The 1,067,557-nt window shown below is 39.0% G+C and overlaps 6 protein-coding genes, 6 long non-coding RNA genes and 2 pseudogenes across 24 annotated transcripts; 5 read left to right on the top strand and 9 right to left on the bottom strand.

The window, feature by feature from the left end:
• The first annotated feature begins 29,471 nt into the window (after positions 1-29,471).
• FOXA1 (forkhead box A1) lies at positions 29,472-33,329 on the top strand. The gene is made up of 2 exons (XM_055556057.1): positions 29,472-29,543; positions 31,911-33,329. The coding sequence occupies exons 1-2, from the start codon at positions 29,472-29,474 to the stop codon at positions 33,243-33,245; spliced, it is 1,407 nt and encodes a 468-aa protein (XP_055412032.1). The 3' UTR covers positions 33,246-33,329.
• A 2,420-nt stretch (positions 33,330-35,749) lies between these two features.
• Positions 35,750-37,605, bottom strand: LOC129633841 (uncharacterized). Its single transcript, XR_008705329.1, has 2 exons — positions 37,008-37,605; positions 35,750-36,392 (listed from the first exon to the last, which is right to left on the bottom strand). It is a non-coding gene; the product is annotated as an uncharacterized LOC129633841 (long non-coding RNA).
• Positions 37,606-61,288: 23,683 nt separating this feature from the next.
• Positions 61,289-398,116, bottom strand: MIPOL1 (mirror-image polydactyly 1). Of its 9 annotated transcripts, XM_055556692.1 has the most exons (13): positions 397,912-398,108; positions 335,153-335,290; positions 334,500-334,578; positions 314,172-314,403; positions 312,053-312,188; positions 310,693-310,798; positions 295,800-295,929; positions 281,525-281,558; positions 281,095-281,265; positions 243,052-243,159; positions 186,599-186,693; positions 129,142-129,372; positions 77,905-79,056 (listed from the first exon to the last, which is right to left on the bottom strand). In XM_055556692.1, exons 3-13 carry the CDS (start codon positions 334,516-334,518, stop codon positions 78,906-78,908), a joined length of 1,413 nt encoding a protein of 470 aa, XP_055412667.1. In that variant the 5' UTR covers positions 334,519-334,578; positions 335,153-335,290; positions 397,912-398,108; the 3' UTR covers positions 77,905-78,905. The 9 variants fall into 9 exon arrangements, with proteins under 9 accessions (XP_055412670.1, XP_055412668.1, XP_055412672.1 ...); XM_055556695.1 differs by lacking the exons at positions 77,905-79,056; positions 335,153-335,290 and adding an exon at positions 61,289-61,603 and having other exon boundaries at positions 397,912-398,103; XM_055556693.1 differs by lacking the exons at positions 77,905-79,056; positions 335,153-335,290 and adding an exon at positions 76,295-77,077 and having other exon boundaries at positions 397,912-398,101.
• On the bottom strand, positions 223,903-225,305 carry LOC129634455 (uncharacterized). Its single transcript, XR_008705686.1, has 2 exons — positions 225,119-225,305; positions 223,903-224,662 (listed from the first exon to the last, which is right to left on the bottom strand). It is a non-coding gene; the product is annotated as an uncharacterized LOC129634455 (long non-coding RNA).
• On the top strand, positions 358,170-399,790 carry LOC129633933 (uncharacterized). Its single transcript, XM_055555895.1, has 3 exons — positions 358,170-358,298; positions 397,826-398,292; positions 398,833-399,790. Exons 1-3 carry the CDS (start codon positions 358,170-358,172, stop codon positions 399,107-399,109), a joined length of 873 nt encoding a protein of 290 aa, XP_055411870.1. The 3' UTR covers positions 399,110-399,790.
• Positions 399,791-408,983: 9,193 nt separating this feature from the next.
• Positions 408,984-410,796, top strand: LOC129633932 (serine/threonine-protein phosphatase PP1-gamma catalytic subunit-like; annotated as a pseudogene).
• Positions 410,797-421,569: 10,773 nt separating this feature from the next.
• On the top strand, positions 421,570-942,865 carry SLC25A21 (solute carrier family 25 member 21). 2 transcript variants are annotated; one of them, XM_055556133.1, is made up of 10 exons: positions 421,570-422,010; positions 727,021-727,069; positions 794,145-794,228; positions 881,240-881,306; positions 889,136-889,195; positions 893,255-893,362; positions 912,092-912,256; positions 936,406-936,587; positions 937,484-937,536; positions 940,570-942,865. In XM_055556133.1, the coding sequence occupies exons 1-10, from the start codon at positions 421,941-421,943 to the stop codon at positions 940,629-940,631; spliced, it is 900 nt and encodes a 299-aa protein (XP_055412108.1). In that variant the 5' UTR covers positions 421,570-421,940; the 3' UTR covers positions 940,632-942,865. The 2 variants fall into 2 exon arrangements, with proteins under 2 accessions (XP_055412108.1, XP_055412109.1); XM_055556134.1 differs by lacking the exon at positions 794,145-794,228.
• Positions 652,686-696,156, bottom strand: LOC129634149 (uncharacterized). Its single transcript, XR_008705447.1, has 3 exons — positions 695,940-696,156; positions 675,880-675,953; positions 652,686-652,817 (listed from the first exon to the last, which is right to left on the bottom strand). It is a non-coding gene; the product is annotated as an uncharacterized LOC129634149 (long non-coding RNA).
• On the bottom strand, positions 774,858-801,278 carry LOC129634147 (uncharacterized). 3 transcript variants are annotated; one of them, XR_008705443.1, is made up of 3 exons: positions 801,178-801,278; positions 777,894-778,111; positions 774,858-775,423 (listed from the first exon to the last, which is right to left on the bottom strand). It is a non-coding gene; the product is annotated as an uncharacterized LOC129634147 (long non-coding RNA). The 3 variants fall into 3 exon arrangements; XR_008705444.1 differs by lacking the exon at positions 801,178-801,278 and adding an exon at positions 793,157-793,283; XR_008705445.1 differs by lacking the exon at positions 801,178-801,278 and adding an exon at positions 793,157-793,259 and having other exon boundaries at positions 777,894-777,998.
• LOC129634148 (uncharacterized) lies at positions 934,738-935,564 on the bottom strand. The gene is made up of 2 exons (XR_008705446.1): positions 935,442-935,564; positions 934,738-934,977 (listed from the first exon to the last, which is right to left on the bottom strand). It is a non-coding gene; the product is annotated as an uncharacterized LOC129634148 (long non-coding RNA).
• Positions 942,866-944,369: 1,504 nt separating the features above from the next.
• PAX9 (paired box 9) lies at positions 944,370-958,807 on the bottom strand. The gene is made up of 4 exons (XM_055556132.1): positions 958,563-958,807; positions 957,189-957,815; positions 954,121-954,263; positions 944,370-945,060 (listed from the first exon to the last, which is right to left on the bottom strand). The coding sequence occupies exons 1-4, from the start codon at positions 958,564-958,566 to the stop codon at positions 944,806-944,808; spliced, it is 1,029 nt and encodes a 342-aa protein (XP_055412107.1). The 5' UTR covers positions 958,567-958,807; the 3' UTR covers positions 944,370-944,805.
• A 47,974-nt stretch (positions 958,808-1,006,781) lies between these two features.
• LOC129633931 (PITH domain-containing protein 1-like) lies at positions 1,006,782-1,007,400 on the bottom strand (annotated as a pseudogene).
• Positions 1,007,401-1,015,579: 8,179 nt separating this feature from the next.
• Positions 1,015,580-1,016,663, bottom strand: LOC129633755 (uncharacterized). The gene is made up of 2 exons (XR_008705261.1): positions 1,016,453-1,016,663; positions 1,015,580-1,015,779 (listed from the first exon to the last, which is right to left on the bottom strand). It is a non-coding gene; the product is annotated as an uncharacterized LOC129633755 (long non-coding RNA).
• A 31,961-nt stretch (positions 1,016,664-1,048,624) lies between these two features.
• On the top strand, positions 1,048,625-1,054,094 carry NKX2-8 (NK2 homeobox 8). 2 transcript variants are annotated; one of them, XM_055555558.1, is made up of 3 exons: positions 1,048,625-1,051,963; positions 1,052,266-1,052,527; positions 1,053,207-1,054,094. In XM_055555558.1, exons 2-3 carry the CDS (start codon positions 1,052,371-1,052,373, stop codon positions 1,053,761-1,053,763), a joined length of 714 nt encoding a protein of 237 aa, XP_055411533.1. In that variant the 5' UTR covers positions 1,048,625-1,051,963; positions 1,052,266-1,052,370; the 3' UTR covers positions 1,053,764-1,054,094. The 2 variants fall into 2 exon arrangements, with proteins under 2 accessions (XP_055411533.1, XP_055411532.1); XM_055555557.1 differs by having other exon boundaries at positions 1,048,627-1,052,049.
• Positions 1,054,095-1,067,557: the final 13,463 nt, after the last annotated feature.

Genomic DNA, 1,067,557 nt, shown 5'->3' with positions numbered 1-1,067,557 from the left:
GTAATCCTGCCAAGAAGAGAGATCAGAGGTCAGCAGTAGCCTGGATCCGTCTTGTAAGCATGCTTTTCAATTTCTCTGAGCTTGAATTTCAGAAATATTAATTCATAGCCAACAGTTTTAAATTGAGAGATTTTCATATAAAAATGCAGATTTGCAGTTTCTCTTGGGGGGAAAATAAAACGAAGGCTCTGGCAATGCAAGGGCCAACCCCTACTCTTGTGGCAGGACAACAATTTCCCTTTCCCTTCTCCAGCTGGTCCGTGGTGTCTCCATTTCTCATCCAGCCCACTTGCCTCTACCTTTGACAGGAAACAGAGCAGGTGTAGGAAGGGCAAGAGGTGATCAGCCACAAGCTAGGCTGCAGTGAGGTCGGGAGGCCTTGAATGCCAGGTGTTTGTACTTTTTCTGTGGTCTACTGGAAACTATTCAAAAACATTTAACAGAAAAGTGGCTTGATAGGATCTAGGGCTTGGGGTGGGAGAAAGACAAAAGGGAAAGAGGGCATGTAAGAGTAGGTAAGGCAAAGAGCCGGACACGACTGAGCAACTGAACTGAACTGAAGGCCTAGTTTTGATAACAGAGCAGAGTGAAAAGACTCTATAAGGTAAAACTGGTAGGATCTGGCCAATGACTGGGAATAAATAAAATAGCAGCTTGGAATAAAGCTGTTGCTATTCACTGAACTTTACACTTAAAAAGGGTTTAAGATGGTAAATTTTATGTCAGGTATATTATCACAATTTAAAAAAAAAGTATGCTATTCAGCAGAGCCAGCCATCTATGATTACAGGTGAATTTTCAGATCTTGAGAGCTCTGAGATCATTACCAAAAGCCAGGATAACAAGAAATACAAATACAGAAGGGCTGATGACATTCTTTGGTCCTCTCACAGTTGAGAGGTGGGAAGAGTGGGAGCAATCACAGAGCTGGGAAAATGAGAAGTTTCCACAGAAGCCAAGGACAGGAGAGTGTCAAGAAATAAGAGTAAAACAATGAAATAAAAGCAGAAAATAATAAAGAAACTAATTGATTTCTTAGAAAACCCAAGGCCAAGATTCTTTGAAAATAAAAAAATAAAGCAAAAATACCTCAGGAATACCATCATTACTTGCAAATGTGATTATTTACATAGAAAACCTAAGCACTAAAGAACTATTTAGAATTATAATTGAGGTCTGCAAGGTATTTAAATTTTTAAAATTTATACAAAAAAAAATCTTCCTTTATACCAAAAGCATGATGGCAAAATTCCATGTATAATTTATTTGAAGGAGTAAATGTCTAGGAATAAACATAAGGAATGTGCTGAAACTGCACGAATGAAATGTTTTAATTTTAACTGAAGGACATAAAGGAAAGATCCACTAAGTAGGCAGTTAATATTCCTTGCTTCAGTTCAGTTCAGTTCAGTTCAGTTGCTCAGTCATGTCCGACTCTGCGACCCCATGAATTGCAGCGCACCAGGCCTCCCTGTCCATCACCAACTCCCGGAGTTCACTCAGATTCACGTCCATCGAGTCGGTGATGCCATCCAGCCATCTCATCCTCTGTCATCCCCTTCTCTTGCCCCCAATCCCTCCCAGCATCAGAGTCTTTTCCAATGAGTCAACTCTTCGCATGAGGTGGCCAAAGTACTGGAGTTTCAGCTTTAGCATCATTCCTTCCAAAGAACACCCAGGACCAATCTCCTTTAGAATGGACTGGTTGGATCTCTTTGCAGTCCAAGGGACTCTGAAGAGTCTTCTCCAACACCACAGTTCAAAAGCATCAATTTTTCAGCGCTCAGCTTTCTTCACAGTCCAACTCTCACATCCATACATGACCACTGGAAAAACCATAGCCTTGACTAGATGGACCTTTGTTGGCAAAGTAATGTCTCTGCTTTTCAATATGCCATATAGGTTGGTCATAACTTTCCTTCCAAGGAGTAAGCGTCTTTTAATTTCATGGCTGCAATCACCACCTGCAGTGATTTTGGTATTCCTTGGTAAGAAGACCAAATATTTTCATTTTATCAGATCTTCCCAAAACACTATACTGGTTTAATCCCATCATAAACAAAATCGAAACATGATATTTTGAAATTTGAAAACTAATTCTGGATTTATTTGAAGTAATAAACAGGATAGACTGGCCACAATTTTGGAAAGAGAAATGAGGGAGTGTTGTCCAAGAAGATAATTAAAAACTCATATGGATGTAAGAATTAAAATGGAAACACTGCTGATAGAATCAATATGTAGACTGAGTGAGCAAAATAATTAAGAATAATGTGGGTAATATTATAATGGCAGCATTAAATTGATGATAAAAGAATCATTCAATAGATTGTGCTGAGACAATTGGTTGACTATGCGGAGGGCGGGTAAGGGGGTTTATCACATTTGATGCCAAAATATAATGGGCTTCCCTGATGGCTTAGACTGTGAGGAATCCGCCTGCAATGTAGGAGACCTGGGTTCAATCCTCAGACTAGGAAGACCCCCTGGAGAAGGAAATGGTTACCCATCCCAGTAGTCTTGCCTGGAGAATTTCATGGACAAGGAGCCTGGCTGGGTTTAGTCCACGTGGTCCCAAAAAGTCTGACATGACTAACACTTTCACTTTTTCATTTTTCACAATGGACTTAAGACAAATTTGGAAAGAAACATTTTCTTATGTTACTTTGCATTTCTTTGCTTATCAAGTATCCACATTTCTTGGTCCTTTCTTTTATATCAGCTCATAAAAGGGTTATTTTTACAATTAGATTTCTTCATTTATCATGCAGTCTGGGCTATATGAGAATATGCCAAAGCTGTATATTGTCACCCTGCTTATTTAACTGGTACGCAGAGTACACATCTGAAATGCCAGGCTGGATGAAGCACAAGCTGGAATCAAGATCAGCGGGAGCATGAATATCAATAACCTCAGATACGCAGATAACACCACCCTTATGGCAGAAAGCGAAGCAGAACTAAAGAGCCTCTTGATGAAAGTGTGAGTGAAAAAGTTGGCTTAAAACTCAACATTCAGAAACCTAAGATCATGGCATCTGGTCCCATCACTTCATGGCAAACAGATGGGGAAACAATGGAAATGGTGAGAGACTTTATTTTGGGGGGCTCAAAAATCACTGCAGAAGGTGACTGTAGCCATGAAATTAAAAGACACTTGCTTCTTGGAAGAAAAGCTATGACCAACCTAGACAGCATATTAGAAAGCAGAGACGTTACTTTACCAACAAAGGTCCATCTAGTCAAAGCTATGGTTTTTCCAATAGTCATGTACGGATGTGAGAGTTGGACTATAAAGAAAGCTGAGCACCAAAGAATTAATGCTTTTGAACTGTGGTGTTGGAGAAGACTCTTGAGAGTCCCTTGGACTGCACGGAGATCCAGCCAGTAAATCCTAAAGGAAATTAATCCTGAATATTCATTGGAAGGACTGATGCTGAAGCTGAAGCTTCAATACTTTGGCCACCTGATGCGAAGAACTGACTCATTTGAAAAGACCCTGATGCTAGGAAAGATTGAAGGCGGGAAAAGGGGACGACAGAGGATGAGATGGTTGGATGGGCTGGATGGCATCACCAACGCGATGGACATGAGTTTGAGCAAGCTCTGGGAGTTGGCGATGGATAGGGTTCCCTGGCGTGCTGCAGTCCATGAGGTCGCAAAGAGTCGGACACAACTGAGCAACTGAACTGAATGGGTTATATGAAGAAAACATCCTATTTAGCCTCTAGATACAGCCATATTGCTTTTAATCACTAAAATTGTCACTGCTGGTTCTCAAATCCAAGACCCTGCTATATGACAGAGCTCTCATTTCAGAATCAGTAGGCTTGCTTTCTCCACCCAGTTCCGCCACTGACTATACCTTGGACAATTTAATCCTATCAGTAACAAGATTTCTTATTAAAAATGAAAATAATAATCTGTTGCCTCTTTTCCAAGCCATAGAAATGACTTCTAAAGCCCTTAAGGAAGTTTCCTTATTTTAAAAATTCTGTATAACCTCCCTCATAGTATTGTGGCTGTTTACTGTTTGCACAGGTGGTAATATGCTCATCCTGACACCATCTGCATTTCTTCCCACAAAAGACTGAAAGGTAGTAACTGGAACAGAGCACAGACCAGAAAGACATTAGTACCTGATGGGAATCTGATTTGACTCTCTCAACTGCACTTCCCTTTTATTTCTTAGTTCCTGCTTTGTATTCCTTTCCAACTTCTCTCAGGCCCTAGGTTTGCTATTGAAGTTTAACAAGTGGTCATTGTTAAACATTTCTCCCTAGAATGTTTAACAATGTACCTTGTTATGTACCTTCCCTAGAGTTCCCCATAGGAAAGTTGTTCTTTATATGTAAAAATGAAACAGTGGGAAATGGAACTTCTATTGTGTTTTCAAGGAAGGTGGTATCCCAATGCAAATGGGCCAGGCCATCAAACCCAGTGCTTTCATAGCCCCCATCCACCCCTTAACACTACAAAATATGTAAAATGATTTTTAAACATCCAATCTCAGGGGAAAACAACAGGTTCTCTTTTTTTGCTAGCAATTTATTTTTTAAAAAAAGAGCCTAGTTCTGATTTGGAGATACTCAAGGAAAAATAATGTCGCTGTCCCAAAAGAAGGAAGTATTAAAATTAACATACAGTGTCACACCTGCTGCTCACAATCCAGGTTGACTGTTTACGCTACACTTTGGGACAGAATGAGCAGTAATTTCACCCTCCTCTTCCTTCCCAAGTGTTGAAAACTCTGCCTTTTCCTTACTCCTCTACCAGGATGTTCAATGCCTGAGCAGTGAAGTAGTCAAAGAGGCCAAGGGCCAGTCTTCTCTCCTTTCCCACAAAGTCGGTCAGACATAAAAAGTAAGCTCCCAGCTCAAAAGAGCTAAAGGCCCAGGGAGGGCTGCCTGCATGAATTCTCTAGACTCTGAGACAGGTTCCTCTCTGGTTCTTGCAGGTTTGGTTGTTCCTCCTGTTAGAACAGAAGATCCAGAATTCTGCTCTAGACTCTAAAGCAGAAATAAATAAAGCAGACTACCAGATGACTTGGTTCCAAGCCACATGAACACTTCACACAGGGCAAGGAGTCTTAGTCCAGCAGAGTATTACCTGAGGAACTGAGCCAAAGCTCCAGCTGGTTATTGGAATTACTTGTCCTTGACCACCTCCTACAAATAGTCACCTATATATCAGCACCTCAGTGGGAACAGTGACCCATTAAGGATAAGATTTAAGAGTACTGGAGTGGGATGCCATTGCCTTCTCCGTTAAGTTGAGTTCATAGCCAAATTTCTCAATTCAGTTCCTAAATTTCACACCAACATCAACTCACAATACACAGCACCAAAGTTCCAAAAGAAATGGCCAAAGATAGCCTATCTTATCTTAAAATCTTCAGTATTGCAAGGAACATAAAAGTATTCTGAAAATCACATTGGCTTTCGAAATATCACTGGTAGAAATGAGATCTGTCTGCCCACTGATAATAATTTATTAAAAAGTCCAAAAGGAAATATACAAATATTTTAATGACTTTGCTAAGAAATGGGATAATAGCAATTTTTTCTATTATCCCACACTTTCTATAATACATGCTTTCCTGCCTTTAATCCTAGTAATATCAAGAATAATAACTGACACATATCATGCTGGTTAAAAATGATAGCGAAAATAGAGAAATGCTGTCTTCAGGCTCCAAAAAGATGTTTTTCTAAACTATTCAGAGGCTTCTCTGGTAGCTTAGCTGGTAAAGAATCTGCCTGCAATGCAGGAGACCCAGGTTTGATTCCTGAGTGGGGAAGATACCCTGAGAAGGGAAAGGCTACCCACTCCAGTATTCTTAGGCTCACAGAAATTTCAGTAACTATAAAAGCTTAACTTAGTTAACTCTTTATAACCAGTACCTAGAGTATGTCCATACCCCTTGTGAATACTCATACATACATAGAAAATATATATATACATAAATACATAATAGGTAATAGAACAGCTAAAAGCTCTTTCTGCCTGCTTTTCCTCTCCATGTTTTATCTTTTCTTGCTAGACTTATGGCCAGAAGAATTACAGAAAAGAGTCCAGAAAACCACCACCACTGTGGAGTGAGAGAGAAATTCCAGAGGAAAGAGAGTCAGAGAAGTTAATCCCCCAATTCTATGTCTAAACCCCATACAAGTCTAGACTGACCTCTGAACCATGCACGTGTGGGACAAACTCAAAGCTCAATAACAGTTACTAGAACATATTGTGCTGATTAAAAATCATATAGGAAATAGAAGCAAAGGCTTAAAGAGCTGAACTGAGAATTAGCTGAACTTAACCTCCAATCACAGAGAATGAGATAGAGCTTACAGTGAGTCTAACCTGGTGAATTTCCTTTTTTTGGTTTAAGCATTTAAGCTGTACTCTTCCCTCTAAACAGTGCTTTAGCTGTATCCCACACATTTTGAGGAGAAGGCAATGGCACTCCACTCCAGTACTTTTGCCTAGAAAATCCCATGGACAGAGGAGCCTGATAGGCTGCAGTCCATGGGGTCGGTAGGAGTCGGACATGACTGAGTGACTTCACTTTCACTTTCACGCATTGGAGAAGGAAATGGCAACCCACTCCAGTATTCTTGCCTGGAGAATCCCAGGGACAGGGGAGGCTGGTGGGCTGCCGTCTATGGGGTAGCACAGTCGGACACGACTGAAGCGATTTAGCAGCCAGCAGCAGCAGCACACATTTTGATATGTTGTATTTTCACTATTATTTAATCTAAAATGTTTTCTAAATAAAAATTAAATGAAGTGAGAAAGGTAAATGAAGATGAAAAATGAAATGAAAAAATAAACTTTCTTCAGAGAGCTACAACAGAACCCAGAGTTTACACAAACATTCACAGTGTCCAGGATATAACAAGAAAATACTTTGCATAAAAAGATCCAGGAAAATGTGACCCAATGTCAAAGGCATTACCCAAGGGCAAAGATAATTAACTGATGCCAGTCCAGAGATGACGCAGAGGTTGAAATTATTAAACAAGGACTTTATAGCAACTATTATAACTATACTCAATGAAGTAAAGGAAAATATGTTAAAGAGGAATAAAAAGACAAAATCTTAGAAGAGAAATAAAGAAATAGAAATTCTATATATGAAAAAATATAACATTGTCAATAAAAATTTGACTAGTGGAGTAGGGATGTTAAAGAAAGAGTCAGTAAACTAGAAGATAAATTAACAGAAATTATCCAATATTTAAAAGAGAGAGAAAAAGTTTTCAGAAAAAGAAGTCCTCAGAGCCTTGTGAGAAAATATCAAAAGCTCTAACACATGGATTATTGGTAACGCAAAAGGAGGGAGGAGAATGGGGTGGAAAAATATTTGAAGAAATGATCTGCAAACATCCCAGATTTGGAGAAATACATAAATTTATAGATTCAAAAGTTTATAACAAAGAGGCTTTCATTATTCCAAACTAGATAAAGAAAATTACATGTAAGCTGCTGGAAACCAAACACAAACATAAAATACTGAAGGAAACAGAAAAACAACACATTAATTAAAGGGAAATAATTCAAATGACCATGAATTTCCCACCAAACATCCCTGAGACCGCAGGAAAGTGAAACAAGATTTGTAACATGCTAAAAGACAAAAAAAGTGCCAACCCAGAATTAGATATCTAGCAAGTATATTCTTTAAAAAAATGAAAACAAAATGAAGACACAACTAAGATACAGGAAAACTAAGAGAATAACTCATCAGCAGACTAAAACTGTAACAAATGCTAAATAAAGTTTTAGACTGAAGGAAAACTGTATCAGTGGAAAATCAAATTCTTCAGGAATGAATGAAGAAGATCAGAAATGGCAAATATCTGTGTATATTTAACAACACTGTTAACAACATTGTCTTGTGGAGCATCTCTGTATACATAGATGTAATGCATATGACAACACTAAAGAGACTGGAATGGGGGTGGGTAAGGGAACTGTGGGGCTTCCTCATGGGTCAGACCATAAAGAATCTGCCTGCAATGCAAGAAACCCAGGTTCAATCCCTGGGTTGGGAAGATCCCTTGGAGAAGGGAATGGCTACCCACCCAGCATTCTTGCTTGGAGAATTCCATGGACAGAGGAGCCTGGTGGGCTTCAGTCCATGGGGTCGCCAAGAATCAGACACCACTGAGCAGCTAATCAGGGAACTATGGCTGTTAATATTTCTGCACTTTATGTGAACTAGTTCCATATTAACTCTAGACCATGAAATATTAAGGGTATATATTGTAATTCCTTGTTGTTGTTGAGTCACTAAGCATGTCTGACTCTTTGCGACCCCATGAACTGCTGCATGCTAGGCTTCCCTATTCTTCACTATCTCCCGGAGTTTGCTCAAACTCATGTCCATTGAGTCAGTGATGCCATCCAACCATCTCATCCTCTGTTGCCCTCTTCTCCTCTTGCCCTCAATCTTTTCTAGCATCAGGTGGCCAAAGTATTGTAACTCCTAGAGAAACACTTTTTTTTTTTTTTTTTTGCCACACTGTATGACTTGCAGGATCTTAGTTCCCTGACCAGGGACTGAACCCAGGCCACCCCAGTGAAAAGGTGGAGTCCTAACCACTGGACCACCAGAGAATTCCCGCAAGACACATTGTTTTAAAGTAATACAAAAAGGTGTAATAAAAAGTTAATAAATAATAAAACAGTACAAAAAAATTATTGAATCTTAGGAAACATTTTAGACTAAGTAATAGTAAAAATACAGTGTATCAATGTGTGGGACACAGCTAAAGCACTGATTAGAAGGAAAAATACAGTTTAAATGCTTAAATCAAAAAGAAAAATAGGTCTAAAATCAATCACCTAAGTTTCTACTTTAAGAATCTAGAAAAAGAGCAGTAAAGTATACACAAAGTAAACAGAAGAATATAAGTACAAAGACATATATCAATCAAATAATAGAAGCCAGAAAAATAATTGAGAAAATTAAGAAAACCAAGAGCTGGTTCTTAAAAAAAATCAATAAAATTTTTATAACCCCCTAGCTAGACTGTCCAAAAACAAAAGAAAACAAAATCACCTATAAAAGGAATGAAAAGAGGATGTTCGCAACAGATCTTAAAGATAGTAAAGGATGATAAGAGAATATGATAACTTTATGCCAATAATTAAGATGAAGTGGGTTAATCTCTGAAAACTACAACTTACCAAAATTAAAGAAACAGAATATCTGAATAGTTAAGAAAATCTGAATTAATATATTTTTTATCAAAAATCTTACCACAAAGAAATTTCCAGGCCCAAATGGTTCTCTCAAACCCCACTCATGAAAGAAATAACATCAGTCTTACACAAATATTTTCAGAAAAGAGAGGAAGGAACTCATTTTTTGAGATTTATATAATCCTACTACCAAATCTGACAAAGACATTCTTTTAAAAAAGGAAAATTACATAAATATCCCTCATAAACACAGATGCAAAATTTTTAAATAAAAAAGCAGATAAATCCAAAAATATATTTTTGAAAAGAATAATATATCCTAACCACAAAGTTTACCCCAGAGTTGAAAAGTTGATTTAACATTAAAAATCAATATAATTCACAACATTAACGAAGTAAAGGAGAAAAAAAATGATCATTTAAATAGATAACGGAAAATCACATGACAAAATTCAACACTTTTTGTGATAAAAATAAATAATTGTAGGAAAGCTATGAAGCATAGTGAACATTCTCAATCTGATTAAGAGAAAATTTTTAAAAACTTGCAGCTAATATTTTATTTTTGCCTTCCCCCTAAAACTGCTGCTGCTGCTGCTGCTAAGTCACTTCAGTCGGGTCTGACTCTGTGTGACCCCATAGACGGCAGCCCACCAGGCTCCCCCATCCCTGAGATTCTCCAGGCAAGAACACTGGAGTGGGTCGCCATTCCTTCTCCAATGCATGAAAGTGAAAAGTGAAAGTGAAGTCACTCAGTCGTGTCCGACTCCTAGCGACCCCATGGACTGCAGCCTACCAGGCTCCTCCATCCATGGGATTTTCCAGGCAAGAGTACTGGAGTGGGTTGCCATTGCCTTCTCCGCCCTAAAACTGAAAGCTAGGCAAAAATGCCTCAACTCTTACTGTATCTATTCAATGTTATATTGGAGGTACTTGCCATTGCAACATGGCAGGGAAAAGGAATAAAAATTGAAAAGGAGGGACCTCCCAGGTGGTCCAGTGGCTAAGAATCTGCCTGGCAATGCAGGGGATGCAGGTTTGATCCCTGGTTGGGGAACTAAGATCCCTCAGTGCCAGCGGAGCGACTAAGCTGGTGTACTACAACTACTGAGCCCACACCTCTGGAGCATGCATGCCACAACTACAGAATCCATGCAAAAGATCGAAAATGAGGCAGGAAAGATTCTGCATGCCACAAGTAAGACAACACAGCCAAAATCAGTCAATAAATATTTTTTTAAAAAACTGAAAAGGAAAAAGTAAAACTGTCCCTATTTGCAGATGATGTGATTTCAATGTTAAAAATCTCAAGGAATCCACAAAACAATAACTAGTACTAATGAATGAATTATCAGGTTGTACAATACAAGGTTAATATACAAACTCAGTAGCATTTTTATATCCTAACATCAAACAATTGGGAAAAAACACATAAAGTACTTAGGAGTTAATCTAACAAAATATGTCCAAAGTCTCAACACTGAAAGTTACAAAACACTGCTAAGATAAATTAATTAACATAAATTTAGGGACCATATTCATAAACTGCAAGACAATATTGTTAAAATGGTAATTCTCCCCAAATAGATCTATAGATTTCATGCCTTCCCAATCAAAATTACAGCAGACTTTTTTTTCCTAGAAATTACAAGCTTATTCTAAATTGTATTCACAAATTCAAATGTTTTAAAATAGCTAAATTGATATTTTAAAAGAAAAAGGTAGACTTAACACTACTCAGTTTCAAAACTATTTACTACAGTAATGAAGACAATGGCTGCATGCTAAGTCCCTTCAGTTATGTCCGACTCTGTGCAACCCTGTGGGCTGTAGCCTGCCAGACTCCTCTGTCCATGGAATTCTCCAGGCAAGAATACTGAAGTGGGTTGCCGTTCCAGCCTCCAGGGGATCTTTCCCACCCAGGGATCAAACCCTGGACTCCCGATGTCTCCTGCATTGGCAGGTGGGTTCTTTACCACCAGCGCCACCTGGCAAGCTCAATCACGACAAAGGCCGTGGCAAATCATTATGCTGAGTAAAGGAACCCAGACACAATGGATGCTTCCATTTATATAAACTAGTAGAAAATGCAACTGCTTCTACGATATTACACAGCAGATCAGTAGTTGAAGGCGGTAGGAGAGGGTGAGTGCAGGGCTAGATAGCAAAGGCAGCAGAGATATGAAAAAGGTTCTGTTATCTTGATTGCAGTAATTGCTTGAAAAGTGTTCGCAGCTATCAAACCTCATCAAACTATATACCTGAACATTATAAAAACCATACATTCCATACATCTTAGTGAATACAAATTATACCTCTATGAAGCTGTAAATAGGAAAAAACATGTTAAATTTACATTTGAATGCTTAAAATAAAAAGAATTATTAAAATTTCTTCAGATCCTTGCAGTGGTAGTCCACAGCAGATTGTGGATCTGTGGCCTTCAGTACCGAATAATTCTCAAAGTAATCCTAGAGTGTCCCACTGCCTATGGAAGAATTTTAGGGTCAAACTCAGTAAGAGCTCCCTATTCCGAAATTAGACACACTGACCTAAGTGGAGAAGGTCACCAAAGGAGGTGTGTGAGATTTGTCCCAAACAAGCAGCCCCTATCAAGGGATAGCAGAAAAGGTCAAGGAATTGGAAATTAAATTCCTCTATTGTGACCTTTCAGCCTCCCCCTAACCCCTCCGATTCATCCCCCACCCCACCCCCCAACCCCCGCTTTTTGCCTTCCTAGCTCTTCCTATTTCCTTCACACTTGGTCATCATAATCTACCTATTATTCCCTCCCACTAGATTTTCACTCCTCCCAGATCCTCCTTGACTCGTGCTCCCAGCCTCAATCCCTTCTCCAACCTCAACTCTTTTCCGCCCTGATTTTCCTGGAGATTAGAGGGGCGGAACAGAGGTGATAACTGCTCCGCAGAAATAACGCAGCCTTTCCTTCTCACAGCCTCCCAGACCAAGTTCCCCGCGCCCCAGTCCGCGTCCTCCTCTCACCAGCCTCCAGGGAGGCCTCTGCTCCTACTCATGTGACGGAGAAGCTGGCCGGCCGGCCCCGCGGCCCAGTCTCCAACCGGCCTTTCAGGGGCTCAGCGGCCGGTGGACTCGCACCGCGGGCCGTCAGAACGCGCGTCGTCGCCTAGCAACAAGCCACGCGCTACTCCCTCCGGTACCCGTCTCCGCCCCCGCCCCCTCCCCCTGGTCCTGGACCTGAAGGATTGGATTCATCTGCACTGCGGGCGCCCACTCGCGGATTCTGCCTCGGAGAATCAGCTTTAGGACCGCTTTGGAGTGTGAGCACACACGCTTGAGACCGCATCTCCCCGGAGATTCCAAAGAGCTTCCTGGACTAGAGTCTCCTAGATCGCCAATTTTGCTCAATTTAACCCACTTGCTTTCTTGGCACTCTGGTTATTTCTACATTTTAATGAATAATACTGGACTACAAAACTTGAAGCTTTCTTTTCTTTTTTTCAAGGGTTTTTAAGCTGTATGTCTACACTACATAGGGGCTTCCCTGGTGGCTCAGTGGTAAAGAATCCACCTGTCAATGCAGGAGACCAGGAGACAAAGATTCGACCCCTGGGTTGGGAAGATCCCCTGGACAAGGGCATGACTACCCACTCCAGTATTCTTGCCTAGTGAATCCCATGGACAGAGAAGCCTGGTGAGCTACAGTACATGGGGTCGCAGAGTCGGACACTACTGAGCGACTTCACTTTTATTCATAAATGCAATGCTATACTTGAAAGAAATAAAGAAAGATCTGTGGGGAATATATACATAAATCTCTAACTAATGTTATGATGAACTATGAAACTATACCCAAAAGAATACATACCATACCGTTCCATTTATATAAAGTTTAAAACCCAAGCCAGCAAAAACTATAGTGCTATGGATGCAGGCTCAGCAGATATACTACAAATAAACACAAGAAAGTAACAAACGTAAGTCAAGATAGTAATCATCCCAGGAGAGAAGAAGGTGATGGTGAGTGGATGGACAGATGAGGTGCTAAAACTGTTCTAGTTTTTAACGTTGGTGATGGCTGTTTGAGTTTTTTTCTTTAGAAAAGCTATTCTCTGTTTTGCTCATTTTCCTGTGTTTATGTCATCATTGTTTAAAAAGGCAAAAAGAAAAACCACTAAATGAAACCATGGAGATAACAGTGCTTTGCTCAGTCTGGCACTTAGCAGGCCCTTAAAAATGTTTATTTTATATTCCTCTACTCTCTACCATGACAAACCTAAATAGCGTTTTAAAAAGTAGAGACATCACTTTTCCAACAAAGCTCCATATAGTCCAAGCTATGGTTTCTCCAGTAGTCATGTATGCATGTGAGAGTTGGGCCATAAAGAAAGCTGAGCACCGAAGAATTGATGCTTCCGAACTGTGGTGCTGGAGAAGACTCTTGAGAGTCCCTTGAACTACAGTGAGATCAAACCAGTTAATCCTCAAGGAAATCAACCCTGAATATTCATTGAAAGGACTGATGTTGAAGCTGAAACTCTAATACTTTGGCCACTTGATGCGAAGAGCCAACTCACTGGAAAAGACCCTGATGCTGGGAAAGACTGAGGGCAGGAGGAGAAGGGGTCGACAGAGGGTGAGATGGTTGGATGGCATCACCGACTCAATGGACATGAGTTTGAGCAAACTCCAGGAGATAGTGAAGGACAGGGAAACCTGGTGTGCTGCAGTCCATGAGGTCGAAAGTAGTCGGACTCGACTTAGCAACTGAACAGTAGCAATAACTCTCTACCAACCTGTCTTTCTCCAAATACCCAAGCAACTAATAAGTGAGATCGAGAAAGTGGCAGATAAAACCTTCTGGAAGTCCTCCATGAGACTCCAGATGCTGGAAGTGGGAAGCATGCTTTCCAGCTGTTTCATGCTTTCCAAGAATGCTGCTGCTGCTGCTGCTATACAATTCCCTGGTGCTGGGTCTTACAGCAGCCCGGTTGAGGAGGTGGATACACTCAGGCATCTCAGTGAGTCCTCCCTGAGGGACACTCCTGCTCTGGAGGTGTACAAAGCCAGGTGAGGATGCCTAGTTTTGCCACTTGGGCAAGTTGCTTCCCTCTCAGGGTTTCTGCAACCTCATCTGTAAAATGGAGACAATACTCTTACCTTTAAGGTTTGTTGCTTTACCCCCTAACATAATGAGTTCAAAAATGGTTGCTGAATGCTCACAAAATGAGAAGCATTCTACAGAGAAGGCCCTGCCACCCTCCTCACATCTCACTGTCCTGTGGATGCTTCATGAGGGCAGCTTCATTCTAAGCATGGGAGTAACCCCTTCAGACAGTAAGAAAATTACTTTTCTATGCCAATTAAAACAATAAGCAAATAACCAAGAGCTTAGAAGATGACTGATTGTTCTTGGTACCATCCTGGAGGCTGCATACAAAAAACATACAGGCCATGTTTCTGAGCTGGAAAAATTCAAAAATTAATGTAACCTTGAAATATGCCTATCATATGATCAGGGAACAATTTAAGTGGTAAATAAATACTGTTCATTAATACTTTTGATAATCAAAAATAGTATGTAAGTATTCAGATAATGAGATCCATGAGCCAGATACTATTAGCTTCATTTTATAGACAAGGTACTAATGTTCAAAGAGATTAAGGATTTACCTTGAGCTAGTAGAGGAAATGGCAACCCACTCCAGTGTTCTTGCCTGGAGAATCCCAGGGACAGGGGAGCCTGGTGGGCTGACATGACTAAAGCGAGTTAGCAGCAGCAGCAGCAGCAGTAGTCAATCCTGTACTAGAAATTCTGTTCTAGGTCTGCTTTCACCAAAAAAGAAAAGAAAAAAAAAAAAAGGAGGGAAGGAACAAAGTGACAAAATAGGAAAGAAGGGGCAAGAGAGAAAGGGAGGAGGAGGAGGGATGGCAGTTACGGCTCAGACAGTAAAGAATTTGCTTGCAATGCAGGAGACCTGGGTTCAGTCCCTGGATCAGGAAGAGTTCTGGGACAAAGAAATGTCTATCCACTCCAGTATTCTTGCTTTTAGCCTGGAGAATCCCATAGACAGAGGAGCCTGGAAGGCTACATCCCATGGGGTCATCGGACACAACTGAGTGACTAAGCTGCTGCTGTTAAGTCACTTCAGTTGTGTCCGACTCTGCGCGACCTCATAGACGGCAGCCCACCAGGCTCCCCCGTCCCCAGGATTCTCCAGGCAAGAACACTGGAGGGGGTTGCCATTTCCTTCTCCAATGCATGAAAGTGAAAAGTGAAAATGAAGTTGCTCAGTCGTGCCTGACTCTTCGCAACCCCATGGACTGCAGCCTACCAGGCTCCTCTGTCCAATCATGCATTAATCTAAAAATATTTCAGATTCTTCGTTGATATTGAAATGCCATCATATGAAAATGTTAATAATTTTAGTGCCATCTTAAAGAGAGAACTTAAAAGAGTGACATAAAATTACTCAACCATCATTGGAACACTGATTTCGTCTGCTTTTTATCACTCTCAAACTGCCCTCTACCCATCCTCTTGTCATCTCCTTTTGGAGCCCCCTGTTGGTTCACTGTATAGCAAGCCAAGGAAGATCCAATGGAACATTCAGCTTCTGTACCTCCCATGTTCTCTCACAGAACAAATTCCAAAGTTTTCCAAAGAGAATTCAAGGTCCCACACCAATAGAGCCTGCCCAAAGGTCTAACTATTTGAAAAATAAATGATGACTAAATTATACCTTCACTTTATATAATAAATTCCAACTGGATGAAAGATTTTGTTATACACAAGAGTAGCAGGTATAGAAAAGACCTGTAAGCATTGAACTATAAGAGGCAGAAACTACAAATGAAAATACTGATGGATGTGTTTTTTAAAACCCTTGCATCTAAAAATAAACAAAATTATAGTGTAAATGAAAACTTAGTGGAAAATCCACAATATTTACAGTAGACATGGGATTAATAGTCTTTAAATGAAAAATAGATAAGACATCAAAACTTGAAATTGGCTAAAGAAAGTGTGAAGAGAGCTCCCAAAAGAAGAAATACTTCTGGCAAATATAAATATTAAAATATTCAACTTCAGTAGTAATCTTTGACATGTAAAATTAAAACAGTTTTATGTAATGTTTGCCAGACTACAAAGTGGAGGGGTACATGCATACAAGTGTGGCTATCTCTTGCTGTTCTGCTAGATGTTTTGTAGCAAAATGTCTCATAAGTCTTAAACACTTATGTATCTTTTGATCTAGAAAGTTCATTTTTGCTGACTTTTTCTACTAATAGAGATATGCAAAATTTAACGATAATGATACTGAAGAATTCTTTTAATCATTAGAAGGCAAAACTCTTTGTCTTAAACCGAATCTCCTTAGTGTCTCGCACAGAGCCTGGGACACGGAGAGTGCTCATTGAGAGACACACCTAAATAATGTCACTGATTTAGCATTAGTCAAGACCAAGTTATTGCCAGGGCACAGGTGTAGGGAGAACTGAACTCTAGACTTAACATTCCAAAGATCAGAAAGAGAGAGATGCTCCGGCCATGGAGAGTATATTTCCCAGGAGCCCCATGGTCACTGGACTTACTTTGTGCTCAGTCGCTCAGCTGTGTCCGACTCTTTGTGGTCCCATGGACTGTGCCTCATCAGGCTCCTTTGCCCATGAAATTTTCCAGACATGAATAATGGAATGGGTTGCCATTTCCTACTCCAGGGGATCTTCCCAACCCAGGGATTGAACCCATATCTCTTGCACCTCCTACATTGGCAAGTGGATTCCTTACTACTAGACCCACCTGGGAAGCCCAGACCTAGTTTAGTGTCTGGTTATATTCACACAACCCACTAGAAGCATAAGTCTCAGTCTTAGGTTTATAGCAAAGATCCGTTCACCGAAAAAAAAAAAAAAAAAAAAAAACTTGAATAATATTGGTACTTGGTTTTAACATTAATTACTTTCACAATGATATCAAGTGCAAATTAGCAAATTAACATGGAAAATAAAACAAATATACTCAGAGTTCACTACCCTGCAGCCTTGCTTACAGGAAGCAACCACCACCAAAACCCTGAAAGCATCACAGCTGCACTCCACCCATGATGACAAGGAAAGGGAACAGCCTTTCGATGAGTACAGTATGAGGACCACACTGGAAAAAGTTAAAGACACTGTATTTGACTTCCATTCCCCTCCTTATCAGTTAGATTCCCACCTGAGACACATGGCATGCTCAAAAGGTGGTGTGTTGGAGGCCTAACACAGAGAGAATGGAGAGAGCTGTTTACAGGATGCAGGCAGGATTAAAGGGAACTAACATTCAAGGTGTAGCAACAGCACAGAGTTATTATCACCCTTGATCTGAAGGGGGAAAGGGATTAAAAAAAAAAAAAAAAGGTGTGAGCAGAGCCTGGTGAGAGCTGAGACTGGAGAGAGGGGTTGCCTGATAGGAACTAGAGCCACAGAGGCAGTTAAGGACAAAGCCACACTGATGCAGGGAGAAAGCAGGAGTTAAGTACTCCTATTGCTCTATTCTTCGGCTCTCCTTGCCGGCATCATTATCCCCACATTGGCCAAATCCAACTGGAAGCCCCAAGGCAAGGAAAATGGATCAATGAGGCTCATAGAGATTGGTCTCTGGGGCAGAGAACCAGAGGAGGAAGCTCAGAAGAATAACAGAGAAGAACAAGCAAAGTCTACTACCCGAAGTCTACTACTACTGTACTGCTTTAATCCACACAAACTAATGAACTGAGACACTTCCCCCACCTTAGGGTCCTCCTTGGCATTGCTCACCCCTAGCCTGCTCACCCATTTCCCCACTCCCACCTTGCTGACCTAATTAACATATGCCAGGCTTCTCTCCAGACCCCAAACTCTGATGTGACAACACCTGAGCTAATTGAGGTCTGGAATGGACCCCTGGAAAGCCAGCAACCATCCTTCTGTGGGATGTCTCAGAAGTCTGGCGCCAGGCCTGATCTCAGGATTTTTAAGGTAAGATAAAAATAGCAAGCATTGAGTAGAAAGAAAAGTCTGTGAGTAAAACTATCCACTTGAAAAGACACAAATAACACTAATAAGCCTTGTCCAAAGCAGGTGTACCTGGCTGAGAATGAGGGATTTATTTTCCTTGGAGGTGGTGGCTGGTATTTGACATTCCAGTTACACTTTACACTTCCAAAGAGCTTTGCTTAGGTGTTCTCCAAGCATGGTAATGCACTAGAGATTTTGCTACGTTTGGGGTCAGAGACATTTTTTTTTTCTAAAGGCATATAAGACTGTAGGATGTGCTTTGTAGCCTAAACACTGAGCTTAGAGAACCAATGCTCGGTTTATGCTTAGAAAAACTAACAATTCTCCCTAAGTAAGCTGTAAAAACAGAAGCTGCATTTAGCTAGAGATTCATTGCTGCTTGAGACTTCTGTGTACCAGCCCACCTCCCCCGAAGGCAACTCCCCAATACCAACCCAAGGAAAATTAATAAGCTTTGAAGGTCTGTTGTTTGTCTGTCCTCCAGCAAAGGAAATATTTTATTTTATTCCCTCGGTTCTGGTAACTAAGTGAAGCAGAATTCAAAATCTTACTAGAGTTGTCTTAACCCATCCAAGCCCTGTCTGAAATATGTGGGTCGTTATGCAAGAGATTCAGGAATGCACCCCCAGACTCTAGCTCTTCCAAGCCTCCTTAGTGGGAGGTGATAATCAACTTGTGAATTTTTACCCCATCAGTTAGACCTATGTGTATGGGGCAAAATCCTCTTGTGGCTTGGTCTTTACTATTTGTCTTGATTAGGCCCCTGTCCCCCACTAAGCTTTCCTACACATGCAAAGTATACGCAAAGTATCATTTAGGGTCTTCAGCATGCTTGCTTCATTTCCAATGGACTTGGACTCTCAGATAGAAACTATTTTTTAAAGGGAATCTTTATCAAATAATTCTAAAAGACAGGACCTAAAGTTTGCTTACACTCGTACTGTCTCAGATTTTGAGGATTTTAGAAAATGTCTTCAGTGATACTTCTCCAAATGAGTCTTAAGTGGCTTCTTCTGGCTCTGTCCATGACAGGACTGGGGAAATAGAGAGGGGGATCCCAGGGAGAAAGAAAAAAATGTTTGGGTGAATCAAGGGTCCTGCTTTCTCACCTCCCCGCCCTGCAAGTTCTAGTGCTGAGGGTGGGGAATAGCTTCCCAGAAGCCCCAACTCATTTCCTTCACCTCTCCCAGTGCACGCTTCCTGGACCCAGGCCCACAGTCTTGCCTGAGGTCCCCATAGCTACTGCAGCGATGGTGCAGGGCCCCCTAGTGTGCCTGTGCCCCTCAGAGGCGGTGGGGAGTGACGTGGGGGAATAGAAGGGGGTAAGCAAAGAGGAGCTCCTGGAGCTGGACCGACTTCCCTGGTGGCTCAGATGGTAAAGAACCTGCCTGCAATGTGGGAGACTATGGTTTGATCCCTGGGTCGGGAAAATCCCCTGGAGAAGGGAATGACTACCCACTTCAGTCCTCTTGCCTGGGAGAATCTCATGGTTAGAGGAGCCTGGCGGGTCCAAAGGGTCGGACATGGCTAAGTGACTTTCACTGGGGTTTGCCGAGTCCTCGGGGGAGGGAGGCACAGGGATCTCTCACCTCTTCGCCCCTTGAGCCTCCTCTCCCTTAAAGGTCCTAAAGGTGTAGCTGATGCAGCCACAGGACATTTTCAGGAAGCACGTTTCTTTGCTCTACAGAGAGCAGCCCTGCGGGTGGGGAAGACTGGGAGGGGATTACAGGCAGTGTCTCGATGGACGCTTAGGCGAGGCTGGGAGCTCAGCGTCATCAAGTGGGGACTCCCTTCTCCCTGCCATTTGTATCCGGGAGACACTGTGATTTCCAGGAGCCTAGCTGGTGACTACCTCCAAAAGACTGGTAAAAAGGGAGGGCCGAGTGTGCCCAGATGCCCGGCCCACAGCAGCCAGCATCGCCCAGGTTCCCAGATTTCTGTAAAGGCTCTTGACTGTTGCTACCTTTTATTGTACTTACACTCTGCACTCACCTAGTGTGAGGTAGGTACTAATGTGCCCATTTTATAGTTGAAAAAATGGAGGCTCAGAGAAAGCAAGTCTCCTACAGAGTACAGATTGGACTCTGATTCCAAATCCGTGATCTTAAACATAAACCCTATAGTCCTTGTCAACTGCAAGAACAAGCCAGGTTGGAGCTTGTGTAATGAGAGATTCACTAAGACTGAGAGACCCCCAGCCTCAGAGGTGCCAGCCGTGCACAGGGACATGTGCAGACCACTGCTTCTGCTGCTGAGAAGGCTTTGCCCGGTCTTGGAACCTGAAACACAAGCTCTACTTTTCCTCCCACTGCTTGTTGTCTTTGGAGATGCTGGAAAACGGAAAAAAGAAAGAAAGAAAGGCTTTTGCCCAAAATTTACAAAGAGACATAGATCACAAAATTAGAGCAAACCGGAGGAAACTCTTTGTGCTACCTGTTATCCCAGAGTCTTCTCAACTTGCAGAGAGAGGCTTCCCTACTCTAGGAGCTGAGTCACACCTCCTCACCTTCCATCACCTAAACGGTTTCCTTCCTAAGTTCACACAGATCCTGGTTCCCCTGGGTGGGATCATCAGGCCTGCACCAGCCACTCCAGACTCAGGGGAAACTGAGGCCCAAAGTATCCATCCAGGCTCCCCAGAAAATTGAAGGTGGGTTGCTGCTGCTACTGCTGCTAAGTCGCTTCAGTCGTGTCCGACTCTGTGCGACCCCATAGACGGCAGCCTACCAGGCTCCCCCGTCCCTGGGATTCTCCAGGCAAGAACACTGGAGTGGGTTGCCATTGAGTGCCAAACTCCTGACCACGCCCCTCCACCCTGTTGGAATTCCTGTCTACATTCCCTGGTGTCTTCTCCTAGTCGATGCTTCCTCCCTCTCCCATCTCTTGGGACGGGTTTATTCCCATTCCAGCACCTGCAGGAGTTTTAGAAGTTTCTGCCCCAGTGTAAACTGACCTTCAAGGCAAGCACTACGCTTTATTTATTGAAACCACTTCTCTTGCTGGGTGAGTTGTCAGGGGAGGGTCACAAGGAGGTCAGAGAAGACTAGCAGATTCACAGTGTAAGGTATTTTCTTAGAAGGAGGCCAGTGGGGTGAGGAGAGTGGGATGCACCCCGCGGACTGTATCATGGAAAGCATTTGAAAGAAAACAAACCGACACCAGATCTGTTAGAAGCCTAAGCCTCCAAGGTGGTTCGGGTTCCATCCAGTGCCAAGTCCCTCTCCGGAGCCGCAGGACTAGGGTCCAGGTAGGGAGCTGTCCCAGGAAGAAAGAGCGGTCTGAAGCAGCGAGTTTGCCCTTCAGCTCCCGGGGCGGGGAGTGGGGCGGGCCGGGGAGGGGGGCGCTACGGAGCCTTAGAGCAGCTCTCAGCGCCGGTGCCCGTGGGATGTAGGGGACTGGGACATCACGGACACCAGATGCTGCCTGGTGGCTTCCCGAGTGACAGCAGCCCAGAGGAGAGGGAGGAGGATGTGCTTCCTCTCTCAAGGACTCCCACGCAGGCTTTCATGTTAAATAAAACTTCAGGAGGAGAAGTTGACCCACAGGGTCTGCAGTTAATACCTTGTAACAACAACACGGCAGGTTCGGAGAGGTTTAGTGGTCCTTTAAGAAAATGATTACATCACACTGGGAAGGTGCGTGGAATAAAATGCTTTAGATCCTAAAGACTGGAAGACAATGAAGGTAAAAGCCTGAAAACTTTGAGCGCGCCGCCACCTCCGTGGTGCGCTGAGCGTCTGGCATCTGGGAGGGTCACTTTGGGGACTCTTGCTGTGCCACCCGTCCTGGTCGCGCCCCGCCTCTGCAGGTGCCCCCCGGAGTCCCGGGGCGGAAACGCCGCGCGCTCAGCGCTGGGCACAATCCGGGACTAACAGTGCTTTTCCTTCTCATTCCGTGGGATCGGCTTCATCCCTTGGCCAATTTAAACATATTATTTAAACACGGAAGTTTCCTTTACAGATTGGAGTGAAACATTTTGCTTAATGGAAAGTAGATGGGGTTCTTCAACTTTTAATCGATATCTTTGTTGAAAGGTGCGGTTGGCCGCCTTTTCACAGCGGGGGAAAGTGAAAACATTTGCCTCGGGTCACACGTTGAGGGTCCTAGATGAGCAACGGCGGCCGTTGATTCTGTCAAAGGCCGGGTACAGGTGAGGTGGGGGCATTTCCCATTCGATCATGTCACCACGATGATTTAGGTTAAAATTAAGCATCACGTACATGGGAAGAACCAAGCCCAGCGGGCCTGAAAATCCAAGGATCCCAAGGTTCTGAAGCCCTAGCCATTATGCTAAAAATATCTGTTCATCTATTTGTTCATTGTACTGTCCATTCATTTCTCAAGCCCATTGAACTGAGACAAGTCCCTGAGATCCTCTCACTTGGACCAGCATCTTTTCCCATCTGACACCAACCTGGCCAGTCTCTGGATTGGAGCAGTTAGTTCAGTGATTGAGTCAACAAATCTTTATTGAAGTCTACTAACCCCAGGTTCTGCTGCAGCAGTGGAGACCACTGTAGTCTGCACCCTCAGAGAGTTTCTAGTCCAGTGGGGGAAAGAAAAAAAAATGAAAAGACACAAATGGAATTTGCTGTTGAGGAGGGATAAAAACCTGGCAGGAACTTAGACAAAGGTGTGGACCTAAGATCCCCTGGAGACGGAAATGGAAACCCACTCCAGTATTCTTGCCTTGAAAATCCCATGGACAGAAGAGCCTGGTGGACTACAGTCCATGGGATGGCAAAAGAGTTGGACATGACTTAACGACTAAACAACAGCAACAGAAATGGACCTAAAGAAGGCAGACCTCAGTTAGTTGGGGAAGTCTGCAAATTTCTCAAGACCCAGGGAGGCTGCACTGGACTTGCCACCACAGTGTAGGCATCCGCATTTCCTTACTTTGATCCATTTGCAATAGACAACCAAGATGGCAGCATTCAGAAAGTGGTGAAAGAGCCTGCAAATTTTGCTGTATCCTAGCAAAAGGGAATGCTGCCAGGGAGCCCTCTTCCCAGTGTTTCTCTTTACAAGAAACTCACTGCATGTGAGCTAAGTACTGGTTTTACTCTGTGACCCTTAGGACAAGAAAAATCAAACAGCTTCAAACAGATGTACTATTTTAAAACAAAGCTTTCCCTAGCTCTGGAATAGCTTGCTGGAAATCCCAAAAGCAACCACTCAACAGTGTCCTCCAATCGAATTTTAAATAATGAACATAACCTCCCTCTAGCCATGCCACGCCAATCCAAAAGCACAATTTTAAAATTAGGAGAGAGATCAGGAAGCCAATACAATGGGAAAAGCCTGGCTATAACACATTTTTACCCTTTCACCCCCATGTGTAGGATATGATTTATGTAATTGTTACAAAAGCATCTGTTAAATAGAACTATGTAAATTTGAGGGTAATCACATTTGAATAGCCCAAGTTAAGCCACCAGGTCAGGCTGAAGGGCCCTGAGAAAGTCTTGGGTGTACCTGTGGTGGAGACCAGTGGATGGAGAACGGGGAGTTCAGGGACTGAGAAGTTAAACGTTCCTTAGCAATTAGGGAAGGATTGAGGTCTAAGCGAGCAAACCCAACCCTTTGTTTCCATCACTGCTTCCCACTAGCCTGAGCTTCTGCCATTTGGAGCAATGGAGGTTCTGACATATCAACGCCTACACCTCCAATCTCCCAGTTGCATACCTGGAGCAGCATAGGAGGAAAGATTGGGATCTCAAAGCTTTCTCCCCCCTCAAACGCACCCCACTCCGCTCCTTCGGGGGCACACAGTAGGGCCTCAGCCACTCTAGTCCTTTTCTGCTCTCAGACTTAAACGTTTGTCACATCTCCCTATAATTTTTCAACTCTGAAGCAGTGCATTTCCAATTACTCCCCCCAAGACCCCCTCCCTAGTGGTTTTCAAGTAACCACAGGGGGAAAATACGGGCACCACTATGCAGAGATAGCCACTCCAGGAGTGTGCAGGGGTGAGGAAAGATTTTAGGGATTGGGCCACTTTCTCCAGCTGGCGTGAATAAAGCTGTCTGGTGACTCGGAGAAACAGCTGCCTGGAGACACGCGACGGCCTCGGGGACCTGGACCAGCGTGGGATTGGGGGTGGGGTGGGGTGGGGGGGGTGAAGCGTTTTATGCGCGACCCTCCAAGGACAGAGGCCCTGCGAGGACCGACTGGCTTCTGACTCCTACCTCCCAAGGCTAGTGATGGCCCAGGAGGGCAGGTCGCCCTTCCCAACCTTTCTCATTTCAATACATGAAAATGAGAGTTGATTTTGGCAAGTCGCTGCTCGCTCACGGCCAGAGAGACGGTTTTGTCGCCCGCGGGCGGAGGCCAGGTGGGGAGCAGCTCCGGCTCCGACATCCGGCTGTGGGCGAGCCCGGCCCGCGACCCGGGTCGCTCAGAAACCCGGCAGCGGCTCAAGGAGCTGTAGGGGAAGGGACACATCCAGGGATGAAGAACCGGGATTAAAATGTTACATTAAAATTTTTTTTCAGTAAAGTGAAAGCCCTGGATGTACATGTCTGTGGATCCACATACACAGATACCTGCCGGAAAACGCAGACTTCCCCACAGGGAACCGACAAGGCGGGTTAAGGCTTACCCTACCTACTGAGGGTCAAACGCCTAGTGAATTAATTTCTTAAATTGATGTAATGATAGAAGCCACCACTTCCCTGGTGGCTCAGTCGGTAAAGAATCCGCCTGCAATGCGGGGGACCTGGGTTGGATCCCTGGGTTGGGAGGATCCCCTGGAGGAGGGCATGGCAACCCGCTCCAGTATTCTTGCCTGGAGAATCCCATGGACAGAGGAGCCTGACGGGCTACAGTCCACGAGGTCATAAAGAGTCGGACACGACTGAGCAAGGGCAGAGGAAGAAAGGAAAGGAGAAGAGAGAGGCAGCGGGGGAACAAGGAGCTCGGTGCTGAACTTCTGACCCTCTGCGCCCTCACCCTGGCCTGGGGGGCGGCGGGACTCGAAGGCCGCGTCTCGGCGGCGGCGGCGGGCGGGAGGCCGAGGCCGGCGCTGGGGTCCGCCCTCTCGCGGCGCCGGCCCTTCCTCAGCTCCCGCACACACCTCTGTCCTCGAGGGCCAGGCACACGCAGGAGTAGACAGTTGCTTCCAGTGTCCCAAGCCTTGCTCGGTCCTAAACCGACCCGGGGCCCCGTCCCAGGCGACTGTGAACCAACCGCGTGCAAGGCGACAGGTCTTAGTTTCTCGGCATCTGATTCTCCCGGAAGGTGGAGGATCGAAGCTTCTTATCTGGGGGGCGGGTGGGAGCCTGAGGAGGAGCTCGGATCACCCTGCAGCGAGCGTGCACCCTGGGCCCGCGGCCGCGGGCGAGATCTGGCCGAGGCTCGTCGGGGAGGGGAGAGCTGGCGGGGAAAGGGGACACATTTTAGACCCCGCCGCCCCGGGCCCTGCTGTCTGCCACGCGTCTAAACGGTCCCGCTGAACAGGTAGGACCTGGTGCCGCCAAAGACAGCCAGCTGGGCCCGAGGCGCGAGCCCCCGGCCTTTGCTTCCAGTCGTCGCCCTCGACTTCTCCCTGACCGAGTGGAGATCTGAGGAAGGGGCTCCTAAGCCAGGTAATGCTGGGAGAGCGGAGCGAAGGTGGCTAAGTTCGGTGGGTGGGCCAGGCGCCACAGGCCCCCGGGGCCCGACTGCGAGGAGAGTGGACCCCAAGGGGGTAGAGGGCGCAGCTTCCGGGAAGGGCGGGGCCCCTTCCTCCGTCCTTGTTCACCTGGAGGTACCCGCGCACCTGCCATCGCGACTGCCCTGACTCCCTCCATCCAAGGAGCCTGCCCACCCCGCTACCCAGGCCACTCCAGGCGCGCTCTGTTCGCCCTGGCACAGGCCACTTGAGCCCGGGACATCCCAGGAGCCGCCACGTGGCTGCCCTCGGGGCTCCTTTACCTCGAGTCCCCCACCCCCACCCCCCCGCCGCAACCCCACCTCCCCAACACAGAAGGCAGATCCAGTTGCCCGAAAAGCGCAATCTTTCTGCACCGCGTAAAGGCAGGGCCTATTAGGGAGAAAAGGTTGGAAATGAGCAGGCTGCAGCAGCCGGCCTCGTTACCTGGTTGCTGGTCAGCAACCTAGAAACAGCAGTTTTGTTGGTCGTTAATTTTCCAAACCAAAGACCCAATAGGGCACTGATGATTCGCTTTTAAATCTCACGGAAATGCCCGACTGGCAGCAGGGTACACTAGAACTTCACCTTCTAAATTTGTTAGGTGTCTTGGAACACCGCGACTGAGATGGAGAGAGGCTAGAAGCTCACCGAGCTGCCGCCTTTCCTTCTTCTTGGCCTCGGGCAGTCGGCTCTAGGAACCAAAAATCTCTGGCTGAGGGAGGCGTGCGAGGTTCCATTCTCGCCTGCTAGTGCTGGCTGGGGGCGCCTGCGGCAGGAATCCGCCCGCGTTCCCTTCCCACGACAGGAGGCGCTGTGATCGCGGGAATTCCTCGGGCTGCCGACCGGGTCCCCAAGCTGGATCAAGGTTCTAAAACTGGCAGAGCCCACTCTTCACCACCGATCTTGAGCTTTGGAGAAGCCCTGAAGAAACTTCAATTTGGCCATCCGCTTTGAAAAATGGGCGTTCCCCCCTCCCCCCGCCCCGCCACCAAGCTGAATTTTTTGTAAGATGAGGTCTAGTGGGTTTGAGAAGTGTGCTGAAAGGAAGATTTTTTTTTTTTAATTGACTCCCTTTACGGTTACAGCCTTTGGTTTGGTTTGTTTTCCCCTTAAAGCTCCGGCTTTTTGTGCAACATAAAAGTTATTGCTAAGTTGTTACTACCCATAGAAAATACCCTAGTCATGCTGGATGTGGTGGAAGAGCCAAGAGGGCGTTGGCGAATCACCGCGGGAAGGAACAAGGAAGCTCATTAGCACTGAAAGTACCCCCACCTCCCCAGTCAGGCTGAGGAGCCTATGCATCCGTGTACTTCACAAATGGGACTAAGGTCCTGCTGTTGATGAGAACTTTGCACAAAAGAATTAGTTTCTGACTGTCGCCCTGAGAAATATGTGCAGACCCACACGTTTGCAGATACATTTACACAAATTGATGGGACTGGCTTGCAGTCCCAGGGACAGGCTGCAGTTGGGGAGGGCGACTGGCTGCTGAATTCCAGGTGATTTAATTTCACTCTCAAGCCTTTCCTTACAATGTGACGTTACTCACCACCACCAGCACCCCCCTTTTTTTTTCTTAAAGGAATTGGAATCCAATGCTTTTATCTTTTTTTTTATTTCCTTAACTACACATCTTCACCCTCTCATGCTCTCCTGCTAATTTAAGAGATTTGTTTGGTTCAAGGATTTAATGTGATTCTCTTGCCAGATTTCAAGGAAGAAAGGTTTGTAAGAACAAAGCACAGGGGGGGAAAGGAATCTGTTTGGAAGACAAGTTAAAACACATTTCTTAAAATGAGATTAATAACAGTTTAAAACTTTGCCAAACAAGAATATTTCACGGATTCTTAGTCCTTTCAGAAAGATTTTTTATTGCTACTTAAAACCTAGTGATTCTCCGAAAGTACAGCACATACATGGCCACACACACACACACTCAGCAACACACAACCACCATAGTACAACTTCTCACCAACTCACTGCCTACCACCCAGTCATTTGGGTTGGTCCTCCCCAGGGCTTGTGGGCAAGCCACTACCCAGAGTCTCATAGAAGCCAAGAGGCTTTGCTTGAAGAAGCACTTCCCACGGATGTCCAGTCCCAGCCCGGCCACTCCAGATCGGAGATGGGACCAAGCACCGCCGTCACCACCGCTGGCTTCGGCCTGGCACCTCTCTAGCCGAGTAGATGCATTCCCGCGCCCGAGACCAGCCTCTCCCGGCGCGTATTTAGGGAGATGTCCCCTCCCCCTGACCTTTCCCTATCAGAAACCAGACGGTCGCCTCCAGCTCAGTCCCCGAGGCTGCGGAAGGGGGGCGGGAGGAGGAGCTGGGCAGAGGGAGGACGGCCCGACTCGGGTCCGCCTGCCCTATCACATAGACATCTGTTCTCAGTTTCTTCCTCTTCATGATCGCTACAGATGACAGGGGGAGTAGAGCGGATCGAGGTGGAAAAAAAAAAGTTATGTCATAAAGATATAAAACGGTGTTGTGACTCACCTGCTGTTAGCCGCAGGTACGGGTTTCATGGCAGCGTCTCCACTCTGCTAGCCAGGAGCCGGAATCGGCCTAACGTCACCTGGGTCGGCTGACTCAGATGGCCGAGTTTCTAGTGACGGGGCAAAAGTGGGGCTTTTTCCGTTTTCAATCCTGAAGTCCGGGGCGGGGGGCGGGGGCGGGAGAAGGAAGTCTGAATTTTCCAGTCTCCCGAGGTTGAACTTTTAGGTCAGGAATCAGAAGGGCGGGAGCTGGAAGCGGGCAGAAGAGTAGGAGGCAGGAGGGGCGCGGGACGGGGTTGCAGCACCGAGGGCCGAATGTCCCCCAGGGGAACCCTGGGGTCATGTATCCGGCTCTACCCCCCAGGAGCCCGGGCTCCAACGCCACCGCCCCCAGGGCTTCATCGGCTGCGCGGTTCCCATCCAAAACCCTCGCTAGCACTCCCGGCCCCGCCTATTTTTCTTTTTTCCTCTTCCAAAGAGGGGTTACACACACCGCCCCCCCTTCCCTCCACCACCACCACCCCGGTTTCCCTCTTCCCCCAGCCTCCCGGCTTAAACCAATTACGCCGCTTGGCAAACAAAGTGAGGGGTCGGGTTTGGGGGAGGGGGCTCGGCGAGAGGGGGCCCAGGGGGCGCGCGCGGCGGCGGCGGCGCGGCGGGGCGGGAGGCGCGGCGGCCGGACTGGCGGGCGGCCGCCTCGCAGGTGCACCTCGGGCTTTGTAGGTGCGAGCGTCTTTGTGCGGCGGACAAATGGGGAGAGGACGAGGAGGTGGGCACTCGAGCGACGTAAGATCCACATCAGCTCAACTGCACTCATCTCGCAGAGGCCGCCAGCTCACTTCCCGCGGAGGCGCTCCCCGGCGCCGCGCTCCGCGGCCGCCGCCTGCCCCCGCCCGCCCCACCGCCGCCGCCGCCGCCGCCGCCGCCGCCGCCGCCGAGCACGCCGCGCCCCGCAGCTCCTGGCTTCCTCCTCGCTAGGGTGGCGTTGGGCCGGCGCGGGCGCTCGGGTGACTGCAGCGGGCTCGGCTCCCCGCCCCCCGCCCCGGGCCGCGCGGCTGCCAGTCGCTTCGCACAGGGCTGGATGGTTGCACCGAGCAGGGTGGCTCCAGGATGTTAGGGACTGTGAAGATGGAAGGGCACGAGAGCAGTGACTGGAACAGCTACTATGCGGACACACAGGAGGTGAGAGGCGGGCGGCAGGCGGGACGTTCCTGGAGCCCGTGCTGGGACGGGGGAAACCTGGCGAGGCGGGCAGCAGGCGGACTGGGGGCGCCTCCTCCGTGCCACCGGTGCCTACCCACCCGGGTTAGCCCCGGCCGGGCCTTGGCTAAACGGGCCTGGGGGCCGGATCCTCAGCCCGGCCCGGGGACGGGATTCCGGCGATCGGCGCTCAGAGCGGGCGAGTCGGTTTTAGGAAACTCTTGCTGTGAAAGCACCCGCTCTCTGGGACGCACTTGCCTCTTGCTTGCGGAGAACGGGAGCCAGAGCCCAGACCCGGGTGTCGCGCGCGGGTTGGCTGGCTGGCGGAGGTATGAGTTTGAGGCAAGTCTGAAAAGGCTAGAATTCGCCCGGGGGGGCAGTTTCTTCCTTCCGTAGTTGAATTCTCAGATGTCTTCTAATGAAAGCGCTCAGCCGCTAATAATGCGCCTCTTGATAATGAAATGATTCCGAAATTTTGTAAAAGTTCTTCAAAACCCCTATTTGGGGAGAAGTGTGCTTCTTCCTCTTTAGAACCGCTGGGTGGCGCTAGTGCGAGCTGACTTTTCCTCCAGCACTCCGGGCGGGCGGAGAACCTGTTTCTCTTCATTGTCCCCTTGGTGGCACGTTCGTGTGGTTTATTTTATCAATACAGTGTGCACAAAGGGATTGCGAGGAAAACCAGGTACAGGCAGGACCACCTCCTACTCCTAAAAGTATTTCTCCGGAAATAACTGGCGATTACCCTCCAAAAATTTACCATTATTGAAAACGTTTATTGAAACTGCCTTGGATAATCTTGGGAAGAGGAAAAGAAAAGTAAAATATACTTTAAGACATGGACAGAAAAACATAAAATCAAGAAATATTTTCATGGTAATTAATTTATTTAGATTTATATATGTATATATTCACAAACATATCCCGAGTTTATTTGCATACTATAGCAGAATGTGTGCCTAATTAAATGTTTGTTCACCTTTTATGTTTTCAAATAAAGTCATGTTTTCAGATGAAAATAAATGTAAGGATACTATTATTTTTATTAAGTTAACAGATAAGTAGTTTTTACATTTCTATACTCTATATTTTTAACATATCTAGTGCATTCTCAGATTGCCATTGATAAGTTTCCCCCTACTGATGATTTAAGCAGCTCAGAACACTTCCTCAGATTTAATTCACATACAGTCATCTCCGCTCACTAGTGAGTTAAATTCTCTATGAAAAGAGCTTTACAGGTTAGAATTGGGAAGTAGAATAGCATTAAGAGAAAGCAAGTGGACTTTGATTTTTGAATTTTAAAGTATTTAATAATATTCATATAGTTTCAAAAGCCAGGTTTTGAGATGATCAGTGGCAAAATATCAGACTATGTAAAAAATGTGATTATTTCTATAAATTTTGTCACCAAAATTTTCAAACATTAGGGCCCTGGAAATAGGTAATGAAATTAGTGCAAGTTTATGAATGGCTGTAAAGTCATGTTAAATGTAGGTTGTGCATTGATATTATTATGTACCCTCCCCTACTCTTTCTCCTATTATATATCTATTTTTTCCAAAAGTTACTCAACTTCTGAGTTTTTTCCCTTTTAATATTACAATTGCTACAAGTAGATGGGAAAACTACTTCTAAATATAATGAACAACAAAAAGTCACCATTTGGTAAAAGCTGCTAAGACAGTAAAGCCAGTTGTTTGGAAATGTTTGGTCATATGGCCATGGATGATTTGCTCTATCAGGGAGAGGTTAACTAACAGTCACCCGGAACAGCGCGGGCCGCTACGTGGTCAGCCCAGGCCTGGCAGGCTTAGGCGAGATGGGTGCAAATCTGGGGATGTTGCCCGCCTAGGGGTGGGGGCTGGGGCATGGGGGGAAGCAGTGTCATACCCACCGCAAGCTTAAGGTGGAGCGAATAAGCAGAGGATCCGAGATATTAATTCTATTTTCGGAGTTTTAACTCCTTTCAAGCAAAAGGACGGCTTTGCCGAGGCCCGATCTGGGGTGGAAAGTGGGATACCGCCTGGCGTGGATAGAGGCAATGGAGGGGCCCCAGAAGCCGGCCCCTAAGCCTGGCGTGTAAGACGATTACACATCTTCCTGGGGACATATTTTCTGTGCGTGCTTGTCTTTCATGCCTGCCGAGCTAGGATTTCCCCCCCTGCCGTGCACGACATCTCTTTGCTGGCTCTGGGGAGGGCGCTCGCCGGTTTGCCCCTGGTTAGGGGATCTTAGACTTTGCAGAAATGGCCTCTTCTCGTTTTCGGATTTGCCGGGGGGCCAGTAGCCGCCAGCGCACCCACTGCTAACTCAGCCCTTCGGGGCCTCTTCACGCTGTCTCCGCTCCAGGCCTACTCCTCCGTCCCGGTCAGCAACATGAACTCGGGTCTGGGCACCATGAATTCCATGAACACCTACATGACCATGAACACCATGAGCACGAGCGGCAACATGACCCCGGCTTCGTTCAACATGTCCTACGCAAACCCAGGCCTGGGAGCCGGACTGAGCCCCGGGGCGGTGGCTGGCATGCCCGGCGGCTCTGCGGGCGCCATGAATAGCATGACGGCGGGCGTGACGGCCATGGGGACGACGCTGAGCCCAGGCGGCATGGGGGCTATGGGCGCGCAGCCGGCGGCCTCCATGAATGGCCTGGGGCCCTACGCGGCCGCCATGAACCCGTGCATGAGCCCCATGGCGTACGCGCCGTCCAACCTGGGCCGCAGCCGTGCTGCCGGCGGCGGCGGCGACGCCAAGACTTTCAAGCGCAGCTATCCTCACGCCAAGCCACCCTACTCGTACATCTCTCTCATCACCATGGCCATCCAGCAGGCGCCCAGCAAGATGCTCACACTGAGCGAGATCTATCAGTGGATCATGGACCTCTTCCCCTATTACCGGCAGAACCAGCAGCGCTGGCAGAACTCCATCCGCCACTCGCTCTCCTTCAACGACTGCTTTGTCAAAGTGGCCCGCTCCCCTGACAAGCCAGGCAAGGGTTCCTATTGGACGCTGCACCCGGACTCCGGCAACATGTTCGAGAACGGCTGTTACTTGCGCCGCCAGAAGCGCTTCAAGTGCGAGAAGCAGCCGGGCCCCGGGGGCGGGAGCGGCGGCGGCGGCCCCAAGGGTGGCCCAGAGAGCCGCAAGGACCCCTCGAGCGCTGCCAACCCCAGCGCCGACTCGCCCCTTCATCGCGGTGTGCGTGGGAAGGCCGGCCAGCTAGAGGGCGCGCCGGCCCCCGGGCCCGCCGCCAGCCCCCAGACTCTGGACCACGGCGGGGCGGCGGCGACAGGGGGCGCCTCGGAGTTGAAGACTCCAGCCACCTCGGCTGCTCCTCCGATCAGCTCTGGGCCTGGGGCGCTGGTATCCGTGCCCCCCTCCCACCCGGCGCATGGCTTGGCACCCCACGAGTCCCAGCTGCACATGAAAGGGGACCCTCACTACTCCTTCAATCATCCTTTCTCCATCAACAACCTCATGTCCTCCTCGGAGCAGCAGCACAAGTTGGACTTCAAGGCATACGAGCAGGCACTACAGTACTCGCCCTACGGCAGCGCATTGCCCGCCAGCTTGCCCCTCGGCGGCGCCTCGGTGGCCACGAGGAGCCCCATTGAGCCCTCAGCCCTGGAGCCAGCCTACTACCAAGGTGTGTATTCCAGACCCGTTCTAAACACTTCTTAGCTCCCTGGGACCGGGGGTCTGTCTGTCTGGCATGGCCATGCTGGTAGCAGGGGAGAGAGAGAGAGAAATCAACAGCAAACAAAACCACACATACCAAGCCGACAGCAGCATAATGAAATCCCAACTATTTTTATTTCCTTTTTTTGTGTGTGCACAATCTTTCCCCTAGTGCAAAAGACTGTTACTTTGTTACTGTTGTTCAAAACGCCTTGTGTATATTATTACAAAGAAAACCAACCTCAAACCAACAAAAGTTGTCCTGCAAAGTTTAATGATCCACAAGTGTATATATATATAAATCCTCCTGCTTCCTTGTCCTTCTCCCTTTCTTCCCTCTTCCCCCCTGCAGACATGTTCTAGTCTGTGCAGGATTTATTTAAAAAAAAAAGAAAGATGGTCAAGCTTGTAAAATATTTGTTTGTGCTTTTTTTCCCCTCCTCACCTGATTCCCCTCCCCCCTCCCACAGACACACACAGTTTACAGGTCCATGGCAATACTCTTAACCATAAGAACTGAAAGGGTGAAGAAACAAGTAGACACCAGGACTGTTAAAAGTACTGAAGGACAGTGCTGCTGTTACACAGCAAAACATAAACAGATTAGAGCCACTTCTTTTCAGCTTGCATTTCAGATACACTCAGATAGCAGATGTCTCTAAATGAAATACATATCTACCATATATATGAACTTATTTATGCACATGCTCAGATATGTAGATGACATCCATATATTTATATAACATATAAAGGTAATAGGTAGGTGATATACCTGCTCTTGAGTTGCCGGACCAAGAAGTTACAAAGACACCCTCTTCCCCTCCTCTCCACCCACACATAGCCCTGGGAATCAATTCCTTGAGAATTGCCCTTGTCAATAACTCTACTCCTTGTTTTGCAGAGGGCCATGGGCATGTCATTCTGAGGTCATATAACATGTGTAAAATTAGCTTTTTTGTATTTATACCATTTAAAGGATTTTTTTTTTCCCCAGAAAACAAAAGGGGGGGAATACTATTACCATGTTGGAGGAGAGATAAGTTATAGGGAGCTGTATTTCAAAATTTGGTCCAAGGTTCCAAAATCCAATTGATTGTGGCCATTTTAATTATTGCCATTGTGTGCTTGTTTCATTCAGTGTTAATGCACTTTTCACAGTTGGACATGGTGTTAGTATAGCCAGACGGGTTCCATTATTATTCCTCTTCGCTTTCTCAATGTTAATTTATTGCATGGTTTATTCTTTTTTCTTTACAGCTGAAATTGCTTTAAATGATGGTTAAAATTACAAAATAAAATGTTAATTTTTATCAGTGTGATTGTAATCAAAATATTTTGATTTAAATAATGAAAATGAGAAATTTTAAGCTGTGGAATATGTTCTTGATCATTTGCAGCTAAGGACTTTAAATAAATCAAATGTTAACAAAAAGAAAATTTCTGCTATTTTCCTTAATTAAATCCAAAATGGATATTCTGAATATGATATTTTTCAAAGCCCAGCACTGAATAGAAATGACAAAAACGAAAGAATCTTAAATTTTTTGTTTTTTTTATTTTTATTATATGAACGTGTAGCTAGGGAAAAGTAATTAAGGAGATTCAATAAAAGAAGATAAATTAAAAGGTAGATAAATTGATTTAATATCCTAAGAATTGAGTTTTTGAAAGATTCTTTATTCCTTGTAATGTTTACTTCAATTTTTGACAAGGGCTTAAGTCTTCTGTGCTTCCTTTGAGCCTTTCTACAATGAACTCAAATATTATTAATTTAACTACCTTCCCCCCCTTCTCCAGTGTATCATTTTCCTTTATCTGAAAGTATTTGAGTGAGAATAAAATATCAGATGTAGCCGATAAAATTAAGTTGTCTACAAGAGAGGATCCAGAACCGTCTTTTTACTAAAGGAGAGGCGAAATTTAACCATCATGGCAGCTTTAGAGGAGGCCCAGGGAGGCCCGGGTTAATTCACTCCTGCAGGGGAAGCTTTGTGCCACCAGGACGTTTCAGGGTTGTGGGTATTTTGTGAAGGTATTTTTAAAAAATATTGTTACAAATTTTTTTTTTCCCCAAGAACTTAAAAACTGATGATTTGTTTGCCTTCTAAGAAGCTTTCAAATGCAACTTCACACCTCTACAGTTGGTTGAGATCACAAAATCAGTAATCTCCTTTGATAGTAGGCTCACTTTCCAGTCCACCTATTTCTTTGTCAGCCTCGTCGGATTGACATCAACAATAACAACACTAGGCCAAGCAGAGGCTGGCCTGCCTGAGCCCTTGTGTATGAACTCCATCCTAGCCAGGGCTTGAACTTGGACAGCCTTTACTTTGATCGCCTACTCCTTACCGCGGACAAGATAAAAAGAGCTGTGTGAGTCCCTTAATTATCGAGTAATTGCCTCCCCAGATGAGAAAAGGGGTGCCATGTAGCACTTGAGAAAAATCCAGAAATCCAACCCCTCGCTCTCACTTCAGCTAATGAAAGGAGGAGATGGAAACTATTGATTTGAGTAATTTCAAAATTTAATTTAGAGGCCTCTCGGAAGGACGTTAAAGTCTCAAAGAGAGGGAAAAGCTTTCAATCCCAATAGTTATTTATATTTATACAATGGGCAACGTTGGCAAATTCGAGTTCCAAAAGTAATATAAAGGCATGAGCTTGATCCTCGGAATCTTACTCGGACCCACTGAACCTAAATCGTCTTACTTTGTTCCCTTCCCTTTTTCTAACAAATTAGCAATAAAGTGTCTTGCATTCACCCACCAGGCTTAAGTCGGCCTCAGTTCTTGGTCTCTTACTTGGCGGAGACTTTTTCAAGGTTCGCGGGGGACGGTGTGCGGCGGGTTTACGGCCGAGGCCACTCTGGAGACCCGCCTGGGGAGCTAGCCCGGTGGATCGTGGCTAGCGGGGCTCGCCTCGTGAGCTTCTCAGGCTATTTTCTAACCGCACCCTCGGCCACCTCTGGGCGATGCCATCTGCGCCCGGTGTGTTAGGACGCGCGCGGGCTGGGCGCCGGCGCGTCCGGTTGCCGGGGAAGGAGGACAGAGAGAAGGACCGCAAGCATCTTGAGGTGACAAGTGCAGTTAGTTCTTCATTGTTTGGGCATTTTCCCCTCCTAGCGAATAAATCTTCTGTTGAGCCCGAGACCTAAAAGTCAACAAAGAAGGCCAGGCGCCTCGTTACCGCTCCTGCGGCCCCAACGCCCTCGTTGCCGCGGCTGCTCCCGCTGCGTAATCCCTTCCTCGGAAACCGGGACACACAAATGCCGGAACGCCCGGGGCTGGGACGCGGAGCCCCAGGGCCAGGAGGAAAACATCTGTGGTTCCGAGGGAGTGCTGGGACCCTCCCGGAGCGCGCCGGCTTCCCGCGACCCCCTCCCACCTCCCTTTTCGTCCCGGAGCTTCCAGATTTCTACACCTCGGACGCTCCTGCAGCAGACGGCCGGAAAGGGGATGCTGACCGCTCACCCGCGGTCCACCGGACTCTTTTTATTTAGGAATTTCGCCCGAGGTGGGGGAGGGGTCTCCCGAGGGGGAGGGAGGGGACGAGAAGGGAAAAACCTTCCTTTAGACCCATGTGCAAAGCTCCGGAGGCCTTCCGATCCACTGACTAACCGCAGAGCAAACATTTTTAGAAAACAAGAAAAAGGTTTTGAGAGTGAGTATAGTGTTGGGGAGGGGAGCTTCAGAAGTTACCTTCACCTTGTCCCAGGCCTGAAACATTTTTTTTAATTGATAAATTTAGGGATGAAGAAAAGCTCACCGGTTGTGTTCAGAAACTCCACAATTTAAATGTGTTTCCAAGTAGAAAGCAGCTCAGCGTTTTCCACAGGATAGCTACCAGTGTTTAAACCGAAGATAAAATTTAATTTCCATTGTCCCTTCGCGATACCCTCATAGTAGAAAAAAACTGGTGAGAATCATTATGGCAGGAGGGATTAAACAAAGAAAATCCTATTAAAGTTCTCAACTTCCGTTTTCAGTCTCTGAAAGCTAGATACCCGATTGATATCACTGAAAGTATAAAAAACATTATTTTACTCAGGAGTCTAACAGATTTGAATAAGCCATGGCAGTAAAGAATTCCTGGAGTGATAGAAATTGAAAACTTCGTTGTTTTGGCACTTTAAATAATTGATCTCAATTCCACGAAAATGCTTATTACATTTCTTTGCAGAAAACTTCTGTGATCGATACAAATTACTCTCAATGCAGGCTAGTGTAGGAGACCTGTAGCCCAAATTAATTAACCTTTCCTCAAGATCAATTGGTCTTCTGTTGATTTAGCAGTAATATTGCAGAACATTTAGCTATAATGTATTTTAATGTGATACTTCAATATGTCGAGGAAAAATGCTAAATAAAAGATATAATTGTTTAAATTATATAATAGGTTGATAATTTGTTTAAATGTTTTACTTTCAAAAATCAAATTTAAATTGCTTATTTGAACTGTAGTAAAACTGTTTTGCAACTAAATGGGGTTAAGATAATGTCTAATTACTTCAAGATAATTATGTGCAAAAAGGTGATTATTTGTAAGCTACCTTGGACTAAATAGGAAATTAAATTATGCTGAAATCTAGAAATAAGATTTTCCTGAACTGAATCATTGGCATATGTAGAAACTCATGAGAGTAAGAATGTAATAAAATGAAATAACTTGGGAGGTTTTACAACCTTACTACTTAAAAATAGAATCCATTTGGAGAGAGAAAAGGTTTTTAAGAAGTCCTTTATTCAAGTTTTATTTTCTACAAATGATCCTAGTGTATCCAATTAACATTTAAAAACAGATTACTTTAAATATTCTCATTTCCCCCCCCTTCCAAATAGTAAAGTTTGAGGCCATAATGTTTCCACTGGTGTTTCTCTTTTTAGCTCCTGGTCTAGCTCAGTTCATTGAACTTTGGACAACTGGGACTGCAGCCTTCATTTTTTTTTTTTTTTTTTTTTCTTCTCCAGCCATCATACTAGTAAGCAATTTGGGGCTGGAACATATCCATTCTGTTCAACTTTAACTTGTAAAGTGCATGCATTTTCCTTCTTATGAATATGTCTTTTAATCTGACAAAGGGGAAATTCTCCCTTGCTACCTTTCTTTTTCTAAATTCCTCATTTCTCCAGTTATATTAGCTCTTGAGTGCACAGTGTAAGAGCAAAGCTCATGGTGAGCATGAGCTCCCCTCTGCAGCCCTGGAAAGTGAGGAGCATCCCTCCTTCTAGATATCACTTCCTGATGTTTTGGGGTTCTCTATGTCCTAGTCAACTTAGAGTATAAAAGCAGAATATTCTTTCTCAAAATCCAGGAAGGAAAGGGCTTGGATGGAATAAATGCTTGAAGACCTCAGAATTCAAGTGGGATGCCAGTCAAGGCACATCCAGAGCAAGTTGAGACCAGTGGTCAGTGCCACTCAGTGTGAGTGAGGTTGCCTTGGGTTGACTTTCTATTTCTTTTCTTCTCTTCAACATTACACACCAAGGACTTTTTCTTTTCTTTTTCTTTCTTTTTTAATTCCTGAAACTAAGAAAAACAACCTGGAAATACCCCTTCCCCCAAGCATTGCCTGGAATTAGGGGAAAATGTTTTCAACTGGAAACCTCCTTAGTTTCTTTCCCCTCTCTCCCATGAAATTTCAGTTAGTTCTTTGCTTGTTTGATCATGTCCCAGGTCCGCTTTCTCTCTCTCTCTCTCCCTGTCTCTCTCTCTCTCACACACACACCAAGGAGTTGTTATTTTAAAACACAAACAATTTAATGAGAAGAATGTAAGGGGCTTCTTGGGGGTGGGGGAGTGTTTCGTTTATAGATTTAATTTTAAGGACACGTTATGCACTAGGGAGCAAGGACACTCCCGCTTAGTGCTGCACTCCTGGAAAGCTGATTTTCTTGGCGCGGTTCAGGTGACTGGGGTGTTTCTGGGACGTTCCAGCAGCCCTGGGTCCCACCTGGGAGCCTACTGCTTCAGTTCCAGAGCCCAGCTACAAACGCCTAACCGCAAAGCTCCTCAACTCGGAGGGCCACCTCCTGCCGCGCTCTCCACCGCTTCTTCCTAGGTGGAGGCCGATTCACAAGCTCCAACTGCAATGAGCCGTGTTGTAGCGTAGGGCACCAGCCAGGTTTTTTCGCCTCTGCCTGGAATCACTGCCTTCTGCTGACACGCGCTTCCTTTGTGTTATGCCTGGCTAATATATTAATGGGGCGGATAACCCAGATCCTTTGAGGAGGGGTAGAGGGGGGTTGGAGACAGGGAAGGGAGAGAAGGAAAGAGAACTGATCTAGCTGCTGACCCTTGGGCCAAAGTGTTGAGAGGCGAGCGGGCGGCAGGAGAGGGAGGGGGGCGCGGGTTGCGAATCCAGGTGGGGAAAGTTCACGTTGAGGGCGCTATAAGCAAACTTAAATGCCTGCACCAAGTGATTTAGAAAGAGCGATCTGATGCTAATGTGCAGCCCCGGGTTCAGAACTGCGAGGCCCGGACGCCACGCATGCTGGAGAACCTGCCCCGCTGGCCGAGCGGGCCATGCGCCTCCGGGTCCCCCGCTCCGCGTTACGCCCTCACCCGCCGCCCCCCGCCCGGAGCTGGGTCGCCCTGCGCGGTGTCCTCGAGTCACAGGTGAAAAATCCTAACTGCGTGTGGCACGGATGCCCCTGCCTGCGGTGTTGTTACACCTCCGCAGACTGATCCAGCTCTAGCTGAGACAGCCACCTTAGATGCTGGATCCCAGTGACTAAACCTAAAGACTTCCAACCTCCTTCACCCACTGCCTTCCCCAGCCTCACCTCCAAAGGGCTGTCTGGCCTCCCAGTCGGGGGTCTTAACTGATTAACCACGAAGGCATCCCCTGCGCTACGCCACGAAGTGGGCGCGAGGAACTGCGACCCCAGGCCCCAGAGGACGCTCCTGGTGGGTGCGGGTCTGTTCTCTGGTTCCAGCCTCTCAGCTGGTACGGCCGAGCCCCCTCTCGCCAGGCCTGCGGCCCCGCCCGCCAGACAGTGCCGGCGCACCCCCGAGACATATGCTGTCCGCAGGCCGCGCGGCCCGACGTGGTGCTCATTGCAGAGGCGGTTCTCAGCCCATCAAAAGCCCAGGCTTTCTTCAGCCGTATGGGCCGCGAGGTGAACAACAATGCCCGGGCCCCTTCACTTCAAAAGCGGCGATCAGGGGAAAGGCTCCCCTAGAGAATTTTTTTTTTTCCTCCTCTGCCTTTCATTCCAGGTTTAAAAAAAAAAAAGGCATCAGCAACTCCAGGGCCCGGGCGAGCCTAATGCCCTTTGATGGGGATTGAATTCATTATCTCCAATAACACAATTGTGCTTGGCCAACGAAAAGAGCAAAGCGGGGCTCTATCCCGCCCGAGGGGCCCGGCCGGGCGGGGCGGGCCAGCGAGGCGCGCTCCTGGGACCCGCTCCGAGGCGCAGTTGCAGCGGGCCCGGCCGGGATGCGACACCCCCGGCGCGCGGGGGCGCGGCCCTCCAGGAGGCTGCAGGACCCGATGGCGCCGCCCGCGGAGGCAGCGGGGAGGGGGTGGGGCGGCTCTCGGGCTTGATTTGTTTTTCGTGTCTCCCTTTGCGGCCATGCCCCGAGGGCTGGGTGTTTACTCTCTTCGCTCCCGGCCTCCAGCTGTGAAGTAGCGGGGGGCCCCCGCTCGCCCGCCAGAAAGGACGCCCTGCGCCAGTGGCTGAGCGCGAAGGGTTCTCAGCATCCTGGTGGCGCAGCCCGACCCCCCGGCGTCCTGGGCTCCAAGCCAGCTATACTCGCAACGCAGCACTGATAAACCCGGCTTTAAATAGCCCCTGTCCTGGAGCCCGCTCCGCTCATGCTTTCACAGCAGCTACCTGCATTAATCGCAGAACCGCGCCAGGAGCCTGAGCCCCGACGGCCGGACACTACGTCCGGTACCCAGGCGCCAGGCCCCAGCCCGGGACTTGAGGTGCTGTACCTTCGCTTCGGGTCGGGTGGACACTGCCCGGGACCCCTACCTCCACGCGAGCGCCTCCTCCCGGCTTCCTCTGCTATCTTTGCCCTTTCAGTTTCCTCCGGGCCCTGCGGTCCTGAGTGGACGCAGGTGAAAACAGGGGCTAAAACGGGTACTGTTAGGTACCTTGATTTCAGGTGTGTGTGCGTGTATGCAATTCCATAAGAATCAAGATCAAAGAAGACTTCTATAAGTGCCTAAAATTTGAGTCATTTCATTGCTAGGCGTACTTTCTACGCAACCCTATTTCCCCCGTCACTGATTATTGTGGACAGTATGTGTTGCAGTTTTATTTCAATCAGATAACGAATAATAAAGAAAATAGAAACTTTTGTGTGTGTGTGTGTGTGAGAATACATAAAATGCTCTATGGTAGTAACCATGGGTTAGGATTAGTCATCCCTCGCAGATTAGTCATGGCTATCCCAATCTTGAAGCTTTGACTCCACTTTTCTCTTCAGGGCATTAGAGCCAGCACACATATACTATAGGCTTCTCTGGTGGCTCAGACCCGTAAAGAATCCATCTACAATGCAGGAGAACCAGGTTCAATCCCTGGGTCTGGAAGATCCTCTGGAAAAGGGAATGGCTACCCACTCCAGTATTCTTGCCTGGAGAATTTCATGGACAGAGGAGCCTGGTGGGTACAGTCCCTGGGGTTGCAAAGAGTTGGACTAAGCAACTAGAATAATAGATATCGATAGGTAGATAGTTAGATATGCCAGATATAGGATATGTGTATGGAGACACACACAATTAGATATGCGGATTTAGAAGACCATACGGAAGATCCTTCTGTTCCTATGACTGTCCCCTAAGCATGAAAGCAATAAATTAAGTGATCTGTTGATTTGGGGGCAAACCAAGAAAAGCATTTCAGATGTAAGACTTTCAGCTAGGTATTATTGTCATCAAGAGATACAGGATATTTTTTAGCTTTTTTTAAAAAAATTACTTTTAATTGAAAGATGATTGCTTTACAATATTCATTGGTTTCTGCCATACATCAACAGAGATACAGGAATTTTGTTATTTATTCCCTTCAGCATTAAGTGGTGAAAACTTTACACATTTATCCCAAGAAACTTGGACCAGTTCCCCCAGTTTTTAGGCCTAGGAATCTGGGGGAGGTGGAGGAGAAAAATCTATTGTGATAGGTAATGTTAAGGAGATGACTTCAGTTCTTTCGTCCTTCATTTTCTTTTCTTTTGTTTTTTTCTCTCCTCTTTTTGTCTTACACAGTAACATCCTGAATACAGCCTACATGAAAACATGTACTTACTTTTATGAAGACTTTATGGTTTTCATTTGCATCAAAAAGGATGTAAAATATTAACTTGCAGATATTCTGGATCTCTAATAAAGAGGTCTATGGGTAACACTAGTCTTTAGATGAGTTATCAAACTCCAGATCTGTATTACAAATTGTCAAGGAATGAATGACTTCTCCCCCGCACCCTACCCCACATTTTATTAACTTATTAAAGAATGGATCTGAATCTTGGTGACCTAGACATTTACAGTGTGGTGTTATTTAAGTCACCTTTTATAAAATCTCTTTTGTAACATCAAGTAGAGGTTTAATCTTCGTCCTCAATATGACATGCTATTCCACACCTGGTGGACTGATGTGCTTCCTTTGTTCATTACCACGTGTTTAGAAATACTGGGGAGAGAAAGGCATTTATACTGACTAAAGATGGCAGTGACTTAGATTTTACAGATTAACAATTTGAGTAAGAGTTTAACATAGCATGCATGACCAGAATAAGTTATATGTAGGTATAGCTATTTGGCGGAGAAGGCAATGGCACCCCACTCCAGTACTCCTGCCTGGAAAATCCCATGGACCGAGGAGCCTGGTAGGCTGCAGTCCATGGGGTCGCTGAGGGTCGGACACGACTGAGCGACTTCATTTTCACTTTTCACTTTCATGCATTGGAGAAGGAAATAGCAACCCAATCCAGTGTTCTTGCCTGGAGAATCCCAGGGACAGGGTAGCCTGGTGGGCTGCCATCTATGGGGTCACAGAGAGTAGGACACGACTGAAGTGACTTAGCAGCAGCAGCATAGCTATCTGGGAATTAATTTTTACAACATTTTGAGGACATCAGAGTAAACACATTCTGGACTCAATGTAAGAACTATTCTGTGAGTAACAATGTGTTCAAAATAACCACCAAAAAAGCTTTAATTCCGACATATAAAGAATTATATGACTTCAGGTGAGCAGGGTGCCATAGGATGGATGAATTACTAAATAAAAAATATCATGATTTTCATGTAGATATATTCGATGATGAAGCAAAATTAGGAGGGAAGGAAGTGTAAAGCATTTCAGTAGGAGTGAGAATTCAATGTTACCTAAAGTGCAACCCCAGAGCATATTTTAGCCCAGAGAGTCACTGCCTGGGACTCCAGTACATGGTAAAAGGAAAGATCGATTTACTGTTTTCTCTTCTACGCACCTGTGAGTTTACTCCCCTCAGAGTTTTCCCAAATCAAGTCAGGAATATATTTAAATGTAAGAACTGAAGAACTTCCACTTCTTACCAGTGTATTGGAGAAGCACTATATTTCAATGCAAGACATCTTGCCAACAGAATATTTTCTCCGATATTTTCAACTTACATTTTAAATGAGCTTCTTGGGAGATCCATTTTCATTCAGCCTTAAACCTGTTTCAGATACTTGGATGTTTATGTCTTTATTTATGTAACCAATCTATACACATTTACTTTCTCTAATTCTCGCCTAAGATTGGTCCAAATAAAGTGTCCCAGGTGGGAAAGCACCTTTAACAAGTATAAGCATTTGACTTTCTATTCTTAATACTGAAAGGGGAAAAATAAAGTTAAACCTCAGCGATTCCTTTCAATTATACCAGCATTATAAACAGGAAACTTGGTCCATTTGTGAATGCCATCCAAATCATGAAGCTAAATCATGCAGCTTCTTCATCTTTATGTATGACTATTGTAAGAAGTAGGCTTCTTACTTTCTGGTGGCTCAGTGGTGAAGAATCTGCCAATGCATGAGACATGAACTCAGTCCCTGGGTCAGGAATATCCCTGGAGAAGGAAATAGCAACCCGCTCCAGTATTCTTGCCTGGGAAATCTCATGGACAGAGGAGCCTGGCGGGCTACGGTCCATGGGGTTGCAAAAGAGTTGGACACGACTTAGCAACTAAACAACAACAAATTGTAAGAGGTAAAAGAACTTCAGTTTCTCAAAACGTGTTAAGTTCTTAATTTATAAGAACAAGATCAAGAAACCAATCTGGAGGTTGGTTCATTTAAAAGAAATACTGTTCCTCGGACTAGAGAAGGTTTAGAGTATTTGTTAATCTGTGGTACACAGATTTACCTGTGACCTACCAGGAATATATTATGTCAGAGTTTTCTTTAATAAAGATGCTGCTGCCAAGTCGCTTCAGTTGTGTCCGACTCTGTGCGACCCCACGGACTGCAGCCTACCAGGCTTCTCCGTCCCTGGGATTCTCCAGGCAAGAACACCTGGAGTGGGTTGCCATTTCCTTCTCCAATAAAGACACTGAGGAAGTTCATTATTAAACTTCTAAAGAGAAGTTAAAGTTTTAAATTTCACTTTCAGAGAATCCAGATTCTAGGTTCCCAAGGCTCTGAAGGATTCACCACTTTCTCTACAGTGACCACTGCTCTATGCTTTGCCAAGAATTAACACTCCAGACTATACCTGTCTCTCAAGTTACAACACCTCTACTGAGTCAGGCAATTAGAAACGAGATGCTTATTGAATTTGACTGATAATTCACTTTGGAAGTATAATCATAGTAAGAACAGATTGAGGGTTAAGTAGGGAGGAAAAAAATGAGAAATGAAAAATGATTTCTACTACATTCCACTCACCTCCATCATCTTATAAAATAGAATAGTGAAAGGGAAAATTGGAATTGTAATAAAAGTGAAAGGTTGTAAGGCCTATGATGACTCAAAGAGTAACAGTAAGAAGTTGTATAATAATATTATTATCTATATAAATGTATTGAATGCAAAATTCCAATGATACGATCTTCTCCCAAGTTGTCTGTTGGTTTCTGAGATGGACAAGTTCTACCCAATTCTTGTTTCATATGGTATAACAAGTTACAGTGTTGGGTTTTATTTAAGTCTCTGGATTTGGTATAATCTTAAAAATATTTACATAGCCTTCTTAAATGAAATGGGGTCTGCCTTTTTTTTCAGGATATATTTAAAATCTCACATTCACTTAGAGTTGTTATCAGATGATGTGGTTTGTGAAAAAACCTTAGATTTTAATAATAAGCAGAAATTAACAGAGTAACATAGACCTTTTTCTTTTAGCCTTATCTTCAGCAACAGAAAGCATGATATAGTAGCCAGTGTCCAACCTGAAAAATTAAATTAAAAAAAAAAAAGTAGCACATAGTGAAATCCTTCTTGACTATACTCAAAACCCCCAGAATGGATTCCTCATGAGGGGTAATAAACATGACTACCATGCTGGGATCAAAGAAACAAAAATTTTTTTTTCTTAATGTTTGCAGTTCAGGAGGTAAACATGTTCTCAAGAGAAACAAGAAAATAGAGTGTCAGGAATGTGTGAGGGAAGAAAAGATAAGGGAAAGGGAGGAAGGGAGAGGTTCCATAGCTGAAAAAGCAAAGTATTGGGGCTTCTATTGACTCACAGACTAAGAGACTGAAGGAATAAGAGATGATATGGAGGCAAATTAATCGCTGGAGAGAGCCAGAGAGTGTGTGCTGAGGAAGGGCCAGGCCTGAAAAGATTTTGTGTCGTCATAGCAACGGGCTCAGCCCTGCTCCCCCTGAAGCCCATTCAGCTCTGAGCTGCCGGAACACGTTTTTAATTAAAGCGTATAAAAGTTGTTTTGTAAGGACTTCTCCTCATCCGATAGATTTCAAAATGGTTAATCAGGCTTCATCTCCTTTTGATGCTCACAAGAGCACGGGCTCCTTCAAGCATAGAAACTGATGCTGCTGCCACTGCCCCTGAGTAAGTCATCTCCAGTCACACCTAATACTGCGAGTGAGCAAAACATCTAGCTATTTAGACACACATAATCAGAGAATTCAGGAGGAAGTAGGGGGGACCATTTTATGATTATAAGTGCAAATGTTGATTTTCTTTGCTCTAGATACTATAGAATCCATACTTCTGGATGATGGTCGTCTCTGGTTGATGTTCTATTTAGCTTTGGAAAACAGCAAGCTTATCCCCTCCTTGGGAGCTACAGTCAAAAAACCAAAATTAAAAGTTACAAATTATTTGTGTCAAAAAATATTTAATCTCATATGGGTCTCCTATAAAAGAGTTTTGTTGTACCTTGTACATCTTGTATAAAAAGATGTTAACCCATTCTTTTTTTTTTTTTTCTTTTTAGGGAATAAAAGGGCTTTTACTTCTAAATCCTCTACCACTTCACAATACACAGCAACAGTTGCATTTTCTGTAGTAAAATGGATGACAATAGAAAACAGCATCTTTTGTTGAGTCACTAAACAACTTCTTAGCAGATGACTCAAACCTTCTCCAAACTTTTCATCTCTTTTTCTCCGAACCCCTGGTAGATGATCTTATTTCTAATTTCACTGAAAAGGAAAAAAAAAAACACAACAAAGATAATTTTCCCTGTCATCCATTCCTTCATCTACCCTATATTCCAGCTTAGCCTTTCTGTTTCTGTACCAACACATTCTCTGCTGGTCCCGGAGGAGAAGAGTCCCGCCTCCCCTCCAGAGCAAACACATTCATTGAAGTTCTTAGTCCTAGACTGTCTTTTCCGTTTTTACTGTCACTGGATTTTTTTCTGTTTCTATGTCCAAGGAGTCGTCTCCTCAGCCTTGAATATGTATTTCTATTTCTGGGGGGGAGGGGGGACACCAATTGGTTTTTCAAAATCCTCTAGTTAACATTCCTTTGCTTTCTTTCTCACTGCCAAACTTTTCAAGTGAGTGGCCATCACCCACAGTCTCTACTTATCCATAGCCTTGCAGTGTGATCCCTGGAACTTCCTTCTTGAAGATCATCAGTGGTGGCTTGCTCAATTCTGTTTTTACTCTATTTCTTTTGCTAAGTCTCAAAAGCCTCAAGAGTTCTGAATATTCTTAGCAGCGTTGAACGCTCTCCTTCCAGAGATCCCCTGGCACCAACCTATCCTTAATGTCTATTTCTTCTCAGCTGCCCTTCTGTTTCTATAACTGTCTTCCCTGTCTCCTCAAACCTTCACTATAGTTCCCCGAGGCTAAGTATGTTAGCCTGAGACAGCAAAACAGACCCTCATGTTTGGAAACTGGCTTGACACTTCTGAGTAGCCTAGAATGTTCTTAGGAGTTGGTCTAGCACTCACAGATAGACCTAGGTGCTCTTCTGTCAAACACCAACCACTTTACTGAACATCAACAGGAGACAAGGCCACCTTATAACTATAGAAAAAGTGAGACAAAAAGAAGACTACTTTATAACTTTTTCTAAGCACAGATATAAACAAAGTCACTGCAAATCACAAAAATGGCAAACATTCCTTCCACGTGAATTAGGATTGGTAACTGCTGCCTCTTTTTAAAGTACAGCTTGACTTTTTAGTCTTTCTTCCTTCTAGGTAAGATTTTTTTCTTTTTTTAAGCCTTTATTGAATTTGTTACAATACTGCTTCTGTTTTATGTTTTGATTGATGGCCGCAAGGCATGTGGGACCTTAACTCCCTGAGTGGGGATCAAACCTGTATACCCTGCATTGGAAAGTAAAGTCTTAACCATCAGACCACCAGGGTAGTCCCAAGATTTCTTTTTTTTTTTAATTTAAATTTATTTATTTTAATTAGAGGCTAATTATTTTACAATATTATATTGGTTTTGCCATACATCAACATGAATCCGCCACGGGTGTACACGTGTTCTCAATCCTGAACCCCCCTCCCACTCCCCATACCATCCCTCTGGGTCATCTCAGTGCACCAGCCCCAAGCTTCCTGTATCCTGCATCAAACCTGGATTGGCGATTCATTTCTTATATGATGTACATGTTTCAATGCCATTCTCCCAAATCATCCCCCTCCCCCTCTCCCACCAAGATTTCTTAAGATAGTCAACCATAGAATTAGCTTCAGAGCCTGACAGCATCCCACTTCACAGCCTGATGTCCCACTTTCTTGAACTCTCCCTTAAACCACCTAGCAGAAGCCCCAATACTCTAAGTCCTTTCTAATAACCCTCTTACTGAAATATCACACAGCCCTTAGGATGTGTGGTCTCTCTTGCTGGCAACAAGCAAGAAACTCAACTTGTTCAACTATAGGTATATCCCTGTACCAAGCTAAAACTCCATCCATATCTGTCCCCAACAAAATCTCCCATCTCATATCAACACGTTATGAGGTATTTCCATGAGTGTTTAATACATTTAAATGACAGCAACACAATTGTCTCAGTACCAACACATGCCTCTTGATATCCATATTTCTCTCATTCTCTTTGTCACAGGCTTGAAAATTCATAGTCTTTGACTCATCCCTCTTATGGCCTATACATCTGTACTTAATTAATATGCTCTTTCAATAACCCCCATCCTCCAATCGTTTATTTCTTAACATTCTAAAGGTCACAACTTTCATACTAATGTCTAGTACCTGTTGAAATAGCCTCCGAATCTCTTTGCCTGTATACCGTTTCTAGCCTAATATTCCTGAGCAATACCTTTCAGTGAACACAAGGAAGTCCTGCCTCTTGAGGCCAGAGTTTTCAGAGGTTAAATCAGGAATTACATATGAATAAGTAGCATGATTCCCCTCCCCCCTGCCCCTTATGAAAGATAAATGCCCTCAGTGTACACAGGGAGGGACGGCAAGAATGCTCTGGTTGTCACAGAATCGTTCCAGATCTATTCCAGATCTGATCTTTGAGAAATATTTTAAAAGTGAGGTGCAGTTAAAAGATTCTGGGTTAGATGGGAACTGGACCATGCCTTGTGAAGGAATGTTGGATTGGGGCTGTTTGACCACAGAATAAAACTTTTCCGTTACATTGAAGGATAATTTAGTTATTTCAAGCATGTGTGAAAGAAATTAGAATGTGTATTGCATATGTTTCTAGAAGGCAAAATTAAAGCCAGAAGGTGGAAATTTGAGAGCATTACAGATTATAGCTCAATATAAAAACATGTGTAGCATGGTGACAGATAGAATAGGCTACCTCAGGAAATAGTGAGCTTCTCAACGTTGAACATTCAGGGGTGGACTAGATGAACACTTGGGTAAACATGTCCCTCAAATTTGTGCTTTATTTATTTAGCTGTATTTAGCTGTGATCATTAGACTGTCAATTACAGTAGATTTGTTTCTTTTAAACAAAATAGACTTTACATTACATGCATGCTCTTATTTCTTAAATAGCTAGCATTCATTTATCTTATCGCACATGTTTACCCTTCCAGGTGCTTGCGTTCTTCCCAGTGTTACTGTGATTCCATCTGTGATCACTTTTCATTTGCCTAATCAACTCCCTTGAAGATTTTTTTAAATTAGTGTTCTGCTTGTAACATTCTCTAATTTTTTGAGGAGCAATTAATTGTAGGTGTTTTTTGTTTGTTTGTTTGTTTGACTTTCAGCTCTTTAAAGATACTACTTCATTTTATTTTGGATTCTGTTTCTTGGAGAAGTTCTCTCTTATTGTTACCATTTTGAAATTAATATGTGCTTTTATTCTTTTTTTCCCTCTTTTTAAAGTTTCTGATAATTTCAACATCTGGGTCATCACTAGGTTTGGTTCCATCACCTATTTTATATTTTCACATGGCTCTTCTTTCTTTTTAGTGTGTCTTGTATTTTTTAAAAATTAAGTGCCAGATACTGTGTGTAAAGTCTTCCCAGGTGGCTCAGTGGTAAAGAATCCACCTGCCAATGTGGGAAACACAGGAGACACAGGTTCCACCCCTAAGGTGGGAAGATCCCCTGGAGGAGGAAATGGCAACCTGCTCCAGTATTCTTGCCTGGAAAATCCCAAGGAGAGAGGAGCTTGGCGGGCTATAATCCATGGGGTTGCAGAGTCAGACATGACTGAGCATACACATGCTACCCATTATATATAAAATAACATGGAACTGAGGTAAGTGCCCAAGATGAGAATACTTCATTCACTAAAGGAGATCTGTTAACATTTGAAATGAGTTTGGTTTTGTGGTTGCTATAGTTTCCTTTAACATACCACAGATTTGAAATTCCCCCAATGGTGAGCTCAGTTCAGTTCAGTTGCTCAGTCGTGTCCAACTCTTTGCAACCCCATGAATCCCAGCATGCCAGGCCTCCCTGTCCATCACCAACTCCTGGAGTTCACTCAGACTCACATCCATCGAGTCGGTGATACCATCCAGCCATCTCATCCTCTGTCGTCCCCTTCTCCTCCTGCCCCCAATCCCTCCCAGCATCAGAGTCTTTTCCAATGAGTCAACTCTTTGCATGAGGTGGCCAAAGTACTGGAGTTTCAGCTTTAGCATCATTCCTTCCAAAGAAATCCCAGGGCTGATCTCCTTCAGAATGGACTGGTTGGATCTCCTTGCAGTCCAAGGGACTCTCAAGAGTCTTCTCCAACACCACAATTCAAAAGCATCAATTCTTCAGCGCTCAGTCTTCTTCACAGTCCAACTCTCACATCCATACATGACCACTGGAAAAACCATAGCCTTGACTAGACGGACCTTTGTTGGCAAAGTAATGTCTCTGCTTTTGAATATGCTATCTAGGTTGGTCATAACTTTCCTTCCAAGGAGTAAGTGTCTTTTAATTTCACGGCTGCAGTCACCATCTGCAGTGATTTTGGAGCCCAAAAAATAAAGTCTGACACCGTTTCCACTGTTTCCCCATCTATTTCCCATGAAGTGATGGGACCGGATGCCATGATCTTCGTTTTCTGAATGTTGAGCTTTAAGCCAACTTTTTCACTCTCCACTTTCACTTTCATCAAGAGGCTTTTCAGTTCCTCTTCACTTTCTGCCATAAGGGTGGTGTCATCTGCATATCTGAGGTTATTGATATTTCTCCTGGCAATCTTGATTCCAGCTTGTGTTTCTTCCAGTCCAGCGTTTCTCATGATGTACTCTGCATATAAGTTAAATAAGCAGGGTGACAATATACAGCCTTGACGTACTCCTTTTCCTATTTGGAACCAGTCTGTCGTTCCATGTCCAGTTCTAACTGTTGCTTCCTGACCTGCATACAGATTTCTCAAGAGGCAGGTCAGGTGGTCTGGTATTCTCATCTCTTTCAGAATTTCCCACAGTTTATTGTGATCCACACAGTCAAAGGCTTTGGCATAGTCAATAAAGCAGAAATAGATGTTTTTCTGGAACTCTCTTGCTTTTTCCATGATCTAGTGGATGTTGGCAATTTGAACTCTGGTTCCTCTGCCTTTTCTGAAACCAGCTTGAACATCAGGAAGTGTGAGCTGGATTTCCACTATTCTGGGTTTAGTGTAAGGCTTGGAGAACTGGAGGGTTGTTTTCTGTTTCCCTGCTCCACCCTAAGATTACAGCAGGTTCTCTAGGCCTGCAACATTGAGACTGTCTCTTTCCACGTTTTTGATCCCCCCACCAGTACATGGCTATTATATGAACCAGTACAGGGCTTCCCTTGTGGCTCAGCTGGTAAAGAATCCACCTGTAATGCCGGAGACCTGGGTTCGATCCTTGGGTTTGGAAGATCCCCTGGAGAAGGGAAAGGCTACCCACCCCATTATTCTGGCCTGGAGAATTCCATGGACTGTATAGTCCATGGGATTGCAAAGAGTCGGACACGACTGAGAGACTTTCACATGGCTATTACCTGTTACAAGATGCAAGTTTCCTTGGAGCAGAGAAGGTTGCTCAGCTCTCCAGCTCCCATCTCCGTCTTAGGCAGGCTGTAGGCACCTCCTCCAGTGGCGGACAGTCTCTGCCTCCTATTCAGCGCAGGGTCTAGAGCACAGGGAAGTTCCCAAATTCTACTTCAGTGTTGATGGGACCATCTTAGCTGTGAGTGAGTTTGGGTAGATCAACCTGATACAGTTGAAGCTGGTCTATTTACCCTTTACCCTTACTTCTATGGCAGAACTTTCCCAGAGTCTAAGTTAAAAGCTGAGTCTTTCCCCCTCTTTGGTGAGACTTCACCCCAATTTTTGTCTCCTTAGCATCACAGGACTAATTCTCTTCTTAGTTATTTTTTTAATCTTCTTAGCAATTGTTTTTTTTTTTTTTTTTTTTTTTTTTAACTTGGTTTCTCTGTGTTTTGTCCTGAATTTTAGCCTCTTAGAAATCAGAAAATGCCTTTAGGGAAAAATTGTACACAGCACATTGGTCTTCAGTCTGTAGCTCTCTTCTCCTAATCTTGGCTCCTCCTAGCATAGCTGTTTAATTAGTTCTAAACTCCATTTTTGTTTCTCCAGCTTAAACTGCCACAAACTGGAGAAGCTGCTTTTGTTATACTTCTATGTCCCAAACCTTGACTAGGCAAACACCCTGAGGGAAAAACACAGCTGCGAAGGCAGGGCTCACCTCGCGTATTTTCCTTCTCTCCAGGACCCTGGCCCCTTGGGTCCCGGCTGCAGTGGTTGCGCTTCAGTGCCTTCAGATTTTGTTTTGTTTGACTTTGCATTTTGTCCAAGTTTTGTAGTTATTCTCTGGGAGTGAACTGATCTCATTCTATCAACTCTGTTACAGCCAGAAGTGAGACATGTTTCCTAATTATATTCTAAACCCTCGTCCCGAACGATCAAGTCTTGGTGAGTCTTATGAGACCCTCTTAATTATCTTGTGTTCAAGGCTCATATGCACCCTCTTACTCATAATTTGTGGATTGACGTATATTTGAGGTCACATTATGGTAGTATTATTGTTCTGTAAATTTTGGTTGTTTAGACAAAAAAGATCATGTCATTATATATGGTAATTCTAGAAGAATTGAATATCTTGATATTATTTAATCTAGTATGTTTGTTTTACCTAAAGGGCAGAGAGCCACAAATTAACATCATCATGAAGAGCAAGCCTTCACACTTAAAATTCAGATCAGTTTACAGGATTCCTATTGGAGTTTAATTTACCCTTTGAATAAGACAATGTCCTTAACAGAGGACACTCATGGAAAGTTAGATAAATACATAACTGATTTAAAGCAATACAGTAGTTGAACAATATATAGAAAATAAGTACAGTAATACATGAATCTAGGTTAATCCAAAAATTACCTTGAAAATGAATTTTAAGCTTGATTGCAGATAGCTGGAGTGATAGTAAATTGTGTTGGTGGAAGTGAAGAGGTAGAATATTCCAGGGGTGAAGGACATTTTAAGCTAAAGACAGTTGGCAAATAGCAAGAAGATGAAACATTATGGAAGAAATGGAAGTGTATTAGTATTAAGCAGTTTTATAATGTCTACGGAAACAGGAAAGATATGAAAAGGCATATAATCTGAGCTTATATAAGCTAAGTCATGTAGGATGGACTGAAAGGAGGAAATGACTGATGTTGAATGATCCTTTTAAGGAAGTTGTAGTATGGTCAGCACCTAAATGAGGTAGTGATGCAGATGAAGTGGAAGGATTTAATTAATACTATTATTTGTGGACTCTTTCAGTGGAATGGATGGAGCTGAAGATAGGGAAGAGTTTAAGAGAATAAATATAAGGAAATCAAATACCATTTTAAAAAATGCTATTTAAGGTGGTTAAACTGAGGAAGTGACAGACTTCTTGCAGATAATGGTAGGATGGAATTTCATGACAGGAAGGATAAAATATTTGGGTGCTGTCTTTGTCTAATTGAATTTCAGAGGGTGAGTCTCTGTTTGAGATTAATAATTAATTTTTGTTGAATAATTGCTACATGTAAAACATTGTAATAGTTATAGAGCTATTTCAGATGGTTTTTGGTCTCAAAGAATGTATAGTCTGATAGGAGTGATGAGATAAAACAGTTTCTCCACCATGGGGAAAAAAACAGTAGAAAATGACAACTTCAGTTCCTAGCACATAGTAGGTGGATGCTGAATAAAGGTTTGTTGAATGAAAGAATGAAAGGCACAGAGAGGCACATATAAATACGAGTTGAGAAGAAAATCTAATTTGGGAAAATTTTAAGAAAGGCTTTTACATGGAATATGACAACCCAGACCATAAGTGTTAGACAGTATTTACATAGATTTCAGGGAGAGGGTAGTTCCAGGTGGAAGTAACAGTGTCAGGAAATGGAAGATAGAAAGTTCAGAGTGCATAGAGAGCAAGGTGAAGTTGAAGCCTGAGAGAGGAAGCTATGGGAATAAAAAGTTGAGAAAGTAGGCTGGCAAAAAAAGTCTGGAGGGCCTTGAATACTTGAAAGAATTTGGAGTTTATTTAGTAGGTAATATTTGGTGTTAGAAAGATACTGTATAGACAGTAAAATATTTGAACTGCTTGAGGATATATGGTTAGAGGTATAAAAAGAAATTATATGAAAGATGGAAGAAAAGAAAGAAAGAAAAAGTTTCATCCAGGTATACTTTGCAAATAAGACTGTGAAGTTCTTGAAAAGAAAACAGGAATAGAATTAGGGATCAAAGACATTCATAATACAAAGGTATAGATATGACCCTCCTTCAATGCTAAGACTCTTGCCAGAAGGATTGATGCTTGAGCTTGTACATGTGGAATGGAATTTATTTACTAACACAGAAAAAAATCCATTATATCACTAGCACTTAATTGTGCTATGCAATGTCAAAGTCCTTACTGAATCTTTTCAGAGGTAGTAAGAAGAGTTAGGAGGTAATCCTGGCAAAAGTAGTCTATATTCACTGTCCATTTCTGCATTTTTCATTCACATTTTAATTCACTGCAATTTGGATTTTTCTCTCATTATAGTAGAAACTGCTCTCGTTAAAGTCATCATGAACTCTTTAGTTGCCAATTCCAAAGGCACTTAGCTCCAAACCATTTCCTCTGGGAAGACTTCCCTAATATCACAGAGAGGGCAAGATACCCTTTCACCTGTTCTGCCAAAGCATCCTGAGCCTACCCCTGTTATGGTACCTATGATACTGTGTTGTAATTATTTAGTTTTGTCATTCTCTCTGGACTGTGATTTCCATGATAGAAACTGTATCTTATTCTGTATCCTCAGTACCTAGGATGGTGTTGTTTGAATTAATGATAAAAAAATAAATAATAATGCCCCCTCTATTACCCATTTCAATTCTTTCATGAAGATATACTGTTAGAGAAATACTGAAACCTTCCAAATATAATCAGCAAAAACATCCTCTGAGAATACTACTTTTACCTTCACTTCTACTGTAATTATGTGCATGATATTAAATAACTAATTTATTAACAGGGCTTAGATGTTTTACATTTTACAGTTGAGTCTCCTGTCATCTATCCCTTACCCATTGCCACAGTACATTATCCATAATTCTTGTTACTCTATCATGATTTCATTGGGTAAGGACATTTTAATTTTAGCTAAATACTTTAAGGGAGAAGGCAATGGCACCCCACTCCAGTACTGTTGCCTGGAAAATCCCATGGATGGAGGAGCCTGGTAGGCTGCAGTCCATGGAGTCGCTAAGAGTCGGACATGACTGAGCGACTTCACTTTCACTTTACACTTTCATGCATTGGAGAAGGAAATGGCAACCCATTCCAGTGTTCTTGCCTGGAGAATCCCAGGGACGAGGGAGCCTGGTAGGCTGCAGTCCATGGGGTCGCACAGAGTCGGACACGACCAAAGTGACTTAGCAGCAGCAAATACTTTAAAGTGTCTCCTATGGTCAGTATGTTCTAATTGGTGCTGGATATAAGAAGATAAAATTAGAATTAATAAAAATTATACATTGCATGAACAAACTCATTATTATTTCTAATTTCATCAGACACGGCTTTTTTTCTAGAAATGCAGTTCATGGTCAGTAAATATGCTCAGTATTTTATTATTTTGTTTTACCACACCCTTATACCATTAAAAAATAATATGTGAAGACCATTCTTGTCTACATTTTTATAAATACAGACATGCACACAACCTTTTTAAATCCAATTTTGCAAATACTTAAGGATTCATCAAAATTGACACATGTGGCAGTTTGGAATTATCTTTGGTTCTTTCTCTTCCTTTTGCTCCTTTATTTTTGCCAAAGTGTTTCTCCTCATCATTTACAAAGTCCACACTTTTCATTGTTTTTTGTTTTTTTCTGGTTAACATCTGCCTTTTCAGTCTTAACTATTATCACTTCTCCCATTATCTTGTTTGTCTATCATTTTGACCATTTTACTGCTGTAGAAGATCTTTTGGCTGTCTTATGGTAGTAGTTTTTTGTTGTTTCATCACTAAGTCATGTCTGACTATATGAGACCCCATGGACTATTGGGTTGGCACTTCCTTCTCCAGGGGATCTTCCCAACCCAGGGACTGAACCCATGTCTCCTGCTTAGCAGGTGGATTCTTTACCACCAGGGAAGCCTGCATCTTATGGTATGATCATGAATAAATAATATACTATACAGGCATCTATATATGCCATGAAGAGGTGTAGCGCTATTATAAGAAAATTTGTATCAAACTAGTATCTAATATCGGAGAAGGTAATGGCAACCCACTCCAGTACTCTTGCCTGGAGAGTCCCATGGGTAGAGGAACCTGGTAGGCTGCAGTTCATGGGGTTGCTAAGAGTCAGACATGACTGAGCGACTTCACTTTCACTTTTCACTTTCATACATTGGAGAAGGAAATGGCAACCCACTCCAGTGTTCTTGCCTGGAGAATCCCAGGGACGGCAGAGCCTGGTGGGCTGCCGTCTATGGGGTCGCACAGAGTCGGACACCACTGAAGCGACTTAGCAGCAGCAGTATCTAATACAGTGTAAAGTCCAAGAGAAACAAGGATTTGAGTCTAAGAGGTAAATTAAAGTATTCCAGTTGTCCACTCATTATTATTCTGAGTTTATAATTTCCATGAAAAAGCAATAAAAATTATGAATTCAAATAGCAGTCATAGTATATAATCAAGTGCTAACAAGTGGTAGAAACTAAGCTTCAATAAATGTCATATGAGGGTTGGTTGGAACCAGTAAATGCAGGCAGGGCTGAGGAGAACAATAATGCCTTGATTTGATAGTACTTGTGATAAATGTCCTAACGCCCTAAATGTATTATTCATATATCCCATTTTTTAAAAAACATATTTATCAAATTTCAATGTTATGTTTAAATGAAACATACTATATGATAAGGAATATGTGACTGCAGGAATCTGTAAATGTTTTGTTATTAATTTTTTATTTTGATAAGAAATTTTCAATTTAATAATGCTGAAGATAGTTATTTTGAGTAGAATTGAGCACATGTTAATTTAAAAATCTTATGTGTACATTTTAAATGAATATCTAAGTTTATATTCAAATTTAGTTTGTTATTTTTTTCTTAACTTAATAAAAGGTAATGAAAGGGGACTTCCCTGGTGGTCCAGTGGTTAAGACTCCATGCTGCTAATGCAGGGGGCACAGGTTTGATTTCTGGTTGGGGAATTATGCTCCCGTATGCAGTGTGGCATGGCCAAAGGATAAAAAAAAAAGAAGAAAAGTTATTTGAATAATTACAAGTTTGTTGGTAGATACTATCAAAGAAAATTTATGTATTCATAGAAGCAGAATTTTTTAAAATAAAAACTTAATATTTAAAAGATACTCCCTTTGCTGCTTATAAACTCATCTGTATGAGGGTGGATAGCAGCCATAGAAGCTTTGCTTTTACTTTTAAAAAGCATTGGTGCATCTATGGATTTAAATACATTGAAAGCAATACAAGACTATACAAACAGACTGAAGGAAAAGAGAGGTCGAAATTAGTTCTTTCAAATACATCTTCTCATCATTCCTAATGTACACTTTTCTTCTAATTATTCTTCGAATAAAGTATGAACAATGCATACATGACAATGTTTCCTAACAAGTGAATCTTAGAGAAGATTTTCAGGAAATAAAATATCCTTTACAATGTACCATTTGTTAAAACAACATAATGAACAATAAGACATGTAAGCATAACTGGCTATATATTTAACATATTTAATTTTAAAAGATATCAGAATTAATATATTACATAAAACCACTCATACTTAAAAAGGCATAATTGTTTGCCACAATTATTTGGATATACTTCTAAGATTAAGTTCAGGGAAGCAAGGTTTGGAATGTGAAGAGTTAAAAAACACAGAGCAACAGTAACCCCATTTAGATAAGGGAATAGAGGGGTGGAGCAAAGGGAACAATGCACTAAAGTGCTTTTCTTTCACAGATCTTGGTTCAAATTAAGGTTAAATTCCACAGGAGGATGTGTTTTCCCCATTCGGTGTCTTAAAGGACGTGCCTTTGTTTCCAACTTCCCAGAGAAGATATATGTTAACACAAACAAAGCATTTCATAATAAATTTAACTTTTATAGAGTGACTAATGCTCTGTGGAGATAAGGTAGACTCTCAGTCACCTGTGTTTAATCCAGGCTGAAGAAATTACGCCAAGGGCACACTGAGAAAATTCTGTTCCTTTGGAGAGAATGGCAGTAACTTGGTAGGGAGCAGAAAGGGTCTTGATTTTAAAAGTCTCATTGGAATGAGTCTTCCTTCCTCACTGTGAACACAGTTTAGCATTTATGTACTTTGGAAGGACAAAGAGGTGAGGTAAGCCTGCCAAAATTTGAACCTGGATTTCTGGGAACCTGTTAGTAGGTCAGCTGTTATAAATGTAAGAGAAGCTGCAAAGGAGCAGCGGATCCTAGATATTTGGAAGTTGGACTACAACTTTGTTAAAGCCTGCATACTTTTTCTTCTTCTAGGTCTCCAGTTAGGTGACATAATGTTTAAAACGCCACAGAGGACCACTATCATTCAATCAAACCAGCCTTTGGTGAAGAGCTGGGGAAGAGGTGGAACAACAAAGAAAGAAACAACTCTTTCTGCTAGAAATATTTATACTTAGCAGATAGAAAGAGATTTTTCAAACATTAATTGGGGTCTTATTGACAATAATTTAGTAATCTATTTCTTCCAAGAAAGACAAACTATTTTTGTAAATAGTGCTTTTCTTTCATCTCCCATTTTCTTTCATCTGCACATTATTCTTTATTGACTAGATGCCTAATTCTTAACATTCTTGAAAATATCTCTGAATTTGTGTCTAGATAATTCCCTCATTGATATATCATCCCTTTCCCATGTGATTTCAATACTGACTTCAATTGAGGATGTAAAAATTAGTTCTATGGCATATAAAAAAATTCCGTTTTTCAGAGAGAGACGTGTCAAATATCATATTGTATACATTTATTTTTTATATTTATGAATTCATCCTTGATGAGAGGTTTAGGAAATCTGTATAAAATTTAAACAAAATGGAGTAACATTTTCCTCTAACACTAATCAAAAAAGGAGACATTCACATAGAAAAAATTTCATTTTAAGTTGCTTTATGAGAATCTTGGAAACATCTCTTTAGTTTATCAATCTGCAGGTCACTAATATAGATTCCAGACAAAATTCTTTTCATCATCTCTGATCATAGTTTCTTTATAGTGCTCAATTTCCTTCTTGTGCTCTAAATTAAATTTAAAAAATAAACTCCTTTAATCTTTGTATGTTAGCCAGTGACTAACAGAAGAAAAGTTTTCTGGTCTTAGAACGTTGGACAAGAGTAAAGAGGTTTATCTTCTCAGGCTAAGTAATACCAAATCCAAATTTCAGAAATCAATTAACTATTCAGAAAGGAATACCACAAGGGGGCAGGTGAATCCAGGCTAGGTCCTAGGTGAGAGGGTCTCAGTTTTAGGAATTCTGGTGAAAGGAAGGAAAGGATGAAATGAAAACCAGCAACAACTCTAAAGAGAATATTTCTCCAGGAACTTCAGCATTGTGTCTGTGTTGTCCAAGTAAAACTTTATTTAAAATATATCCAGATACATTTTCTTATCATATACCAAGAAAATGAATTAAAGAAACCAAACCAATGTAGTCACACACTGCAAGTGCCTGCTGTATATACAAAGGCCAATAGCATGCTTTTATCAAGAAGAGAAAAGTTATACACAAACTGAGAAGAAATCCAAAATTGACTACAGAGCAATTAGGGTATTCTTTGAAAATAAATTACAACCAGAGAAAATCTATCAAATTATTAAAAAGATATGAAAAGAAACTTTTGCCTCAAAGTCATCTGAATGATCAACAATTTCATAACAGAGGCATAAACTTTGAATAATAGAGGAATACCAGTTTTTTTTTCCCCCATAGAAAAATTGAGATATTAATTTCAGGCATTTTAGGAAAAATAAAAGCTGCTGCTTAAAAGAATCTGCTTTGATTTTCATGAGAAACTAAACTTAGTCTAACAATAGGAAGCAAAATTAACAGAAAACTAGTTCTCCTAAACAAATATTTTTAAATTGACATTAGACATCTCAAATGAGAATGTCAATGACAGTATCATCAGTCACCAACATATATATATATATATTAATATATACCTTATATGCAAAGTAGCCAGGATTAATTCTACTTGATAAAACTGAACCTTTTACTAATAATCTCCTTTTTATACTTCACATTTAGTTATTTGGTGGGGGTAGATATTGGATTATTTTATCTTTTACAGATTAGTAAAATGAAATGCATAGATCATTATAGCATAAAATATAATATATGGCATAAAAACTATAATATATAACATAGTATAAAGTATACAAGATTTGTCTCATAACTGGTAGATTTATTTAGTTTCTGATAGCAATTAGAATCTTTGAAGTGAGCTTTTAAGTAGCTTCTCTTATTTATGATAAAATTAACTTTATATTTAGGCCTCTACAGTAATTTTTTATAGTAACATTGTAGAAATCACTTCTTCTATTACAAATCTATTGACTGATGAAGTCATCTCCTAATAGACTTTAGGGAAATCTAGCTGTTAGAACCTGGGGGGCCAAGTTGAATAATCTTTCTGTTATGATTTATTTGGTTTTGTCCTACCATAGAACTTAACACTGGCCAAACTATTATTAAGCTTATTTTTAAAGCAAAGCTCTGGACTCAAATATAAATTTTTATGTCACCTTAACAAAGTCTATTTTCCCCAAATTCAGTCATTCTTCTCTTTGTGTGTATATGTGTATATACACATATACATAATACATGCTCAGACACATAAACTCATAAACACACATACATACATGATGCAATTTGTTGGTGATATTTTAGGTTATCCTTTCTTCTTTCTCAGTCTGTCAATTAGCTTCCTCTTCCTTGTCTGTCTTCATCCTAAGTAATTGCAGGATCCTCAGAAGTTTTGTCACCTAAAGGACATGGAAGCAGCCTCTGCGATACTTAAAAATAATAATGCTTTGATTTGTCAATGTGAGAAGTTGGATGGCTTTTAAAAGCTGACCAGTCAGGGCTATTTGCACATAGTAGACATTCAATAAATATTTGTTGATTTGATTTATTCTAGGGTAAAGACTGGGTTACAACTCTTTTTTTTCTTCACTGATATGCTATGATTTAGCCTGTGTACAAATGAGTTTATGAGTAAACATTAATGGTCATGGTCATTGAAGATGTTTTAGAGGGAAAGAATTCTAGATCTGCAGGAGTTAGGAATAGCAATGATGGGAGTATGTTTAATAAAACACTCCAAGTAGTTATAGAATAGATGATAAGACACCATAAAATAGGTTCTAACTGAACTGCATTCTGACAAATTATTTGAAAACAAAGTAGCTACTTCATCATTTTTGAATCAATCACATGTTGAGGGTTTAAATTTTTGACTCCATACAATAAAGCAAAGGACCTTTTCATTAAAAAAAATTAGGGATAGTATTTTGGTGATGAAATTTAGTGAGCATATTAAAGCTGTGTAATATTTTCTTTGGTATATTCTCCTTTGTGAGAATCACAAAAGTGTTTATGCATGTTTTATTAACAACTGAGAGGTCGCAGAATAAAAACTGAGAATATTTCTCAAATTTCAAGTAACTTTTAAAGAGTTAAACTCTCTACTCCTATCCTTCAAAACAGCATAATTGATTTCCTCTTTTGGTCACTAACAGCAAAAACTGTTTCTGAGCTTACAACATGTTAATTTTGGCTCAAGGCAAATGTACAACAGCAAGGTTTATGATAAAATCTGTCAAAACATTAACCATGATGGCACAAGCTTCAGCTCTTAACAGAAACAGGGAAGCAGAAGTTTAGGAATAGACACACAGTTGTACATCTAGCTTTGAAAATGCCTGCTTGTGTCATATTATGAAACTTATTCCTTTTTTTCTCATTTCTAATGTGAAAGTTCTATAAGGTGATTATGTTTTAATTAACTATTTCAAAGAGATGGGAGATCCTAGGATTAAACATATAAATCTAAGTAAAAAATTACTAGCTAAGAGGACTTCAGATGTTCAAGACAAAAGCCAAGATTCTATAGCATTTTCACTTCTTATCTGATGAGTTTCATGAAAATTAAGTCTTAACATAAGTGGTGTCTTACCCTTTTTGCTACTTTAAGACAAAGATGATTCATTTGGCTATGTACCAGCATTTGAGCACTATAAATTTTTACTTTTTCAACATGGTAGACAATGTTGGTAGTTTGGGTTTACTATTCCTTGGTGAGGAAAGAAGCTGTATTTCCTAGAAAATTATGAACAAAATAATGTTATCAAAAGTGAGCCTCTCTGCTGACAGCCAATTATAACCAACACAGTTAACTTTGTGTGTGAGGTATATACAAGAAACAATTTCAGAGAAGGGCATACTGTCTTGAAAAATGTAATTTGATTAGACACAGCTAGCAAAGATTTATGAAAGTCTTCTTTAGGGAACTCAAAGCTTTTCAGTGTGTTAATGTCATGGTCATACAAGTAGTATGCAGTGAATATTCTATGCTTAAGCATTTCAAAAAGCCTTTGATATAATTAACTTATTTATTGAAGAAAGGTAGGTATTTTTTAAGCTTTAGGATCTTCACTCAACAAGGTTCATGATGAAAATTGGTGGAGACTAGAGATAAAATTTGTAACTAAATATAAATTTTTGAAGCTCTAGCTTGGTGGGTAATGGTCACACACAATTTAGTTTTGCTCTCAAAACTATATCTTAGAATACGGCTTAGGTATTGAAAGAATAATAAAGCACCAGAAAATAAAATCTCAGGAAAACTTAACAAAAGAATTGGAATTCAGAAGACTTCAGTTACTTTTAGGAAATAAGGAATTATTGAATTTGAAATCATGATTTAAAGTAGCTTGAAGCAATATCAGAAAGCATCTGAGAATGCCCTGGTTTATACACTGCTTGCCTTCTCCTTCTTTTTGCATTCTAACATACTTGGTTCCAGAAAACAACTTAGTTATTACTGTTGTTCAAAAAAGATTTAAATGACCTCTCTTGTGGTCTGGAAATTTTGTGTAAACATCGCAAGATGACAAAACCCCATCTTCACTTTATCATGGAGTGAAATTTCAAATGTTGGATTGTATGGGACCAAAATTGAACAATAATGCAAGAAATTCTGATTAAAAAACAAATCTAACCAAATAAAACAAGCAAATACCCGCTCCACCCCCAAAACGCTTCACTTTAAATCGATTATGATTAAAAGTTAAAATCTTCAGGTAAACCCAATGTCTCACCTGGTAATGGGCTAGGTGTTAGATAATTTAACATAACAGTATATTTTATCAGCACTATTTTTTAAAAAGGTGCTCAAATCTTAATCTTCCATTGCATGTATTTTTTAGAAAGACAGATTACATAGATGTTTATAAAAACAAAAATATAGTTTGAAAATTTAGGCTTCATTATTAACAAAAATGATTAAGTATTTACCTGTGCAAAGAAATATAAGACTGAATTTTTGGCTTCCAGAAGCTATATGCTAATGGGAGATAGTACAGGGATAATAAAACAAGAGGAAACTTATTAACTGCCCTAATAGAGATGAAGGAAGACCTATAAATCATACAGAAAAGAGACTGACTTCTACTTGGTGGTGGGGTACAAGCGGGAAATTAGGGAAAACTTCATGTTAGGAGGTGGTATGAAAGTGTTCTTGAAAGATAAATTAGGTTAAACTTGTGAAGGTGATTTTGACTGAGTAGAGGACTAAAAATGGCAAATGAATTAAATAATAACAGTACAGAGTAGGAACTAGAATGGAGAGGAGCACAGGGTCTAAGGTATTAGTATGAATGAGTCACTTTCATTAATTTTCTTGCTATCCAAAGAAAAGCAAAATAACATATCAAAACTTTAAAGTATGATTTGGGCAATTAGTTCTTTTAGAAAATCCAAAAATGGGTCCAGAAAACTTTCCTAAAACCTAAAAAAATAAAAAGCACACACATGCACACTTCATTGATTCTAGAAATGATAAAACCACTGTTTGTCTTAATGCAACTTAAAGACAATAATATCTGTAATATTTAGACTTACAGTACACAGGGTAGCTATAATTCTTGAAAAAGTTGTTACAATTTTTATAAAAGGAGAAATAAGTAATTATATGATATGCTTGAGGTCTTCACTGAAAGGAAACCTCTGATTTCAAAAGATTGTCTTCACTTCTATTTCACAAACAAGATTACATATTCACGTTCGTCTGTCATCTAAATAAAAGCAAGTAATTACTCTTTGTAGTGTGACCACAACTTAAGAAAATAAGATGCAAAAAGCAAATCTAATTTTGTAAAGTGGGAAGACTATGATGTAAGACATTACTAATTAGTATGCATACACATTCAAGCAGAATAATTCTTCAAAGCAATAACACTGAGACATTTTATGTAAAATTATTATATCGCTGTTCAAACTATATTTGAATTTTCTCCTCCAGAATTATCTTCAGAACTTGTTTTTAAGTTGGAAAAAAAATTCAGTCACCTGGCTTTTGTTTCAAAAAAGTATGTTTAGAAGCAAAATGAAGCTTAGAGATTTAAAATCAAACCTGTCTTTAAGAAGCCAATGTGTACATAATCTATATAGTTTGAGAAACATTCTTTGTGACGTTACAGGAGGATCTCCCTAAGCAACAAAAACTGTTGGCATGGAAGAAAAGTCCACACGAGACAAAGTCTATTTGACTGCTGCATTTGGCAGCTCTTACCTTTGCAAATATTATGTAATTTTGGTTTCTCAATTTTATGCAAAGTTCCTAAGTTTTAAAATAGGCATACATTTTGAAACTTTCATTTTTTTTTCTTTTAAATAAAAGCCACTTCTTAATTTAAGCTTTCTTAGGTGCTACCTTGGTTTATTTTTATTTTTTCATATATATCATAAAGGCTACTTTTGGGTGGGGTTCAGTTGGAATAGACAGGCAACAGCATCTTACTTTCCTAAACACATAGCCTATGGTTTTATTTATAATGCCAGAAATGTTGACTGCTGCTGTTTTCTAAGTCTTACCTGACATGGAACAAGTGTTAAAAGTTCGTTAGCTAGAGCTTAACAACACAATGGCTGAAGGAATGGGGTTACCACACAAGTGTTTAAATTCCATACCGGATCCCTAGCTACAACAGAGAAGAAAGTTCAAACAACAAAAACAGAGTTGCAAGGTCTGAACTTGTGTGTCACGGATACCTCTTACTCATCACCAGGCAGCTCTTATTCAGGGCAACCAAGCCCTCCCAAGCAACATGGTTAATTGAATAAGGATTCTGAACCTTTTGGCTGCAGATAAACCAAAGTGGCACATGGCTCATAACTCAAACGTTTCCTTTTAGGCAGCTGTTAGTTTTCTTGCCCAGGCTAATTTGGATTATTCAATCATTTTCTTTTCTTTAATGAAAAACTGCTTGTAGTTACTGGTGGGGACAAAGAGCTGCAATTATGGATCTTGGAAGGTAAATTTATAACCTACTCATTTTAATCATGTATACAAGTGATACTAAATTCAGAACATTTTATTAGCAGTATAATTATACCTGTGTGTGTGTGTGTATTTGTGTAAATTTAATAACATTCAGCCCTGGCTACTGTTTCCTACGAAGGACCCGGAACCTCTCATAGTGAACAACTAAAAATGTTGTACAGAAAATGAGAAACATCTTCTTAAATGCATCATTACATTGGCAAGTAGGTAAGGAATACAGAGAGTAAATCTAAGTACAACTGGGAACCCTTAATGGTATGTGAAGCATGAAGGGCAAGGTTTTTACCTTGAGAGCATTTGACTTATGATCAAGGTGAGGTTGAGCTCTGGTTTTCCATGGCCTCCTAATGGAGCAGGGGACAAAGTCCAGGGCCCACACACGAAGAGAACTCTTAAACTCAGACTATGAATGGAAGATAGAAAAAAAAATCCCTTATGAATTTTATAAACACAAGCTAGCCTTCATATGAATTTTCATCCCAAATTATTATTTAAGCAGCCCAATAAAATTCAAATTAAGTTCTTAAAGTATGCTAAGGCCTGTACTTATTCCCAGGCAGAAGCAAATGCAAAGCCTCTATGAAGGAATCTACCTTCAATTAAGGCCTGAAAACTCCCATAGGAACTAATTCTAAGACATATAAGCTCATATTCACGAATCAGTAAACATCAAAAGAGGCAAGTTAAATGTAGCTAGCAGAAATAATATTAAAATTGGAGCAATAAATATTTGAGATTGTAAAATAGTCAAAAGTATAGAATTGTTGTTCTTGTTTAGTTGCTAAGTTGTGTCTGAGCCTTTTGTGATCACATGGACTGCAGCCGTCCAGGCTGCTTTGTCCATGCAGTTCTCCAGGCAAGAATCCTGGAGTGGGTTGCCATTTCCTTCTTCAGGGGATCCTCCCAACCCAGGGATTGAACCCATGTCTCCTCCATTGGCAGGTGGATTCTTTACCGCTGACCCACCAGGGAAGCCCTAAGTATAGAATAAGCATATTTAAAATGTACAAGAAAATTAAAAAGGGGTTGAAAATATGAGAGAGAAACAAGAGACCACAAGAATGGTCAAACAGATTTGGGGATAAACAAAATATAATTTCATGAAATGAAAACTATAATAATAAAAATTAAAAACGCACTGGAATTCTGCTTCCAGACAGAACAGAGTCATTTGTGGCAGATCAATGCTTTGCAAGAACAACTAGTAAAGCTGGATGAAATACAAAACATATTTGTTTAAAAGAATCAGAGAAGGGCTGAAACAAAGACAGCTAGAGGAACCAAGACTCCAGAGGCGAGAGCTGAGAGGCAAACTAGCGGTCTGCAGCCGCTCTCCCCCTGGAAGCATCTGCTGGCTCTGGGTTTGTCCTGGCAGAAGGCTGCTGTTAGAGCCAAGAAACCAGCAGAACTTTGGGCAACCTCTCAGGGTTGGAGTGAGAGCCCTAGAAAACCAAAGGGCCTGAGACACACGCCTTGTTGTTGTTTAGTTGCTAAGTTGTGCCTGACTCTCTGCAACCCCGTGGACAATAGCACGCCAGCCTTCCCTTTCCTTCCCTATCTGCTGGAGCTTGCTCAAACTCATGTCCCTTGAGTTGGTGATGCCATCCAACCATCTCATTTTCTGTTGCCCCATTCTCCTCCTGCCCTCAGTCTTTCCCAGCATCAGTGTCTTTTCTAATGTTTGCTCTTTGCATCAGGTGGCCAAAGTATTGGAGCTTTATGCCTAGTTTCCCCTTCAAAGTATTTGGCAAGTTCTGGGCTCTCCTAGGTGGAAGATTAAAAAAGCTCATATAAGAATATCTAAAGGACTCAAGTGAAGATATTACTTTCAGCACTGAAAGCCTAGTGAGCTACCCCATAGGAAAAGAGGCAAACCAGAGAAAACTGAGCCTTATTCAAACTCAACTCAGCTTCAACTCAGCGTACTTGACTGGATTAAGGTGGACATCCACCCAGTCTTTCCAATAGAGGAAAGATGAAGCTCTCTCTAGTGGAAAGCAAAAGTACCTGGCAGGCTCAGGATGTCTTATATTAAACAAACAATTAATAGGCATGCCAAGAGAGGACCATGGATCTAGACACCTAGAAACAAAACAGATATTAAGGACTCAGGGGTGATGCAGATATTGGAGTTAATAGGTATGGACTTTTAATTACTAATTTATAGAAACTAAGTTACTATAGTTTCTTATAAGCAATGGGGAGACAATATATTTAGAAAGATGAGTATTTCACCAGAGAATTGAAATGCACCAAAAACACCAAGAGGAAGACTGTAAATTAAAAAACACAAAATCTGAAATTAAGAATTGAATAGATGGCTTTAACAGCAGGAAACAGGATTAGTGAAACAAAAGACAGGTAATTTTGAAAATTTAAAACTAATGCACATAAAAAAAAGGAAAATACAGAAGATATATGTGGGAACAGTGAAAAAATATATATAGTTGGAGTCACAAAAGGAAGGAGAAAAATATACTAAGCAAAGATTTCCTAAAATTGACAACAGATATGAAGTCAGAGATTTAATAGGTCTACAAACTCAAGCAAAGACCATCAATAAAAAAAAAAAAAACCTGCCAAACAAAATAAAACACCCTGTCCGCAAAACCCAACAATGAAAAAGATCTAAAAAACAATCAGAGAAAACAGACATTTTACTTTCAGAAGAACATTAAGACTGGATGGTTGATTTCTCAACAGGGGTGAGGGAAGCTAGACATTAAGAGGATGACATTTTAGTAAGAGTTATAGGAGAACGTATACTTCTGGTCGTGATGGAATAACAGGGACCACATTTACCCTCGCCACCTTAAAAAAAAAAAAAGCAAATGACCAAACGACCAACTAACCAACCAACTAACCAAACAAAAAACAAAAGAAAAATCCCCCAAACAAACCAAAACCTAAAAACAAAACAAAAAGACCCACCAAAAGCAAAACCACAAAAACAGGTGGAAATACTGAATCAATGTCTTTGTACTTGGGACAACAGGCAAACAGGACAGTGATCCGAGAGAGAAGGGGAAGAAATGGAGCGCTAAGATGATTTATCACATGGCGAGTTTACAGAGCAGAGTGCGGGAGCAGGACCAAAACAGAGTCTGGGAGCTTCCCTGAATTGAGAACATAGAGTTGAGAATTGGGGGAGGTCAAGGTGGTTAGAATTTGCAGTCAGAGTACTAGAGAGGGTAGATTCTGGAACAAAAGTTGCTGTACAGAAAGAGAGCGAGAGCAAGTGGGCTCGGAAGAGCTACAGAGCATTCCTTGAGTCTTCCTCTGAGTATGGACCAGCAGACTTGTGTAAGTAAACTACCAAGGCTAAGGTTAGAACTTTAGAGAGGTGCAGGCAGAACTACGACCCAAACTCACACATAGGTGTGACTAGTCAGAGCAGAGCCAACTCACACTGCACAGGGCATCAGGTATTCAGAAGGGGATGGCCTAAGCTGAGGGGGAGGATGAGCCCTGGACTTAAGGTTCTCTGGTCCTACCTACTGAATCTTAAAACCTACTAGCAAGGATCAAAACTGTTTCCAAATCATGTAACTGCATCCCTGAACACACTTCAAAATTTTTAATGAAAAACAAAAATATCTAACACCCAAAAAGATAAAATTTACAATGACTTGCGTCCAAAACAAGTTATCAAGCATACAAAGCAGGAAAATACAACTCATGATTGTATAGCACAGGGAAATAGCTATTATTTTTGTTAACTTTAAATGGAATATAATCTATAAAATATTGAACCACTATGATTACACCTGAAACTAATATAATATTGTAAATCAACTATCAGTTCAGCTCAGTTTAGTTGCTCAGTCATGTCCGACTCTTTGCGACTCCATGGACTACAGCACACCAGGCTTCCCTGTTCATCGCCAACTTCCAGAGTTCGCTCAAACTCCATGCCCATTGTGTCGGTGATGCCATCCAGCCAGCTCATCCTCTGTCGTCTCCTCCTGCCCCCAATCCCTCCCAGCATCAGAGTCTTTTCCAATGAGTCAACTCTTCGCATGAGGTGGCCAAAGTACTGGAGTTTCAGCTTTAGCATCATTCCTTCCAAAGAAATCCCAGGGCTGATCTCCTTCAGGATGGACTGGCTGGATCTCCTTGCAGTTCAAGGGACTCTCAAGAGTCTCCTCCAACCCTACAGTTCAAAAACATCAATTCTTTGGCTCTCAGCCTTATTTATGGTTCAACTCTCACATCCATACATGACTACTAGAAAAACCATAGCTTTGACTAGACTGAACTTTTTTGGCAAAGTAATATCTCTGCTTTTTAATATGCTGTTTAGGTTTGTCATATATTTTCTTCCAAGGAGCAAGCATCCTTTAATTTCATGGCTACAGTTACCATCTGCAGTGATTTTGGAACCCAAGAAAATAAAGTCTCTCACTGTTTCCATTGTTTTCCTGTCTATTTGCCATGAAGTGATGGGACCAGATGCCATGATCTTAGTTTTCTGAATGTTAAGTTTTAAGTCAACTTTTTCACTTTGCTCTTTCACTTTCATCAAGAGGCTCTTTTGTTCTTCTTCACTTTCTGCCATGAGGGTGGTGTCATCTATATATCTGAAGTTATTGATATTTCTTCTGCCAATCTTGATTCCAGCTTGTGCTTCATCCAGACTGGCATTTCGCATAATGTACTCCACATGTAAGTTAAATAAGCAGGGTGACAATATACAGCCTTGACGTACTCCTTTCCCGATTTGGAACCAATCCGTTGTTCCATGTCCAGTTCTAACTGTTGCTTCTTGACCTGCATACAGACTTCTCAGGAGGTAGGTAAGCTGGTCTGCTATTCCCATCTCTTTCAGAATTTTCCACAGTTTGGCTGTGATCCACACAGTCAAAGGCTTTGGCATAGTCAATAAAACAGAAATATATATTTTTCTGGAACTCTCTTGCTTTTTTGATGATCCAGTGGATGTTGGCAATTTGATGTCTGGTTCCTCGCCTTTTCTAAATCCAGCTTGAACATCTGGAAGTTCATGGTTCACATACTGTTGAAGCCTGGCTTGTATCAGGCTTCAACTATAAAGTATCAAATGTACTTCAACTTTACTTCAATTAAAAAAAAACAACTTATGATAAGGAAATCAATAGAAACAGACTTGGAAATAGAATAGATAATACAATTAACAGACAAGCACATATTCCAGAAAACAGTGCGAAGCATGAAAAAATTAAGGAGATTTGAAAGACATTAAAAAGACCCCAATTTAAAATTTTAGAGATGAGAAGTATATTTGTGAAGTAAAAGGCTCTAGATGGAATTAAGAAGAGTACATTAGATACTCCAAAAGAAAAGGTCGGTAACTTTAAAGACAAAATAATAGAAAGTATTCAAAATAAAACACCCAGAGGAAAAAGAAACACTCCTCTGCCACTGGCAAAATGAACAAAGAATGAATGAGCCCTAGGACAACCTCAAGTGGCCTAATATATATTAAGTAGCAGTTCTAGAGGGGGAGGAAAGAGTTTGAGGACAAATGGTATTGGGGAAAAAAGCCAAAATTTAAAAAAATTGATGAAGATTATAAACTTATAGTCCAAGAAGTTCAACAAATATGCACAGGAACATGCAGAAATCTGTAACACATCACAATCAAATGGGCTAAAACGAGTAATGAAGGTAAAATCCTTAAAGCAGCCAGAGGACATATGTGCAGAGAACAAAAATTAAAATGACAGTAGCCAGAGACAGTAGAATAACATCTTGAAAATATTTTTCCAAAAGGTTAACCTAGAATTCTATAACCAGAAAAAAAACTTTCTTTGCCCAACAAAATGAAGGCTAAAAAAAGACAGAGACATTTTCAAACATCCAAAAGCTGAAAGAATTCATTATTTACAGCCCAGTGTTTTATAAAAGATACTACTTCAGGAAGGAAGAAAATGGTAGCAGGTGGAAACTTGGATCTACAAGAAGAGTACTAGAAATGTAAATACGTGGGTAAATAGAAAATAATGTTGTTCTTACTTTTTGAATCACTTTAAAAGTAGTTAATTATTCAAAACAAAAACAATAATTAAATTATTATTGTATACCTATGTAAAAGTAAAATGCATGACAACAATATCAAAGGTCATACATGGTGAGACAATTTTTTTAAACAGCAATCTGACTGTTTAGATATTATCAGTTTATAGAAACTTCACCCCAACAATTCCTACTGCCCACCCCACCCTAGTCCTCTTGTAGCCATGTACCTTAAGCTTTAAATTCTAAGTTCACTACAGGTGATAGTGTGTTACACAGTCTGTTTATATTTACCTTATCTTGATTGAATAACCAAACACAACAGAAGCAGTGTTCTTAGATTTCAGCTCTTGGTTACAGCAAAATTCCACATACAAATTTCAAAATTAGTAGAGGTGCTTTGTAATAGATTCGAATCATTTTTTTATTAAGAGAATCTGATTGCCTGTCTTAGGTTCTTTCTAACCAAAATACAATTTCTCTTTAATATTTTATTAGTGCCAGTAGTAAAGTACCTAATAAATCTGTCCTTAATGACTTTTATCTTTATTAAATTTGTAAGACAGTCAGACACAGTTTGACAATGGACGTCATCTGTTTCCTTACTGTTGTGTATTTTATAGGCATATTCCGTACAGTGCCTTCAGGACTGAACACTTATAAAAGCTTGATTAAATGTATAAATAACTGTATTGAAATGTAGAAAATTTGCAGTAGAGAGCTTATATGACTGAAAAGTAAATATATATTTCAGATTTTGGAGTTTGTGCGTTAAAATACACCTTTCTTAATAATCTGACCATCAAGAAACTGGTCACATCGAAAGTACCAGCATTCTCCAAAACTATGTTGAGAAAACAGTAACATCAAAAATAAGTATATTAAGATTTCTGTAAAGAAGTGTCAATAGTACACGATAATTTAATGAGTCTTAAAAATACACATTCCTCACTGTCCAATTCTATTTATGAAATCCTACATTAAAAATAACTTCAACATTTATCAATTTAACTTAAAGTGCATAATAAAAAAGAAAAGAAAACCTTTCAAAGGAGGTTATTCTAGTAAAAGGATCACAAAACCCTGGTAACCTGAGATGCTATTCTGGAACGCATGCTACTAGTTCAAATGTGCAAGCTCCAACTTAACGAATGTTTAAAATATTTGAGTTTTTAAAACAGTGCCAAAATAAACCACATCTTTTCTAGAGATGACATATTTAGCTGAGCTCAAGCAATATAAATCTTTCAACCATTTCATGTATTTGTTTAAAAGCCTCAGAAACCACGTGCATTTGTAATAAAACGAACAAAATGCTGAAGTCACTGGAGCCTAACAATTGACTTATAAATCAATTTTTTAGAAAGGCAAATGTATTTATGTGTGTATGTGTCTGTGTATTTATATATCTATATATCTCTCTTCATATTACTAGATACATAGCATAGCTGTTTATAGTAGTTATCAACACAATAATTGTCTTGCAAAAAATTTGGGTTCCATATAAACCATATGTGAGAAGACAAATGTATAGAACATGGCTATTTTATCATTATAATGCCTCACTTGTCAAGAGTATTTAACGATAGAAACTTCACTAATTATCTTTAAAAATATACTATCTATAAAAATGGCTTTTTATGCAATGTTAATCAATATTAAAACTAAAAAATTTTAATATTCTAACATTTTTGCCCAATAAACTAATTCTATTGGTAAGTGATCTGATGAGAAGATTTATCCATTTATTTGAATAAGGACATCTACCAAGGATCAAGTTTCTCACTGAAAAAGAAAGATATTTTAAATAATTTTAACACAATGGTTAAACATAATATAGAAGTAGAATGAGTTTCTCCCATATTATTAACTAATAACTTTGCTTTATACTTTGTTTATAACTTGCCTATAACTGGTTGTATCTTTAACAGATGCTCCAGGAGGTACAGTGAGCCTTTAAGTTTAGACTGTCATTTGCTAGAAATATATTGTCAGGTTCTAACATCAAGCCAAATTAAAGAGTACAGAAGAACTCTGGTTATTTTTAATCAACAATGAATTGTCACAATATTCCTAATTAGTGAAAGTAAGGCTAAGGTTGCTACTATAACACTATAGAGAGGTAGTAATAATGTGATGCTGTTCACATATGCAGCTCACATTACTGTACTTAATTGAAAGATATGTGCAGAAAATTCATACATATATGCATAAAAGAAATGGCATAATAATAAAAGAAATTGCAACAGTTAGAATCTTTGATTTTTGATTTTTGTAAATGAAAGTTTTGGAGACCTGTGGTTGCATGGAGTTGAGTCATAAGACCTCAGCTGTAAGTCCCAGCCAGTTCTTGCCAAATTCCTAGCTCCATTGAGTGTGTTTCCTCATTTACAAAATGTATTACTAATACTACTACTAATGGTAATACTAAAACTACTAGCATCATTATCATTATTACGTGGTAGACAAAAATATTGGTATTATATTACTGTCCATAGAATCACATAAAAATGCAGATGAGAAAGGGCTTTTTAAATCAAGTGCTACACGTTTGTATGATCTTTTCTGCTTTTCCTCTGAACTACTTATTTTTAACAAGGAAAAGTAAATTATCATTTCACTGTAGGAATTAGACTTGATGTTTAAAGTAAACTCAAAGCAACCTCTTTTCTGAAGTGTGGAACACTTCAGAAGTTGCATTATAATTGAATATATAGAGAACTGATCTTCAGCAGGCAAGATTATTCCTTCACACCCCCTTGTCCTGTCCAAAAAAAAGTACTACTTGACGCATCTGTAATTGTGTAGACAATTCATTTTCAAGGGGATGTGGTAATCTGGGGGAGATTACCTACATTGAGCAATAGTAGATGCTAGAACTATTTTGTAAATTTAATGTCAAGGTATCAAATTCTTTAAAGGTTCTGTATATTGATTATAGGAATTAGTTGTGCTAATCTGATTGGTTAGTTATAGAAAGAGATGTTTGGAAATTGTAAAATGCCTTTTTCCTACACTTTGTGTTTTACAAAACCTCAAGCAAAATAACTCAATAAAGTTTTGTCTGTTATTCAGGAATAAATTGAAAACTCAAGTTACTTGCAGTTTATTTGAAGAGGATTCAGGAATGGACTATTTTGTGATGAGAACTGTTTTTCTTCACTTACCTGCATGACTTGAAAGGGGCTGTTCCTTCACATAGGGAGCTGTTACATGTTTCAATTAGAGCTCGTAGAGAAAACTACATGCATGACGAAACTATTCTAAATTTCTATAGTAAGATAGTCGCAGTTTAGAGAGTCTATAATTCTTTTTAGGACTGTAGAATAAATCCAGTTAATTTTGAACCCCTAGTCTTCCTTATTTTTCACATAGTTTAAGCAAAATTAAAAGCAGGCAACATGAGTAAATTCTAAATTTGAATCAATGGGATGATTCTGTCAGTTAATTCAACGGGGTTAATAAGAAACAAATAGAGCTTGTTTGCATCACAATTCTTTTGTCACCCTGTGATAAAGCACCTTACATTTTTCTGCAGAGTAAAAAAAATTCAAAAGCATTATTTCCAATGGTGTATGAGATAAATGATTCTGTACTTGTCCTGAAAATAGGCAATGGTAGATAATTTAGCTCAGTCTTAAAGATAAATTAAAAGATTATATGGACTTAGAAAATTTTTCACTTGCCTACTTAATTTTCACTAATTCCATCTCTACTTATCTATTTCATCCTATTCTGGTCATATTTATTTTCTATTTGCTTCTCATCTAATTCAATCTTTAAAAAAAGATTTTTTTCCTGTAGCTAAATACATGAATTTTAGTTTTATCCATAAAATTTAAAAAAGTAGGTTTCCTGAACCAAATCACAGGTTTACTTTTTCCCCCAAGTCTTTATATTTTTACATTATAATTTTATTGTATATTATAATTAGATTCCCATCTTCCATAACAAAAATTCAAATGACAGTCTAAATAAAGGCATTAAAAAAAAGAATACTTCATGTGTTTCATGGGCGCTTGCCTTTTCGTGTCATGGTGACACATGCTCATTTTCAAGCCAAAAGTATCCCTCCTGAGTAGACAGACTTGGCAATTACTACGGTTTAAATAGAGTTTAGATCATTATTCAGACCCAACATTAAAAAATACCAACACCATGAATTTGTTAAGTACACATTAACAATACTTTCTTTTTATTGAAAACAGTGTGCATTATTTGTAGTGAAAAAAATCATGCTTTGATTAATGTCATTTTAATATGCCAAGCTCTTATTAAAGCAAATTATACATTTGATTCTTGGTATCTATACTTAATATTCTTTAATACTAAAAAAGATTACATGTATGCATCGAAGGAAGACTATACATGCTTCTTATGTATGTGCTTCTCTCATTGGTTAAGAAATAAACTCTATATTGAAAAATGCATGTATTTGAAGTTTTGACCTAACACAGTGGATTAAGGTTTAGACAATATTTACTTTGCTGCATTTGACTCAGAAAGGGCCATATGTGAAGATATGATCCTGACCAACTTTACTATGTTTCTATAATGGTCTTCCAGCAAAAATATTTATATTAAATACAGTGAGATATAAAATAATTACAAATAAGCTGCAACTTTACAGCTATTCATTGGTAAAAGTCTGTAGTTAATACATTTGGATAAATAACTCAAGTCAGCAGCAAAGCGGTTAAACATTTGTGATTTGACTTTATCTCAGCTTGGAATGTGGTTGGAGTGTCCCACTTCTAACAACTGTTTGCTAAGTTAAGGCTTTAGTGTTTACACAGTGTTCAATGAAGCAGCCTGGTCACCAGATGGGATTGCTTCCCCAGACTGTCGTTTTTTTTTTTCAGTTCAGATCACTGTCCTCATGGTCCCTGTTCCAACCTTCTTCCTCAGGACGTCCACCAGCCTTTCCAACCTAAGTTGAGGGCAGTGGGGCGGGAGGGGGAAAAAACAAAGAACATAGAAAGTGCAATTATTGTCAGGAATGTTTTGACTGAAAAAGGACAGTATTTACCTGTGATCAAGCACTTCTGGTCGTCACGTGAAGCAACAAAGCATGACTGGAAGTGAGAGACACGGGTGCAGAGTGCCAAGTATTTGAGGTTAAAAAAACAGCAAAAACACACACTTAAACCCAATCTTCAGATTACGTCAGTTTTAGAGGCTACATGAAAAACACAAGCTACTAGTTTTAATACATCTACCTACTTGCATCAAAGTTATGAATGAATCACTATTATGCCATGACAAGATGGCATCTTAAATGTTGAGCAGTTTCAAACCGATTTTTCACCCAAGAAGTACATTTTTCAATATAGAAATACTATAATTCTTAGGCCTGTTACTGAGCTTAATAAGTGATATGTTGGTATACTGTATAATTGTTATGCATTACATTTCTTTTTAAAGCCAGGTGTTAGGTGGCTAGGTTGGAAAAACGATGTCTCAGTGGCATCAAAACAGTTTAAATATATATAAATGGTTTGATGCTAATAAAACCAGATTTTCTGTACTACATTTTAAAAGTTTCTATTCCTGAGTAATATAAATAGGCTAGCACTGACTCTATATACTTCTAAGTCAAATATAAGTGATTTTTCAGTTGATTAAAAATTCACCAACTAAACTGAAAATGGGAGTCAAAAGTTCAGAAGTCATTCTGTAGGGTTCTTAGACTACTCTAAGGGAGAGAGATCACATTCATTGAATCAGTAAGGGTTTTGCTTCTCAAAAGATGATGGAATTAGATCATCAATTGCCTTTTTCTTACTATTTTATTCACGGTAAGCATAAAACCTCAACCAAAAATCTTGCTTGATGTCACACACACAGAAATCTTCTCTATAAGGGAAGCTCATACCCAGCAGCTTTCATATACACAATTCTCCCTCCTCAAAGACTGGTGAGCGACACAGTCTAGTCTGCTCCAGCTTTTCTCATTTATATGGATCCGTGCATGAGGGTCCTTTGCAAATAAACACAGCACCGAGCCAGACACTAAAGGAATGAGGGTATTCTTAGAGTCATACACACTGGTTTAGATGGACTCATCAGCTGCATGCAACATTGAAAACAGCTCAAGTTAAATGGATGACTCTGCATATATCAAGAGTTTTGTTAATAGAAAGTAGGGACATGAAACAACTCGGGGCATAAAAAAATCTTTGCTTTGAGAAATGTAGTTATGATCTCATAGTGAAAAAGGAAAATCTTGCTTAAATTTATTACCACAAATTTCTCTAATGTAAATTTTACACAAGTATTATATATCCATTAAAACAGCTTTAAGCTAGTGATGCAAATACTTGAACTAGAAGATTTACTAGACAATTCACTGTATTTACAGATGACTCTGTATTAGTTGGACTTTCCCTAGTGATAAGAACCAGTGCTCTGTTATACTCTCTGAAGAGTATGATTCCTAGGATCACATAGATTCTTTAAGACAAAGTTTTACTAAGGTTAACTGTGGAGGAAGGGGAAGAAAAATGTCACTGTGAAATTTTAACTGCATTGTAAAATATGCCAATAACCTGAATTAACAGCTAACAACTAGAAACCTTGTAGAAGCCAGTAGAAACCTTGATATGCCATTAATAGAATTTCTCAGCATAGACTGTAAAAAGCTAAGACAATACACATATTTTTGGCTGCACCGGGTCTTTCTTGCTGTGTGCAGGTTTCTCCAGTCGCCATGCAGGGGCTTCTCCCCCTGTGAAGCATGGGCTGTAGAGAGTATGGTCTCAGTAGTTGCAGCGTGCAAGCTCTGTAGTTGTGGCATGCAGGGTTAGTTTCTCTGTAGCACGTGGGATCTTAGTTCCCTGACTAGGGATTGAACCCGCATCTTCTGCATTGGAAGGTAGATTCTCAACCAGTGGACCACCAAGGAAGTCCCTAAAGTTAGAAAATAGTACTTTCAGGTTAGTTAACTATATCTCTCTCCCACAGTATCATTTGCTCTACTATTAAAAAAACTTCCTCATAATGTAAAAGTAAGCTCTACTTTGCACAGTTATTATCAGTTGAATTCTGAATCAGTGGAATGCTAAATTACTGAGATGAGTCTGTATTGTGCTTCTTTGGGTTTTTTCTTTACAGATGGACTCATCTTACTTTAGTTTCTTCATACATTAGGATATCTTTCCATTTAGAACTCTTACATCTTGTGAAGGCAAGAGGTTAGGAGGAAATACTTAAATATCATGTTTTGCAATGTCTTTATTATATTTCAACAACTACTAGATCAACCACATTCTCAGTTTATCCAGGTTGAATGATTTATGAAAATTTGATCTCAGAAACAAGAAATATGTCAATTACATCGTTTTGTAAAAGCTTACTGACTTTTGAAACACAATGAAGCATCTATTCCTTCCTGTAAGGAATGGACTATACCTGCCAAACACGGACTGTGCTGACAGGAAGGTAGGTGTGTCTGTTGAACCACCTTGCAGGATCTGCCTGCAGGTTATTCTTTACTGTCCTAATCAATAATATCCTTAAAAAATTACATAGTTTAATAAAATAGGCTACAACTGCTTTACATGTTGCTCAATGATAGCTTCTCACAAAATTCATGAAATAGGAAAAGAGTTAGATTAGAATTCTAGGATTAGAATTTCTCTCTTCTAAATGGAGAAACAGAAGCCCAGACAAGGAAACCCTTGTACAAGGTCCTAAGATAAGACAGTAACAAATGTGGGCCTGGTTTCCTTGTTCTTATTTCAGTTACTTCCACTAGAGTTTGGGCTAATAGAAAGCTACAGATTTTAGATTATAGGTTACTGTATTATTTGTCTTAATAAGTACATTAAACTGTTTCCTCAAGTTATTACTTAAGTCAAATTGGTAAGCATTTACTGGCATATTTTATCTGCTAGTTTAGTAACAATTATAGGAAAGTAAACTGATAACGCTGTATATAATTAGGAAATAAGACAGTTTATTTGCTATAACACAAATGTTTTGTCAACTTGAAAAATACATTTACAGCTATATTTTAGACAGAAATTCTAGCTTTTTCAAATAATACCACTTTTATATTTTCTTTATGTCTATATAATATGTACATACTACAATGAAATACATAGCTTTCCATCAAGTAGATGATCATAAGTTATTTACCAATTTTCTGAGTTGGTTTACTCTCATTTTTCACTCTTAACGAATATTTTGATACATTTTAAAAGGCAAGTAATACTTAATGAATACTGATTATGTGTCAGCATTCTGAGAAGTACTTTATGCACATATTTAATTTTCATTACAACTCCATGGAGTAGATATGATCATTAGATGACAAACCAAAGCATATAGAAGGTAATCTGACCAGGGTTGCACTGCTATTGAGTTCTGAAGCTGGCGTACGTTGCAAGGCTTAATTACCACATCCCTGAGCTCTCTGATGATGTGCTCCACTGCTTCCAAAAATACTGTAACTTTTAAGGTTTAGTTTTAATTTTTTATGGCCTTGGACTACTCTTACTGACTAGTAATTTTTTTGCAAAGTGAGAGAAAGGACTGAAAACAGAACAAATTCCTCATCTTCAGTTGAACTGTAGTGAAGCAAAAATTTCACGATAGATAAACAAGCTGTAGATTCCATTAAAAATTTTTTTTTTAGATTTCATTTTTTTTTTTTTTTTAGATTTCATTTTTGAGAGAAAGTTTTATCTATCAAGGTGAGAGAATTCTTATTAGCAGGAGAATTTTCTTTTTAGAAAAAAATTCCATTTCTACTATTTAGGCAACAAAATTATCTCATCCAACATATCTGGCTTCTCAATTATTATATTTTTTCCCAAGGAGAAAGAATCAGGGAAATTCAAGAGAGATGGATAAAAATCATCCTTCCAGTAGAGAAGACAGCAAAGCCACTAAAAATGCTTTGGGTTGTCCATTAGTGTCAAAGATCTTGCTCTCTTTAAACCACGGCAGCAGGACAAGAAAGAGATGTAGTTTTTTCTTTTACTATTATGGCTGTTCTTTCTATGCTAGTTCTTAAATGTTGTTTTATCACCTTTAAACCTTTTTATGTTTTCCTAAAAGATGTTATTTGTTCCCCTGATTTCATTTAAATGCTTATGGTACAGATTATCATCCCAAAACTCTCCTCTGAGTTTCACCCTCATATATCCAACTGCCTTCAGGATAGCTCCTCTTGCTTATTTTCACAGGTATATGACAGTGAGCATATCTAAAATAAAGCTTATTTTACCTCCCATGCATATTTCAGTATTTCTTATTCTGATTACTGTTGCCATTCATTAACTCAACCAACTTTAAGTTGAAAAAATTTAGAAAACCTTGGTTCATTGATTTTTTTTTCTCACTGCAGCTTGGATCTAAGAAAAGATTGTGATAAAACCACTAATGTAGACAGTGGGAAGCAATAAAAGGGTTTACCTCATCTAGTAATGTCATTTACATTTTAGAAAGATTCCCCCTGGCAAGAATATAGAGATGAGATGGAGGTAAGTTGGCCTACAGGTAGGGAGTCCAGATAACTTCTTAGGAGCACAACAATGTGGATATACTTATGGTCACAAAACTGCATACCTAAAAAGCTTATGATACGGATTTAAGTTCAATCGACAAACATTTATTTAGTAATTCCTATGAACTAGTTACTATTCGAGGCATTGATTATTCAAAGACTAGGACATGGCTTGATCATAGGAGCAGTAAGGTGGAGAAACATCTTTATATGGTAACTTCAATCAGTTATTGGTAAATGCTGTAATAAAAGGGTAAGCATGGGTATTACACAGAACCTAGCTTGGGCAGGGAAAAAGAAGGGCCTGTAAAGGCTTTCTGATGATGCCTGAGTTAAGTTTTGAAGGATAAGAAGGAGACAGTCACCTCAAGAAAGGTGGGAATGGAGAGGGGGTAGGATGGGAATTTCAGACAAAGGAAATAATATGTGTACAGGCACTGAGGTATGAAAAGCATGAAGTCCTACCAGTAGGATGGTTTCACAGGTTTCTCAGGATCATGGAGGATGTTGGGAAATGAGACTGGAGTGGTTGGTCTTGCCCTAGGTGGTAAATAAGCCACAGGAGTGGATGGAAATGCTAAGAGAGACATAAGAAAGGAGGAGCAGGGGGGGTGGGGGGTGGGAAGAAGATAGAACCAAAATGAAAACAAACACTTAAAGGAAAAGGACTGACAAAAGAATTTGAGAAAACAGTCAGGGAAGCAAAAGACAAACCAAGTGTAGGTGCTGTCACAGAAAGTAGAGAAGAGAATTTCAGGAAGAGAGTCATCAACAGGGTTAAATACTTAAATAAGATGAAAGTGACAAATGAACATTAGGAAATGACAACCTTCTCTGTGCAGCTTTAATAGCATGATAGAAGTAGGATAATGTGTGTGAAGATGAAGTATAGGCTTGGTTAGAAAATATAAGATCTTAGGTAGAAACTAAAGAGGATTATAGTTGCAGGAAAATGTATGGCTGAGGAAGTCCTTAAAGAAATGGATGGCATGTGAATATGTTTATGGACTATAGAAGAGAAGACTACGGGAAGAAGCTAAAGTAAAAGGGAGGAAGACAATATATTTTAAGGAGGGTCTCAGAGAATGGAATTATAAGCACAACTTGCAGCATTATCACTAAAAATATGACTGGAAAACTTTTCCTTGGAGATTAGAGGGTATAGAGGTGGGGGGAATAGAGCTGTGGATAACTCTGTAGAGGTGGAGGCATTTAACTGACAGAACTCATCATTGCTAGATTCAATTTTCCCCACTGAGTAAGAAGCAGAGTTCTCTACTGAGAGCACAGGGTAAAGAAAAAGGCTGGGAAGCAGGTGGGAAATAGTAAAGGTTTAATGGGACAAGAAAGGGAGGTGATACTGGACATGTAAAAGGAATGCTAGTGGGATTGATGGGCCACTGATATTGAAGTTTCTTAGCAGGGACGGGGGAGTCTGGTGGGCTGCCGTCTATGGGGTCACATAGAGTCGGACATGACTAAAGTGACTTAGCAGCAGCAGCATGAATGCAGAGGTTGGGGTGGAGAGGAAGACACTGAACCAGGTACTTGAAATGCACATTAAAGGAACCTCAAGGATCTCACATTTATGGAGATCAGTGGATATCACTGGAGAGGAGAGAGACATAGTGATAATAAAGTTGGATGATATAAATCTCAAAGAAGGGAGGGTTTTCATGTGGATGCAGAAGGTATGAAAATAGCAACAGGGAACCAGAGAACTCTTCTTTCTAGTCTACAGGGTATGGGGAAAAGATTGGTGTCTGATGGGCTACAAGCAAAGAAGTGTCCTTGGTAAATTCAAGTTTCAGGTAGAACGTATGTGGGAAACATTCAGTGCAGAAGTTGTGGAAAGATGCAATGTAGTAGGGCTTCCAAGGTGGTACAGTGATAAAGAATCCTCCTGCCAATGACAGGAGGCACAAGACATGTGGGTTTGATCCCTGGGTCAGGAAGGTCCCTGGAGTAGGAAATGGCAACCCACTCCAGTATTCTAGCCTGGGAAATCCTGTGGACAGAGGAGCCTGCTGGGCTACAGTCCGTGGGGTTGCAAAGAATTGGACACGACTCTATGACTGAACAACAAAACCCACCCTCCCAGGCATAAATTATAAACAATGAAACAAAAAGTTCTTTCTCAGTCTCAGGCACACTATGTAACTGAAAGATACAGATTAAAATACACACAGATGCGTTAAAAAATATATATATAAATATACAATTATAAATCTGTAAAGACACAACATATAAATATGAACACACATATGTGCATAAAAGTATGTGTAAGAAATAAAGGAAGATCAATCAAAGAGAGAATAAAATGGAGAAAAGAAAGACTATTCACATATGAAATAGACTGGAAAAAAAAATTCTAAGTGAAAAGGTGAATGCAGAAGTAAATGGAAGACTGGGGTGAAAAGTCATGGTGAACACATTCATAAATTGAAAGATAAAAACCATATGATTATCTCAATAAATGCAGAGAAAGCCTTTGACAAAATTCCACATCCATTTATGATAAAAACCCTGCAGAAAGCAGGCATAGAAGGAACATATCTCAACATAATAAAAGCCATATATGATAAACCCACAGCAAACATTAACCTCAATGGTGAAAAATTGAAAGCACTTCCCCTAAAGTCAGGAACAAGACAAGGGTGCCCACTCTCACCACTACTACTCAACATAGTTTTGGAAGTTTTAGCCACAGCAATCAGAGAAGAAAAAGAAATAAAAGGAATCCAGATTGGAAAAGAAGAAGTAAACCTCTCACTGTTTACAGATGACATGATCCTCTACATAGAAAACCCTAAAGACTCCACCAGAAAATTACTAGAGCTAATCAATGTAGTAAAGTTTCAGGATATAAAATTCACACACAGAAATCCCTTGCATTCCTATACACTAACAATGAGAAAACAGAAAGAGAAATTAAGGAAACAATTCCATTCACCATTGCAACGAAAAGAATAAAATACTTAGGAATAAATCTACCTAAAGAAACAAAAGACCTATATATAGAAAACTATGAAACACTGATGAAAGAAATCAAAGATGACACAAATAGATGGAGAAATATACCATGTTCATGGATTGGAAGAATCAATATAGTGAAAATGAATATACTACCCAAAGCAATCTATAGATTCAATGCAATCCCTATCAAACTACCAATGGTATTTTTCAGAGAACTAGAACAAATAATTTCCCAATTTGTATGGAAATACAAAAAACCTCGAATAGCCAAAGCAATCTTGAGAAAGAAGAATGGAACTGGAGGAATCAACCTGCCTGACATTAGACTATACTACAAAGCTACAGTCATCAAGACAGTAAGGTACTGGCACAAAGACAGAAAAATAGATTACTTCAGCTCTTCAGATATGTCATTATATCAAGTACTATCATTCATTCATTCATAAATACTTCTTGAGTATTTATTTTGTGAATGCACCTTCTAAACAGTTGTGTTCAAAAGAGTTTTTAATGTGTCTACCGTAGGTGTGTGTTATATCAAGTTTTTTTTTTTTAATACAAAATCTTCTGTAAAGATGTGCCATAAAAGGAATTTTCAGCTATGTCATGATATAATGAGTTCAGGCTATATCTTTTGCAAATAGTTCTAAGATTATAAGTATTGTGAACAAGAGGTGTATTAATAAGAAGAGAATGAGAAAGTAGGAATAAGATGTTCTTAGACACCACAATTTTGGGTCATTTAATTTTCAGTACTTCATTTAGCTCCACTTTTAGATGTACATTAATAGTAAGAAACTGTTTTTTAACTTGAAATTAAATAATAAACTTGGATTTATCTTTGAGATAAAACAGAGCATAGAAAAAACTTAGTACATGTAAATTCAACAGTGCTTAGATTAGATATATGACATTCCTTATTCAACGCCATTAATATATAAGATGAAGTGAAAAGTGAAGTGAAGTGAAAGTGAAAGTTGCTCAGTTGTGTCTGACTCTGTGACCCCATAGACTATACAGTCCATGGAATTTTCCAGGCCAGAATACTGTAGTGGATAGCCTTTCCCTTCTCAAGGGGATCTTCCCAACCCAGGGATTGAACCCAGGTCTCTCGCATTGCAGGCGGATTCTTTACCAGCTGAGCCACAAGGGAAGCCCAAGAATACTGGAGTGGGTAGCCTATCCCTTCTGCAGCAGATCTTCCCAACCCAGAAATTGAACCGGGGTCTCCTGCATTGCAGGCAGATTTTTTACCAACTGAGCTATCAGGGTAGACAAGGAAATGAAAAGTTACCTATATTTTAAACACAGACTAACATTTGCTATTTTAGTGCTGCACTCAATATGCCAGCAAATTTGGAAAACTCAGCAGTGGCCACAGGACTGGAAAAGGTCAGTTTTCATTCCAATCCCAAAGAAAGGCAATGCCAAAGAATGCTCAAACTACCGCACAATTGCACTCATCTCACATGCTAGTAAAGTAATGCTCAAAATTCTCCAAGCCAGGCTTCAGCAATATGTGAACCGTGAACTTCCTGATGTTTAAGCTGGTTTTACAAAAGGCAGAGGAACCAGAGATCAAAATGCCAACATCCGCTGGATCATGGAAAAAGCAAGAGAGTTCCAGAAAAACATCTATTTCTGCTTTATCGACTATACCAAAGCCTTTGACTGTGTGGATCACAATAAACTGTGGAAAGTTCTGAAAGAGATGGGAATCCTAGACCACCTGATCTGCCTCTTGAGAAATCTGTATGCAGGTCAGGAAGCAACAGTTAGAACTGGACATGAACAACAGACTGGTTCCAAATAGGAAAAGGAGTATGTCAAGGCTGTATATTGTCACCCTGTTTATTTAACTAATAGGCAGAGTACATCATGAGAAACGCTGGACTGGAAGAAACACAAGCTGGAATCAAGATTGCCAGGAGAAATATCAATAACCTCAGATATGTAGATGACACCACCCTTATGGCAGAAAGTGAAGAGGAACTCAAAAGCCTCTTGATGAAGGTGAAAGTGGAGAGTGAAAAAGTTGGCTTAAAGCTCAACATTCAGAAAACGAAGATCATGGCATCCGGTCCCATCACTTCATGGCAAATAGATGGGGAAACAGTGTCAGACTTTATTTTTCTGGGCTCCAAAATCACTGCAGATGGTGACTGCAGCCCTGAAATTAAAAGACGCTTACTCCTTGGAAGGAAAGTTATGACCAACCTAGACAGCATATTCAAAAGCAGAGACATTACTTTGCCCACAAAGGTCCGTCTAGTCAAGGCTATGGTTTTTCCTGTGGTCATGTATGGATGTGAGAGTTGGAATGTGAAGAAGGCTGAGCGCCGAAGAATTGATGCTTTTGAACTGTGGTGTTGGAGAAGACTCTTGAGAGTCCCTTGGACTGCAAGGAGATCCAACCAGTCCATTCTGAAGGAGATCAGCCCTGGGATTTCTTTGGAAGGAATGATGCTAAAGCTGAAACTCCAGTACTTTGGCCACCTCATGCGAAGAGTGGACTCATTGGAAAAGACTGACGCTGGGAGGGATTGGGGGCAGGAGAAGAAGGGGACAACAGAGGATGAGATGGCTGGATGGCATCACTGACTCGATGGACGTGCGTCTGAGTGAACTCTGGGAGTTGGTGATGGACAGGGAGGCCTGGCGTGCTGCGATTCATGGGGTCGCAAAGAGTCGGACACGACTGAGCGACTGATCTGATCTGATCTGATGTAACCTTGAAAAATTAGTTTCACTAAACAATCATTATATCAATTAGCATCAATTTACATGACTAATAAACATAAAAGTTGGAAATACAACAACCAAAATACATAAAGCTTGGACTTATTTTTATTTCATCCCACTTAAAAATTAAAACAGGGAGAAGAATTAAAGCTATATTTCCTTCTTTACAGGATCTCTACGGTAATTCTACTTGAAGTTTTGGATTTTAAATGGATAATTTTGGCATAGTTTTATCCAGGGCTTAATTAAGTCTTTGTTAGTAAGTTAGGTGTCTAGATAGCCTGCTAGATTCCAACTGTCCAAGGCCGTGCTAGTGCAGTGGATGATACTATTAGGAAAGTACTTACTGAAGATAATGGAGTTATTTTGCTTAAGCCTCTAACTTAACATAATAAAGTGACTGAGATAATGGAATGAATTAAGATCAAGTGACAGTTTTATTGGGCTCTTTAACTGTCTATCAGAGGATATTTAAACCATATGTAAGATTCCCAAGAAAACTCAACGCCAGTAACAACCTCATGAAGCTCCATGAGGGCTGGGACATTATGTGTTTTGTTCATAAATGTATTCTTGTAGCTAGCAGAATAGGCTCTCAAAAATCAACACGACATTATTTGTTTGTGAATATATATTATACATACATGCATATGTTAAGGGTCTCTGCAGAAGCATACTGAATGATAAAATAGTTATTTGAAAAGAATGTAGGGAGTTTGGGGGCTTGGTGGGAAAGATGTTAAATGAAATTTCACTCTTAGTGAGAACCAAGGTTATGCTTTTTGTTTCAGGAGGAATTTTGTCAATGTGATAAGAATAAATTATTAATTCCAAAAACCAGCAACTCCAGCTCTTCTTTTTGACTTCATAACTTACAAGGAGAAAAAACATGAAGCATACAAAGGAATAAAATTGCTATAGATGCATCTTCTATGCATCTTCTATGGGAGAAGCATCACAGTCAAAAACAAGCAGGTGCATGACAATGTAGGGAAAACAAACTGAAAATAAGGTAAACCATTTTTTACTATTCCATTAAAAACTCCTGATTTAGAAGAATTGAAAAAGGGATATGTTAGCAGTATTTTTAAAAAGAACACAAATTTCGGCCAGTTCCTTTTCTGATTCTTGTGTTTTGTCCCTGCTCTGCAGCTTCTAGGATAGTCCTAGTGATGGAACCAGATGCCATGATCTTAGTTTTTTGCATGTTGAATTTTAAGCCAGCTTTTTCACTCTCTTCTTTCACCTTCATCAAGAGGTACTTCAGCTCCTCTTCACTTTCTGCCATTAGGGTAGTGTCATCTGCATAGTGGAGAAGGAAATGGCAACCCACTCCAGTGTTCTTGCCTGGAGAATCCCAGGGACTGGGGAGCCTGGTGGGCTGCCCTCTATGTGGTCGCACAGAGTCGGACACGAGTGAAGCGACTTGGCAAGCAAGTAGCAATCATCTGCATATATGAGGTTACTAATATTTCTCCTAGCAGTCTTGACTCCAGCTTGAGCTTCAACCAGCCCAGTAGTTCACATGAAGCAGATGTTTTTTTCTGGAACTCCTTTGCTTTCTCCAAGATCCAGCGAATGTTGGCAATTTGGATCTCTGGTCCCTTTGCCTTTTTGAAACTCAGCTTGTATATCTAGAAGTTTTTGGTTTACATACTTCTGAAAATCAGCTTGAAGAATTTTGAGCATAATCTTGCTAGCATGTGAAATGATTGCAATTGTACTGTAATTTGGACATTCTTTGGCACTGCCTTTCTTTGGGACTGGAATGAAAACTGACCTTTTCCAGTCCTGTGGCTATTGCTGCGTTTTCCAAATTTTCTGACATATTGATTGCAGCACTTTAACAGCATCATCTTTTAGGATTCGAAATAGTTCAGTTGGATTTTGATCACCTCTATTAGCTTTGTTCATAGTAATGCTTTCTAAGCCCCACTTGACTTCACACTCCAGGACGTCCAGCTATAGGTGATTGATCACACTGTTGTGATTATCTGGGTCATTAAGACCTTTTTTGTATAGCTCTTCTGTGAATTCTTGCCACCTCGTCCTAGTTTCTTCTTCTTCTGTTACGTCCTTATCATTTCTGTCCTTTATCATGCCCATCTTCGCATGAAATGCTCCTTTGATATCTCCAATTCCCCTGGAGAGAGCTCTCGTCTTCTCCATTCTATTGTTTTCCTCTATTTCTTTGCATTGTTCATTTAAGATAGCCTTCTTATCTTTCTGTGCTATTCTCTGGAACTCTGCATTCGGTTGGGTATGTCTTTGCCTTTCTCCCTTGCTTTTTGCTTTTCTTCTCTCCTCATCTATGTGTAAAGCCTCCTCACAACCACTTTGCCTTTGTGCATTTCTCTTTCTTTGGGATGATTTTGGTCACTGCCTCCTGTACAATATTACAAACCTTCGTTCATAGTTCTTCAGGCACTCTGTCTACCAGATCTAATCCCCCGAAACCACTTGTCACTTCCACTGTATAGTAATAAGGGGTGTGATTTAGGTCATACTTGAATAGCAGTTTTCCCTACTTTCTTCAATTTAAGCTTGAATTTTGCATTAAGGAGCTCATGATCTTAGCCACAGTTAACTCCTGGTATTGTTTTTGCTGACTATATAGAGTTTCTCCATTTCAGCTGCAAAGTACATATCAATCTGGTTTCGGTACTCACCATCTGGTGATGTCCATGTGTACAGTCATCTCTTGTGTTGTTGGAAGAGGGTGTTTGCTATGACCAGCGTGTTCTATTAACAGACGTTTTCTGTTAGCCTTTGCCCTGCTTTATTTTGTACTCCAAGGCCAAACTGCCTGTTATCCCAGGTATCTCTTGACTTCCTACTTTTGCATTCCAATCCCCTATGATGCCAAGAACATCTTTTTTTGGTCTAGAAGGTGTTGTAGGTCTTCCTAGAATTGGTGAACTTAAGCTTCTTTGGCATCAGTGGTTGGGGCACAGACTTAGATTATTATGATGTTGAATGCTTTGTCTTGGAAATGAAACCAAGATCATGCTGTTGTTTTTGAGACTGCATGCAGGTACTGTATTTTGGACATTTTTGGTTGACTATGAGGGTGTCTCCATTTCTTCTAAGGGATTCTTGCCCGAAATAATAGATATTGTGGTCATCTAAATTAAATTCACCCATTCCTATCCACTTTAGTTCAGTTCAGTTGCTCAGTCGTGTCCAACTCTTTGTGACCCCATGAATTGCAGCAGGCCAGGCCTCCCTGTCCATCACCAACTCTCGGAGTTCACTCAGACTCATGTCCATTGAGTCAGTGATGCCATCTAGCCATCTCATCCTCTGTCGTCCCCTTCTCCTCCTGCCCTCAATCCCTCCCAGCATCAGAGTCTTTTCCAATGAGTCAACTCTCCGCATGAGGTGGCCAAAGTATTGGAGTTTCAGCTTTAGCATCAGTCCTTCCAAAGAACACCCAAGGCTGATCTCCTTTAGAATGGACTGGCTGGATCTCCTTGCAATCCAAGGGACTCTCAAGAGTCTTCTCCAACACCACAGTTCAAAAGCATCAATTCTTCGGCACTCAGCTTTCTTCACAGTCCAACTCTCACATCCATACATGACCACTAGAAAAACCATAGCCTTGACTAGACGGTCCTTTGTTGGCAAAGTAATGTCTCTGCTTTTGAATATGCTATCTAGGTTGGTCATAACTTTCCTTCCAAGGAGTAAGTGTCTTTTAATTTCATGGCTGCAGTCACCATCTGCAGTGATTTTGGAGCCCAAAAATATAAAGTCTGACACTGTTTCCCCATCTATTTCCCATGAAGTGATGGGACCAGATGCCATGATCTTCGTTTTCTGAATGTTGAGCTTTAAGCCAACTTTTTCACTCTCCACTTTCACTTTCATCAAGAGGCTTTTTAGTTCCTCTTCACTTTCTGCCATAAGGGTGGTGTCATCTGCATATCTGAGGTTATTGATATTTCTCCTGGCAATCTTGATTCCAGCTTGTGTTTCTTTCAGTCCAGCGTTTCTCATGATGTACTCTGCATATTAGTTAAATAAACAGGGTGACAATATACAGCCTTGACATACTCCTTTTCCTATTTGGAACCAGTCTGTTGTTCCATGTCCAGTTCTAACTGTTGCTTCCTGACCTGAATATAGGTTTCTCAAGAGGCAGGTCAGGTGGTCTGGGATTCCCATTTCTTGAAGAATTTTCCACAGTTTATTGTGATCCACACGGTCAAAGGCTTTGGTATAGTCAATAAAGCAGAAATAGATGCTTTTCTGGAACTCTCTTGCTTTTTCCATGATCCAGCAGATGTTGGCAATTTGATCTTTGGTTCCTCTGCCTTTTCTAAAACCAGCTTGAACATCTGGACTTTAGTTCACTGATCCCTAAAATGAAAATACTGCCACCTCCTGCTTGACTATGTCCAATTTACCTTGATTCATGGACCGAACATTCCAGGTTCCTATGCAATATTGTTTTTTACAGCATCGGACTTTACTTTCACTACCAGACACATTCACAACTGAGAGTCGTTTCTGCTTTGATCCAAATGCTACATTCTTTCTGGAGTTATTAGTAACGGCCCTCCACTCTTCCCCTGTAGCATATTGGACACTTTCCATCCTGGGGGGCTCATCTTCTGGTGTAATATCTTTTTGCCTTCATATACTGTTCATGGGGTTTTCTAGGCAAGAATATTGGAGTGGGTTGCCATTTTCTTCTCCAGCGGGCCACATTTAGTCAGAGCTCTTTACTATGATCCATCTGTCTTGGGTGCCCCTGCACAGCATGGCTCGTAGCTTCATTGTTACATAAGTGCCTTCACCATGATAAGGCCGTGATCCGTGAAGGGGAAGGCACACAGAAGACCTTTATTTCTTTTAGATGAAAGACTATTGATTACATCACTCTTCTGTTTAAAATATCATAGTTTCACTATTTTTAGAGTGTCTTTTGTTAAAAATTAAGGATGTTAAGTCATTTTCTTCTTAAATACTGTTTTAAAAACTTCAATTATATTCTCCTAAAAGTTTTCTTTTTCTCCTATGAAGAAATTGATCCTTGGTTTCAAGATAAGGATACAGTAAATAAAAGTTTGAAGTTAATCTCATTCATGCTATCATTAGATAGCTAGACAGTAACAGCTTCTGTCAGTTTAAAATTGTATGTTACAATACTTAGGTATTTTATATACAGTCTAATTTTAATATGAATGAGAAAAATTAACCTTTCTAAAATATCAAAATTTAGCTATGTAATATAATCATGGAAAAGAAGATTTCTCTGAAAAGTTTATGATGCATATTGGTCATAAAACATACACTATTTACTTAGAGTTGCCATGAGAACATATTAAAGGAAAATGTTTATAAAGATTTATACTAATACATATATAAAAGAATAAAAGAGGTTTATATTTTCATCTATCTCAAAAGAGTGTCTATCCCAACCATATACACATTTTTTGGGTAATTTATGGATAAGGAATTCTGAATGCCTTCAAAGAGAACATTTATAAGTTTCATTTCTTCCTGATTTTTTATTTTTATATGCCATTTGTAAATGTAATTACTATTCTTTAATATCCATTCACTTCACAGCTAATACTTTCAAGCACCAGAGAAGACAAAATTAAATTGCATGTATCTTTCTTTTACGTGTTAAAGTGTTAGTTTTAAGGATGAATGAACTTTATTCTCAGTATCTAGATTAGTCACTGGTGGCAAGTTAGTGACTTATATGCAGAGTACACCATGTGAAATGCCAGACTGGATGAATCACAAGTTAGAATCAAGATTGCTGGAAGAAATATCAACAACCTCAGATATGCAGATGATACCACTCTAATGGTAAAAAGTAAAGAGTAACTAAAGAGCCTTTTGATGAGGGTGAAAGAGGAGAGTGAAAAAGCTGGCTTGAAATTCAACATTCAAAAAACGAAGATCATGTCATCTGGTCCCATCACATCAAGGCAAACAGAAGGGGAAAAAGTAGAAGTATTTCTTGGGCTGCAGACCGTGGCCATGAAATTAAAAGACACGTGCTCCTTGGAACGAAAGCTATGGCAAACCTAAACAGCATACTAAAAAGCAGAGACATCATTTTGCTGACAAAGGTCTGTATAGTCAAAACTATGGTTTTTCCAGTAGTCATGTATGGATGTAAGAGTTGAACCATAAAGAAAGCTGAAGGCTAAAGAATTGATGCTTTTGAACTGTGGTGCTGGAGAAGACTCTTGAGAGTCCCTTGGACAGCAAGGATATGAAATCAGTTAATACTAAAGGAAATCAACCCTGAATATTCATTGGAAGGCCTGTTGCTGAAGCTGATGCTTCAATACTTCAGTCACCTGATAGGGAGAGCTGACTCACTGGAAAAGACTCTGATGCTGGAAAAGACTGAAGGAAGAAGAAGAGGGCAGCAGAGAATGAGATGGTTAGATAGCATCATTGACTCAGTGGACATTAATTTGAGCAAACTCTGGAAGGTAGTGGAGAACAGAGGAGCCTGGTGTGCTACATAGTCTAAGGGGTCTCAAAGAGTTGGACACCACTTACTGACTGAACAACATCAATAAGTTAGTTACATAGACACACATCCACTCTTTCAAGCTGTGTCTGTGTGTCTGTGTCTGTGTGTGCTTAGTCGCTCAGTCATGTCTAACTCTTTGGTATCCCATGGACTGTAGCCCACTAGGCTCCTCTGTCCCTGGGATTCTCCAGGCAAGAATACTGGAATGGGTCGCCATTTGCCACTCCAGGGGATCTTCCCCACCCACAGATCTAACCTATGTCTCTTGTATCTCCTGCATTGGCAGGTGGATTCCAGGTGGTGCTAGTGGTTAAAGAATCTGCCTGCCAGGGCAGGAGACCATAAGAGAAGTGGGTTTGATCCCTGGGTTGGGAAGATCCTGGTGGAGGAAGTGAGCTGACAGAACACTATTAAATTGTAATAGGAACTGAGTTACAAAGATCTGAAATGTGAATTGTTCTTATGTTCAAATTTGCTTACAGTGAGTAATTCATTCACTGAGGCAGATTTTTTTTTACATAATTTTCTTTAGACTTACAGTATTTGTAGTGTTAACAATACATACAGATTTTTATATTCTAGAAACTACCTTGAATTTGTCACAAATAACAACAAATAAGCCCTCATATATTTATAATGATTTTGATTTACAGAGTCTTAGAGGGAAATGTGGGCTTCCCAGGTGGTGCTAGTGGTAAAGAACCCACCTATCAATGCAGGAGACATAAGAGACATGGGTTTGATCCCTGGATCAGGAAGATCCCCTGGAGGAAGGCATGGCAACCCACTCCAGTATTCTTGCCTGGAGAATCCCAGGGACAGAGGAGCCTGGCAGGCTACATTCCATAGGATTGCAACGAGTCAGAAGGACTGACTCGACTTAGTATACATGCATGCAGAGGGAAATTTGTATGGTGAGTAAAAACTATTCCCTTATCTTAATTGGTAGAGCAATTCCCATCTGGTTGTGAAGAGCTGATCCTTAAACCTGCCTTCTGATAAAATCCTAAAGGTTTTTCTAATAGTCTATAAGGTATCATACATGAAAAGTATCATTTGTTATTTTTCCTTAAACTAGGTTTGGGTGATACAGTAATCTTTATATCTTCTCATGTGTGTTTTGTTACTTAAATTTAGTGGAACTACTTCTTTGAGTAAATAATCCAGCTGGTATTAATGAATAATTGCTGTAAATCTTCGCTAGTAGCCTGCCATCATCACGTGCCTTTTAAAACAAAATAATTATAAAAATTTCTTCTACATCTGCTTTCTGCCCCATATATCTGGACTTTTAAATATTCACCCACCAGCTCGGTTCAGACAGTTCTTCCCAGACAGTTCAGGAACTGATCTGCTGTTTGCCCAGTAGAGGAGTTACATATTGCCTTTTAAAGAATGACACCTCAGACCACAGCCTTGACATCTGGCCTATCTTTGAATGGCTTCAGATTCAGCTCTTAAGAATAATCATTATCATCCGGAATGACTTTGGGCATTCTGACTTTTCGCACTAAACTCCACAGAAAGAGTTTAATTAGGTGGGAAAGTTATATAATTTAAACTGCTATCATTCTAAAAACGTTCTCATGGGTATTTCTGCTCTTCCCAGAGACGATTCCTTAGAAGCCTTTTCCTTCTTTTGCTCTTCAGTTACTGGAAGCCAGTTTTGATGAGTTTTATATCTGCCATCTGACAGCACTGTTCTCAAACACTAGTTTTTCTCCTAAGTTTATAAGTTAGGGTTATACAAAAAGAAAATGAAATTCGTTTTCAGTGCTGAACTAAAGACATTCTATTAATGGCACTGTGTTGCTCCTATCTCTTGGGAAGAAAATCTTAAAATATCCACTACTTCTTTACCCTTCACATCTCTTCAGTCACCAAATTACATTGTTTTCCTCTGTGGTGTTCCTGCTATGACTTCCTTCTTCCTGTTCTCACTGCTACCAGCCCACATCAGCATATCAGTTCTCTATACTATTAAATTGTAGTGCTTCTTGGCTGGTACTCCTATCTCTAAAACCAACCTGCTGCCATTAATCTTCCACAATACTAAGCGGGACTGATGTTCTAAAATGCTAGTTCCATCACGTAACCTTTGCTACTTTCAAAACTCTACAGCGGTTTCGTATTCCCTATCACCTGCAATCTAAATGCCTTTGCATACTTTTGAAGGCTCTCAGTAGTTCAGCCTTGCCTCGCCCGTGTGACGTCATCCCAAAGGAACCTCCGCTCCTGCGGGGCTGACCTTTAGACTGGCTGCTCTCCAGTACTCCACTCACACGTGTACCTTTGCTTCATTTATGCTCTTTCTCTCCTCTTTTACCCTTTCTTCTTTCCTCTCTGTTTATGTGTCTCCCACTCATTCTACAGGTCTTCCTTTTCTCTGTATTATCTGCACTGAACAATTAACAAGCTCTTCCAAGTTCTTCGATACCAATGAAATAATAAAAAGGGAAATAAATATATAAATATGTTATTAGCTTTATATACAGATGCAAGATGACAGATACCCTCACAATTTCACTTCTAGGAATCTGTGCCCTCTCCAAGGCATTTAGCTATAAGGGCTTCCGTCATGGCTCAGTGGCAAAGAATCCAGCTGCCAAGCAGGAGACACTGGTTTGATCCCTGGGTCAGGAAGATCCACTGGAGAAAGAAATTGCAACCCACTCTAGTACTCTTGCCTGGGAAATCCCAAGCATAGGAGACTGGTGGGCTAAAGTCTGTGGGGTCGCAAAAGAGTCAGACACAACTTAGCAACTGAACAACACCAACAATATATTCACTGCAGCAGCATTTGGAAACAACTTAAACAACTTAATACCAATGCTCTAAATGTCTCGTGGGCAAGAGCTGTACAGCATACTTTTCATTTATTCCACCAAATCTGAGCGGTAAATACAGAAAACAATTTTTTGGTGAGGTGTCTTTCTCTGTATCTTATAATAACGTGTGCTCAGCAGCCCAGCTGTGTTCACAGAATTTTCCAGGCAAGAATACAGGAGCGGGTTGCCATTTCCTACTCCAGGGGCTCTTCCCCACCCAGGGACTGAACCATGTCTTTTGTATCTTCTCCCCTGGCAGGCTGATTCTTTACCACTGTGCCATCTGGGAAGCCCATATCCTGACAGTAACAGAGATGAAAATAAAATTCAAACTCACTGATTCCTCCCTATTACTGGTCTGTATTTCTCACTCAAATCCCATATCTTTACTTTCCAAGAAAAGATAAAATAATTTAAATTTCATGTGGTAGTCTGACTAACAAGAAACACAAGAAACTATTTGCATTAATGCCTCAAGGAACTGGCTAGAAGAAAAAGTATTACCAGATATAAAGAAACAAGTTGAAAGAATTAATCTTACTCATAATTGTTATCTTCTCCAAAAAGTCCCCATAGGCAGCGTGCTTCTAATGCTATGTGCATGAGTGCATGCTCAGGCGCTAAGTCATGTCTGACTCTTTGTGACCCCATGGACGCTAGGCTGCCAGGCTCCTCTGTCCATGGGATTTCCCAGGCAAGAACACTAGAGTGGGCTGCCATTTCCTTCTCCAGGGGAATGTTCCCAACCTAGGGATTGAACCCACGTCCCCTGCATTAGCAGGCAGATTCTTTACCACTGAGTCACCAGGGAAGCCTCTACTGATATGTATATACACCCAAAGGCTTAAATCCCTCATATGTACCTGTCAAAAGTGCACTATTTTGACATGCTTACTGAGAACAGAGGATAACTTACTATCCTTAAAGCAAGCTAACTCCTGTCTAACTTTTTTTCTCAATCTGAACGACTGTAGAATGGCTCTTTGATGGGAAGCATACTTTGCCTTTTCCAACTTCACATTATCCTGCTCTATTACATGCCAGTGTCTCTGAAGGCTATAAAAAGAGCCATATTAACAAAGTATAGATATTTTGAATAAAAAGATTCTCAGTCCTTTATCTGAAAATCTAGCTATCACTAAATATGCGGGGCTTCCCTCATAGCTCAGTCAGTAAAGAATCTACCTGCAATACAGGAGACCTGGGTTTGAGTCTTAGGTTGGGAAGATCCCCTGGAGAAGGAAATGGCAACCCACTCCAGTACTCTTACCTGGAGAATCCCATGGACAGAGGAGCTTGGCAGGTTGCAGTCTATGGGGTCACAAGAGTTGGACACGACTTAGTGACTAAACCACCACCACCACATATACTTATGACTGTGCTTGGTTACTCAGTTGTGTCTAACTCTGCAACATGCCCAGGTCTGCAGGCACCTGGTCTGCAGCCTGCCAGAGTCCTCTGTCCATGGAATTTTCCAGGCAATAATACAAGAGTGGGGTGCCATTTTCTACTCCAGGGAATCTTTCCAACCCAGGGATCGAACCTGCATTTCTTGTGTCTCTTGCGTTTGCAGGTGGATTCTTTACCGCAGTGTCACCTGGAAAGCCCTGTATTCTCTTATATATAGCTTTTAAACAATTTAGGTTATTATTATAATAGAAGGTATTAAAATGTGTTTTATAATTAGAGGGCAAGATGAAGTATTACCTGTATACTATAAAAAAAAACCCTAGTACCATATTTCTCTTTTTGATACAACTGAAGAAATTTAACATCTGCTGCTAGTCCTCAATGGCATCTTCACAAATGACCTAACTATATTCTTAATTAACAGAAACCTTTTCTAACAATTCTAAACACTTTTAAATTCAACAATTCCACTTCTAGGAATTTGTGTCTCCTACAATAACTACAGATATGTGCAAACATTTAGATGCGAGTAGGTTCACTGCAGCAGTACTTTAAAATAGTAACAATAGATTTAAAGTCATTTGAATTACTTAGTAAAACATTATGTATAATGACATAGAAAGTTAATCATGACATATCAAGTGAATCAGGTTACAAATCTGTATGTACTATATAAAAACATTTTTAAAAAATGTCAAGTTGTTTAGTAATATTTTAAAAATTGTCTAAAAATTAGTGTATATTAGTTTAGTAATTTCCATATATATATATATGTATATATATCTCATGGCTATAAAGCATTTAAAAAACAATATCATGTAATATTTCTCTTGATAAAAATGACACATGTACTTAACTACTAAAATGAACAAGGGGGTCATTAAAAAGAAAAAAAATGCAACCTGTCTCTATTTCCAATCTTATTTTTTGTTGAGCTGTCCACAGGTTTGAGGATCCAATAAGGTTGACAGACAGATTATGAGGCTTAAAAGTTACCTGTGGCTATAAAGTAGTTTTATTCAGTATGTATGTGTATTTTGCAGGTTTAAAAGTTTTACTTCTTACTAGCTAGACACTTCCCAGAAAAATAAATGAAGGGGACATAAGGTACACCAAGATGGAATAACTATTATTTCACTGTTTTTTAATGTCATGAATCAAGGTCATACAATTTTGCCAATTAAGTTTTTACAATATTTAAAAATATTATTTGAACTGAAGGAGACTTTTTTACATAGTCAAGGCTTCCTCAGGTACTTTCCTTTAATCTCCCACACCCAAATGAGGCCAATCCAGCAACTAAGAGCTCAAACCTCTCATTGTGTTTTGATCCTGTTTGTTCTATCCTTGCAGGATATTTGCTTTGGAAGAGGAGATTTATAGCTGAAGAACTATGACTTAAACAGCTTATTTGCTAAGATAAACCAACGTGCATTAGTATTAAGGTTAAAAAAAAAACTATTACCTACTGGACTGCTAATTAATAAAAACAACCCTTTCTTTAAAAGAAAAAAAAAGTACACAGAGATCAAGTTTATAAATAATTCTAATGCTTTTTCTAGACAGATAATCACAAGTAATAATTTTAAAAAATCCTCCAATAAACAACATGATAAACTTGAACCATAAAAGAAAAAAAAGTCTTTGTTAAAAAAAAAAATAAAAGCAAAGTTTTAAACAGAAAAATGTTCACAGTACATATAATAAAAAGCCTAATTACTACCCAAAGAGTTCTTACAAATCAATAAAAAGTGATTAACAGTTCAATATAAAAATAGGAAAAGGTCATGAACAAGTTAACATAAAAAGAAAAATAAACTGCAATAAATATTAAAAATTGTTTAACTTTATTCACAATTAATAGAAGACATATTAAAATGAGGTATTTTTCATCTTTCAGAGTGGAAGGCTAAAAACTTTGATAATACTAAATAGTGTATTAAATACACTATTTAAATACTAAATAGTTTAGGGAATACGCATTCTCACAGATTATCAGTTGCTGACTTAACTTTTTAACACAACAATTTGGCAATATTTAGAATTAAAAGGGGATGAGGGGGTGACAGAGGATGAGATGGTTGGATGGCATCACCAACTCAATGGACATGAGTCTGAGCAAACTCCGGGAGCTGGTGATGAACAGGGAAGCCTGGCGTGCTGTGGTCCATGGGGTTGCAAAGAGTTGGACACGACTGAGCGACTGAACTGACTGACTGAGTTAAAAAGACACATTTTTTTAACCTTAAAATTTTGATTTCTAGAAATTTATCCTCTAAATCTAGCTAAAGGACTATACAGAAATATGCTTAAGGAAGGCTGAACACTTGTAGCATAGTTTGTAACAGCAGATTTTAAAAACTCAAGTAAACAAATTCAAAATCTTTTCTCACAGAAATTGCACCCTAGTCTACAAAAGACATATGTATACAGTAATTTTTTTTTTAAGCTTCAAAGTATTATTTCACAATGTTCTGTATTGGCTGGGAATTAGCATTTAATGTTTCTATTTGTGGAAAATCTGTAAGGAAGCTGATAATACTTTGGAGACTGAAAATTCAAAGTTAATTTATTTTTAGTACTAAGCAGAGACATTATTTTGCCAACAAAGGTCCGTCTAGTCAAGGCTATGGTTTTTCCAGTGGTCATGTATGGATGTGAGAGTTGGACTGTGAAGAAGACTGAGTGCCGAAGAATTGATGCTTTTGAACTGTGGTGTCGGAGAAGACTCTTGAGAGTCCCTTGGACTGCAAGGAGATCCAACCAGTCCATTCTGAAGGAGATCAGCTCTGGGATTTCTTTGGAAGGAATGATGCTAAAGCTGAAACTCCAGTACTTTGGCCACCTCATGTGAAGAGTTGACTCATTGGAAAAGACTCTGATGCTGGGAGGGATTGGGGGCAGGAGGAGAAGGGGACGACAGAAGATGAGATGGCTGGATGGCATCACTGACTTGATGGACGTGAGTGTGAGTGAACTCCGGGAGTTGGTGATGGACAGGGAGGCCTGACGTGCTGCGATTCATGGGGTCGCAGAGTCGGACACGACTGAGCGACTGAACTGAACTGAACTATTAAGATACATACATTTGCCTTTTTCTTGGACACATCAGTATATATCCTTCTTCATGGGTAGGCAAAATGCTTTGCTTAAAACAGGGATTGTGTTCACAGAATTGCAGTGGAGAAGATCAAAACAACTTAAATATGGGCTCTTGTGAGAACTTGATGCTCTAAAATAATTTGAATTGTTTCTAGCTTCTCTTTTAGTAGCTCAACCCTCAAAAGCTAGCTGGAGCTTGTAATAAAAGGACATCTTTTCCAGGGAAAACCACAGAACCCTGTTTCAAAAAAAAATCCCTTAGGTGTGGCATTTGACTTTTTCTTTTTACTTAACCCAACAGGTGGTTATGTATCTCAGTAAACAAAAAACTTCACTGACTTGTAAGATTGCAGAAAAAAAATGAACAATGGAATAAAGTCTTAGGAAAATGCTGAAATAAAGAAAGCTCCCACTTGTGACAAATCCTTCTTAATAAAGTCAGCCTAGTTCACTAGGTTACCACATCATCTGATATTATAAAGATATATACAACTATCCTGACCAGAGGCCTGAACATAAATATTAGCTTGGAGAAACTAACATTTAATAAAGTTATTAAAACTTCTATTTAAAAATATTTATCACATTTCTGTGATTCTTATATCCCTAAAATTTAAACAACTTTGTCTATGATGCCATAATCTCTTAGAAATACTACTATTAAAGAAGTCAGTAGGAACAGTCACTTTTTCCCACTGATCCTTCCAATCACCGAGGGGTAGTCAATATACCATCATAGAGGAAGGAGTGTAATCTTTCCTTTAAATTTCAATAACTAATATTATGAACACAAACATAATGCAAAGTCTTCACTGGGTAACCTTTTGTTAATTTATCAATTCCAATTTTTTTCTTATACAAAAGGAGGCTTTATTTATAATTCTTTAATGTGCAATTTGAAAACTGAGAAAGCTGAAAAACCAGAAGTATTTTTGTTTGTTGTAACTCTTGTAACAGCAAAACCTGAACAAGGGTGATAATTCATATATTTCACTGCAGAAATATTCATGCTGGATTACAGTATGTTTCTCTATAACAATTGAAGATATTAACTAATAAAGAGAATATACATCATATTACCTTTATGAAATTTGAAAAATTCTAAATTCTGAAACACTAATAGCCCCCAAGCGGGGTTAAATGAAGGGTGTGGATTTGATTAGATTCTGTTTTGTTATTTCTTTAATAGGTGAATATAGTACATATGCTATAGCATATTCAATATTTAAAAATTAAAATTCAAGAAGGCCTAAATCTTAGACCTTTTTTTTTGTGGCACGCTGTAACAGGTAACCAAGACCACTAGCAACATAACCCACAAAATTAATGAAACATTATGCTTTCACAACTATGAAACCTCCCCTAATTGATCCAAGTCTGATAGAGCATCTTCCTTAAGTGTTCCCTGAGTACCTCAAACTTCTTTAGAGCTGTTTACCTGTCAATATCCTTTGCTACATTGTAAGCTCAGTGATGGCTAGTACTGCTGTCTTTAATTTTATCTACCAGTGATGCTCAGTGTCTACCTCAATGCTTGGTGAATCATACATACTTGATTAAAATAATAATTGAATTGAAGAGCAGAAGAGATAAGTTTCAGAGAATTTTCTAAAGACCTCCACATGCTTCACTGGAAGTCTCTCAGTCGTGTCCAACTCTTTGTGACCCCATGGATTATACAGTCCATGGAATTCTCTAGGCCAGAATACCAGAGTGGGTAGCCTTTCCCTTCTCCAGGGGATCTTTCTAATCCAGGGATTGAACCCAGGTCTCCTGCATTGCAGGAGGATTCTTTACCAACTGAGCTATCAGGGAAGCCCCCACATAGTTCAAGGTACTTAGAAATGGGCAGGCACTCTCTCAGTCAACTTCTTTTTTTTTTTCAATACAGCAATGACGTTTTATTAATAAGGCTAACATTACAGCAACATTGTTTTCCACCATGGTACCATTTATAAAAATTTCATTTTCTGCTGTGACATAATTGAAAAATTACAGTAGTAACTATACCTGTATTTCAGACGCTGAATTGAAACAAATTTGAAAACGTTGAACTTTCACAAACAAGAATGATTTCTACCATTAATTGCTTGAAATAAAATTTCCAGAACTCTTTGATTGCTAAGTTACAGTCTTGCTACTGCTACTGCTAAGTCACTTCAGTTGTGTCCGACTCTGTGCGACCCCATAGACAGCAGCCCACCAGGCTCCCCTGTCCCTGGGATTCTCCAGGCAAGAACACTGGAGTGGGTTGCCATTTCCTTCTCCATCTCAGTCAACTTCTATCCTGTGTGTGTGTGTTCAGTCACTCAGTTATGTCCAACTCTTTGTGACCCCATGAACTGTAGCTACCCAGGCTTCTCTGTCCAAGGAATTCTCCAGGCAAGAATACTGGAGTGGGTTGTCATTTCCTACTCTAGGAGATCTTCCTGACCAGAGAACGAACCTGAGTCTCTTGCATTGGCAGGCAGATCCTTTGCATTGAGCCACCTGGGAAGCCCAACTTTTATCTTATCATTATTTAATAGTTCTTTTTCATCTTATTTTACCAAAATATTTTAACAGCTATCCATTCACTGACATTTCTATTGTAGGACAATCATGTTTATTATTATTTTATTTATTTTTTGGTAATCTTTCATGTTAATGATTAAATTACTTGTCTTTTTAAGTTAAATATTTTAAATACTTATATTTGGTAACTTAAATTTTTGCTGAATCTTCATTGCTATTGACATTTTTTTTAAACTGTGTACAATTATTAATAGCATTGATATCAACAATGAACAGATCTGAAGTCCTAATAATACTGCTACACTTCAGTATATAGTCAAATAACACTAACTGGTTTTCTATATTCACCACAGTTGAGCATTCCCCTTTCCCATTATTTTATTTTTCTCATTTTTATCAGTAGGACTGGCTTAAATCTTGACTCAGATTCTCTGTATTCATTTATATTTGAAAGAGATAAAAATCTAACCCCTCTTTCCTTGTTTCTTACACCAGCTAGTGGCACTTTGAAGTTTAAAATTCCTATTTCTAAAATAAGTAGGAACTGGGAGCACCACAGACAGATCAAGCTAACTGCCCCGTTTGTGACCTTTTATGTTTCTGAATATGCATGATTCCTGCTACTTAATTTTGGCTCAGGCTTTGGTTTCTTTAGAAGTTTTGACCTTGCCATGACCTTTGGTTTCTTTAAATAGGATTCTGTACATTTTCAGAGGATTGAGATGATTTCCTATGGTCAGAGTGTGGTTGGGCATTTTACCACTGCTCATGAAGCAATATGAGCAACTGAATGTCATAGACACCACCAATTCTTATCTCCCTCAGTTCAGTTAAGTTCAGTTCAGTCACACAGTCGTGTCTGACTCTTTGTGACCCCATGAATCATAGCACGCCAGGCCTCCCTGTCCATCACCAATTCCTGGAGTTCACTCAAACTCATGTCCATCGAGTCGGTGATGCCATCCAGCCATCTCATCCTCTGTTGTCCCCTTCTCCTCCTGCCCCCAATCCCTCCCAGCATCAGGGTCTTTTCCAATGAGTCAACTCTTCGCATGAGGTGGCCAATGTATTGGAGCTTCAGCATCAGTCCTTCCAATGAACACCCAGGACTGATCTCCTCTAGAATGGACTGGCTGGATCTCCTTGCAGTCCAAGGGACTCTCAAGAGCCTTCTTCAACACAATTCTTCAGCGCTCAGCTTTCTTCACAGTCCAACTCTCACATCCATACATGACCACTGGAAAAACCATAGCCTTGACTAGACGGACCTTTGTTGGCAAAGTAATGTCTCTGCTTTTGAATATGCTATCTAGGTTGGTCATAACTTTCCTTCTAAGGAGTAAGCGTCTTTTAATTTCATGGCTGCAGTCACCATCTGCAGTGATTTTGGAGCCCAAAAAATAAAGTCTGACACTGTTTCCACTGTTTCCCCATCTATTTCCCATGAAGTGATGGGACCAGATGCCATGATCTTCGTTTTCTGAATGTTGTGTTTTAAGCCAACTTTTCCACTCTCCACTTTCACTTTCATCAAGAGGCTTTTGAGTTCCTCTTCACTTGCTGCCATAAGGGTGGTGTCATCTGCATATCTGAGGTTATTGATATTTCTCCCAGCAATCTTGATTCCAGCTTGTGCTTCTTCCAGCCCAGTGTTTCTCATGATGTACTCTGCATATAAGTTAAATAAGCAGGGTGACAACATACAGCCTTGATGTACTCCTTTTCCTATTTGGAACCAGTCTGTTGTTCCATGTCCAGTTCTAACTGTTGCTTCCTGACCTGAATATAGGTTTCTCAAGAGGCAGGTCAGGTGGTCTGGGATTCCCATCTCTTTCAGAATTTTCCACAGTTTATTGTGATCCACACAGTCAAAGGCTTTGACATAGTCAATAAAGCAGAAATAGATGTTTTTCTGGAACTCTCTTGCTTTTTCCATGATCCAGAGGATGTTGGTAATTTGATCTCTGGTTCCTCTGCCTTTTCTAAAACCAGCTTGAACATCTGGAAGTTCACGGTTCACGTACTCCTGAAGTCTGGCTTGGAGAATTTTGAGCACTACTTTATTAGCATGTGAGATGAGTGCGATTGTGTGGTAGTTTGAGTATTCTTTGGCATTGCCTTTCTTTGGGACTGGAATGAAAACTGACCTTTTCCAGTCCTGTGGCCACTGCTGAGTTTTCCAAATTTGCTGGCATATTGAGTGCAGCACTTTCACAGCATCATCTTTCAGGATTTGAAATAGCTCAACTGGAATTCCATCATCTCCACTAGCTTTGTTTGTAGTGATGCTTTCTAAGACCCACTTGACTTCACATTCCAGGATGTCTGGCTCTAGGTGAGTGAACACACCATCGTGATTATCTTAGCTCCCTAAGGGCCAATAAAAATAACCTTCTGAAAACTTTGAGGAAGGTGGCTTCTGACATGGCTTCCAATGAGGCTTGCCTTCTGGTATTTATACCATTGTGTAATCCCCTCCCTATTGGTGGGGACTGAACCCAAGGATTTGGTTCTAATGAACAGAACATGGCAAAAGTGATGGAATGTCACTTCTAAGACTGCTAGAAAAGGCTGTGGCTTCCATTCTGTTAGTGTACTCTCTCTCTGTCTTCCTTGGCCATTCCAGTGAAGCCACTTGCCAAGTTCTGAGATGCTACATGGAGAGACCCACATAGCAAGGAACTAAAGAAAGCCTGAGGCCTTGAGTGTGAGAAGAACTGAGTAGCTTTAGTTTAACAGCTTGTGAGATCTGAATCTTGACAACAACCATGTGGGTCACCTAGAAAGTAGATCCTTCCCATTCAGGCCGTGAGATTACTGCAGCTTGCGACACACCTGGAACCACAGGACTCAACTAAGCTCTACTGAGATCCTTTATCCAAAGAAAATGAAAATAATAATGAAAATGAAAAGAAAGTGTTAGTTGCTCAGTCATGTCTGACTCTTTGCGACCACATGGACTGTATGTAGCCTGCCAGGCTCCTCTGTCCATGGAATTTTCCAGGCAAGAATACTGGAATGGATTGCCATTCCTTTCTCCAGGGGATCTTCCCAATCCAAGGATCAAACCGGCCTCCCACATTTCAGTTCGATTCTTTACCATTTGAGCCACAGGGAAGCCCAAGGAAATAATAATAGTTTTAAGCTATTAAGTTTTGGAGTAATTTGTTAGAGAGAAGATGATAACTAGGCTAATATAAAACCTCAAAAGCAAAATATTTTTGTCTTACAAAATATAACAAAATTATGTTTTCAAATTATGTACCTAGCTGGTTAATATGTATCTTTTTAAAAAGGCACAGAGTGTGTAAGATGTTTTATTTATTTTTATTTTTTGGCCCCACCACATGGCTTGCAGGATCCTAGTTCCTCATCCATGGATGGAACTTGTGTAGTGCAAGTGTGTAGTCCTAACCACTGGACAACTACGAAATTCCTTTGTTAATGTGTATTCATTATATCTTTTAATATGATACAAGTACATTATTAGCAGGAAATAAATATATATAGTAAGGAAGAGTTCTGGAACAAAATAGTGACACATATGTATAAATTATGTAATTTTAAGACCTAAAGTGATTCTTGGCAAGATGGTTCAATGAAAGTTTTTGGATAAAAATGATATATTCTATGGGAAGGAAAAATATACTAACTAAATAATGTTCTTAGGTTATATCTGTTATTGTAGACATCAATCATATCACAGAATGTTATCTGGTCTCCTCATATAGCCTATTGGTACGATTACCATGCAAGAAAACTGCAGGTTATCCTCTTTTCATTAGAATTTTAAACTCTAAATATAAGGGAAAACTTAATATTTAAGGGACATAAATGTCAAATATTTTCTTAAGTGGAGTGTGCACGCATGCTCAGTTGTGTCCAATTCTTTGCAACCCATGGACTGTAGCCCACCAGGCTCCTCTATCCATGGAATTTTCCAGGCAAGAATACTGGGGCAGGTTGCCATTTCCTACTCCAGGGGATCTTCCCAACCCAGGGCTTGAACCTGCATCTCTTGTATCTCCTGCATTGACAGGCAGATTCTTTACCAACTGGACCACCTGGAAAGCCCTTCTTAAATGGACTAACAATTCTGAAGGATTATCTATTAATAAATGAAAGCCCCTTCCTTGAGAAATTAAGATCCCAAGATGGACAGCTATTAGGATGTCCTGCATACGACTCAAACTCTTAGAAACGTCCTTCTCTTTCATCTCTGTTCTTCCTCTGGTTTTCTCAATCTCAACAAAAGGTATTACTGTCTATCAGGTTACTCAAGACAAAAGTTTGGGCATTCTCCAAAACACTCCACATCATTATACAGGAAGTGTATTGCTCGGATTTCATGTACATCTCAAGTTCCCACCGGTCCAAGTCATCACAGTGTCTCATGACTGCTATTTCTTCCTAGTGAGTCTGTCTACTTCTTTTCTTATTCAAATTCATCCTCCACAGAGCATTCAGGGTTAATCTTTTAAATATGCAAATAAGAACATGTACTCTTATTAAAACCGATCAAGGAATTCTACTGTTTAAATTAAAAAATGGAAACTAATAGACAAAAACCTTGACGAGGGTTACAAGGTTCCTCAAGATCTGACTCTACAAGACTACTCCATCCTTCTTTTTTGTTCCAAGCTGCCCTCTGGTCACAAAGATCTTTCTTCAGTTTCTCCCACGCACCAATTTCTTTGCTTTGGCTTACACACAGAAGGGTTTCCCCCTGGCTAATTCCTATTTATACTTTCAGCCCCAGCTTAGTAAAACCATCCTCCCTTTAATACAAATCTGAATTAGATCTGTTTTTTTCTCTTACAGTTTGTAGAGAATTTTCCCTCATCATATTAAGTACAAATGATAGTAATACACTTATTTGTATGCATGTTTACTACTTATCTCTTCTGAAAGAAGGTTTGCTTCGTGAATTCAATGTACAGTTTGTCTTCGTTCACCCATGCCTGACACTATGTGTTTTTAAAATATTTGTAGAATAAAAACATGAATAAAATTGTTCAAGATCTTGCTTATTATTATTGGTGAAATATTTAAATTATGGCCTTTCATCCATTAAGGAACTTTCTCTTTTATCTTTTTATTTATAATAAAATACATTAATTTCTGAGAAGTGAAAAGATTCTAATATTTATATTGACATGACTATTCACTTCCTCAATCAATTCAGCTGTAATGATTTATATTTACTTTTTCACTTTACAGTAACTAATTAGGACATCTATATCAACTAATTATGAATACAAATAATCACTGTCTAGTAGTCAAAAGGGCTATTTCTGAAAGTGAAAATCTGTCAGGAAAAGAGTGTCAAAGCTATGTTTTATCATGAAAGTACAGTTTCTTTCAAGAATTGGACAACTGAATGGGTTAGCTATTTAAGACAACAAAATTTTAATAAGTAATGAAGCATTACATTAAGCAGGAACTATTATCACTATTATTTTTTAATTTGGCTGCACTGGCTCTTAGTTGCAGCATGCAGGATCTAGTTCCCTGACCAGGGATTGAACTTACACCCCCTGCTTTGGGACTGTGAAGTCTTAGCCACTGGGCCACAAGGGAAGTCCCAGGAATTATTTTAAAATGAGCAAGACAACATGATTATAAAGGAACTTTTTTGATGCATTCATTTTATTATCAGCTTTATAACACAGTTATTTAATGAATGTAGAGTTTACTGTGTTAAACTGTATTTAAATGTATTCAAAGTTTTTAATGCATTAATAAAAATCCATTTTGGAGGCTTCCCTGTGGCTCAGATGGCCAAGAATTCACCTGCAATGCATGAGACCTGGGTTTGATCTCTGGGTTGGGAAGATCCTCTGGAGAAGGGAATGGCAACCCATTCTAGCATTCTTGCCTGGGAAATCCCATGGACAGAGGAGCCTAGTGGGCTACAGACTGTGGGGTCACAAACAGTCAGACATGACTGAGTGACTAACACACTTTCAATGCATTTTTGCGATCTATTATAATATGATAATAGAAAATTTATGAAACCAATATAAAATTCAATGACTAAAGATAAAAATTTTATTAACAGGTTCCAGTTTCATTCCCTAAATAAGAAATACGATTCATTTTAATTTGCTTAAAGATCACTAACATGTAGCTTTTCAGAATAATTACTTAAAATGTATTCCCATGATATAAACATTTTGTTTTACTATTAACTGGATTTATTATTCAAAAACTTATAATCAGTGCTACAACCAATTTATACCATACAATAAATGATGTATATTGTTAAAATCAAATGTTCTCAGAGTCAGTCTCATTGAAACATACCTTGTTGATTCATGCATTCACTTACAGTTTGCTTACAATTGCTTCATAGAGATAGGAATATGTACATTACAAGATTTTATTGATTTATTATAGAATATACTAAGCATACTCAGACTGAAAAAGCTAGCTGTGGGGCTAGTATCATGTAACAGCAAATTGCAAAATATTTTAGAGCAAAATTAGTGTTGGCATAAAAGCTAAATGCATAAACTGGACTAGTAAAGATAATATTTAGTAAGTTCACTAACAAATCAGGTCTTGGAGTTGTACACTTTGCTCATGATGAAAGGAATATTATATAAAATAATGAAAAAAAGAAAGTGAAAGTGAAAGTTGCTCAGTTGAGTCCCACTCTCTGCAACCCCATGGATTACAGTCCATGGAATTCTCCAGGCCAGAATACTGGAGTAGATAGCCATTCCATTCTTCAGGGGATCTTGGGGATCTTCCCAACTCAGGGATCGAACCCAGGTCTCCTGCATTGCAGGCGGATTCTTTACCACTGAGCCACTGGGGAAGCCCATAATATATAATAATAATATTTAATTTAGCTTTACATACATTGGAGTACAGACGCAAAACAATCATAATGTGCTACCTGTGGAAATATTTTAGCAAACAAAGGTTGAAAAACCACTGTTATTTCATTTTAAAAGTAAAATGCTAAGAATTTCAAATATTATCTCACAAGCAGTTATTTAATGCCATAAGACATTATGAAATTTTAATCTATTAATACTTCCTTATATGTATGTCAAATACCATGTGATGTTACATATGAATACTAAAGAGTATACTTAACATAAAACTTAAAAAACAATCAATGCAAATTAACTTCTTTATCTTATACCAATGCAAGAAGGACACTTAAAACTCTGCCTAGTGAATATGCATTACTACTAAAGGGAATTAAGAGTCAAGAAAGGTTAGGAAACATTGCTATAACATTGCTGAGGTTTTTGATCATTTTAAACCCAGAAAAGTTTCAATTAATGATGGAGGAAGCAAAGTCATTGATTTTTATACTGCCAAGTGAAATGCAGCAAGCTAGAATAACTGGTTAGTTTTATTAAGGTATCTTATTAAGATGGCTTATTAACTACTCACTATTGTTTTCACAGGGCTTTATGCTGATACTAAACTTTAAAATGTAGGATTCTTTCCTTCCTAACTTTCATAAAAGTCATATATAATTAGCACTGAATGAAATTTTCTAATGTCAACATTTCAAATTTTGATTAAGAGGGAATACAAATCAACCTTATTCAAGTTTAATTCAAAAGACTGGCAACATCCGTTGGGAGACTAGAAGAGATAATATATCAATGTACCTTCAAACTTCAGACTAAGCCAGGGGCCTACAAAGTAAAAGTAATATTCAACTTATTAAGCAGAATCAGCACAGTCATTTTCTCTATCTGACTTATCTTTGATTCATAAAAACCAAATATTCTCAGATTGAAATAAACACTTAGGGTCTAGAATACAATCACAGCCTTACTGTTGATAGATATAATAACCCATCTACCCCGATGATTGAAATAAAGACAAAGCAACAGTTGAAAAAAGTGGTGCAGGTAATGACCATAAAGTAAGAAACAGAAATTCAGAGAGTGGTAGGCTTACTGGATAGTATATAATTAAAAACCTGGTCAATTTCCACAGAGTGGGAAGAACCATAGTTTTTCAGCTCCACTGTAGACTATTATTTCTGAACATGAAACACCATTCAATAGAAATCATACAAACTAGGAAAACTAAGTAAGCTGTTCTTATTTTTGAATAAGGGCAAACGAGAAGTGCACTCTGAGAGTGTCTTTTTCATCTATAGAGTATTTAGGGCTAAATCTAGGGAGAGGTGAATGGGACACTCAATTCAGATGAACAATTTAAAGAGGTGTAAAAACGCTCATTATCAAGATAAATAATATTTTAATGCAACATTTCAAAAAATAAAAATTAACACAAAAACCCCATGATAAAAAAACCCCAAAATTTAAATAAAGGATCAGTACCTAGTCTAAGATTGATAAAATCTCTAAGGCAAAACTTCTTTATAGTGAGTTTCTTTAAAAGATCAATTTTGATAAAAGGTTGAATGGTTTAGGTCTATCTTCTATGATTTACATAAGCACAGAATATTTGAGTAAGAAAAATTTCTAAAGTAAATTTTAATAATAAATCCCTAAATATTGTTTGAAGGCACTTGACATCTTAAATCCCCATGTCTAAGCCCTCTCTGATTTTTAAGCTCTAAACTCTTTGGTATATGCTAAGTAGGTTTCCCCAAACTAGACTGACTGACTCTAGTGCCAAAGTAGCTTCTTTTAATTCATTACATGGCTGATGGAATGGTCTTCACTTGAATTAATTACAGTAGGGGTTACAAGATGGTAGTTTTCTGATTCTATTACTCTATGTTAACTGCCATTCTCCTTCCATGGGGCTTCCCAGGTGGTACAGTGGTAAAAGAATCCACCTGCCAAAACCGGAGACACAAGAGACGCAGGTTCAAGCCTTGGGTTGGGAAGATCCCCTGGAGTAGAAAATGGCAACCCACTCCAGTATTCTTGCCTGGAAAATTCCATGGACAGAGGAGCCTGGCGGGCCACAGTCCACGCAGTCACAGAGTTGGATGCGACTGAGCACAACAGCACAGCACATTCTTCTTTACAAAAGGCATTCTTCCTTCTAACTTCCATCTTTTTTTTTAAAAAAAGTATCTTTATAGATCCTAAGTGTAACAATTAAGGATTTTATAATCAAATACACTTCTTCTTTTGATGCATACATTATTTCAATTTTGGTCTATGGGAACTTTGTCAAGCTGTTCCCATGCCCTTTCTACATGACTCTATTAGTCTCTGAGCAAAAACCAGAAAGTTCTTGCTTTCTGGTACAAAATGATACTCTAGACTCAATGTACTTTCCATGATCCAGACCCAGAAGCTTTGATACCCTTTAATAAGAAATGTAGTCAGAAACCAAAATTTGGGTGTTTAGGTGTATCCCTTGCTTCTAAAGCCTTTTCAATAAATAAAGCTAAGGAAAAATATACATTTCTTTAAATCAAAATTCATACTGACAGTTTCAACTCAAATTGAGTATTACAGTTTCTTTTTCTTAATGCCATTTATTTTACAGTGTAAATTTTGGCTCCTAATAATATTTACATAGCTCCTTAGTCCAACAATATAGAGAAAAGTTTTAAGATTTTAATAACCAGTAGTACAACTAAGTATGAATATACTGAGCAAAGTTTAAGATTACTTTGCATTTCTTCTTGTCCTTAAAACATATGCCTTTAATGATGCAGAGTCAGTCTAACAGTCAAAAGACACTTGAGTTAATTATTTTCTCTCTATAAGAATCTAACCAATCTGATATAGTCAGGTATATTTATTTTATTTGTATTCGTTTTCATGGGTGCTTTTTAATTTTTTCATTTGATTTTAATTTCTAAATATTTAAAACATACACACGGTTCAAAAGTCAAACTATACAAAAAGACATAGTTCAAAAAGTTGCATTACCATCCTATGCCTGTGTCTCTTTCCTATCTACCTCCAAAGGATAAACATCCTTCCTGTTCTTTTTATCCTTATTTCTCACTTATATTATAAATACTTGATTTTTTTTCCAATTAGCAATATGTCAATCAATATTCATCTATAGACAGCTTCCTTACTATTTTCCCTGGTGGCTCAGACAGTAAAGCATCTGCCTATGATGTGGGAGATTCGGGTTCGATCCCTGGGTCAGGAAGATCCTCTGGAGAAGGAAATGGCAACCCACTCTAGTATTCTTGCCTGGAAAATCCCGTGGATGGAGGAGCCTGGTAGGCTACAGTCCATAGGGTCGCAGGGTCGGAAATGACTGAGCAACTAAACTTTCACTTTCACTTACTATTGTATTTTTTTTACAGTTGCACTGTATCACACTAAGCACTACCCCAGGCGGTGCAGTGGTAAAGAATCTGCCTGCAATGCAGGAGACTCAGGAGATGCAGGATTGATTCTTGGATCGGGAAGATCCCCTGGAGTAGGAAATGGCAACCCACTCCAGTGTGCTCGCCTGTAAAATTCCATGGACAGAGCCGCCTGACAGGCCACAGTCATGGGGTTGCAAAGGTTCAGACATGACTTAGTAAGCACATGTATTACACTATGCAAATATATGCATGGTTTATTCATCTGCTCTCCGATTTGGGTTGTTTCTGTTTGCTATTAAAAATAATACTGTAGGGGGGTTCTCTGATAGTCCAGTGGTTAAGACTGTGCTTCCACTGCAGGGGGCACAGGTTTGATCCCTGATCAGTGAACTAGGATCCTACATGCCACGCAGTGCATTCACTAAATAACAGTAATGATGGTAATAATACTACAATTCTTACGAGGAATTCCTTAGGAGGAATTCCTAAAAGTGATTTTCCTTAGTCAAAGGTCAAATGTAATTTTGTTGTGTGTGCATGCTAAGTTGCTTCAGTAGCGTCCAACTCTTTTTGACCCTATAGACTGCAGCCTGCCAGGTTTCCCGGTCCATGGGATTCTCCAGGCAAGAATATTGGAGTGGTTGCCATGTCTTCATCCAGGGGATCTTCCTGACCTTGGAATAAAACTGGCATCTCATACTTCTCCTGCATTGGTAGGCTATTTCTTTGCTATTTCTTTACCACTAGCGCCACCTGGGAATCCCGTGATTTTGTTAGATACCATCAAATTCTCCACCATAGGGCTTTTTTTTTCCCTCCCACTATTTTGCAATCTCACCAGTAATGTATGAGAAAGCACAGAATCCTCTTTACTTTTAGTTTCCAAGATCTGTGTGGAGAATCACTTTTTCCAGTTACATGACATCTACATCATCTCTGAGGCTAAAATATTATTTTTCTAACTCACTCATTTCTGGTTCCAAAGAGGTAATAATAATTTTTAATCTAAAATGTATATTATAAGCAGAAGATATTCTTCAGTCTATGGCTTGCATTTATAAAGTGTATATTTTTCAAAGTACTTCTAGGTACATGCATATTATTTGGTTCTCACAATTATGTTTAGAAGTAGTTACAGAAAGTCTATCAGCTCCATCTTCCAGATGAGGAAACTGAGAAGAAACACAATCTAATTAATTTGTACACACCCAGTTAATGACAGTCAAGGGCCTTTAGTTTACTGGTATTTCAACTAAATACTTGGTTGCCTTCCTCTTAACTTTCAATTCTAGTATTTTATTATATGTTCAGATCAGATCAGATCAGATCAGTTGCTCAGTCGTGTCTGACTCTTTGCGACCCCATGAATCGCAGCAAGCCATCACCAACTCCCGGAATTCACTCAGACTCACGTCCATTGAGTCAGTGATGCCATCCAGCCATCTCATCCTCTGTCGTCCCCTTCTCCTCCTGCCCCCAATCCCTCCCAGCATCAGAGTCTTTTCCAATCAGTCAACTCTTCACATGAGGTGGCCAAAGTACTGGAGTTTCAGCTTCAGCATCACTCCTTCCAAAGAACACCCAGGGCTGATCTCCTTCAGAATGGACTGGTTGGATCTCTTTGCAGTCCAAGGGACTTTCAAGAGTCTTCTCCAACACCACAGTTCAAAAGCATCAATTCTTCGGCGCTCAGCCTTCTTCACAGTCCAACTCTCACATCCATACATGACCACTGGAAAAACCATAGCCTTGACTAGACAAAACTTTGTTGGCAAGTAATGTCTCTGCTTTTGAATATGCTATCTAGGTTGGTCATAACTTTCCTTCCAAGGAGTAAGCGTCTTTTAATTTCATGGCTGCAGTCACCATCTGCAGTGATTTTGGAGCCCAAAAAATAAAGTCTGACACTGTTTCCACTGTTTCTCCATCTATTTCCCATGAAGTGGTGGGACCGGATGCCATGATCTTCGTTTTCTGAATGTTGAGTTTTAAGCCAACTTTTTCACTCTCCTCTTTCACTTTCATCAAGAGGCTTTTTAGTTCCTCTTCACTTGCTGCCATAAGGGTGGTGTCATCTGCATATCTGAGGTTATTGATATTTCTCCCAGCAATCTTGATTTCAGCTTGTGTTTCTTCCAGCCCAGCGTTTCTCATGACTCTGCATATAAGTTAAATAAACAGGGTGACAACATACAGCCTTGATGTACTCCTTTTCCTATTTGGAACCAGTCTGCTGTTCCATGTCCAGTTCTAACTGTTGCTTCCTGACCTGCACACAGGTTTCTCAAGAGGCAGGTCAGGTGGTCTGGGATTCCCATTTTTTTCAGAATTTTCCACAGTTTATTGTGATCCACACAGTCAAAGGTTTTGGCATAGTCAATAAAGCAGAAATTGATGTTTTTCTGGAACTCTCTTGCTTTTTCCATGATCCAGCGGATGTTGGCAATTTGATCTCTGGTTCCTCTGCCTTTTCTAAATCCAGCTTGAACATCAGGAAGTTCACGGTTCACATATTGCGGAAGCCTGGCTTGGAGAATTTTGAGCATTACTTTACTAGCATGTGAGATGAGTGCAATTGTGCGGTAGTTTGAGCATTCTTTGGCATTGCCTTTCTTTGGGATTGGAATGAAAACTGACCTTTTCCAGTCCTGTGGCCACTGCTGAGTTTTCCAAATTTGCTGGCATATTGAGTGCAGCACTTTCACAGCATCATCTTTCAGGATTTGAAATAGCTCAACTGGAATGCCATCACCTCTACTAGCTTTGTTCGTAGTGATGCTTTCTAAGACCCATTTGACTTCACATTCCAGGATGTCTGGCTCTAGGTCAGTGATCACACCATCATGATTATCTGGGTTGTAAAGATCTTTTTTGTATAGTTCTTCTGTGTATTCTTGCCATCTCTTCTTAATATCTTCTGCTTCTGTTAGGCCCATACCATTTCTGTCCTTTATCGAGCCCATCTTTGCATGAAATGTTCCTTTGGTATCTCTGATTTTCTTGAAGAGATCTCTAGTCTTTCCCATTCTGTTGTTTTCCTCTATTTCTTTGCATTGATAGCTGAAGAAGGCTTTCTTATCTCTTCTTGCTATTCTTTGGAACCCTGCATTCAGATGTTTATATCTTTCCTTTTCTCCTTTGCTTTTCGCTTCTCTTCTTTTCACAGCTATTTGTAAGGCCTCCTCAGACAGCCATTTTGCTTTTTTTCATTTCTTTTCCATGGGGATGGTCTTGATCCCTGTCTCCTGTACAATGTCACGAACCTCATTCCATAGTTCATCAGGCACTCTATCTATCAGATCTAGGCCCTTAAATCTATTTCTCATTTCCATTGTAAGAGAAACCCAAGTAAGAGGGTAGGTGTTGCAAGAGGGCATCAGAGGGCAAACACACTGAAACCGTACTCACAGAAAACTAATCAATCTAATCACACTAGGACCACAGCCTTGTCTAACTCAATGAAACTAAGCCATGCCCATGGGGCAACCCAAAATGGGGGGTCATGGTGGAGAGATCTGACAGGATGTGGTCCACTGGAGAAGGGAATGGCAAACCACTTCAGTATTCTTGCCTTGAGAACCCCATGAACAGTATGAAAAGATAAAATGATAGGATACTGAAAGAGAAACTCCCCAGGTCAGTAGGTGCCCAATATGCTAACTGGAGATCAGTGGAGAAATAACTCCAGAAAGAATGAAGGGATAGAGCCAAAGCAAAAAGAATACCCAGCTGTGGATGTGACTGGTGATAGAAGCAAGGTCCGATGCTGTAAAGAGCAATATTGCATAGGAACCTGGAATGTCAGGTCCATGAATCAAGGCAAATTGGAAGTGGTCAAACAAGAGATGGCAAGAGTGAATGTCGACATTCTAGGAGTCAGCGAACTGAAATGGACTGGAATGGGCGAATTTTATTATATGTTAGTGTCACTTATTAGATAAAAGTATTAGGAACACAGACTTATTCATTATATTTACTTCACATATAATAGAAATATGAAGGCTATTAATTAGTCATGCTCATCTTTTAAGCATATTTTAGAAAATAAAGCTTACTCGTTTGGGTTTAGCTCAAGACTTTTATAAACTGTAAAGTGCTAAACAAGTCTAGTAATAAAATTTGTTCTGGAAAAATACACCATATTTTAATTTAAAGTAAGATTCAGTTATGTAAGCATTAGTAACAGGTGAGTATAGTGAACTACCTCTTGACTATATATACAATTATGAACCTCTAAAATCTTACAAAATCAAATGCAAAGTACCTTTCAAGAATGCATTAAAGTTCAAAGGCTCCTTTGTACTAAACAATGTCTCTTTGCATTTTCTAAAAAGGCAATAAAAAAGTTCTATTCCAATTGTAAAATATTTTGGCCTAAATTAATTAGACTGATTAATCCTTGAGAATGGCAACAGAGATTTGCTCTATCAAGTGAGTTTCAAGAAAATATTAAAGGATGACATTAACAAATGTTATAAATTGAGAGTCCTCAAACGAAAGTAGTGAAATCAATGTGTAAATATAAACTCTGATTTTGGTCTGTTTCATAATGTAAACTGTTTTTCATAAAACATAATCTGTACATTTGTCATTTAGTTTTGAAGATAAATGTCGTTTATTTTTGAAGTTGAAAAATAACAAAAAGACTTTAGACCCACATATAAAAGGTATGCTTTTTATCCTTTTCTGAGACGCTGACCTGTATATTCATTTAAAAATGAACACCACATCTTTACGTTATTAAATCTTTGTTTTGATCTATTAGTATTCACCAAAGTGCCATTTTATAAAACCTCACACTGAATAGACAAGGCTGGAGGTGACCATCTGCAGCTTTAGAGTCTGTGTTTGAATTGATGAAAAGAGCTTTGTGTTTTCATTGCCAAGTTTGATTCTTCCAGTCATTAGGCATTCCCCTCAGATCACATCAATGAAGCCGTACTCTCTTACACCCATGTGTTAAATTCTCTTCTCCTCATGGTTTCCTTTGCCAGCTCTACTCAAGAATGACTACTGGGCCTTAGCCACATTCTTCTCACAGCTGTGTCAAAAAGAGCATCAGAAAGTCTTCTTAAAACCCATATGTGTATCTGGTCAGTTCTCAGTCTTAGGGTCACCTCACATTGTCGTGTGATTATACAGAGATTCATTCTTGTTCTTGAACTGTGCTACTCCCATCATTCTGGGAAAGATTAGGCCCTCCAGTCAGTAGTAGAGAACTTCTTGGGACACTGATGTGAAATATACATAGCTCAGAAAGCAGATTAGTAAACTAAAGAAGGTGACATTTCAAGATTTTGAGCATGTTTATGTTATTTTTACCATTATGTAGCTTGTCAAATGGTATAACACAAAAAGAAAGAAGACATACTTTCATTATGCTTTTGGATACTATTGTATGTGAAGGAAAAAGTTGAATGATGATGCTGTTCCAAGAACTATTAGTTTGAATGCTATACATGTCAAAGTAATTAAAAAAATTAAAATAGTTAAGTTCAGTAATAGGTTCCAAAATACTATTTACTATATAAAATTTTCACTTCTGGTTAGTCTTTCCATAGCAACACCTAATGAAGTAATCTATAGTAGCAAAATTATTCTTTTCTTTATACTTAGGTTAAGAGCTGAAGAAAAAAATGATATTTGTTGAGTTGCTCAGGAATATATTAATAAAACAATATAAGAAAGAAAGGAGGAGGACTTCAGCTGCTATTATATACAATATTGCTACAGAATGCATTCTTTTCTCTGTAAATGTAAATGATGAAGAATGAAGTTTATGTGAGGACTGTGTTTATGATTTCACTATCAGACAGAGTTACCGTGAAAGAAACAATATTCTTTCATTTACAGAGGGCCAAATGTGCACTTGGGAAAAATCCTTTAGTGGGGGATATAGACAAACATGGAATAATGGAAAGAAAGAATCAAACATGGAATCTTACAATCCAAGTAAAATTTGTATTTCTAGTTGCTCTTGGGTTCAATTTAGAATTTTTCAATTATATTCTGGGAATAAATCCTATATCTAGTAAAGCAGTATACAGCAGACTTTAGATGAATACACTGACAATTTATTAAAAAAAAATCAGACCCTGATTTATGCAAGCATGTAAACATTCTCTGTATCAATAGATAGATATATTATATCCAATCATCTGTGCTTTTAAGAATAGAGAAAGCAAAAGAGGAATTTCTGAATGAGTTATCAAGTATAATCAAGTTGAGCAACATACAGGCAGGAATGATGAAAACTTTAAAAAATCGAATTTCTACAATAGCTTCCTTTTTTTCCTTGAGTACAAAAGAAGTATGCTAAAATACTCAGTGGTTGGTGATATTAAGTACCTTTCCTAGGAAGTTCAAATCACTTTATATATCTTATTTTTATCAATTCTAAAACTATTCTCAGGTAAGAGAGATGAGTTCTCCTATCTTTATGAAGTACCCTGGGGTCAAGGGTTAAACAATTAAGAAGGCTTTTAACTGGAGCTAAGAATAGAAACCTAGGAAAATGGTACTGATTAGAGCATAAGACCACTCTAAGGAATTTACATTTCATGTATATGCATGAAAATCACAATAGGACATCTCTGCAGTGTAAGAACTCTCGTACTTTTTTCAGCTTGTCAAGTTTCAGTTAAAGTGTACTTGATCATCATTCAGTGCGTCCTATAATTTCCCTAATAAAGGTCCATATAGTCAAAGCTATGGTTTTTCCAGTAGTCATGTACAGACATGAAAGTTGGGACCATAAAGAAGGCTGAGCACCAAAGAATTGATGCTTTCAAATTATGGAGCTTGAGGAGACTTTTGGGAGGCCCTTGGACAGCAAGGAGATTTAACCAGTCAATGCTAAAGGAAATCAACCCTGAATATTCATGGGAAGGACTGATGGCTGGAGTTGAAGCTCCAATACTTTGGCCATCTGATGCAGAGCCAACTGACTGGAAAAGACCCAATGCTGAAGAAAAGACCCTGAAGGCAAAAGAAGCGGGCAGAAGAGGATAAGATGGTTAGATGCATCACTGACTCAATGGACATGAATTTGAGCAAACTCTGGGAGACAGTGGAAGACAGAGGAGCCTGGTGTACTGCAGTGCATGGGGTCGTAAAGAGTCAGACACGACTTAGTGACTGAACACTAATAAATAATTTCCCTAAAATAATAGGAACTCATATTTTTTATTTCAATTACTGTAACACTGGGATTAATAAAAAACAATAAAAATTCCTGCATTTTATTTAATCTTAAACAGAAACTATATGAGTCTCTTATTCAACACTTCTATTCTTTTTCTCCCATTCCTCTCATGATCATCTGAAACGTGTTTTATCTATCTTAGTAGGCTGAGATGAATACTAGTCCAACTCTAGATCACCTAGTGAAGACAGACTCCGAAATGAAGCAGCCAATTAAATGTAAGAAGTCATGTTGTGATTTAACTTTTTAGGCCCTACTTTCAGGCTGTTTATGATTCATTCCATAAAATTAACTATAAAAGGGAACTTAACAGGGACAGGGCACATACTTAGGTTTAGAGAATCCCTCTTCTTCTTTACTCTGGATCTTTTACTTTCTACTTCATTGGAATTTCTCAATTTTAATAATCACAGATTAATCCTTCCCTGGTAGAAAGAAATGAGCTAGACAATTAAAACTATGTTTCTTTTTCATGTCAAAGTGAGACGTTCCTTGAAGATCAAGGTATAAGCCTCAATTCTCTAGTTTTATAAAGAAATGAATATAATTATATCACCTATCAAACATGGTAGGTATTTCTGTATATAATAAAAGTAGCTCTAAGGAAAGCTACTTTATGTACTCAGTGTGTAAGAGAGGGGATCACTATACAAATATATAATGGAATTAAAGTTTTTATAAAATACATACTTGTTTGATAGAGTACAAGATGTATTTCATAAGTTAAATAGGTATTTAATTTAAAAACATGTGTTATGATTAAAAAACCCAGAACATTAAATTCTTAAAAAGCATATCATGTGTTCAAGAATAAAAATTAAGCATGTTAGATCATGTATATTTTGCGATGACTGTTTAGGAGGCATCTGAGTCAATTTTCCATATATAAAGGACATAAAAAACTATATCTAATTACCTCTAGATTTAGAAGGTGCTGTCCAAAGCTGATGGGGGTGTTCAGTTGTACATAAACTATCACAAATAAATTAACTATTTGACTTATTATTTGCTGAGGTACATATCATACTTCACAGAGCTTTTAAAATCTCAAATATAAAAACGATTGTGAAGAAATATCCAGAAAAGTTTCAAATCCTCATTTACTAATAATACTAATAAATCCAAGTAAACTTTCAACATTTTATTAAATATTGATTTAAACCTTATGCTGAGTTGAGAATTTAAGAAATGTACTCCTTGATTCAATTAACAAGTATCATATTTACAAAGCATTCACAATACATCTAGTATTGCTTTGCAACTGTAGTCCAACCAAGAATTTACAGGGAAAATAGCAAGATAAAGTTGGCAAGAGGTAGAATAATTTTAATGAAAACACAATATTAATGCAACTATGTAAAAAAAATTCATTGACGCTTTTCACATTAAACTACGTAAAACTATTTGAGCAGAATCATTTATCATTATAGTTAATATCAGATTCTGGAACTAGCAACAAAACTATAAAGTTTAGTGGTCTTTTGATGAAAATTGTAGGTTTTTTTTTTTTTTTTAAATAATAGTAGGCTTTAAAAAAAAAAGTCAAGAAACTGGAAATGCTCTGTTCCCCTTCCCAGCGCCCAGAGTCATCTACCCTGTTTTATAATTCAACCTGCAAACAGATTAAGCAGCTAAGTTTGTGGAAAGTATGTTTGCTCTCTGCTAAGAACCGTTGTGTGACACTATGGCGACTCCCCTGATACCTCAAAGTGAACTACAGACTGCTCTCACTCATCAGCAGGGAAACCAGGCTGAGAATTCACAACTTCTTTGTAACTTCAACTTCTTCATAGAAATCACTATTTGGCCAACGGCAGGAAAGACTTTTATTAGCTTTACATGCTCTTTACTTTTTTTTTAAAATAGCATTCAAAAGCCACAGGATGCCCTATATTTCAGAAGGAAATGTTTTATGCTGATCTTTGAAATTTTAATTATGCAATTAAAAATTAGAATGCCTGCAAATGTTAACTAACTGATTTTTTTAAAGTTACAGAAAGAAAATTCTAAATAGTTGATACATTTTTCTTCTTGAAGATATATTAGAAGTTTACAATTTTAGTCCAACCTATTCATTATATAGTTATAGTTTATGAGGAAATAAACATCAGTGTAAATTTGGCCCACAGTAAAGATGGTATGTGATGAAAGTTATTTCATTTTAAAACCTAGATCTTTGAGAGGTTTTCTAACCACATCAGTCTGGCTGTAAATACTTTTAGGTAACTGTGTAGCTTAAATACATTAATTACAGTAAAATATATTAAAAAATCCCTTTGGGAACTTTTGCTCTAGGCCAGAAGAAGTGTATCTGTAGATGGAAAGACAGGTGGAAAAATACAGCACAAAGAATCAGATTTTATAATGTCTTGTGATAAAAACATCATTTAGTGGACTAGTGCATCAGTTTTCTTTTTAATAAATGAGGACTATGGATGGTCTAGGCAAAACTATTAAGAGAAGTTTTTTATAACAAAGATCTCATGTTCTTAACCTATTTTTTTAGCCTCCATGTAATCTGCATCAAGTATTGGCAAAAAAAAAAAAAAACCAAAAACAAAAACCCTAAAAGGCAAATCACTATATGCTCCTCTTCCACAAACACATGTATACCTGTGGCGGATTCATTTTGATATTTGGCAAAACTAATACAATTATGTAAAGTTTAAAAATAAAATAAAATAAAAAAAAAATAAAAGAGATCTACATAAGGAGAGTAATGTTGAAGGCAAAGGAATGGATTCCATTGGTGAAATTTTAGGTATCACCCAGATACCTGGGCCAAGAAGTTATTTTTGGTTTGTGAAGTCTGGCATTCATCACATTTTACCCTATAAGTGACTATCTGCCTATAAATATTGACTACTTTATGGATAGTAATTCTGTACAACTTTCCTTTCCAAATATACCCAGGTTAAAAAATTTAAGAAAAATATTTACTCAAACAAATAAAATATAAATTTAAAATAAAATTATTAGAAATAGTGGTCTCTCTGTCCTATTTACTGAAGATTTCAGGTCTTTTAAATGCAATTAAACTTGATGGAAGTTTGTGGTTAGAACAAGCTGATCACTAGCAAGTGTGTGTGCTCAATCACTCAGTTGTGTCTGACTCTTCTGTGACCCATGGACTGTAGCCTGCCAGGTGCCTCTGTCCATGGGATTCTCCAGATAAGAATACTGGAGTGGTTTCCATTTCCTCCTCTAGGAGATCTTCCTGATCCAGGGATCAAATAAATCCCTGTCTCTGTGTCTCCGGCATTGGCAGGTGGATTCTTTACCACTATGCCACCAGGGAAACCCTTTTCTGTCATTATATCAAACTATTAAATTGTTCTAGTCTGGCAAGCCACTCCAGTACTCTTGCCTAGAAAATCCCATGGATGGAGGAGCCTGGTAGGCTGCAGTCCATGGGGTCGCTACAAGTCGGACACGACTGAGCGACTTCACTTTCACTCTTCACTTTCATGCATTGGAGAAGGAAATGGCAACCCACTCCAGTGTTATTGCCTGGAGAATCCCAGGGACAGGGGAGCCTGGTGGGCTGCTGTCTATGGGGTTGCACAGAGTCGGACACGACTGAAGCGACTTAGCAGCAGCAGCAGTAGTCTATATGTTCGTAAGCATTTATAGAGTACCCACTTAACAGCTGGCATCTGTGCCAAGTATTTGGAGGCAATGGGGATACAAAGATGAACAGAACACCATCTATGGCTTGGAAAAGCTCCATGATGACTAATTTTGCAGGGATCAGAATAGATAGGATACAGATATACAAAGCAATTTTAACACCTAGCTGATTAAGACTTCTAACAAGGGTATGGACTGAGTATTACGAAAGCATTAAAGAATGGAAATATAAAGAAGCATCATAGGGGTAACATTTAGATCAGAATTTAAGGAATAACAAAAATCTGGCAAGGCACTAAAAGGGAGGAATATTTTCTAAGAAGGCGAAATGGCAGGAGCAGAGATCCTGTGGTAGGGCATCATGGGGGAAGATGATACTAAAACAATGGGAGAAGCCCATTGATAGGCCTCCGGCAACCCACTCCAGTACTCTTGCCTGGAAAATCCCATGGATGCAGAAGCCTGGTAGGCTGCAATCCTTGGGGTCGCACAGAGTCAGACACGACTGGAGCGACTTAGCAGCAGCAGCAGCAGCAGCATAACATGCTAAGTTGTTTAAACTTTAACTTGCAGGGGTTAAGGAGTCCCTGAAAGATTTAAAATGGGGAAATAATATAACCTGATTTGTGTTTTAGAAAAATTAACTCTGGTGGCGGTAAGGAAGACAAATTTTGAGAGAGCTACAGGCAGGTAAACTAGTTCTAAGATTATTTCAATAGTTTAGAGGAATAATTATTTCAACAACCATGAGGGATGATGAGGGCCTGAATGAATAAATTAACAAGGGAAGAGTGGTGGGAATCAGAAGATACTTAGGCAGTAGACAACAGAGACTGATGGCAAAGTGAACGTGAATGACAAGAAAGAGTGAGGGAAGAAGGAAAGGGCTGAAACTATTGAGGGCTATGATGGAGACAAGAAATACAGAATGGGAGGGCTTTATTTTCAGAGGAGTAATTTTTCACCAAAAAAATCTATGACACAGAAGACTGTGATTTAACTTTCTAGGATGTTGGAGAAGATTTGGTAGAGAAAAGGCAGTTGAACTACTCCTATGGGTTTGATAAATGCGGTGATACTAATGATATAACTTGCAGAATGCTACAGTAACTGATTACAAACTAGGCAATTTTACATACTATCCAGTTTATTCTTCACATAAACTCTCCCTGTGAAGTCAGTGTAACTGTCCAAATTTTTTCACTGAAAAAATTTTGCTTCAGGGGTTAAGTAATCTGCCCCATATCTGACAGGAAATAGGTAGGAAAGCAGGGACTCAAACACAGGTCTGTCTGATTTGACTACAAATCTTGACTATCTTCTACACTGCAGGGAGTCTCATAGGATGAATACAGTTCTCATGAAGGAAAAGGGCCAAAGGCTCCAAGGAGAGAGGCCAACATATATAAAGGCATTTAGCCTTGAAAAGGTAGTGCCCTTCTGAAGAATGAGACAGCGCAGTGTGAGTGAAATGACAAGAGGAGGGACCATGCAATACACATTGTTTTAAAAGCATCACATGTATTATCTCATCTAATTCTTACAACATTATGAGGTAGGAGTATTACTATCCACATTTTATTGTCCACATCAGCATAATGTTTTAAAATAAAATGTCCTAGTTCACATACCTATACATTCTGAATCCAGAGCCTGAGATTTTAAATTAACATGTTGAAGACGTATGAGCATTTTTACTTATTTTACCATGATCATATACTAGTTTTATAATAGTTAGGAATGGCTGGTGAATTTAATATTTAGGAAATTACTGGTGATCTTAAGAGGAACAATTTTAGTATAAGAGCTAACCATAGTGTATTGAGTAGTAGACGAGCTAATGGGAATTGAAAAATTAGAGTGAATACAGATCAGCTATTTAAGAAATTTAGTTATGAGGGAAAGGGAAAATGTGAACATTTTTAGTTTAAATTTTGATTATTGCCTCGAATACTGATATATTTACAAAGGACCTTCAAAAATAATTGCTAGTAACAGTAATTCAGATTATATAGAACATACTAATACCATCTAATAACATCTTACAAGTTGGCTTCCTGGAAAGTTATCATCTTATATCCAATAAAATAGGCTGATGCCCACCATAACTGTGATGAAGATACACTGCACACTTGAGGGCAACTAGAGATGAAAGATAGTGTATAAAATATGAAAAGGAAAGCCTGATAATACTTCCTCTAGGTCTGATTGCTAGAAATCAGAATAAAAGATTTAACATTTAAATTAAAATTTAACATTTAACTCTGGTAACTGACATAATTATTGCACTTAAACCCTGTCCATGGTTGGTGCCATTTCCAAGTTTTGATTTGTCTGTTGCTAAATGTGAAAAATAAGGGCAATATCACTAGTTTTTCAAAAGGTTAAGCATTATAAGAGAAAATGTTATTTCTACTTCTTGGGGTATAAAATTATTTCTTTTTTTTTTTTACTGTATTTTTTTTTAATTTAAATTTATTTATTTTAATTAGAGGCTAATTACTTTACAATATTGTATTGGTTTTGCCATACATCAACATGAATCCTCCACGGGTGTACACATGTTCCCAATCCTGAACCCCTCTCCCACCTCCCTCCCCATACCATCCCTCTGGGTCATTCCAGTGCACCAGCCCCAAGCTTCCTGTATCCTGCATCAAACCTGGACTGGCGATTCGTTTCTTATATGATATTATACAAGTTTCAGTGACATTCTCCCAAATCATCCCCACCCCACTCTCCCACAGAGTCCAAAAGACTGTTCTATACATCTGTGTCTCTTTTGCTGTCTCATATACAGGGTTATCGTTACCATCTTTCTAAATTCCATATATATGCGTTAGTATACTGTATTGGTGTTTTTCTTTCTGGCTTACTTCACTCTGTAAAATCGGCTCTAGTTTCATCCACCTCTTTACAAAATAATAAGATAGCTGATGAGGTTTAAAAATGAAAGCTGACAACATTTCCAAATATTTTAGAAATCTAATGCTCTTTGGGAAACACAATTTTAGGGAATTTTAGTTATGTAAAGAAATTAAAGGATTGCATGTAAAGAAAACTTTGAAATTTAAAGTACTTGTAGCTTTTAAGCAAGTTGATCCAAAATAGATCTTAACTGTCAAAAGTTACTGATTTGTAATTGACAATGAAATGAGATAGACCTAAATATCTATCTTGGTGTTCTTAGAACATTAATATTTCATTGTGAATAATTATAGACAGTTGCTGGTCAAATATAAACTTAATCTTTAAACCTATAAAAATATAATATCATAAATCATAAGTTTCAAGGTAGAAGACATTGCTTTAAAGATTAATATGCAAAATTCCTAATCTGTTTTAAAAAAGTCTTGACTGCATATGTACCTGACCTTGGGCTATGAATTAAGATATAAGATATAATTTCAGAAGTGTGAGGGAAATGTTTGAGACCTATTTTCAAATAAGAAGTAGTGAGAAGTAAGAAATCTTGAAGTTAGCACTTACACTTCATACTGTAAAAATGAAAAAAACTGCTAAGGAAAAAGGTTTGTTTTAGAACTCTTTGTCTTAGAATTTAGTGTCTTAGAATTGAATGCGATTAGGTGTGTAAATGATGCAATGCTGTTAGCAATACATAAAAAAAAGGCTCTGTTAAAATGACAAAGTTCTATTACATTAAAGCTGCCTAAGAAAATTCTGCTACAGTGTTCAAGTCTCATCAATTAACAAGCGATTTCATTATATGGTAAGTTATTTGTTATCATTTTGCTAGCTATCATTAAAGACTGACTGATTATGCAGCTTTATTTAAATCTGAATAAAAATGCAAAGATTATTTAAAATAAATATCATACACTATGAAAGCTGTATTGAATTCTTCAGAGGAACAACACAAGAAAACGAATTTCACTGTACTGGATTCTATGTACCTAGAGGTCTCAAACTGCAAGATCATAGATTTCAGCTCAGGCAGGATTACTTTGATGCTAAATGAATAAAATTGGTAAACTTGCCCGTCTCTTCCCTTTGCTAATAACTTCATGTAGTACCTATGAAATGATTTTTATCGTATGGCCTCCATGAACTCACAAAGATCAATTACTAAGTTAAAAAAGTTAAAAACAAACAAAAATAAAAGTTGTTTGCCCTAAACAGTAACCGCGATTCCCAAGTAAATGACTTTTTGACCCCAAATTTAAATATGAACTAAAAAAGTTCATTTGGCTCAATCCACTTTTGTCTGAAACTATTAATAGCATAAATACATATTACTTAGTTGCCAAAACAAAGTGCTTTTGCCTTGTTTTGTTTCATACTTTTGAAATAATACAAGATCATTTTACTTACTTCTGAACTTTATCATTGGCTGTTCGGGAGGCCTCTACAGCATGCTGAAGCTCTAATTCCATGTTTGCTCGATCTGTCAGAGCTTGCTGCAGTTGGGTAGCCAGTTCCTCATTTTGTTGTTGAGTGATGGAAACAATGTTCTCTCTATTTTTTAAAGCTTCTTCATAGGTACTAAGTGTAAGATTAAACTGATCCTTCAGATTTTCTTCTTGGGATAAAGATTTGTGTAAACTGAGAAAATATAAAAATAAAAAAATTTAAACATAAATATGTAGGCTTACAGACCAATAATCTATTAAACAAAAAGCTCCAGTTAGAAAGATCCATTTCTAAAAATCAATAAAGGCATACTTAAATGGATAAATGAAAGTAATTTTTATATCATAATATTATACTTGATAATTATCCATTTCTCTGCTTCTAAGCTGAAAGCTACCCAGACAAATGATTATCTTTGCTACCAAAGCATACAAAAAGATGCTGTAAGATGTTAATTTAATTATATCAGTGTAAATATTACATTCAATTTTCTTTAAAAGGAATAGCAAAGAATTGGAAAATAAAGTATCTCTAGGTAAATAAAAGAATGTAATAAGCTGACTGCAAAGAAGTGAGAAGTAAGAGAATGGGCATCAGTTTAGTAGATCCAGGGTCTAATTCAGCTGAACACTTAATGAGAATGAATGAGGTTTGTACAAATACTGATCAGCCTTATACACAGCATTTTCTACTTGTCACAGTTGAGATATGAATGAGGTTAAGATTACCAGTCAGACCGCACAGAAATAATATGTATTCAGATATATTTTCTTTTTGTTAATGAATCTTACTCCAAATACACCCACTCATTAAGTCATACAGAGAAACAGCATATAAATTAAGACCAAATGAAAGCAGAAGAAAATGCAGACAAATAGAATCCTAAAATGCTAAAGGTCAAATCTTTGATATGTCATTACATCTACCACCTGAGGTTATTTTGAAATGGCACCAAGCACCTCACTCAATTAAATAAAGACATTTTGAAAATATAAATATTTAATAAGGGGAAATTTAAAATCCACACAGGAGATGTTCTTTTTTTATTAAATAAAATCATTTCAGTATATGCATACAAAAGAAATGTCGATGGGAGACTCGAAGTAAAACAACCCAACTATATAATACAGATTGATAATGTTGAAAGAAAGTAATCTAATCCTTAAAGCTGCAGAAAGCTTGTCAGGGAACTTTAACTCTGGCTGAATATCTAGCCTAGTACTTTATCTAAAACTTTTCAAACTAAAGTAATTATAAATTTCTTCTTCTTGATTTAGCAACCTATACACCTCTCCAAGGTGCTCACTTTGGAGAAGGTGTCACAAGGAAATAAGATGGACCTGAGGCAGGGACAGTTAGCACACCAAAAGAAATTCCAGAATTCAACTTAATCTGGAAGAGAGAATGCTGCTACACTGTGGTCAAATGATTGATTACTATGTATGAAATAAAAATGGTATATAGTGCCAAATTGGCGGAGTGCAAGGAAAGTGTCTTCCTTTGTACTTTTTCACCTCCTTATTTATGTATCTAACTCTTATTTCATTCTTCTTGCTACCAATCCATATATTTAAACACTTCTGTCTCTTGCTCATTTTCCTATTCTTTCTCTGTCCTCTCATACTTTCTACATTCTTCCAACTTCCAATTTCTTTCAATCCAATCTTTTTGTTTACTTGAAAGACCCAAGAAAGGAACTAAAAACAAAACCAAACCAAACCGCTAAAAGGTCTATGTTCTTTACTTTTAAATGTCAATTACATTTTAAATTATATACTGTGCACAAATCTAAAACATTCAGCTTTGACAAAATGTAAAGAACAAAACACAGAACAAATACAGAACACTCCAGTCCTTACAGTTGATCCCCTTCCCAAAGGTAATCACTAATTCAACCTCTATCAAGATTAATATTGACTGTTTTTGAACTTTTTGTCTGACTTATTTTAGCTAACATAAAGTTTATGAGATTCATCCTGTTGTTGCATGTAGTTCATTTTTTTAAAAAATTCTATTAAGTTTTCTGTTAAATAAATACACAGCAACTCATTTCACCACTCCACTGTTGCTGCCATGAATAAATTCTTGTACGTGTCTTTTGATGGACCTACGTACTTGCTTCTTTTTTGTTTTGTTTTTGGTTTTTGTTTCCAGGTTTACTGAGATATAAGTGACATAAGCACTCATACCTGGAACAGAATTTCTCCTTAGGGTATATGTATGTCCAGATTTAGCAGACACTGCAAAGTTTCCCAAAGTGGTCACACCAATGTATGCTCCCATCACAAGGGAGTTCCAGTTGCTCTATGTGCAACCTTAGAGTGGGACTGCCAGTCCTTTACACTGTGGCCATTTTAATAGGGGTACAGTGATATTTCATTCTCTTAATGTTGTCTTTTGATGAATACAAGTTCTTAATGCTAATGAAATCCAGTTTATTATTATTCCACTTATGGCAGTGCTTTCTTGTGTCCTATTTAAAAAAATCTTAGCCTATCCAGTTCCTTTGTATTTTAATCTTACATATATGCTCCTCATTTAAAACTTACAGTCGGTCAGCTTATTTTGGGAATTCTGAATTTGTTTATGATACCTAAAACACTCTCTAGTATATTATAAACAATTAACTATTAAGAATCAATGACTCAGTTTTAAAAATTATACCATTATTAAAATCAATGTTATCCCAATTTAATTCCCTACTCATTCGTCATTTATTAGTCTTCTATCATTTAATATTTTCCTTTTGGGGAGTAAGTTTATACTACCTGATTTTAATTTTTCTCTCAGATGGACCTGTGACTGGGACCCTTTATTCTCAAGCTCAAAAAGCTACTCATCATTCAGCGTGTTTTGGAAACCTTTAAATCCCCATCAAGGCTTTCTCAGACTGAAGTAGTAGTTGGAGTGATCTCATAAAAAGATGAATTAGATAATGTCACTCAAAACCCTATAATAGTTCCTCACTGAATTCAGAATAAATCTCTGATGATAATAATGAACTACATATTTTAACTAAACCTCACTACAACTTGGAAAGTCCTATTAATATTACTTTTTTACTAATAAAAAAACTGAAGCAAAGACATAAGTAATTTAATTAATCTCACCCCTAGCAGAGCCAGGATCTGAATACCCATTACAGCCTTTTACTTGGGCTGGAATCCTCCCCTACTTGCCATGGGCTACAAAGCCTTCTGTCATCTGGTCTCTCTACGTACCACCTTTTAGCAGACATTCCATTTCTCAGGTGCAGCAAGCTTTTCCTGCTTGAAGCATTTGTTTGGAATGCCTTTCTCTCCACGCTTCTGTGTGACTAAGCTCCTAGGGCTCAGCATAAGTACTGGTTTCTCAGATAAAACTTTTATGTCTCTTCATTTAAATTTATATGTTCCCTCATATAACCTCTTTTCCTTCTTAGAACTTACAATACTTTGCAGTTTTTTTCAGTATCATGTGATTTACTTTCTAATTCCAACATATTAACTTACATAGGGAAATTTTATGGGAAGAATATATTCATAAACTTCAATAAATCAGAATGTTTATAATTTAGGGAAATTTTCTTAGAGGAGTAAAGGTGAAGTAGAGTTGGAGAAGGAAATGGCAACCCACTCCAGTGTTCTTGCCTGGAGAATCCCAGGGACAGAGGAGCCTAGTGGGCTGCCATCTATGGGGTCGCACACAGTCAGACACGACTGAAGCGACTTAGCAGCAGCAGCAGAGTGGATATAGTCCTAGTGTGTATAAATCTATAACCACTGAAGTAAGTTTTTGTTTTAGTGCTGTTTTTCTGCGGCCCCATGGACTGTATCCCGCCAGGCTCCTCTGTCCGTGGGATTCTCCAGGCAAGAACACTGGATTGGATAGCCATTCCCTTCTCCAGGGGATCTTTCAGACCCAGGGATGGAACCTGGGTCTCCTGCATTGCAGGCAGATTCTTTACCATCTGAGTCACCAGGAAAGCCTGCACTAACACTTTTCTTCAGAAAGTTCTTCCCTAAATTGACAAGAGGGTCACATTGGTTAGTTTTCTTCAGAGTCTTATCACATTTAACCTCTGTTCCAAGTTGATTGAGATGCATTGCTTTTCAGATGCATCTTTTCCCATACAGCAGCATTACAATTTAATGGCACTTAAATGGCATTGTATAGGAAAATATTTTAAGTTGCAGTAAGAATAAATGATAAAACAACAGCAGAAAAGCTGTTAATCACCCCCAGAAAGAGTGTGGCTTACAGGGCATTAACACCGGATGGGAACGAACCCTTATTTATTATGAAGATAATGAAGTAACATAAAAAATTAAATTAACGCTTTCAGTTTTGAAATTATGTAATTCTTAGTGAATGTTTTTATAGAAAGTGAGCCTTTAAAAATATTTTTACCAGCATTTAGTGAGTAGAGGCCACAGATGTTGCTAAACATCCTACGTTGCAGAGGACAGATCCCCACGACAAAGAATTATCCGATCTAATACGTCAAGAATGTCAAATCTGGTAAACAAAAAGAGATTGGATTTGGATTTTGAAGAAGGAGATTCAGATTTCAGTCTTGCTGTTCACTCTGTCTGAAAAATACAGTACCCCTTTGACTGTTATCCTCAACTCTAAAATAATGAGAAAAACCTCATTAAGTTTATATGAGAAAAAATGAGGTAATCTATCTATATGAAAATATCTAGCACAACATCTGGAAGAAACCAGCTATTTATACACTATATAATTTTTTTACATTATATAATTTTAAAGAAATAATTTATATCTAATTATTTTGTATAAGATATCATATAATACTTAGATATTTTATAAATACTGTGATTAAAAAAACCTGCCTGTTGCTACAGATTTTTCATGAATTGGGAGAAGTAACCTAGTTTTCCTAATTTTATCACTCACTGATAACATTATTAAATCATTAAAAAAAAAAAAAACAACAGGCAGGTTTGACTTGTTTTACTGAATAAAAATAAATAAAGACAAAGCTAGTATGGAAAGCAGAAGTATGAGCTATGCTGTCCTAACTACAGTTTCTGAAAAGACAGAGCCTCTTTTTTACTTCCCGGTTTATTTCATCAATTAATTTAATCTGAGTTGCAAACTTACTGTCAGTATCTTTTCTCTGAATAACTTCTTTTAACATTTCCTGCAAGGCAGGTGTTTTGGTGACAAGCTCTCTCAGGTTTTGTCTGTCTAAGACAGTCTTTATTTCTCCTTCACTTTTGGAGGGTAAGGTCCCTGGAAGTAGAATTCTAGGCTGATGTCCCAAGGTTTAGTCTGACAATTCAGGGTGCTCCAGACTCTGTTCTGCTTTTCTTTTCAGGCTTCATCCTACCTATGCTATCAAAAATTTTTAATTCTAGTCAAATGGTAACATAAACTATTCTTTAAAAACACCCTCACCCTTTTCACTATGGATTACTGCTCACACTGTTGCCTCCACTATGAATGCCTGATCACTACACTTTAAGACCCAGATGAATAGCCACAACCATCATGAAGTCACTCTCCCATATTCTGCCAAGGAGACACAACTTCATCACTTTCCACTATCCTTCATACTTTATGCTTGTCTTATCTTTTCTACTTTAATACTTTCGCTCTTCTTTATTTCCTTCTATGGCCAAGCACAGTGGCTTTTCTGTAAGAGGCTGGCAAAAATTATCTATTGAACATTGTTGCTTAAATGCTCCATTTGAACAAGTGGACTCTAGCGTTCTACAAGAGTCATATCAGTTTTACTTCCCTTCCTTTTGTCCTTATGTTTGTACGAAGCCTCATTCTCCACTTCGTTCCCTCATCCCGACTCCATTCCATTCCATTTTTGAGGAATATTTAAAAAGTTACCTTTTTGTTTTGAGATAATTACACATTCATATGGAGTTGCAAGAAATAATACAGAAGATGCCTGGTATCCTTAACCACCTTCCTCCCAACAGTAACATTTTGTAAAATTATAGCATAATAGCACCACCAAGATGTTGACATGGATACAGACAAGATACAAAACAGTTATTTCACCACAAAGATTCCTTCTTTTTCCCTACTTCCTTACCACTCCACCCTCTCCTTAAATCTAATAACTACTAATCCGTTTCCCATTTGTATAATGTCATTTCAAGAGGGTTATACAAATAGAAAGGTTTGGGGATTTTCTCTTTTCACACAGCATAGTTCCCCAGGCATTCATCCAGGTTGCTGCATGTATCAATAATGGAATAATAGTTTTTTTCTGAGGAAATGGTCTGTCACTTCTAAGTTTCCATTTTTATGTATGTAAACTGCCACACAATTGCCCTCATCTCACACGCTAGGAAAGTAATGCTCAAAATTCTCCAAGCCAGGCTTCAGCAATACGTGAACTGTGAACTTCCAGATGTTCAAGCTGGTTTTAGAATAGGCAGAGGAACCAGAGATCAAATCGCCAACATCTGCTGGATCATCGAAAAAGCAAGAGAGTTCCAGAAAAACATCTATTTCTGCTTTATTGACTATGCCAAAGCCTTTGACTGTGTGGATCACAATAAACTGGAAAATTCTGAAAGAGATGAGAATACCAGAGCACCTGACCTGCCTCTTGAGAAATCTGTATGCAGGTCAGAAAGTAACAGTTAGAACTGGACATGGAACAACAGACTGGTTCCAAATAGGAAAAGGAGTACGTCAAGGCTGTATATATATGTCACCCTGCTTATTTAACTTCTATGCAGAGTACATTATGAGAAACGCTGGGCTGGAAGAAGCACAAGCTGGAATCAAGATTGCTGGGAGAAATATCAATAACCTAAGATATGCAGATGACACCACCCTTATGGCAGAAAGTGAAGAGGAACTAAAGAGCCTCTTGATGAAAGTGAAAGAGGAAAGTGAAAAAGTTGGCTTATAGCTCAACATTCAGAAAATGAAGATCATGGCATCCGGTCCCATCACTTCATGGGAAATAGATGGGGAAACAGTGGAAACAGTGTCAGACTTTATCTTTTTGGGCTCCAAAATCACTGCAGATGGTGACTGCAGCCATGAAATTAAAAGACATTTACTCCTTGGAAGAAAAGTTACGACCAACCTAGATAGCATATTGAAAAGCAGAGACATTACTTTGCCAACAAAGGTCCATTTAGTCAAGGCTATGGTTTTTCCAGTGGTCATGTATGGACGTGAGAGTTGGACTGTGAAGAAAGCTGAGCACCGAAGAATTGATGGTTTTGAACGGTGGTATTGGAAAAGACTCCTGAGAGTTCCTTGGACTGCAAGGAGATCCAACCAGTCCATTCTGAAGGAGATCAGCCCTGGGATTTCTTTGGAAGGAATGATGCTAAAGCTGAAACTCCAGTACTTTGGCCACCTCATGCGAAGAGTTGACTCATTGGAAAAGACCCTGATGCTGGGAGGGATTGAGGGCAGGAGGAGAAGGGGACGACAGAGGATGAGATGGCTGGATGGCATCACCAACTCAATGGACATGAGTTTGAGTGAACTCCGGGAGATGGTGATGGACAGGGAGGCCTGGCATGCTGCAATTCATGGGGTCGCAAAAAGTCGGACACGACTGAACGACTGAACTGAACTGAACTGAGAGCTGTTCATAGTAATCTCTTACTGTTTTTATTTCTGGAAAGTCCATAGTGATATCCTGTCATTCCTGATATCGTCATGTGTCTTATCTCTGCTCTTATGTGCTTCTTTCTGTTCTTGTTTTTAATATTTTCCTCCTTCTGCTTGGTTTGTATTTAATGTTCTTTTCCCATATTCTTGAGGTAGGACCTTAGATTGTTAATTTGATACATTTCAAATTTCCCTAAGGTATGAATTTAGTGCTAAAAATTTCCCTCTCAGCATTGCCTTAGCTGTGTCTCAGAAATTTTGGTATGTTGCAGTTTTATTTTCATTCACTTCCACATGTGTGTGTATACATATATATACACACATATATACATTTATATATATTCTAATTTCCCTTGACAGTTCTCCTTTGACTTATTGATTATTTAGAAATGTGTTGTTTAGTTTCCAAGTGTTTGGAACTTTCTTGTATCTCCTTGCCACATAAGGTAACACTTAAAGGCTCCAGTGATTTAATGTGGATATCTTTGAGAAGAGGCATTTTTGGCCTATCACAATTAATAAAATCAATAAACCTCTAGCCAGGCTAACCAAGAAAAAGAAGATAAAAATTACTAATAGCAAAATGAAAGAGAGGTCTTCACTGATCCCAGGCACATTAAAAGTAACATTATGAACAACTCTATGTCCACAAATTTAATAACTTAGATAAAATGGACCAAATTCCTTGTAAGATACAAACTAACAAAACTCATACAAGGATAAATAGACAGTTTGAATAAGTCTTTAGCTATTAAATGAATCAACAGTCAATGATATCCCAAAAAAGAAAGCACAAGGCCCAGATGAATTAATTAAACATTTAAGGAAGAAATGATACCAATTCTTTTTCTTTTGATATCAACTAGCTCTTCATAATCTCTTCCAGAAAGCAGAAACTGAAGAAATATTTCCAAACTCAATCTATGAGTCCTGGGATTATCCCAAAACCAAAATCAGATAAAGATATTATGAGAAAAAAAAACCCCTACAGAATATTATCTCCTGTGTATACAGATGCAACAATCCTCAGCAAAATATTAGTAAATCAACCCCAACATAGTATACAAAGAATTATGCACTCCAACACATAAGATTTATTCTAGGTATAAAACATTAAAAAGTTGATTATTGTCATTCATCATAAAACAATCTAAGAAAAAAAATCATTTGATTATATCAATAAATGCAGAAGAAGCAATAGCAAAATCTAAGATCTATTCATAATGAAAAGTCTCAGCTAACTAGAGGGAGAAGAAATTACTTAACTTGATACAGAAATCTGCCAAAAAACTCTAAAGCTAACATCATACTTAATGGTAAGAAATGAGATACTTTCTCCCAAAGATCACAGCAAAAGCAAACATATTTCCCCTTACCTCTTCTGTTCAACACAGTACTGCAAGTTGTAGCTAATGCAGTAAGACAAGAAAATAAAATGTATACAGGTAAAGAAGGAAGAAATAAAACTCTCTTTGTTCACAGATGACATGATTGTCTATGTAGAAAATCTCAAAGACTCAACAGAAACAAAACAACAAAACTCCTGGAACTAATAAGTGACTGTAACTAGGCTGCAGGATCGAAGGTTAATATAAAGTTGATTGCTTGCCTATCTTGGAGCAGTGAACAGTTCCAATTTAAAATGAAAACATACTACCACTTATATTACCACTCCCTCACATGAAATATTTAGATATAAATCCAACAGGAAGAAAACTGGAATAAAAGAAATCAAAGACCTAAATAAATGGAGAGATATTCCATGTACATGATTAAAAAGACTTAATACCGTTCGTTAAATGTCAATTCTTCCTAACTTGTCCTATAGATTCAGTGAAATTCCAATCAAAGGACCAGAACATTATTTTATATATTGACAAACTGATTCTAAAGTTTACATGGTGAGGCAAAAGATTTAGGACCGCCAACTCAATATTGAAGGAGAAGAGTCAGAAAAATGACATCACCCAACTTTAGGACTTAAAGCCACAGCAATCAAGACAGTATTATGCTGGCAAAAGAAGAGACAAACAGATCAGTGGAAGAGAACAGAAAGTCTTGAAATAGATTCATACAAATGTGGCCAACTGATCTTGACAAAAGAGGAAAGGCACTTCCATGGACAAAGAATAGCCTTTTCTCAAAGTGCTGGAACAAATGAACATTCAGACAAGAAAAGAATCTAGACAGAGAATTGACACCTTTCACAAAAAGTAACTAAAAATGTTTTATAGGCCTGAAGAGTAAAATGCAAAACAATATATATCTAGAAGATAACATAAGAGAAAACATATAAGATCTTGGGTTTAACAATGAGCTTTTAGATACAACACCAAAGACATAATCCATGAAAAAAAATAGATATAAAACCTTATTAAAATTAAAAACTTGTATGCTGCAAGACACACTGTTAAGAGAATGAAAAGACAATCCATAGACTGAGAGAAAATCTTCACAGCAACATGGATGGACTAGAGCTTATCATATTTAACCATATTTTAGTAGGAATCCAAAGCGACATGAGAAAGGAATTAAAAAAAGGCAAGCATGGCCAGCCATGGCATAATATCCAAATCAGACCTAATCACACCTAAATTCAGCCATGTCTAAGTTATAAATCGAAGCACCTTATCAGGTAAGATAAGCCCTACCTGTGATCAGATATCATATTTATGTAGACACTAGATAACTAAGCTATTAGAAATGGTGTAGAAGAAATCCCTGCATAATGTAGCAGATTGGTGTCAGTCAGCTTTAGAAAAGAGTGATCTCACAGTGCCGAGGCCTAATTAAATGTCAACGATCATAATTTGTCATCCTCCTTCTACTGAGATGGGGCACTCTATCTATGAACTGTCACAAAGGAAGAGTATCACCCACATAAGGGTCAGTTCTAGACAAAAGGTTTTGAGGAGCCTGGCTACACTCTTACTAGCCTATTTCTTAGCAAATGGCTGAGAAGTATGTTCAACTATTGAAAAGCTATGCTCCATACCATCTGCATGAATAAATCATTCTACTAAAAATGTAAAAACAGCAGACCAACTGTTCTTACATAGGGTAAATATTTTTCAATTTTATTAATGATCCTAAATGACTCCCTTAGGAAAAGTAAATTAAGTCCTATTAGATATATAGTTTTATTTCACATTATAGAAAGCCTAGGATAAGCACTGATGCTGATCTCAGCTATGAAGTTTAAATAAATTCATTTTATGAGACCATTACAAAGGCACAGTGCTTGATACACAGCTGTTGCTGTACCGCTGTTTGTTTAATTGAGTTGTTGAGTAGGGTTCAGTCAGTACACACAGACTGGAAGCATGTGCTTTGCTTTACTTGGAATCGGGCGGCTGCATGGTGACATGTCAGGCCCTGCTTCCCCGCCTCACGTAAATGAATGACTAGTGTGTGCTGGGGCACTTTGCTAGAGCTAGAGTAGTGACTAAACACACATTTCAAATGATTGCAAGTGCTATCAAGGAAGGGATGTGACATTTGAGTTGAAATTTAAAGGTAAGAGTAGCACTAACTAGAAGAGAGGTGATGGAAACATTTCAGGCACAGGTAAGAGCATATACCAAGGCTTCATAATAACACAATGCTCTTATTACATAGTAAGTAAGTTAAGTGTTAGCTGCTCAGTCATGTCCGACTCTGCAATCTCATGGACTGTAGCCCACCAGGTTCCTCTGACCATGAAATTCTCCAGGCAAGAATACTGGAGTGGGTTGCCATTTCCTTCTCTTATTACATAAGGATATATTATATATTTATCTATTTATCTGTAATAAGGATGGCTGATGAGCTCAATGAAGCCCAGCTACAACCAGTGTTTGTATCACTGAACAAGTGGTTGGGCCTTGATCACAGAGGGTTTTTTCAGAACATGAGGAGGATTTTGCTTCTTTTCCTAAGGCAAATGAGAAACTCCTGAAGGATTTTAAAGAGAGGGGAACTGCTGCTGCTGCTGCTAAGTCGCTTCAGTCGTGTCCGACTCTGTGCAACCCCATAGATGGCAGCTCGCCAGGTCCCACCGTCCCTGGGATTCTCCAGGCAAGAACACTAGAGTGGGTTGCCATTTCCTCCTCCAATGCATGAAAGTGAAAAGTGAAAGTGAAGTCACCCAGTCGTGTCCGGCTCTTAGCGACCCCATGGACTGCAGCCTACCAGGCTTCTCCATCCATGGGATTTTCCAGGCAAGAGTACTGGAGTGGGTTGCCATTGCCTTCTCTAAAAGGGGAACTAGATTTACCTTTTAAAACAATTGCTCTAGTCTGGGTAGGGTGTGTTTTGTGTCTGTTCATTACCTTATATGACAAACAGCCTCTAACTGCCAAGATGCACCTTGCTACTTCTCTGAGTGGAATTTCAAGGGCATGGGATTATATTGAGGCTTCCCTGGTGGCTCTGACGGTAAAGCATCTGCCTGCAATGTAGGAAACCCAGGTTCAATTTCTGGGTTGGGAAGATCCTCTGGAGAAGGAATGGCAATCCACTCCTGTATTCTTGCCTGGAAAATCCCACGGATGGAGGAGCCTTGTAGGCTACAGTCCATGTGGTAGCAAAGAGTCGGACACAACTGAGTGACTCCACTTTCTTTTCAAATCTGGGAAATAAAGTTCTAGAACTCACATTTTATTTATTCCCTTGGGCCAGATATTCCATTTATGAAGTTTTTTGTTTTGTTCTGTTTTCTGCCAGAGATTCTGACTAAGTTCAAAGGTATGCTAGTCTGGTCTAAAAGATGAGATTTTTCTTGGACTTACTTTGGGATCATCTCATTTAGAATCAAACTGTCTGTGCTTGCTATCTTCACCTCAAATTCTATTCAAGGCTCTGCTATCTGCTCTATCCACAACTCCTCCAATGATGTCATTGCTCAGTTTTCAATCTCTATGTTTTATTATCTAATAGAAGCCAAGTCTTTCTGAAAATGCTTTCTATAAAAATACACTTCGGCTCTTCTGCTTCATCAAAAGTATTTCTTGACACTTCTTAATCTCCTCTGGGAGCTTTTTTTTCTTTACCCAACTTTTAATTGTTGGTGTCTTCTCACTTCTAGTCACTCTCCCTTGATTATTAGCTTAGTCCCATGGGTGTCACTCAATCATTTATTTCACTAATGACTCCTAACTCAGAAGTCTTTCTCTCCAACTCAGATTTCTATCCTGAGCAGCAGATCTACACAACCACCTAGCAGACATCTTCACTTGGCCATCCTACAAATATCTACAACTCAGTATATCTAAAAACTAAACTCATGATCTCATTTTCTATTCCTCTACAAATCAGCCCTTTCTTTCCCTCTCCTCTCACTGGGTACTGCTTCTACTCAGTGTTCATGCTCAAAACCTATGCATCATCCTTGACATCTATTTCTCACACACAATCTAATCAATCCTTTTGATTTAAACTTAGATCTCCCTTGTATTTTTCCAGTATTTCTTTCTAGCCCCATTACCATTATCATAATTTAGAGTGTCTGCCATTATTTTCTTAAGTGGATTACTGCAGTCGTCTTCACTTGTTCTTTTCCTTGAGTGAGTTTTCTAAAGAACAAATGTGAATGTATGACTACATGGATTAAAACTCTTCAATGACTCCTCACTGCTCTGAGGGTAAAGTCCAAATTCCTTAAGCATCATTTACAAAGCTCCTCATGTCTCTCTTTCTAGCTCATTTCTCATTATTCACCTATTTAATCTCTATACTCCAGGCCAGAATGAACAACTTTCATATCTCCCAGAACACTGACCTTATTCTCTGTTACTTATCTAGCCCCTGCTCATCCTTTAGATCTCAGCATGGATATGAGTTTCTCTAAGAAATCTGACCTGTTGTCCAGATTAGCTGATCCTCTCACGTGCTCCTATAGTACTCTGACCTTTCAACTGGATAGTTGTGAAGCAATTTTTTTCCCCACCATTTGATCTCTAGTGCCCAGAAAAGGATTTAATAAATATTTGTGGAACTGACGGCCTGCTTCATGTGGTTCTTAATTTTTTTTTTTTTTAATGTTTTAATGGCTGACTCGAATCTCTGTGATTGGTGTGTGCCCTGAAGAATCTAAGTTACGGATATGTACTGGTCTATAGTTAACCAATGTGGCTTCCAGGTTGATTGCTTTGTGAACACTTACAATAAGAAAAAGCCTAAGATTTAAAAAGAAAATGAAAGAAAGAAAAGCAAGCAAAAGTATCTCCAATGAATTATTCTCCTCTGGAGGGGGATTTCACCTTGACTCTCATCTACTATGGTACCACTGTGGATTTCAGTAGTTTTCCTGGAATACTAGATACAGTGCTACTGGACTCCCCTCTGGTGGATGAGTGAATATTTGCTCGTAATGAAATAATGTCTGAAAGGAGTCATACATTTAATAAATATTTATTGAGCAACTAAACATATAGAGTACTGAGTATACATTAAAAGCTTGGGGATTAATAGTAACCATAGCAGATAAAAATGTCTGATCATACAGAGATTTTGCTCACTACCTTTATCTTTAGTGCCTGGAAGAACTGCTTAATATTTGCAAATTGACTAATGAATGTTGCTTACGGCCTGCTTCTAATCTGAACCATTCTGCATTTTCTTACATCTTAATGGCCTTGCATCCTAGATGAGGGATTATAAGGCAGATGCATAGAAAAGGAAGGAGGGCTGTAACACAATTCTTCTGGTGGGTAATCATTTTGTCTCCCTTACTTTCTTTTATATCTTTAATTTTGAAATCAATTTTACCATAATATAGCATAATCAACAAATGCTAGCTTGTGAAATTTAAAACAGTTCCCTTTATAATGAATAGAGTTATAAGAAAATATCTTTTTTCATAATTTTGCTGATGATTTTGGCTATGGTAATTGTAGAGAAATGTTATTCACATCCAGGGCTTCCCAGGTGGTGCAGTGGCAAAGAATATGCCTGGTAATGCAGAAAAAAGATGTGGGTTCTATCCCTGGGTTGGGAAGATTCCCTGGAGTAGGAAATGGCAACCCACTCCAGTATTTTTGCCTGGGAAATTCCATGGACGGAGGAACCTGGTGGGCATGGTCACAAAGAGTTGGACACGACTAGATGCGTACATACTACACAGACTCACATACACCAGAATGATTCCCTTAATTTTAGCAAACTACACATATGCTCTATTTAACTTCTTTAAAAGGAAATCAATTTGGTAATTATTGTTATATTTTTAGCAGTTTCTCTGTATAATATGTGAAAATTGAAGACATGAATAAAATCAGTCCAAGCTACTATCAGACTGCTTTATCTACATGTTTTAGGGATTATAAAGATAAACGTAAGGTTATTGTTCTTTGAGAGTTAAAGATCTCAGTAAAGCACTCATTCAGGTTTCTTCAGAAGGGAATATGTGATTTATCAGCAGTCTGATGAACACTAAACGTGCCTTATATCACATTTACAGGCATCAGAATTCTTTAAAAAAAAATGTAGCTAATAATCAGGTTGAATGTCATTTACTTTTGTTTTGGTCTCCAGGAAATATTGTTTACTTTGCTTTAAAATTTATGTGAGTCATTTTGGTTATATGCCTTTTTTAATTAGCTTGAAGGAAGCAATCACTGGGGAGAAAGCGGAAATCAATTCTGATCCGATATTGATAGCTACTGTGCTGTAAACTGTGTGTCCTTTCTAATTAAATGTAAACATGTTCCGTTCTAAAGTCCAGCGGCAATGACAACAGTCACTGGGAAAGACTGCCTAAGCGCTCACTGCTCAACTGACTCGCCGGCCTTTCTTTCTTCCACGGCTGTGCTTGTGCAATCATCGCTGGGGTGAATGCTGGTTGTAACTGACTGTTTTTAGGTCATCTTCAGAGAAAATATTTGACAAGAATGTAGAGTGCTCTGTAATACCTAAAGTTATTTATTAACTCTGCCCTTCTGATAGCTAATCAATGGCATTGCACAGAGTCAAATCTGTTGCACCAAACTGCCTCCCTGCCCAAAGCTGAGTCTTGGTAAATATTTAATGGCAGTAGAGGTGTTTTGCTAGTTATCAAACTGATATGCTAAAGGACTCTTAAAAGCAACTTTATCTTGCCTTCTCTTCCATAAATGATTTGCTCAGCAATATAGTATGTAGGTGTAAAAGCATCTGCATTTCATTTTACTGGGTATCCTGCTCAGAAAAAGACCAAATGAGAATATGAAAAAATGCTCATTTTAATCAGTACTCTGTCACTTAAACATAAGAGGGGAAAACAAACCACCAACAAACTTCTCTCCTTGGGAAAATGCCAACTCAAAGCATAAAACCACCTAGCACATTCATTGTAAACACTGCACCAGACTTTTTCAAAACTCATTGTAGGCTGCTGTCATCAGGAAATGTTATCAAGTTTCTGTTGCTACAGAGTTGCTATATGCCCTGTAAAAATCAGGAGGGATTTGGATTTTTGCTTTCTATTCAACACAATAAAGGTTGAGTTTTACACCTTTACCTTTTTAATTTCTGAATTCTTAGGCCCTCCTGTTTCACTTACTCTAACTTGTGGTTGGGCAGAAACAAACAAATAAACCTGACAACTTTTTTAAATTTGGAAGAAATCTTTTCAGCTTTAAATTTTATTGGAATATTGATAACTGTTTAAAATCTTTCTAGAAATGAGATTTCTAGAAATCTTTCTAAAAATTTTTATCAGTCTAAAAATTTAACACTAAATTTACTACTAAATACTGTTTTACAAAGTATGAATTTTAATAGTCTAACTACAGAAAGCCACAAATTATTCTCCTAAGTATCAAATAAGAACCTGTGACTCAAAGCATTGTATTAAATTAATGGCCTTTTAAGAGGCATCCTACATCAAAAGGGTTAAAATTGAAAATAAAAAAGTGTGAAAGCAAAAAAGTTTAAAGTTAAGCTTTCAGAATGAAAACATTTTACAAATGTGCCAGATCTGAGGTGGAAACACTGGGTTTAACAATACCTGGATGATCTGTTTATTTTACTTTGTGGTGGTCTGAAAGGAATGTTTATACATTTTTTTTTTTTGGCCTGACATGGCTAGTGCATAGAACAGAAATAGCCACCTACTATCAGTGACATATGAAGTTAATTTTTAAAGATATTATTAGATGAACCAATTACTATGAAAGAAAAGTTTCTGAATCTTTCCTAAAACACTGTCTAAGAGTTCTTTAATAATATGGTGCTTTAAGAGAGTAAGGTACTATTCAGTTCAGTTCAGTTACTCAGTTGTGTCCGACTCTTTGCAACCCCATGAACTGCAGCACGCCAGGCCTCCCTGTCCATCACCAACTCCTGGAGTACACCCAAATCTATGTCCATCGAATGGGTGATGCCATCCAACCATCTTATCCTCTGTTGTCCCCTTCTCCTCCTGCCCTCAATCTTTCCCAGTATCAGGGTCTTCAAATGAGTCAGCTCTTCACATCAGGTGGCCAAAGTATTGGAGTTTCAGCTTCAACATTGGTCCTTCCAATGAACACCCAGGACTGATCTTCTTTAGGATGGACTGGTTGGATCTCCTTGCAGTTCAAGGGACTCTCAACAGTCTTCTCCAACACCACAGTTCAAAAGCATCAATTCTTCGGTGCTCAGCTTTCTTTATAGTCCAACTCTCACATCCATACATGACCACTGGAAAAACCATATCCTTGACTAGACGGACCTATACTCTAACTATAAGGCACTATATTCCAACTTTAAAAGGAGTTCATTTTTACATTGCTAACCTCTATATATTACAGTTTGGAAAGATGGCATAGAATATGTATGCTTTAAAATTAGTATTTCTGTTTATGTCTCTTGAAAGTATGTCTATATTCATTTTGATATACATTATGTGATATAATGGTATTGCCCTACTTCTCAGAATTTGGCCAGGGACGCAGATCAGACAAGAATTAGGGGCAGGCCAGCAGGTACACGTCATGGGCCTCAATTTTAAATGGTCAAAAAAACTCACTGGAATAAATTTAAAATATGGAGGTCATTAACTCAAGTTGCACAGGTGACCAATGACTCACGTAAATGCAAAAAAGTAAATTGGGTTACTTCCCTAAATAGATGAGTACCTTACCTAGAAATTTAGAATATTTTTTTTTTGCCAGCTCTGATACATAATGGCATATTATAAAGTATGATAAATAGCATCAATTACACTTTACCAGACAACTAACTTCTGAAACCAAAACATATGATGTGATGCCATTAAGGGATTCAATTCTAATATGTTCAAAAACTGGTTGGGAAATTTAAAAAGACAAGTAAAAGAAGCTGTGGCAGTACCAAGTAGGGGCACCCAGCTCAGACACACTGAAGGGTAGGGAGTATAGGAGCTTCTTAGAAGACATTGTGTCTGAGTCTTGAAAAAGGAATAGGATTTGTTTATTCAAACAAAGATCTATAGAGGATGTTGTAGCTAATGAAGGTTGTGTGTTTCAGCACACACTATGTGTGTATCATGGTGGTATTAGAAAAACTTTGCGGAAAATATTTAACTCATTACAGGCTTGCATAGTTGGCTAGTGCTAAAAAGAAACCGTCAGATCTTTGTAAAGTAGGTGAGGGACAGACTATTTAGTGTTCTCTTACTGACAAGTGTTTTCTGAATCTAAGAGAGAGAATAACATGATCTGACTGCTGAAAGGCCAATGTGTGGAAACTCTGGTCTGGCTGAGGACAGGCTCATTTTCACTGTCATCGCTCATTCATTCAACAAATATTTATACAATATCTACTTTCTGCTAGACACAGTTCTAGGCACTATGGAGAGAGCAATGAATAAAACAGACCAAGATTCCTACTCTTCTGGAAAGTTTGAGAATGAAGTTTACTCAGCTTTATTTAGCAAAGACACACCGGACAGCTGAGGTCCCTTTCTGGAGAACTAACCTACAGCCCTAGTCTGAGAGGCTCTTATCTCTCACCTATTTTCCACTCTATCCTCTATGTTAAGACTCTCCAGATACCAATTCTTCAGTTTTTAAAACTAATGCTTTATTTCAAATTTTATATTTTCATGATGAGTCCACTTTTTGTATTATATGTGTCTCCAGAATAAATGTTCAGTCAACAAAGTATACCTTATTGTAGTATGTTTTTTTTTTTATGGTAAAAGTATATGTAAATATTATGCAAATACACAAAAGAACATTAGTTACAATTTTATTTTTTTTTATATTTTTATTTATTTATTTGGCTGTGTCAGGTTGCAGATGTGGGGTCTAGTTAGCTGACCAGGGATCGAACCCAGGCCCCCTGCACTGGGAGTGCAAAATCTTAGTCACTGGACCACCAGGGAAGTCCCATTAGTCACAATTTTTAAGAATGATTCAACTGTAAAGACAATTCCTTGAAGGTAGCCTAATAAAGTGAGTTTTCATATACTCACGCTTATTTTCAAAAAGATTTTATATTCTTATAAGACATTAGGATAAACTGAAATATTTTCAGATAATAAGAAAAGGTTTGAAATCATAAGTACTAGATTTTGTAGTACTTCAACAGCCATCTATATTCTGATAATCACTGCCTATAAGAGGTTTACTTTGGAGAGTGACAAATATAACTTCTAGATCTCTTTGAAGCAAGTAAATCATCAAAACAAACAAACCAACCAATCCAACAAACTGCCAGTTAAATGATAGAGCAGGGAAATTTTTATTGTCCTTACAATCCAATATTTAGCTAGCTTTGGATTGAAATAGTGGATTAGGATAAGATGTACTGCTGCTGAGTATACTATAACAAAGAATGTTAGGCTCCTTTCAATAAGCAAGATTGTATTTCCTTTATCTGAAAAATTCATAGCTGCAACATGCTTGTTTTTCATTTAATAAGTTTTCATTGTAGGTATGTATAGAACTTATCTGTAATACAAATATAAACACGGGCCTAACTATAATTTGTTCTTCACTTGGGGAATAAGTATCTGATCTTGTTCACTACTCAAGAAAATATCTGCTAACTGGAAAGCAGATCCAACTAGAAAAAAAACATAAAAAAGACTGATTTGGATGGGTAAAGGACTGAAAGCTGGTCTTCAGCTTATTTATTTTATTTCGTTTGTTTCCTGCTATGGGTATGATAAATTCATAAATGAAAAGCTACCAATATTAACTTAATAGAGAAGAAACCTATATTTTCATCTACATGAGACAGGGCTTCTGCAATATTATCAGCATATGTTACTTTTTTATAATTTATTGAAACATGTAACAAAAGAGAATATAATAACAAATTATTACTTTAATGAAAAAATGACATGTATATGGATTAAATCTAACTTGGTAAACATGAATTTACCAAATTTAACCTACTAAAGAGATCATTCACAACAAAATGAAATAAATTTAAACACTTAAAAACATGTAGTTTTCAAGAACACGAGATTTCTAAAAGCACGCCCATTTCAAAACTATCTGAGTGTCTGAAAGTAAAAAGTGAAAGTCGCTCAGTGGTGTCCGACTCTTTGCTACCCCATGGACTATACAGTCCACGGAATTCTCTAGGCCAGAACACTGGAGTGGGTAGCCTTTCCCTTCTCCAGGGGATCTTCCCAACCCAGGGATCGAACCCAGGTCTCCCGCATTGCAGGCGGATTTTTTACCAACTAGGCTATCAGGGAAGCCCAAATCTGAGTGTCTATAATATACCAAATACACTATTAGCCCAAGTGTTATAAACTGCAGAGTGCAGTTGATAAGACAGATAATTACAATACAAACAGAGTGGAAGCACACCTAATTTGGCTCGTGAATGGGAGATGAGAATGGTAATAGATTTTTAAGAAGAGAACAATTCCTTAAAATAAATTAAAAAAAAAAAGCATAAGCAAAAGCTTTTTGGGGAGAAAAAAAGAACAGCATACGGGCAACTAGAAGCAGTTGGTGTATATGCGGCCTCAGCTAAACAGCAGGGAAAGGGCAAAGATGAAGTGGAAGAGGCAGTCATGGGGGAGCTCATGACGGAAGCCTTAAGAACTATGATGTTATCCTGTAGGAATGGAGGACTATTATTGAAAGGCTTTAAAAAGGGAAATGGCAGTCAGGAGTGGGGAATGAATCTGAAGATAACAAAACTGGCTACAGAGAAATTATTTAGGAGGCTATCACAGTACTTCAGGGCTTCCCTGGTGGCTTGCTGCTGCTGCTAAGTCGCTTCAGTCATGTCCAACTCTGTGCAACCCCATAGACGGCAGCCCCCTGGCTCCCCCGTCCCTGGGATTCTCCAGACAAGAACACTGGAGTGGGTTTGCCATTGCCTTCTCCAATGCATGAAAGTGAAAAGTGAAAATGAAGTTGCTCAGTCATGTCCGACTCATAGTGACCCCATGGACTGCAGCCCACCAGGCTCCTCCATCCATGGGACTTCCCAGGCAAGAGTACTGGAGTGGGGTGCCATTGTCCCTGGTGGCTTAGACGGTAAAGAATTTGCCTGCAATGTGGGAGACATGGATTCAATCCCTGGGCCCAGAAGATCCTCTGGAGGAGGGAATGGCAACCTACTCCAGTATTCTTGCCTGGAGAATCCCATGTACAGAGGAACCTGATGGGCTACAGTCTGTGGGGTTGCAAAGAGTTGGACATGACTGAGCAACCAACACTTTCCCAGTAGTTCAAGTGAGATACAATGAGAGACTGAATAGGTTACTGGTAATCAAGATAAAGGGAGAAGGCAATGGCACCCCACTCCAGGACTCTTGCCTGGAAAATCCCATGGACAGAGGAGCCTGGTACACTGCAGTCCATGGGGTTGCTGAGGGTTGGACACGACTGAGCGACTTCACTTTCACTTTTCACTTTCATGCATTGCAGAAGGAAATGGCAACCCACTCCAGTGTTCTTGCCTGGAGAATCCCAGGGACGAGGAGCCTGGTGGGCTGCCGTCTACATGGTCACACCGAGTCGGACACGACTCAAGTGACTTAGCAGCAATCAAGATAAAAGAGAGGAAACAGATTCCAGAAGTATTTGAAGGGAAAGAGATGAATATGTTGACTCAGGCACTTAGAAGGAAGAGCAGTTTTTATTTTAAAGAAAGTTGTTGTCTTCAGTTTCAGAAGTTAGGATACCCATTCTGAATTGGAGTGCCCATGAAATATCATCTGGAAACGTCCAGCAGATAGTTTTCATACAATGACCGAAGCTGAGAAGTCTGGGCTGTGTATCTGCATTTAGGAGTCATCAGCATATACGTAGGTGTTAAAATCAGAGGAATAAGTGGAGGCAGTCCAGGAAAATGATTTATAGAATTGCTATCACAAACAATGAAAAAATTGCTGAGAGACTTTTTCCCCTAGAAGAGACAGTGTCTTTTTTAATGATATTCTAAGTGAAATAATAATCAAAAAAATTTAGCGGCTACCTCCCATGTGCTCAGTTTTGAGAGAAATAAATGTAAGTCTTACCCCTTAGTTAACATTGCCAATACTTTATTTCTCATATAGATTCGTATATAAGATGCTTCTTCCAGTAGCTTTCATATCCCAACATAATACTTTAACTGTACATTTTCATTCGGTTATTATATTGGGGCACTTTTGGTTATCTCGGGGCACCTGGGGTACAATTTGCCAGCAAAGGATCATAAGCAGTGATTGAGAGGTGAAAAGAGCATGGGGTTTGTGGTCAAAGGCCCTGGGCCCTTCTGTACATGATTTACATGACTTTGGGCAAATTACTTAACTGAATTTCAGATTCCTCAATTGTAAGACAGACAATTTACGTACTTCACACAGTTGTTATGAGGATCAACTTAGATTATGGCTGTGAAAGAAACTCTGCCAAAAGTAAAGCTCTATGTAAGTATTAGCCAACATCATCACTACACCTCTGTGGTAGACCAGTTAGACAGCATGGGCAGTGAGGAGTGGAAGGTCCATATCACAGATGGCAAAGAAAACTGGCCCAGGAGAAGGTCAAACCTGGGGACCACCCTGAAACCTATAATCCAGGAGGAGTAAGAGATCTAGAGCTATGAACCTTGTTCTGGTCTGAGAGCATGAAGTCCATGAAAAGCCAGCAAACAGAATACAAAGTGCCATGTATCAGCAGGTATCAGCAGGTATATTGGCAATTGTATGACTAAGACTAGAAACTGTATGACTTAGAAGAAAAATGTCTTATGTTATTTATTCTAGGTCATGGCTAACTAGACTCATTTTCCAGATTCTAAAAACTGGCTGTTGAAAGAACTCTCTTGTTTCTAACAGAATTTGAAAGTATTTGTTTAAAAACAATAGGATTCTTTATATCACACATATATGAAAAAAAAATCTGGGTTTCTGGCCTTAATGACAGATATCAAATCTTGAATTGTAGGGAAAGGAAAGAAAGTGCTGACACTACTGAGTAACATGCTGCTGTTGTTATTATCGTGTCACTCATGACCGACTCTTTGCGACTCCATGGACTGCAGCCCCACCAAGCTCCTCTGCCCATGGGATTTCCCAGGCAAGAATACTGGAGTAGGTTGCCATTTCCTTCTCTAGGGGATCTTCCTGACCCAGCAATTGAACCTATGTCTCCACATGTCTCCTGCATTGGAGGTGGCTTCTTTATCATTGAGCCACCGGGGAAGACTCATTGAATAACAGGACTATCCACCAGTGAATAATCCTGATTAAAAGACTAGACAATTTCAATAATTAAGAGATAACATTGCATATGCAAAGAACACTGGATTTGGTTAGAACATCTTGGTTCTAAACTCTATCCTTGCCACTAACAGGCCATGATACCTTGGTAAATTCTATTTTAACTTTTCCAGGACTGAGTTCAAATCTTCAGATAAAAACGAACATGATGCCTATTGTTTTGAGTGCTTTCAACACTTATTTGGGCATTTTACATACACTATATCTAATTTGCACAAAAAAGCTGAAAGGTAATTATTTCCATTTAAAATGAGAAAATGGAGGGTAAAGAGGCTGAGTAATCTACCCAGGCTAGTAAATGGCTGAGTAAGGGTTCCAATCATAATATATGTTCCTCCAAAAATTATGTCATTTTTGTCTTCTAAAACGTGATTTTCTCAGAACTCTTTCCGGAGAAGGCAATGGCACCCCACTCCAGTACTCTTGCCTGGAAAATCCCATGGACAAAGGAGCCTGGTAGTCTGCAGTCCATGGGGTCACGAAGAGGCGGACATGACTGAGCGGCTTCACTTTCACTCTTCACTTTCTTGCATTGGAGAAGGAAATGGCAACCCACTCCAGTGTTATTGCCTGGAGAATCCCAGGGATGGGGGAGCCTGGTGGGCTGCCATCTATGGGGTCGCACAGAGTCGGACACGACTGAAGTGACTCAGCAGCAGCAGCAGCAGCAGCAGCAGCAGGACTCTTCCAGCCTTACTATTTTATGAGACCAACGTTTAATCAAGTAAAACGAGTACAAGTATACATTCTAAGTCCTACTAGGTAGTATACCAAAGGTTAGTTCTGGGATCCAAAAAAAACTACCAAGCATCTCCTTGTTTCACTTTTGAAACCATTTTTATAGAGATAATAATTTATGATATCAATTATCTCACAAGAGGTGGGAAATAAAAACTGCTTATGACCTTGGAAGATACAAAGACCATGGATAATAACATTATAATTGCCTATCATGTATCTAAGAAGCCTTTCGAAAATTTTTTTAAATAAAAATAAAGTCAGTTTTAATACTCTGTGTATGACTTAAAAGTTATCAGTTGAGGATTGAAGGAAATTTCTTCTATTGGTAAGCAAAAATGTACATGCTAACAACATTCACTTTCCAACCCATTACTGCAACTTCTTAATACCACTCCCTGGTTTCTGAAATGGAATTCATTAGAAGGCCATTTCACCGAAAATACCTAAGGAATAAAGCTTAAGGAATAAAGAATGAACATCCTGCTACTTGACATTAATCACATTAACTCAGAGAACCTAACAGATAGCTATAGCATTACTCCTAACTGGAAGACATTGAAATTAAAGCGCAGGGCTTTAAAGTTAATGGGAGTTGCACAACAGAAAACAACATATGTCAGCTTCATAATATGCCCCTAAGTTATTGTTCATGGATAGTGCCATTCCTCTGTTTAATCAAGAGTTAAAGCATGTGCAGCAATTCCCTATTTTCACAATATTCTTTCTGACAATAAAGATAACAACTACGAGAACAGTTTTAAGCTGGCTAAACCTGATGTACTGGTTCTGTTAATAAAAAATTCATGACAATTAATGAAATGGATCTATTAAGACAGTCCCCCAAAGTAGCACAACTGCCCCACCTACAAATGAACTTCTCATGACCTATATTACTCAGAAAGAACTGTAGTAACTTGCTCTAAAAATTGTTACATACAAAAGGTTCAAATCAAATCAAAGCATTACTCAGAAGCTGGCAAGATAATTCAAGGGAAGAAATGTTTGATATGGCCACCTTTAATCAAGTTTTCATTTGCTGTTCATATTCATGAGACTATTTCTCTAATTAATGCTTTTCTACTATATTAAATTATAATAAATGCAAATCTACATTTAAAAATCACCCAAAGATATTAACAACTAACACTTGGCTGAATTCCAGATTTCATGCTTTGCTATTCCAACTGCACTGACAGACTATTGAGTAGCCGTATCTCTTTCTTTTCATCTCAAGCCCTTAGTGGTCAAGTGCTGGGCAAAGAGAACAGACAAAAGAACTTTAAGATTCATAATGATTTGCTTGATATGCTTTGACAAATACAACTCAGCAGAACATTTATTTCTTCGTTTTCCCCCTAAAAATAATCCTTTGCTTTAACTAAGTCATGCTTTGTGCTTAAAATCTATTGATTGTTAATGCTTTTTCTAACACACACACATATGTATATGTGTATCTGTATACATCTTTCATTAGAAAAACTTATGACTATCAGGGAGATAATTCAGGAAGATCCCCTGGAGGAGGGCATGGCAACCCATTCCAGTATTCTTGCCTGGAGAATCCCATGGACAGAGGAGCCTGGTGGGCTATGGTCCCTAGGGTTGCACAGAGTTGGAAACGACCGAAGGGACTTAGCTTGCAGCACGCAGGGAGATAATTAATTCCATTTCCATATAGAAAAGTCAGAGTCTACACAATGAAGTTCACTGTATAAGAATGACAGATTTGTACAAAAAGGCAGGTGATGTCCACGATGAAGATACAGAAAGCTTATGACACACAATCTTTTCTAAATCAAAGAAGTCTCATCATATTTAATCTATCTTTAATTTACGAATTGAAATTATTTAAAAATTTCTACTTATACAATAGTTAATGAAGTCCACATCTGATACTAAGCCTTTTGTTTTTTAACTATGAAAAGACATATGATGAGAGCCACAGTATGAAAAAGAATAAAACAAGGTAAATAAACAGAAAATCTGATCCCTAAAAAAAAAAAAAAAACACAGTTTAATGCTAAAACAAAAAGAAATAAAAAAATATAGACAGAGAGACACAAGAAGACAAGACAATATGTAATCTTACAATATAAGATCGGGACGCTATGGAAAAGGAATAAAATGTAAGAAGGCAATTTTAGAGAATAAAGATTTCACTGACTAAATTAAAAGTAAGTAGAAAGATGTAACAGTACAATGTGACTGTATAATGCCACTGAATTGCCCAGTTAAAAAATGGTTAAAATGGTAAATTTTGTTATATATGTTTTATGACCAAAAAAAAAAAAAAAAGAATGCGTGAACTTTTATGTAGTTTGGTAAATGGGAGACTATTTTCCAGAAAAACTCCTTGTAGCCAATAGCTGTGGTGGAAATTTTGTACTACAAACAACTTATTTTTATTCTTGGAAATGGAAAGTTACTTAAAGCAACAATGAGGAAGTAGACTGCATTATTTATACAAATAAATGTTTTAAATCCACTGACAAGATAACCTGAAGTAAAGTTGGGGAAATTTATAAAACTATGTATCAGAAAAAATATACAAAGAAAAGCATGAATCAGTCCAGAAAGTACAACACCTGGGAATTAGGAAAATAGAAAGAGACATCATAAAGAAACAAAAAAGAGAGGAAACTCTCAGATAATCTTAAGGAGCATTTCTCAGAGATGAAAGATAAGAATCTTCAAATTAAAAGCATCTATAAGTACAGAACACAATAAAAGAAAGAAGATCCACTCTCAGAACCTCCTTATGAGATTTCAGAACACTAAGGTGAAAAAAAATTAATATTTTTCATGAGAAAAAAGTCTGCAAAGGAAGACTGATTTGAATCATCCTGGAATCAGTTACTAGAAACAGAAAAAGAGAAGAGAAATATCTTAAAAGTGTCAAAGGCATATAAACTTCAAATTTAAGTTCTACATTCAAAGAACCTCTCTATCATCTACCCTTTGTTTGGAAGTTACTTGAACAGGCAATAAAGCAAGAAAGAAGACATGGAATCCTAGAAACAGTGAAACCAACCCAGAGATGAAGAGAAATCTTAGGAAGACAGCTGCAAGGAAGCCTAGAGAGCAACCAACAGGTCTAATTATAGCAGGAGGACGGGGGGCTCTGGTGAAAAGGGAAACTACAGAAAAAAAATGAGAGCGTCAAGACGGACAAAGCTGAAATAATAAAGTACAAGATCCAAGAAAAAGAAAGGTAATTAGAAATTTCAGACAAGATGAAACAACTGTACAAGAAAGTCATGGCTTAAGTAAGAAAAAGACACAAAATATGGTATGATTTTAAGTACTTGATGGAGTATTGTTTTTTTTAATCCTTTTGTCTTGATCCAAAGAACATTCTCCTTTGGCACAGGGACTGAAAAATTCAACCCAATGAAAGGGACTACAATTCTTGAACATCACATGGCCAATACAGTCAATTACGTTGCTTTCTGTTTTTCAAACAGGAAAAATTTTAAATCTTAACATCAATCTGTGTATAAAGCAATAAACATTACTAATTCCACTGAAGGACAGGTGGAGAAAAAAGGAGAAAGTCAAATTCAGATTCTTCACCTTCATCCAATTTGTTGAGCAATTTTTAGGACAACTGTGACAATTAGAGTTCTTTATAGATCTATATATTTGCTATTTCAATGCCTTCTAGAAGTCTACATTTTGTCAGTTTTTATACTGATAAATGGGCTTCCCAGGTGGTGCTAGTGGTAAAGAACCTGCCTGCCAATGCAGGAGACATAAGAGACACAGGCTCGATCCCTGCATCGGGAAGATTCCCTGGAGGAAGGCATGGTAACCCACTCCAGTATTACTGCCTGGAGAATCCCATGGACAGAGGAGCCTGGCAAGGCTAAGGTCCATATGGTAGCAAAGAGTCAGATACAACTGAATGGTTGAGCATGCATACTGATAAACATAATTATTCAAAACATAATCTGAGTGTATGTTTGTTTTAATATTTTAACAATTGTAGATTACCTCTGCCAAAAATTTCTTTCATTTTTAAAACTGACAACATTAATAGTAGAGCCCATTAACAGGGAGATTAAAAGAAAATGAAGTAGAGCTCTTAATTATTAGAGATGACTTTGACATGGCAAAAATTTCAGCAACCTGTCTGATCAAGTATCGATGTATGAAATAAGACAAATACTCCTCAGGTGATAAAAAGAAGAATGTGATCTTGCTGCTATTCCCTTCTTTGCTGGCATAAACCAGATTTCTTTTAAGATGGTCTTTGAGAATATCTATTAGAAAATAAATATGTAAGAATAAATACTTTGAGGAATAACTAAAGGAACACATCTGTCATGAAGTTTGAACTTAGCATATATTAATAAATATGGACAAGTGATCTTCACATAACATTAAAGAGTCAGCAGGATATCGATTTTGACATCTGAGATCCTTAGGCTCTTTTAGTATAATAAGCAGTGTAAAGGAAGACCATCAGTTCTCTAAGATCCTTATGAAAGCTTTCTGCCCCTTGCACTCCTGATTAACCCCATCCCACTGATTTTAAAAGGCCACAGCATAGCAAACAATATTAACTTCCTTGGAAAGATTTTAAGACTATTCAATATGTAAGGGATAAAACGAACTAATAAGACTCTGGCAACTGCTAATGATTTTGCTGGCTGTTTTTAACAAGTATTTACTGGCAAATCAAACAATCTTTTAGAAAAAATGATCAATATAGTTTAGTCAAAAAGAATTTTGTGATGTATCAGAACTTATTCATAATGTCATCAACATCAATAACATAAAAATAACTTCCTGCCAGTGATACTATGGGCAGTTTAGTTTAAACAAACTACTATAATACTACATCTTAGACCAGTTTTAGAAAAGCAGCATGTATAGGACACCTTGACTCAACTTCCTGTTTCAGAACGTAAGCTGCCTTCTGCGATGACACCTCTGTCATGCATCAGCCCACACTGCTTATTGCTGCTATTGCTGTAGAACAGAGTCTGTCCCCTTTAAAAGGAAGATTTGGCAGTCTTGAAGTTATGAGGGGCTATTAGGGCTTACCTTGTGGCTCAGCTGGTAAAGAATCTGAAGGGAAAGAGACACGAGTACCCCAATGTTCATCGCAGCACTGTTTATAATAGCCAGGACATGGAAGCAACCTAGATGTCCATCAGCAGATGAATGGATAAGAAAGCTGTGGTACATATACACAATGGAGTATTATTCAGCCATTAAAAAGAATACATTTGAATCAGTTCTAATGAGGTGGATGAAACTGGAGCCTATTATCCAGAGTGAAGTAAGCCAGAAAGAAAAACACCAATACAGTATACTAACGCATATATATGGAATTTAGAAAGATGGTAACAATAACCCTGTGTACGAGACAGCAAAAGAGACACCGATGTATAGAACAGTCTTATGGACTCTGTGGGAGAGGGAGAGGGTGGGAAGATTTGGGAGAATGGCATTGAAACATGTAAAATATCATGTATGAAATGAGTTGCCAGTCCAGGTTCGATGCACGATACTGGATGCTTGGGGCTGGTGCACTGGGACGACCCAGAGGGATGGAATGGGGAGGGAGGAGGGAGGAGGGTTCAGGATGGGGAACACATGTATACCTGTGGCGGATTCATTTTGATATTTGGCAAATCTAATACAGTTATGTTAAGTTTAAAAATAAAATAAAATTAAAAAAAAAATAAATAAAAAAAAAAAAAAAAAAAAGAATCTGCTTGCAGTGTGGGAGACCTGGGTTTGAATCCTGGGTTGGGAAGATCCCCTGGAGGAGGGAAAGGCTACGCACTCCAGTATTCTGGCCTAGAGAATTCCGTGGACTGTAAAGTCCGTGAGGTCACAAAGAGCTGGACATGACTGAACAATTTTCACTTTCATTAGAACCTAATGGGTTTTCTCTCTTGTGAGTAATCGAAGTAGTATCCTGAAACATAGCTTTGAAGAGAAGTATTTATTTTTCTGTGGCTCAGACTATTTTTTGGTTTTGCTTTTAATTTAAGAGCATTCCCAGTTTGCAACCAAGTGATGAGGTATTCTATAATACAGCCTACTCCTTTAAGAATCATTTTATAAAATCAGCCATCAGGAGTCCTGAACTTTACCTGAGATCTTTCTCTTTCATGTCAATGGTCAAGTTATCTTACTTCTCTAGTTCATCTACCAACATTAGTCACTGATTATCTACCCATATATTGAAAGTATGGGTATATTGAAAGAATTTCTTTGGGCAAAAAATTAAGTCACACTGGATCTATATTATTTTTTTTAAAGACAGCTCACTGGAATTAAATGTTAGCATAAATGAATATATCATGTTGACTCTAGCTGCCAGTGGGAATAAAATTCAAATCAGTAGCATCAACAAACAGTACTGAATTATCCATAGGCACATATCATTGTTCTGTTTCTTGTTACTCTAAGTTTAACAAGTTCTTATGCTTGCCACTTCTAATAAATACAAACGCAATGACACAAAGAAATATCTATAAAACTATTAAACATTTCAGAGTCAGGTCAGTGTACCTGGAAGTTATGAAGGAAAGTTACCCAGACTGACTCAGTGAAATAAAGGAACTAGAATCTGCGTTATATCTTATTGAAACTGAGTTATAGCTTATTGAAGCTAAAACAAAGTTTGTATAGCCTTCCAAAAGTGTGGTAAACATCTCTCACTTAGAGTCAGAAACCAAGACAACTATTCTAATCATTTATTCATTACACAGGTAATTATTTAGCACCTACACTACCAGACAGATGGGCTTCCCTGGTAGCTTAGTTGGTAAAAGAATCTGCCTGCAATGCAGGAGACCCCAGTTCGATTCCAGGGTCGGGAAGATCCCCTGGAAAAGGGATAGGCTACCCACTTCAGTATTCTTGGGCTTCCCTGGTGGCTCAGATGGTAAAGAATCCACTTGCAATGCAGGAGACCTGGGTTTGATCCCTGGGCTGGGAAGATCCCCTGGAGGAGGGCATGGCAAACCCCTCCAGTATTCATGCCTGGAGAGCCCCCATGGACAAAGGAGCCTGGTAGGCTACAGTCCATGGGATCGCAAAGAGTTGGACACGCCTGAGCAACTGGGTACATCAGACACACAGTACATAAGATGCTGGAATAAAACTTCTTTACGTTGTTAACATGGTGAATTACATTGATTTTTAAATGTTAAATCAAACTTGCATTGCCACCTGGTCACAATGTGGTGTCATTTTTATATACTGTTGGGTTTGAGTTCCTGATTTTTGTTAAAGATTTGGGCTGTGGATTGGTTTTTCATAATGCCTTCACCTGGTTTTTACAATAATGTAAACTGGCATCATCCACTAAATTAGAATGTATTCCCATCTCTTACACTTTCTGAGAGTTTATGTTAAGATTGCTTACTGTTTTCCTTAAATGGCTGACAAAGTTAACCATTAAAACACTTGGGCCTAGCACTGTTTAAGCTATGAATGTTTTAAACTGTGAATTCAATGTCTTTAAAAGACATAAAATTTGGCCTTGGAATACGGAATGAAACAGGGCAAGGGCTAATAGGGTTTTGCCAAGAGAACGCACTGGTCATAGCAAACACCCTCTTCCAACAACACAAGAGAAGACTCTACACATAGACATCACCAGATAGTCAACACGAAATTAGATTGATTATATTCTTTGCAGCCATAGATGGAGAAGCTCTATACAGTCGACAAAAACAAGATCGGGAGCTGACTGTGGCTCAGATCATGAGCTCCTTATTGCCAAATTCAGACTTAAATTGAAAGTAGGGAAAACCACTAGACCATTCAGGTATGACCTAAATCAAATCCCTTATGATTATACAGTGGAAGTGAAAAATAGATTTAAGGGCCTAGATCTGATAGATAGAGTGCCTGATGAACTATGGAATGAGGTTCGTGACATTGTACAGGAGACAGGGATCAAGGCCATTCCCATGGAAAATAAACGCAAAAAGGAAAATGGCTGTCTAGGGAGGCCTTACAAATAGCTGGGAAAAGAAGAGAAGTGAAAAGCAAAGGAGAAAAGGAAAGATATAAGCATCTGAATGCAGAGTTCCAAAGAATAGCAAGGAGAGATAAGAAAGCCTTCCTCAGTGATCAATGCAAAGAAATAGAGGAAAACAACAGAATGGGAAAGACTAGAGATCTCTTCAAGAAAATGAGAGATACCAAGGGAACATTTCATGCAAAGATGGGCTCGATAAAGGACAGAAATGGTATGGACCTAACAGAAGCAGAAGATATTAAGAAGAGGTGGCAAGAATACACAGAAGAACTGTACAAAAAAGATCTTCACAACCAAGATAATCACTGTGGTGTGATCATTCACCAAGAGCCAGACATCCTGGAATGTGAAGTCAAGTGGGCCTTAGAAAGCATCACTACGAACAAAGCTAGTGGAGGTGTTGGAATTGTAGTTGAGCTGTTTCAAATCCTGAAAGATGATGCTGTGAAGTGCTGCACTCAATATGCCAGCAAATTTGGAAAACTCAGCAGTGGCCACAGGACTGGAAAAGATCAGTTTTCATTTCAATCCCAAAGAAAGGCAATGTCAAAGACTGCTCAAACTACTGCACAATTGCACTCATCTCACATGCTAGTAAAGTAATGCTCAAAATTCTCCAAGCCAGGCTTCAGCAATATGTGAACCGTGAACTTCCTGATGTTCAAGCTGGTTTTAGAAAAGGCAGAGGAACCAGAGATCAAATTGCCAACATCCGCTGGATCATCGAAAAAGGAAGAGAGTTCCAGAAAAACATCTATTTCTGCTTCATTGACTATGCCAAAGCCTTTGACTGTGTGGATCACAATAAATTGGAAAATTCTGAAAGAGATGGGAATACCAGACCACCTGACCTGCCTCTTGAGAAACCTATATGCAGGTCAGGAAGCAACAGTTAGAATTGGACATGGAACAACAGACTGGTTCCAAATAGGAGAAGGAGTATGTCAAGGCTGAATACTGTCACCTTGCTTATTTAACTTCTATGCAGAGTACATCATGAGAAATGCTGGGCTGGAAAAAGCACAAGCTGGAATCAAGATTGCTGGGAGAAATATCAATAACCTCAGATATGCAGATGACACCACCCTTATGGCAGCAAGTGAAGAGGAACTAAAAAGCCTCTTGATGAAAGTGAAAGAGGAGAGTGAAAAAGTTAGCTTAAAGCTCAACATTCAGAAAACGAAGATCATGGCATCTGGTCCCATCACTTTGTGGGAAATAGATGGGGAAACAGTGGAAACAGTGTCAGACTTTATTTTTTTGGGCTCCAAAATCACTGCAGATGTTGACCGCAGCCATGAAATTAAAAGACGTTTACTCCTTGGAAGGAAAGTTATGACCAACCTAGATAGAATATTCAAAAGCAGAGATATTGCTTTGCCAACAAAGGTCCATCTAGTCAAGGCTATGGTTTTTCCAGTGGTTATGTATGGATGTGAGAGTTGGACTGTGAAGAAAGCTGAGCGCCGAAGAATTGATGCTTTTGAACTGTGGTGTTGGAGAAGACTCTTGAGAGTCCCTTGGACTGCAAGGAGATCCAACCAGTCCATTCTGAAGATCAGTCCTGGGTGTTCTTTGGAAGGAATGATGCTAAAGCTGAGACTCCAGTACTTTGGCCACGTCATGCGAAGAGTTGACTCAATGGAAAAGACTCTGATGCTGGGAGGGATTGGGGACGGGAGGAGAAGGGGATAACAGAGGATGAGATGGCTGGATGGCATCACCGACTTGATGGACTGAGTTTGAGTGAACTCTACGAGTTGGTGATGGACAGGGAGGCCTGGCGTGCTGCGATTTATGGGGTCACAAAGAGTTGGACACGACCAAGCGACTGAACTGAACTGAAAAGACATAGGGCCATTCAGTTTTCATTTCTTACTATGTCAAGTATGAGTTTACTTCTAGATTCTCAATTCTGTTGAATATCTAGATATCTATTCCAATGCTAGTACCACAATCTTTTAACTAATGTAGCTTTGTAGTAAGTTTTAAAATCAAAAAGTGTGAGTTTGCCTATTTTGGTTTTTTTCAAGACCATTTTTACTTTTCTTGTCCCTTGCCATTTGACATGCAATTTCCATACAGAAGTCAAAATTCTGACAGGAATTATGTTGAGTCTGTATCCAGTCTGGGAAGTGTTACCAACTGCATGGTAACATGGTAACAAATTACCAACTTCTTATCCCGGCAAATGGATGTTTTCCATTTATCTTCTTTAATTTCTTTTAAGAATGTTTTATAGTTTTCAAAGTATATGAAATACATTCCTAACTATATTACTCTCTTTGATGTTATTATAAATGTTATTTACTTGATTTCATTTTTGGATTGATCACTGCAAATGAGAAATACAATTAATTTTTACATATTGAGTTTGTGTTCTGTAACCTTAATAAACTTAGTTGTAACATCTTTTTAATGAATTTCATGTAATTTCCAAAATTATGATCATGTAATGTGTACAGAGATACTTTTACCACTTATTTTCCAATCTGGAAGCCTTTTTATTATATTTTCCTGTCTAAATGCCCTTGCTACAACACACAGCACAATTTTAAGCAGAAGTGGTGAGAGTGGACATCTTTGTCTCGCTTGCGATCTGAGGGAGAAGGCAGCCAATCTTTCATTATTAAGTATGATGTTATCTGTGGGTTTTTCATAGATGCCCCTTTTCAGATTGAGAATATTCCTTTCTATACCTATTCTGTTGGAGTCTTTTTTTTTTAAATCACGAAAGGTTGTTGGCTATTGTCAAATGCTTTTTCTGCATCTACTGAGGTAATCACGTGGGTTTGTTTTTTATTCATTTTACATTATTTTGTTTATATTTACTTTTATATTAATGCATATATATGTGGATATGATGGCTAACTTTACATGTCAACAGTGCTCAAATAGTTGATCAGACTTCCTAGGCTTTATGTAACAGTGGTTTCTGAATGAGACTAACATTTAAATTGGTTAGGTTTGAGTAAAAGCAGACCGCCTTCAATAATGTGGATGGGACTCACCCAATCAGGTGAAGGTCTTACTAGAACAAAGCAAGAAGGAATTCTAGCAGTAGATCACCTTTGGAACTAAACTGCAACCTTGACCTTTCCCTCGTTCTTTAGCCTAATGGCCTTTGTACTTGAATTGCAATATCAGCTCTTCCCTAGATCTCCAAACTACTGGGTCACCTGAAGATTCTATATTTGTCTGTCTCCATAATCACATAATCCAATGAGGTGTTTCCTTAAATTAAATCTTTCTATATATGTACATATCGTATTGGTTCTGTTTCTTTATAACTAATATAGATTTTGGTACCAAAATCTATAACTAATACAAATTTTGGTACCTAAAATGTAGATGTGGCTTTGGAAGCGGAAAAAAGGTGGAGGCTAAAAGAGTTTTGAGATGCTAAATAGAAAAACCTACATTGCTCTGAAGAGACAGCTGGAAAAAAACATGGATGTTAAAAGATGATTTTGGTGAGGTCTCAGATGGATTCGAAGAATGTGTCATTAGAAACTGGAAGAGAGTTGATCTTTGTTTTAAACTGGCAACCAACTTGGCTGACGTGTGTTCTAATAACATGGAAAGTAAAAATTTTAAGTGGTGAATGTGGACTTCTGGAACTCTGTAGGATGGGATAATAGATATATCCATCTTGCTGCACACGTGCCATCTTCAAGAAAGAGAAGAGTGACCCTGGAGGTGGTTCAGGTATCAGGACGGCCTCTACTTGCACCACAGGTCCAGGGCGCACCACTGTCTCCTCTTTAGCTTAGGTTCCCACCCAGGGTGAAGTGGTGACCTTGCCATCCTAGAGGGCCTGGAGGTTGGGCTGTTACTGCACTAGGCCTGAAGGATAGAGCACTGAATCAAAGAAGATTCTTCTGGAGCCTCAAAGCCCGTTTTGGACTTAACTGGGACCTGTGACCCCCTTTCTTCTTTCAGGAATGGAAATGTCTACCCTATGCTTGTCCCACCACTATATTTTGGAAGCAGATAACCTGTGTGGTTTCACAGTTTCATAGCTGAAGAGGAATTTTGCCTTGGGCTGAATCACACCTCAAGTTTTGTTCACCATTGATTTATAAGAAGCTTAGAATGATGATGTCATGAGTTAAGACTTTGGGGCTATTGGGATGGGGATGAATGAGTTTTGAATGGGAGAAGAACAAATTTTGGAGTGTGATGACTGAAATCTATACCCTCCAAATTCACATGTTGAAGCCCTAACACCCACCAAACTTCCAATGCCTCAGAATGTGACTGTATGGGCGACAGAATTTTTAATGAGATAATTATGATGAGGATGTTATGGTAGCCTCTAATATGACCTGACTGGTGACCTTATAAAAAGCGATCAGGACATACAGAGATAGACATCAGGGATGTGAGCACAAAGAGAAAGCCTATGTGAGAACTCAGCAAGGTGGACATCTGCAAGTCAAGGAGGTAGAGCTCAGAAGAAATCAGACCTCTGACACCCTTATCCTAAACTTCTGGTCTCCAAAACTGACATAAAATAAATTTTCATTGTTTAAGCTACCTAACTTAAGGTATAGGAGAAGGAAATGGCAACCCACTCCAGTATTCTTGCCTAGAGAATCCTGTGGACAGAGGAGCCTGGTGGGCTGCTGTCCATAGGGTAGCACAGAGTCAGACATGACTGAAGTGACTTTGCATGCATGCACTGGAGAAGGAAATGGCAACCCACTCTAGTATTCTTGCCTGGAGAATCCCAGGGACAGAGAAGCCTGGTGGGCTGCCGTCTATGGGGTCGCACAGAGCCAGACATGACTGAAGTGACTTAGCAGCAGCAGCAGCAGCAACAACCTAAGGTATTTTGTTATGGCTGCTGCTGCTGCTGCTAAGTCACTTCAGTTGTGTCCGACTCTGTGCGACCCCATAGACGGCAGCTCACCAGGCTTCCCCATCCCTGGGATTCTCCAGGCAAGAACACTGGAGTGGATTGTATGGCAGTCCTACCAAAATAATAAAGCATATTCCATATATCGATTTTCAGGTGTTAAACCAACTTTGCTTGTGTGTGTGTGTGTTAAGTTGCTTTAGTTGTGTCTGACTCTTTATGACCCTATGGCCCACCAGGCTCCTCTGTCCATGGGATTTTCCCAATAAGAATACTAGAATTAGAATGCTTTGCACCAGGGATCTTCCCGACCCAAGGAGAGAACCTATGTTTCTTATGTCTCCTGCATTGGCAGGTGAGTTCTTTACCACTAGCACCACCTGGGAAGCCCACTTTTGCTTGGTCATGATAAAGAATTCTTTTTATAGGTTGCTGGTTTCAGTCTGTGAGTGTTTGGGTTTTTCTTAGAACAAACATAACATGAAATACACTATGAGTGATAGTTAGTATAGTCACAATGTTGTATAACCATCTCACTATTTAGTTCCAGAACACCTTTATCATCCCCAAGGAAATCCTGTACTCATTAAGCAGTTACTTTCCATTCCTCACTATTTCCAGTCCCACTCATCTGCTTTCTGGTTCCATAAATTTGGATAATTCTTGTCCAAAAAATAATGCAATGTGTACCTTTGTATGTGGCGTTCTTCACATAGCATGTTCATTCATATTGTAGCATGTACCTGCATCCCATTCCTCTTGATGGCTGAAGAATATTGTATGGATATGCCACATACTGTCTGTCTATTAGGTGATGGACATTTCAGATGTTTCTACTCTTTGGCTATTGTGAACAATTCTGCTATGAAAATTCACATACTAGCTTTTGTTTGACTATCTGTTTTCAATTATTTTGGGTATATACTCAGGAATACTGGGCAATATGCTAATTCTATAATCAACTTATTAAGCAACCACCCAACTATTTTCCAGTTGTTGCACCATTTTACATTCCTACTAACAAAGCATAAAAGGTGTTTTTTTCTGTATCCTTGCTAATATTTGTTATTTTCCATTAAAAAAATTATAGCCATCCTGGTGGCTATAAATGTTAACTTTAATGATAATTAAAACTTTGCTGTACTTTGAGATAGTTTATTATGAGTTAATAGCTCTGTGACTCTATAAACTTGGAGGGCCTACTTTCTATCTGTATATTCCCATGCCTGAAATGAATTCATTGTATTTATCTTTATGGCACATCTCAGAGATGATTATATGAAACCGTTCTATGATTCCATATTATAAGGAAACTTGTATGACAGTCTTGTGAATGGGAGCTAAGATATCTCTCTTATGTGATTCTAAAGTCTAGTTTCAGTTCCTAGTGGATCAAATTTTAAATAGGTTTACTTTTTATCAACTGTGAGGAACATGAAAGAAGCTAAGAATTAGTGTTATTATACAGATCAAGATGTATGACAGAAATAACAGATAATGTAAGAATTATAGCATAATATATACTGTGAGAAATTGGCATAGAACTATTAACTAAAACATTTTGAAAAAAAGTACTGTGTAGCTAGTGACAGGAGAAGTGTTTAGAATTATACATTCCAAAATATGAAAAGAGTAGTGGAACTGAAGCTCACTTCTATTTTTATAGTTTTGGATTTTCTACTATACATATTTATAACCAATAAAAAGGAGCATGTGAAAACTGAAGTGAATGATTCATGTTCTAAAAAAACAGACATTATACATACACACATATTAAAAGTATAACAAATAGTAACTTCAAGAAAATTGGAGATTATCAAGAGAATATTTCATGCACATATGAGCACAATAAAGGACAGAAATGGCAAGGACCTAACAGAGCAGACGAGATTAAGAAGAGGTGGCAAGAATACACAGAATAACTATACAAAAAATGTCTTAATGACCTGGATAACCACGATGGTGTGGTCACTCACCTAAAGCCAGACAGCCTGGAGTGCAAAGTCAAGAGGGCCTTAGGAAGCATCACTATGAACAAAGCTAGCAGAGGTGATGGAATTCCAGCTGAGCTATTTCAAATCCTAAAAGATGATGCTGTTAATGTGCTGCACTCAATATGTCAGCAAGTTTGGAAAACTCAGCAGTGGCCACAGAACTGGAAAAGGTCAGTTTCCATTCCAATTCCAAAGAAAGCAATGCCAAAGGATGTTAAAACTACTACACAATTGTACTCATTTCATGTGCTAGCAAGGTTAATGCCCCAAATCCTTCAAACTAGGCTTCAACAGCATATGAACTTAGAACTTCCAAATGTAGAAGCAGGATTTAGAAAGGGCAGATGAACCAGAGATCAAATTGCCAACATCCATTGGATCATATAAAAAGCAAGGGCATTCCAAAAACCCATCTACTTACTTCTGCTTTATTGACCATGTTAAAGCCTTTGACTATGTGGATCACAACAAACTGTGGAAAATTCTGAAAGAGATGGAAACACCTTACTTGTACCCAGGACAAGAAGCAACAGTTAGAACCAGACATGGAATAACAGATTGGTTCAAAATTGGGAAAGGAGTATGTCAAAGCTATATATTGTCATCCTGCTTATTTTTCTTATAAGCAGAGTACCTCATGCAAAATGCTGGGCTGGATGAAGCACAAGCTGAAATCAAGACTGAGGGAGAAGTATCAATAACCTCAGATATGCAGATGACACTACCCTTATGGTAAAAGTGAAGAGAACTAAAGAGCCTCTTAATGAAAGTGAAATAGGAGAGTGAAAAAGCTGGTTGAAAACTCAACATTCAAAACACCAAGATCATGGTATCCGGTCCCATCACTTCATGGCAAATAGATGGGAAAACAATGGAAACAGTGAGAGACTTTATCTTCTTGGGCTCCAAAATCGCTGCAGATGCTGACTGCAGCCATGAAATTAAAAGACACTTTCTCCTTGGAAGAAAAGCTATGACAAACCTACACAGCATATTAAAAAGCAGAGACATTATTTTACTGAAAAAGGTCCTTCTAGTCAAAGCTATGGTTTTTCCAATAGTCATGTATGGATGTGAGAGCTGGGCTATAAAGAAAGCTGAGTGCCAAAGAACTGATACTTTTGAACTGTGGTGTTGGAGAAGATTCTTGAGAGTCCCTTGGATTCCAAGGAGATAAAATCAGTCAATCCTAAAGGAAATTAGTCCTGAATATTTATTGGAAGGATTGATGCTGAAGCTCCAATACTTTGGCCACCTGATGTGAAGAACTGACTCATTGGAAAAGACCCTGATGCTGGGAAAGATTGAAGGCAGGAGGAGGAGGGGACAGCAGAGGATGAGATGGTTGGATGGCATCATCAACTTTATGGACATCAGTTTGAGTAAGCTCCAGGAATTGGTGATGAACAGGGAGGCATATGTGCTGCAGTCCATGGGGTTGCAAACAGTTGGACACGACTGAGTGATGGAACTGAACTGAATGCTCATTACACCTTGTTCAGTTTTGCTTATACTGTTCTTCTAAGCTAGAATGCCCTTTTTCTTTCTCCTCTCTTTCTTTCAGAATCTTATTTGTTCATATCTCAATTTCCAGGCATTTCATAAATCTTCATTTTAGTCTGCAAAAATTTCTCACTTCACTTTCTTTTTTTTTTTTTTTTTTTTATTATTTTTTTTTTTTAAATTTTATTTTATTTTTAAACTTTACATAACTGTATTAGATTTGCCTCACTTCACTTTCTATGGCAATGTCCAATCACTTTATTTAAAAGCTTATAATCTTATATGCTCATTTTCTTTTTTCTATCTAATTGTATTTATTTGTGGGTGATAATTGTATCTTACCCTTTGCTACTCTATTTATTATAGGAGACTACACAATCCTCTGCATATAGTAGGGTCCTGAAACTGAAAATGACTATTTGGTTAATGTCAGTGATTGTGCTAGGGCTCTGATAAAATAACAATACCACAACATATAAATAAAAGTAAACGTTTGGATAAAATCACTTTCAGGCACAGTATTACCTTTGTTGTCTGACATATGATATACTGCTAGAGCTTAAAGGTTCTCAAAAAAAATTCAGAGGTAGCCTATTTATAAATCCAGACACTGACTGCGGTTGTAATTTGCAGAGTTTGGCTGAACACAGACAAAGACTGTTGAACTCCACAGCAGATCAGGTTCTTTTATCATTTTAACATGTCCTTAACATGGGCTTTGAGGCATGTTTTATGTGATAAACATACCAAGTGTATCCAAATCAGAAAAATAATGCTGAAGTACCAGTTCTACCTTAGCATTATTTCTGAGAGGCAAGGGTGGGGGAAGCTGTCTGGCAGATAGTGCAGAAGGCCCAAGATGGGTTATGTAATATTTATACTTCCGTTACTGGACCTGATGTGACCTAGGGCATGTTAGTTTATAGCTCTGTATTTCAGTTTCCTCATCTGTAAAAAGCAATAATACCTCACAAGGATGTTGAAGGGATTCAAGGGATTCAAGAATATAATGTTTGTATTGAACTCCAAGATACAAGATAGAATTAGGAACATAGCTTTAAAAGTACATCCTGATTATTTTCTGGAGTAGATTCTAAAACAGAAAACATGGTATATTTTGAATGTGTACTACATGAAACGTATGTTTTTAACAGAGTAGAAAAAATGAAAAAATTATTAAATTCTCAATAGATTTCTGAACTTTAAAATTCTGTGTGAACAACACCTGAAAATAAACTGCTAATCAAAAACGGCCAAATCTAAATTGAAACATAACACTTTGACTAAATATTTTTTAAATGTCCTGTAACGAGAAAAAAAATTAACCTTTTAATTCCAGTGAAAACTAGTTCCCAAAGAAAAAATAAATAACTCCATATTGCAGTCAGAATATTGCATTTTGAGCCAAAACACTAAAAATATTTAATATCCATTAATAGATTCTCAAAGAAAAATGAATGCTGGATCACTATAAACTCAGCATAGGCATCATAACAACAATCAGTTCAGTTCAGTAGCTCAGTCGTGTCTGACTCTTTGTGACCCCATGAACCACAGCACGCCAGGCCTCCCTGTCCATCACCAACTCCCGGAGTCCACCCAAACCCATGTCCATTGAGTCGGTGATGCCATCCAGCCATCTCATCCTCTGTCGTCCCCTTCTCCTCCTGCCCTCAACCTTTCCAGCATCAGGGTCTTTTCAAATGAGTCAGCTCTTCGTATCAGGTGGCCAAAGTATTGGAATTTCAGCTTCAACATCAGTCCTTCCAATGAACACCCAGGACTGATCTCCTTTAGGATGGATTGATTAGATCTCCTTGCAGTCCAAGGGACTCTCAAGAGTCTTCTCCAACACCACAATTCAAAAGCATCAATTCTTTGGCGTTCAGTTTTCTTTATAGTCCAACTCTCACATCCATACATGACTACTGGAAAAACCATAGCTTTGACTAGACGGACCTTTGTTGACAAAGTGGTTCACACTTATTACTTAAAATCTGTACTCAGGTATGATACAAAGCATTTGACAACTATTATTTTATTTTGATTTTCCTCAAAATTAATATAAGCAGCTATTAGTATAATTTCAATTTTACAGGTCAGGAAATTGAGGCTTACAGAGGTTATTACCTATCAAAGGTCATCTTGGCTAGGAAGTCAGAATCTACACCATCTGTCTTATTACAGTGTTAGCTAGGAATTAAAACACTATTGTTGTACTAAAAGAATAACTGCAAAACACAAACTTTACAAATAAAAAAGATAAACACAGGTCTAATTAACTGAGATTTAGAAATAAATGGTTTTCTTTATATAAATTATAATTGAAGTCTATTTATATCACCTTTTAGCATATTACCAATTATTAACAAAAACCAAAAAGCAAATATCTATTAAAGTCAGAAGTTAATCTTGACTCCCTGGTTTCACTTAGTTTTCAAGTAACAGAGTAGAATAAGTGACTGAGTGATTATTTCAATTTCAAATCATATACAACAAAACAAAGAACAAATGAAACCAATCAGAAATGTATACTCCTCAATTATGAGCCAACAGTGTGACTTTCCAGATTAAAATCTCAATTTTCACATTTTTCCATATAATTGATGTTTTAGAAAAATTTTATATTTTACAGTTCAGATTAGTTAACCAAGCCTGTTTGTAGCTGTTTAGTTGCTAAGTCATGACCAACTCTTTTGTGACCCCATGGACTATAGCATGCCAGGCTCCTCTCTCCATGGGATTTCCCAGGCAAGAATCCTGGAGTGGGTTTTACCATTTCCTTCTCCAGGGGATCTTCCCAGCCCAGGGAGGAACTCTGTCTCCTGCATCAGCAGGCAGCTTCTTTACCACTGAGCCACCAGGGAAGCCCTAACCAAGCCTGACAGGACAGCTAAACTTTCTATGGATTAAAACAAATTTAAATACTTATCAGATCAATGATGTCTAATAAAACTAAATTTAAAAATATTAATACATAGGATTTTGATTTCTTCCTTGTTTCATGAAATAACAGAATATTGTTTATTTGTGATCTAATCTGAACCAGTTATTTGGGGGAAAAAATTGGAACTATGATAGAATACTGACAATCACAAAACTATTAAAAGCCCAAAGGGAACAAGATACAGGGTATAACAACATTTAAAACTTAGCAACTAAAGCAAATAGTAAATTAGCTCCTAATAAATTCGGAAGTTTCACAAATATCTGAAGTCTAAAATAGTAAAAGGAACAAAATATTTTAATATTGACCTGAGTTCATAAAACACATTTTGGCTTGGAATTACAGAAAAAAACATTCAATTAGGCCTTTTTTGACCTTTGCAAAGTTTTGGAACATCACCTTCAACTTCAGAGAACAACTACTTCATGCTATAAAGAGTGAAGACTCTAACTACTTCATATATATTTAAGACTGGAATATTTACACATTTAAATGCTTAACTGCAAGTAAACATTTGTCCTTTTGGGAGAGGCCCAGGTGGAAGGGCCCCATGGCAAAATGACAGTGTAAGTCCCGGATATCTGACCGTACTGCCAGCGCCACCCAGTCTTACAAGTACTGCCATGTCATCATTAGCATCCTCAGTCAACATTTACTAAGCTCTTCATGACAGCAGTGGCATTAGAAAGTTTATAAAAATCAAGAGTAGCTCAAAGATCTCAGTTTATTGTAACTGGTTATCATGTAAGTTAACCTTGATATTTGGGGGTTTTTTTTGCAATTGATGAATCAAATTGTTTCTGAACAAAGGCCTTTGTTATTAGCTATTATTTCCACTTATTTTCAATATTTCAAACTAGATTCAGTAAAACTTTAATACATTCAATAATATATATGTCACATGTAGTGAGAGAAAATGTTTATAATACAACTATGCTAAATTATGGAGAAGGCAATGGCAACCCACTCCAGTGTTCTTGCCTGGAGAATCCCAGGGACGGGGGAGCCTGGTGGAGGTGGGGATCGCACAGAGTCGGACACAACTGAAGCTACTTAGCAGCAGCATGCTAAATTAATCTAATTGCACTGAGCAAAGTCTCTGGAAATATGAAGGAATCCTCTCCTTTCATTGTCATTTCTGGCCAGAACCCAATGTTCACAGGACTCAATTCTTTGAAAAGGTATCCTTTCCCTCACTAACTGTCCTGGGCCCTCACCTCTACCAATGGCAGAAGAATGTTATAACAGGCTAATACTTCTTTTAAAATTGCTAATAATTTTTTCTTTCTTTTTTTTTTTATAAAAGTGATTGAATTTCTGCAGTGTAAAGTACTTGAAAAATAGTTTAAAATATTTGGCAAACTTAAAACATAAGTGAGGTTATCGTGTATATACGTATCTATTTTATAAGGTAAGTGAATCCACTTTGAGGTGTCATTCCTTTATGTATCTCATTGTTTCCTAAAGCACAACACTAATAAACTAAATTAAAGAGATGAACTTCACTGATATAATAAATAAATTATACACACACATATGTATATATTATAGACCTATTTTTCATAGAAGCTTATTTACTTCTGCTGCTGCTAAGTCGCTTCAGTTGTGTCCGACTCTGTGCGACCCCATAGACGGCAGCCCACCAGGCTCCCCTGTCCCTGGGATTCTCCAGGCAAGAACACTGGAGTGGGTTGCCATTTCCTTCTCCAATGCATGAAAGTGAAAAATCAAAGTGAAGTTGCTCAGTCGTGTCTGACTCTTCGCGACCCCATGGACTGCAGCCCACCAGGCTCCTCTGTCCATGGGATTTTCCAGGCAAGAGTACTGGAGTGAGGTGCCATCGCCTTCTCTGTATTTACTTCTAGGCATCAAATTTAATTTGTGCAGGTTACTATGAATAAAGTTGCAAAACTTTATCAAAATTTGCAAACTCATTTTTATATAAAAGTAACACATATATATATAAAAAATTCAAACACTTAATTAGGTTATGAATGCAAGTTAAAATTTCCTTTCCTCTCATTCATCACATACATATAATAAACTTAACTGTTAAACATACTCCCACTTTCCAGAAAACATGCTGTTGAGTTTCTGGGGTGTCAGAAAAATTTTTATTGACCCTTACAGATGCTCCAAGCACTGATTCAGGTACAAGATGCAGTGGTAAATAAACAAAATCCTTGTCCTGGCAGAACTTAATTTCTAGAGGACAATGCACAAATACATTATAGTATTATGCAGGCTTGTCCATTATTAAGAAAAATATAGGAGAGTAACAAACAATGTGATGCAGTGAGGAGGTAGACTATTTTAGATAATGTGGCCAGGAACATTTAAGCAGAAAGTTGAGCAAAGTGAAAAGTTGACTCGTGACACTATAGTGGTGGTGGTGGGCTTGTAGATTAGGCAGAGAAAAAAGAAAGTTGAGGTTTTGTGATGGGAGCATTCTTAGAATGTTGGAGATAATAAGAAACCTGGTGTGGCTGGACCAAAGCAAGAGTAGACACCTGTTAAGAAACAAAGTTAGAAAGGTAGCAGGGGCCAGTGCATATGTGTACAAACACTCCTTTTATAATTAAATAAGAAAGGACAAATATCTGGAGTCACTATATGATTTAGGCAGCTGTTGTTAAATGGATGAAGTAAGCAGGATACTGTTGACTCTTCAGTGTCCCTTGGGCAGCAAGGAGATCAAACCAGTCAATCCTAAAGGAAATCAACCCTGAATATTCACTGGAAAGACAATGCCAAAGCTGAAGCTCAAGACTTTGGTCACCTGATGGGAAGGGACAACTCATTAAAAAAACACAAAAACCTGATGTTGTGAAAGACTGAGGGCAGGAAGAGAAGGGGGCAAGACAGGATGAGATGGTTGGCTGGCATCACCGACTCAATGGACATGAGTTTGAGCAAACTCTGGGAGATAGTGAAGGACAAGGAAGCCTGGCATGCTGCAGTCCATTGGGTCACAAAGAGTCGGACATGACTGAGCAACAGAAAACAACAAAATCAGGATGGAAAATGTGGTAAAATGGTAAATGCCGGCCCCTTTTAGGGAAGGTAGCCTCTACTTAGCCTCAGCTAATTGCTAAAAAGCACAGGTATAATGGTTAATTTTATGTGTTAATGCAGCTAGACCATGGTGCTCAGCTGTTTGTTCATCGAGCAGTCTAGATATTGCTGCAAAGGTATATTTTATATATGATTAATATTTAGATCAGTAGGCTTTGAGGAAAGCAGATTAGTCTCCATAATATGGATGGGTCTCAGCTAATCAGTTGAAGGCTTTAAGAGAAAGACTGAGATCTCCTGAGGAAGAAGGAATTCTGCATCTTGGGACTTAAAACCACACAATTCATTCCTGGTTCTCTAGCCAGCTGACTTGCCCTGCAGATTTTAGACTTACCAGTACCCACAATTGCATGAGCTACCAGTTGGCATTAGTGGTAAAGAATTTTCGCCTGCCAATGCAGGAGACGTAAGAGATGGGGGTTTAATCCTTGGGTTGGGAAAATCCCCCAGAGGAGGGCATGGCAACCCACTCCAGTAGTCTTGCCTGGAGAATCCCATGGACAGAGGAACCTGGTAGGCTACAGTCCATAGAGTTGTAAAGAGTTGGACATAACTGAAGTGACTGAGTACAGCACACAATTCTTTAAAATAAATCTCCCTCCCTGTATATAAACAGTCTATTGGTTCTGTTTCTCTGGAGAACCCTAACACACTTGCCATGCTAAGGATCCCACATGGGCAGATCTTCCAGCTTTTTTTTTTTCACCTTGGAAACAATGTTGCAAATGAATATGGAATAATGCTACTGTTTCCTACATATTTTTTTAATTGGACCTGTGAGAATTTATTCAAGGAATATACACAGGTGACAAATTTCTAGGTAATGGATAATGCTCTCCAGAATGGCTTTAGAAGTTTACACTCTTACTTCAATGCATGCAGGGTCTTCTTTATTTACAGTCTGCCTAAGCCCCCCTCCTTTTTTAATTCTAAATTTTAAGAAAGGTAAAATCCAAACAAATGCTACTGATAATTGTTTTCAAATTTGAACACTGTTGGCCTAAAAGAAAAGAAACTTTGTTGGCAGATAAGATACTTCATCATATAAAGACCTTGTTTTGCCTACAGCCCTACAAATCACTAACTGAAAAGCTGAACTAGGTCCATGTTATTTCCAATCAATTTACTCATCACTGAGTTCTTATTATGTGCATTGCACACACTATCACTCTACAGAAGAAAGTTTTAATCTGAAGAGACTTTCAATCTAGTGTTAAATTTGACTGTCTATTCATTTGCTTGGCAAATATTTACTGAAGGCTTGTAATATATAAAAAATACAAGCCTTAGAAGGGAAATTAAGAGAAATATTCATAAAGGTGTTATACCGGTGAGCATGAGGTATGTATGATGAGAGAGCATTACATATAATTACGGTAATGTTAGGTAGTATGAGATCACTTCCGGTTGAGAAGATCAGGAAAACATTACCAGAATAGTTCTTAAATTGTGTTTTGAAGGCTCAGTAAGAATCTGATAGGCAGAGATTGGGAGAATTCCAGGAATAAGATGAAATAAAAAGAAAGCAGTGAAGTGGGAAATTTGGGGTATGGCCAGGAAACAGTGAATAATTCATTTTGAGAGTATAAATAATAGTCAATTTAGTATAACAAATATTTGTTGGGTGCTTATTATGTGTGAGGTAGTGTACTAGCACCAATGACACAAATATGAATGAAACCAGAAGATAAAAGGATGATTGGTGGAACACTAAACCAGAGATAGCTACTGCTACTGCTAAGTCACTTCAGTCGTGTCCGACTCTGTGCGACCCCATAGACAGCAGTCCACCAGGCTCCCCCGTCCCTGGGATTCTCCAGGCAAGAACACTGGAGTGGGTTGCCATTTCCTTCTCCAATGCATGAAAGTGAAAAGTGAAAGTGAAGCCGCTCAGTCCTGTCCGACTCTGTGCGACCCCATGGACTGCTGCCTACCAGGCTCCTCTGTCCATGGGATTTTCCAGGCAAGAGTACTGGAGTGGGGTGCCATTGCCTTCTCCGAAACCAGAGATAGAGGTGGCAGCAATATCAAAGGTTCATAAGTGTTTTAGGTTAAAGGGTCTGGAATTTATTGTACAGGTAATATGGTATTTCCCAGGTGGTGCAGTGGTACAGAATCTGCCCGCTAATGTAAGAGGCGTAAGAGACAAGGGTTCAATCCCTGGGTTGGGAAGATCTTCTGGAGGAGGGTATGGGAGCCCACTCCAGTATTCTTGTCTGGAAAATTCTATGGACAGAAGAGCCTGGTGGGCTACAGTCCATGGGTTGCAAAGAGTTGGACATGACTGAGTGCATGTGCACGCACATGCGCACGCACACACACACACACACACACAATGTGGTATTATTAAATACTGTTGATATCTGATTGAGAGGTTGAGAATAATGTTTCAGGAGTCTTAAGAGGAGTAAGAAATGGAGACAAGTGGGTGATGTAGCTAGAAAAACCTGGGCATGAAATTATACAAGACTGGTCTAAGGTAGGAATTTTGCAAAGGAAGGAGACACTGCAAGGAAAAATTTAGCAAAATTTAGTTACTAATTAAATTTTAAAAAGGGACAAATCAAAGATTACCTATGCAGAAGGCAACAAGCATCTGCAGAACTCTAATAATAGTGCCAAGACCAAGGGAAACACTTTACTTTTTTATTTACTAAAATACAAAATTAATTTTTTCTCAAGCTGAAGAAAATGATGTTAATAGATGGCAGACTCCAGGATCTATAATTAGCAGGCCCATTCTAAGTCTGGATCTTTTGCTATCCATGATAATTAAATGGCAGAATATTTTGTTAAACGCTCTTCAAAGAGGAAGCTGAACCATTTTACAGAATAAAAAGGAGCAGTTGAGAGCTATACATGTTGAACTTTCATGTTAAAATAAGACACAGAAAACAGTGAAAGTAATGCAAAAAAAAAAAAAAAAGTCCTTCTAAATTCAAAGTCATAGAAGACATAAAATATTTTGGTAGCCTCTGTAGTTATTTAATTGTCTTATATGTCAATAAAGCAAAAACATTTAAAGTATTTTGATCAATGATACTATTAATACATTTCTTTGGCACAGTACTTTATAGTTTTCAAAAACATTAAAAAAAAATCATCTCCCTAATTGTCATAGTAAGTCGCTTAGATCATTCACAAACAGGTGCAACTCACTGGTATAAGAAGCTAGTTCTTAATTCCAAATATCACTAAACAAAAAAATCTAATCTACTTCATACAAAATGGTTAGAAATGTCACAGAATATTAGAACTAGAGAAATCCCCAAGTCCAAGTTAAAGAACTTGAAGCCTAGAAAGCCTGGAGCTTGTCTATATCAGAAAAAAATTTGGTTAATGGCAAAGATGCTCTTTTGATTTTTTATTAACTGTTTTGGCAGTATGGTTCCATAATACAGTTCCACAAAAATTAATTCCAATAAAAATACAGATATAACAAAATGTTTGTGTCACTGGGTAGTCCAATTAGAACACAGAACTAAGAGTTCAGGATTGAGTGTTCAACCCCTCTTGATGAGGGATTTGCATGTTGCCTCATGGCTAGAGTTTGCATGCCGTTGACTCTTATTGATGCATAGTTCTGACTACTGAATGAGAAACCATCACCATCACCATCACACACACACACACACACACACACACACACACACACCCCAAACCCAGCCAGAGCCTAGCAACAGTCAGTAATATTTCTGATTACGAAGGACAGGATATATAAAGACCAAAAAATATATAAGTAGTAAAAGGGACCCATACTAAATAAAATTAATAAAAAGAATGTAGGAAAAAAAAAAAAGCATCCCACTCTCTTTTTGAGTATATTTGACATGGTTTCTGTCTTTGTGGCTTTTATGACTTAGAAATGTAATATATCATGAACCCAGTAAGTAGGATTTATTTTTAATCCAGTATTCACTAGGCCAAACATTCAAGCATTCTATTTAATTTTTTACAAAAATACTATTACAATCAGAGGAAACATACCACCTTAAAATATGAAGCAGAGTATTCAATATTTGTGATGTTCTAGAATGTCAAATCTGCCATGTTCTGAAAGGCATCACAACTTCTCACTTGGAATTGAACAAAACAACAAAAATTTAAAATATAATCTGCTGCTATTATGAGTATATTAAATCCTAGTCTACTGGCACTGAACAACAGGATCTAATTCCTATCTACACACTTGAATTTACACTTTTTTAAAGCAGAAGTAAATACAGAAGTACTATAAAATCAGCAAACATTGAAACTTAGGGTTTCTCTCGATTAGAAAAGAGTTTGTTATTATTATGCCTCCTGAGCTTAGGAATGCAGCACTACAGGTTTAAAGACCAGGAAAAAATCATTACTAAATACAAATCTAACTCCTACAAGTTTAAGATTCTTCCCTGATGAAACAGTTAAGATTTACACTAATGAAGCTGTTAGATGAATTCAGTATTTGGCAGAAAGGAAGGCACTAACACTTTACTAATAGCACTTTTGTAATAATAAAATTTATTCGAAACCTTCACATTGATTCCTCTGCTGCTATCCTCTCTGCTTTAATGCGAAGGAGCCATCACTTATACTGGTAAGTTTACTATCGCTACCCATTCACCTCACCTGCCCCGTCCCTAACTGTTCCGAAGGACACAAAGGCCAACATTTCCTTTTCTCAGTATTCAAAGTCTTCTAGGACTCAAAGGAAACAAACAGAATAGAAAAATCTCCTAATACATACTTCCATATTCCTATTCCCACTCGGGGAAATGAAACGCTTATAGTAAACAGTAGCTCTTGGTGTAACCCAGCTAAGAAAACAACTTTTTAGAAAAAAAATTTGAAAGAATAAGGTCAATATCTTATGGGCTTCCCTGGTGGCTTAGACGGTAAAGACTCTGTCTGCAATGCAGGAGACCCGGTTCGATCCCTGGGTTGGGAAGATCCCCTGGAGAAGGAAATGACAGCCCACTCCAGTATTCTTGCCTGGAAAATCCCATGGATGGCAGAGCCTGGTAGGCTACTGTCCATGGGGTCGCAAAGAGTTGGAAACAACTGAGTGACTTCACTTCACTTCAAGGTCAGTATCAGGAAGAATAAAAGTCATTAGCATATTTTAATATGCCCCTAACACTAATGACTGATCACATATCCTCTATTGCTTTGGCTGTTGGAAAGTTTAAGACAGAATTATTCTTGAGGCTTATTCTTTTGCCGTTTCATGGTAAATATGCAAGCTGACTTACTCCTGGCTCTAGCTTCTTGTCCTATTCCTATATTTTTCTTAGTGTATTTTTTCTTAGTTATTGATAAGCAACTTTCTTTGACATGACCATACACATGTATGTGTATATATATATATGTATATATATTTATGTGTAAAACTGATTTGAATAACTAAAAGTGCATTTTTTCTTAAACTTTTTTTAAAAAATACATTACCTGTTATGACATACATATACACATGCAAACACACGTGAAAATTACAGAGTTAGTCTTGGCTTTCTTCACAATAAATATGAAACTCTTTCCCCTGTCTTCTACAGCAGAGGAAACTTTGAAGAAAAAAAAAAGAGTACTATCTCTATGAGTTAGTTATGTTTCATGTATGGATCTGTAACCACCATCTATTTGGGTGTGTAAGAAATATTGTTTACTTTCACTTAAATTAGAATCTGGGATTCCAGGAAATTTAAACTTTATTGTTTTTGGAAATTGCCTCTCTCTTCCTAGAGTTCTACATCCCAGGGATCTTACTCCTATCCTATTTAAAATAAATTCCTGAATATCCTCACAGAATGTTTTCTATACCTTAAAAAGGAAACTTAACTGTGAGCTTAAATTTATTTATATTCATAGCTATTCTTATCTCCTTTACTCCTGTCTATAAGCACATAAGGTCTATAAGCACTCATTCTTATCTCCTTTACGCCTGTCTATAAGCACATAAGGTCTATAAGCACATTCATAGCTATTTTTATCTCCTTTACTCCTGTCTATAAGCACTCCTGTCTATAAGGTGACCATCTTCCTGCTCAAGGCAAACCCTTCTACAGATTCTTAATTCCATCTCTTTTTAAATTTGGGGGGATGCTGTTCTAGAACAATTCTCTCTTGGCTCTTTCCAATGAGTCATAAACATGTTCAAATGTCTGCCATTCTTCAAAAACAAGAGACATAATCCTTAACCCACTTTCCTTTCTTCTTAGCTATAACATCTTTCTTGTTCAGGTTTCTTCAAGGATCACTCAAACTGATAGTTCAAACAGCTATTCTTCTCTCCCTCAAGTCACTCTTGAACTTACAAAAAAATTGGCTTCTATACCTAATACTCTATTAAAACTACTCTTATAGATGTCAATAATGGCCACCTCATTTCGAACAAAGGGGATACTTTTTGCTCATATCTTAACCATTTAAAAACATTTGACTTTTTAAAATTTTTTAAATTAAAATCTCCTTCCTTGGCTTCAGTGATATTGTTTTTAATTCTACTCTTACCTCACTGACCTCTTGTTGTAAAAAGAAATTTAACATTCAGTTCAGTTCAGTTCAGGCACTCAGTCATGTCCGACTCTTTGTGACCCCATGAATTGCAGCACGCCAGGCCTCCCTGTCCATCACCATCTCCTGGAACTCACCCAAACTCACGTCCATTGAGTTGGTGATGCCATTCAGTCATCTCATCCTCTGTTGTCCCCTTCTCCTCCCGCCCCCAATCCCTCCCAGCATCAGAGTCTTTTCCAATGAGTCAACTCTTCGCATGACGTGGCCAAAGTACTGGAGTTTTAGCTTTAACATCATTCCTTCCAAAGAACACCCAGGACCAATCTCCTTTAGAATGGATTGGTTGGATCTCCTTGCAGTCCAAGGGACTCTCAAGAGTTTTCTCCAACACCACAGTTCAAAAGCATCAATTCTTCGGTGCTCAGCTTTCTTCACACTCCAACTCTCACATCCATACATGACTATTGGAAAAACCATAGCCTTGACTAGACGGACCTTTGTTGGCAAAGTAATGTCTCTGCTTTTGAATATGCTATCTAGGTTGGTCATAACTTTCCTTCCAAGGAGTAAGCGTCTTTTAATTTCATGGCTGCAATCACCATCTGCAGTGATTTTGGAGCCCCAAAAAATAAAGTCTGACACTGTTTCCACTGTTTCCCCATCTATTTCCCATGAAGTGAAGGGACCAGATGCCATGATCTTAGTTTTCTGAATTTAACATTGGTTGAACACTAATAATCAGCCAAACACTGTGTGAAGGGTTGCAAGTACTTAAAACAATTCTAGAAAATTCCCTGGTGGTCCAGTGGTTAGAACTCTGTGCTCTCACTGATGAGTGCATGGGTTTGATCCCTGGTCAGGGAACTAAGATCCTGCAAGCTGTGTGGCCTGGCCATAAAAAATAAAACAACACAAAATCTCTATGTGGTAGGTACTATAATTCTCATTTTGTAAAATGAAAATGGTCTTGGAGAGGTTCATTTATATAAGGTTACACAAGGCAGGGCTGTCTAACTGCAAATCTCTGTAGCTTTACTACATTATCAGCAATTAAAAAAAAAAGTAGCAGTGAGAGGGGTCTTTGTGAAGCTTATCTTTGAGCCAATAATTGTTAACTATTTAAAAGAGGTTATGTAGCTCTGTTAGATTCATGTAGAGTTTAAAAAGTCTTTGAAAGATAAATGTTTAATCCACATAATTTTCAAAAATCTTTCAATAATCCTCTGCAATTCAGCAAAGAGAAGGACTATCAAGGTTTGTTTTTCAGTAAGTAAGGTCAATTTATGCAAGATTAGCACATCACCCTCAGCATTCTTGGACACTGTCGCTTTAACGACAGAACACCTGCTGACCTGCCTCATGGCAGGAAAGGGTGCCATAAAAACTCTCCCTATCAATGGGGTGAAAAGACTGCACACCACACCACAACAGCCAAGGTCTAAGCGCAAACCACCCCTATCAATGGGGTGAAAAGACTGCACACCACAGCACAACAGCCAAGGTCTAAGCGCAAACCACCCCTATCAATGGGGTGAAAAGACTACACACCACACCACAACAGCCAAGGTCTAAGCGCGAACCACCCCTATCAATGGGGTGAAAAGACTACATACCACACCACAACAGCCAAGGTCTAAGCACAAACCACACAGTGTTCATAAGTCTTAATAAAGGCTTCTGTTATTCTCCCAAGAAGCAACCCTAACTTAATGCAGCTAACTGAAGTGTGCCTCTAAACTGGCAGCCTTCAAACTTGGCTGCACATGGGAATTTCTAAGTAGATTTAAACACACCAAAGCAGAGTCTTACTCCAACAGACTCTTAAGTAATCAGTCAGGGATGGGATGGGGATCAGGATTTTTAGAGGCTCCTCAAGTGATTCTATTGCATAATTACAGCTGAGAATCCACTAGTTTAAAATATACAATTGTGTACTAAGTCGCTTCAGTTGTGCCGAACTCTTTGCAACCCTATGGACTGTAGCCCACCAGGCTCTTCTGTCCATGGGGACTCTACAGGCAAGAATACTGGAGTGGTTTGCCATTTCCTCCTCCAGGGGATCTGCCCAACCAGGGATCGAACCGGCATCTCTTATGTCTCTTGCATTGGCAGGCAGGTTCTTTACCACTAGCACCACCTGGGAGGAAAGACTGTTATATTCATGCTCTTAAAAAAAAAAATAAGGATTTGACATCTTCAACTACTACCAGGGTTCTGCTTGCCCACATACTTACTGATTCTAATTGCAAGTAAATGATTCCCCATGGTCAGTCATCAACCAAATATACTTGGAATTCGGGAACTGTCTTAGTTTCCTGAGCTGCTGTAACAAAGTACCCAAACTAGGGGGCTTAAAACAACAGAAATTTATTGTCTCACAGTTCTGGAGGCTACAAGTCCAAAATCACGGTTTCAGCTGGATTGTGTTTTCCATGAAGGCTGTAAGGGAGAACCCTTCTGGCTTTGGGCGTTTGCTCCAATCCTTGGTATTCATGTGCTTGTAGATATCTCACATCTCCCCAGGCACAAGGCTGTGTTTGCCCTGGGTCTTCACATAGTCTTCCCTCTATGCCTGTGTCTCTGTGGCTAACTTTCTACTTTTTATAAAAACTTCAGTCATATTGGGTTAGAGCCCATGCTAATGATCTCATTTTAACTTGATTAACTCTGTTAAACACCTTGCTGCTGCTGCTGCTAAGTCGCTCAGTTGTGTCCGACTCTGTGCGACCCCATAGATGGCAGCCCAACAGGCTCCCCCATCCCTGGGATTCTCAAGGCAAGAACACTGGAGTGGGTTGCCATTTCCTTCTCCAATGCATGAAAGTGAAAAGTGAAAGTGAAGTCATTCAGTCGTGTCCGACTCTTAGCAACCCCATGGACTGCAGCCTACCAGGCTCCTCTGTCCATGGGATTTTCCAAGCAAAAGTACTGGAGTGGGGTGCCATTGCCTTCTCCGTTAAACACCTTATTTAGACCAAATAAGAGGACATTCTGAGGCACTAGGGGTTAAGACTTCAATATATTTTTGTGAGGGACATAATTCAACCCATAACAATAACCACTTAGCATTTACATCAAATAACACTGTTTCAAAGCATGGGTTCTTAACATGAGGATGGGAAAAAATTTTTATCTTTATTTTTTACTCCTCATGTAAGTACAGTATTTCTTACGATTATGAACACAGGCAACAATCTTCAGTAGTATTATTAGTGGTTCTTAAGACTTTGTGTCCATAGAAATCATTGGTATTTTCAGGTCACATTTCAGTGTTTGCAGTCATCTTCAAAATATTATTTATAGTTATCACTACTTAGAAATTACAGTTTTTAACAGACTTGCTGCTAGTTATTTAATGTATTAGTGCATTAATATATCATGATGTAATACCTTCATAATTTTATTTCAATAAAAGTGATTTTGATTTAATTGAATTTTATGCACTGAACATTATTTTGAGAAGGGGATCAAAATTAAAAAAAAAATCTTTCAATAACCTACAGTTCTAGTTAGTGAATTCTTCCATTTCATACTTGAGGTTTTTTTAATCTTCATAGGTATTTAAAAATATGCAGTGCCTTGTACATCATTTTCAAACCTTTCATAAAAAAAAACTATGATCCACCGTGAAAATATATATTTTACATGTAGCTCAAGACACAATCCGGAGAAGGCAATGGCACCCCACTTCAGTACTCTTGCCTGGAAAATACCATGGGCAGAGGAGCCTGGTGGGCTGCAATCCACGGGGTCGCTAAGAGTCGGACACGACTGAACGACTTCACTTTCACTTTTCACTTTCGTGCATTGGAGAAGGAAATGGCAACCCACTCCAGTGTTCTCGCCTGGAGAATCCCAGGGACGGGGGAGCCTGGTGGGCTGCCGTCTATGGGGTTGCACAGAGTCGGACACGACTGAAGTGACTTAGCAGCCAGACACAATCGTCTCTCTCACACACAACACAAAACTGAAACAAAAATGTCACAAAACAATATTTACCCTTACTGCACTCTTGACATTTTCTATTCTATCTCTATTCATTAAAAAATGCCAGTGTGACCTACTGAATTAATTTGACAACTAATCTTGGAGCATAAATTAGTCTTAAAAATCCTTTAGTGGAGTTCCTTTAGAAACTTCTTATACTGTGATAGTTGAAAGGCTGTTATTACTGGTATTCATGTACTATTTTAAAAATATATGCCTTCATTTCAGAGGTGCCATTTAGATGAGCAAATAATTCAAGAGCTAAGCAGGCTCCATTTAGACAACTGGTTAAGAGTTACGTAAACTTTATAATTCCCATTTTATAATGGGAGCCTCAACTTAAACTTTACCAAATACCAGAAGGAAACAAGGTAGAATAATAAATATTTTATGCCTGAATCATTTTAAAATTACAAAAATGTCTTAAGTGTATAATGTTTAATTTCATTGAGGTATTTCCTCATTCACCACTATAAAATTGGGTAGAAACATTTTCCAAACTAACATTTATTTATGCCCAGGATAAAAAGAATTTTACCTGTAGTAAACTCGAAGTGTCTGGATTTCTTCTTCCAGTTTTTTGTACTGCTGAACTGAGGTTTCTCTGGCTTGTTGCATAGCTAACAACTTTGCCTGCAAGTAATTAACATTTTAAGAAATTTAATAGCAGTTTGGTACCTTTAAATACACTACTATAGTATGAATAGAAGTCTTTAATTTCTGGGAGTTTAAAAACCCATCAGTATTTTTAGTAGTGGTTCATAATTTCCCACAAAATAATTCGATTATATTAATAACAGAAATATTAAAGACATGAACATATTTAATTTACCAACTTCACTCATTACTAAACTTCAATCTTATTCATCTGTATCATCAGATATATGCCTTTCTGCAATGTTTAACTTTACACACAGAATTCAGAATGTGGAACATGGGTTCAGAGCATTATCTAGAGTAGAGATAAGCACAATGGGTGTTTCACATATAAATTTTATGTGGCTCCACTGCCTGATCGCTAGATTTTCTTTTAACTTTATTAATAGAAACTCCGAAAATTCTAAATATGTTAAGCCATCTTTGATATTTAACATGAAAAAAACTGCACAAGACTACAACCTGATTTTTACAGATATGATTTAACCTCTTCAATTCCTTTTCTGCAGGGAAAAAAAGGTATCTAAAGGGAGAATGGCAGTAATTTTGAATGTTGGAGATATTTTACTCAAGGGTTGCTATTGTTCATCTTGGCTTATAATAGTCAAATTTTAAAGTCTTACTCAGTTTTTCAATAGAGTTCAATAGTAATTTTAAAAGAATTGTACCTTCCAAATATCATTCCCAAAATTTCCAGCATAGTCAAAAAAAGTTATCAACCTGCCTTTTAAAGTATGGTACTGGTAAGTCAGACTTTAATTTTGCTTATTTAAAGCTTAATTTGCATGAAAAAGGCTGTCTTTTACTTTAAATGTGTTTGATAGATAACATGAAGCAAATTGTAATCATACATGTCACAAAGTGCACTAATGGTAATAATTAAAAAGTAATCAAAAGTTGGAGGTTGAATGAAATTCATTAATTTTGCTGAACTCATATGATTTCACTGAAATTATTTTCTTGCATAAGAATGAAGTCATGAGATAAACTGTGAAATCTGATCATAGGAAAATTAATGAGTGCAATATAAATAAACATTAAACAGTGCCACTTTTCTATTTTAATAATGCAGAATTATAAAAAATAGCAGTTTAAATTTTTATATAAAAGTTAAGCACCAAATTAATTAGCTATCTGCACTAGCAAATCCTAAGAGTTACTTTTAATTAAATTTAAGATGTTCAAGTACTTGCTTTAACATGTCACATTCTAGAATTATGGATGAAATAGTCTCAAAAATTATTTTTAAAAAAGCATTTAAAGCTGGTTCTTGATGCCAATAATAACAGCTTTGCTAATTTTCAGTATACTATAAAATGTAATTGAAAGGGTAACTTGCTTGACCGAATACCCACTGTGATTAATACGAAACCAAAAAGAATCGCCCCCAAAATATTTCACATTCAACTTACAAAACATCAGACATCCTGTTGCAAGTAATTTAAGAAATATCAACTATTTGACAGGTAATTGAGAATGTGATAAATAACAATGGGACAGTGTTAAGAACCTGAGATGATTATTTTTAAGCTTTTGTACCCGGTACTTCTGCAGAAAACCAAAAAACAAACCCAAACACAAAACAAAAAACAAAACCAGCAATGTTGTAGCAGGAAAAAGACATAACAAAGATTATGCCTAAGAAATTTTTGCATTGAAAATGGGATGTGAAAACTGTACTTAAATTCCCTTGCTTCGGGTAAAAATGAACATTTTATTCCTCTTCCTACACTCAGTTCACCATGAAGATTTGGTGTTGCTTCAAAGCAACCCATTTGATTTATTACTTCCAAATGTCTGATCTTATATCTAGGCAGTGGAGACTATGTTCAAAGCTATTATAAACCTTCTGGCCTTACAAGCTCCTTCCGCTACTTTATCAGATACACATTTATCTGGTCAACTTTTTTTAGGGGTGAGTAAATACCATTACCTTATGGCACAGTGATCCTGTTTGGCGGCTAGGATGAACTTCCTTCCCCACTACCTCAGGTACTCAATTATATGTGATCTAGAATTTTTTAAAAAATATTTATTTATTTATTTAGTTGTGCCGGTCTTAGTTGCAGCACGCAAGATCTTTGACCTTCATTGCGACATGTGGGATCTTTTTTTTTTTAAGCTTTGGTACACAGGATGTTTTAGCTGTGGCACACAAAAGCTAGTTGCAGCATGTGGGATCCAGTTCCTGACCAGGGATTGAACCCAGGTCCCCTGCACTGGGCATGTGGAGTCCCAGCCACTGGGCCACTGGAGGCGTCCCTATATGGTCTAGATTGTTCAAACAGAGTAGTCCATCCTGATAGCCCCAGAAGAAAATTGAACCTTGAAGACATCATTTGTATCCTGGTTCCCTGTACAGCAGACAGATCCAGATTCATTTATTGGACACATGAGTTTCTTCTTTTTTTGCACAGGCTAGTTTTGAGTTGGATTTATGGTATATGCAATGTAATGTCCCTGGTGGCTCAGAAGGTAAAGAATTTGCCTGCAAGCAGGAGACCTGGGTTCGATCCCTGGGTTGGGAAGATCCCCTGGAGAAGGGAATGGCTATCCACTCCAGTATTCTTGTCTGGAGAATTCCATGGACAGAGGAGCCTGGTGGGCTACAGTCCATGGGGTCACAAAGAGTATAAGCAATGTAAGAAAATTTAATTAATTTACATGTGCTGTTTTTATACCTATTGCATTTCCTAGTTTCATTATTGAAAGAAAAGTGAGTGTTAGTCACTCAGTCGTGTTGATTCTTTCCATCACATTGCAAGTCAAAAATGTATTTAATCTCAAAAACAATAAAAATTAGCAAACAACATATTTTTCCTGTTTCTCTGCCATCATATTTCCCATATTTCTGGTAATTACTTGTCAATCTCCCACCCCCAATCTTCAAACTACAAATATTCTGAGATTTCAAGTTACCTGTTTGTTGTATATCCTTCTAGAAATATATATACAAACATATATATATATTTACAACCAAATAAATCTGTTTACAATATTGATGGTATCTTTACACACTATTAAAAACTTTGTTTTAGGTTTAAAAGAAGTTTTGCTATTTCACTTTCTATTAAAAAAGAAATCTTTTATGCTAACCCATGTGTTGCACTCACTAATCACATTTCCTTCCTTCCCTCCAACCCCAAAGTGAAACATTTCCATGAATTTGGGTTCATCATTTTCAAGAGTATTTTATACTTTTACAATATAGTTATGTACTTACTATGTGATTGTAAATACATTTCTAAACTTTATATAACTCTGGGAGATAGTGGAAGACAGTGAAGCCTGGCATGATACAGTCCATGGGTCACAAAGAGTCAGACACAACTTAGCGAGTGAACAACACAATGACAAGCTATATATAAATGATACTCTCTACATTCACAGACAATTGCTAATAATTATCTTCACACATCGTGAACATACACTTTAAAATATATTTTTGAGCAAAGCCTACAGTGAGTCAAAATTTCTAAGTATTGCTGGCTCTCCCTATCCACAGGTTCCATATATGCAGATACTGGAGGGCCAATTAAGGAACTTGAACACTGCAGATTTTGGTATCTGTGGGGCTCCTAGAACCAATCTCCTCTGGATAACAAGGGACAACTATATGGTCATAGATTTAGACAAACACTGTACAAAAGTATAACGTTTTTTTAAACTTACATTTTCAGGTAAAAATTTTATTGAAGTAAAACATTCATAACATATATAAATTATACATACATGAATTTTTTAGGTAGGCTTGTTGAGTTATAATTGAGGCAAAGTAAAAATTCACCCATTTTTTTGGTGTACAGTTGTATACATTGTCACAAGTTTATATAGTTATGTAATAACAATAACAATCAAGACACAGAATATTTTCATTATCCCAAAATGTTCCCTTGTGCAATAATGCAATCAATGTCCTTTCTTTACATGTAGTTCCTGGCAACCAGTGATGTGATTTTTATTTTTACTGCTATAGTCTTCCCATTTCTAGAACATCATATAAATATTATATAGTCGACAGACTTTTGAATTTGGCTTCTTTTACTTAATGCTTTTAAAGATTCATTCATATTATTACACGGATTAGTAGTTCATTCCTTTGTATCACTGAGCAGTACTCCACTGCATGGATGTACTATAATCTGTATATTCATTCACCAGTTGATGGACAGTTGGACTGTTTCCAGTTTTTGGTAGTTTTAATAAAGCTGCTATAAACATTTGTTTATAGATAATTTTGTGGAAATATGCTTTCATTTCTCTTACTTAGGTAAACACCATGGAGTGGAATTGCTGGGTCCCATGATAAGTGTGTGTGTTTATATACTTTAAAAGTTATGTACTCTATTAAGTTATATACATTATAAAGAAACTGCCAAACATGCTGCCTAAATTGATAAAACTTAAAAACATCTGTGCTTCAGCAAAGGAAACCATACGTAAAATGAAAATACAACCAATAGAATGGGAGAAAATATTTGCAAACAATGTAACTGACAAAGGATTCATTTTCAAAATACACAAACAACTCATACAACTCAACAACAAAAAAAATCCCAAACAATTCAATCAAAAAATGGGCAGAAATAAATAGGCATTTCTCCAAAGAAGACATACAGATGACCAACAGGCATATGAAAAGATGCTCAACATCGCTAATTAACAGAGAAATGCAAATCAAAACCACAAAGAGGTATCACCACACATCAGTCAGATGGACCACCATTAAAAAGTCTACAAATAACAAATACTGGAGAGGGTGTGGAGAAAAGGGAATCCTCCTACACTGTTGGTGGGAGGATAAACTGGTCCAACCATTATGGACAACAATATGGAGATTCCTCTAAAAACTAAAAATAGAGTTGACATATGATCCAGCAATCCTACTCCTGGGCATATACCCAGATAAAACTATAATTCAAAAATACACATGTCCAAAGCAGCACTATTCACCATAGCCAAAACATGGAAACCTAAATGTCCATCAACAGATGAATAAAAAACAATGATGTGACACATATGTATAATACAATGCAATACTATTCAGTGATAGAACAAAATAATGCCATTTGTAGCAGCTTGGATGGAACTAGAGATTATCACACTAAGTAAAGTAAATCAGAAAGAGAAAGACAAATACCATAATACCATATCACTTATATGTGGAACCTGTAATGTGACATACACAAACTTATCTATGAAAGAGAAGCAGACTCACAGACATAGAAAACAGACTTGTGGTTGCCAAGATGGGGGCGTGTAGGGGAGGGACTGAGTGGGAGTTTGGGGTTCGCAGATGCAAACTATTAAATATACAGCATCAATAAACACAAGGTCCTACTGTATAGCACAGAGAATTATATTCCATGTACTGAATATAAAAAAGATTGTGTTTGCGAGTGTGTGTGTGTGTATATATATCTATGAATCATTTTGCTACACAGCAGAATTTACCAGAACATTGTAAATCAACTAGATTTCAATAAAAAACAAAGCAAAACCATCTGCGGTTAACCACAATAGCAATGCCATTTGTTGAATGCCTTCTATGGGTTGGACATTATACTGAGTATTTGAAATGCCAGGCTGGATGAAGCACAAGCTGGAATCAAGATTACCAGGAGAAATATCAACAACCTCAGATATGCAGATACCACTCTGATGGAAGAAAGCAAAGAGGAACTAAAGAGCCTCTTGATGAAAGTGAAAGAGGAGAGTGGAAAAAGCTGGCTTAAAACTCAACATTCAAAACACTAAGACCATGATATCTGGTTCCATTACTTCATGGCAAATAGATGGGGGAAAGTGGAAACAGTGTCAGATTTCATTTTCTTGGGCTCCAAAATCACTGTGGACAGTGACTGTGGCCATGTAATTAAAGGATGCTTGCTCCTTGGAAGAAAAACTATTACAAACCTAGACAGCATATTAAAAAGCAGAGATATCACTTTGCTGACACAGGTTGGTATATTCAAAGCTATGGTTTTTCCAGTAGTCAGGTACAGATGTAAGAGGTGGACCATAAAGAAGACTGAGTGCCAAACTGAGGCTTCTGAATTGTGGTTCTTGAGAAGATTCTCTTGAGAGTCCCTGGACAGCAAGGAGATCAAACCAGTCAATACTAAAGGACATCGACCCTGAATATTCATTGTAAGGACTGATGCTGAAGCTGAAGCTGAAGCTGCAATACTTTGGTCACCTAATGTGAAGAGCCGGCTCATTGGAAAAGACCCTGATGGTGGGAAAATTGAGGGCAAGAGGAGAAGGGGGTAAAAGAAGATGAGATGTTTGGATGGCATCACTGACTCAATGGACATGAGTTTGAGCAAGCTCCAGGAGTGAGTGAAGGACAGGGAAACCTGGTGTGCTGCAGTTCATGGGGTCGCAAAGAGTCAGACGTGACTTAGCGACTGAACAACAACAACTATATTCACACATCAGTGAGGTAATTCCCAGTATCCTTATTTTACAGATGATTAAATTGAGGTCCATGAACATTAATCAACTTGTAAATGTAACAGAGCTAGTGACTGACAGAACTCAAGCACATATTCAAGCCTATTTGGAACAAAATATGTATTTCTCCCTTAAACCTCAACATGCTAGCATTCTGGGCTGTGTGTGGGGTATCTTTTCTCTTTGTTTCCAGGTTTTAAAGTTATAACTGACATATAACATTATATTAATTTTAGGTGTACAACATCATGATTTTATATATATATACACACATGGTGGTGGTTTAGTCGCTCAGTTGTGTCCAACTCTTGCGACCCCATGGACTGCAGCCCACCAGGCTCCTCTGCCCGTGGGATTCTCCAGGCAAGAATACTGGAGTGGGTTGCCATTTCCTTCTCCAGGGGATCTTTCCAACCCAGGAATCAAACCCGGGACTCCTGCACTGCAGGCAGATTTTTTTACCAATTGAGTTATGAGGGAAGTCCTATATATACATACTGCAAAATAAATACCACAGTAAGTTAACATCCATCACCTCACATGATTACATTTTTTTTTCCTGTGACGAGAAGTTTTAAGATTTACTCTCCTAGCAACTTTCAAATACATAATACGGTATTGTTACTATTCCGTACATTAGTACTTCTCCAGAACTTATTTATCTTAAGTGAAAACATGTTGGTTAATTAATGTTGCTGCTAAGCAACTTCAGTCATGTCCGACTCCCTGCGACCCCATAGACGGCAGCCCACCAGGCTCCCCCGTCCCTGGGATTCTCCAGGCAAGAACACTGGAGTGGGTTGCCATTTCCTTCTCCAATGCATGAAAGTGAAAAGTGAAGTGAAGTTGCTCAGTCATGTCCTACTCTTCGCAACCCCATGGACTGAAGCCCACCAGGCTCCTCCGTCCATGGGATTTTCCAGGCAGGGGTACTGGAGTGGGGTGCCATTGCCTTCTCCGTAATTAAAGTTAGGTTAACCTTAAAAGTATCTCATTAAACTGTATCTATCTTGAGCAATACCATCTAAACAAGACCACCATTTGTACTATTAATGCTACTCTTCAAAATCAACTACATTATTTCCTTAGAGTTAGTAATGTAGAATCACAAAGAAAAGCCTACACTATTCACATCAGTGAACACTATTTGTATGGATATTGTGGAGAAACCACTTTTATCTTACCTTAAAATCTTGTTATGTTTGGTTTTGAATGTGTTTTAAATAGTAATAGTCTGATACAGTTAAACCTTTCTTTGGTAGCTCCAAGATCATAAAACGGAAATCTCCATAAACGGAGAACAGAGGCATCTGATCTTATGTATGATATCTACTAAAGAAAGAAATATACAGTACAAATCAAATCATAGAACCAAATCCTGAAAAGGATTTCAGAGGTAATATAGTCCTCTACTTTTATAGGTGAGGAAATTGTTGTTAACATTATACAATATGTTTAGAGAAACATTTGGGAACTGTTTAAGGTTTCATGGCTGGTTAGAAGTTTGAACTAGCATAAAACTATTCAGAAAATATTGCCTTTTTAAACAAGCAATTAGTATATATGTTATCTGTTTTAATATAAGTATTTTACAGAGTAAGCACAAATAATATGGACTGTGCTATGTTATTAAACACATCTGTAAGGTACCTAATTAGAGATTTTCAAACAATATGTCTGATTGCACAATTGCTCAAACATAAATGAGCAATTTATGTTTGCTCATTTATATATGAGTATAACCATTCCAGTATTTGACTCTTTAAGCTCAGAAGCTTATTAAGAAGCTCGTAAAGAAACACTGCAAAAGGATATCTAAAAAATTAGAAGCTACTATATTAGAAAGATACAAATGACTGATTTTAATTACATCTCCCCTTGATAAGAAGACTGGGATTACAGCAGTATATTACTGGAGTGCATTGCTCTTTCAAAGGTTATTCCTCAGAGGCTATCTTTTGTCCTCAGAGGCTATCTTTTGTCCTCATGTCAAATTTCTTAGACCAAGCATTATCAGCATCTAGACTCAAAAGCAGTCTTAATGCACTGTCTAGTGATCTATGGTTTGAAATGGAAGCAGAAATAAAAATATACGCAGGCAGAGAGTGATCTATGAGCAGTGAGAAGAAACCACAAAGCCGAGAAAGGAAGAGTAGAGAGAAGTACACCAGAAAGAGAGCACAGCACATTGAGTAAGAATAAACTTGGGATTCACTTGCTGTAATTAGTGCTATGAATGAGTAAGTTACAGCCTGTGAACCTCTATTTTCTTTTTGGTAAAATAAGCATAATACCACATCTCACAGGATTACGATACAATGATAAAATAAATTCCCATACAATATAGCCATATCAAAGTGAATAAATATATAAACTGCTCAATAACAACTGTTGAACTTTTGATGTGAAGTTACTGTGGAAAGAACTATGTCAGTAAGGAATAGCATTGTATAAAGTAACAGGTCAATAAGGTGAGAAGGAATTGGGCTTAAAGTACAAGTTCAAGCCATGTGGCCATCAAGAGAATGGTTGTTAAGAACTACAGTTCTTAAACATTTAAAAATGTGAACTGTAAAGATTGTGTTGCAACTACTCAATTATTGTTGGAGAGTGAAAGCTGCCATAGACAATATATAAATGAACAAGCATGGCTGTATTTTTTTGTTTTGTTTTTATTTATTATTTTTACTTTACAATATTGTATTGGTTTTGCCATACATTAACATGAATCCACCATGGGTGTACATGTGTTCCCCATCCCGAACCCCCCTCCCACCTCCCTCTCCATCCCATCCCTCTGGGTCATCCCAGTGCACCAGCCCCGAGCACCCTGTATCATGCATCGAACCTGGACTGGCTATTTGTTTCACATATGATAATTTACATGTTTCAATGAGCATGGCTGTATTAAAAAAAAATCTTTATTTACAAAAAAAAAGGAGCCTGTCCAAAGGCTATTGTTTGCCAACTATGTATCTGGAAAGCCAGATACATAGAACCTAAAATATTTCTTGGTCTTTATAAGCTTTTGGCTAATGCTGTCAGATACCTGGGGAAATGAAGAAAGAAAATGTTGCCCTGTCTAGACGAACATGTTTCTGGGTGCAATGAAACAAAACACCTGAAATTCACAGTGTTCTAGAACAGATTTGCCAGGACACATAACGATAGAAAGGAAAAAAGGAGTTAATGGCTGTATGGTGACCCTGTGCTGGCACAGGAACACTGCGCGTGACAGGAGCCACCTTGTCAGTGAGCTAGGATGTCACCTATTGTATACAAAGCAAGACAAATGAAAAACCTTGCAGCTTCAAATTCTATTTTCCCTGATGTCAATAGAGTTTTAATAGCATTCTTTTTATTAGTGTTTGCATGGCATATCTTTTTTATATCCTGTTAATGTCAATCTTTTTTACATGCCTAGGTTTAGATGTGACTACTGGAATCAGCATAAAGGCAGAACTCAGGTATTGCAAGTTCAGTTCCAGAGCGCCGGAATAAAACCAAGACTGCAATGAACTGAGTGACATGAATTTTCTAGCTTTCCAGAATGTATGTGCTATGTTTATACTAGAGTGTAGTCTATTAAGTGTGCAATAGCATTATGTCTATAAAATCAATGTGCTTATCTTAATTAAAAATACTTTATTGCTAAAAAATGTTAATCATCATATGAACCCTTAGTGAGTCATAATCCTTTTGTAATAGTAATATCAGAGATCCCTGATCACAGATAACCATAATAAAGAAAATGAAAAAGTTTGAAATAGTGAGAATTATTAAACTGTGACAGAGACACACAGTGACCAAATGTTGTTGGAAGAACTGTACTGAAGACTTGCTTGACAAAAGGTTGCCACAAACCTCTTGTAAGAAAACTCACTGAGAAGCACAATAAAGCAACATATGATAAAATGAGGTTTGCCGGTATTTTTTTCAGTCTAAAAATCTTTGTCTTTTAATTAGGACATTTGATCTCTTTACAATTAATGTAATTACTACTAGATTTGGGCTTAAGTATATATTCTTATTTGCTGGTGGCTCAGATCATAAAGAATCTGTCTGCAAACAGGGAGACTGAAGTTTGATTCCTGGGTCGGGAAAAGCTCCTGGAAAAGGGAATGGCATCCCATTTCAGTATTCTTGTCTGGAGAATCCCATGGACAGAGGAGCTTGATGGGCTACAGTTCATGGGATTGCAAAGAGTCAGACACACTGAGTGATTAACACTTCCATATATTCTTATCTTGTGATTTCTATTTGGCCTGTTAGCTCTGCTACATTTTTATTTTAAAATCATCTTTTCTTGTTATATTTTGGGTTCTTTTATTATCCCATTTCCCCCTTTTCATTTAATGTAATAATTCTTTCACATTCTTTTAATGATTATCCCAGAAATTACAAGATTCAATTTGATTTAGCATAAATATAACATTAATCCTCCTGGACAATGAGAGGACCTATAACCCTTTAACCCTTTTTACTTTCATTCCAATTTATTTATTACTGTTTTTAAAATGTATTATAATTCATCTTAGTTAGGTTTAATTCCCCCAAAACATTATTATTATTTTCTTGAGTAAATGTATATTTATATTTGTCACTTTTTTGTATTTCATTCCTTCCTCTTTGGGAAGTTGCTTACAGAATCACATTCCTTCTACTTAAACACAGCTCTTGGAAGTTTCTTTAATACAAGACTGAAAATGACTAAATCAAATTAGTTGTGAATTCATATTTTCCAGAAAGTTCAGTTCAGTTCAGTTCAGTTGTTCAGTCGTGTCCGACTCTTTGCGGCCCCATGAATCGCAGCACGCCAGGCCTCCCTGTCCATCACCAACTCCCGGAGTTCACTCAGACTCACTTTCATCGAGTCAGTGATGCCATCCAGCCATCTCATCCTCTGTTGTCCCCTTCTCCTCCTGCCCCCAATCCCTCCCAGCATCAGAGTCTTTTCCAATGAGTCAACTCTTCACGTGAAGTGGCCAAAGTACTGGAGTTTCAGCTTTAGCATTACTCCTTTCAAAGAACACCTAGGACTGATCTCCTTTAGAATGGACTAGTTGGATCTCCTTGCAGTCCAAGGGACTCTCAAGGGTCTTCTCCAACACCACATTTTAAAAGCATCAATTCTTCAGCACTCAGCTTTCTTCACAGTCCAACTCTCACATCCATACATGACCACTGGAAAAACCATAGCCTTGACTAGATGGTCCTTTGTTGGCAAAGTAATGTCTCTGCTTTTGAATATGCTATCTAGGTTGGTCATAACTTTCCTTCCAAGGAGTAAGCGTCTTTTAATTTCATGGCTGCAATCACCATCTGCAGTGATTTTGGAGCCCAGAAAAATAAAGTCTGACACTGTTTCCACTGTTTCCCCATTTATTTCCCATGAAGTGTTGGGACCAGATGCCATGATCTTAGTTTTCTGAATGTTGGGCTTTAAGCCAACTTTTTCACTCTCCTCTTTTACTTTCATCAAGAGGCTTTTTAGTTCCTCTTCACTTGCTGCCATAAGGGTGGTGTCATCTGCATATCTGAGGTTATTGATATTTCTCCCGGCAATCTTGATTCCAGCTTGTGCTTTTTCCAGCCCAGCATTTCTCATGATGTACTCTGCATATAAGTTAAATAAACAGGGTGACAATAGACAGCCTTGACATACTCCTTTTCCTATTTGGAACCAGTCTGTTGTTCCATGTCCAGTTCTAACTGTTGCTTCCTGACCTGCATATAGGTTTCTCAAGAGGCAGGTCAGATGGTCTGGGATTCCCATCTCTTGAAGAATTTTCCACAGTTTATTGTGATCCACACAGTCAAAGGCTTTGGCATAGTCCATAAAGCAGAAATAGATGTTTTTCTGGAACTCTCTTGCTTTTTCCATGATCCAGCGAATGTTGGCAATTTGATCTCTGGTTCCTCTGCCTTTTCTAAAACCAGCTTGAACATCTGGAAGTTCACGGTTCATGTATTGCTGAAGCCTGACTTGGAGAATTTTGAGTATTACTTTACTAGTGTATGAGATTAGTGTAATTTATGGGAATTATGTTGGACTAAATTGGTGATATCTTTCTCTGAGGAGAACTTGTGTCTGTTTCATTAGGGAGTCAGAGGAGACAATTCCTAGATAAAGTTCAAGAAGTCTAGATTAATATTGTTTCTGGCTCAGATGGGGATCCCAAGTGAAGATCAAAGTACTTCTATAGGTGTCTGCCTCTGGTACTTCTGGGGACCATTGATTTGCCTATTTTTGGAGAGGGGAATGTTTCTGGTTCAACTCTCATTTTTTTGGTAAAGTAAAATCTTTGGAAAATTTCCTCTATTTTTTTGTAAGTCTAGCAATGCATGAATTAGATTTTGTCCAGAACCTAGCAGGTTGGAAGCAGAAGGGTCCCCATAGTATGTTTTTGTTACCCTTCAGGAAGAAAAAGCCTATACTGAAATTTAACATGTATTATGCCATCAAAAATAGACCAAACTATTTTTATAATTTAATATTTGGAATTCTCAGATTTGGTACATTAACTAGACTTAATTATTTTAATAATTTAATAATTTTTTTGAATTTTATTGATTAGAAAAGATACAAGAGAAAGTTTCAAATCACCATCTGCAAGCCCTTCTCTGTGAACAGCCCGCTGTGTGGAGGTCTAGTCTAAAATCCAAATACCTGAAACATAAAGTAAAATTTTGAACATAGTCATCCTAACAGTATTTCTAATATCATCACTTTTAAGCTGTATATTAACTACTGTATCATCATTAGTATCTTTTTTTTGCTTTCTGTTTAAAAACAACAGCTTCTCTGTTCTACAATGAACACATTATAAGAATGAAAGCTATTTAAAACAGATTAATGGTCAATCACTATAGCAGCTAGCATGGTTCATGTTCATAGTTCATGCTAGCTGCTAGTTGAGTGATAAATTGTGTCATAAGCTTGTCATGTCTGATCTCCAGTAACTGCCACATACTCTAATTAAACAAATAGAAATTATCATAGTCTCACTTATTTTAAAGGGAAAAGTATATATAAATTATTATTTAATTGATAAAATGTTGAAAAGCAGAAATTGAAACATTCCCCTAACCACACTTAACAATGTGAATCCTTCTGGAAAAAAAATTTCTTGGGGTGAAAGAACTGCTTGTTAGGAAATTATTTACTTAAACTCTCTCAGTTTTTAAGGTTATAAATAAAGGTTAGTGTCAGAACCAGAATTTGAGTACAGAATTCTTAACTACCTATTCAATAAACAATGCTGAGTTTATGCATTAACTACTTTGCCAACCTCTTCTCCAACTTTAAAGAAGCCATTATATCCTATTGGGATGACAATAAAGAACATAGTTTACTCCAATTTCTCTCTTTTTCTGTTCACTGTCATTTAAAGTTATTCTTTTTGTATTTTTAATTTTAGTGTATGATATTCAATTTTAAAGCCATAAGTAATTCAACATATTTATTTTGAAGCATTTGTCCATGAATTCAGACTATGGAGGCTCTATCTTTTCCACTGAATGAACTCTTAGAAGATACTACCTTGACCTTAAATTTGTTGCCAGTTAGATCCCATTAGATATCTGGCTCCCAGGACTTCTTGACCATACCTCTGAAAGTCATTTATACTGATACATATAAAACCACTGACCACCTCACTGGCTTCACTAAGAAATCTATTCATCATTAAATGAGATTTGCTTTTTTAGAAAACAGGTTAATCAAGCAGTAGTCACAGTCTTCAGAGAATATCCATTAAATTATTGATTTCCTGTCTATCACACCACTTGTTCTTGAAGTTATTTTCTCTGGAAAAAAATCTATATGCAAGGAAACACTTAAAGCATCAGCTGGAATGTGAGTTCCCTCCAAAACGTCCATTCTCCTTTTTCATGGCATGATACATTCCTTTCTCTAAGCTTGCTCTCTCTGGTACTACCTAAGAACATGAGCACACAGAGAAAATTAAATTCTTATTTAAACTCAAGAAGCAAACATTTCCCAAAATGACAGTGTTCTCCTCCTTTATAGATGAGTCGTAAACACTTTTCTACATGCCGCTGTTCTTCTACTTAGTTAGAATTTTAGTCAGCAGTATTTTGTTTATTTGTTCAGGATCATGTATGTTTTTTCACTATGTCTATAATACACTTCACCACCTGAACACCTGTTGAACTAAACTTAAACTTGTCTTGCCAGCAAAAAATTTTGAAATTATGCAATCTGCAATTCAGTCCATGGCAAGCACTTAGATAGAATTTCTTCTATACCTTCCAACATACCTAATGACAATTAAAGAACTGCCTGCATAGAAATACTGCCAACTGAAAAGTCGGTGAAGTGAGTTTAACCAAGGGAACTTGAGCAACATTTTAGCTAAGGAATTTTCTGATACTCAAATAAGTACCATGATCACTGTCTATCAGATTAACCTTAACATTAAGTTAAAAGGAAAATCAGTATGATTATGTAATCTCTAATTATTAAAAATAAAAACTTTATTCATTACAAAGTTTACACATATATAGACTATAAAGAAAACATAAGACTATGGAAAAGCCTATTGAAAAAATCAGCCATGATAACTGAAAAATATATTCTTACAAAGGAAAACAAGTTAATAAGCTACACTTCACATGGAAAATTTTAAGATATGAGAAAAGCAAATTTAAAAATATGTAAACATTAATCTATAACTAGCAAAAATTACAATGATAATACAAATATAAAGCTTTATAACTGAGGTTATATGGAATATATTTTTACTGAAATAGTTCATAGAGTACTAAAAATTTTCAAATAAAAGAAACGCTAAATTTATAAGTCTTTCATTTGTGAAACCATTTTACTCAGATCTCTATCACTAAGCCAGTAAATTTCCAGTTCATCTTAAAACTCAACAAGAAATAACTGAAGTTATCTGAATTAAAGGCAAAGTTTTTAAAAGACCAAACACATTTTAAAGAAAAACAGATGAAGTAAGATTTCATATATAAATTAAAAGTTTTCTTAAATACTTTAAGTTAACATACAGGCATTAAACACAGCAACTAAAGTTGTTAAGAAATGACAAAGGAAGAGAAATCACTAAACTGGACTTCACTTGTGTTAATCAATAAAAACATGAATTTAAACAAAAATTCTGTAAATGAATGTGGAATTATTTGGGAGTTGTGTTTAAGCATGTGAAAAGCATAAGAAAAGAGAATTCCCTGTTTCCTTTTGGATGCTGCAGACAACAGCAACACAGCCCAGGGCACGCTGCTGTGGATTTTAACTGTTGTATGGAACTACTCAAAATGCTTTTGATCCATTTTATCTTGCAAGTTAGCAAAGAAATGTTGCAATAAGAAACACCAACAAAGATCTGAAAAAGTTAAGCTCTGGATTACCATATTGTGTTCTCCTGCCATTCAATGCTTCATACAAAGGCAGTGGTGTTCAAAGTAAGGGGAAAAAAGTGGAGGGAGAGAGAAAAGAGAAACTGGTCTCAGAGAGCGCAAAGCACAAAGTAAATAATATTCCTCTACATCCCTTCTTTTTCACAGATTGGATGTTAAAAGAGTTGCAGCAATTAGGCTTTTGTTAATTACCAGCTGTTGAAACAGATGTGTTGACTATCCTTATTAGCCAACAGCTGGGTGAGAAGAACAATTGATGCTCCCTAAAACCAACAGCCAGCTGCTCTGCAGTAATTATCTCCAATTAATAATACAGGTGATAAAGGCAAAAAGCTCCTATCCCTCTGTTTCAATAACTTTGGTAGTTTCAATAACTATGGCTTTATCATTACACAGTGATAGAGAATACATTTATTACAACAAATAAGGCTGTATATTTGACTCCCATTAATTCTTTGGTAGTTTCCATGATGCAATTCCTGGAGAAGGAATCAGACAAGTGCTAAAAGTAGAAGCAGACATTCGACAGGCTTTTATTTATCATATTTCAAATGACAGTGCCAACTTACTTCTCCAGTACTAACAATAATAGCTAAGTACTTAAGTTCTTTGAAAAGGAGAAGCATAACTAAAATCTGTTCTTTTTGATTTCCAGGTGTTTTCACTGATCGTGTTTTATATTCAGTTCACTGAAGAAATATATTTCCTCTTGGTATGCCTAAATATCAGTGTCTCGTTCCCTCGCTTACATTTCCTAGGTGACGGGTAGAAGCAATTTCACCAAACCCAAAAGAATTTAATTCATAGCAGTAAACATTATTTTATGTACACAAAGATCAGCAAAGCAAACAACCAAGCAGGAAGACAAAACAGAAAACCCTGCTTTTATTTTGCCGTGATCATCTCATATGATATTCAAGTTTCTAATTGTGATGATGTTAAAAAAGAAAGATCACAATGGAGCATACTAATAAAAAAGGAATAATTATATGTATAAAGTTACTTTTCCTATTCTCCATTGTCAAATGTTCAATATCAAAATTTCACTTAAAAGTAAAACAAAGATTTAAACAAGCCAGGCATCCATCTCTGTCCTACAAAAGAGGTGTCTACAAGAATTTACAACCATATCTATTCACTAATTAGAGAACACTTAAAGGCACTGTCTTTCTGAAAACAAGGATTAGAGCAGGATGAATACACCCCTTTCACAAACCTTCCTCATGTCTCTGTTGGGTCATCATAAGCAGCTTGTTCCTCCAGCATTAAATAGAAAAGCCTACTGATTATCAGTTCTGAATGCCCTCAGTTAGGCATCAAGACAGTTAATAGGACAGAAACTTTAAAAAAAAAACATGTAAATAAATCACTTCACCAAAAAAGGCTGTAATAAAAAAAAATAATGAATAAAGGCAAACTTCCTACAGAAATATTTAGGTTTCCACTTGGGCACCCTGGCTTTCCAATATGAAAGATTGGAAGCTTACCACATTCCATAATCACAGTAACTTCAGTATTTATATAATTACAAACATGAGAGATAAATACATTACAAAAAAAAAAAAAAAAAGAAAGATGGTCCATTTCTAGGAAACCAAATTCCCATGAGTGTTAGGACCCTTTCCCTCCGCACTAAGCTGGAAAACTGGAAAAGTACACAAGTGACATCATGATGCTCTTTCCTTTACAAACCATCACTTCTATACTGGAAAGGTGTTAACATTTTCTCTTCCCCAACTGAGTACAGATATTTTAGCCAGATATATCTATACATTCAACATATGTATATAAATTTATATAAGTAATAAAACATTTATTCTACCCCATCCTTGTGATGTGCTTTCATTTTGATAACTTGAGTTTTTCTTTGGTTCAAGTGTTCAGTTCAGCCGCTCAGTCGTGTCTGACTCTGTGACCCCATGGACTGCAGCACGCCAGGCCTCCCTGTCTATCACCGACTCCCAGAGTTTACTCAAACTCATGTCCATTGAGTCGGTGAGGCCATCCAACCACCTCATCCTCTGTCGACCCTTGGTTCAGGTGAGTTTTTGCCTGTTACTCTTTTGAATATGGTTTCCCTTACATCTACTCCTTTCATTTCTAAAAGTTACTCCTGTTTTCACACACTAGGTTTTGTCTAGCAGTTCACTCCAATTCTTCATTTTCTCCTTTTGTTCTTCCAGATCACTAGAATTTTGTCCTTGTTCATTCTGTTCAAATCTCCTATGCTATCTTTTTAAAAATGCAGGTCTATTTTGATCACTCCCTCAAAATATGCCTGACTAGCTATATGAAGTCTTATTTTCATTTTAAAATTTTCCTTTTGTACTAAAACAGCTTCAGTTGGAGCCAATAGGGTAAATGGAATATGGCCTTCCTCCATGAAGCAATCAAATTCTCTAAATGACACTCTCAAGCCTATTCATATTAGCTCATATGGGTTCCCTTTAGTACATTTGAAAACTAATGTATTTGGACGAGTAGTGATGAGCAAGATTGAGTAGTAAGTAGTTTTATCATTAGGTAGATTGGCAAGTTTCTCATAGTGCATGATCATGAGTTGGACAGAGATAGCTTCTTTCCAAGATAAGAGGACATACTAGAGCTCTGTCATTCAGGGCAGAAACAACTTTTATTCCACCACTTCTTTTCCTATCATCAATTCAAACTTTTAAAAGTTGTATGTTTTCCTTTTGTACAAATGGCAAATACTCTTTTTAAATCATAATATTTACTCCATAGGGAGTCAGTATTGATCCATCTGCTGCTGCTGCTAAGTCACTTCAGTCGTGTCTGACTCTGTGCGACCCCACAGACGGAAGCCCACCAGGCTCCACTGTCCCTGGGATTCTCCAGACAAGAACACTGGAGTGGGTTGCCATTTCCTTCTCCAATGCACGAAAGTGAAAAGTGAAAGAGAAGTTGCTCACTCGTGTCTGACTCTTAGCGACTCCATGGACTACAGCCTACCAGGCTCCTCCGTCCATGGGATTTTCCAGGCAGTCTTCACTAAACTTTGTCCTATCCTTATCAATGACCTCCAGTTCCAGTAATTTGAACTTATGAACTTTATTCATTGATGTGATCATCCAACTCACTGGAAACGACCCTGATACTGGGAGACTGAAGGCAGGAGAAGGGGATGACAGAGGATGAGATGGTTGGATGGTATCACCAGTTCAGTGGACATGAACTTGGGCAAACTTCAGGAGATGGTGAGGGACAGAGAGGCCTGGCATGCCGCAGTCCATGGGGTCACAAAGTCGAACATGATATGGCAACTGAACAACAACATCATTCATGAAATACTTCAATAGCCTCCAAGTTAGTCTTTCCTACCTTCCTATACCTGCCCTGCTGCTGCTGCTGCTAAGTTGCTTCAGTCATGTCCGACTCTGTGCGACCCCATAGACGGCAGCCCAACAGGCTCCACCTTCCCTGGGATTCTCCAGGCAAGAACACTGGAGTGGGTTGCCATTTCCTTCTCTAATGCATGAAAGTGAAAAGTGAAAGTGAAGTCGCTCAGTTGTGTCCGACTCTTAGCGACCCCACGGACTGTGGCCTACCAGGCTCCTCCGTCCATGGGATTCTCCAGGCAAGAGTACTGGAGCGGGTTGACATTGCCTTCTCCAATACCTGCCCTAGTTAATTCAATTAAAACCAGTGAGATTACTTTCCTCCAACTCTGATATTATCAAGTCATACATTTTATCACTCCTCCAGAAAATGGACTTCAGAGTTTGCCAAATTTTTAACAGACCAAGTACAATCTCCTTTGTGTCACTTTCAAGAGCTCACTGTCTGACATCAGAGTTGTCCACAGAGTGACCAACCATTTTGGGAAACCCCTCCATGTAATGTAAAATGTTCTGGTCTTTGGCAATGGGTATAGAAGTTTGGCAGGGGGAGTACAAACTCTTATGGTAGTCCATAAAATAGGGCTAAAAGCAATACTAGTTTTAGTATCTGATGGATACAGCAAAATTATCTGCCTGCTGCAATTGCTCTTTTTTCCTCTGGCCACTAACTTACAAGTGGTTCACAATCATGGATCGTTCATCACTGCATCCCTCCGAGTGATGCAACTTAAGTTCAACAAATATACACTGTCAGTGTTAAGAGTTAACAGTTCACCTCTGACTTTCTCTGTACACTAACTGTTGTGCTTTGTATCAAGACAGGGCTAGTTTAATGTTTACAACTGTGGATATTATGAACACGGTTTCTAAGAGTTTCAGATAATGAAAATGGGAATACTGACAAGACCAATGTCGGCATGACCCAGGTATCAAAAAAAATGAAGGCTAAATGACAGGACACATATACAGGTGGATTATGCAGATAAATAATCAAAACAATATACAGCAAAATACATGGAGAATGTGTGGTTGGGCATGCTGGAGAGGGAGACGTGAAAGTACATATGGAAAGTGAATCTCCCAAGTCTGGGGTGAAATAGGCATGTGTTTCTGAACCAATCAAAAAGGGTGTTTTTGTTTCTTCACATCACACCAATGATAATAAATTACACCAGGCTGCATTAGCCTGGGCAAACTACACAGAACAGACAAAAATTAGTTTTGTTTCCTTGACTGTTCTATGAAACTGAGTAAAATTATCTATTTTGGCTCAGAGGTTACAACTATGGATAAACAAAAAGGGATTTTGATAAAGAGTTGTGCTGGCCCCTTATAGTATACAGCTGACTCTGTCAGCACTTAAGAATAATAACATTTTTTAAAACATATCAAGCAATGTGCCGAATCAGAGCAACAAAAATCATTACCCTCTACCTATTAGGTATTTTCATTTGAAAAATGAGGTTTCAAATTGTTTTCTTGATTTCTATAAGGGTTTTAAACTGTAAAAAACATAAAACAAAAAATGTTGATATTGTGTCCAAATATACATTAGACTTTTCTCATTTATCTGGATATTAGGCCAACAGTGCAAATAAAACTTAGGCGGTTTCTTTTCTATAAATTTCTTACCAAAGAAAATGAAATGTCTTGCACAGCTTATATGTAATACTTCTAAGAAAGTGGTATTATCTGTTTACCTGTGATACTGAGGCTTTAATAATGAAAGTTTTTGTTCTACTTTTGACCCTCTCAAAACATGCAAAATTATTTAATGAGATATTTTTACTTTAAAAAATGGAGGTAGACAGCCTCCTCAGATATGTGCCTATGATGGCTATCATTGTTGCTCGTCATAGAAAAGACATTAAAAGGCTGGCCTACAATAAAATCATATTTTCAAAGTGCAGAACAAAAAGAATATCCTTCTGTGATTTGGAAACATAATGAGCATATTATATGCTTTTCTCTAAAACTGTTTGAAGATCACTGAGAAAACTATTAAGAAACCTAAGAAGGACGAATAGCCTACCTGAGTTGTTTGATGTTATGTGTAGGTTGTGAAAAATATGTATACAACCCCAAAACAAACAAAGACTTATTTTTTGGAATAAAACCGTTTTGGAACTCAAAAAAAGTCACCAGAAAGTGGCAGTATATTACTGAGCTGGCCAAAAAATTCATTTGGGTTTTTCTGTAAGATGCTATGGAAAAACCTGAATGAATTTTCTGATAGTAGTTTCCTAGGACTACTAGAATGAATTACCAGAGATTGGGTGAGTTAAAACCACAGGAATTTATTCTCTCACAGTCCTGAGGCCAGCAGTTCAACATCAAGGTGTGGATAGGGTTGTTTCTTTCCAGAAACTCTATTTCATGCCTTTCTCCAGGCTTCTGGTGGTTGCTAGCAATCCTTACCATCCCTTAGCTTGTGTACACATCACTCCAATCTCTGTCTCTGTCATTACATGGTCCTCTTTGAAGTGTCTCCTGCGTTTGTGTCCAAATTTTCCTTTTATAAGGACACCAGTCATTAGATTAGGGTCCACCTTTACGCAGTATAATCTCATTTTAACTTGATTACATTTGTGAAGATTTCCAAATAAGGTCACATTTATAGGTACTAGGGATTAGAACTTAAAGATCTTATTAGGAAGACAAAATTCTACCCACATTAGACAGATAAGTTAACTTCTGTAGTAACTGAAAATTATTTGGATCCAATTTTGAATCCTTAAGTTCCAACTACCTCTGTGTCCAACTGATGCTGAAAAAGCCTTTGAGAAAATTCAACATCCATTCATAATAAAAACTCCATGGAAGGTCTTTGTTGTGATAAAGAGTATCTACAAAAAATCATAGCTAACAACATACTTAAAGATGAAAGACCGAATGCTTTTCCCCAAGATTGGGAATAAGGCAATGATGCCCTTCCTCACTTCTCTTATTCAGCACAGTGCTCAGAGTTCCAGTCAGCGCAATAAAGAAGAAAGAGGAAAGAAAAAGCATACATGGGTGAAAGGAAGACCTAGTAATGTCCCTATTTAGAGACAAATGATTGTCTATGTTGAAAATCCCAAGGAACTTTAAAACAACAATAACAACACTTGAACCAATAAGTGAATTCATGAAGGCTGCAGGAAACAAGACGAACAAATAGAAATAAACTGTATTTCTGTACACTGGTAACAAACAACTGGAAAAACAAAATTAAAAACAATATTACTTACAATATTGATCATTAATACTTAAGTGTAAATCTAATAAAGCTTGTACAGGATCTGTATGCTTAAAACTCGAACTGCTATTAAAGGAATGAAAGAAACATAAATAAATGAAGACACATATCCTATTCATGGATTGTAAGATTCACCATTGTAAAGAAGTCAATTATCTTTTAATTGATCTATAAGTCGATTCCTATCAAAATCTCAGCAGGATCTCTTGTAGAAGTAGATAAGCTGATTTAAACATTTATACAAGGGAATGAAAGTAGAATAAAATAATAATGAAAATAAAGTTGGAGTAATCAAACTATTTAACTATAAGACTTCCTATAAAGCCACAGAAATCAAGACAGACTGGTATTGGTGAAGGAATAGATAGATCAACAGAACAGACTGGTTTAGCCCATAAGTGGAGTCACACTAATGTGGTTAATTTTTTTCTTGATAAAGGTGCAAAGCAGTTCAACAGAGATAGTAGAGTCCTTTAACAAGTGGTTTTGGAACAACTGAACATCCATATGCAAAAAAAAAAAAAGACTTCCACCTGAGTATCCTTGTTACACAAATAAAATGAATGTCTAAATGTAAAACTACATAACTTTTAGAAGAATGCAGAATATCTTCATGACCTAGGGATATAGAGTTCTTAGGATGATGCCAAAAATAAAATCCATTGATGAAACAATTAACTCAATAATTAATTCACTAATAATTGAATTCAAAAAAAATAAAAATATTTGTCCCACAAAAACACTAAAAAATACCTAATAGATCAAAATTCCATCCATCAAATGGTTCCCACAACTGATTACATATGAGAATCACCTGGAGAAGTTTTTAAAAACACAAATTTTCAGGTCCCATCATAGACCCACTGAATCAGATCCTCTGACGAAGGGGTTTAGAACCTGTACTTTTAAAAAAACTCTAGAGGTAATTTTCGTACACAGCTGATCCAAAGACTATCATTTAGAAACAGCTGTTATAACAAGACAATACAGGAAATAAAGGCTTGCTAGCATAGCAAATGGAATAGTTCTTAATACAGAAGGAGGGAGGTCACTTCCTCTGAGAAAGCAAATAAGGATGAAGTAGACAGATCATACTTACTAGATCCATTTTCTCTGTGAAGCTTATCTCTGCAAGCTTATCTTCTCAGAGAGACAGGGGAAGAGCATCAGAGTAAGATCTCCAAAAGAACAGTAGAAGTTAAAAATGGTTGCTGTAAGAGATCATGCTGAAAGAACTGCTAGGAGGCACTGAAAAGTAAGGCTGAAGATAAAGCCACCGTCACAGCAATAGACTCAACTGGGTAATTACTTTTTCTTCCTAAGGTAAAATCCTAAGAATATTTGCTTCTGGCCTTTTAGCTATTCTAATAAATATTTTAAGTATATCACTTTCCCTTCTATGGACTGAGTTGCAGTGGTCTCTATCATCCCCTTCTGACCTCCCACTGTGTGTATATTATATTGTTAACTATATGGTTCATCTTCTATATCATTTCTGATTTGTTTGTTCTATTAATTACTGAGAAAGATGTGCTAAAATCTACCACGTGATTTAAGTTTACCTAGTTCTTTCTGTTTCATCTATTTTCGCCATATATATTCTTAAACTAGTACTACAGCATATAGATTTAGAATTGCTATATCTTCTTTATATTTATCAGTGTTCAGTTCAGTTCAGTTCAGTCACTCAGTCGTGTCCAACTCTTTGCTACCCCATGGACTGCAGCACGCCAGGCCTCCCTGTCCATCGCCAACTCCCAGAGTTTACTCAAACTCATGTCTATTGAGTTGGTGATGCCATCCAACTATCTTATCCTCTGTTGTTCCCTTCTCTTCCTGCCTTCAATCCTTCCCAGCATCAGGCTCTTTTCAAATGAGTCAGTTCTTCACATCAGGTGGCCAAAGTATTGGAGTTTCAGCTTCAGCAACAGTCCTTCCAATGAATATTCAGGACTGATGTCCTTTAGGATGGAAAGTTGGATCTCTTTGCCATCCAAGGGACTCTCAAGAGTCTTCTCCAACACCACAGTTCAAAAGCATCAATTCGTTGGCGCTCAGCTTTCTTTATAGTCCAACTCTCACATCCGTACATGACTACTGGAAAAACGACAGCTTTGACTAGATGGACCTTTGTTGGCAAAGTCATGTCTCTACTTTTTAATATTCTGTCTAGGTTGGTAATAACTTTTCTTTCAAGGACTAAGCATCTTTAAATTTCATGGCTGCAGTCACCATCTGCAGTGACTATGGAGCACAGAAAAATAAAGTCTCTCATTGTTTCCACTGTTTGCCCATCTATTTGCCATGAAGTGATGGGACCGGATGGCATGATCTTCATTTTCTGAATGTTGAGTTTTAAGCCAACTTTTCATTCTCCTCTTTCATTTTCATCAAGAAGATCTTTAGTTCTTCGCTTTCTGCATTAAGGGTGGAGCCATCTGCATATCTGAGGTTATTGATATTTCTCTGGGCAATCTTGATTCCAGCTTGTGCTTCTTCCAGCCCAGCCTTTCTCATGATGTACTCTGCATAGAAGTTAAATAAGCAGGGTGACAATATACAGCCTTGATGTACTCCTTTCCCAATTTGGAAACCGTCTGTTGTTCCATGTCCAGTTCTAACTGTTGCTTCCTGACCTGCATACAGATTTCTCAGGAGGCAGTCCAGGTGGTCTGGTATTCCCATCTCTTTCAGAATTTTCCACAGTTTGTTGTGATCCACACAGTCAAAGGTTTTGGCGTAGTCCATAAAGCAGAAATAGATGTTTTTCTCGAACTCTCTTGCTTTTTCAATGATCCAGCGGATGTTAGCAATTTATTCTCTGGTCCCTCTGCCTTTTCTAAATCCAGCTTGAACATCTGGAAGTTCACGGTTCACATATTGCTGAAGCCTGGCTTGGAGAATTTTGAGCATCACTTTGCTAGCATGTGAGATGAGTGAAATTGTGTGGGAGTTTGAGCATTCTTTGGCATTGCCTTTCTTTGGGATTGGAATGAAAACTGACCTTTTCCAGTCCTGTGGCCACTGCTAAGTTTTCCAGATTTGCTGGCATATTGAGTGCAGCACTTTCACAGCATCATCTTTTAGGATTTGAAATAGCTCAACTGGAATTCCATCACCTCCACTAGCTTTGTTTGTACTGATGCTTCCTAAGGTCCACTTGACTTCGCATTCCAGGATGTCTGGCTCTAGGTGAGTGATCACACCATCGTGATTATCTGAGTCATGGAGATCTTTTTTGTATAATTTTTCTGTGTATTCTTGCCACCTCTTCTTAATATCTTCTGCTTCAGTTAGATCCATACCATTTCTGTCCTTTATTGTGCCCATCTTTGCATGAAATGTTCCCATGGTATCTCCAATTTTCTTGAAGAGATCTCTAGTCTTTCTCATTTTACTGTTTTCCTCTATTTCTTTGCATTGATCACTGAGGAAGGCTTTCTTTTCTCTCCTTGCTATTCCTTGGAACTCTGCATTCAAATGGGTATATCTTTCCTTTTCTCCTTTTACTTTCACTTCTCTTCTTTTCCACAGCTATTTGTAAGGCCTCCTGAGAGAACCATTTTGCCTTTCTGGCATTTCTTTTTCTTGGGGATGGTCTTGATCACTGCCTCCTGTATAATGTCATGAACCTCATCCATAGTTCTTCAGGCACTCTATCAGGTCTAATCCCTTAAATCTATTTGGCACTTCCACTGTATAATCATAAGGGATTTGATTTAGGTCATACCTGAATGGTCTAGTGGTTTTCCCTACTTCCTTCAATTTAAGTCTGAATTTGGCGATAAGGAGTCTGAGCCACAGTCACCTCCTGGTCTTCTTTTTGCTGACTGTATAGAGCTCCTCCATCTTACACTGCAAAGAATATAATCAATCTGACTTCGGTATTGACTATCTGGTAATGTCCACGTGTAGAGTCTTCTCTTGTGTTGATGGAAGAGGGTGTTTGCTATGACCAGTATGTTCTCTTGGCAAAACACTACTAGTCTTTGCCCTACTTCATTCTGTACTCAAGGCCAAATTTGCCTGTTATTCCAGGTATCTCTTGACTTCCTACTTTTGTATTCCAGTCCCCTGTAATGCAAAGGACATCTTTCTTGGGTGTTAGTTCTACAAGGCCTTGTAGGTCTTCATAGAACCATTCAGCTTCAGCTTCTTCAAGCCTGTGCCCCAACCAGTAATGCTGAAGAAGCTGAAGTTGAATGGTTCTATGAAGACCTACAAGATCTTCTAGAACTAAAACCCAAAAAAGTGATTATTGTGCTACTGAATGTTTTGCCTTGGAAGCAACAGAGATCATTCTGTCGGTTTTGAGACTGCATCCTAGTACTGCATTTCAGAGTCTTTTGCTGACTATGATGGCTACTCCATTTCTTCTAAAGGATTCTTGCCCACAATACTAGATATAATGGTCATCTGAGTCAAATTCACCCATTCCAGTCCATTTTAGTTTGCTGATTCCTAAAATGTTGATGTTTACTCTTGCCATCTCCTATTTGACCAATTCCAATTTACCTTGATTCATGGACCTAACATTCCAGGTTCCTATGTAATATTGCTCTTTACAGCATTGGACTTTACTTCCATCACCAGTCACATCCACAACTGGGTGCTGTTTTTGCTTAGGGTCCATCTCTTCATTCTTTCTGGAGTTATTTCTCCACTGATCTCCAGTAGCATACTGGGCACCTACTGATCTGGGGAGTTCATCTTTCAGTGTCCTATCTTTTTGCCTTTTCATACTGTTCATGGGGTTTTCAAGGCAAGAATAGTGAAGTGGTTTGCCATTCCTTTCTCCAGTACACCATGTTTTATCAGTGTTCAGTTCAGTTCAGTTGCTCAGTTGTGTCCGACTCTTTGTGACCCCATGAATCTCAGCACACCAGGCCTCCCAGTCCATCACCAACTCCCGGAGTTGACTCAGACTCATGTCCATCGAGTTAGTGATGCCATCCAGCCATGTCATCCTCTGTCGTCCCCTTCTCCTCCTGCCCCCAATCCCTCCCAGCATCAGAGTCTTTTCCAAAGAGTCAACTCTTTCCATGAAGTGGCCAAAGTACTGGAGTTTCAGCTTTAGCATCATTCCTTCCAAAGAACACCCAGGGCTGATCTCCTTCAGAATAGACTGGTTGGATCTCCTTGCAGTCCAAAGGACTCTAAAGAGTCTTCTCCAACACCACAGTTCAAAAGCATCAATTCTTCGGCGCTCAGCTTTCTTCACACTCCAACTCTCACATCCATACATGACCACAGGGAAAACCATAGCCTTGACTAGATGGACCTTTGTTGGCAAAGTAATGTCTCTGCTTTTGAATATACTATCTAAGTTGGTCATAACTTTCCTTCCAAGGAGTAAGCGTCTTTTAATTTCATGGCTGAAGTCACCATCTGCAGTGATTTTAGAGCCCAGAAAAATAAAGTCTGACACTGTTTCCACTGTTTCCCCATCTATTTCCCATGAAGTGATGGGACTGGATGCCATGATCTTCGTTTTCTGAATGTGGAGCTTTAAGCCAACTTTTTCACTCTCCACTTTCACTTTCATCAAGAGGCTTTTGAGTTCCTCTTCACTTTCTGCCATAAGGGTGGTGTCGTCTGCATATCTGAGGTTATTGATATTCCTCTCGGCAATCTTGATTCCAGCTTGTGCTTCTTCCAGCCCAGGCTTTCTCATGATGTTCTCTGCATAGAAGTTAAATAAGCAGGGTGACAATATACAGCCTTGACGTACTCCTTTTCCTATTTGGAACCAGTCTGTTGTTCCATGTCCAGTTCTAACTGTTGCTTCCTGACCTGCATACAGATTTCTCAAGAGGCAGGTCAGGTGGTCTGGTATTCCCATCTCTTGAAGAATTTTCCACAGTTTATTGTGATCCACACAGTCAAAGGATTTGGCATAGTCAATAAAGCAGAAATAGATCTTTTTCTGTAACTCTCCTGCTTTTTCGATGATCCAGTGGATGTTGGCAATTTGATCTCTGGTTCCTCTGCAGTGTTAGGTATCATTTATTTCTAATATAATGCAGAATAATCTGTTTATCTGCATTCTCCTTCATTTTCTTTTTTTGAATACTTTAATCACGGCTATTATAATTTTTCCAACTTATCTCTCTCCTTCCCCCTTAACCCATGGTAATCCTAAGTTTGTTTTCTACATCTGGATCTCTATTTGGATCTTCTGCTCATTTTTTGATTGGGTTGTTTGTTTTTGTTTTTTTGATATTGAGCTGCATGGGCTGTGTATATATATCTTGGAGATTAATCCCTCGTCAGTTGCTTTGTTTGCAAATATTTTCTCCCATTCTGAGGTTTGCCTTTTTGTTTATGTTTTCTTTTGCTGTGCAAAAGCTTTTAAGTTAAATTAGGTCCCATTTGTTTATTTTTGTTTTTATTTTCATTACTCTAGGAGATGGGCTGAAAAAGATCTTGCTTTGATTTATATCAAAGAGTATTCTGCCTGTTTTCCTTTAATAGTATCCAGTATTACATTTAAGTCTTTAATCTATTTGGAGTTTATTTCTTCTAATTTCATTCTTTTACATGGAGCTGTTCAGTTTTTCTAGCATCACTTATTGAAGAGATTGTCTTTTCTCCATTGTATATTCTTGACTCCTTTGTCATAGATTAGGGGACCACAGGTGTGTAGGTTTATCTCGCGAGTTTTCTATCCTGTTCCATTGACCCATATTTTTTTTGTTGTTGGTACTGGCACCATACTGTTTTGATTACTGTAGATTTGTAGTATAGTCTGAAATCAGCGAGCCTGAGTCTTCCAGCTCCATTTTTCTTTTTCAAGATTGTTTTAGCTGTTTGGGGTCTTGTGTTTCCATACAAATTGTAAAATGTTTTGCTCTAATTCTGTGAAAGATGTTACTTGTAATTTTATGGTGATTGCATTGCTATTATTATAAAGCCCTTGTACATCTAACTCCAATATCTGGATCAGCTATATATCTGAATGGAAATATCTTTGATCTAATCAAAGTGATCAGATCAATTTTGAGTTGGTTTATATTGGAAGGAATGATGCTAAAGCTGAAACTCCAGTACTTTGGCCATCTCGTGTCAAGAGTTGACTTATTGGAAAAGACTCTAATGCAGGGAGGGATTGGGGGCAGGAGAAGAAGGGGACGACAGAGGATGAGATGGCTGGATGGCATCACTGACTCGATGGATGTGAGTCTAGGTGAACTCTGGGAGTTGGTGATGGACAGGGAGGCCTGGTGTGCTGCGATTCATGGGGTTGCAGAGTTGGACATGACTGAGCGACTGATCTGATCTAATATGCATTTCTTTGGATTTTGGTCATGTAGTCTCATCTTTTTGTGTGCCTAGTAATTATCACAGAAGTGCCTGCCATTATCTATAAAATAATGGTAGAGATTCCAGACATTTTTCTGGAGATTCAGCCTTATTTATGCCAGGCAGATGGAGTAGGAGGTGATCACATTAATTCAAACAAGAACTGTTCTATGTAAATGCCAGTTTGTAGCCTCTGGTTCTTATAAAACAACTGTGAAGCCCATTTTTATTTTCAGAGACTTTTTATTTATGTTTTTAATCTCTTAATCTGTACAGTATCAGATGTCTTGAGTTCAGTTCAGTTGCTCAGTTGTGTCCAACTCTTTGCGACCCCATGAATTGCAGCATGCCAGGCCTCCCTGTCCATCACCAACTCCCGGAGTTCACCCAAACTCATGTGCATCGAGTCGGTGATGCCATCCAGCCATCTCATCCTTTGTCATCCCCTTCTCCTCCTGCCCCCAATCCTCCCCTGGAAAAGACCCAGCATCAAGGTCTTTTCCAACGAGTCAGCTCTTCACAACAGCTGGCCAAAGTATTGGAGTTTCAGCCTCAGCATCAGTCCCTGCAATGAACACCCAGGACTGGTCTCCTTTAGGATGGACTAGTTGGATCTCCCTGTAGTCCAAGGGACTCTCAAGAGTCTTCTCCAACACCACAGTTCAAAAGCATCAATTCTTCAGTGGTCAGTCTTCTTCACAGTCCAACTCTCACATCCATACATGACCACTGGAAAAACCATAGCCTTGACTAGACGGACCTTTGTTGGCAAAGTAATGTCTCTGCTTTTGAATATGCTATCTAAGTTGGTCATAACTTTCCTTCCAAGGAGTAAGCGTCTTTTAATTTCATGGCTGCGGTCACCATCTGCAGTGATTTTGGAGCCCCAAAATTTAAAGTCTGACACTGTTTCCCCATCTATTTCCCATGAAGTGATGGAACCAGATGCCATGATCTTAGTTTTCTGAATGTGGAGCTTTAAGCCAACTTTTTCACTCTCCACTTTCACTTTCATCAAGAGGCTTTTGAGTTCCTCTTCACTTTCTGCCATAAGGGTGGTGTCATCTGCATATCTGAGGTTATTGATATTTCTCCCAGCAATCTTGATTCCAGATTGTGCTTCTTCCAGCCCAGGCTTTCTCATGATGTACTCTGCATAGAAGTTAAATAAGCAGGGTGACAATATACAGCCTTGACGTACTCCTTTTCCTATTTGGAACCAGTCTGTTGTTCCATGTCCAGTTCTAACTGTTGCTTCCTGACCTACATATAGGTTTCTCAAGAGGCAGGTAAGGTGGTCTGGTATTTCCATTTCTTTCAGAATTTTCCACAGTTTATTGTGATCCACACAGTCAAAGGCTTTGGCATAGTCAAAAGATGTCCTGAAGACACTACTAAATGTATGCTTGAGTCCCTCCTTCCCTCAACATCACCACCGAAAATCTGCTTGTTTTTCTGAGTCCTACCAATCACACTCCATGAGTACAAAGCTGGAATTTTCATATTTCTACCTGAAAATAATGAACAAATGCATACAGGTTAAAAGTGACTGAAGAAATCAGTTTTCTTTTAGATTTTTTGCTACCACTATCTTGACCACTTTAGTTCTCATTTTCCTGGCAGTTCTTTTTTCCCTTGAAATTATTATTTTTTTTCAGTTGTTCTTGAAAGGAGTGCTGGGATGCTGCAAACCACTCGATCACACTCAGAAGCAGAGTTAAAGCCTTTTATTTTATAACACACAGTATTTTTGTGAATAAATAACTCTCAAGAATAAAAAATCAAGGGTCAAAAGACAGAACAGAGAAAATATACTATAAAAATAAATGAAAAAAAGAATAATGACCTAGATTTCTAAGCTGTCAATGCTCCAATTAAAAAAACACAGATATAGCCCACGTAAATCATGTGATCAGCCTCAATAGGTATGTGTGTATATGCATAAATATATTAATGTAAACACACATGTGCTGTGCTGTTCTTAGTCCTTCAGTCATGTCCAACTCTTTGCGACCTCATGGACTGTAGCCCACCAGGCTCCTCTGTTCATGGGGATTCTCCAGGCAAGAATCCTGGAGTAGGTTGCCATACCCTCCTCCAGGGGATCTTTCCAACACAGGGATCCAACCCAGGTCTCCTGCATTGCAGATTCTTTACCAGCTAAGCTACTAGGGAAGCCCCTTACTACAGTAAGCAAATATACTAATACATTTTTGAAAGATAGTTAACACTGGTGGAACAAAACGATTTAAGATGCTTAGTGACTCAGCTTTTAAATAAAAACACAACTCTCCAATATTGCTGATTAAATCAAGTTTTATTTTTACTGATATTACTAAGTTTTTGGCCATACCCCACAGCTTGCAGAACTTCCCTAACCAGGAATCAAACTTGTGCCTCCTGCATTGGGAGTGAGAGTCGTAACCACTGGATCACCAGGGAAGTCTTCAGGTTTTATTTTTAATTCTAAGAAGTGAGTCCAACAAAGTTTCTTCAGGTGTTACATAGTTTCATAGTTGTTACTTAATGATTTTCCTGATCATTGATTCAGTATTTTTTCTCTTCACGTTTACTTCAAAATTGAACATGAGATAATGTGTAATTCTCCAAATTATATTATATATTTGCATAGTTGTAAGCCATATCTCTGGCTTTCATTTCAATTGTCTTAATTTCTCTATTAAGTCTCATTTAATTTTTAGAAATCTTTTGGATCTTAAAGTTTTCCCATTTCCCCTTTAAAATTATATTGGAAAATATTAGTTATAGAGAAATATGAATTTTAAAACACCCAATGCTTTATAATAAAAACATTCTAAACACAGGACTGATAGCTTAAGATTCAGGAAAAATGCTGTGTATATATATATATATATACATATATATATATAGAGAGAGAGGGAGGGAGAGAGAGAATTGTGGTCTTAACAACTAGGGAGGTTGGAAATGTGCTTGAGACAGATACACATATAAAGTTTTTATTAAAGAATTGTAAATCTTATATAATACAAAGAGTGGCTATACATGAATTACGCTGAAACTTACGTCAGAGACAGGTAACTACTATCTAACAAGAACTGCCACCAAGACAAACTGACACACCCAATGGAAATCCTGTATCAAGTTTCAGGAGTTAAGTTAAGCAATTTGAGAGTTTCTGGAAACAAATGTACTTACAGCACTAAGAGAATCTTTTTTCCCTTTTACTTCCTTATCAGTAGTCACAGAAAAGAATAAAAATAAAAGATTTTAAATAAAATTATCCTTTCTCTCAGCAGTTTTATCTGACCAAAACAGTTTTCCTGATCTAGGTAAAACCATACACAATACAGTATTATTATAAATCATTATTAAAATATTTCAGTTATTTGTCATATAACTCACCAACTCAATGAACATGAATTAGAGCAAACTCTGGGAGATAGTGGAGGACAGAGGAGCCTGGCATGCTGCAGTCAACCCTGCCTGTGCTGGGTCACAGAGTCAGACACAAGTTAGCGACTGAACACATAACTTAACGCCACTTAAAATAACGCTGCTGCTTTTCCTCTGTTTCAAGCATTTTAAATTACCTCTTTCTGGATTCTTTCATATTTAACAACTCAATTATTAGTTATTTCCCTCAAGTTTTCATTATCTTTCAGGTGATACACACTATTACATGTATTCCTTTAGTATACTGTCTACAGCTAAGCATTAGCCACCTAGAGGGATGCCTACCCTTTTGAAGTACAATATCATTTTTTTTTTTTTTTGCAGCTTTTATGTGATGATATTAGTTGACTTATCTTTCACTAAAGTAATAGGTATATTGTCAACTGCTTATATCTATAAAAATGAGGCAATTACCACTTTTATTTTATCATTTTCCTGAGGTACTGGGATTAGGACATTAACATGTAGCCATCATAAGATTTGGAGTATATCATTAAAATACTATTTATATTTAAAGCTGGTAAAATCAATGTCTGCTTTATGTTTTTCAATTTCTAACATAGTGATTTGTACTAAGTACTTAATACTTTTCTGACTGTGATTCTCTGATATTCTGGGTTAACAACTGTCTATACCACTATCTAGAGAAAATAAGACCTAGAATAAGGTTCTTATCCAGGGGCACATGGATGGGGTTGGGTGAGAAATAAACTTGAACCTATATGCAAATTTCTGTGCATGAGTATTTTTCAAGGGAAAAGATTCAAAACTGGCATTGGCTTCTCAAAAGGGTTTAAGTACATAAAATGTTAAAAACCAGTTATATGGAGAAACAAAGAACACCTATCTCCTACCAAAAGACAAAATTATTTCCTTTATACACTACTGAGGCTTGATATTAACTGTAATATCATGGAAATGTCTTGATACTACAATTAAGAAGTTGAATATTATAGGAATGCATCACAGAGTATATGATATCTGATAATTAAGTTTGAAAACAAAAAATTACTGAAACAAACAATTCAGTAAAAACTAAACTCTGTTAAACTAAATTCTCATAGTTAAGAATATCTCAATTGGAGAATAATAAAGGTTATACAATATGTAGATGTCATTTGAAATACTACAAAATTATAAGAAATGTACAAAATCATTTAAAAAGCACATGTTCCTAAACTGGAAACAGTGACCAGCTAGGAAATGATGGGCAAATTGAAACATCAAACTATATTCAAACCACTAAAGATAAAAACAAAATAATGTAACACACATTAGGCCACATTCATTTCTCTCCAAAAAAGTATTTTCATGAACTTCTTTAAATTGTGAATGGAAATACAACTGTATAATATACTGAAGACTTTTTTGCCAACCTTTATCAATCAGTGAACAAAAAGCAAAACGTATCTATAAAAACAAATGGCTTTGATACAGTATAATCTATACATTATATAGATTATAAATCATGCATTATCTGATGGACATCTGTAAGTATATGAAGGGATAAAATATATAAAATAAGAGAAGTAAATGCCAGCAACAGAACATCGAAGTATAAAGTTTAGTTCTGTGTCTGCATTATAAAAAACCCTAGCCATCATGAAGGCCTGTGCCATTCTTAGGCCACTTTCAGGCAGACTCTGAAAAGCTCTAAAGTAAACACAGGTGTTTTAAAACGAGAGCTGCTGTCATGGACAACCACAAACACCCTTAACTCTGATGTGGCAACGCCTCTTTCCCGCCCTCTGTTTTTTAAAGCAATGCCCGAAAAGAAAATGTCAAATGTTTCACCTTTCAACACCTCAAAATAAGTTAGAGCTTAAAGTATTGTTTTGCAAATCTCTAGCAAATAGATCATTTTTTCACTACTTTTAAATGTAGCCAATTAAACATTACTTGCATAAAATAAAAATAAAATTTCATAAAGAATGATCACCCTTCCTCACTTTAAACCACTTCGCTACCATCATATTTCAGAGTACTTTAGTTTCTGAGAGCAAGATCTTTTGTTTGACCACATTAGAGAGTTTGTTCTGTTGTATAATTTTACAGAAAGTATGTGACCTTCTGTAAGGATTAACAGACAAATCAGAAATAAATAAGAATCTTTAAAAAAAAAACAGTCAAGTATCTTTGGTACAAGGAAAGATTTTTCTTAAGAAATATTCAAAGCTTAAAAATCTGTAATTCTCTTTTAGAAAATTGTCTTAATGGATATCTAAAAAGGGTAGATATTGTTTATAGAGAAAAACAGAAAGGAAAATAATTTCCAAACCGCTGTAGATATGGAACTCTTATTCATAAAAGAAATAAATTTTCTAACACTGAAATATTTAGTATTAAAAGTCCCCCCATAATTGTATAAAAGAGACCCCAAAGCAAAGATAACACATTAAGAATTGATTAGCGACTACATAACTACTGAATATAAAAATTAAGTGAATGCATTTTTACATTTTACCATAATCATCAAGAAATAGGTGCTCTTAAAAGAGTGGCCAAGTTTCTATCAGTTTCCAAATAAATCCTGGAGGTTACTTTGAGAGGTTTCGTTCTACTCTAGAAGTAGATATTCCACATATAGTTCTTTTCTTCAACTCATATTAGAACTCTCTGTGAAATCATACTTGTATACTTGAGTATTTATAATAAAACACTAGTAGTTTCTCATTGCCCTAACAGAGAGATAGCTGCCTTTCAAAATGACAAGAAAATGATAAAACAAAAAGTAATCAATGGGAAAAAAATTAAGAATAAATAACACTTTTAAAATCAGTAACTACATTTTTTAAAAATGTCCTGATACTTTATAATTTTTTTATTACCTTTTTTCACAATTTAAAGAACTATATTAGAGCAGCATGATAATGGTTAATCAGAGGCAATCAACTGTAAATGAGAGAAAAGCAAACAAACTTTTCCATTTTGTTCAGATGCACCCATGCATTGCTTCATCTCACATGTGAAGGACATTATATAGTATTAAGGGACAAAATAATATTAAGTTGTGACATAAACCAACAAAGTAAAGAAATTTAGAATTATGTTTGACAGTTCTGAACTGAGTCCATGGTACTTTGGTATTACAACACATTCATGATATCTACAGGCACAAAGGAGCAAGGAAAGGGCACTGTGTCAGCCTTAGAAGTTAATTTACTTGCTTTTGTTGGTTTATATTACCATCTAATATTACGTAAACAATCTGTTTCTAGGCAATTTATTTTTTCCATGATGAGCTGAGCTCATTTGGACGCTACCTTCCAGCATATAAAAATCCAGTTTAATAGCAACAGCACAAAAGCCCACAATGGACTACTATTTAAAAATCAATTTACAAAAATATAAGATAAATGATATCCCCTAACTGGAAAGAATACAATTATTTATATTTTACACACTTTCAAAAGGTAAAGGTAATTGACACAACATAATTTATTAAAAAATGATATACCTTAGAATACTTTAGGTTTATTAATAATTATCTCTTGGTCTTTATAAAGTAAATTGACTACTTGAAAACTTATAAATCTAGATAAATTCAACATAAGTGACAACTATCAGAAGATAGGTTCCAGAATCTTTTAAGAATAATAAGTAAATTTTTTAAGAGGGAACACAGAGTTAAAAGCTGATCACCACATAATGAAACAAAATATACAGGGGACAAATGTACTTTTTGATCACTGTAATCATGACTCCATTTCATTATCCTCTTATTATAATAAAAATGAATTGCTGTTCTATCTTTAAATGAGTAATTATGTATCAAAATTCAAATTTAAAAACTAGCACTTTTACCAAGAAGGACAGAAAAGCTCATATATAGTCAGAGTAAAATGCACAAAAATGATTCTGGACTTAATATAGTGAGTATCAAAAGAAGTAAAGATTTAACAAAATAGTTATAAACTACAAATAATACTGGAAGTAGGACACTAGATTACATCGGAAAGACTTCTATGGAATATATAAAATCACACTGCATGATTTTGTGAAATTATTAAGGAAACAGAAATTAAAGAAAATATACATCATTCAAATATAGTTATGGTTGTGCAATATTCAAAGTTAATATTTTCTAAAGAAAGGGTTACAAGTTTTCAAAACTTCTGAAGCTGCTATTTATCTAAAAATACTCAAGAGTTTTTCAAGACTATGAAATATATATTAAAACACATATTTAATATGAATATAAGAGAAAAAAATGTTGGTGGTATATTTTGTATTGTATTCAACTTTAAACACTAAGCAATAAATTATGGATCTTTTAAATGTGTCTATGAGGCACTAGGCAAGAGTGATTCTTCAAGATGCTTTTTTTTTGTTTCAGTTAAAATTAAAATCCATGCTGTCTAATCCTTGGAGCCAATTTGTAATTAAGGGGATTTGATGAGAGACCAGGCGCTGAATTAATGATAAAATTTAATATCTGTTTTAATGCATCAACATAACAGAAAAACTAGCCAACACTGAACAACACAATAAAGTTATTTTGATATAGAAGACATACTGTAGCTATGTCAATTTATATAAAATGTTAGTTTTTAAAATATTAGTAATAAGTTAAATATGCCAACATTCTGTAGATGCATTACACTAAAAACTATGTGTCTAAAAACCACTCAAGCCAAAAATGCTAATACAATAACGATTTGCTTGGTACAGAAAGCTACACTGTTAAAAATACTTTTATTGAGAATTGTATGTAATCTCTCATGAAGGACTTCACTGCTTTCCAGCATCAAGTCTGAAATTAGAAACAACTTCCTCAGTAGCCAGAGTATATTAATTGTATTTGATAATTTAATGTTTATATATATATATATATATATATATATTCTAGTTTAGAAAGAACATGTAACACTAAAAATCCATCAAATTAAATTTCACAGTATTTAAAAAACCATCTGGATTTTTCACTACACTTTTCACAGTATTACTACACTGCAATTCACAAGAGAATCTAATAAGTCATTCATTTCAAATCACTATTAGGTACAATCTTGTGTAGAATTTGATTGCTGGAAATGCAAAAACTGAAACAGAAAAATTTTAGTTGGCCAGCAGTCTCTCTGTAGTCTCATCTAGCTTATCCCTAAAATACCAAAAAACACATTTATAAAAGATATAAGACTGATAATGCCACAGAAACACTGATACCAGCCCAATCCTGAAATCAATTAGAAAATTAAACAGAACTAACATTAAACAAGAGCAGAAGAGGGCAACAGAGTATGAGATGGTTGGATGGCATCACTGACAATGGACATGCTGCTGCTGCTGCTAAGTCGCTTCAGTCGTGTCCGACTCTGTGCAACCCCATAGACGGTAGCCCACCAGGCTCCTCCGTCCCTGGGATTCTCCAGGCAAGAATACTGGAGTGGATTGCCATTGCCTTCTCCAATGCATGAAAGTGAGAAATGAAAGTGAAGTTGCTCAGTCGTGTCCGACTCCTAGCAACCCCATGGACTGCAGCCCACCAGACTCCTCCATCCATGGGACTTTCCAGGCAAGAGTACTGGAGTGGGGTGCCATTGCCTTCTCCTCAATGGACATGAGTTTGAGCAAATTCAGGGAGAAGATGAAGGAATGGGAGCCTAGCATGCTGCAGTTTATGGGGTTGCAAAGAGTCAGACACGACTTAGGGACTGACCAACAATGAACAACAACATTAAAACACACAATTGGTAGAAAACAAATACTATCTTCAGAAATAAAGAAATCCACAGGCATAAGAGAAGGTTGGGGAAATATTTTGTCCCTAGTTTATGTCCAAACACCAAGTCTATGACAGTAAGTTTTCAAACACCATATAAGATATTCCAATTCAGCATGCTTTATGTCAGGCCCAGATTTAAATAACAACCATTCTTCTTATGATTCTGATACACGCCTCTGTTATGAACCTATACTCAGTACCAATTAACCTATACTCAGTACCTAACAGCCAATGAATTGGACCTTCATTGCCTTTAAAGGTATCCAGGGTACTGTTTCCAAGAAAGTACTGTGGACATCTGCTCTTTTACACCTTCTTCTTGGTCACCAAGAAGGCCAATAGGTCAGGAAAAAAACGGAGGAGATGATGAGGGAGAGCTGGGGACAAGGGGAAAGGAGGACTGCTGATGTGGGCAGTCTAAGGAAAGACCGGGAAGGAAGTCCTGGGAGCACTGAAGGGTTTCTCACATATTACGTTTCTTTTCAGGTCGTTACTTATTCTGCTATTAAAACAATTTCATTCTACTACACAGCCAGTCCCATCACTTGATGGCAAAGAGATGGGGAAACAATGGAAACAGTGAGAGACTTTATTTTCTTGGGTGCCAAAATCACTGCAGATGGTGACTGCAGCCATGAAATTAAAAATGCTTGCTCCTTGGAAGAAAAGCTATGACCAACACAGCATACTAAAAAGCAGAGACATGACTTTGCTGACAAAGGTCCATCTAGTCAAAGCTATGGTTTTTTCCAGTAGTCATGTATGGATGTGAGAGTTGGACTATAAAGAAAGCTGAGTGCCGAAGAACTGATGCTTTTGAACTGTGGTGTTGGAGAAGACTCTTGAGAGTCCCTTAGACAGAAAGGAGATCCAACCAGTCCTGAAATATTCAGAATATATATTCAGATCAAACCAGATCTGAAAGGAAATCAGTCCTGAATATTCATTGGAAGGACTGACGATGAAGCTGAAACTCCAATACTTTGGCCACCTGATGTGAAGAACTGACTCAATGGAAAAGACCCTGATGCTGGGAAAGACTGAGGACAGGAGGAGAAGGGGACAACAGAGGATGAGATGGTTGGATGGCATCACCAACTCGATGGACATCACCAACTCCAGGAGTTGGTGAAGGACAGGGAAGCCTGGCGTGCTGCAGTCCATGGGGTTGCAAAGAGTCGGACCTGACTGAGCGACTGAACTGAACTGATTCTATTACCCAAATCTTTCTCCAGTTTGGCTAGAGACAAGAGGACTGTGGCCAAACTGAAGTTGGTATGAGTAGGTATTATCTGGGCAAAGGAAATAGGGCAATAGGTGATGCAGAGCATTTTTCAGTCAGGGAAATAATAGGTCCAAAGGCTGGAGAAAGACTCCAGGATCTATGCTCCCATAATGATGAGTCTGCCTGTGTGCCTAAAGTTCAGTCTTCTACTGAAAGTGTATGTCTTCACTCAAATGCTCATTTTGATTAATTTTTTTTATCATATTACAAAATGTATAAAACAATAGGAAAGCATGCAAGGTAATTTTATATTTCTATCATTTTTTGTCAAAATAATATCTTCAAATTGTTAAAATAGTACTATGAACATAAAAATTACAAAAACAATAGTAACCAATATTAGGAGCAATTAAATGTAAATATTTACAAGTACTATTTGGAAAAGACTCTGATGCTGGGATGGATTGGGGGCAGGAGGAGAAGGGGATGACAGAGGATGAGATGGCTGGATGGCATCACTGACTCAATGGACGTGAGTCTGAGTGAACTCCGGGAGTTAGTGATGGACAGGGAGGCCTGGCGTGCTGCGATTCATGGGGTCGCAAAGAGTCGGACACGACTGAGTGACTGAACTGAACTGAACTGAACAAGTATTATATTTGGGGTTTGCCTCTGACAAACTCCACAGACGTTTCCCACAGTAATTCAGTATTCCTTTTATGGAAGAGGGAACAGTTCACAGTTGTTTCATCTGAATCTCATCAGTTTTATTGTGTCTTGGTGTACTTGATGAACTTACACAGGCTTTGATGATTTGGCTATACCTGGTGCAGTAATCCACAGAGTCACCCTTTAATGCAACCATTCCTTTCCGAGAGCCTATAATGAATGAGTCATGGCAATTCTCCATTTGGCGTGCAGACTTTAAACCCGGTCTAGCTGAGAGTCTTGCCCATTATAAAGAAAGAAAACTTTTATTGTGTGGAAAAGAAAGCCTACATGGAAACAGAATACTATTAGGAACCAGGATAAAATCTCTTTTCACCTCTCTTCTTCAGAATTTCATACTTTTTATTGACATATTGGCTCCAACTTTTCCAACTGGCTATTTCATAACTTCAGAGTACCCATGGCCTACAGCAGTCTGCTGCTGTTGCTGCTTAGTCACTTCAGTAGTGTCTGGCTCTGTGCAACCCTATGAACCTCAGCCTGCCAGCCTCCTCTGTCTGCGGGATTCTCTAGGCAAGAATACTAGAGTGGGTAGCCATGCCCACCTCCGGGGGATCTTCCCTACCCAGGGATTGAACCCAAGTCTCCTGCATTGCAGGCAGATTCTTTACCGCTGAGCCACCAGGGAAGCGCACAGCAGTCTGCCTGGCCCTAAATCTGCCTTGGGATCTTTGGGCTCAGATTTGAAAGCTCACTATCGTGTTCTCTCTCAGTTTCCTGATTCCAAATGATTAAATTATCATCTAACCACTAGCAAAGTAACACTCAAAATTCTCCAAGCCAGGCTTCAACAGTACGTGAACCATGAACTTCCAGATGTTCAAGATGGATTTAGAAAAGGCAAAGGAACCAGAGAATAAATTGCCAACATCCGCTGGATCATCAAAAAAGCAAGAGAGTTTCCAGAAAAACATCTACTTCTGCTTTATTGACTACGCCAAAACCTTTCACTGTGTGGATCACAACAAACTGTGGAAAATTCTGAAAGAGAAGGGAATACCAGACCACCTGACCTGTATCCTGAGAAATCTGTATGCAGGTCAAGAAGCAACAGTTAGAACTGGGCGTGGAACAACAGACTGGTTCCAAATCGGGAAAGGAGTACGTCAAAGCTGTATATTGTCACCCTGCTTATTTAACTTATATGCAAAGTACATCATGAGAAATGCTGGGCTGGATGAAGCACAAGCTGGAATCAAGATTGCCGGGAGAAATATCAATAACCTCAGATATGCAGATGACACCAAACTTATGGCAGAATGTGAAGAAGAATTAAAGAGTCTCTTGATGAAAGTGAAAGAGGAGAGTGAAAAAGTTGGCTTAAAACTCAACATTCAGAAAACTAAGATCATGGCATCCGGTCGTATCACTTCATGGCAAACAGATGGGGAAACAAAGGAAACAGTGACAGACTTTATTTTTTGGGGCTCCAAAATCACTGCAGATGGTGACTGCAGTCATGAAATTAAAGACATTTGCTCCTTGGAAGAAAAGTTATGACCAACCTAGAAAGCATATTAAAAAGTAGAGACCTTGCCAACAAAGGTCCATCTAGTCAAAGCTATAGTTTTCCCAGTAGTCATGTATGGATGTGAGAGTTGGACTAGAAAGAATTGTGAGTGCCGAAGATGATGCTTTTAAACTGTGGTGTTGGAGAAGACTCCTGAGAGTCCCTTAGACAGCAAGGAGATCCAACCAGTCCATCCCAAAGGAAATCAGTCCTGAATATTCATTGGAAGGACTGATGCTGAAGCTGAAACTATAATACTTTGGCCACCTGATGGGAAGAGTTGACTCCCTGGAAAAGACTCTGATGCTGGGAAAGACTGAAGGCAAGAGAAGGGGACAACAGAGGATGAGATGGTTGGATGGCATCACCAACTCGATGGACATGAGTTTAAGTAAGCTCCAGGAGTTGGTGAAAGACAGGGAAGCCTGGTGGGCTGCAGTCCATGGGGTTGCAAAGAGTCAGACACAACTGAGTGACTGAACTAAAGTGAACCTACCAATCTTTTTGAACTGGATGAGATGGTCAGATAGCATCAGCAAACTCTGGGAGATAGCTGAGGACAGAGGAGCCTGGGGTCACAGAGTAGGACACAACTTAGCAACTGAACAACAACAAATATAGATCATTACTAGCTAGCTTTGGGCTAGACAGGCACACATCAGATTTCATATAAAAGGAGAATGCTTGAGGATATGTTAACTGATCTCTCCATTCTTTAAATCTTCCTCCAGGTTATATTCATATAACCCTTACACTTACACTTCACAGAAAAGCTCCTCAAAAAATAATCTACTTTTTCCCCACTTTTAAATGTATTAACTCCGCAATTTACTACATTGAAGGCTACCATCAGAACCACTGAACTGCATCTGCAACAACAAAGGTACCACTGCCTTCCTAGTTGTCAGATCAAATGGACACTTGTGATTATATTTGACTTTGTAGAATTTGACCCTGTGAACTACTCCATACACAGAACTTTATTATATTCTGAATCTATGATAACACAACCTCTTGGTAATCTTTCTGACTTGCTTGTCAGTCTCTTTTGTGAACGATTTATTTCTGTGCATCAGTAGTGAGATTCTGGAACACACTCTTGTTTCATGTATCTTTTCTTCTAATCTGACCTCTGAATACTCTCATATACTTCAGAGATTTGAACTGCAACCTGTACAAAATCCGGTATCATTCTCCCCCTTCTCCAGTAATTTCCTGCCACTATACTTCCCACTGTATGGTCACATGCTCTAAGAGAAAGATGTACATGTAAGAGCATTTTTCAAAGTTTTACTTATGATATTGAATAGCTTGAATGAAAATGCTCTAAACAGAAGACAGAAAATTACAAGGTATGTATCAAGCACAGGGATTTACAGAGTCAACAAATTGATGATGCAGATCTGTACTTACAGAGGCAGAAAGATCTTTTTATTTTTTGAGTTACTTCATTTTTGTTTATATTAAATCCATAACAACACAGAGAAAAAAGGCCTGGAATGGAATCACTGGCTTCATGTGGTACACGTGCCTGATTCTGAAGCAACTGCTGTGGCCAGGAGAATCTGACATTCTGATCTGTCAGACCTGAGGCCACAGAGGTATTATCACCAGCCAAACCACATGTGAGGAATAAGGAAAGTCTGTTTCTTATAAGAGAACAAAGGTTATAAAAATCAGGTGAAGGATGAAAAAATTCTGAGTAGCAAAATTACTGTTGAACAGTACCATTACACTGCTGCTGCTGCTGCTAAGTCGCGTCAGTCGTGTCCGACTCTGTGCGACCCCACAGACAGCAGCCCACCAGGCTCTGCCGTCCCTGGGATTCTTCAGGCAAGAATACTGGAGTGGGTTGCCATTTCCTTCTCCAATGCATGCAAGGGAAAAGTGAAAGTGAAGCCGCTCAGTCGTGTCCGACTCTTAGCAACTCCATGGACTGCAGCCTACCAGGCTCCTCCATCCATGGGATTTTCCAGACAAGAGTATTGGAGTGGGGTGCCATTACCTTCTCCAACCATTACACTAGGCAAATGTAAAAACAAAAGAAAGAAAAACTAGTTGCTATGGTCTGAATTTTTGTCACTCCAAAATTTCAGTATTGAAATCTTAACCCTTAAAGATGATGGTATTAGAAAGGTGGCCTTTGAAATGGGAGGTGATTAGGTCACAAGTATAGAGAGTTCATGGTATTGATGTAGACCCCACAGTGATCCCTTGCCCCTTCCACCACGAGAAGACACAGTGAGAGGTGCCAGCTATGAAAAAAAGAGAAGGCCCTTACCAGATCCTTACCATACCAGTATCTTGATCTTGGACTTTCCAGCCTCCAGAATTGTGAGAAATAAATATCTGCTATTTATAAGGTACTCGGTCTGTGATATTCTGGTTATAGAAGTTGGAATGAACCAAGATAATGGCACTAATACACATATCAGAAAAGTATACTTGAAGGTATGAAGCTGTAAGCAGTCTGAAAAGGAATAGTATATAACGATGTAGGGTATATGCATAGCCTGAGAGAGTTCTAAATACCTATATAACAAAGAATAGAGCAGACAAATGTATAAAGCAAGAAATTCCTAGCAATATGAAAAAATTATAAGGATGCAATTATAGTGGAAGCATAAATTGAGTTCAACTGAATATATATTGACCTCATACACTGAACAGAGACTGTAATTTATTTATTTAGTCAATGATATCTTTCAAAGTGGATTATTCACATGGTAAGAAATAAAACATTAATACATTTTAAAATATAAGTGTTTAAATTATATTCTCTAAATTATCAAACAAAAAAAATCAAAACAGAACCAACTCATGAAAAAAATGAACATTTGATCCCTCCCAAAACTATAGACATAGCTGGACTTATAGTCAAGAGTAAAGTGTATAGCCTTACAATTTTATTTTTTTAAAAAAAGACTGATAAGCTAATTAACTTATAAAAATTAGAATAAAACAGAATAAAGAGTGAAAAGGGAAACAGAAATGGAAACTTTAGCAAGTTGAAAGGATAAATAAAACCAAGAATTTATTAAAAGAAAATAAAATGCATAAAGTCCAGGAAAGACTTTATAAGAAAAAAGAGAAAGGGAGAGAGAAAGCAGATATATGCCACGATACAGATGAAAGAGTGAATACAGAGAAACAGAAGAAATTCAAAAACTGAGAAAATTATCTACAATTCTATAATATAAAATCTGAGATGTGAAAAGGGTATTTCCTAGAAAAAAAATACAGACCAATAAAACTGACTTAAGAAAAATAAAAACTAGATATAGTGAAACTATTGAAAAAGCAATTTACAAATTCACTGTAATAAAAAGTTACCAAGAGTACATGGTTTTAAAAATTGATTCTATTTAATACTTAAGGCAAGATCATTCTCATGCAATTTTAAAGCTGCCAAGATGACAGCTGAAGGCAGAAATTTTGGTCATTCTCTAAGCTAGTAACATTACCATCAAAACAGGTGCAGCCAAATAAGCCAAAACAAAATGGAGAATTCAGGTCTAGATGACATGCCTACTACAAAGCGAGTGATCAACATAGTGGTACCATCATAGAGACAGATATGTTAGATCAATAGAACAGAACGAAGAGTCCTGAGCTAAACTCTCATATTTATGATCACTGACTTTTGAGAAGGTGTCAAGATAATTCTGCAGGGAGGAAAACAGTCTTTCAAATAGTGCAGAGAAAACTGGATACACACATGTAAAAAAAGTATTTGGACTCCTACCTTATACAATACCTAAAAATTCATTAAAAATTGGTCAAAGGTCTAAATGTTTAGCCTAAATGTCCATCAGCTAATAATCTGATAATCAGATTATAGTATATCTGTACAATGATTATGCATCAAAGAAAAAGGAAGGATGATACATGCTATAATATGAACAAACTTTGAAAATATTATGCAAAGTGAAAGAAGCCAGTCACAAAGAATCACATATCCTATAATTTCATTTATAAAAAATCTCCAGAATGGCAAATCTATAGAGAGAGAAAGTAGCTTAGTGGTTGCTTGAGACTGAGGAGAGGATGTTAGCAGGAATGAGGAATGATAGCTAAAAATGTACAGAATGTTTTAGGTGAATGTTGAAAATGTTCTAAAATTACGATTGTGGTTATGTTGTATCTGCACAAATATGCAAATACACCAAAAAACACAGAATTGTAAACTGTAAACAAGTGAATTTTATTGTATATGAAATACTTATCAATAAAGCTGTAAGATGCAAAACAAAACAAAACAGCGCAAAACAAAACCATAAGGCTGATGGACAAAGGACCAGAAGAGAGCAAAGAAAAACCAACAGAAAAAAATGACAAAAACCATGAACAAATACAGCTAATTATTTATATTCTCACATATAATCCCTTGGATATATGAAAAAAAAATTCACACTCACTAACAAACAAACAAAACAGGTAATTTTCATTTATATTCGAGAACGTGAACTTTGGAGATCAATAGCCTTGGTTCAGACCTAAGGTACACCACTAACTACTACTCCTAACATGGGTCAGGTTAATTAACACATGTTGCTTAGTTCATTACCCTATTAAATTAGAAACAGCTGTACCTGCTATCGCAAAGGTCTAAATACTTTACCACTGTAAGTAAATTCCTTACTACTATATGGAGTAAGAGTACCTGACACTTAGTTACGTACTATATGAGGGCAGACGATTATAACTTTTAAAATTCCCAGGAAAACAATGACAAAACAAATCCAACAGTTTATTCAAGGAGTTGTTCAGCATCCAAGAACTCAATAAAATACATCTACTAATAAGAACTTTTAAAAAAATACTAGAAAGAAGCTACTTAAATATGACAAAACAACATCAAAGTCCAACAGTAGATGTAATGCTTACGCCTAGGTTGCAGAAAGCTGGAACAAGCTGTCACTCCACTTTGACAGTAAAAAAAGCTAAATAAGGCACAAAGCCATACCTTTTCTTGAGCTCATCAGACAACTAAGCTCAGCAGAAAACCAGTTTTAACTTCAAGGAGGGAGAAGCATGCAAAGCAAATGGGATACACAGTCTAGCTGACTGAGAGTAGAGCACGGGAAGAAGGGTTAGCTATCTATCACACAGAATCTTCGGAAATTCCTCACAAAAAGAGGACTTGCAACTACGGGTAGATATTTCCCCATAGATCTCCATCAGGTGCTCATAAGAAATATTAAGGACAGGGTAGAAAATCAGAGAGAGCTTCCCTCAGTGATGTAAGCATGCAGGGGATGTGGGGGAGGGAACTGCTGCTATGGAAAGGAACAAACCACCCCACCCCTCTATCCCAACACCAGCTTTTTCTGTAAACAGATCAAAAGCCATATACAGCTAAAAGAAGGACAGTAAACTTCAGGACACAGGAAAAACACACACACACACACACACACACACACTCTGCTTGGGAGTGGTAGAAGATAGAACTCTTTCTATTCCTGGGTGAGCAGCAGGAAATAGATCCAGGCCCAGGATCCGATACCAATATCATTAGATAGGTAGATTCTACATTGAGAAAGGGGCATGAACGTCTCTCTTTTACAATACCTGTCACAGATACAAGTCAGAGTTTGGCTCCCATGGAGAGGAATCCTGAGAAAGCCTGACCCCAAAGTCCAATCACAAAGGGACTGTGTAAGATAGAAGCAGAAAAACCCTTCAGTTCTTCAATACCAGATGGTAAAAATCAGCATCCAAATGCTAGATAAGCGCAGGAGTGTACAGTGAGACACCCTCGAGGTATAAGTACACAGGATCAACTGAAAATGAAGGGTGGAAGATTAACACTGAGAAAGTCCTCCAGCACTGCACTTCTATCCTTAGAAAAAGGCCAACAGCAATTCATTCTGAGAACAGCTTGAAACTTAGGATGCACTAACAGTGACCATAACAACAAAACCCAAATCCAGATCAACTCCTCAGTAGATCAACTCAATACCCACACTACTGGCCTGATAGAAGAAGCACCATTCTACCCACAATGTCTAGGATTTAAAAAAGAAAAAATTATGAGATACACGAAAAGCAAAAGCAAAACAACAAACATGTCAAAAGACAAAGCAACCACAAAACCAGAGTCAGGGATGATCTGTATATACAAACTATTCAAGTGAGACTCTAAATTATGAAAGGAAATGTAAAATCCCATGGTAAGTATCACAACTAGTTGGTGTACTGTAGAATCCATTCTCATTAAAATTAGGTAAAAGTCAAGCAGGGTATCTATTGCAATTCCTAGTCAAGATTAATTTGGCAGGTCTAGAAACTGTGAGAGAGGAGAGGAAATATTATTAACATTTCATTTACATATCTTAGCACTTTTTCACTGGCTACAATGAACATATAAAATTTTTTAACAAGGTATTATTTTGAAATAATTCAAGACCACAAAATCTTGCAGAGTAGGGAGGAAGGAGACAGTGGGATAAATGGAGAGAGTACATGGAAACATATACATGACCATATGTGAAATAGATAGCCAATGGGAATTTGCTGTATGACTCAGGGAATTCAAACCAGGGCTCTGTAACAACCTAGAGGGGTGGGAGGTGGGAGGGAAGTTACAGAGAGAGGATATAGGTATATCAATGGCTGATTCATGTTGTATGGCAGAAACCAAAACAGACAATGAAAAGCAACTGAAGTTCTTTTATTTATCCAATCATTATTTCACCCTTGTTTTCAACAGCTGCTTTCTCTCTGTATATTTAAGGAATTAGTCCTCCTTTTGCTTTCAGTATATTTAAGATATTATACCATTCTTACTGTCAGGAAGTCAGATAGCAAGAATTCAGCCAACAGGTGTGATCCTAAACCAGCTGTGAAGCTAGCTGTGGTAGATGAATTCTTGAGACTTTTTGTGAGCTTCTCCACAGTAAGCTTCTCCAAAGTAAGAAAATCAAGTTTTCTTACTTTCATATTTTGCATGAAGGGCTTGACTCTTGTTCACCTAAACAGTGATGGTGTGACCATCTAAGACACCAGCTTCAGGAAAAGATCTTCATTACATTCTGGTTTAAATAGGCCCTGGGCTCTGTTTTCTTTTGTCTTGTCCTTGTAGTCCTTAAAGTTCAAAGCTCAAATTCACCACCATTTGACAAATGCACTGAGGCTGCAAGATGACGTCAGACAATCACTTATTTCCCACGTTTGTTCATTTGTTTTTCTATTTCCATGTTGCTTTAAGCCTTTTCAGATTCCTTGTCTTCTCAGTCATTTTGTAAAATATTCTTAAAGTAACAGGCAACCTTTTTATTGTTTTTATCAAGAAAGTTATTCAGAATATCCATCTTCTTTGATTGCTGAAAATGTTAGACTTACTAAAGGTTTTGGGGTAGAAAAGTGTCACTTGTGTTTTAGAATGACAGCTAATGGAAGTGTGACAATGATTACAAAGGTGAGAAACTGAGGGGAAAAAAGTTAGATTGGAAGGTACTATTATCTTCTAGATCGTGAACTTGACATAGCGCCAAGGCATGATAATATAAAAGAGAGTAAAATAGAAAAGAAGTCACTGTTGCAGAATTGACAGGACTGGATGCTCTGTCACTGTGTAGTAGGTGAGAGCTTGAAAGGATATGAAGAGCATGTCAATTACATATTAGGCTACAAGTCTAGGAGTATGGGAATGCCATTAATTAACAAATGTTAACTGACCAATAAGGAGAAGGCAATGGTAACCCACTCCAGTACTCTTGCCTGGAAAATCCCATGGATGGAGGAGCCTGGTAGGCTACAGTCCATGGAGTCGCAAAGAGCCGGATTCAACTGAGCGACTTCACTTTCACTTTTCCCTTTCATGGACTGGAGAAGAAAATGGCAACCCACTCCAGTATTGTTGCCTGCAGAATCCCAGGGACGAGAGCCTGGTGGGCTACCATCTATGGGGTCGCACAGAGTCGGACAAGACTGACGTGACTTAGCAGCAGATCAATAAAGTTAAGAGGAACTAAAGAACCTCTTGATGAAGGTGAAAGAGAAGAGTGAAAAAGCTAGCTTAAAACTCAACATTCAAAAAACTAAGATACTGGCATCAGGTCCCACCACTTTATGGCAAATAGACAGGAAAAATTGGAAACAGTGACAGACTTTATTTTCTTGGGCTCCAAAAATCACTGCAGATGGTGACTGTACCCTGGAAGTTAAAAGACACTTGCTCCTTGGAAGAAACACTATGATAAACCTAGACAGCATATGGAAAAAGCAGAGGCATCACTGCTGAAAAAGGTCCATATAATCAAAGTTATGGTTTTTCCAGTAGTCATATATGGATGTGAGAGTTGGACCATAAAGAAGGCTGAGCACCACAGAATTGACGTTTTTGAACTGTCGTACTGGAGAAGACACTTGAGAGTCCCTTGAACAGCAAGGAGATCAAACCAGTCAATCCTAAAGGAAATCAACCCTGGTATTCATTGAAAGGACTGATGCTGATACTGAAGCTCCAATACTTTGGCCACCTTAAGTGAAGAGCCAACTCATTGGAAAAGACCCTGATGCTGGGAAAGATTGAGAGAAAAAGGAGGAGAAGAGGGGATAGAGGATGAGATGTTGCATAGCATCATCAACTCAATGGACATGAGTTTGGGCAAACTCACAGAGATGGTGAAAGACAGGGAAGCATGGTGTGCTGCAGTCCATGGGGTTGCAAAGAGTCACACATGACTGAACAACTAAACAACAACAAACTGATCAATTTGGAAGTAAATAGAAAATTGTTAAGAATGATTTAAAATATATAGCATTATGTCACTAGAAAAATAAGTCAGGGCATAGATGACCACATAGGGACTTAAAAGTTCTCCAAGTGGCTCACTTGCTAAAAATCTCAATGATGTTAAAGGCCAGCTTCCCTGGTCATGCAGATAGTAAAGAATCTGCCTGCAAGGCAGGAGACCCAGTTTCACTCCTTGGGTTGGAAAGTTCCCCTGGAGAAGTATTTCCAAGAATAATCCAGTATTCTTGTCTGGAGAATTCCGTGGACAGAGGAGCCTGATGGGCTGTCATCCATGGGGGTGCAAGAGGTCAGACATGACTAACTGATTAACATACTTTTCTCTTGGCATTTGTGTGTTTGTGTGTGAGAGTGCTCAGTTGCACATGTCCAACTCCTTGCGACTCCATGGACAGCAGCCCGCCAGGCTCCTCTGTCCATGGAATTTTTCAGGCAAGAACACTGGAGCACATTGCCATTCTGTACTCCAGGGCTCTTCCTGACCCAAGGATTGAACCCACATCTCTGCGTCTCCTGCATCAGCAGATGGATTCTTTACCACTGCATCACCTAGGAAGCCCCAACTTCACACTATAAAATTGAGATTCTTCCTTCTTCTGTCATCCCCGCTGTAGAATTCCTCTTATGTCTCACTGGCAAAAAGAAAAGCTTACAAAGTGTTTAACTTTTCCAGCTTCTATAAAGCTGTAAAGGTAAACAAAGGAGAATATAACTGAGAATAAATGTTAAGTTACAGAGTCAACAGAGTTTGGCTCAGGTCCTGACTTCCTCCCAGGTTGAAGAGAGGACTTAGGAAGTCAAATTCAGGGTTTCATTTCAAGTTTACTGAAGTAAAGGAGACACTAAGATATCCAAGTGGAAGGGCAGACAAAGCAGTCGTTAGGACACAAATGACAGATGATGTTGCAGGAACGGATGAAATTAGAAAAGACAAGCCTACAATAAACAAAACACCAAATGCTGGCAAATATATGGAGCAACAAAAACTGTCATTCATAACTAGCAAATCCAAAATGGTACAGCCATTTGGGAAAACAGCTTGGCATCTCCTCAAAAAATAAATATACTTTTACCATACGATTCAGCAATCATGGTTCTTTGCATTTACTGAAATGAGTTGAAAACTTACATCCACAGAAAAACATGCATGTGGATGCTTACAGCAGATTTATTCATAAATAAATGCCCAAATTTGGAAGCAACCAAAAGATGCCTCAATAGGTGGGTGAATAAATAAATTGTGGTATATTCAAATAATGGAAATTTATTCAATATTAAAAAGGAATGAAGTATAAAGCCATCAAAAGGTATGGATGAACTTTAAATGATTATTAAGTGAAAGAAACCAATGTGCACAGAACTACTACATGACATTCTAGAAAAGACAAAATTATGGACACATTAAAATGATTAATGGCTGGGTAGGTGCTGAGGTGAAGGAGAGATAAATAGGTAGAATGCAGAGGATTTTTAGAGTGAAACTCTTCTGTATACTTTTTCACAGTGAAACTCTTCTGTAATACTACAATGATATTAGTAAATATTTGTTATTTACATTTCTCAAAATCAACAGAATGTACAACACTAAGTGAACCCTAATGTAAACTACAGACTGTGGGTTACACTGATGTAGGTTATGGATTGCAACAAATGTACCTTTCCTGTACTGGATGCTGGGGGCATCTGAACGTATGGAACACTGAGTGTGAAGGAGTTCTAGTTTGTTTGATTCTACTGTGCAGCTAAAACATCTCTAAAATAAAAAATCTGTTTTGTTTTTTTGTTTTTTTTAAGAAACAAAAAGTAGGGGACTAATCACATAACTTAGGGGAATATTTACACTTTAGGAACTGGTAGAAAAAAGGCACAAGCTAAAGAATAACAATCAAAGAAAAGAAAAATGATGAGATATGGAAGCAAAGAATTATAGGAAGGTAATTCATGAGGGCAGGGGCTAGTAAGATGAAAATGTGTTCCAGTTAGGCTTACTGGGATACTAAGCAGGATATGAAATGATAAGTTTCATGGGTTTAACCATCAGAGGTTACATGTAATTTAAGAAAGGGTGTGTTTCAATGGAATTACAGTGGTGAAGTCCAATTGTAGGAGGTTAAAGATATGTGATAAGGGAAGTAAATGAAATCAAACAGGAAAGAAAGGCAGTTTATATGACATTTCTTATTAAATCTAATGCATGAATATTTATGCCTAATCTAAATTTACTTTAAAATCATTAGATGTTCAAAATTGTGTTCATTGAGAAATAAATTTAATAGTGGATAAAATTTATTTTAAATGAAGGAATGAACTATCTTTTTAATTTACGTAACTTTCAGGGTATAGATTAGTATCAGTATAAATTTAGCCTTTCATCCTATATGTATCACTGTGTTCTACTTATTATTAGGGAAAATTTTAAATATTGTAAAAGTAGGGAAACAGTGTCATGCTACCAAATTTAGCTAGTATGTATTCCATGCTTCGACTTCCCTTGTAGCTTAGTCATTAAGCAATCTTCCTGCAATGCAGGAGAACAGGGTTTGATCCCTGGGTTGGGAAGATTCCCTGGAGAAGGAAATGGCAACCCACTCCAATATTCTTGCCTAGAGAATCCCATGGACAGAGGAGTCTTGGCAGGCTATAGTCCTTGGGGTCGCAAGAGTCGGACATGACTTAGTGACTAAACCACCACCATTCTATACTACTTCAAAAACAATGCATTTAACGATCAACAAAATTCTTATTTTATGCTTTATCACAAAAAATTATTTACAAAGTATTTCCTAGTTATTAGGATAAACAAAGATATCATTCAGATGGCACTAGATTACTAAAAAGTATCCACATATAATGTATCCATGTATAATAATCATGTTATTTCCCACAGTCATCACTTTGGAAAGTTCTATGTAATGTAGAACCATTAACTTTGATTTTTTTCCAACATACCTGTAGGACTGTTTCCTTTAAGAATTACAGCATAATGCAATTTAATAAAGCACAAAAACTTAAGCTATCATCCTATTCAAATTTATATTACCTTTATCAGTGATATTAATAATAGTACCACTTATGTTAAAATACTAGAAATATTATTGGCAGACTGAAATAGAGACAGAGATTTTGTTTAAAAATTCTTCCTCAACTTCATTAGATACTAGTTAAATATTGTCAGTTAACATTTTTTTAAAATGACACCTGTAAATGTATTTTAAGAGATAAGCATATTGCTTAGAAAGGAGAAAGTTTGTTCACCAAACAGCTTGGTAATAAACTTATTATTATCCATATCTTATATGGCAATTTAAAGACACGAAGTATAATAATAAAAGGACTAAATAAAGAATAAAGACCCTGAAAGGTAAGAAAAATTTAAAAAAATGATTCAGAATAAAGCAGATATATTATAAATGACCTAATTTTAATAATAAACTTAAAGGTTTTCTATGAGGAATTATGGCACAAGATAACTAAAGAATGATTTTATGGGGGTTTATTTTTAATGTGTTGAATTTACAGGTTTCTTTTGGTCTACAATTTGCCTTCTAATTTTAATAATCTCTTGGAACTATGCATCTTTTTCTCTCTACACATAGTGGCTATCATTTAATTCAATTTAACATAAATACACAAACAAAAATGCCAGAATAAAGATCATGCAATTATTATTAACTTAACAAACTAGAATTCTTATTTTAGGTCCTATTTTAAATACTGATAGCCATGTCAAACAGAGCACATAATACCTGTCCCTTAAGGCTGATAAACTAACACTCATGATGGAGGCTCTCTCTAAAAGAACGTTACCTTTGATTTGCAAATATACATCTAAGTAATTATATGCTTAATTTTACTCATACAATAGAAAATTCCTTGGGGTAGCTGAAAAATAATCATAGCAATCTACAGTTCTTTTCTTTCCTATTTATTGTTCTGGTCTGTCTATAAATTTGAGAGAAAAAAGAAAAGTGCATTAAATAGTAATAGCAAAGTTATTACACACACACACTGCTGAGAATGAAGCTAAATAGCAGATCAGATCAGATCAGATCAGTCGCTCAGTTGTGTCCGACTCTCTGCGACCCCATGAATCGCAGCAGGCCAGGCCTCCCTGTCCATCACCAACTCTCGGAGTTCACTGAGACTCACGTCCATCGAGTCAGTGATGCCATCCAGCCATCTCATACTTTGTAGAAAAATCCATCTCCAACCAAACCTCATACTTCATAAACAGATTAAAAATATTTCTACATCAAATGCCACCATTTTCCTCAACGTTGGTTGATGATTCTAGTTTGCTGACTTACCCTTCTAATGACATGATGTTCTTTTGTAATCTGCAGCAAGAAACGAATTTAAGACAACAAAATACAATACAAACTTCTTGACAGCACATCTTTCTTTAACTGTGCCATTAACAACAACGATGAACGTTTTGTTTCCTGTGGCTATGCTGTGTTTTTATTTTTAACCCATTAATGAGAACGTAAGCACCTTGAGGGCAGGGGCCTCTATTATGTCACAGGCATTATGCTAGGAACCAGGGCAAAGACAAAAAAGAGAATGAAAAGTATCTTAAGAAAAAAAGATAATTAGTTAAATTGAAATAATGTCCTTTTTTATAACTATAGGATCTATATTAAAATCAAACAATTTTTGTCATGATATATACTCTACTTGTTTCAAGTTCTAATAGAATATATTTTCTTTCTTTCATTTTTTGCTGTAGGTAACATTTGAAGTATTGTTTCAATTCCCAAACATATTCATGTACCTTTCAAGGAGCGTCAATTCTGTGGGTCACTAATAGTATAAGTCATTTAGAAAATTACTGTAATAATTACTGATGCAAAGAAAAAGCCCATTATATATTTTTTTCTTTCAGAGTGGCCACTTTTTCTTAACTACTAAAGATAACAATGTACTTTGAAATCACAAACACAATGAGCATGAACCTAAAGTTGTTAATATACCACTACTTGAAATTCAGAAAATCTGTTGTTTTCATGTACACATACACGAAATAAAATAATACCGTGACAGAAGGGTGCTGTATCTGTGTTTAAAGAAGGGGCTGTTGGCAAACACCACAGCTCACTTCTGCTGAAATGTACACAACCGATATATGCAGCCCAGAAAGCTGGCACCAAGGGCTTACAGCCTTAATTTGCCTGCAAGAAGGAACGGAGATTTACCTTCAATGCACGTTCTTGATTGTTTTCAGCAGTCAGATGTCTCATGTTGTTTGCTGAAGTCTGCTTCTGCTCTTTCAGATGATGAAGCTCCTGCTCCAGCCGTTTGCACTGCCACAGGGAAAGAATCCCATTAAGTAAAGGAGTCACGGCATTTTTTTCACAAACCCACATGAATTGATGTAAATAATACCATCTTACTCTCTCAAAGACAAAGTATCCTTTGCAATAAGAATAGTAAGTTAAAAGCACTGTTGAAAATGAACAAAATAATATTGCGTACAGTACTCTGGCACATTCAATTGCAATTTTCAGTTTCGACTTTTATTAATTTAAATGCTACCATATAAATTAGAAAAATACCTATTTCTTGTAAAATTAAGATTAAATTATTATTTTTTTCATTGACCAAATGATTTTCACTGTGTATCTGCTGGCTGAATTAAAAGTATACTTCTAAAAATGATAGTAGGTTCTAAATAAACTATGATATAATATTCTGTGAGGAACTTTTATTAATTTTTAAAATAAAAATTATCATAAAAATATATATGAGATTTTCATATTTTTAGAAATATCTAAAGAAACAGTTGAGAAAAAACAACAGCCACAGAGTGCTACATGACTTGGAAACAACTAAGGAAACAATTGTTTTTAATCCTATTTTGACTAAACCTTACTTGTAAGTAAAACAAGTGATAAAACAGATGTGAAATGACATTGACCTATTGGGAATACATAAAAATATAAGTAAAAAGGAAATGATAAACAAAAGCATAAATGAACTAACAGAAGCATCTACATTCAAAAAAATCATTAAAATGTTATGTCATTTAAAAATGAGATTGTAATATAAATATGTCAAACATTTTCACAATGACTGTATAGGATATAAAACTGATATGCTGCATATTAAAACCATATGATGATACAAGGGTGATTTGTAAAGAAATAAATTACTAAATCTATTGTTCAGTAAAATATTTTAAAAAATCACTCCTTAGTTTATCTAGTTTTAAAGGAGGATATTTAATAACCAATAAGTAAGTACACTTTTAGTTTGAGAGCTGGACAGTTACTTCTGCATTACCCAGCAAGTGTTAGATGTCATAATGAATTAAAAATCATTATTATGATACAAATCAAGATGCAGTCATAATCCAAATGAGCATTTCTTCTAATATTTTCTGCCTCTGATCTCAATATTATTCAGCAATCTGTATCAGTATTTCCCAACTTTGAGTTACATACAAATTCTTTTAAAAGAAAAAGTCTTACCAAACTCTTGATATTCACTTATATTATTTACTGATATTTATTAAGCACTTATCCTGTGCTAGGTTTAATTATAAATGGTGGGGGATATGGCATTTAACAAAATAGATAAAAATCCCTTCCCGCATGGAACTCTTATTCCAGATGGGAAAAGAGACAATAAAATAAATGAAATACATAGTATGATAGAAGGTGAAAACGTTATGGACAAAAATAAATATAGGGAATATCAAAAGGGTAGGAAGGCAATCTTTTATGACTTTAAATAGGAGAAATTTTAATTGAGAAAAAGATACTTGAATAAAGACACTAAGAAGACAAGGAAGTAAGTCTTCAGATCTTTGGAAGCAGTGGTTCAAGCAAAAGGAACAATTGAGTGCAAAGTCTCTAAAGTAGAAGCTTGTCTAGCATATTCGAGTTTTAACAAGGGGAAGAATACAGCAGGAGTGAAATAAGCAAGGGACAGAATACTGGGAGATGAGATCAGAAGAGCCTTGAGATATTACAGACCAGGGTTTTTACTCTGAGTGTGTGGGAAAGTTGCTGGAGGGCTTAGAACAAAGAAGTACCATGATTTGCCTCAATGTAGGCTCACTCCTCCTGCAATGTAAAGAATAGATTCTAAGGACGGCAAGGACAGAAGCAGGATGTCTCGCTGAGAGGTTATTGAGCAGTGCAGGAGAGAGATGATGTGTCTCAGACTAGGGTGGTAGGGAGCAGTGGAGGTAGTGTGCAGCAGTTGGACTTTGGATGTATTTCAGATGTAGCCAGAAAAAAAAAAAAGTGGTGGTTATTCTTCCACTCTTGCTCGTGACCTTAAAAGGAATGCTTCTATCATATAACCACTTAGACGAATTCTGTTACATATTATTTACATTCATGTGGATGTGTCTATGTGTATGAAAATATATATGTTAAATGGGTTTCCAAGGATTTGATATTAATATATCAGATTGTGGGGTACATATTCTTAAATGAAACTGACCTGTATCTTTCCTTCTCTGGGCTATCCTTTCCAGTTTTGTTATCAAGGTTAGATTACCCTCACAAAGTTTCCTTATTTTATTTTTGGAAATAGCTTATATAAAATTATCTATTCATACAAGAATAGGTGTAAGTCCCCTATCAAACCCTCTGAGCTTTCCTTCTGGGTTCAAGTCCCTCTTTGAAGAGGCATAGCTTTTAAAAATCTCTTAGTGAGACATTCTGCCTGAAAAGGTGATTATTTTGTTTTCATGACACTCTCTACTGGATAGAACTGTTATGACAAAAGTTCTATCTTCAGTACTCTGATGATGCTGTTCTGCCTCAGTCTGGCATCTATTGTTGCTAATGTGAGGTCAATACTAGTCTAATAATCATTCTTGTATAGGTTTGTCTTTACTCAATGGTTGCTTTAAAATCTGTAGTTTAACTTTAGAGTTCTTCAATTTTATAGTCGAAGAGATGGATTTATTTAAATCATTTAGATATTCTCTATGCGTCTCAAACCTGAAAAACTCATAGCTGTTATATCTTGAATTGTTACCCAGTTCCCATTTTGAAATTCTTATAGGTCATATATTGGGTTTATTCATTTTCCTTTCATATCTTTTAATATCCATTTCTCTGTGTGTGTGAATTCTGAGCGTCTATCATCCATTAGTGAATTGAGACTCCTGATTCTATCTTCAATTCTGTCTATACCTTTGTTCACTTATCTTTTAATGTCAATGACTAGTTTTCAGTTCTAAATATTTTCTTGTATTCTTCTTCAATTCTGTCCATCTACTTTTCATAGTGCTCTTCTTTTATATGTATTACTTGATGATGTCTGTTTAAACATGCAAGTTTCATACTCTTTCATTTTTTCCTACTATCTCAAATTCTAAATGGTCTAACTCTTTTAATTGTGTTTCATAGTAGACTGTTTCCTTACATGGAGAATTCTTTTTTGTAGAAGTTGTGTCCACCTGTGTGTGGATGAATTGTCCAGACTGGTTTTGCATTTGTTTCTTGCAAGGTGACCCAAAGTTTTTACTCAACTAGTGCAGACGTTTATGTAAATGTCTTAGTTTGTGAATTCTCATCATGATGGTTATTACGCTAAGTGTCCAACCCTTTGATTTCTTAGGATGCTTGAGCCCTTTGCTCAGTCAAGACCAAAGACAAACCTCCTTGTCTTTTCCTAAACCAGTGAGTGGTTTTTCCCCCCTAGATTCTTTTTTACTAAAAAGGGGGTCTTTCTATGATTCTGGAAATACATGCAAGGTCCCATCACAAGTAGTCCAATCATCAACCCTTGTAAGGGCAATAAAATTCAAGTTTTTAGCCTTGGAGTTCTATACCTGGTCTTAGATCCCTAGTTAACTGGTATGTTTGTAACTATTTAGGTTTCCTTTCTTTCTTTTTTGGTTTCCTCTAAATTTTTATTCTTCATAGATTTTCTCACTTTCTGAAAAGACTGGGGAGGGATGGGGAAGGGTACTTGTAGGCCAAAGTTTATATGAAAAACTGTAACCAAAACGATAAATATAATAAAGCTATTTTTGCCCTGAGGACATTTATTCACATTTTGTACTTGGGCTCAGTATTCACTGCCATGCAGTATAAGAGGGACAGAAGATAAGGCCCAGGGACCACTCCATGTGGCAAGTGTCCCAAAGTGCTACACTTTCAGGTGTTAATAATTTTCCCTAATTTAATGAATGAAAAGAAACAAAACAAGTACTAGGGAAGAAGAATGTCCCTAAATTAAGTAATATGTAATTTCTTCTATGGTTTTAGACAGCTTCATTTAGAACTGACACAATTAATAATAAATAACACAATATCTTCTCTGTTCATATTGTGACAAACAATGTTCTTAAAAGTTCTAATACATAAATTAAGACCTAGGAGGATTTTTAAACATTTTTTTATACTTAAAATGTTTTAATACTTAAAAGGAACTTAATGAAATGCTATCTGTATATTGTCACAGTTTCATTGCAGCACTATTTATAAGAGCCAAGACATGGATACAACCTAAATGTCCATCAGCAGAGGAACAGATAAGGAAGTGCTGTGTATACACAAAGGAATATTACTCAGCCATAAAGAGGAATGAAACTGTGCCATTTGCAAAGACATGGATGGACCTAGAGATTATCATACAGAGTGAAGTCAGTCAGAAAGAGAAAAACAACTATTATATATTAACACATACATGTGGAATCCAGAAAAATGGTACAGATGAATTGATCTGTCAAACAGAAATAGAAACAGAAGTAAAGAACAAACATATGGACACCTGGGGGAAAGCAGGGGCCATTGAACTGGGAGATTGGGACTGACTTATAGACACTGCTATATATAAAACAGATAACTAATGAGAATCTATTGTATAGTACAGGGAACTCTACTTAATGCTCTGTGGTGACCTAACTGGGAAGGAAATTCAAAAAAGAGGGGATATAAGTATACATATAGCTGATTTACTCTGCTGTATAGCAGAAACTAACACAACATTGTAAAGCAACTGTACTCCAAAAAAAATTTTTTTTAAGTCTTAAGAGTCAATTCAATCATTTGCAACATGTGATTCTTATTTTAGATACAGATGCAAAACAAAGAGGAAAAGACTATTGGAATTTGAAAACTAATTGAACGTTTTACAATATTAAAGAACTGTTAATATTTTTGGTATGATAATTGTGCTGTAATTATGTTTTACACAAAAGTCCACATCTTTAGGGCTTTCCAGGTGGGGCACTGATAAAGAAACCGCCTGCCAAAGCATGAGATACAGGTTCAATCGCTAGGTCAGGAAGATCCCCTGGAGTAGGAAATGGCAACCCACTCCAGTATTCTTACCACAGAAAATTCCATGGACAGTGGAGTCTGGTGGACTACAGTCTGGTAGACAGACAGTTGGACACGCCTGAGTGACTGAGCATGCACTCATGTGCTTGGGTATATATGTGCCACATCTTTAAGAGATACACAATAAAAGTTATACATGAAAAGGACATTATGTCTGGGATTCCCTGCAAGATAAAATGAGGAGGAGTAAATGAGTGGGGGATATAGATAAAAAAAGATGGACAGCTGTTGTAATAGGGTGAAATGATCTCAGAGGCTCATGATTCTATAGTATCACTAATAAAAAGAAAAGAATTAAATTTGCCACTGCAAACAAAACTAATTCCATAACATAAGTGAACTAAACACATAAAGTATATAAAAAATTAATGAAAAATTTTTATTAAAGGATTTGATCCATATTTACTATAAGACATTATATTCACCAGTAATTTAATTTTACTTATTACCCAGAATTGTGAAGAACTGTATCAAACAGAAAATATATTGCTATGATTCTGTCTCACCTCATGTTTATTTCCTGAAAGAGTTTTTTTTTAAGAATTCTCTAATACTGTCTAGGTTTTTAACAGCTGCTGTTTCTCTTCCTGTACAATCTGCTTTCACTCACAAATCATGTTGATTGCATTACAATCAAACATCTTCCCACTTGGATGTTATACAACTCTTTCCCTTGCAGACAAAAAAATAATACCAGACTCTTCCAGTCAAAACAGAAATTACACTTTGGTGTCAATGTGAATTATGAACTTTGAGCTGTAGATGTTTGGAAGCACTTAGGATTATATAAATAACTTTATTCCTTTTCATTTAGGAGAATTTTAAAACAACACTTCATTTTGGATTTAAAAATAATAACTAGAATGCTTTTCTCACAGCAAAATAACTTGGAATAGAGTTTTCCAATTCAAAAAGGTAACTTGTTTCTTCTTCAAAGCCCTGGCAAAATATCAGCAGTTTGGTTAAATAAATAATGTATACAATACTCAGAGTTTAAAAAAAAACAAAGATTAAAAAAAGAAAAACAATAATTATGTGAGTCTCTGAAAACACTTATGTTACAGCCGATACACACCTGTGTGCGTGCACACGCACATACACATACAGACGAATCATAAATTACTCAGTAAACACTCATCAAGCAATATACCGGCAATTACCAGGCAACATGCCAGACAGTGACATGTTTGTACATATTTATACATATATATCTTAATTATATTTACATATAACATTTCAAAAACATCATGTGAAAGTAAATAAGGATTTAATAGCAAATACAGTAATTTATACTCATTTTAAACAACTAAATTGCTCAAAAAAGATTAAAATCACAACGTAAAAAGATTATTAGTAAACATAATAATTACTTAAAAAGATGTCAACATGTATATAGGTATTTAGTAAGTTACACTATCAAAATATCATTTTTGTAATACTGGTTAAGATTATTTTGTTAGCTGTATTCATAAAACGTATTCATTTGAAAAATCATGATTTGCATCTCTGTTTCGAGATAAAGGTTAACACGTGTTATTAATGATAGTCAACGAACCCTCAATGAGAAATCAGTATGTGCCAGAAACTTTACATGTATTAAATCAGTCAATCTTCATGTGGACCCTATAGATTATATATTTTACCATTTGACAGAGAAGAAAACAGAAACAGAGAGTAAAAAATACCTCCTTTAAACTCAAGCAACTAATAAGGAGGATTCAATTGCAGGCAGAATAACTGTTTATCAACAAAATTTATAATATACACACATAGGAAAATAGTAAAAGCAATGTAATAGCTAGAATTACAGAAAAAGTTAATGATGATGATGTTTTAGAATTTGAACTTTAAGGAAATATGTAACATAGATCAGAATGGAAGGTGAACTAGCTACCATTCAGGATTACTACATTTAACTCAGTTCATTGAACCTAAGCGAAACTGATAAAAACCTAGGCAATTATTTCTCAACTTTTAATAGCATATTCTAAGAGTAACATTATATCTAAAATCATAATGTTCTTTTTAGGAATATAAAACAGAAAAATTGCTATTCTTTTATTAACATTGGAATTGTTTTAAATGAAGGCCTTATAAAAGCTACATACACATATATATGGATACATATATATATATACACATACATACACATATTTTTATACCTATGTTATATAACAAATATATTTATGTATGAATATACAAAAAGATCTGAAATCATCAGGCCTTCACATGAAAATATCTACTTCTACTTTGTATAAACTGCAAACTCCAAGAAAGTAGAGCCCAAAGTCTCTGTTCATTGCTACATAGCAGGGTACCTAAAAATTAGGCGATATTAAATTTGTATTTCCTATTTTACTGGATTCCCTGCTTATAAATGGCATTTAACCAATCATCCTTACTAAACCTGAAAGTCACCTTAAGCTTCCTCCTATCTTTATCCTAAAGTTGGAGCAAGTCTTAGTCCTTCAACATGCTTTATTTTTTATCCCCAATGTCATGCCTTTCATTCAGCCTCTGACTTTTTCATTAACTGTGAGAGCAAGTGTCATGTCTTCAGTCTCAAGTTCTTTCAAATTATCCTCTAATCTGGTAGTTCTCAAAGCAGACTGCAAATCAGTATCATCAAGAGAGTTTAAAAAAGAATGTGCTAGTACCACACTGCTTTGATGACTATATCTTTGCAGTATAGTCTGAAGTCTCAAGAACAGAAACATAGACCACTGGAACAGGATACAAAGCCCAGAAATAAACCCATACACTTACAGTCAATTAATCTATGACAAAGGAGGCAAGATCACACAATAGAAGAGTCTCTTCAATAAATGGTGCTGGGAAAATTGGACAGCCACATGAAAAAAATGAACAAAAATAAAAAATACACAAAAATAAACTCAAAATGGATTAATGACCTATATGTGACTGCATACTATAAAACTCTTAGAGGAAAACAAGGAGAATGTTCTCTGATATAAATTGTAGCAGTATCTTTTTTCAATCCATTTCCTAGAGTAATAATAATAAAAATAAATTGGACCTAATTAAATGCAAACGTTTTTGGAAAGCAAAGGAAACCATAAATAAAACGAAAGGACAATCCAAAGAAAGGGAGAAAATATTTGCAAACAATGAGGTCAACAATGAATTAGTCTCTAAAATTTACAAATAGCACATGTGGCTCAATACCATAAAAACAAACAACCCAATAAAAAAATGGGCAGAAGACATAAATAGACATTTCTCCAAAGAAGTCATATAGATGGCTGAGGCGTATCAAAAGATGCTCAACACTGCTGATTACTCAAGAAATGCAAATCAAAACTACAATGAGATCCCACCTCACACCAGTCAGAACGGCCACTATAGAAATATCTGCAAACAATAAACAGCAATGAGGGTGTGGAAAAAAGGGAACCCTTCCACACTATTGGTGGGAATGTAAATTGGTAGAGCCACTACAAATAACAGTATGGATGGCCCTTAAGAAACTAAAAACAGACCTACCATATGATCCAACAATCCCACTCCTGGGAATATAGCTGGAGAAATCCATGGTTTGAAAGCATACATGCAACCTAAATGGAGGCAACCTATCTGCCCATCAACAGATGAATGGATAAGGAAGATGCAGTACATAAATACAATGGAATACTACTCAGCCATCAACAAGAATGAAATAGTGCCATTTGTAGCACCACGGATAAATCTGGAGATTATCATCCTAAGTGAAGTAAGTCACACAAAGACAAATATTATATGATACTACTTATATGTGGTATGTAAAAAAGTAAATACATATGAATTTATTTACAGAACAGAAAAAGACTCACAGACTTACAGAACAAACTTATAGGTAGGGATGGCTGCAGGGAAGGATAAATTAGGAGTTTGGGATTAACATGTATGCACTGGTATATTTAAAATAGATAACCCGTAAGAACCTACTCTATGGCACAGGGGACTCTGCTTCAATATTCTGCAATAACCTAAATAGGAGAAGAACTTGAAAAAGAATAGACACATGCGTATATACATACCTAACTGAATCATTTTGCTATACACTTGAAACACAACATGGTTAATCAACTATACTCCAATAATAATAACAAAAAGAATGGATATGTGTGCATGCACGTGTTTTCAGGCTGGATCTCAGAGCTAACAAATACTCCAGAAAGGTGTTTCTAAAATACAACTCTAATCACACTAATTCCTACTTGCCCTATCTTGATATTGTATATTGGTTTTCTCATTGCTTAAAGAATTAAAATTAAGTGTCATATCTCATTCCTCCTCAATTGTATACCTGCTCCAGTTCAGACATGATAAATTAGCCACAGTGCCCAAGATATGAATATTCCTTTCAACTTTCATGCCTTTCCACACATTTTTGTACATATATGATTTATCCACATAACACCAGACCCACTGGGAAGCCCTCCTGAGGAATACCATCCCCTCCTTCACTCTCTGAATTCACTGGCCTTTATGTTCTCATCTACAACCATCTGCTTGTCATTCTCCCTCACAACAACCTACAATCCCAGTGACAAATCCAGCACCTGCTTCACTGAAGCTATATAATACATGCTTAAGAATAAACGATGTGATTTTTTTAAAGAAATCTTATTTTTCTATATTAATTTCGATCCAAAATTAAAAGTATATACCAGTAATCAATATTTAGGCTACTGTATACATATAAGCATGAATGCAGCATAATATAAAAACTGAAAAAAATTATACTTAAAGAAAATAATTTTAAAATACAGGAATACACAAAATCTTTGGATGATGATATATAATATTTACATCACACCAGAGAGGTCTTGGTGCTCCCAGTCTGTCGTTCCCTTCTCCAGGGGATCTTCCCAAAATAGGAACTGAACCCAGGTCTCCAGCACTGCAGGTGGATTCTTTACTATTTGAGCCACCAGGGAAGCCCATTCATAGCCATAGGCTACCATTGTTCTGATTTGTAGTATCTGAGGAGGTTGACAAGATGATGGAGGAGTAGGTGGACATGGAGTACAATTCTCTCCATGGTGCATCAAGAATACATCTACAAATGCAGTAGTTCTCACAGAACACCAGTTAAATACTGGCAGAAGTCCTTGACCAGTGGAAAAGAATATTTGGAATTTTCTTTAATACCATGAGTAATTTCACTTGTTTTTTAACTTTGTAAAAATACAATAAAATCTTTAGTTGCAATCCTTTGACTTCTTTCAATCAACATATGTATTTGAGAGTCACCTAAGCTTTTGTGTGCCTGAGTATGTCATTCTTTTCGTGTAAAATATTAATAATATTCCACTGTATGGAATTGTATGTATTTGTCCATATTCTTCCTAAGGAAATGACAGTTGAATTGTCTTTAGTATTTGAATATTACAAATGAGCTCCTATAAATGTTTCTCTAAAATTCTTACAGCATTATATATATATTCTTTTTTTCATTTTCCTTGGATAAATACATAGAAACGGACTTGCTACGTCACAAAGTATATCTTGTTCAAGTGTCTAAGAAACTGTCAAGTAGTTTTCAAAACTGGCTGTTCCATTTTACATTCCCATTAGCAATGGGTCCTTGTTTCAGTTGCTATACATTCTCACCAACATTTACTGTTGTTGGTCTTTTTAATTTCAGATGCCATTGTGTATGTGAGGTGGTATCACATTTAACTTTGTGTTTCCCTGTTCACAAATTATAATAATCTTTTCGTGTGTTCACTGAACATCTGTGAAGCTTCTCTTCCAGTCTTGGGCCAATTTTTTTCTTGGGTTCTTTTTATTCACATGGAGAAGGCAATCGCACCCCACTCCGGTGCTCTTGCCTGGAAAGTCCCATGGATGGAGGAGCCTGGTGGGCTACAATCTATGGGGTCGCTAAGAGTCGGACCCGACTGAGCGACTTCACTTTCACTTTTCACTTTCATGCATTGGAGAAGGAAATGGCAACCCACTCCAGTGTTCTTGCCTGGAGAATCCCAGGGACAGGGGAGCCTGGTGGGCTGCCGTCTATGGGGTCGCACAGAGTCGGACACGACTGAAGCGACTTAGCAGCAACAGCAGCAGCAATGCAAGTCCTGTGTCAGACACATGAATTGCAAATATTTTCTCCTAGGCTATGGCTTATCTTTTGTTGTTTGTTTACTTGGCTTTGGCAGGTGAACTCTTGGTTGCAGCATGTGGGATTTAGTCCCCTGACCAGGGACTGAACTAGGTCCCTGCATTGGAAGCACAAAAATCTCAGCCACTGGACCACTAGGGAAGTCCCACCTTTCATAGTCTTAAAGTTGGCTTTTGACAAGCATTAGCTTTTAATTCTGTCAAAGTTAAATTTATCACTTTTTTTTTTTGTTTTTGCTATGGTTGGAGCTCTTTCTGTCCTTTCTGACAAGTTTACCTCCCTTGAGGTAATAAAGATATTTACCCCTGGTGTCTTACAACATCTTTAAGGTTTAAGTTTTCTTGTGTAAGTTTATAATCCACCTTGACTTTATTTTTGAGTATGGTGTAAGGAGAGAGTTAAGGTTCCTTTTAATTCTAGTGATATTAATTTTTTTTTAAATTTTATTTTATTTTTAAACTTTACATAATTGTATTAGTTTTGCCAAATATCAAAATGAATCCGCCACAGGTATACATGTGTTCCCCATCCTGAACCCTCCTCCCTCCTCCCTCCCCATACCATCTTTTAATTAATAGCGATACTGAGCTGTTGTTCCACCATTATCTGCTGTAAATATATCCTTCCACAGTGGACTGGCCTGATGCCTTGGTCAAATGTCAAGTGTGTCACAAGCAAAATAATAAAGTTAGACAACTTTCTTAGTACATACAGAAAAATTAACTTAAATTTGATCACAGATCTGAATGTAAGAAATAAAAGTATAAAAATCTTAGGGAAGAACAGGAGTAAATTTAGTGATATTGGGTTCAGCATAACCTTTTAAGCCTTCAAATAACAAAAGAAAAAAAATAAATGGGACTTGACTGTGCTGAACAACTTGTGTGTTGCACATGGTTGCTCATATAATTAAGAGGGGAAAAGACAACCCACAGAAAGGGAAAAATATTTTATAAATGATGTATCTGATTAAAAAGAAAAATCTTGTATCTACAATACAAAAAGAATTCTTACTACTTAATAACAAAAGGAAGAATAAAAATGTAACTAAACAATGGGCAAAGGACCAAAATAGATATTTCTCAAAAAACATATATAAATGGCCAATAAGCACAAGAAAAGATAGTCAATATCAGTAGCCATTAGGGAAATGTAAATCAAAATGACAATGAGCAGAATGACACCTGCAAGACGGTGGACAAATAAGCTCCTCAATGGAAACAAAAAGTAAACAACATATGGACTAAAGCTTTGTGGAAATTCTAGAAAACGATTACGGATCTACAGCAACCAAATGAACCCCCAACCAATTTGACATTCTCAATTGGTAGAAACATTCATGGCATATTTAGTTGACCTTCCTGGACTGTCTCCATGACTCACCACAATGACATCAGTTGGAAAGAGACGGCCCAATTTTCAGTTATAGTTGCCGTATGACACAGAAATTCCACTTCCAGGTACATTCTCAAGAAAGTGAAAAAAAATACGTTCACACAAAAAGTTGTAAATGAACAGAGAAGAATTATTTGCAATAACCACAAAGTAGAAATAAATTATCTATCAACTGACAAGCAAAATATGGTATATCCTTATTATTATTTGGCAATTTAAAAAGGATTAATTTAGCTATAAAAGTACTGATACATGCTACCACATGGGTGAACTGTAAATGCATTGTATAAAGTCAAAGAAATTAGTCACTAAAGGTCACAATTTGTGTGATTCCACTACATAAAATGTCCCGAACAGCAAATCTATGGAGATAGACAGTACATTAGAGGTTGCCTAGGGCTGGTGGAGGGGTGCTTTGCGGGACTGAATGGGAATGACTAATAATGGGTATAAAGTTTCTTCTGGGGTGATGAAAATGTTCCAAAATTTTGAGAATATACAACTCTATGAAAACAATAAAAATGCTGAATTATAACTTTAAATGTATTTATGGCTTCCCTGGTGGCTCAGATGGTAAAGAATCTGCCTGCAGCGCAGGAGACCCAGGTTCAATTCTTGGGTTGGGAAGATCCTCTGGAGAAGGAAATGGCAACCCACTCCAGTATTCCTGCCTGGAAAATTTCATGGACACAGGAGCCTGGCAGGCTACAGTACATGGGGTTGCAAAGAGTCAAACACAACTGAGCGTGTCTACTGAGACTACTATTACTATGGCATGTAAGTCCCAATAAATCTATTAAAAATGTAAAAAAAAATTAAGGAACTATACACAAGATCTGGGGCTTCCCTGGTAAAGAATCTGCCTGCAATGCAGGGAGACCCAGGTTCTATCCCTGGGCCGGGAAGATCCCCTGGAGAAGGAAACGGCTACCAACTCCAGTATTCTTGCCTGGAGAATTCCATGGACAGAGGAGCCTGATGGGTTATACAGTCCATGGGGTTGCAAAGAGTTGGACATGACTGAGCAACTAACACTACACACAACAGATACCTGTTTCTGGGCTTGCTATACTCTTCTACTGATTTGTGCATGTGCAAGCACGGTCTTGATTATTGTAGTTTTAGAGCAAGTCTTGAAATCAGATAGCATGAGTGCTCAAATTTCATTCTTTTACACTATTCAGCAATCATAATTGGTTCTAACTGCGAGACAATCTAGACAAAATCATTAACATTGTAGAAGGCTTGACTTTTACTTTTCATTGTTTGACCTAATACACATTCTTCTCAATGGAAAGAAAAAACTATATGCTCGACCTTAAAATAGATCACAATAAATGTGAAAAGACTGAAATCATAGAGCATGTTTCTGCTCACAAGGGAACTAAATGAGAAATTAACAAGAATAAGGTATCTAGAATATCCCTAAATATCTGGAAATTAAACATTGTTAGAATGCTTGATACTGTTCCACACATCACTGAGATTATATTCTTTTATAATCATTTTTTCCTTTTCTTCAGGTTAGATAAATTCTACTGATCTGTCTTCAAGCTCACCAATCTTTTACTGTATAGTCTCTAAACCACTATTAAGTATGTCCACTGAAGTTTTCATATCAGATGTTACAATTTTAGTTTTACAATTAAGTTCTTTCTAGAGTTTTGTTTCCTTGCTGATATTGCCCAGCAGTTCACACACTGGGAACAATTTTCCTTTAAGTCTTGGAAGAAAGTTAGAATAACTTCTTCAAAGCACTGTTCTGAATGTGTAATATATTGAGTATGTCAAGATTTGTTTCTGCAAACTATATGTTCTCTGGACTGTGGCTCACATTTATCTACTTCTAGTATTTTTAATTACATGCTGGTCAATGTGGGTGGTTCACTGTAAGGTATCTATATTATGCGGTCTTTCTTTGAAGAGTGTGGATTTTTCCTCCAAGAAAGATTGAAGTTATTGCTTAATTCCTTTGCACCTATCAAACTTATTTTTATAATTTATTTGATCAGGTCTATTCCAGTTCTGAACTTAATCTGAGGTCCTGAATCTTTACCTAGAGCTGTTCTGACTGATACATAGACAGAAGGCATATGTGGCTATTCAGATATAACTGTACACTAATTAAAATTAAATAAAATTTAAAATAAATTATTCTTTTGCACTAGCCACATTTAAAGTGCTTAGGAACCAAATGTAGTTCATGGCTACCAAACTGAACAATGTAGAAATATTTCCATTATTATAGAATATTCTATTAAATAGTACTGCATTCAGGCTTGGTCCTTAATCTAAGGAAGAATCAAGTGAATGTCCAAGGTTCTCACCAAGCTTTCTCTACTTCAGGTAGACCAGATCTCCAACTTCTCCATTTAACTCACAGTACTCTGGCAGTGCTTTTAAGCTACTTGCATGCAAGCCCTGTGCATGAATTGCAAAACTCTTGGATGAGGACTGAAGAGTCTAAGTGGAGAGTTTTGAAATCACCTTTTCTGGATTCTAACAGAACATATCTAGAAATGATTACTAACATTGAATTGTTAATAAAATAAGAAACTAAAAAAGATAAAAAATGCAAGCAATACTTCCCTGAATAGAAAAGTAAGCCAAAGCTAACTTATCATTTGTCCATTCAATCCATCCCTCTTTGATCTCTCTTTCCTACCATCCTAATTCTCAGTGTATTCTAACTGGCTGTGTATGGATATGACACACACAGTTCTAGGAGTAAAAGACAAGAAGGGCAGGATGATAAATCAAGGGGAGTAATCTGAACAGGTTGCCCAAAAAAGAAGAGAAAAACAAAAGCCACAGAAACCCTTGATTTCAGTAGTATCTGTTGTATCCTGGGAAGAGGCACCACTTCCACTATGCCACAGCTTCTAACGATCTCAATCTGTCAGTCCAGCCTTCAGGTGTAACAAGAAGAAAATGACAGTTTAACACTGAGGCTATTATATTTCACATCTAATGTATGAATCATTTATTATGTCAATGCTTATAATTATACTACACTGATATTGAATTATAAATATGTTTATATAAAGTTTAAGAAAACAGTTTGCAATTTCCAGATTTTAGGATGATCACCTAAAATATTAAATAGATTTGAAATTATAATTCTAGCAGTTAAATTAAAAGGTACAATTCAAACTTAATAACACTTCCTCTTCAATTTCATTAATAAAAACTATAGAACTGCTTTGAGTTTTTCTTTTGTTATGAATTATATCAGAAAAGTATTGCAGTTCAATAGTTTAATATGAACAATCAGAACTAATTAACAGTATAACAATATTTTACAACTGAAATAATTAAAATAAACTATAAAATTACTACATAAAACAGGTCTAATCTAGCTTATTCACTTTCTATAATCGCTTCAGTGCTGCAAAACCATTATTTCTAAGATGATGACTTTATTTCTCTGGTTAATTCAACTACTAGGCTATGGTACTCTGATCCTTTCTGTACAGTCATAACCTTGCAATGCTGAACCTTGTACTTAGCTAATGGTCAGGAACACAAAATTCAGTAAATAATACCATTGTAATGAATTGGTGCTTGAGTAAACTTCAGTGGATTTTCTCAAAATCCATAAACAAACAACAGTATAACCTAAATGTTAAGTTGACAGTTATTGCACAAAAGGACAGAGATGCTTCTTATACTATTGTAAGACACAAAGCAGAGTTCAGGAAACAGTATTAGTACTGACTGGATGACAGCCATGGTTTAATAGTTTATTAAGCTCTTTTTCAGTTATTGTATTCCTGGAATCACAGATGCCTCCTCCTCTTGGTTTGCAAACTTTGTTTGTTTGCTATTATAAATGTTGTAATCTCAATACAGCTGTCAATTACTTAAGTTCTCATTCTTAATTTTCTTATTGTATAATGTGTGTTGCCCAAACATTGTGATATCCTAACAGAAGCCACTTCAACTTCTAAGATTACAAGAGAAAAACTAAAAAATTGTGTGATAAATCAAAGTATCAACAAGTTGAAAAAGAAGAGAGTCATTCTCTTGGAGAGATAAGACTCTAATTATTTTTGAACATGTAACTATAACTAGCATTCTCCAAAGGAAAGCAGTAAATTACTTGTGGTCTGATTTAGTGACTGCTATTTAGCAAACACTTTGTAAATTTAGGCACTTTCTAGTTTTTCAACGGAGTCAATCATTTCACCTATTTTTATTTATTTATTTGGCTGTACCACATGGCTTGCCAGATCTTAGTTCCCTGGCCAGGGATCAAACCCATGCCCCATGCGTAGAAGCACAACGTCTCAAACACTGGGCCAGGGAATTCTCTATTTTACCTATTTTTTAAAATATATTTGTACATTTTTTATACTATTTTCATTTTATACATATTCAGAAGTTTCCTGGTGGCACAGTGGATAAGAATCCACCTGCCAATGCAGTAGACATGGGTTCGACCCCTGGCCCGGAAAGATTTCACATGCCGTGGGGCAACTAAGTCCATAGACCACAACCTCTGAGTCTGCACTCTAGAGCCCATGAGCTGACTACTGAAGCCTGTACGTCCTAGAGCACATTCTGCACAAGAGAAGACACTGCAACGACAAGCCCCCACACACACCATACTGAAGAGTAGTCCCTGCTCACCACAACTAGAGACTGCTAAGTAGCTTCAGTCGTGTCCGACTCTGTATGACCCCACAGACAGCAGCCCATCAGGCTCTACCGTCCCTGGGATTTTCCAGGCAAGAACACTGGAGTGGGTTGCCATTTCCTTCTCCAATGCATGAAAGTGAAAAGTGAAAGTGAAGTCGCTCAGTCGTGCCCGACTCTTAGTGACCCCATGGACTGCAGCCTACCAGGCTCCTCCATCCATGGGATTTTCCAGGCAAAAGTACTGGAGTGGGGTGCCATTGCCTTCTCCAACAACTAGAGAAAGCCCATGCAAAGCAAGGAAAACCCAGTGCAGCCAAAAATTAATTAATTAATTAAAAATAATATATATATGCAAACCCATGAACATCATCCAAACCATTTGACAGGAATCAAGAGCAATTTCAGTAGAAAAGTAAGTCACCACTGTATTTAGCTCCCTCAAGTCAACTAAAACTTGCATTCTCTCCTGCCTTAATTCTCTTACCTACCTTTCCTGCACTTTTGATGCTGGGGACTTTGGAAGTACTTTTCATTGCCAAAATACTTCCATACATTCTTAAGCTTAATCCCTTTATTTCCTCAGCTTGATAAAAAAAAAAAAAAAAACTAGTCACTTCCAGTGACATCATCTTCTGCACCCTCTCTAGTAGAGCCTACTCCACGTTCAAATACTGTAATGAAAGACAGGAAAAAAGACCATGTAATTTTCCTGGTTCCCAACTGTCATTTCCAGTCCACTAATCCTTCATTAAACAACCCTTTCACTTTTGAAGTTTCTGTTATCCATTCAAAATGTGTGGTCCATGGGCTAGTAGTGGTCCGAAACTGACACTGCCAGGAAGCTGGTACTAAAATTCAGAAGCAGCAATCAAACATTTTACAGGAATTTCACAGAGCAAATTCCATGGCTTTGAACTCATTAAAAGAATGTTTGCTTGAATTCTGCATGTCTATATATTTTTTATTTCATCTTTTGATAAGTCATTTTTATTGTATGTTAAAAAAGTAGTGGTCATAACACACTGGAAAAATATTTTTTTAAAAACTAGTTTTCACCACAGACAGTTTGACAAGCAATGATTTGGATGACTTGCTTCATATCTATAACACTGTGATCTGACAACCAATGTTATTTTCCCACATTAAAAAAAAAAAATTGCTTGCCAATATTCTAGACAGAAGCAAGAATCACCCATACAACTCTCTAGCTTTACAATTTCTTGACTCATTTATTCCAATAAAATTTACCTTCAAATAATATCCTCAGCCAACATCTTGTTTTTAGTCCTCCTTTATCCTTAACTCTGAAATTCTACTCTTGAATCACAACCTTTCATTTTCCTACCTTCTTACTAAAACTGCTCTTTACTCTTCTTACCAGAATACACACTTTGGATGTGGATTTGCCTTCTCTGAATGCAACACTTCTGCAAAAACAGCAACCCATGAACTTACAGAAGGCCTCACATGAGAGTCCACACAGCACTGTTCTTATGAAGGAATTCACTTCATAGCACATGAAGCGTGGTAGTGGGCTCATGCTCCTGAAAACTGATCTTACCAAGTTCCACAGCATCATGAAGCAGCTGACTTGATACAACAGTGAAAATAGAATTCTGAAGACTTAAATATAGTGCCAGGTACCTGGCAATATCTTTTGCGCTAGGGTAAGGTTCTCTGTGACAATGTTTATGTTCCACATCACAGTCCAACATATGGTACTTTTTCATTCACAGTCAATATTCATGGGTCTAGGAATCAAGGGGTTGATATGGGAATGGCTTTATCATTACCCAGAGTGATCCAATAGCAAGATTTTTGCTTCCCATCTCTGCAAACTGAGATTCTGCTAATCCACAGGTGGTAGTTCCAAAGGGAGAGAAAAATTCTACTTAGTGACCTAACAAAAATCCCATTATGCTGGAAGTTGAAACTGTTACCTGGCCACGTAGAGCTCCTCATGCTTCTCAGTCAATATGTAAGGAAACTAATTCTGACTACCTTGGGGAAGCAGAGTTGCTATTATACATTGAGGGTAAGGAGGAATATATCTAGAATACAGGAGACCACTCACAACATCTCTCATAGACATCTTATTCATCACACCCACCAATACCCTTAAAAATGAGGGTGAAATTAAAATATATGGAGATAAATAAGAATGGAACTAAAGAAGAGCAGATGTATGTTAGAGAAGAGAAAGAGAGAGAGAAAGGAAAAATGAAGGAACAAATGAAAGAAGTGAGAAAAGAAGAAAGGGCAGGGAGGGAAGGAAGAAAAGAAGAAAGGAGGTGTGGAAGGAAGAATGGAAGGAAAGAAAGAAGGGCTAAAAGATGTTATTCGGGTAAAGAAAAATAACAATAAGGAAAGTTCATTCCAACATGAACAAATAGGGAATACTGAAAATCAATAATGGATAAACATAGTTTATTTTTAATTCTCATAATTTCTTTAAAAAACAATTTATTTCAATCAAAATAAATAAAAATATGTCAATACATTAAGAAGGGTGATAGCAAATGAAATTTTACTGTTTTAAGATTCTTCAATTTAAACCGTGTAATATACTATTAATATCAAGAAGATTGTGATAAATACCATGGATTAAAAAAAAACAACACTAAAAATTGTTAAGATGTCAATCTCCCTCCATTTCAATGATCTACTAATTCAACACACTCTAATCATAATCCCACCAGGCTTTTTATAGAAGCTGAAAATCTGGTTTTAACATTTATTATAGAAAAATACAAAGAATCTATAACAACAAAAACAATCTTAAAAAAGAACAAAGTTGGAGGACAAGCAATGCCTGACATCACTGATTTACAGCAATCAGTGTAGTGTGCCACTGGCATAAGCATAGGAAAACATCATTAAACTAGAGTAGTATGTTCATAAACAGCTACAAGGCAAAGAATTCGCCTGCCAATGCAGGAGATGCAAGAGACACGGGCTCAATTCCTCGTCGGGAAGATCTGACAGAGGTGGAAATGACAACCCACTCCAGTATTCTTGCCTGGGAAATCCCATGAAAAGAGGAATCTGGTGGGCTACAGTTCATGGGGTCACAAAGAGCTGGACATGTCTTAGCAATGGAGCATGCATGGATGGCCAATTAATTTTCAAAACATGTCACCAAAGCCATTCAATGGAGTAAAAAACACCTTTTCAACAAACAGTGCTGGAACAACTGAATATTAACCTGTGTAGAAAATGATCCTGAATCTAATATCATATGCAATATTTAACTCAAAGTAAATCACAGATAAGAAGTAAAAACTAAAATAATAAAGCTTGTAGAGGAAAACAGGACAGTATCTTTGTAATCTTGGGGTGAGGGCAAATTTCTTAGACAAGGTACATTAAAATATTGCTATATCATCATATATGAATGCATATATATGGAATATAGCCCATGGGGTTGCAAAGAGACATGACTAAGCAACAGAATAACAACATATATGGAATCTAGAAAAATTGTACAGATGAACCTATTTGCAGGGTAGGAAGGAGAGGGTGGGAAGGACGGAGGACACTACCCTGTGTAAAACAGCTAGTGGCAAGCTACTGCATAACACAGGGAACTCAGCTAGGTGCTCTGCAATGACCTAAAGGGGGTGGAAAGGGGGGTGGGTTGAGAGGGAGCATCGAGAGGGAGGTGACATATGTATACATATGGCCGATTCACAATGTTGTACAGCAGAGACTAACACAACAACATAAAGCAATTCTATTCCAATAAAAAAAAATGATATCTCAGATTTCATCAAAATTTAAAACTTGGTTCATCAAAATAACAGAATTAAGAAAATGAGCAATCAAGAGAAGACTAGGAATAAATATTTTTACTACATATATCAAATAACTGACTTTATATAGAATATACAAATCAATAAAAAAGTCAAATCACTCTATTAAAAGATAGGTAAAAGACTTGAACAGATGTTCAAAAAGGTAAGTATATAAATGAGCAATAAGCACATGAAAAACTGCTATTAGTCACTAAGAGATATGAAATAGAACCACAATAATACACATATTATTACTGTACAACTAATAAAAGTTATAATTAAAAATACTGACAATTGTTGGTGAGTATATGGAGCAATCAGACGTATATAAATTGCTGCTGAGACTGTGAAATGATAGAGCAACTTCAGTGAGCAATTTGTGACCCCACAATTTCATTTTTTCGTTTGTAACCAAGAGAATGAAAACTTAAGTTCACAAAAAGGCTTGTACAAGAATTCTCATAGTAGCCTTACTGATTATGAACAAAACTGGGACAAATCCAACTTTACTGTTCCATTAACAGGAAAATGAATAAGAAATGCAAGATTATACACAATGGAATACTTATCAATAAAAAGGAAAGAAGTACTTGGTAGAAAGAGCAATATGGATGAATATAAATATTGTGCTGCCAATTGTGTAATTGTTTAATCTACTTGCAGGAAGTTCTAGAATATGCAAAATAAATCCGTGGTTAAAAACAGAAAAGTCTGTAGGGTGATACTTCAGGATCTTATGTTCCCTGAAGTGGTTTCCCTCAATGGCTTTGGGGTCCATGGATGGTCTGCACCTGAATAAATCATTACATTTTCCAATTCTATCTTTGCTTAGACATATCAGCTGGCATTATTCAGAAAGAATGGTCCCCGGCCCTCAGTCATTTTTTAAAAAATAATTAATTAATTTTGAAAAAACAAAAACAAAACAGAAAAGTCATTTGGGTGGGGCAGATGTGATTGGTAGGGAAGGGAAATAAATGAGGGGACTTTCCTGGGATATGGAAATGTTTCTATCTTCAGAGGGATGTGGTCATGTGGGTGAAAATATTTGTCACAACTTGTCAAATTGCTGATTTAATACTTAACATATTTCATTTGTGTGTAAATTGCATTTGAAATAAAAATTGTAAATAAATAGTAAATACATTAATAGCAACAAACATTCCATTTTCAAGGATATCTAAACCAAAATAACACTCATGAAGATCTAGTAATATATTTATGACTTACAGACATATTTATTGGAAAGGTTTCCAGATAAATTATAACTTAGAAATATATTTCATTATATATTCTAACCTACTAATTAAGACTATGATAATTTTTTACTGCCAACAGGTTAAATAATGTTAACAAGGAGTTAATATATAACTTCAGAATTTTTTCTAGTTACGGGCTGCTACTGCTGCTGCTGCTAAGTCGCTTCAGTCGTGTCCGACCCTGTGCGACCCCATAGACGGCAGCCCACCAGGCTCCCCCGTCCCTGGGATTCTCCAGGCAAGAACGCTGGAGTGGGCTGCCATTTCCTTCTCCAATGCGTGAAAGCGAAAAGTGAAAGGGAAGTCGCCCAGTCGTGTCTGACTCTCCGCGACCCCATGGACTGCAGCCCACCAGGCTCCTCCGTCCATGGGACTCTCCAGGCAAGAGTGCTGGAGTGGGGTGCCACTGCCTTCTCCGACAGGCTACTAGTAACAGTAAAAACCATTATCCCCTGAATCATTGCAAGTATCAACATTAGATATTTAAATTAATTCTAGGAGGTGATTTCAGAATCTGATCTTTTGTGATCCCAGAGCTTAGTATTATGATAGATGAGTCAAGTAGCAATTAATCAAACAAACCTGTAGGTAAATGTACAGGCACAGCCACAGAGTCATTTTCAACAGTGAAGGCCTTGATGTTGAGAAAGAAAGTTTTATTTTAAAAAGTGCCCTAATACTTTGGACTAAAGACTTACATTTTATAGTGAATGATACATTCAGGTATCTTTGTTACTCCTGCACTACTTGTGTAAACAAGTCAAATAATTTTACTACATATTTGGTTGCATGTTCCTGTGTTTTTGAAAATAAAATTTAGCAGAAATATAATTAACCAAAATGCTAACTGAAAATTTTCCTTATGAAATCAGAGATGTAGTGAAGAAACAAAATCACAGCAATTTGAATTTTTGTGCCCAAATGGCAGTTTATGAAACTATCAAGTAGTTTTCCAAGATTACTACAAAATATGGGATTTTTTAAAATCATAAATTTACAACTTACGCAAAAAATGTCAGAAAGTCTTTAGAATAAAGATGCTTTCATGCCAAAAATTTATAATAAAGGCTCCTCAAAACTTAGAGACTTCTGCTAATTATCAAATGTGTTCATGGCTTAAATGCACACTCCCTTCAATCTTGCCTAACACTGCTTTTTCTGGAAAATAAGGATAGGTTTACTATTACACTGAAGAACAATGTATTAGAGAAAATGGTACTGGATACTTAACATAGTCTATTATATTTTAAAAAGTATTAGTTGCAAAGCTGGTGAAGACTAATTTTTAAGGAAATAATTTCAGTTTTTGATATTTTAAGAAGGCAAAATTACATGTGGACCTTTAGGAATGATATGCTGAAATGCAGTTTTAAAACAGAATGACCCACAGGAATTAGCACAGAAAAAGAATAATAGAAATTCTAGATCTACTTCAAAAAAGATGAAGAAAATCTTAAAGAAAAAAAAAAAATCAGTCCTCAACAGCAAGAGGCAAGCTTAGAAAAATATGTATTTTCTACCCAACAAGCATATGAGACCTAAATAAATGTGATCATCTAAGATATATTGTGATCTTGAGCATATAACTTTCTAGAGAAAGTAAAACTAATTAATGATGTAAAAAATCAGATTGGTGATTGCTACTGGGGAACAGCAAGGGCATGGGTTAACTGAAAAGAGAACGGGGGAAATTTCTGGAGTGATAACTAATGATATGTTGTGCTGAAGAATTCAGAGGACAAAGTACCGATGCCTGCCTTCACCTGAAATTCATAAAGTGAGTGAGGTGAACTGATGGATAGAGGAAAGGATGGATAATGCAGAGATAATATAACAAATCAAGCTTAGCAAATACTAACGATTTTTGAATTAAGGACTTCAGGTGATGAGCGCCATACATTGAAAATATGTCATAAGAAAACGTTACGGAAAAATGGTTGATACAGTAATCCTAAAGACTTGAGAACCTAACTAGATTGTTTGAAAATGAGCAAGACAAAAGTTAACAGAATTAAAAGAAGAAAAATTCATCATGATCATTTGATACTTTAAACACCTCCCTCAGAAATATATGCAACAAGCAAGAATAAATCTATGAATACAGAACTGAAAAACATGATGAATCTACTTGACCTAAATGATATATAGAGAAAAACACTTCATTCGGCAACTGCAGAATACACAATATTTTAGAGAACACAGCTCATGTAACAAATACAACCTGTTTTGGGGTCAGAGCAAAGTATCAACAAATTTCTAAGGACTGAAATCACTTAGTTTGTTTTCTTGTCACCATGGAATTAAATTCTAATTTAATGACAAACATAATATCAAAGCTAATGTTTAAGTGTTAAGCAACATACTTCTAAATGACTCATGGATTCAAGAAAAAAAATCACATATAGAAAATAATAAATATTTTAAGGTATATAATAATGAAATACAAACATATCAAAAACTTGTGGGATGTGACCAAAGTGGTATACAAAGAAAAACTAATAGTTTTTATGAAAAGATCAATGGTTTGGAAGATTCAACATTGCTAAGAGGCCAATCTTTCTCTAATTGATCTTTATAAATGTGCATGCAATTCTCATCAGAATACTAGTCAATTTTTTTTTCATGAAAAATGACAATCTGAACAAAGGACCAAGAATTCAGAAACAAACCCACATATATACAGCCACCTGATACGTTAGAATTCACTGCAGGCAAGAGGAAAGGAGTTGATATTTTAAATACATGATACTGGGTCCAGACAAGTAGATATTCATATGAAGAAAATGATGTACTTTGAATATCGAAAAATTAATTGGAAACCAATGAAGACCAAAAATGAAAGCTAAAATAATCAAGCTTCTAGAAGAAAGCAGAGCAGAATGTCTTTATCTCTCTGAGAAAGCAAGGGGTTCTTAAACAGGTGACAAAATATACTAACTACTAGGGAAAAAGAAATGAGAAAATCTACTTCATTAAAATCAATAATTTTTGATGAAAACAGACAGCATTAAGAGAATAAAAATGAAAGTCCCAAACCATACAAGCATTTGTATCCAAATTACATAAGTGAATAAGAAAAAACAAACAAGTTTAATCTTGGGCAAAAGCCTAACAGACACTTCACAAAAGAGGATACCAAAATGGCCAAAAAATACATGAAGAGAAGATCGTCATTAGTAATTAAGGAAACACAAATTAAAGCCTAATGAAATGCAACTACATATTGATCAAAGTGATGGAAATTAAAATAAAGGTGCCCAATAGGCTACTGGAGATCATTGGAGAAATAACTCCAGAAAGAATGAAGGGATGGAGCCAAAGCAAAAACAATATCCAGTTGTGGATGTGACTGGTGATAGAAGCAAGGTCTGATGCTATGAAGAGCAATATTGCATAGGAACATGGAATGTTAGGTCCATGAATCAAGGCAAATTGGAAGTGGTCAAACAGGAGATGGCAAGAGTGAACGTCAACATTCTAGGAATCAGTGAACTAAAATGGACTGGAATGGGTAAATTTAACTCCAATGACCATTATATCTACTACTGTGGGCAGCAATCCCTTATAAGAAATGGAGTACCCATTATGGTCAACAAAAGAGTCCAAAATGCAGTACTTGGATGCAATCTCAAAAAGGACAGAATGATCTCTGTTCATTTCCAAGACAAACCATTCAATATCACAGTAATCCAAGTCTATGCCCCAACCAGTAACACTGAAGAAGCTGAAGTTAAACGGTTCTATGAAGACCTCCAAGACCTTTTAGAACTAACACCCAAAAAAGATGTCCTTTTCATTATAGGGGACTGGAATGCAAAAGTAGGAAGTCAAGAAACACCGGGAGTAACAGGCAAATTTGGCCTTGGAATACGAAATGAAGCAGGGCAAAGGCTAATAAGAGTTTTGCCAAGAGAATGCACTGGTAATAGCAAACACCCTCTTCCAAAACACAAGAGAAGACTCTACACATGGACATCACCAGATGGTCAACACCGAAATCAGAATGATTATATTCTTTGCAGCCAAAGATGGAGAAGCTCTATACAGTCAGCAAAAACAAGATAGGGAGCTGACTGTGGCTCAGATCATGAACTCCCTATTGCCAAAATCAGACTTAAATTGAAGAAAGTAGGGAAAACCACTAGACCATTCAGGTATGACCCAAATCAAATTCCTTATGATTATACAGTGGAAAAGAAAAATATATTTAAGGGCCTAGATCTGATAGACAGAGTGCCTGATGAACTATGAATGGAGGTTCGTGACATTGTACAGGAGAGAGGGATCAAGACCATCCCCATGGAAAAGAAATGCAAAAAAGCACAATGGCTGTCTGGGGAGGCCTTACAAATAGCTGTGAAAAGAAGAGAAGTGAAAAGCAAAGGAGAAAAGGAAAGATATAAGCATCTGAATGCAGAGTTCCAAAGAATAGCAAGAAGAGATAAGAAAGCCTTCCTCAGTGATCAGTGCAAAGAAATAGAGGAAAACAACAGAATGGGAAAGACTAGAGATCTCTTCAACACAATTAGAGATACCAAGGGGACATTTCATGCAAAGATGGGCTCGATAAAGGACAGAAATGGTATGGACCTAACAGAAGCAGAAGATATTAAGAAGAGGTGGCAGGAATACACAGAAGAACTGTACAAAAAAGATCTTCACGACCAAGATAATCACGATGGTGTGATCACTCACCTAGAGCAAGACATCCTGGAATGTGAAGTCAAGTGGGCCTTAGAAAGCATCACTATGAACAAAGCTAGTGGAGGTAATGGAATTCCAGTTGAGCTATTTCAAATCTGAAAAATGATGCTGTGAAAGTGCTGCACTCAACATGCCAGCTAATTTGGAAAACTCAGCAGTAGCCACAGGGCTGGAAAAGGTCAGTTTTCATTCAGATCCCAAAGAAAGGCAATGCCAAAGAATGCCCAAACTACTGCACAATTGCACTCATCTCACACGCTAGTAAAGTAATGCTCAAAATTCTGCAAGCCAGGCTTCTGCATTACGTGAACCGTGAACTTCCAGATGTGCAAGCTGGTTTTAGAAAAGTTAGAGGAACCAGAGATCAAATTGCCAACATCTGCTGGATCATGGAAAAAGGAAGAGAGTTCCAGAAAAACATCTATTTCTGCTTTATTGACTATGCCAAAACCTTTGACTGTGTGGATCACAATAAACTGTGGAAAATTCTTCAAGAGATGGGAATACCAGACCACCTGACCTGCCTCTTGAGAAACCTATATTCAGGTCAGGAAGCAACAGTTAGAACTGGACATGGAACAACAGACTGGTTCCAAATAGGAAAAGGAGTACATCAAGGCTGTATATTGTCACCCTGCTTATTTAACTTATATGCAGAGCACATCATGAGAAACACTGGGCTGGAAGAAGCACAAGCTGGAATCAAGATTGCTGGGAGAAATATCAATAACTTCAGATATGCAGATGACACCATCCTTATGGCAGAAAGTGAAGAGGAACTCAAAAGCCTCTTGATGAAAAGTGAAAGAGGAGAGTGAAAAAGTTTGCTTAAAGCTCCACATTCAGAAAACGAAGATCATGGCATCTGCTCCCATCACTTCATGGGAAATAGATGGGGAAACAGTGTCAGACTTTATTTTTTGGGCTCCAGAATCACTGCAGATGGTGACTACAGCCATGAAATTAAAAGATGCTTACTCCTTGGAAGGAAACTTATGACCAACCTAGATAGAATATTGAAAAGCAGAGACATTACTTTGCCAACAAAGGTCCGTCTAGTCAAGGCTATGCTTTTTCCAGTGGTCATGTACAGATGTGAGAGTTGGACTGTGAAGAAAGCTGAGCGCAGAAGAATTGATGCTTTTGAACTGTGGTGTTGGAGAAGACTCTTGAGAGTCCCTTGGACTGCAAGGAGATCCAGCCAGTCCATTCTAAAGGAGATCAGTCCTGGGTGTTCTTTGGAAGGTCTGATGCTAAAGCTGAAACTCCAATTCTTTGGCCACTTCATGAGAAGAGTTGACTCATTGGGAAAGACTCTGTGGCTGGGAGGGATTGGGGACAGGAGGAGAAGGGGACAACAGAGGATGAGATGGCTGGATGGCATCACCAACTCGATGGATATGAGTTTGGGAGAACTCTGGGAGTTGGTGATGGACAGGGAGGCCTGGCATGCTGCAATTCATGGGGTCGCAAAGAGTTGGACACGACTGAGCAACTGAACTGAATGATAGCAAATGTTAACCCTGGCAGCTAGATAAGCTCTTACATTGCTGGTGTAAACTGGTACAACAACTTCAGGAAAATGTTTAGCATTACCTATGAAAGCTAAATCTGTGACAGCTGTGTATATACTCCTGTGTATATACCTGAATATGTTCCAAAAGTAGTAACTGTAAAGAACAGCCACAGGACTTCATTCATAATAAATCAAAAAGAGAAACAACATCATTTCTAACACCTGTTATTTTCATACACTAGAATGTAACACTATAATGAAAAAGATAAACCACTGATAACTGTAACAACACACATCAACATACTGGCATAAGTAACACTGGATGAAGAAGTCAGACAAAGAAGAGTACGCAGCATGAATCCTTTTATATCAAGTTTAAAACATGCAAAATGACCTAGGTTTTAGAAGTTAGAAGGTGTTAGAAGTGAGAGTGGTGACTATGCTTGGAAAGGAATTCTGACGAGGAAGAGGCATGGAGGAAACCTCTGCAGTGCTGCTTCTGTACTATGAAATGGGGTCAATATCCACCAAATTTTTACTTAAGATTTGTGTTCTTTCCTAGAAGTCATACATGATTTAAACTGTTTTTTTTTAATGCAAGTTTAGCTTTCATATCTATTCCTCTATCATTTTTCTTGTTTAGACCCTCATTATCTCTTGCCTGAATTATTACAATAGGATCCCAACTATTTCCTCAGTCTTGGACTTATACTATATAATTCACTTTATGCAGTGCTGTCCAGAAATCTTGTTCAAGAACGTACTTTCTTTATTACCAGAAAACTAAAAAAAATTTCAGGAGACCCAACTGCCTAGAAAATAAAGTCTAAGTTCCTGAGCATTTTATTCATCCAAATTCCCCTTGGATGGAATCTCAACATTTCTGTGTACAATTTTTCCATGAAGGCAGTACAAAAATCTATATTTATTTAAAATATTTATACTCTTTGATTTAGTATTTCTACTTCTAAGAATTTTCCCTAAGGAAATAAACATGGATGTACATAAAAATTTACCTACAAAAATGCTCCTGCTATGAAAAGAGAAAAAAACATAACTACCTCCCTAAACAGCATGAGTTCAATAAATCTTAATATAAACATTTAGAAAAATATACGAGTATCTGACAAAATATAAAATCAAAGTGAAAAATCAGGTTATCAAGTAGTATATTTGATATGCATTGAAAACAAGACAAAGGATCTGTGTATGACTGTTTCCCTTCTTGCTTATCTGTACTTGTCCAAAGTTATATATAGTTTCAAAAAGTTGTAAAAATGTTGTAATAAGAAGAAAGGAAGTTATTAGAATAGATCAAGTATCAACAATAAATTTCAGCAAGATGGACTGGAAAAAATGCACAGGCAAATAATTGTATGACAGACAGGAAAGCAAATTAACAAACTGACAGGGGAAAAAATTAATAAAAATTTTTAGTCACAATAACAATGTTAAACATGTCTCCTACTTTTCTTGAAAAATGAAACTCTAAATGTTATGATTTATTTTCTTTTCAAGTATGAGTTTTTTGGAAAACTTCTAATAATTTAACAGATCATTATTTTGCATTTATTAGGTGCTAGTTATTATGTGAATTACAAGGGCTACAAAGTGAAAGCAACACTTAACAATGGGGAAATCTGGAAACTTGGTTATGCTTTCCTCTGCTAATGTGGAACATTACCTTTGATGGTCACATCACTGGCCAGGAATCTGGGTTTGCTCTTCAAGGAGATTTGCTAAAGTTTATTTTTACACACAAACTGAGACAACTCCAGTCATCCTGAGGGTATTTACGGGGGACTGGTTCCAGGAGTTCCTGCGTATATCAAGACCCACTGAAGCTCAAGTCCCTTATATAAAATGCTGCAGTACAATAAACACAGTTGACCCCTGAAAAACACCAGTATGAACTACATGGGCCCATGTGGATTTTTTTCAATAAATATATAGTTGGCCCTCCTTATTCAGGGTTTCCACATCTGTGGATTCAACAAACCACAGACAGAAATTTCCATCAGTGGTTGGTTGAATCCACTGTATCTTCCAAACGTATAGACAGGGAAGGCTGACTATATTTAAAATGATCACCTCTTTATAAATCTCCACCACCATCCACTGACCTATAACACTGAGAAAACTCAAAAACCTAACATTTTCATAAAGAAAAGGATGGTCACCTAATCTCCTAAATTCATCAACTTGCCAGCTCATGTATCTATCCAAGTTCTTGACAGTCATCTGCTACGATGAAAGTAGTTTTACTGTTCCTAGCAAAAGACAACTCTTCTACTTAAGTTCTAGATCCGCTCTCAATCTACTTATCTACTTCAAGACTTTGCTAAAGTAATACTCTAGTCTCTCCCTTAAATTCATCTTTCCTTTTCTGGTTCATTTCCATCAACAGATCAACAACATGCCTTAGAATCTCCCATTAAAAAAGAAAGAAAAGCCCACCAACCATTCACCCTTACCCTAAACATAAGCCCATTCTCCATCTATTGGCAATTTCTCTATTGCCATTATAGGGAGATAAAAGTTATATATATTCACTCTGTTTAGTTCCTCACCTTTCATTCTTTCCTCAAACCACTTCAGTGTGGCCTTTCTCCTGGACAAAACTCTTTTCAAGGCTCTCAACACCTCCCATCTGCTCAAATTTAAAAGTAACGATTCCACCTTCAATGTGCATGACCCCTGGACACCATTCAAGGGAACTGATCATTCTCATCTTTTGCAAACACTTCTTCAGTTTCCTTCTTCATTTTCTATCATTCCTAGTCTCCTCACAGGCCCCTTCCACTTTGGCCAACTGCTAAATTGTTGACAGACCACAGGGTTTGATCCTAGGCCCACTCTTTCTCAATTATCTTTCTCTGGTTTCATCTAGAGTCACATCTTTAATTATCTGTATGCTGATGACTGCAATAGCTAAGTGAATACTCAATACTTCCATCTGGATTTCTAAGAATCATCTCAAATACACCATATCAATCAAAAATAGAAATTCCCTCTGGAAATACACTGATCATCTCCCCGCCCCCCACCCACCTAAACTTGCTCATCACAAAAATTGAAGCAAATAATCTACACAGCATTTAAGTCCAAAACAGACTCTGCCTAATTCTTCCAGCTCCCTTATGCCCCAAACCAATCTGTCTTAAAGATCTACTCACTATACTCTTGAAATATTTTTCAAATCTATCTACTTCTCCAAATCTACACTTGCCCCTATGAGCTAGCATCAGTTTCATCTTTGGCTTGGACTATTGCAACAGCCTTCTCCTTCAATATAAGACACAAATTTTAGTGCCTACCATGGCACATAAAACCTTACAAATTTGTCTGCTGCCTATCTCTTCTACCTCATAAGCTGCTGGTATATTCCTTGCTCACTGCTCTTCAACCATATTCAAGCTTGGAGCATTTACATCAGTGCCTTAAACACACAAAGCTTGTTCCCTCACACAGCACATTGTTGATGTATTCTTTCCTGATGGAATGCTCTCTTTATAGATTAGCATGGCTGGACTCCTCTCTTTCAAGTCTCAATTCAACTGTTCACCAGAATTCAACAATTCAACAAAACGACTGCCTTGATCACCTGAGGGAGGAGGGTTCAGGATGGGGAACACATGTATACCTGTGGCGGATTCATTTTGATATTTGGCAAAACTAATACAATTATGTAAAGTTTAAAAATAAAATAAAATTAAAAAAAATAAATAAATAAATTAAAAAAAAAAAGGAAGAACTATCAACAGCGAATTCAAAAAAAAAAAAAAAAGTGACAATCCTATGACCAATTGTGGTCACTCTCCATTACCTTTTTATTTTAATAACATCACTAACTGAAAATACTTCATTTGTTTGTTCACTATCTCTATTACCATACTAAAACATAGGTTCCGTAAGAGTAACAACCTTCTATCCCTGGATTGGGACAATCCCCTGGAGGAGGGAAAGGCTACCCACTCCCGTATTCTGGCCTGGAGAATTCCATGGACTGTATAGTCCATGGGGACACAAAGAGTCAGACATGACTGAGTGACTTTCACTTTCACTGAGTCCCCCAACACAGAGATATAACAGGTCCTCAGTAAAATATGGATGAATAAATAATATTTCAATAACTCCTTTTAGTTCAGTTTATCTTGAAATACATGTGGAAACAGTGGAGACAGTGTATTTTGTGGGGCTCCAAAATCACTGCAGATGGTGACTGCAGCCATGAAATTAAAAGACGCTTACTCCTTGGTAGGAAAGTTATGACCAACCTAGACGGCATATTAAAAGGCAGAGACATTACTTTGCTAACAAAGGTCCATCTAGTCAAGGCTATGATTTTTCCAGTAGTCATGTATGGATGTGAGAGTTGGACTATAAAGAAATCTGAGTGCAGAATTGATGCTTTTAAACTGTGGTGTTGGAGAGAAGATTCTTGAGAGTCCCTTGGACTGCAAGGAGATCCAACCAGTCCATCCTAAAGGAGATCAGTCCTGAATATTCATTGGAAGGACTAATGCTGAAGCTGAAACTCCAATACTTTGGCCACATCATGCGAAGAGTTGACTCCCCTGATGCTGGGAAAGATTGAAGGCAGGAGGAGAAGGGGATGACAAAGGATGAGATGGTTGGATAGCATCACCAACTCGATGGACATGAGTTTGAGTAAACTCCGAGAGTTGGTGATGAACAGGGAAGCCTGGCATGCTGCAGTCCATGGGGTCACAAAGAGTCAGACATGACTAAGCAACTGAACTGAACTGAACATGTAATAAAATGAAACTGGATCCCTTTCTTACACCATTCACAAAAATTAACTTAAAACAAATTAAAGACTTAATTGTAAGACCTGAAGCCATAACTCCTTTAAGAACTGAACTGATCTTGAAATAGATCTAAAATATAAAATAGCTAAGCTCATTCAGTTCATTAATTCATCTGTTTCGTGCCTACACTGTCCTAAGGACTAATAGACACAGATAAAGAACAGTTCCTACGTTCAAGTTAGGTGGGAAGACAGGCATAAAGTCAATTAACTGTACTGCAGTGTGACAAGTAGTATAATAGGATATAAAGTAAAATGTGGGCACAAAGCAGATATTTATCAATACTGTGCCATGAAAGAGACCTTTATGGAGGAGATAATATTTAAATTAGCTATAAAGCAGTAGGTAGATGAGAGAGTAACAAGTGAATAGAAGCATGTGTCAGTGAGAAGGGGAAATACACTTAAAGGTACAAAGAGTTACAAAGCAACAGATCACCTGTACTTGTGGTAAACTGTTCAGCTGTCTTCTTAGAATTTTCTTCACTGTAATCCTTTACTGGATTCACATCTTCCTCTTAACTAGTTTATTTTTCATTTTGCTAGAGCTTCAGTTCAGTTCAGTTCAGTCGCTCAGTCGTGTCCAACTCTTTGCGACCCCATGAATTGCAGCATGCCAGGCCTCCCTGTCCATCACCAACTCCTGGAGTTCACTCAGACTCATGTCCATCGAGTCAGTGATGCCATCCAGCCATCTCATCCTCTGTCATCCCCTTCTCCTCCTGCCCCCAATCCCTCCCAGCATCAGAGTCTTTTCCAATGAGTCAACTCTTCGCATGAGGTGGCCAAAGTACTGGAGTTTCAGCTTTAGCATCATTCCTTCCAAAAAATCTCAGGGCTGATCTCCTTCAGAATGGACTGGTTAGTGCATGGTATATCAAGAGCTTGCAAGCTATAGAGAAGGAGGAACCTGACTAGTGAAATGTTTAGCTGAATTTCTTTAATTACCCTGATATTTACTCCGTGGTCCTCCCTGCTTTTTATATTTGTCAACTGTGGACCTGAAAGATCTCAGGATCTATAGTTTTCATTACAGCATTTGACAGAAGTAACTATCAAAAAAAGATGTGTTAAATTATATTTTGGGTAAAAGAGGCACATAAATGTTTTAAAAATATTTTCAACAACAAACACAATAAATAAAAGTACACAGATGAAAAAGGGTTACTACTGAATTTAGGGATTTGGAATGACTCTTTTCCAGAAAATAGTGATGAGTTAAGATTCTCTGCATGGTGTTCAGGTAATAGAAATTTATGATCACTCATTCAGCCTTGATAGGCCAAGATGGAAAATTAACAACCAGAAGACGACAAAGGAGAAGGAAACTCAGGGAGAGGACACTGAGACACTTCACCTGGGGAAAGAGAAAATAGTGCTAATTAAGATGACATTTCTGTGGTATTCTTTCCAAAGACTCAAAATCTCATTCTAACCATAAGAAAAAGGTATAGTTTCAGCTTTAGTCCGAAGGCATGAAAACCAGGAAAGTCAATGATATAAGATTCAGATGTTAATGTCATCCAGAAACACCCTCACAGACACAATCAGAAATAATGTCTAACCAAAAAGCTGGACACCCCATAGTCCAGTCAAGTTTTCACATAATTAGCATACTATTCCTTGGGGTTCTGGCTAAATTAGACTGGTTCTAGGATAGTTTTGATTTCCCAGGATATGCATAGATGGTTAGAGCCTGGCAGGAGAAGGCTTCAGGCCTCACTGATAGTTGTAGTCCATAGAATAATATTATATTTTCATTGACTGGAACTCAGCTGGTACCCAGTGCAGTAGGTAAAGGGCCTAGCTTCTGAGCACTGAATAAGTAAGGCCTGGGAATGAAGATTGGAGTATGGACTTTTGCCAAAAGGGTTACAGGGGTTGGTATATAAAATATATCCAAAACACAAAAGCAAAGACCTTATAATAAAGAATTGGAATATAGCAGGGATAAAGGAAGAAAGTGGTCAGTTCTTTATGTACATGGATGTTTTAGTTAACAAAATAAATGATTTCTAAAACATCCTAAGCTGGAGTTTATACCTGTAATTGTTGTAAGCTCATAAAAATAGTTTTGACTCTCTCTTTAACAATATAGGGCTTCCCTGGTGGTTCAGACAGTAAAGAATCTGCCTGCAATGTAGAAGAGCTGGGTTTGATCCCTGAGCTAGGAAGATCCCCTGGAGAAGGGAATGGCTACCCAGTACTCTTGCCTGCGAATTCCATGGACAGAGGAGCCTGGCAGGCTACAATCCACGGGGTCACAAAGAGTCAGACACAACTGAGCAACTAACACTTCACTTTTTTTTAAACAATATACTGAATGATCCAAGATTGAATACACTTGGTAGGGTACAAAATGCTAAAAAAAAAAAAAAAAAAAAAAGTTGCTCATTTAAAAAGTTTAAATTGAACTTTTCCCAATTCTAATCTGAAGATAAATGATAAATGTCAGATTTCCACATTGAGATAGGATAGAATTGTTTGTGGCAGAACAGTGCTCCAGCCAGGAAAAAAGAAAGCTAGATTAAAATTTAAAAATCATGTTTAAGACAGCAGAAGACTGCTGCTGCAACAATGACTTGAGCAGCTAGAATTCTGAAGAGGGTTTAGCTGGAGACAGGTGATTGGAAGACCGGAAGTTGTTTTTTTCCTCCTAAGTTTTAAAGGCTCAAGGAATGCGCAAGAGGCTGAGAAATCAGGCTGTGACTACATAGAGGACTCTGGCTGGAGAACAGAGAAGTCATCTAAGCCTCTGGCATTTATGCAGGGCTGAAGTGACAAAATTAGAGATTTGAGATTTGTTTCCATCTCAGATCATTTGCTAAATCCCAAACCTGTACAGGGCTCGAAGTTACAGAGCTAAGCCCTAAGCCCTGTGAAAAGAATACTGGCATTTCCAACAGTCTTAAAATGCTGAGAAGACAAACAACAGACTAGAGGATTCTCCTGGAGTAGGTCCCTAGTGAATACTCAGCTCTCAGTTTAGGAAGCCTCACCAAAAGCACAGAGGTAAACCACAGGTAGACCAAGATGTGCCAAAACTCACCCAGCCTTCAAGGATATACTAAAGAATGTCAGATACTGATAGAAATGAACTAATAGGAAATATTTTATGAAGTATAAAAGGGACAGCTGGTTAAGCGATAACCTTAAGCAAGCAAGAAAAGAGGTCCACTAGTGTGAAATACAGCAGTTGTCCACTAACCGAAATATGTAAGAAAGATACAAAGTAGAAAAGGCGGAGTATATGGGTGCCACATGCAGGTAGGCCAGTCAATGATATGATGGAGAAAAGCAGAAATTTCTCTTTCTATTGGAGAGAAGAGGTTGGATAGTTGAGGGGAAAGGAAGAAGATAAAAGAGTCCTCCAGAGGGGGAGAGTGAGTAGACTAGCAAAAGGCAAGAAGGTTATCAGGCAACACCAGGGGTCTACTTGAAGACAACTGTCATGAACAGTTGAGTCATCAAATATGTGTGATAGACTCTTGCCATATAAAGCTTTGAAGGTATAGAACAGGCAGAAAGTTAAATTTATAAAACTTAGGTTTTGTTAGGTGAGCAGGACAAAGGAAGAGGGTCAGGACAACTGAGGTTATCTTACATGCAAGTAGGAGTTAATTATGGTGACCCAAGGAATCTAAGCTAGATAAAGAGAGAAGAGAGGACATGAAGGGGTTAAAGGAAAGGAAAATAGGTGATAAGATCAATATAATCAGGTGCCAGTAGAGTTGAAAATTTGCTAGAGTTTTAGAATAGGCTGGAAAGATAGTAAGTGGATGCTTGAAATTGAGACTGATAATGACCAAGAATAAGGTATGATCATAGGGTGGATAGCAGAACAGGTAAAGAGCATCTGGAAGACTGGAGAAGAGAGATTCAGAGAGATGAGATGGCTATTGAAAGAATCATCCACATAGATATTTAAATCACCAAGAATTGTGACAGGAGTAAGCTAAAGAAAGAGACAGTAAAATAGATCCTAAAATCTTTAAGAGATGAAGGAAGCTATATGGGAGTGTATATATGACTGCAACAGGAGTGTGTAATGGGTGGTACAATCTGATGCATGGGTCTCAAAGCTGGAGGTGTTTAGAGAAAAAAAAGGAACAATGATCGAAACGCACTAATCGAACAAGCCTCCAAGGCCAGTGGCCCAACTGCTGGGGGAGGGAATACATTCACACTTGAGAGGACTGCAGTGGAAGCTGCATCCTCAGGGTGGTGATCAGGTTTCAGCTGGAGCAGGAAGGTGTAAGTAATGTTCAGAAAGGAATACCCTAATAATTTGATTCATTTATCCATGTTTACTAAAAGGCACTGAATTAGGCACTGGGAATAAAACAGTAATAAAGACATAATCTCAGCCCTCCCAAAACTGTGACTCAAGTAAGAAGTCTCATATAAAAGCGATTACTTTAAAGAATTGAACTAAATTTTTATAAAAAGCTAACAGTTTTATTAAGAAATGAAGATGCATATATTTGAAGAATGATATAACAAAATATGTGATTATCTTAATATAGCTAATCATTGTGGTATTAATTATAAGCTAAAAACTAATTTGAATTAAGAATAAGTGGGGGAAAGTCACTTTTTAATGTAAAGAAAGAGGGAAAAATGGTAGACAGCTTTTTACAGATACATGCAGGTACCTGAGACAAAGCAGCATCTCGTTCTTCAATCACTGCGTTCATTTCTTCTGCAGTTATTCTCTTTTTACATTCCTTGGTCTTGTAGATTCTATCCACAATTATAGCTCCATTCTTCTGAATAGCTACCCCTGTGTCTGCATTGTTTATTCTGTTCAGTAATTCCTGTAATGTCTACCAACACCATTATATGTTAGTCAGACATGAAGTTTTAATATATTTTATTTAATATAGGGTTTTAATTAATAGGCACATGTGAATTGTAAATTGACTGAGTGAAGTTATTGAATTTTCATATTGCAGCAAAGATGTACATTATTAGTGTGTCAATTCTTCTTTTTCCCACATCTTAGTTCTTGAAACCCACTCAATTGAACTTAAGCCTCTAAGATATAAGACTGACATCAAGAAATCTCCTCGGAGAATGGCTTACCATGTCATTTTCTTCAGGGTTAATATTTTCTAGCCTAGAAAAAAGGGACACAGAAAGCCTGATCAGTAGCATTTCCTTAGTGCAGCAAAATGAGTTCGCTTTTTAAATCTTTAGAACCTCAAGTAATTTCATTCGACTAGTCTTTAGAGTCAACCATGACACTGAACATATTAAAGTGCCACCTGCTCGACTCCATCTTTCAATAATGCTCCATATCTTCTGCACTGACTTCAGACTGTTAAGTTATTAATGTTTACTGCTATATATGACTACAAGGATCAATTGTTCATATGTGCTTAGATGAAGAAAGTTCCCCAGTGATAGAAGCACTCATTCTCATCATTATATTTATTTCTGGACTTTCAATTCTTACCAGAAACCGTATTTCCTCTCCTTTTTGGACATCATCACAAATAAAACAAGTCAAGTATTTTTACTACAGAGTTTAACAATGTTCCCTCTAAAAGCAACAACAAATAATTACCACTAAATTTGACCTGTCAATCTCCTGCTGCTACCTATTTGGTAAAACAAATATGCTGTATAGAAATGCTGACCAAAACTGGGCCACATTTTAGATGTCTAATATTATTTTCTCTTCTGAATAACATAGATAGAATTATTTAAATTAAGGGCAAAAAAGGTAAACTGGTTCCCATCATAAATGCATTTTTGTCTTACAAGAGTCATAGTGCTGCGGGAGGATGGGATGGGAGGTAGGAGGGAAGCTCAAGAGGGAGGGAACATATGTATACCTATGTATACATATGTATACCATGTTGATGTATGGCAGAAAGTAACAGTATTGTAAAAGCAATTATCCTCCAATTAAAAATATATTTTAAAAAATTTTTAAAAAGCAAAGAGTCTGAGTGCTCACTGAAAAGTTTGCTGATGTTGGTAAACTGAAGAAATGCAGTAAAAGTAAAGAAAGAAGTTCTAAATCACATATTTAGAAAATATCTGTTATATAACTTAGGCAATAATTAAATTTGGTAGATTAAATGAAATTTTATCATGGATACCAGTGAAATTACTTAGATTTTAGAAATGATTTCAATTATTTAAAAACTGTACTATGGAATTCCCTGGTTAGGGCTTTGTGCTTCCACTGAAGGGGGCATGGGTTCAATCCCTGGTCAGGGAACTAAGATCAGACATGATGCGCAGTGCAACCAAAAACAAAAGATAAAATAAAAATTGGACTAAAAATTTTAGATATCCAAATTTCTGTTTTGATTTTTTTCCCCTCTCTTTACTCCTATGATTTAACATTTACTGCAAAAAAAAAAAAAGGATACTAGGAAAAAATAAAAGATACTTAATAAATTTATTACAAAATTCTTCCAAACTCCACAGTTAAAACTACTACATTCATAGAGAGGAAGTAAAGATGAACATATATAAAAAAAACTATTCCTACCCATATTTAAATAGTATTTAAGTTAACAAGTAGGTGAAGCAATTTTGAATTATATATATTTAATGTATTATATCTCAAACTGCTAATGTCCCCTTGGATTCATATTCCAATAAGGGTAAATATGTACTCTTTTATCTTTTTCTCCCAAAATCAATCCAAAGTTTTTAAATATTTTGCTTCATAGAAGCTTAGTTTATAAGAACTATGAAGATAATCACTTCTTTTACTCAATTAAAAAATACAGTGGAAAAGTATAAGATAAAATTCTTATACTTGTTTAAAATCATGTAAAAACATTTGAAAAACATGAGCAGCTTTAACCAACAGTTACTGGTTGGCTAAATATAATTTTTAGAAAGCCATAGGTGGTGAGAAATATTTACCTTAATGTTGTTCTTTATAGATGAAATCAAACTAAGAGCTGATTAATGACAGTTTCCAAAGAAGCTTAAATTTTTATAAATTTAAAAATTTATTAAACTTGATCATTTAAAATGGGAAAAGACACGTGGAAATTAAGCGTTTAGATTTACAGATTACTGGAAACAAAAATTTTTATTTCTCAGTATTACGCATCTCCCTTTTTTTTTTGTTTCAAAGAATTACATATGGACGAAAAGAAAATGGCAGTAGAGACAGGTTAACGAATTCCTATGTTCCAAATAATCAACACAATAAAAAGTGCGTGGAATTCCTGTATAATATCTGCACATTTTTTTCAGGCACTGCAAAGTGAAGAATTATTACTTTAAGGAAAATTAAACTAAGAGTTTAAATGATTTAAATTAACAGTTTTCAACAGGAAAAGGTTAAGATAACTGTATTTAATCTAATATTAAATTCCCTGCTAACAACTAAAATTTAAGAAAAAATATTAAAATGAAATATTCTTAGCAGATGTTATCTACTAGATCCTCAATATATGAATTCAGCATTCTGATTATAAATAACTTGTGTGGTTGTCTTTAAAACTACATGATATACAGTGACTTATCACTTTCTGATAAATGAATCTGAATCATGTTTTAGTGAGTATGTCAGGTCTGAAATGCAGGGCACAAGTGAGTGAGCCAAATCAGCCACTTAGCATGTGAGTCTCAATTTTGCTTTATTATGACCCTTTAAAACTGATATAAGTATAAAGATAAATGGTCACTAAGAGAAAAATACAACGTGAAAAGAAAAACTTAAAAACTCTCGTACATAACAACAATGAGGTATCACCTAATACCTGTTAGAATGGCTGTTATCAAAAGGACAAAACTACATTTGACACATTTTTCTGAGGTGGATCATTCAATATCTACTTAAAGATTAAAAATCAACAAAAGTGGCTTCCAGAAGATTAAATATAGTTCTATGGTAAGTACATAATATACTGTATCACTAATGAAAACAAAAATTAGACAAACAACTTACCTTTAAAAAACTGAAGCAATTTGAAACAGTTATATAAGACATTCAACTTTCTATGTAAAATGACTTTTTAGGCTGGCTTAAGGTTTACTAGCAGCGTGTACAACATAAAAGTTTTATTTGCTTAATAAAGACAAAATAATAGTTGTCATATGAAATATAGCTGACAAATTATACATTATATTTTAATAGGAAGTTTACAGTTAAACAAAAGAACCTCAATCTTTCATAAACTCTAAATTATTCCTATAACAGTCTAATTAGACAGTCATGATAATCAGTAAGAATATTGCTGAAGTAAATGTCCATGGGCTCAAGTTTCAATTGATTTCCTATACCATGCAAATTCTGACTGACAACCTTACACTCTAAGTGAAAAGACTCATGCACGAAATGTCACATTTCTTGATTTATTCCTAAATCAGTCAATATAACATCTTTTCCTTCTGAACCTAGAGTCATTTACCTTGTTCAATGGGAAGAAGCAAAACTTTGACCCCAAATGATAAAACTAATTAATGATCAGCTTATCAGAAAATCCTAAAGTATTTGCTTTTTTCTCTAAGTCTTATTTTTTACACAGTGCCACCTTTAATATGGTATAAAAAAATACACCAATAATAACAGATTGAAAAAAGATATCATGATCTCAAAAGGTGGAATATTCATATGCACGCATGTCTACGTTGGCATGCTACAAAAGTCATTTTACCTTGAATCCTTTTTATTTTTTCCTAGTTTTGGATAGAAGCAAAAGAGACAAAAAAGCATTAAAAATTCAGGGAGTAAGGGAAAGCAGAGAAATGACAGAATAATAAGACAAGACAAACATTATACAGAAAGATGCAAAGTAGATCAGAAGTGAAAAAATGGTAAGAGAAAAGAGAAGGAAGGAATTTCCAGACTACAGGAAGCAAGAAATGAGGAATTAAAAAAGAAATGTTGGAGAAGGAAATGGAAATGGCAACCCACTCCAGTATTCTTGCCTAGGAAATTCCATGGACAGAGGAGCCTGGCATGCTACAGTTCATGGGGTCACAAAGAGTCAGACACAACTGAGCAACCGAACATATATGCTATTATGAGACCAAAGGAAAGACAAAGTTCAAATTGAGAATAACTATCATATCCCATTGATATGGGAAAGTAGAGCACTATCTCTCAAACCAAGGAAAAAGGTCGTTGTTTAGAGAAATAAAGATGCAAAACCCTTTTTAAAAAAGAGAGAGATGTAAAATAATTCATGTATTTTCTTCTTATACACAATGCTTCTAAATATGCCTTTCATTCAAGCAAACCTTAGTTATAAATTGGTTCTATCTTAACAAAAATTTAGTCTAAAATGCACTATTGAGGTTCAGAGTTCATAGACCTCAGCTAACTAGAAAGGAACCTCCGTAGCACCATAAAACTGTACTGACATGCTATTTGTTGCTGCTGTTGTTCTTGCTTCTTATGTATTAGTCCTGATCCCCTTACCTGAAACCCTAGACTGTAATAAAGTAGGAGCTGTTTATAAACTTTTCCTAGGAACTAAAAATTCTTTATCACTTGAAATTATTTTAAATATTTATGTAATTATTTACCTGATACTGATCTTAACTGAGACCATAATGCTGTGTTCCCAGCAACTAGCAGTGTACCTGACACTTAGCACATATTCAGTAAGTATTTATTGAATGGACTAAGTAACTAAAAGAGAAGGCTCAGGATAGGACTGTTTTCCTTTACTCCCTTCCCCATTCTTCCCTCAATATGAACTCTACCTAGAACAAAATGAAAAAGGTTGTACCTCAAAGAAGCCTGATTTTCATGTACTGTAATAAAAACTATAACAAAACATAAATACAAATGAAAATAGACAATGGAGGCTAAAAAATTTAAAGAAGGTTCAATTTAGATCCATCTTTTAAAGAGACAGAATGAACTGACCATCTAGTCCATAAAGCAAGTGATATTTGCAAGGGAAAAAAAGAGATAGAATGAACAAAACTAAGAGACCAATCTAAGAGGAATTCTGAGGAAGAAGTTTTGGTTTGGATATGTGGGAGAGTGGTTATGCCACTGATTGGTAGAGGGAATTAAGGAGAATCAGGTTTGAAAAATAAATTAATAATTCCATTTTTGGATATGATAAGTTTGAGTTGCCTGAAGAGATCTGAGGTAGCTACGACACATGACTTACTGTGACTCCTTAGGCAGGCAGGCGATCACTCTTAAGTTTGCTCACCTATAAAGCCTGAATATCACCTACCTCAATGAGTTGTGACGCTACATAAAAAACTGATTTTAAATCTTTTTCAGGCAAATTTCATTTCAAAACACACTCAAATCTATTTATAAGCAAAATTCATGATTAAAATTGGTGATCTCCTGGAGGAGGAAATGGCAACCCACTCCAGTATTCTTCCCTGGAAAATTCCACGAACAGAGGAGTCTGGTGGGCTACAGTCCCTGGGGTCGCTGAGCTGGACATGACCGAGCACACACAGCAGAGCACATATGTGTATGTATAACAGATTCACTCTGCTGTACACCTGAAACTAACACAACATTGTAAATCAACAATGCACAAATAAAAATGATATAAAAAATGATGATCAATCTACATAAAAGATTTATGGTCATAAATTATATGTGAAATGTAATACTGTGAATGGTTGATAAGTTGAAGCTAATAATACTTACAAATCCCTAAAGAAGAGTTCTAAAGGTATTAATAGCTGCATTATTGAAATAAGAAAAAAGGTATCTATTTGAAGAGTATGATTAAACACATTCGCCCCCAACAACTGTTTTTGTAGATAAAAATCAAACTGATTCTGCAAGGTATATGGAAAGGCAAATGTACCAGAATAGTCAAAATAATTCTATAGTAAAAGAGCAAGGTTTAGAAGGATGCCATCTGATTTCAAGATTTAGCAATCAGGAGTGTGTGGTACTGGCAATGACAGTGACAGACTCACAGATCAATGGAACAGAAAAGAAAGTCCTGAAATTAACCCACATGAATACAGTCGATTGATTTTTGGCAAAGGTGCAAAGGAAATTAGTGGAGAAATGATACCCTTTTCACAAATGGTGCTGGAATAAATAAATGTCCTGATGTAAAACTATATGTACCATGTACCACCTTACACAAAAATCAATTAAAAATGAATTATAGACCTACATGTAAAACATGAAATTTATAAATTCTAGAAGAAAACACAGGAGAAAATTTGGTGTGACCTAACATGTGGCACTGAGTTTTAGATTCAATACCAAAAGTACAAAACATAAAAGAAAAACCAGTAAGTTGGATTTTATCAAAATTTAAACTTATATTCTGCTAAACACATTGTTGAGAGACCAAAAATATGGACTGCAAGAAAATATTTGAAAACCACCTATCTGAAAAAGGACTCACATACAGAATGCATAAAGAACACTTAAAATTAACAAAAGAAAACAATACAACTTCAAAAACTGGTCAAATATCTGAACAGACACTTTACCAAAGAAGATACACAGCTGGTAAATAAACATTTACCAGCTCAGTATCATCTGTTATTAGAGAATGGCTAAATGGCCAAAATAGGAAACCTAACCAAACAAAAAGGACAATTACAAATCCTGGCAAGGATGGTAAGCAATGAGAATTCTGATTCATTGCTGGGTGGGCACATCCCTTTCATAAAACATTTTATATGTTTTATAGTGCCAGAAAGTAAGAAAATGTTCAAAAACCAAAAGGATGAGAACAAGCCAAAGGCATACAGGAATCACCTGAGAGAGTTTCCAATGTCAAAACTGGAACACCCCAAGAAACAGAATAACACAGAATTTGATTACAAGTCAAAGTATTAAATGAATGTCAGTGAGTCTATACTGACATAACTAAACACATAAATGAGGGATAAAAATCTCCTATATTGAAGAATCACAAATAATTTATATAGATATTCTCTACTAAGAAAGGCAAACTCAATTAACCAGGACTTCCCTGGTGGTTCAGTGGTTAAGAATCTGCCTCCTAATGCAGGGCTGGATCCCTGGTCATGGAACTAAGACCCCACATGCTGCGGGGCAACTAAGCCCATGCACCACAACCAGAGATGCCTGCATGCTGCAATGAAGACCCAGCACAACCAAAAAAACTTAACCTCCTAGTCCACACTCTCCAGCCCCACCATTGAGTACAGGCTGCACTTTAGTGATCTGCTTCAAAGAGTTTAAAAGAGGAATAAAAGTATAAAAGAGGATAAAAGAGGAATGTGGGTAACTTTGCAGTAAAGAAACATGGCAAGCACTACCTTGACTGGGAGACCAAAATTAACATCCCCGGCTGAAAGTCACGTTGACAGAATATAATCTTGAAATGATGTGATTAAACATGGCATTTCACTTCTGTACTATTTGTCCCATAAAACCATTACATCAGTCTAATCATGAGAAAAACTTCAGAAAAACTGAAATTGAGGAACATTCTATAAAATACCTGACCAGTACTCCAAAAAACTGTCACATCATCAAAAACAAGGAAAGTCTGAGAAAATGTCACAGACCAGAGTAGGCAATGGAGACACAGTAACTAAATGCCTATGGAATCCTGGATAGGATCATGGAAAATAAAAAGGACATTAGAGAAAGTAGTGAAATCTGAATAAAGTATGAAGTGAACTGAAGTCGCTCAGTCGTATCCGACTCTTTGTGACCCCATGGACTGTAGCCTACCAGGCTTCTCCGTCCATGGGATTTTCCAGGCAAGGGTACTGGAGTGGGTTGCCATTTCCTTCTTCAGGGGCTCTTCCTGACCCAGGAATCGAACCCGGGTCTCCTGCATTGCAGGCAAACGCTTCACCCTCTGAGCCACCAGGAAAGTCCGTATGGCCTATAGTAAATAGTTCTATAACAATGTTGATTTCTCTCCTGTGACATATATATCATAGTAATACAAAAGGCAGCAATAAAAGAAAGTGGGTGAGCATTATATAAACTTTGTATTATCTTCACAACTTTTCTATAAATCTGAAAGTATTCTAAAATGAAAAGTTTATTCAAAAAAAAAGTCCAAGTAAAGACAGTGGCAATGGCACTCCACTCCAGTACTCTTGTCTGGAAAATCCCATGGATGGAGGAGCCTGGTAGGCTGCAGTCCATGAGGTCGCTAAGAGTCGGACATAACTGAGCAACTTCCCTTTCACTTTTCACTTTCATGCATTGGAGAAGGAAATGGCAACCCACTCCAGTGTTCTTGCCTGGAGAATCCCAGGGATGGGGGAGCCTGGTGGGCTGCTGTCTATGGGGTCACACAGAGTTGGACACAACTGAGTCCCTTGGACTGCAAGGAGATCCAACCAGTCCATTCTGAAGGAGATCAGCCCTGGGATTTCTTTGGAAGGCATGATGCTAAAGCTGAAACTCCAGTACTTTGGCCACCTCATGTGAAGAGTTGACTCATTGGAAAAGACTCTGATCCTGGGAGGGATTGGGGGCAGGAGGAGAAGGGGATGACGGAGGATGAGATGGCTGGATGGCATCATTGACTCGATGGACATGGGTCTCAGTGAACTCCGGGAGTTGGTTATGGACAGGGAGGCCTCGTGTGCTGCAATTCATGGGGTCGCAAGGAGTCGGACATGACTGAGCGACTGATCTGATCTGATCTGATCTGAAGCGACTTAGCAGCAGCAAAGACAGTGGAGTGAAATCTGAACACAAATCCATCTACCCCATCACATACCACTTGAACAGAAGATAAAAATTAATCAAACTGTAGAGGAAGCAGGATATCATGTAGCAATTTTTTAAAGTAAGGACAAGGTGGAGGGTGGAAAAATGATTTTGAACTGGTTAAACTAACTTATCTTTTTACACATGAAAATAGGTATTGAGAAAAGACAGTGACCTTACCAAATCCTAGGAATTTTTCACTAATACCACACAGCTTAGAAATAACCTGGGTTGAGTAGACAGCCCAAAGAAAAGTTAAGAAAATCTTTCTGTATTACTAAGAATCTTTACAGATGAAGCAAAAATCACCAGGGCTGGCCATTCTGTTTGCCTGTTTCTTTTTACTACACTGGTGTAACAAATAAAAGCCCCAAAGTACTACTCCATGGCATCAGAATATTCACAAGAAGAGACAGAGTGGCCCCTTAGCGCCGTGCAAGACACCAAACAAAACTCCACAGCAGGGGACAGGATCTCAAACAAAATGGGTATTCAACCCCAAAGAGGTCTTCCCAACCTCTGCCCCTACCCCACTGCCCCAGGGCAATGTAGAAAGGTGGCCCAGAAGCAACACCTAGCCAAGAGTCAGAGGAGAAGGCAAACAGGTGTCAAATAATATGAAATATTTATCAAGGAAAATTCATTTGCACCATTTCAAAACAGATAAAAGTTCTTGACAATTTAAGTATGAGCAAGATAAAAGAGAAATGACAAGTCAACTATGAATTTACCACAAACACATGACCAAGTATTATGCAGATGAGATAAAGATCACAATATAAAAGATAACACTGACCAAGAAGGAAGTTGACCCATTAATGGTTGGCATTCTAGAAAAGCATAAGAACATGAATTCAACAAAACAAATTTCAAAGAGAAGATGCCAAAACAAAAGAGCAGATGAAGAGGAAAACTGAAAACTAAAGGATAGACCTGAAATTGATATAATTTTAAAAAGAAAAGAAAGCCTGAGGAAACATTGAGAATAAATAAACAGACAAATATTTAATAAATGAAGTAGAAAGAACAGGCGATGGGATTGTAAAACTGGAAGTACTAACATACAGGAAAGGCTTGAGACTGTCACAATGAATGCACAGGAAAAAAACAGGAATTAAAATAATTATTGAATTGATAATAGATGAGAACCAAAGTGCCTATAATAATAACCAAAGTCTCTAAAATAGAAAACCACAAAGCTAATACAATATTGTAAAATAATTAGCCTCCAATTAAAATACATAAATTTATATTAAAAAATTAAAAAAAAATAGAAAACCAAAAATAAAATTAAATTAAAAAATCTAAAATTTCCCTGAAATAAAGAAAGAATCAAATAGCCTTTAGAAAAGGCATGCTGTGATTCTAAAAATATTATTACATAATAATCAACACAAACATCCTGATTAAGTTGTTCTACTTCAAGAATAAAGGAAAATCCTTCTGGTATCCAGGCAGGAAAAAATAAACTACCTTTAAGTGAGGGAAAAAGGAATATGATTGACACTAGACTTCTTTTCAGACAAACTTGATGTCAGAAAAGTCAGTAACATTTTTTACAATGTTTAGAATGAAAAATACTTGAGCAAAGAATTTTATTCATAACCACTTTGAATATAAGGATAATAAACAGCCAGTCTGGAGCATATTAAAGTTTAGAATAAAGTATTTATAAACCCCTCCTTAAAAGACTATTTGAAAATGAAATCTGGTTACCCAGGAATTTCCCACAATAAAGAACTCAGGTACTGGAGTTTCCTTGCTGTGGATGGGGTTATATCGGTGGCTTGTCAAGGTTTCTTGGTTAGGGAAGTTTGTGTCAGTGTTCTGGTGCGTGGAGCTGGATTTCTTCTCTCTGGAGTGCAATGAAGTGTCTAGTAACGAGTTATGAGATGTCAGTGGATTTGGAGTAACTTTCGGCAGCCTGTATATTGAAGCTCAGGGTTGTGATACTGTGTTGCTGGAGAATTTGTGTGGTATGCCTTGCTCTGGAACTTGTTGGCCTTTGGGTGGTGCTTGGTTTCAGTGTAGGTACGTTTGATGACCTCCTATCGCTTAATGTTCCCTGGAGTCAGGTGTTCTATGATGTTCTCAGGATAAAAGCGAAAATAAACAAATGGGATCTAATTAAAATCAAAAGCTTCTGCACAACAAAACAAACTATAAGCAAGGTGAAAAGACAGCCTTCAGAATGGGAGAAAATAATAGCAAATGAAGCAACTGATAAACAACTAATCTCAAAAATATACAAGCAACTCCTGCAGCTCAATTTCAGAAAAATAAACGACCCAATCAAAAAATGGGCCAAAGAACTAAATAGACATTTCTCCAAAGAAGACATACAGATGGCTAACAAACACATGAAAAGATGCTCAACATCACTCATTATAACAGAAATGCAAATCAAAACCACAATGAGGTACCATTTCCCGCCAGTCAGAATGGCTGTGATCCAAAAGTCTACAAGCAATAAATGTTGGAGAGGATGTGGAGTAAAGGGAACCCTCTTACACTGTTGGTGGGAATGCAAACTAGTACAGCCACTATGGAGAACAGTGTGGAGATTCCTTAAAAAACTGGAAATAGACCTGCCTTATGACCCAGCAATCCCACTGCTGGGCATACACACTGAGGAAACCAGAAGGGAAAGAGACACATGTACCCCAATGTTCATCGCAGCACTGTTTATAATAGCCAGGACATGGAAGCAACCTAGATGCCCATCAGCAGATGAATGGATAAGAAAGCTGTGGTACATATACACAATGGAGTATTACTCAGCCATTAAAAAGAATACATTTGCATCAGTTCTAATGAGGTGGATGAAACTGGAGCCTATTACACAGAGTGAAGTAAGCCAGAAAGAAAAACACCAATACAGTATGCTAACACATACATATGGAATTTAAAAAGATGGTAACGACAACCCTGTATGCAAGACAGCAAAAGAGACACAGATGTATAGAACTGTCTTTTGGACTCTGTGGGAGAGGGAGGGGGGGATGATTTGGGAGAATGGCATTAAAACATGTATAATATCATATAAGAAACGAATCGCCAGTCCAGGTTCAATGCAGGGTACAGGAGGCTTGGGGCTGGTGCACTGGCATGACCCAGAGGGATGGGATGGGGAGGGAGGTGGGAGGGGGGTTCAGGATGGGGAACACATGTACACCTGTGGCGGATGCATATTGATGTATGGCAAAACCAACACAATATTGTAAAGTAAATAATAATAATAATAATAATAAAGAGAAAAATATATAAATAAAATAAAAAAAGAACTCAGGTATAAAAATGCCACATATGATAAAAGTTCCAGCAATGATTCTTAGTTCTTTAAACTAGAAAATTAAGGTTAAACCCAGAGAAGCACTTTGGCTATTGTATCCAATGTAACTTGATAAAATTTTGGAAAGTAGAATTCATAAAGAAAAATAAAAAAAGGAGTTTAAAATTATTATTCATAGCTGAGTCATTATTTCATAGCTGAATATTGTTTATGAACTATTTTATAGCTGAATATTGTTTAACTAAAACACTACATAAAAAATATTTATGAGAACGTTTTTCGGTCTCTTTTTTTAAATTTAAAAGGATCCTTAGGGAATTGATATATCTTACTAAGAGAAAATGGGGCTTCCGTGGTGTCTCAGATGGTAAAGAATCTGCCTGCAATGCAGAAGACCTGGGTTCAATCTCTGGGAGAAAACAGTGCCTCAGGTTCAAAGTTTTCTTCAGTTTCACAACTGATTATTACTCTTAAATTCAAGTAATATTTATACAGAACTGCTACAAGTACTTTTCAATACTTATTAAATCATTTAGTCCTCATAACAACCAATATAAAAACAGCCACTACTTCCACATTTTGTAGTTCCAGAAACTGAATGGTTTGTCCATGGTTGTACAGCTAAGAAGCAGAGTCAAAATTCAAAGACAGTTAACTGGGTGTGGAATCTATGCTCTTCACCTTGATAATATAATGCCTCTCATATAAAACAGAATGTAGAAAATAACTAATTTTTATCAAATTAATTCTATTGGGCTTCCCTGGTTGCTCAGTGGTAAAGAATCTGCCTGTGATGCAGGAGACACAGGGGATGCAGGTTCAATCCCTGGGTCAGGAAGATCCTCTGAAGAAGGAAATGGTAACCCACTCCAGTATTCTTGCCTGGAGAATTACACGGACAGCAAGCCAGACGGGCTACAGTCCATAGGGCTGTAAAGAGTTGGATACAACTTTAGCAACTTAGCATGTTGCAAGCATCTATTCAATTATCAACCATCTATCCTTTCAGACAGTAGTTTATATAAGCAAAGAAAAATGTTTGGAATAATGTTTCCCTATTGGCAGTGTAGAATTTACCTAATATTTTTTCCTTTATTTTTATTTGACAGTGAATTTAATGTTTATAACGAGTCTATCTACTTTTTGAATGAGCCTTCAAAAAACATAAACAAAAAATAATATAAACAAAACCAAATCATGCTATCTAGTCACAACCTGAGCACTGCAATATTAATTATTTAATGCTTGCTATCAAATAAACCACCACTTTTTTTGTACGTTTTTGGCTTTTTTGTCCACACCATGTGGCTTGTGGGATCTTAGATCCCCAACCAGGGATCAAACATGTGCCTTCTGCAGTGGAAGCATAGAGTCCTAACCACCAGACTGCTAGGGAACTTCCCACCATGTTTTAATTAGTATTTGACTGTGATCCCTCAGAGAGTCTACAACAACGCTGGGCAAAAGAAACATTCAATAAATATACGGAGGGATCAACATAAAATACTACATTATTATAGTCTATAGATGCTCTAGGGCCTTTCTACCCAAAGTGGACTTCTTAGATTAGCATCATTTGCATGATCTGGGAGCTTTCTACCCAAAGTGGACTTCTCAGATTAGCATCATTTGCATGATCTGGGAGCTTGGCAAAAGGCAGAATCTCAGGCCCTGCTCCAGACCTGTCTATCAGGAATCTGCATTTTAACAATATTCTCCCATGACTAGAGTGCACATTAAAATTGAAGTACTTCTTTCCAGTGCACTGTTTCTCTAAAAAAGTGAAAGTGTTAGTTGCTAGGTCATGTCTGACTCTTTGTGACCCTATGGACTATGGCCTGACAGGCTCCTCTGTCCATAGGATTCTCCAGGCAAGAATACTGGAGTGGGTAGCCATTCCCTTCTCCAGGGGATCTTCCTGACCCAAGTTTCTCTAAGTGTGGTCCAGTATTTCTCTATATCAGAATCACCTGGATTGCCTGCTAGAAATGTAGATTCTCAGGCTCTACCCTATTTCAGGTGTCATTAAGTTTAAGACAACTAAAAGAAGTAAAAAGTACTGGAGACTATAAATGAGCACAGCAAGCAGAAAGCAGTTAAAAAAAACCCAGAGAGCTGAAATAAATCAAGAAGGAGATAATAATAAGGAGAGGAAGAAAAGAGGAGTCACAAAAGAAAGCAGAGTAAGGGCATCAGCAACAGCACTGTGAAGAAATAAAGTCACTTTACTGAATGTTTCCCTTTCTTCATCCCTCTCTGCCTTTCGTTTAGTGACTGAAAACTACTAGCATGACAAAAGTCCTAGAGAAAGCCCGGGGATATGGAATTTACCACTGTAATTATAACATTTTTGAACATGTAACCATCACATAATTCATGCACTTTATAAATGCTCCTGATGTCATATGTGGTTTTACAAGCATACGTACAATTTTAGAGACATTTCCATATGCTTGGCTCGTGCAATTGCTTCATCTCTCTCCTCATTGGCTAACTGCAGTCGAGACATAATAGCTTCATCACGTTCTTTCTGTGCAAGATACACCTCTTCAACCAGAGCTACCAAAATACATAATTCAAAATTAGAGAATACAGAAGAAAATGCATACTTTTAGCAAAAATAAAAAAAAAAATTCTTTTATTCAACTGAATTAGCGTCAATTAACCACTTGAGAAAACATTCTTTTAAAGCTACTGCAAAAGTGAGATACCATTTCATACCCATAAAATAAAAAATTAAAACATTAAATAATAAAAAATATTGAGCTTGTGAAATAACGGAAACACTCAAATATATTGCAGATAGGCGTATATATTTCTATAACCATCTGAAGAGCAATTTGGCAATGCTGAAGCTGTGCCTGGTTTATAACCTGGCTAATCTCTTTGGTATGAAGCACATGAAAAATTCTTGTGTATGGTGTTAGAAAGTGATCTAGTTTCATTCTTTTACAAGTGGTTGACCAGGTTTCCCAGCACCACTTGTTAAAGAGATTGTCTTTAATCCATTGTATATTCTTGCCTCCTTTGTCGAAGATAAGGTGTCCATATGTGCGTGGATTTATCTCTGGGCTTTCTATTTTGTTCCATTGATCTATATTTCTGTCTTTGTGCCAGTACCATACTGTCTTGATAACTGTGGCTTTGTAGTAGAGCCTGAAGTCAGGTAGGTTGATTCCTCCAGTTCCATTCTTCTTTCTCAAGATCGCTTTGGCTATTCGAGGTTTTTTGTTTTTCCATACAAATTGTGAAATTATTTGTTCTAGCTCTGTGAAGAAAAGCTGTGGTACATATACACAATGGAGTATTATTCAGCCATTAAAAAGAATACATTTGAATCAGTTCTAATGAGGTGGATGAAACTGGAGCCTAGTATACAGAGTGAAGTAAGCCAGAAAGAAAAACACCAATACAGTATACTAACACATATATATGGAATTTAGAAAGATGGTAACAATAACCCTGTGTACGAGACAGCAAAAGAGACACTGATGTATAGAACAGTCTTATGGACTCTGTGGGAGAGGGAGAGGGTGGGAAGATTTGGGAGAATGGCATTGAAACATGTAAATATCATGTATGAAATGAGTTGCCAGTCCAGGTTCGATGCACGATACTGGATGCTTGGGGCTGGTGCACTGGGACGACCCAGAGGGATGGAATGGGGAGGGAGGAGGGAGGAGGGTTCAGGATGGGGAACACATGTATACCTGTGGCGGATTCATTTTGATATTTGGCAAATCTAATACAGTTATGTAAAGTTTAAAAATAAAATAAAATTAAAAAAAAAAAAAAAAAAAAAATTCTTGCACATGAGCACAAGGAAAGAAGTATAAAAATGTTTAGGAAGCATGTATAAAAATGTTTATCTCAACATTATATAATAACAAAAACCTACAAATAACCTAATGTAGAATAATTGGAGCAGGAATAAATTTCTATACATTAAAAGTGGAATACAATGCAGCATTTAAAATGAGTGGGTTTAAAATGAGGGTTGCCATTTCCTTCTCCATAAAATGAATTAACTATAGACAAATGGACAAATCTCAAAAATGAAAATCTGAAAAATACAGGAAGTTGCAAAATAAAGCAAATCTAACTATTGTGGATAGACACAATTAATAAAAATATTCAAATGAACATGAAAATGATAAACACCAAGTTCAGGACAGTAGTTACCTCAGTAAGATGATCAAAGGAGAGGAAAGAGGTGAGGACATGGGTGCACACTAGTTTAGCACAGCACATCTCCAGAGGCACCATTTATATTGATTACAATACAAATGACTTCATTTAAATTTCTGCAGCACTATCGAAGGAGCTCATATGTTATCTGAAATTGTCATTTCTCAAGCTGAATTTCTACTTGAAATCTTACATTACTTAAAATGTCACTGCAATTTTAGAAAGGGACTCAAATACTTATATCACTGAAGCACATTTATTTATACTGTCAAACCACAAAATAAACTTAGGAAAGACATTTGAAACATTCCTTTAGGTCACAGAATACTGAGTTTTGTACCAAGATTTGTCATAGATTAATATACTTTTAACCAAGATAGTTACTTTTTTATTACTTAAAATATAAGGAGTAAAAAAGAAACCCTGAGAAAAAAATCAACTATATCTTTTCCATAATAGAGTGTAAAATGGAACATGCAATGGTAAAACAAAAGGCACAACCATTTCTAAGAAGCTGAGCCTGAGGCAAGATAAATATTCAATAAATTAATTAATTCATCAAATATTTATATAGTTCCTGTGGCAGTCATCAATCCAGTTTTAAGGAATATGAATATAGTGGTCCTAGAAGTCCTTATCACCCTGCAGTATACATTCCATTACAGGAAAACAGACAATAGTGAGAAAAACAGACCAAAAATTAGATAGGTAGGTATGGAGACATATTGCTTTAAAGGAAAATACATAGAAAAGAGAGTGATTTGGTACATGTGGATTAGAGCAGACTATTTTAGAAAGAGTGGTCAGAAAAGATCTTTTTAAATAAGTGACATTTCAGTACATTCAAATAAAGGAAGAAAACCATATTTATATTTGAAAGTAGATGAAGTTGAAGAAAAACTGCGACTAAGGCCCTAGAATATTGGTGAAACAACATCAATATGACTGGAGCACAGTGAGAGAGGATGAGAGTTCTTGGGGATCACACCGCAAGTCATAGCAGGGAATTCAGATCTGTTACAAAGCATCAGACATGACTTAGAGACTAAACAACAAAATATGATGGTAGCAATGGAGGTTTACGAGCAAGGAAATGACAGACTCACATATAAGTTTAAAAAGGAATTCTGGCTTCCGGGTGAGAAATTGTTCATAGGTGGGGCAACATGGAAGCAGATTCCAATAGAGAGACACAGGAGTGATCTATGAAAGAATTCACATCAATAACCCGCAAGAATAACCCTTTCCCTGAAACTTAAAGCTCAGTTCAGTTCAGTTCAGTCGCTCAGTCGTGTCCGACTCTTTGTGACCCCATGAATCGCAGCACGCCAGGCCTCCCTGTCCATCACTAACTCCCGGAACTTAAAGCTACCCAGAAGTAAATATGCCACCCTAGAGAAATGACTTCTAGAAAAATAGGCACAAATTGATCAGATCTGTGTTTTAGAGGGAAAACCCAGAGATTAGCATTCAGAGTGTCTGAAACAGCAATCAGAGAAAAGCTGTTGGATTGTACATGCCCCTTAATCCAACATTAGATTTTATGAGTCCAGGTGAGAAATAATGAAATCCTGAATTAAGGCAAGGGCAACAGAAAAGAGAAAGAAAACTGATTCAATTCATAACAAACACTTAAGCACGTATCAAATTTTCAAGGAGAGAAAAACAGGACAGGTGACTTCACTAAGGTACCCCTCCATCTATCAAAAGATAATCTTCATAAAACTCTGAGGAAAACCGGTTACTCTTCTTCCTGCTGCCACATCGATTCCAAGGGGGATGGGGAATCTTAGTCCAACATTTAAGGAAAACTGGAGTCTAGTTCTAGCCTACCTTCCTGCATCCTCTACCATTATATTTCTTCTAGGTCAGCAGTTCACACAATATAGGATGTGAAATACATTTTTAATAGTTATATGTCATTTTAATGTATGTTATAAAAATATAACTAGCACATTAAACCTATACCTTATCCTTTATATGTGAAATCTAAAAAAAAATGATGCAATTTAATTCAATTAAGAATTTCCAATCTTCAAAGATGCTGATAAGGAAAAAAAAAGAGAGAAGCCACAGACTGGAAGAAAATAACTGCAAAGTATGTATATGATAAAAGACTTGCATCTAGAATGTAATTTTAAAAACTGTCAAAGTTCAATAACAAGGAAAAGAAACAAAATTGGGAAAAAAACTTGAAGACTTTTTATCAGATATACTGATGGTAATAAGCACAAGAAAAGGTGTTCAACATGTTCAGTCATTAGAGAAAATTCAGCTACTCCATTCAAAAGTATTTACCCCCCAAAAAATTAAAGATTATGTCCATGCAAAGACTTAAACACAAATATTCATGGCATCTTTATTTATAATAGTAAAAACTCAGAAACACCTCAGACTTCTGGTAACAGATGAATGGATAAGCAAACTACATAACAAATTGTGCTAGAACAATTGGATATCCACATGCATAAAATTAAATGCTTTTAAACAACAGTTTAGATGAAGTTAAGAAATTCTTGCTATAAACATCGCTTTTGGAAGATCTACTACTTTCGAGTATAATTTTCATATAGTTTTTAAGTCTATATCATTACTGTTAACTGCTTGTTTGTGGCCATACTATTCTGCTTGTATGCATCAATTCATTACGCTATTTTGAAAAAAACTTTTGCCTATAATGTAGTACACAATAGTGAATTTTATTTCCCCGTTAGTTGTATATAATTTCTGGTTAGCTGTATACAATCTCGTTAGTTGTATACAATCCTAGAAAGGGATTAGAGAAAACAATATGAGATATTATGAAGAATATGGGCTTTGATTCAGATCCAAGGTGTTATCACCATAAAGTTAGGCAACTTGGCTTTTTTTATATTTCTTAAATTATTTTAGTCACAGTTCAGATGTATAAAATGAATAGAATACCATCATTTTATGGTTATTAGGGAAAATGAAATGAGATGATATATAAAAGCTCTTGGTCATAGAGCTTTCTCAACAAACATTATATCCATGCCACCACTACCATCACCACCTTCAACCCACAGTCTCACAATTTAGCTTCATTTCTAGATACATTAAAAATGCAATTTTGATTAATTTGGATCATTGCTATCTATAATCATTTCAAAATTTCTTACTTTTTAGGCTTTTTCATTGATATGGAAAAAGAACAAATGGGAATTGAGTAAGATTTTATTCAGAACACATTCTATATAATACAATATACTATAAAATCACGTTTGTACAAAATATGATACTCTAAGATATTTTTTAATTTTTACATTATAAAATACTTCTAATTTGTAGGTCAGATAAGATGAATAAAATGATGCTAAACAGTGACCTAGGTACCAATTAACATGTATGTTTTACTGCCCTGTAATATTCTGGCATATCAAAAGGTCAAAACACAATTTGTGTGCGTGCGAAGTCATTTCAGTTGTATCCAACTCTTTGCCACCCTGTGGACTGTAGCCCGTCAGGCTCCTCAGTCCCTGGGATTCTCCAGCCAAGGATACTGAAGCAGGCTGCCATGCCCTCCTCCAGGAGATCTTCCTGATGCAAGGACTGAACCTCTTTTGTCTCCTGCAGTGGCAGGCGGGTTCTTTACTACTTAGCTCCACCTGGAAAGTCCCAAAGCACTATTTACTAAATTTTTAATGCAACAGGCTTCTATCACTTCTGTATAATGTGATGAGATCTTTATAAAGTGACATTTAATGTAAGCTGTGTTCTACTTTATATACAATAACACTTGATTGAAAAGGTAAGGCTGTGACTATTAAGGGCTTTTAATGTCTAGTTTGGAGAAGGAAATGGCAACCCACTCCAGTAGGCTTGCCTGGGAAATCCCATGGACAGAGGAGCCTGATGGACTACAGTCCAAGGGGTCACAAGAGTCAGACATGACTTAGTGACTAAATGACAACATGAAAACCCCAGAGTTCCAAAATATTAACTCTTATATTCAGCATCTGCATAGACTTACTTAACATACTTGGTTGCCTTATGACCATCAGAGTTCTTTCATGCCCACCTGTCTTTAGTTTGCTTCCTGATATTTGTGGCTTGCCTCAGCAATTCCCAACTTACTGTGACATTAGAACATTATTTCAGTGGCTTAATTCCACTTTATTAAAATCTAATGGGGTAAATAGCACACTTACTTAATACATTATTGGGCTTCCCTTGTGGCTCAGCTGGTAGAGAATCTGCCTGCAATGCAGGAGACCTGGGTTCGATCCCTGGGTTGGGAAGATCCCCTGGAGAAGAGAAAGGCTACCACTCCAATATTCTGGCCTGGAGAATTCCATGGACTCTATAGTCCATGAGGTCGCAAAGAGTTGGACACAACTGAGTGACTTTCACTATCTCTATGCTTACGGATAAATGCTTTACATCAAGAGTTTATTTGGTCCTATGTGATAAAGAGAAACCGTTTTTTTTCCTCTATAATGCTGTATCAATTCTAAATATATGAATAATGTGTGCATTTAAAGGAATATTCTAAGGTTAAAATTTTAAATACCATAAAACACACACGCACACAAAATCTGATTATGCATTATATAAATGTTATGAAAAGTTTCCCAAAAGTATTACAAAATGATAATTTCAACAACTATACTAGGTTATATGTGAAATTTGTTGATTATGAAAAACCTGATTCTTTTTCTAGAATTCAGTACTTTTAAAGAATCAATATGCAACTCTCAAACATTTTTAGTAAAGAAAACTTAATTGTAAACACAGAGCTTTTCCAAGGTAGATGACTATTACAAAGTTCACTAGAAAATCAATATAGCATTTTAGTTGGAATTTGCTCATTAAACACCCACAGCTCTAATGCAAATTATGATGGAATGAATAAAGCAAATACGTATGCTTCTTTCTTTTTATTAAATGTAAAATCTACTGTTAATTGCATCTCGTATGTCATACAAACTTTTCTCCTTAACTATTAAATAGAAGCTTTAACAAAAGTCATTAGAGATTCTCTTTCTTTGACTTGAATAAATTTCAATATTTGTTCAGTAAAGGTTCACAGCAGTTAAATTACATTAACAAATATTATTAGCTACTATGTAAGCCAACCAAGTAAAATACTTGTATTGTAGGTAAAACAAATCATTGGGTGTTTACAATAATATTTGGATATCTCCATTTTTAAACATGGTTATCAAATATCCTATAATTCTTAGTCAAATGAGAAAGATTCAGAGAGGATCACCCCAGTCCCCACCCCTAAATACTCAAATTTGTTTAGTAAGCTAATTGTTTTCTAATATGGGCAAAAGTAAATATGAAGAAGCTGAACCATACTAAGTATGAGTTTATTGAGTCAAGACAGAGTACATATTTTCTTAGTAGAACCCGTCTATTGACAAACCCATATTCTACACTTCTCAAACTACTTTTAAAATATAGTAGAAGACGGTTTATTGGAAAACATTCTAGTTTAAACATCAAATCATAATTCTCTAAATAACATAATTTGGAAGACAGACATTTCCCAAGAAAAAGAATCCATTTAACATCCTCAAGGTAGTTATTTAAATAGAAAAGGCTGAACAGCAGAGAGGGAAGAAGAAATCATTAGGATTTGAATTTGAAACATATGAAATAATCACTGATTATAATTCAAATTCCAAAATTCTAAGCAATAAATATAGGTAATAGTTTGGTTAAAGATTACCAAATTTCATATTGTATGAATATTTTTTATTATTGCTTTACATGAGGTTAAATGAATTCCTTGCAAATAATATTTAATGTTTTATGAAATCACAATATGTATACATCACAGAACCACAAATATTACACTATATCTTAATTTCCTTAAAATTTATAATTTCTCTTTCTTGGCATAAGTTGTTTATTGTAAATTAAACACAGGTGGTAAATACCACACACCACTAGGGAACTAACCAACATACTTCAAGTAGTTTGATGGTTCTGTTCTTGGCATTACATTGCTGAATTCAACTTATTTCTTCAGAACTTCTTTAATAAACCAGAATATTATTTTTCTAAAACTGGAGTAAATGTTCAACATTTAACACGATTATTCTGTAAATAACCTTTTTTGATTGAAAAATAATACACTCACCGTAAAAATGTGGAGACGGAAATATTTTGCATAGTTTTGTAACTTTCTGTGTATATTTAAGATAAATAGAACATGTTTTCATATTCTTTAGTATTCGTCAAAGGTATAAAATAGAATAGAATAGACTTTTATCATAAGGACATAACATATTTGACTGAACCAGGATGCTCCTAAAATAAGATTTTACACCAATTCCAATTATTCACTATATGAACGACACTGTAATGAACATCTTGCTATGCAAATCTTTATGTATGTACATAGACAGTGACTTAGGAAAATTCCTACAAGTATGATTACTACATTAAAAATGGGGAGGGAAGGGGGAGGAGGGTTCAGGATGGGGAGCACATGTATACCTGTGGTGGATTCGTTTTGATATTTGGCAAAACTAATACAATTATGTAAAGTTTAAAAATAAAATAAAATTAAAAAAAAAATAAAAATAAATAAATAAAACTGACCTTTTCCAGTAAAAAAAATAAATAAATAAATTTAAAAAATCAGCTTTTTAAGCTTTTTACTATGTTTTAAAATTTTCCTCTGTAAACTTGCTATAAATTTATACTTCCCAAGAGTATAGAAACTGCCAAAGAGTAATTAGAAAATTATACAAAATACTAAGTTTAAGGAGCAAAACTATTAAAACATCAACTTTCTGGCAAAACCTGCCATCATTGCATACATGTATTTAGTACAAATAATGCCAAGACTATATAAAACACTTCCTAAAAATGTGATCTTTACAGTCAAACCTTCAATATATCTGATATTAGCTACAATTTTTAATGTGAAAGAGATAAGCTTATCTCTGAAGTATTAAAATCAATTATTTTATGCACTTTTGTAATATAATTTTAAGGGGTATTTAACCTATTTTCTGCACAGAATATACACTTTAAATTTTAATAGATACCAATGGGAAAATTCTGTGAACTATAATTGTTACCTAAACATTTTCCTCTTTAGAATGAATTAAACATATGCAAAAAGTCAGGAATCATTTTTTGAGAAGTCTTTTGTTATTTTTGTTTTAAATACCCAAATTGCATGATAAGCTCTCAAATGCTTGATATCATGCTAAAGTCCATAGCATGCCATACCTGGTAAAATATTTCCAATTGTTGGTCATTGTTATGTATAATGGTTTTTGTTTTCTCATGTTCATTTTGTTGTTTCCAGAATAATACAAACTTTTCTAGGGAGGGAGGTTATAAAATTGGCCATACTCTACCTGTAAGCATTATTTGACCTACCTCTCATTACAATTTTAATACTCAAAGGATTCTACAGCCAAAGATAGTAATATAATTTGCATTCTATCAATATTTCTACTTGCTGCATTTCACAGATATGGACCTTTTTGTTTTAATCTGAAATAACTAGCCATATTCTTGAAATCCTTTTTTCTTCCAAATTAATAAATATGCAACAGAGATATATGTGGTGTTCGGTTCAGTTCAGTTAAGTTCAGTCATTTAGTCATGTCCGACTCTTTCAGACCCCATGAATCGCAGCACGCCAGGCCCCCCTGTCCATCACCATCTCCCGGAGTCCACTCAGACTCATGTCCATTGAGTCAGTGATGTCATCCAGCCATCTCATCCTCTGTATCATTATATTAATACTGTTACAGCATTTAAGTTTTAGATTAAAGGCTAGCATATTTTATTAATGCCCTATGCACACGTGCATGCTAAGTCGCTTTTGTCGTATCCAACTCTTTGTGAACCTATGGTGTGGAGACTGCCAGGCTCCTCTGTTCATGAGATTCTCCATGCAGAAATACTGGAGTGGGTTGTCATGCCTTCCTCCAGGGATCTTCTTGACCCAGGGACTGAACCTGCACCTCTTTCTTCTCCTGCACTGGCAGGTGGGTTCTTTACCTCTAGTGCCACCTAGGAAGTCCAATGCCCATTATATATACAGAGAAATGGAATTCCAATGTGTATTATTTCTTAAAAGTAATAGTATGTTATTTTCTGTTCTTCTGATATACCAAACTAAATGACTCTTGTTATTCTTAATCATTATATGATCAGCATCATCAGAGATACGGTATATAGTAACAAATAATTTTTTTACAAGAGAACAATGTACATATTTTCTTACAACAATTTTTATTTTTATGTGTTAATTAGATGGGTATCTTAATATATTTGCTACAACAGTAGATGATATATCTACACTTTTAACATTTACATATTAGTCTGAATAGAAAAACATAAGTTACATATTTCAGGGATTCTATGTTCTGATGCTTTGGACAATAAACTTATTTTGTCTCTACCAAAAATAAATGAGAATTCTCTGTAATAAGAAAGACTTAATTGTTTTTACTAGCAGTCTAAATTTGGATGCACAGAAAAGAATTTGTTTACCGAGATAAGGTAGATTAAATGCTTGCAGAATCAGTATGGTATGCTAACTAATAAGCAAACTACATAACCACCGAATTATATGTAAAATGTAACTAAGAAATAGATAGATTTATATAAGGAACTAAGGAGTTCTTTTGGCTAAAACCCAATATTGGCCTTATTTCAGTTTAATTGGAAGAGGATCTCAAATTCATCTTCTCCATGAGATATCAGGAACCTGGATTTCTCTTTGTACCAAAGGTTAATAAGAAATGTGTCTGCAAAAGTCAAACAGCATTAAATACCAAAAACTGATTATTATTCTACAGCAGTTGTTCTGTCATTCATAATCTCTCCATGCTCCAACCTTCCACAGCTAATCTTTAATGGATGACATGCAAGAAAGAAAAATAACATATAGAGGAGAGATTCTAAAGATAGGGTTTAAGAAATAGAAAAATAATAAGGCTTTTAAAGAAATATAAATATTCTAAATGTCACAAAAATAACTTAAAAAAACTAAATATTCTTTGTGCAAAAATTCACACATCATCTGTATACTATAAATGCAATAGGTTAATAAAAATTAAGACATTAAACACTAAAAAATGTTCACTGAGATTGTTTCAGAAAAATGAAAGGTTTATTAACAAATTATTTTTAAAAGTAATAACATCACTCACCTAAGAGAAATTAAATTAAGTGAATGCAAATAAGGTAATACAATACTATCTCTGTCAAACTCAATTTAAATAAATGAAATTTTGAAGTGTTTGTGATTTAATCACTTTTATTTAGATGAGAAAAGATACTTAAAGGACAATGTTTCAGTTGTGCTTCTCTGAAATATCTCTTAGTATCTGAAGGTCATACATGCCAATAATTTACATCATATTATCCACATGTATAATTTAATGAATTAAAACACAGTAAGACCTACGTAGCATATATTTCCTTTATTTTCTTTTTGGTAGAGATTTTTAAAATTTTCATATTTTCAAACTTTCCAAAGAAAGTTCATTCTGAAATGTCAGGGAAAACTAAAATCTATGTGGATAAAATGAAGTAAATAAAATATATATTTTTAACAAGGAATATAAAAAACAAAACTACATATAAGTAACTATGAAATAGTTATTTATATTAGCTACATTGATATGCCCCCTATTAGATCAAGAAGTCTTAAGGAAACAAGATGCTAATATCATCTCCTTATCATCATAATTACCACTTATTGAGTGCTTTCTAATGGGTTAACTACTTCATAAACATTATTTCACTTAAATGTCACAGCAACCTATTAAGTAGGTTTTAACCAAATCTTAGTGAGGCTGTCACTTACACATGATAAGTAGTAAAAAGATTAGAACAAAGGTCTGAATCCAAAGTCTAAGTAAGCATTTACCACCATCTACTACAATGACGTATTATGAATAAGAAGTGACTGCAAACAAAAAGACATGTCTGAAATACCAAATCTGTCTTATTTGCTGATGCATATTTAGTGCCTAGCACAGTGTCTAGTACATACAAACCCTTCAATAAATATTTCTTGTTTAACTTTTAAAGAAGTCAGCATAGTTCTAATTAAATGCCTACTAATGGTGGTGATGCTGCTGCTGCTGATGTCAAAAAAGAAGGGGAAGGTAAAAAGTCAACCATTTGAGATTTTATCAAGATACAGGATACAACTGCACTTCAAACCCATGAAATCCCTTTACAATGATAGTACATTATTCACATTAAAAACTAACAGAGAAGCAAAGGAAACACTAACAGTCTACATGAAGGTTTACCATAAGTATATACCAGATTGAAACCCAAACCTTGTGCATCCTATTTCATTTCAGATCCACATTTAAGTAAAATGTATTAGTGATAATACATTTTTCAGGAATTTTTCTCATCATCCAATCCTGGTTTCCAAACCTTCTTCTTTTATTTTTCTCTTTATTTCCCTCTTAAAATCTATTAACAGTAAACTATAAATTCTAACTGAAATTTAAACAGAATAAAAATATTATCATGACTTCTGACATTATCAAAGGCTTAAGAAATTCATAAAGATAAAAGTAACCAAATATTAATATTAGCTACAATTTACTGAGTACCAGTTATACCCTAGGTGCTTCTATACATTATCTCTAATCCTTAAAATAATCTGGTAAATTAGTTAATATTTACATCTGACATGGAAGAAAGTAAACCGGGAGAGGCTAATAAGTAACTTGCCCAAAGGCACATGGTTGGTATTAAGGGTCAAAGCTATGATTTGAACCTTAGTCCATCTATTTGAAAGCTTATAGTCTTCCCATTGCTTCAATCTGTCTCACAGAGTACTGGGAACGTTTTTTTTTATATGGTTTTGATTATACAAGATTCTTATTCTTATGAATTACACAATCAACTGGGGGGGAGATAAGATGAACTAATACATATATGTTACATAATAGAGACATAAAAATAAATAAGGGGAAAATCAGAAAGACAAGAAAAACAGCACAGGTAAAATGGCAAGATTTGATCAAAGCCATTACATGGATTTCATAGAATTTTGGTTTATATAATCTTTATGTGTCAAACCTATTGCAGCAATGATTTTAAGATTAGACAGCAAGTAACAACAACAAAAAAATCACATCTTTTAAAAGTAACATTTACTTTTTCTAATAGTAAATCTAATCCACGCTCACTGCAAAAAAACCAAAAAGACAGAAAACTGGTAACTGAAGCATTTACACATCCATTCACAAAACCAAAATTTGACTCTAATTTTATATTACATATATGTATAAATAGTTTTTTAACAAAAATTATATCAAGAATACAGCTTCTCCCTAATTTCCACTTAACTTTGAGTCATAAAGTTTTTCTCATATCATTAAATATTCTTCATAAGTGGTTTTAAATTATTGCATGAAGTCTCATACCATAAATGTACCTAAATTTATTGCTATCATAACTGACACTGATACAAATATTCTTATTTATATAAATATTTACAAATCATATACTTAAAGAAAATGGCTATTTCCTTAGAATATCACATATTTTAATTATCATTTTATTTGAAAAAACTATAGATGTATCTTTTTGTATCCTATTTGCAATTTTCAATGTCCAGATTTTTTAGCATGTATTTCTTTTAATATGGACTATTTTGATTTAAAACAGTATTACTTAGTTCCAGAGAAACTATATAGCACTTTCATTTTCATCAACTTAGGACATTATAGAAATATCCTAAAGATCTTTCAAACATTCAACATTAAAGTATTTTGTCATTAATGAGAAAATTTGATTAACAAGAATCATAAAGCAATAAAATTCTTTCCATCTTATGCAGGCATGATTCATACTGTTTAGTCATAGGGAATCCTTAAATATATACCAATAAATAAATATTTAAAGTATACGATTAGCTATACTATACAAAAGTTTAAAGAGTAAATATGCTTAATCAGTTTTCCCCTCTAAGAGATAAATGAGCTATGTAGACATATTAATTCATGATTTTCAATAAATCACAATGGCTTAAACGTTAATAAATTATATCTGAAAGACATATACAAAGCTAAATTATAACGCAAACACTAAAAACAGATGTACTTCTTATAATACCATTCTAGCAATTAGTACACATATTTGATTATAAAAAGTCAAGAAACTTAAGTGTTCTAAATTTATATTTGAACTATCCATTTTAACATACTGTTAATTTGCCTTAAAATACATTACTTTCATATTTGCTCACTAAAAAAGAAACAAAAAATTCACAGTAGTTTAACATTAATCAAAAAACAAATATCTGGTATTTGGCTGGAATATTTATTTCTCATCTTTGTTATATTTTCTTAGTGATGTTCTACTTTGCACAGTAATGTTTTAAAGACGTATTATACCTGTTAATTGTATCTCTGACCTAAAATACCAGAATTCTTTCATATAAGGCAACCAGGTTAAGTGATTTATAAAGTGATTTAGGGAAGGAGAGAAAGGAAGAGAAAGAGTCCATCAGAGATAACTGACCATATCTGTAACACACACATTTAAAAAATTTTCTCCTTACAAAGACTTGTGAATGAACATAGACTCCAAAACATATTTTAGGCAGTCATTTATAATCTTAAACTCAGGCAATCTTTTACTTTAATCTTTTCAGGGAATACATTATCTTCATCATCATCCATGTCATCAGATGAAAATTAACTTCACAAAACAGATTTTTGAATCAAATGTAGGTTTCCACTGGCAATGAATATATGACTATCTTCATACAAAGAAGTATTTCCTCTCAACAAGCTAAAACAATAAGTGGTATCTGAACTGCTGGGATGAAAGGTAGAGGCACTGGTAATCATTATTTCCCCTTGTTTGTTCAGGCCCTTCCAACAAAACAAACAACCTTTTTGTGATTGGATTGACATGGTGTTAACAATGCATTTAATGCCCAAATCAGTATGAATACAGGTAAAGCTCTCACTAATACCAGTACCAGGATGTTAAAGCCACCTATTTTCTAAGCAGCCCAAAAAAAAAAAAAGAGCCAGAGCTTTCCCTCCTTTGGCAAATAAGTTAGCATGCTAGTATTCACCAAGCCACATCAGATAACAGCTTTGCGTATGATTTTTAATGCCATATGTTAATACTCATATGCAATACCTGCTGTCCTTCCAGCAATTTGAGCTTCTGTTGCTTTTTCTTGGAGTTCCAGTTTAAGCTTCAGTTTTCTGTGTTCTTTATCTTCTTTACTCAGTTTTTCTTGAAGCTAAAAAACATTGAGGAAAACATGGATTCTTACGAATATATCCCTTGCACAAATATAATTAATCCCAGTGTTAATTTTTACTTTCTCTAAACCCTTATAGAATAACATATTAACTTTATGAATACATAACTCTTGGGAAAAAACAATCTTTAAGGTTTTAAGATAATTTACAAAATAATAATTACCTGAAATGATATAAAAATTATAAAAACATTTTAATATACACTTAATAGGCAAATGAAATTAAAGAAGGAACATTATTATTATTAAATATACTGTGACAAAAAGCAATCTGATAAATTCTTTTGTCTTAAAGCAAAAGGCTTGGAAGGGACCATTGTAATAAAATAAAGGATACCACAAATTACAGCTTCTCTTAGTAATTCTAATATTTTGAAACAAAATTAATTAAGATAATAATCTTAATATTTGATACAAATCTCCCTTTGAGAATGCTATGCCATCAACTTCCATTTAAATTGGCACTGGCACCTGATTCACAATCGGTATGCAATAAATAACTGCTAGATGAAAGTACAGAAAATATCTCATGCTTTCATATGGAGTCCTTCCAAATGTTTTATTTTTAATTTCTCCCTCGGCTTTTATCGTTTGTGTTGTTTTCCATCAGACATGATCAACACTCCTAACATCATGTTTCAGTTTGATTAGGTCAAACAAATAGAATATTAGAATCAGAAAAGTATATAGAGGTTAAAAAAAAACAGCAAGCATAGAAAATGAACATTATTTAATAACATTACTTAAAGCTCAAAGGAATGTAACTAGAAAAAGAGTCAGAAGTGACATGACAAATTAGATTGGACAAAATACAGCAATATAAGATAACACAAGGTAAATGACAATATTTCCAAGCCTTGCTACTTTAAAGTTTACATATAGTACTGAGGTGAAATACAGGGCACAGATACTACAAAGAAAAAAAGTTAAGAAAGTAACATGAAACCAATGAAGTAAAACTTGAATTTTATAGGCACCTATGCTAAATACTACAGATTATGAAAAAGCGAGTGATATTGCAAGCCACCAAGGCAGGAAACAAAATAAACTGCTCTTCATAGCCCATGTCTCAATTCAATCATACCCTGAATGGCATGGTATGGCAACGGCATAAAGCTACTGTTACAGGATTAAAATATACAATAAAACTGAATTATGATGAGTGACAAAGCAAACTTAGAAGGCCAATAACTAAAAGTATGCTCTACAATTATCAGACTTTCTATACTGTACCTTTTTATTGCTTGCTTTGAGAATGTTCAGTTCTTTTAGAAGCAATGCTATTGTCTCCTCTTTACTTAAATCTGAAGTAACCTGACAAGGATTTGTACATTCGCAATGCAAATCATTACTTCTGTGGTCCATGATGCTGTAATGAAGAAAACTATTAAAACAATATACACTAATTTTCACTCTACAGGATCTATACATTTTATACTTCAAACAGGTGAAACAAGTTTAACAATAAATATGTAAAATTACTTAATTTAAAATTTCTCTTAAGAAAATACTATGGATGAAAAAGCATAAACATCACAAATTCACAGAGGTACTAATACACCAATTTCACAAGAAAGAGTTAAATCTGTGAAAAACATTTGGTAATAACTATAAAGATTCATGCAGGAGACCCAGGTTTGATCCCTGGTTTAGGAAGATCCTGGGGAGAAGGAAATGCCAACCCACTGCAGTACTCTTGCCTGGGAAATCCCACAGACAGAGGAGCCTGGAGGACTAGTCTGTGGGGTTGCAAGAGTTGGACAAAATTTAGCGACTAAACCACCACCACCATAGAGATGTACTGCTGCTACTGCTAAGTCACTTCAGTTGTGTCCGACTCTGTGCGACCCCATAGACGGCAGCCCACCAGGCTCTGCCATCCCTGGGATTCTCCAGGCAAGAACACTGGAGTGGGTTGCCATTTCCTTCTCCAATGCATGAAAGTGAAAAGTGAAAGGGAAGTCGCTCAGTCATGTCTGACTCTTCACGACCCCATGGACTGAAGCCTACCAGGCTCCTCCGTCTATGGGATTTTCCAGGCAAGAGTACTGGAGTGGGTTGCCATTGCCTTCTCTAGAGATGCACGGTTCAGTACAATTAAAGAATTCAGTTTTTAAAGGGTTATGAATATTAATTCAATTCATACTTTTGGTCTGGACTCCAGATACATTCTTACTTTTCTGAAACTGGGAACAACAAATAATTTTTCATTATAAATGACAGAATATCATATTTTCATTATTAAAATCACAGCATATTAAAAATGAAAACCTATTCCTGTAACACTTATGGGTAAGCAAAATAAATTTTTGACAATGTGCATGTTATTTGAGAACAATAATTAACTTGTTAGCAAGTACTATAAAGGACAGGAAGGAAAAAGTAGATGACTTGAGCCCAATCTCTACTATTTACCTTTCCTATGTGGTTATAAAGTTTATCACCTTTTCATTCATCCCTACTCTCCAAAAATATACTCCAATCTGCACTTTCATAAGACTATAACTGACTGCCAAGAGGGTGGAACATATTAACATATCTACTTCATTATATATCAATATTCATTAACATACCTATTTCATAATTTTTAAGTAAATAGAAACAGGTATTCCTACATAAAACTCTGTTAAAAAGTATTCCATAAATATGATTTTGTCTAGACTAAAAATACAATATTTATATTTCAATATAATTATAAATCAGTCATTGAGAATCTTTAAATGTAGCAATATTTTCATAGTACATGACTAATTATAAAAGTATTTTACTCTTACAGGCAAAAGTCACAGGTGTCACAAATGCAAAGCTCTTCATTAAATAGGTAGGTAGTGAATGGGTAGAAACTACAAAATGTAAAATGTCAAGGAATGTAAACGGGAGAGTAGATGACCCTTCTAAAAGAAGTCAAACTTATTTAAATGAAGAACAGTGCTACCAAAAGCAAAATATATCTTTGGGCTTGTCTTTTCGTGGAGCTGCCAGGTTATGGTTCTGATGAAAAATATACCATTTTCATCAATGTAATAGTTATTTCCAGATCCTTAATGAAAGGTCACTTAAAACAATACTCAACAAAATATAAAACCTCAGGACCAAACAAACGAAAACAAAACAATTTAAAAAAAAATCCTCATGACCTTCATTCAGGCTCATCCTGTGCTTTTTCACTCAGTGACTTAGACACATTATATTAACGTAATGAAAATAGCAGAAAACTCCCCAAATTCTAATAAGTTAACCATACATCAAATTTAGGCCACATCAAAAAGAAAGGGAGCAACAGAGGGAAGAAGAGAGGAAGGAAAAGTTCTCCCAATTGTTACTTTCTAAATCTAAGGGTGCTAGCACTCACTTGGATTTTCCTGCAGTGCAGTAAGCTGTCTCGTCACCTGGATGACGGCTGACGACTTGAAAATTCCTTGATCTCTGCTCTGGCAGTTCTGTGCTCTCATATGTAGCTTCATTAACTAATTCATTGGATTTCTGATGCATGCTTTCCTTAGAATTCACAGGCAGTTGCTCATCCGGCTGGGTATTTTTATTTCTGCCTGTAGTCTCTTGTTCAAGGTAACTATGGGTTATGTCTGCATTTAAAACAAAATAAAAATATGATATTTAAAACATCATTACATATTATACAGATCAAAAGAGTATTTTTCTGTAAATAAGTGGTCTCGTAGCTTTAAACATGCACTTACTAACCTTACTCCTATTGTAATCAGACAAACATGTACAGGGTGATCTTGCTATTAATGCTTCCATTTCCAGTCAGACAGCAGAGTAGGATGGTGGTTTACAACCTTAAGTGTACATTAGCTGTGTGTGTGTTTAGCCACTCAGTCGTGTCCAAATCTTTGCAACCCTATGAACTGTAGCCTCTGTCCATGGGATTTCCCAGGCAAGAAATACTGGAATGGGTTGCCATTCCCTTCTCTAGCAGATCTTCCTGACCCAGGGATTGAACCTGTGTCTCCTGCACTGCAGGCAAATTCTTACCGGCTTAGCCAGCTGGGACGTCTACATCAGCTGAGGAGTTTCTAAAAATCCTAAAGCTCAGGTTCACCTTATACTAATTAAATCAAGATCCCTGGGTATGATCACAGGATTCTAGTATAAAATCAAGGCTGGGAACCACTGATTTAGGTTATTATTTTATACATTCCTTTTTTTTCTAGAATATGAAAAACAGGATATGGTAAGTTAACTGATTACAGTGAAGTGATAATGTGCATGGGATTCTGGTATTAGACCGAGTTAGAATCCCGTCTTTACCAAACACATAACTTTGGGCAAGTTACTTTACCCATCCATGCCTCAGACTTTGTTAAATGGAAACATAATACTGCTTACTTGAGTTGCTGCAAGGATTAACTGAATTAATGAAGACAAAGTACTTGGCCTACTGTCTGCACACCAATAAATGTTAGCTATTATTTGATAATCAGCATCATCATATTAAAAGGGAAATAATACAAGGAGAATTATTTTTAACTTACCTTTCATCAGATATGTATAATAAATTACAGAATATTTTGAAAAGCTTGGCTATCTCATAAAAATTAGTTACCTCAAGCTGTAACTATTAGATAGCCATTCAAAGGAAAAGTGTATATCTGATTTATAGTAAAATTCCGGGGAGAAAATGACACATAGACAAGTGAACAAAACAAACTCTCTTAACCAATAAATCAGATCAATGACCACAAATACTGATTGAAACCAGTACTTTATTATTTCCAATAGAAACAATTCGTCAATTTTAAAAAGCAGGTGAATCGCACCTGCTTGTTTATGATGCCTTCTTTAATTTGTCACACTTAAAATCCTTTTGAGGCAGAAGAGTAGTTTTACAATAAAAATAAAATAGAGAAACATAAATAAGGTACCCCTCACAAAGCACTCATTCTTTCAGAAGAAATTCTTTTTTTTAATTTTATTTTTATTTATTTTTTTTAAATTTTATTTTTAAACTTTACATAATTGTATTAGTTTTGCCAAATATCAAAATGAATCTGCCACAGGTATACATGTGTTCCCCATCCTGAACCCTCCTCCCTCCTCCCTCCCCATACCATCCCTCTGGGTCGTCCCAGTGCACCAGCCCCAAGCATCCAGTATCGTGCATCGAACCTGGACTGGCAACTCGTTTCATACATGATATTTTACATGTTTCAATGCCATTCTCCCAAATCTTCCCACCCTCTCCCTCTCCCACAGAGTCCATAAGACTGTTCTATACATCAGTGTCTCTTTTGCTGTCTCGTACACAGGGTTATTGTTACCATCTTTCTAAATTCCATATATATGCGTTAGTATACTGTATTGGTGTTTTTCTTTCTGGCTTACTTCACATATATATGCTGAAATTAGGTATAGCCAGTCATACACTCCTGGACGTTGTCTATTGGTGGCTGAATGCTAAACCAGAAAATATTCATTTTTGGTCAATTACTTTTAAATTCACTGAGGGCATAAACTGGGAAAATATGCTATCATAATTACATATCTATGATATTTCATTATATTCTGTTTTAAACTTTAACAATTATATGTATCTGAAGGTTATTTGTTGGTTCTTGAAATTTCAAAACACCTGATTTGCTGTAGATGTTCATCATGCTACATTTCTAGAATAGGCTGGTATTAGTACCCCCAAATATGGAAGAGGTATTATAAAATTTTATAAATGGACACTAAGGAATATCACTAGATAATATCATTAACAGACCAGGTTTTTTAGCACCTATGACTTTTAAAGTAATTTAAAGAAAATTACAGCTATAGAAAACAGTATCAAAACAACAAAAATTGTCTCCAGAGGCATATCAGAAGACATCTATTAATATTAGGCCCTATGCTATTCTTCAGTTTATGAAGTACAAAGATTCTTCAACAGGTAAAAGGATAAGCCAAGGAGCAGAGCCAGTAAGGAAAAGCCCCCAGTTCCCTGCTGTTACTGTTGCTGTTCAGTTGCTCAGTTGCGTCCAACTCTTTGCGACCCCATGGACTGCAGTACACAAGGTTTCTGCGTGCCCCATGGCAACACCTTATCAATTGCTTCAGAATCTTAAGTCTTGACTCTCTGACCTGTTTTTGATAACAAACATACTGTTATCTGCAACTTGTCCCAGGTTTTCACCTCTGTATTTCTGGATGTAATGTAACATCTCTCTTCATTTAGTTTTTAATTTCTAACTCTTGAGTGCTGACTTTACCTCATCCCTGATATCTATATTACTTTTCATTACCACATTTATAGCTCGCTTTCTTACTTCAGCTTCTCTCTCGTGTGCTCAGTCATGCACTGAGTACACAGGCACTCACAAGCACTCACTTTTTGCAACCCCATTGACTATAGCCCACCAGCATCCTCTGTCCATAGAACTTTCCAGGCAAGAATACTGGAGCAGGTTGCCATTTCCTACTCCAGGGATTGAACCCATGTCTTCTGCACTGGCAGGTGGATTTTTTACCACTGTGCCACCTGGGAAGCCCCCACTTCAGCTTCATTTCAGTTCAGTTCAGTCACTCAGTCATGTCCAACTCTTTGTGGTCCCATGATTCACAGCACGCCAGGCCTTCCTGTCCGTCACCAAGTCCTGGAGTTCACTCAGACTCACGTCCATTGAGTCAGTGATGCCATCCAGCCATCTCATCCTCTGTCGTCCCCTTTTCCTCCTGCCCCCAATCCCTCCCAGCATCAGAGTCCTTTCCAATGAGTCAACTCTTTGCATGAGGTGACCAAAGTACTGGAGTTTCAACTTTAGCATCAGTCCTTCCAAAGAAATCTCAGGGCTGATCTCCTTCAGAATGGACTGGTTGGATCTCCTTGCAGTCCAAGGGACTCTCACGAGTCTTCTCAAACACCACAGTTCAAAAGCATCAATTCTTTGGCACTCAGCTTTCTTCAGAGTCCAACTCTCACATCCATACATGACCACTGGAAAAACCATAGCCTTGACTAGACAGAGCTTTGTTGGCAAAGTAATGTCTCTGCCTTTCAATATGCTATCTAGGTTGGTTATAACTTTCCTTCGAAGCAGTAAGCGTCTTTTCATTTCATGGCTGCAGTCACCATCTGCAGTGATTTTGGAGCCACCCCAAAATAAAGTCTGACACTGTTTCCACTGTTTCCCCATCTATTTCCCATGAAGTGATAGAACCAGATGCCACGATCTTTGTTTTCTGAATGTTGAAATTTAAGCCAACTTTTTCACTCTCCACTTTCACTTTCATCAAGAGGCTTTCTAGTTCCTCTTTACTTTCTGCCATAAGGGTGGTGTCATCTGCATCTCTGAGGTTATTGATATTTCTCCCAGCAATCTTGATTCCAGCTTGTGCTTCTTCCAGCCTAGCGTTTCTCATGATGTACTCTGCATATAACTTAAATAAGCAGGGTGACAATATACAGCCTTGACATGCTCCTTTTCCTATTTGGAACCAGTCTGTTGTTCCGTGTCCTGTTCTAACTGCTGCTTCCTGACCTGCATATAGGTTTCTCAAGAGGCAGGTCAGGTGGTCTGGTATTCCCATCTCTTGAAGAATTTTCCACAGTTTATTGTGATCCACACAGTCAAAGGCCTTGGCATAGTCAATAAAGCAGAAATAGATGTTTTTCTGGAACTCTCTTGCTTTGTCAGTGATCCAGCAGATGTTGGCAATTTGATCTCTGGTTCCTCTGCCTTTTCTAAAACCAGCTTGAACATCGGGAAGTTCACGGTTCACATATGGCTGAAGCCTGGCTTGGAGAATTTTGAGCATTACTTTACTAGCGTGTGAGATGACTGCAATTGTGTGGTAGTTTGAGCATTCTTTGGCATTGCCTTTCTTTGGGATTGGAATGAAAACTGACCTTTTCCAGTCCTGTGGCCACTGCTGAGTTTTCAAATTTGCTGGCATACTGAGTGCAGCACTTTCACAGCATCATCTTTCAGGATGTGAAATAGCTCAACTGGAATTCCATCACCTCCACTAGCTTTGTTAGTAGTGATGCTTTCTAAGGCCCACTTGACCTCACATTCAAGGATGTCTGGCTCTAGGTCAGTGATCACACCATCGTGATTATCTTGGTCATGAAGATCTTTTTTGTACAGTTCTTCTGTGTATTCCTGCCACCTCTTCTTAACATCTACTGCTTCTGTTAGGTCCACACCATTTCTGTCCTTTATCGAGCCCATCTTTGCAGGAAATGTTCCCTTGGTATCTCTCATTTTCTTGAAGAGATCTCTAGTCTTTCCCATTCTGTTGTTTTCATCTATTTCTTGGCACTGATCACTGAGGAAGGCTTTCTTATCTCTCCTTGCTATTCTTTGGAACTCTGCATTCAGATGCTTATATCTTTCCTTTTCTCCTTTGCTTTTCACTTCTCTTCTTTTCACAGCTATTTGTAAGGCCTCCTCAGACAGCCATTTTGCTTTTTTGCATTTCTTTTCCACTTCAGCTTACCTAACATCAAATTTTGGGATCCCTGAACTCTTGGTAAATCATGGTCTTTTCTCCTGTGAATGTGTTATCTTCTTCAAACTGAGAGTAGACATGGAACCTTGCCAATAAGAGGGTTCTTTCCTGATCCCTCCTGGATCCGAGTAATCATTAACGCTTGAAGTATTATCAAAATAAACTCATAAACTTCTAACGCACTTCTGGATTTTAATTCTAAATGTTTAATACTTTTGAAGAATTCATACTATGTGATTTGGCTCTATTTCTGGATGTTTCTAATCTTGTTCTGTAGTAAAAGGTTTTAGATTCCTAACTAAAACTGTTCATCAGATATTTGGAGACTGATCTGAAACTACCCATATTCTTCTACTGAGAATTTAATTTTACTTTAAAGTAAACAAGCTGACATAAAATTTTCCTTCCTGTCTGCTTTTCACCTTTTTTTTTTTTGGACTAACTATTTTAGCAAATCTTCCTTAAATCCTCTGAATGCTCTCAACAGTCCTCTACTCTGCTATATTGCATTACCTTATACCAGAATTTGATCATTTGTATAGAAAGTTTGACCCCATAATTTATTTATTAATTAATTTAATGACTTCCCTGGTGGCTCAGATGGTAATGCATCTGCCTACAATGTGGGAGACCTGGGTTCAATCCCTGGGTTGGGAAGATCTCCTGGAGAAGGAAATGGCAACCCACTCCAGAATTCTTGCCTGGAAAATCCCATGGATGGAGGAGCCTGGTAGACTACAGTCCATGGGGTCGCAAAGAGTCAGACATGACTAGGTGACTTCACTTTCAGTTAATGATCATCCATGGAAATGCCACAGTGTGATATGTCCTGTGGTAAGTACTGGGAAAACAAAGATGGGTAAGAAACAGATTCTCCCCTCAAAGACTCTACAGTCCAGTGAAGAAAACAAACTGATCTAATAATTTGAAGACAATGTACTAAGGAGCATGCTAGGGCTACAAAGACCACAAACAAAATATACTAGACATCCTGATGCTCAACTGGAAGACTGTGGGATGATTTCACAAAGGCATTTATTCCAAACCATGACAAACAGAAATATGCAAAGTAATGGACTATCAAAGGGTTTGAGTTCAGTAAAGAAAAAGCTGACAGACTGTAAGAATAAGAGAACAGGAAGAACGAGTACAAAAGAGAAGGAATAGCTTTAGGAAAAACAAAGACATTTGGTGTTTTAAAAGAACAAGATGCTATAGTTGAGGAGTGAAAACTTGTAAAATGTGTAACATTGTAAAGACAAGATGTGGTAGATCTGGGCATGTGTTGATTAAATAGACTGATGATGAAGTACTTGGAGAGGAATAAATGAAGGTATCAAGGTACAGGGAATGCTACCTTTCAAGACACTGAAGTCATTCAGAAAAAAGGCAAGCAATAGAGAACAGAGATGAAAGACAAATGCAAAAGACCTCACTGGCTGCATAAACATGCTAAAGAAGACAGAACCTGATGAGAAAGCTGACTGATGGTAGATAACAGTCATCTCTTTCTACCTTTTTACTTTGAAGTAATTCCAGTCTTATCAAAATGTTGCAAATATAGTACAAAGGGTTCCTATATAACCTTCATGCAGATTCCTCAAATGTTAACATTTTACCACACTTGCTTTATTATTTATTCTATGTCAGTCTACCTACACATATATATTTTTTTCTGAAACATTTCAAAGTTAGTTGCAGGCATGATTCACTTTGACTTTTCAGGTCAAATATCAAGATGGTGCTGTACCATACTTCAGTTTACCCAATTTTCTTTACCTTATTCAAAGGTCAACTTAAATTCAATTTCTGAGTTAATACCTTCACCAACCAAGAGAAAACTGCATTTAGTTACTCTAATTCAGTCTTCAGTTACTTTTCCTAAACTTTGCAGGCCCAACAGAAAAATTTTTACCAAGTAATAACAGGTCGATGCTACCAGAAACTTTAGTTGAGATGTTGTCTTACCCCGTCACTTGCAAAAAATATTGAATTAGCAATATATCAATAAAGTGTAGTAACAGTGAAGTTATGGGTCTGTTTCATACACTATTCAAGTAGAAAGATGAGATAAATGTTTAAAAGAACTCACTTCCGATTCAAATTTACCTCTAGGCAGATGAAAACACTCTATTCTGTTGATGCCTCTCTCTCATGGTCTGAAATGGAAACTGTATAACTTTCTTTAATAATTTGCTTCAGTGTTGAATCAACGTCATTGTCAATTGTTTCATCATTAGGACTAACAGAATTAAAACTATTTAAATTCATTTCTTCATATGAACTTAAGAATGTTACCAATCTTTTCTTCATAATTCACGTCTATGAAATCTAACTTTCCTCAAATAACATGAAATTTTTTGTGATGACTTAATAAATCCCTTTATTTATTTGCTCTTCTGTGGGCATGCTGTATTAATTGGACATATGAATTTTAACTACTTAAAACAAATATATTCTCCAATTTTTACAATACAATATTTTTACATGCTATCTAATGTAATCACTGCCATGTAAACCTATCCTGCCACCATTGAAAATAATGTTATAGAAGATTATTACTAAGTATGCTTCAAATGCCACCTACTGCTATTGTTAGAGCCAGTTTATTCATCTGGGCAAACTGGGTGAATTTAGTAACAACTTTTTAAAACTCTTAATGTATGTGCCTTGGCTGGCTGTATTATATGGTGTGAAGACCCTGTATCTTCCTAGTGACTTTCATATTGTTTCAGTGGATCATTTTCATGATCTAATAAATTCTCCCCTTACCGCTGGAGGTATCGGTATTGTCAACCATTTCAATGTTAGTATTGCTATCACAGTCTCAACTCCTTAGTCTAGAAAATTAACAGCATCATACTATTTCCTAACCTAGAAAAGAAGGCTTTGGGATCCCCTTTGACATCAGTTCTCCAGACAATTATACATTAATGTATAATATACTCAGCTACATTGATGCCATCCAAGAAATCATAACTCAGGGCCAAAAATAACTGTTACATCACAACTACTATACAGAAGTGAGGAGGCAGTTAGAATCAAATAGGGATTCTTAGAGGCTGGGAAATTCTGTCCTGTCTGGCTTTGTAAATAGTTTGTGACAACTGGTATCTGTGTAAATGGATTTGATGGTCCCCTGGGGGGTCAATACTGTTTACAGAGCTGTTTCTTCAGAGTGGTTGAGCTAGAATTGTCTCTAGGGATCTTACAGGGGTTACTCAGAATAGCAACATCACAGGTACCTGAGAGCTCAGTGGCAGAAAAGAAAAGAAGGATGGAAGTGTAACAGGCAAGTGCATTCAAAGAAATGTATTTCTTGCTCCTTCACATGCAGGCGCTCCTCAAGGGCACTGACTATCTAAAATGAACCATAAAAGAAGCAATTTGTAATTATGTTGTCTGACACTTGCTAACATAATTGGTCATCACTTCTTTATACTCCATCTTTCTTTTTTTGAAAAGGTTGTTACTTTGATTGTAGCATTAGATTTTATAAATATAAAAAGAATGAAAATCTCATGTTTATCGCTTCTTTCTTTTGTATACTGTCACTACATTATGTAAAAACATCAAAATGATAAGATTTTTTTTTTTACTGTTGAATAAGTATAAATGTGATTTCATGATGGATTTACTATAGTCCCACATTTTAAACAGAATATGTCTTTTTTTCCAATGGTTAAGAATTTTTCTAAACAAACATTAGTTTCAACATAGCCCCTAATAACTTCTACCAATTCCTTAGCTAAGTTACATGTAGATCATCTATCTCTATATGTATACAAATACTCTTTACTCCCTTTACTAAATACTTTGGACTATTTGCTTCCTATTATGTGTGGGGTGATTACTTTTCCATATAGATGCATATATGAGCTTTTCTCTCCCCAAACACAAAAGACATCAGAAACTTCTGCCATATTATAGTAACTCCACTTAACATGAGTGAGTACAAGAGCAAAGTTCAGACCTTCCAAGTAGAATATTGGTGTATTTAGAGTTTCCAAGCAAAACCAAAGTGCATGGGCTCTGAAAACAGACCACAGAGTTTGAATTCCAGCTCTACAACATAGCTGTATGACCTTTACCAAATTAATAAGCCTCTCATCAATTTCCCTATCAGTAAAAAGCACACAAAAAAAGCACCTACCTAAAAAGGTTATTATGAGAATTAAATTACTTAAATTATATAATCTCTTAGAAAAGTATCAGCATAGAAAACACACTCAATAAATTTTAGCTATTATTATTTGCAAGTATCTACTTGGCTAAAAGCAAAATATTTTCTTATTAAACTGTAGTAAGAATACATAAAAATACAATTGAGAAAAAAATTTCTATTAAAATCAAAAGGCATCAACGTGGAAAATAAATAAAATGCTACTTTGTTCAATGAGATACATGCAAACAAGAGAAAATACTTAACAAGCTTAATTACAACTTGTAGTTAATACATAATGGTTTAATAAAGTTTGTATGAGATTATAAAGCTGAAAAATTACAAAAATAACAGAACTTCAAAACTCAGAAATCCTGACATTAGGAAAAAGATCCTGAAAGAAAAATCCATCTCATAGCAAGAAAATTAAGAGGATATTTTTGTAAATTCACTCCCACAGCAGGAAAATAAGGAATTTAAATAGCATGTTTCTGTAACATAATTTGAACACTACTATACTGGCACATGAAATTAGATATGAGCAGGACCATAGGTAATAGATCACAGGTACTTATTCTTCAGAGATTCTAATTTAGGAGTCACAAGAAATTAGGTAACTTCTGGATCTTTGGCTTAAAAACTGCAAACTTGTTACCTGCATATTGTATACTCTCTTGACGTGTTTTTAATTTATTTTTTGGCTTAACCAGCCTTATGAAGAAGAAGAAGAAGATACTATAACTTTAATTTTCATTGTTCTGTATTCTAATTGCTCATATTTCAAGCATTCAAAGCACATGGAGCCATTGGCTATTATGTTGAAAAGCACAGATACACAGTTTTGTGTAATTCTAATAAGGTGTATCATATATACTGAGGGGAGGTCAAAAACATGTGATGGGGGAGAGGCTGGACATAGCTCTAAGATTTTAAAATAAGGCTTCATAAAAGTTTATTAACCTGAAAAATCATGAAACCTAGGAATGTCACATAATTTATTCATTTGGACATGAATTCAAAATAAACTGTCCTTTCATTCCATTACATGGTTGTATCTCTAAATAAACATGTCAAAAAGAACTAGTGAGGTTATTTCTTCTTTGATTAAGACAATTCAATGGCTTAGTATACCACATTTCAAATTATCCAATGACTAGACATATAAATCACCTTACTGGAATTTTGCTTTTTATTATTTAAAAAAGCTATTGAAGTGGTGGTACTAAACAAATTTTTTAAAGTTTTTGTTTCAAGCCTGAAACAGTCATGAACACATCGATATTCATTCAACACATTTCTGCAAAAACTGTTCTATTATAGTATTTCAGCTTTTAAATTTTAACATTTTTCACCATATGAAGACCATGAACACAGTACAATATAATTACCTAAAGCTTACACTACCTAACTTATGAAACTATCACATAAATTAAAGCTTTGTAAAAATTATATCATCCTACTTAAACCATTGCAAATATTATTTAAGCTAAAATGATTGTGAAAACTATCATAAAATTAGATTAACTAGCAGAATAGTACTCTATAGTCTCTTTCTTCCCCAGTGACATGAACTATTTGGCTACTTACTATATTTCTAATCTTTTCAACCTTTTCAATTTTTCCTAAGAATAATTTATGTAAAGTAATTAAATATATGAATCAACTAGGTAAGTCTTACATTTCTACCACTGCAAGTAAAATGGGTTTTTTAATTATATATTTTTTGTTTGCTAAGTATGAACACATACTAATTGTCTATGAATTCAACAATTCCATAAAGTATTTACGGAAGGTAACTTTTTTAATAGCAATTGTAAAAAGGAGAAAAAATTATTTCGTTACATGTGCCTTTCATTTTATTTAAGATCATCTTTAGATTTGGAAAATAAAACAGGAGCATCACCGGTCAGATACTAAGTGGAAATCACTGAAACACAATGTTAGTTCTAATGGATGGATGATTGTATTTGGTCTTTTGAAACTTTGAAGTATAGGTAAATCTTGATCACACAAATTAATAAATCCTAAAGCTGGAGTTAACAATAACCATTACACCCAAATTCTGCAGCTTAGCCCAGCCAATTTTTCAAAAGGTCAGGTTGTGAACTGGAGAAGATCAGGGAGGTCCACCGCATAGCTTTGTTGCCAGGCATCTCTCGTCTGGATTGTTGCAGGCATTTATTAGTATTCGTCAGCAGACTCAACAGAGCAAACAAGAAATTCAAGCACGAATAATAAAATGAAATGCTGCTATATAACCCTTTGTCATTCAGCAAATATGGGACTTTTTAGCTACATTGTTCCTAAACCTGGGTTACTACTTTAATTTTTCTCCCCAGTGCTGACTGAATGAGTATGCATGTGTGTTAAATGCAGAGCTCCCCTAACAACTGCAGGACTGCCATTTAATCTGTTGGTAGATGGACCATTTCCTGTGGGAACCCTAGCTATGATTTCCAGATCCACCAAATAAATCTCAGATTAAGATTCCAAATGAAACCTGCCTTTGGCAGATAAAAAATGTCAAGATGGATATAAACAGTAAAATTATAAATTATCTAGGTGTTGCATGACAAACCAATGTTCATTTTTTTTGTTGACATGTGCCTAGATATCAAAACTATATGAGACATTCATCAAATGTCACACTTTCATAATATTGGAGGCATCATTAAAACTGTTTGACTAAGGACCTCAAAGTGTTTAAGCAGTAGCTCAAAAGTATATTTGTGCAAAGTAGAAGAATAAATTTACATATCAGCAGCAGCTCATAAGGGATGGGTAAATATTCTGTTTATCTCTCATTGTAATTCAGGTTACTTTAAATACAAGGTTTTAGGAAATCATTACACTCTATATGGCATCATTACATAACTTTCTATGCAAATGATGTATGTTTTATTCAAATTCACCATTTATTTGGTGGGGGAAGGAACAAAAGGAAAAGGTAGGGACTCTCATTTTATTAATCAACTGTGACTACTATACTAATGTACATCATCATCACCATCTTGTTAGTATTTTTTAACTTTTAAAAAAAGCATTAAATACCTGAGACAAAAAAAGCCTGAGAAAAGTAAAAATTATCTATGTATATAATCTATTCATTTCAAATGACTGTGGTGAGAGGCAGAGACTTTTAAAAAAGAAAAAGGTAAAGAAGGACCAATATAGAACCTATTAGAGACCAATGGTCTATTAAAAATGCAGAGGAAGTCTCCGATGCTAGTCTTCACTGCATTCTCAGGGGATCAAGGACTTCTTTTTTAATGAAAATTTTTGTTTTGTCTTCGCTCTTCTTACCTGGACTAATGCAGCACTGTCCTGATGCTGAAATATATCGACTGATTATAAAATATAGACAATGAAGGTTTCTGAAAGGAAAAAAATCAGATTCGCTGAACCGAAATATTACTCTTTTTAACTTTAAACTCTTAAAAGCAATTGAATAAAAGGCTTCAGTGACTCCAAATTCTGCAACATTTGGTTTCCTGATGAAGATTCAAAAATCATTTAATCTACTTAAAATAACAATTCCTTGAAATTTGTAAATTCTTTACACTTAATTTAATCCATGGAAAGGATACAAAATATTCTGTATTCCATACTCAAAATGCTAGAATTTATACACAATCCTGATTCTTTCAGAATTATGTATTTTTCCAGTTCTTCCTATCAGATTTCCTCCAATGCGTGTTGTGGATTCAAGGAAACTAAGGCTAAATAAACCTTTCCTATCTTAATCTGTTAGGGATCAACATTAATCTGAAAATTAATCTGAAACAGAGAGGATAAAACTTAAATAGGATATTAAGGAAGGAAATAAGAGTATTTTTTGCTTAATGTTGAATATATTTCTAAACTCAAAATCAAAGAATGTTACCATGTTTCAGAGTACATCACATTATTTTAAGTATAGCCAGTGAAACTATTAAAAAAGAGTATTTGATTTTTAACTTCAAACATATTTAATTTGCAAAAATTAACATATTCAGTATCTTTAGCATCCTGATTTTAAAGCACAGAAAAGTTTCAATATGTGAAGACAAAATAAATTAAAAATGAAGTCAAAATATAATTTTCTGAAATAATTACTTTTACCTTATATCTTGTCAGCACAATTATACCATTTGGCAAAAATTATCAATTTTACCACAAAGCTACAGATTAGAATTTTTAATTCAATCATTCAGACTATGAAATAATCTATGCAACCAATTTCAAAATTTTATAGCTTGATTTTCTAAATTTGTTTTTTATTCCCCAAGAAAAAACAAAATCACAAAAGGGAAAACATGAAGAAAATTTGTATCTGAAACTTCATCCCAGAAGATAATGATGTCTTACGTGGCAGGTAGTTTTGATTAAAACACAAATATATACACATACTAAACCCCAAATTTTATATTCAACTTCCAGATGTATTTACAACCAAAAACAGAGTCACATCAGTCCTACTCTACAAACAGTCAGTCAACCTGAACCAACTGTGTAAATGGTCATAAATTCGGTCTATACACCACTGTATATTGATTCAGATCAACAAAATCAACAAAATGCCAATGCACACTCAGGACAATCATGCTCAGGTGACAAAGCAGCCACTATGGAGACCATAATAATCATCTTAAGTATGATCCACTGAAACTCCAATTTCTAAAAAATTTAAGATTCAATATTATATTGAGATTTGTGTCATAAATATGTGTTCCAGGAAGTGCTCTGGCATGAAAGGGCCCTAACCAGAAATGAATGAGGACTTTTATCAAAGAGCTCGGATTCTTAAGAATGGAGAACTTAAAGCTAAAAACTTTTGAAAAATTCAAGTAGTTTTTTTTCTATTTCAAAAGAATATATTTTCATGGTCACAAATATATTTAAAACAGCTCTTTAAAAGCAGAATTGCATTTCCTTAAATCAAAGAAATAGTTCCAAGTTGTAAAAAGAGAGGCTCATACTAATAGCATAGAAGTGGAGAAGTAGTCCTATTAAAAAAAAAATTTACCATTTTTCATGCTTAGTCTTCTTAGTAATTATCATTTTTACAAAATGAAGGACTGAAAGGGTAGAAGAATTCCATGTGAAGAGTATAGGCTGAACTGATGTAAAAGACTCCAAATTTAGTTTTTAAAAAAAGAAAGAAAAGAAATAAAGAGTCCTATTATCTCCCCAAATTTTCCCTCATTAGGAATTTATGGGCAGGTTTATCAACTCTAGCAAATGCACCACTATACTCAGCTGTTCTTGTGTGGGGGTAGGTAGTAGGGGTGCAATGGGAACTCTGTACTTTTTGCTCAGTTTTGCTGAGAACTTAAAGCTATCCTACAAAATAAACTCTTTTTAAAAAACTGCCCACAAAAGTAAAAAATATATGACATAAATTCATAAATGTGAATTACTAACAGCAGAAATGATAAATCCCAAAACACGGTTTATAATAAACTTTATAACCAGCTAGAAGACTAAGTTGTCCTTATAAAAAAAATTTTTTTTCCATTACATTTTTCTAATGAGGCCAGGAACCATAACAGAATCATTCGTATCAACCCTAAAAAATAAAGACACTCAGAATCTCATTTATTTTTATAAACTTATTTTTTTAAAAAAAGAAATTATTTTTTTTCTAAAAGAGTATAACCTCAATCATGCTTTTAAGGGTATCTTAGCATTTCCTCTGGAAATGAATCAATCCTTGTTGGCTCACTGCCAGCAGTCCTAAAACCACTCTCAAATATTCTCAATGGTCATGTGTAAGAAACCACCAGAACTCTATTAAGTTAGAACCTATGGAGAGAAATAGTAAATTTAGGCAGACCTTGACATGCTCTTTTTTTAACCCTCTATGGCAAAACAAAAATTAGAAATGCGTTCTTATATTCACCCTTGCCAAAAGGAAAAGGCAAATTGTATGATGTCACTAGTGTGAAGATTATTACTGCAATTGTGTCTAATACAGACACAATTAGATTTTACCCTAAATGATTATTATTGATTTTATATTCTATTCTAAAAAATATAAATATGCTAAATATAAACTATACTACTTGGAAAAATATCAAGTTTTTGATATTGTGAACATTATATCTAAAGAGAATAACTTCCTATAAAACTAATAATAACCATTTCAAATACTATTATTTGTGTTCTTAATACTTCTGAAACTTTTTTATAGACTATCTTTCACAGCTGGGTGGAAGAACAATGACGCAACCACTACCACTTATCTAGGCCCTATAAAAAAGGTCAACAATCTATTTTTTAAGCATCTGTAAAGACCATTACTACCACTACATTATTGAAAATAATTGTTCTGGTATATGAAATTCATATAAAACTTGTTTCCTATTTCAGGTATTGTAGTAGGGCTTTTACATACACAATCTCTCATCTTCCAAACTCTCCAAAAGGAAGTATCTCCCTGTTCCATAAACAAGAAAACTCTGGTTTGAAAATAATTATGAAACTTGCACCTAAGTCCAGGTAGGTAGTCAGTAGAAGATTGAAAAATTAAAACACAGGTCTATCTAGTTCCAAAACTTCCATTCTTTCTACTATAACATGTTATTGAAATTATTAAATGCATTGGTTCTCCAGTGTAATTTTCCTTTAAATTTAAACAAAATTAATAAAAACAAATTGTGTTACTCATTCAGGGAAAATAAACCATTACTAACTAGAATGACAATTATTAAGTACAATTCAAATCCTGTAATTCAACACAGAATAAATAATTATGTGGACAGTTCCAACACCTTGAATTTCAAGGAGTGTTTAATCATAATGTCTAGGGGATTCATTTTTTCCTACCAGCTATCTTGCTGGTAGAAATGGATGTCCATTTTACATAAGTTGCTGCTTCCTTCCTCTCTACTTTGAAACAGTTTATGAAGATGACATGAAATTCTAATATTTTTATCATAATGATCAAAGACATTTAAAAGCATCTGGGTTGTTTTTCTATAGATGTCTACTCTTATAAAATGCTTGCAAATGATACAATAGTTTTAGATGTAATTCAGTTACAGAACACTATATGGGCAAAAAGTAAAAAGAACACATAATTTGTGAAAAGAGAGAAAGATAAAAGAACCAATAATAAAAGAGGTTGAAGGTGGCACACAGGTTCCAAATGCCAAGCAAAATTAAACAGTATTCTGACTCAAGAAGAAACTAACAAACTACTTATAAGTTACCTTTTGCTAGGTTTTAATCCTTGTTATTTGATAGAAAAACCACAAAAATCATGGTAACAAAATCATGTCCTCTTTACATATATAGAAGACAGTTGCTTTTTACTTAGAGCAGCAAGATAAAATTTTTAAAAATATTTGCTAACCTCCAATAAACTGCAACATGTAAGAAATCTATTGACATAAGCAGTTCTAGAACGCTTTCAACTCAAGTTTCAATTGAGACAATGATTTAGAATTATGCTCACTTTTTAAAATTATGCTTAAAATAGTTTTTAAAATGTGCTTCACATTTGAAAGTGAAAATAACTACTCTGTGTATAAAACAAATATTAAATATAGCTCCTAAAATACGAAACCTAAAAATATTAAAGAAACTCATAAAATTGAAAGGTTTTTGTCTAAAGATTCTTCAAGCTGTGTGATTCCTACCATTTCTTACCCTCAATTGGTAAGAAATATTTAAAACACAGCAGTGTTTAATTTGGGTAGGCACAATAACCTTCTTTAACCTTTCTTAGGGAACACTGACCCCTAAAGGTTCTAAATTTAAACAAGTTTAACAATATTCTAAATTTAACTGGTATCCAGACCTCATTTTTACCATTATTGTAGGTATATATTCTTATGGCACACATGTTTATTCATAAACCACACTTAAAATTATTTCCAACAGACTGTTGTGCACTACAAAACAACCGTGTTTCTGCTAATTTAATAAAAATCACCAAAATTTAAGAACTATCCAGTAATTTAACATACTATTCCCAATAATCACTCTTAAGAGATTTCTGATCCCCAAGACTTTTTTCTTACATTGTTAAGTAAATAATAAGTAAATGCTTAAGACAGGCTAAACAATCAATCATATAGTAACTGGTTCTTTCTGAGGGTTAACTTTACATATGCCCTTTGACTGCGCCATTTCATTTTTTTCTTCAAAAGCAGGGAGGAAAAAGGAATATTGAAAAAGAGAAGGCTTTCATGAAAGGACAAAACATCATTTACTTCTTAAGTAAGCCAGAAGATGTTATCAATGTTCACTAGACAACACACAAATGTTGTCACCTATTGCTTCCAAACATAAAATTTCATTCATTCAGGGCAGGGTACAAAGAAACTTGTACAGTCTATAGATGTCTTCACTTATCCTGCCTATCAATCTCAGCTTTACATTTTCTAAACTGATAATAATGATAAAAACCAAGAAAAATGTAAATCATTTCACCAGTTAACATTGTTTACCTCATCAAATCTTTGATGTCAAATATTTCAGCAATGTTTCTAAAATAAAGCTAGGAAAAGAATAACCACTTCAGCATTCCTTATAATGAAACTTGTAAGATGATGCAAAGTATAATAAAAGTTATTAATTAGCTCCATTTCCTTAAAAATTAAGATAACTTTAAATAAAATAACTATAAGAATGGCCTAGCTTTGAAGCAATCTGTGCTTTATGAAAAATCCCATGAACCTTGATAACAAAAAAGTAACCATATGTTTAAATGTATTGGTTATCACAAAACTCAAAAGATACTCCATTTACCTGTTTAACTTTATTTGTTAATAATGTTTCATTAATAGGTCCTTAAGGAATGTCTTAGTCCTATTTCCACTGTCCAAAAAATGTCTGTAAAAATGCAAATTTTCTTAATGAAGTTTCAGTCACGTCTCCTGCAGTCTGTGCCTCCTGCAAACTATTTATGCATCTGTCTTCAGCCCTAAAACCTTCCTCTCCACAAGTGTCCTAGAGCTTCAGCAGTTCCCTTCCTTAACATTTCTCATGGTTGTTTCACATTTATGAGAAGTATTTCCTCTACAGTCCCTACTCTTTAGAGATATTAAAAATAATTCCTTTGGCTCCTTAAAGATCCTTTGGTCTATAATGTGAACCACATAGCTTTCATAGCAATGTGACCTCTGAAAAGGGAACAAAAGCAAGAAGGGCATTGTTATTTACTTCCTCTTTTCTTATTTTGCACATACATTGAGTAAGAACTGCTTTGAGTTTTTCAAGAGTGTTTGCCTGCTTATCTGCATAAATGAATAAAAACAGCTACAACAAATAGTTTCCTACTTCACACCAATACATCATTATCACAAGTTGAATATAAAGAGTAGACTAAAATCAAGTGCCACAAAATCCTTCCACTAAAGCTATTAACTTTTCATTAAAACCTTTAACTATATACATTACTCAGGTATTACTTGCTATTCCTTTATACACAATGCAATCGGTTACGTAGATACTAAACTCAGAACAGTAGCCTAGAATCACAAATAGAAAGGTTGCTAATGGTACGCATAAATGACAAGAAAATCGATAATAGTATAGAAATCAAAAACAAATGAAGAAATCAAAAAAGATATACTCAGTGCAACATCTTTCTGTATCTCAAAAGAATGTGTAGCTATTAACTGATTTAGTTCAAGGATGACAGAAGAGTTCCCTCAGATGGCCTTTAACCTTCTGAAAAAGGTAACAGTGTGGTTGGTAAATGGTGAAGAAAGCCCTGTTGAAGGAGAGGGGAAAGAGAGATGTGTGCAATGTTTCGATAATAATTCTATTTGGAAAAATTCAGAGGACATAAAAATGACGAACATAAAATTTCAAGTTTTCAACTATATGTCATACTGTATTCAGAATGATTTGTTATCCAAGGATTTCAGATTTGCAAATGTATCCAGATTTAGTGTAAAAGACCTCAAATAAAAACCAAACATTTTTAAAACCTGTCTCTGTGGTGCTTGTTCTACCTTGCTCTACACACAGATGGGTGTCCTCTACTTATCTACCTACGTTTGTACCTATCCATCCCATCCACCCATCCATCCATCCATTCTTCCACTATTTCTCCCTTTGGCAGGACCTCTCTTTGTCTGTCTTTCAAACTGTATTTCTCTCTGACAGCTCTCTCCCTCTGCCTGTGTACATCTGTGCTTTTCTCTTTCTGTTTCTCTCCTTGTCTCTGACTCTTTTCATGTCTCTCTTTTTCGAAGTGTTTCTTCCGCTTTCCTCTGCACACCTCTATGAGTGTCTGTGGCTCTGACTCTAGGGAGAGTCCCCCTTTGACTGTTCTTCTGTGGTTGTCTCTGAGTGTGTCTTTAGTGTACAGGTGTCTCTGTATGTCTCTGTGCCTGTATGTCTTTGTTTTTCTGTGTATGTGTCTCCTCTCCATACATGTCTGTCTGTCTCTGCATGTGTGTGTATCTTCTATGTCTCTTTAACTTTGTGTCTCATCTCTATCTCTGTCTGAGACTGTCTGCGTGCACACAGGTGCCTCTCTCTCCGTGTGTCTCTTTCCCGTCTCCGCCCAACCCTTCTCTCTCTATCACAGTCTGTCTGTCTCCTCATTGTGTTTCTCTTACTCTGGTACTTGTCCTCCATGAGTCTCAGGATGTGTGTCTTTTTGTGTGTATCTATGCATGCGTCTCTCTCTGTGTGTGCCTCTATATATGTATCTGTGTCTTTTTCATTGAGTTTACCATCTCCCCCTTATATCTGTGGCTCCTTTCTCTGTTTGGGTTTCTTTCTCTGAGCTTACCTCTCTGTATGCATTTCTCTACTAGTCGTTCTCTCAATCTCCTCTATCACTTTGTGGGTGTGTGTCTTTCTCTCTGTGTGTGTCTGCTTTCCTTTTTCTCTTCACTATCTCTTGCTCTGTGCCTTTTTCTCTTTCTCCTTGTGTCTCTTTTGCAGAATGTGGGTCTTTTTGTGTATACTTCCTTACTTGCGTGTGTGCGTGCATGCATGTGTGCTTGTGCTTATCTGCTTCTGTCTAATACACTGGTTAGAATAAACACACTTCATTCAGTGCCTTAAAGGAGCACATCACCTGGGGTTTGGTATTAATACCTTAAAAGTCCTTACCTTTTGACCAGTCCTCCATTTGCACTTCTGTTCTTGTTTGCTCTGGCAATGTCTCTGGTTTTTGCGCCAAGATTTGAGGCTAAAATAAAGCCAACTCTAGATAAATAAACTTAAAACAATATATCAGAACACACCTAAATCTTACCTTTGTTTAACAGAGAATTTACAGGATAACTGGTTTTCTAAAACACTTATAATAGGACAATTAACTGTATATTTCAACACGTGAAATTAAATCTTTTTTCTCAGAAAAAAAAGTTCTTTCATTCACACTTACATTTTAGTAAATACGGTTCAAGGGTAAGCGTCTAGACATTCTTGCTCCTTTGGTTAGGGAACTATTCAATTTATTTAACTTAAGTCTTCTCCAACTATTAACACAACTTCAACAATTTAAGAAAAATAAAAATTTTACTCTATTTGTCATAAGTTTATAGCAAAAATTTCAAACTTATTTATTTGAATGTATATTTTCACATAAATATTTCATAGTGTGTAATTTTAAAATGTTACTCATTTTTTAAAAGGTTATTTTCAGCTTGTGGAATTATTGGTATTTCTCTCTTGCATTTGTTTTCGTAATAAATATGATCAAAACTATGCAGGTTCACTTTTTTGCATGCTTTTAAAGAGAATAATAAAATTAGATTCACCTCACAGCTAGAACTCTGCGTTCTTTAAAAAGTCCTCAAATAAAGCTGTAGCTAGCTTCTCCTATTCCAATTTTCTCTAAATATGTTGATCTGGAGTTGGCAATCTTTTTCTAAGTTCCTCATTTACTTTTGGATTAACTGAAAATATAGGAAGTTATTAATATCAAAGAAATATGTTCCAGTCAATGAAGCCATTTCCCTCCATATTGCCCAAAAAGGTTAATAATAATTGTACTCTTTTAATAAGAGATTCATATAGCAAGACATGTAGAAAATACAGTCTTTAATAACCTCTGGAGTATTTTAAAACATGCCTTACAGGCCTTAATGTGCTTAGTAATATACTATTTAAAACCATAATTTTATCCCTTTGCGATATACAGTCACTCTTCCTCATCATTTACCCAGCTAATGAATGCCAGCAATTAGTAAAATGTAATCCCATTGCACAATCATTTTAATGCTTTTAGCACTCAGAAAAGTAAACACCAAATTAATACTGCTCAAGCCATATCAGATCCTAGTTGGAAGCAAGCAATTATAGTTCAGCTCCTCAGGTGTAATTAAATGATTGGAATGATTTAGTTCCATAAATGCAAGTTAATTCATAAGCAAGCAACAAATATACTGGGAGTAATTACAAGAAACATTGACAGTCTAAGTAGGGCTAATTCTTTTATGAGACTGATATAGTAAAATGCTGCCCTCTCCTGGGCATATAAGTGAATTCTTCAGAGCCAAAAACAAAACATTTCCCCCTACCCAAAATCTAAGATTTAAAAGGACACTAAAAAGGGGGGGAAAAAAAAAAATATATATATATATATATTTGATTTCATTCCTTAAGCAAAAAATTTTAATTAATGGCTTATTGTGATAATTTCTTCATGCCCTAGTGATTAGTGGTTTTTCCATTCAAGTTCTGAATACGAGTCCTAAAACATACCAGGCAATTCCTATAATCTAATGAAAGTAAATCATTCAGATAGGACACTGGCTGCAAGTGAAACTTCTAGTTCCCTCTTGGACTGTCAGACCAACACCTATATTCTCTCACTGGTAAACCCTAACTAGACTGCTAGAGATTTAAGCTATGTTTTTATAAGTACTAAAATGGATAAGAAAAATAATCTCTGATGGATATAAAACAAAACACTCAGTATTACTGTGACTATACAAAATGGTCTAAAACTAAATGTTTTTAATGAACTCCAATAACAACAACAAGAAAAAGACTTACAGCACTGGTATATCATTACAAGCACATTTTAAAACATAAAGAATAGCAGGCAGTACACAAAATAAAACACCCTAGTTTTACATAAGCCATTCCCAACTTTTTAGTTTTTTAGGCTAACATTCAGAACAAATTTACTTGAATACTACCTGATGCATATCAACTAAATTTCTTATACTAAACTTTTAGAAATGTATTTATTATATATTTAAGTTATGATATAATCAGTAAGACTGTTACACATATGTATTTGTATCACTAAGCCTATTCAGAATCATCTCTTTAACTTTCTGCAAAATTGAACATATTCTCAAATATAAACAATGGTATAACAAGTGTTTAATTCTCCAATAAATGCAATAGATACTTGCAGGGGATAATGCTTAACAGTACCAATTTTTTAGTCGGGGAGGGAACATTATTCCTTTCTACTATGTTTTCAAATGCAGTAAAATAACTATATTCTAAGTCACAGCCTATGCAAGCTATAAAAATAAACCAAAATATTAAGAAGTCCTGCCACTAAGTTTAAAATGTACAGCACATTTGCTTTGCCCTTGATGTCACAGTCTTATTTTTCAATTCATATCTTGTACACTGTAAGTTAATTGCTTTTGGAAAGTACTTATTATTCATGTAAAAATTAATGTGCCAATGTGTTTAAATCCTCTTAAATGACCATTCATGCATCTTTCTTCTTTAAGTACCAATGAAATCTGTCAAAAGACATCAATGCAAAATGGTCTTAAAGAAAGTTCTAATAGAGATTTTTTTCTGCTAACACAAGATTTTCATATTCACCAACTTTACTTCAATTTCATTAATTTTTTAAGCTACTTTTAATAAATTCACCAAGTAAAATTTTTAGGCCCCATAGTCTGTCATTTGTGTTCCAGCTGACATTATGAATATTAATAACAGTGTTATCCTGATTAAATAGGCTTCATATGAAATCCCTGTGAATCCTATAGCTCAGACATCTCATTTTTCCAACTCTTTATGAATTTGGATTCAGACATTAAACTGGAAAAATCTTAAAAAACAGATTTAATGGCACATTTGCATATTGTCAAGCAAAAATTAGATGTTCTAATCATTCAAATAATTACAACTTATAGATCTACATATTGTAATAGAATAGAAGATTTTTGTAAACATGCAACATATTTTACACATCTATTCATTTTAGGACAAAGGATAAGACTAATAAGATTCTGATTCCTTTCCTCACACTCACCTTAAAGATTGATATCAAGACCTTGTTTAAATCAGAAATTATATCTTCATGTTAAAATTAGTGGGATGATTTCAGAGTAGATACATAAACTAGGCTACTTAATCAAAGTGCTAAATCATTATATCACAGACAAAATATGTTAAATGCTTTAACATTACTAATGTTATCAGGTTCGAGCAACAAAGCAAAACCTAACTGAAGTTCATCTTTAAGTGATGTGGGAAAAAATTACCCGCATAAAAAAGAAAAATAAAACCTTCACTATAACAGAACATATCATATCAGCATGTGTTAAAATGAAATCTTCTCCATCACAGAGGCCTAACCTCATTCCTCCAAGTTGTTTTTAAGTCTTGGAATAAGTCAAAAAAGAAAAAAACAAATTATAGTTAAGGAAACCACATACCACCTCTAACTACACTGGAATTTGAATGTATCTGCCTATATTTCCTACTTTCATGCTATCAAAAAATGGAAACTGAAAAAAATTAAACAAACATCTCCATGCTCTGAAATGGGACTTGACTCTCGTTGTTTACTCAGCAGTAAAACACTTGATGAAACAAAATTTGTTCTTTGACCAGTCTAAAATTTCTAATCTGCCTAAAAAAGAATGAGTAATTCTGACATTTATCCTTCAAAATGAAGCAATGCTTTTTGGATAGAAAGGCATTTAAAGATGGGACTTCACACCCCAAAGAAACAACACCCAGGATTTTTTAAAACGTATTTTAAATAGGAGATACCCAGCTACTTTCTTCCACAAAAACCACACATGGCAAAGGTGTTTAGCTGACTTTGTTTAACGGCTTTGCTTTTTCATAGTTTCCTTAGTTTAATCACAAATTTGTGTAATTTGAATCCAGAGTATAAAGCTAAGTATCATTTCTAACTATAACTTAAATTATATGCAACTATAACAATGCCAAATTTTGGATTTTCTGGATTGAGAAATGTTGATAATTTCCGCACTGGGATGGTTTCTGGGATGAGCAGTGTATTTCTGAGAGCCAAATATTATATCAGGTAACTCAACACATACAATACATGCATATGTTCTACTGATGGATTTCCATCTTACTAGACAAAAGTCTCTCAAATATTCACGTTCTCTCAAAAAAAAGAATTCCTTTCACTGACTATCTCACATCACAGCCCACTCCCTACCAGCTCCAGATAATCCAAGTTTCCCACAGCCTGGGTAATTAAGAAAAGGTTTAGGGAAAGGGAGAAAGGATAAAAGTAGCCAGATGCCATAGCTATCAAGATTTTAAATGCATATACTATTTGATCCCTCAGTCTACTACAAGTCTTTTAAAAATATGTAGAACATATTTTTATGTACAAAGATACACCTTGAAGCAATATTTATTTGGTATGAGACAGTACTTATGCTCTAGTCATTCTGAACTTCTTCCTGTTCCTTGAACTCACTAAGCTTATTCTTGCCTCAGAACTTTTATACTTCTCTTCTCTAGATTGCTAAACCATTTTTTCCCATCATTTAGGCCTTGCTCAAAATTCATCTCTTCAAAAGGTTTTGCCTGGCCATCCTATCTAAAGCAGAAACTCCTCTCTTATCACATTACCTGTGCTACTACTTTCATGAAGCCATCTGTTTGGGTTTTACTCATTGTTTATGATATATATCCGCCAAGGAGGTATATGGAAGTTACATTCAGGCACAGCCCTTGTTTTTGTCTTTCATCTGTATCCTTAGAAGGGTGCTTGGCATAGAGTAAGTAAGTATTTCAGTATGTACTTGATGATCAGACAGGTGGACAGAAGATGTGCAGATTTTCTCAACAAGCATCTGTTATGCACCTATATATTATTTGTCAGTCAACCGTTCTAGGGATTAAATATAAAATAAATAGATAAGGCAAATAAATTTCCTACCCCAAATAAATCTTTAGCTAAAACAATATAAGTACAGAACATGGATAAATTAAAGACAGAAAAAACTGTAAAATTACACTCATATATGCATACACGCTTGAATAGGACACACACAGCAATCTATTATCAGAGGTTACTCTGAAGAAAGGGCCTAAGAGTTAAGATAGACTGAGAAAATGAAGGAGAGAAGTATATCTGTTTCATATCTATCTACCTGTATAATCTGATTTTTTTACTATGTGCATGTATTATTTTTTAACTTAATAACGAAATATTTATTAATAACCTTGGCATTTTACAAGAAACTCTGAAAGAAGCCACATTACATCAGAGAGATTCAAAATGAACTGAAAGAAAGCTTTATGACTCCCTTGAAACTCTGAACAAATAATTAGACTAATTAACTTTTATAATTATACTTTGTCATGGCTGTTTGCTTGCTTGGTTTATGCAGAGTGAAAAGTTCTAATTTAACTAATATATGGTAGAAATATTTTAGTATAGAAAAATTTTAAATGGATGAATTTCCTGAGAATTAAGCTTTTTTTTTAAAAAAAAAATCACATTTCTATGTTCAATTAGGGACTATTTAAAACAGTCGTAGTGTTCACGATTCTAATATTTAAGAGTTTATAACAGAAATTACTATCAAAAAAGACTAATTGCTTACATCATTTAATATCATTGAGGGTGTCAAATTAAAAGGAAATAAATATTTAATGTTTCAAATATATGGTTTTCATGCAACTAAGACCCAACATAGCCAAACAAATAAATATACCTGAACACTGCAACAGCTTTCACTGTCAGTTACAAATGACACTTTGAGAATGAATCCTGTATTGCACAGCCTACTGATAAAATTTTAAAAAGAAAAACTTGAAAACTGGTTATTATTTTCAGAATACAGGATTAGATAAATCAGATACAGGATTTTCTAAAACAACCTGAAATGTTTTGCCCTAGGCCAAACCAAACTAAATCATTTAATCTAGCACAGAATATAAAAACAAAGTCATCTTATAGAATAGCTTCTCTAGGGAACAAACAGCATGTTTTCTTAAGATTCATGTGATTGCCAAGTTCTGATGCAATGACACACTCCTTCACACAAAGGCTTACATTTCCATAGAACCAACTGAAGTTCTTGGCAAATCAAAGGTAAAAAAGTATTAGAGCAAGTTAAATCGATCTGTAATGACAACTGGTATGACAAATAAAAAGAACAGCTGTCAGAAAACGTCCTTCTAAAATAAAGTAAAAACTATAAATTCTTAATTCATCACATATCATAATGCTTTACTAACAGATTTTATCCCCCCAAAATTGCTTAATAATTCTCTATAGTTTATACAGTTAAATTATAAGCAGTAATAGGGACACAAACAAATAACATCAATATATTCTAATGATAGCAGTTATGCTTTTGAACACTGTATTAATTTTTTTCCTTTTTTTGTTGACATATAGTTGATTTACAATGTTGTGTTAGTTTATATTTTAAATACTTAATAACAATTCATGCATATAATTAGTATACAGTTTATCTATGCAATTTGCTAAAATTATAGCACTTAGTCATTCCCAGTGGACAGTATGCAACACGCAAGCTATGTATTTCACTTTTTAAACAGTAATGTTAAAGGTAACTAGGTTGTAAAATACAATTACTAGAAACAAAAATTTTGAAGAAAGTAAAGCAAATGTTAGGCTTACAGTTCTAACTCCTTATCCAATATCAAGAAAGTCACAGACATCAGTTTCATTAATCTGAGGACCTACCAAAGCTCATTTAATTTCTTAAGAGTCATTCTTAATAAATGCATCTGTTAATAAAAAATATGTAATAAGACTATGATCCTAAAGTAGATAATCCATAACTGATGTAGAATAAAATACTATATGAAATGGAAAAATATAAGAAGTCAACTATTGAAATTTCCTTCAATGATTTTACCCTTCCTGCACCTAAAATAAGATGTCAACTACAAATTATATGTGAGGATGGTACTAGCTCTTTTGTTCACCATACCATAGAGAGTTTCTTAAAATTTAGAAGTATTTGTTCACTAAAAAGGAGAAGGCAATGGCACCCTACTCCAGTACTCTTGCCTGGAGAATCCCATGGGCGGAGGAGCCTGGTAGGCTGCAGTCCATGGGGTCGCGAAGAGTAGAAAACCACTGACTAACTTCACTTTCACTTTTCACTTTCATGCATTGGAGAAGGAAATGGCAACCCACTCCAGTGTTCTTGCCTGGAGAATCCGAGGGACAGGGGAGCCTGGTGGACTGCCCTCTATGGGGTCACACAGAGTCGGACATGACTGAAGCAACTTAGCAGTAGCAGCAGCAGTTCACTAAAAATCTGTTTCAGTAAAGTTATTTTTTAAAACATATCAAGATGGCAAAATGACTGAATTTAAAATATTATTAATACTTACAAAATTAATATTTAGTAAAACAACTGCACAGTGTTTCACAGTACTAAATTAAACAATATGTGCTATAACTTTTAAGACATTTTCCACAAGAAAATGCTCCTTCATTTTAAAAGAATTTTCTTTCTTTTAAGAAGCTGCATTTCTAGGATGTGTTGATTTATACTATAATCATGTTGAAGCTGGGTTATGAGTACATAGGGGCTCGTTATTCCATTTCTCTACTCTTGTATGTTTGTAATTTTCCATAATAGCTTAAAATACACTATCATTTACTTTCACAGAACTAGCAATGAGTACTTCATTTTATAATAGAACATTATCAAACTTTTATAAGTTTCATGCCTGATATATGTATCCACAAACATATTAGATAACAAATATTGCACATGGTTCACAAATATATCATACATACACACCTTACATGGATTCTATATTGCACGTCATTTAGAGAAAAGCCTAAAAGTTTCATCTTATCATATAGGAACTGAACAGAAAATATAATCTGCTGAGAAATATGTACTTTATTAAAATGCTTTGGAATTTTTCCCTGACCTTATACTAAATAACTTCCTGAAGCTAAGACCTTACATTACCAATGACCTAGTGCATATGCTGAATAGGTACACTCTGTCACCTTTAGCAAACATTCTCCTCACCAGAGGCCAGCTGCTGCACCCTGAAGCAATATCCTAGTTAGTTACTGCTACAGACATGTGATGTAAGTAACCAAGTTTATCATTTGTTGGAGTCAAAGCTACATGAATCTGAAACATTTCCTAATTTTATCTTAAAAGATATATATTTTCACTGATGGAGATATTTCTCATTTGTAGAACAGTGACAGTTCTTTGTATGTGCACAGTAATTATCTCTTAATTAACAAAGATGGTGATATAGAAGAATCATAAGCAGAAATAGTGACAATGACTGTTGTTTAGTTGCTAAGTTGCATCTGACTCTTTTGCAACCCCATATACTATAGCCCACAAGGCTCCTCTGTCCATGGGATTTCCCAGACAAGAATACCGGAGTGGGTTTCCATTTCCTTCTCCAGGGAATCTTCCCAACCCAGGTCCCCCACATTGCCAGGCAGCTTCTTTACCAGCTGAGCCACACGGGAAGCCAAAGTAAATTTTTTTTTGGAATTTCCTTGCTTTTTCTATGATCCAGCAGATGCTGGCAATTTGATCTCTGGCTCCTTCACCTTTTCTAAATTCAGCTTGCACATCTGGAATTTCTTGGCTCATGTACTGTTGAAGCCTAGCTTGAAGGATTTTGAGCCTAACCTTGCTACCATGTGAAATGAGTGCAATTGTACGGTACTATGAACATTCTTTGGCATTGCCTTTCTTTGGGATTGGAATGAAAACTGACCTTTTCCAATCCTGTGGACACTGCTGAGTTTTCCAAATTTTCTGGTATATTAAGTGCAGCACTTTAACAGCATCATCTTTTTAGGATTTTAAATAGCTCAACTGGAATTCCATCACCTCCACTACCTTTGTTTAGAGCAAAGCTTCCTAAGGCCCATTTGACCGCACTCCAAGATGTCTGCTCTAGGTGAGTGACACACCCTTTCCTCTTTTTCCAACCACCCACTCAATATCTGAACCAGACACAAGGCACCCACCAAATTAGGTAGAAAAGTGAACTACCTAAGATCAAAACCCAAAGTCTTTGCCATGGTGGGGCAGGGCATACAAACTTGTACTTAAGCCAATCAATTAATGTAAACTGGTTAGCAATCTGAGACTATATAGTCCAGTCAGAAATTTTAAAGAAAAAAAAAATTAAGTCACGAACTACATTTCTTTACAAGATAAATTATTTTGAAAATACGCTCACAGCCACAAGAAAAACTATACCATATATGAAAGAATTTAACATAAAGAAAAGCAGTACAGGCATACGAAAGAGAGAGGTGGAGACTCAGACTTGAACTAGAGAAAACTAGGCAACCTGAAATCAATCTTCACAACAGGTGTAATTTTCAAATTGCCACATCAGAATTTTCAAATTGCCACATAGAGAAATCAATACAACCCATGAAGTAAAACAATCAGTTTCTAAAGAAGCATAGATAGATGTAAAAATAAATCAAGTAGAAATTATTCAGAAATAAGAAATGTTAATTCAAGTTGAAACTCTATAGATGAAGTAAAAACTATAAAACAGTTGAGCACAGAATTAAAGATTTGCAGGCAGAAAGGAAGATATTCCTCAGAATGCTACATAGAGTAATAGTTTAAAAATATGAAAAAGAAGTCAAGCAACATGGAAGATAAAATATTAATAAGATGTTCTAACAAATGCCCAGTAAGGGACTGAGTAGGGGAAAAGCATAAAAAGAAATGAAAAGTAAATTAATTACATATACTCCAAATAGGACAGAAAATGTACCCCTGGAAAAGAGTAACTGAATTAGAGTTCTATAGTATCAACATCCCATAATTCCCCTGGAGATGCAGACCCAGCATCACATTCTGGCAGTGATCCTTCATTTTCTTCAAATTTCCTGAAATTTCGGCACAACTACATTATTTTGTTACCTGCAAATCACAGTGATGCATATACTACCCTTCACAATACCAAGAGATGTTTAAAAATACTAAGTCTGTTGATCTTTATCCTGGTTCCTCACCCTTTCCATCAAGGCACAAGGAGTCACCAATATAACTGCTTGTTAATATGCAATGCGATATTATTTCTTCATTTTTTTATAATCCAGCATTATCACTTACACATCTCCTGTCACCAACTTGGTCAAAACTGCTTGCCAAAAATCAAAATAAATGGCAGAATGCCAAGCCACACTTAAAGGCTGAGAGCATATAGTACAATCTGCAATCTTGGTTCTCATGGGCTAAAATGATGCTGCTGCTGCTACTGCTAAGTCACGTCAGTTGTGTCTGATTCTGTGCGACCCCAGAGACGGCAGCCCACCAGGCTCCCCCGTCGCTGGGATTCTCCAGGCAAGAACACTGGAGTGGGTTGCCATTTCCTTCTCTCTGCTCTTGAAACATAGGAAAAATATGTATTAGCAAAGTTCTACAAAGTTTTTCTTTATATACACAGAAATAAATACAATTCAAAAAATAAAACCACCTCGCCCTGTATCTACATTCTTTCTCAGAAAGCTAGCTGAGAATGTGCTCCATCAATGCGTGGGAGTAAGTGTGAAAGGAATGAGTGAAAGTGTGAAAGAGGTGAAAAGAATAACCATGGTCATGGCGAGAAAAATCACAGGATAATAGCTATACACCAGACATAGATAATAGCCATGCAAAGTTGACAGCATTAAGAAAACTTTAGGAGTAATTTGTTCAAGAAAGAGTAATTTGAGAAGAGCTTGAAATAAATGAAAAGAGAGTTTGGAGTTGAATCAATAATAAATATACAGAAAATCAAGCAAATAAAGCAAAATAGCAGTAAAGTATGGAGGTGAGGGGGAAGAGAAAATAATAAAAATATACTATATGTATTAGTCGTGAATAGCATCCACATTACCATAACAATATAAAGACTATGTATTTTTCCTAAACAAAGTTACAATATAGTTATACTGTAACAGAAAGGGAGCATGTGTGTTGGGACACAGGTATCAAAGAGACCTATATCCTTGTCTTAGTTCCCAGGACCTCCCCCATTTCACTCTGCCTTTCTGTTTGAAATAGGTTAACATCTAGAACTTATACTGTCCAGTCTCTTTGCAGTTCATGTTTGAATGTAAAAAAATAGAAGTTCTACCAATGAGAAGTTCTCTAGTAAGATATGGAAGAAGAAAGGAAAGCAAAGGTTACCCGTCTGCTTTCAGTATGTAAGGTCAGACAGACTTAAGTGTTTCTAGTGATAGAGACCCTGAAGTTTAATGAGGCGCATAAGCCTCCTAGATATGACAGCAAGTAGGGGTGCCAGCCACAAAAACAGCTTTCTGACCTCTAGATTGCAACAATATCACAACCCTGAACCATAGTCTAGAGGTGGTCCCTGACTACTGTTCCAGCACTTGGAATAAGTTTGTAAGCTGTTAATTCCCTATATAAAGGACCTTTCTGCTTGAAATACCTAGAGTTGTTTTCTCCCCCCATTCCATAATGTAACTGATATCTTCATAAGTCCATGAATTATAACAAAACTGGGATGAGAATCAAGAAGCTGAAATATAAGCATGCTATACAGAATATTTCAGATCTGTTCATTTCCTTTCATGGCCTCAACAAAGCTACAAACACATGCAGAGTAACTCTTCCTCAGTTCAGTTCAGTTCAGTTCAGTTCAGTTCAGTTGCTCAGTCGTGTCCGACTCTTTGCGACCCCATGAATCAAAGCACGCCAGGCCTCCCTGTCCATCACGGAGTTCACTCAAACTCATGTCCATCGAGTCAGTGATGCCATCCAGCCATCTCATCCTCTGTCGTCCCCTTCTCCTCCTGCCCCCAATCCCTCCCAGCATCAGAGTCTTTTCCAAGGAGTCAACTCTTCGCATGAGGTGGCCAAAGTACTGGAGTTTCAGCTTTAGCATCAGTCCTTCCCAAAACACCCAGGACTGATCTCCTTTAGGATGGACTGGTTGGATCTCCTTGCAGTCCAAGGGACTCTCAAGAGTCTTCTCAAACACCACAGTTCAAAAGCATCAATTCTTCGATGCTCAGCTTTCTACACAGTCCAACTCACATCCATACACGACCACTGGAAAAACCATAGCCTTGACTAGAAGGACCTTTGTTGGCAAAGTAATGTCTCTGCCTTTCAATATGCTATCTAGGTTGGTCATAACTTTCCTTCGAAGCAGTAAGCGTCTTTTAATTTCATGGCTGCAATCACCATCTGCAGTGATTTTGGAGCCCCAAAAAATAAAGTCTGACACTGTTTCCACTGTTTCCCCATCTATTTCCCATGAAGTGATGGGACCAGATGCCATGATCTTCGTTTTCTGAATGTTGAGCTTTAAACCAACTTTTTCACTCTCCTCTTTCACTTTGATCAAGAAGCTTTTTAGTTCCTCTTTACTTTCTGCCATAAGGGTGGTGACATCTGCATATCTGAGGTTATTGATATTTCTCCCGGCAATCTTGATTCCAGCTTGTGCTTCTTCCAGCCCAGCCTTTCTCATGATGTACTCTGCATAGAAGTTAAATAAGCAGGGTGACAATATACAGCCTTGATGTACTCCTTTTCCTATTTGGAACCAGTCTGTTGTTCCGTGTCCAGTTCTAACTGTTGCTTCTTGACCTGCATAAAGGTTTCTCAAGAGGGAGGCCAGGTGGTCTGATACTCCCATCTCTTTCAGAATTTTCCACAGTTTATTGTGATCCACACAGTCAAAGGCTTTGGCATAGTCAATAAAGCAGAAATAGATGTTTTTCTGGAACTCTCTTGCTTTGTCGGTGATCCAACAGATGTTGGCAATTTGATCTCTGGTTCCTCTGCCTTTTCTAAAACCAGCTTGAACATCTGGAAGTTCACAGTTCACGTATTGCTGAAGCCTGGCTTGGAGAACTGACTCCCCTGGTGGCTCAGACGGTAAAACTCTCCCTAACAGGAACCTAAAAGCTAGATGGACAGAGTCTCCACAACAAAAAGTAAAAAAGGACAACAACAAGGCAGGTAGGAGACGTGGAGATGGTCTCTGCAAGGGAAAGAAAACACATCGCAACTTCAGCAATCCACAGACAGGAGAGATTGTAAAGGTATACGTATTTCCCCTGGGAGCAGAGGATTCAAGCTCCACATCAGGCACCCAAACTCCTAGATCCTGCACAAGAGAGATAAGCCTCCAACAGCTGGCTTTGAAAACCAATGAGGAATATGCCCAGGAAACCTACAGAACTGCAGAAAATGGAAAACCTGCTCTTAAAGGGCTTGAGCACAGTCTCATTCCACACAAAAACACCAGGTTGAGAAGCACATGGAATGAAGTGTGAAGGGAATCCACCCACTAATCTTGAAGAGTGTGCTGGAGAGACAGGAACAGTTGGGTCACTCCCTGGGGTCTGAGAAACTGGCAAGAACAACTTTTGCAATCTCAGGCTACCTGCAGATGCCACTGTGAAATTCTCCCTCTAGTCTGTTAGTTCCAGAGGGTACACCTTGTTGGGAGCCTTTCCCACCTCGGTCTCCACTGGGTTTCACAGCCAGAAGCATGACTGCTGCACCTGCCAGCTCACTGCAGCAGCCACCAGCAGGTCCTGAAGCCAGGCAGAGGGCCAGCTCCACCCACCAACACTCCATAGCAACAGCCATAGCCCCACCCAACATGAAAGAACGCAAAAATACAAAGAACTGTAAGAGACTACTATGAACAATTATATACAAACAAATTGGACAACTTAGAAGAAATGGGTAAATTCCTAGAAGCATATAATCTTCCAGGAGTGAATCATGAAACAATAGAAAATCTGAATAGATCAATTACTAGCAAGTAGATGGAAACCATAATCAACAATTTCCCAAAAAAGCAAAAGCCCAGAACCAGACATTTCACAAGAAAATTCTATAAAACATTCAAAGAGGATTTAATACCTATTCTTTTCAAGCTCTTCCATTTGAAGAGGGAACTCTTCCAAAGACATTTTATAAAACCAGCATACCAAACCAGACACCACAAAAATAAAATATAATAGGCTAACATCCTTGATGATCATAGGTGCAAAAATCCTCAACAAAATACTGAATCCAACTGAATCCAATGATATATTAAAATGATCAAACACTAAAATCAAGCGGCATTTATTTCAGGGAATCAACGATGATTCAACATCTGCAAATCAATCTACATGATACATCACATTTTAAAAAATGAAAAATAAAAATCATGATTATCTCAATGGATGTAGAAAATGTATTTGACAAAACCCAACATCCATTTATGATAAAAACTCTAAACAAAGTAGGTACAGAGGGAACAATCCTTAACGAAATGAAGGTCATATGTGACAAATCCTTAGCTGACATCATATTCAGTAGATAAAAAATGAAAACTTTTCCTCCAAGACCAGAACAAGACAAGTATGCTCACTCTCACCACTTTCATTCAGTAGAGTACTGGACGTACTATCCACAGCAATTACACAAGAAAAAGAAATAAAAGGCATCCAAATCAGAAAGAAAGAAGTGTAAAACTGTCACTACTTGCTGAAGACATGACACTATATATAGAAATTTATAAAGATTTCACCAAAAAATTGGTTAGAATAAATGAATAAAGTGTAGAATATAAATCAATATACAGAATCTGTGGCATTTCTATACACTAATAGCAAACTATTAGAGAAGGCAGATAAAAAAAAATCTCATTTACAGCTGCATCAAAAAGTTTAAAACACCTAGAAATAAATTTAACCAATTAGGTGAAAACCTGTACACTAAAAACTATAAGACACCAATAAAAGAAATTGAAGAAGACACCAAAAAAAATTGAAAGATATTCTGTACTGGTAGACTGGAAGAATTAAAACTGTTCAAAAGTCCATACTTCCCAAAGCAATGTACAGATTCAGTGCAATCCCTATCAAAATCCCAATGGCATATTTAACAACACAAAAGCAATCTTGAGGAAGAAAAACAAAGCTGGAGGTATCACACCCTCTGACTTCAAACTACAGTTAACCTTTTCAACAACTCAGGGTTTAAGAGTACTGACCTCTCATGTAGTTGAAAACACACATATAAGTTTACAATCAGTGCTCCATATCCAAGGATTTGAATCTTTGGATTCAACCAACTGTGGATACTGTAGTACTGTAGTGTATTTTTACTGAAAAAAACTCTGCTGTAATGGACATACTTAGATCAAATCCATGTTGTTCAAGGATCATTTGTATACTACAAAGTAATCAAAACAGTATGGTTTGGGCACAGAACCAGATATACAGATGAATGGAACAGAACTGAGAGCCCAAAATTAAGCCATACATATATGGAAAATTAATCTATAACAAAGGAATAAAGAACATAAAATGGAGCAAGGACAGTCTTCTAAATCAGGAGCACGGGAACACTGGACAGCCACATGCAAAAGAATGACACTAGAGCACATCACACCATATACAAACATTGACTCAAAAGGAATTAGAATTGAATGTAAGACCAGAAATCATAAAATTCCTAATAGAAAACAAAGGAAGTAAACTTACTGACATTGGCCTTAGGCAATGTTTTGTGGATGAAACCAAAAGGTAAGGGAAACAAAAGCAAAAATAAACAAACAGGACCACATCAAACTAAAAAGCATTTATACAGCAAAGTAAACCATAATCAAAATGAAAAGGCAACCTACTGAATGGAAGAATCTATTTGCAAACTATATATCTAATAAAGGGTTAATATCCAAAATATATAAAGACAACAACAACAAAATACAAACAACCTGATTTAAAAAGTGGACAGAGGATCTGAGTAGATATTTTTCCAAAGAAGACACACAGATGGTAAAATAAACAGAAAGAAATGATAGAGATCACTATTAATCGGGGAAATGCAAATCAAAACCAAAATGAGATATTATCTCACACCTGTTGGAATGGTTATTATTGAAAAGACAAGAAATAACACCATGTTGGAGAAGATATGAAGAAAAAGGGAAAAAGTGGAAGCAGTGTAGATTTTATTTTCTTTGGTTCCAAAATCACTGCGGACGGTGACTGCAGCCATGAAACTAAAAGACGCTTACTCCTTGGAAGGAAAGCTATGACAAACCTAGACAGTGTATTAAAGAGCAAAGACGTCACTTTGCCCACAAAGGTCTGTATAGTCAAAGCTAAGGTCTTTCCAGTAGTCATGTACTGATGTGAAAGTTGGATCATAAAGAAGGCTGAGCACCAAAGAACTGATGCCTTTGAACTGTGGTGCTGGAGAAGACTCTTGAAAGTCCCTTAGACAGCAAAGAGATCCAACCAGTCAATCCTAAAGGAAATCAACCCTGAATTTTCATTGGAAGGACTGATGCTGAAGCTAAGGTTCCAAAACTTGGCCACCTGATACGAAGAGTCAATTCATTGCAAAGACCCTGATGCTGGGCAAGATTCAAGGCAAAAGGAGAAAGAGGCAGAGGATGAGATGGTTGGATAGAAGCACCGACTCAATGGACATAAATTTGAGCAAACTCTGGGAGACAGTGAAGGACAGGGGAGCCTGGCGTGCTGCAGTCCATGGGGTCGCCAAAGAACTGGACATGATTTAGTGACTGAACACCAACAATACAGACTGTTGGCAGGACTGTAAACTGGTACAGCCACTATGGAAAACAGTATGGACATTCCTCAAAAAACTACAAACAGAACTACCTTATAACCCAGCTATTCTATTTAATAGTAATTTAAATAGTAATCATGATTCTATATTCACTTTCTTTTCAGTGGCTTGGATAAAGCCATACACAAAATTCACCCGACTTTACCAACCCATACAGGTTCACATTTTATATTTACACTATAGTCCTATTCATAATATAGAGTTAAAAATTTTGAGTTGCAATAAGCACACTAGTATTTTTACCACTACACTTAGAATTCAACTAAAACTTTATTTTCTTCACTTTAAAAATCAATTTTGAGGCATCCATTTCAACTCTACACTTGGTAAGTTAAGTTTTAACAATTGTCTACGATGGTATAATTTTAAAAAATGCATTAAGGGACTTCCCTGGTGGTCCAGTGGTTAGGAATTCACCTTCCAATGCCAGGGGTGAGGGTTCAATCCCTGGTTGGGGAGCTAAGATCCCACATGCCTTGCAGCCAAGAAAACAACACATAAAACAAGCAACATTGTAACAAATTCAATAAAGACTTAAAAAAAAAATGATCCACATCCCTCCCAAAAAAAAATCTTAAAAAAAAAAAAACATTAAAAGTTGTTCCTTTGCAATAAATCTAACCCAATCTTGCTCAATCCTAGGCAAATACTAATATATCTTCCTTTACTATACAAATTCAATGCTACTTTAAGAATCTGTATGAATGGGATCAAACAATGTATACTTGAGGAACCCAGCTCCTGTGTGTGATTTTTTCACATAAGCAATTACAATCATATTATGCTGCCAACCATAAGCAATTACAAAAGCTTTATCTGGCCGATGTCACAGGACAACAATGCCTTCCCCACACCAGACTTTGCACAAACGATGGACCGCAGTTTCTAAAGTGAGTTGCAGTCAAGGACTCAAGTCCCCCTGTCTGGCCAAGCTCTAATGTGTATCTTCATTCCAAGCCATTAAGAGGTCCCTTTATCTAGAGCCTCCCTCAAAAGCAGACCTCCTTGGAGGTGGTGGGAGGAGAACACTTTTCTAAACTCTGAGTCACTAAACAGTACTTTTCCATTCCTAGCCCTTTACTCTCTCTGTCCTCCCTGCAGTACCCTCTAACCCCCAAACTAGGCCCAAAATAATGCAATGACTTTTTGTTAGGGTTTCCCCAAGTACTGAGATGACTCCCACATTTGTGCTGATTCACCTCACCCTCAGACTTCCCTGACAGTCCAGTGGTTAAGACTCTATGCTCCCAACATGAGTGGTGCAGGTTTGATCCCAGGTCAGAGAACTAGGATCCACATGACTCATCACACAGCCAAAAACAAACAAAAAGAAACACTCAATATGAGGAATGTCAGCAAAATGGCGGGCTACAAAGTGCCAAGTTCTCATTACTGCAGAACAATTTTTAAAAAGAAAAAGAAACAGGAAAAGCCTAAGCCAACTTTGTCGAAGCTCTGGAAAACAGTCAATTAACACCAGCCAAGCAAACACCAAATCAAGAAAAAGTCATCTTTAAAATGGCAGAAGAGTTCTGCGGTATTTCCCCTCACTGTTCCCACCCCTTCTCCAATGTCAGCTCCTGAAGCAGCAACAGCATCCTGGTTCCCAGTTTCCAGGGAACAGGGAAGACTTGATATGGAAATTATTTTACAATTCTGTTCTAACTTGTCTGGAGGGTACCTGAAGGATTGACATAAGGCACTTGCCTTTTTATCGCCTAGTTCGGAACTTCAGTACTTGGAAAAGCTACAAGAAAACTACAGACCCACACCCAGGGCAAACTACACCCAGGGCAACAAAGATGGAGACATACACGAGACTATCTAAGGCCTGGAAGAGAAGCCAGGGAGACTCTGGGAAATTAACACAAGTAAAAGCAGTCAAAAATATGGGGGAATTTAGAGAGTGACCTAGGCTTTCCTGGTGGCTCAGGTAAAGAATCTGCCTGCTCTGCAAGAAGCATGGGTTTGATTCCTGGGTCAGGAAGATCCCCTGGAGGAAAAGGCAACCCACTTCAGTACTCTTGCCTGGGAAATCCCATGGACAGAGGAACCTGGAGGGCTATAGCCCATGAGGTCGCCAAGAGTCCACACAACTTAGCAACTAAACCACCACCTCCACAGAAAGTTACCTGTATACTCAGAAAGGAAGACCTTAAGCTTTTACCTCAGGCTGAACACTATACTCAAAGAAGCCTAGCTAAGGGTTGAAGGAGTACCAAAGCACAGAGGTAATCTGCAAAGACTGGAAGAGCTAGCATTCAAGGAAGTCTCTGTAAACTTATTAGCTGAGTAAGTGAATTAAAGGAACAGAGACTTCAGGAACCACACACAAAGAGGAACATTCTGCAAAAACAATTTGGAAAAGTCTCAAACTACTACAATCTTCAAAAGTATATATATTAAAAAAAAAGGACAAAGAATTTGAATAGACATTTCATCAAAGAAGAGACACAAATAGCCAAAAAATACATAAAAAGATGTTCGGCATCACTAACCATTAGGAAAATCCAAATCAAAACTACTTTGCATATAACAGAATGGCTGGTATCAAAAAATTGAAAATACCAAGAGCAAGGACGTAGAGGAATTGGAACCCTGGCACACTGTAGGTAGAAATGTAAAATGATGCAACTGCTGTAGAAAACAGTTTGGCAGCTTCTCAGAGTTAGAATTACCCAAGGCTCAGCAACCCCACTACTAGGTATATATCCCAAAGAATTGACATCAGAGACTCAAACAAATACTTGTAAGCCAACATTCACAGCAGCATAATTTACAAAGCTAAAAGGTGGAGACAACCCAAGTGCCCACTGACAGATGAATGAATAAACAAAAAGTGGTATACATATACAATGGAATAACTTTTAATCTTAAAAAGAAGAGAATGCTAACACATGCTACAATGTGGATGAACCTGGAAGGCATGCTAATAAGCCAAACACAAAAGGACAAAAACTGTATGATTCCACTTACATAAGGTACTGGAAGTAGGCAAATTCAGAGGCAGAGAAAGCAGAATAGAGATTACCAGGAGTTGGAGGAGGAGAGATTCAGGAGTTACTATTTAATGCGTACAGAGTTTGTTTCTATTTGGGATGATGAAAGTTCTGGAAATGGGTAATGGTGATGATTACACAATACTGTGAATGTACTTAATGACACTGAAAGGTCTACTTAAAAATGGTTAATGAGCCACGTGGCAGGGATGTCTTCCTGGGTTTCTTCTTTACCCTTCTCCTCTCTGCCTGCATGCCCTTCCCAATAAAGTCTCTTGCTTTGTCAACATGTGTGTCTCCTTGGACAACGCATTTCTGAGTGTTAGACAAGAGCCTACTCAGAGGCCCTGGAAGGGGTCCACTGCCCTGTAACAAAAATGTCACTATAATGGCATAAAAAAAAGATTGGGGAACTTCCACTTTAAGAATGCAGTTGTAAGTGGACCACACTAGAGCTCTACCAGTACTGCAGAGACCTACAAACGCATCGTGACTGAAATTGACACTTATTTTTTTCTAGAATTTACTTTGTTATTGCTGTTCAGTGACCAGGTTGTGTCCGACTCTTTGCGACCCCATGGACTACAGCACACTTTAACAAAAGTATTTAACAGGCAAAGATTTAATTAAAAGTTTGCAACAGAGAATCACTTATTAATTTGAACTGCCTGAATATGTTTCCACTGATTGTTACCTATGTACAAAGATAGGCAAAGAAATAAAATATTACATGGACAGGACACATTCCTTACCACTCTCAAAGTAATGATCTCATTAAAAATCAGAATGAGCAATTAAAACGTTATTTAAAATGATGGGAGATAAGGAATCAAGATTGCTGGGAGAAATATCAATAACCTCAGATATGCAGATGACACCACCCTTACGGCAGAAAGTGAAGAGGAACTAAAAAGCCTCGTGATGAAAGTGAAAGAGGAGAGTGAAAAAGTTGGCTTAAAGCTCAACATTCAGAAAACGAAGATCATGGCATCTGGTCCCATCACTTCACAGGAAATAGATGGGGAAACAGTGGAAACAGTGTCAGACTTTATTGGGGCCTCCAAAATCACAGCAGATGGTGATTGCAGCCATGAAATTAAAAGACGCTTACTCCTTGGAAGAAAAGTTATGACTAACTTAGATAGCATATTGAAAAGCAGAGACATTACTTTGCCAACAAAGCTCCGTCTAGTCAAGGCTATGGTTTTTCCAGTGGTCATGTGTGGATATGAGAGTTGGACTGTGAAGAAGGCTGAGCGCCCAAGAATTGATGCTTTTGGACTGTGGTGTTGGAGAAGACTCTTGAGTGTCCCTTGGACTACAAGGAGATCCAAGCAGTCCATTCTGAAGGAGATCAGTCCTGGGTGTTCTTTGGAAGGACTGATGTTGAAGCTGAAACTCCAATACTTTGGCCACCTCATGCGGAGAGTTGACTCATTGGAAAAGACTCTGATGCTGGGAGGGATTAGGGGCAGGAGGAGAAGGGGACGACAGAGGATGAGATGGCTGGATGGCATCACGGACTCGATGGACATGAGTTGAGTGAACTCCAGGAGTTGGTGATGGACAAGGAGGCCTGGCGTGCTGCAATTCATGGGGTCGCAGAGAGTCGGACACGACTGAGCAACTGAACTGAACTGAAGGCACTGAGGGCTCGCTAACTCAAGTTGGCCACTGGGTTAAAAGGTTAAATATGAGAAGAAGTAAGAGGGGACCCCACCAGAAACATTTCTAATGTCGACTTAAAAAATATTTACAACCTAAAAGCTGAGTTGTTGTTGTTGTTCCGTTGTTCAGTCATGTCCAACTCTTTGTGACCCCATGGACTGCAGCACGTCAGGCTTCCCTGTCCTTCACTGTCTCCTGGAGTTTGCTCAGACTCATGTCCATACAGTCAGTGATACCATCCAACCATCTCTTCCTCTGTTCCCCCTTCTCCTCCTGCCCTCAACCATTCCCAGCATCAGGGTCTTTTCCAAAGTGTTGGCTCTTTGCATCAGGTGGCCAAAATTTTGAAGCTTCAGCATCAGTCGTTCTAATGAATATTCAGAGTTGATTTCCTTTAAGATTGGAAATGCAAGAGTCTGGGCTCACTGAAATCATTCCTTTCAAATGCACCTCACCTATCTGGAGCCAGTGACCTATTTTCACATCCTGAGCTTCCTTTCCTCAGGGCTCACTACAGGGAGTGGCTGTAGTCTGATGGCTGCTGGATTAGCAGGCATGCTTCTCCTTCCTGAGTTCCTCTAGGGCTCATTGACTCACACTGAAGGCTGCGATCCATGATGATGGTGACATCTTTGTTTACCAACACGGCAAGGAAATATTCCACTTCTCACTAGCAACTGGAGTGGCAGTTAAGGGGATGGTGGTGATGCAATTCACAATTTTCTATCTTTCTCACCTCACAAATTTTTCGTTCATCCTGCGAGACCCAGCTGTGCCAAGACCAGAAGAGCAGTGTCAACAGAGATATTGCTGCACAGGACACATTGTCCATAATATACAATCTGATCGGACATATTCCTAAGGAATGGAGGAGGAAATGGCAACCCACTCCAGTATTTTAGTGTGGAGAAAACCCATGGAAAGAGGAGTCTGGTGGGCTATAGTGCATGGGGTCGCAAAGAGTCAGACAGGGCTGAGGGACTAAGAACATTCCTAAGGAAATATATATAAATGTATTAAGGTTTGGTTGTGCTGAGTCTTTGTTGTTGCACAGACTTTCTCTAGTTGCGGTGAGCTGGGGCCACTCCTCCTTGTGATGCACAGGCTTCTCAGTGCAGTAGCTTCTCTTGTTGCAGAGCACAGATTCTGGGCACAGGTTCTTCAGTAGCTGCAGCACTCTGCCTAGAAGTTGTGCACAGGGGCTTTAGTTGCCCGTGGCATATGGAATCTTCCCAGACCAGGGATCAGACCCACGTTCCCTGCCTTGGCAGGCGGATTCTTGTCCACTGTACCACCAGCAAAGTCTCTGAAGGGAACTTTTGACTTCACCCCATGTAGTTAAATTAAGATTAATTCTAAGTGCTGCTTCATTACTAAGAAGAAGACAGTCCTTTACTTCTTTGTCAAACTGCACAAAATTTTCCCAGGAATAAATAAAAGCAGAGGTTCTGGCAAGGCTGCTGTAATTGCCTGCCACGTGGACAGGCATGGGGCCAAATCAGAGCACTGCACTAGAGGGGGAAAAGTGAGGTTAAAATGAATAATAAATGGAAGCCAAAATAAATATTGGCCAATAGTAAGGGAACAGAGAAATGGGGTATGACACAAGGGAAAATGCTATTATTCTTTTTACAAAAGAATTTTTCAGAGCCAAGTAATAAGAATGACTGGGGCTGGGAAAAAGCAGTTAACCCATTATCTCTAGAGTATGAAAACTCAACTAATACTGACTGATGACAACTACCTCAAGTGATTTAGAGAAAGGATACCAAAGACAATCCTTTTAACGACTCACCTAAATGGGAGGACATCAGAATCATAATTGAAGTCACATTCCTGTTGGTAGTATTTTTATCACATTGGTTCCTTTGCAGTGCTTAACAAAAATTCTACCTTTCAACCAAGTGGGATGAAACATAAGAGGCAGCATATGACTGGTGTATTGTATTGCCCCCATCAAAATTACTCTGAGAAAACGACTGGGGTATGAGGGCAAAGTACTGCTGCTCCTTTGGTTACAAAAGGCATGAATACAAATGAAATAACATCCATAGGATTAAAGTGGTCTCTAAAAGAGTGGGTCTGAAACATGATGACTACTTATCACTCACAGATTCACCTCTGGAATTCAGAAAAGGGCTACTGCATTAAACCTTGTGGCTAACAAAGACTAAATTTAACCTGAAAGTGAAATGAATACGCTTTATTGACTATTTCTTGGGACACAAAAAATATATTTGGGTGTGCACATTATATTTAAGTCACATTCAGACCACAGGTACTCAATGCCAACAGGTTTTATGGAGGCTCTATCAACACTGGCCCCAACAACCAAGCGGCAAGTGGGGAGCCTCAGGGACAAACTTGGAATACTGAACCAAGCCCCAAAGGGGCTCCGAGAAGCACTTCATCAGGTAAAACAACACTTGTTACCACAAAAAGGGACACTAGAGGGTGCTTTATTTCAGAAGATTGGTCAAGACTAGCAGTCAGATTAGAAAGCTAAAGCTATACATGAGTGAATCAGACACCTCACTAAGCCAGTAAAACAGTATACACCTCAGTTACACTAGAGAAGGCTTATACACTTACCTAGGAAGGGCTAATCATCATGGAATCTGGCAGTTCTAAATTGGTCATGAGATTTTCATCTTTCAGCCATAGTAGTATGATATAACAACGAGATTATAGGTTCATTAACAGAATTAAATGAAATCACACATTTGAATTTCCAGGATTAAAAAAAAAGAGGAGACAAGATTTAAGGTCCTCATTTGATACATTATTTACAGAAAATGGACCCCAAAAATAAGAGAATTTGGCTTTAGAAAAATTACGCTTGGGCTTCCCAGGTCGCTCTAGCGGTAAAGAACCTGTCTGACAATGCAGAAGATGTAAGAGATGTGGGTTTGATCCGTGGGTTGGGAAGATCCCCTGGAGAAGGGCATGACAACCCACTCCAATAATCTTGCCTGGACAATCCCATGGACAGGAAGCCTGACAGGCTACAATCCATAGGGTTGCAAAGAGTTGGACATGACTGAAGCAAGCATACACGCACACACGCACACATGCAAGTAAATGCTTCCATCAACACATATAAAAAGGTACAAGTATCTGTTGATGGAAGAGGAAAAAGAACAATCAAAAAGACAAGAGTATATTTTTAAAAACCTGTGAAGGGATATAGCTGCAGTTAATATATCTTGCAGAGCAAATTTCATTTCCCACTGGATGGCTCCTCCTGGTGATATCAGGATATTAGTGTGCTTCCTAAAGAGTGAACTTATGGTCAATGGCAGATAGATGAGAGTAAAGGATAGTTAGGAAGTTTGGGATGGACATGTACACACTGCTGTATTTTAAATGGATAACCAACAAGGACCTACTGTATAACATATGGAACTCTGCTCAATGAATGCTATGTGCAGTCTGGATGGGAGGGGAGGTGGATATTTGTATATGTATGGCTGAGTCCCTTCCATAAGATTCCTCCCTCCTAAGAAATGCCTGAGGCAGTCATGACTTTAACCAGAACTCCTTACAAACTACAGTGGACAGAATTTATTAGCTAAAAGAAATCTCTGGTCAGTAAGTGACTTTTTCTTTTAACTGTTCTATTTATTTTCTAAGAATTCAGTTCAGTTCAGGCACTCAGTCATGTACGACTCTTTGCGACCCTATGGACTGCAGTACCCCCAGGCTTCCCTGTCCCTGACCAACAACTCCTTGAGTTTACTCAAACTCATGCTCATTGAGTCAGAGAAGCCATCCAACTACCTCATCCTCTGTCATCCCCTTCTCCTCCCTTCTTCAATCTTTCCCAACATCAGGGTCTTTTCCAATGAGCAAGTTCTTCGCATCAGGTGGCCAAAGTATTGGAGTTTCAGCTTCAGCATCAGTCCTTCCAATGAATATTCAGGGTTTATTTCCTTTTGGATTGACTGGCTGAATTTCCTGGCAGTCCAAGGGACTCTCAAGAATCTTCTCCAACACCACAGTTCAAAAGTTTCTAAGTAGTACCTGTATTCATAGTGTATTACAAAGCAGTACACATTAGGTACACTGTACAAGGTAGAATATTACATATTGTATATGTGTATGTTTATGTATCAGTTCAATTCAATTGCTCAGTCGTGTCTGACTCTTCGCGACCCCATGAATTGCAGCACGCCAGGCCTCCTTGTCCATCACCAACTCCCAGAGTTCACCCAGACTCACATCCATCGAGTTAGTGATGCCATCCAGCCATCTCATCCTTTGTCGTCCCCTTCTCCTCCTGCCCCCAATCCCTCCCAGCTTCAGAGTCTTTTCCAATGAGTCAACTCTTCGCATGAGGTGGCCAAAGTACTGGAGTTTCAGCTTTAGCGTCTTTCCTTCCAAAGAAATCCCAGGGTTGATCTCCTTCAGAATGGACTGGTTGGATCTCCTTGCAGTCCAAGGGACTCTCAAGAGTCTTCTCCAACACCTCAGTTCAAAAGCATCAATTCTTCGGCACTCAGCCTTCTTCACAGTCCAACTCTCACATCCATACACGACCACTGGAAAAACCATAGCCTTGACTAGACAGTCCTTTGTATTGGAGTTGCAGCCAATCCAGCCATCTCATCCTATGTCATCCCCTTCTCCTCCTGCCCCCAATCCCTCCCAGCTTCAGAGTCTTTTCCAATGAGTAAACTCTTCGCATGAGGTGGCCAAAGTATTGGAGTTGCAGCTTCAGCATCAGTCCTTCCAATGAATATCAGGACTAATTTCCTTTAGGATGGACTGGTTGGATCTCCTTGCAGTCCAAGGGACTCTCAAGAGTCCTCTCCAAAACCACAGTTCAAAAATATCAATTCTTTAGTGCTCAGCTTTCTTTATAGTCCAACTCTCACATCCATACGTGACTACTGGAAAAACCATAGCTTTGACTAGACGGACCTCTGTTGGAAAGTGATGTCTCTGCTTTTGAATATGCTATCTAGGTTGGACATAACTTTCCTTCCAAGGAGTAAGCGTCTTTTAATTTCATGGCTACAGTCACCATCTGCAGTGATTTTGGAACCCCAAAAAATAAAGTCTGACACTGTTTCCACTGTTTCCCCAAAAACTCAGCAGTGGCCACAGGACTGGAAAAGGTTAGTTTTCATTCCGATCCCAAAGAAAGGCAATGCCAAAGAATGCTCAAACTACCGCACAGTTGCACTTATCTCACATGCTAGTAAAGTAATGCTCAAAATTCTCCAAGCCAGGCTTAAGCAATATGTGAACCGAGAACTTCCTGATGTTCAAGCTGGTTTTAGAAAAGGCAGAGGAACCAGAGATCAAATCGCCAACATCCGCTGGATCATGGAAAAAGCAAGAGAGTCCCAGAAAAACATCTATTTCTGCTTTATTGACTATGTCAAAGCCTCTGACTGTGTGGATCACAATAAACTGGAAAATTCTGAAAGAGATGGGAATACCAGACCACTTGACCTGCCTCTTGAGAAACCTGTGTGCAGGTCAGGAGGCAACAGTTAGAACTGGACATGGAACAACAGACTGGTTCCAAATAGGAAAAGGAGTACGTCAAGGCTGTATATTGTCACCCTGCTTATTTAACCTATATGCAGAGTACATCATGAGAAATGCTGGACTGGAAGAAACACAAGCTGGAATCAAGATTGCTGGGAGAAATATCAATAACCTCAGATATGCAGATGACACCACCCTTATGGCAGAAAGTGAAGAGGAACTAAAAAGCTTCTTGATCAAAGTGAAAGTGGAGAGTGAAAAAGTTGGCTTAAAGCTCAACATTCAGAAAACGAAGATCATGGCATCCGGTCCCATCACTTCATGTATATGTATATAAATATATATTACATATCAAACTAATACATACATATACACTAATGAGTTCATTAGGAATTATATAATTAGGCATCAGTATTTTGGGCTTCCCTGGTGACTCAGATGGTAAAGAATCTGCTTGCAATGTAGGAGTTCAATCCCAAGTTCAATCCCTGAGTCAAGATTTCCCTGGAGAACGGAATGGTTACTCACTTCAGTATTCTTGACTGGAGAACTCTATGGACAGAGGAGTCTGCTGGGGTCACAGTCCACAGGATCACAAAAAGTCGGACACGACTGAGTGACTTTCATTTCACTTTACATCAGTATTTTAAATGTCATACTATGATAACAACTGTATATGATTATATAGATGTAGAAGAGTGTTTCAGTGATACTTAGAAAACGACTGGTTAGGGTTTGGGGATAAGCTCATAACAGTTCATTACTCTTCTATTTAACACAATGGAACATAGGTCTTCACAGTATCCAAAAAAAATCCCTATTTAATACATTTTCACGATGGGATTACACTGGCACAATAATGATTCCTGTATTTATTAAACTGAAGGGAAAAAATCTCTGTATCACCTTAATTTTCTGGTCCATATATATATTCATTTTATTGCTGTTGTTGTTTAGTCACTAAGTCGTGTCTGATTCTTTATGACTATAGCCCACCAGGCTCTTCTGTCCATGGGATTTCCCAGGAAAGAATACTGGAGTGGGTTTCCCATTTCTTTCTCCAGGGTATCTTCCTGACCCAAGGATAGAACCCACATCTAACACTTGGCAAGTGGATTCTTTACCACTGAGCCACCCGGTAAGCCCACTTATTTTATACCTATTTTATATCTATATTATATATAGATATACTGATTGTGTCATGTCCAACTCTTTGGTACCCTATGGACTGAAGCACACCAAGCTTCTGTCCAGCACCATCCCCCGGAGCTTGCTCAAACTCACGTCCATTGAGTCAGTGATGCCATCCAACCATCTCATCTTCTGTCACCCCCTTCTCCTCCTGTCTTCAATTCTTCCCAGGACCAGGGTCTTTTTCAATGAGTTGGCTCTTCACAACAGGTGGCCAAAGTAATGGAGTTTCGGCTTCAGTATCAGTCCTTCCAGTGAATATTCAGGACTGATTGCCTTTAGGATGGACTGGTTGGATCTCTTTACTGTCCAAGGGACTCTCAAGAGTCTTCTCCAATACCACAATTCAAAAGCATCAATTCTTTGGCACTCAACTTTCTTTATGGTCCAACTCTCACATCCATACATGACTACTGGAAAAATCATAGCTTTGACTAGACAGACCTTTGTTGGCAAAGTAATGTCTCTGCTTTTTAATATGCTGTCTAAGTTGGTCATAGCTTTTCTTCCAAGGAGCAAGCACCTTTTAATTTCATGGCTGCAATAACCATCTGCAGTGATTTTGGAGCCCCCCAAAATAAAGTCTCTCACTGTTTCCATTGTTTCCCCATCTACTTGCCAAGAAGTGATGAGATTGGATGCCATGATCTTAGTTTTTTGAATGTTGAGTTTTAAACCAGCTTTTTCACTCACCTCTTTCACTTTCATCAAAATGCTCTTCAGTTCCTCTTTACATTCTGCCATAAAGGTGGTATTTTCTGCATATCTGAGGTTGCTGATATTTCTCCCAGCAATCTTGATTCCAGCTTGTGCTTCATCCAGCCTGGCATTTCTCATGATGTACTCTGCATATAAGTTAAATAAGCAGGGTGACAATATACAACCTTGACATACTCATTTCCCAATTTTGAACCAGTCCATTGTCCCATGTCCAGTTCTGTTGCTTCTTGACCTGCATTTATATCTGTATTTATTCTAAATATATATCTGTATTTATTATATACAAATATATATCTGTATTTATTCCAAATTCCTTTCAAAATCTTTGTGTTACACAGTTTCTCAGGACCTCAGAGTTAGAAAGGTCCTCAAAAATCATTCAGTTATGTTCCTTCTTACAGAAAAAGAAACTTAGGGTTTAAGAAGAGAAAGCAATTTCCTCCAAAGTCAAAGAAACAAAGTCAAAGGTACATTAGAATTTCTGACTAGTTTCAGCATGTGAGTACTATATCAACTACTGGCCAATATCTAATACTCATCTAAAGCAGCAGTCAGCAAACGTTTTCTGTAATGAATGACAGAATGAACAATTTAGGCCTTATTTGGAAGGAATGATGCTGAAGCTGAAACTCCAGTACTTTGGCCACCTGATGCAAAGAGCTGACTTATTGGAAAAGACTCTGATGCTGGGAGGGATTGGGGGCAGGAGGAGAAGGGGATGACAGAGGATGAGATGGCTGGATGGCATCACTGACTCGATGGACATGAGTCTGAGTGAACTCCGGGAGTTGGTGATGGACAGGGAGGCCTGGCATGCTGCAATTCATGGGGTCGCAAAGAATCGGACACGACTGAGCGACTGATCTGATCTGATCTGATATGCCACTGGTCTTTGTTGCAACTATTCAACTCTGCCACGATAGCAATAAAGTAGTCACAAACAACACATAAATGCACATGCTATGTTTCAGTAAAATTTTATTTACAAAAACAGACAGCAGGCCAGTTTCGTCCCATCAGCCAAAATTTACCAACTCCTGTTTAAAGACCTGACTCAGATACTAAGAAAAATATGACTCACAGTAAATATGGAAATAAGGAAGGTTGTCCATACTGTAATCCTTCTAGAAAAGTTTAAATATCCCAGAGAAAATAAATCTGTTGACTCCAAAGACAGAGATATTAATTAGATAATTATATTTACTAAATTATTATTATTATTTCAAAAGGTCCTTCATTTGCTAATAATTTATCTAAAAACCAAGAGACTCATGAGAGAAAAAAGTTACCCCATAAGAAATATCTTAAAAGAAAAGGCAAGGATTAGACCAGAATGCTAGAAGGTATCTGAAAGCCACTCTGTAAGTAGGTGGCTAAATAAAGTTTGGTACATTCAGAGCATATCATCATCATCATAACAGCCAATCATGGCCAGTATTTTCTGAGTGCCTGTTATATAAAAGGCAAAGTACTAACATAAAACAGATTATAAAAGCCATTCATTAAATTATATAGATCAATATGTATTGACGCAAAAATATATCTATGATATAGTGAAAAATGAAATATCAGAAAAGTATTATAACATGACTGCATTTATTTTTTAAACTAAAAACTATACACATATATTGATATTCTATGTGTGTTTGAATAAGTGAATACACAGAAGTCAATCTGATAAAATACCCAGCTACTTTTAACAGGGATTAACATAAAAAGGAGAACTGAGATTGGCAATAAGGTAAAATGCAAAACACTTTTAAAAAGGTGACAGACTTGGGTAGCTCAATACACCACCTATTATTCTTTATGCCCTTCTGGATGCATGATACAGTTTGTAACAAAAACAGGAAATTAAAGAAATAATACCATATATAATAGCTAGAAAAAAATTAGGTAATACAGGATCTATGTGCTGAAAACAAACACTGATGAAAGAAAGCAAGGTCTACATAAATGGAAAGGCATATTCAACTCATGAAAGATGACTCAACATAGTAAAGATGTCAATTCTCCCCTAAAGTAACCAATATATTTAATGCAATACCAATCAAAATCACAGCAAGATAGTTTACAGATAAAACATGATTCTAAAAATTAAATGAAAACTCAAAGGAATGAGAATTGATAAAACAATTTTAAAAAGAAAGAACAAAACTGGAAAACATACACTACCCAACATTAAGATTTACTATGAAGCTAAAGTAACCATGATAGCATGGTATTAAACTCTAAATCAAAAGAAATAACTAGGGAACCCAGAGATAAACAAACATGACCATTTGATCTCTACCTACCAAAGGTGTATAACCAATTCAAGAAAAGCTAATCTTTCAACAAACACTGTTGGAATGCCCAGATGTTTAAAAAAAAAATTTTTTTTTAATCATAAAAGCTAAACCTACATCATATGCAAAGATTGGGTCATAGATGTAAATGAAAGCAGTAGGGACTTCCCTGGCGGTCCAGTGCTTAAGACTCCATGCTTCCAATGCAGGGGGCATGGGTACTCCTGGTTGGGGAACTAAGATCCTACATGCCACATGACACAACACCCCCCCCCCCAAAAAAAGGCAGTAAATCTATAAAACATTTAGAAGAAACATAAAAATATACCAGAAATGAACAATTATATTTGAAATTAGGCATACATCAAATAAAATATAGACAAGATATACAAGAGGAAAACTACAAAATTGTGGTTAAAAAAAATCAAAGATCTAAATAAATGGAGAGATATTACATGCACATGGGAAAGAAGACTCAATATTTTCAAGATATCGGCTCCTTCAAACTTGATCTATAGATTCAATGTGATTTCAATCAAAACCCAAGCAAGTTTTGTTGCTGATACTAACAAACTAATTCTAAAATTGAAAGAGACAAAAGATACAGAAGAGCAAACCCAATATTGAAGAGGAACAATGTCAGAATATTAACACTATACAATTTCAAGACTCAATATAAAGCTACTGCAATCAAGACAGTGTGGTATTAGCGAAAGAACAGACGAACAGGTCAACAGAAATAGACTTGGACCCACACAAACAGAGTCAACTGATCTTTGACAAAGGAGTAAAAGCAATTCAATGGAGAAAGAATAATCTTTTCAACAACTGGAACCTGACCAACTGGACATCCACATGCAAAAAATGAATCTAGACTGCATATCTTTCACTAAAGTTAACTCTAAACAGATCACAGATTTAAATGTAATACAAAATGTGATAAAAACTCCTATACTATAACATAGGTACAAGAGAATATTATTGTCTTAAAAAGCAATGAAATACTGATACATGCCACACATGCTTGAATCTTGAAAATGTTATACTAATAAAACAAGCCAAATACAAAAGGATACATACCACATGGTCTACTTATACAAGATACCTAGAATATTCAGCTTTGTAGAGAAAGTACAGTAATAACCAGTGGTTGGGAGAGGGAAGACTAAGAATTATTGCTTAATGAGTATAAATGTTCTGTTTGGAACAAGGGAAAAGTTACAGAGATAGATAGTGGTAATGGTTACTGTTGTTGTTTAGTCGCTAAGTCGTGTCTGACTCTTTGCAACCCCATGGACTGCAACACGCCAGGCTTCCCTGTCCTTCACTATCTTCTAGAGTTTGCTCAAACTCATATCCACTGAATCGATGATGCCATCCAACCATCTCATCCTCTGTTGACCCTTCTCCTCCTGCCCTCAATCTTTACCAGCATCAGGGTCATGGTCCATTGGAGAAGGGACTGGCAAACCACTTCAGTATTCTTGCCTTGACTGGTAATGGTGCATAATGTGAATGCAGCTCATGCTACTATATTGGCCACATAAAAAGGGTTAAAAGTTTACGTTAAACACACTTTTACGTTAAGCACACTTTTTTTTGGTCCCGATATTTTTTTTGGTCCCCAGCCTTGTGGGATCTTAGTTACCTTAGTAGGGATTAAACCTGGGCCCTTGGCCGTGAAAGAGCTGAGTCTTAACCACTAAACTGCCAGGGAATTCCCTACACTTAACCACAATAAAAGTAATTCATAGGAACATACACCAAATGAAAAAGAAGTCTTTCATATAATACTTTTAAATGTAAAGTTAAAAAGAAATTGTCAAACTTGACTTTTTGTAGTCTGTCTATATGCTGACTCACCCAAAATGAAAAGGATCAGAACAACAAAATGATGTAAATGTAAATATTAAGCAAACAATCTTAAGTTACTATGCTGCTACTGCTGCTGCTAAGTCGCTTCAGTCGTGTCCGACTCTGCGCGACCCCATAGACGGCAGCCCACCAGGCTCCTCTGTCCCAAAACAGATTTTAAGCAGAAAGAAAGTCCCTTCATAATAAGTTTCAGTTTGCAAGGAAAATACAAAAATTCTAAGTGCATACAAGCCTAACAACATCCTCTACACATATGCAATGTAGAAACAACAGAACTTTGAACAGAAAATGGATAAATCCGCAATGATGGAACAACACCAAAAACTCAGTAAGAATACAGATTTACACAATGTCATTAACAAACCTGACCCAACAAATCTGAATAAATTAATAAATTAATGTTCTACAACATCCAGAATATACACTCTTGCTAAGTACATACAATATCAACCATATTCTGGGAGCAAGTAGAATCAAATTTCAAAGAATTAAAACTCAATAGAGCATCTTCTCTAATCACAAAATAAGATTAGAAACAGGTAACAAAAAGAAAATTTTCATATGTTTAAAATTTTAAATTCTTATATATTCAGAAATTAATATAGTTCCTATGTTTAGAAAGTAAGAAATAAGTCAGTGAAAATATCATGATTACATTTAGAAAATACTTTGAACTCTACAGTAACAAATTTCACAAAGCCAAACTGTGAGATACAACCTAAGTACCACTTGGAGGCAACTTCATATCATAAAATCCACATATTAGGAAAGGAGACTGAAAGTTAATGTGTTTGAGCTAAGAATCTAGAAAAAAACAATTAGAACTAAAGCAAAATAAGCTCAAAGATATCAGAAGGAAAAAAAGTAAGAGAAGAAATTAAATAGGAAATAAAACATCAACTGAGAGAATTAACAAAGCCACAAGTTGGCTCTTTGAAGAGAATTAAAAACTGACAAATCTGGTAAAATGATCAAGAAGAAAAGACAAAATATACAAATAAACAATTCAGGAATAAGAATATAAATAGTATATGTGTATAATACAACACTATAAACCAACTATACTTCAAAAAAAGAAGAATAGAATATTATTGACATTTCTATGGCAATACATTTGAAAATTGAGATGCAGCAAATGCCCAGCAAAACATAAATTTCAAAACTGATTTAGTAGAATAAAAACTTGACTAATCCTATAATTTCAAAGAAATTAATCAGGAGTGGAAATATGCCTGGGAAGTAACATATTTCAGAAATTATTATTCCAATCCTATTTGGAATTATTCCAATCTTACTTTAAAATTTTCAGTGAGGAAAAAGATAGCAAAATCTTACAAGGGCAGCAGAATCTTGATAACCAACCCACACAGGAAAGTACAGGAAGACTCTTGGGACCCCATGGACTGTAGCCTGCCAGGCTTCTCTGTCCATAGGGTTCTGAAGGCAGAATACTGGAGCAGATTGCCATTTCCTTCTCCAGGGGATCTTCCCAATTCAGGGATACAACCAGGGTCTCCTGCACTGCAGGCAGATTCTTTACCAACTGAGCTACCAGGGAAGCCCTTTAGGCAAATCTCATTAATGAACACAGATGTAAAACTTATAAACAAAATACTAACAAGTAGAAACCAACAATATAGGAAAAGCAATAATGTACTGTGACTAAGTTGTGTTTATCTCAATATAGATTTATTCAATATTTGAAAAGAAATTAATGCATTCATTACTAACATCAAAGGACAGACAAACATCTATAGATAGATATGAAGCATCTGGTAATATTCAACAGCATTTCTTAAAATACTCTTTGCATTCTAAAAATATAATAACCTGATAACAGGTGTCTTAAACAACAAACAAGAAAAAAATCCTCTAAGAATGGTGAAACATTAAAAATTGTCCCTTTGCTACTGGAACAAATCAAGAATCTTGGCTATTCACGCTTCTTTCAACATCTGTACTTAAGGTTCTTGCCATTACAACAATGCAAAATCCCGACGGAGAAAATAATACAAGTTTATTGAGAGATACAGATCTGTGGTCATGGACTGGAAAACTTAAAATTCTAAAGTGTCAACCTGTTCAAACTAAATGCAATAGAAAGCCAGTTAGGATACAAGGGCAGAGTGAATGGCTACGAGGGCCACTAAAACCTCACTGGAATGAATTAGAAGTATGATGTCAGTAAACTGGGGTTTCTGTATGTCACTCTTCACTGGAAGTTTTATAATATCCCTCAACAATACTTCCTACACATGTAGTTAAACTGAGTTAAAAATTCAAACAGCACTTTTCTGGTGACTTATGTTACCCAATTTTGAAACTCAAATATGCTTCCCAAGAAGCAAACTGTTGGTTCAGAAGTAAAAAGAGCTACAGAAAACTGAAAAATATTTTACAAAATCTTCTTCAGAAATGTTTTCTTCAACGAGTGAAAGTTAACGATTTCATTGTTTCCATATAATAGCTATAAGAAAAAAAAAATCAGTTTTCCCTACACCCACAAAGTAAATGTTCAAACAGTACCTACAGGTTTAAAAGGGCTATCTCCTTGTCTCTTCCCAGTTCTATCCATACATAACTTCATCAGAGCACTTGTCAACTTGTCAAAGTATGTATTATTTACTTATGTGATCCTACCATTAAGCAGTTTGATCAAAAGGAGGCTTATATTTCTCATTTTTGCCTGACTCATAATACTGAAGAAATGTGTGTTGAATTAATAAAATTACATTTTATAGATAAGGATCTAAGAAAGGTTAACTGACTGGATTATAATCTTACAACTCATATGGAACACCAGAGAAGGTGATGGCACCCCACTCCAGTACTCTTGCCTGGAAAATCCCATGGACAGAGGAGCCTGGTAGGCTGCAGTCCATGGGGTCACAAAGAGTCGGACACGATTGAGTGACTTCACTTTCACTTTTCACTTTCATGCACTGGAGAAGGAAATGGCAATCCACTCCGGTATTCTTGCCTAAAGAATCCTAGGGATGGGGGAGCCTGGTGGGCTGCTGTCTATGGGGTCGCACAGAGTCAGACATGACTGAAGCGACTTAGCAGCAGCAACAGCATGTGGAACATGCTACTCATTTATTATCTGTATTGAGCAAATATTCATTGTTCTAGGTCCTAAATTCTAGGACTACAACCTAGATCTTCTGACTCCTAGAACAGTGTTCTTTTCAAAAAAAGTTGAAAAAAAAAATCTACCATTTCTCAGTAATGAAATTGCTCTCAGAGGATTATAGCGGGGAAGAAAAACCATATTATAGCCAAACTGACTCACCACTGAACTAAAACTGCCTCTCTTACATACCTGGAGGAAAACAATCCTTTCTTAGTTAAACATGAAGAGGCCAGAGAACTGAGGGACCAAAATTCAAACTTTTGGCTGAAAAACAATTCAGCAACAAATCATAAAATCTACAATTATAAAAAGACAGGACCTATACATTCACTCAACAGCAAGACTGCAAAGACTATGCTATTTGAAAAACTATCTTTCTGAAGCCTTTGATAAGTATTAATTTTCTCCTATCTAAACACATTGTTTTCTAATACCTTCTATGTAGATGTATCTTGGAGAAGGAAATGGCGGCCCACTCCAGTGTTCTTGCCTGGAGAATCCCAGGGACGGCAGAGCCTGGTGGGCTGCCATCTATGGGATCACAAAGAGTCATACACGACTGAAGTGACTTAGCAGATGTACCTAAATAACAATCACTTAAGTCAACGATATAAACTATAGCAAGAGAGTAATATTAAGAGACAAACAAACTTTAAAATTATTAAGCACTTAAGTAAAGGCTTTAAATAATTTTCATCCAGGACATTCAACATCTTCAAGTAAAAACTTTGTGGAGAGTTATCTCTCAGCTGTAAGCATCAAAACGTGAAACTTCTACATTTGTAATCACTCTGTGAAATAAAAGCACCTTTAGTACAGAATTCACAGAATTCTAAGCATTCTTCTCTCTCATAAATAAGTGCATAATCTAAGTTTTTCCCATAGCTTCCTCACACCTATTTTGATAGTAATTTTTTTTTTTAGCAACTCACCTAACTTGAGTGGTGCTAAATGTTAACTTGGTTTTCTCAGAAAGAACACTTTTTATAAAGATATTTCCATTAGCTTACCTAGATTTCATTTAAATAATATGACAGAGATACAACTGGTATAAACAGGTTTGGGGACAAATACTAGTCATTCTTGGTATGTAAATAAATCAACTAAACTAGTAGGAGCAAAAACATCAACAAGAGATCAGTACTAGTCCATGCATTAAGCATAGCACAGGCACCAGTTGGTATGTTTATACCAAAGGAAATGAAGAACTTTATTTATTCTGGAAAATCATCAAGTGGAAATCATTTAAGATTATTTCAACTGTATACTGAATTTTTAAAATATTTTTGGCCATTAAGATGCTGACAAAACATAAGGATAGACTAACAAAAAATCAGCAATCCTATCAAAAAAAAAAATCAAAATTACACATTCCCCTCAGATGACTGCTAAATAACATTTTATATATAACAAATAAAGTTATATTTTTCCCTTAGTTATACAACAAATAGATCAATTATTTATTTCTATTAATATACAGGCTGCTACTGCTGCTGCTGCTGCTGCTGCTAAGTCGCTTCAGTCGTGTCCGACTCTGTGTGAGACGGCAGCCCACCAGGCTCCCCCGTCCCTGGGATTCTCCAGGCAAGAACACTGGAGTGGGTTGCCATTGCCTTCTCCGATATACAGGCTACTAAAGTTTAACCTTAGTATTACGTGATCGGATAACTGGCCTTGTTTGCTATAGAGAAATAACAAGTAAAGAGCACCATCTAGTGGGAAAATAGACAAATGTTTCCAGAGCCTATGTTTCAGTCCTATTTCACAGTAAGTCTATCAAAATTGGCTTTTAAAAAGGCCAACTTTTCACTCATAGGCTTCCCTGGTGGCTCAGACGGTAAAGCGTCTGCCTGCAATGCGGGAGACCTGGGTTCGATCCCTGGGTCGGGAAGATCCCCTGGAGAAGGAAATGGCAACCCATCCAGTACTTTTGCCTGGAAAATCCCATGGATGGAGGAGCCTGGTAGGCTACAGTCCATGGGGTCGCAAAGAGTCGGACACGATTGAATGACTTCACTTCTTCACTCATAACAAGTAATTACATACTTTTTCCTAATCAATATTCTAACCAACATTTTTGCATTTGATCAGTGATATTTATGAATATATGAGATTTCCTCAACATCTAATGAAGTTTTCTATAGGAAAAAAAGAATAGTGACAACTGATTTTGCGAAGGAAAAACTTAGAAATCCCTGTTCCTTTAAAGAGAATAAAACACACAAAAGTCATAACCGAAACATACAATTACTGAGTAATATTCTGCAAGCAAATACAAATGTAAAATGCTCCTCCAAGTTCCTATGGTCATAATAACAGGTAGAGAGATATGGACAAAACACCAGTAAGATTTCTAAATACTTTTTTGACATTTCCCCACTTTTAAATGGGCCTCCCTTGTGGCTCAGCTAGTAAAGAATCCGCCTGCAATGCAGGAGACCTGGGTTCGATCCCTGGGTTGGGAAGATCCCCTGGAGAAGGGAAAGGCTACCCACTTCAGTATTCTGGTCTGGAGAATTCAATGGACTATAGACCATGGGGTCGCAAAGAGTCAGACACAACTGACCAACTTTCACTTCACGCTATTAAATAACAAAATAAATAAAAAAGTCTCAAATGTTTTAAAAGTTTGGTGCAAAATTTTAATGTTATAGCAATTTTAAAGAACTATGAAAATTCCTCCTTATTAAAGTTATTAAACTACTTTAAATACATATATTTTCAAACTATAAAAACTTTCTAATCATTAATGTAACTAAACTCAAATCAAACTCAGTTATTTCTGAATCATGATGCAATGTATTTAACTTAATATAAAAGCCAACTATCAGGTACCAGGCATGAAGAGGTATACAAATGCAGTACTAACAGATCTAATACTCACTTCCACACCTCCGCATAAACTCAATACAGAACTTAACTGTATTTCTCTTTATGTTGTTGATTTTAATTAGAACTGTTTAGTCTATTACTCTGTGATGTTAATTCGTAAGAATAATATGGCTGCTGCTGCTGCTAAGTCGCTTCAGTTGTGACCGACTCTGTGCGACCCCATAGACAGAAGCCCACCAGGCTCCCCTGTCCCTGGGATTCTCCAGGCAAGAACACTGGAGTGGGTTGCCACTTCCTTCTCCAATGCATGAAAGTGAAAAGGGAAAGTGAAGTCGCTCAGTCGTCCGACTCTTAGCGACCCCATGGACTGCAGCCCACCAGGTTCCTCCGTCCATGGAATTTTCCAGGCAAGAGTACTGGAGTGGGGTGCCATTGCCTTCTCCATAATATGGCTAGCAAACGTTAATCTCTGATGACACCACCCTTATGGCAGAAAGTGAAGAGGAACTAAAAAGCCTCTTGATGAAAGTGAAAGTGGAGAGTGAAAAAGTTGGCTTAAAGCTCAACATTCAGAAAACGAAGATCATGGCATCTGGTCCCATCACTTCATGGGAAATAGATGGGGAAACAGTGGAAACAGTGTCAGACTTTATTTTTTTGGGCTCCAAAATCACTGCAGATGGTGACTGCAGCCATGAAATAAAAAGACGCCTACTCCTTGGAAGGAAAATTATGACCAACCTAGATAGCATATTCAAAAGTAGAGACATTACTTTGCCAACAAAGGTCTGTCTAGCCAAGGCTATGGTTTTTCCTGTGGTCATGTATGGATATGAGAGTTGGACTGTGAAGGAGGCTGAGCGCCAAAGAATTGATGCTTTTGAAGTGTGGTGTTGGAGAAGACTCTTGAGAGTCCCTTGGACTGCAAGGAGATCCAACCAGTCCATTCTAAAGGAGATCAGCCCTGGGATTTCTTTGGAAGGAATGATGCTAAAGCTGAAACTCCAAGACTTTGGCCACCTCATGCAAAGAGTTGACTCATTGGAAAAGACTCTGATGCTGGGAGGGATTGGGGGCAGGAGGACAAGGGGACGACAGAGGATGAGATGGCTGGATGGCATCACCGACTCGATGGACGTGAGTTTGAGTGAACTCCAGGAGTTGGTGATGGACAGGGAGGCCTGGCGTGCTGCGATTCATGGGGTCGCAAAGAGTCGGACACGACTGAGCGACTGAACTGAAGGATTTAACACTGCCCTAATTCATATCTCCAGTATCTCCATATCAACATATCTTGAGCACAGAACCTAGCAGAAGAGTAAAATTATTCATATTTTAAATGAACAACCTAATATAAAGACTTTTTATGAGAATGTTGACTTATTTTGGGGAACCTTAACAACACTATAAACCTTATAACTTTTCTTTATTGGTCAGGGTGATATTTTATCAAATCAAATTGCTTTAATTTTTTCTTCCTTTTGGATGCCATGAGAAATTTGAAGCAATGTAATTGCTTTGATAAACTGGCTTTAAAATTACTATTTCGGACCTCCAACCTGACCTGAGCAGGTGGGTAAGGATAGTATGAACAGTTAAAAGAAAGAATCCACTTGCTAAAACGGGAATCATATCCACAAATAACCTAATACAGAGTTTCCTGCTATCCTTAGTCAGGTCATTATCATCTGATAAACTTTTCCATAGGAAAAGTTCAGTTCAGTTCAGTTCAGTCACTCAGTTGTGTCTGACTCTCTGCGACCCCATGAATCACAGCACGCCAGGCCTCCCTGTCCATAACCAACTCCCGGAGTTCACTCAGACTCAGGTCCACCGAGTCGGTGATGCCATCCAGCCATCTCATCCTGTCGTCCCCTTCTCCTCCTGCCCCAAATCCCTCCCAGCATCAGGGTCTTTCCAATGAGTCAACTCTTCGCATGAGGTGGCCAAAGTATTGGAGTTTCAGCTTCAGCATCAGTCCTTCCAGTGAACACCCAGGACTGATCTCCTTTAGGATGGACTGGTTGGATCTCCTTGTAGTCCAAGGGACTCTCAAGAGTCTTCTCCAACACCACAGTTCAAAAGCATCAACTCTTCAGTGCTCAGCTTTCTTCACGGTCCAACTCTCACATCCATACATGACCACTGGAAAAACCGTAGCCTTGACTAAATGGACCTTTGTTGGCAAAGTTACTTGCTTATTAAAATTATCCTTTTACTTAGGTCCAAGGAATAAATTGTTTATTCTATTTATTATGAACAAAAAAATGAAACTGTTTCCTTATCTGTTAAGACGAGGTTGGAGTTTTTTCCCAAGGATGTTTTATTCAGAAATTAGGAAGGCTTCCAGTTATTCAGAAACTAGGAAGGGTCAAGACAGCAAACTATCAAGATTGCTGGCTCTCTTCCCCAAATCAACCTAGACAAACTAGAAAAGTAAGGGAATCAGGTACCTGAGGAACCAACCAAAACCTTCAAGAAATCCATGTCAGCTGCTTTGAAAGAGGACTAGGAAAGAGGACTATAGCCTTGGGTGAACAAAAAGACACTGATGATGCAGAAAGAATAGATGAGAGAAAAATTTACATGGCTCTAACCTCCCCCATTGCCTTTCCTGGTGGCTAAGCAGTAAAAAATCCGCCTGCAATGCAGGAGAAGCAGATTCGATCTCTGGGTCAGGAAGATCCCCTGGAGAAGGAAATGGCAACCCACTCCAGAATTCTTGCCTGGGAAATCCATGGACGGAGAAGTCTGGCGGCTTACAGTCCATGGGGCTGCAAAAGAGTTGGACATGACTTGGCAACTAAAGAACGACAACCACCCCATGCTGCATTAGAACAATTCTTGTCTGTTTCACCAACACAGAAATCAGCAGCAATAACCCAAGTTGCAAGTGCCATGGGGTAAGAAGGCAGCACAGAAATTCCACTGGGTCAGGAAAGGATATTTATCTTAGTCCATCTGGGGTGCTCCAACAAAAATACTACAGACTGGATGGCTCACAAACAACAGAAATTTATTTCCCACAGTTCCAGAAGCTAGAAGTCTGAGATAAGGGTGTCAGTCAGCATGGCTGAGTTCTGGTGAAAGTCCTCTTTTGGGCTGCAGATTACCAACTTCTCACTGTACTCACAAGGTAGAGAGCAAATGGGGATCCAATTGTCAAGTGATTCTTATAAGGGAACTAATCCCATTCATGAGGACACTGCCCCTGTGACCTTACTAAATCCTAATTACTTCCCAATGTACTCACCTGGCACACCATCACGTTTCAGAATAGTTTCAACATATGAATTTGGGGGACACATATACATTCAGTTCATAACAAGATCTAAACATTATTTACTTTCCTATCTTCTCCCCTTCTAAATGCCAGACTGGGTGGATTATAAACCACAGCACTTCCTACTCCTGAATATACAAGGTAACTGCATTTCCTAAACTTCTTTACATTTGGATCATATAACTGAGTTGTAGCCAAAGCAGTGTAGGCAGAAGAGATACTCTAGCCTTCTCTGACCCTCCTGCAAAAACCTTAAAAACCACATTTGAGATGGTGGCATCACAATACAGAAGGAACCTCAATCTCTAAGCCAAACTGTACGGGCAAGAAATAAACTTGTGTTGTATTAAGTCACAATTTGACAGTTGTTAGTCCCTTCGACTGCAAGGAGATCAAACCAGTCAATCCTAAAGGAAATCAACCCTGATTATTCACTGGAAGGACTGATGCTAAAGCTGACGCTCCAATACTTAGGCCACCTGATGCGAAGAGCCGACTCACTGGAAAAGACCCTGATGCTAGGAAAGATTGAAAGCAAGTGGAGAAGGAGGAGGCAGAGGATGAGTTGACTAGATAGCATCACTGACTCAATGGATACGAATTTGAGCAAACTCTGGGAGACAGTGCAGGACAAGGGAGCCTGGCGTGCTGAAGTTCATGGAGTCTCAAAGAGTCAGACATAACTAAACAACAACAAAATGCAACAGAGCTCTCTTATCCTAATAAACAACTTAAGAGATTGCCACCCTCCCTCCTTCAATTCTCACCAAGGAGTTTCTTGGTGCAGTACCAACAAATGTCAACAGTGAATATACCCAAAACTCTTTCACTGCAAGCTCATCCAGTACCCTCTTCTGAAAATACACGCACACATACACTTACACTCTCTCTCTTCCTCTCACACACATTTCATATTTTTAGATCATGGATATACCTGTTCAGCTCCATCACCATTTTCAACCCCCAGATATGAGGAGAGATAATAGACAGTGACTGTTTATTGGTTAAATGAAATAAATTGCACTAAATAAGTTTAAAGAACCAAATACATGAATAGACTATAAAATGTTAACCCTGGTCACCTCCTTGGGGAAATCCATTTCAGTTGTTAAAAAGCGGGACTCCCTCTAAAGTAGGAAAAGAGGAAAAAAGAACCTCCCTTGGAGAGTCTACAAAGGAATGCAGTCCTAGTAACATCGTTTTAGGGCAGTGGGGATCATGCAAGATTTCTAACCTCCAGAACTGTGAGATAATAAATGTGTGTTGTTTTAAGCCACTAGATTTGTGCTGATTTGTTACAGCTGTTGCAGCAGCAATAGAAACTAAATACACACGTCTTGTTCGTCTCCTAGCGCTCATACCACCTATGTTTAGAGGCATTTTCAGCTTCTCTTACAGAACAAATTTAAAAGAGGAATCACAGTCATGAGTCAACTGGAAACTGAGTTCATAATTATCAGAGCCTGCCAAAAAGCATATCTCCCTCTCCCTAGATAGGTTGCTTCTCATACCATCCAGAAGAGAGTCCTAACAACCACATATTAGCTAAAGGCTAAAACACTTTCTAAACAGTGTTCACTTTCATGCAGTCACTTCTTGCAACTAATTTAGGGCTGATTATTATGGAATCATAAAATGAATGTTTAGACTCTGATGCTGTCACTCATTAATACTGTAGCCTTTGACAAGTCACTTATTTTTTCTGTTTCAGGGAATTGAGAAATTAAGTGGTCACTAAAACATTCGATTTCACAGGCCAGTCAAGTTTCCAAAACAAAAATTGTTTCTAGACTTGTATTTTATAAAATAAAGAACATCTTAACGGAATATATCTTCAAAACAGACAACCTTTTAAACTGAATAAATTTAACTTTGTGAGAAAACTAAGAACATTCTGGAAAGGCCATGGTAGAAGCTGCATAATTTTTGGATCTCTTCAAATATTTCCATAAAAACAGAAAGACCAGGAGAGCAAAAACAACCCCCCCCCCCAAAAAAAAGAGAGAGAGAGAGAAAATATCAACCTCAAAACTAGGTAAACACAAAAAAACACCACGAATGACTATAAGACCTGCATGATACTCAACATCTGTGCAGGAAGAGAGGGGAATGACATGGAACAAAGTGGTATCTGAGAGCCACAAGCATCTCTCTGCACAGCAGTTACATTCTCAGCAAGCAAAGGGCCTCAACAAGGTCTCAAGTGGGGGACTAGAGTGGTCAAAGCCTTGTCAACTCTCAAAACATCTCGTAGTTTCTTGCACATGGAGAAACTGAAAACAGTCTAAATCAGTAGGGAAGATACAACATGGACAAAATAAAAACAAAGGTCCAGGAAATTCCCTGGCGGCACAGTGGTTAGGACTCTGCACTTCACTGTCCAGGGCCTAGGTTCAATTCCCAGTAGGGGAACTAGAATCCCACAAGTCATGTGGCAGGGCCAAAAACACTAAAAAATAAAGCAACATGAACAACACACAAAAATTAGTTAAAAAAAAAAAAGTATAGACAAAAGCTAGAGAAGGGAAGGTGATACACACAGATGATCTTAGAGAATTATTTCTCAAAAACAGGAAACAGTTTTCCAAATAATCATTTACTTTAAAAAAATTTGACAGCTCATTTGGGAGATTTCAAAGGGCTTAAAAATCATTATATTCTTAAAACAAATACACTGGTTACAATCAACAATAATCTTTAGAAGTCAGGGTGAATCCAACACTAATGTTAAAAGATGCTGGATTCTTGATTTGGTAGAAATCACTGATAGAGAAAAAAAATAGAGATAGAAATTCTAGCACTGCCCAAATGACCACATTCTATAAAAAAAAATCCAGAATACACAAAAATAGGAAGAAGGAAAAAAGATAATCCCTTACATTCAACAACAAAATATAAAATTAAAATTGTGTTTTGTCACTTTTGTTTTACATATTTATATATGTGCAACCAAAGTCTACAAATACTTGTTTTTCACAAATTATATCGTAAGTATTTTTCTTCAAACTACTTCAATGGTTACTTAATTCCATTGGATGGCAGTATCATAATCTCCTGTTAGGGATATTACTAGAAGGAACAACGTTTTGGCAACTTAAAAGTCTCATTAAAATGAAATGTGGCGATGTTAAAGAGCAGTCTAAATTTCTATCCACTAACAGGCAAATAATACAGTCTTTTGTTTCTCATAAAGTAATCCTTAATATTTTAAAGCATGTTTTAGAAGAAAAATGATTCCAAAAACTTCAGTGGAGAAAATAATTAATTTCTCTAATTTAAAGATATATTTAACATGCAGGTCAAAAGCTTCCAAAGCTACCAAAACCAAGCAGTTAATAATCATGTAACAAAATATTTTAAAAGCGATCTTAATTCTAAGATGGCTAACAAACAAAAATATAGGCATTTTAAAGATGTGGATGAAGATTTTAAACTAAAATGAAAATTAATCATCTGGCAGAAATAAAGGCAATAGAAATTAAGCCACTGAAATCCTAAGCGGAGTTTCTGAACCAGTAAAGAATCACAAAGAAACTCAGACAATGAGTTTTTGTATACGAACTTCCTAAGTTCAGTTCACCTACCCAAATGAATTAGAATAATCTTGCCCACTGCGCCAGCTCATGCCACTGAATAAAATGTTCTACTTTGGGTTATCTTAAGCTACATCACACAATATCTGCAGCTCCCATGCTGGTAACAAGCTGTTTGACATAAATTAAGGAAATAGCTTCAATTTACATTAAATTTCAAAGATAATAAAGTATTAAACTACTAATTAGTTTCAAGACATGCTGCTTAAAGAAGTCTGCCATACTTTAGAAAATATATCATTAAAAAAATGAATTTTTTTTTTAATTTTCAGTTGTATGTTTATGATTGAGACAATGCAAAACAGCATTTCAACACCCAAACACAAATAGTATCTGTAAGAAATTACCATTTAAATTCCATCCGAGAATTAGAATAATAATGCAAAAATTTTTTCTAATTGTGTTATGAACACTTATATCCTTATACCGTAACATAAATTATCAATATATGATCTTAGGTCATACTTAGTAAGACATTACTTGCTAAACCAAAACATTATTTAAAATAAATACATAAATAACAAAAAGCACTGTTGGGGTGAAAAACTTCCTTGATCCTCTTAGGATACCTGGCAGGGGTCTGAATATTAAACTGACAAAGACAGATTAACAAAACAAAAGCAGACAAATTTAATTAATCTAAGTTTTACATGACAGGGGAGCCTTTACAAAGAAATGAAGATGTGAAGAAACAGGTCTAAGCATTTTTATACAAGGTATGATGAAGAGTTGAGAGTCATGGAAAAAATGCCATAGGACAAAAGAGTATGAGCCAATGGGTAGTAAACTGGGAAAAACTTGGCAAGGCCCGTTCGTTCAGATTCCTCTTGGTATCCTCCAGCTCTGAAGACAAGGATGTTCCTTTCCTCCAGATTTAGGGAGGAGGGACCCTCTCACATGAGGGTCTTATGATCTGCTTTAGTGAAGAAAGGGGAGGTCTGAGAGTCCTTCTTGCACCTGCCGTTTCTCAAAATCCTTCAGCTTTAAAATATTCAATATGCCAAGGGGTCATATTTGGGGGGCAGTGTGTTCTAAACCCTGCCAATACAAAATGAAATATTCTGCAAATCACCCTTTCATAAACTATATATTTAGGCTTCCCTGGTAGTTCAGCTGCAATGCAGGAGACCCCAGTTCAATTCCTGGGTTGGGAAGATCCCCTGGAGAAGGGATAGGTTACGCACTCCAGTATTCTTGGGTTTCCCTGGTGGCTCAGATGGTAAAGAATCTGCCTGCAATGTGGGAGACCTGGGTTCAATTCCTGGGTTATGAAGATCCCCTGGAGGAGGGCATGGCAACCCACTGCAGTATTCTTGCCTGGAGAATCCTCATGACAGAGGAGCCCAGCAGGCTACAGTCCATGGGGTTGCAAAACGTAGGACATGACTGAGCAACTAAGCACAGCACACAGCAAACCATGTTATTTAGGATAAAGGCCACAGTGGGAAAAAACAGGCAAATACTAATCAAAGGAAAGAGGAGTAGCTATATTAATATGAGACAAAGTGAAACAAGAAACATGACCAAGACTAAGGACACTGCAGGGTTTAGATCACTAATAAGACACAAATAATTTTAAATATGTAAGCACTTCACAACAAAATGTCAAAATAGAGGAGGTGAGAACTGATAAAAGGAATAACAGACACATCCATGATTATACCTGAAAACTGAGGAATCAGGACAATAAATACTCAGAAAATCAGCAAAGATACAGAGGACTCAGTGTTATCAACCAACTTGACCTATTTGACATTCATAGACAACTCTACACAGCAGAGGAAAATACACAATCTTTTCAAGTGCACATGGCACATTTACCATAAAAGACCCTATTCTGATCCATTAAAAAAAAAAGATCTCAACACGTTGATGAGAACTGAAATCATACAATGCTATCTTATCACAGCAAAATAAACCAGAAATCATTAACAGACAGGTATCTCGAAAATGCCTAAAGACTTCTAAATAGTACATGATACAAAAAAGAAGAGTAAAGGGAAAATTTTAAATATTTCAAACTATATGCTTTTGAACTGTGGTATTGGAGAAGACTCTTGAGAGTCCTTTGGACTGCAAGGAGATCCAACCAGTCCATCCTAAAGGAAATCAGCCCTGGGTGTTCATCGGAAGGACTGATGTTGAAGCTGAAACTCCAATATTTTGGCCACCTGATGCAAAGAGCTGACTCATTTGAAAAGACCCTGATGTTGAGAAAGATTTAAGGCAGGAGGACAAGGGGACGATAGAGGATGAGATGGTTGGATGGCATCACCGACTCAATGGACATGAGTTTGGGTAAACTCCAGGAGTTGGTGATAGACAGGGAGGCCTGGCATGCTAAGGTTCATGGGGTCGCAAAGAGTCAGACATGACTGAACAACTGAACTGAACTGATATAAAAATGGAAACACAACATACCAAAATTGGTGGGATGTGGCTAGATCAGCATGGCTGTTGTTTAGTTGCTTAGTCATGTCGAACTCTTTTGTGACCCTATGAACTGTAGCCCACCAGGGTCCTCTGTCCATGGAATTTCCCAGGCAAGGATACCCGAGTGGGTTGCCATTTTCTTCTCCAAGGGATCTTTCTGACTCAGGGATCGAACCTGCATCTCCTTCATTGGGAGGCAGATTCTTTACCACTGAGCCACAAGGGAAGACCAAGATCAGTGTTTGGAGGGAATTTATAGTATTAAACACATACATTAAAAAAGGGAGGTGGATTCTCTTCTCACCACACCCTCTCCAGCATTTATAGATTTTTTGATGTTGGCCATTCTGATTAGTGTGATGTAATACCTCATTGTAGTCTTGATGTGCATTTCTCAAATACTTAGTGATGCTAACCATCTTTTCATGTGCCTTTTGGCCATCTGTATGTCTTCTTTGGAGAAAAGTCTATTTTGATCTTCTGCCCATTTTTTGATTGGGTTATTTTTTTTTTGGATACTGAGCTGCACAAATTGTATATTTTGGAGATTAAATCCTTGTTGGTTGCTTCACTTGCAAATATTGGTGGAAATGTAAATTGGTGCAGCCACTATGGAGAACACTATAGATGTTCTTTAGGGATAAAAGAACTTTATTTCTATAATTCTTAAAAAAAAACCCAACAACTTAGGAGCTTTTTTAGGGATTAAAAAAAAACTAAAAAGAGAACTACCATATGACCCAACAATCCTATTCTTAGGCATACAGCTGAAGAAAACCATAACTTGAAAAGATACATGTACTTCAATGTCCACTGCAGCACTACTTACAATAGCCAGGACATGGAAGCAACCTAAATGTTCATCAACAGAGGAATGGATAAAGAGGATGCGGTACATATATACAATAAAATAATGTTGTTTGTTGTTGTTGTTAAGTTGCTAAATTGTGTCTGACTCTTTTGTGACCCCACGGACTGCAACCTGCAAGTTCCTCTGTCCACAGGATTTCCCAGGAAGGATACTGGAGTGGGTTGCCATTTGCTTCTCCAGGGAAATTTTCCCAACCCAGAGATCAAACCCACATCTCCTGCATTGGCAGGCAAATTCTTTACCACTGAGCCACTAGGGAAGCCCCAATGGAATATTACTCAGCTATCAAAAAAAAAAATGCCATTTACAGCAAAATGGATGGACCTAGAGATCATCATTGGAGAAGGAAATGGCAACCCACTCTAGTGTTCTTGCCTTGAGAATCCCAGGGACAGGGGAGCCTGGTGGGCTGCTGTCTATGGGGTCACACAGAGTTGGACATAACTGAAGCGACTTAGCAGCAGCAGCAGCAGAGATCATCATATTGAGTGAAGTAAGTCAGACACAGAAAGACAAATTGATCACATAATATTGCTTATATGTGGACTCTAAGAAAACAAGGGTACAAATGATTTACAAAACAGAAAAAGAATTACAGGTGTAGAAAACAAACTTATAGTTAGCAGGGGATAAGGAGAGGAGGGATAAACTGCGATAAACTGACATATGCAAACTATTAGCACAAGAAACTCGAGTCGGTACTCTGTAATGGCCTACATGGGAAAAGAATCTAAAAAAAAAAAAAGGAGTGGATATATGTATATGTATGACAGCCTCTCATTAATACTTGAACTTGCACCCTTTAAAAAGATGCAAAATTAAGAGAAAATTAAACGAAACGATGAAAGTGGTAAAGAGCAAAAATTAACAAAACTGAAAATGTAAAATCAACATAGAAAAATCTATGAAACCAAAGGCTGGTTCTGAGAGCAATGAAATTGATAATCCCTTTGGCCAGACTAATCAAGATAAAAATAAAGATCCCATGCATTGCCAATATCAGAAAGAAGAGAAGGCTATTAAAACAATTCCATATACATTAAAAAGACTAAAAGGGAATATTACAATTTAACACCTATAAATTCAACAAATTCTTTGAAAGATAAAATCTACCAAAGCCAACTCAGTAAGAATAGCTAATCAAAATAGGCCCATATATATTAAAGAAACTGAATTTATAGATTAAAAAACCTTCCAACAGAGAAAACTCCAGCCCAGAGGATATCAGATCAGATCAGATCAGTCGCTCAGTCGTGTCCGACTCTTTGTGACCCCATGAATCGCAGCACGCCAGGCCTCCCTGTCCATCACCAACTCCCGGAGTTCACTCAGACTCACGTCCATCGAGTCAGTGATGCCATCCAGCCATCTCATCCTCTGTCGTCCCCTTCTCCTCTTGCCCCCAATCCCTCCCAGCATCAGAGTCTTTTCCAATAGGTCAACTCTTCGCATGAGGTGGCCAAAGTACTGGAGTTTCAGCTTTAGCATCATTCCTTACAAAGAAATCCCAGGGCTGATCTCCTTCAGAATGGACTGGTTGGATCTCCTTGCAGTCCAAGGGACTCTCAAGAGTCTTCTCCAACACCACAGTTCAAAAGCATCAATTCTTCTGCACTCAGCCTCCTTCACAGTCCAACTCTCATATCCATAGGATCTCTTAAATCCCCATTTCTTTCCTGGAAACTTCCTATCTGAGGATTCTCTCAAATTGGACCATCTGCTCTCTAGGCCTGCTATACAGCCCTCCCACCTGGAACATCATTTCACTGTTCTGCTGGGTTGAATCTACTATTTCCTACACCCCAGGTCTTTTTTTTACTTCTTTATTTTTTGACAGCAGGATTTCTGAGGCCTTTTCAGATCTGAAAACATCTTTATTCTAACTTCCATACTTTACATATTGTTAGTTAACTAGCCATTCTGCTGATCAAGAAGACTGATGCTGATATATTCAATTTTTTTTCTTATTAGGTTTTCTCTCTGGAAATCTTCAGAAAATTTTTTTTTAATTCCTGGTGCTGTGAAATTTCACAAACACATGCCTATGGCTAGGCTTTTTAATTTTTTTTTTTTTTTTCTAATTGAGCACTCCTAAGCCTCTTGATGAAAGAGAAAGAGGAGAGTGAAAAAGTTGGCTTAAAGCTCAACATTCAGAAAACGAAGATCATGGCATCTGGTCCCATCACTTCATGGGAAATAGATGGGGAAACAGTGGAAACAGTGTCAGACTTTATTTTTCGGGGTTCCAAACTCACTGCAGATGGTGACTGCAGCCATGAAATTAAAAGACGCTTACTCCTTGGAAGGAAAGTTATGACCAACCTAGATAGCATATTCAAAAGCAGAGACATTACTTTGCCAACAAAGGTCCATCTAGTCAAGGCTACGGTTTTTCCTGTGGTCATGTATGGATGTGAGAGTTGGACCGTGAAGAAAGTTGAGCGCCGAAGAATTAATGCTTTTGAACTGTAGTGTTGGAGAAGACTCTTGAGAGTCCCTTGGACTGCAAGGAGATCCAACCAGTCCATTCTAAAGGAGATCAGCCCTGGGTGTTCTTTGGAAGGAATGATGCTGAAGCTGAAACTCCAATACTTTGGCCACCTCATGCAAAGAGTTGACTCATTAGAAAAGACCCTGATGCTAGGAGGGATTGGGGGCAAGAGGTGAAGGGGACGACAGAAAATGAGACGGCTGGATGGCATCATAGACTCGATGTATGTGAGTCTGAGTGAACTCCGGGAGTTGGTGATGGACAGGGAGGCCTGGCATGCTGCAATTCATGAGGTCGCAAAGAGTCAGACACAACTGAGTGACTGAATTGAACTGAACTGAAGGAACAGACACACAAAATGCTGTATACATGGTTTTTAACGAAGGTTATTTTTGCTGGGATAGAATCTGGGGTAATGTTTTGCTGTCAACTTTTTATAGATTTATGTTGCTTGAAAGAGTTTATAACAATTATACATTTATTTTTTTAATAAAGGCAAAGAAGTAGTCATAAAATAATACAGTAGGACCATTGTTACATTAAGGAAAAAAAAGCAAACAAAGCAAAACTATGTGGTTGGGTATATATACAGACATAAGGAAATGCATTAAAATCTGAAAAGATGCATTCCAGGATTCTATAGTTTTTACAAGAGTCACTAAAAGAATTATAAGGCATGTATAATTTCCAAAATAACAGGGTAAAAAAAAACCCCACAAAATATGAATGGATTAAATGATCCAACCACCAAATGCTCCAATTTTAAGACAAAGATGTCCCACTGGATTTTTAAAAACCAATTCTAAGTACACATTAACCAAAAAAAAGGCTGATATAGTTAAACCAAAATCATAAAGAGGTCACAGATTGGATAAGACACAGGAAACATGACAACTAAATACAGTGCAGGATCTGCATTGAGTCCTGGAACAAAAAAAGAATACTACTGTTACGAGAAAACTAATGATAAACTATATAATTTAGTGACTAGCATTGTAACAATATTAATTTCTTGGCTTTGGGAATTATACTGATTATGCATCGTGTTAACATTAGAAGAAGGTTGAAGAGTTTACAGAAACTCTCTGTGCTATTTTTGCAACTTTTCAGGAAGTCTAAAATTATTTCAAAAAGTTTTTAAAAAGTCCGATTAAACATTAAAACGAAGCGCATTACTAGGGATAAATAAGGACACTTTTTCATGGAACAAAAGTTCAATTCATAGGAAGACAGACAAATTAGAAAACTGAATATGCTTCTAATAACATGACTTCAAAATAAATAAACCAAAAATTGGCAGAAAACTACTAGGAGAAAATAAAATCCAACATTAAACAGGGAGATTTAACACACAGTAAATTATCAGTAACAGACAGGCAAGCACATGTGAGTGCACACATACACACACACACACACACAAATCAATACAGAAAGAGAAGACTTTAACAAAAGCATTAACAAATTTCATGTAATAGACACAAAGTATTGTACCTGTTAACTGCAGAAGTTATTAAGACATCACTAACAGAGTCACATAACACTTTAAAAAGGACATTTCAATGATTCTTCAATTCAGATATCTGATGGTAGTTACATAGATATTAACTTTTTATTTATTCATTGAACTGTCCATATATATTTACATACTTTTTTAACATGTATTAAATTTGCAATAAATATTTTTAAAGTTAACTGAACTATATCATTTAATTACATACTCTTTTATTTTTCCAGTTTTTCAAAACTTGTTTTATCTTGAACAGCAGAAACCTCAAGATAAAACTATGAAGATGGAAAGCTCATAAGCTCCAACAGAAAAATTAAAAAAAAAAAAAAGATTCAGGATTAGGGCTTCCAACAAAACCATCCCTGCTGTATTCTTAGTTTTCAAAACTTATAAACCAAGGAAGGGATACTACAGGCAATTCTCAAAAAAATATTTATAATGCTCAAATCACTCTAATGCAAAACTGCAGATAAATAAGAGCAGACTATCTGGCTATCTACATCCCAAGCAGCATAAAATCTAAATTAAAAACACCTTCAATACTGACAATATCTGAATCAGAGGTGCTCATACCAATTGCCAAAAGCAGTTCTATGGTAAGTCTCTCCCATGATTATCTAATTTAATGAAACCCCAAACCAACCTTCAAAATAATCATCTCTTTATGTTGCCATTTTTGAGATAAAACAAATACTCAGCAATTAAGATAAAACAATTACAGAAGAGTTAAATGGTTAATATTTTACTTTGCAAAAAAGTAAAAAGGGCAATGCCAAAGAATCCTCAAACTACTGTATAATTGTGCTTATTTCACATGCTAGCAAGGTTATGCTTAAAATCCGTCAAGTTAGGCTTCAGTAATACGTGAACAGAGAATTTCCAGATGTACAAGCTGGATTTAGAAAAGACAGAAGAACCAGAGATCAAATTCCCAACATTCATTGGATCATGGAGAAAGCAAGGGAGTTTCAGAAAAACACCTACACCTACGTCATTGACTGTGCTAAAGTCTTTCACTATGTGGATCACAATACACTGTGAAAAGTTTTTTAAGAGATGGGAGTACCAGACCACCTTACCTGTCTCCTGAGAAACCTGTATGTGGGTCAAGAAGCAAAAGAACCAGACATGAACAACTGACCGGCTCGAAATTGGGAAAAAGAGTATGACAAGGCTGTATACTGTCACCCTGCTTATGTAACTTACTGCAGAGTACATTATGGAAAAGGCTGGGCTGGATGAAACACAAGGTGGAATCAGTATTGCTGGGGGAAAAACCTGATGCCGAGAAAGATTGAAGGCAAAAGAAGAGGATATCAGAGGAAGAGATGGTTAGATAGCATCACCGACTCAATGGACATGAATCTGAGCAAACACTGGAGACAGTAGAGGACCGAGGAGCCTGGAGTGCTACAGTCCACGGAGTCACAGTCAGACATGACTTAGCAACTGAACAACAACTGACACCTAGCAAGTCACCCCAAAACTTAGCAGCTTAAAACAACGCACATTTATTATCTCAAAGTTTCTGATCAATTAGGTCCTCAGTTCAGAGTCTCTCAAAAGGTTGAGGCCACAGTGTTAACGGAGGGCGACAGTCATCTCAAAGTTTAACTGGAACATGATCTCCAACTTCCGTCAGTGGCTGTTGGGAGAATTCAGTTCTTAGGGATTCAGCTCGGTTCAGTCCCTCAGTCAAGTCCGACTCTTTGCAACCGCATGGACAGCAGCACTCCAGGCTTCCCTGTCCTTCATCAACCCCTGCAGTTTACTCAAATTCATGTCCATTGAGTCGGGGGTGCCATCCAACCATCACATCCTCCGTCGTCCTCTTCTCCTCCCACCTTCAATCTTTCCCAGCATCAGGGTCTTTTCCAATGAGTCAATTCTTTGCATCAGGTAACCATAGTATAGGAGTTTCAGCTTCAGCATCAGTCCTTCCAATGAATATTCGGACTGATTTCCTTTAGGGTGGACTGGTTGGATCCCCTTGCAGTCCAAGGGATTCTCAAGTCTTCTCCAACACCACAGTTCAAAAGCATCAATTCTTGGGAGCTCAGCTTTCTTCATAGTCCAACTCTCACATCCATACATGACCTCTGGAAAAACCATAGCCTTGACTAGGCAGATGTTTGTTGGCAAAGTAATGTCTCTGCTTTTTAATATTTGCTGTCTAAGTTGGTTGTAACTTTTCTTCCAAGGAGTAAGCATCTTTTAATTTCATGGCTGCAGTCACCATCTGTAGTGATTTTGGAGCCCCCCAAAATAAAGTCTGTCACTGTTGCCACTGTTTCCCCAATTATTTGCCATGAAGGAATGGGACCAGATGCCATGATCTTCGTTTTCTGAATGTTGAGCTTTAAGCCAACTTTTTCACTCTCCTCTTTCACTTTCATCAAGAGGCTCTTTAGTTCTTCTTTGCTTTCTGCCATAAGGGTGGTGTCATCTGCATATCCGAGGTTATTGATATTTCTCCCAGCTGTCTTGATTCCAACTTGTGCTTCATCCTGCCCAGCGTTTCTCATGATGTACTCTGCATAGAAGTTAAATAAGCAGGGTGACAACATGCAGCCTTGATGTACTCCTTTCCCGATTGGGAACCAGTCTGTTGTTCCATGTCCAGTTCTAACTGTTGCTTCCTGACCTGCATACAGATTTCTCAGGAGGCAGGTCAGGTGGTCTGGTATTCCCATCTCTCGTCAGAATTTTTCACAGTTTATTGTGATCCACACAGTCAAAGGCTTTGGCATAGTCAATAAAGCAGAAATAGCTGTTTTTCTGGAACTCTGTTGCTTTTTCGATGATCCAGCAGATGTTGGCAATTTGATCTCTGGTTCCTCTGCCTGTTCTAAATCCAGCTTGAACATCTGGAAGTTCATGGCTCACGTACTGTTGGAGCCTGGCTTGGAGAATTTTGAGCATTACTTTGCTATGAGTGTGAGATGAGTGCAATTGTGTGGTAGTTTGAGCATTGTTTGGCATTGCCTTTCTTTGGGATTGGAATAAAAACTGACCTTTTCTGGTCCTGTAACTGCTGAGTTTTCCAAATTTGCTGGCATATTGAGTGCAGCACTTTCATGGCATCATCTTGTAGGATCTGAAACAGCTCAACTGGAATTGCATCACCTCCACTAGCTTTCTTTGTACTGATGCTTCCTAAGGCCCACCTGAATTCACATTCTAGGATGTCTGGCTATAGGTGAGTGATCACACCATCGTGATTATCTGGGATGTGATGATCTTTTGTGTATGGTTCTTCCGTGTATTCTTGCCACCTCATCTTAATATCGTCTGCTTCTGTTACATCCATACCATTTCTATCTTTATTGTGCCCATCTTTGCATAAAATGTTCCCTTGTTGTCTCTAATGTTCTTGAAGAGATCTCTAGTGTTTCCCATTCTATTGTTTTCCTCTCCTTCTTTGCACTTATCAATGAAGAAGGCTTTCTTATCTCTTCTTGCTATTCTTTGGAACTCTGTATTCAGATGTTTATATCATTCCTTTTCTCCTTTGCCTTTAGCTTCTCTTCTTTTCACAGCTATTTGTAAGGCCTTCTCAGACAGCCATTTTGCTTTTCTGCATTTCTTTTTCTTGGGGATGGTCTTGTTCCCTGTCTCCTGTATGATGTCCCGATCCTCCATCCATAGTTTTTCAGGCACTCTGTATCAGATCTAATCCCTTGAATCTATTTGTCACTTCCACTGTATAATCTAAGGGATTTGATTTAGGTCGTACCTGAATGGTCTAGTGGTTTTCCCTACACTCTTCAATTTAAGTCTGAATTTGGGAATAAGGAATTCATGATCTGAGCCACAGTCAGCTCCTGGTCTTGTTTTTGCTGACTGTATAGAGCTTCTCCATCTTTGGATGCAAAGAATATAATCAGTCTAATTTCAGTATTGACCATCCGGTGATATCCATGTGTAGTCTTCTCATGTATTTTTGGAAGAGGGTGTGTGCTATGACCAGTGTGTTCTCTTGGCAAAACTCTATTAGCATTTGCCCTGCTTCATTCTGTATTCCAAGGCCAAATTTTCCTGTTAGTCCAGGTGTTTCTTGACTTCCTACTTTTGAATTTCAGTCCCCTATAATGAAAAGGACATCTTTTTGGCGGGTTAGTTTTAGAAGGTCTTGTAGGTCTTCATAGAACCATTCAACTTCAGCTTCTTCAGCATTACTGGTTGGGGCATAGACTTGGATTACTGTGATATTGAATTGCTTGCCTTGGAAGCGAATAGAGATCATTCTGCTGTTTTTGAGATTGCATCCAAGTACTGCATTTTGGACTCTTTTGTTGCCTTTGATGGCTACTCCATTTCTTCCAAGGGGTTCTTGTCCACAATGGTAGATACAATAGTCATCTGAGTTAAATTCACCCATTCTAGTCCATTTTAGTTCCTCGATTCCTAAAATGTTCATTTTAGGATGTTCATTTTTGTTATCTCCTGTTTGACCACCTCCAATTTGCCTTGATTGATGGTCCTAACATTCCAGGTTCCTATGAAATATTACTCTTTACAGCATCAGACTTTGCTTATATCACCAGTCACATCCACAACTGGGGGTTGTTTTTGCTTTGGCTCCATCTCTTCATTCTATCTGGAGTTATTTCTCCAGTGATCTCCAGTAGCATAGTGGGCACCTACCAACCTGGGGAGTTCATCTTTCAGTGTCCTATCTTTTTGCCTTTTCATACTGTTCATGGAATTCTCAAGGCAAGAATACTGAAGTGGTTTGCCATACCCTTCTCCAGCGGACCACATTTTGTTAGAACTCTCCACCATGACCTGTCTGTCTTGGGTGGCCCTACATGGCATGGCTCATAGGTTCATTGAGTTAGACATTTGATGGGACTATTTGTAAAAGTATACTTCTTGATGCTGAAGAAAAGCTCTGATACTTTGGCAACCTGATGCAAAGAGTCAACTCACTGGAAAAGACCTTGATGATGGGAAAGATTGAGGGCAGGAGGGAAAGGGGGCAGCAGACGATGAGATGGTTAGATGGCATCATTGATTCAATGGACATGAGTTTGAGGAAATTCTGGGAGATAATGAAGGACAGGGAAGCCTGGCATGCTACAGTCCATGTGGTCACAAAGAGTTGGACACGACTGAGCAACTGAACGATAGCAATGTGTGACTGTAATGTTTTGGTGTTAAATATCTCTTATTCCCTTTAAACCTGAGGAATAAAAGAGAGGAAAGAAATGAGAAAAGAAAGGAAATACAACCTTTGTTGATTTACATAAAAGACTATGAAAGAGATGGATATCCAGGCAGTTGTCGACATTAAGTAAAAAAAAGTATCAAAAAGCATAAACTTTTTGCCATACTTTGAGATGGATATTATCTTTTGAGCTGTTCCATCTTGGGAAGGCTTGGTTGAAACTTATATCTACATGATTGAGTACACTCATAATATAGGAGGTAATTAACAATTACTTCCACAAGGGCTTCCCTTTTGGCTCTGCTGGTAAAGAATCTGCCTGCAATGCAGGAGACGTAGGTTTGATTCCTGGATTAGGAAGATTCCCTGGAGAAGAGAAAGGCTACCTACTCCAGTATTCTGGCCTGGAGAATTCCATAGACTGTACAGTCCATAGGGTTGCAAAGAGTCAGACACGACTGAGCGACTTTCACTTTCAATTACCAATGACTTGGCCCATGAAACTCACCTGTGGCACCCCTCCCTGACTTCAAGGGCCTGTCTTCCTTAAATGCTTCACTGGGCTGTGCAGTTCATCTCTTATTTTTAGCCCCTTGCCTTTCACTTAGCACTAAAAGTATAAAAAAAAAAAAAAAAAAAAAAAACTTTTTTTAAAGTATGTTAACATATTTAGCTAACAACTCTTTTTTTAGGTGGTTTATAGAAGTGATTTAGGTATTTACTTGAATATATACTAATACTAACTCAGCAGTGGCCACAGGACTGGAAAAGGTCAGTTTTCATTGCAATCCCAAAGAAAGGCAATGCCAAACAATGCTCAAACTACCACACAACTGCACTCATCTCACATGCTAGCAAAGTAATGCTCAAAATTCTCCAAACCAGGCTCCAACAGTACGTGAGCCATGAACTTCCAGATGTTCAAGCTGGATTTAGAACAGGCAGAGGAACCAGATCAAATTGCCAATATCCGCTGGATCATCGAAAAAGCAACAGAGTTCCAGAAAAACAGCTATTTCTGCTTTATTGACTATGCCAAAGCCTTTGACTGTGTGGATCACAATAAACTGTGAAAAATTCTGACGAGAGATGGGAATACCAGACCACCTGACCTGCCTCCTGAGAAATCTGTATGCAGGTCAGGAAGCAACAGTTAGAACTGGACATGGAACAACAGACTGGTTCCCAATCGGGAAAGGAGTACATCAAGGCTGCATGTTGTCACCCTGCTTATTTAACTTCTATGCAGAGTACATCATGAGAAACGCTGGGCAGGATGAAGCACAAGTTGGAATCAAGACAGCTGGGAGAAATATCAATAACCTCGGATATGCAGATGACACCACCCTTATGGCAGAAAGCAAAGAAGAACTAAAGAGCCTCTTGATGAAAGTGAAAGAGGAGAGTGAAAAAGTTGGCTTAAAGCTCAACATTCAGAAAACGAAGATCATGGCATCTGGTCCCATTCCTTCATGGCAAATAATTGGGGAAACAGTGGCAACAGTGACAGACTTTATTTTGGGGGGCTCCAAAATCACTACAGATGGTGACTGCAGCCATGAAATTAAAAGATGCTTACTCCTTGGAAGAAAAGTTACAACCAACTTAGACAGCAAATATTAAAAAGCAGAGACATTACTTTGCCAACAAACATCTGCCTAGTCAAGGCTATGGTTTTTCCAGAGGTCATGTATGGATGTGAGAGTTGGACTATGAAGAAAGCTGAGCTCCCAAGAATTGATGCTTTTGAACTGTGGTGTTGCAGAAGACTCTTGAGAATCCCTTGGACTGCAAGGAGATCCAACCAGTCAATTCTAAAGGAAATCAGTCTTGAATAGTCATTGGAAGGACTGATGCTAAAGCTGAAACTCCAATACTACTATGATCACCTGATGCGAAGAACTGACTCATTGGAAAAGACCCTGATGCTGGGAAAGATTGAAGGTGGGAGGAGAAGAGGACGACGGAGGATGTGATGGTTGGATGGCACCCCCGACTCAATGGACATGAATTTGAGTAAACTCCAGGGGTTGATGAAGGACAGGGAAGCCTGGAGTGCTGCTGTCCATGCGGTCGCAAAGAGTCGGACACAACTGAATGATTGAACTGAACTGAATGATGTCACCATCAACAATGAGCAGAAGATCAAATGGTCATTTATGAATAGTCATTTTCAACACCGTAATGGTTAGTGAAGTACAAAATGAAGGAAGGAAGGAGAAAAGAAAATTAAAGAGAAAAATGAGAGGGAGAGATGAAGGACGAAAAGAAGGGGAGAAAGGAGGTAAGGCAGACAGGGAAGCATGCCAACAAGCAGGCAAAAAAAGAAAGGAAAGAAGAAAATACAAACTATATGAAACAGACACTATGTGGCTTGCAAAGCCTAAAATACAAGTAGTCCTAGCCTCACACAGTATTGCCTTAACTGAAACTCTACAAAGCAAGATGCCTCTATTAACTATCCAGCCCTTTACAGAAAATGTGATGACCCCCTGCCACTGGAGATACCCAAATGGCCAACAGACATACAGAGAGGTGTAAATATTCATCAGCAGAGAAATTAGGGAAAAACCACAATGTGACATCACTACCCAACAGAATGGGTAAAATGAAAAGAATGATGCTAAATGTTTCAAGCATGTGGAAACTGATTTGAACAATTTTTTAGTAATGTATACCAGAAATGGCAGAAAGCAAAGAAGAACAAAAGAGCCTCCTGATGAAGGTGAAAGAGGAGAGTGAAAAAGCTGGCTTAAAACTCAACATTCAAAACTCTAAGGTCATGGTATCCCTGTACCATCACTTCACGACAAATAGATTGGGAAAAGTGGAAACAGTAATAGATTTTATTTTCTTGGGCTCCAAAGCCACTGCAGACAGTGACTGGAGCCATGAAATTAAAAGATGCATGCTCCTTGGAAGAAAAGTTATGAACAATGTAGACAGCATATTAAAAAGTAGAGACATCACTTTGCCAGCAAAGGTCTGTCTAGTCAAAGCTATGGCTCTTCTAGTTGTCATGTATGGATGTAGGAGTTGAACAATAATTGATCCAACTGAGCATGGAAAAATTGATGCTTTTGAACTGTGCTGTTGGAGAAGACTCTTGAGAGTCCCTTGGACTGCAAGGAGATCCAACCAGTCAAAAGGAAATCAGTCCTGAACATTCATTGGAAGGACTGATGCTGAAGCTCCAACACTTTGGCCACCTGATGCGAAGAACTGACTCATTAGAAAAGACCCTGATGATAGGAAAGATTGAAGGCAGGAGGAGAAGGGGATGACAGAGGACAAAATGGTTGGATGGCATCACTGACTCAATGGACATGAGTTTGAGTAAGCTCCGGGAGTTGGTGATGGACGACAGGGAAGCATGGCATGCTGCAGGTCATAGGGTCACAAAGAGTCGGACAGGACTGAGCAACTGAACAACATACCAGAAATGGGTTTCCAGGTGGCTTAGTGGTAAAGAACCGGCCTGCCAATGCAAGAGATGTAGGTTCAATCCTTGCCTGGGAAGATCCCATGGAGAATAGAATGGCAACCCACTCTAGTATTCTTGCCTGGGAAATCCCATGAACAGAGGAACCTGGCAGGCTACAGTCCGTGGGGTGGCAAAAGAGTCGGATGCTACTTAGCTATTAAACAACAACAACAATATTAGAAATACATATATGCATAGCCTATAATATAGTCATTTCACCAGTGGGAATATATCCAACAGAAATGTATACATACATTCACCAAAATACTTACAAAAAAATGTTCACACCAGACCTATTAGTAATAGCCAAAAGCTGGATAAAATTCTGCACAGTATTAAGAACAAACAACTGCTACATAACTTCTATAAATCCCGCAAATATTAAGCAAAAGTGAGACACAAAAGACTATACACTGTATGTTTCCATTTATATAAAGTCAATAATCAGTAAATTTATTGATGATGTCAGAAACTGAAAAGTGGGGCTTCTAGGATGTGAGTAATGCTCTTTCTTGGATATACACACTTGGTGAAAATTCAGTGAACTGTACACTTATGATTCATGCACTTTTCTGTGTGTCTATTAACCTTTAATAATTATCACAGCAAAAACGTTTCATATTTACAAACTATGCCTTTGAAGGAAAATTGTGTACATTTTCTGTTCACTTTTCTGATTTGCCGTCCTTACCACCAGTGAGCTATCTTAATCCCTGTTACCTTACATAGAAGGTAGTTTTGTTTTAATTAATTCTCTTGGTGTACTACTGCACAGGATACCCACATGTTTATGTAACTGTCATTTCAGGTTAGTTCCACAATAGATCCCAAGGAGAAACTTTGAAAAGCCAGTAACTTGTTATTGTGAAAGTTGTCTGGGAAAGAAGGGGGGGCGGGGGGAGCTCCTTAAAACGTACTTTTGTTTGGCCCTTTGTTTTGGCTCACCTTTATCTACTACCACTGTGATTTAATCTGCATAAAATGTTCAAAGGAGCCTTTCAAAAAGCCTCTTCTGGTGGAAAAGTTTTTTTTTCCCACGACATCCTAATAATGTTGTTATCTTGTGTTCATCCAGTTCCTTCCACCCACGGTGCTTAAAGTAAATACTTCACAAATAGTATCGGGTGGTGTCACCTTCCAGCAAGGACGAAAAATGTGGGCCCAGAGACACTACGAACTCAAAAAATTCTAACAGTATCTTTCTACAGCATGGCTCCGCCTACTTAAAGAATCACCGTATTCTTTGCCGAAACTTAAAGTGTGAGAACTGAAATGCAAACCAGTGAGTGACTCTCAAGGGCACGGAATCAATCCTAGGTTGAGCCAGGACCTCCAATTCACTGCCTCTTAAGGGAAAAGCAAACCAACAACAACAACAAAAAAACCTCGAATAAAAACTCAGCTGCAGCACTCTTGTAATAAGAAACAGGGGAAGATGCCGAAATCCTGCCGAGAAAGTAGACCGGGGGACCACACAACGCTGACCTTCGAGGGAGCCCCATCATTCCCGGCCGCACGGGGCCAACATTCACCCAGTGCAGCTCCTGGGGGACCCCTTGCCGTTCTCCAAGGAGGCTGTGGCCGGAAATTCCAGGGCTGGTCTCAACCAACCCCTCCTTTTCTCGGATCGCCCAAACCTCCCACCCTACCCGTTTACCTGTGATGCGCCCTGCACAGCCCCGGGAGCAGACTCTGCGCTCTCGTCCAGAGTTTCTCAGGCCAGACGCGCAGCCTCCACGTCAGCCAATCGCAGCTCGCTCGGAGCCTCCCAACTCCGGGTTCCTCTGCGCGAGGAGGTGCGCGCGCTCGTGAATGTCCCCGCGGGGCACAACGGAGGAGGGGGCCAGACGCGCGCGGCGCGCGAGGATCCACGGCGATCAGGGGCGGGGCAGACGCCGGGCAGGGGCAGGCGGCGCGCACCGGGCATGCGCATTTCGCGCCACTGGGGCCGTGGGGCGGGGCCCCTGGGCAACAGAACAAGCTTGGGAGATCTTCGCTGGAGTTTGGAGAAGACAGTTTTAGTAGTTAAGATTATCAGGTATGAGGTGAAAGGCGCATTCTGTGAGACCAAATATTCCCCAGACAAAAGTTAATCTGGTTAGGGGAGGGAAACGTCCATAAAAACGTGTCTTGTGGCCTCAACTTGAGCGTTGTGGAGTTTCCACAGAAACTGGCGGAAATGGGATTTCCGGTTCTGTTTTTGTCTTGAGGTGAATGGGAGAGTGGGGATGGGACCCCAGGGAGAGAAGAGGGACGTGTTGGGAAGGAATGGTTGAATGAAAAAAGCTGCAGTCGGACTCCAGTTGGGCTAGCAAAAAGCAGTACCCACCTCTTAGACAAAGAACGCTTCAGACTAAAACTAGGAGGTACTTAAGAAAAAGATACGGATGCTTACCGTTCAATATATGGATTCTTTAAGACAAAAGGTTGAACTTTCCAGAATTAAAAAAATTAAGTCCTCAATTCCTGTACCTCTGTGTTGAAACAAGAAAGGATTATAGCTGATAGTAATTCAAATGTGGTTTTCCTGTACCACAGATAAGTGTTGCTTTTATAAATGTCACGTTAATTCCTTCAGAGGCCACATAGTTCTTGAGAACATACCATGTGCCAGGTGCCGGGAGCCAGCGAGAGACATTCCACTCGTGACAAAGGTCATGAGGAAGGGGGCTCGGCATACGCAAAGGCGGGATCGAGCCTCGGGAGTGCCCCCGGATATTCTCGAGCATCTACCCCCCAAAAACCAGAGTCTGCCTACTTTATTGCTTTGTGCTCTCACCTCTGACTTTACTGGGGCTGTCCCCCACCACCATCTCGCTCTCTCTGTCAAAGAGCTAACTTACAGCTCCAATTAATAAAGTTCCTGGGCAGTTAGGAGTGTTTAAATCCAAACCCCTCAGATGGCTCTCTAACTCGCCTGACAAGTTTACCCGGACACCTACAGCTATGCATACGATTGTTTACAGTCTCCCAGCCTCGAGAGGCACGGGAAGCCTAAGATATTCAAATAGCTTAGAGCCTCTCAGAGAGTTAGAAACTGACAGAATAAAACTAGTAAAAGATTTCATTGATGAGCCAATGTTTGTTGCCAAGTTTCCACATCCCCTGAATTGTATCCTTGAATATGTATTAATTAATATAGTTGGTATGTAGAAAAAATAAGTAGTGGCCTTGGTGTTAGTAACTTTAGACCCTTAAGGTAATAAATTCTTTCCTTTGTAAACCCATTACACATCCGCTCTATAGGAATGTAATTTTATCTTCGAAAGATGGCGCCAAACCTTAAAATAATTACTCTTAGAGAAAAATAAAGTCTTTGTTGATAAGTCCTTGTCAAGAGTCATAAAATGTTAATAGGCCTTCTGGTCAGAAGATGATGTAAATCACCTAAACCATTTGTATACGATAAATTTGCAGGAAAGAAACCCTGGTTTTTGATAAGGATCAAAGACTGCTGACTTGGCATCCCCTATTATCCTCTATGTGTAACTTAGGGTCTATAAGCCCCTGTTGAAAATAAAGCTATGGGCCTTGCTCACCAACGCTTGGTCTCCCCATGTCATTCTTCCCCTTAACTTCCAGCTGAGTGTCCATCTGGAGCGCGGATATCCTCTGCGACCATTTATTTGCCTGGGCTTCTAAGACCCACTCAAGAAGGTGTCTAAGGTGGGGCACCTTCCGCTATTTGAGAGGGCGCCTGCGACCTCCGTGGTCAGAGCTAACCTGGTGTCACGGGCTATATTGATTTTCCGCGTAAACCAAGGTACTCAGCTTCTTTTCTCCACTGAATTTTCCTACGGAGCTATCCTCATTTTATTATTCTTTACATCTCTAATTAACATTTGAATAGGTCACCTAGCCGTCTCTCCTTCGAGTACCCTGGATCAGCCGGGGCTGGACCTCGGCAGCCAGGTACTCTTCTGGGTTTGGGTAATAAGCAATAGTGATGATTTCTTAAATATCCCCGAAGAATATGTATAATATAAAGTCTTCACGGTCTCCTAAGTTAGTCGTTGAAGTTAATGAAAGAAACTTACACTTTAGTAAAAAAGAGGAGTGGGGGGAAGACCAATGTAAATTAGTTGGAACACAGTTGTAATACAAGCTCCTGGTTATTATATTGTAATGAATGCACAGGGCTCTAAAGAAATTTTCTTTTTTTATACCTTCAGCTTTGAAATCCATTTTTATTTACTTCAGTCAAGGTCTGAATCAGATATTTATGGACAAAAAGTACCATAAAAATATAGGAGGCAAAAAGGAGAACGGGTCAGAGTAACTGGGAAGAGCACCCTAATCGGGAAAAAAGGTTTGACTTGTGAAAAGCTTTAAGGGAACTCAAATTTATGTTATAAAAAAAAAAAAAAAACACAAAGAGGGAGAGTTGGTTTTCCTAGCTAGAGTAGCAAGAAATAAGAGAGAATAGTTATCATAACACTGAGAAAAGTCAAACCAAATAATGAATTTATAAGTTAAATTTAAAAACTGTGATTAAACTATTTTTCTTTGGCTAAGGGTACATTGAGTTCAGTTCAGTTGCTCAGTCGTGTCCAACTCTTTGCAACCCCATGAATCACAGCACGCCAGGCCTCCCTGTTCATCACCAACTCCCGGAGTTCACTCAGACTCACGTCCATCGAGTCGGTGATGCCATCCAGCCATCTCATCCTCTATCGTCCCCTTCTCCTCCTGCCCCCAATCCCTCCCAGCATCAGAGTCTTTTCCGATGAGTCAACTCTCCCCATGAGGTGGCCAAAGTACTGGAGTTTCAGCTTTAGCATCAGTCCTTGCAAAGAACACCCAGGACTGATCTCCTTTAGAATGGACAGGTTGGATCTCGTATGGACTGGTTGGATCTCCTTGCAGTCCAAGGGACTCTCAAGAGTCTTCTCCAACACCACAGTCCAAAAGCATCAATTCTTTGGCGCTCAGCTTTCTTCACAGTCCAACTCTCACATGCATACACGACCACTGGAAAAACCATAGCCTTGACTAGACGGAGCTTTGTTGGCAAAGTAATAGCTCTGCTTTTGAATATGCTATCTAGGATGGTCATAACTTTCCTTCCAAGGAGTAAGCATCTTTTAATTTCATGGCTGCAGTCACCATCTGCAGTGATTTTGGAGCCCCCCCCAAATAAAGTCTGACACTGTTCCCACTGTTTCCCCATCTATTTCCTACAAAGTGATGGGACCAGATGCCATGATCTTAGTTTTCCGAATGTTGAGCTTTAAGCCAACTTTTTCACTCTCCTCTTTCACTGTCATCAAGAGGCTTTTTAGTTCCTCTTCACTTCCTGCCATAAGGGTGGTATCATCTGCATATCTGAGGTTATTTATATTTCTCCCGGCAATCTAAGGCTTGAACAACACGATCAACCACAACAGTATTAACCAACTTATCTAATTGACATTTATAGAATAGCTATTAACAACAGGATAAACTTGCTTTTCAGGTATGCATAAGATATTCCAAGACAGGCCATAAATTATATCATAAATACAAATTCATTGAAAAAGATTCAAATCAGGAGTGACATTAAGAAGATGGTGGAATAGGCAACCCCAGACTCTCCTTCTCCCATGGAGACACAAATTTAACAATAATACATGGGCCAATTGCCTTTGTGAGAAATCCAGAAACGTTAAGTGTGTCCCGCACCCCAGGTTAATGTGAAACCAACTGCATCAGTACCCAGTAAGAAATCCTGTAGCACTCACTTGCAAGTGACTCACCCCCAATAAAACATGATTGGGAGGAAACTCTCAACTCCTATCTTCTCACTGAGAAGAAAAAGGAGAACATATATTCAGTGATCTGAATTTTCAAGAAGGTGCCTGGGGGACTGGTTTCTATCTTCCTTGAATCTAAAAACTGACAGGAACGGGCAGCCAGTTTGGGGCTGCTAAGAACAAAAGCAATCAGTGTGCCCCAGAGTCCACTATACTACAGGCAGAAGTTAGATGGGAGACAAGTACCACAGCTTACTACTGCATCACAGAGGCCACAATAAGGTAGAAAGATCCAAAAGGAGAGTCTCAGTAGAAATTGGCAAACCTCTTCAATTATTAGATTACACACACAGGCCCAAAGTGCATGTAAGGTTTAAGATGTCTCTAGGATCTCTAGCCGGATTGATTATTGAAAGTTCTTCCTGTATGACGCCAGATCACAAAAACTGGGAGAGGTGGCTGATTTTTCAAATGTTAAAGTCCCAACAGAAGATGACAGGACATACAAAGAATAGGGAAACATTACCCATTGAAAGGAGCAAATTAAATTTGATACCTACCCTAAAGAAATGGAGATATACGAATTACAAAATAATTCAAAATAACCATCATATGGATGCTCAGTGAATTAAGACAGCACAGATAGATAACTAGTGCAGTCAGGAAAACATTATGTTAACAAACAACAACACTAACAAAGATAAACTATGAAGAAGATCTAAACAGAAATTCTGAAATTGAATTCTTGACCAGAAAGAAGAAAGAATCAATGAAATTGAATACAGAACTTTCAAAATCACTCAGGCAAGAAGAAAAAGAAGGAAGAAAACTTAAGAGAGGCTAAGGGACTTATGGAACACCATCATGTGAAACAACATAAGCATAATGAGAGTTCCAGAAGGAAAAGAAAAAGAAAGCAGAGAGCCTATTTGAAGGAATAATGACTGTAAACTCACCAAATAGGAGGAGAGAAACTGACATAAAATTCAGGAGGCTCCAAAATTCTGGAAAAAGATTTTTCCAGATAAAGTAAATCTATAGGCTTTCATCACCATTACTCCTGCCCTACAAAAAATGCTGAAGGGAACTCTTTAAGTTGAAATGAAAGAATGGTAAACAGCAATACAAAGCCATAAGAAAAAATAAAGCTCCCTGATAAAGGTAAATTGATAGACAAATATAGAATTCTATAGTATTTGTAATCTATATGCATGAATCGCTTTTAAATGTATAAAATTTAAAACACAAAAGCATGAAAACTACAAATCTGTTAATGGATTTGCAACATAAAAAGTCATTTTTTATGTGTGTCTCATCAACATAAAGGGTAGGACAGATGTAACCAAAGGAAAATATATTCTATATATACATATGCATAATGGGAAAGGAGAAAGGAATCAAAACAGTTTACTATGAAAAATCCATTGATTTAAAATTTTAAAATGACAACAATAAAGAAAAGAATACAAAGAAAAACTACACAGCATACAAAAAGCAGCTGAGAAAATGGCAATAGTAAATCTTATCCTGTCAGTAATTTTTTTTTTTAACAATTACTTTAAATGTGATCAGATCAGATCAGATCAGTCGCTCAGTCGTGTCCGACTCTTTGCGACCCCATGAATCGCAGCACGCCAGGCCTCCCTGTCCATCACTAACTCTCGGAGTTCACTCAGACTCACGTCCATTGAGTCAGTGATGCCGTCCAGCCATCTCATCCTCTGTCATCCCCTTTTCCTCCTGCCCCCAATCCCTCCCAGCATCAGAGTCTTTTCCAATGAGTCAACTCTTCGCATGAGGTGGCCAAAGTACTGGAGTTTCAGCTTTAGCATCATTCCTTACAAAGAAATCCCAGGGCTGATCTCCTTCAGAATGGACTGGTTGGATCTCCTTGCAGTCCAAGGGACTCTCAAGAGTCTTCTCCAACACCACAGTTCAAAAGCATCAATTCTTTGGCACTCAGCCTTCTTCACAGTCCAACTCTCACATCCATACATGCTGCTGCTGCTGCTAAGTCACTTCAGTCGTGTCCGACTCTCTGCGACCCCATAGATGGTGGCCCACCAGGCTCCCCCTTCCCTGGGATTCTCCAGGCAAGAACACTGGAGTGGGTAGCCATTTCCTTCTCCAGTGCATGAAAGGGAAAAGTGAAAGTGAAGTCGCTCAGTCGTGTCCGACTCTTCACGACCCCATGGTCCGCAGCCTACCAGGCTCCTCTGTCCATGGGATTTTCCAGGCAAGAGTACTGGAGTGGGGTGCCATTGCCTTCTCCATACATGACCACAGGAAAAACCATAGGCTTCACTAGATGGACCTTTGTTGGCAAAGTAATGTCTCTGCTTTTGAATATGCTATGTAGGTTGGTCATAACTTTCCTTCCAAGGGGTAAGCGTCTTTTAATTTCATGGCTGCAGTCACCATCTGTAGTGATTTTGGAGCCCAGAAAAATAAAGTCTGACACTGTTTCCACTGTTTCCCCATCTATTTCCCATGAAGTGGTGGGACCAAATGCCATGATCTTCGTTTTCTGAATGTTGAGCTTTAAGCCAACTTTTTCACTCTCCACTTCCACTTTCATTAAGAGGCTTTTGAGTTCCTCTTCACTTTCTGCCATAAGGGTGGTGTCATCTGCATATCTGAGGTTATTAATATTTCTCCGAGCAATCTTGATCCCAGCTTGTGTTTCTTCCAGTCCAGCGTTTCTCATGATGTACTCTGCATATAAGTTAAATAAACAGGATGACAATATACAGCCTTGACGAACTCGTTTTCCTATTTGGAACCAGTCTGTTGTTCCATGTCCAGTTCTAACTGTTGCTTCCTGACCTGCATACAAATTTCTCAAGAGGCAGGTCAGGTGGTCTGGTATTCCCATCTCTTGAAGAATTTTCCACAGTTTCTTGTGATCCACACAGTCAAAGGCTTTGGCATAGTCAATAAAGCAGAAATAGATGTTTTTCTGGAACTCTCTTCCTTTTTCCATGATCCAGCAGATGTTGGCAATTTGATCTCTGGTTCCTCTGCCTTTTCTAAAACCAGCTTGAACATCGGGAAGTTCACGTTTCACATATTGCTGAAGCCTGGCTTCGAGAATTTTGAGCATTACTTTACTAGCGTGTGAGATGACTGCAATTGTGCGGTAGTTTGAGCATTCTTTGGCATTGCCTTTCTTTGGGATTGGAATGAAAACTGACCTTTTCCAGTCCTGTGGCCACTGCTGAGTTTTCCAAATTTGCTGGCATATTGAGTGCAGCACTTTCACAGCATCATCCTTCAGGATTTGGAATAGCTCAACTGGAATTCCATCACCTCCACTAGCTTTGTTCGTAGTGATGCTTTCTAAGGCCCACTTGACTTCACATTCCAGGATGTCTGGCTCTAGGTCAGTGATCACACCATTGTGATTATCTGGGTCGTGAAGATCTTTTTTGTACAGTTCTTCTGTGTATTCTTGCCATCTCTTCTTAATATCTTCTGCTTCTGTTAGGTCCATACCATTTCTGTCCTTTATCGAACTCATCTTTTCATGAAATGTTCCTTTGGTATCTCTGATTTTCTTGAAGAGATCACTAGTCTTTCCCATTCTGTTGTTTTCCTCTATTTCTTTGCATTGATCGCTAAAGAAGGCTGTCTTATCCCTTCTTGCTATTCTTTGGAACTCTGCATTCAGATGTTCGTATCTTTCCTTTTCTCCTTTGCTTTTCGCTTCTCTATATTCAAATATGTAGATTGGCTAAATGGATGAGGAAACAAGATCAACTATATGTTGCCTACAAGAGACTCCCTTTAGAGCTAAGGAAACATTAAAAGTGAAAGGAAGAGAAAAGATACTGCATACAATCAGAACTTGCAGAGAGCAGGAATGGCAAACTTCTGTCCGATAAAATAGTTTTAAGACAGAAACTGTCACAAGAGACAAAGATGGACGTTATATAATAATAAAAGTGTCAATTCACCAACAAGATGTAACAATTTATAAATATAAATTTGATCATCGAAAAAGCAAGAGAGTTCCTGTGGATGTTGGCAATTTGATCTCTGGTTCCTCTGCCCTTTCTAAATCCAGCTTGAACAACTGGAATTTCACAGTTCACGTACTGTAGAAGCCTGGCTTGAAGAATTTTGAGCATTAATTTGCTAGTGTGTGAGATGAGTGCAATTGTGCAGTAATTTTAACATTCTTTGGCAGAGTTCCAGAAAAACATCTATTTCTGCTTTATTGACTATGCCAAAGCCTTTGACTGTGTGGATCACAAGAAACTGTGGAAAATTCTTCAAGAGATGGGAATACCAGACCACCGGATATGCCTCTTGAGAAATCTGTATGCAGGTCAGGAAGCAACAGTTAGAACTGGACATGGAGCAACAGACTGGTTCCAAATAGGAAAAGGAGTACCTCAAGGCTGTATATTGTCACCCTGATTAGTTAACTTATATGCAGAGTACATCATGAGAAACGCTGGACTGGAAGAAACACAAGCTGGAATCAAGATTGCTGGGAGAAATATCAATAACCTCAGATATGCAGATGACACCACCCTTATGGCAGAAAGTGAAGAGGAACTCAAAAGCCTCTTGATGAAAGTGAAAGTGGAGAGTGAAAAAGTTGGCTTAAAGCTCAACATTCAGAAAACAAAGATCATGGCATCTGGTCCCATCACTTGATGGGAAATAATGGGGAAACAGTGAAAACAGTGTCAGACTTTATCTTTTTGGGCTCCAAAATCACTGCAGATGGTGACTGCAGCCATGAAATTAAAAGACGCTTACTCCTTGGAAGGAAAGTTATGACCAACCTAGATAGCATATTCAAAAGCAGAGCTATTACTTTGCCAACAAAGCTCCGTCTAGTCAAGGCTATGGTTTTTCCTGTGGTCATGTATGGATGTGAGAGTTGGACTGTGAAGAAGGCTGAGTGCCAAAGAATTGATGCTTTTGAACTGTGGTGTTGGAGAAGACTCTTGAGAGTCCATTGGACTTCAGGGAGATCCAACCAGTCCATTCTGAAGGAGATTAGCCCTGGGATTTCTTTGGAAGGAATGATGCTAAAGCTGAAACTCTAGTACTTTGGCCACTTCATGCGAAGAGTTGACTCATTGGAAAAGACTCTGATGCTGGGAGGGATTGGGGGCAGGAGGAAAAGGGGACGACAGAGGATGAGATGGCTGGATGGCATCACTGACTCGATGGATGTGAGTCTGAGTGAACTCTGGGAGTTGGTGATGGACTGGGAGGTCTGGCATGCTGTGATTCATGGGGTCACAGAGTCGGACACGACTGAGCCACTGAACTGAACTGAACTGAACTGAAGCCCTATGGCAGAAAGCCAAGAGGAACTAAAAAGCCTCTTGATGAAAGTGAAAGAGGAGAGTAAAATAGGTGGCTTAATGCTCAACATTTGGAAAACTAAGATCATGGCATCTGGCCCCATCACTTCGTGGGAAATAGATGGGGAAACAGTGGAAACAGTGTCAGACTTTATTTTTGGGGGGCTTCAAAATCACTGCAGATGGTGACTGCAGCCATGAAATTAAAAGATGCTTACTCCTTGGAAGGAAAGTTATGACCAACCTAGATAGCATATTCAAAAGCAGAGCTATTACTTTGCCAACAAAGCTCCGTCTAGTCAAGGCTATGGTTTTTCCAGTGGTTATGTATGGATGTGAGAGTTGGACTGTGAAGAAAGCTGAGTGCCAAAAAATTGATGCTTTTGGACTGTGGTGTTGGAGAAGACTCTTGAGAGTCCCCTGGACTGCAAGGAGATCCGACCAGTCCATTCTAAAGGAGATCAGTTCTGGGTGTTCATTGGAAGGACTGATGCTAAAGCTGAAACTCCAATACCTTGGCCACCTCATGCGGAGAGTTGACTCATTGGAAAAAACTCTGATGCTGGGAGGAATTGGGGGCAGGAGGAGAAGGGGACAACAGAGGATGAGATGGCTGGATGGTATCACCGACTCGATGGACATGAGTTTGGGTGACCTCCAGGAGTTAGTGATGGACAGGGAGGCCTGGCGTGCTGCGATTCATGGGGTCGCCTAGAGTCAGGCACAACTGAGCGACTGAACTGAACTGAACATTAGAATGCCTTAATATATGCAGCAAACATTTACAGAACTGAAGGGAGAAATAGATTGCAATATAGTAATAGGAGACTTTAATGCCCAACTTTCAACTACAGGTAGGACAGCAAAACAGCAGATCAAATAAGGAAACAGAAAACTGGAACAACACTATAGACCAACCTAGCAGACATATGACGGAGAAGGCAATGGCACCCCACTCCAGTACTCTTGCCTGGAAAATGCTATGGACTGAGGAGCCTGGTAGGCTGCAGTCCATGGGGCCACAAAGAGTTGGACATAACTGAGGAACTTCACTTTTCCTTTTCACTTTCATGCATTGGAGAAGGAAATGGCAACCCACTCCAGTGTTCTTGCCTGGAGAATCCCAGGGACGGGGGAGCCTGGTGGGCTGCCTTTTATGGGGTCACACAGAGTTGGACACGACTGAAACGACTTAGCAGCAGCAGCAGCAGCAGACATATGAACAACATTATACCCAACAATGGGGCTTCCCTGGTGGCTCAGTGTAAAGAGTTTGCCTGTTAATGCAGATGATTTGATCCCTGGTCCAGTAAGATCCCCTAGAGAAGGAAATGGCACCCTACTCCATCTTCTTGCCTGGAAAATCTCACGGACAGGGGAACCTGGCAGGCTACAAGTCCATGGAGTCACAAAGAGTCAGAAGTGTTCCATTTCCAAGATATGTTAGGTCAGAAAACAAGTCTTAATAAATTTAAGAAGTTTGAAATAAAGTACCTTCTCCACTCACAAATGAAGCTAGAAATCAACAACAAAGAAAATAGGAAAATCTGCAAATTATTAACCACTATTAAATAAAAAAATCCCATGGACAGAGGAGCCTGGCAGGCTACAGTCCTGGAGTCAGACTTGACTGAAAGGACTGAGCATAAGCACAATACCAAAACTATGCGATGCTGCAAATGGAGTACGGATTGGGAAGTTTATAGTAGCAAATGCTTCCATCAAAAAAAAAAAAAAAAACCTCAAGTTGACAACCTAACTTTAGACCTCAAGGAACTAGGAAAATGAAGCCAAACTAAGTCCAAAGTTCAAAAAAGAGAAGAAATAATAAAGATTAGAACAAAGATAAATGAAATAGACTAGAAAGACAGCTTTTAAAAAAATCAATGAATCCAAAGTTGATTTTTTTAAAAAGATCAACAAAATTGATAAGTTTTTACCTAAACTCAGAAAGAAAAAAAAGAGGACTCATAACTAAAGTTAGAAATGAAATAGAAGACATTGCCACTGATATGACAGAATTAAAAATGACCACAAGAGCTTATGGTTCCAGTGGGGAGAAAAGGAGGAAGCAGGGAGAGGGGTGGTTGAGGGAGGACCTGCCGCAGCTTCTGCTACTGCTGCCACTACCATCTCTATGCTTCTGGTGTGGGAAAGGAGGTGTAAATCCTGACCTGCAGCTGCAGTGGAGCCTCTTGTGAGAAGGTTAGCGACGGGAAGGCGAAGGCGGATATAAATAAACTCAATATTGGTGGTAGCATCTAACTACTGCTGTAAGTGAGAGAGTCCAAGCCTAGTAAGAATGTCTAGCTACAGGAGAATGAAATCAGAGGACTGTGCTTAAAGTCTCAAGAGAGCTTTCTCAATCAGTCTTATCCTGCTAGAACTTGAAGCACCACTCAAGATACGTGGTGATATCCATGGGCAATACTACGATTTGCTTCGAGTTTTTGAGTAGAGTGGTTCCATCCGGCCAGAAAGCAATTACCTGTTTATTGGGGACTATGCGCATAGGGGAAAGCAGTCATTGGAGACTATTAGCCTCTTGTTGGCTTACAAAATCAAATATCCTGAGAAATTTTTTCTTCTCAGAGGAAACCACGAATGTGCCAGCATCAATAGAATTTATGGATTTTATGGTGAGTGTAAAAGAAGATATAACATTAAACTATGGAAAACTTTCACAGCCTGCTTTAACTGTTTATTGATAGCAGCCATCGCGGATGAGAAAATATTCTGCTGTCATGGAGGTTTATCACCAAATCTTCAATCCATGGAACAGATTTGGCGAATTATGTGACCAACTGATGTACAAGATCAAGGTCTTCTTTGTGATCTTTTGTGGTCTGACCCCGATGAAGATGTCTTAAGCTGGGGTGAAAATGACAGAGGAGTGTCCACATTTGATGCAGAAGTGGTTGTAAAATTTCTCCATAGGCATAATTTGGATCTTATATGTAAAGCCCATTAAGTGGTTGAAGATGGATATGAATTTTTTGCAAAGAGGCAGTTGGTCACTCTGTTTTCCGTGCCCAATTATTGTAGAGAGTTTGACAATGCAGGTACCATGATGAGTGTGGACGAAACACATCTGATATGTTCTTTTCAGATTTTAAAGCCTACAGAGATGGCAACCCACTCCAGTACTCTTGCCTGGACAATCCCATGGATGGAGGAGCCTGGTAGGCTGCGGTCCATGGGGTCGCTAAGAGTTGGACACGACTAAGCATCTTCATTTTCACTTTTCACTTTCATGCATTGGAGAAGGAAATGGCAACCCACTCCAGTGTTCTTGCCTGGAGAATCCCAGGGACGGGGGAGCCTGGTGGGCTGCCGTCTATGGGGTCGCACAGAGTGGGACACGACTGAAGCGACTTAGCAGCAGCAGCAGCAGCAGAGAAAAAGAAGCCAAATGCCACGAGACCCGTAACACCTCCAAGGGGTATGATCACAAAGCAAACAAAGAAATTGATGTCATTTTGACACTGCTTAGTTGGGACTTGTAACATATAGTATATAACCTTCATTTTTTAAAACTGTAATGTGTATTGGTCAGCTTGCTCAAACAGTGTTTTGGGGGCCCCCCCTTTTCCATTTTTTACTGAAGGAATGGTATTTGCTGGTTATAACAGCAAATGAAAGACTCTCCACTCCCAAGGAAAATGTTTTGTTTTGTTTCTGTTCCTTTTGAAAACAACTTTAATGAGGGTGTAAAAGCTGTACACTTAGAACAGTATACCCTAAGTGGTGAGTGTACAACTGATTTTTTTTAATTCAGTACAGCCCCTGAATAATGTAAATGCTCATTTTTTTAGGATATAAAGAGCTCTAGGGTGCTCAGTCTGTACATGTTATTGTCATAAAATGCATACTGTTGGATACAAACCACTGTGAACTTTTTTGTTTCAAAGGGACTGTTTTTTTTTTTTTTCCCTTCTCATTGTCTTATCATGTAAAACTACTTTTTATAGCTATCACCATTAGGAGTAACTTTCAACTTGCCAGCATCACTGGTATGTATATTTAATTAAAGCACACTTTCCCCTGTGGTATACTTAAAATGACGGTTAAAGCCATTATTTTTTTAAAAATGACGGTAAGAGACAAATATGAACAGTTATGTGCCAACAAAATGGATAACCTAAAAGAAGTTGATAAATTCCTAGAAAAACACAACCTACCAAGATTGAATTATGAAGAACTAAAAAAATCTGAACAGATCTATAACTAGTAAGGAGATTGAAGCAGTAATCAAACCTCCACAAAGAAAAGTTCTGGACCAGAAGGCTTCACTGGAGAATTCTACTAAACATTTAAGAATTAGCACCAATCCTCCTCAAAATTCCAAAGAATAAAAGAGGAAGGAACACTTGCAAACTCATCCTATGAGGCCAGAAATACTTTGATACTAAAACTAGATAAAAAGAGGAAACAACAGGCTAACATCCCTGATGAACAATGATGAAAAAATCCTCAGCAGAATACTCCCAAATTGAATCCAACAGCACATTAAAATGATTATTTACCATGACCACGTGGGATTTTTATCTGGAACAAAGGCTCTATTCAACATATCGAAATCAATCAACATTAACGAAAGACAAAAATCACCTGAGTATCTCAACTGAAATCAGAGAAAGCATTTGACAAAACTTGACACTCTTTCATTATTTAAAAAAAGACAACAAACTAAGAATAGAAGAAAGTTATTTCAACATAATGGGCTTCCCAGATGACTCAGGGGTAAAGAATCAGCCTGCCAATGCAGGAGGCTCAGGAGACAGAGGTTCAATCCCAGTCGGGAGATCCCCTGGAGAAGGAAATGGCAACCACTCCACTATTATTGCCTTGAAAATGTCATGAACAGAGAAGCCTGTAGAACTATAGTCCATGGGGTCACAAGGAGTCATATGTGACTGAACTTGCATGCACACATCTCAACATAATAAAAACCATGTATAAAAACCTACAGCAAACATCATATTCAATGGTGAATACCTAAAAGCTTTTCCCTTAAGATCAGGAACACAGCAAGGATGCCCACTGTCACCATTACTATTCAACATAACATGGGATTCCTAGTCAGTTCAATTAGGCAGAAAAAATCAATATAGGCATTCAAATTGGAAATAAAGAGGTAAAATTAACTCTTTCTGTAGATGATATTATTTTAGATGAAAATCCTAAAAGTTCCACAATGAAATTACTGCAGGTAATAAATAATTTCAGCAAAGTTTCAGGATATAAAAATCAATGCACAGAAATCAGTTATATTTCTGTACACTACCATTCTAAAGGAGATCAGCCCTGGGTGTTCTTTGGAAGGAATGATCCTAAAGCTGAAACTCCAGTACTTGGCCACCTCATGCAAAGAGTTAATTCATTGGAAAAGACTGATGCTGGGAGGGATTGGGGGCAGGAGGAGAAGGGGACGACAGAAGATGAGATGGCTGGATGGCATCACTGACTCGATGGACGTGAGTCTGAGTGAACTCCGGGAGTTGGTGATGGACAGGGAGGCCTGGCGTGCTGTGATTCATGGGGTGGCAAAGAATCGGACACGACTGAGCAACTGAACTGAACTGAACTGAACTGAACAATGACCAATGTGAAAAGGAAATTAAGAAAATGATTGTACTTAGTATGGCATGAAAAAGGATAAAATAATTAGCAATAAACTTAGCTGAAGAGGTGAAAAACTTGTATACTGAAAACTGTAAGACATTTCTAAAGAAATTAAGAAGATGCATAAATGGAAAGACATTCATGTTTGTGAACTGGAAGACAGTACTCTTTAAATGTCCATACTACCCAAAGTGATATATAGATTCAGTTCAATCCCTATTAAAGTCCTATGGCATTTTTTACAGAAGTAGGAATAACCTAAAATTCATATGAAACCACAAAAACCTTTGAAGCAATCTTGAGAAAGAAGGACAAGGTAGAAGCCTCACACTTCCTGAACTCAAAGCATACTATAGACAACTGTAATTAAGCGGCATTGTCTGTGTCTCTTCACACAGTCTTCCTTCTATGCATGTCTTCCTGTGTCTAAATTTCTCCTTTTTATAAGAATACACATTGTACTAGGGTCATCCTAATGAGCTTATTTTAATTTGATTATTCTATAAATACCCCATTTCCAAATGAGGTCATATTCTGAGGTACTTTGAGTTAGGGCTTCACTTCATCTTTTCTGGAGGAGACAATTCAGCCCATAACAATAACTTGAGAAACATCAAAATGAAAACACAACATGCCATGGTTATGGGATGCAACAAAAGCACTGCTCAGGACATTCACAGCTGTAGATGACCATATTAAAAAAGAAAACATCCCAAATCAATAGCTTAACCTTACACCTTAGGAAATTAGAAAAAGGAGAGAAAACAAAACCAGCAGAAGGAAAGAAATATTATAGCAGAGGTGAATGAAATAGGGAATAGGGAAAATAATAGAATTGGCTAAACCAAAAGTTTGGTTCTTCGAAAATGTTTTAAAAATTTCAGAACTTTAGCTACATTGACTAAGAAAAAGATAGAAGATGTTATTAAAATCAGAAATGAAAGTGCAAACATCAAAACTAGTTACATTGACTAAGAAAAAACCGATGTAATAAAATCAGAAATGAAAGTGGGGACATTACTACTGGCCTTACAGAAACTGAAAGAATTTTAAGAGAATATAATTGGCATACAATTGTATGCCAACAAATTAAATAATTTAGATGAAGTGAACACATTCATCAAAATATACACATTACCAAAACTTACTCTAGAATAAAAAATATCAACAGACCTATAATAAGTAAGCAAAGTGAATCAGTAATTAAAATCAACCCATTAAAACAAGTTCAAGACCAGATGGCTTCACAGGTGAATTCTACCAAATATTTAAAGAATCAACAGTGATTCTACTCAAACTTTTTCCAAAAATAGAGAGGAGAAAATACTTCCTAATACATTCTATGAGACCAACATTTCCTTGATACTAAAGCCAGAAAAAGATATCACAAGAAAAGTACAGACCAATATCCTTTATGATGCAAATATACTAGCAAACTAAATTCAAAAGCATATTAAAAGGAGTAAGCACCATGAACAAACAGAATTTATCCCAGGAATAAAAAGGTGTTAAGACATGATAGAATCAATCCATGTAGTACATTTCATATTAATATGACAAAGGAAAAATACCTACATGATTATCTTAATAGATGTAGAAAAAGCACCTGACAAAATTCCACCTCATTTCATGTTAAAACACTCAGCAAAATAGGAATAGAAGGAACACTTCCTTAACCTGATGAAAAGCACTTATGAAAATTTCACAGGTAACATATTCATGTCAGGAACAAGACAAGGACACCTAGTTTCATCACTGCTATTCAGCGTTGTACTGGAATTCCTAGAGAGAACAATTATGTAAGAAAGAAATAAAAGTTCTCCAAATTGGAAGAGAAATAAAACTATTTCTATTTGCAAATGACATGATTCTATGTATGAAAAAAATCACAAAAAATCCACCAAAAATTAATATATGAATTCAGCAGAGTTGCAGGTTACAGGATCAAAATACAAAAATCAGTAGTGTTTCCATATACCAGCAGTGAATTATCCAAATAGGAAATTCTGAAAAATCTTCTTCCTACAGCATCCAAAATAATAAAATACCTAGTAATAAATTTAACCAAGGAAGTGAAAGGTGTGCATACTAAAGACTACAATGCAATGTTGAAAGAAACTAAAGACATAGTTAAATGGAAAGGCACCCCATATTCATAGATCATAAGATTTAATATTGTTAAAATGGCACTTCTGTCCAAAGTCATCTGCAGATTCAAAGCAATCCCTATCAAAATTCCAGTGGCCCTTCTTGCATAAATCAGTAAGCTGATCCTCAAGTTCATATAGAATTGCAAGGCGCCTCAAATAGTCAAGGCAATTTTGGAAAAGAAAAAGAAAGTTGGAGAACTTATGTGTTCTGATTTCAAAGCTTTCAAAGCTATATTAATTAAATAGTGAGGTTGGGGCATAAGGAGAGACATACTGACCAGCAGAAAGAATAGAGAATCCAGAAAGAAACCCAAGTATCTATGGCCAATTGATTTTCAACAAGCATTCCAGACCATTTAATGATTATCTTCAACTCTTGGACTTCATCAAGATTAAAAACTTGTGCATCAAAGGATACTATCAAGAAAGTAAAAAATGGAAGAAACATTTGCAAATCATATATCAAATAGAGCTTAATATTCAGGATGCACAAAGAACTCTTACAATTTAATAACAAAATACAAACAGTCCAACCAAAAAAATGAACAATGGGCTTTAATAGACTTTTTTTTAAAAGACTTACAAATGGCCAATAATCACATAAAAAGATGGCCAACTTCATCGGTCATTGAAGAAAAGCAAATCAAAGCCACTATGTGATACCACTTCACATCCTCTGGCCTAGGATGGCTATAATTTTTTTTCAAATGGAAAATAACAAGTTTGGGGAGGAATATAGAGGCATATATATGTATACTTAGGTTCCAATAATATCTAAAGTATTCAGAATGAATCAGGCAAAAGTCACTTAACTTCTGTGCCAGAATTTCCTCATTTGTGAAAGTGAAAGTGTTAGTCACTCAGTCGTGTGTCTGACTCCTTGCAACCCTGCCAGGCTCCACTGTCCATGGGATTTCCCAGGCAAGAATACTCAAGTGGGTTGCCATTTCCTTCTCCAGAGTATCTTCCAGACCCAGGGATCGAACCCAGTTCTCTTGCATTGCAGGCAGATTCTTTACCATCTGAATTACTAGGGAAGCCCAAAATGTATCTGAGAGTAAGCAACAGCTTTTCTAGGAATTATTTTTAAATTTATATTCATTATAAGCAGCCCTGTGTGTGTGCTGTGCTCAGTCATATCTGACACTTGGTGATCCTCTTCATTTGTAAGATGAGAATATTTCAGGACTTCCCTCATGGCCAAATGCTTAAGAACCTGCCTGCCAATGCAGGGGACTCAGATTTCATCCTTAGTCCCATAAGACCCCACATGCTACAGAACAACCAAGCCCACATGCCTAAAGCTTGTGTTCCACCACAAGATAAGTCACTGCAACGAGAAGCCCATGCACAGGGATAGTGTGAATGAGATAGTGGTTTGTAAAAATCTTAGCCTAGTGCCTTGCATAAGTAAGTATTACATGAATATTGTAGTTATTACAATTTGCTAGGCAGTCTGACTATGGCCTGAAGGTTGCAGATTGCTCTTCACTTTTCTAGAATCTCCCTGATCTCCCTCTGGTCTATTCTCTTATTTATTTTTTCTAATTTGCTGTGAACCAAAATATTAGATGTCCATCCTATCAACCTTTCTAGAATTGGGTCTAAAATTAGTTCTAAGTGAAGGCCTGGGAAGCTTCCAGGAGCAAGTAAAAGGATTTCTGCATGTTGATGGCTCATAGGTCTTAACTATACATTCACAGTTACCTCTTAAGTAACAGAACTCTGTAAATAAATGGCCTCTAAGTGTTGTTCTTATCTTATCACAATAATATATTGAAAAAAGCTTCCCAAGTGATTATTTTGTTCATACAGCCCAGTTAAAGTCCCTTGGAACTTAGAACTACTCTGTTAGGCGATAGAATAATCTAATGCATCAGAACCTAGGATCTGTCCTAAATAAAATGTTGCTTTGGTATCTGTAAACTATAAATCACTGAGGACTTAGAGCAGTGATACTCAGACCCGCAGATTTTATTTTTATTTTATTTTTTTTAAAAGGCTTAAAATGTATTTTAATAAGTTCATGTTGCATTATTCATTTCTCAGAAAAACTTCAAAGGTATTAGGGACAAATCAAACATGGTACACCAATAAAAAATGCACATAACTACCTAAGATAGGCAAAGCTAAGAGCTACCGTCTGACATTCAGCATACAGCAACCCTGTTCTCAAGATTGTACTAGGCCTATCAAGAAAGCTGTGAATGGCAACATCACAGACACAAAAGAGCCATTTCTGGGTTGTCCTTACCCAAGAAAAAGATGGAGGCAAGTTTAACACAAGATTTTTTAAAGATACACTAAATGAAAATCTCTAAGAGAAAATGTCTTCCTTGGGACACGAAAGGGTAATATATGGGACATAACAGAACCGTATGTATGTTGTCTGTGACCTCTGTGGACATGTGCCTGAATTCCCACCTGGGAGTGATTGGAACCATGGGGCCAAGGTCACTGGGGGATGTTTGGTTTTTGTGGTATATGTGGCAGGATCTCTGGGGTGAGACAGTGCACTAAGTCGTGTCCGACTCTTGCGACCCCATGGACTATAGCCTGCCAGGCTCCTCTGTCTATGGGATTCTCCAGGTAAGAATACTGGAGTGGGTTGCCATTTCCTTCTCCATGACCCGCAGATTTTAAAACACCTTTCATTTGCACACAGCGTTTCTTCAATATTTCTGCAAAAGAATACCTGAGAATAATATAGGTCTTTTGAATCATTCGAGAGTTGAAATCTCTTCTACTGGTCAAGATTTCTTAATGTGGTATCCACAGAACATTCTTCCCAACTTCCCACCCCATTCCATGAATGGACTTTATGCATGCCAAATTCTGCATTTGTATGTCTATGTGTATATACAGTGTGTTTTGACATCTAAAGAAGAGTCTCTAGCCTACAATGTCTATGCATCTTTAAGGAATGGTATTTGTAAATGTGGCTCCAGTCACAGTACATTGAATACCATGGGATTATATTGCATTTTCTAGTCAGAAACTGATGAAGATAAACTTTAGACTTGAGGAAAGCAGAATCTTTCAAACTGAAAAATACTATAATTTTATTTTATTTTATTTATTTATTTTTTTTTTATAATTTTAAAGTATAGCTCTTGGTTCCTAAACTTCTTCCCAAACTGTGGTTGACACTGCCAGTTGTTTAATGTTTTCCCCTTTTTCCCATAATGGTGTGTGTATATATATATATATATACACACACACACACACACACATATATATATATATATATTTTTTTTTTTTTTTTCTAGACATATTGTCACCCAGCAAAATATTACTTTTCCCAACCTCCTTCATACTTAGGCATAGCCCTTGTGGCCAGGTTCTAACCAATGAGATTTATGTACTTTGGAGGGTTTTCTTTACCCTTTTACTTTTCTTCCTCTCTGCAGGCCTGAGCTTTATTTTGGCTTACAATTGTGTCATTACCTGAGGGCGAAATAAATTTCTATCTAAGTCACTATTATTTTGGCCTTGAACAGTAGCTGATCCTATGGCGCAATACAAAAACTTTATTCCAAAAAGACAGTGAAGAAATTGTCAGATACTTAAGTTCAGTATCTATTTTTTAATCTTTATTGAATTTGTCACAATATTGTTTATGTTTTGGCCCCCAGGTGTATGGGATCCTGGCTCCCTGATCAGGGATGGAACCCTTACCCCTTCACTGAAAGTCTTAATCACTGGACCAACAAGGAAGTCCCTTCAGTAAGTATTTTAAGGTTCCTAAGAGTTTAGTTTCTAGTCACTTGGCAAACTGATAAATCCATAATTTAGCTATGTAGTTCTCAACCAAGATCAAGTAAATAAATCAATAATTAAAAAATATAAGCTTGATACTTCAGCAGTTTTACTCTAATATCAGGACATTACACCATTATTTAAAATAATAATAGAAAGAGTAATGTGATGGATTGTGTCTAGGGAATCTGAAATGGTAGGTCGAGTAAACTTTGCTTTTCCCACTGCTAACCTCCCAGGGTTCCAATACTGGCCATGGGCAACTTTGGCTGCAGGTAAGAGCTACGCCCCATAATCAGAGCTCTGAGCATAGTGGGTACTTGTTGACTGTGGATTACCACTGGCTGACTCCTAAACTCCAGAATGTTCTTATACCCAGGTCCTATCTTCTCAGCTCATCTAGAGGTATAGGATTAGACCACCTGTGATATCAGTTCTTTTTTTACTCAAAGAAATTTATTCTAATGCAGAGAGGTTAAAAAGAGATAGCAGTTTTCTAAAAGGATATTTGGAAAGAGAGAATCTGGGAGTCTTATGACTGAATCCTTGGGATCCTGAAAGATTGAGTTCTGAGTGAGACCTCAAACTTGCATCTACCTCCTCAAGGTAAAATATTCATAGATTATGATATTTATGAAAAAAAAAAAAAAGATATTCATGGAAATGATGAATGATGTCAAAAAGCTGTCTTTAAATCTTGACCTGGGAGTACTGCTGTATTTCCTGAAATAATCTAGGGAAGGGAAAAATTTACTTACATTGCAACATGATGTGATCTCTTTCATTAGATTATATACTCTAGGGGGGATTTTAACTGTAATATTGCCAGAGCATAATGCTGACACGTAGAAAACTCTCAATGAATGAATGTAGGATTTGCTTCCCTGTGTGCCTTGGGGCTTAATAGTATGTAATAATCCAAAAAATTTCTTTAATTGAAAAAAATTATCTACTTATATACAAAATTAATTTTGGTAGCATTTAATTATTTTAGGTTTCAGTATGACCAAAGGTAATTTGGCCTGTGATTAACATTTAAATCTATAATCCCATGGCTCTTAGAAGAAGGAATCCTGGAATTGAATCCAGCTATACCAATAACTTCTGGTGTGATCTTGGGAAACTTAGTTTCCTCAATGGAAAATGAGGGAAATATTTTCTCTGAGTGCTGAAATTCTGATTTTAGTGCTTAGTATATAATAGGTTCTAAGTATTTACTGAATGAGTAAGTGATTCTATGTTATACTTAAGGCCTCATATTTAATTAGTAAGAAATTGAAACATTGCTTAAAAGCTTTTACTATATCTAAATAGCAAATATTTCTGAAAACTACTTCTTGGTAAGCATATTCAAAATATGAGAAAATTTGTTTTTGTACATCTGACCACAGAAGTAATAAGTCTCTCCAATTGCTCACTGTCATTATTATCAGCTTTTAATAGCTCAACCTAAGAATTAAAGACAAAATATAAAACCAATTACTGTATTTTGTACATTTAATTGGAAATCATATATATTAAACCTTGTTACATATACTGATATTCAATGGCCTTCAAAAATAGCAATTTTATATGGTTCAAACTGAATATATTTAGTACTGAATACCGTGTTTAAGAAATAATATGACAAAAGGGTTCCAAAGTTTCTTCTCCCTTTTAGGTCTATCATTTCCTGCCTGTTAGGGGTGTGGCAGGTACTTTCCTAAAATTTGAGAATCTTGTCTCTCCTACATAGCATCAACTTGTGGTTTAAAAATAGTATATATATCCTAGTATTTTTGTTTTGCTAACTATCCTAAGGAGAAGGCAATGGCAACCCACTCCAGTACTCTTGCCTGGAAAATCCCATGGACGGAGGGGCCTGGTGGGCTGCAGTCCATGGGGTCGCTAGGAGTCGGACACGACTGAGAGACTTCACTTTATTTTTTCACTTTCATGCATTGGAGAAGGAAATGGCAACCCACTCCAATGTTCTTGCCTGGAGAATCCCAGGGACCGGGGAGCCTGGTGGGCTGCCGTCTATGGGGTCGCACAGAGTCAGACACGACTGAAGCGACTTAGCAGCAGCAGCAACTACCCTAAAAGGCTAGTATGAATAATTAATCGCTTTATAGAGAGAATATACTGGGAGTTCCTTAATGTTCCTTGATTATTTAGGTCAGTGGTTCACCAACTTTAGCATACATAATAATCATTGGAGAACTTATTCAAACAAAGTTTTCTGAGCCCTATACCACAGATTGTGATTCAGTAGGTCAGGACTGGAACATGAATCTGCTTTTCTTACACACACATTACACGGATGCTCACGGATATTAGGTATAGAAGCGACTTATTTGTAATAAGGCCTTCCCCACCCCCCCACCCTCCACCCCCGCTCCCCCACTTTGGTCTTTCAGTAAATAAAACTCAAGTTGATGAGGTATGAGATAAATTCCCTTAAGCCAAAACCGCTTCTTAGAAAAGTACTACATTAACTCAATTGTAAGATAAGCGTAAACTGGATTTATTTTGACTTAGTTGCTGTCAATTTCAGTTCTACAGTTTCAGGACAACTAACTCCAAGGAATTCAGTCACCTGTTCCTTCTTTAGAACTGCACTGTGTTCTGGCTTTCCAGAGGGCAAGGGTCACCGGGGCCCTGCCGATGAAGTTCTAGGCCAGAGTCACTTTTTTTACTTGCCTTATCAGAGGCAGAGCGTCCAGCTTGACAAACTCTGCAGAAGGCTCCCGATAGGGAAACCCGTGAGCGCCAATCTAGGAGACCAAACCGACCCGCTGCGGTCGACCAACCCAACCCCGGGGTCCCTGGGTCCTCCTCGGAGCCGAGAGAGACAGGAGCAGGGAGAGGGAGCCCCTGAAGGAGGGCCACAGACAGGTCTCAACACGCCGGAGATCACGCTGCTAATCTGTGGTCCAAACCGCCCGCCGCCTCCGAGCAGTCGTCGGATTGCCGCCCCCCAGGGAGCCACTCGGCCCAAGAAGCAACACAGCCCCGGCTCTCCTGCTCCAGAGAGGCTCTGCAGGCCGGCATCGAGGCAGGCGAGCTCGCCCCGGCATCTCAGCCCACGCCGTGGTCCACTGTCTTGCGAAGATGTCGGCTAAGCCCTCTGTCGGCTTCGTGAACGAGGCTTCTCGGCAGATCCTGGCCGGTGGCTCTGCTGGTAAGGCCGCCCCGCCCGACTGGGGGCTAGTCGCCTTTCCTTTCGCGTATTCCGAAAAACCTTTCTCCGACAAGCCTCCCCACCATAGGTTTTGCCTTCTTCCTATGCCTTCCGCGCTCCGGGTTCAGAGCCTGAGTAGCCCGAGCCCGCGGAGCGCGGGAGTAAAGAAAACCGGGATCAGGCGGCGGGCCCCGGGTGTCCCAGGTCAAGTCGCCGCGGCGCCCGCGCCGGCCGCTCTCGAGTTCCCCGCATTCTGTGTTCCTAGCCTGGAAAGCAAGGTAGGCAGCAGTCCCGAGGCCTGCCGCTTTGAGGAGGTTTTAGCCTGGCTGGCTATTGTATTAGAAATGATTCAGTTTGCGTTAGACTGAGTTGTGCTATCCACTCTAGCCTCTTTTTCCCCCAGCTAACTCAGATCTTACATATTTCTACCTCCCTCGTTAAAGTATGTGCCTCGGGACTCCACAGGTTTTCTTATTGCATCCTGTTTCTTGCTTGCAGCTATTCCTGCCTTAATAAGCGTATTAAAATTAAATGAAAATGTTGACGCATATAAACACCTTTGATATAATAGGCTCACAGTAATTTATGGAGAGTTATGCTGTAGGGAAGAATCTTTAGGAAGAAATCTGTTATAACTAATCATGGAAGTAATTACTAGGTGTGGCTAAGAGAAAGTTACTAACTCACTAGTTACATTATGTGAATGTATTTTAAAGATATTTTAAAATATAAATTATGAATTGATTGAAAATGTAATCTTACAAATTGCGATACATATTATTATGAATATATAAAATAATTACTGTAATTCACTCATCACCATAAAACATTTTTTTAAATGTACTTATTTATTTATTTAGCTGCTCTGGATCTTAGCTGCTGCATGTGAATCTTTAATTGTAGCAAGGGAGTTCATTATTTGCAGCAAGTGAAACCTAATTCCCTGACCAGGCATGGGACTTGCACCCCCTGCATTGGGAGCACCAAGTCTTAGCCACTGGACCACCAGGGAAGTCCCAAAACATTTTTATAAATGTAAATATCCCTTAATAAATTATGGTAATACTAGTAAATCATATTAAGATGACTGAATGTCTAATGTCTACCTTTGACTAGCAAATTTTATTTTCAAACAAATTTGAACTTTGTATAAAGGACTGTTACAAATTATGACTATTTAACATCCTGTCACAAGTTCCTTGCATCTAGGAGGACCACAAGCAGATGTATCACTTAAAATCTACACTTTTCTAACAATGACATTTCATTAATATGGCAATCAAGGCATTCATTTCTTATATGTGATTATGCTGTGTCTATTCATTATATTGTCAGTGCCCCCACTTTCTACTTTTTAGTTGTTCCCGGTAGTGATAATGAATTTGCACCAATTTACTCACCATTTTGGTCAAATTCCACAATGTCCAAGACTGTCAGCTGCCCTTGATTTGCTTGATTCAGAGTCCACAACCCTTATTAAATAAAACTCAGCTGGCCCAGGAGGGAAATATAGTTAATTGGTGAACATCCTAACCTGTGACTAGTGATTCATATGTGCAGTCGCTTCAGTTGTGTCCAACTCTTTGCAACACCACGGACTGTAGCCCACCAGGCTCCTCTGTCCATGGGATTCTCCAGGCAAGGATACAGGAGTGGGTTGCCATGCCCTCCTCCAGGGGATCTTCCCTACCCAGGGATCGAATCTGGGTCTCCTGGGTCTTCTGCATTGCAGGCGGTTTCTTTACTACTCAGCCACCAGGGAAACAGGAGACTGACTTGCTTTTTTTCAATTCCAGTGTAGGATGCTGGGGTGAGACTCAAAATAATCCAGTATTGGTCAGGGGCCTACTTCTGTACCAATCAGTTGTAGCCAATCCCCACTGGGAGAGGTGAGAATCTCAGGGCAAATTATTTTCCAAAGAAGTAGAAACACATTATGAGATGGGCAATTGGTGCCTTTTGTAATGATATATGTGTGTCTTTTGTTAAAAGATGTTTATAATATTTGCATTTAAAAAACCAAATGATGCACTGGCAGTTGCTTGAATAATACATATCTAAAGACTTGTCTTAAGTTTGTAGCTATTGCTATCATATTGTTACCAATGGCAACTTTGTTGTACATGATGAAAAGTGAAAGTGAAAGTGAAGTCGCTCAGTTGTGTCTGACTCTTTGCGACCCCATGGACTGTAGCCTGTCAGGCTCTGCCCATGGGATTTTCCAGGCAAGAGTGCTGGAGTGGACTGCCATTTCCTTCTCCAGGGGGGTCTTCCCGACCCAGGGATTGAACCCGGGTCTCCCACATTGCGGGCAGATGCATTACCGTCTGAGCCACCAGGGAAGCCCAGTGATGAAAGCTGTGTTCAAGACAGTATACACAGAGTAGGCTCCTAGTTTGCCTTCCCAGCTTCAAGTAATAGCCTAAAATTGAGGTGAGGGAATATAAGCCAGTGATGATAGCTTCAGGAAGATCAGCAAGGCCAACACTTCAGAGAGGTTAAGGATGAGATGGAGAAGAGGCCATTGGATTAGTATTCAAAGTGTGATCCATGGATGAGCAGGAAGGAGGAGCCTGGTAGTACTTGGAAGCATGTTAAAAATGTAGGACCTCAGGCTAAGCTTATTGCAGACATACCATATCAGAAGCTGAGCTTTAGGAAAGTCCTCAAGTCACTAGTTTATTCTTTCAGGTTTTAGAAGCACTGCTTTAGAAGACTTGAGAAAAGAGATTCCATAGAGTTGGAGCCAGATTGAAGTAGGTTGCAAGTTAAATCTTTCTTGGCTTTCATTGCTGACCGTAGAGAGAAGAACAAGTTCTGTCCTCCTTACTTGTGTGCTGTCAGTTTAGCTTTCAGTCTTATTTTCCTGTCCTCTGCCATACGTTCCATTTGGTTTCTGCTCAGTAGATCTGCTCACCATACTTGAATGCTGCCTATACCTTTGCACCTTTATTCCCAATGCCTGGAATGTCTTTTCCTAATTTTATCTACCTATTTAAACTCTGTGAAACTCTCTGACAGAATGTGGTCCACTGGAGAAGGGAATGGCAAACCACTTCAGTATTCTTGCCTTGAGAACCCCATGAACAGTATGAAAAGGCAAAATGATAGGATACTGAAAGAGGAACTCCCCAGGTCAGTAGGTGCCCAATATGCTACTGCAGATCAGTGAATAACTCCAGAAAGAATGAAGGGATGGAGCCAAAGCAAAAACAATACCCAGTTGTGGATGTGACTGGTGATAGAAGCAAGGTCTGATGCTGTAAAGAGCGATATTGCATAGGAACCTGGAATGTCAGGTCCACGAATCAAGGCAAATTGGAAGTGGTCAAACAGGAGATGGCAAGAGTGAACGTCGACGTTCTAGGAATCAGTGAACTAAAATGGACTGGAATGGGTGAATTTAACTCAGATGACCATTATATCTACTACTGCAGGCAGGAATCCTAAAAATCCTAGGAATCCTAAAGCTGAAACTCCAATACTTTGGCCATCTCATGCGAAGAGTTGACTCATTGGAAAAGACTCTGATACTGGGAGGGGTTGGGGGCAGGAGGAGAAGGGGATGACAGAGGATGAGATGGCTGGATGGCATCACCGACTCGATGGACGTGAGTTTGAGTGAACTCCGGGAGATGTTGATGGACAGGGAGGCCTGGTGTGCTGCAATTCATGGGGTCGCAAAGAGTCGGACACGACTGAGCGACTGAACTGAACTGAACTGATTGAAACTCTGCCCATTTTCAAGGCCTGACTTGAAAATCATTTTCTGCATAAATGCTCCCAGATGGCCTTGAAGCCACATCCAGTTTTAACATTCTCATTAGCATTGAATAATACAAGTAATAAAAATAGCTAACATTTCTGGAATAAATACAAGGGCCATGCCCAATGCGAAGCTTTACATGTATCAACATTTTAAATCCTCACCACACCTTCAGAATGAAGAAACTGATACCCAGAGGGCATTCACTTGCCTGTGGTTGCACAAGGATGCAATTATTTCTAAAGGAATAGGATAAGAGAGGAACTAGGAAAATACTATTCTCACTGGCAGATATTTTTAGAAGTTGGAGAGATCAAGTCTGCTATCCTTTATTATCTATCTTTTATTAGTTTACATCCCTTGAAACAACTTTTATCTACAAATACAATCCTTATAGTCTTTCTGCTGCATCATAATATCTTGCTCTCTCCAAATAATTCCATGTGTACAGGCACAAGATTATCATTTCTCATTACATTTAGGGCCTCTATGTGCAGTAGGGCAGATTGTGGCCTGAAAAAGGGCTCTGTCCACTTGAGCAAGTGGGAGCTGAAATCTGGCCTGTGGTCTGAGTCATAATCTGTGTATCCAAGAGCAGAGATGAGCCCAGTCCCCTGGGGCCCCCATCATTCCATGGTTTGCTCCCAGTGTGGCTCTGGGAAGTTTCCCTTTTATCTCTTCTTTGAAGCCAGGAGCATGGTTCCATCTCAGACCTTCCCCTTTTCCCTAGTGGTTCCATCTCAGACCTTCCCCTTTTCCCATGTGGGCACTTCCATGTGTTTCCAAAGCTTATGGGGTTTTTATTTCCCATGTCATGTGGGTGCCTTTTAGGCCCTCTCAAATGGGTATTCTACCCAAGTTCTCACAGGGCTCTGGCATTCAACTTTACAATTCTCCCAGATCTCTAACGAAGTCCCCTGGCCCCTGAGAAACCCTGCTCTTGCCCAGACCTATCAGGCTCCCTCTAGAGGGCACACCTAGACCCTGTCCACACTGAATTTTCTTCATGGTGGCATCACTAGGAGCCTTCTCCTCCTGCCTCCCCAAATCTGACACTCATATTCCTTGACCTCTGCAGGTCTCACTCAGAATTCTTCTTAAGAATTCTTAAGTCTCCTCCATCTGTCCTTTACATGATCACCATTCCAGCAGAACCCTGATTTATTTCCCCAAATTTCCAGGCTGTTGTTTCTTCCTCTCCAGCATCATCCTAGTCCTCTGTATCTTGTAAGCAAAATCCTACCACAGCTTCAATCACTGTTTTTATTTTGTTCATCGTGCTGCAGATGTTTGAGTCAAATTGTTTAGTCAAAGTACCTCAGAAATAAGTTTTCCAGTTTTGCACTAAACACAGTTCAACTACTTTGTGTAGTTTATCTCATTAATCATCTTCAAGGGATCAAGTGAGAAAATGAAACGAGAGACTTTTTCTGGAGGAGAGAAACCTGGGATTCATAGATAGACTCCTGGGAGATAAACTATTGAGCGTATATGTAAAATGTACTTTATATTGATGGGAGAGAGTTCAAGGCTTTCAACCCAAAAAGGTCACTAAAAAGGTAGAATAATTTCAAATCTTATTTTCAAAACTCCTAATCTTATATACCTTACATATCTCCATTTTCACAAGATTTCTACCTTTTCTTACCCTAACCCCAAACAGTTAAAATACAGTTAAAAGCATGCAATCATAATAGGCAGTGTGTATACTAGTAGTTCTTCAGATTTTAATTTGGACTTGGTAATAAAAGAGCTGATGCACTGGGGGGGTAATCAAGGTTAAAATTTTGATCAAGGAGAATTCTTTTTCAGCATGGGTGCAAAGGGGATACACATGTGATTTGGATAAATGGCACCTTTGGAAATTCAGGATTTGGCAAACTGCATTTGCTTGATAATAAATAGCAGGTTGTAGAGAAACAGGTGAACCTTTATGACACATCAAAGGGAGGCTGGAACCCATTATCTGGGTAATTAGGGAGGAAAAATTTCCCCTTATTTCAACCACATAGGAGGAAGCAACTCTATTGCTCAAATTAATTATGAAATACCTTTAAAGAGTATGTTTTAATTGAAATATAGTCTGTCTCAAAGAAAATCTAGTTCTCAAAAATATGAATTTAAGAGCCAATAAAATATGAATTACATGGGACATTTCAGAAGGTTTATTTTACTGTCCTTCACTGAAACATGTTTTAAAACTATAAGTCTTAGATGTGGGCACAAGTGATATAAGAACATAAAACAACTGTACACATTTTAGATACGCCTTGTTAACCAGGCCTTCCTCACCTCCCTGCCCCCGGCCCTGTGTCCCACCACTGTCTTGACGACAGCGTCTCAGACCATTGAGAAGCTGTGTTTTAGGTGTAGTACAGCAGGTGCTCAGAAATGTTTGTTGACTGTATTAATGAATAGATATCAGAAGCCCAAGCCATAGAATATTATTCGTAGGGTCCTACTCTAAAGAAAGATAAGTATTCTGGGATTCTAATAATCAGACCACTGATATTGCAACAATATTTTCTTTCAACAATATTTTATTTTATAGTAGTTGTTTGATAAATGACGTGAAAACATTCAGGTCTGCACTCTCTGCCACCTCTTTTTTTGGCTGAGAGGCCGATGATCACTTTTAATTTTTATTTATTTTATTTTTGCCTGTGTTGGGTCTTTGTTGCTTTGGATGGGCTTTATCTAGTTATGGCAAATGGGGGCTACTCTCTAGTTTGCAACTCTCTATAGTTGGCTGCTCTCCAGTGGCACTCTCTAGGCTTCTTACTGTGATGGCTTCTCTTGTTGTTGAGCACAGGCTGTAGGTGGGAGGGCTTCTAGTTGTGGCTTGAGGGCTCAATGGTTACGGCTCGAGGGCTCTGGAGCACGGGCTCAGTAGTTGAGGCATAAGGGCTTAGTTGCTCCACAGCTTGTGGAATCTTCCCAGACCAGTCATGGAACCCGTGTGCCCAGATTCTTATCCTCTGCACTACCAGGGAAGTCCCCGTGATCACTTTTAAAATTTATGTATCATCTTTCGTTTCAGGACCCCAAACTGAAAAGAGATGCACCAATCATTTTCAAACACCTTTATGATTTAAGTGTGCAGTATCTTAAAATGGCAATGAGTGAAACCAGGTTAAGGGACTTCTACAGGATTCTTTATAATTGTTCCAGATTTTAACTCTTTTTTTTTTTTTTACCAGTTTTCTTTTGCTTTTAAACTATCATGTTTGTGTCAGTTATTTCCCTGTTTTGATGTGATCATGATTTATACACCCTATAAATATTCTTGCCTGGGAAATTCCTTGGACAGAGGAGCCTGGTGGGCTACAGTCCATAGGGTTGCAAAGAGTTGGACAGGACTTAGAGACTAAACAACAACAGCAACAGCAGAAACTCTAGTAGGTCTGTATCTTTGGATTGTTGTCAGTAGTTTTTGTTTATTAGTTTGCTAGTGGCTTGAACAATGTACCACAAACTGGGTGGCACAAAACACCAGCAATTCATGATCGTGTGGTTCTGGAGGTTAGAAGTCTGAAATCAAGTGTGGGCGGGGAATCTGAGAGAGAATCTGTTGTCTGCCTCTCACCTAGCTTCTGGCAGTTGCCCACAGTCCTTGTGCTCTTTGACTGTTGTCACATCGCTTTCTCCCTATTTGCCTCAGTGTCTGTATCCAAATTTCTCTCTTGTTATAAGAACATCACTCATTGGATTGTGGCCCACTACATTCCATTATGACCTCATTTTAACTTGGTTATGTTTGTAAAGATGCTATTTCCAAATAAGGTCACATTCTCAGGTACTAGGGGTTAGGATTTGAACATATCTTTTCAAGGGTGGGGGACACAGTTCAAGTCACAACAAACAATCTATTGTATTTTTCTCTTCATATTGTGTTTCTCAAATTCAAGCTATGATCCTGTATTTTTCTTCCTTTCATTGTCAGCTTTTGTGAAAAGTTCCTCACTCAGTTTGACTACCCGCTATAACTGGCATATCTGCATTTACCTTTTTGCTGGAACTGTTAACTACTGGCTTTCATTCCTAATTTTACCTAATCTTGGTGGAATTTCACATCTGTAACCAATTTTTCTCTTTAAAGTTGTCTCTGCTATTGATTTTCACCCCCTTCTCCATACATGATCACTTGTGTACCAGCAACAAAGAATTGCTGGTTCCTCTGTCTTTTTTCTATTTCCTCAAAAATTGATGTTCTGCAGGGTTCTGAGTTCTCTACCCATTCCCACTCTGCTGTGTCCTTGCTCTCTGGCTTCTGTACTATCCAGGTGCAGGTAACTCTCTGATCTGTATTTCTAACTTCTCTGTGCCCTGAAGACTTAAATTTCTAAATTATACAGTAAAAATAATGTGGAAATCAAGAGTCATGTGGATTCTAATGATTTAAAAAATATTTTGGAGCTAAAATTTGAAACTGATATTAGATCCTCAAATACCATTTTTCGTTATATAGTTGTGTCCATCCTTATTTTGAGTCTAGTTTTTCTCATTAATTCTGTTTGTTAAGAAGTTGCAAATGAACTTCTCAGGGTATTTGTTTGGGTTGGGTGGATCCTACATAATTATCTAGTCAATAATTATAATAAGACAAACAGGAAATGCTAAGATACATCTTCAATGCTCTTGAATGTCTACTGTGTGTATAAGTGAAAGTGAAAGTGAAGTCGCTCAGTCGTGTCCGACTCTTAGCAACCCCATGGACTGCAGCCCACCAGGCTCCTCCATCCATGGGATTTTCCAGACAAGAGTACTGGAGTGGGTTGCTACTGTGTATAGTATTCAATATATCAATGCTTTACTTAAAATCCTTACTGTGTTTAAATCATCAGTATTAATCTGTAACTTCTTGAGGATGAGGGAAATAAAGCTTAGAGAAATTAAGTAACTTGCTCAAGACCAGTGACAGAGTATAGGCTCAAGCTCTGTTCTCTTTGCTTTCAGAGCTTATATTCCTACCCACTATCCTACCCTGCCTTGTAATATACAGAATGAGATATCAGGTTATCAGCCCCATACAGAGTACTACCTTCATCAGGCCTCTTTTATTCCGGTTGGATTAAATGCTATAGGTTGAGTATTGATGAACAAACAGAGTCTACCTTTGGTGCAACCGGCCATTTCTTGTTTTTGCTAGATCTTTAAGTGCCAGCCCCAGCACTTGTATGAAATTCTCCATATTACCCACAGGGGGCTCAGCATCTTTGGAGCTACATCATTTCTGCCAGTCCCTACCAGCAATGATTAGGAATGATCTGACCCTCGGTGCTCAGGTTATCATTTATTCAACCATTATACAATCACCTTAGGCTCTAGAATGACTCACTGGAGTGAGAGCGACCCCAGAGCCGACTGGACAAGCTTATCTGTGAAGGAGGATATTTAAGTTGCATAAAACATTGATTTGTCTTGAGCCTTTTCCTGTGTATGAGTCTGGTAGCCTTAGGTTAGACACAATGGTAAATTTAGTTGAATGTCTATAGAAACTAGAGTGGACTGTTATAAAGAGAAGATGTAACTTTGGAGAAAGGATAATGAAATATGTGTTTCAGTAGAATTCAGTGACACCTAAAATAGAATTGTTAAAACCACAAAGTTTTATATTTTGTGTGTGTGTGAGTGCGTGTGTGTGTATTTGTGTGTGTGAGAGAGAGAGAGAAAGAGAGAGAGGGAGAGGAAAATTCCAGTGCCCTAATATTTCTTGAAAACTTACCTATTTATGAATCATCAAATCTATCAAAATCAAAATAATGCAATTATGGGAAACTTTGGTTTTAGTTCTTATTGCTGTGACTGTTGTTGCGATTATTACAGTTATTATCCTGGAGGGTGGTTGTAGAGATAGAGTAAAATGCTTTGGAGAGTGTCAAGAATAAACAGGGTTATTTTGGAACTTCCTTCTGGGGTAGTACATTTGGTTGGCTACTGTATCACAGTGGGCAGTAACATCTAATAACTTCATTCTGTACCTGGGCCGACCTATAGATGGTGCTGTCTTCCTATAATTTTGGTGATTTGCTCAAAAAGGAAAAAAAAAAAGGGAAAACTTTCTGATGATAAGAGTTAGATGTAGAAATGTCCTGACTTTTAATTAGATTCCACCATTGTAAAACACTTGCAACAGGTGTCTTGCATAGATTACAGAAGACCACATACTTTAAAAATATAGAGGACTGTACTTTTAAAATTAATTTTTCCATTTAAGTATAATTCTTAACTATATATGGAAAAACAGGTTGCTATACATAAGTAGATTCCTGTATTCTTGCCTGGGGAACCCCATAGACAGAGGAGCCTGGTGGGCTACAGTCCATGAGATTGCAGGAATTGGATACAATTTAGCGACTAAACCACCATTACCATATATAAGAGGGATGGAAGAAAGTATTTCTGTTGCTATATTGTTTATTTTATCTGTGCTACTGCTGCTAAGTCACTTCAGTCGTGTCCGACTCTGTGTCACCCCATAGACGGCAGCCCACCAGGCTCCCCTGTCCCTGGGATTCTCTAGGCAAGAACACTGGAGTGGATTGCCATTTCCTTCTCTGAGTTTATCTGTAGTGCTTTTGAATTTAGGGTCCTAGGTCAAAAAAATATTATTTATAAGCTTAGCATAAATGCCATATTAGTTGCTTGTAGGTCTTGGAGATTATTTTGTGAAACAGTGCTCCTAGATTCCATATTTTTGTTTCTCTGAATTCCCAGGGTTAGAGTGTGTGTTACACTGAAAGTAAAGGATCAGCTACTGTGAGTAGGATCTAGAGGGCCAAATGCAGTTTTTATTTTTCCGAGGCTGCCACTCAAAATGCCATTTCTGCTTTAACTTAGTGGGATTTAACATAAGAAAGTGAGAGAGATATATGAAAAGTATATTTTTCTTAAAGATAACTTCCAAACAGTAAATTATTTTTCTTTAGATTAATACATAATGTGTTGTGGAGTTAATGGGAAATACCAGTAAGTCCTTGTTGTTGTAAATGAATCTTTAACCACAAGATGGCAGTATCACTTTCCCATGTCCTATAAGCTATTTCTAAAATGATGACTCAAATTATTTTTTAATGAGAAATGTATACAGCTATGAAATTTTAGGGAAATAATGAAGAAGGTGAATATTTAAAGTAAATTAATATAAGAAGTACTAAAGACTAGTTTTTTTTGTTTTGATTGGGCAAGTTTTCATTACATTTATTTTATATTCTTTTAAGTTGAAAGTAGGAATGTGATGATATAAAAATTGTAGGGTCATATCAGCAACTTTCTTTCACAGTGAAACATAGTCTCATGTTTGCCTGATGCTGCATCAAGAAATAAGACTTTTGTTTCCTTCATGTTTTCGTGAAGATCTGCATTGGCCTATACCTTCTAGTCTTTCAACCACACATATACTGGAGATTAGAAGACCAATAGAGAAGCAAAGGGAAAGAAAGGAATGAAAAGTAGAGATACTGGCACTTAAGTATAAAAAGGGTGGGACCCTTGCTGGATTTATATATTCTGTAGTCTAAAAATGTATCATCTTTCCATTCAACATTGGGTTTTTAAATAGTCATTATCCAGTAGTATTTGTATTTTTAATGTTTTCATTGGTATGTTTATATATTATATAGTATTATGTTTCACCCTACATAGATGCTTTTCACAATTACTTTAGTTTTTGTGTGTGATTAATTTAAAAGATTACACTGGATCTATGTCTTGTTTTTTATGTCTTACAAAGCACCTTTTAGGTAGAGACCCGCATAAAGAATCTGTCTGCAATGCAGGAGACACTAGAGATGCAAGTTTGATCCCTGGATGGGGAAGATCCCCTGGAGGTGGAAATGGCAACACACTCCATGATTCTTGCCTGAAAAATCTCATGGACAGAGGAGCCTGATGGGCTACAGTCCAAATGGTCGCACAGAGACACTGGGGTCTATATATGGGTTCTTGTATATGTCGCACAGGGACACATACACACAAGTCTTACTGATTTTATATCTCTAGGCCCACTGTGGAGAAGGCGATGGCACCCCACTCCAGTACTCTTGCCTGGAAAATCCCATGGACGGAGGAGCCTGGTAGGCTGCAGTCCATGGGGTCACTAACAGTCGGACACGGCTGAGCAACTTCACTTTCACTTTTCACTTTCATGCATTGGAGAAGGGAATGGCAACCCACTCCAGTGTTCTTGCCTGGAGAATCCCAGGGACGACGGAGCCTGGTGGGCTGCCGTCTATGGGGTAGCACAGAGTCGGACATGACTGAAGCGACTTAGCAGCAGCAGCAGCAGGCCCACTACAGTGGTTAGAATGTCGTAGCCACTCAGTAAATCTGTTTTTCTTTAAATTGCATTTGCCACAAATCAGTACAATTCTGCTGAGATCTATTTTGCTTTTGTGCCTCTTGTGGCCTAAGTAGCCCTCGGTGTGGCAGAGGTAAAGAAAAGACCTTTTAGGGACTTCCTTGGTGGTCCAGTGGTTAAGACACTGCCCTTCCACCGCAGGGGGTGTGGGTTTGACCCCTGGTCAGGGAATTAAGATCCCCACATGCCATGTTCAGCACAGCCAAAAAACAAAAAAAAAAAGATCTTTTAGAAGTCAAGTGATTTGAATTTTTTCATGGTATCCTTCGTTTTCCCAGTGGTGGAGGGAATGTTCCTTTTAGGAGTGATAGTTTGTCAGGACAGCACTGAAAATAAACTTTTATGTTTTTTCTCGAAAGTGTCTAAATGATAATAGTCCTATGTGAACAGTATGATTTGCTTTCTGTAATGGCATATTTGACATTTAATCAGTATAAGTTGCATACTTGCTGCTCGTGTGTAGCTATATACAGAAATATTTTATATTGTAAACTCAAAAAGGAGGTCTGTTATTTCCCATTATTTACATAAGTTATAAATGGATGGCAAGTTTTTTTTTTTCTTTTTTTTGAATGGCAAGTTTTTTTGTGGGCAAGTTAAAATTTAAAAAGACAGTTATCATGTATGGGAAGAACATATAAATAGGCAAGAAAAGAAGAAATGCAGTTACTATGTTTGAGAAAATATAGAATTTCATGTAATACCCTAAATGTGTAGGTCATATTCCAAAAATTTATAGTTTTAAGTTAATTTTTTGCAATAAGGTGCATTTCCTTCTAGAACAATGGTATGAAATTTGTAGGTGAGCCACAAAAATCCTTCTCTTAAACCTGTAATAGGTGTGAGATATCACTATCAGGAGCCCTAGGATAGTTAGGACTTTTAAGCCCAAATGCAGGATCCTGTGCCCTTCTGAGGTCCAAGGGCTATGTGCAGTAGGGAGTGAGAATGAGACAGTCATAAGTGGAGACAGCCTGGTGGCCTCTTCTTAACAATGAGACAGAAATGTGCCAGCAGGATAAGGGGGGCCTTTGGAAGGCAGTTTCAAGTTCACGGAGGACCTTGTAAATGTAAACCTTTGGCATTCCTTTCAAATAAAGCTAGACATGAAGTCATTGCTTCTGTCATTGCGATTATGTTTTTTAAAAGCTTTACTTTGTGAAATTTAAGCATTTAAGATCAGCTATATTTTAATAACTCTGTTAGTTGCCATTTCTTTACTTTTTAATAAAGTAAACTGAGAGTCTCAAAAAAATAAAAAATAGAAAACCTTAGGTCTTTTTCACCTTCTGAGAAACTCTGGTCCTAAAGGACAAGGGCAAGTGGATTCTAGAGGTTCTCACTTCAATTGTTTCTGGACATATTTGTGCAATAAATAAATAAATGGGTGGATAAATGGATTTTGAGTAGTTGGATAGCAGGGGAGGACCAAAGGGAAAGTGCAAACCAAAGAACTGTAATACGGGAAGCTTCAAGATTGGAGTAAAATAAGTGTTGTTGTGGTCATTAGTATGCATAGGTTGTTAGGACATTAGCTTTTTCTGCATTGGAAAATGTCTGCATTTTTTTGTTATGATTTGTGCAGTCTATGTGAATTTATGTATGCTTGCATTTGAGTGAACATGAGGAAATCACACTTTTAATATATATTTTATTAACATTACATAGCTGGGAAGATAGCCATATATTAAATTAAAAGAAAATATTCTTTACATTTTATTGATCTGTAAGTAACATTGACATATTTATTTTTTATTTAAATGTAAGAATTTTTACTATTAATCATTAGATAAACTTGATGTAGAACAATGACATATTAAAACATGCTCTTATTTCTCTCAGGAAACAATAAGCTCCCTAAAGATAAGAATCTTGACTGTTTGGTATCCTGGTATATCCCCAGGGCCTAAAATAAAATCTGGTACAGGATAGATAGTGAACATTTGTTGAATGAATAGATGACTGAATGAATGAATGTCACATTTATTTTGGTTTTCAATTTTGAATGTTAATTTGAAAAATTCTAAACGTGTCATCAAGATGCTAGAGTTTATATTGCTACTTAACGACCTGAAGGAGTTGGTTGAGTTCCTGCCAGGCCCAATACACGTCACTGATGGTGAGAAAAATCATTGCTGCTCTCCTGCCACCAAAGTGAGACATTACCCCAGGAACCATGCACTACCTAAGATGCACTGTTCCATTTTATTCCTAACAGCTGCAGAGGAAGAAAAAGGAAATCCAAGGAGGCTTAGTTTTCCTGCCCTGATTGCTGTAAGTAGGAGTCAATCTTGGAGGGACTTTAATCCTAGATACTGTAAATCCCATTGATTCTGGGATAAGTGTCTTCCTGGATCTTGACTGTGCATAGGTGTAGACTGGTTTCTTCCCAATAACCTGGTTTCCCAGGAGTGACTATAACAAGTGTGGACTGTCTGATTGTTAGTTACTTTTCCGAAGTTAGTTTATTTTCTAAGCTCAAGGGCCGCTGTGTTGGTTGTGTTTTTCCAGTCAGTCTTCTCCCTGCTTGTCCCACACTCCCTCAGGAACTGGTGAGTTACTCCCACATGATTTGTAGACACAGAGAGATGCATGGAGTCACATGACAGGGGATTTCTTCAGTGGGGTCAGAGCAAATTAATCTTAATTTTCTCTTCTGCTCTATTAAGTTTATACTCTGGTGTTCCAAAGAGTTATTTGACACATTTGTGTGTGTGTGTGTGTGTTTATGAAATATATATTTGGAAAAAAATATATATGGAAACATTAATCTGCCTCACTTTTGTTGTTGGGTCTTTGTTTTGAAATTACATCATTTTCCAAAATTGATTACATAGATGGCAAACTTTTCGGTACACTATGGAAGGTACAACAAAAAGAAGAAAAATAGGACACCCCATCAAGGGGCATCTGTTGTAAGGTTAGTGAACTTTACCTAATGAAGACAGTAGAGGCAGTACTGGAAGGAAGTGCCTGTGGGGATTCCGCTGCTTTACACCTGGCGTTAGACCCCAATTCGCATCCTCACTAGGTGTGTTACTGTGGGCTGGCAGTTTAACATGTCTGTGCTTCATCCATGAAGTACAGAGCCATTGCAATACTTCATAAGGCTGTTGGAAGGGTCAGATGGGTTGATCCCTGTCAAGTGCTTATTAATGTACTTAGCACTAAGTAAGCACTCTGTAAGTGTAGTTATTATTAACGGAGAGGGAATTCATGGAAGTATTTAGGTGAATTCTAAACATTTTAGAAACTCTTCATAGGTGAGTGACACATTATATGAATATATGCTAACTATAATTCTGTTCTACAATTTATAATGTAAACTCTATTTTTCTGTTTACCTTTTAGAAACCTAATCTCATTTTGCTTAACTCTCCTGATTTGGGGGGATAGAGTTTTGTTCTCAAACCTGGATATCATTAACATAATCCTATTTTTCATCAGATGAAGTGGTCTTTTTATTCCCCAGGTGGAGTCATTAGGTTGCTTCTGGAAGTCTTTTTTCTAGTATTCCATAGTGGGCCTTCAGTTCAGTTCAGTTCAGTAGCTCAGTCATATCCGACTCTTTGCAACCCCATGGGTGTAGAGGAGTGATTATTCTCAATTCATAATCCAGTGGTCTCCTTATCAAAGAGCTTGGGTTATTCCCTTATCCCAAGACTTACTTTTTTGTAAGAGAAGGGCATTTATATTTTTGTAGTTATTCTGTTTATCTTTTATAAAAACTTTGGCATCTTTAAATTGTATAGTAATGTTTGGAATAAATTTTGTCAAGCATTACTAATCAAGACAAGTAATAAAGACCTTGTCTTTAATGTAGTTATTTCCATATCCCACCAGTGATAAAGAGACCACCAGATCGACAACTTCCAACTTCTGATTTATAGGTTAATTAGGTTCCGTTAGTCATTTTCCCAGGAAACATTATTGTCCAAGTTTGTAATTAATGGTTCTTTTCTCATTAGTTTCTGTGTTTTTTTCCAGTCCCTCAACTCCAAGGTTCAGTGTACTCACTCAGGGCCTGTCCAGGGCTTCTCATCAAATCACCCTGTATTTTCTAACTCTCATCAATAGTGGCCTTATCTGACTTTTTAAAACCCTGGTTTTATTCTAGGAAAATTTTATTCTAGTAGCTAAGTTTAATTAACTGTGCTTTGTACCATGGGATAGTCTCCATACTGTGCCTTTGCCCCAGAAAACGTTGAACTTATGATAAGCCAAGCAGGGAAAGTGTTTTGAGCCACCTGTAAAATAAATCCACTCCATCTGCTTCTACACATGATGGAGAAAGCATAGATGGTGCCTTTCATAGAACCCCCAGTTTCTGATCCTTAATACTAATGGTTGTGGAATTATTTAGTCAAATGCCTTCTCTTTTCAACTTTGTCTCTCCCAAAAAACAACACATAAACACATACACACACACACACACACACACACACACACACATAGAGGTAAATAAACATACATATCAGAATACTTTCTAGCTGGTCTTTAAGCAGCTGTTCATTTACACGCTGATATTATTATTATTCACTGTGTATATAATCTGCTGTTTAAGAATATTTTTTGAATTAGTTCTCGCCAGTGTCCATGAATTCATTCAGAAAACATCTGTTAAATGTCTTATATATACCAGGCCCTGTGATAACAGGTACATGTGTCTGATCTGACTTTAACCATGAGGAGTGTGTGGCATAGAAAGGGTGGTAACAGTTAATTAACTGAGGACTTCCTTGGTGGCTCAGATGGTAAAGAATCTGCCTGCAATACAGGAGACCCAGGTTCAATTCCTGGGTTAGGAAGATCCCCTGGAGAAGGGAATGGCAACCCACTCCTGTATTTGGCCTGATGAATTCCATGGACGGCAGAGCCTGGTGGGCCATAGTCCATGGAGGTTCAGAGTCAGACATGACTGAGTGACTAACACCATAACACTAACCGTTAACTGAATCCATTTACCAGAAGGCCGGAGCTTAGTTCACCAAGCGTCACTAAAATTTGATATTCTGCTTTTGCAAACTGGTTAGAAGCTTTGCATTAAAATACTGCCAAATTTTGTCCCTTTATATCCAAACTTTTTTAACTTGAAAAAGGAATTTCAGTGTGTAAAACTTTCCATTATAAGGCCACCTGTAAACTTAAAACAGTCAAACTGTTTTTTCAGCTGCCTGCAGCTCTGTTTCTCAACTGACTAATACTGACAGATAAAGATGGCTTTCCCCTGAGAAGGATTGTTTTGTTTGTGGTTATTCTGTCACTACCAGGAGGGACAGCTCCCCTGATCCGCAGGGAGTACAGAGATGCAGTTTACAGACGGAATCATATGCTGACTAGCAACTGAAAAATAATCGTCAAATAATGATTTCATTGTTCCTTCTTGTGTCCATGACAACTAAGAGGTATGCAGCTAGATCAAGACACTGCCTGGGAGTGGTTTTTTTTTTTTTTTTCCCTTCAATACAACAATTTTGAGAACATTTTCAGTTTATTCTGACAATCAGGCTAAGGAGAAAAATGCACGTTTTCAATATCTTGGTAATTTTACTGTTTTTATATCCTCAAAAGTAATTCTTCTGTCACTTCTTTTCACTAGTACTCTGACTTAATTCTTTAAAAGATTAGGTTTATGACTTAGTTTCTACCATGATAGTACTTCCCTCTCTGGATTTGGAGTTAAGGATAGCTGTCTTTGAGTTCTCTCTCAGTCAATTAACAGTGGTGGAACCTTGGGAGAGCTTCTTAATCTTTTTAATCTACATGTCCTTATTCATAAAGTAGGAATTAGTAACAGAATCTTTTCTTATTAGTTTGTTGTGAGTTAAATGAGATATTGCATATAAGAGCTTAGCCTGTTGCTTGTTACGAGGAAGCACCCCATACATGTGTTTGTTGCTGTTATTAGTAATCTCCCCTACAAGACTGTGAACTTGCAAAGCAGTGATTCTCAGCCCTTGATTACACATTAGAATCACCTGGGTAACCTTAAAAGCTCCTGATGCCAGGGCCACACACCCAGATAGACTAAATCAGCATCTTTGGGATTTGGGACTAGGACTTATTAGCATTTTAAAAATTGCTTTCAGCTGATTTCAGTGTGCAGTTAAAATTGAGAAATATGGTCCCTGAAATTCGGGACTCTGTCATATTAAAGAACTTAGATGAATGTCTGAAAATATTGCTAATATGGATATTTTAAAAAATAAAAGTCAGTATGATTTAGAAAAAAAATGACACATAGTACTTTGCATGAACTGAGTAACTGAATGCGGAAAAGCCAAATAAAGTGATTTTTCAAGGAGCCACTTACTAGCAACATCATTCTAGAGCAAATCTACTAAGAAAGAAATGGAAACTTATATGTAGGAACCTAAAGTTCAAATGTTAGAAAATTATACAAATAGAAACTATAGTGAGGCAAAATTATTTTTATACTTTAGTGTTTTTTTTAATGGAATTAACAGCAATGATTGTAAAGATAAGTCTGTGCTATTTTAATACAAAGATGAATATAAATTCAAATACTTCCCAGTTAGGTCACATCTGTGTTTGTTTAAATTTTGAAGAAAAGCACTGGCAACAGAAGAATTATAACTTTATATTGCTTATGCTGAATCAACATCTTTAGGCATCTATTATAGTATTAAACCTTTTGAATGAGAAGGCTAATATATAGGATAAACTCATTTGTATTAACTATATAAAAAAACCTGAATTTCTGGGTAATCCAGAAGACATTAATTATAAAGTTTTCAACATCCTATAAAGTTAAACAAAATGATACAAGACAAATTTTCCCAAGGGATTTCTTAGCTCCCAGTTTTTAAACTGCATTTCTAAAGTGAATTTGTTTATATTTTGACACATCATATTATTTTGGTAAACAAATTATTTTAATTTTAGCCTTAAAAAATCTTCATTTTTATAAATACTCTATCTCACATTCAGTATCTGTTTCTCTGTGTATACAGTTTTAACCTACATAGATTATTGCGAATCATCATAATAATTATACTTGTTTACTACTGTCAGTTCTGGGAATACTTTTGTATATATGTTTTTATTCAGTTCTCATAATACCTCATTGAGGGTCAAAAATTAGTGTTGTTTTATAGGTGGGAAAGCTAAGGCAGTTTATTATTAATAGTAGGCTGTTCCAGCTGACTCAGGGCAAAATTCTTGGGTTTTAGTCAGGTGTTCCTTTCATTAGCTAATTCATGCATTTACAAAGCATTGTCAAGCTGTATGTGTCTGATGAAGCTGTAGGCAGTGGGCATCCAAGATGAGTAAGACACACTTCTTGCTTTGAAGGAGTTCCACACACAGTGTCACAAATGCATTTTAAAGTTCTTAGCCCATATGCACCAAAGTAGAATACACAATCTGAAATTACCATGATGAAAGCTGTCAGCTTTTCTGAGACATAGGCAGGAAGAAGAAGAGAATTGTGGGAGTTCCAAAATCCATACCTACCGCCTTCTACATTTATATTTTGTCATAGCCTATTAGATGCATGATCAGCCCGGACATTAATATCCTTTACATCCCTCGTGGCTGAATTTTTTCTAGTGATTTCTGCTACATTAAGGAAGTGTTATAGTGCTTTTCTAAGAATGTATTATTCAGTGATGCTTCAATTTGCCTTTCTCCAGCTTTTCAAGTGCTAACATTCATTTTAGTTTTGGCAGAAACTGTTTTGAAGATTAAACATTTGGTTTATTTTTAATACTAATTCATCTGAAGTATTTATTGAATAGCTGGTTTTTAAAGTAATCCTGTTGCTGAATTAAAATACATAATCATGCTTACTAGACGCAAATTCTACAATAAGTATAGACTTTGTTTTAATTAAACTCTTTACAATAATCCTTTTTTTTTCTGCTAGTTGTAAAGTTTTGAAGGGAACTTTTTGCCTTGTCTTTTGTAATTAGACATATTCATTTTATTTTAATGTATAAAGTATGAGTCAGTTAAATGGATAGACCTATTTTAGTCCTTTTTGAGGATTCATAGTTGCCCTAAAGGAAGAAAAGTTCAGAAAGAATATTATTAGTTTTTCAGTTACTGAGTGGAAACATTTTATGTCTTGAAAATTTTCCTTGAATATTTTGCAGTTAAAAATACATGAAGAGATAAAGGAAAAGTGTATAATGTTGAAAAGTTAAAATATAAGTATTGTTAAACAGAAAATAAATGAAATATACCTCTTTTGTATGAAACTATTTTAACTTAATGTCAATAAAGTTTAAATTAGTTCAGACTTTTCTTATTAGAATAAATGTTTCCTTTTAAAATGCATGATAATCATAATCAAGACAAAATTTGTCCTGTTATTTATTTTCAAAATGATTGTACATGTTTAGCAGACTTTTGATTTAAATCCCCAGTGATATATTGGAGACAGATGTTTAGATGACCTCATGTTTAAAGTAATGTTATATTTGGACACAAGATTAAATTTTGCTTAAAATCTTTCCTTATAAGTTAAACTGTGTGGTAGTATACAAAAACTAATCAATGATTTGCAGTGGATTAATGCAATTCCTGTATTTTAAATAAAATTTTCTATCTTTTATGGAATTCCACATAGTACAAAAGAGCTGATTATGAAACAGCTGTTTACAAATGAAAATATTGTTTTTGGCTGGTCAGCTAAATGGGAAACAGATTTGAAAAGTTCCATGAATTTGAATGCAAATTTACCATATCATTTATACTGAACCAAACAACGTACCATAGTTTACCAAAAAAAATTCGTTGAAGACTGTTTTGTAGAGTATTATATAAACATTTAAAATAGTTTTTACTTTTAAAAAATCAAAATTATATTGAATACTTATGAAAATCAATGTAACTATAATATATAGCTAGTTTTGGGGGAAGATTTTTAAGGAGCTCATAATATTTAACATTTCAATGAAGAGAAATTAGCAGAGGGAGCTACTAGAAATGTATAGGCAATTGAGTAGAATAAAATAGATAAAAGATAAGATATATTGTCTGAAGATAATAAATTAATGTATGTGACAAATATGTTTAAGGCAGAGCTATGTAGGAATAGGCATATTTTCATTTTTATCATCAGCTAGAATGTTATCCTGGAAATCACATTGCTGTGGACATTATAATTTACAAAACATGGTCTGCAATGAAAACCTTTACATTTCCCCTCAAATTTTAAACAGTTATTAAGGATTATTTCTTTTAGAAATTATTTTACAAATAAGTTAGATTTAAAGCACTTATCATGTGAATTTTGAATATGACTCTTTTAAATGCCAAAGTATATAGTTTACTTGAGGTAGTTAAACATTCTAGAAGAACTATTATTTGTTTCTTTTCTTTATCTTTTCTATTGTCTTTCTGCTTGTCTCAGTTTTCTGAAATTGAGACCATGTTTCTTCTATTGCTTTTTAAAAATCACATGGGCAATAAATGCCATTTTGGGGGTGGGATCTTATATCTGCTTCTTTGTCAGTGTAACAGAGTGGGTCTTATTTCCCTAAGTGGTTTATATTCACTTGAGAGAAAAGCAAGTAGAATATGTGGAAACTATTTTAAGAAAAAAGTTTTGGGACAAAATGAAGACAAGAAGAATCTAGGAATGCAAGCATCATAAGTAAAAGCACTTAAAAATAAAGACTATTTTATTGACATTGATGAATAATACAATGAAAAAATAATGGAGGATCCATCTTTATCATCCTTGAATTGTTTTCTACATATTTTGTTGAGTGTCAGTAGTTAATGAATATCTGTAAAATGAGTTCATTGACATATAGACATGTTAAACTATAGTAGACTGTAAGTTTAAAGAAGGGTCAATGCCTATGGACCCTTTAATGATGTAGCCTTTGTTTTCGCTTTTGAGAATAGCGCTTGTAATTGCCACTTCCTAGATAAGGCAGACTACACGGCATTAATAGCTTATACTACATCATACCATTCCTTTGGGCTTTACTTGTGATTCTGTAATGTAGTGATGTATAAAAACCAGGCAGCTGACATCTCGAATGAAGATGCATTTGAGAGCCACTCATATTCAAAAGCAGAGACATTACTTTGCCAACAAAGGTCTGTCTAGTCAAGGCTATGGTTTTTCCAGTGGTCATGTATGGATGTGAGAGTTGGACTATGAAGAAAGCTGAGCGTCGAAGAATTGATGCAATTGAACTGTGGTGTTGGAGAAGACTCTTGAGAGTCCCTTGGACTGCAAGGAGATCCAACCAGTCCATTCTAAAGGAGATCAGTCCTGGGTGTTCTTTGGAAGGATTGATTCTAAAGCTGAAACTCCAGTACTTAGGCCACCTCATGCGAAGACTTGACTCACTGGAAAAGACTCTGATGCTGGGAGGGATTGGGAGCAGGAGAAGCGGACGACAGAGGATGAGATGGCTGGATGGCATCACCAACTCGATGGACGTGAGTTTGAGTGAACTCCAGGAGTTGGTGATGGACAGGGAGGCCTGGTGTGCTGCAATTCATGGGGTTGCAGAGTCAGGCACGACTGAGCGACTGAACTGAACTGAACTGAACTGAAAGGAAATTTTCTTATTTACTTGTATTTCAGCTTATCTATATCCACACAGTTGACATTTTAAAGAAAATCAGCTGGTGTCTATTCTTGTAACAGGGAACTAAAATTGGGATTTTTGCCTATGGGTAAAATTAAATTTTGGAAAGAAATGTAAATGATACAGGTAAGTAAACAGTAATACTTAAACATAAATATAACCTTTTAAAACTGGTGTTTAAAAATTCATGCCATATTATGGATTTTGCCAATAATGTCATATATATCTACCATCACTGAACTGTACAGATAATTTCACTGCCCTAAAAATCCTGGAGAAGGAAATGGCAACCCACTCCAGTATTCTTGCCTGGAGAATCCCATGGATGGAGGAGCCTGGTGGGCTACAGTCCACAGGGTCGCAAAGAGTCAGACACAACTGAGCGAGTGACTTGACTTAACTTAAAAATCCCTTATGTTCCACCTATTTATCCCTCCTTCTACAACCCCAGACAATCATGACCTTTTTATTATCTCTATAGTTTTTCCTTTTCAAGAATGTCATGTAGTTGGAATCATACAGTATATAGCCTTTGCAGACTGGCTTCTTTCAATAAGCTATATACATTTAAGTTTCCCCATGTCTTTTCATGGCTGGATACCCTTCATTGTATGGAGTGCACCACAGTTTCCTATAGAAGGACATCTTTGTTGCTTTCAAGTTTGACAGTTATGAATAAAGCTACTGTAAATTTTTATGTGCAGATTTTTGTGTGAATAGACATTTTCAACTCATTTGTGTAGGAGTGTGATTTCTGAATAATTCAAGTATTTTTAAATGAATTTACCTGTAGCAATATCTTGATATATAAGAATATCCATATCTTTTTATTTTAAAATTTAATTAATTAAAAATTATTTTTAATTGAAATAGAATTGATTTACAATATTTCAGGTGTACAGCAAAATAATCTAGTTATATATATATATATTCTTTAAAAAATTTTTTTTCCTTTTTAGGTTATTGCAAGATACTGAATATAGTCTCTTGTGCTATACAGTGGGCCCTTGTTTCTGTTTTTTATATATAGGAGTATATATCTGTTAATCCCAAATTCCCAATTTATCCCTATCTTGGTAATCATAAGTTTGTTTTCTATGTCTATGAGTATATTTCTGTTTTGTAAATAAGTTCATTTGTATCATTTTTTTAGATTCCACATATAAGTGATATCATATGATATTTGTCTTTCTCTGACTTACTTCACTCAGTATGATAATCTGTAGGTCCATCCATGTTGCTGCAAATGAAACACTTTTCTTCCTTTTTATGGCTGAGTAATATTCCACTGTATATATAAACTGTGTCTTTATCCTTTTGTTTGATGATGGGCACTTGAGTTGCTTCCATGTCTTGGTTATTGTAAATAGTGCTGGTATGAACATTAAGGAAGAATATATATATATATTTTAAGCTAATATATTAGGAGAGATAAAAATGTATTTCCTGTATTCTTACAGTTGAATTCAGGATAAATAAATCTTCACTTTCTTCTTCCTGCATAGTATGTAATAGGCATGAAAAGCTATTCAAATCCATGTTTGTTGATTTTTGATAAGATTTCAAGGTGAGATAAACTCACAATTTGATAAGACCATTAATTAACCCTTGAGGGTGCGTCATCTCAAAGACAGTGGAAAACATAGCCCATAAAAGATGACAACTAGAATATAGTCAGGAGATTGGAGTGTCCCCCTTGGTTACTGACGGTCTGCTTCTAAATTAGTTATAGAATTTGATTCCGTGCTAGGTATCATTCAAAACCTTTGGTTGTATGTACATCCTTCTATTTCGACCAACCAAGGACTTTTTAAGCTACAGTAGATAATATAAATACAAATATTCAAGGAGTATCACAACTATATAAATGATATAACAATAGTTACTATCATAGTGCCTAGCACCAGGTGGCGCTAGTGGTAAAGCGTCAGCCTACCAGTGAAGGAGCACGAGATGTGGGTTCGATCCCTAGGTCAGGAAGATTCCCCTGGAGTAGGAAATGGCAACCCACTCCAGTATTCTTGCCTGGGAAATCCTATGGATAGAGGAGCGTGGCGGGCTACAGTCCATGGGGCTGCAAAGAGTCAGACACGACTGAGCACATACTACGCTACTAAGTGCCAGGTACTATTCTGAGATGAGAGCTGAATCAGATTTTGCTGGCACCTGTCAACAAACTTCAACAACTTCATTTTACAAATAGGGAAACTGAGGAAGAGAGAAAGTTAAGTAACTCTTGCTCATGTTGTTAGTGGCAGCACTGGAAAGCAAACTCAGATGGTTTGGTTCCAGAGCTCTCACTCAGAAGCACAAAACATTACTATTTTGCCTGTTAAACTAAGTTATTAAATTATGTGCAGAAAGAGTTAAGTATATATATATTTTGAATCAGTGAAGAGGGCGCTATAAGATTCAAGCTTGGAGAAGGCTTTCAATTGGGAGGGAGGAGATCCAAAAAAATGATGTTGAGTAAATTTGCCAAGGGACAAAAGGGTAGGAATTATTAAATTTGATTATGAATCTCCCTTTCAAGGGAACTAACTGATAACTCCTTGTGCTTAGATATTTATTTCTTGACTATTCAGAAATAGTCTGAATAGTTATTCAGAAAACTGAATAGTTTTCAAGCTCAGAACATTAAGCTGATCTAAAGAGTCAGTGTACTACAGGTGGAAGAAATATGGAATGTCAGGATGCTTGGTTTTTAGTAACATTCTGCCATTGAGGACCTCAGGAAAATTATTTTACCTAAGGATTCTCTTAACTCTAGGATTGAAATTTGAAAAATTTGAAACTTGAACATTAAAACAGTTTATTTAGTTATTTATTTTGGTTAGCCTGGGTCTTCGTTGCTACGTGGGCTTTTCTTTAGTTGCAACAAGCAAGGGCCACTCTCTAGTTGTGGTGCACAGGCTTCTCATTGCCGTGGGGTCTCTGGTTTCAGAGCACAGGCTCTCGGGTGCATGGGCTTCAGTAGTTGTGGCTCCGGGGTTCTAGAGCACAGGCTCAATAGTTGCTAGCGCATGGACTTAGTTGCTCTGCTATCATGTGGGACCTACCCGGATTAGGGAACGAACCTGTGTCTCCTGCATTGGCAGGTGGATTCTTTACTACTGAGCCACCAAGGAAGCTCAAAAACATGAACATTTTTTCATATATTTTTCACATGAATTAAAATTGGATTTGGTGTGAAACCCATCACAGGGAACAAAGTGTATTTCATCCTTTAATTTTTCTACTATTGCTGCTTTGTGCTCCCCTCATCAAAACTTTGCTAATCTCTCTGGCTTACCTCCTCTCTATTTTGACCACTATTGTTTTGGTTTATTATAGTTTCTTGGCTAGATGACCTCAATAATTATTTAGCTTCCTGGGCCAAATTTCTCAGGTCATAGTTTAATAAACATTGAGTGTACTGAGTGTCTGCCTGATGCCAGGTGCGTTGCTTGGACATGAGAAAACAAATGAGTCCTCGGCCTGGAGGAGTACACCAGTTCTGTGAGACCTCAAAGAAGGAGCCAGGAACAATTTTACTGGGGAAGTAAATGATTATGTTGGGTATTGAAAGGTGAGTAGGAATTTTCTGTGAGAGCAAGGATGTTCTAGGCAGAGGAAGTAGTAGTTGCAGTGGCATGGAAGCTTGAAGAATCAATTGGATTTAGTAGGGGATTGAAATGGGAAGACGAATGAGAAAAGGCCTCATGGTTATAGACTGGGTAAAGCTGATGTCTGATACCATTAAAGATGATAGGGAATATCAGAAGAAGAACTCAGCAATAGTGAGCTATGTTTTATGTATGTGAGGTTTGAATTATTCATGTGGTTGTTGGAAAATAGATGGGCTGTCTATGAAGTTTTGAGAGTTATCAGCATATTTGTTAGTTATTCTTACATTGTGTATATGTTGGGATGAAGAGAAGTGAAAGTGAAAGTCACTCAGTCATGTCCAACTCTTTGCGACCCCATAGACTGTACAATTCATGGAATTCTCCAGGCCAGAATACTGGAGTGGATAGCTTTTCCCTTCTCCAGGGGATCTTCCCAACCCAGGGATTAAACCCAGGTCTCCTGCATTGCAGGACAGATTCTTTACCAGCTGAGCCACAAGAGAAGCCCAAGAATACTGGAGTGGGTAGCCTATTCCTCCTCCTGGAATCTTCCTGACCCAGAAATCGAACTGGGGTCTCCTGCATTGCAGGTGGATTCTTTACCAACTGAGCTCTCAGGGAAGCTGTGTTGTATGTTGGGGTAGGGTATGTGTATCAGGATCACTTGAGGGGATTAAAAAGTACATCTCTATTTGAGATACTTAAAAATTCCATACCTCTGTGGCCACAACTATTAGAGAAGCCAGAAGATCAGAAGAGTAGTACATTCAGAAATCAGAGTAAGTGAACAAAGAGAGGAAGAGGAGAAAGGGCAGCAGCTGTATTAAACAAATCTAAAGAAATGAATCATCAGAGAGATGGAAAGAGAACCAGAAGAGTGCCCTGAAAGCTAAAGAACTTTTCAAGGAAGTCAATAGTGTCAAATGCTCTTCCAATTAATCCAAAAATAGTTGCCTGAACATTTTTTTTTTTTTTACATTTCATTCCATGTGCATATGTCACCAGTAAGTTAAAATTCTGTGTCCTGGTGTTTAAAATTTTCACCTTTAAATTTGTACCTCCTACAACCCATACTCTACCAGCTCACCTGTGGGTATAGTGGAATGAAAGACAATCAGTGTCTGGCTTTGAATCCCAGCTTTTCCAATTATTGACGGGTGACCTTGCCAAGTTCTACTTCACCAGGGTTCAGTTTTTGCATTTTGGGATTCAGTTCAGTTCAGTCGCTCAGTTGTGTCCAACTCTTTGCGACCCCATGAATCGCAGCATGCCAGGCCTCCCTGTCCATCACCAACTCCCAGAGTTCACTCAGACTCACGTCCATTGAGTCAGTGATGCCATCCAGCCATCTCATCCTCTGTCGTCCCCTTCTCTTCCTGCCCCCAATCCCTCCCAGCATCAGTCTTTTCCAATGAGTCAACTCTTCGCATGAGGTGGCCAAAGTACTGGAGTTTCAGCTTCAGCATCTTTCCTTCCAAAGAAATCCCAGGGCTGATCTCCTTCAGAATGGACTGGTTGGATCTCCTTGCAGTCCAAGGGACTCTCAAGAGTCTTCTCCAACACCACAGTTCAAAAGCATCAATTCTTCGGTGCTCAGCCTTCTTCACAGTCCAACTCTCACATCCATACATGACCACAGGAAAAGACATAGCCTTGACTAGACAGACCTTTGTTGGCAAAGTAATGTCTCTGCTTTTGAACATGCTATCTAGGTTGGTCATAACTTTCCTTCCAAGGAGTAAGCGTCTTTTAATTTCATAGCTGCAGTCACCATCTGCAGTGATTTTGGAGCCCCCCAAAATAAACTCTGACACTGTTTCCACTGTTTGCCCATCTATTTTGGGATTAGGATAGCTATCAGTCTCATAGGGCTGCTGTGAAGTTTACATGAGTTAATGCAATTAATGTGCCTGAGTCAATTATTTCTATGTGTCAAAACTAAAAACATTGGTAGAATGATATTGTCCTAAATACCATTAGCATGTACCAAAACACTTCACTAGCAACATAGTATCCTTAATATCTCCATCATTTAAGGCCAGGAAGAAAATAAAAGCACTATTCTGGACTAACATTGTGATTTTCCCTCTCAGAAATCACAGATCATAGAGGCAGATAGCTACAACCAAGATGAATGATGCTGGTCTTCCTAAGCCTAAATGGCAACTCCAAAAGAAACAAAAAGGAGTTCTTGTTTTTTTGTTACCCTAGGGCAGAAACTGCTTAAGACTTTGTGAACCACTGATTTAGCCTGATCTTTCAATATGAACCTTTGTCTCTGGTCAAGTATGCTGGCTCTTCTGAATCACAGGACCTTTCTACTCATTCTCATGTTTCTCTACATGATGTTACTCTTACATGAAATGGCTTTGCAGTAGGCTATCAACCTACGTCCCAGCCTGAGTTGTAGTTTTCATCCTTGGCTTCACATTAGAATTGTCTGGAGAGTTCAAACCAAACCTATGGCTGAATCACACCCAAGACTAATTAAATCAGAATCTCTGGAGGTGGAACCAAAGCATCAGTTTTTAAAAATTCCCCAGGTGATTCCACTGAGCAGCCAAGTTTAAGATCATTGTCCTAAACTAGTTAACTATTCTTAGAGATCTTCTTTGATTCAAGTAGTCTAAATGATTAATCATTCTCCCATTAGCACTTAAAATCCATGTGAATCAGCAACTTGCTGATATATTACTTATGGGGAAAGAAGATCAGTCATTTTTATTTCACTGTTGGCATAATATCTCTCTTACCAGTATAGGCAGTGCTATGCACCTCTGAGGTCTTCTACATACGTCTGCTGGCTGACAACCGCATCAGTTAGTACCAAACAGTCAAACATAAAATTCTTGTTGAGTATGCACCAATGAACTTGGACTGATGCCACACCAAAAGGTTCACAAAGGGACCTCATAAGATGAAATGTTACCACAACGTGTGTCAAACTCAATGACATGCCCTAGTGTTACATTAAACAAATTCCTTTTGTTGCTTCTTTCATAGAAACCCACGAAGATTCTGAGGTTAGTTGGTTTGACTCTCTGTTGAGGAGTGGGAGATGTTTTAACTTCTTTACGTTTAAAATTTTTTTGTATGTAACAGACACCCATAAAAATATACAAATTTTAAGTATGGAGCTTGACAAATCATTCAAAGTAAACACACTTGTGTAGCCAACACCCTAGTCGATAAATAGAATATCACCAGCAACCTAGAAGCCCCCTTACTCTTCCCTCCAATTATTACCTTCTTCCTCCCCTGCAACAGTAGGGCATTTAACTTTGGCTTTTCCTTTATAGTGGCCAGATCCCCTCAAACTTCTTTTTCAATGAGGTGTGTTTTGCTTGCCCATTAGGAGAACCCTTTTACAATCTGACCAAAGCCAGCAGCTTTTTTTCTATGATTATTTTCCCCATCTGTTTAGAATTCACATCCACATTGTATTGTTGCCTCATCTAATCAAGCAAGAGAATGTCTCAAGAGTATGTGCTCCATAAACTACTTAATTTTCTGAAATACTCACTGCCAGGGGCTTAATGAGAAACCACCAAATCTTCTTTGGCTGTAAGTTTCTCTCAGGACCCTTGTTTTTCAAAAGCGCCGTGCCGTGCACATGAACTGCTGTGAGTTAACATTTTTTTTTTTCCTTGAATTTTTGCTTAGGTCAAAGTTCCCATCATATTTCTAGTTTTAGTGATATATTTTATTATTTTTCTTCAATTTATGCATTAAACAACACAACATATTGTAGTGCATATGCTTGTTATAAGTAGAAAAGTTAAAAATAATTGGAGGATAGATCCAGTTTACATGTTAATGCAGAGCAAACATGTCTTACTGCTGTTTCAGGATTTATATCATGAATCTCTGTGGACTCTTACTGGGGACAACCTGTTATAAAAATGGATCTTCTTGTTGTTGAGTTGCTAAGTTATGTCCAACTCTTTTATGACCCCTTGGACTGTAGCCTGCCAGGCTTCTCTGTCCATGGGATTTCCCGAGCAAGAATACTGGAGTGGGTTGCTATATCTTTCTTCAGCGGATCTTCCCCAACCTGAGATTGAACCTGCATCTCCAGCATGGGAGGTGGATTCTATACCACTGCACCACATCGGAAGCCCATAAAATGGGAATAGACTGCCTTAATAGTAGGACTCAGCTTTGTTTTTATTCTTTGTCATTCTAATATGATACTATGGATGCTTTGTCCTTGTTTTTTTTTTTTTTTTTTTTTTAAAGACTTTTAAAAGTTTTTGATACTGTCAAAGCAACTGGTCTTGAGAAAAATTACTGGAATAATTCTCAAGTGTATTTGGAGACTTTAATTTAGGCAAGAAATAAATATAGATTCCTTATATTTATGAGAACTTTGAAACTGTATAATGTAACTTAAAAAGACTCTATACTTATTTCAAGAGCTACATGTAAGCATGTTATGGAATATTGATTGTCCTTTCTGGGTGGACTGTTCTGAGCACTCTTATTATGTATAATGTATTTAACACAGTGTTTCTATCTCAATGATAGAATATGGGACCTGGGGAAATGCACAGCTTTCCTGTATCCAAGATCAATCTTTTGTTATCTTGAGAGCTTGCTGTGGTTTTTGAAAAGTGCAGGATTTTTGCTTGTGTAAATGTACTTCATAGTCACTTAGGAACAAGTGTCCTGAAAAGAACACTGGGTGCGTCTGGGTTATTGCTGAAGGGGGAGCGTCATGTTTTCCATTTTCTCACCCAGCTGCATTCTAATCCAGACAAGTGGAACTGCACAGATAACTCTTGCCAACAGAAAGGTCAGGACAATAGCATCTCCAAACTAGATGTTGAGCTGCCACCGTGTATAATAAAGTGCCAGTTGTTGGGTTTCTCTAGGATGTAAATCCAGGAAAGTGATGTTTATGGGATTGTGGAGTATAGCTGTTGTTTGTGTGAGTGTTATGAAGTCAGTGTTGGATGCAAAGCCAGAAATTTCTTGAAACAGAAGCAGTGGCAGTCACAATGGTTCTCTATTCTCTGTCGCACTCTTCTCTACCAGCATCTTCTGGTGGATCTTTCTGCGCTGATGGAAATGTTCTATAATGTGCCGTCCATTACAGTAGTGACCAGCCACTGGTGACTGTTGAACATTTGAAATGTGGCCAGTGGGATTGAAGAAATTAATTTTTAATTTTATTTAACTATAATTAGTCTATATTTAAATGGTTATATGTGGTTTGCAGCTACTGTATTGGACAGCACCATTTAGGTTATGGGTTTGTATAAACTGGAAAATAACAATTAAAATGGAAAAGAATGGACCATATTGATCTGTGTATTTACTTTGGAGTAGGAAGATTCTTCTGTGTTAGCACATCAAAATATTAATAGTTCAGTCTAACTTATGGTTCACTTTAAGAGATAAAATTCTTCCTAAACAATATAATGTTCTTGGGCTTAAAATAACAGATATGTGTTGTCTCTTAGTTCTGGAGGCTAGAAGTTCAAAATCAAGGCGTCAGCAGGGTTAGTTCTTTGTGGGGGTTCTGAGGGAGAATCTAGCCTCTCTCTCCTAGTTTCTGGTAGTTGCTGATAGTGCTAGGCTTTCTTTGGCTTAAACAACACAATATTTTAAAATCATTGTAGTGTGGGCATTTCTTAAAGATGAATGTCTGTTGACATGAGAATAAGGAGATGATGAATGGGCATTTCTGTTTTTTATAGGAATGCCTGTGTTTAGCACACAACAGACAAGAAAGCTAGCACCTAACTGTTAAATATAGACTGTAACAGAACTTTTTTCTTGGAAAGTTTGTGTTTTGAATTCATAGGTCCCTTTGAGTCACATTCTCATAGCATTTCAATTAATAGCAAAATATTTGGCTTTTCTTAGTTCTTAAAATGTTTAATAACCTCTTCTTCTTTGACAGCTGGACATGGCTTTTACTGAGTGTCAATCTATCCCATCTTTGCCAAATAATTCCACCATCATTTGAAGTAAGAAATTATGTTGGTTTTAGGCTACTTCCAGCTTCCTCACCAGGTTTTTAGTTTTCCATATGTGTGTATTATTTGAGAAGAACAATTGAATGTAGCAGCTAGAGAACTGGTCTTTTTGCTTTTGAAGCTTTACTTTGCATTTGCTCAATGAAGATACTGGATTTTAGGTTTGTACAAGTTAAAAAGAACAATTTGAGACCCGCTCTGATTCTGTGCCAACAGTTAGTAATTGCCACACCCTCTTTCAGGCTTTCTTCATTGAGAGAAAAAACGTAGAAAAGCACTAGAAGTCAAAGACAAGATCTGGCTACAGAGGAGGGAAAAACTGAGAAGGTGCTGGAAATGCACTGTGCAGCACTTAGGTTAGGTTCAAGTCAAAGCAATTTGTTTTGGCCAAATGGTAGATATCCAGTAGGTATTTATAGAGGTATCTCTCTGTGGAGGCAGCTGATGAAATTCCTGGTGTTGGAAGTGAGACATACCTGGCTTAGAATCTTGGTTATGCCACTCTTCATTGTGTGACCTCACACAGAATCCCTAAGGCCTTTGAGCCTTAGTTTCTCCATCTGCAAAACAAGGGTAAAAATGCCCACTTTGCAAGGTTAGTAGGATAATGTTTGCAATGTGCTTGGGACTTGATTGGCACTTATTAAATGATATTTATTATTAGTCCTGCCTCACCTAGGGCTGTCTTTTTATAAAAGCACTACCCTTATTATTCTCTTGTTTTTCTTTTTAGTTTTACCTTAATGGAATTTGGTGTTTTCAGAACAAGGGTAGGCAAACAATATCCCTTTAATATTTAGTGTTTTGGAAACATGTGTTTCAGGAATTTCCAGTAGATCTTGCTATTTTCTTTCAAGTCATCAGTTGCATCTTCTGAAGAACAGGCCTGTAGCAAAACTATAATTCATTAACTTCCAGAAAAACCTCTTCCTGGGAACTCTGTTAAAGAATAAAAAGAAACATTAATTTTCTAGGACTTCCTTTACAAGGGAGACTAAAAGGTCCTTATAGACTCCTTGAAGGTAGGGAGGTGATGAACACATCTTGGATGTCGCTTTGTGCCCTGAATCCAGCAGCCATGAAAATGGTTGTTAAAGGCATGTAACAACCTTTGTAAATGCTTGTTAATTTGGATCAGACTGATATGTTCATGTAAACTTTTTGCTGTAATTGAACTATCATGTTGAGATTATGGAAATCAACATGGTGACAAATAGCCTCTTATTTTTTACGTTTCATTGCATGTGTCATATGATCTTGCCAAAAACATAAAAGTATACACATGCACAATCTTCCTTGGTGAATATTCTTTTTTATAGTCTCAATAACTTGTATGTGAAATGTAATCTGGTATTACAAATATGAAATGAAAGATGAATACTAATACATATTTGGGTTGGCCAGAAGTGTTTTCTAGTTTTTCCATTATATAGAAAAACCCAATGAACTTCCTGGCCAACTCAATAGTATTAAATAAATTCTACAAATGAGTTTCCTTTTCCTCCTCTAATTTAGGTGTATGATAAGGGCATTGATACTGGTAATTCTGTTTCAGTGGTTCTAGTAAAGTACTCATGCTGCCAAACTGTGGGTGATGATTTTGTAATGATGTCTTGTTAAGCCAGTGTTAGTAAACTGCCACTTCTGTGGCCATCAGAACAAGTAATGCTCATTTCAGTATTTATTACTACAAAGTTATTCAGCTCCTGATTGTAGTATACACATAGCACATGAGTGGGGAAGAAAGCCATTGGCCAGGCCATGGTGGAAAAATGCCCTGACTTATGATTAAAATAAAAATATAGACAGTATATTTAACCTAAGTGGTGTGTAGGTTAAGAAGAGATGTGGTGAAAGACTGTAGGACCATATCTTTATATATTATCCATTTTTTTTAAAAAGTCATTTGTCAGACTCTAGGTTGAAAAATATAATTGCTCCTAATTTATATGAGCAAAAAATATTTCTTTTGAATTGTTAGGTACCCTGAGTTCCTTTTAACCCTCACTCAATACAATGAGATCTTGCCACAGGATTTGGATAGCCTTCAAATTAACAGAAATACTGTATGTCCCAGTTGACTCCTTCTCACTGTGATAGACCATAAACACATAATGGATGTTTAATGGGTCCAAAGACTTGGAGTCTTTTGAAACAGAAAGGAAAGGGATTTCTAAACACTAGAATCCTCCACTTAAGGCTGCCTGTTTCTAGTCTGTCTTCACTCAAGTAGAACAATAGTAATTGTGACTTATATAGTAAATATGAAGTACTTTCTAGTTGCCAAAAAGTGTAAGATGGTTCTGCCTCCTGAAGCAAATTATTAGTATATATCAATATATTCACATATTGTTATATGTGAATATAGAACTTATTTTCTGCCTCTTAACCTAATGATAATTGTTATGTTTTATTTTTTTAAATAATTGCTATCTTACCATCAACTAGAATGTATGTTACTCCCACTGATCCCTCCACCAAGTAACAGAATTAAAGTAAATCTAACCAGGTTTAGAAACAAGAAAGTTAGAGAATTTCAGTCCTTTTTTTTTTTAAACCTGTTTGTCTTCTCTAGACTCATATTTGAATTCCAAATGATAGGTTTTAGAGATCGAATGGAACTTAAAGATCATCTAGTCCCCTCACCTGTGTTTTGTAAGGGCCTAAAGAGATTCCCTGGTGGTTCAGATGATAAAGAATCTGCTTGTAATGCAGGAGACTCAAGTTTGATCCTTGGGTCAGGAAGATCCCGTGAGAAGGGAATGGCTACCCACTCCAGTATTCTTGCCTGGAGAATTCTATAGACTGAGGAGCCTGGTGGTGTACAGTCCATGGGGTTGCAAGGAATCAGATGTGACTAACACTTTCATTTTCAAAGAGATCATATGAATTTCAGAAAATCATACAGCTAGCTAGTGGCAGATCAGGAATTATAGATTCTGGACCACTAGAGAATCTTTTCATACCTGTTTGTATTGACCTAAGTGTCTCAGTGTTCTGTATGTGACTGTCTAGTGTTTATGCATTTGCAGCCCCCTTTTCAGCAGAGTCCTTCCTTGAACAAGTAAATTGTGTAATTCCCCAATTTTACACATGTGGAAACTGACACTTTAAGAAATTGTGACTTGTCCAAGGGTCACATAGCTTTTTAGTAGCATAACCAGGACAGGAATCTTGATGTCCTGACTTAGTGCACAGCTCTTTCTGTTGGGCGGCCATCCATCCAGATCCCATTCTGAGTTTACCCTATATTTGCATATGAAAGTGAAAGTGAAACCTCAGTTGCATCTGACTCTTTGAGACACCATGGACTATGCAGTCTGTGGAATTCTCCAGGCCAGAATACTAGAGTGGGTAGCCATTCCCTTTTCCAGGGGATCTTTCCAACCCAGGGATCAAACCCAGGTCTCCCACATTGCAGGTGGATTCTTTATCAGCTGAGCCACCAGGGAAGCCCATATATGCATATAAGTAACATCAAGGAGCCTGGTAGGCTCCAGTCCATGGGGTCGCTAAGAGTCGGCGACTGAGCGACTTCCCTTTCACTTTTCACTTTCATGCATTGGAGAAGGAAATGGCAACCCACTCCAGTGTTCTTGCCTGGAGAATCCCAGGGACGGGGGAGCCTGGTAGGCTACCGTCTATGGGGTCACACAGAGTCGGACACGACTGAAGTGACTTAACGTAACGTAACATCTATCTATAACCAAGAGGGGTCTTACTGATAATTTCAGCCTTGGAAATCAAACCCTTCAGCTTAAGAAAAGAATAGTATAACATAGTCATATGTTCAGGAATTGATTTTTATCTTTGCTGCAGGTAACAATAATATACTGGGAAAGCCTGCATATAGTGTCATACATGCCCTGTTATATAACCCTAGGTGTTCTTCTCAGATCTGCAGTCTTTAAGCTGAATACTCTATTTACAGGATTGTTGACAGATGTCCTTGGCAAAGGTTATAAATGGAAAATTCTGTTATTATTCAAAGTCCTAAGTCAGTGCCCCAGTAGAGAAATAAAATTAGAAGGAAATGTCTTTAAGAGACTATCATTATTTTTCTCTCTATTAAAACCAATCGAACTTAATTTGGAGAATTTAAAAAATATTGAAAAATATAATGAATAAAATGAAAATCACTAGTAACTTTCCAACCCCCTGATAATCATAGTTATCTTGATTTATTTCTTAATGGTCTTTTCTTTAGTTTGTGTGTTTATTATGATATATATAATATTCTCATGATATATTTTACAAAATTTTATATTTTAATTATAAGGACATTTCTGTCATTTTCTGAATATAAACACTACTTTTTAATGTGGGCATTTCATAATTTATTTAATCAATCTCCCATTGTTGGCTATATGTTCTTTCTAGCTTTTTTACTGTTTACAAAGAACATCATTGTATTAAACAGGAAAATTTCAGAGCCTAGTCAGAGGGAGTGTCTCATGGGGCAACAGAATTAAGTGGCATGTTGATATGCAGAATTTTTTTTTTAGTTTTTAAAAATTGCTTCATAACAAGGAAAATCACATTCTTTACTTTGTATACACCTGAACATTCTTATTTATTATATGTGCTTGTTTTCATTTAGTTGTTGATGATTGAAAGTGAGAAATTGGAAGGATGGTCCAAAGCTGGCTCACCAAGCCTGGGTCTGTTTATCTACTTTAAAGGATTCTTGTGAGGATTAAATGACCTAAAACATAAAAAGTGCATGGACGATGCCTGGTACATGCTATATGCTCAATTAATGTAAGTTGTTATTTGTTTACTATTTGCTGTACACCCTGGAAAACAGTAATTCACAGATAGGTGTTTGAGGGAGTGCTATAGGATTCTCTGACCTTGGTCTAGTCTTACTAAGTTGTTTTACTGATTATCTTTATTGGTGACTTCTCAGATGATTGTTTCTTCCACTGTACTTCTATAGTATTGTCTTATTTCATATACTTGTCCTTTTATTTTCTCATATATGTCTTCTTTTCTTATTTCTTATGAAAAGATTTTTAAGGGTATCAATGAAATGGAAGACAAATTCAAATGAATGACAAAGATGATGAATGATCTAGAAGCCATTTCTTTTGAGACAGTGCGTTTAGTCTAGAATAATACATACTGAAGGGTTATACCATGAGAGTTATATTAGGCTTTTGTATAACTCTAGAATGTATAATTTGGATTTATAGGTAAGAGTTACAAAGTGATTTAACATAAGGAAGGACTTGTAAACAATTAAAGGAATTCAACAAGAAATAAAAAATTATTTCTTATCACAAGAGACATTCTCAGAAATGTTAGGAAGGAGTTTGAAGACCTATTAGGGTAAGACATCATCCTAGGTGTCCTGGGGATAGCCAAGATGGTTAAGTTCTTCAAGAAAGAAAACAGTTCTCATCGTAAGAAAAAAAATGCTTACTATGAGATGATGGGTATTAACTAAACTTAATGTGGTAATCATTCCATGATATATACATATATCAAATCACTATGTTGTATACATTAAACTAATGCAGTGTTACCTGTCAACTGTATCTCAATAAAATGGGAGAGAGAAGGAAAGAAAAATGTAAGATATAGAACATGATAAGGGGAATAGAAAGACTATTTTCAGTAGAGATCAGAAGAGTTTACCTTTGTTTCTGGGCTTTCAGGGACATGACGAGGGCACTTTTGAGCTAATTTTTGAAAGAGATAAAAATTGGAGCATGAGAGGAGATGGGGCATACGGAAGGGTATCAGCTTCTCTACCATGAATTTTCTTCTCATGGTGTTTAATGAAGTCAGTACTTTTTTAGTTAAAACAGATTGCATGCTGGTATTCATGTATTGCTTAATCATTATGTGCCTCTCTTACTTTTTTGTTTTTTAAAATTTTATTTGTTTATTTATATTTGGCAATTCTGGGTCTTTGTTGCTGTGTGGGCTTTTCTCCAATTGTGGCAAGTGGGGGCTACTCTCTCGTTGTGGTGCATGGGCTTATTGCAGTGGGTCTCTCTTGTGGAGCACGGGATCAATAGTTGTGGCTCTGAGGCTTAGTTGCTCCATGGCATGTGGGATCCTCCTGGATTAGGGGGGAAATGTCAGTAAGATTAAGAACACTGAATTAATTGAGCTCACATTCACACAACTTACCCCAAGGTAAAAATCATACCCCATTATGTAATCAGCCAAAAGAAAGGACCAAATAACTGAAGACATGATCAATCTCTCCAATAAGGATATCATGAACATCAAAGCTAATCTTCAATAATTTTGTTGAGCTGTATCTGAGAGCAAGTGAGGTTATTAAACTTTTTGCCCAGCACAAGGAGTCTGGGGTTCTGAAAAAGTTTGAAAATCACTTTTAAAGGGTATGTGGCCACCTGCTATGCCCTTTGGGTGTTCACTGAAGTCACTAAGGTTAAAAGACCTTGGCCAGGATACTTTTTGCAGAGAAATGTTTATTTGGCCCTTTTATAAGCTTCAGACTGTCCTGTCCTCATTTAACAGGGGACTTCCGTTCTGTAACACCACAACAGCTCTCTCAATTTTCCCTTTATGAAAGGAACTAATAAAAGGATGAGGCTGTTCGTGCTTATACTAATTAGAATATTTTCTCTCTTCGAGGTGTGGAACATATTTTTTCTACTAATTTATATATGGAAAGCTTCTGTGTAGTGTTCCTGGGCCTGTTGGAAACGCTGCCATGTAGTAACACCAAGAAGACGACCTTAGAAAAAACATCACAGCTCTGAATGTTTTTCCTTGACAATTTTTTTTCAATCCCCCAAATTGAGCCAACATACCTGGTAATGAAACTTAAGGGGTGGCAGACCTACTTTAGTGTGCAGCATCTTTTTATTCAAGAGGTCAAGGGAAAGTGGTCCGTGATGGTGCTCCTTGCACTGCATCAGGGGCCTCACCATCCTACAGAGATGGCGGTTATGCTTGGTGTCCTTTGTTTCTAACTCTGGATGAAAAGAGAGAGGACTTAAAATTGACATTGCTTTCTCAGAGAACTAAAGGCAGTATTGGTGAAGTCCTTTTTGGTCATTTAAAAACATTTGTCATCAGGCTTCCCTGGTGGCTCAGTGGTAAAGAATCTGCCTTCCAATGCAGGAGACACGGGTTTGATCCTTGGTCCGGGAAGATCCCACATGATGAGAAGCAGCTAAGCCTGTGTGCCGCAACTATTAAGCCTTCTAGAGCTGGAGAACTGCAACTAACGAGCCCACATGACACAACTACTGAAGCTTGCGCCCCCTAGAGCCTGTGTTCTGCAACGAGAAGCCACTGCAATGAGAAGCTGTGTACTGGAACGAAGAGTAGCCCCAGCTCACTGAAGCTAGAGAAAACCTCACACACCAGTGAAGACCCAACACATCCAAAAATAAATAAATAAATAAAATAAATAAATATACATATATAATTTTATTTATTTATATAAATAAATTTATATTTATTATACACACACACACACACACACACACACTTTCTGTAACACAAAGGCTTCCTAGATGGCTTATGGGTAAAGAATCCTCCTGCAACACAGGAGCAGAGAAGGCAATGGCACCCCACTGCCGTACTCTTGCCTGGAAAATCCCATGGACAGAGGGGCCTGGAAGGCTGCAGTCCATGGGGTCGCTAAGAGTCAGACACGACTGAGTGACTTCACTTTCACTTTTCACTTTCACGCGTTGGAGAAGGAAATGGCAACCCACTCCAGTGTTATTGCTTAGAGAATCCCGGAGATGGGGGAGCCTGGTTGGCTTCCATCTATGGGATCGCACAGGGTCAGACACGACTGAAGCGACTTAGCAGCAGCAGCAGCAGCAATGCAGGAGTCGCTGGAGACACTGGTTCGATCTCTGGGTTGGGAAGATCCCCTGGAGGAGGGCCTAGCAACCCACTCCAGTATTCTTGCCTGGAGAACTCCATGGACAGAGAAGCTTGGTGGGCTACAGTCCATAGGATTGCAAAGAGTCTGACATGACTGAAGTGACTGAGCATGCATGTAACACATTTTATAATAACTTTTCAAGACATTTTCTTTCCAAAGACATTATGCTAAGTTGCGTCAGTTGTGTCCAACTCTGTGTGACCCCATAGACGGCACCCAACAGATTCCTTTGTCCCTGGGATTCTCCAGGCAAGAGTACTGCAGTGGGTTGCCCAAAGACATTAAATGCATGTAAAATATATGTTTTTGTTGTTTAGATGCTAAGTCATGTCTGATTCTTTTGTGACTCTATGGACTATAGCCTGCCAGGCTCCTTTCTCCTTGGGATTTCCCAGGCAAGAATACTGAAGGGTTGCCATTTCCTTCTCCAGTGGATCTTCCCGACCCAGGGATTCAACTCATATCTCCTGCATTGGTAGGCAGCTTCTTTACCACTGAGCTGCCTGGGAAGTCCATGCTTCTTATCCAAAGGTCTAAAGCCCAGATGTTTAAAACACAGATTGATTGAACTTGGAGGTGGTAGATGAGGTAATAATTTGCTCCACCAAGTTTTATGTAAAAATTCTAAGTTATTAGAAGAAGGGAAAATGTTTCTTTATTCTGATTCATTTCATAGCCAGTTTGTTTATAGAAAAACTTTCTTGAAATTTTGAGTAATTAAATTTACAAGGTGTAAAAACATCTATTACTATATTTTTGTGGTTAAATTTTAATATAATTCTTATAGCTTAAAGAAGTGTGTTCTTCATTGGATAGAGTCATGGCAATGTTTCTATCTTGTTTTCTACTTTCTTAATTTTGTATTTTTATTTTTGGCTGCACCAAGAGTCTTGGTGGATCTTAGTTCCTCAACCAGGGATTGAACCTGCACCCTCAGCAGTGAAAGTGCAAGGTCCTCTTAATGACTGGACCACCAGGGAATTCCCCTTATTTTGTACTTTCTACTTCTAAAGTCTCAACACTGAATCTCCTATTAGTTATGTATTAGAAGTAATACATTCTTCAGTAATAGTAATACTCCTTCTATGACGTAGAGTATTGGTGTGTTATGACTACTTCAGTAAGAGTAAGCTCATCCTCTTTTTCCCCCTTGGGTCAATGGCCCTTCTTGAGCTTGAACCCCACCTTTGAGGATGTGGGCCTGTGGTGTGTCAGCCATGGCAACAGAGCTGTTCTGTCAGTGAGTAGCCTGTCTAACAGCTGACAAGATGGTAACTTACCTTGTCCTTTCTAGACATCTCTTGCAGATCTCAATATTCCAGAGGGAGAAAAGGTGTTTCTCTAGACAGGATAAGAGTACATATGGTGGAGCAGTGCCTTCTCCAAGCCTCTGAATCTCTCAGGCTGGTTCTGAATATATTCAGTAATCTATTCAGTTTGGAAGGGAGAGATTCTAAATTATCATTTTTGTTCTTCTGAAAAAGATAAATTGCTCAAGAAGTTAGTGATACAACCAGTATGGTGCTTTAACATTTATTTTAGCTAAATACATTCTTTACCATTGTTAATTAAGGTTGTGTTGCATTTCATGCTACATGGATTTTCCTTCTTATGTCCCGTAAATGTGATACCTAAATAACTCCCTGAAAAGCACTCTTACCCTCAACCTTCCCATTCTACTTACTCTTCACCCACTTGCTTTGATAGTGGCCCCCCACTTGCCACAGAGGCCTCCTCTCTTCTGCTAAACGCTACCCTCAAGAAGAATCTAAGACTAGGATAACCATATACTTTATCAAGTTTGATAAGGCAGAGTTTTAAATCATTACTGTAGGACAAGAGGTATCAACTGGCACTGTCTAGGAACTTAACTCTTACCCTGTGTGAGAACAATGCACAATAAGTTCTACGTACTTGATAATACTTTACAAATGTACCTCTCAGTGAGCTCTTTGCATTTTAGTAGAGCTCAAATCTTTAAGTTAAAAGAGCATCCTAATGGTGGATTTTCAGATATCAATTTCTAGGTAAGGAGACTATTAGAGTCAAAGAATACATAGTCAAAGAATAAGTAGGAAATTGTGTATGTGTTAGTCATTCAGTCATGTCCGACTCTTTGCGACCCCATGGATTGTAGCCCACCAGACTCCTGTGTCCATGGGATTCTCCAGGTAAGAATACAGGAGTGGGTTGCTATTTCCTTCTCCAGGGGATCTTCCTGACCCAGGGATCGAACCCAGGTCTTCTGCTTTGCAGGCGGATGCTTTACTCTCTGAACTACAAGGAAGCTACTAGGGCAGTAGGAAATTACTCTGCCTACATTCAAGGCTGGCTTTATTGACTTCTTGGTAGTTGTCTTAATACTTATCCTCAAAATAAGAAAAATAAGTTGGACTGTCATCAATAATAGGATGGATAAATTATTTGTATATATGGCCTTTTGGGGAGGAGGGAATCCACAAAACATTAGTCATTTTGTAGTTAAAAATGTTTGTTAATTTAGTAAAACATATATACTGTCTTTAGTGACTGAATCTTCCCTCCAAGATGCCAAGCATTAAAATTATGTATTTGGTGTGTTTTATGTGTTCATCAGTATTTCCTTTTGCTTTGTTATCCTGTATTTTTATCTTGAGATTGCTCCTTGTATTTCAACATTTAAGAAGGAGATGGCAGTATTGAGCCTTAGCTCTCTCTTAACATTATTTGAAAGAGTTTAAAATTCTTCCTTAGAAGTATCACTTTAGCTAAATTCAGTTTCATCTCTTGGGATTTCATTTTCTACCCACATTCCCCTTTATAATTCCATATGGAGAATGAAAGAGTGCTCTAATATATGTTATATTAGGTCTGCATACAAAGATACTATTAAATTACTTATTCTCATTTCTGCACATCTAAGAACACTGATTTATGGGACACATAGAAACAACCTTCTTCTGAAATAAAACGAGGGCCAGCTCTTAAGTGCAAATATGTTTACAAAGTGCCTGTTTTCCTAAGGCTTTGACAGGAAGAATTAACTTTACATTTCCAGAACACAAAACCTTTGCTGAGCCACATCTTATGGTAAATAAACTGCTCTCTGTGAACAAATTTTTCACCATTTCTTTCTTTAGGGCAATAGGCTACTGCTAAGAAAATGACATTTTTTTTTTTTCAGGGCTGATGCCCTAAAAAAAAGTTTAGATGATGAGAGGAATTATTTGCTTAGTCTCCATTCACATCCACTGTTTTGCCTGCATTCCAGGTTTCAAAAGGATGATTCATATACCTTTTAGCTCTATGTTGAAAAATAAAATGAGTAACAGTGCCCTTTGTCAATATCAAAAGCAATTTAACAGTGCATTTTCAGGTTATAAACTATGAGAAAGATAGAATGCTACCACAGAAAACTGGAATAAGTTGTTTTTAAAAGTATAAGCCAAGATTAGCAAACTAAGCTGCCATGTCAACGGATCTGAAACAGCAGTTGGAATGGCACCCAATACTACCAGTTATATTTTGAAAAGCTGTCCTGCCATGCTTAAAATATGTAAAAGCAATATTTTAACACACGAGATTATGTGGTTTTCTTTGAAATCTGGGTAATTAAGCCACATGCAAAAAGATGTGTAATTGTTGTTTGATTATCATTGATAGTGGGATTTTCTTTTATGGCTTAATTTTTATATGCTTAAAATTATTGTTGAAATGTTACGTGACGAATAATTTATGGATATAACTAAGCCAACAAGCCTATTTGGTTTCCATTATAAGTGAAGGACCCAACAACAACATCTTCATTTCATATTGTTCCGATAAGTTTAATGACATTATTATTTTTTTGAACCAAAAGGAAATTTCTTCTCAGCTGGATTCTTTCACTGTAGGTTGTAATCGCAAACTTTGAAAATGAGAACATAGCTATTATTTTTTATTAAAAGGATATGTTCTGGTTAGTTTGGAAAGGTCTGCTGAGTAAAGGCTTCCAATAACATGTCTAAGGACTTAAAATGTAATGCTAAAGTTAGAGGATGTAACATATATCTTTAGTACCAATGTGTCTTGTGTTTTGTAAGCTGTATAACACAGTGAATGCATAAGCCTAGTAAGGGAGTTTATATTAATACTACCCTCAGAACTTCAATTAAGAGTAGCCTACTTAAAGATTTGCTACTTTGGATGGGCTAAGGTCTATACATTCAGTACCAAACCCATCCTGTGAGGTGGGTAGAAGTGAGATATTGTATCTTGTGTGCCATGATACTCGAAACACAGTGTCTTAAGCATAACGTGTGGTCACTTAATGTTTTCTGGCTGCTTTAAATTTTATGACTATTCTCGCTCAAAAATTTCAACTTTTTTTTTTAAAGCAGCTCATCCTTTAAAAAAAATCTTTTTGAACTTTCTTATCTTTTGTGTTACAGTAGGATCATTTTTCTAGACAAGTTCTATTTTAGATAAATAAATTTATGAGTTTCATTAAAATGTATTTCTACTACATGTATTTTTATGTTTTATTTATTTATTTTTTGTCTGTACTGCATGGTTTACAAGATCTTAGTTTTCCCACCAGGGATTGAACCCATACCCTCTGTAATGAGAGTGAGGAGTCCTCACTACTGGACCATGAGGGAATTCCTTTATATTTTAATTCTTCATGTACTCATTAAGTAGAAGAAACACTTGAAATCTTTAAATATTTTAGTTGAAGTGCTGAATAGCTACAGTTACAATATCTGAAGCGTTCATTGGTTTTTAGGTCAATTAGAATCTGCTTTATACTTGCTAAATATGATATACTGATATACCATGAAGCAATTCACTGGAATTGATGTTTCAGTCATGCTTTAGTTGTCTCACCTGTATTATAATCTTTTAAATCTTTTATTTTATTTTTTTATATTTTAATTGGAGGTTAATTACTTTACAATATTGTATTGGTTTTGCCATACATCAACATGAATCTGCCACAGGTATACATGTGTTCCCCATCCCAAACCCCCCTCCCTCCTCCCTCCCGGTACCATCCCTCTAGGTCGTCCCAGTGCACCAGCCCCAAGCAACCAGTATCATTTGAGACTAAATGCTGTTATCAGGAGAATCTCCTTAACTTTTCCTAGCAAACTGAATAGATACAATGTTGTTATTGTTGTTGTTGTTTGGTCGCTAAGTTGTGTCCAACTCTTCTGAAACCCAATGGACTGTAGCCCACCAGGCTCCTCTGTCCATGGGATTTCCCAGATAAGAATACTGGTTGTGGGTTGCCATTTCCTTCTTCAGGGAATCTTCCCAGCCCAGGAATCAAACCTGCATCTCCTACATTGCAGGTGGATTCTTTACTGAGCTATCAGGGAAGCCCTAAATGTCTTTTACATCCATGAAATTCTCCAGGCCAGAATACTGGAGTGGGTAGCCTTTCCCTTCTCCGAGGGATCTTCCCAACCCAGGGGTTGAACCCAGGTCTCCCACATTGCAGGAGAATTCTTTACCAACTGAGCCACCAGGGACCCAAGAATACTGGAGTGGGTAGCCTATCCCTTCTTCAGCAGATCTTCCCGACCCAGGAATCAAACCGGGATCTCTGGCATGGCAGGCGGATTCTTTACCAGCTGAGCTACCAGGGAAGCCCAGATAGGTACAATATCAAAGTCAATTACACTCTCCTAACCCTAGATGGCAGAGAAGGCAATGGCACCCCACTCCAGTACTCTTGCCTGGAAAATCCCGTGTACGGAGGAACCTGGTGGGCTGCAGTCCATGGGGTCGCTAAGAGTTGGACAATACTGAGAGACTTCACTTTCACTTTTCACTTTCATGCATTGGAGAAGGAAATGGCAACCCACTCCAGTGTTCTTGGCCTGGAGAATCCCAGGGACGGGGGAGCCTGGTGGGCTCATGTCCGCACAGAGTCGGACATGACTGAAGCGACTTAGCAGCAGCAGCAGCAGCAACCCTAGATGGATCTCTAAGAGGAACGCAAAGTGTTAGGAAAATGCTATGCACTGAATTGTTAGTGTTTCTACATAAGATGAAGAAGCCTTGAGGAGAGCCTTTCAGTACTTTGAAGTTATGTAGTAATGCAGTTAAGTAATTGATGCATGTTCTACTTTTCCCACCAGTCCTTCCGGTATCTTCCACACTAGGGCAGGCTTATATCCTTTGCTTGTGATGTGTGATCCTTATTTAAAATAATCCTCTTGATCTTTATTTATTCGAATGTTCATCAGGCTCTTCTATAAACTAGTGATGCAGATAGGAGAACTAAAAATGGCCCTGTCCTGTTTTCAGTACGCTGTACAATTCCTGGCAGACTTCAGTGGGGCCTTGGCAGTGCTGCCCTCACGGACATGTACTTCATTATGGTGTGTAAAGAGCCACCTCTCTTAGCCAAGCTTGTCAGGATATAGCCCAAGGGAGAAGACGCCAGAGAGTCTAGGACACTCGGTCTTAAAGAAACTCTCCTTGATTGAGTGGTCAGGGTCCATATATTAGCCAAAGACTTGATGATATGCTGGTATCTGGCCATCCCGCATTTGGAGCAGAATATTGTTCTGGATAGAAACATCATTATTTCAATCCCTTTGGAGCCAGAACAATTGTTATCTTCAGATGAAGTGCGTATTGTGTTTAGATATGTACCCAAAAGAACTCACTTGACATAATTTTACCAGAATACTGTAGAAACTTGATTTGGATACAAAGGAGAAAGCATCAAAATTCAGTTTTTCTGGAAACAAAAGTGAAAATCAACAATACCCCCCACAATAAAAAGACATTCTGTTTAAGTTGTCCCACACTTCCTTACAGCTATTTCCTTTCATATGTGGCTAATTAGAATGAAATTCTGTGATATATTGATAATGTAAAATTAAACAGATTGTTTACTCACTCTTAAAAATAGCATGTTTTATTAGAACAACCTCAGAGGGCCATTAAAGAAACTGATTTAAGTATTATGCAGCAACAAATAATAGTGTCTAGTAAAATTGGTGTTTTTTTTTTTTTAACCTTCTAATATACTTGGTCTATTTAGAAAACAAATGTATTTAATTGTTTCCATCTCTTAAATATGTCTGGTGAGTTCACTTTTTAGTTGCTGTACAAATAAATTGGTCCCTAGTTGCATTGCTTTCTTTCAAACATCATTTCAAATTAGGGCTTAATGCGGTTTGAACATTTTGCCAGAACAGTCACCCTGCTTTTGTCTGAGGGTGGTTGATTACATCTATCTTTTCCCACTTATAAATGCCAATGTATTTGGAAGAATGCAAACTCAACCCGGAGACCATGTGTCATCACACACGAACTGTAACTATGTTTTATTATCATACGTAGGAGGAAATATTAAAGAGTCTGAGGAAAAATGTAATGTCAAGACATGCTAAATATTTTTATTACATCATCATGTTCAACCTATGTTTCTCTACCACTTTTAATGCTTAAGTCCCTGGATTATTAAAATATATATAAATACCTTTTCATGTTGGATTCCAAAATAGTTTTCATGTATCTTTGTAGCAGATAGTCAAGCAGGTATAAAATATACTGAATGGAAGAGCAAAGTTTAGCATTATTATTTCAAAACAAAAGTTTCAGTAATTATATATGGTATTCTCCAAGTACTAGAGAAAAGGCTCTGAGGAAAGAAGGCAATGACAATGATAAAATAACATATAATTGGTATGTGCCTACCTATATTCTGGGTGCTGTGTCTGTATTCGCCCAGTTTGTATACACTCTCTATCACTGTTTTATTGTCACAAGGAATGGAATTAAAGAGTAAAAAGAGACTAGAAATATTTAGTCAGTTCCACCCCAAATCCATCCCTCAAAAAGGTAGAGATGTTTGTGTGATAGGGAAAAAAAGGTGTGTTTTTGAGCACCATGTAATAGGAAACTAGCAGACAGCCATAGTGAACATAGGAGCATGGTGAATGATTCTCCTGCTGAAATATCTTTTGGTCTGTTGAAGTTTGACCTAGCTGAAGTGTCCATGGAAACTCTCAAGTCACTTTACAAAGCTTTCTTAGGGTGACTTGACACTGTAGAAACTAAGACTCCTTGGTGATTTTAGCCCTCATAACATCAAGGCAGAGCCACTTGTTGGGTGTTATCTCTTTGCATCTATCCCTGTATTTTTGTTTCTGTTTTTTAATCATAACAAAGGAGAAGGAACTTACATTAATTAGAGTATATTCTAAGATGCTGTAACAAAGAGATTTTAAAATACAGAGACTCAAAAAGGAAGGCATACAGGAGGTTCTGTTCTGTAAGGTCAAGGAATATAGGTTACTTCATTTCTCCCTGGTTTCCTTAGAATATGATCCCTATTTGCATAGTAAAGGCATGATTACCAGCACTGTCTTCATCCCAGCCTGAACTGGTGATGGGGTGGTCATAAGTAAGGAGAAGAAGCAACTGCCTTAATAAAGATATGACCTGAATTACTTACATTACTTTCTTTCACATCCCATTGACTGGAACTTAGTCATATGGCCACTCCTAGCCGCAAAGGACTCTGGGAAGTGTAGTTGGAAATAGACAATTATGTGTCCAGCTAAAAGTAAGTGGTAATGGTGGGGTTTTCTGTTACCAAAAGGAAAGAAGAGTATATAGAATGAGTATTGGAGTGGTCTCTATTAGAATGGTCTCTAACAGTTTTGATCTTCTCTAGCTCAGATTCCTGATTTTCTTTATTTCTTCTCCTCTTTACTTTTCTCTCTCCCTCTTTATTCTTTTTCTTCATTGCTTATTGCTTCCTTTCCCTTATTTTAATCTACAGTAATGACAATGCTAATATTCAATGTAAATAGCTAGTGTTCATAAGTAGCCTGTGCTCTGTAGGAAGTTGGTAGAAAAGAAAAGAATTGAAAGAGAAAAATGGCAGGAGAGAGAGGAAGAAAGATGGAAATAAGAAAGAAGGAAGGAAGGAAAGATAGAGAAAAAGAGAAAAAGAAATGAAAAGAAAATTAAGGAAATGAGAATGTAAGCCTTAGGAAAACTGGAATTTTTGTCTATTTTGTTCACAGCTATATCTCTACAATATGGAATATTGCCCAGCTCATTGTTAGTGCTCAAAAAAGTTTGTTAAATGAACAAATAAATGGGTTTATTTTTCCATCTCAGGATTTGTCTTCAGACTTCCAGCTTATCCAACATATGCACTAGTTTTCCATTTGAAAAATCTTTCCTGAGTGCAATGTAGTAGGAATTTGCTGCCTGCAAATTCAACTTAGTATTGTCTTAAACTGCCACATAATAGTCAGACTTAACTTTGTTTTAGTTTGGATTTCATCTTTGAATAAGATTATAATTAGTTGTTTCTCTAAGGGATAGTTGACATAGAATTATTTTGTAAAAGATAAAATGTACAGGAGGCAACCTGTACCTTAAACATAATTTGGCTTTTCTTTGACGGGAAGGTAGTTGGTAAAACTTGGGTTTCCTGCCCTCTTTTCAAGCAGAGCAGATTCACTCTTATCATTTTAGCAGATTGGGTTCATTAATGAATTTTCTTGAAAAAAAGTGGTCTTATTCTAACAAAAGTTTAGAGTCCTTCCATTGAACCCAACTTCCTTAATTTGTAGCTGAAAACATAGAGGCCTAGAGAGAATTAATTTTTCAGAGATTTCTAAAGCAGAGCCTGGTCCAGAATTCAAGTCTCCTTACTCCTGGGCTGGATAGCTTCCCACTGTGCAAGTACTGGCTCCAAAATATCCTTATATCAGTGATTTAGTGACTTTGTTCAAAAAGTGAGTAGTTATCTTTTTTGGAATTATATGATGAAATTTAGCATAAAATAGGAAACCAAATTCTTCCAATAGTTATTGTCTCGTAAAAACCAGATAACATGTATGATAAATATTGGTTCAAACATGTTATTCCTCCATTGTTTTATATTATCAATTATTATTATTATTGATGAATGGTTGTTTGAGAATGAAGTATTTTCATTGTCATGGCTTTAACTGACAATTTAAAAAAATATTTCTTTCTTTATTTCATTTGGCTGTACCAGGTCTTAGCTGTGGCAAGCAGAATCTCCCATCTTCATTGCAGCATGAGGGGTCGTTTGGTTGTGGCATTGCCTGGCAGTTGTTGAGTGCAGTACGGGGTAGTCCCTTATATCACTGAATCATGGTTCTGTAGAGGTTGTGTGGGTGGAGATGACTCAGGCCCAGCATAGGGACTGACCTCCAGAGAAATGAGTGACCCCATCACTTTCTGTTCTGAACTCTTCAACCCAAGCAGCAGGTACCTTCCTTGTGTCTTTATCATAGAAAATGATCTCCACATCCTGTGATTTGGGTTCTGAGAAATAAAAGATGAACACTCCTTCATGCTTTGAAGGCCCTGTTGTTTAGTTGCTAAGTCATGTCTGACTCTTCTGTGCCCCAGTGGACTGTGACCTAGCAGGGTCCTTCGTCCATGGGATTTTCCAGGCAAAAATACTGGAGTGGGTTGCCATTTCCTTCTCCAGGGAATCTTCCTGACCCAGGGATCAAACTCATGTCTCCTGCATTACAGGTGGATTCTTTACCACGGATCCACCTGGGAAGCCCCTTGAAGGCCCTGCAAGTGCCGTATTTTGAATGGATGAACTTAATACTTCAGAATTGAATGATACTCACCTGTTCTCTGTGAGCTTATTAGGTAATTTAGGCATTAAATAAATGTGAAAGTTACCTTCATCCTACTATTTACTATTTGATTTTGCATTTAATAATAAAGCAAGTTCTCTAGGGACTAGTTTTCTGGCTAACTAATGCCTTTGCAAACCAATATAACCTCTTAACATAAAACATAAGTAATAGAACTTCAGAGGAAATGAGCTCTTGGATTCCCTGGAGCATGATTAGAAAGTCTGAAGTAGTGTTCACAAACTATTGTTTTACAGCAATTTTACATTTTTTTTTCACAAGTGTGAAAATGTTCTTCATGGAAAGCACAGGTCAACTTAAAGTCAGAAGTGCTGCTTCTTGTAATATGATGTTATAAAGAAACCTCATAAGATATTTAATAAAATTGTAATAGTTTACTTTCATTATATACATTTAAGGTGTTTTGGTTTTAGACATGCAGTGTTAATTTTCACATGAGAAATCGAACTAGAAAAATATTATTTATCAAATTTCTGTTTTTATTTTCTTTTATAAAGACCTCAGATTATAAAAAGAGTCAACTCTATGGCAGTTTTGCAATGTGAAAAAAAATTGTGATGCACCAAAGGTATAATCCTTATCGTTATTTCCCACTCTGAGAGATGCCTCAGGAATCATGACAAAATCCAGGCTGAAAAAAACCAAGTGACTTGGAAAGTTGGTTAGAAATAGAGCTGAGGCTAGCAGATGAGTTTCCTAACTACATGACATTGTTTACTTTCACAACCACTCTTTATGACAGGTAAAGATAAAACGATTTTTCAAAAAGCCAAAGTTGCATTTATGTATCTTGGCTTCATATTCCACATGCTAATGACTAACAGATCATATTTCACTGGAGCAAAAAATTAAGGGAATGCCACAAATCTGACCCATGTTTTTATGTACCTAGAGGTTTTTTCCTCCCCTCCTTCTTTCCTGTTCTCTCTTCCTTTCTCCTTTCCTTCTTTCCCTTAGTCCTTTCTTTTTTCTGTTTAACCAGAAATTTATTGCTTAATTGAAGCAGAGTTAGTTGTTATGGCAATTTTTCTTCCCAAAGAAAGATAGAGCAATTCACACCACTGTAATTTCTATCCTTGTCTCAGTTTGAAGCATTTATTAAACTCCCCCCACTCATGCAATATATTGTGAACTGCAAAGCTGTAAATTTCATGGGGATCAACTAAATGAAACATTTCAATTTATAGTTAAGGAAACTATAACCCAAACTCTGCTTTTACAAAGTGGGACAAAATGTAAGAAAAAAATACAATGAATATACTTATTTTCTTCCCTTATTTACAAAGAACTGAGTACATTTAGTGAGATAATAAATTAAAAAGGAGCAAAGGAAAGTGATAGACTGATAAAATGACCAATAAGTCAGAAAGTAGCCTGTGGCAAAGTGAATGGATAGAAATCAGGGAACAAAAACTTGAAAACTGGGGAGAATTACAAAAAGATAAAAAGGATTTAATACCTTTATCCATTTTAGATGATTTTTCTCTTGTTTTTGTGAATTTCCATACCAAAAAGCCAGAACACAAAGGAATATGCTATCTCTCTCCCCTTTCACACACATGATAGAACTCATATCTAATTGAAGATAGATTAATTCCTACTATGTGCGTTATTTTCCTGAATTTCAACTTATTTCTGTAGCAGCAAGGTCACAGTATACTTTTTCTTATTTAAAAAAAAAAACGTAGATTTTCTTTCTGATGAATTACTTAGCAGTACTAGCTTTTTAAACTGAATTTTAAATAACAAAACAGTTTATTCTTTTCTTCTGCTCATTTTTCTTGCTTATATGGGAATAATGAGTCAGCCATAAAGTGGATATTATATACTGACATTAGCAAAGCTTCCTTTTAAGTTTCTTGTCACAGTTTCTAGTTCAGTAATGATGGTTAAGAGTGACAATGGTTTGTTTGTACTCTATCCTGTCACCAAGGTTTCTATCACAAATGTTTGTTTTATAAGAATAAAAAAGGCATTATGTACTCAAGGACAATGAATCGTCTAACAAACCTAAAGCATCTACCTTCATGCTCTGTTCATGATGGGAGTTCCACAGTTATAGAAGCTCCCTAGGCAGCTCTCTGATGTCTGTAACAATGCAAAATATCTTACATTTATACTCTTATTATAATGCCTTCATAATATCATCTTGGGAGGCAAAAAAAGAGCATTCCCATTTTACAGATGAAATTATGGATAACAAAGCATAAGAGCCTTGCTTATGGAAGTGGAATAGGGCTTTTCTAAAAGTTTGACCCTATAGTTTATTGCCCAAACTTAGATACTATTGATAATGAAAGGATTACTATTAATAATTACTGAGACAATAGTTATGAGCTTGGACTGTCCTGAGGGACCTACCATCACTTTTACTAGGATCCAACACTGATTCTCACGTATGTCCATTTCTCAGTGTTTCTCAGACTTCCCCTCTGTTCTCACTAAGTATGTGCAAATAAATATAATAGTTACATTATGAGAGGGAATGGTAGAGTTTGAACTTCATTTAATAACTTGGGCTCTGGGTGTACCTCGAGCATCTTAGCCTTTCTCTGCTTCAGTTTCTTCCTCAGTGAAATGGGGATGATAATAATAATACTCACATTTTAGGGATGTTATATGGATTGAATGAGTAGAATTCTTGCAATAGTGTCTAGTACTTACTAAGTACCATGTTGTTGTTCAGTTGCTAAATCGTTTCTGACTCTGTGACCCGATGGACTGTAGCACACCAGGCTCCCCTGTCCTCCACTATCTCCTAGAGTTTGCTCAAAGTCATGTCCATTGAGTTGGTGATGTTATCTAACCAACTTATCCTCTGCCATTCTCTTCCCCTTTTGCCTTCAATCTTTCCCAGCATCAGGGTCTTTTCAAATGAGTCAGCTGTTTGCATCAGGTGGCCAAAGTATTGGAGCTTCAGCTTCAGTATCAGTCCTTCCAATGAATATTCAGAGTTGATTTCCTTTAGTGTTGACTGGTTTGATCTCCTTGCAGTCCAGTGGACTCTCAAGCGTCTTCTCCAACACCACAGTTCAAAAGCATCAGTTCTTTGGCACTCAGCCTTTTTATGGTCCAGTTCTTACATCTGTACATAACTACTAGAAAAACCATAGATTTGACTATATGGACCTTTGTTGGCAAGTGATGTCTCTGTTTTTTAATACACTGTCTAGATTGGTCATAGCTTTCCTTCCAAATAGATGGAAAGCATCTCTTATAATAATGTCGTAGCTGTAGTCACTGTCTGCAGTGATTTTGGAGCCCAAGAAAATAAAATCTGCCACTACTTCCACTTTTTCATCAAAATTGCAATATATACAATACTTACACTATTTTGATCAAGAATATAAATAAATAATTGTAATGATAAAAAAAGAAGATATACAGTGCAATATTTGGAGTTGGTCACACTTAGGTTCTTATCAACTATATGATTTGTGCAAATTAATCTCTCAGAGCTTTGAATTCTGAATCTGGAAAAACGGGAAAAAAATACGCTTACTTCAATGTGAAGGTTAAAGAAGATACAGAGAAGTTCCTAGTATAGAGCCTGTCATTATTGATGCCCAGCAAATAGTAATTATTAACACCCTGATTATATAACTAAAAGAATGTAAAAAGCATCTTAGAACAAAACTTTCTTACCTAAGGGGAGGAAAAGAAGCCTGCAAGGTCTACCAAAATAAGTGAGGAATAATAAGGATAAAGCACTGTCCTTCTGGAGTTCAAATTCCATTTGTGACTGTTGAACCGAGACTGCTAAGAATAAAAGGCCTTAAAAAGACTCGAGAGAATTCTTGGGACAACAAATGACTGTTACAACGGAATATTGTGATGTGTTAAGTGTAAATTACTGAGAAGCATATGGATTAAATTTCCTTTCAGCAATGCACTGGTTTCAACATTAACGGGAAAGAGAAATGAGAACAGGGCTCTCCCGAGTTAAGCAGTCTCTGATGTTTGCCCCAGCAGGGTTTTAGGTGGACTCACAAAGCAAAGACTGAGAAGTGCGTCCTGGGGAAGGTCAGGAATAGAAGAATCAAGGATGGACATTGTACCCTCAGCCCCAACTTTGGTGAAGTCCAAAGATTACATGTCAGTGTGGCCTCAACTTCAGCATATGAAAAACATTTTAAGTCCCATTAGGAGGAGTTTGGGAGAAGGAAATGACAACCCACTCCAGTATTCTTGCCTAGAGAATCCCATGGACAGAGGAGCCTGGTGGGCTGCTGTCCTTGGGGGTCTCAAAGAGTTGGACATGAGTGAAGCGACTTAGCACACATGCAGCATTGGAGAAGGAAATGGCAACCCACTCCAGTATTCTTGCCTGGAGAATCCCAGGGACAGAGGAGCCTCATGGGCTGCCATCTATGGGGTTGCACAGAATCAGACACGACTGAAGTGACTTAGCAGTAGCAGCAGCAGCAGCAGGAGGAGTTTAGGTAATAGCCATCAGCCCAGAAGATGGTTGATCATCTTTTCTTCATGTGAATGGTAAAATTAAAAACTCTTCCTCTTAAAGAAGCTAGAGGATTCCCCAGATAGCCAAAAGCAAAGAGTTCCTATGAAACCTTTCCTAAGTGTTGTAAAGTGAAAGAAGCAATTACCTTAGGACACACCTTGCTAAAGGTTGCACACAAATAATTGAGATAAGGCTCAGATACTCACAGACACAACAGTTCAAGGCTGAGTCTAGTTCCCTGGGAAGAAGCTTGGCGGTGACATTCTCCTCACTCGGGGGTGTTGTTACACTTCCTGCAAAACCAACGATGAATACTATTTTTGCTTTTCATCTTTTTGAATAAAAGCAAAAGTCTTTAGATTTCTTTCAGTTAGCGAAAACAGATACTGATGTAGGTCTTTGATAATAGCGAAGACGAGTATTGAGGAAGTTTGAAAAGCAGGGGTTAATGGTAATGTCCTGAAAATCCAAACCACTTTGCAGCAAAAATGAACTTGAAAAGAAATACGGTTGTGTTCTGTCCTTTTATAGACAAGAGATTTGAGACTCAAGTAGGTGAGATAGCATGCTTAATATTCCCCAGTTGGTTAGTGACAGAGCTGTGACAAGAAACCAGGTCATCTAAGGAATTTCATACTCAAGAAAATTACTTGACTTCACCAAGGCCACACCCAAGGTAAAGTGGGCACTGAGGGGATTTCAACCAACATCTGTCTGGCTCCAGAGACTACACACTTTCTACAACTCCACACTGTTGCTTTAGATTAATTAGATGCTAAAGCTGAAACTCCAGTACTTTGGCCACCTCATGCGAAGAGTTGACTCATTGGAAAAGACTCTGATGCTGGGAGGAATTGGGGGCAGGAGGAGAAGGGGACGACAGAGGATGAGATGGCTGGATGGCATCACTGACTCGATGGACATGAGTTTGGGTGAACTCCGGGAGTTGGTGATGTACTGGGAGGCCTGGCGTGCTGTGATTCACGGGGTTGCAAAGAGTCGGACACGACTGAGCGACTGAACTGAACTGATGACCAAGGTATCATATGTTCATGTTAAATTATGACAGTAGAGAAGCATACTAAATGAAAGCAGAGTCCTCCTCCTTTTCAGTGACCTTATGCTGTCTGTCCCCCCAAAGCACTCTATTTACATTTCCTAGAGGTAAATGCTATAAACATTTTTTAGTATTTACTTTCAGAAACTGTAAGTATATCTTTTAAAAATGTTTTTATTTGAAAAAAAGCTCAAACTTGCAAAAAAGTTGCAAGAATGATAGAAATTTTATCCAGATTCAATGCGATTGACATTTTGGCTAAGTTTCTTTATCATCTATTCTCTATGTCCACCTCTCAGTCTATCTGTCTACCTATTTATCTATCTATCTGTCCATCCATCCATCAACTGATACTATTTTTGTCTGAACCAATTGAGAGTAAGTACTTAACACCTTGGCCCTTTACTTTCTGTCTTAGTCTGTTGGGTTGTTGTAACAGAATACCATAGACTAGGCGGCTTATAGATAACAGAAATTTATTTCTCACAATTCTGGAGCTGAAAAGTCCAAAATCAAAATGTCTGCTGATTCAGTGTCTGGTGAGGGCCTGCAATTAAGCCTACGCACCAGAACTATTGACCCTGTGCTGCAGAGCCTGTGATCCACAACTACTGAGTCCATGTGCTGCAACTACTGAAGCCGATGTTTTCAAGAGCCTGTGCTCTGCAACAGGAGAAACTACTGCAATGAGAAGCCTCCACGCTGCAACTGGAGAAAAGCCTGTGTACCAGCGAAGACCCAGCACAGCCAAAAGTAAAAATAAATAAATAAATTTTAAAAAAGCTAAATTCCCCTCTTGACTATGTTGTTGTGGTATGGGAATGTTATCTAGGATCTTGAGACATTTTAGTAGAAAGCTAATGTATGGATGTGAGAGTTGGACTGTGAAGAAAGCTGAGCACCAAAGAATTGATGCTTTTGAACTGTGGTGTTGGAGAAGACTCTTGAGAGTCCCTTGGACTGCAAGGAGATCCAACCAGTCCATTCTGAAGGAGATCAGCCCTGGGATTTCTTTGGAAGGAATGATGCTAAAGCTGAAACTCCAGTACTTTGGCCACCTCATGCGAAGAGTTGACTCATTGGAAAAGACTCTGTTGCTGGGAGGGATTGGGGGCAAGAGGAGAAGGGGACGACAGAGGATGAGATGGCTGGATGGCATCACTGACTCGATGGACATGAGTCTGAGTGAACTCCGGGAGTTGGTGATGGACAGGGAGGCCTGGCGTGCTGCGATTCATGTGGTTGCAAAGAGTCGGACATGACTGAGCGACTGAACTGAACTGAACTGAACTGAATGATATATAGTATAAACATAGATTAATAAAAAATGTACATTTAGATACAAATCTTTTATGCTATTGCTATATATTTGCTGTATTCTGTGAAGAATGGGCTATAACAGAGTCTCCAAAACTGCTACAGTATCACTCAAACATTTCTGAGACATATAATAAACTCAAGAGGAAATATTTGTTCATGGCAGATGGCCTTATAATTATTTTAAATATTTAGCTAGATGGCTTGATTTCTTTTTAAAATTATTACTGAAGTTATTTTGGAAGAAGATGGTTAGGTAGAATTCCACCATCTTGGGAGAGAACTTCAGATTAATTTTTTTTTGTCATTGTTGAAGAAACCATTAATTTTTCCATTTATCCCTTAACCCTGCTTCCCTATACCGCCCACCCCCACCCCCAACGTGTAGTCCTCTTCCCTCCTTTCCTCCTCCAGAAAAGAGGTGTGGATATTTTGAAAAGGAAGCCTCTTTTTCCATGCCATGAATTTTGCCCACAATGGGCTAATTGCCAAAGCAGTTGGCCACCTGTGGGAGTAATTAGTCACTTGTCAGTCCTTCTGAGGTTAGTCAATTGCAGTTGCAATTTATTATATGCAGTTTTGCATCCACAAATAACCATGGCTGTTAAAACCACCCATAGAGAAAAAAAAAGGTGGACAGAAATTTTTTTTTAAGTTGGCATTTTGCTTAGCATTTATGAATGAAGCTTGGGTAACATTCAGTCCTATTCATTTTATCCCAATCCTCAGAAACTGGAGTTAGGGAGACTGAAGAAAATGTATTCCAAAGTTGTCCTATTGGGAGGGGTGGACAGGAAATACGATTGTGTTTCTTTGTAATTTTCCTTGATAAAGTTAAAAGATGATTCTTGTTGGTTGTTTTAAGATTTTAGCCTTCTATGGTACAGATTGGAGAAGGCAATGGCACCCCACTCCAGTACTCTTGCCTTGAAAATCCCATGGACAGAGAAGCCTGGAAGGCTGCAGTCCATGGGGTCACTGAGTCAGACATGACAGTGACTTCACTTTCACTTTTCACTTTCATGCATTGGAGAAGGAAATGGCAACCCACTCCAGTGTTCTTGCCTGGAGAATCCCAGGGATGGCGGAGCCTTGTAGGCTGCCGTCTGTGAGGCCGCACAGAGTCGGACACGACTGATGCGACTTAGCAGCAGCAGCAGCATGGTACAGATATGTATAATGTAAAGTGAATAGCTTTATGTTTAAGGTGATCATAGCAAGAGCTTTGTTCTCATTGGTGAGCAGCAATGTGATGGCAGCCATCTTGGTTAACCATTGTGCAGTTAATGTGGTTTACTGGTGGGGGGAGAAGGAGATGACAGAGGATGAGACGGTTGGATGGCATCACCGACTCAATGGACATGCGTTTGAGTAAACTCTGGGAGTTGGTGATGGACAGGGAGGCCTGGAGTGCTGCAGTCCATGGGGTTGCAGAGTTGGATGTGACTGAGCGACCGAACTGAACTGTTATGATTATATCCATGGGAGGAATTCTCCATTCTAATAATTGAATTCTATATATTGAATTGTCATAAAAAGTACCTTATGTGTTCCATAACACCTTATGGAAAAATCCAAATGAATTTTTTGGGCAACCCAATATTTATCAATGGCTGCTATTATCAGTCATGATGCCAGGAAGTAAAGAGTATATAGAAAGATGAGCAAAAAATAATTCAGGTCACTAATGTTTCTGTGTGTGTGTGTGTATATATTAGAAGCAGGGGAAATAAAAAATAGCATGTAAAAATATCAGGATTCTCTTGGGTACAAGGAAAACAGAACCTCACCCAAGTTGTCTTAAACAATGAAGTATATTTTTAGTATTTATTAGTTATTGAATTGAAATGTTAAAAAATAGAGTGGGATAAATGTGAGACTTTTTTTACAGGAGCACAACACTGTCACCAAGGACCCAGATTCTTTGCATTTCTCTGCTCTGCTTTTTGTAGTGCCTGCTTCATCCTGAGGCTGGTTCCCACCATGGCTATAACAGGAACTGGTTTTCCCAGATGAACTCAGCAAATATCTCCTTGTGTGTCATTAGCCCAGACTGAGTCATGTACTTATTCCTAAAGAAATTACTGTGGCCAAGGGGATGGATGCACTAACTGGCTTAAAGGCCAGTGTTCTAGTCCTAGAGACAACTCCACTTAAATATCAGTTCAGTTCAGTTCAGTTCAGTCGCTCAGTCGTGTCTGACTCTTTGCAACCCCATGAACTGCAGCACACCAGTCCTCCCTGTCCATCACCAACTCCTGGAGTCCACCCAAACCTACGTCCATTGAGTTGGTGGTGCCATCCAACCATCTCATGCTTTGTTGTCCCCTTCTCCTCCCGCCTTCAATCTTTCCCAACATCAAGGTCTTTTCCAGTGAGTCAGTTCTTCGCATCAGGTGGCCAAAGTATTGGAGTTTCACCTTCAGCATCAGGCCTTCCAATGGATATTCAGGACTGATTTCCTTTAGGATGGACTGGTTGGATCTCCTTGCAGTCCAAGGGACTCTCAAGAGACTTCTCCAACACCACAGTTCAAAAGCATCAGTTCTTCGGCGCTCAGTTTTCTTTATGGTCCAACTCTCACGTCTATATATGACTACTGGAAAAGCCATACCTTTGACTAGATGAACCTTTGTTGGCAAAGTAATGTCTCTGCTTTTTAATATGCTGTCTAGGTTGGTCATAGCTTTTCTTCCAAGGAACAAGTGTCTTTTAATTTCATGACTGCAGTCATCATCTGCAGTGATTTTGGAGTCCAAGAAAAGAAAATCTGTCATTGTTTCCCCTCTATTTGCATGAAGTGATGGGACCAGATGCCATGATCTTCATTTTTCAAATGTTGAGTTTTAAGCCAGCTTTTTCACTCTCCACTTTCGCTTTCATCAAGACGCTCTTTAATTCCTGTTTGCTTTCTGCCATTAGGGTGGTGTCATCTGCATATCTGAGGTTATTGATATTTCTCCTGGCAATCTTAATTTCAGCTGTGCTTCATCCAGCCCAGCATTTCACATGATGTACTTTGCATGTAAATTAAATAAGCAAGGTGACAATATACAGCCCTGTACTCCTTTCCCAATTTGGAACCAGTCCATTGTTCCATGTCTGGTTCTATACTTCTATACTGTAGAAGTATCAGTTCAGTCCAGTTCAGTTGCTCAGTCGTGTCCGACTCTTTGCGACCCCATGAATTGCAGCACGCCAGGCCTCCCTGTCCATCACCAACTCCCAGAGTTCACTCAAACTCCCGTGGTGCCATCAATATTCATGTTTCTAGGATGCTAAAGAACAGAAACATATTTGAAAGGCTTTGTTGCTTATCATATAATTAGGAATGTGGCCACCTGCTCTATCAGTTAGCTCATGAAATGCTTTGCTTGACTTTAGGCTATGACTCTTGCTTACTAAGAGAAAAAAACTCAGAGACCTTCCGTGAGAAATCTGAAGATAAAAAAAGTGTATGAATGTATACACATTTGATCTTCATTATTTGCAGATTTAGTATTTGTGAATTTGTCTACTTGCTAAAATTTGTTTGGAACCTCAAAATCAGTGCTCGTGCTTTCACGGTCATTTGCAGACATGTGCAGCATGGTGAACAATCTGAGCCATCTGAAGCCCACGTTCCCAAGCTGAGGTCAAGTGAGAAGATGCTCTGCCTTCCTGTTTCAGCTCTCATGCTGTAAACACACGTCCCTTTCACAGTCTATTTAGTGCCACGTTCTTCGCATTTTTTGTGCCTTTTGTTGGTGATTTCACTGTTTGAAATGGCCTCCAAGCCTGGTGCTGAAGTGCTATCTAGTGTTTCTAAATGCAAGAAGGCTGTGATGTGCCTTATGAGAAAATACATCTGTTAGGTAAGCTGTGTTCAGGCATGAGTTGTAATGCTGTTGGTTGTGAGGTCAATATTAATAAATCAACTGTATATTAAGTAAAGTGTGTTTAAACTGAGGCACACATAAAGTAATGTACTGATTGGTTGATGAAAAAGTTGTGATCCAAAGGCTCTCAGGAACTTAGCCTTGTTATTTCCCCTAGGAGTAATGGGTTCAGTATTCACTAATTCAGTGCTCACAGTGACTTTGTAGAATATAACTACTGCAAGCAATGAGGATTGACTGTATATATGTGATTTCATTTAAACAAATGAAGAAAATATCTTAGTCCAATATCCAGGCAAGGATTCAGTCACAGAATTCTAGTATGTAAACACTTTATTTTTAATTCCTGTTAGTTAAAAGGAGAGTTCAGAGTTTCTAAGCAGTCCACTTGAGGAGATATACACAACCTATTTGCAATTTACATTTCTCTCCACCTGGACTCTTCTATGTGTGTCCTCTCTACCTTCTCTGAAATGAAAGGTCCTGATTTACAGGCTTCCACTGACCATAGTTTCAGCCTCATTCACTGGATGTGATGAACAGTAACACATAATGAAATCCACTGTCTTGTCTAAGACCACCTTTGTTACCTTCCTTTCCCTAATGCTCTCAAACCAAACTTTGCAAAACTTTGCGCTGCCACTGGAGATCATGAGTTGAGGCCCACTAAGTCAGTTGTGATGGGTAGGATGAGGAGGTGTCCTCTGCATCTAGGATTCTGTGTGCATCATTCCATTTGACTTTTGTTTCGCTCAAGCTTGGGCTGTGTTGCCAGCAGCAAGTATGCTGACTGAAAACTGTCACAACAGCGATCATTACAATCCGGGAGTTAAGTTTGACTGGAACATATGTCTTCAATTTTAATAGCTCAGCTTCCCAGATGCCCTAAAGGAGAATATTGCCTGAGAAGGAGCTTTTCATGTAAGAATAATTTGTGTTAAGTAGCTCAGTGATCTGTTTGTTAGGTTAGAGCTGACAGTTTGTTTATATTTCTAAAGGGGTATGATGAATGGGGGAGAAGTTGATGCTAATTAGCCTAAATTGTTCCTAAGAATGTAGAGGGCTTTGCCAGTTTCATTGTTTCTGTTTCTTTGCACATTTTAAATAATTGAATGGAGCTCAGACCATTCATCATAATTTCAGGCAAGATGGAAATAAATGAATTTAGCACGGGTCTGCATGTGTAATGGAAGATATCACTTTAAACGGCAATTAGATAAGACATCAACTTGGGACTAATGCAGACTATTCTAATCCATTTGCATAAAAATATCAAACATGAACGTTTTCTCTTATTCCATTAATTATCTCTGTCATCATAGGAGGATACAGACTTTCTTTTTGAAAAATCCATCTATCTCCATTACAGAAATTGTGCTCTGGTATAAAATTGGGGCTCATGGCCTCTGAACAAAAGATCTGTGGCCATCTTGCTAAGAAAGTTCCCTCCCCTCCCCTGATGTCATCATACGCCTCTCTGAAACCTGTTTGAGGATGGACTCCATGCCCGGCCAGGTAGATAATGAAAAAGGCAGGAGAGAAATATTTTTGAAACTTAGGATTCATATAATGGTTTGAGTTCTACAGTAAGAGTTAATATACTAGTGGGGGAATATTTTCATTATTTCTCAGGAGTCCTCAAACATGTATTTCTCATGTATGCTGGGTTACATAGTGATATGATGCTAAGCCTAAGCCTACAATGTAACTTCCTATCTGAGTCAATTCAGCATTTCCTCTAGGTAATAAGGTTAACATAAATCAATTATTTTGTAAGAGTATAGGAAAATATATATATTTTGTTAACACACATTTTGAGAGTTAAAATAAAAAATGAAACTAAATTTGGAAAGTCTATGATTTTTTTCAACCTTTTAATCCTCATTGGAGGCCATTCTTTTTTAATTTATGCACATAAAATACCACAGGAAGAGATGGTATAAATTTGTGGACTGTGGAGAATGAGTGAACATTTTTGAATCAGGATCTTTAAAAGGGGTGAAATTTGAGTATGATTAAGTTAGGAAAAAGCCTCGCTTACGGCGGAAGTCAGAGACTCTGTATACATTATGGGCATGTCATGGCTTTTAAAAAGTTATGTTAGACTTCTATACAAATTGTGAAGGAATTTGTATAACCCCAAACAAAATTCTGTGTGGTTCTGAACTTCTCCAAAGTTGAAAAAAAGAGAGAGAAATAATGCTGGTTATTATTCCTATCAGGAGCAAACCTTACTTTCAGTGGGCTGGTTGCTTATACTGCCTGGGTGTTTTCCTGGTCACTAGTTTTCTCGGAAGGAAATGATCCTCAAGCTTAGGCTAGCCACGTTTGTGCATATGTGCCCTATAATTGGCATTTATTAAGGAGACCTTCAGTTTGATGGATGACTGTCAGAGCCGAGCCTGCCGCTTTGAAGAGAGTTGACTCTGCCGAGTTTTGTTACATCAACTCATTAGAACTCTGCACTGCTTCAACCCGCTCTTTGTTTACTTTTTTATAATTAAGATTTTTGAGCAATCGATTTTCAGAGACTTGGCAGGGGCCCGTTCCCAACTTGGAGACTTTGCCTGACAGAAAAGTATTCAACAGAACAAATATTCACAATAAGAACCTGAGGATTAAAAGTGAGGTTTTTGTATTCTCTTTAGTTAGCTGCCAGTTAATGAATTGCTTTTAAACATAAAAATGGTTTATTAAGTATCTATATTTCATTAACGGCATTATTCCTCAGCTTTTAAAAAAAAGGGATTCCTACAAAAGCAACAGCTGTAGAAATATTTTTAAACCAGGGTATTAATAATTGCAGCTTGTATGTATTGTGATATTTTAGCAGCAGCGTAAGCAAGTAATTAAGAAATAATTAGGGAAACAAAAAAAAAGTCATTAGAATTTAAAGATATATTTTCAAGAGAAAAAAATGCATCATAGGTGCATTTATACATTTTACTGTGAATAATTAGTACATCCCAGTTGTGTTTTTTACTTTTATAATGTGAAAAATCCCCCAAGTTGTGATGACATGTTTAAACTTAAAACTGATGTTTCACTTTCTTTTTTGAAACTCCAAAGAAAGTACACATGAAAATGCTGAAAATGAGGATCTTTTCCAATGTGTGTTGGTGAGATGAACCATATTTCCCGTATGCTTGATGTCCCACACATACACTATCTGGAGAGGCACAAAATCGTGATGTGTAGTTTGAAATCTTTTCAGTTGACATCTATAAAAACTAAACACTTGAGGAGAAAGGATGTGCTTTTACAAAAAGCAAACATAGTTGGAGAGTGTTTGCGCTAAGATTTCAGACTCATTCATGGTTGTCTCTCTTCTGACTTGTTATAACTAGTTGATAAGGTGATTATCTTTGAGGTCTCTTTACCAAAGATAGTGACTTGAGGAGTATGCATTCATCATGCCGTCCTGATATCTAGATGAGTGAAAAAGGAAAATAAAGAATGAATGAGGAAGGAAAAATAAACAGCATCTATTTATGAAAATGAAGACTGTGCTGGATCATAATTTATAGGCAGCTCTCTAAGTAATGAGTTCTTAGAGTAATTTTATGTGGAGCACTACTGTGAATCAGTACTAGGTCACTTGACTGATGTTCACAGAAGGCAAGGGAAAATGAAACTTGGTTGTTTTTAGGTCACAGATAATTCAACTTTCTTTATTCTCTTAAAAGAACTTGAGTTAGCAGAAAATAGTTAGACTTCTTTGCCAATGAAGACAACCTTTTAAGTTTAGTGATGAAGTTGGTTCATTTGTATTTTATTCAGAGGATGGAAAATACAAGTAATTGACTCCTTATTTGATCCACAATGTTCAGTTAATGTATTCAAAGTTATTACTAGATTAAAAAAATGAATTCACAGGTCAAAACTTCCTTTATTGTGGAGGAAACTGGCAGTCATCAAAAAGGCCATTAAAAACAGTTTAATGAAGAAATATGTGACTGTTTAAGAAAACCGTCTAGTCTAAACTTAGCAGGAGGGCCATGGGTCCTTTTCCTACTAGGCTGCAACAGTATAAGAAAATAATCTTGCATCTTTTAGGCTTCTGCATAAGTGTTCACTTCAGAAAGTTATTACTTTAGCTGAACAGATAAAATACAATTTTACATGGAAAACCTGAAGCTAAAATAAAGTTCCTGCTAATTTTATATTAAAATGTGTGGAATTATATTTTAAACTTTAAATGGATACTTTAGTGGTAACTAAGACTTTAAATGCTTTTCCCTTTCAACCTAAAAATGATGGTGTCCTGTGTCCTAAGCACAGTTCTAAGTACTATACATGATTAACATTTAATCATCATAGCCCCTTGAGGTGGGTGCTATTATTACCTTCACTTTAAAGTTTATAAAACTGAGGTATAGAGAGGATAAGTAACTTGAGCAATGTCACACAGCTAAGAAGTAGTAGATTAGGGATTTGAACATAGGCATTCTGACTCCAGATTCAAGGCTCTTAACCATTCTGCAGTGCAGCCATTAGTTTAAGTTGTTGAAGATCTATACACAAATATCTAAATCCACCAAATTTATTATTCAAAAGACTTCAGGAATGGTATTCCAAAGATTATTTCACTATGTTTGGAGAAACTGTTCCAGAAGGAATATTATGTTAATATACTTATATACATAGTAATATCTTTTTTTCTTAGCTTTCATATCCCAGAACATGACTAACAAAAGGGTTATAGGCTTAAGAGTGTGGTTAGGTTTTTACCATGTGTGGTTGTTGCATTTTGGAAGGGACAGAATTTGACTTATGGCCTACCCAAGCAGTTGTAATATTGAGCCATATTATAACAGGGTTCTGCTTTGTTTTAAAAACACAACTATTATTTTGAAAAGGAGATAGAAACAATAGTAAAAAAAAAAAAAAATCTAAGCTCTAAGAAGTAGTTGCTATAAAAATTTGCCAAGTTTTCAGAAGTGAGTGTTTTGAAGTCTGTTTAACAAAGTCCAGCAATATTTAGGTTCAATAAAGGAGACTGGTTTTTATCACTAAAGTTGAGTAATGAATTCTGGGATAATCTAAGCTGATTAAACTTAAAAAATTATACTTTTTTGATAACTTTAAGAAAGAACATTGCACATTTGGGTGAACTACAGCTCATAAACCTTGTTGAAGATAATTCAGAGGTATAAAATGCTATGTGTAATTTTGGGGAGATTTCAAATTCTTAGACAAAGAAATTTGGTTGCCAGACATCTCTGAATTATCTAGCAGAATACAGTGTCCATATAGGAAATATTCTGATGAGGAGACTGGTGAGAACGAATGCTTTCATCTCAAAGTAAAAAACAGAAAGTGTGTACAAGGATAAAATGTATGTGAAGAAATTTAAGCAGTAGATAAAATTTTGTGTGTTTTTTTATTCACCAAAACTGATTGAATGTGTTCTGTGGTTTGAGTATGCAAGAGTGAGCAAGACAGGGGGGAACTAACATTCTAGTGAAGGAGACAGGAATAAACAAATAATATAATGTCAGATAATTTTAAGTTATAAAGAATGTAAAGTTGAGTAAGGGGAGAGAAAGTGATGTCTTTGGGGACATGCAGTGGACTCTTTTAAACAAAGTGAGAGGGCTTCCCTGAGATACAATTTGAGCAAAACTCTTAAGTAATCTAAATAAATAGTACATTAGCGGCATTTGTCACCTAGGATAAGTAATTTTTAACATTTCTATCCTCTTTAGATAAAATTATTTTTAGTAATATTAATGTAATGAAAAGAATGATAATAATGGCTAGAGAAAACAGCAGACAATGAAAAAATGTTATCAAGCTTTATGGTAGTATCATGCCAGTAACAAATTAATTTAAAAAATAAAATAAACATACTGTAGAAAAGAGGGAGGGAATAATGGATTAGTACTTTTAAATTACATCATTGTATTTTTTCTGTAAAACGATAAAAATAACATAACTGTATCATATGCAGTTTGCACTGTTTCACATTATAAATCTTTTTTTGAACAGCTTTAGTGAGATATACGTGCCATAAAATTCGAGTATTTAAAATGTATAATTCAGTGGTTTTTAGTATACACATAGAGTTGTACAGTTATCTTCACCGTCAATGTTAGGACATTTTCATCACCCCAAAAGAAAAATCCCATTCTCTTTAAAATCACCTCTTGTTTCCCTATATCACCACTTCTCCTGCCCAGGGCTAGGAAGCCACTAATCCACTTTTGGGGTCTATAGATTTGCTTGTTTTGGACTTTTCATATAAATGAAATCATAAATATGTTCTTTTGTGACCAGTTTCTTTTATTTTGCATCTTGTTTTTAATGTTCATCTATGTTATAGCATTTATTAATACTTCATTTTTTAAATTGCTGAATAATATATCATTGTAAGGATATACCACATGTCATTTATCTATTTATCAGTTGATGGACATTTGATTTGTTTCTACTGTTTTTATGTTACAAATAATGTTGATATGAATATTCATGTGCAATATTTTATTTGAACATATGTTTATATTTTGTGGAGTATATTCCTAGGGCTTCCCTGATAACTCAACTGGTAAAACATCTGCCTGCAATGCAGGAGACCCTGGTTCAATTCCTGGTTTGGGAAGATGCACTGGAGAAGAGATAGGCTACCCACTCTAGTATTCTTGGGCTTCCCTGGTGGCTCAGATGGTAAAGAATCTGCCCGCAATGCGGGAGACCTGGGTTTGATCCCTGGGTTGGGAAGATCCCCTGAAGAAGGGAAAGGCTACCCACTCCAGTATTCTTGCCTGTAGAATTCCATGGACAGAGGAGCCTGGCAGGCTACAGTCCAGTGAATCACAAAGAGTCGGACATGACTGAGCAACTTTCATACTCACACATATTCCTAGGAGTGCAATAGTATCTGGTGGCTTACTGGTAAAGAATCCACCTGCAATGCAGGAGATGCAGATTCAATCCCTGGGTCAGGAAGTTCCCTGGAGAAGGACATGGCAACTCACTCCAGTATTCTTGCCTGGAAAATCCCATGGACAGAGGAGCCTGGTGGGCTACAGTCCATGGGATCTCAAAAGAGTCAGACTCGACTTAGTGACTCGACAACAACAACAGCATGGCAACTCTTATGTTGAGTCTTTTGAGGAGCTATCATACTGTTTTCCAAAGTGGCTGCATCAGTTTGCATACCCACTAGCAACGAATGAGGGATCTAACTTCTCCAGCACTCCTTGCCAACACATTATTATCTAAAATTTTGATTCTGCCCATCTTTGTGAGTGTGAGGTGGTAGTTATTTTGCAATTTTGATTTATATTTCCCTAATGGCTAATGATACTGAACATATTTTCATTTTTTTATTGGCTATTTGTATGTTTTCTTTGCCCATTAAATTTTTTAAATTTAATTTTTATTTGGAATATAATTGCTATACAATCTTGTGTTAGTTTCTGCTGTACAACAACATGAATCAGCTATGACATATACAGATGTATACACAGGCATATACATATATCCCCTCCCTTTTGAGCCTCTCTCTCAACCATCCCCCATCCCACCCACCATCCCACGCATCTCAGTCACCACAGAGTGCTCAGCTGAGCTCCCCAGGCTATATAGCAGCTTCTCACTAGCTATCTATTTTACACATGGTAGTGTATATATGTCAATTCTACTCTCTCAATTTGTCCCACCCTCTCCTTCCCCCACTATGTCCACAAGTCCTTTCTCTACATCTGTGTCTCTATTCCTGCCCTTCAAATAGGTTTGTCAGTACCATTTTTATAAATTCCATATATATGTGTTAATATACAATATTTGTTTTTCCTTTCTGACTTACATTCACTCTGTATGACAGACTTTAGGTTCATCCATGTCACTACAAATGACCCAATTTTGTTTCTTTTTATGGCTGAGTAATATTCCATTGTATATATGTACCACATCTTCCTTATCCATTCCTCTGTTGAAGGATATTTAGTTGCTTCCATGTCCCGGGTATTGTAAATAGTGTAACAATGAACATTGGGGTACATGTATCTTTTTGAATTGTAGTTCAAATGCCCAGGAGCAGGATTGCTGGGTCATATGGCAGCTCTATTTTTAGTTTTTTTTCAGGACCTCCACTCCAGTGTTCTTGCCTGGAGAATCCCAGGGACTGGGGAACCTGGTGGCTTGCCGTCTATGGGGTCACACAGATTTGGACACGACTGAAGTGACTTAGCAGCAGCAGCAGCAGCACGTTGTCCTCCATAGTGGCTGTACCAGTTTACATTCCCACCAACAGCATAGGAGGGTTCCTTTTCCCCCACACTCTCTGCAGCATTTATTGTTTGTAGATTTTTTGATGTTGGCCATTCTGACCAGTGTGAGCTGATACCTCATTGTAGTTTTGACTTGCATTGCTCTAATAATTAGTGATGTTGAGCATCATTTCGTGTGTTTGTTGGCCATCTGCTTCCTTTTTTTTTTTTTTTTATTCAGTAGTTTGTTGTATCTTTTAGATTCCACAGATAGGTAATATAATATCATATTTGTCTTTCTCTCTCTGATGTATTTCACTTGGCATAATGCCCTCCAAGTCCATCCATGTTGCTGCTGCTGCTACTGCTAAGCTGCTTCAGTTGTGTCCGACTCTGTGCAACCCCATAGACGGCAGCCCACCAGGCTTCCCCGTCTCTGGGATTCTCCAGGCAAGAACACTGGAGTGGGCTGCCATTTCCTTCTCCAATGCATGAAAGTGAAAAGTGAAAGTGAAGTCGCTCAGTCATGTCCGACTCTAGCGACCCCATGGACTGCAGCCTACCAGGCTCCTCCATCCATGGGATTTTCCAGGCAAAATACTGAAGTGGGGTCCCATTGCCTTCTCCGATCCATGTTGCTACAAATGGCAAAATTTTGTTCCTTTTTTTAAATGGCCAAATAGTATTTTATTATATATGTATACCACATCTTCTTTATCCATTCATCTACTGATGGACACTTAGATTGTTTCCATACCTTGGAAATTATAAATAATACTGCTGTGAACATTGGGGCACATGTATCTTTTTGACTTGGTGTTTTGTTTGGATATATACCCAGGAGTGGAATTGCTGGGTCTGTTTTTAGTTTTCAGTTGTTTGAGAAACCTCCATATGGTAGTTCTGTTTTTAGTTGTTTGAAAAGCCTCCATACTGTTTTCACAGTTCTTTGCCCATTTTAATTGCTTTGTCTTTTTTCCACAAACTTTAAACTTTTTATTTTGCACTGGAGTATAGCTGAATAACAATGTTGTGGTAGTTTCAGGTGAATAGCAAAAGGATTCAGCCGTACATATACATGTATCCAGTCTCCGCCAAACACGCATCCCATCTGGAATTGCTTTGTCTTTTTATTATTGAGTTGTAAGAATTCTTTATATATTCTAGCTATGTCCTTTATCAGATTTATGATTTGCAAATATTTTTTCACATGCTATGGGTTATCTTTTCATTTTCTTGATGGTTTCCTTTGAAGCACAAAAGTTTTTAATTTTGATGAAGTCCAATTCCTAGTTTTCTTTTGTTGTTTGTGCTGTTGGCATTATCTAAAAAACTATGGCCTGATGTGGGCTTCCCTCATAGCTCAGTTGGTAAAGAATCCACCTGCAATGCAGAAGACCCTGGTTCAATTCCTGGGTTGGAAAGATCTGCTGGAGAAGGAATAGGCTACCCACTCCAGTAGTTTTGGGCTTCCCTTGTGGCTCAGCTGGTAAAGAATCTGCCTGCAATATGGGAGACCTGGGTTCGAAGATCCCTTGGAGAAGGGAAAGGCTACCCACTCCAGTATTCTAGCCTGGAGAATTCCATGGACTGTATGGTCCATGGGGTCGCAAAGAGTCAGACATGACTGAATGACTTTAAAAAAAAAATGGCATGATGCAAGTTTACAAAGACTTACACTTATATTTTTCCTACAAGTCTTACTGTTTCAGCTCTTGAACTTAGGTCTTTGGTACATTTTGAGTTAATGTCAGATGAGGGCTTAACTTTATTCTTTTGCATATGGATATCTAGTTGTCCTAACACCATGTATTAAAAAGGCTTTTTCCCCTATTGAATTGTTTTGGCACTTTTGTTGAAAGCTAATTGATTTAGAGGTGAACATTTATTTCTGGACTCTAGAGTGTATTTCACTGATATATGTGACTGTCCTTATGCCAGTATCAGACTGTCTTGATTACTATATCTTTGCAGTGAGTATTTAAGCTGAGGTGTGTGAAACTTTCATCTTTATTATTTTTGAAGACTGCTTTGGCTAGTCTGGCCCACTGAATTTCCCTATGCTTAAAATCTTAAATACAAATCAAAATTCCAGGAAACCAAATAAGATGACAATTGAAATGAGTCAAGTTCTGTTTCTTCATCTTTATAATCATTACCACAATTTACTTCAAGTCTACTGTTTAAATTAAGAAATATGTAGTAACACAGGATTTGGAAACACAAACTACCCCCAATAAACTATGACTGTCCTGAAACTATTAGGAATTTATTATTGAAATGAATGCAAGATAAATATCTGTGTTTGTGTCTGTTGGGGGCCACCTATATACCTGAGAGTTCTCCTTATTAACTTCGCTGTAGAATACAATGTTTATTAAAAGACAAATCACAAAGTATTTTGGGGGGAGAGTAGTGTTTTATCATTAACATTGTTTACAATTGCTGGTACATGGTGATAAATAAAAAATAGGCTGACTTTTAGTTGGCTTTACTATTGTTTTAAAATTCTCAAAATTGCCTGTATGTGGTGCAGACTACTTTACCAGCCCACCCTCAGGATGCCACTGAGGAGGAACAAATTATTCTGAAATCTAGAGGAAGAGTCTTCCAGGAAGGGGAAACAAATGTTAAGGCCTTGCATGAGTTTGAGATCTCTAAGGAACTGAAAGAAGGCCATTACTGTAGCTAAAGAATAGAAGTTGGGGGTGAGGTTAAAGACACTGGCAGCCAGGGTAAGTAGTGTTTTATAGCTGCGATTTCCATGTGACTCGGAGAAGGCAATGGCACCCCACTCCAGTACTCTTGCCTGGAAAATCCCATGGATGGAGGAGCCTGGTGGGCTGCAGTCCATGGGGTCGCAAGAGTCGGACACGACTGAGCGACTTCACTTTCACTTTTCACTTTCATGCATTGGAGAAGGAAATGGCAACCCATTCCAGTGTTCTTGCCTGGAGAATCCCAGGGACGGGGGAGCCTGGTGGGCTGCTGTCTATGGGGTTGCACAGAGTCAGACACGACTGAAGTGACTTAGCAGTAGCCATGTGACTTGTGGTCTGACCATAGCACTTCTGAGAGTGAAAGAGGCTGCTGTTAATTATATCATGACCACTGTTAATTAATGGGATTTTCCTAGGAGAATTAGGAGGAATCGCCACTTTGCTTAAAGGATATGGCACAGAGTTGTTTTTCAACTACCCAAAAGAACACCTATGATGAGAGTTAAAAATTCTTAAATACAAGTGAGTAGTAATCTGACCTGATACCATTAGTGTACTGTGAATTAGGAAGACTGATAGTGGATTATGTAGTGGTTTAGAGTAATGTTTACCAAACTTTAGCATCGAGGGCTTATGCCCCGCTCCACCAAATTATGATTGAGTAGTTTCTGTATTTCTAAGAAGCTCCCAGGTGCTGCTGATACTGCCAGTCCAGGGAGGACCATACTTTGAGTAGCACTGGTTTAGACTTTAGGGAATGGATTCTAGAATCAGACAGACTTGGTGTGAATTTCAGATTTTTTGGTTACCAACTGGGTGGGCTTGGTAAGTTAAACATTATTTCCATAGCTCTTTTCTTCATCTGGTAAAATAAGGATTATAATAATCCTTGTTTTTATATGAGTGTTGTGAAGAGTAAATGGCAACCCACTCCAGTATTCTTGCCTGGAAAATCCCATGGACGGAGGAGCCTGGTAGACTTCAGTCCACAGGGTCATAAAGAGTCAGACTCGACTGAGCGACTTCACTTTCACTTTCACTTTCACTTTGTGAAGAGTAAATGGGATAAAGCACTTGTACTGTGTCTAACATTATTACAAGCACTTAGCATATGTTATTACTATAGTTAGAAAGAAGATAATACTCTTGAGATAAAACTAGGAATGTGAATTAGTGCCACATTGTGAATCAGCACTAGAAGTATATACCTGCAACTGTATGTATACCCTAGAACAGTGTCATATAGCAGGCTCTTCGTAGTAGTTGGCTGAATAAACAAACTGTGAATCCATTTAACAGTACTGTGTGAACTGAAATAATTACTTCCATCCTGTCACACCTCTCTTGTTCTTAGAGTCTACCTTACCTGCTGCTAAGTGTAAGAATAAGAAACATAAACATAAGAAAATAAGAAAACATAAGAAAATTCTGCCTTGTAGCTGCAAACAGTTTGACGTATTAAGCTAGTTAGGATAGATTTAAGCTTGAAATTGATGAGATATGTTGGGAGTTTCTTGGTGTTTCGGTATACAATAAATTTTAGACTTATTATACTATCTTCAAATTAGAGGTAGTTGTAGAATTATATACTTTAACATTCGTTTTATTTAGATTTTTGTGCAAAATTATAGCTGAGTTAAACACAAAAGTAAAAAATGCACCTCAACAATCCTATTTCTAGAGGACAAATGATAGATCAAATTACTGTGAAAAGATACCTAGAGAATAGGACCTGCTAATATCAGGTTGGAATGGTTTCTGTTTTGCTCAGTGACTGTGTGATTCCTACAGCATTAAGTAGGTACTTGAGTGTGGGTGGGGAAAGGAAGAAGGACGGGAGCTAAATTTTTTGAATACTTGTTATAAGCCAGGTACTTCACCATGTGCTAGGAAATTTACATGTACTAATTCATTGCTTAGAGCTATTGTGTGAGATAGGTATCATCACTCCTTTTTCATTTCTGAGACCTGAAACTTTTAAAGCGACAAAAGGAGAAATAGGTGGAGCCAAATTTCTTCTCCAGGTGTCTCTATAAATACCATTCTCTTTTTGTACTACTACCTTTGGAAAGGGTGCTTCTGTAGAAAGTCGCCGTATGGTTTTCCAACAAAGTTGCTGCATTGTCACAGTTTCCTGGCCTGTTAGAACAATGACTGAAGTACCTCAGAGATTCTAGTACAGTAATTGAATAGCATTATTCTTGCTAAATCTTTATGGTTTATCCAGAATTGATCTAATTCATTCCATTTCATTAGTTTTGTCTACTATGCAGCATCTTACTTTATGCAATACCCAGTGATGGGATTTGAAGCATGAGTTGAGGGGCTTCCCTGGTGGCTCAGATAGTTAAGAATCCACATGCAATGCAGGAGGCCCCAGTTTGATTCCTGGGTTGGGAAGTTCCCCTGGAGAAGGAATAGGCTATCCACTCCAGTATTCTTACCTGGAGAATCCCCATGGACAGAGAAGCCTGACAGGCTGCAGTCCATGGGGTTGCAAAGAGTCAGGCATGACTGAGCAGCTAAGAAAAGCACAGTACAGCATTCTTGCTAAGCCTTTATGTTTATCCAGAGTTGATCTAATTCATTCTATTCCATAGTTTTCTATATGGCATCTTACTTTATGCAATATCCAGTGCTGGGGTTTGAAGCATGTCTTGCTGACTTGCAGATTATAGAGACCACTGAAGATATTTTAATTTCTAATTATGATTGTATTTCATCACCCTAAGAAATTATAGAAGAATAAAACTGTCAAGCCAATAATGATTTTGGCATAATAATGTAGCATTCTATCAGTAAACCTTAAGAATAAATAAGACAGTAAGAAATTCCTATTTGGTGTAACACTGGAGAGACAGGGATCATTTCTTTGGAGAAGACAGCAGCAAGGAGCAGAACATAAGTGAACTGAGCCCTTGTCATGAGGTGAGACACTGCAGGTGGCATACCTCTTGTTGGCTCATGTCTTCTGTCCCAGCTTTGGCACAATTGTGTCATTTTCCACAATATATCACTAACATTGCATCTTCTGTCAGTTAAACTATCTCAAGAGATCATACCTGATATTTTATATGATATCAGGGGGAAACATAGCCAAGGGTTAGAAAGAGTTAAAATGGCCCTTAAAAAATCTTTTTCTGATTGAGGTATCACTGTAATACCTGTATAAACTCATGATTTTTCTCATATTCTCAGGGTTGAAGAAGTTCACAAGAGTGCCTTACTGGCAACATGCTCAGGGTCTAAGTGGTACTTGGAACTAAGTGGTCATTGGTAGTAACTATCAGTTGTACTCAGGGGATAGGTAAAATATTCTTCCAGCTTAATAACATCTTGGGTTGCCATTTCCTTCTCTGTGAATAACTCCCTACTTTTCTCTAAACTAGGTGACAGGATCAAGGAGAATAAATAAAGGTAGTAATAACCATTTAACAACCTTATTTATTTATTTCACTCTTGACTTTTGAATTAGCAAGCAAGTGGGCCTTAGAAAGCATCACTATGAGCAAAGCTAGTGGAGGTGATAGAATTCCAGTTGAGCTATTTCAAATCCTGAAGGATGATGCTGTGAAAGTGCTGCACTCAATATGCCAGCAAATTTGGAAAACTCAGCAGTGGCCACAGGACTGGAAAAGGTCAGTTTTCATTCCAATCCCAAAGAAAGGCAATGCCAAAGAATGCTCAAACTACCGCACAATTGCACTCATCTCACACGCTAGTAAAGTAATGCTCAAAATTCTCCAAGCCAGGCTTCAGCAGTACGTGAACGGTGAGCTTCCTGATGTTCAAGCTGGTTTTAGAAAAGGCAGAGGAACCAGAGATCAAATTGCCAACATCTGCTGGATCATGGACAAAGCAAGAGAGTTCCAGAAAAACATCTATTTCTGCTTTATTGACTATGCCAAAGCCTTTGACTGTGTGGATCACAATAAACTGTGGAAAATTCTTCTAGAGATGGGAATACTAGACCACCTGACCTGCCTCTTGAGAAACCTATATGCAGGTCAGGAAGCAACAGTTATAACTGGACATGGAACAACAGACTGGTTCCAAATAGGAAAAGGAGTACGTCAAGGCTGTATATTATCACCCTGTTTATTTAACTTATATGCAGAGTACATCATGAGAAACGCTGGGCTGGAAGAATCACAAGCTGGAATCAAGATTGCCGGGAGAAATATCAATAACCTCAGATATGCAGATGACACCACCCTTATGGCAGCAAGTGAAGAGGAACTAAAGAGCCTCTTGATGAAAGTGAAAGTGGAGAGTGAAAAAGTTAGCTTAAAATTCAACATTCAGAAAACGAAGATCATGGCATCCGGTCCCATCACTTCATGGGAAATAGATGGGGAAACAGTGTCAGACTTTATTTTTTTGGGCTCCAAAATCACTGCAGATGGTGATTGCATCCATGAAATTCAAAGATACTTACTCCTTGGAAGGAAAGTTACGACCAACATAGACAGCATATTGAAAAGCAGAGACATTACTTTGCCAACAAAGGTCCATCTAGTCAAGTCTATGGTTTTTCCAGTGGTCATGTATGGATATGAGAGTTGGACTGTGAAGAAAGCTGAGCACTGAAGAATTGATGCTTTTGAACTGTGGTGTTGGAGAAGACTCTTGAAAGTCCCTTGGACTACAAGGAGATCCAACCAGTCCATTCTGAAGGAGACCAGTCCTGGGATTTCTTTGGAAGGAATGATGCTAAAGCTGAAACTCCAGTACTTTGGCCACCTCACGCGAAGAGTTGACTCATTGGAAAAGACTCTGATGCTGGGAGGGATTGGGGGCAGGAGGAGAAGGGGACGACAGAGGATCAGATGGCTGGATGGCATCGCCGACTCGATGAACTTGAGTTTGAGTGAACTCCGGGAGATGGTGATAGACAGGGAGGCCTGGCATGCTGCGATTCATGGGGTCACAAAGAGTCGGACACGACTGAGCGACTGAACTGAACTGAACTGAACTGAAGCTTGGATGACACTGCTACTGTCCTATTAACTAGGCAGAATTTGGGGCAAGTGATACCTATAAATTCTATGTGATGTCTTGATTATGGAGCATCCTGGATATACAATGGTTCATACTTCCTTTGTGGTGAATGAGCCAGTTACTGATAAGTTTATAGCAGGTAATGTGGCCTGATGTACCAATGAAGAAAGAAATATACATGTACATACATTCAATGAGTATTTATTAAATAGCTTCCAAGTACCAGGTGCTGAGTAGTAATTAAGACAAATGTGTTGTCTGCCCTCAGGGAACATATAGTAACATGGAGGAGACATTGCTCAATATTAAATAGAATATGATGAGTGTTGCACTAGAAGTTAGGGTATTTTACAAACAAAGCTGGATCTATTTTAGGTTAAGAATATGTCCCTAGGAAACTGACATTTGAATTAAAAATGGGCAGTGCAAACTACATGTTCCAACTGAAAGCATGGTGGGTTCTAGGGACAAAAAGATGCTCAGTGTGACTGGAAGGAGAAGTAAAACTCTTCAGTGGAGAAGTAGAAATATATTAGATAGTAAGAGTCTTTTAAGGTAAGGTGTTTAGACTTGATTATAGGAATGATGAGAATTATTTGTGGATTTTAATCTGGTATGTATGATCATATTTGTGTCTTATGGGGATCACTCTAAGAAGGATTACTGAGGGCTGTGTGGAGGGAAAATGAACGGGGTAGGAGTAAATAGTGGTAAGGAGACTGGTTAGGATACTGTTTAAGCAAAATTTGTCAGAGATAACAATGACTTAGGGTTGTGGTAGAGATGGAGATAAAGGATATTAATGTGATACTGGGGAGGCATTTTGACAGGACTTTGTCTTTAGTTGGATGAGACAGAAGTGTTGGAGAGATCCTTGGATTAATTATATGGGCTCCCTGGGTAGACTCTAAAGCCACAGAGGAAAAGCTTAGATAGAGAGCAAAGAAGAGCAATGACTTCACTTCTGAACGTGATGCACTGGAGGGCTTATGAGATACCACGTAGGCTGTTGTTCATCAGACAGTTAGATAAGCGAGTCCAAAGAGCAGCAGATATGAACTGAGATGAAATATAGGGGTGACCAGTACATGGATGCCAACTGAGGCTCTGTAAGTTAATGCTTTTAGTTACGCAGACCTGGAATGGGAACAACGGAGGACCTATGATGGAGCCTCAGAGAAACACTGACATTGACTGTTTCAAAATGTGATGGTTTAAAGATAACGTTGGATGAAAACATCTTAAAAATGTTTTTAAAGAAAAAAGGAAAGCTTGCAAGCCTGAGAGTTTTCTTTTTCAGAACTGATTTCCCGGTTTACTTGCACCTCAAGTGAAGTCATACAAATTCCAATCACAGTCTCTTCTGTTGTGGTTAAATTGATTCTTGAACACAAACCATTTTAAAACATGCAATGAAAAAAAATGAGAATAAAGTAAAATCAAAGCATCAAATTATCCATGGCTAAAACTTTTGAATTTAGCGCATAATGAAAGCAACCATAAAATGCAGTGTTGCCAACATTCAGTGATGGCCAAAGAAGAACCTTGCTTCCTTTCTCTCTTTTCACCACTGACTTACAGTATCTTGCCATTTTTTAAACCCTTTAGAGATATGGATCTTTTTGTATTCTCTCTCCCATCTTGATCTCACAGGTGTGTGGCAAAAACCAAGAATAATGGCTCCCAATTTGCTCTTTAACTGCTTGTAAAGGACCTTTGAGTAATTGGCAGAGCCACTCTTCTTTTTTATGTGGACAAACCCATGTCCACAAAACTTTGATTTTTGGTAAGATTGTAGTAGAACTCTTCCTCCTTCTTAAACACATGGTGGACCTATTCCTTATCCTGACATATCATCCAACTTTGTTTCTGTTTTCCCCTTTGGGGAAGATAATGTGGTTTACATTCTTTTAGAAGTCTCGGACACCAAGAATGTTGAGGTCAGCCTAACTGGGGAAGTGAAGGAAAGAATGTTAGTTAACCCAGCACTGAAACCTCAGGAGTGTGCTCCATAAAGGCCATTTCTCCTTGTTTTTCTTTTTTCCTTTTGTATATTAACCACAAATAACCCATAGCCTTTAAATCAGCTTCACAAAAAGCCACCAACAAATGTTTAAGGCATCTCAACAAGGTTTCCAAGAAAGTCTTAAATAAAATTGTGTTTGTATGATGAGCAATATATCAACTTTCTTTTTTTACCCACTGTCTCCTATTGATGCAAAATTTACTGAAATCTCAAATTTTAAGAAATCAGGGATGTAGCAGAAGAAATCGTTGTATTTCTCTAAGGTAACTACTTTTAAATGAAATAAATGAATGTGTAGTTAGGGAAAGGTCAAGGAGTGAGAGACCTACATGCCCTCCAAAATAGTTGGATGCTAGTGTTTTTTATGGGCAATTCTCAGTCAGTATAGAGAAATACCTTTCTTTAAAAATAAATTAGAAAACATTTCTAAAATGTCTTTGGATTTAAGTTCTTTTAATTTGGGAAAAAGGAAAGCAAAAACCCAATGGAGTAGATTAACATTGAGGTTATTTTCCTGGCAGATTTTAGTGGCTTTTTTTTTTTTTTTCCCCAAAACCTGTGGATTTACTGAATATTATATTAATACTTTCATTTAGATTTGGGGAAAACACACACACATACTCAAGTATACACATATATGTAAAAGTCCTTTCTTTTCCTTTAGGAAACATTTTTAATATTATCCAGCAAAGATTATGAATGACATGTAAATAACCAATGTTGGATGGTATGAGAAAGAATAATACAGACTTTTGAATATTTTTATAGAGGGATCTGCTCCTGCACACCTGGTCTTTCTTCTGAGGCATATTTCCATGTAGTGTATTACATAGTCTAAAATTCCTTTGTTATTCATGCCACAGAAATTTCCATGGGTTCATATACTGTGCCTGGATGTATAGTGTAGTATGGAGATAGTCAAGTAAAGGAATAGACAAAGGGAAAGCAAAGTAATTCACTTGAAATCCACAGACCTTTACAATGCTGAAAAGTAAGTAAAAGCAGATGTTGTAAAGTTTAGAAAATCAAGACATTATTTTCCTGTTTCCATTGAATTTTTTCTAAACACATTATGAGTAAGCTTTGAAGTAATACAAAGTCCTCTGTTTGTTTTGCTGATAGCATCTTTTGTAAAAAACTTTATCAATGCTTGTTTAAGTTGTAGACTAAATGATATCTCAGTTGGTGAAAGAACTGACTGTATCTCCTGGCAAACACAATACTGCAATGCTGAAATTACTTACAGTATCTGAGTCACTCAGATATATAGATGATTAGATCTTTGGAGTTTAATGTTAAACAGTTCAGATATTTTGCTATGAAAGTGCAAACATGGATCCCCAATATTTCATTATTCATACACTTTGCATTTTATATTTTATGGAGATATATAAAATATTTTATATTTTATGGAGACTTTGTTTTACTGTGTAATAGAGAGAACCTGCTTTGTGACTCTTTGGAATTATTCTGAAGAAGGTGACCTCGGAATTTGAAAATAAGGCTATTTATGTCACTCTCCTCCCTTCTACTCTTCTCTAATGTAGACACTTATTAAACTTTAAAAAGTCTTACAGTGTGGTCTCTAGATATGAAGGTTATTTCAAATGAACTGTCATCCTTCTATTTGGTTCTGAAACTTAATACCTAAAAGAGCCCGAGGGAGAGTTCATTGCCAGAGCAAGGTGTTTGCCAGCTCAGGGAAGCTCCAGGACAGGTGCCCATCCTCACATGCTCCCACTGGCCCTCATCATTCGGAGTCACTGAATGTCTTCCAGCTGTTAGAGAATGTCCTGGGCTCAAAACAGCATCCCTGCTGAGGTTATTTTCAGGGTCTAAGCCAATTCTCGAAATGACTGGCTGCTAAAATATGGAACGAGGGAAATCAGTTTCTATCAACAACATAAACCATCATCTGTCTGTTATTACATCCATTCAGCTGGGTCACATATGACTCAATAATCAAATTACCACCCTATATATCTTATATCTGTATGTTCATTTGACCACCATATGGACGTGGAAAAGCAAAAATAATTTAGGCTGTCTTCTCTTTATTTTGTTTCTGCATATACAAGTATAATGCCTGTAAAATTTTGAACATTATATAATATGAATAGCTAAAATCTCCAGTGGGGGCCTCCCCTCCTCCCTGTCACTTGACATGTTAACAGTTTGGTGTGTATCAACTACTTCTTAATCATTCATGGAGTTTTCTATTGTTGATATTTTACTAATGCAATTTTGGCCTTTTAAAATTAATTTAAGTGAAAAATTAGCTGGATCAATCAATAAAGAACTTCAAAAGTAGATAAAATTTAAGTGGGAAAAAATAAAGCAGTTTGTTTTGTTTTGTTATTCATGCTTCAACTTTTTTCAAGAAGCATTTGAAACAGCTTACAATAAAAACCAGGGCAAAGGAAAATACAAGCAAGAACTACTCATAAAGTGTAAATAAGAGAAACAAAGGGGAAATAGAGAAGAGGGGAATGGTAAGTCAAAAAGTTGGAGTGGTAGAAAGCTGTGCTGCTTGATAAACAAAACAAAAAAAACATTGCTCAACGTTTCAAAGTGATCTTCCCAGTTCTTCCTGGGTTGCAATAGGAAACCAGTTCTTTCAAGATGAATTTGCATAGGAATCCACCTATGGTCAAAATATGACCCTCACAGGATCCTTGTAATTAACAATGTTGCTTTCAGGTAGGGACGATGCTTCATATAAATTTGTGTTTCTAGGACCTAGCACCCGAAGAAGGCAACTCACTCCAGGATTCTTGCCTGGAAAATCCCATGGGTAGAGGAGCCTGGTAGGCTGCAGTCCATGGGGTCGCAAAGAGTCGGACAACTGAGTGACTTCACTTTCACTTTTCACTTTCATGCATTGGAGAAGGAAATGGCAACCCATTCCAGTGTTCTTGACTGGAGAATCCCAGGGACGGGGGAGCCTCGTGGGCTGCCGTCTACGGGGTCGCACAGAGTCGGATACAACTGAAGCGACTTAGCAGCAGCAGCAGGACCTAGCACCATGCTGTTCAATTGTTGTTTAGAGGCAAGTAGTGCCCAACTCTTTTGTGACCTCATGAACTTTGGCACTGCCAAGTTCCTCTTGCTCATGGGCTTTCCAGGCAACCCCTGGAGTGGGTTGCCATTTCCTCTCCAGGGAATCTTCCCAACCCAGGGACTGAACCCAAGTCTCATGCATTGGTAGGTGGATTCTTTACCACTGAGCCACTGGGGAAGTCCCTATGCCATCTAATAGCAGACCCTAAACACATTTAATAGAACAGCAAATGAATGAAACAGTGAATGAAGCAATGAGAGAGTGACCACAGTACTTGTTAGCAGTTTATTTATAATGCATTTGTGTTCCACCTATGATTGTTTTGTGTTTTTATGTCAGATCAGATCAGATCAGATCAGTTGCTCAGTCGTGTCCGACTCTTTTCGACCCCATGAATCACAGCACACCAGGCCTCCCTGTCCATCACCAACTCCGTCCATCATCATTCAGACTCACGTCCATCGAGTCGGTGATGCCATCCAGCCATCTCATCCTCTGTCGTCCCCTTCTCCTCCTGCCCCCAATCCCTCCCAGCATCAGAGTTTTTTCCAATGAGTCAAGTCTTTGCATGAGGTGGCCTAAGTACTGGAGTTTCAGCCTTAGCATCATTGCTTCCAAAGAAATCCCAGGGCTGATCTCCTTCAGAATGGGCTGGTTGGATCTCCTTGCAGTCCAAGGAACTCTCAAGAGTCTTCTCCAACACCACAGTTCAAAAGCATCAATTCTTCAGTGCTCAGCCTTCTTCACAGTCCAACTCTCACATCCATACATGACCACTGGAAAAACCATAGCCTTGACTAGACGAACCTTTGTTGGCAAAGTAATGTCTCTGCTTTTCAATATGCTATCTAGGTTGGTCATAACTTTCTTTCCAAGGAGTAAGTATCTTTGAATTTCATGGCTGCAGTCACCTTCTGCAGTGATTTTGGAGCCCCCAAAAATAAAGTCTGACACTGTTTCCACTGTTTCCCCATCTATTTCCTATGAAGTGATGGGACTGGATGCCATGATCTTCGTTTTCTGAATGTTGAGCTTTAAGCCAACTTTTTCACTCTCCACTTTCACTTTCATCAAGAGGCTTTTGAGTTCCTCTTCACTTTCTGCCATAAGGATGGTGTCATCTGCATATCTGAGGTTATTGATATTTCTCCCGGCAGTCTTGATTCCAGCTTGTGATTCTTCCAGTCCAGCATTTCTCATGATGTACTCTGCATATAAGTTAAATAAACAGGGTGACAATATACAGCCTTGACGTACTCCTTTTCCTATTTGGAACCAGTTTGTTGTTCCATGTCCAGTTCTAACTGTTGCTTCCTGACCTGCAAATTCAAAAGCATAATGTTCAGTTCATTCTTTTTTTTTTTTTTTAAACAAGTATTAGCAAATGCCGAGTGGCATAATTTTAGAAGCTGTAAATTCTAAAGGAGATCAGTCCTGGGTGTTCTTTGGAAGGAATGATGCTAAAGCTGAAACTCCAGTACTTTGGCCACCTCATGCGAAGACTTGACTCATTGGAAAAAGACTCTGATGCTGGGGCGGGGGGGGGGTGGGCAGGAGGAGAAGGGGACGACAGAGGATGAGATGGCTGGATGGCATCACCGACTCGATGGACGTGAGTCTGAGTGAACTCCGGGAGTTGGTGATGGACAGGGAGGCCTGGCGTGCTGCAATTCACAGGGTCGCAAAGAGTCTGACACGACTGAGCGACTGAACTGAACTGAGTGGCATAATTTTAGAAGCTGTAAATATTAAAGTGAGTTAAGGCAGTTTGCGCTTTCACAGAGCTTATAATCAAATGGGGCAGATAGAGAAGTAAAATTTAGAAGAAAAAAAAAAAAGAGTTGCAATACAGAGAATCAGATAGATAAGTTCAGGATGCTGTGAGAGCCCACAGGAAGAATAGCTATTGCAGACCAAAGAAATGGGAGAGATGAAGTCCTTTGAGACCAGAACAGGGCTGTAGGGTGTGTACAGAGAGACATGGTTGAGGTATGTAGCTGCCTTTTGATCTGGCCTAAAACAGGGGTAACACTTGGGCTCTTGAAGAGAGAGTGGTTAATATAGACTATCCTCTTGACTGTCAGATATTTCAGGCAAGATTTGACAGTAAAAGAATAAAGCTCTTTTAATTTTTAAAAATTGAGATTATTAGCAAGTGTCTGAGGAAGAGATATCCTTAGCTTTAGACTGAAGGGCAGAGGCACACTAAATGTTAGGTAGCATGGATTATTGTAAACTCTGATGTGTCTGTTAAGTCCCAGCAGGAAATGGCTCATGGAAAAGGCATAATTGAAGAGAGATGAATGGAAGAACTATTGAAAAGACTGGGTACGTTTAAGGAAGGGAGAGTGAAGCACCAGGATTTGGCAACCATGGGACACCACTATCAACCCTGGCCATAGCTGAAGCAGGAGAAGGCTGCTTTATAGGCTTTCTGGCCTTAACCAGCAGAAACAGTTCTAAGTTAGGCTTGGAGAGGAGGAAGCTGGGAAAGAAATATTCAACTCTCTCTCCTCTCCTGCCTTTGAATTCTTATCAGTATCTCCCTTTGGTCAAACCTAACTGGATGACAGAAGGCAAAAAGGAAGTACAGTTGATGTAGTTCTTAGAAATTAGCCTCTTGGGAAACAGGTGGAAAAGAGAGGAAGCAAAGGGGCAAATGAAGAATATGTAGCATAATTAAGGATCTTGATTTCTAATTCAACAATGGGGCTCTGTCCAAATTCATTCAATAATGGATATAAGTTATGTGTTATGAAATATAGAAAACATTGGTTTCAACCTTGGAAAGAATACCAAGTCAGTAGAAACAATGTTCTTTGTTTTAGAAAACACAGTTTTTCTTTTTTTTTTTTTGCAGCATGTGAGATGTTTTGTTGTTGGCAATGCTACAGAAAAAATTAAATATTTATTAAATGAGTAAAGTATTAAGTTGTCTTTGGAATAATTGCTCTTTCTTCTTTCCATTTTCTAAAGGAAGATGTTACCTGATTGATTTAGACAGAGGTCAACTGGGGAGATAAGGAGACTGGTTCTAGAGAGGATTGAAGGGCCAGATTTCTGAGCCTCTTTCTAGAACTTTCTAGGAATTTTATATCTCAGCTGCACAAAGAGTTTTTTTTTTTTTTTTAATGTAGAAGAAAGCTAGGAGGTGATTTGAACACTATAGATATGCTTCAAGACTATATTGTTGTTTAGTTGCTAAGCTGTGTCCAACTCTTGTGACCACATGAACTATAGTCTACCAGGCTCCTCTGTCCATGGGATTTTCGGGTAAGAATACTGGAGTGAGTTGCCATTCCCTTCTCCAGGGGATCTTCCCTACCCAGGGATTGAACCCACATCTGCTGTATTGGCAGGTGGATTCTTTACCACTGAGCCACCAGGAAAGCCCTAAAGTCTAGTGTAATGATTAAGTTCCATGGTCAACCAACAAGTAATGTGTTCCCAGGAGGGCACCCTGGGTTTTGCTCGACTAAGACAGGTTCGCACTTTATTCTGAACCCATGCCAGAGTGCACAGTAGCAGAGCATTTAACCTGGGCACTAAGAAAGCCTGTTGGCTTCAGGAACGATGCCAGGAGAGAGCCTGGGAAACAGGGACAGGCTGTACTGAATGAACCTGGGAACCAAGCTCAAGAATGATGCCGTGTCCCAGGACTAAGTTGCACCTAAGTGTGTATGGTTTTTATTATTGTTGTTGGTATTTAAAGGTTATATACCTGATGGTGACTGTGTTTTCTACATATGCATGTGTGACTGGAAGGTCTACTTCATAAGCAGTGGTTCTTTTAAGGCTGCTAGACCATTTCCTGACTTCTCATTTTAAACAATATTTCCAGAAACTCTTCTTATGACTCTTGCTCTTTGGTTTGCAGTCAACCAGAATCCTTACCTCAAATAAAACCCTTGCTTGTCCCCTACTTATGACTGAGTGTGGGAGGCTACTGACATGCTGCAGTTTCCCAGAATTCACTAATTTGAAGCGGCCTTTAGGACAGCTTTGGAAATCAGAGCACGGGGCCTGGATGAAGAGTGCTCTCAAAATTTGGGACTGGTTTGAGAAAAATATGAAAATGAAAGTACTGTATTAAATAGATTTCAAGATACATTTCCCCCACACTGTAACAGCTCTGAAACTAGAGTATATTGTATAATTGCTGTAGCCTTACAAAGGGCTTCCCTGGTGTCTCAGCTGTAAAGAATCTGCCTGCCAATGAAGGAGACGTAAGAGAGGCAGGTTTGATCCCTACGTTGGGGAAATCTCTGGAGAAGGAAATGGCAGCCCACTCCAGTAATCCCATGGACAGAGGAGCCTGGCGGGCTACAGTCTGTGTGGTCTCAAAAGAGTCAGACTCGACTTAGCAACTAACCAACAACAACAACAAGCCTTACAAATAATTAGCAGTATTTTCCTTTTGCTACATAAAAACAATGGTGCATTTGATGATTGATGGCCTCTTAGAGTCCTTGAAGAACTGAACCTTGGAAGGATGTTTGTAAATATAATTTGGGTATTTTTCTATCTTCAATAACTGGAATGTATCTCTGGCACTAAAATGTAACCCCCCAAAACAGTAACCTAGTAATAATTTCATAATGATTGCCAGAAATACTGAATTGAGACATTCTGAGACTGCATTCTGACTCAGAGCCTATGCCATTTATAAGGGTGGGGGTTAGAAAGATGGCTGCATATGAGCCAGGCATTTTTGTTCTTTCCTATAAAGTAATTGGAAAGGAATTGTCTACCTGGGGCTTATATTTAAAAGGAAATTGGAAATTGCTAGCTTGTAACTGTTTATCTGGCATTGTCCAGGTCTCTGAAAAATAGTATCTGATGGGCACAAGTTGTCTGTATCACTGTCATGATAGTGATGTATTCTGCAGTAGGATCAATGTAACATGCTTTTCCATTTTCATCAATACCATGTAAACATCTTTGCTTTTATTCTCTACTTGCCAAGAAACCTTCTGAATTAGCTTTCCGGGGGATTTATGCCCTTGAAGATCTGTTGGACGTTTTATAAATGGGTAATCACTTTGGAATGTGGCTTAATATGAGCACGAACAGACAAATATCCTGGTACCTTTCTGCATGTATGGTACAGCACTTCATCTTGTCTTATAAAACTATTTTAAAGTTGTGCTTTCAAGGCAACTCTTGATGTTTTAGAGCCTTATGTGAAAAGGCCTTATTCTGGAGACACTGGTGTGATGGCTTGTCCAGTGAGGAAGGCAGCCCAGGATTAAGAGGTGGTGAGCCTGACAAGGGTAGCTTGCTTCCCCTCTCTGTGCCCTGTCTTCACTGACAAGCACCATTTCACCCAAAGCCCTTCTTGATTCCAGTGTGGTGGTATGTGGTGATTCCACAAGTGTCTTAATCATTTCCAGGCTTGCTTATAAATTGTTTTAGAATAAACAATCTCTCTTTGTGCCTCATTATGCACTGTACCAGGAACATGGTGTGCAGTTCTGGTGAGCAATCCTCAACGAAGATGTGATTAAAGCGAGTGGGTCCAGAGAAAATTAACTAACATGGGCAGAAGAATAGGCCTCTATATTGATTAATTAGCTTAAATTGGTGAATTCATTCACTAAATATTTTTCCACGTGTAGCGTAAAAAGAGGAGGACTCTATTTACAAAAGAAGAAGGTTGAGATAGAGGATGTGATTAAAATCTATAAAATTATGAAAGCTATGCTTTCTTATTTATTGAATTCTGGTATACTAGGACTCAGAGCACTCTCAGAAACTTGAAAGAGGTCTACAATGAATAGAGACTTGTGGAATGCATTATTCCAGGATGTGGTGCAGATTGAAAATATAAATAGATTTATTAAAAGTTAGATAAGCTCATGAATAACAGATTGGGGAAACAATGACACTTTGGGGGTATGTCCACAACTTTTAAAAGGGATCAGACATACTCTTCTATTCTATGTCCCTGGTGTGCCCATCAGAGAAGGAATATCGTGATGAAATGGACCATGGGGAATGTATATATAACAGTTGGTTTAGGCAGGTAAGACAACTGCAAAAATGTGGGTGAAATTGGGCTCATTAAATTATCCAGGTTCCAAAGACATGTAAATAAAAGAGCTGCCTATGAATTCTAGAGCATTTGGTGGTGGAAAACCTCTGTGAAAGAGTGTACTTTGTATGCTAGGAGCATCTGATTTTTGTTATCAGAGGAGCGAACAATAATGTGCATTTGTTGGACACAGGCAGAATTAGGGATCATGTAACCTTCTGTTTCATAGACCACCATGTTGCTTGTGTCAAGCCTCGTTCTGCAGAGAACTAAGATTTTGCCTGCAATTAATGCATAATAAATGAGACTCAGCCAAATATATATAAAAAAAGAAATGAAAGTTTCCTTTAAGCTATATCCTTTTAAAATGTTCCTGGAAGGGGGCCTCTATTCTTTTATTTAAAACAAAACGGGAAATGCAGTAGAAATATTTTTGTAGTATTTTTTTTTTTTTGCAAATAAATTTTATTGGCATTCTTTGTTGTCTCTCCCAGTATGAATTAGTTCCTTACATGATTTACTTCTGTTTTCAACAGAGAAGGCTGAAACTAATTTAAATTAAAACAGCCTGCAGTTCTATTAGGATGCATGTGGTACTGTTTCTCACCTATCTTCACTGATGATAATAATGTATTTTTTCTTTAACCAATTTGCTGTCATGTTTTAAAAAAACATCTCCACATGTGTTCATAAGCACATATTTGTACATGCATGAAGGACAGAGGCATTTAAAAATTAGGAGGGCATAATCTGTTATTGCCACAGATAATGCTCTCAGCACTTTGTGTTATGAGATGGTGGATGCAGATAGATGCTATTGAAAACCATATCCTTGAGTCTGAAAAATGATCAACTAATATGATGATAGAGTTAAGTATTAATAAGAGAAGCACATAAGTTTTCTTTTTGTTTTTTTTTTTTTAAAGACTTGAAATGCTTGATTTAGCTCCTAATGTTTTGGTAGTCTCAAAAATTAAAAGAAAATTATGTTTACAGATCTTTTTCTGCTGTATTATTTCTTTATGGCCTTTGTATGTCTTTTACATGGGATATGCATGCTAGGTGTTAATAAGAAGTCAATGCCTATACAATATATTTTTCAACCAAGGAGCATCATTTTAACTGAACAGGCAAATAAATTACACTGGATATTAGCATATGGAAGTATTTTTCTAGGCAAGTAACTAGTGAGTTTAAGTCAATTAATACAGTTAAATTGCATCTAAAATTAGATGGTACTAAATGATTTCAATATAGCTATGTGATACTAATACAATATGTTTTAGTATCAAAGAATGCAGGCCAAACTGAGAGAACAAAACATATATAACTCTTTGTGAAGCTTTCATTTAATGAAAATCTACTGCAAGTAAAAACATCATACCTTAATTTGTTATAGTGCTTTTACATTTAAGACACACTTTATTACACATTATTTTATTTGGCCCACAAAATAACTCTGTGTAAATTGTCACTCCCACTTTATTGACAGGGAAACTGGTCTCAGAGAAAGCACTTTAATCAACATCATAGAAGAAAATCTCCTAATGTCTCCCTTTTCTGATCTGTTCTTTTTACATCATGGCTGCTAGAGTGACCTTTCTCCTGCTTAAATTCCTTTGAGTACTTGGCATTGCCTGTGTGTTTCTGTCCATATTATAGTGACTTAAGAGCCTGCCTCCCTTGTACCCGTCCATATTCAAGCCCAGGGTTTGGAAACTTTCTGTAAGGGCCAGATAGCAAATATTTTTGACTTCATGGTCTATACAACAGTTGTTGCAGCATGAAAGCAATCAGGGATTATATGCAAACAAATGAGTATTACCCTGTTCCAATACAACTTTATTTACAAAAAAAGGTGATATCCCAGAATTTGGCCTGCAGGCTAGTTTGCCAACCCTGATATTAGAATAAAAATGCCTCAGACTATAGGAAGAAATCATCAGAAAGTCCATTTATATTTTATTTTTAATTCTATCCTTTAAAAATTTTCTGTGTATAATTTATATTATACATAGTATATATATATTTAAATTACATGTTGCTTTTTAATTTTTATTTATTATTATTAATTTATTTTTTGGCTGTGCTGTGTGGCATACAAGATCCTAGTTCCCCAACCATAATATACTGACTTTTAAAATTTAGGCTATTCGTAGCACATGGTTGTTGTTGTTGTTATTTAGTCAGGAAGTTATGTCCGACTTTTGTGACCCCATGGACTGCAGCTTGCCAGCCTCCTCCATCCACGGGATTCTCCCAGCAAGAATACTGGAACGGGTTGCCATTTCCTTCTCCACACACGTGGTTAATATTTTTTACTGTAGGATTTGTATTTGGTAAATGTGAGAGATTAACTGTCTGCTCTACCAACCTACTCCAAGGCTTCTGGCAATTTTCAGGACATACCAGACTGCTCTCTGCCTTTGTGCTTTTGTTCATGGTATCCTCTCGTGTATTTAGCAGTCTTTTTACTTGTTATTCCTTCTTGCATCTCAGACCTTCCCCTCCAGGATCACATTCATTGACCTATATTCTTTCTTTAAGTTGTTTTTTAATCGGAGGAAAATTGCTTTACAATGTTATGTTAATTTCTGCCATACAGCAACATAATTATACATATAATCAGCCATTATTATACATATCCCCACTCTCTTGAGCCTCCCTCCTCTCTCCCCTGAAGTATATTCTTTTAAAATTCCTTTATCTGTGGTTTGCTAGAAGGAAAATTTCTTCATGTGCCTGAAAACATCTTTATACTAAAGATAATTTTGCTGTGTGTAGAACTCTAGGTTGGCAGTTTTCTCTCAGCACATTAAAGTTGTGATTCCATTGACTTTTGGACTTCAGTTTTGTTTTTGTGAAGTCAGCTGCCAAACTGCTGCTGTTTGGAAGTAATCTGTTATTTTTTCCTCTGGCTGCTTTTACTTTTTTGGTGTAATGAAGTTCTACTCTGATGTTCCTTTAGGTGCATTTTATTTACCTGCTCAAGATTCATTATGATTCATGAATTAGGGTTGGTGGCTCTTATCACTTTACAAGTATTAGTCATTACTTCTTCAATTTTGTCCCTGTTCCTGCCTCAGTATTTTTATCTTCTCTTTCAATTAAACTCCAGTTAACCATATATTTGCCCTCTTTCCTAAGCCTGTGTTTCCTAACCTCTCTTTTATATTTCTGTTTTTTCCCACTGTGATGTGATTCTGAATAATTTCTTCTTCCCTGCTTTCTAGTGTCCTAAGTTTCCTCTTATCTGGATTGCAGTTGAATCTATTCATTGTGATTCATTTTTTACCTTTTTATTGGAAATAACTTCAAACATTTAAAACATATGGATAACTTGAAGAAAAAATAAAAACAGTACAAAGAACATCTGTTAACTCTTTGCCCAGATATGCCTATTATGATTGTACTCCATTTGCTTAATCATTTGTGCTCTGTTGCTCCATCTTTCTATGTATAATTGTATATATTATATAAATTAAAGGTATATATACATGATAAGTAATCATTTTATATAGATATACATATGTGCATATATGTGTATATATATATGTAAATATTTTTCTGAAGCCTTTTTTTATTCCCTCCCCCTACCAACAACCATAAGTTTGCTCTCTAAGTCTACAAGTCTCTCTGTTTTGTAAATAAGTTCATTTGTATTATGTCTTTTTAGATTTCACGTATAAGGGGTGTCATACAATGTTTCTGCTTTTCTGACTTATTTCACTCAGAATGAAAATTCTAGGTTGCTAGATATTGCTTCATCTTTACTTTCTTTTGTTGGGTTTTTACATATTATATGCATTTTTGTAAGGCTCTTTAATTTTTTTTAACAAGATGGAGTCCAAGTAAATTTTAAAAAGTGCACAATCATTCGGGTAGTGCGTGTTGTTTGATGCTTTCCTTTCATATGTGACATCTGTATCAATCTCCTGCTAGAGCTTTTCTTTCCTGAGATGCTGCAGGAATAGAAGCACTTGTAGCACTTGTATACATCATGGTCCTTTACCCCTGATTACTTCACTATTTGTTTCTGGAGAATAAGGGTATTTTCACGTAACTACAGTAAAGTTATCAACTTCAGTAAATTTTGACATGGTAAATTTAAGTTCAACAATTAGAGTATTGGTACAGTGATTCCCTGGTGACTCAGATGGTAAAGAATCTGCCCCCAATGCAGGAGACCTGGGTTTGATTCCTGGGTCAAGAAGATCCCCTGGGTAAGGGAATGGCAACCCACTCCAGTATTCTTGCCTGGTGAATTCCATGGACAGAGTAGCCTGGCAGCCACAGTCCATGAGGTCACGAAGAGTCGGACATGACTAAGTGACTAACACACACAGTGCTTTTTATCTAATCTACTGCTGTATTCCATTTTTCAGTTGACTCAAGTATGTCTTTGATAGCATTTTTTCTCCTCCATTTCAGTGTCCAGTCTGGAGTCAGGTATCGTATTCACTTGTCATGTCTGTTAAACCTTCTTTCATCTGAAACATTTCCTTAGTCTTTTATGATAGTTACATTTTGAAAGACTATAGCCCCTATACCCACCTTTTAAAAAAAGAATATTTCTAACTTGGGGTTTGTCTAATGTTCCTTCATAGTTAGGGTCAGGTTATGCATTCTTGGCAAGAATACTACATCAGTGATGCCATTTCTTTCTCAGGGTATTATATCTGTAAGTCCTGATAGTAATTTTGATCAATCAGTCAATTTATCTGATTGCTCCACTGTATAATTATTTTTCCCCCCTCTTGAAACTAATAAACAGTTTAAAGGGTAGCACTTTAAGATGATACAAATATTCTCACTCTAGGAAGGGGAAATGGGAAAGGGTTTTTGTTCAGTGAGTATAAGATTTAAGTTATACAGGGCAACTGTTCAAGAGATCTACTTTACAACATTGTGCCTATAGTTAACAATATTCTCTTGTAGACTTAAAATTTAAGAGGGTAAGTCTCATGTTAAGAGTTCTTACATCAATTAAAAAATGAACCCTTTGTCTGTAGAAGGTAATAAAATCAAGTAAATAAGTTAGCTGTGCAGGTAAAAACAAACAACAAAAACAACAAAACTAAATAGACTTCACCTTATAAAAATTTCCCCCTAGATTTGGCATTCACTGATGATTCTCGCCTGATCTAATCTTTACTACAACTGTTGCAAAAACACTTTAAATTAGTTTTATTTTTCAACTGTATAAAATCTATTCTTTTCAGATTTGCTTAGGGTACATATTGATATTTTCCTTTTCCTTTTAAATTTTATTCTACTTTTCTCTAATTTCTTTTAATATAGTAAGATTAACTGTTTTATAATATATGTACAATGATTCACTATCTGAAGTCTGTTGAAGATCTGTTTCTGCATTTTACTCTTTCTCATGGTACTCATGGTACTTTTTTAAAGTGATGTAAGTTAGATCTTCACATTTACTCAAAGATCGTTTTATGGTTGCAGCTTCTTAAGGACTTCCCTTCTAATCTGCTCAGTAAAGACATGGTTCTTTACAGTCCCCTGGGGTTGGGTATGGGATAGGGTGAGTTTACTTCTAGTTCACCCTTTCCTTGAGAATATAGTCCTTTGGGGAAAGTGCTGAATGTAGGGATCTCTTTGATATGTCTCTCTACCTTAAAGGACCTGAGCTTTGATTTCTTCTCATCCCAAGAGGTCTACAAATAAAAACTCAAAGTTACCTAGCTGACAAATGTCTTGGAGCAAAATGAATTCCAGAGCTCTGCTCACCTCTCTGAGTTTCTGTTTCCCTTAGATTTTAGCCTGGTTATTCTATACGTGTTAGCTTTTTAATGGGTTTAAGATGTTTTTCTGCATTGACTAACATTGTTTTCAGTGGGAAGACAGGTTTGAATAACCCAAGTTGTGGTATTCCCTCATACTATCTTCTCTGTATTGAGTGTTCGTCTTCATCTGTTCTGTCCCTCAAACACCTCCTTAGTTTTCACGTATCAGTTGAAGTGTCACCTCCTCCATAAAGATACCTCTGGACAAGTCCCTCTCCCGAGGTACAATAGATTACTCTCTTGATCCAGTTTGCCTTCTTGTCTGTCTTTCCCAAAGAGACTATGAGTTCTTTGAGAGCAGGTATCATATCTTGTTGATTTTTGTACCCCCAGGACCTAGTATTGTGGCCGGCAGATTTTTGTGTTCCCAGTGATTAGTAGGTATGTAATGTTCCCAGATACATAGTAGGTATCTAATAATTATTTGTTGACAGAACTTTTTTGTCACCTTGGAATTGAGATAGACTGTGGGACGGAATGACTAGGACAAAATACAGGACAGGTGACCTAGACAGGTTACTTCATAGGATGGGGTGTTCATGCCGGTAGTAGCGGTGGTGGTAGAATTACCGTCAGTCTGGAAGGGATACAATCTGGTTTATCTAACCGAACAGAAGCGAATTTAGAATGTTTAGGAGCTTATAGTTCACAGTTGTTCAGAGATACAGGCTAGGGAAGAGGATCAGTAGAAATCATAGTTCAAACAATTCCTGAACTTGAAAGTGAGGTCATGACTGTCTGTGGCACAAGTGGAGGTGGTTTCAGCAAAGGCCTTTGGCTTGCATTCTGGCCTTGAGACTTGACTGTTGTGTGGGACTGTGGTGTGTATTGAGCACATGAGCTGCTCCTTAGGGTAAGGAAAACTTCTTTTGGGTTAGCTATTGCACTGAGGGCTAAATTCTCTGGAGAGAGATTTTACTTCCACCAGGCCTGCTTTTAAAACTTCAAAGTTTGGCTCCTTCTAGCCTGATTTACCTGGCACCTTTCCAATAAGTACCAGTCAAGCTGAAGTATCCCAAAATCCATGGTAATTGCTGCTCCTGGCCATGCCTCCACAACAAATTCCCCAATTTTTGCCTTTGCTATATTATTTTCCCATTCTAGAATGCCTTTCTTTGTATCTGCTCATGGTTGAAAGCCCAACTAAAATTCCATCTCTCATAAGATATCCTCTCTATTATCTAGCCCATCGACTAAACTCCTATAAACTTATCTAAACTCTCAACATTCTGCTTTTAATTATATTCAATTTTGTCATGCTTCTTAATTATTTAACTAGGGTTAATCCTCTTTCCCAGTCTTGATTGTTGACTCCTTAGAGACTATTGTATTCACCTGGTGGGCCATTCATCGCTCTAATTGTAGTACTGGTTATACACTCAAGAAATGCTTTTTGACTTGTTGAGTATAGACAGAGAGCATCCCCATACCTCTCAAATCATCCTGTCCTGTATGTGATAGCATCCTAGAAAATTCTACGAGTTGAATTGAATATTGGATCCTTTTTGTTTTGTTTTGTACTCTTTGTTTTACAGATGTATAAGAGGGGATTATGTGATTTTCCCAGCTTCAGGCATTTAGAGATTTAAGTCTGGGAGTGGCATAGCCAGAATTACAGTCTAAGCATTGATTACTGCAGTTTAGGACTTACTCTTCTGACTTTTCTGTGAGAGCACAGGCGTAGCATCTTTTACCCTCTAATAGGTAGTGTACCATGGAGATGTGGTGTTGTTTTCCTTTCCTGACTTCCAGTGTCTATAGAATTTGATTTAAATCAACACATTGGTGAAAGTTATACCAATTGGATTTGTTTAATCCATATATAGTTAAAATTAAAGAATCACCAAAACAAAGTATTTCATTACTTCTGTTCTGTTTACAGGTTCTTTTTAGTGTTTTATTTAGACTGTCACAGCTACTCTGTACATAGCAAAAGCTATCAGTGAATTATTGTACATGGAGTTTCTCCAGGGGGGCCATGCTGTTCGGACCATTTTCCCATGGAAAGCTCTGCCAGCCCGTACAGTGCCCTGGTGCTTTAAGTCTTCTTGTGGAGGTGGCCTCCCCTTAGGCGGTCATTCTGAAGAGCCTTTCAAGAACCTGAAATGTTGCCATTGGAGCGTTTCCCAGAAGGAAATTGAACCACAATTTTTTTGAAGTTCAGGGAACTCTCTACCAGGAGTATGTCATGTGTCTAGACATATTCTGATGTGTTTTTCATTACAATAATGCAATAACATGAGCTGCACCAAATGATAGGGTAAATTCATTAAGACTGTTTTCTTGTCCATTTCTTTCAAAACACTCAGCAAAAAGGACACTATGAACTATGAACTACCTACATGTAGCATCTGCTTTCTTTGTTTCTTTTCCCTTCTAATTGCTTTGTACTTAATTTTTCTCCCCTACATTCCCCCCCCCCCTCTTTTTTTTGCTTCTCACTTTTCTCTGAGTAGGAAAGTAAAAGTAAAAGCTTATCAATTCTGCTATATTTCTCAGCTGATTAGAGAGAAAAAAATCATCCTGAACTGACTAATAGAGAGTCAGGGAATTACAAATAAATCAGCAGTTGCATAAGGGAGGGAATGAAATTTAACTAAGGAAATTGGGATCTCTACTGCCATGAAGAAAATAAATGAGACAATGTAGAATCATTATAGGAAGACTGGGTGGTCTACAAGAAAGAGGGCAGATTGTGCAAACTGACATTTGAGGAATCGGCCTGAATGTTGTTGCCTGGGACCAGTGCTGTTCATTGATGTCATAGCAAAATGTGCTTAATTTGTAGAACACGTGAGGAACCCTGGCAGACAAGGCAGGCTCTGAAATATAGGAGGGCTTAACCTTCTTGTCTCTGAGGTGTGCTTCCTATTTAGAATAGAAAGTTCAGGGGCCCTAACCTAAGAATCTCCCTGGAATCCCAGCTGAACTGTCTCCGTTCCAGCAGGATCAGAGCACACCTGTAGGAAGAGAGCTTTCTCTTGCAGCCACCCACATTGACTTCCTTGTGCATACCCTGGTTCCAGAGATGGCCACCACCCTCTCCCAGCTTCAGCTTGCAGGGAGAAGAGAAGGCTCTATTGGGCAAAACATGTCCTGGCTCAGATTGTTCTCTGTGGTTTGGATTTCTGGTACTATTGTCTTAACCCACCGATCTTCCTAACTTCTGGGCTCTCTCCTGCTTTACATCCAGATCTCTCTGCTTCTACTCATTTGGTCTAACTTGCTGAATTCTGTTCTCTGTTTTATTTCTGACTACAAGTAGCCATATTTGCCCATGAAGTTGTTTCTTCTTTTCTAAATGCTGGAAACTCAGAGCCTCTAATTCCAAGGTTGCAACTGTGTGCCATGGGCCAAATCTGACCAACAGGTTTGATTGCCACATCTAGAGTTTATTTGCATCATGTGTGTGTTTTAATTGGATTGGTTGCTAATAATATTTTCAGAACTGAAAACTTTCACCTTAAAATCTGGTGTCCCATGAAAAATTGAAAGATTTTGGCAGCTGATGCCTGGAACGGTGTATGTTTCTCTCTTTAGTTCTCTGTAGTTCCCACCATTCCTGATTTTCTTGTGGTTATTATTATTTTTTAATATAGTAAAGAGAGAAATAGTATATTTTCTTTTATCCCAGTGTTTGTAAATGTTTTTCTAGCAAGATATCCTTCAATCTTGTTAGCTTCCTGATCCCTTAAAAGCATTGAGTTGTGACCACTCCTTAGGCCTTGCTGGAGTGGAACTTACTAGGTGTCAGGCCCCAGTTTGGATCCAGACAGTGTTGCTTGATGCTACTCTAGTTTTGGCTGTCCCTCTTCCAGTGCCCTCACTTGGAAATCCCAGACTAGTTACCTTGGGGTGGCAGTATTTGATGATGCCAGATTCCATCCACACAGGACCCTGTTTATGTTTGACAACTCTGTGAAGACTTCCGTTACAGACGTTGATGCTTGCAGGTTTGCCTTTGTGGTCATTCTCTCCCGCTGTGTGCTCAGTCACTCAGTCTGACTCCCTCTGCGACCCCTGTAGCCCCCCCCAGACTCCTCTGTGCATGGGATTCTCCAGGCAAGAATATGAAGTAGGTTGTCATTTCCTCCTCCAGTTTCTCCCAGTGGCAAATACCAAAAAATCTATTTCTCAAACTTTTTTGTTTGTTTCAGTAAACCTATCCCAAATGGAGTTAGAGCTGTTTTAAAAAGTGTGATTCTGGGAATTCCCTGGTGGCCCAGTGCTTTGGACTCTGTGCTCTCACTGTATACAGTGTTTGCCACTTAATAAGTACTCTATAAATGTAAGCTGTTACTGTTATTTGAATATCTTTTATGTGGTAGGCTCTTGTGTCAGATACAAAGATAAATAAGTCACGATCCTTACCCCAAAGAAGCTGATGGCTTAATATATGAGAATACACTTAAATAATGGTAATTCGTTATTTACCATTATGTAAATGTAATACCACAGATACATTCAGGTTAGAATAGTGATCAGGGAGGAAGGGACCCCTATCTGGAGAGATCATGGAAAGTTTCATGGAGATATTTAACGTTTCTTGAGAGAAGTATTTGAGGGAGAGGGAAGGAGTCGCCATTAGTTGAGACACCATGTACATTCATGTGATCCAAGAGTGCAAGGCCAAGCAAGGCCCCTAGGGGCAGACTGGCAACTGGTGCTAGTCTGCACACTCCTGCATGGAAAAGGATCTGTCAATTTTAGCAAAACTTGACCGCAAATGTGACAGGCCCTCAACAGATCTTGCTATGGTCTTCAAACTCTAACGTCCCCCAAATTCAGTCAGTATTTCAGCTGTTGTTACAGTACATAATAGAGCAGCATCTGTCTAGTGCAAGTCATGCTCCTTCTAACCAGACAGACCAAAATCCAAGTACCCTAAAACTGGACAGGGTCTCAGACATCATCTGGTCTGATCCCTTCACCTTACGGCCAAGAATATCAAAATTCACAGAGGAAAAGTAACTTTTATAAAATGATTGATTACCATACCTGGCAGCCCTGGACCCAAAATAAATATTGAGATGCCTTGATTATTTCACAGAAGTGATATAAAACAAAGATAGCCACTGAAGTTCTGCTTTGCATACACAAGTTGGTCAAATGAGTTGCATCTTTACCTATTTAAAGTCTACCAGAAAAGCAAGGGTCACATTAATGGTAATAGAGATATAAGGGCTTTGTTATGTAGTAAAGATTGTTTCTTTTCATTATTAAATTTCTTACTCTGCAGTGCACTGTTGCTTCAGTCTTGTCTGACTCTCTGTGACTCTATGGACTGTAGCCCACCAGGCTCCTCTGTCCATGGGATTCTCCAGGCAAGAATACTGGAGTGGGTTGCCATACCCTCCTCCAGGGGATCTTCCCAACCCAAGGATCAAACTCATGGCTCTTACGTTGCCTGCACTGGCAGGTGGGTTCTTTACCACTACTGCCACCTGGGAGGCCCCAAATTTCTGGCATTTAATAAATATTTGCTGACTTGATTTCAACAAATTTAATTGAATTGAGTGGCTCAGATGATTCAGTCCCTGGGTTGGGAAGATTCCCTGGAGAAGGGCATGGCAACCCATTCCAGTATTCTTGCCTGAAGAATCCCATGGACAGAGGAGCCTGGTGGGCTACAGTCCATGGGGTCGCAAAGAGTCAGATATGACTGAAGTGACTTAGCACACACAAATACTACATATGGAGAATAATTAGCCATTTGTATGCTTTAATTATTTTTCAAATTATTTAATAGAATTTTGAAAGTTTTGGATGAATATACTATAGTTCTTCTGTGATTTGAATGTGGGAAAGTTCTGGCTATAGGATCCCATGAACATATTCCAAATTCAAAATCGCATGAGTATGATCAATGCTGTGTGGGTAGAAAACTGTTCATATGGAAAACATAAAAAAGCAAACCATTCCAGGCACTATGAGATTTAGGCTGAAGGTTCATCTGTGCAATCTGTGGGTATCTCGGTCTTTGATGTTAATTTGTTAATATATCAGTGTTCTAGTTCTTAATATGAATATGCTGTTAAAATGGAAAATGCACTCAAAACTCTGAAGGAAGCATCCACTGACAAAATAGAATTAAAACTCTTGGAATAAAATGTTTACCAAAGGAAAGCTTGTACTTGTATGAAAACTCAAGTTAACATAAGAAGTGACAACAATGTAGTTCATCATTATAAAGAAAAAAGGAGAATAAGATTGGGTTTACTTCCAGTTGTACATGGGTGTTCACTGGACTCAGTCAATGCTATAAGCTTTTTATTGTTAAAGGATTATTGTATTTTATCTTATTGTTACTAATGTCTATTGATTTAGCTGGGAGAATTTCACAAGATTTTAAAATCTGGTAACTTTTTGGCTGAGGATATGAAAAGGGAGCTAGAAAAATCAAAGGAAATTGCACAGTTTATATGAATATCCTCCATTTATAACAATTTGTCCTTTTTCTAGCTGAACTTGCTAAAACTTTCCTAACTTGAATTTATCATAAAATTGATTGGCCAGAAAAAAAAATACTTTGTAAAGGGCAAGTAACTCAAGACCCACCTGGAATACAGCTTTAGGTTCCAACTGTCATTGTATCACAGATGAAAGCAAAACAAAATTGCTTCGAAAAAAGAGCTGGGGTGAGGAATGTCAAGACTGCAAAAGTTAAATATAGTTAGGGAGCCTGTGACTAAAGGGAGGTTATTGTAGGCTTGTATACATATTTGAAAGTTCTAAATCCAAAGGGGAAGAAAACGGTACTGTGTTACTTTAGATATAGTGGTAACAGTTTAGAGGAGGATCTAGATTAAATCTCAAATAAAAAATACATTTGTGAAATATATCTTAAATGGTCTTTTACTTTCTCTTGAGATATGGTTAAAAAATCCAGCTCTCAGCATGTGGAAATTTATTTAAATGCATCCAGGGAGGGGGATGAGAAATTTGAAGTGTTTCTGGTCTTTATGGATTGAGGGTTAAAAATCGATACCATGTCTAGATAAAGATTTTCGGAAGTTTGTATGGGAGGAAGAAAAGCCTGATAGTTTGCAAAGGTGTGATGGATATGGATGAACGCTTGCCCCTCGTATGTAAAAATAAATTATCTTTCAGTGTTGACTTGGCTACAGGCTCCGAGTCTGTAGTTGGAGGTCAGTGCACAGCAGGGTGGCCAGAATGGAAGGAAGAAAACTGTGCAGGTCCATTGTGTGAGGACATGGTGGGAAAGAGTGTGAGTCATTTCATAGATTTGGAGAATGCATAAATTACAGAGGTGTACACGTGTCACTTTATGGATGTACAGATTGGGTAATCTATTTTATAGAATTTATATAGTACTTGCTGAAGTTTCATAGTGTCTTCACTTAGGCTGTTACCTAATCTTTTAGAGAACAGAATGAGATAGGAATCTTTGTGTCTAGTCTATAGCTCTGGACAGTGATTCATGTGTTTGGTGCATTGATGGGGATGGTTGAAAGGCTAGGCTTAGCTAGGACTGTCATTTGGAGAGCTTACTCCTTGCCCCTCTAGCAGAAAGATCTCTGAGTAGTTGGATTTTTATGTATGACAGGTTAGGTCTACCAACAAATGTTTCAAAAGGGCCAGATAGAAGCCTTGAGGCTTCTAAGTCATAGAAATTCTAAGGTGTCACTTTTACTGCATTCTTTGACCAAGCAAGCCACTAAAGTGAGTCCAGATTCAAGGAGGAAGATGTGAGATGCCACCTTTCAATGCGAGAGGCATTGAAGAATTTGTGGCTACTTCCCAGGTGGGGCTGGGGCTTCCCAGGTGGTGCAGTGGTAAAGAATCCACCTGCCAATGCAGGAGATGCAAGAGATGAGGGGTTCAATCCCTGGGTTGGGAAGATCCCCTGGACTAGGAAATGGCAACCCACTCTAGTATTATGGCCTGGAAAATCCTGTGGACAGAGGAGCCTGATGGGCTACAGTCCATGGGGTCACAAAGAGTTGGACAAGACTGGGTGACTGAGCACATGCACACACACAGAGTTTACTTCAGGCTACACTCCTACATTCCTACCAAGTGCAAAAGAGAGTTATCTTCTCCCCAGTTCCTCCAAATTCTCATCTCATTGTGGCCTCCTCTTTGAAGCCTAATACGCATTATCTGTTATAGACTGAATATGTCCATTCCAAAATTCTTATGTTGAAATCCTGACTCCCAGTGTGATGATATCAAGTTGTGGGGCTTTTGGGGGTTAATTGGGTCATGAAGGTAGAGCCCCCTCATGAATGGTATTTGTGCCCTTATAAGAAGAGACACTAGAAAGCTTGCTTTTTCCCTCTCTGCTCTTCTGTGTGGTGAAACAGCTAGAAGATGGCCATCTACAAACCAGAAAGTGAGTTCTTATCAGAACCAAATCTGCAAGCATGTTGACCTTAGACTTTGTAACCTCCAAAACTGTGGGAAACAAATGTTTGTTGTTTAAGCTACCCAGTCTATGGTAATTTGTTGTAACAGTCTGAACTAAGGCATTATCTAAATCAGATCCAGATGCTAATGAAGTTACTTGTGTGTGATTTTCTCAGGTATAATGTCATTCCCTTTGATCTGAACATCTGTGAATAAGAGACAAATTTATCAAATCTTCCTGAACCCGAACCCCCTTCCCATATAGCTAACATACAGTATTGGCAAAGGCGCAAGATGTCTACAGTATACATTTCCATTCACAAAGGGATAAAACAGGAGTTGCATAGCCAAGAAGGTCTATGGCAATTCTGAATTCCAGCTAGGCAGATGTCACCAGTTCATTGATCAGGACTCAGTCCTTTCCCCTGGAAATGATTCTCTGTAGCTCTTGGCATGGACCTCCGGGATTTTGTTTTCACACTGAGTCATTTTTTCTTTTCCTTTCTCTTTGCAAAAGAACAACCTTTCCCAGTCTTGATTCCTGCCAGTAGAAGTTTGGGAATCAAATTCCTTTTTTTTCCCCTCTCTTGGATTGTCTTTGTGCCTTTGGGTTGAAGCTGACACACTTTGTTAAAGCAATTTGTGGGCTTCCTGTGTATCAAATTACAATTTGCTTAATTAGTCAAAAGAAACATCTACATTTTATTCCAGAAACTTGCCCTTCTCAGTGTTGAGCTGAATGTCTGGGTGCTGTGTTTGGGACAATGACTTTAAAATAGAAGCCTATCATCTAGTTGGAAAGGGCTGTGAGGCACACCTTTCAGATTCCTGGACACCAGATTGTCTAGCAGAGAGGGTCTAAGAAGCATACCTATATGATTCCTAGGCACTCTACTAGGCATACCCTTAAATGTTTTGGAGAGAGTTTTGGAGTCATACTTGACAGCTTTAATCTGAGACCAAGTTTTACTTATTGGACTCTGGATTTGATTTTTGCCCTGAAGTCATTTCTAACTTAAGAATATTTTGCTCGGAGAAAATAGAGATGAGAAACAGTTTTATTTAACCATAGAGAGTTCTAGATCTTCTTTTTCCCCACAAAACACTTCTTAAAAACCAAACAATTCTTCTTTTAATCTCTTTTGTATTCCACATTACTAAAGGCTGTAATATTGTCAAACTTCCACTGTATCAGGGTGCCCTCCTTTTCCCAACTCCCTAGCATTTTTTTCTCACTCTCCTTTAAATCCTCCTTTAAAGTCTCTCTGAACTTTTTAGCTGTCATTGCTAGTCTCCCTGAAGCTCTTCCAGTTTCTGTGGTCCCCAAACCAATTTTTTTAAAACACGTTTTAGGTTTTTGTTACTGGAGATATAAAAATATGTTCCGTTTACCTATTAATGCATAACAAGCTACTCCAAAATTTAGTGGCTTAAATTAAAAACTATTATATTACAGGATTTCATAGGTCAGGAATTTTGGCAGCTCTTGGCCATGTGATTCTTTTTTTCCATGTGGCATCAACTAAGAGTACTCGGTGATATTTAGCTGTAGATGAGCTGGTTTGAGAGATCTAAGGTGCTATGTATGTGAGTTCGTGTCTGATGATGGTCAGGATGGCTGGGAGGCTAGCCTTAGCTGGGAGTGTCAATTAGAATTGTCTAACTAATGACAACTCAGGGTTTCCAAAGAATGTTAGGACAAGATGGAAGTTGCAAATCTTATGTTGATCTAGGCTTTGAAATCTCAGAATGTAACTTCCATTGCATTTTATTGCATAGGCAAATTGCTAACACCAGCCCATAGCAAGGAAAGAGTAACTCATAGGTTCTTTGTTACTCTTCTCACTGGGAAGAGTGACAAAGATTTTGTAGTCATCTTAATCTACCATACTTATCATTCTAAGATGAACTTTAAAAAAAAAAAAGGATCATTATCAATTCAGGTGTAAATATATTCAATGTGCTTCAAGACATCAAAGCTATTATTTTTTATTGATGTTCAAATTGTCTTATTTTTGACTAATATGAGCCTCCTTAAGTTGACTTCTGGATTCTTTTGACCTGATCCTAATACCATGTGATAGCTTCTGTGTTATCTGTTAGATGACAAATGTTTCAGGCTTTAGATTTCTTCCCTAAACCTAGAGTCAGCCATTTATCTAAGACGTTTTGGTATGTTATAGTAGGAAATAATATTGTAAGACCACAAATTGGATGGTCCCACCGAAAGGATTATGAAAACAGTTAATAAAATGGTTTTTACACTTGCTTTCCCCATTTCCTTAATTTGTAAAAAAATACTGTATATACATTGTCAGATCATGTTGCCATTACATGTGTTTTTTAACCTTCCCTTTTCATCCTTCTTTGGTCTCAGTTCTGAAAATCACTTTATATTTAATGCCATGGGAGGAGGTGAATTCAGGAGTCTCCCATGTCACCATCTTGGATTGGAACCCCCAAAAGTCTTTTATTAAATCTTTATGTTTATTAATGATTTTACTGATTGATTTCAGAAATTTGAATAACAAATTATCTTTGATGAATACTTAATTTAAAACAGCACAAAAACAAGCATGGAAAAATAAAAACACTTTAAAAGAACCAAGATATTTAACATTTGAAAGGGACATTTAAAAACATTAGTTCTAAAATCTGTGTGCCATAATCCCTCTCCTCTTCTGAAGAGTTAGAGTTCGGGGGAGTCAAGTGGGTAGATCCCAGAATCTTTAGTTTTAAAACACTCTTCAGGTGGGTTTTTTTTGACTATACCATATGCCTTGTTGAACCTGTTCCCCAAGGAAGGATTAGAACCGGTTCTTGGCAGTGAGAGCACAGAGTCTAATCTAATGGGAGGTCCCAATGGGAGACCAGGGAGGAGAAAGCAAGGATGAAGTTAGAGTGTTTATCGACTATCTCCCTCGATACCTAGTCACAGTGGCTAGGCTCTGACCGCAGGAAAAAGACCACAGCTACTATCAGCTGTGGATAGCCCTTCCCATGCAGCTGTCCTCTCAGGATCTGGCCCTCCTTGTCCTTTTAGGTTCTTGGGTGGAAATGACTTCACTTATCCCAGATGTACTACTGGAGGTCTCTGATAGTAAAGAGGTAAACAATTAGATGAACAAAGTAACGAAGATAGTACTAAAGTCAGTGAAAAAGATGGAATAGCCTAAATTGGTAAGTGGAACTGTTATTTTAGATGAAGAAACCTGAAGAGTAGCTATCTCTGTGTTGTCTGAAATGAAGTCAAAATACTTGAAAACTAGGCATATAGGTGGCTAACCAGATTTTTTGGTTAAGAATCTAAAATTCTGATTTGCCTTATGCCCAGAGAGTGAACCATTCAAACTTTCTACTGGTCGAGGCTTTGGGTTAATATTTACATAGGAAGTTACCTTGGATCTTAAAACTACTTGGTTGCTGCTTCAGCTCTGTATTACTGACTTTAGCAAGGAGGAGATGATTTTGGCTTGGAAGGTGTAGAAGTTGGGCCAGATTTGTCATCTACTTCTACCCTAAATGAATTAATTCTAATAAAACTGCTTATTTCTTGGGCTTCCCTGGTGGCTCAGTCAGTAAAGAATCTACCTGCAATGTGGGAGACCTGGGTTCAATCTCTGGGTTGGGAAACTCCTCTGGAGGAGGGCATGGCCACCCACTCCAGTCTTCTTGGCTGGAGAATCTAATGGACAGAGGAGCCTGGCAGGCTACAGTCCATAGAGTTGCACAGAGTTGCACACAACTGAAGCAGCTTAGCATGCACACACGCATTGTACTAAATAAGACATGATATTAGAATTAATTGCGTCTGGTTTTCTTTTTTTTTTCAATGTGGCTACTAGAAAATTACAATTTACACATATGACTCACAATTGTGTCTCACTGCATATCCTTTCCACAGCATTGATCTAAATTTTAGAGTCTAAAGTATGTACCTTTTAATTGTTATTTTAGTAATTCTTGGATCCTTTGAAATCTGTGATGGAGCTCAATCTTTTTCTATTCATGAATTTTTTTTTTTTTTTTTTTGGCAAGACTTTCTGACTGATTTATTCAGTTACTATAGTTGAAACATCGGAAATTCAACAATGGTAGCTGTTAGTGATTTTTAACTCTGCTTGCTTTATAACCTGTATGGAGATTAAAAACAAATAAAGATTACCTTAACCCTACCCCTGCAGTTTCAGAAAGTTTTGAGGGGCGAGGAAGAGGAGTGGTCCAGCATGTATTTTAAAAAACAAAAAGTAAAGCCACCCCACTAGAGGTGAGTAACAGTTGAGAATAGCTAATTAATGAGGTTACAGACAGACACAGTATTTGAAGTCAAGGCTGCCAGGGTAAAACTAGGTGTAGCTGTTCTAGTTATGGATCTAAGTGGCTGAACTCTCAGTTCTCACCAGGATTTAAGCCTATAAAAGTTTGGGTGCTCACTGTATATTAGATCCCTTGGTCCTCTGAAGAACTCTGAGCATTAGGCACCCATGCCAAACCTGTTTTTCACAAATGTGAGCTGAGAATCAGGTCAAGTACTTTCTAAATTAAATACCATAGCAAAGTTTTGGACCTTTCTATGGAGATTTGTTAGTGCGTCTCACCTGTCAGAAGTCAGAAGCAAGTAGCCAGTGACATCTCCGTGGTTACAGCATTTTGAGTCTATTGAATAGTGTGGATCTAGTCAGGCATTGGCACCTTCTCTTTTAAGTGCAGAGGTACACTTTTTACTGCAAGACCAGGAAGCTATAGAAATTTAGTTCTGCCTCTTCCCCTCCCCGAGTCATGTAACTTTCCTTAGGTAGTAGTTGGTTGAGACACATGACTCAGGTTATGTTGACAGTTGTTTTCCTGCTGCCACTAAGTCACTTCAGTCGTGTCCGACTCTGTGTGACCCCAGAGATGGCAGCCCACCAGGCTACCCCGTCCCTGGGATTCTCCAGGCAAGAACACTGGAGTGGGTTGCCACTTCCTTCTCCAATGTATGAAAGTGAAAAGTGAAAGTGAAGTTGCTCAGTCATGTCCAACCCTCAGCCTACCTGTATGTTATTAGAAAGTGGTGGTTTAGCATATTAAAATTGACACAGCCTCTGGGAGAATTTGTATGGCCTACCTTAATCCTGCAAAATCAAAAGGTGTTACTGTTCTCATGAGTTCTTTGTTGTTGTTCACTCAGTCCTGTCGGACTCTTTGTGACCCCATGGACTGCAGCCTGCCAGCCTTCTCTGTCCTTCACTATCTCCCGGAGTTTGCTCAAACTCATGTCCGTTGAGTCAGTGATGCCATCTAATTATCTCATCCTCTGTCACCTTCTTCTCTTCCTGCCCCTGATCTTTCCCAGCATCAGAGTCTTTTGCAATGAGTCAGCTCTTCGAATCAGGTGGCTAGAGTATTGGAGCTTCAGCTTCAGCAATAGTCCTTCCAATGAATATTTAGAGTTGATTTCCTTTAGGATTGACGGGCTTGATCTCTTTGCTGTCCAAGGGATTCTCAAGAGTCTTCTTCAGCACCACAGTTTGAAAGCATCAATTCTTTGGTGCTCAGCCTTCTTTGTGGCCCAAATCTCACATCTTAACATGACTACTAGAAAAACCATAGCTTTAACTATATGGACGTTTGTCAACAAAATGATATGTCTGCTTTTTAATCCACTGTCTAGGTTTGTTATAGCTTTTCTTCCAAGGAGCTAGTGTCATTTAATTTTGTGGCCGTAGTTACCATCTGCAGTGATTGTGGAGCCCAAGAAAATTAAGTCTGTCGCGGTTTTCATTTTTTGCCCATCTATTTGCCATGAAGTAATGGGACCAGATACCATGATCTTAGTTTTTTGAATGTTGAGTTTTAAGCTAGCTTTTTCACTCTCCCCTTTCACCTTCATCAAGAGCTTCTTTAGTTCCTCCTCACTTTCTGCCATAAGGGTGATGTCATCTGTATATCTGAGGTTATTTGTATTTCTCCCAGCAATCTTGATTCCAGCTTGTGCTTCATCCAGCCCATCATTTCGCATGAAGTACTCTGCATTTAAATTAAATAAGCAAGGTGACAATATATAGCCTTGATGTACTCCTTTCCCAATTTTGAACCAGTCTGTTGTTCCATGTCCAATTCTAACTGATGCTTCTTGACCTGCATACAGGTTTCTCAAGAGGCAAGTAAGGTGGCCGGTATGCTCATCTCTTTAAGAATTTTCCACAGTTTCTTGTGATCCACGTAGTCAAAGGCTTTAGAAGACAGCATTTTTTTTCCTGAAGGTTTTTCCTTGTCTTCCTTTCAGATATTATGTTGAGAAAGGAATGGAAGTAGTGGTTGTTTTTCAAAACAACCTAAATAGGTCCACAAACATTGTAAACAATGAAAGAACTTTGTGAGTGGACCTGAAAAGAAGTTTTTAAAGAATAATTTTCTTTCTAAAAAGGTATTCATTTTTTTTGCGTGATCGTGGTAAGTTAATTTTAAAGTTTGTTTATTTATTCACTGAAAAAAGGACAAGCCCATATATATTTATATTTCTTTTAGGAGTAGCATGAAATCCAGCACCTACAAGTCTGTGCTATTAATATATTCTTATTGTTTTTCCTGATAAGCCTGATAAAGCTAATTGGAAGCCTGACATGGAATGGGTGAAACATTGAAAACCACATTTACTTTGCGTGAAATTCAGGAAAGGTTTTGCTTTCTGTCTCCACATATGGATATCAATAAAACACTTATTTTTTAAGAGCAAAGCAAATCAAAAGCACAAGATTGCATTTTGGTTTTTAATCAATGTGAACTTCTTTACTGCCCCATGTAAAAACTCTGCTGGGACTGATTTAATACTTCTTGTTATGTTACATATTTTCTTTGTTTCTGGAATGATCGTGCTGCTTGATAAATAATTACTCAGCATTCATTCATTTATTTTTACATTGCCATCTGGGTTTGGTGAGACCCAGAGCCTCCTACTTTTGCCTCTTAGCAAAGTTCCAGCAATGGACCATGGTCTGCTCTTTGCTACATTGCCACTTAAGGTCATGTTTTTCTTTTTGCTCCCATACTTCTGACTTTGCTCTGGTTTCATGGCAGTTGATTCGTATGGTTATCCTTGTGTTAGTGAACAAAATGTACACTTCAAAATATGTCTCAATTGCCTGGACCAGGTGTCTTATTTACATGGTCCAAGGGTCTGAACTTGACACCCAGACTTTATTTCCTCTAGCCTGCAGTGTGCTCTTCTTAATCTCACATGAATCGATTTCCAGATTGATTTAGGGTTAATACAACCCCACCAGTATGTGTCTCCTTAGCCTCAATGCCTTTCCAAGTCCTTTGACTCACTGTGACTTTTGGAATTATTGAAGTCTTGGAAGGAAGACTCTAGTTAAATTATTTCCTAGTTCCTGTAGGAGAGATCTCTTTGTGATTAGTGCAGCACAGTAGTTGCTTAGAGGCTTTTGAACTGTAATGTCTTAGAACAAACTGCAGTAAGGCCAAATGTTCTGGATACCATTGTCCTGTTTGGCTCCTGTTGAAGACAGACCCAGGGAATCTTGGGTGAGTAGGACCCAGGGGTGTCGTGTGGGGCAGGAATGGTTCAGTGTTGCAGCTAGCTGTGATCAACAGGCAATACACTATCCATTGTTTTTTTCACTGTCACTTTTTTTACACTATCAGTTGTTGTTTTCTCATTTCTGCTGGGACCTAAGAATTCCCTATCCTGTACAATCTGATGATAGAACTTCTAATCAGTGGGGTAGGGGGGAGCAGTAAAGGCAGAACAGTATCATGAATGCACACAGACTTTACAGAATCAATTCAATGTCTGCTTCATGGAAACTTGATCTGCAAGTTTCACTTTATCTTGTTGGTACTTTGATATTAATTGCAAAGTATCTCTAACAGAAAGTTCAGGATTTGCCATTATTATTAAAATGACTTTAACAAAGTTTTCCAAGCCTTTTTTTGTTCTAAATACAAACATATTGAAAGATAGTCCAATTCAGTTACAATGCCATTTTGAAGTTATTTAACCCTCCCACAACTACCTGCATCTGTAGTGGGAAAAAATGTAAGGCCAATATATGTCATAGTCTCTGACTGTGTGAGAGAAAACCTAGCTAATCTGATTTGACAGGCAATTAAGAGATGAGATATGCTCTAGCCTTCCTGTTCATTGCAGCAAATCTGGGGAAACCAGACAGCTTCTTTGGGGACGAGGTAGTGCAGCATGAAGAGCAAAGCCTGCTCTAGAGCTCTGGCACCACCACTTACTAACTGTGTGACTTTAGGCAAGTTACTCAACTTCTTTATAATTTTGCTGCCTCATTTGCAAAATGAGGATTATAGCTTGCTTGTTTTTGTTCCTTTAGGCGCTAAGTCATGTCCTACGCTTGTGACCCCGTGGATTGTAGCCATCCAGGCTCCTCTGTTCTTGGGATTTCCCAGGCAAGAATACTGGAGTGGGCTGCCTTTTCCTTCTCCAGGGGAATCTTCCTGACCCAGGGATTGAACCTGTGTCCCCTGCATTGGCAGGCAGATTCTTTACCACTGAGCCACCAGGAAGCCAAGGATTATAGTACACCTAAGTAACAGGGCTGTTGTGAGAATTGAGTTAATTTATGTAAGGAATTTAGAAAAGGTCCTGGCACAGAATAATCCCTCACTGATGTTGTTTTAGGTACTGAAGTGAAAAACATTGGTAATAAAATGTCAGCCTAACCTTGTTAAGCATATTTCCAAGTATTACTAGGAGACAGCATAATCTCTGTAACTCCTCTGTCATCCAGAGGGAAAAGATCATTTCACAGATACTCTAGAGGGAAGAAACTATCACTCTTCAAAAACCCTAGGGGCGAGTCAATCACAGAATCAGATAGAGAACCCAGGTTTCCTAATTCCTGGTCAGGTGCTGGACCACGATCAGGATGAATGATGTTGAACAATGGCTCTGCTGTTCAGAGCCTGACCTTCCAGGTCCAAATGGAGACTCCAAAACAAACAAACATGAGGTCTTGTTTTTGTTACCCTGGGGTGGAAACTGCTTTCGACTTTGGGGAATTAAACTCATTACTTTGAGTTTCTGGATGTTTTGGGGTTTCTTCAAACTGAGTTCCTGTCATTATTTTGTGGTTCTCATTGAAACTCACTCTTTTCACTTTCCAATTTTGAAATATTAGTGACTTTTTTTCCTCCATCCGTTTGCCTTTCTTATTCAACTTATACATGCCCTCATGGACTCCTTTAAATGATGGAAAGTATTAGATTAAAAAAATAATTACAGAAACATTATAGAATCCATTAATTCTATGATGATGATCTCCAGAGAGCTTTCCTTCCTAATTGTAGTAGTTTACATCACACCTATATTATACCAAACACTTTTATATTCCCTAGAAAGTCCCAGCATAGAGATTTGATTATTTAGGCCTTCTTCTTTAGATAACTGCACACATAGAAATGTTTGTAAATTTTAGAATTGTGTAGCTTCAGATTTGAAAGGAGTCTTTGCAGCTCTCACAGACAAGTGGTTTTAAAGCTGTATTCCATCTAACTCTTGGCACTTCAGAAGCAACGTGCTGTGGAGCAAAGGGGCTAGGGAACAAGAGTATCTTCCTTTTTCATTTCCCCAACTGAATTTTGTAAATGTTTTTATATATTGGTCATCTCTGTAATATTTATTTTAAAGAAAGAAAAGACTTCTCAGTTGGAATCATGTTTGGGGAACATTGATCCAGCCCAGTTTCCCCATTTGCCCAGGAGGAAACAAATGGCAAGTAAATACCTTAATTTTCAGATTTGGGGATTTTCCCACAAATTTAAAAACAATATCAACCAAAAATTGCAGGTCAGTTATTAATTTAAGTCAAGACAAATTTAGGAGGACTTTATTCATTATGTAACTTCAAGATTTACTTTTCCTTTCTTCACAAGCTTGAAGTCTTCCTTGGATTTTAGTGCTTTGTGACTGTACCTTACCTTATTTTAAAAATTTTTTAAAATTTATTTATTTTTGGCTGTGTTGGTCTTTGTTGCTGCTCAGGTTTTTTCCTCTAGATCTGGAGAGTGGGGCTATGCTCCTGTTGTGGTGCACAGACTTCTCACTGCAGTGGCTTCTTTTGTTTTGGAGCATGGGCTCTACAGTGCACGGGCTCTATAGGCTCTATAGTGCACGGGCTCTATAGTGCACGGGCTCTATAGTGCACGGGCTCTATAGTGCACGGGCTCTATAGGTTCTATAGTGCACAGGCTCTATAGTGCACGGGCTCTATAGTGCACGGGCTCTATAGTGCACAGGCTCTGTAGTGCACAGGCTCTATAGTGCACGGGCTCTATAGGTTCTATAGTGCACAGGCTCTATAGTGCACGGGCTCTATAGTGCACGGGCTCTATAGTGCACAGGCTCTGTAGTGCACAGGCTCTATAGTGCATGGGCTCTATAGGTTCTATAGTGCACAGGCTCTATAGTGCACGGGCTCTATAGTGCATGGGCTCTATAGTGCATGGGCTTCAGCAATTGTGGCACACAGGCTTAGATGCTCTCCACAGCACGTGGGCTCATCCCAGACTAGGGATCAAGCCAATGTTCTGCACTGGCGGGTGGATTCTTCACCACTGAGCCACCAGGGAAGCCCTGGACCTTACCTTAAGAAAACCCAATACTGTATATAGAAATTCAAGTTTATAAAACTCAAGAGAAGGATTCATTGCATTAGACAAAGCCTGTGTTCCTATAAATAATAAAGTCAACATTCCAATGGTACATTCAAAGCTGGTAGTATTTCGAAAATTTGCTTAATCTTTCAGGATCTCTTTTATATAATATATCAAAATATACTTGCAGTGAAATTTCTGGTGAATACGTGAGTGTTCAGTTCAGTCGCTCAGTCATGTCCGACTCTTTGTGACCCCATGGACTGCAACATGCCAGGCTTCCCTGTCCATCACCAACTCCTGAGGCTTGCTCAAACTCATGTCCATCAAGTCGGTGATGCCATCTATCTATCTATCTTATCCTCTGTCGTCCCCCTTTCCTCCTGCCTTTACTCTTTCCCAGCATCAGAGTCTTTTCCAATGAGTGAGTTCTTCGTATCAGGTGGCTGAAGAATGGAAGCTTCGGCTTCAGCATCAGTCCTTCCAATGAATATTCAGGACTGATTTCCTTTAGGATTGACTGTTTTAATCTCCTTGATGTCCAAGGGACTCTCAAGTCTTCTCCAACATGACAGTTCAAAAGTATCAATTCTTTAGCACTCAGCTTTCTTTATGGTCCAACTCTCACATTGTTGAGACAGCTCTCACATTGTCTAGGTTGGTCATAGCTTTTCTTCCAAGGAGCAAGTGTTTTTTAATTTCATGGCTGCAGTCACCATCTGCAGTGATTTTGGAGCCCCCCAAAATAAAGTCTGTCACTGTTTCCATTGTCTCCCCATCATTTTGCCATGAAGTGATGGGACCAGATTCCATGATCTTAGTTTTATGAATGTTGAGTTTTAAGCCAGCTTTTTCACTCTTTACTTTCATCAAGAGGCTCCTTAGTTCCTCTTCAATTTCTGCTGTAAGGATGGTGTCATCTGCATATCGGAGGTTATGGATATTTTTCCTGGCAATCTTGATTCCAGCTGGTGCTTTATCCAACCCAGCGTTTCTCATAATGTACTCTGCATATAAGTTAAGTAAGCAAGGTGACGATATACAGCCTTGACATACTCCTTTCCTAATTTGGAATTAGACTGTTGTTCCATGTCCAGTTCTAACTGTTACATACAGTTTTCTCATACATATATACCTGCATACAGATTTCTCAGGAGGCAGGTAAGGTGGTCTGGTATTCCCATCTCTTGAAGAATTTTCCACAGATTGTTGTGATCCACACAGTCAAAGGCTTTAGTGTAGTCAATAAAGCAGGTGTAGATGTTTTTCTGAAATTCTCTTGTTCTGGCACATTAGGAGGAAATTGAATATATAAAGAGAAATAGAAGAGAATGATAGACTGAGTATCATAGACCCACTGTTATAAAAAAAATTGACACATGCCGTGGATTATGCAATAAATGTGTTTTCCCAAAGACTGAGTGAACAAAACTTTTATAAATTAATTTTTAAGTTCTCCAGTGAGATTAGTATATTAATGGATCTTATAATGTGAAAAAGCTTCTTAATACAATTAATATCTTCCTAATTTATCTTCTTTAGAAAGATTTTGCATAGAAATTTTCTTAAATCAAGTTGTATCCAAGGAATATTTCTTTAAGAGTTAGGAAATGTACTTACAACTCAAACTACATTGTTGTTTTCTACTTACAAAAAAGAAACTTTGGAAAAATGAGAGTCTGAGAAATTCCTTTGAGAACTGTTAGACATCTTTTGGAGACGGTCAAATTAAGTTTGTTTTTATTTCACTTGTGAGGTTCTTCACCTAGAAGAAATTGGAGGGTATTTCAGAAACAAGTTTGATGATATCAAGAATAAGAATTTTTCTCCCTAAACATAACTTAATATTTTTGCTGTTCTTGGAAATCAGAATAGACACTTTGCTATGTCCTGAACACAGCTTCCAGCTAGCCATGTGGCAGCTGAAGCAAAAAAATTTCACATTCTGCACTTTGTTTGTTTGCCAGCTTTAAAAACATATCAACAAACTCAGAGTATCAAATTCACAAGTCTGTTTTTCTATGGCAAGTAAAGGTTACCCCTTAATGTATTATGGGGGAGAGATCATGGAGGAAAAATGCTACAGGGGAAGCACTTTCCCTAGCAGAAATTGCCTAAATCATAGCTTCTCCACTTGATGTGGTAGGAAAAATGAGGACTGATTCACTGAGGTTTTCCTGACCACCTTACACTCATTTACCTTGATTTAATCCAGTTTAAAGATACAATAATAGCTGCAGTCTTTAGATTTAATTTGTATTAGGAAGACTTTCCCAGTTTTGGTTGGGGGTGCTGTTGAGAAAATTGGGATTCTTAATCATTTATGCAAAAATGTATCCCAGGTTGTCACCTGCTAAATTCTGCATGATGTTCAAAAAATGGTAAAAGGAATGTTCAATGTGTCATCTGATTTTTTATTTAGCTGTATATGTAAGCCCACTGCTGGACCTAACCATCATGGTTTGGCTTAAGTCACATTACTAGATTTGAAACTGGCAGCACTTTTTTCCTTTTACATATGTGGTTAAATATCAGAAAATTCTGTAACTAGCAATTTTTGTTCCTGCTCAACAGAAATAGACCACATCTAGGTGGTGGTGATAGCTCATGCCCAGGCATCATTAAATAATTGTTTTAGCATTTAGTATGCCAAATGGATTGATTTCTCAGAGACAGCTGGTTATAGAGTCAGACTGACTATGTTTCCAGTTTGTAAGTACGCAAATAATGAGTTCTGAACTCCTTTGTCACAGGAGCTGAGTTACTAAAAAGTTTAAGGCAAAGCCTGTTCCTTCAGGAATTTCTAAACTAGTTAAGGAGCAGAAATAAATGTATGAGATACATGAGCTAATTTTCCATTTAACACTGCTAATAAAGGCAGTGTTTCCAAGAACTTCATTTTAAGCCTGTTGCTCTTTTTCATTCTTTATCTTTTTCATCCTTCAAGTCTGTAAATATGAGGAAGTGTATCTCCATCTCCAAACTCCTGCACAGTCTAAACCCATGTTTATATCCATCTAAGTTCTGTACTTCTTTTGAACTTTATCATCCTCCCAAACCCTACTGTCACTTCTTCATCGATTGTCTATTTATGTAGTTGCTCAAGCCTTAAATATGGGAATCTACTTAACTTTTCCCTATGCAGTTAATGAATCAACAGGTACTTAGAATACTATCACAGCATTGTTAATTGGCTATACTCCAACACAAAATGATTTTGGTATTAAAAAAATTACAAAAATAAAAATAAAACAAATACTTAGAATTCTATTTCCTTTGTCTTTTTTACTTTCTTTGTGGTCTGTCCACTTCCCCCAGTCTCTGCATCCACCACCTTAGCCTATACCTCCATCCCCTCTGATCTGGGGATACTTTGATACCCTCTTAATTAGTCTTCCTATCTTTGGTCTTGTTTTCTTCTAGCTCATTCTACACAGTAAAAAGTAAATTTGCTTATGAATTCAGTTGCTATTTAAATGACTTTAATACATCTCGATATAATTTAAGCTTCTTATCCAGCACATAAAAGTCCTAAGGTGCTTCCTCTGCCCCAACCATGCCAGGCATATAGAACTACTTGTAACTCTTTGGCCTCACTCTGTAACAAATTTCTGCATATCCACCAAAATCCACCTCAAGCACTAGTTCCATCAACAGTCTTTGCTGAACCTCTCTTCCTGAAGTCTAATTTTCATGGTCTTTTGCTGAGGCCTCAGAAGCCCTAGGAGAAGGCAGTGGCAACCCACTCCAGTACTCTTGCCTGGAAAATCCCATGGACGGAGGAGCCTGGTAGGCTGCAGTCCATGGGGTCGCTAAGAGTCGGACAGAACTGAGCGACTTCACTTTCACTTTTCACTTTCATGCATTGGAGAAGGAAATGGCAATCCACTCCAGTGTTCTTGCCTGGAGAGTCCCAGGGATGGGGGAGCCTGGTGGGCTGCCATCTCTGGAGTCGCACAGAGTCGGACACGACTGAAGCGACTTAGCAGCAGCAGCAGCAGAAGCCCTATGCCTATCTCCCATACACCAAAGATCACACGTTCCTATAACTATCAACTTTTTTCTCAGTCTCCATCTTAGACACCATAGGCTTCCCAGATGATGGGTAAAGAACCTGTCTGCCAATGTGGGAAACATAAAGGTGGGGGTTCAATCCTTGGGTCAGAAAAATCCCCTGGAGTAGGAAATGGCAACCCAATCCAGTATTCTTACTTGGGAAACCCCATGGACAAAGGAGCCTGGTGGACTACAATCCATGGGGTCTCAAAGAGTTGAACATGACTGAGCACACACACAGATACTAGACACCAAATTAGATCCTTAAGAACTGATACCTAGACTTGAGTGACTCTATCTTCCAGTGTCTACCACAAAGAAGAGGCCCAATTAACACCTTTCAGATAGGTGTATCCTTGCAATGAAAGACTACTCAGCAATACAAATAAATATACTAATGATACATATAACAACATGGATGAATCTCCATATAATCATGCCAAGTGAAAGAAGTCAGAGGAAAAGGAGTACATACTATGTGGTTCCATTTATGTAAAATCTAAAAAATACGAATTCATCTATAGTGGCTGAAGAGATAGGAATGTGAGGAAAGTTCAAGTAAAGCTCAGTCGTGTCTGACTCTTTGTGAGCCCATGGACTATACAGTCCATGGAATTCTCCAGGCCAGAATACTGAAGTGGGTAGCTGTTCCTTTCTCCAGGGGATCTTCCCAACCCAGGAATCAAACCCAGGTCTCCCGCATTGCAGGTGGATTCTTTGTAAGCTGAGCCACTAGGGAAGCCCAAGAATACTGGAGTGGGTAGCCTATCCCTTTTCCAGTGGATCTTCCCAACCCAGGAATCAAACCAGGGTCTTCTGCATTGCAGGCAGATTCTTTTACCAGCTGAGCTCCCAGAGAATCTCTTGGGTTTACCAAGGGAATCCCTTGGGATTCAAAGGAGGATGAGGACACTCCTGAGGGTGATGAATATATTCATTAATATCTTGATTTGTGGTAATGGTTTCACAGGTATATACAAATGTCAAAAATTATCAAGTTGTACTTTTAAAATATATACAGTTGATTGCATGTCAATTATACCTTAGTTAAAAACACTACCAATAAGACAGAGTCAATAAATACCTTTAAACTTTATTGGGATATGCAGTCAGGGACCTGACAGAGAGCAGGATTGTGTCTGCTAATAACCATGGTGCTCTGGGCTGATGATTCCCACTCCGCACCTTACTGTCATTCTGCCTCATCTGATGACTACTTAGCAACTATTCTCTGCTTCTAAGGCAGTGTCAGACTCCGGTTTTGGGTGGGTATTGGAAGTAACTAGAACTTCGGATCTTGGGATTATAGATAATATTCTAGAAGAAGCAAAGAGGGGGCTGGGGAAAGGCATATCCCATGTCCCTGTCATGGTGGGGGAGAGGAGTTGTGTGAATGGCAGTGATACTGGAAGACCCAGGCAGGTTGAGGTCTCAAGCCCCCTGGCATTTATGAGTCTTCTGGCACAGGAATCTTTGTCTTAAGGAAAGTGGAAAGGTAGAGACTATGCTAGTCTCTTACTAAGACTGGAATTAAATGCAGCACTGATTTGAGGGTCAAGGTGAAGACTCTATTCTACATCCTCCTCCCCCTATAACATTCTTCTCACTTTCTGAGTGAGTGAGTGAGTGAAAGTCACTCAGTCATGTCTGACTCTTTGAGATCCTATGGACTATATAGTCCATGGAATTCTCTAGGCCAGAATACTGGAGTGGGCAGCCTTTCCCTTCTCCAGGGGATCTTCCCAACCCAGGGATTGAACCCAGGTCTCCTACATTGCATGCGGATTCTTTATCAGCTGAGCCACAAGGGAAGCCCTCTCACTTTCTAAATATTCTCTAAACTCCTCTCTTAGGAGATACTTTTTCAACAGGAAATGAGGCTTAAAATAGAAAATTCTTAAAAGAGTGACTATATTAAGATTGTGATAATTAATTTTAGGTACAGTTAAAAAATACTACATCTTGCTGCTTTTATTTTGGAGAAGTTAGAATTTAAGGAGGCACTTAATATCTGAAATTGAGAAAGGAGAGAGGACTCTCACAAATGTTGAAAGGAAGGTTGGAAGCAAAAGAAAAAATTTTTAAATGTTATTATTTTGCCAGCTCTATTTATTCTTCATTTTTGTACCAACAAATAGAAGGTGAGTATACCCCATGTCACTTCAGAAATCTGGAGTCCAGTGGATGTTACTAATAAGGCTACCTGATAACAAAGGACCATGAGTGAATATTATTTAAGAGATGCTTTGCTATCACAGGCCAAATAGCATGATAGCCAGAAAAGTAATTTCAGACTTCAGTCAGGTAACCACAGTTCTTGATTTTCCTCCATTATAATACAGTGAGCACTGAACTAAGAATTCTAGAAACACACAAAAAGTACTTGGTTATAAGATCATTCCGTGCTTACAAGGAGCCTTGAGTTTCAGTAAGGATCAGAAGTTACATGCAAATGAAAGAAGAGTCATATAAAAAATATAAACATCTGCAGAATATAGAAACTTCTTTCTAGGCAACTTCTCCTGACATTGTGCAAACAGGATTGTTGATGGGATTTAGTTGAGCAGAGCCCTATGGGGTTAGTTTAAGAGATGATTCCTGGCAGCATTCTGAAGAGGGAGGGACGTGAATTGACAGAGATGATCTGTGAAGACTGCTGGGCTGAGGGAATGTAGAGTTAGGAGCAAGAGACTAAAACTCTCTTGAAACATGAAAAATGACAAGAATCAGATACTGCTAAAATGTAGGCTAGAAATGTGTCAGGGGGACAAGGTCAAGAATAAGCAAGAAAGAAGGAAGAAGTCACCAAAATCACCTCTGAAGTTTGGTGGAAAAAATTGCTAAGTAATAAGACAAAAGAAAAGAAAAGATGGAGTATCATGAAAAGGGAGGAAAAAAGAGATGGAACTCTAGCCTTAGTTGATAAATTGTCAAGTAATGACTTCTTCCATATGGAAGCAATGCTGGCGATTCTAGTCTTCCCTTTTGAGAAGATTCAGTAATACTAACTCAAAATCAAGTTAACTGCTTTAAAAAAAAATAAAATAATGATTATTATTTAGCAAAAGTAAGATCATGGTAAGACTGTTCAGGGAACTCAGTGCTGCATACTAAAGAAGATCTTTCAAAAAATCTGTCTGTTACACTGCAGGAGAAACCAGAACTTAGAAGTCCTGCCAAAGAAGGAGACTGGGAAGGGAAGGTGTGCCAGCTTAAAGGGCAAAATGACTTATCTGTTAGCAAAACATTTGAAAAGCTATAAATAATTTTGTTTCACCAAGAACTCAGCCAAGTTTTTTACTGTCGCCCCTCATACCACAACATTTAACTGCCTGCCCGACTTCTCCACATCTTTCTCCCCTTTTGAGATTGTCTCTGCCTTCTAACCTGTCATGATGCATGTACCAGGGCACATTGTAAAATAATTTGATGTTCATTTATGGAAAGAGAAAACATTTCCTAAATCTTCTTTCCAGGCCACCTGTAAACCAGAGACAGGGCTAGCTAAGTAAACAGGAAGGCCACCATCCTCTGCTTCAGAAACCAAACATTCACACAAGGTCTGATTCTCTGGATAGGTGGGTCAGCCAGGTCTGAACATCTGCTTTTCTTAGCCTTCGTCTGCTTTTCCCTCCCTTGATGTAGAATGTCTTTAACTTTATTCATGTGAAAAAAATTCCCTTAATAGAATAGAAGCAGGTTTAAGGTGACTTGAGCTTTAAATGGGGGAGAGCATGGGAAGGAGGCTGAAGAGGAAGGGTATATATGTATACATGTAGCCAATTCACTGTGTTGTACAGCAGAAACTAACACAATATTGTAAAGCAATTACATTCCAATAAAATATTTTTTTGGAAAGTATGGGGAAGGGGTAGAAAAAGAAACCAATCAGATTCATTGATTAAAGAACATGCAGAAGGATACATTACAGAGAGATAGGCATGTTGGATTTTTTTTTTTTAACTAAGAAGAGATTTCATTTTGTTGGTAAGTGTTGGGTATGTATGATAACAGAGCAGGTGTATTTTAAAACTGCTGGCAGCAATGAGAATGGCAGCTAGAAATCCACATAGTGCATGGGGAGAGTCTGCTTAAACCTCTGGATTTCACTCTGTGCTCCTGATGTGCAGTTGCTTTTGGATTGTAGCACAGCGTTGGCATAAAATATCTACTTGCTCAAAGTGTTCCAGAGGAAAAAAATCTCTGGCATTTCCTGTTGGTTGGAAGCTGTTTGGCTTTCTGCATTACTATTTAGTGTTATCATTGGCCAAGCACCTTTGCTGGGTAGAAAAATACTGGTGCAAATTTTACTGGCGAGGTGGGAATAGAAGCCATAAAAATTCTCAATTTCCCTTTTAAAAACTTAACTCATTTGTCCAGGAGGAATGAATACAGAAGGACAGGAGATTTTAAACTTCCCGTACATCTGGGTACAGCAGTGTATTTTGACTCCAAGCACAATAAAACAACCTTACTTGCTGGTGGTATATGACATAATGACCCAAATATGTTTTTAAAAAATCATTTATTGCTGTACATAAACAGCGAAGTTAGCGCAAGGGATGATAAAATAACACGGGTAATTCTTCCTTTAGCTGGGAACCATTGGCGGCCCATTAGGATTCCAGATGTAGCTGTGTGTGCTTTTCCATTTGTTTTCCAATGTCTAGTGCTTATGCCCTTGGTACCTTGACGGTGCTTGTCAGGCATGTTGGCTTTTCAGCTTGAGGTCTTCCTTGGAGAAACACACTGATCAGGCTCTGGGCTATAAAGCACACTATTGTCTTGGGTCCAGTTTGTTGAGAATATAAGACCCAGGGCAGCCTCCTGCCAAAGGTCAAATACCAGCTTGACCAAAGTTCCTCAAGTCAACACTGGACCTCCCCAGACAAGAGACACTTCAACTCTTCCTGAAGAAAAAGTGTTTTTATATTTTTATCACTCTGTCAATAGCAGAGATTGTTTGAGTGCAATTAAGCTGAAATGCATTTCGATAAATATTTATTATTATTACTCTCATAAAAAAACAGCTTCTTGGATCAGATGCTAATAGATAAAATAAAAAATAAATTTTATTCCCATGTTTTGGGCATTAAAAAAAAAGAAGCAATCTCCCAATCCAGGAGACAGTCTAATAAGTAGTGGAGGAGGGCACAGATGTAAAACTGTACAGATAGAATCATTGTATTTTAGGCAGAGAAAGAAAGCAGCTAAAAATAGAACTGTAGCTAATTTAGCTAGCACCCTCACTGCCAAAAATGCATGTCTGAAATCAGGTGGGTGTTTCTGTATGAGTCACTTAGCCAAATATAAGATTTATAGTTCAGTCTTGTATATACTCTAGCAAAGATTCAGAGCATCAGTTTATTACAAGGCTACTATTAAGGATGCTTAAAATTCCCCAGCTTTACACTGCTCACCCCAGGGGTCTAGCTTTAGCTAGTTATGATTGGGCCTGGCCCAAATGCTCCTATTAGACAGGGATTTAAGTATTCAACAATACAGTTAGGCCTTTTCTGTGGAGCTGAATGCTCTTCCTCTAGGGGAGCTCAACTCACCCCTCCTGTGTCCAACAACAGCAACTTCCCTTTGCTTCTTACCACTTTTCACCTGTGCCCTGGCTTAGCCAATCGAAGGAAATAATGCTTAAAGAAAACAAAATAAATAGCAGATGGTCGAGTGTACTCTGGGATGAATAAATTACAGTTGCAAAGGGGTAAAGTGACTTAGTGGATGCACACTGCTGTATTTGTTGCTGACATACAGGATGCTCAGCATGCTGACCTCAACATGTATCAGGCCCACCACCATTAATCATTCCACATAATCCAAGCCAGAAATTTAATGAACCCAAGGGATCCATGACCCCTTGGAGTAGGAGCTGAGAAAGTGAACTAGAGGCAAAATATAAAATACAAAAATGGCTCCAGATAAGATGGCAGTGATTTTTCAGTGCCCAAGAAACTCAAGTGATTTTGGATGGACTTTATCTATGTAGAATCAGATGGCATATAATCATCTGAAGAACTATGTCCTCTATGGTAGGTTCATTGTCTCTAATAAATAATAAAATAATTAGCCCCCCCCCCCGCCATATCATGTTGTCATTCAGAAAAGTTTTCTAAGCGGTTAAAAGGAAACTTTTAGACATCAAATGGTTTAGCACATTCATCATCAAAATAAACCCTGGAGTACCTATACTACAAATTTTCTTTAAAAATTTGCAATTTACATGTAATTTTTATTAATAAGAAAAGTTTTAATCTGAAATATTTGGCACTCTCCCAGTCTTCATTGATCCATTTGTGATAATTTATTTTCTCAGTTTAGCTACATCTCTTACAGCTTTATCCCTTATTAAGGGACTAAAAACATATTTCTACACATCAACATCCTCTGAATAGTTCCATCAAGAAAGGGTACCAAAATAAAGAGAGGGGTAGAAAATAGAAGTCAATAAATAATAAATTTAGTTTCTTTTAGACCCACTGAATAATGTCCATTAGATGTGCCCTGTTTCTTATAGTCCCTGGAGTGATGAAAATCAAGTGGCTAGACTTTGTTCCAGTAGTTGAATATGTATTCTTTCTTCTTGTTGCTTACTTGAGTTTTTCTAACAGCAATTTTATTTCAGTTTCCTCAGAAAATATATTAACATGAAGACTTTGAGGTGGAAGTAACCCAAATGTCCATTGACAGGTGAATGGACAAAAGATAAAATATAGCACATATCTACAATGGAATATTATTCAGCTTTAAAGAGGAAGAAAATCTTGTCTCATGGATAACATGGATGAATCTTGAGGACATTATGATAACTGAAAAAAGCCTGTCACAAAGAGACAAATTCTGTATGATCCCATTGCTTGAGATTTCTAAGGCAGTCAAATTCACAGAAACAGAAAGTAGTGGTTTCAAAGGGCTGAGGGAAGGGGAAATGGGGAGCTGTTGTTCAGTGGGTATACAGTTCCAGTTTTGTGAGATGAAAAAGTTGTGGAGATCCATTATACAACAATGTCAATATACCAAACACTATTAAAGGTCACTTAAAATGGGCAAGCTATTTAACTTCAAGTTATGTGTGTGTGTTTTTAAACACAATTAAAAGAAAAGATGAAGACATTGGCTGCATTCTCCTTTACCTTTTTTATTGCTGATTACAGCAGTCCACTGGTCCACTGGTATACCGTCCAACAGTCCACTGGTATACATTGTGACTTGGTACTTTGTTAAGTTCTCTCAAAAGGAAGTATGTGGATTAATTTTTTATATAAATACTTTATATTATCAAAAATTGTAATCATTCACTGAATAGAATAGTTCAGTTCAGTTCAGTCACTCAGTCATGTACGACTCTTTGAGACCCCATGGACTGCAGCACGCCAGGCTTCCCTGTCCATCACCAACTCCCAGAGGCTACTCAAACTCATGTCTACTGAGTTGTTGATGCCATCCAACCATCCCATCCTCTGTTGTCCCCTTCTCCTCCTGCCTTATATCTTTCTCACATCAGGGTCCTTTCAAATAAGTCAGTTTTTCCCATCACGTGGCCAAAGTATTGGAGTTCAGCTTCAGCATCAGTCCTTCCAGTGAATATTCAGGATTGATTTCCTTTAGGATGGACTGATTGGATCTCCTTGCAGTCTAAGGGACTCTCAAGAATCTTCTCCAGCACCAGAGTTTAAAAGCATCACTTCTTCAGCACTCAGCTTTCTTTATTAGTCCAATTCTCACATCCATACATGACTATTGGAAAAACCAAAGATTTGACTAGATGGACCTTTGTTGGCAAAGTAATGTCTCTGCTTTTTAATATGCCGTCTAGGTTGGTCATAATTTTTCTTTCAAGGAGCAAGCAGATTTTAATTTCATGGCTGCATTCAACATCTGCAGTGATTTTGGTTGCGGTGGTGGTTTAGCCACTAAGTCGTGTCCAACTCTTGGAATCCCATGGACTATAGCCTGTCAGGCCCCTCTGTCTGTGGGATTCCCCAGGCAAGAATACTGGAATGGGTTGCCATTTCCTTCTCCAGGAGATCTTCCCAACGCAGTAATTGAACCTGGGTCTCCTGCATTGCAGGCAGATGATTTACCAACTGAGCTATGAGGGGAGCAGCAGTGATTTTGGAGTCTCCCAAAATAAAGTCTGTCTCTGTTTCCTATTGTTTCCCCATCTATTTGCCATGAAGTGATGGGACCAGATGCCATGATCTTAGTTTTATGAATGTTGAGTTTTAAGCCAGCTTTCTCACTCTCCCCTTTCACTTTTATCAAGAGGCTCTTTAGTTCTTCACTTTCTGGTATAAGTGTGGTATCATCTGCATATCTGAGGTTATTGATATTTCTCCCGGCAATCTTGATTCCAGCTTCTGCTTCATCCAGCCTGGAATTTCGCATGATGTACTCTGCATATAAGTTAAATAACCAGGGTGACAATATACAGGCTTGACATACACCTTTCTCAATTTGGAACCAGTCTGCTTTTCCATGTCCAGTTGTAACTATTGCTTCTTGACCTGCATACAGATTTCTCAGGAGGCAGTTCAGGTGGTCTGGTATTCCCATCTCTTTCAAAATTTTCCACAGTTTGTTGTAATCCACATGGTCAAAGGCATTGGTGTAGTCAATAAAGCAGAAGTAGATATTTTTCTGGAATTCTCTTGCTTTTTTGAATATCCAGCAGATGTTGGCAATTTGATCTCTGCTTCCTCTGCCTTTTCTGAATCCAGCTTGAACATCTGGAATTTCACGTTTCACATACTGTTGAAGCCTGGTGTGGAGAATTTTGAGCATTACTTTACTAGCATGTGAAAGTGAAAGTGAAGTCACTCAGTTGTGTCCGACTCTTTGTGACCCCGTGGACTGTAGCCCGCTAGGCTCCTCCGTCCATGGGATTCTCCAGGCAAGAATACTGGAGTGGGTTGCCATTTCCTTCTCCAGGGGATCTTCCCCACCCAGGGATCGAAGAGATGAGTGCAATTGTGCAGTTGTTTGAACTTACTTTGGCATTGCCTTTCTTTGGAATTGGAATGAAAACTGACCTTTTCCAGTCCTGTGGCTACTGCTGAGTTTTCCAAATTTGCTGGCATATTGAGTGCAGCACTTTCACAGCATCACCTTTTAGGATTTGAAATAGCTCAACTGGAATTCCATCACCTCCACTAGCTTTGTTTGTGATGATGCTTCCTAAGGCCCACTTGACTTCGCATTCCAGGATGTCTGGCTCTAGTTGAGTGATCACACCATCGTGATTATCTGGGTCATGAAGATATTTTTTGTATAGTTCTTCTGTGTATTCTTGCCACCTCTTCTTAATGTCTTCTACTTCTGTTAGGGTTAATATAATGAACCATATATATTCCACTTTAAAAATTTTTTTGTTTAATCACTAAGTCATGCCTGACTCTTTTGTGACCCCATGGACTGTAGCCTGCCAGGCTTCTCTGTTCATGGGATTTTCCAGGCAACAGTACTGGAGTAGGTTGCCATTTTATTCTCCAGGGGATCTTGCTGACCCATGGATCAAACATGTGTGCCCTGCATTACCACTGAGCCATCCATTACCAATGATAATTTATGTTATAATTATAATTAAATTATAATTACAGTTGTAGTTTTTCCAATCTAGTTTCATCTATTTTTCCACCTGGAATATTTTGAATATTTTGAAACAATGAATAGATTAGGTTTTACTTATAGACTTGGCACTTATTTCAGAAACTCAGAGAGCATTGTTTAAGATCTTGACGTATAAAAATATTTGTTATTTAAATGTAATATTTTCTATTGTATCTTCAGTTTAGTTCAGTTCAGTTCAGTCACTCAGTTGTGTCCGACTCTTTGCGACCCCATGAATTGCAGCAAGCCAGGCCTCCCTGTCCATTACCAACTCCCCCCAAGTTCACTCAAACCCATGTCCATCGAGCCAGTGATGCCATCTGACATCCAGCCATCTCATCCTCTGTCGTCCCCTTCTCCTCCTGCCCCCAAACCCTCCCAGCATCAGGGTCTTTTCCAATGAGTCAACTCTTCGCATGAGGTGGCCAAAGTATTGGAGTTTCAGCTTCAGCATCAGTCCTTCCAATGAACACCCAGGACTCATCTCCTTAAGGATGGACTGGTTGGATCTCCTTGCAGTCCAAGGGACTCTCAAGAGTCTTGTCCAACACCAGAGTTCAAAAGCATCAATTCTTCGGCGCTCAGCTTTCTTTACAGTCCAACTCTCACATCCATACATGACCACTGGAAAAACCATAGCCTTGACTAGACGGACCTTTGTTGGCAAAGTAATATCTCTGCTTTTGAATATGTTATCTAGGTTGGTCATAAGTTTCCTTCCAAGGAGTTAGCGTCTTTTAATTTCATGGCTACAATCCCCATCTGCAGTGATTTTGGAGCCCCCAAAAATAAAGTTTGACACTGTTTCCCCATCTATTTCCCATGAAGTGATGGGACCAGATGCCATGATCTTCATTTTCTGAATGAGCTTTAAGCCACCTTTTTCACTCTCCTATTTCACTTTTATCAAGAGGCTTTTTAGTTCATCTTCACTTTCTGCCATAAGGGTGGTGTCATCTGCATATCTGAGGTTATTGATATTTCTCCCAACAATCTTGATTCCAGTGTGTGCTTCTTCTAGCCCAGCGTTTCTCATGATATACTCTGCATAGAAGTTAAATAAGCAGGGTGACAGTATACAGCCTTGACAAACTCCTTTTCCTATTTGGAACCAGCCTGTTGCTCCATGTCCAGTTGTAACTGTTGCCTCCTGACCTGCATATTCTCAAGAGGCAGGTCAGGTGGTCTGGTATTCCCTTCTCTTGAAGAATTTTCTGCAATTTATTGTGGTCCACACAGTCAAATGCTTTGGCATAGTCAATAAAGCAGAAATAGATGTTTTCTGGAACTCTCTTGCTTTTTCCATGATCCAGCAGATGTTGGCAATTTGATCTCTGGTTCCTCTGTCTTTTCTAAAACCAGCTTGAATATCTGGAAGTTCATAGTTCACGTACTGCTGAAGCGTGGCTTGGAGAATTTTGAGCATTACTTTACTAGCGTGTGAGATGAGTGCAATTGTGCGGTAGTTTGAGCATTCTTTGGCATTGCCTTTCTTTGGGATTGGAATGAAAACTGACCTTTTCCAGTCCTGTGGCCATTGCTGAGTTTTCCAAATTTGTACCTTAATTTCTTCAAATATAAAACTTAGATAGCTGTGCAGGAAAGACTGTGGGGAAAGGTCTGTGATTACAAGAATAGGAATGTTGAATGGGAATGATCAAACCCTCATGACTTTAATTTGGCCCTGCTTTAGAAGTATGAAAGAGGACTAAAATATTAATTTTAGGAATTGGGAATTCTTTAAGAAGAATATCTATATATATATTTGAATATAATATGAGGTAAAATCTTTTTTAAAAATATGTGTTTGTTTTACCACTCGTACCCAGAGCTGAAGAAGGAGCTAGTCTGGGTTCATCCACCCATCAGTCCTGTGACCTTGGGTGATTTGCTTCATCTTTCAGGGGCCTTAATCCCTTCGTATGTAAAATGATGGCTTTCTTGGTGGTTAAGACAGTAAGGAATCCGTCTGCAATGCAGGAGACCCAGGTTCCATCTCTGGGTCAGGAAGATTCCCCTGGAGAAGGGAATGGCTACCCTGTCCAGTACTCTTGCCTGGAGAATCAATGGATAGAGGAGCCTGGCTACAACCCAAGGGGACACAAAGAGTTGGATCTGACTAACACTTTCATTTTCATGTAAAAAGATGGCTTTGGAAAGAAGAGTTGCTAAGGGCTTTTCTAATTTAAGGATCCTATGATATGAGAGTAGTAGTGAATACTTTGCTATGGAGTATTTCAATAGATTAAATTCATGCCTGAATTTACTCCAGTAAAGGCCCTGCCTTTTGATGTGGTTGCCACTATTCACAGGTTATGTAAGTTGAGATATCGTCTCATATCTTAGCCAAAATCAAGTGAAAAAATACCTATGATTCAAGGTAATCTGTAAATTAGTGTAGAATAGTTGCCAAAACATTTTTTGTAAGATCTATGAAAGTTTTCTTGAAGTTGATGTGATAAACATTATTTTATATTCTATATTCATTTTGTTTCTAAATTATTAAAACTTCAAATGAAAATAATCTATAATGAAATAATTTGAAGCCTAACTACGTAAGAACTTACGTAGTTACTTTGAACCAAAGAATTTTTTAAAAGAGGAATTTTTTCATTAGAGAATTTAAGAGGAAAAGGAAAAATGTGTGGGAAAGCTGCTTTGAAATGGTTGGCTGTAAGGTAAGCCCTGTGACTGTAAAAAGTAATGTTCACTATTCAAGTGCAAATAGGCAGAAAGTCTTGCTGCCTTAGAAGGCTGTGCATTGTGGTAAACAGGCTTTTGCTGGAGTCCCAAGGAAAAGGAGGAAGAAGGCAAAGGGAGAGGCTTAGAGAATGTCAGTCTTTGGAAAATCCATTTCTCTTGAACAGTGGTGTCCTGCTCACCCTCAGAGTAAATGTGAATCATCAAAGAAGCAAAGGAAGTAGAAAAGAATATCAGGAGTAACTGAGAGCTAGAGGAAGATCAGGACTCCTCTCAAATATGTACATATTTGAGAGTAAAATTTTCACGGAGGAAGAGTCTCTTTCCAGCATAAAGATTCTCTCTGGAGGTACTGCTCTCACACTGCTTATGGAAACATGTCTGAGAACTAAATAGAGTTTGACCTTATACTTAGCAGTTAAAGATGTACTGTTTAAGTAGCTCCATTTTCTTTATAAGTTTGAGTTAATAACATTTGCCTATCACTTCAGATTTACTCAGTAACAACATTAGGCTTTGTGCTTCTTGAAAAGGAAACACCAACTATGCAAAAAATGGTGGGACCATCCATCCATATTACCCTCCTCGGATTGCAGACAGCTAAGAATGCAGACTGCCTTCTTGTGCCTTATCATTTCTGAAGATCTCAGTGGAATTTATGTTAACTGTCTGAAAAGGAAAAATTAAACCTTCCTTTTAAATATTGCTTTTCCTTGAGTTCCTCTCTAATCCTTCAGTAAACTGTACCCTGTTGCTCTAGTTCTACAGCACATTTTCTGAATGGAAACCCCAAACATGATATATTCTCTTATTTAAGGAATATTGACCCCGAAGAAGGATCATAATGTGGAAACATTTTAGAGAAGTAACATATGTAACCCTGTTTTTTCTGTTATTCTGATATGCTGGAAACCACTAGTTAGAATAATTGGCAAGGGCTAGCAAGAAATACTATTCAGACTTAGGAAAGCTACAAAACTATCCCACTGGAAAGGTAAATACGTCATGTTTTGTGTCCAGCGATAATAATTGCAACAAGAACATCTGAGACATTTCCCTGGGCTTTACACCACCTAATTAATTTTCTTCAAAATATTTTCTCTCTCCCTCTCTCTGTGTTTTTTGTTGGGAACCAAATTGAATGTATCTAAATGAATTACAGTGCTCTAAAGATGTCACGTTATTGAAGAAATGTTATCCTATAATTTAAATAGTTGTTAGTATCAGAAAATATTTTAATGTTAATTTAATGTAATATTTAATGTATGGATATTTAAGTATCCATTTAGTGATATAATGGAGATTGACTTAAAAATTAATAGTGGTCAAGACTTAAGTCTTTGTTTTCTTCAAGAACTTAACATCTGCATTAGACACCATTTAAAGCTTCTTTTAGTCATTTAAAAATAATTACTGGAGCATCATTTTAAAAAACTACCAACAACCAACCATTGACTTGTCCTTTGTTATCATAGACAAGCTGAAGTAGAAATAAAGTGTTTAAGTAAGAGAGGAATAGCATTGATGATGATGATGATAGATGAATGAAAAGCAAAAGTCCACAAACAGGAAATGGTATTTGAAGTGACTTGAGTAATTTATCTTACTCTGAGTAGTACTAAACACAAAAGCCTCTTCCTCAAGAATCTTCCTTTGCTGTGGTTCTTTACTGTAATTGTTTTTCTTTTCAACCACTATTGGTATGCAAAGGTTGAATTAAAAAAATTTTAAAATTTACACTATTAAAATAGACTTGTTTGGGGGCTCAAGAAGTAGTTATTCATTAGTTACTTTTTGTAAAATATCTATTCAGAAATGATCTTTACAGTTTTTTGAGAATAGGGATATATCACTTCAGTAAAACTTGAAAAACTTAGCATTTCAAATTTAAAATATTAAAATATTTTCTCAGCATAGATACTGAAAGTTATTACTATAATGTAATTATGTATTGTGTAATTATGTCTTGGAAGATTTAATCAATTGGTATTTGAAAAGGTTTATAGGTAAAGTTTTTAGAAGATTACGTTTCTGGAATTTTTTATACAGTGGAATTTCTGATGCTACAGTAAATTAAAAAGTTGGATGATTTTCATGTGATATCCTATTTCACTAATACAGAACAACCTTGAACCACACTAGAGCAATAATTACTTAACCTAAATCAGAGACCAAGCCAGGCCAAACAGCTGTTTTCATTTTGTTAGGAGATCCATTTGATTTACTCTTTTAGTCAGCTTTCATTACTGTAGAAGACAAAACTTCACTAGAGTTTTTAACCCTGAATTCTCTGCCTTGTTTGCTGCCTGCTGTAAAATTGCATGGTTGAGCTGCCACAGCCGCTGAGCACGATCCGGAGCTACTGTAGTGTTGTAGGGAGGCTGCACTTCAGCTGGGAAAAGAGGAGCTTCACAAAAACAGATAAAATCTAGGTCCTCCTCGCTGCCTGTAAACAAACAAAACAAAACTCATCACCATTAGGCTGGCTGTAAAAGAAGGCTTTAGGAATGAATTGATATGAGTTCAAATCAATGAACTGATTGGAGTTCCTATAGTAACTGTCTTAGAAACTAGAGAACAGAATGTTCCAGAGACACAGAGATAAGACATTTGAATTCAAATGAGTTACTTATAGCTAGATTCAGATGTATTAGATATTAAGTCATTACCCCTAAAATTGATCTATTATTTGCTGTAGCATGTCCTGTTTTAAATTGTGAAGCCAGTTTTCCTATAATTTCTAAAAATGTGGATGCAGTATTTTGTGGTTTATATCATGCCATTTGTAATTCCATACCTATTCTGTTCCCACAATCCCCAGTGAAAATGTGAAAAATACAGTAAGTCCCCTACATACAAAGAGATTCATTCCAAAAGCCTGTTCATAAGTCCAGTTTGTTCTTAAGTCTACCAAAGTTAGCCTAGGTACCCAACTAACACAATCAGCTATTAGTACTATACTGTAATAGGTTTACAATGTTTTTCACACAAATAATACACAAAAACACAAAAGATAAAAAACACAAAATACACAAAAAAATACGCAAAAACCACAAAATACATAAAATACACAAAAAACACAAAAGATAAAACATTTAAAATCTTATAGTACAGTACCTTGAAAGGTACAGTAAGTACAGTACCAGTTACATCACTGCTGCTTTTACCCTTGCTACAAGACATCCTGGACTTGAAATAAAGATACTGTACTACTGTACTCTATACAGAACTGTACATTAAAATACACAAAAGCACAACCATTTGTAGAGGATGCACATGACAGTGTACACCAGACACATAAACTAACCTACATGATTGGACATATGAACACACATTTGCATCTTTGAAAGTTTGCAACTTGAAGGTTCCTATTGTGGGGGATTACTGTATTGGGACCTTGTGACATCATGGAAAAAGTAGCTTAAGCCATTTCTTGAGATTACTGTCACTTGGGAAAGAAAAAAGATTCCTTGGAACTGTTGGTGCTGATTAAATCTGTTTTTCTCTTCCCTCAAAGCAGTCTGTATCTACTCCTAAAATAAACAGAACCTGTCAAGACAGCGGGTTCCCTGTGGCTACACAGATTGGTGTAAATAGAATCAGCTACACAGAGACAACTCTTTGACGGTCATGATGAATTCTTTGACATATTTATGCCATATTACAGACCTGCATACTTAACCAATTTTATTCTAGAGTCTTCAGTTCAGTTCAGTTCAGTTCAATCGCTCAATTGTGTCTGACTCTTTGAGACCCCATGCACTACAGTATGCCAAGCTTCCCTGTTCATCACCAACTCCCAGAGCTTGCTCAAACTCATGCCCATCAAGTTGATGATGCTATCCAACCATTACATTCTCTGTCGTCCCCTTCTCCTCCTGCCTCCAATCATTCCCAGCATCAGGGTCTTTTCAGATGAGTCAGCTCTTCACATCAGGTGGCCAAAGTATTGGATTTTCAGCTTCAGCATCAGTCCTTCCAATGAATATTCAGGATTGACTTCCTTTAGGATGGACTGGTTGGATCTCCTTGCAGTCCAAGGGACTCTCAAGAGTCTTCTCCAACACCACAGTTCAAAAGCATCAATTCTTGGGAGCTCAGCTTTCTTTATAGTCCGTTCTCACATCCATACATAACTACTGGAAAAACCAAAGCTTTGGCTAGACGGACCTTTGTTGGCAAAGTTATGTCTCTGCTTTTTAATATGCTGTTTATGTTGGTCACAGCTTTTCTTCCAAGTAGCAAGCGGCTTTTAATTTCATGGCTGCAGTCACCATCTGCAGTGATTTTGGAGCCCCCCATAATAAAGTCTGTCATTGTTTCCACTGTTTCCCCGTCTATTGCCATGAAGTGATGGGATGAGATGCCATGATCTTAGTTTTCTGAATGTTGAGTTTTAAGCCAGCTTTTTCACTCTCCTCTTTCACTTTCATCAAGAGGCTCTTTAGTTCTTCTTCGCTTTCTGCCATTAGAGTAGTGTCATCTACATATCTGAGGTTATTGATATTTTTCCTGGCAATCTTGGTTCCAGCTTGTGCTTTATCCAGTCCTTCATTTCTCCTGATGTACTCTGCATATAGATTAAGCAAACAGGGTGACAATATACAACCTTAATGTACTCCTTTCGCAATTTGGAACCAGTCTGATTTTCCATGTCCAGTTGTAACTATTGCTTCTTGACCTGCATACAGATTTCTCAGGAGGCAGTTCAGGTGGTCTGGTATTCCCATCTCTTTCAGAATTTTCCACAGTTTGTTGTGATCCACACCGTCAAAGGCATTGGTGTAGTCAACAAAGCAGAAATAGATATTTTTCTGGAACTCTCTTGCTTTTTCGAATATCCAGCAGATGTTGGCAATTTGATCTCTGCTTCCTCTGCCTTTTCTAAATCCAGCTTGAGTATCTGGAATTTCACGGTTCACGTACTGTCGAAGCCTAGAATGGAGACTTTTGAGCATTACTTTGCTAGTGTGTGAGATGAGTACAGTTGTGCAGTAGTTTGAGCATTCTTTGGCATTGCCTTTCTTTGGGATTGGAATGAAAACTGACTTTTTCCAGTCCTGTGGCCACTGCTGAGTTTTCCAAATTTGCTGGTATATTTAGTGCAGCACTTTCACAGCATCATCCTTTAGGATTTGAAAGAGCTCTGGAGTCTTAGAGTTCCCTGAAAAAGACTTTCATGGTCAAATAAATTTTGTAAACACTTCCATGCATGTGTGTTAGTAGCTCAGTCATGTCCAACTCTTTGGGACCCCATGGACTGTAGCCTACAAGGCTCCTCTGTCCATGAAATTTTCCAGGCAAGAATACTGGAGTGGCAGCCATTCCCTTCTCCAGGGAATCTTCCTGACCCAGGGATCGAACCTGGGTCTCCTGCATTGCAGGCAGTCTTTACCATTTGAGCCACTGGGGAAGTTCAAACACTTCCTTAGAAAATCACAATACATGATAGTATATTGTAGTTCTTAGAAATCCAGCAGAGAAAAAAATCTTTTAAACCTAGTTTAATTCAGTGTTTCCCAAAGTTATTTGAGTGTGAAACACTTTTTTTTTTCACGTGACACCACAATATTCCATAAAACAGTTTTGCTTTGGACACTAGTTTGCATTGGAGCATATGCCCTTTAAGTTCAGTTCAGTCGTTCAGTCATGTCCAACTCTTTGCGACCCCATGAATTGCAGCACGCCAGGCCTCCCTGTCCATCACCAACTCCCAGAGTTCACTCAAACTCACATCCATCGAGTCCGTGATGCCATCCAGCCATCTCATCCTCTGTGGTCACCTTCTCCTCCTGCCCCCAATCCCTCCCAGCGTCAGAGTCTTTTCCAATGAGTCAACTCTTCGCATGAGGTGGCCAAATAGATATTATCTAATTATTTATTCAAATGCATAGTATGTGTAATTTAAAGTTGGTGGAAACGAGCTCTTTTTTGGTGCTTATTTTTTGAATAACAAAATAATTTGGAGGTCTTGCTGCTGCTAGCTAAGAAAGACACTTGGAAGATTACTAGCTTGGTCAAGGCTTTTCATAAGAACCTTTATTAAAGGGTAATCATTTTGACAAAACCCAGAGAACTACAGTGATGCCTCTACCTTTTCCTAGCCAACTCATAATAGTTAGTGTTGGAGAAGAGTCTTATTGAAACTAATTGAGAACTGCTGATGTGTAGAAAAACAAAGATTATTTCCTGTGGTGCAACAGAGTCTTTACAGAGCCATAGATTGTATCGCAGATGTTAGTACTTCACAAAGAGGAAAAGTTAGTTGAAGATTGCTTCTTTATTTAAGAAGTCTAGTCCTTTTCAAGTCTCTATTTATTGATTTATGGCTGCTCTGGGTCTTTGTTGCTGTTCACAGGCTTTCTCTAGTTGTGGGGAGCGGGGGCTACTCTCTAGTTGTCGTGCACAGCGTTCTCATTGTGGTGGCGTCTCGGTAGTTGCAGCAAGTGTGCTCAGTAGTTGTGGCACACGAGCTTAGTTGTCCTGCAGCACATGGGATCTTCCTGCACCAGGGATCAAACCCGTGTCCCCTGTGTTGGCAGGCGGATTCTTAACCACTGGACCACCAGGGGATCCGGGAAGTCTAGTCTTTAGGAAGATGGCTGGTGTCCTGTGGTGCTTTTCTGTTATCTAAGACATAGAAGATTATGTCTGAGATAGTTCCTGACTCCCTTGGTGAAGTGTAAACGACTGCATATTCCATCTAGGGCTTCTTCCTTCACTGTAAGTTGGGATATCTACCACCTAGTTTTGTCCACTCCAGTTTGAATTTATGCACTAATCCCTTTATCTCACTCCTTTTTGTCCCCCACCCCGTTTTTCTTTCTTTCTCCTTTTTCTTTTGTTTCTTTTTTATTTTTAAGGAAACTTGAGCAGGAGTTGCTAAAACTGCATCTGCAACAAGCAAATCAAGGAAGCAGAAGACTGCAAATCTCTATCTGAAATTTACTCTTTTCACAGTCAATTTAATAAAATATGATTGACAGTATTCTACACTTGTTAGTGTAGAGTGAAGAGGAAGCCGGGTGAGAAAAGTACTCTTCAATTGGAAGAAATATGAACTATAGTCTTTGTTTACTATTCTCAGTTTAGACTCTTATACGTTGTTTTCACTTGATGGTGAAACAAATATTTTGGCCTCGCAGCTGGTAGAATCTGAACAAAATTAATTTGCCATTATGATAATTGCATTAATTAACAGCAGAGCATTAGTGATACATCTGATGGCAAATGTCAGGCCATTACTACCATCACCACCAGCAATAGCCGTATGCCAAAATAATAAAAATAATGTCTTTATATTGTATAGCTTTCCATAGTTTTAAAATTACTTCCATTTATGTTATCTTATGTTCTTCAAGCAGCCTCGAGAATTAGATAATAGTGGAACTATTATTTCTGTTTTAGAAATGAGCGAAGTCAGGTTCAGGAAGTTTTAGTGACTTGTGCTCTGTTATGAAGTTAGGACGGGAAAATTGAGATTCAAACTAGGGTTTTTCTGACATCAGTTCTTTCTACTTCTCTATACTCCCTGAAGTGTTGTCTTATTGTGCGTGCATATATGCTAAGTTGCTCCAGTTGTGTCTGACTCTTTGTGACCCTATGGACTGTAGCCCACTAGGGTCTTCTGTACATCAGATTCTCCGGGCAAGAATACTGGAGTGGGTTGCCATGCTCTCCTCCAGGGGATCTTACCAACCAAAGGATCAAACCCGTGACTCTTGCGTCTCTTGCATTGGCAGGTGGGTTCTTTACCACTAGTGCCACGTGGGAAGCCCTGTCTTACCGTAATTTTCATTAAATATTTTGTCTGCCACTAAGTTAAAATAGTACTCATCCTGCTTTTAAACCTTAAGGGTATATAAAAAAGCACAGTCCTGTAAGTTTGACAGTGCTGATGTCAAATATAGTTATATTTTCAGTGTTGTTTTTTTTTCCCAGCTATTTGCAAAGTAAATAACTGCTTGCAAATTGAAAGATTTAAATTTACAAATGCAAAGTATTTTCTAAAAATTATGCTTCCTCATGAAACACACAAAAACTTTTCCACCATTTCTGAAGCTAGACACATGTACATAAGTAAATTAATTACAAGCACAGAATGACAAGATTAAAAGTATTTAAATTTTAATCTGTTGCTTAGTTGTTTGAGTAACTTTGCTTTTCCTGCTTAGATCAAATACAAATTATCTGGGAAAGGAAAGATGCCAACAAATACATACAGTATAAATAACAAAGCTGTTGGTCTGTTTAAAAAGCCACATTATTTTCTTCCTCTAATAATCCTTCAAATCCAGTGATGTTTATCTTCATCCCAAAGTTAAATGTGTTGAGAGACCCACCTCACTTTTTGTCTAGAGGATTATGCAGAATTTGTTTGGAGAATCCATGTGCTAAAAGTTGAATCAGTTATGCAACTTGATAACTTTAATATATAGATACCAGTGACTCACTATATGTGAGTGGGGTGTGGTCTTTAAAGTGTGGATTCAGTTGTGGGTTTCTCAGAACTAGCTATACTCTGACCTCAACTGGTCCTCTTTGAAACCAGTGATGCTCCCATGAGACACTGGCAGGGATTAGGGTGTGATTTTTGTTGTGTGCCCAAGAAGTGTAGGACATGTTCAGCATCGATATAAAACAGGTGGCTGAATTATAACACAAAGCACAGGAGAGAATAGGACTGCCCCCACAGAGGTCAGATTTCCATTAGCAAAGCTAAGCATTGGAATGAAATGATGGATTAGTTCAGTTAGGCAAAATCTTGCTTACTCACTTTGCCCAAATTAGCACATTTTTTTTTTGTCCTCGGTGATCTGGATAATTACTTCATTTCACTGCTATCCTCTGTATGTGGAAGCCTGGCCTTAACCAGTAATTAGCATGGCCTGAATTACAATTTGTCAGTCCAGTTCAATTCAGCAAATAAATTTATGGAGCACCTAGTACATGTTAATTACTATGCTGTGTTTTGAAATTCAGAGGTGACTAAAATGTGGTCTTGTCTCTCAGGAGTTCACAGACTACGCTGGTAGGGAGGAAGTAAATTGTAGTATCGCCACTGTAATACAATGTGTTAAGTGCTGTGTTAGTGATGAGGGTCAGGGAGCCTGGTTTCTGAAAGTACACATAGGAGAAATGTTAATCAGAAGTCAAGGAAGTACTGTTTGAAGTAAGTGTAAGGAGGAGTACAGGGTGGAAGAACGTTCTCATTATTTACATTTGAGATTGTAAATGCCAAGTAAGTAGAGAATTAAAGCTCTTGCACACAAAGGCAAAGATAGTTTTAGAAGTTAATTTATTGATCAATCAATAGATGAAGAACAGGGAATCCATTGGTTTTTACTTTCTTTGCTGTTGCTAAGATAAGTTAGTTCTCCTAACAAGGGAAGTAACTGTGAACTCTTGACCAAAGGTGCAGAGAAATTGGGTTGTTTTAAACACTGATTTTTTTTTTTAAAAGATTCCTCTTGAACTTTAGTGATGGAGCACCAATTTAAAACAAACACATCATTTTTAAAGCAGTACATGGGTGCTCAATTGGGCCTAGGCTTTTTCTTCCATTTAAAAATTCAGTCTGAAGTTTCCTGGCAGCACAGACAAGTCTCTACATACTAATCCATGTTAAGGGAAATGTTGACTTTTGGAACACTTTGGGAGTAAATATTGACAGTAAGATGCCTTCCAGAAAACCAGCAGAATCAAAGATTGTTACAGACTATCATTTGGGTTTTCACCGGAGGAGCAAAACAGTGCTGGAGGTATTCTCAGTCTGTTGGTAATCATAGCAATCAGAGGCAGTGTTTGAGAGTTGGGATGGTGACCTGGAGAAGTGATACTGGAAAACAGAAAGGATCCCTTAGGAAGTTAAATTGATAATCAGGGTTCCATTATACCTCTTCCAGTTTAATAATTATATGCTTTTTTTTTTTTTAATAAACAAAGTGGGGGAAATGTTGACTAACAGAAGCATGTGCTTGGAGTAGTTTGTCTAGAAGAGACTTGTCCCAATCCATTTGTTTTCTTATCCCTTTACATATGACATTAGATTTCAGCATAATTGGGCATAAAGTTGTTGTCTGCTACCACAGAACTAAGTAAAGGAAAATATTTCAGATTCCAGGTTTTATTAACTCATAATTGGAGTAATGTTTTAGGAAGATTAATTGGAGATGTGTGCAGAAGCTGAGGATCTGGTAAAATGTCAAAGCAAAGGAGTTTGGACAGAATGAAATAGTAGTAATCCAGGATAGAGGTGCTGAGACCTGGTACTAGGATAATAGTGGTAGAAAAACAGTAAAAAACAAAATAAGAGAAATACAAAAGGAAGGATGGACAAGATTAAGTAACAATGGCATGTAGATAGACTAAATGATAGAGGGGTTGGAATGCTTATTTGGTCATAGAAATGGCCAAATGGAGAAGGTAAAAATTGAAGATAGGGACTTTGCTGTTGGCTCAGGGGTTAAGAATCCACCTTGCAATGCAGGGGATGTGGATTTGATCCCTGTTCAGGGAACAAAGATTCCACATACTGAGGAGCAACTAAGTTCACATGTCACAAGCCACAGCTAGAGAGTCTGTGCACTGGAACTAAGATCCTGCCTGCGGCAACTAAGACCCAGTGCAGCCAAATAAATGTTTTTGTTTTAAAAAGTGAAAATAATCTGAGGAGAAAAGAGAAAAAGTGTTGGTTAGGGCCAATTGGGGAAAGATTTGCTGAGATTACGAGAGTCAGAGAGAGAGAAGTGGGGCAGAGAAAGAGAGATAAGAGAGATTTATCTTATGTTATTGATAACAATAAAAGAGTAATTTGTTAAACTCAAGTAATGGGGTCTTATATGGCACTGATCTTCAGAAACAGTTTGGTTTGGAATATTGAACTGGCTTCCCTGTCCCTATTCTTCTTGTTGTTCTATTTCAATAAACACTTGGTTCATCTTGAACATAGTATTATTTTCTTAATCAGATCAGATCAGATCAGTCGCTCAGTCGTGTCCGACTCTTTGCAACCCCATGAATCGCAGCACGCCAGGCCTCCCTGTCCAACACCAACTCCCAGAGTTCACTGAGACTCACATCCATCAAGTCAGTGATGCCATCCAGCCATCTCATCCTCTGTCGTCCCCTTCTCCTCCTGCCCCCAACCCCTCCCAGCATCAGAGTCTTTCCCAATGAATCAACTCTTTGCATGAGGTGGCCAAAGTACTGGAGTTTCAGCTTTAACATCATTCCTTCCAAAGAAATCCCAGAGCTGATCTCCTTCAGAATGGACTGGTTGGATCTCCTTGCAGTCCAAGGGACTCTCAAGAGTCTTCTCCAACACCACAGTTCAAAAGCATCAATTCTTCGGCACTCAGCCTTCTTCACAGTCCAACTCTCACATCCATACATGACCACTGGAAAAACCACAGACTTGACTAGACAGACCTTTGTTGGCAAAGTAATGTCTCTGCTTTTGAATATGCTATCTAGGTTGGTCATAACTTTCCTTCCAAGGAGTAAGTGTCTTTTAATTTCATGCTTCTTAATAGAAGCATTTAAAACCACAGCATGTTGGATTTTTAATGAAAATATCCAAAAGTCTGTTTCCTAATGTGATCAGTGTTGGTATGTGCTACATGCTCAGTCCCTCAGTCATGTCTGACTCTTTGCAACCCCATGGACTGTAGCCCACTAGACTCCTCTCCATGGGATTTTCTAGGCAAGAATTCTGGAGTGGGTTGCCATTTCCTATTCCAGGGGCTCTTCCTAACATAGATATCGAACCTACGTCTCTGTAGTTTCCTGCATTGGCAGGTGGCTTCTTTACCTCTGTGCCACCTGGGAAGCCCCAATGTTGGTATAATATGTCTAAGATTCTCTTAATTATAAAATATGTTTTTATATAATTACCTGTGCTTTACATCCTTGTTACAGTTATTAACCATTATTTTACGTGAGACTTACACTATACAAAAAATAATGGCAGTCTCTCAAATGTCTTCCATCACATCAGTGGATTTCTAGAGAATTTTTCACTTTCTGAGTAATAAAGGCATCAAAAGCCCTATAGGAAAATAAATTCCCTATGAGCCATCTAATTCTCAGAGATTTATTTTAAAAATAATCCCCACTAGCATCTTTGTCATACAACTTCACTCTATCTTTTTAAGGTGCTCTATTCCATTCAGAAATCTTTATCTCTAAGGAGGCATTATTCCAGCTTACTTTATGCTTCTGATACATTCTCTTGGGCTTGTTAGACTCCCCTGAGAATGCTCTGGGGAGAGACTCTCCTTTGCATGTTCTTTTTCAACCCCTAGTATTTCTGGACCTCCTGTGTTCTCTATCAAGGCACAACAGTTACTGGAGAAAGTTAACAAAAGTACAAGTTGTGTTACAAATGCTTTTTCTGGGACTTATTCTGGTACCAAACTCTCCTTCCTCCCCTAATTCTGGCCCTACCAATTTGCAAGTTGTCCCAGCCTTACTGAAGCAGGGATTTAAAATCTGTTAGAGAGCTCAGCTGTTGATTTACAGAGCTGAAGTCTGCACAGAGGAATCATCTGTAATGGGATTCTTTGCTCCCGGGAGAGACATTACATAGCAGAGCTGTAAATCACTGAAAAAATAGAGGAGGAGGAAGGGGTGGGAGGAGGAGTATGCTCAGTAAAAATAGGATGTACTATTGATTAAAGCAGTTGTCTTTAACTTTTTATTTTTATTTTTTTTTCCCATAAAAGTAAGTGGTTGTCCCAAGGAAAGCAAGAGTGGATATTTAAGAAATTGAGTGTACTGTATTTGTTGTCCTAGATGTTTTGATTTGTTTGGTTTACCAGTTGTCTCTTTTTTTCCTCCCAGGATCTATTTTTGGAAATTCTTTTTTTTTTTAATCTGTGTGACTGTGTATTTGAATCTGATTTATAGCCAGAAGATTTTATAATCACCCTTTGCCCTCACTTCATTGTCCCTGAATCAAACTATAATACAGGTTTGATCAGGGTAATGTACAAGGTGTAGTGATATAAAGTTCTAAGTGGAAATGTCCTAAACACATTGCCAATGCAGTGAGACTAGCCAACAGAGAAATAGATGACCTCAGGAAATGTCTGGCTTAACAAATGCATATCTTTAAATTGGAAATCTAATTATTTGCCTTAGATTTGCACTGCTGGGAACCTAATGCAAGACCATGTTAAATAAACTTATTATTTCCGTTTTTCATTTAACCTGTGGGTTGTAGTATGACCAATCTGTTTTATATCCTCAATCAACAGATGATTGTATTTGGTAATAATTTATCAAGAATAAAAATCTGTTTTTGAAACTAATCACCTCATGTTAGGTCTGCCCTTTTTCAAACCCACCATCTGATATTCATTTTGTCTGCAAGACAAACATACTGATGAAAATGCATATACCACAGGATACAGCCAGTGGAATGAAGCATTTCCACTCTTTGTATATATTTAGAACATTTTCTGTTTTCCCAACAGATGGACCAAATTTTAGTATTAAAGAAAAAAATCAATTTTACATAGTACAAACAAATCGAACAAGTACATTGTGTATTTCTAATTACTTTGTAGCAGAATGTCCAGTGGAATTTGGGGTCAAATCAGGTCATATCTAAACTCTGTGTTTTGACTTTTTTCATATTTACTAAGCTTTCCCCCCTAGATTACTGGATGAATCTCTAAATGGAAAACACTGAGTTTCATGTATTTTCCAATTAATTTATTTTTAATTTAATAACTTATGCTTATGTACAAATATTTGATGTTATTTGTTTTTCTATAAGTCCAGCAACCTTACCATATAAGGTTTACCAAAGTGATACATGGATTATAATCCTCAAAAAATTTTTTTTCTTTTTAAATTAGGGCAAATTACTCTGCTCCTGTTCTTATAAACTAGCTACATTGACTGACTTTTATCCAGCACAGTTTTGCCACTGGCTCCTCTGGAAAATTAGCTGACGTTCCTAAAACTGCATTACTTTAAAAAGAGTTAACTTTTAACAATAAATTTGAATTTATACCAAAAATATACATGCATTTTTTCTTACTCAACTCTAATTAAAAACTGTACTTATTTCACCTTTCATATATTATATATCTTAATTTTGTTAATAAGAAGAGCTGGGGCTACAGATTTGTTTTTTAGAAGACACTCTGTAGTCTGTTCTCCATCTAAATCATAAATCTGATATTTTACTCTTCTTTTAAACTTCCTGTGACTCCCCAGCATTTATAGGGACAAGAAAGGGCTCCTTAGTTCTTTACCATATGGTTGTACCTATCTTTTCAGCCTCAATGCCTTATTCCTCACTTTTCTCTTTAGGTCCCAAATATAGTTTTCTGGAATTTAAGTGCTTTTGCCACTCTAGTACTCTTGCCTGGAAAATCCCATGGACGGAGGAGCCTGGTAGGCTGCAGTCCATGGGGTCGCGAAGAGTCGGACACGACTGAGTGACTTCACTTTCACTTTTCACTTTCATGCATTGGAGGAGGAAATGGCAACCCATTCCAGTATTCTTGCCTGGAGAATCCCAGGGTCGGCAGAGCCTGGTGGGCTGCCGTCTATGGGATTGCACAGAGTCAGACACAACTGAAGCGACTTAGCAACAGCAGCAGCAGCAGCAAGTGCTTTTGGCCCAGCTTCATCAATTGTCCTCTTGACCTAGAATGACCTTCTTCATTTCCTTTCTTACCACATTCCCTTAAGTTCAAGACTTAATGTCATATTCTAAGAAGTCTTCCATATTCACAGCTCCCCCTACCAATGCCTCTATCATGGGCTGTGTTGCACAGAATGTCCAGAGTATTGGGAAGACAGATGACAGACAAGTAAACAATTTCAACTGTGTCAAGTGATGTAAAGGAAATGAGTGTGGTGCTATGAGAAAGAAAAGTAGGTTTAGGCTACCTAATGGTCAAGAAAGAGTCTTAAAAAGTGCCATTTAAACTGAGACTGAAAATATAATGTTTTAGGCAGAGAGTCACATAACAAAGCTCCAAAGTGAAGAGATTGGTGTATCTGAGCAACCAGAGATGAGGCCACTTGCCTCAAGTGATCAAGGGGATGATGGCATAAGATAAGGTTGGAGAGCTAAATGGAGGCCAGACCAGGTCAGTCTATACTACTGGAGACTTTCTTTCTTCTTTTTTTTTTTTTAATGTCAGTAGACACACATTTTATTGTCCATTGCCAATAACAAATTACCCCAAAGTGAATGACCACTTATTACCTTTCATAGTTTCTTTGAGTCTGGAATTTAGGAATGTCTGGTTCTGGCTTGAGATATCTCATGAGAATACAGTCATCTGAAGGTCTGACTGGTATGGGAGGATACACTTTCATGGTGTTTTCCTTGTGTGATTCTCAAGTTCTTGATAAGGTAGACCTCACTTTCTTTTCATGTGGGCATCTCCAAAGGGCTGCTTGAGTTGATTTTTAAAAATTTTTTAATTAATTAATTTTAATTGGAGGCTAATTACTTTACAATGTTGTAGTGGTTTTTGCTATACATTGACATGAATCAGCCATGGGTGTACATGTGTCCCCCATCCTGAACCCCCCTCCCACCTCCCTCCTCATCCCATCTCTCAGCGTTGTTCCAGTGCACCGACTTTGAGTGCCCTGTTTCATGCATTGAACTTGGACTGGCGATATATTTCACATATGATGATATATATGTTTCAATGCTATTCTCTCAAATCATCCCACCCTCACCTTCTCCCACAGAGTCCAAAAGTCTGTTCTTTATATATCTGTGTCTCTTTTGCTGTCTCGCATATTACTCAGCTATTGAAAAGAATGCATTTGAATCAGTTCTAATGAGGTGGATGAAACTGGAGTCTATTATACAGAGTGAAGTAAGTCAGAAGGAAAAACACCAATACAGTATATTAATGCATATATATGGAATTTAGAAAGTTGCTAACAATGACCCTATATGCGAGACACCACTGGAGGCTTTTAAGCAAAGGAATGTCATGGATATATTACCTTTCTTGATGCTGTTGTATAATAGATTGTAGGTGAGCAAGCATCTCAGGGAAACCAGCAAGTAGGCTATTGCACACGTTTGGGCTAGGGATAACTTTCAAACAGATGATCTTGAGATCCCACTATCTTCAGAATAGTTACTAATAGTTACAGTTGACCCTTGATCAACTTGGGTTTCTGCTATGTGGGTCCCCTTACATTTGGATTATTTTCAGTTATTATGTATTAATACTACAGTACTACATCATCTGCCACCAGTTGAATTTAGGGATGCAAAATCACAAATAAAGAGGGCTGAGTGTAAAGATAGGTGGATTTTTAACTATTCAGGGGCCAACTATATGTCTCTTAAAAGTTCTTTTGAAACCCAAGTGAAGAATTATTCGGCAATATTATTATTGCTCTTGCAGTAATAATGCCAGTGACTGGAGAAGTAGTCAGTGTTGAGGTAATGCAGGTGGCACAGGCCAAGGGAAAGAAAGTAGATTTTCTCCAAGCGCAAAGTGACACCATGGAGGGTTTTAGGCATGGAGTGACATGCTTCAGAATTTTTAAAGGTGTGTAAAAAGTAAATTATAAAATTGCAAAAGCAGAAGATAACAAATATGATAGTAGGCTGTTGTAAAAATCAGAGGAAATATGATGGAGGTATAGAGTAATGGCAATGCAAGATAGTGGGGAGTAGACAGATTCTCAGTGTTTAGGACTAGACTGGATGTGGGGCATATGAAACAGAAAGGTGCCCCTGGTTTCTTGAATGAACAAGTAGATAGAGGTGTCAAGTAAATAGGGGACAGTGTTGGGGGCAAGATTAGTAGTTCAGTTTTGGAAATATTAAATTTTAGACATTTGTGCCTAAATAAGATTTTTTTAAGTAGACAGCTAAATATATGGATTTGAAAGTAATATACATTTAAGCATTTATAAATTAAATGACGGAGAAGGCAATGGCACTCCACTCCAGTACTCTTGCCTGGAAAATCCCATGGATGGAGGAGCCTGGTAGGCTGCAGTCCATGGGGTCGCGAAGAGTCGAACACGACTGAGCGACTTCACTTTCACTTTTCACTTTCATGCATTGGAGAAGGAAATGGCAACCCACTCCAGTGTTCTTGCCTGGAGAATCCCAGGGACGGGGGAGCCTGGTGGGCTGCCGTTTATGGGATCGCACAGAGTCGGACATGACTGAAGCGACTTAGCAGCAGCAGCAGCAGCAGCAGCATATTATGAATATAATTCTGTTTTTTTTCCATTAAAACCAAATTATGAGAATTCTTCCATATCTATAATATAGAATTACTTCATTATTTTTTTAAAGTTGCATGATAGTATAGCTGTACTATAATTTAATCAAAATTTACATATGTGGTAATTATTAAGTATATTATTACATAATTTTTCAAGTATTTCTATAGGATTTCAAGAAGTAGAATTTATCGATCAAAACGTATACACATTTTGAGTTCAGATAGAAACTGCTGCCCTTGAAAAGAACTATACCGGTTAACCAGGTATTAGAGTGCCAATTTTCCTAACATTGGACTCATCAATTTATGTTATGCTTTACAATCTGAAAGGGGAAAATGTAATCTCAGTGTTATTTTACTGTACTTTCTTGTTATCCATGATGTTGAGCATTTTTTCATGTTTATTAGCCATTCCATTTTTTGGTTTTCTGTAAAAAAAGATATGAAATCATTCTAGAAATGAAAAAGCAAAATAAAATTCAGATATTTAAGAGAAATAAAATGAGAAGTTAAAAAATGAAGGAAGAAAAGAGAGAAGAAAGGTAACAGGAAAGCATAAAGTAAAGAAGTAGAGGCCTAATTACTATTTGCTTTTTTGTTATAGTCTCATAAGGTGACTTATGAGAATTTTGAAGAGTGACTGGTTTGGGGAGGGTTAAATATTTTATGAAAATCGCATTATGCTTTTGTGTATAAAAATATGTTAATAAAATACTAAAGGTAGGTTTTGGAAGGCATTTTAGAAATCAGTGTTGTTGTTATTGATTTTTAATATTTTTTTGTCTGGCTGCAGCAGGTCTTAGTTGCAGCATGTGGGATCTAGTTTCCTGACCAGGGAACGAACCTCGGCCCCCTGCATTGGGAGCGTGGAGTCTTAGCCACTAAACCATCAGGGAAGTCCCTGGAAATCAATGTTTTAATGTCTGTTTTAGTTACCTAATAATATATATTATTACCTATATATTAAGAGACTTGAAAACAAATCTGTAAATGCTCAAGAAGCTTTGATGGTTAAAATAGAGGATGATAATGAGGAGCTCCATAAAGTATTTTTTTCCCTTGGAGTAGCCCAGTGTACTTTGTAGAGCATCTGTTCTTTGCAGGCTACTACCATAGTCAGAACAAACCCAGTAAGAGGTCACCCACAGCCATGTGTATCCTGTTCTATTAATAAAGGAAATGTTGACTAGGACACTGGGGATTAGACACAACTACTTTTCTAAAATGTCATTGAATTGATCTTTATCTGTAAAGCCAACACAGACATACGAATATTTAAAATGAGCTCCTTGCCTCTCAGATTTCAGTAGGATAAAGCCTGGTGTTTCATATCACACCCATGGAATAGTGGCTCTGAATGGCAAGAAGTCTTTAAAAATCATATTTGTTAAAGCTTTTATTTTCAAATACGACTCCAATTATTAGGGTTCTTAGAGTATATATTTTAAATTACAAAGCAGTTTAACTTTTGTTTAACTAGACTCTGAGCATTATATTCTACAACTATCCCCCCAAGCAGTCTGATACTGTGCTCTCAGAGTTCCAAGTTCGTGGTGGTTAGACCAAGTTGGCGTGTCCCCAGAGTACACTGGCCTTCTTTGGAGACTATTTATGATCAAATCAGTTTTGTCATTTCAACAGTAGGAATGACAAGTTAAACATACCCAGCACTGTGGATTCTTTGTGATGATCCCTAACTTCAAGAGCAGTTGTTTTACACTGAATGTCCTAAGTGGTGGGTCTATTAGGAAAATTGAGTCCTTTAACCCAAACAACTATTTGTATTATTTTTTAGTTTATTTTACTCTTTGAGCTGTGTTGGGTCTTTGTTGCCGTGCATAGGCTTTCTCGAGTGGTGATGAGCAGGGGCTCCTCTTTGTTGGGGTGTGCAGCTTCTCATTGTACTGGTTTCTCTTCTCTGCCTGGCTTGTGGAACACAGGCTCTAGGGTGCATGGGCTTCAAGAGCTGCAGTACGCAGGCTCAGTAGTTGTGGCACGGGCTTAGTTGTTCTGCAGCATATGGAATCTTCCTGGACCAGGGATCAAGCCTGTGTCCCCTGTATTGGCAGGTGGATTCTTATCCACTGTACCACCAGGGAAGTCCCAAATACCTATTGTTAAAATTGGGAAATTTGGCTACCACACATGTGCAGACTCTGTTCTAAAAATGTTTTGTGTACTAAATGATGGAATCATGAACTAAATAAGAGTCAGAAGTTGACTAATATTTACCAGTACTAAAGACAATATGAAATGTCTGTTAATGCCTTGAAATTGAGGTTAAATTTTCAGTGATAATTTAAAGTTATTTACTACTTTCTGCATGTACAGCTTATATTACTTGTGGGCATGATATTACTCGGCCATATAATTTAGCTTCTAATTTCCTAATCATCTTAAGGGTGGTAGAGGAAGAAGTTATAGTACTGAAGTTTTCTTATAGTAGGTTAATGGCAAGTGTGATGAAATACGTGAATTACATGTAAAAAGTATATAGCAAGATAACATAAGACATTTGATAGCAGCAGCTTTTAAATTTTAATCCTAAATATTACAGCTGTGTTCTCATTATGCAGTCTGTACATCATGCTATCTCCTAACTTCAGTGGTCATATACAATAATAGACCTTTGGATTTAATATCCTTGACTTCACTCTTCATGCATAGTCCCAAAGTTGTGATGGGTACTAATTTGTCACTTTGCTGAAGCATGGCTTTGCATTTCTTTTAAACTGGGTAGGAGCAAATCACTGTGGTTAGAAAGTAAGCCCAGCCAATTACAGTGTGAGAGCTTCTCAGGGCAATTTAGTTATTCCAATTTGATCATCACTATATGATAATTCTTGTGAAGAGTAAAGATTTGCTGTCTTTGTGAAAAGTAGTCCAGAAGAAAAAAAACTAAGAGCCAAGTGGTGAGTATGATAAAAGTGAGAATGTAAAACCCTCTGAAAAGTGATGTTTGTTTATTTCACCATGATTTAGGTGTATGAAGTGAGCTTATTATGCTCCACAGAGAAAGAGAAATGATTTGTAAATCTATTCTGGGAATGCTGTAGCCAATATAAGAATTGCTCATCAAATAAGCATTTTTAGCAAAGTCGAAAAGGCCATTGACTTTTGGCATGATAAATATTCACCATTTGGGGGAATAAATGGGTTCTTATCTATCAAGTACTTGAGACAGTATTTAGCACATAAAAACCATGCAAATATTATCTTCTGAAATCATGATGATTTTAATGATGATGTAATTCTGGATGAGACTGTGAGAGAAAACCAAAGACCTCTATAGGTATTTGCATACATCAGTTATCAAGGGTCTGCTGTGGTGTCTCCCAGTTAATAATAAGTATTCAAAAGTAAAATGCTTGATATGATCAATTTATTCTCATCACTGCTTATTCATTTAGAAGTTCTCATGAATCTCAAAAGCATAAACATCTCCATTATTTTTAAAATTATCTCATTTAGAGTTTCTGGGGAAAAATGTGTACATCTGTGAGTGGTTTAATATGAACACATAAAAATTGAGAATTTGTTGTTGTTCAGTTGCTAAGTTGTGTCTGACTATTTGTGACCCCATGGAGTGCAGGACACTAGGCTCCCCTGTCCTTCACCATCTCCTGGAATTTGCTCAGATTCATGTCCATTGAGTCAGTGATGCTGTCTAACCATCTCATCCTCTGTTGTCCCTTCAATCTTTCCTAGCACCAGGGTCTTTGCCAATGAATTGTCTTGTTGCATCAAGTGGCTAAAAAATTGAAGCTTCAGCATCAGTCCTTCCAAGGAATATTCAGGAGCTTATTTCTTTTAGGATTGACTGGTTCAATCACCTTGCAGTCCAAATGACTCTCAAGAGTCTTCTCCAGCACCATAATTCAAAAGCATCAATTCTTCAGTGCTCAGCCTTCTTTATGATCCAACTCTCACATCCATGATCTCACATCTCACATACATGACTACTGGAAAAACCATAGCTTTGACTATACAGACCTTTGTTGGCAAAGTGATGTCTATGCTTTTTAATACATTTTTTTCTCACTTTAAATTTAGAATTTAAGCACCTTTAAAAAGAGCATTTTAAACATTTTAAAAATCAAGTTTAGATATTTCTCTAGGTTCTGTCTGAAAGACTTCCCCTTACTCTTGGACGCCTGGCAGATCCCTTTCCTGATCCTTAAGCCTGACCAAGTCCTGCTTCCTGCTGAAGCCTCCCAGGCTCCCCTAGGCTCCCCCAGGCTCATGGACTTCATGCTGCCAGTGTACCACTCTCTGCCTTGCTGTGTTACATCCTGAATTCATAATTTGCATTTCTCATGCTAGACAGCAAGCCTGTTGACAAAGAAAGTAGGTCCTTACTAAATGTATGAATGAACCTCAAATCATTTCACATGTAACAAAAGGAGATAAGAGAGACCTAATATTTCAAGCAAAGGACCTGGTGGGCTACAGTCCATGGGGTCATAAAAGAGTTGGACATGACTTAGCAACTACACAACAACAGCAATATTTCAAGCAATGCAGATGCCAGGCAGTGACCATATCAGAAAAACTGTAAGTTTCTCCCTATCCCCTGAAAAAAGATTTTAAATTATGAGTTGATAGCACACAGCAACAGTAGAGGAAAGTTGTTTTTGTAAAAACAACTTTTATAAGGGAAATCTTCATTCAGAAAAATCTAGAGAAGAGAAGAAATATAAAGAGGCTTTCATTTGTCCCTAAATGTTATATTGGCATCATTGGTGACATCGTTGAATTAGTGTGGTTAGTTTTTGTAAAAACAATTGAGTATCCACTGCATTTCAAGTACTATGCTATTGTTTCTCAATGTTTCATCTTACTCAACCCTCACAGCAATCCTGTTCTGTATGTCCTTGTATTTTCCCAATTTTCAGATAAGGAAATTAAGGCTAAGAGAAGCAGTACATCCAAAGTCACAGGTAATGAGTGGCAGACTAAAATTTGAACCAGATGTTCTGACTCAATTGGAGTTTTCTACCCACCATTCTATTCAAATTTTAATTCTTACTCACCTAGACGATTATCTGAGCACTGGAGATATTTTTCACATTATGTCAAGATGTCTTAAGTTGGTAAGACCTACAAAGGTATGATATATTTCCTGAGCCCTGCATCTCCCGCTATCTGCACCATGGATTTATGGTTGATTTTGCCTGTCCAATCCTGTGTTCTCAGCATTAACACCTGGACTAGTAGGACCACTGAGAGGACCATGTCAAGACATCAGTGTGTCTGTAACTTTCACTGAGCATTCTCTGGCTAGGTTGTTGCTTTTACTGGGGGGAAATTTGTTTAGAGGGCCACAAACGAGTCAGGGTTTTCATTATGTTTAGACACCAACACTAATTCAGAGATGTCACCAACAATGCTAAAATAACACTAAGCGACAAGTGGAAACCTTTTTTTTTCCTTCTCTTATCCAGATTTTTCTGAACTAAGACTTCTAAACTAAATCCTTTATTCTTTACTTCCAAGGAAAAGCACCAAGCCTGTCATTGAGGTAAATGAATACATATGGGCGCTGATGGAGTGAGATTAAGAAAAAGGAAAGAGAGAAATGAGAACAGGTGTTGGAGAGACAAACTAAGAAAAGGCTTATATTTGCCCTGCTGTGCACTTGCCTACACCTGGGCCCTGGGTTCCTCTGGCAGGTTTTATCTCTGTGCACTTCTGTTTATAAAGAATTATTCTCCTGGACTAAGATTGTCTTCCATTGTCACTTGTTGTTTGCTGGATTCCTTTGGTTACACAGATGTTGTACTAGAAATAGGAAAATATATGTGCTGCCTCTTGATATAAAATTGTTTTTGTAAACAGTCCTTTAACTTGCCCATAAAATAACTGAGACATAAATCTTAGAGGAATAAAACTTTGAAGAAGGCACAGAACATTAGCACTTAATCAAAGCCTCTCTTCCTTCTCCAGTATCAACTCCTAATTGGGGATGGCCTGTACCTCTTTGTAAGGTTCTCTCTGCGTTACACCAGGTAGTTAAAATCATGGGATGCTGCTTTAGCAGTTAGACTGGGTAGATATGGTGAGTAATCACAAGATATAGTTTAAAACTCAATGGTAGAACAGAAAAATCAGATTTATATGTAAAAGTTTCAAGCTTGATTTCCATTACTTTGCTTTCAACTTTTCTATTTTTAATTTATGCAAACTAGAAACACCAATTTGGGTAAAACTGTATCAGATTTTTCCTTTTCAAACGTTACCTTTCTGTACAAATATCTCTTTAGAGTAAAATTTGGATTATATAAAGTGGAAAAAAAAATGGCAGAGGTGGGTGGGGACTTTATATTGACATGGTTCCAGTTGCTGCAGAAGACTATATGAGCTTTGGGTACCACATCTATTACAATAGCTGAAACTCCATCCCCTCTACCCCCACCCCCATCCTGATCCCAGCCTCCTTTGTTGGGTTCTATATGTACAGAGCAGCATCAAGATTATATATTTAACCTATAGCACTTTCCCACAAATGTGGATAAAGATAGTTAATGCAAGTGTCTAAAATTCTGTCCAGTAATTCAGCAGAATAAATTCTTGTTTTGGAGCAAAGAATACATGCAATGATTTTTGGAGCATTGACTAGCCTGGAAACTGGTTTGATCATCTCTTCCAGCGATTGGCTTTGAGCAATCTGAAAATCTGTACAGTCCTTTAAGCCTGATGGTTTACTTGAGTGTGGTGAGTGAGAAGTGATGTTGGGAGTTTGAGTAGCAATTGTAGAGACACATTCTTTAAAATAATTAGAAGTAAATGCAGAAACTTTGAGATGGTAGAGGTTTTAAATGGATCGGTATCTTTTTTGAATGTGATTGTCATACTTTGGTTGAAGAGATAAATGATTATTAAATGAATTAACTCTTCCCTTAAAGTGTGCCAGTAAAATCAAGGTAGATGAATGAGCACTTTTTTTTTTACCAAGAGAAATAGATTTCTTAGGCAAGTTATGGTGAGTGGTCTGAAAATTCTGGCTTTTTAATGCCAAAAAATAAGTTCCAGACTATTAGAGGTAATTTTTAGCCAAGGTTTTTGCATGAGTAGTTCTTGGAAGTGCTGCGTGTAATCTGGCCAAGCTAGTGTAATGGCCAGTTCTTGGAATAAATAACAACGTGTCATCTCATAAGAGTCCTGCTGCAACAGATAATTCATACTGGTGATTTGACAACTAACCTCATTACTTTTCAGTAAGTTTTGGTCTGTATCATCTATCTTTCTAATCTGTAAATCACTCTCTGGTGTCTTCACTTTGGGAAGTGATAAAATGACTTGGCATTAGTCGCCGCTGTAGAAAAAAAATGTTAAAAAACATTGATTGGTTGCAGGATTATGCCGTTTCTTTATTTTGGGAGATTGTGAGAGCTCCACTTTGGGTACAGTGAGTTGTAAATATAGCACATATTACTGGAAGAAATGGCAAATTAAAAAATACTTACCTTAGAATTACCCTTGGTGAGTAAATACTATATTTATTATATTTCTGTGATTCTAAACCTCTATCTCTTGTTGCGTCTGACATCAAGTTAGTATAGTTATTTCCTTTTTAAAAGGAGAACTAACATAAAATATATATGTTCTTTGTAAGATAATCCCCATTTTAGAAACATTAAAATATGGGGAAAATAGGAATTAAGGAAATAATGTTGGCTAAGGTTTGTCTGAGATTCTGGCACAGTGTTTTAGGAAACTAATTGTTGATAATCTTGGACAGTATGTAATTTTGTTGGCTGTCTGTTTTTGCCACTCAGTAAAACAAATTGTTGAAAGATTTTGCTAGAGGTTTCCTTCTTGATTTTGTACTGTGTTGGTAAATCTTTTCACAGGGACCTTATTTTAGCAAGTTGTTTAATAAATACGTGAATATGCATGCTGTTTTACATACATATAATATTTTAAGAATGGGGTATGATTTGAGCTAAGGGGAGAAAATTGAGATATTATATTGGGTTGGCCAAAAAGTTTGTTCAAGTTTTCTGGTGGCATCCCCAAATGAACTTTTTGGTCATCCCGTACTTCAAAACAAAATACTAAAACTAATATAGGAAATTTTTCATGAACATTTGAAAATACTGCAAAAAGCTTAGAAAAGTAGGCCAATGACTGTTCTCTATCATTAGTGAGACAACAGTGGGGACAGCTACACTTGGCAAATGTGATACTCTGTATATTATTCAGTTATTTAAATGTAAACATGTTTATCTGAACAGTTTACATTGTTTTTCATAACTGGCATTTTTTTTTTAACTTAAATATCTTTGGAATAATTGGTGGGCTAAAGCCCAGAACACAGTACGATTTCCATTACTTATCAGTTTTTTTTTTTTTTTAAGAAAATTACATTGTTATTTACTCAATAAGTGGATAATGGGCTTTATTTTTTAAGAAGAAAAAAGACAAAATATTCTAGGGATACAATGACTATATTTTATTTAGGCAAGGAACACACTGTCTGTGTTTTATGCTATAGTTCTTTTCATTTTGTGTGTAATGTGCTTTAATTTCACATGCACTGGTATGTCTAGCTTTGAAAAATCTTAAATTTGAATCACATCATATATATATACATGAAAGGTATATAGTATATTGATTTATAGGGGAAAGTAAATTTCAAAATGTACATAAAGCAAATCTAATCCATAAGTGCAGTATTTAAAAACTAAAATGTATGATAACTAGGTAAGTGAATTCAGTTCTTAACAGATGCTGCATTATGTTTCATAGTTTTTTTTAAAAAAACGTTTGTGTATCATTCTACTACCCAATCATGGCTATTTAATAAAATATAATGGATGGATATTGACATAATTCTTAGGGTATAAATACGAGAAACTAAACAAGATACCATGTTGGCTATAGATGGGAACTAAGAACCAAAAACAAGAGGTTAATTTTGAAGAGCTGTCTGAGCTTCTTGTGGAAGTCAGTCAAAATGGGATTGAACCTGAAGACTTGCTTCTCTGACCTTTGCTGTCTCCAGAATTCTTTTTATTGTGGTGTGTGTGTGTGTGTGTGTGTGCATGCATGTGCGTGCGTGCATGCGTGTGCATGAGGTGCAGATGTATGAACGATGGCTACTTACATGAAATAATTGGGGAGGTAATATTCTGGAGGGCAGTATCCTTAGGGGATTTGGAAGTTCCACATACATGTGTCGCATGGAGTGCTGCCTCTGATCATATGGCTGGTTGAATCCAGAGCAGGGATTGGAAGGAATGGATATGGATCATAATTAATTCCTTGGTCTGGCCTCTGTCCTTATTCCTCTTTGTAAAATGAGGGCATAAAAAGGTGTTTTAAAATTAGGAAGCACTATAGTGTAATAGTTATGAGACTCAGCCACAGAATCAGCAAATTTGGTTTGAGCCCTGGCTCTGCCCATGCCAGGTTTCCACAGCAGGTGCCTCTGACTAATGAGCTATTTACTGGGCTCTGAAGGGAGGGAGGGAGCATGTGGCCTCCCAGGGGCTCAGCAGCTGGTCCGTCTTCTGGAGGAACCCTCAGCAGGCTAATGGCTGCTCACGCCAGAGGCAAGAGGTGGTCAGAGAACGGGTGGAACAATTCTGGATCTTGTTTTTCTCAGAGGTGTTTACCTGATCATTAGCCATTTGGTGGCACAGAAAATGTTCAATCCATCCATCTTCCTGTCTAGTGGCTTTTTCAGTTACCCCATGAATTATACATTTTCACTGACTTAATACATAACTTTGGCCCAGGTGCCCTTAAATGCAGCACTAACATGAAATGCATGTGTTGGCTCTGCGGTCAGGTTTCAGGTTAGTAGATAAAACACTCTTGACATCTTTAATACCCTTTATAGGGTCTTGTATAAATAATAGTTGTCAGTTGATAGTTTTTTCTTCCAAGCATCGATGACATTTCAAAATAGAATTTGGTGGGTGGCTGCAGGTTGTTTTTGGAAAATAAAGACAAGCTATTTACTTGCTTTACCATCAAATGACTCTTTCATTATTTTGCCATTTAAAAATGTCTTAATGCCCCCTGGAACATGTGGCACCAATGAGCTAATCATAGTCAAAGAAAACATTGATTCTAAGAGTGGTTTGCAGCAATACTCTCTACTTGCATTATGCTTACAGAGGGAAAGATTATTAACACTTACTCTGGGTGGGTTCTCAGAATGCCTGGCCTTGGGTAGAGTGACACACAAAGCTAAGGAACATGTGGCCTGGGTGTTGGGACAGTGAGGGGAGGATAATGTTTTGTGGGGGTGTTTTCTTGGAAAATAACATACATTAAGAAAAGTACATTTTTTTTTTTAATTTTTATTTTATTTTTAAACTTTACAATATTGTATTAGTTTCGCCAAATATCAAAATGAATCCGCCACAGGTATACATGTGTTCCCCATCCTGAACCCTTCTCCCTCCTCCCTCCCCATACCATCCCTCTGGGTCTTCCCAGTGCACCAGCCCCAAGCATCCAGTATCGTGCATCGAACCTGGACTGGCAACTCGTTTCATACATGATATTTTACATGTTTCAATGCCATTCTCCCAAATCTTCCCACCCTCTCCCCCTCCAACAGAGTCCATAAGACTGTTCTATACATCAGTGTCTCTTTTGCTGTCTCGTACACAGGGTTATTGTTACCATCTTTCTAAATTCCATATATATGTGTTAGTATACTGTATTGGTGTTTTTCTTTCTGGCTTACTTCACTCTGTATAATAGGCTCCAGTTTCATCCACCTCATTAGAACTGATTCAAATGTATTCCTTTTAATGGTTGAGTAATACTCCATTGTGTATATGTACCATAGCTTTCTTATTCATTCATCTGCTAATGGACATCTAGGTTGCTTCCATGTCCTGGCTATTATAAATAGACATTTCTCCAAAGAAGACATACAGATGGCTAACAAACACATGAAAAGATGCTCAACATCACTCATTATCAGAGAAATGCAAATCAAAACCACTATGAGGTACCATTTCACACCAGTCAGAATGGCTGCAAACCAAAAGTCTACAAGTAATAAATGCTGGAGAGGGTGTGGAGAAAAGGGAACCCCCTTACACTGTTGGTGGGAATGCAAACTAGTACAGCCACTATGGAGAACAGTGTGGAGAGTCCTTAAAAAACTGGAAATAGAACTGCCTTATGATCCAGCAATCCCACTGCTGGGCATACACACTGAGGAAACCAGAAGGGAAAGAGACATGTGTACCCCAATGTTCATCGCAGCACTGTTTATAATAGCCAGGACAAGAAAAGTACATTTCTTAACTGTACAGTTTGATGAATATTTACCAATTGCCTATGACCAGCTAACTAGGAGCAAGAAACAGATGTTCAGTTCAGTTCAGTCACTCAGTTGTGTCTGACTCTTTGCAACCCTGTGAATCGCAGCACACCAGGCCTCCCTGTCCATCACCAACTCCTGGAGTTCACCCAAACTCATGTGCATCGAGTTGGTGATGCCATCCAGTCATCTCATCCTCTGTCGTCCCCTTCTCCTCCTGCCCCGAGTCCCTCCCAGCATCAGGGTTTTTCCAATGAGTCAACTCTTCACACAAGGTGGCCAAAGTATTGGAGTTTCAGCCTCAGCATCAGTCCTTCCAAAGAACACCCAGGACTGGTCTCCTTCAGAATGGACTGGTTGGATCCTCTTGCAGTCCAAGGGACTCTCAAGAGTCTTCTCCAACACCACAGTTCAAAAGCATCAATTCTTCGGCACTCAGCTTTCTTCACAGTCCAACTCTCACATCCATACATGACCACTGGAAAAACCATAGCCTTGACTAGATGGACCTTTGTTGGCAAAGTAATGTCTCTGCTTTTGAATATGCTATCTAGGTTGGTCATAACTTTCCTTCCAAGGAGTAAAGCGTCTTTTAATTTCATGGCTGCAATTACCATCTGCAGTGATTTTCGAGCCCAAAAAAGTGAAGTCTGACACTGTTTCCACTGTTTCCCCATCTATTTCCCATGAAGTGATGGGACCAAATGCCATGATCTTAGATTTTTGAATGTTGAGCTTTAAGCCAACTTTTTCACTCTCCTCTTTCACTTTCATCAAGAGGCTTTTTAGTTCCTCTTCACTTGCTGCCATAGGGTGGTGTCATCTACATATCTGAGGTTATTGATATTTCTCCTGGCAATCTTGATTCCAGCACGTGCTTCATCCAGCCCAGCGTTTCTCATGACGTACTCTGCATAGAAGTTAAATAAGCAGGGTGACAATATACAGCCTTGACATACTCCTTTTCCTATTTGGAACCAGTCTGTTGTTCCATGTCCAGTTATAACTGTTGCTTCCTGACCTGTATCCAGGTTTCTCAAGAAGCAGGTCAGGTGGTCTGGTATTCCCATCTCTTTCAGAATTTTCCACAGTTTATTGTGATCCACACAGTCAAAGGCTTTGGTATAGTCAATAAAGCAGAAATAGATGTTTTTTTGGAACTCTCTTGCTTTTTCCATGATCCAGCAGATGTTGGCAATTTGATCTCTGGTCCCTCTGCCTTTTCTAAAACCAGCTTGAACATCAGGAAGTTCACAGTTCACATATTGCGGAAGCCTGGCTTGGAGAATTTTGAGCATTACTTTACTAGCGTGTGAGATGAGTGCAATTGTGCGGTAGTTTGAGCATTCTTTGGCATTGCCTTTCTTTGGGATTGGAATGAAAACTGACCTTTTCCAGTCCTGTGGCCACTGCTGAGTTTTTCCAAATTTGATGGCATATTGAGTGTAGCACTTTCATAGCATCATCTTTCAGGATTTGAAATAGCTCAACTGGAATTCCATCACCTCCACTAGCTTTGTTCATAGTGATGCTTTCTAAGGCCCACTTGACTTCACATTCCAGGATGTCTGGCTCTAGATGTTACTAGACCATTAAAAACACCCTTGTAACTCCTTCCAATTAGTATTAACATATCCCGAAGAAACCATTGTCCTAACTTCTAACTTCCTAGTATTTCTGCTTTTGAACTTGATTTTGATTCAAAGAGCATGCTTACTTTTGTATCTGGCTTGTTTGTTCAGCATTGTATCTGTTAAAGTCATTCATGTTGTTACATTCAATTGTGATCTGTTCATTATAACTAATGTCTAGTGTTAAATGAATAAACTACAGTTTACATTGATGAGTATATGGGTAGTGTCCAGTTTCTACTGATTATAAATAGTGGTGTTATGAATATTCTTATAAATGTCTTTTGGTGAACATGTGAACATTTCTGTAGGGTATATAATGATGAGGGTAAATTAACTAAGAATCATAGAAATGTTCAGCTTTAGTAGGTACTACCAATTTTTCATCATAGGTATTACCATTTAAAAAATGCAAATAATCACTGCAGCTCTCTTGCTGCACCATGGTTTCTGAATTGTAGACTTAAATGGAAGGACTGTACCAAAAGATTATGGACTAGCCTTTAACTCTAACACAGACACGTTTGTACATAGACATATACTATATTCACTGCTGCTGCTGCTGCTAAGTCGCTTCAGTCGTGTCCAACTCTGTGCGACCCCATAGACGGCAGCCCACCAGGCTCCCCCATCCCTGGGATTCTCCAGGCAAGAACACTGGAGTGGGTTGCCATTTCCTTCTCCAATGCATGAAAGGAAAAGTGAAAGTGAAGTCGCTCAGTCGTGTCCAACTCTTAGCTACCCCATGTACTGCAGCCTACCAGGCTCCTTTGTCCATGGGATTTTCCAGGCAAGAGTACTGGAGTGGGTTGCCATTGCCTTCTCCAACTATATTCACTATATGCACTATATTTACTAGTATTGTTATATACAGTTTGTAATAGTTTTATCTGAATATTGCTTTTTATCTAACTGCCTTCAGTTTTCTTCTTACTTTTTCGCATGTTTGTACCCTCAGCACCATCACTATATTGTAGATACTCCTATTAAGCTCATTTTACAGACAAGGTACAGAGAAATAGCTTTCCCAAAATTCTATCATAGGAAGTAGGGAAGAATATGCACTCTTTCTTTACATGTAACATCTTTAAAACAAGATCTTAAAAGTCTGACCAGGTATAATCCTGAAGACCAGACCTATATGCAGAGAAAGCTTATAAGCTCAGCAGAGCCATTAATAATTCTGTAGAAGACAAAGCATTTGGATAATTTACATTAAAACATCTGAGATGAAATACTGTAAAGCAATTATATTTCAGTAAAAAATAATAACCTATTGAATGCTGAAAAAAAGATGAATGTTAGATGAACCTATTGTGGTAATCATTTTACAGCATGTAAACCATACTGTCATGCTGTATGCCTTAAATTTATACAATGGTATATACCAGTTATTTCTCAATAAAACTGGAAAAACATTTAAAAATACCAGATGAAAAATTTCTACCATATAATATTTACCAATGCTAAATCTATACCAACCTCAGTGAGCATAGTTGAGAGCCATGATTAAGAATACAGGCCCCGGAACTGGGCTGTCTGCATTTAAATCCCCAATAGCCCATCCAGAGAACCTAGTTCTCTGCAGAAAATGCATGAGACCTTGCACTTCCCTTGTGATGCTTTCTGCTGAGGTCTTGTACTGCAGTTATTTATTTTTTTCCTGTGTCTCTCTACCTGACCACAAACTCACTAAGGAACAGGTGCTACATCATAGTTATTTTTAATCCCTCAGGGTGCCTAGTGCATATCTTAATGATAAACATCAATAAGTAATTGTTTCAGGAGCAGTGAGATACTTAGCATTTTATGACATTTACTATTTAAACTGCATCTACTTTCTGAAGAACCGGAAACAACTTGCAAGGAAAAAAAGTGCAAAATATGGTATTTACATGTTTTATGGCAATTGAGATAAGCAGAGTACACCATTTAGGCAATGACTGACTTAAATTTCTTTTAGTTTAATGCAAAGTGGAACATATGTTGAGTAAAATGGTTCCTATTTTCTAGGAGAAAATAAATATGTATCTTGGAATTATTTATTTATATGTCTTCCTTCTTTCTAGATAGGGCAGCTTGTTGTGAATGGGGAATGTGTCTTATTTAAATTTGTATCCCCAGAGCCAGTCAGTCACAGTGTTTAACATGTGGGCAGATGAATGAATGAATGAAAAAACAAAAGAAAAAAAGAGGAAAAAAGGAAGAGAGAAAAGACATTTCTGGGAATTTTTATAAGAATATTGGAATGACTGATACATGTTCGCCATAACAACGTAAGAGAATGTAGAGCACAGAGGTTCAGAGCCAGAGCTGGTCTGCTTGGGTATAAATCTTGACTTTTTTCTTGGAGCAAGTTACTTAACTTCCCTGGGCATGAATTGCTTCATCTATAAAGTCGGTTAATAACATTAATAACTGACTCTTAAGAATCGTGAAATAGTGCTTTTAAAGGTCTTGGCATATAAGCACTTGACAAACATCAGCAATTAATTCATTTGGCATATTTTTATCAGGGCTACACTGTTCCAGGCACTATTCTGTGTGCCAAAGCTACAGAATTTAGCAAAACAGGTTTTATGGAGCTTATACTCAAGTAGGGTATGGAGACAGAGAACAAATAGCCATACAAAATCAGAGGCTGGTGAGAGCAATGAAATAAAAAAGGATAAAAGCACAGAAGGAATCATGGTGGTGAGGTGGCCTCTAGAAGAAATGGAGTGTGGATATCCGAGGGAAGAAACCTAGGTGGAGAAGCAGTGAGCATAGGCCTTGTAGTGTGGAGTGTGCTGGATGTAACCAGGAATAGCAAAGGGTCCAGCGAGCCTGGAGCAGCAATGAGCAATAAGTGAGATGGAAGCGGTAGGAGGCTTGTAGAGATTTGTATTGTTTGGGGCATAGGAGCAATGGAAGCTGATTTATAATTATAAAGGATAATGCTGGCTGCTATGTGAGACGAGATAGTATCAAGGTGTCAGAGGAAACAAGGATAACAATCAGGAGGCTATTAAAATAGGCCAGACAAAAGTTGATGATGGCTTAGACTAGGGTGGTAGCAGTGGAGATGGGAAGAAGAGATTAGAATTGCAATACAGATAAATCTAGACTTGACTTGATTTGCTATTTGATTGGAAGAGGGTGAGCAAGAAAGAGAAGTGAAGGTAAACCCCAGGATATTGGGGTCCAAGGAACAAGGGCAACTGGAGATGTCATTAACTAAGATGGAAAAGATGAGGAAGATTTCTTCTGGGTGCTGGGAGTGATCAAAGAGTCTGATTTGAGTATAATCTTTTATTTATTTATTCATTCACTGTTTTATCAATCTCTGACTGGGTACCAGAGCCAGACACTGTTCTAGACTCTTGGGGTAGATCATTGGGAAAAAAATGAAATAGAAAATAAAAAGAGCAAAACTCTCCTCTTTAGAAGTTTTCATTCAACTATGGGAAGATAATAATAAAATCATAAGTATTATAAATAATAAGTGAATTTGCCATTACCGATTCACTGCCCTGGTCAGCTCTGTCTGCTTCTAAAGGTGTTGATTTGAGTATAAGTGGAAAAGACACAACCTTTTCCATTGTGTCTGATGATACTTTCTTCCAATTTGCATTTTTCTCCTCATCCCTGTTCAGATGCAATAAATAGGGTTTTTTTGGTCACACAATTCATACCAATTACTATCTCTAGTGTTAATTTATGGAGAAGGCAATGGCACCCCACTCCAGTACTCTTGCCTGGAAAATCCCATGGACGGAGGAGCCTGGTAGGCTGCAGTCCAGGGGGTCGCGAAGAGTCGGACACGACTGAGCGACTTCACTTTGACTTTTCCTTTCATGCATTGGAGAAGGAAATGGCAACCTACTCCAGTGTTCTTGCCTGGAGAATCCCAGGGACGGGGGAGCCTGGTGGGCTGCCGTCTATGGGGTCGCACAGAGTCGGACACAACTGAAGCAACTTAGCAGCAGCAGCAGCAGCAGCAGTGTTAATTTATATCTGAATTCTCCATAATGAAATACGCACATGCACACTTATCTAAACTGAGCATTGCATAGATATTTATGGGTGTGTGGTGGTCTAGTTTAGGGGTACCAGCTCCTTTCTGCTTAATCATAAGTTGTTCCAAGTAAGTAATTTATTCCAGAATCATCTTGTCATAGTTATTCTACATCAAATTTATATTTCTCTGCTCACGCTAAAAACCTGTCTAACTTCTTGCTCACAGTCAGTCCACTCTGGTGCAGCATTTTCCAGTGTGTTCCATATTACTCTAAATCCAAGAGATAGACCACAAGAAATGTGTTCCATGATAAAACAAGTTTAAGAAAAGCCACGTCCTGCATCACGACCACTTGGAAATTCACATTGTACATGATCATTTTTAAGGCTCTGAGAAGTCTCACAGTACGAAATTGTTTAACTCCGTCCACTCAGCATATCCAACGCTTCCTTTACTATCAGACAGAAACTTGCTAACATTCTGTAGAACTTGTGTGTCAGGCCTCGAACCTTGGGAAAATGCTGAGTGGGTTGACAGCATCATAGGCAAGAAATCCAGAGAAATGTGTTCCAGTGTTGAGGCTGGCTTTGTTTGTGCAACCTTAGACAAGGCAGTTAACCTCTCTGTTCCCTAGGTTTCCCATTTATAAAATGGTGATAACAACAGGCCCTCCTAGGCTTGCTTCAGGTTTTACTCAGTACCTCTAAATGTATAAAACATGAAATGAAAGCACTTTGCACAAGTCTAAATGAAAGTACTTTGTATGAGTTTAAATAATGTAGTTTTAAATCTTATTTTTGTGTCTCTTCAAACATTTAATTTCTATCTCATGCATAGTCTGAAGTAATACTTATTTTTAACTTATATAGTAATTTTATTTCCAAGTTTCTCTTACCAACAGTCTAATTTGTATATGCTTTGATCCAGGCTAAGTGTAAACTATCTCTTCCTATAGGAAGTCATCCTCAATTTGGCCTTCTCTCATTTGTCCCCCTTTACTCCTTTGGTCATTTATTGAGAAAGTCTGCCTCTCCTCTGGTTTGTAGCTCTGCAAGGGCACAGACCACATCTTCAGTACCTGGCCCATAGTAGGGGTTCCATTTATTGAGCTGAATCCTAGATTGTTCCATTTTTAAGAATTACATCATCCTGTTTTCAATTATGGTACCCACAAAGTTGGGGGAGGGGTATACTCTTTCCTTCATCTTGAGTGTGTTTATCATCAGGATTCCCACAACATAATCCTTCACTGACTTTGCTTTGGTTCTAGTTCTGAGAACAAATTGTCCTGTGGTTCAGGGCATTGCCTGCTTCCCCACCGGGATTTGGGATGTTCTTTCTCTCTCATCCCTAACTTTTGCTTAGTGAAGTCAATCGCTCATCAGTAGAAGTAGTAACAACTCCAAAGCTTCCTTCTTTCTTCTTTCATTTGAATTAACAGCTCTTCATTTTGAACCTTTTTATCCGCTTTTCATATACTCTGTATTTGTCACCACATTTCTGTTTGAAGACACTTTTAGGAGACAGAGCCCATGGCTTTGTCATTTCACCTGAGTCTTAATAAAATGCTTACTTCTTGGCTAATTTCTGACCTTGTTCTCTCTCTTTAATCCCACTGTTTTCTCTTTTATTTCTTCACATGGTTGTTTTGGTTTCATTGCTTGTAAGTTCTCCACAATGCCATTTCCTCATACAGGCAGCAGTCTGTGAGAACTTAAGGAGAAGAGAGCAAACATCCTAACAGTATAAAGGAGGAGTAGGATGTACATAGCCAATGTGACTAATCAACTTCTATTCATTGCTCACAACAATGTATTATTATCCACATTTGCCACATGAGGAAATGGAGTCACAAAATAGTTAAGTAATTTGCCCAAGCCAGAATATAAAGAATCCAGGCTTTGAAACCTGGGCATCTGGCTCCAGAGGCCTGTCTTTTAACCACTGTATTATCCACTGTTATCATATATAGTATGTCAGTAATATCTGATGCTGAGTATCTGTGAGGACCTAATTGAGGCTGGGTATGGCTTCGATATTATGATCAAGTGAAGCAGATAACTAAGACAATGAAATATAGTAGACCAGATGTAGGTTAGCTGAACAAGAATACTAGGTACAGAGATTTCTGATATTAATGAAGACATTAACCAAGAGATGACACAAGGGATGTGATCGACTGCGAGGGCAGAGAGAGTGGAAGCAGCTATAGCAATAACAGAAACATAGAGTGGTTGGCAAGGTAGTACCATAGAATGGTGAAGAACTTTTGGAGGCATAGGTTGGAAACCAGGCTTTCCCAGTTTTAGTTGACTTTGTAGGTGGCCTACCTACAGTAATGCTCAAAATGCAGTGGTTGAACAACATATTGAACCTATATGTTGAACAAGATCTGAACAACATGTTGACTGTATATCATATATTACTTCTTAAGAGATTTTTCCAAGTGTTTAGAGTCTCTATGCAATTTTCTGATATACTTGGCAAGTATATCAGTGTATTTAGGACAGGATCATAAGCTAATAAAGCATCTCAGTTCCTGATGAGGAGGAAAGAGGTTTGGCATGGTTTGTAGTAGCTGGCATGGAACCTACATAAAAGTAAGTATCCTGTGTTCCTGTTCATAGTCCTACTCCAGGCAAATAGTCTCAAAATCTGACATTTAAGACATATTCTTTCTGTAGGTTTCAGCTCAATAAATACAAGTCTTTTAATGCTGTGTATGGCTCTAGTTTGCCTTTGGCTTGAGGTTTTTTTTTTTTTTTCTTATTCAAAGAGATGTATAAATTCTCTGCATATCTAAATCTCTGAGATAACAGATTACATGAATGAAGAGAAAAATCTGAAACAGGTTTTCAGATTTTACAAGAGGCATATGATGTAGGAACCATTTCACTCCCACCTGTCTCAAATTATAAAAGTGAAGTGGACTTGAAGGAAAAATAATTTAAAATATCAAAAGCTGGACTGAGAGCAGGAGCAGTTAGATAGCTATTCAGGGCACCAACACATGACTCTGTGTAGTAGTGTGGTCACGTCTATGAATAAGTTGCTTAAGGGGTGATCACAAAAGGTATGCAACAATAGCAGCAGACAGTTGCCATACAGCTTCCAAGGACAGTGGGTCCTATTCTCTGCAGGCCTTTGGTGTACAGATGGGGATCTGGTGGTCCTCCTTACCACCCTGCCCCACTGCCTCCTCATCTTCCTCTTCTTGCATCCCCCATATTTAGTTTACAACAGTGTTAGGCGAATAAATAGCATCAGTTTGAAGGGGCCAAATTATTAGCCTGCCTTGGGAATCCAGTGTCTTGGTCAGAGCTGTGCACTATTTAAGGGAATATATTAAATGAAAATGTTTATGTATTAACTTGATATTGCAAAAATGTAAAACTGAACAGCTTGGCTCTTTATTATGACAAATTATGAAAAGGCAGCATCACACAGACAAGAAAATATGATGAATAGTCAAGAGATTCAGGTTCAACTCCAGAGTCTGTCTCTAACCAACACTGAGCATTGGGCTCATGATCTGAACATTTCATCAAATGCATTTTTTCATTTTAGTTTCTTTATCTCACTTACAATGCCTTCCTTAAGAAATCCTAATGTCAGGAATATTAAGCAAATCAGTTTCTTTGGAACACCCTGAAAAGACATACACTTCCGGTAGAATATATACCGAAGAAGAATATAATGCTACAAAAACTCACAGACTTAACTAAAGCAGATTTTTATTTTTTTTTTGAAAATTTGAAGAATTTTATTGCCAAAAAGAATCTCTCAGTCCAATGTGCTTACTACACTGAGGCCTAGAGAAGTTACTAAAGGCCACAGAGCTTTGCCTTGATATTTAAAATTGCTGAATGTTTGGAAACCACCTTCTCAGAAAAGAAAATTGCTCGTGAAATAGCAAATGGGAGCAGAAGGAGAAAGTTTTATTCCTTTTGCCTAAAGTAGCCCTTTAGTTGTTTCCAGCTCCTTTTCTTTAAATATGAACTGAAGGAATGTGTTTCTGAGTTTTACTGCCCGAATTTTGCCTCAGTGTTTATTTCAAGTGAAATGTTGCAATCACAATTGTAATTCTCGCTACATGTTTTTTCCCCAATGAGCTTGGCTCAAAAACCTACACTACTTCTTACACATTATATGTGTAATTGTTATTTATTGTTATGTTATTTATTGGAGAAAAGGGAAACCTCAACACTGAACAAAAATAATTAGCTTGAACCAATAAAATTAATTTAAAAATTGTATCAGAGGCTTGGAAAGCAGGTTGAAACTATATGACTTCCACTTAACTTGATCACAGCCAGATTTGATGCCCAAAGCAACTATAGGGGAATTGTGCTAGAATGTCCTCTTAGTAAGCATTCTCTGAACAGACACCAAACTGGGATTATATTATATATGCAAGGATTTTACCAGAAGACACTAGGGCCAGCCTCAGGGGGAAGGGGAGGAGCTACCTAGCAGCTGCACAAGACCTTCCATTTTAGAACAATTAATTCAATGCTCTGCTCTGCTGGTCTTAAAATTCATGATTTTTGAATAGAGTGCTCCACATTTTGATTTTGTACTCAAAATGATGTGGTTGGTCCTGGAGGAAACTGGTGTGAAAGTAAATGGGAAGGAAGCCGGGAGAGACCAGAGCAGCTCTGTCTGACCTCTCTGCAGAGCTGGCCTTTGAGGCAGGTGGAAGGAAGGGAAGGTGGTGGAAGCCTTTCAGCTTGCAGTGCAGTCTACAAGGAATGTTCGGTAAAATCGTCACAAAATGGAGCCTCGCAATAGGCAGGCAGAGCAGCTCGTTGTCTTCCGGAAGCCACCTTCCTCAGCATGGCTGCCGGCCCTGTCGTGCATCTCACAGACCTCCAACTCCTTGGAGCCTGAACGACCTCTGCTGCTGCTCTGCACTCCGGTGTGGTATTGTGTAGAGGCCATGCTCCCCACCACCCTACAGCTGCTCCTGGCTCATGACAGGGCCAGCAGCCATGCTGCGGAAGGCGGGTTCCAGAAGGCACCAATGATCAATTTGCATTTTTAGAAAACTGGAAGGTAAATAATGCTTTTGTCCATATTATCTCTTCCAAAACCTTTACTATTACAGAAAACTAAAGGCCTTAGGAACAAAATAACTAACAGACCAATCAGATATTAAAATTGCACAAAGTAGGAAAATAATTCACAAATGGAAAATTTAGAATAAGCATGTATATAATCCATAATTACAATTAAGAAACTGTGAGATATTTACTCTTTAGTAAAAGTTAGTGTTAAATTTCTAAGATCTTAAGATTTGCCAGCCACTATTACTTTAAGTTGAATTAAATAGCACACTTCAACACACTTTGGGAAGTATAATGAGACATCAAAAAAAAGAGATCCGAACAGAAGACCCAGGACTGACCTTCGAGAGTATCATTTCAGACAAACTTGAGAAGCCATTTACCCAGCATTAGGGAAAATGGAAGGAGAACTTCAGTCATTTGCTTATGTAACTATTTTTAAAGACCTAATTAGTTCTATTGAATTATTGTGGTGGAGGAAGGATAGAAATATGAGAACTGGTACAAACTAAGAGGGAGAATAAAGGCAATAGTGACTCAATTTGAAAATTTCAAGAGCTACATAATGCTCAACACAAGGACCACTTGGTTTAATGGCTTGTTTCCTTTTATTTATTGCTGAACACTAAGCAGGAGGCCCATGGGCCCGTGTATGGAAGAGGTACTGGTAGGTTTGGTGTACCTGCCTTCACAGACCCGGTGCTGCTCAGGGTCAGCTGCAAGCAGATCTAGACAGGTAGGAGAGTGCTGGTCTCTGTGTCTGTTCTCAGACGATTCACCTTATGCCCCAGGCTCACGTTCTGCCTCTTGTAAGGTGGATTTACACCTTGTTTCCAGTGTGTAAAGCTGCTTGGTCAGAGAACAGCGGGGATGAGTCAACTGCAGACAGAATGTGGATACTTATCGTGTCCTCTTCAATGAACATGCACATGAAGAAACGAAATTCATTCTCCAACCGTTTTATTGACTTCTTCACAAATTTCCAAGTTCCTTAGTAAGGACCAGTGAAAGGGAAATGTCTGGTTATTTCCCCCATTCTCGCAAAGAAATTGATTCCTCCCTTTCTCTGTGCCTTTTGTGCTTCCTTCCTCTCCTGAAGGAAATTAACAGAACAAGATGTGGAATCTTTGGGACCACCTTTAAGATATAATGCATTTTATTTTTCTGAACTTCTTTCCAACCTGAGAAGCAGGTAACCTAACTTGGTTTGGAGAACAACATCTCCTCCACCAGGAAATGTCTGACCACTCAGGCTTAATTTATCAGTCAGTCATCACTCAGGGTGTAACTAAGAGAAATCAGTTATTAGAAACTGAAATGTCCTCTTTGAACATAGCTTGTTATCTCTGAGGTTACTAATATTGTGTATGTCTCATTCATTATTATGTGTAAGTGAAAAGCTCTTCTGTTTACCAATTCAATGCAAAAACTCACCTCCTTCCAGTAAATGAAATGTTTTCCTTGTAGGCTTATTTTGTTGTTGTAATTCTCATGGACCGTAGTCATTTTCTGGGCTTACCGTAAACTTAGGTGAAAGATTGTCAAGTGGTCACATTTGGGGGATTGATGAAGTGTTCCTGTTCTTCCTGACAAATTCACCTAGAGGGACACAAGTTTTCCAGGGAATGTTCTTTTTCATATAGAGAGTTGTATTAGTCCCACATTAGTTAGTATTTTTGATGAAAATGATAAAATTTATTGTCTGGAAATGAAAATATCAATCTTTCATACCCAATTTGTCCGTTGTGCTTTGGTACAACCTCAATCAAAATGGAGTTAATCAGGAGTGACCTCATAGGGTCACTAACTCTAAAATTAATTCTGGTTTTAATGATATATGTCTCTAATTTATACCTAAAAAGTGTGGACCACCTGTGTTGTTGACTGGTTGTGATCATCTTGAGACCTAAGGGATTTGTATCAGGAGAAAATCCAGACATGCAGGATACATGTTTCTTTAAAGTGATGCTATAAAAATTATTTTCTCAATTAAATCTGTGATTCACTTTTTATTTTGTAAAGCCATAAAACATGGCTTTGAAATGATTGAATGTATGTTTGTGATTTGTTTTCACTACCCTCTTTCCTTATTACCCTTCTCCAATGACACCATTCATGTAGCATAACCACAAGCCTTTTAAAGTATATTTCGTAGCCAGGGCCACATTTGGCACTGGGCTGTAGCTTGCAGTGACACAATTTTATAGAAAATAGCAGTATTAATTAGATATATTCTGGTGAGCTTGAAGTAAATGTTTCTGATTGTTGTCTGAAGCCAAACAGGAAAATGTAAGAGCAATAATAAGTATGTTCTCCCTCATTCTGATATACCAGCATAGGCAAATTTTTGGCTGGAAAAGCATAAGTGAGTAATTAGATAATTGCTGCCTTGATTGAGCTTAATAGGAAACATTTCAATTAGGCTAAAACTACATAGAAAGGAAGTGGGTTTTTTACAAAGGGAAACATTCCTTGTCATGCAACTGTCAGCTTGTGCCCACACTAAGAGATGGGATTAAGTGGATCTCTGCAAAGGAAACAAAAAAGAAATGATTGCGGTAATTAGACCTATACTTAAACATTGTGTCTTCTGATAGAATTTCTTGATGATTCTAGCTTCGATAACGCAGCCCCTAGAAATGTCTTGCCTGTAACAAATTACTGCCTTAAATCTGTGGCAAAACAAGTTCCTGGAAAAAAAAAAAGTTATGATTTTCTCATACTACAAAAACTAACATTCTAGAATTGCAGTCCTCTTCTCCAAGCCACCTGCATGCTAGCAAGTAATCAGAAAAGCCATTTGGGGCTAGTTTGCATGGTTAATGGTTTCTCCTTAGCATACCTTGAGCTTATATAGCCAGTTGCTGACTCAGGGCTTGAACCAGATGTAAAAAAAAAAAAAAAGGCTCCTTTCTCAGAGTGTGACCAAGGAACAGAGCTATTCTTAATACCCTGGGAATAGAGGATATGACATCTCTGGCCCATCAACATAGGGGTTTTATCCATGCGGAGGTAGATGGTTCCACCCACAGGTGGTTAGGTTTGTGAGGATCATATAATTATTGATGCCATTTCATTCCCCCAGTCTAAGGCCTCACGCATACATATGCTTAATAAATTGTCAATGTTTTCATATTGCTTTATATGAAAAAGAATCACTTGATCTCTTGCTACATGAGAAATGGAGAAACCACTGACAGAACACTCAACTACTATACCACTTCTGTAGAAATGGGATATGTTGCCTAGATCTTATAAGGATCTTGTCAAGTCAAACATAGGCCCCACTGAGTCCTGGGCACTGATGTTACTGAAACAACCCCCAAAGCAGTTGATTCTTTCTGTCTTTCCTGAGTGGGCATCCTTCTGTCTCAGTGTTTCTGCTGTATGAGGGAAGAGCCCAGGGTAGGAGACAGCACCTTGAAGAGACCGTTAACTTCCTTGTACTGTGTGGTGGTTAAGAGCCTGGACTTTGAAATAAGGTATGCCCAGTTTTAAATTCGAAGAAGGCAATGGCACCCCACTCCAGTACTCTTGCCTGGAAAATCCCATGGATGGAAGAGCCTGGTAGGCTGCAGTCAATGGGGTCACTAAGAGTCAGATATGACTGCGCAACTTCACTTTCACTTTTCACTTTTCACTTTCATGCATTGGAGAAGGAAATGGCAACCCACTCCAATGTTCTTGCCTGGAGAATCCCAGGGACTGGGGAGCCTGGTGGGCTGCCAACTATGGGGTCGCACAGAGTTGGACACGACTGATGTGACTTAGCAGTAGTAGCAGCAGTTTTAAATTTGAGCCCTTCTGGCTGTGTGATCTTGGGGTATGCTATTTAACTTTTTCAAACCTTAGTTTCTTCCTCTGTAATAGTATTACTATTACTACTACTACTACTACTACTAAGTCACTTCAGTCGTATCTGACTCTGTGTGACCCCAGAGACGGCAGCCCACCAGGCTCCCCTGTCCCTGGGATTCTCCAGGCAAGAACACTGGAGTGGGTTGCCATTTCCTTCTCCAATGCGTGAAAGTGAAGTCGCTCAGTCATGTCTGACCCTCAGCAACCCCATGGACTGCAGCCTTCCAGGCTTCTCCATCTATGGGATTTTCCAGGCAAGAGTACTGGAGTGGGGAATTACTATTACTATTAGGGAATAATAGTATTACTTCCCTTCCAGGGTGCTGTGATGAGGAATTAACGAAGTAATGCTGGTAAGGCCTTAGCACAATGAAGCACTCAAAAATTCTTGGTTCTTTTTATTACTAGAGGGTGAAGATTGTCATAATAGAGCAAAGTGCTTAAGAAATGCTTTCTGAAGTCAGTGGTGGCAAGGCATTGCTTCCATGTACCCTTCTCCAAACCAGCAGCCAAGGTCATAATGCCTTGTGTCAGGGCCACCTCTTGCCTGCTTCAGTCTCACAAACTACAAAGCTGGGTGTGAAGATGAGGAGCCAAAACTGAGATGAGCTGCAGCGTTGCATCAAGCAGTCCCCATTAACAGTCTTCCCACTTCTGGTCAGTGTTGTTCAGCCATCTGATAGATGGCCTAACTCTCCAATTGTGGTCAACCTCTCTGTATAGAAAGTAACCCTCCTTGCTCATACCCAGGTAAAGCTGGCAGGTGTGTGATATTTTTTCAGTGCTAACAACTAAAAATGCTCATTTGACTGTTTACATTATTAGGACTTTTACATAAAACAGGCTTCAGATGGAGTTAGCTTTTTAAAAGAGTCCATTTGAAGGGAAAACTGTATGCTGTTGTATAGAGTGATTTGCACTGACTTGTTTTCCAGCACATGGGGATGGGAACTCCCATCCTACTGACCATAAAGTTAAAAAGCTTGGGACATGGCTGACTTTCGAGTCTTACAAATCAGTACTTTGCAGTTTGTATAGTGGCCATGGTAGGGAAGACTTCTTGGGGGATGAATCTGTAAGCATGTTGTGCCAAATACAGAATTATTTCTGTTTCATTTTTCTCCTTCCTCAAAACCAACCATGATCGGTTAAACAGAAAAGAATTTCAGGCTCTCATTTAGTGTGTAAAGCCTTAATTAGTTTTTCTTTCTTTATGAAGGTGGCCTGCTAAATAAGTAAATAGAAAAGGGTCCACTGATCGGTTCCATGGAGAGAACTGGAGAGTGCTGAAGACAGTGCACTTGGGGCTGGGAGGGCTTGTGTAGTTGGACAGGGCTTTGCTTTTCTTAAAGAATTGATAGTGATTTTCAGTGTCCCCATTGTTCTTAGACTGTTTATGAACAGTTTTCCTATGGGGAAGTGCCAGCCTGGAATCTCAGGTAACAAATTCCAGTTTTGTGACAAGACTCAGGTGCTGTGTGCCCTACCAGACAGAAACTGCTTGTCTTTTCTATTATACTTTCTCCTGTGTGGTTCTGCATGCAGTACTGTGCCCTTTCTCTAAGAACCCCTTTCACTGAGAGTTCTATTTTATGACAGCAGTTTGACTTGCTGCCAAAGAAGCTGGAAATGAAGGAAGTTTAAGATAAATATCAACGGTGATTTTTTTTCTTGGTCACTCTCTCTTGCTTTTTTTTTTTTTTTTATTTAAAGGAGAGTCATATGCTCATATCCTAACTTGTCCCAGTAGAGGGTCAATTACAACCAGTTGGCTGTAAATCCAATCCAAGAAAAACACTGCAAGGGGGAACTGTAGCACTAGATACCAAGGGTCTCTAGAATCACTCTAAATGTTAAGAACATGTCAGCTGTAAACTCAGGGCCTTTAAGCAATATTTTAGGACCCAGCTCTTCCCCACATGGCCCCAGAGGAATAAAAATTAGCAAGGCATTTTTGTATGGTTAGATGTTTTTTCTGCAAACTGTTAAAAGTTAAAACAAAGCCATAGTTAAGACTTCATTAATGATGTGATTAAAAGTTCATTAGTAGGCTGTCCATAGTCAAAATTAAACTGTAAAAAAAAACTGGTTTGTTTAAGGCCTTTTACCGCCCAAGTTCTTTAAGATCATCATACCTCCACTATTGCTGACCTAAGCAACAGTAAACATTCACCCTTTTCCCAATATCTAAAGAAGAAACTGTAAAGGGAAAGAGTCTTTACAGTGTTCATGGCAATAATAGCAATTACATTTTAGAAATTAAAATGAGTTTTGGAAATGGCAGCTCAAAGAGAACTTTTCTGACAACAGTTACACCTCAACCATTACAGTTTCAGCTTTAAAAAACGAACAGTTAAGAGAACTTAGTGCACTGAGAACTAACAAAGATTCTGCATTGCAGCAACCATTGCTCACTTCCTGGGGGAGAGCAAATGGCAAGGCAAGTGTTTTTTGGCCCTCTATCCAGGTGAGAACTGAGATCCAATTTCTTCATCCTGCACATACGTACAGTATGAAATATGATAATTTAAAAATGAGAGCAGTAACGACCCCTTGCCAAATGGCAGTAATTGCTTTCAAAAATTGATTTTTGTATTTTATGAGATGTTTGTCTTCTATCTAATAAGCTTCTTTAAGACATTCTGGCAATGTGCTAGAATTCTACATTTTCGTCCTGTTATTACCAAACTATGTGATATTTAGCAAGTAATTGAACCTCTGTAGGCCTTAGTTCCTAATCTATAAATCAAGGGTGTTTAATTAAAGGTTTAGATGACTATTTCCAGTTCTTTCATTCCAGAATCTATGAACCACGTTATCCATTAAACCTCAAGCTTGGCAGTGAATCAGAATCAGCTTAGGAGCTTTAAAAAAATGCAGATACCTGGGCTCCATCCCACAAAGTTCCACTTTAGTAGGTCTGGGTGAAGCTCTTAAAGCTTAAAAATAGTAGATGTACAACCATGGGTGAGATTGCAAAAACTAGTTAACTGCTTGCCATGTACTTCTGTATTTCTGGGTAGAGCAACCTGATCTGATCATTTAAAACATGATCAAGTATCTTGTGAAACCTTTCTATTTTGGCTTCTGTATCCTGGCTGCCTTCTCTCCTAGGCCAGTCCTTTCAAAGTTCCATGATTTCATGCTGTTACATTATAAAATGTAAGCATCCCATATATAAACTCACCTGTCATATATGTGGTAGAACGCTAGGTATACTAACTGATGTGTGGAGACTGTGACCTGTATAAGAAGCTTGTTCTATTTTATCTAGCTCATGAAATCGTCTTAAGGGTAGATATTCAAACTTGATGGGAAGGCATAATTGGGGGATAAAGAAGTATCAGGCAAATTTACCTTTAATCCTTGTAATCAGAAAGGCATCGATAGTCCATTCTACAGATAAGGAAAATAAGTCTCATTCAGGTTTTATCTCTCTTAAGATTACACAGGTAGTAGGAATGGGACAGGTATGTCTAACTCCAGAGCCTGTGGTCTCCCCATAAGATCTTGCTGCTGCTAAGAAGGGAAGAAGGCCATTCTGCATAAGCAGTGCTTTTCAGGTGCTCCAAGGTCATTCTTGCAAGGTATATCTAGTTGGAGGGCTATCCATGGTATCCCCAGGCTCCACTCCATAATTCAAGAACCCTTTAACTTGGAACTTTAGGAGAGTAATGAAAAAGAATGCTTGAAAATGGTCAAACCCATATGGAAGAACCATGGTTACGGACGTGATAAGACCAGCTTTCTTAAACCCATAATTTGTAGTACAAATTGTTACTGTCTTTTTAGAAAGTAATTTGGCAGTATATATCAGGAATCTTAGTTACATTCACATCCTTTGACCTAGAACATCTGCTTCTAGGAATCCGTTTTTAGGGAATAATTATCGGTGTGAACTAATATTGAATAAAAATAATGTTCTTTAGAACATTATATATAATAGGAAAAAGGGGGACAATCTAAATATTTAGTGAAGGTGAATAGTTCACTGTACTTAAGTACATCCGTATGATGAAATATTATGTAGCATCAAAAATAATGCTTATGAGGAGATTTTAATGAGGTGAGGAAATTTTAATGATATGTGAAAAAAAGATGCAAAACTATATGGTATGATCTCAGCTATGAAAATAAAGGATGTAAGTATTAAAAACCCCTAAATGTTAACAGTATTTATCTCCAGGCAGTAGGATTATAAATAAGGTTTGAAATACTTTTTATGCATTTAATTTTTTTCTAAAATGATCATGTATTATTTTAGTAAGTGGGAAGCACATTAAAATATACTTTCAAAAATAATCGTAGAGTTTCATTAAAAAAATTGGACAGAAATAGATTAAAGATAGTAGACCAGAGTCCTGAGTTCCAAATAAGTCTAAGCAAACTCACCAAAATGTCATTTCAGTTCAGTTCAGTTCAGTTGCTCAGTCGTGTCTGACTCTTTGCGACCCCATGGACTGCAGCATGCCAGGCTTCCCTGTCCAACACCAGCTCCTGGAGCTTACTCAAACTCATGTCCATCAAGTCTCTGATGCCATCCAACCATCTCATTCTCTGTTGTCCCCTTCTCCTGTCTTCAATCTTTCCCAGCATCAGGGTCCTTTCCAGTGAGTAAGTTCTTTGCATCTTATTGCAAAGATTGGAGTATTGGAGTTTCAGCTTCAGCATCAGTCCTTCCAATGAATATCAGGACTGATTTCCTTTAGGATGGACTGGTTTGGTCTCCTTGCAGTCCAAGGGATTCTCAAGAGTCTTCTCCAACACCACAGTTCCAAAGCATTAATTCTTTGGTGCCCAGCTTTCTTTATAGTCCAGCTCTCACATCCATACATGACCACAGGAAAAACCATAGCCTTGACTAGATGAACCTTTGTTGGCAAAGTAATGTCTCTGCTTTTTAATATGCTGTCTAGGTTGGTCATAACTTTTCTTCCAAGGAGAAAGCATCTTTTAATTTCATGGCTGCAGTCACCATCTACCATGATTTTGGAGCCCCCCAAAATAAAGTTTCTCACTGTTTCCATGGTTTCTCCATCTATTTGCCATGAAGTAATGGGACCAGATGCCATGATCTTAGTTTTTTGAATGTTGAGTGTTAAGCCAACTTTTTCACTTTCCTCTTTCACTTCCATCAAGAGGCTCTTTAGTTCTTTCACTTTCTGCCATAAGGGTGGTGTCGTCTGCGTGTCTGAGGTTATTGATATTTCTCCCAGCAATCTTGATTCCAGCTTGTGCTTCATCCAGACTGGCGTTTTGCATGATGTACTCTACATATAAGTTAAATAAGCAAGGTGACAATATACTTTGGTAGAAATTCTACCTGTCTATTTGGGCTACATTTTCCCTTTGTGTCAAATTAGGGGAATAGATCAAAGTAATGTTAATAATCTTTTTATCTTTAAGATTTAATAAAAGACATTCTCATCATAACCTTGCTGTAAAGAATCTCTGTTTTCTAATATGAACAAAAATAAAAGTGTTACCCAATAATTTCTCTTGTCTCACTTTTTTTTTCGGCACTGAAATAATAATTAGGCTATAGCAGAGATTCCCAAGGTGTTTCAAGGGCATTAATGGTTTTGAAACACAGGAAACGATCAACCCAGATAAGCATATGGACACATAAAGACAAATTATAGCTAAATGGAAACTCTGAAAGGCTCTACTACTTAGTACACCTGAATTTGGATAAACTAGAAGGCTAACTTTGAAAGCATTCCTGAGATTGCAAGGAGCCAGTGGAAGTCTTTAAGGGCGAAAACAAAAGAGAAGAAACAAAGATCATCTGAACAAACAAAAAGACAAATAACACAAAAACAAAACAAAAAATAAAATCAAAACAGCAAAGAGTCCCGTACCCTCCAAAAGTCTTCCACCAAATACTCAGAGAACTGAAATTGGAAAGGAGAGCAGTAAATGGTGGGATAAGGAGACTTGGACTGAGGCTTGCTGCAGTATGAGATTGCTAACCTAAAGTTTCTGAATTAGCCAGGATTCTCAGTAGGGGAGTTTACATGATCTCACACTGGTTGTGCCCTAGGCTCCTGGGAGAAGTAAGTGCAAATCTTCTGTATAGGAAAGCAACCTCACTGTTGCCTTTAGGATTCCCACAAATTAAGTCCAATTAGATGTGAGATTATAAGGATCAACCAAGCAGATAAATGGGGGTATAGGCCCAGGAGGGTCAGGACATTGGCTACATACAGGGGGAAATGAGCACATAAGTGGATGGATTGAGGATAATGGGAATAAAATGTCTTACTTTTGGAGATGGTTGTTATTAATATAAAAAGGGAGAATACAAAGTAAACCTTGTAGCATTGAGTTGAAACTGCAAATATTGATGTGAACTCATGACTTTCTATATTTATATAGATATAGGAATAAATATAAATCTAAAACCGTATGTATATAGATAAGTGTGTATACATACACATGCATATATGTGGTTGCTCTGTCCACCTGAGAGTGCCTGAGAGGTCTCAGTAGTAAAGAGCACTGTGCTGTGTGCTTAGTTGCTGTCATGTCTGACTCTTTGTGACCCCATGGACTGTAGCCCACCAGGCTCCTCTGTCCATGGGGATGCTCCAGGTAAGAATGCTGGAGTGGGTTGCCATGCCGTCCTCCAGGGGATCTTCCCAACACAGGGATCAAACCCAGGCCTCCCACATTGCAGGCAGATTCTTTACCATCTGAGCCACCAAGTAAAGAGCACACCTAATACCTAAATCTTGGTTTCTAAGTACTGCTCTCCACTAAAAGGAACTAGGGTTCTCTGGAGAAATGGTGCATTTTCAGGGCATGGGGCAGGGATAGTATAAGAAAAGATTAGAATGTCTTATATCAAAAAGTAAGGACACACTCAAAGAATGATGGGGACATGTGAAAGGGACATATAACACAGTTTGAAGGGGCTCTCACTGGCCAAATCTGGGACAATTTGAGTGTTAAAATAATGATACTAATGAATTTTATCACATTGAATTGAATAGGAAGCCTGAGTCCCCACTGATATAAATGAATGAATAAATACATAGAGATGAGAGAAATTTCTTTTTTATAGTAGAATGCTGACTATTAAGTGTATAAGAAGTAATGCAATTATAAAATTATAGCAACCATTATAGTAATAATTAATTCAGTCAAGAAATATCAATATATGTTAAAATTTGACATCAAGTGCCTCTTGATCTCTTTCCTTGAAGTAATGACATATTCAGAATCTGAGTCTTATCATGAGTAAGCATCATAAAAATCACAATTGATATACAGTCTACAAACTCACCTTTAATCTTAAAAAATGATATATCATAAAGGTCAAGGAAGGACTGAAGAACTGCTTGAGATTGAAGGAGACTGGAGAGAGATAGGAATTAAGTGCATTGTGATCCTTGATTGTCTTCTTTGCTGTAGAGTGTGTAACTGGGGCACTTGGAGAAACTACTGGGATCTCTGGGTGAAGTGTGTAAGGAAATTCTTTGTACTATTCTTGCTATCCCTTCCTAAATTTGAACTTATTTCAAAATAAAACACTTTAAAAAAATCACATTGAAAAAATCATCAAATGAGGACTGAGACTCAGTAGTAACAAAAAAAAGAGACAAATCTACAAAGTATTTAGGCATTTGAATTATAAAGATAAAAATATAAAGTACTGTTATAAAATACTTAAAGAACTAAAAAGTGAAATTTAAGAAGTACATAAGGAAAAAAAGTCTTTCAAAGAACCATTAGGCATAAGAAGTTTTAGAGGAGAACTAAATTTAACTTGTAAAAATGAAAGAAAAAAAAGTGTTCAATGCACAGGCCAAACAGAAGATGAAAGAGTTTAAAAGGATATTAGTTAGTAAAGAAATCATTAGAACGTAACTCAAAGAGGATTGGGAGTAGAATTGAGAAGTTAAGAGATTTGGAGAATGCAATGCCAAGGTCCCCTATACATTTAATAGAATCTCCAGATGATAGAGGAGCAGCAATACTTTTTTTTAAAAAAGTAATATTTAAAATAATATTTAGATAGCATCACTGACCCAATGGACATGAACTTGAGCAAACTCCGGGAGGTAGTGGAGGACAGAGGAGCCTGGAGTGCTACAGTCCATGAAGTTGCAAAGAATTGGACACAGCTTAGTGACTGAACAACAACAATATTTAAAACATGAAATACATTACAAATAAAGGTTGGCAGTACTGTATACCAAGCAGAAAAAAATTTAAAGTCTATGCGTGGACATATCATAAAACTACTAAACACCAAAGACAAAGAGAAGAACTTACAAACAACCATAGAGAAAAGACAAATCATCTAAAAAGAAATGAAAGTTAGATAACAGTAGATTTCTCAATAGCAACAATGGAAGCCAAGAAATAGTAGAATAACATTTTTATAGTGTTGTTGTGTATGGAGATAAGGCCTTTAAAGAGGTAATTAAGTTAAAATTACGTCTTTAGAATGGACCCTAATCCAAACTGTCTGGTGTCCTTAGATGAAGAGGGCACTGAAGCATACAAAAAGACACCAGGGGTGCATATATATATACACATAGGGACAACCATGTGAGGACAAAACAGCCAGAAAGTAGCCATCTATCAGACAAGGAGAGACACTTCAGGAGATAGAGACATTGCCAGTACCTTGACTTTGAACTGCAAGCCTCTAGAACTGTGAGGTAATATTGATTGATACATTTGTGTTGCTTAAGCAACCTGTTCTTGGGCATTTTGTTATGGTAACTCTAGAAAATTAATAGAGTTAGTCTTCCCATTTATCAAAAGCAATGTTAGGCAATGTTACTCTTTCTCTCACCTCTCTTTGATCTTGAACTATAGGTAAATGGGATCATTTCCACAGGACAAGTTGCAATTGGGCATAGGCAAGCATAGTTTCTTTGAATATATAAGGATAGTCATCGTCATGCATGTTTTAACTCCATAGTCATCACTTGTTTGTGTAGGAGTTAAAATGCCTGGGTAGCATTTTAATTCTTGCCCAGTTAAAATGCCTGGGTAAGACCCAGAGATAAAAGGAAATTTTAAAATGTGACAGTACCTTCCTTTGGGGGGCACATTATGTCATACTTTTTAGTTGGCATACTGTTTAGTTTCTATCTTTCAAACAATATTGTAAGCAGTTTCACATAATACCAGTCACTGTAGTTCCTTGTTTACACCATGGTCCCTTAAATAGCCTTGATGAGGCAAATAAAAAAAGAGATAATATTACAGAATCCAATTAATTTTGCCACTTTTCTGAGATTACTTGGAATGTATTACCCTTAAGTATATGGGATTAGAAAGGCAGAGGTAATATAAACCTATGAGGATTTTTGTCTGTTTTATTTACTGCTTTATATTAGCACCTATGCCAATGCCTGTAGTATAGTAGGCATCCCAAAATATTTGTAAAATAAATAAATTAGAGCCATACCAAGCAGACTATGTTTTTTTCCTCCAATGTCTAATTTTAGATTAAAAATAAGGGAAAGATGCAAAGTTATGAAAGTGAAACCGGCAATACAGACTATTCACTAAAAATCACTCAATAAGTATAAGCCATCTAGAAGACTTTTATACCATGTTTCAGAGTCTTATATTCAAGACTTTTAAATATCAACTGAAGAGCAAAATATCTTTCTTTTTAAAACTTTATAGATATTAAAGTAAGGATATTTAGTATCAGATATTTATTTTGGAGCATATTCAGCCATAATTTATGATGGTTATTAGCCTTTCCTTTGGCCTATTTTGAAGAAAATTCAAAAGGAATTAATGTCTTTAATGCAGGCTTGGAAAAGTAAACAAAATATGTTTCCTTAAATATGTGTGTGTGTGTGCTCAGTTTTGTCCGACTTTTTGGGACCCATGGACTGTACCCTGCCGGGCTCCTATCTCTGTCCATGGAATTTTCCAGGCAAGAATACCTGCTGCTGCTGCTGCTAAGTCGGTTCAGTTGTGTCCGGCTCTGTGCGACCCCATAGACAGCAGCCCACCAGGCTCCCCCCTCCCTGGGATCCTCCAGGCAAGAACATTGGAGTGGGGTGCCATTTCCTTCTCCAATGCATGAAAGTGAAAAGTGAAAACGAAGCCAGCTGCTCAGTCATGTCCGAATCTTAGTGACCCCAGGAACTGCAGCCTACCAGGCTCCTCCATCCATGGGATTTTCCAGGCAAGAGTACTGGAGTGGGGTGCCATTTAATTTTCCAAGGGATCTTCTGGACCTAGGGATTGAACCTGCACCACTTGTGTCTCCTGCATTGGCAGGCAGATTCTTACCACTGCGCCGCCTGGGAAGTTCTTCCTTAAATAAGCGGAATGTTATTTAGTAAACTATATCTATATTAATCAATTTAAAATATCAATCTACTTTAAAATGTGCTAGACTCTAATGCCATTATTCATGTATTCCTGTGCTTTGTTTGTGTGTTAGCTTTTCCCCCCATGCTTCTTTTTAAAATTTTACTTTTAGTTTCATGTGTGCAAGCTCAACAAGATGAAAATAGAGTTACTGTGTTGTGATATTTGAGTAACATTTTCCTATTTTGGGACACTGGAAGTTTATTCACTCAGGAGTATTCACACTAAGAATGATACTATGAATAATACACAAAGAATAATTAAAATTCTTAAATGAGTCACGCTTTCTGTGATGTGTAACTATGTATTTGTGTGATATGTGATGTATATTTGTTTTGTTTTGTTTTGTTTTTTCCCTTTGGCCCTATCTCAGAGCATGTGGGATCTTAGTTCCGTGATCAGGGATGGAACACATGCGTCCTGCAGTCGAAGTGGGGCTCTTAACCACTGGACTGCCGAGGAAGTCCCTGTGATGGTATATTTTAAGAGATCTTCCTATATGATATACAGTCTTTAAAAATGAGTTTAAAAGATTCCAAAATCAGTTCTAGGCTCAATTGGTGTTGAACTTTTACTGTTTTCTATAAGCACTAAGATTACATAATGTTGGCAGTAAGACATTCTCCATGTTTTACAAGCACTTTTCAGAATATTTGACTGTACTCTAAAAAGCACAAAATCATAAAGGTGGTCAGTAGAAAACGCAGAGTGTTGTTTTGTTGATTTTATTATTTAGTCGCTACGTTGTGCCTGACTTCTTGTGACCCCATGGACTGTAGCCCGCCAGGCTCCTTTGTTCATGGGATTTCCCAGGCAAGAATGCTGGAGAGGGTTGCCATTTCCTTCTCCAGGGTATCTTCCCGACCCAGGGATGGAACTTGCATCTCCTGCCTTAGCAGGCGGATTCTTTATCTCTGAGCCACTACCACGGAAGCCCCAGGGTGTTCTTTACCTGACACCAGAACAATCGTTCAGTTCATGAAAAATGCAAAGAGTAAATTCAATTATAAAGAAGCCTGTTAGGTATTAAGTGAAGTAAATACTTAGCTCCGGAGAAGGCAATGGCAACCCACTCCAGTACTCTTGCCTAGAAAATCCCATGGATGGAGGAGCCTGGTAGGCTGCAGTCCATGGGGTCGCGAAGAGTTGGACATGACTGAGCGACTTTACTTTCACTTTTCACTTTCATGCACTGGAGAAGGAAATGGCAACCCACTCCAGTGTTCTTGCCTGGAGAATCCCAGGGACTGTGGAGCCTGGTGGTCTGCCGTCTATGGGGTCGCACAGAGTCGGACATGACTGACATGACTTAGCGTGACTTAGCAAATACTTAGCTCAGTATTTTTTTCTTTATAAGTAGTTGTTTTTCACTCTATATACCGAGCATGCTGCTGCTGCTGCTGCTAAGTCACATCAGTCATGTCCGACTCTGTGCGACCCCATGGACTGCAGCCTACCAGGCTCCTCCATCCATGGGATTTTCCAGGCAAGAACACTGGAGAGGGTTGCCATTTCCTTCTCCAATGCATGAAAGTGAAAAGTGAAAAGTGAAAGTGAAGTCACTCAGTCGTGTCCGACTCTTCACAACCCCATGGACTGCAGCCTACCAGGCTCCTCCATCCATGGGATTTTCCAGGCAAGAGCACTGGAGTGGGGTGCCATTGCCATCTCCGATATACCCAGCATACATTTTAGTAAATAAATAGAAGGTAAAGAATAACCCCTTCTTCTGTGATGGTCTCATCCTTCAAGCCAGAAAAGAATGTCAGTGACCTTCCAATTGCTCCATAGATAACTACTGTGGGGTTAAAGCACTGGACTAGATCTCCATGCAGGGTCCTCTTGTCCATGGGATTATCCCAACAAAAATACTGGAGTGGATTGCTATTTCTTTCTCCAGGGTTTCTTCCTGGCCCAGGGATCCAGTCTGTGTCTCCTGCAGCTCCTGCATTGGCAGATGGATTCTTGACCATTGAACCACCTGGGAAGCCCATAGAGTAGGCCTGGAAGGAATATAATCAGAGCATACACTGTCTCTGCTGACCAGGATAGAGGCTATTTTTGAAAAGGAAATCTCATAGTTTAATGGAGAAATAGTTTCCAGGCCACAGGTTAGGAATTTTTGCTTTCTTTATTGAATCACTGTAGCCTTCAGTTCAGTCAGTTCAGTCACTCAGTTGTGTCGGACTCTTTGCGACCCCATGGACTGCAGCACGCCAGGCCTCCCTGTCCATCACCAACTCCCGGAGTTTACTCAAACTTATATCTGTGGCCTTAGAGCTTGCTGGATTATAGGTTTGTATAAGCAAGTTTTAAAAAGTACTACCTCAGCAGGTTTTCAGATTATCTCACAATATCCTGTATTAATTTTTACTGAAATTTTTGGTTGATTGTTTTCCAAAATAGTAATATAAGCTCTAAGGTAAAAGACTCCATGTTCTACTTAGTTTGAATACCTCAGAGGACCAGGTGCTTGGCACATTCTTGGGTTTTGAGGGTACCAGAATCATGATGTCTAACCTGGTAATGGCATAGTGCCGTCTTATGGGAAACTGTCTTCTAAAGACTAAGAATAGCTGCTTAATAGCAGTGACCAGTAAGTTAGCTAACAAGGTGAGGATCCTAGCACTGATGAATGGTTTAGGCACTGATATCCTCTAACTCTTTGGGGAAGGGACATTCACTTCCAGTCTAGTGGAGAATAACTAAGGAAATGATGTACAATACACAAAACTCAATCTTTCAAGCCAAATAATTGTAATATTCTAGAGCATACTGCAAAGAAATAGAGGAACAATAGAATGGGAAAGACTAGAGATCTGTTCAAGAAAATTAGATATTCCAAGGGAACTTTTCATGCAAAGATGGGCACAATAAAGGACAGAAATGATAGGGACCTAACAGAAGCAGAAGATATTAAGGAAAGATATAAGCATCTGAATGCAGAGTTCCAAAGAATAGCAAGAAGAGATAAGAAGGCCTTCTTCAGTGATCAATGCAAAGAAATAGAGGAAAACAACAGAATGGGAAAGACGAGAGATCTCTTCAAGAAAATGAGAGATACCAAGGGGACATTTCATGCAAAGATGGGCTCGATAGAGGACAGAAATGGTATGCACCTAACAGAAGCAGAAGATATTAAGAAGAGGTGGCAAGAATACACAGAAGAACTGTACAAAAAAGATCTTCATGACCCAGATAATCATGATGGTGTGATCACTGACCTAGAGCCAGACATCCTGGAATGTGAAGTCAAGTGGGCCTCAGAAAGCATCACTACGAACAAAGCTAGTGGATGTGATGGAATTCCAGATAAGCTGTTTCAAATCCTGAAGGATGATGCCGTGAAAGTGCTGCGTTCAATATGCCAGCAAATTTGGAAAAGTCAGCAGTGGCCGCAGGACTGGAAAAGGTCAGTTTTCATTCCAATCCCAAAGAAAGGCAATGCCAAAGAATGCTCAAACTACCGCACAATTGCACTCATCTCACATGCTAGTAAAGTAATGCTCAAAATTCTCCAAGCCAGGCTTCAACAGTACATGAACCATGAACTTCCAGATGTTCAAGCTTGATGTAGGAAAGACAGAATAACCAGAGATCAAATTGCCAACATTCATTGGATCATTGAAAAAGCAAAAGAGTTCCAGAAAATTGTCTACTTCTGCTTTATTGACTACCCCAAAGCCTTTGACTGTGTGGATCACAACAAACTGTGGAAAATTCTTAAAGAGATGGGAATACCAGACCACCTGACCTGCCTCCTGAGAAATCTGTATGTAGGTCAAGAAGCAACAGTTAGAACTGGACATGGAACAACAGACTGGTTCCAAATAGGAAAAGGAGTACGTCAAGGCTGTATTTTGTCACCCTGCTTATTTAACTTCTATGCAGAATACATCATGAGAAACGCTGGGCTGGATAAAGCACAAGCTGGGATCAAGATTGTGGGGAGAAATATCAATAACCTCAGATATGCAGATGACACCACCCTTATGGCAGAAAGAGAAGAAGAACTAAAGAGCCTCTTGATGAAAGTGAAAGAGGAGAATAAAAAATTTGGCTTAAAACTCAACATTCAGGAAACTAAAATCAGGTCCCATCACTTCATGAGAAATAGATGGGGAAACAGTGGAAACAGTGACAGACTTTATTTGGGGGGGCTCCAAAATCACTGCAGATGGTGACTGTAGCCATGAAATTAAAAGACCTCTGCTCCTTGGAAGAAAAGTTATGACCAACCTAGACAGCATATTAAAAAGCAGAGACATGACTTTCCAACAGAGGTCCATCTAGTCAAAGCTATGGCTTTTCCAGTAGTCATGTATGGATGTGAGAGTTGGACTGTGAAGAAAGTTGAGCCCTGAAGAATTGATGCTTTTGACCTGTGGTGAGAAAACTCTTGAGAGTCCCTTGGACTGCAACGAGATCCAACCGGTCCATCCTAAAGAAAATCAGTCCTGATATTCATTGGAAGGACTGATGCTGAAGCTGAAACTCCAATACTTTGGCCACCTGATACAAAGAACTGACTCATTTGAAAAGACCCAGATGCTGGGAAAGATTGAAGGCGGGAAGAGAAGGGGACAACAGAGGATGAGATGGTTGGATGGCATCACTGACTCAATGGACATGAGTTTGGGTAAACTCCAGGAGTTGGTGACAGACAGGGAGGCCTGGTGTGCTGCAGTCCATGGGGTCGCAAAGAGTTGGACACAACTGATGACTGAACTGAATTGAACTGAGAGTGTACTGTAAGAGGGGGGTATTATATTTTATAATTTTATATTACATTAGATTTTATACTCTATTTTGGGGCATGAGCATCATCATGAAATATAATTTATTGATTTATGTATATGGATGAAAAATGCTGCCTGCTCTACCAGTAAAGAATCAGACACAATTGAGCAACTGACACACAGGTATCAGTAAACACAGGATGTTGTAGCCTTTAAGCCATCAGCCATTGCAGCCACCCCCGCTGTGCACCCTTAGGGGATTCAGGATAAGATACAGGGCGGCAGATAGTTACGGTGCGTGTCAAAGGAATGATTTCGATCACCTCAGACTCTTTCATCCTCCCAAACTTACAAAAGCACTAAATTCATGAACTTGAGATTTCTTGTTTTCTTTAATTAATAGTAATCTTTTGATATTCTGATTACCTGGTTTTTTATTGCCAAACTTTTCTGTATCCTAGGCTCCTCCCTTATCTCTTCAGAGCAGTCCCTCAGAGCTATCTGAGAAGCTGTCTTCCAGATTTAAGTTCTTAGTTTTGTCTGCCAAATAAAACATAATTCTCAACTTTTAGGTTGTGCATTTTTTTTTTCAGTTGACATATACAGGTATTTTTTCATATACATGTATGTACATTGATTATTTACATACAGATTAAATATTATCCATCTAAATTGTCATATTAGAATTGTTGCTGCAGTTCTGCCACTGCTCAAAAGATTTGTTATACTCTTGGAGTCAGGTTGAGTCACAGAAGACAACTAATCACTCATATAATACTTTACAGGCACACCTTGATTTTAACCAAATGGTAGCCAGCTTGACCATGTTATTGCCCATCATTGCCTCCAAATTTGAATATTTTAAAAATTCAAATTAATTCCCAAAAGAAAAACTTTATGACCACTGAGGTGAATTGGAAAATTAAAAAGGAGAAGGAAAGAAAAAGTTTTGAAAACATTCCTAAGAGAACTCTTAAAGTGCCCTGTGCAAAGGGAATGTTCATGATATGCATCTGCCTTAAGAAGACAACATCTTTGAAGGAGACAAAATCTATTTTACGTTTTGAAAATTAAATATTACCTTTATCTTTTAAGTAATGTCTTCTTTCCCTCTTTGGGAATGATGTGTGATATAAGTAATACTGTCGTATGCTGCTGCTGCCGTATAATTGATGGTATCTAAGAAAACAAACTTTATTAAAAGATCCCACTTGCATTAGAACATATAGAAAATCATTTTGTTTTAACATTTTCCTCCAAAAGCTGTCTTGCTGTAAGAGAGGAGAGCTATCAAAAAATATTCTCTTTTCTCAAGAATTTGGGAGGAGGTGGAGAAGGCAATGGCACCTCACTCTAGCACTCTTGCCTGGCAAATCCCATGGACAGAGGAGCCTGGTAGGCTGCAGTCACGGGGTCATGAAGAGTCGGACACGACTGAGTGACTTCACTTTCATGCATTGGAGAAGGACATGGCAATCCACTTGTGTTCTTGCCTGGAGAATCTCAGGGATGGCAGAGCCTGGTGGGCTGCTGTCTATGGGGTTGCACAGAGTCGGACACGACTGAAGCGACTTAGCAGCAGCAGCAGCAGCAGTGATAGCTATTCTAGACTTTAAGGTCCCCACCGGGGTCTAGACTTTAAGGTGTTTATGTTTCATTTTTAGGGAGAATATATTATTTCCAGTGGTTTTATTATATAGCAGACATTTTCAGTAAGCCCTCTCCTGGAAATCTTTTTTTTTTTTTTTTTTTAATTTATCTAAGCACTTAGCATTTACCATATGCCAGTAGGTCTGCAGAGGAAAGAAAATAAGACTGAATCCTCCTTCTCTGATCAGTCAAAATGCCTTATTTATATCAAGAAAAAGAAGAGAAAATGTTCATTTAAAAATGAGCCAAATCTTCTCCTCCCCAAATGACAAAACCCAAACCTAAACTGTTGAGGAGAGATTAGGCAATCAATCACTAGGTCAGAAAAATAAACTAAGGAAAGAGAATGGAACAAATACTTAAATGAAAGTAGAAAAAAATTGGTGCCTTGAAAGCTAAGTCCTAAATACAAAAGTGTTACATGTTTGAGACGAAATACAGGTCATGTAAACATTTTGTCCTCCATGTGCACAAAGGGAAAATTTACAATTTTGAAAAATTGTGGATAACATTGAGTCCCAAGTACATGTGATCTGGTAAACAATTTGAGCAGCTGCATGATGATTAGCTGCTGGGGAAATGGCATGCAGGGCCTTGCATCCAGCAGGGAGGCAGGAAGAGATGACTGGTGCTTTTCACGCAAGGCTCTCAAAGCAAGAGGATGAACTGGGCTAGGTAGCAGGTGTGGCCACAAACCAAGGGGAGCACACCTGAGGTGCAAATCCTCAATGAAACTTGCTTCCTCCTGAAGCTGAGCCTCCTCTGTCCCACCTGGTGCCTGGCAAGTGACTCAGCAATTTCCAAGAGTCCTGGTTTGAATCAGCCTCACCCTGAGGGTGAGGTCCCTCTGGAGCTTGGGCTAGCAGGAGAGGTAAGATGCAAATCCTCTCACCATATCCTGACCCCACTTTTCACGGGCACTTTGCATTTGATTTTTTTTTTTTTTTTTCCATCTACAGGCCATGGCTTGTTCTTAAGGAGCTGCTAGTCATTTAATTTCAGTGATGCCTAAAATGTGGGCTAAACAAAATCAAATGATATTGTAGGCAACAGCAGAGAGAAGTCTGGGGGGTAGCTGTGTAGCTATGAGCCTTGTGAAGATACTCTAAATAGGTTAGGCTTTGCCACTGGAGTTCCTCAGGGCCCTGGGGGACATTGCAGCCACTTCTTGCCCAATACTGATCTCACTTTTAGATGTTCTCATATGACATTTACACAAGGGAGCCCCCACCACTTGTTGGGGACCTGCCTACTATCATTTCATGGGCTCCATGCATGTTCCTTCTCTCCTGTGCTGCACGATTGGTGGTCTGCTGTAACTGTGCAGATGTTCTCCTGTGCTATTTCATGATTATTTTTCAAGTGGCCTCTTAGTCAAAGGATGGCAGGTCAGCACATGAAAACATCTGCTCTTACCATTTTTCTAAGCAAACAGCAGATGGCATTGCTGCTGTCCTTTTGATCTGGAGCAAAAATTCCCAAGGCTAAGGTGCTGGTTTACACTGACACTGCCTGGTAAGGGACGGCCCAAGGGTCTGCCTCCCCCAACAGTAGCACTGCCTTCAGCTGTCTTCTCTGCAACAGTTCTATTTAGTTTATTTCTTCCTGGGACTCTACTTCAGCAGGCTGTCTTAATCTTTGATTCTTCTTCCTGTGATTGTTGCCTGATCACCTCACTGGTATCAGCCACGGTCCCCAGGTTTCTTCCCGTTTGTCACCTGTTGGGGTTCTACTCCTGTTGCCAGTGAGGAGACAGTCTGGATCCCCTCAGGATTTGGACACTGGATATGTATGTGCCATGGACCAAACAAGGTTATCTGGGAAATCAGTTCAGTTGCTCAGTCATGTCTGACTCTTTGTTACACGGTGGACCGCAGCATGCCAGGCTTCCCTGTCTATCATCAAGCTTGCTCAAACTCATGTCCATTAAGCCTCTGATGCCATCCAACCATCTGATCATCTGTCGTCCCCTTCTCCTCCTGCCTTCAATCTTTCCCAGCATCAGGTGGCCAAAGTACTGGCCAAAGTATCTGGGAAATAGCTGAACCTAAAACACCTAAGCTTTTTCTAGGTGTTTGTTAAGCCAAACAGACCATCTTAAAATTACATTTTTAACAGTTGGACTTGTAAAACTTTAATGTATATGTTCCTTTAAGTTTGTAACCCATTGAAGAACTGTTATCTTTACAGTGCAAAGATACAAAAGAAATTTCTTCTTCAACTTTATTTTCTAGATTGAGTGCTAATATGTTGGAAGAAAACAACCTTGCACTTTTTCCTTATTAAATTGGATTTTCAATATATATTTCATTGTAATATAACCTTAAGTCATCTGCTTCCTCATTCTCTAGCATCTTTCTTTGGTAGGGGTGTTTCTTCTTTGATGTCATCAGTCAAGTTCTTTATGTATGTCTTTACTTCTTCTTCCTAATCTTTTATATCCTGCCAAGAGTTCCGGGAAGCTTCGATTTCCTCATCTGTAAAATGGGGATAATTAAAGTATTTTCCTTATAGAATTATGAGGATTAAATGAGATAATGTACGCCTAGAGAGTGCTTTCAAAGTGGCACTCGTCATCATCTTCATCATCATTACATTATTAGTAGGTCAAGGTGTCAGAAGACTCAGCTTGAGCGTTTCCTTGCTGAAATGTTGGGCACTATTATTATCTCTTTTTTCTCAATGTAGGAGCCCATTTGATTGCCTTTTACTACTTGATATCTTATGTATTCCAGCTCTGCATTAATTGTTTTATATCTCTAGAGAACTATACTCAGATACAGTTCTTGAGCTGTTTTTGGTCTTATTTGATATAAATATTTATAGCTTTTTGAGTTAAGCATCCCCAGGTTTATATTATAATTTTAACATGGTATAGTAATTATCACATTTAAAGATTTATTTTGATCTTTGCCTTTGGTTGTTCACAAAAGAAAAAACTACAGTCACACGGTTAAACCCTCACAGAGAGAGTGAAATATATTGAAACATGCTGAAGAGGGATCCCATGCCTTTCCATCTATTTCCAGTTTGCTACTTTCTCCTCAGAGTTCCACCCTCTCTGATCTGCACAGCCTGTGATGATTCAAAATGGCAGGTGTGCACGCATGCTTCATTGCTTCTCATGTGTCAGATGGCCAGGTTGTAGTAGCTCCATTCAATTTAAATTTTATGCAGCTATGCAGCTACCAATGTCTGTTATGGGCTTCCATTATGGCTCTGCGGTAAAGACTCTGCCTGCAATGCAGGAGACCCAGGTTTGATCCCTGAGTTGGAAAGATCCCCTGGAGGAGGGCATGGCAACCCACTCCAGTATTCCTGCCTGGAGAATCCCATGGACAGAGGAGCCTGGTGGGCTGCAGTCCATAAGGTTGCACAGAATCAGACACGATTGAAACAACTAAACAGCAGCACCAATGTCTATTGTATTCTTGCAGATCAGACTTTAGAATGGCCCAGGCTTTTAGGATATGTACTTTTTCACAGCAAAGTATTTGGAGGCTCAGGAAGTAAAACCTTTTAGAATACTTGGCAGGCACCTGAAGTGATTAGAAAAAAGAAATAATACATGTGCCTACTTTTCTTTTCTTTTTTTTTTTTTTTAAGACAAGTTCTCAAAAGTAGAAGAGTTGTCAAAAATGAAGGTCTTGGTACATGCTACTCTTTCAGAATTATATTAGCAAATAAAAAGGGAGGAGTAGAGGGGATATTTAAGAGAAAGTATGAGTCATGTTCCTAACAAGAAAAGGCAGTCACCAACTTTGTGTGGAAACAGTCCAAAAGCACGTCTGTTAACGTCTAAGTCATTCTAGAAGTTGGGATTACCAAGTCAGTAAAGTTTAAATACCAGTGATTAGTTTACGTAACACTGGAAAAACAAATCTCCTTCTATCTTTCAAACAAATATTTCTGGTGAGCCCATCCCAGTGTCCTTTTATTTCACTTCCACTCAACTCTTTTGAAATTTGTCAAATCTTCTTATTCAAATGTTGCTCTTTTTTCCCCTCATGTGTAGCCTTAGGAATAAGGCTGTCCCCCAAAGAGGTTTACCTATTCTCAGCTAACTTCTTTCTTAATTTAGTGCCACATTCGACTTTGTCCTTGCTAATTCTGATTTGAAAATTCGATTTGCCACACTTCCTTCTCTTGCCCGAGTTAGGCCTGATCTTCATCCTTTAAAGGAGTTCTCTTGTGCTGTTTCCTTTCCCCTTTCCCCTGAGCGCTTTCAGTTCATTTCTTCATTTACTTTGTTTCCTTCCAGCTTTACAACTTATTTTACAGTCCAGTTGGATCAATTTAACTACCTGTTACAATTTATTGTACTTTTAGTTTAATTTTCATGGTAAAAAAAAAAAAAACTTTTCCTCTTATTAGTTATGTAATATTTCCTGCATCTACAAATTGTCAATTTTCTACTCAAGGAGGTTGACTCCAAAACTGACCCTGGCCTCTCCCTCAAACTCAAATCTGTCTTCCTCCTCGGCTACCTAACCTCAGTTGTATTGGTGTCCCTCTAGTGCTATAAGCTCATCATGTTCCTGTGTTTGTTAACAGAGCCACTCAGTTAGCCTAAACCACAGATTTGGTGTTTTCTTTATCTTAGGCTCCCTTTTCTTGTTTTGCATTCAACTGGGTACCACATCCTATAAGTCAGCTTCCGGTGTGTTTCTCTCATTGATGTGCTCAGTTCCATGCTTATATCATTGAGTTCCCTCGACCTTCACTGCTTTTATCCTCCCACATTTCTCCCAACTTACAACTCATGCCCCTGCCATTGCCACCACCCAACCACATGTCCCACCCTCAGCTTTCCTGCTTCCCGCCACTTCCAATCCATCATACACACAGCTACCAGACTTCCTAATATGTGGCTCTAGTAGTTTATTTTTGCCCCAGACCTTTCAATGCCTCTCTGCTGCCTACTACCTCCCTTCCCAATCCCTACTGCAAGGACACTGGTCATTTCTTCAAGACTTGCTCCAGGAAGCCATCCTTGGTTCTGCTATATTGCTTCCCAAGCCTGCTGGCCAGTCTCACTTTACTTATTCCTCTTTCCTCATCTGTCAACTTCTATCTCCTGTTATAGCCTACTGTATTTCTTTCTTTTTGACTAGAATTTAATACCCACAAAGGTGACAACCATTGCCTTAATTAGTTTTGTATTCTTCATGGTGCCCAGCATGCTTGGTACTTGATAAATATATGTTGAAAATATATATATGTGTGTGTGTGTATAATTAAATATAATCTCCAATATCTTCATTTACTTGTTTCTTTTTTTTTAACATAATCTTCACAACTAGTGTGTCTTTACTGTTGTGATACTCCAAAATTCAAGACTTCTCCTTTCCAACCAGTACTTGTACTTTACAGAAGAAAGTGGGAAAGAATAAAAAACCAATTATTATCACATTTGGATAAATGCTGAAGGAACTCAGAAAGTTCATTTCAGTTTGCCTTGCCTGGCAAGCTTACATATTTACCTGAACTTTAAAAATCTTGAAGAGCATTATTTGCTTATAAATTTATCTCCTCTACTAAGAAACCTTTGAATCCCTACAGGCAGGGACTGATTGAATATATTCAATGTGTAAATGTTGAATATACAGATGAATGTATAAATATAAAAGAAGCTGGATGTTCTCACATTACTTCTTTTAAGAGCGCTTCAGAGTAAAAGATTAGCAATGACTAATCTGTAGTTATTAGTTACCTTTATTTTTAGTCCAGCACAGGATAGCTGCATGAAAATATCAGTTTGAATTGTATGAAACTAGAGATGTTCGAGCGTTTTAACAAAAACAGCAATTTCACATGGCTTAACTTATGTAGGTGTGGATTGGGACAAGTCTAGAATCTATAGAACTTAATGTTAGTACCTTGGGTCTGTATGTATCTGGTTCTTTCTTCACTCTAAATTGATTTGTTACTTTACTTTTGACTCAGCCTATGGAGATAAAGTGCTAATTAGTAATGCTAGTTGTTAGTCATTACTGGTAATTATTGGCTTAATTCTCTAGTTACAGGTTCATATTCATAATTAGTTGGTTTTATTATACTAGTAATTAAAATATAAAATTAATTGAGTATTTTCTTTTCTTTCATGTTGGCCTAAAGGTATATACATGCCATGTCATGACTCTGACTCAGTAACTTTCATGTATGTTGGTGAATTATACTCTTAGGCTCATCCATTCATTGACTATTCCATCAGCAAGTGTTTCTTGAGCATCTACTCTGGGCATGCCTTCTCAAATAACATAGGGTTCCTGGCCTCAAGGAGAGATGGTATGAACAGTGCATGGCCTATAATCTTTGCTCACTGAACAGTTGCTGTGATAATCATTATTATGACAATGGTCATAATCTCAAGTGATAGCAAGCTATACTTTAAGAATGGTTCTTCATAATAATAAAAAATTACTGTCATACTTTTTTTTTTTCCTTCTGACATTTTTGTGACTAAGGAGAGTGAGAAGAATCTAGAGGTGTCATCATTAAGTAAATGTTCTATTGTGACAACTTTATAGAAGTTTATTTGGATCTTTGCTCAATGTCAGCAGAGACAATGGGATCTGAAGCCTCACTCCTCTTTCTGCTTTTCCCCTGTTGGGAGCTAAAGCACTGAGAAGCATTTCCCCTGCGAGACCATGGCTCAAAACCTGTACCGCCAAAACAGCCCTGCTTGCATGAGCCTCTATCGCCTGCCTGGGATAGGCCGTCGGAAGTACAAAAGTGAGTGTCTAGGGCTTCTTTGGACTCTACTACTCAGCTTGGTTGGTGGTAATAAAAACTAGAGTGTGATTTCAGGCCCTCGAGTGTAAAGTAGTTTCAGTGTGATTCAGCCCTTCTTTGCACAACAGTCTTCCATAGCCCACAGAGGAAACCAGACTGTGAAACAGGATAGCGGGATCTAAACAAACCTATTCCCACTCCTGGAAAAGCAGCTCAGCCCACAAGCCCTAGAACAGGACCCTGGAACTTCAACCTTGGGCCTCAGAGGCCACATATTTTTTATTTCATTAATTAGTTTCTGCTTTGTACATAAGTCATGCTTCCCAAAATTTAATTGTAATTGTTCTGAGATTATTCAGAAGAAAAATGAAAGTGTTAGTCACTCAGTCATGTCCGACTTTTTGCGACTGTAGCCCGCTAGGCTCCTCTGCCCATGGGGATTCTCCAGGCAAGAATACTGGAGTGGGATGCCATTTCCTTCTCCAGGGGATCTTCCCTACCCAGGGACTGAACCCAGGTCTCCCACATAGCAGGCAGATTCTTTACCACTAAGCCACCAGGGAAGCACTCTTCAGAAGAGGAAAAAGCTAAATTTTTTTCTGATATGCTTTCTTATTTTTCATATTTTTTTTCTGATGCCATCCTTTGATTTTTATGTCTCTGCCACTTCATAATTTAAAAAAATCAAAACCAAATGAACTCTAAAAGCATGTGTTCTTATTAGACTTATTATTTCTGCTTTATTGAGAAGACTTGACCCCTTGGCTGCTTTATCTTGGGATCAGGCTGTATTTCACTGTATTTTCTTTGATATATGTACAGTAAAATACCAGATCCTAAAATAAAATCCCTTGCTGGGCTTCTTCTCCCTGGGAAAGAATACACTTTCTGGCCAGATGGAATGGCATCATGTCTCACTGTTGGGGTAGCACAGAAAAGACAACATCACTGAACGCTATCCATTCTCATTCGGCGGAGGCTCCTTAGTTTTGTCAGGTGCTGTAACTTGGACCCAACACTGAGCTGCAGCTCAGGAGACAAAACAGTTGGAAAACTTGGGGAAAGGCTCTAAGGGTCAGTGAAATTTACTGTGGGCAGCTGCTGCTTCAAAGCCACTCTCTGTGCAGAAGCCTATTAAGAAGTAGTAGGTTACGTTTCTGCCGTTTCCCCCAGCATGATGGATGATGCTCTGAAAAGAGAAAAGACTTCCTGTTCCATGGAGGTGGCTTTCCTCGAGGCTGCCTCGCCACGTTTCTCAGGCTCTCTCCGTTCCATTTCTAACCATTGAATTCACTGCTCCACTACATTTAATAATAACCGGGGTTTGTCAGGAATGACTGACTGTGACTCACCAGTGACTGCTTGTCCATCAGCAGGACCTCCCACTCTCAGACGAGGGGCTTAGCTGTGCTGTTGGTGCAGGGGAGAAGCTCTGTGAGGGAAAAGAACCAGGTTGCCAATGGTCAAATAACAGAAGTGACTTCAGAGTTTGCTTGACCTTTTTTGCCTTCAGAAGCATTTTCACTTTACCTCATGTTAAGACATTATTCCTCCCTGACTTTCTCTCAGGCCCTGGGACTTGCTAGCTCCCTCCTGCCACAGAGCTTCTGTACGTGCTGTTCCTTTGACTGTGCAGGCTTTTTCCTCCTTGCTTTATTTCTTTCTTAACTCCTGCTCATCTTTCTATTCTCAGATTGTGAGAGAAACACCCTCCTTACTTCCGGAACCCCTGCACTTCTTGCTTAAGTCAGAGCTTCCTGCTTGCGATGTCCTTAGGACAATGTCCCTTCTTTGGCAGCACAGTTTCAGTGACCATTCAATGGATGTCTTTCTCACATTCTACATTATTAAGTACCCTGTCTGTCTGTGTATCTCTCTGTCTCTCTCTCTCTCACACACACACACACACATGCACACGATTGCACAATGAATGCCTGTTCTCCTTGCTCCAGCTTCAGGTTTCTCAAGGACAGGAATTGTGGCTGTCAGTCTCCATTGTTGTACTTCCATTGCCCACTACTCAGTGCATATTTGTTACTGCTGGATATAGTGATGTTTAATTTCTCTATCATTAGGAAAGCAGAAACTTGTCATTATATCCTTTTTATAGGCATAAACAGATACACAACATTCATGGTATGAGGTACCTTTTAAGAGCAAAGCTGAGTTGTTTACTTAGTAACAAGTGTAACAACCCCTCTTTTTTGTGAATGAAGAGTCCAGTATTTTCAGATCAAATGAATATATATATTTTCAAATAAAGTTCTCTCTTATTGACCCTATCAAACAATGGTCATCAAGTTCTGGTTATTATTCAGGACAGTCCTTTGCTCTTTTGACTGATATAGACAAAATGCCTGCTCTTTGAGGCTTATTATCTAAATAAGAAACAGCAGATAAATACCAGGGGAGAAAAAGTTCACTTGTGGAAATGTGAAAGTGAAGTCGCTCAGTCGTGTCCAACTCTTTGTGACCCCGTGGACTATAGCCCTCCAGGCTCCTCTGTCCATGGGATTCTCCAGGCAAGAATACTGGAGTAGGTTGCCATTTCCTTCTCCAGGGGATCTTCCCAACCCAGGGATCAAACCCAGGTCTCCTGCATTGCTGGTAGACGCTTTATCCTCTGAGCCACCAAGGACGACCTGGTGGAAATGTGAGAGAATCACAAATATGAAGAAAGTTGAATTCTCTCTCCTTTTACATGGTCAGATCTGTGGACTCAAGAAAGATAAAAATGTAACTGACCCTAGGTTAGTGGTGATTTGTTCAGATCTGCAACCCATAAATCTTGTGATTTCATTCTGAAATTAACCTGATATTCAAAAGGAAAAAAAAAAATCAAGATTCTTCCAAGATTTTCGGGGTGGCAGCAGGTGTATTTTGTTGATGGTTGTGTTTTGACAGAGCAAAGGCATTAAGTATTTAGGGAAATAAAAATTCTCTTGGAGGTTTCCTCTTGCTGTCTAATTTAGAGGCTTTTCATTCCCTGAGAAGTCCCTGCAGAGGCTTCTGAAGGAGAGGTCAGGAAGGGAGGAACTCAAGGGATAAAGGTCTTGTCCCCCTGCCTCCCCCCACCAACAGTCCTTCAACCAGAAGGGCTCTGTGTTGAGACCTTCTTTTTAGAATTTTAAAATCTCATTAGAAGAAAGAGTTCTGCTGCCATGATTTGCGGACTTTTGTTTAAACTGCAGAATTCAAGAATTCTTGCTCAGGGCAGATGACAAAAGTCAGTGAATTTGAATGATGGAGGAGAACAATGTTAGCAGGGAAGTGTGAGTATAATGTGTCCACAAAGAGAGACATAGTCACATATCCTGTAAGAAAAGCAAGGAATTGATAAGATCGTAACACTGATCCACTGATCAGTGAGGACATTAGGTCAGGCTGTGCTGAATCTGCTCCAGGACACACAAGGGCTCTTCTTTGAGGTATCTGAGTTGACTAGAAAGAGACTCTTGAGCAATTCCTTTGATCAACTCAGGAATTTCCTCTAGCATGCCTTCATATTGCTTAGAGGTTCATTCTCTTTGCTGGAAATAGTGGGAAGTTGTTGGAATGTCTGTAAAGTCGTAGATCGCTGTGCTGATGGGAAACTCCCCTCTTCCCTTTCATGGACACTTTCTTGAAATGTTTCTTTAGAGATAGCAAATGAGGCAGAGAGCAGAGGAAAGAGAGAGGTCACTTTGAAAATGGAGATTCAGCTCTTTCTCATGACTGTGACACCCCCGTGCCATCCACTTTCTTGCTCTACGTGGTTCCTATCCCAAACCAAAAGCATATTTACAAATTGTTTTCAGATGATTAGGGCTGTCTTAGATACTCTGATTTATTTTTATGTTTAAATATTATATTAACTAGAAATTGAATTAAATGAAAATATATTTTAATAAAATGTTAATATAGTATTTTCATAAGAATATGAAATTTATTTGTCATAATTCATGAGAATCTGTTAGAGTGAGAAATAAATTCAGAAGGAAAATATTTCTGGGGTAGTGTACTCCAAAAAATATTGGACTTTCTCCAGAACATTTTGCTTTTATTTTTGATAGGAATAAATAGGAATGCTATAGTTCTTACTTGGAAAGTATGTCTATATATAGTTCATGTGTATTTATATACCAAAACCAAGTGAGATTATTCAAACATTGGAATGTTAGAGATTATAAAATTCTCTGTAAATTTCCGTATCTCATGGGGGTCTTTGTTCTTTGTAAAAAATTGAGAAATTTAATGTTCTATTGACAGTCTTTAAAAATAACAAATGTTTGAGTCTTAAACATCAAAAATCATAACCAAGATTCAGCAATCTGGTTGAGGAGAGATTATTTTAAAAAGAATGAAGCCTAAGCTTTTAAATTTAGTGGAGTGGAAAAGATGGATAACTGTGGAATTATGAATTTATTATGTTTACATAATCATGGTGATTATGATATGAAATAATGATTTTTTATTTTTGATTAAAGCATAGATCTATTCCATAGGCCAGGATCAAAAGGGAGCATTTTCACCTTCAAATTAATAAATTCTGAGGACTCCAAAGGACCTTCCCTGGTGGCTCAGATAGTAAAGAATCTGCCTGCAATGTGAGAGACCCAGGTTCGACCCCTGGGTTGGGAAGATCCTCTGGAGAAGGAAATGGCTACCCACTCCAGTATTCTTGCCTGGAGAATTCCATGAACAGAGGAGCCTTGAAGGCCTGTAGTCCATGGGGTCACAAAAAGTCAGATTCCAAAGGTGAATATAAATATAACAAACATTTGCAAAAATAAAAAAATCAAATGAGCACATCTACTGAAAGTAACTATGAACATTTAAAACGGACTGAATATGGAGTAGGTAACTGGAAGACAAAGTCTGATCCAACCAGAACCATTCCTTTAGGTAACTTAGAAAAGCCTTTTCTCCATCTATAGAACTATCCACATGGATAGAAAAAACTCACCTAGTCATACAAATCAGAACTAAATTGATGAGACAGATATAAGCAAACTGTTACCCTCTCCATCACAAGCAAGTCTGTAATTCTGATATTGGAATAGATATGTCCATATAAATAGTTTATCTTCTTGAAGTGCACTGCTAAATTATAGTTCTAGGTAAGTATACTGGGTGGGATTATGTGATTATACTGCAGGCACTGATTCTACTTATATTTATATTCACTTTTACTTAATACCTGAGTGCATTGTTTGAGTGTTGACAAGGTACCAATAATGTTACTTTGTCCTTTTACTGCACCTCTCAAGAGAGGATCTTTAAGAGCTTTACTCACATTAGTGTGTTATTCCCAGGATTATTCTTCCTGGTTTATAACTGAGGAAACTGCTTCCCATGGATATAAGTAACTTGTTCAAAGTCTGCAAAAGAAGTCTCTAATGTAGCTACAAAGCCGCTCCTGATTCCAGGGCTTGACTGTTCCACCCTCGAGATTAACACTTGAAGGAGGCGTTCTGTGATGGCTCTCACCCAGAGAATGGTCATGTGGACTCCATTAAATTAATCAGCATTTGTGAACATGCACAAGTGATCCACTTTGTAGAGTCCATGCAGAAGGGGTTTGCTGAGCAAACAAATAGAAATGTAAAGAAAAAATGGTTAACTTGCTGCACCAAGAGGTTGCCAAGCACTTCATCTGCACTGGCTTATTCTCAATATGCTGATTATAAACAAGCTATTGATTCATAAATTAAATGCCTATTCTTAGAAACATTTTATTGGCATTTGGTTTGAGTCTATCATAATTAGTATTTATGAGAAGGTGGAAAAGCTATATTAATTTAAAAATATATTTACTCGTGTTGGTTTTTCATGAATTTATTTAGACTAAGAAATTATGTATTTACATAAGAAGTCTTAGAAAACAAAAGCACTAAATAGTGTTTACAAATATAGCAAAAGTACAATTTCTAAGAGTGGTTTCAAGGGAGAGATGTGGAAGAGTATTGTGGAATTGTGAATGCAAGCGATCCTGATAGACAAGAAAAGCCATTTTTCACTGAGTATTTTGAGTGTCCCTCCACTTTAGCTAGCAGCTTTCTTCACAAACAAAAAATTGGTGATGTTCTATCTATGATCCTTTAGGGTTGTGCCGTATAATGGGAGGTCACCAGGTGCTCCTGGCACTCTTAGAGCAGGCTTGCAGAGTTGGAGCAAGATTGGCCTGGCTTGAAATGGGTGTAGATGCACTTCTGTGCATATACCTTTGGCAGCTCATTTTGCAGGCAGGGTTAAAGTTTGTAGCAGCTCAATTTTCCACTGGTGAAGAGTCAAAACATGCCTTCTAATCAAGAGGGTGCAGAATACCAGGGAGAATGGCCTGCTTGGTCGTGCACATTAATTCAACTCTTTATTTTGATCACAGACTCATACGTGGTCTTGTATCTTTGTGCTGAAGGCAGATAGAGTTATTATGGTCCCTGCATGAATAATCTATTATTTTCAAATATAAGTTTTCCCATTACTCTGTCAGCCATAAATACCTTCTTTGCTAACATGCTGTTCAGAATCACCGTAATCTGGGGAGGGCCATTTTATAACCTCTGTTCACATGATCTAAGCAGCATTTTTGCGTGACTTAGGGGAATAAAACAGGAAAAGGGGGAAATTTTAAAAATAGAATAAGCTTAATGGCTTTTTCACTTATCGTTTCTTTAACAAGTTTAATATACTATGGGGGGATATGCACTAACCTTTGGTTGAGAGGGGGCCTATATTGTAACCAAAAGAAAGTGGAAAATATTTCTGGAACATTTTGACTTTCTTTCAACCTCTTAAATGACTCAAAAGAAATATGGAATAATAAAATAAAAACTTGAAGACTGCCAACTCAGGTCTCACAATAACTTTTCTGCCAAAAACTAAAATTACTGCTATTCATATTAATAGTTGTACCCCAATACAGAAAGAAAATTTCTGGCTCAGTCAAAACTGCATATCTACTACCTCCAACTCAAATCCTAGAATCAAGGGAAGCAGTAAAATTATAAATTTTTAGAAATGAGTTTCATTGTGTTTATGTCTGACCCCTAAATGAGATTCATCCTTAGAGGCACAAGTGTACCTATGGCCAATTCATGTTGATGAGTGGCAAAACCATCACAATATTGTAAAGTAATTCAGTTCAGTTCAGTTCGGTTCAGCTCACTCAATCATGTCCGACTCTTTGCGACCCCATGAACTGCAGCAAGCCAGGTCTGCCTGTCCATCACCAACTCCTGGAGTTTACCTAAACTCATGTCCATTGAGTCGGTGATGCCGTCTAACCATCTCATCCTCCATTATCCCCTTCTTCTCATGCCTTCAATCTTTCCCAACATCAGGGTCTTTTCAAATGAGTCAGCTCTTCGCGTCAGGTGGCCAAAGTATTGGAGCTTCAGCTTCAGCACCAGTCCTTCCAATAAATATTCAGGGTTGATTTCCTTTAGGATGGACTGGTTGGATCTCCTTGCAGTCCAAGGGACTCTCAAGAGTCTTCTCCAACACCACAGTTCAAAAGCATCAATTCTGCTGTGCTCAGCTTTCTTCACAGTCCAACTCTCACATCCATACATGACTACTGGAAAAAACATAGCCTTGACTAGATGGACCTTTGTTGGAAAGTAATGTCTCTGCTTTTGAATATGCTATCGAGGTTGGTCATAACTTTCCTTCCAAGGAGTAAGCATTTTTTAATTTCATGGCTGCAATCACCATCTGCAGTGATTTTGGAGCCCAGAAAGATTAAGTCTGACACTGTTTCCACTGTTTCCCCATCTATTTCCCATGAAGTGATGGGACCAGATGCCATGATCTTTGTTTTCTGAATGTTGAGCTTTAAGCCAACTTTTTCACTCTCCTCTTTCACTTTCATCAAGAGGCTTTTTAGTTCCTCTTCACTTTCTGCCATAAGGGTGGTGTCATCTGCATATCTGAGGTTATTGATATTTCTCCCGGCAATCTTGATTCCAGCTTGTGTTTCTTCCAGCCCAGCGTTTCTCATGATGTACTCTGCATAGAAGTTAAATAAGCAGGGTGACAATATACAGCCTTGACATACTCCTTTTCCTATTTGGAACCAGTCTGTTGTTCTATGTCCAGTTCTAACTGTTGCTTCCTGACCTATATACAGGTTTCTCAAGAGGCATGTCAGGTGGTCTGGGATTCCCATCTCTTTCAGAATTTTCCACAGTTTATTGTGATCCACACAGTCAAAGGCTTTGGTATAGTCAATAAAGCAGAAATAGATGTTTTTCTGGAACTCTCTTGCTTTTTCCACGATCCAGCGAATGTTGGCAATTTGATCTCTGGTTCCTCTGCCTTTTCTAAAACCAGTTTGACCATCTGGAAGTTCATGGTTCACATATTGTTGAAGCCTGGCTTGGAGAATTTTGAGCATTACTTTACTAGCATGTGAAATGAGTGCAATTGTGCGGTAGTTTGAGCATTCTTTGGAATTGCCTTTCTTTGAGATTGGAATGAAAACACCTTTTCCAGGCCTGTGGCCACTGCTGAGTTTTCCAAATTTGCTGGCATATTGAGTGCAGCACTTTCACAGCATCATCTTTTAGGATTTGAAATAGGTCAACTGGAATTCCATCACTTCCTTCAATTTAAATAAATTTAATTTTAAAAAGGTTGGATAGTTACATGGTAATCTATGATCTTTAATTCAACTTTCAAATAATTTCTTGATTCATTTCTGCATAAAACATATGCTATAGCTACCTTTTGTGGTTATTTTCTGTATATTTCTGTTACTTATTTAAATTTGATGCTATTTGATTGTGTTTTAAAAACATTACACCAAGGAATAGCATGGAGCCTAATAGCCCGAAGCAAAATATTAACACTAGTAACAATTTTTATGTGAGACCAATAACTTTGATAGAAAAATAGAGAAAGGACGAGTGGTAGAGACAGGGGAGGCAGTGAGCCACCTTGAAAGTGGCTGCAATTGTCCAGACAAAGATGAGGAGATCTCACATCCAGACTGTGGAACTGGAGTTGAAATACTTCCAAGATGTGGCATCGTTTATAGGCTGACCGGGGTCTCCAATTCTCCTCTTTCATTGTTTGTATGGGAAATTATGTTTTAAGACATACAGGAAGGAGGAAGCGTGTCTGTCCTGAAGGGAGCTCTCACAGTTGTTGCAGCATTTAGAGTAGGGATTCAGGGAATACCTCTTACCTGCCCAGCTCCAGGGAGACGATGCACCTCTTCACTTCTTATGCAGCATTTGTGTGCTAAGGCATTTGTAAAACTCTTTTCCATCACTTGGAAGGACCTGTATTTCCTTTGCTCTTCCCCTGCACAGCTATAGCTTGGGAGTCCACTGGAGAGCCCACCTGCCTCTCTGTTCCTCATCAGCATTGGAGTGGGGATGGCAGGAAGAGGAATGACCCTGAGCTTGTGGGTCAAGACTGAGACTAAGGACAGTAAGGGATCAGCACCAGGCCTGGAGCCAAAGTGACCCTCTTAAAAAATTTCCAGGCCTCATATAATAGTGGCCACTTTCTCAGCAAAGCCTTAGAACAATGTTTTTCGAAGTGTGGCCATTGGATGTTCTTTATCAGAACGACTAGGAAAGGCATGCTAAAGCTGTAATTTCCAGGCCTTATCTCAAACCTTCAGCATCAGACTTCCTGGGGGTGGATTTTTTCAAGCTCACTTGGATAGTTCTGCACCTGAAAGTTTGAGAACCATCGTCTAAAATTTGCTCGCCTTAACAGATTGTGGTTACGGGGAGGACAGCAGCACTGTTGCTGTCAGAATTCCATTTGAGCAATTAGGCCATCATGTTCTATGTTGTGTGAACCCTCCTTTTTCTGATTATTGGCAAAAAGCAAGAGTTACATATAATGAGAGTGGCTCCATGCGTGGGGTGGCTTGGAGAGCGGAATCACTGCTGCTGTTTAGATAGGTGTTCCCACGGACTTTCTTGCTTGTTTTGGCTGTGACTGTGTTTGGTGCTGCTGAGCAGGGCTGTGCATAGAACTGCAGCCCATCGCTCTACATTTCTCACTCAAGAGAGATTTGTTGGAAAGGTACAGGCCAGCAAAGGAACCAAATAATGGTGAGGCCATATTCAGGGAGAGTGGGTCAGAGAGCGAGGGAAGGAAAGGACTGAGGTGGCAGGTTGGGGCAAGGAGGAAAAAGGACAAAAGGAAAGAGACGGTGAGAGCGTGACATTACAGAATCTGCATTGTAAGATAGGAAATTTATATGAGAAAGGCATTCTCACTCTTGCCCGGAGAATTCCATGGAGCTGGGCAGGCTACAGTCCATGGGATTGCAGAGTCAGACATGACTGTGCAACTAACTTTCACTTTTTTTTTTCATTCTCAATAAAAGAAATATTGATATTTTATGCTTTAAAAAACATAGTAGTTTATGTAATATTATCTCTATCCTCTTCTCTCTCTACTCTTTATCACATGAAGCCCTGAACATGAAAATCTAGTTCTGTTTTATGAAAACAGATTTTCTCAATCCTGGTTTATTCACCATTTTTATCCTAGAAATTCCACATAACTTTATTTTATTTTTCCTTTGCCTATTTTTTAAAAAAAAAAATCTATTTAGCTGTGCTGTGTCTTAGTTGCTGCACATGGGATCTTTGATCTTTGTTGAAGCATGCAGGATCTTTTTTAGTTGCAGTACATGGGATCTAGTTCCCCAACCAGGATTGAATCCTGGCCCCCTGCATCGGGAGCTCAGAATCTTTGCCATTGGACCACCAGCGAAGTCCTCCATATGGCTTTCTCAGTCACATGTCTATGTGTGGATAAGTGGTCAAACTACTAAAACGAAAAAGGTGGAATTAGATAGGAATAAGATTCACAAGACTAGAAGTAGGAATGGCATTAATTGGCCTGTGAAAATAGATCTTGGTTGTGTAAACAGCTTTGTGTATTTTGGATTAAATGATTAGATTCCCATTTTCCCATTTAAATTAAGAAAAAAATAAATTAAAGATAAGATAAAGATAAAAAATAAATTAAAATTAAGAAAAAAAAATTAAATAAAGAAATCTATATAAAACATGCTTAAAAGAAAACCTGGCATTCTTCAAGTACTCAGTACGTTGTAGTCATTATTAGTTGTGGTCCCCCCACCCCCTACCTCTACAATAAGATCCCTACTGTCAAATTATGACAAATATGCAGTCTTGGGATTCAGAATGGATTCTAAACAAAACAAGCTAAGAAGCAAAAGGAAAGATTAGGTCTCAAGAAATTTCAAAATAGAAATTATCCTTCATGCCCCTGATAGTTACTAGAAATTGAAAAGGTCAAGGAATTGACATTCCTCTTGGGCAGTGGTTCTCAAACTTTTCACGCCCAGAATCTCTTGGTAAGCTTATGAAAATATGGGAGATTCAGTACGTTTGAAGTGGAGCCCTATACAGTGTGTTTAAACAAAGTCTCAAAAGAGTGAATGATGTAAACAGCCTACTAATTGCATTTTGGAAAACTCTTCTTGATTTTGGTAAGTTACTACCACCTTTCTCTCTCATGTACCTTCATTCATTCGATATATGTTTTGAGCACTTGCTCTGTGAAAAAAAATTGTCTTGGTGCTTTGAGGGATCCAAGATGAGTTAAAAACTACTTCTGTTTTTTTCAAGAAACCAAAAATATACTAAGGAAGCTATGTCCTGTAAAGATATTTTAATTTTGAAAAGAAATATTAATAAAAATACTCTATATTGTTAAAAAAAAAATTAAAAAAAAAAATAAATTAAGAAAAAAAAAAAAAAGACTACCCATGAATCTCTCCACATTAGGCTTTTGTGGGTTCCATACCCATCTCATCTCATTAATGCTCTGAACAGTCTGCAGAGAAGCAGGAAGTGAATTCTTGCCCAAATTAGAGAGATGGAGAACCTAACAGCTAGAGAGCTTACGTGACCTGCTGGATATTTTATGATCAGCTTGTGGCCAAGGAGGACTCAAATCCATTTCTTCTGGCTCTGAGTTCAATGATCTTTCCAATGTGCTGCCTTCTCTTTTAAGATAGGTGTTAAGACTGCTTCTTGGCCACTGATTAAATTATTGCTAAATAGGTACTGCAACATCCATCATGAGTTGATCTGTTTATTAGGATCAGACTGAGGAATTGGGATCTAAATTGTGCAATCCAGCTTTAGGAAATTCAAACAAAGAGGTGAAGGTGGAAATGAGCCAAAAATTGGGTTGCCCTTCTTTCCTTTCATTGTTTTCTATATGTGTTTCAGGTCAGCTGGTGGCCTGTGCCCTTTCTTCTCCATCTCTTTGGCTTTGTGGAGAGCTTTCCTTTCTAAAGGCCCTTAGAAACATAGGCAAAACTGGCCATGCTCGTGTTCAGATACCTTTTTCTCAGGTTGTAAAAGCAGGTGAAACACCACCTCCTCCACCTGCGGTCAGTGGGGAATTACAGGGAATTAGAACACTTAAGAGACATTTCTCGGGGTTTGTTTTTAGAGACAGTAAAGAGAAGAATGTCCTGGTTTCAGCGAGTAGGATCAGATACAAAGGGCTTGGGATCTAGCAATTAAATCAGTTGACTTCGCTTGCCCTCACTTCATCATAGGATTCCTGATGGAGGAGAGGAAGGGAGGAGTACAAGCTCCTGCACTGCTTGCTCCTACAAGTCCGCTGCCCCCATGCTGTGTGTCCCAGCAGCGTGGGGCACATCTGTTGCAGCAGCAACACTGACTAATAGCAAAACTAAGCCTTAAGCTCATGCCACATACTCTGAACACCCTCGTAAGACATTTTCAACTTATAGTCAAAGCAACCACAAGAAGTACATGACAGTGTTTACCCCACTCCATGTTTGTGTATGGCAGATTCATTTATTTATTGGTAACCTAAGAATTTGTGGGGTCAATATGCACTGTCTAGCAAGAAAGTTTAAACAAAGAAGCCTGAAGCAGCGTGTTGTCAAATCTACCAAGAAGCTGGTTGCAGAAGCCAGGTTTGGAGTGTGGTCTTGTCTTTGGCGGCATCCTTCAGGTGGGTTTGGCCCTTTCCACTCCATTCTGACTCGCTTGTGTGGCAGCCCTGTGTAAACTCTTGAAAACCAAGTGGCTGCACTCTGTGTCCTCCCTCTGGCTCCTTTGTACACGCACGCGTGCGTACGTGTCTATGCACATGCGTGTGTGAGTCTGACAGTGTTATGTGGGTGGAGATTGTCAGTCTCCCATATCTGGGTAAGGCCTCAACACCTAGTAACAAGGCTAGTTTCCACACGGCACACTTAATGACTCTTAATATCTCCAATGTCAGGACGATTGTCTCTGAACTAGTGCTGGGTGTTCATTGCATAAAGGATCATAATGAAACATACCTGCAGGAAGACTTCAAAGGAGTTTAATCCTGGAGATTCCTAAGAGGAAAATTTCTTGAATGGTTTCCTAATGATGAAACTTTGTTCAGACTTATTTTAAATTTCATTATGTGAAATAAATGTGTGTGCTGATTACATAAGACAGAATGTAAAACTGAATGTTGCCTGAGCCGGAGTTGTCTGTGCTTCTGAATGTTTTCTGTCTCAGGCAGGAGAGCTGAGGAAGGTGGGCCTGGTTACTCACTTGTGCCTGTGGCTCACAGGCAGTTAGGCAGAGTCGGGCAGTGGAGGAGTTTCGGCAGTTTGGCTGTTCTGAGCACATACACCTGGAAGTGGCCTAGTTGCATTATCCTCAGGAGTCATACATGTGTATGACAGTAGCCTAATGGCTGGCTGAAATGAGCCTTAAAGAGTAATTTTCTGAAGACCTTCTTCATTTATTTTCTGATAGCATGTAACCCAGTCATGACCTATGCTATTATGTATGTTCAGGTCAGTCAATACTGTATTTTATCACTTCCAATGGAAAGAGTAGACTCTTACCTAGAGTCACCCAGAAAAAAAATTATATATATATATATATATATATATATACATACACACACACACACACACACACACACACAAACAATGAGACATAAACAAAATTGAATAGAAATGAATATCCTTAAAGAACAAGTTCTGTATATTAAATCCATTTTTCCTGACCTGGTCAGAAGTCTCTAATGCTAAGTGTTAGAGTGAACTTAATGCATTAATGTTGAAAGAGAAATCAATTAGCAGGCACATTTTTCTCAACAGAAATATGCTGTTTCAGTGGGTATTTATACCGGCAGCTGTGTTTGAAATGCCAATCAAAGTTAAATTTTGTTTAGGCAATGTGATTGGTTTATAAGATTTGGAAATTTTATGTCATTTTAGTTGGGGCTGATGCAGGAGGCTTTCTGACTGTTGGTGGTTGTCTGGGAGTGGGGCATAGAACTGTGGAGCTGGAAGGATCTGTAAAGATTACCTGTGGTACCCCCACTGCCATACCCAACCGCCTTATCTTGTGAGGAAATTAAAACCCATTGAGGTGTCCCTTATATGGAATAGTAGCAGCATAGTAGTGACTGAGCTAGGACAGGAACTCAGGATCCAGCCACAATCAGCCTGGTTCTCCCCTGCATCAGTTTTGAACACTTCCCTTAGGCATCCCAGTGAACACTGAAGAAGGCCCCTCTTATTCCCAAGGGCCTCTGCAGGTTGCTGCCCTTCTTTGAGTTTCTGAATCTCTGCCAGCATCAGCAGCAGGCCTGGGAATGAGGAGGAAGCAAGAAATAAGAGGAGAAAAGAGGGAGGGGGAAGATGACCATAGAAGAGTGTCCCTGTTTCTAAACTAATAAGATGGACTTTCTCTAGTGACTGAAAAGGGTGTCTGATGGCCAAATCCAAGACAAGAGCCAGAAATTATTTGAACAGTTGATAGCATCACTTGACTCTTCATCCAGCCTTTCAGTGTAGTGCCTTTCAAAAACAACAGAAATTTGGATGAAAACCTTTTATTTCATTTCTATTTGTTTGCATACACAGTCATGAACTTAGGGGTACCTAATAATTTTTTTGCATTATTTGTACGTGTTGCTATGTCCATGACCAAACCATGTGACATGATCTATAAATAAAGGTGTTTGTTTTTGGCCACTCGAAAAATAGTTGTTAGATGATGGGCATTTAGCACAAAAATTTTATAGGTTTCAGGGCTTTTTTGCTTTCAGCTTCAGCGGATATCCCTATGATTAGTGACTTACTTCAGCTGAGACCCTTAGAGAACACGTAAATATTGATAAAAATGGTTTGAGTTTCCATATATTTAAAAACTAACATAATTCCTCTCCAGCCACATAAAATAGGTATGTGATAAATATTTTCTTTGTTGAAAGAATGAATGAATGAGGCAATGCTAGGGAACTAAAAGTGGCTGACTAAATTAGAGATTGGACTGCTTAAAAAATTTTTTTGGCAACATTAGCTTAATGTTATTTGGTAGACACAGTAAGGTACAGTATGCATTGCTAACCTCATTAAGTTCCAAATAAAACTCTATCCTTTACACCATTTCTACAAGAGGTTTTATTAGATTTCCTTAACTGGTGTCATATTTTTTTGGCCAGGGCATTTTTAACCAGCTTCACATAAATAAAGTTCTATTTTGTCACCATGTCATAGTAAAATAAACTGCTTGTACTATGCATCCCTGCCAAAGCCAGAGCAGACGGGGCAGGGATATAAATGTGTCAGTATTCGGGGAGAGAAAACACATAAATGCACATGGCGACTCTCTTAACTCCAAGGCTCAGCGTGATACTAATTCATTTGGGTGACATTTAGAAAGCTACTCCCAACATAAATAATAGGTATATGGTGGGGGGTATCTCTGACAGACACACAGTTGAAAAAAAATGGCCTGAAAGAATGCACATCGGATTTTACAGGTGCTCAGAACATTAATGTACAGTGATGGATGATCTTTTTGCTGAAGGTTGACATAATGTTGAATGGAATGTTTTGTTTATATCTGGTACCAAGTTTATTGACCAGCACCAAAGGGTAGGACCAGGCTGGGATTTGAACAGTCCCCCCACCCACCTTTTTTTGGGGGGAAACTATTTTCTATGTCCCACCCCCTCACAGGCAATAGTTCTTAAGTTGTTTCACAGATATCATTCCACAAGATGGATTACTCTCTAAAAAAAAATCTTAAGCCTAAGTATTCATTACCAAAGGTGAAATTTTTGATGAGTAAATATGAAAAATTAGGCAGAGAAGATTTTTAACACATTCATCATACATCTTTAATCTGTTTGTCATCTCTAACGTGTCCATGTTAAAATTCCCATGATTAATAGTGAGTTGCTACCGAGAGTGCCTGTAGCTAAAATCACGAGACCAACAAGTCAACCAGGCCATTTGAATGACAGCATAGACTTGTCCCCATGGTGCCCTTTCCCATATGGATGAAAACAGAATTAGAATAAAAAATAGGAAAAACTTTTAGTATCAGTCCAAGTGATAATTTCCTTTCACCACCAAGTAGGAAATTATCACTATACAAAAGTAATCCCTTTGGGAAAATTTTCCAAGTGCTTAGCATAAATTATTTCTTTCATGATGTCAGCCATTATACTAGTTATTATAACCTCTTGAGCAATGCGGTACATTCTTTTTTCTTGATGGTTGCACCTTTAAAGTTAATTTTACCATGACCATCTTTAGTCACTTTTAGTTTGTTTGCTCATTTGTTCATTCTTTCATTTATTCATTTTATTCAGTAAATATTTCTGAAGCCTATCCTGTGCCAGGTTTTTAGGAGGAAGAAAAATGCATCAGACAAGGGACTTCCATTGGTTTAAAAAGCAGTAGAGTAAATAAGACAGGTGTGAAAATGCTCCAAATATAAGTTAGAACATGATACACATCCTTAGATTGTTGCTGGCAGCACTGGGAGGTGAAGATGCTGGAATGACCATTAGTTCTTTCTGGAGGGCTCTGGAAAAACTTCCTAGAAATGGCAGTATTTGAGGTGGGCTTTAAAGGTTGCCTAGAATTTGCACCTCCAGAGAACAGGAAAGCCACAACAGATACAAGGAAAATGACGAAAGGTGCAGAGGAAAGGAAGGGAGGGAAAAGTGAAGAAACCAAAGAATGATGGGAACAGAAGATGGGACCAGATCACCAAGGACCTTGAGAGGCCAACTAAAGGGTTCAGGCCTTCTTCCTTAGTCAGTGGGGAGGAATTCAAAGTCTTTAGCAGAAACAAACTTGATTAGCACTGTGCTTAGAAAAGCACTCTCCAGAATGGTGGTGGCTGTTTTTTAGTCACTAAGTCTTGACCTACTCTTGGCAACACCATGGATTGTAGCCCACCAGACTCCTTTGTCCATGGGATTTCCCAGGCAAGAGTACTGGATTGGGTTGCCATTTCTTTCCCCGGGGGGCGGGGGGGGGGTCTTCCTGACCCAGGGATTGAACCCGCATCTCCTGCATCTCCTACATTGGCAGGCAGATTCTTTATTGCTGAGCCTCCAGAATGGGGTGGAGGACAAAGAGAAGAAAGGTGAGGAGGCTAGTTTGATGAGTGGGAAAGAATTCCTGTGAAAGAACATGGAGAGAAAGAGGGGGGCAGTGGAGTGGAAATATGAGGCAGATGTCACATCAGAGGGTCAGAGACATGTTTAGGGGACTGATGCATCAAGATCAACTTTCAGATTTCAGCTGAGGACTAGGAAAGTCAGTAAAAATGGGGGCAGGTTTCAGTTCAGTTCAGTTCAGTTGCTTAGTTGTGTCAGACTCTTTGCGACCCCATAAATTGCAGCACGCCAGGCCTCCTTGTCCATCACTGACTCCCGGAGTTCACTCAGACTCACGTCCATCAAGTCGGTGATGCCATCCAGCCATCTCATCCTCTGTTATCTCCTTCTACTCCTGCCCCTAATCCCTCCCAGCATCAGAGTCTTTTCCAATGAGTCAACACTTCGTATGAGGTGGCCAAAGTACTGGAGTTTCAGCTTTAGCATCATTCCTTCCAAAGAAATCCCAGGGCTGATCTCCTTCAGAATGGACTGTTGGATCTCCTTGCAACCAGTGGATCTCCTTGCAACCTTGGATCTCCAAGGGACTCTCAAGAGTCTTCTCCAACACCACAGTTCAAAAGCATCAATTCTTCGGGGCTCAGCTTTCTTCACAGTCCAACTCTCACATCCATACATGACTACTGGAAAAACCATAGCCTTGACTAGATGGACCTTTGTTGGCAAAGTAATGTCTCTGCTTTTCAACATGCTATCTAGGTTGGTCATAACTTTTCTTCCAAGGCGTAAGAGTCTTTTAATTTCATGGCTGCAGTCACCATCTGCAGTGATTTTGGAACCCCCAAAAATAAAGTCTGACAGTGTTTCCACTGTTTCCCCATCTATTTCCCATGAAGTGATGGAACCAGATGCCATGATCTTCGTTTTCTGAATGTTGAGCTTTAAGCCAACTTTTTCACTCTCCACTTTCACTTTCATCAAGAGGCTTTTTATTTCATCTTCACTTTCTGCCATAAGGGTGGTGTCATCTGTATATCTGAGGTTATTGATATCTCTCCTGGCAATCTTGATTCCAGTTTGTGCTTCTTCCAGCCTAGCGTTTCTCATGATGTACTCTGCATAGAAGTTAAATAAGCAGGGTGACAATATACAGCCTTGACGTACTCCTTTTCCTATTTGGAACCAGTCTGTTGTTCCATGTCCAGTTCTAACTGTTGCTTCCTGACCTGCATATAGGTTTCTCAAGAGGGAGGTCAGGTGGTCTGGTATTCCCATCTCTTTCAGAATTTTCCAGTTTATTGTGATCCACACAGTCAAAGGCTTTGACATAGTCAATAAAGCAGAGGTAGGTGTTTTTCTGGAACGCTCTTGCTTTTTCGATGATCCAGTGAATGTTGGCAATTTGATCTCTGGTTCCTCTGCCTTTCTAAAACCAGCTTGAACATCTGGAAGTTCACGGTTCACGTATTGCTGAAGCCTGGCTTGGAGAATTTTGAGCATTACTTTACTAGTGTGTGAGATGAGTGCAATTGTGCAGTAGTTTGAGCATTCTTTGGCATTGCCTTTCTTTGGGATTGGAATGAAAACTGACCTTTTCCAGTCCTGTAGCCACTGCAGAGGTAGGTTTAAAAGCAGTAAAATGCCAAGTTCATATCTGGCACCAGTATGATAATCTGGATCTACAGAATCATAGTATATGTATCTTTGAATCCCCAATTTCTAACAAACAGTGGATGCTGAATGAAGTTGAAATATTATTTGACACACAGATTATCTCATGTGAAGATGTCCAGTAGACAGTTGGAAAATCAGGCAAGTCATAATTTATTTTCTCTATTCACAGTGCCTGGCTGTAGGATACAGTTAAATTATCTAGTAGGTTTTATTTCTTAACCAGGAGAGTGGCTAAAATACATAAACAGTAAATAAATATTTTTGAATGTTTCTTTCTTATTGTGTTAATTTCAAAAATGATATGTATACCCTTTTCCCAGTTAATACAAATCACAATATTTGAAATATGTGGTCTTATGCTGAGAATAATTTTATGTCAAAAAACTTGGTGCCAATAGTGAAGTGTTCTCTACTCTGGCAATAAAGGACACTTCTAGCCATTTGCTTGCAAAACAAAGAAAATTATTCAAAAGTTTTCACCTCTGTTTGTTTTGCCATCTATTGAATATTAATTTTGGCAGGCATGGATTTATATTTTTCAGTTTGGAGCTAACCACTTACAAACTTTTATATCCTATTTTGTTCCATCTTGATTTTTTCCTTGGTATTCCATATCCCCAACTTTACATATACTTTAAGATTTCCAACTTGATTTTGCACACCGTTTATGCTGTTTTCATGTTACAAACCTTATGGGTTACAAAATAGAAATATTAGTGCAATCTTTGTTATTTAGCCCAGCCTTCCATTTACACAAAGTAGCCCAAAAGTATCCCACTGTATTTATATTAAATTCAAGAGTTGATGATTAAGAAACCTCTTAAAGTTCAAGCACATTGCTGATTAGCAATAGCTTATATGTAGTATGTCATGTTATCATTAACCAAATATTTTCTGACATTCAACCCCTGATAACCAAAAGCAGTGTTTAGACATGGGCCATAATGCAGGCAATTGATACTTCAAAAGTAAATAAGTAGAGGTGGAGATAGAATAGCAAAATGATAAAAATCAAATTCCACAACACTGCTGAAGGGTTCAGTGAAGACTGGGTGGCCACAGCTTGATGATAGATGAGTAACCAGATCTAAATGTTCTGTAAATACCCAGCCATTTGAGAGAAGTCTTCTTGAATATCCCATTCTTCATACCTGAAACACAACAACTTGTAGACTAAGCCCAAACTCTAGAAGGTGTAGTCTTTTTTTCCAAGACCCCAGTCCCGTATACTGGATAAAAATGGGATTTGTTTGTATCGTGCTTTGGGGGTTTGTCTTTTTAGGATTTATTGTTATGATGTTAAGGCATCACTGTTTTTTGTTTTGTTTTTACACTTTATTGTGTAAAACACAGAAAAGGCACAGACTTCCCAAGAATTGTCTGTTTGAACTCTAAATATCTGGAAATTGGTGAGACTTTATGAGATCTAGACTTCGTTGGTTTATGAGTTGCTTCTAATCCTGATGTCACTTATTGTTACTGGGTCTTCCCTTGTAGCTCAGTCAGTAAAGAATCTGCCTGCAATGCAGGAGACGTGGGTTCGATCCCTGGGTTGAGAAGATCCCCTGGAGAAGGAAATGGCAATGCACTCCAGTATTCTTGCCTGGAGAATCCCATGAACAGAGGAGCCTGGCAGGCTACAGTCCTAGGGGTCGCAAGCGTCAGACACGACTTAGTGACTAAACCACCACATAAAAATTTCACTACTTATTTAGGGAACAGTGGTATGTGATATATAGTAATAAAATTGAGAAAATAATTCCACCTTTCAAGAAATTTATCCACAGAGATAATAATAGTCATGGACACATATAAATTTTCAGAACATAAAATAATAGACACCCTCCCCCCTAAAAATTGATATATTGTTTCCTGCTTCAATAGCTGTACTGCCAGGAACTGAAAAGAAGAAGATAATTTTTCATTCTACTGTGATTCTTTTTTTTTTTTTGGTTCAAGTTTACCCTGCATTCATTGTACCTGAAGCAAGACTATCTGAAGCATGAGCAAAACGAAGCTTTTGCAGGATTCCTCTGCTTAGGGTGTATGTAACCAGTGAATCATTCTGTGGGGTTCCAGAATACAAAGTCTTAAACTGGTGAAATCTCTGGAAAACCCCAAAGATTGTAATCAAAGCTCTGAATTGATTCGATGTATTTGAGTGAAACTGTGCTATACATCCACACTGGCAGATCAAGATTGCTGTCTTAGTGATGTAGGAAATAGCAGGATCTCTCAGCCATCTATTTCTCTAGTGGGAAAAACAGGCTAACCCATGGAATTGAGAAAGTGTCTTTGGTGTGCCTGACTTTCATCCATTCATTTGTTTATTCCTTTACTGGTTTATTCTCTTTTTCATTCACTCAATCATTTGTTCATTTATAAAAAGACATCCAGAATGTGTTATCTTAGGCATTGAAGTCAGAAGATGAATAAAATGATTCTTAACTTTGTCTAGTGGGACACTCAGAAATTAACAACTATATATTACAGTGTAACAACTATTACCATACACTATAGTCTGATTACTTCTTTTAATATAATAGAACTAATATGAGCACATTCTTAAGGGAAATGGAGAAAGAAGATACCCTAATACAGTAGAAATAAGGAAAGGCTTTACAGTATGAATCAGTGATTCCCAAATAATTTTTTCCTAAAAGCATACCAATCCATAATGGAGTTGTTGTTGGTTTGTGTGAAATAAGAAAAGTAAATAATACATCTTCATAATTAATTTAATCAGTTTAAAGAACTGTCACTTTTAAGATTCTGCCCTTTTCTACTTTTGTGCTATTAAAATGTCCTTTCTGTTTTGTGAAATAATGGTAAGAGTTGGTGATGGTAATCTAAAAATTTTTCTTGCTTTGCAAAGTGAAAACTTGGCAACCCAGTTATTCCTTAAATTTTTTTTTTTTTTTAATGTACTGGTTTGTGAAGTCTGGTCACTTAAGAACCATGTGGACAATATTTGAGGTTAGCTTTTGCCTAGGTTTACCTATTGTCCAAATCCTGACAATAGTTCAGATCAGATCAGATCAGATCAGTCGCTCAGTCGTGTCCGACTCTTTGCGACCCCATGAATCGCAGCACGCCAGGCCTCCCTGTCCATCACCAACTCCTAGAGTTCAGTCAGACTCACGTCCATCGAGTCAGTGATGCCATCCAGCCATCTCATCCTCTGTCGTCCCCTTCTCCTCCTGCCTCCAATCTCTCCCAGCATCAGAGTCTTTTCCAATGAGTCAACCCTTCGCATGAGGTGGCCAAAGTACTGGAGTTTCAGCTTTAGCATCATTCCTTCCAAAGAAATCTCAGGGATGATCTCCTTCAGAATGGACTGGCTGGCTCTCCTTGCAGTCCAAGGGACCCCCAAGAGCCTTCTCCAACACCACAGTTCAAAAGCATCAATTCTTCGGTGCTCAGCCTTCTTCACAGTCCAACTCTCACATCCATACATGACCACAGGAAAAACCATAGCCAAATCCAGAGGTATTATATTTCTAATGGCAAGAGAATCTGAAAAGATAATTAGTTTCAAAGAGTGTAAAATGTCCTCATGGGCAGTTCAAAAGAGACAGAGCCATCATTGAATAAGCTTTGTCCAGTGTTCTTTTTCTTGTCATTTTGTGAACTCATGGTTGTCAACCGTACTTTACCACAAAATTGACCCTGGTTCCATGTCAGAGACAGAAAATTCTGTAGCATGGACCAATGTCTGTTTCAGTGAGATATAGTCTTATAATAACTGGATATGTTTATGTTTCCACTATAATTATAAACACTCCAGATTTATCTGCTTCACTGATAAAGAACCGCTGAATTGGATGAGATTTCCTAACACCTACCACTTATCTGAAAAGCTTAGAGTTTTCCTCACTGTGATCTGCACCCGTAGCAGAACTCTGGAGACACAACCAAATGGTTACGAGTCTTACATCCACAGCCTTGGTTTGTGCAGATAATAAATGCTCAAACAGAAGGGCCAGGCCCCATAGCCCTACTTCTCTGAGTCCTGGGCATGTCCAGTATGGAACACTGGACAGAACAGGGGTTAAGAGCAGTTAATGTATCCTGAATGTAATCATTTTACTTGGTCTGCATTGATACCAAATTGCCAATTCTTATGCAATCACAAGACAGAGTATTTTAAAACAATGTGAGTATGTACAATAATATACAAAAATATATTAGCCATTTCTTGTAGAAGCACACCGGAGAAGGCAATGGCAACCCACTCCAGTACTCTTGCCTGGAAAATCCCATGGACAGAGGGGCCTGGAAGGCTGCAGTCCATGGGGTCGCTAGGAGTTGGACACAACTAACCGACTTCACTTTCACTTTTCACTTTCATGCATCGGAGAAGGAGATGGCAACCCACTCCAGTGTTCTTGCCTGGAGAATCCCAGGGACGGGGGAGCCTGGTGGGCTGCCGTCTATGGGGTCGCACAGAGTCGGACACGACTGAAGCGACTTAGCAGCAGCAGCATACAAGCACACACATAATTAGCTTGCACAAATCTCATACTCATTTCTCCCAAGAGATTGGCCTTGTCTCTATGCCTAGACAGAAAATAGAAGCATACAGTTAGCATTGTTTTGCTTTTTCTTGCTATTTAAATACAAACCAGCTCAATTGGATAGTTTTGCAATGGCTAAAAGTTAAGTAGAGCTAGCCTATTTTTTTAGAGAATCATGAGTTGGCTAAAATTTAGCACTGCAAAATATAAAAGGAATGGAGTCCTAAAGATAGCTCTTACAGTTAATTTTTTTCAAGAAATCATTTTTTATTCACTAATGGCATTTGGGAATATTTTAGAGATCAAATAAACTTTTCCTTTCATTTTGAGTTTGAGGGAGCAGGCTCAGAGAGGATAAGTGACTTTTTCAAGAAGGATAGTCAGAGCTAAGCTAGGTCATTTTAATACCAATTGGCTTGTTTGAATATTACTATTAGGTTGGTGTAAGTGTAATTGCAGTTTTTCCATCTTGAAATTTGCTGTTTAATATTGGAATACATTCTTAATAAATGTGGTTATGTTATACATCATATTTTAATGTGCATTTCTTGTTTTATGTTTTTTGCTAATGACTTACTACTTGCTGTTTATCATATTTTTTTTGGACTATGGAAATGATGTTAGACAAAAAGCAAATTCAAATAATTTTCTTATCCGAGTTCAAAATGTGTCGTAAAGCAGTGGAGACAGCTCACAACATCAACAACACATTTGGCCCAGGAACTGCTAACAAATATACAGTGCAGCAGTGGTTCAAGAAGTTTTGCAAAGGAGAAGAAAGCCTTGAAGATGAGGAGCAGAGTGGCTGGCCATCAGAAGCTGATAATGACCAGTTTGAGAGCCATCATCGTGGCTGATCCTCTTACAGCTACACGAGAAGTTGCCGAAGAACTCAACGTCAACCATTCTATGGTTGTTCAGCATTTGCAGCAAACTGGAAAGGTGAAAAAGCTCGATAAGTGGGTGCCTCATGAGCTGACCACAAATCAAAAGACTCATCACTTTGAATTGTCATCTTCTCTTATTCTGCACAGCAACAACAAACCATTTCTTGATTGGATTGTATCATGAAACAGAAAGTAGATTTTATATGACAACCAGAGATGACCAGCTCAGTGATTGGACCAAGAAGAAGCTCCAAAGCACTTCCCAAAGCCAAACTTGCACCAGAAAAAGGTCATGGTCACTGTTTGGTAGTGTCTGATCCACTACAGCTTTCTGAATCCTGGCAAAACCATTATCTCTGAGAAGTATGCTCAGCAAATTGATGGGATGCACCAAAAACTGCAATGACTGCAGCTAGCATTGATCAACAGAAAGGGCCCAATTCTTCCCCATGACAACGTCAGACTGCATGTTGCACAACCAACACTGCAAAAGTTGAACCAATTGGGCTACAAAGTTTTGCCTCATCTGTCATATTCACCTGACCTTTCGCCAACTGTCTACCACTTCTTCAAGCTTCTCGACAACTTTTTGCAGGGAAAATCCTTCCACAACCAGCAGGATGTGGAAAATGCTTCCACCACCAGAAGGATGAACTTTCCAAGAGTTCGTTGAATCCTAAAGCATGGATTTTTATGCTACAGGAATAAATCAACTTATTTCTTTTTGGCAAAAATGTGTTGATTTTAATCATTCCTATTTTGATTAATAAAGATGGTTTTAGTCTATTTGTAATAACCTAAAATTCACGGTTTGATACTGGAATTACTTTTGGACCAACCTAATCATTTACTGTTGTAGTCCATGGATTGCAAACAGTCAGACGCGACTTAGTGACTGAACAACAATACATTTTAATTGTTTGTTTATATTTTTGAAAAACAATTCTTTGCAAAAAAATCTATTTCCTATACAAATATTTAAACAAAATAATTAACTCTGTCTGATGGATAGGTCTGTAGATAAAGGAAAGTCCTATTTCTTTTATTTGCTCCCGTCTCATAACTAGAGGGATTGACAAGGTCTGTGCATTGGTTAGTAAGGAGCTTGGCACTTGAGATGCAGAGAGTTGCAAGGATTCAGAGCAGTGCAGTGGAAAACGTGGTAGAAATAGTGTAACTAATCAGTGGTCCCCAAATTTCCTAAGTTACATATTTTTGAATGTTATCACTATTTTAAGTTACTATGTTGTTTACACCATGTTTTGGAACACCATTATTGATTCCTCAAAAATAGGCTATTTGTCTTGGTAACTGCTAGGGGTTCTTTGCTTTGTTTCTTTGTTTTGTGATGACAAGAGAAAAGTCAAATTATTTCTCTTTTTATGTAATTTTAAAGAAGGACATAGTTCATAGTGTGTGACTTGGTTACCAAAACTTTTCCCCTGAGACAGATAGAGAAGGCTGCATCTGTAGGGTGTGGATAGATGTGGTTGGCTTCAGATTGCCTCTTTTTTACTTTGTAGAGTCAAGGCAGAGAGTATCAACAATGTGATTTCAGCAACCATGGTGGAGGAAATCTTGGTGTTAGGATATGGAGCCTAGTGTTTGGTTTCTTAGAGAGCTGTTGAACGGTGGGGTGGGAAGCATGGAATGTATATTCCTGGCTGCCTAGTTGAAATATCCTTCCATACTCCAAGACAAGGGTGCAGGGACTTAGGCTTTGATTCTTGAGATTCCAGGTTTTTCCAGAAAATGAGAGGGAATAAGAGGTCCAGTTGGCCCATTTCTTCAAGTAATAATTTATAAAACAAATCATTTGATTATCCCTTGAAATGAGAATGTGAGTTGGAGGTTGGGCTGTGGGGCAAGTTTTTGCTGACGCCAAGTCAAGTAATTGACTAGAAGGCAATGGCACCCCACTCCAGTACTTTTGCCTGGAAAATCCCATGGACGGAGGAGCCTGGTAGGCTGCAGTCCATGGGGTCGCTAAGAGTCAGACACAACTGAGTGACTTCACTTTCACTTTTCCCTTTCATGCATTGGAGAAGGAAATGGCAACCCACTCCAGTGTTCTTGCCTTGAGAATCCCACGGATGGGGGAGCCTGGTGGGCTGCTGTCTATGGGGTCGCACAGAGTTGGACACGACTGAAGCGACTTAGCAGCAGCAGCAACACCAGAAAGATCCTCAGTGTTTCCCACACTGCCCTTTAACTAGAATGCAGACTTCCAGTGGCCAGGGACTATGCCTATTTATTCACCATGTGCACTTTCTAAAACATGGTAGGAGCTATGATTAGTCTGCTAAGGTGGCAGTAATAAAAAAAACCACAGACTGGTGACTTGAACAAGAGAAATTTATTTCCTACAGTTCTAGAGACCAGAAGTTCATCAACAAGGTGCAGCAGAGGGGGTTTCTGGTGGGACATGACTTCCCAGCTTGTAGACAGCTGTGCCCTGGCTGTGTCCTCACATGGCATTTGGAAAGAGAAAGGGATCTCTGGTATCTCTTCTCCTTTTTATAAGGACATTAATCCCATCAGATGAGGAGCCCTCTTTATGAATTCATTTAACCTTAAAGAATCTTCCTGCAGTGCAGGAGACGTGGGTTCAGTCCCTGGGTCAGGAAGATCCTCTGGAGAAGGAAATGGTAACCCACGCCTATATTCTTGCCTGGGAAATCCCATGGTCAGAGGAGCCTGGTGGTCTACAGTCCACAGGGTCATAAAAGAGTCGGACACGACTGAGTGACTGAACAACAGCAACAACTTCTTTTTTTTTTTTTTTCCAAACTTTACAATATTGTATTAGTTTTGCCAAACATCGAAATGAATCCACCACAGGTATACCCGTGCTCCCCATCCTGAACCCTCCTCCCTCCTCCCTCCCCATACCATCCCTCTGGGTCGTCCCAGTGCACCAGCCCCAAGCATCCAGTATCGTGCATCAAACCTGGACTGGCGACTCGTTTCATACATGATATTATACATGTTTCAATGCCATTCTCCCAAATCTCCCCACCCTCTCCCTCTCCCACAGAGTGCATAAGACTGACCTATTATACAGAGTGAAGTAAGCCAGAAAGAAAAACACCAATACAGTATACTAACACATATATATGGAATTTAGAAAGATGGTAACAATAACCCTGTGTACAAGACAGCAACAACTTCTTAATGTCCTTGTCTCCAAATATGATCGCATTGGGGATTAGGTTTCAATATATGAATTTGGAGGGGGATGTAATTCAACCCATAACAAGGTAATAAAAGTTTATCAGATAAATGAATTGATAAAACAAATGGTAGTTATTCAGCAATAATACAAAGGTTAAGGGTGATATGTGATTTTGTAAAGTATCTTGCAGCAAATTCCATGGTGCAGGGTTTCCTCAAATGCATTCTATGGGATTATAGTCTCTCAAGATGCTCTCTGAGAATAGGATTTACATGGTTTAACCACATTTGGAGAACTCTGTATATTATATCCCTCTCTTGGAGAGTCAGATTATACTTTAGCATAGTAAAACCTCTTCTATGTCAGAAAAGAAAACTGTTAACTGTATTTAGCCCAGACTTTCCTTCCACATATTGGATACAGAACCTTTCCTCCAATTTTTTTTTAAACTAGTGCTATTTATTGCCTATTTTGAAAATGCCTCAAACCCTGCTGAAGGGTAATATCTGTAGGCTCAGAATTGGAAGGGGAGGGGCAAATGGAGATTTCTAGTCTATCCTGTTTTCCATTTACCATTTCAACTCAACTTCAGACTCTCAGGACATTGGAATCTAGAAATAGATATTAATATATAAACTTTGTATCATGGTAATAAAAATAAAAATTGTTTTATTAAGATAAAAAAATTATCTCCTAAATATGGGAGTGACTGTGGAAAAGAGAAGGCCCTTTGTATGGGTGTGTGACCTGGAGGGATGGTAGAGGGGGGCGAGGGTACATGTGGGCATGTTCAGTCACTTCAGTCGTGTCTGACTAATTGCAGCCCCATGGACTGCAGCCCGCCAGCCTCCTCTGTCCATGGAATTCTCCAGACAAGAATACTGGAGTGGGTTGCCATGACCTCCTCCAGGGGATCTTCCCAACCCAGGGGTCGAACCTGTGTCTCTTGTTTCCTGTGTCTCCTGCATTGGCAGGTAGATTCTTTACCACTGAGTCATCTGGGAATCCCCTGACGTAATTTTTATTATGCTTTAAAGACAAGTTTAAAGTATATTTTTAATTGGTTTGGCTTACAAACTTCTAAACTTCTAGTTAATTTATGTTAGTTTATGACATGAATTAAAAATCTTCAGTGAAATGCATACTAATAATAATACGTAAAAGGTATGTCTTTGGGTAAGTATAATTTAAAGTTCTTATATCATAGCTCAAAAAAATGAGAAAAGGGTTTTGAACCTGTGTGAAAGCACTTTTGATTGAGAGACAAGTCAAGTTGTTATCTCTCCTTCATGATACTCTCATGAAGAGAATACTGGCCTGTGAAAGAATCTACAGCTCAATTTGGACTTAACCAGAACCCATCACTCTATCTAAGCCTTGGTTTTCTTGTTTGTAAAATATGGGGATTTGAACTAGGTGATTTGTAATTTCTCAGCCAATATTCACATTTTGTAACTTTATCCTTTAGATAGTTGTTGCAAACCACATATGTAAGTTCAAATTTTTCAGTAGCCACATTCTAAAAAGAAATTTACTTATTTACTTTTATTCTGGCCTCACTGGGTCTGTTTTGCCCTGCAACGTGTGGGATCTTAGCTCTCCTACCAGAGATCGAACCTCTGTCCCCTGGTGAATCCATAACCGCTGGACCAGCAGGGAAGTCCCGAGTAGCCACATTTTAAAAAAGTCAAAAGAAACTGATGAGATTGGTTATATTATTTAATGTAATTAATTCAAAACATTAACCTATCAACATGAAATCCATTAAAAACATTATTGAGATTTTACATTATGTTTTTAGTACTGAATCTTTGAAACCTATGTGCATTCTACACTCACAGCACATCTCAGCTCAGACTAGCCATATTTCACAGGCTCAGTTGCCACTTGGGCCTAGTGGCTCTCGTATTTGGCTGCACAGCTGTAGACTCAGAGCATTAGAAAGACAAACTTTTCATCATTGTTTGGAACCAGAGAGTAACTTTTTCTGCTTCTCAATGTTTGTTGTTTTTTTATGTGCTTCTAGATGTCTAGTTACTGCCATTATCTTCAAGGAGGTTTTCATTAAATTATTGCTTACTAGGTTTTTCTCCTGCCTCTTTTCTGTTTTTCACTATGGAACAGTTTTATTTGAGTGAAAACTTGTCGTTTATGCTAGACTCTGTGTTGGGTTTGTAACTTACCACTGCTGAGGATGACAAGCTTAACTGAATCCATTCATATGCTAATTTAGCGTCAGAACTCAAGCTTATGTAAATATCTTAGGAAAGTATATAAATCTATATGTATATAGTTAATTTAAAAAAAATTATTGTTTTCTGACTTATATTATTATACCAACTAATTAGGGTGGCAATTTTAACAAACTGGAGCCTATGACTTAGCTATTCTACATGCCTACATATGTCATACATAAGGCAGTACTTATAACTGTGTATGTAGTTGAATGTATGTATGATGTAGATTTAAAGTCATGATTGCACACTTAGGAACTGGCATTTCTAAAGTGGTGTGTCCAAACTTCCATCAGAGTTAAAGCTCCTTCTTATTAATACTATATATTTTTCTGTGCTCTTATAAAATATTCATACTTTAGAGTAATGATGGTCCCTTCTTAGAGGAGAAATAAATATCTAGTTACTAATCCAACGTTCCCTGAGAAGCATTTGCTATTTATTTCCACATACACATCATTTAAAATAGAGTAATGCCTTAAATGTGTTTTGAGTGCAGTACTTCTAAGTCTTAAAAATAGTCCCTTCTAAAAGGAAAAATGAATCTCAGGTTACTAACCCAATAAAACCTGAGATGCTTTTGCTGTGTATGTTCACATATATATCGCTTAAAATAAAGTACACCCTAAAATTTGTTTTGAGTGTCACATTTGAGAGTGAAAATGTGTGCAGGTGACCAAAACTCTGGCTTTAGTGACACAAAAGTAAATCAGACCTGAAATACCATCAGATGTGTGTGTCTGTATATGAGAGAGACCTTTCTGGAACAGTCTGTGTCATGCATTTCAGAGCAGACATGCTAAATCATCATAAGCTGAGGACCACCACTGTGTTTATGGAGCAAAAACCCAGCTTTTCTTTGCTGGATAATAAATGATCGCAGGGCTGGAAAGGAGTCATGTGCTTCAGACTGACCAAAGACAAACTATCTTTGAGTCTAGTCTTCTTAATTCACCTGTACACATCTCACATTATTACTCAGGTGCTAAGCAGAAGTGCTTTTTGTCTTCAAGGCTGAAAGACCCTTTAGTTTAAATTATGAACCTTCTCTGGTTTTCTTTGAGAAAGTAAAATAAATGCTATAGTGGTTGCTAGTTGTAAAAAGTTGTTAAAATACACAAGTTCTGCCCCATTTCCAGTGAAATGCTGTGACTTAAGAATGCCTGTTTATTGTTACTTGGTGTGCAGCTGAGCTATGCAGGTAGATGTAATTGGATTCTCTTTCTCGTTCCTTTATGCATTTCATTATCACTTATGGGCTGTTTCAAAAGGCAAGAGTTGAAACAGCCTAAAGATTAGAGAACTAAATCACTTTTAGAAACTTTTGCTGAGCATGTGGGGTGGAGTGAGGAGGGTTGGAGGATATAGAATTAAGAAACTTCTCAGTATTAACAAATTTTTTACAAAAGAGAAATAGTTTCCAGAATGGGTTTGCTCCAAGACAGTCTAGAGAAAAGTTGTAATTTTATGCCAAATAAACACATATAAAATACTAAAACATGGTCTGAGCATAGGTTGGTTTGTGTTAATAGCTCATTTCCATTATCTGTCAAGTTAGATTTCATGCTCGGGCCATGACGCACTGACAGCCTAGAGGTATTAGTAAGATTATAGGGGTGGCCATCTTTCATAGGACTGCTAGGCCGGGCAGTTGTTGAGCAAAACCAACTGTTACTTGGATTTTAATTAATTGGACTTTTGAGAATTGTGACAACACATTTGAAGTCATGATTTATGGAAGAAAAATTTCACCTACTCGGTATTTAGAAGGTCTTTTTCTTAATGTTGATTGTATCAGACAGGCAGATGCGTGTATAACATAAAAGTTTGAGGAGGCACATGTTAATGTTATTGAAAGATTTAAAAATGCAGACACTTAGCTTTTGTTAGAATTACCATTGCTGTTATTTACCTATGACCCTATATATTTGTTGGCATTAATAACTGACAAAATATGAGTTTATTTATGGTATACATAGTTAAATTCAATGAATTACATTTAAAGTAACCACACATGCTTCTTTCTTTTGCTTTGCTAATGGCTAGTAAAGGACTTCCCTGGTGGCTTGGACAGTAAAAAAATCTGCCTGCAATGCAGGAGACCTGGGTTCAATCCCTGGGTCTGGAAGATCCCCTGGAGAAGGGAATGACTACCAAATCCAGTATTCTTACCTGGAGAATTCCATGGACAGAGGATCCTAGTGGGTTACAGTCCATGGGGTTGCAGAGTTAGACACGACTAAGTGACTAACACTTATTTAATGGCTTTAGTAAATACAGAATTTAGAAGGGAGAGGACTTAATTCTTGAATGCACTATAGTTTTAGAGTTGCCAAAGATTTTAACATTGTATTTTAATAATAAACTTTTACTATATTAGTACAATGTGAAACACAGGAGTAAATTAGCATTTGCAAATGTGTTTCATTGTGTTATTTATAATTATTTATAATAATAATTATATTTATTTATAATAATAAATCAGAGAAGGCAATGGCACCCCACTCCAGTACTCTTGCCTGGAAAATCCCATGGACGGAGGAGCCTGGTGGGCTGCAGTCCATGGGGTCACTAGGAGTCAGACACAACTGAGCAACTTCACTTTCACTTTTCACTTTCATGCATTGGAGAAGGAAATGGCAACCCACTCCAGTGTTCTTGCCTGGAGAATCCCAGGGACTCAGGAGCCTGGTGGGCTGCTGTCTATGGGGTCACACAGAGTCAGACACAACTGAAGCAACTTAGCAGCAGCATAATAATAAATGTATTATTTATAATAATAACATCATTCTCTTTATTTCTTGTTCTGAATCTAGTATTATCTGTATATTCACAACATTCTTGAGGTATTCGATCATTTGTCTGATGCCTTTATCTTGTTCTCACAGAAGTTTGAGTATCATCACTCTCAGCATGCATACATCACAGGAGTAGAGTGTTTGGCTAGCTTGCTTACATACATATGTTCAAACTCCTCGAGTTTGAATGGTGAAACTTTTTTTGCCAGCTTTTAAAATTTAGGTATGTTCTTCACTATGATAAAATACATAACATAAAATTTGCCATCAGTAGCATTAATAATATATTCACATTGTTTTGCAATCATCACTACCATTCATGTCTAAAATTCTTCTTGTCTTACAAAACTGAAACTCTGTGTGCATTAAATAATTATTCATCATTCATTCCCCTCCTCCCAGCCCTGGGCAACCATCACTCTGCTCTCTATCTCTAGGAATTGAACTACTCTAGGTACCTCATATAAGTGTAATCGTGTATCGTTTGTCCTTTTGTGCCTGGCTTGTTTCATTTAGTGCAGTGTCCTCAAAGTTTATCCGTGTTGTAGCGTGTATCAGAATTTCCTTCCTTTTTAAGGCTGCTGCTGCTAAGTCACTTCAGTTGCATTTGACTCTGTGCGACCCCATAGACGGCAGCCCACCAGGCTCCTATGTCCCTGGGATTCTCCAGGCAAGAATACTGGAGTGGGTTGCCATTTCCTTCTCCAATGCATGCATGCATGCATGCTAAGTCGCTTCAGTCGTGTCTGACTCTGTGCAACCCGATGGACAGCAGCCCAGGCTCCTCTGTCCACAGGATTCTCTAGGCAAGAATATTGGAGTGGGTTGCCATTTCCTTCTCCATTTTAAGGCTGAATAAGATCCCATTGTATGTATATACTACATTTTGTTCATCCATTCATCTGTTGATGAACAGTTGGGTTGTTTCCACCTTTTGGCTGCTGTGAATAGTGCTGCTGTGAACATGGATATAGAAATATTTCTTCTACTCCATGCTTTCAGTTCTTTGGGGCCTGTGCCCAGAAGTGGATTCACTGGATCATACTGTTGAAGTTTGTTTTGAATAGGCTACAAATGAGATATTATCACTTGAGTACATGGTACCAATTCACATTTCTACTTCCTTTTGTAGCAATATTCTTAACTTCAAAGTTTCACTTTCTTCTTTAAATAAAGATAACTGTCCTCATTACCCAGTAGTTTTGAGATGATTATGGAAACATTTTAGAGGCAGAATGAATAACCATCTCCTCTTACACTCACATGTAGTCCTTAAAAACTAAAAATAGTAATCTGGATCAAAAGGGAGAAGTTTTATTATTTGGCTTGATTTTGGTTGTCCTAAGAAGGTTGGCTGGGAAAGGCACTCCTGGAGGAAGGAACCTGGAGAAACAAACATGATTTGGCATGTTCATGACAAAGCATGATATATTTCAGTTTGAAAATTAGAATTGATTCACACAGCAAAAATGAACAACGATGGGATAATCAGCTGCAGGCAATGGACCTCATTTTAGGACACTCAATTTTGGTTCTCTGTTTTGGCTTCTGAAGTAATGTTCATTATACTTGAAAATGATAGGAGATGCAATGGCCTGAAAAAGAGAAAAATGGAATTTATCATTGCTGTTAAGGCCACCGGTCAACTCAGTGGGCTTAGAAGTACGTTACCAATATGCAGTGGTTTTCTTGTGGATTAACTAGGGAGGCTGTAGTCACTTGTCCATGCCTGTGTCCGGGTGGGCTGCTGGGAGCCCCACCCTTCTGATGTTGGAACAGATGGCTTTCTCCTCAGGCTGTCTGTCTGAGAGAGAAAGAAAATCCTGTCATCATCTGCCATGTAGCTTCAAACAAAGTGTGCGTTTCTCCACCATGATGGTTTCCCAAGTCCTAACCATATCTCATATCTCAGCCACTTCCTTCAGGAAGTCTTCCTTGATACCATCTTCCTCAAATCCCCTTCTTGAGCTGGAGGCAGGTTCCTTCCTCTGAATTTCTATGATAGACTATCTGCGCCCACTGTGGCTATTGCTTTTTTTCTACTACTTGTCCCCATATCCTTCCCTCGCATTCGTGGCAGGCTCTTGATCTTTCATCCTTGTCCTTGTCACACAGCTGGGCCAAGATCCCAAATGTGGACAGGCTTCAGGACATGATCCTGGTAACTGATCTCTGGGGACAGAAACCTTTACCTCTGGTCACTCTTAGGCAAAGTCACCTGAAAAAGTACAGAGATGGCCACAAGACATGGTTCTGTGATGTGACTGGAGCAGGGTTAGGGAAGAAGTTGAATTTAGAATTTCTAAGGGATTTGGGGTGTCCATCACAGGAAACTTTCCCTTGCCAGTGAACTTGACCATCCATGTGTCCTTTTGGGGTCTGTCTGTCCATTCCCCTGTTGGCACTGTGCCCTTGGCTATCCCAGAGAGAAGCAGGACTCTACTGTAGCTCCACCAATAAACTTGTGTCTACCTGCAAAAAATTTACAATGAATTTCTTATTTTTCTCATAAATTTAGTAGTGATCATATCAAACTTCGTATAAAGAGTCAATGACTATTTATTTTCTCAATCAATTAATCACATTTGTTGCAAAGAGATTTCCTAGTCAACCAAAGGACACTTGCTCACTGCAAGGCCATGTCGTATGGTCCAGAACATGAGTTCGGTTCTATGTTTTGAGAAACCACCCTGACCTGATGTGGCAGAGCTCTGAGGTTAGGTAGTGTATCTGTCGTATGGAGCCAGGGGAGTAATGCTGCTCTGAATGTGGATTATCCAGCAGTTCCCTGCAATTTCAGGAGACCCAGAGTCGCAATGGGGTCACTGATCTTGTTCTCTCTAGTGTTGCAGCAGGGCAGAGAATGCCAGGGCAGTACCAACCCTCCAATAGTGTGATACACAGAATAGTTCATCCATGTGCTCTGAAATAAACTTCTAGATGCCTAAGACATAAGACAAACCAATTATGTTAGCCAAAGTATCAGTTTTTAAAGTTGAGCATCAGTACAGTAATATAGGATAAGCCTTAGCACCTCATTAGGTGCAAGATGTCATCAGGTTAATATAACAGGATGAAAATGGGTTGTTCTCCATGATTAAAAATGAGGGAAAAAGGTTATTAATAAGAAAGACTGTGTATATAAATCTCTCTCATCATGTATTAGTTAAAAATTAAAATAGCTTCCTTAAACAGTATAAAACAAGGGCTTCCCTTGTGGCTCAGCGGGTAAAGAATCCACCTGCAGTGTAAGAGACCTGGGTTTGATCCCTGGGTTGGGAAGATCCCCTGAAAGAAGGGAAAGGCTACCCACTCCAGTATTCTGGCCTGGAGAATTCCATGGACTGTATAATCCACGGGGTTGCAAAGAGTCGGACATGACTGAATGACTTTCACAAAACAGTGTAGCTGCTTGATAAAGCAAAGCCGACCTGGAGTAAATCATGGAGTACTTGCACTTTAGTAACCTAAGTTATGCAATTATGAAAAAGTTGACTCCTCACATACTGTAAGATCAGTCTTGATTTGAGTTTAGTATGATTTGATCATTCTTTGTCTTCATCATAAAATAATTACCAACCATTCCAAGAATAACAAAAAATAAGGAGATCAATGCAGTCCTTGGAATACTGATAGGGACAGTGAACTAAAATGAATTTCCTAGTGTAGAAAAATATAAGAAAATGTCTCCTTTTGGAAATCATAGAATCTCCCAACTGGAAGAGATCGTTGATTCACTTGGGGAACTTAATTGATGTCTTACACTCCCCGTTAAGTTTTAGGAATTCTGCCTTTACTTGCTTGCATTGGATTGGGGAGCACATTGCCTTCTAAGGCAGAAGTTCTCCACCAGAAACATGCCGTACCTAGTTCCAAAAAATAAGAGAAGGTAGGACTCAAATTTAAATATGTCCTTCCCCTAAACATGCTGAGAAGGAAACATAATTATAACTCTGCATGTAATACTGACATTTGAAAATTCCACATTTAATGTTAAGTAGTGTTTGGTGACTTATGTCCCAAATACAGACAGAACTTCACAAACAGCCTGTCACTTGAGTTCATAAAAATTCTTTGCTTGACAGAGAATAGACTAGTGTGACCAGGTTTGGCAGAATTTATCAAGGGAGAAGAAAATTGCACAATCCTTGTTTTTACTATGTTATATTTTTCACCACAGCTAGTCATATTCCATCCCGCCTCTCAAAAATTTTTTTAGTCCTTGCAGAAAATTAAAATTGTAACTTTTGGCTGTATACTTAAGTTGAATTACCCCAGATACTTTTCATTTGTCTTCTTTTCAGAGGTGTGTGATAGAAGGCATAGATTGAAATAATTAACATGTGTTCTTTTCTCAGCCTGGTAAATGACTCTTCTCCTGCCTTCTCCACTAGGTGCCAGCACAGCACCGCTCCCTGCTTATGTTCGTTTCTGGTTATTTCAGCGAATCCTCCAGACTCCTGAATAACGTGGATTTTGCATGTACGGTGTACTCTTGTTTGGTTTGGTTTAGGTAATTTTGACTAAATTGAATCAAAAAGAGTCTCATTAGATTGGTTTTCTAAGCCCTAAGAATTTCACTTTCAAAAATTATTCAAGGTATGATGAATTTAAGTTGATACTAGCAGCAAGATCTTTTATTTTTAGTCTGAGCTCTTGCTTACAATCTCAGTATTAATTGTGGGAGAATAAATAATGGTCAAAATAATTAAAAACTAAGCAATCATATAATAAATAATTTTAAAGCTGGGTAGTACATATCTAAAGTAATACAAATAAAATTTTAGATGGTTACTGGTTTTGTTATTCAAGAAGTAGTTTTTAATTTGCTACAGTTATTCCTCTCTCAATATTGTGTATGTAATTTAATGTGTCATTTGTTTTCTTTCATCCAATTACATGTTTAAAATTTATTTGAAGTAATTCTTACACATTCAGAATGAAGATAACACCATATTTACACTCATTCTTTTAAAGTAGTCTATGTATGTAACAAGCTTCAAAATTATGTATTTAAGCACATTATTGTTCACCTACTATCATAGATTTCATTATTTTAAATTAATTAAAAAAATAACCTTGAATTTTTCAATAATTAGCAACTGTAATAATAGAAAGTAAAAATTATTCTATGAACAGAAGCAGTTATATTTAATTTTGTATATCCTAAGCTATGGAAGGAAGCACAATAAAAAATTCCATGCCATAACTAAATATATACCACAGATCTTCTATCTAGAAAATATCATCAAAAGTGCACATTTTTAAAAATTTTATTTTTTATTGAAATATAGTTGATTTATAGTATAGTATTAGTTTCTGGTGTATAACAAAATGATTCAGTACTATATATGTGTGTGTGTATGTACATATGTATGTACATACACTTCTTTTTCAGGTTTTTTTCTGTTATAGGTTATTATGAAATATTGAGTATAATTCCCTGTACTGTATAATAGGTCCTCACTGGTTATCTATAAAATGCAAATTAATGTGGTGAAAATATTTATTTAAATGTTGGAAACTATATGATTCAAGATTTATATCAAAATTATATTAATTTCAAATTTATTTGATGTAGTTATCTTGATAATGTAAGTTTAAGCTATAGTCAATACTATTGTTGCCATCATTCTTACTTTTTTCTAAATGTCAAATATATAGTCAAAACATTCTCTGTACAATTTTTTGCAACATAATGTTTGAAAATAATGAAAACCATAAAATGTTGACTGCCTACACTGTGTATTTAGGCTAATGGGGCAGTTGCATTTCTAAAATGTGAGATGATTTTTTTCCCTCCTGTTTTATGGTATATTATAGGATAGGATCACTGCTGTTACTGATCACACACATTGTAGAAAAGACCACTGTGTGATCCCAGAGTTTGGTTTGATACTGCTTAGTATCAATATTTCGAGTAAAGCTTGAATTATTCAAACAAATATCAGGAAGCTTCCGGACCTATGTAGGTATAATACATCCTGCATAATTCTGTTTCTCCATTCTGATGGTTTCTTTTAATCTGTAGAAGTACTTTTGTGACAAGAAAAAAAGGAAAAGAAACGCAATGAAATACTGTTTAATCTGAAACAGAGGTTCTTAAGTTCAGTCTCAGAAGCAAGATCAAATGTCCTATCCAGTCATTCTATATCTGTAATTCTTTCACAGTACTTTTCTTGAGTTTCTCAGATCAGCCCAAATCCTGGTTGGAATACTGTATTGTGTCCTTTTTTAGTATCAGACAATCATAGTATGGTCAGCGTCCTATCCAACTTCAAACATGGTCATCTGTAAGTTTGAAGTTCTTTGTTCCTGTGAAGTTCAATAAAAGATTTCAGTGTTGAATTCAACCCAGACCACAGAATGATTAAATTCATTGTTTTTGATATGTTTTTTTTGCATGGGAAGATATTATGTAATTGAGTTGCTTCCATCTTTGCAATTTATTTTCTTTAAAAAAAAAAAAAAGATTAGGCTATTAACTATATATGGCAATTAAAGGAAAGTGTACTGAATGTCCTGGCAACCCAGCACTTTTTTCTGTGTTTGATTTAGGCATCTGTAAAAGGACACCACTCATGCCTTTATAGTTAAAATGCTGTCATTTCCACCATAAACTCCTATTTTTAGGAGTTTTGGTTTATAACTCAACCGTTTTAAAAAAAAAACTACATTCAGATTCATGTATTTCTTCTTTTAATCTGAGAGAAAATTTTACTAAAAACTTGAAATCATGGCAGTTTCATCATTTTAAATTTGGAAGAAACCAAATGAAAAAAATGTCAGTGGTTTTGAATGCATTTTTTTTTGTTCTTTTTCATTAGTTATATGGGAAAATATGTTTTAATATATTCATTCAAAGAGACTGCCAGGGTTAGTTTTTTTAAAGTTGTAAATCTGAATTCTCTATCAAGCACATTTCCTTCTGTGAAGGGTTTCATGGCAATATGACTGAAAAGAATATATTCACATACGTTGATTTTAAAGTTTAAAAAATTTTTTAAATACTGAATTTGAGTATAATTATGAAACTTTTACAATAAATATTTTTGAGTACACATTTAAAAATTTCCTGTTAGATTCTCTTTTTATAAAACCATGTGGGAAGGTAGGTATCTACAGAGCTAAGGTAATTTTTAAAGTCTGCTTGTGTACCCTGTGGAGAGCTACTGTAGATGACCCAGATTTCTTCAGGAAAGTCTGAAGTACAAAATGATACTAAGCATAAAAAAAGAAAACACAATAATCAGAAACTAGATTTCCTTATTTCGTACAGTTCACGTTCTTAGTCACTAAAAGTGTCCATGTTTTCTGTTTATTCATTTACAATTCTAGGTAAGTGTTGCTAACAGTGGCTGATCCTTTAAATTTCCTTGTGTCTTCTAAATCTGTTTTTTCCCTTTTGCTAAATCCATAAGCAAAGCTGTACGTATACAACTTATTTATGTGTGTATGTAAATACTGAATATTTCCCCCTTGAGGAACCTATTAATCTATTTGCTATAAAATACATTTTCTTAAAACAGCTTCTTCTTCACATACAATAGTGGGAGGCAGATTATCGTGAAAGTGAGAGAAAGGAGAGAGACTGGATTGGTTTTGAAAGATCTGACAAAGCTCAGGTAACCTGGCAATAGTATGTCAGAAAGATTTAGGTGGACAACAAGAAGATTATGGAGATGAGAAAGAGGGGCATAAGTCATATTTACTCAACAGAACCACTTAACAAAAATGCTGTCCTAACAATCAATGTACGTGAATATATTCTTTTCAATCAGATTGCCATGAAACCCCTCACAGAAGGAAATGTGCTTGATAGAGAATTCATATTTACATTTTCCTCCTCTGGATCCAACTTACTGGTTTAGGAAGAAACAAGCCGCCTTCCTTCACTTCTTTGAAACACAGAAACATGGTTTTCTTATGTTTTTCCATAAATGAATCTGACAAATTTAGATATACTAAAAATTGTTACAAGTTATCTGGGAAACAGAATTTTGCAACCAAACTCACTATTAAGCAAACTCTGTTATATGAAATTCCACCTCTACACAAGAGATGTGTTTAAAGGAATTTCATTGATTATACACAGATTCAAAATTTAAGTAGTAAATTCTGTTAATGTATTTAAAACATGATTAGATTTGCAAAAACTTGGTTTACATAAAATTTTAGAAATCTAAAAGTAGTGAACAAATCTATTAGTATCTAAGCACAAGAACATTAAATCTGAATATAATATAGGTTGATCTATTTCCATGATGCAGTGAAAGAAATAAATTTATGTTTAAATAAATTTGTTTAACTCATCACATAAGCCATCTATATATGTATGTGTGTGTGTGTGTGTGTGTATACACACAACCCAACTTGACTGTTTTTCATCAGGTTCTTGTTTAGAAGTTTATGAGATTAACTGATTGTTTAAAGAGCCAAAAATTTCTTCATGGTTGATCCTGTTTGATCATTAAAATGAGTAAAATAACCAGATGTGATCTTTGTGATTAAATTGGATTGGCTGTGCAATGATCCCATTGATTGTTGGCAATCATTTATTATTATGTATTGAAAAATAAAAATCAATCAAGCAGAAGAAAGCCAATGTGATACCAAATTTAGACAAATGTTGAGTAGGATGCAGAATAGCAGGGGATGACACAGAGATGCCGGGGATCCAACCCTCTGCTCCTCTAACACTATCCAGAGTCTGACAGTCTCCAATAAAGTACTTTGCCCCAATGCACAAACAAGGTGGTCTTGCCCTTGTGAAGAGATGTATCATCTGGTATCAAGCAAACCTGGCTAATTAGAATCCTACATCAATAGACTCCTGTGGAGTCAAAGCCCAGGGCACCATCCACCCTGTGCATGAAGATCTGATTTGTTGCCATCAATCTTTAAATCAGCTTGTAGGTGTTGCCAGGAGAAGGCTTCTGTAAGAAAGATAAAGTAAAAAAAAAAAACAAAAAAACAAAAAAAACAATTTAACAGTCAGACCTATATATACAGTTTAACAACATGTTTTCAGGGGTGTTTGAGAAAATAAATCAGGAATAGAAGTATAGACTGCTCAGGCCTCATCACAGCAGTTTCCTGGGCTCTCAAAGGAAACAACAAGCCAGACATAATTGGTCCCTGGGGAAAAAAATAAATTCAAATAATCATAATAATAAAGTGTTCTCTCCAGAAAATGTTTGAAATAATAGGTTAATTTTAAACATAAACATGTTAGTTAACCCATGCTTGGTTAGTATATAGTTTTATTTCTTGGCCAGGCATTAGAAACTCAGCCATTAAAACAATAACAAGAAAAAGTCTTTTTCCTCTGTGCCGAGTTTTCTGTTCTTTCTGACCGCATGGCCATTGGATTTGCTTTGCTCTCTGCCCGGATCGCTCCTCTGGCTCCTTGCATGACTAGCTCTTTTTCCATTTAATAGAGTGTTTTTATCTATGATAGTCTGTCCTCTCTCTGCCCCATTACTTTGTCATTTGTTTTTTGTTTGTTTTCTTCATGATTCAAAATGAAGTTGACATGGTTTCCTTTATTTTTTCCTACTCTCCACACCTGTCCACTCCCAATTAGCTCAAGTGGGAATCCCACTTCTTGGGAGGGGGGCTCTTCGGTGGCCCTGTCCTTCCTAGAAGCCCCCTACACTGTGGGATGGTGTGGGGCAAGGTGGGACAGTTGTGCCTTCAGCATCCACCCAGTTTACTCAGACAGAGCAGTTTTTACAGTGCCACTGCAGGGTTTTGTTCAGCAACAGGCATTCAGTCAACTAGCAAAAGAAAACTTAGCAGTGCTCTGAGAAGGAAGCAAATATTTAGCAAATTCTCCTTGCCTTTTTTTTTTTTTTTTTTTTGTCTCTCAAGCTGAAATGTAATACCTATCTGTCCTTGTTGTACCAGAGAAAGAGTTCTGACTATGTCCTTGTACCTCCAGTTACACTGATATAAATGAACCCCAGGCAGCATGAAAATGCATGCAGCAGGGCGGAGGGGAAGCATTATGTTTTGATCTCCCCCTCCTTTAAGCATTTATTTTGTTTCTACAGGAAAATCAAAGTTTGTAATTCTTCTAGGATACCAGACTGAGAAATTGTATGATTTTTCTTTTGGATAATCTAAAAGGAGAAAGTGGAAAAAATAAAAGTGATATGAAAACTATCATATTGACCCCCCCCCAAAAAAAAAACCTCATATGTATACCTTTATTACTATTGCTGGTATTTCTGCTGATTAAAGAACAAGAAAAATAGATCTTGCCTTCCACATGTGCTTTGGACAGACCTATGGCTAAAAATCCTTAGGAAAAGATTCCCAGAGAGTCTTTGGGTCATTTCCATTTATTCTGAGAAGTTCTGGTTTGTGATTGAGTTATCGCCTTACATTGTCAACACGTCTATCACAAAGCAATTCTCAAACATGGAAAAATTGTCAGAGGCTTTGGAAGCTAATGCAGAGTGGTAGTAATCATTTAAAGGGCTTATCTATCTGCCTTGAGCAACACAGAAACTGAGAAAAGGCAAACAGTACAAACGGTGGCCAGGGTATGGGAAATGGAGATGGGACATGGGAGGGGGGATCATGAAAAGCATTCCAGTCTGCTTGGTCCTTCACAAATCCTAATGAGATAATAGCTCATCCAGTCAAGCCCATTCCTTACTTTCAGGAAATGCCACACAGGTAAATGAAGAAATTATTTGAAGAGGGATCATGATGGGTGTGGACTGTTTGTGATTCAGCTTGGAAGAAATGTAGATGCTAAAGATTTCTTTAAGCCTGACTAGGATTGATTTCCCCTGATGGGCTTCTCTCAACTTCTGTGATTGTTGGCCTGAGGTTTGCAAAACTGATGGTACCCATAGATAAAAACCCAGTACCAGTAGCTGAAGGAAATTTGGAATAATTTACCCTAGAGTTACTATTCCACCATTTAGAGACAAATTGTCCCTTTTTTGATATCCAAACCAGGCAGAATTCTACTCTTTAAACTCTTAGGACTCTCTAAGGTGGCCCTTTTAAAAACAGAGGATCTAAATGTATTTGTCTTTTAAAAGGAAAGCTTAAAAGTGTTATTTTACAGACAGTCTGAAATTTAAAAATGAGAAAGATAAAAAATCTATGACCGTACTTTTTTCGGAGGGGCGTGGTTGGGAGCAGAATCTCAGAATTAAATATGAACCACATTTATTCTGATAGTACTTGAAGGGTGTCCTCCTGCTACTTCCAGGTTTCTTTACTAGGTTTGCAAACAGTGCTTTATTCTGTTTCAAAAATACTGTAGTCTGATCTATTGCAGGGGATGGCAGTGAGGAAAGAAAGTGAAGGTCGCTTAGTCGTGTCTGACTCTGCAATGCCATGGACTATACAATCCATGGAATTCTCCAGACCAGAATACTGGAGTGGGTAGCCTTTCTTTTCTCCAGGGGATCTTCCCAACCCAGGAATCAAACCCAGGTCTCCTGCTTTGTAGGCAGATTCTTTACCAGTTGAGCCACAAGGGAAGCCCAAGAATACTGGAGTGGGTAGCCTATCCCTTCTCCAGCAGATACCCCAGCCCAGGAATTGAACCAGGGTCTCCTGCATTGCAGGCAGATTCTTTACTGAGTTATGAGGGAAGCCCACAGTGAGGAAATTTGGAGTTAAATCCTCTAACTAATCAGACATTAAAGAATGACAATAATGAAATAATGTGGATTTATTTCACTAAGATGTTGTGATGAATGTAGATATTAGATGCCTCCCATATGAGTCTGTTTGTGTTTACAAAATAATTTAGTTCTCAGGACTAACTGAGAAAGAAAATCATAGTGTGCACAGAGGCATCATCTTTCACATAGTCCAGGTGAGAGAATCCTTTGAAAACAGTTACCATATTAGACTCAGGGTTGGGGAACAGAGGGCCCTCTCAAGTCGGGCTCTCCTTTAGGTCCCACCTCCCACCATTTGGCAACAGTTTGCTCCGTGTCTGGATGAGTTGAAATGGAAAGATGTGAGGAACTGAAATTTAATTATGATTCAAAATTATCCTGTTAGGAGATATCTGTGAAACATTAAGGTGCTTAGCAAGAACATCATTTGAAATACTATGTAGGCAGCTAGAAAGTCTACACTAGTTCAAGACTTTAGGATCCTGAAAAGTTGTTTGGAGGTGTCGGTGGCAGAATATGGATTTTAGACTGAATTGAGAGCCTTCTGGGATCTCTTGAATTATCTTCCCTATTTAAAATTTGCTGATAGAGTAGAGTCTTGGTGATAGCATTCAGGAGAAAGAGGGGGGAGAACCATGAGGTTTTAGCTGCTGATATTTATTTATTCAGGCCTCCCTGTGGCTCAGATGGTAAAGAATCTGCCCACCCGGGTTTCATTCTTTCGTCAGGGGTAGTGCTAGGTATGGTATGTTGTTTGAAGTATCTTGTGGAATGAAGCTCATAAAAGTGAAAAAGTAGCAAGGCTACTAAGATGGAAATAGTGCCAAGAAAATGTAGGAGGTGCTTTTGTTGTTGTTTAGTCACTAAGTTGTGTCCAACTCTTTTGTGATCAAATGGACTATAGCCCACCAGGCTCCTCTGTCCATGGGATTTCCCAGGCAAGAATACTGGAATGGGTTGCCATTTCCCTCTCCAGGAAATCTTCCTTACCCAGGGATAAAACCTGTTGTCTCCTGGATTGCAGGCAGATTCTTTACCACTGAGCCACATAATAAATGTTAAATAAATCTTAAAGTTTTGGGGATAAAAGACACTAAGCATACAAAAAGTTTCAAAATCTTAGCTCCTCTAATGTGTGTGTGTGTGTGTGTGTGTGTGTTTGTGTAAAATCTAATTAGAGTGCAAGAGTGAGAATTTTAACAATTGTATTTTGTAAACTAAAAGCCAAATTGTGCTATCTTCTTTTCACCTTATAAGTCTTGGAGAATTAGAAGTTAAGTGGAAATGGCATAGGGACTAATATCATTAATTTCAGTCAGTGGTTGGTAGCTGGTGATTTATAGCTTTAATATAGATGAAGAGTTAATTCCCAAGGGATTTTATACTTTTAATATTTTTTATCTCCCAAGATAAAATAGATACAGATTTGTTGTAAGGGAGAATTTGAGTTTAAGAATTTTAAGACTCTAAGACTCTTTTTGTTACTCAGAAAGTTGTGCAACTCACTAGAATTTGTGGACTTGCTTTTGCTTAGATACTTTAATTATTAGAGAATCACGTTTCTTAAGAGATTTATTCACTTTTGAAATAAAGTATGTGAGGTTCCCTGGATTATATTTAATATAAAAGGTATAGTTTTGCCTGAGATTTAGTCAGTGGTTCTCTACTTATTTCCTTAAAGATTAATGGCAGTGTAATTTCCACTTTTTATCCAAATAAGCCTCTTTTTAAAACAATTTTGGTTTAAACAAATATGAATTTGAAAAATACTCTTTTGACGCTTAAAAAAATCTAGTTAAACTTTGGTATTTTTCTAACTAATATTTTCCCTTTATTTATTTTCCTGGAAAGCTAGCTTGTAGTCAAAAGCCATTTCTGAAGATTTGCTTTAAACATTCAGCCATTCTTAGCATCAGAGAACCTAATGATGCTAAAATCTTAGGATCTAAATATCTCCTCACCCATCTCTTCTATTCATTTCCTCTTTAGGAAACTAAAAGAATTGTTGTAAGTAAGGTTAAAAGAAACTCCACTTCGCTCTCTTTCATCCTCTTATCTACAGCACAGAAGCAGAAAGAGAAAGAAATACTATGGTATTGCTACGTCCGTTATTTCCCTATTCATGAAGCTTTCCATCTTGGGACTTGAGGAGGGTACTGAATTGCATTCTGATTCCTCTTATTGAGCTTGAAGATAGTTCTAATGTGGAGGTGGATGAAGGTTTTATTAGTTTAGCTTCTCTGTTTGGCATTAGTGCCTACCTTAGCTTTGGGTGTGTGCTAAGTTGCTTCAGTCATGTCTGACTCTATGCAACCCTATGGATCGTAGCCTGCCAGGCTCCTCTGTCCATGGGATTCTCAAGGCAAGAATACTGGAGTGGGTTGCCATTCCCTTCTCCAGGGGATCTTCTCAACCCTTGGAGCAAACTTGCATCTCTTATATCTCCTGCACTGGCAAGTGGGTTCTTTACCACTAGTGCCACATGGGAAGTTCTTAGCTTTGGGTATATTAGCCAAAAAATGTTCATGAGAAATTGTCTTCTTCTAGGGCCTGGTGACTCAGATGGTAAAGAATCTGCCTGCAGTGCAGGACACCCAGGTTTGATCCCTGGGTTGGGAAGATCCCCTGGAGATGGGAATGGCAACCCACTCCAGTATTTCTGCCTGGACAATTCCATGAACGGAAGAGCCTACAGTCCATTGGGTCGCAAAAGAGTCGGACACAGCTGAGCGACTAACACACCTCCTAGGGCCTGGATATTTTATAATAGAACTTTTGAACAAAACCTAAGTACGGCTTTTGAGCAGAGACAACTGATTTCCATTACAGTCAACCTCTCAAGATTAACAACTGGTTCTGCTGTTGAAGTTGACACACATCAAATACCCTGGTGTGCAGGTGTCCCTGTTTTGTCATGGAGAGCTGGTAGCATAATCTTCAGGGGATGCGTGATCCCCAACAATGAGGAGTTTCTCTGAAAGCTGCCACCAGTCGAAGATTCATTTTTAAAATTCAAGAGTGGTCATCCCAGGGTAGGGCTCATGCTTTCCTCCCCTGCTTTATAGGCACAAAGTAAACATCTTGTAAGCTCTGTCCTGTGCAAGAAACCATCTTTTATTAGTCATGCACTTTTAATTCCAGTTTTAATTTTAGTTTTTAACTATATCTGATTAGGGGTGTGTCCTGATTTTAGTTATTCAATTCACCTTGCTTTCATTTTGGGATTTAAACTTCCATTAGAATAACTACAGTAGGCTTTTAACTTTAATGTAATTTTATGTAATGCTACCAAATAACAATACCTAATATTTATTTAGTGCTCTTTCTTAAGGCTTGAAGTATTTAATGTGCTTTTACTTATTTAATCCTTATCCTGTGAAGAATATTAGAAGTAGGCCTTATTATCTCCATTTTATAGGTAAAGAAATGGAGTCATGAAGTATTCAGGGAGTTTGTGGATGTTCTGAGTTCCAAGTGCACTTATGATGATTTTTCAGTTTCCCTGCCTTCCCTTCTCAGGGGACCTTGTTGCCTTGCAATATACTATAAATACATTATACAGTGTATAGTTTTACTATTCTCAGGCCCATCAAGTTTAATGGGGTAGCCTGGCATGGTTCCTAGAGCAGGATCGTGTACATGATAAATATTACTTTAGAAGTTGATGGATTTTGGCTTGAACATGCTTTACAGTTAACAAATGTAACAAAAGGGAACATGTGCCATTTTGTTTTATTTCTCTAGCACCTAATGTGGTGCCTGGCACATAGTAGGCACTCAACAAATATTTGTTAAATGAAAACACCTCATTAAAAAAGTAGCACGATAAAGAACCAGACTATTAAGACAAATAAAAGGAAGTACTACTTTACTCAGCAGGGAGTGCTTAAATAGGACAACCTATCTCCACCATAAATCCTTTGGTTCTTGTTGAGGATCAGCTGCTGATCTGGGTAGAATGTAGCTCCAACCAAGTGTTTTGACTTACGGAGTTATTGATCTTCGAGCTGAAAGGGCCATTTGAAATCATTTAAGCCTTCTCTTCAAAAAAAATTTTTAATAGAGGAGGAAATTGAGGTTGTATTTCATTTTGCCTTTTAGAAACAGAAATTACCAGACAAATTTACTTTTAAATTGTTTCATTGAGTTATCTGGGAGGCATATATTTTTTCTTACTTATATGGAAACTTTTGCCAGATTGAGGTGCAGAAAGTTTAATGACTCTTTGGGATTACATGGAGACTCTATGGCATAATCCAAAGGAATTCTATTTCTTGGCTATTTCATAACAAATGGAGACTATTGTCAGAAACATCTCTTTCAAAATATCATGTCTCATATTACAAAACGTCTCTAATTAACTCAAAATGCATGGTAAAATTCTCAAAAATCCTTGAAAATTAGTTTAACTTTAATTTGCCACCACCACAGAATGACACAGAGCAAAATTCTGAGAGCATTCTAGTTGCCACTCGTTATATACAGTTAACCAACCTTGTGAATTCTAATTCCATGTCTTTTAAATTTATCTGAATTACTGCATTAGACTCTTAGCCACACCTCTCTCCTTTCTACTTCCCTCCTTTAAACAATTTCCCACAACTAAGGTTTCTAACATATAACCCCAGTGTTTCTTTTCTGGTTTATATCTTGTGATGACTCCCCATTGCCTACACAATTCAGTATAATGTCCTCTCAGAGCCTCCCATCTTCTGGCTTTTGACCATCATACCAGCCTCACATTCTGCTATTCAGAGTGTGAAGCATTCACCACGTTGATTTATGTATGCTTCCTGAACGCTCTACTTCTACATTTTTGCCAAAGCTTATCCATCTGCTAAGATACTTTTCTCTCCACTCTGCCTGCCGGATCATCCTCATACTTGTTATGGTGACCTCTGACAAGCTTCTCATTGCCTCTAGTTTGAACTGTGTGCCCCTCCTCAGAGAAACAGCTTTATACTCACAGTTGGAAGTAATATTTATGATTTTCACTGCATAAATGAAAATATCATGGCTTTCAATAACCCATTTATTTCCCTCTAGGAATGTGTTATTGAGGGCTGATATGTGTCAGGTGTCATCTCAGTCTCCCTTGCTTTACATAAGGGACTCAGGAAATTAACTCAAGTGCACTGAACTCACAAGTGGAAAAGCAAATGAGTCCATGGGAGTCTGAAGGAGAGATGTTAAAATTAGAAAGACAAAGTGGCTGAGTCCCTTTGCTGTTCACCTGAAACTATCACAACATTGTTCATCAGCCATATTCCAACACAAAATAAAAAGTTTAATAAAAAAACAACAACAAAAATTCAAAATGATGAGAAAAATTAGATAGGCCAGTTCAGGGAAACCTTCCTAAAAAGAGGTGATTTTTGAGCTGAATTTCAAAGACCAAGTAGGAGTTAGACAGCAGAGGGATGCATGTTATAAGCAGAATGCAAAGCATTTGGATAAATCAATGCAGAGGTACCTAACTCCCTCTGATGGCTACAAGAGGTTTAATTTGATAGGAGGGACATATGAGGAGATGGTAGGGGATGAGACTTGAGAGGCAGGAGGATGCCTGAACATAAAGACCCTCATGTGTTAGACTGAGGAATTTAAAATCCATATAACTGTTAGTAAGAGCCATTGAAGGATTTTAGATAGAAAGATGAGAGGACTTTGCTGTAAAAAGATTATTAGGATAATAATATGAAAGATAGATAGCTATGAAATGGGTTTAGAGGGTCTGAGGGAAGTGATATTGTGTCATTTAGACGAAAAGTTCAAATGTCATATAAGGCAATGACAATGTGGATGAGGAGGCGTACTTAGAATCAGGTGATATTAGGAAGGTAAATTGGAGAACTTGGTGATTGGATGAGGGGCCTGAAAGAATGGGGAAGGTTAACAAGACTTGGTCTTCTGATTTTAGCAACTTGTGGAAAGGTGACCATTAGTTTGGTTCCCACTTTATTCTAAAATCTCACTGTTTCTTTAAATGTTCAACAATAGAATAATGTTAAATGTTTTTCTGAAAACTTGACTATTGGTGGTTTTATGCTGTGTTTTTTAGCTTGCCAGAACTGAATGGCTTAAGACAACAATTTATTAACATTTATTCTGTTGGCAATGGTTTGATAAACTCAGCAAGGTGTTTCTCACTTGGGGTGCAGCTAGATGCAGGTAGGGCTAGAGTCATCTGAAGGCTTCTTAACTTGCATATCTGGTTCCAGGCTGTAAGGACTGGTTGGACATTTCTCTCTCAAGAGGCCTCTGTGCGTGGCTGTGTTGGGTTTCTACACAGCATGGTACTCTGAACTTCTTACAGAGTGGTTGCTTCCCCCAGAAGTGATTGTTCCAAGAAGCCAAGTGAGAGCTGCAAGTCTTCTTAGAACCTAATCTGAGAAGTTATATAGTGTTATATTCTATTGATCATGGTAGTTATAGACCAGCTGAGATTCAAGAGCATAGAAGAATTGACTCCAACTTTCAAAGAAGTAATGGTTACACATACATGGTTACCCATCTTGGAGAAAAGCTATGTTATAACCTCTTGTCATAGTTCTTTTTAAGTGAATCAAGGCTTTCCCTTGATTCACTTTCACCATTTCCCCTTAAATATTTTTTTTTCTCTGTCCTAATGGTAAAGGAATTACAGAACCATTTTTTATTTAGAAACACAAAATGTTTTCCAGCACCCAGTGTTTACATGATGTTTATTCTGTTCAACATGATAGCCAAGCCTGCTAATTCTAACCTATACAATTCCTATCACTTTTCCATAGCCACACACCCCCAAATCTTCTTTTATCTAATATTCTCTAATTAGAAACAGACTTACCTTTTAAGAAGAAAAAAAAATAATTGCAATGTTTACTTTTCCCATTTTTCTCCAAGATAGGGATAGTGAATGAACTAAAGAAATGAAAAACACATTGAAAACAGAATATCTCTATAAAAGGCTCTGTTTTAGCTACTTAAGGTGGGAGTCTAATTCTCTACCATTTTAATAGGAACAAAAGTCCCATGAACTGTGAGTGGAATATTTTGGTATTCATTTGACAAATATTTATTATAGGCCACTGTGTCCAGGCATCTTGTTTGGTAGAATTGCTTACTCTAACAAGAATATTCAGAGAAGGTGATGGCACCCCACTCCAGTACTCTTGCCTGGAAAATCCCATGGATGGAGGAGCCTGGTGGGCTCCAGTCCATGGGGTCGCTAAGAGTCGTGCACGACTGAGTGACTTCACTTTCACTTTTCCCTTTCATGCATTGGAGAAGGAAATGGCAACCCACTCCAGTGTTCTTGCCTGGAGAATCCCAGGGACGGGGGAGCCTGGTGGGCTGCCATCTATGGGTTCGCACAGAGTTGGACACAACTGAAGTGATACAGCCGCAGCAGCAGCAGCACAAGAATATTATTGCTTGTTTAGAGCAGTTTTTATTTTTTATGAAGACCTTACATGGTGTTAGGTACTAAATTACCATTACTTTGAAGTTTTTATAAAACATAATGATGCTAATATAGCTACTCCTGATATGTCAGTGGAGTCATATGAGACTGTTTTATGGTGACTTCACATTTTGAAAAAATGCTCCAAAATAATAAATCCCATTTCCATTTTCTCTGTATAATTATTTCTAACAAACCTGCCATTATGCAGGATGAGGGAATTCTTTCTTCACTTCCATTTAAGTGCTGTTGATATTTATAGTGTTAGTTTTTCCTGCAAATAAACTCCTTGAACAACTGGGCAAACTGTTCACATTTCTCCAGAATGATTCTTAGCCAGGAAAATGGGGTACATTTTAAGAAGAGGATTTTCTTTGCAGGGATTTTGTTCTGATTGAATAACCAGATGGAGAGTCACGGATTTGAAAATGTTTAGCTGAGTAGTTCAGCATTCTCGACTGGGTTCCACAGTAGGATGCCAAATAAAAATCACAATTTAAGCTGTTATGAATTAATGAGAGTCTGCAATACACATACCTACTCATTCTAACCCAGACCCTAAACACGCATGCATTGTGGATAAATACATTGGAGGATAAGCACGGATCCATAATGTACAACATTATCCTCCCATTAGTTAACCATGGTGAAGTTTGGAAAAGTGCTTCCATTATTTTTTAAAAAACACAACACTCTACTTACAAGCTTAATCCTACCATAAAAGTTGATTGAAATCTGGCAAAAAATAAAATAAATAGTAATCAAATTAACTGCATTTTATTTAAAAGCAAAACCATCACATTTAATGTTTCTGGCATTATTCCGTAAGTAAATTAGTCCTCTTTGGAGTACCTGTTTATTTTTCACATGTGACTATTATAAATTCTTATGCTGTGACTGTTTCCAGGACTTAGGAATTACTCTGAGTTGTTTTAAAGATAAGGGTATCAACTCAATGTTGTCATAATGAGGCAAACTCTATCAGGAGGGAAAACTGCTCCCTGGGAAAGATTAGATGCTTTAGGAAGTCAGCATTAATGCTTCTGGGTCTCTGAGGTGTCATTAAGAAGTCAGTGTTTTAGGACCTTAGCTTCAATTGCCTCAAGTTGTGTGCTGGGTCCCAATAATTCCTAATGAAGGCTGGTTTCTACACAATAGAAAAGAAACAAAAAGAAAATAGGAAGATTCGCCCGCCCCAAATATTTGCTCATACACCACTCCTGAGGCTATTAGCTGTTGAATCTGTGACTTCAGACACCAGAGAGTTCATTATTAATATTTTGGGGGACAGGCACAAAGCTGGATTCAAGTCAGTTTTGGTTGCTATTTCCACGATTAAGTAAGGATACTGTGGATACTGGAGAAGGAAATGGCAACCCACTCCAGTATCCTTGCCTGGAAAACCCGCTGGGCAGAGGAGCCTGGCAAGTTACAGTCCCTGGGGTCCCAGAGTCAGATTCAACTTAGTGACTGAACAATGACTGTGGATATAGAGAATTTGTTTTAAAAGGTTAAGTTTTTCTCCACATAAACTGTATCCTGGGCTGGTTCTCCATGCTACTAGAGTCGCCTGTTTCCTGATCATCTAGCTAGAGGTAGCATCAGAATCTATCTATAAACAGAGACACAGTCAAACATTTCAAGTGAATGCTGTTGCTGCAGACTCCAATGGGAAATTCCTAGTCTTGCTGCAGAATTGTCAATTTCCTTCATGCTGTCCAGGAAAGTAAAATAGAAAGAAACCCCTCTGTTTTCACCTACCCATCTTTAGACCTCCGGACATAAAGATGACCCTTGGAAGAGAGAATATGTGATTAAAAAAAAACAAACAAACATTTGGGCTGTTTCTGGATTGATAGGGCTAAAGAGCTATTGAAAATCTTCTAATTTATTCAAATGTCTAAAATACTTTTTAATTCAATAATTTTACATGCTTTAAAAAAAAAGTTGTTAGTGGCATCAATACAACCTAGGGATTTCTCTAATGTGTCAAACTGGAGAACTGAGGCATTCCATAAGGGATTGGTTACTATAACTTTTCAGTTATATGGAATTACTACACAAGTATCCTCTTTAGATTTAGTTGAAAGCAGCAGATAGTCTTTATAGTTCACTTTTTTTTTGTAGGTGGGGGCACTACACAAACATTATGACTGTATTCCAAAATATTTAATATATGAGTACCAGTGTAGTAAAGTATCTGCGCTGCTCTAGGAGCCAGTGTTCTAAGCCGTGATCTCTTCCAAGTCCACACTCTTGGTTCTCAGCCGGGTGCTCCTGCTCTTTCATGTGCTAATCTTAATGCATTTCATAACTAAGTTGCCCTTTCTGCTTTCTCTTTTACCTGACTTCTTGGTTTTATTATTTGGCATCTCAAGATAAATGTCACTCCATCTGTATCCTTAGGTAGTTCTGAGAAGTTCCCTCCTACCGTCCGGCTTACCACCACTGGCTTAATCTTCTCCCTCTTCCAAGGGTTTTCTTTTGTTCTCCCTCAAATGTCTTTGTTTAAATTTGTTACCTTTTGTGTGTGTGTGTGTGTCCTAGCTAAGAAATTGTTGCCTATCCAAGGTCAAGTTTTGATACATTGTGTTTTTGTTTTCATTGGGATAAAAATATTTCTAATTTCTGTTATGGTTTCTTCTTTGTGACATATTTTGAATGGTGTTCTTTAATTCTATAATTAGGAATTTTCTGGATATTTATCAATCACTCATTTTTATTTTAATTCAGTCCTGGTCAGAGAATGTACTCTTTTTTATTTCAATTTCATCAAAATTATTGAAACTAATTTTTATGGCCCAGCAAATAGGCCATTTAGTAATGTTTCTCATACACTTAAAAGACTATATATCCTGCAGTTGTTGAAATGGAGGGGTTTACAAATGTTAGTACAGTCAAGTTGGTTGATGATATTCACCTCATCAATATACTTACTGATTTCCTGTCTTCAGCTAACAAGTACATTTGTGAATTTGTCTGTTTCTTTTTTCAATTTTGTCTGTCATTGCTTCATGCATTTTGAAGCTCTGTTATTAGGTGAATGCACATTTAGGATTCCTATGGGAGTTTTTTGTTGACTCTTCTATCATTATAGAATGTCTTTCTTTATTCTGATGATAGTCTTAAGTCTATATTGTCTAATATTATTAACATAGTCATTTCTGGTTTTTTGTAATAATTAGTGTTTGCATAATATATCTTTTTTGGTTTCTTTAACCTATCAGTGTTATTATATTTAAAGTTAACCTACCAGACAGCATATAATTGGGACTTACATTTTAATTTACTCTAAGTGGATAAAATCTACCATGTAATAGTTTAAACCTTCTGCATTTAATGTAATTGTTGATGTAGTTGGATTGAAGATTACTATTCTACTTGTTTTCTTTTTGTTTCAATTTAATTTGTTCCTTTATCTCTCTATCCTTTCCTCATTAGGATTATTTTTTACTATTGTACTGTATCATCTTTATCACCTCATTAGCTTTTCATTCTTATTTTTATAGCTTTATTTGGTTTTAACTGATATAAACCACATATTTAATGCATACAATTTGATGGGTTTGGACATATACATATACCCATGCTATCATCACCATGGTATTAAATATATCCATAACCTCCAAAAGTTTCCTTGTGTGTGTGTAGTAAGAACACTTAACATGAGATCTACACTATTAACAAATTTCTGAGTGCACAATACCACACTGTTAACTATAGGCACTAGGTTATTTAGCACATGTCTAGAACTTTTTCATTTAGCTAAACTGAAACTTTATTCCCACTGAACAACAACTCCCCGCTTCCCTCACCTGCCATTCCCTGACAACTACCAATCTATTTTCTGTTTCTATAAGGAAAAGATACTTTTTTAGATATTTCAGATACTTTGACTATTTTAGATCCTTCATATAAGTGGATCATGTGCTATTTATCCTTAGGTGATTGACTTGTTTCACTGATCATAATGTCTTTCAGTTCCATGCAGGTTCTCACAAATGGTAGATTTTCTTCTTTTTGAAGGCAGAATAAATAGTCTATTGTACATGTGTACTGCATTTCTTTATTCATCTGTCTCTTGATGGACTGTTGGGTTGTTTGCATATTCTTGGCTATTGAGAATAATGGTAGAATGAGTATGTGAGTGCAGATAATCTCTTCGAGATCCTGATACTCAGAAGTGGGATTGCTGGATCATGTGGTAGTTCTATTTTTAATTTTCTGATGAACCTCCATACTGTTTTCCATAGCTGCTACACCATTTTATATTCCCACCAACAGTATATAAGGGATTTAGTTCCTCTACAATCTTGCCAACACTTACCTTTTTTTTTAAATAATAGCCATTCTAACAGGTAGGAAGTGTTATCTCACTATGGTTTTGGTTTGCATTCCCAACATGATTAGTGACTTTCAGCACCTTTTCATATACCTACTGGCCATTTGCATATTTTCTTTGGAGAAATACCTATTCAAAGTCCTTTGCTAATTTTTAAATTGGGGGTTAATTTTTTTTTTTTTTTTTTTTTGGTTCTTGAATTGTATGAGTTCCTTATATATTTTGGAAATTAACCTCTTATCAGATACATGGTTTATAAATGTTTTCTCTCATTTTGTAGGTTGTCTTGCACTCTGTTGCTGGTCCTTGGCTGTGCAGAAACTTTTCAGTTTGTTTTAGTCCCATTTGACTATTTTTGCCTTCTGTTGCTGAACTTTTGGTGTCATATTTGTGAAGTCATTGCCAAAATCAATGTCATAAAGCTTTTCCACTATGTTTTCTTCTAGGAGTTTTATAATTTTAAGTCTTTTATTTAAATCTGTAATCTATTTTGAGTTGATTTTTTGTGTATGGTGTAAGAAAAGTGTTCCATTTCATCCTTTTGCATTTGGATATCCAGTTTTTCCAATACCATTTGTTGAAGAAACTTATCTTTTCCTAATCATATATTCTTGGCACCTTTGTTGAAGTTATATGAATGGATTTCTTTCTTGACTCTCTATTCTATTCCATTAGTCTATATGTCTGTCTTTATGCCAACACCATAATTTTTCATTACTATAACTTTGTAATAGTTTGAAATCAGAATATATGGTGTTTCCAGTTTTGGTCACTTTCTAAAGACCACTGGATCTTTTGTTGTTCCACATAAATTTCAGGACGTTTTTTCTATTTCTGTAAAAAAATGTCATCAGGAGTTTGGGAATAGCATTGAAATTGTAGATTGCTTCAATTTTTTTTTTTTTGATAGCTTCAAGTGGTATGGACATTTTAACAATATTAAGTCTTCCAATTCATGAACTTGGGATGTCATCCCGTTTATATGTGTCTTCCTTAATTTCTGTAATCAATCCAAAGTCAAATAAGAACAGTTACAAAAAAGATTACAAGCAATATTCCTCATGAATATAGATATAAAAATCCTCACCAAAATACTAGCAAACCAAATTCAACACTACAATGAAAGCATCAAACATCATGATCAAGATGAGTTTATGCCTGGGATGCTAGAATGGCATAACATACACAAATCAGTAAATATGATACATCACATTAACAGAATGAAGGGAAAAAATCATATAGTCACCTCAATAGATGCAGAAAATGCATTTGACAAGATTTTATACCCTTCTTGATAAAAATGATGAACAAATTAGCTATTAAAGGAATGTCCTTCAACATAACAAAGGTAGTACATGACAAGCCTACAGCTTGTGAAAAGCTGAAGGATTTTTCTCTAAATCATAAACAAAACAAGGATACTCACTGTTGGCAGTTCTATTACATGTAATACTGGAAGTACTAGCCAGAGTAAGGAAAAGAAATAAAAGGCATCCAGATCTGAAAGACAGAAGTAAATTATCTCTGTTTTCAGTTGACATGATCTTTTATAAACAAACTCTAAAGACTATACCCCAAACTGTTAGAACTAATAAACAAATTCAGCAAAGTTTCAGGATACAAAGTCAACATATAAAAATCACTAACAATGAACAATTTGAAAAGGACATTAAGAAAAAAAATCCCATTTACAATAGCATTAAAAGGATAAAAATACATATGAATAAACTTTTTTTAACGTATGAATAAACTTAACAAAAAAGGTGAAAGATTTACACACTGAAAACTATAATACATTGATGAAAGAAATTAACAAGACACAGATAAATAAAAAGGCATCCTATGTTTATGAATTTGCTTTATTTTTTAAGTGCTTGCTTAAGGGTTTACAATATGTATTTTTTATCTTAATTTAGTCCACCTTCAAATAATATTGTACCACATTCCATATGAACCTCACTACAGAATGTTTCCACTTTTTGTGTTCTGTTCTTTCTGCTATTGTCATGCACCTTAATTCTGCATATGTTATAAACCCCACAGGGCCTCCCCAGTGACTCAGTGGTAAAGAATACATCTGATATGCAGGAACTGCCAGAGATGATGGTTCGATCTCTGGGTTGGGAAGATCCTCTGGAGGCAGGCATGGCAGCCCACTCCAGTATTCTTGCCTGGAGAATCCCATGGACACAGGAGCCTGGCAGGCTACAGCCTATAGGGTTGAAAAGAGTCCAACATAACTGAAGTGGCACGCACACATAAACCCCACAATACATTTAAACAGTCTGCTGCTGCTGCTGCTGCTAAGTCGCTTCAGTCGTGTCCGACTCTGTGCGACCCCAGAGACGGCAGCCCACCAGGCTCCCCTGTCCCTGGGATTCTCCAGGCAAGAACACTGGAGTGGGTTGCCATTTCCTTCTCCAATGCATGAAAGTGAAAAGTGAAAGTGAAGTTGCTCAGTTGTGTCAGACTCTTCGAGACCCCATGGACCACAGCCTACCAGGCTCCTCCATCCATGGGATTCTCCAGGCAAGAGTACTGGAGTGCCATTGCCTTAAGCTTTTAAACAGTCTACTGTTGTTTAAATAAATAAGAAAGTTTTTTAAATTCATTTTTAAAAAGTTTAAAAATAAGAAAAATTATTTTACATTTACTCACACATTTATCATTTCTGATGTTCTTCATTTCCTTGTGGAATTCCAAATTTCCATCTGGTATCATTTTCTTCCTGCCTATAGGACTTCATTAATATTTCTTATAGTACAAAGAGGTGCAGGTAATGAATGCTCTAAAATTTTGTTTGGAAAAAATATTTACTTTACTTTTGCTTTTTAAAGATGTTTTTCTCTGGATGTGGAAAGCTAGGTTGTCATTTTTTTCTATCATTTTTTATCTTTGTTCTTCTTTATATAATGTCTTTTTTGGGAGATAAAGATTTTCTCTGTCATTGCTTTACAGGAATTTGAATATAATTTATCTTTGAATGATTTTTCTCTTTAGCCTACTTGAGATTTTTTGTGCTTCTTAAATACACAATTTATAGTTTTCCTTTAACCCTTGATGTGTTTATTATAACTGCTTTAAATTTTTGCTTATTTCATCATCTCTGTCATTTCTAGGTCTGTCTCTGTGGACTAATTTTTCTCCTGGATATGGGTCATATTTTCCCAGCCTCTTTGTTATTTTTGATGGGACAGTGAACATTGTAAATGTTACATTGTTGAGTGTCTGGATTTCACTGTACTCCATTAAAGTGTTTTTAGTTTGTTTTTCAAGTAGTTAAGTTACTTGTGGATCATCTTGATTCTTTCAAAGCTTGCTTTTAAATTACTTAGAATGAATCTAGAGTATCTTTTATCTTACCACTATTTTAGCCCTGCTACAAAGTTGTGACCCTTCTGGAGTCTGTACTCAATGTTCCCTGCTTTCAGTGCTATCTCACCATTCTGGCTATTTAAAACATGTGAATATCTTCCAGCCCTATGTGAGCTCTAAAAATATTTTAGCTCCAGTTCCCTCATTGGAATTTGCTTGGTCTTGTAGAATTTTATTATGCATATATGCTTGCTGTGCTGAGTGTTAGTCTCTCAGTCATGTCCGACTTTTTGTGACCTCATGGCCTGGAGCTCTCCAGGCTGCTCTGTCCATGGGGATTCTCCAGGCAAGAATACTGGAGTGGGTTGCCATGCCCTCCTCCAGGGGATCTTCCCAACCCAGGGATAGAACCCATGCCCTCCTGCAGGGGGATCTTCCAAACCCAGGGATTGAACCCAGGTCTCCTACATTGCAGGTGGATTCTTTACCAGCTGAGCTACCAGAGAAGCCCATATTCATCCTACATTTGGCAAAAAAAAAAAAAAAAAAAAGGCAACAGAACGGACCCTCATGATGATTTTCAGAGCTCCTTCGCTGTGTAGCTGATTCCTCTCTGGCTGTGTCTTCCAAATTAGAGCTGCCTTGGTCTTCCTGAGTTCTAACCTCTGTCTCCTCAATTGAAGAAACTACTGTACTTTGGTTGGATTGCCCTTTCCTACACTGCTGTCTAGAAATTATTTCCAAGAGGAATGCAGAGGCAATCATAGAGATAATTTGTTTCCCTTCTTTTAGGGAAAACAGCCCTGCACTGCTACTCATCTGTTTTCTGAAAACAGCTGCCCTGTATTTTGTCCAGTTTTCTTGTTTTTGGTAGGAGGGCAAGTTCATTTGTTTGTGGTGGGAGACCAAAATCACAGCCAGAATTGAAAGTTTTCATATTGCAATTTTTTAAATTGACTTTTAAAGTATGGTATGCATACAAGAAGTGTACAAATCATAAATATTTAGCCTAATAAAACTTTCACAAAGTGAACACACCTATATATCACAAAACATAATCAGCACCCAACTAGTCCCCCCTTTTCCCCTTCAAGATATTACTTTCTCCCAAGAAAGGGTATCCACTATTCCAGAAGCTATTAATACCACCCTAGGTTAGTTTTGCCTTCTTTTGAACTTTACTGAAGTGGACTCATACAGTATGTATGGGTCTGTATTCTTTAATTCAATCTATTTAGAAGACTTATCCATTGTGTTTTACATAGCTATCATTCATTCATTTTAATTGCAGTGTACTATTATAAAATAATTTTACTCGTAATGGTCTAATTTAAAGATGCTACATTTATGAACATTCTTATACTCAGCATTTGGTGAATATTTATCTTTCTGTTGGAAATATTCCTAGAATGGAACAGTTATGTCTTAAAGTATGTCCATATTTGGCCATAGCAGATCCTGTCAGTTTTCCAAACTAGTTTTACCAGTTAATAGTCCAGCAATATATGGGAACTTCAGTTGTCCCACATCCTCAATGACACTTGGTAATGTTTGTGTGTGTGTTTATTCATTTTAGCCATTCCAATGGGTGTATTGTGGGTCTAATTTGCATTTTCATGATGAATAATTACAGTGGAGAACTTTTTCATGTATTTGTTTATATGAAATAACTTGTAAGTCTGCACCCTTTTTGTCCCCTGGCTTTTTGTTGATATATATTCTGCAAATATCTTCCCACACCTTGTGACTTTCCTTTTCACTCTTATGATTAATCTTTTGGTAAAAATTATATAACAATTAATGTAGCCTAACTTATTCTTTCTTATATAACACTTTCCATAACTTGTTTAATCTTATGTCCATCCCAAATTTCTAAAAATGATCTCCTATGGTTTTCCTTTAAAGTTTTATTGTTTTACTTTTGATGCTTAGATGTCCAATCCATCTGGAGTTGATTTTTGTATTTAATGTGTTATAAGAATCAAGATTCCTTTTTTTTCCTGTATGGATATCCAATTGTCCCAGTACCATTTATGAAAAAGACCTTCTTTTCCTTACAGTTCTTCACTGGTACATTAATTATAAATCCTGTGATCCTTTATGCATAGATGTCCTTGTGGATTTTAAAATTCTGTTCCATTGGTCTATTTGTTTACTCTTTCGCAAGTGTCACATTATCTTACTATAGCTTTATCATACATCTTTATATGTGGTGGTATAAGTCCTCTGACTTTGTGTCTTATCACAGTAGATTAGCTATTCTAAGCTTTTGCATTTTCATGTAAATTTTGCATCTTCGGGACAAGAATTAGCGTGTCAATTTCCATAAACAAACTGTAATTTTTTCTACTATATTGTCATTTCATTGAGGGTAAAGGATTCTATTTACTTTTGTAACTTTAGAACCCAGTATGTGCCTTGCATGTAGACAGTGCTCAGTGTATGTTCATTGAATGAACAAATGAAATATCACCCTCCTTAATGGAAAAATCGTTAGTACCACTATTGTCTCCTTTGAGTATGGTCCAGACTATGGCTAGGTGAATTTCACATAGAACAAGGGCAATTCACTGTTAGTCTAGGGCAAAATTCATTGGGCTACAGTTTCTAGCTTGTATGTTACTATCTAAGCAACCTTAAAGGAGAACTCATTAGACCTAAAAGTCTATAAGCTGTTTTGTGGAACAGTTGAAAGCGAACAGATCTACTTTCCTGTATGACTGACCGTAAATCATGAGTCAGTAATTATCAATGTAATTTGTTTTCCTAATACATAGGTAGTATGTAACCATATTTATTGAACAAAAATGAGCAAATAACTTTGGTTAATTTTAGAATTCCTTTTGGGTTGCTAGGTGCCATAATATTTCACATTAGAGCTATGAAATTGCTAGTGCTTCTCTTTTTCTACTTTTGTAACTTTTAACTACTATAATTGAAACCCAGACTGAAAAATGGAGGTGAAATACTAAATTTTTCATTTGGTATAGCATTACTACATAAAACATGTTGGTCTTTTCTCTCTCTTGGAGCACTTCTTCCAGGGACGCTTAAAGGAGGTGTGATGAAGTCACTCCTTGAGAATGGCCCAAATCTTTTTAAGATATATGATGCCTTCTCAGCATGTGGAGCCTCTCAAATAATATTTACATTAGTTTGTTTAGAGATTCTATTAGGGTAGCTTTCCTGAATATAAAGAATATTTAACCTGCCATGATTTTAAACTTATGTAAATATAAACATAGTTAAACTGACTTAAATTACAATATTAAGATATTATATCACATTTCTATAACATATGTGAACATAAAATTTTACAGGGAGCCTGTTTTATAATTCTAAATTTTCTTTGAAAATAAAGCTATAATTGATACCAAGAATTAGTTTACCTGAACCAATAGATTTTTCCCACATGTATCTCTGTAAGAGGATAGATATATTGTTAAAGAACACTTTTTTACTGCCATAAATGTAACTAGAAAAAAATTTCTTAAAATTAACACAGTATCTAGAAGAAAGGTTATCTGGTTTACTTGTCAAATACACAAAAACTTCTAAACTCGCTTCTTCAACTGCATTTTATGTATTTGTTTCTATTTATTTGACTGATTTCCAGGGTTAAAATTAGTAATCAGAAAAGAAGGGGTTAGAGAACTGACAAAACAAAATATCTTCAGGACATCTATACAGAATAAGAACTTTTCATGGTGGTGTAATTTCATTTACAGAGAATGAAATTCATTTGGCAAGATCTTTACTTTCATTCATCACCATTATTTGTCTTTGTGTTTAAATATGTGATATAATAATATGGTCTGTGGTCTTTATTAGGGAAACATTTTGATTGCAAATCAAGTGAGTGTATATCTCTGATTCAATCAAAATTCCTACTATCTGTTCTCCTGAATTACTACAAAAAATTTGGCCCTATGATATTTCAAGTCTTTGGGCTGAAGTATATATATATATATATATATATATATATATATATATATATATATATATATACACACACACATATATATACACACACACACATGTGTGTATATATGTATTAATATATATGTATGTATTGATGTATGTATGTATGTGTATATATGTACACATACATATATTTCTCCCATTCTGTGAAACAAATGTCAAGGAGAAACATCTTTATTTCAGGAGGTAGAAAAATTGCTTTGGACATAGAAAGTGCCATTATGAAGTTCTAACTTTGGGGTAATATGTTGTCCCAATGTCAATTTGCTATACCTTTCAACAAGCATTCATACAAAGATTAAATTGTACTCAGAAATAATTCAGTGCTTCTAAAGATGGATTAGGAGTTTTTAACCTAAAAAGATGACTCCATAAACAAATCATATTCAAACATGGATAAACAAACCTAATGAAGATATAACCTAATAAGCAGTTTCCTAATTCCTAGCATGGAATTAGGTTTAAATCTCATTGTGAAGCAGTTTAAAGTATTTCATCTGATGCCAAAGTGGATTTGGTAAAGAATTTTGGTTTCAAAAGATTTAGAGAGAACTATAGCATCTAAGGTTATAAGAATAAATTTATCTTATCTTTTGAGGGTGAATATTTCTAGGAGCGATGGGAAGAACATGAGCTCTGTTTTGGTTTCCATGGTTGGGCACTAACTCTTTTTACTGTCTTTTTCTCTCTGCTTTAGTTACTATCTAGACGTTCTGACTGATCACATGAAACCTCCCCCCTCATCCCCTCCCACAGAAGAGGGCTGTTAAAAAAAGAGAAAAAGAAAAATTTATGTGTTTTACACTTAAAAGGATCTTGTGGGCTTTTCCTTTTACAGCTTCTCTCTTTTTTACCCCCATTTGATTTTTGTGTGTGTGTTACTGTTTTTAATTAGTTATTTTTAAAGGTAATAAAGATGTGTGACAAAGTTATAGCTTCTGCATTTTTTTCTACATTCAATGTTGTATTGGTTTCTGATCATTTATAATGAGAAAGTATGAAATTTATATTAAATTGAAGATAATTTCTAAAAATGGCTCTAGATTTACACAGTATTGTGGACAGTATTTCCATGCCCTTGATGAAATCCCTTTAAAGCCCTCTGTGTTGGACTTTCTCATCCTGCAGTTCTGAAAACAATTCTGATTCAAGTCCAGCCAATTCCCTAGGTCCAAATCAGGAGTCTGTGGTAAATTTTGTTTTTCAGGAAGGATTTAAATCAGCTTGAGGATGACAGCTTTTCAATAAGTTATTTAGGAAACTGGGGATATTTGAGAAATACTTGCTTATCTTGTTGAGTGTGGCATTTTGGAGGAAAATCATGGCATCCCACAATTGTCCCTTGATCTCTGTAAAGACATGTGATTCTGGGATGGGTGACCCATGGGTCTGACTCAGTGTAACAGGGCTGTTTGTGGACATCTGGAGCTCAAAGTATTGTCTAACATCTGCTATACTGATGTTAAGATTTTCTGCAACTTTTTCAGCTCAATCTTTGTAGTAAGTCTTATGCAATAATAAAGCTGGCCTGAGCTAAGGAACTTATGGGGCTTTCCATTTTATATTCCTTTTTAGGGAATGTACTTCTGCATCACAGTCACTTAAGAAGTCTTTGTCCCTTTCCTGAGGCCTAATGCCTTGATCGCTTTAGGTATTCATACACAAAAAGTGATGCTAAGCCACAGACTTTGATGATAACACCTAATCATGAAATGATTAAAAAAAAAGTAATAGGATTATGATGCCAATTTTTAGTTTTTCAGTTGAGAACTTTTAATTTGCCCTTAGGTTGTAGTTGACTGAAAATGAAATTCAGATTTCCTAAAACTTCACCTTTATCTGTAAATGTTTTTACTCTTTTCTACTAATGTTACAATACAAATGTAAAGTACCTCCTGGATTTTTATGTAATTAGCATTATGTTTCTTAATTAAGGAAACTTTATTTTCTTCCTTACAAATAATATTTCACTAATGTTTGATTGGGAACTATCAAATGCCATCAGTTTGCCTCTATATTTTCTGCCTTATTTATATAGCTTTGAATCCAATAATTTAAGCATTTTTCAGTACAAGCATTTATTTATCTACTCAACATTATTAAGTTTCCTCCTATGCACCATATATTGTGATAGATGCTAAGACAGAAATATGGGCAGTACATGGATTCTGTTTTCTGAGGAGTTCACAATTTGGTGGGGAAAGGAATAGATATGTACAAAATTATTATAAGAAGCAAGGCATAAACAAGGAACTGTGGGAATGGGATTCACTGTCTTTGGAGGTGCCTCAGTGGCATTCAGAAGGCAGACAAATAACTCAGGGCATTTGAACCCTTGATGTTCAGAGGACCAGGGTCAAACAGGACCTGCAGTTACTTTCTAGAGCCAAAACCAGAAAGCCCGCTGAGGAGAGAGAGTTGAAGATTATAGGCCAAGTCCCAGACAAAGAAATAGCATTTGGATGAGTCTTCATCCTGTGAGTGGTGGGTAACCCCTGAGGTCATAGAATAGTAACATTAGAAATGCCTGAGGAGTAAAGAGAAACTTGAAGCAGAAAGAGCCATAGTAGAGGATGTTGTTAAAGTCCAGTCAAGAAATAATGAAGGCCTGGCATTTGGTAAAGACAGTAGAAATGGAGAGAAAGGAAGAGATTTGAGAGAAGTCAAAGAAATCCTAGGACTTAAAGCCTGCTTGGAAATGAGAGGTAAAGGTATCTAGTATGAAGTTCAGTTTCTGATTTGAATTACTGCATGTAGAATACATGGGAAAGTCAAAGGAAGAGCAGATTGATGGTGGACTGGGAAGAGAGCTGAAGAATGTGTTCTGGTCACATGGGGATTTGGGGGCTCCAGAGATATCTAGGTGGAGCTTGCTCAGGAGGCAATTTAAAAGTTGGGTCTGGGCCTTAGAGAGATCCAGTCTGTCAATAAATATTATAATATAGATCTGGAAATCAACAGTTCAAAGACAGTAGTTATAAGCTAATTATTTTAATAATTCCTATAATTCTATCAGGGTCTGTGTCCATTTTATCAAACCTAATTTAACTTTAAACCTATACTAGTTAAACAAAATCAACAATGTACATCATATAGCCTGCAAGTGAATAGCATCTTTTTCAATGTTTTGATCAACTCACCAGCATATTCACATTGTGTGCATGCATGCTAAGTCACTTCACTCTGTGTGATTCTAAGGACTGTAGCCCACCTGGCTCCTCTGTCCATGGGATTCTCCAGGCAAGAATACTGGAGTGGGTTACCATGCCCTCCTCCAGGGGATATTCATGATCCAAGGATCAAAACTGCATCTGTTACATCTGTCTCTTGCATTGGCAGGTTATTTCTTTACCACTCATGCCACCTGGGAACCCCATATTTACATAATCCATAGTTAAAAAGTGAATTTAAATGAAACCTCAACCAAAACTAGGTTGGAAATACATTGTTTTGTGCTAAAACAGCATGAGTAGCTCTGAACTATATGAGCACAAGAGAGAATGAGAAATATTTATATTTATTCTCCTTGACAGTGAGGTGTTAAATTAGTTTTTGAGAGGACACAGGATAAATAGCCAAAATGAGAAGTGAACTCCTCAAGATATAACGTCTGATATCTTTTCCATGTCATTTTATGATTCCTGGGATGCTGTTAGCATTGTCAGAGACCATTTGTTTTGAAGACAATCCAGATCTTTAGATCTCTGTTCTCTTCTCGGTGAAATTTTCTGTTGTTTACAATCCAGGAAACGCTTTAGTAGATTTTTTAAAAGTCGGAAAATGACCTTTTACTTCTTTGTTTTCTCAAATGTTTAAAAGTTTTGAACATTTCTTGTTTCTATGATCTTTCCACAGAAATCTTTATGGATCTGCTTATCTGAGAAAGGTTTCAGATATGTGGGCAGCAAAGTCCCCCTAGGATATGACTCTCAACTTGACAGATTATTTAGAGATGCTGATTAGGTTACATGGGGGCCATGACCTTCAGGAGCTTGGCCGATTTGTCCTGTGGCTGCTGGTCATTTTTCAAGGTCAACAGGCATGGGGCAGTACTAAGAGGAGCCATCATATAGTGTGTAACTTGGCTAGGGGATAGAATGTTGACCTCTTGTCATTAAAGGGGACATGGGGCAGATCACAGCCAAGGCTGATGCTTGAAAGTGTGATGATGCCTCTAGGATGTCACAGCAGGAACCTCAATAGCTGTTCAATTAGAGTCAGATGTTCCACAGAGGAAAGGATGTGGCATGCATCACAATAAGCTGAAGGGCATGATCCTTTCACTTTGGAGGGATCAAGACTCTTACTCAGATAGCAATGTGGTTCTTAATTAGAAGAGTTTGTTCCCTGACGAGACAAACAGTATTGTTTTCTAGTTTCATAGTTAAAGGTTCATGGTGGATTTTGCATGATTATCTTACCTTTTGGTTATAGAAGTGGCTAGCCTCTCCTCATCCAACCCTCTCCACTCCTTTCTGCTGCACTTGTGTTGTAATTAAGTTCTGAGAGAGAAGAAAGAGTGTGGGAGTTTGCCCCAGCTAAAGACAGGTTAATTCTAGACATGGCTTTACATGTTGACATTTCCCAGTTAGCTCACAGCTCATAGTAGAATTCTGTTGAAACTGTGCCATGATATACTGCCAGCAAGTGGGAGTGGTGAAAAATACTAGGAAGGCTGGTGACGGCTAAAATAACACAAAATAGTACTGCTGTCATCACCTGTTCCGACAACACAGATCTTAGCAAAAGTGCAACAAGAAGACCCCAACGTATCTGATAGTATTTTAAGAAGGAATAGTTAGCTTGCATCATCCTGATCATTTTTTGAGTGAAAAAAATAGTACATTTTTTTTAAAGGAAACGAAATCATCTTATATTAAACAAGCTGGCCACCGGATGGTTTACCTACCCCCTTTATTTATTTTTATTTAAAATGCTTTGTCTCTATTACTCCATGCAGTCTGAAATCAACTTTCAGTTTCTTTCCTTCAGGGAAAAGACAATCATTTAGTCCTTTAAAGTTCTTGCTTTGTGTAATAGCCAAATTTTAGGGAAATATAAATTAAAACCACTTGCTATGATTAAATCTGAAGCTAACAAATACTTTCATGCATGCAACATAACCACTTTTTTTACTGACATGATTATTTGGTGCAAGATACCCTATTTGTAAAATGTTTGCATTTGGCTCATCATAAAAGGTGTTTTCTTTTTTTTTTTCTCTGAAAAATACCAATTAGCCCTGATTATGTGTTGTCACTCACTTTATGTTCTTTTTCCAATGCAAAAAAAAAATAAACAAAACACAGAAGTTGGTCTTAAATATCAAAGATCAAACAAGATGAAGAAAAAAAAAATCCATTACCCTATGGACTCTTGGAAATTAAAATATAAAAGTCTCCTGAAATAGCACTGCTTTATGTAATGTTGCTGTGAAGCACAGGCAAAAGTCTGTTTATATTAATCATCCTTTCCTGTAGCTTCCATTGGTAATCAACTGCTGCATTTCATCTGTAAGAGCTTACCTTACCAATGTTTTCTGTCACTGGGTAGTACTGGAAAATGTTTTCACAAGCCTTGCGTATACCAGATGGAGACTATACTGTCTCCTAGAGCACTGACAAATCATTTATTAATTATCATTATGGTGATTAAAACCAGTCAAGTATAAGGGATCTGGAAGCAAATTAAATATATTTATTCTAAGTTGGAAGATTTCCTTAAAGTCTTCCTGAGTTTTAGAAAGTTTATGTTCATTTGTTCCTATTCATCTTCCACCAACTGATGTTAATGTATTTAGCTTATAGGTCAAAGATCTGCCTTGGAGAAGTTGCTTGTTAAGGGGAATCCTTATAGAATTGCAACTGTACCATATTATGACTTGTTATTACATGACTTAGCAATAATCACATGTTGTAAAAGCCTAATATTTCTTGGAGTCTTTTGATCCTTCTTAGAAGACTCCTCAAACTTTGCTTTGCTGTGATAATGCAGAATATTATGATTTATCTGATTCCGAATTCCCATGTCTATCAAAGACATACTCATGTGCCACTTTTCATTCATGTTTAAACATTTAACTTGGTATATAAGATAATTAATGTTTAACATTTGCTGTGATTAATTTACTCTGATGACAATTAAATGATCCATAAAAGGTTCTTTGGACAACATACAATTTATTGTAGACTAGAGAAAGGACAAGGCAATGGCACCCCACTCCAGTACTCTTGCCTGGAAAATCCCGTGGATAGAGGAGCCTGGTAGGCTGCAGTCCATGGGGTCGTGAAGAGTCGGACACGACTGAGCGACTTCACTTTCACTTTTCACTTCCATGCATTGGAGAAGGAAATGGTAACCCATTCCAGTGTTCTTGCCTGGAGAATCCCAGGGATGGCGGAGCCTGGTGGGCTGCCATCTGTGGGGTCACACAGAGTTGGACACGACTGAAGCGACTTAGCAGCAGCAGAGAAAGGACAAAGAGGGCAACAGAGGATGAGATGGTTGGATGGCATCACTGTCTCAATGGACATGAATTTGAGCAAACTCCAGAAGATAGTGAAGGACAAGGAAGCCTGGCATGCTGCAGTCCATGGGGTTGCAAAGAGTCAGACACAACTTAGCAACTGAACAACAACAAAAGAAATCTCTTCTCTTATACTTTCAAACCTTGGTTCTTCTATGGTGGAAGGGATTGTAAACATCGACTCATACAATTAACTCAATCTTGTCCTCTAAACATTCTTGTCCTTTGAACAGTATGAAAAGGCAAAAAGATAGGACACTGAAAGATGAACTCCCTGGGTGGGTAGGTGCCCAATATGTTACTGGAGATCAGTGGAGAAATAACTCCAGAAAGAATGAAGAGACGGAGCCAAAGCAAAAACAACACCCAGTTGTGGATGTGACTGGTGATAGAAACAAGGTCTGATGCTGTAAAGAGCAATATTGCACAGGAACCCGAAATGTTAGGTCCATGAATAATGGCAAATTGGAAGTGGTCAAACAGGAGATGGCAAGAGTGAACATTGACATTTCAGGAATCAGTGACTAAAATGGACTGGAATGGGTTAACTTAACTCAGATGACCATTATATCTACTACTGTGGGAAAGAATCCCTTAGAAGAAATGGAGTAGCCATCATGGTCAACAAAAGAGTCCAAAATGCAGAACTTGGATGCAATCTCAAAAGCAACAGAATGATCTCTGTTCATTTCCAAGGCGAACCATTCAATATCACAGTAATCCAAGTCTATGCCCCTTCAGTAATGCTGAAGAAGCTGAAGTTGAATGGTTCTATGAAGACCTAAAAGACCTTCTAGAACTAACACCCCAAAAAGATGTCCTTTTCATCATAGGAGACTGGAATGCAAAAGTAGGAAGTCAAGAGATATCTAGAGTGACAGGCAAATTTGGCCTTGGAGTACAAAATCAGGCAGGGCAAAGGCTAACAGAGTTTGGTGAAGAGAATGCACTGGTCATAGCAAACACCCTCTTCCAACAACACAAGAGAAGATGCTACACATGGACATCACCAGATGGTCAATACTGGAGTCACATTGATTATATTCTTCCCAGCCAAAGATGGAGAAGCTCTATTCAGTCAGCAAAAACAAGACGGGCAGCTGACTGTGGCTCAGATAATGAACTCCTTATTGCCAAGTTCAGACTTAAATTGAAGAAAGTAGGGAAAACCACTAGACCATACAGGTATGACCTAAATCAAACCCCTTATGATTATACAGTGGAAGTGAGAAATAGATTTAAGGACTAGATCTGATAGAGTGCATGATGAACTATGGACAGAGGTTCATGACATTATACAGGAGACAGGGAACAAGACCATCCCCAAGAAAAAGAAATGCAAAAAAGCAAAATGGCTGTCTGAGGAGGCCTTACAAATAGCTGTGAAAAGAAGAGAGGCAAAAAGCAAAGGAGAAAAGGAAAGATATACCCATTTGAATGCAGAGTTCCAAAGAATAGCAAGGAGAGATAAGAAAGCCTTTGTCAGTGATCAGTGCAAAGAAATAGAGGAAAGCAATAGAATGGGAAAGACTAGAGATCTCTTCAAGAGAATTAGAGATATCAAGGGAACATTTCATGCAAAGAGAGGCTCAATAAAGGACAGAAATGGTATGGATCTAACAGAAGCAAAAGATATTAAGAGGAAGTGGCAAGAATACACAGAAGAATCATACAAAAAAGATCTTCATGACCCAGATAACCACGATGGTGTGATCACTCACCTAGAGCCAGACATCCTGGAATTTGAAGTCAAGTGGGCCTTAGGAAGCATCACTATGAACAAAGCTAGTGGAGGTGATGGAATTCCAGTTGAGCTATTTCAAGTCCTAAAAGATGATGCTGTGAAAGTGTTGCACACAATATGTGAGCAACTTTGGAAAACTCAGCAGTGGCCACAAGACTGGAAAAGGTCAGTTTTCATTCTAATCCCAAAGAAAGGCAATGCCAAAGAATTCTCAAACTACTGCACAGTTGCACTCATTTCACATGCTAGCAAAGTAATGCTCAAAATTCTCCAAGCCAAGCTTCAACAATACATGAACCATGAACTTTCAGATCTTCAAGCTGGATTTAGAAAAGGCAGAGAAACCAGAGACCAAATTGCCAACATCCACTGTATCATCAAAAATGCGAGAGTTCCAGAAAAACATCTACTTCTGCTTTATTGACTATGCCAAAGCCTTTGACTGTGTGAATCACAATAAACTGTGGGAAATTCTTCAAGAGATGGGAATAGCAGACCACATGACCTGCCTCTTGAGAAATCTGTATGCAGGTCAGGCAGCAACAGTTAGAACTGGACATGGAACAACAGACTGGTTCCAAATAGGAAAAGGAGTATGTCAAGGCTGTATATTGTCACCCTGCTTATTTAACTTCTATGCAGAGTACATCATGAGAAATGCTGGGCTGGAAGAAGCACAAGCTGGAATGAAGATTGCCAGGAGAAATATCAATAACCTCAGATATGCAGATGACACCACCCTTATGGCAGAAAGTGAAGAGGAACTAAAAAGCCTCTTGATAAAAGTGAAAGAGGAGAGTGAAAAAGTTGGCTTAAAGCTAAACATTCAGATAACTAAGATCATGGCATCTGGTCCCATCACTTCATGACAAATAGATGGGGAAACAGTGGTAAGATTGGCAGACTTTATCTTTTTGGGCTCCAAAATCACTGCAGATGGTGACTGCAGCCATGAAATTAAAATACACTTACTCGAGTTGGACTGTGAAGAAAGCTGAGCGCTGAAGAATTGATGCTTTTGAACTGTGGTGTTGGAGAAGACTTTTGAGAGTCCCCTGGACTGCAAGGAGGTCCAACCAGTCCATTCTAAAGGAGATCAGTCCCAGATGTTCATTGGAAGGACTGATGCTGAAGCTGAAACTCCAGTACTTTGGCCACCTCATGCGAAGAGTTGACTCATTGGAAAAGACCCTGATGCTGGGAGGGATTGGGAGCAGGAGGAGAAGGGGATGACAGAGGATGAGATGGCTGGATGGCATCACTGACTTGATGGACATGAGTTTGAGTAGACTCCAGGAGTTGGTGATGGACAAGGAGGCCTGGTGTGCTGTGATTCATGGGGTCGCAAAGAGTCAGACACGACTGAGCGACTGAACTGAACTCCTTGGAAGGAAAGTTATGACCAACCTAGACAGTATATTAAAAAGTAGAGACATTACTTTGCCAACAAAGGTCCATCTGGTCAAGGCTATGGTTTTTCCAGTAGTCATGTATCGATGTGAGAGTTGGACTATAAAGAAATCTGAGCACCGAAGAATTGATGCTTTTGAACTGTGGTGTTGGAGAAGACTCTTGAGAGTCCCTTGGACTGCAAGGAGATCCAACCAGTCCATCCTAAAGGAGATCAGTCCTAAGTGTGCATTGGAAGGACTGATGGTGAAGCTGAAACTCCAATACTTTGCCACCTGATGTGAAGAGCTGACTCATTGGAAAAGACTCTGATGCTGGGAAAGATTGAAGGCAGGAGAAGGGGATGAAAGAGGATGAGATGGTAGAATGGCATCACTGACTCAATGGCCATGAGTTAGGGTAAACTCCGGGAGTTGGTGATAGACAGGGAGGCCTGGTGTGCTGCAGTCCACGGGTTCACAAAAAGTCCGACGTGACTGAGCACTGAACTGAACTGAACTGAACTGTCCTTTAAAATTCAGTTCAAACATTACTATTCTACCTTTGCCTTAAGGTGTTTTCCTTTACAGGATATGTTTTGGATTTTAATTATCTAAATACAGAGGCTCACACAGTAGCCTTTGTTAGGAATTTTCCTTTTTTTTTTCTTTTTAATATATCATTTTCTGAATATTAAACTCAAACTGTATAAGTTAAAATGTCTTTTGAAATGGATAGGAAAAAAGTGATTTAAAATAATGAAATCTTTGTTTCATTATTACTTGAAGTTATGTTACTAACTGTTATTTCTCAATTAAATGAACAGATTTCCTCAACTGCTGGCCAGTAGAAGGGCAGCCCCAGTGGGTGGCTGCTGGGGAGAGGAATGGGAAATGGAGGAAGCCCTCTTTCTACCCTGGGATTTATTCTTTCACCAAAGATACTATGATAACATAGATTAAATATATATATATATATATTTCTTATTCTCAAAGTCCTCACAGTCCAATGTGAGTGGGAGAGAATTAGCAAGTAGATTGGTGAATAGAGCACTAGAATTCACTATAAAACTACACATGACAAATAAGATTGCATCTGACTTGACTGGGGTAATCCAAATTAGTTAGTTGCCTAAGTAGGAGAGGGTGAGCTAATAATTTAAGCATTGATGTTAGCTGGGCAAAGAAAGTAGGGAAAACCACTAGACCATTCAGGTATGACCTAAATCAAATCCCTTATGATTATACAGTGGAAGTGAGAAATAGATTTAAGGGACTAGATCTGATAGATAGAGTGCCTGATGAGCTATGGAATGAGGTTCGTGACATTATACAGGAGACGGGGGTCAAGACCATCCCCATGGAAAAGAAATACAAAAAAGCAAAATGGCTGTCTGGGGAGGCCTTACAAATAGCTGTGAAAAGAAGACAAGCGAAAAACAAAGGAGAAAAGGGAAGATATAAACATCTGAATGCAGAGTTCCAAAGAATAGCAAGAAGAGATAAGAAAGCCTTCTTCAGCGATCAATGTAAAGAAATAGAGGAAAACAACAGAATGGGAAAAACTAGGGATCTCTTCAAGAAAATCAGAGATACCAAAGGAACATTTCATGCAAAGATGGGCTTGATAAAGGACAGAAATGGTATGGACCTAACAGAAGCAGAAGATATTAAGAAGAGATGGCAAGAATACACAGAAGAATGGTACAAAAAAGATCTTCACGACCCAGATAATCACGATGGTGTGATCACTGACCTAGAGCCAGACAACCTGGAATGTGAAGTCAGGTGGGCCTTAGAAAGCATCACTATGAACAAAGCTAGTGGAGGTGATAGAATTCCAGTTGAGCTATTCCAAATCCTGAAAGATGATGCTGTGAAAGTGCTGCACTCAATATGCCAGCAAATTTGGAAAACTCAGCAGTGGCCACAGGACTGGAAAAGGTCAGTTTTCATTCCAATCCCAAAGAAAGGGAATGCCAAAGAATGCTCAAACTACTGCACAATTGCACTCATCTCACACGCTAGTAAAGTAATGCTTAAAATTCTCCAAGCTAGGCTTCAGCAATATGTGAACCGTGAACTTCCTGATGTTCAAGCTGGTTTTAGAAAAGGCAGAGGAACCAGAGATCAAACTGCCAACATCTGCTGGATCATGGAAAAAGCAAGAGAGTTCCAGAAAAAATCTATTTCTGCTTTATTGACTATGCCAAAACCTTTGACTGTGTGGATCACAATAAACTGTGGAAAATTCTGAAAGAGTTGGGAGTACCAGACCACCTGATCTTCCTTTTGAGAAATTTGTATGCAGGTCAGGAAGCAACAGTTAGAACCAGACATGGAACAACAGACTCGTTCCAAATAGGAAAAGGAGCACATCAAGGCTGTATATTGTCACCCTGTTTATTTAACTTATATGCAGAGTACATCATGAGAAACGCTGGACTGGAAGAAACACAAGCTGGAATCAAGATTGCCGGGAGAAATATCTATAACCTCAGATGTGCAGATGACACCACCCTTATGGCAGAAAGTGAAGAGGAACTAAAAAGCCTCTTGATGAACGTGAAAGTGGAGAGTGAAAAAGTTGGCTTAAAGCTCAACATTCAGAAAACAAAGATCATGGCATCCGGTCCCATCACTTCATGGGAAATAGATGGGGAAACAGTGGAAACAGTGTCAGACTTTATTTTTCTGGGCTCCAAAATCACTACAGATGGTGACTGCAGCCATGAAATTAAAAGACGCTTACTCCTTGGAAGGAAAGTTATGACCAACCTAGATAGCATATTCAAAAGCAGAGACATTACTTTGCCAACAAAGGTTCATCTAGGCTATGGTTTTTCCTTTGGTCATGTATGGATGTGAAAGTTGGACTGTGAAGAAGGCTGAGCGCTGAAGAATTGATGCTTTTGAACTGTGGTGTTGGAGAAGACTCTTGAGAGTCCCTTGGACTGCAAGGAGATCCAACCAGTCCATTCTGAAGGAGATCAGCCCTGGGGTTTCTTTGGAAGGAATAATGCTGAAGCTGAAACTCCAGTACTTTGGCTACCTCATGCGAAGTGTTGACTCATTGGAAAAGACTCTGATGCTGGGAGGAATTGGGGGCAAGAGGAGAAGGGGACGCCAGAGGATGAGATGGCTGGATGGCATCACTGACTCATGGACGTGAGTCTGAGTGAACTCCGGGAGTTGGTGATGGACAGGGAGGCCTGGCATGCTGCGATTCATGGGGTCGCAAAGAGTCGGACACAACTGAGCGACTGATCTGGGCAAAGTCTTAAAATCTTAGCAAATTAACATGTGAGTAAACTGTTACCCAGGAATAAGAGTTTTATGCGTCAAACACTCAGCGATAAAGAATCCACCTTCCAATGCAGGAGATTTGGGTTTGATCCCTGGATGCGGAAGATTCCATGGAGAAGGAAATGGCCACCCACTCCAGTATGCTTGCCTGGGAAATCCCATGGACAGAAGAGCCTAGGGGGCTACTGTCCATGAGGTTGCAGAGAGTTGGATATGACTTAGCAATTAAACAACAATAGTAAAAACAAATATTAATTTGAAGATAATCTGTTGACTTGTCTTAAATTATAGACTATATAATTTAAATGGAAGCTAAGAATAGGAACTTTTGAATGCTTTTCTCTTTTTTTAGCTGCACTGTATAGCATGAAGATCTTCCCCAACCAGGGATTGAACCTGGGCCCCCTGCATTAGGAGTGCAGGGAATTAGATATTTTTAATGAAACTGGTTATTCAGTGATGCTTTCAGTCAGATTCTTAGTTGTCAGAATTTACAGTGCCTGTATGGCCGCGTAAAGTACAACAAAATGTGAGAGAAGAGCTTGGACTCTAAAGTTAGATGGACTTGAGCCTTGACCCAGGCTCTGCCGCCTACCGGCTGTGACTTCAGACAGGGTTCCTGGTACCCTCCCAGTTCTTGAACAACCTCATGGTTGTGAGGAGCGAATCTATGTAGACTGCTTAGCATGGTTACCAGCACATAGTATTTGTGCAATAAATGTTAACTATTTGTTGAATGATTGAATATATGAGTGAATATTATGGTTATAAATTCTTAGAAGAGTTAGTGAAATAGATCTAATCCTTTCTGCAAATTAGTTCTTTTGGTAAAACTGAATGTTCTTGACAATGGACAGGTAGGTTGTTAGGTTTAATTCCCAGGATACATTTTGGATTTAAGATAGAAATTTATAATAAGTAATATAGTAAAACACAGAGAAAACAAATTTTATAAATGTGGATTTTAAATAAGTAGTTATGATAAGCATACAGTAAATACTCAAGTTTTTTACATATATAATATATATTATGTACATTTATGTCTTTAAATATATATTCATATATTTTAAATGATTATTTAGGAACTTCAGCTCAGGATAGCAAAGTGGTTAAGAGCACAGATTTGGAGCCAAACTTGATTGGATTTTGCTTTGTCTTTCTATTACTGTATAAAAAGTCACCCTAAGATTTAGTAGCTTAAAACAACCATTGTTATCATCTCTCACCATTCAGTGGGTTGTGTGAACCCACATGGGCGGTGCTGCTGGTCTTGATTGAGTATTTCGTGCAGTTACAGTCAGGTGGAGATTGGGGCTGCAGTGGCTGGGATGACTTCCTCACACTGCCGGCAGTTGGTTTAGGCTGTTGGCTGGGACTGGAGAGGCTCTATCCTCTGCCAAGTGGCTGGGCTTTTCGGCACAAGGCAGTCCCAAAAAGAAGTATACCAGCTGAGCAAACACCGCACCAATGTGCAGGCGGTTTATCAGACCCCGGTTGCATAACACATGGTAATGCCTCATTGTTCAAAGCAAGTCACGTGACCAAGCTTGGCGTCAGTGCTAGAGGGCATTCCACCAGGGCAGGAATCCCTCGAGATGTGGTTATTGGTGACCATCAAAGTAACAGTCTCCAACTGGGTTGCCCCTTACTAGCTGTGTGACTTTGGGCAAGGTATTTCTCCTCCCTGTGCCTCAGTTTTCTCATTAATAAAATAGGGAAAATAGCCCTACTGTCTTCAGAGTACTGTTGTATTAGCAATGAGTTAATGAAGTAATACATGTAAAATTCATACAGCAGTTCCTGGTACATAGAAGCACTTAAAGTAAGCCAGTTTTAGTAGTGATGGTGATGAGAGTAGTAGTTATAAAAGGAGTAATAATAGCATTAGTAGTAGTAGTAGTGGCAATAATAGGAGTATAGAAGAAATATCATCTTAGGAATCTTCTTGACAGCTGCTGATTTAGTTTTACTAGAGCTTTAAAAATATCTGATATGTTGTGCTGATTTATTTACACTACAGCTTAAAAAATATCTGATACGTTGATACTTAGAAAACTAACAGGTTGAGTTCAGTTCCACTGGATCATATTAAAGACTAATGAAATTTCTTCACAGTACAGGGAATAGAAAATACACCCTGACAGATAGGTACAATTCATTTAGAGAAGCAAATCAGAATATAGAAAATACAATGAAAGGATCTTTGGTTTAAAGAATTAATTTAAAGAACTCTTCCTGGTTCAGTTAAGAGTTTTACAGATCATTAACTTCTTAACAGGCTGTTTAGTGAAGAAATAACTATAATTCCAAAATAAGTCACTAATGAGTGCTTAGCACTTCCATGCTACCCCTAGGGGAGTACCAAAAATAATTAATATCTCTAGAGATACTTCCTGGGATCAAAAACATCTACACAATCCTCCCATATAATAACCTCAGAATTATTTCTCAATTTCCAAATCAACTTCTAAGTATCTTTCTGATTAATTTCTTTCTCCCCATCCCCTCTGCCATACCCCTTTCTCAGTTTCAGGTATCAATCTTTTCTTATCCAAGTTAATGTAAAAACCTCCAGTCAGGAGGCTCACGAGGCAGTCTCTCTGCCCTAATTCTGCTCCCAGTGCTCTCTCTCTGAGAACATGATTGAGAGCCTATCACTGCCACACGATGCCTCATCTCCCAACACTCTGATGCCTTCTTTTCTCATAGCCGTGAAGTCTAAACTGTTCAACATAATGCTCAAAACCGCTATACATACTAAATGCTTAATAAGAGGTTGCTAGATGAAATAGCCCAACATGGGATCTGTCATGATTTATTTATAATGTCAGTTGGGTTCTTGAAATAAGAATGACTCATAATAGTCCCAAGACTTATACTAAGTATACGTTTAGGAGAAACAGGACTGTAGTCCTGAAGGGCTGTTTTTATGTGGGAGCATCCGTATGTAGCCTGCCTGAATCTAGTATTTTTGGTGTGAGGGCAGTTTTTAGTATGGATTCCTGTCGTGTCTTTCCTCCGTGTGTGCTAGCCATTGTCCCATTGATGGGGGCTGTGACTGGTGTGGTGGTGACCAGAGCCTACACTAAATGTCCAGCGGGGCCTCCTCTTCCCTCTGTGGTTGTCACAGTCCTGTTGGGGGCAGGGTCTGCTCTCTGGTTGTTAGAGTAAAAGCCCCCAGATCTGTTTATAAGTTGTGGTGTGAGGTAGGCAGGATTGGAATTCTCTCGCTGGGAGAGGAGCTGCTGAGTATTCCTCCACAGGAGCTGTGTGAGGTTGCCTGCCACCTCTTGTGTAGGCTCAGAAACACACTGTTGTTGGCACTGCCCCCCGCCCCTCCTCAATTGTGGGAATGCAGGCGATCAGCCTGGATGTCCCACAGGTGCTGTGCTTGCAATGCCACCAGCGTGGATTCGCTGGCACAGATCTGCTGAAGTCAGGCACTGGATAGCCATAGCTGAGCACCTGGACCCGCTGTTGGAACTACAGCCCAGACTCCGGCTCTGCCTCCAAGAGTGACAAAGCCCACAGCTACTAACCTGGACCTGCCCTGTCCACAGGAGCACCAGTAATCCGCTCAGATGTCCGACAGGCAGGCACTGAGGTCACAGAGCCCTGGGAGGCACGTAAATCTGGGAGTAGCACAGCTGCTGGGAGATGGCTCATCGGCTCAGATTTCAGTCCCATCTCAGCATGTGGGCAACCATGTCAGTGCCTGTGGGCTCCCAGAGCTCATATAGGCAGAGCCCTGTCCACTGTGAACACACCAGGAACGAGGCTGCTATGGCGGTCGCCCCGCCTCCATTTGCATGCGCCGAGCATCACTGCATACACCCGGGTTGCCGCTCGGTGTGCTTCCACTTTTAAAAATCAGTACATTCCCACAATTAGTTGTTTGTGCTTTATTTGATGGCTCGCCAGATATGGGAAGGGCACTTTACATTTGCTTAATAATAAATGTACAGGAGAGGGAAACACTTGTGGATTTTATTTTTTAAATAAAATTTTAATTTTAGAATAATTTTAGGTTTACAGAAAACTTCAAAGATACTACATATATCCCTAAAGTTATTACCTTACCAGAGCACAACTAAGAAATCAACACTAGTGCATCACTATTAACTAAATTCCAGATTTTATTCATATTTCACTAGTTTTTTGTGTATTTTATTTTTGATGAATATATTACTAGCTTCTTTTAAAATATGGCTTAACTACGAAGAATATAGTCTTTTTTTACCAGTAATTTTTTTTCTTTTACTAGTAGTTTATTTTCTTTTCACGTTAGCATTCACTTTTTTTTTCTTTTTTGGGGATTTACTTTTTTTTAAATATCAATTTTTAAAATTTAATTGCAGGCTAATTACTTTGGGTTTTGCCATACATCAACTTGAATCCGCCATGGGTGTACATGTGTTCCCCATCCTGAACCCCCCTCCTACATTCCTCCCCATCCCATCCCTCTGGGCCATCCCAGTGCACAGGCCCTGAGCACCCTGTATCACGTGTCGAACCTGGACTGGTGATTCGTTTCACATATGATAACATACATGTTTCAATGCCATTCTCCCAAATCGTCCCACCCTTGCCCTCTCCCACAGAGTCCAAAAGACTGTTCTATACATCTGTGTCTCTTTTGCTGTCTCGCATACAGGGTTATCGTTACCATCTTTCTAAATTTCATATATATGTGTTGCTGCTGCTGCTGCTAAGTCACTTCAGTCGTGTCCAACTCTGTGTGACCCCATAGACATCAGCCCACGAGGCTCCCCCATCCCTGGAATTCTCCAGGCAAGAACACTGGAGTGGGTTGCCATTTCCTTCTCCAATGCAGGAAAGTGAAAAGTGAGAGTGAAGTCGCTCAGTCGTGTCCGACTCTTAGCAACCCCATGGCCTGCAGCCCACCAGGCTCCTCTGTCCATGGGATTTTCCAGGCAAGAGTACTGGAGTGGGTTGCCATTGCCTTCTCCAATATATGCATTAGTATACTGTATTGGTGTTTTTCTTTCTGGCTTACTTCACTCTGTGTAATAGGCTCCAGTTTCATCCACCTCATTAGAACTGATTCAAATGTATTCTTTTTAGTGGCTGAGTAATACTCCATTGTGTATATGTACCACAGCTTTCTTAGCCATTCATCTGCTGATGGACATCTAGGTTGCTTCCATGTCCTGGCTATTATAAACAGTGCTGCGATGAACATTGGGGTACACGTGTCTCTTTCAATTCTGGTTTCCTCAGTGTGTATGCCCAGCAGTGGGATTGCTGGGTCATATGGCAGTTCTATTTTCAGTTTTTTAAGGAATCTCCACACTGTTCTCCATAGTGGCTGTACTAGTTTGCATTCCCACCAACAGTGCAAGAGGATTCCCTTTTCTCCACACCCTCTCCAGCATTTATTGCTTGTAGACTTTTGGATCGCAGCCATTCTGACTGGCGGGAAATGGTAACTCATTGTGGTTTTGATTTGCATTTCTCTGATAATGAGTGATGAGCATCTTTTCATGTGTTTGTTAGACATCTGTATGTCTTCTTTGGAGAAATGTCTGTTTAGTTCTTTGGCCCATTTTTTGATTGGGTCGTTTATTTTTCTGGAATTGAGCTGCAGGAGTTGCTTGTGTATTTTTGAGATTAGTTGTTTGTCAGTTGCTTCATTTACTATTATTTTCTCCCATTCTGAAAGCTGTCTTTTCACCTTGCTTATAGTTTCCTTTGTTGTGCAGAAGCTTTTAATTTTAATTAGGTCCCATTTGTTTATTTTTGCTTTTATTTCCAATATTCTGGGAGGTGGGTCATAGAGGATCCTGCTGTGATTTATGTTGGAGAATGTTTTGCCTATGTTCTCCTCTAGGAGTTTTATAGTTTCTGGTCTTATGTTTAGATCTTTAATCCATTTTAAGTTTATTTTTGTGTATGATGTTAGAAAGTGTTCTAGTTTCATTCTTTTATAAGTGGTTGACCAGTTTCCCTAGCACCACTTGTTAAAGAGATTATCTTTTCTCCATTGTATATTCTTTCCTCCTTTGTCAAAGATAAGGTGTCCATAGGTGCATGGATTTATCTCTGGGCTTTCTGTTTTGTTCCATTGATCTATATTTCTGTCTTTGTGCCAGTACCATACTGTCTTGATGACTGTGGCTTTATAGTAGAGCCTGAAGTCAGGCAGGTTGATTCCTCCAGTTCCATTCTTCTTTTGGGGATTTACTTTTTTCAATCTGAAATTGTGTTCTGAATGAAACAAAAAATGAATTTAAGATAATACTTTTCATATGTCAGTGTGTCCTAAAAGGGGGGTTTTGGGGAGAAAGAATCTCAACCTGTTGAGAGAGCTGTGGAGTGCTGAGAGTGAGTGAGGGTTTTTATTTAAAACACTCACAAGTACAGAGTAATATGGTTCACTACAGTATATAGGAATGAATAGGCAACTGACTTAAAGGAGAAGAATCACATCAGGGTATTGGTATTGTTGGGGTTTTGTCCCAGGCCACTCTTCTCACTTTCAGACTCATTCTGGATGGTCATATTCCCTCCCATGGCTTCTATCTGCATTTACATGCCTCCCAAATGTGTATCATCCTGTTTGGGTGCCTAGCAGACCCCTCACTCAATATGTCTCTACCTGGATTCATCTCCAAATCATGGCACCACCATCTACCATTCTTTTTTTGAAAAATAATAGTTGTTGGTATTTTACTTGTTTATTTATGGCTGTGCTGGGTCTTTGTTGTGGCAAGGTCTTCATTGCTGTATGCTGGCTTTCTCTAGTTGCATTGAGTGGGGGCTACTCATTGCTGTGGCTTCTCTTGTTGCAGAGCATAGGCTCTAGGGTACATGGGCTTCGGTATTTGTGGCACACAGGCTTAGTTGCCCCATAGGCAGGTAGAATCTTAGTTCCTGCAACTAAGGATGGAACCTGTGTTCCTTGCATTGGCAGGCAGATTCTTAACCACTGGACTACCAGGGAAGTCCCTCCATCTTCCATTCTTAAGCCTCATATATCCATTCCTCCACCACTAATCCATCCTTTCCTCCACCTCTCAAATGTCCCTCAAGTCCCTCTATTTCTACCATTTTGTGTCATGACATCTCTTGCTTGGATTATCCAATAGCCTTTTCCCTGGTACCTTGCCTCCTAGGGAAATCATCATCCCAACCCTAATCTGTTCTTTTGCCTGTAGTTTGAGATCAGAAAGCAAATAATTTGATCATGTTAGTTGCCACCTCTCTTAAATCTTTTCACTGGCTTCTCATGTTCCTTAAGATGAATTTAATACTCTAACATAGCTGGAAGATCCTCTGGTATCTAGTAATTTCATATATAATTCCTATATATCTTCTATATAACTCTCCTCTTTATCCTCCATATAGTTGTCCATCCGAGTTTCGCAGGACCGTCACTCCATGCTCTATCTCATGCTATTCAGTGTATCTGTGACCAATGTATGGCTATTTAGATTTAAATTAATTAAAAGTAAGTAAAAACAGAATGTCATTTCTTCAGTCTTACTAGCCACATTTCATGTGCTCGGTAGCTACATGAAGCTAGTGGCTACCATACTCGACAGCCCAGATTATAAAATATTTCCATCATTGCAGAAAGTTCTGTTGGATAGGAATATGCATATTGAAATCCTTTTGTTTCCTGGAACTTTGCCTTTTTCTCTCATTTATCTTCTTTAAGGGGCTTCCCTCGGAGAAAGCAATGGCACCCACTCCAGTACTTTTGCGTGGAAAATTCCATGGACGGAGGAGCCTGGTGGGCTGCAGTCCATGGGGTCGCTAAGAGACTGACACGACTGAGTGACTTCACTTTCACTTTTCCCTTTCATGCATTGGAGAAGGAAATGGCAACCCACTCCAGTGTTCTTGCCTGGAGAATCCCAAGGACGGGGGAGCCTGGTGTGCTGCTGTCTATGCGGTCACACAGAGTTGGACACAACTGAAGTGACTTAGCAGCAGCAGCAGCAGCAGCAGGGGCTTCCCTGGTGGCTCAGATGGTAAAGCATCTGTCTGCAATGCAGGAGACCCGGGTTCGATCCCTGGGTTGGGAAGATCCCCTGGAGAAGGAAATGGCAGCCCACTCCAGTATTCTTGCCTAGAAAATCCCGTGGACAGTGGAGCCTGGTAGGCTACCATCCATGGGGTTGCAAAGACTCGGACATGACTGAGCAACTTCACTTTCACTTTCATAGTCTTTTATCCTTTCCTTGGAATCCTTTCTAATTCATCTTTCCTCACATTCCCCATTAATGCCTTGTGCTTTCCCACCATCATTTTTAAAACAGATTTTATGTTTTAGAGTATAAATGAGGAGAAAACATATAGGATTCGCATATGTCTTCTGCCCATACACACACACAACACTTTCCACTTATCAACACACTCACCAGAGTGGTGTATTTGTTATGATTTGGTGATCCTACACTGACACATCATTATCATCCAAAGCCCATATTTATATTAGGTGGTGTACATCTGTGGTTTTTGACAAATGTATAAGGACGTGTATCCATCATTGTTATATTATAAGGAATAGTTTCACTGCCACAAGAATCCTCTGTACCCACCATCAATTTTTATACACCATTCCACCTCCCTGAGATTCACACTTCATCCACTCTCCCAATAATATCTTGTCTATCCTTCAGTAACATCAAACCCAAATTAGACTGTAAAGCTTTTCTATATCTTTCTCTTCTAAAGTCCTGTGCAACTGCAGAGTATAACTATAATTTTGGTTTTTTTAATGAAGAAGAAATCACTGTTCACAATCATTTCATTTAATCCTGCCCTTGTAACCAGTAGCTTATTTTACGGCTATGGCTAAGTCACTTCAGTTGTGTCCGACTCTGTGCGACCCCATAGACAGCAGCCCACCAGTCTCCCCCATCCCTGGGATTCTCTAGGCAAGAACACTGGAGTGGGTTGCCATTTCCTTCTCCAATGCATGAAAAGGAAAAGTGAAAGTGAAGTCGCTCAGTCCTGTCCGACTCTTAGCGACCCCATGGACTGCAGCCTACCAGGCTCTTCCGCCCATGGGATTTTTCAGGCAAGAGTACTGGAGTAGGGTGCCATTGCTTTAATCAAAATACTTTTTGAGACAGATACTCTAGGAATACTCTTCAGAAATACTATATCTTACATACAGTGATTAATTTCATTATTCTGTGGCCACCTGTTTTTGCTATCCAAGGTGGTATGATTTAGTGGTATGATAATTGATCACCTCTGCGTTCACCACTCTTGGTTCTGAATAATGCTTGGTTCTTTCCAGTAATTGGATCTATCTTCAAAATTATCATTTTAGGTTTTTAAAGGTTATATACCATAAGTTCAAGGGAATCTCATAAAGTTCAGAAACATTTCAGTAGCAATACTTTCTTAGTATACTTGTGGATGAAGGTGGTGGCTTCAAAAAGAAAAATTCATTTGTGTTGGTTAGTACTGATGTTTGTTTTAGAAATAAAATCCAAAACCCATACTTGATTATCCCATCTCAGATTTTTACACTTCATTTGATGATTATCTGGCACATTGTAAGTTGAACCTATGTGCAAATTTTAACTAATATTTTATTTGTTTATATATTGCACCTCTAGATATGTGATAAAAATTCCTAGAAGGTAAGTTCTTATTTATTTTTAGTGTTGTCCACCACACTTCAATTACTATTAATAATAGTTAATAAATAGTACTTTGCAATTCTGAATGCATTCCTGGAGATATGATCTCTTCTTTACATGACCTTTCCTGGTGGCTCAGAGGTAAAGAATTTGCCTGCCAATTCAGGAGACTCAGGTTCGATCCCTGAGTTGGGAAGATCCCCTGGAGAAGAAAATGGCAACTCACTCCAGTATTCATGCCTGGGAAATCCCATGGACAGAGAAGCCTGGCAGGCTACAGTCCATGAGGTCGCACAGAGTCAGACACAACTTAGTGACTAAACAACAACACGTGTCTTTATGTAGTACTATGAAGTAGACATTTTCTCTATGATCTTTAATCTTCAGTTGAGAGAAAGTGGGAGTCAGGGTATGAAGCTTGCCATTCTGGGCCTATCACATGTATGCTAACAGGCAGACCTAAAAGCTATCCAATCATTTTGGGGATTATAGAGGATACAGTGGCTTTTCTTTTATCCATGCTGGAGATGGACTTTTAAGGGATCAATGCGGACCCTCACAGCCATTTTTCTAGTGTTGCTAGAGGTTAATGACTTGCCAGAACCCAAAGTTTCACTTCGTCATCCATGCTTTGTAGCCATCTCGGCCATCTACAAACACAGGTACTGTGCAACTTGACTGCAGCTTTTTATTAGTAGTATTCAATTTTTTTTCCTCTTGATTTAAATATAAATCATAATGAAATTCTCCCCGAGACTGTGTTTGGGGAGAATTTCATTTTCTTTCTTCCATGTGTCTGGGATTTTCTGAGTATATAGAGTAAATATACATTGCTTTCAAAAGTATAGAAATTAATTTTGTTCTATAATATAGAAATTATTGTTCTACTTGACCAATTTAGATTTTATAATGTTTAAAAAACTCAGAACAATTGTAATTTTTTAAAAAATTTAAATCCTTATTTAAACTTATTTAAACTTAAATAAGTATCAGAGGTATCAGAGTGTTATTAGTTCATTTTCTTTCAAATCATAGCAGAATAGCTATCACATGTCAAATGTTATCTTTTATAATCTGATTTATCTACCACTACCTTTTTATAACAAACCGATTTATTTTTACTGGGGCAAAGATTCTCTGCTTTCCGATGGAAACTCAGGTGACTTTTGCATATTTCAGTTAACTTCACTTCCCTTTGTATTCTTCTTCCATATTACTTCCTCTTTCTTAAGCCACTCCCTGAACATTCCTCTCATTTTTCCATTTGTATATAATTTGAGAGGTATCCATTTCTCAGGTTTGGCGACAGTTCAGGACCAAGGGACAAGGTCACAGAGATTATAGACTGTTGAATGTGTGACAAGGCGGCTCATAAAGAATCTGGTCAGATGTCCTTCATTTGCCTTTAATTAACTACAGCTGCTTTTTATGTTGCACGCTGATCTTTGATCTGCTTTCCCCTTCAGACCTCTGCACACAAGGTAGTTAAAAACAAACTAGGAGGCCATTTTAAAGACAAAAAAAAAAAAGAAAAAGAAAATCCCTCCGGGGTAATCAAGTGACAGTGGAAGCAGCCATAAGCTGTTAGCTTTATTCATTAGAGAACTTTAAACATGTCAAGAAATAGAATAATGTTCCTGCTGTTAGATCAGCCTCAACAATGAAGATTACAACAGCTTTGGGATGCATGAGTGGGCAAACTTCTTGTGAAAACAGATTTATTGAGGGGCATTTTACTACAGTGGCTCAGAATCTAGCTTACACAGTTTCATAGCAGGAATATTGGTTCAGTATGCATTGAGAATGTTGGTCCTCTAAGAATGGAAGATTTACAATGCACCTTTGCTCTAACCCAAATGGCCCCTGCAATTAGGTTTAGAAAAACTTCCTATGCTCTATACGGATGGAATGGATGGCCTCTGTTATTCCATATCATCACTTTTGCTGAAGCATCTACTATGTATTAAGTAGAACATGATCCAACATAAATTTTACTTTGGTAGTGACTGTATAAATCTTGAAATCTTTCACAAGTCAAGCTGATTGATGTAATCTTCATTGGAATGAAAATGCCAATATCAGCAGTTTTTTTAAAAGTAGAGTGTTCCTTAGAGTCAATAATCTTGAACAAGAGCTTAAGAACTATTCTGGAAAGGAGTCCATTCTAACCATCAGATCAGATCAGATCAGTCGCTCAGTCGTGTCCGACTCTTTGCGACCCCATGAATCGCAGCACGCCAGGCCTCCCTGTCCATCACCAACTCCCGGAGTTCACTCAGACTCACGTCCATCGAGTCAGTGATGCCATCCAGCCATCTCATCTTCTGTCATCCCCTTCTCCTCCTGCCCCCAGTCCCTCCCAGCATCAGAGTCTTTTCCAATGAGTCAACTCTTCGCATGAGGTGGCCAAAGTACTGGAGTTTCAGCTTTAGCATCATTCCTTCCAAAGAAATCCCAGGGCTGATCTCCTTCACAATGGACTGGTTGGATCTCCTTGCAGTCCAAGGGACTCTCAAGAGTCTTCTCCAACACCACAGTTCAAAAGCATCAATTCTTCGGCACTCAGCCTTCTTCACAGTCCAACTCTCACATCCGTACATGACCACAGTATAAACCATAGCCTTGACTAGACGAACCTGTTGTCATTTTTTCTTCTTTATTATAAATAATGGTAGCATCATTATTTGGGGGTCCTTGATAACATGAGAGAACATTTGATTTGAGAAAAGAAAACCAAGGACTTCCCAACCCTTCATTTTTCACTATGCATGTTCAATTTTTATAGGCGCTCTTCCTCCTTATGTTTCAGAGAAAAGTCAGCCTTATGCAATCTCTTGTAACCTATGAAATTTGAGAAAAACACTATCCTATATTTCACAATTCTCTTACTTTAAAAAGTAACAATTTTCACTCAGAATAAAACTAGGAGGCTCTCTTGAGTTGCTGATTCACTTTGAGTTTTCCCAAATAATATGTCAACAATCTATTTCTCTGTACCTATTGACTTGTGTATGGCCAAATTATGAGTCATGGTCCAAACTTCCCCTTGGCTAAAATGGCTTTTCCTCAGTTGCATCACTTGCCTCTTTTTTCTGGATCTTTTAATCACATCATGGGTCTTGCCCTTCAATATTCCTGTTAGAGCCCATTCTTTCAAAGGACAAGAATTCACTAATAGAAAAAGCAGTGTGTTTGGAAATTATAGACATTTTGTCTTCAACTACCTGAATGTCTATCCTGACTATTCTATACTTGAAGTTTGAAAGGACTTTATAAGAACAAAAAAGGGAGCAGGAGGCACCTTATATATTTTCAAAGCAGAATGATTATGCTTGGTTAAGATTTAGAGTTAACATCTAAAGCCTAGGGATATTTATGATGTGGCCAGTCAGTCCAAAGAGAGGAACAGGAGAGCCAGATTCAACTCTGGGAGTGGTATGGGGTGGTGGCACATATCCCTGTACTCAGCTCCAGCCACTTGCAGCCTTGCAGAAAGATGATTCAGGGCTGCCAGATATTTCAGTTTCTCAAATCACCTGGAAGTCTGATTTTCTTATATGTGAAAACTTCTGATAGGTACATGTTGGCAACCCAATTCATTTTAAGAAAGAACACTATGTGAACTGAACAAGGCACATCTGTAGACTATTTTATGGAGGTAGTGCCTCAATCTTCTTTTCAGCGCTTACTGCTTGGGCAAGCTATGACATGGCTTTCAAAAAGTACACGGAAGATTTTGAGTGGGTGACACCGTGTCATCAGAAATGGTAGCACAAACTGATTTAAAAAATAGTGACAGCAAAGTTAGGAAGAACAAATGCTTGTATGGTGATATCTTACTGTGTGCTTGCATACTCTCATTTAGAGGAGTGCTCAGGACAACCCTGCTGGGCTATAAGGACTATTATTTTTATTTCCATTTTACAGAGGAGGGTATTGAAGCTCAATGAGAGGTTCTTAATCATTTAAGGATGAAGAATCTTTGGAGAAATTGTTGAAAGTCACAGACTTCTCTTGCTATAAAATTGAACATTAAAATAAAAACTTAGCTCATAATTTCTGGGAGGTCATGCACACCTTCCTCATTCCAAAGTCCAACCACAGAACCCCTGGAATAAGTGTTCTGTGAAACTTGATACACAGTTCAAACCTAGGTCTTCAGAGCGCTGTGTGTGTCTGTCTTTTTCTATTACCTGATGCTTCCTTCCTTAGAGAAGCAAATAATTGAGAGAGCAGCCCCCAGAGTAGAGCCTGCCCAGGCTGAAGAATCAGTTGCAAGCCACCACCGCTGGAATGTTTGGACTCTGAGATGAGGCTGGGACTGGGGAGGAAGACACCAGCAGTTAGAACCCTCCTCACCATAGTCTCTGGAAAACTTCTCAGTGTTCTCTAAGACATCTCAGAGTTACAAATAGTAACAGCAACAGTAAGAGTGGCCACTACTCACCCCATGCTTGTGATATGCCAGGCACTGTGCTGAGTGATGAAGTCAGTACAGTTTTTACCTCCATCACACAGATTAAAGAAACTGCTAAAACAAGACGATCATCCTGACTCTGGCTCTGACACCATTAACGTCTCTGCTGTACTGCTGTTCATTGTAGAGTGAGCATATGAGGGAGTGGAAGGTGCAGGGGAGGATGCTTTATTCTGTCATCATTCTTTAGATACGTGTGTGTGTTAGTTGCTCAGTCGTGTCTGACTCTTTGCAGCCCCATGGACTGTAGCCCACCAGGCTCCTCTGTCCATGGAATTCTCTAGGCAAGAATATTGGAGTGGGTTGCCATTTCCTCATCCAAAGGGTCTTCCCAACCCTTCATCTCCTGCATTGCAGGCAGATTCTTTACTGAGTCATCAGGGAACCCCTCTTGAGATATATGACCATACAAAAATTCCTGAAAGGTTGTTTTTCCTTTTAAGACACAATGATTTTTTTCCAGATAGCATGGGCTTAAAGAAAAATATTGTGCATTTAAGAAGATAAAGGAAAAACTTTAATTATACCCAGTCTGGTGGGAATTTTCATACACACACACACACACACACACACACACTGCTGTTCAGTCACTCAGTCATGTCCAGCTATTTGTGACCCCATGACTGCAGTACGCCAGGCTTCCCTGTTCTTCACCATCTCTCAGAGCTTGCTCAAACTCATGTCTATTGAGTCAGTGATGCCATCCAACCATCTCATCCTCTGTCATTCCCCTGACATATATATAATCAGTCATTGCTAAACCCTGTTCAGCTGCCAAAATCAGTGATAAACTGTATTATCTTCAGTGTCCCTTAAAGGCCAGTGGTACCAAATTCATTTACAACTGAACTGAGTATCCAGTATTTCTAAACATTTGGGGAAATAATGCATATTAGATTTAATTTATTCCATTTTCATATATAGCATTATATGAGTCATGTAAAATGGGATACTTGCCAAATTAAAGTGAGGAGATGCCAAGAATAAATAACTTACACAAGATACAGAGTTAATCATGTTTTTATGTGGAAAACTTCATTACTCAAGAGTACATCACCTTAAAAGAAGTGCATAGCTTTTACTGAGTTATATAAACCCCTGTTAAATGGATAATCTTGGAGTTTATGTAACTAGAATGATATTTGTTACACACAGAGTATATAGATTAATTTGCTATGTGGATGATATTTGAAATAGCAACTTAAGCTTCAAATAAACATCCAAAATGGAGAATTTGAATTAAAAAAAAATCTTTTATTGTTATTTAAATGATGGGAAACATAGTCAAATTTTTTGTACCTTTATATACTTAGGAGTAATTTTCACTTAAAAAATTTAGACTTAAAAGCAAGATTTTATATTGGGAATCCAGTTTAAGTTCAGCTAACTCTCTATTGACAATTGTTAAATATTACAATTCCCCATTAACTGGTACTCTAGTATTCAAAACTAAAATAAAAATGGATATTTTATGGTTTCTTAAAACCTAGTGAGATTCTAAAAGTATGTGGTTTATCTTAGTAGTAATAGTAATATTTTATAAAATTCTATTTATTTTTAAATACACAACTATGTGCAATGTATATGTTTATGAAATTAGTTTTAACAGTACATCTCATCCCCTAACCTTTCTAGATAATATTTTACTATGATTCAAGTTAGCTCAAATACATCATTGTATTGCCTTTGTCCCGTATTAGTTAAGATTACTAATCCTGTGTAATTTACACCACTATAAATGTTTGTTAGCCCTCACTTCTTACTTTTCACGTTTATTTAACTTCTGCTGCTTTTATGTTTATCCAACTTCCTTTGGATCATATAAAAGATTATCTCAATCTCAATTTTTTATGAGAGAAAAGGCATGCGATGTGTCTTTAGCTTATCACAGATCCATTTCTAAAACTTGCAAATTAATCTGTTTCCTTTCTTGTCATTCTTTCCTCTTCTCCCTGTTTCCTGCCTTAGTGGTCAGTGCCGCCTGAGTTTTTCTTTGGATTTCCATCTCATGATCTAATGCCTTAGGTGCTTTCTTTTTTCCATGAGGCAATGTTTGCACACAGCTGCTCTGTAATGTATAGCATATATTGGCTTGAGAATGGAAATTTCACTTCTGTAAAGTGGTTTGGGATACACTTTTGTGCAAGATGCTATGCCAAACTGAATTGTGGATTGTAACATGCAGCCAAAGTTACCTCTGTTTGCCCCTCCAGGAAGCAGTGTGCAGTTTTAATAACCATGATGCCCTATTGCAATGACTTCCAGAGTTATTATGTAAACCTTTCAAGCAGGGCTTATGTCTTCCCTATTTCTTCACAACTTTCCTATACAAAAAATACTTTCTAAATGACAGGTTTAGGTGAGCTGGGCCTTATCCACAAGTTAACATCTTATGCGGTATATGTATATTAAAACTTGAGCCATTTCATTTTCTTTCCAAGTTTGCTAATCTCACAGGAATATAGAATAACCAAACCATAAACCTGGGCTCCTAATAGAAAAGTGTTTTTTGAAATGAAGTGCAATTAATTAGTCCCAGTACTGTTGTTACTGGATGGTCAGCAGTGTGGAAAATAAGTCAGTTAATTAGGATTAAAACTTAATTATTTAGATAAGGAAGCAGCTAGAGTGTTGTTTAAACATTCCAAACCCACTCTTATTTTCCAAAGCACAAATAAAAAGATGTTACAAAGAGATTTTAAAACTCTGAAATTCTCTTTTCTATAGCCCTCCATCCAGGGGTTCACATGTGACCAGATCCCCACCAATCAGATGTCCAAACCTCCTTCCCACAGCTATTGGCCCAGGGACTCACATGTGACCGAAGTGAGGTCTATCAGAGCCCTCCCTGGACCTTTCTGTTGAGCCAGCAGGGAAGTGTCCTGCTTGCTTCCTGCATCTGAAAGGTGACAGGATGGGAATCAGGGGCTCTCAGAGGCAGTATACCTCTCTGTGTTAGGAAACCTCTGTAGCAGGAGTGAATAAAGACAAGCAGAGGCAAGCAGATGAGGGAAGGGGAGAGAAAGTCTTAGAGCCAAGCATCCCTGCCATTGCCGTCATTTCAATTATGAGCCAATGAATTCCCTTTTTGTGTTTAAGCTGATTTATGTTGAATTTTGACTTAAACAACCAAAAGAGCCCTGACAAATGATTTTGGTTGGAACTGACTACCTGCATGAATAAAAAGCATTGTTTCTCTCACACCAACTCTCCTGCCTTTTCACTGGTAAGGTAAAATGGAAAATGTGAACTCTGTGTTTGTTCATCCTGGAAAACACCACTTTAAAACACAAATGACTCCTTGTAGGAGTATCTTTCAAACTGCGTGAAACAAATATTGAATAAATTAAACTGCAATGGAGAAAACAGTATTGCTTCATTTATTGAACAATGGCATTTTAGATTCTGTGCTCATTTTAATAATTGTACTGTGGTCTAATTGGACCCATATCTTCCATATTAACTTTTAATCTCATGCTCTTAAATTCATTTTCAATGATGAGTGCTCCAAAACCCATTCCAAGGCAAGAGAAAGCCTTAGGTGTAGCCTGAGTAAACCTGTAATTTCACTTGGCTTCCCAGGTGGCACAGTGGTAAGAATCTCCCTGACAGTGAAGGAGATGAGGGTTCAATTCCTGCTTTGGGAAGATCCCCTGGTGTAGCAAATGGCAACCCATTCCAATATTTTTGACTGGAAAATTCCATGGACAGAGGAACCTGATGGGCTACAGTCCATGGGATTGCAAAGAGTCAGACACAACTTAGCATGGGCATGTGCGCACACACACACAGACACACACATACACACACTCTGTAATTTCACAGTGTTGGTCTTGACACACTTCATAATATCATTTTTCGTCTTCCTTGGAAACAGGGGAATCCTCTCTCCTCATTGGTTGTAAGCTGAATTTAGTTCAGAAAAGGTGCCATTTATGAATTCATAATATAGCTAGCAACTATATTGATGTTGATGCTATTTGATTTGGCATTTGTATGTGTCAGGGCTTCCCCAGTGGCTGAGTGATAAAAAATCCGCCTGTAGTGCAAAAGATGCCAGAGACTCAGATTTGATCCTTGGGTTGCGAAGATCCTCTGGAGCAGAAAATAGCAATGCACTCCAGTATTCTTGCCTGGAAAATCCCATGGACAGAGGAGCCTGCTGGGCTGCAGTTCATGGAGTCACGATTCAGACGTGACTGAGTGACTTAAACCACCACAACCATATGTCAGGGTAAAGCTTAACTGCTGTATCAGAGAGACCCAACCATTCAGCAGCTTAAAGAATGAACTATTTCTCTTTCATGTGACAGTTCTGATGGTAATAGTTCAGTTCATCAGGGAGTCTTTGCTCCTCATAGTCACTCTGGGACACGGGTCCCTTCCAGTGGTTGCTCTGCCATCCCCTAGGGCACTGTCTGGTCATCTGTAAGGTATAACTTCAGTTACTACCACCCTGAAGTTCTAATTAGTGGGAAGAGGAAATTAGATAGGAGAGAGGCATACTCATGGTCTTATGCACTCTGCTTCTCACATGCCATGGATGAAGAATTTAGTCACATGGTCACACACAAAAGATGCTGGGAACTGCCATATTTATGAGATATCATGGATCATGGTATCAAGAAAGAGAAATTGGATTTTGGTGGAGCTTAGGTATTGTTTCCAGAGATCTTTTACGCTTTTAGATTGTGCCACTGTTTCACATGTCCACTTATCACATGCATTACTTTGGTGCATAAGAAAAACAAATAAGGACATTGATCCTTGGAGCACCAAAGTAGCACATGAAGAAATTTTATTTGTCTGTTTTCAGACTTTTTAGACAACCTGAGAATTCCAGGGTAGATTGTCATGGTTTTAATTTTCATCCATCAAGAGATTCTTTTAGTGAGGATGCATTTTAAATTGCTTGGCAAAAAGTTAGGGACTGCCTTCTCTAAAAAAGATGATTCATTTTAAAAATCTTTCATTAATTGCTATGTAACTTTGCTTTTGAACTGTGGTGTTGGAGAAGACTCTTGAGAGTCCCTTGGACTGCAAGGAGATCCAACCAGTCCATCCTAAAGGAAATCAGTCCTAAATATTCATTGGAAGGATTGACACTGAAGCTGAAACTCCAGTACTCTGGCCACCTGATGCAAAGAACTGACTCATTGGAAAAGATCCTGATGCTGGGAAAGATTGAAGGCAGGAGGAGAAGGGGACGACAGAGGATGAGATGGTTGGATGGCATCACTGACTCGATGGACATGAGTTTGAGTAAGCTCTGGGAGTTGGTGTTGGACAGGGAAGCCTGGCATGCTGCAGTCCATGGGGTCACAAAGAGTCGGACATGACTTAGCGACTGAACTGAACTGAACTTTGCTTAAGAATAAGAATATGAATGTGTCCTTTTACTTTCTTTTTTTACTTTTTGTCCATTTTTACTTGAGGACTTAATACTGCAGATTCAAAATTTCTTAAAGTAGTTTCATTGGGTTCGTGACCCATCTTTAGAGGCCTATGTTTATTTGTATAATTATTTTAGTTGATGTTTCCAATTTTCTACGTTTCTATATGATGTAATTTGGCCATTAAGTATATTAACTGCTTAAGGTATACACATTTTGGTACATTATCAGATCTTAGTTAAATATTTGCCAAACCATAAACCCAAGGAAACCTTGAAGATTAAAACTAAACAAAGAGAATATCTGCTGAATCTAGTTCAGGGAATAGTGAACATCCTTCAGTGTATTTGTTCTTTACATACTTGGTATTACTCAATAATATGACCAACAGTTTGTTCATTCAACATTTTTATTCTGTATATAGATGGTATACTGTAACTTGTGCTAGATACTGGAGACACTGAGGAAGAAAAACAAGCTATTTAGTTACTATGTATTCATAAAAACAGGAACTTAGTAGTTATCTCAGTGTTAACTCCACCTCTTATCCCTCTAACGCTTTCCTCTAGTATCCTGACTCCAACAGGACTAGCAAGCCTATGCTCTTTCCACCATATCCTCATCCCCATTCATCTTCACTTCCCTCTACTCAGCTTAAGTTCCAGAGTCAACCATTATAATCAATTCCTGGCACACATTCTTTTCGTTGCCCTGTCACTTCCTCATATTCACTTGACAAAACCTCATTCTGGTTTGCCTATTCTGCCTGCACACACACAGCCAAAACATGGCTACCGAAAATGACACTAAGTCATGACCTCTGACCTCAAGCATACCCTCAGTGCTGCCTCGTAATCATACTACTCTATGTTTCCCCATCCATCCCTTTCCTCACTCCTACTGACAACTATCTCATACCTTCTCTCTGCTTTCTCCAACATCCCCTTCCTTATTCTCACTCTCGGTTGATGACCTTGCTTCCTGAGAAAATGGAAAACGGAAGCGAGCAGAAGAGAACCAACACCTAGAACTATGCTAGGATAACTAACACAGTATGCACTCAGAAAAATTTGATGAATGAAAACCCTCCTGATCGTGTACTTGTCTGGCTCCCAGAAAACTGGGGTTAAGCGCATTTAATGTTATACAGTAGCAAAGACACATACCACAGTGCTTGTTTGGATGGAAGCCATGGAGGCAGATATTGTTTCTAGTGAGTTAGTAAGTTAAGCATATTAGCTGATATCAAACATTGATTATTATTTAGATTATATTTTTGTGAGTAGTAATATATTCAGTGCTATTACAATTAAATATTTGTGTTATAAAATCTATCTGCCATCATGTTTATGTAATGTCTCACACTTCAGAATCTAAATATTGTTTTTCAGTTGATACTTATTTTGCTTGAAGGGCAGTTTCATTTTTGCAAGTTTTTCATGTGGAAGTAAAGATTAGCTTAACCCATACTTAGTGAAAATTCTGTGTGATTGAACTGTATGGCTGACTACATAACTGAAAATGAATAACCTTTTTCTTTGTTCCCCATAAGCCAGACCTTGATAAAGCACATGGGCTTCCCTTGTGGCTCAGATGGTAAAAAATCTGCCTGCAATGTGGGAGACTTGGGTTTGATCCCCAGGTTGGGAAGATTCGCTAAAGAAGAGCATGGCAACCCACTCCAGTATTCTTGCCTGGAGAATCCCCATGGACAGAGGAGAGTGGCGGGCTGCAGTCCATGGGGTCACAAAGAGTTGGACATGACTGAGTGACTAAGCACATAGAGGGATTTATCTAAAATAAATCCCAGTAAGCTGGATTTCATAAAAGCATGGTACCAAGGCTGGTATGGAATAGAAGTTCAAAATAAATAATTTCTATAGCTATGGTTCTAGGTCATTTGGCAAATAAAAAGTTAAGAGCTATTACATAAAGGCAAGTGTAATTAAGTGCAAAACACTTGGCTATATATTAATTAAGGTAATAGTGGCGCATATTTTGACAGTTCTAAGTCTCTTACTCTATCAAGATGAGCAATGAGATTGCAAGAAGTAGTACTAATTCTTCCTGTTTCTGGACTCCTATCCAGTGACTGAGGTGAAACTGTCTTTAAAGTAACATTTTCCCTTCTCTCTTTTAAGATGCTCATACCCTTGGAAGAGGGCAGGGGAAGGAAGCGGAAGCTGTTTTCCTGAAAGACTGTTGCACTCATTACGAAATCTCTATGTGGCCTAAGTATTGGGAAAACAGCATTGTGAATCACATGTGTGGTCAGTTTGGTGGGTTGGATGGTTTTCTTGGGTATCAATTCCTAAGGATTTCTTTAAAAATTCTGGCATAATATCATAATTTTATTGTTAAATTATCATGAACAGAGAATATGGGCTAAAGGATGGAACCCTTGGAAATTTGTGACAAGCAGAGTTAAAGAAGTTGTTGCTGTTGTTTAGTCCCTAAGTCATGTCCGACTCTTTGCAACCCCATGGACTGTAACCCACCAGGCTTCTCTGTCCATGGGGTTTCCCAGGCAAGAATATTGGAGTGGGTTGCCCTTTCTTCCTCCAGAGGATCTTCCCGACCCAAGGATCAAATCCAAGTCTCCTGCATTGGCGAGCAGATTCTTTACCATTGAGCCACCAGGGAAGCCCCTGAGTTAAAGAAGTACTGGTAATTAAAAACTCTCCATATACTATACTTTTAAAATTATTTGAACCTAATATAGATAACATTGGAGAAGGAAATGGCCGCCCACCCCAGTGTTCTTGCCTGGAGAATCCCATGGACTGAGGAGCCTCAAGGGCTGCAGTCCCTGGGGTCACAAGGAATTGGACACAACTGACCAACTAGGCAATAAAGGTAACAGACTTTGTAGTTGGATTTGGGCAGTGTTGGTCTGGTAAGTGTTTAATAACTGGCTCTCTAGAAAACAAACAAAAACTCTGATTTGTACCTTTTGGTATTTTCCTTAGTGTAAATACTCCTACCATGGGCAGTTTCATGCTACCACCATGATGCCACTGAATGCGTGGTTGGGAAGAGAGGCTTAGCATCTGGCTGGTAAGGGCCAGCTTTACTACAGAACTGGAGGAGTGAGCAGGGAGGGCCTGAGCTCTGTTGCTGAGTCTTGTGACAAATAGAAAGATCCTTCTTTCCAGGCAGTTCAATAATAGAAGGAAGGAAGACCAACTGTGAGGAAGTTATCAAACTTTTGAAGAGGCTGGAATTTAATTATTTCAACCACTAAAAATAAAGGATAATTATGTGATGTAAGTGCTAATTGTTGCTACAATGGCAGCCATATTAATTATAGTACATAAATGTATTAAATCAACATGCTGTACACCTTAAATTTACATAATGTCATATGTCAAATATATTTCAATTTCAAGAAAAAAGAAATTCTGAGGCAAAGCAATATGTCTTCTTTGTGACTGATAGAGAAGTCCCCAGAATTGGTCAAGTCTCTTCTGAATGAAAAGAGAGGTCCTGGCACTCAGCAGATAGAGTGGAGTCCTAATTTCTACAACTACCCTTCTGCATGTTGATAGACTTCCAATGTTGAAATGCTAGTCACAGTGAACATTTTTTTCACTCTGGATACACAAAATACATTGCAACTTTTTCCGAAGTGTATATATATTATATACACATGCAATCGTGAAACAAGTGATACGTCTGTTTCTCTTCACATTTCCTTCACTTTAAAGACATTTTGTGTGTATGTGTGTGCTCAGTCACTTCAGTTGTGCCCAACTCTTTGCAACCCTACGGACTGTAGCGTACCCTGGTCCTTTGTCCACGGGATTATCCAGGCAAAAATATTGGAGCGGGTTGCCATGCCCTCCTCCCAGGGATCGTCCCAACCCAGGGATTGAACCTCTTGTATCTACTGCATTAGCAGGTGGGCTCTTTACAACTAGCACCACCTGAGAAGCCCTTAAAGGCATTTAATACACTTCTTGAGGAATTTCTGAGAAATAACTCCAGAAAGAATAAAGAGACAGAGCCAAGGCAAAAACAATACCCAGTTGTGGATGTGGCTGGTGATAGAAGTAAAGTCCAATGCTGTAAAGAGCAATATTGCATAGGAACCTACAGGTTATATCCATGAATCAAGGAATTGGAAGTGGTCAAACAGAAGATGGCAAGAGTAAACGTTGACATTTTAGGAATCAGCTAACTAAAATGGACTGGAATGGGTGAATTTAAGTCAGATGACCATTATATCTACTACTGTGGGCAAGAATCCCTTAGAAGAAATGGAGTAGACATCATAGTCAACAAAAGAGTCCAAAATGCAGTACTTGGATGCAATCTCAAAAGCAACAGAATGATCTCTGTTCATTTCCAAGGTAAACAATTCAATATCACAGTAATCCAAGCCTATCCCCCTTCAGTAATGCTGAAGAAGCTGAAGTTGAATGGTTCTATGAAGACCTAAAAGATGTTCTAGAACTAACACCGCCAAAAGATGTCCTTTTCATCATACGGGACTGGAATGCAAAAGTAGGAAGTCAAGAGATATCTGGAGTGACAGGCAAATTTGGCCTTGGAGTACAAAATCAAGCAGGGCAAAGGCTAACAGAGTTTGGTGAAGAGAATGCACTGGTCATAGCAAACACCCTCTTCCAACAACACAAGAGAAGACTCCACACATCGACATCACCAGATGGTCGATACTGGAGTCACATTGATTATATTCTTTCCAGCCAAAGATGGAGAAGCTCTATCCAGTCAGCAGAAACAAAACTGGCAGCTGACTGTGGCTCAGATCATGAACTCCTTATTGCCAAATTCAGACTTAAATTGAAGAAATTAGGAGAAACCACTAGACCTCTCAGGTATGACCTAAATCAAATCCCTTACGATTGTGCAGTGGAAGTGACAAATAGATTCAAGGGATTAAATCTGATAGAATGCCTGATGAACTATGGATGGAGTTTCATGACATTGTACAGGAGGCAGTGATCAAGACCATCCCCCAAGAAAAAGAAATGCAAAAAGGCAAAATGGTTGTCTGAGTAGGTCTTACAAATAGCTGTGAAAAGAAGAGAAACTAAAGGCAAAGAAGAAATAAAAAGATATACCCATTTGAATGCAGAGTTCCAAAGCATAGCAAGGAGAGAAAGAAAAGCCTTTGTCAGTGATCAGTGCAAAGAAATAGAGGAAAACAATAGAATGGTAAAGATGAGAGATCTTTTCAAGAAAATTAGAGATACCAAGAGAACATTTCATGGAAGATGGGCACAATAAAAGACAGAAATGGTATGGACCTAACAGAAGCCAAAGATATTAAGAAGAGGTGGCAGGAATACACAGAAGAACTGTACAAAAAAGATCTTCATGACCCAGAAACCACAATGCTGTGATCACTCACCTAGAGCCAGACATCCTGAAATGTGAAGTCAAGTGGGCCTTAGGAAGCATCACTACGAACAAAGCTTAGTGGAGGTGATGGAATTCCGGTTGAGCTATTTCAAATCCTAAAAGATGATGCTGTGAAAGTGCTACACTCAATATGCCAGCAAATTTGGAAAAGTCAGCAGTGGCCACAGGACTAGAAAAGGTCAGTCTTCATTCCAATCCCAAAGAAAAGCCATGCCAAAGAATGCTCAAACTACCGCACAATTGCACTCATCACACGCTAACAAAGTAATGCTCAGAATTCTCCAAGCCAGGCTTCAGCAGTATGTGAACTATGAGCTTCCAGATGTTCAAGCTGGATTTAGAAAAGGCAGAGGAACCAGAGATCAAATTGCCAACATCCGTTGGATCATCGAAAAAGCAAGAGAGTTCCAGAAAAACATCTACTTCTGCTTTATTGACTACACCAAAGCCTTTGACTGTGTGGGTCACAACAAATTGCAGGAAACTCTTTAAGAGATGGGAGTACCAGACCACCTAACCTGCCTCCTGAGAAATCTGTATGTAGGTCAAGAAGCAACAGTTAGAAGTGGACATAGAAAAACAGACTGGTTCCAAATCAGGAAAGGAGTACGTCAAGGCTGCATATTGTAACCCTGCTTATTTAACTTATATATAGAGTACATCATGCAAAATGCCAGGCTGGATGAAGCACAAGCTGGAATCAAGATTGCCAGGATAAATATTAACCCCAGATATGCAGATGGCACCACCCTTATGGCAGAAAGCAAAAAAGAACTAAAGAGCCTCTTGATGAAAGTGAAAGAGAGTGAAAAAATTGGCTTAAAACTCAACATTCAGGAAACTAAAATCATGGCATCCGTTCCAATCACTTCATGGCAAATAGATGGGAATTAGTGGAAACAGTGGCAGACTTTATTTTGGGGGGCTCCAAAATCACTGCAGATGGTGACTGCAGCCATTAAAAGATGCTTGCTCCTTGAAAGAAAAGCTATGACCAACCTAGACAGCATATTAAAAAGCAGAGACTACTTTGCCGACAAAGGCTCATCTAGTCAAAGCTAAGTTTTTTCCAGTAGTCATGTATGGATATAAGAGTTGGACCATAAAGAAAGCTGAGCACTGAAGAATTAATGCTTTTGAACTGTGGTGTTGGAGAAGACTCTTGAGAGTCCCTCAGACTGCAAGGAGATCTAATCCATCCATCCTAAAGGAAATCAGTCCTGAATATTGGAAGGACTGATGTTGAAGCTGAAATTCCAATACTTTGGCCACCTGATGCAAGGAACTGACTCACTAGAAAAGACCCTGATGCTGGGAAAGATTGAAGGTGGGAGGAGAAGACAACAGAGGATGAGATGGTTGGATGGCTTGAGATGAGATGGCCATCACTGACTTGATGGCCATGAGTTGAGTAAGCTCTGGAAGTTGGTAATGGACAGGGAGGCCTGGCGTGCTGCAGTCCATGGGGCCACAGAGTTGGAGAAGACTGAGCGACTGAACTGAACTGAACTGGGGTATTTTACCATCTGCCAGCCTAATCCACAGCTTGCTTTTCCCCTGGTGTTTCTCATTGCATTACTCATTGTATTAAGGCCCATATATAGCAGTTAACTTTCCATAAAAGACCAACAACATATCTGAAAATTGAACCACTTACCTAAGTGCACTTGGAGCTTACTTGGGGTCTAATATAAAGTTTAATAGCAAGTAAAGGAAAATAAAAGGATAGCTTCCATTGAATTAAAAAAGCAAACAATAATTTTAAAATATATTACATTGAGCTGAAATTGAGTTTAGTAAAAACTTTGCTTACAAGTGAGATTTTCATTAGTTTAATAATTCTCAGCTTTTCTGTCCTTTCATTCAAAGTGTGCTTTTTAAAAACCCACTTGTTTTTAAGCTCTGCCTCAACTTTTCTTCCTTCCTTGTACATTCTCTATCATAATTTCATATAATGTATGTATATGTTTATAACTCTGAAATATATTTTCCTATATTCTGAAGTCGATGAAATAATAAACTTTATGAGAGCAAGAAGTTTATGCCAAGGAAGTTACTGCACTCCCTTTAGATTTGTGCTAATGACCATTGCTTGGAGTTAGTTTCTTTAGAAAAATACAAACTAATAGTAAACTTCCATGATAATATTTGCTCAGAATTTTCAAGGAAGTCTGTGGCTTGCCCAAAAGCTTAACTTTTAACAACATCTTTCAAACCTGCGAAATTACATTGCCTATTTAGCCAATTCAGTGTGCATAATATTAATTTACTATGCCACAAAGGTAGTACGCTTTAACTGTTATTAGGGGAAAGTATTTATTTGATTTCCCTTTATGAGTCTCACATTGCTTATAATTCAGTATGGCTACCACATTTTCTGGGCAGGCTATCAAATAGGATGTTGTAATGATTTGCTTGACTAGTAAAATAGATGAAAAAATATTAGTTCTGTCTGTAGCTGTTCTCTTTTTGAATTTCAGATTTGCACAGTTTGAGACCATTTATTCCTCGTGGTTTTCTTTAAATTTTTTTTTAAATTCTTTTATATTTTAAAGAGTTAAAGATGTCACACAAAATCAGGGTAATGGTTAGGGTACTATGATTTCAGAGGACAAAATAGAAGACAAATTTTATTTTAAAATGCTTGGGCTATAGTACAATGCAAAATTTTTGGCTTTGGTAAAAGGAAAACATAGGTCTTACTTGTAACTGACATCTTGGGATGCTTGAATGCTTCAGTTCTCTCTCTGCAGTACTATCCCTTTTCATCTTCATGAAGATGTTAAGATGTTTTCTGATTCATAAAAAGTTACTTAACAAAATTATCTTTGGAATAATCCATTCTACTTAGAGGATACATACAAACTCAGAGTGTTTCAGTAGACTAACTTTCTATATTATACATTATCATGGATTTCTTGAATAACGGGATGAAGTTCTCTTTATGTACACTAAATTCTTAAAACTTCATCGTCTACATATTGTTGTAAAGGAGACCCATCATTGTGGCGGTTTATTATTTTATATAATCCGTTTCTTTTTTCAACAAATCTTTATCAAGCAACTACTAGGTTTCAGGTATATTTTAGGTACTTAATGCATATTGGTGGACAATGCAGACAAAGATATCTGCCCTGGTGAATCTTATATTCTACTGGAAAAGACAGGAAACAATAAATATAAAAAAAGAAGTAAATAATGTATTATGTTCAAAGTTGATAAGTACTTTGGCAAGAGGAAAAAACAGAGCAGCAAGACGTGTTTTTTTGTTTGTTTGTTTTTTGATGCTGGGATAGGAAGGAGCAGACCTCTGTATTAGAGTGGTCAGATTACTCAGTGACCACGTGAAGGAAGTTGGCCACATAGAATCTGAGGGAGGAGCATTCCAGGCAGAGGGAATGGCTAGCACAAAGGCTGAAAGCTGAGACTGTCTTGGCATGTTTGGGAAACAGCAGAGGCCACTGTGGCCAGAGTAGAATTAGTGAGGGGAGAATAGTAGGAGAGTTGCTGAGGGAAGTAGTGCAGGCCTGGATTATGCATGGCCTTTCTGTGAGTGAGATGGGAGTCGTTGCTGACCAGAGGGATGACATGAAATGACTTACATGTTAAAAAGGATCACTCGGTCTGTTGGGTGAGAACAGATGGAAGGGGTCAAAGGTAGATGAAGGGAAACCTGTTAATGAGGTGCTGCAGTTAATCAGCTGAGAATTGATGACCATAACTTAACTAGAAAAGGGTCAAGAGTACAGGCAGTAGAGGAAGTGAGAGATGGTAGAAGTCTGTTTGTATTTTGAAGTAGAGCCAATGGATTAGAAGAGAATTTTGAGAGAAAGAGGAGTCCACAGTGATTCTAAGGTTGAACAGGTTGGTTTTTGTTTTGTTTATTTTATTTTGTTTTATTGAATAGGGGTGTTGGGGAAGGAGTTCAGTTTTACTCATGTGAATTTTGAGAAAGTTGTTAGATATCTAAACAGAGACATCAGATAGACAATCAGATACTTAAGTCTAGACTTTGAAAGAGAAGTCTGTACTGGACATGTATTGGGCAAGTTGTTAGCATATAGATGATAATTAAAACCATGAATTAGAATGAGATCACCAAGGGAGTGAGTGTAGATGGAGAACTTATGAGTGAATTTCATGTATTTGACATGATTTACTCAGTGGGCTTGTGAAGTTAAATACACCCTCTTCTCAAAGAACTCATGATTTGTATTTGACTGTACATTTTCATAAATGCAGGAGATGCTATTCATATAGACAGTAGTGTCTGGAGATGAATATTGCAATGGCCAATATGGGGATGCAGGGAGCAGTGTGGAGAGTCAGTTCTGTATTTCTGTATGTTAGTGGCCATCAGTTCAGTTCAGTTCAGTCGCTCAGTCGCGTCCAACTCTTTGTGACCCCATGAACCACAGCATGCCAGGCCTCCCTGTCCATCACCAACTCCTGGAGTTTACCCATACTCATGTCCATTGAGTCAATGATGCCATCCAACCATCTCATCCTCTGTCATCCCTGTCTCGTCCTGCCCTCAATCTTTTCCAGCATCAGGGTCTTTTCCAATGAGTCAGCTCTTCACATCAGGTGGCCAAAGTATTGGAGTTTCAGCTTCAGCATCAGCCCTTCCAATGAACACCCAGGACTGATCTCCTTTAGGATGGACTGGTTGGATCTCCTTGCAGTCCAAGGGACTCTCAAGAGTCTTCTCCAACACCACAGTTCAAAAGCATCAATTCTTCAGTGCTCAGCTTTCTTTATAGTCCAACTCTCACATCCATACATGACCACTGGAAAAACCATAGCCTTGACTAGACATGTTAATGGCCATAACATGATACAATAAATGCTATTCTTGATATATGTAGTAGAGTTGTAATATAATATAATATTAATAATGTAAAATGTAATAGAATTGGTATATGTCATGGGATTGTAGAGAAAGGAAATGTGATTTGACTCAATGATAAGAAGGTGGAGTTAAATTTAGAAGACTCTGTTCTCAAACAATGTATCTTAGAACAGATTAATATATAGTAACATTGTGTGTAGTTAAAATCAAAATTAAGGCCTGAACTGATGGATCACTTGACATTATCTTTTAATAACCTACATTCAGGTCCACCTTTGGGCACCTAGTTTGTCTTCCGAGATCCCCTATCCTATTGCTAAAAAGGCTACCAAAGCCCGTTGTAGCACTGTTCATGGCTGAAGGCAGAGGTGGACGAGGAAGGAAGGCACAGGAATGACAACAGGACCACAGCATTCTAGCTTTCTATACGTGAGGATTCTGTTAGGAGTTAGTAGGGGTGCTGTGTCCCATAATCAGTCCATCCATGTGGTCTTGCCCTCTCCATTGTCTCTTTTCTGTGGCTTAGGTTATAAAGGAATGGTTTTAAAAAGTGGATTTTCTACTTTCTGTTTTAAGCATTATAATCTCAAAAAAAAAAAAAAAAAAGAACAAAAAAGCCACATCTTTTCTGTGAAGTGATGCCTTTCTTTAATGTGATTTTCTGTTCCCAGCTCTAAGAATACTATTGAGTCATCCACCAGTAGTTACTGGCCAAGTAGGTGAGAATTCTAAAAAATGCTTCCAGGTGAAATACACACACACACACACACACACACATATGTGAAGTGAGTGAAGTGAAAGTTGCTCAGTCATGTTTGACTCTTTATGACCCGATGGACTATACAGTTCATGGACTTCTCCAGACCAGAATACTGGAGTGGGTAGCCTTTACCTTCTCCAGGGGATCTTCCCAACCCAGAGATCAAACCCAGGTCTCCTGCATTGCAGGCAGACTCTTTACCAGCTGAGCCACAAGAGAAGCCCATATATATATATACATATTCACACACATGTATATCTTTAACATTTTTAAGTGGTCTTTACCTCATGACATCAGCCCTGTATCCTACAAATAATCTCAGTTATAAAGCACATCTAAGCCACAACTGAATTAAAATTTTACTTAAAAATTGTAAATATTTGGGACTGCCCTGGTGGTCTGGTGGCTCAGACTCCACACTCCCAATGCAGAGGGCCTGGGTTCAATGGAACAGTGATGGGGGTGTAAAGTGAATAAGGCAGATGGAATCTCTGTCCTTATGGATCTTTTTGACAAGCAAACAGTTGCAGTGCCATGTAATAACACAAGTCCAGGGTACTGCAGGAGTGCATCAAAGGGCACCTGTATCTGTTAGAATTAGGTTCAAGGACAAGTGGCACAAAACCCAAATAGCAATAGTTTAAAAGAAATAGAAAAATTTTAACATGAATATCTCGAGGTAGACCAGAACTCCATGATGTCAGACCTACTTCTGTCTTGTTGCTGTGCTCTGCGTGACCTCCAGGGCCCAAATCACCTCATTGTGCAAGGTGACTTCTCCTGCCCCAAGTCCACATTCCACCAGAAGGAAGTAGGAAACGAGAGGGGAGGAGCAGTCTCTAACTTTAAAAGACTTCCTAGAAATTGCTCAAACCACTTTCACTTACATTCCCATTGGCCAGAACTTGGTCATGTGGTGATCTAGCAGCAAGGGAGGCTGGGAAATGATGTATTTATTCTGGGCAACCAGGAAGAAAAAGAGGGTGAATGCTAGGGGACAACTAACAGTCTCTGCCTTAGGATTTCTGGGAAAATAATTGTCCAAATTGAGATCTGGGGTAAGTAGGATTCTCAGAAGTATATGTGTGTGTATCCTGACAGGAGGACAACATTCCAGAGAGAAGGAAAAGCTCAGGGAATTGAACACTGAAGAAACTGTTCTTTCACCAATCACAGTTAATCCTTGCATGATAGTGTTTGTGCTCTTCTTCTAGTTGGGCATTGGCTTTTCAGACTTAGAGGTGCTTGGCACTCCAGAACTTCCATGCTGTGATGAGAGAGATGGTGTATTTACCAAGGGGAGAGGATTGGAGCATCACCACTCATGTGTTGGCATGTTAATAAATGTGATTGGGAGCAGTGGAAGGGTTACTGGACAGATGATCAGATTGATAGGAGAACATAGTAATAGAAGTTAGTATCACTCCTCTATTTAAAATCTCTGCTTGTGCCAGAGCACTTATAAAAATGTAGCTCAATGCTCTGTGATGACCTGGAGGGAGGCTCAAGGGGAAGGGATATATGCATACATAGTCCTGTTGTACATAAAGCAACACTATTGTACAGTAGAAACTAAGACAACATTGTAAAGCAATTATACTCCATTTTTTAAAAAACGTAGTCACATATCTTACTTCCATTGAAATAAAATTTTGTTGTACTTTAGCCTTTTGCTATTAGCCTCTGTTACCTGTCATGTCCAAAGTTCCAAGTGTTTTATTTGAATCTTCATACTTGAGAAACCAATAGGGTCAAGAAAATAGGAGCCAGTCTTTGCATAAGTGTTTATTGGGCTTTTCTTTATCATCTTTCAGGTCTTGTAGAAATTTGCCTGATGCACCCTCTCGATGTGGTGAAAACCAGGTAAGGTTCTGCATGAACAAGTTTTATTGACTTTGGCTGATATCCAAATTAAGATCTGTCAGAACACTAAATGCTAGAACTTGTCCTAGACCGGTAGCTTCTCCCAATAATGGCATTTATATTTACTTCTTAAAGAAAATACTATTTGACAGATAAAATGTGAGCAGTGAAAAGCATTTCTCGATAGAGGTCATCTGAAGGTATATAATATTTTACTGCCGTCACATGACAACCATAAGGAATGATTTGTGACTTAACTGGTGAGCAAAGGAAATTTATCAAAATGATGTAAAAACATAACTCTGTCTAGTAAATTATGACAGCAGACTTCCACTTGGCATTGCATATAGCAGATTGCTATTTAATAGTTAGCATTTTGGTGTGAAACTCCAAAATTTCAAGTAAACTTCTTTAATGGTGCTTAAAGAATTTATTCCTACATCTGTTTGCCAGTGCAGAGTGCCATATTTCCTGGAAAATGCATTTGCTCTTAAAGGGAGATACAAATCAGGGCAATGTATTAAGTCTGTTTACCAAGAGAAAACAAAACTTGTGGGTTTTAATATGATTTGGAGCATTTTTTTAAAAAAAAATTAAATCTGTGACTAAATTACTGAACTCTATTTTTTTCAAATTAAAAGCTCTGCAACTGTAGTGAAAGTTTCCATTTATTTGCATTGTGTCAATCCCAACAACGTGCCTAGGATGGAGCTTAATAGCGGAAGTGCCATCCAACAGTGATGGTCAAGAAAACCCTTACAACCACAGTTAGGGAATACTTGATGAGTGAGGCTGGTCATTGAATAGACATGTTGCTTAATTTACCTGAAGAGGCAACCAAATCTAGGCTGGTGGCTGAAAGCAAGGGAAGGTGTCTGTGACATGCAAATAATACTACATTTCTGATAGAGAAGATGAGAATGTGGCCTCTTTCATAGTCAGCTTTTGCACCTATAACAAAATTACATAGACCAGAGGCTGTTTTGGAGGTTGGAAAGCTCAAGATCAAGATGCCAGTCAATTTGATTCTTGGTGAGAACCCTCTTCCTGATTTGTAGACACTCACATTCTTGCTGTATCCTTTCTTGGTGATGGAGAGAGGAAACACCCATGTCTTTCTTCTTATAAGAACACAAATTTCATCATCATGGGATCCCCCATGACTTCATCTAAACCTATTTCCTCCCCACCCCCACCAAAGACCTCACCTCCAAATACAATCATACTGGGGGTTAGGGCCTCAATATGTGAATTTCAGGGGAGCCACAAACATTCAGTCTATAACAACCTCAAGTCACCAAATCCAAACACAGAAAGAAGGAAATCCAACTTATATTCAAATGTAAGGTATGTGTAGGCTCCCTGCTGACTCAGTGGTGAAGAATCCACCTGCCAATGCAGGAGACGTAGGTTCAATCCCTGGGTCAGAAAGATCCGCTGGAGAAGGAAATGGCAACCCTCTCCGATATTTTTGCCTGGGAAATCCCATGGACAGAGGAGCTTGAGGGGGCATGGGTGGCTACAGTCCACAGAGTCACAAAGAATCAGACACGACTGAGCAACTAAACAATAAGGTGTGTGCACTCCCTGGACCATCTTTTACATAGAGTTCAGAAACTGAAGCAAAACTCGTTGTCCTTTCCTTCCTAATTTTTATATTAACCTTCTTTGAAAAGCCAGAGTATTGTTATTAAACTCTCTGAGGAATATATAGTCTTTTTCATTTAATGCTAATTTCCTGAATTAGCATTGTGTTCAAATGAGCAAGGAGAAGTAAGAATGATTTAAATGAGACATGATATTGACATTATGGTTACTCATTCATTCCTGCAACCCTTCATTCATTCATTTAGCAAAGTATATTAAGCATCTGGTGCATGTGGGTTCTAGGTTAGTTCTGCCCTCGAAGAGCTCACAATTTGATGAGTTAATAGGAATCTCATCACAGTGAATTAAAAATGTCATTTCATGGAACTGGATTTGACTAGGATATTTATTGAAATGTACCAATTCATTAGAACTTTGTCTTCTTTTTATATAGATATTTTTATGGAAAGGGAATTCACTGATTTAAATTTGTCAAGTGCTCCTACCTAACTTCCAGGGACCCGGAAAGAGAAGTCAGTGGGATAGTGGATGGTATTTGACCTACATGACAATAAAAACTATACTGAATACAGACTCACAATCATGAAATAAACTGAAAGCCCCAAACTCTTGCAGTTGACTGAATCAAAGTGGAATACGCAAGATTGGAACCATGTGTCAGGGGGGCACTAACACACAAGTGGCAGGGAGGGCACAGGACAGACTAAATTATTGCTGAAATCGTCACTGTTATATTGCACAGGAGATGACTATGCTTCTGAATAAGACAGACTGTAAACTATAAAGGATAAAACGTGAAACCACAGAGCATTACTGATTTTACCAGGTTACTTTCCTTGATGAGAGTCAAGGGCATTGGGTTCTAAGTTGTTGCAAGCATTGTCAAAATGGGCATGGGTTACACCAGGCCAAACCTCATGGCTTCAGTTTTTTGTGGGCTGTTTTTGCCTCTCATAGGATATTATTGCTCGAAGAATGGTACAGTGAATTAATCTGAGCATGGAAAGGCCTCATTTTCCCCAACATCTCATGTGTTGTGAGTGAAGTCGCTGAGTCGTGTCTGACTCTTTGCGACCCCATAGACTGTAGCCTAACAGGCTCCTCCGTCCATGGGATTTTTCAGGCCAGGGTACTGGAGTGGGTTGCCATTTCCTTCTCCAGGGGATCTTCCTGACCCAGGGATCGAATCCAGGTCTCCTGCATAGTAGGCAGACGCTTTACCGTCTGGGATGTGGCAAAATCAGTAAGTCTAGTTCTTTCTTTTTGGGTTCTGTTTGTACCTAATCCTTTTCTTTGTTGAATGAAAGATGACATATTCTAAAAATGTATTTCCAAGTTCTTTCTTCACAGGAATTTTTTTCATTTTTTTTTCACTCTGTAAATTACTGATTCTGTTACCCCTGGCTGGAGGGACGGGGGAGGTGGTAGTATGACCTAAGCCCAAGGGTCAGAACCAGAGTATATCCGTCTAGTGGTAGCTGGTCTCAGAGGAGCCCCAACCACTGCCAGATTACCTGTCTGAGGCAGACAGGGAGAGGGAAGGTCCTCTGGCTTCTCTCTTCTCTCTACTGTCTCCTATCAGTGCTCCTAGATGCTAGACCCATGGAAGCCTGGGAGGCCCAGCTCAGCAGAAGGTGGTCCCTCTGAATAATAGAGCAGAGGACAAGGGAAGAGTGAGAAATGGTCTGCAGACAAACATTCAGAACTGACACACTGTCATTTTAGTGGGATTTGGAGAAAGAGCTGACATAAACATGCATTTTCTTCTTTTAAATTGAGATGTAATTGGCATATTAGTTTCAGGTGTACATAATGATTCAATGTTTGCATGTTTTGCAAAATAATCACAATAAGTCTAGTTAACATCCATTGCCACACACAGTCACAATTTTCTTTTTATTGAGATGAGAACTTTTAAGATCTACTCTCTTAGCATCTTTCAAATGTACAATATAGTGTCCAGTTCAGTTCAGTCACTCAGTAGTGTCCGATCTTTGCAACCCCATGAATTGCAGCACTCGAGGCCTCCCTGTCCATCACCAACTCCCAGAGTTCACTCAAACTCATGTCCATTGAGTCTGTGATGCCATCCAGCCATCTCTCCCTCTGTTGTCCCCTTCTCCTCGTGCCCCCAATCGCTCCCAGCATCAGGGTCTTTTCCAATGAGTCAACTCTTCACATGAGGTGGCCAAAGTACTGGAGTTTCAGCTTCAGGATCAGTCCTTCCAATGAACACCCAGGACTGATCTCCTTTAGAATGGACTGGTTGGATCTCCTTGCAGTCCAAGGGACTCTCAAGAATCTTCTCCAATACCACACTTCAAAAGCATCAATTCTTCGGTGCTCAGCTTTCTTCACAGTCCAACTCTCACATCCATACATGACTACTGGAAAAACCATAGCCTTGACTAGACGGCCTTTGTTCACAAAGTAATATCTCTGCTTTTGAATATGCTATCTAGGTTGGTCATAACTTTCCTTCCAAGGAGTACGCGTCTTTTAATTTCATGGCTGCAGTCACCATCTGCAGTGATTTTGGAGCCCAAAAAACTGAAGTCTGACAGTGTTTCCACTGTTTCCCCATCTATTTCCCATGAAATGATGGGACCAGATGTCATGATCTTTGTTTTCTGAATATTGAGCTTTAAGCCAACTTTTTCACTCTCCACTTTCACTTTCATCAAGAGGCTTTTTAGTTCCTCATCACTTTCTGCCATAAGGGTAGTGTCATCTGCATATCTGAGGTTATTGATATTTCTCCTGGCAATCTTGATTCCAGCTTGTGCTTCTTCCAGCCCAGCATTTCTCATGATGTACTCTGCATGTAAGTTAAATAAGCAGAGTGACAATATACAGCCTTGACGTACTCCTTTTCCTATTTGGAACCAGTCTGTTGTTCCATGTCCAGTTCGAACTGTTGCTTCCTGACCTGCATATAGGTTTCTCAAGAGGCAGTTCAGGTGGTCTGGTATTCCTATCTCTTTCAGAATTTCCCACAGTTTATTGTGATCCACACAGTCAAAGGCTTTGGCATAGTCAATAAAGCAGAAATAGATGTTTTTCTGGAACTCTCTTGCTTTTTCCATGATCCAGTGGATGTTGGCAATTTGATCTCTGGTTCCTCTGCCTTTTCTGAAACCAGCTTGAACATCAGGAAGTTCATGGTTCACATATTGTTGAAGCCTGGCTTGGAGAATTTTGAGCATTACTTTACTAGCGTGTGAGATGAGTGCAATTGTGTGGTAGTTTGAGCATTCTTTGGCATTGCCTTTCTTTGGGATTGGAATGAAAACTGACCTTTTCCAGTCCTGTGGCCACTGCTGAGTTTTCCAAATTTGCTGGCATATTGAGTGCAGCACTTTCACAGCATCATCGTTCAGGATTTGACATAGCTCAACTGGAATTCCATCACCTCCACTAGCTTGGTTCATAGTGATGCTTTCTAAGGCCCACTTGACTTCACATTCCAGGATGTCTGGCTCCAGGTGACTGATCACACCATCATGATTATCTGGGTCGTGAAGCTCTTTTTTGTACTGAGGGTTGGACACGACTGAGCGAACTTCACTTTCACTTTTCACTTTCATGCACTGGAGAAGGAAATGGCAACCCACTCCAGTGTTCTTGCCTGGAGAATCCCAGGGACGGGGGAACCTGGTGGGCTGCCGTCTATGGGGTCACACAGAGTCAGACACGACTGAAGTGACTAAGCAGCAGCAGCAGCAGCAGCATTCCATTGTATATATATATGATGTATCACATTTTCTCCATCCACTGTCCAGTCATCCACTGATGGACCCTTAGGTTGCAAGCATGCATTTTCAATTCTGTTATGTTTAACAGAAACATGCTTTGCATTTTGAAAGATGATTAGAAATTGTAAGTAATAAATCCTTTATGGAAAGATTTTAGGCACTGTAGCACTTGGCTTTATGAGAAATCATTCATTTTCCTCCATATAAGTGTAGCTCTAGGGATAGACCTAATGTGAGCATAGGCTATCACACGAAAACAACCTTATTCTAAGAGTCCCCACCTGATCTGGCAGAGGAGATTTGGCTAAGATGCTGTAAGCACAGCAGTTAAGTAGAATCAAGGTCTCCTTTGAGATTCTCCCCAGAGACATGCATGTACATTGTTTCATAGTTCTGTTTTTATACAAAGAACTTTGTGTACAATTGTTGCTGGACTCCCAGTTAAGAACCCGTAGCTACAAATGAGGAAGACTTTATTTACTTGTATAACTAGGAAGACTAAAGGTAGTTTCTGGCTTCTTATCCTCGAGATTTATATAAATAAAATAAAATAAGTAAAAATAAAATAATCAGTAATATCTCATACATTTCTCATGTTGTCTCTCAGTCTCTGTCTCTCCCTCTTTTCCTTGAGCTTTCCTTTCCCTACATGGGCTTCATTTTTGGTGTGGCTTTTCTCACTTGGCACCAGCTGGCCTCACCAGCTTCAAGCTTACATGTTCCTTGGTGCTTGTTTGTATTCTCTCCGATACAGGATTACCTAGTATTTAAGAACTCTGGCTCTAGAGTTAGGCTGCCTGGGTTTAAATTCTGCTTCTTTATTATCCATGTAACATCAGTTACTTCCCTGTGCCTCAGTTTTTCATATCTTCACATAGAAACAGTAATAGTACCTACCTTACTGTAGGATATAAATGACTATACATATGCATAGTCTTATGTATAACATACATATTTATGTATATGGGGCTTCCCCGGTGGCGCTAGTGGTGCAGGAGACGTAAGAGATGTGGGTTCAATCCCTGGGTTGGCAAGTTCCCCTGGAGGAGGGCACGGCAACCCACTCCAGTATTCTTGCCTGGAGAATCCCATGGACAGAGGAGCCTGGCAGACTACAGTCCATAGGGTTGCAAAGAGACAGACACAACTGAAGTGACTTAGCACACACTCATGCATATATGTATATTTATTTATATGAAAGCATGGTGTTTCATACTGTGTCAGCAGAGGAAATGGGAACTGCAAAGACAAATGGAGTTTATAAGGTAGTCAGGGAAACACTATGGAGAATACAAAATGTGAGAGAGGGAAAATGTTTAATAGGGAGTCAGGAGGTTTCAGGTTTCCAAGTTGAAGACTTGTGTTACATGAGCACTGCATTTAAATCCTTCCTCAGAAGGGTGTTTGCAAGTGGAGAGTCCTCCTGGGTCTGAGGACAGGAGAGCATCAGTTTTATCTGTGAGTTCCTGTTGACGTTACTCTGCTCATCACCTTGGGTCTGTGCACTGACATCTTTAGGTAACCCCTGTGGGATGCACAGTGCCTGGCCTCCAGGAGGGGCCCAGTGAACGCCGTTGAACAAACAAATGAATGAGTGTTGGGAAACAATCAGAAATGAGAGCCCTATGAGTTCTGTGGCCAAATTGGAATGTCTAGAAGTGAATAATACGCACCTGTTTTCTTCATTGAAAAACTGATGATTTCATGAAAGAGATATGGGAAATAAGGATCTGTTGAAATAAAAAAGGAGAGATTACTTGATAAGGGTGGTGGGCAAAACGTTTCAAGCTTGTAGTGAAGGTTTGGAGATGGGACCGGATAACAGTGAGATGAGAGGGTTTCCAGGAGGCATGTCACGATGAGAGGTGGGTGGAGTGAGCCCGCTCACAGCACTGAAGGCGCCGCTGGAGGACGGGTGACAAGCTTTGAGATGACAAGTAATTTCTTGGACTTCACCTGGGACAGCGCTGGCTACTTGAAATAAAATACATTCTAAAAGCTATATTTTTTAAAGTAAAACATTTTATAGAATTAATTTTAACAGTATATCTCATCTAACTATATCTCATCTGGAGAAGGCAATGGCACCATACTCTAGTACTCTTGCCTGGAAAATCCCATGGATGGAGGAGCCTGGTAGGCTGCAGTCCATGGGGTCGCTAAGAGTCGGACACGACTGAGCGACTTCACTTTCTCTTTTCACTTTCATGCATTAGAGAAGGAAATGGCAACCCACTCCGGTGTTCTTGCCTGGAGAATCCCAGGGGTGGGGGAGCCTGGTGGGCTGCCGTCCATGGGGTCGCACAGAGTCAGACACGACTAAAGTGACTTAGCATAGCAACTATATTTTATTTGACCTCATATATCTAAAACATTATCATAGCAATCATGTTAGTCTCTGGAAAAATGATTGAAATGTTTTGCATTCTTTTTTTTATACTCAGTCCTTGAAATCTGATATCTGTTTTACACTTAGAATACATCTATTTATTGACAGTCACATTTCAAATGCTCAATAGCCATACATGGTTAGTGGTTATGGGATTAGACAGCACAAGCCTAGAGGGCAATGGGGAAAGGACTTCTTTATGGGGAAAGAGAGATGGTCTGGTGGTTCCTTAGTAAGAAAAATACTCTTGCTTAAAATAGGTTGACAGTTGCAAATAAGCAAGACCCTAGGTAGGAGGGAATTTTACTACATGTGCATTTGATGGTCTATACTGCTGTGGAAAGCGTGATATTCAAAACCCCACAGATTTATCGAAGTTACACTCCACGGGGGTTTTAGCTTACATCCCCTTCACACTTTTATTCCCAGGAAGGGAAATGGCTCATTGTGCTTCAGGAAGACAGAATTACTGAGATGTTCATTCTATTTTGCCCAGAGTCATTTTTCATCGTTTTTGTTTTGTTTCATTTTTGAACGGGACATAAATCAGTTGCAAATGAACTGAATTGGCCATCCTATAAAGACTGATCTTTGCAAACATGTCCTGTCAAAGAGATGTGCGGCACATCTTTTGGGGGGTGCTGGGGAAGGTGGGGAGAAGTAGGGGTGAGGTGGTGTCCTCACAGTTTATTGCACAGGCACAGGTACAGGCTGCCGGTGAGTGGACAGGCCGATACACACCTCAGCTTTCATCCTCCTCACGTCAGGACTTAACTTGCACTGAGAAGTCTTATCATACTTCTCCTCAAACATATTAATCACTGTGTGAATTCTAAGGCCTCACATGGCTTGAAAATTTGGCAGCCATGTGTTGTTATATATGTGCTTATGGGGCTTTTACTCAAGCTGCTGAGATTGATTTACATTCTGTCTCTCTCTGAGGCTCCCAAACCTCAGACCCGCTGAATCTGAAACTCTGGGGGTGGGGCCTATGGATATTTATGTTTAACACCCTCCTGGGTGAATCTTAAGCCTGACTGGTCACTGGGTCAGCCTTTGGGAACCATGGCTGAACACCCTACAGGCAGTTCTGTAAAAAAAGTCTTTATGTAAATAATTCTTTGTGTGTGTGTGTGTATGTGTGAACTCTCTCATTAACCTGTGGTTCTCATTGGTTTTATGTCTGTAAACTGCTTTGTTAGCAATGACGGGAAGTGGAAGGGCAGTTTCCTTGCGGAGCTCATTCTGTGGTTTGTGAGAGTGATATGGGAATATATTATCTCCAGCCAGAGAAAACACACTCTGTCCTACTGAGAGAGGTTACAGGGGCAAAAAATCAGTGCCAGGCAATGGGAGGGGAGTGAGTGTCGGTTGTTACAGAGGGAAGGTAAGCGGCCCTGATGAGTAAAAATGATTTAGAGGTATAAGCCCACCATAAACTTTATTAAAAAGAGAAATCTGAGGACAGGCTCTGGTGAGAGGCTGCTTGGTGGGGAGCCCAGCGGAGAGCGAGGGACTGGGCTGGGGACCATCCACAGCCTTCCTTTACAGGGGGAGGGGAGAACAGCAGTGAACTTGAAAATGAACACTTAATTTAGAGGTTGGAGAGGGGACGTTGAGCAGCCACTGAGGCCAACAGAACAGCAGGGTGGAAACAAGGAATGAAATTTTTTTTCTCCCCAATAGATCCTTACAAAAAAAGAAAAAGAAAGAAAGAAAAGAAAATCCTTTTATAATTGGGAGAGAACAGTGGAAAAAATTCAAGATGGAGTTTAAAGTCGAGGCAGTAGAGTCTATAGATCTAAAAAAAATTATGGAGCAGCTGAGAGGGTTATTTCCATATGTTAATGATTTGTCCGTGGTATAAAACATTAAGATCACATTCAGGGTTAGACCATGGTTATGCCTGATTTCTCACCATGCATAGAAATCTGGGGCTAGACCACTGTCATGGCTTGTTTCTAACCATGGAGAGAATGTGTCTGAAGTAAAGCAAGCAAGGAGTAGAACCACATTTTTATAAACTGTATTTTTGTTTCATCTTTGTCCTTTAGCTAAATCAATCAATGGCAACTTATAATAGCACAAAATGGTTACAGAATCCTGAAAGGATCCTGAAAGTTGTGAGTAACTTCAACTTTGCTTTTGAAGTTGCATGAGCATATCAGGATTTTTCTGGGATTTGTTTTATTTAATTGAAATGTCTTTCTGTACTTCCTGAGCCAAAGCCAGAAAGTCCTGGGTGGTGGGCACACCACAGATTCACACTGATGCAGTGTGTCATTTTTTCCATGCAGTCATCATTTGAGATTTTATTTATTGACATAATCAAATAAAAACTGTGCACAGGATGGATAATATATTTGGAATGGGTAGAGGTGACAATTAATTATGTTCTCCTTGGCATATTGTAGGGCGGTAGTGAATATGTGTTAAGGGAATAAATGCTTTAAAATGCCATTTCCCCCCACCTAATTGCTTTATTACAAATTAAATTTGTCATTGCCAGTGAGTTCAGGCAAACTTTAAAAGGTCCCATGTTTGTATAGTGATTTAATTAAAAAGACTAGTATAACCTAAGCTTGACCCTAAAACAAGAGAAAATAGTCCTATTTAGTGCACTGGTAGGAATGCTACCTGACGTTCTAGATAGGTGTGGATTTCTGGAGAAAGACAGAAGGATGGGGGATGAGAGCCCGTAACCCCAGAAAGAAATTTCATTAATATTACTCCTGGGATTTTTACTTTGACAATGTTCTGCCTCTCTTTGGGAAACAAGGAACCCCATAAGCACATTATCCACACTGTGGAAAACTCAGGAGGGCCCACAGTAAATAGATTTGCCCCTCCCTCATGTTCGGTAATCCTTCCCACTGAACATAAATCCAAGCCATTGGTTAAGAGTTTTCTAATCCATAGTGAATGCGACATGCATGTGGGCCTTTGCTGCTACTGGACAGTTTTAATCATTTCTCCAGCACCCCAATAATAATGAAGAGTAGATAGAAAGAGAGGCTGTCTAAGGACCCGTTGCTCTGAAACATTGAAGAAAAAATTTGTCTCAAAGATCTTATGTAGAATAATCTTGCTGTCATAGGCTAAAATTATTTTTCAAACTTATTGATAAGGGAAACAAATCCTTTCTTTAAAAAAAAAAATCCACAGAAATTCCCTAGGGGATAAGAGTCCACACTCCCAACGTAGGGGGCCCAGGTTCGATCCCTGGTCAGGGATCTAGATCCTGCATGCCACAAAAAGACCTGGTGCAACCAAATAAATAAATAAATATAAATATATATATATAATAAATATAAATATATTTAAATAATAAATAAATATAAATATATATCAGAACAGATCAGTCACTCAGTATTTTCCGACTCTTTGCGACCCCATGAATTGCAGCACGCCAGGCCTCCCTGTCCATCACCAACTCCCGGAGTTCACTCAGACTCACGTCCATCGAGTCAGTGATGCCATCCAGCCATCTCATCCTCTGGCGTCCCCTTCTCCTCTTGCCCCCAATTCCTCCCAGCATCAGAGTCTTTTCCAATGAGTCAACTCTTCACATGAGGTGGCCAAAGTACTGGAGTTTCAGCTTTTGCATCATTCCTTCCAAAGAAATCCCAGGGCTGATCTCCTTCAGAATGGACTGGTTGGATCTCCTTGCAGTCCAAGGGACTCTCAAGAGTCTTCTCCAACACCACAGTTCAAAAGCATCAATTCTTCGGCACTCAGCCTTCTTCACAGTCCAACTCTCACATCCATACATGACCACAGGAAAAACCATAGCCTTGACTAGACGAACCTTTGTTGGCAAAGTAATGTCTCTGCTTTTCAATATGCTATCTAGGTTGGTCATAACTTTCCTTCCAAGGAGTAAGCGTCTTTTAATTTCATGGCTGCAGTCACCATCTGCAGTGATTTTGGAGCCCCCCCCCCCCCCGCAAAATAAAGTCTGACACTGTTTCCACTGTTTCCCCATCTATTTCCCATGAAGTGGTGGGACTGGATGCCATGATCTTCGTTTTCTGAATGTTGAGCTTTAAGCCAACTTTTTCACTCTCCACTTTCACTTTCATCAAGAGGCTTTTGAGTTCCTCTTCACTTTCTGCCATAAGGGTGGTGTCATCTGCATATCTGAGGTTATTGATATTTCTCCCGGCAATCTTGATTCCAGTTTGTGTTTCTTGCAGTCCAGTGTTTCTCATGATGTACTCTCCAGCCAGTTCCTCCTACATAAAATAACAAAGTTCTACTAGGTTAAATCAATGGTTCAGTTCAGTTCATTCGCTCAGTCATGTCTGACTCTTTGCGACCCCATGATTCGCAGCACGCCAGGCCTCCCTGTCCATCACCAACTCCCAGAGTTCACTCAGACTCACGTCCATCGAGTCAGTGATGCCATCCAGCCATCTCATCCTCTGGCGTCCCCTTCTCTTCCTGCCCCCAATCCCTCCCAGCATCAGAGTCTTTTCCAATGAGTCAACTCTTCACATGAGGTGGCCAAAGTACTGGAGTTTCAGCTTTAGCATCATTCCTTCCAGAGAAATCCCAGGGCTGATCTCCTTCAGAATGGACTGGTTGGATCTCCTTGTGGTCCAAGGGACTCTCAAGAGTCTTCTCCAACACCACAGTTCAAAAGCATCAAATCTTCAGCGCTCAGTCTTCTTCACAGTCCAACTCTCACATCCATACATGACCACAGGAAAAACCATAGCCTTGACTAGACCGACCTTTGTTGGCAAAGTAATGTCTCTGCTTTTCAATATGCTATCTAGGTTGGTCATAACTTTCCTTCCAAGGAGTATGTGTCTTTTAATTTCATGGCTGCAGTCACCATCTGCAGTGATTTTGGAACCCAAAAAAATAAAGTCTGACAGTGTTTCCACTGTTTCCCCATCTATTTCCCATGAAGTGATGGGACTGGATGCCATAATCTTCATTTTCTGAATGTTGAGCTTTAAGCCAATGGTAATGCATTTCATAATCTTGAAATATTATTTCTAATTTCTTTTCTTTTATCTATTTTGTAAATGGAGGTCTTTTTTAAATCACTTGCCAGAGGAGCATGCTATTTTTATGACTCACATTGTGGAAATTTTGTAAAATGTTTCATTTCCCCTTAATTTATGTTTTTGTCTAAAAAAAATACAGATTTGGTATCTGTTTAAAGTACAGTAGCTATTATTCCTCAACTAATGACATGGGCTTAGTTAGAAGATTCTCCCTTAGCTAAGACGTAAGGACACGTCTCTTCTTTCTGCTTACCTGCAAAGGCTTCTCCTTCTATGAGGAGCCCAAGGAGGATGAGGCAAGCATCTGTGGATTCTTCATGCCTGTCAATGGGCTTTTTCAGACATTCTTTTTTTTTTTTTTAAGCTGAAAGCTTAATTTATTCTTAAATGGCTTTCTTATCTTTGTCATGGGAAAGTGAATTGCTTCTAAAGTGAGTATCAGCATGATGACTGCTTCCTCTGTTCACCTCCCCCATCCCGCCCCTGAGTCCCCAACCAGGGTTTTATCTCAATTGCTTTAAAATTTTCAGCAACTTCATTAATCTACTTATTTAGCTAATACCTATGACAGGTTCCCCTGTCATAGGTATTAGCTAAGTGAGATATTGCCTTATCCATGGTTTAGATTCTCATCTTGTATTATTAGAATATCATATGAGTATAAAGTATAGGATTAAAATAAACTGATTTGGGATTATTTTGATTTAAAAAACAAATGGGATTTTTAAAGTTTTTTTTTTTTTAAATGCATTCATAAACTTTTCTCTATCATCTGTTTTAAGTACAGGTTTTGGGGGAAAGAGAGAATTTGGAACTAATAACCATGTCTATTTTCAGCAGCTATCCAAAGGCTATTTGAGAAAAGCTCTAACTCTAAATTCAAGAAGTACAGTAAAATTCAGAATGTTTGCTCTTTATTTGACTATAGCACTTATTTTAAATGATTTCTGGTTAAACCCTAAGCAACATTATCAGTGAAAATAAAATTGTCTTATCAGGGATATTTGCTCCTCACCTGCATCTATAGTCTGTCATAGAGGGCTGGAATATCCCTTAAAAGTCTTGTGTCATGCAGAAAATATTTTAGTTACTTACTCGGGCTCTTCCTATATCACGAGAGAACCCTGAAAGCATTGAGAAAGAAGCTGCTTGAGAAGAGAAAGCACAACTGTGAGCTGACCCTTGAAACCTGGGGACCTGGCCATGGGAAAGCTCCTTTTGAGCTGAGCGTATAGTGGGAATGAAGAATGACATCAGAATTGCTGGGGTTGTAGCGCAGTTGAAAACTGTGGTTGTTGTGGACATGCTGGAAGACTGGTTTTCCTTTCCAAAAATAAAAAAAAAATCAAAAATTTCTTTAGAAAAACTTAAATTCAAGGCTGATAATGTAATATCAGAACTGTGAACCTTGACCAAAAATTGATAAAATTGTTTAAACATTCCTGGAAAATCAATTAATTCTCAAAATACTCTTATTGAGATGGCTAAAATAGCCTGTATTGCTTTTTCTTTGCAGTCAGGGCACAGCTGAGATTTAGTTTTGACATAATGAAGAAGTTTGCAAGATGATAAATAGAGCTGTATATTCTCTGGATTCCACTCTACATAGTCTGGGCCAAGTTCCTACAGAATAAAATTTTCCCATTTGGGGGTTATTGAATAATATTTTCTCCAGTTTTGAGTACTGAATATGTTACATACTTTTATAGGAAAAACAATCCAAAATTAAGCTGAATATCCTCAATTTTTGGTAATCAAACTCTATCTGGGAAATGCATTTCTCTTTTTTGTAAAATAGATACAATATGGCAAATGTCTATCAGATCTGATTGAGTACTGCTGAAGTCTCAAGGAAAAAGAGTCTTTAGAATTTAAACTTCTATATTTGTGTCCTTTTAAATTCTGAAAAGTAACCAATATACCTAAAAAAAATTTTTTTTTCAGATGTCCTAAAGTGAGAACTGATTAGAATTCTGACTCATTTTCATCCTAAAAGGATAGATTGACAGAAACGATCCACTGTAGACAGGCTTTAAGTGTCAGGCAAGAATGTGATTAACATTAGCTCAGAGAGACATCTAATCAAGCAGGAAGATGAATGCAGGAGCCCAGCATTTTAGTTCAACGCTGGTGGCTTGAGCAGCTGGAGTCAATGGAATGCTCTGGGACTTGATTTCTCACCTGGAAATTAACGCTATTCCCCTAAATGATCTTGGAGGCTTCTTCTAGTCTGATATTCTATGTTTCCAAAGTCAAGTCTTCATTGCTAAAAGTAGTGTGATCTTGGTACATGCCCAGCAGTGGGATTTCTCTATTCCTTGAACATGCCAAGCTTTCTTCTGTCTCAGAACCCGTGTGCCTGCTATCCCTTCTCCTGAAATGACTGGCTCTATCTCAGCCTTCAGACCTTGGCTCACTTGTCATCTCCACTCAGAGTCCTCCCTGGCCACCTCATCTAAAGTGGCCTCTTGTGTTTCTCTTGCTCTCATTGACCATTTATCTTTGCTCTAGTCTTCTGATCTCATCATGTTGATTTCTGTGTGTACTTGTTAACTGTCCAGTTCCCGGGAATGTAGGCTGAGACCTTCTTTTTTATTTTTATTTTTTTTTTTTAGATTTTATTTTATTTTTAAACTTTACATAATTGTATTAGTTTTGCCAAATATCAAAATGAATCTGCCACATGTATACATGTGTTCCCCATCCTGAACCCTCCTCCCTCCTCCCTCCCCAGAGGGATGGAATGGGTAGGGAGGAGACCTTCTTTTGCTTACTGATGTATGTATGCAGCGTCTAGAAGAGTGTTGGCACAAAGTAGGTGCTCGATAAGTACTTATTGAATGAAGGTAGTTTAAAAATTGATGCATGTATATTTTTAAATTATGTATTTGGAAAAATAAAACAAACAAAAACACCAAACCTGTCTTTTGCTCCAATCATGAGCCAAACTTCACACAAGGGCAATTCACATACTTTATGGAATTCACATATTTCTTTTGGCCACATAACCTGGGCATTTTATACAGCATATGCTGTATTTTCTTCAGTGCTCAACTTGTGGTTTATAGCTTTATATCACAGAGAATTAAAAATGATTTTCATATATTTACTCTGTGTCAGTGAATTTTCCAGGACCTCTGCACCAGCTGCTCCTTTACTACTCTTACACCAAGAAAGTTTCAGCTAGACCCAGGAGAGCTGTGTCTCCCTCAGTCCTGTCCATTCTTCTCTGCCAAGGTCCAAGGGTCTTTTTTCCTTTCCAATGCAGGGATGACCCCACCCACTAGAGTATAAAGAGGACTCTCACGGGTGATGAGAAGATTGGTGAGAATGATGCTAGTGATGGGTGGGCTTCTAGCGGCTAGCCTGGACACTCCTTAAGGAAATGTTTTTAGTGCAGACAATATCATATTTTTACTTGCACAGTTCAAGAGGCTAGTTTTTTTGTTTGTTTGTTTTGCTTATTTCTAATGAATAATGCCAGATGGAGTAGGGAGAGATTATTGCATTGCTCAGTAAATTGGCATACCTCTTCTTGAATTAAAAAAATATAGAAATCTCTTTTCTATCAGGATTTGCTAGGTATCTTAAGCTTTTTCTTTTTTAAAGCAAACAGGATTAATAGAGCAGTAGTGTCAAGCATGGCTCTAGCTCTATTTCAAAACAAAAATTATGCATGACTTCCAAAAGTAATATTTTCTAGTCTCTTCTTCTGGAATCTGAGAGAGGCAGGGAAGGGGAAGGGGAGGGTGGAGGAAGAGGGAGAGGGAGAGAGAGAGATTTATTAAGAAAATGTTAATCATTGCTTCTGAAGTAATAATCTTGGAATACGTTTTGGCCCTTTGCTATGCTTGGTCCTAAGGATCTCACATTAGCACTTCTGCTTCCTTTTTATTAGTACATACTGAAAATTTGAGTAGATTATTTGACTTCTTTTTAGTACAAAACAGAGAAACTTTTAGGTTAAATAGGATAAGAAAAAAGAAAAAGAAATGACCTCGAAATTTATCCTCAGGTTGAAAAATTAGAAAAGAACTGTTGTTTTACATTTTGATTTCCCAGAGTGTGAGAAAACTGTCCCTGTCCAGATGCTTGCCAAGTTCTGAGAGAACATTTAAGAGTGTTTTTGGGTAGCACAGGGAGATAGTCGGGGTCTTGTATGCGTGTGTTCCAGGTTTCAAACTGTAACAAGGGAACAGGAGAAAAGAAGGAAGCATTCCCAAATCAAACATAACTCTCAGGAAATGAGCCAGAACACCTGTGAGAGGTCAGGGGTCAGAAAAGACAAACTCAGGGTTCGCTATTTCGATCACATTACACAAAAGAAAATGGTCCTAGATAGTGGACAGAAGAAAACCTGGAATTGTATGGAGATGTTAGGAACTAAGGATTCTGTCATTCTAAAACTCCTTTCTCCCATGACTCTATGATGTTTCAAAAAATATTTTCAGAATTGACACTGAAACTTTCTGGTGGTCTCTTGTTGCTTAAGCATCAGGTTGAGAAGTTATTTATCTCTTTCTCATAACTCCCAGAGGCTCACTTCTGGGAACCCTTGGAGGCGGATTCTTTGGCCAGTGCTTACAAGGCTCTTGGCGGGGTGGGGGTCCAACAGTCAGAGATGGAGAGACATCAGAGCCCTGAATCATGGGCAGTTCACTTCTATGGGGAGAAAAGAGGTTTGCAAACGTTACTTCATGGGACCTCCTAGGGAAAAAGAGGGTGTTTTTTCCATCTCATTTCCCAGCTCCAAATTCTCTGAAATCTGCTTGATTTTTGCCAGGTGTCAAACTATAACCCTCCTTGTCAGCCGCAAATGACTAATGATTAGCCTAATGACTATGCAAAGTTTGAAGCTCACATTCACATTATAACTTACTGGCTACACTGTGTTTTCATAAATTGTGAAAAAAAAAATTCTTGCCCCCAAAAGCCAATAAAAACAAAGTTTTAGAATCGAATTGCAATATTCATTTGCAGTTGTTGACCCCGTAGGTACTCAGGGAGAAACAAAGTGGGAGCTGGGGTGGCCCATCTTCAGGGCTGTTGTTGGCCAACTTGGCAAGTGATGCCAGTGCCCTTCTCCTGGGGAGAGTTAAGTGATGTCAGCATTGCTGGGCAGAGCAATATTTGACCCTTAAACTCCTTCATATACAGGCATCTGTTTTCCTCTTTTCACCATTTTTTGAAGGAAGCAGGAGAGCTGAAATATCTCATACATTTTCTTTTGCAAATTCCCCTACATAAAGTCGGGGCTTCCCTGGTAGCTCAGCTGGTAAAGAATCCAACTGCAATGCAGGAGACCCTGGTTCGATTCCTAGGTCTAGAAGGCACCCTGGAGAAGGGATAGGCTATCTGCTCCAATATTCATGGATTTCCCTGGTGGCTTAGATGGTAAAGAATCCGCCTACAATGCCGGAGGCATGGGTTCGATCCCTGGGTTGGGAAGATCCCCCTGGAGGAGGGCATGGCTACCCACTCCAGTATTCTTGCCTGGAGAATCCCCATGGAGAGAGGAGCCTGGCAGGCTACAGTCCATGGGGTTTCAAAGAGTCGGACACAACTGAAGTACTGAGCACAGCACTGCTGCTGCTGCTGCTAAGTCGCTTCAATCATGCCCGACTCTGTGCGACCCCATAGACGGCAGCCCACCAGGCTCCGTCGTCCCTGGGATTCTCCAGGCAAGAATACTGGAGTGGGTTGCCATTTCCTTCTCCAATATATGAAAGTGAAAAGTGAAAGTGAAGTTGCTCAGTCGTGTCGGACTCTTTGTGACCCTGTGGACTGCAGCCTACCAGGCTCCTCCGTCCATGGGATTTTCCAGGCAAGAGTACTGGAGTGGGGTGCCATTGGCCACAGCACTACATAAAGTCAATTTAAAACTTTAATTGAATGATGACCACTTGGTTTGCTGGCCGTTTACTTGTAGGTTGCTATTCTCAAAAAAGCCTTTGCATCATGTTCTTTTCTTTACATTGTGTGTAAGAGGAGCGAGACCTCAACAAGTTTTCTCCATATTTACTCCTGGCCCCCCACATGTGCCTTGAGAGCCCATAAAAACAAATCTGCCTCTCAGCCGCCCAGTTGGTAATGGGATCTGGAGCCTTTCCCCGCAAGGTCACCTGTTTAAATAGAGACTCCCAGGGTACTGCCTGAAAGGTGTTTCCATCCTCCAGCCTCGTGCTTCCTGGCTCGGTGTCTTTTAGGAAGTGAGCCTTCCAGTGTTGGTCTGTTGCCCATCTCCATGGCAATAAGAAATATGGAGACCCAAAGCCAGGCATCTCCAGACCTCAGGTGTAAGATAAACCACACTTTAGACTCTACAGGCAAACAGTTTCCTTTAAAATTAAAATAGAACTGTGTTTCATTTGGCTACTGGAGTGCATGATAGATACATCAAACAGTGGTAAATGTGTAAAGACCCTGTGGAAATGTGAGGGCTGTAAAAATCATTGTGAAAAAAAGATGCCAAGAGTTGTTCACAGGAATGTAATGGCCTTTTGCACCAGCAGCAAGCTCTCTTGGACAGCACAGCAGACAAGCCTCCCCCACATTACATGAAAAGAAAGCAAGCCAAATATTTGTGACTCTCACTTGTTCTGATTCCACATTTTTGTGTATGGGGGACATGTTTCCAATATCCAGCATTCCTTCTCCATAGATCTGTCTCCTTCTTGCCCCTCTGTCCCACAATTAAGCCCCATTCCTGCCTCATTCAAATTCTAGCCAAGTTCACTCAATAAGTGGCTCGTGTGCCCGCCTCTGCTGTGTCACTGTGTGCCAAGGTGTGGGGATCCCAGGGCTGCTTTCTCATATGGATCACCTCCTATGTCTGGCAGCTTCGTATTTTCCATGGTGGTGCTAGTGGCCCCCTTTTCACTGACTTTTCCCAAATTAAGAAAGGAGGGAATCTTGGCATCAGCAATTCAGGGAGGCTGTCCCCGCAGCGCCCACTAGCAGAACTGGCAGTCGCCAGTAGTCTCCCTCTCTTTTTAGAAGCCATGTCCAAGCAGCCAGGACACAAGGGGTATATTGAGATCCAGATCAGGACTGGCCTGACTGCTTTCAAATCAAAGAATGAAGTTGGGGTAGAAACAATATACAGAAGGACAAGCTCAAGAGAGGGAGAGCAAACAGAGCCAGCAGTTCCTGGTCAGGGTCATAAAGCTCCTACTTCCTTTACAGACCAACAATAAACAGAGTCAGTCATCAGTCAGTAAACATTCCTCACAGGCAAGTGGGGATTTGTGTTCGAAGACACCAGATTAGATACTGACTTCCCCGCTTTGCTTTTCCTTCCCTCCCCCCTCCCCCCACCCCCCACTCCCGATGTAACAGGGATCCTCAAGAAACCTCTTTGTGAAGTTAACCAGGGTTTCTCAATCTCAGCCCTACTGACACTGTGTGCTGGTTGTTTCTTTGTTGTGTGGGATCTGCCCTGGGCATTGTAAAATGTTTTATCAGCATCCATGGCTTCTACTCACTAGATGCCGGAAGCACCTTCCTCCCAGGGTGACAACCCAAAATGTCTTCAGACATTGTCTCATGTCCCTTAGGGAACCAAAAATCACCTTCCACCTCCTTTGAGAACCACTGGGTTAAACAAAGGAACAAATCTGTTGGTCTCATGCGTAATAAGCATAAACAGGCATAAATATTGATATGTGATAAATGTCACAAATACCAGAGGAGGCATCAGAATATGATTTCATGACTCAGAAGATATAGTACTGTGTTTAGGGAGTTGTTCCACAGATGGGGAGAGACCTGGAGGGCTGGCAGATGTCTTGGACTAACCCCAGAGTTACTAATTCAGCCATTCTGGGTGGGGTCCAGAAATATGCATTCTTGACAAGGATGCTGCCGTTGATATTCTTGAAAACCACAAGCCTGGACCTTTCTGGATTGGCACCTGATCTATCAGTGGTGAGGTAGCTACAGGTGAGTGAGCTACATTATTTGATGTCTTCTCTGTGTCTGTATCTTCCTCGTCATCGCCGCCATCCAGTGTCACTTGACTTCTTTTTCCAAGGGTCTGCTTGATGATGCCTCCCCCTTTGACCTTTTTTCCTTGGGAGATGCCCCTAATTTTTCTCAATTACTTGTTCCCATGAAAGCTTTCAGTTTGGCTGTTTGTTCCTCAGGTCTACTTCCTGCTCTGGAATTAACCCATACTCATGTGTCGGGAAATACTAATAGATACTTCTGGGTGCTTGATAATCCTCCTCAAATTTCACAAAACAAACTACCAAGCAGTGGCATTCCGAGAAGATGGCCCACCCAGCAAGGAAGAACATATTTTATCAGTGACATTGTTCCTAGTGGCCAGAGCATGGTGATAATCAAAAGCAGGCCAAAGTATATTACCTTTTAAAAACTCTGCACAATGTAATGCAATTACTATCATCACTTTACCTTGGTAGTTTCCAAGGATGGCCTCCCCAGCCTCATGCCCTAGAAAAGTACAAAAGATACTAATTACCTTCTTACACTGCAGGTGTCTATACACTGTAGGTTGCTTAGCAGGTGCTTTACTGAACTCTGTGACCAGTCATGGTCCCCCTTTGTTGATGAGATCAAATCCAGATTCCTTAGCATGACATATGAGGACTTTTGTGGAGAACCCCAACTTACCTTTTTCAGAATCCACTGTTTTCACTGACTCTGATGCATACATATGTTCTATCTGTGCCAAACTATCATTTATTATTCTCTAAACATGGCCGGTAACTACACATAATAGTCATAATAGTAATAAAAGTAACTAGCAAATATTTATTGAACATTTACCATGTGCTATGTACTGTTCTTTATCATGTTGTCTATTTTAATCCTTCCAACAAGCCTGTGAATTATTATACCCATTTTTACCAATAGGAATCTAAAACTTAGGTGAAGAAATGAGTAAAGGAGAGAGTGAGGATTCAAACCCAGGCAGTCTGACTCTATACATTGGACCTTTCTGGATTGGTACTTTACCACCAATGGTGAAGTAGCTACAGATGAGGACGGCAATCACTTTAAGCCTTCTTTATTTCATCTTTAATTTTCTTTGTGAAGTACTATATGCACTATTTATATTTGCAATGATTCAGTTCAGTTCAATTCAGTCACTCAGTCGTGTCCGACTCTTTGCGACCCCATGAACCGCAGCATGCCAGGCCTCCCTGTCCATCACCAACTGCTGGAGTCTACCGAAACCCATGTCCATTGAGTCGGTGATGCCATCCAACCTCTGTCATCCCCTTCTCCTCCTGCCCTCAATCTTTCCCAGCATCAGGGTCTTTTCCAATGAGTCAGCTCTTAGCATCAGGTGGCCAAAGTTTTGGAGTTTCAGCCTCAACATCAATCCTTCCAATGAACACCCAGGACTGAACTCCTTTAGAATGGACTGGTTGGATCTCCTTGCAGTCCAAGGGACTCTCAAGAGTCTTCTCCAACACCACAGTTCAAAAGCATCAATTCTTTGGCGCTCAGCTTTCTTTACAGTCCAACTCTCACATCCATACATGACCACTGGAAAAACCATAGCCTTGACCAGACGAACCTTTGTTGGCAAAGTAATGTCTCTGCTTTTTAATATGCTGTCTAGGTTGGTCATAACTTTCCTTCCAAGGAGTAAGCGTCTTTTAATTTACTCTCACCCAACTTCTCCTTGGGCAAATTCTGTCGTTTTTATAAACTCAACTCAAATGTAGCTACTTCCATGAATTCTCTTCTGTATCTCCAAATGGTATGACACTCCAAATTTCTCTGACACTGAATAAAATTCTGTACATGTGTATGTTGTATGCGTGAGGGCATGTGTGCCATGTGTGTCTACAATATATGTAATACACATATTTCACATCATAGTGTTACTAGATTTTTGTAGTCCTCTCTTAAAATATGAGATCATGTCACATTTATATGTGTACTGCTAGCATCTGGCATTGTGCCTGGTGCCATATAGATATATGTACTAACTGAAAGAGTGAATAAGTAAAGGAATAATATATCACAACTTTAAATACTGCTTTCAATGTACACAGTCCACACCAATCTACCTATTGTCAAACCTGAGTTGAAATGAACAGTGAAACATATACTTCTTATTTCTATAGTTTAAAAGATTTTCACCCTACCTACTCTTGTATAAAAGAGGGAAAAAAATAAGACAATATATTAACTGTGCTCTCTAATCCAAGTGGAACAAAAGTACGGGATGCATAATGCAGCAGTGTTTGTTGGAGGGTCTCAGAGGACACCTAAGACCTCTGAAAAATAGGGTGTTGGCTGATGAAAGTCTCAGGGATCAGACCATTAAAAAGCTGTGGCATTTGTCACTGGTCCAGCAGAACCCAGAGTAGCCAAGCCCGAGCACCTGCAGCCGTCACAGCACGTCCCCCTGTATAACCAGTTATTTATTGGAGTAAGTGCTAGTTTGCTTGTCCACATGGGTAGAGAAAGGCAGGCAGGCCCTGCGTAGGAACTAGGTGCTCATGACTTGATAGTAGTCTTGAGAGATGAGAAATTAAGATGGTCCTAGCACTACTTGGCATATTAGGAAATGACTTCTAAATGACTTAGAAATGAAAGCTAAGATATAAAAAACAGTGTGCCCTAGCCACACCGCACTTCAGAGAGGGCTGTTTGTTTATAAGAGAGTAATAAGTTGAAGTATGGAGTATTATGCTGAGAAGTGTTCAGACAATCTGCTGTGAAATGCTTTGAAAGTGTTAGTCGCTCATTCATGTCTGACTCCTTACAACCCCGAGGACTGTAAACTCACCAGGCGCCTCTGTCTGCGGGGATTCTCCAGGCAAGAATAGTGGAGTGGGTAGCCATTCCCTTCTCTAGGGGATCTTCCTGATCCAGGGATTGAACCCTAGTCTCCTGCATTCTAAAGGCAGATTCTTTACCATCTGAGCCACCAGTGAAGCCCATGAAATGCTTTACTTGAGTACAATATTCACTCACTTGGATCTCAGATTTTGCAATTTTAGGCTTGTCCCTGGGAGATTTTAATGGAAGCAGAGCTCTACCAAAACATTTATCTGGAATATGTGATTCATATCTTATCATTAGTTTTCAAAAGAACAATTTAATTAAACTGCTTTCCCCTGAACAATTGTTTTGTGCCAAATTCCTTTGTAATATTCTATTTTATTTTGGCTACTAAAATAATTGTACAGTATAAGTATTTTGCTGCATTCCTGGTTTTCACAATAAGAATGTCACAATTTACTAGCAGGAATATATGTTCTAACAGATTTACAATTTTCCTTTTTTTGGTGCTTGGAAGCAATTTGATCCCATTTCATGTTTATGATATTCATTATAGTCAAATTCGGTATATTTGGTTTCCATGTAAGATTTTAGGAGTGTTTCTTGTATGGTTTTTTAATATATATATATTTAGAGCTGAATATGGTTAGCTGTGTGTTTGTCTTGGAAATATTAGAGTGACAATTTTCTTATCCAAAATTTCCTGTATTATGCCTAATGCATGATGGTAGACTCTCAAAGAATTCTAGGACCATGTGCTAAATGCACAAACAAAAAAAAGCCAATAGGAATTTATAAATTTTTGTGAAAGTCAACTTCAGTTTTTCCAAGTTTTTATAATCTTATGAAAATTACATATTTCACATAATAAATGAATTTTTGGGCACTCCAAAAGATTCAAGTTTAGTTACATAATGCTAGGAAATCTAATTGTACTTTCAGTTATTTTAGCCACATAATGCGCAAGAATTACATTGACACTTTAATATGCTGTCACTTTAAGACACACCATGAAGTGTGAACAGAGCGCAGGACAGGTGTAAGCAGCTGTGTCTAATTGTTCGCTTTCTTTTTTTCCCAAATAGCAATTGTATATTTAAGAAAAGACTAGAATCCAAGAAGAGTGATTCAGCACTAAAGCAAACTAACCAGGTTCGCTTTTGCTGGCTAGTGGAAACGGATTGGACCTTATCTTTGTTTTTGTTGCTGCTCTGGATGTAGGCAGTTTTGCTTGGTAGGTTCTTCCTCCTCCGTGCAGTAAAGGATAGGATCCACAACACACTCATTTGGATAGCAACAAGTGTGTTTTCAGTACTTTTGGCTTTGAGCTGAAGTCTGCAACTGCAAAAATAATCATACGGCTGAGGGGAGGTAAATCTATTTTATTATTAAAAAAATATGTAACAGTGTTTTCTCTAACTCTTCCAAATGTTTAATGTCCTTGGTATCCTTCCAGAGTACCATGTTCATTATTTAGGAATTAGGGAAACCTCCTTAAAGTAGCTGATCTGTCCCAGGAAAAGACTTTGTTTTTAAATGTGGTCATCATATTGGCAAACAAGAGAAAAGCAAACATTAGTATATATAAAACAGCGCTTTGTGGGGTTCTGGGGATTAACAACTCAGAGAAGACTCCTAGCTGCCCATGTGGAGAACATACATTAAAATGTAAGTCTTTCTCTTTATTTTTATAGGAGATACAGCTTTCTGAATACCCAGATATTATGCCATTGAGAGTAATAATTTCCATAGGTTTTCCTAGTTCCCATTTTTGTCATCTATCAGTTTATTTTATAACTGATAATGATCAACTGATTAATTCTCCTGACACCCAGAGTGAGCATGTTGTTACCCAGAAAATTATGTTATTCACGAAAAATAGTCCACCTTATCCCAAGCTAACAGGTGTCCCCACTCCTTAAAGTGACATGGCTGAGAGCTATTCCCTACTCCAAGGTGACTTGCCATTCTGGGTTCTTAAATTGTTGCTGCTTGATTGTAGAAACTCATGGGTATTGACTTGTTAGCCAGACCCTAGTTAAGGTAAAGGAATTCTGATCAATTTGCTGAGAATTGTCTCCAGCTGTGCAGGTTTCCTTCCTTGGTTGAACAGAAGCTGACCGAACTCTCCCTTAATTGCTTGCCTCTTTTTCTTCAGCCACTGAAATTAGGTGTGCTTGGGCCCTAACAAATCATGTGACACATATGGTTCCCAGGTTATCTTGCATACTTTGTGCCTAGTCAAGGGTAAGTTTAATAAACTGCTAGTGACCCAGCGCCCATGAGCTTGTTCAGAATTAGAATATTTTCCTTTCGAGATACCAAGCAAACCCCTTTACAGAGTATACACTCTACTTTAAAACTTAAATTGTATATCTTATTTAAAGAGGACTGTTGCTTGTCATAACGTTTAATCACCATTTTTACCACTAACATTTCTAGTAGAAGGAAAGAATAGGTAGAAAGCAGGAATCTTTGTCACCTGCCATGGTCCCTCTGTGTACTCTGTATTATGCATTAAATCTGAATTTCTAGCAGTGAATGAAGGAGTCCCATGGAGCATAATCAAGACCAAAATATTGCTTCCTAAATAGATGCTAAATCCCCGCTCTCCCTTTTCAGTGAATGGTGCTAAAATCCATTCGGAGTCTTTAGTTGGCTTTTGTGCCCTGTGCTGCAGCTCTATTAGATGCCTGGAAAGTTCAGGTAATATGGAGAAACTAATACATTATAACAAAGCAATGAACTATCAGCCAATTTTTCAAGGCTGGTTACAAGATACTATGGTGAATATCATTTTTGACAGGTTGGAAATAAAAAGTGTCAAATGTGACTTCTGATTAAATAGCTTTCTGTAATCATAAGCCTTTTTCTTAACAGAGACTGTAGGTGGGACCTTGCTTTACATCTTCTACTGCTTTCTGTAGCTGGCAAGCTGAGGTATGGAAGGAATTTCAGTTATAGAGCAAGACAGGCCTGGATTCAAATCCTGACTGAAACTTAGAGCATGAATTCACCAATTACTTAACTGATTGATCCCCAGTTTTCTAATCTGCAAAATAGAGGTGGTGATACCTACCTACCTAATGAAATAGTTGTGTTCAATGCTGTGAAATATGTAAAATGCCATTCAGTTTCTGGCAAAGAGTCTGTTGCAGGTAGCAGGCGTTACTTCTCTGCAAACATGGATTGGTGTGATAGGAAGCCTACATGAATATCTTGTTTGCTTTGTAAGCAGAGCATCAGGATAACTCTATTTAAATAAAGTTCAGGCTCCTCTCTGATCCTCGTGGCTCAGATCCCACTTACCCTCAGGATGAAGCCCACTTTCTTCAGTCCTATTTACAGGGCTGTCAAATCTCACCCCTGTGACTTTTTCCTCCTCCTCTCCTGCCATTCTCCCATCCTGAACTCTGTGTTCCAAACACTTCTCTTGTTTTGCTCTGCCTTTGCACATGCTGGTTCCTCTGTCTCGAAAACTCTTCTCCCTCCTCCTCTTTCCTTCCCCTTCCCATGGATAATGCCCCATCCTTTAGGTCCTTGTTTACACATCACTTCCCCTGGAAGGCCTTCTCCCCCTGAGATGTTAGGGTCAGGTACCCACCTGCTACTCCCCACCCTCATCATCACACTTCATATGCAAAGTATTGCCAATTATCTGTTCACTTACCTGTACTCATGTGAGACTGAAAGTCCTGTGGCTATGGGAGCTGTATGTGAATTACAAAAATAAATGTGCCCAGAGATTGGCACATGGTTGGAGAACAATAAAGGTTTGAACTAATGGATAGATGAATTAATTAATTAACTTGGCAATTTAACAAATAATTCAAAGTAAAAGAACTGCAACTGTTTACAAAACTCTAAGCTCTTGATTCTGCCTAGTTAATAGAGCATGATAACAGATCCTAATGAGTCCATTACAGTTTGGGCATGAGTTTTAGCAGGAAATAAGCTCTGGGTAACTGAATTTTCAAGATCCATCAGAGATATATAGACAAACTGTTCCAAGTATTAGCATAGTCCAAAGATTTAGATATGTCATTTCTATCTTTTTGCACCTTGTATCACTCAGTTATTTGTACTAGATGGGCAATCCAGAAACTTTTACTTCATTGAATTGATATGAAAAATACCATGTTCTTGCTTTTCCCTTTAGAATGGTATTGGTAAAATAATTTTTGTCAGCTGGAGTCACATTGTTTTAAATTATTCTCAGACTGATCGTGTTAGTTCTTATTATGAAACAGATAAGCCCTTTTCATTGCTGTCATTTCCTTAACATGAGATTTGCTGAATTGGGGTGTCATTTCAAAAATGTGTAATTAATTCCCCTGCTATCCAGGAGAGTCATACTTTAAAAGTACTTATGGGAGCATCTCATAAAATTATTCCCCAAAGTCCTCTCCATATCAAATGAAAGGAGAACAAATACAAATGGACATATGGGGATGGGAGGAATGAGAGGAGAACTGTCCAGGGATGTACCTGAGTAGTACACAGCAAACTCAAATTCCTGTATTTTATCTTTAAAACTTACTTTAATGTTACATTGCACTTCACAATATATCAATTTTGGTATTATCTCAAATCTTAGAATAAATTAGAACCTCTAAAAATTGCTTTTATGACTTCGCAAATTCCCTGCCTTCCTTAGTTGGAAAAGCACAAAATCACAGGAATATTTTGAAGGGTTTACTATGGGTCTACAGTGATCAGCTGGGCCTGAGCTAACAGGGAGAGAGAAAAAGTTAGAATCTGATCGGGTTACAAAAGTGACCCCCTCAAAAACTCAAACTTAGATGAACAAAAGAAAAAACAGAGTGGATTTGAGCACATGAGATTCCAAACAGCTTGATTTAATTCAACTCCACAATTGTTTATTGATATCTTAATATGTGAAAAAGAAATGAGGTTCTGTCTGAAACCACTGTGCCCTGATCAACTATTAAGGAAGCCACTACCAAAATTAGAAAACGTAATCTGAAATAGAAGCTGATTTTCGTGGGCGAAGGACTGGTATTGATTCCATTCACAGGTATCTTTTGTAAGAAAGAGAAATTTGTTGACCATTTGGGGATAAGAATGCATTTCTGCTGCATTTCTACGAAGAGTAGATGAGATCCTGTTTGGGCCAAGTTCTGTTTTGGGGAATTGCATTCCACAAACCTAAATGCTGCGGGGATTCCGTGGAGACCCTGCCTCCTCCCTCTTGTTCTGTCCCCGTGGCAGAGTGCTGCTGACAGCCGTTGGACAGCTGAGGCAATTCACCTCCAGAGTTGCATAATTTGGAAAGTGCTTTGGGATCCATTTGGTTGAAAGGTTGTTAATTATGATGATTTATGACACTGGAAACGAATCTGGTCCTTGACAGTATGGAGAATATACTGAATGTCTCCTTCTTCTGCTTGTCCCGCTAGAAAGTCCCTAAGTACAAAAAGGATTTTTTTTTTCATCTTATTGTGTCTTATGAATAGCATCCACAGTGGTGTAAAACAGAATATAATTGACCTTTTGAGGTAAGGTGATAAAAAAGGAGAACATCTGGGTGTTGATGGAAAATATTTGGCAAGCCCTTATGAGTGTCTTCAGTTATGGTGTTTTTCTCATTAGTATTCCAGGTTAGACACCCTGACGCTTCCGTCTTCCTCACTGTACTCACCCACTGGTCACCACACCCTTTTGTATCTGCCTTGGAAATGTCTCTTAAATCTACCCTCCTGCCCTCACAGCCTTTGCCTTGTTTCAACCTTTACCACCTCCTCCCCAGGGCCTGCCTTCCACTCCTGGTCCATATTCAAACCTAACTTCATACTACTCCCAGCGTGATCTCTGTGAAACAATAAACAAAACAAAGCAAAAAGCTGAGAGTTTCACCCACTTCCAGATCTGAAAATGTCCTGCAAAAACACATCTGTGCTCTTTCGCACAGCCGCAGACAGGCTGTCCTATGGCTCCAGTCTTTTCACCTCAGAGCTGCCTACCTGCTCTCCCCTGTGCTACCACCACGGTGACCTTCTGACCTTCTCTTCAAACAAGCCCTGTCTTTCTCGAATTCTGTGAGCCTTTGAACATAGAAATCCACCTCCTGGAGGGTCCTCTCTTACTTCTGCTTAGAAAACAGCTACTCATCTTTCAACACTCCTCAAATGTCACCCCCTCTGCCCATCCTCGAAGGCAGAAGAAGGTTGATTGTGGCATTTATCACAGTGCGTGACATTCTTCTGTTTTTATATCCATTTCCCTTACTGGATTATACGTCACAAAGACAAAGACTGTGCCTCATTCATTTTAGTCTCCTCAGCAAACCAAGGAGGTATAATAAATGAACCATTAAATATCAAATAACCTGGGTTTAGGTTGTAGACATTGCAAAAGGTATAAATCTACTGATGCCTAAGTATTTTAATGGCGTTATCAGATTCACCTGAAAAAAATAATTCTAAACATCTATTTGTTCACCCATTCGTCCATGCATCTATTCATTCACTTCTGGATGTTATGATATACAGACCTAAACTCCTTAATCAGAACTTTTGTATGCTGTTTGTGGAAATGTAAGTTGGTAGAACCACAATGGAAAACAGTATAGAAACTCATCAAAAAATTAAAAATATTATAGAATTACCATATGATCCACCGATTCCATTTCTGAGTAATTCCAAAAGAATTGAAATCAAGATCTTGAAGAGATATTGGCCCTCCTGTGTTCTTTGCAGCAATATTCACAATAGCTAGGATAAACAACCTAACTGTCCACCAACAGATAAATGGACGAATAAAATATGGTAGATACATACAGCAGACTATTATCAGCATTAAAAAAGAAGGAAATCCTGCTATTTGCAAAAACATGGATGGGCCTGAAGGATATTATGCTAAGGGAAATAAGCCAGTCACAGAAGAACAAATCAGGCATGATTCCATCTATATGAGGAATATAAAATAGTCAAGCTCAGGATCAAGGACTACAATAGCAGTTGCCAGGGGCTAGAAGATGGAGGCAGTGGGGAGTTTTCCAACAGGTATGAAGCTTCAGTTTGCTAGGTGAATAAATTCTAGAGATCTGTACAACACGGTGCCTGCAGTTAATCATATAGTATTGTACATTTTAAATTTAAGAGGATAGATTTCATGTTGTGTTCTTGTCACAAAAACAAAGGGACACAAGGAAACTCTATAGGTGTTGGATGCATCTAGTACCTTGATTGTGCTGATGACATCACGGGTTTACAGATGTCCAAATTCATCACGTTGTATACATTAAACATGTGTGAACGTGAAAGTGAAGTCGCTCAGTCGTGTCCGACTCTTGTGGCCCCATGGACTATAGCCTACCAGGCTCCTCTGTCCATGGGATTTTCCAGGCAAGAATACTGGAGTGGGTTGCCATTTCCTTCTTTGTATATCAATTATTCCTCAGTAAAACTGTCTTTAGAGAACTCTTAGGTACATATAACTTTGGAACTCGGGTATTTTTGTATTTTATAAAAGTCGTAGGGTGCATTTACTTATCATGTGTACTACAAACACCTGGGTAGGATGCAGGCAGCACCCCATAACCAAATACAATAATTATGCAACTCAACATGTAACCATTCACACTGAATGGAAGAAAAACTACAGGTAGCCTCATTTCTTTTTAGGTGAGGCTTTGCCACTAAGTGAGTTTTCCATAAACGGGAAAACTATGGGTTTTGAATGTTTGGAGCATTGGAGTTTGGGAATTATGGAAGGGACTAGGACCTGTTTATGAATTTGCCTATTTGATTATTGTTCATCTCCTTCCCTGGAATATAAACTCATTGGGGCCACAGACTTTGTCTTGTTCACTCCTATATCACTAGTTCTAGAACTGTTTCTGATGTCTAGTATGTGCTCAATAAATTTTTGTCAAATGAATGAATGAGTAGTTATATATATGAATTAGACAAAACCCTGACTTAATATAGGTGTAACCCAAATAATGTAAAGTATTGTTTCTAAGCACTTTTTCATAGACTGTGAGTTCTCACTGGTCAGGATACTTTATTTTGTTCATATGTTGTTCTTAGATGGTTTGTGTAGATTTAGTTAGTGCTGCCTTCATGTAAGGAATTATAAATTCCTTTCACAACTAGTAGTTTGAATTTTTTGAGAAAATGAAAATTCCTTTTAGAAGGTTCACTAGTTGCAAACAGAGTGATGTGGTTTAGGGGTTTAAAGGTAAACACTATCAGTCACTCTTCACTAGAGCTCTGGGTATAAAGAAGCAAATAAATATCCTAATCACCATGTTTTAGAAATATATTGCCTTACACTCCAGTTTACTATCCATGTCCAGTGCTGAACTATAAACTTTTATTTCCCTCAAACAAACCCCCAAACATTTATCACATTAAAAATGAATCATCTGTTATGCTCCAACCATAAACTGAATAATAAACAGAGGCAGGAATTATGATCTCTGAAAAACTGGAGAAGCGCCGGTGTGCGATCACAATATCCCGCCCCATAAATCTTCAAATCCAGTATTTACATTGAATTCCCAGACTTGCCTGTCAAGAGAAGGTCTAAAATTCTGGCTAATTGTTTTGCAAGAATAGGTGGAAACCAATAGCAAGACCTATTTCTTGAAAGAGGCATTTGAGGCAAATAGGATAATTTGGCCATCAGTTGGATCATACACTTCTACAGAAGTTTTATTTGAAATAGTTCAGTTTGAGGCTCTTTTAAATGTGGAAACGTTCTCTGCATTCCTGAAAATCCCAGTGCCTCATACATGGCTTGGCACATTTTAGACTTCTGCCATGTGTAAGCAAGAACATTCTTAGAATATGATTTGACTTATGGAATATCTATGTACTAGGTAACTGGAATATAATTTCTACTATATTTTAAAATGAATCTGAAGGATGTAAGGTTTGCATCTACCCCCATCAAAGTAGCATTTGTTCTTTACATTTTCCTGTACGGCTTTTTCTTGTACTCTGAAAATGATGCATACTTTTTTTTTTTCTTCCCCTCCGAAAGCCATCCATTTCTGCATTATTCTTCTAACCAATTAAGACAGCTTTTTAAAAATAATGTAAAACAAATCCTTGTTTGCTTCTCTGGGAGATGTGAGTTTTTCTAGGATCAGTTTTCATGAAATTGTTAGTTTACCTTCCAGGCTTATGCCCCTAGAAAGATGCAGAAGCTGTTTAGCAGGCTGGCTTTATACAATGTTACATGATCGCAGTAGGTCAAATCTGACATGGCGTTGAAAGAAAGTTTCTCTTGCAGATAATTAATGAAATGCAGCACAAAGCATGCCATCACCTAATAAAAACATCAGCTTATGAGAAATGTTTACTGCCCTTTTCAGAAACTTCCCCTTGGATTGGGGCATATGGAATATTACCTTTCATGCACTACTCTGGCTTCCCATATAGCTTTTGAGTACTTCTGTCCTAGCTAAAGAAGAGATTCTGTAAGGAAACTATTAGCCCTGGCCAGTCTCTCAGGCTCATGATTCAAAATGACCACTGTTCATTAAACTTTATTACCGAGCGGCATGAAGTTGCTTTGGATTAGGAGACGGCGTGACCCTCTGTCCAGGTTTTTGAATGGTGCTGAAGCTTTTCATTAACCTGGAAGCCTTCTATTTACATGGTTCACAGCCTGGCCTCAGCTCACTTGGAGGTAACAAAGGGTGTCGGGACAGGAGGGCAATGGGGGGTCCCACTCCTCTAAGGCTTCCATCTGACTCTGATCAGGCCAACGTTTTAACTCCTGCCTCATTAGGTGTAAGAAAATGAAAATGAGTACTCGGGGGGATCATAGTTCAGATTTGGCTTCATCTCTTCTTCACACCTTCTCTGGGCAACACAGTTTTATGTGGGCTTCCAGGTTCACCCCCTTGTTTGCAGCTGGCAGCTGGTGTCTACCTGTCGCCAGCTTCTAGCAAGGGCACATGGAAGGGAAACTGCATGATACTGTGTTCACATGTTGTCTGCAGCAGGAGCAGTTCTCCGTGACAGCAGACTTGTCAGAAATAAGAAAACATTCGTGTCTCTAATGAAGGGGAGTTGTAAATTTGGAAGGACATGTTCTTAAGATGTGACAAGAAAATAAAAGCTAAGTAAATCGTTAGTAACCTGGTTATTGCTAGATTAGCCTCCTAATAGGTACGATGCCTTTGAAACCGCTGACTTCTTTAGTATTGCACAGTAGTAAAAGCTGTAGCTTTGCCCGCTTATAATGGGACAAATTGGCATTGCGTGCTTCCTGCTGTGACATATGAGAAGGACAGAACATCACCTGTGCTTGTATTTTTATCAAAAAACGATTATGTTTAACCTAAAGAGCTATAAGGAACCAGTCAGTCAAATCCAGATTGTGGGACATTCTACAAATAGCTGGTCTATAGTCTGAAAGGTCAATATTTTAAAAGACCAAATAAAGGATCAGGGAACTCTCTTAGGTTAAGGGATACTAAAGAGACATGACAATTGAATATAATATGTGATACTGGCTGCAACAAGCGAACAAACTACAAATGATGTTATTGAGACCGTTGGGAAATTTGAATATTGATTGAATACTGGATAATATTATCGTTGTTGTTGTCGTTATTTAGTCGCTAAGTCATGTCTGACTCTTTGCGACCCTGGACCGTAGCCTGCCAGGCTCCTCTGTCCATGAAATTTCCCAGACAAGAATACTAGAGTGGGTTGCCCTTTCCTTCTCCAGGGGATCTTCCTGACCCAGGGATAGAACCCACATCTCCTGCATAACAGGCTGATTTTTTACTGCTGTGCCACTGGGGAATACTTGAATGCACTAACCAATATTGTTATACCAACGGTGAATTTTGTGAATGAAATGATAGCATTTGGTTATGTTGGAGATGTCCTGGTTCTTAGGAGATACATTATATAGTATTTAGGGGTAAAGTGTCATGATGTCTTTGACTGAATATCAAGTGATTCAGTCAAATGTTCATGTTACAAAACTATATCTATTGATACACACACGCATATGGAGTGAAAGAGAGGGAGAAGAAACATGTGTGGCCAAGTGTTGAAAACAGATAAGTTGGGTGAGTTTTACAAATGAGGCATACAATATTTACCTCGTAGCATTGTTTTAACAATTAAATGAAAATTATGTAAGCAAAGTGATTAGCACACTGATTAGCAAATGCTGCTATTTCTAAGTGTTAACAGTAAAGTCTTGATAGCCTGGCTTGCTTTAGCTCAGCTATGGAATTTCTGTCATACAATATCCTACCTGATTAGAATTCTCAGACAGCTATTGTGAATGTCTTACTTGACAGATGCATTTTTAAACCAAGGTTCTTTATAAAATTAGCCAGGCTCCAACACTTAGAGTACCAAACATGTCCCCAAGTGATTTGTTTCCTCTTAATACCCAAGGGTCAACCCTCTCAGGATAATGGATCATGGTGCGTCGGACCTGTAGTCCCAGTCTTCCTGCCTCCCTCAGTCCAGGTTTCTACTTCTATAGCATCAGGATGGAGTGCCATATGGATGTACCCTTTGATATGCCATGTCTTTCTACCCAGTTTTTATACCCTTTCAACTTTGTTTTCCTACTTAGAGCAAGGATTGTGATTTTCTCCTCATTTTATACTACCTTGTACCCAAGCCTCTTTCTCCTTTATTGACACCAAATTAGTTAGGTGCTAATAGCTCTAAGTAATAGGAAGCCCTCTTTGCCGAATCAATCAGGAGTGTAGCCTTACAGTGTCATGTGGGGCCCAAGCTCCTTCTCTCTATGACTTCTCTCTCCTTTGCGCCTTCCATCATTTTTGCAAAGTCACCTCATAGTGCAAAGTAGCTGCCAGAACTCTATCTATACATCCAGCTTCCAGGCAAAAAGACATGCTTCCCAGCTGAGTCAGCCCCATTCAAAGTAGTTTCTGGGGAGTCTTAGCTAATAAATACTGCCAGCATCTTGCCAAGAAGCACAGATGGTTGAGAAATGTAGTCTTTACCCTGGTCACATTGTTGCCCTAAAATCGGAAAACCTATCAGGAAGAAGAGGAGAAGGAACACTGGATAGGCAGCTAGCAACCTGATGTTCCAGCATCTGAACATCATTCACTGAGTCAGACGTTTGAGTATAGACTTTGAGCTGAGGGGGGAATGCATAAAAAATAGGACACATCTCCCATACCTCTTAATCCCTTGGAAACTTAGAAGAGGAGGCGAAAGGTGGGGGGAAATTAGCAGAAAATTTGGTGCTAATCTAAATGGAACTCAAAGAAAAGAGAGCCAAAGTCTTCAGGCAAGTTTTCTGAATTTGATTTAGATAAGAGACTTGGTAAGAGAATTTTCCTAAGGAAAGCAAGAGCACAAGTAAAGCACAGAGGAAGAACGAGCAGACTAGTTGGAGTGCAATGCCTTGGTCTTGCTGCTGGACAGAGGACATGGTTTGGAGAAAAGCAGAAACTAAAGAGACAGGTGGAATGGGTATGGATTATGGAGAAGATTGAACCCAAGGCATGTGTTTGGTCCTGATGGACTAGGCACTAGGGAGCCATTGTATTAATAGGTCCTTGAGCAGGATATTATTGAAGCGAAAGTGCCATTTGTAGGAAGTTGTTAGTTGCAAATAAAAGTAGGTGAAGAGGCTTGAGTTAGTAAATAAGTATAGTCTTGATTTACTATAGACCCTGTGTTAAGAAATCAATGGAAATTGAGAGGAAAAAAATAAACCTGAAAGATATTTGAAAGAAAAATTGAGCTGGAATGATGATCATGAAATAGAAAGGAAAAAAACACAAGATGACTCTGAGGGGATAGTTGCGAATTCTGGCCGATATTGTACATTTGAGGAAGAACTAACTCTAAGAGTGGGTGGAAGAGATATAGCAAACGCCATTAAGTAATTCTTACACAATTGAAAGCCCCAAATGTATTTCTGAGAGTTAGCTGAGACCTGAGCTATGCTCCTGTGTGTAGCTATGTGTATTTCTAGTTAGAACATACCTAGTAGTTTGCGTTCTTTCTAAGAGTAAAGTCTTCAGAGAGAGAGAGAGAGTAGAGAAAGATCATGTTAATACTTTGAATATACTTCGAAAAACACAAGGCTTACTATGTTAATTCTTCATAAAAAGGAAATCTCATTTACTTAAAGTTCCTAAAAGGAAAATAATTAACATTTAATTTGTGCCACAATAATAACAATAAACTAAAATATAAATCAACATTAACACATTGCCAGACAATTTCATTTCAACTTCCAACACTCTTATATTTAGACTCAGAGCAGTAAGTGCTGTCCTCAGTTACACAGCTGAGCGGTTGAACTAGCATTCAAACCCCAAAACACTAAGGTCAAAGCTGCCACTCATTCTTTTCCGTACTATCCTGCTTGGCTCCTCAGTTCTTCTTCCCTTCTCTGTGGCTCATCAGATCTTCAGATCTATTGAAAAATTGCTCATCTATGATTTCTGAAAGTCACAGCTTATTAACATTTAGAAAGATTTTGTAAACCTTGTGGGTTCCACAGTTCTATTTTATAATATTCTGTGGAAGAACTTTTGGAGAGCAACATTTGGTCATTCAAAGCCTAAGCTAAGGAAATTGATGCTATCACACCATTTGAAAGGTGATACAATTTCAAGAACGTTTATCTGAGTCAAGTCTGTCCAAAACAAATGGATTCTTCTGTTCTTGTTAGTGAGGCTAGTCAGGAATGTGCTCAAGTTACTCATTTGGAGAGCTTATTTTTTAATGTTGTTGAGAACATGGAAATATTTGGTAGATAAAAGATCATTCCAAGAGGAGGGAGGAGGGTTCAGGATGGGGAACACATGTATACCTGTGGCGGATTCATTTTGATATTTGGCAAATCTAATACAGTTATGTAAAGTTTAAAAATAAAATAAAATTAAAAAAAAAAAAAAAAAAAAAAAGATCATTCCAACTAGGGATAGCATAACAGTTCTTTTGCTTGAGAAATTTGAAAGATAAAGGCAAACAAATATATTTGTGGTTGAAATAAACTCCTCCTTTCATTATCCATTAGAAAAGTTTCTTATCTCTAATCACAGAGGATGGACTCTCCTGAGTTTTCCATGGTGATTTCTTTTTTTTTTTTTTTAATTTTATTTTATTTTTAAACTTTACATAATTGTATTAGTTTTGCCAAATATCAAAATGAATCCGCCACAGGTATACATGTGTTCCCCATCCTGAACCCTCCTCCCTCCTCCCTCCCCATTCCATCCCTCTGGGTCGTCCCAGTGCACCAGCCCCAAGCATCCAGTATCGTGCATCGAACCTGGACTGGCAACTCGTTTCATACATGATATTTTACATGTTTCAATGCCATTCTCCCAAATCTTCCCACCCTCTCCCTCTCTCACAGAGTCCATAAGACTGTTCTATACATCAGTGTCTCTTTTGCTGTCTCGTACACAGGGTTATTGTTACCATCTTTCTAAATTCCATATATATGCGCTAGTATACTGTATTGGTGTTTTTCTTTCTTCCATAGTGATTTCTTGGGTAATAACTTTTCTTTAAAAACTCCTGTTTTGACTTGGTGAATTCAGTTTTCCTTTGACATGTGGCAGTGAAGGCTATCAAAGAATGTTCTTCTGGACTTAGCTCGGTGAACCCCAGTTTCCCTCCTGGAAGGTCACCCCTGTGGTGCCACTGCGGGATGGTTAGGGCCTGAGTCATCAGATTACAGTCCATTTCTCACTAGCTTTTGACCATCTCCCAGAAGCGAACAAGATCCTCTAAATCTCTAGAGGATCTTTTCTTTTGCTTAGGAGCTTTGTATCCTAGTTATAATTGTCAACGTTTGACTGGATTTGGGCAGACAGGGAAATTTGTTTCAGATATGTCATGTTAATGTTTCAGAGCAAAAGGGTGTCATTTGGAGTTAAGAGTGTGGCCTTTTACTAAACTGACCTCTAGGGAAGTTAATTTAGTTCCCTTTGATCAGTTCCATTTAAGCGATGGAGATGATTTACCTGCCAGTTATTATTTAAACAAAACTGATTGTTTTCATTCCCAGTTTTGTGTACCTGGGAAAAAATACCCACCTCATAGTAAATACCCAATGAATGTTTATTAAATTCCCCTAGTACAGTATGGGGTTCTCTGGTCAGCTCAGCTGGTAAAGAATACACTTGCAATGCAGGAGACCCCAGTTGGTTTCCTGGGTTGGGAAGATCCCCTAGAGAAGAGATAGCCTACCCACACCAGTATTCTTAGGCTCTCCTGGTGGCTCAGATGGTAAAGAATCTGCCTGCAATGAGGGAGACCAGGGTTCGATCCCTGGGTTGGGAAGATCCCCTGGAGGAGGGCATGGCAACCCACTTCAGTATTCTTGCCTGGAGAATCCCCATGGACAGAGGAGCCTGGCGGGCTACAGTTCATGGGGTTGAAAAGAGTTGGACACAATTGAGTGACTAAGCACAGCACAGTACGGTACATACAAATGCAAATGATGTTTCTAGAATTTGGTTTGAGAGATGCATTCATGTATTAAGATCATAGGGATTTATAATACAATTTGTCAATATAATTTAAATGAGAGCCTCTCATGGTTGACTGTAAATGCACTTTAATTAAGGTTTAATAACCTTCAGAAAATGGAAAATTAAGTAAGTGATTTTGGAAAAATTCCAGTGACTCTTTTAAAGGAGACATCAAATAAAAATATAGTAAATATATTTTATGTAGCAATTATGTAGATTAAAGAACTTCATTCAGCTGCATGCTTTTTGGCAGATTATAGAATGCACACTCCATGCAAGTGAGACGCTGAAAAAGGTACTAGCCTTGTAACAACTTGAAGTTTCCATTGAGACTACTAGATGTGCTGGGTATAATGTACTTAGCCAATTAAAATGCTTATTAAAAGGGAAAGGTGTGCTTCTTCTGGCAAGTACTGCCTACTAACAAATGAATAAGGCTTCCCACTCAACTTTAGAGATGAGCATCACTGTTTCACACTACCACGAACAGACAGGCTAGCTAATATCTCCCTATTACTGTAGCCTGGAATGTCAGTCAAAGGAATGTAAATTGCTTTTGACAAGGATCTTTCCCATCTTCCAGCCCCCCATAAATTTGCTTTTTCCCATCTAGAAAATTGATTTTCTGGAGACCAGACCATCTTTCTGGGATGTCAAACTTATGATGTCATGTCCTGTTCTTTACACCCCGTCTGCATTACCTCAAGTCATGCTCTGTGAGTCTGTATTATAGTTCTGATTTATGGAGCAAAAGCTACACAATCTGGTAGAAGAGAGGTGGACAGCCAGAGCAGGTGCAGTGTGTCCTGGTGTAGCTGCCCAAAGACCCTAACGGGGCTGTGCAGCTGCCAGGACTGGTGTTGGAGAAGGTACCGATATGCTAAACTGCAGCTCTTTTATAATTGGCACTATTTCATTCTTCCTGGAGCCAGTAGGACATCTTTACAGTCCTTTGGGCCTGCCTGTTTTCCATCTGAACTCCACATCAGCAGGTCCAAATCCTCACCCACAGGAGAAAGCTGAGGGAGAGCCCTGGCAGCTGTGAGCACTCTGCCTACCTCTGGCCATCCCCATTCCTTCACAGTCCTGCCTCTTGAGTCTGACATAATTCCCTCCATGAGTAACCTTGATGTCTGTGGTACCAGCTTAGTTTAAGAACCATGATCATAAAAGCACTTGCCCACGTCAATCTTCCATGGGGAAAGCTGCGGCACACCTGGACCACTAATCCCTTCATAGACTTGATGATGACCTGGTTCCCAGTGCTTGTTGCTAGTGCAAACCTGGAGCCCATGTGCAGGCTCCACTGCCCAGGCATGGGGTGGGGGAGATAGTAATGGGCACTGGGTCATAGGACCAAAGAGCTCATTCACCAGGGAACTCAAGACAAGGCAGCAACAGACTGACATTGGAGGTCATAGTAGTGGGACATCTGGTGTTCTCAGGTCAAGCTTTAGCTCTATGGAGGAGTCACAGGACTGTGGTGTGGAGACAGACAGCCCTGGAGCTGAGGATACCAAGGAACTATAAAACCAGGGTGACCTCATGCTCTTTGACCCTGGGTTAGGCCAACCAGAGGTCACCCTGAACTTGCTCCACTTCTAGCCACTGCTCACAGCCTCACCCACCTGCTCATCAGACACCCCCTCACTTCCTCTTTCTGCCTCTCTGGAGAAGGCTGCTCCTCCTGTTCTTGGTTCACACGAGGGCCTGGCATGTTCCTTACCCTCCATCGTCCTTGACCTTCACTCAACATCTCTTTCATTCCTTGGTCGTTTACCAACTGGCCGGACGTGGCTTCACAACCCTCCAGGACTCCAGAGATTCTTCTCTGATAGTATCAACCTCAGCACCACTAAACATTAAGCCTCAGTGCTCACAGTTCCTGCACCAAACCTGACCCTCCTCACCCTGCAGGTAGGGACAGGAAACTCAGCTCCCTAAGGTTAAATCTGAAATCCCCTCTCTTCTTGCTCTTCCACTGCTCCCTTCTCTGTGTGTGCTGCACTCCTTTTCATCCTATTCATGACTCTTGCCCTTCAACTCCTCCTTCCCTCATCTTCCACTCCCTCTGATTTCTCTTGGCTCTCCATATTCACACCCATAGTTGGCCTTTTCATGCGCATGGGACTCTAGGCTTCTGACTACTTTCTTTTTGAGTCTGCATCTCACTCCCACAACAGCCTCTCCAGGCTCCCTCCCACTGCACAGGCCTGCAGTTATTTCCCATCCCTCTCTGCAGGTGATCTTGCTTTGTCCTGAAGAAACTGGGAACCTCTGATATGATTTCCTTCAAAATTCCTCTATTCTGGCTCACACCTGAGTTGTTTCTCTTTATTACTCTTTCTAAGAGGATGTATGTATCTGGTCTTTTTTCTAAGATTAGTTCCTCCTGATTCTACTCCTCCTCTAGGATTTACTCTATCCCTCCTCTCTTTTGCTTCTTTAGTTTTCCCCTCTAACTACAAATATACTCATCTCTCCCATAGTTAAAAAAATTCTTCCTATTTATTTCTCTTGTTGCCCTCTCTTTTTCTTAATTATAAACCTTTTTGACAAAGAATATTGTCTACATCTATTTTTCTCTGCCATCTGCTCATTTCTTATGCAGTTACTCTGATGCCCACCTCCACCAGTCTACAGAAGCTGCCTTCTCAAACATGGCTTTTAGAGTGTTTCACTCCAGCAGAGTTCAAGGGTCAAAGTTCAGATCCCTCCCTCTCCATTATATAATAATGCTTTCATGTTGGCATTAAACACAACCTGTGTTTAAGACCTACCTACTGTATTAGTCTGAGAATATACATGAAATGCAATGAGAGCTTTCAGATCAGATCAGATCAGATCAGTTGCTCAGTCGTGTCCGACTCTTTTCGACCCCATGAATCACAGCACGCCAGGCCTCCCTGTCCATCACCAACTCCCGGAGTTCAGTCAGACTCACGTCCATCGAGTCAGTGATGCCATCCAGCCATCTCATCCTCTGTTGTCCCCTTCTCCTCCTGCCCCCAATCCCTCCCAGCATCAGAGTCTTTTCCAATGAGTCAACTCTTCGCATGAGGTGGCCAAAGTACTGGAGTTTCAGCTTTAGCATCTTTCCTTCCAAAGAAATCCCAGGGCTGATCTCCTTCAGAATGGACTGGTTGGATCTCCTTGCAGTCCAAGGGACTCTCAAGAGTCTTCTCCAACACCACAGTTCAAAAGCATCCATTCTTTGGCGCTCAGCCTTCTTCACAGTTCAACTCTCACATCCATACATGACCACAGGAAAAACCATAGCCTTGACTAGCCGGACCTTTGTTGGCAAAGTAATGTCTCTGCTTTTGAATATGCTATTATGGGCCCAATTCTGAAGCCTTCAAGCTGGCAAATAAGAACATGAATGTATGTTGCTTTTGTTCAGTCACTAAGTTATGTCCGACTTTTTGCGGTCCCATAGACTACAGCACGCCAGGCTTCTCTGTCCTTCACTGTCTTCCAGAGTTTGTTCAAATTCATGTCCATTGAGTCGGTGATGCCATCCAACCATCTCATCTTCTGTCGCCCTCTTCTCCTCCTGCCCTCGAGGGTCTTTTCCAATGAATGCATAGAAACATTATCTACTGTTCACAAGACCATATTTTGAACAGAGACTTGCTAATACATCATAAGAAAACTATATTGTGCTTTCCCATAAGGTTCATAGTTTGAACCAAGTAGCATTGTAGCAAACACCAGCGGGTGTCCTAGGCATTCCACATCTCCTCCTGCTACTTATTAGCAAGTTGCAGAGGTAGCAGGTCTCACTGTGGCAGCAGTTGGTCCATTCAACAACAGAACAGCTTCTTAACAAAAGCACTCCTAACTTACACTAAACACTCCCAAATTTTGACTTCATAGATAACAGGAACCACATGTTCTGTGGATCCATTATATTTTCCTTTATCCAAACATTGTACAGTGGAATCAGGATATGGTCAAATGGCTGATACTGGTTAGATTCGATTTTGCCAGTAGGAGCTGTGTCTTTGAAGGTACTTGGTCAGACTCTGGAGGGAGGAGATGCAGAGGTAAATTGAGATGAACTCCCTACTCTAAGGGAGCTTATAGTCAAGTAGTAGAAACAAGACAAGTGCTTGGAAACCATGACTGAAAGGAGGCAATGGTAAGTGCCCTTCAGAGGAGGGAGGGACCGCTCCAAAAGAGGGGGGCCACTCTAACCCCTAGCAGGAGCAGATGATCCTCTGAGAATGAAGACTGAGAAAAGTCAACAGATTTGATGCCTCTGAATACACATACCTGTTATTTTTAAAAGGCTCTGTTGAGAAAAGGATACTTTTATCTGGAAAATCAGAAATCTCTCTGAACACATATTTTAACAAATGATAAGCTATTAAATTTGTATTTAGAAGATACTAGGTCCTTGTGAGTTTGTCAAGATTAAATTGTGTCATTTGTGTTTTCCGGAGAGTGCCTTTTTTGTGGGCTAAATATTTGTGTTAAGATGTTCCTGCCTCTTGGCATTGTGTCTATTTAGAGGCTTTATGACCAAAATAAGGTTTCTGCAGGGAGGCAGGGACCCTATGGAGATAAAAATGCCTTATGTTTCCCTGCGGGAGGTCAAGCTCTCTGAGACAAGTTTAATAGCCATTCATGCACTGAGAAGATCTTATCTCGTGTCCTATTGGTTCAGGGTCACTTGCTGGCTCACATTATATTGAAATGTGGGCAGAGAGAGGGAGTAATTTGTTAATGTCATGTAGGATGAACTTGGTTAGAAAGGGAAGTGTACCCGTTTTATAATAACACAAGTGTTTCCTTGCTAATCCCTTGGCAGGTTCATTATCTGTGCAGCCCCGGGCAATGGTTAGCCTATCCTGAAAGTGAAATTTAACCCTCAGCATGAAATTAATCCTCAAAGACTTGTGTCTGCTCAGTCTAAAAATAATACATTCTAAGTGATTTTATAATCCCTGATCTTTCTTTATTGCATGGGTGCTAAATTGTTATCAAGATGTTATAGAGCACACTAGGAAGCTGATTTTTGTTTACTTGGGAAAACTGGACAAATCTATAACAAAGAGACTGATTTCCCAGTTCCAAGTTGAGGTTATAAACCTGACGTAGTTGGATGGCTGTATTTTTAGCCCTAATAGAGTTACCATTTGTTGGTGATAATACTCACGTTTGCTCTATGTTTTACCTAACATATGCAGGAATAAAGAATTTTTAGGAAATGTATCACTTGACGAGGAGGCTCTTTCCTTCAGCTTATTGACATTCAACATGGGAAAACTGGGAAACACTGGGAGGATGCCAAATAAGTGTGAAAGGTTCCTTGTGGAGTCAGGAAACCTTTAACAAGGGTTTAAGAGTGAAAGGAAGTAAGGCTGTGTCCCTTTTCCTGTTTCACAAGACAGGGCTTTAGTCTTAGCCTTTTTGTGTATCTTTCTTTCCAAGGTGTATGGTCAGTTAGGGAGAGAGGGAGAAGAGAGATTAGGATTGAGAAGTGGTGGAAGGGAGCCAATATTTACTATGTAGAAATATACATACTGAGCATTTTACACACATTGTCTTATTTAATCCTCACTGCAAATGGCAAAGGTAGGTATCACTTTTCCAGATAAACAGAGAAGTTTACATTTCCTGCCCAGGTTTGTATAGGGGGTGACATAGTCAAAATTTGAATACAGGTCTGTACAACTCCAGAACCTTTTCTATTTCCACTGTATCACAGAAGCTGATTTTAAGAAATGATAAAAGATTTAGAAAATCAATGAAACCTTGCCTGATTGAAATTCAATCCACTCCCCAAATATAAGAGATCCTTGAAGTTTACCTAGTTGTAGCCCAGAATACCAATGCCCCTCTCTGCTAAATTGTGATTTCTTTTAATGCAACATGATGACTTATTTTTACCATATTTATAAGTTGCTTACAATTCCATATACTGCATAACTACAAAATTAGTTCATACTTTCACTCATAACACTTTAAAAGGTGGTTGTGAGATAAATGCCCAAAAGGCTCAAGACTGGGGGATAGGTGCACATGAGAATTCACAGAATTCTCTATTCTTAGATATTTCAAAGACATCGAGGGTCTTCTGAAGTTAGGAACTACATGTTGTTTTAATTCAGGAAATTTCACAATTATTCAGTTAGATTCAATCGCTCACTCATGTCTGACTCTTTGCGACCCCATGGACTGCAGCATGCCAGGCTTCCCTGTCCTTCACCAACTTCCAGAACTTGCTCAAACTCATGTCCATCGAGTTGGTGATGCCATCCAACCATCTCATCCTCTGTCACCCCCTTTTCCTCCTGCCCTCAATCTTTCCCAGGATCAGGTTCTTTTCAGATGAGTCAGTTCTTTGCATTAGGTGGCCAAAGTATTAGAGAGCATCAGTCCTTCCAATGAACACTGGACTGATCCAGGACTGATCTCCTTTAGGATGGACTGGTTGGATCTCCTTGCAGTCCAAGGGACTCTCAAGAGTCTTCTCCAACACCACAGTTCAAAAGCATCAGTTCTTTGGTGCTCAGCTTTCTTCACAGTCCAACTCTCACATCCATACATGACTACTGGGAAAACCATAGCTTTGACTAGACGGACTTTTGTCGGCCAAGTCATGTCTCTACTTTTTAATATACTGTCTAGGTTTGTCATAGCTTTTCCTCCGAGGACCAAGCATCTCTTAATTTTATGGCTGCGGTCACCATCTGCGGTGATTTTGGAGCCCAGAAAAATAAAGTCTGTCACTGTTTCCCCATCTATTTCCCCTGAAGTGATGGGACCAGATGCCATGATCTTAGTTTTCTGAATGTTGAGCTTTAAGACAACTTTTTCACTCTCCTCTTTCACTTTCAACAAGAGGCTCTTTAGTTTTTCTTCGCTTTCTGCCATACAGGTGGTGTCATCTGCATATCTGAGGTTATTGATATTTCTCCCAGCAATCTTGATTGCAACTTGTGCTTCATCCAGCCTGGCATTTTGCATGATATACTCTGCACATAAGTTAAATAAGCAGGGTGACAGTATACAGCCTTGATGTACTCCTTTCCCAATTTGGAACCAGTCTGTTGTTCCATGTCCAGTTATAACTGTTGCTTCTTGACCTGCGTACAGATTTCTCAGGAGGCAGGTAAGGTGGTCTGATATTCCCATCTCTCTCAGAATTTTCCACAGTTTGTTGTGATCCACACAGTCAAAGGCTTTGGCATAGTCAATAAAGCAGAAATAGATGTTTTTCTGGAACTCTTTTGCTTTTTTGATGATCCAACGGATATTGCCAATTTGAGCACAATTATTAGAAGTCCACCTTTGCTTCATTATCAGTTGCCACAATTTTAAGTGATTTTACACAGGGTGGTGGACTTTTCAAAGAATTACAGCTATCCTTGTGCGTTCCTTACTTTGCCAATATATGTGTGTGTGCTTAGTCGTGTCCGACTCTGAGACCCTTATGGACTATAGCCCACCAGGCTTCTCTTTCCATGGGATTTTCCAGACAAGAACACTGAAGTGGGTTGCCATGCCCTCCTCCAGGGGATCTTCCAGACCCAAGGATCAAACCCATGTCTCCTGCACCTCCTGCATTGGCAGGCAGAATCTTTACCATTGAGCCCCCTGAAAAGCCCTTACTTTGCCAAATCCCTTATCAAATTTGTTTTCCAGATATTGGTTCTCTCATGCCTGGCCTATTTTAACATCCTGTTTTTGCTATTGCTTCCTGTTGGTTGACATTGCCTGTTACTCTGCTGCGGGAGGAAATGAAATTGGTCTGGCACACTTTTCCCTTCACAGAGCCAAGTTCAGTGGACGCCAACGCCCTTTCCTAAGTAGACACAAATCAACTATTTGATAATTTACTCTCACTTCAGCTTATTGTTAGATACTTACTTCTTTCTGACTCTAATAAATGTACCTTTTGTAAATTTCTTGAACATTCCTCCTAAGCTTTCAAAATCATAAACTTAGTTCTTAGGAGAAAGTTATCAGCCCTTACCGGTATATACATCAGTTCAGTTCTGTTCAGTCACTCAGTCGTGTCCGACTCTTTGCAACCCCATGAATCACAGAATGCCATGCCTCCCTGTCCATCACCAACTCCCGAACTTTACTCAAACTCATGTCCATTGAGTTGGTGATGCCATCCAGCCATCTCATCCTCTGTCGTCCCCTTCTCCTCCTGCCCCCAGTCCCTCCCAGCATCAGGGTCTTTTCCAATGAGTCAACTCTTCACATTAGGTGGCCAAAGTATTGGAATTTCAGCTTTAGCATCATTCCTTCCAATGAACACCCAGGACTGATCTCCTTTAGAATGGACTGGTTGGATCTCCTTTAAAAACTCTGACAGGCTCTTTTCTGTGCTGGTTTAACTTCCCATTTACCCATGATATCACTTTGCTCATTGCCCAGAACTATCCTTCCCTACATTACAAGTTAACTGCTTCAAATAAGTTTTCTTCATTTAACCCCATATTTTCTGCAGCCCATCAACTCAATTTGTATATCCTATCTCCTTTAAGCATTCATTTATATTCTCTCTGTATAAAATTTATTTTAATAGTACTGCTGACTGATTTTCAAACTTCCTTGTTTTTCATCTATTTTTAGTGTTCTTATGGCTGGTACAGTTTGCTGTGTACTTTGTGGATGGATTGAAAATTTAACTTTGATAGACTTATAAGGAAGTTTTACATTTTAGTGAAATTAGTATTTTTTTTTCTAATTTTAAGCAAAGTAAAGTTATTCAAACTCTAGTAAATGAGTATTTACTTTATTAGGGTTTATAGATTCTGATAAAATGTTCTTTATTGTTTAATCACACAAATAGAGAGTGGCATCCACTTTGCTTTCTGAAAGTTGTTTCATCATTGTAGAGTGCCATAAGGTGTTCCTTTGAAGTGATGATTTTCATAAGGGTAGAAACAGTCATTTATAGTATTAAAAAAAAAAAAACTTAAAAAGGCATAAAGCTGAAAATAGGCAGTAAAAATTTGCTGCAGATAGATTCTTTTGAGTACTCAAGAATGCCTTCTTGTTGGCATTTGTTTATAATTTTGTCTGTTTTTCTAAAATTACTTCCAAACTGTCAGCCTGCAGAAAAGCGTGAAAAAGTGTAATAATCACACTTCAGGTCCGTTAAGTTAATACAGAATATTGTGGAAAATTGTTTTAACTCTTGAAAATCCCTCTACAACTATAAAAGTGCAAATGAGATTGTCCCTGCTGTTTTAGACAGGCCTGTGAGGCTCAAAGCAATAGGATATTTATAAGAAAATTCCAGACATAGCAGTACTGCCATGATCCATATGACCCAAACTTTCCAGTTTTCGTCTCTTGTCCTGCCTAAGGAAAAACAAAGAGGCATTACATTTAAATTGGAAGTTCTCAAGTCATTGTTATGACTTGTAATGAACATAAGTGTATTGTTTTATAGAGTCAGTCGGTTGATTTGGAAGAAAAAAGCACTTTTAATTTTCATTATACTCTGGTGATTTTCAAGTCACTATCTCTCTAAAAATAGCTCCAACTTCTCTCCAGCACTGTCCTAAGAAACTGGCTCCTTCTGTTTTTCAGTGAGGGATTTGGTTTTCTTTTAAGTCTATGCTGACAGTTCCTTAAATTTAGAAGATTCTGACTACCTAGCAAAGACACAGCATGGAAATGACTTGAGCATATCTATGTATTGATCTTTCTCAAGTTTTATACTTGGAAAAGACTGTACTGGTATCTTCAGCTGGGACTCATATAGCTTGAAGGAAAAGAACATTGTGTATTTAAGAGTCTTTTCAATGTTTCTAATTTGATTTGGAATTTAATTCAGTAGATTCCAATTTGGATTTCTCAGAAAACATTTTTGCCAGCCTTATGTGGCTTCATTCTAAGGGTTGATGCATCTCATGAAAGATTGTTGGAGAAATATCAAGGAGACATTTTCATCTTTAATCAGTTCAAAATTGGCATAATAAAATTAAGTTGTGGTGGAAACTCATTTTACTTTAAACCTAGGTAAACAACTGAAGTAAGTGGGGGACTATATACAACAAGTAACACTAAGCTTATAAGCGGAGAATTGAATTTGAAATTCAGGATTTCTTCCCAATATCATACCTACTCTACATATTAGAGATGATCTCCCGATGAACTGATAATGCTACATATATTAGGATGCATGCATGCATGTGTGTGCACTCAGTCGTGTCCGACACTGTGAGCCCATGGACTGTAACCTGCCAGGCTCCTCTGTCCATGGAATTTTCCAGGCAAGAACACTGGAGCAGGTTAACATTTTCTTCTCCAGGGTGCAGCTGCATGCAAACAATAAACTAGCATTTTAACCTTAAGTGTTCACTTTTTAGCCAGAGCTTTCTGATAGAAATATAATATGGCCATACACATAATTTAAAATTTGCTATTAGCCACATTTTAAAAGTAAAAACTAGATTTTTACTACAGTGTATCTTTTGGGATCCAATAGTTAAAATGTAGTCCTACCAAAATGATGCAGTTGTGTTTAATGGGCAAATATTTAATACTTTTTGAGCTCTTAAATTTAAATCTAGATTAATTAAAATAAACCCATTTGCCCAGTTGCACTACCCACATTTCAACTGCTCAATAGCCATATGTGATTAGTGGCTATATTGAACAAGGTAATTTTAAAATCCACAAGCTTGTGGATTTTACTCAGAGTTCTAATGCTATTTTAATGATCTTTTTGTATGTAGTTACTGTTTAGAAGAAACATGATAAAACAAAGATAAATTGCTTTCTATACATCCACTGGAAATCAGTGTAAATAAAATTCTTTTGTGCTGCACTTATTTCTAAGCACACATTTATTTCCCATGATTTTAGCTAGTCACTGCCCCTCTGTGTTGGAAGGCTTGCAAGGATGGAGGGATAGAAATTGTGGCTATGTTATCAGTCTGTGACTCTTAAAACCACTTCTGAACCTCATCATGAAATTCTAGTAAACCTAAGCTTTCCCTTACATTTCAAGTAATGAAATTGATGATGTAGGATGCTGAGGAGGGGTTGGTGTGGGTTTTATCATGTATGGTAAAGGGCATGGTAACATTCCTTAAGAATATATTAATTTGGAAAAACATATATCTTACAAAATTGACCTTTTTTCATCCTATATAAGACATGCAACTTTAAAACTAAGTAGAGTGAAAATATGTATTTTCTCCCATTTTGTGTTTTCCCAGAGAAGTGCAAGTACTTTCTAGTTTCCCATTTCCTGAAATAAGAAAAAGGATACAACTGTTATCACCAAAGTCTTAACTAGCATCCTAGAATAAAATGGGACTTCCTAGATGGCTCAGAGGGTAAAAAATCTGCCTACAATGCAGGAGACACAAGAGACAAGGGTCTGATCCCTGGGTTGGGAAGATTCCCTGGAGAGTGCCATAAGGTGAGAGTGCCACTCCAGTGTTCCTGTGTGAAAAATCCCATGGAGAGAGGAACCAGCTGGCTACAGTCCAAGGGGTCACAAAGAGTCAGACATGGCTGAGCAACTAAGGACCAGGATAAATATTTAGAGAAAAATAAGCCCTTCAAAGGGAATGTTTGGATTCTGTACCTGGATATTCACACAATGTTCATAATCCCTCAGGTTACACGCTTTACTGAGACTACCTGTCCCCCCACACCCATATGTGAGGCACTTTTCACACTGAATGGAAGTGATGAGATGTTTGGTTTAATAATAATACTTTCCCATTCATTTTGATGCTTATGTAGCATCTTTTGCTGGGAACCAATGGCAGTAGAGGGGCTTCCCATGGGGCCCTAGTGGTAAAGAACCCACCTGCCGACGTAGGAGATATAAGAGATGCGGGTTCCATCCCTGGGTCGGGAAGATCCGCTGGAGGACGAAATGTCAACCCACCTCAGTATTCTTGCCTGGAGAATCCTATGGACAGAGGAGCATGGAGGACTACAGTCCATGGGGTTGCCAAGAGTTGGACACAACTGAAGTGACTGAGCACAATGGCAGTAAAACAATGTTCATGATACCAGAAAAATCTGAAAGAGAAAATTGTGATTAGATCTTTGGATGCATATTCTGTATGACATATTCATAGCATATCCAAGTTGGTTAGAAAGTTGGTTTTTTGTTTGTTTGTTTGTTTTGCCATAAGAAGTAACATAGCAGTACTTCTATGGTGATTTCTACTTTTTTCTCCCTTTTTGTTTTTATGAACATTTCTATTTTTAAATGTAAAGAATTGAATTCTAAACGGGGTCCTGGGAATATGCACTATTGAGAGTGCACGATCCTGTGAAAAGCAATGTGCTCTGTCAGTGGTGAAGCAGTCCAGTAGGGGAAAAAGATGCAACAGCAGATGATGGCAATCATGTAGCTGAAGAGGACTGAGAAGAGGAAGGGAAACTTTTACCAGAAGAAATGAAGATGTACTATTTGGTAGACATGTTCTGGGGTTGCCTGCATGTTCCTCTACAATTTGCCATCACTCAATGGCTCTACTCATGGGGTGGGCTTGATGGCCATGTTTGTACAATAACTCCATCCCTTGGATGCAGCCAAGTGAGCCAGGGATAGATTGCTGACTCCCTAGAGAATATTATCTGCAATGTGATTTTGCAGTGAGAGAACAACAGGAAGCAGAACTCTCAAATTGGGACAATTTGAAGAGGGTTTATAAATGGATTCATTATAAAGAGTATGGGCAGTGTATAAGGAAATTACAAGGAAGAATTCAGGATTCTGGGGCTAACAGCAGGAGGAAGTAAAGCTGTTCCCTGTGTCTAAATTCAAAGGTGTGTGTGAAGGGAAAGGTTACCAAAACCTGAAAGATGAAAGTCACAAAGAAAGAGCTCCTTGAGAGGAGCGGTGAACTTGTGTTGACAGAGACAAGCCTGAAGAAGTCTCACAGGAAGGAACCAGACAAATAAATGTCCCCAACTCATTTTCCTCCCTTCTTGTTGTCACCTGCCAGGGCTTCTCATTGACCAAATCCAACTGGAAGGCAGAGAACATAGTAGTCTTTTGATGTAATCGATTCAGATCACCTCTCAGCGCAGTAAACAGGGTGGAGAAGAGTAGAGAGTGGGTATGAAGGAACAGACTGGAGAGATTTGGCACAAGTAGTGGCAGAGAACAGTAAGCAGTAGGCCCTGGGTTTGTGTCCTATTATACCAAGGCTGGGGCTGCTTCATCAAGGTCAGTGCTATAGAGAAGAAGGAAGTATGAGTGACCAGAAGGAGCTGTCTGCAGAGAGGACATGGAGAGACACAGAGACAGTGCAGTGCTGATCTTTGGATCAGTTAAGGCAAATCTAGCTTCACTTTCACTTTTCACTTTCATGCATTGGAGAAGGAAATGGCAACCCACTCCAGTATTCTTGCCTGGAGAATCCCAGGTTCAGAGGAGCCTAGTGGGCTGCCGTCTATGGGGTCGCAAGGAGTCAGACATGACTGAAGTGACCTAGCAGCAGCAGCAGCAGCTGCAGTAACCAATAAACCAAATTTCAGTGGTTTACCCCCCACCAAGTATACTCATGCTGCTGCTTCAGCCTACCAGGCTCCTCCGTCCATGGGATTTTCCAGGCAAGAGTACTGGAGTGGGGTGCCATTGCCTTCTCCAAAGTATACTCATATAGTAGTCCAATTTAGGTTTCCTCAGTGTGTGATTTAATGATCCAGGCTCCTTCCATCTGGTGGCTCTGCACTCATTAGAGCTTGGGAGCTCTCTGCTTCCTTCTTGCAGGTGATACAGATTTGATGTAAGATGCAGGTAGTCTTGATGTAAAGGTATTTTGCAAGTGCCACTCAAAAGAAGCAATAAGATAGAGACTGGAGAAGCCCCACTCACTTCTTTAAAACCTCAGTCTGGAAGTACCGTACATCACTTTTTCACTGAAAATAACAGGTCAAATGACCTACACCAGGATGTACAGTGGGCTGGAGATGTACTTACTCTCTGTTGTGTAGGTATCTCCTAGCATCAACTTTATACAAGGAATCACTTCCACAACAGCCCCTGATGGATTCTCACATCCCAGTCCCAATTCCCAGGAGACCAGGAGATTTCATGGCACCTCCTTGACACAGATGGTCTCTGTAGTAACCACTTCCCCCTGATATGACATGTGTCACATGGCAGTCCTGGCAACCAAAGCCCTTGGTGAAGCCACATTCATTTAGCATAGGTATTGCAATATAAAAAAGGCATCTGTTTATGTCCAGATTTCTAGAATGTTTAAATCTGGTATTTTAAAGAAAAATTTTGTTTTTCTTCTTTGTATCTAAAAGTGTGATATCTCGATTGTATGCTTGTTTACCTGTACACATGTAAACTTTCATAAACTGTATAGCTTTTTAATTCTCATGTAGTTAGCTTAAATTCAACCTGACCCAAGTAATATTAATATATATACATACATATTATAATATACTATAGGCAATGGCACCCCACTCCAGTACTGTTGCCTGGAAAATCCCATGGATGGAGGAGCCTGGTAGGCTGCAGTCCATGGGGTCGCACAGAGTCGGACACGACTGAAGTGACTTAGCAGCAGCAGCAGCAGCATACCATACATATAGGGGCTTCCCTGATGGCTCAGAAGGTAAAGAAACTGTCTGTGATGCAGGAGACCTGGGTTAAATCCCCAGGATAGAAAGATCCCTTAGAGAAGGGAATGACTACCTACTCCAGTATTCTTGCCTGGAAAATTTCATGGACAGAGAAGCCTGGCTGGCTACAGTGCATGAGATTGCAAAGAGGTAGACACACTGAGAAATCAACAGTTTCACTCCACTTTCATACATACATACATATATATATATATATGAGAACCAATCTTCATTGCAGAAAGTTCTCTTGGCATTGTATATTTAAAGTTGTGAATATACTGACTTCACCATTGAAAATGCTCATTTCTCTACTCATTTTATTCAAAAAAGTCTGCATTCAAGGGAATAAAAAAAAATAGGGACTACCTTCCATCTCTTCTATAAATTATATCAAGATTTCTTTTAATAGACATTTCAAAGTATGGAATTGCAGCTGTCCTGTGAGTTTTGCCAGAATCTGACCTAACACAAATGAGTAAGAGTGGGCTTAGCAGTTCCAGAAGTATTAGAAGTATTTGTACTGGGAAATACAGTATTTTATAGTGTTTTTTTTCCCTTTCTTTTTTCCTTCCTTCCTCCCTCCCTCTATTTCTCTCTTTCTTTCTCTCCCCTTCCTTCTTTCTTCCCTCCTTTCCTCTTTCAAGTACCTCCTCTAGTGCAGTATCAGTAGAGCCAACAGAAAGCCACAGGGATTTGGCCAGATTTCTGAAAATATATATATTTTTTAAAAAGAAGTTTTCAAGCTAAACATGCATCTATGAGAGTCTAAATAACAGACACTACCAGTCCATAATGCAGAAATGGAAAACAAACATACAAAAAAACTAGAAGAGCATTTTATTTCAAGAAACAAACAAATGAAATCCACCAAACAAATAGGGAAGCAGAATGCAGAAGGAATCATTACAGCTGAGGTCAGCTGTGCAATGTGTCCTCATTGTGTTATAAATTAATTCTTGTTTGGCTTCCAGGAGCAACAGAACTCTTTATGAAGTCCTCAAAGTGGAGGAATCCCAAAGAAATAGGCACATGGCAGTAGGGCCATCCTTCCACCAGGAGGAGAGACTGTAGCTCCCTGGGGTGCTCTCCTTCAGCATGACCCCAGCACCAGGGAGAGATACCAGAGGAAATCAGAGGCTGGCTGTCCATTCTTCCTCTAAGCATAGCTCATTCTCAAGGAAAGTTCAAACTCAGCCAGAGGCCACTTATCTCAAAACCTCAGCTCTGACACAGAACTGAGACACAGATATAGAAATGGTCACTGGACAGCCAGCTTGTGTGTTTTACAGGGAAGGTACTGATGTCTGTGGGCCTGATTCATAGTATGGCCCCTCCAGCCCTCACTGAGAGGCATGACCCAGCTGGTTTATCTGGTCCTTGGTTCACTGCTGGGTGTAAGTGGTGAATTAAAGGTCATGGGAGGAATGCAGGAGAGAAAAGTGGGAGAAGGAGAGGGAAGCAAGGAGAGTGCTTAGGGGCAGACACACTGATGGGCAAGAAAAGATAGCTCAGTGCCTAGCAAGAAGGGAGTGAACAAAACCATGTCAGGAAAATCAAGAACTAGAAAAGCATTATGGGGCCATTAGTGCAAGGACTAGCCTTGCAAGGCTTGATGAGATCATTGTGCAACAGGATGGGAGGGTGGTTTCTATTTAGAAGGTCCCTTCCAACCCCAGGCACTACAAAAATGATGTGTGGGGAGGGGTTCCTGGTGTGCTGTTCAAGGGAGCAAGCAAGAACACAACAAATCTGGGAATACTTGCCTGTTATTAATGTTTTAATGCTTCATGTTTGTCTCCTGTTAGAATGCAAACATCTGTAAGAAGGTCAGTGTCTAAGTTAAGCAGAGTCTCAAACCCAAGTGCCCCATACAGAATAGGCATTCTGTAAGTGCTAGTTGGCTTGAATTCTCTGTAAATTTCACTGTATTAAAAAAACACTTTTTTTATATATTCAGTTTTAAGATATCACTTGTGATGGGAGGGACTAAAACTCCAAATGTTTAAGTCTATTTTTCACACTTTAGAATTCATGATGATTAAATGAACGAGAGTGAGTGGAATTTCACTGGAGACAACCAAAACACACCCTAGCAAAATTCTGAAGGAGGGGTTTTAAACTCACATATTTACTATAGGTTTCTCACGTGGTTATCATTTTATGTGAATGTCTTATGTTTAGTCTTCAAGATTTTAGGGAGTCTAGATTAACCAAGATACCTGGTTATCTGAATCTTAAATTGTAGAACAGAGAGTTATTATTTAAAAAACTAATTGCTTTAAAAAGTGAAGTTAGCTTTATTTAGAAGCTGCTTAGTTGGAATTAGATCAGCATTTTATAAAATTAAATGACTTGCACTGTCTTGAAGTGCTTTGTTACCTGCCAAGGTACCCATCTATAATTCAACAAAAAGCACTAGTTGTCTTTTATTAAAATTTGGTTAGTTAGTGAAACATGGATTTCTGTACAAGTTCTGTGAACAAGTTAGGCCTTCTCCTGGGTGGGAATAATTCACATATCTTTTCTGCTTCTAGCATTCTAAGTGATTATTAATTCTTTTTAGCATGTTATTTGATGATAATAATGAAACCACATCCTTCCACAAGGGCACTGTCAAGCATGGGTTCATTGACATAATGGAGTATTCATCCTTAAAAGTTATTAGTTGAGAGAAGGAGAAAGTGAGCAAAATAATTTACAGAGTTAGTAGATAGTGGCCTTGACAATATTTTCCAGGCACACATTGGGCACTTAAAACACTTGGAAATAAATCCCACAGAATAGATGCTAGATAAACATGGAAAGGGTATTTTTTGATCCAGAATCTATCAGTCCAGCTGTCTACAATGAGAGGGCTGAAAGGAATCACTTGACATCTATGCTCTTCAAACAGAATTGAATTTTTCTACCAAAGATGCCCTGCCCACTTTCCCCAGGCAGAGATTTCTCTCCATCCATAGTGTACACCCCTGACAAGGAGAGATAGAATTAAGTGGACTCAGTTGCCTTTCATTTGGTGATGTGCACGTAACATTATTCCCTTTTTAACAACTGAAAAAGCTTGGGTTCAGAATAGTGATTTTTACTGATCTTTCACTGAGTTAGAGAGACAAATTTTTAGTACAACTGAGAGACTCCAGGGAAAACTACTCCCTCCAGTCTGATGCCTTTGTAGCTCCAAGCTGATACTTTTCTTTCTTTCTTTCTTTCTTTTTTCATTTTTCAAGTGATTTTAACCCTATAAATAGAAGGAACTGTGAAACTCCACCCTGAGATGAGAAGAAAAATGTAAAAATGCAATCAGAATTAAAAGTGGTTTACAAGTAAGCAGGATTATTACTATTTTGGGGTCATTTTCAGGTCCTGTCCACCTATGAAATGCTTTTGAAAACTGTGTCCTCATTTGGAATCAATAACTCACTCATATCTTGGTAACATATGAGGTCAATCTTGATATAAAAATATAAACTTCCCTTGAAATTTTCCTCAACTTTGATAAGCATATGCATGTTTTCTTCATTAATAGCCAAGTTTATTATCTCCATTCTTCAAATTTCTTTCTAGCATAAGCATTTATGCTTATGAACACAAAGAAACCACCCACACTTTTCATCTTTCTTTCTTTGACATTATTGAAAAGCAGCCTTTTTTATCAATACTAAGTAAAGTATAAAATAGGCACATTTGATAAGTTAAAATAACAGGCATTGTATATATTAGGTCTCTAGGGACATCTTCTCTGACATTCCCCCTCACTGGGACCCAGGCTTATGGTCTCTAATGCATAATTAATTTCTGACAAGTGGCTGTGTTCCCAGGGCCAGCAAAAAGATTCTGGTAGATTTGACTGTTTTTTAATTCCCTGTTCTGGAAATCTTTTATGAAGGCTAGAAACCAAGAATTTCAGTACTATCCAGAGCAATAAGCCAAGGTTCAAGAATGCTGAGGTAAGAATGAAGTCGTGCAGTCTGCTGTCCTGAGGTGGTAGGTGCTATTGGTGAACATCAAGGAAAGTTGTGAACCCAAGTTGGGAGGGCTGGAAAGGGGAGGACCAGAGAGAGGAAAGACAGAGCTAACTTTTTTTTGGCGGGGGGCAGGGGGGTGTTCAAATTTTTAAAAACTGCTATTATTTTGGGACTATGGGGAAACTGTGATACGTATCATGACTGTGGTTATTTTAATATTTGATTGCTGAATTTGATGTAGCCCTCTCTGTGTTCATCACCTTGGTAATGGGTTTTATTTCCAATCTGTGATCCATCCTGCTTATTTCCCAAGTACAATTTGGTTTCATGCTAGTCAGCCACTGTAATGGCCAGCCTGGGTTAATGTACTTGGGAAATATAGATAGGTGTGTTTGGGTGTGAGGTCATTTGTTGGCATTAAGAGTGAATTTTAATTCAATATAGATATGATACCTACACATATATGTCTTTTCAAAGAGTGGTAGCATTATAATCTGATATTAAGCATAGTTTTATAATGTGACGGGTAGTTTACAAAGCAAAATGACTGAAAGACATGCTAGTCAAACTTTTGTTTAATTGAGACCAGTTTATGCTTGGAGCATTTTAATCATATAGCTCTGTCAATTAGCCTGTTTTACTGCTTGTGGTTTAACATTATTAGATTTAGGTTGTAATCTCTAATGATCATTTGTCTCTGACTTGTTAACTAGCATATTTTCATTAAAATAAATTGTAGAATTATACTGTCAGCATACTTAGTTATTATCCCTTAAGTAATAAAAACAACTGGAAGAACTTGTGCCAGACGGTAGAATAAACTCTCTTATCATGATTCATTTTACAATGTCAAATTTTACCCAGGTCCAAAATACTAAGAATACCTTATAATTGTGTAAGATGTATGAAACTAGATCTATTTAATCACATTAATCAGGACACATAGGTAAATGTTTATTGTGACAAAATTTGTGGTTAACAAAACGATGAGCCATTTACTGGATATTTAAGTGTCCTGTCGAAGTGTGAATTGTACAATGTACAGTCACAGGCTATCAGGTTTTAAATCTCCCTGGCTTGTGAAAGGAGACTGCAATTAGAGGTGTCTTGGATCACAGGAAATCACCGAAAGTATAATCAGGCTATCTGGGTTGATCTGATATTTCAGAGAGATAATATTTTTGAGGCTTTGTTCAAAAACATGTTCAAAATTACATGGCACAGAAGATTTCCCTCGCTTTTGTGGCCTTGCCAAGATGTTATTACCTTATCTGTAGTAATTATCTAGGTTGAATGAGCACTCCAGGTTACATGTTTCTTCAAAATTATAAACTGTTTTATAATAACACAGAGAAATTTATTGGTCTTCTTTACAATATCATAAACACTAAGCCAAAGCATAGCCCAACCCACGTATTTCTAGTAAAGACATTCAGACTTTAAACAGACAAAGGACATCTTAATTTTTACCAGGGAAAGGCACCTGCTTCTTACATAAAGAGACTCTCTCTTAGATGACTGAGCAACCATCAGAAGAAGTATCTTTTCCCCCCCGAACTGTCCAAATAATCTGATGAGCAGCCAAATATGTGAGTACAGCTTTTGAACTTCAGTCAGTGATCACTGCTGAGGCAGAGCCAAACGCATGGCCCTTGTGGATTTGTTAGCATTATTTTAGGGTGTTAATTGATGCCAGGCCTAGACTGTGACTAGATTGTGAACCCAGCAAGCAAAGGCAATGCTTAAACTGCAGATGGACTAAATTCCTAGAATCTCTATTAAATATTGTGTCCTGTCTTATTCTTATTTTATAACTAATTACTACATCTCCCTGTACCTGCCCCGCTGCCCACATGTATTCCATTTCTGAAAGCAGGACCTGTGGTTTTCATTGTTGGGTCTCCCAAACTCTTAACCTTGCCCCTTCTGCTGATAGAGGTCTTGGGAAAAGTTGAGACCAAAATCTGGATCTAGAACTGTAAACCACACCCTTCCAACATGATTAAAGGGCTCTTAATGGCACCCCACGCCAGTACTCTTGCCTGGAAAATCCCATGGACGGAGGAGCCTGGTAGGCTGCAGTCCATGGGGTCGCGAAGAGTCGGACACGACTGAGCGACTTCACTTTCACTTTTCACTTTCATGCATTGGAGGAGGAAATGGCAACCCACTCCAGTGTTCTTGCCTGGAGAATCCCAGGGACGGGGGAGCCTGGTGGGCTGCCGTCTATGGGGTCGCACAGAGTCGGACACAACTGAAGCGACTTAGCAGCAGCAGCATGTTCATCATGGCTAAGGCAACGGTATGTGGATTTTTGTTATATTTAATCTGAAGTAAAACAAAATACCCATAGCTAAGATTTTTAAAAAATTACCATTCACCATCACCAGGGACTTAAGATTAGAACAAGAAGGCTATGGACAATAGAGAAATGTTAGAAAAAAAACACTTTTTCCTCAGCACTTGCTAAAGAAAACTGACAGACTCATCTCCTAAGTCAGCAGCCTCAACCCTCCACCACCCGATGTGGTCCCTTTGCAGCGATGACTGCAATGGCCCCTTCCCCCTTTAGTTCAATGGCTGGCCTTTCATGGGAAGGGGTATTTCTTCTCTTGGGGAAGCTTCAGTGTAGGGTAATTTTTCAGAGTACAGGAAACAACATACTTGGTGGGAATTTCTCTACAGATGTGCTTTATAGGGCCTTTCTCCAAAGTTTGTAAGGTAGGCACGCACACCTGAATTTCAAAGTCTCAGACGTGTCTTTGCATGTTCAGTAATTTGGCCATGCTCAACCAACCAGTAAGCAAGTAAACATACTCTGTAGGAACAACGTCTTATTTCAGTAAGATAGGCTAATTACAGTGAATTAGAACCTTTATTTAATCTTCCTACAGTTATCCTTTTAATGTGTTCTGTAATTGCAAACCTTTAGTCTGTTAATCTCTGATTCATTAGTGGGTTTCTTAAGTGTTATTAAGGAGCACGTGTAACATTCTGGTAATTACTAATAATCTTTGTTCACAGCACATTTACAAAAATCTCTGCAGGGAGTTTCCTTAGGCTCATCACCACTTATTGTCAGTGTACAATTTTTATTAGCAGTCTCTCACCCTTATAAAATAGGGAATTTGGGGTTTCACAAAGCAAAATGGAATGTTTCTTACCTCTTACGGCTAACAAAGTCCAGTGTTAAGTCAGTACGTCACTGTCCCTTCAAAGTCAAGTGTCGTCTAGTGTCTGTGGTGCCATTTTACCACCGAGGAGAAAGGTCAGGAGGGATTCAATTATAGTTCTCACCAGTTTACACTATTTTTTGGCGGCAGCACTGGAAGCGAAACTAGTGTTTCCTAGTCAGTGTCTCAGTTTCCCAAGCAGTGCACCTCCTTTAACACAAAGGTGTAGTTTTTATGGGGCAGCGTGTGATGATAGCATAAAAGTCCACTCAGGGAGAGAAGAACCACTAGGGGCTGTCTCTGGTGGTAAAGGTACCCACGCATCCCCACCCTAAACAAAACCAAATCTTTCTGCCGCTTCCTTGACACCTGAAATCCCTGTAACAGGGGACAAGTTCTGGAAGAGAACATATCAAATTAAAAACCACAATGTATGCATGCTCAGTCACTTTGGTTGTGTCTGGACTCTTTAAGACCCCATGGACTGTAGCCCACTAGGCTCCTCTGTCCATGGGATTTTCTTGGCAAGAATACTGGAGTGGGCTGCCATATCCTCCTCCATGGGATCTTCCTGACCCAGGGATTGAAGCTGCATCTCTTGCATCTCCTGCATTGCAGGTGGAATCTTTACCCACTGAGCCACCTGGGAAGCCCAAAAAGACACAATAAGGATATATAATTGGTGTGAATGCTCTTCTAAGAGCAAGGTAGGAGAGAGCATTAGGATATTCCTGGACCAGAAAAGGATCTGGAGATGATGCTAAAAATAAAACCCACCTGTCTCACTGCTTTGCTTAGGATTGGTGGCAGTGCAAAAGAGATGAGTTAGGATGGCTTTTGCCCAACTTCCAAATCCTCTTTGTTTCCCAGCCCTAAAGCACCACAAGTAATCATACAATCTAACTAAATGCAAAGTATACGCTATGCAAATATAGCTTCAGAACAAGTCTTATCACCTACCCTAATCTGACTTTTGGCAACTCAATTGCCACCATTCATATAAGTATATAGATCACATATACATGTATATACACATATATTTATGTGCATGTGTGTGTGCCCTGAAGCCTCCACTTCCCAGTATAGACACTGTCGGCCAACAGTAGATAAAGATGATAGATATAAAATTTACTTTGAAAATAAAGGCATAGTGTAAGTTTGAGATTTAGGAATTTTCAAAGAATTCATTCTACAGCTTTTAAGGCAGCAAAAATGTTGTATTTCTCAAGATGTATCTTTCTTGTGGTATTTTAGAAAGTGCTCAGACAAACTGAATGCCTAAAGCAGCATTTCTAACCATGCTAAGAATCAGCAGCAGACTTTGGTATCACTGACTAAGTCCACCAGTAAGTTAGGGGAAATACTGCAGTAATAGTTCTTGACCAGTTTAAAGAAAAATACTTTAGTGAGTGAGAACATTCTTTGGCTTTTAAAAATATGCTTATACACTTCCTTATGAACATCGAGCAGCTCTTCCTTGCCCTGTGGAAGCTACAACAGTAACTTGCTTCATACTAACATCTATGGTGCAGGAGATGGTAGGGCTGTTTCCTTCCAACTCTAAGAGAGTGCAATACCAGGCTCCCTGGCCCCACAGCACACGAGACCGCTGACTTCTGGGCAATGGAGCATATGGTCTGAGCCACACTCCTTTCCCTGTGTTTCATTCTGACCTGATATTAGGCACTGAATATTTCTTAAGTATTACTCCATTGTCCAATTTGCCCGTTTGGCAGCAAGTTTTCCTTCTAATAAAAAGACGCTACTCAGATGGAGATTCCAGATGTGTCTAAGCTGCTTTTATTAGGACAATGGGAAAGTCCAATCTTTTCTTCTAAACACAATCAGGAGTGGTGTGGCTTTGCCTTTGTAATTTTACAAAGAGTTGTATTACGTAACTGGAAAATTGTCTCCCCGAGCATAGAGAGAATTTGTTAGCACAGAACGCAGCTTGGAAAATGCTGATGTAAAGCCTCAATCCAAGAGAGAAACCTTTTAAGTTGCTGAAATGTAATGGAGAGGAAGAAGGAAATTGCTATTTTACATGATTGGCCAAAATGCACTGTAATTATATCGACTTGAAACAGATTCCTTAGAAGAACTGATAACTCTGTGATCAGAATAAGTCATGTGTAGTGGAACTAAATGCAGCATGGACCTTCTCTGCAGAGAGTAGACATGCCAGTATGTGAGATGTGCAGTAGAAGAGACAGCTGTACTTGCCCTAGCCTGCTTAATGGGACCTCAAGCTGCTTCAGGAGAGTAAGGAATGGTGGGAGGTTTCATGGAAGAATTAGTATTTCCCATGTCTGCCCATCCTTTTGCACTGCTCTACAACATAGCCTGTGGACTCTCCTCCTCATGCGATACTGTTTTGATATTGCCACTCCTGTTTGTAAGGATCACAGCATCACTCATCAGACAGATAGCTTCTAAATGGAACACTCCTCAAAGATTCCAGCAACTGTCCTTGCTGCCACTTTTGAAGTGGGAGGATAAAGTTTAATCACAGGACTTCCCTGTAGCTCAACCGATAAAGAATCTGCCTGCAATGCAGGAGACCAGGGTTAAATCCCTAGGTCAGGAAGATCCTCTGGAGAAGAGAATGGCAGTCCACTCCAGTATTCTTGCCTGGAGAATCCCATGGACAGAGAAGCCTGGCAGACTACAATCTGTGGGGTCTCAAAGAGTCGGACCTGACTGAGTGACTAAGACACACATACACACAAAGTTTAATCACATATATTTAGCCCGAATATATACTCCTCATTTTCCCTTTCCCTCTAATATTTCTGTATAGTACTATAATATTTTCAGTTGGCCACAGATGGGAGATCATCTCTCCTAAGAGTAATACTAGTGTTTATTCAGCACTAGCAAAACTCATTGGCTGACATGTGATACTCCAAAATATATTCCTAAACATCCCTTGCATACAGTAATCATCTATTTGTATACCTCCTTCACTTAACTATAAGCTTCTAAAGGGCAGGATTATGTCTAATTTTCTTCAAAATGTCCCAAATAGTGGAGTACCTAATAGTAAGTATTCAGGAATTCATTAACTGAGAATAGTGTATTGGAAATATCTCTTTGGATACTGAAAAAAGAAAGAAATCGCAACCAGTGAGTGAAATACTAAACTTCCAATAACTAAGTCAGATAACTAGTTAATTAAGAAATAATTGTACCCTGTGTTTTATTTTTGCATAAGCTAAGAGAGGACCCACCTTGGTATTACTGGAACACGCAGACATCATAGACGAACCTGATATCTCTAACTCCATCAGTAAGAGAGGAGCTAAGGTCGATTTTCTTGCCATTAGGATTCAGTTACTTTGGTCCTTTGGCTGACTCACAGTTCCTTCTAGGACCGATCACATGACTGTGAGATGGCCACAGAGTTAGCTGAAATGCTGAGGAGCAGGAATAAGCCAAATGCTCTATATTGGTTGCTAACTTGATCTCATAAACACCATCCTCTAACCTGCTCAGGTCTCCACCCATCCTGGGCAGCTGAATGCCACCAGCAGGGTGCTGAAACATCATCCATCCTAAAGGAAATGCAGGAGGTTGTCGTGGTAGGAGATCTTTTCCTTCATGTCTCTTAAGAGGACATCTTTTCCTCTCTCATTTCCCCACTGGAATGCTTCCTCTTTCTTATTCTTTTTGCCTCTCTGAATCCTACAGGAGCCGCTTCAATCCCTTCTGCTTCATCAGATCCTTCCTGACTCTGCAGAAAGCAGTAATTGCTCCCTCTGATGAATACCTGGGCAACTTATGCTGATGCTACTTGACATTTTGGAGAGTTTTCCTTATATTATCAGTTGTTTTTTTCTCGTGCTTCTCAAGAGTGAGGATAATTCCCTGGGTTTTTGTAAAATCCATAGCATCTTATTTCATATGGCAAATATTAAAAAAAAATACTTGGTAATTTGGGAGAAAAGCATCTAGAAAGGAATTTGACAAAGGTTAATGAACTTCAGGGATTCCCAGGTGGCTCAGTGATAAAGAATTCACCTGCCAATGCAGGAGGCATGGGTTTGATCCCTGGGTCAGGAAGATCCCCTGGAGAAGAAAACTGGAAATGAGCTCCAGTATTGTTGCTTGGGAAATTCCATGGACAGAGGAGCCTGGCAGGCTACAGTCCATAGGGTCAGAAACAGTCAGACACAACTGAGTGACAGAGCACACACAAATCTATGGGGTCAGAAAGAGTTGGACACAGCGGAGTGACTGAGCACACATGCATGCAAACTTTGGCAATACTAAATCTAGGACTTACTATTATTGCTTTCTGGGTTGATGAGGATCAAGAGAGGATCATGTTAAATGTATCATTTAAAAAAACAGTTTGATTTAAAGACAAAAAGGATCACCCAACAAGCTCACCTCTTTTATGACATTTCTCTTAAGCTCCATTCATATTCTGGCATCGTTATCTTCACCCAGACTGTCATAATTGCCTTCATCATTGTTCTGCCCTCCATACTCCCATTCTAATCCACCCAATCAGACAATAAATATTTTATTAGGAATTTGTATGTTTCAAGTAATCTACTGAAGAAAGCTGAGCGCCAAAGAATTGATGTTTTTGAACTGTGGTGTTGGAGAAGACTCTTGAGAGTCCCCTTGGACTGCAAGGAGATCCAACCAATCCATCCTAAAGGAGATCAGTCCTGGGTGTTCATTGGAAGGACTGATGCTGAAGCTGAAACTACAATACTTTGGCCAACTGATGCGATGAGTTGACTCATTGGAAAAGACCCTGATGCTGGAAGGGTTTGGGAGCAGGAGGAGAAGGGGACAACAGAGGATGAGATGGCTGGATGGCATCACCGACTTGATGGACATGAGTTTGGGTAAATTCCGGGAGTTGGTGATGGACAGGGAGGCCTGGCGTGCTGTAATTCATGGGGTCGCAAAGAGTCGGACACGACTGAGTGACTGAACTGAACTGGAAGAATCAATTCCCTCATCTTAGTATGGCAACTCTCCTGCACAATCACGTTCAGCAACTCTCCACTTTACAAAGTCAAATGTAATCCAGCCTCACTTGCCAGCCTTATCATATACTGTTCTTTCCAACCACTTCAAGCAAAGCAAAATAGTCTCTCTTTTCTGTGATGTATGTGTTAGTTTTCAGCTTAATTCCCTGGGGCCTAGAACTATAAAATAAATCACTCTCAGAGGTAGAAGTTGTGATCATGTCATAAATCCAACAATCTGAGAAAAGCATCTCAGAGTAGACACTATTAGAGGTATATCTGAGAATTTCTATTTTTAAAGGCTTGCTAAAACTGTGGAGGGATGTACAGAAGGGGGAAGGGCCTTACCTTAGAGTTGGGACAAGGAAGTTAAACACAAGGGGTAGACAGACAGCAGCCTACCAGGCTCCTCCATCCATGGGATTTTCCAGGCAAAAGTACTGGAATGGGATGCCATTGCCTTCTCCAGACAGACTAAAGAAAACCAAAAATGAAGAGCCAGGATATAGGGAAATGAGAGCACTTGTCATAAATCTCATTAAAAACAAACCCCCAGGTAAGATACCAAATAATAAGTCAAGACCTTCATACTGGAAACTTTCACATTTTGAAGGTTAGAATTCTGAGATGCACGATCATACCCAAAAAGAAGAAGAAAAAAAAGAATTTTGTTTAAGCACACAAACTACATGTGGAGCACACAAACTACATGTGGAGCACTGTGCTTCTGTGCAAGTCCAGGCAATCTGAACTACTCCTAATGATCAACTCTGCTGCATCATGAAGTTGTGATAGTAAATGGTATCATGGTATGCCCTGAACTCTTACTTCAAACAAGGGCTCCTGTCTGCCAGAATGAATTCCAAATTCATCATCAGGATCAAAGTTAGGCCATATTAGCTGCTCTGTATTTTTAACCTTTGTATTAAATTACCATCAAAGAGCACTAATTAAGATAAGAAATAGAGCTACTTATTTGTTTCATATGCATCTTCAGATTTCTGAATTATACATTAAAACAATCTATGACATATGCATGTGGTTTTCACAAAGGAAAAAAGCATAAATGCCTCAGGGTGCATCTGCCTAAGAAACAGATGGAAAAACACACTTTTTGCAGTTCTGTTAAAGCACAGAGAAATATTATAATTTTAAAGGCTACAAAAATAAGGTAAAGATTATATAAGGCAAATAAATCAGTAAAATCTATAGCAAAAGCCAGAATATTTTAGGTTAATCTGAAAAGGCTGAGTCTCCTAAGACTTTGAAAAATGAGAAAAGCCATTTGGCGAAATCTTTAACTTGAATTTTTTTGTTTGTTTGATTTTGTCTCTAGGTTCCAGATTCAGAGATGTGCAACCGATCCAAACAGTTATAAAAGCTTAGGAGACAGCTTTCGAATGATTTTCCGCACGGAAGGGTATGTAAGGTTCTTCACACAATCTCTGTGTTGATGTAGGCATTTTAATATATTACTACATAACACATTTTCTCATTTTGAATGATTTCTTTTCCTAGTCTTCGTAGGGAAAAATATTGAAAAGGGTGTTTTCCAATTTTTGTGCATATTTTTCCTGATAATACAGTTGAAAATTAAATATGTATATGATAGAAACTCCCTGGAGGAGGGCATGACAGCCCACTCCAGTATTCTTGCCTGGAGAATCCCATGGACTGAGGAGCCTGAGGGGCTACAGTCATGGGGTCGCAGAGAGTCGAACATGATTGAAGTGACTCAGCACTCATGCATACATGATAACTACCTCAAAAAGGATATTAATAATATCCTTTATTAAAAATAATTTGATGACTGTAGGACAATTTTTAATTTGTGCTGTTAAAGCTTTTCAAAGTTCTTATAACTGGAAATGTCTAAATGCGATAGTTGTTTATTTTGTTTTTTAAATATAGTGCCCAAATGTGTTCCTTATTTGCATTCTGGTTTATGAATATTCTATCAAAACATACTGTTGTCAAAAACTGATGTGTCAAGTTCATCATCCTGTCTAGTAGATGATCAGATAAATAGAATATTTTTGTTACATAAACTAAAATTGTCTTTGATGTATAGATTCAGTTAAAGATTCTGTCAAGCATAAATAATTTTACAAAGGATTTTAGATTTGCATTTTGAAGTTATTTTCATAAGAGAATTGGTTGACAATAATAATTATACCAAAATGATAACAGTAATAATGCTGCTGCTGCTAAGTCGCTTCAGTCGTGTCCGACTCTATGCAACCCCATAGACGGCAGCCCACCAGGCTCCCCCATCCCTGGGATTCTCCAGGCAAGAACACTGGAGTGGGTTGCCATTTCCTTCTCCAACACATGAAAGTGAAAAGTGAAATTGAAGTCACTCAGTGGTGTCCGACTCTTCGCGACCCCATGGACTGCAGCCTACCAGGCTGCTCCATCCATGGGATTTTCCAGGCAAGAGTACAGGAGTGGGGTGCCATTGCCTTCTCCAACAGTAATAATAACAACTAGTATATATTTAGCCTTTACTGTGCACTAGGAATTTTTCATATAGCTCTTTGAGGTAGGTTCTGTGAGCATCCATTCAAGTTAGACAGATGAAGAAACCAAGATTCAGAAAAGTTAATTTTCACATATCTGGTAAATTATGAATCTTGGACTCAAGTCAAGTCAACTTTTCCCCAAAGCCCATGTTCCTAACCTCTGTAGTTCACTATCTTTCTTAGCAGAATTTACTGGGGATACTGTTTTGCTAATCGTTCGTTTCAGTTAAACATATGTCATTGATGTTGTTCCACACCAATATGTTCTTTTGAACAACAGCATAGTAATTTATTTATCTACATACTGCAGCTTGTTAAATTAATCCCCTTTGGTGGCCCACTAGGTTGTTTCCAGATTTTTACTGTTAAACAACAGTACAGTATATATTCTGTTTTTTTACTTTTTTAATTTCTGTTTTTAAAAGTTGCTAGCTATGGACTTATCAAATGAGATGCACACCTTATATCACATATGTTGCCAAATTATCTTCCAAAATGTATGTACTGACTTAGAATTTGAGAGTGTTCACTTCTCCACACTCTCTCAAACACTGGACCATATCAATCATTATTTGATATATCTGTTACTCATGTGCATCTCCTGTTTATAATCTAACAGATAAAAAAGAAAACTGTCATAATAAAATTCTGTTGATGGGGTCGAGCATACTTTTATATCATTGTCATTTTTTCCATGAATTGCATATTTGTGTTCTTTGCCCATTTCTCTCAGGTTAGATATTTTTATTAATTTTTATTAATTTATTTAACTATTATGTAAATTATAAATATTTCTCCTAACTTGCTCTTTGTCTTACAACTATAATATCTTAAACCTTTCAGAAGTTTGTGATCTTTGAAGATTGTGATTTTGTGATTAGATCTGTTTTCCTTTGTGATATCTGATGGCACGTTAAAAAAGGACATCCTCAAACCCCAAGATCATAAACATTTACATTCGAATCTTTAATCTATCTGAGATTTGTTTTTAATGTGCAGTGTGGCACATAGGAATCAAATTTATTATCAAATGGTTAGTCAACTGTCCAAATGCCACTGGTTAAAAATTCTATTCCTTATTCACTAATTAGAAATGCTAGTTTGTCTAATTAAACTTGCACATATTTATCATTTAAATTTTCTATTTGGTTTCTCCATTTTCTGTTCTGTTTCATTAATTTCTCTATCTCTATGCAAGTACCATACTATTTTAGTTATTTTATTTTTAGAGTATTTCAGGAATATGTAAAAACATGGCCTACAGGGTAAAGTCTAAACTTCTTATTAGGTATACAGAGCCCTTCCTAGGATGGCCTCCCTTCTTCTCCAGACTCATTCCCCATGCATAGGTCTGTTATATAGCAGGCACCACCCTAATTTACTGAGCTTGTTTTCTATATCTCCTCTCCCACCCTAAGAATACATTTCGCTAATGGCTATGTCTCACTTCCCTCGTATTCCCTATGCCCGCGTTTGGTACTAGGTAGAGATACTCGGTAAAGGTATGTTGAACAAATGAATGAAAGTCATCACACCAACATCATGATGATGCAAAATGAAGAAGAAAGATGATAATTCTTGCTACTGACCACTTCCTCTGAAGCGATGAAAGCTGGTTAAATATTTTGAGGTCATCTAATGACAGAGAATCAGCAAATTCTTGCTGTTCCTCTGGAGATGCAGTACCTGTCATTGATAATATACCTGCATTTATGGTGATTAGGATCAAAATCATGTTCATTTTACCCAATAAATATATATAAAGTTAAAGAAACCATAGTGTATTATATAGTCAGTAAAAGTATCTCTTTCCTGTAAAACAATAATGTCAGCATTACCCAGTTCTGTAAACTGTAACAGATATCTTTGAATTGGATGTGGGAATTCCTTAGCCAGACTCTTCATTTCAAGTGTGTTTTAGGAAGAATTGGATGTTTCTGCTTTGATATCAAGTAATATAACAAACATACAGTATGTGTGGTCCTTGCATAGTAAAATTGGCCTTTTCCCTCAACTGTACGTTTAATTGCTTCTAAAGCAAATTGACATTCTTTCTGTAATCCTTTAGATCTGGACACGTTGTTAGCAAAAGTCAGAAAGCTCTTGTCTTAAAGATGGAAATATTTGTAAAGATACAAAAGAAAAAGCTGCTTTTTGATACAGAGCAAGAGCATTTCATAGCTTTAAGTTTAAAAAAAAAAAGAAAGAAAAAAGAAAACCTTTTAACACATGCTGTGTTGAATTTTTTCCCTAGTAAAACAGTTCCTTTTTATTTTCTTAGTTAGCTCTTAGAGTACACTCTGCTTTCAAAGATGATTTTTTCACTCAGGTGCATAGAATCCAGTTTGGTCTGTGGCCTACAGAGAGGCTAGTGCTAGTCAATTTGACTATTTACATAATTAGGAGAATTCATCTCTCTTCGCTCTTCTTATCTAACCCCTCACCCCAGCCCCTGCAAGTTACAAGTTTTGAAAGCTAGTCCTTTTCTGTTGTTTAAAAACATTAAGGTCTGTTAATGCATTTAAAATCTGCACAGTCTCCCATTTCTCCACTCTAAGAAAGTGAATTGGTGCTTGTCACCATTCTTAGAGATGCAGTTCCCCACCTCTCAGACCAAAAAATTCACATTTCTAAGAGACAATAGCTAAATCACATGGATCTGGATCCCTTTACTGCTTCTAAGATTTTTTTAAAGTATAAATACACTGTGCTATTATTAAAGGCATAGTTTTTCAACCCAGTTTTACAGAGGTGAAGTTAATTTGTTTTCTTTCAAAAAGCCTTCCAAATTCTAAGTAAGAATTTCTGTTATGTGGAATCATCGTATTCACTTCAGTTCAACCACTCAGTCAAGTCCGACTCTTTGCAACCCCGTGGACTGTAGCACACCAGGCTTCTTGTCCTTCACCAACTCTTGGAGTCTGCTCAAATTCTTGTCCATCAGTCGATGATGCCACCCGATCATTTCATGCTCTGTCGTCCCCTTCTCCTTGCCTTCAGTCTTTCCCAGCATCAGGGTCTTTTCCAATGAGTCAGTACTTTCCATCAGGTGGCCAAAGTATTGGAACTTCAGCTTCAGCCTTAGTCCTTCCAATGAATATTCACAATAGATTTACTGTAGGCTTGACTGGTTGGATCTCCTTGCAGTCCAAGAGACTCTGAAGAGTCTTCTCCAACACCACAGTCAAAAGCATCAATTCTTCAATACTCAACCTTCTTTATGGTCCAACTCTCACATCCATACATAACTGCCGGGAGAACCACAGCTTTGACTAGACAGACTTTTGTCGGCAAAGTAATGTCTCTGCTTTTTAATATGCTGTCTAGGTTTTTACTTAGATTTTACCAAAAAGGCCATCATTGTAGAAAAGTCACAGGGAAGGAATTTGTCACTATTGAGAGCACCTCCATCTTCACCGTGATTTTTCATCTTTCTCTGGTTTGGCAAAATATACTAACAGGTCTATCTACTATAATCATGAGCCCAGAAGACACAAAGGTTTAGCCTAGTTGATTAGGTGCCTTCAAAACCAATAATCTTCATTTTGTAAACTCCCCTGGAAAAGAGTAGCTGGTATCTCTATTTATCATGTGTTCAGGCATCATACCTAATTTCCTTTTGTTTCAAAGTATCTCATGAGAGTTCTTCTAGTCTTTGCTGTGCTTGTCATTCCTCTAAAGAGAGTGATTGAGATGTTTCCAGATAGGTGAAGGGATTACAAATTTTGCTTAAAAAAAAAAAATACAAACAGGACTGCCTACCTCCTCACTCTTCTCTTAAAGTATTGCAGGAAAGGAGGACTACTTCCAAGGCCTGAGAGTGGGCTCTTGTCTAACACCCTGAAATGAATCATCCAAAGAGATGCATTGCTGACAAAGCAAGAGACTTTATTGGGAAGGGGCACCGGGGTGGAACACAGCAGGGTCAGGGAACCTAAGTGAACTGCTCTTCCACGTGGCTCACAGTCTCAGGTTTTATGGTAATCAGGTTCGTTTTTGGTTTGTCTCTGGCCAATCACTCTGACTCAGGGTTATTCCTGGTGGCATGTGCATCACTCAGCCAAGATGGATTCCAGCAAGAAGGATTCTGGGAGGTTGGTAGGACATGTGGACTGGAGTCTACCCTCTCCTTTTAACCTTTCCCAAATTCTTCCAGTTGGTGGTAGCTTGTTAGTTCCACATTCCTTACCAGAACCTTCTCTTGTAAGGTAACTCACGCAACTATTACTATGGTAACTGGTCAGGGCAGTCAGTTTCAGTCTGCAGTTCCCCTCACAAAAGCACCTAGTGGCTGTTCTTTCTGACATGAAGAGAAAAGGGAATTAAATGGAACTTAGGATAGTCTGGTGACATAGGTAAAGAAAGATGTGAAAATCATGTCTGTTTTCTTCAGTGTACCAGACACTGTGCTAGGGACTTTTTTTATACCTTTATTTCAACACAGCACTAGTCTCAACACAACTCAGCATCATTATGTATTTTTGTATTTTGTGTGAGATAACTGATCAGAGGAGTTAACTTCCCCAAAGTCAAACAGGTACTAGTGACATACCATGGTTTTTCCATTACACTGTATCACCTTTCACTAAACACTAAATTTCATTGTTTATTAAATGAAAAGAAGACAATGTGGAAGTAGTGGCTGTAAACCTCTAATTTTTAAATAGCTTTTCTAAAACCTTTGATATTCCTACCCTCAAATCACATAGCAACTTAAAGCAGTTTTTATGTCTTCCTTCAAGTGAAGTATGACAGACCAGTAAATGTTCAGTCAACTAAATCCTATCGATTTTGAGAGAGCACCACAAACTTCTGACAACTCCAGACTCTTAATCTAATCATTGCGCCACTTTTTGCAGAGAGCGCCATATTTCTGATGAATTCATGGGTTTCCATCAGTCTGCTCTCCTTCTGCTTGTTCCTTAGTTTTCTTATGAGAAAAATTCTTGGGCATTGGTTTGCCCAAGGCAAATCACTAGGAAATAAGGAGGTCAGATTATGCTTAGTTTCAAATGAGAAACATGTTGATTGCTGGTGCCTTCAGAAATATGGTATTCCTCAGAAAGTATTACTGTAGAAAATATGTGGTTGCATTTGGGGGGCATTTGAACTGTGTTTTGTTTCACGATTTGTTTTCTGGTAACCACTGATGTTGCCCCAAGTATCATCTTACAATCAGACCACTTGGTGATTATAATATTTTCTAGTTAAATGACATTTAAGGCCTCGTTTTATGAGCTCCAGCGTAATTGGCTAATTTGGTAAACTCCAGATGTGTGAGACAATGTGCCACTCGTTTAAGTGCCTTTCAGACAGCATAAATGGCACAGCCCCAGGAGGTATAATCACTCCCTCTTGTTTTCATTAAGAAGGGGAGTGAGTGGCTTGTGACACAGACAAAGGAAGCGAGATGTCTACAGCTCAAAAGCAACAATAACCGAGTAAGACTTGGACATTTTCTTTTAACAGGCGGACTCACTCCAAGGTCTTTAGCTTAATTTGTTGTCAAGGTGAGTCTGCCTTTTATATGGTGGTTCACCTAGTCTAACAGGGCCAGGTGATTTTTAAAGTAACGCTGTAAATAGAAAGACTTGCTTCTATTGAAACCCTCTAAGTAAAATGGTGTCTGGAAACTGTCTCTCACTCGCACATAGAAATGAGGGGAAGCGTTAGATCTCAGGAGACAGTGGAGGAGATAACTCTTCCCACTACCAGAAACTGTAGTTATCTGAGCAATCAGCATCCTCACCACCTCAGTCAAGTTCCAACGTCACAAGGCCCAGTAGTTGCTGCTGCTTTTTCTCTCTCCTTTTGACCCCACTTCTCATCCAGCAGAAACCCACTCACCTGTGGCCAACCTGGCATGGAGCAGGTGATTCTTGGCCTCAGGTCTCTGGATCCTCAGGCTGGTCCCTCTAATCTGATAACAGATCCGGTGGAGGTCACACATCACTGTGGACTCACTGCCACTTAACAAATGCAGAATTTTCACTCAGATAAATAATTACAGACCATATCCCAGGGTCCTAAGCACAGAATCCATAGTATAAATAAGTTGTGTGTAGGTCACTGGGTGTTGACTGGGTTTGCAAGCCCGATTTACCCGAGTGAATTCACTCTTTGGTGGGTACTAGAAGTGCAGTGTGCCTTCTGTGATGAGTTTCCTGGTGCCTTTGAGTACCTTCTCTTCTATCCTTTTTATTTTACCAAAGCAGCCCTTTCTGGCACCTACTGGACCTCCCTTGTTTTGTTTTCTTTTGTTGCTAGCTTTATTGAGATATATAATTGGTATATAAACTTTCATAAGTTTAAAGTGTACAATGTGAGGATTTGATACATGCATTTATTGCAAACTAATCACCACAATAGGGCTAGTTAAAACATCCATCACCTCACATAATTACCATTTTTATGTATGGTGAGAACATTAAAGACCTACTCTCCTAGCAGCTTCCAAGTGTACAGTACAATATTGTTGATTATAGTCACCATGCTGTATATTACATCCCTTCTCCCTTGTTTTTAAGTGGTGATGAGAGGGAAAGCAGACGGTCCCCATTGCTCTTGCCCCCACTTGTCAGAGTTCAGCCCTGGCTTGCCTGGGCTTCTTAATGATGGCAGAACAAGTGTCCTCTTTAGCTCAGAAAAAAAGGAAAACAAGAAAAAAACACAGCCAGTGAGAGTTTGGAGAGTAAAACTATAGCAGATCTCTCTGGCAAATCTTATAAGTGATCAACCCAGGTCCAGAATGTGGGTTCAGTAGACTGAAGCCACTGTGTTCTTCCAAGCTTTCTCCTGTTTTAGAAAAAGAGAAAAGTGATGATCTCAATTCAGGCATGGGCCTGCTATTACTATCTTCTAATGATTCATGTTCCTTTTAAATATAATTTATCAAAGATTTAGTATATTATACTCACAAAATTTTAGTCATAAAGCATATATGTAATGACAAAACTAGACAGCATATTAACAAGCAGAGACATTACTTTGCCTACAAAGGTCCTTATAGTCAAAGCTATGGTTTTTCTAGTAGTCACGTACAGATGTGAGAGCTGGACAATAAAAAAGGCTGAGCCCCAAAGAACTGATGCCTTTGTGGTTCTGGAGAAGACTCTTGAGAGTCCCTTGGTTTGCAAGGAGATCCAACCAGCTAATCCTAAAGGAAATCAATCCTGAATACTCACTGGAATAACTGATGCTGAAGCTGAAGCTCCAATACTTTTGCTACCTGATACAAAGAGCCTACTCATTGGGAAAGACTGAAGGCAGGAGGAGAAGGGGATGACAGAGGATAGGATGATTGGATGGCATCACTGACTCAATGGACATGAGTTTGAGCAAACTCTGGGAGTTGGTGAAGGACAGGGAAGCCTGGCATGCTGCAGTCCATGAGGCCGCCAAGAGTCGGACATGACTAAGCAACTGAACCAACAATATATGTAATAGCTTTTCACTGAAAACTTCTGCTAAGAATTTTAAACTCTATTTAGCAATTCAAGTTTGAAAATTTTTCAAAAAGTGAGGAGCTTCCCTGGTGGCTCCTGCCAGTGCAGAAGACATGGGTTTGATCCCTGATCTGGGAAGATCCTACATGCTGCAGAGCAACTAGGCCCCTGTGCCACAACTGTTGAGCCTGTTCTAGGGAGCCCAGGAGCCACACCTACTGACGCCTGCATATGCCCGTGCTCCACGACAAGAGAAGCCACTGCAATGAAAAGCCTGCAAGCACTGCAGCTGGAGAGTAGCCTCCGCTTGCAGTACCTAGAGAAAAACCCATGCAGCAGTGAAGACCCAGCACAGCCAAGAATGAATAAATAAATAAAATTATTTTTAAAAGGAAAGGTAAGGAGAGAGAATACTGCAAATCTTTTTAAAAAATAAAGATGTGATATGTATATATATATATATATATATATATTCATTAGAATACTACTCAGTCATTTAAAAAGATGAATGATTGCCATTTGCAACATGGATGGACCTTGAGGGTACTGTGCTAAGTGAAATAAGTCATACAGAGAAAAACAAACACTGTATGATTTCACTTATATGTGGAATATAAAAAACAAACAAAGTAAATAAATGAACAAACCAAACCAAAAACAAAAACAAACATTCAGACACAGAGAACAGAATAGTGGTTACCAGAAGGGAAGGGACAGTGGGAAAGGCAAAATGGGTAAAGGGAATTGACTCTATGTTGATGGATGGGAACTAAATTTTTGGTGGTGAGCATGCTGTGGTGTATACAGAAGTAGAAAAATAATGCACATATGACACACACAGTGTTATACATCAATGTTACCTCAAAAAAATAAATTAAAAAAAAACAGGCAGTTGAACCCCTGGTACATTATTTGGCATTCCTATTTTACCAGATTATTTTACACTGCTGCTGAAGCAAATAGCTATTGGTTTAAGCTGTATCAGGTTATTAAGAGGTCTTTGCAATCAAGGCGTGGATAGTGAATTTTCAGAGGACTCAGACAGCAGCATCCTGATGCTTCTATGTCCCAGAATTGTTTCCTTTTCTAAATTAGAATCTTTTGTTCTGTACACTGAGTGACCTTTAAAATGGTTTCAGCTCCTAAATTTCCCTCCTGTCATCACCATAGATTGCTAGCTGACAGTCACACACCCTCCTCCACCAGCCTCGCACTAACAATGCTTTCTGACTTACTGACTGGCCTTTGGCAAGGATTTAAGTGTTGCCAAAAAGTAAGTGAAAACGTTTGCAGTGATGTCAGCCCGTCATCAAGGTCTGATTAAGAGACCAAACACGGCCATTCTCAGCAAGCAGCGCTGACAAGTAGGAAAGGAGGACCAGTTGTTTGGGTGGAAGTAGTTGTCTTTGGGGAAGGTCGGTGTCTAAGTTCAGAGCCCTAGCAGATATTCTTCATGTTTTTATAGAGTGCTAATGGGGAGTGAGGGGATTTCATCGTCAGTGGGAGATGTCCATTTGAAAATATTTCCAGCCTTTTATTTCAACTTGTTCTGGATTTCTGATGGGCTAGATGCATAGTCACCTTGGGAGGAAAAATATCTTTACAAAAACCAGAATCCTTTCTCTAGGTTGTTAAACTGAACATTTTCAGAGGAGAATGAGAAAGAAAATCTCCAAAAACTCTTCTACTTTTGTCTGATTCTCTTATTGTAGAAAACAACTTAGGCATTATTTGACATAGACAAGTTAAAGGAGTTAATATTTTATCTTCATCATTGATTTCAGCTAGTGTCTCTGACTTTATAGAATTACATCTTTCAATGTGCTATCTTTTTGGTAGGAAGTCTTCTATTCCTAGCAATATGAATATTTAAGCTCATTTTATTTTTCTTAGAAAAAGGTGACATGGATTCTTAATAGTCTAGAACTCTGTTAAGAAGTAAAAGCATTGGCAAAATACCTACAGACATATGCACACATATATGCATTAAACTAAATTTAATTGCTTATAGATTGTTACATTTTCTCTGTAAATCCCATGGTCAAATTCCATTGAAGAATCAATCAGTGTGAATTATGACAGGTTTTACTCAGTTGCTGCTTAGCAATCTGTTTAGTTACCCAGTTACAATGTTCTCAGCCTATGAATTCTTTGTCTAGTCTCATGACTCTAGCTTTACATCTCCTCCAGCTCTTTCAGGTTGTTTAAAACTGGAAGAAAGGAAAAGGTTCAGGCTCTGCTGTCATAACAGTGATTATATTCAAAATCACTGTTGCCATTTTTACCCTTTTGTGAAATGTGTCCGTACATCTTACTTATCTTGATGCTCCACAAGAACCCAGCAGCTAGAAAGGTGGGGAGTATGATGTTTCATTTTCTGGTCAGGAAACTGATAAGGGATGTTAAAAACCTTGCCCAGCATCTCATAGCTGGTGTTTGTTGGGGCGGGCATTCATCCAAGGTCTTCTGCATCCTGTATCATACTCCCCTTCTGTCAATAACTTAATAGTAGTATTAGTAATAATAGAAGCAACATCTCAGATTTATACTGTTTCCATTATGAGTTCAAAGCATTGCCACATATCTCACTTGGATAAAGAGCATCTGGGAGAGGTGGTATGGTTGGTTACATTCTACAAACCAGAAAATTTTGGCAGAAAGGAATTTATTGAGATTCCCAGAATAATAGATTGGATCCTAAGATCAGTACTCAAAGAATACAAAGATTTGACTTTTTGAGGACATCTTAGGCAAATGAAATTAGAAAAATATATATTCTGAAGAGTGGTACCGTCATCCCATGAAACCACGATAAAGGCTGTCAACTCAGAACAGAGCCCTCTCCAAAAGGAAGTTACAGTATTAGTTTAGGATTAAGCCTCACTGCATAAACTAACTTTGTTATTTGACCTGTTGGTGACTTTGCCTAACTCAACTTGAATACTGAATAATAACCAGGAAAACCTCATGAAACATGAGATAAGGCATTTAACCAAAGTTCCTTGGATGAATTGTTAGATGGGGTGGAAATCATCATATGACTGCAAGATATGTTGAAATATGTGGTCACCAAAACCTAGAGCAGATGACAGCCGTATGCAGCAGCCTAGCTCTCCTGCTGATAAACACTATGTCCATAATTCTCCTCTGGCCATGGAGAACTCATGGGAAAACAAAGCCCTAGTTAGCAGGAATTCTAATGTAGACAGAGTCTCAGCAGTAACAAAAAAATGAGGTAAAGTGTGAGATGAATTTTGGAAACTGATCGAGTTCGTAAGTTTATGTTAAGTGAATGAGTTCTTTGCTTTCCTTATGTAAAGTTTTCCCTAAATTAGAAGAATCAAGAACCACAATAAGAGACAATGATGTTCTCTGGTGTCATTACCGTTTTGCATCCTTTAAGTTTTCAGTGAATGGCTCAACATGCATTTCAAAATTCAAATTAAATTCCCAGAATTTGTCACTATTTACAAAAGAACCAAAATTAGAAGAGTATTGCAATGTGAGACCCACTAAGCAATAAGACATATCAATTATGAAAAATCTGAGTTCACATATAAAATAGAATATATATTAGATTACAAAACGTTTCATACCACGTGCTTGCTCCTTAATCCTCGTGATCTGGCTTCTGTCTGCATCCATTTTTACAAACTGCTCTCTCAGAAGCCACAGGATTATTGTTGTTCGGTCACTCAGTCATGTCTGACTCTTTGTGACCCCATGGACTACTACCGCATACCAGGCTTCCCTGTCCATCATCAACTCCTGGAGCTTGTTCAAACTCATGTCCATCGAGTCGGTGATGCCATCCAACAATCTCATCCTCTTGCCCCCTTCTCCTCTTGCCCTCAATCTTTCCCAGCATCAAGGTCTTTTCCAGTGAGTTGGCTCTGTGCATCAGGTGGCTAAAGTATTGAAGCTTCAGCATCAGTCCTTCCAATGGAATATTCAAGGTTGATTTACTTTAGGATGGACTGGTTTGATCTCCTTGCAGTCCAAGTGACTCTCAACAATCTTCTCCAATACCACAGTTCAAAAGCTTCACTTCTTCTGTGCTCAGCCTTCTTTATGGTGCCACTCTCACATTTGTACATGACTACTTGAAAAACCATAGCTTTGACTACAATGGACCTTTGTTGGCAAAGTGATGTCTCTGCTTTTTAATATGCTGCCTAGGTTTGTCGTAGCTTTTCTTCCAAGGAGCAAGCATCTTTTGATTTTATGGCTGCAGTCACTGACTACAGTGATTTTTGGAGCCCAAGAAAATAAAGTCTGTCACTGTTTTCACTTTCCCCCCATCTATTTGCTATGTAAGATGTGCTATTATTTTAGGTACCATTGGAAAGAAAATGGTTTAAATAACCATTAAACTCCTTAGAGTGATGTGGTGGCTGAAAGTAGAGGGTTAGATTCAAGGGACCCACTGCTGGGTGGTACTGGGGGGAGGGGGTTAGTTAGGGAAATTGAGGGGCTGATGATCCAAGTGAAGGAAAACAATTTACTCCCGTTGCTTAGAAGGTGTCTGTCTCTACTACTGTACTTACGGCACTGCCTGACTGAGGTTTGATAAGCACGGGAACCTAAAGCAGTATAAATACAAACAAGGGGAATGGGGGTGGGCGAGGGACAAACTGGAAGCTTGGATTGACATATACACACTACTATATATAATATAAAATAGATAACGAATAAGGAAGAATGCTTCTCAATACTCGGTAATGTCCTATGTGGGAAAAGATCTAAAAATGAGTAGATAAATGTGTATGTGTAACTGATTGACTTTGCTATACAGCAGAACATACATTTGAAATCAACTGTACTCCAATAAAAATTTGAAAATTAAAAATAAAAACCAAATACTCAGGTCCATAAAAAGAGGAATTAAAATGAAAACAAAAGAATGTTTAGAACAGAATCAGAGGCACATCAAGAGTTAGAATTTTAAAAGGCAACATTAACAGACTTTCGATTCCAACAACCGCAGTAGCTTGTATCGGAACAGCTCTCCTGCTGAAAATGACTGTAGACTTTGGACAAAATACACAGACTACTTTTTTAAGACAATAGAGCATCTCCAAAGCAGGCAGAACTTGTGAGGAGCTACAACACCTAAGAGAAGGAAGCCCATGTCATTGACCTCTACATTCACTCTGGCTTTTTCCATAAAGGTGTTGCTGAGTCATGAGGGGAAGGGTTGGGGGAGGCAGATGAGACCATATTTTAGGCAGGGAGAGTAGTTAAGGGTTGGTATTCAGGGCTGGCAAATGGCTGAGCCCTGAGAAGCAAAGAAAGAGAAAAGAAGAGGGAACTGCAGAGAAGTGAACCCAAAGATCTATAAGCAATTTCACCTGGATGGATTTGCCAATTCCTAAGCTTCCTGTGAACAGGAAGAAACTCCAAGAAACCCAGTAAAAACAGACAAGAAATGAACAGAGATTTCAGCAGCCCCATGATTCTGGTGAGACCAGCCAGGTGGAAGAGTTCTTGTAAACACTGAGTTTTCAATTGAAACTTAAAATGTCCACTCTCAAGATAGGGATATACCTTAGGAGTAAAACACAAACATTGTTCCTAACAAAGCCTGTATCCAGCCGTCAGAAAGATGAAGGTGACCTGCTAGACTCCATCTATCTGTTTGCTAAGAGAAGATTTATTCCTCTTTACAGAGAGATACCACCATCCAGAGGCTCTTTGATTTTTTTTAATGCACAATGTCCTGTATTCAATAAAAAATTGCAGGGTCTTGGGGGAAAATGACCAGATATCAAGAGAAACAGAGACAGCAAGTAAGTGACTCAAATTTTGGAATTATCAGACAGGGACTTTTAAATTAAACTTAATTTTTACTGTAGTAAAACATACATAAGATAAACTTTGCCATTTTAACCATGTTTAAGTGTACAGTTCAGTGGCATAACGTATTTACATTTACATTGTTGTGAAACCATTACCACTATCCACCTCTAAAACTTTTTCATCTTTCCAAACTGAACTCTGTAACCATTAAATGATAGCTCTTCATTTTTCCTTCCTCACAGCCCCTGGCAAACACATTCTGCTTTCTATATCTGTGAGTTTGACTCCTCTAGGTACTTCACAGGAGAAGGCAATGGCACCCCACTCCAGTACTCTTTCCTGGAGGATCCCATGTCGGAGGAGTCTGGTGGGCTGCAGTCCATGGGGTCGCGGAGAGTCGGACACGACTGAGCAACTTCACTTTCCCTTTTCACTTTCACCCATTGGAGAAGGCAATGGCAACCCACTCCAGCACCCTTGCCTGGAAAATCCCATGGACGGAGGACCCTGGTAGGCTGCAGTCCATGCGGTCGGGAAGAATCGGACAGGACTGAGCGACTTCACTTTCACTTTCACTTTTCACTTTCATGCATTGGAGAGGGAAATGGCAACCCACTCCAGTATTCTTGCCTGGAGAATCCCAAGGATGGCGGAGCCTGATGGGCTGCCGTCTATGGGGTCGCACAGAGTCCGACACGACTGAAGTGACTTAGCACACACACACACACTCATGTTCAGGTCATATTTTGTTTATTTGTGTGTCAGTGGACACTGGGTTGTATTCACATTCTATTGTAAACAATGCTGCTATAAATAAAAGTGTACAAATATTAAAATATTAAAAAGACTGTTTAAAAAGATGTAATAAATATGTTCAAGAAAGTAAAAGACAAGATGGAGAATTTCACCAGAGATTTGAAATCTATTTTTTTAATAAAAGACTCACATGGAAATCTTGAAAAGTACTATAACAGAAAATAAGAATTCAGTAGGGGGATTTTCAGTCTGCATGTTACATTGTCAGCATGTAACTTGTTAACTGTTTTATTAGTTCTTAAATATTAAAGGGTATGTTTTATCCTACCAGTGTGCAGTGGTAAGTACTCAATTTTTACAACTACTTGATTAAATAAGTACAGAAATAATAATAATACATATACTTTTGATGAGGGAGATCACAAAATTTTTTGAAAACTCATTTTATGTAACCAAAAAGAAAGAAAGTTAAATTTACCAGAAGCCGGGCACTTTGCTAAGTGCTTTACATGCAGTAAATTGGTTAACTCTCATAGCAACCTATAGAGGGGAACTATCATTCTTCCCATTTTATAGATAAGACAACCAAGGCCAAAAACTTTGTATAACTTGTCTTAACGTTTCACAGGTTAAAGAAATCTGATGAACCCAGGTGACCTGGATCCAGATCTTTACCTACATTATTTAAAAAGAGTTTTTTTAAAAAGAAACATAGATTGTTCTGCTTTGGCTGACTGGGCTAGTTGCAAATGTTAGAAATAACTGAAAAATTGAGAAGCCAAATTGCATATTGACATCTGCTAGGGCACTAAACTCTTTTTGTAATGTGACCTTTACGTTTTTTCAGATGTTCCTTCTGGACGACGGGGCACTACTTAATGTATTTTGGCATGAGCTCCGTCATGCATGTTTGACATATAAGAAACACCCGCCTAATGAACAGAATGTCCCTCTTTCTCCTGAAACTCCGCATTGCTCAGGGCCACAAGACACAAACTGTGGGTTTAAAGTTGACACTCTCAATTTCCTCCTTTCATGTTTGTGGATCTCATTTGCTGACATCTTACCTTTCCTGCATCCCTGTCTCCACTCGTTCCTCTACCCCATCATCTGTCTTAAACATTTAATCTTTTTGCTGCACCTAAGAGTATGTTGGCTTTTGATGGCAGATCTCTTCCCCAGTGATGGGACATTCCTTGGGGAAATCCATTTTCTTTCAGCCTTGGCAGGGAAGATCATGCGTTTTGTACACAGAACAAAGGGAGTATTCATCAGGACCTTAAGATTCCCAATATATTTGCCTTCAGCTCTCTTTTCCTCAAACTCTTTGTTCACCCAGGTTATACCTTTTAGTGCCCCACATCCTATTTTGATCCCTTATTTCGGACTGTCCAATATAAAAGATCTTTATCTCTCTCCCTTGCTTTCCTTTCTCTCTTTTTTTTTTCTTTCTTTCTAGAAAGAAGAACTACTCATTTCAGACAGAATTAAAGTAAATAGAATTAAAAGAACCACTTTTTTGTGATATTATATATAATCATATTAATAAGTATATTTCTCTCTGGTGTGAGGCCCAGTTCCCTAAAGTTTGCAAAGCTTTTTTATATAGGTGATGAACATTATGCAAGCTAAGAACCTACATCTTAGATATCTGCATCTTTCTATGTGTGTGTACTCAGTCTTGTCCAACTCTTTATAACCCCCTGGACTGTAGCCCCGCCAGGCTCCTCAGTCCATGGAATTTTCCAAGCAAAAATATTGGAGTGGGCTGCCATTTCCTTCTCCTGGGAATCCTCTCGAACCAGAGACCGCACCCACATCTCTTGCATCTCCTGCACTGCAGGCGGCTTCTTTACCACTCTGCCACCCGGGACTTATGTTGTTTCTTTGCCAGCCTTAGAGTGACACTTGTAACCCACCAAGCAAATAGTATTTAGTGGCTGCCTATGTATACACAGCCCTCTGTTACGCAGCACACACAGTACATAAAAAGAGACACAGCTTTGGCCTTCTGAAAGCTTAATTCTGCAGCGCAGTGACTGTAGTGAGCAGAAATTCTTGTCTCAGTCACATGACTCTATTAGCCTTTGTGAAAAAATTCTTCCGAAAGCATAAATAAACGATAGAGATTTGACCAGTTGGAAAGTCGGTTTGCATTTTCAATACCTCCGTATCTCATAACACTCTTAAAAAAAACCATTCTCAGTCACAGGGAAAAGACCCACGAAAGCTGTGAAGGGACTTTCCAGACAAAAGTAAACTGTCCGCATAGGAAATAAAAACCTTCAAAGTGTCCCTTTCATTGGATTTGTTTCTTTTCCTACAACAAATGGACACATCAGACATAAAATTTAATTGAGACACACTAAAGCAAGACCTGGCTTACCTGAATAGGAGAGGTCACAGCATTCCATTAAGGAGACAGCAAGGTGCTAACAACGCATTGACTACTTTATATCACAGTATATTGAACTTCTAATCACCACCAACTATTTAGGATTTCAACAGCCTCCCGTTAAACTCTGCTGCGTGATTCTATTTTACATTTCTCTTCCTGTGTGTTTGTTTTAATTTAAGAGCCAGTATGCATATTGACAATTCTTTGACAGCAAAGGTAAAACCACCAGGAGTGGATCTGTTTATTGAGGACTGACAGCTTTATAGCTAACATAAAAATAATCTAATGTTTATTGGGGCAAATGTTTGGATGGAGGATTAAGTGAAACTACCAAATAGAGAAAACCTTTTCATCCTATTCAGACTTCTCAAATAAGGTTTGGGATCAACTACATAAAAACTCTTTGTGTTGATTTCTTTGACGCTCTTCCCTTAATTTGCCCCACTACTCAGTCTCCTCCACTTGGCTACCTCAAATGATGTTTTACAACAGGGGTTTTGAAGTGAATAAAACCTTGAAAGGGAGGATGCTACCGTGCAGAGGTTCCGTGCCGTAGAATTTACATGAGCCATGCAAACTTGCAAGCTAACAGCAAAGCAAAATCTAAACCACATTGCTCATAATATAAACTTTTTCTACTATTTCCTATAAGTTACATATAGTAAGAACTCTAACTTTTTTTTTTTCATGTTTTTTGTTATTTTGAATCATTGTTGTTGGACAAAGGGAACAGAAATAACTTTAAACTGTTTGAGAGCTGGTTTTAAACTGCTAAGGAGTTGTTTTCAGTTTTGCCTTTAGCCGAATATCTACATCATTAGATTGTTATCTTTATTTTAAATGAGACATTTGAAATGTTTTAAAAGTAAATTATTCTTTCTGTAAGTGGAAATATTACCCTTTTGGAAATAATCTATTTAATTGAAAGTATTTCATCAAACTATTATTAGATTAACAATGCTTGACTTCAGGTGTTTTTTTTTTAGCTTGATGTTAATTATAATTTACACTAGTATCTCTTTTCCTAACATGTTTCCACCAAAAGATAAAGAAGAATTTTATACTCATTTAACTCACCCTAGTAGTGCGTTCACATCAGCTCTTATACTCCTCTCTTCACTATGCTCCCCCCACCCTTACCCTCGCTTGGTCCTATTTTGCATTGAGGAAAATAAAAGGGAGAGAAAAATTAGGCAGCTTGTTAAAGGTTGCTTGCTAAGGAGTGGCTGCAGAGCTAGAAATGGAAACCAGGTTTACTGAGTCCAGAGCCCCGAGGCAATTAAATTGCACCAGCTTTTTCCCTTTGAAAAATCTGCTTATCTCCTGACAAGGCTAATATGTGAACATACAAATAGCTCAGTTTTCAACTTTATCAACAAAACTAACTGTCTCCATAGATATGGGTAGGTCTTTGGGCAAGTGTGCTATATATCATATACTCGAATAGACCAAAGAGATTATGAGAATGTCAGAATCTTTCAGCAGCTGCCAGGTAGTTTTTTCAAGGAATCTTACACCAAGTACGCATCTAAGCTAATGAGCACATTGCCACCCGGCAGCAGAACACTGTTCAAGGGCCAGGGTCCTACTGCACCATCTGGGTGTCCCTGGAACCGGCACGGTGCCTGGATCGGAGACAGAATTCAGCCAAATGCTTGTTGAGCTCCACTGAACCACATTATAATTTTTAACTCTGTTTAAAGATAGATTTGGCCCTTTTTTAAAAAAGAAAGAAACTAAAATACATTATTTAAAATTTACTAAGTGGAACACATAATTTATTCCTCAATAGGTTTAATTTATTCTTAATTCCTTTCTGTATCATGTCCATGGTGATGATGATTGCCTACATTTTAAAGCGTCATAATGTCTTGCCTTGCGGAAGTTGCTAGTAGGTTGCTAGTTACAGCGTCTATGGAATTTTCATTTCATTCCCAGAGCATCAACACAAGACTGAGAGGCTTGTGGGCCCTTCTTTTGATTGACACTGTGTAGTATTTCGCTTTCTTAATAAATGAGGGAGGGCATCTCCTCCCTTGATCAGACACATTTATTACGTTTCCCATGACTCCAATGCCCTGGAGCAAGTCCTTCGCATTTAGCATATGCTTGTACTGAGGAGGTTATGCATATGCTCTATTGCATGTATTGAATTCTGTTTCTCTTCCCAGTACCCTCCAGTGCTGCTACTGCTGCTAAGTTGCTTCAGTCATGTCCGACTCTGTGCGACCCCATAGACGGCAGCCCACCAGGCTCCCCAGTCCCTGGGATTCTCCAGGCAAGAACACTGGAGTGGGTTGCCATTTCCTTCTCCAATGCATGAAAGAGAAAAGTGAAAGTGAAGTCGCTCAGTCTTGTCCAACTCCTAGCGACCCCATGGACTGCAGCCCACCAGGCTCCTCCGTCCATGGCATTCTCCAGGAAAGAGTACTGGAGTGGGGTGCCATTGCCTTCTCTGAGTACCCTCTGGGCTGGTCTGCAATAACTGCCTATTACTTTTCAGGCTCAGCTCTGGGTACCGCCATGGTTCTTTAACTTACTCTGTGAGTTTGGTTCCTCTTTGGGGTTGGTGACAGGAATCTCGGCTTGGCAAACAGTCGGCTACCACATATCATCCCAGGAAGGGCTGACGGGCTTCATCATGGTGTGTGAGTCACATTGCACAGACGCTTCACATACCCACATGCAGTCTTGGGCTTCTGTGATTAGAAATCAAGAGGTTACCAGTAACCACTTGTAAATCCATTCTTCCTTTAAAACCCACACCAGAAACCTCTAGCAACCTGCTAAGTCTGAACAATTTTCATTTTATTTTACACTTTCTTGAAGATGTCTGGACCTTCGTTAGAATCTGCTGGGCAAACAGAATTGTGGTGCCAGGTATGCTGTACTCTCACCACATGAAGCTAGACTTCAGAACTGGACCTAAGGAGCCATGGAACACAGCAAAACTGCCTGGAGCAAAACTGTGCTCAGATTGGATTGGTTTGCTTGTAACAAATTGACCAAACTGACCACTTTATTTATGATCCTTAGGACCTAATAACAAAGTTAAAATCCATTTTCCAAGCTGTATACCACTCAGCAGCATTTTAAAATCATGCTCCAATTTTGTTTTTTAAAAAGCAGTTTCCCCGAAAGCCCCCATAACAAAAAGAACAGTTTAAATAGATTAATTTATGTTATTGTATCTTTAAGGTATTATAATAAGCTGGAGTTATGTAGGGTGACCTGGGAATTTCCTCTTTTCCCTTTGTAATAAATAAACTTTTCACCAGAATGGTCCAGTGGCCTCCAATAATGTAAGCATGGTGTATGGTAAAAACAAATATAGCAAATGCATAAATTCATGCTAAAAGTAAAATAGGATTATTTGAAATTTATGAGATTTTTATACTGTTGATTTTTTGGTCAATTCTATGCACTGATCCACTGACATAAATATAGCTTTAGTTTTTACTACTTGATCAAGAGTCTTATTTTACTAGTATGTTTATATGCATCACCAATAAGCAGGTCTACAATTAAATTTTTGATTCATTACATAATCATATTTTCTAACCCTGTTTCAGTCTGAAACAAGCATGTTAGAATTTGGTATTGTGTGTCTGCTAGATGCATTATGATTTATTAAATTTTATTAAAGGAGAAGTTTCATTTTCTTCTCCTTTCTTCTTTTGAGAAAATAAAAACTATTCTTGGGGAGAAATTAAAAAGTGAACATCACTAACTAGGAAATACTTCTTATTCCATCCTACACCCCTGTTGACACTCCGCACACCTGCCCTGATTGTATGCGTGGTATTTTATCTCCACCAGACTTGGCCATAGACCTTTATTTTCACATGTTTGCCTTGATGCTTGGTGATTGACACCTTCATCTCTATTAACTATTTATTTGCCTTTGAAGTTACATCATATTCACTTTCCAAGTCTGTATTTTTTTCATAGACCAATAAAACAAATGTGTTTCATGAACTTCTTTGATTTGTTTCTTCTTGCCAAGTTTTTTCTAGTTCTTTGCTGAACTTCACAATGAGTATTTTACTCTGGTTCTCTTAAAGGTGTGTGTGAGTTGATGAAGTTCCATTGTATAAATAAAACCAAGCCTAAACTTGCCACTCAAAAGATAAAGCCAGGAAAGAATAAAGGCCATATGTCAATACAGAGAAAGAGACTGACTGCAGCTCTTTTTTCCTGCTTGATGTTTATAGTTATTTCTATGGAAACTGCACGTGGCTTTCTGTGGGTTGAATCTGACCCTGGGGTACACAAGTAACTCTGAAAACAGTTGGTCCCTTAACTTTGAGTTCGTCATATACGTATGCTTATCCTTCTCCTTAATTCTTAACATGAGGTGGATGAGACCATCAGGGTATTCATGCTGGGGGATTTTTTGTGTGCCTTTGGGGTGGGGGGAGACAGCAGCCAATAGAGCAATGTGGAAAGGCTTCTTCTCCTTCAGGCTGACTGGGAGCAAATACAGAGTAATGTATTCATATTAGCTTCCTTGTCGCTTAGAATTAAGTACCTGAGGTTCTCCCACTGATTCTATTTGTTCAGATTTTCCTGTGAGTAACTTTGCCAAAACCCAAAGCAATTCGCCTGCCTACCTCGTCTATCCTTGTGCCTCCCTCCACACCTTACCGCTCCCAGGGGGATAATCAGCTCACAGTATCTTTGCCTATATGTTGTCTATTTACATCCAGATCTTGTGCACGTGTATGTATGCTTAAGGATGATATTTTTATTTTACTCAGATTTGGAAAAAAGAACTGCAAAAATCAAGCCAGTATAAGACCCAATTTCAGAGGGTAAGGGCACTACAGGAAGACAAGGATTAGCAAATCGGAACATGAAAGAGGAGTTTTAGGAAGAGAGAACCAGAGAGGACTGCCTTTAAGATGTGGGGACTAAGATGGGGAGGTTCTGTGATAGGGCAAAGATATTTTTCCTTCAGGGAAGTCTTGGTGGTGTTGGGCAGCTCAGCACCACTTCAGCATGCACGATACCAAAACTCAATCCTATGCGTTGTTTTTAGCTTTATAATGAGAAAAGAAATGTTGAAAAAATGGAAGTGATAAATATTTTTGTGCTGGTGGACCAAACCTTAGAGTTTTAAATACCAAAATTCACCATAGAGCAAACATGAAAATTAAGCTTTTGTTCCATAACGGTTAATGTGTCCAGTGCTTGAGTTTTCAGGGGATCATTAGCTGGATGGTGTTCTTTACTTGCCCTGCAGTGGCCTAAGTTTTGGACATTTCACAGTTTATTAGCAACTCAAACACAGAACAATTTTTCTATTTATGTAATACTTGGGTCCCTATTTTCATGGGAGAGGATATATTCCAACTCTTGACTGTGGGTTTTCAATTACCCATGTGGCCTGCCTCCCATTAACAGGAATAATTGGAAACTGGATGTACAGAATACAGATTCACAGTCATAGAAAAACTCTGCTACAAATGTGAATTTTACAAGCCTCTGGTAAAGTGTCTTCCAAAATCATGTTTTTGTGGAGACTTCCTATATGAGACCTCTGATATAATATGCCCTTTATCTCTCACACGTATTTTTCTCTCCTAAAACGTAAAATATTATCCTATTTTCTGCTTCTTTAGGACTAGCATAAGACTTATCACATGAGCTACTGACATAATTTTTAGTTCTAGTAATAGTTTCATGGGGGGATAGTTGATAGTCCAACTGTACCTCAGAGTATTTATAAAAAGGAGAGTACTCATCTAATTACACTAAAATTTTTTTATACTGTCATTAAAACAGAAAGTATGCAATGTCTTTTTAAAACTTTTCATTGAAGTATAGCATAATACAGAAAGCACAGGTCTAGCTTCACTGAATTCTCACAAACTAGATACTCATGCATCCAGATCAAAACACAGCCTATTTTCCACTCCCAGAATCCTCCTGGTGTCTGTCTCTATTCACTGTTGCACCCACCCCCACCATAGGTAAGGACCATCCTGATGTTGACTCTTTTTAATTTTCAAATATTACATCGTTTTCTCACCAGGCTTATTGGCTGATTTTTGTGGGAAAGCAAAGGGGGGTGGTTAATCCCCTATAGCTGACTTCTTTGCATTGTGGGATTTTCCTAGCTGTTAATTATTAACTTTTCCTTAAAATAAAACTTCCATTGTGTAAGGAGAAAAACTCCATGAGCACAGTACATGTGATATAAATCACTTTTATGTCTGTGAAACAGCTGAGTTTACATTTTTATTACATTGTTTGAAAAAGTATCTTTTCATCTGGAAAGAATCAGTTTAAAATGTGATTGTCAACACAACTAAACCAGTTTCTGTTTAAAATGGCTGCTGGTGGAGCTAACTATAATTAAGCCAGGTTTTTCTTCATAGATATTAGTTGCTAAAACCTAGAAGTTTTCACTGAGATTTATCAAAGAAATTTCTAGACTTTACAAGGCAGGTAGAGTGTTTTTGTTTAGATGGAGGAAGTAATGAATAAGAATATTAATTTTTCCCTGTGAAAGGTGATTTACTGGTGTAGTTTTAAGTTAGATGCAAAATAATATGTGCATTTATAAAATTTTGCCTCATAGAAGTACTTCAGTTTGAAAAAATGGACTTAATTATTAATTAACAACTTATAGCATAATTTTCTCTTTAAAAATTTTTAGGTATCAATAATTCTGAGAGGATCCTTTTAGAAATTTTCCATAGTTTAATTATATTAACCATTCTAATATAAACAGTAGTTTTAATGTCTGTAGTCATTTGCTTATGTTCACTAACTTCTTGCTATATATTTTGAAAAATTTAGAAAGTAAGGACAAATCTTTTGGTGGTATTTCTTGCTGCATTTAACTTTGAACTCTGTTATTAAATGAAAATTGATATATAGCATGTTCCTTTTATGGCTGAAATACTATCTTTGGGAGATGTGATATAGATTTTCGTTATACTTCCCCTGATTTCCAGTACTGTGATGCCATTATATATGTAATTTTATAATAGTCCAACTTTCCCAAATCCCTGCTTTGAAAAGTTAATTTTTCAAAGTAGGGCAGTCATCATCATGCGATTGTGTGTGCTGACTTATCTTTCATCTTAAACCAGAGTTCCCAAATCCCATTATTTTGTGGCTTTTCTAACAGAGGACTTATTTTTACACCCTCAAAAGTGTTGCAGACTTTTTTGGAGGACCACTTCTCAATAATCCATAATTTAATGAACTTTCTGTTTAAATATGAGCCAAACAGAGACCATTTTGAATATATAATATACGTTCTTCAGGGAAAGGATTTTGTGAATTCACAACACACAATCTATGGTTCTCTTTTTTTTAACTAGCTAAAGCAGAATAAGTTCAGCATTTTACCTGGCAAGAGCAGATGTAGTACAACTTCAAAGGCAGAAGGAGAGATATAGACAGTTTATAGATTTAAACAGAATATGGCACTGGCCCTCAAAAATTAGGCTTAGAAATAATTGGAATTTTTGTATAGATCAGAAACACTGATGATGATTATTTATTTTGGTTTGGACATTTCCTTTGAGATGGTTAATAATTATTATTCTACCTATCACCTTTGAATTATCACTGTAAATATATTTATATCCTAAGATGCCACCATACTTTAGAAAGAAAATTTAACCTTAACAAAAACAGATGGCCTCTAGATCCTGGGGCCAACAGATGTTAAATACCACTCCGTGAAGCTGCAGAACTCACCTTGAACGCTCCTAAACAGTACTTTGTATATACCTTTATCTTTTTACCAATTATTAATTTAGATAGAGTGCTTTTCCCTACTAGAAAAAAATGTATATAAACCTAACTGTCGTAAGAAGATGAATTTTTATATGAACAAGACAAACATTTCTTTTTCCTGCTTACCTTTTAGTTTTCTATATATTTTCTAACGTATTTTTATCCGACTCTGCCTCATGTATGTTTGTGCCAAATGACAGATATAGGGTATATTGAGTGCTGCTCAGTTTCTTTAAGGAGGATTGATAGAATTAAATTTTTTCAGGGAGGAAAGGTGTTAGTAAAATGAACGCATAGTGACCACTTTAAATACATGAAACTCTCAATGGTTTTCTCAAAACAAAATTTCATGTTCTTTTTTCACTCCAATACTTGTCCTTTCTTCTCTGAAGATATTTGCTTCCACCTCCTTGCCCCCACCACCTCAAAAAAACTATAAAATACTTTAAGGAAAACAGATTCCCAGTGGCAGAAATTCAAATGACTTCTGTTCATTTCACTGAATTTAATTATTTATGAGATTATCATAGTAATACAATGTCAGTATTAACTCCCAATAATTCAACTTCCTATAATGTTTTTAAAATTTCTGTCACAAAGTACTTTTTATTCCTGTCATAAAGTTAATATTTGCATGTATTATACTCATCAGCCCATTGTAATGAAATTTATTGAAAATGAACAAAGAAATCAAATGTTAATACATGATTGAAATAAAATACACTTACAGAAGCAACAAAGAAACATTAGGTAAATATCTTTTTCTTGGAAATCTGTAGATATTTTACATATTTTTTTTGGTTGCTGAAACAGTAAAATGAGTAAAACCAAGTCTTCAAAAATCCTGTTTTCACCTGGAATTTGTAAATTTGACAAGTTCATTAAGCCATAAACCCTTGTGGTGGGAAAATTGATCTTTTCTAGGTAAGTAAAATAACTAAAGAGAAAGCAGTGACTTACTTTTCTTGAGGGCCAAACCAGTAAGACAAGTTTAGTTCTCAGGAATATGAGGTCCTCTTAGGAAAAGGAGAAGAAAGATAGATGACAGCAAAACGCATACTTTAAATATTGATAAAATCCAAAGATTTCCATCAGAATTCAAACATTAAACACAGACTCATTCCTTAGTTGGTTGTGAAATTAAAGATGCACTTAAAATGCTAAATATTTTATAGTGTTACAAGAGAATGTTTGGAGCCTTTTTGTTTTTTAACACATACAGATGTGGGAGCCCTGTTCTCAGTTGCCGTGGTCATCCACGACTAAAGCATGGTATCGTGCTTGGGCTCAAGTGATCCATAAAGGGGTTGGGCTACGGGAGGCACTGTCCCTGGGCGCCTGCCTCGGTGGCTCAGCCTTCCATGACCGCAGCTCTTTGTTGAGAATTGTTGGCAATGGCAGCAGTTTGCAGCTTCAGATAAGAGCCACCGTTCTCAGGTAGTGCCCTCGATCGGGGCCCTGATGACAGACTGTGGCGTGCACGTTTTTTCAGGTGCTCTGTTTGCTCAGTAATCCTTCAGTGCCAATCTCCTGCAAAGACTGAGCGGGACCCATCAGTAATGGACATCAGCCATTAAGCTCGTAATATTTGTCATATATCAGGTTTCTGCTTTGTTACCCTCAAGTGATGAATGGATGCTGTTATGCTCTAAGAAAATAAAGCAATGCTGTAAATACATCCAAACTTGTAAAAATGGCTGCTCTATTTCTTCCGTTTCTTGAGAAATAAAAGCTGAGTCCCCCAGAGCTGCTAGTCTTTTCCTTTCAAAGTACAGAGAGAAATATACTTTAAGTTAGTGTTTGTATTTTGCTTAGGGTCCACATCAAATTACTCTCAGGGTGTCTACACCATGTTTCACCTTGATTTGATACAGCTAAGTTTATGCGTTGGGCAAGCATTCTGATTAAAACAGGCATGCTTGCAAAGGACTATTCAAAGAAACCATTTGTTCCTGCATGAAAAAACCCAAACAGGGAATTTAGGTGTTAAAATAGCATGAGGCCAAGGCAATTCTCCATCTTAGTTATTCCTATATTAGTCAGACATGTTTCTGCATCACAAGAAGAAGTAATAATTTTTTAAAACATCTTGATATATTTCAAGAAGAAAATGTGTATAGAAAATAATATTGTTTTCAACATTTTGTACCCAGCATTTGCAACTGTCTTGTAAATATATGTATACAGTTATTTGGAATGATATGATTTCAGTTTAGTATGGGCTAAACACAGTAGAAATGGGCTGTGTTTTCACTCTTTTCTATATTAGTGTCAATTTCACCATTAATTATTGAGGTTCTTCAAGAAAGTTTATCCTTTTTGAAAATATTCAGAAATTAAATTCCAGAAATGGCATACTAAGTATATTTAAACCCCTCAAATTTCTATCTATTGTTTTTGTGAATTTTTTGGAAAATGCCATTGGCCCCTTTGCAAAGAAAAGGAAAATCAATGGTGACAGTCCTGAGGTAATACTGTCATAAATGAGGATTTGGCCAGGATTAGAATCCATGACTGCTCACCCTTCCCACCATGCTTTTCATGGCATCTCAGGCTATTCTGGGGCTTCCCTGATAACTCAGTTGGTAAAGAATCCACCTGCAATGCAGGAGACCCTGGTTCGATTCCTGGATCAGGAAGATCCCCTGAAGAAGGGAAAGGGCACCCACTCCAGTATTCTGGCCTGGAGAATTCCATGGACTGTGTAGTCCGTGGGGTCACAAAGAATTGGACATGACTGAGTGACTTTCACTTTCAGGCTATTCTGAGGAAAGTGTATTGGGAGGGCTATTCCCTTGACTCTCTTTTATTGGCCACGCTCCTCTCTACTGCTTTTGCCAACTTATGCAAAACTCCTTCGCATCACTGAGAGTAGGTCCCTGGAGTTACGTGTGACTCTGTCTCATCCAGGCCACTGCTGCTGCTGCTAAGTCGCTTCAGTTGTGTCCAACTCTATGTAACCCCATAGACGGCAGCCCACCAGGCTCCCCCGTCCCTGGGATTCTCCAGGCAAGAACACTGGAGTGGGTTGCCATTTCCTTCTCCAATGCGTGAAAGTGAAAAGTGAAAGTGAAGTCACTCAGTTGTGTCGGACTCTTAGCGACCCCATGGACTGTAGCCTACCAGGCTCCTCTGTCCATGGGATTTTCCAGGCAAGAGTACTGGAGTGGGGTGCCATTGCCTTCTCTGCCAGGCCACTGAGTAAATGTGAAAGAACACCACCCCAGTCCCTGCCCTGACACTCTTTCATTATCAAGGCTTTCAGTGTTGACACTGCAACCCTTGAGCAAGAAAACTTATAGCGGACAGGGGCTGCATGTGTTTATTACCACAGGCTCATAATTGTCAGAGAGGTGAGGGGCCTCACCTCCATCGGCTGTAATTGCTATGAGAGTCTGTGAGCCTCTACCAATGCCCACAACATGGCCCAGAGCATTTCCTGTACAAAGGCTGGAGCCTGGGGTATGGGCGATATGCCAAGCTCCTTCAAAGTTTCCCCACCCCCATCTTCATGACATTTTTTTCAAGGGCAATTTAATAGGATGCAGGGCAGGGGGGCAGGTGTAGATCAGACCTCTGTGCTCCAAGAGAAAAGAATTGGAGTGATCTCAGGGCTCAAAGGAAGAACTTTGCACATAGTTGGAGGGATTAAACTGTCGAAGACTTTAAGCTCTGCCAGCAGAATGATGTCTCTGGGAATTTAGATACAAATTAGGAATCTCCTGGAATTCATTTAGTGCCGATTCTCCTGATTACTTTTCAAATGGGGCTGTTCTGATTTGTCCTAATTGCAGAAGTATTGCAGAACATCTCCTTTAGTGAGTTATCTTTAGAGAAGAAAAGCACCTCTGAATTGCTCAGCATTTACATTCAGGTATTCAAACTTAGGTATTTTTTATGTATAGTATATCGACTATATTTAAAGAACAATATAGATGCTTGAAACATGCCAAACAGCAGGAAACAGGAGTAATCTTTAATAAGTGCCTGCTCCAGTGCTGGGTTCTTTGTACACAGTACAATAGGTGATCTCTGAGGTAGAGTTTATTGTCCCCATTTTATAAGTGAAAACCAAGGCGCCTGAGGTCCCATAGCTAATAAATAAATCCAGGCATGTCTGATCCCAGAGCCCACGCTCTTGCCTGTACACCAGGATGCCTCTTGAGCATCAAACCCATGAGCAGGGTCTTCAGTGACCAGAAATCTCACATTTGTCCCCAAGATGAATGTCCTGTGATTCCACATCTTTAGTTTCTATCAAAGTGCTTCACTTCTCAAAGCAAAATTTCAGTATCTGTTTCCAGCTGGTCCCAGGTCACATAATCTTCACATTAAGCACGTAATAAAGACTTGTAAGAGTCCCCCAACTTCACCGTGGTGGGACTTTTGTAAGATAAACATGCATTAAAGAAATGAGAGCTCAGACATCCATTTTGCACAGGTGTTACCTGTGCATGTCTGTTCTTGCTTCTTCATTATTCTTCTTGCAGGGTGACTACATCTGGCCCCTTACATGTGCTTGCATCAAAAGAATGCTTTAGTATGGGACCTGAGCTTGCCAAGACAGCCAGCTTCAGACTGAACTTGAATTATGCTGGATGCTGACTGATCTACAGATCTTGCTCTTCACATTACTGTTTTAAACCACAGAACAATGGTAATGCTAATAATAATTTGTATTCCAGAAGCACCTTTTGATAAGAAGCTCAAATAGCTTTATGTTTATTATCTTGGTAATCCTCTTACCATCCCCCTGGGGCAGATGAGGGAAAATGTGTACATCTCTACTTCCCACGTGGAGGAAGTCGGGCACAGCAAGGTTACTCTCTAGATGAGAGACATAGGGACGTGTCAGACTACTAAATGCATGTCAGTGAATCCAACACACACATACTATTGTTTGCTTGTTTGCAAGCTGATTTGACTTGGTTATCAAATCTAAGATTCAAATGGAATCAGTTCCACGGGAAAGAACATTGTGATTGGCTGTGCTCCCTATTCAGGAGCACCCAGCTTCCGGCCAGAAAGTGAGTCTCTCTGACCCGTTCCTGTTGGAGGCCTGAGTTACACATTCTTGAGTCAACTTTGCACCCCGTGAGAGCTGAGAAACCCGTTGAGACACTGTATTGGGTATCTTTCCTTGGCTGCCAACCTTTCTGAGAGCCCCTCAGGTCAGGAATAGTGAGGAGAGATATCATTCCCAAAGCTTCCAAAAGTTCATTTTAGCTTTCAGTTCCAGTGTCACACCCTTCTGTTTCTCATATAAAACATTTTTTTAAAGACACAAACTGCCAAATATAGATAGTATAGTAAGCATGTTTTATGTACTGGAACTCTGTTTCCTTATCTGTAAAGTGGGAATCATGATAGCCGGCTCTCAGGGTAAGAAAGCAAGCGGTACCTGTAAGCACTCGAGTCCCGTTTGCATCCACATCTCTCCTTGCTCCTGTGCACGAAGGAAACACTGAGCTGATTCGGCCCCTTATTCTACTACTCTTGTTCTCATCTCCAGATGGTAACTAAATGGCCTTAGCTTACAGATCTGTTTCTGAAAGGAAGGGATGTGCTCCCATCTGGGGAAACCTGAGGTTACAAACCCAGTCTAGCTTGTTCTGACTGGGAAGGGTGAGGGTAGTTCTAGAAAAGACAGTTCTGCTTAGAGGAGGTCCCAGGCATCTCTCACATAAAACTATTGCCACCATTGACCTAACTCTCAAGATCTCCAGCCCAGAAAAGAGGAACAACTAGGGCCAATGTTCTGGTAGCACATGGGTCATCCCGACTGCATGAATGTAGTATATTTCTGTTGTTTCTATCGGGAATGTAAATGTTTCTGTTGGGAACTACTGACTTTCTTGCATAACAAGCCTAATTTCAGCTCCAGTGGCACCGGCACTGAAAGCTAAACTATCAGTTAGGAACACACTCTCTCGTGCGAATAGTTGAATAGTCATGGAGCTCAAATGTGTCTTCTGGATTCTGTGCTGGAGAATGCCCCACAGCTTGATTTAAACACTCCTCAAATCTGTCATTAAGAGCACGTCTATGGTACCTAGGCTTCTCCACTAAGGACTAATAATAACTTTCATCAACAAAGTGTCTGACAATCTGAGTAATCTTTGGTGGTGCAGGGAGAACTTTCAACCGAAAAAGGTGAAAAGAATGTCTAATCCCTTAAATATTCTTTCATATTTTGAGCTAACTCTCAATATTTTTTAAATTTACTCATCTCAGAAGCATGATACAAGTTTGGGCAGTGTGCCTCAGTGGCTGGTGAAGACTCTGGGGTTGGGAGGTGGAGAACAGAACCCAGGAGCTAGTTCTTGATTGTGTCAACTCCTTCTTCAGTCTGGGATTAGTTCTGGGCTCCCTTGGGCCTCCATTCTAATGGTAAAGCTGCACACTTCCCCCCTCCAACCATGGTTTAAAAGTGTCTTTACTGAATCTGGTCTTCTCTGAACAGTTAGAACTCATGATTTTAAGTAACATGGTGATGGTGAATTGATCTCCCCACCCACCCCCTGCTCCCAGTTTTAAGTTCATGCTCAATTTCACTTAAAATGATTGAGTACAATGGAGAAGGTTTTAGACACTGAAATAGTTTGCATCATCCAAGAGTCAATAAAGTCACCTAATCACTTAATTTCTACTTGTAACTGTTATCAGGTGCGCGCACACACACATGCATAACTTGGCCCTGGAGGGCAATTTTGATGTGTGTGTGGAAACTAGATGAGCAATGCTGCTGCTGCTGCTGCTGCTACTTAAACACACTTTTGTGCCTTTGCAAAGGCTTGTGACAAGTGACTGTCTCCTGTGAGAGCACCTTTAGATGATGCCAAGATCAGAAACCCTTGGAGTATTGCATGGCCAGTAGAAATGCCGGTGGGCATTATTAATGCTGCTATTGTTGAGAACTCTGTAGGCACTGAAATGAAAACATGACTAATGATGAGATGCTGTTGCATTAAAAGCACATTCCGTGCAGGGCACCATGTGCTAAAGAGAGACAGATTCTCGGAGATGTTTTCAATGTGGGCATTTGGTGTACATCCTGGAAACATTACCCATGTATTTATTTCACTCAATAAAACTTGGTAGAACTGACTAAACCAACTCCCTACGTCGGTGTCTGGTTTAGACTGGAAGTTGGTAAAGGGAACAAGGATGCTGGTTTAATTTAGCACACCCACACTGTCCTTTGGTTTCTCCCCCTGCTCCATTGGTCCTCCCAACTTCCAGGCTCTTTTCAGCTCCAGATCCTTGAGTCCATCCCTCACCGAAACCTGGTTCTGTTTCTGGAACGATTCTTCTCTGCCTCTCCAATTCCCACTGCTATCATTGTAGTTGCTTTGGCCAGCCTTTCTATTTCCAATACCCCTCGCTCTTCTTTTCTGTGTCCACTTGTCTGAACATCACTCTCATCATGTTTTCTCTGCTCAGAAACTTCCACAGGCTCCTCACTGCCTTCTCCATGCCAGGTCAGGTTTGATGCTGCCTTACCCTCTTACATCCCTTGCTCTGCTCAAGCATGCTCTTAGAGCTCCTCAAGTGGGTCACTTTGCTGTCTCCACATCATACCCTATTCATGCCTTTCTCCCTGCCTTGAACACCATTTCCCCCCTGCGTTCTCAATCCTAACCATACCTGAAAATCTAGATCAAGCCCCACCTTAGTTGAGCCTTATCAAATGACTTCTTCCCTCACTAACCTTCATATACAACGTAGCTTTTCAGTTTCATCCACTGAGGATGAGAGCAGGAAGTGGAGTGCACAGGTACTAACCAACCAGCCTGGTTATCAATGCTCAGAAAGCAGGAATCTTAACTTAAGGTTCATGGACCTTAGCAGGTGTGAAGCTATCAGCCAGTTTTTGTATGTATATGTGTTTTTTCGGGAAGAATCCATAGTCTTCATTTCTCAAGGAAGATTCTCAAAATAGTCCTTGATTGTTGTTTAGTTGCCAAGTCGTGTCTGACTCTTGTGATCCATGGACTGTAGCACACCAGGCTTCTCTGTCCATGGGATTTCCCAGGCAAGAATACTGGAGTGGGTTGCTGTTTCCTTCTCCAGGATGTCTTCCCAACCCAGGGGATCAAACCTGTGTCTCCTGCATTGGCAGGTGGATTCTTTACCACTGAGCCACCAGGGAAACCCAGTCCTCAATAGGAGGGGGAAATAAATGAGGTTAGAAGCACTGCTGTTGTTCAAAGGTGTGAAGGAAATGGTAGTGTGCAGCCGCTGCCCTCAGAGCTGTGGATGTCTTAGTGAGAGCCACACTTATCCCCACATGGAAGAGTTGAATAGAGTTGTAATTTAGTGCTTGATTGGGTGGAGCTAAAGGCAGAGCCACGGTTCAGAGGCTTTTGCAGAAACTTAGGAGAGAAATCAGGTGGGCTGTGGTGGGTGCAGGTGCTGGGGGAGTGGGAGAGGGGCCTTATGAAGGAACATCAGGAAACAAGAAATTATGGGACTTGGGCAGGGAGGTGGAAGTTAACACGGATGAAGTGATAAAAGACAGAAATGAATCAGCTTTGTGATCCCAAGGGCTTCTATTGGGGTGTCATGAGAAACATGGTGTCATCTAAGAGTAAAGAAAGCTTTGGGGAAAAAGCAAGTGTTGGATTGAGCTGGGGGGAAAGGAGACATTAAAGTAGACATGCCGTCTGGGTTACCAGAAGCACTAAAACAGGAAACTAAGGGAGAGATTTGGGCATTGCCCACATCATCTTGCTTGGGTGTTTTAGTTATGCCCTAAAGAAATTTAAGGTCTTGATGAACAGACCCTTTTGCTTTTCTTGTTCCTGAGTGTTGGGCTCAGTAATCCAAATCAGGGCGGCCCCACTATGTGTGACAAAAGCATGTTATTCACTCGAAGCCTCCATTTGTCTCTTTCTAAATAAGGGGGTACCTACATTATCAGGTGATTGTGACATCAAATTGAACGGTATGCATTTGTCCACTTGGGATGTTGTAACAAAATATACAGATTTGATGGCTTAAACAACTGAAATTAATTTTTTTGCATTTCTAGAGTCTGGAAGTCCAAGATCAAGGTGCCAGAACAATTGATTTCTGGTGAGAGCTTTCTTCCTGGTTTGCAGATGGCAACCTTCTCACTCTGTGCCCACATGGCCTTTTCTCTGTGCAACACAGAGAGAGAACTCCCTGGTCTTCTGTCCTCTTAAAAAGACACTAATTCCATCAGATTAGGGTCCCACCATTATGGTATCATTTAACCTTAATTACTTCACCTAAGACTCTTCAAGTATCATCATATTGGGGGATAGGGCTTCAACATATGAATCTGGGGGAACACAACCATTTAGTCCATAACAGTATCTAAAAAGCTTAACTCAGTTCCTGGCTCAAAGTAAGCACTCAAAAAAATGGTACATCCCTCACTGTCCCTGTTCATCTATTCAACAGTGTTTTAATGAGTCATCTATGTGCATGATACTATGTTAAATGCTGGGCTAAAAATGTGAATCTGATAGCGTTCACCTCTAAGCCACTCCCAGTGTAACCTGGAGGTAGATACAATACATTACTTAGTGCTGTATGTTATGATGACTGTTTCACAGGAAAGATGGGTGAACTGTTGGTGAGGAGATGACACCTGAGCTGAGTCTTGACCAAATCATCGAAACAGCCAGGTGGGAAGAGGAGAAAGAGTGTTCTAGGCAGAGGGGAGACCACATGCAAAGGGGTGATATATGAGAAGACGTGGCATGTCCCAGGCCAGTAAGTGATCTGGGTGTGTTCAGGGGAAACCAAGGCTGGGGAGGGAGGCAGGGGCGGATGATGAAATAGCTTGCACTCTAATCCTGAAAGTCCTGGGCAGCCTCTCAGGGATTTAGGTCAAGAGAGTGACACATTCAGATATATGTTCAAACCCCACTTCTTGTATTCAGATCCCAGCTCCATCACTGACGTTCTCTGGGACTCATGAAAGTTACTTAATCTCTCTGTGTCTCATTTTCCCACCTTTTAAATGGAGAAAATAGATAATGATACTTACCTCAGAGGGTTGCTGTGATGTGATTAAATTGTTCAGTGTGTGTAAAGCCCTCAATGTCTGATACATTTGACATGCTCCACACTATTTTCTATTATTACTATTTTAATAAAATCACAATGGCAACAATAAGGATTCAGAGTGGGAAGAGACCCACAGGGACAGGTCCTTTCAGAAGCAATTGCAATCATGCAGATGAGAGATTGTGACTTTCCCTGCCCACTGCACTCCAGACACTGTGGCCTCCTTCCTATTCTCACCCTACCAAGCTCACTCCTACCTTTATCCTTTGTACTCAAAGTTCCTTCTACCCAGAATGTTCCTTCTGCCAGTTCTTTGCAAGGCTGTCTTCTCGTCACTCAGCATTCAGCTCATATATAGCCTTTTCAGAGAGATACTCCCTGAGCATGCTAGTTGAAATACCCCCTGTTCCTGATCATTCACTAATATATCAGTCTATTTTTCTTATCTTTTATGGAAGTCATTACTATCTGAAATTTTCCCTTGTATATATTTGTTCATTTTCTTTTCCTTCCACTAGAGTGTAAGTCACCTTGTCTGTCTAGTTTTGCTAGAGCAGACCTGTTCATGGTAGTGCTCAATAAGTATTTCTAGAGTGAATGAATGAGGAAATGAACCTGAGCTAAGGAGATGGACAGGGGAAGAAGCTAATCTATGTTGAGTCGTCACTGGTACGACATACTTATCATGCCTTGGAGGCAACCCTATAAGTTGGTGGCCTCATCATTATATAAAGGAAAAACCTGGAGCTCAGAGACATTTGTATGAATTAGTCTTTCTACACATCATCCTTTTCTGACTGCATTACAAAGTCTAGACATGACGTGTGTGTAGGAGATGGAGCCAGAATGCCTTGGAGAGTGAGAAGAGGCCAAGGAAGAAGCCCAGGTATGCTGAAATGTAAGACAAAAAGGAGGGAAGTGAGTCCACTGAAGGGACCTAGAAGGAGCAACCAAAAAGTAGGAAGTACTGCAGGGACAGGAGGTATCTTGGAAACCTGGGGAGAAGAGAGCTGTGAAGAGTGAAGGAGGGGACCACAAACAGCAAGGGATGCAGCAGACAGCCCAGTGAGGGGAGGACTGGGAGTTCCCATTAGATGTGGGTGGTGGAAGTTAATGTCTTTGGGGAGCACACTTCCAGTTTTACAGGCAGGGTAAGATATAGAGTATAAAAGCAACGACTCTTAGTAAGAAAGGAAAATCATGAAATCTTTGATAAGTAGCAGGGCTTGTGGAAGGGAGGATGTATTTGTTGCCTAGGGCTGCTGTAACAACAACCACAGACTACATGGCTTTAAACAACAGGAACGTGTTCTCTCTTGGTCTGGGAGCTAGAAGGCCACGATCAAGGTGTCTGCAGAGTCGGTTCCTTCTGGAGGCTCTGAGAGAGAGCCCACTCTATGCCTAGCTCCTGGCTCTTGGTGGCTGCCAGCAGTCCATGGCATTCCTTGGCTTGGGGCAGCAGAACCCCATGCTCTGACTCCGTCTTCATAAGTCTTTCTGCTCTGTGTGTCTTCTCATTTTCTGTCTTTTCTAAGAACATCCATCATTGGATTTAGGACCCACTCAAATCCAGGAGGATGTCATCGCGAGATACTTAAGTTAATTATATCTTCCAAGACCCTATTTCCAAATCAGGTCACAGTCATAGGTGCTGGGAGTTAGGACTTGGACCTACATCTTTGGGCCACTACTCAGTCCACAAGAGAGGTCATTTTTTTTTTAAGATGAGAGGGATTTATTCTAGGTTTTATGTGAGAAAGAGTTAATTTCCAGATCTAAACCTCTAGTGAGGCAGGAGTTGATGATGCTGGTAGACGAATACAATCTAACAGGATGAGCTGTCTCCAGTTTTCTGAGACAGGATGTGTGAAGGTAAATAGAGTTAAAGGTGGGGAGCTGGATGTTGACAGATATCCTCCCTGATAACCATTATTGACTCTGTGAAATGGAAGGCAAGATTATCTGCTGATAGTGAAGAGGGAACTTGAGAAAAGTGGTGTGAAGGTTAGAAATAGCACCTGTGAGAACAGAAAAAAGACCAGGAACTCATAGCAGTATTAAGAGTCATTGAGTTCCCAGTTGACATGGGGCATACATTTGAGGTGTCACCAATTTTCACACTGTTTGATATTCTCCAGTGATGCTAAAATCTGAGGACAGCAGCAAAGAAGGCAGTTGGTGAAAGTTCTTAGAAATGATGAATTGAGTGTGATTGCAAAAAGTAAAAGAACATACCAAGAGTAAGGAAAGAGGAGAACCCACTAGAAGTTTCATTAGACTGGAATGAGTGGGAGAGATGAAAGGAGCAGGTCCAGATGAGGTTGAAAGGCAGGTATTACTGAACCAAGGTGGGGAGAGGGGTGGGGCAAGGACAGAAAAATGGGCTGGTGACACTTAGTGTCTCCAGATGTCTCAATTCCAGGTGATGTAAAGCCCAGACCTTGGGAACAGGTTGCTAAAATGAGGTGGTGGTAAAAAAAAAAAAATTACAAATGAGGAAGTCAAAGAAATATTAGACCAGGCCATTTGGGTGCCGGCGGGGGGTGGTGAGAGAACTATTTAGTGTGATGGCTAGTATTAATGAGTGCGATGTGAAAGAACTTCAGTCCTCACTAGATGTGGGCCGCTGGCACAGAGGTTACTCCCAGCCCTAAACAGTGGGAGAAAGCAGGACGAGTACTCCTCTGCTTGGGGACAGCCAAGAAACAGATATTTATTGGTTGTTTTATTATGGAGTAGAGAAGATTCTTTCTCTTTCAGTGGGTTTTATACGCATCCAGTCTTCCAAACCTTGCCTACAATGTCTATGCTGGCAACTTTGGAGTACAGAACCCCTGGCTTAGCTAAATATATTGCCCTCCTAGAGACCCAGCTCTGGAAAGCAAGGTTTCTTTTTCCACATCCAGAGTTCACTGTTTTTGACTTTCAAAGTCCTTAAATATTTGACAATTTATAAAATTATACAAGTTAGCTGGGAATAGATCTTTGGCAGAGCTCTGTACAAACTTCACATCCCTGGTTCCTTTCAACCATTCTATGTTGAGTTTCTGGGGGTAAATCTATGGAAGAATTCTGGGACCCAAACTTATACATGGGTCTACTCTTCCCCTTTTCTGCTGTTGATTTCCTGAGTGGCAATTGTTCATCTTTCACTAAAACTGACATACTTCTTCTTACAAGTCATATGGGAATGAATTTCTATTCAAACAGTTATTTGGAAATGAGCAACTGTAGACTGTTTCATAGGCAACTCTTGGCTGACGAGAGTAAAATCTTATGAGTGATAAGAATAAAGTATGTGAACTACTGTTGTTATTAAGTCTAGCAAAGGTGATTAAAATTATTGCACATGAGAACCATTGGGATCAATTTTAAATAATTTTAAATTTTCATGAAAATAGTTTAAAGGAGGTGATTTCTGAAATTGAAACATCAGCTTTTCCCTTTAATTTGCAACTTTTTTAAAATTAAATAAGAGGATAATTCAGAAATTGTATATTATTAAAGAAAGAAAGGTTTCCAGAATTAGTCAGTGTCCTCAAAGACAAACAGATAATGTGAGTTCTTACTGTACCTTTAAAAATTTTTTCCTTTAAACCTAGTCTTTTGGGACTTCCCTGGCAGTCCAGCAGTTAATGCTTCACCTCCTGTGCAGGGGGTGCAGGTGTTAGTTCCTGGTCAAGGAACTAAGATCCTGTATACCTAGTGACCATTAAAAAAAAAAAATGGGAAAAGAAGAGGCAGTATTGTAATAAGTTCAATAAAGACTTAAAAAAAAAAAAGTCTTTTAAAAAACTCAACCCTTGTTAGTAAGATGTATATAGTTGTCTGTTCATCTTAGAATTTGGAGTCCAGAATATATTGTTATCAAAATCTATCTAGCAAGCTGTCAGTTCTTTTCCTTTTACTGGTTTACCTGAAGTAATCTCAAGAAAAATATGGAAAAAACTTTTCTGTTGCTTTCTGAATCTTTTTCCAATGTCACATGGAATAATATCTGATAACATGTAAATCAAAGCAATTTATAGAAACTAACAGTATAAGCAAAGAAATCAAGAGCATCCATGAGGCGACTACTTCCTATACTTGCTGAGTAATGGATGAAACTGTTAGAATTTACAGATATCAAGTTGCTACTATATATAAAACACTTGAGAAGTATTAAGAGAGCAGCCACATCCTTTTTGCTCAAGAGCTTATAGTTTAGTACAGAATTATAAATGGCAAAAAGGTGACATGCATTATTAGAAGAGAACAAAGGAAGACTCAGAAGATCTGCCATAGAGGAAAGGAGAAATTTGAGCTGCTATCTGGACGTTCCCCTCACCTGTTCAGTAGAGGTAGGCATATTAAACCAATACATCTACCAGTACCCATCAGACGGACATTTAGTAAAGTTCATGTTCATTCATTACATAAAGCATCAGCAAGTAACAGTGACTCTTTACCTTGTCATAATTCTATTTTTCCCACTGTCATCTGTGCATGTATGTACATATGTATGTATGTATGTATCATGAAATGTTAAAAAAACATGTGCTTTCGATTCAGAGACACCTGACTGGGCAAATTACTTAACTTCTCTAAGCCTCAGTTTTCTTGACCATACCTTAGACGAGACAACCTTAGAACTGTTGACAGCCTTAGAATCCTCCACATAGGATTATTGTGATGACTAAATGAAATTGCACACCAGCAGCCATCTGGTAAGCATTCAATAAATGGCACTATTATATTTGCCGTTAGCGTGTTGCTTCTTATCAACACAATGAGATTTTGAGCTCCTTTAGGACAGGGACTGTTTATTTTTCTTCTCTCATAACTTATTCCAAACAGCTATAGATTTTGAGTAAATACTTAATAGATGTACATTGTTTGGACTTTTAAACTCTGGAACATATTCCCTCTGAGACCTATGCAATCTGAGGATGAGCCATGCAGGGCGTTTTTTTCCATCACATATTCTATTTCTGACTTTAGCACTTATATGCCCATCAGGGGTCTTTCCAGAGGAACATGAAGTGATATGGCCTTCGTGACATGGGTGCCTTCGAGGGTGAGACTGTATCGCAGCAGGGTCTGGGAGGACTAACTCATCACTCACAGCTGGAAAGACGTAAACATTCCACCCCATTGTTTAGCCACCCAGTGGCTGGTAGGTGACTATTTTTCTTCTCAAAATCTGTCATCATGCATGCAACCAGGCAAAGTATTTTAAGTTTATTTTGAAAGAACATGAAATCCTCAAGAATGCTGGTAAATGTGAGATATTTTTTCTTTAACCCAGTACCTCGGCACTAAAGAGACGTTTAACCAGCTTTTCCTTCTGAACAATGTTCAGCCACCTCCCAGTTTCTTAATTCATAATACTCATTTACCACCGTGCCAGTGCATAGTGAAAACAAGCAAAGATCATGTTGGCAATTGGCATGGTAGTTTTTAAAAATATATTGCACTTGTGTTCTACTGTGCTTTGAATCGCAACAAAAGTAGATGTCGTTAGTGATCGTTACCATTCCAGCAGGAGCCTGGGTTTCTCACCCCAAATTATGTAACACTGAACTGCCAGAGAACTATGCAGGAGACCCTTGGAATTCACAGATTTAACACTCTAGGTTTTGAATATTTGCAATCGACCATGAAGGTTTGTGATGTGTTAATTGGCAGTTTTTCTGAGGTTCAAATTCGAATCACATGTACTTTGAAGCCAGTGTTGGGGGTGATTGAGGAGCTAGTAAGCTAGCCTCGTTGGCCACTGCAACCCTCTCCAGTCAGACTTTTTTCTTCTCTACTCCTGACCTACGCAGTAATTCTTGGGGTGATTAAAAACTTGGTTTTAGTGAAAAAGAGAATTAGTCATCATATGAAAGATAAAGTGAGTAAATCTTTCAAAAGTTGCCTGGTTTCAGAAGATGATATGTTTTGGGAATAAATATGTGTCAAAAAACAAACAAACAAAAAACCCAAATTAATTCTTTAAAACATGAGGAACCTGTGCAAAAATCTTCATATTCACAGATTAGGAGGATTTTTTTTTTTTTTTTTTTTTGGTGTGTCTTAGGATTTATCCCTTGCAAATATCAAGGATTTCAAAACATGAAGTTTGGAAGGTCTGGATGATATTTTAAAATACTAAAAACATTCCCTTGCTTTGCTTCTGGTACAGTTGAAATATGAGTGCTGAGTGCCAGGCTACAAGAGTTCTCTCTCTTTTCACAGCTCACAAAGGCTCTCAGTGGCATGACTTGCTCCTGAAGGAGCCCAGGCAGCATGTGAGCCTTGCTTTGTGGCCAAAGTGTGGCCTTGAAGTGGCACGTTCTGTGAAATGTTAAGGTTTTACAAGCTCTCCCTTCGCCTGGCTCTGAGGAAAGTGGTCCCCACCTGATGCTGCTTGTGGATTCAGACATCAGCGCATCAGTCAACAGCTCTTACCAGAGGATGATGAGGCCACTGGGCCCAACATCACGCTGTGTGTAATTAACTGTTCTCTGCTAGGTCACATCAGTCGTGTCCGACTCTGTGCGACCCCAGAGACGGCAGCCCACCAGGCTCCCCCGTCCCTGGGATTCTCCAGGCAAGAACACTGGAGTGGGTTGCCATTTCCTTCTCCAATGCAGGAAAGTGAAAAGTGAAAGTGAAGTCTCTCAGTCATGTCAGACTCTTAGTGACCCCATGGGGGGGTCACTCCTCCATCCATGGGATTTTCCAGGCAAGAGTACTGGAGTGGGGTGCCATTGCCTTCTCCGAAACTGTTCTCTGGTACCCTGCAAAATAAGACAGAGATTTTGGTAAAGCTTAAATGTATTCAATTTTAAAAGGGTATCCTTTATTAATATTTTTATGTTAAAATGTTCTTTTTTAATAAAATGATAGAGATGGTAGATTTTTTTAGGTTTCTTACTAAGGATGATTGAAAGTTGGCAGTTTTATCTGAGTCCCTGATCATTTTTTGAAATCTTACTTATCTGGGAAATCCAAAAGGCTAAATCTGGTTCTAAGGTTTATCAAGGAGGAAACTTCTCTAGAGAGCACAAGTTTTTCTTTTCAATCAGGAATAGATTGTATAGATCAGGAATAGAATGTACAGCCTCTGGGCTTTCTGCGCAAGAGCATCTGAGTCTTTAGGTCACACCTGAATCCAGCTCTTCTGTGCAGTGTTTCATTGCTACTCAAGCTATTAGACCAGCTGTGTTTACATATCTTGAGCCATTCAGAGTGAGTGATCTTTGTTCTGATAACAATGGAAGGAGTTGTACTTTGAATTCATAAGCTGCATCAAAAAAAAAAAAATTCATTCTTGGCTATCATCCAAAAATGACAATTGCAAAAAATAAGATTGAATCAGTGATTTATTTTTGTATATTTTCTTTTTTTGTTGTTTTGGTTGTAGTGTTTCTGTTTTTGTAGAACTCATATAGTACTCAAAAAACGGTGAGCTTTACAAATTAAGCAAAATTTTAGGTAGTAATTTTTTTTAAGTTTATTAAAGATTTAAATATAGCAGCAGGCTGAAAACCAGATGGGCTGTCAGATAGCAAAACTTGAGCTAACAAGAGATTATTCTTGAAGACCTACATCTTCACTTGTTGTTTATCACAGTGGAATGTTGACATATCAGTTACTGCTCTGTGAAGTCAGAATCTGGCACCTTAGACCTGATCCCCAGTAAGGGCCTTTAAATTTAAATTTGAGCATAAGGTGGACAGCAGAACATAAGGTAAACAGCATCTAAATAAAAGATATGCAGAAAGTCAAAAGAGTTTCAGGAGAAATAGAATATAGCCAACCAATTCTTAAGACTGATTATATATATAATATAATTGCATATGGCAAAATGAAACACAAGCAAATCTACCTATCCTCCCAGTAAAGGCAAGGTAAGTGGGAAAGACATAAGTCAAATCTGATTTCCTCATAGAAACTGTTATAATAGGGGATTATATGCCTCACCAAGAGCCTGAGGCCTGAAGTTTTCTAGAAATCACCACAAATCATAAATAATCAACAACAAATGCTGTGTATACATGGTGTAATGCTTTCTGAAATAGATATAAACCAAGCAGGGCAGTCCTTCAGGTCCCAGGCATAGAGACAAGCTCTGTCTGGACCAGAGGCCCTTGACTTGGGAGGAGGATGAATTCTAGACAACTCTCTGAACACATGTAGCTGCTGTGTTCAGAGATAGTCTCTGACCTGACAGGAAATGTAGATTTTTCATTCTTTAAACAAGGCACCATGCCAGGCCCTTTGAGGATGTGACACTAAATAAGATAGAAGACAAGGGTGGCCCCAGAAAAAGTCTGAGAGAGCGAGGTCTCCATTAAAAAGATGTAAACATAGCAATGCCACAGCAGTTGACGTATTTCTGTGCCACTTGCGGTTTTCTGCTGAGAGATGTGTTCAGTTTCTCTGTCGTGAATTCTATTTTTGTGGGGGAAAAATGGGTCTACATATTTTGAAAAGAATTTTAAGCTACTAAGTTTAAAAATCTTCATATACTCTTGGGAGAAGAAATATGTAAACATGAATCATCCAAAGATAATTGCCATCCTTGTTAATAAGTATTTGGATAATATGGAAATAATGTGATGAGAGCAGTGCTCTTTGGGATTTTTAGAAATTTAGTTCTGTCTTGTTATCACTGGTATTTTATTTTTAAATACTTTTCCAATGTTGATAGATGAAAAAATTTCCAAATTATGAATGACCTTCAAAAATGTATACAGTTTCAACAACAGTAATACTTGAAGGGCAATGGAAAACTCCTTTAAAGAATAATAATAACAAATAAATAAAGAAGGCAAGAAGAAAACTTTTTGGTGGTAATGGATATGTTTATGGCATAGATAGTAGAGATGGTTTCATGGCTGTATACTTGTCTCCAGATTCATCAAACATGTACAGCTTTCTGTATGTTGATCATACGTCAATAAAGTGGTTTTAAAAAAGGAAAGAGAAAATAAAACTCCTTCAAAAATAATCTCTTCCCTTTGTGAGGATACTGAAGAGAGAGGGAGAAATATGCCTGCCTGACAGAGGAACCAGAGATCAAATTGCCAGCATCTGCTGGATCATCGAAAAAGCAAGAGACTTCCAGAAAAACATCTATTTCTGCTTTTTTGACTATGCCAAAGCCTTTGACTGTGTGGATCACAATAAACTGTGGAGAATTCTTCAAGAGATGGGAATACCAGACCACCTGACCTGCCTCTTGAGAAACTTATATGCAGGTCAGGAAGCAACAGTTAGAACTGGGCATGGAACAACAGACTGGTTCCAAATAGGAAAAGGAGTACGTCAAGGCTGTATATTGTCACCCTGCTTATTTAACTTCTATGCAGAGTACGTCATGAGAAACGCTGGGCTGGAAGAAGCACAAGCTGGAATCAAGATTGCCAGGGTAAATATCAATAACCTCAGATATGCAGATGACACCACCCTTATGGCAGAAAGTGAAGAGGAACTAAAAACCTCTTGATGAAAGTGAAAGAGGAGAGTGAAAAAGTTGGCTTAAAGCTCAACATTCAGAAAACTAAGATCATGGCATCTGGTCCCATCACTTCATGGGAAATAGATGGGGAAACAATGAAAACAGTGTCAGACTTTATTTTTTTGGGCTCCAAAATCACTGCAGATGGTGATTGCAGCCATGAAACTAAAAGACACTCCTTGGAAGGAAAGTTATGGCCAACCTAGATAGCTTATTGGAGAAGGCAATGGCAACCCACTCCAGTATTCTTGCCTGCAGAATCCCAGGGACAGTGGAGCCTGATGGGCTGCCATCTATGGGGTCACATAGAGTCAGACATGACTGAAGCGACTTAGCAGCAGCAGCATCAGATAGCTTATTAAAAAGCAGAGACATTACTTTGCCAACAAAGGTCCATCTAGTCAAGGCTATGGTTTTTCCAGTGGTCATGTATGGATGTGAGAGTTGGACTGTGAAGAAAGCTGAGTGCCGAAGAACTGATGCTTTTGAACTGTGGTGTTGGAGAAGACTCTTGAGAGTCCCTTGGACTGCAAGGAGATCCAAGCAGTCCACCCTAAAGGAGATCAGTCCTGGGTGTTCATTGGAAGGAATGATGCTGAAGCTGAAACTCCAATACTTTGGCCACCTCATGTGAAGAGTTGACTCATTTGAAAAGACTTTAATGCTGGGAGGGATTGGGGGCAGGAGGAGAAGGGGACAACAGAGGATGAGATGGCTGGATGGCATCACCGACTCGATGGACATGAGTTTGAGTGAACTCCAAGAGTTGGTGATGGACAGGGAGGCCTGGTATGCTGCAACTCATGGGGTCGCAAAGAGTTGGACACGACTAAGCAACTGAACTGAACTGAACTGAACAATTGCCAGGGAGAGGAAAAATTTGTAATTGTTGGAAGTGTGATAGAAATGTTAACTAGAACCAAGAAAGAAAATGAAGACAAAGGAATCTTGAGTCACATTATCTAAAGAGCCCCACTGTTACACTTCCAAGTAAATCTGTTTTATCCAGACATTTAGTAACACCCTATCATCATGTTCCCCTTATCCTCAGCTGCAACAATGCCAAGGGACATCACATCAAGTGATACCACATTGCTTTGTGAAGAAATATAAAGAAAATCTAGCATGTAGGTTTTTATCACCTGGAGCAATCATAATACCTTGTCGTTTTAAGGTCCTGTCCAACTAAGTCCTGTCCAGCTCTTTGTAACCCCATGGACTGTAGCCCACCAGACTCCTCTGTCCATTGAATTCTCCGGGCAAGAATACAGGAGTGGGTTGCCATTTCCTTCTCCAGGAGATCTTCCTGACCCAGGGATCGAGCTCACATCTCCTCCATCAGCAGGCAGATTCTTTACCACTGAGCTATCTGGGAAGCCCAATTATAATACTAGCTACCATTTGTTGGGTACTTCCCCAGGCATGGCACTAGGCTTGTCCTTTCATGATCCGTTTGTCTTCTAAACAATATTGTCTTCGTATCTTCTAAATATGGTTTCTATGTATCTCATTTTGCAGACATGGAAGCTAAGATTTAGAGCAGTTAAGTGACCTTCCCATTATCATAGAATCTGGAAAGATTTGAACCCAGGTCTGTCTGAAAGCAGCTTTTGGTCAACTGAGAGCAATTTGTGTCTCCTTGCCACAGCCAGAGGGACTAGGGGTTCTGGGCTTCCCTGGTGGCTCAGAGGGTAAAGAATCTGCCTGCAGTGAGGGAGACCTGGGTCCAATCCCCGAGTCAGGAAGATCCCCTGGAGAAGGGACTGGCTACCCACTCCAGTATTCTTGCCTGGAAAATTCCATGGACAGAGGAGCCTGGCAGTCTACATACAGTCCATGGGGTCACAAAGAGTCAGACATGACTGAGCAACTAACAGAGATGCCACAGCCACAGTTAGAATGCTTGGGAAAGTCAGAAACAGTGACTGAGAAGTCAGAATAAAAGTCAGGCAGAGAAGGCAACGGCACCCCACTCCAGTACTCTTACCTGGAAAATCGCATGGACGGAGGAGCCTGGTAGGCTGTGGTCCATGGGGTCACAAAGAGTCAGACACAACTGAACGACTTCACTTTCACTTTCCAGTTTCATGCATGGAAGAAGGAAATGGCAACCCACTCCAGTGTTCTTGCCTGGAGAATCCCAGGGACGGGGCAGCCTGGTGGGCTGCCGTCTATGGGGTCGCACAGAGTCGGACACGACTGAGGTGACTTAGCAGCAGCAGCAGCAGTGCTACTCTAAAAAAGAGGGGGTAGACATTAAGATCATTTTAATCATTAATTCCTTAAAATTAATTAACTGGTAGTTAAGCCCGAGTCAGTTTACTGATTCAGGTTTTCTCTTGGTGTTTTAAAGCCATCGGCACTAACAGGAAGAGACGTGATTGCTTCTCTCCTGGTTCATTTGGCCCCTAACACTGATGTTAGGTGCATCTCTCTTGCTCATTCTCACCCTGAGGCTGGCTCCTTTTCACCACCTTCTCTAGGTCAACAGCTTATTGGGCCCTTCCTTCTCTGATGCTTAAAATACAAAGCCCATCCCAAATGCACTGAAGCCATTCAACAAAGGCTGTTGCTGGTGGGTGATTCCAGGGCCAGAGAAAGGGGAACAGTCAGTTGGAATCCTGAAAATTCTTAGAGTGCAGCTCTGCAGGCAGCTACATGTTTTTCCACACTGCAGATTTCAGAGAAACAGTGCCACGGTAGTGGGCCCAGATGTGCGTCAGGATCACAGCCGCTTCATTTCAGCGGTGTCTGCAGCACCAGATGTCCAGTAAAAAAGGGTTAAAACTTCAGATCCCAAGCCTGTTTTGCCACCTCCTCACAAAGTGCCCTGGCGAGACAATCCTTTGTGATTACCTCATTATTCATCACCTCCCAGCAGATACCAGCGGGCTTGATTTGCTGGGCTAAGAAATCCTTGTGGGTGTCATGTGTCAGCTAAACAGGCTTAGTTACAATAGAGCCTGATTAGTTTTCACCTTGGCCTCATAAAATGTGGCATATGTATTAGCATAATGGATTAGGAGGAAAAGAGCATTCCCTGCAAGAAGTGAGTAAGTGCAGCCCTGGGATTCACACATTTGATCTTGGGTATATTTGACTCACTCCAACTTTTCAAGATTTGATGGCTCCTTTTTCTCCTAAAAACAAAACAAAACTAGTTTCAGATTCTCACACTTTTACTTTTATACTGATTTTCCCAAAGTTTCACACAGAATTTATAGATTAGATCGTCATAGTTTCTAAGGCAAATTGTAATACCACAATCTATTGCTTACTCTAAGAAGAGGTACTCCTGGACATAGACTTTAAGTTTTATGTACATGCAACCATCCTGTGAGTTCAGAAGAAAATCAGAATAATCACTCTCAGTTGGTTTACACAGGTCCCACATGCAGATGTAGAACTTTTTTCTGGCCAGAATACAGCATGGTAACATTTCTGCTTCTAAGTCCATTCTATTTTTTTTTTAATACTATCTGTATAAAAGCCATTTTACTAAAGCGTTATAAGATACAGCAGATAGATTTTTTTTAATTCCTAATCTAGGAATATTAATTCCACTGAAAGGTTAACAAGCACAAGAATCACTGAATTTAAAACAATAAAATTAGAAAGAAAGCTTGGAGACCAAAAGAAAGAAACTAATATTTAAGTGTCTCCAATATTTGAGATTCTCCAATATGCCTGATGTTTTATTTGTTTATACTTATAACAATATAAGTGGTAGCTATATCATTAGAAGGGCTTCCCAAGTGGCATAGTGATAAAGAATCTGCCTGCCTGTGCAGGAGACACAAGAGATGCAGGTTCGATCCCTGGGTCAGGAAGATCCCCTGGAGTAGGAAATGGTAACCCACCCCAATATTCCAGCCTGGGAAATCCCATGGACAGAGGAGCCTGGCAGGCTACAGTCCATGAGGTCGCAAAGAGTCAGACACAACTGAGCGTAGCATGCATGTGCACGCGCACACACACACACACACACACACGCACACACACATGCATACCATTAGAAATATAAATATCATCACCCAGTATTGGCATGTTGAAGGCATAGACTCCCATTCATAGATACCTACTGGCTGCCACATACTATGCTGAATGCATTGTGTGCTTTATTTCATATAATCCTCATGCCAATCCTACAAGGTCCCTCTTGTTGTTGTTGTTTAGTCACTCAATTGTGTCCAACTCTTTTGCAACCCCATGGACTGTAGCCCACTAGGCTCCCCTGTCCATGGGATTCTCTAGGCAAGAATATTGGAGTGGGTTGCCATTTCCTTCTCCAGGGGATCTTCCTGACCCAGGGATCGAACCCACATCTCCTACAGGTGGAATCTTTACCGCTGAGCCACTGGGGCTTCCCCCAAGGTCGCAGTTAGAGATGAGGAAATTCAGCTTGAAGATTATATAACTTGCCCACAGAGTAAGTGACAGAAGCTGAAGTCAATCTCTGGTTGGTGTGACTCCAAGGCCTGATCCTTTACAACAGACACTGCAATGTGGACTCACTAAAGTCAAGTCAACATATGGGTATCTCAGAGAGTCTGGGGCAGGCAGAGGGAGCCAAGATTCAGAGGATGGAAAGCCCGGAGTAGATTCGAGGAACACATAACAGCCCACTTTGGGTCAGAGCTTGTGAAGACAAGCAGTAGGAGATATACTAGAAAAGGGCTTAGACCAAATCAGGAAGGTTGCAGAACCCAGAGTGAGAGTAGGTCCTTCCTGTGGTCAGCAATACTTAGCCATCAAAGGCTTTTGAGGAGGAGAGCAACAGGACCAGATCTGTACTTCAGGAACATTAGTCTGAAAGGAATGTACAGTTCAGACCAGTATCTTTCACTTTTCTTTGATCACAACCCATAGTAAGAAATACATTTAGTATTGCAACCTAGTACATGTATATTTAAAACACATTTTAAAATGAAGCAAAATTGTGTTAAGATAAATATCTTTACCATAAGCAAAACACTGACACTTTCTATTCTGTTGTATTATATTCTTTGTTTCTTTTTTTAAAAAATAGTACTAGTTGTAATTGATTTTCATAATTCAGTGATGGGTTACAACTCACAGGAAGAAAAACAAGGGTTTAGATCATAGTTGGGAGAGATGGAACAAGGTGGGGAAACAGATGACAAATTCTGGCAGGAGTGGAGGCTAGACCCAGGGAAATGGGAGGGGCACCTAAAAAAGATATTTCAGAAGGGAATGACTTGGCAATTCAAGAGGCTCTGAGGCTGCTGATCACGAACAGAAGTTGAAAAGATGGATGGAGAAACTGGCTTTGTGTGGGATGAGAATTTGATTTTGGATGTGCTGAGTTTCAGGTTCCAGGAGGTATCAAGCAGACAATTGAGTAAGAACCTATAGGCCAGGAGAGACTTTTAGGCTAGAGTATCCTGTATTGATGGAGAAGGCAATGGCACCCCACTCCAGTACTCTTGCCTGGAAAATCCCATGGACGGAGGAGCCTGGTGGGCTGCAGTCCATGGGGTCCCTGGGAGTCGGGCACGACTGAGCGACTTCACTTTCACTTTTCACTTTCATGCATTGGAGAAGGAAACGGCAACCCACTCCAGTGTTCTTGCGTGGAGAATCCCAGGGACGGGGCAGCCTGGTGGGCTGCCGTCTATGGGGTCGCACAGAGTTGGACACGACTGAAGCGATTTAGCAGCAGCAGCAGCAGCATCCTGTATTGAATGTTGTATGTTGAGTTTTATGTATCAAGTGTGGTATTTTGAGTCTTCTGTATTGAACATTGTATAATGAGTATTCTGTATTGAATGTTGTATATTGTGTATTGCCATCTGTACAGAGGAGCAGTTAAAGTTGCAGAGAGTAAATAGGGCTTCCCTGGTGGCTCAGTGGTAAAGAATCATTCTGCCAATGCAGGAGACATGGGTGCAATCCCTGATCCGGGAAGATTCCACATGCCAAGGGGCAACTAAACTCATGCAGCACAACTACTGTGCTTAGGCTCTAGAGCCCGAGACCTGCAACTGCTGAGCCCATGTAGACCCAAGAGCCTGTGCTTTACAAGTAGAGAAGCCACTGCAATGAGAAGCTCATGCACCACCTCTAGAGAAACAACTAGAGAAACGGCAACTAGAGAAAAATCCGCGAAGCAACAAAGACCCAGCAAGGCCAAAAAATAAAACAAAATAAAAATAAACGTTTAAGAAAGAGAGAGAGAGTAAATAATATCCAAGTGAGAGAAGGGAGAAGTCCAAGGACAGACTCTTTTGAGCATATATGTTTGGGGAGTAGCAGCGGAAAAGGATACACAAGAGGAACCAGAAAAGTCGAAACACAGGAAGAAAACTCAGACATTGAAGTCGGTAACTTCTTCCTGTTTTAGTTTTTTTTTCTCTTTTCTAGTAGTCTGAGCTTTGACAGGCCACAGCAGACTGGACCCAAACAGTAAAGGATGATGAACAAAGTTGGCTTCTACTCTCTTGCATCTAACAGCGAAATCTTTGGTACTTGTACTTTTCCTTCAGCCCTCAGGTTCTAGTCATCTTCTGCTGTGGAACAAATTATTCCAAAACATTGGGGCTTAAAACAACCATGATATTTTCTTCGACCTTTTGCGAGCCATGAGTTTGGGAAGGATCCACCTGATCAACTGAGGGTGGGAGCTAGATGATTCTTTCCAAGATGGTTTATTCACTGGCAGGTCTGGTAGCTCAGCATTTAACTCTCTCCACATGGGGTCTCATCCTCCAGGACCTCTCCTCAGAGCATGGTGGCCTCAAGTCATCAGACTTCTGACATGACAATGCAAGGTACCAAGAGCAACCATTTCAAAATACAGGAAGGGGAAGCTTCTAGTTGAATAAAGCCTGGGCTCCCAAACTGGTGCAACATCACTTCTACCAGTTGTATTGGTCACAGTAGTCACAGAACCCACCCGGACTGAAAGAGAAGGGACACAGACCCTCCTATTCAACTAGTTCCCAAAGTCTGTACAAAGGGTCTCAAATGTGCTTAAGAGCAAGATGGCCAGTTACTTTGTGGCCCACCACAGTCTTCCTTTCTTCTTCAGGTTCCCTGCAACATGCAAAACCATGTGGGATGGCCTGTCACAGACCCTGCAAGGGGGCCTGCCATCAAAACAGTTCAGCAGCCTTGTCGCCCATTACTGAGAAAGCTCTGGTCTCGGTCGCCCCTGCTGGCAGAGTGCTTTGTGTTAGGCCACTGCCTCAATTATTAGGGCTCCAGATATATCAGAGCCATCTGGGTCCTGTGCCAGAGGAGTGTGTGTGTGTGTGTGTGTGTTGGAGTGTGCATCTGGAATCACTTTTGTTATTAATACTGTTACCTTGTTCTCCAAGCAGTGCAGCTCATGGACATAGTATATAAAAACCCACTCTTCTTGGACTAACTTTTTTTCCCATCATTTAAGAGGAGTCCCCAGGACTCACCCCCAGTTCCTGCCGGGGGCTGGGCCTGGGAAGCAATCTCAATGAGAGACAGCACTGACCCAGGCTGGGGCATTGTTATTGGGCCAAGCGAAGGTTCCTAGGCGGCTGCTCCCTGGGATGCCTTCAGTCCTTAGAGGCTCCACCATGTCTATGGTAGTGAATGTGATGGGGCTTCTTTTTCTGATCTCAATATGCCCCACTGTGTCTGGCTCCTACGTGAGCACCACTTTGAATCACTTTGACCACACCCCAACAGTGAGCATAGACTATTTCAAGCTTGCCACTCCTACCCAAGTACCTGAGGCGGTCTAGCAAGCATTTCTTATCCAGCACAAACAGCTCAAAGTTCTTCCTGGTCTCACCTCCAGTGGGGAATGACTAAGAGACATATAGTTCTCATTGAAAGCATTCATCACCTTTCTAATAAATCAGTTATTTGTTAATAACAGAATATCCTCTCCCTCCCAATGGACTATAAACCCTACAAGGGCAGGGGAAAAGCTCCTGTGATTCACCTCAGTATCTCCAGCACCACCCGAGCACAGCTTAGCAACACTCAATAAATATTTGTCGCATGAACAAAAGAATGACTGAGTGAATGAACAAAAAAGCAAATGAATGTTCTCTCTGTCCTAAATATTTGCAGAGAAAAACCCAGACCTGGGCCTCTGCAGCCCTAATTCCATCTCATCCTAGAATCAATATGCCCATTTTTTACTCTTATGTTTGGAAGCCTATATTGAATATAATTTAATTAGCATGTCTCCCTTGTTTTATAAAATTACAGTGTTACTTTTTAAAATTCCCAGATCTAATCTCCTTGCTTTGCATGGTTTAATGCAGGCTTTTAAAACTTAGAGATAATTATCACATGGTGTTCACCTTATAGTAAGTTATAAACTTGTGTGTTTGCATTCACGTAACTATGAGGGTCTATGTAATTTAGGTAATGGGTTTATTTTGGCTACATTGTCTAAGTATGTTGGATTAATTCAGTGACATATTCTTAAACTCTACTTTATGCTACAGAGATGCAGTAATACTAACATTTATTAAGGGCTTACCATGAACCAGGCAAAGGTGTAAGCTCTTTATAAACATTATCTCAATCCCCATACCAGCTCAGCGAGACCAGAATAACATCTCATTTTACAGATGAAGAAGCTAAAGCTTAGAAAGATCCATGTCAAGGTTACACAGCTGCCAAGTATCAGAGCTAGGATTTGAACTAGGACCCTGTTATAAACTTTAAACGCTTGATAACCACATGTTAGATTAGAATTGATTAGAGTTGAGACTTTTCAAGCTGAGATGAGTCTACAATATTCAGGGAAGTCTGAGCTTCCTAAATACCCCCTTGATTGTGGTGTTACACATGTAGTCTCACATTCTTGCTGTGTGTGTGACTTAGAACAAGCCTCAGAGCTGCCCTTCTCGGGACAGAGACCCAGTTTCCATTGAGGGCCGGGCCAGGTGAGCAATCTTCAGTGAAAGGCAGCACTCTGACCCAGGACCACTCTCTCTCTTCCACTGGTACTGCTAACTGGGCTCCATTTCTTCAGCTGGTAAAAATGGAATTAAGAAAATCAAGTCTCTTACCATGAACAATAGATGACATAATATGTATAAAATTACTAACTCAGTGCCTGATGTGTAGTAAGCACTCCAATATGAATTTGTATTAATAGTATCACTTTTACTATTGATATAAAAGTTTTCTGAATCTATTCTGTACTGTCACTGGCAGAGAGAGCACACTGGTTCTGTAAGAAGTCTAACTAGCTGTTGCCTCTGCTAAGTTTATCACTCATGATACCTTCTTGCACATGCAAATATAGCTTTCATGTTATTGAAATCTACCTATAATCCCCTATGATACCTACATTTTGACAATAAAAATGAGCAGATTTGAGCTATACATTATCTATATGTCATTTTTTTCATCTTTTTAAAAATATTTATTTATTTTATTTTGGGCTGTTTTGGGTCTTAGTTGCTGCATGTGGGATCGATCATGACAACACACAGCCTCTCTGCTTCATCGTGAGGGCTTCTGTCTGGTTGTGGCGCGTGGGCTCAGTAGCTGTAGCACTTGAGCTTAGTTGCCCCACAGCATGTGGGATCCTAGTTCCCTGACCAGGGATTGAACCTGTGTCCTTTGCATTGCAATGCAGATTCTTAACCACTGGACCACCAGAGAAGTCCCCATATGCCATTTTTAAGTGATAGTATAAACAGACATCTGGCAGTAGGAAGAACAAAAAGAAAACAACAACAGCAAAAATCCTAAAAAGTATCCATACAAGATGAATAGTTAGCACCTAATAACCAGAATTCACTATATCCTTGAATCCTGATCTGTTATGCATCGATCTGTATATCTTTGTAGATAACTTGATAATCTGATCAAACCTCTAAATGCTGTTGTAGTTCATATTTTCATGTATCATTTCTATTTCTGTAGATCAATCCCATTTTAACCGTTAAGTCACTTCTATGCAAACATACCCTAATGTTGGTATATCAGAAGAGTGATTCACAAACTAAGCTCTTAAACTGGCTCCTTTCCAATCAGCTGAGAAGTCAGTTAAGATTATTGGTTTGTTCCTTTATTTACACAATACAGCTTATGATCTCCATGAACATTTGTGCAGATTAACTGATTTTCAATAGTTGTTGCAAATCATTTTAAAATACTCATTAGCAGGCTGTGCGACTTGATTGGGTCAGCTTTAAAATGAGTCAACTCTATAAAGAGAACAGCAGATATTTTCCTGGTTTGCCTCTCTTGAGAGAGAGGCACACAGTTTCTGCACCTTCAAGGAAGCTGTCTAAAGTGAATGCTGTCCTGAAGACACGTCTGGCACAAGGCAGGACACTAATGTGATATGTGCTCAATAGGAGAACAAAAAAAGGATGAGAGAGTAGCAAAGTCACACCTTGTGGGCTGGCCGTGCCAACCTAAGCAAGAGAAAAATGCTTCAAGGCTTCTGTTTGGATGCACAAACTGAATGGTGACATGGCACATCTAACCTTTCAGAAGATAATGGCAAGGGCCAGAGCCGAGCCCCAGAAATGAGATGAAAGGGAAGAGGAACATCTCTGTGGCTGTAATTAAAGAGATGCCTTTAAGCCTGGTCTAGACATCTAGTTTGTTTTCAAGGAACAGACTCTGCAGTCTCTAAGAATGTGCCAGCAACTTTGGCAGCAGTGAAAAATAATGAGGCAGAAACCACTTAATACCCTTTTTTTCCTCTTTTCCTTTCTTTTCTGTCTCTTCTTTCTTTCTTTTTTTCTCCCCCTTCATTTCTCATCTCTGTGATCATCCTTCCTCCATTCCTCTTTCCCTCTTTCTTTGGGAAGGAGCTGAGTATTCTCCAGAAGTGTTTTCTCCTACACACACACCCTGGCATTCCATGTCATTAGTAGGTATGGAAATGAGAAAGGGAGTTAAACAGGATGTGAAAACATTTTCAAAAATCAACAAGATTTAAATGGGTTGGTGATGTAACTTCCAAGTACATAAAGCATAAATTGACAGACCTTAAAGGAGAAATAGATAAATCCACGATCATAGATATTTTAACTTTTTTTTTTTTCCTTTGGCTGTGCTGGGTCTTTGTTTCAGCATGCTCTGGTTGTGGCACATAGGCTTCTCTAGTTGTGATGCATGGACTTAGTTGCCCTGAGGAATGAGGGATCTTAGCTGCCCCCTGCCCCCTGGGGATTGAACTCGTGTCCCATGCATTGGAAGGTGGATTCCTAACCACTGGACCACCAGGGAATTAGAAACAATTTTAAAACACTTTTCTGAATAACTGGTATAATTAGTCACAAAAAGTTTAAATGAAATAGTCACCAGCAGAACCAGTGGCTTATAAATGAGATAAAATATCATGAACCTCAGTACAGTTCAGTTCAGTCGCTCAGTCGTGTCCGACTCTGCAACCCCATGAACCAGTAATTATTTAGTCGGACTTCCAGCTGGCTCAGCAGTAAAATACCCACCTGCCAGTGAGGGAGACATGGGTTCAATTCCTGGGTCAGGAAGATCTCCTAGAGAAGGAAATGGCAACCCACTCCAGTATTCTTGCCTGGGAAATCCCATGGGCAGAGGAGCCTGGCAGGCTACAGTCCCCGGGGTCGCCAAAGAGTCGGACACAACTTAGCGACTAAACAACAACAGCAAAGTAGTTAGTAATGCCTAGTAAAATGTGAATTGGGCTGACTTGGCCATGGCTTGAGATTATGTGGAACAAGCATTGAGAAGGGTCCATCACCGGGGAGGCAGCCTTTGCTGCCCTGGATGTAGTGTCCACATCTCCCAGGTACATCAGTGGTGCACGAGTCCTCAGTAAGCGGCCAGTGAACAGCCAGGTTCTGTCCTCATTCATCCAGGTTGAACACATGCCTGGAAAGATATCCACTGAATTATTTACTGAAATGATGTAAGGAAGAAATTTCCCAGGCACTCAGCAATTTACTTTTGTAATTGCTCTGCTGCTGCTGCTTAGTCGCTTCAGTTGTGTCCAACTCTGTGCAACCCCTATGGACTGCAGCCCCGCCAGGCTCCTCTGTCCGTGGAATTCTCTAGGCAAGAATGCTGGAGTGGGTTGCCATGCCCTCCTCCAGGGGATCTTCCCTGTCCAGGAATCGAGCCTGGGTCTCCTGCATTGCAGGCAGATTCGTTACTGCTGAGCCACTAGTCACTGTTATCTGGAGATGAGAGTTATATGCTGTGAGAGGGAAATGGGTGATCTTTTTCTACCTGTACTAACCGAGTTGCTCTTTGATCCTGGTCTTTCCCCCTCTGGGATGTGATTTTCTCCCTGTAAGACATAAATGAGGTCATCTTAAACCAAACAGCAGAGAGAGATCATGAGGGCTTATGGGGGCTCACTTGGAGCCAAGGGGTTATGTCAGCAGCGTGAAACATTTAGAGCCTATCTGTGGAGAGTTTTAGGGAATCAGGGAGATTGAAGACAGGAGTAAGCATTTCCATGTCAGTGCAACAAAATGTCCTTCTAAGAACTCTGAAATGGAGATGATGTTTACAAGGAAAGGGTCTCCTGCCTTTCTGAGAAGGAAACTAGATATGCATTTTAAAATACTTTCCCTGGATTTAGATGGCAACCTTACTTTCATACAAAAGAGGCTGAGAATAGGAAGGCTGCCCTCGCCAAAGTGCATGTTCGGAGGAAAAAGAAAACATTTCTGAAGGGATGTGTAAGGCAGGCCTGCTGGGGCAGGTTTCCACTCAAAGGGATCTTTACAGGGTTTTCAAAAAAAAAAATCCCACAGGAGCTGCACGTTAGGGGCTGGCAGGTCACAGAGGAAATGCCAGGCCCTGAGTTCTCTCCCAGTGCAGACGATGCCTGGGACTCAGGGTGTCATCTCAGAGCCCAGACTGAACGGGGGTTCATAATGAGAATGTCCCCTTGTCTCTCAGAGGCTCTCTTCTGCCTCCTTTGACATGTAGAATGCTCAGTCCAGAAGGGAAGTGTATCAGCCTTTGGTGAAGCTCATGCATTCACTTGGTCGTTAGTCTGTATGCTTCTACTCAGGGCTGCTCTCCTCAGGACCATTGGAGGTTTTAGCAAAACCAAAGAATTAGGTCCCCTCACTGCCTCACAGTATGCGTTTAGTTCTCATGCAAGAGAGTGTCGGGTCTTGGGAGCCTTTGGGATATCCAAAATTATTTCTCTTCTTGACAGAAAACACAGAGGGAAGTTATTGCTGGATTTCCCCCATCTGGGTTAACCAAACCCAAGTGGATGAACTTCATGGTACAAGTCTAGAACCTCCTTTTCCTTTTGACCTAGCTAACCTAGGAGAAAGGAAAACTTGTCTTTCTACTTGAGCAGTTTTGCCTTCAACGCAAAACCCTTTCCAGTAGCTCCATACATGCCCGGGGACCTGACATAATTGTCTGTGTTGGAGATATCTGAAATATAAACATCAAAAACACCCCGCCCCTCCCTGGGTCATGCCCTATGCCTGGAGCGAGAGTACTGGAGCCAAATGCTCAGGTTCATCTTGACTAGACCTGCCTGCCTGGGAGTGTGGTTTACACACTCAAAGCTAACTGCTCCCACAATGGGCCACCTGAAGCCTGAGCAGCAATGTAGAAACTCAGGCAGGTAATCATGTGGAGCCCCAAATTCAGGGGAAAGACTACCAGAGAGGAACTGGGCCCTAAGCTGAGGTTAGTCACCAGGCAGACCTCCCCTTCATACGGGCTCTCTGTTGAACTCTGAAACACCAAGTTAAGAACTGAGCATTAGCTGAGGGGCAGTGGTGTGTAGGACTCCCAAGGCAACCTGCATTCTTGTTGGATATTCACTTTTCTGCCACTCAATGTAAAAGGCAAAGCCTTTCCATTAAAGTGTTCATTAGCATTGCCTTTAGTCTTGCAACCTCTGAAGAAGATGCCTTATGCCATTGTTGTCGTTCAGTCACTCAGTCGTGTTTGACTCTTTGCGACCCCATGGACTGCCACATGCCAGGCTTCCCTGTCTTTCGCCATCTCCCAGAGTTTACTCAAACTCATGGCCATTGAGTCAGTGATGCCATCCAACCACCTCATCCTCTGTTGTCCCCTTCTCCTCCTGCCTTCAATCTTTTCCAGCATCAGGGTTTTTTCCAATGAATCAGATCTTTGCATCAGGTGGCCAATGTATTGGAGCTTCAGCTTCAGCATCAGTCCTTCCAATGAATAATCAGGGTTGATTTTCTTTAGGATGATCTCCTGGCTGTCCAGGGGACTCTCAAGAGTCGGCTCCAGCAGCACAATTCAAAGGCATCGGTTCTTTGCCGCTCAGCCTTTCTTATTGTCCAGCTCTTACATCTGTACATGACTACTGGAAAAACCATAGCTTTGACAATACAGACCTTTGTAGGCCAAGTAATTTCTCTGCTTTTTAATACCCTGTGGTGATAAATGCTTATTTGAGTCATTTCACCACCAATGTGACTCTCAAGGAGCCCAGCGAGCTGGTTTGAGGGAAAAGAAGCTTTGGACTGCAAGCCATTTTGCTTTTGCTCACAAAGTCTAAGTTCTAACAAGTGCTAGTGGTGACACAGGCCTCAAAAGCACATGGAATTAGCGCCGCGCCGCTTCTGGGTCACGCCATCAAATTTAGACTATAAGCAAAATCTAGACACCATCTGCATGCCCATAAATATTGAGACTAGCTAAAAAGAATTGTAGTGTATTCATCATATTGAATGCCTGGCAGCCACAAAAAAGAATGAGGTAGATTTTTTAAAGAACTAATATGAAAGATGTAAGAATATACTAAGTACAAAAGGCAAGTTATATATCAATATGTATACTATGATTCCTCTTATGTTTAAAAACATATACCTGAATGTACATATATTTGATATGTGTCGAAATTTTTAAAAATCTCCAGTGGGAAATAAGTTGTCAAAGTGTGGTCCACAATGAGTGTAGAAATTGAGAGGCCTTAAAAATGTTACAGCAAATTGATATTTTCACTACATACAAGTGTGCGATCTGTTGAACTTAAACTTTTTTTTTTTGGATGGGTTTGTACTTTATATGCCTTTGGGTGGTTTTTGGTAATTGTTCTAGTAATTCATTTTTATTGTGTTTTCAAACGTATTGGTCCATGAGGATTGGAGATAAGGAAAATTTATTGCTTTACCTCAGAACATCTGGGAAGCACTGTTCTAGGAATGTGAGCAAGAAATCCTATTTACACGTTTACTTCACACTTGCCATATTTATGTATTGTTTGAGTAAAAAGTCAAACCTTGAATTACTTTTATGATTAAACATTTGGAAATGCTTAAATTTGGGTCCAAGAAATAATACCAGGTCCATGTTCTTATCTAGCACACCTTTCCCTGACATGTTCATCCTAAAGCTTCAATCATAGCAACTCTTGAGCCTTCCTCCTGTTCAGAAATTGCCCAGGCTTCAAAAGAAGCATTTCTTTGGCAAAAAGGCCAAAGGCTTCTAGGAGAAATGGGCAGGCAGTGACCAATCAAGAAAGACTGCCTGTATTTTGCAAAAGAAGTTTTCCACATCCATAAGCACAGCTGGAGGGAGATCCTCTCTCACAGATGAGAGCACTAGGCTCATGTCTCATTAAAATCTCCTCACTGGATTATAGATCCGAAATCCTCTGGGGAGCCTTGTGAACCACGTAATGTTTCTTGCTTTGCATCTTCAATTATGCATCTTTGATTTAGCTGACAGATGTGAAGCAGTGTTCATAGCCAGGCAATCCCCTGGTGACCACACATGTGCGGAGGGAGGAGGCAAAGCGCTGTCTTGCAGCTCCATCTGGCATTGACCTCCAGTCACTCAGAGCTTTTCTTCATCCACTTTCCCCCAGCCCCCACCCTCCCCTTCTCTGCCCAGGCCCTGGCATGAATTGGGTGGACACACCCACTTTTACTCAAGCCCCTCTTCCTTTTGGAGGAGCTCCCAAGGCAAATGGAAATGGTATGCCAATCCGAAAGAACACTTCTTTTATTATGGGATGGCACCACCCCAGCATTCCATCAAGCTTTTCAGTATAGAAATCAGGCCAGATTCTGGCCTTATGCCAAGACATGGCTGCCAGGACCATATAGAGAAACATCTGGCTGGACAGTTGGAAGCCCTTGGCTCAGCTGTGCAGGAAATCCACTTTCAGCCCCGAGTTCCATGCTCTCATTTGCTGTCCCAGTAAAGATGCCAGGCCTCTATGCAGAATCTACTTGGTCTCCAAAAGGAGAGGGACATCTCTGAGGCCATCACCAAGAACATTAGCTGGTCGCTCTATAGAATAGGTGTGTTGCCAAGCAAGCTGCATGGGAGTGGGACGCATAGAGATCAGTGATCATCACCATACGGCACTGACAGAAATGGAGAGAAAAGACTCCCACGTGTGTGAGTGCGCCTATGTGTGTGCACACTGTGATTCATGGTATTGTTCTGTGTGCAAAATGCCCACTTTCTGAATACAGTATTGGTTTTTCATGATGGATGGTAACTGAATTCTACTCAGATATCACACTGTTGCTTCCTTCAGTGAGCAAGAAAATTTGGTGCCTATGGCTGGATGAAAACTGTTCAGTATCAGATTTTTCTAAAATGTAGTCAGATAGCAGATTTGTCCCCATTCATTATTAGTTACTGTGCTGCTGCTGCTGCTAAGTCGCTTCAGTCGTGTCCAACTCTGTGTGACCCCATAGACGGCAGCCCACCAGGCTCCCCCGTCCCTGGGATTCTCCAGGCAAGAACACTGGAGTGGTTTGCCATTTCCTTCTCCAGTGCATGAAAGTGAAAAGTGAAAGTGAAGTCGCTCAGTCGTGTCCGACTCTTTGCGACCCCATGGACTGCGGCCCACCAGGCTCCTCCATCCATGGGATTTTCCAGGCAAGAGTGCTGGAGTGGGGTACCATTGCCTTCTCCTGTACATGGGTATGTTTTGGACTGCTTTTCAAGGGCCAAGACTAAATGACTTTCTCTTTTATTTCTGTTTTTTAAGAATTGTATATAGGAGTTCATGGTTTTATATTTTTTTTTCTTTTTTTTTTTAAATTTTATTTTATTTTTAAACTTTACATAATTGTATTAGTTTTGCCAAATATCAAAATGAATCCGCCACAGGTATACATGTGTTCCCCATCCTGAACCCTCCTCCCTCCTCCCTCCCCATTCCATCCCTCTGGGTCATCCCAGTGCACCAGCCCCAAGCATCCAGTATCGTGCATCGAACCTGGACTGGCAACTCGTTTCATACATGATATTTTACATGTTTCAATGCCATTCATGGTTTTATATTTAAAACCTTTGTTTTCCTACACTGTTGTTTCCCCAGCACTGATAGTTTTCATCATAAATACCAATTTTAAAGTTAACAATCACAATATTGAGTGTGTATTTTTTTAAATTCAATTTCCTTCACCTCTTAGCTCACCTAGTAAACCTATAGTTATGCCTCCTTTGCTACACATTCTGCTATTGATGGTGAGAAGTTTTCTAGGAAAAGTATTGAATAGAATAGGAAAGTATATAAGGAACTAATAGATGAATTCGTAATACCTTTGCTACTAAATTTTTCCTTGCATTATAGTTTTCTTCCTTTTTTCCTCTTTGGGGTACTTTCTCTCATAGTTTCATGCCATCATCTTATATTACTCTGGAAATTATTTTAAGTGCCCACAATGTGAGTGCTATATGGTGTGAGGCAGTGGACAGCCCATTGGTTTCAGTATCGGAGCGTCCTGGGCTTCAACCCCATTTTAATTATTTCTTAACTATGAGGATGTGGGTAAGTTACTTAGGCTCCAAGTGTCTATTGTTCCCCTTTCATCTGTAAATAAAGATAAAATAAGATTATGTATGTCAGACAACTCTTGTTAAATCTTATTTCACTCTGCTTTAATGTGCTTGGAACTTATTTATATCTTTATTCATCCCCCTTTCCTTCTATCATGACCTCAAGGAACAGTGATAAGTTTACAGCAGTAGATGATATATACATGTATGTGCATTTGTGTTACACATATAAGCAACAGAATGACATGGATGAAACGAAGCTCAGTTGGACTTTTGCCATAGGAATATAACACGTAGAACAAGGAGATGATCATCTTGCTCTCTTGTGCCCAGATCATCCCACAGTAAATGTGGATTTTGGTTCAAGGAATCCAAGGTGGATTGATAAGAAGTCAGGAGCCTTGCTGTATAAAGAACTGAAGTATTTTAGTTATTGAAGAGAGGCATCTGGGTGCTCAGTACCATCTTCAGATATTTGGCAGTTCCTCCAGAGGACTGGCATTAAACTTATTTTATATGACCTGGTGTGTTAGGATTCTCCAGACAAACAAAATCAATAGGATGAATGGATAGATGGACAGATAGATAGATTATAAGGAATGGGCTCATAAGATTATGATATGTAAGTATCAAAATTGCAGAGCCAATGTCCCACTTTGAGTCCAAAGGCTGGAAACAGGAAGAGCTGTTTCTCAGTGCAGAGGCCATCAAGCAGAAGAATTGTCTTTTTTGTGGGGGAGGCTCAGTCTTTTGTTCTCTTCATGCCTTCAACTGATTGAATGATGCCTACCCACATTATGGATGGCAGTCTGCTTTACTCAATCTCTTCCTGGCCCAGTCAAGTTATACATAAAATTAACCATCTCACCTGCTGAATAGAATCAGATGAAGGTCACCTAAAAAATGGAATGGGGCTCTCCAACAGCAGAGTCATCCCAGGATCAGATGGATACTCTGAAAAGATGTTGGATTCTGGCATTTCATTCAGTTCAGTCGCTCAAATGTGTCCAATTCTTTGTGATCCCATGGACTGCAGCACGCCAGGCCTCCCTGTCCATCACCAACTCCTGGAGTTTACTCAAGCTCATGTCCATTGAGCCAGTCCTCATCCTCTGTCATCCCCTTCTTCTGCCTTCAATCTTTCCCAGCATCAGGGTCTTTTCAAATGAGTCAGTTCTTCGCATCAGGTGGCCAAAGTATTGGAGTTTCAGCTTCAACATCAGTCTTCCAATGAACACCCAGGACTGATTTCTTTAGGATGCACTCGTTGGATCTCCTTGCTATCTGAGGGACTCTCAAGAATCTTCTCCAACACTACAGTTCAAAAGCATCAATTCTTCTGTGCTCAGCTTTCCTTATAGTCCAACTCTCACATCCATATATGACCACTGGAAAAACCATAGCTTTGACTACACGGATCTTTGTTAGCAAAGTAATGTCATTTCAGTTCAGTTCAGTTCAGTTGCTCAGTCATGTCCAACTCTTTGCGACCCCATGAATCGCAGCATGCCAGGCCTCCCTGTCCATCACCAACTCCCAGAGTTCACTCAGACTCATGTCCATTGAGTCAGAGATGCCATCCAGCTATCTCATCCTCTGTCGTCCCCTTCTCCTCCTGCCCCCAATCCCTCCCAGCATCAGAGTCTTTTCCAATGAGTCAACTCTTCACATGAGATGGCCAAAGTATTGGAGTTTCAGCTTTAGCATCATTCCTTCCAAAGAACACCCAGGACAATCTCCTTTAGAATGGACTGGTTGGATCTCCTTGCAGTCCAAGGGACTCTCAAGAGTCTTCTCCAACACCACAGTTGAAAAGCATCAATTCTTCGGCGCTCAGCTTTCTTCACAGTCCAACTCTCACATCCATACATGACCACTGGAAAAACCATAGCCTTGACGTCTTAGATGGACCTTTGTTGGCAAAGTAATATCTCTGCTTTTCAACATGCTATCTAGGTTGGTCATAACTTTTCTTCCAAGGAGCAAGCGTCTTTTAATTTCATGGCTGCAATCACCATCTGCAGTGATTTTGGAGCCCCAAAAAATAAAGTCTGACACTGTTTCCACTGTTTCCCCTTCTATTTCCCATGAAGTGATGGGACCAGATGCCATGATCTTCATTTTCTGAATGTTGAGCTTTAAGCCAACTTTTTCACTCTCCTCTTTCACTTTCAACAAGAGGTTTTTTAGTTCCTCTTCACTTTCTGCCATAAGGGTGATGTCATCTGCATATCTGAGGTTATTGATATTTCTCCCGGCAATCTTGATTCCAGCTTGTGTTTCTTCCAGCCCAGCGTTTCTCATGATGTACTCTGCATAGAAGTTAAATAAGCAGGGTGACAATATGCAGCCTTGATGTACTCTTTTTCCTATTTGGAACCAGTCTGTTGTTCCATGTCCAGTTCTAACTGTTGCCTCCTGACCTGCATACAGGTTTCTCAAGAGGCGGGTCAGGTGGTCTGGTATTCCCATCTCTTGAAGAATTGTCCACAGTTTATTGTGATCCACATAGTCAAAGGCTTTGGCATAGTCAATAAAGCAGAAGTAGATGTTTTTCTGGACCTCTCTTGCTTTTTCGATGATCCAGTGGATGTTGGCAATTTGATCTCTGGTTCCTCTGCCTTTTCTAAAGCCAGCTTGAACATCTGGAAGTTCACGGTTCACATATTGCTGAAACCTGGCTTGGAGACTTTTGAGCATTACTTTACTAGCGTGTGAGATGAGTGCAGTTGTGCGGTAGTTTGAGCATTCTTTGGCATTGCCTTTCTTTGGGATTGGAAAGAAAACTGACCTTTTCCAGTCCTTGTGGCCACTGCTGAGTTTTCCAAATTTGCTGGCATAGTGAGTGCAGTGCTAGCAGGGACATTGTAGCGAGAACTCCAACTTCAGAAGAGAAAGCTAATGGCTCTGAAGGGTCCTTTCTAGTTCAGATGCTGTGGTTCTGTAATTCCATACTCAACATTAGCTTTACTTCTGGAGGGTCTTCCCTAGTTATTTGGTTTTAAATCTTCAGTGCCATCGCAGTGTACAATTAATATGCATGAAGTTCCCTATAGGGATAACAATGGCTCTAAAGAGCAGGAACTATTTTTAAAATTAGTTTTTAGAACATCCCAAGAGACTACTTTGGAAATCAGGGCTTCTTTCATGATTACATGAAGAGTAAAGCAAAAGCTTGGGCTTCCCTGGTGGCTCAGTGGTAAATAATCCACCTGTCAATGCAGGAGACACAAGTTTGATCCCTGATCAGGGAAGATCCCACATGCCACGGAGCAACTAAACCTGTGTACCACAACTATTGAGCCTGTGCTCCAGAGCCCACAGGCCACAACTACTGAAGCCCGTGCACCCTTGAGGCTGTACTCTGCAACAGGAGAAGCCACAGCAATGAGAAGCCTGTGCACTGCAATGAAGAGTAGCCCCTGGTTGCTGCAACCAGGCAACTGGAAAAAGCCTGTGCAGCAGCAAAACCCAGCACAGCCACAAATTAATAATAAATAAATAAATAAAATTGTTTTTTATAATAAAAATAATAAAGGGAAAGTTCATAAACTCCTGCCTTAGATTCTTTCCCAGGAGTTAGTGATTTTTTTCCCCTAAAGCTCTCTATTTCTAAAAATTTCTCTCCCCTTCCAGTAGGTTGTACCTCTTCTAAATATAAGCCCTGTTAGCTTATCAGGTATCCTCTCAATGATGCCTTCCCTAGAGACCCATCCAGAATCCGTAGCCTCCTTCCAATCCATATAGCAACCAGTTACCCTCCTGTTTTACTTTCTTTATAACTTTCTACTTTCTGGCATCATATTTTTATTGTGGTAAAATATCCATAACATAAAGTCCTATTTTAATCATATTTAAGTGTATATTTCAGCAACATTAGGTATATTCATATTGTTGTGCAGCCATTACCACCATCCAGCTCTATAACCCTTTTTATATTGCAGATGTCACACTCTGCCCATTAAATACTAACTCCCCATTCCCCGCATCCCCTAGTCCCTGGGACCTACCTGTCTATTTCTGTCTCTATGAATTTGACTACTCTAGTCCCTCATAGAAGTGGAATCATAACAGTACTTGTCCTTTTTTGTGTCCGGCTTCAGTTAGCCTAATAATATCCTCAAGATTCATCCATGTTGTCTCATGTATCAGAATTTGCTCCCTTTATAAGGTTGAATTATATTCCATTGTATTATATACTACGTCTTGTTTATCCATTCATCTATTGATGAATATTTGGGCCCTTGTAAATAATGCTGCTGTGGACATTGGTATACAAATAGCTGTTTGAGTCTCTGCTAGTAATTCCTTTGGGTATATATCCAGAAGTGGAATTGCTTGATCATGTGACAAATCTGTATTTAGCTTTTATGAAGAAAAAGCTAATGCTGTTTCCTGCCATGGCTGCACCATTTTACACCCCCATTAATAATGCACAAAGTTCCAGTTACTCTACATCCTCCCTAAGGCTTGCTATTTTCAGGCTTTTTTCATAACAGCCATCCTAGTGGGTGTGAAGTGGTATCTCACTGTAGTTTTGATTTGCATTTCTCTAATGATTAGTGATACTCATCTGATGTCATTTTCTTCATTTGTTTGTTGCCTATTCATTGTCTGGCACCCTCAATAGGACATAGGCTCTGTGAGTCTGAGAATTGTATCTGACATGTTCACTGCCTTGTCTCTAACCCAGAGAGCCGTGACTAGAACATAACAGACACTCAATTATTTGTTGAAAGAATGAAAAGATGGATTTACATGAGAGAAAAATACAACCTCCATATATAGAACCCAGATTAATCTTTAAGAACTCAGTTTTTTGCCTGAGATAATAGTCAATGTCACCTTTCCATTATTCAGTGTTGCTTGGAAAATTGATCTATCTCATGCACTTGATACTTGACAAAATTATAGCATGTTTCCTGTTTCAATGACCAAATTCCATGTACTGTTGGTAATTAGTACTAGGCATATAGTAGGTGTTCAAGAAATTCTTGCTGAGAAATAAGTGAATGGCCTTTAAAATGATAACTAAATGGTAACTAAAAGTCCTCAGTGATCAATGGAAAGAAATAGAGGAAAGCAATAGAATGGGAAAGACTAGAGATCTCTTCAAGAAAATTAGAGATACCAAGGGAATATTTCATGCAAAGATGGGCACAATAAAGGACAGAAATGATATGGACCCAACAGAAGCAGAAGATATAAAGAAGAGGTGATAAGAATACACAGAAGAACTGTGCAAACAAGATCTTCACAACCCAGATAATCACAATGGTGTGATCACAAACCTAGAGCCAGACATCCTGGAATGCAAAAATCAAGTGGGCCTTAGGAAGCATCACTATGAACAAAGCTAGTGGAGGTGATGGAATTCTAGTTGACCTATTTCAAATCCTAAAAGATGATGCTGTGAAAGTGCTGCACTCAATGTACGAGCAAATTGGGAAAACTCAGCAGTGGCCACAGGACTGGAAAAGGTCAGTTTTCATTCCAATCCCAAAGAAAGGCAATGCCAAAGAATGCTCAAACTACCGCACAATTGCACTCATCTCACACGCTAGTAAAGTAATGCTCAAAATTCTCCAAACCAGGCTTTGACAGCATGTGAAACATGAACTTCCAGATGTTCAAGCTGTATTTAGAAAAGACAGAGGAACCAGAGACCAAATTGCCAACATCCGATGGATCGTCAAAAAAGAGTTCCAGAAAAACATCTATTTCTGCTTTATTGACTATGCCAAAGCCTTTGACTGTGTGGACCACAACAAACTCTGGAAAATTCTTAAAGAGATGGGCATACCAGACTACCTGACTTGCTTCTTGAGAAATCTGTTTGCAGGTCGGGAAGCAACAGTTAGAACTGGACATGGAACAACAGACTGGTTCCAAATAGGAAAAGGAGTACGTCAAGGCTGTATATTGTCACCCTGCTTATTTAACTTCTATGCAGAGTACATCATGAGAAATTCAGGAGTGGAGAAAGCACAAGCTAGAATCAAGGTTGCCAGGAGAAATATCAATAACCTCAGATATGCAGATGATACCACCCTTATGGCAGAAAGCAAAGAGCTAAAGAGCCTCTTGTTGAAAATGAAAGAGGAGAGTGAAAAAGTTGGCTTAAAACTCAACATTCAGAAAACTAAGATCATGGCATCCAGTCCCACCACTTCATGGGAAATAGAAGGGGAAACAGTGGAAACAGTGTCAGACTTTATTTTTTTGGGCTCCAAAATCACTGCAGATGGTGAATGCAGCCATGAAATTAAAAGACGCTTGCTCCTTGGAAGAAAAGTTATGATCAACCTAGACAGCATGTTAAAAAGCAGAGACATGACTTTGCCAACAAAGGTCCGTCTAGTCAAAGCTATGGTTTTTCCAATGGTCATGTATGAGTGTCAGAGTTGAACTATAAAGAAAGCTGAGCACAGAAGAATTGATGCTTTTGAACTATGGTGTTGGAGAGTCCCTTGGACAGCAAGGAGATCCAACCAGACCAACCTAAAGGAAATCAGTCCTGAATATTCATTGGAAGGACTGATGTTGAAGCTGAAACTCGAATACTTCAGCCACCTGATGTGAAGACCTGACTCATTGGAAAAGACCCTGATGCTGGGAAAGACTGAAGCCAGGAGGAGAAGGGGACGACGGAGGATGAGATGGTTGGATGGCATCACCAACTCAATGGACATGAGTTTGAGTGAACTCTGGGAGTTGGTGATGGACAGGGAGGCCTGGCATACTGCAGTCCATGGGGTTGCAGGGAGTCGGACACGACTGAGTGACTGAACTGAACTGAACTGAAGAGATATGTAACTCTTTTGGACAAAAGAGCTCCAGATACTTAGGGGCTTTGGTGAAAATTATAAATGTCAAGGCTTTGATGGAAAATATAAACATCAAGTGAAGTGAAAGTCACTCAGTCATGTCCGACTCTTTTTGACCCCATGGACTTCTCCAGGCCAGAGTACTGGAGTGGGTAGCCTTTCCTTTCTCCAGGGGATCTTCCTGGCCCAGGGATGGAACCCAGGTCTCCCACATTGCAGGTAGATTCTTTACCAGCTGAGCCACAAGGGAAGCCCAAGAACACTGAAGTGGGTAGCCTATTCCTTCTCCAGTGGATCTTTCCAACCCAGGAATCAAACTAGGGTCTCCTGCTTTGCAGGTGGATTCATTACCAGCTGAGTAATTCACAGGTTTTTCCTTCAAGTAAGTAATCAACTTAGAAGCTAAGTCTGTAGCCCCACTCTCCATGCAGTGTCGCTTCTCTGAAAATCAGTTCCCCACAGAACCCAGAGAAGCCTGCATTCTTTGTTGGTTCATTCCCTAAAGCATAAGGAGAGCATTTTCCTGCATTCTTCAGTCCAGACAGCCATAGGTGTGGTCCTGCTTGCTTTACACCAGGGGCTACTTCCCGTTGTACCTGTTCTACAGAACGCATTACTATTTGGGAATGAAAGAAAAGTACCCTCATTTGAATTTTGTTCTCATATTTAATCAGTGAAACACGCTTTTTGCCAACCAAGATTTCTGCAGGTCTTGTGGGAGGTGGAATGAAATATTAATCTCTTCTGAAAAGATGTGGGTAAGATAATAATCTGCTTTTTTGCATGTCTCAGTGTTGTTTCTAAATAAACCAAAGAGGAAACCAAGAGGTAAGAACAAAGTTCCTCTCAACTAAGCATATTTTGGAGGGAACGCAAGTTGGTCCTCTATTTAGCAGTCACTGATGGTAAGAATATCTGTAGCTTCCTGGTGTTGGAGGCCAGAGATGGGGCACACCTGCAATTAACAGTCTTTGGCTCAAAAAATGAGTACATTCTAGATCCAAAAGCAGAGGAAAGTGAGGATGATTTCATGACCTTCCTGGGGGAATTACTTGATAATGGAAATGAATATTTGGCTGGCTTCCTAAGAGATAACTGGGTAAGAACAGCCCCAGGTCATTAATCTTATAGAGAAGTTTTGTTTTTTTTTTCTTTCTATTTTTCAATATGTAGTTCCTGGACCTTCTGCATCAGAATTGGGGGTGGTATTAAAAATTCAAATACCTGAACCTCAGCTCAGCTCAGATCAGATCAGATCAGTCGCTCAGTTGTGTCCAACTCTTTGCGACCCCATGAATCGCAGCACGCCAGGCCTCCCTGTCCATCACCAGCTCCCAGAGTTCACTGAGACTCACGTCCATCGAGTCAGTGATGCCATCCAGCCATCTCATCCTCTGTCGTCCCCTTCTCCTCCTGCCCCCAATCCCTCCCAGCATCAGAGTCTTTTCCAATCAGTCAACTCTTCGCATGAGGTGGCCAAAGTACTAGAGTTTCAGCTTTAGCATCATTCCTTCTAAAGAAATCCCAGGGCTGATCCCCTTCAGAATGGACTGGTTGGTAGGGGGGTTTTGAGAGAGGATTTTTTTCCCTTTCTAAAAAAAAAAAAAAAAATTAGGATTCTTGTGCCTCACCTCTAGAAATTTGGATTTGGTAGGTCTGAACCTCAGCTCAGACCTACCAAATCCAAATTTCTAGAGGTGAGGCACAAGAATCCTATTTTTTTTTTTTTAGAAAGGGAAAAAAATCCTCTCTCAAAAACCCCCTAAAGTTTTATTGGCTAAAATTAAGTTGCATGCTCATGTCTCATACTATTATGAGCCAGGAGAATAAGACCAGATGATTTACTCCATCATGGCAAGGTTGGAGAGAGTTCCTTTTCCATGAGCACATGGCCTCAAAGGTGTGTACCCTAGAATTAGGTCCTGCCAGCACAGAGAGTGATGGAGTGGGTTTGGTGGGTAAAAATACCATTTGCTATCATGGCTTACAAGCTGATGAGGGATAACAACTGACATGAAATCTAAGCTTCCTCAGTTACTATTTTTTGAATTCTACTCATGTTCACTAGATCAAATGCCCAAAACCTTCCTCTTTGATAGCCATTTTGGTGAAGTCTGTGTTGTGCTTAGTCGCTCAGTTGTGTCCAATTCTTTGTGATCCCATGGACTGCAGCCCGCCAGGCAATAATACTGGAGCTCATTGCCATACCCTCCTCCAGGGGATCTTCCCAACCCAGGGACTGAACCCAGGTCTCCCACACTGCAGGCAGATTCTTTACCATCTGAGCCACCAGGGAAGCTCTTTGGTGAAGTCTAAGTGACTCCAAAGAAATAGGGAAAAATTGACATTTGGTAGGAAAGTGAAAGAGATTGATCTTGGAAAAGATACATGCACCCCAATGTTCATTGCAGCACTATTTACAATAGCCAGGACATGGAAGCAACCTAAATGTCCATCAACAGAGGAATGGATAAAGAAGATGTGATACACATATACAATGGAATATTACTCAGCCATAAAAAGGAATGAAATTGGGTCATTTGTAGAGATGTGGATGGACCTAGAGAGTGAAGTAAGAGTGAAGTAAGTCAGAAAGAGAAAAACAAATATCATCTATTAACACATATATGTGGACTCTGGAAAAATGGTATAGGTGACCTTGTTTGCAAAGCAGAAATGGAGAGACAGGTATAGATAACAGATATATGGATACCAAGGGAGAATAGGGTTGGGAGGAAGTGGGAGATTGGGATTAACACATATACACTACTGATACTGTGTATAAAGATAATTACATAACATAAAGATAATATACTGTTTAGCTCGGGAAACTCTACTTAATGTGCTGTGGTGACCTGAATGGGAAGGAAATCCAAAAGTGAGGGGATATATGTATGTGTATGGCTGCTTCATTTTTCTGTACAGTAGAAACTGACTACATTGTAAAGTACCTATACTCCAATAAAAATTAATGACCAAAAAAAAGAGAGAGATTGATCTTGAAATAGTGAAAATGCCAGGTCCAGTTTTCTATTCACAACTCTACCACACTGGTCAGGAGGAATATAATGCATTTATTCTTTCATTCAACAATTATTTACTGAGCACCTGTTATATGTCAGTTCCCATATTAAAGTGGGGGATACAACAGTAAATAGACAAAAATGCCTGCCCTATCCTCATGAAGCTGGTATCTTGGTAGGAGCGACAGGCAGTAAATAAAACAAGCAGGTAAACTACAGACATGTTTGAAAGGGATAAATTCAATAAAGAAAAATAAAGCAGGCTGAAAGAATAGGTAGTGTCCCAGTGAGGGTATTGCAGTTTCATCAATAAAGAGAATAGAGGTGAGGTCAAGCCTCACTGAGACTGCAACATCTGTGCAGTTTAAGGAAGTGAGGAGTGAGACATGGGGATAAGTGGGGGAGAGGATCTCAGATGAGATGCTGCAAATGTAAACACCCTGGAGTAGGATCATGCCTGCTCTGAGGATTAAGGTCAGCGGGGCTGGAGGGGTGTGAACCAAGGAAGGCATAGCAGATGAGGCGAAACGTGTGACTCAGTGTGTAGGAGCAGACTGTCTGGGGCCTTTGAAGGGATTTTCGTTTTGTTCTGAGGGAGATGGGCGGACACTGGCAGGATGGGAGCGAAGGAGTGACATGACCTACCTTTTATCCTAATGGGACTATTCTGTCATGGCTTTGAGGATATAGAGTATAGAGAAACTAGTTAGGAGACTAGCACAAAGGTTCAAGTGCAATATGATTAGGGCTTGGGCCAGGGTAATAGAGATGAGTAAGAGAAAGACAGAACTCAAATGTGCTTTCGGAGTTTCTGGCCTGCGTGACTGAAAAGATGGACTTACCGGGAAGTGATTTGGAAAATATTGTGGGTGGAGCAAGTCTGTGGAGGAAGAATCAGGAGTTCCTTTTGAACATGCTAATTATGAGATGCCTCCTAGATATCCAAGTGGAGGTGCTGACTAGGTGACTGGACGAACTGGAGATGGATGGCAGTTAACAGCGTAAGGATGGTAATTAAAGTCATATGGCTGCATGAAATCACTCGGGAGAGATAGATGAGGTCCAGAAACTAAGCCCCAGGGTTGGCTTCTGCACTGTTTTTCAAATGTCTTAAATTCTATGTAGTTTATCCAACTTGTAGCTTTCTAGAACATTGACTGAAAGAGTTAGTTAGGAAAATAGTTAACCCTTAACTATTCACTGACAATAATGTGATAGGAAGGAAACAGTTTTTCAAAGTGACCTGGAAGACTGTGGACATCCATAAAGTAAATCCAGAAAGTTCGGTTACTACCCATTCATCTTGTGTTTAAATCAGTTAAGTAAGAACTCAGGCCCTTTTTTAAAAAAACTGGTGCAGAGGATTGTGGATGACAAAAGGGGCTATAAACTCTGGCTCATCTCTTCCTTTGTTCAAAAGTCTGCACTTTAGCCCCTCTCAGAAGCCAAGCAGCGCCTGGGGCCCAAGCACTGGAGACACAGGCACAGAGAAGCACAAGAGCCAGGGGACGGAATGACGTTTCTCACTGACCTGACTCTGACTCTGAGGACACAGGGAGTCAGGCACAGCATTCAGAGGCGGACTATTTAGATTCAAGTAGACTTTCATTCTTACAGCGACTCTCCCACTTGGTGGTTTCAGTCACCAAGTTGTTTCCGACTCTGTGACCCCGTGGACTATAGCCCATAAGGCTCCTCTGTCCATGGGATTTTCCAGGCAAGAGTATTACAAGCTGTTTGGCTAGTAGGAAAACTGCTTAACTTCATTAAGTCTCTGTGTCCTTCTCTATAAAATGAAAAGAGTAGAATCTATTTCATGTAAAGTTGAATGGGATAATTTTGTAAAGCATCAAGCACAGTAATTGCTGATTTTGTGTCTAAAGTTTCTGTCAGTAATCTCAATTCCACGAGCAGTCCAAGCTGTTAAAATACTATTCCTTTGGAGCCTCATTGGATGAACTGAACGTCTGCTAGATCAGACTATAATTTGTAATCTACAAAATGCTCTCGTCCAAGGCTTTGTTCTTTGGTAGGGTTTGGGCATAGAACAACTGACTGTTTCCAAATTGAGAAAGGAGTACAACGAGGCTGTATATTGTCACCCTGCTTATTTAACTTCTATTCAGAGTACATCATGTGAAATCCTGGGCTGGATGAATTACAAGCTGGAATTAAGATTGCCAGGAGAAATACCAACAACCTCAGATATGCAGATGATACCACTCTAATGGCAGAAAGTGAAAAGGAACTAAAGATCTTTTGATGAGAGTGAAGGAGGAAAGTGAAAAAGTCGGCTTAAAACTCAATACTAAGAAAAACTAAGATCATAGCATCTGGTCCCATCACTTCATGACAGATAGAAGGGTGAAAAGTGGGAGCAGTGACAGATTTTATTTTCTTGGGCTTCAAAATCACTGCGGACGGTGACTGCATCCATGAAATTAAAAGACACTTGCTCCTTGGAAAGAAAGCTATGACAAATGTAGACAGTGTATTAAAAACAGAAACATCAATATGCTGAAAAAGGTCCATATAGTTATGGTTTTCCCAGTAGTCATTTACAGATGTGAGAGTTGGACCATAAAGAAAGCTCAGTGCCGAGGAACTGATGCTTGCAAACTGCGGTGCTGGAGAAGACTCCCTTCGACTACAAGGAGATGAAACCAGTCAATCCTCAAGGAAATTCGTCTTTAATATTCACTGGGAGGACTGATGCTGCAGCTGAAGCTCCAATACTTTGACTACCTGATGGGAAGAGCCAACTTATTGGAAAAGACCCTGATGCTGGGAAAGACTGAAGGCAAAAGGAAGACCGGCAGCAGAGGATGAGATGCTTAGATAGCACCACTGACTCAATGGACATGAATTTGAGCAAAGTCTAGGAGATAGTGGAGGACAGAGGAGCCTGGCGTGCTGTAGTCCATAGGGTCACAAAGAGTGGGACACCACGTATGGACTGAACAGCAGCAGCGAGGGATGGGACAGCTGTTGAGTTGCATTTAACCCTGGTACCACTAGGGGGCACCTCAAAAAATTAATCTGGAGTCTACTGTAATAATTGGTGACTAAAAACAGTTAATGTTTCCCTTGTGGTTCAGATCGTAAAGAATCCTCCTGCAATGCTAGAGTCCTGGGTTCGATCCCTGGGTTGGGAAGATCCCCGGGAGAAGAGAAAGGCTACCCACTGCAGTATTCTGGCCTGGAGAATTCCATGGACTGTATAGTCCTTAGGGTCACAAAGAGTTGGACATGACTGCGCAGCTTTCGAAAACAGTTAATGCATTTCCAAATATGACTTTTACTTTGGGAGCAGCCTACTTAGTGCACAGCATCTTTGGTCTCAAACGTGTATGCATTGGTGGTGGCAGAATTCCACAATGGGGTGTGAATTCCTGAGGCCCTAGGTCACACACTTAAGTAAGGTTCCATTTGGAAAGGACATCTCTGAATTCTGAGGCTTTTTGCCCCAGCTGTGGTCATATGCAACCTTGCAGCTAGACCAAACTATAAAATCAGGCAACTTACAACAATGTACTAACTTAGTTCCATAAGCAATTGCAGAGGGAGCTGGCATTGTAAAAAATCTCGATTCTGGCAGTTATCTTTTGGAATTAATTTACTCACCTTTTGTGCCAACAGCTTTTCATGCTACGTAAACAGCTAACACATGACTGATCTAGCATTCCAACCCAAGGAGTGTGGCTCCAGAGCCCACATTCCTGCCCACTACATCACTTTGCCTTTCCTGACAGGTAGAATCAAATGAATGCTAAATGCTAGAGGTTGGTGATGAAGAACAGGAGTGACCATTGTCAAACAATTTATAACCTGGATTAAATATGGTAATCATGTGAATAATACATACTCTTGTTAAAAATATGTGAGTCATTCAGACTGTTTATATGGATACCGAGTCATGTCTGTGAATATGGACTACATATATATACACATATGTATATGTATATACATGACTTTACCAGGTGGCTCAGTGGTAAAGAATACGCCTGCCAATGCAGGAGATGCAGGTTCTATCTCTGGGTTGTGACGATCCCCTGGAGAAGGAAATGGCAACCCTCTCCAGTATTCTTGCCTGGGAAATCCCATGGACAGAGGCGCCTGGTGGGCTACAGCCCATGGGGTTGCAGAAGAGTTGGACACAACTTAGCAACTGAGCACGCATGCACGATATGTATAGACATATATGCAGAAGTATATACATTTCTTATTTGAATGTCAGTGTATTCAATGTAATGTTATCTGCATCTTGCTATGTGGCAAGCACGTATGAAGACAACATCTTGGTCAAATATTGCAAGCAGGTGCAATATCAAGCGTTTTGTCTACCATCTCAGAGAAGGCTTCCTGAAGACAGTTAAGGTCTTAGTTGATTCAGGGACAACGGAACTACTCTGTTATTAACATTTGACCCCAGAAAAAGGTGTTTAGCTTAGTGCTTGGAACAAAATATACTGAAAGAATAAAGGAGTGAATAAATGAATGATGACATCATGAGTGGGAACAACAGAAGTTAGAAACAGAGGAAATAAGAAAAGGGGGATTGGTGAGAGGTTAGGGTGACTAGAATGGAGCAAGGAATTTTTTCAACAGGACTTGATTAGCAGAGAGCAGGGAGCTGGCTGGCAAAGGAATTTTTGATTCCACAGTCGGGCCCTTTTTTCCTGGTTTTCAGTCCCCATCCAAGAAATAGAGTTGTTTTGGTTTTCTTTTCTTTTCTTTTTTTGAGTTTTTTCTCTCAGAGTTACCATCCGCATGAGTGAAAGGCTGCTCTTACACTCTTATTTTCTAATGGAAATGTGTTCGTCTTTATAAGCAAGGTAATCTGCTGTCACTGAAAATTACTGTACTTTTTGCATATTCAGTTCTAAATAAGTCTCTTCACTTATAGATTAATGCAGCAATTAATACCACATTCTAGCCATATTATTTACCGTATTAGTTGCTTCTCAAATATCTTTTTTGCTTTTTCTTTCCTTAGGATTTTCCATCAGGGTTCTGGTTCTTATATCACGCTAATGCCTTCCCTGTGCAGCATGCTTGGTGCATTGAGCATCCTGCCAACTTTCCAGGGAATGGAGCCATGGACCTACCTCCTAAATGATACTGACAGCTAAACTAATTTTTTGTACCTTAGAAAATCAAAGTTGTAGTTTATTTTAGACCCATCAGCAAAGTTTAATTGTGGTGGTAAAATCATACTGAAAGTTCAGTTAAAAACGTGTGTCGAGGAAAACTTTTAAAGAATTCCTCCGTATAGCATGTAATGAAAGTGGTATGGTTTGAGGTAACAAATAGATCCGAGGACCATATGCAGAAACTCAATTCACTTAATTCTCTGTAATGAAAAACAATAACTACATTGTTTGTGCCCGAAGACCTGATAGGAGTTGAAGCAAGGAAAACTTGGTTGAGTTTTATGTTAGAATCTTAGCTGAAACTTTCTTTATGCTTCCTGCCCTTCTTCAAAGTTCAGTTGCTGCTTTTGAAAGAAGAATCTGTGTCACTTACTCTTTGTAAGCTGTTTTCCTTCTCCTTTGAAGACTATCTAGTTTTCCCTCTCTCCTTTGCCTAAATGAAAATGGCCCCAAGATGCATGCAATTTCGAGAACTTCAGATTGCAGATTCTACATAATTCAAATAACAGAGCCATGGAACTGCAGTCTTTCATTTGGATTCTGTGAACCGCTGAGACTTGCAGAGCGTAAATGATGTCAGAATTCTGCCCTAAAGGTGTAGTGTCAAGGCCAAAATTCTGCCCTGGGAGACAGGACCCATCGAGCAATGGAAGCCATGCCCTCATAACCCAGAGCTGAGTGCCACCCTCATTGTTTTAATTACAGAGCTATAGCATGTGGGTAAGAAACTTGGATTTGACAACAGCAGAAGAAAGAGGATATTGTATGCCTTCAATCAGCTTTGTATTAGAAGATCTTTAAAGGGGAAATTATGTGAAAGAAAGGGGGAGGAAGAAAACAAACTAGCAAGATCCCTATTTCAATATAATTTGGAGAAAATGACTGATTTGGGTTGGTCATGTTGCCAGAACAGATGACTCAAGGCTTCCAAACAAGAAATGGAAATCAAGAGGATGCCTGAAGCCTGAAAGAAGAACAAATTGTGAAGATATGATTGACTGTAAGGCTTCAAAATCAACTGTACCAAAGATGAGCTTGGATCATTGCCCAGAACAGAACTGAATGGTGATGTTCAGTTAGGTCCTGACTGTTGAAACGAAGTAAAATGTAGTAATTGTGCTCTGTTAGGTACACAGACACGTTAATGCTTTCCAATTTCCCCAACTGGGGATCTGGTGTCACTTTCCCTGTCTCTCCTATTTCATGCTTCACCGATGAGTATTATTGCTGCTCTGGACTTTTACTGAATGCCAGGTTTTTGGCAAAGAAGCGGGATCCAGGTGAAAACATCCGTCTCTTGCTGCATGTGAGTATGCTGCAGGTGGCTTTGAAAATGGCTTTTCAACTTTGAAGTCATTTCTTTAATTGTCTTTTTCAGGCTTGGATGAGGTGCACTGCTATCCTGGCTGCTGGGCCCAGGTTATGAATCTCAGCAGTTTGGGCCCCCAAAACCCTTCATCTCCAACAACCAGGGAAAGCCTGGTTTCCCCAGGCAGCAGATTTGTACAGTGATCTTTTCCTCTCTTAGGAGGGAAGATAATTTATTCACCATTTCCTTACACTCATTTCTCAGTAATCTACCAGTTGAGTTTTATGATAACCTTTCTGATGGACAACGTGGTATGACTCCCTCTAAAGGTCACTGGTGAAGCAGCTATGCTGTTTCCCTTCCTCCTTGGGAGCTGCAAAGAAGAAAAGATTCCATGTTGTGGCTTCTAAGGCCAAAATCCTGCTTACCAGGCTGGCAACTTCAGAAATTTCCCAGCCTGCCTGTAGGAGTAGTCCAGCTCTACAGTACAAATTACTTTCAAACAAACATTTTCTACATATTAAATTAGAAAAATAACAGCAAAACCAACAAAGAGGTGACTCAGAGGGAAAAAGGAGGGGCAGAGGGACATGTCATTTTTCCATTCCTTTCTGGCTTCTTTACCTGGGTTGAATTTTGAGAATGTTAAGCCCTCTCCTGTCTTCCCACTATTAACCACAAAGTCTTCAGATTTCAGTAGCTGACTTAAAGCAGGTAACTTTTTTCAGCCATCCAAATGGACTAAAGATGTTGTCAGGTACAAGATGTTTCATTAAGGATCTATCTGGTCTCCTTGGGGGGCAGGGATTCTGAAGTTTGGGCCCCAAAGAAGGTAACCTAAGATTGGTCCCTACTAATGAGAGACAGCAGGAAGGCTTCCTCCAGGGTTTGTAAATGAACCACCAACTGAAACTCAAAGAAAATTCTGCATTTCCTTGATTTGTACAATCAACATCTTTTTATTGGCTTGTCTACGACCTTGGAGCCACCCAATATGTTAAATAACTTCGCACTTTGAAAAAGTGGTGGGGGAAATGAGGGATAAAATTATTTTGTGGGGCTTGGCATAAATCTGTATTTCAAATAAGCTATGTGTGAGCTGTGTCTTTGAGAGGAACACGTGCAGTGCAGTTTTGATCTGCACTTTATAGATGTACATAAGTAATACAAGGCCTGTTTTGATCATACAATTAAAAACAAATGTGATCCAATGTTGTAATACTCTTTGTCTACTTATATTCCTGAACAACAACTCTCAATCAGGATGTGAACCATCATGATCTAATGGTTTCGAAGAACTGGAACCCCATCCTCATTTTTGCCTGTGAACTTTTCCACGTTCTGTCTTTGGGGTGGGGGCTCTCTCATATGTAATCATTCTAATGGGATAGAGTTTTAGTGTGTGATATGGTTCCTGAAAGAAATAATCTAAAAATATTTAAAAATTGGTTTTCACAGTCTCCTTCTAAGTGCTTTGCTTAACATTTAACAACTATCTTCATTATATTATGATTTAAGAATTTGGGACTTTTTCAAAAACAGGAATGTTAAAGCTATTTGTATCAGAATGCTTTTAGCTGTAGGTTAACAGAAGATATAACTGAAAGTGCTCAAATAGTAAAGGTTTATTTTTAATTTCATGTAACCAGACATCTGGAGGTAGGATGCCAGGACTGGTTCATTGAGCAGTCTGATGATGTCATCAAGATCAAGGTCTTTTCTTTTTGCTGGACATCCTCAGCTTGTGGGCGGTGATATTTCACTTGACCGCAGTACACAGGGATATCATGCAGTGTGGACACCATCTAGTGAAAAAGAGGGCCTTTTCTTCCCATGTACTCTTTTCCTTAGGCCAGAAATTCAAGACTTCCAGCATGCTTCCCTCCCTCTTTGCTGGTCCAAGGGGCTAGGTTTGGGTTGTATATCCATGTTTAACCTCCTTGCTAGGAAGGGAATGGGACCACCATGATTGGCTTGAAGAACTCAGCTTCACCCCCTGGACTGGCAAAGGGCTCTCTTCCCAAAGTGCAGGGAATGGTGAATACTGGCACCTCCAGGAACAAAGACAGTTGAGGAGGGTATCTGTTAAGTCAACAGCTAAAAGTGCTACAAGTTACTTTTTGAACAACACTATTTTTATTTTAATATTTAGTATGAATATTTCATTGTTTTATCATATCGCGTTGTCTTTTCCCACACAGAATTATCCTGATATTTGTCTTAAGGGCAAAACTGTATCCTATGGGGAAAACATTTATCCTAGAGCCTAAGTTTTTTACTCATCTGATTCACCTAGAAAATATTTTATAAACAACCCAAAAGTTTTTCCAGAAAATGATCTTGTTCATCTCAGTCCAGATCTATCAGTTATGCAGGAAGTGTTGCATATGACTTTAAAAGAGAAAGGAAGTAGAATAGAAATCTGATTTTTAACTGCTTCTCCTAAAATAAGAAATGACAAGACATTTTTGCAATAGAAATAACTTGACTTTTCAAATGTGCTTGTAAAAATAGTTTTATTTTAAGAAAAACTGAGGTACCTCTACATCTCAGTGGACAAGCACCGAGGACTGTGGACAAGGACGAGAGACTGTGAGGATAGGGTTCATCTGCAACATAAAGAAAATAATCATTCCTGCTTCAAAGGAAGGATTGTTGTGACAGTTGAATGGCATTAAAATATGTCCACATGCCTTCATATATTTACTCTTAACAGAGTGGCAAGTCCACATTAAGCATTCACCACATTTGACTATTTTGACTTATAACAGTATTAATAAAAGTTGATACACAACCAAGTTAACATTTTCCTACACAGGGTGGTTAACATCAAACTCATAATTTTGAGAAGTAACAGCTCTGAGAAACAAAATATGAGGTCTTTCATACTGTTCATACTGCAGTTTTATAGGAGGTCTTGAACTGGTTCTTGTATCTCTTCTGAAGAGTTCCCCAAATGGCTTAATATGGGTCAAAACTTAAAACCACAGTAGTGGCTTTACTGTCTTCTCAGCAGACATTAGAATCTCACTTTCCATTCATTCAGGGAGTAGACGAAATGTGTCAATCTGGTTCTTGAGAAGTAAGCAGGTTGAAGCATGTTGATATGAGTGCTGCAAATCTCTTAACTTCCTTGCTTATTGTCCTGATAAGCTACATGCCCTGTATTTCAAACCAAGACTACATGAGCACAGAAAAAAAAAAACAACTGGCAGAATGAACAGTGCATGAGAGTATAAACATCAGTTTTTTAGCCAAAAAGAGTATCTTCTTCATAAGACATTACCAGTCCTTTTTGTTTTTTAGAATCTGTATGTCATACTTTTACACTAGGAAAACTTCCAGTAATTATCAATCAAGTCAAAAAAATAAGTCATCAGCTTAAGGCCTTGCCCACATTCTCTTGCTCAGACATTAAAAAATAATTTGTTGAAGTATAGTGGTTTTACATTTCTGCTGTACAGCATAGTGACTCAGTTACATATTTTTGTTTTCTTATTCTTTTCCATTCTGGCTTATCACAGGATATTGAATATAGATCCCTGTGCTATACAGTGAGATGTTGCTTATCCATCCTTTATATACCAGCTTGCATCTGCTAATCCCAAGCTCCCACTGCTTCCGTTCCTTACCCCCTTTCCCCTTGGGCAACCACAAGTCTGTTTTCTTTGTCTATGAATCTGTTTCCATTTCATAGAAATGTTCGTTTGAGTCATATTTTCAGCCCCACATGTAAACAGTATCATATGGTATTTGTCTTTCTCTTTCTGATTTACTTCACTTAGCATGATAATCTCTGGGCCCATCCATATAGCTGCAAATGGCATTATTTCATCCTTTTTTTGTGACTAAATAATATTCCATTGTATGTACCACATCTTCCTTATCTGTTCAGCTGTTGATGGACATTTAGGCTGTCTCCATGCCTTGGCTATTGTAAATAGTGCTGCTATGAACATGGGGCTGCATGTATCTTTTCAAATTATAGATATGTCTGGATATACTGCTGGATCATATGGCAACTCTATCTTCATTTTTTTTGAGGAACCTTCATACTGTTTTCCATAATGGCTGCACCAATTTACATCCCCACCAAGAGTGTAGGAGGATTCCCTTTTCTCCACATCCTTTCCAACATTTGTTATTTGTAGACTTGTTAATGATGGCCATTCTGACTGGTGTGAGGTGGTAGCTCATTGTAGTTTTGATTTGCATTCTTGCTCACATTTTGGGTGTGACTCTTTGAATTGGCCCAAGTGCCACTCTTACCTGACCAAAGGCTCTTCATAGGAGAGGCCACAGTACGGAGGAACAGCAACAGTCACATTGACTGTAGAGGCCAATTTCTGGATCCAGGACTTTGGTTTGTAAGTAAATAAAGGAATTTATTATAGATATTACCGGGTATCTCAAAGAATCAAAAGCAAAGGGAAATGTCAGTATTCAAGAAGGGTCAAGATGTAACGAGGCTTAAAGAAATCCTGGCCACAGAATCACACTTACAGTACCAGAACTTCTGCATCCTGCTTCTTTGTTTTCCTGAATGATGGCTTCCTTCTTTCTTATCACTGCAGACTGACTTTCCCTAAATGACAGAAAACATGACTACTTTTAATATTCTAGCCTTATTATCTTAGAGCTTCAACCACACAGAGCAAGGCTGACCTTTTCACTTCCAATTCCAAAATCCTGGAGAAAAACTCTACTTGGATCAGATTAACAGGAACAAAGAAATGGAGTACCATTTGGATCCATTCAGCAAGCTGCCTACAAGCACTATCAGATTGTACTAATATATGGGTTCTAGTAGTTTAAAAAAATTGGGTGGGACAGTTCTCAACAGAAGAGTTGCCAGCCTGGCTATGCCATAGATACCCACTATTGCATGGATGTACTATAAAAAATAATGCAAGGAAGTAGACGATTCTCACTTCTCATTTGTCAGCAACTGCTGCCTATGGTCCTTGAGAATTTCCCATCAAAGCTGTTCATTCACCGTTAGAGAGTTCAGGATGACGAGCTAGCTGGAGCTGGTGAGGGAGCAGGGATGACTGCACATGAAAGAGAGAGGGCACATCGCGGAAGCATCACCAGCATGAAGCAGAGGGCTCTGGACCTCCCAGCTCTTTCCAGATTAAATCCTTATGGTTGTCCCAACTGCCTCTCTTCCCTTCTGCCTTACACCTCTTTTTAATATTTTCTTTCATCATTTTTAAAATGAAGACCTTCTGCGTTGCTTATAAGACTTCTGTCCTCCTTCAGCACGGTAGTGCTCCACTTTAGGCAAAAGTTTAAAGTAATGCAGAGTGTGTGTTTTCAGAAATGTGCTGTTCTGTGTTTTTTGTTCTTTCTCTTAGAATAACAAAATCTGAGGATTGGCGTAAACCCACCTTGAGACACATGAAGTCCTTCCATTGTTGTGCACATCCATCTCTGGCATCCATGAGGAGTGGTCATCCACACTGCTTGACCACATTCCAAAGGGAACACACCACTTTTCAGGAGAGTCCAGTCTATGTTTAGACAGGTCTGACCGTTAGAAGTACTTCCTTGTATCACGCTCCTACTGAGCCACAAATGTGTCTTTCTCTGTTGCTTCCACCTGGAAACAAACAGAAAAGTCTAATCTGTTTCCTACATGCTCACTTTTCAAAAGATTCATCAGATGTTTGTCCCTAAGATCTTTCTTCTCCAGCTGAGCTACTGTTCATCCTATATCTGTTCTCTGTTGCATGGGATTTCAAGTACCTCTATTAACAGGGACACTCTGTTCCAAAAGCTTTCCTTACTTAAATGTTCTTCATTCCTGCCCCCCGCCTCCGCCATAACCAGGCATAATCTTCCAGGTGTGAAAAAAACAGCACAAAAAGAACAGAACTAATAATGTCTTTTATTATAAATGTAGAACTTCTATTGAAGAAAATCACATTTATCTTTTAGGAAGATCAATCCTAGGCAGAGTCATTCTCATGCTGAAAATTATATAATAATTTATAATGAAATTCAAATTAGAAAGAGTATTAAAATTTTCCAAGTAAATTTCAGGCCTCAGTAGTTGAAATGGAAAGGAAGTGGGGGAATTCATGAATTCCCATAGTTCTTCAAAGCACGTCTGCTTTACTTCCTTTATATTAACACAAATGCTAGTGTTATTCATTAAGTCGAAAACAGCAGGCAGAGTAAGCCTGCATTAAGGGATCATTTGACTCTTTTCTTTCCCTTCATAAAATCTGTAAGCTTAACAAATATTTGTGTCCTGTTTACATACACACATGCAGACACACACATACACACACACACACACACACACACACACACACGACTCTGGGGTAAGCACTGTAGGGAACAGCAGCCCTCAAGGGATTAACAATTAGAAGCTGTAAGATGAGCCTTTTGCTCCCTTCATTGGAAGGCGCTGTGTAAGCCAGTGTGTTGAGGAAGAGCAAGAGGTTGCCATGTTGGATTGAGTGCCACAGTGGGTTAGTCTGAATAAACTCTTAACTTTTTTGTTCCAGAGCACAGCTAGAAGCAGAACCCAACTTAAGAGTGCTGGAGTGAAGTTTGATGGGTTAATCAGAGTCCAGCCTTCTCTAGGATTTTAAGTGGCTATCCTAAAATAGGGACTGGTTGAGTCCTACCTTTATCTATAGCCACTTACCAGATCACCAGGGGAATTGATTATTTCAGAAAATGATGCAGAATATTCTTTCTTATTGAAATATTTTCATACTACATATATATTTACACTATACCCTTATGATAATTCAGTTTACTAAGAATCTGCCTGCAGTGCGGGAAACCCTGGTTCAATTCCTGGGTTGGGAAGATCCACTGGAGAAGGGATAGGCTACTCATTCCAGTGTTCTTGGGCTTCCCTTGTGGCTCAGCTGGTAAAGAATCCATGTGCAGTGTGGGAGACCTGGATTTGATCCCTGGTTTTGGAAGATCCCCTCGAGGAAAGGCTACCCACTCCAGTGTTCTGGCCTGGAGAATTCTGTGGACTGTATAGTCCATGGGGTCACAAAGAGTCAGACACCAACTGAGCGACTTTCACTTTCATACCCTCATAACATATATATGTGTACATGAGTGTGTAAAGATTCCAGGGCAGACAAATTTAAGATTTTGAATCTTAAATTTTAATGAGAAATAAATGGTGACTTTTTATAAAACTTATAGGCATATGGCACTCATTCTTTTTTTTCCTAAAAATGTCTGAATATGTGACCACATGTCAATATTGAAAACGACAGCTGTCCCATGCCCTGTGAGATTGCACATCAGCAGGAGAGTCTGGTGAGCTCCAGCCCATAGGGTCACGGTCAGACACAACTGAGCATGCACACACCACCTCCAGGAGAGTCTGATACTTCTGCTGCCAGGAACATGTCTCTGTACTTAGCCCTCCCTGACCTTCTTTCATCTCCATCAAGGAAGTTAAAAAAATTATTACTGATTGGGGACAGGGCTAGGAGCCCTAGTTCACAGCCATATAGTTTGTTAGTTTCCCCTATGTTAGTAAAGCTAAAATTGAGGGTTTCATCACCTGGTTAGCCTCTGAAGTTTTAGTCTAGTGGGCTCAGGTGTAGCTTTAACTTCATTTGGTGACCACCGGGAAGAGATACAAGATGGTAGAGAGCTCAAGGCTACCAACCACACAACTTAGAAAATAAAGATTCCTTAGATTAAGGAGGGTTGAGTTTATTTTTAAGGTACAACTCATGATTATCTTTAGCAGCTTACCTAAGGGGTTCCAATATCAGCATCATTTATTCCTCTTCTGAATGTCATATAACATATAAATGTAGAATTCATAGTCTCTCCGCTTTAGCATTAAAACAAAGGAAGATTTTGTGACTAATGAGCTATTTTGAATAGTTGGGAATACTTTAAGATAAGTTGCTTTATCCATCTTAATTCCCTTACTTATATGTGTGTGCTTGCATAGTCCCTCAGTCATATCCAACTGTTTGCAACCCCATGGACTGTAGCCTGCCAGGCTCCTCTGTCCATGGAATTTTCCAGGCAAGAGCACTGGGGGGAGCTGCCATTTCCTCGTCCAGGGGATCCTCCTGACCCAGGGATTGAACCTGCGTCTCTTGCATCTCCTGCATTGGCAGGAGACCGTGCCACCTGGGAAGCCCTCCTTACTTACATAAATCTTTTCATTTCTCCAATAGGTTGTTTGGTTTTTACAAGGGGATTCTACCACCCATCTTGGCTGAAACACCAAAAAGAGCAGTAAAGGTAAACAACATATGCCTTCCTATCAAGTGAAAATGAGCTTAGTGCTTCAGCATTATTAGCACATCCCACAATAAGCTATGGGACATTAATGGGAATTAACTGTGAAATACTAAAATTTTTATATAGAAATCATATTTTTTATCATAATTAGACTTGGTCATTCTCTCAAATATTGCTATATTGATTTATGGATTTCTTTCTCCAGGTAAAAGCATTCCCTTCTAATGGTGAAATTACACAGAAAGCACAGTGGTAAATGAAATTCATGTACTCAAACCACAGCAGCCACAAAAGAGCTTGGACTTTTTCTCAAGGCAATTCGTAAACTTGCCTTTGGAGCAATAACTAGTAGAGAGAGACAGGAGAGGAGGGAGGAGAGGTAGATAAACCTTCCCTAAATCATTCTCATTTTATGAATAGAGTGAACTAATACAATATATTTCTTTGTGTGTGATTCTTATATAACACATTTATTTGGTGTGCTAACTTCGTTTTTCCACCCTGGTCTCCTCTGTTAAAATATTCTGTACTTGTTTTCACAAAATTACTATCAATGCTTCTACTACATTGATTTCCATTCTTTAACCACAGAACTATAGAGTTTTTTTAGGATTTTTTTTTTAATGTGGACCATTTTTAAAGTACGGGATCTGTTACAGTATTGCTTCTGTTTCCTGTTTTGGTGTTTTGACCACAAGGCATGTGGGATCTTAACTCCCTGCCCAGGAATCAAACTCACAACCCCTGCATTGAAACGTGAAGTCTCAACTGCTAGACCGCCAGGGAAATCCCACCTATGGAGGTTTATGTACTCCTTGCTGGTTCAGTATCTGGATATGAACATGGAGATCTAGCAGGACCTCCAGGGGAAAGCGAAAGTGAAAGTCACTCTGTCGTATCCGACTCTTTGTGACCCCATGGACTATACAGTCCATGGAATTCTCCAGGTCAGAATACTGGAGTGGGTAGCTGTTCCCTTCTCCAGGGGGTCTTCCCAACCCAGGGATCGAACCCAGGTCTCCCACAATGCAGGCGGATTCTTTACCAGCTGAGCCACTGGGGAAGCCTCCTGATCTAGCAGGACCTCCAAAGGAGAAAGAAATAAATCTGATCATGCTTTTTTCTAGGTTCTTTCAGACAGAAGTCCTGATCACAGTGACTCTGATGGCATTGCCCCTCCCCCACACCACTGCCATCACCAAATACAGCTCTGTTTTTCCATAATAAAGATAACGTAAACTTAAAGACTTCCTTTCCAACTGATGACATAAAGCTTTTTTCTCACACATTATTCAATTTGTATTCCCAACATTCCTGAAAGGTAAGAAAAAGCAGCTTATACTTTATACTCAGTTAATCAAGATGACTGGGTTAAAAATTATGATTAAAAAAAAAAAGCCAACATATATACACAGACACCAAAGTTTTACTCATGTGAAAATGGAGATTTAATAGGATTTAATTCCAGTCTAGAGTTCAGAAAGCAAAGCTTTAAAACATTTTTCCTCTATAAATTCACCTCTTCGTTGCCATAGTTTTTGTGACTTTATATTATTACTTCACTACAAATTTCATTATAAGGATCTGAATCGCAATAGAGAATCTGGAAAAAGTTCACCAAAGTACGCAAGAGGGCTGAATTGAATTATGAAATGGCTTCACTTGATAAAAGATTGCCCAAGTAAACAAACAGAGCATACTTCCTGTTCAAGGAAAGTCACTTTGTCTCCACGGAATAATATATTCATTTGTTCAGAGTTTTACATGTATAAATAAAGTAAACTGTAATTACAGTTTTTCCTGGAATATTTTTCCTTAATATTATATGTTGGAGACAATTTAAGCTTTTAGAGGATTAACATTTATCAATGTTGAGCAGTCTTTTATGGAAGAAAAAAAAAAGTTGAGCTTTACAAAACTGAGCTAGTCTCTACTTTAAAAAAACAATGCTCCCTGCCAGAACAATGGTTAACAGATGAACTTTTGGGCAACTGGATATGGTGTATGTGTCCCAGACATCTTGTTTCAAGTAGATTTTACCTTAAAATTATTGAGACATATGGTAAGTATGTTGGCTTTTTAAGTATGACTTTGAGTTAAGTGTATCTTTGCCAGATGGATAGCACCAGTTTTTCAACACAATTTATGAAAACATTCCTTTTATAGATATTTATCTTAGGATTTGTGAGGAAAATGATCATCTGATTGCAACGATTTCATACATCATAAACTGCTTTATTGTATATGCCATCACAGTTTACTTTGAAAAAATATTCAGGCCATAGATATATACACACACATATACATATGTATATATGGTCTCTGAAATTATGTCTGTATATGTATATGTGTATAGAGAGAAACAGACAATGTCTAGAAACATAATTGTTGTCTGTACTTTATTATTTGAAATTAATTTCAGCATTAAAATAATAATATTCATTGATGCTAAATAAATGAAACTCCCCTTCACAAATAGAGACAGAATTAGTATTGCAATTAGCAAAAGGAAATGAAGACCTCTGAAAGAGACCAGTTGGTTGCTCAGAGACGGCAGGCAATACATGCTGGATTCCAGGATCTAGTTTTAAGCATCACAGGTCCGGAAACACCATCAGTTCATGGTCAGACTCTCAAGGACTGCTTAATGCCAACCAAACTCACAAAATATTATATATTGTGAAGTCTATTTGTTCACCACTGTATCCTTTACACTTATCACAGTGCCTACAAGTAGATGTTCCATGGATATTCAATGAATAAATGAAACATATGTAACGGGAACATCCCTGGTGGCTCAGTGGTAAAGAATCCACCTGCAATGCAGAAGACCAGGGTTCAATCCTAGATTGGGAAGATTCCCTGGAGAAGGAAATGGCTACCCACTCCAGTATTCTTGCCTGTAGAATCCCATGGACAGAGGAGCCTGGAGGGCTACAGTCCATGTGGTCACAAAGAGTTGGACACAACTGAGCGAATAGTACTTTCACTTTCATGTAACAAGAAACAGAAAGAAAATTTATTACTTTATAACAGGAGAATTCCTGTCCTGTTCCCCCAAATTCCCACATCTACTATTCAGAGTTTCCGAAAGGCCGAGACTTCCATTTCCAGCCAAGATGAAGTCACAGGGACCAGATTTACTTTGCTGCCTGAAACAGCAAAAACAGAAAATGAACAAAATATATGAAACCAGAATATTTTTAAGACCCTGGACATGAAACAAAGAGGGAGAGTCATACCTGAGATGCAAAACAGATGAGATGTGCCCTGCAAATTGCCCAATTCACTGCCTTGAGTTCTCAGCTCAGGAATACACAGGAGAAATCCAGTTGACTGTCTCAACCAGTGGACTCCCTGGGTTGAGAAAGAGCTGAGAGACTGGGAGGGAAAGACATCTAGAGTTCACAGGACAGTGCACCAGAGAAAGAGAGATCTGCACAGAGAGAGACACCTAAGATCTGCAGAGGGACACCTCCAGTATCCCGCTGACCAGTGCACATGTGAGGAAACGAGCAAGGCCTGGAAAGTGTGGTTGAAAGGATTCGCAGAACAGTGCCAGCAGTCACACAGGACTGGGAATAGTGCCTGTTACACCAACCAAACTGGGAGGCTTCAAAATGTATAGGGCATTGAGAGCGGTACCCAGAAGGGTTTGCTTCTGTGATGGGGAATAGTCAGTCCTAGTCTGGGCACTTCTCAGGGCCTACTTGTTAAAAGTATGACCCAAATGGATCTGACTGTTTCCCTGTAATGTAACTGCCTCTCAGAACAGATGATCTGGGAGGTCAGCTTAATCACCAGATTGTTTAGTGAGCAATGAAAGTACCCTCCAGAGGGCTGGGTCACCCAGGCAAACCGTGCTCACCTCCCCTGTCCAACCACAGCCTGACACTTCTCCAGGGACCACACAGCCTGTCCTCCAGGTCCAACCCCTCTCCCAACCAGACTACCAATTTCAAGGTTCCGGTAGATAGATTATGTATACCATAGTAATTTGGATTCCAGATTTTATGTTCAAGATTCCCCAAACCTTGACTGACTATAAAGGTTTTCAAAACTCTTTAGTACACATTTGCATGACTTTGAATAGGTAACATTACTACATGTTGTTGTTATTGTTCAGTTGCTAAATCATGTCCAACTCTTTGCAATGCCATGGACTGCAGCACTCCAGACTCCTCTGTCCTTTGCTATTTCCAGTGATGCCATCCAACCATTTCATCCTCTGTCAGGCCCTTCCCCTCCCGCCCTCAATCTTTCCAAGCATCAGGGTCTTTTCCAACGAGTAGCTCTTGACATTAGGTGGCCAAAGTATTGGAGCTTCAACATGTTGACTCTCCTAATTTCATCCTTGAAGAGTGTAATCTCATATCTTATGTGATAGAGTAACTTTATCACTTCTCTGACTAAATATTATGAAGGCAATAAAGGATTAGTGCTGCATAGAAAGGAATTAAAATAACAACTAATCTACTAGTTCTTAAGAATATAGTCTAGTATAATATCTTTTAAACTTTACACATGGGAGACATTCAATAAATATCTGTTGAATGAATGAATATTTTTAGCTAATAATGGGTTTCACATTCTAATGACATTATATTATTTTAATATTGTTGGAAATCCATTTTAAAATATTTTAATCTTTGCTTTCTTGAGATATTGTTTTATTTTATATTCAGTAATTTAGACTTTGATTGCAAAGGTAGAAATTAAAACAAGTTTTTTTTTAAGTTCAAAGCACTATTTGTTTAGTAGAATATGTAATATATATTGTTCATTACTTTTGGATTTAATCTATTAGCAACTTATCACTGATCTAGGAGGCTTCTTTATTGCCAGGAACCTGAATCACTTCATCCCAGCCATAACCAGAATCTTCCAGGCAGACTGCTGATGAATACCAACCAGCTAGTGGTAGCTTCTCTTTTTTTTTTTTTTTTAACAGTTTTAGAGATGGGAAAATGAAAAGCCTAGAATTGCCCTAAAGTGTGGACTTGGAATTCCCTGTGAGAACTGCTTAGAGTTACAGGTCAAGTCCAGGATTCCCTGGTAGCTCAGCTGGTAAAGATTCCACCTGCAATGCAGGAGACCCTGGTTCGATTCCTGAGTTGGGAAGATCCCCTGGAGAAGGGATAAGCTGCCCACTCCAGTATTCTTGGGCTTCCCTGGTGGCTCAGTCAGTAAAGAATCAGCCTGCAGTGTAGACCTGGGTTTTATCCCTGGGTTGGGAAGATTCCTTGGAGGAGGGCATGGAAGCCCACTCCAGCATTCTTACCTTGAGAATCCCCAAGGATAGAGGAGCCTGATGGGCTACAGTCCATGGGGTCACAAAGAGTAGGACATGACTGAGCGACTAAGCACAGCCCAGCACATCAAGTCCATGTTCCCACACTTCTTCAAGATCTGTTTGGTCTATAATTTCTTTTCATGGCAGAAAGTCAGAAAGAAAAAATGCATACTCACACTGGAAGGGAACAAGGTAGTGAGGCATTCTGCGAGGTCCATCCTCTCCCAGAACTTTCCTGAACTCACATGGACCCCTTAGAGCATGTTTCCAAAATATAGGCCATGACCTGTGAACTCTGAAATCAATTTAGTGGGTCACCAGAAAAAAATTTCTGATGAAATAGAGTAGAAACAGAATGCATTACACATAGTGAAGGGGTAAGCATTGTTTTACAGCAGTGTTTTGTTTCAGTTATAAATGTGAGTGTGTGCTGCATGCATGTATGTACCTGAGTTGGGTTAATAATTTTTACCTAGTTTGTGGTCAGAAAAGTTTGAAATCTTCTGCCTTAAGGAACTCAGCTTCCAGGGTCAGGGAAGGCAAGAAGATTTCAGCAGGAAGAAAATTCTAGCACAGAGAATCTCTTCCCAAACCACTAAAAATCATGGCTCAGCAGTGAGCAGTGCAGTATAGTGGTTGAGAGCAAACTCAGGCTTTGGAGTCGGACGTAGTGAGAAACCTCAATCCTTTGACTCACTAGCTGAAGGACAGATATCAACAAATGGGAATCATGCTTGCGCTATAACCTGTCATATGGATTAAATGCAGTAGCATGTGCAAAGGCCTTAGTATGTTTCCTGGACCACAGCAGGCTCTCGTGAATGATCCATGTCAATAAGGGATCTATGGTGCCTTTAGTCCCAAAGTGAAGAAAGGAAATGGAAACTAAGATTATCTGAAAGTCTCCTGTGTGCCGGGACTGTCAAGAAATCTTCCTCAGTTTCTTTTATTTAAGGACTACTCTAGAAGTGAAGTCTTGTGTCCTCAAGGTCAGAAAGGTCAAGCTATGCTTCCAGAGCTAAGTCAGGATTCAAACCTAGGACTGCTCATGTCAAAATCCACATAAAGTGATTATCAAAGAATTGTTATGATGATGGCCCTGAGGAGAAAGAAAAACAAATTATTTTTTAAACCCAAGACCATAACCCTTTTCCTTTTAATCATTTCTAGTACATCTATCATCAAAGCTGTAGTGGCTTCTGGTGTTACTAGTTGAACATCAGGATAGTTTCAGGGTATTTACCATCCACTAGAATGTTAAACCAAGAAGGCAGGGGTTTCTCCTTGTTTATGCTGCATCCCCAGTGTGTGAACCAAGAAATGTTTGTCAAATCAGTGAAAGAATGAATTCCTGCTCTATGAAAGTCTACATCCATAGTTGATCTAAAGGGCCATAGCACAAAAATCATTCCTGAGTCTTTAAAAGAATCAATCTATCTGGTGACGTAAAGACCCTTGAATTGCCCGAAGATTCATGAGAGCCACGTCTACGTGTAACTACCTCTTTCTAACAACAGAATATTATCTGGCTTTCAAATCTACATTTTTCTCTTGTTCCATTGTACTGGGTTGTAAAGTAATAGAGTAGAAGACATTTAAGACCATAAAATGCCCATGCCATTTCTGTAGTCTTGAGAATCAGACCCTAGCAGGACCTAAGAGTGTGTTTTATCGGTGATTTTGGCAGGGTACCTAACAGAGAATGCAGGAGCAAAACATCATGTTCAACCAGATTGTTGTCCAAAATGCATAGCATAGAAAGAGAGGAGAAAAATTTATTTGGGGCATATTATACAAAGTGACTGATTAGATTTGCCTCCATAGAAATCCCTTCACAGAGAAAATTATATTAAACATCAACTATTGAAAGAACCAAAAAAATCTTCATCATCATCATCATCATCAGATTTTAAAGGGAAGATTAAACAGCTGTCTTTCTTCATTCAGATTGAAGATAGTTTTACTTTCAGGCAGGGGACAGATTAGATGTTTCCTTGTTGGGTCCTTTCCTAGTTTATCGTGGCATCTTCATCATTATTGAGTGTTTAGAAATCCCATGGAACAGTAGAGATACACAGCAATATAAATGCGAGTTACAGCCGAGAAGTGGGTGTCTTTTATAAGGGGGTTAGAAAATTGGGCATTCACTGGGAAAGCAGGTCATAGAGAAAACATAAGAGACCGAAGACTTCAGGTCTCTATGCCTATAATTTTGAATCACTGCCATAAAAAAGAAGTCTATTGATGTCTAGGGAAACTGAAAATGGTCATGGTAAATGGCAGCTGTATGGTTCATTTACTGCTATAAAGGATTCCATCAGCTCTTCTGTAGGTTATTATAGCTGCATTTAAAAATGTGAATGTTCAAGTAAGATTCAATAGCAACTACCCGAGACTGGATTAAAAACTGTGTTCGATGCTTTATCATTATTTAAGTTGCTAGTGAATATAATGATTTACTAAAGAAATTTGAGTCAATTTAAAGGTTTGTGGCAGGAAATTGTTATAAATCTCTGGGTTTGGTTTTGTTTCACAGTTTTTCACCTTTGAGCAGTACAAGAAATTGCTTGGATATGTGTCACTGTCACCAGCATTGGTAAGTGAGAGTATTTATTATACTTAAGTGTGTGTGTTATTTCATAAAGCAAAATCTGGAAACAAAAACCCTTTTGATTCCCCAAGCTCAGCTACTAAAATATGAATTTGAGTTATTCAATGTTCAGCTACTTGTTGAAAGCCATCTTCCTAATAACTCACAATTTGGCTATTTTATAGCTCCCAGTGATGAATTTATGATAATAATGATATGTGTGGAAAGGCCCATATGAGATATGGTCAAGAATATAAAATAAAGGGTACATTTGTCAAAGACTCCTTTAAACCCAAAAAATGCATGTGTTTACATACATACTACACATATCTATTTATGTGAAAGTCAATGTACCTAAAATTATGTCCTAACAGGTCACTTTTCCAGCTTTTGCTCAAGCTGTAGTAAGTATAGGACTTCAGGTCACTCTGTGGTCAGATGCACACTGAGGGGCCTTTTATAGTTGGGGAGAATAGTGATCTTACAATGTCAGATCAACTATTACATAAATGTCATTTGGTGACTTGAACATTTGTAGATACCACTCCTTTCTTTCTTAGTGATTTTGTTGCTTTTCACAAAACAAGTTAAATTACATTGGCCAAGTATGTTGTATCAGTATCAGTGCAGCGAGAGCCCCAGAAAGAGCCAGTGCGATAATTTCTCCTCAAAATCTGCAAAACAAGACTAAACTAAACTAAATCTACCTTGGCCCTCCAAGTGACAACGTGCTTTCCAACCTCTACGAATGTGCCTTACAATGTACCTTCCATCCTCCAGTTTACCTGATGGAATGCACCTCAGAACTCAGCCAAAGGGGTGGCGTTCTGAGCTTCAGCTCTTTAATTACTTTGCATGCTCAGTCGCTTCAGCATCCAACTCTTGGCGACCCTATGAATCCTAGCCCACCAGGCTCCTCTATCCATGGGATTCTCCAGGCAAGAATACTGGAGTGGGTTGCCATGTTCCAGGGGATCCTATGGATCTAGGAATTCAAAACTGTGCCTCCCACCGCTTCTGCATTGCAGGGGGATTCTTTACCTCTGAGCCACCAGGGAAGCGGTAATTCACTGGGCTTCCCTGGTGGCTCAGCGGTAAAGCTTGCAATGCAGGAGACGCGGGTTCTACCCCTGGGTCTGGAAGATCCCCTGGAGAAGGAAATGGCAACCCACTCCAGTATTCTTGCTTGGGAAATCCCATGGACAGAGGAGCCTGGCAGGCTACAGTCTGTGGGGTCACAAAAAAGTCAGACATGACTGAGCAACTAAACAACACCAAAGATTGATTAAGAATTAGCTGCTATTTAAAAAAAAAAAAATCATACGTGCTGCCTTTCTAGGAAGGCGCCAGTTAAGAAACCCAATAGTGTTGCTTTGTGTTACGACAAGGAAACCTCTGGTCCAGGCTCCTGCTTAAACAAGGGGGCTGTGAGGAGGCCTCTCATGGAAGGAGAAGTAGTAGCATGAGTCCTAAAATTAGCTGAGATTTCTTGTTAATTCCTCACTGTCTTCCCTGAATGTCTCCCTTCACTTTGGAAACATCTTGTTAAAAAGAGGATGGTTTCCAGAGGGTCAGCTGGGTGTTCATGGGTAGAGCATCTGTACCATGTGAGAGACCATGCTTCTTTCTCGATAACTCAAAAAGAAAAGCATTTGGCCACTCCAGATCCTCTCACTGAATTCATGCAAACTGTATACAGTTTTTCTCTTTTCTTGAACTCATTTATTTCAGTTTCTCTTTGATACAGCTAGACACTTAAACTGCCGTTAAATGTCCCTTGGTGCTCTCACATGAAAAGCCTGGGAGGCTGGGAACCTGACAGTTACCCCTGTCTCTGGAACAACCTGAGTAACATGATATGCTGATAGCTGATCAATTCTTTTGACAAGGGACTGCTGAACACTAGTTCTGACAGCAAATGTAGCTGAGTTTTATAGAAGAACAAAAAAGTGAATTACTTGGAAGGTTGCATGTAGTAATAAAAACCTGAACATCTGGATTTTAGCTTTTTTCAGTCAGAAGAGTTTGGGACTAGTATTTTTCTTTTTCTTCTGCTTTTGGCTTCCATGATGGGGGTCTGAGATAAATGAATAAAATATTTGGTCTGTTACCCTATACAGATATGTTTAAAATTGCGATGAAGGGGCATTAAAAGAAAACATTGTTAGTTATTCTCTCCTGAAATCTGTGTAAAATCTTGTTCTTCCTCTTTGTGCATCCGTAACAGTGGTTTTTAGTAACAGTAACAGCAATTTACAAGACGCTTTCACACATGATTTTGACCCTCATAATAATCTTATTAAATACAAAGATTAGATATTATAGTCTCCATTTTACAGATGAGAAAACTGTGACATAAAAAATTCATTGTTTTTTTTTTCATGGAAAGGCATTTTATTTTAAATATAGTAAGATGGACAGGAAGGCCTGGCGTGCTGCGGTTCATGGTCGCAAAGAGTCGGACACGACTGAGTGACTGAACTGAACTGAACTGAATGTGTGCATGTCAATCCCAAACCCCCAAGTTATCCCTCCCCTCCTCCCTTCCCCTCTGGTAATAATGTTTGTTCTCTAAGTATGTGAATCTGTTTCTGTTTTGTAAATAAGTTCTGTATCATTTTTTTTAGATTCCAAATATAAGTGATGTTCTATGAGATTTGTCTTTGTTTGACACATTTCACTTAGTAGTAATTTCAAAGTCCATCCATGTTCCTGCAAATGGCATTATTTCATTCTTTTTAATGGCTGAGTCATATTCCATTGTATGTACCACATTGTCTTTAAAAGATTCAGTTATTTATATAGAATTGCGGCTGACACACATGGTGTTTTTGTGTGAATTATGAAAAGGTGCTCCTTTCTCCTGACTAATGGCTTTCCAGAACTCCCACTTGGCAAATAGGGTGCAGGCTGATTTCGGCCTCCAGCTCTGGTCACACAGCCAATAAGACGGCAGAATCAGAACCTAAACCCAGATCCCCTGGCTCTGGATCCTGCCCTGGTTCCATCTTGCCTCCCCTTCTAAGGATGTAGAACATTGTTTTCTCCCTTTTCTCTTTTAGTCTCCTATTACAGACTCCTAATAATAGCTTCTGTTCTTTACTCTTCATTGGCTTTTTTCTTCTTCTAGTTGTATAATAGTATAACTTGTCCTGGAGTTAGAGCTTAGGCACTAAAGAATTATTTTTTCCAGCATCTGTTTGAAGGTTTGAGACATTGTTTTATTTTGTTTTCCTGCCAAGTGTGTGTGTTTTAATAGTTGTAGTTATTTAAGTTTCTGAAAAAAAAAAACCCTTCAGCATTCTATTCAGAAGAAAATTCTAAAAGCTGGTCTTTCCTAGTGCAGAAATTCTTAACAGGTAGAAAATAACCTGAGACGCAGTTACCTTTTGCTGAATGTTCTAGATTTTATTTGAGCCCTTCAAGACAACCTAGCAATTTCTGACCTCAACCTTTATCCCTCAGCTTCTAGGTCTGGAAGAATAGGGCTCAATTTGAAAAAACAGTTAAAGGATGAATTTTAAAATGATTTTTTGTTTCTTAACTTCCTAGAATAGTGACTCTAAGAATGTGGCTATATATTTAAATATTTTCAACTATACTCTTTGGTTACCTGAAATTTAGCTTTTTATAAACATTTTATTTCTGGTTTTGCCCCTTGAATTTTTTATATGCTCGCTAAATGTATTTAAGCAGTTGTTTAAAAACGAAGCTCTCCTTTTACTAAGTCAAACTCTTAGTTGTTACATGTGCAGATGTTTTAGTATCCACCTTAAATACATAAAACAACCTTGCTTTTCATTAAAGGACAAAGTCATTGCTGATGGGGCTTTGACGTTTTATTTTGAATTGTTAGGATGTGGTTTGTGGCTTCTGTAATTTCTGCCTCATGAATTGTCAGCATCGAATCAAGATCTAAAGCTTTTTAGTAATGGTATATGGTACATTTATGTGAGTTTCTCCATTCTCATTATAACATTCAGCTGCATAGTGTAATGAGTAAGATGTTTAACCTCATACACATGATAACTTGTTTTAAAGTATTGATTGACTTAATTTTTCTAGACATTTGCTGTTGCTGGACTGGGGTCTGGACTAACAGAAGCCATCGTGGTCAACCCTTTTGAGGTAGTAAAAGTTGGCTTGCAAGCCAATCGGAACAGATTTACAGAGGTAATCATTTAACGTTTTCCTATTGTTGAGGGAATGTAAAAAATTATTTTTCAGTATATAGTATAAAATTATGAACCATTCTCCTAGCCACTTGTTAAAGCCATAGTAACTTATTGTTAAGGAAGTAGCATAACAAAAAGTCAAATTCTTCCACAGGAAAGTGCTAACAAAAAAGCACTAAAGTCTGATGGACAAACATGTTTAGACATTTTTATTTTAGAGTTGTAATGTAATATATAATGACTTATTTGGAAATATTTTCTCTACTTTTGGCAAAACCTCTATTTCACATTTTACTAGAATAGACTAGCAAAAACCGCTGGGGTGATAATATTGTTGTGCTTTTTTAAATGAAATTATGAAATCATTTTTTCAAAATTACTTCACTCCATTCCCCACTCCACCCACTGCCTTCCCTCAAAGATTCTGATAATCTGTCAAGCTTGTCTTTTGGTTAAATCTGAATGAGCGGGTTACTAAACCTGTGTAGACGTCACCACTTGGACAATGATGGGTCTTGACATTTAATCACTGGTACATGATGTTCCATGAAGACAGATTCCCTTGGTCTGTGCTGCCTTCACTTCCTTCCAGTTGCCTAATAATTCCCTTTAAACCACCAAGTCCAATTGTTCTTCTTTTATTCTTTTGGGTGCCAAGCCGAAGGTAGGAAAAAAATAAGGAGATTGGCAGTTGAGGTCCTTTCTTAGCATTTGAATTCACTTCCACAACTGGGTAGCATGTGGTATAAATTGGTCTAGAGGATCTGCTGACCTGAATTTCTCCGTAGAAAAGCTCCCCTGCCTACCACTTAAGCAGCTGCTAATGGGTGGAGACCCTGCTCACTCCCACCCCACTTCCTGTCTGCTGATACTGCCTGAGAGCTCTCTGGCAGCTTCCTGAGCAGAGCTATGGGAAAGAGAGAGAGCCCTACTCACCTTAGCTTCCAAGGCCTACGGAGGACAGGGCTGGGCTGCTACAGCTCCTCAGATGAGGTCAGTCCTAATTAAGGGAGATTTTTTTTAAGTTTCAAAAGGTTGTGCTAATTGCAGAGATACACAGCACTTTAGAAAAGGCTGAAAATCCCTGTATTGCCCTACTCTGTTTCTGTTTTGCTTTTTCTCTATTCTTCCTTGAATGATGGGAAAAGATGGCAGGGACCAGAAGGAAATAAAAAGAAACACTTCTCCAATGTCCTATCAATAGGAGCATTTAAGACGGCCCCTCTGGAATCTGCTCAAGGAAAATTTGATTTGTTAGACTGGGAGAATTACCAGCTAGGAGAATTGGAGCTCCGCATTCAGTGTCCCATTTTACCAATTGGGAAGCATGTCTTGGGGCAGGAAGGAGTGAGCAAAAGAATACACAGGCCTTCCAACTGCAGTCCTTCATCAAGACAGCATGTAAGTAGAGAAACACAAAATGGGACAGAGCACCAAGAAGCATTCACAGGAGTGAAAATAACGAATTATCATAGCACCCCCTACTCACGCCTAATGTTCTTTTTCTCTCCTCTGCCTTCAAGGAGGTCTGCACTGAGGCCATGTAAGTGCTGGTTATGTTTTGCATGTGCCAAGGCCTTGCTAGAACACATTAAATGCCCCTGCAGCCGACACAAGAATGCTGCATGTGCACGTGCTCCTAGTTCATCGACCGAGTGTGGTCTGTATAAACTGTTGGTGTATATACAGCTGTTTTTTTAAGTTGGGGAGAGAAAGGAACTTGTTTCGTGTTGTTTCTTTTGCAGAATTCACTAAACTGCATTCAGAATTCATTTACTTAGACAAAACACAATCTATTAGGTTCCTTATAAAATGTTTGTCATATGACATCAACTAATCAGAACTTAGTAACAGAGGGATCACGTAGGTCACAGGTGTCAGCATTTATTTCCAGCAGTTATCAGGAATCAGTAGCTGATCAGAGGTGACACTTTATAGGCAATATTAATCAAATTGAAAAGTAATGCATAGTCACCCAACATAAAGTAATGGGGCTATGCCTACTACCAAAAAAAAACTGAGAGAAAGAAGTGACATGATAAGAATAGCAAATTTCAGATCTAGTCATTTAAAACCAACTACCATTTTGGAAAAGGCAATGGAAGCCCACTCCAGTACTCTTGCCTGGAAAATCCCATGGACGGAAGAGCCTGGTAGGCTGCAGTCCATGGGGTCGCTAAGAGTCGGACACGACTGAGCGACTTCACTTTCACTTTTCACTTTCATGCATTGGAGAAGGAAATGGCAACCCACTCAAGTGTTCTTGCCTGGAGAATCCCAGGGACAGAGGAGCCTGGTGAGCTGCCGTCTGTGGGGTCGCACAGAGTTGGACACCACTGAAGTGACTTAGCAGCTTAGCAGCACCATTTTGGGCAAGTGCAGATTGAGAACAAGAGGAGAAGGGGATGACAGAGAATGAGATGGTTGGATGGCATCACCGACTCAACGGACAAGAGTTTGAGCAAACTCCAGGAGATAGTGAAGGACAGGGTAGCCTCGTGTGCTGCAGTCCATGGGGTCACAAAGAGTCAGATACAACTCAGTAACTGAACAACAGCAAATGTGATAATATACACAAAGGTCTTAACAGAGTCTGGTACATTTTAGGCACTCAACCAATAACAATTTCTAGATGTAAATTGATCCTATAAACCCTTAAGATTTAAGAAATAGATCTATCTTGATATATGTTCCAGTTAATAGTCACAGCCCACTCCAGTTGTGGGTGCGAAAACAGCTTACTGGGCAATGGTTCCCTTAGGTCATTCCCAGCTGACAATACAATCCATTTAGCCTAAATTCTTAAGGGCAGGCAGCCCAGTTTCAGTACCTACTGAGGTCTTTAAACTCAAATGAGGTCTGTTATCATAAACAGTAGTAGTTGGCTATCTGTTTACTGTAAATAAAGTACATGTAGCAGCAGAAGTTTGAGAGGAAATTAAAAACATTTGAAGCCACTTTGGAAAGAGTTCTGCCTCAATCAATATGTTCTTCCTTCAGAAGAGTCATATCAAGTAAGCATGTATTCTTCATCAATCTTCATGGTCACCTCACCTGGAGGTTGTGAACAAAGCTCATTTTTAGCCTTTTCAGTCAATTACTAGCTGTGGCTAAAAAAAAAAAAAAAAAAGAAGAAGAAGAGGATACCCCATGCCAAAGGCAAAGGAGAAGGCCCAGCAAGACAATAGGAGGGGCGAAATCACATTTAGAATCAAACCCCATACCCAACAGAGAAGCTCGGAGGGCTTAAACAAAACCTTGTGCGTGCCAGGACCCAGACCCCACAGAGACTGAGCTAGACCTGCCTTTGAGTGTTTGAGTATCTCCCATGGAGGCACGGGTCATCAGTGGCTTGCCACATGGGCAGGGGCTCTGGGTGCAGCAGATCTGGGTGACACAGCATGTGGCCTCTTGGAGGAGGTCGCCATTAACCCCACCATAGAGCTGCCAAGCAGACGCCCCACAAACTGCAGAACAATTATACCAAATAAATTCTGGCACTGTTAAGAAAGTTCTAGGACCCACAGCAGATTTTCCAACCTGGGGATCTGGCAAAGGGACTGAGAATCCCCAGGGAATTTGACTTTGGAGGCCAGTGGGATTTGATTACAGTACTTCCATAGGACTGGGAAAACAGACTCTTGGAGGGCAGAAACAAAACCTTTTACAAAGCAGGACCCAGGAGAAAGGAGCAATGACCCCACAAGAGACTGACCCAGGCTTGCCTGTGAGTGTCCAGGAGTCTCCGGCAGAGACATGGGTCGACAGTGGCCTGCTGCAGGGTCAGGGGCACTGAGTACAAGAGTGCGTGCATAAGACCTTTTGAAGGAGGTCCCCACTATCTTCATTACCCCTACCACAGTTTGGTCTCAGGTCAAACAACAGGGAAGGAACACAGCCCCACCCATCAATAGAAACTTGGATTAAAGATTTACTGAGCATGGCCCTGCCCATCAGAACAAAACCCAGTTTCCCCCACAGTCAGACTCTCCCATCAGAAGCTTCCATAAGCCTCCTTATCCATCAGAGGGCAGACAGAATGAAAACCACAACCACAGAAAACTAATCAAACTGAGCACTTGGACCACAGCCTTATCTAACTCAGTGAAACTATGAGCCATGCTGTGTAGGGCCACCCAAGATAAACGGGTCATGGTGGAGAGTTCTGACAAAACATGGTTCACTAGAGAAAGAAAGAAAGAAAGAAAGTGAAGTCGCTCAGTCATGTCTGACTCTTTGTGACCCCATGGACTGTAGCCTACCACGCTCCTCTGTCCATGGGATTTTCCAGGCAACAATACTGGAGTGGGTTGCCATTTCCTTCTCCAGAGGATCTTCCCAAACCAGGGATCGAACCTGGGTCTCCCACATTGTAGGCAGACACTTTACCATCTGAGCCACCAGGTCCACTGGAGAAGGGAATGGCAAACTACTTCACTTATTCTTCCCTTGAGAACCTCATGAACAGTATGAAAAGACAAAAAGATATGACACTGAACGATGAACTACCAGGTCGGTAGGTGCCCAATACGCTACTGGAGAAGAGTGAAGAAATAACTCCAGAAAGAATGAAGAGACAGAGCCAAAGCAAAAATGCCCAGTTGTGGATGTGACTAGTGATGGAAGTAAAGTCTGATGCTGTAAAGAACAATATTGCATAGGAACCTGGAATGTTAGGTCCATGAATTAGGTCCATGAATCAATGTTAGGTCCATGAATTAGGTCCTGTGGAAGTGGTCAAACAGGAGATGGCAAGGGAGAACATTGACATTTTAGGAATCAGTGAACTAAAATGGATTGGAATGGACAAACTTAATTCAGATGACCATTGTATCTTCTACTGTGGGCAAGAATCCCTTAGAAGAAATGGAGTAGCCCTCATAGTAAACAAAAGAGTCCAAAATGCAGTACCTGGGTACAATCTCAAAAACGACAGAATGATCTCTGTTCGTTTCCAAGGCAAACCATTCAATAGCATAGTAATCCAAGTCTATGCCCCAACCACTAATCCGAAGAAGCTGAAGCTGAAGACCTAAAGACTTTCTAGAACTAACACCCAAAAAAGATATCCTTTTCATCATAGGGGACTGGAATGCAAAAGTAGGAAGTCAAGAGATACTTGGAGTAACAGGCAAGTTTGGCCTTGGTATACAAAATGAAGCAGAGCAGAGGCTAACAGAGTTTGGCCAAGAGAACGCACTGGTCATAGCAAACACACTCTTCCAAAAACACAAGAGATAACTCTACATATGGACATCACCATATGGTCAATATCGAAATCAGATTGACTATATTCTTTGCAGCTGAAAATGGAGAAACTCTATGCAGTCAACAAAAACAAGACCTAGAGCTGACTGTGGCTCAGATCATGAGCTCCTTATTGCAAAATTCAGACTTAAACTGAAGAAAGTATGGAAACCACTAGGCCATTCCGGTATGACCTAAATCAAATCCCTTATGATTATACAGTGGAAGTGACAAATAGATTCAAGGGATTAGATCTGATAGACAGAGTGCCTTAAGAACTATGGACAGAGTTTCATGACATTGTACAGGAGGCAGTGATCAAGACCATCCCCAAGAAAAAGAAATGCAAAAAGGAAAAATGGTTGTCTGAGGAGTCTTTACAAATAGCTGAGGAAAGAAGAGAAGCTAAAGGCAAAGGAGAAAAGAAAAGATATACCCATTTGAATGCAGAGTTCCAAAGAATAGCAAGGAGAGATAAGAAACCCTTCCTCAGTGATCAATGCAAAGAAATAGAGGAAAACAATAGAATGGGAGAGACTGAGATCTCTTCAAGAAAATTAGAGATACCAAGGGAATATTCCATGCAAAGAGAGGCACAATAAAGGACAGAAATGGTATGGACCTAACAGAAGCAGAAGATATTAAGAAGAGGTGGAAGGAATACACAGAAGAACTATACAAGAAAGATCTTAATGACCCAGATAACCATGATGGTGTGATCACTCACCTAAGAGCCAGATATCCTGGAATGTGAAGTCAAGTGGGCCTTAGGCAGCATCACTAAGAACAAAGCTAGTGGAGGTGATGGAATTCCAGTTGAGCTATTTCAAATCCTAAAAGATGATGCTGTGAAAGTGCTGCACTCAATATGCCAGCAAATTTGGAAAACTCAGCAGTAGCCACAGAACTGGGAAAGGTGAGTTTTCATTCCAATCCCAAAGAAAGGCAATGCCAAAGAATGCTCAAACTACCACACAATTGCAGTCATCTCACACACTAGTAAAGTAATGCTCAAAATTCTCCAAGCCAGGCTTCAGCAATACATGAACTGAGAACTTCCAGATGTTCAAGCTGGATTTAGAAAAGACAGAGAAACCAGAGATCAAATTGCCAACATCCGTTGGATCATCGAAAAAGCAAGAGAGTTCCAGAAAAACATCTACTTCTGCTTTATTGACTATGCCAAAGCCTTTGACTGTGTGGATCACAACAAACTGTGGGAAATTCTTAAAGAGATGTAAAAACCAGACCACTTTACCTGCGTCCTGAGAAATCTGTATGCAGGTCAAGAAGCAACAGTTAGAACCGGACATGGAACAATGGATTGGTTCCAAATTGGGAAAGGAGTACATCAAGGCTGTATATTGTCACCCTGCTTATTTAACTTATATGCAGAGTACATCATGTGAAATGTGGGGCTGGATGACTCACAAGGTAGAATCAAGATTGCCAGGGGAAATATCAATAACCTCAGATATGCAGATGACACCACCCTTATGGCAGAAAGCTTAGAACTAAAGAACCTCTTGATGAAAGTGAAAGATAAGAGTGAAAAAGTTGGCTTGAAACTCAACATTGAAAAAACTAAGATCATGGCATCCAGTCCCATCACTTCATGGCAAATAGATGGGGAAGCAATGGAAACAGTGAGAGACTAATTTTGGGTGCTCCAAAATCACTGCAGATGGTGACTGAAGCCATGAAATTTAAAGACACTTGCTTCTTGGAAGAAAAGCTATGACGAACCTAGACAGCATATTAAAAAGCAGAGACATTACTTTGCCAACAAAGGTCCATCTAGTCAAAGCTATAGTTTTTCCAGTAGTCATGTATGGATGTGAGAGTTGGACTATAAAGAAAGCTAAGTGCCGAAGAATTAATGCTTTTGGACTGTGGTGCTGGAGAAGACTCTTGAGACGGAGATCCATCCAGTCCATCCTAAAAGAGATCAGTCCTAAATATTCATTGGAAGGACTGATGCTGAAGCTGAAACTCCAATACTTTGGCCACCTCTTGTGAAAAACTGACTCATTGGAAAGACTCTGACACTGGGAAAGATTGAAGGTAGGAGGAGAAGGGGATAACAGAGGATGAGATGATTGGATGGTATCTCTGACTTGATGGATGTGAGTTTGAGCAAGCTCCAGGAGTCGGTGATGAACAGGGAAGCCTGGTGTGCTGCAGTCCGTGGGGTTGCAAAGAGTTGGACACGACTGAGCTACTGAACTGACTGACTGACCAGCTGTGGGGAAACACTAAATGGATGAGTTGCACATGGAACTGCCAGAGGGCTTGACAACACCTTTACGAAAAGCAGAGCAGTTTCCCGGGAGGCTTATTTCACAGGAAGGTAACTCTTGCTGTTCCACCAATAGTGTGAGTTTCTCAGGCCTCAGTTCTGCGGCTCAGCCTTTCTACCTCCTTGCCTTATATTTTAACCACCATGCATTCCGACACAGGAATCATGAATTTTCCTAATTTGTCAGCCTAGGAAACGTGAGTCCACATGGTCCTTTAAACATAAAAATTTCCCCAGAAGTTGTCTGCAGTGGAAGACAGCCTAGGGTCACAGTAGTCAATATTACTCTTAATATTACACTGAAAGTCTTGTGGGCAATGGTAGAGTGATAAAGACGGAGCAAAAGGACTGCCATGGTCCCAGGTGTGCAGAGCATGGTCTAGAATGAGCTTGTGGGATGTGGGTAGATGTCTACTTGGCCTTGTGGAGAGGACATGGCTGGCAAAGGGCCAGAATGGGCCCCCTGAAGCATGGGGTGCAGGAAAAGGGCCCCTCTTGCTGGGGTCCAAGGACAGTATTGGCTGAGAGCAGAGACTGCAAGCACTGGGTTCTCAGAGCAATTGTAGGTACCCTGCTGGCTTCAGCTCCCTGTATTCTCCTCTCTGTGGTCTAGGGCTGGTTTTCTAGCCAGCCAGAGGTATGTTATCCATAAAATATGCCTTCCCTCCCGGTTAGCCCTAAACTATTCTAGAAATTTCAAGGAAATTGTGGTTAATTCGGTTCCTGATATTTCCCTCATATCCTTCCAGCTTCTGTATAAACTATTTAAATAGGTGTGCTTGTCTTGCCTCCACTTTTAAAATTACCACCATATCAGTCAAAGACTATAATCCCTGCCACACTTCTTTCAATTCCAATACCAGAATCTTGGCCAGCATCTTAAAATTCACAGTGAATAAAGAAAACCGGTCTCTAATTTAAATATGCTTGACCTTCTGTGGGGAGCAAAGTAATCACAGCTTTGTCATGCTCTGGTTTGGTTCAGTGGGTGTAAAAACATGTTCAGATAAAATCGGGATAGACCCAAATTTCCCCCCGTCCTTCAAACTAAACCCAAGCAAAGTGTTGTTCTGGTTTGTAGTCTTTTTGGCTGAAGATTATACTTGCCAGAGGATTTCTCTATTGGAGAGGGTTTGTATACCCAGTCTTGCCAAAAGTGTGACTTTATAGCTTATTGTCCTTATAAGACCCTGCTCCCTCCTAACTAGTGTATCTTTTTTTTTTTTTTCTATACACATATAAGAAGAAGTCCCCTATCACTTCTGCTAAGGCAAGTGGTGTTTGACTGGCATGCTCTCTGCTAGCCTGGAAAATGTGAATTTCTCCCTAGGAGCAAAATCTTGCATGAATTGTTTCCCAGTTCTTCTCTCCACTTTGAAATCTACTTCAAAGTTATTATTTGGCTAACGGGTTATGTTTTCCTTCCCTTGAGGTCTATAGGATTTGCCTCTGATGTGTGGATGGGGCACAGGTTTTCCTTCTACTCTGTCATTTTTATCTATGTTACATATGAACATAATCATTCTCACCCCAAGTATGAAACTCAGCCTTTAGGAAATTGCAAAAGCCTGCTTCACCTCTATTTAGTCTTTGAAGATGTTCAGTTCAAGAAGAGAATAGTCTTCCACCTGAGCTCTATGATAAAAGTTATGGATCAATGAACTAATAGCAAACGTGTTATCAATGATAGACTCTAAAGATAGGGATTTTAAAAAAAAATTAGTTCAGGGTTTGATTCTGGTTTGGGATAACACCATTAAATATAGCTCTATATACTGTATCCTGGGAACTTAATAATCTGCAGTTGTGGTTTAGTCTCTAAGCATATCTGACTTGTTGAAACCCCATGGACTGTATAGCCAACCAGGCTCCTCTGTCCTTGGGATTTCCCAGGCAACAATACTGGAGTGAGCTGCCATTTCCTTCTCCAGGGGATGTTCCCAATCCACGGATTGAACCCGTGTTTCTTGCCCTAGCAGGCAGAGTCTTTACCACTGAGCTACCAGGGAAGCCTAGTTATCTATTAGAGACCAATTAGTCAGGTACAGTGTCACAAATGGAGAAGGCAATGGCACCCCACTCCAGTAATCTTGCCTGGAAAATCCCATGGATGGAGGAGCCTGGTAGGCTGCAGTCCGTGGGGTCGCTGAGTTGGACATGACTGAGAGACTTCACTTTCACTTCTCACTTTCATGCATTGGAGGAGGAAATGGCAGCCCACTCCAGTGTTCTTGCCTGGAGAATCCCAGGGACGGGGGAGCCTGGTGGGCTGCCGTCTATGGGGTCGCACAGAGTCGGACACGACTGAAGCGACTTAGCAGCAGCAGCAGCAGCAGCGGTGTCACAAAGCTTAGTGATTATTTTCTTCGTAGGCAATGAACACATGCTTAAGCTTAGTTGTGTTATGTAGACACAACACAAAGCAAATAGGATGATACTTTGTGATCCTCGCTTTCAAGAAAGAGAGGGGTTGAGTTATATAGAGAGTGAACGTATGGCTCTATTTTCAGATAGTGTGAGAAGCCAGCTTCAAGGGCATGTCAACATTCATGATGATGTATTGAGTTAAGTTCAAATTTTTCCTGCATTACTCTATGAAATCCTGCCTGGAAGCTGTTCAGTACCTAAATTATTTCTTTCCAGTCTATGATTCTTGTGGGCAGAAAAGTGAATTATGTATATGAATCCTTTCATATAGTTATCTTTCAGCAATACCTAAGGCAGCAGCCAAGTTGCCTCTCTATTATCATTTACAGAAAATAGATCTCAGTCTTACGTTTGGCTGTGCCAGAAACCCTAGGTTTTTGCTTTCAGAATTGAGACTTTGAAGTAATGATAATAGCTACCATTTACAGAACATGCATTAGATGCCAGATTCTGTGCTGGATGCCTCACGTGTTTCTTCCTTTATTTGAGTTTTAAAATTTATACAATTTTTATAAATTACCAAAGTAACTTTTTTCACAAATTATGTAATACAGAGCTATATGGAGAAAAAATAATTGATGATTTCTGTCACTACCACCCTCCAATCCAATCACTCTGGTAACTTCTGTGGGTCCTTCCACCTTTTCCAGTGCTCATACACACCTGATATCAAACCTCCCATTGCCCTGTAAGGTTGGTGACTTTTTCTCTATAGAGAATGGAAATAAAACCTAATCAGTTATTAGCTCCAATGAACTGAGCACTAACATAGAGGTCTCCTTCAAAAAACAACACTGTTTTCATTGGGATAAAGAAATGTGGGTAATGAAGACGCTTAAGGGGAAATCACAAATGTTTGGGGAACCATGAAGAAGCAGACGGGTCCTTCCATGCTGCCAGGCACGCCTGTGCCCGCAGTCCAGTCTCCTTCCTTCCTGCTCTCCCAGCGATGCTCAGGCAAAGCACGGGGTCAACATCTCATCACCTGGAGGCCCTGTGTTCCTTCAGACAGTTATTGGGCAACAACGTGGTGTTGACGTAGCTCAGCATCTGGAAGAGTTTGTTTAAAGCAAATTATTTTCCACTCACAGATTGTTGAAAAATAGGCCTGCTCATCAAATCTAAATTCTAGGAAGAATATAATTGTATTTTGGATGTCTTTTTGTCCATAATCATGCCCTAGTAAAATAAACTGCAGTGACGAATTAGTATAATATCTAAGCAAAAAGAGATGTGTAACTGTGGGGTTTTTGAGCCCAATTCCTCTTCTTTTACATTTTGTTCTCAAATAAAAGGAAGGAGCCTTTTTTTTCTTTAATTTATGAAAATGCTTCAAGACTTCGAGGAACAAAGGGCTTACGTGATCTTCTGTCTCCTAATTGAGCAAAGGTATTTTTCCTACCTAAGTGTAGCAACTGGATCTCCTCTTTTTAACAAAGCAGTATTTTTCTTAAGGCCAGATATGGACACTCACTTCTTTGTATAAAGATATCCGGTTTGCTTTCTAGTCATGTGATGAAGTCCAGTGCAACATCCTTATCCCATTGGCTCTAAAATGCACCCGAGTTCCCCTTGCTGTGGGAAGCAGGTAAAGAGATGCACGTGGAGCATGCTGTCTTTGGACACGGTGTGCCTAGTGCTCTTCTCTCACTTTAGAGAGAGAGGAAATCTCTCTCTGACACACACCCCATGCCTGTGCCTACTGGCCATGCTCTGATAACTATTTACCCAAGGAACAATGCCTGAAACCTCTGTCCGTGATCTCACAAGGTAATCAGAGCCAATTATGGCCAGTCCTTGATGGAAAAACTCCAGGAAAAATAGCTCGGGCTGCCATAAGTCATCTCAGTGATATGTTGGTGATTCTGGGTTCTCAGGAAGGAATCAGTGCCCTAGAGTGGTGCCAGGGAGCATTGTTTAAACACCAGATCTTCTCTTTTACTTTAGCCTTTTAAGAACTTTTAGGCTTTCCTCGTGGCTCAAATGGTAAAGAATCTGCCTGCAATACCAGAGACCCAGGTTCAATCCCTGGGTTGGGAAGATCCCTTGGAGAAGGGAATGGCTACCCACTCCACACTTTTCTTACCTGGACAATCCCCAAGGACAAACGAGCCTGATTTCCAGGCTCCATGTTACCATCCATGGCATTGCAAAGAGTTGGATGTGACTGAGCAACTAATACTTTCAAGGACTTTTAATTTTTAAAAGAATTTTTTATTGAAGCGTATTGATTTCAAATATTATTTGTGCTTCAGGTAGGCAGCATAGTGATTTAGTATTTTTGCAATTTATATTTCCTGAAAAGTTACTACAAGATAATGGCTGTAATTCCCTGTGGTGTGCAATACATCCTTGTTGCTTATGTATTCTATACATAGTAATTTGTATCTCTTAATCCCATACCCCTAGTGTTACCCCTTCCCCTCCCCTCTCCCCATGGATACCCATTGGTTTGTTTCCTGTATCTGTGACTCTGTTTCTGTTTTGTTACATACATTTGTATTATTTTTTAAATTCTACATTTAAGTAATATCATACATTATTTGTCTTTCTATGTCTGACTTATTTCACTAAGCACGATAATTTCTTTATCCATCTACATTGCTGCAAATGGCAGAATTTCAATCTGCTTTATGGCTGAGTGATATTCCATTGTGTATGTATAGCACATCTTTTTTTAAACTGAGGTATAGTTGATATACAATATAAATTGCAAGTATACAACATAGTGATTCACAATTTTTAAAGGTTATACTCCATTTATAGTTATTATAAAATATTGACTGTATTCCTTGTATTATACAATATATTCTTGTAGCTTATTTACCTTTTACACAATAGTTTATACCTCTTAATCCCCTACCTCTATCTTGTCCTCCCCCCTCCCCTTCCCCCACTGGTAACCGCTAGATTGTTCTCTGTACCTGAGTCTGTTTCTTTTTTCTATGTTCACTTTTTTACTTTATTTTTCAGATTCCATATATAAGTGATAGCAACTTTCAATCTTTCTCATGGCTGAGTAGTATTCCATTGCATCTGTTTATGTGTGTGTGTGTGTGTGTGTGTGTGTGTGTGTGTGCCATATCTTGTTTATGCATTCATTTGTTGATGGACACTTAGGTTGCTTACGAACCTTAGCTATTGTAAGTAATGCTGCTGTGTACAAGGGGTGCATGTGTCTATTAGAATTAGTGTTTTGTTTTTCTCAGATATATACCCAGGAGTAGAATTTCTGGGTCATGTGATAGTTCAATTTTTAGTTTTTCTGAGAAACATCCATACTGTTTTCCATACTGATAGCACCAATTTACATTCCCACCAACAGTTTATGAGGGTTCCTTTTTCTCCACATCCTCTCCAGCGTTTGCTATTTGTGTTCTATTTGATGTTAGCCATTCTGACAGGTATGAGGTGATTTCTCAGTGTATACCAAGTCTTATTTATCTACTATTAGTCTGTTGATGGATACAGGTTGCTTCCATATCTTGACTGTTATAAACAATGCTGCTATAAATATTGGAGTGCCTGTATCTTTCAATTTTTTATTTTTATTTTTTCAGATAAATTCCCAGGAGTAGAATTGCTGGGTTATGTGGTAGTTCTGTTTCTAGTTTTTTGAGGAAACTCCATACTGTTTTCCATAGTATTACACCAATTACAGAAATTCTATTTCATAGTTCATAATCATTATAGAAAATTCTCATGGATAGATAAAGTATTTTTCAGTATATCTCTCCAAATAAAAAGCAAGATAAAAATATTTTTGTTTCCAGAATATGAGCAAAGTACCATACTAGATGATTAACACAGTGCATGGTACCTTGTCGGGCTCAGTAGGTGCTTGTTGAATAAATGAATGCATGAAGGAACAGGGAGTTTCCAGGATTAGCAATTGGCAATAGCTGACATCAGAGTTAGTCCCTGAGTTCCTTCAAATGGAAGTACTTCTGGCAGGTACCAATGAACTGAAGATTTTTCTAAACCAATGTGAAGAGCAGTGTGATATGGTAATATTAGCTACGTTCTGACTCACTTATTCTTCCACACGCGCAGCTCTGGTGCAGTCAATGAAAAGTGTATCTAGGAAACTTAGAATGCAATTTGGGCCACAGCTGGTAACTAAATATGAAAATTGTAGTGAATCTAAATATTGGGAGGAAACTGAATTGGTGGGTGACCTGCTGGGTTGGATAGTATTGGAATCATTTGGCTGATGATGCTAATCAGTCACCATTTTGTTTTGAAATGGAAGCCCAGTAATCAAATAAGTTTAGTAAAATTCCTTGTGTTTACAGAGATCTAGTCAAAATGATTCTATATTTTCCTATTTAAGCATCCTAGTGGAAGTCAGGTTTTGCCTTTCTAATTAAATATTTTACATGTGTGATACAATGTCTCTGAATGAAGCAAAAAGGGCACTTCCAATTCTTATGAGAATTAGAGTTTAAATTTTTCTTTATCTCAAGGTCCCAAGTTGCCAGAAATATATATTTGTATTTTATCTATTACCTGCATCATTGGTTGCAGAGTTGGATTAGCAAACTCTGAAAATCTTAGAGCATATATATAACAAGAACGAGTCAGCAAAGATGACAGCACCATTGGTTGGGACGTAGCATTCTGCTTAAGCCATTTTTCAGTCCTTTCCCCTTAAAATACTACTCGGTCCTTGGTTTCTCACCTGTAAAATATAGAGAATATACCTGCTGCCCGTCTTACAGGTTGTTAAGAGGGGCAACCAGATATGTTCAGATGACAAAACCATGCAAAGTATTAAAACATGAACTTTGAGCCTGTGGGGCTTCTGTTTGAGCTCTGGAACCTCCACTTACTCTGTGATCTTGAGCAAGTAGCTTAATTTCCTCATCTGTTAAGTGGAGGTAATGATAATACCCACCCCATACGCTTGTTGAAAGGATTAAGTAAGACCATATATGTAAAGTATCAAGCGTCTGTGATGATGGCTGACACTAATGAGCAATTCTTGTGTTGCAGGTACCTGGTACCCTGCATGTATGTGCCCTCTAGGGTGTAAATACACTGTGTGAGGTGGAGGACCAGTCAGTGTGCTTCTCATTCTCAGAGTTTGCTCCCGTGTGATGGCCTTGCTTCTACTGTCCATAGACCTGTCCAGTGGACAGTTCTTACTGACAATGTTTACCAAGTGGTAGGGAAGAGACCAGTTTACAGGAGCTTCTGCTTCCTGGGTTGAGGAACTATCCCTCGAAAGAGATCTCTACCTCAAGAGTAGGTATGGTTGGGTCTCAGAGGAAGCAGTCCTATGATCTTGCACTCTGGATACATTTCTGTAGGACTTTCTCACAAAGGTTCAGGGCTCTACCAAAGGAAACAACAGCCAGAAGGAATGAGCAGGAAGAAGCTAGCTTCCCTCCCTTACATCAGCCTCCACCTTTTGGTTGTCACTGTCTTCAGCCACCAAAAGGAATTACCTGTTATTTTACCATGATAACTAGTTTTATTATTATCATAATTGCCATTATTATTAACAGCTAATGTATAGTAAATGCTTACACAAGGCAAAGTTCATTGACTTATTTATCATCCCAACAATCCTATGAGGATGATTCTATTATTATCTTTATTTTACAGATGAGTAAAGTGAGAATAAACCAGAGAATTAAATACCTGCTTAACCTGGCAAATGGTATTGCTGGGACTCAAAGCTGGGACTGTCTGGCCCTGACCCCTATTTCTAACTACAGTACCACCCTCTGATTTGCTTAATTATTCACAACTGAGTTCAAATTCAGCAAAGCACTTGAGTCAAAATCCATGTGTTACATTTTCCCATGTCCACCTAACACCCAAACTGGTGGAAATCAGGCAGTTAGCCCTCAGTAAATGTTATTTGGATTGACATATCAACATTACTATTTATAAAATAGATAATAAGAACCTACTGTATAGCACTGGGAACTCTACTCAGTACTCTGTAATGACCTATATGGGAAAAGAACCTAAAAAAGAGTGGATATATGTATTGTTGATTCACTTTGCTGTGTAACAGAAACTAGCACAATATTGTAAATCAACTACACTCCAATAAAAATTCATTTTAAAAAATGAATTAGGACTAAATGAATTAGGACTTCTAAAAATAGAAGTCCTCTCTTTTAATTTTGATGGTTTAGCACTCTAGAGTTTAAAATGATTAAAAACATCTTTGTTGTTTTTCAGTCGCTAAGTTGTGTCTGACTCTTTTTGACCCCATGGACAACAGCACACCAGGCTTCCCTTACTTCACTGTCTCCTGAAGTTTGCCCAGATTGGTGTCCATTGAGGTGGTAAAGCTATCTAACCATCTCATCCTCTGCCACCGTCTTCTCCTTTTTGCCTTCAGTCTTTTCCATCATCAGGGTCTTTTCCGATGAGCCGGCTCTTTGCATCAGGTAGTTCCAGGGATGGGGGAGCCTGGTGGGCTGCCGTCTATGGGGTTGCACAGAGTCGGACACGACTGAAGCGACTTAGCAGCAGCGGCAGCAGCCAAAGTATTAGAGCTTCAGCTTCAGCATCAGTCCTTCCAATGAATATTCAAGGTTGATTTGCTTTAGGATTTACTGCTTGGATCTCCTTGCAGTCCAAGGGACTCTCAAGAGTCTTCTGCAGCACCACAGTTTGAAGGCATCAATTCTTCGGCCCTCAGCCTTCTTTATGGTCCAATTCTCATATCCATACATGACTACTGGAAAAATCATAGCTTTGACTATATGGACCTTTGTTGGCAAAGTGATATCTCTGCCTTTTAATATGCTGTCTAGGTTTGTCGTAGCTTCCCTTCCAAGCAAGCATGCTTTAATTTCGGGCTTTGGTAACAATCTGCAGTGATTCTGGAGCCCAGGAAAATAATCTGTCACTGCTTACACTTTTCCCCCATCTATTTGCCATGAAGTGATGGGACTGGATGCCATGATCTTAGAAAACATGTTGATCTGTACTTTCAATTAAAGGCATTGGTTCCTCTGTTGCTGAAGAATCTAGATGATCTCTAAGCTCCCCGTCTCTCCTGCTCTCAGGTGATGAGAGTGGGTGAGGATGGAGAGAAAGCTTAGGCCAGAAGCAGGAAGAGCTGGTGTTGGCCAGTGTGGACCCAGGCAGCCTCCCTTCTGCCCTGTTTCTCCCATCCCCAGGAGAACTGCCTCTTTGCTTTCCTCCGCCGTCTAGGCTGCCTTTCTCAGAGCACAAGCACAGTGCCCAGAAGCCTGCTCAGCACCTTCGGAGTCTTTCCAACAGAAATGAACTGTGGCTCAACTTGTCCTCAAGTCTCCTTTGAAAACCAAAATAAATAATTTAAGTTGATAGTTAATGTGCCAGAACAAAAACAAAAACAACAACAACAACAAAATCTCATTTTGTAGCAGAGAGAATGAATTTTAACCTTCTGAGATTTTTTGTTTTCCTCTATGAAATGGCTTTTATTGTTTTAAGATGTGTTCCTATGTTTTTTTTTCCTTCATGTCACAAAAAAAGGGCTTTCTTAGGATTAATATATTGTCATTAATCCTCTTAAATGAAAAGAAGAAGTTGAGTGTAGAATTGTAGCTAGAGTTTCTAAAACATTTACCAGTAAAAGCTATAGGATTTTACTCTATAAACAAACTCATTTAAATGTATCAGGTTAATTACCTAAGCTACAAATACAAGTTGGATGAAAAGCCTTGATTGAATTTGTCCTGTTCTGTTTGGCTGACACAGCCTTAATTGCATATGGTAAGAAAACACTTTTAGTCAGTAAGTACATCAGACTGCCATGACCACTCCAGCAACCTGCTCCAGTGAAATTTCAAACAAATGTCGTGTCAGTGCTTGCCTTATAGGGAAAAAAAAAAAAGAAAATTAAACGCTGAACATTTCCCCTTATTTGCTATTCAGTATTCAAAATGTAAGAGGGAGAGATATCCTTTGTGCTGTACCTCCAAAAAAGGAAACAGTCACTCAACCTTATTTAAAAACTCATGTGAATTGTTGTAATTGTATTGTAATGAATTATAAACCTCAGGGCAAACTGCAGTGATTTCTTTAGCAATTTCCAAAAGGAGCATAGACTGGATTCTAGCAGTCAAGGTATTTCAACCTTGGGTAATCAGTCAAAGGCTAGAAAGAAGTAAATTAAAAGTAACCCAGTCCTCTCAACACCATTGATTTATCATTTATCACGGCAAGTGTTACACACACTGATTGCCCACTTTCTTGAGGAAGTCTACAATCAACTGCTATTTATCCATGGCTGATTTCTAACCTAACGCCAGTTTAAACTATTGAGGCAATGGAATCAAGACTAATTGTAACATTTGCTTTAGAAAAACATAATTAGGAAGGTAAATATACTGGATTCAGGAGCCAAATATACATTCCTTTTGGATTATGCACGGTTATGGATTTCTAGTTTATCTTCATGGCTAATCCCCTCCATTAGTGTGGATGATCCAGAATTGGATGCAACTATTGACATGTTGAAAATGATGCTAGTCATTATCTGACATTAGTTTCACTAATTCCACCAAAGGTATTTTTTCTTCACCAACAATCTTCCTTTTAAGTCCTGTTGTCATGCATGCAATTTTGTTTACATTTGGGGTTTCCTAATTTTAAAAAGCATGAATCTAGGCATGATAATTCATGTTTGGAGGAGGAGGTCCCTAAAAATTCTGGGCTTGAAGGGAAGCTGAAATGGTAATTTTCTCTGTTTCATGGTTCCAAAGATGACCTTTCTGGCTTTGCTCCTCTCTTCTTCAGCAACCATCCACCATGAGTTATGCAAGACACATCATTAAGAAGGAAGGTTTGGGACTCGGAGGCCTCAACAAAGGATTTACAGCAACTTTGGGACGTCATGGAGTTTTCAATATGGTTTATTTTGGCTTCTACTTCAATGTCAAAAACATTATTCCTGTCAATAAGGTAACTATTTCATAGGTTCAAATCCTGGAGGAAAAATCCTATCAATGATGGTAGCTACATAGGTAGAGTGTTTATCCCTCCAAGTCACTGCTGAACTCTTACATCTGTTACCTAGTTTGATCCTCACATCAGCCTTGTTCACTGAGTATTGTTATCTTTATTTTGAATTCAGAAACTAAAACTTAGTTAGAAAGATCAAGTAAATTGCCCAGAGGCACATAATAAAGAGCAAAGCAGACCTCTGAAACCAAGTCTGACACCAAAATTATTCTTCTTGAAGAATACGCCATTATACCTGAATGTTTCACATTTATCACTAATAGGAATTTCTAGAAACTGTTATTACTTAATTTTTATCTCAGAAGTATAACTTTTTCAAAGTTGAAATTTCCATAGTCTAAATACATTTTGAGTTTCTGAAAGAAAGTTATCAGCCTAAAATTTAAATCTTACATAGATAGTAATTTTTAAATTTACCTAAGTTAATTAGGGTAAGTATTAACTCTTCTAGGATCATTCACTTTTGACATGAAATAACAATAATAATTTTTAACAGTAACTCACATATGTCAGCAGCCTTTCCACTTTGATAAGATAAAAGTAGCACATCATGTGATTTAAAATGAGCATCTTTCACTAGAGCATCACAAACTTTTCTCCCACCATCATATTGCTTGCTTGCAATCAAATGTGTAATTCTGGAAGCACCAAATGAGGAAACATTTTCACATGCAGGCATTTTCCCACAGGAGTTCAGTTCTTAATTTTGCCTAGTACAAAAATACTGAAGAACTTTTTATAAAGCATAAAAATATTCCTGATATGGCTGTCACCGGATTTGGTAAAGTAATGTTGGTTGTACTTGTTTTTTCCCAGTTATCTCTTTTAATCTCGGTCAGTACTTGTCTCAAAAAGTGAAAGTGAAAGTCACTCAGTTGTCTGACTCTTTGTGACCCCATGGACTATACAGTCCATGGAATTCTTCAAGCCAGAATACTGGAGTGGGTAGCCTTTCCCTTCTCCAGGGGATCTTCCAAGTAACAGCTAAATCCAAGGCATGTTCCCAATTAACTTTCCATTGACGTTGTCTCACTCATTAGCCAAAATTGTTAACCAGGTTTCACTGTATTTAGAAATCTCACTTATTTAGCATAAGCTCATGTTTTGTTCATCTGAAATCAAGGCATAACCACAGAATATATAGATTTCCCCATTGAGTGACAGTTCTGACAGTGGTGGTCCTCAGCGTCCTTCTCCTGTTGAGCTCATGAAATACAGAAATAGAGTGCAATAAATACCTGGATGACATGAGAGAGTTCAACTTTCAATATATTAAAAAAATGCTTTTAGCAGAAACAGGCTAAATAATCTGTGGAACCCAGGGCAAAATGAAAACGTTCAAAAATTAAGTCCTTTTGGACTGGGTCGGAGAAGTCAATGGTGGGATGATTTGAGAGAATAGCATAGAAACATGTATATTATCGTATGTGAAATAGATTGCCAGTCCAGGTTCAATGCATGAAACAGGGTGCACAGGGCCGGTGCACTGGGATGACCCTGAGGGATGGGATGGGAAGGGAGGTGGGAGGGGGCTTCAGGATGGGAACACATATACACCCATGGCTGATTCATATCAATGTATGGCAAAACCAATACAATATTGTAAAGTAATTAGCCTCCAATTAAAATAAATTAATTTTTAAAAATTAAGAATTTCAAGGGACTTCCCTGGCAGTCCAGTGGTTAAAACACTATGCTTTCACTGCAAGGGGCATGGGTTCTATCCCTGGTCAGGGAACTAAGATCCTGCATACTGGCATGGTAAGGTCAAAAAACAAAAGGAAAAAAAAACCCAATTTCAAGACAGCAACCGTAGTGTCCCAGGTGGCGCTAGTGGTAAAGAATCTGCCTGCCAATGCAGAAGATGCAAGAGACTGGTTTGATCCCTGGGTTGGGAAGATCCCCTGAAAGAGTAAAATAGCAACCCACTCCAGTATTCTTGCCTGAAAAATTTCATGGAGAGAGGAGCCTGGTGGCCTACAGTCCAGGGGATCGCAAAGAGCCAAACATGACTGAGCACGCATACAAAAAATTGTAGAGCAATAAACCAAGCATGGGGCTCCTCTAAGTGCAGGCTCTGGGCAACTGCACAAGCCACACACCCGTGAAGCTGATGTTTTTTTAAACTCTGAGCTGAGTGATTCAAACAATGTGGGAGAAATGTCCATACCTCTTTCTCTAGCTATCCAAAGGCTTGAAGCAAATAGAAATTACACACAATGAAATGAATGATATAATTTACAAATATTATATAAATAATATATATTTCATTACATTTATTTGTGCATTATTTTAATGCATATATTATCATAATAATATGAATTTGGTTATAGCTAAGGAAGAATTTCAGAAAGATCAATAAGATTTATATATGATTATGTGTTGTGTTGTTTAGTCATTCAGTCATGTCTGACTCTTTGATACCCCATGGACTGTAGCCTGCTGGGCTCCTCTGTCCATGGGATTTCCCAGGCAAAAATACCAGAGTGGGTTGCCATTTCCTTCTCTAGGATATCTTCCTAACCCAAAGATCAAACCCAAGTCTCCTGCATTGATGAGCACATTCTTTACCACTGAGCCATCTGGGAAGCCTGACTGTATGTTACTAATGCTTTAAAAAAAGTCCACAAATACAAACTTCATTTAACAATTAATCAATACACTTAAGTTATTAAATTTTACACGTTGTGGAAAAAGCAGAAGCTTAAATATTTATTTATTAGTTAAAAGACATCATAGTATTCTGGAATTATGGAAAGAGCTCATTTATCTTGCCAGTTTACAGGGTTCAGATTATATTGGCCCTTATAGGCCACACTAAGGATTCTTCTGTTTATCTGAAGAGCACTGGGAAGCCAACAGAAGATTTTAAGCAGGGGAATTATATGATAATTCTGGCTGCAGCATGGAAAATGGGTAGAGTGGGGTAGTGAGCAAAAGAGAGTATAACATCGAAATGATTGTTATGTGCAATGCGGGGGTCATGAACTAGTATTCATGGTGAAGACAAGAAGAAGTGGGTCAATTTGAGCTAGAATCTGTAGGATGTGGTGATGGAGTCTGTGTGCGTGTTGATAAAAGAGTGGTGGGTGGGGATGATTCCTAGGTTTGGGGTTTGAACAACTAGAAAGATAATGGCGCCATTGATTGGGAAAGAATACCATTGAAAAAGAACAAATTTGGGGAAATTATTTCCTGAGCCTAGAAAACTGATTTAACCACATTTGAACTCCAAAGTACAGACTTTGAGGCAGTGATTGCATGTGGAATCTTGGGAGGAAGGCCCTAAGATGGAGACAGACAGCCAGATGTCATCGGTATACCCAAGGCGAGCATACTTATTTTTTTTAATTTAGTTTTTATTGGAGTGTAGTTGCTTTACAGTGTTGTGTTAGTTTCTACTGTACAGCAAAGTGAATCAGCTATATGTATACATGTACCTCCTCTTTTTTGGATTTCTTTCCTGTTTAGGTCACCACAGAGCACTGAGTAGAGTTCCCTGTGCTATACAGGTTCTCATTAGTTAGCTATTTTATATCAATAGTGTGTATGTGTCAGTCCCAATCTCCCAATTCCTCCTATCCTCCTTCCCCTTGGTATCCATATATATCATATATTAATGCATATATGTGGAATCTAGAAAAGTGGTATAGATGATCTTATTTGCAAAGCAGAAACAGAGACACAGACACTTGAACATTCATTTTCTGGAGAATGATCATGGGCCAATCACTGTAACGCTTTGAGCATCTGAGTATTTTAAATCTGTAAATTGAAAAGCAAAGAGTGTTCCTTCTACCTGACAAAATGGTTTTGAGGATTAAAATAAATAGCAAGTGAAGTTTGTGAATTTTAAGGTGCCGTGGAAGTGTTAGGCATGGGGGCTGCTGCTGACAGGGACGGGGAGAAGTAGAGGCAGCAAGGAGGGTAGTGGAGACAGTCAGCATGCAGAACAGTGTGAAGAGCTTTTCCCCAGAACTGTTCCTTTTGCACTTAAATGAACACTGTGGGGTTCGTTGTGGGTTTTGTTTTCTAGGGGTTTTTTGCCTAGAACAAAGTCATTGATTTTATGTGTTCTGTAATCTAAGCCTGATTCAGAACTGGGAAACCAGTATTCTTTAAATTTAAACCATAATAAATCAATGCTTTGTGCAGGGGAAGGTATGATAATCATTAAAACATGTTGAAGAACGTCATCAAGTTGTTAACCACGAGGAGGAGGTGGTGTTCCTTGAAGGCTTTTTTCCGTCTTCGCTCTAGGCCGGCTCCAGCCATACACTCCGGACAGTTTGTTTACAGGATTGTTGTTTCAGTTCCTCACCCAGAAATTGTTCATTCTGTTGTCCCAAGGGAATTTGAGATTTCACCAACTCTGACTAGCATGAGATAATTCTAGATTTTTCTTTAATATTTTCTAAACTTTATAAACTGTCTACCAATATTTTCCATTTTCAAAGTATTTGATTTTATAAGAAACTGTCCATATGATCATATCTGAGGAGTGGAAGTCAAGAGCCGTGTGCGTGTGTGTGTGTGTTAAGTAGGGCGGGGAGGGAAGTGTAAGAAAAAGCAGAGTGCAGGAAAAGTACTTTTTCTTTATAGCATTCTGAGCTATTGGAAGCCTCTACAAGAAGCCTGTATAAATTTTATAATAGGAAATAAATCAGTGAAAATTTTAATAGAATCTTATAGAGTACCTAGTTAACTTTTTCACATTTTATTCAACTCTGTGTCTACAGAGTTGAAATAAGAACTTGAAACAGAGAGTTCAGATAACTCAGGTCAGATATCCACCCTGAAGTTTTTAACTTTAGTTGTTCAGATTGATGATCTCTGGTAGATTCCTTTTTCATGTTTCGCTGAGATATCCTGACCTCCTATGCCATTCTGTACTACTAAAATCATTTTTGTAAACTCCATGATTTTGCCTGATCCTTGTCACAATGACTGACATTTTCAGGTGAGGAAATAGGAACAGGAAGTAAAGGCCCAGAGGTGAAAGTTACTGACATAATCTATCTGAAGGTATACAGCAGGGGGCGGAGAAGGTAATGGCAACCCACTCCAGTATTCTTGCCTGGAGAATCCCAGGGACAGAGGAGCCTGGTGGGCTGCCGTCTATGGGGTTGCACAGAGTCGGACACGACTGAAGCAACTTAGCAGCAGCAGCAGCAGCATACAACAGAGGGAAGGAAAGAACCGGAGGGAGAACTCGTTCTGCTATTCCTTGTAGTGCTACATCTGCATCTTACCTTGACTTGTGTCACACATAAACTGTCACTTTAAAATGGTTACTAAAATTTAAATAAGTGAACTTGGTAGACTATCCAGTCAGTGTAACCAGATTCCACTTTTACCCCATTCAGACCTGGAAACTGGTCCTCCCTTTTCACCTCCTTAGTCTCTGATCCATAGAAACAAAGAATTATAAGACATAACCCTGGAAGAGCTGGGCATTACCAGTTTGAAAATGTAGATGTTCCTATAAGATACTGAATAGATGGCTACAATAGAAATGTTTGCTTTGAATAGTAAGTGACCATGGAATTCATTGAATGGCGACATTCATTTTCATCTTTCAGTAAATGGAATGCAATGTCAGTATAAAGAATTATCCCTTCTCAGAAAGAGGCCATCACATCTCAGAGTAAAGCCTTCTAGAAATATATATTGATTACTTTAAACACTGACATCTTTTTAAAATATTGATGAAGGTAAGCTTTCATAGCAAAACCAATTTATTTCATTTTCATTCCTAGATAGGGTGTTCAAAGCATTTTATTTGTGATGGTGGTACACAAATGGGAATCCTAAGACCTAAATGTCACATTGCTTTGGTAACTTTTGTCTTCTAGTTCCATGTTTACTGCTTTTCCTGTTTCCATAAGTAAAATAATGGTAAGAGTAGAAATTGCTGTCTAAAGCGCATGGCTGCCAACAGTATTAACTGCTTTGAGTTTGCATCCTAATTAAGCGTGTTTGCAGGTTGTTTTGCCAAAAACAATAGACCTTTTGTGTTGAATTCTGCCATAATATAAATTACACGTGTGGGTTAGAAATATTCCAGGAGAGAACAATTTTTCATAAGTTCAATCTTTCTTACTTAATAAACCATTTAGACCTGTCCCTGTGGTCGTTTTACTATGGACAGCATTGAGTCAAACACTTTATTTTCTCATAAGGTGATATTCATAAAAGATTGCCTTTTAAGCAATACAAATGTTTCTCTTTTGATTTTTAACATTTTCTTTGTTTTGTAAATTCTGTAGAAAGTCTGAGGGTGGTGCCAGACACACTTCAGTTTATCAGAAGAAATGTGGGAATGTGTTGGTTTCATGATTTAGAGCTCTGTCCTTCCCTAAGGTGTGCACTGAGCAGAATGACAAATGCACCTTTGGGTTCCAGAGGAGAACTTAGACAGAGCTGTTTATATTTTGAAAAGAAGAATCTCAGTAGGATTAGATCATAGTAGGATTTAATTTATGACCATTTATTTTTCTGATTCTCTCTTACTTGATCATTAGTCTTACCAATCATCCGGTAATGGGAAGGCCAAGAGCATTAAAGTTTCATTAAGAACAACTCTCCTTTCTGGTAACCACTGGGGTAAAACTACAAGTATATATTATCTAGAAAATTCCAGGACATGTGACAAGATTCTGTGGTAAAAAGTGGTATCTTTCATTGGCAGTTTTCACAGACTCCCTTGGGGCGGGGTTGGAAGGGGGCGGGCGGTGGTGTATGTGTTGTAGGGGGAGGAGGGCCTGGGGGAGGGGAGCAGGGCAGGGGTTCAGGCACTTTCTTAAATAAACCTCAGGCCCAAAAGTTTCCCGTCAGGTACCACCCAAGTGGATGGAAATGAGGTGCAAGTGGCTTTAGATTCTCAGTGGGTGCCTTCTATTCATTCATTCCAGAAGTGTTCATGGCACATCTATCATTGGAGGCCGGGCACCATCTCACTGTCAGCTCTGCTCCTCCTGCCTTAATGGGGTTTACATTCTAGTCGAGGAGACAGACAATAAACAAGTCATTACACAGGGAACTGAATTGTGGCAATTGTGATAAGTGCCACGAAAGACAACTATGAACCTGTGGGAATTTTCAACCAAAGATCCTAATTAGACCCATGGCAGGGTAGGGTGAGAATATAGAAAAGGCTTTCCTTCAAAAGAGATGTTTAGGCTGCAGCTCAAGGATGAGGCTTAGTCAGGCCAAGATGAAGAAGATGAGCAGACACCAGAGAGAACAGAATATGTGAGTGCACAGAAGCAGAAAGAGGCATGGGGAGGAGGAGGGTGGCTGGTGTATGGTGAACCGGGGGAGGGAGGCAGTGGAAGCTGCAGAGGATAGCTGGCCAGAATGTTTGAGTCATGGTGGTAAGGCAGTTGAGTCCCCTTCAGTGATTTAACTGAGGGGGCATGTCACGTTAGTGCAATTAAACGGGTATGGGAAAGTCTCATGTATAGAAGTCCAGAAGCAGAACCTCATGAAGTAAACTTGGTTCAAAGACATCTTCTTGATCATGTGCCCAACTCCACCTCAAAGCATCTCAGTGTGTCCTTGTCCTGACTTCTCAACATTTAGAATTTTGTTTTGGGATCCTGGTTTGTTAGTTTTCCTTTGGGTCAGTGCTTTTATTAAGGCAAGGAATAGAATACACAAAAACAGAAAAATCCTACTGGGTTCCCAAGGAAACATATTAATACTTTCCTGCATTTTTTATGCTAATACTCAGTGATATAATTGACTCTCAGAAAGTATTATCTCTCTACATTTATTTATTTATAGAGAGATACTTATAAATAATAGATATTAGAGGTATGTATCTGTATATATATATGTATATATATATATATGAAATAATAAAGTGATAACTATTATTCTTAAACCCAAACCCATTTTGACATTGTATGTATCTTATAATTCTGGCTACATGTGTAAGACCTTTATTTTACAATTATTTTACAAATCACAACCCTTTAAAAAACAATTATCTTAGGAGGGGAAAGGAATTTTCATGGCTCTTTTCTGAATGGCTACATTCAGATGTTGAGTTAACAAGACTTTGATTTCATTCCAAAGCCCAGAGCCCTACAAGGATAGGATCTTGGGAATATTCCACATTCCTTAAAGAATGCTTATCAATTAAATCATCTCATTTTAATGACCTTCTGTGGAGTGAGGAGCTAGCATTTCCCCAAATTATCTCACATGAAGAAAAAACAAACACTGTAATAGATTCTTCTGATATCTGTGAATGGAAACAACTGTAACTTTTAATTAAGCTCCAATAGAGGTATTTTCACTGGGGGACAAGACAGCACGATACCATAACATTGGGGAAAAAATGTTTTTGTCCAAGTTTATGAACAAAACAACAAAAGTTTATGAACAAAACAACAAAAGAGAGCCAAGATTAGAGAAAATGAAAGGTGCATACTGAGAGCTGACTTTAGTTGACTTGGATCCACTGAAACTAACAATATCTAACATGCAAATTTCTTCTTTTTAAAAAAAAAAAGGCAGTTCACTCTCACTCAATCTGCCTTCTTGCTCAGTTACCAGGAGGCAACTATTTCAACATACCGCATCATTTTCATGACAACTGCAGCCAGCCGTGGGAAAGGCAGTGCTAAGCTGCTATTATTTGCCTTGTGGTTGTGCAGGTGCCTTGTGTAGGTACCTCCTTTGCAATTTGCTTCTGAGACCTTGGTTCTTTGTGTATTATGTCTTTATAGAGGAGAGATACAGCATTTATTAGACACCTATGATGTGTCAGGTCCAGTATACCTGAATGAATGTGACGTGACACAGCCCCTTCCTTTAAGAGGCTCTGGGCTTTGGAGTGAAATTTATCACCAGACCAGATTTTCTGCTGTTTCTTCGTATGTGGATACATCATGAGCTTTATGTTTGTATTACCTCTTACTTGTGGCCTTGACAAATGAAGGACTCCATCACAATCACCCTTCAATTATTGATGATGATGTACTATGAAAGGGATGGAATTAAGCAGAAAATTAATGTGACCATCTGTAAAGTTATAGAAATAGTGAGATGGACCTATTAAAATTGGTTTATATGTAAATATAAATATAAATACATTTATATGTAATCTAATCACTAATTAATTGATTTATCAAAATGTTCAATTCTTTTTGAATTGCTCTTGTTATGATGATAACATTCACATCATCAAAAAGTTTCCTTACCCACTGCGGGAGGACGGAGGTGAACAAAAGAGTTCTTCAAAGAAATACTTTACGATACCCCGAAAATCATGCAACTCCTTGTAGGACTAGCATATTGTCTTTAATTTTCTTATCCAAAGTGTTTTATAGCCTTCTCTTTTAGTCACTTCTAAACAGTAATTTTAGTTCTTCAAATGGCAAACCCAGTTTAGCAATTTTTGACAAGCAACATGAAAGCCACTCTAGGATCATCCAAGGCCAGTCCTGAACAGAGAATGGTCCTGTCAGGGTGCTCATTCTAAGGTTGTCTGAGGAAGCAGGGTATAGTGACTTTAAGCTGGGTCGTTAGGAACTCTGTAAAAATGACTCAAAACTAAAATCAGAGAGGAACTCAGATTTGGTGTGGTACCAAGAGGAATTAAAGGGTGAGTGAATTGCAGTAAAGGAAATGTGATTTGGGATGACATGAGGTAGGAGGATTCTAAGAGTGGACTTGAATGTATATATTCATGCTGAACTCCCTTAAATGAGAAGCCCATCACTGCAATTTGCTCAGCCTTGCCTTGTAGGAAGCAGCAGGCTTTCTGGCCAGTCTCCCTCACCACCCCTAGTTCTCACTAGCTAACAAATCCTGCTTTTCCCATCTTTCTTAACCCCCTCCATCTGGCATATCTCTGTGTGGAATGTCTTCTTGAAGATGCCAGACCCTAATCATAAAGGCCTGTGAGATGGGTGAAGGTTCTCTGTTTATCAAGCAAGCAGCCAGTTGGCCAGTCACTAACCAAGGCATCAGAGTCCCTGCCAGGGAAGGTAAAAAAGGAGGCACGTGCTTCTCTTGATCAAGATATTTTTGCCTCTCTGAATATTAACTCCTTAAGTGCCATTGCTTTAAATTATTGGTACAGTCTTTACTACTGTATGTTTGGATTAAATGGTTAAATTAGTTACAAATAGGTAGTGTGTTGATTGTTAACCATTTTGAGTCTTATGTTCCCATTTGGTTGTGGAACATTACAGCCACCAATGTTTAGGGATTGTTTATTAGTGCCTCTTGATGAGAGTGAAAGAGGAGAGTGGAAAAGCTGGCTTGAAACTCAACATTCAAAAAACTAAGATCGTGGCATCTGGTCCCATCACTTCATGGCAAATAGAAGGGGAAAAAGTGGAAGCAGTGACAAATTTTATTTTCTTGGGCTCCAAGATCACTGCAGATGGTGACTGCAGCCATGAAACTAAAAGACACTGCTCCTTGAAAGGAAAGTTATCACAAACCTAGACAGTGTATTAAAAAGCAGAGACATCATTTTGCCAACAAAGGTCTGTATGGTCAAAGCTATGTTTTTTCCAGTAGTCATGTATGGATGTGAGAGTTGGACCATAAAGAAGGCTGAGTGCCGAAGAATTAATGTTTTTGAACTGTGGTGTTGAAGAAGACTCTTAAGAATCCCTTGGACTCCAAGGAGATCCAACCAGTCCATCCAAAGGAGATCAGGCCTGAGTGTTCATTGGAAGGACTGATGTTGAAGCTGAAGCTCCAATACTTTGGCCACCTCATGCAAAGAGGCAACTCGTTGGCAAAGACCCTGATGCTGGGAAAGACTGAAGGCAAAAAGAGAAGGGGATGGCAGAGGATGAAAAGGTTAGATAGCATCGCTGACTCAATGGACATGACTTTGAGCAAACTCTGGGAGACAGTGGAGCACAGAGGAGCCTGGTGTGCTGCATTCCAGGGGTTGTAAAGAATCGGATATGAGCAACAACTAAACAACTAAATCAGTGTCTCTTGTCAAGCTGTGGAGTCTATAAACAGTATGTCTTGTTAGGAAAATTCATTGATCTTCCCAAACAGAAGCTGGTAAACATATTTCTTTAACTCTGCATTTAATCCACGATTGCAATGTGAAGAAAACAGCCAGAGGGTTCTAATAAGAGACCTGAATATAATTCCCAATTCTGATACTTAATAGTTAGCCATGTCTCTTTGACAAATTATACCTGTCTCTGTATCTCAGTTTTCTTATTTGTGAAATGAAATGTTAACATAATCCTTAAAAGGTTTGCAGGGGAATTAAATAATGTTTGAAAATTATGAATGCTGGACTTTGCATTGCTGTTGCAAAATGAAGTCAATGCGTATGATAGCCACTAACATGTCAGGCTACTCAGCTCCAGTTTAAAGTCCTGTATTTTATGAGAAAATTAGAAAATATTTAGAGGAAAAGAATAAAACTCATCTGTAGATAGGGAAATACTACTACTGCTCAAATATTTGAGAGGAAGTCTAATTTTTAACCATGTGGAATAAAAGGTTATTGCAGTAATGGCTTTTAAGTCATGATGAATTACATTGAGAATGGTGACAGTTGATTGCCCTTGCAAGGGAGCAAAAAACTGGAGTAAAATAACTTGGGCATACGCATGAGGAATGTGGGTTAGGAACAAGGGAAGTTTACTGATTGATGAGAGTTGGAACAAATTATGGAAGTTAGTTGAAAATGTTTAGTAACAGAATAGATTTTTTATCAACATTAATATCCATTTACATAATTAATATGTGATCTATCAAAAATATTTTACTTAGGCTAGGTGACCTTTTTTACCATAATTTTTTTTAATTTACTTTATTATGGTAAAAACACCTAACCTGATATCTACATACAACAAATTTTAAATGCTTAATTTATTATTGTTGTCTGTAGGTAGTGTTGTACAGCAGATCTCTAGAGCTTTACTCACTCATCTTGCTTAGCTGAAACTTTATGCCTGTTGATTTGTAACTCATTTCCCCCTCCCCCACCCCTGGCAACCATTGTTCCAATCTTCGATTCTATGAATTTGACAATTTTAGGTATCTCATATAAGTGGAATCATGCAGTATTTATCTATGACTGGCTTATTTCACTTTACATGGTACCCTCAAGGTTCATCCATATTGTTATATATTGCAGAATTTCCTTCTTTGTAAAGATGAATAGTATTCCACTGGAAAAGGCAATGGCACCCCACTCCAGTACTCTCGCCTAGAAAATCCCATGGACGGAGGAGCCTGGTGGGCTGCAGTCCATGGGGTCGCTAAGAGTTGGACACGACTGAGTGACTTCACTTTCACTTTCCACTTTCATGCATTGGAGAAGGAAATGGCAACCCACTCCAGTGTTCTTGCCTAGAGAATCTCAGGGACGGGGGACCCTGATGGCCTGCCATCTGTGGGGTCGCATAGAGTCGGACACGACTGAAGCAACTTAGCAGCAGCAGTATATATATACCACATTTTTAATCCATTTATCTGTCAGTGTGCATTTTGGTTATATACATATCTTGGCTGTTGTGAATAATGCTATGATGAATTTGTTGTTGTTGTTTAGTCACAAGCCATATCTGATTCTTTTGCAACCCCATGGACTGTAGCCCGCCAGGCTTCTCCGTCCATGGGATTTCCCAGGCAAGAAGATTGGAATGGGTTGCCATTTCCTTCTCCAGGGGATCTTCCTGATTCAGGATCAAGCCCACATCTCCTGCATTGCAGGTGAATTCTTTACCACTGAGCCCCCAGGAAGCTCCAATAATGAATATAGGAGTACTAATATTACTCTGAGATTTTTATTTCATTTTGTTTGGAGAAATACTAAGAAGTGGGGTTGCTGGATTATATAATACTTCTATTTTTAATTTTTGAGAAACTTCTATACTGATTTCTATAAAGCTTACATCATTTTGCATTTCTATCAACAATGTACAAGTGTTCCAATGTTTCCACATTGGAGAGGTTGTTCTCACCAACACATGTCTTTTGTGTTTTCTTATAGTAGCCATCGTCACACATGTGAAATGAGATTTCACTGTGCTTTTGATTTACATTTCCCAGATTATCCACATCTCCCAGATTATTAATGACATTGAGCGTTTCTTCATATGCTTGCCGGCCATTTGTAAGTCTCCTTTGGAAAATGTCTATTCAAGTCCTTCACCCATCTATAAATCAGGTTATTAGTTTTCTTGGTATTGAATTATAGGAGATCTTTATATATTTTAATAGTAACATCTCATCATATGTATGGTTTGCAAATATTTTCTCCCACTCCATAAGTTTTTTTTATAAGTGTTTGTTTCCTTAGCTGTTCAGAAGTTTTTTGACATAGTCCCACATGTCTATGCGCTTTTGGTGTCATATTGATGAAATCAGTGCTAAGGCCAATGGCACCTTTGTTGAAGATTAATTGACCATTTTTGCTTGGATTTCCCACCAGGAAATCCAAGCGTATATGCTTGGGCTTCCCTGGTGGCTCAGACAGTAAAGAATCTGCCTGCAGTCCAGGAGACCCAGGTTCCATCCCTGGTTTGGTAAGATCCCCTGGAGAAAGGAATGGCTACCCACTCCAGTGTTCTTCCCTAGAGAATTCCATGGACACAGAAGCCTGGCAGGGTCACAAAGAGTTGACACAACTGAGCGATTAACATTTGCACTTACACTTAACTACATGCTTGGATTTGTTTCTGGGCTTACTATTCTGTTCCATTGGTCTCTATGTCTGTCTTTGTGTCAGTACCATGCTATCTTAATTAACTGTAGCTTTGCAATATATTTTGAAATTAGGAAATGTGTTCCTCTTTTATTCATCTTTCTCAAGGTTGATTTGGCTACTTTTGGTCTTTTGTGATTCCATATGAGTTGTATTTTTTTTTAATTTCTATGAAAAATGCTATTGAAATATTTACAAGGAGAAATATCAATAACCTCAGATGCAGATGACACCACACTTATGGCAGAAAGTGAAGAACTAAAGAGCCTCTTGATGAAAGTGCAAGAGGAGAGTGGAAAAGTTGGGTTAAAACCCAACATTCAGAAAACTAAGATCATGGCATCTTGTCCCATCACTTCATGGCAAATAGATGGGGAAACAGTGGAAACAGTGACAGACTTCATTTTTGGGGGCCCCAAAATCACTGAAGATGGTGACTGCAGCCATGAAATTAAAAGACATTTGCTCTTTGGAAGAAAAGTTATGAACAACCTAGACAGCATATTAAAAAGCAGAGACATTACTTTGCCAACAAATGTCCATCTAGTCAAAGATATGGTTTTTCCAGTAGTCATGTATGGATGTGAGAGTTGGACTATAAAGAAAGCTGAGTGCTGAAGAATTGATGCTTTCGAACTGTGGTGCTGCAGAAAACTCTTGAGAGTCCCCTGGACAGCAAGGAGATCAAAACAGTTAATCCTAAAGGAAATCAGTCCTGGGTGTTCATTGGAAAGACTGATGCTGAAGCTGAAACTCCAATACTTTGGCCACCTGATGCGAAGAACTGACTCACTTGAGAAGACCCTGGTGCTGGGAAAGATTGAAGGCAGGAGGAGAAGGGGACAACAGAGGATGAGAGGGTTTGATGGCATCAATGACTCGATGGACATGAGTTTGAGCAAACTCCAGGAGTTGGTGATAGACAGGGAGACCTGGAATGCTGCAGTCCATGGGGTCGAAGAGTTGGACATGACTGAACTGAACTGAACAGGAATTGCATTGAATCTGAAGATCATTTAGGGTAGTATGGAAATTTTAACAACACTAAATCTTCCAATACCTGAACATGAACTATCTTTGTGTTTGTCTTTTAAAATTCTTCACCAATGTTTTGTAGTTTTCAGCATACAGGTCTTTCACCTTCTTAGGTAAGTTTATTGCTGCTAAGTCGCTTCAGTCGTGTCTGACTCTGTGCGACCCCATAGACGGCAGCCCACCAGGCTCCCCCGTCCCTGGGATTCTCCAGGCAAGAACACCGGAGTGGGTTGCCATTTCCTTCTCCAATGCATGAAAGTGCAAAGTGAAAGTGAAGTCACTCAGTCGTGTCCAACTCTTAGCGACCCCATGGAGTGCAGCCTACCAGGCTCCTCCGTCCATGGGATTTTCTAGGCAAGAGTGCTGGAGTGGGGTGCCATTGCCTTCTCCGAAGTTTATTGCTAAGTATTTTATTATTGTTGGTGCTATTGTAAATGGGATTACTTTTCTAATTTTCTTTTCAGATAGTTCACTGTTAGTAGACACATGGGTGATTTTTATATGATGATTTTATATGATGATTTGTGTCCTGCTGCTTTACTAATTTATTAGTTCTAAATGTTTGTTATAGAGTGTTTAGGTTTTTCTACATATAGTGAAAATGTTAGTCACTCAATCATGTCCAATTCTTTGACACCCCATGGACTGTAGCCTGCCAGGCTCCTCTGTCCATGAAATTCTCCAGGTAAGAACATTGGAGTAGGTAGCCATTCCCTTCTCAAGGGGATCTTCCCAACCCAGGGATAGAACCTGGGTCTCCCACATAGTAGGCAGATTCTTTACTGTCTGAGCCACCAGGGAAGCCTTTCTACATATAAGACCATGTCATATGTAACAGCAACAACTTTATTTCTCCTGACTTTGATGCCTTTTATTATTTTTTCTTGCATAATTGCTCTGATTAGGACTTCCATTACTATGTTACTATGATAAGAGCAGGCATCTTTGTGTTGTTACTTAGATCTTAGAGAAAAGGCTTTCAGTTTTTTACCAGTGAATATGATATTAGCTGTGGGCTTTACTTATGTTGGGACTTTATTACATTGATGCACTTTCTTTCTGTTTCTATTCTCTTGAGAGTTTATCATGAAAACTTGCTGAATTTTATCAAGTGCATTTTCTACATGTGTTGAGAGAATCATGATTTTTTTAAATCCTTTATTCTCTTAATGTGCTTTATCATATTAATCGATTCTCATATGTTGAACCATCCTTTTGTCCCAGGGATAAATCCCACTTTGTCATAATGTATGATCCTTTTAACGTGCTGTTGGACTTGATTTGCTAGTGTTTTTTGAGAAATTTTACGTCATACTCATCGGGGATCGTGTCCTGTAGTTTTCTTGTCTTGTGGTGTCTTTAGCTTTGATATCAAGATAATGCTGGCTTCATAAAATGAGGTGGATGTGTTCCTTCCTCTTCAGTTTTCTGTAAGAATTTAAGAAGCATTGGCATTAATAGAAGAATTAATGTTTAGTAGACTTCACCAGTGAAACTATCTAGTCCTGAGCTTTCCTTTGTTGGGAGATTTTTGACTGTTAATGTAATTTCCATACTAGTTACAGGTCTATTCAGACTTTTTACTTCTTTGTGATTTAGTTTTGATAGGTTGTTTATTTCTAGGAATTTGTCCATTTCTTCTAGATTATCCAGTGTGTTCATATATAATTGTTCACAATAGCCTCTTATGATCGTTTCCAGTTCTGTGGCATCTGTTATAATGTCAGTTATAATTTCTCTTCTTTCATTTCTGATTTTGAGTCTTCTCTCTTTTTTTCTTAATTAGTTTTGCTAAGGGTTTGTCAGTTTTATCTTTTAAAAAACCCAACTCAATTTCATTTTTCTATTGTTTTTCTAATGTTTATTTTATTTCCACTCTAATCTTAATATTTCCTTCCTCCTGCTAACTTTGGACTTAGTGTTCCTTTTAGTTCCTTGAGCTATAAAATTAGATTGTTTGAGATCTTCCTTTTTTAAAAAATATAGGTGTTTATCACTGTGAAATATAGGAAAAATATAGGTGTTTATCACTCTTAGTACTCTTTTGCTGAATCTCATAAGTTTGGGTATGTTGTGTTTTCTTTTTCATTTGGCTTGAGGTATTTTCTAATTTTCTATTTTGGGCTTTGTACAATAGTCTCCCACAATCTCTTAGACTAGTTTTACTCTTTTTCCTTCCTTTTTCATTTTGCTCCTCTGACTGAATTATTTCCAATAGTCTCTGTCTTTGTGTTTGCTGATTCCTTCTGTTTGATCTAGTCTACTACCGAGTTCTTCTAGTGAATTTTTGATTCAGTTATTGCATTTTTCAACTCCATGATTTCTGTCTGGTAATTTTTTATATTTTCTATCTCTTCATTGAAATTCTCACTTTATTCACACATGTTCCTTTGACCTCAGTGAGCATCTTTATGACAGTTTTTTTGAATTCTGTGTCAGGTAAATCATGTAATTCTCTTTCCTTATAGTCGGTTTCTGGAGCTATATCATGTTTCTTAATTTGGAACATCTTTGCCTGATTGTTCATTTTCCTTAACTCTCTTTGTTGGTGTGTGTGCAGACACCAACAAAGACAAGGCAGTCTTCATAGACTAGCCTCATGCAGGAGAAGACCCCCAAAATTCAGACTGGCTAGAGATTCTGGGGACCTGTACTAACTGTTTCCCTCCTCAGGGAGAAGCAGGCAGCTGTCATTTTTGTCTTCTTACTCTGTACTGAGCAAGAGGAGAGATATGGCCTCTAGCAGTCCAACCCTTCATCTCAGCTCGCCCCACGGTGGCTAGATTCTACTGGAGCCATCAGAACTCCAAGATAGGCAAGAATACACCAGTTCTTTATACCAGTTCTTCTCATTCAGCCCCAGAGAAGGTGAACATGCAAATTAATCCCTTCCCTCCCCTAGGAGAAGCAGGAAGTTAGGGAGTCTTCCTGATTATATGGCAATACACTAGGGGCAGGGACTCTGGTGGGAGGGTGTGCTGAATCTCCCTACTGAATTCTATAAGTCTGTTCATGTGGACCCAGGGTACAGGAATTTTCAACTAATTTCTAGATTTCTCACGCAGAGAATCTGTCCATGAATTGTTGGGTTTGTGTGAGAAAGGAGAATTCAAGTCTCCCTGCTCTGCCACCTTGCTGATGTCACTCTTTAGGTTAGGGGACCTTCTGAATTCACTTCCAGTCTTGTGATTTTATTTTCTACCACTTAAATTTCTCTTGGACTGAGAGGTGATCTCCTTGACTGTTAAAGTGGAGTACAGTCCTGAGAGGCAAGGGTATGTCTCTAATTCTGCTAGTTGATATCTGGCAATCTCAGAGCTTCTCAATATTTTGACTTCTTCACTTCCAAATAATAGAATCATGGCTCTTTTTTGGTTAATTTAAAATTATACTTATTAGTAAGATAGTTTCTGTAAGCTTCAGATGCCTCATCTACTCAGCAATGTTGTGAGGCTTAAATATAAAGAAAGTGCTTAACATAGTGCCTAGCAGATTGTGTGTTATCATTATCATCATCAGCTTTTTCCAATTTTTAATAAAATAAATGAGGCAAAATGACATCCCAAGTAATATGATAATCAGGCCAGAAGGCTGGGCATTCAGCTAATGCACAGCAACTTGTAACGTACAATAAATGTAGGTTGGATGAATATACAACAAATGAATGGTGAATGAGAGGCAATATAACATAGTGAATGAATTGAAACAAAATGTAGTGGTTGGAAGTCTGAAGAACTTGAGTGTAAATCCAACCTCGATCTCTTATAAGCAATGTGGTCTTGATCAACTGGCTTAATTCTCTAAGTTTCATGTCCTTATCTATAAAAAGGGGTTATGTACCTAATTCATACGGTTCTTATATATGCTATATACATGTTTTTTTGCATATAAAATTGTCTAGAAATAAGTAACTATTATTAACAGTACCATTAATTCTCTTACTGAAAGTTATGAAAAATAGCACAAATATCATAAGGTATATTATTTTATTACTTCTGTTTATTTTTACCATTTTATTGTTATTTCCTGTTGTGGTTATTGACAAGAATGATTTACTTACTGCCAGTACAGAATGACCCATTCAAACTATGTCATAAGTTTCACTCAGACCGAACAACCTCACAGATGTGCATTCTTGCTTTGGATGGAGCTGGGGTCAGAAAAGGTGGACAGAGTTAACAGTGTTGCATTCAGTTATGCAGCCTTAAAGAAACAAAGACCTGTTTCCAGCAAAGAAGGCTTTAAAATGCTCCACAGTACATCTAGATCCCTTTAGAGCATCACTTATCTAGCCAAACTTGCCTGGTAGCTCGGCTGGTAAAGAATCTGCCTGCAATGCAGGAGACCCCAGTTCGATTCCTGGGTTGGGAAGATCCCCTGGAGAAGGTATAGGCTACCCACTCCAGTATTCTTGGGCTTCCCTTGTGGCTCAGCTAGTAAAGAATTCATCTGCAATGAGGGAGACCTGGGTTCCATCCCTGGGTTGGGAAGATCCCCTAGAGAAGGAAATGGCTACCCACTCCAATATTCTGGCCTGGAGAATACCATGGACTGTATAGTCCATGGGGTCACAAAGTCAAACACAACTGAGTGACTTTCACTTTCATTTTATTTAACTTTATCTAGCCAAGGATCCAAAAAAAGGAACCATAAGCTTCAGTTAAGCAGTGGTTCTCAGACTTATGCATCCATCAGAATAATTTGGAAGACTTGTTTAAATAGATTGTGCTCCGTCCCTAGAGTTTTGGGTACTGTAGTCCTGATAAAGCCCAAATTTTCATTTCTAGTAAGTTCCCACATGATACTGATGGTGATGGTTCAAGGACTACACTTTGAGAACCATTGAGTTCACCGATAGTATGAGTAACCCAACTCCAGAGTGGAAATATTTGCAGAAATATTTTCACTACAGTGAATTGCCCGATAACTCCCATGACAATGAGGGCTTCCTGTTTTCAACACTGAGTTGTCCTTTCCTTACTTTATAAATTTATTGGTAGGAAAAATGATTTGATGAAGTTGTTTTTAACTTTTATGAGCCTGATAAAATCTACTGATACTTTCTCCAGAAAAACCCAAATACACATACACAGAAGCATTGCTTGTAATTTCAGGAGGTTCTCAGGTACCTCCCCATACAGCCCACCTACCAACCCATAAGAGTATCAGTAGAAAAACTATCCCCTTAAGGAAAAGTCTTGGGTTCACTTGGATGTAACAAAAATTTTCTTCTTATACTTGGATTTGCACTCAAGTTCTTCTTATACTTCTTCTATACCTTTCAGTTCACTCATTTGTAAAATAAAAGTAAAAATAATAGTCCTTACCTCAAAGAGTGATTAATTGATATAGCACACTGAAGAGCCTAATTTGAAAATGAAAACCACTAAATATTACCTTTTGCCCTCTCTTTATAGTCCTGCAACAACAATCCTCATTCTTGAGGCAAGTGGATGCCTCTCCTCAGTAGGGGAAAGATCAGGAAGTATAAGAAAGAAGAGCCCAAAGAGTAATATTTCAAGACTCTACTCTATGCTCATTGCATTCCTTTTCTAAAATCTGGTCACAGGTTGCCATATCATGGTTCTTTCTGTGAGTCACTGAGTAATGGGGTCTGGCAAGCCCAGGCCTGGCTCCATGACCTGAGAGTCTCAATTTATTTGCCTGGAAATACTCCACTTTGCAACCGTCCAATGCCTTGTCATGTCCCCATGTTAATGCTTCGTGGCAGAAAGACAGAAACGTGAAGTCCTAATAGGGGCTCATTTCCAGGGTAGAAGATACTGAGCTTTGAGAAATAGTGACTAAGAGTAAAGCCTGATCCTCACTGTTTCTACCAAAAAAAAAAAAAAAGTGCAGTGATAAGCTAATCAGCAGACATTTAGCACTTGCTGTGCACACCGTGCAGTAGGTGACACAAAGAGGAGTAATATATGCTCCTATGCGGTGTCAGCTCGCAGTCCAACAGGGAAGATGGCTACAAACAAAAACCAGACAAAGAGAAGCGTAGAACAATGATCACAACAGTGCTTCAGAAGCACAGGAGAGGGAGAAATCAGCTTCAGTGGTGATCCACAGAAGTCTCCTGGGCAAGCTGGGATTTAAGCTGGACTGTAAAGAGTGGGGCTGCTGTCCATGAAGATGATGGTGAATGGTGTTCTAGGTTGTGTGAATTGTTTGAAAAAAGATGTGGAGTTAGAAAAGTATTTGGTAGAAAATTTGCATGATTATGATTTAACCAGTCTGACTATAGTATGGGTTGGGCATACGGATGTAGAATTTGAGGCTTGAAAGGTTAAGTTGGAAGCATATCACGGGAAAGAAAGCAAAGGCCAACAAGGAGTTTTGACCTTACTCTCCGTGGAGTGGGGAAGTGTTGAGGGCCTTTGAGTAGGGAGGCAGATCTGTTTTTATGAAAAGAGAACCCTGGTGCCACTGAGAAAAACAGGTGACAGAGGCGAGAAGAAAGCAAGACCTAGAAAGTCACAGGCATGAGCTAAAGCCAGAGAAGTGAGAGTAGCCAGAGGGGATGAAGGGGAGGGACATTTGAGGGGCTGCATTCATCCAAGGCTGGCTACGACATGCAGCAAATAAAGCAGAGGGGAGCTGGCCGGGCTCTCCTTGGCGTACTTGATTCCCAGCCGGGTTGCTGCCTCTTGCAGACCATAGGCTCAGAAGAAGAGGCTGAGGGGCCCAGAGGTCTTTGGTGAGGGGCACCTCCTGGCTATCTGCAAAGACTTCTCTCCTTCCTAGAATGCCTGGAGGGGTAGCAATTGGCCATCTACTTTGCCTGTGTGGAATAGCAATCAAAATCAATGGTTCGCAGACATGGGCCCTCTGTCTGGCCAGGTGAGAAGTCCTAAAGTTCTTTTAAATCAACGTTCAGGCACTTTCCCAGGTGATTCTGATCTGGGAATCTAAGGTGGGTGTGAGGTGGGGCTGTGCATCCATATTTTGTAAAGCTCCCAGGTGACTCTGATGCACAGCTGGATTTGGGAACTAGTGTGGGACTTTACCGGAGACGGCAATGGCACCCCACTCCAGTACCCTTGCCTGGAAAATCCCATGGATGGAGGAGCCTGGTAGGCTGCAGACCATGGGGTCGCTAAGAGTCGGACACGACTGAGTGACTTCACTTTCGCTTTCCACTTTCATGCATTGGAGAAGGAACTGGCAACCCACTCCAGTGTTCTTGCCTGGAGAATCCCAGGGACGGGGGAGCCTGGTGGGCTGCCGTCTCTGGGGTCGCACAGAGTCAGACACAACTAAAGAGACTTGGCAGACTTGGTAGTGGCAGTGGGACCTTACTGCTGAGCTGGGAAATGTGTAGAAACCGTGGGTTCAATTAAGTTTGTGCTAGTGAACACTGTGAGGGCTTGAAGACCTTAGTATTTGGTCCCCAGCACTGTCTCAAACACAATGACCCTCAATGAGTGTCTCAGCCACCCCTCCCTCCTCAACTCCAATCCTCAGCAAACACACCAGGAGCGGGGAGAGCTGTGTGCTTGACAGGATCCCCTGAATGTCCCAAAAGGTCTGTGTGCATACAAGTCATCACTTTCACCTGTCCTTGGTCATGTCACAGGAGCACCATGAGGGCCTCATTACAAGTGTTTTGAGACTTTAGAAAACAGGCTACATAAAAATACTATCCATTTTATGCCAGGCTCATACAGTATTCATAGCACTTTTATTATTGTTGTTTTTATTTTTCAGAGAAACCATACAGTACAAGGGTAGGGTAAAACAAGGGTAGGTGTCAAACATGTCCCTTCTGTCCACTGGGCTCCACGGGATGCAGGGGCCAGTCCACAGTCAGACACCCAGAACTGGCCCTGAATCCACCACCCTCCTGAGCTCCAGTTTTGCTCCTGTGCCAGCATGGAGGAGGGTAACATAAAGGCATTTTTCTCTCCTTGTAAAAGAGAAGAAAATGGGGGAGGGGGAATTATTTAAACACACCTCACTCATACTGCAATCACGGCATTGTTTTTCCTGTTGAAACACCCTGTTGGTTTTTAAATCCCTTTAAACCTACTCGGCACCTGTATGGCCCAGATCCAAGAATTATTATCGAACCCCTCGCTTTTTATATTTAAACACATAGGAGTTTCTGTGATGGTATCTGGCTCTTGGTTTCATTGAAAATTTCAGAGTTTCCAGAATTTTTTTTCTTCCATCAGAGCTAGAAGCATGCAATTCTCAGACCTGATTTTTTTTTTTTATTAAGCAGAGAATGGTTCCCCCCTTAAGTTCTCCTGCTAGATAAAATAGCATCATGGCACGACCCGGTGTTGTTCCTCTCTGAAAAACTTTCTGAAGTACAAACCAAAAGAGAGGACAGGGGGAGGATGGGGGAGGTCTCTGTCAGCAACTTACGGTGTGTGAGATGACCTTTCTTTAGGGTAAGGACTGAGGCTGAAAGCAAAATGAGAACTTCCCGGCAAATTCATTATAACACAGTATAATGTGAGCTCTCTGGGCACAAAAATAGGCTGAAGGAGAGCAACTTCAACATCAGACCTAATTAAATACTTTGATGTCAGAAAGCAGAGCAGGCAGGGGTGGAAAATCAAATCAGACCAAAGTGAAGGACCTAAATTCAAATGGAAAGAAATATTTCTCCCTCTCTCTCTCTCTCTCTCCTTTTCTTCCTTTGCCATGAAGGAAGAATATGATTGAGGAACAATGGGCTATAAATTCTTCAGCCAATTAGTCCAGTGACTTACTACTGTTTCTAACGCACAGAATGTCACAGGCTGTTTTGCAGCCTCCCCAAGTTGGTTTGTTAATAACAGGAAGCTAGCACTTCTCAGTACAGTGGATCAGCTACACGTGAAAATAAATGCAAAAAACCTGGAGGGGAATAGCAGCAGACCGAGAGTAGCCTTGATTTAATTTAACATTTGGGGGTCCACACACAAATGAGCATTTTAGTAGGCTTCATGGTGGAAGTTGCTGTCATTTGTAAAATATTCTGGCCAATTAGCTAATAGTGTGCTTGGATTTCTCCTGTTTTGATACAGTAATACTAAGTACATTGTGAAGCCCAATTATACAAATCATCCCCATATGCCATACCAGTCTTTCTTTATGAACTGTGTTTATAAATCCTGTGTGAGGAAATGTGTACTTCAGCAATTTAGACCATGTGTAAAAACATAGCCAATGGGATTGTCAAGAAAACAAGTTCCAGCCTAGGAAATCCTAATGTGTTCCGCTGGAATAACAGGAGGGTGCCAGGCAGCGCAATGTCTGCTTAAATATATATTGCTTTATCGTGTTTAACCGATTTAGGGGCTTCCGCTTCGCTTTCTGTTATTTTATTCTTCTTTTCTTTTAGGATCCAACCTTGGAGTTTTTGAGAAAATTTGGGATTGGTCTTCTCTCAGGCACAATAGCCTCAGTCATTAACATCCCTTTTGATGTTGCCAAAAGTAGGATTCAAGGGCCTCAGCCAGTTCCTGGAGAGATCAAGTACAAAACCTGTTTTAAAACAATGGCCACGGTCTATCAGGAAGAAGGGTAACACATTCTTATTTTAATAAATGAGCAAAACTAAAGCATTGCTAAAACTGTATTGTACTTCCATTTTGACTAGGGCCATTAAGCCCTCCTGCATTGGGTCTGTATCTGAGAAGCTTTCGGGAATAGATGAGGAACTTTGTGAGATAACACAGTAATGAGATGTTGGCAAAAACCTCCTTACACCAAGAAACATGAGCCACGATCATTCAGTATGCAGTGTGTTTGTCCTAGAATGCCAAGGTGAACTTTCCGCTTGACAGTTTGCATAATACGCTATTGCATATAATGTACCTTGTTCCCACATGGGCAGGAGAGTGAGTGTCCTCTCACTCTCCTAATCAAAATGTCACCTAATTATATTCTCCTGGGAGAGTTAAACATGAGAGTTTTGTGAAAGTAGTTTTCTTTTAAACTATGTGCCTTTTTCTGCTGGTCTTTTTTTTTTAAGTCTTGTTTTTGTCTCTCCGCCCCTCCTCACTGGTCTCATTCTCAAGTAGGCAAGTAATGTTTTATGATTTTGATCTAAACTGCATCATATTTCTTTTTGTGAAGACTAAGTCTTTTAAACTCAATTACAAGAGTCATTTTGTCCATATACACAGCTGTCTTAAAAGTGAGGCCTGTCTTGAACACAAAAACTATCTCGCTGATAAAAATCCTATTTCTGATGGGACAAGATCAGCATACCTTGAGTAATAAAGAATTAACTCTTTCCTCTCATCCAATTTGCTGCAGGGAATACTTGGCCAGATACTATCTGTTTGGAGATTTGAAAATTTTTTTCAAATGACTTGTTTGGGTAAATGCTGGGTCAACATCTCTATAAAGTTGAGGTGCAAATCCATTGCATGTTCAGAATAAGAATGTTTGTGCTCTTTCTCTCCTGGTTCTAGCATTTTAGCTTTGTATAAAGGCCTGCTTCCCAAGATTATGAGGCTCGGACCAGGTAATGATGTTTTCATTACTTATATCCTTCCTTCTTTATTGTTCTAGTATCCCTTTTCTTTTTCTTATTTGTGTCTATCTGTAACACAATAAAAGTTTGTCACACTGTGAAACACGGAAACCTTAAGAATAAAAAGTTGCATAGCAATAAGACACTAAGGGAATCCATTAGATGTGTTGGACTTGTGTTATAAGGTATTATTTATGGCCTTGCTGGAGGCTGATAGAAGCCAAAGCCCAGCTTAAGTCAATAGGAAAGGATCCACAGTCAGTTGGAGTTTGAGTGGCTTCTGGCTGAAGGCGAGGATTTTCACTGAGTAAGGGACCAGCCCAATAAACCTTTCCCTGGTTCTTCTAGCTCATTCTTGCTCCTGCCTCAACTTCGCTTGACAGAGAGAAAAGCAGGAGGACTACTCCATGAACAGCCAGGGCCACTCTCCTCACAGTCGCCTCTGGGGAGGGGAGAGGGGGAAGCTGCAGCCTGGCTCTCACCTTCCTGGCTCCTGTCGGGGAGATGGTGGAGGGGATTGGCTCAGGGCCTTACCTCAGGATGCCAGCCCACAAAAAGCCGGCTGCCATTCCCACAGGGAGAGTCAGCTGCCTCTATGTAAATAGATAAGAAAGCAACTGCTGCAGACTCTACCACCTGGGCAAATAGCCTTGGATTATAAGCAACCTTGTGAATAAGTACAGAAGTATGCACTAGACCACACAGATTTTTTTTACCAGGCCACACTCACCTACTTAGACATCCTGGTAATCTTCCCCCAAACCTTCCCCTGCTCCTCCCCCCTCTCCCTTTCCCCTTCCGTCTGTCCTCCCTTTGAACACCCGATGTGCCCCTCCCCTGCCACACTCACACACGTGCATATTTACGTTTAAATCTCAGCCTTTCTGCCAACCTGAGATATAGAACAGCAGTCTGTAAATTGAAGCTGGTGAACAGTTCATACTTTCATATATTTAGAAAACACTTTTACAATTCCCAGTCCATCTATCCCAGACTTCCTAGGCATTTAAGCATGGATTTTTGCTTCACATTTGAGATTCAGACGTCTTACTGGTCCATGTATAAAAATGAACTCAGTCATAAAGAATATTGGTGATTTTGTGGAACTCTCTCTGCAAGAATGTGGTGTTTTTCCTTCACCACACAGTAAAAACCTGCTCGTAGACCTAGTATTAGAGAAAATCATAGGACTGACCCTCCTCCAGCATTCTCAGGAGGCCATGGGCCTGAAAAGGGAGAGTGATCAGGGAGAGTTTAGCTAAAATGGTAATTGACTGGAACCTCAATCCAAAACTCTTAAATAATCTGACCCCAAGTTTTGTTAGAGGCTTACAAATGTTTGGTTGGCTTTTTAAATGTTTTTGCATGAGGTGTCCTGAGTTGCTATGGTGTTAAATCCAATGAAAAGGGTTGTTGTGAACATAGTGTCCAGGCTAAACAAAATTGTGAATAACTGGTCTCCACTGTCATCCCAAACATGCAAGTCCTACCAACCTCAAAGGAAAGAAAGTTGTAGAGAAGAAGGTAAGACTGAAAGATAAGAGTTTTGTTTTGTTTTTGAGAGAGAGAGAGACAGTAAAAAAGAAAAGCTGGATGAACCTGGAATTCTCATCCTTCATTCTGGAGAAACACCCCAACTTATATACAATTGTAAAGGGTAAAACATCTTAGTTTTATAACAGTCTTAACAGCTCTCTGTGGCTAATGATCAGGATCTCCCAGGAAAGGAGAATCTTAAAGTCTGTGGTTCAGACTTCAAATGTCACTAGGCTGAAAACTTACTCAATTCTGTGTGTTCTTGTGTTACACTGCAAACGGTTAATAAGAGGAAATACAGCAATTACATACGTATGACAACCCTCTGTAGCGCATCCCTTTTTGTTTGCCAGAGCTCCAGGAGGGCTACAGCAGCCAAGATGGGGCTTATAGAGTATCTTCATGGGTTAAAAATGAAAATTACAGGCAGATAATTATCTTTGGCATAAGGTTACACAAACATGTGCAGCCTGTAGATTAAAAAAAAAAGCATATGGCAGTGTGTACAAAATAAGATGAAAATCAAGTTCTATTTCTTTCTGTCAGAAGTCAGTCTTCTGTTCACATAGCCAAGTCTTCTCTAAGATGTGCTCTGGATATTTGTCCACATTTTGATTTTGTAGTACTGTTCCTATAGACACGAAAGGACAGAGAACATCTTAAAGGGCACAGGATGTGTGCTGTTTACCGCATCAGAGAGAACACAAAATCATTCACATACACGTGCTTCTAATGTCTAGGTATTCAGCAGCCTCAGTGTTTGTCTTCCTATATCGTATTCCTGTTGACATATTATATAGCAAGCGTTTTTGCAGCCAATTATATAACTCTTCCCTTCCCAGATAAATGATGGGTTTTATGACACCCAATACAACTACCAGATTTTCGAGTGCAATCCATATCTCTATTTGAGGCAGATGAAAGGAATGAAGGCAACAAAAGGAGGTTGAAAGCTGGCTACGTTTTGAAATACAGATTTTAGAAGGACTCAGAAGCTATTTTTCACATTACAATTCAGTTTGAAAGCTGTAAGAGAAAACCAGGCTCATCTATCAAGCACCATCTTGGAAATGTCCTTGTTGAATGCAGCTACAACAATGCTCATTATAAACTGGAAAAGATAAATCCTTTGCCTACATATGACAAATCCGAAGGTTTCTGTTCACAGGAAAGTCACATGCCCTTACATGACTAAATGTGTATTTATTTACTTTTAAAAATTAAAAGTGCCTGAAAAAGAATCTGATGAGAAATGATGAAGGTTACAGAAACTCATGGGGAAAAAATGTATTTGGAGGCTCAAGATGGTCTTGATTTTGCTCTGAGAATTTTCCACAGTAGTTTTCTGTCTATGCATTGGAGCTTGAGAACTGATGATTCTGAATGGCTTCTGCCTGATAGGCTGCATAAGACTCCAGGGGATTCAGAAACCCAGTGGGAAAGACAACACAATTTCACAGGATTAAAAACTGCTCTTTTCTTTTCTAGGTGGTGCAGTGATGCTGCTGGTTTATGAATACACCTATTCATGGCTTCAGGAGAACTGGTGATTGCCTACGGTGTATTTTCCCCCCTTGTGAAAATGGATTTTCATTACACAGCACCATCAGGAGGCGAGAATATCTATCAGTTAAGCTCAATACAATGATAAATTATAATTATACACTTAGATACAATTATAAAGGGTAAAACAGTGTGTTCAAGAACAAAACCTATTTTGATACTTCAAAAATTATCTCTAGACAATTTGAAACTGTCGTTTTAATCATATCCTTAAAACTATGAGAAAATTAATACTGTGAAGCAATGAAATATATAAGCTGAATATAGAAAAGTAGCATGGAAATTAGATATATTCCATAAAAACAATACAAATTTTATGACCTATGTTCCTCTTACAGGGCTTTGCAATAAAAATTCATTGTATTGATGATTATTCTTTCCTAAAAGGTAAATAAGTGCTTATAAGTGAAAAAATATGCCAAAATTTAAAGTTTTTATAAGGAATTAAATTCTTCCATAAATAGTATTTCATCATATACATGGAAATGTTTCTGAAGGGTACTAAAATGGCCTTTTTAAAATTTCATGTTAAAATGTGAATTGTTGGTTTCCTTTAGTAATAATATACATCTCATCTGTATTTTCCTAAACCTACTTTATATTTTGCACTGTTGGTTAAAGCAGATCATATTTTTAAATTATGATATTTGAAGTCTTTTGTGACAACGATAAAACATGAAACTATATTAAACTACTTTTCTTTACATAGTTCCCTTTGAAAACAAGTTTTAATGCTGAAATATGTTCATGTTGAATCACAAATCTGAACTGCTCCTTAGGCCTGTTTGTGCTGTCCGTATTTGCATCAGATACCTTTTCTCAGAATTCTTACCTATGCCATTTTTTTTAAAAAGATGTTTAGAATAAACTACATTTCTAGTTTACTATTTTTAAGTGATGGTTTCAGATGTGAAGTCTACTAACTTCAATGTTAAAATATGTATTATGAAGAAGAAAATGTTTCAAAAGAGAAGTACATTCTTGGCATTTCCAAAGATGCCTGTACTAACACGCACTCAAAAAAAATATCTGCTTGACGTTGATGTAACAAAGCTTAATTTTATATCTGCATCCTGAAGTGATGCTCCTTCAGTATCTTGAGTCAACAAAAATATCTGCCTGTTCTAGGATGACACCTGTTCTTAACTATAACCAGGAGATCTGTCTACCATGAAGCTGTGTCACTAAAACATTTTGAAAATAAAAAATGAAAGATAACATGGTAATTATTACTTTTTATTAATTTAGAGCATTTGAAGTATAAAAATAAAGGCTTTTGACATTCTGTATATACATACACAGCCTTCACTTGTACATCCTTTCCAACGTGTTCTTTAATTTATATTTCAGCCCAATACTTAATAAGAGGGTCACTAAAAGTAGGACAAAACAAGAGAAGTAAGAATGTGTCTGTTGTCCAACTGCATTCTATCCTTGCAGGTGATTCTATCTCTTGCATCCTGTGAGAGAGAGCACTGCCTCCATAGAGGCCATGAAATTGAACCTTTAACCTCTCCAAGTGGATGGGATGGAAAAAGATCTCTGAAGAGTGCATTTGCCAGGTTAAAAACACTTTTACCCCCTAAGAAACAGAGGAAAAAAGTCAATGTTAACCAATAATAATAATGTTTTTAAAAATCGAACAAACTCATCTCCCCTCCCACTTTCCTTGTCTCATTTTTAAAAGTAGTTTTAAATCACAGTGTGCTTTGAATAGCAAATTGTATTGGGGCTTTCTCTTATCTTTTAAAATTTACTCCATGTGAGTTCACCATTGCTAAGAAAAGGCCTCCGGGGGGAAAAAGAAAAGGAAAACTTTTATAGTATTAATATTAGATTTTTAAAGATACAAGAATCAGAAAAAAATATAAATAGCATATTAACAAGAGACTTCTTAATTTAGATAAGGAAAATAACAGTTGTATTTCCATACAAATCATTGATATTTTTTAAAGACTCCTAATAGCCTCCTAAAAATATCTGATAAGGAATAATTCTGTACCTTGTGTCAGTTTTTCTGCATGGCAGGAGCGTCCTTGTACCGTATGGTTTTAAAGTTTCCACCAAATATCGGAATGGTATTTTATTCCATTTGGTTTATAGTTCTATTTTCTCACCAGACTGGGAACTCCAGATGTCAATAGGAGTTTTACAAGATCAAAGGAAGACTATGGCCCTGAGAGTTCATCTGCTCCTTCTGCTTATTCTTCTCCTGAAGTTATAATCCTCTGTTTGTAGCACTGAATTTCGGTTGCTTTAGAAATAAATGCAGTTCAAAGCTCTTTACAAGATATCTGCTGCTTGAAAAAAGCAATTCCTCGAACATAACTTGTGTGTCAGAAATCTGCTTACTGTTTATATCATAGTGATTTGAAAACCTGGCTAATCTAGCCATCTGAGTTTTAAATGAGGCCATGAAACCAATGTGACAGAAGTGGATTGCCCCGTGGGCTGTGCACAGCCCAGACAGGAAGAAATCAAAACCACCTAACATCCATATCTAGTGATGGGCCCTGTTCGTTATTGCACAGAATCAACACCAAAAAAAAAGCCCCACAATATATTAATTTTCCAACAGATGAATTGTACCAACGTTTTAAAAACGTATTTTCAAGCCTATATTGCCAAGCAGGAAGAACTTTCTAAACAGAAGAGATTAAAACTGTAGATTTTTTCCCAAGAAAATCAGTTGTTTTAAAATATGAAACATAATCACAAATCACATGCTCTCTCTCACACACACACATATACCCCCTCAGTTCTATTATTAACATTAAAGTGAAACGATTGGTTTCAAAAGATCCATCAGTTAAACCATGTCCTGTAGCTCCAGAAATGAATAAAGGGAATTTTTAAAAATTAAATAGCATCTGTATTTCTAAAACCATCACCAGTTTACCTACACGAGACACATGCTTCTGTACAACAATGTAAACTTCACAGCAAGCCATTTTTACATTCATTAGAGCAGAATTTTCCATTTTCTTTAAATTACAATGTAATTTTGGGTTGCGATTGCTGAACACACAGGTAAGCCAACAATAACAGTACAATTTAGTTTCACAGTGGTTTTCTTTAACATAAAGTTCATTTTAAGTGTCTTTGCGAAGCATTTCACATTGAACTTAAGTTTCTAAGTGACTTCCTTTAGAGCCTCGTTCAGATATTTCCACCCTCCTGTCTTTATATGCTTGGCATGTGTGTTGTTTGGGATACAAAATGGGAGACTGGCTTGTTTTATCTGTGTTTTTGAGTCCTCTGTTGTAGAAAGAAAATGTCCTTCATGAGATGTCAAAGCCTTCACTGCACACACAAAATCTGGGGCGAGTCCAGGCCCAGGAGCCTGAGCAGCCCACCACCAAACGGAGACAAAGCTGTTGCCGGAAAGTCACCTTTGCAAAAAGAAACGGAAAAAAAAAGAGAAGCGGGGGGAGTAGGGAGGGGGTTATCCCATGGAATGAAAACACAAATGCACCATCCAGAGTCCGTATTTACAAACTAATAGAAAATATAAACATTATTGTATTTGGAACCAAGTCAAAACACCAGAGGAGCTAAACTCAGATATTGCTTAAGTTATACATGTATTTTCCAACAAAATAGGTCATCTGTTAAAAATAAAGGATCACTCAAGTCAATTATTGATTGGTTTCCTAATGATGAATTAAGGCTTATTTTATTACCTTATTTGATTAGAGGGTGTAGCATAACTTTTTCTATATGTATTTTCTTTTATTGATTTTGCAGAATCTCAACAATTGCACGTCTCAGAAGTTCAGGTTGATTTAGAATAAATATACACATGTGGTTTTACCAAAGACTAGTTTGAAAAGTTCCTTAAGCCCTTTGAGGGGTGCAGGTTTCTACGTTAAAAACAGTGCGTGGGCAACACGAACGTCTCATTCAATCCTGAACATCGCTTCTGTTTTTTAAATCCTAAAGTCATGTCAGGTTTTCTGTGAGAGAGAAGTTATGGCGAGAAATATTTAAGTGTCATCAGCACAAAGGAGGTGAGTCCATAAAGCCAGCTTTCCGGCAAAAGGATTGGAGGGTAGAGGGGTGGGATCCGAGACCAGGGAAGAGGGGGAGGGTGTGTTGAGAGGGAGATTCCTCGGGCGAAGCTGCTGCAGACGGCGAAGCTGCTGCAGACAGAATCTCCCATCAGAGCGCGGAAGCTGTGACAGAGTGGCTACCTTCTCGGGCTGCCTGCATTCCCTTGAACGCCAGCGACGCGGGAATGTCACAGTTGTGGGGGGAAAGTGGGGTGCCACTGGCATGTTGCCACCCATGTCCAGCAACATAACCAGAAGGAGCAGCGCTGTAGGTCATGTAGGGCGACACTTGGGCCGGGGTAGGATAAGGAGCCATGCTGGATGCTGACACAAAACTGCTTACAGCTGGGAGACCGTTTGGTGCCTAAAAGGAGTCGGAAAAGAGAAGAGGTGAAAATAATCACATTAGAGTGGCTGACATTTCACCAGTTCTTAGAAAAACACAGCATGTTAGTTCTGAGTAGTAACTGACAATATTCTGACTCTACCTTCTAATTTCTTTTTTTTAGATTTGACTCTGTTTATATTCTAAATGCATTCAGTCTTGCTACTTAAATGTATTTTTTCCACAAAGATTTTGAGGAGGCTAAAACCAGAAAATCCACAGTATTTGCTTTTGCTACTTGGAATTATAGGAAGGAAACACAAGGTGAGGAAAGAATTAATTGTGATTAAGTACTCTTAGAATCCGTTCAGCTCTGTCTTTGTTGCTTTCCCCCACACTCCAGCTTTGTTTGGCTCTTTTGTTGAGATCTTTGTGAAGGGCCTGGTTGGTGTACTTTCATTTCCAGTAAAGAAGGGCAGAGTGTGGGCTGTCATTTTAGAAACTCAAAATGAGCATGACCTTTGTTGAATAAAACACGGCCATATTTTAAATCATCATGTTGAAAATGCCTGTTGGACAAAGGACATGCAAAGATCAGGCAGTTTGTCTATAAGGGTTTTTTAATGAAGATGAGGGGGGTATTTTTTCCAGAGTTATTTTATTAAAAAGGAAACTATCAGAATATGAAAGGATTATATATGCATGGTTTTGAAATTGGAAAATTTGCTTGCAAAAGTTTTACGGCTCTGTGATCTGAAGTTTTAGAAGCCACGTGGATAAATCTCTTGAAATGAATTTAAATGTAAAATCTTAGTTTGCAAACAAAACACAGCAACTCTGGCAGGCAAGTCTGCCTAGAAACCCTGGCATGCAATAAATTATTGTTGGTATCGTTACTATTAACAACACCAAAAACACCCTGATTTCTAATCCTGATTCTGGCATGAATACTCAGCACCCTTCTTCGAATAACTTAATTTTCCCCCTTCAATTTCTACATTGTTTAGAAATAAGGAAAATGTTATTTCCTGGTGGTGATCTGAATAAATAAATATATCACCATATTTCCTAATGAAAATATAATGTAAATAATAGAAATATAATTCATAAAACAAATCAATCCTTAGAGCTAAGAAAAGCAGACATATGTTTGATTCTATTTCCAATTCAATAGCAACATAGAAATTGTTTTCCACTGTAATTCATTTGGTTATTATTTTCACTTCCATGTCTATGAGAATGCAACAGTGGGGGTCTCAAAAATTATTTTCTCAATGTAGAATAATGCATGGAGTAAAATATACACATGGATGTGATTTAACACTGCTTGTGAATTTCTGTCAAAATGAGAATAAAAGTAGAGGAGTTAACTTTATGTGAGTGAGTGAGTTAAGTTGCTCAGTCATGTCTGACTCTTTGCGACCCCGTGGACTGTAGCCTACCAGGCTTCTCCGTCCATGGGGTTCTCCAGGCAAGAATACTGGAGTGGGGTGCCATTGCCTTCTCCAGGGGATCTTCCTGACCCAGGGATCCAACCTGGGTCTCCCGCATTGGAGGCAGACGCTTTAACCTCTTAGCCACCAGGGAAGCCCTCTGAGCCACCATAAAGCCTAACTTTATGTAGTTGGTTCTATAAGAACACATACCTCGTGTTCTCTTTTCTTGTCAGAGTGCTTGTTCTTTGAAAAATGGGGAAGAAGAAAGGAAACTGAGGTTTCCTGAATCTGTCCTATGTCTCAGGCACTAAGAAATACCCAACATATTTTATCAAATAATTAGAACTGATAAACTGTATCTCATTTTAACCTACTGAGTTTATAATAATTACAAGATAATTTACAATGAGTAATACTCTATGTTTAATTGCAACTAAAATGTGTTACAAAGGACAATGTTCTGATTTTTAAGAAAGAAACCACTGCACATCATTGTTGAATATAAATGAAATCTTATCCTCTTTATACAAGAGAATATAGATTAAGGAGTTTAGCCATTTACCTTAGGTCAATCAATCAGCAAGTCCATGGCCATGTGTTAAAAGAAGTTATCACCCCTTCTGATACAGGATTCTCTGCAGCAAATCATACTGTTTCTCCGGGACAATTAAAAGATACGATTTCATTTCAAACTAGGGCATCTTTTCTGGTAAAAGATTCTTTCCTCTTCTAGAACCTGACACTCAGTCTTAGGCCCTAATTCTGTTTCTTAACTTCTTAAAAAAACCCTCTTTTTCCTGCTTTCTGAGAATGGCTCATTAGAAAATGGCTCAAAGGAGAAACACTTTAAGGCTCTCTCAGCAAATGAGTATGAAGATCAAGAACTGGCAACCTGCAGAAGAAATTTAACATTGCACAGAGATTATATTTCTGATATTATCTAGAATCTTCCCAATAACCTAAAAGAAATTAGTTTGGAAAGGAATTGCTCCAGCTCAATTATGGAAAGGTGTCTGCATCTTTATCTGGTCTCTTCTATTCTAGCATTAATTTTTTATACACCAAGAATCATAAAATAAGAATGTTAAGACTAAAGTGTTACGGTTAAAATTACTTTAAAACTAATGAAAACTTTTGCTCAACATTTGACCAATACATGGGTTAGATATGTAGTATTATACAGAAACAACATATTATTTAGCAACACAGCAGAAAAAAATGTATTGGTGAATTCTGTTTTTCATCACAGCTAAATTTTTCCTACTCATTCTTTTTTCTTTATATATTTTTTCTATCATGCAACTTTACATATCTCTGTGAAACTTGCTTTATCATATTCCCCTTTTCCCTTTCCTTTCCTTACATCCTTGCTGCTAGAACCATTGCTCACTGATGTTACCCCTTTATCGGGGGCGCTTCAGCTCCTCAAATGTAATGTCTACAATCCCTGACGTGGGTCCACTTCTTTTTACCCAGAGATGTTCTCCTAAGAAGCCAGGCTGGAGTGGACTCTCGTTTTAGATAATGCTCCTAGGATTTGTGGGAAGTCAAAACATTGGATTTAAGCTCACGCTACCATCAGGTGCCTTTTTTATTCCATAACTACATTTGTTCATCAACTGTAAAAAAAAAAAAAAAAAAACACTAATAATTCTTTCCAGATTTGTCCATTTTCTATTAAGGCACCAAATTTATTTTTTATGTTAAATATTTCAAAGTTCTCTAAAATCTGCAATATTTTTAGAGTCATTTTAGTGATGCAGGCCCAGCTATACTGCAGAAAGGAAGGTTGGGAAGGGAACCTCGGAGAGGTTTGACCTCCTCATCATTAGAAGGAGGCAAGGGAAGGCTCAAGAATTTGCTTTAAAAAAAACAAATCTTTAAACAGTATAGAAATAGTGCTTAGCTTTCACTCAGGTTAAATTATAACCTAGATCTGGGGTGGAAAAGTTTTGTCTTAATTTCCCTTTTTACTTTTAAAGTTCATATTTAAAAATTTCTTTTAAACGGCATAATCAAGATGAGAGAACAAATATGCTTTAAATAAAATGTACCTGCCACCGTCACCATTCATTCTAGTGACCCAATAAACACATCAATTTTCTCACTATTAATTTTGAAACATGACATTAGTAAAAGATATAAATCTCTACCAGGCAAAGTAATTGTTATTTATGAAGCAATAATTGAAAGAGTAAAATTTTCCACCATAAAGGAAAACAACTACAGGTAGCATTGATGTTTGTTTATTCTTTCCAGTAAAAGAGTACATGACTTAAACTTCCCAAATCTGTTTAATGTTTTCAGTGAAGGGCATGTAATTAATCTGAAAAGCTAGTTAGGCTGAGTAGAGACTACCAAATGTACACCATAAATATCATGGGAGCAAACATGCTAAATTACTCTATTTAATTGGATTGTAAATATGATTTATAAATCGACCAACATATGGAATCCCCAGGGAAGAGTAAACAAATTTTCCAAATGAAACCCCAGCAATGGGCATATAATGGAAATCTCATTTCTGAAAATGACTTTACCTAAAGATTCCATAAATAAGACCTCAATCCATCAACCCCCTTTTCATGTGGATCATGTGGATCTTCCATGGAAGCCACGAGAATCCTTTCCTCTAAAGAACTGTACAAGGGTCTTCCCTAAGGCAAACTATCTTCAACCTAATTTTGAGAATGAGATTTACTAATACAAAGTAAAACAGACCAAATTGTATACCCTGGAAAAAGTAAGTTCCTTGTTTTGTTGAATGTTTCCAGAAAAAGACAGATTTTATCCCACCGACATTAAACAAGAGTCCAGGAAAAAAATACGTTAATATGCAATGTAGTCTAGTTACGGTTATCACAAGAGTGAATCAAAGTATGACTTTTCATTGCGTTCTAAAATGTTACACAGATTTGCCAGTTTTTAAAAATATTTTCAAATAGCTATGTTGAGAAGCTGTATTGGCAGAGAGTTAGACTATAAACAGTCTGAGGACAGGGTCTTGCCTTTAATCATCTCACATCCCCACAAAATGGGACACATTATAGGTGTTTCATAATCACTTGTATACTTAAGTTAGTGCAGCCTTTTGAAAGCAAAAGATGTGATGCTCTTGCTTTTTAAAAACAAGAAAAAACAAAACAAACAAAAAAACTGGACACCCTTTACCACAGAATAAGCATTACATTTTAAGTAAGCAAAATGAGTAAAGCTGTTGAAAAGGTAAATAAAAGTTGTAACCTAGCTCTTTCATTATTTAATTTATGGTCATTGCATGTATCCCCCTCCCCCCACCACTGCCCCCAGAGAAAGGGGAAATGCATTAGTTTGCAAACACTCATGACCATGAAAAAAACTGGTATGACAACTGTCTGGCAACTAGAGGTTATAGACAATTCCTCAAACTCTGGGAGTTGTCTACTCAACGTTTTCTTTCTTGAAGAAAATGCAAATAGTAGTGCCAAGTCTTCAATCCACAATCTTTCATCCACTCATCAGCCCTACCTGGTCCTTCTCTTATGATAAAACGAGTTTACCCTGGCTTTATAATAAAGTATGTTCAGCCACACACAGCTGTGCTTCACCTAGAATTTCCACCTAGGTATCATAAGCCAGAAAAAGCTTCAGATCTGAAAATAAACAAGATTCTCTTTTTGTGTGTGTGTGAAGTCATTTTTCTGGCTGCTATTCTACCCTTCTTAATTCATTATGCAGTAACCTAGTAAAATAAATCTGACAAAATGAAATGACAGTTGTAAATATGATTTCAACATCCATCCAAAAGGATCTTAATTATATTTAGTTATCACATTGCATATCTAATTGTCTCTAGGTAATGGAAAGCTGCTATTTTAAATGTTTTTATAAATTTTATGTTTCCAAAATGTTATTAAAATTGATGTAGCCTTGAAAAAAATTTAAATAGCTTTTTTTGGTATTTCATATGACATGTTTTACCAATACATAATTACTAATTTTAAAACACAGTTAAAAACTAGCCAGATCAAAGAATATTTTTCATAGCAGATAATATGAATTTCAAAGACTATTAACATTTGTCTGAAATTGATTCTCTATAAAATTATAAATTATTTAGCACAAAATAACTTTATTTAATATGAAGAAAAATCCAGGGCAACTTCATTTATATTTTCACAAGAACAGTATGTCTACAAGGACAGTCTGTTAAATAATGCACTAGAAAATTATACTCAGGAAATACTATATTTTAAATATAATGTACAAATGAATGTTTCATAAGAATTTCAGATTAATTTATGTCTCCAAATTAAACTCTTTTCACATCTCATTTAACTCTGAACTTTTTCTTATGTTCAAGTATTTATAGACTACTCTCCATTCCTGATATCTCAATTTGTAGCTAATTTTATATTAAACTTGCTGAGTTGATTTCACTACCCCAAAATAAAGATACTCAAAGCTTATAAATCCACCATTCAGATTACTTGAATCAGAGTACCAGATATTCTTTTTTTTTTTCTTGAGAAAGTGTGCCTAATAATACAAAGAAAATTTCAACACCTGTACAACTGCTTATGAACTCTTTAAAAGAATGAGGCAGTAATTCACTAAGTACCATATAAAAGGGTAGATATATTCCAACCTCATGTTTATCTATATGTTTTGTTTGTTGTTGGGTTTTTTTGCCATGCAGTTGCATTCAAGAGAGTTTTATATTTTCAACAGAAAGGAACCAGCCATTAAGACCCAAAGAAACATTATTGTCATTGAGAGTTAGATGAGATTAAAGAGTTCTAGCCCAACATTAAATGTAGGTGAAAAAAGTAAAAATAAATATCCTTTTTCTTCTATCCTCGAAGATAGACAATAAGGATTTCTGAATGGCACTATAAAATATCAATTGCAGTATAACAGTAATATGTACAACAAGTTTGAATATTCTACTGTTTTAAAAAAAAGATAGATGTGTGCATAAGGTTCTAATTACTAGCAATCGGGCAACTTTCTTTGCAGTTTAAGCTGAAAACAGAAACTCTAGATTACAGTAATCAATAAAACCTATGATCAATTGTTGGTAATTTTACAGGTATATTCTGACAAAGGATTATGCTCTAAGTCCTATGATCCTGAACTCTCAATTTCCTCCTGTATTAACTAAAATGAAACTGAGAGCATATAATAGCACGCTATTTAATAACAACCATAAATACCATAAAAGTATTATGGGCAAAAATCTTGAGAATTTTTTTTTGTCAAAGACTTTCCATTTTTGTTCATAACACAGAGAAAAGTGTTACCCAAGTTTACACTAGGATTGTAGAAACATACATATGCTGATAACATTTTGAAAAATAACCTTAAAAAATAAAATTACCCTTCAAATATTTGTAGGAGAAATGCATATACATATATGGAATACACACACACACAACACACCTTACATTTCCAAGTTTGTTGATGAGCAAATTTTAATGTATAACTTTACCCTCAAGGAAATTAATGTCTAAACTCCAAAACTGCTCACAAAATGATACATTCTAAGTATATGTGTCTACTTAGCACACCTTCAGCATTAAGCACTATTTTGATAGTTAGAGTAGCTGCTGACTTAATTATGCATAGAAATTTTTTCAAGTTTTGAAATTTTACATCATTTATATTATCTTACAACATGGCAATGCAGAAGGTTAGCAGATTGCCATTAAGAACTTTCCAAATGAAAGTTTGATACAAATGTCTTTTTCTTCAAAAAATTTTAATTTTTTCTCAAGCATTTAGAACAATACTTATTGGCCACTTGTTTAAATTACTCATTTTTATAAATCTGATAATTTAGTGATTTGATAGTCACGGCATAAAATGTAATGGATTTTTAAGTTCAGAAAATACAAAGTAGATTACTTAACACTGTTCTATTTTTATTTTAAATTGATTGGTTTCATTTTGAAGTGTGTGTATTAACCATTTCTAAACAAGATTAAGCACTAGGTCTATAATTCAAGGGAGTAAAAATAAAAGTAACCCTAAAGATTCTTGGATTATGACACTGCTTTATTTATTAACTAGGTTCATCAACTCTATGTGGGAGACTTTTTTTTTCAGCTCTGTACTTCACAATGTTATTTCAGGAAATGATGACCTAATAAACATTACTGAGCACCTAGTAAATGCTTACTACTCTATATGCTAGGTGCTTTATAGATACTCTATTGTTTCTAACAAAATACCTTGACACTTTGACTATGTACTCCCTGATCAAAGTAAATTGTGACAAAATAAAAAACTGCTTGATTTTAAGTCAATCTCTAAGTGCCATTTCTATCCATAGGCAATATTTAATGAAGACTTACTATGTGCCCCATGGTTGTATTATCACATTGAAATTTCACACTGCTTGAGGTTGGGCCTATTATTTCCCTGTTTCATAAATGAAAAAACAGAGACTCTAAAAGGTTAAATAACTTGCTTAAGTGGCAGTGGTGCCACTGAACATAAAGCCTCTTCTGTACTACCTGCTTTTTTGCAGAAGGTAGTGACAAACTTTCTTATAATTTCTTGTTCACGTGCTTTGCAAATAGAGATTCAGGAAAGGGACCCTCCTTCCTTGCTGCTATTTTCTGTGATATTTGTCATGGGAGAGCTACTAATATATACGGGATTCTGTTTTAACAAAATAAAGGAGGGAAGAGAAAGTGGAAATGGTGTTTGTTAGAGAAAATAAAGACTAGGATTTTTTTTTCCCAAGTGAATAAAAGTTACAAGTTTCACTGAGCGGTAAAAACTGATTTTTACAGATATGAAAACATTGAAAGTTTTAAGATTTCAAAATAATAAAACGAAAACTGGGTATTTTGAAGCTCTGGAATAGGAGTTTGGCCTGAATAAATTTGCAAACCTACATTAGGTCTGTTCAAAGAAGGTCCGGCTTTGTTGTTTGGTTTTTTGAGAGCTTTGAACTCCTGACTCCACCGTGGTGATGAATTTAGACTCAAAACTCTGGGGCTTTTGTTGTTATGGTTGTTTAGCTTTTCTCAAGGAAAAGAAAAAAAACAACAACACGGGGTGTTTTAAGTTTTCTTTTGGAGAGTCGAGGGAGGGACAGAGGGAAAGAAAAATTAAACGGTCGACAGCCAGTCCGTATAATTTGAGGTTTTCTCACTAACCTCCCTGGGGAGATGACGACGTGACCTCTAATCGGGGCGCGGGAACTGTCTGAAGTTTCTCTGGCTGCCCTCTACTCGCCGTCGCGGGACCCGCCACACGCGCCTGTGCCCCGGGAGCCGCGGGCCGTCCGTGCGGGAGGAGCCGCGGCGCCGCGCCCTCGGGCGTACAGGCCGCTCGCCGCGCGCGCAGCTGGGAACCCACGGCCGCTCGCCTGGCCCCTCGGAGACGCCGTCCCAGGTGAATGTAGCCCCGACTCGAGCCGCGGAGAGGGCTGGGGCGCAAGCCCTTTGGCCAACAGGCCCCGAGGCGCTTCCAGGGCCGCCGCCCCGGGCCTCCAGCCTCACCCCGCCCTCGCGCGTCTGGGCGTTGTCCCGCCCCCGCCGCCCTGGCCTGGGGCTCGTGGCTGTCACGGGGAGGCGGCCAGGGCTTCTCCTCGGTCGAGGCTCCGAGAGGGGCCCGGGCCTCCGTCGCCCAAACCCCCGCGGCCCACCAGGCGGGGCCCCCGCCTCCTCACCTGCGCGTACTTGGCTTCCTGCTCCAAGGCCCCCTTCTCCAGCCCGTTGACCGCGTGCGGGGCGGCGGCGGGGAAGTTGCTGCGGCCCAGGCTGCTCCAGTCCTCCACCTTGGGGCTGTGGTAGGGGGAGCTGTCGCTCACTCCTGAGGGGAGGAGGAGAGGCCGTCAGGCTGTAGGGCTGACCGCGCGCCCCCTCCTGAGACCCGCTCGGAACCGCGACCCGCGAGCGCCAGGGCCGCGACCTCGGTCGGCCCCCTGCCCTCCGCCTCCCAGAGGCGCGGGGCCCGCCTCTCCGGCCGGCAGCCCAGGGCCCGGCCCAGGTGACGCCTCGGAGTAGGCCTCTCCCCGCTCTCTGCCCCACGCCCGCGGGAAGACATTTTTTCCCCCCCCAACGGCCTTTGATTACCTCCTCCCGTCCTCGCTCCCCTGGAAAACGAGTGGAGGGAATCTGAAAATTTCCCCCCGAATTTTCTCAAATCGGGAAAAGAACGTGTGAAACTGGCCGCGCTCTTCTCCCCAGTCCTAACCCAGGGTCGACTGGGGGTTGACAAAAATCTGAGACTGGTGCGGGAGAAAGGGTCGTGCTGGCCTAACTATGCCTGTTCTGGCGTTCAGAAACGTCCAGAAAGTGCTCACTGTGCTGTGGGGATCTAGTACTTAAGTCAACAGATGGAACAAAAGACCTGTAAAGTCTTTTGCAAACAAATGACTAAAGGATGCCCACAATATACATGCAAAGCATAAGTGCATAAGTGTGCGCCTACCTTGTGTGTGACTACCCTTCGCGCTCTATCTCTACACATTAAATACTGAGGTTATGTGCATATGACTCAAAAAAACAAATAGTACAATTACCACTGTAAGTACACCAGTGTCAGAGGTAAGGTCATAGGTTTACTTTTTCAATGAAACAAAAGGTTAGTAAAATTAAAGTGGAATTAAGTGTTTTGGAAAAGAGGTAAAGCTGTCAACTATCCTTTATTCTCTTTATAGAGACACAAAGAAAATTATATGATGTAAACCGATTACCACAATACCAAGAGGTGTGCATGTTGAATCATCGGCATCTTTAAGTGAGCAAGTACAATTTTAAAGAGAAGATATTTGAAAACTAGGAGCAGTTTGTCTTTGGGACCCATGGGTGGAGGACTGAAGTTTGACAAAGCTACTACTACTATCTTAAACACTTGCATCTGATACTGAGCTTCAAAGCAGGGCAGTCATTTTGAGGAAAGATCATTGGTAGAAATAATCATTTTATATTCACAGATTTGTCAGAAAACAGGTTGTTTAAAGCTGGCACCCAGAATCAACCATATGTAGAATGAAGAGTTGCTTCTCTCCATAATCTAATACTTTTCCGACTGACATTTGGTCTGATTGTAGGCTCCCTAGGGAAGAAAGGTTTTCTTTTCAACTCTGTCAGTCTTTTTTCACTATGCCTCCCCCTCGCCAAAGAATTAAGATTGTATTCCAATTTGCACCAGGAAATAGTATTTTGGCCCAGAACTGCCAGTCTTTCCTTGCCTTCCCAGACAAAAGGCAATCGGTGGGCACAAGCCTGAAGTTATCTTAAGAAATTGAGATCCCCCTGCGCGCCCCCATTTCTGCTGATCTCACACTTTCCCATGAACAGGGGCTTCCTTTAAATGTCAGTGAGGTCAGTTTATCCTATAAATCAAGGGCAAACTCTCTCCAACTAAAGCTCCAGCCAGCTCCAAATAAGACAAAACTGGGCCCTTAGAAGGATCCTGTAAAGTCACAGTCAGAAAACAAGAAGATGAGAAATCAGGGCTATGGTTAATTATTTAAAAAGATAATTGTGCCAATGTGGTGGCAACTGAGAAAGGCAGGAAATAATTAAATGAACTATTTCCCCTTTTCCTATTTAATTTTTCCCCCCCGCTCTTTTTAAAGTTTTGGCTGAGAAATTAAGAAGGTAGGGTCTTTATCTCTGTATTATTTAAATTCTGCGTCTAGGGCATTTTTGACTTTGTTTTCTCCCTACTGAGAAAGAAGTTAACGCTGTTTTATGTTTTGTTTTATTCTGTTTTAACAACGCAGTAAAAGAAAACAAACTCGGGTCTCCTGCGGAAGCCCGACTGAGCATAAGGGCGCGGGGAATCATCCTAAGCAGCAGAATAAGACATTCACAGCACGCAAGGTCAAGGGTGAGAAAGGAAAGGAACGGTGGGGTGGCACCACTGAAAACGTGCAGGGACGAGATGTCCACTAGAATTCCCTGGGACTGGCGGACCCTAAAGGGAAGCGGCAGGCGCGGGGAAAACGGCAAAGAACAGAAGAGAGGACAGCGTGGAATCGCCGTGCATTTTCCCTTCATTTTAGCGGTGATTGGCGCCACTTCCTAGGATATATATGTGCTAAAATCTGTTAAGGTAAAAAGTGTCCGGGGAGGAGGAGAGCGGGAGAATGAGAGAAATAAAGCAGAAAATTCGTCCCAGAATGAGCAATGCTCTAACATGCAAGTTACTAGTAGTAACTTCGGGACCTCCGTTTCCGAGGAAAATGAAGTGAAGCATAAGAATGAAACCAATTAGGTGACATTTGAACTTCCTGCCTGAGCAAATTTGGTCTGATTGCCAGAATGCAAGAAGAATACTGCAATTTCTACAGAGTCCCCGACTCCCCAAACAAGCTGCCCGAAGCCGTGTCTGCAGCCGGCAGCTCCACGCCCGCTCGGGCCTCTCGGGCTGCTCCCCAAGTCCGGCCCCGGCCGCGCTCTCCAAGTGAGCGGGCTGGTCCGAGGCTGCCGCGGCGCGAGAGGCGGGGGAGGGTGGAAAATGCGAACCATGTGTTGGGGATGGGGGATGTTATGGGTCTGGTAGTTTGAGATGAGGCAGTAGACTGTGTGTGGCAAGGAAACGAAGGGCATGAATTTCACGTTAATGAGATCAGGACACCCCCTGGGAGGACTCCTGACGTTTCCAAAGGAAAAAGTCTCAGGTGGTGGGGCAGACGCAGGCCCCTGGAGGCGCAGATGCGGTAACCCCAGAGAGGGTGAGGAGGGAAGCTCTGCACAATCCCATATCCGGCCCCCGTGCCCTTACCTTGGTCGGTGATGGAGCGAATGCCCAGGATGTCGGTGACGGAGTGCGAGGAGGGCCAGGTGCGCGGCATGGCCACTGAGCCGGGGATGGCGGGCACCCCCGGCGGCGTGGGCACCTTAGCGGCGGCCGCCGTGATGGGGCTGGGGTACGAGTAGATGTGGTTATAGGGTAGTGCCGGCTGAGGCGCCGGTTGGTGCTGCTTGTAGGAGTCGTAATGGCCCTGTTGGGCCAAGTTGCCGATCTTGTTGCGCAGTATGCGGCTGATGGAGCTCACCGAGGGCACGTTGTACTTGTCACACACGCCGTCCGCCAGCAGGCGGTCCCGTATCTCCCAGGCGAAGATGCCGGGGTCTCTCTGCTTGTAGGTCCGGATGTGCTTCACCACGGTGGGGGTGGTGACTCGAGGCTTGCTGCCCCCAATGGCTCCTGGCAAGATCGAGCCTGTCTCATTGTAGCGCGCCAGGATCTTGCTGACGCAGCCGTGCGAGACCCGTAGCTGGCGGCTGATGTCACACGGTCGGATGCCCAGTTGGGCCAGCTCCACTATGCGAAGCCGGATGGCGTTGGGCAGCGGCCTCCCGTTCACGAATACTCCTCCCAACTGGTTTACCTCCCCAAAGGCTGGCTCTGCAAAACGAACACACGGCGCGCGGGGACGCGCACCCACAGTTTGGGACAACCGCTTGCCACTCGGCCTCCGCGCGCGTCACGGGGCAAGGCGGAGGCACCCGCCTGGGACTAAGGACCCGGGCTTTCACCAAACCATACGGTCCCCGAGCCTTGAGGAACGGCCTCAAATCACCGCGGTTGAGTCAGACCCTCCTCCCTCATTACGGCAGTGCCTGCGGCCGATACAAGCAAATAAAGTGGTGAGACGCAGGGCCTCTCCGAGTGTTCAGAAGCCTCCAAAGCAAGCGAGGAAGTCGGTCTTGACGCCTACAAAGCGGCTCCTTCTCGCCCACTCGGCGCTAATGTCCTTGGGCCGCTCCCCCTTGATCCCCAGCGCCCCGCCTAGGGACCTGCGCAATTAGACAAAGTCTAGTCTTTTTTTTTTTTTTTTCTGGTTGGCTTTTTTACCCTGTGTACGCGAAACAAAATTTGGTCCGCCACCGGGGCGCGGGGCTTGCTGATGCCACCGCTCCCTAGTCTTGAAATCAAAAAAATGGCATCAACAGCAGCAACCCAGTAGCCAGCGTTCAGACTGAACTTCTGCGAGCCGCTGACCCTTAGTGTGTTCCTACAACTTGTAGGAACACGAGCAAAGTCAATAAGGAGAGTGTGAGCGCTCAGTGGTGCGCGCCCTCCCTCCCTCCCTCGCCCGCTCGCTCCCTCCCTCCTTTCCCGGCTCTGACAGCGTACCCCGCCGCCACTCACCCATTGCTCCGAGCAGTACACCAGCCGGGCCCCAGTTCCGCACTCCCAGAAAGAAACTCTTCGTGTGGCCTTAGTGGCCCGTCGTGCTGCTGCCCCGGGCCGCCGGTGCCTCCGCTTTTCCCCCGGAGGAGGCGGCGAGAGTGCAAAAGGAAGGAGTAAAAGGAAGTCTGTGCCCCGCTGAAAGAGGCTTGAGTTCTGCATTTCAATCTAAGCAGCAACGTGGGCTGGGCTGAGCGGGGCCGGGCGGCTCCGTCTATCACTCACTAGGGGCACGCCCCCAAAGAGGAGGGCCCGGAGGCAACCTGCGTGATGATTGGTTTGGCCCGTTGAGCGACAGCACAGTCCGGGAAAGTTCTTCCGCTGTCTCTCTCAATCTCGCTCTGCACCTGGGTGACTAAATACAATGAAAAGAGGTGTTTGACACCTTCCCAGGGGCAGCGCAAACAGCAAAATCAGGCTCTTAAAAATGCTGAATAAGCAAACGAAAGCTTTTGGTCTGAATACGAGAGACTCGAAGGGAGAAGGGGCCGAGAAGACTTCTTTGGGGGGAAGGCAGACATCTCAGAATTTAAGTTAAAACTCTAGGTGGGAGGTGAGCGGCATCGTCTTTGATGGTGGCCATGGTGAGGATTCTTAGAATAGCCTGTCATGCAAGCTTCAAGAGGTTGTCAAGAGAGGATGTCTGTTACCAGCGGATCTTACAGCACTACACCCTACGCCGAGAGACCAGAGCGCAGGTGTGAGAAGGTAGGCCCGTCGGAGAGACGAGGAGAATAGGGGAGACCTAGCCAAAGGGTCGCAAAGAGTCGGACACGAAACTGAGCGACTAAACACGAGCAGGAGCCAGAGATGGAGGCCACTGTTACCTCCAGGTGGACACTGCTCTCCTCGCCTCGTGACTAACTCCCCACAACAGTCTCTAGAGATTTCATCCAGGAACGCGGGGTCAAACATTAGCCTAGGCTCCAAGCAGGAACGTAATTATACGCGACTACAGCGAGCGCATAGCCAACTTCAACCATTGACAGGCACGGGGCACTCACTCTGCGGAACCCAGTGCGCTGGAGAGCTCAGCCATGTTGCTGGTTGGCTGGCCCTTAGTGCCAACGACGTTCGCCGGTTTTCCCCCACCAGTGAATCACTGCAAAGGGCTTGTGTTTAAATATGAAACAGACTCGTTCCTAAGAACGTGAACACCGAACCTGCACGTGTATGTGATTCCCACATCTTCTCATTAGCTGCCAGAGGCCCTGCAGTTAAGCCCACCTTTCTAATTCACTTTAAGTCTAATGTAAAGTGTGCAGTAGTCTTTTTAGCGGTCAAAGTTATTCACATTTTGAGTATGGGTTATGGAGAATGCGAATTAAAATTAAAAGCAAGGCGGGAAGCATTTTTAATGAACCTGGGAGTTCGCCCTGCTTCAGGGTCGAGGCTATTGACACTGCCTCTTGACAGTCATAACGTTACCTCCTTCTGGTGCGCAAAAGTTTCAGTCCTGAGGGATGGGCTCTGGTTTACACGTAGGGAAGCTGACCGGGCCCCAGTCTAGGCCAGTAAGTGACAAGAGCCCAGGAAAACTCATGATCAGCTGTGCTTTTTGAAACGAGCAGTCATCTCCAGATCCTCACACTTCCATAGCAGGGGTGCATTCTAAGTTGAAATGTACAGGTATGAAGGATTTGAAAGATAAAGGAACAGTGAAGTCAAACATCCTTAATTCTTTACAACCAGCTTCTTGTGTGAAGTCCCACAACTAGACATACTTGAACTTGTCTGCCTTTGCGTTTGTTGTTTCTGTTTCAATTGTTTAAAATCTCCAAGTTTGACTTGACAGCGATTTCACCAGGGTCTGATCCCCCAATACCTGTTACATGGCATCTACATGTAATACAGGAATTCTACAACTCGGAGGGCCTTTGTGGATCCCAAATTTGAAAAGCAGCTGATTGCTGTTGGGGCAATTTGAGTCTGCGACATCTGAGGGGAGCATACGATTTTGCCTTAGGCTTGTGCGAAGGAATGAACGTGCTGGGCATCTTGATCCAGAGTTCCTCTGACCCCTCTTCCCTCTCACTAACACACACTGAGTAGCGACCCCTGCGCAGACTCTATGCCCTGTCCAGTGAGGGTTTCTCGGACTTTTCTGGGCTGTAATGTTGATAAAAGGTCGATCGCCTTCTAATTGGCCAAGATCCAGTGCCTCGGTGTGCTTCTTTACAGCTCTGTGAGGGCTTTAGCAGTTCTGCAGCACCAGCCTGGAGTGATCCAGAACTCGTATTGTTTTTTTGCTCTGGCTAGGAGGCCCTAACACACAACACCCTCTCGTTCGCCCCCAAATCCCTCAGTTTCCTCGTATTTCCCCGGACTCTCCAACCGATTTGGGCTTCCCTGGTGGCTCAGATGATGAAGAATCTGCTCACAATGCGACAGACCTGGGTTCGATCCCTGGGTCAGGAAGATCCCCTGGAGAATAAAATGGCAACCCACGACAGTATTCTTGCCTGGAGAATTCTCCGGACAGAGGAGCTTGGCGGGCTACAGTCCATGAAGTCGCAAAGAGTCGGAAACGACTGAGCGACTGACACACACGCCAACAGGTTTGCTGCTGCCTCTCCACTTCCACCTGTGGTCGCGCGCGGTCTCGGCCCTCTGCTCCGCGTCTCTTTCGGCCCAACAGGCCCTCTAACGCCGGCGAGTGCGGATCTTCGGCACTCTCAGCTCAGCGCATTCCCGAGAGCGAGAGAAGGATGTTGTTTGGGAGCACTAATTCTCAGCGGCAACCTGAGGCAGGGGCTCCGGGGGCTAGAGGAGTCGAAGCTTCAGGGGACAGACAGAGGCGCCCAACTCTAGATGAAGGGGCTGATGCAGACTCTCCCCCGCCACCTCCCTGCCCGGACGCACACTGAGCACTGTGGCCAGGTAGCCTGAGACCCGGCGAGAGACAGTGACCTAAAGCGGAAAAGGGGGGCGGGGGGGGAGAAAGAAACAGTAAGGGCCAATGAGCCTCGACTGATGGTGAGCGTAGGGATGCAGAGAAAAAGGAAGGGTCAGTTGAGGTCAGCGCCCCCTGGTTACTGCCCCCTCCGAACCCAGGAGATAACACAGAGATCGGAAGAATTTCGGCTAAAGAAATTTAAGACCAAAACACAAGTAAGTCCTGCAGCTGACACAGGCCGGGAAGAAGCCAAAAGCCCTTCCCAGGGCTCTGTCTAGTTCTCGGAGGAGCGACCCGTCCTCCGGGTAAATATTTACTCAGTGGGAGACTGGAAGTTGGCTGGACGGGAGCGTGTGAAGGAGTGGGCTTCATGGGGTGGAGAGACTCCATACGCTCTACACTGGCGGGGACAGACCTGTGCACGGGCCCGAGGGGAGTCGGGCCCGGGGACTTCAGAGACGGCAGGGTACCGGCGCGCGGCTGGGGAACTTAGCGCGCCCCTTTGGCTGGACTCCTTCCCTGCCCTTGCGGGCCTCGGCCAGATGCCGTAAAATCTTCATAAATCTGTCAGCGGTCCCAGTGCTTCGGGCGATCACCTGCGGCGTGCCCCTCCTGGCACCAGCGGGGTCTGGGAAGAGATGCGGGGAAGGAACTGGAATCTGGCTCCTTCAGAGGCCGCCCCCGCGTGGCCCTAGCAGACCGCGCCCGGACCCAGGCGCCACAGGCTGTGCGGGGAGTGGGGACCCCCCGGCTCTCCAACCCGGACCGACGTCCCGGGCGGCTCCGCCTCGCGCCTGCTTCCCGGTCCTGCAGGTCAGCGACGACCGCAGATGGGACGGGATCGCCAGGGTGGGTTGAGAGGGGCGTGTGTATGCGCGGGAGAGGGGTCCTGCTATTCTCAGGCGCTTTTAGGGAGACTAGAGTTGCCGACGAGAATGTTAAGGAGCAGATTCCTCCAACTTGCCCCTCTGTCGGGAAAAGACAGGACCGAGAGTGAGGCCCAGGCAACGACTGCCGCCTCTCGCCCTGCCCAGGGGAGTTTCGGGGATCAAAAGCAGCCAGAGTCTGAGCTCGGGGATGGGTTTTCAAAACACAGTTACTTCTTCCAGTCGTCTGAGGGAGAATACGGTAAAGGCAAGATCTCCGATCCGGTTCCCCCACGGGAGCTCCTCTTCCTGGTAAGTGAAGGATTGCACGCCTCGTAGAGAGAAAAGGAGGCCGGACTTCTGCGGTCCTCGCCAAACTGCGCTGCCAACGTCCGGGCCGCGGGTTCCAACCCGGATCGGCCCGATGCTACGTTCCGGCCTGGTGGGGTCAGCGGCCGCCCCTCCGCCCACTGGACCTCCCAGTGTCTGCTGCCGCACGTGGCAGCCGGAAGCGCACCCGGTGCCTAAGGAGAGGGAGGGTCCACCCTGGGCCGCGGGCTGGACCCTATCTGCGCCTGGGACCGCGGGCGGGGTCGGAGGCGGCGGCTAGAGAGAAGAGCCAGGGGGTGTGGGAGAGACCGCCTGCCGGGGCGCTCAGCCTCAGCCAGGCCAGGGTAGTGGTGGTGGTGGTGGTGGTGGTGGTGAGGGGAAGGGGTGTCCAGGCACTGACCTGCCAGCCTGTACTTCGCCGGGCTGCGGACGCATCCGGACGCACCAGCCCAAGTAGAGGCCGCTGGGGCCCCCAAGAGGAACCTGGAAAATTCTCCGAAAGTCTCTAAGGTCTCCCTGCGTTCTCGCTGCCTTCCGGCTGCTGGTGCTCACGGTTCGAGACCCTTTCCCCAGAGGGCAGCAGCCCGCGGGGTCCTGCGGGAGCGCGGAAATCCCGCCGCTGGCCGTGGGATCCGCCCTGGGGCTGCGAGCGCTCCTCACCCGCTTTCTCCTTCCGAGGGCAGGGGAGGGGCTTGTTGCCGCCTGAAACCCGCTTTTAATTCTCCGCCTGCCTGTTTCCGATCACCCGGGGTTGGTTTTTCTGTTTGCACACTCCTTCTGTTACAATAAAAACAATCGACATTTCTTTTCAGTTTCCCCACATTAGCGTCACTCAGTAATTGTTCTCCACCCCCCTTCCCCCCGCTTTGAAGGCAAGCGGGATTGCTGGTGCCCTCGCATTGGAAGGTTCCCGAGTATATAAGCAAACCTTCCCTAAAGACTTTAAAGTAAAAATAAATAACGGCCCGGGAAATTGCTGTGACCCCAACATCACTTTCTGAACGCAAATTACACCCATTTTTCAGTTTTCAACAGCGGAATTGTTTTCAGAAGGACGGCGCGTTGCCCCCATGTGATATGGTTATATTTGTTTATTAAATCCACAAATGAAAGAGAACACATTTGGGGGGCAAGGGGCAAAACTCTTGGCTACATAGTGGCAAGTGCGATCAAGGATCGGATCCGGCTAGCGGCACGAGCAGGGCGGAGTCCAGCAGAGACGCCGGGATGAGCGTCCTGCCCAAGGGACGCTTCGACCTGCCTGGTTCGAAGCATCTGTAGAAGCCACAGAGCTCGGTGACAAGGACACTGTCCGAGGTTACAGCCTTGAGCAGCGCTAGCTAAAGAGAATTGTTGCTGCCTGTGGGAAGAACAGGCTTTGGGGGTCTTTAAGAAGGCAGTGGGGCTGCCTCCTACTGAAGACCCGATTGGCCTAAAGGTTCCTAGAAAAGATAAACGAGAACCAGGCCGTGCCTGTAAGCCTAGGTTTTGGATCTCAAGCACAAAGAAACCCTCCAGGTCCCCCACCAGGGTCCAGGTTTTGTTGAACGCAGCGTGGTTGGGGTTGCCTGCTGGCTTCAAAGGACTGCAATCAATGTACGGGCCAGCCTTGGTGCTAAGCATCTGCGTTCCTCTTGTTTTCAGGGATGCAGAGAACCCGGACTCTCTCACTTCTCGGTCCTCTCGATGCTGGGGCGGGCGGGAGAGGGGGGGCGGGGTGCGGTGCTGGGGAGGTTGCAGTTGGCACAGTGTCCGCATGAATCGCCTCGGATCCCGCGCAGCTCCGTGAGTCCTCACACCCAGGCAATGGACAGGGTGATGGGACTGCCTGGAGCCGTGCAGTCGAGATGCGGGATTTCCAACCTGTCGCCTTCTCCAACCTAATTCTACCACTGATCAGCCCCGCGCTGAACTCGAGAACGAAGACTCATGCGACACTGTCCTCGCATTCTCTCTCCGAAAACAGAAATCCGGGTTTAACAGCAGAAAGTTAGGGTCGGGTTCACGAAAAAATTCCGGCTTTCTTTGAGTCCCTGGCTACCTTTCTGCAGACAGTCGCCTCATCATAGCGCCACCTACAGGTGCAAATTTGATTGCGCTCGCGCAATTTTTACCATGATTGGGCAAGGTTGAAAATCCACGAAACTGTCATAGCCCGAAAATTCTAGTTCTCCCTTCCAATTCCTCCTCCACTCTCAACTCTCCACTGAGTTCCAAACCTCCGTACCTTTCCCCATCATGGTCCAAGGCAATCCTGAGCATCACTCTTGTCATGATTCACCGAGAGCCCATCTTGCACGGTTCGGGCTGGATCCTCTTGCCTTCCCCAGGAGGTACTCGGGGCCCTGGGCTGTGAACTGTCCGTGCACTTAGGCAGGAGAGCCTGAAACTGCGAACGACTCCGCGCCTCAAAAAGGGAGTGTTGGGACCACCCTTGCCCAACCCATCTTACTATTTGCTCGGGGCTCCCAACGTCCAAGCATTCACGATAAACTTACAAAGGCAGTATTACCGTCTTTCTTTTTTTCTTTTGTTTTCCTTTTTTTCAGGGAAATCAGAGACTTGGGTTATATAAGAGCATACAAGACACTTAAATGAGATCCCACGGTGTATAAATCCCACTGTGTCTCAGTGTCGTCGCTCTCCGAATGTCCCTCTTCTGCGGGGACAGGTCACGTCGAAGCCCCAAGAGAAGCCCATTTACTGTAGGTGTCTGCCCCCTCCACGACCTCAAGGAGACAAACCCGTACCAGGCCGCAGGCACAGAGAGCCTGAGGGAAAGAGCACCCGCATGGATGACTCCTCTCTGTGGGCACCGACCCCGCGCCGGCCGAGGAGGTCGAGACTGACCGGGCGAGAGTGGGAGACCGGGATCAGGCTTGATGCGTACTCTGTTCCCCATCCCTGCCTCCGGCCCAGGCTAAAGCAGGGTTTGGAGGCGGAAACAGCAGCGACCGCGGGAATCCGCGGCGTCCCCGGGGACCGCCCGGGCGGAACCGCAGAGAGACGGGCTTAGCAAGGTCCAGAAGAATGGGAAAAGAGCTGCTCTTCCCTGGGATTCGTTCCCCGGCTGCCAGGATGCGCCCATCTGGTTCCCCGTGCGCTCTCAAATCTATCTACAGGCAGAGAAATCCACGCTCGTCTTTCCTGGGAATTTATTCTGTCGTGTCCCTGTGGGTGTTTCTTTTTAAGACCACTATAGTGGGGAAAACCGGGAGGAGCTGAGATGCAATAAAATTAGAACTCGTAATTAACTAGTTGGGCCCAAGTGCGTGGAAAATAGACGTGGCAGCTCGCCTCGCTTGCTCGCGGAAGTTCGGGTTATAATTAGATTTTCCTTGCTCTGGAGTGCATCTTGGAGTCCGGCTCAACTCTTTTCGTCATCTTAGATAGAGTGGAGAAATAAATCATTTCATTAAAATGACCATGATAAAAGGATTTTAGCGCACATTAGGAAAGGTGGTAACCAGACGAGAAAGCCCCCACGTTGTCATGGGCAGGGGTCATTTTTTACTAGCTTGGGGAAACGCTTTCTAGCTGTGGCCCTCACATAATTGCTTCGGCCTTTGTCCCTTGAGTGGGGATTAGACTCGCGGGGCCGAGGAGCGTGAGGGGCGGGGGGGAGACGGACAGGGAGGACGCCTCCCAGCCACAGACCTGGTCTGCGAAATCCCTAGCTGGTGCTTTCAGGTTTTGAAAAGAAATTGCAATCCACACTAGGATCTGTCTTTGCTAGGATCACCAGAGCTCTACAGGCCAGGAGCCTATTCCTGCGGCAAGACCCGGTATTTCAGCAAATCTTCAGCGTGGGGCACGAAGGTCCTACACCGCAAATCTTTCTGGCTGTGCTGGGTCCTCCCCACTGGATAGGCTCAGATAGGCTCCTCGACTCAGCATCCGGGCGCTCTCTCGCTTCCTCCCTTTGCCAGTTCAGGGTCCGGTCAGTCTGAACACTCTACCCTCACCACGATCAGCGAAAAGACCCGGCCTCTCACCTCCTCCCCTATGGCAGTAGCATTTGAGACCAGTTTTGTGGGGAAAGGGAGGGTAACCACCTCTCTGCAAGACAGGACTGCAGAGTAGTTCTTGGGAAATTGAGTAGCGATCTAACAACGTAGTTTTCGGTGAGTACCTAGAGGCTAAGGAAGAGAAAGCTAAAAAAGAAATAAAGGTAACCTCTCAAAAGCTCCTCTTTTCTAAGCTAAGAGATAAAACATCGTGCATCTTTGTAAACAAAAGATTTTTTTTCTGAGAAGAGAAGGGGGTAGGGAACTACTGCCTTTATATGATTGATGTTTTCATTCAAATGATACATTTTAAAATTCATATAAATGAGTCCAAATTTTTTTCAAGAAAACCCAAGTAAGTGTTGTTGTACACAAGTATCCTATGTGCAAATGTGAAAAACAATGAAGGTTTTTTTAAAATGCTGTTAAGGAACTTGCACATTTAAAAGATACTCACACATTTTAAAATGTGTGCAAAGATGTTTAAGCACCTATCTTATGCAGATGTATTTTGGTAGTGCACTTAATAAAAATCACTTTTTTGGTAGAGACTTTAACAAAAATTATTACAATTAGTAAGGATGGGCATAGCAGAAACAAAGGAGAAATAAATGAGGGGAGAATTTAGGCAAATAAAAAAGTTTTTAGATAATGCCAACCCACTGTATTTTATCCCAATCCCTACAATTTTGTGTTATTTCTGTCTGACCTATAAAGGCATTACAATTTTGATTCTGTTGCTGAATCACATCCAGCATCTAGGAGTCTGGGGGGCAGGGGAGAGGACTGCACCAACCAGGGATTAACACCAGAAATGCTGTGGTGTGAAGGCTTCAGGAGTGCAGCTGCCACTCTTGATGCATGGGTGTAGAAGTTGGGAGAACAGGTGGGTTCCGTTTTCTGTAGGATCAAGAAGTGAGCCCATGACAGTGGCTGGGCTGGAAGCCACTTCTTAGAAGGGTAGAAAGCCAAGGTCATGGCAATAAGGGACCTTTAAAAAGCCCCCAACCCCTTTCTGCAGGACCAGAGGTGTGAACTAGATGTTCTGGTGAGCTGACAGCATAAATTCCCTTGGGAGTTTTTATTGGTTGAGCAATCCCTGCATAGTTCCTTTTGGGAGTACATTCTGCCTAGCTGCATGGAGATACCCCTTTCAGTGGGGGGAGAAATAGTGATTCCATTACTCAATGTAAAAAAGCCTTCAATAATGACACTTTAAGGCTAAAAATTTAAACCCCTGAAAGTCAGGAAATAAAAAGTTAAAATTCTTTTAGCTGGATTAAATCACCCTTGTTGTGCAGGCTTTATAATACAGGGTACTTTTACAAGCCTTCTCTGAAAGGTCAACCAAGCACTGCCACTGCTGTGTTTAAAGGAGAGTGTGGTACTTAACTGGGTAGATTTTCTATTTGTAATCTGAATGTTTCATGGCAGTAGGTTTCAGTGCTTACTTGGTAGGTGTAAGTGCTGCCCTGCATGTGTTAATAAATGGATTTAAAGATTAAAGAAAGCAAACCAACTTGTAGGTAACAAAAAGCCAACTCAAAACAACAGAGAGAAAAGCTTCAAGTATCTACATACCTCTCAGATCTCCCAGATACCCAATCCAGAGAGTTTTATCATTCAAAACCAGCTCTCTGCATTTCTTCAACTCTGATATAAAATGAAGTCCTCAAATGGTAACCTGTGTGAGTACCTATCGTTTCTTCAATTTTTATTTTAGAACTGAATTTTTATTTTAGAACTGAAAGTATCTTTTCCCCAAGAGAATATACAGTAGAAAGATGTGTCATTTAAATTCTGTGCTGGAAGTTCAGACATTGCTAAGTTACATATGAATTATGACTTCCAGAGTCTTCTCTAATTGTTCTCTTTCAATGAAGATAAACAAAAAATATACTTTGAAATTAGACTTTTTATATTTTAACTGTGAAACAACAAAAAAAAAAGATTTTCTGTTTCTCAAGGGTTCCTTACGTCAAAAAGGACCACAAAAAAAAAAAAGAGAGAGAGGGAGAAAAGTGAGCAGACACTCGAGAGTTAACTCCACAGAGTTGTATGTAAGATGAACCACAGCTTCTGGCCACACGTGCACATGATCTGTGTGTTTCATCATCGAACTGCTAAGTCACATGAGGGTGTTGGGGGGAATAAAGGTATTAGGTACATGGAGGCATTATTATTCCTACTAGAGCAAATTAGTTTCATTGTGGAAAATATGCCCTTGGGGCAAGATATATTAAATTATATAAGAGGAATGAATGCTATTTGATGATGCTACATAAAAGCTGTGCTTTTTCCTCATAAGGGAAAGTTTCTTGTGTCAATAGAAATGAGGAGGGCAGAGCTATGCAGTCTGTACATGTCATCTGTACAGGACTCAAGGCATAATTGGGGATTTCACAATCCTACCACCCAGCTGTCCCCAAAACTTCAAACAAACATATTTATAAGCCCCCACCTTGCCACGCTGTTGAAGACATATTTCTCATTATGTAGTTAAGCCTTAATGAACCAGATCACCTAGGAAAACAAGGGTGGGTGGAATTTGAAGGAGCACAGAGCATCTTGGGAACGTTTTCTATTGACCTCTGTGTCTCTAAACAGAGGAGAATATAAGAAAAAGAACTGTGTGCATGGCGTGCTGTCCTTTTACAATTTTTTTGACATGAAAACTATTTTAAAAATCCTTGGGTAATTTCTGTGCCTTTTCCAGAATATGGTATAAGGGAGAGTTCAGAAAAGTGAGTCCAAATGGGTTCTTCTTTGGTAAATATGCTTAAACAGAGCTGAATAGAAATCATTTATATGAATGTGAAGATAGGTGACATTACTCGAGAGAGTCGAAATGACCTTTTTGGGTGAAGAATAGTAATTTTGAGAAGGAAGATGGGATAAGAGAGAAATATTTTTTATAAAAGATTAAAATAGATACTTTTCTCCTTTATATTAATATCAGTCTTTTAAGGCATCTAGGAAAAGCAAATGAAAGGGATTAATAGCAAAGAAATATTAATACAAACATTATAAATTAAATTCATTGCTATTGTTGTTACAACACATATTGATAATACAGTACTGCATGTGTGTGTATCTCAACAAATAAATTAATGAACTCAATTATAAGAACAGTTTGTCAACTTATCTCTGAGTAAGTTATCTCTTGTAACTGCAGGAGTCTTTTGAAAATGTCCTACACTCCAAGATCTGAATTTAGATATCTTATTTGCTTCTCAAGTCCAATAAAAACATCATGTTCAGCCTATGGACTGCTTTGTAGGGCCACAAGGTCATTTTCTTCTATTCTTCCTGGAAGTCATTGCTAAACTGGGAAAATAGAATCTTTCTTTTGATGCCTGGCATCACTATGCCTGAGAGTATGAAATGGTAACCCAAATTACTGGAACTTGTACCCACCAACAAGGGAAAGCTGTGGATACCAGGAAAATTTGCCCTTTAATTAGTACTGTATCCTATACTTCTCTCTCCAGTTCCACCTCTTTCCCTTTCTCTGATATATGACTTTTCTCTTTTAAACACACACACCCCCCATACACTCTCTAGAAGAAAGCAGCATTTTACATAAGATTTTTATTTTTAAAATGTCCTTTTCTAGTTAAAATTCCATGAAATCTCTGAAATATTTTAAGGCACACCATGAAACTAAGCATAACATTACCAAGATGAGTTCCAGTGAGGTCATAAAGCAGTTAGTTCATATTAGATTCCTAAACCACCATAAATGCATATATGCCTGGATCTATCTTGGTGCTTATATTTTAAACAATCCATGAAAAGTATATCCAGACTGTTACATGTTTGGGGGAAATTAGCACACAGCTAACACAAGGTCAACGTTTGCCATCTGTGCATGCTCACAAATCTCTTTACCCTAAAAGCAGGTAGACTGACCTTAGTTATACAACATTAGGAGAATATCAGCCTCAGTCAATCCAAATTGGAATCTGGACACATGAGAAACTATTCAAAATTATCACTGTTTTGTGGCTGATTCTTCCTCTGATCAGCAGTGTAAGCCTGGTACGCTTGTACAGTTAGTATACTTTCTGGTACACTTACACAGTTGTATTGGAAACAATGATGACAGAACTTGAGCTAGTTACCTCCTGGAGCTTTCCTGGAGCATTACTTTGAGTTCTTTTCTGCAGTATAATTCAAATTGCTGATCTCAGTTAAAGTAGATGCATTCTTTTAAGCTCATGATTTTGTGGTGGGGAATTCATTATTCATCTGACCTTTCAGTAACTCTAAACACAAATTGATTGTTTTACACAATTCATTCTTCAGGTCACCTGCCAAATAATGTGTGGCTATTTGCTTCTTCTCCTCCCACCCAGAGCTCCCCTCCTCTCTCTTCTTTTTCAGCTACTCCTCCTTGTGTCGCAGGAATGTTATTTGTAAAACAGCAATAACAGCCTAATCTGTGCCCTCAATGTGGATTTGGCACTATTGGGGGGAAGACAAAAAAAATTTTTTTATACTGAAATTTAGTTAACTTACACTGTTGTATTAGTTTCAGGTATACAACACAGTGATTCAATATTTTATACATTACCAGGTCATCACAATGATAAATATAGTTACCTTCTGTCACCATAAAAAGTTATTACCATGTTACTGACTCTGTTCCCCATGCTGTACATTATATCCCTGCGACTTATTTATTTTATGACTGAGATTTTGTCATAATTTCCTTCCTTCACCAGTTTTGCCCATTCCCCTACTCATCTACCCTCTGGCAGCCAGCAATTTGTTCTCTCCAACACAGAGTCTGTTTCTAGGTCTGTCCATGTTTTGCAAATGGCAAGATTTCCTTCTTTTTATGGATGATTAATATTCTACTATATATAATGGAGTTTTTATATAAACAAGATATGAGGTGTATACATATCCATCTGTGGACATTTAGGTTGCTTCCATATCTTGGGTATTGTGACCACTGCTGCAATGAACATAGTGGCATATGTACCTTTTAGAATAGTGTTTTGGGTTAGTGTTTTGGGGGGAGAAATAGCTTGACACAGAATAGCTGGGTGGTATGATAGTTCTATTTTTAATTTGTTTGAGGAAGCTCTATGTTGCTTCCCACAGGGGCTAGCCTTAGGCTTCTTACGCCTAGGTTAGGGAGTAAATACACTTTAACAACTGTTAAAGTATCTCACAAGGTCTTCCAAAGAGGAACAACTCTCCATCCTAACTAGAACCTGGATATGTGCTAAAAACAGATGATTGAACAAAAACATTGCTATTATTATCTTTTCTACAATATTAGTTGTAGAAAATAACAAAGTGTGAATTTGACTGCTTTGTTTGTGGGGATGAAGGTCAGAGTGTCAAACTGCAGATCTTGGGTCCTCAATAATGGGCCACTGTGTCTTGCCTCCTCAATTTCTTTTCCCCACTTTTAGGAAGGAACAAAATAAAATGTTTTGTGGAAGTTTATATTGAAATGAGGTCAGGTAAACTAATGACTGCTTGGTATTTTATGGCAGGTTTTATAACCTTGGAGTTGCCATAACTTTCAAACGATCATCAATAAAGTTTTATTGCGAAAGGGTCGCCATGTGTCTGAATGCTTTTGCACACAGTAAAGGCTGGTTGCCCCATTGGCTTAGCTCAGCAGCCCCTTTTCACCCCAGTCGTAAAGTCCTCCTCTTTTTATTGAAGGTTGAAAAAGTCCTCAAGTCTGCTCTCCCCCATCAGCTGGCAGTTCAAGGACTACATGGAAATTATTTATTCATGATGAAAATGATGTACAGAATAAACAACGTTTAAAATTAGATTTTAAATGGACTTAAGATAAATGGCAGTGGGATGTGAGTGTTTGTGTGTGTGTGTGTGTGTTGGGTGGGGGGAGTGGGGGGCTGTCTTTGGATGCTACGGCATGGATATCTGCATATCCCAGAGAGCAGACATTAAGTAGGTGCTTACAAATGGATAGTGGCTCTCAAAGACAAAGTAACTAGTTACTTGAGACTCCTCTGGCCGAGCAGAGGATCTTAATGGTTTAGGAGACCTCACATGTCGTCCTATTCTGAACTGTCCCAGAGGAGGGAAAGAGGGTTGAACCAGGACTCTTGCTTGCGGGACTGTCCCCAAACACATTCCCAGAAACGCTCCCGAAGGTCGAACCAAGAATTACAATCAAATTCACAGCGTCAGCTCTCAGGTTCAGGTTCAAGTCCGCCACTACTAGTGCTTCCTTGTCTGCTATCAACTATTTTGTGGACACGACACCGAGAGAAATGGCCTGGCATTTGGATGAAGAGAGCAGTAAAGAAAAGTTGAAAACGAAGCGTCTGCTGTACTGCGCTCTTCAGACTGCTATTCTCCTTCATACGAGGGTGAGGGTTGTGGCCCTGGGAGAGAGTGGCTGGAGTTTGATCAGAACGGTGACCGGAGAGGCAAGATGAAACCTGGAAACTGGCCGCACGCTCTTGTCCCATTCCGGGTCCCTTGTCTAGCAGGCCCCCGGGTGGGAAGGCCCTCGGCTCCATACTTTCGTTACCTACACGTGCAGGTCCTCCACCCCAGCCACCCCCCGTCCGCACTGTTGCTCTGAGGGAAAGGGATTGGCGAATATCGCCCTCTCCCGGATCTCTGGAAACTCTCCAGGGCTCTCAATCGGCTCCTTCTCAGGCTCGGCGTCCCGCAGGCGCAGCGGCAGGGGACCTCCAGCCCAAAGCGACCGCGCGGGCCGCGCGAGTCCTCTTCCCGCGAGCCGAGGACGCCAGAGCCTCGGATCCCGGAACCGGGTCCTGAACCGGATCTGCGGAGCTAAGAGGGCCTGAGCCCCTGCTGGAACCCGTAGCTTGGCCGCGGAGAGATGGTGGCCACACGCGCCTTTCCTCCCGGGGAAATGTGCCCCAAAGCTGCTCGGCATTTCGCTCACGGCCGCTGCTACCGGACCCATGTCTAATTGCGCCGCAAGCGGGAAACTCCGTAGATTTTTAGGACTTAAGGACTGCTCCGAATCTCTAAAGATTTTTTTTTAATGCTGTTCGCAAGCGGATTTGGGGCTCCCCACGGCAGATGGATGTCGTGGGGGAATTGGTTCCCAGTCACCAATCGAGGTCCTCCCTGGGCGCTCCCACCAAGGCATAAAGAGCAGCCGTGGCCTAACAAAAGGATCCTGGGTCATCAGGGCGGGAGCTGGCCCAAGTCGAGGGCTCGCGGGTCCCGGGCCCCTGCGCGCCCTCTGTGTGCTGGAGAGCCGCAGGGCGGGGTTCCGATTGCCACGCGCCAAAGCTCAGGGCGCCGGAGAAGCCGCGCTGCTGGGGTCCGGCCGCGGCACAGGCCCCGGCCACTGACTCGCTCCACCTGGTGTTTGCGCTGCCCGGGTTCCGCTGGGGAAAGGCGGACAGCTGCGGCGCAGCGGCGGGCTGTGGCGCCACCTCTCGAGGAAACCTCCCAGGAAGTGCGGTTCCTGGAGGGAGAGCGAGGGTCCTCCGCCTCGCAGTCGGCGCGATTTCCCCTAATAACGCGCCGAAATGCCTCCAGAAACGCCTGCGGTAACAATTACCAAGCCGTTGGTTAGTGACCTCCGCAAATGGCGAAAGGCAAGTCCTAGCTCCACGGGATGCTCTATATAGGCTCACTCAGGCGCCCGGTTCCTGTGCCCCTGCCTGAGGAAGGCATAGAAGGCTGCAGCCTCCCGGGGAGGCGACGACCTTCTATCAGCTTCCAAGGGATATAGGACCCTCCTCACGTTCACCAGGGGAGAAGGAAATGGCAACCCACTCCAGTATTCTCGCCTGGAGAATCCCATGGACAGAGGAGCCTGGTGGACTAGAGTCCATGGGGTCACAAAGGGTCGGACATGACTGAGTGACCAGAGTCGGGTCCTCAAGACTCCAGCCAGAATAGGAAGAGATGGCTCAAGGTGGGGGTGTTTGTGCCCCCCCCCCCCGCCCACCCCACCGCAAGGCACACACCAGGTTGCAGTGGGGTCCAGCTGTCTGGAAGAGATCCAGCTCTGCTCACGGGACTGGAGCAGAACCAGCCGGCTCCGCACCCTCCCAGCCTCTCTGCACCACCGCGGAAAAAGAGAAAGCGTTTCCTTTCCACTTCTACCAACTTGGATAGGAATTTTTGAAAGTAATATTTTTTTAAAAAGAGATGAAGTCAGAAGATGGGAACAAAACATTGAGAAATAGAGAAAGAAGAGTTTTCAGAGTTAGGTTTCTGACGTCAGTTACACACACACACACACACACACACACACACACACACCTTCCAGGGGCACACTCCTCCTGAGTTCCTTTTTCTAGCTTCATCCTTGACTTATTTTAAAAACATGGGTTTCTCTGTTAGTCCTGGTCACTAGAACAGGACCACACCAGAGCAGTGGTAAGTTCTCTTTCAGTTCAGTTCAGTCGTTCAGTTGTGTCCGACTCTTTGAGACCCCATGGACTGCAGCACACCAGGCCTCCCTGTACATCACCAGCTCCCAGAGTTTACTCAAACTCATGTCCATTGAGTCGGTGATGCCATCCAACCATCTCTTTCTCTGTCATCCCCTTCTCCTCCCACTTTCAATTTTTCCCAGCATCAGGGTCATTTCTTAACTGTACAGTTTGATGAATATTTACCAATTGCCTATGACCAGCTAACTAGGAGCAAGAAAGAGATGTTCAGTTCAGTTCAGTCGCTCAGTCGTGTCTGACTCTTTGCAACCCCGTGAATCACAGCACACCAGGCCTCCCTGTCCATCACCAACTCCTGGAGTTCACCCAAACTCAAGTGCATTGAGTTGGTGATGCCATCCAGTCATCTCATCCTCTGTCGTCCCCTTCTCCTCCTGCCCCCAGTCCCTCCCAGCATCAGGGTTTTTCCAATGAGTCAGCTCTTCACATCAGGTGGCCAAAGTACTGGAGTTTCAGCTTCAGCATCAGCTCTTCCAATGAATACTCAGAACTGATTTCCTTTAAGATGGACTGGTTGGATCTCCTTGCTGTTCAAGGGACTCTCAAGAGTCTTCTCCAACACCACAGTTCAAAAGCATCCATTTCTTTTTACACATGAGCAATTAGCTACTGTACACCCACTGATTAAAATCAACCAAGGATGGCTGTGAAGGGAGAATCTCAAAGTGGAATCCCAGGCTGAATCCTCCTGTCCATGTTTTCTCTGGTGAGCTGCTCTGGGTCATGTTCTTGGTGTCATGATCTTGCCATTTATCACTGGCCTTGGGAGGTGTTGCTTCCCTTTTAAAGCTCTGGCCAAGGGGCCCCGGTGCCCATCATCATTAATGTAGAATGGCACACATGTATTCAACACATATTTATTGAGCATCTGCTCTGTGTCAGGCCTTGTGCTAGATCTCAGGGGTACAGTGACAAAGAAGAAAGGCAAGGCCTCCTAACTGGACCATTTGGCTGATAAAATACTGCTCTCAGCTTGGGATTCTCTATAAGGCTGGCTCTTTTCTCCTGGAAAAGCAATTTTTTTTTTCTCCAAGTGTCCTCAAATACAATTTTCCTCTTTGTAAGTCAAGGAGAGGGAAGCTGCAAGACAAGTGGATTCTCCAGCCAAACTGAAACCTAGCTTTCAAATTCCCAAACCCAGGTGGCTGGGCATCTACGGCTTGTTTGGATGATTCAGCCAACATGACGTGGTCTTCTTTTTAATAACTTAGGTAAGACAAGTGGGCCTTAGGAAGCATCACTATGAACAAAGCTAGGGGAGGTGATGGAATTCCAGTTGAGCTATTTCAAATCCTGAAAGATGGTGCTGTGAAAGTGCTGCACTCAATATGCCAGCAAATTTGGAAAACTCAGCAGTGGCCACAGGACTGGAAAAGGTCAGTTCTCATTCCAATCCCAAAGAAAGGCAATGCCAAAGAATGCTGAAACTACCGCACAATTGCACTCATCTCACACGCTAGTAAAGTAATGCTCAAAATTCTCCAAGCCAGGCTTCAGCAATATGTGAACCGTGAACTTCCTGATGTTCAAGCTATTTTTAGAAAAGGCAGAGGAACCAGAGATCAAATTGCCAACATCCACTGGATCATCGAAAAAGCAAGAGAGTTCCAGAAAAACATCTACTTCTGCTTTATTGACTATGCCAAAGCCTTTGACTATGTGGATCACAATAAACTGTGGAACATTCTGAAAGAGATGGGAATACCAGACCACCTGACCTGCATCTTGAGAAACCTGGATGCAGGTCAGGAGGCAACAGTTAGAACTGGACGTGGAACAAAGACTGGTTCCAAATAGGAAAAGGAGTACATCGAGGCTGTTTATTGTCACCATGTGTATTTAACTTCTATGCAGAGTACATCATGAAAAACGCTGGGCTGGAGGAAGCACAAGATGGAATCAAGATTGCCAGGAGAAATATCAATAACCTCAGATATGCAGATGACACCACCCTTATGGCAGAAAGTGAAGAGGATCTAAAAAGCCTCTTGATGAAAGTGAAAGTGGAGAGTGAAAAAGTTGGCTTAAAGCTCAACATTCAGAAAACAAAGATCATGGCATCTGGTCCCATCACTTCATGGCAAATAGATGGGGAAACAGTGGAAGCAGTGAGAGACTTTATTTTTCCGGGCTCCAAAATCACTGCAGATGGTGATTGCAGCCATGAAATTAAAAGACTCTTACTCCTTGGAAGGAAAGTTATGACCAGCCTAGATAGCATATTCAAAAGCAGATACATTACTTTGCCAACAAAGGTCCATCTAGTCAAGGCTATGGTTTTTCCAGTGGTCATGTATGGATGTGAGAGTTGGACTATAAAGAAAGCTGAGCACCAAAGAATTGATGCTTTTGAACTGTGGTGTTGGAGAAGACTCTTGAGAGTCCCTTGGACTGCAAGGAGATCCAACCAGTCCATCCTAAAGGAGATCAGTCCTGGGTGTTCATTGGAAGGACTGATGTTGAAGCTGAAACTCTAATACTTTGGCCACCTGATGTGAAGAGCTGACTCATTGGAAAAGATCCTGATGCTGGAAAAGATTGAGGGCAGGAGGAGAAGGGGACAATAGAGGATGAGATGGTTGGATGGCATCACCAACTCAATGGACATGAGTTTGAGTAAACTCTGGGAGTTGGTGCTGGACAGGGAGGCCTGGCATGCTGCGGTTCATGGGGTTGCAAAGAGTCCGACACGACTGAGCGACTGAACTGAACTGAACTGAAGACAATAATATCAAAGGCAGTGAAATGCCCAGACAGAAAAAGAGATACCCCAGACGGTGGCCCATAGCTGATGGCTCATGATATCCTTGTAATAGAACAGACCCTGCATATATAGGCACCCACTCAGCAGGGCAGGAGCACCTCCCTGCTCCTCTCCCTGCTGTCCTCCCTTCCTTCTTTGCTAGGGCAGAGGACAGTTTCCCCATTCACACAGTGTAAACTTTGGTAGCTTACTAGAGATTTTCCACAGGCCCACCCAAACAAATATCTGCAGGAGACCTTCTCCGAACCCTTCAACATGGAATTTGGAAAAGCCCCCAAGACCAGCCAAGAGGGAAGGCTACGGACAAGAGGCCACAGCTTTCCTGCAGAGCCCCAGGGAGCAGAAGGGTTGTGGTGAATTTGACTCCAGGCTTCATCCTTGGAACCTGTCCCTGCCTGTCTTTTAAGAGACCTTACTTCCTGCCCCTAAGTGGAAGCCCCAAGCCACGAGCCCTCGAAAGGTCAGTAAGCATAATTTCCTTTTTTAATAAAGCTGCTGGAATGAGGGAATGCTTACATCTGACATTTGCACATTTTGCAGTTTTGTAAAGCACTTTTACATGTATTATTTCATTTATTAATCGTGATACACTTTGATAGTCTGCATATGGGGAATGTGAGACTCAGAGAAACACTGCAATTTTTATCGAGAATGGAAGGTAGCAGAGTCAGTACAGCGATAGATTCGTATTCAATAAGGCATCTTACAAAGTTCTGTATGGCAGCCCTGGAGGCTAAGATAGAGAAATATAATTGGTTGAATGTATCATTCATTCTTCAAAACAAAAGAGTTTTTCTTTTAATCATATTCTATATGTGAAGAGCTGGATCTGTATGTCAGGAGCTAGACTCAGTACTGGAAACACAAAGACAGAGAAGACCTTGTCCTTAGGGAGCTCACAGTTAAGTGAGGAAAGAGACATGTCAGAATATAATGGCAATAAAGATGCTGCAGTTGAGTTAGACACAAAATGCTATGGGAATGCAAGAGGGCACCAGAGCTGATCTTCAGGCCTGTTGGCATGCTCTCATATTTGTTAAAAACACAACACATAGAAAGAATAGGAAATTTGAAAGAAGACACAATCTGTATATAAACATACTTTACATTGACAGAAATAATTGACTATGACTAAGATTAACAAATGTAACGATAAAATTCTATGTTCAGATGCAAAATAATTGCATGGATGTATGAAGGGACTGTCAAGGATGGCAGCATAGTTAAACTCAGGGTCATATTAACTGTTAGTTACAAGCTTGACATGAACCCAGAATTTAAAGTTCTTGGCTTGTGCTGAAGAAGTAGAGTATCCAGCATAATGTTGATTATTCTGCTCCAGTGGGGTTGGAACATATCTCAGTTCTGGTCTCCACACACCTAAGAGGGCTGTTGACCTGGCAATGTCTGTGCACAGGAGACTCCTGGAGTGGTAAGAAGCCCTAAGCCAAGTCTAGTAATGGTTGACGGAAATGGGGTTATTGATAGAGACCAGAAGACTGCGGAAAGACAGCATAGTTGTCCTCAAATACCTGAAAGGCTGTCATATAGGAAACATGTTGAACTTATTCTTTTGAACTTATGTCAAAGAAATGCAGTCAAGGTTTTCTCAGTTGGTAATCCAGAGGTTGATGGAGCAAGCCATCCTCTATGAGTTTGACAGTTCTTTTTTGGTAGATACTCCATGAATGGGGACCGTGACTTTCTTACTCTCCTGGTAACTCCAGTCCCTTCCTTTTGAGGTCAGCCAAGGAAATTTTGTTGTAGGAACAAATGAATGAATTATTCCATGTGACTCAGAAGGACAGAGCTGAGATTCAAGGACAGAAGTGTCAAGCTGTGTGACAAATGAAGTCAATTGTTACTGTTCAGTCGCCAAGTCATGTCTGACTCTCTGCGACCCCATGAACTGCAGCACACCAGACTTCCTTGTCCTTCACTATCTCCTTGAGTTTGCTCAGACTCATGTCCATTGAGTCAATGGTGCCATCCAACCATCTTATCCTCTATCACCCCCTTCTCCTCCTGCCCTCAATCTTTCCCAGCATAAGGGTCTTTTCCAGTGAGTCGGCTCTTCGCATCAGGTGGCCAAAGTATCGGAGCTTCAGCATCAGTCCTTCCAATGAATATTCAGGGTTGATTTTCTTTAGGTTTGACTAGTTTGATCTCCTTGCTGTCCAAAGGACTTTTAAGAGTGTTCTTCAGTACTACCATTTGAAAGCATCCATTCTTTGACAGTCCGCCTTCTTTATGGTCCAACTCTCACATCCATACATGACAACTGGAAAAACCGTAGCTTTGACTACACAGACCTTTGTCAGCAAAGTGATGTCTCTGCTTTTTAATATGAAATCTAGGTTTGACATAGTTTTTCTTCCAAGGATCAAGTGTCTTTTAATTTCATGGCTGCAGTCACCATCCACAGAGATTTTGGAGCCCAAGAAAATAAAATATTTAACTGTTTTCACTTTTTCCCATTGATTTGCCATGAAGTGATGCCATGGTCCATGATCTTAGTTTTCTGAATGTTGAGTTTTAAGTCAGCTTTTTCACTCTCCTCTTTTACCCTCATGAAGAGGCTCTTTCATTCCTCTTTGTTTTCTGCCATTACAGTGGTATCATGTGCATATCTGAGGTTGTTGATATTTCTCCCAGCAGTCTTAATTCCAACTTGTGAGTCATCCAGCCCAGCATTTCATATGATGTTCTCTTCATATAAGTTAAATAAGCAGGGTGACAATATATACAGCCTTGACTTACTCCTTTCCCAATTTTGAACCAGTCCATTGTTCCATGTCCAGTTCTAACTGTTGCTTCTTGTCCTGCATACAGATTTCTCAGGAGACAGGTAAGGTGGTCTGGTATTCCTATCTCTTTAAGAATTTTCCACAGCTTGCTGTGATCCACACAGTCAAAGACTTTAGTGTAGTCAATGAAGCAGATGTTTTTTCTTTTTTTTAATTCTCTTGCTTTCTCTATGATCCGGTGAATGCTGACAATTTAATCTCTGGTTCCTCTGTTTTTTCTAAATCCAGCTTGTACATCTGGAAATTCTCAGTTAACATACTGCTGAAGCCTAGCTTGAAGGGTTTTGAGCATTATCTTGCTAGCATGTGAATTGAGTGCAATAGGGTGACAAATGAAGTCAATTAAATTGACTATTAGTTAGGATAATCAGTGTAAGTAAAGATGCATGATTCAGATTTTTAATTTCAACCAGCACTCACCTGTTTGGAAAGGAAATTTTATTGTCATTAAATTTTTTCTTCATAAAGGATGTTAACTAAAGAATAGGTAAATGGCCTTACTGGCCCTTATTAGGCATTCTAGCTCCTTGATACTGGAGGACACACCATTATGTAGGTTCTTCCTAAGAATGGGAGGAACATAGGGAAGGCTTCGGTTAGTTTTCGTTTGATTTTAGCAGTGATTTCAACCTGTAAGTAGTGGTCCCAAGCATATATAGGTCCTTTAGAAAAAGAGTTGTTTAGCTTTGGCTTTGTTATCTGTCAATTCAGTGTATTAACCATTAACCATTTTCAAAGGGACAACTTGTATCTTGTATAAAAAAGATAGCAATAAATGCTGGTTGTGGAACCATAGAAGAACTAAGTGGCCCTAGGGTTCTAGAGAATTCAGTCTGTAAACCACAGGCCTATTTTACCCCAGATATTATGGCCATGTGCCCTGACCAAACCACAGTATGAAATTCAGGTTGGGTGAAATGAACTTCTAGCTCTTATTAAACCTCAAACTGTCAATTTTATACTCATATGTTGCTACTTTCTCTATACTGGTCTTTATTCAGAGTTTTAGCAAATAGTATCTCCCTTAACCAAATATGTTGTAGTTGGCCAGTAGATCTTGGGGCTTGCTAGTTCTTATGCTCATGAAGTCAGAGGAGGGGTGATGAGGAATGTTCCTCAGTTGCCAAGGAATGCCTAATCCCAGACTTACTTACTTTCTCCATCGTACCAAAGTCAAGAAATGTGTCTGACATCAGCTCCCCCACTGTCTGTCTCCTAAAGCAGCACCATTTTCTTTTTATTGAGCATCTTGAAATGCTTGTGGATCAACGTTACAGTTGAAGGAGAGAAAGAAAAGACATCAGGAGCTCCATTTTGCTGAGGATGAAGTATGTTATTGTCCTCTCCCTCCCATCTTCCCCAATGCAAAGAATTAGTTATCAAAATAATTGCTTAGATGCTGTTTAACTATCTCAGCAATGAGAAGGCACACAGTAATAAAAGCTATAAATAGTAATAAAAGCTAATATGATTAGGATGTCCCCTGTGCCAGGCATTGTGCTAAGCACATAACATTTCTTATTTAATCCTCACAACAAAGCCATGAGGGACAGACTCTGATGAACTTCTTGCTATAGATGAGGAAACTCAGATGCAGGAAAGCTAAGTAACTCATTTGAGGTGACATAGGTGTTACACAGAGAAGGCAATGGCACCCCACTCCAGTACTCTTGTCTGGAAAATCCCATGGACAGAGGAGCCTGGTAGGCTGCAGTCCATGAGGGCGCTAAGAGTCGGACACGACTGAGCAACTTCCCTTTCATTTTTCACTTTCATGCATTGGAGAAGGAAATGGCAACCCACTCTAGTATTCTTGCCTGGAGAATCCCAGGGATGGGGGAGCCTGGTGGGCTGCCGTCTATGGGGTAGCACAGAGTTGGACACGACTGAAGTGACTTAGCAGCAGCAGCAGCAGCAGGTGTTACACGGTAGACTAAAAATTCAAAGTGTCTTCATCACCAGGTGAAGTTACCTTATTTGTTATTCTTGACTGATGCTGGCATCATGGAGAAATGGAAAGCAAAGAAGTGCAACTTGTTTTTTAGCCATCATTTTATTTTTATTTAAAAATTTATTGTTGTTAAAAGATACTTTTGCATAGTAGAATTCATATTTTTTTCAGCTGGTTTCAATTACTCAGAGTAGAGGACGCATTCTATAATATGTAATTCTGTCCAGAGAGTGTTGGATTTGATGAAATAATATCCAGGCTGATCACATTTTGTATCTGTTTTCTGTCTCGGTGATCATCACAGAGTGTCAGTGGTCTTCAGACAGCCAAACTGCTTATTCTTCTGAATCCTAAAATCTGTGCCTTTGGTTTATTACTAACGGGAATAATAGCAATAATAGATAACACTTATGCAGTACTTACCTTATGCCAGGCACAACTCTGAGCACTTTATGTATTTAATCCTCAAAAAACCTACACAGTAGGTATTATCATTATTTAGTCTCATTTTACAGGTGAGAAAACAGAGGTGATAAAGATCAAATAGCTTAAGTTCACATAAGATACATTTTGGCAGTTTAGGGATAAACCCAATTGTGTGTGGTGGGCTCAGGAGAGAGAGTTATTACATTTTTAGAAATTAAATGAGACAATTGCTAAACTCAGCCATTATTTACAACCAAATTATATAAATTTAAAATTAAATTGTTTAAAAACAGGTAATAAATGTTTAATATTTATTACTTTCTAATTATATTTTTGTATTTTACTATTATCACTGTTTGGGTGGTTATTTGTGTCCTCTATGCACATATGGTAGGAATACCATATAATAATTTATGTTAGTATAATGGTGTGCTACCATTTACCTCTTTCCAATTCTGTTCAGTGACGTCATGTCAGTAGCTATAAATTTGCTACGGTGGGGTATTTACACTACAGAAACCAGCAGTTGGTTCAAACGGGGCTTTTCATCCTCCAGAGAGCCAGGTCTATATTATTAAGTAGACCTCTAGGCCCAGTGCTATAAGCACAGAACCTGAGAAATTGATGGAGAGATGAAGTAAAAGAATATTTTAGAAGTGTGGTTTCTGGTGACTGACTACCTGATTTGAATTATGGCTTGATCACTTATTGGCTGTAAAAAAAAAAAAAAAAAGCTAATTCATTGCCTCAGCATTTTGAAGTCCTACTCTGTGCTACAAGCTAGGCAGGGTAAAAGTTAAGGTAGTTTCAGTTCAGTTCAGTCGCTCAGTCATGTCCGACTCTTTGCGACCCCATGAATCGCAGCACGCCAGGCCTCCCTGTCCATCACCAACTCCCCGAGTTCACCCAGACTCACGTCCATCGAGTCGGTGATGCCATCCAGCCATCTCATCCTCTGTTGTCCCCTTTTCCTCCTGCCACCAATCCCTCCCAGCATCAGAGTCTTAAAAAACATTTTACAGACCACAAGATAGAAAAAACTTGCAGTTGACAATTAACTACACCCTCTAGTTTTTAAATGCCAGTAGTTGCAAAATCTCTACTAAATCTTACCTATTTTAGAAGTATTTAAGTGGCAAAAACTTCAGGTTCTAAATTAGAGTTGTGTATTACATAATTTCTTGATGACTACAATAGATTGTCTTCTTGAAAAAGAAGAAAGAGCCATCCAAACATGTGACTGTGTTGGTTTACTTATTGATCTAATTCATTCTTTCTCCTCTGTGCAGGTGTAAGAGGGCAAAGAGATGGCCTTGAAAAATGCCTGTTAGTCAAGGTCTTACAGCACATGGAAAGAACAGCCATGCAAGTGGCTAACTACAAATAATGGAATGATGAGTGCAAACCTTTAGGATAATAAAGAATGCCAAGTTTACCTTGAAGAGACAAACAATATGCTAAACATTTCTATGAGAAGCTATAGAAAGACATGATTAGTTCTGACAGGCTAAAATCAAAGGAGTCTATACATTAAGGATATTCTCACATTTAAGTATTTGTTGGTTACATATCATTGTGGCAGAATCTTATTACTGTTCTTAAGGGAAGGGTGTGTGTGAAGGGGCGTGCACTTCTTGGGATTTTCATTCATTTTTGTTTTGTTTGCATTGCTTTACTGAGAAGAGAACTAAATTAAGCATAATGTAAGATGCCCGATCTGTAAGTGATCATGAACTTTGTGGGGTTCACTGTAAAGAGGTTTGGGCTTGGGATTTAAGAGAGCTGGATACAGGTCTGGATTTTGTCACCAATTACTTTGGGAAACCACATTCTCTCTCTGGATGATATGTAAAATCTGAGGCTTAAATAAATGATCCATAAGGACCCTCTAAGCTCCAATGCCTTGAGATTATCTTGGGAGGAAAATGGGGGGAAAGGAGATGTTTTGAAAGACATTTTTATCCTGTAAGGTCCCTAGATTTGACTACTAATGTCGAGAATGAAGGAAAATATGGAGATGTTGGCGATCAGGGTTACTATCCAGGCTATTGCTTAGGTGTTCCATCAAAAATCTTTTTTTGGATCTAGTTGTAATAGCCTGAATCAGGATGCACCTGAATCATGCTAAGACAGGGACACTATAAAAGAATCCAATGGTTAGCTGTATTTCAACTGGGTCCTAATTCTTTGGAATTGTACGTTACATTTGTACAGGAAGGCTACGGTATGAGTTCTTCTCTAAATGCAAGGATTTGGAAAACCTGTCTATTAAGTTATTTTCTCTTATTATCTCTTTTCTCATATATAATGACTATTTTCACCTAGACCTCAATTTTCTTAAAACTTTAAATTCATTCCTATCCTTTCTGTCCCTGCAGCCTCCTGCCATCCAGCACACATCTCCCAGGACTTGCTTTCAGCTATGGGCTTTACTTACACACTTTCCCAGAAGACCAAACATTTGTGTGAACAATATAAAAGGTTGCCGATTACTCTTGTGATATTCCCCCTTTTTCTCCCCATGTGGAACTCTTATTGGCTTCAAAGAGTTATAAACACACCATTGTTCTTTGTGTCTTTTGTGAATACCTGGGAACGAGCTGTTTCAAAAAAGTACACCCTTAACATCTCTGGTGTTGGAAATGCTTAGGGGTCAGAGTCAGGTGTGGGTGCACATGTGCAGCTCACACTGTGAGATGAGAAAGGCCTCTTACTAAGTCTCATGTGCCATTCAGAACTGGTGCTGTTTTCTCTGACAGAGGAGGCCTTAAGGTTTCCATCAGCTATTTGTCAGCAACAGCACAGAGATGTTAAAGTAAAATACTAATACAGTTATGTAAAGTTTAAAAAAAAAAAAAAAGTCCACCTTAACTCGGGTGCGTTTTATAATCTGAGGCATGGATGTGCTGTGTCTTGACCTGCAGACATTCATTCATTTCACATGGTGAAGCTGAGAAATCAAAAACTCAAGGTGTGCACGTGACGTCTGAGTCTACCTAGACCAGTGTGAATTTGGAAGAATCCCAGTGGTGTGACTCACCAGCCTTAATTCTCCACGTTACTTATCTATATAGCCTTTGTATTTCCAAGAGTAAAATTGTTGATAGAGAGTAGGGGAGATATGGAGGGGAGGAGCCATTATGTTGTTTATGAGTTAGATATTGATAGAGGACAAAGGGAATCCAAGATCCAGGCTCAGGAAACAGAGACTGGAATTCTAAAATCAAGTCTCATTATTACAAAAGCAGTACATATGGTAACAAATTAGAAAATGAAAATAAACATAGATTTAAAAATTAAAACACTATGTATAAAGTAGATAAGCAACAAGAATTCACTGTATCACACTGGGAACTATATTCAATATCTTGTGATAACCTATAATGAAAGTAACCTGAAACATATTATTATACATATATGCTATATATATAATATGTTTAATAACATTATATATAAAATGTTTTAACAATGTATTATATATATAATGTTTTAATCATGTATTATATATAACATGTTGTTATACTTCGATTAACAAAAATACTATACTTCAATTAACAAAAATTAAAACATTCCTACCAGAGACAACCACTATCAATTTTCAGTGGTTGATATCAATGTTCAGTATATATTCTTCCAGATTTTTTTCCGTATGTCTCTGTGCATGTGTTTGCTAAATGAGGTCACACTGTACTTGCTGTTTTAGCCAACAATCTCTGCCTTCCTGGGCTTCCCAGGTGGCTCAGTGGTAAAGAACCCGCCTGCCTACGCAGGAGACACAGGAAACCTGGCTTCGATTCCTAGGTCTGGAAGATCCCCTGCAGGAGGAAATGGCAACTCGATCCAGTATTCTTACCTGAACAATTCCATGGACAGAAGGAGCCTGGTGGTGTAAGCTACAGTCCATGGGGCTGCAAAGAATTGGACACGGCTGAGTGACTGAGCACACACACATTCCAAACATAAATATAAATGTGATCTCAATTATATCAGCAGGCTGGTAACATTTGGGTTACACCTGGAAAGATGTTGAAGATATATAACCATAAAGGTGGTGCATGCTCACGTTTTGTTTTGTTTTTTATCACACCACATAGGCATATTTAAAATAAAAAGTAAAATCTCCCTTTCCTTAATCCCCAGTGTCCTCCTATTCTACTAACAATTTCTGTTTCTGCTTCTAACAGTTTTCACTTTAATTTAAAAATATATAATTATTCTTCTATTTCTTATTTTTATCAAATTCAGGCATATACACGGGCTTCAAGGTAAAAAATGTGAGGAATTTGTAATGTGAATGTCTTCTATTTAACTCCTATTTTTAAATTGCATTAGTATTTATGCAATTTGTCATCGTTGTTCAGTTGCTAAGTTGTGTCCAACTCTTTCTAACCCCATGGACTGCAGCACACCAGACTTCCCTGTCTTTCACTGTCTCCTGGACTTTACTCAAATTCACGACCATTGAGTTGGTGATACTATCTAACCATCTCATCCCCTGCCACCCACTTCTCCTCCTGCCTTCAATCTTTCCCAGCATCAGGATCTTTTCCAGTGAGTCGGCTGTTTGCATTAGGTGGCCAGAATATTGAAGCTTCAGCTTCAGCATCAATCCTTTCAATGAATATTCAGGGTTGATTCTCTTCAGGATTGATTGGTTTGATCTCCTTGCAGTCCAAATGACTCTCAGGAGTCTTCTCCAGCACTGCAGTTTGAAAGCATGAATTTTTTGGCATTCAGCCTACTTCATGGTCCAACTCTCACAGCCATACACGACTATTGGAAAAACCATAGCTTTGACTACATGGACCTTTGTCAGCAAAGTGAAGCTCTTAAACCATAACTTAGTCTTATGTCCTTTTTCAGAAGGCTGATTATACTATTAAAACCAATGTGAAACATTTATAAAATTAATACCTGAGTACAAATCTCTCTGGGCATCCCTGGTGGCTCAGCGGTAAAATATCCACCTGCCAGTGCAGGAGATGAAGGTTCAATCCTTGGGTCAGAAAGATCCCCCAGAGAAGGAAATGGCAATCCACTCCAGTATTCTTGCCTGGGAAATCCCATGGACAGAGGAGCCTGGCGAACTACAGTGGAGTTGAAAAAGAGTCAGAAATGACTTAGCGACTAAATCACCACCACCACCACAAATCTCTCTAGAGATGCAAGTAAAATCCTCAATTTTGAACTTTTTTGTCCCTCAAACAAGAACCTTCTACACACCTTTGTCTAAGGGCTCACCTTTAATTTTCTTTTTCATGTCTGTAAACCTTCTTGGGACATATCGGGTAGCTGCAGCTTCTTATATCTCATGTTTTCTTCTTTCTTGGCTTATTTTTAGATTTTGCTGGGTTACCTCAGAAGTAATTTTTTCTTCCTGGCTGTGTGATTACTAAACATACTGAATTCTTACATAGTAGCAAGCACCGTTCTCTAGCCCTCACACTTGAAATTTGGCTGAGTGTAGAAAGCTAGGTTCAAAATAGTTTCCCTGAGGACTTTGGAGACACTCCACCATTGCTGTCTGGAGCTCCTTGATGCTAGTGTGAGTCTGCAATTGGGCTGAGTCTGCAATTGTTCCTTGACAATTGCCACAGGCAGGTAGGCTTTTCTGCAGGGTGGAGGCCTTCAGAGTTATCCACTCCTGGGTGGCTCTGCCTCTTTTTTGAGCTGCTGTGGAAGTACAGATCTATCTCCAACTTGATGTTGCATTTGTTAGCCCCCATCTTGTTCGCCAGTAGCCCCTCCAGACATACTCCCTCCTCCTCTGAAAGACAGAAGTGGCCTCATTAGCCATTCTATTTAGAGAAGGAAAGAGAGCAAGCCCCACCATCCCAGCTGTCCCAAATGCAGTTCTTTAACATCCCAGACTAACTTGTCAATTTCAAATTAGAGTCATCTAAGGGACTCCTCCTTTGTGTCTGAATTTGGGCTTTTGTTGCCTCTAGGGTAAATCCTCCACTTACCATTTGCCTTTTCTTTTCTATTGATTAGAACCCTCCAAACTATTGAAGACCCTTGGTCTTATTTTCTTGTTTTTCATTGCTGTAATGGTTTCAATTTTAAAAAGAACCTTTTTATCATTTCAGTGGGACCTCTGAGAGGGTTGATGTGTGTAGAAATGCAAGACACGTGTTAACTGAAATATACCAAAGACTGTGTACATACATGCACACACATACAGAGAAGTATTGGAATAATAGTTTTGTGATTGAAACTAAACAGTGGGTATTCAGTAGTAGGAAAATGCTTATTTAAATAAATTTTAAAAATAAATGCTTATTTATTTTTATTTTTTTTTACAGTGAGCATGATTTCCTTTTGTAATGATAAATAAAGTGAGGTGTGTGTGTGTGTTAAAGAAGGAAATGATCGTTTTGTCATATACAGATAGAGAGCAAGGGTATAAACCTACACAGGAATGGTGGTTTTCAGCTGGTGTGTAACTGTCCTTTTCCTCCCCTACAGTGCAGTGCAAGCTGATTGCAGCACAAGCTGATTGCTCAGTCATGTTTGACTCTGCAACCCTATGGACTGTAGCACACCAGGCTCCTCTGTCCATTGAATTTTCCAGGCAAGAATACTGGCTGCTGCTGCTGCTGCTAAATCGCTTCAGTCGTGTCCGACTCTGTGCGATCCCATAGACGGCAGCCCACCAGGCTCCGCCGTCCCTGGGATTCTCCAGGCAAGAACACTGGAGTGGGTTGCCATTTCCTTCTCCAATGCATGAAAGTGAAAAGTGAAAGTGAAGTCGCTCAGTCGTGTCCAACTCCTAACGACCACATGGCCTGCAGCCTACCAGGCTCCTCCGTCCATGGGATTTTTCCAGGCAAGAATACGGGAATGGATTGCCATTTTCTCCTGCCACGGATCTTTCCAACCCACGGACGGAACCTGCGTCTCCTGCGTCTCTTGCGTCTTGTACGTCTGATGGGTCTCCTGCTTTGCAGGCAAATATTTTACCGCTAAGCCATCAGAGAAGCCCTCTCTAGCTGATTACAGGTATGTTAACTTTACATCAGTCCCTCAGCAAAATCAAATCAAGAATATGAAATATTTACTCTGCACAATGCTCGGCAATGCAGCCTAAAGGGGCTGCTCCAGATGAGGGTGGACCTCAGGAGGAAAGAGCAGCAAAGCACCAAGGTCCAGCCTGCTTTGTACTAGAGGGTCCCCAAGAGACCGGGTAAGTTCTGGGCCTCTTTCCAGGTGTTCTAATTTCTGAGACTATAAATGTCATGTTACCCATTTAATAGGATTCCAAAAGGGGTTCTTGGCAGAAAAATATGGGAACTACTGTGGCAGATCAACTACAAAGACAAACCAGTTTATTGGTTCAGGCTTCAGAAGAAACACTAGATGAAACTCAAATTTGCTGTAAGAAAAATGTGATAAATCTAGAATTACTTAAAAGCTTCTAAAGCATTGGCGAGTAATGATAATAAGCTGCATACCTCTTCCACATGCACAACTTCTGCCCTGCGACTTCAAAGAAGGCTCTTGGAGTCCAGGGAGAGATGCACTGCTCTGCCCAGGAGATATTTATGGGGCTGTTATGGCGCCTAGGATGTTCCTATTATGCTCACCATTCGAAGCTCCAGGTTTCCAGGACCACAGAAAATGAAAGACTTGAGACATTTTAAAATGGGATGTGCTTTTCCCTATAACACAGATGATTGGGTTTGCACCGTTGTCATTCAATTTTGAACTCCGCATTAATTCTACTCTCAGGATGCTTCACCCACGTTTAATACAGAGGGACCAAAGTGGAAAGGGCCTCTGATCAGCCTTAAGTGGAGTAGCAAGCTGGTAACTATATGATTCATTTCATAAATGTCACCAGACAAAGAATAACATGTAGAACTTTCACAGTGGAGCTTAGCAGGATAAATGAAATTGGATGATAACCTGGTGCGGAGCAAAGAGGGCCCTCCCTTCTGTACATCAAGTCTGGGGGATCCTCACAGCCACACTCTCTGACAAAAGGTCAGGGAGGGGCTGTGCTGCTGGGGGGAGCAATGTACAAAATGCCCAGAGGTGGTGGGTAAAGGAGACAGTGGAGACATTGTCGTGGTGGGGGGAGCACTGCCCAGTGTGTGACCACAGCAGGCCCTTCTCACTCTGCCCTCAGCCTGCGATAGTGCAGGGAAAAATCCATAAGGAACACAATTTTGATCACTGAAAGGATTGAGTAAATCAAGATCAGGATATTTTAAGGACACTTCTGGGGAACTTCTAAGTTTACGAAGAGATAAGGCTTCAAGATAAGTCTTGTCTTTTCCCAAGACTATTGGTGCTTCTGCTTTAAATTCTGAGAGTAGTCAGTGATTTCAGACATTAAAAAGAGAGACCCTTGGGGTGGAATTAGTGAACGCTGAGGTGGTTTGATATTTATCAGGCAGGGAGACTACAGACGGCAGCTAAGTCCATAAATATAGGTGGATAATTTGTGGAGACTGTGCATGTAAGGCAAACTCTTCCACTTGTCACTCTCTCAAAACCTGAATGCTATTTTGATATGATTCTCCTGGAAGCTGCTTCACACAAATAACAATAATGACATGTATTCTTTGTATTCTTTTTGATAATTATCCAAGTGTTTGATTCTAAGGCAAAGCGTCTCAAACTTTAATGACCATAAGACAACTGGAGCTCTTGTTAAAATGTACATTTCTTTTTGAAAATTGAGGTATAATTGATTTACTGATATTGGTTTCAGGCATACAATGTAGTGATTCACAAATTTTAAAGATTATACTCCATTTAAAGTTATTATAAAATATTGGGTATATTCTCTAGGCTGTATAATATATCCTTGTAACTTATTTTATACATAGTCGTTTGTACCTTTTAATCTTCTACCCTGTCTTGCCCCTCCTCCTTCCCCCTCCCCACTGGTAACACCTAGTTTGTCCCCTGGGAGTTGGTTTTCTTGTTTTCATTCATTTATTTTCTTAGATTCCACATATAAGTGATAGCATACACTATTCGTCTTCCTCTAATTCCACTAAGCGTAATACCCTCTAGATCCATCCAAGTTGTTGCAAATGGCAACTTTGATTCTTTTTTTTTGAATGTCTGAGTAGTATTCCATTGTATATATACCACATCTTCTTTATCCATTCATTTGCTGGTAGACATTTAGGTTGCTTCCTTCTCTTGGCTACTGTCAATAATGCTGCTGTGAACACTGGGGTATGTGTATCCTTTTGAATTGATGTTTTCACTTTCTTGAGATATATACCCAGCTGAGGAATTGTTGAGTCATACGGTAGCACTGTGTTTAGTTTCTTGAGTCACCTCCATATGGTTTTCCATAGTTAACCAATTTACATTCCCACCAGCAGTGTGTGAGGGTTCCCTTTTCTCTACATCCTTGTCAATATTTGCTATTTGTACACTTTTTGATGGTAGCCATTCTGACAGGTGTGAAGTGATATCTCCTTTTGATTTTCATTTCTCTGATGATTAGCAGTGTTGATCATCTTTTCATGTGTGTTGGCCATCTGTATGTCTTCTTTGGAGAACTGTTTGTTCAGGTCTTCTGTCCATTGTTTAATCGTTTTCGATTAAATGTATCGATAAAATGTAGATTCTAAATCATTAAGTCTGGGGTGGAGTCAGACCTGCTGCAGTTCTAACAAGCTCCCAGGTGATGCCAATACTGCTGGTGAAAAGACTACGCTTGGAGTCATGACCATGGAAGACAATGCAAATTACCCTATTTCAGCAGCCAATCAGTCCTAGATAAGCAAAGACATACATATGTCTAGTTTAAATATGCAAACTCAAAAAATGCATTACTAATTTTGATCTACTGAGTCAGAAGGCATTTGTGGAAGAATTTGACTACTTTTATCCTCCCCCAACAGCTTTGCAACCATACCAAAGCCAGATGTAGTGCTAGAAGCGCTCCTGTTTCCTCAACTACCCAAGTCGAGTCTAGCACCCATGACTTTAATGAAATCTTATCACAAAGAAGTAAGTTTGGAAACATTCTTTCCTATGTTCTTTCTGCACACCAAATTTAACTCAAGTAATTAGGAAAGTATTTCCACCTGAATGAGTGTGGTAATAAATTTTGTGTATCAGGTGAGAGGGAAAAAAATGAGAGCAATGCTGGCTGTAAGATCGGTCTGTATATGCACATGTTTGTGGAAGACTTTTGTTTCTTTTCTTTTGTTATATAATTAACCTTTTGATTATTTAGTATTTTATTTTCTATAAGTCCAGGTGTTAAGCCATTTCATTCTTACATATGCTAAAAATCATGGACCATTTCTCATAAACTCATATTGCTATTATCATACCTAACAATCATCAGTATTTCTGTGGTATCATCCAAAACTCAGTGTTCAAATTTCCACAGTTATTTCAGAGACACCTGAAACAGGTGGTTACAGGTGGTTATTTAAAGTCTACATGTGATTTAGTTGTTATATCTCTCAGGTATCTTTTAATACCCCCTTCTTTCTTTTTTTCTTCATGCCATTGACTTGTTAAAGAAATCAGATCCATTGTCCAATAGTCTAATCTGTTAGATTTGGAATAAAGGCACCTACCCACTTAAGAGAATGCCTTTGAAGCACATAGACCCTGATTTCCTATTGATGGAAAAACAGGGGTACAAAGACTTTGACTCAATTCAGTTCAGTTCAGTCGCTCAGTCGTGTCCGACTCTTTGCGACCCCATGAATCGCAGCACGACAGGCCTCCCTGTCCATCACCAACTCCAGGAGTTTACCCAAACTCATGTGTATCTAGTCAGTGATGCCATCCCACCATCTCATCCTCTGTTGTCCCCTTCTCCTCCTGCCCCCAATCCCTCCCAGCATCAGAGTCTTTTCCAATGAGTCAACTCTTCACATGAGGTGGCCAAAGTACTGGAGTTTCAGCTTTAGCATCATTCCTTCCAAAGAAATCCCAGGGCTGATCTCCTTCAGAATGGACTGGTTGGATCTCCTTGCAGTCCAAGGCACTATCAAGAGTCTTCTCCAACACCACAGTTCAAAAGCATCAATTCTTCGGCGCTCAGCCTTCTTCACAGTCCAACTCTTACATCCATACATGACCACTGGAAAAACCATAGCCTTGACTAGATGGACCTTTGTTAGCAAAGTAATGTCTCTGCTTTTGAATATGCTATCTAGGTTGGTCATAACTTTCCTTCCAAGGAGTAAGCGTCTTTTAATTTCATGGCTGCAATCACCATCTGCAGTGATTTTGGAGCCCAGAAAAATAAAGTCTGACACTGTTTCCACTGTTTCCCCATCTCTTTCCCATGAAGTGATGGGACCGGATGCCATGATCTTAGTTTTCTGAATGTTGAGCTTTAAGCCAACTTTTTCACTCTCCACTTTCACTTTCATCAAGAGGCTTTGGAGTTCCTCTTCACTTTCTGCCATAAGGGTGGTGTCATCTGCGTATCTGAGGTTATTGATATTTCTCCTGGCAATCTTGATACCAGCTTGTGTTTCTTCCAGTCCAGCGTTTCTCATGATGTACTCTGCATATAAGTTAAATAAGCAGGGTGACAATATACAGACTTTGACTGATGTACCTTTAAAGATCTGAAACCAAATCCTCATCTCCTAATTTCTTATGTAGTTATTTTTCTACTAAATATTCTTGACTCTGTGTTAAAGTATATGTATGGTGAGATATTGTAAATATTTGTGGTTTAAAAACGTGGTCTTCTACTTTGCAAGTCATTTGCTTAAGAAACTTGACTAAAGTCTTATGAGGATAAGGTCAGGTCTTATTCACCATAATATTTGTTGAGTGTGGCAGAACCTGATGTTGCTTAATGCTCAAGAATGATGTCTGTTGAACAAGTGAATGAATGAATGAGCATGTGTTGTTTCACCAAAATGTAATGAAGCCTTGAGTTTGAGTAGCGCCTTATCCTCTACAAATCTCTAGTGCTTCTCATTTATTTATGCAACAACCACATAAGACAAATATTGCAACCCCCATTTAACAGATAGAGAGATGGACGGCATCTTTCTAGGTATATGTAAGGTATAAATAAAAGTGAAACTGGGTTCCAGATTTTGACGAAATAAAAACTTTTCTTTCGTCAGCTGCCTCTTTATACAATGTTACCCACTCTGGTAGGGCAGATACACAGAATACTTTGCAACTTGCAAAGCCTCTTAGCCCCCTTGGTCTCTTCAGCAAGCATCCAAAATAGGAGCAATTATCACAAGATTGTAGATGAGGTAACTAAGCCTAAGCCACATGACTACTAACAGGAAAAGCCTAACTGGATCCCAGATTTTCTGACATCAGCTTCAGTTTGTTTCTACTTTACAGCAGGTTACACCCCTCCCCTGTCTGTCCTCTGCCTAATTTCACTGTCAGACACAAGTCCGTCATCTTCATAGCTCCCTGAGTACATTACTATTCATACCTTTCTGGGTGGCCAAGCTATGCTATGGACTTGTTCATTTATCACGTCTTCCTCCTATTTATCATTCTAACCAGTTTCCTATTATTGCCCTACTACCTCCCTTGATACAGAAGCAGAGTTTTCGCCTTTATGTACCTAATTCTATCCTCTTTTTTTTTTTTTAATTTTATTTTATTTTTAGACTTTACATAACTGTATTAGTTTTGCCAAATATCAAAATGAATCCACCACAGGTATACACGTGTTCCCCATTCTGAACCCTCCTCCCTCCTCCCTAAGTAGATGAGGCCCAACAGCTGACTGCCCAGACACTGAACTGGTCAGTTTTCGGATGCCCCTTATTTCTAACAGGAATCCAGAAATGAATGAACTAGAGTGTTTTGCTATTTGTTTGGTGTAAAGTATTATGCATTTAAGGTGAGTAGCTGCTTGGGGGGACTGATAAAAAATAATTAATATTCCCAAAACAAAATAAAGGGGGAAAGTAGCATTAACAAACAGTTTTCTTTTGTTATATAATTAACCTTTTAACCACGTAGATGTTAATAAGGTGGTGAAAACCTGGCCGTTTGGAGAATACATTCATCACTTTGGGCATCTACTTACACACACACCCCCCCCCTTTTATTTTTCCTTACAGTGAAACAAACTGCTCACCAGCCATTTAAGATTATTTTTTTCAGGGCTCATTTTTAAGGGATTCTGTTTAAAGGGTTTGGATACATGAACTTCTTCAATTTGATCTTGAACTCAGGTCTCAGTAATATGAGAATGTAGGATTTGGGGCATCTACCCCCACTATACCTTTAGAAAATTACTTTGAAACATTTGGAAATATTGCATTGGTGGGTGGATGGGGGTGGGTGGAAGCAGTTTTATTATGCACGTCCTTTTATGGGTTGTGGCCAGATATTTTCAATGTGCTATTATCCTAGTTTTATGGAGTTCTTGGACCCTGTTGGTATAAACATCTGGGAATAAGTGGTTGAGTGCAAGCTGTATGCTGTTGTGCCTGGGAAGAAATACATTTGTGTTACATTTAAATTTTAATGAATTATTCACAAGGGAAGTAATAACTTAAGTGTACTAACTATGCATAAGCCAAAATGAGGGATTATTTTTTAAAATATTTTCTACTGGCTAATATACAAATGTTTCTTTGGGTATTATCAATATGCATATAATCAAATCATACAGATTCTTGTCTTCACAAATGCCAGGTCTACCTGGAGCTTTGGAGAAGGAGACTAATTAGTGAATGAGGAAAGATTCTGCCATTTATGTCCTTTCAGTGGGTAGACTGGGATGGAACTTGAAATTGAATTTCATGGTACTCACTCTTTGGGGGGAGAAAATCAATACGTCTATGATCAGTTCCTCTTTTGAAAATCTTCTTGATTCTGTTCTTTCTCAGACTTCAGTACTTTAATTACATAACTCTGAGAATGTTGTTAGTATTGAGTCCTTTTTTTCCTTTTAGCTTTGCTTTCTCCCTCTCCTCTTCTACCTTTTTCTTTTCTCAAACTCTCTGTGGAAAGCTCTCATATGTCTCAGCTTATAGGGACTGAAATCAGAGTCTCCCAGGTCCCTGCTGAGCCCCACATAGTCCACCAGTGTGAGTTCCAGCTCTGCCAACCAGCCTTATTTCTGAGTTGAATGTGAGCAGTGATCCTTTTCCTGGAGGCAGGATAATCCCTCTGGTCCCAACTGCACTAATTGCCTGAGGAACAGTATTCTCCATGTTTGCACTTTGCCTGGGATAGGCTGTCTAGTAGCCTGTGAGGATGGGGCTGGAAGAAAGAGCTACTCCTCTCCCTGGTGGCTGCAGCTGTAACTGGGAGCTCTCATCACCTAACAGGTCCCAGGGTAACAGCAGTTCAGATGCTTGCGGCAGAATTGAGACTGGGCTGTATCCAGTTTTGATTTTGCTCTTCAGATTAAAAATGATTCATGACTGAGGAAAGCAAGGAATGGCAGAGAGGGAAAAAAAGAGGGGCAAAGGGAGAGAAAGGAAAGGAGGGGAACACACGTGCATGTTCAAAACCCTAACAGGATTGGGTGAGAGCCATCAAGTACCTGGTCCGCTGCAATCGTAAAGTCTGCTTTCACCATCAGCGGTGGGGTTTGGCATCTGGAAGTGATTTCAGTCTGTGATTACCTTTGGACGGCAACGCTTGTTGGTTCTTTACTAACAAGCAAGCACAGACCCAGAGCAAGCCTTTCATGCTAACAAGCAAACAAGCCATCAGGCTGCAGATTTCAAAACCAGAGGCAGGAGGCAGATGTGAAGTGGGTCAAAATTCTGCGGCTCCTCAGAGAAAAAAAAGTTGAGAGAGAAAGGGGAAAAAAGTGCCTTTGTCCTCCTTAGCCCCTTCCCAAAGCACATGGAAAAGTCAACACTTATTTCATAGATCATGTGTCCACCCATGTATTTCTAAACTTTTGAAATGCAACGAACACTGCCTGGGGCAAGCAGTAAAAGACACTTACTCTGCTCAAGTCCAGATTATAACTTTGGTAAGCACAGTGTCTGTGGGCCGTCTTCCATCTGAGACACTCAGGACCTTGAACCCAAGTGACAAGCTATTTTCTTTCTCTGTGTGGATTCACTCAGAAATCACCCATTCAAAATGCAGGCAAAGATTAAAGAGGTGAAATGTGAAAATTCAACTCCTTCTCCCAATCTATAATGTTTTGTCTCCTAAAATTCCTGCAGTAACCTATTCTTGAAGTGTTGTATTTTTTTTTGAAATGCTGTGTTTTGATGCCAACTACCAGCATCAGATAGCCAAAGACTGTGATTATAACTTACACCTATTGGTGTCATAAAAAACTGCCCATGGGTTTTTAGCATTGACTAGCTTTTGTTAAATTTTAAAGGGAGCCAAGCCAGGCTTTAAGAGCAGAAAGTCTGAAACAAAATACATTAAAGAATAGCAATGGAATAATAATGATGATAAGCCCCAGGATTTTAGTACACAGTGCTGGGTCTTTATGTGTGTGTGTGTGTTTTTGCTGTGTTCAGTTGTGTCTGACTGTTTGAGAACAATGGACTGTATGTAGCCTGCCAAGCTCCTCTGTCCATGAGAATTTCCAGGCAAGAATATTGGAATGAGTTGCCATTTCCTCCTCCAGGAGATCTCCGACCCAGGGATCGAACCTGCATCTCCTGCATTGGCAAGCAGAGCCACCTGGGAAGCCCCTTTATATGTACAATTATTTTCATTTAATCCCACCCCAAACCCAGTGGCATGAATTCTATTATTACCCCTCTGTCCCTAGATGAGGAAATGGAGCTTCAAGGAAGTTACTTGCCCAGAGTCACACAGCTGGTATAAGGTAGAGCCAGAACTCAAACCCAGGGAGTCACAGGAAAATGTGGAGAAAATACACTGCATGTATGTTTCAGGCTCACTCTCCTCAACGAACTACAGTATAACTCAACTCTCCCCAGGATGTGTATTTGGTTTATGTGCATGGCGCAGGTGTGTAACTACATCAGTGCTTGCTTTTGTAGGAAGATGGTTGATACAATTATATGTACTTTCCAACTTATTAAAAGAGATATACCAGAGTTATGTCCAGAGGCATATGACCATTACATCACCGCCTGTACCCCTGTGGGCCCCAAAATAACAAGGCTGGATTAAAATGTCCAAGGATCTTTGCTTTCTGGCATTCAAGCCCTGTGGATTTCCTTCCCCTTGTGTGTGAGATGGATCTGTTTCTAATACATAGGATACAGCACAATTGATGGGCCGTCACTACTGAGATTGGGTCACAAAGACTGGCTCTCTTGCTGGTTGACTTTGAAGGAAGCCCGCTACCATGCTGTGAGAGGCCCTAAGGAGAGACCCACTTGGCTAGCGAGTGATGTTTCTGGCCAACAGCCAGGAAATTCAGCTTGGAAGTAGATCCTCTCCCAGTTAAGCTTTGAGAAGGCTCCAGCCCCAGCTTGACATCTTGACTGCAGCCTTGTGAGACCTGAAATCGGAGGCACCCAGCTAAGCTGCTCCCAGATTCCCAACAATTAGAAACTCAGGTAGTAACTGTTTGTTGCCTTAGATTACAAACTTTTGGAGTAGCTATCTACACGGATAACCATGTATGCTTACTACAGGTGAAGGGAGGACAGTAAGCCTGCCTCTTGTGAGTAGCCTCTGGACGAACTAATCGAGAACCTTGGTCCAAGGAACGGGGCACAGAATGTTTTCTTCAGGCCACGTCCTGTCACTGGAACAGCAGCCCGGCTGGAGCCAGGATGCGGCTTCAGGAGCAGTCTACTCTCTTTGTCAATGGGTGGACGGCTCCGCTTTCTTCCAGCCTACTTATTATATCAGGACTGATTGTGCTGATTAGCCCAGGGGAAAGTGAAATTGAACTAAATTTGTAGCTCTTGAAAAAAGAACCAGGTCTAAGGCAGAGGATGGAGAAGGCAATGGCACCCCACTCCAGTACTCTTGTCTGGAAAATCCCATGGATGGAAGAGCCTGGTAGGCTGCAGTCCATGGGGTTGTGAAGAGTCGGACACGACTCAGCGACTTCACTTTCACTTTCACTTTTCACTTTCATGCATTGGAGAAGGAAATGGCAACCCACTCCAGTGTTCTTGCCTGGAGAATCCCAGGGACAGCGGAGCCTGGTGGACTGCCGTCTCTGGGGTTGTACAGAGTTGGACACGACTGAAGCGACTTAGCAGCAGCAGCAGCAGCAGCAAGGCAGAGGAAATCAGCAAATAGAAGCTTAACAGGCCCTCATCCTGCCCTCAGGTGGCTCACGGGCCCTCACCACAGGTGTGAGTCATCCTGGCGAAGGCCTGCAGCCACGTGACCGCTCATGATGTGGAGGCAGCGCAAAACAACAGGCTGCCAACCAAAGAACAGCCCAAAGGATTAGATTCTTTATTCAGTCTCTTGAGGTAACATCCAAGTGGGGAGTTCATTCTTTTCTTTTTAAAAGATTCAAATAATTTTATCATATTTGAAATTCAAAACTCCAAGACATTAAAAAATATATATTATTGAGTCCCATTTTATAGGCAACCTATACTTATCTAGATGACTAGCCCAAGATTTCACACGTTTTCTCTTTTTAATTTACTTTATTGATGTAGAGTTGATTTACAATGTGTATTAGTTTCTGGCAATTCAGAAACTAATACACATTTATATATATATATATATATGTATAATAGTTTGGAGGAACAAGATGGCGGAGGAGTAGCTGGATGTGGGGTACTTCTCTCTCCACAGATACATTGGGAATACACCTTCAGACACAGAACTGCGTGCAAAACACCAGCTGAGCGTGGACAAGTGTTCCTGACCAGTGGAAAAGAATATGTAGAACCATGCAAAACTCAGTAGGGTGAAGAAGCTAGGGGGATAAACAGGAGTGTTAGTAGGACTGGGCCTGCCCTTCACGGGTGGGGGAACTGAAGCAGGGGTCCGATCCCCACAGTGGGGCAATTGTCTGAGTCAGAGGAGAAACATCTAAGGCTGAGAGGGAAACAGCTGATCTGTGGCAGCCTAAATGGAATGAGTATCAGACAGGCCTTGCCACAGCCATACATACCCTGAACAGGAATACGGGTCTCCTAGAAGGCGCAGCATCTGGGAGCTGGAGTTTAGGGATTGTGGAGCAATCCCAGGGCGAGGGCTGCTGTTGACTGCGGAGAGACAGATTGAGGGGATGGGAGGGAGGAGAATGTTGACATTCTAGGAATCAGTGAACTAAAATGGACTGGAATGGGTGAATTTAACTCAGATGACCATTGTATCTACTACTGTGGACAGGAATCCCTTAGAAGAAATGGAGTAGCCATTATGGTCAACAAAAGAGTCTAAAATGCAGTACTTGGATGCAATCTCAAAAATGACAGAATGATCTCTGTTCATTTCCAAGGCAAACCATTCAATATCACAGTAATCCAAGCCTATGCCCCGACCAGTAACACTGAAGAAGCTGAAGTTGAACGGTTCTATGAAAACCTATAAGACCTTTTAGAACTAACACCCCAAAAAAGATGTCCTGTTCATTATAGGGGACTGGAATGCACAAGTAGGAAGTCAAGAAACACCTGGAGTAACAGGCAAATTTGGCCTTGGAGTATGGAATGAAGCAGGGCAAAGGCTAATAGACTTTTGCCAAGAGAACGCACTGGTCATAGCAAACACCCTCTTCCAACAACACAAGAGAAGACTCTACATGCACATCACCAGATGGTCAACACTGAAATCAGATTGATTATATTCTTTGCAGCCAAAGATGGAGAAGCTCTATACAGTCAGCAAAAAGAAGACTGGGAGCTGACTATAACTCAGATCATGAACTCCTTATTGCCAATTTCAGACTTAAATTGAAGAAAGTAGGGAAAACCACTAGACCATTCAGGTATGACCTAAATCAAATCCCTTATGATTATACAGTGGAAGTGACAAATAGATTTAAGGGACTAGATCTCATAGACAAAGTGCCTGATGAACTATGGATGGAAGTTTGTGACATTGTACAGGAGACAGAGATCAAGACCATTCCCATGGAAAAGAAATGCAAAAAAGCAAAATGGCTGTCTGAGGAGGTCTTACAAAATAGCTGTGAAAAGAAGAGAAGTGAAAAGCAAAGGAGAAAAGGAAAGATATAAGCATCTGAATGCAGAGTTCCAAAGAATAGCAAGGAGAGATAAGAAAGCCTTTCTCAGTGATCAACACAAAGAAATAGAGGAAAACAACAGAATGGGAAAGACTAGAGATCTCTTCAAGAACATTAGAAATACCAAGGGAACATTTCATGCAAAGATGGGCTCGATAAAGGACAGAAATGGTATGGACTTAACAGAAGCAGACGATATTAAGAAGAGGAGGCAAGAGTACACAGAAAAACTGTAAAAAAAGATCTTCGGGACCCAGATAATCACGATGGTGTGATCACTCACCTAGAGCCAGACATCCTGAAATGTGAAGTCAAGTGAGCCTTAGAAAGCATCGCTATGAACAAAGCTAGTGGAGCTGATGGAATTCCAGTTGAGCTATTCCAAATCCTGAATGATGATGCTGTGAAACTGTTGCACTCAATATGCCAGCAAATTTGGAAAACTCAGCAGTGGCCACAGGACTGGAAAAGGTCAGTTTTCATTCCAATCCCAAAGAAAGGCAATGCCAAAGAATGCTCAAACTACCGCACAATTGCACTCATCTCACACACTAGTAATGCTCAAAATTCTCCAAGCCAGGCTTCAGCAATACGTGAACCATGAACTTCCAGATGTTCAAGCTGGTTTTAGAAAAGGCAGAGGAACCAGAGATCAAATTGCCAACATCTGCTGGATCATGGAAAAAACAAGAGAGTTCCAGAAAAACATCTACTTTTGCTTTATTGACTATCCCAAAGCCTTTGACTGTATGGATCACAATAAACTGTGGAAAATTCTGAAAGAGCTGGGAATACCAGACCACCTGACCTGCCTCTTGAGAAACCTGTATGCAGGTCAGGAAGCAACAGTTAGAACTGGACATGGAACAACAGACTGGTTCCAAATAGGAAAAGGAGTATGTCAAGGCTGTATATTGTCACCCTGCTTATTTAACTTCTATGCAGAGTACATCATGAGAAACGCTGGGATGGAGAAGCACAAGCTGGAATCAAGATTGCCGGGAGAAATATCAATAACCTCAGATATGCTGATGACACCACCCTTATGGCAGAAAGTGAAGAGGATCTAAAAAGCCTCTTTATGAAAGTGAAAGTGGGGAGTGAAAAAGTTGGCTTAAAGCTCAACATTCAGAAAATGAAGATAATGGCATCTGGTCCCATCACTTCATGGCAAATAGATGGGGAAACAGTGGAAACAGTGTCAGACTTATTTTGGAGGGCTCCAAAATCACTGCAGATGGTGATTGCAGCCATGAAATTAAAAGACGCTTACTCCTTGGAAGGAAAGTTATGACCAACCTAGATAGCATATTGAAAAGCAGAGACGTTACTTTGCCAACAAAGGTCCGTCTAGTCAAGGCTATGGTTTTTCCAGTGGTCATGTATGAATGTGAGAGTTGGACTGTGAAGAAAGCTGAGTGCTGAAGAATTGTTGCTTTTGAACCGTGGTGTTGGAGAAGACTCTTGAGAGTCCCTTGGACTGCAAGGAGATCTGATCAGTCCTGGGTGTTTTTTGGAAGGACTGATGCTAAAGCTGAAACTCCAATACTTTGGCCACCTCATGCAAAGAATTGACTCATTGGAAAAGACCCTGATGCTGGGAGGGGTTGGGGGCAGGAGGAGACGGGGACGACAGAGGATGAGATGGCTGGATGGTGAAACCGACTCAATGGACATGAGTTTGGGTAAACTCCGAGAGTTGATGATGGACAGGGAGGCCTGGCGTGCTGCGATTCATGGGGTCTCAAAGAGTCGGACACGACTGAGCGACTGAACTGAACTGAACTGAGGGAGGAGATCGTGGTGGGAAATGCCGGTGGAGGAAAGCCAGGCAGCCATGGAAGCAAGGCAATACTGTTAAGTTACACATAGCGGGTGGAACCATCACCATAGCCTTTCTCTCTCTCCCCACATGCCAGCATTGGCAGCTGAACAATAGAGACACTGGCCCATCCAACATGTGATGCACTGAACTACAGAGTAGAACCCCACTCAGAGTGCTCTTTTAAGTGACTGATGAGCCCAACTACAGAGTAGGACCCCACTCAGGGTGCCCCTTTAAGTGACTGATTTGCTGATCTACAGTGTAGGACCCCAGCCAGGGGGGCCCCTCTATGTGCCTGATGCGCTGAACAACAGAGAAGGGCCCCAGGCAAGGGAGCCCTCTAAGTGTCTGAACTGGTGAAGCTACAGAGAAAGACTAGCCAAAGAGGCCTTCTGAACACCAGCTACAAGAGGCTCGAGAAAAGACTCTGATAGGGCCATAACTCCTGCGGTGGAGGCAGTCCATGTCCCTGCACACTTGGCGTTGCCAGGGTCCCTCCAAGCCAAGCAGCTGAGCCACCTTCACGCTCAACTCTTACCAGGGCAGAGCTGCAACAGGCAAAAATAGTCTTGCATCTATGTGTGAAGGATCACTTTGGTCGTGTCTGACTCTTTGCGACCCTGTAGACTGTGGCCTGCCAGGCTTCTCTGTCAGGAAAGGGGGTTCTCCAGGCTAGAATACTGGAGCATATTGGCCAATGCTGGTTGCCATACCCCTCTAGAGCACTATATTTCCTGCTGCCCTAGCTGCCAACTCCCCTGAGTACTTGGTGCTGCGAGAACCCCTGCGACCCAAGCACCTGCACCACCTCCACATGTGGCCCTCACAGGGGCAAACCTAAGTCCTCCAGGGCAGCCTCAGGAGCAAACCCCAGTGGACGATCCATGTGCAGAGGTGGGAATAAAACCACAAGTGAAACCCAGGGGCAGTGTGACTAAGGAAGAAGACCCAAAACCTTCCCACCAGCTGTACAAGCTGCAGATTAAATCCACAAGATCAACTAGGCAGACTCTGTGTCTATGGAATATATAAAAGGACATTGAGAGCTCCCACAAAAGAAAATGCACTAGTTCTGAGAGCTGTGGACAATGGAGGCAAGAACACACAGGAGCAAGACCAGATTAGAATCTGAGCTGCCCCCACAGCAGGTCCAGAGATCAGCACAGTGTTGGAGGGCATCCTAGGGAGGTGAGATGGACTGTGACTCCCAGCGAGGGAAAGGACTCTGACGGCAGTGACTCAAGAAAAACATTATTCTTATGGTTTGATTTGTTCGTCATTTTTTTCCCCTCTCTGTTGTAGTTGTTGATTTTATTGGCACTATGAAATCTAATTAAGCTTTTGAATTTTTTTTTTCCTCCTCAGTCACATTTTTATTGTTGTTATAAATCTCTGCTTCTCCATTGGGCTTTTTGCGTTTCTTTGGAGTTTTCCTTTTTAAAAAAAAAAATTCTCTGGTTTTAATTTTTAGTTTTTTAAACCTGTTATTGTTTTTTATACATTTATTCCTTGTTTGCTTTTCCTACTGTTCTTTTTTCCCCTTCAAGTTAGTCTTTAATGTATGTAAATCTTCTTTATCTACCTCTGTTTAACTTTGCATGTCTATTCTTTTTTTCTTTTCTTTCTTTCCTTGCCACTCAACATATGTGTTAGTTTTATTTTCATAGTTTTATTCCCCAGTTGGCACCTTGCTTTAGTTGTGTTTTCCAGTTTGTGCTTTAGTTAGTTTTGTTCTTAATTGGCAGATATGATTGTTGGTTTCCCTTGTTTGCCAGGTCAATCTGTTGTACTTTATTTTTGTTGGACTGTTTTTATTTTGCTTATGGGTGTATATGTATATATATATATATATTAAGTCACACTTTTTATTTTGCTATAAACCTCTACCTCTATGTTGGGCTTTTGCAGTTCTATGGAGTTTTCCTTTTTCTTTCTTCTTCCTTTTTTTTTTTTCTTTTCTCTTTTTTATAATTTTAATTTTTTTTAAGTCTGGCAAGGATTTATTAGGAAGTTTATTAGTCACGGTAAATAAAAAGCCATGAACAGAAGAACTGAGATCTCCAAATTCTGCCAATGGGCTTACAACACTAGTTAGAAGCTGATAAACATTAAGGATGTCCCAAAGAGAAGTATATCAAAGTCCCATCTTACCCTAACCAGGATACCCACAAACACAGAAACAATGCCCATGCTCTCCTTAGACTGCTTACCTGGGCAAGAGGGAAAAAAAGACCCTCTCAAGCTATAAACCAACATCAGGAGATTCCTGCCCTTCAGGCTATAACATGGGACACTGGTGCATGACAGACCACTCCAAGCTGGGCAATTTGACAAGAATGCTGAACGATGACAGGGAGAAGGAGCAAGCAGGGACAAGTATTTCTAGTTGGAGACCCTCCTGATGGTTAAGGCAAACACAATGCCGAGGCTTCAGAAAGTTTACTGCAGCCCAGGAATAGTTTCCATTTTAAAAACAAGTCACACAATAATCCTGCCACAAAGCAACAAGACACTGGGGGTGTCAGGCATGATCTGGGAAGGCAGGCATTAGCCATGGCTTCCAGATACTGACCAGCCCAAGACCCAGAGAACCACAATTGTCCCTTGGCACCCACACAACCCTTCCTGGGGGTGTGGTGTCTTCCATAGGCCAGGTTTCTGCAGCAAGCCCCAAAGACAAAGCTTGAAAGAGGCTGTGGCAGCCAACTCTCTTTGGAGCCCCATCTCTCTTTGTCCTTCCCAGCACGATGTCATACTTTTCACCAACACAACACCTCTGTGGGAGTCTTGGCCAGCCTTTAGGAAATAAAGAGTGTCTGTGGGGCAACCTGATAGACCCTGTGGTTGGCTGGATTGGCTGATGCTTCATAATCGCAGATGGTCACCTCATGTCAGCGAAGCTCAGTCCATTCTCCTCTCAGGCCAATATAAAAGACCTTTGTGGTATCGGCTCCAGAGTTTTTTTGAAATATGAATTGAGAGAGGATAGACATTTGGAAAACGAGACATTTTGTTTTCCCCTGTAAGATCTGGGTTCAGACTAAAGGTCTGATCTAGCTCCCTGTCTGTATCATCAAAGGACATCTGTGGAATGTTCTTATACAGTCTCGTCTCAGAGGGGTGTGAGTCATCATCTTCTCCCATTATAATGATGCCTTTGAGCTTGACATTGCCTGTAAATGGAATATTAAACAGAAGCTGTTCATCTGCATCATTGTCAACAAACTTGGAGCCCTCTGTCCGCTCCTCCCGCGGCTTGAGGGCGAGGAGGCCCCTGCCCTCGCAGCTCTCATTGAGGCACTGCAGCAGCTCCAGGTCGATGCGCAGGTACGGGTCTTGGGCTAGGCTGCGCTGCTCTGGCGGCTCCTCCCATTCGGCACCTCCCATTTGGCGGCGCAGCGGCACCGGCCCCGCCATGGCTGTGGCAGTGTGACATGGTGACGCCACCGCCCATGCGTGCCTTGGCCCTGCTGCTGTCACTGCCGCTCCCCACCACTCTCTTTTTGCTCTGACCTAATTTTAATTTTTTAAACTTATTATATTTTTTTCTACATTTATTCCTTTGCCTTTCCTACTGTTCTTTTCCCCTTGCAGTTAATCTTTAATGCATATAAATCTTCTTCATCTACCTCTGTTTGACTTTGCATATCTATTCTTTCTTTCTTTCCATTCCTCTCAACATGTGTGTTAGTTTTGTTTTCATTGCTTTATTCCCCACTTGGCACCTTGCTTTAGTTTTGTTTTCCAGTTTGTGCTTTAGTTAGTTTTGCTCTTAACTGGTAAATAAAATTTTTGATTTCCTTTGTTCGCCAGATCAATCTATTGTACTTTATTTTTGTTGAACTGTTTAGACTTTGCTTATGGGTATATATGTATATGTGTATATTCCATTATTTTAATTATTATTTGCTTGATTTTGTAACTGTCATTTGTCTGAGATTCATCTTTGGTTTATTGTTTTGGGGTATTTGTTTTAATCTCACTTAATACCATAACAAACCACTTGTGGAATCTTCCTTCCTAACCAGAGGTCAAGCCCTGAGCCTTTGGAGTGGGAGTACTGACTCCAAGACCCTAGACTCCCAGAGAACTAACCCTAGAGAGTATCAAATAGTGAGAACTCACACAAAGGAAACCACCTGAATACAAGGCCCAGCATCACCCAACCACCAGTAGCACCCTGTGCAGGATGCCTCATCTAAACAACAAACAAAACAAAAATACAAACCCAAATACCAGCAGACAGGATTACCACCTCACTCATCCTTGCCCATCAGAGGAAAAACAAATAAACAAACAACAACAAAAACTCAGCACAAATCCCACCCTATACGAAGCTTAAACAAACCACTGGACCAACCTTGAAAGTAAAGTTGCTCAGTCATGTCCAACTCTTTGTGACCCCATGGACTGTAGCCTACCAGGCTCCTCTGTCCATGGGATTTTCCAGGTAATAGTACTGGAGTGGATTGCCATTTCCTTCTCCAGGGGATCTTCCTGACCCAGGGATTGAACCTGGGTCTCCCGCATTGTAGACAGATGCTTTACCATCTGAGCCACCAGGAACCAAACTTAGGAGAGCAGAAACCAAAAAGAAGAAAGAATTCAACCTTGAAGGCTGGGAAAAGGAGACCTCAAACACAATAAACTATAAAAAAATAATAATGAAAAGACAGAGAAATACTACACAAATGAAGGACCAAACCAGAAACACAGAAGTCCAAATAAATGAAGAGGAAATAGGCAAGCTACCTGAAAAAGAATTCAGAATAATGATAGTAAAGATGATCAAAAACCTTGAAAGCAAAATGGAGAAAATGCAAGAATCAATTAACAAAGACCTAAAAGAATTAAAGAATAAACACGCAGAGGCAAACAACACAATTACTGAAATTAAAAATACTCTAGAAGGAATCAGTACCAGAATATCTGAAGCAGAAGAACGAATCAATGAGCTGGAAGATAAAATGGTGGAAATAACTTCTGAAGAGCAGAATAAAGTAAAAGGATGAGAAGAACTGAGGATAGTCTCAGAGACCTCTGGGACAATATCAAATGCACCAATGTTCGAATTATAGGGTTCCCAGAAGAAGAAGAGAAAAAGAAAGGGTATGAGAAAAATTTTGAAGAGATTATAGTTGAAATTTTCCCCCAAATGGAAAAGGAAATGGTCAATAAAGTCCAAGAGGTACAAAGAGTCCCATACAGGATAAAACCCAAGGAGAAACATGCCAAGACACATACTAATCAAACTAACAAAGACTAAACACAAAGAGCGAATATTAAAAGCAGCAAGGGAGAAGCAACAAGTAACATACAATGGAAACCCCATATGCTTAACAACTGATCTTTCAGCAGAAACTCTGCAGGCCAGAAGGCAATGGCAGGATATATTTAAAGTACTGAAAGGGAAAAATCTACAACCAAGATTGCTGTACCCAGCAAGGATCACATTCAAAATTGATGGAGAAATAAAAAGCTTCTCAGACAAGCAGAAGTTAAGAGAATTCAGTATCACCAAACCAGCTTCACAACAAATGTTAAAGGGACTTATATAGTCAAGAAATACAAGAAAAGAAAAAAGATCTACAAAATCAACCCCAAATAATTAAGAAAATGGCAATAGGAACATATATATCAATAATTACCTTAAATGTAAATGGACTAAATGCGCCAAGGAAAAGACACAGACTAGCTGAATGGATACAAAAACAAGACCCATATATATGCAGTCTACAAGAAACCCGCTTCAGACCTAAAGACGCATATAAACTGAAAGTGAGGATGGACAAATATATTCCATGCAAATGGGAAGCAAAAGAAAGCTGGAGTAGCAATCCTGATATCAGACAAAATCTTAAAATAAAGAAGACTACAAGAGATAAGGAAGAACACTATATAATGATCTAGGGATCAATTCAAGAGAAAGATATAACAATTGTAAATATCTATGCACCCAACACAGGAGCACCTCAATACATAAGACAAACACTGCAGTTGCTACAGCTAAGTCACTTCAGTCATGTCCAACCCTGTGTGACCCCACAGATGGCAGTCCACCAGGCTCGGCCATCCCTGGGATTCTCCAGGCAAGAACACTGGAGTGGGTTGCCATTTCCTTCTCCAATGCATGAAAGTGAAAAGTGAAAGTGAAGTCGCTCAGTTGTGTCTGACTCTTCATGACCCCATGGACTGCAGCCTATCAGGCTCCTCCATCCATGGGATTTTCCAGGCAAGAGTACTAGAGTGGGTTGCCATTGCCTTCTCCAAAGACAAACATTAACAGACATAAAAGGAGAAATTGACAGTAACGCAATAATAGTAGACTTGAACACCCCACTCACACCAATAGACAGATCATCAAATCAGAAAACTAATAAGGAAACACAAGTCTTAAATGATACATTAGATGAGATGGATCACATTTATATCTTCAGGACATTCCATCCAAATGCAAAAGAGTGTACCTTCTTCTCAAGTGCACATGGAACATTCTCCAGGATAGACCATATCTTGGGTCACAAGTCAAACCTCAGTAAATTTAAGAAAATTGAAATCGTTATCAAGCATCTTCTCCGACCACAACACTATAAGACTAGATATCAATTACAAGAAAAAAAAAAAAACTAAGAAACACAAACACATGGAGATTAAACATGTGTCTAAATAACCAAAAAGTTACTGAAGAAATCAAAAGGGAAATCAAAAAATTTCTAGAAACAAATGACAATGAAAGCACGGCAACTCAATACCTATGGGCTGTAGCAAAAGCAGTTCTAAGAAGGAAGTTTATAGCAATGCAATCCTACCTCAAGAAACAAGAAAAACATCGAATAGACAACCTAACTTTCCACCTAAAACAACTGGAAGAAGGAGAACAAAAAAACCACAAAGTTAGTAGAAGTAAAGAAATCATAAAAATCCAAGCAGAAATAAATGAAAAAGAAATGGAAGAAACAGTAGTAAAGATTAATGAAACTAAAAGCTGGTTCTTTGAGAAGATAAACAAAATTGACAAACCTTTAGCCAGACTCATCAAGAAAAAAAAAAGAAGAATCAAATCAACAAAATTAGAAATGAAAAAGGAGAGGTTACAACTGACAATGCAGAAATGCAAAGGATTATAAGAGACTATTATGAACAACTATATGGCAATAAAATGGATAACCTGGAAGAAATGGACAGATTCTTAGAAAAGTTCAATCTTCCAAGACTGAACCAGGAAGAAATAGAAATTATGAACAACCCAATTACAAGCACTGAAATTGAAGTTGTGATAAAAAAATCTCCCAAAAAACAAAAGCCCAGGACCAGATGGCTTCACAGGAGAATCCTATAAAACATTTAAAGAAGAGCTAATGCCTATCCTGAAACTCTTTCAAAAAATTGCAGAGGAAGGAACACTTCCAAACTCATTCTACAAGGCCACCATCACCCTGATATCAAAGCCAGACAATGACAACACAAAAAAAGAAAACTACAGGCCGATATCACTGATGAACATAGATGCAAAAATCCTCAACAAAATGTTAGCAAACAGAATTCAGCAACACATCAAAAAGCTCATACACCATGATCAAGTTGGGTTTATTCCAGGGATGCAAGGATTCTTCAATATACAGAAATCAATCAATGTGATACAGCATATTAACAAATTGAAAGATAAAAACCATATGATTATCTCAATAGATTCAGAAAAAGCCTTCAACAAATTTCAGCACCCATTTATGATTAAAACTCTTCAAAAAATGGGCATAGAAAGAACCTACCTCAACATAGTAAAGGCCATATATGATAAGCCTACAGCAAACATTATTCTCAGTGGTGAAAAACTGAAAGCATTCCCTCTAAGATCAGGAACAAGACAAAGGTGTCCAGTTTCACCACTATTATTCAACATAGTTCTGGAAGTCCTAGCTACAGCAATCAGAGAAGAAAAAGAAATAAAAGGAATCCAGGTTAGAAAAGAAGAAATAAAGCTCTCACTGTTTGCAGATGACATGATACTGTACATAGAAAACCCTAAAGATAGTATCAGAAAATTACTAGAGCTATTCAGTGAATTTATCAAAGTTGCAGGATACAAAATCAATACACAGAAATCATTTACATTTCTGTATACTAACAATGAAAATTCAGAATGAGAAGTTAAGAAATCAATCCCATTCACCAAAAAGAATTACAACAAAAAGAATTAAATGCAACAAATGAATTTAACAAATTCAATGCAACAAAAAGAATGAAATATCTAGGAATAAACTTACCTAAGGAGACAAAAGAACTGTAGACAGAAAATTATAAGACACTGATGAAAGAAATCAAAAGATGACATAAACAGATGGAGAGATATTCCATGTTCCTGGGTAGGAAGAATCAATACTGTGAAAATGACTATACTACCAAATGCAATCTAAAATTCAATGCTACCCCTATCAAATAACCAATGGCATTTTTCACAGAACTAGAACAAAAAATTTCACAATTCATATGAAAACACAAAAGACCCCAAATAGCCAAAGCAGTCTTGAGAAAGAAGAATGGAGCTGGAGGAATCAACATTCCTGACTTCAGATTATACTACCAAGCTACAGTCATCAAGATAATATGGTACTGACACAAAAACAGAAACATAGACCAATGGAACAAGATAGAAAGCCCAGAAATAAACCCATGCACCTATGGGTATCTTATTTTTGACAAAGGAGGCAAGAATATACAATGGGACAAAGACAGCCTCTTCAATAAATGGTACTGGGAAAACTGGACAGCTACATGTCCAGAATGAAATTAGACTACTTCCTAACACCGTACACAAAGATAAACTAAAAATGGATTAAAGACTGAAATGTAAGACCAGAAACTATAAAACTCTTAGAGGAAAATATAGGCAGAACATTTGATGACATAAATCAAAGCAAGAACTTCTATGACCCACCTCCTAGAGTAATGGAAATAAAAACAAAAGCAAGCAAGTGGGACCTGATTAAACTTAAAAGCTTTTGTACAGCAAAGGAAACTAGAAGCAAGGTGAAAAGACAACCCTCAGAATGGGAGAAAATAATAGCAAATGAAACAACAGACAAAGGATTAATTTCCAAAATATACAAGCAGCTCATGCAACTCAATACCAGAAAAACAAACAACCCCATCAAAAAGTGGGAAAAAGACCTAAATAGACGTTTCTCCAAAGAAGACATACAGATGGCTAAGAAACACATGAAAGATGCTCAACATCACTCATTATTAGAGAAATGCAAATCAAAACTACAATGAGATATCACCTTACACCAGTCAGAATGGCCATCATCAAAAAGTCTATAGACAATAAATGCTGGAGAGGGTGTGTAGGAAAAGGGAACACTCTTGCACTGTTGGTGGGAATGTAAATTGATACAGCCACTATGGAAGATGGTATGGAGATTCCTTAAAAAACTAGGAATAAAACCACCATATGACCCAGCAATCCCACTCCTAGGCATATACTCTGAGAAAACCAAAATGGAAAAAGACACACATGTCCCATTGTTCATTGCAGCACTATTTACGATAGCTAGAACATGGAAGCAACCTAGATGTCCATCGACAGATGAATGGATCAAGAAGTTGTGGTACATATATACAATGGAATATATTCAGCCATAAAATGGAACACATTTGAGTCAGTCCTAATGAGGTGAATGAACCTAGAACCTATCATACAGAGTGAAGTATGTCAGAAAGAGAAAGATAAATATCGTATTCTAACGCATATATATGGAATCTAGAAAAATGGTACTGAAGAATTTATTCACAGGGCAGCAATAGAGAAACAGACATAGAGAGTAGACTTATGGACATGGGGAAAGGGGAGGAGAGGGTGAGATGTATGGAAAGAGTAACATGGAAACTTAAATTACCATATGTAAAATGGATAGCCAATGGGATTTTGCTGTATGGCTCAGGAAACTCCAACAGGGGCTCTGTATCAACCTAGAGGAGTGGGGTGGGGAGGGAGATGGGAGGGAGGTTCAAAAGGGAGGGGATATGTGTATACCTATGGCTGATTCATGTTGAGGTTTGACAGAAAACAACAAAATTCTGTAAAGCAATTACCTTTCAATAAAAAAAATTTTAAATAATAGTTTGCATCTGCTCATCCCAAATTCCCAATCCGTCTCTCTCTGTTGGCAACTGTGGGTATGTTCTCTATGCCTGTGAGTCTGTTTCTGGTTTGTAGATAAGTTCATTTGTACCACATTTTAAATTCCACGTATGTGATATCACATTGTGTTTGTCTTTCTCTGACTGACTTCACTGAGTATGATAATCTCTAGGTCCATGTTGCTGCAAACGGCAACTGTTGATGGGCATTAATGTTGTTTTCATGTTTTGACTATTATAAATAGTCCTGCTATGAACATAGGACCACATGCATCTTTTCAAATTATAGTTTTGTTTATATACATATATATATATATACAAGTCCAGGAGTTGGATTGCTAGATCATATGTCAATTCAAGTTTTAGTTTTTTGAGGAACCTCCATACTGTTTTCCATAGTGGCTGCAGGAGTCCATTCTTAATGCACAGCAAAACATCTTTAGAATCGCCTCTCTCAGTTTCAGCCACTCTCAAATTCTTCCTCACTACTGGCAGCTGCTCCTCCTCATTCCCTCTCAACTCCCAATTTAGGACTTTTGTTGTTTTTGTTTTTTAAAAACTTAAATATTTTCTTTTTAAAAAAATTTATTTATTTACTTTTGGCTGCACTGGGTCTTCACTGCTGCTTCCAAACTTTCTCTAGTTGTGGCCCTTGGGAGCTACTCTGTAGTTGTGGTGTGCAGGCTTCTCATTGCGGTGGCTTCTCTTGCTGCAGGGCACAGGCTCTAGAGCACGTGGGCTCAGCAGTTGCAGCTCCCATGCTCCAGACTGCAGAATTAGTAGCTGTGGCACAGGGTCTCAGCTGCCTCATAGCATGTGAAATCTTCCAGGACCAGGGATTGAACCCATGTCCCCTGCATTGGCAGTGGGTTCACCACTGGACCACTAAGGGAGGCCCTTAGGACTTTTTAAAACCAGCTTTTTACCATGCCCCTCCCCTTCATTCTTGTTTCTTTCTGATGGACATCTTCTTGTCCACAAGTCACATGCTGGCAGGCGGGTAGGGCCACAGTGCCTGTGGATTGTTCTGTTTGGCTTCTACAACAATCCAAATTTGGTTTAATTTGAGAAACGGTTAGATCTGACCACAAGGGGGCTCCCTTCTGGCCTGGCAGAGTGGAGTCCTGCATCTCACCTGCTTTTGCTTCACAGGCCCAACTCTCTGCTGCTTCTCCTCCGCCAGCCTCACCACTGCACCCCTGCCCTGCCCTGCCAGCATTTCGCTCTGTGCCTCTTTCTCCAGCTTCACACCCAGCTCCCCACGCTGACTCCGAGATGGAGGAGAAAGGAGTATGCCCAGGGGACAAGCCAGGATTTTCTTTAGGGGGCAGAGTGCAGGAAGGGAAAGAGGCAGAGAATATACACAGGATAAAAAAGCTTGTCCCTGTTAACATGTAAAATTGCAAACTCTGATAAATGCCGTGAAGGAAAAGAGCATAGATTCTTGCTCAGTTCCTGCCAACACCAAGACGATGATTGCAAAGCCTGTGTCCTTAACCCCTGAAGCGGCACGGCCTCTGTGGAAGGAGTCCCATGGGCCTGAGCTGAAGGACACGTGGGGTCTGCTGCATCCATGTCAGCACTGCTCCGGTGACACGGGGAACCTGGCGAGGGCAGCCCGTGAGCCTTCGCTCTGCGGAGTGTCGTGGCTCTGCTCTGTTTTAAGAAGGAAACCAGGAATGAGCTGATGGGTTTGTTCTGGCAGCAAGATGCGGAGCTCGCTTAGGAAAGGAAGACCAAGGTTTATTATGATTGGGTGAAGCCCTTAATTGCCACTTTGGATGAAGCTTAGTTTTAAAAATTCATATTCTGTAGCCAAAGGGCCTCTCCTCTTACAGAAGTACTATGGCTAATTAATGGCTGGGCATCTTGTAAGAGGCAGCTATTTATTTTTAGTAAAAGCTTCTTGGAATTTTCCTGACTCCTGCCTCCTTCCAGTGCCCTTGGCTGCCAGAGGATGTTAACAGGCCTGAGTAGGGCTGAACTTTGCTCACGGCCAGTGAGCCTTTTCCCAGGGTTCTTCTTTTTAGGGGAGGGAATGAGCATGGCTCTGGCTTCTCTCTGCCTGCCCCCAGCTGGTGGCCCAGCTGCTGAGGCAAGAGCCGGAACCCAGTGGTAGGCCCTCCGGTTCCCCTCCAGAGATGGTGAGCTTTCCCTTCCCTGGCTTAGATGCCAAGAAGGGCGTGGAGAAGTCCATCAGCCCAGTGATGAGGGGCTGAGAAGTCAGGCAAGGCTCTGAGGTATACAGATATCCCTGACTGTCTTGCCGTTGTCCATCCGGGTTCACTCCTTACCCCCCTCTTCCAGCTCAGGACCCGACAAGGCTCACCTGTGCGGACCGACCACAGGTCCCCCACCCCCTGGCTTTCTGCCTTCCCTGGGGTTTGGCCCGTGTGGAACACCAGCAGGAGATGGAGGTGGGTGTGTCATCCCCTGGCCCCATGCCATGCGGCTACAGCTCTCGTCAGGAGAGCCTCTTCACACAGCTTGCTCCGTTCAGATTCCGGAAGCCAGGTTCAGCTCTTCCCTTCAGAGCAGGGGCAGTAATGGAGCCCCACCACGGCTAGCCCATTGCTGCCCACACCTTGGCAAAGAGTTTGCTTACTCAACCCTCCATTAACCTTGTTTGAGTGTGCCCTCTGTTTCCTGCAAGAACATGGAATGATAACCAGATCTTCCAGAATTGCCTTTCCTGGGGAGCAGTGAGAGAGTCAGCCAGGACTGGGGCCTAAACTGCGGTGTGCAGACAAGGCCTTGTGCAGACCTGTGATTTTGCCCTCCTTCCCCTTCAGCCTTTCTCTCGTGATGCAGAAGGAGCCCCTGGAAGACTTGGGCCTCACGAGAAAAAGGCTGAAGGGAAAGGAGGGCAAAATCACAGGCCTTCACAAGGCCTTGTCTTCTTCCGTCTTCTTGGATGGCTCTCTGTCACTTGTCTAGCTTCTGGCAAATTAGGAGACAACAGCAAAAACATATGGATTCTCAAAAGAACTAGCCTGTGTGTTTAAACTGTGTTCAAACGTAGGTTTATTCCAGGCCTGAAGGGTTTGGGCTCGCTGGAAGGTTTTGGATTTCAAGGCAGAAGGCTCTGGAGGGTAACATGAGTAGATGGAACAAGGAGAAGGTTAGCAAGGAGAAGAAAGGGGAAGGGAACTTTGGCATTGTACACCCTTGTTTGCTTGAAGGAGTAGATTTTGGTGTCCTTTCCCTCTGATAAGTAGCCATTGTCACGTGAGGCTGTCACACATGGGCCTTATGTTAGTTTCTTCCAAGATGTAAAACACTCTTGCCTATTTTTCTCTCATGTGCTGTGTTGTGCTTAGTTGCTTAGTCGTGTCCAACTCTTTTCAACCCCATGGACTGTAGCCCACCAGGCTCCTCTATCCGTGGGAATCTCCAGGCAAGAATACTGGAGTAGGTTGCCATGCCCTCCCTCCTCCAGGGAATCTTCCCAACCCAGATATTGAACCGAGGTCTCCTGCATTGTAGGCAGATTCTTTATCTTCTGAGCCACCATAATTCTTGGAAAGAAGCACAGGGACACATATATACGTGACATTTTAAGGGCCTTTGAACCTTTCTGTGTGTAGTAAATCCTTGCCTTCTTAGTTCAATAAAGACAACTTTAAAGTAAGATATTATAGGAATGAAATTTTCGTTCAAAGCAATACTTCAAAGAATCATGTACAAAGGCCCTGAGGTGAGGCTAGAGGGTCAGGGGTAAAATAAATAGAAACAGATGCATTTAAAATTACTGGTTTCACAAACTCTTCCAGAAAATAGAAGAGGAATATTTTCCAACCCTTTTTATTAAGTCAGTATTACCCTGATCCCTGAACTAGACAACAGCATTACAAGAAAACTACTGAACGAAAACCCTCATAAACATATATGTAAAATCCTTAACAAAATACTGGTAAATCAAATTCAGTAATATATAAAAATAATAAATCAGGACTGTCAATGAAGGGAGATTTATCAAAGAAGTACAAGATTACTTCAACATCTGAAAATCAGTCAATGTAATTCACCATATCAGTAAGGTCAAAAAGAAAAATCATATTATTATCTGAAACAACGTGGGGCGGGGGGGGGAAGCATTTTATGAAGTACAAAATCTATTCATAATGGAAACTTTATATAGGCTTGCAATGGAAGGAGATGTATATACAGGTGGCACAGCGGTAAAGAATCCACCTGCCAATGCAGGAGACGGAGGTTCAATCCCTGGGTCAAGGAGATTCCCCTGGAGAAGGAAATGGCAACTCACTCCAGTGTTCTTGCTGGGATAATCCCACGGACAACAGGAGCCTGGAGGGTTACAGTCCATGGGGTCGCAAAGGGTCGGACATGACTGAGCGACTGAGCACATCCAAACCTGAAATAGGGAATCAGCAAAAGGCTGTAGTTAATGCAATACTTAGTGGTGAAATTCTGAATGTTTTACCTCAAAGGCTGGGAACAAAGTGGAGACGTCTGCTCTCATCACTTATAGTCAACATTGTCCTGGTGGTTCTAGCCAGTAGTAAGGGAAGAAAAATAAATAAGAGAGTCATATATCTTGGAAAGGAAAAAGGAAAACTATCTTATTAGCAAATAACATAATTATCTACATAGAAAATCCCAAGAAATCATAACAATTACTGAACTGCTATGTGAATTTAGTGAGTTGAAACAACACAAAGTCAATATAAAAGGTGAATTATATTTCTCCGTATTATCAATGAGCAATTGGAAATTGAAGCAAAAAATACAGTTTCTGATAGCCTGAAAATGAAATGCTCAAAGAGAAATTCAACAAACTGTTTATAATACCTGTACATTGCCGAGAAAAATCAGAGATCTGTAGAGATAGATCTATACACTGTGCTTTTGGATTGGAATTCTCAATATTGTTTAAGATATCGGTTCTTCCTCAAATTGATCAACACATTGAACAAGTCCCAGTGAAAATTCCAGGAAGCTGCTCCTTTTTAGAAATTGAAAAGCGGATTCTTAAATTTATATGGAAATGCAAATGACCTAGAATAGCCAAAATAATTTTGAAAAAGAGGAACAAAGATGTGGTGTTGATAATATCTGATTTTAAGACTTAATATAAAATTATGGTAATAAAGGCAGTATGGTATTGGTATAAAAAGGGGCATGTATATCAATAGAAAGTTAGAAATATTTGATTGGCCAAAAGTTCGTTCAGGATTTTCTGTAAGATAGTGTGGGAAAGCCAGAATGAATTTTTTGGCCAACCAGTAGAGCCACACACGTACGCACACTGAGTCCCTCAGTCGTGTCCGACTCTCTGCAACTCCATGGACTGTAGCCCGCCAGGCTCCTCTGTTCATGAGATTCTCCAGGCAAGAATACCTGAGTGAGTTGCCATGCCCTCCTCCAGGGGATCTTCCTGACCCAGGGATCAAACCCGCGTCTCTTACCTATCCTGCATTGGCAGATGGGTTCTTTACCACTGGCACCACCTGGGAAGCCCATAGTATAGTCAACTGAATTTTGACAAAGATACTAAGCTAACTGGGTGAAAAAAAGGACTTTTTAGAAAATTGTGCTGGACAGTTGAAAAAACTGGACATCCACATGTAAAAACCACAAATTTCAACCCTTACCTTGCAGCATGTATAAAAGTCAACTTGAAAAGCATCATCCCACAAAGTGGACAGACTGACACAGAGACGAGAGTAGGGGCCTTAGGGTCCTAAGTCAGACAGACCCCAGTCCTGGATCTGTCACTTACTAATCTTAGCTTTGAGCAAATACTTTAAACCTCCTGAGTCTTGGTTTCCTTTTCTGTAGAATAGGGACATGATACCTGCCTTGCGAGGTGTCTGTAAATATCAAATGGGACCTATATTAACATGTCAAGAATCCAGCATGTAGAATTTCTCAACCAACAGTTGTTGTTATCATCATCATTATTAATTATTGTTGTTGGTGTTCAGTCACTCAGGTGTGTCTGACTCTTTGTGACCCCATGGACTGCAGCACACCAGGCCTCCCTGTCCTTCACCATCTCCCAGAACTTGCTCAGACTCGTATCCATCGAGTTGGTGATGCCATCCAACCATCTTGTCCTCTGTCGTCCCCTTCCCCTCCTGCCTTCAATCATTCCCAGCATCAGGGTCTTTTCTAATGAGTCAGTTCTTCGCGTCAGGTGGCCAAAGTATTGAAGCTTCAGCTTTAGCATCAATCCTTCCAGTGAATATTCTGGGTTGATTTCCTTTAGGTTTGACTGGCTTGATCTCCTTGCAGTGCAAGGGACTCTCAAGAGTCTTCTCCAGCAAAACAGTTCAAAAACATAAATTCTTCCATGCTCAGCCTTCTTTATGGTCCAAATCTCACACCCAAACATGACTACTGGAAAAACCATAGCTTTGACTAGACGGACCTTTGTTGGCAAAGTAAATGTCTCTGTTTTTTAATATGCTTTCTAGATTTGTCATAACTTTTCTTCCAAGGAGCAAGCATCTTCTAATTTCATGGCTACAGTCATGATCCACGGTGATTTTGGAACCCAAGAAAATAAAATCTTTCACTGTTTCCATTGTTTCCACATCTATAAGTCATGAAGTGAAGGGACCAGATGCCACAATCTTAGTTTTTTGAATGTTGAGTTTTAAGCCAGCTTTTTCAGTCTCCTCTTTCACTTTCATCAAGAAGCTCTTTAGTTCCTCTTTGCTTTCTGTCATAAGAGTGGTGTCATCTACATATCTGAGTTTATTGATATTTCTCCCAGCAGTCTTGAATTCCAGCTTGTGATTCATCCAGCCTATCATTTAGCATCATGTACTCTGTGTGTAAATTAAATAGGGTGACAATATACAGCCTTGACACACTCCTTTCCTAGTTTTGAACCAGTCTGTTGTTCCATGTTCAGTTCTAACTATTGCTTCTTGATCTTTATACAGGTTTCTCAGGAGGTAGGTAAGGTGATCTGTTATTCCCATCTCTTGAAGAATTTTCCAGTTTGTTGGGATCCACACAGTCAAAGGCTTTAGCATAGTCAAGGAAGCAGAAGTAGATGTTTTTCTGGAACTCTCTTGCTTTTTCTGTGATCCAACGAATGTTGGCTATTTGATCTTTGGTTCCTCTGCCTTTTCTAAATCCAGCTTGTATGTCTGGATGTTCTCAGTTCACATACCGGTGAAGCCTAGCTTGGAAAATTTTGAGCATGCTAGCATGTGAAATGAGCACAATTGTATGGTTTTGAACATTCTTTGGCATTGCCCCTCTTTGGGATTGGAATGAAAACTGACCTTTTCCATTCCTGTGGCCACTGTTGTCTTCCAAATTTGCTGGCATATTGAGTGCAGCACTTTCACAGCATCATTTTTTAGGATTTGAAATAACTCAGCTGGAATTCCATCACTTCTACTAGCATTGTTCATAGTGATGCTTCCTAAGGTCCATTTGACTTCACACTCCAGGATGTCTGGCTGTAAGTGAGTGATCACACCATCATGGTTATCTGAGTAATGAAGATCTTTTTGTATAGTTCTTCTGTGTATTCTTGCCACTTCTTCTTAATATCTTCTGCTCTGTTAGGTCCATACCATTTCTGTGCTTTATTATGCCTATCATTGCATGAAATGTTCCCTTGGTATCTCTAATTTTCTTGAAGAGATCTTTAGTCTTTCCCATTCTGTTGTTTTCCTCTATTTCTTTGCGTTGATCACTGAGAAAGGCTTTCTTATCTCTCCTTGCTATTCTTTGGAACTCTGCATTCAGATGGGTATATCTTTCCTTTTCTCTTTCACCTTTAGCTTCTCTTCTTTTCTCAGCTATTTGTACGGCCTTCTCAGACAACCATTTTGCTTTTTTGCATTTCTTTTTCTTGGGGATGGTCTTGATCACTGCCTCCTGTACAATGTCATGAACCTCTGTCCATAGTCCTTTAGGCACTCTGTCTATCAGATATATTCCCTTGAATCTATTTGTCACTTCCACTGTATAATCATAAGGGATTTGATTTAGGTCATACCTGAATGGCCTAGTGGTTTTCCTTACTTTCTTCAATTTAAGTTTGAATTTTGCAATAAGGAGTTTATGATCTGAGCCACAGTCAGCTCCTGGTCTTGTTTTTGCTGACTATATAGAGCTTCTCCATCTTCAGCTGCAAAGAATATAATCAGTTTGATTTCAGTATTGACCATCTGGTGATGTCCATGTGTAGCCTAATTATTTAATTAGACTTGATTAGAAGTGCTCTAAAAAATCAGAATGTGTGGTTAGGCAAGTAAGAGGTCAACCTGAAGTTGATATGGCTATTTCATTTTATTTACAACTAGGCATTGTTCTATGATGGCTTTGAGGTAAATTATATATAAACAAAAGGATAAAAATAATCAAAGCAGCCTATGACAAGGAAATGGGCAGAAAATTATAATATTAATACCAAGAAATGCATATTCTGAAGATCTTGATAATTGCTATGGATGAGTCACACAGTTTGGCTTTGATAATTCAATATAAAGAAGAAGATACACTGAGTTTCAAGATTCATTCTTTCCACCAGCTACAAACAAGCCAGGTGGTGAGGAAAATGCATATCCTACGATCTTGGTATGTTGCTAGAGATAAGTCACTAATTTGGCTTTGAAATTTTTAATAATTCAATGTAAAAAGGAAGATATGCTTAGCTTCAAGGTTCAGACTTTCACTAACTACCAATAAGCTAGGTCATGAGAAGAAATACATATTTTCCTTACACCCCAGAGACCTCAAACAGAAGAAGCACAGTCGTGAAGTGGATGGTTTCCCAACCACAACCCCCATAACCTCAGAAGTGAGTTTCTTATAAAATTCCTCAGTATTGGCCAAATCACAGATCTACACCTCTGTAAAAAGCATGAGACTTACATGGTTTGAAGTAATCCTAAGGTAAAAATTTTAAATATCTAAAGGAATGTTTGTGTGGCTTTTCAAGCCAGCCCTTCTAAATAGTTCTTGAAACTTTTGGTAAGTGTTGGAGAGCAGAGAGTTCAAAATTGTAATTTCTGGCAAGAATTTCAAAGGTGAATATTTTGCTAATTAAAAGAAAAGACAGTCACAGGCTAAGAGTAGAGTTAACATCCTTTGAAAATTAAAGAGTCTAGCTGAAATCCACCTCTGCAGAGCAGTGGGGTAAGGGACAAACTACGAGCAGGGTAGAAAATACTCCCACAAAGCAGTCCCACAGCCTGCTCTGACACACAGGGGAACAGGCAATTGAGATCCAAAGTTCTAAGCCATAGTGTGAGGCTATAATGATTTTAGTCTGGAAAGATTTCAAAGCAGATGTTAGCAATCACCCACCATGGGCACTGAAAAAAATCTCAGTAAAATACACATAGCATTTCTAATTTTAAGCAGTGTAGGTTCTGGTCAAACACTTCAAGATGAATTAGTTGCAAATCAGATTCTCAGACAGTAAAATGATTTGACCAGTGGTAGAGAATTGCTGGATGTAAGCCACACGAAACACAGAGCACATCTGCCAAGGATAATGAATTTGGTTTGGAGAAGTTGATCTTTCTTTCTGGTAACATTTAGATAACAGGGTTAAAAAAATTTTTTTTTGAGACTACTTCTAGTACATGCTGGAAAAGTCTCTGGAAGGGAGCTGGACTGGGTCAATGGAGAGGGGCTCAGCCCAAAAAGGCTACCTGGAGGGGTGAGGCAACCCCAACAGAGACTCACACTGAAACTGGGAGCTGGAAGGAAAGCTGTTGGGCGACTTCACCTGGAGGAGGTATCACCCAAGTCAAGATTTCCAGTGATGATCTGGAATCAAGAAGCACCAGGCAGGAGTAGCAAATCGCTTCTGGAAACTCCACACCCAGACGGTACTAACGTCCTACTACAACTGTATCAATTGTTGTGGATGCTGTTGCGCGCTCTTGGATCCCTCTTTAAGGACCAAGATGCTCATTCACCAGCTCACTGTTGAGTCCTTCTCCCGAAATTGCTCTCGGCAGGTTTTGTCCTCTCCTCGAAGCAGCCTGAGCTCTCTTCCTTTATAAGCAATGCTGGACCCTTGGGTATACCTGAAGACCATTCCAGCTTCACAACCCCCTGTGGGACTGGCTGAGACCTCTGTGTAACCAGACTTCAGTTTACCTTCTCCCTTTACATATGGACACAAAATTTCATGTAGAGTTTTTCTTTTTTTTTTTTTTTGATTGTTTGGAATTTATTATCTTAAAAATGGTAACATTTGTTTAAAAAAATTAAAAACACAACACCTTGGATTCACAGTAACAGGAAAAACAGTTACACAATTAAATAAAAACAACTCACAAAGAAACACACCACAACTCACAACAGCACAGGCTAAAGGCAAACAGGAGGCTTCATGGAAGGAAGGCTGGGGGCAGACAAGCGGGATGTTCCTGGCACAGCTTTGGCCTCTATACCATGCCTGGGGACCCACTTGCTGCCTGCCCCCCACCTTCTACCCCAAGCTTAACAGCCCAGGAAAACTGGGATAAGAAACCCTTTAATTCACTGGTCAGGCCTTCAAGGCCATGCTGAGGGCCCTTTCAGGAGAGGCTAAAGGCTTCCACTGTCCTACAGACAGACACCAAGAGTCAGCAGGAGGCTGTGGTGATGGACCCTGGGAGCCAGATACTTGCCTGAAAGCCAAGCATTCCTTGGGGGTCCCTGAGTGAGAGCCCTGCGCCCCTGGTTTCTGGGGTTGGGAGTGTGCACAGCTCACTTTCTAAGACACTTGCACTACCTCCACCAGGGTGCCTGGCTGCTCTGCTCCCTTATCAATAACCTCGGATATGGAGATGACACCATCCTTATGGCAGAAAGTGAAGAGGAACTCAAAAGCCTCTTGATGAAAGTGAAAGTGGAAAGTGAAAAAGTTGGCTTAAAGCTCAACATTCAGAAAACAAAGATCATGGCATCCGGTCCCATCACTTCATGGGAAATAGATGGGGAAACAGTGGAAACAGTGTCAGACTTTGTTTTTTGGGGCTCCAAAATCACTGTGGATGGTGACTGCAGCCATGAAATTAAAAGATGCTTACTCCTTGGAAGGAAAGTTATGACCAACCTAGATAGCAAATTCAAAAGCAGAGACATTATTTTGCCAACAAGGTCCGTCTAGTCAAGGCTATGGTTTTTCCTGTGGTCATGTATGGATGTGAGAGTTGGACTGTGAAGAAGGCTGAGTGCTGAAGAATTGATGCTTTTGAACTGTGGTGTTGGAGAAGACTCTTGAGAGTCCCTTGGACTGCAAGGAGATCCAACCAGTCCATTCTGAAGGAGATCAGCCCTGGGATTTCTTTGGAAGGAATGATGCTAAAGCTGAAACTCCAGTACTTTGGCTACCTCATGCGAAGAGTTGACTCATTGGAAAAGACTCTGATGCTGGGAGGGATTGGGGGCAGGAGGAGACGGGGACGACAGAGGATGAGATGGCTGGATGGCATCACTGACTCGATGGATGTGAGTCTGAGTGAACTCCGGGAGTTGGTAATAGACAGGGAGGGAGGCCTGGTGTGCTGCGATTCATGGGGTCGCAAAGAGTCGGACACGACTGAGCGACTGAACTGAACTGAACTGAACTTGACTCCCTGAAGATGAACTGAAGGTTAAGAACCTGTCTTATAAGGTAGAAAGATAACTAAGATCCCTGATACAATGACCCTAACTAATTCTACCAGCAAGTGGGAATTGCTGGTAGAACAGAAGTTACAGAAATCTTGGGAGAAGATGACCATGCTTTTTTATACATGTATGTATAATAGAGATTAAATTCACATAGCATAAAATTAGCCATAAGCCATTTCAGAATGTGCAATTCTGTGGCATTTAATACATTCATGATATAGACGCTTTATCCTCTGAGCCACCAGGGAAGCCCCATATCTAGTTATAGGAAACTTTTATTACTTCAAAGTAAGTCCTGCATCCATTAAGCAGTCCCTCCCTAGTTCTTCCTCAGCCCCTGGCAACCACTGGACTGCTTTCTGTCTTTATAGATATAGCTATTCTGGATATTTCCTATAAATAGAATCATATAATATGTGATCTTTTGGTCACATATCTTGGTCTGGCTTCTTTCACATAAACTTGATGTTTTCAAGATTCATATACATTGTATTATGTATCAGTACTTCATTCCTTTCTATGTCTGAATACTGTTCCACTCTATGGATTTTCTGCATTTGTTTATCCATTCATCAGTTGATGGACATTGGCATTGTTTATGGTTTTTGTGACTACTTCACAGATAGAATTGTTGGACTACTTGGTAACTCTATGTTTAACTTGTTGGGAAACTGCTAAACTGTTTTCCACCATGGCTGCATCATTTTAAATTCCTATCACCAATGAGTGAAAGTTCCAATTCCTCCATATCTTTGCCAGGACTTGTTATTTTCTGTTTTTCACTATGGCCAACCTGTGGGTATCAAGTGATATTTAACTGGATTTTGATTTGAATTTTCTTAATGACTAATGATATCGAGCATCTTTTCATATGCTCGTGGGCTACCTGTATATTTGGAGAAAATGTCTAATCAAGTCATCTGCCCATTTTTAAACTGGATTGTTTGCCTTTTTGCTGTAGAGCAGTAGGAATTATTTATATGCTCTGGATACCAGACCCTTAGCAGATATATGGTTTGCAAATATTTTCTCTGATTCTGTGGGTTGTCTTTTCACTCTCTTGATGGTGTCCTTTAATGAGCAAAATTTTGTCAAAGTTCAACTTATCTGTTTGTTTTTTTTGGCTTGTACTTTTGGTGTCATATCTCCCCTTGTGGTTCAGCTGGTAAAGAATCCACCTTTACCAGCAATGTGGGAGACCTGTGTTCAATCCCTCGGTTGGGAAGATCCTCTAGAGAATGGAAAGGCTACCCACTCCATTATTCTAGTATTCTGGCCTGGGGAATTCCATGGACTGTTTAGTCCATGGGGTCACAAAGAGTCTGACATGACTGAGCGACTTTGACTTTCAATTTCACTTGGTATCATATCTAACAAACATTGCTAAATCCAAGGTCATGAGGATTTACCATTACATTTTATTCTAAGATATGCAATAGCAGAGCTAGAAAAGTTGATGTCCCAAATAAAGCAAGTCTTGCAAAAAGTATTAAAGATAGCTAAAAGGGAAATTAATGTTGAGAGTAAGGAAATTAGTCTTAGAGCAAGAAAGCGTAAGGGTGATAGGCCAAATATTGGGTTGACCAAAATGTTCATTCAGGGTTTTCTGCAAGATGTTACAAAAAATCTGAGTGAACCTTTTGACCAACTAAATATACAGCTTGTTGTTGTCATTTTTATAAAGATCAGAGAGAAATATGAGCTCCTGATTGTTTCCATCTCCCCCTAACAAGGAAAATGATGTTCAGACTGAAAAGACTGAATTTTCAGTAGCACAGAGGCATGTATCAGGAGAGCCTGGATATGCTGCAATAACAAACAATGCCGAAAAGACCACAAAGGTTAAATTCTCATTTAGGGAAAGTCCTTTACAGGTTCAATCAGTTTTCTAGGCAGCTGCCCTCCATGTGTTGACTCAACATGACAGGTGACTTTGGTCATGTGGCATTGTGATTTTGACCTGTGCTTCCACACAGGAGATGAGGGGCACAGGGATTCTCTGAACTGTCTGCACATGGAAGTGGTGACAGTCTTCACTTCCCCTCACATTGCCTTGGCGGTAGCAAGTCACGGGGCCCCTCGCTTTGAGGGAGTGGGAAGGAACAGTCCTCCTGAGCATGTGGAAGGAGAGGAGCTTAGAAATATCAGAGAGCAGCAGCAATGCCCAGCATAAGGTGTCTCTACCTCCTTTCTCAGTTCTGCTACAAACCTGCATTTCCTGACACTTGGAACATGTACAATAAGATATAGTAAACAGAGGGTTCTCATTTGACCCTGTCATTCTGAATGGATGGAAACTCTTCTGGAGCTGCTGTGGTTTGATTATTCCTCCACTTGGTCCCCCCCAGTGTCATGGTCTATGTGGGTAGAATGACAGGACCATGCCAGGGCAAAGGGGGAAGGTCTTGGGTGGGAGCAGGGAGGGACTCTGGGAGCTTAAAAACAGAACACATGGCCAGTAACAGAGAACAGGTTCTTTCTAACAGACTTGGTTATTTACTATTTTCTGTTCTCTGAGGATTTAAGAATACTGTGCCTTGGCTAAACAATGGAAATCCCTATGTTGCTAGGTTGTCCCAGAAACTGTTTTATGGGTAACTAGAAAAGTCAGATTTATGGGCAGTGCTTTAAGAGTTTTAATAAATACTAATAATCTCTTAAGATTAACTACTGGGATATCGTTTATGACTGTGAACAGTGAAGAAGATTTTGCAGCTCTGCAAATCTCTCCCCAGTGCCCATCCACTTTCTGATACAGGAGTGCCCAAAAAGTTTTGTGGAGTCCCTACTGTGCCTGACTTCACACCCTGCACAGGTCTGGAGCCTGAAGTGGGTTAGACTTTGAACAAGGCTGTAAATCAAGTGAGGAGGGATCCTGGGTCTCCTCTGCAGCAGTAACCCTGAAAGGGCCATTGCATAACCTCCAGGAATCCTAGAACTGGCTTCATGGGTCTTTGAGTTTATAATAAGTCACTATCAACACTTGGATTTCTGGCATAAATTTTTAAATACGTCACTCCTGTTTTATCAAGAGTGGCAGTCCCACTCAGGGTAAAAAATATCAACTGAACTGGATCGTTCTTGCCTTTAATGGAGATTTTGCCAGTGTTAAGATATAACTGGTAAGAGGCATTCTTTCCACTTTTCTCTAAGCTGCAGTCCACCAACTAGCAGATTGCATGGATCAAAGATCGGCTGTAGTTCTGAAAAGAGTCAGAACTGAATTATAATTCCAAAACAAGACTGAAAATGGGGCTCCTTTGCTGACCCGGCTGGAGAACATCCACTTAGTGGCCCCGTGTTTCCTTAGCACTTTCATAGCAGAATTCTCATGTTGTCAGCTCAGTAGCAGTCTTGCTGCACAGGTTTCTTGGAAATGACACAAGAAAAGAGCCTGGGATTCTTTTTATAAGCATTGGCTGCAGAAATTAGAACCAATAATCCTCCCTGGTGTCACTGTACAACTTACTCAGAGGAGACACATCTATGGAATGGAGAATCCTTTAGATAGATTGGCCCCTTCTTCTAAAAAAAATGATGTGGGTTTAACTTCAAACAGCCAAAATCTATAAACAGGGAGAGTTGGGAAAGAATTCTGGAATAAATGGTTGAATTGAACTGAATCGTTTCAGAAGACGTATGAAACAAGAATGGAAAGAATGAATAAATATGTTGTCCCCAAAGACAAAAAACTGCAGGGATCTGGCAGGCTCTAAATCTCAAGCAGGCTGGGCCTTCATTTGGTGGGACTTTTGCATTAAATTCAGAGAAGGCGATGGCACCCCACTCCAGTACTCTTGCCTGGAAAATCCCATGGGTGGAGGAGCCTGGTAGGCTGCAGTCCATGGGGTCTCTAAGAGTCGGACATGGCTGAGCGACTTCACTTTCCCTTTTCACTTTCACGCATTGGAGAAGGACATGGCAACCCACTCCAGTGTTCTTGCCTGGAGAATCCCAGGGACGGGGGAGCCTGGTGGGCTGCCATCTATGGGGTCGCACAGAGTCGGACACAACTGAAGTGACTTGGCAGTAGCAGTTGCATTAAATTCATGCAGATTTCAGGTAGAGCTCTAGAGGGCAGCAGAGATATGGTTTCCTTGATGAAAAAGGTCACTTTCAAAAATGCAAGGTACTAACATTTTTTGGTGCCAAAAAATGTTATGGTGCCAATTTTTGTTTTTGACTGATGTGTGTGTGTGTGCTCAGTCACATCCAACTCTTTGCAACCCCATGGACTGTAGCCCACCAGGCTACTCTGTCCATGGAATTTTCCAGGCAAGAATACTGGAGTGGGTTACCATTTCATACTCCAGGGGGTCTTCCTGGCCCAGGGATGGAATCCACATCTCTTGTGTCTTCTGCATTGGCAGGCGGGTTCTTTATCATTGTACCACCAGGAAGCCCCTTTTGAGTGATGTCTGGGTTTAAATAGAGTCTAGACTATTATAGAAATATGGAAATTTAGGCCTTAGAAGGCTTGCAGTATTGTCAGGTTAGTTCAGTCCTCTTATTTTACATAAGAGGACCTTGGCCCCCCCAAGGGGTTAAGTGATTTTCCCCAGGCCATCTAGTGATAGCAGCAGTTAGGGCTGTCCCCCGCCCGGCTCCCCCCCCCCCCCGACCCCCCACCACAAACTCACAAATGTGTTCTCTCTTACATTTAATCAAGGTTCTAGAAAGTATTTCTCCATTCTGAAATCATTTGGAGGCTTGAGTTCAAACACACATTCATGCCCTATTAAAAAAAGGACTGATGGACATTCCTAAGTCTGAAGCTGGTGCTTTTTAAGTGCTGTAATTAATTCAACTTAGATTTCTCCAAAGAGCCAGATCAGTTCAAATTTCCCCTGCCCATACTTCCAGGCTTTGGACTCTAGGTGGCAACATAGGACCTTTGGTTTGCTTTCCAGGAGCAGCGGCAGTCTAGATAAATTCTTTGAGGAAGAAACTTGATTATTGTGGCTCTTCTTGACCCCGGTAGACTAATGGCATTTTCTCTTGGCTAAGCTGACGGTCAGGGCTCAGATGCTCACTTCTTAGATGCTAAAATTATTTTCACTGTGATCCTCTGACAGTGACTTATTTAACAGGTCAGACTCCATTATGTCATCTGTTTGGCAGGGTCATATCTAGAGATTAGAGCATTTTTATTGATTTTTAAACTTCAAAACATTCAGGCGACTGCTGCCCCTCTTCACCGAACAGCCCCTGCCCCTTCCCCATAGGTCATAGCTACCCCCTGCTCTCACCCTGGTGCCCTACCCAACAGTTTAACTCAGTGGAATCAGCTTTCAATGGGCATAAGGGACTGTCTTGAAAGAACAAAGTTTCAGAGAATGGTCTGAGTTGGGACAGTGGCACTTCATGTATTTGTTTTCTGGATCTATAACCTCCCTAGAGTAGGTTTTCTTGAGAAATGGTCTCAGAACAACATGGGATGGTTGGAGAAATGCAGAACTGCTGCGCCACACTCCGGACCTGCTATGTCACAATCTCTGGGGATGGCTCCTGGAACCTGTCTGTTAGCTCCTAAATAGACTATGCAGTGGACCACAGCGGCAAAGAAGCTGCAGTTTGGGGCTGTGGGAGGTTTCTGAACAGCTGGTGGTGCCATTTCCATCTCTTTTGCTGCCTCTGGTTTACTGGCCTGGTACCAGATTTTCACTGCTGAACTTGAAGGCTTAAAGTTCAGAAATAAAGGTAGACCTCCATTTCCCAGTACCTGCTCATCCCTTCTTTTCCCCTATCGTAACCTGACTCCATAACACCTAAGGACACATAACCAGAAAGGTGATGTGGGACGGAAAGAACACAAACTGTGGAGCCACAGACAACCAGGATTGAATCTTGACTCAATTGTCAGATGATTTCCCCTGCAAGGGCTTCAGTTTCGTCCGTTAACGCAGTCACAACCATTTGGACATAGCCAACTGTTAAGGTTTAAGGAATATTTTCTTCCAGTATCTTTTCTCATTTTCTTCCCTCACTTTAAGTTTTAAAAATATGATTTTAAATTTCATGATAAATATATTTATTAAAGATACTCAAATGATACAGATGAGATTAAAGTCCCCTTTAACCTTCCCAATCCAAAAGCCTAACCAAGTAGGATTGTGCTCTGCATCGTTTCAAAACATGTTTTCATGAAGTGATGTCATATTTTAGGAGTCTCTCCAAGTTAGCACATTTAGATCCATTTAGTCCTTTTGAACTGCTGCAGGGCACAGCCTTTTCTCTAGGACTAGAGAGTCTTAAAAAATTGTACACATAATTTTGCATACTACTTTCTCCATTTCACATATGTGGTAAATATTTTTCTGTCTCATTATATGTTCTTCAGAAAATATGATTTTAATTATTTCATTGTAAAGTGTTAGTCACTCAGTTGTGTCCAACTCTTTGTGATCCCATGAACTGTAACCTGTCAGGCTCCTCTGTCCATGGAGTTCTCCATGGCAAGAATACTAGAGTGGGTTGCCATTTCCTGCTCCAGGGGATCTTCCTGACCCACAGATTGAACCTGGGTCTCCCACGTTGTAGGCAGATTCTTTACTGTCTGAACCACCAGAGAAGCTCTGTACATTTAATTTTGCATACTACTTTTTCCATTTCAAATATGTGGTAAATATTTTTCCATCTTATTATATATACATTCTTCAGAAAACACAGTTTTAATCATTTCATAGTATTCCAGCATTAAACATACTAAAATTAATAATTCTCCAATTATCGGATATTTAGATTGTGTTCAGTTTTTTTGGGGGGGGCTGCACTGTGTCGCATGTGGGATCTAGTTCTCCAAGCAGAGATAGAACCCATCCCCCCTGCATTGAAAGTGCAGTCTTAACTGCTGGACCCCCAGGGAAATCCCATTTTCAATTTTTGATCAATTGTTCCTTTTTAAAGATCATCTCAGTGGCTCCTTACACTCATTGTTCCCACTGCTCCCTTACTTAGGGATTGTTTTTTGGTCATAGCTGAATAATTGAGGTCCTTAAAAAGGGGCTGATGGGATCAAGGTCATTTTGTAGTTTCTGCACTCACCTTAGGAGCAAATTGCTCTATGAGTGAAGATGGATGTTGAATTTTAACTTCTTAAATTTCTGTTGAAACTCCACTCTCCTCAGCCAAATAACTGAAGCAAAATGAAGGTGTCTTTCCAGAACTGTTTACTTTGAGCAGGTGAGCATTTTCACAATTAGAAGGGAAGCTTGCAATCAGTTTCTTTAATGGAAAAGGCTCTCTTATAGAATTAATCCATGCATGGCTCAGAGGAAGTAAGACTCTCTGAAATTGATTGGATTAAAGGGGCTCCTTAAAATCAGAAATACTTGGCCCGTTCATCTCCTCGGCTGGGTGATTGACAGAGGTCTTCAAACCATCATCCTTCATGGGAGGTACTTGGCACAGGATCCATGTGATTTTAGAGCTTCTGGATTAGAATCAATTAAATCCATAAATAGAAATGAACCACCATCATTATCCCCTGAACAACATCCCAACATCTTCATCTGGCCCACTCCAGTGTCAGGCAGGAGTTATAGACAGGCTTGCTGCCCCGGAAGGGGCAGCCTTACATACAAATACTGAGAGCAATGATCATGAGAAGAAGATGCACTGGGTTTTAAGTGAAACTTAAACTTGAATATCTGTTTTGCCCTTTGAAAAATACAGGAGGAGCAGAAGACAGCCTCTACCCTTGAGGACATGTTAGTCGAATATTACTCTACCTCAACAACATCAAAAGCACCAAACTAGAAGGCTTTACAGGCTCAACAAAATGCAACAGTGACTAACAGCATTGCAGATTAAAATAACATTAGAAGGAAATGAATAGCATTGCTGTTTGCCAAATGTACAGATCATGTGAATATTCCAAGTATTCAGTGTTTCTCTTAGAATTTCAATGTTCTTTGACTCAGAAGAGCTTAGATAATTTGGGGCACAATTTAGGTTGTAGGATTTCCATTATTTAACATTTGCGGTTTAGGAGTGTGATTAGAGCCTTGGTTCTTTAGGCCGACAGGAGACTGGTCCTCTCTTTTATGTTTCTATGTCTCTGTCTCTTCCCCTCTAACCCTTGACAGACTCACCTGGTCCAAGGAAAAAGAAAACCAGGACTTCGGATGCTCAGGATTTATATAGCACCATCACTCTTGGCTTCTGTGATTCTCTAACACCCTCCATGGTGTTGGAAACAGGACTTGTCAGCTCCTTTTTACTGACAGAAAGTGAGGTAGGAAAGGGTAAATGGCTCCCTGGCCACCCAGCAAGACCACAGCAAAGCCAGGATTAGGACACAGGCCTTTTGAATTCCACAGTAGTGCCCCTTTCTCTTTACCCCTCTTTTACATTTTGGGCCAAATGCTTGCTTTCTTTCTGGTTAAAAGCATCTCTTTCACTAGTTTTTAACCACAAGTCAAAAAACCTACCCTTTGGCCATCTCCTGGGTGGAACTTTGTTTTCAGTCATTCACTTCTAACTGCACGGGGTGATAAGACACTGGGTCTCCCGGGGAATTTGTGCTGGGAACCTGAGGGTGAAAGGTCATCCCCTTCTCCAGCCCCTGTTCTTCCTTTGGCGAGTTGTCAGGCAGCCTCTCAACCATTGATCAATCAACCCCAACGGCAGACTGCCTACTGCAGCCCTCGCTGACTCTGTCAAAATGGGAATCTTCCTCTTCAACCCATCTGGCCTCTCCCAGCACCTCCATGACTTTCCCACCATTCTTCTTCTTTCGTGTTTTCCTCCTTTTTTACTCCCTGGTCCTTACAGTCACACTGACTCTAATCTCAGGAATTAGTCACCAGCTTTTTGCTGACCAGGGGAGGTTTCCATGGATTCGCACTCAGCACCTAATCTAGTGCAGTCACATCACCCCTATATGTGGATTTTTGTGCATATGAGATAAACGGTGGATCAATCAATGGAAAAAGGCCATAGGCTTTTTAGAGCCAGGAGGGGATATAGAAGTCATCTGATTTAACAAACTTATTTTTACAGATAAAGAAACTTAGTAAGAGGTTAAATGACTCTCGTAGGTTATGTAATTACTGACACAAATACTATTAACCAGATCTTCTGATATCCAAATTTCTTTTTCCTCCCATGAAACCATCCAAACCATCCTTCTACTTAGTATAGCTCCTTTTTAATGATATTTGTCTAATTCCAATCATTTTTTAAATTTTAGAGATAATGGCCTATTTTTCATTTAATTAAGACATTAAGTATCATCTCTCAGATAGTAAAAACATGTTATATCTCATACAGTATATTACCCCCCAAACATTAAAGTAATACATGCTCAATGTGTAAAACTTGGGAAATAAAGAAAGGATACCTATGGAACAAATAAAGAAAAAAAATTACCTAATTTTACCAATTGGAGATAAATCATTACTAATGTTTTAGTATATTTCTTTCTAGTTTCATATACTTCTTACACTGTTGAAATCATGCTGTATATAGAGTTTCATATTCTAAGATGTTTTGTTTGTTTACTTGTTTGACTTGAATGTATCATTAAAAATTCTTTGTGAAGATGATATAAAAAGCTGCATGTAGTCTATCTTTGATGGTAATACAGTGCTCTTAAACATGGGACATCTAGGTGGCATCCCAACTTTCTATATTTAAGGCAGTGTTGCAATATATTGGTATGCATACATGTTTCTATATATATTTCTGATCTTTCCTTGGAAAAAACTGCTAAAAGTGAGTCAAAACCTATTTACATTTTTAATGCCCATGATACATTTTACCCAGTTACTTTTCAGGTAGGTGATGCCAACTGACACACCTACCAACAGGCTTCGTGGTACTTTTTAGGGTATTTTTCCAAAAATGTATCTCATTTTATTATCAATTCAGTCTGGACAGGTCCACAGTCAAAAGTAGTTGCTGCCAAACATCAGCTGTAAATTAAAATTGCCAGACTCCCAGCCCCCTCTGTGACTGTGTTCCTTTTGGCTGTTGGGTCAGCAGCATCCCCACCCTGCTCTGCAAAGGGAAGTTGGCCACTTTCTGACTACGTACACGTTACTGTGTTAAATGTATCGGAAAGCCTACTGAGTGACGGATGGTAGGCCATGTGTGTGTGCTCGAGAGCAGAGGTGAAAGACAGGGTTTGTGGCCTTGGGTAGTTCTAGGTGTGGAGGGGGAGACAGCCATGGAAGCCAGCAGGGAGAACAGAGTTTTAGATGCTGCTGCTATAAAGGATGTCTGCACCAGCTGGGTACAGCCCAGCCCAAGCGCACAGCCTTTGCAGGCACAGGCAGCATTTAAGAAGATACAGCACTTAGACTGTACCTTCAAGGGCAAAGAGGTGCCAGATGGGAGACCTGGGGTGTCAACAGTCTGCCCAGTGGGAATGTCCTGAAGCAAACTGCTCACGGTAGAGTCACCTTCAGAGACTGGTGACCTTGGGACAGTTACTTAACTTCTTTATACCTCAGATTCCTCATCTGTAAAGATACCACTAATATAAACTACTTCATGGGGCTGTGAAGGACAACTGAGATAACATGGGTAGAAAACTTCTTGGTGCATCGTCAGAGCCTCCAGAGATGTCATACCATCACCATGGTCATCATTCCAGGGGAAGCATCGAGGCACGATGAGGAGGGCATGGTGGGAGATGTGGGGTTGGCAGAAGAAGGGTCAGTGCACAAAGGCCTTTCTACTGTTGTGAATAGCACAGTTTTTACCCCAACAGCTGTAATTCCCTCATAGCTGTTTGGAGTTGACTATCTGAAAGCAGGAGGCTGAATGGATAATCTCCTTGGGTTCCTTCCAGCTCTGAGATGTGATTCCCACCCAAGACCAAACGAATTCAGTCTCAGTCCTGGGCACACCATCTCAAATAACACAACCCCCTTCACTTAGCTTATCAATAACCAAAGGAAGGTATCTTTCCTGCCTTCTGGGGCTTTTAATGATTAACTTCTACCCAGTGGAAACAATTATTTTAATAATATCGAACTATTTAGTTAGAGAATAAATTCCTGGCAGTGGAGAATGTGTAAAAAAGATCCAGCCAAAATTTTTTTTTCCCCCTGAAAAAGATCTTGGGGACTTTCACCCACTTTGTGCCTTGGTTTTACTGGAGGGAAATGTGAAACAAGATGGACTAATTTTGTCCAGAGAATAGAGCCTCTCTGCTCACTTTCCCTCTTTTCTCTTGCAGCTTAAATTTAAGCAGCAGGGCGACAGCCATGGTCTGGCTGCCTGCCCCATCGGCAGCCCTGCCTCCCCAGTTGGGTTCATCTCAGATTACCTGGTTGGTCCATGAAGTCAGCCCAGGTACTGTTACCTGTCCACTTCATTCCTGTCTGTCCGCCCCCCCGCAGCCCCCCGCTCACGCTCCTTAGCTATGCCAGCTTCTATGAGGGCAAATGTGTCACCAGAGATAGTACACTGTTTTCTCCTTGGACAGCCAGGCTGGGAGCTGGAGAAAGGGAATAACCATGCCTCCCAGTCTGCACAGTTGTCCGAGCATAATTATCATAGTGCCTCTTTTCTTTCTCTCAGAAGTGTCGTGTTTGGATAATAAATTATGTGCAAATTCTATGGTCATGTATATATCAGACATTCAGTCCCTCAAGGTCAGGGACTGGGTCATTTGTTATTATTAAATCTCCAGCACACAGCCAAGGAGAGGCAGCTGATAGTCTTCTGTACTCTCCGTAGTTTACCCTTGGATGACTGTCCTGCCCTCTTAAAGGCCCTGGGATCTGAACCTGTTTTTAAGTGATCTGTACAATGGACATAATATTACTTACTTTCTAGAACGGCAAACAGATAAAAGGAAACAGTGATTTTATGTCTTAGAAACATTATGCAATGTCATTTTCTAGAACTTAACGCAGCTTTTGTCACATAGTAAGCATTCCGTAAGTGCTTGTTAGTTGAATGAATAGAATGAATAAACTTGTAATAAATTAGCAGCCCTCAGTGGGGAGAGGATCAATTCTACTTAAATTGTAATGCTATACTTAGCAATCAAAACTGATTTACAACCCTACCCTGAAGCTGATCTACAGATACAATAGCAAAATGAATGTGTCCGGTAGGCTTACTGTGAGGACTCATTGTTCAGTTGCTAAGCCGTGTCCAGTTCTTTGTGACCCCATGGACTGCAACATGCCAGGCTTCCGTGTCCTTCACTATCTCTTGGAGTCTGCTCAAACTTATGTCCATTGAGTCGGTGATGCCATGCAACCATCTCATCCTCTGTTGACTAGAAAGGAAATAAATAATTTAAAAATATTAGGGACGGTGGTAAATGAGACCAAAGCATGACTAAAGGTGACCGAAAGAGTCAGGTTCCTACAAACTGGCCCTCTCTGTAACTTCAGGACTCACCAGTAACTAGAGAAGGGTGGGACCTACTATACCTGGCTTTCTGGTAAAGGTGATAACCTTTACACAGTACTGAGCCAGGCTGATGATTCAAAGTGGATTTCTTGATTCTTGCTTACCTTAGGAGCAGTTAGGGCCCAAGGGAAATTCACTGCTTATGCCAGGGTGGAAATTCTTCTGCCTGGGTGCACTTTTATGACCTGACTTTTTCACCACTAATGTGAACTGATCTTTTTTTTCTGATTGGAAATAATCTAACTAGTTCTGATTATCTAATTCAAATTTTTGGTCTTGCTCACGGAAGTCTGTAACCTACTCCTGCGCATGTACTTGGACTTTAGGGCTTGTTTTCTCACATCTGAACCACTGTCATGCCCTGATTTCTCTTGCTTTGATTTTCTCAGGGGACCAATCAATAAAGGTCTTTTAAGAGATGATCTGGTCTTCTCTCTCCTGATCCAGGCGGGTTTCCAAGTTCTTAACTCAGTCATTTGGGCAATGCATCCTCCTAAGAGTCAGAAGTCACTAACTAATGTCACAGCAACATAGCAAAACCAGCCAAGCTGAAGCAGCACAAAACATTCCTGGACAGGTCTGGGAGCACGAGACAGCCAAGAAAGTGACAGCATGCATCCAGGCACACTGTGATACCTCTAAAGATCCATGGCAGAGGTATAGCGTTAGAGACACAATCATTCGGATTTGTATCCCAGTTCTGTCACTTAATGGCTGCTTGATTTTGGACCCCATCATGGTATCAGTATTTATATCTGTAATACAGGCATGTCTTCCCAGGATTATGAGGTCTGAATGAGCTACATTTTGCAAAATGTTTAGCACTATACTTGACATACTTCTTTTCTGGAAGTGTGAAAAGAATTGCATACAGAAGGCAGTGATTGATCCCTCAACTCAAGGGAAGGCTGTAGAGAGAGATTTAATTCATCTGGGGAGACTTGTCCACACTTAGTGGTACAATAGGAGCAATAATGTCCTTGGAAAGAGTCTTAATATCAAGGAAAGACCATGAGTTTTTCCTTGTCAAAAATAGTGGAAGAATGCAGTGTTTGGTTCACTGAATAATTTGGTTAAGAGACAATTCTCATCACATTGTTCTTTACATCATGGAAACTCTATAAATATTCCTTAAATATACTATATGATAATATGGTATATATCACATATGAATTCTCAGTTTTTCAAATAATATAATACTCTGTCTGTAATAGCAAAACCATGCAACATAAAAATCACTCTTAAAAGAAGGATAATTCGATAATATTTCAAGACCCTTTCATTTTTACTGACGGATGCTGGTACATTACTTTGCATATTAGCTTTCTTTGAGTGTAGTGAGGAAAGAATAAATTTCTGTTGTTATAAACCACTGAATTTGTGGTAACTGGTTATGGCAAGCCTAGACAGCTAATAACATTAGGCAATACCTGAGTGGAAGTTTTGATGTCCACCTTTTATTGTTCTCATAGAAGTTATATTTTAAGGAGATATGAATTTTAGTTCACTTGGAAGCATACTCATTAAATAATTCTACGCTTTAAAAAATAATGATATATTATTGAAACATTATGTGTATATCAAATTTTAGTACATAAAATAATATGCTAAATACCTTGAAAGAATTCACCGTTAAACATCCATGTTCAGTGACAACAGTTATAAGGCAAGTCATCATCCCTACATAGTAAATTTCCAGGAGTGAAAATAGCAGAGTAGTGGGACTTCTTCGTTATTTCTGAGCCACTCACCTTCACTTTAAAACTCTTGCTCTTTTCTTATTAAACTAGCTATTATCTGGACCTGCTAGAACTAACAAACTTAAGTACCGTTTTGAACAAAATGCTTTTTTCTCCTATGATGTAAAAACTTAGCATAAAACTCTAAGCATGAGAAAGTTCAGGTTGCCTTTTATTTACAGTCTTTATGGAGCAAATAATATTCATATTTTGAATTATGCAAATAAGCATTTACATGATAAATCGTAATTGCTCTCAGACAGCTGTTTATAATTGGGTAAATGAGACACACTTTTAAATTGTCTAAATACATACTTACCCATGTTTACATATTTATACACTAGAGCATAACTGTTCTGAATCAGCTGGTATCCTCTATTGTGTCATATACAGACCAAGGGAAGAGAACTTTTCATACACACAGTGAAATCCCCTTTAATTGGTCTGAGATCAGAACCAGCCCTCTTAAATTAAGCATGACCTCTCTCCACATACCCCTAGCCTGTGGCATTCCACAATACCTCAAGCAGGAAATTATTTTACATCACTTTGGTTGGGTGGGAAATGAATCCCGACTCAGATTCTTGTCCCATTAGATACACCTGTGGCAAAGAAGAAAGCTGTTACTTCTAATGAAATGTTTTTAAACCTTAAAAGTCCAGTTGTCTAATAGTTAGCAGTGTATTCTGGTGTCCATTTAAAAACTCAAGTATTTCTTCTGAAAATACAGAAGAACTAGAGAGCAAGGTGCCTGTCCTGAAGAGGCTGACAGTCAAATTAGGGGGATGAAATGAGCACTTTGAAATGTTCAGGAAGCAATTAAGAGGATAAGCAGATGGTATAGACTGTAAGAGCTAAAGGAGTCTAAAAAAGAAAAGAAGGCAAGAGGACATACAGCCTGGGGTGGGGTGGCCTGGGTTTTCAGGACTCTGGAGCTAGCCCCCTCCTCCCTGCAGAGTGGATGAGGACTGTCCAGCCTCTGGAAGGCAGCCGGAGATGTGGAAGGCAGGACCTGGGCAGTCCAACGCACACCTTTCTTCCAGCACACTCACTCGTAGCCCCTCAGGGAAATCAGAGGTTCTGATGTGAGAGAGGCAGCCTTGTGAGAGAGGCTGCGAAGCACCCTTTTCTCCTCCATTTTTCCGGGTAGAAGAATTCTATGCACTGCCACTTTTAAAAAAAATCTTAATGCATTTCCCCTTGCTTTCTTAAAGCAGTCAACATTTGCCCTGTTTCTGGTTCCTCTCCTGGCAAATGCATTTGTTTCTGATCCATCTGATTTTGTTCTTATGCGGTGTTTCATATGTGCTGAAAAGAGAGAATTTTTACTGCAAGATGCTTGGGCTGAACTGAGAGGACTCAAATGCTACTTCAGGGATTCACACACCAGGAAGAATGAAGCCTAGAGACTGGGGGAAATACACCTGAAGCAGCTACAGAAGCACCCAGAAATGAAAACATTAGGACTCTAAGGATAGAAGCCAAGCCTCTATCCTTCCATTAAGTACAATGAGAGCCTTTGCATCTTGAGCGGAGATCTGAGAGCCATAGCAGCAAGCAGACCTGAGCCTGAAAATCTGAAACTGGAGGGTCTGGGTAATACTGCCGAGTTTAAGGAAGTCTCTTCTAGATGCGGCTTTTTCCTAACTCTGTTAGGAGAAGAAAAGCTACTTCAGGGACTAGTAATGCAGGATGTGCTGAAGTAGAAAGAACCCTAGATGAGGAAAGTCCGGGCTCCAAGGGAGACTCTGGGAGACGCTGGGCAAGTCATCCTATCTCTCTCTGTGCCTTAGTTTCTTCTTCTGTGAACTGGATAAAGTTCACGTCAGCTCTGTGACTGATGATCCTAAACCTATAGCCAAGCTCCCCATTGGCTATATGAGGCTAAAATGCAGCCTCCCCCCAGGAATCCCTCCTCCCAACAATTCGTTATTATCACAGCAACACCACCACCAGTAACTGAGCACCTACTAACTATGGTAAGCACTGTTCCAGGCGCTTCACACAAAATATCTCAGTCATCTCAACACCTATAGAAATGGTCACTTCCATTTTACAGGTGAGGAAAGTGAAGCTCCGAGAAATCATGAAGCTTGATCTAGGTCACTCAGCTATTACTGGGAGAGCCAGACTTCAAACCCAGGTTTGGTCTGTCTCTCTGATCCCAAATCTGGTGCATGTTGGAAAGAAAAATCAGGTTGTGTCTTCTGCACTAGGACTTATGCTTGACCATATCAGCCTCAGCACTAGCTCAGTGCATGGTGCTTATGACATAATTATTGTTGTTGTTCAGTCACCTAGTCATGTCTGACTCTTTGTGACCCCATGGACTGCATCGTGCCAGGCTCCTCTGTCCTTCACTAGCACCTGGAGTTTGCTCAGATTCATGTTCATTGAGTTGGTGATGCTATCTAACCATCTCATCCTCTGCCGCCCTCTTCTTCTTTTGCCTTCAATCTTTCCCAGCATCAGCATCTTTTCCTATGAGTCAGCTCTTCGCATCCAGTGGCCAAAGTGTTGGAGCTTCAACTTTAGTATCAGTCCCTCTGTTGCAGGAAGGGGGACCCCTTCCAGGGCCCGAAACTGGGCTCTTGTCTAACACTCGGAAATGAATTGTCTGAGGAGACACATGTGCTGACAAGGGAAGAGATTTTATTGGGAAAGGGCACCCGGGTGGAGAGCAGTAGGCTAAGGGAACCCAGGAGAACTGCTCTGCCACGTGGCTCAGAGTCTCGAGTTTTATGGTGATGGGATTAGTTTCCGGGTGGTCTTTGGCCAATCATTCTAATTCAGAGTCTTTCCTGGTGGCACACACATCACTCAGCCAAGATGGATGCTAGCGAGAGGGATTCTGGGAAGTGGACGGACATGTGGTGTCTCCTTTCGACTTTTCCCGAACTCTTCTGGTTGGTGGTGGCTTATTAGTTCTGTATTCCTTATCAGGATCTCCTGTCATAAAACAACTCATGCAAATGGTTACTATGGTGCCTGGCCAGGGTGGGCGGTTTCAATCAGTGTGCTTCCCCTAACACTTCCAGTGAATATTCAGCGTTGATTTCCTTTAGGATTGACTGGTTTGATCTCCATACAGTCCAAGAGACTCTCAAGAGTCTTCTCCAGCACTACAGTTTGAAAGCATCAGTTCTTGGATACTCAGCCCTCTTTATGGTCCAACTTACACATGTCCATGACTATTGGACAAACCATAGCTTTGACTATATCGACCTTTGTCAGCAAAGTGATAACTTTGGTTTTTAATATGCTTGCCATATTAAATGCTTGTTAAGTTTGTCATAGCTTTCCTTCCGAAGACCAAGCGGCTTTTAATTTCATGGCTGTGGTCATGAAAAGAAAGAAAGCCCAAGAAAAGAAAATCTGTCACTGCTTCTACTTTTTCTCCTATTTGCCATGAAATGATGGGACTGGATGCTGTGATCTTAGTTTTTTGAATGTTGAGATTTAAGCCAGCTTTTTCACTCTCCTCTTTCACCTTCAGCAAGAGGCTCTTTAGTTCCTCTTTACCTTCTGCCATTAAAATGGTATCATCTGCACGACTGAGGTTGTCGCTATTTCTCCTGGCAATCTTGATTCCAGTTTGTGATTCATCCAACCCAGCATTTCACATGAGGTACTCTGCATAGAAGTTAAATAAGCAGGGTGACAATACCTTGTGCTATTCCTTTCCCAATTTTGAACCAGCCTGTTGTCCTGTGTCAGTTCCAACTATTGCTTTTGACATTGCATACAGGTTTCTCAGAAGACAGATAAGATAATCTGGTACTTTTATCTCTCGAAGATTTTTCCACAGCTTGTTGTGATCCACGAAGTCAAAGGCTTTAGCGTAGTAAATGAAGCAGTAGATGTTTTTCCTGGAATTCCTTGGCTTTCTCTGTGATCCAACAAATGTTGGCAATTTGATCTCTGGTTCCCCTGCCTTTTCTAAACCCAGCTTGTACTTCTGAAAGTTCTCAGTTTGCTTACTGCTGAAGCCTGGCTTCAAGGATTTTGAGCATAACCTTATTAGCATGAGAAATGAGCACGGTTGTCAGGTAGATTGAACATTCTTTGGCACAGTTCTTTGGGATTGGAATGAAACCGTATATTTGTGCATTACAACTTTAGCAAAATCTCTTCCTCATGAGGGCCTTGCATGATAATAAGGCTGACTGGGTGGGCAGCCTTTCAGTGTGCAGCGGGTTATCAATTAGTGTAATTCAACGGACTCTAACTGGTACTCAGTCACTCTCATTAACAACCTCTGGATCACCACCAGCGTGGCTGCTGCCCACAGCTGCCAGAGCATCCCCCTTCTGCCTCTGGGATATATTTGGAGGAAGAAAACGGGCTGTGGATACACACAGGGCATGAAACAGGACTAAGACAATCCCGGCCACCCTGGCTGCCTCCTGAGCAGGACTCAGGGTAGCTGGCCTGGCCGCTGGCTCCAGGTCTCTGTCTCCGGAAGTGACTCGGATCCCCGTGGGTGGTCGCTCCCATGGCCATTATGCACGTGCGGCTTTCTGCCTGTTGACATTAGGGGATGTGCCCCCATCTTCCCTTTGTTCCATCCTCGATTTAAGACCCATTTGTTCTCACAGGCTTTTAACTGGTTTTCAATCTATGTTCATTGCTAGGATGAGTTACCTTTTTCAAAAAATGCAACTTGCAAAGAGTGTCTGTATCCCCAATTAGCATTGTTAAGCAGTTTGGAAACAAATACAACTTAGACAAGATGAAATAACACTCTGCTAGTCACTGAGAGATGCTGCTAAAACAAATCACAAAGGATTCCTGGAAATTAGTCTCTGTTCCCTACAAGTACTTTTGAAATGCCGCAGGCCTTCTGGTCCCTTAATTGGCATCTGAACAAAACCACCCTTTCTCCTCTATGTGCTACTCCAGAGGTGGTAAAACCCACTCCCTGCCACTGGCTGGCCCTTTACCCATCTCCAGTTGGTAAAAGCCAGGGCTGGATGGAAACGGGTGATCACCAAGCTGACCAGGCACTCTCTTATTCTCTTTCCTTTCTCTTTCCTCACTCACTTTCTCTTCCCTTCACCCAGTTGCTTCCACCTCCATTCATGGCAAATGTCTCCATTCCCTTTTGAGACACTAACAGTTTCCCCTCTCTGCTGCCTGCCCTTTGGGAATGTTCTTGCAACCAATCCGTTGTTGGGGGAATCAGGAACCTACTAGGACTTGAGTAATAGAAAATCTCTAGGATTTGGCTTCTCTGGGATTTACATAATAGAAAATCTCAGTAGTGGAGAAATGAGCGTATGTGATAAAAAGAGATATTCATGTACTTTACCTAATGGTTCTATAAAAGAAATGATTAAGATGATAATTCCTGAAACCTGAGTGGCTTTATCTTTTATTATAGAAAGAACCAGAGGACTAAACTCACCAGAGATAACCTATCAATTGTACCGTATAACCCCCTGCATTCTGGCACCTGTGCTTTCACAAAGTTCATCACTTTTAATAGTCCTTTTAATAATATGTAAGAAATAGAATGTATAGCGTGTAGGCATACATATTATTATTTCCTTGATTTCCCCCCTCTAAATTTGCTTTACAGACCAATCCTTTTCCTTAAGGAAGAAAAGGTTTTTTCTTTTTATTTTTTTCTTTTGAAGTAGACAAAGCCAAAGAGCAATTAAAATCCAGTGTGTAGCCGTCCATTTCTTTCTTACACCACAAACCACCTAAACACACCCATGCTCCATTGCCTAAGGAAGGAAATGAATTCCAGTTATGTATCCAAATATATGTATACAGGATGCCATAGCCATCCAAGAATATATATCAATCTAGTTTTTGTGAACTGCCTTGATGTGAGGAGCTGGTAAGGAAAACAAGCAACAGAAACAGACGGTCAGACACAGGTGGTCTTTACACTTGGTTCATGTGACCATGGACTGAGGGAAACTGGACACAAATTTTGTGGAAATTTTAAATTAAATGAGAACTTGACAAGCAGATAGAGTGGAAAAAAAATACAATGTAAGTTTTGTGTAGCACTTTTAAATTTCTTCAGGTTACTGTTGTAAAGCAAAATGTTATATTTTAAGGATAAGTCAACAACAGTTTAGTATACATCTTGTTAAACAAACCAACAAAAAACTCATTCAGCAGGATACATTTTTTTCTTTCAGTTAATTAAAGGTCATAAGCAACTAAAAATATATATTAAATTTCCTATCTTGGAGATACGCCGCAAGCTGTCATTAAAAAATCACCTAAAAAAGTGCAGCTATATTATACATAGTTATATTAAATACACAGCATACATATTTTAGTATTAGAATCCCTTTAGATAAAGTCACTTCTTAGTTATTTCCTAACTTGAATAAGTCCAATTCATGAGTTTTAAGATTCAGAGCAAGATAAATTAGAACAATAACTTTCTCAAGAAATTCCAAGCACCCTTCCTCATATCCTGTTGTTGAAATAAAGCCAAACCTAAAATGCCCAGTGTTGAGCTTTGTCATTTATATATTTGTCTGATGGCTCCAGAGGTAGTTTCCATGGTAAGCTCCCTGTGCACAAGAAGCAGGGTGAGTGGAATGTCTCCTGCCAATGAAGAACTTTTCACTGACAGTGATAAAGGCCAAGAACCTCCTTCACACAAATGATTGAAAAACAGAACACGAAGGACATTTTTATTTTGTTTTGTTTCCTTTGTGTGGTATCTGACTTCAGTGCAAATACCCATTTAATCAAGAATACAAAGACTGCCACCTTTGCTGGCTAACGGAGTTCCAGAGACTGCAGTGAACATATATAGCTCTTTTCCGTTTTTTGTGAGGAAATTCCTGTGAGGTTGTCATTTCATGCTCCTGTTGTGCACTTTTGCCTCCTCTTAGACAAGGGAAAAAGATTTTTCCAAAGGAACATTTCAGAGTAAGCTAAATCAAATCTGGAAAAACTTGAAAGCTTTAAAAGCTGACATTTATCTATTGTCATTTTTTAAAATATATAGTTGACATAGAACATTGTATTAGTGTTAGGTGTATAATGTAATGATTTGATGTATTGCAAAATGACTACCAGAATAAGTGTAGTTAACAACCATCACTACACTTAGTTACAGATTTGGTTTTCTTGAGATAAGAACTTGCAAGAGCTATTCTCTTAACAACTCTCAAATATACAAAACAGTACCATTACCTATAGTCTTCATGTTACACATTATATCCTCAGGATTTATTTGTCTCACAACTGGAAGCTATTGTCATTAATTTTTAGAAATATAAAGACTTTGGGGGAGAATATATAATAGAAGCCCCTATTGACTGGAACTTTTTGGCTCAGGCATTTTTTTTCTCTTTGAGCTGATGAGATCAAATTGAACCTATAGCTCTAAGCTAGCACAGGCTCTTTCTCTTTCACCTTTGAATCATTCTTTTCTAATACCTTCTATTACAATAGACTCTCTTTCTCCTCTTTAGGTCCTCTTCATTCTACTCCCTAATTTCTTCAGTTCTAGGGATATAACAGTCTATCTGCCTTCAAGTCTCTCCTTAAGCTTTGCTTCTTCTAGGTAATCTGTCCTGTGATAACAGGGGTGAGGGCACATTGCAAACATTCTCAAATGTATGAAACATGAAGTGATATTATATTACTAATGCTATCTTCATCACTGATAATAAAATGGAATATTTGATTCTGAGAGACTGTGGTCCTTGTTTTCAGCAAGTATTAACAAATACTCTCCCAGAATAATAACTGGTTTAGAGTTTGAATTGCTGTTAAATAAGACAAATTGTATCTCATCTTAATAATGCAACCCTTTAAAAATCCCTAATATCGGACAAAGTAAAGGTATATTTAAAAAGACCTCATAATTGCTTGGGTAACCTATGGAAAAATAATAACAACTGACTTGAATTGAAGTGCTGGTGGTTATATGCATGCCGTGTAGGCAGGCCTCTCTGTGATGTACCAGGGCAAGTATTATAAAATATGTTCCTGGGGTCAGTCTACTCTGTCAGTGTCTGGGTGTGACATTAAGTGTGACTTAGGACCTAGGCCTTTAAACACAATAAGAGTATGATATAAATTACATCTATATCAGTCAAACAAAGGATTATAAGTTGTTACCTTTTTAAAAAGAAAAGATTAGATAAAATTGAGCAGTTTAGCTCTGGACAAATAAGATTTAGCACCCTCCACAAAATGTAGTATTATTTTTATTCTGACAATTTACACTCCATGCTACCACAGCTACTCTGATACCATGGAAAGGCACAAGAAAGACCAGACATATTTAATAAACTAGTTTAAAAATAAAAAGTTATTTGCTGGCTCTTTAGGAAATGGAGACTATAATGAAATACATTTCCTTTTTAATTCATTAAACCATTTTACCCCCTACATTTTTTCCATGTATATAACAAAACAAAGATAACTAGATAAACATATTTGGAGAGAAAAACTTTTCTTCTAGTGATCAAGCACAACAACAAAAAAGTCCATGTAAAGTCAATATTTTAAGGAATTTAAGGTGGGATCTTTCAAATCTTGTCATTTGACGTTAAACAATAAAATCTAAAGCCCATTTCAAAGATGTACTAAATTCCCAATCTGAAAGTAATTGCTGTTCCTTGTCCCATGTGTATATATCATCAGCACAACTGAGAAAGAATTGCAGCCAGGCCTGGACCACCGCCAAGCAATTGATTATTAGCCATTAAAAGGGAAATGTTTACTTATTCATGGCAAGTAGTTTTTAGAAGGAAAAGCAAAGAGGTCTGATTTTAAATGCTGCCTTTTCTTTCCATCCTAAGGCTGATGAAGATCATTCACTTCTTCTTGGAAATGTCAAAAGCCTATTTTTATTTTCCTTTTGCTATTTTAACCAGAATACTGATAAAAAAAAGAGAGAGCAGTTGCTATGAGGCAAAGAAAAATGTCCTGGCAGTTGAGGGCCCTCCATCTATCAAGGGGAATTTGCAATGTTGCCTCTTTTCAAGACTGTATAGATTTGCAGGATTTTGTGAAACACTTAACCAAAATGGAAGGATTTAAAAGCAGAATGCAAGATATAGATGCAATCTTTTTTTTTAATCAAGATACTTTAGTTTTATTTCAGAATTTTCTAGTCTTAAATTCTCAAGCACACAGCAGTGATGACCATCTTGGCTAATACTTTTGAAAGGGTGATTAGTGCAGACTGCTTAAGTATACTCACTATAGCACAGATGCTTTAAGATTAAAAACTCTTACTGGGATTGAGATGTACTACATCCAATTACAGGGAAACAAATACTTATCTAATTAAATAATAATATTCACAAGCTATGTTGAGTTTCAAAATAAGTTCAAGTGTCCAGAGCACCGAAGAATATTTTAAAACTGGAAAAGAATAGCCAGTCATTTGTTTACCAGTGATTTCTAGGATATTTCTAATATGTATAAAACCTAATATATGACGACCTTTTTTCTAATGACCCAATATCAAAATTATTTTCTCCTCCCATGTCTTTGAGCTTATCTGATGCGAAGAGGCAATTTTAAAAAGCACCTGCATCTAATAGTTTTGGCTCTCCCTTTTTCTGCATTTCTTCAGAAGGCACAGTTTAAGTGGAACTATCTCCTGGAGTCCTCTGGCTCTGGCTCTTGGAGATAATTTAGGTAAAGTCCCAGGGAAGAGCTGAAAGGAGGACTGAACTAGTGCAGAATCCACAATGAGGTAGGGAAGTTACAGTGCTTTCCAGAACCAGGAGGTACAGTTTCCTTGGGGTATTCAAAACACAGGCTGGGGCTCAGGAACACTGTTCCCAGATAGGGAGGTGAGGCTAGAAGTAATATTTGGGGCTAATCCCAGAGCTAGGTCCTTTCTAGAGCACAACTGCTAGATGGGGGATGTGTCTCCTCTTTGGGAGCCAAATACTAAGAGTAAAAGCAAATATTTGATGCTGAAGAGCTCTTAAGAACTGAAGAGTGCCATTTGCTTATTTCTACCAGTCAGTGTGGGCTTAGGATGTTAAATAGATTAAAAGGCTAAGAGAGGTCAGTCACTCCAGGAAAGACGCTTCTTTTGCCTCTCTTGACTTGGTTCTCTTGGCAAAATTGTTATCTACCGACCCCTCCCCACTCTTGTGGAGGCTCCTTGGGAAACTCAAAAGATGTCACATGCTCTTCTAGAACATTCTGGAAAATGTGGGGCCAGGATCCTAGGGATGAGAGATCTAGAAGGGTAGGAAGACCAAAGTCTGCTAGTTAATGCGATGAAGATGGTTTTAGAAAAATTCAAGAGATAGGTAATCATAAAACTGGTAGGGTCCTTAGAAATTACTGAATCTATTCTCTTCTGTTTCGGATGAAAAAAGAGCCTCAGAGTGGTGAGGTGATTAAAGCTCCCTAGGGACGGAGCTGGGATGCCAATTGGCTTCCAGGTCAGAGCTTCTACCTGACACAGCCTGCAAGTTGAGACTCGAATTTGGGAGTCTGTCCTAATACTGGCCTAGGACAGTCTTTGTCGGTACCTTCCTTCCACCTCTCCCAGGAGAGGGGCTGACAGAGGTTGCTAGGCATCGGGCGCCAGCCAGAGAGAAGGCCACGCGGCCCTGGGTCAGTCTATGACCTGCCCAACTTCTAGGGTGAGGAGCTTAGGTGCTGGGCACTGTGCGCGCAGGGTTTCCGGCTTCTGCTGCTCTCTACCGCCAGCTCCCTCCTCCGCCCTAGCTCGGAGCAGACAGCCAAGTCATTTCAATTTAATCTTCTTTAAAAAGACATAACTAATAAATCTATTGCCGAGACCTCGGAGAGACGGCCAGCAGAGTGGACCGTGCTCCCAATCCCATTGAACCCCATTGAAAACCATGACAACACAGGACAAGCTCCGATTTATCCCGGCGCGCTAAAGCTCATTGTGAGCAGGCGTCAATCACGCATTATTTCGGACTGAACAAATGCAAAATCTTGACTGGAACAAATGCTTCCAACAGGTCCGGGGCGTCGAGCTCCATTTCCCCTTTGTCCGCGGCCTAGCAGTTGGCCTGTATTGGGGTTGCCTCCGCCCGACCACCCAGCGCGCCGCACAGTCCCGGGCGCCTCGGGCACGCATGACAGGGAAGCTCCTGGGGAGGGTGCGCCGGGCCGGGTGGGGCGGCCCCAATTGCACGGGAGCCGGGTCCGAGCTCAGATCAGGTGGAGACAGGATTTCAGGTGCGGCCACCTAAGTACCGCCGCCTCGCACCGAAATTTAACAACCCACTACCCTATCCACTGGCTGCAGAAGGAGAGGCTTCTGAGAGCGCGCTCGCTCGGCCCTTGCCTGAAGCGCGGCTACCGTGAAACCATGGGCCAAGAAAATGTGCCCGGCTCCTTGCACCTTAGGGAACGAGAAGATGCCAGGAAACCCCGAGCAGGCCATCTTTTCAGCCCGGCGGGCGCACTCCTAACTCCCGCAATCGGTCCCTTACCAGACCAGGCCCAGCAGCTTTGGTGGAGCAGAGAGCCCGAGCCACCCAAGGCCTGAGGCTACGGAGCCCAGGCGGTGCCCAGACGCCAAGGAGGCAGCAACGCCCTCGGAAATGCCACCGCCCGTGAGGCCTAGAGTGGGCCTGGGCCAGCCACCGGGGCAGAGTGGGAAAACAAGCCTAATGCCTCGTAGGAAAGCAGTTTGGCCTGATTCTGCCTCCATTTTGCTGGCCTGGGGCAACCCGCGCAGAACTGGGGCTCCCCGGATGCTCCCAGCCCTTCCCGAGCACCGCTGAAGTTGCGGACGCTTGGGGTGTGGGAGATTCTTAGCGGTCTTCGAAACCCTCTGCACAGGTGCTGGCGGGGCCAGGCCTCTCCTCTGCGCCCTCCTGCAACTTCTCGCCTCTGAATCCTTACGGGAGCCCAGCCAAAAAGAGCGCGCCAGTGTTCAACGCCGCCTTGTAAATCACTTTCCGGATAATTGCGGGAAACGAACACTCCAGCAAACAAGCTCGAGGAATAAAGCAAACAAGGAGTAAATTCCTGGGTGCTCATAAACCCATCCATGTCGCCCCCACCTTTCCCGGCGCTCCCGCGGGGCCAGGCTCGACGTCAGCCCCGGAGGAGGAGGAAGCCGGGACCGGCGGGCGGTGGCCACCGCTCGCCACCCAAGATGTTATTCTTTGGTAACAATCCCCATTATCTGTCCCCACTTGGGGCTAATCAGACAGAATCACTAATGCGGAGGGCAGCTTCCTGCCGCCTCTGGGAGGTAACGGGGCGCCCGAGGGGCGGGGGACGGGGCGGGGCGGGGGGGGGGGTGGCGGAGGTGGCACCTTCCGGGCTCGCCGGGGCTTTGGTGCAGCACTCATTCAGGTACTTGACACCCGGGAGACCCGGACCTCTCTCTGCTTTCAAAGCGTCCCGGGTGGGAAGCGCTGTTTATATAAAGTGGGATTCCACAGTAAACGCGCTAATATCTCGGCAGCCAGTGCATGGCGTGCGCTTCTCACGCCCACCCATAGGAGCGGCGTCCCGGGCCGCCTCTCGGTTCCAGATCTACCCTGCCCCCGCCTCCTTCCCCTGCTCGGCCATGGCCACCTCTGGACGCCTCAGCTTCACCGTGCGCAGGCTCCTGGATTTACCGGAGCAGGATGCGCAGCACCTGGGGAAGAGGGAGCCGGAGCTAAGCGCCCCTGAGCCCGGCCCCTGCGCCACCTGGCTGGAATCCGAGCGCGGCCACTACCCTTGTGAGTGAGCAGGGGACAGCGGCGGGGGTGGAGGCGGGGGAAGTGAGCGGGCTCAGAATCAAGTCCCCGGCTCGTGCGGGGATGGGAAGCGGAAACCCCAGCCCAAGGTCTGGATTTCCTGTGTTGGACCCACAGACACTGTCCTCCTGAAATCCCTATGTCAGTTGGCACATCTTGAGAGCAGATCCCTGGGCCTGGCGCTAACACCCAAGATTTGGGTTTCCGTTTCAAGGGGTCAGAATATTTAAATATTTAAGAAGCCGCCCTTAAATGCCTAAAAAAGTGGCCACGTTCTTCTGGCCTCGGTTTGGGATGAGCAGTATTGGCGAGCTTGGATTCAGGGCTTTGCAAACGTCGGCAAACCGCAGTCCAGTCGACCTCAAAGTGGCCCGTTTTGGTGAGGCAGCTTGCAGTGAATTCGTCTGCCAGCGCAGCGACCAGGACTTATTGGTTTTAATAGACCCCCCGGGGTGGGTTTCTTTGGAGGCGCAGTCCCAGGCTGTGGTCTAAAAGGTCGTCGAATTCAGAGAGGTGGTTGTCCAGACATGGGTCCAGGAAAGGAAACGGCCTCATCCCGAAAGCCGCGGGCGAGTGGGGGCGCCCTCCCGCCCGTGGGTCGGCGCCCGCGCTCCAGAGGCGGCCGGCGTCTCACAGGGCCGTGTCTCCTTTGCGTCCCTAGCCTCGGACGAGAGCAGCCCAGAGGCCAGCCCGAGGGACTCGTCGCAGCGGCCGTCCGCTCGGCCTGCGTCTCCGGGCTCCGACGCCGAGAAGAGGAAGAAGCGGCGGGTGCTGTTCTCCAAGGCGCAGACGCTGGAGTTGGAGCGGCGCTTCCGGCAGCAGCGCTACCTGTCGGCGCCCGAGCGCGAGCAGCTGGCGCGCCTGCTACGCCTCACGCCCACACAGGTCAAAATCTGGTTCCAGAACCACCGCTACAAGCTGAAGCGCGCGCGCGCGCCGGGAGTCGCCGAGGCGCCCGACCTGGCAGCGGCTGCCGAGGTGCGCGCCGCGCCCGGCCTGCTGCGCCGCGTGGTGGTGCCCGTGCTGGTGCGCGACGGGCAGCCGTGCGGCGGCAGCGCCGAGGGGGGCACGGCCGCCGCCCGGGACAAGAGCGCGGCGCCGCCGGCCGCCGCCTGCCCTGTGCCAGGCTACGCCGCCTTCGGGCCTGGCTCGGCTTTCGGCCTCTTCCCCGCCTACCAGCACTTAGCGCCCCCCGCCCTGGTCTCCTGGAACTGGTGAGGCAGCCGAGGGGCGCGGGCACCTGGGGCTACGCCGGACTTGGAGTGAGCTCTGCGGTCGGGCCGGGCTACAGCCGGAGACATGGAGCGCGTCTCGCCGCCCCACCTCCTTCGGCGCGGGGGTCCTCTCCGGCGCCCCCACCGGCCGGCACTCCGGAAACTTTCGCCAAGACACCCCGTCTCCTCTTCCCTCGACCGCCAGACCCAGAGCTAGATTTTATTGCTTGAACTTTATTTGTACATTTTAAAATAGCTATTTGTATGGGAAGCAACTTATTTTAAAAGAAATAGAATATTTTTCCTCTTTGTGGTGCGAGAATAAAATATGTAGGTTTGGGTCCCCTTTTTGCGTGTCTGCCGGGAACGGAGGTGGGAACAGTGCTTTCCCGATCCGGAGTTTGGGGCGCCGGGCCACTCCTCACTCGCCAAATTAAGGCCCACCCCGAGCTGGGTAGAAGGGCAGAGCACAGTGCCCACACGCCTTTAGGAAGAAACAAGGGGAAGGGAGAGAAGGGGCGGGGGGCAGAGGCACCTCTGAGGGTCCTATAAGTGTGGGGTGGTGGCTCTGCTCCCAACGTGAGACGGAGGCCCCGGAGCCGCCAACCGAGTCGGCCACGACAGGGCATAAAGAGAGGGCATAATGAGCTTCTCCGAAAGGGCTCGGGGAATGCCAGCGGGACCTGGGCTGAGCGCGCTGCTGGCGGTTCGTTTCGGGGACCCGAGGACCACGCGGGGAACCCCCAGTTACGGCTACGAGCGCCTCACTGGGCAGCTGTGATTTTCCGCCTCTTTTTGGCGTGACACCTGGCCAGGGTGGGATGGGGAGCGGGTGGTGTGGGGTGGGGAATGACGCAGCTCAGGGCTGCCCGCTGGGGAAGGACAGCCCTGGAGAGCTCTGGGGGCCTGACCCCGGGGTGGACGCGTTGGTTCATCCAGTTTCACCCACGGCCCCAGTGTACCGCCCGGGGCGGGATCTAGGGTTCTACCCCGCTGGGTTTGTAACTGTTCTTCCTTGGGCATCCCTCCGTATCTGTAGTCACAGGGCCGCCCATGCAGTGTAGGGTTCACTCTGTCGGAGAAGAAGTGAGGACCTTTCTTTCTGGCGCCCAGTGAAGGGAGATTCGAGTTTAAAGAGCAGTTGGGAGGCATCAGATACACGGGCGGGAGCAAGGGCTCGATTAGGCCTGTGAGAAGTAGGCATTGGCCCTTTTTTGGGTTTTAGCTTTTTTGCCCCAGGAGGAAAAGGAGGAGGAGGTTGAGGGAGGGTAGATAGCTGAGGTCCTGTTATCACCTGGGATTTTGGGGGTGGGGAGAGACAGGAGGGCAGAGGGGGAAGGGAGGGGGGTGTTTGGGTCTCAGCTGCTGGCCACCTTGCCTTCCATATGGATGCAGTTATCTTAGAAGAATCTCTATCCTTAAACCTCCTTTTGTCTTGGGAACTGAAAAGGGCATTGTCAGGCCTGAAAAGGACCTAGACAAAATCCGCACTGTTTCGATTCAGGACTCTGTTTAATCAGTCCCTGGTGACAATGTAGTGGGTGTTAGGGAGGACAATAGTATCTTTTAAAGCTTGTGGCCTTCGGGAAGACAAAGGGCTTGAATTTCATGGGCTTACAACTTCAATTAGAACAGTGTCAGTGTGCATGGGAGATTATCAAATTTGTATCATAAAACCTCTTTCTAATAAATGATTGCTGGGGTGGGAGCTGGATATTGTAAAACATATATTGGAAACTGCCCTTGGGGCTTCCCAATCAGCCCTGGCAGAGTGGGTGGGAAGGAAGAGGAGGGAAGGATTTCTGAAGAAGGCCCCGCTCAGAACTTGTCCCTGCAGTCAGCTGATTGGGAGCCTGGCTCTTCCACGCTCTTCTGAAAGGTTGTTTCTCCAATAATGGAAGTAAAGACTCATAGCTCGTTTTCTGTTCTTGGTGGTGACAAAGACCTGAACGTTTGTGAAAGTGCAAAATCACCACTTGTTTAGTTTCCTGCCTTTTCTTTCCTGGAGCTCCAGAAAAAGTAGGACTTGTGGTATGCAAAGCAGAGAGTCTATTAGCTATGAGGCCCATAGGACTAAAGAATCTGACTGTGGAAAGACTCTCTTCCCAGGAAGATCTTTGGGAGACCATCTTCAACCAGATTCACCCGGAGGTCTCACCCATATGAAGGACCCAGAGAGGTGATCACAGCCATAGGAGGCCAGCCCGTGTCTTGTGGAGCAGAAGAGCAGACATTTCTTCCAACTCTAGCCTCAGGATCTCTCGTGTCTACAGTTACCCACTTCTTTTTGCTCCTTTTCCTTTAGGTTCCTTCTTTTGTAGAGGAAAAGCCATAGGGGAGAGTTACTAATGTACCCCCATCACCACCCACGCATTTTAGAAACTCAGGCTGTCATTTTTCTTCTGTTCACACCTGAGATCAGCTGAAACTGATGAATGTCAATTTCCTTTCTGACCTAAAAGATCAATTTCCCTAGGCTCTGACAAGAGAAGCTAAACCCAAGGCCTGATCTCTCTCCCCAGATGAGAATGTTTCATACCTGTCGCCCATCACCAATATTGCAAGGCAGAGTTACACTCAGCAAACTTTTATTGAAACTTGCTCTGTTCTAGGCATTGTTTCAGGCACTTTCACAGCTGACCTCACAGAAACCACTGCATATATAATACACCCATTTTGCAGATAAGAAACTGAGGCTCAATGTGTAGGAGTAAGCAGTCATAAACCTCACAGAATATTGCCATTGTCCTTAGCCCTTACTTAAGCCACCCTGTAAACTGCCCTTAAAGTGGACTTGGAATCTTTATGTGATGACAACATAGATGCTACCCAGCCACCATAAAATTGTCTTATGAATGATCTGGAAGGATGGAAGAGCATGCCGAAAGTACCATACGTGGCTTAAGGCCACTTGGAGAAATTGACCATAGCTTATCACAGTAGCTGCTAACGTTTATTGATGTTCCTGTGTATGAGGCAATATTCTAAGTTTTTAAATCAGATTAACTCATGTAATCTTCATAACAATCCCGTAAGATGCTACTGCTGTTCCTACCTTACAGGTGGTAAGGAAACTGAAGGCCAGAGAGGTTATCAGTAACTTGTCCAGATCACACAACTAGTAAGTGACAGAGAAGGTCTGAACCCAAGCAGCCTAACATTAGATCTCACGCCTTTAACTACATGGTGGCAATTATTTCCATTCGTTGTTTCTGTTTTATTCCTCCCAGTCAACAGTCTTGGTTACCTTATAGACACTTCTGTAAGGGACGTGTTTTTAGCATCTCTGTGTCTCTTGATCTCTCTCCCCGCCCCCGTCCCCCCATCTACCAAAGCTCGAGCTTTTGGACACAGCCTCTGTGTTTGCCCTGTGTCTGTGTGCGTTCTTGCCCAGATGTCAATGAAACACAGCTCTTGTCTGCAGGTCACAATATTTTCCTGTGACTATCATCCCACCATTCTTCTTCCAGAAAAACATCTGCTGCCGCTGCCTTGACGCCAATTGTCCACTCAGCATTTGGTTGCTGCTGACTCTGATAAGCTCCTCTAAGCTTCCCCAACCCCTAGGCCCAGATCCCTGGGGAACTTTATGACTTTTGCTTCCCTTGCCCTTTCCCCTGTCACCTTTTTCCTTCCTAGGTCTCCAGTGTTATCTTTATGATTAAATGTCATCCTCTTCACATTTACTCTCCTGCCATTGTAAACATTTTCACTTCATCTCACTTAAGTCCCTTTTGGGTGGAGATTGCAATTTTCACTTCAGTTTTCTCTCCCGTTGTTCAGAGGATCTCACATCTTAACATGTCTGTTATCTGACCAGTTTAGCACTTTAGAATCGTAGATAACACGTGATGGCTTAGTAGGAAGTTATTTGAGCTCAGGTTAATGTATACCTCCCTTTCTAACAGTGATGTTTAGTTGTTTATTATTCTCTTGCATTCACACAATTGTTGCCTCTTCAACCCACACACACTTCATTACCTTTAAAACGTTTAGACTTAGGGATAAAATGCCCAGGCAGGATAACTATGGACACTGCATGATTAATTGTTTATTAACCATGTTTATCTGTTCTAGGTATTTCAGCTAACCAGTCTAGGCAGGTTATCTGTAAAATGAATAACAGACAGTCAAGAAAGCTTTTGGAATGCTAAGAAAGTACTGTCTCTACCCCAGGGCATGATCATTTCTATTAAATATGATTGCATTACTTGATATTCAAAATTTACATGAGAAATTGTATCCCGCCAGGTCACTCATCTCTCCAAGCTGTGATGTGGGTGTGGATTTGCTAAATGGCACCTTTATTACTTTCAGAAGTCCAATTCTGCACCTGTTAACACCCCTCCAATACCCTTGCCCAGACTAATAGCTAAAGGTATGTGACATTCCCTTTTCTCCTGTGTTTCCACCGTTCATGTCACTCAGTCTGTAAGCTCACCAAAAATGTGAACAGTATTCCCGTCAGTGCTGATCCATAGAGCAGTATTTTTCTTTAACCAGGAAGAATCAGTTAGGCTGTTAAACAGTCTCATGTCCTCCCCAAATTTGTACGCATGGGGGGTTCTTCTTTTTCCCAACTATACCCTGCATAGAGTTCTTGTTGTTTATCTAGAAAAATAACATCATATTTTAGAAGCAGGAGATCGTACTCTCTTTAATACCCTGCCCTGTGGACCAATAAAAATCTCTAGCTCTTTATTGAGGCCCTATAGTTGCAAAAGCTGCCCTAGTTTCAGTATAGTTGCTATGAGGAGGGTGTTATGGAAGGACCATCTGAGAGGACCTTGGTCATGCTTAATCTCCTGCGTTCTGACTGGGTGGTCCTTTATGAGTCAACGGGTTTTCAAATGCATTCCCCCAGCTAAAAGCTCTGAATTGGACTGTCCCTTTTCTCTCCTTGTAATACCATCTCCCCCCTACTACCCACCCCTTCTCCTTTCCTAGGGGCTGGATAGGATACTTGGCAGAATTCACTAGGAAGAGGAGTGGAGGCTGTTTGCAAATTAAACCAGAGACAAAAGTGCCCAATAACCCATTAAAAGGGCCCTTGACTCTCACCTGAGATGTCCCTTATAACTTCCTTCTCCAGCTTTGCTGAAGGATAGTGTTTTAAGCTGTGCTTCTTCCTAAAGAATTTACCAGTTTAGGTTAAAATTACCTCTTGGGAGGCAAATTCTCAACCGGAGGCAACCCTGAGTTGTCATAACATATCAGGGTCTGACACAAGCTTCAGCAAAAAGTGAAATAACAAGAAAGCTTATCTTTTTAAACAACAAAATTGAAATTCAGAGCAAGAGACACACAGAAGACCAGAAGAAGGCAAAAGAAACCTCATGAGTAAAGAAGTAACCACTTTTCTGAGAAACTATTTTTCCTGCCTAATCACATGGATGGACTCAATCATCTGTCCAGCCAAGTGTTCAGCAGAGTTCCTAATTCATTGTGGGGAACATTTCCTACTTAAGTTAAAACATAGAGTAGAATTTTCTTGTTTTCCATATTTTGGGATAAAATATTATCTTAAGGTTAATCATTTTATCAGTTTGGGGGTATGTGGGAGTGTAGGCAACTAACAGAATGAAATGGAGCTTCCAGAATTTTGTCATCCCAGAAAACAATCTTCTCTTTCTTCACCTAACTTGTCACTCATTGAGAGAAAAGTGCTCAAATTCTGCCTAACAGCTGAGCAACCTTAAAACAGCTTAAAACACTTAAAAGTTCTTTTAAGTTTGTAAATATGCATATAATACACACGTAAGCAGGTATGAAGCAGATTTTGGAAGTGTTCAGTTCTTTTAATGAGAAAGAAAACCTCTAATTTATAGTCTCACTTGTCAGACCCATAGAGGATGGATAGTTTGTTATTCTCATTCTAAAAATATTTTCTTTGTAAGATAATATGTAAAATACTGAAATGTATAAATAATCTATGGCCTTAAGAATAGTGAGTTTCATATGACATTTGGTTTCTCACTAATGTAATCGTGATGTGATGAATAGGAGATTCAGGTGCGCTGTTCAAAGTGCAAGGGTACATTTCATTTGTATCACTGTAAATTATAATCACAAAGAGAAATGATTGAGATCATATTGGTTTGGAAAGAACAATTCTCCTCTATCCTTTAGTTTCCTTTTTTCTTCAGCCTCAAATTGTTCCCTCTACCCAGAGTCATGCAGTGGGAACCACAATCATTTCTGCCTTTAACAAGGTAAAAACAGACTGTGAAGTGGTTCAGAAGGACATGGACAGAGGAGCTGGCTGTTAGTTTCTTACTTGGTATGAGTTCAAACAGGGCAATATGATTTCCAGGGGAGCTGCTGTTCACCAGCCTCTGGTAAATTATGGACTTCTGAAAACTCCATTACCCAAAGCCCATGTCTGTGAAGCCTTAGAAGGTGGAGGAATTGGGAATTGATTTTAGAATTTTTAGTTACCTCCAGTCCCTCTAAAAAGGCATTTTTGCAGTTTGTTTAACTTTCTTCCATCTTTGCCACTATATGATGGGTCAGCCAGCTAATTTTCAGACAACAGAGGGAGGCTGAGAAACTTGTCCAACTGGAAGTATCTCGGTGCAGAGATTCCCAGGATGGTGAGAACTCCAACTTCTTACCAACTAAGGACTCCGTGGGGACACAGGGGCCCACTTCTGCACAGATGTGATAACAGCACATCATTGCATATAAGGAAGATGAAAGCCAAACATGTACCCAAAAATCCAAATTAATTCTCTTTAAATTGACCCTTACTCCTATGAGCATAGCTATTTATGGCTGCTGTAGCAAGGTCTTTCTTTCCCATTATCATGACTCTTTTTGAAGACTTTCCTTCATCCTGTTTCTAGGAGGTCTTCACCAAGACCTCCTCGCTTCCCGCATCCCTTTACACAGTAAGGCTTGGAGACCTTTTATCATCTCCTAAGTCCACTGTGCTTCATCACCCAGCCATCATCCTCATGCCTTAGAACTTTTTTGAGAAGAATGATTTGCTCAGAAATGCTCTAGTCTACATGCCCTACCTCTATTTCTTTTTGCACATGGTTATAGTTGCAGAACTCCTTCCTTATCTCTAAAGCTTTCCCTAACTGATTGGAATATGTCACCTAGATCCATCCTGTGTAAAGCTGCAACATACTTAGAACTCCTTCATCCCAAGCACAGCAAGATAGAGTGGCAAGAACAGGAGTTGAGAATTGAGTGAGCCTTAATTTGGGAAGAGAGAACTGAATTGTCACATTCATTGCGTGAGAATACTTTTCACCTCAGTGCCTTAGACCATCATCTAGAGATAATATCACCTACCACATTTGATTAATAAGAGTATTGAATGCATGAATAACATCTACTAGTCAGCTGTGCATCAACATAACCCCTACTCTATATTACGGACATTCATCCAATATAATATTCAATTTGTTTAGCTTATCATAACAATCAGCTAGGACTACGTTTTATAAAATACACAACCCCAACATCTCAGTGCCTTAGCTGCAAAGGGTCCTTTCTTATTTATATGACATGTCCCTTCAGCCTGCATCATTTCATTTTCATCCTGAATCTTCAGCAGAAGGAAAAATCCCTTATATAGGATGTTTTGGAGGAGAAAGAGAACATGCCATTAGCTGTTAAAACTTCCAATTGAAAATGATCTATATTGTTTTTTGCATTTAATTGGCTAAAGCAAATTGAGCAAGCTTAATACCAGCTGGGCAGGAGGGAAGGTGGTTATTTTGAATAATAATACAATCTGCTACATTTGTGTTCTTAAATTTTAAATTTATGACCACATACTATGCATGCTTACAGTGTTAATTATTCCTTCAAATGTTCAGAAGAAGAAATGTCACAGTGTGCTATTTCACACTGTAAAGTACATTTGATACTACAGATAGTATAAGAAGAATAGGAATTCTGTCTCTTTCCATTATTTGAATAGCACCTGTGCCACATGCTCCTGGTGACATTTAGGAGAATGGTCAACACTCAGGTGAACAGGCAGGTAAGAGAACATCTGAAGATACTGTGAGCAGCCATCATCAGAATACAGTTTTAACTGCTTGGTGTGAGGTTATTCCTACGGAGCCTCTTCTGCCATGACTCATTATAGGTGATTAAAAAAAACCACTGCAAGGATTAATTGCAATTGTTACTTATCATTCTAGGAAGTTCACTTAAATCGGTATCAGAATAATGGAAGGACAAACAACAGTTATTTGAAATATCAGAATATAAGTTTCTTAGTCCAATGTTCAGATAAAGCCATAGCTGCTGCTGCTGCTGCTAAGTCGCTTCAGTCGTGTCCGACTCTGTGCGACCCCATAGACGGCAGCCCATCAGGCTCCACCATCCCTGGGATTCTCCAGGCAAGAACACTGGAGCGGGTTGCCATTTCCTTCTCCAATGCATGAAAGTGAAAAGTGAAAGTGAAGTCGCTCAGTCGTGTCCGACTCTTACGACCCCATGGACTGCAGCCCACCAGGCTCCTCCATCCATGGGATTTTCCAGCCAAGAGTGCTGGGGTGGGGTGCCATTGCCTTCTCTGAAAGCCATAGCAGAGCCTCACATATTACCTGACAGATAAACACACAATCACACAAAACTGCTTTTAACATAGAACCATAATTTATTTAACCAATTTTCAATTAATATTTATATAATTGTGTTATATACAGTATAATTTTTACTGTTATATAAAAGATTGAAATGAATGTTCCTACAGGCATTGTGCATCTGCCTCAATGTTTCTCAAGGCTAAATTCCTAAAAATACATCATTGACCGAAGTGGTATGTACATCATGAAGGCTTTTTATTTCAACCCATTAGTTCTCCCACCCTTCACTATCCCCTGGTGCCCTCATTTCCCTACTTACCCAGCTTAAATTCCATAACCAGTCATTGTAATCATTCCTTTGAACATGCCCTCAGCCTCCTCACACGAGGCAAGACTATATTACTCTTGTTAAATCCAACTCTCTTCCTTCTACTATGCACCTGCATCCAGGCTGCAAAGTTTGGCTGGGGAAAAATACAACCACATTGACTGATCTGAGTTTAAATTTATGACCTTAACTTCAAATGAGCCCCTAATGTTGCCAGGCCATCATGTTAGATGTCTCTAGACCCTTCATTTTCCCATTATCCTCCTTGACTGTTTCATACCGTTTGTTTCTCCTCAACTTGCTCCTTGCTCCCTCATTCTTACACTCAGGTTCCTACTTCACGGTGAAAACTGAAGTAACAGAAGAGAGATCGTCCATAGATGTCTCCCATGACATCATTGCCTTAAAAGCTAGTGTTTCCTTCTGCTTTGTCTTCCCTGTTGTTACCATAAATGAGTGGCCCCTGCTTTGATTTTCTCTAGGATATCACTCAGTGATTTTGCTCTCTTGCTTCTACATTGTCAATTTTTTTTCTTTATCCTGCACCATTCCTTTGAGCATACAAATATGCTATCTCCCCCATCTTAAAAATGAAAGTATTTTCCCTTAACAACTATCATCCCTTTAAGCAAAACTCTTAAAATACTTGCTTAAACTCACAGTCTTCAATTTCTCTTCTTCCCCTCTCTCGTTATAATCATCAAGTTAGAATTTGCATACAACAGCATTCGTCAGTTTGACGTTGAGTTTTGACAAATGTAAACAGTCATGTAACAACCACTACAATTAAGATAGAGAACGTTTCCATCATTCCAAAAGTACTCCTGCCGCCTCTGTGTAGTCAATTCCTTGCCTCACCCTAAGACTCTGGGAACCAGTGATCAGCTTTCTGTAGTGATTGTTTTGCTTTTCTGTAGTTTTATTATATATAAATGTAATCTAAAGTATGTAGCCCTTTTGTAAGACTTCCTTCACTTAGCATAATACTTTGTGATTTATCTATGTAGTCTTCTGTTTCTTTTAATTGCTGAGTATTATTCCACTATATTGATAATACTACACTATTTGTTTACCAATTTACCAATTGATGGGCATATGATTTGCTATCAATTATTTTACTGTTATGAATAAAACTGCTATGAACTTTCATGAACAAGTCCTTTTTAAGGCTCTATTTCTTTAAATGCTTTAAAATATATATATATTTATTGGAGTACAGTTGATTTACAACGTTGTGTTAATTTCTGCTGTACTATATAGTGGTTCGGTTGTACATTTATATTATCTTTCATATTCTTTTCCATTATGGTTTATCACAGGATATTGAATATAGTTCCCTGTGCTGCATAGTAGGGCCTTATTGTTTCATTAAAAAGTCTTTGAGTTTACATATGTCTTCATTTTCTTTGAGTAAATACTTAGAAATGCAATTGTTGAGTCATGTGAAAGTATACATTGAACTGTAAAAGAAACTGCCAAACTGTTGATATTTTCCAAATGGGCTGTAGCACTTTGCATTCTCAGTAACAAGTAGACTGAGGGTTTTAAATCCTCTACATGTTCAAAAACACTGGGTTACTCAGACTTTTTACAGTTTAGTCATCCTAGTGAGTTGTAGAGGCATCTCATGATGCTTTGATTTGCATTCACTTAATGACTTGTGGGGGCTTCCCTCAGCTCAGTTGGTAAAGAATCTCCCTGCAATGCAGGAGACTAGGGGTTTGATCCCTGGGTCAGGAAGATCCCCTAGAGAAAGAAATGGCACCCCAGTCCAGTGTTCTTGCCTGGAGACTCCCATGGACAGAGGAGCCTGGTGGGCTGCAGTCCATGGGGTCACAAGAGTCGGACACGACTGAGTGACTAAACCACCACCACCAATGACTTGTGTTGAACATCTTTTCATGTGCTTATTTGACATCATAAATATTTTCTTTGGCCAAGTGCCTCTTCACATCTTTTGCTCATTTGAAAAAAAAAAACAGGTTGTTTGTTTTCTTGTTACTGTGTTATATAAGTTCTTTATGTATCCTGGACAGAAGTCTCTATTCAATCAGACATGAGTTTTGTAAATATTTTCTCTCAGTCAGTGACTTGCACATTTGTTTTTTAATGATATTTTTTGAAGAGTGAAAGTTTCATATTTGATGAAATCCAATCTATTGATTTTTTTCTTTTTTGATTCAAGCTTATCTTCTGTAAGTAATCTTTATTAACCCAAGGTCATGAAGATATTTTTTCCTAGAAGATTTTCTTCTAGAAGCTTTGTACTTTTAGCTCTTAAGTCTGTGATTCACTTAAATTTAACTTTGGTTGAGAGGTAAGGGTCAGGTTCTTTTTTTTCCATCTAGATGTCCAGTTGTTTTGTTAATATAAGTGTTTCCTTATACTCTGTTTTCCCAACTCTTACCACAGATTAAAGGTGCCAGCACCATTATTAAAGACTATCCTTTCCTTTTGAATTACCTTGCTGCCTTTGTGAAATACCAATTGATGTGTATCAGTACCACACTCTTTTAACTTTTTTATTTGTATTTTTTTGAATTATGAAAGTATGGTAATACATTTATGAGAGATTTGAAAAATATTGAACAAGGTAGATACAGTTCCACTCTATATTACAATTATTTTTTAAGTAGATAAATTAAGATTTTTACTTTGTTTCAATATCAAACTCTCAAAGATTAACATTAAATTAATCTTTAATAATTAAAGAATAAATCAGAAATTAATATTAAAGGAACTTTAACAAAATTCCATGTATTTGGAAATTAAATGTCCACTTTTAAATGATGGGTGTATCTAAGAAGTCATTATGAGGAAAATTAGAAAATATTTGCAATGCAATAGAATAAAAATGAAAAGAGAATTTAGCATAATTTATTGCATATGGCTGAAACTGGTCAATGCAATTAAATACAGAGTGGAGTCTTGAATAATGTATGAAAACAAATAATGGACATTAGCATAAAATTTTGTGAAATTTGAACATAAGCTGTACTTTAGTTAATAATACTGTATCACTTGTTCATCTTTTTTACCACATAGTATTTCTTTATATTCTCAGAATTGGATTAGAAGTTTCAAGCCTTATTTAAAACTTTTAAAAAATCACTAAGATAATAAATTTTCTAGACTTTTAGCAGTAATGAAAATGAAAGTATTAATCACTCAGTCATGTCTGACTCTTTGTGACCTCATAAACTATAACCTGCCAGGCTCCCCTGTCCATGGGATTCTCCAAGCAAATACTAGAGTGGGTAGCCATTCCCTTCTCCAGGGGATCTTCCCAACCCAAGGATCAAACCCAGGTGTTCTGCATTACAGGCAAATTCTTTACCATCTGAGCCATCAGGGAAGCCCATTAGTATTAATACTAGATGCCAAAATACGTGGAACTATATCAAAATTTTTAGTGAATATAAATTAGAAATCTAGGATTCTATTCATACTAAGTCAGACAAGTACCACTGCACTCTTTTGATTACTGTAGTTTTATAGTAAATCTTGAAGTCAGGTAGTGTGAGTCCTAAAACTTTGCTTTTATTTTCTCAAAACTGTTTTGGCTATTCTAGGTAATTCACATTTTCAAATATGTTTTAGAATTAGCTTATCGATTTGTATTTTTTAAAAAAAGCTTGCTTGAATTTTGGTTGAAATTACTTTGAACTTATAGATCACCTTTATGTTTAGAAGATATTTTCATTGGGTACAGGGTTTGGGGTGGAAGGTTTTTTTCTTTCAGCACTTTAAAGATGTATCTTCTAGCCTGTGTGGTTTCTGATATTAAGTCTGCTGTTATTCTTTATCTTTATTCCTCTTTAGGTAATGACTCTTTCTCTTGGCTGCTTTAAAGATTTTTCTCATTATCACTGGATTTCAACAATTTGATTGTGATGTGCCTTGAAGTGATTTAAGTTATGTTTATTCTGTTTATTCATGATCTTTTTTGGATAAATAGGTTTATAATTTTCAATAAATTTGCATTAAAATTTTTTTTTATTTCTTCAGTTATATTTTATGTCCCCTTCTCTTCCCTAAGTCTCCTCTCCTCCTGGGACTCCAATTACAGGCATATTATATCCTTTGATTAGTCCCACAACTCATTAAGATTGTCTTTCTCTTTTTTTTCAGTGTTTTTTTCTCTCTGTGCTTCATGTTGGTTTGTTTCTTTTTCAGTGTCTTCAAATTCACTTATCTTTTCTGCTATTTTATTTTTTAATCTCTAGAAGTTTTATTTGGGTCTTTATATCTTCTTTCCTCATCAAGTTTGTATTTTTCTTGAAATCCTCAAATGTATTCATAAGATTTATAATACTTGTTTTAAGGTCCTTGTTTATGAAATCTATGATATCTTTCATTTTTGTTTCCATCTCTGTAAAGTACTTTTTATTCTGGTTATGGGTCATATTTATTTGCTTTTTGAAAGTCCTGGTAATTTTTAAAAATTAATTTATTTTTAATTGGAGGATAATTGCTTTACAATATTGTTTTGGTTTCTGTCATACTTCAACATGAATCAACCTTAGTCACACATATGTCCCTTCCCTCTTGCACCTCCCTCCCACCTCCTACCTCATCCTACCCCTCTAGGTTGTCACAGAGAACTGGTTTGAGCTCCCTGCATCACACAGCAAATTTCCACTGGCCATCTATTTTACATATGGTAATGTATGTTTCCATGCTACTCTCTCAATTTGTCCCGCCCTCTCCTTCCCTCACAGTCCAGGTAATTAATTGGATACAGAATTGTGAATTTGCTTTACTTGTTACTGGATTTTGTTGTATGCCTTTAAAGATTGTTGATTTTTTTCCCCTGACATCCAGTTAAAGGATTTTTTTTTAAATCATTTTGATCCTTGTGAAGCTTGATTTTAAGCTTTGTTAGGTTGAGTTCAGAACAGCATTTTTAAGAAGGACT

The sequence above is a fragment of the Bubalus kerabau genome, chromosome 19 (assembly GCF_029407905.1).
Source record: "Bubalus kerabau isolate K-KA32 ecotype Philippines breed swamp buffalo chromosome 19, PCC_UOA_SB_1v2, whole genome shotgun sequence".
Classification (NCBI taxonomy): Eukaryota; Metazoa; Chordata; class Mammalia; order Artiodactyla; family Bovidae; genus Bubalus; species Bubalus kerabau.
This window is presented reverse-complemented; position numbering and strand designations above follow the sequence as displayed.

Bases quoted from the DNA above. Each gene is read 5' to 3' on its own strand.
- FOXA1 (XM_055556057.1), top strand. From the start codon at position 29,472: ATGTTAGGGACTGTGAAGATGGAAGGGCACGAGAGCAGTGACTGGAAC. The intron at 29,544-31,910 runs GTGAGAGGCGGG...TCTCCGCTCCAG, and splicing joins ACTATGCGGACACACAGGAG to GCCTACTCCTCCGTCCCGGT.
- MIPOL1 (XM_055556692.1), bottom strand. The intron at 295,930-310,692 runs GTATTGCATATG...GTATTTTGGTAG, and splicing joins AATTGCTGGAAGGACAGCAG to CTCTGGTTGAAGAGGTGTAT. The intron at 243,160-281,094 runs GTACCTGCATGT...TCCCTGTGGCAG, and splicing joins GAGATGCTGCTTTGTCTCAG to TGCAAACGGCTGGAGCAGGA.
- LOC129633933 (XM_055555895.1), top strand. From the start codon at position 358,170: ATGCCAACAGGTTTTATGGAGGCTCTATCAACACTGGCCCCAACAACC. The intron at 358,299-397,825 runs GTAAAACAACAC...CCGTTCTCCAAG, and splicing joins TCCGAGAAGCACTTCATCAG to GAGGCTGTGGCCGGAAATTC. The intron at 398,293-398,832 runs GTATGAGGTGAA...TAATTCCTTCAG, and splicing joins TTAGTAGTTAAGATTATCAG to AGGCCACATAGTTCTTGAGA.
- SLC25A21 (XM_055556133.1), top strand. From the start codon at position 421,941: ATGTCGGCTAAGCCCTCTGTCGGCTTCGTGAACGAGGCTTCTCGGCAG. The intron at 794,229-881,239 runs GTATGTAAGGTT...TTTCTCCAATAG, and splicing joins ATGATTTTCCGCACGGAAGG to GTTGTTTGGTTTTTACAAGG. The intron at 936,588-937,483 runs GTAACACATTCT...TCCTGGTTCTAG, and splicing joins ACGGTCTATCAGGAAGAAGG to CATTTTAGCTTTGTATAAAG.
- PAX9 (XM_055556132.1), bottom strand. The intron at 954,264-957,188 runs GTAAGGGCACGG...TCCTCCCCTCAG, and splicing joins TCGCTCCATCACCGACCAAG to GAGTGAGCGACAGCTCCCCC. The intron at 945,061-954,120 runs GTGAGGAGGCGG...GACTCCTTTTAG, and splicing joins AGGAAGCCAAGTACGCGCAG to GCACCAAACGGTCTCCCAGC.
- NKX2-8 (XM_055555557.1), top strand. From the start codon at position 1,051,843: ATGTCGCCCCCACCTTTCCCGGCGCTCCCGCGGGGCCAGGCTCGACGT. The intron at 1,052,050-1,052,265 runs GTAACGGGGCGC...ATATCTCGGCAG, and splicing joins CTTCCTGCCGCCTCTGGGAG to CCAGTGCATGGCGTGCGCTT. The intron at 1,052,528-1,053,206 runs GTGAGTGAGCAG...TTGCGTCCCTAG, and splicing joins CGAGCGCGGCCACTACCCTT to CCTCGGACGAGAGCAGCCCA.